Consider the following 1,019,401-nt stretch of genomic DNA (forward strand, 5'->3'; position numbering starts at 1 on the left):
ACTCTGTGCAAGGATGGAGCTCTTGCTGTATCCTCATAAGGCTGTGCAACGTGTCTCATGACCTCCCCAAACTGGGCTAAGGGAGCCTAGCCTGGTTTGAGGAGGTCATGTGCAGCACCGGGAGCTGCATGGCTCCTGGCTGCTAGCCCTCCAAAGTACCCCTCCCCTAAAATGACTTGTGAGGCTGCAGAGACTCATGAGGAGACCCCAACCAAGAGGCTACAACAAGCCTCCTGGCCTCAGGGGTCTCCCCAGAATGCCTGCACACTCACATGAGGCATTCTGGGAATTCTGGAGGCCGAATGGCCCCCAATCCCCGCTGCCCCTACCAGCTCCATGATGGAGCTGGTAATTGTGTGGGCGGCTGATCTGGCTGGCCAGGGCTAGGCATATGCTCGAGTGCGGGGAGAGCGGGCTTGACCCGCTCTCCCAGCCAAACCCCTTATGGCTCTCCACACTGCTCATGTGGAGAGCCTCATTGTCTTTTCCAGAGAGTTTACAGTTTAATACAGATACAAATATGACAAATATTTATATACTGCTTTTAATAAACACTTAAGTTTCTTAAACATAACACCAGCAACAGCCACTGAAGGGATGCTGTGCTGGGGATGGATAGGGCCAGTTGCTCTCCCCCTGCTAAATAAAGAGAATCACCACCTTTAAAAGGTGCCTCTTTGCTCAGTTAGGAGGGGATAGTTAGCAGTTTAAGGCTGTAATCCTAAACATACTGGTTGACACCCAGAAAAAAATTACTCATGAGTAGCCCCACTGAAATGAGTGGGACAAGTTAGCCATGTCTCATTTGTCCCATTCATTTCAATGAGACTATGAGGAATTTAGCCTGGATGTCTGCCACTGACTGGGAAGTCTTTTCTACTTAATGAAAGGTGAACATAGGAAGCTGCCTTCTCCTCAGTCATACCATTGGTGCATCTAGCTCAGTATTGTCTACCACAGTACCAGCTCTCCTCCCAATCATATGCCTCAACTACATCAGTCTAAGTAACACAGGATCTGGTGGAAGCCACTTCCGTCCACACACCTTCAATAGCACCTCCACTGCCATCTTTACAGAGGTACAACTTTACAGCTATACTTACTGATGTAACTCACCATAGGATTGCTCAGCTCATGGGATTTACTTCCAAGCAAACTACTTAGGATTAGGTTGTGATCATTCCTGCACAGCTAACACGATGTAATGGTCATCATCTGTCCCTATATCTAGTCCTTTGCTGTGTCCATACACCGTGATATAGTGGAATATTTGTTTGTTTGTTTGATTGATTGATTTATATAACGCCTTCCAAAATGGCTCAGGGCAGTTTACAACAGGATAAAAATAATTAAAACCAGTTAACAATTAAAATCAAAACTATAAACACACACACACACACACACATATATATGCTGCTCTTGAAACAAATCTATATATAATGAACCTATGCAAGTTCTGCTCTTAAATTTTACTTTATACTGAAGTTTTAATATTGATATGGCTTATGGCCAAATATATTTACTTACTTACGTAGGCCATTGGTCAGTCAGTCAGCTAACATCCAATAGTCTGAAGCCGGAAATAAACCAAAGTGCTAGCCAGACTCCATAATCCTAAGAGAGCATCCCCACAAACATTATAAACACCCTTCAGTTGCTGACATGTAAATAATTGTACAATCAGTGCATCATCCAGCATGGTGTGAAGAGGGTGGAGAAAGGTTTCTCCCTGTCTCACAACATTAGAACCAGGGGTCAGCTCTTGAAACTGATTGCAAGGAAATTGGTGCCAGACAAAAGGAAGTAGTTTTTCACACAGCACAGAACTAAGCTATACAATCGCTTCCCACAGGATGTGGTAACAGCCACTAGTTTGGATGGTTTTCAAAGTGAGTTATCAGTGGGGCTATTGTCATGATCGGGGGAAATCGGGCTAGGAAAGCTTAGCCCGATTTTTCCCAATCGTGGGAACCACCGGGCTCAGCTGCAAGCCCCGTGGTTCCTAGGCGGGTAACCCTCCTAAGTACCCCTGCCTTTAGCCCAAGTTTGCAGAGTGAGCGCTCCGCAAAACCGGGCTCCCTGATCGTGAGTAGCCATGGCGCAGCTCCGCGGCGCAGCTACTTGCGAGTAGACCCCTGGAGGGGAGGCGAAAAGCTGCCTCCCGGCTCCGGGGCTCTCCCCAGTATGCCCAGCGCACTCGGCCCCCACTCCCCCCAGCCCCCGCTGGGTCCGTCACAGAGCCGGTAATCGTGTGGGCGTCCAATCCGGCCGTCCAGGGCTCCCTGCCTGATCGTCAGTGGGGAGAGCGGGCTTAGCCTGCTCTTGCCGCTCAGCTCACTAAACCAGGTCTCACGGATTGTGAGACCCGGCTCAGTGGCTATTAATTTTGCTGGCTACAGGCTACCTCCAGGATCAGAGGCAGGATGCCTCCGAATGCTAGCTGCAAGGGAGCAACAGCAGGAAAGGGGGTCTGCCTTCGTCTGTGGGCTTTCCAGAGGTATCTGGTGAACCACTGTGGGAAACAGGAAACTGGACTAGATAGGCCTTGGGCCTGATCCAGTAAAGCTCTTCTTATGTTCTTAAGTTCTAATATCCTGTCACTGATTATCATGCCACTTCTGGCTTGATCATCAGGGACAGGATGTTGTTGGATGAGGTGCCAATTGCACAACTATTCACACACTGCACTTTATTAAAGCACCATATTAAAGGGGAATGAGCCTTTCCTTCTCACTGTGTTCCTCTTATTGTCTGGACATCCAACATTCTGACAATTACCGTGTTGCTTCAGTTAAATTTGCTTCCTATATTTATGGTGGTTAAGTATTTTCTCTGCAACAGCTCCTCCTCTTCTATAAGCAGGTTAAGGTTTTCTCCTCACTGCATCTCCATGTTGAGGAACAGTAACTTTTACACACACTGAGCCCTTTCTCACGAGCAGTGAAAAGGGGCAAGAGTGTTAGTGGGGAGGAAGCCTTAAAAAGCTGACCTCCCCACAGATGATTGAGGACTCCATCATCGGTGGGTGGAGCTCCCTCCCAGATGATTAACGGCTACTGCTGGTAGCTTGGGAGTTTGGGTTGCCTGGTCGCATTGCCCAGTGTCACCCCACCCCCCAGAGCACCCATAATGCACTACATGAGTGGATCCTCTCCCCAGAGCTGGCCAGTAACCCCACAGCTGGCAGACTACCAGAGAAACTGTGTTAGGAGATCACTATTATTATTATTATTACTATTACTATTATTACATTTATATCCTGCTCTTCCTCCAAGGAGCCCAGAGCGGTGTACTACATACTTGAGTTTCTCTTTCACAACAACCCTGTGCAGTAGGCTAGGCTGAGAGAGAAGTGACTGGCCCAGAGTCACCCAGCAAGTCTTATGGCTGAATGGGGATTTGAACTTGGGTCTCCCCGGTCCTAGTCTAGCACTTTAACCATTACACCACGCTAGCTCTCCTAACCTCCTTTTACAGGGTGGTTGCAGAGGCGGGTTTGCCGCCAAAGTGCCGCCAGGATCGGGCCTGATCCCGGCAGTACATACACACAGGCTTCCTTAGCCCGGTTTTGCTTACATGTGTGAATAGTTTCACTGTCTTTCTGTGGTTAGGATATCAGTAACTTGTTATAGACTCATGGGCTCTTTCTCTCCCTTCCCTTTTCACAATGAACCATGGTGTAGTGTTACATCTGCACTGATATAATCACTAACTAGGGTTAAACCAGTGTGGAATCTGTGTTAGCCAATGGTTTTCAATCTCCTGTTAAAGCTAACCATGAGGTGAGTCTCACGATCGGTGAGACTCGCCGCAGGGGGTTCTGCGGGGAGAGCGGGCTTGGCCAATTCTCCCTGCAGATGATCCAGGCTGCAGCCCTGGGCGGCTGGATCAGCCACCCACACAACTGCTGGCTCCGTCACGGAGGCTGTGGGGGCTGTAGGGATCGGGGGGCGTGCAGCCCCTGGAAGTTCCAGGATGCCCCGCACGAGCATGAGGGGCATTCTGGAGAGAGCCCCAGGGCTGGGAGGCTTGTTTCAGCCTCCTGACAGGGGTCTCCTTGTGTTTTGCCATGGCATGGAGCCATGACACAGCAACACACGATCGAAAGGACGGGGTTAGCGGAGGGCTCGCTCCGCCAACCTCGTCTAAGGGGAAGGCTAGTTAAGTGGGTTACCCGCTTTGAGAACACTGGGCTCACCTGCGAGCCCGGTGGTTCTCACACTCACGAAAAAGTGGGCTAGGCTCCCTTAGCTTGCTTTTTTGCGATCGTGAGAATCGCCTCCATGACTAGTACTAACTGTGGTACAGATATTACTGTGGTTCGCTCATGAACATGGTTGGTGTTTGCCAATCCATCCTAATTTTAAAAATGCTTCTAATTGCTACAGAATTTCTATTTCTTTTCTTCATGTACTATGTGTGCTACCAAGGAAAAGTCACTGGCCCAATTAAATGTAAATGCAATTATTAGCTAACCATGGTTAGATCTAAAGGGATGAGAGGAGGAAGGGACCATGCAAGGTTACAACACACCCATTAAAGATTACAACCATGGTTAGATCAGAAACATGAATGTCCCCTTCAGATGTAATGCAGAACCCTTCAGATGTCCCCTTCAGATGTAATGCAGAACTGCAGGTCCAATGGTCCAATGGTCCTGCAGTTCTGTACCCCTCTCCCCCTGTTGTCCCATCTGCTTTTGGAAGTTCAGCAGAGCTGCCTCTGTAATCAGCGAGGAATCTGGCTGTGCGGGCTTCCTTCTTGAGAGGACAGCCCACACAGCCAATTGGGCAAGAGAGACCGAGGAGCTTCCTCCCACAACTGCCTCTCTGTGGGGCTGAAACGGTGGTGCCAGCATTCTGATGTAACCCTGGTCCCCTAGAACCAGAGTTGGAGGCACCCAAACTCCACTCTGAACCAAAGATTCCACATGGTGTTCAGGGAGGAAAACCGTGGGTCCCTTATATTCAACTCCAGTTTCCCAAATTCGGACATGTGTCCAAGGAAACTCGCGGTGAAGGGACCTCCTGTTTCCTGTTATGTCTGAAAGCAGCAGAAGTGTGCACTCAGTCAAAGGAATCTTACTGTTGAAGAATTGATGATTCAGCTATAACCTAAATAATTAACTAGGGCACTGGAGTTCAGAAATTTCAAGCACATATTTTCAAGAAGAACTCATACGACTGAGATGCAAATGACTGTTCCAGTTACTTCCATTTACCATCTTTTAAAAAAAATTAAATCAATGCTGCCATTTACTTGCAGTCTACATATAAAAAATAACAGAAAACGTTTGAACAGGTCAGAGGTCCTTTTCTTAAGGCTCCTGGTAGGATATCAGGTGCCTGAATGTCATTAGTAATTCTGGAAGCTTCACATATTAAATGCAAAAGGCTGTATTAAGGTACTTTTCTTGAGGTTATTAATCTTTATCAAGTAGTAGATGTTCCCACAAGGTTGAGTAAAAGAGAGGATAGAATAATTAATTGGATTTTAGATAAAGTAGCCCGATAGCATTGCTAATAACGGGGTTTATATTGAACTGAATCAGTGACTTTTTAGTTGAAGAAAAGAAATAGAAATTCCCTAGCAATTAGATGAAAACATGTTTTTAAAGATGGATTGGCAAACATCAAACATGATCATGTGCAGCTGGTTTCTCATACTGATAGCGTGCTTCATTTTTCTTCCCATTCATCTTCACTTCTTTGTAAACAAAGCAATGACTACCCTTATGGATTCTTCTATCTTGTGGATTCTTTCAAAGCCCAAGAACTGGCCTGGGCTCCTTCTAATTATAAACTTAATTAAAGCAAACAACTTTTGGTTTACAGGGATAGTTAGGGGTGTGGCAGCTCCAACTGAACTCCAAAAAGTAAGGCAATTTGATGGTGCACGATGTTCATGTGATGGGGGCATGCGGCTTGATGTCCAGTCTTAGATATTGTAATGGCCTACTAAATCATAACCATGGAAATACCATTGGGTCATCCATGCTCCAAAGCACTACCTGCATAGGCTGGTGGTAACAGCAAAAGCTGGAGATTAGTGTCACAGCAATGTTTAAGATGAATTTGGTAATATGTGCCTCTGAGCATATGGTAGGTGCTGTTATTAGAAGGTATCAACTATCATCAGCACAATTAGCAAAAGAGAACTAATGGAAGACCTAGCCAGATTATATTCTACATACCCTCTAAGCTTAGTGACCAAAGAGGTTGAAGTTAGGGATGTGCAAATTGATTAGGGTACAAATCAATATGTACCTGAATCTAGCTGATTCGGGTGATTTGGAGACAAAACAAATCACTCCAGATTAAAATAAGTACCCCACTGCCTTGCAGATGGCGGAGGGCGGGGTGTAGTCGGCACATAGCAGTTGACAGTTGGCACTGTCCAGTGAAAGTCAAAATGAACAGAAGAAATGAAAGTGTGCAATGAATCCTCATAGGGATTCATTATGAGGAAAAGTTATTATACACCAAAGAATCCAAACACTTGAAATATAGTGACAGCACATTTTGCTCCATAACTCCACTTCTACAAGGGCTAGAGCTTAGCGTTTTTTAAAAGAAAGAAAGCAAGAAATCTGGGGATCCATGATAGGGTTAGAATATGGCAACTTCGAATCCCCATTGTTTCCTATGGCAGAAATGTTCAAAATCAGTAAAAACTAAAATAAAATAATTAAAAATCAACCAAGTTTCCCACTGCCTTGAAATTTGGGTGGTAGGTGGCACCAATAGGGACCTACCCACCAGCCAAATTTGGTGCCCCTAGGACCTTGTTAAGTGATCTGAATTGGTCCAAATGCAAATCAAAGCAAAGCAAATACAAATCAAATCTGGGGTGATTTGGAGGAGGTAGATTTGGATACAAAACAAATCAGGGGTGATTTGTTTTGGGCACAAATTGAATAAAAAAAGATTGATTTCTGCACATCCCTAGTTGAAATGTTGCACTGTACCTATCTAATCTGGATCACTTTCACCACAAGTCCTTATACCAGCACTGGTACCTTCCTGTCAGAGCTGTTGTGTTTTCATTAGGCCTGTGCAAAGCTAGATCCTTAAATTTGGACTTGTTACAATTTTACCAAAATTAGAGGGTTTCGGAGAGAATCCAAACCCAAAATTGGCCTGCCCAGTTTGGATTGAACTCCTCCAATCCCTTTCCCTCAAAACCAGAACTTTCCAAAGCTCCAAATGGCAGCAGGAGGCTGTTGTTTGTTTTTTAAAATATATGATCGCAGCAGGGAGGGAAGAACGCATATTCTGCCCTTCCTCTGCCCAGTGGCCACCTGCCTGCTTACCCGTGCATATCCTATTTTTCAAAAGGTTTTTCCAAGATTTTTTTAGCCCATTCGCTCACAAGCAAGCAGCAAATTTCTGGATTTCTCCTGAGATTCTCTGGTGTGAAGTAACTTCCTCTTAGATTATCTGATGTTACCTCACTCCACCTGGTCTCTCTGGTGGAGATAACCTTTCTTCTGGGTTCACAGTGAATATATCCATGGTTACTCTGGAAAAATAGTTTACAGTTTATCCGAATCTGATCCCGGTCTGACTCCAATCCCGACTCCAACCCCAAGCCCAAGCCAAAAATTAAGAAGGGTCCAAAGAATCCCAAACTGATATTTTTGGGGTCAGTTTAGATCGGGTTGACCCGATCCCAACTTTGTTGTCTAGGTGGCCTAGTTTGCATACTGCTAATGTACTTTACTCCTGCAAACACTCAGGGCAGAGCCCCTTCTCCAGTTCCCTTCACAGAATTGTGGAGTGGGAGCCAGGGCAACACAGCTCTTCTTCTTCATTACAAAATTAACATCAGGAGTCCCAAGCCAGGACTCTTCCCCCACTCCTCTTGGAGTGCAGCATGGGCTTCTCCCACATGGCCAATTTCTCAACCAAGTGCCCATACTGAGATTTTAGTAATATGCAACATTTACATTTAGCATTTGTTAAATTTCTTATGGGGGGTGGATTATTAATCAACTAAAAATTATCCAATCAATTAACAGCTCTAGAAAAACGTAATGAACCATGCCATGCATGATTATGTATTTGGAAGTAAGTTCCACCGGCTTATTCCCAAGTGTGCATTGAATTGCAGCCTTAGCGAATTCAAATTTAGGTTAGTCCAGAGTGAGCAACTTGGAATATTAAGGAAGAGAGATCCTCACTACATTCTCCATTTGACCCTCATCCATTCACTCACATGATATACGGATGCCCATGTCAGAAATATCTGAGTGCAGTTTCATGTTATATGATATTATCTGAAGAGGTTCTTCTCATAACATGAACATAACCCAGGCCTCTCATGTCATCTGGAGCTCCGAAAGCTCTCCACTCCCAGCTGCTCCAGAAGAGGGAAGCCCTGGTTTTTTTACCCAACATTTTACCAAGGCAAAACCTGTGGTTTGTTTTACCTCAGTAGGCAATAGTGTGCACGATCACCTCCGGGTAAAAATCCTACCCCTTGGCCCACCGCCATTTCTGGCAGTGAGCCGGGGGAAAGAGCAGCTGTGCCAAGTGTGGCAGCTTCTCTAATGAGATCAGCTGCTGCACTCATGGTGCAAGGCACTCTGGGATGTGGGAGGGGGAAATCCTCCCTCTCCCAGCTTTTGCCTTTGCCTTGCTACTGCTCGTGTGGGCGTGCAGCACAGTGAAGGCAAGGATTATGACACGTTTGTGCCGGGGAAGGCAGGCGAGCTCCTGCCTTCCCTGCACTCCTCCCCAGGGGCATCATGTGGCTGTGTGAATGGCCTCAGTATTTCTTAATTCAGTCCTCCTGTTCACACAGCCATCAATGTCAGGATAGGAGGCCTTGTACCCTGGTTTGCCCACAAAAAATCCCTCCAACACAGGTTGCTCAAAGCAGAATAGCCCAGCTTTGGTGCCCTGCTCTTAACCAAACTCTCCTGCCTTGCTTTTCTGGTAGTGTAGATCCATTTCACTTTTCTAGCAGCTACTGGCCCAGAAACAATAGAGAGTTGCCATCCATGAATGTTCCCCTCTGCAAAGCACACTCTATGATACTATATTTGCAGCCTCTTCAGCAGAGCTAGGCCTGCCTTCTGCCCCTTCATGGCCAGTCAGAGATGAGCTGCTGATATAATGAGGCTTTCCAGTCTACTGTAGTGCAAAGCATGCTGGAAAGGCTTTCTAAATCTCTGGGGACTTGCTATGCTTTCAGTTCCCAATTTCAGCAATGGAGGCCTCGCCAGGCATACTCCTCTGTTTGCTGGGTTTGGTGACCCAAACAGATGTTCTGATCATCTGTTGCTACTAGGGTAGGATCTCTCTAACTCCTCATCCCACCCCCATATGATTGTGTAAATATATTGTGGTGGGTATATCCAGAAATCTGTGAATATCTGTTGTATTCTGTTTGATGCTCATTTAACATACACGATGAAGCATATTTTTCCATAAGGTTTCTGAATTTTCGTAGGCTTGCCTATATATACACATACTCAAAAAGAGAGCTGAAACATGAGCTCAGAAAGAAATATCTTTGACTGTGCACATGTACAGCCCAGTAAATGGAAAAAGAAATCAATTACCCAAAAGGTCCAAGGAAATAGCAACTGTGACAGGAATAATAAAAGTGCTTAGTCCTCAATTTATGAAAGCTATAGAATATGTGAATAGCCTAGACCTCATGATGCCATCAAATAGAGGGTCAACATCTTTGAGACAGAGACATTTCCAGCAGCAACTGAGATAGCTTTGTCACAAATCTCCGCAACTAAAGAAAGAACCTGATTTAGCAGGAAAATTAGGAAGCATCTGTGCAATTCGCAGGTGCTGTCCAGCTCTCTGGAGATGAGATGAAGTATTTTCAGTATTTCCCAGATTTAGAACTCTCTGGGTGTGTTGTCCTTAAAGAATTCATGGTTAATGCAAGGTTGGAATCTATACATTTTGTCAAACATTCAACCCTTCTGCAGTGATCCATGGCAGCAACAGGCACTGAGTCCTTTCCATGCTTTTCATGAACTCCCACCTAGAAACATGTAGCTCAGGTTCATTCAAAGTAGGTGCCTTAGGATGCCATTGTTACACAATTGTCTATACCTGGACAATGGCTGGAAAGCAAGGATGAAGTGTTTATTCTGCAGCTGGAAAATTCTGATAGGCTCACTCCCTGCCCCCCAAAGAGAGGCAGCACCATGGTATGGCAGCACCCTCACACCATGCAGGCACACTACATGCCAGTATTGCCCCCCATTTCTTCCCTTTCCTCGGGTGATCTATCCTCCAACACTCCAAGACAACCTCCCCCAGCATCTTGCCTTGTTTGGCAGCAGTGGCAACAGCACTGTGCTGTTCCTTCTCCCACTCCCTGTTCTTCCCCAAAAGCAGAAGGTGGGAAATGGAGAGGAAGGAAGGGTATCTAGTATGTCTGTCTAGCAGAAGTGGCCCATCAGTAAGGGCAGGATGGGCTGTGACCCACCAACACGCGCGCGCACACATACACACAATAGGACAGAAAGAGAAAACATTGTGGGTAGTTTAAAAAATAGTGTCCACCCAGGAGAGAAAAGAGGCAGCTGGTCTGTTGGGAGGCAGGGAACTTCCTGCTTTCTCCTTTGGTTGCTGCAGTTTCCTCTCCTGCTCTGCTACTGGAGGGAATAGCCTGCTAATCAAGTTTATTCCCTCACCTCATTGCTTTGGGCGTCCTGCATCACCGCCTCCTCGGATTAGACATAAAAGGGCAAAAAAACCACATGTGCACTTGTCTCTTTTGCCCTTATTTGTCTAATCCAGGGTTAGGATCATTACCTCCATCTTATTTTGATGCAATTTTAGTTTGTTATCCCTCATCCAGTCCATTACTGCCTCCAGGCAGGCACTTAGGGAAGTTATGCCATTACCTGATGATGTTGACATAGATAAATAGATTTGGGTATCATCAGCATATTGATAATACCCTGCACCAAATCTCCTGATGATCTCTTCCAGTGGTTTCATGTAGATGTTGAGCCGGGTCTCACAGTCAGTGAGACTCAGATTGTGCAGCAGAGCACAAATCAGGGAGGGAGCCCTGGGTGGCCGGATCGGCCGCCCACATAATTGCCGGCTCCATGATGGAGCCAGTGGGGGCTGGGGGGAACAGGGGCCAATTGAACCCCAGAAGCTCCAGCATGCCCTGCACAAGCACGCAGGGCATGCTGGCGAGACCCCTGGAGCTGGGAGGCGGCTTTTCACCTCCCTTCCAGGGGTCTCCTCATGAGTAGCCATGACACAGAACTGCGCCACGGCTACTCATGATTTAAAAAACCCCAGGTTTGCATTTGTGGGTTTGTGGGTACTCAGGTGGGTTAACCACCTGGGAGCCACCGGGCTCATCTGCAAGCCCAGTGGCTCCCACGATCAGGCAAAATCGGGCTAGGAGAGCCTAGCCCGATTTTGCCTGATCGTGGGAATAACCCCATTAAAAAGCATTGGATACAGTATGGAGCCTTGTGGAACTCCATACATTAACTTCTGCTTTGCAGAGCAACAGTCTCCAAGCTACACCATCGGGAATCTGCCAGAGAGGTAGGAATGGAACCAATGTAAAACAGTGCCATCCAATCCCAACTCCTTCAGGTGACCCATAAGGATATCATGGTTGATGTCATCAAAAGCTGCCGAAAGATCCAAAAGGATCAATAGAGTCACACTCCTTCTGTCAATACCCGTTTGGAGATCATCCATCCATCAGGCCAACCAAGGCAGTCTCAACCCCATAGCCCACCCAAAAGCCACTTTGAAATGGGTCTAGATCATTTGTTTCCTGCAAGATTGTCTGGAGCTGAGAGGTCAGCACCCTCTCAATCGCCTTGTTCAATCATGGAAGATTGGAGACAGGTCTATAATTGGCTAACTCTGAGGGATCTGGTGTAGGTTTCTTCATGTAAGATCTAATAGCCTCCTTAAGGCAAGGAGGCACCCTGCCCTCCCTCAGAGAAGCATTTATAATATGTACCAGACCCTCTCTGATAATAGGATTACCGGATGAAATAAACCAAGTTGGGCAAGGGTCAAGAGAACAGGTTGTAGGATGCACAGTCCGAAGCAGTCAGATATCACAAAATGAAAGTGATCCAGTCTGATCCCTGTTTGGCCCATAGCCAAGAGGTGTCCAGGGGCATCCAGATTTATCTCCACCCCCAGAAGCAGTCCCCTCCAAGTTTATCTGTCCCTTTAGCAACTAGAAACCTGACTTGACCTTAAGCTCTTCTTTCTGTGTTAATTTGCAGGTTGTTTTGCAAATATCTCCTTATCTGTGAGACAGCATCAGCATTCTTTCTGTCTGAAATTACCCTCATAGAGTTTTGTGTTCAGATTGCTGGAGAGCATGCAGAGTGCTTAGCTGAGTCCCAGGTTATTTAGCTGGTTACTTCTGGTGGGACAGAGTCTAGGCCTGCCCTGACCATAGCAAGCAGCCATGCTTTTAGACTGGATTAAAGGCTTCTACAAGTTTTGAAACGGTTTTTTTTTCTGCAGCTAAGGTTTTTTATTTGTTCTGCTCTGCATTGGCATGTAAGTAATAGGAGTGTGCACGGAACCAGAATGGGCAGTTTGGTTCACATTTGATCCAAACCACTGGGTACGCAAACCGGTTCATTAGAATCAGCAGTGGTTTGGTTCGTGCTGTCAAACCAAGTTGAACCAGGTCTACCCGGTTCAATTCTGTTCAAGTGCTTTGCTTGTTAAGAGGAATCTGGTAAGGATTCCCCTTGACAAGGAAAGGGAGATCCCCCATCTAAAAATGGGTTCAGGGTGGAGGGTGAGAGGGCACCTTACTGGCTGTGATGCTCCCTGGTGATAGCAATTTGTGTCTTGATGTAAATGGCCTCCACACATGGGCCACAACTGGGCCACCTGCTAGCCCATGGTATGAAGAGGAGTGCTACAGAGCCAAGAGGGGCCTCTGCCATGGAGCGGCCCCCACTGCTGCCAGGGAGCCATCGCCACTGCCATGAAAGCAGGTAAAGTGCTATCCTGCCCACCCTCATCCAAACCCCCTTTTAGGTAGGGAATCCCCCTTTGCTTGTAAAGGGGAATACTTACCAGATTCCCCTTTACAAGCAAGGCAGTCAAACAGGGCTGAACCAGTTTGATCTGAACCAGGCCCAGTTGAGTTCAAACTTGGACCAGCTCCCTCTTTGGGGGGATGAGTCTAGTTCGAGCTTGAACCAGTCAAGCCAGGCCGGTTTGAATTGAACCAGGTTTAGTTCAAACCAGTTCTGTGCACCCCAGTAAGTAATTTTTATTTATATGTAAATTTGATTTTAATGTCTTTGCTGTCTCACTTTGGGAATGTATTGCTGAAAAGCATGATATAAATGAGAAATGCTTAGTTATGTTCTCTCTGCCACGAATCTCTTCTGACCGTCTTGCTGTGTGAGATTCGGATCCATGCTTTACTTTTGCTCTCAATATCCTTTACCTTGGCCTCTGTATTTCGGATATGTGAAATGGGCACATTTATACAATAAGGTTTTCATGTGTAATTCAGAGGCAACATGCCATCTGTGCAATTCGCAGGCGCTGTCCAGCTCTCTGGAGATGAGATGAAGTATTTTCAGTATTTCCCAGATTTAGAACTCTCTGGGTGTGTTGCAGGGGAGCAGCAAGGCAGCTGGAGAGGAAAGTCCTTAACCCTCTCCTGCTTTTGGGCTTCCCAGCTGCTAGCTGGCTGCTCCCTGCCAGAACAGGAACACAGAACAGTAGGCTGGACAGGGCTTCGGCCTGCTCTGATCATAGAAAGCAGCCATGCTTTGCTTTTAGACTGGATTAAAGGCTTCTACAACTTTTCAAACCCATCTTTTCTTCAACTAAGCTTTTTGATTTGTTCTGCTCTGCATTGGTATTCATAAATAATTTTTATGTTTTTGTAAATTTGATTTTCAATTCCCCCATTTAATGCAGTTCATACCTTATGGATAGTTCCTGGTTGCCAGGCCTGTGTTTCCTTGCCTTTGAATGGATTCCCTTTTGGGCATATCTCTATCTTTAAGAAAACCAACTACCTAGACAGCTGGTGTGTTGCTGAGCCATGGAAAGTGCTTCATTGAACTATGTCAGACCTCTTGTGTTGATGGTCCATATATCTGGAATTCTGATGGGCTGGTAGGAGTTAAACTTTCACACCCTGGTTTGGGAACACAAGGCCCAGATTTGCTTCCTCCCTGAAACACTCAGAGAAAACTCAGAAGGGGGAGAAAAGCTTTTACTGTGCAATGTTCAATGTAGTTCTCTGCCTTTGTGCTGCATTTTTATGTTTCTACCAACTACTTCATTGAGTTCTGCATAAACTCCACTTACGGAGTAATTGAAACAGCAAGCCTGCCTCCTCTCTCTCTCTCTCTCGCTCTCTCTCTCTTTAAACAAAGGTAAGAATTCAGAATCAGCTGTTTTAAAATTTATAAAAAGAAACCATAATCTATCTTGCAATGGCAGCAATTTTATTCCCATTTCATCTAATGGTTATGTTCGCATTTTAGTTATTAAAATTAATCTGCTTCAATTATATTAAAATCAGTAGAGCTCTGTTCTGCTATATTGATGGATAATAGCAATAAATGGTAAGAAGGATTTCGGAGAGCTGCGCCTGCTGGAAACAGCAACAGCACTGCAGTAGCCACTTGAAAGCAAAAGGAAGGAGAACCATCCATTTTGCCATTTTGGAGGCACTATAAGATCATCTTGTGGGTGTCAATTCCACTCAGAAGGGTTATTGCTCCTGAACCCTGGAATAAAGGCACAAAGGTATTGGGTTGAACTAAGGCCATAACTTTATTGAAAGGCTGATTTTCAGCCTAAATCAGTACTTAGCTGTTCCCTCCCAGTCCCCCAGTGTGAGTTTTCTAATACTTAAGGAGATGTATTGTATTCAGTCACAGTGTGCATTGCCCTGCAAGGACAGCTAGAGTCTCCAAAGCCTCGCTCCCTCATTCCTCTTGGCTTAGGACAAACTGCTGCAGATCTGCGGTAAGAGACCTGCCAGGGAGTGGTATAGAACCATGTATATAAACCTGTTACTAATATCCGTGTGAAGCCTGGATTCAACAGTCAAGGCCCAACAGACAACATAGGCGAGACTTTGGAAATTGTCTCCAGATGGCCCCACCCTTGCTCCAAACATATATCAAGAGTGGTGTCACTCTATGCCAAAGAAGAATAAAGTCTAATACAAGTCTAATAACTTAAAAGCAATAAACTCCTGCATAGAATCAGTGTGGATGGAAATCCCAGACTCATAGAGTAATTCAGTAGTGGAGTCATGTATTTGCTATCCCAGATCAAAGTTCTGAAGGTGATCTTGAGATGTAGGAAGAAATCAGGGAACTGTCAAAGGAGAAAATGGTATAATCAAGTGTAGTCAACACTCCTCCCTCATATGAACAGGTTGTGACAATGATGGAATATTCCTAGGTATGATAAGTGACTATGCCTTAGGACAGTCAGCCATGGTGCCAATTAGAGCAGAGGCAACCCTTGACCAAATCCTTAGTGGTTCCCAGAACCTGATGTGAGATGCAAGGGTTGTTGAACCATGTGGGAACAATAATCACAATGCTATCAATTGCGACATATTATGGAAAGGGAAAGTTGGCCAGAAAGTCCAACACAGCCACATGTAATTCCAAAGTAGCTTCTCAGAAACAGGAACGGGGAGGTATAAGCAAACTAGACACATGACGACAGCAGCCCCATGTGTTTAAACACTCGTCTGATCATCTTCCCCAGTCATTAGAACACAAGAGGAATTGGTCCATTTGAAAAGCAAAAGGGGCATCCAGGTGGGGAGTGCTAAATCCTGCAATGCTAAACCCTAAAGCTTCCCATCTCTTTTCTGATATGGGAAAGAAGCCTGTCTGGGAGAAAAGCATTTGAAAGAGGAGGGCTGCAGGCAGGTAAACAGCAGCTTAGGGAAGATTCTGTATTCTTCACCTGTGTACCAACCAATCTTGCTTTTTAAAGCTACCCCTGCTTTCCATGGGATTACAGTAGATCTGCCACCTTCTTATCAGATTTGGCCCTTAGTGAACATTAAGTTGAATGGGAGAATCAGGAGTGTCAGACTTCGTTAGACAAGGAGGCGGTTCCCACGATCAGCGGGAACCAGCAGATGGAATGAAGTGGGGAGAGCGGGCTTAGCCTGCTCTCCCTACAGATGATCCTGCAGTCTGCCCTAGGCGGCCAGATCGGATGCCCACATGACTGCTGGCTCTGTTACGGAGTCGGCCAGGGCTTGCAAGTTCGGGAGCCGCGTGGCCCCCAGAAGTTCCAGCATGCTCTGTGCGAGTGCACACAGCATGCTGGAGAGACCCCCAAGCCAGGAGGCTGCTTCTTAGCCTCCCGGTTGGGGGTCTCCTCGTGAGTTTCTATGGTGTGGAGCCGCACCACGGCAACACATGATCCGTTAACCCCGGTTAGTGCTAACCTGGGCTACGGGGAGGGGTAGTTAGGGCGGTTTGCTGCCGGGAGCCGCTCAACTCCTGTGGCAGCGCACGACCGCCAAAAGGTGGGCTAGGCTCCCTTAACCCACTTTTTGGTGGTCATGAGAATCACCTCAAGGAGTTTGCTTAAAACCACTATAACAAAAGTTCAGATGAAATGTATCCTACAGGTTTGAACAAACAAGTCTAGCATCATTAAAAACCAGAGTCAAAGAACCATAAAAGATAAGAAGGCTTCCTTTAAAAAGCAGGCATATTGTATAAATGAGGATAAGGCCATGTTACAATATCACAAGAAATCTGTGACCAACTCACCTCAGGTTGGCCCCTTGCGATTTCTGAATAATCAGAACCGTGGTTCCAGGACCCAATCGCAGCTCTGATTCCTACCCCCAGCCTCCAGATTAACCCTCAGTTATAAGTAAGGTTCACTTACCAAACCGATGGTCCAGAGGCTGGAGTGTGTTGTCTGGTTTGGCCAACTCACCCAAACCAGAGTTTAAGGAGGAAGCTCCTCCCACTGCTTACATTTCATTGGCTGGCATGGCTTTCCTTCCTGGGTCCCTGAAAACCCGTGCAGTCAGTTTCCGCCCCTTCTAAGCTCAGTGAGCACAGCTCTGGCTCTCATGGGAAGCGTGTTGCGGGATGGAGAAGAGAACAGTGGCCTCACTAAACCAGTGGTTGATAACTACATCCAAATGGGCCCTAAAAGAAAGCAGCAGAAATTCTAGCAAAACAAATATGTCTACATTTGGGCAAGCATGTAAGAATTTTGAGGAACATGTTACTAAAAACATTAAACCACATTAATATTTCTTTAAGTAGGTCAGAAGCAGGAATCCAGATAGGGAGGTGGTTGGCTAAGAAAGGTGTTAAAAGATTACTGAAGGTGGTGTGTGAGAAGACAGAGAAGCTAAACAAATTCTTTGGATTAGTCCTGACTGAAGCAAATGTTGGCAATACCCATGCTTCAACCAGTTTTATCAGGAAGGGCATCTGAAGAATGGAGTCAAATGGAGGTGACAAAATATGACATTCTGGGACTAATTGGCGAATTATAATTTAACAGTTCAACGGGTCAGGACAGCATACACCCATGCATTCTTAAAGAGCTTGACTGTGAAATTGCTTATCTTCAAACACGTTGCATATTTTTCACTAAAACTGGCTGTAGAACTGGAAGGGAGCTAAAGTAACACCCATGTCTAAAAAGAAAAAAAGAGGGGAGAATTTCTTTTTTAAAAGGATGGGCCAGGAATTACCTGTCCCAGGTAAATTAGGGTCAAACTACAAACATTGGGTTTTTAAAAACCATAAATAGCCAGGGAGTGATCCAGTTCAGGACCATGGGGTACAGGGAGTGGGGCTTTAACCCTTATGGCATTAAGCCTTCATGTCCCTAGGTGGAACTATGTGGCAGAAACCACCAGCAGCACCACCGACACAGGTCAAGATGGAAGGAGGCAACTACATCAAAACCCCTCTTGCCAAGTATGAGTATCAAAGCAGCACTAACATCATACTAAAATAAATTTAAGTATGTGAACATACTTAAATGACCTTAAAACAGTGGTGCATATGCTGGTAACCTCCAGGCTTGACTACTGTAATGCACTCTAAGTGGGGCTGCCTTTGTACATAGCCTGGAAACTACCACTGGTTGCCGATATGTTTCCAAGCGAAAGAAAAAGTATTGGTTATTACCTATAAAGCCCTCAATGGCGTGGGTCCAGGGTACTTAAGAGAACACCTTCTTTGTCATGAATCCGGTCGCCTATTGAGATAAACTGGAGAGGTTCAGTTACGGTTGCTACTGGCTCGTTTGGTGGCAACATGGGACTGGGCCTTCTCTGTGGCTGCCCCTGGGTTTTGGAATATGCTCCCTGTCAAAATAAAAGCATCTCCATCTTTTAGGAAGACCCTTAAGACACACCTGTTCTCTCGGCTTTTAAATGAAATTAATTTTCAACTGTTTAATTGTTTTAATTAAATGAAATTGTTTTAATTTTTTATTCTGTGAAATTGTTTTGGTTGTTTTTATTCTGTTTTATTTTTGTTGTTTTATATTGTGCACACTACCTAGAGTTACACATATCAGGCAGTATATAAATGTGATAAACAAACAAGCAAAAACCCATGAAATAACTGGATATAATTTGTCCTTGCTTCCACTTCCCTCTCTTTCCTCTGTTGTCTTCCTTGTGTCAGTTTTAGATTGTGAGCTCCTTTAGTCAGATCTCTGTTTTCTTTTCATTTCTAAATGCCATGGACACAAATGGTGCCAATTAAAAATATTATTTGATTGGCTGACAACTGGACTAAATTACTTATGTGTAGCCCCATTGAAATGAATGGGACAGGTTAATCATGCCAAATTTCAGTGGGACTACTCATGAATAACAGTCTGGCTGTCAATGTTGTATATCATCATCATCTCAGGGCAAACAGCAGCTACAGAGGGAGATCCAATCCAGATCAGAAGCAAAGAGGGGGAAAGAGAATTTCAAAAAGAGAATGTAATGTAAAAGTATATCTCTATCGATCAATAGATCAAGTTTGAGCAAGTTGCCTTCCTCTAGGGCACAAAGAGAATTTATCTCCATGGCATGGATTCCCACAAATGGGGACTATCCTGACAAATCTGTGCCCAGATGGACCTTGGTCTGCTCCAGAAGAGCTTTTATTCTGTTCTTATCAAAGGTTGGCGTATCAGGTAATACCCAGTCTCACATTCCGTAAACCACCTAGATAATATTTTTTGTTTGGCAGTTTTAAAATCTAAGAAATAAATCCAGTGGTTTTCATTGTAGCCATTTTACACACTGAACTAACAATCATCCAGCACTGAACAACTAACACAAAAGAGATATACCTGCAAGTGTGATCATGCCCAATGATGGGAGTTCTAGACAAACAACACACCATCCGTCATCTCTCATTTTAGAAATTAATAAGCATGGATAATGAACACCTCCTAAGAGCCCCCAGCAAGCCATAGCTAAGGCCAGCATTTGAACACAAATCCCTCCAACCAAATACTAGCATATATTAGCCACTGGACCAGAAACCAGCCAGACTCAGAGTATCTTTCTTTCTTTCTGCACAGTATTATTGCTATAGGAGGAGAAGCATCTGTAGCCACGGCTTTTACTATCCAGGTCATGTATGGAATAAGCCATTTCACAAAGCAATAGTTGAAAAATGACTTAATTATCTTTAAACAGCCTTGATTGATCTTATTTAGAAAGGGCTCGCCTAGATCTAGTTTTATTCCTGGCACAGGCATGTGGCAGAATTAGTGAAAGACCTCGTGGCTAATGGCTATGTAATGCTTGAACATTGCAATCAATTACAATCTACCTGGTATTTATCAAGAGTGACTGTTTTTCTTTGAGTGGCTTCAGATCCCGATTCCCTTTATCCTCCAATAGACCTGCCCCTTCCTTGCTGGTATTTTATAATCTGTGTTGATTGAATTAACAGAACCCCTTCAGGACAGCTTAAAGGGAAATCGCTTAGCAAGCACCTGTACATCTGGGGCAGATCCAGATCTCTTCCTTCAAGGCCCATCTGGCCCTCTTTTTTCCCCTCTTCTTCTTTGTACTATTCGAATGGATACAGAAAAGGACAAACAGAGGACATGCCTATCTGCATGGCAAGAAAACCTGCTGCGAGAGCGTTCCTCTGCAAAAGGAACAGCTGATAAGACAAGGACACAACATGGGTCAGCAAAGAAATTGACATCTGGAAGAAAGTTATTTCCCCCCAAAGAAATAGCTACCCATTTATTTCCCCAACTACAGCCAGTTAAAAGTATTGCAGGAAGACGCCAACCCTAGATAACATATTTACCTATAGGTAAACTCCATATTTCAGTGAGGCTTAGTTCTGAGTAAACTAGGATCAGGCTGTAATAGATCAAAGTCAGTGAGGGTGGAGTTAAAGGCTACTCAATATACAGAGAACCGGACTTAAAAATGAAAGAAATAACTGGTGGAATGAGAGTCCATTTAATCCAGGATCTTCCTGCACCCAATAGCAGCCAGCCAGACATCCCCAGGAGATTCACAACACAAGCAGGACAACACAAGCAAGCAATGGCCTTAGGGTGGGGAGTTCTTGGCAAATCCCCACCTCTACCATCATGGCTTCATTGTATAGCCTTAGGAAAGGTACTTACTTTCATCCTCAATTCCTCATCTATGAAAACAGAGGGGCTATTCTCATGAGCAGCAAAAATTGGGCTAGGAGAGCCTAGCCTGATTTTTGCTGCTCATGTAAACCACCGGGCTCACAGGCGAGCCCAGTGGCTTACAAGCTGGTAGCCCGCTTTTGTAGCCCTCCCCTAAGCCTGGGTTTGCGGAGCAAGCGCTACACAAACCCAGGCTTCCCGATCCTGAGTAGCCGTGGTGCGGCTCCACGCCATGGCTACTCATGAGTAGACCCCCAGAGGAGAGGCGAAAAGCCGGCTCCCGGCTCTGGGGTCTCTCCAGTATGCCCTGCACACTCGCGCAGGGCATAATGGAGCTTCCGGGGGCCGCGTGGCCCCCAAGCTCCCCAGCCCCCACCGGCTCTGTCATGGAGCTAGCAATCATGTGGGCGGCCGATCCAGCCGCCCAGGGCTCCCTCCCCACTCTGCTGCAGAAACCGGGTCTCACTGATCGTGAGACCCGGCTCAGAGAAAAGTGATCTACCTCACTGGGCTGTTATGAGAGCAGGTTGAGAAAACAATATGTACATACTTTGCTGCTTGCAATATAGTGTTAATTCACACACTGCTTTTTAACAAGAACAAAAACGTCTCACAGTGGTTTACATAGAAAAAAGTAAGTATAGGAGAATGTTTTCCTGTCCCCCAAAAGGCTAAGAAGAAACTTAAGGTAGACACCAGCAACAACCACTGGAGGGACTCTGAGACAGAGACAGTTCCACCCACCCCAATGAATGTCCTTCTATTTTGGAAGGGCGGTATATAAATCAAATAAATAAATAAATAAATAAATAAGCAAGCAGATTCACTACTTTCAAAAGTGCCTCTCTGTCTAATTTGCTACAATCTGTGGGTGGGTTCGTACAACTTGCCAAAAAATTCAGTTGGTGGGAACTGGAGGTTCCTTTGAGCTCATACTCCTGGCACAAGCTGCAAGCAGACCTGCCTGCAAGTCCGGCTCATTTTGTGATATGTGAACCCACCAATGTCCAATTCTCGAACTGGATTGCAGACATTCGCCTGACATAATATGCCCAATGTCAAACATCGGCTACAAATGTTGGGCAAATGTCAGGCAGAGGAGGGAACTCTATCCTAGGAACAGGACCTTGGTGGATTACATGTCACAAAACGAGCCAAACTTGTGGCTCACATTGGGAGTGCATGCTTGCTGGAACCTCTGGTTCCAGGCCACCAGACTTTCAGTGGGTTATGTGAATCCATTCTATGAGGCTCTTTTCATGATCATTGAGAAAAGCCATGAGGGGGTTTGCGAGGAGAGTAAGCTAAGCCCACTCTCCCCACAGACGAGCAGTCAGTCTGCTCCAGGCGGCCTCAGCAGCCACCCACACAACTTCCGGCTCCGTCATGGAGCCAGCGGGGGCTGGGGAGTACGGGGGCCATGCATGAGTGCGCAGGGCATGCTGGAGAGACCCCCGAGCCAGGAGGTTGCTTTTCAGGCTCCCGGTCGGGGGTCTCCTCATGAGTAGCCGCGGAGCTGCACCGTGGCAACTCATGATCAGAAAAACTGGGTTTGTGGAGCACTCGCTCTGAAAACCCAGTTTAACTGCCGGGCTACTTAAGTGGGTGACCCGCTGAAGAACCACTGGGTTCGCAGCCAAGCCTGGTGGTTCCCACAATAGGAAGAAATCAGGCTAGCCTCCGCTAGCCCGATTTCCTCCCATCGTGTGAATAGCCTCTATCTATGCTATATAGATCAATAGTCATGTTTTCTGAAAATCTGGGGTGAATCCTATATGTGCAGTCTTATATAATGTGTGTGCACACGTACATGCACACACACCAATTCCTTTTATTCTTTCATCCCCTTCCATCACAACATACTGGCACTTGTCTCATGATCAGAGCAGGTTTGCCCGATCCTCCCCACAGTTAATCATTCAGCTTTTGCTGGGTGGGCAGATCGGCATGATCATGCTAACCCCCTGCAACATCACAGCCAATGATTGCAGCTTCACTAGGGTTCTGACATTTTGCCCACAGTCTGGTGACACGAGCAGAACGGAGCTTGCTGGGATGCATCCTGCGTGGACTAGGAAGAGGGAGGAGTTCCTCTGCCCAGAAGCAGAAGGTTGCCAAACCGCAGTTAGTCAGTCATCTGCAGCATGATACTCAGCTTCACAGATTAACCACAGCTTCGTCTACCCGAGGTTTTACACTATGTCCGAATGGGGCCATAGTTGAAGAGAATTTAAGGATGTGAGATACTTCCTAGGCTTAGACAATGTCATACTTCCTTCCTAGACAATGTGAGATACTTCCTAGACTTAGAGCCGGGTCTCATGATCAGTGAGACCCGGTTTAGAAGGGTGAGCGGGGAGAGCAGGCTAAGCCCACTCTCCCTACACACAAGCAGGGAGGGAGCCCTGGGCTGCTGGATTGGCCGCTCACACGATTGCCAGCTCCATGACGGAGCTGGCGGGGGCTGGGGAGCTCGGAGGCCGCATGGCCCCCGGAAGCTCCAGTATGCCCTGCGCGAGCATGCAGGGCATACTGGGGAGACACAGCTTTTTGCCTCCCCTCCAGGGGCCTACTCATGAGTAACCACTGCGCAGAGCTGTGCCGCTGCTACTTGCAATCTTTAAAACAAGGTTTGAGGAGCACTTGCTCCGCAAACTTGGTTTTAGAGGAGGGGTACTTAGGCGGGTTACCTGCCTAGGAACCTCCGGGCTCGCAGCAGAGCCCGGTGGTTCACACGATGGGGCAAAATCGAGCTAGCCTCCGCTAGCCCGATTTCGCCCCATCGTGTGAATAGCCTCTTAGGCTTACTGTGCTTACTATGGAATAAACTCCCCTGAACTCAGTGATACTTTCTTCTAAGTAAGTAAGCTCAAAATTAAATTGTGAGACTGTAGTCCAGCACAGTTATCTGGAAGTAAATCTCCTTGAAATCAGTGGGATTCGCTTTCAAGGAAACATGCAGAGGCTCACTCTATAATAATCTGAAGACATGGAAAAAGTAACCAGATTAACTGCCTACCCAGTAGGACCATGCTCCTGTCCGTTTCTCATGTGGCACATTGTGACCTCAATATCAGTGCTCTAGGAGTTGAGATCACAGTGTGCCACAACCAGGAAGTGCAAACAAAGCTTCAGAAGATTCAAACAAGTGAATCACTCACTCACTACAGAAGAAGGTCATTGTCAGTATCAATCCCTGGTTCACACAGTGTAATTTACCACTTCATTCATTTTGTCCTTCCTTTTTTTTTTTTTAACCCTATCCTGTATAAGATAAGACCTACCAAACCAAATGCAGCCCACCAGCTGCATAGCTCAATAGAAGTCTGTTTATTCCACCTGCCGGAGACTGCACGAACTAGGGGTTGTCAGGCATCTGACAGGCAACAATGTAAGCTGCCAAACGCGTCTTACACCATCTTCTCTCTCACCTAATATCTGGCCATACTTACTTTGTACTGATTTCTGTACTACAGGGTGCATTTTAAGGCTGCTTTACATTGTGAAGCTATTCTCACGACCACTGGAAAGTGGGCTAAGGGAGCCCAGTCTGCTTCCCAGCGGTTGTGGGAGCCACAGGCTCATGGGTGAGCCCAATAGCTAGCCCACCAAAATACCCCTCCCCTTAAATGGGGTTAGTGGAAACCCCATGTTCGTGATGGTGAGTCACCATGGCACGGCTCTGCGGTGCAGCGACTCATGAGGATATCCCCAACCGGGAAGCTGCAGCAAGCCTCACAGCCTCAGGGAGTCTCCCCAGAATGCCTCTTGCACTCGCACAGGGCATTCTTGGACTTCCAGGGGCCGGGTGGCCCCAGATCCCCACAGCCCCAACCGGCTCCGTCACTGAGCCATTTATTGTGTGGGCGGCCAATCTAGCTGCCCAGGGAGGGCTGTATGATCATCTGTGGGGAGAGCAGGCCAAGCCTGCTCTCCCTGCCAAACCCCATCCGGCTCTCCACACGGCTCGTGTGGAGAGCCTCCGTGTATGGTGGTAAACCACTTTTTGGCACCAAGCATCCACTGGCCAGGGAGCTACAGCTCTCCTCAGGTTCCTGGTTGGTATACCTAGAGAATGCACACATTTGTGAATGTATGTTTGCTGTGCTTGTTCATACATTGAGGCTGTTCTCATGCAAAAGCCAAACCTGGTCTTGCTCGCATGTGAGAACCACCAGGATTGCACCCAATCCCAGCAGCGCCTTGGCAGCAGACCCACCAAGCCAGCCACCCTCTTAAATGGGGTTAAGGGAGCTAGTGCTCTTAGCCCCATTTTTTTTTTTTAATCGTCTGCTGGGAGACTGCTGCTCCTGGCCGGTGTTGGGGAAATCCTCATAATGAGATTTCTACATTAGGCAGTATATTAAATAAATAAATAAATAAATAAAGCACTGTGTACTCACACAGTGCATTATGGGAGTTCTGGGGGCTGAGATGAAGCATCCCAGCCCCCGACCGTCTGTGTTGCTGGCGGCTACCAGCAATCCTGTGGACAGGGAATCCCCCCATCCAGGGAGTGAAGAGAGATTGTCTGCAGGGAGGTAAGTGCAAGCAGCCTTCCTCCCCACAATACCTCGACTCCTTTCTCAACAATGGGAGAAAGGGCTCACTATCCTTTTGCACATACATGTAAAACAATGTATGGATTGAATTTAAGAATACATCTAAAGCAGCCCTTAAATACTATGCAAAATGTTTGAATGCTGTTCCCACCACATAGATCCATTCATTATTTGCCATGGCATCAGCATATCAGTACAAACTTGAATGACTTGACCCTTAGAATCCAAACATGCAGACCACAGCAGCAAATTATATGCCATGTATTAAATTGAGAGCATAATCATTTTTGTTTATGCCTTTGGCACAATGCCTTAAGTCCCCTTTCCCTCCTAAAACTAAGTACATGTCTATGTAACCAAAACATTCACATATTCTTCCCCAGCTTCCCTCTGCCTCCATTTCCCTCTCCTTCCACAGTTATTTCCATTCTGTTGGTGTCTAGTTTGTAAGCACCTCCAGGGCAGAGACCTATCCTCCCATGTACAGGGACTTATGTTCCCATGGTTATGGTATTATATTATCATTTACGTACATACACCCCAAAATACTGCAACAGCCGTCTTCTCACCAAGCTAACTTGAAAGAAAATACCACAGTACAGTAATCTTTGAAAGCAATGCAGTATTTTAAATCTAAGTGGCTCATAAATATGCAAGTTCCCTTAGAAAGAAGTTCCAGTACGTAAAGATGAAAAAGGGATGCACAGGAATGCAAGAAGCCTCTTTGAAACGATAGTTGCAAGCTATCTGAGATGATAAATTATGCCAGTCCTAAAGTCTGCAGTTATCTTCTATGTTCTTTTCCCTCCTGCCTCTTTCTTCTTCATGACAGCTTTAGGAGACTTCTGTTTAGGTTAGGGTGTTATATTATAAATGAATGTGGGTCTTTGCTACTATAATTATCATTCATCCTCTGTGTGAGCTGTGGACCCTTTCAGCAATCGTGAATGGTCAAAGGATAAAAGGGGTCAAAATGAATTTTCTGTTTCCTGCAAGCTATAGTGGGTGGCACAGTTTCCTTTATTCTGGAACAAGAAGTCTGATTCCAGAGTAAGACTCCTTGTTCTAGAGCAGAGGTTCTCAACCAGATATACTCCAGACGTTGCTGAACTACAACAACTATCATCCCCGGCCACAATAAATTGTAGCTGAGGCTGATGCGAGTTGTAGTTTAACAACATGTGGACTCCCCACTGGTTAAGAACCCCTGTTCTAGAGTATGGAGTCACTGCTGCAAAGTAAGACCCCTCATTCTGAAATAAGGGGAACGGAATGTAAACTGCTGTGTGCTCTGTGCTGACCTGCATATGAAATTTAATGGCTACCCTCTTCCCTTTTTATATCTTATTACCCTCCACTGTCTTCTGATACCACTCAAAACCAGGCACAGTCAGGCTAGGCAGTGCCTTTGTTTCGGTTATGTGCTATACAAGTTCATCCACAAACAAGTGCCTGCTCAGAGTAGCCTCACTGAAGGACAATGTGCATGTCTATGGACTTGAAGCCAAAGATAATGGTTATTACTATGGACTCATTGCTAAATTTTATTAATTGCTAAATCACAAAGCGACACAAATATAGCTTTACAGAGTGATACAGTATGGGGCCTTGACCCAAGGAGCTTGTAATCGACTTTTCAGCAGAGGAGAATAGAAAGGAAAAAGCAATGGCAAGGACGAAATTGCACCAAGGCTTAATTTCAGTTTTGTGCCAGGACTACGGGATTCATGGAAGTGGTGGATTTTGAGGAGGATTTGGACAAAAGAGAGAGCCCTTTCTCATGTTCAGTGAGAAAAGGCTCGAGGGAGAGCAGGGAGGGAGGCTGCTAGCACTTACCTCCCTGCAGACAATCCCTCCGTCATTGCTGGGCGGGGGAATTGCCCACCCAGACGATTGATGACTGCACCCGGCAGCATGGAGAATCGGGGGCTGGGAAGCTTCGCCCTGCCCCCTGGAACTCCAATAGAGCACTGCGCGAGTGCACAGTGGATTTTGGGGGTCCCCCCTCAATGCCAGCCAGGAGCCCCACAGTCTCCTAGGCCCAGCTGCAAGCAGCCTGGGCTGGGCAGATGATCAAGAAAATGGGGCTAGCTCTCTTGACCCCATTTAAGAGGGTCAAGACCTCTTTGTAGGGTTTACTGCCATGCTGCCTGGTTCTTACTATCAGCAAAGACTGGCCTTACCTTTCCTAGCCCGGTTTAGGCTGATCGTAAGAACAGCCTCAGAGAATGGTAGCATCAGGTGGGTGACAAGGGGTAGAGCTGCAGGCAAAAGGGACAGCAAAAGAAAATGGGTGAGGCAGGGGGACCTTCAGAGGGCTGAGGTAGAACTGGAGAAGCAAAGATCACAGATATATTAACAATGTATTGATGTTGTTGCCCATGGGATTTGTTTAAATGTTTCTTAGTACTTCCTTTATGTATGGGTCACCTTTTGGGAGAACTGTAAAACAGAAGGAAGAGCAAAAGCAGAGGAGAAATGAGCGAACAAAAGGAACAATAATAATGTAACTTTCAAGGACAAAGGGCTGCAAATAAAGCTTTACTGAACCATTATCAACACCTCACACGCTATTCTGCATGGGCAACATCTGTCATGCCTTTGGCTTGTTGTTTCATTTAATTTTTATGATAAAAATTAAACTTGATGTCTAGTTTGAGCTGTCCTAGTAATTCAAGCCTTAAATGAAGTTTGCCTGAGGGCCTATCAAATAGCAGTTAATGACAGCTTAATTACAGCTGTAATTAGGCATCCATATTCTTATCACATACAGCAAAGCCCATCTGAAGATTCCCTGCTCAACTGGCACAGGTCACAAAATCCAGCCCTCGGACTATTCCTTCCCAACTTTAATCTCTTTGAATGCTGCTCTAGGGGAACTGGACAGACACGGAGGCTGAATTCACACGTAACATGACACATGAGTTGAAGGGGCCAGAGGTTACTGGACCGTTACATCCTAATGCAAGCCTGGCTCCCGGAACTCCAGTTCCGTTTGGAGAATGACTCAAGGTTCCACTCTCCGAACTACCATTTCTACCCTTGAGTTGTAGTGAGTTTCGTAACTCCAACCCAATTTTTAACGCAGCCTGCGTTACGTACAAATGCAGAAACTCAGGCTGCATTAACTCCAACCGGCGTTAAGGCAGGAAGCGACTCCCTCAGCCCTGCTGTCATTGACTGTGCTGGCTGTCCTTCATGAAAGAAGGAAACTGGCACAGCCAGTTCCGATTCCTCTCTGCAGTCTCACTGACTGCAGAAAGGGAGATCTCTGTTACGTCCAAGTTCGCACAGCAGAGCAGGGGAGGCACCGCGGGTCCATTTGACCCATGTTACATGTAAATGTGGCCTTAGACATCCAATGTATTGCCATAAACTATGGGCCCCTCTCACACTAGCCCTTAGTCTCCTTTCTCTGGTAGCCACAGTAATCTGCTATCCCTAGTAGTCTTGTGGTCTTTTCCAGAAGTCTTCCTTGCTCTTTCCACCTATCATCCGTTAACTGAATGAACTCAGGTTTGACAGTCAGCCCTTCTATACAGAAGAGTTGCTAGAGATGACAACTCTTTTACCAGCTGCGGGGCCATCTATAAAAATGAGCATTTTATAGAGCTTATCACCATACCAAGAAAAGCTTCACTTGCCAATTTCAGCAGATCATGAGACGAGTCTCACGATCAGTGAGACTCACCAGGTGAGGTTAGGCGGAGAGAACGGGATTAGCAAGCCTGCAGCCCTGAGTGGCCGGATCAGCCACCCACATGACTGCCGGCTCTGTCATGGAGCCAGCGGGGGCTGCAGGGATCGGGGGCCACACAGTCCCTGGAAGTTCCAGGATGCCCCGCACAAGTGTGCCCAGTCATGGGTCTACTCGTGTGTTGCCACGCTCCACAGTGACACATGAGCAGAACGCCAAGGTTAACGGAGCACTCGCTCATGAAAATTATGATCATTATACACTTACATATTTTCCAATAAAATCCTGTCATACAAAACCAACTTCTGCACAAACAGGTAAAAGCCTAAGGAGTAATTGAAACAAAGGACTGGTTTTCACGATCCGTGAGACCCGGTTTTGGGAAGTGAGTGGGAAGAGCGAGGTAAGCCCACTCTCCCCGCTCACGAGTGGGGAGGGAGCCCTGGGCAGCCAGATTGGCCGCCCACACGATGTATGGCTCTGAAATGGAGCCGGTGGGGGCTGGGGAGCTGGGGAGCCGCGTGGCCCCCAGAAGCCCCAGTATGCCCTGCACGATTGCACAGGGAATACTGGGGAGACCCCTGAGTTGGGAGGCTGCTTTTAAGCCTCCTGGCTGGGGGGTCTACTCACAAGTAGCTGTGGTGCGGAGCCGCACCGCGGCTACTCACAAGCAGATAGCCCAGGTTTGCAGAGTGCTTGCTCCACAAACTCGGGCTAAGGGGTGGGCTACAGGAGCGGGTTAGCCTCTCCAGAACCACCGGGCTCGGCTGCGAGCCCAGTGGTTCTTATGATCACAAAAATCGGGCTAGGATTTTCCTAGCCCGATTTTTGTGATCATAAGAATAGCCCCAAAGACTTGGTTTTACAGAAAGAACATTTCCAAGAAAAACAATTCTGAAAAACAACATGCAGATACTTACATTCTTAGACTAGCCAAGACTCCTTAAGCAGACTTGCTGCTATCTTCCTCCCATGAGGTGGGTGGATGTGCAGGGAGGAAGGCTACAGAAGTTCACCTCCTATACAGACAACTGGCTCCCAGTTGGGTGCGCAGATCACACACCCAGGTGATCTGCTTCTGTCCCAGGCAGCACAGAGTTGTGGGGGCCAGGACTCATCATCCCAATCCCCAGAAATCCCACAATTCATCGTGCAAGTGTGCAGTGCATTTTGGTTATCCCCCCGCAATGCCAGGCATGTGCCTCTCAGTGAGGCTATTCTTATACACACAGAAAACTGGGCTAAGGAGCCCAGCCCACTTTCCTGGGTGAGTGTGAACCACCGGGAGCCACACAGCTCCCGGCGGTAAACCCGCTTAATTCCTCCCCCTTAAACAAGGTTAGTGGAGCGAGTGCTCCTCTAACCCTGTTTCGACAATCGTGTGCCACTGTGGTGCGGCTCCGTGGCCGTGGCAACTCACAAGGAGACCCCTGACTACTGGGAAGCCAAAACAAGCCTCCGAGCATCAGTGGGCTCCTCGGAATGCCCCCTGTACTCGTGTGGGGCATTCTGGGACTCACGGGGGCCAGGTGGCCTCATGCCAACTGGCTCTGTGATGGAGCCGGTAATCATGTGGGCAGCCGATCTGACTGCCCAGGGAGGGCTGGATGCTCACGTGCCCACTCTCCCCGCCAACCCCCTTCCAGCTCTCCAAATTGTTTGTGTGGAGAGCCTTAGTGTCTCAAGAGTCAGTTAAACAGGGTTAAGAGAGCGCCCACAACCTTAACCTCATTTAATAGCCAGGCTTCATAGCTGGGTCTGCTGCTGAGGCACCGCAGGAGCCATGTGGCTCCCGGCAGTTCTCACAGGCAGCCAAGCCCGGGCTTGTCTACCTTAGCCCTACCTTCCCTGCTCATGAGAATTGCCTTGGAGTCTCTTTTTCGCCATCTTTACCACCTGAAAAAAGAGTGGTATGTCACCATGTGATAATGTGGCCAGTTGGTTTTGCTGCCTCTTCTTTAAAACTACGGGTAGCACTCTGGTGATTTTTCATGGAATATATTACTTTTACCATGGAGTTGAAAGACATTCGGTGAGGAAGAAACACTGGGGGGCGGGGGGGTGGAGTGTTATAGACTGCAAGAAACATTGGTGGTCCAGGTCCAGTAATGGCCAGCTTATGTTTACATTGGGCCTGATGCAGCCAATTTAAGTCCCACTGATTTCAGTGAGAAGATTTCGCACACCTTTAAATCTCTCCCATTGAAATCAAGTGTTAAACACTGTGTTAAACCTCTGTGTTAAACACTGGTTGGATTGGGTTTCCCCTTATCATATCTGCCAATGTCATTAGTCAAAATATTATCTTAAAGCAGGCGTCCCCAACCTGGGTGCCTCCAGATGTTGCTGAACTACAACCCCCAGCATTCCCAGCCACAATAAATGGTGGCTCGGGATGCTGGGAGTTGTAGTTCAGCAACATCTGGAGGGGCCGCAGTTTGGGGAAGCCTGTCTTAAAGTATCCAGAGAAATAAAAGATGGAAACTGGCTCTTAGCAGGATCAGATGTAAAAGGCTCCCCAAAACCGCCGGGGCTTTCAACCTATTTACTCATTCATTGTGGAATTATCTTCTCTCAATATTTTTACAGAGTTTCATGGGGCTTCTTCTTGTGTGTGTGTGTGTGTGGAGATGATTTATTTAATTTCCCAGCTAATGCTCCTAACCTTACAGATGGATTGTTTCTTTTGCCTGAAGATTATCTTTCTTTTCTAAAAATAAAAGGGAAAGGTAGCTTTCCAGCACTAGAACTTGTAGAGGAAATTGGAAAATACATATGTGCTCATAAAATCTCATAAAACACATCAAACATTTTATTTCTGAAAAATCATGTTTTGCATGATAACCTATTGAGGTATGGCAGGGAGTAGCAGCCAGCAGGTTAAAAACAGGGCCGAAAACCTGCTTACGATGCATCAGCATCTCTTGTGAAGCACTGATGCTGCTGCATTTCAGACTAATGTAGCTCTACTGTTCAGGCAACAGGGGGATTTTCACCTATCTCCCCTACATTCAGTAGTGCTTCCTGCAATCCAGAAGTGGGTCCTTGAGGTACCTAATAATAGCATTAATACTAATAACTCCCAGTCACAAGAAGCGCTTCCAAGTGGCAGGGGACATCAGTGAAAACTGAGCTCCCCCAGGTTCTGCATTAGTCCAGAATGCCACCACAGTGCCCATGCTTCCTCAACCAGCCAGTCAGCCAGGTTTTGCAGGATGTTTCAGAGTTAAAAGCCAAATGGACATGGAGAAAGAGATCTTTGACTGGAATTTTTAATAACATTTTATATAACTTTAAATCAGTTATAAGCATTTCTGGAGGAGCCTGTCCCATTTTCTTGATCTAGCTGGAATCCTATGCACACTTACTTGGGAATAAGTGAACTTTGTGAACTTACTTCTGAGTATACTGGTGGTGCAGTGGTAAAACTGCTGCCCTGTAACCAGAAGGTTACAAGTTCGATCCTGACCAGGGGCTCAAGGTTGACTCAGCCTTCCATCCTTCCGAGGTCGGTAAAATGAGTACCCAGAATGTTGGGGGGCAATATGCTAAATCATTGTAAACCGCTTAGAGAGCTTCCAGCTATAGAGCGGTATATAAATGTAAGTGCTATTGCTATTGCTATTGCTATACGAGCGGGGTGCTGAAAAGTTCTAGGCACGACCAAGAAGGGAATGACCTAGAACCATGCAACTTACATGCTATTCCACATATTCACCCCAAAGTTCAACACACTTGGCACATCGTTTCTCAAGTTTCTTTAACCCTTCCAAAAAAAAAAAAAAAAACAAATTCTGATGTCTGGTCGCTGAAATACTGCTCTGCTGCTGCTATCACCTCTGAATCATTCAAAAATTTCCTCCCTTTCAAACTCTTTTTAAGTTTTGGAAACAGGAAATAGTCAGATGGAGCAAGATCTGGTGAGTAGGGTGGATGGTCTATGCACTCAAACCCCAGATTCTTCAAAATATCCATTGTCTTGCCAGCCTTGTGAGCAGGTGCATTGTCTGCAAAAAGAGAATACTTTCTGCAGCTTCCCTCGCCGTTTTTCTTGCAATGCCTCCTTTAATCGGCACAGCAAGTTAAAGTAGTATTCTGCATTAACTGTTTGGCCCTTCTGGAGATAATCAGTCATCCAAATACCTTCCTTATCCCAAAAAAAACCGTGGCCATGACCTTTCCTGCTGACCTTTGGGTCTTGAATTGCTTAGGCTGTGGAGAACCTGAGTGCCACCACTGCAAGGACTGTTTGGTCTCTGAATAATAGTGATGTAACCATGTTTCAACAACAGTGATGAGTTATTCCAAAAAATTATCACTAGATTGCTCAAAATGCTGCAAAATCAACTTGGAGGTGTCCACTCAATATTGTTTCTCATCAGCATTCAAACATTTTGGCACCCACTTGGCTGACAGCTTCTGCATACCCAACTGCTCATGAATTATAAACCCAACGTGTTCCCTGGATATCTCTAGTGTCTCAGCAATTGTTTTAGCCAAGATTCGCCGATCTGCCAGAATCAGGTCATGAACATGATCAACAATTTCAGGAGCTGACACTGTTGAAGGCCTCCCAGATCTTGCCACATCTTCAGTCTCAAAATCTCCACATTGAAAGTTGGCACACCACTTCTTCACAGTTCAGTATTATGGACACTTGTCACTCAATGTTTGCATCATACACTCATGGATTTCCTTTGGAGTTTTCTTCTGTAGGAACAGGAACTTCATGACGGCCCAGAGTTCAACACTTGAAAATTCCACACTTTTCGTTGACATGCTTCTTTCAATGATTTGAAAAAGATTCAAAACTTAGTTCTATGATCCTGAAAATTGGCACTTTACAATATAAAAGAACACATTCCTTCCAGATACAGTGACAAAATTACGCTCAGATTTTGGGAAGTGGGTTGGGACGAGAACTTTTCAGTGCAGGTGCCCCCCCCCCCCCGCCACCGCACAGTGTGTGTTCTGGTGGGAATGAGGAATGTGGGCCTCTGAGGGGATCATTCCTGACATTCATTAGCATCGGCCACCTCTGCCTCCAAGTCACTGACCAAGGTCAAGCTTGTGACACTTCTCCAGACTTGCCCATTTATAAGTTGTACAGGAGCAACATGGATAAGATGCAGCTTTCCTATTGCTGAAGCTGATAGAGGCAGCTGGCATTTCATCTGCCCAATTGAAGAGACTAGAAACTGAGCTCTTTAATCAACCTCCAGACAAGACTGTCCATCAATGCAGGGGAAACAGCATGAGCTGGTGTTAGGCTCAAAGCCAGGTCCGAATGTGCATCTGAGTAGCCTAAGGTGCATTTATAAGCTGAGCATCCATGCCAGAAATGTTTAGCATCTGTACCATAGACTGCCATTCTGACCAAAAAGAAAAATTCACATAAAAATGTAGCCAGGTCTCTGTGTTTCTGCTTATCTATGGGCTACACAGGAAAACTAGTATATAGTACACAATTCAGCTTTAAAATATACCAGCAGTCCTAGTAAAATTTTGGACATCAGAGAGGGGAACTGTTCAGGTCTTCCAGGGGTAAGAGAGGATGGCATCAGAGCTCTGAACAGCTCCTTGTCACTTGCTAGTGGCTAATACTCCCCACAGTTACAGATCTCATTATTTCACCCTCCTTCCATTCTCTTAGTACTTGTGGGAGGCAGTACAAACATCTCGTATTTGAACATCTGATCCTTGGAAACAGAATTAAAAAGTGAGAGTTTGCCACAAAATATTGCTGAGCCAGATTCTTATGTTCTTTTATTTGTTAATTGAAATGTGCATGTATGATCTGGGAGGACCTTTCATCAAACAGTAAACAAATTGCATAAGGGTGTTTTTATGCTTTTCATCCAATTGTGAACATCTCTTGCAGCTCAGACAGAACTGGGTGAAGTCTCCAGAATGTAATTTTCTAGGAACCAGGGAACTATGGTTCAGCTATGGCTGAGCTTCTCTGACCAAGCCTGATGTAGTCAGGCCACGTCCTATAGCCCTTCAGCGGGCTTATGCACACTGCCTTCTAGTGTCCAGGCCTGAGAAGAAGACATGAAAACTTTAAGCTATGGCATTGTTTGACAGGAACAGCAAAACTAAAATAAAATAAATGACCCACACCCAGAAAAAAAAAAAACCCTTAGGAATTAGCCCTGACTTCTCTATATTTAAATAGGCAAGTGCTAGTTTTGAGCATGCCCATCTGAGGGAAACCAGGAATGTTCCAGAGTGATGAGGGAGAAGGAATGAGTTGGAATGCTAACAGTCAAGAATGTCAAATGGCTTACAACTGGAAGCCACTGAGAAGAAACATCTGAGGGAAACCATTGAGGGGGGGCAGCCCTGCCAAGAAGCAAGATTGTGGACTTCTTCAGGTGGCAGCCTATGGGCCAGTTCTCAGGGGCAGCATGGCAACCCACCTAGTACTCCCCCAACCCCCACTGCAGAGGACGGAAGATGGAATGGCATGACACTGCTTTTCCTCTTTCCTTCCCCAATAGAAAAGGAAGGAAGGATGAAAGCCTTGAAAGGAAAGGAAGAATGGGGATGTGATTTTAATGTTGTTTTTTAAGCGGGGCTGGGAAAGGCATCCATTGGTGCGCTGCTTCATGCAGCAAAACGTCATGGGCCAGCCCAGCACTAACCATCAGGGAGCTGGTGGTTGCTGAAAAAGTTGTTTTAACTTTTTATATGTGTTTTAATTGTTTTTATGTTAACCGCCCAGAGACAAAAGTTTGGGCAGTATAGAAGTTTAATAAATGAATGAATAAATGAATGAATGAATAAACTCTGTCACCACGTTCCCATATAGAAAGAGCAAGAAGTGGGGACACAGGCAAGACACAGTCCCCTTACACCAGTGCTAAAAGACGTGAGTGCGTAGACAGCGCAGTGCTGTGCTTTGAACAGCAGACCACAACTTTGTGCTGTTCATGTTAGAACAAAGACAGTGCTTCGCACATTGGGTTGGTCCTTTGGAAATTTCCACCTTGGAGGACAGATATTCAGCAATGCACTTTAATGAGGTGATTAATTATTTTGCCAGAGTTGTTAAGTGATAAAGACTTACATGTGTTCTCTCAGAAATAAAATGTAAAATGATCCCCTCTGTAACATGTTGGCTGGGATGATCTTGCATGTTCGCCCTGGGCTTAACAAAATTTTGCTTGAGGCCAGTAACAGTTGGCTGGCATACAGATCCAAATGAGGATAATCACCCACCACATGAGGAAAACTTGCAAGTAAAATCAACCACAGCCTCATGCACCACCACTAGAATTTTGCCACATTGTAAGCACTGCAAGCAAAATATACACTCTTTAAAAGGCCTCATCCTGAGAGCATCAAGTGCACAATCCCTTCTCAATCTGAAAAACATGTGTAAAGGAGAAATTTTACTTTTAACAACAATGAAAACGACACCTTCTTAATCATTTCCTGCTATTCTACCCATTTCCATGACAACTGATCCAGCACAGAGCTGGACTGACTTTTCATGCGATTGCAGAGTGTAATTTTTAACCCTTATGAATGAGACCTAAGTGCATTTGAGAAGAAGGAAGGAAGGAAGGAAGGAAGGAAGGAAGGAAGGAAGGAAGGAAGGAAGGAAGGAAGAGAAATTTCCAGTTTTCCCTTCCATAGGTATGAAGAGCTACAAAGTTTCTTGCAGTAATAAATCTAGAACATAAAATCCTCAAAAGGGTGAAGCAGCCTGGCATGCTATTTCAGAACACGCTGAATGAGACTAAGAACTCCTGATGGTAACCAAAGATTGCGGGTGGCAGCTCATAACATTGTTATCTATATAGTGCCATTGTCAGACACTGTAGCAGTTGACAGACAACTGAAAGTGACAGGCTCTCAAATGAAAGCAAAAAGTGAAGGGAAATGGAGACAAGATAAGAAGGGATAAAAATACCATGAGAAAGGAACATTGGTCTTATTACCGTGAAGGGTTCTTTTTCCCTGTGACTGGAGCTCATCAGACTGCGTTGTGGACTGAGCATGCTCGAGGCAGGACCAGATCACATGTTGCTAATTTCCTGTACCAGGAGGCCATAGCCTCAGTTCGGGGACTGTAGAAGCTAATGTGGCATGTAAGGCAGAAAGGAGAGAGAGAAAAGTCTAAAAGGCAACTGGTTAGTATACAGATATGTAACTGTACATACAAGAAGAAACAACATCAGGGAAACTAAGTCAAGAAAACTCTGGGAGCTGCACCCTCCCAAAAGGGCAACCCATTAACTATATATATCCACAGTGGGGTGGGGTTATGCTGGTCAATGACTGAAATAAAGTATCTATCTATCCACGGTGGGGCTGATGAGCTGCAGTCACAGGGGGACAGAACCCTTCACAGTAAGACCAGTGTTCCTCCCCCGCCCCCCGTGCTGGAGCTCATCAGACTGGGACATGCCCAAGCAGTCTGAAACTGGGTAGGAAGGACGTATGATTAAACGACCTGTTGTAGGACCCTGTGGCCAAAGGCTGCTTGGGGTGTGTGGAAAGATAAAATTTTATAATGGCAGATGAAGGGTGTGACCAAGGACCAGGTCGCTGCTTTGCAGATATCACTGAGAGGGGCATGTGCAGAGAAAGCCGCCAATGTAGCCACACTATGAGTAGAGTGCACTGTGAGGGATAGGAAGACTGAGAGCCTCGTAGGTGAGAACAATGCATGCCCTGATCCAGTGAACCAAAGTGGATTTAGACACTTTGGCACCCAGAGAATTGGAATGGAAGGATATGAAGAGGGAACCAGAACAGCGGAAGCCCCTGGTTAATCAGATGTAGATGTGGAGCACCCTATGGATGTCCAGGATATGCCAGGTCTTTCCCCTAGGATGAGATGGAGCAAGGCAGACCGAGGGTAGGTCGATGTCCTGTGAACGGTGAAATGTTGAGTTAATTTTAGGAATAAAGGTGGGGTCCAGCTTTAAGACTACTGAATCTGGCTGAAACAGGCAGAATTCCTTGCAGACCAAGAGGGCCCTCAGTTCGGACACCCTGTGAGGCGATGTAATGGCTACCTGGAATAAAACTTCATATGAGAGGATCTGAAGGGAAGCAGAGGACAGAGGCTCTAATGGAGGCTGGGTCAAAGCATTTAATACTTTGTTCAAGTTCCATAAGGGGAACCTGTGTACAGGAGGAGGGATGAGGTTGGATGCTCCTCTCAAGAAATGGGTGATATGCAGATGAAGAGTAGTTGGATCCAGGGAAGAGAGGTCGAGGACTGTTGCCAGTGCTGAAGTTTGCTTCTTGAGAGTATTAGGACGCAGGTGCTGATCCAAGCCAGACTGGAGGAAGGCAAGTACTTCAGGTACTCCTGCAGAGGTAGGATTAATATTCTTTCTGAGGGACCAGAATGAGAAGGCTGCCCTTATCAGAGAAGGTCTGATATATATGGTTAGTGGACAGACACTGAGATGCCAAAATGGTGTTCTGGACTTGAGTGGAATAGCCTTGGCTGGCTAGTTGGACGCATTCAACCTCTAAGCGCAGAGTTGTAGCAACCCTTGGCCTGAGTGCATCAGAGGACCCTGAGAGAGCAGATCTTTGCAGATGGGAAGATGCCAAGGAGGATGTGCAGACAGAGCCACTAGGTCGGAGAACCAGAACCTCCAAGACCAGTGTGGAGCTATGATGATGACTTCTGCCTTCTCCATAGTTACCTCCCTGAGTACTTGTGGGATGATGGTGATCGGTAGAAAGGTGTAAAGGAGAGTTGGTGGCCATGGGACTTAGAGGGTGAGCTGAGTGGAAACTGGTGAAATAGTGAGGAAGTTGATGGTTTGCATCGGAGGCAAACAGATTGATCTGTGGTTGTCCTAATTGGGCCATCATCTGTTGAAAGACCTCTGGGTGAAGAGTCCACTCCACTGGATGTATCCTGCATCAACTGAGTCAGTCCGCCTATAGGTTGGCATCGCTTCTGAGGTGTTCTGTGATAACGGATGCAAGGTGCGTCTCAAGGAGAAGAGGAGGTCGGATTCTTCCATTAAGAATCTGGTTCTGGACTTGGCAGTGGCACTGTCCATCCTGACTAGGATGTGGTGGCCTTGGGTCAAACATCTGAGTTGGATGAGTGCTAGTCAGACTCTAGCCAGTTGATGCTCCTGCAAGCCTCCCCTGGAGACCAAAGGCCTAGGGTGAACTGACCTGAGCAGTGAGCTCCCCATCCTGTTTGATTGGCATCCATGGTGAGTACTATCTGCTGAGGAGTTGTCCAGGGAAGACCCTTGTTGATGGCGGGAGAGAGCCACCAGAGGAAGGATCATCTGACCTTGAACAGTAGGGGAATCTGTCTGTGTGTGCCTGTCATGATGTCGTCTTGGAGGGGGAGAAGGAACCATTGAAGCTGTCACAAGTGCCATCTGGTCTAGGGGATATAATCCAGGCAGGCCACCATAGATCCCAGAGTTGTAGTCAGGAGTATCAGGTCTGCTGATTGTTGTTGGAGTTGGGGTGTCAGAAAGGAATATATTTTGTCCTTTCTCTCCTGTGGGAGGAAGGCCAGTGCTCTCCTTGTGTCAAATAATGCCCCCAGGTGCTGGAGGACTTGTGATGAGCTGATATAGTGGGGATGAAATCCTCATGATGACAAACCTGCTACAATACTCCTTTGAAGACCTTCTTTATTGCATATATATATAAGGGAAATTAATCCAAAAGATTTCTATAAAAGCAAACGTTTTGACATTAACACATCATCAGTGCTCAATGTTTCACTGTTTGAACAGACATTCTTTTATAGTGAGCTCTTCCAATCAAACACCTGAAGTTAATACATTGCATGAGAAGTGGGGGGAAGGGGGAAGATAACAGAGCTGTCCTAACTCAGCTCTGACAAGGAGGAAAGGAGGGGAGAGAAGCAAGTTCAGCAATAAACCCTTGACCTGTGCTGGTTGGAGGTGGCTCTTTTCATGATTCACCACAAAGCCATGCTCCTCGAGGCAGTGGAGGGAGGTGTTCATGTCCTTCTTGGACTCCATCTAGATATTTATCTCTTCTTACTGTACTTAAATTTTGTAGGGCTTTAACTTTGGCCCATTGTAACACAATGAATACAGCTGTGCTGCAGGGGAGATTCCAAAATATTCCTTATCATCGTCATGTTTGTCCATGTGGATCGGGAGAAGTTGAGACGACAGCTCATGTCCTTTTGTATTGCCAATTTTATAGTGACATTAGGAAGAAATATATTTCTCCTCAACTTATCCTGTTTCCAGGATTAACTGAAATGGACTATTTAAATTTAATTGTAAAGGATTGTAAGAGAATTGTAAGAGAGGAGAATTTATTCAATGTTGCTAAAAAAAATTATATTTGTGGTGTTATTCGGAATGAAGTTGTTAATTCTAAATGATTTTATTCTTGTAATTCTGGCCATTGGCTGTACTAATAAAGACTATAACTAAGACTATGACTGTGTTAGTGAGGGGGACCTCATCAAAAGATCATCTAGAGAGGGGTGTATGTGCACCCCCTGCAGGTGTAGTGGGCAATCAGGGTCATCATCACCTTGGTGAAAACTCTCATGGCCAATGAGAACCCGAATGGTAGGGCTCTGTGTTGATAGTGGTTCTGGTTGTAGACAAATCGGAGGAAGTGCCCATGTGCTGGCTAGATTGTTATGTGGAACCTTGAGCTATTCGTGGCCTTCCATGTTCAGAAGGGCACCTGACACGAATTTTGCCACTGGTGCATCAACACACGGCACCTCCAAGAGAGCAGAAACCTCCTGATGTTTTGGGGGGCATAACCTAATCGGTTTGGAAGAAACAGGCTTTCCCTCATTCTGCTAACATGACCTTTCTAAACATGGAGGGGAAGGGAACAGAGATGGAGGATGTGGTAGATGCCGGGAACACATTCTGATCTAATTCAGTGTTAGTTGAGGGTTCCTCTGGGGAGCTAACATCATGACTGGCCCTCTTGGCTTTTGCCAGCAGTACGTCAAAGTCTGAAGATGAAAACAATTGGGAGGATTGTTTGGTACCAGCTGTGTTACCTCTTCCTCAGATAACTCCCCATCTTCCTTATCTGGGTCTCCAGCTACAACAGGTCCAGTGTGAGAGGATTCAGAGTCAGATACCAGAATGCCTGAATGAGACCGGTATGGTTGAACTGGCAAAGAGGGCAGGATGCGTAGAGAGGGGATAGTAACACTTGACAGGAGGGGGGAGAGGGTGATAAGGAGGGTGGTTGTTGTGGGACAGGCTGGGCAAGTGGAGGTATGAAGGGTACAGTAGGGATAGGTACCATAGGAGGAGCAGGAGGAAGAGTGGAATGCCCTCCTTTTTGGTCTGTGTTGCCTTTTAACCAGGGCAAAGCATCCCCTTTCACAGGCGGGAATGGCCTTTCTAACAGAGATATTGTCTAGAGAGGAAGAAGACAGTTGCCCTTTAGAGTTTCTTGGTCTTGTAATTGGCCCAGGAGGTGGCTGAGGAGCCGTGGGTAAGTCGGGAACAGGTACAGTTGCATTATTTACCACGGAGCACTTGGGCATAACTATGATTAGACCAGAGGAGACAGACGTCTGGGGGCCCAGTGCCTCAAAGGGCACCCCATAGACATGTCACATGACTCCCCATTGCCCACCCACCCAGCCTCAATGCCCCTCAGCCAGCCCTCCTGGCCAGGATTCTAAGCAGCCAGTCTACAAGCTGCTAGAGAGCTCCTTCTCTCCCCACCTCTCAGCTGATTGGCAGGTAGCCGGGGCTTCCAGAGAGGCCTCCATGCAGGCCTCCATGAAGCCTGAATTCAAGTGCCCTGGCAGGCAGGCAGGCAGCAAGGAAGGAAGGAGGCAGGCAGAGTGACCATCGCTGGCTGCCTTTTGCCCAGCACAGACCAGATTGGAAAATTTGCTGGCTTAAAAAAAAAAAAAAACTATCTAAAAAGTCCTATAAGTGGCTTGTTTCATGGCAGAAAATTACAAAAACTTCTGGAACAATATTTTATTCATTCATTCATTCATTCATTCATTCATTCATTTATAAATTCACTTATGTTCAAGTTTTGCAATCCAGAAGGTCTGAGTGGGAACTGTGAAGCACGTTAGATCATCTCAGATGGCCTTTCTGTCATTCTCTGATTTCCAAGATGTTCGGGCTCTAGAACCCATGAAAGGGCCTTTTCGGTTGCTGCCCTGCTCCTTTGGAACTCTCTCCCCCTACAGATCTGTCTAGCCACTTCCTTTTTTGCCAGGCTTTTGCCCTGTAGTTCATTTTTCTATTCTTTGGTAGTGAATTTAGGTTTTTTAAATAATTTTTAATTATTAATGTAATGTAATTTTTAATGTTGCCTGTTTTCATGCTGTTGTGCACCACCTGGAGTCTTCAGAATGGGCAGTATATTAAATGTCTCTAATAAATTAATAAATAAAATAAAATGTGTTGTGCTTTTATTTTATTTTTCTTTAGAAATGCCAAGCTGGTTGGGCATGTCCGAAAACCTCACTCACACTATTTACACTGTATGTCATCAGTCAGTATGATTCTGTAATGATATGAAATGTTAAGGAGGCCCTGCACATGCTGATTTGCCCCTGAGCCCCGCACTCCACTAGGGATGACCCTCCTTCTGAGCACCTGCAGAGAGAGGTTTTTCTCTCAGTAGAGTGAGAGACCACAACCAGCCCTACTTGCACATTGGGGAGCAGGGAGAATGACTTTTAGGACAGAGGGCATAACTTCAGGAGCTCCTTGAGCCATGGCATGTCTCATCTATCTTAAAATTCTACCAAGAGGCAGATTACTCATTCTCACCACCACCACCTCTTTTTCTCCTGAGGAATGGTGCTAATTCTTGCTCTTTTCTCTATTTCACCCCACCTATCTTCCTTGCTTCAGTGGGACTTACTGGTCTCCTATAAGGAGCAAAATATGCTGGGAGCACAAATTGGTTTGGTTTGGTTTACATCCCTGAGCATGTGCAATCCTATATGCACTTACCAGGGAAGGATCTCAGACAATGCAATGCAATGGAGTTTATTTTTAAGTAGATGTGCTTTCCTTGCTAGTAAGTCCTTTAGGTTTCAATGAAGTGTTCTTCCAGCTAAATGTTAGATTTGCTGCCTGAGGCTGCAATTCTCCACACACTTACCTGGCACTTTTACACACAGCAGGCTTCACTGCAAGTTTACTGGAAGGCTTAATTGCGAAATTGAAGTTGTCCCAAAGAACCAACGCAAAATAGTGGGTTGTTTTGGGGTTTTTTACTCCAGATAAAAATCAGGCTACACTCTAACGAGCAGTGAAAAACCTGAATTGCATGTGAACTGCTCCCCAATAACTCGCAGGGACTTCAGGGTAAATCTGGCCAACATGTGAATACAGCACCGCCATTCCAGAGGAGATGGGTGTTAAAGGACTTTAAAAGCCCTGAGTGAAAAATCTCCTGGAATCAAACTTTACTGAATTTGTTCAGAATTCTGAGAAAACATACATAGGCTCACACTGCATGGTTGAAAGTCTCCTTTGCTAATCTGCAGTGAGGGGCCCATTTTAATAATTAGTGTTTCTAGTGTGTTCTAGGCATTAAAAGTAGCACAAATATATAGCATTCAATGTATATCACTATATATTGTGAAGTGTGCATGTATGTATTCAGTGAAATGTATTTCCAGGCAGCATGCTTATTTTGAAATATCAGACTTAAATCCTTGGGGGCCTGGGGTGTGCGGAGGCCCTAATGTGCATGGGGGGGGGAGGGCATTTTAAAATCTCATCTCTGGGCCCAATCCAACCTTGCTACACCCCTGACGGAGCACCAAGCATTCCTCAGCTATGAACTCCTTCAGCCAGATTGCCATTTCTGGGGCAAATGGGTTATAAGTCCGTGAGGAGGGACAGTGCTACTCACAGTTGCAGGCTCAGCTGCAGCATGGAGTACACCAGTAGAATTTCCGCCTGTCACATCAGAAGGTTGACTGAGCAGAACAGAGCCACTCATTAGCAGACCAGATGGGTTAGGCACAGGGGGAATGTTTTTTAACCCACCTTCATAAGAGTTAAAAAATTAAGTGCATATAAAAACTGTAAATGCCAGGTATAATCAAAGTGGAAGAGGCATTTCCTCTTCATTCACATGTAGTAGTAAATGCCACATCTAAGATGGTGCTTGCTGCAACATATGCACACACCATCTAAAACCAAAGTATTTTAGCCTACTTTCTAGAGGAAAGGTGTCTTATGAGATCACTGTGTCTGTCTGTGTGTCCATGTGTGTTTCTGTGTGTCCCCCTCTAATAACATTTGTATTAATAGTCTAATACAAACCAAACTCAAAACACATGGCTGGGGGGGGAACGCTAAAAGACCCCTGATGGGTGGGGCTTTTTGTTTGCTTGTTTTGGTTTGGTTTTTGCCTATCTGTCTTGTTTCCAGATGGCGATCACTCAAAGTAAAGACAATGCCACTTTCTAACCCAGTGATCTTCACTATTTTTCAAGTGGGGGCCACTTTGGTTTTTTTTAAAAAAATCAATGTGAGAGCCATTTCCCACTGTGCTGATCTTTGCACACTACTGTGATTTTCTTATTGTTGGGAGGGCCCCTTAATTGAGACGGAGCACTTCAGAGCTCTAGGAGGAAAGCACTGAGATGGACTACACTTCCCAGCACTCTGTGCAAGCCTTCCAAGATGGTGCAGGGGCTCAAGAGAGCACTGGTTCCCTTCAAGGAGCACCTTCCCCCGTGCTGGGCAAAGCACAGAACTGCATGGTGGAAATGGTCATCGCTGCGTGGTGCCAGGGGGACTGTGCAGAGTATTCAGCTTTGGGTGAAGCTTTGCACAGGTCCAATAAACACTTCATGGGTGTTGCCACTGACCCCCAGGCCTTATACTGAAGAACACTGTTCTAACCCCATGTGCTGACAGTTGGATACAAATCAAATTCACAGCACATGAGAGGAGTTCTAGGGGACTCTGGCAGGTTTTTGTTTTGTTTTGTTTTGTTTTTGCCAATCCATCATGTCATTTCAAGGTTGAAGCCCCTCAAAGGACAACACCCCTTTGTAACCCATATGCTGATAGGTAGATACAAGCCAAATTCACAGCACATGGGGGGGGGGGAGTTCCTAGGAAAGAGTCACCAAATTAAAAGACTTAGAACTAGTTGTTTTCTTTAAAATTATTTGGGGTTTTTTTCATATTTGTATATCTTATTTATTTGTGGTATATCCCACTCTATCCCATAAGCTCAGAGTGAATGACAGTATTTTCCTCTAAGTTAAAATGCCAGTTGATACAGATACAATTGATCAATCAATTAACTAAAATCTCTTTTATGAGATGGCAGTCATTGATAATAATATTAAAAAGTAATATTATTATTGTTAGTTAATAATTAATAGTATTATTAACTAACGATAATAAATTAGCTGAACTGCTAATCACTATATCATCAGTAATGAACAACAAAAATGACCTGGAAGGAAGGAAAATTGTTGAGGCAGGATAAAAGCTCAAGTCAAAATGTTTTTGAATTTGGAGAAGTAGAAGTGGGGCGGAGAGCCATCCAAATTTGATCAAAAGGGGGGAAAACAACAATATAAAACATTCAATCAGGAAATGTAAGCATTAATAATTCACTCTTGAGGTGCATTTTTATACAAGAGAAAATGTGAGGCAGGCATTAATATCTGATGCTTAGGAATTTCAGAGTTACAGTGCAGCCAAAGAAAAGGGTTGAATGCAAGAGACAGAAGAGCTGTTTGGCTTAACTGAAAGGAAATACCTGAAGGCACGGAGGCTAAGAATGAAGAAACAGAAATAAGGAAAAATGAGAAGGAGCAAGAGAGTGAAAGAAGTAAAAGGTTGGACTGAATTTGAAAAGGGACCAGAGAGTAATCAGTAATAGGGAGTGTGGGTAGATGCCAAGTGCAACCATTCTGACCGGGGATCAGCAGGAGTTTTTGAGCCAGTACGCTCTATGTGGATTCGACCTCCAACCTGCATTCTACCAGCAAGAACTGGTACAGTACTGTATTTACCCAAATAGAAGACGACTCTGAATTTAAGATGACCCCCTTAAAAACAGATGTTATACTCTATATACTCTGGCTTTTTGCCCAGGCATTTATTTGATTCTCTGCTGCTGCTCTTTATACTCTGTATTGCTTTTATGCTTTTGTTTTAAATTTTTAATCAGATTTGTTTAATATTTTTTCACTTAAAATTTTAATTGTGTCTTTTTTACCATCTTGTGTTTAAATTTTTGCTGTAATGTAAACCGCCTTGGGATTGTTTTAATGAAAGGCAGTATATAAATTTAACAATCCATCCATCAATCAATCAATCAATCAATCAATATTCTCCCAAAAGGAAGAGGCCTCTGACTATAAGATGACACCCCCCTCACATCTAAAATCAGAGAACTTGGGGAAAACCTAGTATTTGATTCAGATAGGTACAGTACTTGATAATGCCCCTTGCTATTATTTCAGTTCTTCTCTGCTTGTCTACCCAGCTATTTCTCCTCTCCTTTGGGTCACATACAAAGAAAATGAGAGGCTGAGCAGCATCTCGATCCTGTACATATTTACACAAGAGTAAGTCCTATTAATTTCATTGGAATTACTCCCACGTATGTATGCATAGAGTTGCAGCTTTTTCCTCTTGTGCTGCCCCTGCCAGAGGCATTCTGGCTCTATGGCCCACTGCAGCAGGTTCTCATGTTGTAACCCCCTCTTGGCAGCCCTGATTCTAACTATGGTTAATGGAACGTCTGATGAAGAACAGATATTGTATGCAATGCTCTTGTTACGAGCAGTGGCCATTTTTAATACACACACACCCTTGCACCCCTACACATGTTTCAATTTGCCAAAAACGTTTGATTGCATTCCTTCCTGCATTTCTAGAAGTGCATTCACTAGTTTGATCCATCAGGATCATTCAGTCCCTAGATCAGTGGTTCCCAACCTGGTTGCCTCCAGATGTTGCTGAATTACAACTCCCAGCATACCCAGCTACAATTTATTGTGGCTGGGGATGCTGGGAGTAGAAGTGCCCTAAACAAACAAAAGCCCACCCCTCAACCCACCTGGATCAGCTGGGTGATTGTCCTGGCAGGAAAAGTCCATCACCTGTCTGGTGTCAAGATTGGCACATGAACATATTCCTTAGGTAAAGTGTGCCGTCAAGTCGATTTCGACTCCTGGTGCCCACAGAGCCCTGTGGTTTTATTTGGTAGACTACAGGAGGGGTTTACAATTGCTTTCTCCTGCGCAATATGAGATGATGCCTTTCAGCATCTTCCTGTATTGCTGCTGCCCAATATAGTAGCAGCGGGGATTCGAACCGGCAACCTTCTGCTTGTTGGTCAAGCATTTCCCTGCTTCACCACTTAAGGTGGCATATTCCTTACCCCAAATTTATCTCTTTGTCAAAGCCCCATGAGGGCCAGGGCCCCTTGGAATTTCTCAACTTCATGGAAAATTCATGATGCCCCTATTTAAGGAGGCTGCATCAGGCGCTTCACTCTCTCTTGCTCTCCAGTCCCAACCCCAGGTCCAGGACTCCACACCCACCCAATACTTCAGCAGGTTTGTCAGGAGATGCATCACCCTTTCCTCACCGTGTCTACAGGGATTTTAATTATTTTCCTCTCCCTAGACCCCCTTCCCCATCCTCTATATGAATGCCTATGTATGGATGTGTAAGATTAGACTGCTAAGAATATGTTAAGATTATGTAGGATTTGCCCTTTTAGTCTTTGGTGTTAGAGGAATTTTGATTCTAATTTTGTACCACTAAGTCAGGGAATGGAGGCCCAGCCCCTTCTATCTATCTATCTATCTATCTATCTATCTATCTATCTATCTATCGTTAAATTTTTATACCACCTTTCTTTAAAACAACCTCAAAGCGGTTTACAAAACATTTTAAAACAACATCCTCTATAATAAACCCCTTGAGTGTGGTCCCGTGCTGCCCGTGTCTTTTTCGGCAGTTCTGGGCATGCGCAAAGCGCATGCCCAGAACCACCAAAAAAGATACGGCCGCCCAGACACGGGCGGCCATGTTGGTGAAAATGATCAAATTGCCCTTAACGTATCCCGCCGCGGCCACGGCCACCCGCCCGCCCTCCCAGCTGCCTGAGTCCTCCTCTCCCGGCTCCACGGGCGTCCATGTAGGCTAAATTGCTGTCCCGCCGCCCGCCCGCCCGCCCTCCAAGCTGGCCGAGTCCTTCTATTGCGGCCCCACGGGCGGCCATTTCGGCCCAATCATTGTCCCGTTCATTTAAAAAAATTGCTGCCGCGGCCGCGCCACCAACCACCCGCCCATCCTCCCAGATGCCCGAGTCCTCCTTACTCTTTGAGGCCCGCGTCAGCCGGGCGAAAAAAGTCCATAATTTGAGAGGGAGAGAGGAGCTCGCAAGCAGAGCTCCTCTCTGTGCAAAGGTTCTGCCTGAACTGGCGCTATGGACGCTAAGGACGCAATTGCAATTGCATGGGCCGATTTGGCCCTTAATCATGGGGGGTGGGGGTGGAGAGGAGGAATCGGGCAACTGGGAGGGCGGGTGGGCGGCGGCGGCCACAGGCATAAAGTGAATAAACAAACCTAGCACCCGTTATTATAACAGGCTTCAACATACTAGTAAGACTATAAAACAGTTACATAATTTAAAAATCGGAAGATAAAAATACAAACCTAATTAAAAGTTTTTTTAAAAAAATACATAATAGGACCATAAAATACAGCGAGGCAGCAACAATAACATTTTAATAAAAGCCTGGCTAAAAACCCCAGATTTCACTTGCTTTCTAAAAACTGTGGTGGAGACTGAGGAGCAGATGCCCACCGGGGTGAGCATTCCAAAGTCTGGGGGCAATAACTGAGAAGGCCCTGTCCCGTGTGCATGGACCCACGTGCTCCCTTATTGTCTGCACATGGAGCAGAGCCCTCTCCGATGACCTCATCAAGTGAGGTGAAAGCATGTTCAATCTCAGCCAAACCTCATGAGCAGAACCATCCATCCAGAGCAGGATTTCATCACAAAGAGATTCTTCTTGTGCAACAAAGATGCATCCTGCTTCAGAGCACAGAGTGCCTGGCCATAGAGACACACATGCAGGCTAGAGGGCTTTTACCACCCGGCGCAAATGAAAAGTTCCATCCAAACCCTGGGAAGGGTCTCTCAGCAACATCTGTCTCATGGCAAATGCTATGAACTGAGAACTTCAGCACCCCTTCTCAGAGTCTGGTCTTCTCATAATATACCCCCATGCTACCCAGGAACCACTTTAAACCACAGGTGTCCTGCCCCAGTGTTCCCCACACGGGCTGATTTGCATCCACTGCAATGTTAGGCCCAGCCGGGCCTGATCAGCCCTGAACATAGGATTCATCCCTGTTCTTTCTCTAACTGCTTGCCCAAAGCCTCTCAGAGACCCAAAGCAGCCCGGACCCCTTGCAAGTCTGGAAGGGTTGAATGGAAGGGGAAGGTATGGAGCATGAGTTCTATTGTTAACCAGAGACACCAGGAGCCCCACATCAGTGGGGCTCCCTATAGCTGAAAGTCCGACCTCATGTGAGTGCTACCAAACAGAGAGCTGAAGAATATAGCGCTTCTGTCTTCTCTGGTAGACTGGCCCCCTCATGAGAGGGCTAATCCCCAGCCGGCAAGCAAGCACAAGGCCAGGTGAGTATTTGGTCTGTTTGGCCTGGGTCTGCTAATCTAAGAATTTTACATTACAGTGAACCATTAGTTACAGTGAACCAAACCCCAGGATCCTTTTCTTGCCTTCATATTCATATCTTTTCCTAGGAGGTTGTTCTAAGCCCTTCCTCGAGTGCCAGATAACTGGCCCTGGACCTTCTTCTGGTCTGACACGCCCCCACCAGGGTCTTCCCCCATGATTCTTAGGCATATTCTCAGGTCTGGTCTTCCCACTCACCTCCATGTACATTCACACCAGAGAATCTAAACTCTATTGTTAACATCAGAGAATCCCATGAATTTATACATAGATTTACTTTGGTGTATTAGTGGCTAAGGTTTTTATTTGTGGTTAAGGCTTTTTATTAGTGAAAAGTGTTAACATTTAGAAAATCACTGTGTTGACATGTGGGTTGACTTGTGTTTACACCTGTCATGTGGGAATGCCCATTTACTCCTTATTTCCCTCAATAAAATTTTGCTGTTTGGACATTTGCTGTGTCTGTAATTGTCTCCAACGCTACTGCCAGCTTCTGATCCTGGAGGGGAGGAAATCCTCATAACACTGGGGCTATGCCTGAGGGCATATGCTCCATAACCATGTGGCCCTCACTGCAAGATGGCACCAACTTAATTATGAAGCCTAAAGATGCAGGCGCATGTTGCTTTGCAGGGATGACTCCAACGGATAAGAAGGGGTACCCTGGCAATATTTCCAACTCCCCCTTTCTTTCCCCCATCCACCAGACTAGAGAACTTAACACTACAGTAAAGTGTCAGAAAATACAGTCATATTATATTATGGCCCTCCTATCACTCGAATTCATTCTATTAAAAGGCCTCAATTGTTTAAAGCAGCCTCATTCACTGACTCCTCTGCCTCAGAACTAGCTGCAGAAGCCCCTGCAGCTAGGTAGGCAGGAGACTCATTAATTACTTTAATTACATTAATTGCTTTAGCTCTATAAGCATTTAATGTATAGTAAAAGCCTTGCTCCCCTCATAACAATATTCTTTGGCACCCCTTTGCTCCCCCAAACTAGTTGTTCTAGAGCAGGGCTGCACAACTTTGGCTCTCCAGCTGCTGTTAGACTACAGCTCCCATCATCCCCAGCCATGGTCACCAACAGTCAGAGCTGGTGAGAGTTTCTATCCAACTTCTGCAGGAGGGCTGAAGTTGTGCAGCCCTGCTCTAAAGTCACTCCTGTTGCTTTTGTGAAGCAAAGGATACCTCTGGCCACTGGACTACTGTCTTGGGAGGTGTGTAATAGAAGAAGTATAGATTTGTCCATCCCTGCTTTCAGCTCTGCTTTTCAAAGCACATTGCTAGGAGACATGTCTACTGTCCAGGAAGCTTTTTCCCAGTGATGTGTCTGCATACTCCATACATTATGATGGGGTCCTTTGCAGCAGCAAGGAATAGCAGCCACAATCATCCCAGTTCCCTGGGCCTGATAGGGTGCATATGATTATGTTTTTCTAATGCTTAATGGTGAGGAAAATTAGAAGTCATGTTAGATGTACATTTAATGGCATATGAGATCTTGACACAATCATTAGTGCATTGACTTATCTTCGTCCCAGATGTGTGTGTTTCTTCCTATTACACCACATGCACCAAACAAGGCCTGAACCTATTGCACAGGAAAGTCCTACATTTTGGTAGGGAGCGCATTCCAAAGCATTGGGACAGCAGCAGAGAAGGCCCATCCCTGAGTAGCCAACAGATGAGCTAGTGGCAACTGCAGCCGGACCTCTCCTAATGATCTCAATGGGTGGTGGGGTTCATGACGAAGAATACGTTCTCTTAAGACATTAACAAAAAATTAAAACCAATTAACAATTAAAAACAGAGACTATAAAACACCATAAAACAATTACAGTTAAAACATTCAAAACAGTTTAAAAACCCTGGAAAGCCAGGTTACAGCAAGTTTAAAACGTTTCCAAGAAATTAAAAAACCTGGAAGGCCAGGCCAAACATAGGTTTTGAGCTCTCTTGAAAGTCAATAATGAATTCAAATCACAGATTTTCTGCAGGAAGCACATTCCACAGCCCAGGAGCAGCTACAGAGAAGGCCTGCCTCTGAGTCACCACCAGACATACCGGTGGTAACTGGAGACGGACCTCCTCAAATAACCTGGAGACGGACCTCCTCAAATAAACCTTAAAGCGGTGAGTGGGGATCATGCAGAAGAAGGCACTCTCTAAGCTAACCTGGACCTAAGCCATTCAGGGCTTTAAAGGTAACAATCAGCACTTTGTATTTTGCCCAGAAACATATCAGCAGCCAGTGCAACTGTTTCAGAACAGCCATAATATGGTCTCTCTGGGTTGCCCCAGAGACCACTCTGGCTGCCACATTTTGAACTAACTGAAGTTTCCGAACTAGATACAAAGGCAGCCCCATGTAGAGCACATTGCAATAGTCAAGCCTGGAGGTTAACAGCTGATGTACCACTCTTTTGAGGTCATCCTTTTCAAGGGATGGATGCAGCTGTTGAATCAGCCAAAGAATGCACTCCTGGCCATAGCCTCCACCTGGGATACCAGGGTGCGGCCTGGGTCCAGGAGTATTCCCAAGCTCCATACCTGTTCCTTTCAGGTGAGTGTAACCCCATCCAGCACAGGAAGATCTAACTCATCCCTCAGACTCTGAACCCCTACAATGAGCACGTCTGTCTTGCTTGGATTCAGCTTCAATCTTTATCCCTTATCCAGCCCATTACTGCCTGTAGGCAGACATTTAGGGAATGAATGCCATTTCCTGATGATACAGATGAAAAGGAGAAGTAGATTTGGGTGTCATCAGCACACTAATAACACCCAGCACCAAATCTCCTGATGACCTCACCCAGCCTTTTCATATAGATTATAAAAAGCATTGGTGCTAGAATGGAGCCCTGAGGGACTCCATATAGCAGCTCCCATTTTGACGGGCAACTGTCACAAAGCTCCACCACCTGGAATCTGCCCAAGAGATAGGAGCAACTCCCCAACTCCCCCAGGCGATCCAGAGGAGGATACCATGGTTGACGGTTTCGAATGCTGCCAAGAGATCCAAAAGAACCAACAGAGTCACACTCGCTCTGACTCAGGTAGAGGTTATCCATCAGGCCGACCAAGGCTGTCTCAACTCCATAGCCAGCTCTAAAGCCAGTTTGATACGAGTCTAGATAATCAGTTTCCCACAAAACTGCCTGGAGCTGGTCAGCCACCACCGTCTCAATCACCTTGCCCAACCAAGGGAGATTGGCCTATAAATATCCATCGCTAAGGGATCCAGGCAAGGCTTCTTAAGAAGTGGTCTAACAATTGCCTCTTTCAAACACAGAGGCACCCTACCCTCCCTCAGCAATGCATTTGTGATATTGACTAGGCCACCTCCAACAATCTCCCTGCTAGATCGAAGCAGCCAAGTCGGGAGGGGTCCAAAGAACAAGTGGTAGGCCACACCACTTGAGGAGGTGTCATCTGGAGTCACAGATTGAAACAGATCCAACCTACTGCGAGAAGGATTGTTGTGAACCAAGCCTGATTTGTATACTAGATATGCTCTGGAGCTAGCATATGAAATTAGGCTGACTTCACCAGTGTCACAAAGTGACCAGTTCTTTTATACAGTGGCCATGTATAGTCTGGGTGCAAAGGTAGAAAGGAGATCAAAAACAATCCTAAATGATTCAGTGGGCTTTATTATAGAAAGTTGCTCATCAGGATAAAATTCAAAACAGGTCATCTAAGTTAAACATGTCTCTGATTCAGTGTGCCTAGCTAACATATGTGTGTGCAATCAATAATTGCAGCTAGCAATAGCAATAGCAATAGCACTTACATTTATATACCTCTCTATAGCTGGAAGCTCTCTAAGCGGTTTACAATGATTTAGCATATTGCCCCCAACATTTCTGGGTACTAATTTTACCGACCTCGGAAGGATGGAAGGCTGAGTCAGCCTTGAGCCCCTGGTCAGGATCGATCTTGCAACCTACTGGTTACAGAGCAGCAGCTTTACCACTGCGCCACCAAGGGCGCTGTCTAATAAATCCTAATAAAGCATTTAGAGAGAAACAGAGAGAGAAGAAAGAGGAAGAGAGGACTCAGGAAAGGCATGGCTGGGATGTGTGTTGGATAGGCATCTCACCAGGTTCATGAAGAGGGCTTCAAGGGATGTGTTCATTGCTGGAGCTTGAGAGTGATGCAGGCTTCAGCTGCAAGAAGGCTGGTGCTGGATTTCAGGAGCTTGGAACCGATACAATCTTCAAGCGATCAAGCAGGCTGGTGGTAGATTGTTCAGAGCGAGGTGGAGAGTGAGAGCACCATGGCTGGGGAAGCACCATGGCTGGGGAAGCAGAGGTCACCGACAGCCCCTGTCCATGGAAAGAGTTCCTGCTTTTAGCCCCACAGCTTTAGCAGCAAACTCTGGGATGGCTCTTGAGCAAAAATCTGCTTGTTAGGCAAAGCTTGCTAATTTGCCATGTCCATAGACTCCTTCTTATAGTGGTTTCCTCCTTTGATGTTCATTGAGTCTCCTGGATCACAAAAGGTGTCCATTCCTGTTTTCCTCTGGATATTGTCTTTTAATTATCAAAATTACCTCAGGATATAAGCTCAGTCCAGGCTCTGAGTTCCATTTCCTGTTAGCTGCTGTTTGGGGGTGGGGGGACAGATTGTTCTATTGGCATTTCCCCAAAACAAATCTACATCTTCTCCTGCCTTATCCCAAGAATGGTAAAAGTCAGAGGAGTTAGTAAAAGAATCAGATCTATTTGTGTGAGACAGCAATTAAATGACTTCTTGTGTACATCTATCTAGTGTATAATTATAACAAAAGAATGTTTAAAGTAACATCAAAAAGGGGTATATGTTTGAGGCTAGTTAATCAATACATTTGACTAAGGCAGAAGCATCCTGTCAGCCAGGTAAGGGGATTACCAGAGAGCAAGTTAATTTTAGCAGTGTGAGACCGGTAATCAAGCCTGAACCATTGTGTCTCTTGTGAATTTCACAAACACTGATAAACAATGCTAGATTACCCCTGCCTTCACAAATCATTTACCAGGCAGTCTTGAGGTTTGGGCGTCATGCACTGGTCAGTTCATCTGAATTCAGGCATTAATTGATTTCTTAATAAAATAGAATTCAGACACAGGCCTGAATTCTACACAATTCTGGGTTGATAATTCTGAGTTTAAATGTTGGGGTCAGGCTCCCCAACAGGATTGCTGGACACCTCCTTCATAGACCCTGAAGAAATAGTGGAGTCCAAGTCAGCCTGAATACAGGAGATTTTCCCTGCTGTTGCTCCTCCTCCAGCAACTCCCCCTCCCACTACTGTACATGGAGGACCTTATAGTCATCTTTGATCTTAGCCAGTGATGGTCCTCTTCTCCATGAATTTATCTGGATGGCTTCACACAACCACTGACAAGTCAATAAGGCAGAAAATGGAGGTTCTTGGGGAGCACACTCTCCCATCAGGCATGACATCTGAGCCTGCCCAAGTCCAATTTGTGGCCAAAGTTACCAACTTCTTACTGACTTCAGCCTGAGATTTATAATCAATGGCTGAAGTTGGCAAAGTAAGTAAGAAGTTGGTAACTTTGGCCATGAACCAGATGTGGGCAGCTTCAGACATTACTCCTGATGGGAGTGCACGTTCCCTGGGAACCTCTGGTTCCTACCCTACTGACTTGGCAGTGTTTGCATGAAGCTGCCCTCTAATCCCACATTTAAATCCCCCTAAGCTAGTGGCCATCACCACATCTCATGGCAGTAAATTCCATTAATTAATTATGTGTGGTGTGAAGAAGCCATTTCTCACATCTACCCTGAATCTCCTGCCAATCAGTTTCATTGGATGATTCTAAGCATTAGGAAAGGACCAAAAAACAACAACAAATCACCTCTCCACTTTTCTGCCCCACTTTTACTGCCCCCCCCCCCACTGCTCTAGATTTTGAGGGAAAGTGCAGATCAGCATTAAATTATAGAGCTGACTAGTCATGGGCCCCAAACCACTATCTGGAGAATAGAGTGCCCCCCTGGCACTGCAGATATTGGCCATCCCTGCTCTCAACCATAAATGTGCCAGGATTTAATGGTCAGCTGATAGATAGTATAGAATTATTTCTCTTACTTTTGGCAGTATTTTTTGCATATTAATTTAACAGTGTCAATGGGGCTGACTGTCAGGCTGTGGAAGATTTAGCTTTTAAAATGAAATCCCTTTCAAAATGTTTTAGCAATATCTGTCACTTTTAAAACTTACATCATGCTGTCTACGTTTCTCCCCCTACTTCAAATATTGATTTATTTAGTCAAGCCTGGCTGTGACTTATTCCCACAGGTGTCCTTCAGCCATAAAACAGTATAACACTTCATCCACACCTAACACGGCTGCTTCATAAAGCCTTCCTTCCAGTGCTTTCTGGTCTGAATTATAGAGCTCAGGTAGGCTTGCATGGAAAATGTCAATCCCAATTCTTTATTTGTTTTAAAGCATGTTTTAATTAAACATTAAGGTGTGAAAAATGTCAAAACCACCTTTCTGTAAATCCCCTAGACCCAGCTGTGATTAAACTGACAAGTGTTTATTTATTTAAAATTTAATCAGGGCTCCCTCATGAGAGTGAGATCAGAACAGAGTGCACAGAATCAGTGCAAAACTTAGGCTGGGTCGCCATATGCAGCAGAATGGGGTAGCCTGTCTATCTGCCTGTCTGTCTTATCTATCTATCTATCTATCTATCTATCTATCTATCTATCTATCTATGTCAGGATTTCTGTCCTGAACAATGGTTCACATGGTGTGCAGGGTAAACTGGGTGGTTCTAAAACAACACCCACTATGCTGTAGAACAGGACCAGTGTGCTACTACTTAAAATTGTGCAATCATACAATGTGGTGCTACACACATTGGAAATAATGACCCACAGGATGCGTAAGGCAACAACAGCATGCCAAATCAGCCGGCACCACTGCATACCTGGAAACCAGTGCCAGCAGTGTTGTGCAAGAGCACAGTTGTGCAATTATTTAAAATAGTGTGCCTGCACTTTCACAGTGCTTCCAGTGTAAGTAGCACTGCACACTTGCAGGTGCACTGTTTTAAATAGTTGTGCTGTTGTACATCACAGCTGGGACTGGATTCCATATGTGCAGCAGTGATGGCCAACAGGGAATACTGGAACTGGCTTGCACATTAAGTGGGCCAATGTATATAGCTGCACAAAAATGCAACTGAGCAATTTTAAGTAGTAGAATGTAGTAGGTAATATGTTCTCAGCGACTTGTTTTTGGAAGTCTAGGCTATGAATGGGAACTGTGCACCAACAGGTGCCAGCTGTGGGTTTCTGTAGCTGGCAAAAGCCCCACTTCTTCCTGGATCCCTACAATAAAAAAGGCCCCTGTGCTTGCCTCTCCAACCACACTCCCAAGCTGGCCATTCAGGAGGAGGCCTCAGGCAGCTGGGCAAGCACTCCACCTTTGGAGCTGGAGCTCCACCCTGGTGCAGCAATGTCTCCACTCCCAGGGACTTAGGGACAATGAAGTGGGTCTTGAAGAAGGGACAGGGGCCCCAATAGAGGACATCAGGTCCACAGTGCTCCAGGACTTTTCTGAGGGGTAACTGGCTCCAATTGCTCCTGTTCTGAAGGATCGGGGCGGGAGATGATTTGGGCTAGACACCTAGGCTGGGGTTGGTTTCTCCTCTTCTGATGAAGTCTCCTCTGGGTTGATAGCTAAGCAAAGCCCAACAGTATACAGGTGGCCCTCTTTATTCACAGGGGTTACTTTCCCACCTATTTCCACGGATAACAAAACTGTGAATAAAGAATCGTTAACCCTATGTGGGGTTAGGTTCCTAAGCAAACAGAAGTGTGCTGAAAATCACAAGAAAAAGCATGGGGGAGAAGAAATAAGAACAGTACCTTGCTCTCCAGCTCTCCAGCTCTCTATCTGGAGAGCTGCCACAAAAACTTCTAAATCCTCAATTTTTTGTTCTGTTTTGAGGCCCCCCCCCCCAGAAAAGAGTCACAAAATGGCTCAGCACTACAAAATGGCAGTAGGAAATTACACCAGAAGTCATTTCTGGCCACTCAAGAACTGTGGATAGGCAGAAATAACCCTGTTTTTACCACATGAATACAGAAAATGGGTTCATTTGACCCAACTGCAGATACTCAAAACCACGGGTGCCAGGACCATTGATAATGAGGGCCACCTGTAATGCTAAACTACTGGCACGAAACTGCTGATAATTAAGGCTGCATTCACCTGTCATGTGGAACCATGGGTCCAATGGACCTGCGGTTCTGCTCCCCCCATCATGCTCCTGTCCAGGCATAATGGTGAGCAATGGAGGATCTGTCGGATCCATGATGCAATGTAATGGAGGATCTGTCTGTGTGGATGAAGGACAGCCTTCTTGGATGAAGGACAGCCCACACAGCCGATGATGTCTGGAGTTGAGGGAGGAGTTTCATCCCTCAATTCCAGTTGAAGGGGATGCAGCCTGTGGTTTCACATTCAGATGCAACGCAAGCTATATCTAACCTGGGGTTGCAGTGACCAAACTCACTACAACCTGAGGATTCAGACTGGAGTCAGAAAAAGGAGACCTTGGGTACATTGCTGCGTGGAACTGCAGTTGCACGCATTTGCACGTAACACTTAGATAAACTCTGGCCCATTCAACACCAGTTCCATGTTACATGAGAATGCAGCCTATGTCTGAAATAAAAATGTCAAGAGCTCCCATAAACAGAAGGCTGTAATGGAAGCCTAAGACCTCAGCATGCCTAAGGCAATGCTGCCCCTTTCTCATGTGCGCACCCTTCTCCACCTCCCCTTCATTTTTCTCTGCAGCAGCAGTAATAGTTGATACCACTGCTTTATTCGACCAGCATGCACCCACATGCTCAAGCATATGCACCTCGGCCTCTTCTACAAACAGGAGGAAAAGGAAGAGGAGAAAGTAGAAAGGAGAGTAGAGCATTAGGGACACTCTGTAATATCTCTGTATGAGGAAGACAGTGGATGAGATGGAAGAGGTGTTAGCAGCAGGTGCAAGCACTGTGATGAAGGAAGACAAGAATGGCAAGGGCTGTCTTTTACCTGAGTTCAAATCCCCATTCAACCATGAAACTCACGGGGTGACTCTAGGTCATTCATGTATCTCTCAGCCTAACCTACCTCACAGGGTTTTTGTGAGGATAAAAATAACCATGTGCACCGCTTTGAACTCCTTGGAGGAAGAGCGAGATAGAAGTGTAAAAATAAATAAATGAAATAAAGTGATGGCTGTGCCATCTCTTGGCAAAGAGCTGCCCCAGGGGTTGAAGGCAGCAGAAGGAAGCAGATGAGATGGCAATGGGTGATGGTGAGCATCCTGCCGCCTCATCACCACCCCAATAATCTACCACCTGAGGCAATCACTTCACCACTCATGAAAAAGCCACCCTTTCCCCTGGGGGATTTCACACAATACCATTGGTTACTTTCTTTTCTCTGGGGGGTGGGGGGGGGAGAGTGTGCTTAATGCATGAAATGATTCCAAAACATCAAGCCTCATCGTTTCCCCCCCCACAAAAGCATTTCAATGAGGACTCGTAAATTACTAGACAATTCAGATCATATTAAATGTATTCCAGACAAGCTCATTCATGATTAATACTGCTACCATGAATGCCAGAAGCATTAACAGTGATTAGCAAAAGATTGTTTTGCTATCATTTGCATTTTGTTAACATGCAAAAAGAAGTCATTTTAATAAATTCAAGCATCATTTTGGATCTGGCATCAGTCTATTAGTCAACATACTGTATTACCATGTGATCAGAGCCTGTAAACTGCACTGTGACACAATCATTCCAGCTAACAGAACATAATTATATCACAGCAACACCATCAATTAAAATAATACGCATAAAACTAAGAGCACTGCAGTAACTCAAAATTTAATCTAAATTTGGATAGAAACGGATAAATGTAGAGCTGATCTAGGATATCTCATTTTGTTGATCTGTACACTCCTGTATCCTTCTGCTAGCAAGAATACAGAACAATGTGTGATTTCTTTGCAGCTAGTTTAGATGAAACCTCTGTGGCAGGATACATGTTCCTTCTACCCCAACATGTTCCCCCAAATTTACAGCATGTCTCCCCGCATTGACACTAAGCAGATACCACAGGACTGATAGCTGGCAGACCAGGGACCAGGCCCAAACATACCACGAATCTAATTTATGACAGAATGTTATTTCTGAAATATGGAATGTTCTGTGATTTTGTTGTTGGAGTTGTCGTTGTCTGCATATAAAATAAAATTAGCTCATTCTCATGACCCAAAACAGGGTTGGAGGAGTGCCCAGCCAAGGTAGGAGAGTTGTGTGCGCTCCCAACTGGCCGTTGTGTGACTGTAAAGAGAAAGATAGGAGGACGGGAGAGTGATCATGTGGGATCCGAGAGCTGTGTAGGTCAGGCATGGCCAAGCCACATTCTGTTCCTGGCATTTTTATCAAGGGTGGATGAAAAGCCATCCTACCCCGCTCTCGACTCCCACATGGTCATTCTCCCTTTCTCATACCTTGATCTTTGGAAATACACAACTGCCAATCAGAGTGTGCATGGCTCTCCTACCCTGGCTGGGTGCTCCTCCAACCCTGTTTCAGATCATGAGAATAACCCTAATGTCTGTGGAATGTTTGTTTGTTTGTTTGTTTGTTTGTTTGTTTGTTTGTTTTAAACTCAATGAAAGTCAGCAGGAACAATGGGATGTTCCGCTGTGCAGTGAGAGGAGATGAACAAAGCATCTCCCTTGGATGGACACAATGGACCGGGTCTCACGATCAGTGAGACCCGGTTCCTAGTGGTGAGCAGAAAGAGCGGGCTAAGCCCGCTCTCCCCGCTCACGAGCGGGCAGGGAGCCCTGGGCAGCCGGATTGGCCGCCCACACGATGTCCGGCTCCAAGACAGAGCCGGCAGGGGCTGGGGAGCTCAGGGGCCGCGCAGCCCCCGGAAGCCCCAGTATGCCCTGCGCAAGCACACAGGACATACTAGGTAGACCCCCAAGTCGGGAGGCTGCTTTTAAGCCTCCTGGCTGGGGGTCTACTCGTGAGTACCTGCGGCATGGAGCTGCGCTGCAGCTACTCACAAGCAGATAGCCCAGGTTTGCGGAGTGCTTGCTCTGCAAACCTGGGCTGGCTACTGGAGAGGGTTAGCCGCTCCAGAACCACCGGGCTTGGCTGAGAGCCCGGTGGTTCTGACGATCACAAAAATCGGGCTAGGATTTTCCTAGCCTGATTTTTGTGATCGTAAGAATAGCCCCATTGTGTGAGAGAAGGCATAGTTCTTAACAGGACCTTTGATGTGATGTGTCAGGGCTTTCTTTCATAGGTTTGATGGTTTAGATTGTGCGCCCTTCAGGGACAAAGGTCCAGTTTTAATGCCAACCCTAACTTTTGAAGTCAGTGGCTTCATGAAGAACACATGCAGAACAGTGTTCCAAGGAGGAAGCAAGAGGCTGCAACTCTCAAGCAGAGTCTTCCTAAGCAACAGAGCATGTCAACAGGTGGGTGTGATTTTCACTGATCTCTTATGCCTACATAAGTGCTCTTTCAGGAATATGACCCTGAGGGTCATGTAGCCCTCAGAGACATATTCTTGGAAGGCAAAAAGCACTTACAGAGGCAGGGGAGATCAGGAAAGGAAACCACTCCCCCTCCACCCACATGCATGTCTGCTACTCAGGGATACTCTGGCTGAGTTAAGAGTACCCTTTCCTTGTGAGGACACAGATATCCTCAGAATGTTGCTCTGAGTGTCAACCACTGTAACAACAATGGCACTGTACAGAAGCTGTAGTGTCTTTAATTCATATCTTTATTGTTATGGTTCAAATCTTTCTTCTTTTGAAGAAAACAAGGCCTTAAGGCCTTATTTTCCAGGGACAAATAAGAACAGCCCTGCTGGATCAGGCCCAAGGCCTATCTATTCCAGCATCCTGTTTTACACAGTGGCCCACCAGATGCCTCTGGGAAGCCCACAATAGGGATGTGAATGAACCAGTATTGCTGATATTAAGAGGCATCCTGCCTCTGCGTTTGGAGGTGGCCTATAGCCACCAGATTAGTAGCCATTCATAGACTGGTCCTCCATGAAGTTGTCTAAGCCCCTTTTAAAGCCATCCAAACTAGTGGCCATTACCACAGCCCGTGGCAGAGAATTCCATAGATTAATTATGTGCTGAGTGAAAAAGTACTTCCCTTTGTCAGTCCTAAATTTCCCAACGTTCCTGATCATTTATGAACAATTTAAAGAGCACAGGTCCCAGTACAGATCCCTGGGGGATCACATTTCTTACTTTATTCCGTGACTGCTAAGTTTATTCAAGTGTCTTTGATGGGGAACTTTTGCATATTTTTGCTAGGACATCAGCAATTTCACAAAAGTAACATGATGAATGCAATCCATAAATGAATCTTCTGACACTTGCTATCTATCTATCTATCTATCTATCTATCTATCTATCTATCTATCTATCTATCATATTTTAATACCACCTGATATGTACATCTCTAGGTGGTGTACAAAATTTAAAACACAATATAAAAAAATGAAAAAATTCTGCAAAACACTGTAAAAACTTTGAACTTTTTACTTTAAAGCAGGCTCAGAGGGCTCCGAATTAGATCAGAGCAGCAACGTGAGAGAAGGGGTTAACCCTTCTTTCCCCATGAGCCCCACACATTTCCCAGTCTGTATTACCTTTCCAAACTGGTATTAGCCCTGTAGGTAGCTAGCCAGGCAGGCAGACAGATCAGTATATATATGTACATTATTTCCTCTCTAATAGTAGCTCAGTAGGGAAGAGATTTAAATTGGGATTGTTTTTCTCCTTCTATGCATAGTACTATTTCTTGGGTTTTTGCTTTGGTAGCAAGTTGTTTTTCTTAATTTTTTTTGATGGGTTGGGTTTTGGTTTGATTCTTCTGTAGTTTGCTATTGTGAACCACCTTGGGGGCCCTTGTTAGGACTGAAAGGTGAAATACAGGTTTGTGGATGAATAAAAATGTAAGTGATGTAAGGGGAAAGGGTTGAAACTTAAAACCCTCCTCTATGTTGCTGCTCTGATCAAATCTAGAGCCTATTTCAATGTAAAAAAAAAGAAAAACATCTGACAGGAAATCCAATTATATATACCCTGGGTCTGAGATGTACCACTCCAGACCGCTGGTAGGAATCATAGGAACATAGGAAGCTGCCTTACATTGAGTCATATCATTGGTCCATCTAGCTCAATAGTCTACCCAGAATAGCAGCAGCTTCCCCAAGGTTGCAGGCAGGAGTGTCTCTCAGCCCTATCTTGGAGAAGCCAGGGAGGGAACTTGGAACCTTCTGCATGCAAACAGGCAGGTGCTCTTCCCAGAGTAGCCCCATCCTCCAAGGGATGTGATCTTATAGTGCTCACATGTAGTTTCCCATTCAAATGCAAACCAGGGTGGACCCCACTTAGCAAAAGGGGACAATTCATGCTTGCTACCACAAGACCAGCTCTCCTCCTTAGACCAGCTCTCCTCCTTAATTTTCAGGGGGCGGGGGGGATGCTCCTCCATACATAGAAAACTAATGTGTCATGGAAATGGATTCTAACCAAGCTTTCTCCCTGCTAGCTTTATACATGGTCCCCACCACCCCGCCCCAATGTGGAAACATTGTCATGAGAGCTCTCACTTGCATTCCCTAGTAGAAGAGCCCAGGTACACGTTTACTACCTCAGTCAGAATTAGACCCAAGGTGGGTGGGGCCCAAGGTCCTAACCCTCTGTTCCTCGAAATACCCATCTGTGAAGTCCTATATACCTCCTCTGTCTACCTCTTTTACTCCTTGGTAAAAGACAACAGAAAGTTCCCCTTAAGATTTGTCCTCTAGTTGCAGACTCCTACAGCACGATGTCATTTTGTATCTCTCAGGGTCTACTGCTGGGAGTCTGTCAGCCATACTATAGCTTAGACATCCTTGTGACAAAGAGGGCATAATCCTTAGAGCTGTCTGCTCAGCTGGAACGCATGTATCACTTGCAGGAGAAGAGAGATAAAAAGAAACAAGAAATGACCATCCTCTATCTTTAAGACAGTAATACATTCTGGTTAAATAAAAACACCGCAGAGAAAAGAAGGAAGGCTCCATGATGAAACTTCTCAGTGGACAATCAGTTCCTATGCGAGACTCTTGCCAGACAGCTTGGGGTCATTAACACTGAAGCCATAGGTTACTGCATCCACTTTCCTATTTGTCTTGAAATAAATAAATGGCTGTCTACAATTGCATTTAAAAAGAAGTTCCTCGTTGAACGATTTGGTAAAAGTCTGCAGTTCCCCATTTTTGAAGTTCCAGGAAATATGAATTTCTAAACATCCTATGATTTCCAGCATGGAACGTACTTTCATGTCAAAAGTACTGTGAAACATACATGTAAATTCTCCTTCATGACAGTCATGCCTGCTTGTGTTTGTGAGGCTGAGGCCAGCAGCTTATCTAAGGCTACCTGAGTCCAGTTTCAGAAACACCGTTTCTTGGTCTCTGTTCTATGCTTGCCCAAGGACTCATTATGCTTTGTGATGCTTTTCCTACATGGACAGCACTTAGATGTAGGAGGAAAAAGTAGAGAAGCCATGGAACTTTTCCAAGTGGGTTCAGAGAAGAACTTTGGGAGTTTCAAAATGCTAAGTCAAAAGGAGAATAATATTCTTTAAATTCCCAACATTCTTTCATGCTTAGAGAACTTCAACACTGTTCTCTTTCCTAACCCTGATATCTGAGCATAGAGGCACTTTTAAAAAGTGGTGATTCTCTTTATTATGGAGGAGAGCAACTGGCCGTTTCCATTCCCAGCACAGCATCATAGGATCACAGGAAACTGCCATATACTGAGTCAGACCATTGCTCTATCTAGCTCAGTATTGTCTTCACGGACTGGCAGCGGCTTCTCCAAGGTTGCAGGCAGGAATCTCTCTCAGCCTTATCTTGGAGATGCCAGGAGGGAACTTGGAACCTTCTGCTCTTCCCAGAGCGGCTCCATCCCCTGAGGGGAATACCCTTCCACTGACTGTTGCTGGTGTCCATCATATGTTTCATTTTTAGATTGTGAGCCCTTTGGGGACAGAGAGCTATTTTATATCTATCTATCTATCTATCTATCTATCTATCTATCTATCTATCTATCTATCTATCTATGTAAACCACTTTAAAGACATTTGTTGAAAAGCGGTATATACAGTAAATATTTGTTGTATTCATATGATCTGCCAGCATGTTGTGGATTGCACCTAATTAGATGACTTTTCACTATTTATATTAGCCTTAAGCTACATCAGGAAACTGTTGTGTGCAGAGCTTCAATCCAAAGCATACACTGCTACATGATTTGAGTTCACAATTGATGATTTTAAAGACATATAAGAGCTCTCGGAAGTGCACAACAACAAAAATAAAACCCACAAATCAGTCCTCTTAAAAACAATCCCTACAGAACAATTTAAAAGCAGCATAAAACCATTAACAATTAAAACATTTAAAACAGTTTTAAAACCCTGAAAGGCCAGGCCAAACAGATAGGTTTTAAGGGCTCTCCTGAAAGCCAACAATGAACTGAAACTATGGATTTCTGCTGGGAATGCATTCCACAGCTCAGCAGCAGCTACAGAGAAGGCCCGCCTTGGGTCGCCACCAAACATACTGGTGGTAACTGGAGATGGACCTCCTCAGATGACCTTAACATGCGGTGGGGATCATGCAGAAGAAGGTGCTCTCTAAGGTAACTGGTAATAATTATTAATATTATTTTATTAATAATAATTATTATTATCTTGTTATTTATTATTATCTTGGAGATTCCAAGGAGGGAACTTGGAACCTTCTACATGCAAGCATGCAGGTGCTCTTCCCAGAGTGGCCCCATCCCCTAAGGTGCTCAGTTCAATTTGCATTGCCATTTGAAGTGGTCTGATTCCCCCACCCCCACCTGAGTTTTATGGCAGAGATGGGATCATTTCTGAGCTCATCCAAAGTTCCTGTGAAAGACCTTAGCCATCTATAGGCAAAAGCATGGAGCCCGCATGCAGACTGTAATATGCATCCACAGCATACTTGCAATGGAAAGGAGTGGTAAATCATATTTCTAGTCTGTACATTAGAGTTGCATAGCAGCTAGAGATATGTATTATGATTCAGCAGTGCAGATTTTATCTCTGCAATAGACTGCTGGGTCACTGCTGGGTCTCAGCCTCCGTCCTCGTCCATTTCCAACAATATGGAGATAATTTTTTTAAAATGGCCTATGGTGCAGTGTTGTGATGATTATTGCAATAATGGGTGAGAAGTGCTCTGAATGCTATGAGGTGCTATAGAGCTACTAAGTCTTATTGTTACAGAGACTATGAGTTCAGCACTTCAGAACTAAACTGCAAATGTGGGAACTAGTACTTCTGGGAACAAAGCTACAATGTTGCAAATTCTGTTCATTTCAGTCATTGCTAAGTGCGAATCCACATCCCATATAAATCAACAGCAAAACTGCCCTCTACGTGAAACTGTGAATGAATGTGTGCTGCTTGCTTAGGCTACCTTGTTGACTAGTCTGTCTCAGATTAAGATCCAAGCCGTTCTATAATAATGGCACATCTTACTGGAGCAATTTCTCCTGGCAACAGGGTGCAAGGTTCCCTGCAGATCTTTTCATTCCAACTGGAGCAAAGTTTGACAAGAACTTGCATTGTCTTGCCTCAAACTCTCCTGGGAAATTCTTCTGGCCCAGTGAGCCAACCAGAAAAGAATTGGTTTAATTCCCATGGCACAATTATGCTCTCATATTCTCCACAAGGTCTTGGGAAATGAAATGTGGAACACCGGTGGATGCTGTGAAGTAACTACCTAGGTTTCTGACATGATCTTATCTCACCGGCCTTCAGCCCTACATGGCCCTACATGCAAACTATTGCATGGGGCACAGAACACAAATACATTTAAAGTTTAGATTAAAATATGAACAAATCATTGTCCCCATCTTCCAAACTTTTTATTTGAATCATGGTCCTACAACAAATATGGTTCAACTTTGGAAAACTATTTCTGCAATCCTGACACCAGTTAGGGATGTGAAGAAGAAAAAACCGTGCTAATTTCAATGGGGCGTGCATTGAAAGACTGAAGGACTGCAGCCTTGATGTCATTCACTTGCCTACCACCTTTGCTCTTTAGGAAACCTATTGCTAGCAGGGGCGGAGCCACCATTGTGTGGACGGGTTCAAAGAACCCGGGCCATCGCCCCAAGGGGCCGTGCCTCACAGACCCAGACACACCCCACACATCTGATGTCAGATGTGATGGGGGGCATTATTTCACTCCCAAACGGGACCACACAGCCCCGTTTGGACCGAAATTGGCCCACGCTGTGTTGACAGTGTAGCCAGAGTGACTCTCCCTGCCTTCTCTTAACCTTTTAAAGGCAGGGAGATCCATTCCTGGCCTTGTTGCCAATGCAGCAGGGCTGGTTTTCCTCCCAAACGGGGCCACGCGGCCCCGTTTGGGAGGGAGACCTTGCCCCCACCACATCTGACAAAATACGTGGGGGCGTGGCTAGCCAGGCCCCTGCATCTGAAGTCAGACACAGGGGCAGAGGGATGCGGCAGTGGCCAAACACGGGCTGCCGCCAGCCTTCCTCCACCCCGATTGCTGAAGATGATGCTTTTTACCACACACACTATAGTACTTGATGGTCATGTGAGGAGCCAGTTCCCCTTACTTATAAACTTTTCAGTTTCTTAGGATGGAATCTAGGCATGTAAGCTAAACATGAATGGAACTGAGATCATTACAGTAATGCCATTTATTTCAGAAATATTCTTCTGATGGGTGTGTGGAGGGGAAAAGCATTGTTTCAAAACATCCTCTATAATAAAGCCCTTGAGTGTAATCCCGTGTCCCTGCGGCCGTATCTTTCTCGGCCGTTCTGGGCATGTGCAGAGCGCATGCCCAGAACGTCCGAGAAAGATACGGCCGCAGGGACACGGCAGCCATGTTGGCTCCCGGACCAGGAGAAGGGAGCAGGGAAAGACGGGGCAGGGAAAGACACGGGGCAGGGAAAGATGGCGGCGGCGGCAGGGACCAGGCGGCCATGTTGGTGGCTGCAACAGATACTTAAAAAGCACACACAGCCACGGGAAACACATAGCAAGAACAACGGCCCCAGCCAACGCCCGCCCCCCCCCCCCAACCGACTGAAGGCGATCAGAGACGCCAGCAGCAACCACGGTCCACCACCCCCCGCTCAGCCTCCCGAAAGCCAACACAGCGCAGCCACGTTTCCCCCCCCCAGCCTCCCAAAAGCCAACTTAGCGGGGGGGGGAATTAAAAACACACACACACACATTCAAACCCGGGTTGTTGCGGGCTGGCCACAGAAATAGAAAAGACAACAGGGGCAGATTCGGCCCGACCGCCGGGAGAAGAAAAATGGCAGTGGTCGGTCCAGGAGAGGGGGCAAGTCCAGCCTGGGCGCGACTAGCCCAGAGGCAACAGAAGCGGCAACAGCAGTAGCAACCACCAGCCTGAGACACATTCGCTGCTTTCTGTTTCCCGGGAGGTCCGGCTGGAGCAGGCACGGCAAAGCGAGCAAGACTTACAGAGGTGGGGAAGGGGGAGGGGGGAGGTCTACTAGCGCCCATTAATTTAACGGGCTTAAAATTACTAGTTCTTATATAAAATGACAACTCTTTAATTGGGGGACTATGGGATCTACAAGAAAACCTCATTTAATGAGACCTCCCGTGTCATAATCTCTCTATACTCAAAGATGCCACCAGCAACAGTTTTCGGACAAATATTTAAGCGAATGAATTGCCTTACATCTCATATACCCCCTAGTGGTCTTCTGAAGGAGTTGCAGCTACATTAAGAAAACAGAAGTAGGGGTGTGCAAAACTGGTTCAAGTTGAACCAAGTTTGACTCGAAGCAGTCCAGTTCGAGCAGTTTGAGTTTGAACCAGACCAACCCCCGCAAAAGAGGGGACTGGTCTGAGTTTGAACCGGAGTGAGCCCAGTTGAAATCAAAATGGTTCGAACCAAAGTTGATGGTTCAAATGTGGTGGCTGCCATTACAGAGATCTGTTTACAAAATATTATACTTTTTTTTTTTAACACTTACATCTCGTTCTTCCTCTGAAGAGCTCAAAGCAGTGTACATGGATATGTTTCTCCTCACAACAACCCTGTGAGGTAGGCCTCCTGACTGGGTTTTTTCATCCACTGCCTTCAAATTGGCTAGCAATCTCCTTTGTACTGTTTGGCTTGTTGTCAATCAAATCGGAGTGTTGTCTGGGCAACTCTGTCCCCCTTGGCTGAGGGTGGGGGAGGGAACAAAAAGGAGAGAGTCTCGACATGTATTTAAAGCCAGGCAGTGCCTGCCTGGCTTCACTCTTCTGCTTTTCAGGAAAAGCTTTGGCTGTGCTCCAGGAGCTGCTGCTTGCTTTGACGGGTTGCTTTGGAGAACTGCTCTGCTGCTGTGAGGACCCCCAACTCCAGCTTCTCAAATCTGCTTCTCACCTGCCTGCTGGATCCCCACTTGCCTGCCTGGTTGGACCCCAGCCTGGCCCACCTGCCTCTCGCCGCCTAACTGTCCGCCTTTCTGCCACCGCTGCCTGACCTGCCCAACTTTCTGTTGCTGCCACGGCCACCTAACTCGCCAACTTTTCTACTGCCGCTGCCTAACCCATCTACCTCTCACCACCTGACCCCCCCACCCCCGCCAGAAACGCCCTCCCCATTTTAAATTTATTTCTATTTCTTTGTTAGTTCTTGTTAGTTTTGTTGGTTGGCGGTTCTTTTTAGATTGGGGGGGTGCTTGTATGTTTTCCTTTTCTGTGCTTAGGTTTCAGGTGTGCTGTGGTTGTTCTACGTTGTAGTGCTTTTGTTGTGGTAGATTTGGTTGGGTTTTGTGGTTGTTTTGTAATAGTTAGGTTTTGGCTCAGTTTTGTGCTTAGGTGCTTACTGTTTTGTGTAGGTTTTTCTTGTTTACCTGGGCCTAGTATGGGGGAAGGGATGTCTAGGAAGGTCTAAGAGCAAGGTGGTCAGAGGGAGGGGTGAAGCTGGTTTGTGGGGGCGAGGGTAGCAAGAAGTTGCCCGTTGCTCTGGAGGTTGTTGCATGCAGGCTCATGTTTCCGGTGATGCCTACTCCCGCAGTTCAACTGCCTACAGCAGCTGATGTTGTAGTAATTGGGTGGAGCCCAGCCAGGGGAAAAGGAACTCTTCTTCCTATGGATGGGATGGAAGAGGTGGTGGCAGCTGCTAGCACAGCCAGATCTCCCTCCTCCTCCCCACTGATCCCCCCATCAGTGTGACAGCAGCAATGGGCGGCACCCTTTTGACAGAAGGACATACAAACAGCCCTGCTGGATCAGGTCCAAGGCCTATCTAGTCCAGCACCCTATTTATCACAGTGGCCCACCAGATATCCCTGACTCTGAGTGTACTTGAGCACACAAGGCTGGCTCAGAGCTCCTGTCTCAGTACACAAGCTGCTCATCACAAGGAGGAATGGCTCAAATGTCAAGACCAGCTCGGAAATGAACTTCCAGTCCACGGTGGACAACTCCCACACTCTCAAGCCACAGTTCCTTGCCAGCATGTGGAAGGCCACCTGGCAACTTGTGGCACTTGCAATGATGCATTGGCAGGCACCTGGCACTGTGTGGCTAGCACAGAATCTGGGTCAGTGATTCTTTTTTGGTGTGCTTTGTACCATATTCTGTGGGAGAATCGTCCATTTTTTAAAAAGTGTGTGTGTGATATGTGAACTTTTAACTTGTGTGCAGTGTGCGGTTTCTTCTGATTCTAGTTCTACCATAGGGGAGATTGGGAATGTGAACCGGTCCATCAAATTTTGCATTTGAGCAACTTGTGCAACTTATGCAAATTGCACAAACACAACATTACTAGGCTGACATGCTGTTAACAGTATGTCAGCCCTGATTCCATACTCCTGATTCCATATGCCAAGATTAAATCTTCTAAGCAGTAGTGAACATGCACTGAAAGAGCAGAAAACACTCACCTTTTTGCCCTTCTTTAGCTACTAAGAATACAAAACATTGTTTTTAACATCAAAAAAATATAGGAATCTACTTGATGCCAAGTCAAACCATTAGTCCATCTAGCTTAGTATTGCTTACTGACTAGCAGGTTCTCCAGGGTTCAGATGGAGATGTTTGGGAGGACCTTCTACGTGCAAAGCAGAGGCTCTTCTACTGAGCTACTTCCCTTCCCCAGATCATGTGGCTCATACTACTGCCTGGTCATATCTGTATGGCAAATTAGAATGATGAATTTACAACCATTAGAACTATAAATCTACTGCTGCAGTAGGCCATTTGCTATTAAAAATGAAGATGGCTCACAAGTCAGCTTTGTGATATGACAGCACTGGGATCCTTTAGCCCTGGTAATTAACAGTTCTGTATAAATCTTATTTCTTTCTCAGATTGGTTCATTTTCTTGAAATCATTATCTCATAATAAAAGAGTTTCAGAGTGGAAAAAAGTCACATAAAATTTAGTTGAAAAGTTAGGAGTAACTTTAGTGGCTGGTATGATGAGGGAAAGTACTTAAAGTAGTCCCATTGCAATTAAATAGACATGTTAGGCATTGCTTAATTGAGTAATCTTCCTCATCATGTCAGCCACCATGTCAAAATGATGCTGGAATTAACTAAATTGTATAAAATATAAAACCATGGCCAGAACTAAAATACAAAGATATACACAGCTTTAAAGGGCCTGTGCTGGGGTCCTGGTTGGCTTTACTTGAATATGGATTGAAAGATAGGGACCTGAATTAGAGAACTGAAGTACAGTATGAAGCCTGAAGTACGGGATACAGAAGCTGCTGACCAGGAAGGCCAGCCCTTGAAGGTTAGACCCCAAGAATGCCAGGCTTGGTCAATCCTGAAGCTTCATGCTACCAGTCATAGGGCTAATGTTACAACATACCCCTATTTTCTTCTATGTCTGAAGAGAGCAAAGAGGTCTGAGTTCATAGACTTATCTTACTAGGATAGATTCCATCCTCAGACCATAAGGTTTCTGCATGAAGCCTCAGAGTCACTGGAACTCTTCTGTTGGCACAGTGTGAAACTAACAGACCACTTCATCTGTTTCTGTATCTTGATGTTTGTGATGAGATCACACCTACTTGAGGTGTATCCCTAATGGGTATGAAAAGACTAGGGGGCAGAAATGAGGGAGGGGGGAAGCCAAGAAGAGGGAGCAAACACAGGGAACTCCAACAGAGAGCAGATGAAAGGAGAGTGTCAGTTTCAGAAGCCTTACTGGAAGGACGACACCCAGAATGAATCAGAGGGTGAGTCTACCTTCAAACAGGGCAGATTACATGACCGAGCATTAACCAATGGTTTTCCTGTCTAGAGGCATTCCCAAAGACTCCTCCAACTCCTGTTCTAGCCTTGATGTGGTTGGAGGTCTGAGGAGACTTCCGGAAATTTCTCGCTGCTGGAGTAAAAAGAACTGTGATTGACTCCTAGAAGTAGGTTAGGGTTCTGGCGCCCACAGAGCCCTGTGGTTGTCTTTGGTAGAATACAGGAAGGGTTTACCATTGCCTCCTCCCACGCAGTATCATATGATGCCTTCAGCATCTTCCTATATTGCTGCTGCTTGATATAGTAGCAGCGGGGATTCAAACCGGCAACCTTCTGCTTGTTAGTCAAGCATTTCCCCACTGAAGTGTATATTAATCACCCACCTGTTCGTGAGAAATTCCCAGCAACTTATCAACAAGACAGATTTGGAAGAATCTTGAGATGTGTTAGTATGCTGTTAAATTGAAATAATGACAGAGACAATGATGCCAGAGAAGCTGAGGTGTGGGGCACAAGGGCTGCAATCTTATACTCACTTACTTGAGAGCAAGCTCATTGAACTCAGTGGAACTGAGATAAGGCTATAAGAAATTGGAGGACTCAAGTGCAAGATGCCTGAGGGAAAAGGGGCAAAGTATCCTGAGAAACAGAGATGCAAGGAAAGGATGAGTGAATAGGGGAAAGGGTTAAAATATTACTAATACTGGGGGAAGGGTTTTTTAAAAGACATGTTGAGTTAAGAAAGGGAAGGACGGAAAAAGGGAGGCTAAGGAAAATAACTACATAGGGCCTAGTAGAAGGAGAATCCAGGGGTGGCCCTTCCATGAGGCAGGCTGAAGCAGTCTTCTCAAGCATGGGTGTAGGGAGAGACGCAGGAGGAAGTATGTGCTGGGCCCCCACTACCATGGGTGCCAACATGCTCTCCACTGCCACCGCCCTTCCTCACCCTGCTGATCCATGCATTTTATTGATGGGGGGTAGGTGCCATATTGTTTGCAAATCTAGCAGGAAAATGTCTTGCATCTAGGAGAGGAGAGCTGGTCTTGTGGTAGCAAACACAACTTGTCCCCCTAGCTAAGCAGGGTCCACCCCGGTTGCATTTGCATGGGAGACCACATGTGAGCACTGTAAGATATTCTCCTCAGGGGATTGAGCCGCTCTAGGAAGAGCAGAAGGTTTCAAGTTCCCTCTCTGGTTTCTCCAAGGTAGGGCTAAGAGAGATTCCTGCCTGCAACCTGCCAGTCTGTATAGAAAATACTGAGCTAGATAGACCAATGGTCTGACTCAGTATACGGCAGCTTCCTATGTTCCTATGTTCCTTTGACCACCCCTGGGAGGATTGATAGAGACTGTGGATTTTGGATCAAAGGGGAAAGGGACAATTAGGCCAATGGGGTTGTTACAGAAGCAGGGGAGAAAGTTGTATGTCATATATTGATTGAACTAGCCAGCCAAGCTTTGGCTGCTGTAGCACATGGACATAAATGATCAATCAGAGTCGTCCCATTCTACATGGCATCATCTGATAGTTCAAATCTATTTCAGATTTTATGTTTGACAGTTAATGAAATGACATTACACATCATATGGAATGACATTACACATCATATGAAATGACATTACATCACCATATATCATGTGAAGCTTATATGACAGCACAAGACATAATTTCCATGAAAATATATGGTGGACAAATAAAGTCCTCTGAGGGATATTCATTCTGTCCTATATTTACAGTCAATTTGTTCCTCCTTGGACATATAAAAAAGCAGTGAACGTTCTGACAGATGTTACAGCTATGGCACAACATAACAACTCTTTGTCAGCTTAGATCCAGCATCACTGCAAACTTTGTTTATACAAATCTTTCATACAAAGCTAATGTTCTAACTGAGGGGAAAGTAGGGGACTTATGTCCAAAGTGCAGAGACCCTCCTACCTGTTATATTATTAAAGAAGCTTGTATATGGCTAGTTGCCTGGACTATGTAGCAATTACCCCGACTAAGTGTCTGAAGAGCAACTTAGCTGCCCACGTGGGTTGTCAGTGCTCTAAGGAAAGTTACATGTGAAGACTTCATAATACTATGTTGTATGAATACAGTACGGCATAAAGAAACAAAAACACCTGTGGCCTATCCTTAGCAAATATTGCATATGAGTAGCTGTAGATCGGTCTCTCAGATAAAAGATGTTTCTGAGCACTTACTGCAATCCACCCCAAAACAAGAACAGAAGCAATGACTTGTTGCAAAAAATGTCATGCCATTAAGACAACTGCACACAGTGGGGAAGGCAATGCAATTGTCTGGTAGGGATGTGCACAAATCAATTTTTTCCATTCAATTTGTGCCTGAATTGAATCACCCCTAATTTGTTTGTGTCCAAATCTGTCCCCCACTCCCAAATCACCCCGGATTTGATTTGATTTGGATTCAGATTTATTCAGACCACTTATAAAAGTCCTAGGGGTACCACATTTGGGTGGTATGTAGGTCCCCATGGGTGCCACCCAGATTTCAAAGCATTGGGGCACTTGGTTGATTTTTAATGAATTTTTAAAGTTTGTATTTATTTTGTATATTTCCACCATAGGAAATAATGGAGATTCAAAGTCACCCTATCCTAACCCCAACATGGAACCCCAGCTTAATTTTTTTTTTTAAGCTAAGCTCTAGCCCTTGTAGAAGTGGAGTTATGGAGCAAGATGTGTGTGGTCACTATTTTTCAAGTGTCTGAATTCTTTGGTGTCTAATAACATTTCCTTATAATGAATCCCTATGAGGATTCATTGCACACCTTCATTTCTTCTGTTCATTTAGACCAGGGTTTCTCAATGTGTGGGTCCCCAGATGTTATTGGACTTCAACTCCCATAATCCCCAGCCCCAGTGGCCTTTGGTTGGGAATTATGGGAGTTGAAGTCCAATTACATCTGGGGACCCACACGTTGAGAAACCCTGATTTAGACTGTCATTGGACAGTGCCAACTGTCAACTGCTATGTGTCAACTACACACACACACGCGCACACACACACGCACACACACACACACACACACACACACACACTGGGTTACTCAGTTTATTTTTTAGGATTTTTTGAAGTGTTTTGATTCTTTGGTGTCTTCATTACACTTCTTCTTTTCATTTTGACCCCACCATCGGGTGGCAGTGGGGAATTAATGGTATCCCATGTGCCAACTACCTCAAAACCTGCAAGCCACTGGGTGCTCAGTTCATATTTTAGGAATTTTTGACATTTTTAGATTCTTTGGTGTGTAATGAATCCTCATAGGAATTCATTATGAGGAAAAGTTATTAGACACCAAAGAGTCTAAACACTTGAAAAAAATCCTAGAGCATAAACTGAGTAGTATCCCACTGCCTTATGCTGGCGGGGGGGAGGTGTAGTTAGCACATGGCAGTTGACAGTCGGCACTGTCCAAAGACAGTCAAAATGAAAAGAAGAAATGAAGGTGTGTAATGAATCCTCATAGGGATTCATTATGAGGAAAAGTTATTAGACACCAAAGAATAAAAACACATGATAAATAGTGACCAGACATATTGCTCCATAACAACACTTCTACAAGGGTTAAAGCTTAGCTTTCTTTCTTTTCTTTTTTCTTTTCCTTTTTCTCTTTTTCTTTTTTTCTTTTTCTTTTTTTAATGAAAGCTGGGAATCTGGGGAAATTAATAGGGGGAATCCAAATCTCGAAGCGATTTGAATCAAATCTGACGTGATTCGATTTGGATGCAAATCTAGCCAATGGACCACAGGGATGATTTGTTCTGTCTCCAAATCATCCAAATCAGCTACATTCAGGTACGAATCTATTGTACCCAAATCGATTCGCACATCCCTATTGTCTGATCAGAACTCTGGGGAGGAATGACAATCAGCAATAGCTAATCATTCAGCTTCTAGATGGAGAACACGGAGCAGCAGCCTGGAATCTACTAGTGGTATTTCACCACTAGTGCATGTGCACTTATTCCGGACCCAGCTCGCCTCTTTGCCTTGCACCACCAACCTCAGCATCAGGCTGATTTGATTAAAATATTCCATTCTGTGTTTCTGAATTTAGTCTGGTCCAGTAAGGTGTTATTTCCTCAGCAGGCTGGAGCTCAATTGAAATTGTACTGTAATTGTAAGAATATAGTGATCGGTATAAAAATAATAGTCAGTAAGGGAGAATGAAATGACTTGTACCAACTGCAAAGACTCAGATCGAATGGCAGACCAGTGTACCCAGGTGAACTCTGTTGCTTCCTAAATAAAAAAACCTGGCATCTACGGAACAGCTATTAGGCCACCTGAGATGTGTGGAATTGAAACCTTATCTGAAACAAAGCAGGAGCGGGGAGACGGCTACACTGTTTGTAAGATGAAACTGCTGAAACGACTAGGAGAAAAACAATTTCCAGGGAGCAGGTAATGTCCTAAGCATGATTGGAACCACGCTCCTGTACAAAAAACATGAGACGCCAATGTGACTTACCATCACAGCACACAAACTGCTCTTGAATGGGATGTCAGGTCAAGAATACGATTTGTAGGTGTTTGTTCACGTGGCTCCTGCTGTCGTGGAGTGCACCACATGCAGTGCATCACCTGACAGCCCATGCCGAGGTACATGGCAGGTCAATTTAGGTACATATGTGTATGCACTTAGAGTGGGTTGAGAGCAAGTTAGGTGAAAAAATTGGCTCTGTTGCTGGCATGACTTACAAAAGAATTTTAAAAGTCTTCACTTTAAAATTGTCTTTAATACCTTGATTACATGTATAGTATACCCAACCTTGGTGCTCATGACAGTGGTTTAGTTACCATGCAGAGGAGGCTTCTCCCCTAATTCTAGTGAGGGAAGCATCCTATGGTGATGATACAATCCTTAAGAAGAACCATGGAGGCTCAGGGTTCTGGTGAAGATGGCTCCTGGAGAGGGCATGCTGTGAGGGAGCTCCTGCCTGGGCTGAATTCCAGGCCCTAAACCATCTTTCCATCGGTGCTACGGTGAGCTATTAACTGAAAGCAATTCAAATATCCAGTGACAACCCCTCTGCAAGCTGAAATGGGGAAGTCTAATGAGCCACCTAATGGCGCAGCAGGGAAATGACTTGATTAGCAAGCCAGAGGTTGCCGGTTTGAATCCCCGCTGGTATGAGAAACACCTTTATTGGGCAACAGCGATATAGGAAGATGCTGAAAGGCAACATCTAAAACCACGCGGCAGACGGCAATGGCAAACCCCTCCTGTAATCTACCAAAGACAACCACAGGGCTCTGTGGGCGCCAGGAGTCGACACCGACTCGACGGCACACTTTACTTTAATGGACTTAAAGATTAAGAGAGAGAGAGGTGTTAATGGCAATGGAGAAAGCCCTGCGGCAAGCTCTCCCTTGTCATCAGGCCCGCCCTCCCCCATTCCCCTTGAAAACCCTGATCCAACAATCCTAGCCATGTTATAAGAAATGGCTAAAGTTTTTCAAACCATCAAGCCGTCTTTAAATACTTTACAGTTGTCAGTAGATACTCTGGCACAAGGGTGAGGACTGTGGAGAGTCATATCTCCCTTATTGAAGACCATGATACTAAAGCAGACACCACCATCCTGACTTTGTACAAGAAAAATAAAATGCAACAAGCTAAAGTGGCAGATTTGGGATGCTGTTCTCACAGAAATAACTTATGAATCAGGATCAGAGCACATTTGGAACGTCCTTGACCCTCCATCTTTATTGCATCTCTCCTTCGAGACCTCCTGCAGATGAATTCATTGTTCTTATTAATATTACAGTTACTTTATCAACCACTTCCTTCTTTGTCTATTTATGGTCAAACAATTTGTTACTGGACTGTACATCTAATTTCCAAGGTGTCCCCACCCCCCGCTTTCCCCCTTGAGTTTTAACCTCCTGTGTGTGTGCGTGCACATATGTATATGTATACATATGGGTGTATTTTTATTTATTTATTTTTATATGCAATAAGAAATATGCTTGACATTGCCCACCACACCCGTACCTCCTTTTTTTCATGGATTACAATTTATCACTGACTCCTAGAAACATGAACAGGTTATGATGGGCTTTGGCATATGCAGGAATTTATTTCACGTAAATTAGCCAAATCCATGTTTTGTTTATCTTCCCATTTTTTCCATCTCACCTTTACTCAAGATGAATGTGAATATGGGCTCTTCCGCCCCCCCGCCCCCAATTCCTTTCAGTAACTTGGCACAGCAGTATTGTGCTATCAGGTTTTTTGCCTGCTTTTTGGAAACAGTTAATATTTTCTATAAACTGGGACATGAGCCTCTTTCTCAGTCTCACATTTATCTTCTATTTTTTTCTTTTTTTTAATGGTGGGTTTTTTCTTACCTTCCCTAGTCATATATTTTATGTCTTCTCATTTAAAATACATCTTCATTACAATCTTCCCTCACAGTCCTGGCTCTTACAGAAGCTCTGTTACTACAAACACTGATTTCTGGGGCATGTTTACTATAATTCCTTGGTATAATATTTTGAATAGCTATAGATATTAGAAGCTATCTCCAAATTAGAAGCTAAAACCACCGGGCACATGGGATCCACGGTCTGCTGCCCTTGGATTGTTGTTTCCATCATAAAGTCTTTTTCTGTCTTGTTATTGTCTGGCCTTTGGGTAAGTATACAATCTGAGTTCCCCTCTTCCTCATTCCACTTTGCCATACTCTTTTCATATTATTTTGAATACCACGGCTGTTACTATTGTCAGATGGAATACATGGGGTTTAGGCAGCCTAGTAAAGCACAGACAGGTCTTGACCAAGTTTTTTGGGGTTTTTTTGCCAGAGGTTTTTCCAAAAAGTCTAGGGCAATAATGATTTTTATTCATAAGAATACTAAAAGAAATAACTGAACCAAATGATCCGTTATTATGATTTTGCTTTCTGATTTTAATTGCAAAAATCCCACCCCCACTCTGGCACTAGTGAATATATGTGGCCCAGGTATAGATTCTCCAGACACATTCTACTCATGCATATACCACCTCGTATCTATAGAATATGACCATTTAATAATTGTTGGGGGTTTTAATGAAAGATTGGATCCTATTTCAGATTGAAACATTCTCCCATGCAAGTAACCCTCCTCAGTCAGATCAGCTTTACATTCATATATGACCGATTTTTCTCGGGTTGACATATGGTAGGTATTATCCCCCGAAGGCAGAGACTACTCATTTTTTTCTCCTATCCATAAGAACTATTTTAGACTGGATTATTTTTCAATTTCATCTTCATTAGTCCCTTCTGTTGTCCATGGCAACACAGATGCTATAACCATTTCAGACCATGCTCAAGTATCTTTAAATTTCCAGTTAGAAACATGCTATCCCAGATCTTCAAGATGGCGCTTAAATACATCTCTTTTAAATGACCCAAGTTTCAAAAGCCAAATGGAAATTGAAATGAAATAATTATTTGAACTGAATATAGGTTCCTCTCCTACAGAAGCCATTGTATGGGATATTTATAAGGCTTTCATTCAGGGTCATACAGGGTCCTTCACAACCTATAAGAAAAGGTGTCAAGATAGATCTCGGTGGGAGTCAAGTGAAGACTCTTCTAACTCATTATGCCTCTAATCCATCTCCATCAATCTATCATGATCTCATCCATGATAAATTTGAATTGAACAACTAGTATGCCTCCAAGACAGAATGGACCCTAACCTGCACTAAACAAAAGTACTGGGAGTGTGATTAATGTGCAAGCAAACTCTTAGCATACAGATTAAAACAAACTCAGTCACATAACTTTACACCTTACATTTGGGACTCCTAGCAGACTATCCATACCTCATCCCTAAGCATTAATAAACATTTTTAAAAATGTTATAAAGGTAAAGTGTGCCGTCAAGTCGATTTCAACTCCTGGAGTTCACAGAGCCCTGTGGTTTTATTTGGTAGAATACAGGAGGGATTTACCATTGCCCCTCCCACATAGTATGAGATGATGCCTTTCTGCATTTTCCTATATTGCTGCTGCCCAATATAGGTGTTGGCTCTATACTACTGAGTCTGAGCCCAATGATATTGATCTTTCTATGTTTTTGAAAGTTTTTCACTACCCTCCTTAGCTGCTGATAGCAAAACAGCCCTAGCATTCCCTTTACAGTTAGAGGAATTACAGCCAGCTCTGAAAAATATGGCTAACTCTAAAGCACCAGTGCATGATGGGTTTCCGGTAGAATGGCACAAAGTATTTTGAAAAAGTATTTTGAAACATTCTGCTTCCCATTGTCAGTCTTCTCTGATGCCCAGCATACTAAATATCTTCCACTATTCTAGTTCAATGCAATTATTTCACTTTTGCTTACGCTTGACAAGGATCCATCTAATTGTGCCAGTGTTGATATTTAAATCCTGGCTTCTGTTAAGGCCAATAGACTATAATCTGTTATATCTTCACTAGTACATACTGATGAAGTGGGTTTCACCTGAGGTCAGAAAGGTGCAGATAATATCTGTTTACAGATTTACAGATTTATTTATTTATTTATTTATTTATTTATTTATTTATTTATTCCGGGTTTTATACCGCCCTTCCAAAATGGCTCAGGGAGGTTTACAATTAAAACAAAACCATTAAAACCAATTAACAGTTAAAACAAAATCTATAAAATAACATACAACAAAACACAATTAAAACATCATAATCCAACAATTAAACAATCAGAACAATGTAAAAATCCTGAAAAACCAGGCTACAACATTAAAACCATTTACAACATTTTTAAAACCCTGGAAGCCTAGGCCAATAAAGAATTCAACTCCTGAAGGCCAATAAAGAATTCAAATTATGGATTTCTAGTTCTAGGATTTCTAGATATAGACTGATCTAGTTTCACTGTCTCTGAAGAAAACTAGTCCTTCTGTTGTTCTCTCTCTTGATGGGGAGAAAGCCTTTGATAAAGACTCTTGGTCCTTTTAAAATTACTGTATGTCATGTTCAAATTTGGCTTTCCTCCTGAATTCATAACCTAGATAGGCATTTTATACTCTGCACCTAAAGCTCAATTTTTTCCCAATGGCATTTTGTCATTGCTCTTCAGGTTTATTGAGGCACCAAGCAAGGTTGTCCTTTATCTCCTCTACTTTTTAATTTAGCTTTAGATATATTGATATGTCAGTGATGCAGTGTGCATAGTAACTCATCGAATCTCAACAGAAAGACCCTTCATTGCACAAAAAAGAAAAACTAAAAGTTGGTATACATAAATAAAACATTTTGGTGTAACACACTATCCTCAGTTAAGCAAACAAATGATCACAGATAAAAACCTCCTCCGTTCCCCAGATGTTGAATTCCTTAGACATGATAACACTCTGTTCCATGACTGGTGGAGAAATAATGAGTGAGGGGGGAGAGAGAAGGGGAATTATCTTATTCTTTTCAGAGGCTAATAAACCTTACTACTGTATCTTAACCCATGCAGAACAGCTGTATGCTAGTACTTGATTGCTCCCCTCACCTGATGTCACAGTCCCGCTCACCTCAGAGAGCTCTCCATCCTCACCTAAGCAGCACTCCTGCTCTTCCTCCTCCATCCCATTCCTTCCATCCCCCTCACCCCTCTTGAACACTCCTTCATCCCTTTACTCCACCCCCCTCACCCCTCTTGGTCATGGTTGCAGCGTTGCTGGTGCCTATTGGCCAAGCTGCAGCCCCCTATCCCCGGAGACCTCCCCATCCTCACCTGAGCCCCACTCCTGCTCCTCCCCACAGGAGCAGGAGCAGCAGCAGTGGTTAACTGGGCCCTTCCTCGCTGCCACCACTGCCATGGCTGCTCATTCCCCTCAGGCCGCTGACAGGCCCAGGCTAGGGGTGTGCACGGAACCACCACACTGCGGTCCGGCACTGGAGTGGAGGGTAGCTTTAAGAGCGGCGGGAGGGTTTACTTACCCCTCCCGCTGCTTTCCTGCTCTGGTGCCGTAAAGTTATGAGTAATTGGGGCGGCAGGGAGGTAAGTAAACCCTCCTGCCTCTTTTAAAGCTACCCCCACCCCCGAACCAAACCGAACCACCCAGGTCCGGACTGGTCCGTTCTGGAGGCCTTTTCAATGGCCTCCGAGCCAGTCTGGGCCCATCCCTACCGCAGGCCCGTCCCTTGCCTCCTTGCATCCCACCGCCAATGGCCTTGATAGCCCCAAACAGCAGCAGTGGTTTACTGGGCTGTTGCTTGCTGGTGCCGCCATGGCCACTCATTCCCCTCAGGCCACTGACAGGCTCAGGCCCATCCCTCACCCTTCCTTCTTTCTCTCTTCCCCTCCCTTCTTTTTCTCTCTTTCTCACTCCTCCACTCCCTCTTCCCCTCTTTCTATCTTCCCTCCCTTCTTCCCCCCCTCCCCTTTCCTGAGTTAAGAGATCTTGTTCATCTTGTTTCCTCATCTAATTCACACAACGGCGGCCTCCTCCTGAAGGGGCTCATTCCTCCCTCACCACCCCTCTCTTCGCAGACCCCTGCCCACTATCCTTTTATACATATAGATCCCTCTCCTCTACAGTCAAGAACAGTTTCTGACCAGTAACTGTTGCATTCCAACTGACCTTAACCAACACAGGCGGCTCCTCCCTATCTGCATATGGAATCCCCACTGCCCAATCAGGTGCTTCTGCTTGTGAACTCTCTTAAGAGCTGCCACACACGGGATTAGCCATGGGTATGCCTTAGAGAATATTATAGAGATGGCATCAGTCTGTGCCTCCCGAGCATTAATGTCAGGTCTCAATTTCTGTATAAATAATGCTTCCTTTATTTCACTCCTTTGTAGGTTACTTTCAACCCCCCAAATAGATATTTTAGTAGGCACTATTTTGCCTTCATGCTTTTTCCTCATATGCAATGACCAGGATTTTGTTCTCTGTGCACAATGCCTCATATGTGCTAGATGTGTTCTTTATATCTATCTTTCAAAAGTCTACTGGATTCCGCAATACAGAATGAAGTGCAAACTAAACATTGAATTTTATAAGCACCCTTCTTTCCACAATTAACTTCCCTCATTCACAAATTTCACCATCTTGTACATCACATCTCCTATCATACAATCTAGAGCTGACTAACAGTTGTTAAGTGTCATTGGTGCTGTACAAATCACATTCACTTTAATTCAGTGAGACACTTCACACGAGCGGTGTGAATTGCCTCACAGTGGTTTGCAGGGAGAGTGGGCTTAGCCTGCTCTCCCGGCAGACAATCAAACATGTAGCCCTGGGTGACTGGATTGACCGCCCACAAAACTACTGGCTGTGTCATGGAGCCAGTGGGGGCTGTGGGGATAGGGGGCCACAAAGCTGCTTGTAGTCTCCCAGTCGGGGGTTTACTCGTGTGTTGCCACGCACCGCAGCGGCACATGAGGAAAAAAATGAGGTCAACTGAGCACTCACTCTGTTAACCTCATTTAGGGGGAGGGTGTTTTAGGCAGGCTAGCCACCTTGGAAGCACCAGGCTCACCCACGAGCCCGGTGGTTCCAATGATCACTGGTCTATTAGCTCACTTTCCAGTGATCATGGGAATAGCCTCCTTTTCTTTCCAGGATTTTCTTGGTTTGCCATGTAAATCTATCTGTAATGGATGGTATTTTAAGTACTGGCAAACCCTTAATGAATCTAGCTCTTCCCCAGCTCTTTGAAATAGGCATTTCATACCCATTCTTCCTAATTAGATTTTCAGCTTTCTCTCTAGATTCCTTTTGAAGTTCAGCTGTGGAGACATCCTCTGCCCTCTTTATCACATTTTCATCCTTTGTATTTTCACTATTGTGGGGTGTGCTGACTGATTCTTTAATAAAAAGTCATTTTTGACTGATTTTCTATACCATTGGTCTCTAAATAGTTATTTCTTAATTTTATTTCCATATCTAGAAAAAGAAGCCAGCCCTGCTCATTTGGTTTTTCCCTCGTGAGTCTTATACTCCCTCCCTTATTCAGTTTCTCAGATATTTCATCTGCCTGCTTTTCAGTAGAAGTAATAATAATTGAATAATCTATGAACCTTTTATACAGAATTACATCAGAAGAGATGCTCCTTGATGGTATTAATGTAAGAAATAGCCAATAAGGGAGCTAGTCTATTTCCCATTGCTAGCCCCTGTCTTTGTACATAGTACTTTCCATCAAATTTAAAGATGTTACATTGCAGGCATACAGTAATCAATGCATTAATATCATTAATTGAAAAACCACATTTGTCAATGTTATCACTATTCTCTTCCAATAACCATGTGACTCTATCTTGCCCGTTCATTGTCTACATTCATGTACAATGCCTCATCAAAACTTTCAAAATGTGCTTGCTCCTCCTTAGCTTTAGAGCCTCTGGTTTATGCAGTCAGAAAAAATTCTACCATCAAACAGATCTTCTTTATATATTTTTTTTTCCCTTAGGCATACTCATTGCTAATCCCATGCATAGCAGCTCTTGCAAGAGTTCGAGCAGCTGCTGGATAGTGACAGGGATGGGTGGGAGGGAAGAAAATGGCGGCAGCAGCCAGCCAGCCGGCGGGGAAACAAAAGGGCGGTGAGTGGCACTGGCTGGCCAGAAAACGGTGGCAGTGGTGGCAGTGGGTGAGCAGGGGAAGTAGTGGCAGGCAGGTGGGCAAGCGGGTGGGGGAAGCATCGGAACCAGCAGCAGAGACTGGCGAGCAGGCTGGCAGGCAGGAAGTAGAGGCAGAAGAAGATGGTGATGACGGACAGCGACAGTGGCGAACTAGAGGTGCAGATGCTCTGTGCCCGGTTCAGCTAGTAACAATTAATTGGTTAGAGCACAAAATAGCTCTATATGCTGATAACACTTTATAAAGGAATCTGCTTCTTCTATCTCTGCTTTGGTTTCTTTAATTCAGACATATGGCCAACTCTCTAGCTGCTCCATTAATTGGTCTAAGTCTGAACTGATGCCTCTGGGGATCCATTCTCCTCCCTCCTTGTCTCATAATTGGAATTTTAAAATTTGCCAAACAGAAATAAAGTTGAGCCAATAGATGCTTGCCAATACAGAAGTTGAGCCAAGAGATGCTTGATTTATCAGACCAGGTTCAACTCTTATAAGTCTAGAATGCCATTACTTTGGAATTACGAAAACATCTTACATCTAAGCAGCGTGAATCCTCTAATAGACCGTGGAGACCTTCCAAACCATGGTTTGACCAAGATTGCGGAGTGTAAATGACTTCTTTTGGACAGATCCCAAGCTTATAAGGTAGATCCCGCTTCAACATCAGTCCAAGAACTAATGTTACAGGGGGGAAATATAAACAGCTGATTAGACAGAAAAAGCGGGTCTATATGAAATCTTCTTGGGATTTGTTATTGTATTCAATCCGATCAAGACAACAGTCCCTTTTCTGGAGAACTGTGGCAGGGATTCTGCTTGGAAGACTTATGATGCCCGATGCCCACATCCATCCGGAGCTTTGGGAGAGGCTCTTTCGAAAGTTGACTTTGCCAGGCCCCTTTACATTCAATGAGGAGCCATTACCTGACTGGTCACCTGTTACCACAGTAGAAGTCTCTGACCTAATACGCCAACTGAAGCCTGGCAAAGCTCCCGGTGCTGACTTGGTCCCACTGGAGTTGGTTTTGTCCAGTGTGGACTGGTGGGCGCCAGTGCTTGCTTCGTTGTTTACTGCCATTGATAGCTCAGGATGCATGCTGAAAGACTGGGGCTTGTCCATCATCGTACCTATCTATAAGAAGGGGTGCAGAAGTGAGCCAGGCAATTATAGGTCAATCAGTCTTCTGAGTACAGTTAGCAAACTTTACGCTAAACACCTTTATTGGAAGTTGAGGGACTGGATGGAACAGGACAACGTTCTTGCAGACGAGCAAGCGGGGTTCAGAGAAGGGAGGTCTGCTGTTGATCATGGTTTTTTTCTTCATCATCTAGCACAGAAATATGCTCAATCCTTGCATGTTGCCTTTGTAGATCTTAGGTTTGCCTTTGACTCAATCCCATGGGATAGGCTCTGGGATAAATTGAGAGCTTCCTCCATTGATCGGCAGCTCTAATTAGAGCCTTACATGTATTGCCAACCTTGAGGGTTAGGTGCAATCTACAGGGAGGATTAACCAGAGCTATTCCCATTGGAAAGGGGGTCCAACAAGGTTGTGTGCTGGTGCCCTTGCTGTTTAAACTTTTTATCAATGATATGGTGACCCATCTTGATAGCAGTGATTTCCATCCTCCCAAGCTAGCTGGAAGAAGTATCCCAGTACTGCTGTATGCGGATGACGCGGCCATTCTGGCTAGAACCCCGGTTGGACTAACAAGGGCCTTGGAGGCATTGGCTGTTTATTGTAAGAGCGAACAGTTAAGTATTAATTATCATAAAATGAAGGTGCTCTTCTTTGCTAGGAGACCTAAGAGATGGGTATGGAAGATCGATGGACAAAGGATAGAGCAGGTCCAAAATTTTGTATACTTAGGGGTAGCTGTTCATTCATCGAGATCAAGACGGGCCCATGCCTCTCATGTGGCCCAGACTGCCCAAAACAGTGCCCAAGCTATTCTGCAGTTCTATAGAACCAGGGGAGGGCATTTTATCCCCATGGCCTTAAAATTTTTCCAAGCGAAATCATTGGCACCGTTACTGTATGGTGCCCAATTGGGTTCTTACCCAGATCTGTCACCCCTAGGAGTGATGGAGTCTAAATTCTTGAGAGCAATATTTCAGACACCCAGGGGCACCTCTAATGCGAGGCTCAGATTGGAGGAGGGTCTCATTAGAGTTGAGGCCAGATGCTGGCAAATGGCACTGTTTTATTGGCTGAGGGTTTTTTTTCCTCAGACACAGAGCTGAGACGCTTAGTATAAGAGGATTCCTATCAGTCAACCTGGAAGTGTGCTCTGAACCAAAAGATGACCACCTTGGTCCTTGATCAGTCTGGCTTGCTTACACAAAGTTTGGAGACAGCTAGGAAGCTCATTAAACAGAGAACAGAGGATATTGAGAGACAAACGGATATAGCGAAGGCACCTGACTTTCAGAGCCAGGAATCAGTCAGGTATAGTTTGGCCCCAGCATCTTATCTCACTATCTTGGAGGTGCCCCCACTTAGAAGAGTTTTTACCCTGGCAAGATGCAATGCCCTGCCTTCAGCCCTCTTAGAGGGCAGATATAGAGGGACTCCCTATGGGGAGAGGCTCTGCCCATGTGGAGAGGGTCAAATAGAAATGGTTACCCATGTGCTGTTGGAATGTTTGTTCTACAGAGACCTGCGTCGGAATCTCATTTACCCTTTGATGGCTAAATGCCCAGGTCTAGATTCTCCTCAGATGATTGGCAGGCTGTTGGAAGGAAGTGATTCCAGCACCACCAGACAGGTAGCTAAATTTTGTAGCGCAGCCTTCTATTTGCATAAGAGCTTAATAATGGGAACATAGGTGATGGATTTAAAGCCAGAGCAACTTTTGCAGCTACAGTGTGGCTAACTGCAGGTGGGCACGCAGGTATTGGGATCACTTGTATATCATCAGTAAATCTAACAACAAAATTTTCCCAAGCTCCTGAATTGTTTCAGATTCAGGAGTTGGGAAGGCAACTGTTTAAATTTTCACTTGTATGTAATAAGCTCATAAGTATGAAATACTGCTGTCTCCTTTTATTCTTAGTTATGTATTTTTAGTAGTAATTTCAGTACCTTGATCTATGTTCAGGAGTACATTTTAAAATTTATTTGGTTTTATTGTTTATAGTAGAAGTTTGATTATTTTCTCTTCTACATTTGTTTTAATCTCATGCTGGTTGCTGACCGAAATAAAGAGATTTTATTTGAAATAAAGTTTGGAATTATTGTCACCCATAATATCTCCTCCTTAACTAATAAGAAGCTTAATTTAATCTTTTCTCTAATGAAACTTGATAAAGATAGATGGATCTCTTCACCTAACAGCATTTGGGGTAAAATAAACATCTATATATTTAATCCCCGTAGACGTGCCTCTGTGGGGATGCATCCCAGCAACCCAGCTGATTGGCTGGGCAGTGGAGCAGAGGGACGCACCTGATTGGCTGAGGAGCGTCTGTGGTGGAGGACAGAGGCGGCGGGCCTTGCCGGGCCATGGAGGCCAGGGCGGCCAGGGTGGCGGCCAGGGCCCGGCCTGGCCACGGAGGCCAGCGGCGGCCCAGCCGGAGACTGGGACGGGGGGAGAGAGGTTGCCAGTGGCGCGCCCGGCTTGAACGCAGAGGCTGGCAGCAGCGGGCCTGGCCGCGGCCGCGGCACTCAGCCAGGCCGGAGACTTGGGCGGGGGGGAGAGAGGCGGCGGATCCGGCCCGGCGAGGAGTCCAGGCAAGGAGGCAGCGGCGGCCTGGCCGGAGACTGGGGCGGGGGGGAGAGAGGTTGCCGACCCCAAAAATGCACAGATGCTCTGTGCGGGGGTCAGCTTGTAATTAGAACAGCTTTCCCTGTTTGATCTCTGTATTAAGGGGTCTCTCCTTATTCATTCCTAAAAGCTCCTTTAGCCACTTCCTCAAAATTTTGTCAGTTTATATGCCATAAAGACAAGCCCAGATTTCCCCTTCATAAATTACAATTACCAATCCTGGGGGTAGGGGGTTAATTTTCAAGGTATCCTACAACACTATAGAACATTCATGCATTGCTTAGTCAAGTCTTTAAATTAAAACATGATCTTCCCAACCCTCCAGCATGTTTGGGAAGGAGAGCTGGTCTTGTGGTAGCAAGCATGAATGGTCCCCTTTGCTAAGCAGAGTTGCCCTAGTTTGCATTTGAACTGAAAGCTACACGTGAGCACTGTAAGATACTCCCCTAATGGGATGGGGTTGTCTCTGGGAAGAGCATCTGCATGCTTGTGTGCAGAAGGTACCAAGTTCCCTCCCTGGTATCTCCAGATAGGGCCAGGAGAGCCCTATCTCTTTGAGAGACACATGACATGCTTTGTGCCATCACAATGGCTCTGATAATTACACCAATGACAAAATGACCCTTTGGTACTACCCTGAAATCAAAATAGCAGGTAATATGTTTATGTGGAATAATTAGTCCAGAAATAGCCTTTTAACTCTTGACCAAATTTTAGACACCAATTACAATTTCCTGCCTTTCCTGCCATACAGGATGACCTGCCCCAGGCAGCTCAGTGGCAATACCTGCAAGTGAAAGATGCTATAACTTCCAGATTTGGGCTCTCTGCTCTAGGTGCTTCGGAAGTACCTGGAGTTTTAGAACATACAGGTAAAGGGAATTCCCTAGTAATGTGGGGTGGGGAGGGGGTGGAAGAAAAGCTACATTTTATGTTTGATTTTCAGTTGCTGGGGTTGGCGGGGATGGCGGAGGCAGTCATGGCAGCACCAGCAACATCGGCAGTGCTAGCAGGGGGTCCTCCAGCACACACACACCCCGCTGGCCTCTCAAATCATAGCCCAGGCTGGCTGTGGCCTGGTTCAGGCCTCTGCCATTAGGGTGACCTCTGCCCACATGCAGAGGCTATTTGCATCACCATGTGATGATGCAAATAGGCTGTCATTTGGAAGGCTGGCAGGGGGGTTGCAGGTGCCCCACCACCACCACCGCTGCCGCATCCACCGCCACTGGTAACTGAAAATAAAATGTAAAATCTAGCCTTTCTCCTGCCATCGCCTCCACCCCCCACGCATTTCTAGGGAATTGCTTCTGCTTATAAAGTGGAATCCTCACTGGATTCCCCTTTTCAAGTCTACCCGATCTGATCCGCAACCTGGTTCTTAGAACCGGGGGTTGGTCCAGTTTGAACTAGGCCCGCCCAACCTCGTCTGGCTCGATGTCGAGCTTGGCGCGAAGAGAGCCAGCCTGCACATTCCTATTCCATAAACATATCACTGCTTCTCCCTTATGTTGGCGCTTTAGTGTTGCTGAGGGCTCCCTAATCCGTATGATGTGGAGCTGAAATGGAACAGCTCCCTTTTGGCAATATGTGATTGGCTGCATCAACCTAGTTTTGAATTCCAGTAAATTTTGTGACAGAACAATCCTTCTTGGTTATCTACCTATTGTCTGGAACCTCCCCTGGGGCACCATGTCATGGCTCTCCCGTACACAACCTTGTTGCCAAGACTATTATTTTACAGTGTTGGAAAGATCATTTCAGCCCCTCAGGTTATTAATGGATTGAAGACCTCTCTAATCTGGCAACTTTTGAACTGGCAACTTACTGTAGTATGTTGAAAGAGGACTCCCGCACCAGGTTTTGGAAGGACTATTTAGAGTTGTTTGCATAATTTCCTGTTTATTTCAGATCCCTCCCCTTCCTTTCCTCCCTTTTCTGCATGTCTCTGGAGGTCTCCCCCCTCATATCCCTACCTTTTTGTTGTAATTACAGTGTACCTGGGGCTCCTATCCAGCTGCACCTATCGAGGCACTGACCAGACCTAGACCTGTTGAGTTTCAGCAAGGTGGTGTTTCATGTGTCCTCAGATCAGACTTTGGGACTGGGCATGGACAGGGACTGGAAATGTACATGTCTTATGACCTAGGAAGCTTGCATTTAGTTCCCACACATTGATACATTTTTAAAATTCGTGCAGTGTAAATCTAACCGATAATTTTCAGAATTTAAAGGCTTAGTACATCTACCAAAGACGACCACAGGGCTCTGTGGTCGCCAGGAGTCAACACCGACTCGACGGCACACTTTACCTTTACAAATGATTATATCTAGTATTCTGACAGTTAAATACTTGCATTTGAAGTACCGGGCCATGAACAAATGATAGTGGGGGCAAGGAGTGAGACAGAGAAATTTAACATTTTTTTAAAAAATTGTTTTAATATTGTTTTGATTTGTGCTGTTTTATGGTAAACTGCCCAGAAATATGAGTTTTAGATGATATATTCTCTAAAATTCTCTTTGCCACACCCCCTTCAATCTCCATCTCTTGCATAACAGAAATGTACATGCACATGTGCATGAATGCACATGTGGTGATTCAAAGGGCCTCTGTGCACACACAGAGGCCCAAACCAGGCTGAAGCTGGCTCAGCTGGACATTTAGGAGGCCAGTGGTGGAACTGGAGGAACCCCTGCTGCCACCTCCAACATTGCTATCATAAAGGATTCCCCTTTCTCCACCTTCCTTCTTAGGCTAGGGAATCCTCTTAACTTTTAAAACTGAGAGTGGTCCAGTCCAGTCTGCCTGAATCAATGTTGAGCCTGGCTCAATGCAAGCCGGCTCACACTTCCCTACTCCAGATAGGGCTGGGAGTGACTCCTGTCTGTAACCTTGGAAAAGCCACTCCCAGTATGTGCAGACAATACTGAGCTAGATGGACCAATGGTCTGACTTGGAATAAGGCAGCTTCATATGTATGTATGTATGTATGTTTGTATGTATGTATGTATGAGCAAGTGAATGAGCCCTTCTAGTGTAGCTGACATTATGCAGTCTTGCAATGGCATCACCTAATGGGAGTAGAGTTGGCCTCAGAGTTAGGAACATAGGAAACTGCCATATACTGAGTCAGACCATTGGTCTATCTAGCTCAGTACTGTCTTCACAGACTGGCAGCGGCTTCTCCAAGGTTGCAGGCAGGAATCTCTCTCAGCCCTATCTTGGAGAAGCCAGGGAGGGAACTTGAAACCTTCTGCTCTTCCCAGAGCGGCTTCATCCCCTGAGGGGAATATCTTCCAGTGCTCACACATCAAGTCTCCCATTCAGATGCAACCAGGGCAGACCCTGCTTAGCTATGGGGACAAGTCATGCTAGCTACCACAAGACCAGCTCTCCTCAAATGCAAATCACAATTCACCAATTGTGAATCATCATGTTAATCTTATGTAGTTTTAAGCTTTTACAAGACTAGGCCTTTCACTTTTTATCTTGCATATGGCTCAACGATTTACGTGTGTGTGTATGCTATGTGCATGCCTACCTACTCAATATTTCAGATTATGCATGTGATGAAAGTCCACAAAAGCTTATGCTACAACAAAATTGTTATTTTTTAACTGCTGCTGAGTTTCAGACTAATGCATCACTGACCTTTGCACAGGCAAATTTTGACAACCTCTTCTTTCCTCGGAAGCCTTCTAGGCCACCCATAAATGTGTCCCTGAGCATTGCATGACTCTCAGGTACATATTTTTGAGTGGCACAGAGTTGCCATATTCTGGCTTTCCAAATCTGGGTGCCTAATTTGCATATTATGTAAATTGGCTTGAAAATAATTTTTGAACAGAAAAAAATGCAAGTTTTGCTCCATAACAGCTTCTACAGCTTTTTTGTTGTTGTTTTTAAAAGGAATCTGGAATCTGGGTGGGCTAAGCAATCTGGGTGAGATGCTTAAAATCTGGGTGAAACCCGGAATTTCAGAGAGCATGGCAAAACTATAGAGAGTGCTTCCAGGGGAAGGGGAAATTGTCAAAATTCACTCCCTCATGTGAGCAGTGGGACTGTGTTAGCTGAACCCATCAGCAGCACCAATGCACCAATGCTTGTCATGTAGTACTTGCATTTGTTAGTCAGGATATCAGCCAATATTCATTTGTAATTTAGACAGGCCTCAGAATGGCAGAGAAGATGGAAAAGTTAAACATAAGGTAGAATGGAGTAGGTTGAAATGCCTTTAGCAGCCTGAAAGCAAACACAACCCTTCTTACCAGGCCCTAACACCTCAGCAGCCATTAAAAGTCTATCATCCTTCCTTATTTCCTGGGTCACTTGATTTGCTACAAGACAGCTGAATCCTCTCCACTGACAAATACATGTGTGTCTCATTCTTGAGCTTACTGAAAAATTACAAGGCTTAAAAAATAATCCATTTTTTTCTCCTATGGTGTTTGAGCAGAAAAACCCTCAATCACAAGGAACAATGTACAATTTTTGCCACAGAAAAAGTGTTATACAGATGCCCAATCAGTACTTTTCTCCTACAAGCAACCAGAGTTTGAACAGATCCAGTTAATATAGTAAAGGTAAAGAGGTAAAGTTGTGCTGTTGAGTCAGTGTCGACTCCTGGCGACCACAGAGCCCTGTGGTTTTCTTTGGTCGAATGCAGGAGGGGTTTACCATAGCCTCCTCCCGCGCAGTATGAGATTATGCCTTTCAGCATCTTCCTAGATCGCTTCTGCCCAATATAGGCGTTTCCCATAATCTGGGAAATATACCAGCGGGATTCAAACCGGCAACCTCTTGCTCAGGGGCATAACTATAATAGGACAAGGGGAGACAATTGTCTGGGGGCCCACTGCCTGGGGGGGCTCTAGAGGCAAGTCACATTACTGACTCCCCCAGCTGCGCACCCGCCCGGGCTTCCTTCAGTTGTATTCATCCTCTGAAATTGACGTGAGTGTTAAGACCTGAAGCTACCACAACAGCATGTCTTTCTCTAATACATTAAATGACTCTGGGCCCACTCCAACCTTGCTATGCCCCTGCTCTTGCTCCCTAGGCAAGTCACTTCCCCACTGTGCCATTAGAAGGCTAGTAAATATAGTACCCGTTCGTTAATTCTGTTGATTTTACCCATGTGCAATTCTCTGCATGTTGCTCAGAAATAAGTTCTGTTATGTTCAACCAGGGGTTACTTCCAAGAGGAAAGTAGATTGCAGTCTTAGGCTGCATCTCTGTGCACTTTTATTTGGGAGTAAGGCCCATTGAATCCAGTGTGAGTCACTTTTGAGTAAATATGGCTAGGAGTGGACTAGGTACACCTAAGCTTTTATAATGCCTTGTACAAGTTCCCCTATCATAATCAAGCAACACAGGCAACGTGCCAGAACAATAAGTTGCCAATTGCTCATGAGCAGCCAGGCAGGCCTGTGGCAAACAAACATTTCTGCCAGCCTTAGGTTAGGTTTTGTTTCCTATGCAAATAGTAATTGCTCCAGTCTTTAAAGACCAATTGTTGACAAGCTTTAGGCAAGGGAGAAAGCCATTAATGTATTACTTTCCCTCTGAAGAACAATATATAGGTAATGGGCCATTGAAAGCATGAATAATACTGACATTGCCAGCAATACTGTATAATTTTAACATTCTACCACCCTTTTAAAATCAATCTGATCAATGTTCATTGCAGGCACAAAGTGAAGAAGAATGGTTTACTAAAACCTAAGGAAAATGCAAGACCTCATTTTGTGCTTCTCTGTCCCTTGGTTATGATGCCATAATGTCACCTGAGTTATATATTTTTTCCCCTTCTCGCCTCTATTTTAATGTTCATTTTTGATTCCACTCTGATGGTATCTGCTTCCTAGAAGCAATGATGAATGAGTTATGAACACTGCTTTAATGCCACTCTGCACATCACAGCCAAAGAGACAGAGGAGATGCACTGTGAGAAAAAAATTACCTGCCATAGAGAGGCAAAGTAAAGAGGTTCCTGACAAGTGAAATATTGTGCAATTGGGATTGTATCCAAATCAAAGGATCTGTACATTATGAATGCAGAAAAAAGGGGGGAAGGATACCACTCAGATTCAGTTTACAGAATGCATGTAATATATTATAATGTATACAAAATGCCCTGAAGGAAGGCTGGAGGGAATCAGAATTATGTCATATAAAGCACATATGGTGCATCAAGCCTCCAGGGGAAGAGCATAGGACTAGAGAGCTGCTCGTTCCAAATTCCCAGTAGGTAAGATCTCCACATTCAGAAAAGGCATGTGATCAGCCTTCTTGAGGTTATACCACTTCAGAATGCTGATGGGGGAATCTCATGATCAAATGCTCTCCCGGTGTCAAAAATGGAAGAACAAACTTTTAAACTGGATTAAAGATCATGTGAGGGAGCAATCAAGCATGCAGTCTGAAGTGCCACAGTCCTAGCATGTACAAGAGACTTACCATCTACTCCATACTTTTTCTGAATGTGGAGATCCATACGTCAATGCATTAGGCAAGGCTCCACTAGGCATATCTTGCAAAAAGATCAAGTCAGTCATCTTCCCTTTCCTGGATTGCTTTGCGGTTGTTTAGCTGCAATTAAACTTGCCAGCCTCATGGTTGCCACTGAATGTCCTGTTCAGCCCAGAGCACTGCCAAATTATTTGGTCATCTGTGTTAACTTAAATGTTTCCATGGGGTGGGATGGGTGGGGTGTGGGAGGGATTCAGAGTCATCACCAAAAGCCAGAAATGAAATTATTCAGATTTTTGTTCCTTACTACACGTTTGCTCTCAATCTGCTTCACATCTTCTAATTCCTTTGAGAAATGGAATGACACTTCCCCCCAAAAACAGAAAACAATGACTTGGAACATTGCCACTTTCATATTAAAATGGGCACCTACACAGAACCAATTGTGTGGAGACAAAATCTGTGAATATATAATTGCAAGTCCATAGCATGCAAATTTATTCAACACCATTCTGTTCTTTAAGAAGAAAACAGAATCAATTCCTCCCCAAAAAGAAAACACACAAATAAACAAATAGCCACCCTGTTAAGAATGCAAACTGTTCGGCTTGGTATTCAACAATCTGATTATAGAACAAGGGAAATAATTGAGATTCCATTACTAATGTTATGATGGTTTTGTCCTATTAGAGTCTGCAAGGAATGGGAGGGCATGTGCCACCTAATAAATACATTTATCAAAGTAAAGAGTGTATTTGGGCGTGTTAAACTATTTGCCATAATACAGCCTCCTGACATTAATTTTATTTGCAATGCAGTTTAAGTTAACTTCCTTTTATTAAAAGTTAAAACTGTTTCTCTGGCCTTGAGATGTAAATTTAAATAAATGTTTTACTGTGTTTACTGCAAAGTCCCTCCTTTTGCCCCCTAAGAGATCACCGCTGCCGGCAGCAGGATAGCTGAATCCTGGATAGCTGAATCCTGGCGGCAGGATAGCTGAATCCTGCCGGCGGCAGGATAGGGTGTGGTGGCAGTGGCTGGCTGCAGGGAGGGTGGGTGTGGTGGCAGTGGCTGGCTGCAGGGAGGGTGGGAGGGTGAGGATGGGAGAATGCCCCCCTTTTTTACATCTAAAAGCCCATCGCTGGCTGTGGCTCAGCTCAGCTCCTCCCTCCTCCCCGCCTCCTCCAAATTAGGGCTGAGGCTCTGCTATAGGGTGTGGGGGGAGAAATGGGCTGCAGTCTATAGCAAAGCTTCAGCCTGAGTGCATTAACTTAGGAGGAGGCAGGGAGGACGGAGGAGCTGAGCTCACCACAGTCAGTGATGGGCTTTTAGAGGTTAAAAAAAAAGGGACATTGTCCCTTCCTCACCCCCCACTCCCTGCAGCCAGCCGCCACCATCACGCCTCATCCCACCACCAGCAGCGGTGACCTTTTAGGGGGTACTTTTCTCCCTGTAGCTAGTGCCACTGCCACACAGTGGCTGCTGCTTCTTGTTTTTTTAAGGGCAGCAAAAGCCTTCCACCCCAGTTTCTGAGGGGAGAGGAAAGACACTTTTGTGTGGGGAAATATATGTTTTGGGGATTGAAGATCTGGGTTGTTAGGTTTAGCCAAGTAAAGTTCAGTAAAATGAGGATGGAGCTCCTCAAGAGTTAGGTTGAGATCTGCACCCATGGCTGATAAGGTATCCCTCTTCTGGCCCTTGCCTTACTTATAAGAACATAAGAACAGCCCTGCTGGATCAGGCACAAGGCTCATCTAGTCCAGCATCCTGTTTCACACAGTGGCCCACCAGATGCCTCTGGGGAGCCCACAGGCAAGAGCTATGTGCACGCCCTCTCTCCTGCTGTTGCACCCCTGCAACTGGTATTGAGAGGCATCATGCCTCTGAGGCTGGAGATGGCCCACAGCCACCAGACTAGTAGCCAATGATAGACCTGTCCACCATGGATCTGTCTAAGCCCCTTTTAAAGCCACCCAAACTGGTGGCCATCACCACATCCCATGGCAAGGAATTTCATAGATTAATTATGCGCTGTGTGAAAAAGTACTTCTGCTTGTCGGTCCTAAATTTCCCAACCTTCAGTTTCATGGGGTGACCCCTAGTTCTAGTGCTGTGAGAGAGGGAGAAAGATTTCTCTCTGTCTACTCTCTCCACTCCATGCATAATTTTATACACTTTGATCATGGCTCCCCTTAGTTGCCTCATTTCCAAGGTAAAGAGCCCCGGATGCTGTAGCCTAGCCTCATAAGGAAGGTGCTCCAGGCCCCTGATCATTTTGGTTCCCCTCTTCTTCACCTTTTCCAGTTCTACAATAACCTTCTTAAGATACGGTGATAAAAGCTGTACACAGTACTCCATATGTGGCCGCACCATAGATTTGTATAAGGGCCTTACAATATTAGCATTTGTATTTTCAATCCCCTTCCCAATGATTCCTTGCATGGAATTAGCTTTTTTTCACAGCTGCCGCACAGTGAGATGACACTGTCAATGAGCCGTCCACCACCACCCCAAGATCTCTCTCCTGGTCAGTCACCGAGGGCAACAAGAGTACTTCATACCCTTAGTGTATTTTTCATCCCAGTCCATCCCTGCTCTGCCCTTCCAGTGTGGTATCTATCTATGTAATGTCTTGCCTCATTGACAGTTGACGACTAGAACTGCAACAAGTCTCCTACTCCTTCTATGGCTCTGACTGTATTAAAAAGTTGAATACACAAAAAGAAAACAAAGCCAGAATCCTTTGTTAACAGTACACTCCCATTGGTGCTCATCATTAGCCTAGACAAATAAGATTGTGCATTATAATATGAGCATTGGCTTATGTTTGCCCTTCATTATCCCCAAAGGACAGTGGAAAAGAGACCCTGGGATTACACAGAATTTTATTCTGCCATCTGCGAGATCAGAGGAGGTTTTAGTTTTCAATTTTAAATGCACAAGCTGCCGTACATGGGCTTTCCTCCTAGCCAGAACCACACCAGGAAAACACAGTCTTTGGTCCAGGATTTCATCTCAAGGGCTTTCACCATCACTCCTTGAGTAACAAGACACCTGCTTTTAAAATGGGCAGAATGTAAGTGAGCAAGCCAGTAAAATAAGCAAGTGAATAAATAAGCAATTATCTGCTCAGTTACTCACATAGTTGTTTCCTGCACTTGTTTTATCATGGACATACAACTTGCTTACTTTAATCACAAAATTTACTTGTGTTCCTGAGGCATCCATCCATGTAGCGGCGGGGGGTGGGGGGTGGGGGAGGGTATGGTTATGTACCACACTAGCAATGGCCACAGTGCACTGATAGTGAATGGAAGGCCCTCCTTTATGTGGGAGGGAGAAACATAAAGAATATCTGTTGTATTCTGTCTAGCAGTCCTTTTATGTTTTGTTGATTAGAAGTTTGTCCCAGTGAGGATCTTATAGAGAGTGTGGGGAGTGGAGTCAGAAAGAAAAGAGAGGGAAAGGAGAAGGAGAAAATGGAGTTGTTTCTGGAATAAAGTCTTAGTTAAACAAACAAACAAACAAACAACAATTTATATACCACTTTTCAACAAAAGGTTCCAAAGCAGTTTACACAGAGAAATAATAAATAAATAAATAAATAAGTGGATCCCTGTCCCCAAAGGGCTCACAATCTAAAAAGAAACATAAGATAGACACACCAGCAACAGTCACTGGAGGAACTGTGCTGGGGGTGGATAGGGCCAGTTACTCTCCCTCTGATAAATAAAGAGAATCACCACATTAAAAAGGTGCCTCTTTGCCCAATTAGCAGGGGTAAAGATGCCTCAAACATAAGATTACTCTGTATTTACGAGGGAAGCAGCTATAAAACAACATCCTTGAGCATCATTAGGATGAGGCATAAATCTGCCCCCTTTCTCTTGTGTTCCTACTGTCTATAGATATGGTCAGGGTTTTGCCCTCTCCCAACTATGTCCCTGATTATGGCCCATTAGCTTTGTCCCACAGAACTTATTAGGAGCCAGTGAGAACTGAGACAGCCCTTATTGGCATTGCCCAACCCCTTCATCTGTATTGATTGATTGATTGATTGATTGATTGTTAAATGTATATACTGCCTTTCATTAAAAACAATCACAAGGTGGTTCACATAGGGAAAAAAATAAAACAGGACTAGAAAAATTATACAACTAAAATATTATGCTAAAATATAAAAACAGATCTAACTAAAAAAAAATTAAAATACATACATAAAAATAACCATACAAGAAGCAGCAATGGAGGCCATCACATAAAAGCCTGAGTAAAAAGCCAAGTCTTCACATGCTTTCTGAAACAGAAATATTCTGTTTCCTGGTGTGGCTTCTGGGGATGGGGGTCATAGCTCAGTGGAAGAGCATCTGCTTTGCATGCAGAAGGTCCCAGGTTCAGTCCCCAGCATCTCCAGGTAGGGCTGAGAAAGACTCATGCCTGAAACCTTGGAGAATGGCTGCCAGTCCATGTGGACAATACTGAACTAGATGGACCAATGATCTGACTTGGTAGAAAGCAAATGAGCTTCCTATATGACACTATAGTGTGATGGAACCCTGGCTGCTTTATAGAGAGATAAGAGTGGTTTCCCCCTTCTAAAGAATCTTTTCACCTATAAGGAAAGCGCTAGTCAGAGCAGCAGGTTGAGCATGAATAAGACCTGTAGTGAATATCAGAAACAGATCTAACTGTTCCTGACAGTTGTGACTGATTAAATGCTTAACTCCCGTATTCTTTCTAATCTCATTCACAATGGATACGGAAAGGATGTCACAAGGCTGCCGACAATTAACAATGGGGGAAGAGGCATACCAGCTCCAGCTGTCTCCAGTGAAACAGTCTCTAAAACTATCCCTAGCAGGTAATTTTGGTGAATTACCAGCATCTCCGCAGCTCACACAAATGACATAGCTGACAGCAGCAGGAAAGTGCCGTAAAATTTTAAAGTCATGCTTCCCTCCAGGGGACTGATGAGCACTTGGCAGCACAAATCTATGCCTTAATATTGCTAAATGAGGTTATACAGGTGCAAATTCAAAAGGAGCCCAATATATGGGAGGAAAATTATTGTAAACGTTCCCCCATAAATTAAACCCTTAAATTCTTGCCATGTTAGAATAGGGCCACGGAAAAGAATCCGACATATGCTGTATTGGTTCATTTTGCTTATGGGCCAAATAAGGCCTGAGAAAACCCCTAATACTGTATAAACAGCTTCCAATATTTTTTTAAAAGAAAGCAGGAGAAAGAATGATGCAAAGGAGTTTCCCCAGGAATGTGTAGAACTGCTACATCCTGTACTGAAAAGTTTTCAGTCCATGAGCCAGGTCCACAAATTTTGGCCATCAGCCTGCTAGTATGTTTCCCAGACTAGGAAACACCTGTATTGGGCAGCAGCAATATAGGAAGATGCTGAAAAGCATCATCCTAGTGATTTTTGGCAATATCTACCCCTCAGAGATGGGAAATAGATGATAGCATTGTTGCACTTGCAACTATCTGTGTCTTATCACCCCTTCTTTATCCCTCCCCCCAATGAGTATGGTAAAACTGCAGTCTTCTTTGCACAGAGCAAAGGGTTAGAGTCAGGGTTAAGGTGACAATGGACAAATGGTGGTACTCTCTCCATGGAGTAATCTTTGAAGAAGACTCCTGCCATTTTTTATTTCCATCCCTCAGACAACATCAATAAAATGTTACAGTGTTCTTAAAAAAACTTTTCAAAGCTTTTAAAGCACCATTGCAAATTTGGTCGCTGCAGGCCCTACAGGACAAAAAAGGCATGATAACATGATGAAACCTGGAAGTAATCAATGCTATCACCTATTTCCCATCTCTAGAGGTGCAGACCATATCAATAATCACAATGAGCATTCACACACACACCCAGATGGTACCGACCACTCAGCTGGTTCATGTACTATTTGGTGAAGAATCCATTCAGCTCCACCAAAACTCTGGAATGGAGTAGGTTTCCCTTTTAGGTTTCTCTCCCCAAGGGCACATTTTGTTCTATGGCATGCATGCATATAGAGGGAAAGGCAGTGTCATTCTGGGTCAAACAAAATCAAACTTTTATTTTTTCAAAAAATCTGACAACTTCACAGTATGCAACTGCTAAGAATGTATCTTGAAAAATGCAGCTGGTGATTCAGCAGAAGGAGAACTCTCATGGGGACTTAATAATCACAGGCAGTGTGCAGAAATGTAACCCACATCTCTTGATTTATGCATGCCCCCAACCTATCAGGGTCAGTAGTCAAGTCATAGGGGAACCGTGCCAAAACATCCTCTCTCTCTCTTTTTTTTTTTTTTTTAAGTTGTGGCAGAAAATGCACACTGTCACAAATGACCAAGGCTGATGCAGAAATATTGTAACCCAGGATAAGTCCTTCAGCTGCCAAACCTCCAACCATTCTATTCCATCCTCTCCACTACTTGCTTCTGGAAACTGCAACCCAGCCATTTTATCACTCCAGGAAGATGGAGAATCAGGTACTGGGCAACTACAACTCTCCAGCTGCAATCACCTCTAGGCTGAAATCAGGGGCAATATCAAGATAGAAGAACCGGTTTGAATTACTTCTTACAGCAAACAAACAGCAGTTGTACTGACCAATAGGGTTGAGCATTTTGTATTTTTTCTGTTTCAATTTGTACCAAATCCAAATCAACCCCATTTTGTATTTTGTCCAAAATTAAGCCTTCCGAATCACCTCACATTTGTTTTGTATCCGAATTAATCCGAATCCAAATCTGAATTAATTCAGATTAAAAAATGGATCAAACAGTCAAAAGAGTGGGTGGGGGTTATAGTGCCCAATGAGTGGAAGCTACCACAAAAGTTTCAAAGGAATTGGGCAAACCGCTGATTTTTAGTGAATTTTTGAAGTTTGCACATCTTTCAGATTTTCCCCATAGGGAATGATGGAGGTTTCAGGAAAAGTATAGCTTCATGTGGGGTGGGGGGGTGGCCCAGAGTGGATTGTGGTTGGTGGTAGTGCCCGGTTGGTGCAAGGAATCTACCACAATTTTTTCAGAGGAATTTGGCAAAGGGCTGATTTTTAAAGAATCTTAAAAATCGTCTTTCAGATTTCCTTGTAGGGTATAATGGAGGTTCCTGCAGTCCCATAACTCCACTTGAGGGGCACTGGGGTGTCCCAGAGCAAGTGGTGGTGTAGTGCACATAGGGTGCCAACCACCCTCATGGGTTGCCAACCCATGAAGTACAGAGTTTTATTGTTCTAGAGGTGTTCTGAGAGTAGATTCTCTAGTAGCATATGAGAGTGGATTCATGGTTTTTCATTACAAATCTCATTTGTTACCAGAGAATCTAAATTCAACACCTCAGAAACAACAAAGCCCAGTACCCCAATGGGTTATCAATCCAGGGGGTGGTTGGCACCCTCTGTGCACTACACCACCACTCGCTTCGGGACATCCCAGTGCCCCCCAGGTGGAGTTATGGAGCTGCTGAAACCTCCATTATTCCCTATAGGGAAAAATCTTAAAGACGCGTAAACCTCAACAATTCCTAAGAAATCAGCCCTTTGCCCGATTTGGAATCTGGGTGCACCACTCTTGGGGCACTGCCACACACCCCACTGTTTTGCCCCTGAAGCCCCACATAAACAAATTGAAAGAGTGAAGAGAATGATGAGCAACAACGACACTTAAATTTTTGGCACAGTTATTTGAGAATTTTGCAGCAGCTGGGAATCTGTCCCTGTGGCACTGCACAGCAGCACAACCCATTTGTGGATTCAAGCAATCTTTCAATAAAAACACTCCCTCCCCATGGAACAGTGACCACAGGTCATTTGAGATAGCATGATAGACGAATGAACTCCCTTGGTACTATGGAACAGCTTCAAATGTTCATTTAACTAAAGTGTCAGCATCTTCAGGAGAAGGCATAGGTTGCCAGAACCTAAGGGGTATACTCGTGGGTCAAATGGGCCGTAACCCAAAGTTTGGCTTTAAAAAAGCCAAACCTGCCAATGTCCCTAAATGCCTGCCTGGAGGCAATGATGGGCTGGGATAACAAACTGAGACTGAATCCAAATAAGACAGAGGTACTTATTGTGTGGGGACAGTTTTGATATGACAATTCTGGATGGGGTGGCACTTCCCCAGAAGGAACAGGTACGCAGTCTGGGAGTGCTTCTGGATCCAAACATCTCTCTGGTTGAGGCAGTGGGTCGGAGGTGCTTTCTATCAGCTTTGGCTGATACACCAGCTGCATCCATTTCTTGCAATAAATGACCTTAGAACAGTGGTGCATATGCTGGTAACCCCCAGGCTTGACTACTACAATGCACTCTATGTGCCTTTGTACATAGTCCAGAAACTGCAGTCGATACAGAATGCAGCAGCCAAGTTGGTCTCTTGGACATCAAGAAGAGAACATATTACTCCTATATTAAAAGAACTATACTGGCTACCAATAAGTTTCTGGGCAAAATACAAGCTGCTGGTTATAACTTATAAAGCCCTAAACAGCTTAGGCCCTGGGTATTTAAGAGAACATCTTCTTCACTATGGACCCCATCGCCCACTGAGATCATCTGGAGCGGTTTGTCTGCCGTTGCCACCAGCTCCCATGATGGCTACACAGGGTCAGGCCTTCTTTGTTGCCACCCCAAGACTCTGGAATGCGCTCCCTGCTGAAATAAGAACCTCCTCATCTCTGATGGCTTTTTAAAAGACTCTAAAGACACATTTATTCACCCAAGCTTTTTAACTAGACTTGCGGTTTTACATTGCGTTTAGGTTTTACTTTCAGTTCTAATTTATGTTGCTGTAAACCACCCAGAGATGTAGGTTTGGGACTGTGTACAAATACAATTAATTAATTAATAGCTAACTAGCTAGCTATTTGGACCTTAGGTATCAGTCTGCAAGTACTCTTAATGAGCCACTCTCGTCTCACACACGCATCCTCTGCTGCATAAAACTCTCCCCTCTAACATATGTTGGAGGGGAGAGCAGAGAAATCTCTGCTCTGTATTCTCTGTATTGATGGTTAGCTTGGTTTGTTGCAACAGTTGGTACAACTTCAAGTTCACACTTTATGAAGCGGCGTGCAGTGGTGGTTAGAGAATCATACTGGGAGGCTGTTCTCACGAGCAGCTAAGACTGGGCTAGGACGTCTAAGCCCAGGCTTGGCTGCCCGTGGGAACCGCCAGGAGCCAAGCAGCTCCAGTGGCACCTTGGCAGCAAACCCAGCTAAGAAGAGAGGACAAGGGAGTGAGCACCCCCTTGACCCCGCTGAATTTATCATCTGTCAGTGCCAGCTGTTTTCACTGATAAGAGCTTGCCCATCAGTGTTCTCTCTAATTTTTGTCATCTGTGCAGAATGAGTTTCATTCTGGGAGGCAGTATCAAGGCAGTGTGCGCACACATGCATTCTGAGTGGGACCTTCTTGATTAAACCTGAGCGAGATCTAAGATTAACTGAGCGGACATCAAAAAATGTGTGAGCCCACGCACATGCGCACGCCTGAGAAGGAACACTGCTGCCCATCACTGGGGGGTTCCCATAATGCACCACACACTCACATGGTGCACTGTTAGAATTCCAGGGGCCGGGATAATGTGTCCCGACCCCCGGACCTCCATGCTGCCTGTGGCAGCCATAGATCATCTGGGCGCACAACGCCATGTTGCTCATCTGTGGGGAAGGTGAGCTTCTGCTGCCTTCCCTGCCACCCGCCCTCAAGCTCTCTCACTCAGTCATGCTAACTGGCTCTAAATTTTATTGTATATTTGTACAAGCCAAAGGCCATGACAAAAAAGAGAGAGTATTAATGCTTATTTCACTTTTAAATACTTATATTCATTTTCTTCAGCCTGACCAATAATAATTAGCATTTCTATCTTGCATTTCAAGTATTCTAAATGCTTCTCATACATGAGCTTAGTAAGGCATACAGCAGCACCCTATGGTGGGCAGTAATACTATTCCATATTGCAGATGTCGGGATGCGACTGCATAACAGCTTGCCTAAATTACTAACCACTAAGCTGCTAACCACCTTGGGATAAGTTTTATGAAAGGTGGCCAGGAGTGTTTTCCATCAGCTTTGGCTGATTTGCCAGCTACATCCATTTCTGTAGATAAATGACCTTAAAACTGTGGTGCATATGCTGGTAACATCCAGCAGACTTGACTACTACAATGCACCCTTCCTTTGTATGTAGTTTGGAAACTGCAGTTAGTGCCGAATGCAACAGCCAGGTTGGTCTCTGGGATTGCCTGAGGAAATCATATTACACCCATTTTAAAAGAACTACACTGGCTGCAAGTTTCCATGCAAAATGCAATGTCATTACCTATAAAGCTCTAAATGGCTTGGGTTCAAGGTATTTAAGAGAACACTTTCTTCTTCATCAACCCCGCTCCTATTAAAATCGTCTGGGGAGATCCAGTTGCAGTTGCCACAGGCTCAGTTGGTGGCAACTTGAAACTGGGCCTTTTCTAGTTGCCCCAGGACTCTATCTATCTATCTATCTATCTATCTATCTATCTATCTATCTATTCAATTTTTATACCGCCCTTCCGAAAAGGCTCAGGGCGGTTTACAATTAAAAACAGAAACCATTAAAACCAATAACAATTAAAACAGATATAAATATTAACACCAATTAAAAACTTCTTAAAAAACAATTAAACTATCAGAACAATTAAAACCCTGAAAATCAGGTTAGCGTTAAAACAATTAAAACTAATTAAAACCCTTAAAGGTCAGGCCAAACAGATGGGTTTTTAGGGCTCTCTTGAAGGTCAGTAAGGAATTAAGATTACGAATTTCTGCTGGGAGTGCATTCCACGGCCCGGGAGCAGCCACAGAGAAGGCCCGCCTCTGCGTCGCCACCAAATGAACCAGTGGTAACTGGAGACGGACCTCCTCAGATGACCTTAATGTGCGGTGGGGTTCATGTAAAAGAAAGCGCTCTCTAAGATATCTTGGACCCAAGCCGTTCAGGGCTTTAAAGGTAATAACCAGCACTTTGTATTTTGCCCGGAAACATATCGGCCCTCTAGTTGCCAGGACTCCGGAACACACTTCCTAATGAAATTAGAGGTTCTCCTTCTCTGAATGTTTTTAAGGACCTGAAAACATACCTGTTTAGCCAGGCTTTTAGTGTATAGTTTTAACGCTTGGGGTTTTAGAATTTTTATTTGTATTACAAATTGTTTTAATCATATTAATGTTTTAATGGTTGTTTTTAGATTGTGAACCGCACAGGGACATTTTTGTATGGGGAAGTATAGAAATGTACTAAATAAATATATATATAAATCAAACAAACGCATAAATAAATTAATAAACAAACAGATAAATAAATGAAATTAAAAGTTGACCCAGAGAGTACTATTTGCAGCAAATAGAACTGCCATCCAGACTAGCACTGCACTGATGCAACAGTGGTGACATCCAAACTAAGGGTGCACTGTTGCATGAGGTAGGGAAAGGGACAATTTCCAACCATTTCCCCTTCCCTCTGAAGTCCTCTGTGCATCAGGGAAATCTATCGCTGAGGATATGAGCTGTAAGCATGACTGCAGCCATTTCCATGATCAGCAGGCTAGGGCACTCGTGAAATGCCCACGATCACACTTGTGGCAGTCGCTTCTTCAGACAAATGCCATAATTGTGAACAGAGTGTCGAGGGCAAGACTTCTGGGCACATCAGCAATGGGGGTAGGACTTCTGGGCAGATTTAGAACAGAATTAGAACAGATTTGAATCAAGGACTCTCCATGAGCTCACAAGCTTAGCCACTCTATTGCACCTGCTGAACCATATTCCTAATGAAGTTGTATGTGAGACTGTGAAAGAACTACCCTTGCCATTTATTATGAGGCTTTAGCATCCGTTGGTAGCCCACTCTTCACGCCATTTGCCAATATAATGCAATTACTGCTATTAACATTGTTAACTCAGGGCATCATTTTCCTGGCATCACAAGCTGCTCAAAGAAAACGCAGCAAATATTTAATTCTATTATGCAAGCTGCATATGACTAGGCATAAGCTAAAATACTGAGTATACCCACACTCTAGTTTAAAAGATTCTGAGACTGTCATCTACTACAAAAACACTGCAGACCATTCATTTTTTTCATGATAATGAAGGGATGATTGCTTTACATATGAATTGACACATACGCACACACACACACACAGAGACGCACACACACACACACACACACACACACACACACACACACACACACACAATCTAACCCACTTTGGCTAATACCAAGCACATTTCTAATTATTTTAAGAAAAAAATATGAACTGTAGTCACAGGAACACTGCTGCAGGTGTCTATTATTATGCATTGCACAGAGTAAATAAACCAACGGTGTGTCTTGTGTTATGAATATTACTGGGGCGCTGCTAACCCTGATGTCCTGGCCAAGTTCCAGCTCTGGTAATTACATTTTGCAACTAGAATTCCCTGTGTCTCTAGAGGCAGGACCTCTAGCTCCAAGAAAACTGGATATGGTAGAAGAATCATACCTGCTCACTTGCTAAAGAACTGTGACATATTAACAGGCACAGTTGAGTACCTGTACAAAGCAGAAACATTGATAACACAAGTCAACAAAGTTATGAGATACATAAGGAGGTACCTCATATGGAGTCGGTCTGTCTAGCCTAATACTCTGTCTACCAAGGAGACAAGGAGAGGCCTTTCAAAACTCTGCTACCTGAATTTCTTCCAGTTCTAATGCCAGAGCCTGGGGCTTTTATTTATGCAAGGGTAGGCGCCCACTACCACTGATCTACAGCAAGTATGGGCAGGCTTCAGGCCTGCAGGATTCTCTCTGATTTTTACTAGATTCCCAAAGTCCACCAGCTAAACTCATAATAGCTGGGTGAAGGGGGCAGACTCAGATGCAAAATGGTGGCTTTGGGTGCAGAGCAAATTGACTGCACCCCATCATCCTAGGTTGCACCCCATACACTAGAATTATCTATCTATCTATCTATCTATCTATCTATCTATCTATCTATCTATCTATCTATTATATTTTTATACCACCTGATATGTACCTCTCGAAGCAGTGTACAAAATTTAAAATATTTTAAAATCACAGATTAAAATACAAGACACAATAAAAACAGAATAAAATAGTTATTAAAACAAATTATTGAAATTCTTTTAAAATTTTAATTAAAACATAAAATATTGAGAATGACCCAGATATGTAAATCTACATTCAATTTATTATCAATCAAAGATTCTAACTGTCCATGCCTGTTTGTTGTTGCTACTTTTCAGCAGCTGGGAATCAGAAACGCAGATTGATCTACTGCACGTCATCCAGGGATTTACCAGTCCATCCCAACCTACCTTCTGCCCATCCTTGATCTACAATCCCTGTAAATTATACCCATTTGGTGCAGAAATCAGCAGCATTTTGATAATCTGAAGAAGGGAATTACAAAGTGAAACTAGGACAATGCCCACTAGGCAATGGAAGTGTGGCCAATAAGGGTAGACTTAACTTGGCCGGTGGGCATTGTCCTGCTTGTTGCCCTTGTTCTTTCCTGATCTTCTGTTTCTAGGCCTCAAGCATGGCAGCCTTTGCCCCTTGGTTGCTAGGCATGCAAATACAGTATTATTATTATTATCATTATTATTATTACATTTATACCCCACTCTTCCTCCAAGGAGCCCAGAGCGGTGTACTACATACTTAAGTTTCTCTTTCACAACAACCCTGTGCAGTAGGCTAGGCTGAGAGAGAAGTGACTGGCCCAGAGTCACCCAGCTAGTATCATGGCTGAATGGGGATTTGAACTTGGGTCTCCCTGGTCCTAGTCCAGCACTCTAACCACTACACCACGCTGGCTCATCTGAAATACATGTGGGGATTGGTGTAATGGATGCTGGAGTTACTGATGACTCCCTAAAGCTGAGAGAAGCTAGGGGTTTTCACTATTTTAATTAGCTTTATGTGGATTTTTAAGAACATATTGCAACCCAACACAAGCCTTTGGATACAGAAGTGGGATATATTGTTCCCTTGTTCCCCAAAAACTCCACCCTGAGCCAGAGGTGCTCTTACCCCTAGACGTTGGGGCCGAAGTCCAGGGCTTCCCCTCACCATGGAGGCCTCCAAATACTTTTTAGTCTGTCTTGGTTTGTGTTTTAAATACTGGGTGGGTGGGTGGGGGCCTCCAAAGGCCTTTAGGTCCAAGATTACCTAGGTGCACCTCAGCCCTGAGCAGGGTTCTCCAAAAGCTCCACCCTGAGCAGCCCTAGGGTTTTTGGTGTCCTTGGCAAAAGTTGCCTTTAGTGACCACCGCCAGCCGAGAAGTGTGGAGCCACTATCAATCTCCCGTTGATTTGAGCTATTTCTGAGTGTGTGGTGTGTCTTTTTCGTCCACCTGCTTTCCCATCCAGGGCCGGACTAGGGGCACTGAGAGGGTGGTGGAATGTATGTGGGGAGGGCACTGGGGTTTGAGCAGAATGGGTACTTAAGGGTGGGAGTATTTACTGCTGCTGAGTACAGCGGGACGCAGGGGCGCCCTGTGGATGGGGCGCACTGGGAATATGCCCTGTTGCCCTGTGGGCCAGTCCGAGCCTGTTTCCATCTTGTGTCTTGTCTGAACTCCTTTGCCTTGGTTCAGCCCCACCACAAAACAACCACCTGTTCTCCAGCCTGTGGCTCTGCACACGTGACTCCCAGCTGCTTAGAAACAGAAACTAAAAGCCCAGAAAATTCCAAGAGCAAGAACTGGTAGTTGCTGGATACTGCTGGGCAAACTGGAGCCATTTTTGTCAAACGAAACTGAAATGAATGCCAATGTTTGATTGGTAGGGAGCTCAGTGTCTGCAAGAGTGTCATGAATTCATTTTTAGGAGACTGTATGTGTTGGTGTAGCATGTTTTTTTAAAATGAAATTTAATTTTAACCATGTTTTTTGTATGAGAATATTACTTTATTTACATTTTTAAATACCTGATTTTAAGTAAAATCCATTCATATTTTTTTAAAAAATGATTCACTCTCGTTTTAACCACCACATGTTGATTTAATGCAGTCTTTGACTGACAGAAGCTAACTGACTGGGTCCAAATGTTCCTTTTCAAATTCCAGTAGCAATTAATGCAGTATATGTGTTTGTACATACATATTCTCTAGGCCACATTTCCAAAGCACTCAAAGCAGTGTACATAGAGTAAAAATCCAATTAAATAACATCACATAGTATCTAAAAACAAGTCAATAAACTTACAGATAAATTGACCACATGTAGGTTGAACTAAAGCTACATGTGAACATAAAGCAGAAAGAAGACAAAGAGCACTTCTTCACCTTAAGAATCAGAATCTGATTCTGATTCACCTTAATAGGCAGACTATTCTAGGGCTTGGGGCCACAGAGGTCAAGGTCGTGCCCCTTGTGGTCATCATTCCAGTCTTGACATAAATAAGGCATACAGATCAAGGCCTGATTTTCCATCCACAATGGCTGATAGCAAAAAATCTCTTTAAGTAGAATAAATATGATTTTTAGTTCTTAAGCTAAGAGATGATGGTAAAAAAAACACCCAGAGAATTCCCTTTATTTATTTTTAACCTTTTTGTATTTGTTGATTTAAACTTCAGTAAAGATTAGGAATGATGTCAGTCAGGATACAGCTTGCTGTGTCTGTCACCAGAATGAGATTCCATTGTGTTTGGTAAAATCTCCACATTTATTGGAGACTTTAACAGACTTCCAGTCTGTTTATTGGAAAAGCAAAGTTTAATGGGACATGAACACTCTTTATGTAGACAAAATACCATGTCATAGAAAAACCTAGGCTGAGCCCTTCTCCTTTACATGTTCGTTTCCTACATGAAGGGATATTCCTTATGGTAGAGCATTCAAACACGGAGAGGTTGTTCTCATGAGCAGCCAAGCCCAGGCTTAAGCAGCCAAGCCTGGGCTTGGCTGCCTATGTGAACCACCAGAACCTGTGCAGATCCTGATGGTGCTGTGGCGCTAAAGGAGGTACTTATTGAAGGAGGTACTTATTGTGCGGGGTTGGAACTCCAGAGACGATTTTGATCTACCTGTTCTAGACGGGGTCACACTTCCCCAAAAGGAACAGGGTCCACAGTCTGGGAGTGCTTCTGGATTCACACCTCTCCCTGGTTTCTCAGGTTGAGGCGGTGTCCAGGGGTGCTTTCTATCAGCTTCGGCTGATACGTCAGCTGCATCCGTTTCTCGAGATCAATGACCTCAAAACAGTGGTACATCTGTTGGTAACCTCCAGACTTGACTTCTGCAATGCACTCTACGTGGGGCTGGCTTTGTACGTAGTCCAGAAACTTCAGTTGGTTCAGAATGCAGCAGCCAGGTTGGTCGCTGGGTCATCTCGGAGAGACCACATTACTCCTTTGTTGATGGAGTTACACTGCCTGCCAATAGGTTTCCGGGCAAAATACAAAGTGCTAGTTATAATTTATAAAGCCCTAAATGGCTTAGGCCCTGGGAATTTAAGAGAACGCCTTCTTCGTTATGTGCCCCACCATCCACTGAGGTCACTTGAGGAGGTCCGTCTCCAGTTACCGCCAGCTCGTCTGGTGGCCGCACTGAGACGTACCTTCTCGATTGCTGCCCCGAGATTGTGGAATGCACTCCCTGCTGAGATGAGATCCTCCCCATCCCTGACTATTTAAAAAAAACATCTGAAGACCCACCTCTTCATTCAAGCTTTTTCAGCTTTTCAAATGTGTAGTCTTAATTTTATACTGTTTTAGGGCTTTTAGCTGTTTTGATGGTTTTACTGTGTTTAAATAGTTTGATTTTAATTGTTAATTTGTTTTAATTGTTTTTATCATGTTATGAACCACCCTGAGCCATTTTTGGAAGGGCGGTATATAAATCTAATAAATAAATAAATAAAGCCAGCACCACAGCCCAGCTGCTAGCCAAGGTTAAAGGTGCAAATGTGCCCTTACCCCAGCTCCTGGAATCATGTCTCAATGCAAGCTGCTGACACAGAGTACTTGATCACCTGGATGCCTACCAATTGGATGCAGTAGCTTTTTCCATGATGAACAGCATTGGAGAATGAGAAGAATAAAAGGGTAGCCTTGCTGTTTGTATACATCACTGTGGGCAAATTTGCAGAATGACGTTACTTTGAACTGTGGATTGTTGCTCTATGCAGCACAAGCAGCATTAAACATCAAATTTTAAAATATGGTCAGCTTCTAAGTTCTTTTGTTCTTTCTTTAAAACAACAACAACCAGAACGTAGGAACAGTCTATGAAAATCCATGCATCAGTTACAGACATGGCAGATTCAGAGGAAGCTTCTCTCTTAACAACTTCAGTTCTTGTATTCAGTCACACTATTATTTATCATTTCTGCTTACCTGGGGCATGGTCCAAAAAGAGAGCACCACAGAAGAAGCAATAATCTGGGAACGAAAGACACAGCAAGAGAAAAGAAACAGCATCTCGTTGTTCAGTGACAGTCTATATCAAAGAGAACGCTGCATTCCTAAAATTAAAAGAAACGGCAAAGTAAATCACAGATTACAAATGAGTCCAAGCCTCATCATCTTTCTGCATATCCTTTTTTCTTGGTTTACAGTTTCTTAAAATTACATCCTAGAGAGGGAGGATACAAGCCTTGGGAGACATGTTGTGAGGAAATGGCATTTGGTTGGCACCAAAAGATGACTGAGAGAAATGGGCAGTAGCTGGTGCTGTGAGAGCCACTCAGGTATTGAACTTCGATTGAGGAAACCTGGGATCAAATCTCTCTCAGCCACAAGGTCCACTGGATAATCTTGGTCAGTCACTACAGCCCTATTCAAACATTATGTTCAACACTTGTACAATCTGTATTTAGCATGTACAGGTACAGTTATTCATGTTATGTTAAATGCAGGCACAGCTGTACACTTCCAATCTGTACCATGCATTCAAGGGACCTGTACCAAGGTTCACTTTTAAAATAAATGCACAATCAGTCACACAAAACCATGTACCTGTGGACAGACATCTGAATATCCGAATAGGGCTTAACAACTTATCTCTTAGTTTAATCTACCAATCTATTATGGTGAGGATAAAATGGAATAGCACGTAATAATGATACAAAGGAGATAAACAAACAAACATAGAGATGGAAAGTAGAGCCACCACTGACATTGGTGAGGGAAGAGGGAAACTCTTTCAGGCCCCCTCCTCCTAGGATTCAGCTTGATCAAGTCGAAGCTGATCTGGGTGATAGGAGAAGCCTGAGACATCAGTTATAGTGGAAGGCACCACACTAAATTATTCAAGTTGGCGGAATCCAGAGCAGATTGTGAAGAGCTATGTTGTATCCCAGGCTGATACAATGCGGCAAGGGCTGGGATAGGTACCATTAAGGCTTAGTAAAGGTAAAGTGTGCCATTGAGTCACTGTGGATTCCTGGCACCCACAGAGCCTTTCTTTGGAGGGGTTTACCATTGCCATCTCCCACACAGTATGAGATGATGCCTTTCAGCATCTTTCCTATATTGCTGCTGCCCGATGTAGGTGTTTCCCATAGTCTGGGAAACATACCAGGGGGGATTCGAACTGGTGACCTCTGGCTTGCTAGTCAAGTCATTTCCCCGCTGCACCATTAGGTGGCTTTAAGGCTCAGTAGGAATCCAGAAAGGGAAGAAAGACCACAGATAGCTCACGGTGGAGCGGGGACCATCCAGCCTAGAAACAGACCATCCAAGAGCTACACTGCAAGATATTGCTCCAGCAACTATCCAGAGCCAGCTGAGCGCTTAGCTATACCTGCTATTAGATTGGTGTTTCCGGCTCCACTCCCTTTGAATGGCAGTTAAAGATATCTTGCCTTGTTCCTCAGGTGCTGGGTTTAGCAGAACTAAAGCTGGTTAAAGATATCTTGCAGAAGATATTTAGAAGATATCTAGATATCTAGAAGATATCTTAAAGATATCTAGCAGAGCTAAGCTGGTTAAAGATATCTTGCCTTGTTCCTCAGGTGCTGGGTTTAGCAGAGCTGGGGATCCTTTGGCTGCCACGGAAGGTGGGCAGGAGTAGAGAAAGGCCCTCCTGCATTGCTGAGGGTTTCAATAAGCCACTCTCAGAGTTAGGGGAAGGACTACCTCCGTAGACAGGGAGACATGATCAAGGTATATAAAATTATGCCTGGAGTAGAGAGAGTGGACAGAGAGAAACTTTCCCCACTCTCTCACAACACTAGAACCAGGGGTCATCCCATGAAACTGAAGGCGGGGAAATTCAGGACTGACAAAAGGAAGCAGTTTTTCACACCGTGCATAATTAATCTATGGAATTCTCTGCCACGGGATGTGGTGATGGCCACTAGCTTGGATGGCTTTAAAAGGGACTTAGACACAGTCATGGAGGACAGGTCTATCAATGGCTACTAGTCAAAAGGCCACTTCCAGCGTCAGAGGTGAGATGCCGCTAAATTCCAGTTGCAGGGGAGCAACAGCAGGAGAGAGGGCATGCCCTCACTTCTTGCCTGTGGGCTTCCCAGAGGCATCTGGTGGGCCGCTGTGTGAAACAGGATGCTAGACTAGATGGGCCTTGAGCCTGATCCAGCAGGGCTGTTCTTATCTTGTGCGGGTGGGGAAACAGGCTGTGTTCATGATTTAAATTAAACAAGTTTTGGAGGCAGCTCCTGCCCCCCCCCCCCCCACAAATCATATTCTTAAGGAAATACTGAACACTTAACTCACTGTGCCTGACAACACAGATAGTGCTTCCCTGTCATATGCTTAAGGACCACTTCCTAATAGTTATGACTGGACTATAAGCAAGTACCAAAACACATGTCTTGCTCATCTTTTATATATATTTTTTTTCTTTGTGCTTTACTTCAGCAGGGGCACCAATGTTCTTATGACTGTGCAGGTATCGCTAGTTCCTGGGGCTCCCCACCTAGGGTAGTCTCCGGTAAGGCAGTGCCTTCTGAGCATCTTTTTAGGAATATTTGATGCATCCATTATGCATATTTGAGGGGGAAATGGCCAGAGAAGGTTGTGGCCGTATGTTAAACAGCAGTTGCTCTTGGAGCGGGGAGGGATGGAGAAGAGTTACACATGTGAGTTATGTGTAGTTTGACACTGAACGGCCTGTGACTACCCAGGCTGTGACAGCTAAATAGAACCTTCCTGCTCAGAGGAGGTTCTGATATAATTTCTCTTTATTTGTCAATTAACAAAAATGCCTGGCCGAAGGGATTTGGCCAAAGTACAGGGATAATGGGAGTTGTACTGCATTCCAAAAACAAGTTACCCAAGACTGTATTATGATGTGCATGATGATGTGTATTATGAAACTCTGTACTCACCTTAATACATGAAGCACTAAATGACTTTTAAAAATACCAAAGAGGGGACACTTTTGTTAAGTTCTTGTGTCTGCATTTGAGTCTCGTCGTGTGTCTAATGTAAAATCTCCTTCTCTGTTTGCTTTTACGAAGGCCCGCAAGATGTACCTGTTTTCCCAGGCTTTTAACTGAAATTTAAATTTTAGTATGTTTTTTACCCACCGAGATTGTTTTTACCTGTTTCTTAAATTTTAACTGTTTTATATTGTTTTTCTATTTGCTATGCTTTAATGTTGTACACCACCTGGAGAGGTCCACATCAGGTGGTATAGAAATTAGGGATGTGCACGAATAGATTGTCCAGCCGCACCGGCCACCCTTACCGTCCAGGACAAGGCCGGGCAGCCATCTGGCGGCCTCCCAGTCTCCCCGCTGAATAGCACTCCAGGCAGGGAGACAAGGCTGAGTGAGCTGGGGCCAGGGAGAGCTCTGCGGGAGGCGCACAGGAGTGATGTCATCAGTGTGCCTCTCGAAGGGAGGAGGTTCAAAAGGGAGGAGGGAGGAATGAGGATGATGGGAAGCACAGCTGACAGGGATAATGGGCTAATAAAGAGGGGTGTTGGCCCCTTAATTGGGGGTGGGAGGTGCAGAGCCTACGAGGGGGCATTTAAGGAGCCGGCCATGGATGAGTGGTTGGCTGATGGTGAGTGCTGGGTCTTCCGGAGAGAGGCCAGTATGAGGGACAAACAGCTTGGGATGGAGGAGACCCAGCGTGGGGTTTAACCCCTCCCTGTCCCTTCTCTGAGGCCAGACTCTGTGTGCCCAGGAAGGCTGGGTAAAGAAAACGTCACTGTGTAGCCGGACATTGATTTTTTTTTTGATTTTTTTTTTAGGATTTGATTTGGGGCTGAATCAAATCAGCCAGATTTGATTCAAACTTGAATCTGAACACTCAAATCTAATCAGATTCGATTCAATTTGGATTCAATTGAGTTGAATTCCGCTCAATTTGAACACTTCTAAAGGTCCTAGGGGCACTGAATTTGGGTGGTGGGTAGGTCCGCATGGGTGCCACCTACCTCCCTGATTTCAAGCTGGTTGCGCACTTGGTTGATTTTAAATGTTGTTGGGTTTTTTAAGTTTTTACTGATTTTATATATTTCTGCTATAGGAAATAATGGGGATTCGAAGTCTCCCTATCCCCTAACATAGATCCCCAGCTTTATTTTTTTTTTAAAAAAAAGCTAAGCTCTAGCCCTTATAGAAGTGGAGTTGTGAAGCAAAATATGCAGTCACTATTTTTCAAGTGTTTGGTGTATAATAGCTTTTCCTCAGTCAATCCCTATGAGGATTCATTGCACACCTTCATTTCTTCTGTTCATTTTGACTGTCATTGGACAGTGCAAACTGTCAACTGCCATGTGTCAACTACAAACACACACACACACACTGGGGTACTCAGTTAATTTTTTTAGAAATTTTTGAAGTGTTTCGATTCTTTTGTGTCTTCATTACACATCTTCATTTCTTCCATTCATTTTGACCCCACTGTTTTGAGGGTGGGGGTGGGGAATTAGTGCCATCCCATGTACCAACTATGCCCCAACCTGCAAGCCGCTGGGCGTTCCGTTTATATTTTAGGAATTTTTGAGATGTTTAGAATCTTTGGTGTGTAATGAATCCTCATAGGGATTCATTATGAGGAAAGGTTATTAAACACTTGAAAAAATTCCTAGAACATAAACTGAATAGTACTCCACTGCCTTGCGGGTGGAGGGGTGTAATTGGCACGTGGCAGTTGACAGTTGGCACTGTCCAAAGACAGTCAAAATTAATAGAAGAAATTAAGGTGTGTAATGAATCCTCATAAGAATTCATTGAGGAAATGTTATTACACACCAAAGAATCCAAACACTTGAAAAGTAGTGACAGCACATTATGCTCCATAACTCCACTTCCACAAGGGCTATAGCTCTTTTTTAAATGAAAGCTAGAAATCTGTGGGAATTAATAGGAGGAATCCGAATCTTGGATCAATTTGAATATAATCTGGCACAATTCGATTCAAGCTCGAATTTGGCCAGGAGTGTCTGGTAATATTTGTTTCAAGCTCGAATCAGCCAAATTGACCAGATTCAGGTCAAATTGATTTGAATGCAAATTGATTCACACGTCCCTAATAGAAATATGATTAATAAATAATAATAACAAACAAACCTCAGTGTAAGTTACACACCAGTGGCAGGAAAGAAATATCCAGACTTCCATCATCAAGAAAACAGAATCAGAGCTTCCTATTTTCCCATTTAAGTAAAAAACCATATAGGCTTCTAACAGTATAGTTCCTACTTTTTTCCATGTCACATCAAGTTGCCATGGACACCAGGGTAATAGAAAACAAAGACAATATGTACATTACTCATGATATTTTAGATGTGTTCTTTGCTAATGATGCTCCTAATACAATAGTGCAGTGGTCTCCAACATTTAACAGATGGAAACAGAGGCAATGGTTTGCCTTGCATCAAGGCCTTCTATTCAAGTAGCTGGCAAACAAAATAAAATAAATACACTTTAGTAGTTAACCCTCTAGAAATGTTTTTAAATGTAAGGGTCATTGTATGCTCTTTATTAATAACTAAAGCATGAATTTAAATTCAGATGCCATAATTCTGCATTCTTTTTTCATTATTTTGCATAACACACACAAAAACAGATATTTTGAGAATTTCAAGATCTGCCACACATTAGCAGAAGGTGGTACCTACATAAAGCAACCTGTATTGCACCATTCATATTGGTACAGCATATTTCTGAATGAGCTATAAATTCTTTATACCATTATACCATCAGCTACTGGTATAAAGGATGAAAAGTAAAAATGAGGTTGATTCTCACAATCCTAAACAGGGTCCAAGGAGTGCCCAGCAAGATAGGAGAACTGGGAGTACTCCCAATCGGTGGTCAGGTGAACTCAAAGATCAAGGTAGGAGGAGGGCAGAGTGGTTGTGTGGAAACTGGGAGCTGGGTAGGATGGTTTTTCATTCAACCTTGATAACATGCTGAGGATAGAATGTGGGTTGGCAACACCCTTCCTACCCAGCTCTCACATGATCACTCTCACCTCCTCCTACCTTGACCTTGGAGTTCATATCACCGCTGATCGAGAACGTGCCCAGCCCTCCTACCCTGGCCGGGCACTCCTTCAACCCTGTTTAGGATTGTGAGAACAAGCCTATTATATTGTGTACAGCATTTAATGTACTTCAAATAAAGTCTGCTTCACACTTGATCACAGTTTATGGCAAGTTGCTGAATGTCTGACTGGATCCTACTGAAGGACTATGCTCTAATGCCATAAAACCCTTCAGGCAATGAAAGCAATGAAGTTCAAACTTTTTAATTTCACAATGGAAAACAGATTCAGTCTTAGTTGATGTGTTTTAGCAGAACCCTGTAGGGATGGTTCTAACAGGTGTTGGAAACATGGCATATACAAGGGACAGCACAAACAAGTGCTTAGGGATCTGGGGCAGCATAATGAGGTTTGGAGAAATACATGTTATAGCCTATTCATTCTGTTGATAATAGAAGCACACGGACCCAGGAGTGAGGTAATAGGAATGAGTAATGAGAGTACAGAGATGACAGTTATTGCACTGCATGAGGAACAGGCCCCATGAAATCTGATAGCTGAGTGAAGCAGGGTATTGCACAACACAGTGCCCATTCACAAGACCATCTGAGCCTTTGTGGTAGAATAACAATCACTTTTTAAATCTTCAGATAAGCAGGACAATAGCCAACACATAGATAGAAAGTATTTCTGAACCCTGCACTTCATATATGATATTGCAAGATGATGTTGCAATCTATTGCATTTTGTCCTATTCAAATTGGACTTTTTAGTCTTCTTGAATAATCTTCCGATTCAAACTGGAATTTTTAGTCTCGAAGGCTTGAGCTTCCATTTTGCAAAGCAGTAGCTATTTTGTGACACATGTGTTACTTTAATTGATTGGCCGAGCTGCTGCTTCCCTGATTGGCCAGATGTGTTTGGTTCTTTGGTTGGTTCAACATAGTTGCCACTCAGGGAAAACTTTCACCCCATTGGCCAGGGGGGAGGGACAAGGGGGGGGTGCTCCAAAAAGAGGGTGATTCAAGTTATATTTAAAGGGCAACCCTGGCCTAGCAAAATTGCTATGCTGAAAGACTGGAGAGAGCTGTGTGTGGATGGCTGCCTGCTGGCTATGGAGTTCTGGTTTCTCAGAGGTTTGTCTCTACTATTTATTGTTGTGAGCCACCCCAAGAGGAAGTGCAATGGAGGGGTGGAGTATTATTAATAATGATGATGATGATGATGATGATGATGATGATAGACTGGACCTATTCTAAATCATTTCTAAAATGATTTTAGAAAACTGCAAGAGAAGAAAAACAAATCTAAGTGTTACATGGATTGACTACAAGAAAGCCTTCGATTCATTGCCTCACACATGGATACTAAAATGTTTAGAAACAACTGGTGTCAGCAAAAACATTCAGATATTTATTTTTAAAAAAAGCAATGAGCATGTGGAGTACACAGTTAACAATCAATGGCGAGACACTTGGACAGGTTAGCATTAGAAGAGGCATTTTCCAAGGGGACTCACTATCCCCTCTGTTGTTTGTAATCACCATGACCCCACTTTCACAAATACAAAACAAAACAGGCCTCGGATACCAAACATCTAAAACATCCAGTAAAATCAACCATCTGCTGTACATGGACAATCTGAAGTTGTATGGAAAGTCCCAGCCAGAAACTGAATCACTGCTAAGCACTGTCCGTATATTCAGTAGCGATATAGCAATGTAGTTTGGACTAGACAAATGTGCTGTATTAATAATGAACAGAGGAAAAATTAAAAAAACAGAAGGAATAGAACTGCCCAATGAAAGCAAGATCAAGAACCTGGAAGAGAAAGAACATTACAAATACTTGGGCATTCTCCAGGCTGATAACATCGCACACACTGAAGTCAAAAGAAAAATTGGAAGTGAATACATCAGGAGAGTTAGAAAAATCCTCAAGTCCAAACTCAATGGCGGGAACACCATACAAGCCATAAACACCTGGGCTATACCTGTTATCAGATACACTGCAGGAATAATAGACTGGACCCAGGCAGAGCTAGAGACGCTAGATCGTAAGACCAGGAAAATCATGACCATCAATCATGCTCTGCACCCCCACAGTGATGTCGATAGGCTATACCTCCCTCGCAGCTCAGGTGGAATGCTGCAAGTCCATCAAACAGTCGAGGAGGAGAAAAGAGGCCTTGAAGAATATATCAAGAACAGTGAAGAAGATGCACTTCAAATGGTCAATAACGCGAAACTATTCAACACCAATGAAACAAAGCAGGCCTACAAGAAAGAACAAGTCAAGAACTGAGCAGAAAAATGGAGAAATAAGCCCCTGCATGGTCAATATTTGCACAATATAAGTGGAACATCAGACGTCACCAGACCTGGCAATGGCAACTTGAAGAAAGAAACTGAGGGTTTAATACTGGCTGCGCAAGAACAGGCACTAAGAACAAATGCAATAAGAGCCAAAGTAGAAAAATCCACAACAAACAGCAAGTGCTGCCTTTGTAAAGAAGCAGATGAAACAGTGGACCACCTAATCAACTGTTGTAAAAAGATCGCACAGACTGACTACAAACAAAGGCATGACAAGATAGCAGGGATGATACACTGGAACATCTGCAAAAAATACAAGCTACCTGTAGCCAAAAATTGGTGGGACCATAAAATTGAAAAAGTTGTAGAAAATGAAGATGTAAAAATATTATGGGAATTCCGACTACAAACAGACAAACATCTGCCACACAATACGCCAGATATAACTGTAGTCGAGAAGAAAGAAAAACAGGTTAAAATAATCGGCATAGCAATACCAGGTGATAGCAGAATAGAAGAAAAAGAAATAGAAAAAATCACAAAATCTACAAATTTACCAATTGTAAATTGAAAGGCTGTGGCAGAAGAAGACCAAAATAATCCCACTAGTAATTGGTGCCCTAGGTGCAATTCCAAAACAACTTGAAGAGCACCTCAACACCATAGGGGCCACAGAAATCACCATTGGCCAATTACAAAAAGCAACTTTACTGGGAACAGCCTATATTCTACAACGATATCTATAACAACAACAACAATAATATTGATAATAAAATCCAGCCATCCCAGGTCCTTGGGAAGGACTTGATGTCTGGATAAAACAAACCAGTCAATAACACCTGTCTGATTGTGTAAACAAGAAATAATAATAAATAAATACTATATTTATATACCACTCTTCAACCAAAGTTCTCAAGGTGGTTTACATAGAAAAATAAATAATACATAAATAAGATGGTACCCTGTCCCCAAAGGGCTCACTATCTAAAATAAAACAAGGTTGACCCCAGCCACTGGAGGGATGCTGTTCTGGGGATGGATAGGACCAGTTGCTTTCCCCCTGCTAAATAAAGAGTATCATCACTTTAAAGAGATGCCTCTTTACTCAGTTAGCAAAGCAGTGAGTTAGTTAGCAGTGAATCCTGCCCTGCCCCCCCGTTTTTGGACTTTCCTCCCCTTGTTTGTCCTTTAAAAATGATTTTTTCCTGGCTGGCTGTCCTTTAAATCCCCCCTTGCAATGAGAGAGTGGGGCCCTATTTTCCTCCTGCTGCTAGCCCAGCTAGCCAGCCAGCTAGCCGGACAGCTAGCCAGCTCCTCTTGCTGCTAGACCAGCCTGCCAGGCAATGGCCTGGGGCCTCTGGCCCATTTTTTGCTTTTTTGTGTCCCCACATTTTTTGCAACCAGGCAATAGGTTGTGCTCTCTCTGGCCTGCCTGTTGCTGGGCCTTTGGCCTATGTTTGGATTTTTTTTAAAAAAAAATGTGTTTTTTATTCTTGAACCAGGTGCTTCCAGATTTTTTGTTAATTATTATTGAAGCATGTTGCCCACACTCTACATGGACAGTAGCAGCTGAGTCTTGGCGGGGTAATCAGCAGGGCCAAGGGGCCCAGGGCTAGTCCCTAGGCTCTGTGCTGCTCCATTTTTCTTGGGGATTTTTAAGCAGCGTGGTGGACCTTCCTGAGAGATACTTTTTTAAGAAGCGGGGTCAGGCATCTCTCTCTCCCTCTCCCTCTCTCCCTTGCATTTTTAAATTTTCATTTTTTGGTGGGGAATGGGTGACCCACCTGCAGGCCATCACCCCCCACCCCAGCAGCTAGCAACTGGGGAAGAAGACTCCATGACTATGGAGGTGTAGGTTTTAGGCTCGTGCATTTCGACTCGGGCACAAATCGATTTGTGCCCAAAAATGGCAATTTCGGATGATTTGTCTACAAATAAAAACCAGAATTAGACCTCCGATAATTTTCGTTTACAAACTGAAATGGCCTCCTCTCGGATCCGAATTTTGTTTACTTCAGAAAACAATTGTCCTTTTTGTCTCTCCACACAGATTCCAGCAGCAACTGACTGAGTGTTTATCAGAAGGATTAGCATAGCAGAAGATAAGATATGCAAAAAGGGACAGCTTCTGAAGACATTTCTTTGGTCAAGGGATATTTAGTTAAGAGAAATGAGCTGTATTGTGATGCAATTTTGTGCTGAGAATGAAATGATTAAGCTGAGAGCAGCAAATTCATTGTCAACTTTAAGTAACAATATCCAGAGCTTCCCACTCTGTCTGGGGGGGCTGCTGGGAGCGCCAGGAGGAGAGACTTCTTACAGCTTTGCCCCCCGCTTTTCTCCCTCTTTATTATTTTGTGTGTAATGATTAAGTTTCCACATGCCCTGTCCTGTTTGCATTTAAAATATTTAAGCCCTTGCAGAAAACAAAACAAAATGCCAGCAAGGACACCGCCTGCAAGCCTCTTTCAAGGTATATGGGAGGCACAAGCTATTATGCTTGTTTAAAGCAAAAAGTATACACTTGCTATTAACACACTGAGAAGTATATCAGTGGAATATGGGGAGGGTGAGGGTTTGGGAGGTAACATGATACAGGAAGACATCCCGATTGACAGATTTTTAAATTTCAGATTTGCATTGGAAAGGAAACTAGTTGGAGTTTAGACACAGCTGCCTTTATTGAGTTGATGGCTCTATTTCCCATTTCCAGAAAGAGAGAACTGAGTTTGCACCAGGAATATATATGCTGGTGTAGGGCACCATTTTCTCCTTACTGCTGCATGTGTGGGTGAAGAGAGAGCTCCATTCATTGCCTGTTCCATCATCCTTTGCCCCATCCTCCACCATTGACTCTACTTTCCCAGGGGAGCTGCCATTCTCCAGGATTTATGCCCTTCCTTAGCCTCGCTGACCAGCCTGCTGCTTCTCCTGTGTGTTCAGCCTTTTTAAAAAAAGGCTTGATGTTGGAATGAAGGTTACGAATGTGAAATATTAAAAAAATAAACATTGTGATGCCTGCTGATGCTGATAATGTGATGATAGTAAATGCAATGCTTTGCTAGCGTGGTGTAGTGGTTAGAGTGCTGGACTAGGACTGAGGAGACCCGAGTTCAAATCCCCATGCAGCCATGAGACTTGCTGGGTGACTCTGGGCCAGTCACTTCTCTCTCAGCCTAACCTACTTCACAGAGTTGTTGTGAGGAAAAGTATGTAGTACACTGCTCTGGGCTCCTTGGAGGAAGAGCGGGAATAAATAAATAAATAAATAAATAAATAAATAAATAAATAAAATGTCTGCTGTATGAGTCTTTTCTTTTTATTTCTCCAAAAAAAAAAAGAAGCACTCTGTGACTGACTAAAGCAGCAGCACAGAGAGACGGACATGCATGCACCAACCTACCCCAAAGGACTCTGTGACTTGATTGACTAAAGCAGCAGCACAGATAGAAGCACATGTGCCCACCCACCCCAACCTTCCACCACCACCAGCGGTGGCCATTGATGAGCTTGATGCTACTGGTGCCCCCTCACAAACATCTGCCACTCAGACTTTGAGAGCAGCACATAGCTTTAGGCCACAGCACAAACCCAACATCAGGGCTGCTCAACTTTGGCCCTCCTTCAGATGTTGGCCTACAACTCCCATAATCCCTGGCTATTGGCCACTGTGTTTGGGGATTATGGGAGTTGTAGTCCAAAAACAGCTGGGGCGCTGAAGTTCAGCAGGCCTGCCCTAAACCCTCTCCAGCCCTCTCACAGAGCACACAGCTACGCACACACAGGTATAACCAGCTAATTTTCACCCACCCATGTCTAGCAGACAGTAATATATAATGAGGATTGAATCATATAGTGAGTTGCTGCATCATCAGGGGTTTTTTGGGGTTTTTTTTTGGAAATATTGCTTGAAACCACAAATGGGTGGTGCTGCTGCGCTGGGGTGCCACAGGCTCTGAACTGCCGCAAAATGCCCAAATAACGGTGCCAAAGAAAAAATTGAGTGCCGTTGTTAATCAGTCTTCACTCTTTCAACTTGTTTATGTGAGAGTATGTTGTTTTGTATTCTTGCCATTCCCTGCTTCACCCGCATCACATGTTCTGGAAGTCTCAGTCCCTGTCTGTGGATGACAAATGCTTGGGTGGGGAAGGGAGGGAAGGGCGCACTTGATCCTGCTGTTGGCTATTAGTCTTCTGTGCATATGATGCCTGCTTCGGAAACCTGGCTCTTTGCAAAGCTCTGCTGTTGTTGTTGATGTGTGTGCTGCCTAGTGATGTTCTTTGTGGCAGAACTGGGGCATAAAGGGGTCTGCTGGGGCAGAACAGTGGGTTGGGTGGAAGTGCCCCAAGGGGTGCCTGCCACAACCCAGACTCCCATGGAATTGGCTGCTTTCTTAGGAATTGTGAAAGTTGGAGTGCCTTTGGGGCAGAAAGGGGTCTGCTGGGGCAGAATGGTGGGTTGGGTGGAAGTGCCCCAAGGGGTGCCTGCCACAACCCAGACTCCCATGGAATTGGCCTAAGGGCTGCTTTCTTAGGAATTGTCAGTATTGGAGTGTCTTTGGAGCAGGTTTGGGGCAGAAAGGGGTCTGCTGGGGCAGAACAGTGGGTTGGGTGGAAGTGCCCAAAGGGGTGCCTGCCACAACCCAGATTCCAATGGAATAGGGCAAAGTGCTGATTTTTTTGTGATTTGGGCAAGTTTGTCTTTAAGCTTTTCCCCTGGAAGGAATAATGGTGGTTTCAGCAGCCCCATGACTGCACTTGGGGGGCACTGGTGTGGTGCTGAGTGAGTGGTGGTGTAGTGCACAGAGGGTGCCAACCACCCCCTTGGATTGCTAACCCATTGGGGTACTGGGCTTTGTTGCTTCTGAGGTGTTGAGTTTAGATTTTCTGGTAACAAATGAGATTTTTAATGAAAAACCATGAATCCACTCTCATATGCTACCAGATAATCTACACTCAGAACACCTCTGGAACAACAAAACCCTGTACTTCATGGGTTAGCAACCCATGTGGGTGGTTGGCTCCCTATGTGCACTACACCACCACTTCTCTGCCCCGCCCTCAGTGCCCCCCAAGTGGAGTTACGGGACTGCTGAAACCTCCATTATACCCTATGAGGAAAATCTGAAAGACGCGTAACTTCATTAATTCTTTAAAAATCAGCCCTTTGCCAAATTCCTCTGAAAAAATTGTGGTAGCTTCCTTGCACCAACTGGGCACTACCACCAACCACACTCCATTATGGGCCACCCCTTTCCCCGCCACATGAAGCTATACTTTCCCTGAAACCTCCATTTTGCCCCGTGAGGAAAATTTGAAAGACGTGCAAACTTCAAAAATTCACCAAAAATCAGCTGTTTGCCCAATTCCTTTGAAATTTTTGTGGGAGCTTCCACTCATTGAACACTACAACCCCCACCCACTCTTTTGGCCATGTGACCTATTTTTAAATCTGAATTAATTCTGATTAATTCGGATACAAAACAAAACTGGGGTGATTCAGAAGGCTTAATTCTGGACAAAATACAAAATGGGGTTGATTCAGACTTGGTACAAATTGAAACAGAAAAAAAATACATAATGCACAACCCTAGTATGTTGGGGGGGGTTATTACCCCTTTACCCCTTAGCTTTTGATTTAAATAGGGCCTCATGTTTGGTTTGTGGGGAAGTACTTTGTATTTTGTATTTTGCTATTCTGTGCTGCTGCTTTTTCTGCTGCTGCTGCTGCTGCTGCTTCTTCTTCTTCTTCTTCTTCTTCTTCTTCTTCTTCTTCTTCTTCTTCTTCTTCTTCTTCTTCTTCTTCCTCTACTTTTTCTTGTTCTTCTTCTTCTTCCTCTTTCTCTTCTTCTTCTTCTTCCTCTTCCTCTTCTTCTTCTTCTTCTTCCTCTTTCTCTTCTTCTTCCTCTTCCTCTTCCTCTTCTTCTTCACAGATTTTTCCTTTTCAGGTCCCCCTTTAGTTTTATTGAATTTTTAAATTGTGTGTTGCAGGGTGGTGTGGGTGGGTTTTGCATAGAGTGCTAGGTTCTTTATCTTACTTTTTTAAAAAATTAAGCCCCAGGGTGAAGGAAGGCTTGACCTTACATGTCTGAAACATGGGTTCCAAAGAAGTCTCGGCAGGCAGAAGGAGGGGTGGCCAACATGCTGGTGGGGGAGGTAGGGGGTGAGGTAGCAGAGAAGGCAGGAGAGGGTGCCGCAGTTGCCTGTTCCTGAATTTTTGCCCCCAGCGAGGTGGTTTACAGGCTCTGCTGGTCCTGGTGCACCGCCAGAGCTGCCGCCACACCTGGCAGTCCTGGGGGATAACACTCACTTGCCAGGGAATCTGATTTTTCTGTGGTGGGGGTGGAAGGCTTGGGCTCAATTGCTGCTAGTGCAGCCAGACTGTCCCTCCTTCTCGTGCCCACACCCAACACTCATCTCACCACTCAGTAAAGCCCCCGCCATCTAAGTTGCCCAGACCTCTTCTGGGTCCTTTGGGACCTAGTCAGACTCCAAGGAGGGGTCTGCGGTGGAACAGGACCCTTCTCCTCCTGGCCCTTCCCAGGTGGAGGCTGGTGAGATGGGTGGTGGCAGTGAGTAGCCCCAGTAGAGCCGCCGCCACCAAAGTGATCGAAGACATTGGAGACCTCAAGCAACATTTGGAAGCACTTTGAGATCCCTCACTTCCTGTGGAAGTAGAAGCACTTCCTGTGTCCACTGCAAAGCACAGGACAGCAGGGGGAAGGATGTTAAGAGTCTGAGGATGACGTTGATGTGGCAACACCTCTGGCACCATCGCACAGATGACCTTTCCACTTCTGACAGCGTTAGTGTACATAGTGCTGTGCCTGAGGCTAGCGCTGGCAAAGCGCTGCGTGAACCTGCTTCTTCGCAGAAGCAGGGGTCACTGCCTGTCAAGCAGTGGGCACAGGCATCAGGCAGCAAGTATCATGGTCAGACTGACCCACTTCTTAGAGAGCCAGCGTGGTGTAGTGGTTAGAGTGCTGGACTAGGACCAGGGAGACCCGAGTTCAAATCCCCATTCAGCCATGAGACTAGCTGGGTGACTCTGGGCCAGTCATTTCTCTCTCAGCCTAACCTACTTCACAGCACTGTTGTGAAGAGAAACCTAAGTATGTAGTACACCGCTCTGGGCTCCTTGGAGGAAGAGTGGGATATAAATGTAATAAATGAATGAATGAATGAATGAATGAATCTTGTGACCAGGCTCATAAGCAAAATGATGGGAATGGATGACCAGCTATTCCAAATGATGGAGAATGCTGGCTTATGATGGCTACTCCAGGTGCTCACTCCCAGCTACAAAATCCCCTCAAGGCCCAACTTCAGTTTTTATTTATTTTATTTATTTTTACATTTCTATACTGCCTTTCGTTAAAAACAACCCCAAGGCGGCAGTTGGATGATGCCCCTCCCATACAGGCAATGCATGGAGCTTGTGTCAGGCATGCTGTGTGCAGCAGGGCCCGGCACCAGCGTACATTTCATGAATGATCTTTGGAACCATGTCAGTGGAATGCATGCTGCTTTCCTGTTCCTCACTGCTCACTGGTGGGGCTGGAGAAAGGGGGGGCCTCCGGTGATGCTGCTGCCGTTTCCCACCCATACCATGCAATTTGGCACAGGTGGGTCGTTCTGCATGTGGAGACAATGGACATGGCTCACACCAAGGAGGAGGTGGCGGCCTTCATTGACTACCAGACTGAGGAATGGCTAGCCGGGTTGCCAAACCTCAGGTGGGGCTTCATTGTCACAGCAATGGCTCCAATGTAACTAAGGTTGTAGAGTGGATGGAGTGTGTGAACATATGATGTATGGCCCACACACTGCATCTCACTCTAGCAACCATGAATCTACTTATATAACAACCATAAATCTACACTGCATTTAGATTCATGGTTGCTATATAAATTCTTCAAAAGGATTCATTGTGAGAAACAGTCCTAACCCTAACCCTAGAGACTAACCGCCTAGAGACTTCAGTAGTGGGTGGTATACAAACATGCACAAACAAACAAACAAACAAACACAAATCACACACCACAGAAGTCAAAAATCCCTAAAAAACAATAAACTGAGTACCCCACTGGCTTGTGTCTTGGGGATGGGGGGGAAGTTAGCACCCTATGTGCCCTATCCCCAAACCCACTTGGGAGTGCCTAGGCTCCACCCACAGGGAGCAATGGGGCCACCTCAAATCCCCATTATTCCCTAGGACAGAAATCATAAAATCAATAAAAAATTTAAAAATATATTAAAAATCATCTTGGTGTCCAATTGCTTTGGGGGTTGGTTGGTAGTTGGCACTCATGGCCACCTACCACCCAACCCATTATTGAACCCCTAGGTGCTTACCATAGGAAATAATGGGCCAGTTCAAGTCCCCATTATTCCCTATGGAGAACCTTTTAGAACTGGTTCGAGTTTGGTTCGAATTTGAACTGAGACACTGGTCGGTTCAACCAAACTAGAACTCAAACCTGAGTGCCCAGTTAAAGTTTGAATCAAATTCAAACCAGACCACTCCAGCCAGTTTTGTGCACAGAAAACTAGTAGAAAGAGGGCAACTAATAGAAAGAGGGGATTCTAGTAGAAACTAGTAGAAAGAGGGCATCCTTTAATGTCTTGAGACTTCTCTTCCAATGACAAGAATTAGCCAGCTAAATGTCAATTTATTTTATAATAAATAAATAATAAAATGAATAGTAATAATAAATAATAAATACTGTAATAAAGTAAATACAGTAGCCAAATTGATCTTGGCCATGGCTATTTGAATCTCATTGTTGGCTGTTTTACATTTGCCAGTGGAACAAAATAGCACTCAAATTTTGTAAACCTACTTCTGAAAAGCACAGAGGAAAGTATCTATTGCATCTGCACTTACAGTGTGTGACAAAGGCATGCCTTATTGGAGAGTCTGTTCAAATGCAGATAAAGTGGCCTGCAGTGAATCAGTGTCCTTAGGATGTGATCAGCTTGTTTAAAAAGAGTTCAGAGTTCAGCCTATCACACTGTTTCTCCAACAGAGATAGAAGCCATGTCTGTATATTTTTCACATACAAGCCTTGAACTCTAAAATGTTTCCTCATGTCTTCTCTTGTTTCTACCATATCTAATTTGTGTGTGACAAGTACATGAGCCTTTGTTCTCCAGAACTTCCCTCTGTGTTTCACAACAGCCTAGAACCCAGGTGGGCAACACAAGACCTTCAGACCCAGAGACTGGGAGGAGAGGTGTCAAGTTTGCAAAACAGTACAGCAGAACTTTGCTACGGAGTTTTCTGACTTGCAAAGACATGGGTGTAAATTTATTTGCTGTTGTTCTGCATATGTAATTATCCTGATGTAGCTTACTAGGTAAAGGGTATGACCTGAGAATATAGTTGCCAACATTTTTACTATACTCTGCTCCTATGTCCTTAAGAGCAACAATCTGCAAAGATTAGTATGGTGAAAGAATGGTAGTATGATAGTACAGTGGTAGCTATTAAAATGATAGTAATCAAGGGTGACTCCGGGTGGATTGGGGGGACAAGTGCCCCTCTGACATCCGACGTGGAGGGCGTTATTTCGGGATTTGGGAGGGAGACCACATCCCTCACGTCTGACGTCAGATTTGGGGCATGGCTAGCCGGGATCAGGGGGCCACTGCCACCACCGCACAAGGCACCAGCCTCCCTACACTATTGCTTTCCTGGTTTTCCTGAATGCCTGGGACAAATTGGAGTCAGGTGGCGGTTCCTTTTATCTCCTGATTTTGTTTTTTGTTTTTTATGAGGAGGGGATAGTAGGTTTCTTTGTTAGAAACTCTCTTTTACCCTGCCTTCACCATCACCCTATCCCCACCCTGCTGGTGTATCCAGATATCCCGCACACATACCTCCCACTTTAAAAACAGATAGATAACCAATGAATAAAACTTGGCCTAATGCTGAAGAGAGAAATTGGGGAGGGTGGGGATGGAGGATATGATCCCAAGATGCTGGATTTGAAAATATAAATAATGTTATGGCTTTTAGTAATAGGAGAAGATTGAATATTCCTAATCTGTAAAATGATTACAGGGTTTTTCCTGAGCACTGCAATGCAATTGAATAGTGGTTGGTTTTTTTGTTGTTGTTTTTAAAGTTCAACTAACCAATGCATTTCAGTGTATTGATCACTTATTGGCAGTTGAAAATGTACACATTGCTCAAGGACATGCTGTAGATGCTTCCCTCTCTAGCCTTGGGTGTATGAAGCAAGAAAAAAACCCTCACAGCTTTCCCCTGCATTTCAGTGTTGTTTGTAGGAGGCTTTATTCAGGGCTGACTCCAGATTTCCAGGGCCCTTGGCAACTGCCCTCCATGAGCCCCCTCTGCCTCGGTGGGCCCCAAAACAACCACCCCATCACCACCATGTGAAGGCTATGGGCACAGTGGAAGTCTCGGCAATCGGCAGTGGGCCCTCAGCAACTGCTCAACAATGCCAGCCCCTGCTGCCAACCCTGGTATTGCAAGTTCCCTAGGCAGGTGCAGCAAGTAGTGGCCAATTGTTGCCAGTTGAGCTTCCTGACTTTCCCCCTACTATCTATCTATCTATTCATATTCACCGGGCCAGAAAAAAGGCTTCCGGGCCAGAAAAAAGGCTTCCAAACTTCCCTAGCCCCATCCACACGTAATGTTCAACATTCATAGAATGAGTGTACCGTGTACACAAGTACAGATCTGTACAGAGATACAGTCATTCGCATGTTATGTTGAATGCAGGTACAGCAGTACAGTTCCTATCTGTACCATGCATTTGAAGGGCCTGTATCCAGGTTCACTTTAAAATGAATCCAGGTACAATTTACAGATATCTATATACTCGTACAACATAATACCTGAACGAGGCTCCTGTTTCAACAATTGCTATAACAAACGACACTGCTATCCATTATATATTGTGTTTATATTAATAACTGGTGGCTAGTGGGCTATTCCTCCAGATTATTATTATTTTAAAAAGATTCTGCAGACATTTCAAATATCTTTAGACCTAGTGCTTCTTTCTTTCCTTTCCAGGATGTGGTTTTTGGTCAGTAATTGATTGTCTGTGCCCACACGTCTTCTCCATCCGGCATTTCTTTCTGGAACAAGAAAATACAAAAACTCTATTCAATCATTCTGTAACCATGCACAGTGTGCATGGATGCAAATGCCCCCTACAAGCCCTACCCCATGCTGATGTGTCACATAAGCCCCCTCCCCCACTCGTCACATCCTCTCAGTAGTCCTCTGAGCAAATGAAGGGCGCTAAAGTGAGTCTCACTACACTACCGAATGAAAAGGTTTAATGGCCATTTTCTTTTCCCAGGGAATTCTGGGAATTGTAGTTAGGTGGGAGGAGCTAGAGATCTCTGTATCAGAATTCTTAGCACCTTCCTAAATTACAATTCCCAGAATTCTTGGGGGAGAGGAAAGTGGTATAAAATTGATATGAATGTATAGTGCAGACTGGGCTAAACTATACCTCCTTGTTCCCATGCTGAATAACAACAACCACAACCACAACCATAATTGTTGTTTGGGGGCAAAGATCACTTACAAAGATCACAGTAAGAATTCCTTGTAGAGTAAGCCTCCCAACCTTCTAGGTAAAGATCCACTTGATGAGGCAGGCTGAGGCCAGTCCTCTGGAGCAGATCTGCTCAAAGGGGAGAGCACCAGCCTGCTGTTTCAAGCATTCGAAGGAAGGAGGCTTGCAACTGGGACACCTTCTCTCCCGCTGAGCTGCTCTCCAACTGTGCAGCTTTCACATACTCTCTGCATTTCTTTCTTTCTTTTCTTCAAAGCTGTATAGCACTGCCGAAAGGTTTGCAGTGCTAGCTTGCTTTGGAGGGGAAGCATATTCAGCTCTCTGTTTACAGTGTATGTAAGCAAAGTGTAAACCTTTGCTTACACTTGGGAGGGTTAAGAGAGTTTTAATTTCAATATATTCTGAAAAAAGAAGTTTTGTCAAGTGGTGGCTGATTACATGGTCCTGGAAGCACTGAATCAAAACAAGCATTGGTTTTTATTAAAACCTTTTAGGCACTTGAAGTTAGGGATGTGCATGAGCCAGTTCAGTGCCTCCTCTGGGAAGTGCCGAACCGGCTCAGGCACCTGCGTTCGAACCAGCTCGATGGTCAGGAAGTAGTTCCTTTTAAAAACAGGTAAGGAGCTCCATACCTGCTCATCCCCACCCGGCCGCTTGTCCACTGGTGGCGCCTGCTCTCCAAACAGCCATGTGGGGCTGCGGTAGTGTTTCCTACACCCTCCTTGTGACATAGACACACAAATGGCCAGAGCAAATGCTCACCAGCCATGTGCATGCCAACGCCGTGCGGAAGCTGCAGGAAACAGGAGAGGAGAGCTGGTCTTGTGGTAGCAAGCATGACTTGTCCCCATAGCTAAGCAAGGTCCGCCCTGGTTGCATATGAATGGGAGACTAGAAGTGTGAGCACTGCAAGATATTCCCCTCAGGGGATGGAGCCGCTCTGGGAAGAGCAGAAGGTTTCAAGTTCCCTCCCTGGCTTCTCCAAGATAGGGCTGAGAGAGATTCCTGCCTGCAACCTTGGAGAAGCTGCTGCCAGTCTGTGAAGACAATACTGAGCTAGATAGACCAAGGGTCTGACTCAGTATATGGCAGCTTCCTATGTTCCTAAACAGTGACGCAGCCCTGTGTGGCTGTTTGGAGAGCCGGCGCTGCAAGTGGGAAAGCGGCGGGGTGGGGTTGAGCAAATAAGGAGCTCCTTACTTGCTTTTTAAGAGAACCACTTCCCAGCCTGCTTGTACATCCCTACTTGATGCTTGCAATGAGGATCATCTAATGATACCTTCCCTTTTCTATTAAAAGGAGTCAAAATATGTATAAGGGGGAAACTTGTTGTTCTGATTCAAGCTTCCTGCACCGGTATATCCAGATCTCGGAATCTCTTTGGAAACTTTAGGGCCCATTGATCAGTGATAAAACACTTGCTATGCATTCACAACACAAGCTGCCAGCTTCTCTCCTAAGCAATAAATATGTCCAATTGTAGGCTTTCAGGTAGCAGGTTTGGAAATACCTCCCGTGAGACCCTGAAGAGCCCCTACCAGTCGAAGCTGACGGTACGGCTGTACAGAACATTGGTCTGGTTCTGGCAGCTCCTTAAATCCTCAAGAAAGCTTTTGTGAAAATGAGGCCATCACACACATTGATTTCATTTCCAGGACAGCAACCTTGCTATGGTTTTATCTTCCATGCTAGTGTGTGTGTCTCAGATCTTCCCTTACGCTGGTATGTATTCTTTCTACCCTTGGGCCAGGTTGCTCACTTCAGAATAAGATTGCCCTTTCAATAAAAAAAATATGAGCTAAAGGTTTGTGGATATGGGCCTACACCTTAGCATGTCTTCTGCATAGGATTTCATAGAGTCATTGGCCTAGGTGGGAAGAGTGTAAGTGGTGGTGGTAACTCAGCTTGAAACACTCAGGGGCCATTCATATGACCGGGCAAGCAGGGATGGGGGAGGCTGCACCGACTCACCTTCCCGCCAGAGGATCAAATAGATGCTGCTGGGAGTGCAGCTTAGGAGTGGAGTTAGGCTGGGCAGGAGCACCAGGATCCATGCAGATCCCAGCATTCCACACAAGCAGCCTAGCCAAGAGCAGTCCTAATGCAATAGCATGTTGGTGGAGGAGAAGATGTTTATGAGAATCTGCAATTAATCAAATGAGGCTATTCACATGCATGTGTGCAAAACCAGGCTAAGGAAGCCCAACAGTTTTGCACATGCATGGTACTGCTGGGATTGGACCCGATCCCAGCGGCACCGCAGTGGCAAACCCACCTATGGAGCCTCCCTCTAAAACGAGGTAAGGGAGGAAGCGCTCCCTGAACCTCAATTTTTGGATGGTCTGACAGCCGCGGCTGCAAACAGCCTCAGCCAGCCGACTGCAGCGTTTAAAGGGAGGGGAGGGGCAATCCCCATAATGCACCATGCACTTGTGCAGTGCATTATTGGAGTTCTAGGGGGCAACACGGCATGATGGGTCCCGGCACCCCGACTCTCAGAGCTACCAGCAGGAGCCCAAGGAATGGAAACAGCTCGTGTGTGGGGAGGTAAACTCTTCAGGGTTTTTCCCTGCTAACCCTATTGCCCTTTCTCAGTGGTTGTGAGAAAGAGCTCAATGAGCTGAGAAAGGAGATGTTGTGTGGAGGATGTAATGAAACACTAATGGCCGATGTGGGCACCACTGGGGGGGGGCGGTGTCAGTGAGAGCCACCTTTAAGGCACCCCTGCTAACTGGGCAAAGAGGCACCTTTTAAACATGGTGATTCTCTTTATTTAGCAGGCGGAGAGTAACTGGCCCTGTCCACCCCCAGCACAGTAGGGGTGTACACAAAACCAGGGTGACCAGTTTGGTTTGAGTCCAGAGTGGATTTGAACCGGACTGGGCATTTCCAGTTTCGTGCACCCTGAAACACACACACACACACATGGTTTGGTGCAGGTTTGGGGTTTTTTGCAATTTAAAAATATTTTATTTAAGAAAAATAACTTGTCGCTTCCAGTCCAGGTGGGGGTGTCCTCTGGGGGTTCTCCCTCCCCCCACCGGCCTCTGTTAATGTCCAAATCACCCAGCTTGGGCAGTCTTCAGCCCGTTCTGGGCCTGCCCTCTGTTGCGGTGGCCATTTTGGAGGCTCTGCCCAATGGGCCTCTGCGTCATGACCCAGGCCATGCAGAGGCCCATTGGGCATGTGCAGCAGCCTCCAAAATGGCCACCACAATAGAGGGCAGCCCCAGAACAGTCTGAAGACTGCCCAAACCAGGTGATTTGGACATTAATGGAGCCCAGCGGCAGCGGTGAAACCTCCGGAGATCCCCCTGAGGCCTTGGAGAAGCCCCCCAGAGTGGCAGCGGTGAGTAATTTTTCTTTAAAAAAAATAGAAATGCCCACCCCTGAACAGGCTGGGAGTGAGGGCTCGTTTCAATATTGAACCAAACCCGGGGGTGGGGGTGGGGTTCGGTCTGATATTGAGCCATTGAACCGAACCAGTTCAATGTCAAATAGGTTCGGAATGTTTCTTTTTAGACTGTGAGGCCTATGAGGACAGTGATCCATCTTATTAATTTATTTATTTATTCATTCATTCATTCATTTATTATTCCTCTATGTAAAGTGCTTTGGAAACATTTGTTGAAAAGCAGTCTATAAATATTTGTTGTAGTGGTGGTGGTTTAAGAGTAAATTAATATGTGCTTACCTCCGCTACCACCACACCAGAAAGCTGCTCAGAGCACTGGTACCCTGCCCAGCACCTGCTGTGGCAGAGGATCAGCTCCGCCACTCCGCTGACAGAGGCTATTTGCATGGCCAGTAAATGGCCTCCACACATATGGAGGCCAGGTGAGTGGCGGAGCTGATCCCCCGCGGCAAGAGGTACTGGGCGGCGCCATGATAGGAATGGCCACCTCATGAAGCATCAATGGGATGCTGTAGATTCATTGGAGCTCCCAATGACCAGCCCTAGTAGCCAATCCTTGACGCTCTTCTCACGATCAGTGAGAAGAGCCTGGATGAGGTGTGCCGGGAGAGTGGGCTAAGCCCGCTCTCCCCGCAGATGATCAGTCAGCCATCTCTGGGGGGCCGCAGCAGCCGCCCACACAAGTGCCAGCTCTGTCACGGAGCCGGAAGGGGCTTTGGAGTTTGAGGGCCACATGGCACAAAGTGCATGCTGGAGAGACCCCCAAGCCGGGAGGCTGCTTTTTTTTAATTTTAGCCTCCCGGTCAGGGGTCTTCTCGTGAGTTTCTGCAGCGTGGAGCCGCGCCATGGCAGCACACGATCCGGTAACCCCAGTTAGCAGAGCATTCGCTCTGCTAACCTGGGCTAAGGGGAGGGGTGGTTTGGGTGGTTTGCTGCTGGGAGCCGCTCGGCTTCCGTGGCAGCATATGACCGCCAAAAAGCGGGCTAGGCTCCCTTAGCCCGCTTTTTGGCAGTCGTGAGAATTGCCTCCTTGTTTACTAAAGTGTAGGGTTTGGGGTTTGTTTGTTTGTTTGTTTTGCTGCATCTCAGTCTCTTTACTTCAGACCTGCAACAGATCTGAAGGGGTGGTGTCATCTAGCTGATATCTCCAAACTTTCAGGCAGATTGGGCAGATAGTTTAGATTTTATCACCAACAGAATCTCCAGGGCTTATAATGTTAGAATGCTAAAACAACCCCTCATCTTAATTATATTGGCACTATTATTCTGCCATAAGGAAAGTTTCTTTGGTACACCAGTACACATTCAATTTTACATTGTGGGTTTTTTTTTTAAGGAAGCCCGCTAGAGATTAATCTCCCCCTTATTGTCTAAGTTTTTAGGACACTCTGATGATTTTTATTTGAAGTTTTTATTACTTAACCCAGATGAAAAAATTATTAATATAGTGGCCAGGTTTTGTTTTATAATCTGCAAAACTTGATCTGATCTTTAGGAATGCATTTCATAAGTAGTTTATATATTTTTCTCTTCTTTTTAAATTTTATTTACACAATGCATTGTTTGTATTTCTTGTATATTAGTCTATGACTGTAATAAAGTTCTGTTCTGTTCTGGTATGAGTTTTTGTTTGAAGCTCCCTCTCAGTAGCAGGAAAAAATTTTCCTTTCTATTGAAAAAACTGCTGGTTTTGATCAGTACTTTTTTGTGAGTCACTATAGTGTCTTAAGCCTCATTTGAAAAAAGTTATTACCCATGCTTCTCCAGATTAATAAATTAATAGGCCTCAATAACTGGGCATAGAATGAATCTTCAAACTCACAGAATACCACCCCCACTTTAGCTTTTAAATTTTTGGACAATCCATAATTCTTATAGAATATTTAAACTCTGTATTGGGAACAGTTGGCAACTCAGCCCAACAGAGCAATCAGGAGCCAGATTGCAAAGTTTTAAAAGTTTTATTCTGATTAAGGTTATTCTAAAACTTGCCTACCAAATAATATAACTGTGCAGGTCTCAAAGCACAAGAAGATAGCACTTCCCCATGTTGAACACCAAAATTTCTGTAACTCCTTCAACTAAAGTGAACCCACAGTTTTCTTCAAAAATACAAAACTAAATGAAATTAGTGGATTCAGTAATAGTGGCAGTGTGATCCCACCTCATGATTGCTACAATGCCGTGAATAAGAACATCAAAAGAATGAGGACATCGCAAGGTATTTTCTGTTCATTTCAAATGTGTATTTCATTTTTCTTCTTCAAAATAAAAAATAAAAAAGGAGGGAGATTTGGTAGTAGTGATGGTATCACTTTAAGGATTTAAGTTAGGTTTTCGGGGAAAATATCCTGGAATGTGATAAGAGGTGGGAGTAACAGTCTCTCACTAAAGGAAGCTCACTTAGTTAGCAGTAGGACCTCAAGAGCACTATACCATTTACCAACCTGAATTGTAAATAAGTGGAACAGCCTTGCCTAGTTCTTGTCAATCACATGGGACAGGGCCTTCTCAGTCATTGCCCCCTGGCTTTGGAATGCCTTCCTGGATGGCATCCACTCCTCAGTCTCCATAACAGTTTTTAGGGAAAACATAGAGATGTGGATCTTCAACCAGGCTTTTAAATGAAAGTATCATTTTTACTGCTGCTGCTCTGTGTTGGTTTTTTTTAATGTATTATTGTTTTAATGGGTTTTTTATTTTTAAAGTAGAGATTTTATATTTATATTTATATTATCTGTACTTTTGTTCTTTAATTATGCATTATTTTAATTATATTGTAAACCGCTTTGAGGTTATTTTAATGAAAAGTGGTATATAAATTGAACAAATAAAAAAAGTAACATCACGGTTAGTTAAAAACAACAACTGCTTTGGACTCTGTGTAGTCCAACTAGTCTTTTCAGAAATTTCCCACAAATCTCACAGTTCTCTCGCTTGATTCAAAACTCTTCAGTATGGTGTTGAGATCAGATCTTTGTTACTGTCTCCATGTTAATATAGGCCTCAAGCCAGCCTGTGCTCAGAGCCGCCTGAGGTAAACCTTCTGCCTCCCACACTCTGAATTGTGCCTTTAAGAACCCAGGTTTTAAGCAAGCCATGGAAAGGTGGGGGAAGAGCTGCTTAAGTTCTCAGGGCAAAGTTGACCTATCAGGAGGTGATAATATGAGCTCTTCTGGCCTTGGTTCTTTTTCTTCTTTTAATAAAGTTGTGGCATATTTTAATGGCATATTGTTGTGGCATATTGGACTATCCTTAGGAAAATGGGCATCCCAGAACATCTCATTGTTCTCATGAGAAACCTAAACACAGGACAGGAAGCCACAGTCCAGACGGAACATGGTGAAACAGACTGGTTCCAGATCGGCAAAGGAGTAAGACAAGGCTGTATACTTTCTCTTTATTTATTCAGTTTATATGCTGAACAGATACTGAGCGAAGCTGGATTAGAAGAAGATGAGCATGGTTTTAAAGTTGGAGGAAGAAACATCAATAACCTGCACTATGATGATGACACCACTCTGATAGCTGAGAATGTAGATGATCTGCAAGCTCTAGTAATGAAAGTCAAGTCACAGTGAAAAATGGGAATATGACTAAATGTAAAGAAGACTAAACTAATGACAATGGGTACAGCAACCAGCCTCAGAACTGACAATGAAGACAAAGGTGGATAGCTTCTGCCTTTTAGGATCGACCATCAACTGTAAAGGATCCAGCAGTCAAGAAATATGCCGCAGACTAGTATTTGGTAGGGTGGCGATGAAGGCCTTGGAAAGGATATTTAGATGCTGTGACGTGTCTACACCTACAAAGATTAGAATCGTTCGGACAATGGTTTTGTCTACTACTTCTCTTTTTAGTAGTTAAAAGCGTAAACTGCTGTATCTCAGCCATTTCCCAACTTAACTACACCAAATTCAGCAGAGTGGTGTCTCATGTCCCCTACTTGATATGTGCCTGTTTTCAGAGGGTTTGGGTGGATACCTTTGGTTTTATAATAAATAGAATATTCAGGCTTATAATGGCAAAATCTTGAAAATACTCCTCATCTAAACTATATATACTGGCATGACTGTGCCAGTATAATACTCAGGATTTCACTGAAAAGCCCACTTGGGTTCACAAAAATAGTTTCATGTGGTTATTGGAACCTAACTATCTATTAATACATTGATGAATACTAACAGAGCACGTGGATAGGCACAGAGCCTCTACAAACTTCTGTTGTGGGGGGGGGGCATTTGGGGTGCTAAGAGGGACTGCAATGCATACCCAAGAATGTTAATTTTGGAGAGGAAGCCCAGATCTCCTGCCTAGAACCAAAAACCACTCCTGAAGCCACAGAGAGCATGTATGCTTTGCAGTCACAGAATGCTTCAAGTTTCCAAAGAGATGGTCTTCTCCTGTCAGTCATCAGGGCATAGCCAATAACACTGGACGTTTGGTGGAAGGAGAGAGGGAAGGGAGAGGAGGAGGGAAGAAAGATGGAAACCATTGACAGTGAGTGACAGTTCGTGTTAACTGTCAAAGGCGGGCGGGGGTGGGGGTGGGGAGAAAATGCCAAACAAAAAGAGAGAGAGGATGTCCTAAAAACAAAAAGAAACAAACCTTAACCTTCCTGCTGCCTACCAATGCCCTATTATGTTCCTTCACCAATATAATACATGAGATTTCAGATCTGACATGACATTTTTGTCACATATTTCGCTTTTGTCACATATTTCGCTTGTAGAGACATAGTTTAGTGGCCTAGGAGGTAACTAAAAAGGATATTTTTCAGTGTCTAATAATTAACCTTCAAATCACCATCTATTTGATCCTTATCTTGTATACAAAAATAAACATTCCATTCACAATCCTCTTTTTAAAAAAATATTGGTTCATATAGATATAGATAGCATTATCAATACTGATAAAAAATATATATAAACCCTGATGATCTTCTGTGTTGGACTGTTCAGTATGTCACGTTGTGCTCTCCTGCCAGGAACTCATTTGAAGGGTGGATGGATATCTTGAAAACAGCATTTAAAACTATGAGAATTATATTAAGGATTTTTAAAAACCATTTGAAGATCAATAAGAGCCTCCCATCAACATGCCCCAAAAGCAGTGTATAGTCTTCTCAGGTGATGAATTCGCCCCAAGGTTTGGCCTATTTTCTTCCCATTGATTTCCACGAGCTCTCCATTTGTGAATAAAGTAGAAAGGCAGAACAGGCCCTGGGTGTAGTATTTCCTGGGAATAGGCACTTAGCTATAAAGTAGGCAGAGGGTAACCTCAGCCTCTGAGAGAATCTGCATGGCTTGAATTACTAATACGATGCTAAAATGAATTGAATGCCTTCCGTGGTATGGCAAAAATGTGCTGATATGTCCAGCTTTGCACTGATGCATATATCCAGTCTGTAATACATGTCAGTTATTTTAAGGCCATTTTATATATTAGACAGAGTTTGCTGCTTCCATCAACTGGGATATTCAGCTCATCACAGCTACCTGACAAAGGTACCTATATACACATACTGGTTTTATTCACCCTTTACATTGTTTAGGTGTACACTTAAAACATCTTAAGTCTATACCTAAGTGTGCAGTGTGCGAAATGGTCTGCAGTTACTACAACTGGCTTTAATGCCTCAGTAGTCAACACTGCTTGGTTTGAAGCAGGGGTGTGGGCAGAGTTGAATTGTAGTTCAACTACTGTCCATCTCAAATGATAGAATCAGACTCAGCACCAGAGCCACTACTTATTATTTTATATTTTATATTCCATTCTTCCTCCAAGGAGCTCAGGGTGGTGTACAAGCTACCCCCCCACCACACACACACACACACACACACACACACTTCATCTTCCCAGAAACTCTGTGAGCTTGCTTAGGAATCAATGGAAACATCCCTCCTGGAATACATGGCAACTGCCATGGAGTGGGGGCAGTGTGACCCAAATGGGACTGTGGCGAAGACAAAGGATTAACACCCCCACACACCACCAATCTGGATTGTGGACACACACACACACAACTCCTATTTAGTAAAGTTAAGCATGTCAGCTGTTGTTTGGCCCTGAGAGTGAGGACTAGGCCAAAGTCTAAAGGCAATAATATCTGATGATTGGCTGCTTTGTGCAAAACTGGCTGCTCAAGGCTTCTCCACAATTTGTTCCTTGAAACTAATCAGTTTCAGTTCCCATTATTGCAGCAATTGCTTGTCTAGTTGGAGGGTCCATTTAGCTCGGCAGCTAGCTTTGCCTGCAGGTAAAAGGAAGGGATGAAAACGATCCTCAATGTGGAGCTGCTGAACGAATGACACAAGTTGCAATGACACCGGAAAGTGATCACTATCGAGGTGCAGGACAACCTTGAAGCTCTCAGCATACGAAAGGAGGTTCCCAGAGATCATTACAAAGTCTATAGCGGACATTTTGGAGCCAGATACATAAATTCTCCTGGGTGGTCATCTTTAACTGAGTTGTTTAGTATCAGGAGATTTAATCTGTGGAATGTTTGAGCAAAGCAGAGGCCTGCCTAGTTGGATCTTCATCTTTGGATAGGCAAAGATCTTTGGAAAGGGGAAGATGGTCAACTTCCAAGTTGGGAGGGTGTTGGTGATAGCAAGTGGATAGCCCTGTGCTTACAGCTGTCATAAAGTCCCCAACAACTCATTCACATGCTTAGGCAGATCCTCTCCCTCTTTAGTTTCTTACTACATATCTTTATAATTTGATTCACCTTGGGGACAGCTGACTTTCTTTCATCCACTTCTCCAGGGTCTTCCACATATCCTTTGCATGCTGTTTATTTCTTAAATGCACTAATATAGAGTCACTCACCGATAAACAAATTATCCTGGTGGCTTTATCATCTCCACTGTCCCAGGCCTGTCTTTCTCCTCCTTCTCTGACAGGGCGCTCTGTGTGTAAGATCCTGCTGATTCCGTGGCTTTTTAGAAGCATCTGCATTTTGAAAGACCACAGTTCAAAATCAGGACCTTGTAACTTTTCAGTCCTCTGTAGCATTTGTCCTGTCGCCATCTTGCGGGGGGGGGGGGGGGTCTTGTCTTTTTTCAGGAAAAAGAATTTTCAAAATCTTGTTTTCTTTTCTTCACCAGTCTCAGAACTCTGGGCCCATAATCCTGTTGAGGGGTGTGAAGAAAAACATTAAAATCCTCATACAGCAGAGTATGCTCTGGTGGTAAAGAAGTTTAGCCCAAGAGATTATCTGGAGTCAATAGGCTGAGTTCAAAAAACAAACAAAGGTTTATTAAGAAAAGCAAACCTCACAGAGAGAGAGAGAGAGAGAGAGAGAGAGAGAGAGAGAGAGAGAGAGAGAGAGAGAGAGAGAGAGAGAGAACGAGAACAACATACCCAAACAGGCACTATCCTTCATCATCATCATCATCATCATCAACAACAACAACAACTGAATAGTTCTAACTGACCAACAATCTGAGTGGCAGGACAGAGAAGATTTGGGTTTTCTGATGCCACCAGAAAATACAGTGTCGCATATGGAACAAATAGGAGAGGTCACTGGAATGTTCAACCACAGAGCTCCCATCTTTTAATTTAATTAACTCAAAAATTGGCTTGGTTCAGTCTGGTTAGGATCTTTCATTTTAAAGATATGGCAGCCACTTAGGCCATTCTGAGTCAGTTTAGGTTAATGGAGAACAACATTACCTGATACTATGCACTAATACATTTCCTGTTGCATCTGTGGACCAAGACAGACCTATTAACACAACTCCTCATGCCTCTAGTGGCCAGAAGAGGTTACTGCAGTGCTAAGAGCAATGGTTTGAACTATCACTTCTAACAGGCGTGTTAACAGCCCAACCGAAGAAACAGCATGGATCATCTGAAGGAGGGTAGGTGCAATCCTGCCTTCCCCTCACCCTCCCCAGCCCCTCACACAGGGGTCATGGAAATGACATTAATATCTGTTTAATGGTGTAAAACAACAAACATGAAACAATTATAATCCACATCTTGACAGGCAAAAACATGAAACAATTATAATCCATGTCTTGACAGGCTGAGTGCTGGGGCTGCATTCTGTACTACTTATATTCTGAAGCTATACAGTCCTAGCGAGGTCATACCATGTGATTATCAGCAAGGGTGGCCACATGTCCTGGATTGACCTATACAGTCCAGGAGTCAGGTGTCCTGTCCAGGTTGTAGTAATAAGTTGTAGTAAGGAGTCAGGTGTCCTGTCCAAGGGTTGTCCCGGATACAAAATATCCAGGAACTTGAGTGGGAAGCCAACAACAAATTTCTCTTTTGTAGAAGAGCAGGAAGAAATGCAAAGAGCAATAGGCCTTAAAACACACCTGTCCTTTAGTGTTACAACATGAACAACAGAATGCGATGAAGAATGCTAACTGCCAAGAGTGCTCCACTGTCATGCACTCTTTCCAATCCTGGTTGTGGGGGGAAAGGGGGTTTTAACATTTGCACACACATCCCTTTGATGGCTGTGTTTAAGAATTCTCTCTGACAAACGTGACAAGCCTATTATTATCAGCACTGAGTGGCTACTTTCAGGCTCCAATGTCCTTGGCAGTTCAAATCCTGCCATTAAACAATGAGCAAACAGGAGGAAAAATAGCTACTATAGCTCCATATAGAAGCTAATTTATATGAGCAGCCCAGTTCGTCAGTGAAGGCTGCCTGTTCTACAAACAATCTGAGTGGCAGGACAGAGATTTGGGTTTTCTGATGCCACCAGAAAATACAGTGTCGCATATGGAACAAGTAGGAGAGGTCTCTGGAATGTTCGATCAGAGAGCCCCCATCTTTTAATTTAATTAACTCAAAAACTGGCTTGGTTCAGTCTGGTTAGGACCTTTCATTTTAAAGATATGGCAGCCACTTAGGCCATTCTGCGTCAGTTTAGGTTAATGGAGAACAACATTACCTGATACTATGCACTAATACATTTCCTGTTGCATCTGTGGACTTCTGAAAGCTATGTATATCTTTCAATATAGCCATTTGCTCCAGGATCTATACTCTTAGCCACAGTTTAATCTCCAAGTTGTGCATTTATTTTTCCTGTATTGCTCTCATCGATCTTCCTACCAGCTGCAGAACACATTTGTAGAAGGCGGCAAGATAAAAGGAGGATCAGAAGAGTTACTGGAAATACTGGAACATTTACATTGTTCAATGATAGTTCTTTTCTCCCATCTTGGGAAGGTTAAAATACAGTCTCTTGCAAATACATATTTGTTATGTGTTGATGTCTTTAAAGGTAAGGTTGTGCCGTCACGTTGGTGTTGACTCCTGGCAACCACAGAGCCCTGTGGTTTTCTATGGTAGAATATAGGAGGGGTTTACCATTGCCATCTCCCTCGCAGTATGAGATGATGCCTTTCAGCATCTTCCTATATTGCTGCTGCCTGATATAGGTGTTTCCCATAGTCTGGGAAACATACCAGTGGGGATTCAAACCAGCAACCTCTTGCTCCCTAGGCAAGTTACTTCCCCACTGCGCCATTTCATATGCTAAAGAAATCAACAAGTTTGGAAATCTTTGCACACCTATGGCCTTTAGATTATTTGTCCAGGTCATAGTGGGAGGCCCTCGGAAAAGCAACAGCAGAACAGAGAAATCCTTTCTTTCTGCCATTAATTATTATTATTGTTGTTGTTTTGTTGTTGTTATTATTATTACGGATATTTATATATTACATTTTAACCCCCAAAAAGTTCTCAAAGTGGTTTATATAGAAAAATAAATAAGATAGTTCCCTGTCCTCAAAGGGTCCACAGTCTAAAAAGAAGTATAAGGTAAACCGCATCAGCAACCACTAGAGGGATAATGTGCTGAGACTGGATAGGGACAGCTGCTCTCCCACCTGCTAAATATAAGAATTGCCACTTTAAAAGGTCACCTTAAGTGGCACAGCGGGGAAATGCTTGACTAACAAGCAGAAGGTTGCCGGTTCGAATCCTCACTGGTACTCCATCGGGCAGCAGCAATATAGGAAGATGCTGAAAGGCATCATCTCATATTGTGCGGGAGGAGGCAATGGTAAACCCCTCCTGTATTCTACCAAAGAAAACCCCACAGGGCTCTGTGGGTGCCAGGACTCGAAATTGACTCAATGGCACACTTTACTTGTTCAGTTAGCAAGGATTGAAAGATTTGCTCCAACTACAAAAACTGAAGACCTTTCATATTAATAGCTGCTCTTGTAACTAGTTGGTCCAGCAACCCTTACATTTAGCTGTACGAATTCCACTTTTCTAATGGGCTTCTACTTTACTGAGCTCCATAGTTTTTTGTAGTTCATGACTGCTTGAAAAACCTTCTATGAAAGTCTTCTCCTTTTGCACTAAGGTGCAGCTGTATTTAATATATGATATGAGGGGGGAAACGGTGCAGCACAGCTCGGTAGTAAATAAGTATTGGTTGGTTAATGCATGTCAATGTGAGTTGACTGATGTGCTACACAACTGGTGACTTATTTACCCATTCAACAGCTTACATGAGTGGTCTTCCCCTTTGAGCAGTGAATATATGCCACTGTCCATTTTACAAGGAAAGTGATGCATAAATTCAAGGCAAGTGCAATATCAATAAAAATAAATTAATACACAAACAACAGACACAAGGGACTGGCACAGTCAGAAATGGAATTGCATGCTCTCAGAGGTTTCTGTGGTAGAATAAATTGCAATTTCTGTAATTCTAATTATGGAAATTACAGAATTCATATGGGTAGCCTAATCACGTGGATTGTTAAAGAACTGCTCAATAGCAGTTGCTTTCACGACCCTTTCTTTCACAACCCTTTCTTCAGCCGTGGGGACAAGCAATTTGACAGGCTCAGACAAAATAATGGCATTTGTGAAGAGCACTGGCATTAAAACCTGGCTTTACACTTCATATCTAAGCCTGGATCTTGACATCACAGAAGTTCAGATCTAGGAGTTGGGCAAGATCCAGACTAAGCAGCATTGGAATAAATGAGACATGACTAATTTAAAATCCCATTAATTTCAATGGGACTTAGTCATAGCTAAGGATTTAGTCTGAATCCTGCCTTTTGATTGGTTTTCAAATACAACAAATTTGGGCGGGGGGGAGATGTAAAATTTCAAAATAAAGTTTTGGCTCAATCAAATTTTATATTTTATTTCAGTTATAAAAAGAATCAGGAGCTAGAGACCTTAGTACAGCAGAAAAAGATGCAATTAAGCTGAGATTTTTTTTTTCTAAAGAAGAAACATGGTTCCATGGAGAAGAAACAGAGATAGTTTCCCACGGAACCAGTGAAAAATGCTGTCATAAGAATAGATCTGAAGAATGAAAAAGCTGGATTAGAAGAGAAGATAACATTTTAGAAGAGAACATTAGAAGAAGAAGAGAACATTTTCTTAGAGGAAATGAGCCAAGGACACGATCCCTAAGTAAACCACATAACCATAGACTGGTCAATATACTATGTCAAGTCAATTTTCAATTATTGTTTAATCAACAGGTCAAAAGAGCAGAAAATGTTAGCATGGGAAAACAAACAAGAAATCTAATTCATATGCACCTATTTACAATCTACAGCATGCATATGAAACTCAGGAGTTTCAGTTTGTGATTCCTGAGGATGTGGACAAGCTGCTTGAAGCGGTGAGGCCTACCACTTGTTCTATTGACCCTTGTCCAACATGGCTTGTTCGATCTAGCAGGGAGGCTGTTGTAGACAGCCTGGTGGAAATCATAAATGCTTCTCTGAGGGAGGGCAGAATGCCTCCTTGTCATAAGGAGGCAATCATTAGACCTCTTCTAAAAAAGCCTGCATTAGATCCCTCAGAGTTGAGCAATTATAGGCCTGTTTCCAACCTCCCATGGCTGGGCAAGGTAATTGAGAGGGTGGTGCCCTCTCAGCTCCAGGCGGTCTTGGAGGAAACTGATTATCTAGACTCATTTCAAACTGGTTTTTGGGCGGGCTATGGGTTGGAGACTGCCTTGGTCGGCCTGATGGATGATCTCCAATTAGGAATTGACAGAGGAAGTGTGACTCTGTTGATCCTTTTGGATCTCTCAGAGGCGTTCGATACTATTGACCATAGTATCCTTCTGGAACATCTGAGAGTGTTGGAGGTGGGAAGCACTGTTTTACAGTGGTTCCACTCCTACCTTTCAGACAGATTCCAGATGGTATCGATTGGAGACTGTTGTTCTTCGAGATCTGAGCTTAAGTATGACGTCCTTCAAGGCTCCATACTCTCTCCAATGCTTTTTAACATCTACATGAAACTGCTGGGAGAGATCATCAGGGGATTTGGAGCTGGGTGTTACCAGTATGCTGATGACACCCAGATCTACTTCTCCATGCCAACTTCTTCAGGAGCTTGCATATCCTCTCTAAATGCCTGCCTGGAAGCAGTAATGGGCTGGATGAGGGAGAATAAACTGAAGCTGAATCCAGATAAGACGGAGGTACTTATTGTGCGGGGTCAGAACCCCAGAGACAATCTTGATCTACCTGTTCTAGATGGGGTCACACTTCCCCAAAAGGAACAGGTTCACAGTCTGGGAGTACTTCTGGATCCACACCTCTCTTTGATTTCTCAGGTTGAGACGGTAGCCAGAGGTGCTTTCTAAAAGCTCCGGCTGATACGCCAGCTGCGCCTGTTTCTCGAGATCAATGACCTCAAAACAGTGGTACATTTGTTGGTAACTTCCAGACTTGACTTTTGTAATGCGCTCTACATGGGGCTGCCTTTGTACGTAGTCAGGAAACTCCAGTGGTTCAGAATGCGGCAGCCAGGCTGGTCTCTGGGTCATCTCGGAGAGACCACATTACTCCTCTGCTGATGGAGCTTCACTGGCTGCCAATAGGTTTCTGGGCAAAATACAAAGTGCTAGTTGTAACGTATAAAGCCCTAAACAGCTTAGGCCCTGGCTATTTAAGAGAGAGTCTTCTTCACTATGATCCATACCACCCATTAAGGTCATCTGAGGAGGTCCATATCCAGTTACCACCAACTCGTCTGGGAGCTACACAGAGACGGGCCTTCTTAGTCGCTGCCCTGAGATTATGGAATGTGCTCCCTGCTGAGATACAATCCTCCCCATCTCTGGCAATTTTTTAAAAACACTGGAAAACCCATCTTTTCACCCAAGCTTTCCCAGTGTTTTGAAATGGTCTGTTTTTAATTTTATGGCTGTTTTTAAATTGTTGCATTGTTTTAACTTTTATATGTGTTTTAATTGTTTTTATGTTAACTGCCCAGAGACAAAAGTTTGGGTGGTAGAGAAGTCTAATAAATACATACATACATACATACATACATATCAAGAAATAGTTACTGCAATTACTGAGTGACCGCAGCATCTTTTGCCACCCTGCTCATCACAAATTTCTCTCTGTTTTACAAAAGAAAAACAATCTTTACAGATTCATCAACATTAACTCACACCACAATGCAATCCTATGAGAATCTCCTTGGAAGTAAAACCTACAGAAAGTGTTTATGTCCCGAAATTCAGTATGGGAGGGGTTATAGTTCAGTGTGAGAGTACATGGCTTGCATGCAGAAGGTCCTGGGTTCAAACTCTGACATCTTCAGGTAGGGCTTGGAAAGACCCTTGTCTGAAACCTCAGAGAGCCATTGCCAGTCAATGTAGATATACTGGCTGACATCCTGACTAACAAAGATAAATACAATGGGGAAAGCACACATGCTTCTGAAACATTCAACTTAACTCAGTTCCACTGCTGGCTCAGCGGTGGGGGTAAATTTTTAACAACCTCCCCTTACCCAACAAGCACTCTGTGCCACACAAGATATGTCCCTGAGGGTCACACAATCCTCAGGGACATATTTCTGGGTGAGACAGAGTGCTCGGTGGGTAAGGGAAGCTTGTCAAAATTTGCCCCCACCGCTGAGCCAGCAGTGGTGCAGCATTAGTGTGGAATTTTTCAGTGCCAAACTGCTGCTTCTCCCGTTGTACTGGAGCTTCATTAGTCAGGTATCAGCCACTGAGTTAGATGGATCATGCTTCCTATGTTCATTATAAACAGTACAATTTATAATTGTACTATTTATAAGCATATTTGTTTGTTGATCAGAGATGTGAGTTTGGGGTGGGGTACAAAAATACTAAATAAATTGAATAATTAAACAAACGATAAGGTCAACAAACATGACCGTTCCCAGGGCAGGGAGGGAGAGTGGGGGGAAGGCAGGAATGAATCTACCTCCCCCCAGACGATCGGCCATGGCCTTTTGGGCATACTGCCACATGCCCACACAATCACCAGCATGGATCTCTGAAGGCCAGGACTCACTTTTCCAGCCTCCAGGAATCCCAAAATGCACCACACGATGAACATTTATTACAAGTCCACGGCCAAAGGTCAAATCATAGCTCAGAACGATGGAGCTGAAACCATGTTTAAAGCCAGGTGGCCTGCAATGGATTGGGGGGAAAGAAGAATGGGATCAGGTGGCTAAAAGATGTGCAGAACCATGTACACAACATGTGAAGAAAAAAACAAAGTAAGGGAGAAACAGAAGCAGTGCTAATTTTTTTTAAAAAAACAAACAGACCCCTTAATGAAACCAGACAGATGAAGAATTTTTCTGGTCAGCAAAAATATTAAAAACTACAGCAGCCACACTCCCATTCTGGTGTTGTAGCAGACACTGGGAAGGATGAGAAGCATTCTTGGGGAAAGGAGGCTTTTTACTCTCAGAAAACAGAACACTGGGCTTGGACATGCTCAAGACTCAATGACACAAGGAGGCCATTCACTCACTCATTCACCTGGGTTTGGAAGCTGTTTTTGCTCCCAATTTTTGATTGTGTGGAAACAAAGCAAAAGGGGAACCTGGGCAGAAGTGATTGAGTGGAAGTAAGGGAGTGTGGAAGCAAGTGATTGTGTGGAAGCAAGCACTTGCTTCCACACAACTGAAATTTGGGGGCACAGACAGCTCCCAAGCTTCAGTAGAACACAGTTTTTGATTGTGTGAATGAACTCAAGATGTGAGAGATCTGTGATCTGTCATCTTTTTTTTAAAGCTTTAAAATAGTTGTGGAGTAGATGTGAAATGGCTCAGACCAGTGATGCTGGTGGAGGGTGTGTTTAACCCAGGAAAATGTGTCATTTTCTTGATCAAAACCACTCCCATATCCAAAGCAGTTCACAGTCTACAGGTAGTCTTAATTGTGAAAAAAGACACGCAGTACATGTGAAAAGGGTCTAGATGTCTTAGTAAGCTATAAACGGAACATAAGCCAATAGTGTGATGCAGCAGCTAAAAAAGCAAATGCAATATTTGGCAGCATTAAGGCATAATGCCCAGATCAAAAGAAGTAACAGTTCCACCTGTATACTGTGCTGGTCAGACCTCACTTGTAATACAGCATCCAGTTTCACGTTTTAAGGGGGACATTGATAAACTGGAATAGATTCAGAGGAAGGCAATAAAGATGTTGAGGGGTTTGGAAACCAAGGCCTTTGAGGAATGGTTGAGGGAGCTGGGTATGTTTAGCTTGGAGAAGAAAAGACTAAGGGGAGATATTTTAGCCATTTAAAAATATCTGAAAGGCTTTCATATAAAAGAAGGAGCAGACTTGTTCTCTATGGCTTCTGAGGGCAGGCCTAGAACCAAGGGGTTGACTTCACAAGGAAGCAGATTGAGACTTAAAATTAAGAAGGATTTCCTGCCTGTAAGTGCTGTTTGACAGTGGAGAGTCTGCTTCATTCAGTGGTGGGCTCTTCCTTTGTAGATGTTTCAGAGGCTGGACAGCCATCTGCCAAGTATGAGGTCACAGATTCCTGCTCTGAGCAGCAGGTTGGACCTGCAAGATCCTTCCACCACTAAAATCCTCTGATTCTTGGTGTTCTAGTATTAGAAGGATAACATTTTCTCATGGTCCACTTTCACCACACCATGCATAACTTTATAAACCTCTGTCATGACCCCCTTTAGTTGGCCAAAGGACAGGAGCCAAAGAAGGAATTGATGTGGTTAGAAGAGGAAGGGGTTAAAGGAGGTCAAATAATTGTTGTCCAAAGGCCCACACAAAATCCAGAGATGGCATAATCTATTTCTCCCTGAGACCAGTGTTCCCTCTAACAGAGATTCCCAGATGTTGTTCACTACAACTCCCAGCATCCCCAGCTGCAATGGCCTTTGGCTGGGGATTATGGGAGCTGTAGTCAATAAGATCTGGGAATCCCTGTTAGAGGGAACACTGCCTGAGTCTTTGGAGAAACTTTGTTTTGTACCTACTAGTTCATAAGGAATTTGTACATGACCTAGCAATTTAAACCTGGGATCTAGCGGAATATGGAATTGCCCAGAGTTATGTAAGTTTTAACCAACAGGTGGGGAAATTAATATTTTATCTTAATTAATTAACAAGACTCCTCGATATGAACATTTGTCATATCCCACACTTTGTCTTGAAGGTGAGGGAAAGCACAATGTGTGCCTTGCATTTCAAAGGGATTCTGAGCTTGCATGTAGAATTGTTGAAGGAAACCCCACTGGTTGGGAAGGTGACCCATGGGGAGGATCTGGGAGAATCAATGCTAGCTAATAGCAACAGAAACTGTATCAGGCCTGAACAATACTTCTTATAATAGGGGGGGGAAAAGTGGTAAGGGGGCTGGTTTTAGGCTTCGTAGAGCTAGGACCATTTCCCAATGGACAAACTAAGCACATTCTTTTCAAACCAGTGTAGAAGTTATCTTGGAGCTGGTCTGTTTAGCTTCAGAAAAGATGATGAGAAGGGATCACTTTGAACCTGGTGTTAGGAGTAGTGGAAATGTTTAAAATGTGAAGCAGTTGGAATTCAACTATGCAGGAAATTTTTCTGAAAGCCTTGAGCAGCTGCATATGAAAGCACAATAAAGCATCAGGAGCAGCCTTGAGCCTATGAAAAGTGCTGCTCAGCCTTGAAATAAATAAGCGAGATGGGGAAATATGCTATAGGTGGTTTGATTATAAAACACAGAAGAGTTTGCTTACATGAAACTTCCCACCCATGCGCATAACATGGCATTGTTGCTTTCTTTAAATAAATGCATTGTGCATACTTAAATAAATAAGTGCATAGCATACTTGCAAGCTACTCCATCTAGCCATGAAGTCTTGTCTTCATGGCAGAGTAGTGCCAGAATTCTCTGCCACAAGGTGTGGTGACAGCCACCAGCCTGGATGGCTTTAAGAAGGGCTTAAAGTCATGGAGGACAGGTCCAGTGTTACCTCTAACAAGGATTCTCAGATGTTGTTGACTACAACTCCCATAATCCCCAGCCAAAGGCCATTGCATCTGGGGATACTGGGAGTTGAAATGAACAACATCTGGGAATCCCTGTTAAAGGGAACACTGGACAAGTCTATCAATGGCTGCTAGTCTGGTGGCTCCCACCTCCAGCCTCAGAGGCAAGATACCTCTGAATAGCAGTTGCAGGGGAGCAGCAGCAGGAGAGAGGACGTGACCTCAGCTCGTTCCTGTGGGCTTCCCAGAGGCATCTGTTGGACCTCTGAGTGAAACAGGATGCTGCACTAGATAGGCCTTGGGCCTGATCCAGAAGGACTGTTCTTATGACTCTGTTCCTGTACAAGGAAGGCTAGGGGTTAGTGAGCATGGAACTACTGTAGATGATAAGGAACTATTGAGATGAGGTTAGATCAGGGGTGTGCACCTTTGGCCCTTCAGCTGCTGTTGGATTACAACTCCCAACATCTTAAGATCCGCCAACAATTAATTTCTACCCTTTAGATCTGATCTGACCATAAAACATTTAATCTACTGGTGCATTGTATGATAGATTTCATATCTGAATGATGTATAATTAGTTGTGTTTACATCTGATCTATGATCATAATAAAGCTATTCATTCATTCATTAACTCCCCAAATCCCCAGACATGGCCAATATTCAGGAATGGTGGGAGTTGTAGTTCAACAGCAGCTGAAGGGCTGAAGTTGTGCAGCCTTGAACCAGATGCTAGAAAGCATTAGCCCGTGTCTCTCCTCCCTCTCTCTTTCAAGCTCCCAATGTCTAATGATGCAAAAACGATGAAGTGACATCTTTGGTAAATCAGTGGGTGGCAGGCGCATGGCTACAATGGAGCACAGGAGGACCAGTGTCAACAGGCTGCCACTGCCCCAAGCACTTCTAGGGGCCACCAGAGGCTCACCCCCCACTTCCCCCCACAGCTCTGGGGGCCACCAGACCAATGCTGTCCTTCGCTCTCCCTGCCACCTGTAACCACTAATGGCTAGATGGGCCACATGGTCACTCTGTTGCTCCAAGCTGACACTTTGTTTAAGCTCTGGCTGGGTGCTTCTTTCTCTGCCTCACTCCAAGCAATGAAAGAATGCACTCAAACAGTGCTTGAGCAAAGTGCAACTGAAAGCAACAGAAGGGCAACGCAGCCCATCTAGCCAAGAGTGGCCATCCCCCCTGTGTATGATATCATGCATAGGGGTGTGGCTGGCATGCACTCACGTGCATGCACTAAACAATACAGGGAGGGGGCCACCAGCAAGAGCTTGTCCCGCAGATGCCCATGAGCTCCCTACGCCCCTGGATGGTGGTTAGAGGAGCAGGATGAGTCGGGGTGTGTGTGTGTGTGTGTGTGTGTGTGTTGGGTTGGGTGTTTTTTTTTAGAATTAGGGAAACAGTGGCTTGTTTTAATGCAGAAGGGGAGGAGCAGAGCAGAGCAGAGGAATGGGGGAAGGGATAATGGCTGGGAAGATGGCAATGAGAAATTGGGAGGGGAAAGAATCAAGTGAGTCCATTGAGATGTTATTGAAGAACACCAGTATCGTCAACTCATCAAGTGAACCAAGGGAGAAGGAAGGAAGGGCTGGGAGAGGTTCAGGTGGAGTGTGAACTGGAATAAAAGGGAAAGAGTGGGACAGGGAGATAGATCAAATGAGATACTGTAGTTTCAAGTTTGGAGGAGGAGGAGGAGGAATTATTGAAGAAGACAAAGTCCTGGATGGAGAATGAGAAGCGGGGAGGCAACAGGGCAGGCAGATAAAGTCAGACAAGAGGTACTGAGGATTCCTACAATTAGTGTGGATTAGAATAGTGTGGTGATGTTGTTTAGCCTGAAAGATGACAGAGGAAAAGCTGAGTATATAATGGGAAAGGGGGGGGGGTGTCATTATTTTATTTGAAGCAGGGCTTGTCAGCACTCAGCCCTGAAATCTGTTTTCTGTACATCATGTTCATAAAAGTGCCTCTGCTTCAGCCTTGAGCAACAGCAGATTGTTCCCACACACTTAGAAATAAGAAGAAGTCCCAAGGTGGCACGGGTTAAATGTGGACAATGGGAATGGCAACAACCAACAACATAAAGAAACACATTTCTGAAACTTTTCAAGCTGATAGCCTGTGGCAGTATTACTGTAGTACCAGTGAACCTTATGCTGGTGTTCTATACTAGAGAGTACCTGCTGACATTCATCACTTTATACAGCAAATGCAGGCACTTTCAGGAGGCTTGAATCCCATCTCCAGGAAAGGCTATCAAGAGCAGAGAGGCAGATATCCATTCCTAATATGCATCGTATGTTGCCAAAATTAAGGAGATCCACATTAGAGAGATCTGTAAAACGTAAGCATGAGCCTAACCTTCTGTAGCACCTCTAGGGCTAATGTCAGATGATTTCATGGAATAAGTTAATAGAAGCTGTTTCTCATTCTCGATTTAAAAATTCCAAATGATTCTTCTTTTTCTCAGATCACAGAGCTGCCCTTAGGTGGGAGTATGGGATTTTCTGCTATGAAAATTCTTTCTCCCATTACTATGAAGATTTAAGATTAAAATTAGACCTGAGAGGAAACAGCAGAATCATTCCATCCCCCACCCCGAGGCAGGCAGGAATTACAGGAACCTTTATTTCCCACCCTCCATGAAATCTACCAAGTGCTGTACAACATACCAGTTCCTGATGAAATTCCCCACTTGTGGAATAATTAGGTATATTTTGCATCGATGTCTTAAACCTTTTAAATAAGTAATTTACTTTGGGAATATGCAGCCTCACTCATAAAAGCAGGAGGAAAGCAAATACCCAGGCTTTACAGTGGCATGATAATCACGCTCAATATCCTTTGTAAAGGCATATTGTGCTGTTCCCCTTTCCCAAAGCTTTGGTTTTAAATGTTGTGGCAAGGAAAGGTCTCCACTCTTAGGATTTAATTTTATTTTCATTTTGATAGCAATCCATGAACAACTCTAAGTAAAAAGTCATCACACTTCACATGGAGATTAACAGAAACTTGTAAAATGGGGCGATGCTGATATATTTATGCCATTTCTTGCCTTGGAAAGGTGGGGAGGGGAATAAAAACCAGGCTTCAGGATACACAGGCATATAGATCTATCTCCCTTTCTTAGGGGATGGTGGTTTCTCATCCCAATTGGTCCTGTGGTGCATTGTGCATTTCAATGATGCCTGCGTGATCCCATTATACTCTCTGAGATGCATGTTCCACTTGCAGCCCAGGAGGAGAGATACAATTGTAGCATCAAATTTGGGGCAAAATGAACCTTTTCCCAATTTGGTTCTGTTTGATCTCACTGAAAGTGTAAATTAAAGATTTTTTCAGAGAGACAATAAGCCCCCTTTATCTCTCCTCTGGGTATTACCCATGGCGGGACTAGAAATTGATCTGATCAGGGGTGTAACTATAATTGAGCAGATGGGTTCAAAGAACCGCCCTCCCAGCTCCTGAGGGCCCCCAGCTCCACCCTTCCCTATTTTCTTCATTATCTCCCTCACTCTGAAGGGCCATGGGGGAGAGGGGCAAACACAGGCCCCCTCTCTCCTAGCTATGCCCTTGGGTCTGATCACTGCTGGACAGTTGCCAAGGGGTGAAGGAAGGGCATAATTTGGAGAGGACAAGCAGAAGGCAGAGAAGAAGTGCATCATGGGCCCATGGCACTGCTCACCAGCACTTCCTCTATGCCGAGAAAAGTGCAGTACTGTGCAGAGATCAGCACAGTGGGAAATGGCTCTCACTCTGAAGGTGGTTTGGTTTTGTTTTACTAAAGTGTCCCCCACTTGAAAAATAGTGAAGATCACTTGATTATTTTGTCCAACCCAATAGATCTTGGTATATTCTAGCCTAGAAATGTGTCTTTAAACCTTGGTTCAGATCTAGATTTATTTCAGGCAAGTTGGTTCGTATAAACCAAGATCAGTCAGTTTTGATATTGCCATCAATCTTGGTTTCTTTCTAACTAAATTGGAAGTAGAATTCCTGAGAGACTCACATTGACAGGGAAGCAGGGAGGTTTGAAGGTTTGGAGATGTTGTGCAGAACCAGGCTTTAACTGCAGTTCTGCCTGATGTCCAAATACATCCACTGATTCATGGAAAGAGCACCTGCACACATGCCTTGCCCAGCCTTGAGCTCACTTGGGGTCCCATACACTTCCAAGGTGATTGCATGGGGTCTATCTTATGTGTGAACTAAGCTCAGAGTATCATGAGGACTTGCTGATTGGCCAGTTCAGAGCAAATATCATGGGATTCAAAGTGACATCGTCACCATAGAAAGCAGCTATGCTGGTGAGAAGATCCAGATGGTGGCAAGCCACCTTCTTAGCATCTGTGCTCAAGAACAGCTATCTAATCTCCTCAGTGGACAGTTTGACCTGAGATACTTGCCCTGACAGGGTCTGAATCCTCAAATATTGCCATGACAAGTGAAGTGAATCAGGGTTCCTTCCAATCCAAGCATTAAGTCCCTCTCATTAATCCACGGTTAAGTTACTTTGAGGGCTATGCCAAATTTTTGCCCCCAGATATTTTTGGAGTGAAATATGTACTGTCAAGAGGGCCAAAACAGTCCCTGAAGAAGAGCCCTCTTCCTCTTGTGTCATTTTTTGCATCTGTTCACAGACCCATCTACTGCTGCTTCAGTCATTTCCTCGCTTTGTTTGGTCTTCTTTCTGAATCCCTATGTGTTCCCAGTCTATCAAGGACCTGAAGTGAATGTGATGGCAGGCTGACATGTTCTCTCTTCCCTTCTGAACAGAATGAGGGCAATGCAAGAGCTTCTTTTGCCCTCATTGACACTGCCATATAGCAAAATCTGGTTGGTTACAAGGGGCCATGTTATCAACATATTTTAACTCTTCCATAAACATTTTCACACCACATCACAACCTTTGAGGAATTGACAAAAAGGGTGGTGCTTTTTGTGGGGGCACAAAAAGCAAGCCCCTATTTGGGCTCAGCTGCAGTCACTTTTCCTGCACATCATGGATTGTGCTTCCCAAGAATTTTTTTAAAAGAATGAATGATATCATTTTAACAGTGCGCATAAATCATAGTGTGTAAGAGTTCTTCTGTGTGAGTCAGTGCTTTAAAAAACAATTTATCAGTGGAAATGTGCCTCTGGCTATCTCTTTTCATCAAAACTGAGGATAATCTATAAGGATAACTCATAGGATTTTGTAGCAACTACATCTGCTCAGCACTTCATGTGAAGAGTGAAGAATGAAGACAGGATTGCTGAACCAGAAGGAAAGGATTAGGACTCTAGAGTCTCAACAAAAATGTGTGCTCCTTTTGGAGGGGAGGATCACCCAGAAGCAATCTTTTTTGATCCAGTTACTGTTCTCCCTTTTCTTCTTTTTAATCTTTGTTCTTGCCTTGTTTTGTAACTGCTGGTCAAGATAGGCTTGAAATTGGGTAATTAACATCTGGTGGGATTCCAGAAGCTGGCTATCAGGACCAGCCCATACCCACATCCAGAACCTGGTAAGATTTCCTCAGAGAAGGAAGAGGATCCCACTGCCAACCCTAGGATGTACTGGGCCAATGAAAGTTAGCATAATTGAAGAGACTCCCCTGAGACTGCCACCTTGGAAAATGCCTCTTCCCAAGATACTGCATTTGCCACCACAGTGGGTCACACACCTCAGCTGTAGATCCTCCACCATCCCCCCAGGACCCACAGAGCAGACAGGCTGTGTGGAAGCTCAGACCAGAAGATGCAGCACTCGTCTGGCAGTATGAGGTCTTCAGTCTCAAGAGACAGAAGCAAGAACCTAAGCATGTTCTTGATTTGGACTAATGCTCCAGGATTGGGTGGGGCGGTAGGGACAGCTATAAAACTGCTCCCTTAGTGGGTGGCTGTTGCTGGTGCAACATCTCTTTCTGCTCCTCTCTTTGTGTCCTAGCTTGGGCTTCTATGCTGACAGCTCCCTATGGCTTCAGCAAACCTTGACAGATCTCCAGTTCTCCCTACTCTGCTGGGCAGCTTTCCAGCCTTGCTGGTGCAATAGAGAATCTAAGCCATACTACTCAAGCTTGGAGGAAACTATCTGGCAGATAGGGTTAGGAGAGCTGGGATAAAGCTTCTTTGCCCGCATACCTCTTTGCCCACTGTGACTTACATAAACGGAATAAATTGTGCACAATATGCAAATTGTCAATATGTGCATGGCAGTAGTAGACTTTGCTTGGTGCAGAATGTAGTACACCTAAGGGTAACATTTTAAACTCTTTTTTTTCTAATATATAGTCTTGACAATTTTAAATGCCTTCTAGGCCATGCAGATCAGAGAGACTATTTATCTACCATTCCTCAGGAGTTATTGGTTGATCAAAGACCTGCCTTAGATACTGCCTTTAAAACATATAATTATTGTAAGATCTGCAAGCGGAGCAGATTGCGGTATTTCATGGAATTATACTGGCATAGAAACAAAATCCATACAGACTGTCAGATTACTAAGTGCGTTTGTGACAGTAGTACTGAGCTTCCAAAATAGGTGGCCCTTTTACATGAAACCTGTCGCCTGCTGTGAAAACAGGGATAAACAGGAAGGAGAGCTGTTTTGGTTGTATCAAGCATGAATGGTCAACTTTGCTAAGCAGGGTCCACCCTGGTTTAAATTTGAAAGGGAGACATGTGAATGCTGTAAGATATTCCTTTTAGGGGATGGGGCCACTCTGGGAAGAGCACCTGGAAGCTTGCATGCAGAAGGTTCTAAGTTTCCTCCCTAGCATCTCCAGATAGGGCTGAGAGAAACTCCTGCCTGTAACCTTGGCAAAGCTGCTGCCAGCCTGTGTGGACAATACTGAGCTAGATGGACCACTGGTCTGACTCGGTATAAGGAGCTTCCCATGTCCCTAAACCAGTTTGCCATTCCTGTGATCGGGTGGGGATGAGAATGCAAATGCTGGCAAAAATGTCCAGAAGCTCTCCTTTTCTCTTGTCAATTAATGTTTTACCAAGAGACAAATGCCCTGCAGATGGTGTTACAGATCTCTTCTTTTAGAATAGTAGATTGCAAGTGCTTTGCCCCCTTTGAAAGAGGCACTGACATCACGGGGTGTGGCTGGCGGGGGCCCCACTTTCAAAGCTAGAGGTCCCAGGGGCACCTCCAGCTTTGCTACACCCTGTCCCACACATTTATTATCCCCACATTTTGGTCACCAACACAGGCCTAAAGAATCAAACCAAACCTGAGCTGAAAACTGGACTCAACCTTCCAGGATAGACCCTACTTTAATAATTGCATTAACCACTGCCTGTTGTCTCTTGTTCTATTGTTCTGTGTTTTTATCAGATTTTTGTAAGTCACCTTGGGTCTTATAATAACGGAAGAGTGGGGGCGTTTAAATGTTTATATTTCATACATACATACATAAAATAAGACCCTGAACCATTATTTGAATATTTCTGTTGAAATTGAACTGGAACAGAAGAGGTTATCAGCTAAGAGCCTTACTAATAATTACAAGGATTTGACTAGAGTGACGAACTGGTTCCAACTAGAATGAATTATAAGGTCATAAGACTAGTTGGCAGAATCCAAAGAATTGTGAGCAGAAGGAAAATAGGAAAATTGCAGCTGTTCTGCAATTGTTGAAGAGTTCGTGCAGTGTTCTGATAGGTCAGTTTGATAGCACTTCTCGTGCTTCTGCATGTGCAAGAAGGATGCAAAGGTTGTTGCTCTGGCAGGTCAACATTTTAAAATTCGCTATCACTTTTGTCACATAATGCATTAGTGCAAGATAGAAAACAGTGCTTCCATGAGTAGAAGTCTCCTTTTGCAAGTAGAAGGGCACGTTTGGATCCAACCCATTATCTGGGAAGATTATTTTCACAAATTTCAAGTTAAAATGAATAATGCTTCCTAAGATTTAGAAGAGACATTCAAAACATTTGGTTTTTAATGTCTCTTGTAAGGCCAAGGGAACAATATTTATTTTTATTTTATTAAATTCAATAGCAGGCTCCCCACAACCACATGTTCATGTTTACCAATTAGCTTTTATTCCGTGCACGCTTCATCATACTTATAGCTGACACAGTTGTAGAGGATTTGGACTCACATTCATCCAGTTTGCAAATAACAGACTTCAACTTTTAAGAACATAAATAAGAATAGTCCTGCTTGATCAGGCCCAAGGCCTATCTAGTCCAGCAACCTATTTCATACAGTGACCCACCAGATCTCTCTGGAGAGCCCACAGGCAAGAGGTATGTGCATGCCCTCTCTCCTGCTATTGGTCCCCTGCAACTGGTATTGAGATGCATCGTGCATCTGAGGCTGGATGTGGCCCACAGCCATCAGACTAATAGCCATTGATAGACCTGTCCTCCATGACTTGTCTAAGCCCCCTTTAAAGCCATCCAAGCTGGTGACCATCACCACATCCCATGGCAAGGAATTCCATAGATTAATTGTGTGCTGTGTGAAAAAGTACTTCCTCTTGTCAGTACTAAATTTCCCCAACCTTCAGTTTCATGGGGCGACCCCTTGTTCTAGTGTTGTGTGTGAGAGAGAGAAATTTCTCTCTGTCCACCCTCTCCACTCCATGCCTAATTTTATACACTATGTCTCCCCTTAGTCACCTCTTTTCCAAAGTAAAGAGACCCAGATGCTGTAGGCTAGCCTCATAAGGCAGATGCTCCAGGCCCCTCATCATCTTGGTTGCCCTCTTTTGCACCTTTTCTAGTTCTACAATATCCTTCTTAAGATATGGTGATGAAAGCTGTACACAGTACTCCAGATGTGGCCACACCATAGATTTGTATAAGGGTATTACAATATTAGCATTTGCATTTTCAGTCCCTTTCCTAATGACTCCTAGTATGCAATTAGCCTTTTTCACAGCTGCCACGCACTGAGTCGACACTTTCAATGCGCTGTCGTCCATCATGACCCCAAGATCTCTCTCCTGGTCAGTCATCAATAGCTCAGCTCCCATCAGTGTATATGTGAAGCTGGGTTTCTTTTGTCCAATATGCATCACTTCACACTTGCTTACATTGACCTGCATTTGCCATTTTGTCACCTACTCCCCCAGTTTGGAGAGATCCTTTTGCAGCTCTTCACAATCTGTTGTGGATTTCACTACCCTAAATAATTTAGTATCAAATTTGGCCACTTCGCTGGTCACCTCAACGTCTAGATTGTTTATGAACAACTTAAAGAGCACTGGTCCCAGTACCGATCCCTGGGGGACCCCACTTCCTATCTCCCTCCATTGTGAAAACTGTCCATTTATTCCTACCCTCCATTTCTTGTCCTTCAACCATTGTTCCTTTATCCCATGACTGCTAAGTTTATTCAAGAGCCTTTGGTGGGGAACTTTGTCAAAAGTTTTTTGGAAGTCCAAGTATACTTTGTCAACTAGATCACCTTTATCCACATGACACTCTCAAAGAACTCCAAAAGGTTAGTGAGGCAAGAGGACTGAGGGGAGACATGATAGAGGTCTATAAAATCATGCATGGTGTGGAGAAGGTGGATAGAGATAAATTCTTCTCCCTCTCCCATAACACTAGAACCACGGGTTATCCCATGAAATTGATTGCTGGGAAATCTAGGACCAACAAACGGAAGTACTTTTTCACACTACGCATAATCCACTTGTGGAATTCTCTGCCACAAGATGTGGTGACAGCCAACAACCTGGATGGCTTTAAGAAGGGTTTGGATAACTTCATGGAGGAGAGGTCTATCAACGGCTACTAGTCGGAGGGCTGTGAGCCACCTCAAGCCTCAAAGGCAGGATGCCTCTGAGTACCAGTTGCAGGGGAGTTACAGCAGGAGAGAGGGCATGCCCTTAACTCCTGCCTGTGGCTTCCGGCGGCATCTGGTGGGCCACTGCTTGAAACAGGATGTTGGACTGGATGGGCCTTGGGCCTGATCCAGCAGGACTGTTCTTATGTAAGTCTTGCTGTAGTGAATTACAGCCTTTGTCTCAGAGCAAGCTCACATGAGGGAAAGAAATGGATCATCCCTGCTGAGCTGCCTGGCTAGGCTTCTCCTAAAACTATTCTGTATTATTGGTAGGTTAAAAAGGCTGCTACCACCAACCCTTTTGTGTACAGAAACTCTCAGGCTTGGGGTGGGATAACCCAGAAAAAAACCTCTCTTAATTTGGCTCTTGGATGAGTACAAAAATCTTCAATGTGCAAGCCTATGTGTGGTGAGAAAACCGATAGCTGCTGCTTGTTTGAGGCCATGTTTGCACCAGGGAAATCCCCCTTGTGCCCCCCCCCAATTTTTCCTGAGTTAAAAACCAACTCGGAGAGGCTTGTAAAAAGAAAAGAACTTTTAAAAATCCCAGTTATATTCAATTACTGCAGACTACTTCCATCTGAGACTTTCTCAGCTTTTAGATACAGTTAAGAATACTTAACTGTATTCCCCACTGGTATGTATTCAGCCACCTCCAGACTATGGGAAACACCTATATCGGGTAGGCATGTGCCCAAAACATTTCGGAGGCCATTATGAAGGCCTCCAAAATGTTTTGGCGCTGCGGGGGTGGGTTTGGCGTTTCAGCACACACTGGCGTTTCAGCACACATTGGCTGAGCCTTGGAGTTCACCAGTCTGTCAGTCAAGACAGGGTTCGCTTCCTGTTTATTCTTTAAAGGGATTATTAAGGAGGCTGATCTCCTTATCCTCCTTAATAATCCCTTTCATGCCCTCATCGTCTAAAGGGCCAACCACCTCCCTGGCAGGTTTTCTACTTCTGATATATTTAAAGAAGTTTTTGTTATTCCCCTTGACACTTCTAGCTATATGCTTCTCAAACTCTTTTTTGCATTCCTTATTGCCTCCTTGCATTTCCTTTGCCAGAGTTTATGTTCCTTCCTGTTCTCTTCATTTGAACAGGACTTCCATTTTCTGAAGGAAGTCTTCTTCCCTTTTATTTCTTCCTTGACTCTACTTGTTAGCCATGTTGGTGTCCTCCTGAACTTGGTGGTACCTTTCCTCCTTCTTGGTATACATTCCAACTGAGCTTCTAGTATTGTGGTTTTAAATAAGTTCCATGCTTTCTGGAATGATTTGACTCTCCTGACTTTGCCTTTTAGCTTCCTTTTTACCAGTCCTCTAATTTTAAAGAAGTTTCTTCTTCTTAAGTCCAATACAGCTATGTTGGGCTTCCTTGACAATTTTCCATTTGCATATATGCTGAATTGGATCACACTATGGTCACTGCTACCCAATGGTTTTGCAACTCTGATATCTTGCACCAGATCCTGGGCATCACTCAGGATTAAGTCAGCTTTTCCACATGAAACAGTTCAGATGTGGTAAACCAGTTGCACACCCATGCCCAATAACGACAAGACATGTGTGACTGGATAACCTGCAAAGGCTATTCCTTGGCTTGCCTACTTGCCTGAAATGTTCCTTCAGTCAGACACTGAACTTAGACAACCTACCCCAACCTGCACTCACCTGCAAAGTGACCAAACATGCAACAATGACAACCTAACCATTAGAGTCAGTGAAAATTAGGCAAAAAAGGCCATGCCAGAGCCAATGTGTGACCCAAAAAGTTCCTACTTGGCCCCCAAAAGCAACTGGACAGCCCTCACTGAACTGGGGTGGGAGGGATGAGTGCTTTGCCTCCAGAGCAACTGAAAGCGAATAGAAGGGAGCTGGCTGTTTATACAACCACTCCCCTGCTCCTATTGGCTAGCACATGTCACATGCTGATGGAGCCAAAATGGCAGCCCCTGTGTCCATCTCAAGGGTGGGCGCACAGCTTCACCCCCACCCACCCCGACCCCGCTGTAGCTGGATGCAGCTGCTGGGAGCTGTTTTACAGATAGTTGGATCCTAAGATCCAACTTTTGCAGAAACAGAAAACATTTCCATTTGCACATGGGAGGGCAATTTTCACCAATCCTCCTTTCCCCTCTCATCCCTCTGCACCCCATACCATCTTGTTCCAGAAGGCCCCACAATGTTCAGGAGCAGGTTTTCAGGGGCTGCAGGAGCTGATCTGGTGAGGAAGGGGCGGGGAAATTTGCTTAGGTGAGCTTCCTTTCATTTGTGCTCCGGTGGATCCAGCCTTGAGCCTCCATGGTCCTGAAACAGAATTGTAATGGTCTGGAGCAGGGGTTCTCGGGCCTGGGTCCAAGATGATGTTGCAACTCCCATTGCTGAAGGCAGCTGGGGATGATGTGAGTTGTAGTCCAACATCTGGAGATTCAAGTTTGAAGAGCCCTGGTTTAGTGGTCACAGCAAGAGAAGTTTTACTGTGTACTGCTCATGAAAGAGTTAAAACTTCTATTCAGAGGAATACTTGGGAAATGAAGACACTTGTGATCCATCACTTAGCTGCAGGTTTATGTGACATTTATAACAAACGTGTATATTTGGAGAAAGTTGACAGTGACATCTTTATGTTCCGGTTATCAAAGCTTCCATCTTACAAGCCCCTTTGGTCCCAACTGCTGTTAACAATGTTCCAGGGTTATGGCTGTTCGTACCTTCCACTTTCTAAGTGGTACAATGATGAGAGAAGAGCAAGATTTTATGAGCCCTTCAAGGCACTGAAAACTATACACATAACGTGACGTATAGAAAAGATTTCAAAAAGTAATAATAGAGCTTTACCTCCATTCTGAGGGCCTTCTATGTCCTTTTCAATAGCTAGTTTTCTTTTTCACACCCAAGTTTTCATGGGTGCTACAATTTCTGCCAATTATACTTTGAGGCACAGAAAATATTTAAACAGCAGCAATTTTCTGCACTTAAACAGATTCTTTTTTTATTTGCAGAGATTTTGCAAACATCAAGGGACTTTGCCTGACTACTTTCTGGGAAATTACTACCTATATTTTATATCCATCCTCACTTTAGAGAAAAAGAAAATAAGAAAGGAAAGGTATGAGACTATCAGTTTCCTCGGAAGAAGCAATATACCGTATTTACCTGAATTGAAGACTAGTTTTTTTTCCAAGTTCTTTGATGTTAAAAATCAGGGAGTCATCTTAATTAATTAATTTAAAACATTTATACCCTGCCCCCCACACCCTGGCACACTAACCACGTTAAGGTTCCGTGTTCTACTGTTACACTAAGGATCTGTGTTGCACTATTGTGACTTTGCTTTTTAAAATCATCCAACGGAAACTGTAGTAGGGTCTAATGGAATCTCACAATCAATCATATTCTGCATGGCTAATAAAAGATGCTTCCAGAACACCTGAACATCAATACAATCCTACCATAAGAGGGTTACGATACATTTTTAACCTGTCCAAGTTCTTCCAAGGAGCTCAAGTTGGCATATTTGGTTTCCCTTCCATTTTATCTTTGCATCAATACAATCAATACAATCCTACCATAAGAGGGTTACGATACATTTTTAACCTGTCCAAGTTCTTCCAAGGAGCTCAGGTTGGCATATTTGGTTTCCCTTCCATTTTATCTTTGCAACAGTCCTGTAAAGTAGGCTACGCTCAGAGATTGTCACTGGCCCCAAGTCACCCAGTAAGCTTCAAGGCTAAGTGGGAATTTGAAGCCAACTCCCCTGGTCTTAGTCTGACTCCCTGGCCACTACATCAGGTAAACTCTCATTGAGAATGTTAGGGATGTGTGAATCGATCCATGGCCAAATAGATTCATCTTGAATCTGGTCAATTTGAGTGATTCAACCTTGAATCAAATCACCCTTAGACCAGACTCAAGGTTGAATAATTAAATCACCCTAGATTTGGCTTGAATCGATTTGGCAATTTCAGTATACATTTCGTCTTTGCCAGCCCTCCGAGCTTCTCTGCCATCTCTGGTATTTTTGCTGAATTTTAAAATTTTTATATGGGTCATTCCAGGTCAGTGACCTGGGATGACGCAGTCTAGAGATCTGGTCTACCCATTGGGTTCTGAGTTCTATGGACAGACCAGTTCTCCAGCAAACCCAATAGACTGGGTCATTCCAGGTCAATTCAAACTCGAATTAAATTGCAAAATTCAATTAGTGCACATCCCTAGCTAATGTGGTAACAGCAGAACACTGGATATGGTGTCTTTGGAGATCCATTTAAATCCTAGCTTTCTAGCTCACTAGTATCTGTGGGCATGTTTTACAGAACTGCAGTGAGGATAGATCAGAAAAGAAATGTAAAGCACTTTGCATGCCAAGGACGGCCAAAAGTTGGCCTACCATAGATTATCTGATCTCCAGTGAGTCACTTACATATTAATCTGGATGTCATAGAAATGTTACCTATGGCATTGTACAAAATGCACATGGAGTTTGGAGGTTAATTTTGATACTGAAGAAGCCAAAGTTTCCCCATGCTCCTTTTTCATTCTTATACAGATTTTTTTTAAAATAATAATAATAATAATAATCATGTGTATCACCGTACAATATTTTAAACTAGCTGGGCACAGAGCATCTGTGCCTCTAGTCTGGAGCCGCTGCCATAATCTTCTTCACCCCCCCCCACTGCTATCGTCTTCTTCTCCCCCCCGACCACCACCATCTTCTTCTAGTCCCCCCCCCACCTCCTCCTTTCTTCCCTACTTCCCCAACCCCCTGTCCATCTTCTTCCCCCTGCCCTGCCTTCTTCTCCATGCCACCACTGTTTTCTTTGGCCGGCCAGCCGCCCACCCACCACCATTTTCTCCCCACACCATATCAGTTGCTATCCAGGCAGCTGCTTGCAAACTCTCACGAGAGCTGCCACACATGGGAATAGCCACAGGTATGCCTTAGAGAAATATATAGATAGGGAGGCAAAGCAGCAGGAAAAAGTAGAGGGCAAAGGTAAAGAAAAAGGGAGAGATTATAAAGATATAAATGGACTACACAGGTAAATGTACTATTAAGTTAACTCAGTTACGTATAATAAAGTATTAAATAACTTGGCTTCAGCCCAGAATCAGTAGCCACCATTTTAAAACTTGTATGAAAGGGGTTCCAAATATCATGAAAGCTCTTAACTCTTCCATGTCTCCTTTCCCATCTGAACAAAAAGATGGTTTTACTTGACTTATGGAGCTTCAGAATGGGAAACCTTGCTATGCTTAACTTTAACTACATGAAAAGTTTCATTTTACATTAATGGGACTATGCAGTTACTTGGACCAGCAAGATCATAAATCATTTACTCTGCTGTACTGAAAATGTAGTGATGATAGACTAAAAAAACAATGAACCTCCCACTTCCAAAAAGCTACAAACTATTCTAGGACCAGGATTACTCCCAAAGGCAAAGAATAACTTGCAACATCACTGCAACATTTTTCAGAGGGGGTTGGAATCCTCTTTTTAAATTATTATCACTTAATAGCAGGATAGGTTTTTCCTGTCTTGGTCATTTGTGTGCATAAATATTCTGTGAAAGAGAACTGATGCTACTCTGTAATTTGATCGGAGAGACTTGCCAAGATGAGGTTTGCAGGGAGAGCAGGCTCAACCCACTCTCCCCACAGATGAGCACTGCCACAGCCCTGGGCGGCCGGATCGGAGCGGGCGGGAGCTGCAGGAATTGGGGGCCGCGTGGCCCCCAGAAGTTCCAGGATGCCCAGTGTGGGGCCAGCTCCCATTCTCTCCGTCTTGGAGCTGGCAGGAGCTGCGGGGATTGGGGGCCGTGCGGCCCCCAGGAGTTCCAGGATGCCCAGCGCAAGCGCTTGGGGCATGCTAGAGAGACCCTTGAGCCCGGGAGGCTGCTTGCAGCCTCCCGGCTGGGGGTCTCATCATGTATTGCTGTGGCATGGAGCCATGGTGTGGCAATACATGACCACAAAACCCGGGTTAGCAGAGCACTTACTCCACTAGCCTGGGCTAAGGGGAGGGTTAGGGAAGCAGGCGACCTGCTTTGGGGAAACCAGGCTCACCTAGTGGTTCCCACGATCTGTGGACAGTGGGCTAAACTCCCTTAGCCTGCTTTCCACTGATCGTGAGAATCGCCTCAGATTCTCTCCCATTCTCTCTGAAATTAGCTTCTAGGGGAAAATCAAGATAATCCATGCCCTGGGTCACAAATATACCTAACTGAAAATATTCCACATACATTATCAGCTCTCTTGGGAACAAAAGAGGAAAGGTGTAGGGAAAAAGAATGTGTGCATATGATTGTTGTGTTAATCTTTTGTTGCTCAAATAGAACTTTCTCATAGAAATGTCAACATTCACTTTTGGAATTCCACTGTCAGTTATACAAATCCCTTGTGAGTCTTTCCCTCTCTATAAATTAGAAAGTTTTTATTTATTTATTTATTTCATTTATATTCCACTCTTCTTCCAAGGATCCCAGAGCAGTGTACATAGTTAAGCTCCTCCTCATAACAACCCTGTGAAGTAGGTTAGGCTGAGAGAGAAGTGACTGGCCCAGAGTCACCCAGCAAGTCTCATGGTTGAATGGGGATTTGAACTCGGGTCTCCCCAGTCCTGGTCCAGCACTCTAAACCACTACACCACGGTGGCTCCAAAAGTAAAGTGTGCCGTCAATTCAATGTTGACTCCTGGTGCCCACAGAGCCCTGTGGTTGTCATTTGGTACAATACAGGAGGGGGTTACCATTGCCTCCTCTTGCACAGTATGAGATGATGCCTTTCAGCATCTTTCTATATCACTGCTGCCCAATATAGGTGTTTCCCATAGAATGGGAAACATACAAGCAAGGATTCAAACCGGCAACCTTCTGCTCGTTAGTCAAGCATTTCCCCGCTGCGCCACTTAAGGTGTGATAACTATACATATTTATCATATGTATATCCCATTCTTCCTTCATGGAGCTCAAGGTACCTGGATTTTTAATCCATTTTTATAAACCACGATTTTATACCATTTTATCCTCACAACAAACATGCGAGATAGGTTAAACTGAGAGTAACTGGCCCAAAGTCACCCTGTGATCTTTAGGGCAAGTGGGGATTTGAACCTAGATCTCCTCAATTCCACCCAAAAGCCAGTATTATTTATGAAGTATAATCAAGTAATAATATTTACATGTTTAACCATTTTATTTCTCACCTACAGGAAATCTCAGATTTCCATCTTCTCTTCCTTTTCAATTAAAGGAATGTTATTTCACACACACACTTGATATATTCACACCATTTATTAGTCTTTAGATATACAAGAATAAATTGGAGTGAGAATAAGCCTTCGTGATAATGATAAATAACAAGCACAAACACCAACTGGCAACCAACTATTAAAACAATTAAGCAGCTTCTTTGTGATTATTTTTGAGGACTTTGTTTCAACTTACATGAGTATACTGCTCTGATACATTTACCAGAAAGCAAATATTAACATGGTTTTGATGCTACCATCAATAAAAGAAAAGAATTACCTTAACTTCTGTTGCATTGATGGTTCCTTAGAAGCTCTCTATGGTGATTATGTTAATTTTTTATCAATTCCCTTTGTGGAAAGTCTGGATTATTTATACAAACATTGAAGTAATTCTCAGGAAAATATAAGAATTTATGGCTGTAACACTATGTAACATTACAAGGCTAGAGTTATTTGTCCTGATAGAATCCTCCTTATCTACAGACAGCAATACTTAGCAATGGCAATACAATGAAGCTATTCTCACAAGCAGCGAAAACCGGGCTAGAGAAGCCCAACCTGGTTTTCACTGCATGTGAGAACTGCCGGGAGCCACACAGCTCCCGGCATTGGTGAGCCCTCTAAAGTAGCCTGTCGTGTAACCCAGGTTTTGGCACGAGCGTGCCCCCAAATCGGGCTAACTAATAGCATGTCAGCTGTGACTGCTTGCAGCCGCGGCTAGCACACTCGGGGGGGTGCCCAGTAATGCACCGTGTGAGCGTGGTGCATTATTGGGGTTCCAGGGGGTGAGGCACTGAGCAGCGGCACTTCCCTGCACCTGACCCATGGAGCTGCCGGATGAGCTGTGGGTGGCCTACAGGAGAGCCGCCACTCATCTGGGAGGCAATCTGTCCACCCAGGGAACGGTAAGGGATGGTCTGCGGGGTCAGGAAAACCCTCTCTCCCTGCAGACCTCCTTTTGGCGTTTCACACCGCCTGTGTGAAGTGCCTCAATGTCATGATAGGTAGAGTGGTTTAATACCATTTCAGCCCAGATCTACTGCCTTTCTAGGAACTCACCAACACATTTGTCATTGGACCCAGATATAGCCTTATGTGAAAGAGTCCAGTTTTCCTGGTCACAGATAAAGTTGCTGAGAAGTACCCAGATAGCACTGGGCAGTGTGGTTGCAAAGCCTCCTCACCACCAGCTCATTAGTTAGGACAAAAAGAAGGAGGCAAGGGAAGGTAATGCGAAACTAGAAGAGCAACTTTACCTGCTTGGAGAATTTTGCATACTTCAGAGGAGCTAGCACAGTGCAATGAAGGAAAAGGCCCTCTGCATGGCAGGGCCTATGTGGCAGAGCTGTGCCATTCCTGCTCCTCGGAGATTTGCCTAGCCCCACAGTAATGTGTTTTTATTGCCTTTTGAAAACCTATTTGTTTAAGCAGGCAAATAAACTCAAATAGCTGTTTGGATCATTTTGCTTTCTCTTCCATTGTTTACAATTAAATTTTTATTGCAATTTGTGTGTTAAATTGTTTTATGGAGTGTGTTATTAACTGTTTCTCCTTTAATTAGTTGTTAGCTGCCTTGAATGCTTGAGCAGAAAGGCAGGACAGAAAGTCTTATGTAAATAAAGAAAGAAAATACTTATGTGTAATAGGCCCCAAGTCTGAGTCCAGCATCTCCACTTCAGAAAGATTCTCAGTTAATGGACATAAGAACAAGAAGTTCTGGTAACAACTAATCTGTATACTTTCCTTCCACTATAGTCTTAATTGATAATTACCATTATCAAAAGTGAGTCCACTTCTGCCTTGAATGCTCACACTCTGCCATCTTGAATTGGGATGGATGACATCATCACAAATTACACTGTTGAGGTGTCCCTGTGTGTCCTTACAACAGTACAAAATTTGGTTCAAATTGGTTAGGCGGTTCAGAAGCTAGTGCACTTGTGCCTCAAATGTTCATGTATCCTCCATCTTGAATTGGGATGGATGACATCATCACAAACTACACCATTGAAGGGTCCCTATGTGTTCTTACAAATGCACCAAATTTGGTTCAAATCAGACAGACAGTTCACAAGTTAGCCCACTTGTACCTCAAACATTCACATGTCTGTCATCTTGAATTGGGGTGGATAACATCATCACAAATGATACCACCGAGGTGTCCCTTTATGTCCCTACAACTGTACCAAATTTGATTCAAATTGGTCCAGGCATTGCGAAGTAGATAGGGGCATGCGTGCACGCGCGCACACAAACACAGCAAGAGAGCTGGGTGATCTCCTAAGAAAAACTTTTCTTCTCTTAAGAAAAGTAGACTAAAAACCAATCTGAAATCTTTAGAGGGCTGCTATATTCACCATAACCAATTGGAATGGAACAGTTAGTGTATACTTGATTTTAATATTGATTTCCTTCATTTCTTTTCTCCTTCTTGCCTTTACTTTCCTGGGTTTTTTTGGTGCGCTGTTTTGCAGATTGCAAGCTTTCAAGCAGGGCTATGTTTTAAAAATAATTTTGTAGAGCAAATATTTGCAGCTCTAACATCAAACTAACAAAGTATTCTAGCTCCTCTAAATTACTCCACTTCCCCCTGCCCCCACCAAAAATACAAAGAATAAATATCAATGCCCTTGTATCTCAGACACAAGGAACATATACACAGGAGAGCATAAAGGACCCACTCACTAACATCAATATCTCCAAACTCCAAATCTTGTTGTAATTCACCCTCCAGGCAAAGCAGATGACAGCTGATGACACTATCTGTGGATTCTTGATGGATTTCTGACTTCCTGCTTGTGTCGATAAAATTCAGGAATTGGAACAGTTGGAGAGACTGATACAGCTGAGGTCACTGAAAATCCACAAAAAGGAAAATATTACTTACCTAAAATTCAGTAGTACAATGCAATTAGTAAAGTTTGTCTGAAACACCTTTTCATGGAAAATCCACCTAAAGTTTTCCATGATTGTCTTTTCCTTTTAATCTAGGAACAACTGAGGAAGATTATGCATGTCCCAGGCATCTTAGCTTAGAGTGGTTGGTGTGTGTGTGTATGTATCACCATATCCCGAGCCAGCAAATTTTAATGATCGATTTTGAAATCTGTGGGGGGAAATGGTTTCAGTTTGGTGAATGGTTTAAGTTTGGTTCAAGTGGTTTAAGGAGGTTTAATGGTTTAAGTCTGATGAATGTTAATTGGATAAGATGCCCTCTAGTTCTAGCACTATGTGCAAGAGTAAGCCAACGCAAAGGTAGAATTAACCTGAGGCCAGTGGAGCAGAATTGCTTATACCAACAGAGAATTGGACTGAGATTAGCTCCAGGGCAATCTTGAATACTTGTTGAAGTCAATGGGATTCTGCTGATCTAAATCAGAGTGAAATTTAATCCTTAAATTTAGATTAGGTGGAATGATGATGTATACTTTCCAAGTACAATCTCCTGTAATTTTCAAAGAACTGAAACCATCTATCCCTAGTTCCATCATAATATGTCTACTTAAGGATCAAATTGTAGGAAATTACTTCTGTGAGTCATAGGTTGTTTTGTTCTCTTTAACTGGGCCACTGAGATTCAGTCTGAAGTTAGATGAAAAAACATGTTGCAGTTTCCCAAGTCATCTGAGGTGTCTCTTCTCTATATGCTGGGTGAGCATGAAGCAAGGGAAGAAACTTCAAATCATTTCCCCACTGTGGGAATCAGAAGCACTTCCTGCTTCACAGTTGGCATGCTGGGATGATGGAATAGTTGCCATGATATGTGAAATCAGGAGTCCAAAAAGCACGCCGCTAGCAGCAGACTCTCAGGTCGTTCACACAACCACTGGTGCTGGGGGGGAAGGCAGGCGCCTACCTGCCTTCCCGCCACACGATCCGAGCCGCAGAGGGCTCCGCCACCACTACCTGGCAGGGGAGTGCTGGGATCGTTAGCAATCCCGATGCTTCTCATGATCAGCCCTACCCAGGCTAGCACTGCTGGGTAGGGCTGGTTGTGAGAATGACTTCAATAAGTTGAATGGGAACAAATCTGCAGTGACCGCAATGCTTCGACAAAGCAAACTGCTTCTAGAAAGTTGTCGTTGCTGGCTTGATGCAAGTTTATTCTGTCTGGGCAGGGCAGGGCAGAGGTATAATTGGGTGGATGTGTTTAGAGAGCATGAGCTGCCTAGTGTCTGGGAGCTGCCGTTCACCTCCCCCCCCCAACACTGCTGGCCAACTAGGCACTCCTGTTGTCTCCATGCTTCTCACTCTCCATCCACTTACCTGACATTCGATAGCTACTGGTGCTGCTCTTGCCACCTGCTCTGCTGCTCCACCACCCCAGCCCACCCCAGCTCCCTAGACAGTGGCATGCAGGAAAGACCTACTCTAGAACATGCAGTGGCATATGTATTGGAATGCTCAAGCAATTAATTCACCACTTTGACATAAATCTAAAGTTATTTAAAATAATAATAATAACCACCCATTGGGAAATATTTTCCCAACATGAAATTCATAAATTGACCCAAACCCTGAGTGTTGCTTTTCATAACAGGCCGAAACTGGCAACTAAAGCACCCCAGATGTGTAATTTTGATGATGAGACAAACGAATCATGGTAACTTTAGTTTCAGTAGTTGTTTTATCTATAGTGTGTTATTTTTATATTTTTAGTGCTGTCTGCTCTGTCTTGCTCTGTTGCTAACCTCTTGTGGGTGATGCTGAACTCCTACTAATAAACAAGCAGAGAACAGAACAATTAGGTTATATCTGTGCTATATATTGTTTTATTCTGTTAAATTGTTTTACTTGTTTTTACTCTGTTTTATATTTGTTGTGTTTTAAGTTGTGTACACCGCCTAGATACACCTATCAGGTGTCATACAAGCATGATAAATAAATAATAAATAATGAGGCTATTCACATGCACGTGCAAAAATGGGCCAAGGAAGCCCAGCCCCGTTTTGCATGCGTGTGTGAACCGCCAGGATCGCATCCGATCCCGGCGGCACCATGGTGGCAAACCCGCTAGTGGAGCCTGCCTTGAAAACAAGGTTAAGGGAGCAAGTGCGGTGCATTATGGGCACTCCCTCCCCACTGCCTGGGCCAGCAGGGAATCGTCTGGACGTGTGGGGAGCACACCCAGCAATGCTGGATCAATAGTTTGCATGCTAGGTTTAACCCGCCTTCCCTGCAGTCCACTCTGGAGCCCTTCTCACTGCTTGTGAGAAGAGGCTCAATATATTATACTGGGACAAAGTGTTGGCAATGTTTTTTCACCACAGATAATGAGGTTGTTCTCACGTGCAGCCTAACCGAGTGCAGGGATGTCCAGCCTGGGTCCAATCCCAGCGGGGCAGCGCCACTTAGCCCAGCTTTTAAGCCTGGCTGATATCCGAGGTTAAGGGAGTGAGTGCTCCTTTAATCCGGGGTACCGGATCGTGTGTTTGCTGGAGTCTAGAATGCCTGTCTCCTGGAGGAATCCCCCAATGCACACAGTTTATGTTTTGTGGTGCATTGTGGGATACCTGGAGGCTGGGATGCGCCGTCTCACCCTCTGGAGCTCTGCACTGTAGCATACAGTGCAGATTGTCTGAGAGCATGGTCCGTGCTCCCAGTTTGGGCAGAAGGCAAGTTAAGCTAGCCTTCCCCACTGCCCGCTTGGTTGTGTGAACAACCTCAATGTATATTTAAAATGTTTGATGTCTTTTTAGAAGTCCTCAAAAATTCAGGTCCATGTGGGACTGATGCTTTTGCTGGTTTGAAAAACATCCATCTAATGATTTTTGAGTAATTACTATTTGAAATCCCCATAAAACCAGGGAACATAACTAAGGGAAAGTTAGCTAAGAGCATAACAGAGTCTTCCCTCTGAGAATTCTGAAGCCAAAGTTGGGAGACGCAAGTCCTGGCAATATCTAATGAGTGACTTCTTGGTTCTGAACATAGGTGCCGGACAAGGACAGTCTATGAGGACTCTGGCACTTGTATAGTTAAACAAACAGTCCTCCCCCTCCCTTTCCTTTCCTGGGCATTTGTTTTCTCCTTCTGCCCCCTTTCTCTCACCCCTGCCAAAGAGGGGAAGCAGAGGCCCTCGGAAAAGCTTGGAATAAATTACTAGAAATTAAGTCCATTGGAGCCTACTTCTGAGTATATACACATAGGAATCAGGACCAGCAAAGATACTATGCAAGAATGTGGGTTCTCTTTTTCACCCCTTCCTCCCAGTCCCTCAGCAAAGCACAGAAGAGAGAAACCCTTCGGGGGGGGGCTACTTTTTTCTTTGGGGCTTACTTCTGAGTAAAAATGTATAGGATTGGGACCAAAGACCCCATGCTAGGAAGTTTTGAAGAAGAAACCTCAAGGAAATCCAAAAAAGCATTCCTACCCAGCAGCAAGAAACCATCATTCTGGTGTAGACTGCTCTTGAACATGGAGGTTTTACATCAGAGCCAACCTGCCAGTCAATATGGAAGCTTCACTTGGCCATACTTAAGAAATGAAGCCTCCATAGTCACAGGAGGTTTGGCTCTCTTGAAGAACCTCCATGTTTAAGGGCAGTCTAAACCACAATAGTAGTTTGTTGGCACTGTGTAGGAATGGTTTCTGGGGTTTTTTTTTGCTGCACTTCTTTGTAGCTTTCTGGAAGCATGTAGCTGAGGACTGTAAGAAATAGGATGCTAGGCTGGAGTACACAAGTCTTTTTCAGCAGCATTTTGATAACTGAACCTGCAAATCTATGTGCACATCCAGAAGGAAGTAAACTCCATTCAAGTCTTCCATATTTGTTTCCTTATAATGAGGGAACAGTTAAATAATCCCTATAAAGATTTTGTACAGTGTGGTATAGGATGATGGCTGTAGAAATGAGGCTCGATGCATCCACACTTTGTCTGGTATTAAGTTGGAAATTGAACTGAGGAGGGAAATATCGAGGCAGAAATTTAACAGGTGCTGTTTCCCTAATCACTTCCTAGAGATGCCACTGATGAATTTCTACCTGATGCATCCCTGATCAAGGCAATGTGTGGGTGCATGGAGCCTCATTTCTAAAGCCATCTTCATATACCAGACTGTACAAAGTCTTTACAGCTTTTATAGCATGGAAGTTAAGTAAAGATGGGTACCTTAACTTGCAATTTCTATTCTTTTTAAAGCATGAGTGAAAATGTAAAGCATCTTAACTCTCATCTTAAACCAAAGGTTTTTGGATTACTGAATATATATGTGTTTTGCTCCAGTTTAACTATCATGGCTTCTCACAAAGCATTTTTTTTAAACTGGATGTTTTGATTGATTGGATTTTTAATTAATTTTAAATTAAAAATTTTAATTTTAATTAATTTTTTTAAAATTTTAAAACATTAAAAAATAACCCAGGTCATCATTATCATCATGAATATGAACATGATAGCAGCAGTATATGGGCATGAGAGATACAGACCTGATCAATCCTATTCTGCAGGTGGCATACAAGGTGGTGTAAAATATCACTTACCTAAAATTCAGTAGTACAATACAGTTAGTAAGGTTTGTCTGAAACACCTTTTCATGGAAAATTCACCTAAGGTTTTCCATGATTGTCTTTTCCTTTTAATTGTCTTTCCCTTTTAATCTAGGAACAACTGAGGAAGATTATGCATGTCCCAAGCATCTTAGCTTAGAGTGGTTGGTGTGTGTGTGTGTGTGTGTGTGTGTATGTATCACCATATCCCGAGCCAGCAAATTTTAATGATCGATTTTGAATTCTGTGGGGGGAAATGGCTTCATTTTGGGTTTAAGTTTGATGAATGTTAATTGGATAAGATGCCTTCTAGTTCTTGCAACCCCCTCTAAAAGTGCAAAGTCAAAGAAGGTCAATAAATGAATAGAGGATTTGGGATGGAATAGATCTGAGCAAGGAAGAGTCTGGATATAAAATGCAAGGGATAGGGGAGGGGAACAGAAAGTGGAAACAGAAGTGAACAGAACATATTAATGCAGTCCTGAGGAAACCTTTTTGTAGTGTGTCTTTCATTAGGGGTGTGCAAACAGGTTTGATATAAAACTGGTTCAGTTCGAAGATTCGGGGCTAAGCCCAATCACCCCTGGTTCGACTTGACTCCGGACCTAACACCCCCAAACCATTTTTTCAAAAAAAATCTTTCTTATTTTTTAAACTTACCCCCTCAGGGGGGCTTCTCCAAGGTGGTGGTGGGCTCCCGCTCAGGTTCCTGCTCCCCCCACTGGCCTTCCTTTATACAAAAATTGCCTGGTTTGGGTGGTCTTAGCAGTCATGGGATAAGGGGACAAGTACATGTGTGGATTGGTAACTGGTTGAAGGACAAGAAACAGAGGGTAGGTATAAATGGAGAGTTTTCACAATGGAGAGAAGTAAGAAGTGGGGTTCCCCAGGGATCTGTACTGGGACCAGTGCTTTTGAATTTATTCATAAATTATCTAGAAGTTGGGATAAGGAGTGAGGTGGCCAAATTTGCAGATGACACCAAACTATTTAGGATAGTGAAAACCAAAACAGATTGTGAGGAGCTCCAAAAGGATCTCTCCAAACTGTGTGAGTGAGTGACAAAATGGCAAATGTGGTTCAGTGTTGGCAAGTGTAAAGTGATGCACACTGTGACAAAAAACCCCAACTTCACATATACGCTTTTGGGATCTGAACTGTTGGTGAAAGACCAGGAAAGGGATCTTTGGGTCGTGGTGCACAGCTCGTTGAATGTGTCGACTTAATGTGCAGCAGCTATTAAAAAGGCCAATTCCAAGCTAGGGATCATTAGGAAGGGGATTGAAAATAAAACAGCTAATATTATAACGCCCTTATACAAAACTATGGTGTGGCCACACTTGGAGTACTGTGTACAGTTCTGGTCACCACATCTAAAGAAGGATATTGTTGAACTGGAAAAGGTGCAGAAGAGGGCAACCAATATGATCAGGGGCCTAGAGCACCTTTCTTATGAGGCAAGGCTACAACACCTAGGGCTCTTTAGTTTAGAAAAAAGATGACTGCGGGGAGACATGACAGAGGTCTATAAAATCATGCATGGAGTGGAGAAAATGGAAAGAGAGAAATTCTTCTCCCTCTCATCTAACACTAGAACCAGGGGTCATCCCATGAAATTGATTGCCAAGAAACATAGGAGCAACAAACAGAAGTACTTTCACAATGCATAATCAACTTGTGGAATTCTCTGCCATGAGATGTGGTGACAGCCAACAACCTGGATGGCTTTAAGAGGGGTTTGGATAACTTCATGGAGAAGAGGGCTATCACTGGCTACTAGTCTGAGGGCTATAGGCTACCTCCAGCCTCAGAGGCAGAATTTCTCTGAATACCAACAGCAGGGGAGTAACCGCAGGAGAGAGGGCATGCCCTCAACTCCTGCCTGTAGGCTTCCACCAGCATCTGGTGGGCCACTGTGTGAAACAGGATGCTGGACTAGATGGGCCTTGGGCCTGATCCATCAGGGCTGTTCTTATGTTGGGTAGAGTGTGTGTGTATGTATGTAAAAATATAAATAAATAAATAAATAAATAAATAAATAAATAAATATTTATTTAAAATGTATGTAGGTATCTGCCGTTCCAATAATAAATAAAACAGTTCTAGCTTTCTACAAAAATCTTATTTTGTGGCATCCTTTCTTTCCTTCTCTGAAGCAAATGGTATGGATTAGCTTTATCATACAAAGAGCTTTCCACAATTGTATTGTGTAATTCAATTAATGTTCTGTAACTTTTACTTTGATCAGTGAATAGTTCTTACATGTCTTTAATTCAACTGGATGTACAGTTATGATAAAGTCATCTTAAGAATGAATACAAAATATTATGACTTTATTAATTGCTCACACAATAAGCAGATATTAAAATGCACTCAAAAACTAGGCAACAAGCATCATGTCCTGATCACCTTGAGCCTGCCCAGGTTAAAAACACTTCTTGGATTCTTGAATAGTGTCTTTGCCCAACTTCAGAAATATTTAAATAACCATATATAATCACGTAATGACATTCATTATAAGTCCTCGGCTGGTAAAACAGACAGAAGATGGCAGTATTTCCCCATATTGTGTATACAAAAGAAGAATTTAACCTGGCAGGGGCAAAAATCGGGATGGTTATGAATTATAAACATCATGGGTATTTATAATCATGGATACATCGTGGATATAGTCTGATCCAGTGTTTCTCAGACATGGGGCTAGGGCCTGTTACTGAGCTTTAAACTGCTTCATATTAGGGATGTACAAAACATTTCAAAGTTAAAACATTTTGACTCAAAATAGGCCGTTTTGAGTGTTTCAAGCTCAAAACAAAACACCCTTTAAATAGCCTGTTTTGAGCTCAGAACAAAACTCCATTTTGAGTTGAAATGTTTCAATGTTTTGAGCATCATTTTGGAGGCCTGTTTTTCCCTCGCCGATTGGTTTTTCTGGCACTAGCTTCTGATTGGCTTGTGATCTTCTTGCTTCTTGGTTGGCTTGTTATCATACAAATCAAGTGCTGTCATGGGCAACTGTGCCCTCATTGGCTAGGTGGAGGTGGGAGCTTCAAAATGAATTTAAAGGGATTGGGAGGCAGAGAGTGCCCTAATAGTTCTTCTCATGGCAGGAGTTTAGAAGCTTTGTTTCTTGTCAGACCATTGGTCCATCTAGCTCAGTACTGTCTACGGTACACAGAGTCAGACTTCTCCCAGGTTACAGGCAGAAGTCTCTCCCTAAGTCCTATATCTGGAGATGCCAAGGAAGGAACCTGGAACCTTCTGCATGCATGCACACAAGAATGCAGATGCTCCTCTCAGAGCGGCCCCATCCCCCAGATGGAATATCTTAAAGTGTGGCTCACATTTCTTCCTGCTTCTTCCATCCTGTTCCAAATCTTCAGATAGCTGAGCTCAGAGCTGAGTTGTACAGGCCATGACTGTTCTGTCCTGTCTCTCTGTGGCAGGCAGGATGGAAGGAAGGAAAGTTTGATTTTGTGGTTTTCTCAGCACTGAGTATAATATGTGGTGCTATTGCTGCTATAACTACCTGGTTTTGCTGAATCTCAGATTGACTTACCACCCAACCCACAAAAGAAATGGGTAAGCGGGCAATCTTAAACCAATTTTTAACCTTCCCCCCAAACCCCCATAGGATCCTATCGCCTATCAGGTGATACCACTTATCAGGTGACATGCATGACTGCAAGATAAATCTGCAGTGCTAGAAGGCAAATGCACATTTCTGCCCCGCAATGCAACTGTACTGAATGTCCAGGGGGAGAGCTTCTTAGGAACACAGGAAGCTGCCATATACTGAGTCAGACCATAGGTCCATCCAGCTCAGTATTGTCTACACAGACTGGCAGTGGCTTCTCCAAGGTTGCAGGCAGGAATCTCTCTCAGTCCTATCTTGGAGAAGCCAGGGAGGGAACTTGAAACCTTCTGCTCTTCCCAGAGCAGCTCCATCCCCTGAGGGGAAGATCTTACAGTGCTCACACATCAAGTCTCCCATTCATATGCAACCAGGGCAGACCCTGCTTAGCTAAGGGGTCAAGTCATGCTTGCAACCACAAGACCAGCTCTAAACTTCTTGTAAAGCAGCTATGGGTGGTATTGCTTTCTTGGTGCATTTTTATACAACTGATGTTTGCCCATCCAGACTTAAGGCAATTTGTTGATGGACTTCCAGCTTCTATTGCTGAAAGGGGGAAGGGATGCCCTAACTGGGGGGTGGGTGGGTACTGTGTGGTAGAGGCATTGTGGCTACTACTTCAACACCATGAAGAAGCACAGATATTGAATGGATAGCAGTGAGGATATATCCTAATCCTAGGGTTAGAATTATAGCACTGCCTATATCATAGAACAGGGTTAACCTACTTCACAGGGTTGTTGTGAGGAGAAACTCAAGTATGAAGTACACCGCTCTGGGCTCCTTGTAGGAAGAGCGGGATGTAGATGTAAACAACAACAACAACAACAACAGGGTTGTTCAACTTTGGCCCTCCTGCAGATGTTGGCCTGCAATTCCCATAATCCCTGGCGAATGGCCACTGTGACTGGGGATTATTTATTTAATTATTTACAATATTTATACCCCACCCCTCCAGTGTACTACTGCTCGGGGCAGCTTACAACATTTATACAATACAAAATCAGACTAATAAAATTAACCAAATCAAACAAGTTAAAAATCCAAGCTAAAACCACAATCAGAATTAGCTTTTAAAATTTCAAAATTATTAGGTTATTTAAAAAGCTTAGAACTATAAAAAGCTAAAAACTAAGCATTATAAAAACTAAAGAACCTACCAGATAACAGCAACAGGAGAAACATTAAAACGCCTCTTTAAAAAGATGCGTTTTTAAAAAAATACAGAGAGGGAGCCCAGCAAAGCTCTTCAGGGAAGGCGTTCCAAAGCCGATTATGGGAGTTGAGTCCAAAAACAGCGGGGGGGGGGTGCTCAGCAGAGCAGGCCTGTCATAGAAGCATAGAATTTTAGAGTTGGAAGGGACCTCGGAGATGTTCTAGCCCAACCCTGCTCAGTGCAGGAAACTGGTAAAGCATTCCTGATGGATGGCTGTCTGACCTCTGTGTGAAAACCTGTAATGAAAGGGAGACCATCAGTGCTGCTAGCTACCTGCTCAGCAGCCAGGCACTAGTATGGTGCTGAAGTATCTACACTGGCAATTACCTCACTGCCTTTTGCTGCCCTTTCCTTAAGGGCACTGGGCCCTCCTCCTCATCCAGTGTGGTGCTCAATAGCAGAACCTGAGAGTCTGCCAGCAAACTGCTGCATGAGCTGCTGGAAGATTCTACTAGTCACGTTGATACAGAGAGCGGCTTCAGACATGTAATGAATACAAGCTGTGTTGTGCCAGTGGGCTGGATGGGGGCTCCATTGAAACCTGGTGAGGCTAGGATCTGTGCCTTGGATTCATATTTTTGCACCATGGTAGCTATCTGTGAGTGGTGTGATCTGTGGTTTGATGGTACTTTTGTGTGGTCTGTGTGTCAATATCATGGGAATTCAGAAGGATACATTTAGATGCTCTTAGTCAATTCACTCACTATGAGCTTAGGGACTCATTCCTACACAAGCCAGGGCGTTTTTCACACAAGCTTTACCATGAGTATATTGTGAATTTGAAGTTGACCCCAAAACCGACACATAAAGTGGATTTTTTTTAACCCTGGATATAAATCGGGCTACATTCTAATGCACAATGAAAAACCTGAATCATGTGTGAAGTGCTCCCCAATTGCTCACAGGGCCTTTGGGGTAAATCTGGCAGATATGTGAATGCACACCCTCCATTCCATCCAGGGGAGATGTGAGCTAAAAACCCTGTGTGAAAAACACGGAGGCTTTCAGGAGTGAATGCAGTCAACCTCAGCAAATACCTATTTTTAACAAGGAGATCTCTGGGAAAGCACCTCTCTGTTCCAGTTTGCTGAAACGTGGGCATGAATGAAAGTCATTTTGGAAACCTCACCGGGCAAAATCAATTTTATAAAAGGGGAGGAGCCAAAGCTCGCGGTTAGAGAACATGCTTTGCATGCGGAAGGTCCCGCGACTACCGGTAATATCTCCTTGAAGCCTTTCAGCCAGGCAGCCAGGACTAAGAAAGGGTCAGACTCAGACCCAGTATAATATAGTATCTTTACAACCGATCCTCCCGCATCTACAGGGCTTATATATTCCAAAGCTCCACGAGTTCTGTTTGCTAGGAATTCCCCTTCCTTGCAAGATCTGCAATCTCTCCTCTCTGCACACCACACTTGCCCCCCAGGTGGCGGCGGGCAGCCAGCATGGAGGAAGCGCTTTAAAAAGACAACAATCCATATCTGTTGATTCAAGCTAGTGCTCTGTTTTTGTATCTGTATATTCTCCAGAGGACATTCTAAAGCGACCATCCTATGGACACTGACTTGAGATTGAGAATAAACCCCACTGAGCATAGCAGGGCTTACTTGCGAGTATACACAGGAACAGGATTCCGCTGCACATGTACATCGCTATTCTGAACCGGGCATTCTGTTCCTCTTTGAACATCTGGTCCCGAAGGAGACAGGCGTCCTCACCTCCACAGAGCGTCCACTCCTTACTTAAATTCGAAGCCGCGGATCAATACTTCTTCCACTTCCGGTTGGGTACTGTGGGGGGGGGAGTTGCCGCCCTAAACTCAGGACCCCTAAGCCTGCTTTGTGTCGTTCATGGGAAATCCCGTTTAGACTCCTTAAAATAACGCTCCTCCCGCCGCATAGTCGGCCAACTCTTAAACCCGGTGCAACTTTTTTTTTGGGGGGGGGGGGGGACGAACAAACACAAATTTGCATTGCAGTTCCAAAAAACACGGGAAGAAGGTTTGCGCCCTGCAAGTAAACAAAAGCCCTCTTTAACGTGCAAGCAGGGAGTTCTTCCTCCGATCTCCGTACGGCTTCCCTCCCTCCTGCTGCCTAGTCCAAGTCCAGCTCCCAAGAGCACGGATTCCCGCATGGGTTGCAGACCTCAGCCTGCTGCTGCCGCCGCCACTACTGCCGCTTAGGTTTTGGCAGCACGCGCCGCCTCCCCGCTCGCTCGCCGGCTCGCGTCCCCTGCGCGCGCTGCCTCGCGCCTCCATCCAGGTTCGGCTGTGACTCGAGCTGCTGCTGAGCGTCGCAGGCTGGCTCGGGCGTCCTGGAAGGAACCCAGAGCACATTATTCCCTTAAGTGGAAGGGGTAGCTGGAGGAGAAGGCGAAGGCATCCTAATGAGAAAATTAGCGTAAAGCACAGAGCTGAGCTGAGGCCATCTGGAGCTTGACCTCGCGCTCGTTGGGGGACTGCGGACAAGTTGAAAGGCGAGCAGTCGTCCCATATGAGGTGAAACGCAGGAAGAAGAGCTTTGGAGAGGTAAGCCAGTCGTTGCGTGATGCGGATGCGCTCAATAAGGGCGAAGCCATGGAGCTTCGCTTGTACAGCAACTACTTCGCGAACTCTGTGCTGCCTCCCGGTCGCCCGCAGTTTTAGTGCCAAGTAATTCTTTCAATTTTTGGCATGCACTTTTTTCTTTCCGGGTGGGGGAAGGCGTTGCCTGTTTTCTTGGCATCACTGAGAGCCCGCCAGGTTGGCTCTTGCAAACGGATGCCTGCGAATTCGGCGCGTTTCCGTCAGGGAGCAATTTTAAAGAGGCGGGGAGTACGTCCATGTGCACGATATTTTTAAAACAGTCATCTCTCCCCCTGCTTTCTTCTAATATTTTTTTTGGGGGGGGGGGTTGCTTTGCCGGTTTCATTAACCCGAACAAAGTGGTTAAAGTGCCAAGCAAAGACTGAGAATAAGGGAGGGGGGAGAGGGTTGGCTATTTATTTATTTGCTTGCCTGCTTTCTACTATGCTTCTCCACAATCGCTTGGAAAAAAGGGACGGGGAAAAATCTGTAGACGAGGGAAGAACGACCCCTGCAGTTGCTTTGCAGAAAACCTCCTTTGCTTGGTGGGGAATTACAGGAGCCTGAGCTGGTGGTGTGGGGTGGTTTTTGTTTTTGTTTTTTGTTTTTTGCAAAGAGACCTGGGCTTGGTATTTCGTCCTCTCCCTTCCTTCGCTTTAGATGTAGGTGAAAATACCATGCGAAAGCTTAAATCCGTTGCAAACTCTATTAATCTCTGTGTGATCCTTTTGTAGCGGGCAGGAAAGAAGGAAACGCTGGGATGGTGAGTGGCGAGGCGATGCCCCGGTGAGGCGTGCAGAGTTCGGGGACAACTTGCGCTTCGAGTCCCCTGGAATCGAGACTTTCCGGAGCCGGGATCGGTTGGGCTTTTTTGTCTATGTCTTGTTGGGAGATCTGGTGGATTTTTCTCGCTCTCCTGGAGGAAGAAGCCGGTGCTGGTGGTTCGCTGCTTGGTCTTTGCTGGAGGGTGAAGGAAGAGAAGGGATCTCGTTTGAGCTGTGCGGAGGGAGAGCTCGGACATGTGTCAGCACATCTGGGGAACACAGGCTGCAAGTCCGAAAGGAGATTTTCTGGGATCATTCAAACTGCGATATTGATCTTTGTTGTTTTCTTTCGCCGAGGGATGCACTTGGCATGAGAATCGGAGGATGGAAATTGTTTGGGAGGTGCTTTTTCTTCTGCAAGCCAATTTCATCGTCTGCATTTCAGGTAGGCTGGGAAACATAACAAACGGGAGGAAAAATATACTCTGCACTACCGCTTGCCTCTCCCTCCCCCCCATACCCTATTTTTAAGTGAAAGCAGTATGCATTTAGAAATCAACTACATTGCCTTAGTTTAAAAGGGTGTGAATTTGTTAAACTACCCCCAGGAGCGTTGCCCCTTCTGTTTATCCTGTTAACTGTGAAATAGTGTCTGTGCATTGGTTGCAATAATGAAATGCAGCCCCCCCCCCCAACACCACCACGGTTTGCTGTTCCTAGGAACGTGCTTTGGTTGCAATCAATTAACTGCTCCATTTCAGTCATCTTGGATATTTTGTGGCTTTGAAAGTTGTTACAACTTGATACTCTATGAGGGCAATTCTGTTTTCTAGGGCATTTCAGACCTTTCCGAATCCTTGGTTTCAAACTGGAGGCGGTGCATCTGCTTCTCCCCTCACCCCCACCCCCAATGTTTACACCAGGGGTCTCAAACCCAGTTGTCTAGCCTGCTTTGGTTAGGATTCCTGTGTGGAGCTCCGTGGCATTCAGCATTTCCTACCTCTCCCCTTGTTTTGCAGAACTCAGGTCATTCCAGTTGTCCAAAAGACCCTGTCTAATTAATGATTAGGCATGGCCTGGTGTCTGGCATTAAGGATCACAGCCATTTATTCTTGGGAAAACACACTCTTCTACTTCAAAAGCCTTGGGTGCTTTGTTAATTTGTTGCGTAATTCATGCTGGAATAAATGATGTTGCAGCGAGAAAGCAACAGGAAGGGGAAGTGGCTGGCTTTGGAATTTGGGGTCATTTCACATAAAGCCCCCACCCAAGGGGATCCAGGCTGCTACTTCTCTCCCCTACAGACAGATGCTTCTGTCCTTCACTGTCTAAGCTGGAGGCTAGCAGGGGAGAGAGGTGAAGCAGCATCAGCCTTAGGACTGAGGGGGAAGCCTCAAGGGACGCCCGTCAGTGCCAAGCCAGCAAAAATGTATCCCTCCCCTTGTCTGTGTCCGTCTGGAGGTCGGCCTGAACCAGATTTCTGCTTCTGTCTTGGCAGTGACGGCAGGTGCCCATGTTGGAGTAAACCACCTTCTGTGCTTTGAGACCAGCAGCCTTTCAACTTCTTCTGATTTGGCCTTGTTTTTATTTAATCAGTTCTGCTTGTTTTGTCCTGCCCTAGCTCCTCTCATCCCTGGAGTGGTGTCATTTGAGGCTATCCCTCACACTAATCTGTTGCCTCAGTGACCAACCCTGCAGTGTTGCCAGGTTATCAGTTTGGAATCCTCATAGCAGAGTCTCAGCATTCTCTGTTTGGCTCTTGTGTGATGTGTGGGTGAGAAAAGTAACCATTCCAACCTTGGCTTCCTCTTGCACCCCCCTTTCTCTCCCAGCAACATCATAAGCCTTTTTGTCTCCAGAAAATGCCTGCAGCTGCCACATTCCTCAGCCATTTCTCACCTTGGACAGCCGTGACATCCCTCACACCTAACCACATTTAAAGGGGTGCTGCCCCCCATCTCTTGCAAAAAATTAAAAATCAGGCTTTCCAACTTTACTATCCAACTTTAGAGTAGTGATGCAAGAGGGAAGCCACCTACAATTTTCCTACACAAAGAGAAGGAAGGAATCTCTGTACTCCATCCTCTATAGGATGCTGCTGCTGCTGGGAAAGGTCCCCTCTCCAGGCATCTAGCACACTCTCCCACTCCTTTGCTTGTAACTTGCCACATCAGGAGCTGCTGCTGTGCTGCCCTCCCAGAACAGTTGATACTAGAATTAGTGCTGCGCTGAGCAAGCCTGGATTCTTATATATTTAAGCATAAGCCTGCAAAGGGTCTTGTACTCCTTCAGATCCCCCCTCCCTAGTTCTCTTGTGTCTGGCAACACTGCCGTCTGCTGCGCCGCTTGTGATTGACACCACCTGTGTCCATGAGCTCCATCTGGAGGGCTTCAGAACATTAAACTAGAGCCTACCTAATCTTTTCCTTAAGATTTCAACCGGTGGGAGTAGTGGAAGGGTAACTGACTAACCCTCTTGCTCTTTTCAAATGGGGACCTGCCTTCAAAATTGTTGAATGCCGGATGGGAGGAAGAAATCCTGAGACGTTTGAATGGCAAAGGGGGAAAAAACATGATAGTACCAGTACATGATAGTACAAATGGCAAAATAATACTTTGGAGAGGGAAATAATTTTGTGTTATTTGGGGCTCTCTGTCCATTTGTCATGCTTTCTAAGGTATGAAAACATTCTCTCAAGACAGCCATCTCTCTCTTTGAATAAAGAATAAAATGAGTCACTGTCCTTACTGCTTTTTTTTTTTTTTTTTTTGCTGCTTTTAAAAAAATATCCAAGTACTTGATCCACCCAAATGCAGGGTGCTTGCAGACATTCAATCTCTAGTCTTCTTATTTTTCAGGAATCTTTGTTTCTCCTTAGCAGTCCTTAATCATTTTATTAATAGAAGGTGCTGGGTTAAAACTTAAGAATGTCCAGTTCTCCTTTCTCTCTCTTGGTGCCTGTGTCATATATAAGAAAAATGTTTTCTAGGAGCTTTTTGTGCTGTGATTGGGTAATGAGTGAAGTGCTAGAACATGTAATGAAGCATGCTATATGCTGTTCAAAGTTGACACAGTGAAATTTCTGTATATACACTTTAACATGGATCAGTGGAGGAAATATTTATATTTTAATGCCTTAAATATACTTAAGCAATATCAACAAATGGCAAAAACATACACTTATCAATTAAATGCTGAAATAAATTTGTGTTTTTCCTTCCCTTGACATATTAGTAAGCTGGAGACTAATTATTGTCTATGCTGACAGTTTTCATGTTTATTTGAAGGAACTGATTCAGTATTAAGTAGTAGCAGTAGTAAGTTTATTACAATCATAGACCAGCACATCAGTATTAAGTTGATGGATTCCTGCCCTTTATCTCAGTACGTGTATAACCATGATAACAGGTAGAGAGAAGCCAGTTGAAATGACATCATGGGTATTGGCCAAATATAGTAGTTGAAGCTTTTGACTATGTCCCTTGACTTCTTGCATCACACCAATATCCATAGTCGAAATTTGTTTCAACAGAGAGTGTATGGATGCATGTGGAGTATCTCTTTGTACAATATTGTATCCATTTGTTCATAACGTTCAATGTGAATAGGCTTGTACTTTGTTAAATTCTCATTTTCAGTTCATAATTGAAATTATGGATGTTGACTGGGCTGTTGCCAGTTTTTTCTATTGCAGCCTCCCTCCCTTCCTCCAGTTTAAACAGAACACATCCTGAGGCCCAGCAATGGAAATTAATGGTACCTGAAGAGTTGCGGTGGGCCACTTAAACTTGGAAGGTGTGCTAAGGGTGCTCCATATGGGGGAAATGGAGCAATTGCCTTGTCATTTTGCCAATTCCTGGCCACTTCACATTCATCTATGATTCACATAGGCAATACATTTAGAGTCAGGGTTTCAGTTATTGATATGTTGGCTTTTGTTTTTGGAGAGGAATGGTTTTGATGTGTAAATATGCTGTGTCAGTTTCTTATCCCTATGTAAGAATAGCATTGGACATAGCATTAAAAATAGCTTGTGCTTTTCAGATTTTTAGAGACTGGGATGTTTTCTAGTAATAACAATACTAGCAATATTTGCATCTTCTCTCTATCCTCTTTAAGAGAAGTGAGGTGATGATCAGAACAGACTTGGAATCAGAACAGGCTTGGAAAATCAACAAAAATGTAACTTGAGAGAAAAGCCATAATGAAGCTTTCTGGGGTACTAAGGTGTGTTTTGAGTGCTTTGGTAACCTTTTCTCCTGGAGAGTCAGATGATATAATAGTCTCAGTTCTGCTAATGATGCTGTAACATGGCATCATTAACTGAATGTTGTACTAGTGGAAACACTGTCAAAATAAGGATGTTAAAGTAAAATCCCATCCAGCTGCAATTCCCTGAGACCTTCAGATAATCGTGACACTGTGTAAAAGGCGTATGGATTACGCTATGCGCTTCTCTGGCCCAAATCCTTTTTCCGTGTAATGCCACGACAGATTAATTAGCAGCAGCATTCGCAGCTGTAGGTGGGATGTTCCTGATCGCATAATGGCTGACACATTTCTTTGCACAGTCATTTATTTTGCACAAGCCTTGAGTAATGTTTTCATAATGTTAAAAATGAGGCAGCCAGGTGCAACAGAAAACATTAGAGTCTCTTAAACATTGATGATCGGCAGTGTGAATACACCAGAGCTGCAGTCATTGTATTGAGGTATTTTTGTTTTGGACAATGCAGTCTCGGTACAATAGTTCCTGGCTCCTGCACCTAATAGTTTCCTATCGCAATTAAGTATGATATGATGGGTACAATCTAGAGAATGTTATGGGTGACTAAATCTTATGGAAATCAGTGGGATTTAAGTGTCATTAACAATGAACTTGAATTCCATGGATGTTGATGAGATATAAGCACAATGGCATACAGGAATGAAATGCACCCAAGCTATTATGCTCCCAACAATGCATGTTACTTAAGCATGATAACATTTTCTGACATTTGTAGCCATGCAGACTCAGAATACTACTACCTGACTCCAAAAAACATTGTCTTTAGATCTTTACTGATGAGGCTTAATGAAGATGATGACTTACCAGAGATCTGTCTCGGAACCTACTGTAAATAAAGGATAGTCATATGTAGAGTGCCTCTAGCCATGTTCAGAGTACCTTTCTCTCACCACTGAAAACCCACAGTCATGTTACTTGCACCTGAGACTGGGGAGTGGAGTTTCCAGGTCAGAGGTCATATCTTCTAGGCAGAGGGAGGTCACCAGTAGGTCTTTGTTTGACAATTGCTTATTGCTAGTTCCTTTGACCCAAATGTCATTTCTGTTTATTTCTTTCCAATGTACAGTTGTCAGACTGTCAGTTTTCTAATCTGCTCACTAGCCTTTTTCAGCCAAGTAGGGATGGGCCCGGACCGGTCCGGAGGCCATTGAAAAGGCCTCCGGACCGGTCCGGACCTGGGTGGTTCGGATTGGGGGTGGGGGGTCGCTTTAAGAGCGGCAGGAGGGTTTACTTACCCCTCCTGCCGCTTTCCCGCTTGCCGCCGTAAACATACGAGTAATTGGGGTGGCAGGATACCTCCCTGCCACCCCTTCCCCGACGTTACTTGCAAAACCTCCCAGGAATGCATTGCGTGCGCGTGCGCATGTCACAGAGACGAGCGTGCACTTCATGTCGCTGTGACGTGCGCGCAGGCACGCAATGCACTCCTGGGAGGTTTTGCAAGTAATGTTGGGGAAGGGGCGGCAGGGAGGTATCCTGCCACCCCAATTACTCATATGTTTACGGCGGCAAGCAGGAAAGCGGCGGAAGGGGTAAGTAAACCCTCCCGCCGCTCTTAAACTGACCCCCCCACCCCAGTGCCGGACCCCAGTTGGTGGTTCCGTGCACACCCCTACAGCCAAGTGATCATTATTCTACCCTCTAGTAATCATTAGTGACCTCTAGTGCTGAGGCTGGTGGTAAGCAGTTGGAATGATGCCACAGTTAGTGGTGTGCACGGAACCGCCGCGGCGTGGTCCGGCACTGAGGGGGGTCTAACTTTAAGGGCGGGGGGGTAGTATTTACCCCTCCCGCCGCTCTTCCCCCTCTGGCGCTGTATTTAGGAGCGAAGTTTCGGGGGCGGCAGCATTCCTCCCTGCTGCCCCAGCCCCCGTCGTTGCCCGGAAGTCTGGTAAATACGAGCACGCATGCGCTCGTCGCAGCGCGCGTGCGCCTGTTGCCGCCGTGCACGTGACGTATGCGGCGTGCGTGTGCACAGCAGCAACAGGCGCGTGCGCTGCGACGAGCACATGTGTGCTCGTATTTACCAGACTTCTGGGCAACGACGGGGGCAGGGGCGGTAGGGAGCAACTCTGCCGCCCCCGAAACTTCGCTCCTAAATACAGCGCCGGAGGGAGAAGAGTGGCGGGAGGTGTAAGTACTACCCCCCCGCCCTTAAAGGTAGACCCCCCCTCAGTGCTGGACTGCCGGACTGGTCCGATTCCAAACCGGTTCGGAGGCCTCCAACACGGCCTCCGAACCGGTTCGTGCACATCCCTAGCCACAGTTCCTGGTAGAGTAACTGGACATTTCAAGTTTGTTGTGCCAGCAGTTGCAGTGATCTCCAGATGGTCTCAGCCACAGGGAAGAGCAGTGGTAGTATAAACACTCTCATCATCCAGCTTCATGCAGTCAAGCCTGTGCATCTTTCTGGGTATGAGTTCCCCTTCAGTCATAATGGTAAGAGCACAAAATCAGATGCTGAGGCATCTGAAACTGCTGTTGGTTTGATGAGTCATTGTGGTGGGGCCTATGGTGGTGGTGGCACCCAACCAACAAGAAGTATACTTGCTGGTTCAAGTATACTTTTTGAATACCTGTTCCAAAGGAAGCTAGAAATTTGAAAAAGGTCAGGGGTAAATGTTATGTTCAACAATTGCGTGTATTAGCCAATATCCAATATAAACATATAATTGCATATGAATATATTAAAATCCAATCCAAATAAGAAGTAATTCACACAACTTCTGTCCATATAGATACTCAAAATTTTACAATAAAATATATAAATTCTAATAAAATCTATAATCTTTTATATAAGATATACAATTCATTTTTATTTTTTATTCATTTTTACATTTATATTCTGCTCTTCCTCCAAGAGTATACTTAGTTATACATAGTTAAGTTGGAGTATACATAGTTAAGTTTGATATTTTAAATGTTAAAATATCAGTCAAGTATCTAACAGTCTTGGTATTCAGAAAGCTATCACATCAACAGCCATAAATAATGTACTCAGTTTTTGAAAGTCCTCAAATGAGTCTTGACTGTTTAGCAAATCCTTGATTCTTCCAATTCCCAGTATGTATTTATTTTTATTTTACGTTTCCCCCCATTTATTTCCTGCTCTTTCTTCAAGGAGCCCAGAGTGGCGCACATGATTATTTTTATCCTCACAACCCTGTGAGGTAGGTTAGGCTGAGAGATACATGACTGGCCCAGAGTCACCCAGTGAGTTTCATGGTTGAATGGGGATTTGAACTTGGCTCTTTCCAGTCCTAGTCCAACACTCTAACCGCTATGCTGTTCTGGCTCTATCCCGAATAGATGTCTTCAGCTAGATGTTTCAACTAGATGTCTTCTTCAGACACTTTTCTAGATTACATTCATACAGGGAACCATGCGATTCCAGTTTCCTTCTAAAACAGAAATGTTTTAATAGTTTCCCCATAGTGCATATCTGTAAGACACTTTCTCATATTTCTTCCATAGAGAGCTAGCATCTAAGAGTATTTGAAATGATATGAGGGGAGGCCCCAAGTTCTTCTCCAGCTTGTATTTTAATCTAGACAGAGAGAAAAATCAGCTCTTGCCAGATACTCACTTAACATGGTGCTGCTGCTCCTACTGAGGAAGGGTCCCTCCCAGGGGCGTAGCAAGTTGAGAGTTGGGCCCTGAGAAAAGAAGTAATTTTGGGCCCCTGCTGCTGCCTTCTTTCCCCTGCCCCCATGTCTTTGCTGCAGAAAAACTATGTGGGCATAGTAAGAAAGCAAGCACTCTTGGTACTATACCCTTTCTCTCACTCCTATGCAAATAATATCACAAATACCTCAAATATTTATATACCGCTTTTCAACCAGAGTCCCCAAAGTAGTTTACACAGATATAAATAAAATGGCTCTCTGTCCTCCACAAAGGGCTCACAATCTAAAAAAGAAATATAAGATGGACACCAGTAATAGCCATTGGAGGGATGCTGTGCTACAGGTGGATAGGGCCAGTTGCTCTCCCTCTGCTAAATAAAGAGAATCGCACACTCCCACAGGAGCCAGCCGCTTGCCAATGAATAAGGCAGGTGGGAGGGGAGAGTGAAGAGTGGGCTGTTTCCCAGTCAGCAGGCCCCGACCTCCATGGGCCGAGAGGCATTTGTCCCCGTCCCCCCGTTCAGTTATAGTTATGCTCCTGTTCCCTCCCTCCCTGCCTTTTCTCTAGTGTTGCTACAGCAGTAAGTGGGGCATCTGGAGTGTTAGGAAATGTCTTCTTCTCAGTGCTCCTGTCATCGATCAGCTGCAAAGTAGGGGTGTATGTGTTGGAGGCTGGTGGATGCGGGGGGAGAGAAGGAAGAGATTTGTTTGAGGCTCAAGCAGGGGGAAGACTGGATCTTGTTGTGCCCAGCACTTTAACTAAAAATGGTTGGGAATTAGCTGTCTTCTTCCAATCCAATTTATGGTGAACCAGAGGACTTGCCTGTCACTGATGTATAGAATGCAACCCATATTTACTAGTAAGTGCAAAAAATATTTCACTATTTTAGTTTCACTGCTTTTAACATTTTGTAATAACAACAGTATAGTGCAGTTGATAACACTTCCAAAGGTGCCTAACACTTCTGTCCTAAACTCAGTTCTCAGAAACAAGTTCCTTTTCTTTCTGACATCTTCCACTGACCAATAGGATTTCTTTCCAGGGAACATGCTTAGCACTGAGATGGGGGAGAGGGCAGTTCACTAAGAGCACGGCAGTTGAGGGTTCTAAATACTTAAGATGGGCTCATCAGTTAGATCAGGATTGTGACCTTTTGAGATCCTATTTTCCATCCTTAGGAGTTTATCAGGGCTGGAAAGCTGGGCCACCCCCTTAGATCAATGTGTGGACAGCATCTCTGGAACAGGCCCCTTAATTGCAGAAATCTCCATATTTTTTGCTCATGGGAATATGTCACAGAAGAATATCTTAATTATGCTGCACAAACTGTATTAGAATTGTTTTTATCAGACAACTAAACCTAAGGCTAAAGGCTATCTCAGCTGGTGTCTCACCAGATGGCTGGATTAAAATGTGTTGCTTGTAACTCTTTTTGAGTTTTTTCGTGCTATTGTACTATTAATTAAATTACAACATCAGATCTTAAAGACAAAATTGTTTTAAGAATATAGCTATCAGAGCCACAGAAGATGCTACTGACATCTTTGTGGCATACTTCTCTTATTCAACAAACAGAAGTACATGTTTTAAAATGAAATACACGAAAATGCTCAATTTGTTGTTTCACACAGGTATTCTATAACACAGCTTGCAACAAACAGATCTGCAGAACTGACTAGACAACAAAAAACAGTTACTAGCCTAACTACTCATTCATATGTGTTGGTCATTTGTAGCTTAAAAGAAGAAAATAATTAGTGGTTGTAATGCTTCTGTGCCTAGTACATCTCACACATTAACAGGTGAATGGCAATCTACAACTCTGCAGTAATAAAAAAATATTGGGGCCATTCACACGACCTACTGGGCGGGTGGGGGGGAAGGCAAGTCTTGCCTTCTCCCTCAGTTGGTCATGCTGTGCTGGGTGAGAGTGCAGAGTGCAGTCCCACACAATCAGTGCTGCCTCATGCAGCGTAGAGCAGGGAGGATTGCTCTGAGGCCCCCAGTGTGCTCTGCATGCTGAGCGCGATACACTGGGGGATGCCCCCAGGGGATGGGCGCTCTAGGCCCCTGTCTGTGTCAGTGTGAGCTGCAAGGAGCCTGTGCTGACACGCAATCCTGGCAGCTGAGTTCAGGGCATGCATGCTCCCTTGACCTGGGTGAAGAGCTGGGCTTCAGTGCTGGGTTTGGCACTGTGGCACCCCCGGGATTTGCGTGGATCCCTGCAGTTCTCAAGGGCAGCCTAGCCTAAGTTCAGCTGCATAAGCCTGGGCTTGGCTGCCCTTGATAACAGCCTCATTAGGTTTAAATCTAATATAACTTAAAAATTTTAAATTTTTTAAAAATACCTAGATTTCAAAGAATTAGTGAAGTATTTGCACTTCTTCTAAAAAGCATGTTTCTGGTGGAAACCTGAAGAGTTGCCCTGGAAAACACAAGGCTGTTTTAAATACAGCTATTAGCATGAGATAAATATGCAAGCAGAATACAGCTTTTGGCATGATGAAGCTCTTTCTCCAAGGATTTTCCTACACTGTAGTCAGGGATTCACATATTTAGGCTTAGGTCTCCAGCCAGCCATTGTTTGTGGTCGCCACCAGTCACTTTCCTTCACTCAGATTATTTTCTGGCACACAAGCAGAGGTCTTAGGAGAGAAGCGGGTCTTCTATCATTTGAACTGGGATATGGAGATGGTAAGAAACAGGGGGAGCACTCTGCTACTGGTCAGAAAGGATTCCTGCTGCTCCTTACCTTCTCAAAAAGGGCAGTGGAAATGAGACCTAGTGAGGAGGTCTGTGTTGTGCTGAGTGTCCTGCTTTCCAGAGAGTTGGGGAACTTCGAAACGTGAACTTTTATTTGGTGTCCCCCAGGGCTCCATACTGTCTCCATTGCTTTTTAACATCTACATGAAACCGCTGGGAAAGATCATTAGGAGATTTGGTGTTATCAGTATGCTGATGACACCCAAATCTATTTCTCCATGTCAACATCATCAGGAAAAGGCATAACCTTCATTAATGCCTGCCTGGAGGCAGTGATGGGCTGGATGAGGGATAACAAACAGACTGAATCCAAATAAGATGGAGGTACTTATTGTGTGGGGTTGGAACTCGGGGGACAATTTTGATCTGCCAGTTCTGGATGGGGTAATACTTCCCCAGAAGGAACAGGTACAAAGTCTGGGAGTGCTTCTGGATCCAAACCTTTCCCTGGTATCCAGTGTTCTCTATTTTTTTTCATCTGTGTGCAGAATGAGTTTTGTTTTGGGTGGCAGTATCAAAGCAGAGTGTGCTCACCTGCATTCAGAGTGGAGCTTTCCTGAGTCAACCTGAGCGGGATCTAGAATTAACTGGGCGGACATCAAAAAAACTTGTGAGCGCAGACACGTGCGCACGCCTTAGAGGGAACACTGCTGGTGAGGCATAGATTGCAAAGATCAGAGTTGCTTGGGCTGTGCATCCCATCCAGCCATGCTATAGGTTTCATCTTGCCTTGGTTTCTCATTGTCTATGTAACTGAAAGAGATTACCGGTTTTCAAATATGAGGCAGTGCAGTCTGCACACTTGCATTGCTATGATCAGACACAGGCACATAGGGAACTCACTAGCACGATGGGATTGGCTCTTACTGGCAGCCCCTCCACTGTATGGGTTTGTGCATGCAGACTAATGTGTGCTGGCGACTACCCCTGCATATGACATCATACGCAGGTGCATGTCTACTAGTGACAAGAAGGGACACACTGCCCTCCCACCACTTCCGGTCGGTGCTTCATTCACACACCCTTTGGGTCGGATGCATTCTTTCTCTGCCTTGCTTCAAGCAGAGAAAGAATGCAGCCCATCCAAATGCCGTGTGAACAAAGCGTACCTACGGTGAGGACATGCCAGAAGTCCCTGCACAGGCTCCCAGTTACTTTTTGCAGCAGCTTCTGGCTTCTGTTCCTTACATTTAAACTTTGAGTTTTCTGTCTTCTTATCCCTATGTCTGCTGTCTTTACTCAGGGCAAATTCACTTGCTATCATTCCCCAGTTCCTCTTTATTCCTCTTTACTAATATTTAGAGGAAGTGCCGTAGGTTAGTGCTATACAGAGCACGTGTTTGTCATCTAGACAGTGGAAACCATACTCAGTGCTGGAACAGTCCCAGACTAGACAGAAGACTCTTTCTAAGGTGTTACCTCATAGTTTTGTATGCTATTGGCTATCTTTTGATTAAGGCACTACTTGGGATGGGGAGCAAGTTTGAGATTTCATATTTCTCTTTGGCAAACTCTGAATTGGGCCACTATCTGCTTCATTCATGGCTTGAAAGGAGATAGTGGACCCCAGGGTTTTAAGTGCTTATCTCGGAGGAGGAATAAATCTGCTGTGTATCCTTCTGTTTGTAGGGATCAGCAGGATCATAAGAGGCTAAATTCCCTTCTCTGTCTATCGCACGCTTTTGCCTTGGTGCTTTTGCTTGGTAATCAGAGCTGTACTTTGCTAGGCTTTGGGAGCGCATTCAAATAGCTTTCTTAGAAATGGTCTTAGCCACTGTGATGTCCTATCCAATAACTTTGTATTTTGACCATTGGCAGCTATGTTGATAATTAGGCAAAGGCCAATCAGAGTTGATGGAGAGAGGTAGGATGGAAAGCTTCAGTCCTTTCCCCAGCATCACTCCATGCCCTTTTCAGCTGTATCCCATTTACTTGGTCCTGCAAAACTCAATGGGAACCACTGAGAACAGCAAGCCAGCCCTTTCTGCGTAGGCCTGCCCATGGTTAAGAACATAAGAACAGCCCTACTGGATCAGGCCCCAGTCCCATCTAGACCAGCATTCCGTTTCACACAGTGGCCCACCAGATGCTGCTGGAAGCCACAGGCAGGAGTTGAGGGCATGCCCTCTCTCCTGCGGTTACTCCCCCGCAACTGGTACCCAGAGGCACCCCGCCCCCATGGCTGGAGGTGGCCCACAGCCCTCCGACTAGTAGCCATTGATAGACCTCTCCTCCATGAAGTTATCCAAACCCCTCTTAAAGCCATCCAGGTTGTTGGCTGTCACCACATCTTGTGGCAGAGAATTCCACAAGTGGATTATGCGTTATGTAAAAAAGTACTTTTTCTGGTCCTAGATTTCCTGGCAATCTGTTTCATGGGAGGACCCCTGGTTCTAGTATTTTGTGAGAGGGAGAAGAATTTCTCTCTGTCCACTTTCTCCACCCCATGCATGATTTTATAGACCTCTATCATGTCTTCCCGCAGTCATCTTTTTTCTAAACTAAATAGACCCAGGTGTTGTAGCCTAGCCTCATAAGAAAGGTGCTCTAGGCCCTTGATCATCTTGGTTGCCCTCTTCTGCACCTTTTCCAGTTCAACAATGTCCTTTTTTAGATGTGGTGACCAGAATTGTATGCAGTACTCCAAATGTGGCCGCACCATAGTTTTGTATAAGGGTGTTATAATATTAGCTGTTTTATTTTCAATCCCCTTCCTAATGATCCCTAGCACGGAATTGGCCTTTTTTACAGCTGCTGCACATTGAGTCGACACTTTCAACGAGCTGTCCACCACAACCCCAAGATCCCTCTCCTGGTCAGTCACCGACAGCTCAGATCCCATCAGCATATACTTGAAGTTGGGGTTCTTTGTCCCAATGTGCATCACTTTACACTTGCCAACATTGAACCGCATTTGCCACTTTGTCACCCACTCACCCAGTTTGGAGAGATCCTTTTGGATTTCACTACCCGGAAGAGTTTGGTATCATCTGCAAATCTGGCCACTTCGCTGCTTACCCCTACTTCTAGATAATTTATGAATACATTAAAAAGCACTGGTCCCAGTACAGATCCCTGGGGTACCCCACTTCTTACTTCCCTCCATTGTGAAAACTCTCCATTTATACCTACCCTCTGTTTCCTGTCTTTCAACCAGTTAGCAATCCACACATGTACTTGTCCCCTTATCCCATGACTGCTAAGTTTCCTCAGGAGTCGTTGATGAGGAACTTTGTCAAAAGCTTTTTGGAAGTCCAGGTATACTATGTCAACTGGATCACCTTGATCCACATACTTGTTGACACTCTCAAAGAACTCCAAAAGGTTGGTGAGTCAAGATTTACCTTTGCGGAAGCCATGCTGGTTCACTCCCAGCAGGGCCTGTTCTTCTATGTGCTTTACAATTTTATCCTTGAGGATGCTTTCCATCAATTTGCCCGGAACTGATGTTAAGCTAACTGGCCTGTAATTTCCCGGATCGACCCTGGATCCCTTCTTGAAAATCGGTGTTACATTTGCTACTCTCCAGTCCTCTGGTACAGAACCTGATTGCAGGGATAAGTTATATATTTTAGCAAGGATGTCGGCAATGGTTCTTTTTGTGGAGAATCCCCACAATGCACTGCACACTTGCATAGTGCATTGTGGGATTTCTGGGGGCCAGGACAATGTGTCCTGCACCTCTGTGCTGCCTGGGGCAGCTGCATGTTGTGTGGGCACGTGATATGAGCACACAGGCCCTTCACACTGCTTGTCTGCAGGGAAGGGAAGGCTAACAAAGCTTCCTGCCCACCCGCCCTGGCTTGCGATTGTGTGAAAGGGCTCACAGAGTTGTGAGGAGAAGGTAGAGTGAGAACCCTGCACGCTATCCTGAGCTCCTTAAAGGTAGAATAGGATAGTAAAATATGAATCCCATTCCCTTATATTTTATTTTATTCTGGACAGAGTTTTGAGTGAATGTTTTCAATAATAGGTGATGTTGCAGCAATCTCACTATAACTACTAAGGTACTGGGGTTTTTTTTAAGGGAAACAAAAGCTAGGAATTTTGTAATGTATGAAGAGATTCCCATTCACTCAGTATGGAGTGATAATATCCCACTGCAACTGCCCTGAGCCATTTTTGGAAGGGCGGTATATAAATTAAATAAATAAATAACATTACTGCTTAATAATCACTTGATAAAATTATGTCAAGTGATAGCATCAGAAAGCTCCATGTGTATGAGCTAATCTGTGTGGTAGAGATTTCACACTGCCAAACTATCAAATCGTTGTTGCAGCAATCTCATGATGAATGTAGTGGGGTGAATCTGCTCTTCGTCAGTGCTTTATACAGAACATAATTACCAGCATTTGTCCAGTGTAAACCACTATTTATATGTTGTACTCAAGGCATGGTACCAATAAAAAAATCAGATTCACAGTTCAGATTTAACGAGCATGATTTAATGAAAGCATCAGCTGAAGTCAGCATAAAGTACTTTAGTTGGTTGGGGCACTGTTAGAACAGAAGATTTGCTGTGGTAGGGAACTGGGGCTCACATATTCTAAAATAACAGGCAAAGAAAACAGATCACTGGATTCCCACTAAATGCCATTATTAAATAAAGGAACTGTGACCTCCTGAGCTGGTTTTGAGGTATATTTGAACCCCTCCTTAGGAGCTTTTGTGGTCATGTGTTCACAATGATTTTTCAATCACATTGGTCATGGCAGGATTAAAATAGGGGATGCAGAGATTAATGGCCTGTTGTGACTAATCCACTAAGTCTCTGTTCCCAGTTCTGCTCTTTAAATTGACTGAGCCTAGAGATGGCTAAGAAACACCAGGCAGGTTGATAACACATTTCCATAATTCAACAGATTTGCTGATCCCACTCACTTAAGCACTTTGCAGCTCCTTTTGACACAACATATAAATAGGCTGGTGTTAGAAAGCAGCTTTCTAAATCTTGAGATATTTAGGTCTGCGGAAGTCTAAGATATTTAGGTGGGCAGTCCCGCCACTGGTACAAGTTGCTAGGAGTTTGGCCTGTCTTTGCAGTAGGACTGTGATTGGGCCATGCACTAGCGCTGCTTCCAGGCTGCATTGCTAACATGTGCACCAACTGCAAGTTTTAACAGCCACCACATGGAAGCTTATTTAAATTGCTTCATGCGATGAACTATTCCTGTATGGCAATCCACATGCTGTTCAGGCAGCTCTTCTCCATTGTGTTGCTCTGCAGCCCCAAACAGAGCTACTGCACGTGAGCCATGCACCATGTGGAGAGACACAGGGAATCATTGACAAGTAGCTGTGACTTTTAAACCAAACATAAGCATTGAAGCTGACTATACTACAAAGGTCAAGTCAGAAGCTGGTAGCCCATAGGTCCAATCCTGTTGTGGCAAGAATGTGGTTTGTCTACCTTAAGTGCCAGTCTAGAGGCAAGGAAGGGAAGGATAGGAGAAGGAATACCAACCAGTTCAAGAACCAAGAGAGAGGAGTCCTCAAAGGTTCATTGAAAATATTTTATTTATCCTAATGTGTCTCAGAACTCCACTTTTCTTTTGAGGCACTACATATACAATCACCCCTGGCAAAGGGTATAGAGGGAATCACAGCTTGGGCAGCTGGAATTGCCAGCAAGCCACTTTGGCCCCAAGGCATCAACCCCTCCCCTCTTAATCTGTATGTTATGTTTGAAAAAGTGGCTGTTGGCTCTAAATAGTTGCTCTGGTCTGTTGGGACAGGTGTGCAATTTTCAGAGGGGAAAATGGCATAATATGTGGAAGTGTTGCCCCTCCCTCCTCACAGTCCCATTCTGCATTGCCCCACAGCTGCTTTTTTGTGAAAAATAAAGATGACATTCTTTTAAGACCATCCCTTAATGATGGTCTTGCCATAAGGTGTAGGTTGGCCCTTGGGGCATTATCCCCACCCTTTTCTGTAGAAGTAGCCCTCCTACAAAACTAGTTGCTGAGCTGTGTGTAAAGGGAATAATAACCCATTCTGTAGGGTAGGGTAAGGAGAAGGAAAGAGGGAAGTAGATTACTCCATTGTTTCTCTAGTGCAGGGATTCTCAAACTTGGGTCCTCAGGTGTTATTGGACTTCAACTCCCATAATCCCCAGCCTCAGTGGCCTTTGGTTGGGGATTATGGGAGTTGAAGTCCAATAACACCTGAGGACCCAAGTTTGAGAATCACTGCTCTAGTGTATAACTGAGTCTGCCTCGGTGTGGTCAGACTGTTGACTGTTTAAGGACCAAGTTAACATAAAGGAAGGGGAGTTGTACCACATTATGCAGATTGGAGATGGCCACCACATTTTCTCCAGGAGTGTTGTGTTAAATTCTATTGCACATGCAACACTGGCAAGTTAGAGAGAAGGATCAGCTAGAAGCCCTTCCTTGATATGTAGAGGTGTTTTGAAATGACATTCCTAGAGAAGAAGTTCACAACTAAGGAAGCAAAATTCATCTTTTATGGCAACCTGTGAGAAGCTGCAGGGCAATTTCTTGCCGTTATCAAGAGCAGCAAATAACAATATCTGGGGTTTATTGAATATCCTTTAGCCCTGCAGGATGGTAAGTTGGCAAAGTAGAATAGGGGGTCTCCTGGCGAGAGGAAGATTACCTTGACCCCTAGAGTAAAAACCCTCTCCTTTTCCTTGGGTTTGCACTGTCCCCAATCAGGAGTGCTTGGGAGGAAATAAAGATAGCCAGGGATAGCACACCAAGCAGGTACTAGTAGAAATTGACCCCTAACTCCTTGTCTTGCCTTTATTTATATGGGGAGTTGTGTGGTGGTGGTGGTGGTGGTTGTTTGATTGTTTCTAAGGTGGGACCAAAAGGCCATCAAGTCCATTCACCCTGCAGCAAGGCACTCCTATGTATCCATATGTTGTTGTGACCACAGTCGTCAGTGTAAAAAAGGAAGGCAAAAATAAGAAAAAGTAATCAGTCCCAAGCCCCCTAAAACAGATTGCTAGCAACTCTGGCTGGATAAGTATTCCTTTCTAAACCACTCCTTTCCTTCTAGTGTCTTAATCAAGCAGATCAGCTGTGTGGGGGGAAACCAGTGGACTGAGTCTTGAAACTCATTGTTTTTACTGATTGGCAGTCATGAACAAGTTCTGGTAACAACTTATCAGCCTACTTTCCGTTCACTGTCTCTACCACTGAGCTATATTTGGTTCAAATCAAAGTCCACAAGCTAGCTCTCTTGCCCCTTAAATGTTCATGTGTCCACCATCTTGGATAATCACAAGCTACACCATTAAGGTATCCCTATGTGTCACTCACTTCAACTGTACCAAGTCTGGTTCAAATCAGTTAGACAGTCCTCAAGTTAGTGCACGTGCCTCAAAAATACACATATCCACCATCTTGGATTGGGGTGGATGACATCACAAACTACACCATTGGGGCATCCCTAGGTGTCCATCCAGCTGTAGCAAATTTGGTTCAAATCAGTTAGATTGTCCACAGGTTAGTGCACTTGAGCCTCAAAGGTTTGTGTGCCCGCCATCTTGAATGGGGTGGATGACATCATCACAAACTATGCCATTGAGGTGTCCCTGTGTATTACTCACTGCAACTGTACCTAATTTGGTTCAAATTGGTTACAGTCCACAAATTAGCCCACTTGTGCCTCAGATGTTCAGGTGTCTGCCATTGTGTATGACATCATCACATACCACACCATTCGGGCAACCTTATGTGTCCCTACATCTGTAGCAAATTTGGTTCAAATCGGTTAGGCAGTTCACAGGTTAGCCCACTTGCACCTCAAAAGTTTACACATCAGTCATCTTGGATCGCGGTGGATGACATCATCACAAACGACGCTATTGAGGTGTCCCTATGTGTCTCTACAACCATACCCGATTTGGTTCATATTTGTCCAGGCACTGCAAAGTTGATGGGGTGTAAGTCCACACATGGACACACGCACACACAGAAGGCTGGGTGATCTTGTAAGCCTACTGGAAAGTAGGCTAAAAATGGGGTGAATTTGCAAGCATGATAAAATCTAGTGCAACATTTAAGAGTGATTTCTTTGAATCACCTTAAATAAATATTGTGCTTCTGTTTACAGTGACACCTAACATCTAGTTTGACTTCATCATGCAGTAATATTTTAATCAGGTTCGGTGACACAGTCACCAGAGCAAACAAGTCTTTCATGTAGCTCTCTATGAGGCCATTCACACAACTGGGCATGTGGGGGCGGGGAGGGGGGAAGGCTGGTGAGTCCAACTCACCTTCCCCTCCAGACAACAGAGCAAATTATCTGCATGCCCAGACAATCCACACTGCACCAAGCAGCATGGATATCCAGAGGCCAGGACAATGTGTCTCATCCTCTGGGAATCCCACAATGCACCATGCACTGAGTGCAGTGCATTGGGGTATTCCCCTGTCAGACGTGTGCTCTAGGTGCCCGTCTCTGTATTTCGTAGCCCAAGGAGACACATGATCCTGGCAGCCGGGTTAAGGGCGTGCTCACATCTTTAACCTTGGCTAAGAGCCTGGCTAAGAAGTGGGGTTAGGCTAGGTGTTCCACATGTCCTAGCCTTGGTTAGGCTGCTTGTGGGAACAGCCGTTATATTTTCGAAGATTAAATTGGATGGGTATGCTGTCTTCTAGTTACCTGAATGGGAGTACTTTTGATTAACAAATGCAGACAGCCCAAGGAGCTTTCCTTGTAGAATATCTGGGGTTCTCTCTTTGATTAAATTTTAACTTGGCTCTCCTACACCTGCTGTGGCCTCCAATTACAGGCTCATCTAGGCATTTAATGGTGCATTCTAGGAATGCTTGTTTTTTTAAAGCATTATCCTTTTGAGGTAAAGGCATAGAATTGAAGCAGTGGTTTGGCAATCTTTCCGATTGAGTGCCAGAGAGAGGATTGTTATTAGAGTACTGTAGTGAGTGATCCGTTATGCCATAGGCATGTGGGAGGTTTTCCAGTGAGCTTATTGCCAGGCAGTAGGAATGGTGGCTCTTGGGCTTTGAGAAAATTAATGTTGCTATTAACAGAGATATTTTTATGAAGATGGGTGAGGAAAGCTTCAGTGAATTTATGAAAACAAGTAGTGTTTCCTTGCAAGTGGTCTGCTCGCAGTCAATCAAATAGATGTCATTGCATCATGGAACCACCCAAGATACTTGGTTATATAATTCCACAATTGATGGAAGCTCTGATTTTTCCCCGGTGGTAGGAGATCCTCAGAAAGGGTTATGAAGTGTGCATGCCCGAGACAGAACTGGACCATGTGACTCTTTGTAGGTGTAGCTGCCTTCTAGTTCCAGTTCTGTCTCGCTTGGGACTAGACGGCATTCGAGAAAGCTCTGATATTTTACAATTATTTCACTTCTGACCTCATCTTGGTGCGTTATTGATTCCTTCCCGTCTCTTTATCGTTTCGCGGCTCCGCGCTCCGCTTTCTCCTTCCCTCTGTTAGTTGTGCAAGGGGGGGAAGAGAGTCCGCTCTGTATTCGGCCCCAAACATTCTTACTGCAAAATTAACATTTTTTATTTTAGATTCGATAACTAATTGGCTGTTAAACTATTAGATTTTATATTTGTTTTGCTCGTTTCTGTCGTCCTCGTGGACATTACCCATGCCGAGGAACTCCTACAGGGGTCCTTATCGGAGGCTTCCCAGTTGCCGCAGTACCTGGGCAACGCGCGGAAAAAACACTCCGCTCCCATTGCCTCTGCGGTGGCGGCCGTTACTGATTCTGCTCTAGCTTCTGCCGCACCGGTGGTGCTGGCTATGGAAGCCTCTACTTCAGGGCAGGCACTACTAAAAGCCCTGAAAAAATCTAAGCATTTGGGGGAGCTGGGAACAAAGGGAAAAAAGAAGCACATGGAGTCCCTCGCCAAGGCGGAGGGACACAAGCACCTTAGCGAACGGCTTTTGATTCAAGCGGTTTGCTGCCGCTCAAAGACAAAAATGGCTCAAAATGGCGCCAAAACGAAGGAACTCCGCAGGAAACATTCAAAAGGGGAAAAGAATGGTCGGTGCCCGGTGGGCGATCTACTGACAAACACCGCGGTGTGCTTTCTACCAATAACCCCGTTCCTTCTTCACCGGCTCGGGTGGTGAATGTGAGTAAGGATCCTTTTCCCCCTGCAGCTACTCAGTGGCTTAAAGAGTTTTTTTATGAGGGAATTTGTTCGCGAACCCGGGGTATAGGTATCTATTCAGCCCGGGGTGCAGGTAGCTACTGAACCTGCTGGTCAACCATCACATCTCCCGTTAGCAGAGCCCATTACTACCCTACCAGGACCTAGGTTAGGTCGCAGGCGGCAGCCCAGCAGGCGGGGTTCAGAAAGGCTTTCATCTTCTTCCCCCGATTCCAGCCCTAGACGTAGGGCCATACCACTCTCTGAACTTGGCTCCTTCCTACCCAGGCTTCTTCCTCAAAGACCTAGGAAAAGGCGCAGACACTCATCTTCGTCCTCTTCTGTCTCCAACAACAATCCTGGAACTGGAAGGCAGCTACACCTACAAAGAGTCACATGGTCCAGTTCTGTCTCGGGCATGCGCACTTCATAACCCTTTCTGAGGATCTCCTACCACCAGGAAAAAGAACCCTTCATGGTAAGACCAATGTTCCTTTCTCAGTGCACATGCATAGCTTTTTACTATGGCAGCCAGCTTTCAATGGTTTAATTAATGGATCAGTCACTTTAAATTGGTTAAGCTGCAAGCAGTCCACATAGTGTTCAAGAGAAGCAGACTGAATTAAAAGGTCTAGTAGGAAACTTAGCAAGAGTTAAGATGCTGAGTCAGCAGGATAATTACGTCAGTACCTTGCTCTGTTCTAAGCTTTCCCCTGCTGAACACAGTGAGGCCTCCATTCCGCTGGTGCAAAAGCACATGCTGATAGGGCATTATAGGAGCTCCTCCTCTCCCCCACTCACAAAGTGAGTGCTTGACCCTCAGCCATGGTAAACACCAGTACAGCTTTCCTTTCTCAAAGAGCGCTTTTGGAAGTGGTGGTGTGGGGATTTGGAATTCGGACCATGTTGTGAAGGGAGTACAATTTAACCTTTCCCCTGCACAGCAGCACCAATCTGAATTGTCCTCTTCCTGAAAGACAGTTGGTATTGCTATTGGCAATGGAGGAGAAAACCTATGGGCATAAAAATGGCATGCATAAGTTTTGCCTACCAGAGCTCATAGCAGTTTCAGTGGGGGCGGGATTTAAGTTTAGGAATTGATGTGGATACCTTCTCTTCCCCTACACTGCGGTCCCCATCCAAATTGGGCCATAACGTACCTGCTTTTTGGAAAAGAAAAAAAAGGATAGTGGGAATTCCAGTCGCAGGATTGCCGTGTTCTAACTAGTTTAGCCCTGAATACCTTAATATGCAGAAGTGATCAATGCAGTTACTTTTAATAGAATGTTTCTGAGGACTGGTTCTCATGATCCCTGTGATGTCAGGAAAACAGAAATTGGGAGATTCACACAGGGCACACATTCTGAATTCCTGTTAGAAAGAACTTGGAAAATTTAAGGTTGGGACTGCACCAAACTCACATTTAACTGGTATCAGTAATTTGGGATTTGATCTACGATTGCTGATCCCAGTTAAATGTTGGATTGGCATGATGCCAGACTGACATCACTGAAAATTTCCAGGTTCTTTATGATCCCATTTCCCTACCATCTTGGGAATTGTGAGAACCAACTCTGATAAGAGTATCTGCAAAGTTAATTTGGCAAACTTTTCCAATTGTGCAGACACTTGTGTATCAATTACAGGTGTAGCCATTTGAGTTTAGGCTTCAGACAGTTTTAGTATATCTGAACATTTACAGTGTAACATCCCTAGTGTTTGCTTTCCCCCTCAAACTCACTGCACATTCGGATACTTTCAAAAGCATTATCCAGGTGGGCTGTTTTTAAAAGGCCCTTGTACTTCAGGCGTGCGTTCAGTTATTCTTGAATGTTTTATAAACAGATGGTATGCTTCGCTCATTACATTTGAACCTTGCGCTTTTGGAAAACTGCAGAAATGTTAGGCTTGGTAATGAAGCAAGCCCCTTTAATAAGCATCTTCAGTTCCTTGTGTTTTAGTGGTGTGCTTATATATTACTGTCTGTAATGTGCTGAATGCAAAACACACCTATATATGGCAGAGCCCACCCCTTTGTAGATTGCTCCAAGGCAGTTTGTTCACAACACACTTCACAATACATTTTCCTGACTGGTGTCTCTCTTTAAACCATATATGTATCTAAAATGCTGGAAATATCACCCTAATTCTGTAGATACACATATATAACTTCTGTTGTTTTCAAAGGGTGCCCTTTTCTGTCAAGTAGCCACATAATGCCAATCAGTTGGGCAAGCTGTACTGGGAAAGTGAGGAAGGGCCAATGTTTCTACATTTCAAGTATCCTGGTGGTCCCTGGGATACTGGGCAGCTTTGTTCACGCACTCACACACGCAAAATGTCAGCCCCCCCCCCATGCAGCTGTCTCTGCCAGGCACGTTGTGCTGCTCCCACCACTGCCGCCCAACTGGTCCCAGTTTCCCCCTCTCCTCGGCTGGGGTGCTGCCGCCAACTCCGGGTTTCCCCTTCTCCCTGGCAAGATCCCGAATTCCCCCTCTCCGCCGCCAGGATGCCACCACCATTGCGGCTGCTGTTGCCTCCTGCTCCTGCTCCAGATGCACATCTCATCTGAAGTTTCGTGAGAGGGCAAAGACCACTCTCGTGAGACTTCTGTTGAGATCTGCAGAGGACAGAGGTGGTTTTGGAGGAGGCGTATGGCGGAGGCAACCTCTGGCAGCCCATAAGAACAGCCCTGCTGGATCAGGCCAGAGAACAGCCCAGAGAACAGTCAAGATGTTGATGGGGTGAGGAAAAACCTTTGCTCTGTTTTTTTTTAAACTTGAAATCCTAAAACCCTGGAGTTTAAAAAATAATATAACATCAAACACACAAAAAGCAACCCTGTTGTCAAATTCAGTTCACAACAGAAAGCATCAATCCCTTCCTGGTGTGTGTGTGTGTGTGTGTGAATTCCTTGATAATAAATAAATAAAAATACTGTAAAGTGTGCGTGTGTGTGTATTAATTCCTCCCTGGTGTGCACGTGTGTATTAATTCCTCCCTGGTGTGTGTGTGCACGAACATTAATTTCTTCCTCTTGTGTTTGTGTGCATTAATTCCTTCCGTGTGTGTATGTGTGCACGTGTGTGTGTCCTGGTGTGTGCGCCTGTGTGTGCGTGCATTAATTCCTTTCTGGTGTGCGCGCCTGTGTGCGTGTGCATTAATTCCTTTCTGGTGTGTGCGCCTGTGTGTGCGTGCATTAATTCCTTTCTGGTGTGTGTGCCTGTGCGTGCATGCATGTGTGCATTAATTCCTTGATAATTTTTAAAAAAAAGATTTAAAAATTTTGTGTGTCGCACCTTGCGTAGTGCATTAATACTTTCTGTGTGTGTGTATGTGGGAGTATGTGCACGCTCACTCTCTTGATACTGCCACCCAGAACAAAACTCTTTCCACTCACTAGTGATAAAAATTAGAGGGAACACTGCTGAGCAGTCGAGCACATGCTGTTGGGCTCCTGCCGTCTCTGAGCACCTGTGTTTGTGGAGTGCAAAGAACTGTCCTCCCATGAGCTGGAATGTGTGTATTCCCACTCCTTGGCCAGAGGGCAGAAATCAGAACTTGACTTCATGACTAGTGAAATGTCCATCATCATGAGGATACATGGAAGAATAGCATATGTGGCCCAGTAGTATTGTGGTAGTGTGGACACTTGAGGTGTTATGTCTGTGTGTACTTTGTACCATCACATGTCAGATACGATGGGCTGGTTTTATAACCACAGCATTAACCATGGGAACATGGTTAAATTAACACAATGACAGTATACAAGAAATAACCACCAGGATTGAAATGGCAAGAGTGACTTTTGTAAAAATGAAACATCTGCTCTATTATAGGGATTTCAGTATAGAACTGAAAATTCGTATGGTGAGGTGTTAAATCTATTCAGTCGTGCTTTACAGAATGGAAGCTTGGACACTTAAAAAACAGGATATGAGCACACTAGAATCTTTCAAGCTCTGGATATATTGACACATTATTTAAAAAAATATCATGGGTAGATAGAATTACCAACAAGGGAGTTTTAAGAAGAATGGCAAAAGGGCTAATTAACATCATTAAGAGAAGAAAACTTGAATATCTTGGCCATGTTATTAGAGGGGGAAAATACTCCTTACTGCAGTTAATCATGCAGGGAAAGATTAAAGGAAGAAGAAGTGTCATAAGACAAAGAACATCCTGGCTGAAACATTTGCGGGGATGGTTTGAATGCACATTCTTACAACTTTTTAGAGCAGCGGCATCCCAAGTAAGAATAGTCTTAATGACAGCGAACTCCAGTAGGAGATAGCACCTGAAGAAGAACAGCATTGTCCCCCGGTCCAGTATTTTACCGTTCTTCTTACAAGTGAATGGTAGTCTTGCAGTTGTGGCAGAAAGTACAAGGAATGCTCTTGGAGACACCACTAAGGTGAGGCCAAACCACACCCTTTGCTTGACCTTCCTTATCTGGGCCGGTGGGGGGGGCAGACCTCCCCCCCCATGCTACATATTGTTTTAAACCATAGCTCATTTAATTTGTCCCACATAATTCAATTAGAACTATTGGGAATGGAATCGGCTGCTGTGCTTGCAGTCCCACCCCTTTGACCGCATAGATGTGCCCAAAGTTCTTGGTCATGCCAGAGTGTAATAGAACTCAGTCTTCAGGCTTGCATTTGTATATGTAGATTTTCAATTACCGGTTGGTTATTTAAAAACAAACCCAGAACTGACTGACTGGGCTGTTAATAATTTATAATCTGTATTTCCGAAAATGAGGTATAAAAATTTTAAATTATATGCAGTTTTGAAAATAATTCTGATGTAACCATTGGTACTCAATATATTTTCCACTCTTGGGGTATGGGGTCTGTAATTCTTTCATAGGCAGCTGGATTCAGATTAGCCAGAATGGACAAAGAGATCTAGTACACACTGAAAATGATGCCAGTATTTTATTTATTAAGATTATACTCTGCTCTTCTTATAGGCACCAAGACTCAATGCAGCTTTTAATAAGTAATGCATATAAGGAATTTCTGATATAAGTTTATTATTTGAAACAGTCTTCTGTTGGTGCTCAATGTAATGTTTCTTTTCTGTGCTGGCAGCTTCATTTTCTTTAGTTTGAGTGCCTGCAGAGAGACAGATTCTAGACTTTTGAGTTTACTCTGAATATCATGTGCTTTGTCAGGAATCACAAAGGCCCCTAGATACTCCATCACTGTTACGCATGGCTCCAGGACCACTGCAGCAGATGGATGAAACATGCCTTACTCTAAATGGGCTCCAAATGGTCAGTACTTGAGGACAGTAGTTCAGTAGACATTGGCCTTTTAAGCTGATGTTCTATGAATTGGCTGGAGGCTGGCTGGCATCAGAAATGCAACGGGAAATATACTATTTTTAAGCACCAGCTGAGATATTATATGAAGATTGCCCAAGCAAAGGTCTGTCTCGGGGCAAAGGTTCTTCATGTGTCATTCTAGTACCCCAGAAACTTTCTCAAGAATACACAATTTTCAGAGGTTTTTGGTGTTGCCCGTCTTTCTCCCCTAAGTGGAGTCAGGACTAGGGATGCTGGTGAAGTTTGGTGGGCTTTGGCCCAGTCTAGAAGTGAGCTTCAGGCATGTGTAGTGCTTGCTTCAAAGAGAAGTGAATCAGCTCACAGTTCTGTTTTGCTCAGTGGCAGCAAAAGGGGGAATGGTAGTATTTCAAGCCCTCACCCTAAATCTCCTCTGTTCCAACGGCCACTAGTTCAGTAAATACCTGTGCTTACGTTTGCGGGTTAGACATTACCATTGCATCCCCACCCCCACCCCCCTTATTTGAGATAAGGAACTGAGAAGATTCAGTGTTTCATTATACTGCATTAACTTGCTAAAATGCTTGTGTTCCGATTCTTGCTAAATTAATCCAACATTCTGCATCAAAGGCAGAGCCACCTCAACAATATTTTCTCTTAGATTCTCCCTTCCTCACCAGTTACAATAAAACTCAACTTCAAATAAGAAGATGCTAAAGGAAGTAAAATGAAATCATATTAGAGCTCAGTACAGGCAGACAGCCCAAGGGATTGGGGTGCACCCACACTGAAATTCAGGGAGTTGGTAAGTTGGGTACAGCCAGATGACTCAAACAGGTTTTCTCTTAAATCTCCTCTTATATTCAATGCTATTTTTAAGAATAAAACTTTTCCTCTTTGTCTTCCACTTACCTTCTCTGCCTACATATTGATCTGAAGATTAAATGGTGATTTGTGGTGGTTTTCTTTCTCTTGGTTTCCTTTTTTTGTTATTTAAAAAAAGTCATGGCCACCAGCCAGCGTGGTGTAGTGGTTAGAGTGCTGGACTAGGACCGGGGAGACCGGAGTTCAAATCCCCATTCAGCCATGAAACTAGCTGGGTGACTCTGGGCCAGTCACTTCTCTCTCAGCCTAACCTACTTCACAGGGTTGTTGTGAAAGAGAAATTCAAGTATGTAGTACACTGCTCTGGGCTCCTTGGAGGAAGAGCGGCATATAAATGTAATAATAATAATAATAATAATAATAATAATAATCTTCTGTTCTATCCCAAGGCAGTACTTCTGGTCAGTGCATTATAAGGATGTGTGATGAAGGGGTCATTCAGAAAAACATGAATAGAAGAGAAGCCCCTGGGCGCATTGCCTTAATTAAAAGCATGTTTGTAAAAGCATAAGTTTTAAAGTCTGGAATAGCTCCATGAACATCACGTATGCTGATCTCATGCCTATGTGGAATTTCTTGAACTTTGACATCATGTGTTCAGTATTAAGTGGCACAATCTAAAAAGCAGCTTGAATAGATTTGCAGCACAATCCTAGGCATTTTTACTTAGAATTAAGTCCCACAGTTATCAGTGGGACTTGCTTCTCAGGTAAGTGTGCATAAGGTTGTGGATTTTGTTGTGTACATTTGAAATGGGTCATCTAAATGTCTCCCTCCATTCCCAGCCAGTACTCCCTGACTTTGCCTCTGACTAGATGGGACTGAAGGAAGGAGTTTACAGCCCCTCCTCCTCGACAGCTTTGCCTGGCTCTGTCCCTTTTTCATGGGCTCATACTGTCAGCTCTGCCATCAATCTTCCTTGGCCTCTCCTCCTCACTGCCTTCTGGCTCCTGACAACATAGCTCCTGCCAGCATCTGCACACACATGCTGACTTGAGCCACACTTTGACTTATGGGGTAAGGTCTTGTGAGACTTCACCAGTCGGCATTTCCAGCTGCATTGCACTGCCAACGCCATTTGCCCAGCCTCTGTTGCTGGCAGACCTGTCCCTCTTGACCTAACTGCCTCCCTGCTGGGGCCTGACCATAGGGAATAATTTGGGGAATAATGGTACTAGGTTTTGACTAATTTAACATGATGTGCTAGACATGAAAAACTTTAGGTGAACTCATGCCAACATCAGGTGCTGTGAGTATTAATTGTTTAGTAGTCATGATGCAGAAGAACATAATGGCATTCATATGGGCAGGCGGGCAGGGGGAGTGGGCGGGCGGGGGGAAGGCTTCATGAAGCTTACTTTCCCCTACCAGACAAACCACAGTCCCAGATGATCCACTACTGTGTCAGGCAGTGTGGATCTCCGGAGGCGTCGTCCTGGGCTCTGGGTATCTCTCAATGCGCCATGGGCCGAGTGTGGTGCATTAGGGGATTCTCCCAGGAAATAGGCGCTCTAGGCACCCCTCTCCATGTCTCCTTGGGCTAAATATACAATCTCGGAGCCTGGGTTATTGGCATGCTGGCGCTGTTAAGCCGGGCTAGGTGGCTCTGCCCTGCCGGGATTGGGCCTGATCCTGGCAGTTCTCATGCTCAGCCTAACCCAGGCTGGGCTTCCCTGGTCTGGGTTAGGCTGCACGTGAGAACATCTTCAATGCCTTTCATTGTTCTGTGGGACAGGAAAGTCTCTACCATACACTTTAAGTAAATGATGTTCCATAACCAACAATGGGATGGCCCAGTTTTGTATGCAAGTTCTAGCATTGATGGATTGTGGTTAATGATGCTTCTAGTTATTTACATGATGCCTCAAACTTTGAAGCAAGCAAGAGTGCAAATATAAAACTCGTCAGCAGCCCTTCCAGATAGCACATTGCTTTCTGCTGAGTGCTGAAGAGCTTCCCTTATGTGGAAATGCAGCAGAGCCTTCTCTGCATCCGCCCCTTCCCCAGGATCATTCTAAACTTCTGCCACATGTTTAGATTAAGGAGATTTCTCAGCCTTGTGCTGAGTTGGCTATTCATGAAGCTTACATAGCTCAGCGCTGAGCATATGTGAGTGAACCTTTTTGGTGCTTAAAGGTCAGCAGGCTCTCACCTGGGAAAAATTCCTCCTGATCTCAGGTGTGCATGATTATTTATTTATTATTTATTTATTCAATTTTTATACCGCCCTTCCGAAATGGCTCAGGGCGGTTTACAATTAAAAACAGAAACCATTAAAACCAATAACAATTAAAACAGAAATATAAATATGAACACCAATTAAAAACATCTTAAAAAACAATTAAACTATCAGAACAATTAAAACCCTGAAAACCAGGTTAGCATTAAAAGAGTTAAAACTAATTAAAACCCTGAAAGGCCAGGCCAAACAGATGGGTTTGAAGGGCTCTCTTGAAGGTCAGTAAGGAATTAAGATTGCGAATTTATGCTGGGAGTGCATTCCACAGCCTGGGAGCAGTTACAGAGAAGGCCCGCCTCTGAGTTGCCACCAAACAAAGTGGTGGTAACTGGGGACGGACCTCCTCAGATGACCTTAACATGCAGTGGGGGTCATGTAAAAGAAGGTGCTCTCTAAGATATCTCGGACCCATGCCGTTCAGGGCTTTAAAGGTAATAACCAGCACTTTGTATTTTGCCTGGAAACCTATCAGCAGCCAGTGTAACTGTTTCAAAACAGGCATAATATTATCTCTCCGGGTTGCCCTAGAGACCAATCTGGCTGCCGCATTATGAACTAACTGAAGTGTCTGGACTATGTACAAAGGCAGCCCCATGTAGAGCGCATTTCAGTAGTCAAGCCGGGAGGTTACCAGCTGATGCACCACTGTTTTGAGGTCATCCTCTTCAAGGAATGGGCTCAATTGTTGAATCAGCCAAAGCTGATAGAAAGCACTCCTGGCCATGGCCTCCACCTGAGATACCAGGGTGAGGCCTGGGTCCAGGAGTACTCCCAAGCTGTGCACCTGCTCCTTCTGGGGGAGTGTAACCCCATCCAGCACAGGAAGATCTAACTCACCCCTCAGATTCTGAGCACCCACAATGAGCACCCATAATGAGCACCTCTGTCTTGCTTGGATTCAGCGTCAATTTGTTCTCCCTCATTCAGCCCATTACTACCTGTAGGCAGGCATTTAGAGAATGAGTGCCATTTTCTGAAGATGGAAAGAAGTAGATTTGGGTGTCCATATTTTCATCTATGGTTTACCTTGTAAGTGCGGGACCCTGAGGTAAATCACTGTGTTTTTCAAAAATGAAAATCAGCATAGTACTTATAAATATTTTCTTAATGTATGCATATTATGTTAATTAAACACACAAAGTGATTAATAATAATTTATGTTATAAATAATCAATCAAATAATTTTAATAAATATTTAATAATTATTAATAAAATAACAAATATAATTTAATAATTACAGTTTATTGGTAATAATAAGTTTCCATATCACTAATAAGTATTTTCTTAATATTCGAAAGGCCACAACAATAAGTTTGTAGAGGTGGTGGAGCAGAATGTGGGAACAGGACTGGGAGAGAAATTGTTGCGACATGGTTCTCCTATAGCACCCATAAACCTGTCAGGGGTGATAAAAGTGAGGCATGCAGAGATGAAAGTGTGATTTAGTAGGTAGGTTTGGTGTTGTTGGGATAGCAGGATCGTAGGCTGTTTTATACAAAACAGGGTCATTGAAATCAATCATAAAAAGAATTGGATCATAATGATCCAGGTTTTTTAGACAGGTATAAAAGAAAAAGTTAAGATTAAAAGTTGTCAAATGATCCAAACTTCCCCCCCCCAAAGGCAAGTCCATCCTGCCATGGCATAAGTGTGTTTGGCACAAAAGTGTGCCCGAGTCTCTGCAACTGTAATTGTCACTCATGATAAAAGCAAAGGATGGACAAGTTAAAATAGCTTTTATTGAAGAGGAACTTGAGACACTGGAACTTGAGACACTAAACATAGTGAATTGCAGAAGAAGGGGGCAAATTTCACAAGGTATTGCCTTATATGAGCCAGACCATTGGTCCACCTGCCTCAGTTTTGTCTATTTCGACTGACAGTGGCTTTCAGGCATCTCAGACACAGATGTCTCTTTATTCTACTGTATTTACCTGTCCAAGATTAGGTTTTCTCTAAGTACTTTGATGTTAGAAATCAGGGGATCATGTTAAATTCAGAGTCCTCTTCCTTTCAGGTAAATATAGATATAACCTGTATTTAACCTCTATTTTAAGGGGCCCACCTTAAATTCAGTGTTGTCTTATATTTGAGGAAATATATGGTATTTGAAGAAGTTAAGACTTGAGTCTGGAACCTTGCAAAAGGAGTATTATGTTCTACCCTTGAACTGTAGCCCCTACTTGAGGTATCAGGGGACCCTTATGAGCTTGAACCTTTGATCCAGGACTTGGCAAAAGAGGATTCTTGATAACCCTTGAATCCAATTTTGGCTGCATTAATCTGACAGCCTGTGTTGACTCTATCATTGTTTCTCTTTCTGAATGCCTGTGGGTTTAAATGGCAGTTAAGTGAAACAAACTTATTTCCTGTGAACTACTAGGTGTTTCAATGAATTTCTCACATTTCCCAAAGTTCAAGGATATTTAAGAGACTTGAATCAAGCACAGATTAGAGATATTAAGTACTAGCATTTACTAAGGAAATTGCATCTCCTGTGTTGAATAGAAGTAACTTCTTTTTATATAGAGAGAAGGACAACCAGGGCAACAATCACATATGGCATTTACTAAAATGCTCTTTTAAAACAAATGGAGCTATAAGATGGACCCATTGTGTTTCATATCTAGATATTTCAGATTATTTTTTAAACAGCAATTGTGTGTTTCACAGAGTTCACATGTGGGAAATCAGCAATAACTATTCTGAAAAATACATCCTATCCAATGGCTTTGAGAGTAGTTATTGTCTATTTGCATTTAGAATGAGAAAGAAGTAAATTTGGCGAAAAAGTAGTCTTCAGCCATTTAGGGCCACACAGTTAAGGTAAATAACGGAGGAGTTTTCATTTTCCTTCCAGTGACATGTTTCATAACAGTAAAAATTCTGAGGAAGAATATTGGGCCTCCTGTAGATAGTGGCTGAAGTAATAGATTGAATAGCAAATTGTTTCCTTTAAATCAAAACAAAACTCAGCTACCCTTTTGCAAGTGTGTATTGCAGTGAATATTTTGCTACTTAAAAAACAAAGTAAAACATTGCAAATAGCCGAATTATTATGGTCAGCTTTTTCAACAGTGCTACAGTGTGATAAAACTACTCTTTGTTTTTTAAAATGGCATTTAATGATTTATACATACGTGCTTGTCAATATGTTATTAAAGATTTGCAAGCTTTTACACCTCTGTTCAATTCCCCAACTTCCCCCTTCCCTTCAACACTTGTGTAACAACAGATCATGCATTTACCATGCAAGAGAGGTTTGGTGTGGACTTTTCCAGAAGTAATTAGCCCTCTTCATACATTATGTTCAACATGTGTACAGTCTGTACACATGTATAGATTTGTGCGCAGATACAGTTACTCACATGATATGTTGAATGTAGGTATTACAGTACATTTCCTGTCTGTACCATGCATTTGAGGGACCTGTGCCCAGGTTTACTTTTAAAATGAACAGAGACATAAGCTTTGTTCGTACATTATTTTAAAAGGAGGCTGCACTTGAGTCCAGCCTCTGAAAATGTATCAGAAGTACCGCCTGATGCATCAATTATTCAATTCTCCCAATGCACCCACATGTTTACAGCACAGAAGAGGTGAATGCTGTAAGCATGATGGAGGGCACTTTCATGAACGGGAGACTTGGGCGCCCGACTCGCTCATAGACGTGCCCACCACCACGCTTACAGTGTTTGGAAACTTATACCACCTTGCCGTGTGAAGTGGCTCCTTATGTGAATATGGCTTTTGTAGTTTTCAATATTAAAGATTTTCAAGAAATGCTGAGCTTATTGGGTAGGAAAGCTTTTCCAGAACTTGATTAGGCAAGTTTTGGGATTACACAAGCTTCTCTCTCCTAAGGATTAGGAAAAACCTCATGGTTTGTCCCATGATCCTGGGACAAACATCGATTGCATTTTATTTCTTCTTTTGCTCTTTATGAACTTTAGTGGGATTGGGTTAAAAATAATAACCAAAAAAAGGGAAGTCATTTAGTCTTTATTTTTTATTTACTCTTTCTTTTGAGTTTAGAGTAGTTTCTAATCTCTAAACTCCACCACTCAACATTCCAAACTCACCCCAGCCCCCATCTTACTGCTATTCTCTGGGACCTTCTTCTTTGATTGCCCATTGGTTGATTGCTGCCACTTTTACCTCTTTTCTCCCCCAGTCACAGAAGGATAGATGGTAAGGTAAAATCTCTGTTGCACTCATGCTCATTAGGGACATTAATTAATTTCATTTTGCTTTGAGGAGCGCTTTGGAGATGCTGTTTGAAAGTTGCTTGTGACTCTATTGGAGTTTTGACTTTGAGTTCTGATGGAGTAGCAGAAACGGAGAGTAAGAAGAGGCGCACACTTCTTTGAGAGGTTTTGTATGTTAGTCTGAGCCACAGCCATGTAACATTTTCCTCCCACAGGCAAAGTAGCATAAGCCTTAAGGGTGGGAGCTAGAATGGAGGAGAGGTTGGTCTGCCTGTAACATAGCACAGCTCAGCTACACTGGTTAGGGTATTCAGAATTTATAAATCAAGTAGTTGAAAGTTGCTCACTAGTAGCTAGAGGTTTGATTTGATTAGTGTCCTAGTGGTCAAATAGTCAAAGTTGATTAAGTATATGACAACACTCCTTTTTAACCAGTTGCTTTGAAATCGGTCCCATTCCAGTTAATTTCCCACAATAAAGGTAGGCTGTAGAAGAGTTCGAGTTAAAAGAATCAGCCCCAGATCTCATATCATTTGCAAAATGCCTTTGATATGATGAAACAGCTTTCTTGCAAAACTTGTTGGAGAAACAAACATCTAAATTGTTCTAAAATGTCTAATTACAGAATGCTTGACCGCTGGGAGAAGCTTTGCTGTTTACTGAGATTATACCATTAGTGTTTACCCCATGACTGCCTGCCAAGAAAACAGTCTGGTTTTTCCCTTGCATGGTTTTGTCCATTTTGAAGGTCTTAGAGCTGTGGAATGAAATCCATTATGTAACAAAGGCCTTGGTGAATTGGAAATCTTCCAACGCAAACCTTTCCAGAGCCCAAGCTGGATTACACAAAAAAATTTTTATAGGTTGTCTTGCCTCATTCCTTTTCAGAGTTTGACCCTAGATTAGGATACCCTCTCTCTCTCTCTCTCTCTCTCTCTCTCGCATGGAAAAACCTCATTTTGTTCCCTTTCATAAAATGTATGATGTTGTATGGGATGTATGTGTTAATGTTCTTTGCTCAGATTTTTTTATATATATATAGCTGCAGTGTCAACATTACTATGAGATCTTGGGATCATGACTATTTATTAATAGTATTTTAGGCTGCTTGCCCTCTGAAATGGGCTTTCAAAGTGTTTTACAACTAAAAATAAATAAACTAAAAGGAATCAGAGCAATAGGAATTAAATCATAGAATAGTAGCATACAAAACACAGGTTTATAATTTACTAAGATATCTAGTACAGTAGTAGGTATCCTAGTAAGTGATAAACTGAATGATTCAATTATCTTATACCAAGCACTGGAGTGCATTTATAATCGCATATCATTGCCATCTCTTGCAATTGCAGTGGTGGAAATCCAGAGGAATTTATCAGTTGCAAAGGGATGTTGTGCTAGCACAAATCTGTTGCACGAGCTAGTTGTGCTAAGTCTGGAACATGCTTGTACTTGTACGAACTTGTACGTGCAACTGCAGCACACATAATTTGTTTTAATGGTAACATTTGCGCAAGTGTGCAGCTCTGCAACACAGTTTTTTGGTACAGTTAAGCTAATGTCTTGTGTTAGTGTAGATTTGCTTGCTCTGCAGATTGTAGATGCATGCTTCACTTTTAAGGCCTAGACTATGATTTTGATTTTATTTATTGTTAATGTTTGCAAAACAAAACACCTTAACAATGATATTACCATGCAGCAGGCATGGGGGCATGTGGTAAATAGGGAGGAGTTTTGTTGTGAAAAATGTGATGTGGAAGATCTTGAGTGGATACTGAAGCAGTTTTGGAATAATCTGGGATGGAGAAATGAACCCCACAAGCTTTTTCTAGCAAGCCCTTTGAAAGAGATTTTTATTTTGAGCTTGCCTTTTGGAACTTTTGCAACTTTTGATTTTTGTCTTATTGTTATTGCTACTGCATTTTGTAACTGAAAATCTCTTTTAAAATTATGTACCTTGACACCACATCAATGTCAGATTTTTGTATTTGTATACAACTTTTCTTTGTATAATGTGACTGGGCCTAATGTTTGTTTTCTTCGTTGTTGTTTTTTTAAAAGAAGATATTTGAGGAGAAAAGAAGCTACCACTTTTTAAACTTGTCTGAACGATCCTTGGATTAGTCTAGCCTGATACCACAGGCATTCATTTTGCTTGGAGAGTTAAGCTTAAGTTGAGATAAAGTGTACGCTCTCGCCAGGCATATGTATCACCTAATCAAAGGCAGCCATATGCAACACCCACCCACCTCTTGGCCGCATTAGGGGTGGAAGTTAATCCACACTGTGCTATGGGGGATTAAGCAAATATTTGGTTGAGTATAGATACTAATACATCCAGTCCCCTTTAGGAAGTTAATAACAGACTTTTAAAATTGCATGTTATTCAACCAGCTAGATCTTTTAGCTGCAGTTTGTCTGCTTTCATTTGAAGACAAGGTGTGAAAGAAGTCCATCCCTCTTCTCACTCAGAGTATTTTCTGTGTGTTCACTTTTGACCTTGAGCTCTGTAATAGAAACAAAGATCAAAATTAAATTTATGGAGCAAATGGCCGTTACTGATTATATAATTGTAATACTACCCAGGCAGAAGTAATGAACTTAATTATTATTCAGGAACGTTTTCCATGCTTATGCTTCAGTAATACAACAGTGTTGAAGTTCTTGGTAAAAACAGATGGATATTCATGAAAGAGAGGACAAAAAAGAGCAGTACTCAATCAGTTCCTAGTGTTTACCATTACACCATCTTGACTTCAGAAAGCAGTGTTTCTAAGTTTGTCCCCCCCCCCAGCTGTTTAATGTGATTTGGTTCCAGTTTTTAACATCCTAACTACTTCAAGAAACTTGTAGATCTTCTAAAAGGTTTCATGTTTAAGAAATTAGCTTAACTGTTGGGCGGGTTTCTAACTAGAGTGCACACTTATTTAGAAGTGAGCTCTACTGAAGTAGAACTTGTTTCTGAGCAAGTTAGGCACAGGATCAGGTTGCCACTCTGCTAGATGAAGTGTGCTTTTAGGTCATGATCCCCGTCCCAATGGATTGCAGTAGGCATTGGGTGCAATCTAACTAAAGTTAAAAACTTGTGTGTTTCAGTAGGAGAGATGTAAGCATAGGTTTAACCCTCCCATTGAAATCAGAAGGCTTTAAACCAGACTAAAGCTGAGTTTTTTAGAATCAATATTGATGCCATGGACAAAAATGCAATTTTGAAGGGTTGTAAAGCTAAAAGGAAAAAAGGATGCTCATATTTTGGTGTGAAATTAGTTATTGATATAAAGTGTCTTATTAGTGACAATATCAACCTATTGATAATCAGACTGAGGCAGGATCTAAATTAGTGGTTGATAATAAAAATATCCTGTGTGTGGAGGACCATTGTATCAAAGCTTCTTCTTCTTTTTTAAATATTGGTGTTAAAGTCTAAGATACCTTGGCAAAATTAAATTTAATACCATTATTGATAAATAGATTTATATGAAATTGTAAGACCCTAAGAATTATTATGCATCAGTAGGTACTGAATAGTGGTTTTGCGTTCCATGTGTTACCATGCAGCTCTTTTGATGGCCATATATCAGTGGTAGGAACACGGTGATTTACATTGGTTGATTGAACAACATGGGCTAAATGCAACTAAAGGATTGAACAATCAGAGAGCTTTGGCAAGAAATAAACATTAGTACACAAGAAGAACTTTTGTGCTAATGGATAAGATTGGCCTTCTTCTGTATAAGCAAAAGGATCCAGTGTCATGCTCTGTTGTATTTAAAAGGTTTGCAAATGGGATGGTAAAAATTCAACAAGAATATATTGGGGGATAGTGAACAAGATTCGGCTTGGTGTATAATTTAAATTAAATCACCTAAAGGGTGCCTGTCTTGGTGAAGCTTAATTAAGTTAACACTAGAAGAGGACATATACTGCTGGAAAAATGGGAGAACGATTTGTGAATTACTAGAGAAATTATCTTAGATAATTTGAGAAATTGGTTCCCCAGCAATAGTAGAAGTGGCTCTTAAGTGGACATTTGTAAGCTACTTTTCCAGTGATATTACACACGAGTGTCATGCCTTTAGGATGGCTGGGGCAGGCTGCATAAAGGTAGTCATGGAGTGCCAGCGGCGAGCAGGTGGAGTAATCAAGGACAAGCAGAGATCAAGCACCTGGTTAACCTGCCAGATGGAGGGGCAGAGACAGAAAGTATAGTCAGGCCCAGTGTCAATGGAGGCTCTTCACTTAGGGCAAGGTGGGCAATGCCCACCCCCCCAAAAGGCCAAAATGTCCAAAGAAACTAATTAAAATGGTCCAAAAACAATAATAATTGTCAGCCATTCTGTCCTGTGCCAGCATTTCAGGTCTGACTGACTCAGTCACTGCAGCCCTGCACTTCCCTGCCTGTAGCTTGCAAGCCTGCAGTGTTGACATATAGTGGGCACCGGTAGTAAAATTCCTTAAACACCTATAAGAGCACACGAAACAGTTGCAAATAACAGTGTTCATAAGGCAGGAGCCAATCCCATGGCTTGCCTTTGTTGTCAAAAGATGGGTTGAATTCAAATAGCCCTATCAGGAAGACATCGTACTGATTGACAGTTCCCTCTGCCTCTGACTAGCAATCAGTGTGGCCGGAGGCAGTCCTTGTTCTAGTCTTCGGAAGGAAGAGAGTGGCAATCACCATTTTGTTCACTCTTGGACAGTGTGCTGAGAGCAGGGCTTGCTGAGAGACCATTTATTTTGTTTATTGAGCCTCAGATCATGTGAGTTAAGTTTATGTAATTGTCAGATTGTGTGCGTTTGGGCACCTCTGAGGAACTAATCGACACAAAACAAAATGTGTAGGTAGCCCCCTGCCCCTCTCCTCAGGTCTGTACCTGAAGCGATCACTTTGCCCTACCACATGAAAGGGCCACCCCTGCTAAATGCATGCTTTATTTGCACTTTTATTATCATGAACTTGCAATAATTACTAATTTCCTGCCAGGTCTGCTATGATTTAAAAACCATCATTTCACAAATTGGGAATCTAATCTTCCCATAGTTGCAGTCTGCAGATATTTCCTATCATCATTTGGACAGTTTTATTTCTAAAACAGGAGGGGTAGCTTAGAAGCTTTTTACACCTGCCTCCCTAGTTACACACTCTGGGGCCCTGCCAAGCCACCCCCCCCCCCGCACCCACCAATTTATGTGCGGGACAGCAGAATAGGCATGGCTCCTCCCGCCTCTGGAAAGAGCAAGCTGCAAACGTGAGAAATAATTATAAGCCCATCATGCTAGTACTATGTGGAAATAACAACTTGATTTGTGGAGGGTTTGGGTGGGTTTTTTGTTTGTTTTTAGCATTTTTAAATACACCAAAGCTACAGAGCCAGACAGATGGTTTTCTAGGCATTCAGGGTTACAAGTAAAAAGAGAGAGGGAAATGATCGATATATATTTTAAAACTCTCTGTTAGGCATTTCTGAAATAGTAAGAAGTGGCAGGTGGGCCAGGCTTCCAGAGAGGCCTATGCATAGGCCTCGCTGAAGCCTGAAGCTCTCCAAGGCAGGCCTTGGAGATCAGCAGGAGCAGAGCAGACAGTCAAGAAAGGGTTAACTTTCTTCCCAGCCCTCTTGGTTCTCCTGGAGTCTTGTGCTCCTCCCCCCGCCTGGAATTTGTATGGAACTGCAGAGCCCAGGTAGCTGTTGGACTGAGGGTCACCCTCCAACCAAGAAGGGAAGTAAAACATTTGCTGTTTGAAAGTAAACCCTTTGCTGTTTGTGGTGTGTGTGTGTGTGATTTGTTCCCCTTGGTCAAGCTACCATGTTGCTCTCCCCCCCGCCCCCCATGAACCGTGTGTGTGTTGCACATGGGAGAGAAGTCCCAGCCTGTGTGTGTGAGAGAGAGGGAATTCTTAACCTTTAAAAAACAACCAACAAAACATTTTCAAAGTATGCCAAAACATGTACACATGGCATGTTTTTTATGAAAATGGGTGTCTTTGAGTGCAGAGGCTTTTACAGGTATGTTTCTTGGAATGTCATAGCCAACTAATGGCGCAGTAGGGAAGTAACTTGCCTAGGGAGCAAGAGGTTGCTGGTTAGAATCCCCACTGCTGTGTTTCCCAGACTCCTATATCAGGCAGCAGCGATATAGGAAGGTGCTGAAAGGCATCATCTCATACTGCATGGGAGAAGGCAATGGTAATCCCCTCCTGTATTCTGTCAAAGAAAACCACATGGCTCTGTGGTCGCCAGGAGTCGACACCGACCCGATGGCACAACTTGACCGTTTACTTCCTATATGCCCACAGCAGTTAGTGTTGTTGTGTTTTGTTTTTTTGCTCCACCCCTGCGTCACCCACTTTGGCTCTGCCCACCTGCCTGATGACCACCCAGTCCCAGGAGTCACCAGCCGCCACTGCCCAGTGGTCTCTCTAATTTTTTTCATCTGTGTGCGGAATGAGTTTTGTTCTGGGCGGCAGTATCAATGCAGTATGTGCGTACCTGCATTCAGAGTGGGGCCTTCCTGATTCAACCTGAGCGGGATCTAAAATTAATTGAGCGGACATTAAAAAAACATGTGAGCACGCGCACATGTGCACGCCTTAGAGGGAACACTGGTCAGGCCCAAGCTGGGGTTAGCTTTCAAGGCAATTAGTTTAACAGCAAGTCAGAAAAAGACAGAATGCAGAAGTCTGTACTGTAACTTCAACGAGTTCTGTCCCTGAATGTATCTGTTTTATAAGACTTAGGGTTCAGTTGACTGTATACAGTCTGGCATTGTACCCTACAGGGCTCCCTTTCTCCTGGATACTTATTTGCCTTAGCCTGCTAAAGAACCAGGATGTGGCTGGCATAGGAGATTTGGTGCCAGAGAACAGTTGTGGGGATTGGGAAACCACCTCAGTTAATGACTGGATGGGCCGAGGTCCATCCTAAGTAATGAACTGAGAAAAATCTTAGCAATACCAGCAGTGTGTGTTGGAGATGCAGAGAAGACCTGGGTAGTTTTTCCTCCTTCCTTCCTTCCATACAATCCCTTCTACCCAGGGTTTCCTCTTAACTTGCTTCTACAAAACCAAAAATTGGGAGCACACACAGCTCCCAATCTTGAGTAGAACACAGTTTTTGATTGTGTGAATGACCACTGGGTCTTACTGGATAAAGTTTGTCAAGGCCGTTCAAGCAATTATAGAAGACAAATTAAATTTAACAGCAAAAGTGGCCTGTTTAAATGCACTAGAATATGTAAAAAAGGAGAGAGATTGTTGGCAATTTGTTAACAGCTGCAGAAATGATTATAGCTGAGGACTGGAAAAGAATGAATGAGCCATCAACAGAGGATTGGCTCCAGAAAGTCTGGTATGTAGTGCTTGTGTCAAAAATTACTGCTATTATACATGATAATTTGGGGAAAGAAAAGGCCATTCAAATGTTTCTGGAAAAGATGGAAATGATCTATGGAATTCTGAAATCAGAAGTACAAGACTAATGATGTTCGTGCTGAAATTTTGTCTGTTATTATTAGAATATTTTAAATTCATGCAACTATATGAAAAAATGATAGATGTTGAATATATTTCTTAGTATTGTATGTATCTTTAAATGTTAAATATTTAAGTATAAACATAAAAACAGTAGGACTGAAAAGTATTTAAATTTGGCTATGCTTATTAGATTCTTGGAGAGCTTGCTGGAGAGTTAAAAGCTTTATGGGTAGTAGAAATTACTGTTACAGTGTGTGAAAAGGTTGGGAGCGGGGTTAGTCTGCCGGAAGGACAAGGCGCTTAATGGGTAGGAAGCTCCTAATAAAATTAGTATTGCACTCCCCCAAATGGGTGCAGATTTTGTTTTGTTGCTTGATGCATGGATGGTTGGTGTAAATTGAATTTGTGACTATCCCTGATATTTATCTGCCACCTCTGCATATTTGATTGGCCTAATATGGGTTATCTATGTAAGTAGTGGATTTTATCGCTTTGCTAGCGTGCACTAAATTTTGGAATTGCTTTCAATTGAAAGCAAATGAAATTTGCTTTCCAAATGAATTTACATTTGGAAAACACATTGAGGCTATTCACAGGTGCACGCAAAACTGGGCCAACGGAGCCCAGCCCGGTTTTGCACACACGTGTGAACTACCGGAATTGATCCCGATCCCAGTGGCACCTCAGCGGCAAACCTGCCTATGAAGCCTACCTTTAAAACTAGGTTAAGGGAAAGAGCACTCCTTTAACCTGATTTTTGCGATCATCTGTTAGCCACGGCTGCTTGCAGACTTGGGGAGGGGAGGGGGATCCCTATAATGTACTGTGCAATTGAGCAGTGCATATTGGAGCTCCAGGGGGCAGAACGACACGTCCCAACACCCCGACCCTCAGAGCAACTGGCAGCAGCTGGTGATCCTCTGGGCAGGCGATCCACCTGCCCAGAGGCAAGGACCTGCTCGTCTGCAGGGGAGGTAAACTTTTCTAGACTCCCTCCCCTCGCCCCATCGGAGTCATTTCTCTGCTCGTGAGAAAGGGCTCATAGTATAAAATTAGGATGGCTGAATGTGAAAAACAACGTTTCCAAGTTACAGGACATGTTTAGTCCATTTTAATCCTGCCCTTCCTCAAGATGCACAGGGCAATATATGTGGTTCTCATTCCCTGTAATAAACACAGGACACCTGTGAACAAGGTTGGGTTGAGAGAGCGAGAGACTGACCAAATGGCACCCCGTGATCTTCATGACTGAGTGCTGCTTGTTGAAGTAGATGGTTTTTGGGTTTCTTCCAACTCTGGTTCTGTATCCCATATGTTTATGCACTGTTAGAACTGATGTTAATCTTGTGCATTTTTTTCTTCATAATTACATTACCAAAACACGAGTCTCAACACGTAAGATATACTTCTGAATTACTTCTGAATTATGACTTACTTCTGAATCATAAACAGATCAGCACCTGTATTGCACACGTGTTTATTTGGAAGCAAGTCCAGCTGATTTCAAGAAGCACTTAGGATTGCAGCCTTCCACCCCAATTAGTTCTGAGTAAACACTTCAGTGGTAAACAGTCCCACAAAAATCAGCAAAGTAGGTTTGTTGCCTTGTTGGTGTTCCTCACTGGGACAATATCTATATAAACAAACAAACAAACAAACAAATAATCAGTGGTGAGTAAACGTGCTCCCCCCCCCCAGTTGATTCGGAGTTGGGCTCAGTAAATGGAGCAATTTTCCTAAAGGATACTTCAGTTTTTCCGAGCCCAGTTTCAAAATTGGAAACCATGCGGTTCTCCGGATGACATATTCAGGTGTGCAAAAGAGTTTCTGCAAATCTCCTTTCCAAGTTCTTGAACATGGTCTTCTCTTCTTTTGTTCAGTTACACTGGCCCTCTGGATGGCAGCCAAATCTGAGAGGCTCCTTCCTTCTCATTCCTTCCCTACCACTCCTCCCTGGTGCCTGCAATGTTAGTGCCCAGGTGCAAGAGGCTCTGAGAAATGTTACATCCAGATATCCCTCTGCGTTGCTGATTATATTGCTGGAGTCTGGGCCAATGTGGCAGGATTGGAGAATTCGTGGTTGGTTTTGGATTATGATCCAAGGCAGAAAAAGAACTGAGGGGATGACTCAGCTTGGGATATAGCAGAATACAGTATTAGACTGGGCAAGTTTTATATCTGGAAATGCTATTTCTCCTCCTGAATTTGGCAGCATCATCAGCAGGGCAAGAAAGAACATGATTTCTGGAAAGATCTCTTGGGCCAGTTCGGATGAACACACCAACACACTCTCAAAATGTGCTCTAATTGTGTATGAGGGATGTTCATCTGAATCACCCCCAGCACAGTACTTCCAGTGACTGTTGCTGGTGTGTATCTTATGTTTCTTTTTAGATTGTGAGCCCTTTGGGGACAGGGATCCATCTTATTTATTTATTATTTCTCTGTGTAAACCACCCTGAGCCATTTTTGGAAGGGCGGTATAGAAATTGAATAAATAATTAATAATAATAAATAATAAATAGATGCTTGCAGAGGGGCAATTTGGATGGACACCACACACATGTGAATAAAGAATTTGTCCAGAGTGTGTTGGCTGTGATGTCAAGGTAAGCACATTTTTGCTGCAGCCCCAATGTCATTATGCGAAGGTCCATGTTCTTTTTCATAGCCTGAGGAGGTTATCCTCCAAAGTATGGGATCGAACAGTGAACATGCTCCAAAGACAGGGCCAATCAGAAGTTGTAGGTGCAGCTAGCATACTGTGTGGGAGGCGACCCGGTCCTATCTTTGCTCCACAAGCAGGTCTGCTACTTTGCTCCTGCAATTTTTGGCTTTTTTGTGCTTGCTGGCTAGCTTCTTTATTCTTCCTCTCTCCCTATCTAGTATTGTGCAAGGGAGGGGAAGGAAGTCGTCCTTCTATCCAATTCTGACCATTGTCTTTTCCCTTTATTCAATTTGGCTGTTTTTTCCTCCTACTTTCGTTTTCCCTTTCCCCTTCTCTTTATGGAACGCGCTCACATGGGTGCTCTCTCAGAGGGACCCTTATCTGATCAGAGTGTACGACTGCTGCCATTACCAGTACAGGGCTCTACCCTTCGGCCTATCATCAGCCCCGAGGGTCTTCACTAAGCTGATGGTTGCTCTAGTCGCCCACCTCAGGACGGGCAGAGTCCATGTTTATCTGGATGATCTGCTCGTTCGAGCAGCCATCAAGCCCAGCTTTTCGTTCATCAGACCCTTTTGGTTCTCAATGTGCATGGTTTTCTGATAAACTATCAAAAAAGTCACTTCATCCTGTCTCAAACTCTCCAACTCCTGGGTGCGATCATCGACAGTCAATGTCCGGTGGTCTCCCTACCCCCGGAAAGGCATAAGATGTTGATCTCCATCATCCAGCTGCTTCTCCACAAGACCTTGGCAGATTTGATGACCCTAGCTCATTTACTTGGGTCCATGATTGCTTTTCTGGAGTGTACTCCGTGGACCTGCTGGCACTCGCGCCCCCTTCAGTGGCTCCTTCTCCCGTTCCAAAAGGACATGATGGCTTGCAACCACAGGGAGATCCCCTTACCAGCTGAAGTCCGGCAGTCGCTACTCTGGTGGTTGTCGTCAGCCATGTTTTGAGTTGAATCCTGGTAACCACAGATGCCAGGTTAGTGGGCTGGGGTGCCCACTGCAACAGCCAGTATGCTCAAGGTGTCTGGTCGACATGGGAGAGGAGGCACACTATCAATTGGTTAGAGCTTCGTGCAGTATGCCTGGCCTTGCTGCAGTTCCTCCTGATGATCCACCACAGGAATGTACTGGTACACACGGACAACGTGACTACCAAATTGCATATCAGCCATCAAGGAGGAATATGGTCATGGACTCTAATGGACGAAACCAACAGACTCTTCAGTTGGGCGGAACAGCACTTGGCCTTGATTGTAGCGGAACATGTCCAAGGCATGGAGAATATTCAAGCTGACTGGCTCAGCCATCAGAGGATAGCCATGTCAGAATGGTCTCTTCACCAGGATGTTTCCACCAGATTGTACGTCGCTTTGGTCTGCCTCATGTTGATCTCTTTGCCTCTCCCCTCAATCACCTCCTTCCCAGGTTCTTCTCCCGCTTCTATTCCCATCAAGTGGAGGTGATAGATGCCTTGACCTCCCATTGGCTTCCAGGCCTCCTTTATGCATTCCCACCAACAGCTGTGATACCCAAGCTTATTCAGAAGCTCTGTCTTGAGAACGCAGAGCTCATCCTGATCGCCCCTTTCTGGCCACTGAGACTGTGGTTCTCTGATCTTCTGCAGCTATTGGTCGCTCCACCATGGCACATGTCTCCACAGCTGGACCTTCTCGTTCAGGGTCCCATCGTCCACCCGGATCCTCAGTGGCTCCAATTGGCCGCCTGGAAACTGAACACAGGCTGCTAGCACGGAGGGGCTACTCCACTTCAGTTCAGGACACCATCTTAGCTCAAGAAGACCGTCGACGAATCACATCTATCAGGTCTCTTGGGTAGCCTTTTCCAGGTGGGTGCGCAGGAAACGTATCAACCTTTCATCGTCTGGCACCGCAGAGGTTCTTTCCTTCCTCCAGGCGGGTCTTGACATGGGTCTCTGCCCCAGCATGCTGAAGCCTCAAGCCTCAACCTTATCTTGGGTCCTTGATTTTAGTACTTCCACTTCCTCGCACCTTCACCCTCATCTTTGAAAATTCCTGAAGGAAGCATCTAATTTAGCTCCTCTCCCTGTCCATAGGTTCCCCACGTGGAGCCTTAACAATGTCCTCAATGCCATCACCAAGGCCCCCTTCGAACCTCTCTTGGAGGTTGATCTGCGCTTTCTTTCTCTTAAGGTCCTATTTTTAGTGGCTATTACCTCGGCTCAAAGAGTCTCAGAACTCGGCCCTGTCCTGACACAAAGAATTCTGTATTTTCCAGTTGGATGCTGTCATCCTCCGGCCAGATCCAACCTTCCTTCCAAAGGTCAACTTGGCTTTCCACAATTCGCAAGACATTGCACTGCCATCCTTCTGTCCCTGTTTGGTTCATCCTAGAGAAAAGTTATGGCATTCGCTTGATGTCTGGCGTGTCCTCTGGATGCAGAACTAAAGCTTTCCGGCGTTGAGACTCTCCCTTCATCTCTTTTCAGCTGTCGAACCTTGGCTCTAAGGCTTCTAAGGCCATGATTGCTACCTGGATCAAATCCTGTATCGCCCTAGCCTATGAGTCCCTTGGTCTTACCATTCCTTCTGGCATTACAGCACACTCCACTCGTAGTGCGGCTACTTTGGCAGCTCTTAATGCTAATATGCCCTTGCTTGAAATCTCCAAGGCACCCTCTTGATCTTCTGTTACACCCTTCATTAGGCATTATAAGATTGACACTTTTCACTCTGCTCAGGCGGCTCTTGGTCGCACTGTCCTTCAGCAGGTGGTCTGATTCACATCTGGTTTGAGTCCCACCCTTTCTCTTTTGGCTTGTGTATGTCCCATACTTTGGAGAATGACCTCCTCGGTCTGAGGGAAAAGGAACATTGGTACTTACCGTGAAGAGTTCTTTTTCACAGCCGAGGAGGTCATCCGGCCCTCCCGAGGATGTTCATCAGGTGTCCTCTAGTCATACTGTCTTGGGGCAGGGCGTGTTGGGGTGGAGCTGACTTCCAGGGCAGTTTAGCTTTGTAGGCTTTTGTTTTCCTTTTCCCGCACTTCTCCCCTTTTTTCAGATTTGGTTCTGTGGATGACCTATTTGTTTCTCACTTTTTTTCTAACCTTTTACCTTACCTTTTCTCTGAGAGCACATCAGTCCCAGAACTGGGGCTGGGTTGCCTCCCACACAGTATGCTAGCCGCACCTACAACTTATGATTGGCCCTGTCTTTGGAGCATGCTCACTGTTTGATCCCATACTTTGGAGGATGATCTCCTCGGCTGTGAAAAAGAACTCTTCACGGTAAGTACCAATGTCTCTGTCTGAACCTGTCCATTGTTGGTAGATTATGACTCAAGTTTCCTTGAACCTAGTAAAGAAATGATACCAAAAATATTATTATTAAGGAGGGAAAGGAAGTAGAATAGATTGGTTGCTAAAAGCTCACATTCAACAAGGAAAAGATCAGACAAAACAGAAATGTATGCCAGGTTAAGCATTTTCTGAGTCTTTACATTCGTGTTTAAGAAAGCATGTAAGATTTGAAAAGTGCTGTCCAAGCCAATTCAGTATTAGTGCTGTCCAAGCCAATTCAGATGAAATATGTACTTGCTGATTTGGAGGAGGGCTCATCAAAACACAGCGAAAGGAACATTGGTCTTACCGTGAAGGGTTCTTTTTCCCTGTAGTAGGAGATCCTCAGAGAGGGTGATGAACTGCGCAAGCTCGAGACAGAACTGGAATCACGTGATTTGCTTGTAGGCGTGGTTGCCTCCCAACCCCAGTTCCAGGAATGAAGAGCGAGGTATAGTAATGTGACGGGAGAGAGCTCATGGATGTATGAGTGTGTAATTGCCAAAAAGCAGAACAAACCTGAATTGACAAAAACAGGAGAAAATTACCCCCGATATAACAGGACAGAAACTAGATCTAAGCACTAGGAACCTTGAAAGCAGCCTCGGAACCCCAGGAGACCCTGCCCCAGCTCTGAGACATGGATGCAGAGAGGGCAACGACCCCCAACCCAGAAGAATACATCCAGGCGGGGCTGAGGATCTCCTACTACAGGGAAAAAGAACCCTTCACGGTAAGACCAATGTTCCTTTTCCCCCTGAGTAGGAGATCCTCAGAGAGGGACATGCCCAAGCTAAGAATAAGGTTCCGGGATGGGAGAGATGTATTCAGACCACCTGCTGGAGGACTGTGCGGCCGAAGGCTGCCTGGACCTGAGAAAAATCGGGTATTTTATAATGTTTTATGAATGGCGTGGTGGACGTCCAGGTAGCTGCCCTGCATATTTCGGATAGAGGAATGTGGGCCGAGAAAGCCGTCAAGGCGGCAGCACTTCTGGTTGAATGCGCGGTCACTCCTCCAGAAGGTGGGAGGTGAATTGCTGTGTAGGCCATAAGGATGCATGAAGTGATTCAACCCACTAAAGTGGCTTTGGAAACCCTATTGCCGATGGTGGATGGTTGGAAGGAAACGAAGAGGGCATCGGATCTGCGAATGTCCTTGGTGTGGCGGATGTATGTGCATAGTGCTCTGCGCACATCGAGCTTGTGCCACAGTCTTTCTTTAGGATGCACTGGTGCCGGGCAGAAAGAAGGGAGAACAATAACTTAGGATCTGTGGAAGGTAGAGTTAACTTTTGGGAGAAAAGTAGGGTCCAGTTGGAGAACGACTGAATCAGAATGAAATGTGCAGAATTTCTTACGTGCTGAGAGGGCGGCTAACTCCGAGACCCTGCGAGCCGAGGTCACGGCCACCAGGAAAAGCAACTTGAAAGACAGGATCTGCAGAGGAATGGGTGATATTGGTTCAAACAGGTCCCTCGTGAGGGCGTTGAGGACACAGTTCAAATTCCAGGATGGGAAGTGTCAAAGCGGGGGTGGGTGGGTGGGTGGGGGGAGCCAGGTTGGTGGCTCAACGCAGGAATCTGGATAGATGTGGGTGAAGGTAGAATTGACCCGCTGAAGACGAGCAGATCTGCAGTATGGATTTGAGAGCAGAAGCCTGGCGTTTGAGTGTACTGGTACATAGAGCCATATCCAGGCCTGATTGGAGAAAATCGAGGACCTCGGGTACTCCAGCTGTTAAGGGATCCTTCCCATGACTTTGAGCCCATCGTAAGAAAACTGACCATGTTGATTGGTACACCCTGATAGTGGATGTCCGCCGGGAGGCCAAGATGGTGTCTTGCACGCTCGTGGAGTACTCTCTTGCTGCTAGCTTCGTGCACTCAGCCTCCAGGTGGCTAGTTGCAGCCATTGGGGGTCCGGGTGTAGAAGAGGACCCTGACACAACAGGTCTGGACAGTTTGGTAGACGCCATGGCGGAGACACTGCTAGGCTGAGTAGGTCTGGAAACCACGGACGTCGAGGCCAGAAAGGAACCACAAGAATCAACTCTGCCTTCTCCAGGAGAAGCTTCTGGATGACCTTCATGATAACGGGGACTGGAGGAAAGGCATATAGCAGAACGTCTGGCAATCGAGAGTGTAGGGCGTCTGTTGCCTCCACTGTTGGAGCATGATATCTTAAGAAGAACCGAGGCAGTTGGTTGTTGCCTGGGGCCACAAACAGATCCACCAGGGGAGCCCCCAGTACTCGAGTGAGTTGATGGAAGACCTCTGGGTGTAAGGCCCATTCTCCCGGGTCCACTGCCTCCCTGCTGAGCCAGTCCGCTATCTCGTTTTTGTCGCCCTTGAGATGCTCGGATATGAGAGACTGTAGGTTGGTTTCTGCCCAACTGAAAAGCAGATCGGTCTCCCGCATCAGTAGCCGGGACCTCGTCCCCCCTTAGTGGTTGATATGCGCCTTGACCGTGATATTGTCTGTACATAGGAGGACGGGGTGGCCCTGAAGGACCTGTTGGAAGTGTTGCAATGCCGGGTGGGCGGCTCTGAGCTCCAACCAATTTATGGGAAGAGGGGCTTCTTCGGTCGACCAGGTGCCCTGTACAACCTGTCCCTAACAGTGGGCCCCCCAGCCCAACAGGCTGTCGTGACTACAATCCGTCTGGGTTCCGAAAGCTGGAGCCCCCGTAGGAGGGCCTGGGGTAACCACCAATGAATTGAGCATTTGACTGCTTGGGATATGGTGATGTGTTGCCTGTGCACTGCCATGATGTGATCCTGCCACGGCAAAAGAAGCCACTGGAGGGGCCGGGAGTGCCACCTTGCCCAGGGAGTGCAGTCCAGGCAGGCTGTCATGGAGCCGAGTGCTTGAGCCAGGACTATGATGTCCTCTTTTGGTTTGCATAGCAGAGGCTGTAGTTGTTTGACTATCTTTTCCCTGTGCTCTGGTGGAAGGGATATCGTGTTCTGCACGGTGTCGAAGAAGGTTCCCAGATGCACCAGCTGTTGGGATGGAGTCAGATGACTTTTTTCTCTGTTCACGACAAAACCGTGATCAAGGCCAATAGTGTTGTGTGCACGTCCCTGACGGCCTGGCCTCTTGAGGGCGCTTTGGTGAGCAGGTCATCCAAGTACGGATGGACTCTAATCCCCTGAAGATGGAGGAATAACACTAGGGAGATCATCAGTTTTGAGAATACCCTTGGCGCTGACGCCAGGCCAAAGGGAAGGGCGCGGTACTGGAAGTGATCCCCGTTGTATGCAAAACGTAGGAATCTCTGATCGCAAGGTCTGATGGAGACGTGGAGGTAGGCCTCCGAAAGATTCACTGAGGCCAAATAGTCCCCTCTCCGAACCTCCTCCTTTATGGTGTGGAGCAACTCCATATGGAACTTTTTCTTTCGTATGAAGCGGTTGAATGCCTTGAGGTTCAGCACTGCCCTCCAGGAGCCATCCTTTTTTGGTACCAGAAAGAGGATAGAATAGGAACCTAGGAACCTTTGGGAAGGAGGGACGTATTCTATCGCCTTGATCTGGAGAAGGTGATGCACTGCTTGCTGCATCAGAAGATGTTTTTGCGGAACGGAAGACCTTGGTGTGGGGATGAAGCGGTATGGTGGGAAAGATATCAGGTCTATGGTGTACCCGTTGGACACCGTGTCCAGGACCCATGTGTCCGAGGATGTCGACATCCAGGTCAGGACAAAGTGCAACAGCCTCCCACCCACTGGGATGGAGTCATTGCTTTTGATGTCGATAGTAGGGGGCGAAGGGATGGGAGGTTGCTCCGCGCGCTGGGCCCCGGGATCGCTGCCTCCACTGAGGTCTGTTGAAACCTCTCGTTGTCTGGGAGCAAAAATCCCTGGGTTGATAGGATTGGTTGTAATGGTAGGATTTGTTGAATTGTTGCCTGAAGGGGCGAAAGGAGCTATGTGAACCTCGAAGAGAAGGTCTAAAATCCTTATGTGTGGATGGCATGACCTTTTTCTTATCTTTCATGTCTATGAGAATCAGGTCCAGTGCTGGACCGAAAAGATCCGACCCAATGAATGGAGCTGAAGTCAAGGCCAACTTGGACTTGGAATCAACGTTCCAGGACTTTAGCCACAGGGTCCTGCGAATGGCCACTCCGGCTACCAATGCCCTAGATGAGTGCTGGATGATGTCCAGACTGGAATCGGCGGTTAGGGCCACGGCCTTGGCCATTTTATTTATGCCCAGGCGTAGTTTAGAAAGCTCCGGGGGAACCAACTTGACCAATTCTTTAGCCCATAATACCGACGCCTAAGCAAAGATGGAGTTAGTTGTGACCATCTTGATGGCGGCAGCGGAAGTGTCGTGGGCCTTTTTAAAAAGCACATCGCAACGTCTGTCTTCTTGAGACTTAAGTTGTTCCTGATTCTCCGAATGTACTACAGCCCCCAAGACCATTTGGACCACTGGGGGGTCTACCCTAGGAGTGGCTAGAAGCTTGGATATCTCTGATGGTAGCTGATAATGCTTTTTTTGGCAAATTGTCGATGGGCTTGGAGGATATGGGTTGCTGCCACTCGGAACACATCACCCTATGAAATAGAGGAGGAAAAGGCACCACTGGGGTCACTGGGTCAGAGGGTGGAAAAACCTGTTGGTCCAGTGTCGTTGCTGAAGAGGTGGCTTCTGAAGGGGAGACATAATTAATTGTGCATTTTGCCTTTGCCAGCAATATCTCAAAACCTGTGGAGGAAAAAAGCCTAGTAGAATTAGATATGGGAGGGGTCACCTCCTCCTCTGAAAGTTCTCCCTCTTCCTTCCCCGAATCTACGGGATCCCTAGGGATAATTGGTTGTGAGTGCGAGGAATCCTCCCCAGATGAGGAGGGAGGACCCGCCGGAGGTGAAGATCTGGTTGGTATCTGCGTGGGGAGTGGAATTGGGGCCACAGGGGGAAGAGGTGGGGTGGGAGCAGGGACCACAGGTGGTTCCGGTCTAGATGGTCTCCACTCCCTACCAGGAGAAGTGGATGGTGAGGAGGAGTAAACCTTGCGCCTGCATTTGGCTCTGTGGACAGGAGGTCTAGGTATAAAAAGACTACGTTCCCACAGGGGGGTGGCCCTACGGCAGGAGAAGATGAAGAAAGACGGTCACTGCCCGGTCTCCTGGTCCTTTTGCGCTCTCTAACCCCTTGAATTGGTAGTGGGGGGGATGTCTGGCACAGGGGGTATGGAAGCAATAGCACCTAAAGGAGCAAGGGTGGACTGATCCCCCTGTAAACTACTTGGAGCCTCAGGTAGCTCTAATTGAAATTCCCTTGCAAAAAAAGTCCCTGAGCCACTGAGTAGCTTTGTGCGAAAAGGGGTCCCTACTCACAGTTTGATTCTCTTGAGGCTGCACGGGAGGAGAATTGGCGCGCGATCGGTCCTGCAGCGGGGAGGGAATGCATGGACCAGCCGGTTCCCCCTCAGCCGCTGCGTCCCCATGAGGGGGAGGAACTGGCGCCGGAATATCGCCCACCGGGCTCCGGTCCCCAGCCTCAACTCTCGGCGTGTGCTTGGAGCCCTCCTTAAACTGCTCCTTCGTTTTGGCGCCATTTTTGCCCGCTTAGTTTTCGAGCGGCGGCAAATTGCCTGAATAAGCAGCCGCTCGCTCAGCCGTTTACGAGCCTCGGCCAGATATAAAGTGTCCTTGTGTTTCTGCTTCTATTTTGGGGAGGAGGGCTGGTCATTCAAATGTTTAGACTTCTTGAGGACTTTAGATGAACGTTGCCCTGAAGTCATGGAAGCCCGAGACTGGTTGGCTGAGGCGGGGAATGGCGGGGGAGGGGCAGAAGTGCCTGGCGCCGAGAGGCAGGCTTGAGAAGCCGTTGTGGGCAGCCCCGAAAGGGAGGCTTGAGAAGCCATTGCAGGCAGTGTGCTGGCCAGGTGCTGCGGCAGCTGCACGCTCTCTGAAAGGGAGCCCTGCATGATCTTCTTGGCGTGCGCCGATTCCATAGGGTGGTAGAGGAAAACGGGGAAAAATAATTGAAAACAAGTTTTGTGGTTGTCCAATCAGAATCGAAATAAAAAAGAAATTTTTGGGTAGCGAAATTTATAGCCTGATAGAGAACTGCTCTCTTCCCACCCTTGCACACTATCAGAAGCGAAGGAGACTAGAGCCAAGACAAAGAGCAGGCATAGACAGGGAAATCTGATACAAAGACTGACCAGAGCTCTCTCCAAAATACGTCCTATCCCAAGCGAGACAGAACTGGAACTGGGGTTGGGAGGCAACCACGCCTACAAGCAAATCATGTGATTCCAGTTCTGTCTCGAGCATTCGCAGTTCATCACCCTCTCTGAGGATCTCCTACTCAGGGGAAAAGGTATATTTACCTATATCAGGTGTGGGGAACCTTGGCCCTCCAGCTGTTTTTGAACTACAACTCCCACATTCCACAGCCACAATTGTGGCTGGGGATGATGGGAGTTGTAGTTCAAAAACAGCTGAAGGGCCAAGGTTCCCCACCCCTGACCTATATGGTAGACTGCTTGGAAGCCAACCAAACTCAGACCTCCTCAAGGTAGAAAAAGCAGTATCTTTCTCAGCCAAGGATATTGTCAGACTGTCAGGCAGGGATGGGATTGTTTTGGAATGGAAAATGCATACTCCTCAAATAACAGAATAGCATTACAGTGACAGAGACACATGAATGATGTCTCAGATAGCAAATACAGACAAGGGGGAAGGGCATGAATATTTTTGAGCTCAATGGATAAACACAACTGTGGACAGATGGGCAAGAGAAGTAATCTCTGAGGAGCAGTTAAAATTGCAAGGCAGAAATGGGGAGGGTTTGTTTTTTCACCAGAAACATAAATACTGAGAACTGTGAAAGACCATACTTGAAGGGGGACACAGGGTGCAATCCTCCCCTTGCGGCCTCTGTTCGGAGTAGATAAAAATAAATTATTTTTCTATTTAAAAATCAGATTTTCAGATTTGAAATTGCTTTTCATATTTTTTTTGTAAATAAATTTTAAAATCTTTTTAAAAGATCCTGGTTAAGATTAAATCTGAATGTTAAACCTACAGTTATAATCTCTTAAAACAGATCCATGGCCTTCTCTGAAACATATTGGCTGATTTTTTCCCCAACTGTAAATATTCTGGAAAACATCTTTTTGAAGTCAAGCATTATAAATATGGCACACTAGGTCATATACTATATTGCTGTTTTGGGCTTGATACTGGTAGGACAGAAGGCACTGGAATCCAGTTATGGGCTTTAGGCATTGTTATCCTGTATATCATTGGAAATATAACTCACAGGAACATTGGAAGCTGCCTTATACTGACTCAGACCATTGGTCCATCTAGCTCAGTATTGTCTACACTGGCAGCAGCTCTCCAAGGTTTCATGTAGGAATCTTTCCCAGCCCTACCTGAAGATTTCAGGATGCAAAGCTATATCCCCTCTCCTTTGTATTACCAGTCTATGTGAGTTGGGCTTTTGTTATTTTCTCATTTTGAACACTAGCAATCCCAGCTTGCATATACACAATGCACATGGTGAAAGGCCATGATTCCAGGGTTGTGCAATGAACATAACCAAGGTTCTGCTTAAATTTTCTGAAGGACGTGGAATGAAACAGTTTCTGGGATCCAATAATGGATTTCTTCTGAAAAGTTTTAAACCATTATTTGTTGTTGTTCTAAACCAAGATATGGGGATGGGTTTGAGTTTGAAATTGATGCTTTCAAGAGGGAGTTGCAAGACATTGTATAGATTACTTCCCCTTTCTGCAAACAAATCTATTGATTTTTTTTTAACTGCCCACTGTTTAATCTGCTACTCAACACAATTTCAGTCTGGCCCAAAGAGAATGGAAAGGCAGGGGATAACCCCCAGCAGGCTATCTTTTCTGCTCCATTAAAGGTATGTCTTGAGAAGCCTTGCAGTAAGAAACTGACTGGCATTAAGAAACTCTACAGCTGGAAGGAGAAATAGCTCCACCAGCTTTGTCACTTTTTTAATGGCCTACTTTTCTGCTTTTATATTTGTGTCTGAACTCAACCCATAGCTTGCTTTATGTTCTGAAATTAGGAGACTTCTCAAATAGAAACTTTACCAAAGCGTTCCTTAAGATGCTATATTATTTTACAAGGATCTTAAAATGTTTTGGTTGGTATCTATGCAATTTGGAGTCTCATTTATTTTCATAGAATTTTGGAGCATGTGTAAATTCTGCATTAGATAGTGACTATTATCTGAATGCTCAGAGAAGGCTCATGAAGTTTGAATGGGGTGGCAAAGGGGATTGAAGAGTCTCGCTTCCCCTTCCTGCCCAGCATTGCAAATAAGTCAATAAAAGTTAAGTAGCCCATCTGCCCAAATATATTTGTGTATTAAAATATTGTGTTAAGTTTTTTTTAAAAAAATCTGACTCTTAAAAACCACAGGCATCCAAACTCAATATTCTTCGATTACAGGATTGAACAATCCCAAGGGGAAACCCCGCTGATATTTATTTCTACCTTAATGTAACTGCAAAAGATTAATTCATCTCCTTTCCCTCACAAAAGAGGGAGGAATAATATATGAAAACGATGGCCATCCTGGCATTGCTTGCACCTCTCCAAATATTCTGATAGGCCAAGAAATCCCTCTGCCCCTTTTACCGAAATGGACACCTGTCTACAGCAGAAAAACATGCAAGGTTCTGCTGAAGGTAGATGTCTCTATCTCCCCTCTTTCCCTAGTTTAATTTAAACCAGGGCTCTGCTCCAGAAAGTGTTTTCACTGTAGGACTCAATCTTTGAATAATAAGTAATTGAGGGCTCTGATCATGTGCAAAGAGCCTTTCTTACACATTATAGAAGCATAAGCAGTCTGCAGTAAAAATTATTAGAAGCAGCTGCATGCAGGCAGCTGCAGTTGCTTACCCCCACTATCAGTAATCAGCTAAGCAAACAATAATCAGCTATGTAATCACAAACCTTTGCCATTTATATCTGTTCCCAATGGCTTAGACTCTGAGAAAGTAAGAGAAGGTACAGAGGAGAGAGAGAAGACCTTAACTAGAGAAAGAGAGAAAAAGCCAAGAGAGAAAAAGCCTTTGATAAGTTAATTTGCAGCTCTTGATAAGGTGTGAAAAGAATATAGAGAGCAAAACAAATGCTGGGAAACAGACGTGATGGTAGCCACAGCTGAAGTGTTTGCTTGTGTGCCCTGGAATAAAAAAATGCCCATAAATCTGGATGCATTATTATATCAAATGTACGATCTGTGGAGGGAAAATGTCAGAAATTAATACAGTACTGTTACAGACATGCTGTTATTATTATGGCTGTTGGCTGAAGAGATCGCCATCTCTCAGAGGCAGCACTAAAAAATTGAGGGGGAGCACAGAAGGGGCAAAATGCATTTATGGGTGATTGAGCTGTGTCCCACATATCCCTTAAGCCACATTGGGGGAAGCGCTTGCCCACCAATGTCCCCCACCTCCCAGAGCTGTCCTTGCCATCTCTCCAGGCTTTTGCAGAGCTCTATGGCTCGTTTAATGGCCTTGGATTTCTGGTGTCTGCTCCAAGGCACTGGGATTTTCAGGTCATACCAACCAACTGGAGTTAGAGGCTAAAGTGAACCCATCTGTTTTTAAGGAGAAAAATAGTTTAGAATGGAGCCAGGAAAGTAGAGAAAAGTCTTGGTTTTTCTGCTTGCTGCTAAATAGCATCATTGGTGGGCTGCAAATACATATTGCTTTAGAGGAATTGAATTTAAAATACAATTTAAAGTAGGCTATTACTGCACTCCTGCTGGCTCCCCCCATAGTCTGTTTGCATAGTTGCAAATGAACAGATACTGTAAAAACACTAGAGTAGCATTTCGTCTCATGGGAATTTGAGCCTGTAAAAGGCTGCATTTAAATGTCTTGTACTTGGGGAAATGGAAGATGAGAATGTGGTGTAGCATAGTGGCTGAGAGACTGAGCTATGAATCAGGAAATCCCTGGTTCACTTCTTGCCTTTGTTATGAGTCTATGTATTTAGTTGCTTTAGGAAGCCATTCAGCCTCAGCCCCTCATCTGTGATACGGAGTTTAATAATACTCTCCTTAGCATGGCTGCTCAACTTTGGCTCTTCTGCAGATATTGACCTACAGCTCCCTTCATCCCTGGCTGTAGACCACTGTGGCTGGGGATTATGGGAGTTGTGGTCCAAAAACAGCTGGAGGGCTGAAGTTGAGCACCCTGCCTTATAGGGTAGCTGTAAGGATTTAAAGAAGATAATACACGTGAAGTGCTTTGAACACTCAGAAGTGCTATACAAATTCTGTTAATAATAATAATAATAATAATAATAATAAAAATACTGCATGGCTTGGCTTTTGGCTTAAACACCTAACAAGCCTTCATAAACAACTATCAAAACAGTTCAATCACATTTTGCAAGGAGGTGATATTGAACAATGGCTAACAAGTGGGAAAACTCATCTCATCATGAAAGACCCAGCAAAAGGTGCAGTTCCAAGTAATTATAGACGGATAACCTGCCGGCCAACCATGTTCAAATTATTAACTGGAATAATAGCAGATGAAGTAATGCAGCACTTATTAACTAACAAACAGCTTCCAGTTGAACAGAAAGGAAAGGCACAAAAGACCAGGTGCTGATTGACAAAATGATTTTAGAAAATTGCAAGAGAAGAAAAACCAATCTAAGTGTTGCATGGATTGACTACAAGAAAGCCTTTGATTCATTGCCTCACACATGGATACTAAAATGTTTAGAAACAACTGGTGTCAGCAAAAACATTCAGATATTTATAAAAAAAGCAATGAGCATGTGGAGTACACAGTTAACAATCAATGGCGAGACACTTGGACAGGTTAGCATTAGAAGAGGCATTTTCCAAGGGGACTCACTATCCCCTCTGTTGTTTGTAATCGCCATGACCCCACTTTCATAAACACTAAACAAAACAGGCCTAGGATACCAAACATCTAAAACATCAAGTCTAATCAACCATCTGCTGTACATGGATGATCTGAAGTTGTATGGAAAGTCCCAGTCAGAAATCGAATCACTGCTAAACACTGTCCATATATTCAGTAGCGATATAGCAATGGAGTTTGGACTAGACAAGTGTGCTGCATTAATAATGAACAGAGGGAAAACAACAAAAACAGAAGGAATAGAACTACCCAATGGAAGCAAGATCAAGAAACTGGAAGAGAAAGAACATTACAAATACTTGGGCATTCTCCAGGCTGATAACATTGCACACACTGAAGTGAAAAGAAAAATAGGAAGTGAATACATCAGGAGAGTTAGAAAAATCCTCAAGTCCAAACTCAATGGCGGGAACACCATACAAGCCATAAACACCTGGGCTATACCTGTTATCAGATACACTGCAGGAATAATAGACTGGACCCAGGCAGAGCTAGAGATGCTAGATCGTAAGACCAGGAAAATCATGACCATCAATCATGCTCTGCACCCCCGCAGTGATGTCCCTCGCAGCTCAGGTGGAAGAGGAATGCTGCAAGTCCATCAAACAACAGAGGAGGAGAAAAGAGGCCTTGAAGAATATGTCAAGGACAGTGAAGAAGATGCACTTCAGATGGTCAAGAACGAGAAACTATTCAACACCAAAGAAAGAAAGCAGGCCTACAAGAAAGAACAAGTCAAGAACCGAGCAGAAAAATGGAGCCCCTGCATGGTCAATATTTGTACAATATAAGTGGAAAATCAGACATCACCAAGACCTGGCAATGGCTTAAGAATGGCAACTTGAAGAAAGAAACTGAGGGTTTAATACTGGCTGTACAAGAACAGGCACTAAGAACAAATGCAATAAGAGCCAAAGAAGAAAAATCCACCACAAACAGCAAGTGCTGCCTTTGTAAAGAAGCAGATGAAACAGTGGACCACCTAATCAGCTGTTGTAAAAAGATCACACAGACTGAGTACAAACAAAGGCATGACAAGGTAGCAGGGATGATATACTGGAACATCTGCAAAAAATACAAGCTACCTGTAGCCAAGAATTGGTGGGACCATACAATTGAAAAAGCTGTAGAAAATGAAGATGCAAACATATTATGGGACTTCCGACTACAAACAGACAAACATCTGCCACACAATACACCAGATATAACTGTAGTTGAGAAGAAAGAAAAACAAGTTAAAATAATCGACATAGCAATACCAGGGGATAGCAGAATAGAAGAAAAAGAAATAGAAAAAATCACCAAATACAAAGATCTACAAATTGAAATTGAAGGGCTGTGGCAGAAAAAGACCCAAGTAATCCCAGTGGTAATTGGCACCCTAGGTGCAGTTCCAAAAGACCTTGAAGATCACCTCAACACCATAGGGGTCACAGAAATCACCATCAGCCAATTACAAAAAGGAACTTTACTGGGAACAGCCTGTATTCTGCGACATTATCTGTAATAACAGCAACAACATTGATAATAAAATTCAGCCATCCCAGGTCTTTGGGAAGGACTCGATGTCTGTATAAAACAAACCAGTCAATAACACCTGTCTGACTGTGTGAAAAAGAAATAATAATAAGACAAGAAACAGTGCTCTTTCATTTTGCAGAGTGACAATCCTTAATACTTTGAAGTGTGAATGACTATGTAAAAATGGCTGAGAGGCCTGCCTACATTTTCTCTCTCTTTAAACAGCACTTACTTATTCATTTGTCCATTTACTACTATACTGTGGTAGTTCACCTAATTAAATTTGCATTGATTAATTTGCTTAAAATCTACATATTGGTTTCATTTAACTTTCTCTGTTTGCACAGTATCTTTGATTAAAATTCTACATTTAAAAGTTTTAATTACCTTGTGGCAGGATAGATCTTGATAATATTGATCTTTATGTAAGTGAGAGATTAAATTCATCAAAATTTGACAAATCATACACTGAAGAGGGGGTAAAGTATCCTAAGAAGATACGGGGACAGTTCTATGACATTGGGGCAGTATTAAGTATTAAGAGTAACAGATTAACTTGTGTTACTACATTTTCAATGGTTGAAGCTATGGACATTTTAAAAAGTTGATATAGGCAAGAGAACATCTCCTACTATAGGACTATTTAAAAAAACCCAAGCCTTAAATATTGTAGATAGTGTCTGAAACGTGTAAAATTCATTGGTAACCAAATCACCATTTTTGGACATCTCTTGCTGTTCTTAATGCAATGAAATGCAAATTTAGCACATTCTTGGACATATGACTGTTTTTTTCTTCTGTAAAAGACACTTCGTGTTTAAGGTTTGGCACTGAGTTATTTTTTCTTCATTTATTCTTACCTGTACGGAATAATGGTTTTTACAAATGCATAACATTACATCAGCACACACATTTATATTCCCACAAAGTCGCTCTTTCCCCTTGGGATTGGGTGTGATTCCGGTGGTTCACAAAAGTGTGCGAAACTGGGCTAGGCTCCCTTAGCTCGGTTTTGCATGCTCCTGTGAAATAATTTTTTTTTATTTAAATCGGATTTTTTTGATTTAAATCGGATTTTTTTTATTTTTATCCACCCTGCTAGTGATTTAAATCGTGATTTAAATCAGTTTGATTTAAATCAAATCCACCCTGCACACAATTAAAAAAACAAGGTCAATGGAGCTCTCTTTCCCTTAACCTCGTTTAATTAGGTGGTTACTTTGACGGTTTTGCTGCCGTGTATCCGCTGGGATTGGGTGTGATTCCGGTGGTTCACAAAAGTGTGCGAAACTGGGCTAGGCTCCCTTAGCTCGGTTTTGCATGCTCCTGTGAAATAGCCTTCCTCTGTAGTTCAATGTAGAATATTGGCTATGGCCTTGGAGTTGGCAGTCAAATATAGAAAACAGACCACTTTGTGTCATACTGTGCATGGAGCAAGTTCAAGCCAAACAAGAAGCTGATTCTTTTGAAGAAACATTTACACTATAACAAATGTTATTGTAAAAGGTATGTCACAGAAACTGTCTTGCTTACAACGGTTTACATTTTTCTTTGGCTATTTCTTTTTAAAAAAACTGTAGGCACTTTTTATGGTTCTAGAATTACTATTTATTGTTTGATTTACATACTACTTTTCATTAAAATAATCTCAAAGTGGTTTACAATGTAATTAAAACAATGCACAATTAAAATACACAAGTGTGTGTGTGTGTGTGTGTGTGTGTGTCCTATAAAAACAGTAATATATAAAACACAAATCAGCAGCAGTAAAAAAGTTTTTTTTCATTTAAAAGCTTGGGTGAAGTGCCACGTCTTTACTTGGTTCCTAAAAACTGTCATGGAGGCCTATTACTTATTTATGGTGTGCATAGTGCTCAAACCTCTCCCCCCGCCCCACACACATTTTCATTTTTAAAAAACTTGCTAGTTGGAGAAAAATAGAGCCTTAAATTTCGCTCTTTAGGAAGATTATACACATTTAGTGTAATTTAGTTCTTTCTCCTTCCTACCCATATTTTGATCTTGGTTCATTGTAGTCAATGAATGCTGCATTGTTAGACATTTCTGACTCCCTGGCCAATAATAGGGCCAAAGGATTGGTTAAACATGCATGAATTTATGATCTTCAAACATTTCTCTACAAAATGAGACCCAACTTTGGCCAGTTAAAAAGGTAAAGCATCCCTTCAAGTCGGTGACGACTCCTGGCATCCACAGAGCCCTGTGGTTTTCTTTGGTAGAATACAGGAGGGGTTTCCCGTTGCCATCTCCTGCGCAGTATGAGATGATGCCTTTCAGCATCTTCCCATATTGCTGCTGCCCGATATAGGTGTTTGGGAAACATACCAGTGGGGATATGAACCGGCAGCCTTCTTCTTGTTAGTTAAGCATTTTCCCGCTGCGCCAGTTTACACTGTCTTTCATCTTTCACCTCTGTGTCACTGTTTTCATGCATTGGTTACAGTGGTTACTTTTCCTCAGTAATATTTGCTTTTGGGGAGGTTTGGTGGATGAGTTTTGTTTAGGCTGACCGGATGCAAAGAAGGAAGGGATTTGCATATTTTGGCACAGTAGAGGGACTTTGATAGGTGCTGCTGCTCAAAATGGAAATAGAAAAGCTACACCCACACTGAAATTTTTCTCTTCAGTACAACCATTAATGTACAGAGGTCATTTTTTCCTTGGCATGTGGTTGCATTTGGGGCTGTGAACTTAGCAGCATATAAGCATAGCATAAAGCACAGCCAGTCACAGCTTGGAGCCACATGCACATGTGGTGAAACAGCTGTGCATATTTGTTGCACCCAGTAGCATATGCATGGTCCACATGCTGATGTTCTACATGGATCGTGAAATATATTTGTTGTGGTAGCCTTAGGCCATAGTGGTTTTCACAAACAAGATATAAAGATTTGATATTTAATTGCATATCAGATTGCATATAAAAGGAGAAACCAAAATGCAGCAGAGTACAGCAAAGAATAAACAAGAGCACCGTGCATATACTGCGCATGTGCTCAGTATAATAACAATAACCAGGCTCAGTTGACCATTCATATTATCCCATTTCTTTTCAGCTAACCATTTCAGAATCTTTTAAGAGCTTTTGGTCTGGCTGAAGTAGCTTATGCAAAAGCAGTCACAATCTTTGTAAGTTTATTATTTGTATTCCTTAATAAATAAAAGATACTGAAGTCATTCACACAATCAAAAAGTGTGTTCTTCCTGGGTTTGGGAGCTATGTGTGCTCCCAATTTTCAATTGTGTGGAAGCAAGGTAAGAGAAAACCTGGGTAGCTTTTCCTCCTTCCACATAAGCAGAAATTGGAAGCACACAGATCTCAATCCCAGGTGGAACACAGTTTTTGATTGTGTGAATGACCTTACTGACTGACATCCTAATGCACCCGTGAAAGTAAAGAAAGCATATGCACAGCACTAGCATCCCTGCTTCTGAAGTTGAGTGCTTGCTTGTGGGGGCGGGGGAGTGAGGAGGATTTTCATGGATCCCTCTTTCCTCCAAAAGTGTTTCGCGCTGCCTGAAAGTAGGTTTCTGAGTGCTGTACAGTCCTTGGAGATCTTCTTCTGGGTCACAGGGATCACTTCTGAGGGAAGGGGGGATTGGTGAAAATTGCCTTCCCTTGAAGCAGGGAGGATAGTTCTGTGTACTTTTCTTTGCTCGGAAGGGCATAGCTATTACTATTATCCTATTACTTAGGATGTTGGCTACATAAAGGAAAAGTCAAGGCTAATTGTCTTACCAGAATAAACTTTAACTTCTCTCTCTCCAGTTGTTCCTGATCTGCAGTGATAAATGATTCAGCTCAGAAGTCCTTTTCAGATATTATCTGAACATGGTGTGTGGGATCACATAAGTAAATTCCTAATTTATGACTTTTTTTCAAATGCCTATGGGGCATAACAAGGAGACAAAATTGCAGTTGTGTCTTGCAGCAGGACATTATTGTTGAGGTTTAATTTATGCTGATGCCTGCAATAGGTCCTTGGATTTCAATTCTACTTGTGAAAGGCTCTGGGAGACTACTGTATTAATCTCAGAGGCCCAAGAGTTTCTTAGGAAGTCATAGTTTAGTTGTATTGATCCCAGTAACAAAGCAGTAGTTATTTATGCACATGTATTGGATTTAAAACCGGTATATAATGGAATGATTCTCCATCTTCTCCACAGTGGAGCTTCCCTAACTTTTGTTCTCAGAAGACTACTTCAGGAAAGCAAAAGTATCTCACATTTGTTTTGCATAACGTCCAGCATATCTGTCTTGTGCCATGCCCAGAGTGTAGTAAAATGATCTTGGAAAGAAGTTTAACTACAAAAATAGAAAGAGCTAGAACATTCTAGAAAACTGGAGCATAAACTGCATTGTAGGGTTGTGCCTGAATGGGCTCGGACAGCCGCGGCAAGTGCCACACCTGGAAAAGTGGTGGATCAGGAATGGACCTGCTTACCTGTTTATTAAGGGAGCTGCTCTTTGCCCCGCCGAATCAGTTCAGCTGCAGATGTCCAAGCCAGTTTGGCGCTTCTCTAAGGAGGCGCCAGACCGGTTTGTGCACATCCCTATTGCACGGCCTTCTGTGTTATTTTTACCACTCATGCTACCTAAAGGAGAAAACAGTTCTTGAATATTGGAAAGATTTTACCAGTCTCAGGTTAGTTGTCCTTCCAATTACCATTAATTTGTTTGTTTGTTTTAATTATCTGGTTTGTGTCCATCTTGATGAATCATAATATTAAACTGTTATATAAGTTTATCTGCTGCCTTGGAGCAGTATAGGGATATTTTGATCCAAAATCTTTGACAAAACAAACTGATTTTCAGTGATATCACCGATGTAAAATGTTTTTTTTAAATGGTGCCAAAAGGCCTTTTATGGCATTGACCTAGATGAATTGTTTCCCCTAAGGACCTGCTTGTACAGATATGTTTGTAAGCAGTGAGCCAGTTCAGGTGATATCTACCCCCTTAAATTGGTCCACATTGGGGGGAAAGAAGGTGCTGGGAGGACGTCAAGATGGGCATGCTTTGAATGCATTCTTTCTCCTTAATCATGTAGTTGCTAGGGAAATCATTATCCAAACCACTGTTTTTGTACGTTATTCTTCCTTATATATATTATCTCAGTTTTAAACTGTAATTGTAATTTAATGATTTGAAAACCAGGTGCATTTGAATCCATGATGGAAAAAGACAGGATGCTCAGTTTTGAAATAAGTTAAACAATAACTTGGGGTATTTCCTTGGAAGGAGTGCTATGCTGCTGCCTGGAAGTTATGTCATTCCACCGCAGCCCTGCCATTTGACGCTGTTGGGGTTGCTTTTCAGGTTGCTCAGTAGCTCAGGCAAGTTCCTAATGTCAACAGCCAGCTGACTATCACATGAGCTAGTCATTTTCCCTAGTACCTTTTATATGTTCTCCTCATTGTTTGTTGGTAGAACTCACTTCTTCCCTGGCTAGTCATCTTTTCCAGAAACTTCTGCAGTCATCTTTTCCAGAAACTTCTGCACTTTTCTTCCCACTAGTGTTCTTCTAGTCCTGTGTTTACCTTGGAAAAAAGATTTCTAATATGTTGCTTTATCTGTTTCCCATAGCATGGCCATATTTGTCAAAAAAAGAAGTGCTTCCAGTTGGAAGCACATGGACAGAACACACATTTAATGTCAAAAGTACTTTGGCCCTAAATCAAATGCAGATGAGATGTCAGTAAATGTGGCCTGCAGAGTTTGTTTGTTTGCAGATGTGTGTATCTATGCACCAAAAGCCAAGCACAAAATACAGAGATCAAGTACAAAGTAGTGATTTTCTGTGGATTGACTGGGTCTAAAACCTCCTGCCTTTTTATAGAAAAAATATAAAATGTTGTTCAGCTGCGAGAGTAACAGTTGTGCATAAATGCAAGCATATCCACATAAATAATTCGTGGTGGCGGTGGAAGTTCAGCAGTAGCTGCTGAAATTTGGAATGTAGTTGGGCCACATATTCAAGTTTTTTCTTGTTTGCACTTGTAGTGCACACCACTTCAACACATCTGTGCATTTTTCTTGAGCCTGTGTATGCTTTTCGACACACCATCATCCACCCAGTGAATAATTCCAGCCATCCCTGCCCTACTTTAGGAATCATATCCACCAAATCACTAGCTACCCACTTGCAATTTTGCGGGTAGGAAAGTGCCTCTCTGCACAGTAAATTCCCCTTACTTCTGCATAACCAAGCCAGGTGCCCCCCACTCAACTCTGGATATCATATCTACCAAAAGAAAAAGGTGGTTATGTAGTAATTTACAGAACCAGTCCTAGGAGGGCTACAAATTGATGTAGAGATGTCTGCTGATTCTGTTTCTGAATCTCTTTCCAATATATTACAAAAGGTATAGCAATTAATGTTGTGTTTGATCATAGATTATTTTAAGTTACTTTTAAAATATGTTTCGGGGGTTTTGGAGTACGTGTAGAAGGGTGATTCAATTGAACACCCCTCTTATGCGATTAGAGGATGTGCTGAGATTGAGGTGGCATGTCCGCCAGAAATGTCAGGATGGGCATGTTCTTAGTGTGGCTCTGATGCTATCCTGTACGGAAGGCCATGCTTGTCTGAACCGGCTCTATGTGTCTCTCATGTTTGGAGGAATGCCTGACAGGTGTAGAGTAGCACCTGACAAGTCAGTTTGGCATAGGAATTGGGGAGGAGCGGGGGCTGCATCAAATACTGGCAAGGACTGGATGTAGATTGTGGCTGAGTGACTGTTTCTATTCTAGATGTCGCTGATGGTCCCATGTTAGTTTAATTTTATGAGATATACCAACAGTGTTCCCTCTAACAGGGATTCCCAGATGTTGTTGACTACATCTCCCATAATCATCAAGCAAAAGTCATTGCAGCTGAGGATTCTGGGAGTTGTAGTCAACAACATTTGGGAATCCCTGTTAGAGGGAACAGTGTATACCAATATTTTAGAGATCATATTATTTAGTTGGGTATCTATAGCACAGAACTTGGATGATTCCTAAGCTAACATCCTGTATTAAAGGAGCTGCTTGTAAACTCAGCCTGGGTTAGCCTGTGTGTGAGAACTGCTGGGATCAGGCCCGATCCTGGTGGGGCAGCGCTGCCTAGCCCAGGTTTTCAACTCAGCTTTTAGCTAGGGTAAAGGTTCGGCCATGCTGTTAACCCAGGCTCCAGGATTGTGTGTTCGCTGGGGCTGCATTTAGCCCCAGCAGCCACAGAGACGGGCGCCTAGCGCTCCTATCTCCTGGGGGAGTCCCCCAATGTCTTGCAGTGCATTATGGGGCATCCCTGCATGTCACACGGTGCATTGTGGGATATCCAGAGGCCAGGACATGTCCTGGCCTCCAGAGCTCTGCACTACGCAGCATGGATCATCAGGGATCGTGGTCCACACTCCCAGCAACATTTCATCGATTGTCTGGGGGGAAGGTGAGTTGGACCAGCCTTTCCCCCTGCCTGCCCACACAGTTGTGTGAATGGCTTCTGTGTGTATGTGGTTTTTTAAAAATAAGACAAAGAGAGAAGACAAGTATATATGCTAGAGCAGCTGTAATGTTTGCATTCATTCTGAGATGGTGGAAGTGAAGGATTTATGAAACTGGAAAGTATTAACTTAATGTTGGAGCAAAACACGATTGAAGCAAAGAAATCTGGCCTTCTTGACGAAAGCATTTTATCTGAGTCCTTGATAATCCCCCTGCTTGTCTTTTCTCTTCCCTCCCCTCTGTCCCCACAATCCAGTCCCCTGTGGTCATTTGTACTGCGGAAGATGTAGTAGGTTTCATTGGCAGCATAACCTTGAATGCCTTATACATAATGATTTATGTTGTACTGTAAGCATGGGCAGCAGTTTTACAGTAGCTTAAGATATTTTGTGGACAAGCACAATGTTAATTGCAATATTTTTTGAAATATATTGGACAGAGATTTACAAATAGAACCAGTAGACAACTCTACATCAATTCGCAGTAGCCCCCTGGGACAGGTTCTACTTTCACTTGGAGCAATGTGCTCCATTTTTCTTGCTTCAGAGTTTCTCAGATGTCACAGTGATCCTTACCGTCAAGAAATGAGCTTCCCATGGAGGAATGTAGTGTCATGGTTTTGGGTGTGTGCAGTGGGGGAACAAGGAGGTTTAAGTGGAGTGGCAAAATTCACAATAATATAATATGGAAGTGTATTTTAATAGCATTTGTTTTTGTATGTGCTACAACACTTAGCATGTGTATACTTTCAGATTTTCAAAGCACATCACATTAATTATCTTTTGTAATCCCTACAACAACCCTATAAGGTATATTATTATTATTATTACATAGGAACATAGGAAGCTGCCATATACTGAGTCAGACCATTGGTCTGTCTAGCTCAGTATTGTCTTCACAGACTAGCAGCGGCTTCTCTAAGGTTGCAGGCAGGAATCTCTCTCAGCCCTATCTTGGAGAAGCCAGGGAGGGAACTTGGAACCTTCTGCTCTTCCCAGAGCGGCTCCATCCCCTGAGCGGAATATCTTAGAGTGCTCACATGTGGTCTCCCATTCATATGCAACCAGGGTGAACCCTGCTTAGCTAAGGGGACAAGTCATGCTTGCTACCACAAGACCAGCTCTCCTCTGCACCAGCTCTCCTCTCCAAGTTTTAAATGTATATTTGCTAAAACTAAACTCCTACTGAAAGCAATAAGAATTTTTAAAATGATTATGATTGCATTTTGTAATTCTGAAATAATGCCTGTGGCATGCACACAGGAACAGCTATGTGAAACTCTCATAAGACCAACTTGCTCACAGACAGGACTGGGTCTCACGATCCGTGAGACCTGGTTTTGGGAAGTGAGCGGGAAGAGCGGGCTAAGCCCACTCTCCCCACTCACGAGTCGGGAGGGAGCCCTGGGCAGCCAGATCGGCTGCCCACACAATGGCAGGCTCCGAGACGGAGACGGCGGGGGCTGGGGAGCTCGAGGGCCGCGTGGCCCCCAGAAGTCTCAGTATGCCCTGTGCATGCGCGCAGGGCATACTGGGGAGACCCCCGAGCTGGGAGGCTGCTTTTAAGCCTCCCGGCCGGGGGTCTACTCACAAGTAGCTGCGATGCGGAGCCGCGGCGCGGCTACTCACGAGCAGATAGCCCGGGTTTGTGGAGTGCTCGCTCTGCAAACCTGGGCTAAGGGGTGAGCTACAGGAGCGGGTTAGCCGCTCCAGAACCACCCGGTTCGGCTGCGAGCTCGGTGTTTCTTACGATCACAAAAATCAGGCTAGGATTTTCCTAGCCCGATTTTTGTGATCGTAAGAATAGCCCCACAGTCTCAGGCATTTTTAGAGATTGAACCACAAAATATTCTAAGCAAGTTACATGTAGAACACCCTTTCTCACCCCTTGCTTAAATATTTATGCTGTCATCATGGTAATTTCTGGAGTACCTCTCAAGTGCCACATTTTATATCAGAGCTACAGGTCTGAATAATTAATTTTGCTGTTGTTGTTGTTGTTATTATTATTAATCCCACTGGGATTTATTTATTTATTTATCAATCACATTTGTATACCACCCAAACTTTCGTCTCTGGGCTCGATCCCAGTGGGGCAGTGCTGTCTAGCCCAGCTTTTTAACCTGACTTTCAGCCAGGGTTAAAGGCTTGAGCAAGCCCTTAACCCAGGTTTCGGCAATGTGTGTTTGCTGGCGCTGTATTCAGCCTAGGATGCCCATCTCCTGCAGGAAACTCACCATGCACCACACATGTCATGCAGTGCATTGTGGGATGTTTTATCCCGGCCTCCGGAGCTCTGCGCAGCTCCATGCTGCATAGATAGTCCGGGAGTGCAGTCCGCACTCCCAGAAATATTTCAGTGATTGCCTGAGAGGAAGGTGAATTGGACTTGCCTCTGCCTCCTCCGATCACCCTCTCTTCTGCCCGCCTGCCCAGTCATGTGAATTGCCCCAGGGTCTGTTGGTGAATAATCACTTGTGTCTGAAACACAGGTGAGGGAGTAGTCCTTACCCACCCCTAAACAGCACCCATTCTTCCAAATTGTAAGTAAGGCAAACAAAGGTCAACTGGCGATCTCTCGTATCTCGGGAAAGGGGCAGACGATGCCCTGGCTCCATGCTGCTGGCCTGGCAAGATGAAGTGAGACTTGGAAGGAAGGAAGTTGCACGTCTGTCAGTGACTCACTGTCAGCCTGGGCACACAACAAGACAACAGGGAGTGGTGGGGCCTGCAACACTTCGTACATCCAACTAGCAGGGTAACAAGACGCTCAAGACACACCTGTTTTCTCAGGCTTTTAACTGAAATTAATTTTAACTGTTTAATTTGTTTTTATCTTATGAGATTGTCTTTACTTCTGTGAAATTTTAAATGTTTTTACTCTTTTATAGTGTGTTAAATTTTTTGCACTGCCAAGAGATGTACATATCAAGCGGTATAAAAATATGACAAACAAACAGACAAGAGTGGGAGGAACAATGGGGCCACACCTAATATATGTGGGCTCTCATGAGATCAGAATACAATCTTGTGAGAGGCTGGAAGCCTCCTGCAAAATTGTGTGAGATGCATGGGGCTATGTTAAGAGGGGTTAGAAAGCACCCAGTGTGACCAGGGGAAGGATGTGCCTAGAGTGACTGCCTTGGCTCCTGGTGAAGGTGTTTGGGCCACATGTCCAGAGGATGGAGGGCCCTCCCCCAATCTTGAGGCATGGATAAAAAGAAAAAGCAGGCATCCAGATCTGAGGCACGACAGGTAGGCTAACGCAAGGGGGAAAGAGGAACACAATCATGTGTGCCCAGGATATGTTAGAATGTAAGAACATAAGAAAAACTTGCATCAGACCCAAGGCCATTTTATTCCAGCACCTGGTTTCCCACAGTGGGCAGCCAGATTCCTGTGGGAAGGAGATATCCCTTTCCTAATTTTGCTCCCCAGTGACTTGTTTTGAGGCATACTGCCTCTGAACTTGGAGGCAGCACATTGAACAGTTCAGTGGTAGAGCATCTGCATTGCGTGCAGGAAGTCCCAGGTTTAATCCCTGGCATTTCCAGGTAGGTCTTGGAAAGACACCTGAAACCTTGAGAGCTGCTGCTGGTCAGTATAGTCAGTACTGAGCTAGATGGATCAAGGGCCTGGCCAAGTATGAGGCAGCTTCCCAAGTCCTCCATGAATTGTCTAATAGTCTTTTAAAATCATCTAAGCTAGTGGCCATCACCACGTTTTGTGGCAGTGAATTCCATAGATTAATTATGTGTTGGGTGAAGAAGTACTTCTTCTTGTCTGTCCTGACTTTCCTGCCAGTTTCACAGGATGATCCCAAGTTCTAGTATTATATATGAAAGGGAGAGTTTTCTCAGGCTCCATGAATAAGTGTATTAACATTAGTCATATCCTCTGCTCTAGTCACCTGATGAACACCAGAAAAGAGAATTTTATTTTTTCTATGTGAGCATCCTGTGAGAGAGAGCTTGGAATAGGAAAGATGTACTGATCTGGACAACAATAGCAACAGAACACTCCCCCAAATGGAGAATAGTTTGTGTCTTTGAACACTGGGATGGAGAGCACCGGAAGAACCAATTCCCTGCTGATCCAGAAGTAGGCTGATTAGACTCATTCGTACAATCAAGAATAGGGTAGGAGAAGTCTCTTACCCTAGTTCGGGAACTGTGCATACTCCCAATATTTGATCATCTGCGAGTTAAAAACAAGGTCAAAGGCACCATCCGTGATCGTGTGCTGGGTTGAGGAGCTCCCCCCTACCCAGTAGCTGTATCCAGGTCTTTAACAAGGTAGGAGGAAAATTCTCCCATCCAGCTGCTGCTTAGCACACTATCACGGATGGTGCCTCTGTGATCTTGTTTTTAACTCACAGATGATCAAATCTTGGGAGCATGCACAGTTCCTGAACTAGGGTAGAAGGCTTCTCTTACCCTATTCTTGATAGTATGAACTGTCCTGTAGAGATGTAATCTGGGGTGTTATTTAATAACAAGACTGATATCTAATCTGCTTAAGCCAGAGTACGTAAATGTTGACTTCAGTATAAATGAATTGTTTTTATTCTGAGCTCACCCTAAAGAAGTTGGTTGAGCCTTTTGCAATAATTCAATTGCAGTGCTGTAGTTTGAAATTTATACATTGATTGGAGTTAGGACAGTTGCAGCTGTATGAAGCCATAGTATCTAGACACTTCAGGCTGTAGATGGGGGCTCACATGATGGAGTGCTCTAAAAACATTCTTTATGCATAGAAGCCAATTGCTAGGAATAAAGACCTGTCTTTCCTGGTATACTAGTTTTCTATGTGCAGGTAATGTTTTTTGAATGGAGTAGGCTGTGCCTGAAGTGGTACAGACCAGACATAGGTATATAGCTCAAATAAGAGCAGGCCTTAGTTGCAGGGAACTGACTGTGGCTGGCCGCTTTATACTGTTAGGGAATTCTAAAATATATTGCCTAACAAAATAATACAATTTTATTTGAAGACATTTTAAAGGAGCAAAACTAATTATATAGTTTTGATGTATGGCAGCACTTTAAAATCTCATAGGAAATTACCAGATGAATCACACTTTCTGAAGGCAGATGATTCTTATCTTTCTCTATCCCCTGCTTCTTTCCTTGTATCTGATTCTGCTCTATTCTAAATAATACATTGTGTTTTTATTAAAGAGATAAAGACTTGCTGTTTTGTTTACAAAGACAAGATGTAAATTCTGCATCAGAAGAAACATCAGCTTTGTCTAGGGAACCTTTTTCTGCTGGAAGCTTGGAATGATAAGCATACAACATTCAATGGGTGTTGCACAACAGGTTATATTTCCGAAATAGTAACCTGATTTACTTAGAGTGAGAATGGTTGAGAGTCGGGTGGTGGCAGTAGGAGGACTAGGGGCACAACAGAAAGATGTGTATGTACTGCTTTTCTCTCAGCATCATGATAATGTTGCATGCATGTGAGTAAGCTCGTTAGGGTACCATTCAGAATCATTTATCTGATTCTGCAGGGTGAAGCTTCAAGCCACTCATTTGTAGGGATGTGCACGAACCAGTTTGGAGGCCATGTTGCAGGCCTCTGAACCGGTTCGGAAACAGACCGGTCCGGCGGTCCGACACCGAGGGGGGGTCTACCTTTAAGGGCGGGGGGGTAGAACTTACCCCTCCCGCTGCTCTTCCCCCTCTGGCGCTGCGTTTAAAATTGAAGTTTTTGGGGTGGCAGCATTCCTCCCTGCCGCCCCTGCCCCCATCGTTGCCCGGAAGAAGCTGTAATAGAAGCACGCATGCGCATGGCATGGCGTGCGTGCGCTTGTCGCCGGCGCGTGCGCACATGCGTGCTTCTATTACAGCTTCTTCTGGGCAACGACGGGGGCAGGGGTGGCAGGGAGGAACGCTACCGCCCCGAAAACTTCAATTTTAAACGCGGCGCCGCAGGGGGAAGAGCGGCGGGAGGGGTAAGTTCTACCCCCCCGCCCTTAAAGGTAGACACCACCCCCCCCGTGCCGGTCCGGACCAGTCCGGACCCATGCACATCCCTACTCATTTGTCAGCAATTGGGGATGGCTGGGAACAGCAATACACTTACCTGACCAGCCAATGCAGCTCCAGCAGATACTTTGGCACTGGAAGCAACATCCGAACAACAGTGCCAGGGGAGGGTGACTGGCAGTACTGTGATGTCAATAGAGGAGGCTGCACAGCTTCCTAGACAGTGAAGTGCAGAAGGTTGGAGAAAACATTGGCCATCATGCTAGCCAAAGGAGAAACAGGAGGAAAGGGGCAGAGGTGAGAGGTGCCCAAACATGGAGTGGAGAGTGTACCAGGGTATTTAATTCAGAACAGTGTTGTGGCAATGAGGAAGCAGATGTGCCCTGAGAGATAGTCCTATTTGGCTGTCATTGGTTGCCACTTAAATGGCTGAGTTCAGCTGGCTACATGAAGTCTCAATCTATCTTTTATTGTGCTTGTGGCAGTGAAGCCTCTGCAGTAGATTGATTGGCTGAGCTGGTTCACAAACATTCCAGTTGCTTATGGACTAAAGCTGTAGGGTTGTCTATTTTTGCCTTGTGGAAGACAGATTGGAAAGTTGGCAGTTTGGCTAGGGTAAAAATTTCACACAAGTCCTAGAAAAAGATAGGAGATTTGTGAAGCGGACTGACTGGGGAAAAATCCAGAGTGGTAGGAAATGGAAGGTAAGATGGGTAAAGGAATGGTGCAGACTGTGCAGTGGCCAGGAGCCAGTAGATCTTTCAGATCGCTCTGATCTTTTACTATCCCCATTGGTTACTAGTTTGTTTCTGGTCTTATTTCGTGATGCTAGTTTAGACTTTGAAATGGCTCGATCAAGAGTTCGTTAAGAGTTGCCTTCCCTCACACAAATCTGCTTGGGTACTACATTCCGCTTCTGAGGCCCATTTGCCAGTTCCTTTGCCATCAGATGTATGACTGATGGGTGGGATAGGAGATAGGGAGGCCATTCATGAGACAGGAGGGTCATTCACACAACTGCTTGGACTGGGGCTGGGGAGGGTGAGGGGGAAGGCAGGATTGTACCTACCATCCCCAAATGACCACCCGTTTCTGGCCAGCGGTGCCACTCGTGCTCCCACATGATCCACATTGTGGCGAGGGGTGCTGCACTCCATAGGCCTTGGGAGCAAAGCCTGGCTGCCAGGAATTCCACAATGCACCGTTTGAACAATGTGATCACAGGAATTTCAGCAGCATTGATGAAATTTCTGAGGCTGAATCTCTTCTTCCCCCATCCTCTATGGTAGTAATGGCTGATGGCAGCCCATGTACCCACATGACTGGGTGGTGGGGAAGGAGGGTGTGTGTGTGCCCTCCTACCTCACCTTTAGCCAGGTACAAAATCCAGACTCTGGGATTGGGAGAAATTCCAGTGGTTATCACAACCAGCCCTACCCTGGCTAGTGTTGCCCCACCGGATAGGGCTGGTTGTGAAAATGACCTCAGGGTATTTTAGGTAGCGGTTGCCTATGATTTGAAACTGGCTCCCAATGAGAGGTATACCTGGCCCCATTTCTGCTCTCTTTTTCGTAAGTTGCAGACATTGTTTACTGCATTTCAGTATAATACGTTAGAGCTGTATTCCAGGATAGTACGTTAGATCTGTTTGTCTCTGGTTTTGACTTCTCACTTTTTGACTGCTCTTTTACATGATTGTTGTGGTATTGAGCTGGATCCACAGAACTGTGCGTGGTACTCTTCTTGCGAAGCAGGACTTTTCCTCTTGTTCTTCTGTCCTGCAACTTCAGTAGCCACTGAAAAGATAACCCTGAGTTGACTGAATAACCTTGTGGGGACTCAGGAGTAAGAACATAAGAACAGCCCTGCTGGATCAGGCCCATAGCCCATCTAGTCCATAATGTACGATGTGAAATATAGCCGGTTGGGTGGGAGTTGGAGGAAATCTCATATTCCCCTTGTGCAAGTGGAAATGCCTTTCTGCTCAGGTAAACCCTCTCCAGGATCCAACCAGTTTTATTTTTATTGGATTGTATGCCTCGATAAATTTTCTTTGGCTCTAGAAGCCACTCCAAACATTTAGGAGTCAGACTGCCCCCTGCTCCAGGGGGGTGGGTAAATTCACCACTTGCCCCCAGCAATGCCCTCTGCTCCAAGAGAGGGCAACAGACTTGCCACCTTGCTTACCCCCACATTGCCAGCTCACTCGTCCTCCGGGTTGCATCTGCCTGGCTCAGGCAAATGGTGGATTCACACGATCAGAAGGAGGCATGAGCAAACAAGGTGGGGGTGAATTGCTTCCTACTCCTCCTGTTTTTTTCTGTCTGACTTAATTAGGAGGTAGACCAATGTGACCAGGAAGAGGAAGAAGCAAACTGTCCTCACATTGCTTGCTCACTCCTCCTTCTGGTCACATCTGTCCCCTCCTTCTGGTCACATCTGTCCATCACCGGCTCAGGCAACACACTTAAATTTTCAGGCACTATGGCAGGCTGATGCCTGGGAATGGTTAAATCCTGGTATATTTATTGATGTAGGATTGAGCCAAAACGGCTCTCTCAATTTCAGCACAGGAGGGCATTTGGGAAGTGTTCAGGGGTTGGATGGGGAAAGGCAGATGAGACACTCCTCCTTGGTGACTGCCAGCTATAATTTTTTCTCCCACTTGTTATTTCCTTCCATGTTTTTTCTCTTGCCAGAACGATGCTATGTAATTATGCGCCACCTGATTCCTTTTGAACTAAAAGTTATCTATGGATAACTTTTGGTTTGGCCCCATTAAATATTATAATACATAAAACCCAAGAGAAAGGTAGGTGGAGGAGAAGGAGGTTTGAGAAGAAGGGCAGGAGAGATAGGACACTGAAGTGAGAGAAATGCATCTGATAGCAGATGGACTTGAAAAAAGGCTCGAGGAGTGGAATATAGTGCCCAGGCTGATTCCTGTTGAAGAAGTCAATTTTCTACATATTCTGGTACTTAGAGTGCTTCCATTTGAGACTGTACACTTGCATAGTGCTTATGTCTGGACGCTATATGTTGTTGCATTGCTATTATGGGCCAGTTCGGGTAATGCTTTTCCTGCCCATGTGATTAAGAATGAGATGTTCTGAGAGTGCTCCTATTGGGATGTCTTCTGCAGAGGTCCTCCCTGCATGCTCCGTGTGTGTGTGAGAGAGAGAAATTCATGAAGGACGTCCCAATGGGCATTCTCTCAGCACATCTCCTTCTTGATTGTGTGGGTAGGAACAGTATTGTCTGAACTGGCCCTATATTGTACATGCAGTTGGCTTTTCTACTTAAACAATGTTTAAGTGCACAGTTTGCCTGAGTAACTTCTTACCTATGATTCTTGCAACAAAACCTCTCTTAAGACCAGGAGATGCAAAAACACTTTTGGAAGACTGCAGTTCAAATGCTTGTGTCATTTTAAAGTAGAGGTTGGATAAAGTTATAAAAGTTGGCCAGAGAAACACATATTTTGATTTTAAGTTCCTAAAACTAATTTTGATTGACTTTGTCAAGATAGATGGTTTTATTAACTGATCTGATATTACTAGCATTTATTCAAGAATCAACATAGCTCCTTGCAAATAGTTATGAAAGTGTTTTACATTCAAGAGCAAAATTGGAGGAAAGTCAAGAGGACATTTTGGGATGTTTGTGATTAATATTTGCAAAACATTTTCACTAACTGATTTGCATAGAGATTAAAGTTGGCATTTTATGAAATCTTAGACTCTGAGATCAAATAAGATGAAGTTGTGGAGAAGGTGTTAGAGATTGAAGATACAAGAAATGATTATTTCCCCCTTTCTGGTGGGTTTTAAAAAAAGCTGAACCAATCTCAGCTGAGATTTAAAATCTTGGTAAGGGAAAGGGATGTTCTGTTGGGGAAAGGGTCATTGTTGAAAGCTGGTACCACTGGCAGTGAATTTGCACCTTCTTATTTTGTCCCCTTCAAAAGAATAGTCAGAATGGGGCCCCACACTTATCATCTGCAAGTGGATCTGTAAAAGGAGGGGGAGTTATTTTGGCTCAGACCACACAGTCTCCCAAATGTAGCAAGACTGATCTATGAGTGAAAAGTAGGTTGTCAATGAGGGACATAATTTCCCCCTAGAACTTCTGTCAGAATGATGCTATGTCACCCCTTAGCTTTACTCAAAGAGGTTATTGGGAAATATAACTTCTTCTGGTCACCAGAAGGAGTACCTTTTCCAGTGCTACAAACCTGTGGTGGAAGGTAAAAGGCATCTGAAGGGTAGTTTTGCTTTTCACTCTCTCCTTAAATTCAAACCTAAAGATCTCAGTTGAAGTTCTCAGTTGAGAACTTTTGGCTCAGCCTAAGTGGAAACTGATTTCTTATTGAGGATCGTTTTTCTAGATTGATACATATAAGCTCAGAAAGAGAGAGAGAGAGAGTGTGTGTGTGTGTGTGTGTGTGTGTGTGTGTGTGTGTGTGTTTTGTAATCCCACATCCAGCACTTGTAGGTGCTCCCACAAACACACTGGCAACCATATTACTTGGTCTAACAGTTCAGACTACTTTTGTGGGGCAGGGACTGAATCCAGGTTGACAATGTTTCCTATATTGTTTGTTGTGGGTTGAAAGTTGACTTTCTCCAGCTAGAATGTTGTTACAAAGCGATCTAAGATACTTGGAAGTGGTGAGTGGGAGGAATTAGGTCAGAGCAGCCAGAATCTAAATATGGGTAATCTCCACATTTAGGTTTGTACTATAATTGTGTCTGCCCCTTTAATGGGTTTGCCAAATGAAAATATTGTAGTACTGAACAATAAAAAGTTCTCCACCTTGTTCAAACAGCTTGGATATGCACTGCCTGCATACATATATGGATATGCTTATTTATTACAGTACAGGAATAAATGATATCTGACGTTTTTGTGAAAGTTTTTAATATTTGAATATTCTAATAATTATTATTCAAACAATACAAAGATTCTAATAATACAAATATTCTAATTTTATGATAAATATTTGAATATTCTAACATTATACTGTCAGATATAATTTTGGGCAAGGCCTAGTTAGAAAAGAAGCTCTGACAGTATTCTGCTTGAGAGTGATCAGAGTTTCAAGCTGCGTGATGCTATGAGAGTCCTGCAGATATTTCTGTCTGAGCTTGACTTTGTGAGAATGCTGTTAATTGCAGTTACATTGCTGGCTAAGAAAGTTAAAGGCATACATAAATGCTCACAGAATTTGAATGGGAATCTTCTTAAGGTTCTTTGGATGGATTTAAAAAAAACAACAACCTTTCAATTTAATTTGAGCCTGAAAATGCCTTTTAGGAACCTCAGAGCCTACACACTTTCCCCTTTGTATTTTCCTCTGTATAAAAGCTCTCAAATGAGGGAATGATTAATAGTCAAGAGTGGAGCGTAGATCAAATAACAAACTTCTTTTCCTAATCTTTACATGGATAACCATCCGCCAACAGAGTTTGTATCTATGCAGAGAAGGTGTTATGTATTGTTTATTGCTTGTGTAAATAATTTATTTTTTACTTAACCTATGACTGCATTCATTGTAAGACCACTGGTCCATAATATCTCAGGGGAAGAGAAGTTTAACAAGCAGTCCTTCTAAATTGTATTCTGAATTAAGATGCTTATTAGTTGGCTTAATATTGCATTCGAACCTAAAGGTCTCTATCTGTTGCAAGTATCTCTGCTCCAGAATCTGTTCTTTATCGAGCATTCCATTACCTTATTCTTCAGGTCTAGTTCTTGGCTAAGACTTACATTTGGCAGTGTTGGCTGCTGAGACTGATTTAGTTGGTGACCTTTGAAATGATGATCACCATGAGGTCATGTGCTTAGGGCTAGTCACCATGCTGACCTCCCTGTTTTGTTACATGTCTTTTGAATTGGGTCTGTTTGAATAGGCTTACAATGACTGAAATGATACTTTTTATGAGCAAGTAATCCTACAAAATTGAGTAAGTAAGCCTTTGAATTATGTGGAATTTGTATTCTTAGTAGTAGGTGAGGCCTGTTGTTGACTGGGCAAAGTCATTTTGGGAAGATTATACTTATAGGAAAGATCAATAAATTAAATATATGTAATAGAAGTTTTCTTAATGTGCTTGCAAAAGGGAAGTAAAATAATAGTCTGAAATTTGTAGTATCTCAATTTCAAATATTATTCATTTTATTTAATAATTACTATAGTTTTTAGGCAAAAAACAAAATGCTGGTTATAACCTACAAAGCCATAAATGGCTTAAGCCCAGAGTATTTAAGAGAATGGGGCGGTTTCCACGATCAGTGGGAACCGCCATATGGGTTGAAGTGAGGAGAGCAGGCTTAGTCCGCTCTCCCCGCAGATGAGCGCCTACAGAGCCCTTGGTGGCCAGATCGGCCGCCCACACGACTGCCGGCTCCGTCATGGAACCAGTGGGGGCTGCAGGGATTGGGGGCCACATGGCCCCCAGAAGTTCTAGCATGCCCTGCGCGAGTGCGCAGGACATGTTGGAGAGACCCCTGAGCCGGGAGGCTGCTTTTTTAGCTTCCCCATTGGGGATCTACTTGTGAGTTGCCGCGGTGTGGAGTTGCACCATGACGACACATGATCCGAAAGCCCGGGTTAGTGGAGCACTCCCTCCGCTAACCTGGGCTTAGGGGCGGGTAACTTCAGTGGGTTACCCACTTTGGTGAGACTGAGCTCAGCTGTGAGCCCTGTGGTTCTCACGCGTAGGCGAAATCGGGCTATGCTCCCTTAGCCCGATTGCTCTCGTTCGTGAGAATCGCCTCATAGTCTTCTTCACTGTTTGCCCCACCGCCTGTTGAGATCATCTGGAGAGGCTCATCTGCAGTTGCCACTGGCTCAACTGTTGGCCACACAGGGACAAACATTCTCTTTTGCTGCCCCAAGACTCAGGAATACGCTCCCTGCTGAAATAAGAGCCTCCCCATTTCTGGCAACTTTAAAACAATACTTAAAGACTTCACCCAAGCTTTTAAATTTGACTGTGGTTTTAAATTGTTTTAAGCTTTTTATTTTCTGTGTTTTAACTTGTTTTATATTGTTGTAAACCGCCCAGAGATAGCCACCTAATGGCTCAGCGGGGAAATGACTTGACTAGCAAGCCAGAGCTTGCTGGTTCAAATCCCCGCTGGTTTGTTTCCCAGACTATGCGAAATACCTATATCAGGTAACAGTGATGAAGGAAGATGCTGAAAGGCATCATCTCATACTGCACAGGAGATGACAGTGGTAAACCCCTCCTGTATTCTACCAAAGAAAGCCACAGGGCTTTGCGGTCGCCAGGAATCAACACCAACGCGACGGCACACTTTACCTTTAAACTGCCCAAAGATGGAAGTTTGGGGCAGTAAATAAATTTGATAAATAAATAAAATAAATGGTGAATTTGAATCATCATAAGTTGGAATTTGAGAAAGATGATGACAGATATTTATAATAAATATTTATAATTTTCAACAAAAACTCCCAAAGCGGTTTTCATAGATATAAATAAATAAATTTAACAACAACAACAACAACAACAAATAAAATGGCACATTGTCCCAGAGGGCTCACATCTAAAAAAGAAATGTAAGATAGACACCAGCAACAGCCACTGGAGGGATGCTGTGCTGGGCAGAAAGGCCAATTGCTCTCTCCCTGCTAAATAAAGAGAATCACGACTTTAAAAAGGTGCTGCTTCGCTCAGTTATAAGGAGTTAGATCTTCTGCTTTTCTTGGGCATGATGACATTTTTGAATTATTGAACTGATTATTGAGTGCTGAAAATCTCTTGAGAACAATAACAGTTAAAATCTGATAATTATATTCAGAATTTCTTCTTTAAAAGACGAAATTTCCCTAAACACATTCCAGCGTAAAAAGTAGTTCATTCAGCTAATTTCAGTGATAAGATTGTGTATGCAAAATTTGGTATCTGTAGGTAATTAGGAAGTATGGTTTTCTTTTGCACAAACACACCCACAAAAAACTCTTCAAAACATATAGTAGATTGTTGCTCCTAATAGTTCTATACACCTACCCATTTTGATCCAAGGTGGACCACAATGAAAACCTATTAAAATTACAATAATGCATCCAAATGAAAAACGGTGTCTGACATCCCGATTTACGAAGTACATGTGCAGAAATGGGAGCTTGTGCACAACTGCTATGTTCCTGAGTAAAAACAGTGCGGGCCCTTGCATGGGGTGTGATTTTTCCTGATTTCCCCTTCCTTCTGAAGCACTCTTTGAGGTGGTTCTCACATGCAAGCAAAACCGGGCTAGGGAAGCCCAACTTGGTTTTCCCTGTATGTTAGAACTGCCAGGAGCCACGCGGGTCCTGGCGGTGGCACGGTGACAAATCTTAAGGGAGTTAAGCAAACGTGCCATTAGCAAGGCTAACTGTGTGACAGTGCTGTGCGGCTTTGAGAGGCAACCACACACCAGCAGCCTCCCAGTTGGCATTGCAGGAATCCCCATTGCATTCACACAGTGCAATATGGGAATTCCGGGGGCCTCCCAGCCCCCAAATCTCCCTGCTGCCGGCAGAAGCCAGCAGTTGTCTGGGTGGGCAATCCACCCAGCCAGCAACAAGAAGAGGATAGTCTGTGGGGGAGGTAAGCTTTTCGAGGCTTCCTCCCCTCGCCCTTTCAAGCCCTTCTCACAGATCATAAGAAAGGGCTCTATTCCCAAGAATATGTCCTTTAGGGCTGTGCAAACCTCAGAGACATATTTCCAGGGATCAGAGAACAGAGGGAAGGGAAGACCACCCACACTGCTTTACTCTAGAACATAGCAAATATACATGAACTTCCTTGCTGCACACACATTTTGTAAGTCAAGATGTTGTCCACAAATAACAAAAAACAAAAAAAAAACACAGCAGCTGAGAATGTCAACCCAGGTAATCGGGATCAATGAAATGTAGACCAGTAGCATAGTAGAACAACTGTAAAATACAGACAATAAAACAGTACACATTTACTAAAATTCACCTATTAAAGACTCTGGTGGTCAATAAGAGTCTTAATTTGGCACCTGAATGATATTAGTCTACAACTGTTGGACAGCTGGAGAGCATGATATGTTTTTTCCTTTCTCTTATTCCTGCTTTTTAAAAGCCTTGGTGGTGGTGGTGGTGGTGGTGGGGCTTTTTGCCCTCCAGGAACCTAACACTCCAATTTCCATTCACTTAAGGCCTCATTATCCACGGTTGTAGGCAAGAACAAGACCCCTGCAGATAATGAGGGCCACCTGTATATAAATATTATATAATAATATGGTATAAACAAGTGCTAGCATTGAGCCAATTACCCTATCGCTCTCCTGTTTGCTAAACCCTAAAGTTCATCTAAGATCATGCCAGTTATAGGTTACATTGAGATAAACAAGGGATTCTACTTTCTCTTAAGAATGCTTTTCAGAAGCTTTGTGAAATCCATCACTGAAAAGTTACTTTGCTTTTGTTTACTGTTTTGCATGCATAAAAGAGAACTGTTTGACTGATGATCCCTCTGATCAATAACATACTCCATCTTTCACTGACAGCCAAAGAGCAGGGAGGTGGGGAAAGCCTGGCAGAGGAAATAAACAACCTTGCGGTTATAGAAAATGCAATAGAGTTGGAGGAGCCTCTTAAGCAGAAATCATTGTTTTACTGGACTTCGTGAATTAAGTCTTCTTTAGAGTCTGATAAAATCAGAGTTTTACACAACCGTTCCTTTCAAATATTTATAAGAGCAATGTACTTTAAATTTTTAAAGAAAAAATGCATATAATCTCATTTCACTTTGATTTGTTGTTTGAAGCCCATAAGAATAGTGGGTCTTTGCTACTTCCCAGCCTCTGTGTATCCCTGCAGGGCTTCTTCCATCATCAGAGTGCAGCACGGAATGCCAGCCTCTGAGAATACTTTCTGTCTCTCTCTCTGTTCCTTGAAGACCATTTCAAAATGAACACTCCTGTGCTGCCTAGGCTTACCATTTATTTTTCCTTTGGTTTGCCATATATTTGCCATACTTTTCATTCTGTCCTTTCCCAAAGAGCCCGGGGCAGCAGAAACGGCCCATTTTATCCTCAGAACATCCCTGTGAGGTAGGTGAATCAGAGAGAGAGTGACTAGACCAAGGCCACCCTTGGTCAAGTGGGGATTTGAACTCAGGTTTCCCGAGCCCTGAACAGTTCATTTTGCACTTTTAGTAAGTGACAGAGCAACCCAGGATCTTCTAATAGCAGCAGCCTTTCCTCCAAACTGCTGATGGCAGGTGGATTGGCTGTTGGGTTTTTTGACTGAGTCCATGGCTTTATGATAAAGGTTTTGGTAAAAAAAAAAGTTCATAAATAAGTCTACCACCATTACTATCCTATTAATAGGTCTACCAATGTTACTAGTTCATACCAGTATTTACTAACCCATATGTCCACCAGTGTTCTCTCTAATTTTTTTCATCTGTGTGCAGAATGAGTTTTGTTCTGGGCGGCAGTATCAAGGCAGTGTGTGGGCACCTGCATTCAGAGTGGGGCTTTCCTGGTTCAACCTGAGCAGGATCTAAAATTAACTGAGCAGACATTTAAAAACTTGTGAGCACGTGCATGTGCACACGCCTTTGAAGGAACACTGATGTCCACATGTACCAGTAAGTAATTTAGTTACTAATGAAAACATAAGTGGCTGTAACAGGAATCTGGTGAAATGGTGAGAACCAGTGGGACACTATTATTCCTGGACATGAACTCTATAGAAGGGACAGGGAGGGTAGGGTTGGGGGAGGAGAGTGGCTCTGTATGTCAAAGAAGGGATAGATTCCAATAAGTAGAAAACCTAGGTGGACGAGAGTCCTCCACAGAATCATCATGGGTAATATTATGAGGACTGAAAGGAAATGTGTTGCTAGGGACGTGCTACCGCCCTCTGGATCAAAGCATTGAGAGTGACCTGGAGAAACAAATGAGAGGCGTCAAAGAGAGATAGGGCAGTAATAATGGGTGACTTCAACTACCCACGCATAGACTGGGTAAATTCACATTCAGGTAATGAGAGAGTGTCCAGATTTCTAGATGTGCTAAATGACTGTGCCTTAGAACAGTTAGTCGCGGAACCAACCAGAGAGATAGTGACTTTGGATTTAATCTGTGTGGTGCCCAGGACCTGGTGCGAGATGTCAGAGTTGCAGAACCATTGGGTAGCAGTGACCATAGTGTGATCCAATTCAGCATATATGTGAGTAGAGAATTGTCAAGGAAGTCCAACACAGATGTGCTGGACTTCAGAAGAGGAAACCTCTCAAAAATGAGGGTACTGGTAAGAAGGAAGTTGAAAGGGTAAGTCATGTGGGTCAAATCACTCGAGAAATCATGGAACTTATTCAAAACCACAGACCTAGAAGCACAGTTGGAATGTATACCAAGAAGGAGGAAAGGTACCACCAAGTTCAGGAGGATGCCAGCATGGCTAACATGTAGAGTCAGGGAAGCTATAAGACGGAAGAAGACTTCCTTCAGAAAATGGAAGTCCTGCCCAAATGAAGAGAACAGAAAGGAACATAAGCTCTGGCAAAAGAAATGCAGGGACACAATAAGGGATGCAAAGAGAGAGTTTGAGGAGCATAACGCTACAAGTGTCAAGGGAAATAACAACAACTTCTTTGAAGTAGAAAACCTGCCAGGGAGGCAGTTGGACCCTTAGAGGGTGTGAAAAGGATTATTAAGGAGGATAAGGCGACTGCAGAGAAGCTGAATGAGTTCTTTGCATCTGTCTTCACGGCGGAGGATACTGACCATATACCCTCTCCAGAATTGAGTTTTTCAGGTTTAGCGGCTGAGGAACTGGGTGAATTTGAGGTGACAAGGGAAGATGTTCTAAACTATAACAAATCACCAAGGCCAAATGGCATCCACCCAAGAGTTCTGAAGGAACTCAAATGTGAAATTGCCGATCTCCCCAGCAAAAACATATAATTTATCCCTACAATCAGGCTCTGTACCAGAGGACTGGAAAGTAGCCAATGTGACTCCAGTTTTCAAGAAGGGATCCATAGGGGATCTGGGAAGTTACAGGCTGGTCAGCTTAACTTTGGTTCTGGGTAAATTGATGGAAAGCATACTTAAGGACAAAATTGTTAAGCATAAAGAAGAACAGGCCTTGTTGAAGGAGAACCAGCTTGGCTTCTGCAAGTAGTAGTGTGCACGGACCGGTTCGGAGGCCATTCTACTGGCCTCCGAACTGGTCCGGACAAGGGGTGGTTTTGGTTCGGGAGGGTTAGGGTGGGGGGTTCCATTAAGGGCGGGGGGGGGGCTTTACTCACCCCTCCCGCGCTTTGCAAGTTTGGTGCCATAATTCATTTAAAAAATGCGCCGCAGAATCGCCCTCCACTCCTATGGCTCCGGACCGGGGCTCCTTCCTGTCTTCAAAATCGGGTGGCAGGATACTTCCCTGCCGCCCCCGAAGCCCCCTCAAGCCATTTTAGCCCTTTAAATCTCGCCCCGGACCGAGTCCTATGGCGCTCGGGCGGGCGGCGGGGAGATGTCCGTCCGCCCGCCCGCCCCCTTCCCTGCCTTCTGCGAAGTGCAGGGAGCCTTCTGCGTGCGCGTGTGCAGAAGGCTCCCTGCACTTAAGTCTTCTGCGCACGCGCACGCAGAAGGCTCCCTGCACTTCGCAGAAGGCAGGGAAGGGGGCGGGCGGACGGACGGACATCTCCCCGCCGCCCGCCCGAGCGCCATAGGACTCGGTCCGAGGCGAGATTTAAAGGGCTAAAATGGCTTGAGGGGGCTTCGGGGGCGGCAGGGAAGTATCCTGCCGCCCGATTTTGAAGACAGGAAGGAGCCCCGGTCCGGAGCCATAGGAGTGGAGGGCGATTCTGCGGCGCATTTTTTAAATGAATTATGGCACCAAACTTGCAAAGCGCGGGAGGGGTGAGTAAAGCCCCCCCTGCCCTTAATGGAACCCCCCACCCCAGTGCCGAACCGCAGGTCCACGGTCCGGTGCACACCCCTATCTGCAAGGGAAAGTCTTGCCTCACTAACTTATTGGAGTTCTTTGAGAGTGTCAGCAGGGAGGTGGATCAAGGTGATCCGGTTGACATAGTATACTTGGACCTCCAAAAAGCTTTTGATAAAGTTCCCCACCAAAGGCTCTTGAGTAAACCTAGCAGTCATGGAATAAGGGGACAGGTTCATGTGTGAATCGGTAACTAGTTGAAGGACAGGAAACAGAGAGGTAGGTAGGAAGTGGGGTCCCTCAGGGATTGGTACTGGGACCAGTGCTCTTTAACTTGTTCATAAATGATCTAGAAGTTGGGGTGACCAGTGAAGTGGCCAAATTTGCAGATGACACTAAACTATTTAGGGTAGTGAAATCCACAGTGGATTGTGAGGAACTCCAAAAAGATCTCTCTAAACTGGGGCACTGGGCGACAAAATGGCAAATGTGGTTCAATGTAAGCAAGTAAAGTAAAGTGATACACACTGAGGCAAAAAACTCCAACTTCACATATACGCTGATGGGATCTGAGCTGTCAGTGACTGACCAGGAGAGAGATCTTGGGGTCATGGTGGATTGAAAGTGTCATCTCATTGTGCGGCAGCTATGAAAAAAGCTTATTCCATGCTGGGAATGATTAGGAAGGGGATTGAAAATAAAAATGCTAATATTAGAATGCCCTTATACAAATCTATGGTGTGGCCACATCTGGAGTACTGTGTACAGCTTTGATCACCGTATCTTAAGAAGGTTATTGTAGAACTGGAAAAGGTGCAGAAGAGGGCAACCAAAATGATCAGGGGCCTGGAGCACCTTCCTTATGAGGCTAGGCTACAGCATCCGGGGCTCTTTACCTTGGAAATGAGGAGACTAAGGAGATACATAATCGAAGTGTATAAAATTATGCATGGAGTGGAGAGGGTAGACAGAGAGAAATTTTTCTCCCTCTCTCACAACACTAGAACCAGGGGTCACCCCATGAAACTGAAGGTTGGGAAATTTTGGACTGACAAAGCAGAAGTACTTTTCCACACAGCACACAATTACTGTAATCTATGGAATTCCTTGCCATGGGAAGTGGAGATGGCCACCAGCTTGGATGGCTTTAAAAGGGGCTTAGACAGATTCACGGAGGACAGGTCTATCAGTGGCTAATAGTTTGATGGCTGTGGGCCATCTCCAGCCTCAGAGGCACAATGCCTCTCAATATCAATTGCAGGGGAGCAACAGCAGGAGAGAGGGCATGCACATAGCTCTTGCCTGTAGGCTCCCCAGAGGCATCTGGTGGGCCACTGTGTGAAACTGGTTGCTGGACTAAATGGGCCTTGGGCCTGATCCAGCAGGGCTGTTCTTATGTTATGGAGAGCCAGCGTGGTGTAGTGGTTAGAGTGCTGGACTAGGACCGGGGAGACCCGAGTTCAAATCCCCATTCAGCCATGAAACTAGCTGGGTGACTCTGGGCCAGTCACTTCTCTCTCAGCCTAGCCTAATTCACAGGGTTGTAAGTATTAAGTATGTAGTACACTGCTCTGGGCTCCTTGGAGGAAGAGCGGGATATACATGTAATAATAATAATAAAATAACAACAACAACAAAAACAACACCTGTCTGGCTGTGTAAACAAGAAATAATAATAATATGTTCTTATATTCCTAATTTGTGGTACATCCACAGCCTAAAATGGGAAAAGAACCATCTGTTATCTTTCTCTTCCTAGAGACAAGCCTGACTTTTCTCAGTTGTGTATTTATTTAGTTTACATGTTTATATCCTGCTTTTCATAAGTAATAAAAAGTGGGTTACAGTCCATCATAAAACAGTTAAAATAATTAAAGCTAATAAACCTATTAGAGGTCGTTCCTACAGGTGCGGTGGTGGTGGGGTAGGCTGGTTGAACTCACCTTCCCCCCAGACGAGCAGTTGATTACTTCTGCGTGGACCACTATCCCAGACGATCTGCACTGTGTGACAAAGATATCCCACAATGCACTGTGCAACATGTGCAGTGCATCGTGGGGATACTCCCAGGAGACGGGCGCTCTAGGCTTGCTGGGGCTGAATATTTCTGCTGAAGGTGAACATAGCCCCAGCGAACACACAATCCCAGAGCTCAGGTTAAGGGTTAGCGTGGGTTATGGTGTGCGTGAGAACAGCCTCTTATAGTAATATAGAATAAAACGCATAACTGCTGAGGAGGCAACTGGCTGTTTATAAGCTTGCATTACTCGTTTTTAAAAATATTTATTAAATTTGTCAATTTTATTTTTCCAACTTTCATCTAACCTCTGCTAACTGGGCAAAGAGGCACCTTTTCCCGTGGTGATTCTCTTTATTTAGCAGGGGGAGAGTAACTGGCCCTATCCACGGCCAGCACAGTACTTCCAGTGACTGTTGCTGGTGTCTATCTGATGTTTCTTTTTTAGATTGTGAGCCCTTTGGGGACAGGGATCCATCTTATTTGTTTGTTATTTCTCTGTGTAAACCGCCCTGAGCCATTTTTGGAAGGGTGGTATAGAAATCGAATTAATAATAAGAATTAATAATATATTGATAGTAATTCTTTGGTAACAGACCAGTGGTCCCTGTTATTTATTTCATTTCTGTGCAGAATGAGTTTTGTTCTGGGTGGCAGTATCAAGGCACTGTGTGCGCAAGTGCATTCAGAGCGGGGTCTTCCTAATTCAACCTGAATGGCATCTAAAATTAACCGAGCAGACATCAGAAAACTTGTGAGCACATACACACGGGCATGCCTTAGACTAGGGAACAGTGTAACAGACATTCTTCGCTTTCCAGGACTGGATAAGTCACTATATCCTTGCTAACTGCACCTTTCAAAGTACTGTAATTTTTGTGAGAAATGCCGTGACCATACGTGTTTAAAAGTTGATTTTCTACACCTGTGGCACTTACGTGTGGGATTTCCCCCCCTCCTCCTGTGGAACCCACTTTCATAGGTAATCTCTATGCTTACTATAAGAAACTATACATAAGAACTGGAGTCCATGTACTGATATCACTCAAGCGCTAATGATGTTCTCTTTAGCTGTGGCGTTTCTGCCAATACTGTGTTTCTGCTTCTTCTTCTTTTTTTAAAAAAAAAATCAGCCTTTTTTCTTTAGTGTGGCATTTTTCACTGATGCAGCATTTCTTCTGAAAATTACGGCAGTGATTCTGTTTGTATTAAGCAGGGGAGAGCAGCTGTTCCTATGCAACCCAGCACAGCATCTTGCCAGTGGCTTTTGCTGGTGTGGTTGGTTTGTTTGTTTCGTTTTTTCTTTTTAAGATTATGAGCCCTTTGGGGACAGGGAACCATCTTATTCTTTTTATGTGTAAACTGCTCTGTGAACTTTTTGTTGAAACATTGCATAGTAGTAGTAATAGTGGGAGTAGTAGTACTACTACTACTATACACCCTTGTCAATTTTCTCTTATATTAGTTGCAACTTTAGCAGTCTAATGCAGACAAAGCAGCCCACCAGCCACCTCTTTTTTACATAACTCCGTTGTTGTTGTTGTTGTTGTTAGTACACATCAGTGTGCTTGTTGCTTGCTGAGGATAGGTCCCAGTCTTGAGGAGCATACAGTCTAAATTTTTTGCCTCAGGGAGGCAACAAAGAGAGACTAACAGGGTACATTTAATTCATTTACATGGACTTTGCCTTTTTTACAACAGAGTATGGCAGCTAAGGGGTTGTCCAAAGACTTCTTGGAAAAGAGACTGTGGCTTCAGAGGGATCTAAATGTAAGCAGTAGTGGCTGGTGAGTGCCACTCCAGGTAGAGCAGTGAGGATGGGAAAATACCTCTAAACAACGGCAAACTTGCCTGCCGCTCATACCTGAAATGCTCTACAGGGAGGAGGAGTCCGATCTGGCATCCCGTGGGCAAGCTGCCTCTTCCCTGCTGCTCAGATAGCTTCCATGCATGCATGGAGATCATTTGAGAGGTTAGTATGGCACAAGCCTGTTGTACTAACCCTACAAATGGTCTCTGCACATGGGTGGAGGCCAATTGAGCAGCGAGGGCAGGGCAGCCTGCCTGCAGGATGTCTGGTCGGGCGTTTCCACCCAGTAAAGCATTTTGGGTATGAGCAGCAGGTAGGTTTGTTGCTCTTCAAAGCCGTATTTCCCCACACTCACTACCAGTGGTCCCTCTAATTTCCCCCCCTCTCTGTGCAGAATGAGTTTTGTTCTGGGCAGCAGTATCAAGGCATTGTGTGTGCACATACATTCAGATTGGGACCTTCCTGATTCAACCTGAGCGGGATCTAAAATTAACTGAGCGGACATCAGAAAACTTGTGAGCACATGCGCATGCCTTAGAGGGAACCATGCTTACTATCCCTCCTGAAGCTCACTGGTTGCTAAGGCATGTAGCATAATTATTTCTGCAGAGCTAACAAAGGGAGTAAATAGACTGTTCCAGAAAAGGTGGCTGTGCATGTAAGTGTATGCCCACACCAGCTTTATTTTTACAAACAGAGTGATGAGCTTAAGCAGTCTGCACCTTGTCATATCTCTCATCACCATCGCTCCATTTCCTGTTGTTTTTAAAAACATGTTCCCACTTGTTCATTAGTACAAGTGAACATACCCACTCATTTGTTAATATTAGGGCAATGAAAGACAGATTGAAATGAAAAAGAAATTTGACACTGGATTCTGGTGCAGACATACGCTAATAGACATGTACCTTTTATAAATACTTGACAAATATCTCTATATAATGGCTGACACCCTTCCCAGACGTGTTTGTGATGTGCCAACATTACTATCATTTTCAACTATTTCACAGCCCCTTTTGTTTGTTCCGTACACATCACTGGAGTAACTGGCTATGACTTATGTATGGAAGAGAATCACATACACACACAGCTCTTGTGCTGAGGCAGCAGCATTGATGGTATTGATTTGGCTACAACTACCATAGCCAGAGCCACCTTAAGTGGCACAGTGGGGAAACGCTTGACTAACAAACAGAAGGCTGCCAGTTCGAATCCCCACTCATGTTTCCCCGACTGTGGGAAACACCTATATCGGGCAGCAGTGATATAGGAAGATGTTGAAAGACATCAGCTCATACTGAGCAGGAGGAGGCAATGGTAAGCCCGTACCAAAGAAAACCACAGGGCTCTGTGGGCGCCAGGAGACAAAATCAACTTGATGGCACACTCTAAGACAGGGATTCTCAATGTTGGGTGCCCAGATGTTATTGGGCTTCAACTCCCATAATCCTCAGCCCCAGTGGCCTTTGGTTGGGGATTATGGGAGTTGAAGTCCAATAACATCTGGGGACCCAATGTTGAGAATCCCTGCTTTAAGATGTCACCTTAAGTGGCACAGTGGGGAAATGCTTGACTAACAAACAAACAGAAGATTGCCAGTTCAAATCTCTTCTGGTACTATATCGAGCAGCAGCAATATAGGAAGATGCTGAAAGGCAATATCTCATACTGCATGAGAGGAGGCAATGGTAAATCCCTCCTGTATTCTTCCAAAAGAAAACCACAGGGTTCTGTGTGCGCTAGGAGTCGAAATCGACTTGATGGCACACTATACCTTACCATAGCCAGATTCAAGGCGTTATTGCTTGCATACAGAGTTATCCTATAGCAGGGTAACTCACCTACCTGCTGTTGTTAAGGATTTTCAGCCACCATGGACTCATCAGTTTTTTGTAGCCCTCAGTGACTGATAAATTTCTCCAAGCAGCTATAATGGGACTGCAGCTTATAACAGAGCAGGATGGGTTTGCTCTGTCTATTCAAATGGGATGGCCCTGCAGCTCTGTTGCAGCAACCTATTTCTCCAGGACAGGGAATTAAGATATAGACAGTCTTATTTGGCTGTCTGTTTTTAAAGCCTTTTCTGGTTGTTGGCACCAGTAGCCCACTTGTAAGGTCAGACTTGCTTTGGAGGGCAGCAGGCATTGTGCCATCCTGTCAGATGGGTATGAGATTAAATACCACAGGCACACTGTGCTGTGAGGACATCAGACGGGATACTCAGGAAGGAGCGTTTGTATACGGTCTCCTTTGGATTTGTCAGCCCTGTATTTTTGGGGCTTCTGTTACTAATCCGGCTTTGGAGCGGATTAAGGTTAAAAAAACAAACAAAACCCAGCTTCCTTGCTCATCTTACAAGACCTCTTGGCCTTTGGCATCAGACCCATGGGAAGAATGGGGAGAGCCTTCAGCACCGCATGTCTCTCCTCAGTCCCTCTTTGCCTGCAAGATGGAGCTTCTGCTTTCATTCTTCTGGGAACAGCAAGCCCTAGTTGGTGGCATTGGAGGGTGTTTCAATGCATGGCAGAGTGCAAATCCATGTCAGCTGTGCTTTTCATGTGCACTTCTCTCAAGTGTTTTCCCAGGACTGGTGTCAAATGTAGAGATTTCAAGGTTCAGAGAAGAGTCTTGCCCTAGGGGATCAGCTCCCCAGTTTGCCTGCCTGATAGCATAGATACTGCCTTTGTGCTCCTGCTAGCCTCTGTCAATCAGAACTGGCACTTTTTAAAAAAATCACCCTTCAATTATTTTAAATGACCTTCATACAATATTTCTGGCACCCTAAGCTGGGCACTTGCTCTTCAGTGCAATCTGAACATTGGTACAACTATCTGTAAGCCATCTGAGCCTCCTAGTTGCTGACACAGCATGATTTAGGATTGGGGTTTTAGCATCTCCCCCGCCCCAAATGCACCCGAGCTTCTTTTTAATATGCTTAACTCGATGCTTCTTGACCTGATAAGGCATTTCATAAACACAGGCTACAAACAGCATTGCCAGGCCATTGTCTCTAGAAGGGATACAGTTGCATTGTCAGCCAATCATTTAGCACAATACCCATGATAATCCGGTTTTCCTGACAAGCTGAAAACTTGCAAACAGGAATAATATATTTTCCCACCCTGCACTAGTTAGAAAAAATTGAAAGGCGTATTTTTCCTGCTTACAGGTTTTGGTCTAAATTAATTTTTTTGGTGTAAATTAAGAGCCTCCCCATCTCTGACAGCTTTTAAAAAGTCTTTAAAGATGCATCTATTCACCCAGGCTTTTAATTTATATTGTTTTAATGGTTTTAATGATGTTTTAAAATATTGTTTAAAAAATTTTAAATTGTTGTAATGTGTTAAACTTTTTGTTTTTGTCTTAGCTAATGTTTTACTTTTTCTGTTTTTATTTTGTTGTAAAGCTCCCAGAGATGTATGTTTTGGGCAGTATATATATTTAATATGTATATATGTATGTAGATAGATAGATAGATAGTTTTTATATATACATATATACACATACACACATATAAAATGGAGAAGTGCCAACAGGGTTCCTCCAGCAAAAGGAGGGCTCTCTTCACAGAGATCTGATTCTGGTTATCTGTGCTGGTTAAATATGGGTTAACTGCAGTGATTTGACCAAGATTGGCTGGTCCATTCTGGGTTCCCACAATCAGTTCTGCAGGGCTCAGCAATCCTGGTTAACTCTATAATCTGAATCACCGTGATTGTATGAACTCAGCCTATACAAACTTCTCGCTCCTTAAAACTTTAAGCTTCTACCCCAGCTGGTCTCCAGAAATGAGAACCACAGTTTGAGATCCAAGGCCTCTTGATGTTAGGTAAGGGCTTGGATACCTAACCCTTGGTATCTAATAAGTCTACCCCACCCCCCGGAAATGTATGTTCTTCTGAACACTTAATCCTTCTTCTCTGGAAATTATACTGGCATTCAATAAGTGCAGGGAAGGGAACCATACATGCTAGCCCCTGGTGGCCGCATGCTCAGGTTTCATGACAAAGGGGGTGATATGTAGATACACAAATGGGAACTAGATTTTCTCTTCCTGTGGTGTTTTTTGGAAGGGTGGTATAGAAATTGAATCATCATCATCATCATCATCATCATCATCATCATCATCATCGTTATTAATAAAAATATGTGGGTGCTGCTCCTTTTTATGAAATTGAAACACACAGCTGCTGGGTATTAGCATGAAGAGGCATGGCCAGTGGGTACTATCCCCTTCCCTGTGTTTACTGTAAATGGGGATTGGACTTGGAAGAACTGGTTACACTATAGGAAATACTGCTATCTGTTTTAATGTTCATTTTTCTTTTTCTAGCTCAGCAGAATTCACCAAAAATCCATGAGGGCTGGTGGGCGTATAAGGAGGTGGTCCAAGGAAGCTTTGTTCCGGGTAAGTTTTATAGATCAGTCCTGTTGTCCAGGCCTTGACAAATTTTCTTTGAGTCTAGGAGCCAGACAATGGACACTGGGCAAAATTGTCAGACTTAGTGATGGACATTGTGCAGGGAGGGTAAGTGGGCTTATCTTTTTCTCCTTTGCAAGTAACATACTTAGGAAAGGGCTGCCTGAGAAACATAAAGATGTTATTAAATAATTCTGCCTCTGAATATCCTAGTCTAGGTGCTAAGGTTAAAATTTCTAGGCACCATGGCTCCCTGGCACCTTGGATTTGTCAAGCCCTGCAATAGGTGCGTTCATTGCTTTTTAAAACGCAGTGAGGCTGCTTCAAGCTCAGCCAAAGTCTTGTTGAGCAGCAGAACATGTGTGTGGGGAATGATATTTGTGGATTCCTCCTCCCATTAGTGCTCTTTGCCTCTGCTAGTGCTCTTTACCATCCAGAAATGTGCCCATTAGGTTCACAAAGCCCTCAGGGACATATTTCTGGACAGCAAAGATTACTCACGAATCTGCAAACATCGCTCTCCCCATGTGCGCTCTGCTATTCAACAGGACTTCAGCAGAGCTTGGGGCATCCTCACTGTTCAAGTGTGCAATTCTCTTATGGTAGCAGGTGGATGCTCAGTATATTCGCCACTGGGTCTTCATTATAACTAGCTAGTCTAGATGCTAGCCAATGTTTTTAACAAGATCAGCACCATATTTCCAACCTCAGAAGAGGTGGCATCGTTGTTGGATGTCCCATGGCTTTCTGATTTCATTGATTTTCTTTTTCAAATACATTTTAATCCCTTGTTCATACTTGTCATCTGAAAGCTAAGGAAGAGGCAAGGAAACCTGACACTCCTTTTGACATTTAGTGGGACTTGTTTTTCAAGAGTTCCTAAAAGGGAGCTTGGTCTCTCCATCTCTTCTGTTCTGAGAATTTGCCAGGAAACCTTTTCCACAAGATAAGAAAGAAGTGATCCCAAATGAAGGAAAAATAGGGGAGACAAATTAAATGAGGGGAGAGACCAGTTCTATACAGAGGAAGGATCACATGCTGGGTTTCCTTCAGCTCAGCTGCACTGATTATTTCTAGTCAAACTGTTTATTTCCTTGGTTCAGACTTTCCTGAGACAGAGAATATATTAAGTGGGATGTATTGCTTTCTCACACAATAGGAATATCTCAGTGGAGGTTCTGCTAATGGGATGTTTAGAATGAGTTCACTTTGGAAATATAATGCGTACTAGCGTTTGCAGAAGTGAACACCATAGAGTGTGAAGGAAAGTTATATGTCTTCATGCTGCCTGGAGTGTGTGGTGAGTCCACACACAGCAGTCTGTGCTGAGGCACATGTGAGGGAGACATGATTTATATATTTGTTTGTTTGCCTGGAATCACCCCCATTCCTGCAATCAGGAGGTGTCTTAGATAATTGCCCACCACACTGCTGCTTGCTGAGCTCATCCTGGGGTGGAGGTGGGCAAGTGCAGCAGGGCTGTTTGCCTGGGAGGTGCTGCCTCCAATGGCCATGGTTCAACAGTTGCCTCGATGCAAGGCAGGCAGCATCCTGGTTGTCTTAGTGACAGGGGACAGTGCTTCACACACCTATTGGCCCTGAAGCCTCATGAGAAGTTGGCCACCTTTTGCAAAAGGTTGGATGCTCCTTACGAGATTGTTTGACTTGCCGTGTGATATTTGAGGGAGGTGACGGGAGAGGACAGCAGACAATTCAGTTCCTGGGAAGCAGCAAGGCAAGGGAACTGAGGAAGAAGTGGGCTTAGGCCAGAAGAGAGCTGGTCTTGTGGTAGCAAGCATGACTTGTCCTCCTAGCTAAGCAGGGTTCACCCTGGTTGCATTTGAATGGGACACCACATGTGAGCACTCGGGGGAATTCTGATATTCCCCTTAGGGGATGGAGTTGCTCTGGGAAGAGCAGAAGGTTCCAAGTTCCCTCCCTGGCTTCTCCAAGATAGGGCTGAGAGAGATTCCTGCCTGCAACCTTGGAGAAGCCGCTGCCAGTCTGTATAGACAATACTGAGCTAGATGGACCAAGGGTCTGGCTCAGTATATGGCCACTTCCTATGTTCCTATCTGTAAGGGCTGTTTGTCAGTGCAACAGTCTGTGCCTCATGCAGTGTTAGGCTCTCCTTCAAGGGAGATTTTCACTCAGAAGCTGTCAGAGAGTTTCCTGTACTGAGCAAGGGGTTGGACTAGAAGACCTCCGAGACTCTGTTACTCATGCATATGCAAAACTGGGTTAAGGGAGCCAAGCCCGGTTTTGCATGCATGTGTGTCCCGCCGGGTTCAGGCCTGATCCCGATCCCAATCCCAGCAGCACCACGGTGGCAAACCTGCCTATGAAGCCTCCCTTTAAAATGAGGTTAAGGGAGTTAGTGCTCCCTTAATCTTGTTTTTACGATTGTCTGTCAGCCGGGCCTGCAAGCAGCCACAGCTAGCAGACTTGGGGAGGGGAGATTCCCATAATGAACCCTACTGCCGTTTCTCACTGCTTGTGAGAAAGGGCTCTAATTCTATAATTCTAACCCTTAACTCACCTGTGGCCTTGTGGGCTGGAGCCTGAGAGCCAGGAGATAGGTTTGGCGCAGAGGTCAGTGAAAGTGGGACACCTCCTTCCTCCATTCAAATATTTTCAGGGTTTTAAGAAAGGATATAAAGAGGTCATTCACACAATCAATAGCTGTGTTCTACCCAGATTTGGGAGCTGTGTGCGCTCCCAATTCTTGGTTGTGTGGAAGTAAAGTAGGACTAGCTTTTCCGCCTACCTTGTTTCCACACATTCACTTCTACCCAGGTTTTCTTCCTACTTTGCTTCCACACAACGGAAAATTAGAAGCGCACACAACTCCCAAACCAGGGTAGAACACAGTTTTTGATTGTGTGAATGACCTCAAAGTGAAGTAAATATATAAACTAAAAAAAGGTATGAAAAGTATGTTTTATATCACGCAACAGTGCAATTAATCCAAATCCTGAATAAAAACAGCAGCATAAAAATATCTCAAGTTTAAAAAGTTGGGATTTGACTCCTAGGTCCTTGGAATGGGCCCAGTGTTTGGAAATGTATACCTCCAGACTCGCTGGTGTTTAAAGTTAAGGCAAGGTATGCCATCAAGTCGATTTCAACTCCGGGTGCCCACAGAACCCTGTGATTTTCTTTGGTAGAATACAGGAGGGGTTTACCATTGCCTCCTCCCATGCAGTATGAGTTGATGCCTATGAGTATGAGCTGCTGCCCGATATAGTACCAGCAGGGATTCGAACCAGCAACCTTCTGCTTGTTAGTCAAGTATTTCCCCACTGCACCACTTAAGGTGACTCTGTGGTGTTTAGCACTGCCAAAATTAGTTTGCAAATGACATGTATGAGACAAGCTCACATGTAGTATGAAAAGACCCTTAGATCAGACAGTCTTTAGTAACTCCACACGCACCTTTGCTATGGATGATTATTTATACCAAACAGAATATGGGCTGTCTACACAGTGAGTTATTCTGGGATAACAGCCCTTGAATTTATATCAGCCTCTGTTTGCTCATGGGCTGGATCAAGGATAGATGTGTATTGCGAGAAGGACTGCATCTCCTGGCAAGATTAAAGGCTCTTTTATTTCCTTTTCATCCTGGGATTTGTGATCATGTGAATGGATATGTCTGGCATGTGCATGTCATAGAGAAAAGCAGTGATCTGTGAATGGCTTAAGATACTCAACAAGAGGATATGTTTGAGCATCCTGGAAAACTGTTGTTCCCTGCTACCTAAGATCCTTTTTTAATGGACATGTCGGAGATAGAATCTGGGGACATTTTTACAAGCAAATCCTGATTTCTACCACTGAGCTATGGCCCCTCTAGGATGTGTACATTGTATTATCCAACTATTTCACAGTAGAACTGAAAGTCACAATTTTTCAAATGCCAGTGCATAATATTGGACTTCTGAGTGCACCTTGGAATTACTTGAATTTTTTTTTAAAAACCCAGAAACTCAACTCCTGTTTCTCAAGGGTGCAGAGCAGCTGCAAATCCGTCTCATCACGCTCAGCCTCGAGTGCCCAGCAAACCTTATTCTACTCCCTAAACGTCTAGGTGCATAAATAGAAGAGAAAGTAGAACACACTAAGCAATTCCACATGCATGCTCCAGGTCCTGCAGAGATTTGTCTTTGGCGAACACTTCATAAAATGCAGCCATATGTTCCATTCTGTTTTTGTTATTGCTCCAGAGGATGACAAGCTATTCTAGGGATGTGTTCAGTGGCTGCCTTTTAGCTTTTGTTTATTCTTTTTGCTAAGACCCAAGAAAACGTTGTATGGATTTACAATCAAGCCAAACAAAAGAAATTGCATGAATGTATTCAAAAGGAGCTTTGGTTCTGATCAAATGTTCATTTTCTTTGAGTTAAAAACTAGCACAGATAAAGAAAGATTGTGCTTCCCTTAAGCAATTAATAATCAGTTTATAAACTACAGTCAGATATTTGCAGTTGATTTAGTGAAAACCCAAACTCTTAAAGAATGTGTTGTATAGATGCTTGTAATTTTATTTTATTTTTGTCTTTATATGTGCATTTATTTCAGTTTCTATAATTCTGGCCTTACAAAAAGCTCTGTAAATATGAAGGTCATTCACACAATCAAAAACTGTGTTCTATCCAGGTTTGGGAGTTATGTGTGCTTCCAATTTTCAGTTGTGTGGAAGCAAGGTAGGAGGAAAACCTGTGGGTAGCTTTTCCTCCTACCTTGGCTCCACACAATCACTTCCACCCAGGTGTTTCTCTTACCTTGTTCCACATAACCAAAAATTGGGAGCACACACAGCTCCCAAAACTGGGTTGAACACAGTTTATGATTGTGTGAATGACCTCATATCCTTTTGGGATAAAAGCTACACTTCATTTCTGGGCTTAGAAAGAGATAAATCCAGTATAACAACATATTTGTTTCCATATGAGTTGTGTAGCAAAGGCTGGTTCACAAAAGTTATTTTGTTTGATGTGGTGTGGGGGAGTCCTGTCTATCTTTGGGCACATGCTCACATTGACAAATGTAGCATGTGAAATCAGCTGATTATGATGGAGAAGCACATTTTCTAGCCACCAAAATTGTATCAGTTGCTGCCACTCAACAATCATTCAGTTCAGTATGCTGGTATATGTGAATATAGATAATTAGGAATATCAGTATTTGCAGGGGTGAGATGTCCAGCCCTAATAACACAGTTGTTGTTGTTGTTGTTGTTGTTGTTTACACAGTCAGACAGGTGTTATTGACTGGTTTGTTTTATCTAGACATCGAGTCCTTCCCAAGGACCTGGGATGGCTGAATTTTATTGTCAATGTTGTTGCTGTTGTTATAGATATTGTCACAGAATATAGGCTGTTCCCAGTAAAGTTGCTTTTTGTAATTGGCTGATGGTGATTTCTGTGGCCCCTATGGTGTTGAGGTGCTCTTCAGGTTGTTTTGGAATTGCACCTAGGGCGCCAATTACCACTGGGATTATTTAGGTTTTTTTCTAGCCTTTCAATTTCAATTTGTAGATCTTTGTATTTGGTGATTTTTTCTATTTCTTTTTCTTCTTTTCTGCTACCCCCTGGTATTGCTACGTCGATTATTTTAACTTGTTTTTCTTTCTTCTCGACTACAGTTATATCTGGTGTATTGTGCGGCAGATGTTTGTCTGTTTGTAGTTGGAAGTCCCATAATATTTTTACATCTTCATTTTCTTCAACGTTTTAAATTGTATGGTCCCACCAATTTTTGGCTACAGGTAGCTTGTATTTTTTGCAGATGTTCCAGTGTATCAGCCCTGCTACCTTGTCATGCCTTTGTTTGTAGTCAGTCTGTGCGATCTTTTTACAACAGCTGATTAGGTGGTCCACGGTTTCATCTGCTTCTTTACAAAGGCGGCACTTGCTGTTTGTTGTGGATTTTTCTTCTTTGGCTCTTATTGCATTTGTTCTTAGTGCCTGTTCTTGTGCAGCCAGTATTAAACCCTCAGTTTCTTTCTTCAAGTTGCAATTCTTAAGCCATTGCCAGGTCTTGGTGATGTCTGATTTTCCACTTATATTGTGCAAATATTGACCATGCAGGGGCTTATTTTTCCATTTTCCTGCTCGGTTTTACTTGTTCTTTCTTGTAGGCCTACTTTTTTCATTGGTGTTGAATAGTTTCTCGTTCTTGACCATTTGAAGTGCATCTTCTTCACTGTCCCTTATATATTCTTCAAGGCCTCTTTTCTCCTCCTCTACTGTTTGATGGACTTGCAGCAATCCTCTTCCACCTGAGCTGCGAGGGAGGTATAGCCTATCGACATCACTGCGGGGGTGCAGAGCATGATTGATGGTCATGATTTTCCTGGTCTTACGATCTAGCATCTCTAGCTCTGCCTGGGTCCAGTCTATTATTCCTGCAGTGTATCTGATAACAGGTATAGCCCAGGTGTTTATGGCTTGTATGGTGTTCCCGCCAGTGAGTTTGGACTTTAAGGTTTTTCTGACTCTCCTGATGTATTCACTTCCAATTTTTCTTTTATCTTCAGTGTGTGAGATGTTATCAGCCTGGAGAATGCCCAAGTATTTGTAATGTTCTTTCTCTTCCAGGTTCTTGATCTTGCTTCCATTGGGCAGTTCTATTCCTTCTGTTTTTGTTATCTTCCCTCTGTTCATTATTAATGCAGCACACTTGTCTAGTCCAAACTCCATAGCTATGCTCCTACTGAATATACGGACAGTGTTTAGCAGTGATTCGATTTCTGACTGGGTCTTTCCATACAACTTCAGATCGTCCATGTACAGCAGATGGTTGATTTTACTTGATGTTTTAGATGGTTGGTATCCGAGGCCTGTTTTGTTTAGTATTTGTGAAAGTGGAGTCATGGCGATTACAAACAACAGAGGGGATAGTGAGTCCCCTTGAAAATGCCTCTTCTAATGCTAACCTGTCCAAGTGTCTCGCCATTGATTGTTAACTGTGTACTCCACATGCTCATTGCTTTTTTAAAAAATAAATATCTGAATGTTTTTGCTGACACCAGTTGTTTCTAAACATTTTAGTATTCGTGTGTGAGGCAATGAATCGAAGGCTTTCTTGTAGTCAATCCATGCAACACTTAGATTTGTTTTTCTTCTCTTGCAATTTTCTAAAATCATTTTGTCAATCAGTAGCTGGTCTTTTGTGCCTCTGGTGTTTGGGCAGTTTCCTTTCTGTTCAACTGGATACTGTTTATTAGTTAATAAGTGTTGCATCACTTCATCTGCTGTTATTCCAGTTAATAATTTGAACATGGTTGACAGGCAGGTTATCGGTCTATAATTACTTGAACTGCACCTTTTGCTGGGTCTTTCATGATGAGATGAGTTTTCCCAGTTGTTAGCCATTGTTCAATATCACCTCCTTGCAAAATGTGATTGAACTGCTTTGATAGTTGTTTATGGAGGCTTGTTAGATGTTTAAGCCAAAAGCCATGCAGTTCATCATCGCCTGGGGCAGTCCAATTTTTAATTTTCTTTGCTCTTTCACTTCTTAATTCTGTTGTTATTATTAGATCTTGCATTTGTTGGTCACATTTTTTGACTTCTTTCACCCAGCCTGCTTTTTTATTATAATCTATTGGATTGTCCCATAATTTCCCCCAGAATTGCACTGTTTCTTCTTTATTTGGTGTTTCTGTGTTTCTTGCAGTTTCTCCTTCTGTGCTTTGATAGAAACGTCTCTGATTCGACTGGAATTGGAGATTCTTCCTGTGTTGTGTAATTCTGGCTTCATATCTGCTAATCTTCTTTGACACTGCTGTTATTTGCTGCTTTATTATTTCCAGGACTTCTCTAATTCTCCTTGAATCTAGGTGGTATTTTTGGATCAGGTACTGTTTGGTGTTTTCATTCTTCAGCTTCTTGTCTTTCATATCTTTCAATTTACTAGCATCCGATCTAAGCCTGGCGATCTTACTTTCTAATCTAATCTTCCATTTAGGTGATGTACTGCTTTCTTTTTTTACAGGTCCACTGATCTTATATCCGAGCTCTTGTGTTGTTATTGTTGCTGCACTGTACATTAGTTGGTTTGTTTCTTGCAAATTATTGGTTGTTATTTCTGCAAGTGCAGCATTGACATCTTTTAATGCCTGAGTAAGTTGTTTTTTGGCAACTGTTTTTAGAGCTGGAAGTTGAACCCTGGTGGTTGTTTGGTTCATGTGCTCAGTTATTTTTTGCTTTAGTTCTTGTTGCTTTTCTGTTAAACGGCATTTGGGTTTTTGAGGTGAAGGTAAAGGGGAGGTTGCCTGGTTTTGATTTTGAAACAGTTCAGCAACAGTGGCATCCTCTATTTCCAACATCTCCTCCACCTGCGCCTGAGCAACTTCTTCAGTTGGTGGTAATTCTTCTTCCATATCTTGAGCCTGTGTTGCTCTTTGCAGTTCTTCCAGCTCAACTCCTGTGAATACTTTATTTCTTTTTATGAATCTTCTCTGGTCTGCTAGCCTTTGTTCTGTTATTTCTGTATCTGGATGCTTCTCTTTCCAAATTTGGTACATTATTTTTAAACAACCTCTTCTAGTTGGATTAGACTTGTAATAGCAGATCATTATTTCCTTGTTGGCATTTTTTCTATATTTTTTTTGGTTAAGCGATGTTTCTTCCAGTAACCTTGCAGTCTCCAGCCTTGGTTGCTCAACTGAAGATCCTGTGTCTTGTATCCCACTTGCCACCAGATGTCCAGGGACTCCAACACCTGACACAGTCCTGTTGTTGGCCCGGGCGATGTTGGCCCACAGTTGTTGACCCGGGCGATGACCGATCCATTATAGATTTATTAAAGTTACGTCTCAACATATTGTTGATGGGAGAGGCACTCTTTGTCTGGCTCTTCTGGTGAGACCTGTCCTGTATGGTTGGACCTCTGGCATAGCTCTCACCTTCCTCAGAGCACACAAGCCCAACAACCACGCCAAGGGGGATTATTATTATTATTATTTCTTGTTTGCACAGTCAAACAGGTGTTATTGACTTGTTTGTTTTCTCCAGACATCGAGTCCTTCCCAAGGAGCTGGAATTCCAGAATTCTGTTATCAATATTGTTGTTGTCATAGGTATCACTGCAAAATTTAGGCTGTTCCCAGTAAAGTTGTTTTTTGTATTTGGCTGATAGTGATTTCTGTGGCCCCTATCGTTCTGAGGTGCTCTTCAAGGTTTTCTGGAATTGCACCTAGGGCACCAATTACTACTGGGATTATTTTGCTCTTCTTCTGCCACAGCCTTTCAATATTATTAATTCTATTTCTATACTGCCCTTCCAAAAATGGCTCAGGGCAGTCTACACAGAGAAATAATAAATAAATAAGATGGAATCCTGTCCCCAAAGGGCTCACAATCTCAAAAGAAACATAAGATAGATACCAGCAACAGTCATTGGAGGTACTTTGCTGGGGGTGGATAGAGCCAGTTACTCTCCCCCTGCTAAATAAAGACAATCACCACATTAAAAGGTGCCTCTTTGCCAAGTTAGAGGGGGTGCCAAGTTAACAGGGGTGTTTTATGGCATAATATCATCTCGGGCCGGGGTAGGCAAGTTTTGGCTCTCCAGCTGTTGTTGAATTAGAGCTTCATAATATGCAGGCATAATAAATTGTGGCTGGAGAGCATGAGAGTTGTAGTTCAGTAGCATCCCACCCCTGATCCAGGGTCATGTTTCTCTATACAAATACATGTAGAAATACTATTGAGAGAGGTCAGAACAGGAAATGAAACAGAAACGGTTAAGAAGCCATAGATATTCACACTAGGGAAGCACCAGCACATCTGGTGCTCTACTAGTCACATGAGGAGGAGGTTTTTGCCAATTTCTCCCTCCTGGAAGCAGTTCCTGGAACCCAGAAGTAGTCACCGAGCAGCAGTGCACTAGCGTACCGCCAGAAACCCTGGTGCTTCCTTAGTGTGGATGTTGGCCAGTATTTCAAATACATACATACATACATACATAAACAAACAGTGATCTTATTATTTCAAATGATGTGGTAGATTCTCCAGGTTCGTGATGATTTGCGCACAGCTTTTAGGATCCACTTGCTATTAAAGCAGTGATGCTTAATAATAATAATAATAATAATAATAATAATAATAATAATAATACTTTGATTTCTGTACCGCCCTTCCAAAAATGGCTCAGGGCGGTTTACACAGAGAAATAACAAACAAATAAGATGGATCCCTGTCCCCAAAGGGCTCACAATCTAAAAAAGAAACATCAGATAGACACCAGCAACAGTCACTGACTGGAGGTACTGTGCTGGGGGTGGATAGGGCCAGTTACTCTCCCCCTGCTCAATAAAGATAATCACCTTGGTAAAAGGTGCCTCTTTTGCCCAGATAGCAGGGGTTAACACATTCATATGGCATTATCTACAGCTAAACACATCTGAAATTCTTTGCTGTAGATAAAACGTCTTTGGTTTCTGTTGTTGACTGAAATACTCATGCTTTTGCTTGTTGTCACTTTGGGGCTCAGGAGGAGTTTAGGCTGTTGGTCCTTAACCTTTATCATCTTTTAACCTTTAACCCTTTAAAAAGTTATTTAGCCATTTACTTTTAACATTTGTACCTCACTTATCTGCTTGCAGTGGGAAACTCAGAGCAGCTTTACAGTGTATACAGTAGATGAAAAAGTAGGGTTTAAAAACAATAAATTTTATCTAGTGTGGTGTGTGGCTTGCTTTTCTCAGTAATACCCTCCTGATCTCTGCTTTTGACATGCTAAATTTAATTTAGGCTGTGTTGTATTTGAATCCTACTGATGTTTGGGATTGAACAGTGATTGAACAGATTATTTAGTAAGCAGACTTTAATATGGTTGGCTCAGTGGTGTCTTAGTCCTTATTGTGCCAAATGTGCCTGTTTAAAAACAACCACGAAAAACAAGCCGTACCAGAAGAGAGCATATCTGAGATATAAAATAGCTGTTGCCTCTGAAATTTTGCTGGTTGTTATTTCGCTGGATTTATGGAGAGAGGGCCTTAGCTCAGTTGCAGAGCACATACTTTGCATGCAGAGTCAGTCCCCAATGTGCGCGCGTGTGTACACACACAGCCATATAAAATGGACCACTGCTTTTTGGGGTACTGGTCCCTGTTGACAGTTTTGCATTTTGAATTCTACAGAACATTTTCATATTTAGGCATTTACACCCTGCCTTTCTATGATAAATCATTCTCATGGCAGCTTACAAATGAGAAGTATATGCCCTTTGGGAGGCTATGCATCCCTACAACTCCACAGTGGTGCCTACAGTAGTTTCTGTTGCCGTGGTGTGAGTAAGCTGTTAGGAAAGCACTCGCTCGAAAGGCTCCGATATGAAGGCAATCATTGTTTTTTATGCCATGTGTGGGGGGAAAATGAAGACGTTTTTAATGTTGTACAAGTACAAAGTCCTACTGCTTTCTCTTTCTGCAGTGCATTTCGTCTGCCAAAGACGAAATGTTTGTTTTGCCTTAGCTCCTGTGTATTTAACCCCAGGCCATAAGAATTTGTGTGAGTCCCATTATTTGTAAGCTGTCTGATGGGTCAGGTTTGAGATCGTCCGATGCATTGCTTCACAAAGCCTGGCCTTCTGGCCTCTTCGTTGTGAAGAGCTTGTAGCTGACCCAAAAAGTGCTTTTGTGAAGTGTATCAAAATGTGTTACAGCAGTAAATGCCACTCGTTGACAATTTGAGAGAAATAATTCTCTTTATTTACAAGGTAACCCACAAAGCAGAGACTGCAGTCACTTTCTCTGCCTTGAGCAGAAAGTAAGTGTACCACATGACAACTCCCTAGAGATCATGGACATAAGAACATAAGCCTTGCTGGATCAGGCCCAAGGCCTATCTAGTCCAGGATCCTGTTTCCCACAGTGGCCCACCAGATGCCTCTGGGAAGCCCACAGGCAAGAGGTATGTGCATGCCCTCTCTCCTGTGGTTACTCCCCTGCAACAGGTATTTAGAGGCATCTGTTGATTGACCAGTTCAACAAATACATTTCTCTCTGTGTGTATGATTAGTTCCAATACTGTATGGGTTTTGTGTGTGTTTTGTTTTGTTTGTTGGGGTGGAGAAACTGGGGTGGAGAAACATAAGGCTGGTTCACATGACAGTTAAAATCAGGGTAGGAGCTCGGCTACCCACATTTGCACAATTTTGAGAACTCACACAAATCCCTCCAGCCCAGGTTGCTCAAAACAGGGTAATCCAGCTTTCCTACCCAACTTTTAACTGAGGATGGAGGAGAGCACCCTCATATGATTTTCTGGTCATGAGAATTTATACGCCTCTTCTACCTGTTTAAACGGTGAAGTGTCTGCTCTCCCCAGTGCAGCAACCATAGAGTTCTCTAGCCAGAGCAGCTGTTGGCAAGGGTTACACTCCTTCAAAACACATTCTATTACCCTGAAGCTGGAGTAGCTTTGACAGGGCTGCATCCACCTCTTCCTCCTTTATGGCCAATAGGAGGGCAGCCACTCATGTTATGAAGCTTTCCCATTCTGCTGGCAGTGCAAAGCATGCAGGGAAGGCAGTGGCAGTCTTGGAGAACCTTCCATGGTAGAGTGGGACTTGCCACTGCTGATTTCAATAACTGATACCATGGCTGGCTGGCTGGCTTATTTGTGTGTTTGCTGGGTTTCTGGACCCAAATGGAGGTTATGCTTATAAGCTATCTCAAACTTGTTATGTGAATGAGCTAGTATATATAAGCAAGTAGTGGTTTTTGTTTGTTTGTTTGTTTGTTTGTTTGCATTTTATCATGTGTTTATCTTATTCTTCTCACAGATAATTCAGGGGAGCTTATGTGAAATATTCTATTCTGTCCTCAGAATTATCATATAAGATCAGTTAGGCTGAGAGATAGTGATTAGCCCAAAGATAACACAGGGACCTTGCTGGCCAAGCTGGGATTTTAAACCTGGGTATATCTGACCATAGTCTAGTGCTCTAACCACTACACCATTGACTCTGGATCCTAGATATATTTCCCAGCCAACATCCAGCCTAACAAAATGCTGATGCAGCAAATACGCAGCACACACTATAGGGAAGGCAATACAATATTTATTATTACATTTATATACTGCCTAATAAAAAAATCTCTAGGCATTCACACAGACCTCAGGGACATATTGTAGAGCAGCACAGTGGGCTTTGGAAGGAAGAGGAGATCAATGAAACTGGCCTCTCTCTTGCAGCTCATGCTGCACATTTGCTGCACCACTCTGGATGTCAGTGCCACAGTTTCCACCTATAAAATCATGTCCCCCCCCCCCCCCAGTCTAATAGCATTTGAAATGTGCGAGTCGTGTGAGAGTGAGGGATGGCATTGCTACTTCCTATGGTGGTTTCATTGACCAGCCGATATTGCTGTTAAAGGGAGTACAAGAAACAAGAGGGAATGTCTCAAAAGTACTTAGAAATAATTTTCATAGAAAATATCCCTGACATCCATTTTAAGCCTTGTTAGCTCTTCTTCAAGGAACTATAAATGTACAAAACCATTTTTCAACTTGACAACCAATATTTTTTATAGTTATTAAAAACCTGCTTCATATATAAAAGACACTTATACCCATACAAACCTGTTCATGCATTAAGATCCTTGTCAGAGGCCCTTTTCTGTGTGCCCTTCCATTCACATGTTAGATTGTCCTTGCTTTGTGGGTCACCCTGCCCAGAGAGGTTCACTTGACCAATGCTGGGGATTAGATAGGGAGAGTGTCTCCCTTGTTGGTTCTGCTGAACCTCTCAGGAGTGTTCCATACCATCAACCATGGTATCCTTCTGGACCTCTCCTCAGATGAGTGAACGCTCCAAAGCCTGGGGGCAATAACCGAAAAGGCTGTGGTGGGTGTTCAATACTTGGCTTCCCATGCTGCTTTTGTGAGGCAGTTAAATACTTTCCTTTTTATCCAGCCCCTAATTAGCTTTCCCTATAAAGGAGAGCTAGAATTTGCATTGCCAAACTATATAAACAGCTGGGGTTTTATAGAGTGTTCAGAAATGTTGTTGTTGTGTTATAAATATTTATATCCCGCCTCTCTAGTACAATACTACTCAGGGCAGCTCACAACAGTAAAAGTGATAAAAAGTTTTTAAAACAACAAAACAAATAAAACAAAGCATAAAATAAAATCAAGTAAAACAGACTCAAAAACAAATAAAAAAATAAAAAGTCCATCAATTTATCATTGAACTATTTTAAAAGCCTCTCTTAACAGATGCGTTTTTAGATCTTTTAAAAAACCCTAAGAGAGGGAGTGTGGTGAAGTTCTTCTGGGAAGGCATTCCATAGTTGAGAGGCGACAACTTAGAAAGCCCTGTCCTCATCCCTGCCAACTGAATCTCAGTCAATGGCAGGGCTACGAGCAGGGCTCAAGCTGATGAACGAAGAACCCTGGCAGATTTGTGTGGGCGAATGAAATCCAACAGATACCCCAGCCCCAAGCCATGTAGGGCTTTAGAGGTCAAGACCAGCACTCTGAATTGGGCCCGAAATCAAACTGACAACAGTAAAGGTAGTGCAGGATAGGTGTAATCCACAAGGAGCAACTAGTACCCACAAACTTCCTTGCAGCAGCATTCTGAACCAGATGATGCTTCTGAACCACCTTCAATGGCAGCCCCATGTAGAGTTTGTTGCAGTAATCCAACTTGGATGTTACCAGTACATGAGTGACATGAGGTCAGGTCCAACTTCTCCAAGTAGGGTCGCAGCTGGCATACCAGCTGTGCCTGGTAAAATATACTCCTGCACACCACTGCCACCTGTGCCTTCAAGGACAGTTGGGTCCAGAAGCACCCCCAAGCTGCAAACATAGTATTTCAGGGGGAGTGTGTGACCATATCCAGTTTTACCAAACCGGAGCACTTCTGTCTTATCTGGATTAAGTTTCAGTTTGTTTGCCCCTTTCCAGTCCAGAACAGCCTGCAGACACAGGTTTAGGACATCCACTGCCTCCCTGGTGTTAGCTGACTTAAAAGATAGATAGAACTAGGTATCATCAACATTATAGCCTATACCTATGGATGATCTCTCCAAGTGGTTTCAAGCATGGAGGACAAGATAGAACCCTGCAGCACCCCATAGGCCAATGGCCAGGGGTAGAGCAGAGAAGGCATCCCCCAGTACCACCTTCTGGGTATGTCTCTCAAGGTAAGACTGGATCCGCTGTGTCACAGTGCCCCAAATCCCAATCCGGAGAGGTGGCCCAAAAGGATACCATTGTTGATAGTATCGAAAGCTAATGAGAGATCTAGTAGAATCAACAGGGTCGCACTCCCCCATCCATATCCCTATGTAGGTCATCCATCAGGGTGACCAAGGCAGATTCCATTAGGGATGTTCACGGAACCGGCTGGCCCAGTTCGGTCCAAGTCCAGACCAGACTCGAACCTGACCAGGTCAGTTCAGTCCGGCACCCCCTCACCCTCTCCCCCGGTCCGGTCCGGGGGGTGGGTGTTCGCGGACCTTAAAAAAAAAAATTTTAAGCACTTATCCTGTCCAAGGGAGTTGTTGGAGGCAACACCCCCCCCCCCGCTGCCTCCAACAACTCCCCCGGAGGGGGAAGTACCTAAAAATTTTTTAAATAAAAAAATAAAATGTGTGCGAACCCCCAAACAGTCGGGGTGTGTGTGTGTGTTTAATCTAGGGTCGGATCGAACAGGGGGTGGTTCAGCCTGTTCACCTCCTCAGGTATCCAGTCTAATAGGGTGATATGGTACATTGGCAACATTCAGTTCTGGTTCTGCCAGACATCCAACACAAGCAATTTTATCCACAAAATGTAACACAAATTGGTCACAGTGGGCTTACGAAGGCGCGGTTTGATGTTCTTTGGGGCCCTCACTGAGTAGCCCTCAAACCACTCAAAAAAGCTCTGCTGGATGACACTGAGTGAATGCAATGGTGTAAGACATAGTTGGGGTCATTTTTGTATTCGATAAGTTAGGCCATATCATATAAGTGCTTGACATGGATCCATGTGTTTGACATAAGTTCAGGCCTTGGCATTAGCTAATGGTCAAGACCGGTCATGCCTTTTTAGTCTGGTGATAGGTGATTTCCTGTCTTCCTATGCCAGGTCTAAAACTACATGTCTCCTTCTCCAGTTGAATATATACACCTTATCTTGCTAATGAGTTATTTTCCGCTTCACTCTTTTGAGATAGCCCCCACCTTTTATTTTGTTCAATCTTAAAGAATCAGCATGTTAACCCAGGCAAAACTTCTCCTTTTCACTGAAAAACAGGGTCTAAAAAGTGAGAGTATGCCGACCACAAAAGTTCCACTTGAAGGGTCACCCGCCTGTATTTGTACTCCTTTTTGTTTTCACTTGCGTCTGTCATATTTTCTGGCCAATAATATTAAATGTCAAGGGTAATAGCAAATTGGAATATAGGTCAATTGGTCAAGACCCCTTTTGGCCAATTATTATCAAGGAAGTATGGAAAAATTAATGTGTGGGTGATCTGTAGAAAGGTACAAAAACCTCATATTGAAACTCAAGGGAAGGGAAGGCAACCCACAGGAGAAGCGAGAGAGGAAGAAGGGAGGAAGCTGATTCGATCAATCAATTGAACAACACCTAACGCTAGGTAAAAAGAGGAAGCACGAAGGCTTTGGTAAGATGCAGAGGGAATTGTGACCACAAAAAGGGAGAGGTTTTTGAAAATCTTTTAAAGCTGTTAGTTTTAATTGCCTGATTGCTTTTGGAAGAGAGAGAATATTTTGCTGTATGCTGAGATTTATCTGAAGATCTGCTGAGAAATAAAACTTTTGGTTGATTTCTACCCCTTCCTTGTCCTTGTGTTTTCCTGGGTCTTGAAAAACCTGGCCTGCTTCATCGCTTGTAACTCTCCTATATACCAAGAGTTCGGGGGGTCGGACACACTTGAGCTCGGCAGGTTGGAGAGGGCACCTAGGTGTAATCGTGTCAGTCTCCCAACTCATCTCATCATACCAGAGAGAGACCAGGGCGTCAACAGGATCGCCTTCTCCCTCAGCAGGAAAATCCTCCAGAGCCATCAGAAATCCGTTAGGATCCATAAGCTTCTGGGGGTGGACCATACGGACTGGTCCTCTGCCCTTTCAGAGGTGTGTCTGCCCTCATTCCAGTCTTCACCAGATAGTGATCATTCCATAACAACAGTATTAAAGCCTCTTGGGCAATCCACAGAGCACCACTGTCCACTGAAGACCCAAAGACCAAATTGAGTTTATGACCTGCTGCATGTGTGGGACCAGATATCTATTGAGATAAGACATGGTTGTCATGGAGTCCTGAGCTGCACCAGACATGGTTGTTAAAGTCCCCCAAGACTGATAGCCTCAGGGTCCTCAACACCACATCCAAGACCCCTCAAGCAGCTCGGACAGGGAGTCTGTTAGACAGTGGGGTGCGTGGTATACTGACAGAATCTCAGTACCACGTGAAATAACTCAAAAGGATCAGAATGGTGGACAGTGCATCTGGTGGGGATGGTGTCCTGATGGACCAGGGCAACCCCTTGGATGAGAGAAGGATCAGAAGGTGTGATGGCCTTAACATAGGCCACCCGCCTTCCCCTCACCTGGCATCTCCATTTATCACCGTGATAACACTCTCTGACAAAGACAACTTTGATTGGAAGGGTCTCCTCTAAGATGCACCCCCCCCCACCAGACACATCCTGTGAAACACACCACCTAACCAAGATAGAAAAATAAAAACTCCCTCCTTCTAAAAGAGGCAGTATTCCAACTGTAGCCCATGCCTTCTGGAAGCTTAGGCCAAAACCATTTTAAAATATGATTGCTTTCCAGGGATAGAGCTGAGTAATCCATATATTGAAGGAATTGTCCCTTCCCTCAAGTGCCAGTTCCTGATGAAGCAGTAGAAGTTGCTGAAAGATGTTCTGGCACCCAGATTCTTGCAGCTCCACAGCGGTCATGTCTGCTTCTCACCCAGCATTCTTGGCTACTGCCTGCTCTCAAAGCCTGAGAGCACAGAGCAAGAGCCCTTGTGCTCTTGCCCTTAGGCTTGTGCCAGGAGGCTCATGCCCCTGGCTTTAGCAGCTCTTGTATAACCCCACACAGAAAGAAAGGGCTGCTGGTGCTAGTATCTGTAGAGGGAGTAGAGCAGATGAAGCCACTCAGCCCTGATGAGTGCAGTTGCTACCGTCTCCCCTTTAGTTCCTTTCTAGATTATTTGCTGTCTATGGCTACACATTAATAATTGATGTTAGAAGAATCTTGGCACATAAGAGTGGATTTGTACAATCATTTTGGTCTGGGAAAAGCTTCCATGACGTGGCTTTTGCCCTCTGAGGTTTTCTGTTGAAACTCCCCCTAAAAACATCCTTAGAAGTGTTTTTTATCTGTTTTGATTAAAAATGATTTTTACCTCTATGGGGTGCCTTCAAAGGAATGGTTCATCATGAGGTAACGTCCAGAATGATTATGTAAATTTACCTGAAGGTACATCAAAAATAAGTGCAGAGCATTCTCATTTTTCTTATTCACATACTTGTACAAAGTCAGAACAGACTTGTATTTGTTCACCCCTCATTTCTTCCCCAGAAATTATAAATTAATCTTATTCCCCTACTTAATTATTAGCAATTACTACATGCAAGTAGCATGCTGTTGATCAATATTATGTTAGTACAGGAGCATCTCTTCTTGGTATTTAGATGGCCTTAATGGTGCCATTTGTAATCCTCAGCACAGGTGTTGTAAATCAGCTGATGGAACAGTTGTGAAGAAGGAGCATTTGCTTTTGTCAGTGTATAGACAGAGAGCAATATTTTGATAGAAGAGAATATTCACAGCTTGGTTGCAGGATTACTTTGTGAGCAAACTCTATATTTAAGAAATAGATCTTCTGTGTTATAAACACCTCAATTGCATACGTTTATGCAATAAACATTTGCCATCCTCATCCGGGTTTGACATGTACATTAAGCCAAGGCATAAGAGAAACCTGAAATTTTCAGAATGCCAAACTGGCGTGCCAGTAAAATTAATGGCACATTTTTAAGCTGCCCTCTGACTCAATTGGAGTCCTCAAGGCGGTTTACAACAAATAGAGTAATCAGACATTTATATCCACAGATCAAGAAAACTGCAAATGCCTAGACATACACACGAAGCTTTCTGTAGGTTAGCATTGGAGACAAGGAGGCTGTGCACATGAGCAGCAAACCTCAGGCTTGAGCAACCTGGCCTGGGTTTGGCTGCTCATTTGCACCGTCGAGATTGAGTAATCTGACTTTTCACCCTGGCCTTTTAGCTAGGCTCCAATAGTGTCAGCGCATCCTTAACCCTGGGGTTTGGGTCATGAGTAAGCTCAGGCTGAATGCAGCTATACACAGCCCGAACATACAGAGAGTCAGGCATCTAGAGTGCCTGACCTGGGGGAATCCCCCAAATCACTGTGCCCATCATGTGGTGCATTGGGGGATTTCTGGAAGCCGGGAAAATGAGTCCCTACCTCCAGAGATCCACACTGCATGGAGCAGCGTGGATCATGTGGGGGTGCATTAGTGAGGCATTCAGAAATCATCTGTGGGGAAGGTAGGTTCATCCCTGCCTCCCCCGCCACTGCCCTCCTTCCCCACCCATCTCATGATCGTGTGCACAACCTCAAGGAGGAAGGCCATAATAGCAGTACCCTTACCTCTCTTCCCAGCCTTGAGAATTGTAAAATCTGTCTGGAGAAGTGGGCTATTATAACTTTCCCTCTACCTCCCAAAGGTGTAGGAAAGCAGAAAGGAGAGCTCAGCTTGGAAAATAAATAACAGAAAAAAATAGTTATACAGTGGAAAGGAAAGCCTGAGCGTATTGCCAAGAAGCATACTGCTGTAGAAATACCATCTCATTCCAACTGCCATTAAATATCCTATTAGAGAGTATATTTTGTAGGATTATTTCAGCAAACTAAGTTTCTCTCAGTTCAGCTTTCAAATTATTTGGCTAGAGTACAGAGGCATGTATATTTATTAGGAGGTCATGTTTTTATAAGTTGCCATAAACAACTTGGAGGAGCAGGATGTATATTTATTTTAATAAATAAACTAGCTGATCAGGCACAGACCATCTGCGCCCCTAGTACTCCCTGTCCTCCCCCCCTTCCCTTCAGCCCCTATCTGTTTCGTTTCCCTCCCTACCCTTCAGCGGTGGTTTCTCTTACCGGCTGGAGTGGCCGGTGCTTTCCTTCCCTGCTGGCTGGCCACTGCTGCCATTTTCTCCCCGTCCCTGTTGCTTTCTCCCAAGCAGCTGCTTGCGAACTCTCATGAGAGCTGCCTCACATGGGATTAGCGATGGGTACATTTAGGAAAATTAATTAATTTTTAGAGAGATATAGATATATAGATATAGACAAGTCAACAGCAACAGCTGCATTTGGGTTTGTCTGATTTCAAAAGTAGCAAATGAGAGAGCATATGAAGTGACCTTAGGCCATTGGACCATTGGTCTTGGCAGCCCCTTATGACCTGTCGTGTGTTGTCTGGCAGGCCTCGAAGGCCTCAGGCTAAGAATCTTGGCTAGCCCTTCCACCAGAGACCCTTTAAGTGGAGATGGTGCTGGGCAGGGTGGGGGTGGGATTTGGAGACTTTGCTGGTCACTCTTCAGCTGTAGCCACTACCTATAAGGGAATGTGTGCAAGTTAGTCCTTAATATAAATGGAGGAAATAGAAAATGCGTTACACAAGGATTGGTGCTGTGTTTGTAGGTTTTAGCAATGTTGTTTGCTGTCATTTAATCTATTGCCTTATGTGTTTCTATTGTGATTGCTTAACTGTATGTACGGCTTCACGCTTTGAAGTTTGTAAGCCACCTTGCACATTGTAGAGGATTGAACTCTAAAAATGAAAAAAAATGAAAAAGAATGGTTGTAAAAGCTTGTCTAGACAAACGTTTCTTATGCTGCAGGTTACTGCAGTATGAAAAGTGACCAGGGAAAGGTAGGTAGGTTTTTTCTCTAGGATACCATCTCCCTCTGTTAGCTATGTGCAATCAAGGCTAGTCTCCATTGCCATGTAACATTGCAGAAACTGGAGTGATCTGCATAATCCCACAGGGCTGCACTGTGTGAAGGGGTTATTTACGATTCATCTGAGTGTGGCTTTGCATGTTACAGCATGAGAAGAAGAGTGGAGCATATGAGTGCACTTGCACTTGTCATGCCTAAAGCGGACATATCCATCTCTCCCTCTTGGCAGATACTTGAGATCCATTCAGATCTGGAACATTATAGGAAAAGCAGCAGTTCCATTTTTCTCTTATTACAATAATTGGTCCTGGAAAGAAGCTAAGGAAGTAGCTTCTGTCCATGGTGCTGAAATAATTATTTGAGGATTACGGTAGAAAAGACAACACTGGTGTTCCAAGCAGTCTTTCTGCCTGCAAAGAGAAGAATATTCAAGGGGAGTAATTTACTGTGGAGGATGCCTTTGCTCCAAAACAAAGGTTGCTGCCCTGAAGCCACTTACTTGAAGCAGTTCCACCCCAATTAGATATATTTGCTATTAAGTGGTTTTGGGATTGTGGCCAAACTATTTTGGCAGTACAAGTGCCATTTCTTGCTCTCTGATCTCAATTACAAAGGGTGTATAAATCCAGAGCAAACCCCAGCTATATTAGCATCATTATAACGGTTCCATACTATGAACTGATCAGCATAATTTATAGCAGCACTGCGCAGAAAGCATTTCCCCCCAGAAGCACAGAGAGGAAGTGCAGTTTAAAAATTTGTCTGAAGTCTATCTTCTCTGGAACTTGGAGGCTGTTGAGTAAGACATGCGGCTTTGCCTTCTGTTCCTAGCTCCTTACATAGACAGACTGCTCGCAGGGGGCTGCTGTATGGATCAGCACTCCTTGCTTTGATTCAGCTGTCTTGTCTCAAAGGCCCCAGCAAGCTTTTCTATGCTAATATCCCAAAAATGAACTTCAATCAGGGCATCTGCCATCATTCGGCATGTGGGACGGGAATTTTATTGGAATTAATTATTTCAGATCAGTGCTTTGCTGCTGTGACACCTCGCCTTAAAATTCAGAGTTTTGCATAAGATGGACGGTGGTAGCAGTAATTGCTCCCCCAGTGCTGTGATCTGCCATTTTGTACAGTGAATTTTGCATTGCATACAGAAATGGGAGCCACGGGGCATGAATGCCACCCAAAGAAAGGAACTCCAGGAATGCAAACCAATATCTTCAGCTAGAGCTTTAATTTTACTTTTAAAAAGCCTGCTGCAGTGCTCCATGTGTGCATTGTCAGTGCATACAATATGTCACCAACTGTCTATTTTGCTATCTCTATTTATGAAATGACCTTTGGCACTTAACTGGTTCATAGTGCCATGAGTTCCCTTGGGCTGAAGCCTTCTTCATCATATGCACGTCACATCTGCAGAGAGAGGCTACCTGTTGCCTACTGAAACTCATGGTCTCTAAGATGCCAGAACAGATTTATTTATTTATTTATTTGCATGCTTGCTTGCTTGCTTGCTTGCTTACTGCCTCAGTTGCCTGATTATTTTGTTAAATGTGTTGAGGTATCTAACATTTAATAAAAGCCTTCCTGCATGGTTAGAGCCATAGAAAATCTGTTTTTGTCAGTTTCCTGATCCATGGTTATAATTTCCATGCCAGTGCCAGCAGCCTCAGTGTGTCATGGGGGCCCTTGCTGATAACCCATGCAAAATGCATGAATTATTCCTGTGCTATGAGTCCTCTCTAATGCTGTGGTGAACACTCCAGTCAGGTTTAGCATTCAGCTTGGAAAACCAAGTTGTTTCCCTTTTGGAAAATAACTTGACTTATTCTGAGCACCCTTTGGACCATTCACTGCATCTCTTGAAGTAATTTAGATCTGATATCTCCTCAGTTCCTTTGAGATTCTCCAAATCCCTTCTCAGCCACCTTCTTTGTTCTTTCAGTGTTGACACTGAAACAGAGGAAGCGGGAGAGCTAATTCACAAAATCAGCACATAAGTCCATCCAGAAATGTGTGGAGTGCAGTGATGAAAAGGAGCCATTCTGTTGCCTTTGCCAAAGGGCTTGATAGTCACAACTGAGGCACATGCTCAGTGGCTGACATTCAAGGGACTGTGTGAGTTTGTTTTACTGGTCATCTCGGGACCCCCTTCCTCCCATCTCCTTTCAAAAGCAGTCCCAGGGTCATCTGAAAAACTATTTCTAAAACTTAAAGCAGATGAAGAGCTACCATCTGAAAATAATGAAGGAAGACCATGGTGGGGTGTGGTAAGCATTGCAAATGGCTAAGAACCATTTTGAATCTTGGCCATTAATTATACTGTCCTGAGAGATCTGACTGAAATGAACGATGCTATTCAGAATAGCACAGTTAAACAAAATAGTATAGAGTTTCAGAATTATGGGGATACATGCTTCCTGGACCATTGTAGGTCAAACACTCTGAATCAAAGAAGAACTGAAGGGACTTACAGGCTTATCATCACAATTATAACAAATTAAGGCTTGACTTATCTCGCTTTGCATGTAATGCGTCTATCTCATATATCAGTTTCACCTTTTAATTTGCATTACTGAAATTAATGAACTTTTGCACGATATTCTAATTTTTCGAGTTTCACCTGTATAATACGGGTCTAAAGTCATATTATTTAGGAGCATTTATTATGTATGACCTGCTTTGCTCATAACATTGATCATGCTTGGTATATCACATTTAGAAATATAGTTTATCCAGACAATTGCTAAGCAGGGTCCACCCTGGTTTTTATTTGAATGGGAGATGTGTGAGCACTGTAAGATGGGGATGGAGCTGCTCTGGGGAGAGCAGGTGCATGTTTGCATGCAGAAGATTCCAAGTTCCCTCCCTGGCATCTCCAAGATAGGGCTGAGAGATACTCCTGCCTGCAACCCTGGAGAAGCCACTGCCAGGGTGTACAGATAATTCTGAGTTAGATGGACCAATGGTCTGACTCGGTAGAAGGCAGCTTCCTATGTTCCAAATGTAGTAATTTACTTTTAAATGTTATTTAATTTTCATTACAAATGGACTGCAGTCTGCTGAAGCCATGTTCTTCTATTTTCATCAACATTTTGCCTCCTTCTCATCGTTTAAGAGAAGCAGTTAAAATTTAATATTGAAAATAGAAGAAACTGACTTACATACAGTGCAGAGCACTGGCAATTAAAGAATTTGATGAGCATGTTTATTCTTTGCATCCCCAAACTGCATCCTCGCTTCTACCAAGCTCACAGAGGCTCTGTCATTACTAATGATTGTATTATCACTGTAGTGATAAGCCTCCTGTTATTCCCAAAAAGAAGCTTGTTGCAATTATTATCATTATTAGATCATGCAATTATTAGGAGCCATAGAAGCCCAGTGATCTTGGTATTTATTTGTTTACTATATTTGCTATACTATATTTACTATTTACTATATTTACTAAATTATTTACTATATTTATATCTTGCTGTTCCTCCAAGGAGCCCTCAGCAGAAGTGAGGATGTGGTGTGGGGATACACAGAATAAGTGTGTGTGCCCAGCTCTTGGATCAGTGGGGTACTGTGCTGTATCTAAACCACTATCAACAATACTATAATAAAATAAAGTTATTTATTACACATTCTGGACTTAGTCTCCTCCAGTCTGAGGCAAGTACAGAAAACACTCACTTTCAGAAAAAGATAGAAGCTGAGGTGAAGAATTTTATTGTAAACATATGGTTTACAAAAGCAACAGTGAATAGAATTTCCTGATAAAACACGGCCGCGTACTAACAAATGTGTGGTTGCAATGGTAGAGGGAATATAGCACTGTACGCAAGTTCCTACGGGTTTGGGTAGAGTCTGGTTAAAAGAGTTCAGTGAGAGGAATGTCTAAAAGGTCCAAGGGAGGGTCAGATCCCAGCCTCACCTTGCGTGTGGCCGGCAGGGCCATGCCAGTCGGCTTCTGCCAATTGCAGCCTCTGGGCATGGGTCCTTGACGGCGGTGGGTCTTCTCCAGGTCCAGGGGGTCCTCCAGGGGTGTTGTCAGCATGAGTTCCTGGCGTGGTCAGCTGCTGTGCTGGCATGGTTCGTTTAGCATGCAGATATGTTATAGATCACATTCCCGAGGCGGGAGGTTACATACATACGTACATAATGCATGCAGGTCAAAACAGCCATAAGAAAATAAGTGTCCATCTGAGTTAGTTGTGAGCTGCAAGGCATTGCCAATGTATGTAAGTCCTCCTTTGGTTCCACGTGTATGTGAATCTGGACAGAGTCCAGGGTAGAGTCCAAGCCAGGAGAGCGGGGGAACCCGGTCTCAACTTGTGTGTGGGAGGTAGCACATTGTCCGGGGTGTCCTCTGGGGGTTTCCAGGTGGTCTGGCATCCAATATAATTTTGCCCCATGAAACTTTGTGTAATCAGTCTTATTTTCTGAGCTATCACTATCAGCAGTTTCTGCTTCTTCTGATCCTTCATATTTATCATCTTTATGACTCATGAAAACTGAATTGCCTGGACTGAGACAAGCTCTCTACCTTTTCACTAGGGATGTGCATGAATTGATTTTTTTGATTCGGTTTGTACCCAAATTGAATCACCCGATTTGTTTTGGGTCCGAATCTGCCCCCCCAACACCCCAGATTCTATTTGTACCCGAATTTTATGAATACACATTCTAATCGATTTGGGGCAAAAAAAGGGTTCTGGGGGCAAAAGAGTGGAATGGGTAGTAGTGCCCAGTGGGTAGAAGCTACCACCCAAATTTCAAAGAAATTGGGCAAAGGGGTGATTTTTATTTTTATTTTTTTTTAAGTTGGTGCATCTTTAAACTTTCCCCCATAGGGAATAATGGAGATTTCAGCAGCCTTATAGCTCCACATGGGGGGGGGGCCCACCAGGGTGGCCCAGAGCGGGTTGTAGTGGGTGGTAGTGCCCAATGGGTGCAAGGAAGCTACCACCCATATTTCAAAGAAATTGGGCAAAGGGGAGTTTTAATTATTATTATTTTTTTGAAGTAGGCATGTCTTTGTGGCAGATTCAGGGCAGAAAATGGGTTTTGGGGCATAAGAGTGGGTCAGATGGTAGTGCCCCAATCGGTGCCTGTTACCACCCAGATTTCAAAGAAATTAGTGAAAGGAGTGATTTTTTATTTTTTTGAGAGTTGATTCTCTGGAAGGAAATTAGAGTGGATTTTGTCATTTCCTACCAGAGAATCAACTCTCAGAAGAACACCTCAGACATTGAAAACAACAAAACTCAGTGCTCCATGGGCTTGTTGTGTTGGTGGTGGTTGTCATCCTATGTGCACTATACCACAACCCGCTGTGGGCCACACTGGTCCCCCCCAAGTGGAGCTATAAGGCTGCTGAAATTCCCCATTATTCCCTATGAGGAAAAAGCTTAAAGATGCACAAACTTCAGGGGAAAAATTAAAAATCACCCTTTCCTTAAACATTTTATTCATAATTCCAAAAGAAAATATTTCATAATCCATTTTTTCCATTGTTCAATTTTCTGATTATGATTATGTGGTGGTGGTGGTAGGAGAAGCCCTTCGGTGGGTGGGGGGAGTAGAAAAAAATCTGTCCCTGTCCCTCTCCTGAATATTCATCCCCCCCCCCGCCAGCCTTCACTTCTCTAATCCAGACTAAGTTAGTCATGATTAAGTACCCCTGAAATAAATGAGACAAGTTAGTCATGATTAAGTCTCATTAATTTCAGTAGGAGTATTGTGCCCTCTTACCCCTCTTACAAGAGGGTTCAGCAGAAGGCTCCCTCAGATGGCATCCATAAGTGATATTGCTGGACACTTCAGGTTAGTTGAAGTCCTATTTATTAGGAGCAGATACAAAATGATAGTTAGTGACTCTTCACCTCTCCCCTGCAGCACTGCCTCATGGCTTGTTATCTCATGGTTCTGTGTCAGTGTTCATTTCACACAGACTTTCCACAGTCCACTGGCCAGCCCTTTCTCCTTCTCAGGCGACACAAGATCTCTTGCTGACACAGGTAATCAGTGTCTTCCTCTTTTTCTGGCCATGCTACTGTCCCCTCAAGGTGGGACAGGGAAGCATCACCTCTGAAGTCCCAGGTGGCTGGATGGCCTATTACAGGCCTCTGCCCTTGTGTCTCACACTTGTTGGTGGTTTACTGGGTGTCCTTCAAATGCTGGCATGGGCGATCACCTCATGCTGCCTGCTCATCTTTTGCTTCCCTGCTGGACTGTCAGCTAAACGCACATGGAGTTAGCTGAGCCAGCAGACTGAGAGCTGAGCCAGCAGACTGGTGGGGGACCTGTAGGCGAGGAGGAGGCAACACACAGGGATCTCCTGTGCTGGCATTTGAGGGACACCTAGATTGGATCTAGGGATGGGCCCAGACCGGTCTGGACCTGGATGGTCCGGATTGGGGGTGTGGGGGTCGTTTTAAGAGCGGCGGGAGGGTTTACTTACCCCTCCCGCCGCTTTCCGCCGTGGCGCCGTAATTAGTAGAGTAATTGGGGCAGCAGGATACCTCCCTGCTGCCCCTTCCCCGCTGCTGCTCTGCAAAGCTCCCAGTAATGCTTTGCACACGCGCACGTCAGTGACGTGCCTTCAGTCAGTAGCCTTCAGGGGTGGGACTGAGGGCTGGGGGGTTGGGTTGGGCCAGGCCTCTTGCAGACATGTGTTTGGGCTCTCTTGACTGGGATGGTTCTGGGGGTGTGCCTAGCAGTTCGGGAGCAGCTATTTCTGTAGTGGTGGGGAATAGAAGAATTGGCGCTGGCAGACCAGCTGGCCGTTACAGGGGAAGGGAAATCAGTAACTGTTTCCACTTCCAACTGTTCTGTCAACTCTTCGGCCTCGGGGAGTAGCTCCAACGACCCACAGAATCTGGCCTTGCTCTTCTGCAATGCCAGGTCAGTTCAGAATAAGACCGAAATTGTACACGATTTGATCGTGGATGAGGGAGCTGACCTGGCATGTATAACGGAGACCTGGTTAGGGGAGGTGAGTGGTCCAGTGTGGGCTCAGCTTCTCCCACCAGGTTACTCTGTTGTGGAACAGGCCAGGGGAAGTGGACGGGGTGTGTGTGGAGTGACTGTGGTCCATAAGAATACAATTTCCCTTACCAGGGCCCCTGTGAGACAGCTGACTTATATTGAGTGCATATTTTTGAGGCTGGGAACTAGGGATAGATTGGGGATTCTGTTGGTGTACCGTCCACCCCGCTGCCCAACTGACTCCCTAACTGAGCTGACGGAGCTGGTCGCGGAGTTGGTGTTGGAGTCTCCTAGACTTTTGGTGATGGGGGACTTCAATATCCACTTTGGGGCTGGCTTGTCTGGTGCGGCTCAGGAGTTCATAGCGGCCATGACAACTATGGGCCTATCCCAATTAGTTTCTGAACCAACTCATGTTGCCGGCCATGCACTCGATTTGATCTTTTGTTCGGATCAGGGGGGTGTTCCGTGGGTGGGGGATCCAGTGGTTTCCCCATTGTCATGGACGGACCAGTACCTGGTTAAGGTTGGTCTCACAGCCGCAATCCACCCCTGCAGGGGTGGTGGACCTATTAGGATGGTCCGTCCGAAAAGGCTGCTGGACCCAGTGGGATTTCAAAAGGCCTTGGAGGATTTTGACATTGGTGCGGCCAGTGATTCTGTCGATGCCCTGGTAGGAACCTGGAACAGGGAACTCAACAGGGCAGTAGACATGATTACTCCTAAGCGTCCCTTCTGACCTGCTGCAAAAATGGCCCCTTGGTATACTGAGGAGCTGCGGGGGCTGAAGCGGTTGGGTAGGCGACTAGAGCGCAAGTGGAGGAGAACTTGGTTCGACTCTGACAGGATTCAGCATGTGACCCATTTGAAGGCTTATGCAGTGGCAGTGCATAGAGTGAAAAAGAGATTCTGGTCTGCGCGCATTGCGGCTGCAGGTTCACGCTCGGTGAGCTATCCCGGGTTGTGAGGAGTTTGATTTCTGCTCCTACTTCCAATCAGTCCCTGGAGTTGCTCTGCTGTGATGCCTTTAATGGGTTCTTTGCGAATAAGATCTCCTGTATTCGGGCTGATTTGGACTCCACTGTTTCTGCAAGGTCTATGGAGGCGGTGTCCAGCAATCCCTCTTGCAGTATTAGATTGGATCAGTTTCAATCTGTGACTCCTGAGGATGTGGACAAGCTGCTTGGGGCGGTGCGGCCTACCACCTGTCCTCTGGATCCTTGCCCGACTTGGCTGCTTCTATCTTTTCCCCCCCAAAATTCAATTTTTATTGATTTTAACAATAATAATATTAACATTCATAACAAATAAACAAAAGTAGACTTCCCTCTCACATCTCTTCGTGAATCATCAGCAATAAAATCTACCCTTGCTATAATAATAATTCAAAACATAAATTTAAACCCTTACAAACACAATTAATCTACCTAACCTGCAATTATTATTAAATTTCAAACCCTGCTGTAAAATCCATAGTAGGAAAATAGTTCTTTAAATACAACAAAAATGGTTTCCAATCTTCTTTAAAACGTTCTAAGCTTTGATCTCTTATCAATGTTGTAAGTTTTGCCATCTCTGCATAATCCAAAATTTTTATCAGCAAATCTTCTTTTGAAGGCAGTTCATTACTCTTCCATTTCTGTGCATATATTGTTCTGGCCGCCGTAGAAGCGTACATAAAAAGTGTTAAATTAGTTGTAGAAATTACACCTTGTGTTATTCCCAGCAGGAAGGATTCTGGCTTCTTAGGAAATGTCATTTTAAATATTTTCTTCAACTCATTATATAACTTGGCTGCTTCTGTCTAGCAGGGAGATTGTTGGAGGTGGCCTAGTTAATATCGTAAATGCATCACTGAGGGAGGTAGGGTGCCCCCCTGCCTGAAGGAGGCAATGGTTAGACCACTCTTGAAGAAGCCTTCGCTGGACCCCTTAGCAATGGACAGCTACAGGCCAATCTCCAATCTCCCTTGGTTGGGCAAGGTGATTGAGAGGGTGGTGGCTGACCAGCTCCAGGCAGTCTTGGAGCAAACTGATTATCTAGACCCATTTCAAACTGGCTTTAGAGCTGGCTATGGGGTTGAGACAGCCTTGGTCGGCCTGAAGGATGACTTTTACTGGGGAATTGACAGAGGGAGTGTGACTCTGCTGGTTCTTCTGGATCTCTCGGTGGCGTTTGATACCATCTACCATGGTATCCTTCTGGATCGCCTGGGGGAGTTGGGGATAGGGGGCACTGCCTTGCAGTGGTTCTATTCCTATCTCTCAGGTAGATTCCAGATGGTGGAGATTGGTGACAGTTGCTCCTCAAAACAGGAGCTGTTATATGGAGTCCCTCAGGGCTCCATTCTGTCATCAGTGCTTTTTAACATCTACATGAAACCGCTGGGTTGAGGTCATCAGGAGGTTTGGTGCTGGGTGTTATCAGTATGCTAATGACACCCAAATCTACTTCTCTTTTTCATCTTCAGGAAATGACACTCATTCTCTAAATGTCTGCCTACAGGCAGAAATGGGCTGGATGAGGGATAACAAATTGAAGCTGAATCCAAGCAAGAGAGAGGTGCTCATTGTGGGGGCTCAGAATCTGAGGGGTGAGTTAGATCTCCCTGTGCTGGATGGGGTTACACTCCCCCAGAAGGAGCAGGTGCGCAGCTTAGGAGTACTCCTGGAGCTAGGCCTCACCCTGGTATCTCAGGTGGAGGCCATGGCCAGGAGTGCTTTCTGTCAGCTTTGGCTGATTCGACAGCTATGCCCATTCCTCAAAGAGGATGACCTCAAAACAGTGGTGCATCAGCTGGTAACCTCCCAGCTTGACTACTGAAATGCGCTCTACGTGGGGCTGCCTTTGTACATAGCCCGGACACTTCAGTTAGTTCAGAATGCGGCAGCCAGATTGGTCTCTGGGGCAACCTGGAGAGACCATATTATGCCTGTTTTGAAACAGTTGCACTGGCTGCCGATATGTTTCCGGGCAAAATACAAAGTGCTGGTTATTACCTTTAAAGCCCTGAACGGCTTGGGTCCGAGATATCTTAGAGAGCGTCTTCTTTTACATGATCCCCACCGCACATTAAGGTCATCTGGGGAGGTCCGTCTCCAGTTACCACTGGTTCGTTTGGTGGTGACTCAGAGGTGGGCCTTCTCTGTAGCTGCTCCTGGGCTGTGGAATGCACTCCCAGCAGAAATTCGTAATCTTAATTCTTTACTGACCTTCAAGAGAGCCCTTAAAACCCATCTGTTTGGCCTGGCCTCTCAGGGTTTTTAATTAGTTTTAATTGTTTTAATGTTGTAACCTGGTTTTCAGGGTTTTAATTGTTTTGATAGTTTAATTATTTTTAAGATGTTTTTAAATTGGTGTTTATATTTGTATTTCTGTTTTAATTGTTTTTAATGATTTCTGTTTTTTAATTGTAAACCGCCCTATGCCATTTCAGAAGGGCGGTATAAAAATCAATCAAACAAATAAATAAAATAAACACTGTTCTGTTTGTTATTATATTCTAATGCACTTTTGACAAGCTATTATGGTTTATTACTTAAATACAGAATAGGATTTTTACTGCATGTAGTGTTTATAGCTTGCTCAGAGCTCTGTGTTCTCTTAATCATGTATGATAAAATGTAGGATTTATTAGGTTGTTGTGGCCTGCATTTTCTCATTTTAAGGGAGAGTGGGGGGACAAGTAAAATATAAGCATATAAGCCCCATTAAAATAACTTCCTTAACCATTATTCCTTACAGAGTCCACTAGGAATTCATAGACCATGAATTTTAGATATTTTAATTCTTGTTCAAGAGAAATTATTTGGAATTTTCTTAGTAACTCTTGGAATCCCTCACATGACCCAAACAGTAGGCCTTCTGTGAGTTCAGCAGGGCCATAGCTCTGCTCTTTGGGCATTGTGTTTCTGCTGGAAATGATGAATCACCTGAGAAGCAGATAGCTTTACTGGCTTTTTTTGTTTTTGTCCCCTCCCCCCCAAGAAGCCATGTTATGAGGCTTCTTGAACCTGTGTTGTTTAGTAGGGGTGTGCATGGACTGTTAGCAGTGGTTTGATCTGAATTCGGACTGAACTGCCCCTCCACAAACTAGTTTGGTTGGACTGATCAGCTTAGCCGATGAATGAGCACAAACCAGTTCGAAACAGTTCGTGATCAAACTGCTCGAAGTGGCCTGGTTCATAGCAGATCAATCCGACTGTGAACTGGTCCAGGCACACCTCTATTGTACACCATGATAGCGCCTGTTGCCTTATTTGTACAAAAGGTATTGTGAGTTGCCCATTCATGGTCATAGGGGAATGGGTCTCCCTGAAAATAAAGCAGCTTAATGAGAAGTTGTCACACCAAGCACTGTTTTTTCCTCTTAGTGTTGCACTTGTCATTTATTTCTTCTATTTTTTTACATTTTCAAGTGCCCCGAATAATATTGTATGTTTGCTTTCAGACAATCTACTGAACCGTTGAAATCTTTAGAAGTCTCCAGGGGAAGTCAAGCTTCCAGGATTTTTAATGCACTCTTTAAATTGCTTAACTGGGATATAAATTAAAATAAAGTAATAGAGGAAAGAGACTCCCTGGGGAGTTTTATCGCTTCTTGTAACTTTCTGTTTCATGGTGGTAATACTAGCTAGTGGAGTGGAAACAAATAAGTCTGCAGAGTCTGGGTGGGATGAAGGGCTTGATCTCAGGATGTCTGTCATCGCTGGACATTTTGTCTACTGGTACCAGGTGGATTTGCTATCAATAAATTTGCTGTTTGAAATTCATGCATTTGAATGTTGGGAGAAAGTGGGGCACACATTTTTATAATTCTACATTTCCTGAACAAGCATAAAAACAAAATAAAACATATTAAGGTCATTCACATGTCCTTGTAACCCAGGCTAGGGGAAAGGCTGGATCACACCTACCTCCCCCACCACAGATGTTGTGGTGACTTTGGCTGTGCTGCTCGCACGCTCACATGAGCTGTGCTGCTGGGTGAGGCACAGCCATTTGGAGGCTGGGGAAACGAAGCCCAGCCTCCAGAAATCCCACAATGCACTGTGCTAGGAGTGCAGTGCATTGGGAGGATTTCTCTGCTACCAGGTGCTGTAGCCGCCTAGCTTTGTGGCTGCACGGGTTGCAGGCAGTCTGAGCAGCAACGACTGGGGACTAGGGTAAAAGCCCAGGTAAAATACTTGGGATCTCCAGTGCTCCACACAAGCAACCCTACCCAGGGAGGGCTGTGCTAGCCTGGAGAGGGATGCTTGTGTGAACAGCCCCCTCGAATGACAACTAAAATAGAGCCTTGATAAAACTTAGATATGCAATTTGCAATTTGATGCAATTTGAACCAATGGGTTACTCCGTAGTGGAGCAGGTGAGAGGATGTGGGTGGGGAGGTGGGGTGGCTGTGGTCTATAAGAATACTGTCTCCCTTACCATGATACCTGTCAGGGAGTAGTAGTGTGCACAGAACTACACCTCCGTGGTTCGGTGCCGGGAGTGTGTGGTCTTTAAGGGCGGGGGGTGCACTTACCCCTCCCGCCGCTTTCCCCCCGCCGGAGCTCCTTTTTTAAAGCGGGGGGGGGGGCAGCGTACCTCCCTGCCACCTGTGACCCCATTTTTGGCCGGAAGTACTGTGCACACATCGTGCGCGTGTGCACAGTATTTCTGGCCACTTCTGGTTGAAAATGGGGGCAGGGGCAGCAGTGAGGTATGCTGCTGCCAAAAAACTGCTTTAAAAAGGAGTGCCGGCAGGGGGAAAGTGGCGGGAGGGGTAAGTGCACCCTCGCCCTTAAAAAATTACCCCCGGTGCTGAACTGCACCACATTCGAACCAGTTCAGAGGCCTCTACAATGGCCTCCGGACTGGTTCGTTCACATCCCTATAAGGGAGTTGGCTTATACTGAATATATGTTCCTAAGTCTAGGGACCAAGGATAGATTGGGACTTCTGTTGGTATATCGATCACCCTGTTGTCCAACAGAGTCCCTAACTGAACTGATAGATCTGGTTGCTGAGTTGGCATTGGATTGGACCAGGTTATTGGTGGGGGGGACTTCATTGTCCATTTCGGGACTGGGTTGTCAGGGCCGTCACAGGAGTTCATAGCAGCCATGCTGACTATGGGCCTATCCCAAGTCTCTGGACCAATGCATGATGCAGATCACATGCTCAACTTGGTCTTTTGCTCCAATCAGGGTGGTGCTCCATGGGTTGGGGCCCCTGTTATCTCCCCACTGTCATGGACGGATCACTATCTGGTTAAGGTGAGACTTACAGCCACAACCCACCTCTGTAGGGGTGAAGGACCCATTAGGTTGGTCCACCTGAGAAGGTTATTGGATCCAATAGGATTCCAAGAAGCTTTGGAAGGGTTTCTAGCTGGTTCTGTTAGTGATTCTGCCGATGCTCTGGTACAGATATGGAATAATGAACTTACTAGAGCGGTAGACACAATCGCTCCTAAGCGTCTTCTCTGACCTGCTTTAAAGTCTTCCCCATGGCATTCAGATGAACTGCAGGAGTTGAAGTGGCGAGGTGAATGATTAGAGTGCAGATGGAGGAGGACTCTGCGCGAATCTGATAGATTGCAACACAGCTCATTTGAGGATCTATGCTCTGGCAGTGCAGATGGCAAAGAAGCGGTTCTTCTCTGCCCGCATTGCTTTTGCAAATTTACATCCGGCTGAGTTGTCTAGGGTTGTGAGGGGGCTCGTTCATGCCCCCTCTGCCTTGAATTTGGAACCGCCTGTCACCCACCGTGATGTTTTTAAGAATTTTTTTTTGCAGATAAAATATCTTGTATTCGTGCTGAACTAGACTCCAGAGTTACTGTAGTCTATCATATAGGTGACCAACAACCCCTCTTGTGGGATTGAATTGGATCATTTTTGGTTTGTTATTTCTGAAGATGTGGACAAACTGCTTTGGACTGTACTCCCCACCACCTGCTCTCTTGACCCTTGCTCAACTTGTCTTATTTCATCTGATAGTCATATTATCAGAGAGGGTCTGGTAAATATAAATGCTTCACTGAGGGAGAGAAGGATGCCTCCTTGTCTTAAGGAGGCTATTATATCTTATTTGAAGAAATCTGCTTTGGATCCCTCAGAGTTAGCTAATTACAGGCCTGTCTCTCATCTTCCTTGGTTGGGCAAGGTGATTGAGCGAGTGGTTGCTTCTCATCTTCAGGCAGTTTTGGATGACACAGATTATTTAGATCCTTTCCAGACTGGCTTCCAGGTGGGCTGTGGGGTTGAGACTTCTTTGGTTGGCCTGATAGATTATCTCCAATTGGTGATTGACAGAGGGAGTGTGACGATCCTTTTGGATCTCTCTGCGGCTTTCAGTACCATTGACCATGGTATCCTGCTGGGTCGCCTGAAGGAGATGGGCTTGGGTGGCACTGTTTTATACAGTGGTTCCGTTCCTACCTCTCTGGCAGATTCCCGATGGTGTCACTTGGAGACTATTGCTCTGAAAAGTGATAGCTAAAGTGTGGGGTTCCTCCATACTGTCTCCAATACTTTTAAACATTTACATGAAACCGCTGGGAGAGATCATCAGGAAGTTTGTTCTGGGATGCTATCAATATGCTGATGACACCCAGATCTATTTCTCCATACCAGCTTCATCAGGAAATGGCATAACCCCCCTAAATGCCTGCCTGGAGCCGATATTGGGCTGGACAAGGGATAACACTGAAGTTGAATCCAAACAAGATGGAGGTACTGTCTATAGGGGGTTGGGATCTGAGAGATGGTTTAGATCTGCCTTTTCTGGATGGGGTTACATTCCCCTGAAGTGGAGGACCCTGAAGACGTACCTGTTTTCCCAGGCCTTCAACTGAGACTCAATTTAAATTTTTAATATGTCATTAATATGTGTTTATCTATTATGATTTTATCTTTTAATGAATTTTAAGTGTCATGTTTTATGTTTTTAATTCTGTACACCACCTAGAGATTTTTATACTAGGTGGTATATACATTCAATAAATAAATAATAAGCCAAAACCTTTGGCCATGCAGCCCACATGCCGTTTGCACAGCAGCATTGCATATCTCCTTAGAGACAAGAGATAGAGTTTTGTTTTGTTTTTATTGTGCATATACAAGGATATTGAGAGATCATTTACTTGGAAGTAAATTCCAGTGAACAAAGAGGAATATACTTTTGAGTAAAACATGCATAGGACTGAGTTGTAAGTGTCCAGACCTTCCAGAAGGGCTGGTGTGAGGCAAAAGAGTGTTTCTCTGTGAGCTGGGAAGTAAATGTTCATGCTGTTCGGTTAGCAAAGTCGTAAATATTCATAATTGTAAACAACACATGTATAGCTTCATAAGTATTTTCTCCCATAGTTCTCTTTCTTTTACAGAAAAGCAGCTTTGAATGCATAGATAAATGTTCATGATTCAGTTTTAAGAGATTAAAATTTGATGTCCTTGTAATAGGCATATATGCATAAACAATCTGAATTAAATTTAAATAATTTTTTAATTTTTAAAAAATCATTGGCTGACATTTTGACTAACACTGCATCTGTGCTTCAAATAACAGCCTGCATGGAGTGCTAGCCCTGACATTAGTCTCCACCATTCTGAAGCATGGGTGCGCTTGTGTAAGAGCACAATTCTAACAAAACTCTACCAGCATTCTTTAAGTGCTCTGTAAGAGTGGAAGTATGTGCCTGAGGGTCAGGGTCACGTTTTTGTTAGGGATGTGCACGGAATCGGCTATCCTGGTTAGGTTCTAGTCCGGACTGGACTCCAATCTGACTGGGCCAGTTTGGTCCGACACCCCCTTGACTCCCCCCATTCGGTAACCTTATCCCCCTTCAGGGGAGTTCCTTGGGGTGGCGGGGGTGTCCATGGAGGTGTCCCTCCCCCCGACGGCCTCTGTTACCACTGCCAGTGGCCCATTCGGCTGTTTTTTTGGCCTGTTTGGCCCTTCGAATGTCAGTGTGGTGGCCATTTTGGATGGCCTCCATGCCTGCGCAATTGGCCTCTGAGAGGCTTGCCTGGTATGACCCAATACTTCTCCAAATAGCCCCCACTGCACCCTGGAAGACAGAGTTTAGAGAACCTAGTGACCCTTAGCAGTAACCTCGCTGTTCACCAGGGCTTGTCCCGGTACTAGTTGCTCTCAGCCTTGGGGTGGAGGGAAGCAGCACTTGAAAGTGACAGGTTCAATTAATCTGCACCACTTGGCTTTTAATTGGCTTTTTGTGATCAGCGGACGGTTGAGGAAGCAAGATGTCAAACAGCAGAGAGGGGATCCCCCGGACCCCTCCCTCTGCCCTTTCACACAGATTTTGAAAACGAACTAATTCTCCCTTTTAGATTGCACAGGATGTCCCTTTTTTGGTCTGAGAATCTTCTGGGGCTGCTCAGCTTGCTACCACCTCTTTCTCATCCCCCATTTATCTGCCAGGTATTGAACTACTATCAAGCCCATAATGATCTCTGAGATCAGTGGAGTCTTCCTCCTGGTCAACGTGTTAAGGATTGGGGTGCTAAGTTGTTTCTTTGGGACGCACAGTTTTGAGAAAAGTGGTTTAAGGATCACAGGCATCCCCCTTCCCTCTGACACCTATTGAAACATAGTTCAGTGAAATGAATTATGTGCGCCTCATTCTAGGCATGTTCTTTCAGGAGTAAGTCTCATAGATTTCAGGAAAGCATATTTCCCACCACGTGTGCTTTTGCTTTACCTGCAATTGAGTTCTGCTGAAATCAACAGGACTTGCTTCTGAGTAAAAGGGCGTATTCTTAGGCAATACGCCTAAGAAACTGATCCACAGATCACTTAAACAGAAGTACTTCAGCTGAATAATAAGCCTGTTGCCACCACGCTCCTTAGATGCATTTGCTTCATGATCTTAAACTAGATTGGGAGTTCATTATTCGAATTCCCACAGAGTGTGGCTGACAAAAATATGTGAGTTGGAAGCAGCATGAAAGCCCCTCTCAAATAAATAGGAGAAAAATGCTATGGTCGTACTTTGATTTCTGCTGAACTTATGTACAAGTAAATCTTCATAGCTTGAACAGAAGTTCCCTTGAAATTGATGGGACACACTTTCAAGTAAACGCTAGAATCGAAGAAACAGGTACTCCAGAATGAGCACCAACCACCAGCCTGCTGCATCAACCGAAGTGCATTGCCACAAGAAACTCCCCCGAAGGAAATAAGGTTTTTTAAAAATTGTGAACCCCACCCCCTCCAAACAGTCAGGGGTATGTGTTTTCGATCCAGGGTCGGACCAAACAGGGGGTGGTTTGGTTCGACCCCAGACCGTCGATCCGGTTTGCACATCCCTAGTTTCTGTTCTAACAGTGCACTTCCAAAGCGCTGGAAGAACTCTGAAGTAATTGCACAAGAGTGTTTGCACTTCGGAAGCGTGGGGGCTAGTGCTGCTTGCACACTGTTGTTTGAAACATGCAGAATGTTAAGATGTCAGCCAATTATTTTTAGTCTACTTTCCTTAAGGAAAGTACACTTATGAGAACATCTGGCTCTGTGTGTGTGTCCCTATCATCTTTGTAATGCCTGCACCAACATGAACCAAATGGAGTACAGTTGTAGGGACACCTTAATGGCATAGTTTGTGATGATGTCATCTACCCCATTCAAGATGGCAGATACATGTCCCTATCATCTTTGTAATGCCTGCACCAGTATGAACCAAATGGGGTACAGTGTAGGGACACCTTAATGGCATAGTTTGTGATGATGTCATCCACCCCATTCAATATGACAGATGCATGGATTGTTTGTTTATTTATTTATTTATTTATTTATTTATTACATTTATAATCCACTCTTCCTCCAAGGAGCCCAGAGTACATTGTTATGTTTCTCCTCACAACAACCCTGTGAAGTAGGTTAGACTGAGAGAGAAGTGACTGGCCCAGAGTCACCCAGCAAGTTTCATGGCTGAATGGGGATTTGAACTCTGGTCTCCCTGGTCCTCATCCAGGACTCTAAACACTACACTGCGCTGGCAAGTGGGCTAACTTGAGGACAGTCAAATCAATTTGAACCAAATTTGGTACAGTTGTAGTGAGTGACACAAAGAGACATCTCAGAGGTGTAGTTTTTAATGACGTCATCTACCCCAATTCAAGATGGAGGTGTGGACATTTGAGGCACAAGTGGGATAACTTGAGGACCATCTAACCAATTTGAACCAAATTTGGTACAGTTGTAGGGACACCTCAGCGGCGTAGTTTGAGATGATGTCTTCCACCCCATTCAAGATGGCAGATACATAAATTGCTACACAGTTGTTTATTATATTTGGTTTATAAATCTGTGCAGAAATAACTGTAGGTTATATTGAAATTTTATTATACCAGGGCTTAGTTTAAATCAGTGCCTGCCATTATGGTTAGAAGTAGCATCAGGCTTTTCAGACGAATGCTGCTAATACAGTGAGCAGCATGGCAAATGGGGCAGGGTGTGTGTATGAGTGACATGCTTGGGCAGGACTTACGACCCATTTTGTAATGCTTTGGAGCCTTTAAACTTTGCGTAGCTTACAGCCTCAGCATGTCATGATTCAGCCTTGACTTCTGGAAGCCAAAGGTTACTTTTGATGGGAGGGGAGAACAGTGAAAATCAGTACCCCTCTGCCCACACTATACTGTGGGACAAACATTTGGCTGAGCTCCACAGCAGCTTCTCTGCAAGGGCATAGCTCTTGCTCCATCCTACTCTACTGCAACATATTACTCAAAGGTCAGCTGAATTACCTAAAACAATAAGATGTATTAACTGGTAATGTTAATTATGTGGGGCATGTAGTGCAGTGAGAATGCAGGAAACATCATGTATCCATAATAAGAATATAGTGTCATGGTTTTTGAAGAGGAAGAAAAACAAGAGATATAAATTATACTCTAGGAGAAATCATAACTCAGTTACTTTTTATGATGGGAGAAGATGGGGAAACTGCATTGTGAATGATAAAGGTTGTTTCTCCATCAAGATGTAGAAATAAATCAACATGAGGAGTTTTTATGATTTATTTATGATGCATAGATAGAACCCTCAAGACATGCATCTCATTGTTCTGGCAAGAGGTAGCTTCTTATTTATGCTTGGATTTTTTTTTTTTTAAACTGTTTGTGGGTTGTGTTTTCCATGGGCAACTATTATGCATAATTTTTTTTCTTCCTGTAAGGATGTAGATTTATAACAATGCAGTTACTGGATGAAAGCCACAGAAAAAATGATGCACACATAGGTGGCTTGAATTTATGGGGTTCAGTGTAGGCAAGACAGCTAGATTCTCTTTAATGCCGGGGAATGCTATGCATGTGTTGAGGCCGATAATGTGTATGATGAGCACTCCTTAGCATTGGAGAGAGTGGGAAAGGCCACTCAATATCATTTTTACCCAAATAGAAGATGACCCTGAATTTAAGATGACCCACTTACAAAATTATATTAGGTTTTATTATTTACCCAAAAGGAAGAGGGCCCTACATTTAAGATGACCCTTCAATTTTTAACATCAAAGAACTTGGAAAAAACCTAGTCTTGGATTCAGGTAAATTTAGTACAGGAGAACCTCTATATTTGCGGGGTTCCATTCTCTGCTGCTACTGCGGATATGGAAGCTGCGGATATGGAGGCATTGAGGCAATGGGATCATGGGGGTTAGGTTCCCGGAGGTTGGGAAAATGTTCAAAATAAGAAGAAAATGGCCCTAAAAATGTTTGTGTGGGGGAAGTGGCCTACTGTGATCTGTGGATCCTCTGTAACACAGCAATGCTCCCAACAGCAGAAAATTAGCCTCAAATAATGTTTTCTTCAAGCCCCCCCCCCTCCAGAATGAGCCATTTTGAGGCTCCCAATCCCAAAATGACAGCCAGAAAAAACCTCTGAGGTAATTTCCGTTCACCCCGACCTGTGAATACACAAAAATTAACCCCTTAGTTGCTGTTTTTTTCTGCGTTGGGTGCCAATTCCCTGACTGTGGATACACGAAACCGCTGATATGGAGTCTGTAAATATGGAGGTTCTCCTGTATGTGCATCAGTGTCCTGTGGATTGTGACCAATGAATTTAAGTAATGTGCCACAGAACATAACAAAAATTTAGCTACAAGAAGCCCAGCATTCTACATATTTTTGGGTGGGCTTGGGCATATATCCACAGCCTCAGTTGCCCATGCACTGATTGCATCCAGTCTAAAATACTGCAGTGTGCTCTGTGTTAGACTGCCTTTAATAATGGTCCAGGAATTTCAGTTGATTCAGAATTAGGCCGCTAATATATTGGTCCTATGTTGTCCAGGATGTTTGACCATATTACATAGATTCTGTATCAGCTACATTGGCTGCCAACTTGTTTCTGGTCCAAATCTAAAGTGCCAGTGATGACCTATAATGGCCCATACATACAGACAACTGCCTACAACCATATGAATATACCTGAGCTTCAAGATCTGTTTCTTGGGCCTTGCTCTGTGGCCTGCCACTTATTCAAGTTTGATCATCGAGTTATCAAGGACAGGTCATTCTCGATGATGTTGCCATAGTTGTGAAATTCCCTCCCAAGGGAAATTCATCAAGTCTCCTTCCTCTCTATTGTTGTATGTTTCTGTTTCGCAAGGCTTCTAGTAACTGATTTTAAGATACTGTCCTTCTAGATTTTAGCTCTTTTCAATTGCTGTTTTCTGATAATTTTCCTTAGCAGCAATAAAAGTTCTTAAAGTGGTTTATGTAGCAAAAGAGATAAAAAGATAACAATTATTTAACTGTTAAATTATTGGTTTGTTTTATGCTGCAAACCGCCTAGAGACTTCACCAGTGGGCAGTATACAAATTTGTTATAAATAAATAATGGGATGGTTCTTTGTCCCGAATGGACCTGCAGTTTTAAATGCAAAGGAAACACCAGTGATAGCCACTGGAACGGATGCTAGGCTGGAATGAATAAAAAAGATGGACAAACTCTTGAGAGCTCATCCCAACTTGGCACAGAAATTAGCTGAGTTCTTCTTCTGAAAATCTGGAGGAACTTGAATCATTTGCTCAGGTGGCTCAGATTATGATCGACTGTCATCCTAGAGCTTGTATTAGCAATTTGAATATTTTGTAAATTATAAATGTATTATTTTAAATATTAAGTAAGTAATAAATTTACTTACTTACTGTCATCCTCCCCTCTGATATTCCCATGAGTCCCCATCCTTTGCTTATTGGCATTGGCATTGGTGGGGTGGCGGCAGCAGCAGCAGCAGTGATGGGTATGTGAAGGCTTCCTTTTCCTCCCTGCTCTCGGCACACTTCAAAGCAGCATGGTTTGGGAAAGCAGAAGCAGCAGCTCTGCTTCATGTGACTGGGAGGATGTTTTCTCCCCACTTCCCCTTATTGCTCTGCTGTGCTGCTGTGCAGTGTTCTAAGCAAAGATGCAGTGGTCCTTAGGATTTAGCAACTCCTCCCATGGCATGCTGCTCTGGGGCATGCTACTCTGGAGCATGCAGAGAGAAAAATAAAGAAAGCCTTCCTTCCTTCCTTCCTTCCTTCCTTCCTTCCTTCCTTCCTTCCTTCCTTCCTTCCTTCCTTCCTTCCTTCCTTCCTTCCTTCCTTCCATGCTGCTGCTGCTGCTGTTGCTGCTCTGCGGCTCCTCCCATAACCAAGACTGATAGGTTTAATGGTGGCAGGTGAGGGAGCTGGTGGGGATCTGGGTATAACTTGTCCCAGCTTGAAAGAACTCTTAGAGATCTGGAAGTTGATCCTTCCTTTTGGAGGAGGGATTTCTGAGCCCCATGAATTCTTCTAGCAGCCCAAGCCTGGAGAAGTTCACCAGCATCGCTAAAGCTACTCGCCCCCCACCAGATATAAGAGAGGCACCACTTTAAAAGGTGCCTCTCTGCCCACTTAGCAGGGGTTTATTTTATCTATTGTTTGCTGCCTTATGAAGAATTGTTCTTAAAAGGTGGGGTATAAACATATTCAATAACTAATAAATAATATATAGAAATAGTTGCCATTATTTCAATGTCTTTCAGACTGGTAAAATTGATTTAGAATACTGGTGAATGAAAAAGGAGAGAGTATCACTCTCCCATTTGTCCAGACACTCAGGGATAGGACCATGCTGTCAGGGCAACGGAGATATTTCTAGGATTCCTCACACCTGTCTGGTGTAGCATTTGGACAGAGTCAGTAACTCATTGCGCATAAATTGGTGGTGTGGTGCTATGTGTGTAGGCAGTGGTCAGTTCTGCAGGGGGCCTTCCATTCTAGGGGCATAGAATGGTAGGCTTGGCAGCTTAATATGGCGGCTTAATTGGTTGAGGGATATTTTTTCTCACTGCACACAGTTTGATAATCACTTCTCCTTAGCTTGACTATTTGCATGTTTAGGGTACCTAATGTAATCATGACTAGGAACTTTTGCTGTCATCTCACAGTAGGATTGCTAGGAAATGTTGATTTCTTAAGATGCTCAGAATATCCAACTACATCTGACTTGAATGGGGCACCATTTCCCATTTTAAGTGCAATACAAGCCTTAACTTTTCAGGTCCTGCTGGGTACCAATACAGTAAATATAAATGTTGCCTCTGTCCCCACTAATCACTGTTTCATAAGTATAATCCATGCAATGTTAAAATAGGGCTCTTTCAAAGGCGGCATCAAGACTGGAATCATGGACATCTACAAATGAGTCAGGAAGCAGTTGCCCCCCTGGATTCTAGACTGGATTTATTTGTATATATTTTATGAATATATTTGAATGTATAAACGTCTGCCTCCCCCCCCCCCCAACCAAGAAAAAACATTCCTGAGGATGCCCATACTTTGAATACCCTCCTTCTGGAATGTGCTAGATTCCTTTGGGGTGTGTGTTTGTGTGTGTGTGTGTTTGTTGTATTGTGTTGTATGTTTTTCAAGCCTTCATTCAAACCTTATTTTATTTTATTTTTCACCCAAACAAAAAGTGAAATTATTAGTCCAATGACAAAGTGGAATGTATCCCAAAGTAAGTGATAGAAACAATAGTCTGGGTGGATTGCCTTGAACATGACATCAGTTACAAAGAAAAATATATATACAGCTGAACCCAACATCCATAGTTCTGTGTATCTGCGATTGGGCAATTGACACCCAACCTCAGAATATGTGGTACATAAAAGAGTTAAAAAATGTGTATGCACTGTTCCTATTAGCACAAAACCGGATTTACTGGTTCAGCTCAAATCCAAACCAGATTTGAGTCTTCTTGGCCTGGTTTTGGCCCAGTTGGGCTGGACCCGATTCGAGTTCGAACTGAGCTGGCTCTACTGGTTCAGAGCTATACTGGTAAAAGGGAATCTGGTGAGGATTCACATTTACCAGTACAGTGGCAGGGGGGCTTTCCTAAGAATAGAGGTGGTGGGAAAGGAGTAAATATGTACTTATAAGTATACACCCCAGGGGCAGCGGCAACTAAAAACACATGTTTTTAAAGAGGGTTTTTAATGTTCCATCTTTGGTTATATCTGGTAGGTTATATAATTTTTAATATAAATTTATAATTCTCAATTCTTTAATTATTTTATTTCTGTAAAATCTTTTGGTGAGTATGTATTAACAGACAAACAGAGCAGAAATAACAACAACAACAACAACAACGATGTCTGGATAAAACAAACCACCTGTCTGACTGTGTAAACAAGAAATAATAATTAATAATAGCAGCACTTGAATTAAAATACACTTATTGGGTTGTAAGTCCCCATTAAACAGTGGGGGATTTTCTGAGTAAATGGACATAGGATCAAGTTATTAAACAGCCTGTTGTTATACTAACAACAAGAAGGTTAATTTCTATATGTAGCACAGATTACTCAAATTACACGTTACGCATGGGTGCATATCATAGTATAAAGAAGGAAGAGCTGCTTTCATTGAGGTTGATTGAGAGCATAGAAGCAGCAGAAGTGGCACTTAACACTTTCCCGAATTGCTCCTCCTCTCAGTGACTTTGTATTTGCTTCAGGGTTAGGTGGGTGAATTGGAGTGGGTGGACAGGGGGTGGCAGCAGGTACAAACCCGCCATAACCCACTTGCTCTAGTTGTGTCTCCACTTTTGATCACTGACACAAGAAGCAGTTTTTCTTGTTTTGAAAGGAGTGTCAGGCAACTATGTTACAAAGCTTGTGGGTCTCAAACGACAACACTGCCTCTGGGCTTAATGCGATGGTTAGAGCATTTGATAGCATGGTGAGACAATAATTTTATGACTTGAAATAGCAGTAGGTGTCCAACTGGGGTTAAGTTGAACACAGGTGCATTAAAAAAATATATGTTCTTTTGGCTCTTGAAATTTTTGTCTATGGTTGTTTGCCAAGCAGGCTGGCAGTTTTATGGACTGCTCCTCACTGTTAGTTTTAGACACAGGAACAATTTGCAGGTATAGTCTTGTGATCCCAAATCAGAGCATATGTAAATAAGGCAGGTCCTCCTAATGTGAAATAGTACAGCCATACATTGAGATGTTCTTGCTTAGACTATAATTCCAAATCTATAAAACTAAGACCTTTGGAGTAAAGTTAAGTAAAAACTGGGAGTTTGGGTACATTTGAAATAGAAATCCAAAGCAAAGCCTTAGTCCCTCTGGATGAGAACCAAAGGAAATATTCATGCAAGCTCCCTTAGGAATCAGATGCTTGCAAGTCTTGATGTCTGTACTCTAAAGAAATATTTTATAAGTTTCTGCCAAGAGGGGAGAGATCAAAGAGCACTGTTCACTGTTGCTATCGAATGGTAGACTGCTCCACAAGTCATGAATAATAAAACTTAATAATTCCTTTCACTAATTGAAGAAAGTTGTTCAAAATATCAGTCTGAAATAAAAGTGCTCTGTTTCCTATAGCCAAAAAAATTTTTTTTCCACTAAAAAACTATGGGAAATTAATTTTAGAAGTAACTAAAGGGGGTACAATTAAGCAAAGGCTTGTTACAGTGAAGTCCCTTGGAAAATAGTGGGATGGGATTTTTTGGAACTCTGTCATAGCTGACCTTTCCCAGATTGTGCCCAGAGTGCACAGTCTCATAACATTTGAGGAAAGGAGGACAGAGTTGCTGTCACAGGAATTCCCAGGGAAATATGAGAGTGACAAGGGCGGGGGTAGGGAAAGAGATGGCTTTTAAACTGATAAAAATAAATGTGTAGGAGGAAGATCAGACCACAGGAGCTGAAAAGTTAGATAAATGCTTGAAATTTTAAAGGTTAGTCTCTTTGGGGCTTTGTGGTGGAAAGAATTCCCAGAGGAGATGCTAAAAAAATCAACTTGGTGCTCACTTTACGAAGGATAATTCACACAAAAAAAACAAGATCACAGGATCAAATGCTGTTTGCATCCCTAGTTTCTTACTGAACTGGTATGCAGCAGCATCAAAATGCAGACACAACACAGGGAGCAGTGGAGAGGCGAGAAGATGCAGAATGAACAGAGGCGATATGTAACATTTGGCTCAGATTTCAGCATGCACAAGTCAACCTTTTCAGATGTGAATAGTCGTATTTAAATTTTGAAATGTTGCCAGTGTCCCTTTGATGGCTTGTTTACACAATCAAGATTCAGAGTTTATCTCAGCATCTCTGCAGCATGTGGAAGAAAGATGCAGAGGCATGAAGGGGATTTATAGGATCCAAATGTTATTGCTGTACTTAAGAGCTGTAATTAACAACTCAGCTCATCCTGGTGGGGAAGGTGTGAGGCCGTATAAGGGGTCCCACTTGAGATAAACAAATCTTTCAGGTGAAGCTTTTTCACAGCTGGTGAGAATCCTTCTGTCTTCTTTCTCTCACATCCCATTTGCTTCAGGCAGGTCCCAGTGGGAGTGAGGCTTACTTATCCTGATATATCCACTGCCCTCCACATGAACAATGAATTCTAAGATACTGACATACCTACTCACTATCTTGGTTTGCTCTCAGGTCACTTTATGGAGCTATGGATTCCTATCAGCAATATCACTTTGATTCTTCCCATATGAAAAAAAGAGGTGAATCAGGAGGCTCCACTTTTAGTAAGCCATTCTCATATGCTAGGAAGTTCCTTCCAATGAGAGGAAGTGAGCAGAGGCATCTAGATCAAGAAGCAGGGTGAATTATATGAATTCATAGGTGAATTGGCATATGAATGTGACATATGAATCTATGAATTCATAAGTGAATTGGCAAGACAAAGTGAGAAACCAGTGAAGGTATGAAGGGTTACAGGCAGTAGGACTTATACATTCAGGGAAGCTGAAGACTGGCTTTCAGGGAGTGGAGCAGGAACAGAAGAAATGGATGAGCTTGGCTATAAGCTGCGCAACCCTACGTAGTTGTTTCTTTAGAGCAGGCATCCCCAAACTGTGGCCCTCCAGATGTTGCTGAACTACAACTCCCAGCATCCCTAGACACAATTTTTTGTGGCTGGGTATGCTGGAAGTTGTAGTTCAGCAACATCTGAATGGCCGCAGTTTGGGGATGCCTGCTTTAGAGGAAGAAAAATGTGATATAGGGATAAGAAGAGGCAGCAACCAGTCATGATAAGAAAGGATAGAAAGAGCAGGTGAGTGTAGATAAATTACTTATGCCTAGAAGATTGACTGAACTCAGCAATGAAGCCATGACTTCAGGGGTTGGGTTCCAGCTCGATTCCCAGAAGATCAGGGCTTGCACCCACCTTCCAGCACTGTGCCATACTGCTGTATTCCAACAACTGATTCCCTGTTTGAATAGAGAAACCATTCAGAAGCTCAATTCTGTTGTTTACTGTTACGATTCTTGTGTAAACCTGTGGACCTGAAGTGATGTGCAGGCACTCTTTTGCAAACTAGATAGGATTTAGGAGATTATCTGGTGAGAATAAGTGTGGGTTTGTAGCCAAGAAAATACGTTTATGGTGACAATAGTCTTTGTTGCAGGCAAAATAAATGGGAAATCCATTCACATCATTAATACAGAATGTTATTAAGAAGCAAAGACATTTTGAACTGCCAGGAATACTGGCAGAGAATGCCACGAGCCATATGCCAGATATGTTGTGTGGGCATGACATTTCCACACACTTCTAATTATAACTCTCCTTTCTGCAAACATACACAAGGTGGATGCTGCCTTCTGGAGAGGTCCAAACATTTTCAGAGAGCTTCCTGCAACAGGAAACAAGACATTTCCAGGGTTCTATAAGTAGTCTTTTGGCTGAATGTGTCCTATTTGCTGGTTTTAGATTAATTTACATATTTCTGTAGATTTATGGCACAGTTTTTACACACTTTTACACACACACACACACACACACACCACTGTATGTGCGATACACTTGCATACATGGGGGAGAAGCAAGAATCCTCTTGCTGACCCCATTCCTTATCTTTGTACATTGGGGTGAAGGTTTGCATAGGCTACAACATCTACATGAATACAACTGTGCATATGTAGGACTCCTGCTAACTTGGCAAAGAGGCATCTTTTAACATGGCGATTCTCTTTATTTAGCAGGGAGAGAGTAACTGGCCCTACCCACTCCGAGCACAGTACCTCCAGTGACTGTTGCTGGTGTCTATCTTATGTTTCTTTTTAGATTGTGAGCCCTTTGGGGACAGGGAGCCATTTCATTTGTTTGTTATTTCTCTTTGTAAACCACCCTGAGCAATTTTTGGAAGGGAGGAATAGAAATCGAATGACTGACTGACTGAATGAATATAGTTGGTTTCCTACTTGCACAGGGTACCCAGACACATGAGGAGCCTACCTGCATACAGCTGTGTGTGCACAGGCACCTCTTTCAGACTTTCACCCCACCCCAGCACATGGAGGTCAGGGGATGGAGCTATGAGGTGTGATCCCCTCCACTCAGTGAATGGAGGGGAAGATGTGAATAAGGCTACTGTAATCGGGAGAGAAATCGGGAGAGAAAATAGCATCAATGAAAGAGCATCTGTAAAAAGCAAATTAATAAAAGCAAGGAACCTCCACATTTTCAGAGTTGTAAAATGGACAACAGCATCAAATAAGAAGACGACAAATTTCATTATATTATTGGTTGTCTACCCTGCCCTTTGATCCAAAACAGTTTGCACAAAGGGAAGCTGTTTTGGCACTTTGAATTATCTGCTATTTAGGATATTTTAAAGCCACATTTCAGTTAAAAGAATATGCAAAGTAGCATACAATAAGAATAGTGGCCCACCCTCAAAGCTGCAAGTGCTCCTAATATCTGCCGCCACACAACACTAGCCCCAATGCTGCTGCACTTTCCCCAAAGTATGGAAGCTTTTACACTCTAGCACAAGAGCGCAGATGCTTTTTGAAGCTAGCACGTGCTCTGGATGTGCTCTGTTATAGTGGAGACACGTTCCTGAGGGTCAGGGTTTTGTTTCCATTCTAACAGAGCACTTCCAAAGTGTGGGTGAACTCTAAAAAGTATTTGCACTATTGTGCAAAAATGCCCACACTTTGAGGAGAGCATGCAACAGCTCAGGGGCTCAGGGGCTAGCCAAGCAGTTGGTTTCTAAAAGGCCTGTGAGAAAAAGAAGGTCTTTGCTTGGAGTCTGAAGGGCAGTAGACTAGGTGTGGGATGAGCCTCTCTGGAGAGAGAAGAGCACAAGTTGGGTGTCACAACTCAGAAGGCCCTTTCCCTAGATACCACCCATCACACCTTTGAAGGCAGGAAAACCAAGAGGAGGGCCTGCAAAGATTACCTGCATGGGTAGGAAGGGATGTGTGGGAGGAGATGTTACTTCACTTTTCCCTTCAGTGTTTCAAACACCGTATGCCTCAGAAGACTCAGATTAGAACACACTATCAGTTTTTAAGCCTATTTTCCTTAAGAAAAGTTAGCTTATGAGATCACCTGGCATTCTGTGAAGGCTTTCACACAACTTTGCTGTGGAAGAAGGGTGGGCTGCGGGGAAGGCAGGAACTTGCCTGCCTTCCCCGGCAGATGAGTGGGTGGCTCAGTGAAGGAAGAAACTGGGAGAAGGAGGACTTCCCTCTCCTGCATCCCAGGGTGCCCCATCCACCGTGCTCGGCGCAGCCACTTCTTCCCCCCATCTTGCTGCCATTTAACCCAGCAGCAATTTCCTAGATCAGGGATTCTCAGCATTGGGTGCCCAGATGTTATTGGACATCAACTCCCATAATCCCCATCCAAAGGCCACTGGGGCTGGGGATTATGGGAGTTGAAGTCCAATAACATCTGTACACCCAATGTTGAGAATCCCTGGCCTAGATGCTTGCTGGCCGAGGTTAAGCGAAACACAGGTTCTCTTAACCTCGGTGAAACACCAGGTTAAAAAGTGGGGCTTGGCATGGGGGCAGTGCTAGGAGTGACTTCACTCCCAGAGCTTCACACGCACACCTAATGCAGGCTGGGCTCTGCCCTAGCCTGGATTAGGCTGTCCGTGAGGATACCGTGTGTGTCTGTCTGTCTGTCTCCCCCATCAACTTGGCAATGCCTAGACCAATATGGACCACATATGGTACAGTTGTAGGGACTTAACAGCATAGTTACACTGTAGGACACTTAGGACTCAACAGCGTAGTTTGTGATGATGACATCTGCCAGGATTCAAGTTGGCAGATGTGTAAGCTTTTGAGGTGCAATTGGTCTATTTTGTGAACCGCCTAACCAATTTGAACAACATTTGCAACAGCAGTAGTGACACATAGGGTTGCCTCAGTGGCGTAGTTTGTAATGTTGTCATCCACCCCAATTCATTATAGCGGACGTGTGAATGTTTAAGGCGCAGGTGGGCTAATTGTGGATCGTCTAACCGATTTGAACCAAATTTGGTACAGTTGTAGTGAGTGCCATATAGGGACACCTCAGTGGCGTAATTTTGTGATGATCTCACCCCATTTCAAGATGGTGGAAGTATAAACGTTTGAGGCATATAACTTGGCTAACTTGTGAACTGTCTAACCAATTTGAACCAAATTAGCAACAGCTGTAGGCACACATAGGGATGGCTCAGGGGCGTAATTCGTATTGATGTCCTCCACCCCAATTCGAGATGATGGATGCATGAACATTTGAGGTACAAGTGGGTAAGTACATGGTTGTGGCCTGACATATATTTATATTTAGGGAATCTGACCACGTTACCTGGCCTGTGTGGCGCAAACATTTCTTTAGGTGACCCATATTTTTAAGAATAAATGTGATAGGTTTTCACTTCAGTCTACCATATTTCAAGAGTTTGCTAACACATGAGCAACATGATTGGGTTAAGAGCCTGGGAGGCAAGTCTGAGTAGGTGCAAGTTGAAAAGGGAACTCGATTCTGGGATTCAGGCAAGGGCATGCTCCAGAAAGGGGCTTGCCAGCAGCGTGTTCTAGCTTCAACTTACAGGTCCTGCTGGAAGACTGAAGTAAGTTAAAGCAGAGGAGCTCAAGTCATCTCTGCTTTTATTGGAAAATGTCAGGGCTGCACTTTCAAGCAATTCCCTGACAATATCACGTGTAGAACTCCAAATGCAATGCAGCACTTCACTTTAAGCTGAAGCTTAAAGATGGTGCTCATCCAAGGCTAGGCTGGGAAAAATGTTTGTGCAGGCAGGGATTTGGACCCAGATCACCACCCAGTCCAACTCCAGTGCTTCATTGAACGAGCCATACTTACCCTACCAGGTAAATTGGCTGTGGTTTCCATCAGAAATATGTAAAAGGTTCCTCTGTCCTCCATGCAATCTGTGTCAAATTCTGCTTGAGATGTTTTGCAGGCATTGGCGCAGGAACCAGAGAATGTGCTTCTATTCCTTCACCGTGATTAGCATAATTTGGGATTTGCATAACTATCCCTTGTCAGAGCCTTTGAAAATGCACTTCATTAAATCGGAACAAGTTATTAAGACAACACAGGCTAGTGGTACTGTTTCTTTCTGTTCTCTCTGGACTCTGTCAGCGGAACATACATTGTTGAATAAAACATAGCTAACAGAGTTAGCTTAGAAAAGAGTCAAAGGGTTTAAAAGTCATATGGTAACTATAAGGGTCAGAATAAAGACCGGCTTCTCGTTGCATTCCTGCTGATGGATTTGTCTGGGGAAATTGGTGTCCACTTTGGGAATAATTTTATTCTCCATATAAAGTAATCATGAAATGCTGAAGTTATACAGTATGGATAATATTTTATGGTAAAGTGTTAAAAGCTTCAAGGGAAGCCATGTCAGCATTCTGAAGCAGAGATGTGCAAAATCTTCCCTTCTATTTTTGCAAATTTTTCTGCATTGTCAAAAAGTCAAGTTGTATGGTTGGGACATTTACCTGCAGTAGCATTTTTTTTAACAGTAGAGTCTTCCATTTGCTTGCCTGTTGGTTTAGATCCTAGCATCAGTATGCATTCTTCTCTAGTCATTTAAAACCACAGAAAGATCTCTCCCCCACTCACCCTATCCCCGAAGCACATATTTAAAAGGGATATCCTGCCCCTTTAAAAATAAAATATCAAAGGCTTTGGGGGTGGGGTTAGTTTAATTGTGCATAGTTCTCCTCTGTTGGAAACTATGCAGTCTACACCCCTCTGTAATCAACAATAAGATTCTCATTTATTTTAATAGATATGGACTACATTCTTCATTTTTTGTGGTCACTATTTTGCTTGCAACTGCCCTACTGAATTACCCTTGGAATGAGGTTCCTAATAGGGATGTCTGACTCAATTTGGGTATAAATCGATATGTACCCAAATCTAGCTGATTTGGGCAATTTGGAGACAGAACAAATCGCCCCTTTGATCCATTGGCTAGATTCGGGTCCAAATTGAATTGTGCCAGATTAGATTCAAATCAATTTGATATTCACATTCCTCATTAATTTCCCCAGATTCCCAGCTTTCATTTTTAAGAGAAAGCTAAGCTCTAGCCCTTGTTGAAGTGGAGTTATGGAGCAAAATGTGTTGTCACTATTTTTCCAAGTGTTTGGATTCTTTGGTGTATAATAACTTTTGCTCAATGAATCCCTATGAGGATTCATTACACACTTTCATTTCTTCTATTCATTTTGACTGCCATGTCAACTGCCATGTGCCAATTAGACCCCCCCCACCTGCAAGGCAGTGGGGTACTATTCAGTTTATGTTCTAGGAATCCCCCCCCAAGTATTTAGTGTTTCAAGTGATTATTAGACATTCTTTGGTGTCTAATAACCTTTCCTCATAATGAATCCCTATGAGGATTCGTTATACACCAAAGAGTCTAAACACCTCAAAAATTCCTAAAATATAAACTGAGTTCTCAGCGGCTTGTGGGTCGGGATGTAGTTGGCACATGGGATACCACTAATTCCCCATCCCCACCCACAAAGCAGTGGGGTCAAAAGGAACAGAAGAAATGGAGGTGTGTAATGAAGGCATCAAATAATCTAAACACTTCAAAAATTCCTAAAAAATAAACTGAGTACCCCTGTGTGGGGGTGGGGTGGGGGTGGGGGAGTTGACTCATGTCAGTTGACAGTTTGCACTGTCCAATGACAGTTAAAATGAACAGAAGAAATGAAGGTGTGCAATGCATTCTTATAGGGATTCATTATAAGGAAAAGTTATTATACAATAGTGACCGCACATTTTACTCCATAACTCCATTACTACAAGGGCTAGAGCTTAGCTTAAAAAAAAAAAATTAAAAAAAAAATAAAGCTGGAGATCCATGTTAGGATTAGGATAGGATGACTTCAAATCCCCATTATTTTCTATGGTGGAAACATACAAAATCAGTAAGAACATCAAGAAAATAATTAAAAATCAACCAAGTGCTCCACTGCCTTGAAATCTGGGTGGTAGGCGGCACCCATGGGGACCTACCCACCACCCACATTTGGTTCCCCTAGGACCTTTATAAGTGGTCTAAATCGATCTGAATCTAAATCAAATCAAATCCAAATAGAATCTGGGGTTATTTGCCGGGTGGGGGGAACAGATTAGAACACAAAACAAATCAGGGGTGATTCAATTTGGGCACAAATCAAATAGAAAAAATTGATTTGTGCACACCCCTTGTTCCTAACAGCCCTGAGAGACTGACATCGTTGGACACTGCAGGGCTTGAGCAGTTCTTTTGCTCCTTGTTTCTTGCACCGCAGTGGCTGTCGGCTTGCAAGGCAATTTCAACTGAGAGAGTCACATCACAGTCCAGATCCTCTTGGCCAGAAAGTCATTTTACTCTGGGTGCTGTAAAGTCTGAGATCTGCTGGCTACTCTCAGTCTGGACAACTTGTCATGAGGAAAGTCCTCTGTGCCACCAGACCCGAGAGCTTCATCCAGCCAACTGATTGGTATGTTATTTTGCCATTCCCAAGTTTGAGCGCCCGACACTACTGCCCATCTGGTTTCCTCATTGTACTCCAGCCTTGGAGTAGAATCCAACTTGCTGAAGTCTGTGTTCCTTGTTCTTTTCCTCACTTACATTGCTTTTTAAAGGATTCCCCATTGTGTTTAAGAAGAGCTGTAAGCTAGACTAGCCTTTTCCTTTTTAAAAGACTCTTGCTCTCTTTTGATGTAGGATGTAAATGTAGTTTGCAATCCACATCCCTCCGAAAGCAATGATCACATTCTCATTTATTTTCATAGGTGTGGACTGCACCCTTCTTTAGTGCTGCTCAGGTGGCTTTTTAAATAGACTCCATAGAGCTTTTGTACATTCTACTTATAGCTGCCCTATTTAATACTCTTGGAGCTAGGTACCTGGTTCTGTTGTAATTCCTTCTTTTCCCTATAAAGTATTCCTGTAGTGAATTTGGCCGGGGGTGGGACATTGAAATCTAAATTCTAATTAATTATGGTTGCTGATAATGAATGGCTCTTCTGCTGTGACCTTTTCCCCAGCTCCTGCACTCTACTATCTGCATCAAGGCAGGAGTTCTCAGAGTTTGTCACAGGTAGTTTCTTATAAGGCCTATTCATATATCTGAAATGCAATACTTCCCAACCCCAAATGCAAAACTAGATCACATAGTTGCCAAGGGAAAAACAAACAAACCTGCAATCTTGCAGATATGTTCCAGAGGTGTGGGTTTTCTAGAAAAGTTTGAATTTGAATTTTTTCTGGATATTTTCCTAAGCAAATTCCCCCCTCATTTGCATAAAAGTTGCATTAAGTTTTTTTCTTTTAACCTTGCCCCCCAAACTATTCAAAATGCCCTGATGCTCTAATAGATCATGATCTGATTTTGCATGTTATTTGATCTTTTTATAAACAAAAAGTAATTTCCCTTCATTGTATCTCAAAAGTTCTACAAGTAGCCAAATAGAAATTTTAGAAATGCAACAGGTTCCATGGAGAAATAAATAAATAAATAAGTTGCTGGTCTACCGCTTGGAGTCAGCAGGCAGGCCAATCCCCTGAGGTTGGCTGACATGAGAGGAGGCCTGGTCCACCCACGTCATGTGGCGGGTAGACCAGGTGTCCACTCCGGACTTAGCATATTGGCCCGCCTCAGAGGACTGATATACCTGCTGACCCCAATCAGTTGATCAGCTCTCCCTGGAAAAACAGGCCTCAAAATGGCACTCAAAACACTTGAAATGTTTTGAGTCGAAATGGGGTTATTTTGTTCAGAGTTCGAAACAGGCCATTTATTTGTATGGTGTTTTCTTTCATTCTCAAAACAGCCCATTTTGAGCTCAAAAGGTTTTGCACATCCCCAGTCTCATGATTAGCATCACATCTAGATCTGCACTCATTGAGTGGCCACCTCAGGCTTATGTGAATGTGCCAGAGCAATTGATTGCCTAAACATTGCATCACTTGCCTAGATCACCTTTTAGTTCAGACTCAGATGAATTCATTTCACGGAAGACTGAAAGGCAATCTGGGAGAGCAAGGTAGTAATCAAACAACTGATTTGCCACTTGGTTAGCTGTAATGCATATACACATTCCTTGAGGTTGTAGCTCATTGAGGGTCACATCATAGCCTTGTGAATTGGCCCTGAGTCAAGATGACAGACACTTGAGCCTCTCCAAGAATATCTAAGGCAAAACAACTGAGGAATAGCTGCAACTGTGTCTCATTTTTCAGCCAAACAAATCGTGGAGAAAAAGGACCACAAAAAGGGACCATTCTCAATTTCCAGGTTTTCTAGGGTGCAGAACCTACAGAAGCAGAAAAAAGATAGACTCACACACACATCCAGAGGATTGCCCAAAACAAGGAGGATGGGTCCTGCTGTCTTATATTGATTGAGAGAATATGTGTGGTCTCTCTTCCTGCTGGCCCATTCAGTGTACTTTGGGTAGGTAGCTGAGGAGAAGTCTATTTGCCCCATGATGGACAGAGATGCTGCTTTAGGGAGGCTCACTGCACATTCTAATGCAGAGGACTAGTCAAATTACAGTGGGCCCATTTTTGCTTAGAAATCTTTTGAAAACTGGAGTGTTTTGTAAAGTGGGGAGTGGTGGTGGGGGATGCCTTTTCACCCATCAGATGCAGGGGGGATATAATTTTAAAGTGTTTTTCATTTTGTTACATGTATTCTGGTTTTTCTCATTAGCGAGTTATTTGAGTATGAGAGAGACACTATGGAATCATTTGCCTGAACATATTTTTTTTTTATGAGCTGCTTCTGAGGGAAGGAACTCATGGCCTTTTCTTCATTAAGCATGCCAATAAAAGAGTTTTTAAAACTAATTATATGGATGCTACACAAATTCAAGATAAATCTGTGGAAAATAGGATCATGAGGTCAACTTGACACCCTGCCAGTGGAAATAATATATGATATATTTTTAGTGCATGTGTTAATTACAACCTGACTAGATGTAATTCTGACCATCGTTCAGCTTTGTTGAATTCAGGGGTATTTGTAGGTATTCAAGATGCTGCCATATTAAATTCCATCTTAAATACACCAAACTATTGATCAATTGAATGAATGGAAGGTCTTATTACAGAAGTGCCCCTGTCGCTAGAAACCACTGACAACTAAGTGACTTACACTTAGTGGTTTCAGGCTGAGTCTCAAATGCACCAGGTATCTACTTCCGCCCCACTCCCCACCTAAAGTATGATAAAACTAGTGTAACTTTTCCTAATCTCACACTTCTCTCATCCCTTGTCTTCTCTCCTTTCAGCCTGATTTATTGCCCATTACAGTATTTCTGAAAAACGCTATAAGAATAACTAACTTTTTTTTAAGAATGGAAAAGAAGTCTGTAGATTGATAAATAATTGGGATAATGATGGATATCAAGGTGTATGTAGCATAAATTGCTGATTTTAGAGCATGGATTTGAATAATCCCTTAACTATGGACTGCAGTTCATACTGACGGCTCTTGGGCAGGTTATCCTCTACCCTTGTGCTTGCCAAATAGGTCCAGACCCTTCTAAAGTCTGGATGCAGATCCAAATAGGTCTGTTATTTCTTATTTCATTTTTATCCTACCCTTTCCCCAGCAACCTCAGGATGCCATACATTATTTTTCCTACCTCCATTTTATCTTCATAACAGTCCTGCGAGGAAAGTTAGATGCTAAGTGATTGACTACCCAAGTCAACTGGTCTACTTTATAGCTGAGTAGGGATTTGAACTGGGGTCTTCCCAGTCCTAGCCAACACTTGCTCTTTTTCTCCTCCCAGCATCCCCCATTACCAAACTTATTGAGACAAATGTAGCAATGGCATCAGGGAGAGTCCTTAGCAACCACAGAAATCAGGATTCAGATGTGAATAGTATATCAGCATGAATGGCATCCGTGTCTGCTTGGAAGCATTGGGAAATGGAATCTCCATGCTTCCTCATGCATGTGGAATTTGCAGTGCATGCCTGCAGTAGTGTCAGGGCTAATTCCTAAGACCTGTGGTTGTTGTGAACCCTTCCCTTGTCATTGTCTTACATTGGTATGTTTGGGAAAGGGATGTGGCAGTGAAGAGGCCACTAGGCTCTGGTTTGTTCTAATGGTGCCCTTAGGAGTGCAGTGTGGCCCAATCTATAATGTGGGCAAATTAAAAGGATTCTTTTTAACATCCAGTGCATGTTGTTCAAAATGATTCGTTTCCGAGTTTGCCATGCAGCTCTTTCAGCAAAAACAACAAATGGCCTTGTGATGCCTTAAAGACTAACACACTTATTGTAATATAAACTTTTGTGGGCTTCAGTCATAAGAACATAAGAATAGCCCTGCTGGATCAGGCCCAAGGCCCATCAAGTCCAGCATCCTGTTTCACACAGTGGACCACTAGATGCCTCTGGAAGCCACAGGCAGGAGTTGAGGGCATGCCCTCTCTCCTGCTGTTACTCCACTGCAACTGGTACTCAGAGGTATCCTGCCTGAGGCTGGAGATGGCCTATAGCCCTCTATCTATCTATCTATCTATCTATCTATCTATCTATCTATCTATCTATCTATCTGATTTGATTTGTATGCCGCCCTTCCAAAATGGCACAGGGCGGTTATCTAGTAGCCAATGATAGACCTCTCCTCCATGAAGTTATCCAAACCCCACTTAGAGCCATCCAGTTTGTTGACTATCACCGCATCCTGTGGCAGAGAATTCCACAAGTTGATTATGCGTTGTGTGAAAAAGTACTTCCGTTTGTTGGTTCTAAATTTCCTGGCAATCAATTTCATGGGATGACCCCTGGTTCTAGTGTTATGGGAGAGGGAGAAGAATTTCTCTCTATCCATTTTCTCCACTCCATGCATGATTTTATAGACCTCTGTCATGTCTCCCCGCAGTCATCTTTTTTCTAAACTAAATAGCCCCAGGTGTTGTAGCCTTGCCTCATAAGAAAGGTGCTCTAGGCCCTTGATCATCTTGGTTGCCCTCTTCTGCACCTTTTCCAGTTCTACAATGTCCTTTTTGAGATGTGGTGACAAGAATTGTACACAGTACTCCAAGTGTGGCCACACCATAGTTTTGTATAAGGGCATTATAATATTAGCAGTTTTGTTTTCAGTCCCCTTCCTAATGATCCCTAGCATGGAATTGGCCTTTTCCACAGCTGCCGCACATTGAGTCGACACTTTCAATGAGCTGTCCACCACGACCCCAAGATCCCTCTCCTGTTCAGTCACCCACAGCTCAGATCCCATCAGTGTATACTTGAAGTTGGGGGTTTTCATCCCTATGTGCATCACTTTACACTTGCCAACTTTGCACCACATTTACCACTTTGTCGCCCACTCACCAAGTTTGGAGAGATCCTTTTGGAGCTCCTCACAATCCGTTTTGGATTTCACTATCCAAAAGAGTTTGGTATCATCTGCAAATTTGGCCACCTCGCTGTCCTTTTCATTGAATGTATGAAGTGAAGTCATCACTTGCCACATGGATCAATGCATGGTGTATATCTCTATAAATGTGTGAAGAAAACAAGAGGAAAAAAATTAAGCAGTTGGGCTAAATATCCAAGAAATGCAAAAGGCATAACCCTTGCTAACTGAGCAAAGAGGCACCTTTCAAAGTGGTGATTCTCTTTGTATTTAGCAGGGAGGAAGCAACTGGCACCATTTAACCCCCAGCACAGCACCCCTCCAGTGGCTGTTGCTGGTTTCTACTTTGTGTTTCTTTTTAGATTGCGAGTCCTTTGATTCATCTCCGTATTCTTTTTCTGTGCAAACTGCTTTGAGAACTTTTGTATTGAAAAGCAGTATAAACTGTAAGTAGTAGTAATACTCGGACATTGTACATTTATACAGGTGTCTGAACACATGTTAATGTTTTGTATGAATGACTGTACATGTGTTTGTTTTAAAAGTCAACCTGGGTACAGGCCCTTCAAATTAGGAACAGTTAGGAAGTGTACTGCTGTACCTGCATTGAACCCAGTGAGCCCTTTCTCATGAACAGTGAGAAAGGGCTACAGGGTTTGTGGGGAGGAAGCCCTGAAGAGCTTACCTCCCCACCGACAATCATTTCGCCTTCGCCTGAGCAGGGGGATCACCCACCCAGATGATCACCGGCTGCTGCCGGAAGCTCTGAGGGTTGAGGTGCCGGGAAGCATCGCCGTGCGTCACCCCCCCCCAGCTCCAATAATACATGCATGGTGCATTATAAGTGCATGGTGCATTGTGGGGATCCCCCCCCCCCGCCCCCGTGTCTGCTAGCCACAACTGCTTGCAGCCGCGGCTGATAGACAATCATAAAAATGGGGTTAAGGGGGCACTTGCTCCCTTAAACTCATTTTAATGGGAGGCTTCATAGGTGGGTTTGGCACCATGGTGCCACCGGGATCTGTCCAATCCCACTCCCTTAGCCTGGTTCTTCACACACGTGAATGACCTCTATGTGTGCGTAACTGCACATGCATATATATGCAGTTTGTACACTGAATACAATGTTTGAATAGGGCTATAGTTATTTGCAGTTCTGTCTGAATCTTAAATTAAGATTAATTAGCACAGTGACAATTCACAGCAGCAGTAATTAGTGATAACATAACATTCTGAATCGCGTATTGGGAGAATTTACCCTTTACTATGGACTCACTGGCAATAGGCATGCTTTCAGCTTCTGTTCTTAAGGTACTACTAGCAAATTGCTTTTATATGTTGTTTACCTGGAAGAGAGAGGTTGTAAAGCAGTTTGCACATTAAGAAGTTCCATAAAAATATTACGATGACGTAGGAGGAAAAGTTGCAACAAGTGTACTTCAACGAACAGAATTAAGTCTTTTTAAACAGGCTAATAAAATTTGCTGTGAGGTTTTATGAATCACAGTCGTGTGAAAGACTGAACAATCATTACAAGGTTAATCTGGCAGTGGCTTCTTGTCAGGAACTCTGGAGGGGCACAATCCAGCTAAAGTCCCATTGATAGAGTTCAGGCCATGCTTTAGCCTCCCACTGTCAATCAGTGAGACTGCAGAGTGCTTAGCTTTGACTCACTCGTGCACTATGTGGGAAAAACCCTATCTGCTATACATTGGAAGCATAAAAGAAATATTCCATCATTAGTGCCACTTTATTAACTGAGCTCCTTGGAAGAAGACAGGGATACAAATGTAAGACGTAATACTTGTGCTGAGCTACATGTTAGGTGGTGTATTTTCTTTCTAACTCATGATGGTAGACTTAACATGCTTATGCTAAAAGTTACTTGCCCCAACCCAACAGGAGTGATCAATGCAATTACCTTCCAGAGGAGTTTTGCCAGTCTCCCTCCCTGATGAGGGAGGCTTGAAACCTGTTGTCTTCTGAGAAACATTTTGAATCTAGTTTTAATCTGTTCTTCAGTTTTAATCATTTTTAGTTTTTTTGTTATTGCTTTTAATTTCCCCCCTGTTTGTTTTAATGTGTTGATTTTTAGTTAATTCTAATTTTTTTGTAAACCAGCTCAAGCAGCAGTGTCTTGGAGGGTGTGGCACAAAAATGTTTTAAATAAAATGATGCGTGGAGAGGCAGTCTTTTTGTGTGTAGCTGATGTACATCAGGACTTGTACCTCCAAATGTTTTAGAATGCTCATCCATGTTCCATTGAGCTAGCAGACTGTGGCTTGGATCCAAGATTAAAACAGCAAAACAACTCTAATTCAAGGGATCTTTTCTGCCCTTTCCTTCCCAGTTCAGCCCTCTGAGCCCCTCCCCCCACCAAATCCACTTATTAGGGCCAGGGGACCCTGGAGCACAGCATAAATTGGGCCACAATAGGCTGAAGTGGCATGAAAATTGGGCAGAGGAACATTTTGCTATTGGATGACCCTTGTGGCCAATTCTTGGCAATTCTGCACTCCCACTACAGCCCCACATGTCCCATCCCACCATCTTCTTGTTGTCCTCTAACAGGGATTCCCAGATGTTGTTGACTACAACTCCCAGAATCCCCAGCTATAATGGCTTTTGCCACATGAGCAACCCAGGGCCGGAACATGAGCAACCCAGGGTCAGAACATGTTGTTCCAGTCTCCGTGAATCCCACAATGCAATATGTAACACATGCATTGCACTGGGGGGATTCCCCCCAAGGGACAGGCATGGTGCCTGTCTCTGCGTCTGGCTGGGCTTGAAGCAGTCTGTGCTTGCACGTGAGCAAGTAGCCAGGGGTCCCTTAACCTCGACTAACAGCCGGGGTAAAAAGCAGGGCTAGGTGGCTCTGGCCTACCAGGATTGGGCCCAATCCCATAGGTTCTTGCACACAGCCTTACCCAGGCTGAGCATCTCTAACCCGGGTTAGTCTGCGTGTGAGAATAGCCTTTCTGTCTTCTGAGACTCACCAGGATGTACATTGCTTAACCACTATGACCATGACCACTAATTATTTTGCAAGATTAATTATCCATGACAAGAACTGGATCAGGAGCTGTATAAAGAAAACCTTATCTCATCTTCATACTGATGATATCTGAAATGCATTACAGAGGCACTTTGAGAAAGTTTTTTCTTTTGTTGCTCTCCTTCTCTGATTGGGTGCCCCCTTCTTGCATGTTTTTTTTTTTAAAGAATTCCATGACATTAGATGATTCTAAAAGTCCACTGAGTGCCAGCATATCTTAAAAATATCTGTCAATGGTTTGTGTTCAACCACTAAGGCATAATGTATGGTTAAAAAATTAAGGATATGGTTGAAGAAAAACGTCCCTCTGACATTCAGAGGTGGAAACAACAGTAGCCATTAATACATCAGAGCTAATTCTGTAGCAAGAAGTGAAATATTATTTAATCAGCAGTACTTCATACATAATTCAATTAACTACTTTCAGTCATCAGTATTAATGAGACCTAGAGCTTGGATTAATGTGCAAGACTTTCATAAAAAAAGCTCCCAGCCTCTCTAAATTCTGCCAAAAGTTAATAAAGCACTGCCAATCAAATTCCTGTCTGTATTCAGTTCTTCTACACACTGCTACCACCAGTAATCCTCTCCTCTCCTCATTGTTTGCTAATTCTCTAATTATGATGTCCTCTTCATTAAAGACTGTTTAAGTAGTGCATGGTGGACAAGGTGCTACATGCCAGAAGTTCCTCCAGAAAGAGAAAACTTCAGAGCACTCAAGCAAGAAATCTGATCCTCATGTAAATTCTTCTTTCTGGTTTGGTAGCCTAAGTGATTGCATGCTTGACTTCTAAGTGAGGATGGGCATGAAACAAAAGCCACCCAGGTGGCTTCCCACAGTGAGAGTTTCATTGGTGCGCTGACACAGTGAGGCTATTCCCACGCTCAGCCAAAATCGGGCTAGGGGAACCTAGCCCGATTTCAGCTGATCATTGGAGCCACTGGGCTCGCAGGCGAGCCCGGTTGCCTCCTGGCGGTTAACCCACCAAACAACCCCTCCCCTTAAACCGGGTTTGCGGAGCGAGTGCTCCGCAAACCCAGTTTTTAAAATAGTGAGTAGCCATAGCATGGCTACTCATGAGTAGAGCCCTGGAGGGGAGGCGAAAAGCTGCCTCCTGGCTCCGGGGGCCTCTCATGCAGGGCATAGTGGAGCTTCCGGGGGCCGCACGGCTCCCTCCTTGCTCGTGTGCAATAGCAAGATAGACCAATGAGCCAGCGTGGTGCAGTGGTTAGAGTGCTGGACTAGGACCGAGGAGACATGAGTTCAAATCCTCATTCAGCCATGATACTTGCTGGGTGACTCTGGGCCAGTCACGTGTCTCTCAGCCTAACCTACTTCACAGGGTTGTTGTGAGGAGAAACCTAAGTATGTAGTACACCGCTCTGGGCTCCTTGGAGGAAGAGTGGGATATAAAATGTAAAAAAATAAAAATAAAAAAAACCAAAACTGCCTTGGTACTATGGAACAGCTTCAAATGTTCATTTAACTGAAGTGCAGTGAACCATAGCCCAAACAAATCAGCCTACTGTTCAGAATGGTTGAAATTTATCATTACTGCATTTAAGAAAGTGCAAAACCATGGATCATGGTTACAAGAAAAAGAGAAGCAACTAAGATTCCTGGGGATGTCAACAGATTGACAGGGGTATTCCCCACCCCGCTCGTTTTGTCTCCTGTAGTCCCATGTGGATGACCTGTCCCTGCAATGGCAAAAGTTGTGAACCACTGGCTTAGACATCATGTCCCACCAAATTACATTGTGGCTTAAATTACATTAGACTGCTCAACTTGGGCAGCAAAACTTAGACACCACTATAACTCATAAAAATCAGAAGAAAAACAAAATAGCTCTTCAAAAGAGCCCTGAACAAGTCAAGAAATTCGTTCTAAACCTTTGGAAAGAAAAAAACCTGTGTAATTTCACAACTTTCCTCACCAGCTTCTGGAAAAGCTTCTCCACACAACTTATACCATGGCTTTTAGCAAGAGCTTTGGAATTGCATTGAGCTCCCAAAGATATTTGGATATTTCTGTCTCAAAATGCTGTCTTCCAAATCCCTTTGCAAGGTCAGTTTGCGTTTCAATCACACTGAATACAACACGTACTTAACTAAACCATTCAAGCTCAAAAACTTTTTGCATATCTTCTGCTAATCACTCAATGCCTCAACTGGAGTGGAGAGAGTCAGAGAAGTCAATTTGAATTGCAATGCTTTTCCAAAGAACAAAGCATTCTGTCTGAAACACAGTCATTTTGATTTGGAAACAAAAACCTCTGTTTTTTAATTCTTGATTTTGTTTTGGTTACAAAACCTCCGAAATTGCCATTTTTCAGGCACAAAACATTTTGTACCCGAATTGAAATGCACAAACTGTGTGTGTGTGTTGCTCTATGTCTCTCTCAGTATGTGATGTTTTAGTTTCTTAATGAATCTATATTTGTTTTTTGAACTCTTGGGCTAAACTTATTTACCGCCAGAGCATATTCTGCTGTGTGAAGATTTCAGTGTTTCTCCTCACACCCTTCCACAATGATGACAACTTCAGACCACTTGAGTTTTAGCAGGGGTCCCCAACTTTTTTTTTAACAAGTGTACCCCTTCGTGCACAAACCTTCAGCTCAGCTACCCCATATAGATTTTGTGTGTGAGCACTTTCACACATAAATTTAAATGTTTCAATTATGAGACGGGCTACTCCAGTGACTGAGCCAGTGACCATCAGATGGAACAAATAATGAAGCTGCAGCATGTAGAGGCAAGAGGATTCTGAGTATGTCCTTCAAATACCCCTAGGGTTTCTTGTATCCCCTGTTGGGAACAGTTCGGAAGCAGGGACTGGGAGCTTTAAGAAAGAGGAGAGCAGGTCCTTACCTGCTCTCTGCCGCCCCATGCAGCTTTCCATGCAACACCCTGCTGACCACACAGATGGCACTTGCACATGCACAGATGCCATGTGTGTTCTGGCACTGCACAGTGATTCTTGGGACATGCGCTGCCCCAGAAGAAGCATGGAAGATGAGGCATGGCGATGTACACAAAGCTACTCTTCTCTTTCTTGAGGCTCCTGGGCTCCTATCATTAGAAATTTGATGTTACTCATGAGCAGCGGTCATTGGGACTGCAATTTGGGTCAAAAATGCCACATGGAGGTAGGGGGTATTTCGCACTTTACCTCTGTGGCACTTTCCTGCCTAAAACTACTCCATGGTGGCTGTTTAATCTAGATGTGCTATAGAAATGTGCTATTGTACCTTCCAGAGTACAATAATCATTTGTGGGGGGTGGGGATTGATTTTTGGAGGATGAGCAAGACGGCAGTAAAGGTACCTTGCACCTTTGTGTTGCGATTCCAGCCTGAATTGTGACCCTACACAGCTGCTACTAAAAGTAGTACAATCAAGCATTTTACCTCGCATCTAGTTTGGTCCTTAGTATTACTATTTGCCTATAGTACTACTTTACTATTATTTTAGTATTGCTATTTGTCTAAAGATAAACACAGTCTAATATTGTCTAAAGAAAATGAGTGTAATCTATAATTCTGCATTTTGGATCTTCTTTGCGGCTAATTCTCATTTCTCCCTTATTTCCTTGATGTTCTGCTTCCCATTCTAATTTAGCTGTTCCTCTCTACCCTCTCCTTCTTCCCTTATTTTCTGAGATTGTAATTGTTTGTTAATCCAGCACAGGAGGGTGCCATTTGAGCAGGGGGCGTAGGTGGGTTTCTTTACAATTTTTATATGAAAAAGTAACAGGCCGTTCTCCCTCTCCCTGTTGTTGTTGTTGTCTTTGTAATAATGAAAACCAATAAAACTCACTTTTCTTTTTCAAATAAAAGAAATGCTCCAGTGAAATTTCTGTGTGCATTGAAAGTATGTTCCTTGTCCCTAAGGAGTTCTTTGGATTTGATTGTGTACAGCCGCTGCAGTCTGTAGGTAGAGCTCCTTCTTGCACAGGGTCTTTGCCATGTAGGGGAGGAGATCAACACATCTTTCTTGTGCTTATTTTTCTTCTCATATTTCTGTTTTACTCTTCTTCCACGCAACTCAGTTCAGCATTTTAGTATTTCAACAACATTAGGTAGTGTGGGCTGAGAAGCAGTGGTTTGCCCTAGTATTCTTGGCTGACCATGGTTCTGAATGTGGGTCTTACATCCAAACTCAATATTTTGTTTTAACAGCTGTACTATACTGATTATACAGTAAAGGTAGATTTACAGAGCTGTCTCTAAAGCACTAGCCCTATCCTGACAACATATCTAGGATGAGTGAATGTGAATAGAAGGGGGCATATATCACCGCTAATCTATGCTTGTTCAGTTGAATGCCTGTATGGTGCATGCAACTGAACATGCACAAAGTTGTCTTTGCATAATCTAGAGCCCTGGAAAACTAGGGCTCCTAATCACACATAGAGAGCCCTATGTTTGTACACAACACCCCATATAAGCAGACATTCAACTGAATGCATCTAGGTCAATCCCCATGTACCCTCTTTCACTCTGGATATGTTGTGAGAACAGGGCGACTGTAGTAAGTGAAGAAGTCCAGACTTTCCAAGAGGAACATGCATGCAGTCAAGCATCCATGCATTTTGGGGCCACGATTAGTATGTTGAGAATAGTCATTAGCATCACTTTCTGTCATTGGATACTTTTGGGTGATGACTGCTTTGCTTCTGTCAACTAATGTATGTGGGAGACTTGCTGTTCTGCATTTACAAAAATCCTCATCCTAACTTGGATTCATAATCCTATCTTTTGCATTGAGGTTTCATATCAGTGGAATGTACATAGACAGAAGAAAAATGTATAGTATGCTAATCTGTAAGGTGGTTGTTCCATGAAAGAGGACCTTTCAAGTTCATTTTGAGTCATTTAAGGTATGTGTGCATTTGCAAATTCAATATTTAGCAGTGCTTTTCATTCTTTTCTAATAATTCTAAATTAGCTGCATTTCAGAAAATAGCTTGTAATTCTGTAAAAGATTGATCAACAACATCAAAAGGTGCAGTCGGTAAATATGAATATGACCATTCAAAATTTCCTCAGAAGGTAAAAGTCGGAGTTGTCATTGCAATGCAGTGTAAGATTAGGCAAGGTAGAAGTGGGTAGGAAGATGACTGTGGCCCTACTCAGACATCATGCCAAACCCCAGGTAACATGGCTGAGGTTAAGTGCTGAGGCTGGGAATCACACCACACACAATTCAGTAAGGAAGGTTTAGTTAACTTGGTCCACTGCCTAGAGGTGTCCCTCCCTCTTCCTACTTGCTCCATTTCCTGCTGCCCACAATTAAAGCTTCCTCTGAAGAGCATGTATGGACAAGACCATTTTGTTCCTCAAAGCTATTGAGAGCACAAAAACCAGAAACAGTATCCCTTTTCCCAGTGTGAGGATCTTTCCCCCGCTTTTTGCTGTTTCCCCAAACAACTTTTGCTCCCATTTTTGCAACCTCCTAGGACTAGGTTAACATTCCAAGCATCAGATTCTATCAATTGTTGGATTCATTTTAACAGTTTCTGTAATTAAATATATCTGGATGGTACACTGCATTGCTTGTAATTTGAATTAACTTGCCATAGAGTGTCCTGTGTCATAGGCATTTTTTTAAAAAAATGCCAGTGAGTAATATACAGTCAAAAATTCTAGGCCCAATTCAGACATAATGCCAAACATACAAGGGTTTGGCTTTTCTGACAGTCTGAATGTGGGATTTCATCCCAATCATGGTTCTGTTAGTACCTCAAAACCTTGATTTAAGTTCTCAGTTTCAAGTTAGTTAGGTTGCTGAAATCATGGGTCCACTGGTCCCATTTTGTCATTCAAATCTGGTGCCTGCTGAAACCTGGGGTTCATGCTGAAGCTCCTCCCATGACCACAGAGAATGAGGCTCAGAGTAGTTCAGAAATATACCAGCTTTACATAGCGCACAACTCTCACTGGCTGTTTCTCAGAGTGCACGCTCTGCCTTCTGCTGCCCAGAAACTCATCATCTCACCCCTCCTTTCCCTTCCTGGCTGGGAAGGGAAGCTATGCTACGTTCCTTGAATTTTCCTTATTTAAAGGCACAGAACCAGAAACAGACATAAGGGCACAGGGGAGGGGCGTCTTGAGAACCGTGCTTCCCCTTGCTTCCTTGGCACCTTATCCAAACACACTCTTGCAGGATTACCTCACATGTAGAGACAGAAACAGAAGACATTATTTTTCGTATCCAACTATTTCAATCTTTATTTTTAGCAAAACATGTACAGTTTCCAGCTTGATACATGAGAGAAACCGTTCCAGCCTTGGAGCAGATCCATGTGTTGATTGGGAGAAAGGAAAGGGTTCATTTCTCTTTGCCTTGTCAAAGATGGCCACTGGATGACGAGAAAACAGGAGGGAATTCTAACGTAATGTGCACGCCCCCACTCACTTCACAGCCATTGGTTGCTGGGTGAGTGACGCCCTGACGCCATGCCCAGTCTGGTAATGCTGAGATGGAGCTGGGAGAACTAGGAAGAGGGAGGGATAACTCATTTCATGCAGGAAATGGAGAGACGACCCGGGCTGTTGACACGGTTGCTCCCAAACACCCTCTCTGGCTTGGTGGAGCCTGTTCAGCTCCTTGGTTTTTTCCCGGAGGTTAGGGTGATGAAACAACTTGGATGACGGCTGGAACGACGCTGGAGGAAGAGTCATGCCAAATCCGACTGAACATGGGCTAGAGCCCATTTTAGGGACAACTCCGTGGTGGTGGTGGGGAGGTGGCAGCGAAGAAATCTTTTTTCTCTGCCTCAATTGCATCTGCTCAGTGCAGACCAACGGAGCCGTTTCGTGTGGCAAAAACATTTCTCCACACATCCCCCCACGTAATGGGGGAGGAATTATCTACACTTTGCTTGTCACTTTGCAGATAAAGTCGCTCGCATCTGTGCTGACCTGGACTCCGTAGTTTTGGCAGTTCTGGCAGATGTGCCTTTGGTACCATCTGGTCCTGTTGTGTTGGATTCTTTTCATTTGGTGCAGCCTGAGGATGTAGACAAGATCCTGTGCAGTAGGCGGGCGACATCGTGCGCTCATGACCCTTGCCCTTCATGGCTAATAAAAGCTGCCAGGGAGGGTACAGGCAGATGGTTGGAGGTGATCATTAATGCTTCATTAAGGGAGGGCAGGATGCCACCGTGCCTCAAGGAGGCAGTGGTAAGACCATTATTTTAAAAAGCCCTCCCTTGATCCCTCCAACCTGGACAACTATAGACCTGTATCTAACCTTCCCATTTTGGGCAAGGTGATAGAGCGTGTGGTGGCGTCCCAGCTACAGAGGGTCTTGGATGATATGGATTATCTGGACCCTTTTCAATCTGGCTTCCGCCCCGGGTATGGGACTGAGACTGCCCTGGTCGCTCTAGTGGATGACCTACGCCGGGAACTAGACAGGGAGAGTGTGTCCCTGTTGGTTCTGCTGTACCTCTCAGCGGCATTCGATACCATCGACCATGGTATCCTTCTGGGCCGCCTCTTGAGTATGGGAATTGGAGGTAATGTGTTGGAGTGTCTCCGTTCCTTTCTTGGGGGGAGGGTCCAGAAGGTGGTGCTGGGGGACTATTGCTCGGTCCCATGACCATTGGCCTGTGGGGTCCCGCAGGGTTTGTTTTTCCCCCCCATGCTCTTTAACATCTACATGAAGCTGCTGGGAGAGGTCAGCAGGAGACTTGGACTGAGTTGGCAGCAATATGCAGATGACACTCAGCTCTATCTCTCTTTGTCCCCTGATCACAGGGAGGCGGTGGATGTCCTCAATCGGGGATTGGAGGCTGTGATGGGTTGGATGTGGGCTAATAAACTGAGATGGAATCTGGACAAGAAGGAGGTAATGTTGGTCAGTAGGGGAGCCATTTGGGATGAGGTGGTTCTACCTGTTCTAGATGGGGTTGCACTTCCCTTGAAGGAGCAAGTATGAAGCTTGGAAGTATTACTGGACCCAGCTCTGCTTTTGGAGGCTGAGGTGGAGGCAGTGGCCAGGGGTGCCTTTGCAAGGCTTCGGCTAGTGCACCAGCTGCGTCCCTTTCTCGAGAAGGCAAATATGGCCACAGTTACCCCTGCCTTAGTCATGTCACGGCTGGATTACTGTAGTGCTCTCTACATGGGGCTGCCCTTGAAGAATATCCAGAAACTGCAGCTTGTACAAAATGCGGCAGCTAGAGTTCTATCTGGAGCTACCTGGTGTGATCATATCACACCTATTTTGAAAGAGCTACACTGGTTACCAGTATGTTTCTGGGTCCAATTCAAGGTGCTGGTTTTGACCTTTAAAGCCCTTAACAGTTTGGGCCCGGGATACCTGAGGGACCGCCTGCTCCCAAGGGTTGCTGCCCGCTTGACGAGATCATCTGAGGGGGCTCTGCTCCCGTTGCTGACAATGAGGGAGGTTCAGTTGTCGTGCACGTGGGACAGGGCCTTCTCTGTTGCTGCCCCCAGACTCTGGAATGCTCTCCCAGTGATCATTCGCTCCTCAGATTCCATCACAGTTTTTTAGAAAGCTTGTTATATCTTGGCTTTTTATCCAGGCCTTTACATGATTGTTTTATTGCTGCTTCTGTGTGTTTTTACCTGTGTATAGTTTTAATTTTTGTAATTTATATATTTTTCAGATTTGTTGTCATATTTTTAGCTTAATGCTTTTAACTGTCATTTTTATTATGATTTTTTTTTAATTTTTGTAAACTGCTTTGGGATTGTTTTTAATGAAAGGCAGAATGTAAATTTAACAATAAACAATAAATAAATTAAATTAAAATAACACACCTAGTACATTACATGTGACTTGATTTCATATTATGTGCTCTGTTAAAACACATAACATTTTCTGTTTAAACCAAATCCTAGTTGGTGGTTACCAACTAAATAGTTAAAGGATGAAATAGTAAAAGAAGTGTGTATGCATTTGCAGATCATACCTAAAAGAGGACCAGGATTTTGTTTTATTTCACACTGTATGCAAAGTATACAGTGTCCTGATGGCTGCTTTTACAATGGGAAGATCTACAGCTAGAGTGGAAATTCCCTAGGGATTATGATGGACCCACATGCACTGCACCTTCTGTTCAGGAAGATCAGCTCTGATTATGCAAATCTGCTTCTTTGTGCACTGGTGGCATGCTAGGTTGGTTTAAATCAAGGTGAAATTTTCCAGCTTTCTAATTTGTATTATATCCTCAACTAGGATGCATATTAATTAGTTGCTATAACAATTAAAACTTACCAACGTGTAATTCAATAGAGCCTTTATACTACCCAGAAATATAATCCAGAAGCTCTGCTTATGCAGCAGACATGCCTTTTGTATTTCTGTTTGGGGCTCTCTGAACATATGCAAGGGCATTAGACAAGCTTGCTTACTTGAAAATTAAGTGCCCAGTGCTCTCCCGAAGCAAGAGGCTGTAGCTGAGGGGCAGAAACGTGTGCACGTGTGAATGAATATAGCTTGCTCAATAATAAATTAGACACATGTCCTGTTGTGTCATATTTATAATGGCTGATATCCTGACTAATGCTGCATACATGTCTTGGCGGGGGATTGTCTTTGATCTCCTTTTCCTTCATAAGCACTCTGCACAATGTGCAAATATGTCCCAGAAGGGTTGATTGACCCTCAGGCCATTTTTTGTGGCTTGCAGAGCCCTTCTGGAGAAAATGGAGTTTGGTGGGAGGCCCTAGTGTGTGTGACCTCCTTCATTTCTGAAGACAATGCATCTGCTGCATGTGTGGTTCCTTGGGATGCATGTACAGGTTTGGGATGTCAGCCAGTGTTTGGCTTCAAAAGCCAGATCTTTTTGTCTCTCTCTTTTTCTTTACATAGAAAAGCAGGCTTTACCTCACTGGCCCACATGTCCCATAGCTCAATGCAGGCAGTTCTGAGCCACCCACTCTGCTGCAGTTTCCTAAGGAAGTGCTTTAGGTCTTTTGCACAAATACTTAAAAGAATGTGCCCATACTTCAGGAGTACTACTTAACATTGTTTCCAGTGGCTGACATTCTGCGCGGTGTTGAAACTGTGTAGCAGGAACTGCACTGGTCGAAGACTCAGTAAAGCATCATCCACGCAGCATGCTGCCAAGCAGGGGATTGCTGGGGAAGTGATTTTCTCTGTCCTCTCCTCCATCCAAAAGGATGTTTTTGACTTCAGCAGTATATCCTTGAGGGCTGCTCATATTCCTGAAGTTAAAAAAGTCCTTTATCGTCAGGAGAGAGCAGTGAGAATAGCGCCCCCCCTCCACCCACATTTCCCATCTCAGCTACACATTATGCAGAGCAGTGATACAGTTGTCCACCCAAGTAGCTCCTGTTATGCAGTTCTAATATTTGGTGTAAACCACCCAGAGATGTAGGTTTGGGGCGGTATAAAAATAAATAAAATAAATCAATACTGTGCAGAATGTCAGCCAGTGTACGCAGCACTCCTGAAGTGCAGGTGCATTGCATTAGGGGGTGTGCACAGACCAAGGGTCTGTGGTTCAGTCTGAATTCGGACCAAACTGCTGATCTGCAAACCAGTTCGGTCCAGTTTGGCTCCACTGTAAACTGGTTCGGCGGTTTGAGGGCCAGTGAGGGTAGTGTCAGTAAAGTGGGGTGGGGGGAGTGAGAGGCACCTTTAAAGGTAAATAAGCAGGTCCTCACCGGCACTACCAGTGCTCCAGTCAGCTTCCTGTTGTGGCTTCCTTCAGGAGTCTGCATGTGGCAGCGGCGGCGGCACAGCTCCAGCACTCACCTGGCCTCTGTGCGTGTATTATGTCCAGTCCAATTTTCAGTCTCAAACAGAAGTGTTAATATTCTTATATTATGCACAAATTAAGAGGAGACTTCATGACTGATCCCGGTTATTACTCTGTTTTCACTCATTGCCACCTGCTCCCATCAGTTCTGTGTCTGGCAGGACATCTGTCAGATCCCTATTCCCATGGTATTTGTGTTTAATGCTGAAAATGTTCAGAGTAAAAGGAACAATGACTGAGAAAGAGACCAGAAATGTTTCATTAATTATATCTGAAAAATAGAAGAAATGAACAAGGAGAATGTAAATGCATCATATGAATTTCTGTACGTATCACAACATATTTTCAATGGTATGTTTGCAGTGGAAGAAAGGTTATTTATGCTGAGAGGGCTTATACAAAACAGCTCCAGCAAAGGTCAGAGATGAGCGCTAACCACCAAGAACAGTCAAAAAATATATAAGCTGTTTATTGGCATTAGTTGCCTAACTGGTATATTGCACCACAAATAGCTGAACTTGCTGAAATGATGCACTGTGGTCATTATGTTCTGATTTGGCCACCTACATGGGAACAAAAGAGCTTAAAATCTTCTTTAAAACATGGGGTGCTATGCTGTTGATTCATCTGTAACATGTAACAGCATTGCTTTCCAGGTTACCATTTTCAGTTTCACTCTGACTAGCTCCCAGAAGTCCTTTTTGTATAAGGGAAATATACTTTTGGAAAGCTTTAGGATTTTTATGCACTCTGTTCCAAGAGAAGATTTTCCAAGGTACTGGATGACTTTGGTTCACAGTGCATAAGAGGGAGTTGTCTCTGTAGTGTTAATTTGTCAAGGGAAGCTTTCTCTTCCAGGATATGTCTTTGTATGGTTGGCACATGCTAATCCCATGCGTGGCAGCTCTTGTGAGAGTTTGAGCAGCTGCTGCATAGCGACGGGGATGGGCGGGAGGAAAGAAAATGGTAGTGGCAGCCAGCCGGCTGGCGGGGAAACAAAATGGCGGTAAATGGCGGCTGGTTGGCCAGCTGGCGGGCGAAGAGGGCAGGTGGGTGGCTGATGGTCTGGCCAGGAAGAAAATGACGGTGGCGGGTGGGGGAAGTAGTGGCTGTTGGGTGGGCAGGCGATGGGAGCACCGGGGGGGGGGAGCGGCAGAGGTTGGCGGGTCGGCAGGGGGGAAGCGGAGGTGGAAGAAGACAGTGACGGTGGTGGGGGACAGCAGCAGTTGCAAACTAGAGGCACAAATGCTCTGCTCCTGGTTCAGCTAGTTTAAATTAATATCCATCTATAGTCAGTCAAACAGAGTCATTCTGTCTTGGTCCATGTACAATAGGTAAACATAAACCACCAGCCAATTCCTTTTCATCCTGAGCAAGAAGGTTTGGTATTTTCAAATAGCAATGACAGCTGTCTTTTGGCCAGTGTCCTGCTATTTGATAAATCCATAATTACAAAACAAGACATGAAAGTGAGCCATTTACACTTAGCGTGAGGAATAGTAGTGTGAGGGTGGGTGGGCAGCATGTTGCCTAGACAACCCACTCAACACTTATCCATTCCCCACCACTTCTGTGTCACGCCTTTCCCGTGGCTTTACTCATCTGCCTGCTAGCCAGGTGTTTACCTTGGCCACGAGGATTGTATTAGTAGTAATAATCATTGCCCCTGCTACTCCAGACAGGAGAATCCACCCACTGTATAAAGATGTATGTGACATGGGTCTGACTGAAATCACACTGAACCCAAGAGCTGAGGGGGTGGGGATACAAAGATGACTTGGAAAGGATAGTGAGTAACACTCATAAAATATTTTTCTGGAATTATTTTTTCTCCCCCAAATTGTCTGGGACTAGTTAAAAAAAAAAACACCTCATGAATTTCCCAATCATTTGCATTTGCTTTTGTAAATACCATCTTTTTTGGTAAATGTATCATTACATGACACGGACACGATACACCCTACCTAGTTTTCCAGATTTCCATGTGAAGAAGAGGATCGAGGTCATTCTTCTTACGTTCAGAAGAGATGCCTTTTCTGATGAATGCCAGTCAGAGAGGTGCAGAATAGAAAGCAACTTGAAATGCCTATTCATAAATGATGATGGGGTTGTGAGTATTTAGGGGTGGATATGCTTGTCCAACAGTAAAATGAGTATTGTGAGCAAGTAAAACTTGCATAATGGGCACATTATTTGTGATCATCGTTGACATTTCTATGTCCCCTATTTACCCTATCTTGCTCTAGTACAGCGTTCTTCCGTAAGCACTTCATTACCCAGGATATCAGTCAGTAATTCGTTAGCTGCACAGTTCCCCTGCTATTTGGAAACTTTTGTTGCTGAATTGCTGGACAGCTCCCTGACTTTGCTTCTGAAATAAAATTCTGAGTGACAGGTCATTCATGGGGATGAGTACCAATCTCCACATGAGGCTTTCTGCCCGTTCTTCCACACCTTGGTTGGGACATTGTGCTTTTGCTCCGTCTCCTTTATCTTGCCTCTCCCCATTGGAAAAAGAATTGGAAAACAAGGACTGCTATTCCCTGGATTGCATAAGCCCTGTGCCTGTGAGCGGGACTACTTATGAGGAAAATGGCACACAGTTTGTAACACAGTTGAGCATTGCGAACTGGTCAAACATATATACTCAACTAGGTAATTAGAAACTTTGGCACCATCACTAATCGCAGTGCCTAGGAGGTTCAAGATTGGGATTTCTCTCCTGGAATTCAATTCAGTGGTCAAATCAAGAACTGTCAGACTTAGTGGGGGGAAAGAACATTCTGTGTTGGCACTGGGGAGCATAATTTAAAAACTCAGGGGTTACCCAGGGCTGGTGAAAATAGCCAAAGCATTTTCATGCTACTCTGTCCTCAGAAATCATTTTTGAAGTATAAGTGGTTTGAAAATGAAATATGACTTTCCTTTTTAATACTACTTTAACCTAACTTTATATTAAGGTGAATGTAGCTGTTGCCCACAGCTTATGTTACTAAACAACTCCAGGCATTTCCTCTGAAGTTAAATCAAAACTGATTTTAAGAAACAAGCGTGGTTTTTCCATTCACAGCACACAGCTTAAGTACAAACAATTTTCCATGGTGCTTTCAAAGGCAAGCCAAAGAGTGAATTGTTTTGATTACTGAATTGCCTTTCATAAAGCCAGACATAAAGTCATTGCATGTATTGTTGTGATAGCTCAAGACAGAACTTTTGATTCCCCTCCCCCACTAAAAGCTTTGTATTTACCCTGCTGAGTCATAAAAGTTCATTCCATTTTCTGTATATTTGAGAGTGAGAAATCCTTTTTTTTTAAATAAAAGGGGGAGGGAGGTTCTGATTGTAAGGGTGGTTATACCTTTTATTTTTAAAATGTCAACTCAAATACTGCCAAATCCAATTGAGAAAAGAGCACTTTAGATATTATGGAGAGGAATTTGTGTCCTTAATATGACTACTGAAACAGTGTTAGTAGTTTTGTATTAGAGGAAGTTTAAACAGAAGTCAGAACACTAAAAGATAGTTAATTTTTGCTCAGTAAATCTTCTCCAAACTATCCATACAAAATTGCTTGAGTATTAAGGCAAATTGCCATGTATTTGGAATATGTTCTTATTTTATGATTACTCAGAGCATACAACACCTCCTGCCCAACCCAAAAGAAGATAGAAAAAGAAATCAAATCTAGACGATTACTCTTGGCATTGGCAGCAATTACTTTTATGTGTGTTTGCAGTGCTGAATGAGGATGTGTAATGGATATGTGTCCAGACAAATCAAATGCGCATCGATGAGCTAATTTTGAGTGTCATAGTTAGATCTGCAGAACAAAGTTCATAGACTCGGAGGACAATAAAATTGCTCCATTAAAGTCAATGATAATTACACCATTATTTTTAATCAAGCTTAAAGGCCCAGACCAGCATACAGAATATGGAGTGTGCATCGTGTACAGCATTTGTACAGCAATATGAGTCGGAAAAGATCAAATACGATATTGAACATGCAGAATGTTAGTATATACAGCAGATGATTTATCCTTTTCTCTTGCTACTTCTCAAGAGACTGAATTTTTAAACTTATCTCTCCTGGGATGTGTTATCTCGAGTGATGGGTGAAAAGGTGATGGGTGAAAAGGCCAGCCGGGAAGGGTGATCCTGCAGTGAGATTGTCAGATGGATCTTTTGTGTATAGCTGTAGTTGGCTGGGTATGCATTCCTAAAAAGGGAACTGCAGCTACTTGTGACATGTCTTTGTTGCATTCACTGCAGGGACTCCCGTGCCTTGAACATATCTTGGAAGCCCTGAGCCAAGCAGGATGATCTTACGCTGGCAACTCTGATGTGTCATAGAGCTATAGCGCAGACTCTTCTTATGTAGCCTAGAGCTGCCATTGGTCAAATGACATGGAAAGGTGTGGCCTTGTCCCACACTGCAGCAAGCCCCACACTGTAAAATAAATGGCAAAAGGGCTCTTTTGTCATCCTGTTTGAATATGCAATACTCACAAAGTGGTTGAGATAGCCAACTCTGACCTGTCATCATTAAAGCCAACAGGTCACTAAAGCCCTGTGAATGATGGAATTGTGAACCATAACACTATGGTGAGATTGTTTGTGGCGGGGGGGGCTCTGCTCTGCCTGCTAACAATGCAGGAAGCCCGGCTGTTGTGCACGCAGGACAAGGCCTTCTCAGTTGTTGCCCCCAGACTCTGGAATGCTCTCCCAGTGGCCATCTGCCCCTCAGTCTTCATCACAGTTTTTAGAAAGCATGTGAAATCCTGGCTTTTTACCCTGGCTTTTATATGATTGTTTCTATTGTTGCTGCTTTGTATCATTTATGGTTATATTGTGCTTGTTTTTTAAGATCTTTTAATCAGATCTGTATTTATATATTCTAACTAATATTTTAATTGTGTAATTTTGTAGTCTTTTTGTAGACTTTTGTGGGAACCGCCTTGAGATTATTTTAATGAAAGGTGGTACAGAAATTTAACAATAAATAAAATAAATTACCTCCTTACTATCCTAGCCTTCTACAAAGGCTGCCTGTTGCCTTTACCCTTTTTCATTTCATGTCAAAGTACAGACATGATGCTTAATGTGCCCAAAGGGTGGGTTTAACATACAATATGATGTTGTCTCTCCTTATTTAGATACACAGTTATCTTTTTGGTCATTTTTATATATTTCCTGTGGCATTTCCCTTTGAAGCTTTGAGGAGGTACAGTTTTTTGAGCCTAGGTTTTTAAGCACAGGATATTTGGGACCTGAATTCTCTAACTGCTCAGAGTGAACTAGGCACATAACAACATAATTCAGTCTTTTTAGTTGTCACCTAGTTGTGAGAAAATTAAACCACACCTTCACACTTTGTGAAATCCGTTTCTTCCCTTTCATCACATTTAGTTAGCAGTCTATACACACTTACACGAGGCCATTGAACTAAATGGGATTTGTGAGTAAACATACATAAGCTTTGCACTACAAATGTTCCATGTTCATGTAGCTGATGTGAAATAATATTAAAGACTTGTAGCAGTGGCTTCTTTTCTTTCTTAAATTTCATGCTACGAGTTTGCAGAAAACTTCCTATTGTGCCTGTGAGTTTCCATATCCATACTAAACTTCAGTCACTGTACGACAGCATCTTGCTTTGAGATACATGCTTTTCCAAGTACAAGGCCAGCCTGCTTAGAAAGCCACAGACAATTGTAGGGGATATATGTATTTAATCCTCTGGCTAGTTTTATATTGGAAAAGGGTATGAGCTAGAAGTCCATGAAATCATATTATGGCCATAGGCAACCTCCCCTCCCCCTACTCTTGTATGTTACGAATACTACGGGCTACTAGTTTCTTCTAAAATTACTGAGATCATTATGCAAAGCACTTTGTGCACTTAAGAGCAGCAGCATAAAATACTAAATAAAAGGTGAAGTATGTATGTATAGGTTCTGGGAAGCTTTGTGAGTCTGGTTGGCTTGAGCTTGCTTTGGCCTGAATCAAAGCGCCATCTGGTAGGGCTGAAGCAGGACCAAAGTGACGCACACCCTACCACACCCTCTGGTCTCCTGAAGCCTCACTTCAGCAATCTCCCACCTTCTTCCTCTGGTGTCCTGGGGATGGTACAGTTGCTCCTGGGATTTGTAATCTTCTCTAAGGCTGCTACAAGCCCATTCCCAGGACTCCAGGGGAAAAAATAAAGCTCATTTTAAAAGTCAAGCCATGGAAGATGACTGCCTGCTCCCTTGGGTGTGGCTGAAATGCTGAATCTTCTCTTTGGAGGGCCAAAGAGTTCAGCCTGAAGTGAAGTGGGACCTCCTGAAGTGGGGCCAAAGCAAATAGGGGACCTCATCTGAAGCTTAGAGGTGGTGTCTGAAGTGAAGTGGGGCTGCTTCACACAGTCCTATCTATCTTTCTAAGGAAGGGCAGTATAAAGATTGAATCGAATAAATTATAAATTAAATTAAATTAAATTAAAGCCAGTTCCCAACATTTCATCACACTTGGAGATGACAGAACAACCACCACATAGGACATAGATGAGAGGGGATTAATTCTTACTTTCAATTCAGACACTGGGGCCACAGAGAGGTTTAGCCTCTATGCACTGGTGTTCGAGATTTTATCTATGTATTAATTTCCTTCAGTTTATATACCTGCCTTGGCCAATACTTCCAAGGTGGTTTATTTTCAAACAAAAGACCAAACAAAATATCACATAATATTTAAAAGAAGTCTTGTCTCAGGCCCTTGATGGACTTCCTCAATAGGGATGTTGGGCCTAAGAAAAACAGCACTTAAACTGCATCTTGGCAACATTATACCAAGCTCATTATACATCATACTTTTGGCTTCATGCATTTACCAGCCACCTATGGAGAACCCTTCTCAAAAAGAAATGAAACTCACTCAGTTCTGAATAGATCAGGATTAACTTCAATTAAGATAATTACTCTAATGTTTGCAAAGAGCTTTGTACATGAAAAAAAATGTGATAAAAGTACCAGAGCCTTATTATTTATTAGACTTCGGCTTGATTCTGGCACCATGCAGTTAGCAGCATTTATGTAAAATTCTCTGATGATAGTGTGTGTGTGTGTATAGAGAGAGAGAGTGAGTGAGTATATGTATTCTGTATATGTGTTTCTTTTATAATTGAGATCAGTTTTCTAATTGAGATCAACTGAGAGCTTTTCTAGGAGCCTTATAAGTTGTAATAAACCTAATCTATATATTTAATTCTCTTGGGACATACATGCCCAGGATTTGGCGGTGGAACTCTCGTGACATGCTGCGAGAGTTCTGAATTGAGGGCTGAGGAGGAGAGGGGGAAGAAAGTGCCACTAGTGGCCACCGGCTGGTCGGCAGGTAGAGGAGGGGGAGAGAAATGTGGCGGCGGGCAGGGGGAGAGAAAGGCGGCAGCGGGCAGGGGAGAGAAAGGCAGCGGGTGGTGGGAGAGAAAGGCGGTGGCGGGCAGTGGGTGGTGGGAGAGAAAGGCGGTGGTGGGTGGGGGAGAGAAAAGCGGTGGCGGGCAGCGGGTGGGGGGAGAGAAAGGATGTGGCGGGCAGCGGGCAGGGGAGAGAAAGTCGGTGGCGGGTGGCGGGCGGGGAGAGAGAAGGGTGGCAGGGGGCGAGAAAGGCGGCAGCGGGCATGGGAGAGAAAGGCAGTGGCGGGCAGCGGGCGGGGAGAGAGAAAGGCAGAAGCAGGCAGGGGGAGAGAAAGGTGGCGGCGGGCAGCAGGCGGACAGGAGGGAGAAAAAACAGCGGCGGGGCCCTTCTTGCCCGCCCCGGCTCTGTATGGGGGGAGGAATGGGAGGGGAGGAGGGCTGGAGAGTGTGGGCCAGAGGAAAGGGGAAGAGAGGAAAGACCGGAGCAGGAGGAAGAGGGAGGGGGAAACAGCTGGCCCCAAAGTGCCACACAGATGCTCTGTGCAGGGTTGGCTAGTAGTCTGTAATTGGTCAAGGTACAAGTCTGTATAGTGGGTGCTTAGGATCACGTTTTCAAGTGTTTCTTGAGCTGTAGCCCCCCATTTCACTTAGGGTCCATTCTCACTGTGATTGGTAGTGTTAACCAATAGCCTTCTCCCTACCCCACCCCCACCCCCACCTTTCTGTTGCTCACTACAGGAACCAAAGACTTGTCCTTGGAGCAGGGCCAGAAGTGGAACTTGGCATTGAATGTCTGAGCAGCCTGGTCTCACATAGTGTTATATGGCCTGATTGAACAGGAACTTGACCAGTGGGAAACACACCTGAGAAAGTGAGAAAGCTTCCCCACAGCTATGTAAGCTGAATTCTAAAGGTAGCACGAGTTCCATAGGACAAAAACACACGTTACTATCCCGAATACATTCAGGTCCACAAGAGCTGTCTCCTGTCCAAAGTACTTTGAAGCATAATCCACTAGAGGAACTCCCTTTGAATATGCAGATTAGGACAATAGTGATATGTTTGGTCATCAACTGAATGGACACCAAGGTCCCTACCTCTTTCAGCCCCTGTCCTCTGATCTGGAATTCAACTGCCATTGGATTTTCCTCAAGTCCAAAAGCCTATAAAAGATCCAGTCTCCCTCTGACCAGTGCTTGGAGCTCTGGTCAAGATATAGTTTCTATCCAACTACTTTTGGGACACGATCTCTAAGCTGGTTGTCTTGTAGGAGTTCAGTGAACTTCACCCCATCAAGAGTTGGTCATGCTCTTTTCCTTTTTGAGCTAAAATATATAGGCTACTGATAGACAGCTGCCATTGGAATCTTGGATCGCGGAATCTAGAATTACTAGCTCTTAATGCACCTCAAATGGGACACTGCCTTGGCTGTCCTTGGCATCCTGGGAACTCTCGCAGTACTGGATCTCCAGGAGGTCTAATGTGTTTTGAGTGTTTGAAGAATACAGGATTCCCTGAACTTGAAGGCTGAGTTTCTCTCAAGATGGGCTCACCACAACTTCCATACTCATGCCTGACTGCCTGGACTTCTCAATACTCCCCCAGATTGATGCAAGCTCACATAGAGCTTCTGTCTTGGGTGCTGCATCTGCAACCACCACTAATCCTTTCCCTTTGCTGAGAAGACCTAAAAGGGGTCCACCCCCAGTGTCCCTTTGGCATTGCACATGAGATCAGCAGAATCAAGGAAGGGTATAATTTTTTGTTTCCTTTTTTCAGTCTTTGTGCTGTGTTTTTTTAAATGCTTATCTCCCCATTCCCCCTCTTAGTCCATATAACTACCTCCCCTCCCTTTTGATTTGTTCACTTAGTTGTCCCTGATTGTACCTGAGGTCTTTACACTTTTGTCTGCAGAAGTGGTCTGTATTATTGGCACTTCTTTTTTATTTATTTGATTGATTGATTGATTTCTATACCGCCCTTCCAAAAATGGCTCAGGGCGGTTTACACAGAGAAATAAATAATACATAATAAGGTGGTCAAGTACTTGTCAAATACTCTTGTCAAATACAATACTTGTATCTTGTCAAATACTCTTCTGAGTTTCAGCCTAGGCCTATTGTCAGTCCAGCTCTTGAGCTCCCATGGGTGATGATAGAAGGTCCAGAGCAAGGATACCGGCCCCCAGAAAGGGGCATTCACATTTCTTCCATTAGAGTTTCTGAGGTGAAGTGTTGTGGATGGGTGACTTCTGCCTGTCTCTTGGGATATTAAGTTCCAAGGGTTCCCATCTGTACTGGCTACTGTCATCTGCCACAAAATCAAGAGCAAGCAGAGAAATGCAAAGGCTGTGGGAAGAGGAAAAATAGCTGAGGGAGGGATAGTCTCTAAGGAGACCTGAGAAGAGGCAGAAAACAAGAGAGAAGCTGCTGTTGCTGCAGCAGCAGCAGCATATGAAGACTTAAAGAGCCCTGGTAAAATTGGTGAGAAAATGGGAAAGAGAGCAGAGCAGACTGCCAACCGGCAGAAGGAGAATTGGATTAGTAGCTCTCATCCCTGGAAGCTGGAAGCCAGTGCTCAGACTAGGAAGCCAGACTGAATTCCATTGGTCGTAAGCATGGACTCTGGTGAGCCAAATAACCTGCCCTTGGCTGAAAACTATTAGAGGAGCTCTGCCTTAAATAAGATGAGAGTCAGACAATGAAGAAAAAAGATTGAAAGGGAGAGCTCACTGCAAACCCATCTGGGGAAGAAAGCACTCCAGCAAGTGACGGAGTTATTATGACCTTCCAACCTGTATGAATGAAGCTTCCTTATCTGGGGGAGTTGTCCTGCATCCTGATGTTCAAAAGGGAGAAGACAGGCATAAGGGGGTCAAAGTGAGCTTGTAGGACTCATCCTATCACAATGCAGAAAATTTGCATCCTATGAATATCTCCCCTTAACTTCAAAGATAGGTTTGAAAGTGTGTGGGCTATGCATGGCGAATCTTTAAAACCAGAGGGGTGACTAATTAAGTTTATTTCCATAAGCCAGAGGGTGATGCTTCACTGCTTATGTAGTGTCTAGTCCTTCCCTATGACTAGCAACAACAGAATGAATTATGCAAAACAAGGGGAATATGTAAATGTGCAATATTTGTTAGGTCACAGCTCCACGTGCTGTGACTCAGAACTCAAGCTACCTTTGCAGAATGTCACTAATTCAGGATCGGAGGACATATGACATTAAGCACATGCTTGTGTTTTTAATACCAGATCTGCCCTCCTCCCTCACAGTGGATCAGGATTGTGGCGGCAGGACCTTTAAGCAACAATTGATCCACAATTGTTGATTTTTTCATGCCTTTCAGGGTTGAGACCCCTTGGCCTCCTGCTGAGAAGGATTCAGACTCTCGTGCCACTCCAGATTCCCAGTGAGAAGGGCACAGCAGGAGCACCCTCTGCCCACCATGGCAGCTGCAGCAACTAATAACTGAACCGGTCACTTTCCCCCATGTAATGAAACTCAGTATGCCCAGCAGCAGCAACTGAAGCCCTATGACCTGTTGGGAAAAGTTGATGGGCTGGGTTTTTAGTTGCACCCATCCACTCTCAGGGCCAAGTGGGAGGAGGATGTGGCTCGGGAGGATGTGGCTGGTGCAAAGCAGGAGTTCCCAACCTGTGGTACTCTGGATGGTACAGTAAATTGTAGCTGGGGATGATAGGGGTTGTAGTTTACCAACATCTGGAGTACTAAAAGTTGGGAACCCCTTGTGTAGAGTGTAAGCTTGGTGTGTGTGTTGAAAATGTGTCTGGCCCACCCCAAAAGATAAAGCATGGTCGTTGTCGTCTTCTATTGCATGGGGGAGCTAATTGGGCAAAATATTACTTAAACTGCCCCACGGTTATTCTTTGATCGTGCTTAATGTGAAGATGCTCAAAGTAAGTTGAATTAGCTTGCATTTTATGACGGTTCTTTTCATTTTTATGTTTTGCACTGGCTACACCTAGGATTGAGCACTGAATTCTTATCAGAAAAGATATTTTTGGTGACATGCATGCAGCCTATTAACAGAGAAACCTTGCTCACTCTTTGCACAATAGACTCATCTTGAATCCTTATTTCCCTATGTGCTGCAATACATTCGGTATTCTATTTGAACCAAATCATATCATTCTTTTCTTCCTAATCCTTTTTATCCCAAGGGGGAAAAATTTTATTCTGGGGGACGATAGGGAGGCCATCAAATGATATAGCCATGGGGTAGAATAATTCTGAAAATAAGATGTATTCTGTTCTGTTTGAAGGTCACAAGTAATAAAGCCTCAGAGGTACTATCTCTTGTGAATCTTGACTTCCAAAAAGGAAACATACATTATATTTTACAAGTCCCACCTGAAAAGTATTGGTGCTCATTCTGTATGAGCGACAGCAGAGCCTCAAAGAGGAGAAAAGGGGCTGTTTAAGAGTTTTAGAGCTACAAACCAACATTGCTACAAGAGAGCAGGGGAGTAGATGCTGATGTTCTACTTCTGGGGTGTTCTTACACCTGAAAGTTATGTACAAAAACCTGCCAAGGTTCTGTGTACGCCCCTTGAAGTCACCAAAACTACACAATGAGCAGGTTTTTGTGTCAGATCTTCCTCCAAGCTGAGCCTCAGCTATTCCAGAATGTTGTCTCAAAATTCAAAATCATAGCTGGGTAAAAATATCAGTGTTGGCAAATCACAATCACATTTGTGGATGTGAACAAAATAATGAGTGCACAAGATGTTCCTGGTGTATTTCGTGCCATATGGAAGTTGGATGCAAATTGCAAGGGGTGAAACTAGTTTGCTTTGTATTGTCTGGTTATCTTTTTAAAAAAGTAATATTAATTCGTTAGGCTTAAACTTGTGTTTCTTATTTCTATTTTTAATTTGTAGTTTAAAGTGCATATTTTCATTAACCAATAAGCCATCTTGAATGCTTGTTTCTGTACCAGAAGGTCAATGGAATGAATCAATACGGTATATGAAAAATACAGAAATTCACAACATGTTCATTAAGGCAGCTGCATTGTTGGGAAAGTTGACAACACCTTCATATAACCTGCTGAAATAAAGTCCAATCATGTATATTAATTTTTTCAATGAAATATTTTAGTAAGAAATACCTCCTAACCCTTTATTTTGCATTTGGAAATCATAGTTATAATTTTACTAATAACTGTTATTACCTATAGTGTTTAATAGAACAATCAGCTAAGTATTTTGGCCACTTTTAGCTATAAATGTTATGTCATAAACTACGGTATCATTTTTGCACTGGCATGAGGAGAGCCTACACAAAGCAGCTAATCTCTAAAGACTGCAGTGCTGAGGATTCTTGACCCATCCTATTGGTTTATTACATTTGCTTTTTACATTATTACATTTGATTTTTGTCCCACACCTCTTCCAAGAAACTCAGGGTGGCATATATATTCCCTTCCCATGTTATCCTCACACTAACTCTTGTGAGCTAGGTTAGGCTGAGAGACAGTGACTTGCCAGGTCTTCCCTACAAACTTTATGGCTGAGTGGGGCCTTGAACCCAGGTCTTCTTTGACCTAGTCTGACACGCTAGCCACTATAGTACACTGGTTGTGTGCTTGGGAGGAAGTCATATCGTTAACAGATTCTTGGTATGCCATGAAAATGAAAGCAAATTTAAGTACACAGAAATGTGTCGCAATTCTTTTCTGAGCTGTGGAGGTTGGAATAAAAAAAAACTATACTAATTGAGGGACTCCTTTTTGTTTATGACTTATTTTCATATATAATATGTAATTCAATATAATTCAGACATGCTTGAATTTGAACTGGAACTAGGTAGTATAAGCACTTCTGCAATCAATGACTGACATCCTGGTTAACAAAGCACTGGTGCTGTGAGATGCTTCTGTACTGCTGATGGGTTTGATTAATGTAGCACTTGTACTCGGGGTGGGGAATTTTGACACTCTCCCCTTCTCTGGAAGTGCTCTGTACCACCCAAAGATATGTCCCTGAGGGTGCACAACCTTCAGGGACATATTTATCATTTATTTTTATTTTTTTATTTTTATACCACCCTTCCAGAATGGCGCAACCATTAAAATCAGTTAACAATTAAAAATTATAAGACAGTATAAAACAACAATTAACAATTAAAACATCATAAAACAGTAATTAAACAATCACAACAATTAAAAAACCCTGAAAACCAGGTTACAACATTAAAACTAATTACAGCTACTGTTTCCCCCCGAAAATAAGACAGTGTCTTATATTAATTTTAGCCCCAAAAAATGCACTAGGGCAATTAGCGATACATCAGAAATTACTGCTAGGTCTTACTTTTGGGGTAGGTCTTACTTTCGGGGAAACAGGGTATTTTAAAACCCTGGAAGGCTGTTTTAGGTTTTAAGGGCTCTCCTGAAGGCCAGTAAAGAATTCAAATTGCGGATTTCTGCCGGGAGTGCATTCCATAGCCCAGGAGCAGCTACAGAGAAGGCCTACCTCTGAGTCGCCACCAGACGAACCAGTGGTAACTGGAGATGGACCTCCTCGGATGACCTTAATGTGCAGTGGGAATCATGCAGAAGAAGGCACTCTCTAAGATAACTTGGACGTAAGCCGTTCAGGGCTTTAAAGGTAATGACCAGCACTTTGTATTTTGCCCGGAAACATATTGGCAGCCAGTGTAACTGTTTCAAAACAGGCATAATATGGTCTCTCTGGGTTGCCCCAGAGACCAATCTGGCTGCCGCATTCTGAACTAACTGAGGTTTCTGGACTACGTACAAAGGTGGCACAGACTGCTTCTGGGGAAGGGGAGGTCACTGAAATTCAGCTGCCGCCACCACCCTCTGCAAGTGGCAGTGCGGTGTTAAGCTATGGCTAACATTAGTCAGGATGTTGGCCACTGACAGTGAAATGGAAGGGTACCGTCTGTGAAAAAAAACTGTTGAAGTCAGACCAGAACATTAACAAATAATAAGGGTATGCACTTGACCAGCAGGGTGTGTGTGTGGGGGGGAAGGCAGGGGTGGACCTACCTTCCCCACAGATGATGGTTGATTGTCCCTTGGGTGTGCCACCACACGCCCACACAAACTGTTCTGCTCCTAGCAGTGCAGATTGCTGGAGGTCAGGACAATGAGTCTTGGCCTCCAGGATTCTCAAAGTGTACTACACTACGAGCGCCGTGCATTAAGGGATTCCTCTGGGAGTTGGGCGCTCTAGGTGCCAGACTCTGTGTTTGCCCAGGCTGTGTGTATCCCAAACATACACACGGCCCTGGCTAAAGGCTGGGTTTAAAAGCCTGGCTACCTGCTAGGGCAGCACCAGAATTGGGCTTGATCTCAGCCGTGCACAAGGGCAGCCAAACCCAGGCTGAGCTGCCCTAGCCTGAGCCGGGCTGCTTGTGTGCATAGTTTTTCTAAGTAACAACATACATTTTGGCATGCCTTGAAGCAGAATATGGTTTTTTTAAGTGCCTCCCCCCATATACATATATTTTTTAATTTGTTATAATGTTGAGTTGTCACGTTAAGGTATTGACAGATATTTATTGTTCCAGTATAAATAATTTCCATGTGAACTTTGAGTGTGTTTGGAATATAACATTTCAATTAAATAATTTCTACTTGCCCACCCACAAACAAAGATTTCTGTTCAACAACCAAAAGTAAAGTGAATATGGTGTACTTTTAAAGGGTTTTTTAAAACTACATATATTTGTTAGTGTATTACTAGCAGTAAATGCATCTTTGCTCAGCATGAACCTTAAGCAACTCAAACACATGTGCCCAGACTAATGAAGATCTATGAACTGGACAGAATCAATGCCTCAAACAAAACATTTGCAGTGCAACATTCTGGTCTTGGCATTATACCTGGATATTGAAGCATTGGCTGTGGCCTGGGAGACCTACACCCAGCTGAGCTCATTTCTGTCTCAGTCAGACCTAGCCATTGTTATCCATGAAGCTCTTCTCACAATCAGTGAGAAGAGCTTCTGTTGGGTCTGGGTGGCTGGATTGGTAGGGGTGTGCACGGAACCGCGGAGCTGCGGTCCGGCACCGGGGTGCGGGGTTCCATTAAGGGTGAGGGGAGGGTTTACTCACCCCTCCCACGCTTTCCACTTTTGTCACCATATTTACTTTAGCAATTGGGTGGCAGGATATCGCCCTGCCGCCCCTTTCTCCCCGCTTGGCTGCTCCAGGTGTGTTAGAAATCGGGGGGGGGGAGATACCTCCCTGCCGCCCCTTTCTCCCCTCTTGGCTGCTCCGGTTAGCAATCGGGCGGCAGGATATCTTCCTGCCGTCCGTTTCCCCGCTTGGCTGAAAAAGGCTTGAGAAGCCTTTTGCGCGTGCGAATGCGCAAGGAGGTATCCTGCCCCCCCCCCCGATTTCTAACACACCTGGAGCAGCCAAGCGGGGAGAAAGGGGCGGCACATCACTATGGATTGGCTGCCCACGTGACTGTAGGCTCTGTCACTGAGCTGGTAGGGGCTGCAGGGATCCGGGGCCGTGTGGCCCCCAGAAGTCCCAGGATGCCCTTAGTGGGTGTGCGGGACATCCTGGAGAGACCCATGAGCCTGGGAGGCTTGTTTTAGCCTCCTGGTGGGAGTCTCCTCATGTGTTGCCGCACTGTGGAGCCACGCTGCAGCAGCACACAGTCAACTGAACGGGAAGGGGTAGTTTTGGTTGTTTGCTGCCACACAGCTTCTGTGGTAGCAGAAGACCAGGAGAAATCAGGCTAGGCTCCCTTAGCCCGATCTCTCCTGGTCGTGGGAATAGCTTCCATGTCGTCATTACATTTCTGGATTACTTGCTGTAGCACACTCTACATAGGGCTGTCCTGGAAGATTGTTTGGAAACTGCAACTGGTCCAAAATGCAGCTGCTCAAGGAACTTGTTGAGATGAGACCCTCAGAGCATATAGCACTAGCTCTGATGCAACTGCACTGGTTGCCAGTTTGTTTCTGGGCATGAATCAAGATACTGGTGATGGCCTTTAAAGCCCAAAACAGTTTAGGACCAGGGGACCGACCTTACTCTGAATAAATTTGTCCAGCCCACCTATATTTTCTTCATCCTATGAAGGTGTGTTTGGTGGCCATGCAAGAGCAGTCTTTCATGATGGTGGTCACATTCTATACAATTCACTTCCCTTGGAGATTTGACTGGCCCCCTTCCTGTTAACGTTTCACTAGCTCACAAAAACCTGCTTATTCCAGGAGTTCTCTCACGTGCTTTGATCTTATTTATAGTATTTTGTTCTCTTGGTATTTTTGTAATACTTAATTATAGAACTTCTTAAGTTTTAAGTGAAAAGGTAAGCTTATGGTTTTAAACCTTTTGAATCTGTGATGGAGAAAGGCAGGATATAATTTTTGAAATAAGTAGTGAAAACCTTAAATATATGTTACATATTTGTATCCTTCAGTTGTGCCAGCATACTTTTCTAAGATGCCAGAGTAATCTCTGTTAAACCTGGTGTAACTCCACCTGGGAAATTCAGCTAACCTTTTTGACATGTTTGTAGTGGGCCTCAAAATTTATAGAGATGTTTTCATTGTGCAAGATCCTCCTAATGCATTTTGAATTTCCATTTAGAGACATTCAGTGACTGCACAAACATGCATGAAATCTCTACTCCTGAAATTCTTTTGAGTTTCCTGATATTCTTACAGATGTTTGTGTGATCAGAAGTCCTCCTATTTCACCAGTTTTTAGTCTAATTCCCTTAAGGAAAGTAAGCTTATGAGATCACCTGGCTTTCTGTGTGTGTGTCTGTGTCCCCCTATCAGCTTCTCAATGCTTGGATCGATTTGAACCAAGATGGCAGTTGCGTGAGCATTTGAGATACAGATGGGCTAACTTGTGAACTACCTAATCAATTTAAACCAAATTTGGTTCAGTTGTAGGGATACATAGTGACACCTCAATTGTGTCATTTGTGATGATGTCATCCACCCCAATTCAAGATGGCAGATGTGTGAACGTTGGAGGCAAAAGTGGGAACCAATTTGAACTAAATTTGGTACAGTTGTAGTGACACACACACTCAACGGAGTAGTTCATGATGATGTTATGCACCCAGTTCAAGATGGCGAGTGTATGGATGTTTGAGGCTAATTGGACTCATATTGGATATTGGACTAATGTGAAGATGGTAATTATCAATTAAGATTATTGTGAAAGGAAAGTAGGCTGATTAGTTCTTAACAGAACTCCTTTTTAATGAAATGCAGTGCTTGTTCCATGTTTACCATCATAGTTTGTGACATAGCAAGTACAGTTGGGACATTAAAGAGTGTTCTTTTTCAAATGGTGAAGCCTGCTGTATGGACAAATCAGAGCACTCGGTACTTGTGTGTGTATGCATTGAAGTCTAAAACTGCACAGGAAGGAGCCGAAGAAATCTGAATCTTCATGTAGAACCTTTATGCTTTTCAGTTGAAACTTTATTTCCTGCAATTGCTGAAGTTAACTTTATACAGGACGAAGTGATGAACTAACATTTCTATATTATTGCTGTCACTTCCCCCTGAGAGGCAAATGGCAAGTCTGCAGAGTCAGGCAGTTGATGCATGGCTTGCTGTCAGAATTTCTAAGATTCTGATGGGGAAATTGAAACAGCATGCATTTACCAGTGATTCTCGGGAGGACTCTACTAACTTTGCCTACAAATTATCCTTGAGAACAAGACTGGAGAACATGTACACCTCCTCTGCAATTTGGAAAGATACCAAGCGCAATATTCCTGTATCTGCAAAAAAAAAACCAAACCCAACAACCAATGACCACCTTCTGTATTTACTGAAATCCAAATAGCTATTATAGTTGGGGAGAATTATTAGAAGGGCATCATCTGGGGTGAGGATTTGCAGTGCCTATTTTTATTTTATAGATTTTAGGATGCTGAATCCAAATATCCATGGTAATTGGCCATTGAGGACTGCTTTTCGTTGCTAATCACTTGTGTTGTATAATTGTAAATAAAGCACCATACATGAGTAGGAGGGGGTTAACCCAGGAATCTGTGGTCATCTGAGTCCTCCTGGCTTAGCAGCTCAAAATCTGTGTAGCCCAGATCCACTACCCAGGTAAAAAATGAGGTAGGACAAAAGCAAAGCCTTTCCTACCTTTTGTTTTGGTTAAAACACTACTGTTTTGGTTAAAACACTACTGCTGCAGTGTTTTAAAGGGCCCCCAGGAGCCAGCAGCCATGTTTACCATAGAGTTGTATGGAAAGCTGGGAAAGGCAGAGTGAAGCTGCTGCAGTACCGAGGGCTGCCTCTCTGCTGCTTGTGCAATGCATTGTGAGACAGCTGGAGTGGAGGCCCCTAGTCCCCATATCAGCTCTGGAAAATGCCATTGCAGTGTTTGTGTGGGCATGTGGGTTGCAGAGCCAAAGGGAGAGGGTGATTGTCTGGGAGCCAGTGTTCCCTCTAACAGGGATTCTCAGATGTTGTTGACTACAACTCTCAGAATCTCCAGCTATAATGGCTTTTGCTTGCGGATTCTTGGAGTTGTAGTCAATGGCATCTGGGAATCCGTATTAGATGGAAGACTGCTGGGAGCAGGAAGGTAGGATCCTGCCTTCTCTCCAGGCCAATTCCATATGAAAGCCTTTTTAAATTGTGATCCATTTGGGGACAGGGAATCATCTTATTCTTTTTCTACGGTAAACCACTGTGAATCTTTGTATTGAAAAGCTCTATATAAATAGTAGTAGTAGTAACAGTAGTAGTCATCTTGTAATTTTGTCTGTTTTCTGGCTCCTACATTTTTTGAGTGGGCTCCTAGATTCAAAGAACAATGTCAAGGCCTAGTGTCCAGCACAAGCGCCTGCTGTCCTTAACTTGTCCTCTGAGGATGTATCCGCTGAGTCCTCTACGGAGGTAGGAGTGGGCGACGGCCAGAGAGGAGAAGCAGGGGCCAGGCCTACCAGCAGAAGCTGAGCCACAATGGACAAGGGTGGGCTGAACAAGCAGAGGGTCCTGTCCATGGAACCATCTCAGGCAGAGCAGTTTCGAAGGAGAACTGCTGAGGTGGCACACCGTGATGTAGGCAGCAGTGCGCCTCCAGGCGGGGTGAGAGGGGTAGGCACACAGGACAGCCAAGATGCAGCTGTAAAGAATGACTTGTTAAGAGGAATAAAGGAGGGCATTGGGCCGACCCAAGGGGGTGGGAAGCAGTGGTCCCTGTATCTTTTTCATCTCTGTGCAAAATGAGTTTTGTTCTGGGTGGCAGTATCAAGGCACTGTGTGCGCAGATGCATTCAGGATGGGACCTTCCTAATTAAACTTGAGCGGGATCTAAAATTAACTGCGCGGACATCAGAAAACTGAGTGTGCGCACATGTGCACGTCTTAGAGGGAAGAGTGGTGGGAATTGTAAGGCTTGTGAAGTGGCATATAAAGGGGATGGCCAGGGATGAGGGGGCTATCCTGAGTGGTAGTGTCCTGGACCTCCAGAGAGAGGACCAACAAGCCAAAGGAGGAGGGGGTTGGCACACAATGCCTTCCCCTTTGAAGCCTGAACCATCCCAGCCCTACTTTGCAAACTGTGTGCAAGGGGATCTGGATGGACACCTGGTCTACATTTTGTTAGTGACATGGGATTCCCTTCTCTTGGGAAAATTCACTGAGGCACATGAGCAGTCCAGCTCAGGCTAGGGCAGCCCAGCCTGGGTTTTGCTGATCGTGTGGAGTACCAGGATTGAAGTCTATCCTAGTGCTGCCTCCCCCAGAATCCAGGTTTTTAACCTGTCCTTTAACCTAGATTAGAGGATGCGAGCAAACCCTCTAATCTGGGTTTGTTTCTAATCTGCATGCAGCCCAAGCATACACAGAGTTGGGTGCCTAGAGCACCCAATTCACGGGGGAATCCCCCAATACATCACACTGCTTGCGTGGTGCATTTTGGGATTCCTGGAGACTGGGACTCGTTTCCCCGGACTCCATTGGTCTGCGTTGCCAGGAGCAACCATGCACCTAAGAAGAGTTTGTTGGTCATCTGTGGGGAAGGTAGGTTCATCAGTGCCCACCCTCCCCTCCTCTATCATGGTCATGTGTATGACCTTAACATGTGCTTAGTTACCATTTTAACTAAAGTATAAATAAATAAGTATTATTCGAAGAGACAGTGATTACCGTGAAGACTGAGATTTTCTCTTTCTTGTAAGAGAAAATCTCACACACTGCACAAGGTTGTGGTTTGATACCCTTTAGAATCATAAGGAATCTTAACCACTAAGCCACAGATTGGAAACATTTCACCGTGAGTGATTTCTCTTCTTAACTACAAGCCGTTGCACAAAGTTTTAATGTTGAACTGCCATATGAATTTTCATTCAGATATGTAATGCATAGAGCAAAACTAACAAAAGATTTAAGTGGTAGTGGTAGTATTAAACTAATTTGCCTAATTTAAAAAGCAGAATGATCCATACATAAAATAATGATCACACCAGGTGTCTACATGCATAAATATAGCTATGGTTACCATGGTCCCCTATCTCCTTTAATCTCAAAAGTAGATATGTTTGTGAACTTACCTTGTGAACTTGGGGGTGGGAGGCACTGCTTTGCAGTGGTTCTGCTCCTATCTCTGGGCAGATTCCAGATGGTGTCTCTTTTTAAATGATTTTGTTAATTGATTTAATGTTTTGAATGATTTTAATTTATTGTTAATTTTTTAAAATTTATTGTTAAATTTATACCCTGCCTTTCATTAAGAAAACCCCAGTTGTAAACCACCCAGAGACACAAGTTTTGGGCTGTATAGAAATGTAATAAATAAAATAAAATAAAATAAACTTCTTCATGCTCACGTTCAGCAAAGATCTTTTGGAGTTCAAAGCTAAGCTAAGTTTAAAGGAGAAACCACCTCTTCAAATTCTCAAAATTATTTTATACTAAAAGAAATGCGACTATGTTCATTTTCCTAACCCCTTTTAATCCTCTGCCTGAGCCATGAGTTTTTACTCATGAGTAGGACTTCATACTCTCAGGTAGGCCCTTTGGTTACACTGGGTGCTTCCCAAATTTTCCAGACCACAGAACCTACAATCTATATATATAGTTCTGTAAGGCATACCCGTGGCTAATCCTGTGTGTGGCAGCTCTCGTGAGAGTTTACAAGCAGCTGCTGAGAGTTGCAAGAGCTGGTGAGGAGGGAGGGTGACCAAGGAGGAGGAGGTGGTGGCACCAATGCGAACTGCCAAGGATGGCCGGGCCAAGCAGACGGTAAAAACGGGGCTGCTGGCCTCATGAGGAGGACGAGAGCTGGCGGGGGAGGGAGGCAGGGGAGGTCAAGGAGAAGGTGGTAGCGCCACTGCAAGCAGCCGAGCAGCTGACAAAAATGGCCCATCGGGCTTCTAGCAAGGAGGACAAGAGCTGGCAGGGGGGAGGTTGAGGAGGAGGTGGTGCCACAGGTGGTGGCTGAGCAGGCAACAAAAACAGACCACCTGCCTCCTTGAGAGGAGGATGAGAGCTACTGGCAGAAAGGATGGCGAGGGAGACTGGCTGAAGGGATGGGGGGGAGAACTGGCTGAGCCCTGAAATGGAGTGTGAGGAAGGGAGAACTAGGGCACAGATGCTCTGCACCTGGCTCAGCTAATAATTTAATATTTCACTTCAGGGGAGTGCAGTGGTAATCCTCAAACCCCAGTCATGGTGCCCTGTGTGAGTTGTGAGCTAAGTCACATTCTCACTGAGAATGTTAGCTAAGAAAAATCAACATTTCAAACTTTACACTAATGAGAATCCATACTTCAAAATGTCAATTCTCAGCATTTCAGCTGAAAGGACACACTGTGACTGACCTAAAGCCAATCACCACAGGTCTGATAGTTGGTCAAGTGCATTCTACAGGCTAGTCTTCCACAATCATCACATATTTTGTTGGGTTTCTTGTCAGCTAGCTACCCTTGGGCACACACTTTCTGTATACTTACAATACTAATATCTTCCATTCATTGAAGCCAAGTACAGATGACAGTGGTTCCCTTTGTGAATGTGATTGCATCTCTGGGGGTATGTGTGAGTATGTCTGGCTTGTTGTTTCTCACAGTTTCTATATAGATCAACTCCTTTCTCAGGCGAGCGTCTGTGCCAGCTATGCACCGGGGAAATAGTTATCTGCAACCACATTCCTCTGAGGGCAGGTTCAGATGAACATAGCCTTGAACATGCGATAACATCAGAGCAGCAGCAGTTCTTTATTTGGGCTGTCCCCCACTAGGAGAAATGGAAAGGGACCAGAGATGTACTATGGATGATTAATCTATTGATGCTAGGCTTACTGAAGCTGACATGTTGTGGTTGCTGCTGTTGTGATCTTTTTGGCTTTGTCCTGATGGCTAAAATCCCAACTTTTGCAAGGCCAGATGCTTCTCAGCAGGGGCATAACTATAATAGGGCAAGGGGAGACAGTTGTCTGGGGATCCACCGCCTTGGGGCCCCCCCAAAGGCAAGTCACAGGACTGACTCCCCCAGCTGCGCACCCGCCCGGGCTTCCTTCAGTTGTATTCATCCTCCGAAACTGATGTGAGTGTTAAGACCTGGAGTTACCAGAACAGCATGTCTTTCTCTAGTGCCATTAAATGACTTGCATCATCCACAATTATATAAAAATTTATGCTATTTGTTACCACTATTCAGTCTCATTTAAGATTTATTTACTTCATGAGCTGAGCTTCAGTGAGGTGGGGCCATTTAAAAATCTTGTCTCTGGGCCCACTCCAATCTTGCTAAGCCCCTGCTTCTGAGTGTTTTACTTGTTCTAAACACTTGGTCTGTCATTGTGGGAGGAGCTAGTTTGCTCTGCTGAAACTCATGAGCACATAACTGTGCAGTGCCTCAGACTGTTTTTGAGACACTATTATCTTTCCAGATCGATTGAGCTTGCAAGTGGAAACAAAACGAAGATGCCAAAGAGAAACAGGGTTTCTCTTATCCCAACTGGATTAACTCTCTTATCCCAAATGGCTTAACATGGGAATGGGATAGAGACTACCCCACCACAGGAAGTCCATTTATTTTGGGGGGGTTCCTCCCAATGGACTTAACATGGGAATTGGATAGGAAGCACTCCACCATATGGAGTCCATTCATTTTGGGTGATTTTCTACCCTGTCATATTATATTAATAAGAACAATGATGAGGAGGCATACTTTTGGCTATATTAAGGCTCTACACATGATCAGAGTGCAGAGCCAAAATGGGTTCTATGGGGAGAGCGGGCTTGACCCGCTCTCCCCGCAGATGATCACTCACCACCCAGCTGAGCGGCGTCTTGGCTCCAGCACTCCCATGCACGGCTGCAGCTTGCCTGGATGCTCTGGGGGTCAGGCGAAGGGAAGTGCCACCACACGGTGCCCTGCCCCCTGGAGCCCCAGTAATGCACCACGCGAGTGCACGGGGCATTCTTGGGGTCCCCTCTCCTGCTTCCCCAAATGTGCCCGCCTCGGCTTCAAGCAGCTGCGGCTGACATACGATTGCTGAAATGAGGTTAACAGAATGCTTGCTCGTTAACCTAATTTCAGGGGGAGGGTATTTAGGTGGGCTTGCTGCCATGGGACCACCGGGCTCGGTTGCGGGCTCAGTGGTTCTCATGAGCGAGCAAAACTGGGCGTGCGGTGCACTGTGGGATTCTCAGACACCAGGACATGTTTCCACGTGGGCGCATGGCTTGCACATCACGAGCTCAGAGTGGTTGTCTGGGGGAAGGCAGGCTGAACCCGGCCTTCCCCCCTGCCTGCCTGACTGTGTGTGTACATGATTGTGTGAATAGCCCCAGGCGTGGGGGCTTGAATTGGCTTGTGAAATTGTCTGATTTCCCCCCATTGTTTTGGAGGAAGGACTGGACCTTTTTTGAGCTAATTCAAAGTGATCTCTGGAAATCCCATTCATCTCTTCTAAAAAATCATTTTTACATATAACACAGCAGTGATTGCTAATTAATCATATAACTATCATATGTGATATAGTGGAAGTATGGGGCTTTTTTGCACAAACATATAGACCTCATTCACACAGTCATTTAAATCTAGGTTTAGTATGGGTTACCAACATTAATGTGATCATGGTGGTTAGTGCCCTGAGGTGGTTTATGGCCTGAAGTGGTTTATGGTCTGAGATGAATCTTGAGATTATCACCTTGGCATGTATTCACACAATCACACTAATGTTCGTAACCCACATTAAGCCTAGATTTGAAAGACTGTGTGAACCAGGCCATAGTAGTGGTGTAGAGCCAGCGTGGTGTAGTGGTTAGAGTGCTGGACTAGGACCAGGGAGACCCGAGTTCAAATCCCCATTCAGCCATGAAACTAGCTGGGTGACTCTGGGCCAGTCACTTCTCTCTCAGCCTAACCTAATTCACAGTGTTGTTGTGAGGAGAAACCTAAGTATGTAGTACTCTGGGCTCCTTGGAGGAAGATTGGGATATAAAATATATAATAATAATAATAATAATAATAATAATAATAATAATAATAATAATAATAATAATGTCTTCTTGGTGCCAATTAAAGTAATTCTTGAGGCGGTTCCCACCATCAGTGGGAGCCGCCCGGAGGGGGTTTGCGGGGAGAGCGGGCTAAGCGTGAATAGCCTCCTTGTGTTCTTGAGTGTGACACATCTTTAACCTTAATATTTTGAAGAAACACTTGTGATAGGTCTTTGTAATGGTATTTGACCAGAAACAGTTCACAGCTTTTACAGTTCATTGCAAGCATACAGTCAGTACAGTCAATTGATCAAACTAAACATATTTAGAAAAAGAACAGTTCACCTAATAAGGTAAACATCTTTGCCTAACCAATTGAGGGAGCCTTAACAGTTACTTGATGGATTTTATACGAAATAGTGCAGAATATAGCAACAGAAAGTAACAGAAGCACTCTTATCAGCAAAAAGATATGTTACATAAAATTCTAAGGATCTTCCCGGTAAACTGGTTAAAGGGGTAAAAACTATTTACTGTGTGGGGTGAAATAGAAAACACAGTTAAGTAAAATCTGCACCACATCTTCTTCTTCTCCTGAATCACGGGGGCACCTCCACAGATGGCAAGGTATCTTTTGATAACTGCCTTTCAGCCATGCTGATGGAAAAATATTGAGATGGGCCAGGGTAAAAAGCTGTCCTATTGGGTGTGTCAAGTTGGATTGGGTATTGGGTGTGTCAAGTTGGAAAAAAATAACTTGCTGGGGATAGAGAAGGGGTTACCCACCAATTCTTAATGCAAGTGTGGAGTTGATTTCTCTCCTCCTGCATTTCAACGTCTAAATTACGCTGCTCCAATATCCCAATAGCCTCTTCATGCCCCTTAGCAATTAAGAATTCAGAGGAGAGTCCAAGAGTTAGAAGTTTTCTCTTCAGCTTTAACCATTTGAGTGAGACTGTTCCTCTAAAAGAGCCAATCCACGTGGTTGAAAATTGATACTTAACCAATATTTAAATACTGCCATCTACACTTTGGACTCCACCTTGTTCAACACTACCTCCAGCCAAAGGGCAGAATTAGATACACCTTTGGATACCTGGAGGACCACTCTTGGAAATTTTGTTTGAATAACCTAACAGGCCAAAATTTGTATTCAAGTCCAAATTGAGCTCCAAAAAGCAACTGAGCCAATTATTTATCCTGAAATAGTTGCTGGCAGAAACTCCCACCCCCCCACCCCCGACCAATAAAAACTCAGAATCGCAGCAGTACTTTGCTGCACTGCTTGCACTATATAATCCAGATATGGTTTTCTCCCCCACCCCCCAAACTTGTAACACCACCCCCAAGTATTTGAAGCACTTAACCTGTCCAATTGCATTACCATTAATTTCCTACTTACATAGTTTAGGTCTCTTAGCAAAAACCATTTCTTTTGTTTTCTGACCATTTACTGATAAACGATCTTCTAGACAAAACTGGGTAAGCGCTTTTAGTGCTCTCCTAAGAGCTATAGGCGATAAAGATAAAATTACTGCATCATCTGCATAGAGAAGTATAGACACCAATCTTGTTACTAACTTAGGAGGGTGCATGTCTGCCCTGTTCAAATATTGGACAAGTGAATTAATATAAAAATTAAACAACAGGATCGCTAAAACACATCCCTCTTTGACACAGATACCTTTGGAGATTGAATATGAAAGGTCACCAGTGGGATTACATCTCATACAGAGAGAAGGATTAGTATGTAAAGTGTAGATCAATAGTAATACACGTTTATCAATTGAGGTTACCCTAAGCTTTGACCATAAGAGACCGCTTGAGATAGAATGGAAGGTGAATGTAAAATCAATAAAGGCAGCATATAATGATGAACCAGGTTTGCTGCCATATTGCTGGATATAAATGGGTGGATTTTTTATTTGAGATAGTCAAACCTGTCAGTTCTGATCTGGAAATAGTTTGTTAATAAATAGTTGTTTTTTATTATTATTATTATTATTATTATTATTATTATTATTATTATTATTATTAATTTATTTATTGAGTTCTGCTAGATCCATCCAGAGTCCCTTAGGCTCTGTTGCAGATTGGGCCCTCACTGCCCCTACTCACTCAAAAGAGTCAGTCACAGTTGTAGGGGTGGCAGGGAGAATTGGATAAGCACTATGCGGTGGGTAGGTTGTGCTCATAACTTGCAGATCAGAAGGAGATGAAGTACATGACAGATCTTATCTTAAACAAGGTAGGAAAAGCAGAGACACAAAGCCTCTTGTCCAGAAGACAGGAACACTGACAACATCAGGATATAGTAGGTCAATGTAGGTAAAATAGTAATCTCTCTTACATATGCATCATAATCAAACTATAGCTCAGTGGACTGTAGCAATTACATTCTAGATGGTCATTGGTCAATCCTTGCTAGAATTGTTGCATTTGAAGATGTTTGAATGCTACATATGAAAGAATGTTCTAAAGTGGGCTCTCCCTTTTTTCTTTTTTTGCTTATGTTTCTGAGTAACTTAAAGAATTGGGTGACTTGCTGCAGAACCAGTGGCCTTGGATTGAGACCTGTATCCCTGACCACAAAGTTTAAATCAGCAATGTTTTTTTTTTAATTGTATCAGTGGAATCCACCTGTGTGTGTACTAATTTTTGTGGGACAGATGATTTGGTCTTGGGCCATAAGCAACTTGTACTTAATAGCCTTTTTTTTTTTTTTCTGTCCTCTCTTAGCCCTATAAGGCTAAAATTTGCCAGGGACATCCTGGATAAAATTGAGAGCCAGGACTGAGCCCACTATCTTAGCATGGAAAATAGCTAATGAAGCTTCCATTGTGGCTGTGCTCGGTTCCAGGTGGACTTTTTGAGCCACCTTTCATGAATGCTGTGCCGGGGCGTAGCTAGGGAAGAGGGGGCCCGTGTTCATCCCTCTCTCTGGCGGCCCCCCAGAGTGAGGAAGATAATAAAGAAAATAGGTAGGGATGGAGCTGGAGGGCCCTTAGGAGCTGGGGGCCTGTGTTCTTTGAACCCTTTCGCTCAATTATAGCTACGCCCCTGTGCTGTGCCACTGAGTATGTATGGGAGATGGTCCATAGCCCCCATATAGCACTGCACCCCATTGAAACAAATCTGTAGCAGCATTATTGGGCCTTCATAGAAAGAAATCACTTCTGTTTGTATAGCTGCCCATTCTCTTCATAGTCAGCAGGAGGAATTTTACAGTGCACGTAAAAATAATGTGATAGATGAATCGCCTGGGTTATTGTCATGAAAATTAAGCAAAGGTAGTTTATAGTCAGTCTGACAAGGTTGCTACAAATCACTCTGTTTGCTTAGTATAGTTTCATACTAATCCTGATTGCACTGAAGCTAGGATAATATAATTACATAAAACTATACAAATGCTTCTTCCTCGAAATCTCCACCCCTGCCCGCTAGTAGCACAATTTACAAAGTGGAATTAAAAGTGCTTCAATCAGTGTAATGGAAGAACATGCTCCCTTTTGTTACCTACTGCCATATCCTTAGTGTGTAGATGAAAATAAGCAAATGATCATCAAGGGCAGAGGTTGCTAATTGTGATTGTTACATGCATTTCCCCCAGGTAATAATCTTAATTGGGGGGGAAATGCTCAAAAATTATAGCTACCAGTTTTTGCATAATTAAATGCAAATGTCAAAAGGGCATTCTAGAGGGACTCTGTTTTCCAAACACAGCAGAAATGTATATGAGGAAGATGGTGGAAATACTTTTGTGTAGATGCTGAACACTCGTTTTACAGTGTCCTCCTTTGGACACACAATATTATAACTGAAAGGGACCAAATGCCTTCACAGGTACTTTTTACGAAATGGTTGTACTAACTGTTCCAGTATTACTGGCAGATTATTATGTGAAATCTGGGCTAAATTGATTGCACTACAAGCAGAAAGTTATCTGCAGAGTAATTAGCGCCAGATATGTGAAGCAAGGGACCCAGGACTTTGGGCAACAGGGCAAAGCTAAAAACAAAGCTACTTGAAAAGCTCCTGCCTCCTTCAATCTTATTTCATGCACACAGAAATGCTGCTCAACTTCTCTCTCTTTTTGTCTGAGAGAGGTTAGAGATATCACAACATTTAGTTAAAACTAGCTGACCCCGCACAGAGCATCTTTGCGCTCTTTGGGGCCCGCTACCACTTCCCCCCACCACCTTCTGCCCCAGTCTCCGGCGGTCCTGTGCCAGGCCCAGGCTGCTGGGCCGAGTGCCGCGGCCGGGGCTGCCGCCTTGCCTCAGCCAATCAGGTGCCTCCACCGCCCAGCCAATCAGCTGGGTGCCGGGACGCACATTCCCAGGCTCACCCAAGATAATTAAATATATAGACAGTGGTTCTTAAAATGGGTTCCTCAGAAGCCTATCAAGAGTTCCTTGGTGAGAAAACTGGTAATGGTGGAAGTGCTTTTCTATAAGAAAGATTGTCTGCCATTATTGGCAGCCAAGTAGTAGTGACACAAGAGAGCATGTATTAGGGATGTTATTGAATTCCACACTGGATTTGTGATGGAAAATTTGTGATCCTGTTCCCCAGGGAACTGGATTTTATAAGGTATAGACCTATCTGTGCATTCTGCACATTGAATGTATGGTTTGTAGTGTATTACTGCACCACCTCTGTGGGTAGGAAATAGATGGACATACTTTAAAATGCTTTTTTTTAATGTTGGCAACAGTGGGAGGGGAACAAACCCTGGGGACTTTTAGCAAATGAGGATAGAATGGAGATTGAGTGAAATTATGCAGGTTTCTGATGGAATGGAAACTGAAACTTTATTCACACATGTTCAACACAATTGGTGATTTGTACAAACATGCAGGACTGGTTCAAAAGCCCTTTATGTATTATTCCTGTTCAAGGGAATAATAATGATAATGATAATGATAATGCAATTAAAGCACTTTTAAAAACTACAATAAAATACAAAAGTAATTTTAAAATACTTTTAAAAAGCCTCAGTCAGTCAATCATTTTACTACAGTCAGCAACCAGACCAAAAGTAGTTATAAACATACAATGGAAATACAATAAAACAACATGAAATAATATCACACACACTCATTATACAACTAGTAAAACCATCACTTTAAAAGAGTCTACTCCTATACAGTTAATCAAGAAAAAAATCATATATCAGCAACCTGTTCATTGGTATTATTAACAAGTTATTGACAGAATGAGAGAATTAACACATTAACATATTAATATGTTGATTGATCAGTGCATCTTTTCTGAATTCTGCAGACAACTACACAGAATCTAGCAACGTTAAAAGAAATTTCAGGTTTTTGATCAAGAAGGAGGAAAACAACATAAAAATCATTAGATCTACCTTGAGAATAGGAACAATCAATTATTGAGGAATATCGAACTGTACTATTATTTGCTGGTCTGTGACCGAACCAATAAAGATTGATTGATTGAGGAATATCCTGATAAAATTGACAATGGAAAAGGACATGGTCTACTGATTCAACTTCCAATTTACCACACGGACACAGTCTATTCCTATGTGGGATATTATGAAATCTACCATCTAAAATAGCCAAGGATAAGACATCACAGCAAGCCTTCGTAAAAACATGCCACAGGTTCGGAGTTATAAATAATTAGCTGTCTTATAAATAAATCTGTTATTACCTAATCTAGCATATTTAGGAACAGAGCTCAAATCCCTCTGCCATTGCATATCCAGAATGTGCTGCCTCAGTAACGCTCTCACATTGTTATGGCCCATTGAAATTAGGAATTCTGCAGTGAGTCCCTTTGTCATGCGTTTTCTAATTATAAATTTTGACCAATCCAAATTATATGATTGTTCATTACCAATGGGGCCAAGCCATAAGGAAGGAGAATTAATTTTAGCCAAAAATTGAAAATATAAAACCAGGCAAGAGTTTCAACACTCAGTAATCCTGCTTCTAGCCACACAACAGTATTGGGTGTGCATCTTGGAAATGCCAAAACTGATATAAGGAATTGAGATAGTACTACTTCCAAGGGAGCAAAAATCCTGATAAACACATCTGTGAGCCCTATAATAACTGAGGGAGCACTCTAGCCTGAAAGACCATAATAGCTGAAGGGGCATGATGGCCTGCTTTGGAGACATAGAGGCTATACACACTTGCATGCAAAACAGTTTTGCATGTGTGTGTGAACCACCAGGATCCTGGTAGCACCACGGCGACAAACCCGCCTATGAAGCCTCCCTTCTAAACGGGGTTAGAGCAAGCACTCTTCTACCCCCTTTTGAGCGATCGTGTGTCAGCTGCTGGCAGACCCAGGGATTCGGTGAGCCATGTGTGCTGCAGCTGGCAGACGAGGGGAGGAGGATCCCCATAATGCACTGTGCACTTGCGTGGTGCGTTATTTGAGCTCTGGGGGATGGGGGGACATAGGGTGGTACATTCTGGCACCCCAACCCTTGGAGCTACCAGCAGAAGCCTAGGAATGGCAGCCTGCTTATGTGTGGGGAGGTAAGCGTTTTTGGGCTTCCTCCCTGCCAACTGGGTAGCCCTTTCTCATTTCACGTGAGAATGGGCTCATAGGATCTAAACTAGCATTTGCCAACCTCTGGGTATTCTTCCATACATACTTCACATGGGCAGTCCTCCAACTACCTGTCACTTGAAAAAATAACACCCAGATATTTGTAACACATCTTCTGTTCAATATTCACTGTGTTAATTTTAAAAGCCTATGCTTGAAGGTTTTCATCTGATATCTAAAAGAGCATAGTGATGGTGCCAGGTAAGCCTTACTGGGGAGGCTCTTCCATAAATGGGGTGTCACCACTCGTAGCCACTCGCCTAACCTCATTTGGCAAAGGAACTCAGAGCAGGGCCTCCGAAGAAGATCTTAAGGTCTAGATCAAGACATATGGGGCAAATTAAGACAGGGATGTCATTCATTCATTCAATTTCCTGAGAGCATACTTGTTGGTATATCCTCCACAGGCATCCCAATATCCTTTTAGCACACGGGAGAGGCTGTTCATCCAAATGGCCCCGTTACAATACTTTTAACCCTGTTAAAATACTTGTTTAAAATATTTAGTCATAGTAGACAGCCTGCTGCATCACAAGGACAACTAGACAGCCAGTTTACACAACAGCTATTACAATCCTGGTGTAGCACCAGGAGAAAAGTAATGTTTGGAAGAGAATTTCTTTACCAGTTCAGACTGTTAACAATTCTGCTAACCAACAACCTGACCTATGTTGATTCAGTCCAACATAAGAACTCTGGGATGCAACTGCATCCTTCAAGGAAGTCACTATCCCTGGTTTTTGGGTTATGGGCCACAAACATTGGTATCTCATGTACTGAAGAACGGCACAGCTATGGTCCTGCACCACAATATGGTACATAGTGGAGGGAAAGCCATGCATCATTCCGGACTACAGTTCTCCTGAAAGTCGTGTGGATGACCTGGACAACCTAGTAATGATGTATAGTTGCAAATGGAGAACACACTATTCTGATCATTGGTGAGCAGTAACGTGGTTGGTGGTCGTTCCACTGCAAGCATCACTGTTTGGATTGACAGCAATCCAGATTGGAATCACAGTGCTATAAAGTTTAGAAGACAAATTTTCCTGAGTGCACTAGAAAGCCCTGATATTTACAGGGCACAGGGTGACATTTTAGTGCAGTTTTATTTCCCATACAAAAATATTCTCAGGCTAACATTCTAATGTTTCGTTTGGGGATTCAATCCCAATTTTTGTAGGAAAATGCTATTGGGAGGGAAATTCAGTTGCTATGCCACTCTACTACTAGCAGTAGTTCCAAAAGCTATTCTGTTCATGTCTTTCTTGCATCATGTCTAGTTTTCGCCCTGATATTCATCTACAGTCCACATAAGTAGGTAAATGCTGGGTATATTTTAGAGCATATTCTCATTTTGCCCAGGGCAATGGCAAACCCAAACAACTCTGGCCAGTGGCCCTTGTGAACTGAGTGTGTGTGCTAGTAGGTGACCCAGAATCCTTTGCAGTGCATTGGACTTCCTCAGCATTTCTGCAGGAGTTCCTTGGCAGACAAACTGATGTAGGAAAGGTTCTGTGAGGCTAAAATATTGGGGATCCACTGAGTTAAAGTATGTCTCCACTTGAAAGGCACTAACAATGCAATCTTTGCTTTAGACTTTTATGCTTAGAGCTATAAACCATCTTTATTCACAATAAAAGTCCCATCTGTTTTTGTGTACCCTTTCCAACTGCCGATTTACAGCTCTATTATTCAGAAGAGGAATGCTGAATTTCATCAATGAAATCTTAATATTTTTAAAGTTGAGAAAGAACACCCATTTTCTTCTTCTTTTCCTTAGCGTGAAACTTTGCATCCAGAGCACTGCTTGAACATATGAAGTTGCCCTGTACCAAGTCAGACCATTAATCCAGCATTATTATTTTTTTTTATTTTTTTTTATTTTATTTTATTTTATTTTATTTTATTTTATTTTTACATTTATATCCTTCTCTTCCTTCAAGGAGCCCAGAGTGGTATACTACATACTTGAGTTTCTCTTATAGCCTGGGCTTTTAGACAGAGGTGTTTCCTGACCCTACCTGGAAATACCAATACAGTGTACCTAAAAAAAACCACAACTCATGCAAAAAGATGATGAGGCTATTCTCATGAGCAGCCTGACCCAAGCGAGGGCAGCCCAGCTTGGGTTAGGCTGCTGGAGTGGAGCACTGGGTTAGTTCCCAATCCCGGCACTCCTGCCCCTGCCTAACCCTACTTTTTACCCCGGCCTTTAGCCAGGGTGCATGCAGCCTAAGCATACACCAAGCTGGGTGGCAAGAGTGCCTACTTGTTGCATGCAGCCCGCGCATACACTGAGTCAGGCAGCAAGAGTGCCTTCTGGTGTGATGCACTGAGGAATGCTGGAGGACTTCCTCCTTCATCTCCTTGCTCTGCCACTCCTCTAAGTCTCAACTTGGGGTCTCCCAGCTGCCCCTCTGCTGTATATTACTCACTGGAGACAATGGGAAGGAGCTGTTTTGTGGCCCAGAAATCACACACTCCAGTAGTGGGTGATGTAGAGCGGGGGGAGGGGAGATTCTTTTTATGGTCTGATAACCACAGCCACATCTTGGCCTCCAGGCCAGATGCACAGTGATGATGTCATCATGCACATCATGGTCAAAGAGCCCAAACCAGAGATTATTCCATATTATTTCCTGAACCTCGGCTGATACGCCAGCTGCGTCTGTTTCTTGAGATAAATGACCTTAGAACAGTAGTACATCTGCTGGTCACCTCCAGACTTGACTACTGCAATGCGCTCCATGTGGGGCTGCCTTTGTACATAGTCTGGAAACTACAGTTAATCCAGAATGCAGCAGCCAGGTTGGTCTCTGGGTCATCTCGGAGAGACCATATCATTCCTATCTTAAGAGATCTACACTGGCTGCCGATAAGTTTCCAGGCAGAGTACAAGGTTTTGGTTATAACCTATAAAGCCCTAAACAGCTTGGGCCCTGGGTATTTAAGAGAACGTCTTCTTTGCTATGAACCACACTGCCCATTGGGATCATCTGGTGAGGTTCGTCTGCTGTTGCCACCAGCTCTTCTTGTGGCTACTCGGGAACAGGCCTTCTCTATTGCTGCCCTGAGGCTTTGGAACATGCTTCCTGCTGAAATAAGAGCCTCCCCTTCTCTTACAACTTTAAAAAAGGCAGCCAAGATGCATTTGTTCACTCAGGCTTTTAATTAGATATTATTTTAATTGTGTTTTAATAGTTTTAAATGTTTTAAATTTTCATTGTTGAAATGTTTTAATCTTTTTATTGGTTGTTTTTATTGTTTTGTTGTAAACCGCCCAGAGAACTTGCATTTTGGGCAGTATAAAAATGTGTTAAATAAATAAATAAAATAAATGAAGTACAGGAACTGGCAATAAAAGAGGTCTGTAAGCAGAAACTTATTTGCCGTTGTAGATAGTTCTCATGGGGTTTGAGACCTTGTATTTGAATGGGTAGCTGTAATTACCCAGGTTATATCTTCCATTATGCCTTTTCCTGAGGCAGTGCTACTGCTGCTATCTGATACATTTGTTTGCTGATAACTGTTTTTTACCTTCTTTTCTCCTTCACCTGCAAATAAATGGGAAATCAAAAATAAATAAGCATAAATACCCTACCATGGGAGAGGGGATGAAAATAGTCTATATTTGGCTGCAATTAATTACAGTTCAAGCTTGGCGGTATGCAGAATAATTTTAGTGCAGGAACATGATGGAGGCTGATCTGCAGCTGTTGCTACGACATGTAATAGCTGTGTGCTTACAACAGAGCAGTAACACTTATTCAGCCTGGAGCTGCAAGAGGCATAGGAATTGGAAAGTTTCCAGAAACAGATGGCGTGGAAATATGGTAGAGGGCTAAGGCCCCAATCCAGCACTTATGTGGGCTCAGCAGTCGAGGCAACGCATGTATAATCCAAATTGGATACTCTGAATAGTAGCCATTGCTTGATCAGTGAAGGAAGGAGAGCATGAAAAGACTAAATGCTCACCCAATTCCTAATCAAAATAGTTGCTTGACACTTCAGAATTTCTCACCAGGGCTATGAACATGTATCTCAGCTCTAGGAATCACATGCAGTTCCCTGTCTGGCTACAGAGATGCATGTGGAACCCTCCTTCTGTGTGTGCATGTCCCCTAGCTGAATTCATTTCTACGAGTGTTATAGCACCTGTTACTACTATGAATATTTACATACTGCTTTTCAACCAAAGTCCTCAAAGTGGTTTACATGGAATAATCTCTATATATATTTCTCCTGGGTGTGCCCAGGAAAAATGTGTCCCGGCAGCCCAGCTGATTGGCTGGGCTGCGGGGGCACCTGATTGGTCCTGGCGCACCCAGGAGAATTGACTGGCTGGGCGGCCGCGGAGGCAAGGCGGCGGGCCTGGCTGCGGCGCAGGTGGCGGCAGCGGGCCAGGCTGCTGCAGCCAGCTAGAGGCACAGATTCTCTGTGCCTGGACCCACTAGTGAATAAATAAATTAAATAAGATTGTTGCCTGTCCCAAAGTGCTCACGGTCTAAAAGGAAGTAATAAAATAGACACCAGCAAAAACCAGTTTTCTGTTGTCATTTATTTTAACTAATGTTTTAACTTTTTCTGTTTGTTTGCTTTGTTGTAAACTGCCCAGAGATGTGAGTTTTGGGCGGTATAAAAATATGTCAAATAAATAAATAAACCACTGAGAGGGATGCTGTGCTGGGGTTCAATGGTTGCTCATCCCCTGCTAAATTCAACAGTACTCTCCCCCTGCTAAATTAAGAGAATCACCACTTTAAAAGGTGCCTCTTCACAGGGGCTCACTGTATACTGGATCAGGGGTTCCCAACCTGTGGCGCTCCAGATCTTGCTTAACTTCAATTCCCATCATCCTCAGCTACAGCTTATTGTGGCTGGGGACGATGGAAATTGTAGTTCAACAACATTGGAGTCCCAAAAGTTGGGAACCCCTGCCCCATGATTAAAGAAACTAACCTCAATGTGGTAAATGAGACACAAGTGAATAAGAGGGGGAATGATACATCTAGGACTGTGCAGACATTTTAAAATATGTCTAAATAGAGCTGGAGAAACTGTGTCGCCTTCTTGGAGCTCTGTTTGCTCCTCTCTCACCCATCTTGTCCCGCCCCAGTATTAATGAGAGCCACACTGCCTGCAAGCTGACCATTCATCAGGTAGAGCTGCAGCAGGCTGGTAAAGCATTGACCAACCTGCACAGTTGTACCTGACAAATGGTCAGCCTGCAGACAGTGTGGCTCTCATGAATGCTGGGATGGGAAGGGATGGGGAGAGAGGAGCAAACAGAGCTCCGAGAAGGACACTGCCCCGGCTTGTTAGGATGAGCCGCTCTGGGTGAATCTGGCCTAGCTATACATGTGTTTCTGGAGAGAAGAAAGCAAGGGAATGATCGAATGTTTCATAGTGCTCAGTCTACCAAGCTGGAAGTTTTGTGTGAATTGGCTCAAAATCAGCCCAGGTTTGCAGTATGGGCAGGGAGAAAAGGGTTGTTATAACATCTGCTTAGGGCTCATTAATGGACTTGATTATTTTCATATATTTAAGCTTTAAAACGCAGCCCAGCCATAATATATGAGCCAATCAGGTTGTATTTGTGCAGCAATTATTCTTGGCTTATATAATTACTGGTGCCGGAGATAAAATCTCAAGCTAGTTTATTGAGCTGGGAATTGAAACCACAGAGAAAAAAAGAGCTCGATGTACATCATTAAAGCAGTCCATTCATTATTTCCACCTACTCAGCTTGAAGAAAATCATGATGCTAATGCCTCTAGATAACCACACGACCTTCTCGGCTTTTACATAAAAGCTGAATGTAATGCCATAAAGACCTGGAGAAGCGTAAATCTTAGACACCAAAAGACGTGATAGGATGGTATTCAAAGATGTAACTGGTCACAGACAAAGAACACTCCTAATTCTGAAGAATGAAAAGTTAGTTGCAGTGACGATCATGGATTAAGGTTTCTTTTCAACAGCCTAATATTTCATTAGATGAGTTTACTGCTGCTAACACCCACCAGTAATCACAACAATTACTAGTTTTCTTTACATCGTATGTTGTAAAATGTACCCAGATGCCCAGTAGCCGTTCCATAAAACAACATCCCCATTTCTGTCTTGCAATTCCCCGGCAATTCCATTGTTGATCCGCTCTCATATTTTAGGATTTTACTTAAATACTTAATCTGCATTTTTCATCCTGGAATATTGCTTCCTATGCTATTATCAGTAGAAATGTGGTGAACAGCCCTCATTCAAAAGGAGAAGAAATGTCATAATGATACCATATAACAAAAGAATGTGCTGCTGGTCTCATCTGACCACCAGTGAGATTTTTAAGTGAGAAAGAGAGGTTTGTTTACCCATTATGAAACTCCTGCTTAAACATTTCTCTTAAAAGGAAAAATAAATACATATTCTACCAGCTAATGTCCTGTAGCTCTTTATTAATGTATTTTATCCTATAATTTGTATCACACCATATAGCCTACCTGGAGGCTCTTACGGCAACTGTAATACTATATTTTAAAAAGCTGGACAAGATAGTTGATTAAAACAAATCCTTAATACATTTGTACACATAAGCAGGATATTCCTTGTTGTGAGATCAGGGGATATTTCTGATGTAGTAGCTTGACTGCACATTATGGCTTTTGTAAAGAATTCCCGTATGCGAATGTATATGGAAACCCAAACGGGGCTTAGATCCCTACAGCTATGTAAGTACATCCAAGATCTTCTGTACACCCACTGGAATTCCTGGCCTCCCCTTCTCGCATCTACACCCCCCACCTACCTTGTATGGTAGCAATCCCCCCTTTAGCATTGTGAGGCAGGGGAGTAGGCACTGCCATCTGAGAAATACAGTTATAAATCCTCTGTTGGGATGCAGAACTGATCAAGTAGTTCTTTCAGTGTTATCAAAGAGCTGGTTCTTAGTGTTGATGATAACTGGTTTGAAGAAAGTTTTAGCAGAGTAACTGGCACCTAGTAAACCATACCGAAAGATTCAAATGACTGAGAAAGTTGAGCGAAAAGAATTGCACAAGAATATAGTTATATTCTTCTAGTAATGTGTGCCCAGAAGTAGATTGACTGATACTCTTCAAGTATTTTTAATTTCTTAGAGGAAAAGTAAAGCTGAAAGATTAACTATAGCTTTGATTCATTCTTATGTTAACCTATGCAAGTCAGCCTCTGTTATGCATGGTGAACCAATTTATTTAGTTAATGGCACTCATCGTTTAATTGGCTCACAAAGCCCACTCCAGTCTGTTATTGATAAGTGTTTGTTTGTGCTAAATCCAAATTGGATACATGCTGTTCAGGCCTCTCTAAGAAATCATTAATTCCTTAGATTGCAATAATGACAAAATACAACAAAATGGATTGTAGTAAAAGTTTGTAAATAGAAAATCTTCTGCTGTTGAACTTTCTACTTGCCATTCTGCTCAATGTGGAAAAGATGGAAAGAACTTAAGTACTTTTCTTGTGAGAGTTTAAGTAGATAGTTGTCCGCAACTAACTTGCTGATGGCAAACACCATACCACAAGATTTTTAGCAGCCTACAAAATGTTGCCTAAGTCTTGTAAAAGCATTGAGAGCTGGTGTAATGTTGTGGCTAAGAGTCTGAGCTGGAAAACAGGATTTCTGCAATTAGATTCTCATCTCTGCCTTGAACTCACTAGCTGGCCTTAGGCAGGCCACTCCCTCCGGGCCTCGACTGTGATATGGAAATAATAATAATACAGTACTGACTTTACAGGATTATTGGAAGAATTGTGTCAAGATAATACAGCTGAAGTGTTTTACACTCTCAAAAAGTGCTGCACAAATAAGTATTACCATGCCACACAGTAAACATCTAATATTAATCAGGAGGCAGTAAAATAAATCAGCTTGTATCCAAACCCTATGAATGTAAGAAGTAAAAACATCAATTTTCCTTTACAAAAGAAAAAAGAATGACCATCCTAAGCTAAGAAATGTGCCGAAATTCACAACTTAAGTTAGTGGTGTCTATTAAAAGAAAAAGAAAAAAAAGATTGCTGAGAAGTATATGCATGAGCACATATAAAAATGTCTTAGATTGTTAAAAGAGCCTCACACTGGCAGTGACTCTATTTCTAAGAAATAGCCTGTAAGTCCTTGACAAATTTTGTTTGATTTTAGGTGCTAGCCCAAGAATTTAGGAGCCAGACTGCCCCACTCCCATCTTCCTGGCTGCCCCCTCTTCTTCCTGATAGCATCTGTCTGGCTCAGGCAGGTGATGGATTGGTGCAATCAGGAGGAGGAAGGAAGAAGCAAGGTGAGGGTGGGTTGTTCCCTCTCCTTCCTGGTAGCACCATCCGGCTCAGGCAGGGGATGGATCAACGTGACCAGGAGGAACAACCCACCTCTGCCTTGTCTGCTTGCTCACTCCTCCTCCTATTTGCATCCATTCATTTTTTCACTCAGGTGCCACACTTAAAATTGCCAGGCACCATGGCAACTTGGAAACCAGCCCTGCAAAGTACAGTTATTTTATTTATTTTATTTATTTGTTTATCATATTTTTATACCACTGGATATGTACATCTCTGGGCGGTGTACAAAATTTAAAAAACACAGATTAAAATACACAAGACACAATACAAAGTATAAAACAGTTATTAAAACAAATTATTAAAATTATTAAAATTAATTCTAATTAAAAGAACAGGAGAATCTTGAAGGTCTTCTTGAAAACAAACAAACAAACAAACAAACAAACAGAGAAGGAGATGCTCTTATTTCAGCAGGGAGCATATTCCAAAGCCCTCAGGCTGCGGGCAGCCACAGAGAAAGCCTGGTCCTGAGTCACCACCAAACGAGTCGGTGTCAACCGTAACCCGACCTCTCCAGAAGATCGTAACATGCGGTAGGGTTCATGACAAAGAAGGCACTCTCTTAAATAGCCCCACCTTTTCCTGGAGCTCAGTCTGGTTCTTATCTAAAGCAGGTGTATGAGCGGAACTCCCTCCTCCTTCTGAGTAGGCCCTTTGGGAGGAAGGGCCAAAGTAAGTGAGTTAGCACTTCGCCGTTGGTGCTGGAATTCAGCCCTTCCATGGTGGTGTTTCTGCTCCTGGGGTAGGGATGTGCGGACCAGTCCAGGGGTCCGGGGGTTCGAGATCAAACTGAATCCCATCCCGGAACCGAACCTCCGGACAAGTCTGCGGAACGATCGATTTGTTTTTTAAAAAAAATAAAATATCTGTAGCCCCTTTGGGGGGCTTCATGTAGGCTGCGGGGGTGTATGTGTCCACGAAGGTTCCCTCTCCCCCCACCGGCCTCTGAAATCACCACTGCGGCTGGGTAAAGCAACTCTTTTTGGCCCATTCAGTCCTTCATAACTGCGCTGTGGCCATTTTGGCCACCATCTCGCATGTGTAAATGGCGTCTAACCCACGGCCTCACAGAGGTCATTTGTGCATATGTGGTGGCCATTTTGATGCTGCGCATGCGCAAATGACCTCTGTGAGGCCGTGGGCTATTCCAGGCTTCACAGAGGCCATTTACACAAGCATGGTGGTGGCCAAAATGGCTGCCACATGCAGTTACAGAGGCCTGAACGGACTGAAAGGAGTTGCTTTACCCGGCTGCAGCGATTTCAGAGGCCGGCGGGGGGGGGGAGGAACCTTCATGGACACACACACACACACACACACGTCCTACAGGAAGCCCCCCAAAGGGGCTAGAGGTATTTTTACTTTGTTTTTAAAAAACTTTTTAAAAGAAAATTTCATGAACCCCCCCCCGACTGGACTGGACCGGACTGGGGGGTGGGGTTCGATGGGTGCCGGACTGAACTTGGACAGTCTGGTTCAAGACCAATCCGGACTCGAACTGAACCAGGCCAGATATCCTGGGGTCCAAGGCTGATGGAAGGAGGTTCTAGGGACAGAATAGGAGTCCCATGCGGGGTGGCGCTGGGAGTCTAGGGCTCCAGGACTCCTCCAAAGAGGTGACCAAGAAGGTACAATAAACCCTGACTGCTCAGGGTATGTTGGAACTAGGGTGCTTTCATCTGGGCTGAAGGTCTTGTCTGCAGTGTGCTCCTTCTCCCTGTCTGAGTGGATGTCTTCTGGGTGGATCCAGGTGGATCCTGAGACTACTCTGGGAGGAGGGCTATAGTCTTGGAGGCCTGTAGGCTCCCAGTGATGCAGTGGGTGCCAATCTGCAGCTTGTTTATTTGTTTAAATTTATTAATTAATTACATTTGTAACCCACCTTCCTTGGAAACAGATTTTGTCTTTCTTTCCAATGTCCAGGAAGAAATAGAGAGGAAACAGCCCGCTCATTATTAGTGTAAGTTTTGAGTGAAGCAGGGCTTATAATATAAGTATTCTGTTTCAGTCTCAGCATTCTTGAAAGATCTTACTTTCCCTCTTCACTTCTTACTCTTTGTTGTATTAACAATGATTAGATAGAAATCTACTATTTGGAAAAACTGTACAAAATATCAAATTGCATGTTCTTTAATCTTGCTATCAAATGCATTTCTCCAGTGTTTGAAGAGAGACTGAAATAGCAAAGGCCTTTCAAATGTGGCTGTTTCACTCATCCCTTTGATGTTACACATCCCGTTTTCAACTGTTGGTGCTAATGAGTTTTTCATTAGCATTACACAATACCAGAGGAACTACCTCTATCATCTGCATGTTGAAATATTTATTTATTTATTAATCAAATTTGTACACTGCCCCAAACTGTCATCTCTGGGTGGTTAAAAATAGCATAAAAGCAGTTAAAAACATATACAAAAACAAACAATTTAACAATTTAAAAATAAACCAGAGATTAAAACCCAAAAATTTTAGGAAGCTGAGAAAGCTTGGGTGAAAAGATGGGTTTTCAGGTGTTTCTTTGAAAATTGCCAGAGATGGGGAGGATCATATCTCAACAGGGAGCACATTCCACAATCACTGGGCAGCAACCGAGAAGGCCCGTCTCTGTGTAGCTACCAAATGAGTTGGCGGTAACTAGAGACGGACCTCCTCAGATGACCTCAATGGGTGGTGGGGCTCGTAGTGAAGAAGACGCTCTCTTAGATACCCAGGGCCTAAGCCATTTAGGGCTTTATAAGTTATAACTAGCACTTTGTATTTTGTCCAGAAACCTATTGGCAGCCAGTGTAGCTCCATCAGTAAAGGAGTAACATGGTCTCTCCGAGATGACCCAGAGACTAACCTGGCTGCTGCATTCTGAACCAACTGAAGTTTCCGGACTGCATACAAAGGCAACCCCACGTAGAGCACATTACATAAGTCAAGTCTGGAGGTTACCAACAGAAGTACCACTATTTTGAGGTCATTGATCTTGAGAAACGGGCGCAGCTGGCATATCAGCCAGAGCTGATAAAAAGCACCCCTGGCTACCGCCTCAACCTGAGAAACCAGGGAGAGGTGTGAATCCAGAAGTACTCCCAGACTGCGAACATGTTCCTTTTGGGGAAGTGTGACCCCATCTAGAACGGGTAGATCAAAATCGCCTCTAGAGTTCTGACTCCACACAATAAGTCCCTCCGTCTTATCTGGATTCAGCTTCAGTTTATTCTCCCTCATCCAGCCCATTACTGCTTCCAGGCAGGCATTTAGGGAGGATATGCAAGCTCCTGAAGAAGTTGACATGGAAAAGTAGATCTGGGTGTCATCAGCATACTGGTAACACCCAGCTCCAAATCCCCTGATGATCTCTCCCAGCGGTTTCATGTAGATGTAAAAGAGCATTGGAGAAAGTATGGAGCCTTGGAGGACACCATACTTAAGCTCAGATTTTGAAGAGCAACAGTCTCCAGTCGACACCATCTGGAATCTGTCTGAGAGGTAGGAGCGGAACCATTGTAAAACAGTGCCTCCCACCCCCAACACTCTCAGACGTTCCAGAAGGATACTGTGGTCGATAGCATTGAAAGCTGCTGAGAGATCCAAAAGGACCAACAGAGTCACACTTCCTCTGTCAGTTCCCAATTGGAGATCATCCATAAGGCTGACCAAGGCAGTCTTCATCCCATAGCCTGCCCGAAAGCCAGTTTGAAATGGGTGTAGATAATCAGTTTCCTCCAAGACTGCCTGGAGCTGAGAGGCCACCAGCCTCTCAATTGCCTTGTCCAGCCATGGGAGGTTGGAAACAGGCCTATAATTGCTCAACTCTGTGTGATCTAATGCAGGCTTTTTTTGAAAAGGTCTAATAATTGCCTCCTTAAGACAAGGAGGCATCCTGCCCTCCCTCAGAGAAGCATTTATGATTTCTACCAGGCTGTCTACAACAACCTTACTGCTAGATCAAACAAGCCATGTTGGGCAAGGGTCAAGAGAACAAGTGGTAGGCCTCACCGCTCCAAGCAGCTTGTCCACATCCTCAAGAGTCACAAATATGTTGAGTAGTATTCACTAAATTAAAATATGTTAAGAAATATGAAATATGTTGAGTAGAATTCACTAAATTAAATACAGTGGATGACATCCAGACTAACAACATGCACAAGCAAAGAAAGCACATCATGTGATTTGGGAAAGGGGTTATTTTGGTCAGTTTCCCCTTCTCTCTATAGCTGACTGTGGCTCCCAAAAATATGTCCCCGAGGGCTATGCAGAAAATATGTCCCCGAGGGCTCCCCGGACGGAAGGAGAGATTGAAAATAATTGTCCCTCCTTGTAGTGAGCATGCACTTGATTAGTCTAGATGTCTACCAGTGGACCCAATCCAGCTGAAGCTTAAGTGTTTCTAAATTTAAAATCCCATGCATACATTACCTGCAGATCCTGCTGAAGTCAGTGGGACTTATTTCTGAATAAACATGGATTGGATCAGCCTTCAGACCCCAGTGAAACCAAAGGAATAATCTACGTTATTTACATGGGTTGTTAGGTATTTCTAGATTGGATACACTGATCTGGTTCTTACATTAATACATTTTTCTATGTGGACAATTTACTCTGAATGACCCGAGGATTGAAGCCATGTAAAAGTAATAATTTTAATATTAATATGCTTTTGAATATCTACATGAAACCGCTTGGTGAGGTCATCAGGAGATTTGGTGCTGGGTGTTATCAGTATGCTGATTACACCCAAATCTACTTCTCCTTTTCATCTTCATCATCAGGTAATGGCATTCATTCCCTGAATGCCTGCCTACAGGCAGTAAGGGGCTGGATGAAGGATAACAAATTGAAACTGAATCCAAGCAAGACAGAGGTGCTCATTGTAGGAGCTCAGAATTTGAGGGATGAGTTAGACTTGCCTGCACTGGATGGGGTTGCACTCCCCCAGAAGGAGCAGATACACAGCTTGAGAGTACTCTCTCAGCCTCACTCTGGTATCTCAGGTAGAGGCTATGGCCAGGAGAGCTTTCTATCAGCTTTGGCTGATTCAACAGCTGCGTCCATTCCTTGATGGACCTCAAAACAGTGGTCTATCAGCTGGTAACCTCCAGGCTTGAGTATTGAAATGTGCTCTACGTGGGGCTGCCTTTGTACATATTGGCCTTCAGGATAGCCCTTAAGACCTATCTGTTTGGCCTGGCCTTCCAGGGTTTTAAAACTGTTTTTAAACCGGAGAGGTTTGGCCTAGTTTTCCAGGGTTTTAAAAACTGTTTTAATTGTTTTAATAATGGTTTTATGTTGTTTTTATATTTTTCGATTTGAACAATTACTTGATTTTAGCGTTGTTTTAATGTAAGCTGCCCTGAGCCAATTTTGGAAGGGCGGTATAGAAATAAAATAAAATCTGATAAGATATGTCCATGGATACAGTTGAAATTTGTGTTGGTTAGGTGCCTGTATTTCTGAAGTTACTAATGCCTGGTGTTAAAACACTGTGAATAAGCAGTTTGCTGGGTTTTCGTTCCCTGTGCTGAGCATTTGATATCTAAGCAACAAGTCTTCCTGCTCCTTATCCACCCTGCTTCCTGTTTAGCAGGGGAATTGGAGGGAGAACACCATTTGGTCTGAAGCAATGGGAGAAGAAATCAGTGCCCAAGGCAGGTACGTGGTTTCATTGTCATCCATTGGGATGTCTCTCTATACTTGAAACAAAGAGAAAAATGGCTCTCCCTTGATATTATGTTCACCAGCCACCCTACATGACCAAGAAAAGAAATGTTAGCAGCCTTTTCCATTTACATCTCTTTCTTTTGACCGATCAAGCTAGCTACCATCTTTTGGTGTGAAAGGATAAGGCTGCAGTAATTTTTATAAATTGCTAGGCTCTTGTGCTTTCCATGGTCAACAATTTAAAAAAATTAAAGGATAATTGTCCTTTGTTGTTGGGCATGAACAAAGTATATTTATTTATTTGCTGGCTCAAATTCAGACATTTGTGCTACATTTCTTGGCCTGGTCATTAGAGTAAATGGTGTTCTGATGCTAAATTATGAGGGCATGACAGAACATGCTGCTGTCCAGAGAATGCCAGCAGAGCCAGCTCATTGACTGCTGAAGCACTTGACTGGAAGCAAAAGGATTAATTCCGTTTCCACTGGTTCATTTCTGTCCCCTTACCCAGCGGCATTTGGTCTTATCTTGTTACTACTGTGTGGCATTATGTTAGCAGTTATGTCTTGGGTGGGTAAGTGAAGGGAAAAGGATCTCCACAGAGAGATTCTCCACAGAGTTGGACATGATGGCTGATCTTTAATGATAGAATGATGGCCATATTTATGTGTGCTGGGAAGTGAAGTGTAGAATGAAGAGTACAATGGTTATTGAAAAGTGGTGAACGTTCTGTAGTGCCTCTGTATTTGTTTTTGTAAGACTATATGTGTGCCTGGGTATAGGCAAGAGGAGGCCTATTGTGTCCATTAAGGTGGGGCTGTAGAATACATGTGAGCATGGAAATCGTTAAGCTGGCTTCGTAACTCATAGCTTTGCCTCAGCTAATTTGTAGTAGAACCTTTCCTCCCTGGCCTTCTGTTACCTACAATGAGGATGGCCTGTTGAGTCATATTTTTAATTTGAAAAACATAATAGTCAACTTTATTGCCAGGTCTTTGCTATTGAATAAAATGTTTCAAAAATAATACAATGTAAGCTGAACCATGCCTGCCCTTGGGAGTAGGCTGTCTGGTGGACACGATAAATTATCAGGTTTATAATGATTTTCTTTCTACTGAGTGAATCCAGTGGTCCATCACATTCAGCCCTATACAACCCAAAACTTGCCATCCCAGATGCAGCCCACCAGCCATGTACAGTGGCCCAGCATGAGTTTCTGAAACCTGTTTTTGCTGCCTGCCTGGGACTGCACCAACAGGAGCGGGGGTGGGTTGTGGATGATCAAGCATCTGGTAGATCTGTCTGCTTTCTGTCTATATCTAGCAGGGGCGGGAAGTATACTCTGCTTCCAACATAGTATACAGAATAATGGCATAACTAAAAAGTATAACGAATAAAAACAATCCAGTTTAAAAATGCTTTAACTGGAGGTGATAGGAATTGATAGTGACTAATAGATGTGGCACCTTAAGTGACGCAGCGGGAAAATGCCTGACTAAGAAGCAGAAGGTTGCCGGTTCAAATCCTCGCTGGTACTGTATCAGGCTGCAGCGATCTAGGAAGATGCTGAAAGGCATCATCTCATACTGCGCGGGGGGAGGCAATGCTGAACTCCACCTGTATTCTACCAAAGAAAACCACAGAGCTCTGTGGGCACCAGGAGTTGAAACTGACTTGATGGCACACTTTACCTTTACCTAACAGATGTGGGCTGGGGGCTGTCTCTGTTGTGGAACCCAAATTATGGAACTTCCTACCTCAGAATGATAAAAAGAACGTTTTGTAATGTCATGCCTTTGGCATGTATTTGCACGACTAGTGCTGTTCTCTGTCTTTCTGCTGCCTTGTTATTACTACACTCTCTCTCTCTCTCTCTCTCTCTCTCTCTCTCTCTCTCTCTCTCTCTCTCTCTAAATATATATATATATATTTGTTTGCTTGGGTTTTTAATTAGTTTTTAACTGTATGGTATTTTTATGTGTTTTATCATTAATGATTTTACTGCCTTGGGGGCTGCTTTTTGTGCTGGAAAGGCAGGTTGAAATATTTTTAATGAATAAATTGAACATGCAAAATAAAAGCTATATGCTCTTCTACTAAGCTATGGTAATAAAGGACTTATTTTTGGATGAAGTTCTGGGTGCTTTTAAACATGTCTGAAGATCAGGAAGTGGAGAAATGTAGTCATGGTCAGTTTTTAACACTCTTCAGCTACAGTTCTTCCATGAGATCATGAGACCCCCTTAAGCCAAAAGCTGATGTTTAGCCCTAGCGACACATCCACCTTTGTTATATTTCTGCTGCTTCAGCAAGCAGTGACAATTTCTGTGCTCACCTGCTGCTTCTGTCATCAGGGGGAAAGAGAAAAAGAGAGAAGGCTCAGCAAGTCAACACAAGGGAAAGGAAGTGAAGCTGGAAATTAAATTTTCAGGTATTATCAGTGCAAGTAGAAGAACTGAGCAGATGAATTTATCTCTGGGAGATGTATTTCATAGCCCATAGCTTACTGAAATAGAAGAATCAGCGGAATAGCTCCCTCCCCTGCCTGAAGTCCCTTGTTGGACTTACTGTAGAGTGACAATGTCGGAGGCTAATTTGACAGGAAAGCTCCTAACATGCTTGTGCCTGTGTTTCAAACCTGGTATGTTGTGACTGAAATGTTTGCTTAAGATCCATGTCTGCAACCACAAGCATCATCACACCAATGACAGCAGCCCAGTAGGTATAAGCATTAAGCATCATGTGCACAAGAAGTTATTGCAGAGAGTGGCAGTTCCAGGTCCTGTTCACACAGAAGCTTTGGACACCAGAGGCCTTTGTGCGATTGCAAGAGCAGTGGTCAGAAACACAGCCTCTTAGTTCCCTGCTGTACAGACACTGACCAGTAACAGCACTGGAAGGGGTGGAAGGAGATGCTCCACAGCTCCCTTCTGATGCACTCCACTGGAGGCCTCTGGACCCATGTTGGCTGGTTCACAGTCTGTTGAGCATATGGAGCCATAGACATCTGTTTCTTTAGTACTTTAGTACCCAGTAGCGACCAGTGCGGGTGCCCCGTGGGGGGGTTGGGGTGGCAGCAAGAGGCACCTTTAAGGATAAATTAATTGGTGCTTACATCTGCTCTTGCTGGACATGAATGCTGCTCCGAGCAACAGCATGTTGCCCAGCAGCCCCAGTGGCGGGAGATTGCCTCCACCACTCACCTGGAGATTGCCTCCACCACTCACTCCACCACTCACCTGATCAGCTCCGCAGAGGCCAGTTGAGTGGTGGAGGCGATCCCCCACCTCAGGGGCTGCTGGGCAGCATGCTGCTGCTCTGAGCAGCGTTCAGGTGTGGCGAGAGTGGAGGCATGCACCAATTAATTTATCGTTTAAGGTGCCTCTCGCCACCCCCACCCTCACTAGCCACTACTGTTAGTACCTATTGCCAAACTAGTTCCTAAGGATATACCTTCTATCTATACTATTCACATGTGTTTTAAAAGCAGGCATGGCATGCTGCTGTTTTCCTCTAGGGAAGTTACAGCCCAGAGATCTTTGTAATTTTGCTTTCCAGTCTCTTTGGTATTTAAGAGGAACTCTGAAAAAGGGTTAACGTATTGCTCCTCTTTAAAGAAAATCTGTATTCTTGTTGCTTTCCTTCCTTAACTCTTGCCATAGAGTATTTGTATGTACAAACACTCGGCACATGAAACAAGTAGCATGTGATCTCCCCTGCCTTCTCTCTCTGAAAACCCTTCATGGAATAATGCCTTTCTTTCCCCCCTCTTTTAATAGTTCCTTCTTTTTGGGGCTTGGTGAATTCGGCCTGGAATCTTTGCTCTGTGGGAAAGCGACAGTCACCAGTCAATATAGAAACCAGCCATATGATTTTCGACCCCTTCCTTACCCCTCTTCGCATAAACACAGGGGGCAGAAAGGTAAGATTTCTGGCATGGCTTTGATTTTTGAAATATGTGCAGTGGGCACTTATCACTGGTTCCTTTCCAATTGGATGATAATGCCTTCAACATCAATGGGATCTCATGACTACAGTCTTAATTTCTGAGCGCGCGCGCACACACACACACACACACACACACACAATCATAAATAACTCTGCTCTCGTGCTGTGATTGTCTCATGTATTATTCTTTATTCTTATCGGAGAGGGGTTGTTCATATGTGATTACTTCTACCTAACACAGCTTGCAATTTTAAGCTTGTAATTTTTTTATTTTTTTTTGAGATCCTCACTACCTTCTTATTCTGCAACAAAGAATAAGTAATATATGTTAAAGTTGACTTCAAATAGGAATGTGGGCCCATTATCAAGATCAGGGACCCGGACGGGAGAGTGCGTGGGGAGGAAAGCTACTGGAGAAAGCTACTTCCCTTGCAGATAATTGGGTCCCTGCTGCTGCCCCAAGCAGCACGAAGTTGTGGAGGCTGGGACTCGTCATCATGGTCCCTGGAAATCCCACAATGCACCATGCAAGTGCATGGTGCATTGTGCGTAGCCCTCCAGGTGGTCTCAGTGTCTCAGTGCTGGCTGAAAGCAGCTGGCACTGGCACATGATCAGTTAAACAGGGTTAAGAGCGTGGTTGCTCCCTTAACCTCATGTAACAGCTGGGCTTCATAGCCAGGTCTGCCGCTCAGTCACTTCCAGGAGTCATATGGCTCCCGGCAGTTCTCTTAGCCCTCTTCTTGGCTGCTCGTGAGAACTGCCTCAGTACCTAAAACCCACAACCTTTGTATAAATGTTAAAAACCTCAGCTGACTTTGTTTATAAGTTTGCAATCTATCAAAGGAGAGAAGTAGGGAAAAGGGAATTGCATAATGAGAACAGGGAATAAAATGTTGAAAACATGTTCAGAGGGGTAAAGACTGTGCAGGATTGGTGTGTGTTTTGGCCCTACATCCCCACTCATCTTAACTAAGAGAACACTGCTGTTGACACCGTCATAATGAGTCGCTTCACACAATTCCGGGGAAAGCGGGCTTAGCTCTCTTAGCAGACGATTGGCGGCAGAGCCCTGGGTGGCCGGATTGGGCACCCACACGACTGCTGGCTCCGTCATGGAGCCGGCGGGGGCTGTGGGGATCGGAGCCTGCGCGGCCCCCAGAATTCCCAAGACGCCCCATGCTAGTGCGTGGGGCATCCTGGAGAGACCCCCAAGCAGTCTACTCATGTGTTGCTGCGCGCCGCAGTGACACACGCGCAACAGAATGAGGTTAATGGAGCGCTCACTCTGTTAACCTCATTTAAGGGGAGGGTGTTGTAGGCGGGCTAGCCACCTTGGGAGCATCGGGCTTGCCCGTGAGCCTGGTGGTTCCCACGAGCACTGGAAAGCAGGCTAAGCTTTCACAGTAACATCAGCTCAAAAGGAGCTCTTTCACTTGCTCAGCCTCCTATGTGGTACATGCTAACTAGGGCTGTGTGAAGCTTTGGGGGCCTGTTCACATTTGACCAACTCCCTTTGGCCAGAATGAAGCACTGTCTGGTGGAGGTTGAAGCAGAGGTGCTTTTAAGTAATTTTGGAGCTTGGACCTAGTGGGTTACTGGGGCCCCCACTTACTAAATAAGCATCCTCTCCCCCCCCACCACCACTAGCCTTATGGTTTCACACAGCTTCCCATTGGCATCCAAGAGGTGGTGGTGGTGGGCTTCAGTTTCAGAGGTTTTTGTAATTTTCTGCCATGAAACAAGCCACATACAGGACTTCGTTGATCTTTTTTTTTTTAAATCAAGAATCCACTTTAAAAACAACAGATTGACCAATCCACTTCAAATTAGAGATACAGAGCCCTCCTACCCTACCCTACATTTGTGCTCAATATCAAAGCCCTGTGCCAACTCATTCCAAGAGATCTAAAGTGCTTTAGCCTTTTTTTGTGAAGGGAAGGGGCAGATTCTTCCACATGGGGTGGAATGATGGTCTGAGGTGCGGGGGGGACTTCAGTTCCAGACTGTTTTGTAATTTTCTGCCATGAAACAAGCCATTTATAGGACTTTTTCATTGTTTTATTTTTAAAAAATAACAATTAAAAACAACAGATTGACCAATCCACTTCAAATTAGAGATACGGAGCCCTCTCACCCTGCCCTACATCTGTGCCCAGTATAAAAGCCCTGTGACAACCAATTCCTTACATATGCAAAGTGGGGGGGGGGGGAATAACAACACAAAAAAAGGAAATCTCATACCTTCCGTTTATACTAAGTCAGTGGAGGAGGTAGGCATTGCTCAGTACACAGGGCAGACGGCAGGACAGACGGCAGGACAGACAGCAAGCGGGGTGCACAATACTGGCCACTCTGCCTCCAGACTGGCTGTCTTCACGCAGCCTGCCCTACATCACTCTTTGTACTCTCACTGCAGGGCTTGGGCAGGTTGCTTGAAAACACCCAGCCTGACGCCACATGTGTGTGCAGCTTGGTGAGCTTCTCACCTGATCCACCCCAGCCAGTTCAGCTGGGCCTAGGAGATCAGGCTGCATGTAGGAAGGAGGCAGGCAGGCGCAGCCTGCAATCAGCCGGCTGTACCCCCACCCCGACTATCGCCCCAGTAGTAGTTGTTGTTTTTTTAAGTGGAGGCAATGAGGAAGCCCTGGATACCCCACATTTGTCATTTTGTTACCCACTCCACCAGTTTGGATTTTGCTCTCTCATCTTGCATGAGATGGGAGAGAGATTGGGGAAGGCTGACTGGTTGGGGCCCCACAGCGGGTCTTGCCAGGCAAGCACATGCACATGGCCATGCACAAAAGCCCATGCACATGGTCACTCGCCAGCTGCGGCAGCGCAAGGCAGGCCACCTCCACAAGGGGACTTCTAGGCCCCTGGGGGGGGGACATTTGGAGCCCACCCACCCCCAGCAGAGGACTGGACCTTGGACCAGAGGTCTGGTCCAAAGAGTGCCACTGGGCTGAAATGGGGTCAAAGTGAAGCAAACTGGGCTGAACGTATGTACCATGGAACATGTGCCCCGTCCCTTGCTGGTCCAGGTGAGTAGTTTGAGGGCGGGAAGGCAGTGACCCAAAACAGAGCTTTGAGGGGCCAAAAGGTCCGACCTGAAGCAGAGAAGAACAAAATGGACTGAGTTTAATTGAGGACCATTAGGAGGCTCCAATGTGATCTTCGAAACGAAGCAAGGCTGCTTTGCACAGCCCTAATATTATTGCCCATTAACAGTACCCTTCTGCATAGGACTGGCATGTCGTTCTCTACACAAAAGAATAAATGGACACAAATCTCACATTAACAATGGCCAAATTCGGATACCAGTGGCAAAACATTTGTCTCCCAGGACACTCTACCCCTGACTTGAAAGTCACCATTTTACAACAAAGGAACTTCAAAGGGAAAACTCCAGAGGGATACCACTTAACTAGAACATGAAGAGATATTATTCTGTTTGCTTTGACTTGAACAAAGAGAAGAGTTTCTATCTCACTACATATGTTAAGGTAGTTCAGCCAGGATTACTGTATTATCACCAGTTACTGCTGTTATTGTAAATTACTCTTGTATTGATCTCGTGCATTTTAACATGAGATCAATACAAGAGAAGAGTAGTGTCAAGGTGGGACTATTCATGCATGTGCATGGCTGGACGCATGGGGGGCGGGGGGCAGCATTCAGCCTACCTTCCCCCAGAAGACTGCTCTGGGCCCCGGCAACATGCAAGCCACACAGCCACATGACCAGAGCTGCCAGGATCAGTTCGGATGTCAGTCCCGGCCTCCGAGAATCCCACAGTGCAGTTCTAGGCGCCCATCTCTGCATCAGCGTGAGCTGCAAGCAGCTCACGCTGACAAACAATCCCAGGAGCCAGATTAAGAGCATGTTTGCCCTTAACCTCAGCTAAGAGCTGAGCTTTGGCTGAGCTTAGTGCCGCAGCACTGCCAGGATCTGCATGGATCCCGGCAGTTCTCATGTGAGAACAGCCTCACTGTATCCCTCTCATTCTGTAGCCATTTGGTGCAGTTTATAGGTTGGGTCCACTTGTTCATAATAGAGAACCATTATTTCTGTCTTGATACTTTAGTAAATTAACTTGTCATAGACAGGACCATTGCTGCTGCCATGAATCATCATTGTTTTTATCTTTTACATTTTAAGTTTATACAATAATGGTCACTGACTGAACCTCTTCCATCCTACATTTGACCCCATCTTCCCCCCTCCTTTCTTTATCTCCATGTGTGCATACTTCTATTTCTGCCAATTGAAGATAACCATTTCATGCATATGATGAAGTGGACTGTAGTACACGAAAGCCTTTGCTGAAATTAATTAGTCTTTAACGGCTATAAGCCCTTTTGATCAGATTTTCTCACCACTGAAATAATTTGACACCCATTATTGTAGCTGACTTTTTAATTAACAACAATGATGATTTTCTTTGTGTGGTATTAAAAGAATGTGGAAAAGGCCAAACCACTTGACACCCCACCCATCTATTTGTTATTAATGTTTTAATGGACTTCTTGCACTTATGACAAACATTACTTTGTCCTTCTAAAGTGGAATCTGAACATAATAGGGGGGAATTGGTATTAGCAGAGGCCTTTCATAAATAATACTGATATTATTCATGTTTTATTATTTGTGTGATGCTATTTGCGATATTACAGGAAGCCCCCTTATTTTTAGCGCAGTTCCATTCTAGCCTATTGCCGTGTACAGAGAAACTGCGAAAAGGAAACCTTGAGCCTATGGGGATTAAAGAGCGAGGTTCCTCAGCACACTTAAGTGTGGTCAAATCACATAAAAAAGCAGGTGGGGAGAAATAAGAGTAGTAAAGCACATTACCTTGCTCTCATACCTAATATTTTGAAAACAACAGATTTATGTTATCACTTTCACAGATTAACGGGGTCCAGTTCCCCTCACTGCCCCCCCCCCAGGCTCTGTTGTAACCCTATCAGTAGCACCTCCACCATTCTCCTGTGGAAGAGATTGAAGCTATTCACACATGCAGGCAAAACCGGTCTAGGGAAGCCCAGGCCATTTTTGCCTGCATGTGTGTACGGCTGAGGTGCCTCAATGCCTCTGGAACCATCCTCTTAAATGGGGTTAGGAGAGTGAGACCGTTGTACTGATTGTCTGCCAGCCCCAGGGCTGTCAGGCTGCAGGGCTTCCAGCAACTTCGGGGAGTGGGGATGCCCATAATGCACCATGTGCTAGCACAGTGCTTAATGGGACATCCGGGAGTGTGGGGAGATGCGTCCAGGCACCCTGGCCCTCAGAGCTACCGGCAGAAGCTGGCAATAATCTAGGTAGCTAATCTGGCCACCCAGCAACAAGAAGTACATTGTTTGCAGGAGAGGTAAGCATTTCGAGGTTTCCTCCCCTTACTCTGTCGGAGCCCTTTAACCAATTGCGAGAAAGGGCTCATTCTTCTTAAGTTATTCTCTTAGCCCAGAACAGGGGTGAACTCAAATCATATCAAAAATGTCTCAAAACCTCTTAGAGTAGTGTGTGACTCAAAACAGGCGTTGTGGGGGGAGCGGAACTGAGCACTTTACAGCACAAAGTTTAAAGTAATTAAAAAGCTTCCTCTTCTGTTTTTCTTTCTTTCTTTCCCCTTCCTCTTCTTTCTTGGGGGTGGGGGCAGGGGGGCAATTTGGGCATATTGTTGCAAAATATAAAATGTTATAAAATGTTTAAAAACATTAAAATAAAAAAGGGAAAAAAGTAATTAAAAAGCTAGTTTAAGTACATATAAAAGGAAACAGTTTACAGGCATAAAAGACAAATATTTTAGAAGGTATCTTTTATTTCTGCCTGGAGTTAGGCAAGAAGCTGAAAAATCTTAGGATGAGAGTCAGAACTAAAAAGCATTCAACATGAGCTCTTCTCCACCCAGCCGGGCAGAGTAGTTTTCTGCACACCCTATGCAGAGTGGTCTCAGCTGAGAGCCCTATGAAGGTAAAAAAACTAACAGCCAGAAAAACAACAAAAAGAATTCAATAACAGACAAAAGCCAATCTTATTTTTTGTAAGAAAATGTGTAGTTTTCCCTGCCTAGCATGGAAAAGATTATACCTAGATGATCATTAAGATTTCCCTTTTCCATGCCTTGCAGATCTCTGGAATCAATGGGCTGAGTGATCTGGCGATTGAAGCCAAGGACTCTAGCCACTAATTTAATTACAGGAGGGCCTTGATATCAGATTCATGTATCCATGGTTAGGTAAAGGACACCCAACCTGGGCATATGCAAAAAGAGAGAGAAAACACACACATCAACCTGACATATCCGCAGATCAGGGGTGGCTGGAAATGACCACGGAAGTCATTTTCGGCCAGCATTTTGTGTTTCAGAACCTCAAAATGGCTCCATTTTTGAAAAACAGAATGTAAAAACCGCAGTTTTCAGCTGTTTGGGGGCTGATTTGCGGGCATCCCGGGGCACAGAGTAACTCAGGGGGAGCAGCAGGGCTGATTTGGGGGCATCCCGGGGCACAGAGTAACTCAGGGGGAGCAGCAAAGCCTGCGAGATTCCTCCGCATTTCCTTCCAAACTTTGGCCAATTTTTGGAAATTTTCTGTGATTTCCCCAATGACCGGGAACCTAACCCCCACGATCCCATAGCCCCCAATAAGTTGATATTCACCGTTTCCGTATCTGCAGTTGCAGCCAGGAAAAGAACCCCCACGAATATTGAGGTCCTCCTAGAGTGTCCTAGGAAATGCAATATAATTTGTGAGGCTCCCCCCCATTTGCTTTGATGGTCCTTAGCAACATGGTGCTTAGCAACATTTGGGTCTTTCTAACACAGGAAGGGGTTCCTATAACAAGCAGGTTGGCTATGTGAAAAAGAAACACACACACATAGGGCAAATGTGCAGTTGTGCCAATTAAAAATGGAGTTTCAGAAGAAAGGAAAATCCTTGCATGTGATTTAAATCAGACTTTCATGACCATTGTCGTCATCGTCATCATCATATCACTTTTGAACAAAACAAAATGTGATTTACAAAGCAAAAGGAATGAGAAAATAGTTTCTTTCCCCAGAGGGGTTCACAGTTCATTCATATTCTTTAAAATAGTGTAGTGAATCCTCAAAAGTGCCTTGCACTCACAAAAGAACTGTTTTAAACTTTGTGCTAAAACATTGCTCAAGAAAAGTAAAATTCAGTCTAGAGATCAGTGTAGTTTTCCGGGCTCCGTTTCTAATTACTTTTAATTGACACTCTCCTGTGAGTCGTAAAACCTCTTTAGCTGCTATAGCTGCTATAGAGGCAGTTGTTAAGGCCATTCGTGCAATTAAAAACTGGGTAGGCCAAGTATCCTCCCCAGGTTTGTGCACTCTCAATTTTCACTTGTCTGTGAGCAAACAAGTGGATAGGGTGGGCGGGAGGAGTGACTGAGCCTATTCTCACAGCACAAACTCCCTGCATAGGAGAGAGTTGGCCGAGGAAGCTTGTGTTGTCTGGGCCAGCAGAAGGCCTCCCAGCTCAGCTGCTCCAGAGTTGGGTAGCCCAGATCTGGAACTGTGAAGGAACAAGGCCTAAACCTCTTCTTTTTGTAAACAAGATTGTATCTTGTAAATTGCCTTCCTAGTCTCTGTTTTAAGGAAGCTGACAGGGTCAAATGTTCATGGCTGCTGTCCTGCAGTTTCATTTTTGGGAGAGAACTGTTTGATTTTGAAGGGAAAGGGAGGTTTGATTATATAGGTTATGGTTTGAAAAATTGAGGGAATTTGAGTTATTCTGGTTGGGTATTTTGAAAAGCATAGGAGGGAAATTTGGGTATATACAAGAGGCTACTTCGGCAGAGTTTCAGTGGGTGTTCAGTACAGTTTGGAGAAGTGAAGAGTGCAGTTCAGAGTCAGAGTGTAGTCAAAGCTGAGACTTGAAGAGATACAGAGTCTGTTCTCACTTGCAGGCAAAACTGGACTAAGGAAGCCAAGCCGGTCTTGCCTGCATGTAAGAACTGCTGGGATTACGCCCGATCAGCACCTGGCAAGCCCATCAAGGAGGCCCGCCACCTAAATGAGGGTAGGGGAGCGGGTACCGCCCTAGCCCCATTTTTGCAATTGTGTGCACTGCTGGCTACTTTTAGCTGGATCTGCAACACAGACAGATGGCTGCCCATCACTGGGGGGATCCCCATAATGCACTCCACACTTGTGCAATGCATTATGGGAGTTCTGGGGGCCAGGGTGATGTGTCTTGGCTTCCGACCCTCCATGCTGCCAGAGGAGGCAGCTGCATATCTGGACATGCGATCTTCGCACCCAGATCCAGAGCAACAATTGCCTGTGGAAATGTAAGCTTTTCAAGCTTTTCCCTGCGTGCCCTCAATCCTTTTCCCTGTGTGCTTTTCCCTGCGTGCCTTCAATCCTTTTCTCACTAATCGTGAGAAAGGGCTCACAGTCTGGAGAAAGAGCACAGAACTGAAGAATCGCTAGCACAGTCAGAGCAGAGGATCAGTGCTGGGGCTCTGGAAAGAGCTGTGAAATCACTAGCAGAGAGTAGAAACTCTTTAAAGTGCAGAGATCACTCACAAGCAAGAAGAAACAGTCTGGGGCTAAACCCCCCAGAACTGGGAAGGAGAGAAGGACCTGAGACTGAACCAGGGACAAGCCAGAGTTGCTAGAATCCGTGGAGTGATTGCAAAGGACTCTGAGCTAGGGCCACTGTTAGACAGATCAGTTGGATGTGTCTTGATCACATTTCATTTGTTTCCTTATGCTCATTTGGTGTTGCTTTTGTATCAAACATTTCATGGAAACTATTAGTTTGAACTGTTTTTTTAAAGTCAGCTTTCTTGTATTTAAGAAGCAATAGCTTCTGTCTATTTTCTCCACCCCACTCCTAAAAGCCTTTAAAACTCTAAACTGCATCAAACAAAAACTCTACTGAAGTTTTTGTTGATGCAACAGAAGTTTGGAAGGCTCTTGTAGTTGACGCAGCCAGTGTAAGCCATAAGTCTACTTGGTGGTAGCAGATAAACTTGAGAGTCACGGGGCTAGTCGAGACTAGGCCATTACAAGTGATAGCAGCACAAGGAGAAACGTGACACTCGAGGCGGATCCTCCACAGCAGGTTTCCCCAACCTGCGGCCCTCCAGATGTTGCTGAACTACAATTCCCATCACCCCCAGCTACAACTTATTGTGGCTGGGATGGTGGGAATTGTAGTTCAGCAACATCTGGAGGGTCACCGGTTGGGGAAGCCTGCTCCACAGGAAACCAGGTATAAAGTGCGGTAGGAGGAAAACGGAGCCCGTCCTACTTCACTTTGTGGTCATCTGGAGCACCACTGGGGTTACAATGGCTGCTGGGACTGGCGGCCATAGACTCCAATAGAAAGCAAGACCAGGTGGAGGAGCACTGCTGCCGGCTGCCTCTGTGCTACTCATGCGGTGCATTGTGGGACTGTTTACAACAAACCTAAGACAACTTAAAACAAAAATGAAAACATTTAAAAGTTTTAAGACCACAATTCTAGTTAAAAAGCTTGTGTAAATGAGTCCTGAGAGTCTTTTTTTAAAGCTGTCTTTTAAAAAAAGCTGTTTTAAGGATATGGTTTGCTGTGTATGTGCATTGGGTTTTGTTGTGTTTTTTGCACAATTCTACACAGTTTTTCAAAAATGAAAACAGAATGCAGGTTGTTTTCTTTTTCTCTTTGAGTATGCTGCTTCCATACATGGAGTGATTTTCCTTTGGGCCCATTAAGTATTTATACATTTACCGCTGAGATTGTACCTATTCAGATCTGCATATACTGTAGGCTGCCTCCAGAAAACAGTTTCTTCCTCTCTCAACTAGAGCTCTCATGTTAAATCTGAAGTAGGAAGAGGGTACTTTATGGAAGTAGCATGGGCTAGTTTCAGCTGTAGGCTTGAAATTTGGATTGTGGCCTGCAATGAGAGCTTTTCTTCAGATGTCACCAATGCCTCTGAAACCTAGACTAGGATTAAATATTGTATTTTGTTTGCAGTTAAATTTTCTACATATGTTTTCCTTTTGAAGAGTAATATATTATTTAAATTTATAAGCAGGGTTCTTAGAGAATTCCAGGCACACCAGTTTGCTTGTGGGTATCAAGGATGTGGCCTGTGATTGTTTTAGCTTTGGGGTGGCTGACATGAACTAATAATAGCCAATACCTTTTGACATAATGATAAGAGCATGAGTATGGGAAGGAACACCCACAACCTTCTTGATAAAGAGTTCTATTAAAAAAAAAAATGGTGGGGCCATTCACACAAACCAGCACTACCTGGGCTTGCACAGCCCTAACTCAATAGGGCTGGTCGTGTGGAGTGCCAGGATTGGGTCCAATTCTGGTGCGACACATGAGATAGGAGGGCCCACATGTGCCTTCCTATTCCACTCCCCGGTCATGTGGCAGCACGGACTGCAGGCAGCACCACTGAAGCTGCTGACCACCATAGGGGCCAGGGGAAGGAGCATTCCAGACTTTAGAATTGCTACAATGCATTGTGGTATTCCTGAAGGCTAGGAGGCCTTCACCCAGGCTCTCTCTCTCTCTCTCTTGGTTTGCTGCTCACTGTGGCCATGCAGTTCAGCAAGAGGAGAATCGACAGCCGATCATGTGTGGGAAGGTAAGAACGCTTCTGCCTTCCCCCCACGTCTCCCCGTCCCCGGGACTATTGGTCATGAGAACGACCTCAGTAGCTGTCTTCCAGAATAAGCACTTATAGAGAACTGTTTGCTCCTCTAAAATAGAGCAATAAAGATACAACATATGTATAGTTGACATCAAAAGGTTAAAAGGCAACAGTGAAGAGTGGCAGTCAGAATTCTGTATGTTGGAACTAACACGAAGAGAGCACACTGTATTTACGATTTTGGCTCTAGATCTGGCTGCTTCCAACCTTGGCCCACCAAGCTGGGCAGCCCAGCAGACATTTTTATTTTTTTATTTTATTTATTTTTACTTTTATACCCCGCTCTTCCTCCAAGGAGCCCAGAGCGGTGTACTACATACTTGAGTTTCTCCTCACAACAACCCTGTGAAGTAGGTTAGGCTGAGAGAGAAGTGACTGGCCCAGAGTCACCCAGCTAGTTTCATGGCTGAATGGGGATTTGAACTCGGGTCTCCCCGGTCCTAGTCCAGCACTCTAGCCACTACACCACGCTGGCTCTCAATATATTATTATACATATATTATGGCTTGGTTGTAGAAACCCCTAGCCACCTAATGGCGCAGCGGGAAATGACTTGACTAGCAAGCCAGAGGTTACCAGTTCAAATTCCTGCTGGTATGTTTCCCAGACTATGGGAAACACCTATATCAGGCAGCAGCGATATAGGAAGATGCTGAAAGTCATTTCATACTGCGTGGGAGGAGGCCATGGTAAACTACTCCTGTATTCTACCAAAGACAACCACAGGGCTCTGTGGGCGCCATGAGTCAACACTGACTCGACGGCTCAACCTTACTTTAGTAGAAGCCCCTAAAGATATGCAGCTGCACTGATATTGATCTACTGGTCCAGCTCAGAGTTGTCCACACTGACTGGCAGCAACTCTCTTTAAGGCAGGAGTCTTTCCTAGCCCTCCCTGAAAATGCTGCCAGGGATTGGACCTGGGACCATCTGTTTGCAAAGCAGAAACTCTGCCATTGCGCTTCTGCCTCTCCCACAAAGGCATCTCTCTGGCAGGTTGTATTCAGCTTGATTGCAGTTGCTCACTGACTCTAGATAGCCCTCACTTCTGGGCTTGGCATTCTTTTTTTCTCTTAACAGCTGTTCATGGAAACAAAACCCTTAATATGTAACACCATGAACAAATGAGTAAAGAAATGGAGGAATTTTTTTCCTCATGCCATCAACATGCAAGCATTTGTAGGTGATTGTCAAGGCATCATTCCTCTATTATTTACTCTCTGGCTTCATTTTATTACAAAGAGGCTCTCCAGCTCCACAAGGCAGTGCGTCATTGGCACACCTAATTGGATTCCAAGATCTGAAAAATCAGCGTGAGATGCTTAATGAGTTTACATGCAGATGAATTTCCCCAGAAGGAATGCAGATTTTGAAGAAAACCCACATGTTGCAATTCTCTCATAATAATGCTGCCTTTGTCTTCTGATTATATGCAATTTTTAAAGAAAAAAATCAACAAGAAGCCCATTTGCAGATAACCTCTTCTTTCTAATAGAAAATTCAGACTCTCATTAATTTACACAGTATATTCCACTACTCTTCACAAACAAGTAAAAGAAAAATAATTCCACTTTATGTCTTTTCTCCTTGGTGCTCACAGCACAAAGTACCACTAGTGCTAACAAAATAATGTATTAAGAGGCAAGGACAGCCCCATGTCAGTCAAACAATAAACACCATCCTCAGAGTGATTTCAGTGTCTGAGATAGCGTATTAAAAAACAACAACAAACCACCCATGAAAATGATAATAAGGAAAAGTTGTTGTTTGGTCTTTGAAGATAATCCAGAGCTCATTAAGGCTGTGCAATGAGTTACTTGATATGTACTTGGCATCTTAATGTTCAGGTTGCCAGTTCCTTGCTCAGGCATAGTATCTGTATCTTTAAACGTATTTGGGCACTGAGAAGATTCATTTTCTACACTTTATTCACTAGTGTCCTTGCCCACTTGCAGCCCACATCTGTTGATGCCAGCATGACTCATTTTGCCCAATAGCAGGTGGGAAAGGTGTGTAAGTACCAGGGCAGGAGCGGGTACCAGTGCTAGTGTTATAGAGCATATAAAGGTATAGGCATGCTTTAATGATGGGGAGAAAGGTAGGAGGCTTTTGATGAACCCCTTCCCTTTTAGCCTACTTCTGAAAACAGTAGTTAGGGGAGGCATCACAAACTGTAAGAGGGTCCCCTCTGCCCCCCATCTGCAATTTGAGCACTGGCACTGCTTATGGATAGGGGCCTGGCTACTGAGCCTATGGAAATTCCTTCTTTTATATAACTGTTACAGAGATATGGACCCAGTCCTCCTTTGCATTTAATCACGTTGCTAATTTCAAATGAGTATGCGGGGTATATGATGCTTCAGGGCTGCTTCACATGGAAAGAATTAAGGTGACAATTCCAAGCACAATTTAGGCTACTTAAATCCCATTGGTCAATGTATTCCTCACTTTGATTGCAAATACATGCTTGCAGCCCCTTATGTCTCTGACCCCTCCTTTTTTCTGTGTGTGGTGTAGCAATGCACGTCTGTTATGTTGTATGCCCATGTGGTGTAGGAATGTGATTGGTTGTGGCTCCCCAGTGCATGTAAAGAGAAAGTGTGCCGCCAAGTTGATGACAACTCCTGGCAACCACAGAGCCCTTTGGTTGTCTTTGGTAGAATACAGGAGGGGTTTACCACTGCCATCTCCCGTGCAGTATGAGATGATGCCTTTCAGCATCTTCCTGTATCACTGCTGCCTGATATAGGTGTTTCCCATAATCTAGGAAACATACCAGTGGGGATTTGAACTGGCAAGCTCATGTACAGTGCTAGTATTGGGGTTGCGTGTAGAGTAGCTATTCATAAAAACAGCCCTTCCCCACACAATAAGGGAATTCACTGGAAGGGCATCAGAATGTCCACAAAAGAAATTATGAAGGGTATACTGATATGTCCCCTTTTAATCATGTGGGCTGGAAAAATACCACCTGAATCAGCCCCTTGTGGTGTTCTTAGTTCATCTGTAACATGTGAAAGGACTCTCATTGCTGAGGGGAGCATGCTGAAAGGTGCCATTGCGAATGGGCCAATGCAGACAGATATTGTTTTTGCCAAGTGCATCAGCAGATGCTCAAATGCATTTTTACATAATCCTGGAAGTATCAAATGGATACTCCAGCTGGTTTGCACGAGCACAGCTACTCACAGATTTCTTTCCAAAAAATATGAGCATAATGTGTTAACAAGAATAAGAATCCATTTACATGTTTAATGTTTGATTTTTTCACTTCAAATGAAATAGAACTTAATGTTGTCATCAGAACATGGCTCAAGTCTGTGTTGCATACAATAAACATACTGTGTTGCATATTTACTTACTTGCATAAGTAAAATATGCATAAGGCACGGTGACCTAGCAGTTATTTCAAAACTTTCCATTGGTTTCTAGAATTTATGTTATCATTGAAAATCAGCTGCTTGAAGCAGAACTGTGGAACAAAAATTATGTATACCATCATCTTGGGTCGACTTCACCTGCAATTTTATGCACTATTAGCCTTTCATAGATTTGTGACCAGAATTCGTTAGTCCTTGGCATTAGGAGTTGTACTTTCAGTCTAGACTTCTAAGAATTAAAGCTCTCTTCAATATCTCCGCGTGCTTTACTGAGAAGTTATATCAGTGATGTTGCTGAAGTTTGTAATTGCCTGGTCCAGGATACACGTTTGGGGTTGTGGCCCAGCCATAGCTCAGTAGCTATGGTTACGTAGCTTTCTGCATGCAGAAAGCCTCTCGTCCATGGCATCTCCAAGTAGGCCTGAGAAAAAGCCCTTGAGAACCCTGGAGGTCCACTGCTAGTCAGAGAAGCCTGGCAGTGAGATTCTGAACATATGCAGTCAGCAGATCAGGTCAAAGCCAGCTGTTTGTAGGCATGTGTGTAAAGGCTCTCAACTATTCAACTCTTACTCCCAATGGAACTCTCATTCATTGCTAAGAAACGGCATGGAGCAGGATCAAACATCATGCAGGAATCTCGGTTAAATATCGGCAGCACTTGACATCCCCTAGTGTCAGGACTGTGCACTCCTCTCCCCTGCATGTGATTTAGAAGAATTCTGTCACTCCAAATCTTGGGCTTGCCTCTTGGGTTATTTCAGTTAAGTAAGTTAAGCAGAAATGGTCAACTCAGACGTCAGGACTGATAGTAGTTTGATCCAGTAGTGGCCGGTGAGGGTGGCAGCGGGGGAGAAGGGCGAGAGGCACTTTAAAAATAAATTAGCAGGTGCTCACCAGCATTACTGCAGCACCTGCAAACTGTCTCAAGCTCTGGCACTTCACCCAGCATCCCACGTGGGGGCCCAGTGTGGTCCTGGCCATGCCACCGCCCCACAGAGGATGCCGGGCAGTGCGCCACTGCTTGAGGTAGTTTGCAGGTGCTGCTGTAATGCTGGTAAGCACTTGCTAATTTATTTTTAAAGGTGTGTCTCTCTGCCACCCCATCGCCACCCTCACTGGCCACTGCAGGCAAAGGAGTGAGGAGCATGCAGTTCTGACACTAGGAGATGTCGCACAGCAGAATGTTTGAACCTGTTCACACGTTACAAAGCTAGCTGAACTGCAAGTGCATGTGCAAAAGTTAGCACTTTACTTTCATTGGAACTCTTATCAGATCTATAACCTTCCTGTGTATTTATTTGGTAGTGATGATTATTGTTCAGCTTCCAAGGAACTCTCAGCCTTACCTGGTGCTGGGAACTTCTGCTAACTGATTAAAGAGACACCTTTCAAGGTGCTGATTCTCTCGCATTTTGCAGCGGGAGAGCAATTGGCCCTATCCGACCCCAGCACACATCCCTCCAGTGACTGCTGCTGGTGGCTGCCTTGTGTTATTTTTAGATTGTGAGCCCTTTGGGGACAGGGGATCATCTTATTTATGTATTATTTTTGAGAACTTTGAGAACTTTGGTTAAAGAGCGGTCTATTCATAGTTGTAGTCATATGATAAGGCGCCTGAGCGTGGCTCCGTCAGCCAGCATGCACTTTGCTATGAGCTGGAAGAGTCCTCTAGAAAACAGCCATGATTTTCCTGTAAACTAGTAAATACCAAGCCTGTTCTGAATCAAGCCAAGAAGAGTTGACTCATCTCTAATATAAACTGTATATTATGCCTGTATATCCGTAAACTTCCAGAGACTGAAGTTTGAGGAGGTCTACAAATTTGATAAATTAATAATAATAATAAAAATTACACTGGACAGTTCACTTGTAACAGTGGCAAGGCTGGTTCTACCAACTGCTGGTTCTACCAACTTCCAGTGTGAGCTGCTAGTTCCCCACTTTCCATGTTTTCTGAACTCCCCAGCCTTCAAGAAGTCTACTGAAGGAATCCCTAAAAAGCTGCTGATAAATCGCTGGGTTACCCAGAATCCAGTTTTTAAACCATTGTTTTAGGGCAGGAGCATTTCAATGGATTTGTTGCCATTGTGAGCTGATTAATTAATATCCATTTAGTGAAGACAGCTATCTACTAGTTCCTTTATTTTACAGTGAGGGAAATAAGTATTTGATCCCCTGCTGATTTTGTCCGTTTGCCCTCTGATACAGAAATGACCAGGCTATAATTGGAATGGTAGGTTTATTGTAGCTGTGAGAGACAGAATAACAACAAACAAACCCTCAAAAGCCCAGTGCCCAAAAGTCAGCGATGGATTTGCATTGTAGTGAGGGAAATAAGTATTCGATCCCTTCACAAAAGATGTCTTAGTACTTGGTGGCAAAACCCTTGTTGGCAATCACAGAGGTCAGACGTTTCTTGTAGTTGGCCACCAGGTTTGCACACAACCCAGGAGGGATGTTGTCCCACTCCTCTTTGCAGATCCTCTCCAAGTCAGAAAGGTTTCGAGGCTGATGTTTGGCAACCCGAACCTTCAGCTCCCTCCACAGATTTTCTATGGGATTAAGGTCTGGAGACTGGCTGGGCCACTCCAGGACCTTCATGTGCTTCTTCTTGAGCCACTCCTTTGTTGCCTTGGCTGTGTGTTTTGGGTCATTGTCATGCTGGAATACCCATCCACGACCCATTCTCAATGCCCTGGCTGAGGGAAGGAGGTGCTCACCCAAGATCTGACGGTACATGGTCCCGTCCATCGTCCCTTTGATGCGGTGAAGGTGTCCTGTCCCCTTAGCAGAAAAACACCCCCAAAGCATAATGTGTCCACCTCCATGTTTGACAGTGGGGATGGAGTTCTTGGGCTCATAGGCAGCATTCCTCCTCCTCCACACACGGCGAGTTGAGTTGATGCCAAAGAGCTCGATTTTGGTCTCATCTGACCACAACGCTTTCGCCCAGTTCTCCTCTGGATCATTCAGATGTGCATTGGCAAACTGCAGACGGGCCTGTACATGTGCTGCCTTGAGCAGGGGGACCTTGCAGGCACTGCAAGATTTCAGTCCTTCACGGCGTAGTGTGTTACCAATTGTTTTCTTGGTGACTATGGTTCCAGCTGCCCTAAGATCATTGACAAGTTCCCCCCGTGTAGTTCTGGGCTGCTTTGTCACCGTTCTCATGATCATTGCAACTCCACGAGGTGAGATCTTGCATGGAGCCCCAGACCGAGGGAGATTGACAGTTATTTTGTGTTTCTTCCATTTGCGAGTTATCGTGCCAACTGTAGTCACCTTCTCACCAAGCTGCTTGGCGATAGTCTTGTAGCCCAGTCCAGCCTTGTGCAGGTCTACAACCTTGCCCCTGACATCCTTCGACAGCTCTTTGGTCTTGGGCATGGTGGTGAGTTTGGAAGCTGAGTGATTGCTTGCTTCTATGGACAGGTGTCTTTTATACAGGTACTGTAACAAGCTGGGATTAGGAGCACTCCCTTACAGAGGGTGTTCCTCATCTCAGCTCGTTACCTGCATATAGTGAAAAGACACTTGGGAGCCTGAAATCTTGCTGGTTGATAGGGGATCAAATACTTATTTCCCTCACTACAATGCAAATCCATCACTGACTTTTAGGCACTGGGCTTTTGAGGGTTTGTTTGTTGTTATTCTGTCTCTCACAGCTACAATAAACCTACCATTCCAATTATAGCCTGGTCATTTCTGTGTCAGAGGGCAAACGGACAAAATCAGCAGGGGATCAAATACTTATTTCCCTCACTGTATTTATAGCCCACCTTCTTTAAACTGCACAGGATGAGTAATGCTAAGTGGATACTATTAAAACTCCATTAGAATGAATGAATTGGCCACATCGTACCCTCTTCTTCCCTGCCCTGGCCACTGAAAGTTGGTTTGAATAATCAAAGACTGACTCTGGATCATAGGAAAAAGACATCGATAGGCACATACTTGTTTCCCCACCCATCTCTGCCCCACAAGAGTTGCTATCTCTTCTGCTAGCACTCGTAGAAGAACGAGAACTGACATGATGCTTATTGTCTCCGTTCTTATCCCTCCCTGCGTAACCTGCCCTGTTCCCAAAACCTGCAGTTTAGAATGGACTTCAGCCATTCTGGTGCCCAGTCTACTAACAAAATAATTAATTTTTCCTCCCGCTGGGTACATGACCACTTCTCCTCATTCATGGGACAAGAGGACAATCTTGAGTGGAGAATATTTTAATGAGACCCAAGGAGTAAGCTGGCATAAGCTCCCTTCTATTTCTATGAGCCTTTCTTAGCATAATGAATAATCCAGCCCTGGGCTTAACATTAGTTGGAAGGCACCCGCAGTTTGATTGAAACAGTGTCTTCTTTTTCCGCCACCACAAAGGGCCATTCTACCTGATGTTGATGTTTCGGGGCTGAATAAATCAGTTTGCTCTGGCCACAGGCTGTTGTTTAAACTCTATAATGCTGTGTGGGTAAATGAAAATTATTCAATTGTATCTTTTATAGCTTTCTTTTGAAACAGCACATTAAAAAAATGCAATTGCACAGTCATTTAAAATAATGCTTTTATAAATAATTGGTTCATCCAGCATATGTTGGCACAAAATAATTGCAATACTAGAAGTCTTCTGACTTAAAAGTAGGAATGGGGATGGAGAGAGAGATCGGTCAAATGGATTCTCTGACAGCTAGTTTCGATTCCATGCTGTTCAATCAATTCAGAGTATTACTGGCATTTTTTTCTCTGAGAGTGTAATTTATGACAACTGCCAAGCTTTGCTTTGGTGATTACTAAAAGGACAGATACTGGCACGGGCCGTATTTCAACATTGCAGGAATATAAAATGAACTGCTAAAAATGGTCCAGGAGGAATGAATAGCAATAAGACATCAGTGTCATCTGAAAACTGATTTGTGATTGATTTTCAGAAGGCTTGTTAATCTGATGCTTTGATGTATAGTGTTTGGAAAATTAATAAGTTTGATACAAATGTCTAAAAGTTTAACAAATAAAAATGCAAATGATAAATTTATATTGTTAACAACTATTATTCATCGGTACTTTATGCACTCAACCTTTTGCTAAGAGAACAGTTGAGGAATAAAGTTTCATTTAAACGACTGGAGCTATCTAATCTAGCTAGGCTATCACCAATAACAGCCCTTACTCCAGGCAGTCATTCACGTTCTATGCATTGGCTGACACACTGCACACAGGAACGCAGCTGGCTTAGGCACTCAAGGCACATTTATTTCACCCATCCTTTTGATCAGCTGTAAGGTGGCTTTTGTTTTTTTCTCTCCTGATTTTAAATTGTTATAACTGTTTCAATCTGGTCTTAATTCTGGTTTTATCATTTGTTTTGTAGACTACCACGAGACACTGGTATGAAGCAGTATAGAAATGTAATAAATAAATACATAAAAGTATACACCTGCAATGGGGCTATGCCCCAGGGCAACAGTGCTGAGTGGCAAGGGCTCCACGTATGGAGTCGCAGAAGGCACCAACCATTCTTTCTAACACAGTCCTAAAAATGGGAGCTTTGCGCTTTTTTCTAACTCTCATTTAAATGGTTTATTTTACTCAAAGCATAATGTTTTAGTTGAATGCAGGGAAACATTCTGTGTTTAAGTAACTTTTAAATGCTACAGATCAGGGAAAATAATATCTGTAAATGATAAAACATGCAACATTGCCGATGTTCAAAAACACTTCCTTCTGGTATGTTTGAAATTGGTTGGGTTGGGGTTTTTTTTTTTGGCAAAAACAAAATTAATACTAACATATTGAGCAGGAATAAATATATATTTCAAATATATATTTGAGTTTTGGAAGCAGAACTGCCCAAATCTCTTATTTTAGATCATTTGGAGATTGTGTGTTCTGTGGGTGTATGTGTGTAAAATTTGTGAGTCTCCTTTCTTCCACATATTCAGTGTACAGCAAATACAGAAAATAGAAAAACATTCGCCAAATAATAAAGGCTACAACAAATACAGTCAATAAAACCATAAAGACAGACATCAGTGAAATAAAAGAGAAGCACAGCCTTCAAAACAGCCTAAAAACAAAGTCAATATATTAAATTTATGGTAGCAGATCTCTTATGTAGGTTGTTCTTTTTATTGCAGAAATATGTTTGTCTTAATTGTCCAAAGCGTGCAAGAGTGGGAGCCAGGTGGCTCCCTTTAGGTGGCTCTCTGTAGGCCACTATGTTTCACAACATGGAGGCCACCATGGAAAAAGCCCCGCGTTGTGCTCCAGCAGCACAAACTTCCGTGATTAATGGGATTTAAAATACACACAGCATTTGTTGTTTTTAAGGCATGGGGAGGAATGTATATGAGAAGGTCATCTCTAAAACACCTGGGATCCAGGCCATTTAGAGCTTTAAAGGCACCTTGATTGTGGTCCTGCAGCTAACAAGAAATCCAGTGCTTGTAAGCTAGAATTACTGTAATGTATCCCTGCAACCCATTCTAATCAAGAACATATGGGCTATGGAATTCTGCACCCTTCAAATCATTTGAAGGGTGGAGCAGCGCATTGGAGACCACATTTGTAATCTGAGATGTGACGTGTATGTCATTTAGCTTCATCTAATGTGTTCCCCACAAGATAGCACAGTTAGCTGAATAGTGTCTCCTTAACTTCAGTCTGTAGCATTGTGTGGTGTGAATAACTAGAAGCATTGTGTTCTGCAGCAACATAACATGAAACGAAGCCAGAGCTGTCACAGAACATAAACTATGGAGAAGAATTGTATTCAGTTTAAAATGTTCTGTTCTAGTGAAATAACTGCAGTTCTGTGAAATTAGCATTTTATTCTCTCTTATGCTAATTAGTGCCTAATACTATACGCAGTGCTGAATTATTTTGTTAATTCAGATGGAAGAACACTCCTTCAGTTACTTTTGAAAAAGCAACTTGGTGATAAATATAGAGTGAACAAAAAATGATAGACTCTTCTGCTTATATAATGACTCTATTGCAATAATTTAAGCTAAAGGTCAGAAGGTGTCTATCCAGAGAAGTAAAACTTCTTGATCTGATATTAACACTTAAGGATCTTATGAGGAACAACAATGAGTTTTAAGGTATTTCAGTAACCTCAAAGGAGACAGTACAGTTCAGGAAAGAAAAGTAGATCGGACCCAACGAATGTAAAGCAGCAGGCCCCAAACCTTGCCCACAAATTTGCCACAAATGAATTGCAACATTCACTGAGGGGCTGTCATGCAGTCTCTCAGTCCACCAACTTGGTATTGTATATTTTTGACAGGAGTATCATCAGGGGTTAGCCAGCTCAGGCGCTTGCTGCACCCATCAAAAGGATAACACAGCCAGGCCAACCCCTGAACACCTGCCACATCAGTGGCCTTATGAAACTCATGTCATCAGAAACTCATGTCATTGTTGTCTCACCTGACACTGCACCACTTCTACAAATAGGAGCATCCCCCAGATGGTTGGACATCCTTGATTTAAGCACTTACATGGCAGTGCTTGCAATATAAACCTACATTCCTGGATTTGAAAAAAAATGATTTTTGTAGTAATCCCTTGATATTTGCTATTTTGACAAAGATCTTGTTCCTTCTTCTGTGGCAGAGCTCACCATTGTGGTCATTTCAATGGCAGGTTCCTGATTAATGTGTGTGCGCATCCAAAAGAAGCACATGGACAACTTATGCACATCTGCTTCCGAAGTGTGGGTGTTTGCCCAGCTGGGGCATCTTTCAAGCTGTGCAGCCCTCAGGACATTTGCATGTTTTTCAGAATGCTTCTGTGGGAAGAGGAGATTGCTGAAAATCTTACACACACACACACACACGAGCTTCAAAGTAGGAATGCATTTGCTTCACATCTGCATCGTTTTGCTGCACGTGTGCAGCATTATTATGTCAGCCAATCTGTCCAGAAACTTTCAGCTTCAGCTCTAAACTACTCATAACTTCTTACAGATGGCCTCAGCCTTCCAATTTTGCCAGTGCTGCATGGTTTCTGAAAACAAGATTCCAGCCTGTGACGTGAAGATGTCACTTAGAATGCCCTAAGATGCCCTTAGAAACAGGGGGAGAAGCAGAAGAGACACACACAGTTAGCAGAGGCTCTAAGGGCCTGAAGGAGTTGATGATCATTGGGAACTGGAAGAAGACAAGGCAAAGTGCTATGATAACACATACACGTCTGAGGATAGGAAGCAGCCAGGGACATAAAAAGACCTCTGCTGGATTAGACCAAGGCCTATTTAGACCAGCATCCTGTTTCACACAGTGGCCAATCAGATGCCTCTGGGTAGCTCAAAACCAGGACGTGTAGGCATACCCCTTTCCAGCTATTGCTCCTCTGCAGCTGTTGCCAGAGGCACACTGCCTCTGAACCTGGAAATGGCAAATAGCCATCATAACTAGTCGCTGTGGATAGACTTGCCCTCCATGGATCTTTTAAAAAATCCCCTTTTAAAACCATCTTGGAGATAGGGCAGGGGCAAAAGCTGATGGAGGGAACAGAAAGAAGGAGCTGTGGTGGAGGGATGGAAGGCAAGCAGGAGAAGGGCCTCCTGCCCTCTTCTATTACCCAGAGTGATGGATGTCAAAGCAGGGTGAAAAGATGCCATATTACTGCCTCTTCTGAGGCTTCTCCCTTTTCTGGGATTCTTTGTCCTGATGATTTGCCATAACCCCACACTCTTTGCGGTATGCATGGGGACCTTTCGTCTTCTCTTTTCCTTGCATCCCTCCCACTAGGTAGCTATACTACATGGTGATGGAGTTCGAAGTGCGTATGGTGCTGCTGGTAGCAGTTGGATGTGTGACATAGTTCATACGCAGAGCTTTCTATATGGCCTTTTCTCTTCCTTTATTAGATTGATGGTTTAAACAAAATGAATCAAAACAGAGCCTTAATTTGCCAGCAGCGTGCTTTTTGGATCAAAGCATACTCTTGACATGGCCATCTGCAGTGCTTCCAAGGAGATTACAGACATTGCGACTAGGCTCTGAATCTTTACCAGTTTTAGATCTTGTTCCTCATATATTAGAGTGATGTGTAGTGTTATTTGGCTTTTTTGTGCAGTGCCAAACTGTAAATACAGGATAGCAATAGAGCAATCTGGTGAGTAGGGGCCAGTTCAGGGTGCTGGAGAATATTGAAAAATATCTGAAATACAAATCAAGGATAAAGACCTCTGAAGTTTAACAGCCTCAGAGGAGACCAGAAATTTCATAACTAAATCTCTTCTAGCAGCCAGGAGCTGTCAGAATGACAAATAGGCTAGTCTTTAATATCAGTTTACATAGCAGGGCAGGGGGGGAAAGGGCCAGGAAGGGGAGGGGCGGAGCAAACAATAATTCACACAGAAAAATATGTTGGTATAAAGGTTTCTGCCTTTTAAGACGGCAGAATTAAACCAACGGCAAAACTTTACAGATAGCATTGTCAGGAAATCAATAGCTGTTCTCAAGTTCCAGGGTCAATTCTGTCATACGTCTTAAAAGTTACTTGTTAGATGTCTGGTTAACCTAATTGATGCTCTTATCTCACAGCATACCATGCTGTGGGATTGCAATAGTTCTGTTACTGAATTTCACTTTCCTTTTCAAAAAAGCAAATCATTATTATTTTTACATGGTTCATGCAGTGTGACTAGTTCAGAATTCAGAATCACTTTCTAGAAGCTTTGCAAAAATTCATGAGGTAGGGTTAGGCTTGGAGATCATGAATGACCCAAGGCCATCCATTGATGATTAGGCGTTACACCAATCTAGAATGGCAGGGCTGCTGAGCTGCTGCAGAAGTCCCAAAACAAAAAAATGCATGCGCATACATCTACAGACAATTTCAAAACTGGTGCATCTGATTCTTGGCATCTGTACTGCAATCCCACAACTTGCACATTAGTACAGCAACTAACCACTGTCGCCACACATATCCCATGGCCAGAATTCTCTCCGGTGGCTATTCCCCTGTGGAAGGTCTCTTGAGATTGTGGAGGAAACAACACAATCCATTCTTGTGTGACTCCCACTGATTTTATTCAGAGGTTTTATTCCAATGGGGCAGGGGAAGAATATCATTATAAGTTACATGTTTGGCTTCATGGTATCAACAAAACATCAATGGCTACATGTGTCTGCATAATTAACCTATGAAATTCTCTGCCACAAGATGTGGTGACAGCCACCAGCCTGGATGGATTTAAGAAAGGCTTAGGTGGATTCATGGAGGACAAGTCTATCAATGGCTACTAGTCTGAGGGCTACAGGCCACTTCCAGCCTCAGAGGCAAGATGCCTCTAAATACCAGTTGCAGGACAGTAACGGTAGGTGAGAGGGCATGCCCTCAGCTCTTGTCTGTGGGCCTCCCAGAAGCATCTGGTGGGCCACTCTGTGGAACAAGATGCTAGACTAGATAGGCCTTGGGCCTGATCCAGCAGAGCTGTTCTTATGTCTAATTCTCTTTCAATTATGCTAAAGGATTTGGTGATGTAGGAAATGTTTACAGTACACAGGTTCTTCATTATACAAAGAGAGATACTTAAGCTCAAGAGGTGTAATTGATTTCCTTCCAGCTGCGCATCTGGTGAATATTTGCTGCCATTTGTCCATGGAGTTTAACTATGTGCTGTAACAAGAAAGGTATCTGCTTATATGTATGAAGAGAGCATGTGAAGAGAGCCAGTTTGAGCCAGGGGCTAGAGTGTTAGCCCTAGATGTGTGAAAACCATCTTCAAAAATCAATCTCAGCCATGAAGTACATTGGCTCCTTGGCTTTGGAATGCCCTCCCAGGAGAGCTTCATCAGGCTTTTTAATGTTCTGTCTGCTGCTTGTATGTGGTAGGTTCTTTAGTTTCTTTTGTTCTCAGTGTTTAGCTTTTTATTAATAACTTATTTTGAAACTTTTTTAAAATGGTTATTTTAAATGTGTTTTAGCCTATTCTTTTAACTTGTTTAACTGTATTAATCTTTTATTTTACATGTTATCTATTTTAATAATGTTGTGAGCCATCCCAAGCAATAGTATACTGTCGGGGGGGGATAGAAATATTTTAATTAATTAATTAATCAATCAATCAATTAAGATGAGTTGTTTGAGCAATTCAGTACTGACATGCTTATGGTGTGAATAAAATGAGTGAACCCGATGTCAGCCAACTTCTGGGGTCCTTGGGAAAAGGGTGCAGTGCCATGTAGACCAGTAAGTAATATCTGGAATGCTTACTAACTAGAAAAAGCAGGGCTGGGTTCTTGGAAGTAGTACTTCTAAGTAGTACTTCTTGGAAGTAGTTTCACAAATTGGATTGCATGTGACTAAAAGTCAACATAAATGGTAATGTCAGTTAAACAAGAACTGAAAATCCCAGTGGAACGTGTTTCCATGGAGGATTTGTCTGTAGTCTCCCGTTGGTGCCATGCCAACCTGACATTGAACTGTGATCCTTAATCTTACATAACCCTTGCTAAATTAGCAAAGATGCATCTTTTAACATGGTGATTCTCTTTATTTAGCAGGGAGAGAGTAACTGGTCCTATCCACCCCCAGCACAGTACAGCCAGTGACTGTTGCAGGTGCCTATCTTATGTTTCTTTAAGACTGTGAGCCCTTTGGGGACATGGATCCATCTTATTTATTTATTATTTCTCTGTGTAAACCACTCTGAGCCATTTTTGGAAGGGCAGCATAGAAATCAAATCAATCAATCAATCAATAAAATATTTGAACTCAGCTTGTCAATGTCTGCTTCATATTCAGTTGGCACAGTGCAAACTTGGAATTTTTCACGCAGGGCTTTTAGCTCGCATCTCCTCCGGAATGGTGGGTGTCCCAGATGTCCCTGCAGTCTGTTGGGGAGTGCTTCACACACAATTTGGGTTTTTCATTGCGTGTTAAGCGTATAGCCTGATTTATATCCAGGGTAAAAAAAATCCACTTTGGGGGTCTGGTTTTTTGGGTGCAACTTCAATCTTGCAGTAAAGCCTTGTATGTGAAAAACGCCCAGGGGACTGCTGAAAAACCTGAGTTCACATGAAACGCTCCATGGGAGAGTGCACATCATCGAGATCTGTGGTTTTCATTTAACTGACATTACTGTCATTGTGTGAACCATTCTACAGAATTTTTTTTTTAAAAACCCTCAAGTCCAAGGGTCACCCACATACAAACCTCCCCAAAAGAGCACTCCGAGCAATGAGAGCAGGTGTATCTCAGAAGAATACTCACAGAGAAGATACTTGCATGTGGCAGAAGCAAGAGAGTCAAAATACACAGCACAGGAAAAGGCAAAAATAGTCCAAATTGTGTATTGAACAAGGATTAATCTCACAACAGAGGTTTGTGTACTTTGTGCGCATGTTCTCTCTTTCATACAGACATTAAACCACAGTTTAGACAAGCTAAAACTGCAACTTGTACAAGTCTTCAAATTGAGCAAATGTCCTTGTATTTGTTTATCTTGCCTGTTTTTTAAAGCCTTTGTTAAATTTGCTCAGCACTGGCCACAGGAGGTGGTGAAATGGTCATGGAAAGGCTGCTGGATGCAGGCCAGGACCCAGTCTCAAATCCTGCCCTGTGATGGCTATGTGTGACTAGTTGGCATGAGCTGTGCAGAAACAGAGCAATGATCCCTACATGATTCGTGCCTGAAGGAGTTCTTGTTTCCACATCTTCGTACCCATGCACTTAGGTCATTTTTGGAGGCTCTCCTCTGGGTGCCCCTACCTTCAGCAAAGAGGCAGACAGCAAATATGAGGAAATGCTTCTTTCTCGACATGTTTCTCCTTATAATAACCACTATTTTATTTTGCCTTGTGTTAGTAACCATAGCTTATATATAAATAACGTATATATTGTCTTTTAAATAAGCTTGTAATGGACTAAAAACCCCAACTTCTTGGAAGTAGCTTCACAAATTGGAGTGCACGTGGCTAAAAGTCAGCATAAATATGTATAGTGTATATATATATATATAGAGAGAGAGAGAGAGAGAGAGAGAGAGAGAATATTTATACCCTGCTCCTCCAGTACACTACTGCTCGGGGCATCTCACAACAATAAAATAGATACAATGCAAAACAAAAGTAATAAAATTAAATTAACCAAATTAAGTAAACAAGTTAAAAGTCAGTTTAAAAGCACAATCAGAATTAAGTTTCAAATTAAAAGTTATTTTAAAAGCTAAAAGTTGAGAATTATAAAAACGAAAAACTAAAGAGCCTACCAGATATAACCAAAGATGGAACACTTAAAAGCATCTTTAAAAAGATGTGGTTTTAGTTGTTTTTTAAAAACACTGAGGGAGGGAGCATGGTGAAGCTCTCCTTGGAGGACGTTCCAAAGCCAAGGGACCACAACTGAAAAGGCCCTATCTCTAGTACCCGCCAACTGTATCTCTGTTAGTGGCGGAGCCATGAGCAGGTGTTGAGATGATGTTGTGTTGAGGTGTTGTGATTGATGAGTTGTGAGATGATGTTGTGTTGAGGACCCTGGCAGGTTCATATGGGCAAATTTAGTCTGACAGGTAAAATGTTAAGTGTGCCGTCAAGTCGATTTTGACTCCTGGCGCCCACAGAGCCCTGTGGTATTCTTTGGTAGAATACAGGAGGGGTTTACCATTGCCGCCTCCTGCACAGTATGAGATGATGCCATTCAGCATCTTCCTATATGGTTGCTGCTTGATATAGTGCCAGTGGGGATTTAAACCGGCAACCTTCTGCTTTTTAGTCAAACATTTCCCCGCTGCACCACTTAAGGTGGCCTAGTCTGACAGGTTCCCTGGCCTGACCCCAAGCTGTGTAGAGCTTTAAAGGTCGAGGCCAGCACCTTGAATCTAGCCTGGAGTCTATGTTTTTGTATACATATATTTATTATGATACATATCCTGTTCTTCCTCCAAATAACTCAGGATAGGGTACATGTTTTTCCTCCTCACCTTTATCCTCACAACAATCCTGTGAGTCAAGTTTGGAGGGGAGGGAGAGAGTGTGTCTTACCTAAAGTCCTACAGTTAGTTTCATGACTGAATGGGGAATGCAAGTCCCCCAATCCTCATCTTAACACTCCAGTCACTACTCCACACGGGTTCTCAACTGTGTGCGTATTGATTGCAGGAGAAATCTGATGCAGGAGAAGAAGGAGATTCATTTTTAGCAGTGAAGCAAACTAGTGGGGAGGAGTGTGTTGGATACCTTTAGACGGCATGAAATGGTTTGATTATCAAAATGTGGGGAGGTTGGGGGCCTCAGCCATGCCCTCTGGGCCCAAGCCCTGGATATTTTAAGTGCCTAGCAACACCTCTGCAAGAGAGAGAGGAAGAGGGGAGAGTGGCATCGGGGTGCCATACTCTGGCTTTCCAAATCGAGGTGCCTAATTTGCATATTATGTAAATTGGCTTGAAAATTATTTTTGAGCAGAATAGTGACTGCACATTTTGCTCCATAACTCTGCTTCTACAAGGGCTAGAGCTTAGCTTATTATTATTGTTGTTGTTGTTGTTGTTATTGTTATCATTATTATTATTAATGAAAGCTGAAATCCGGGCGAACCTGGGTGGGCTAAGCAATCAAAGGTGAAACTCAGAATTTCAGGGGGTATGGCAATTCTAGAGTGGCAGGATTGCCCATGCAAAGTCTGGTATTGGCAGGTATGTTGTCCAGAATTTCTTCTCAAAATTCAGTCTTTCCCTTCATTTGGGTGTGAAAAGTGGTCCATTCAGCTAATTTAAGGATGGGGCGGGGGGGGGAAGAGGCGGGGGAGGAGGAGGAAGACAGAAGGTGGTGCGAGGGGGGCGCAAGGTGACAGAAGGTGGTGCAATACTATGTTGCATCCTCTAGAGGTGCATCAGAATCCAATCCAGCCCACCACCAGATTTGTGTTTCACACCCCTGGCATAGTGCATTGATAACTTCTAAGACTGAGAAAATCTAAGCCTCAATATTTTTATATATTGGGGCTGGGGGATCTTTTAGCAGGGAAAATATTCCTGTGGCACCCCCTGTTATTTCCTGCTGGATCCACCCCTTACCAGAGTGATGGGGGCTCAACAGTTAAGAGTCGACATAGAAAGATCTCAGCCATGCTCCTCTCCTGGAACTGCTGCCATAAATGTAGAATTGATGCTGTTGCATCTCACCGGAGTTACCCAATAATAATTGCTAGCCATAGCTTGCCCTTGAACAAACCTACCTCTTTATTCTGGAACTTGAGGATTTTTATGACCTTTCTGTTAGGTTTTTCATTCTAACAAGTATGAAGGGGACTGTGCAAGGCATTATATTTAGTAGTCAGGCATTCTGAGATGCAAATCCATTTCATTAACTTTTCAGAGTATTATTTTTACCCCCAATCAATAAGTTTTATAACACAAATCCTCTGGTGACTGACTGCAGATGACTTCGCCATCAACTCTCTTGCCTTCGCACGCTATTCTTGGACAATTATGCCGTATTTAGTGACTGAAAATGTAACATCATTTGAAAGCCTGCCCTTCCTATGTATGGCATAATTGTTTCCAGCTTATTCAGCGCTTATTGAATTAGTATTGAAAAGATCATTTCATGCTTGGTTAAGTGGTAAATCCAATTCATTTGCTAGTGAAACAAAGTAACAAATCTGTCTTTAACAGTGTTAATTGTAAGCAAAGTAGAAAGTGAAAAGAGTTAACAAACAAAGGTAAATTAGGCTGTTATTTGCTAGTCATCTGACCTTCCATTTGTCACATGAACCCAGTGCTTTGATTTTTCCCCCAGTTATAAACTTTGGACATGATCCACCCAAGTTAAGTATTTGTAAATAAGAGAGAATTAAACATTTACTTATGCTCTCCCCCACAAAACAAGTTATTTAATAGTGTTTTAATTTGTCTGGATCATGTGCTTTATTATAGAAATAAGTAGATATGCAGTAACAGTAAAATCACATTGATAACTTTTATATCATAAAGCATAGAAAATGCAGTTTCATTTTGTCTATAGAGTATATGCTCAAACTATCTAAACTTATTTCATATAGCTTGAAAAGTATGCTAAATTTGTCTATCTTCTGTAAGCCTTACCAGATTTGTTAATTTAATTAACTGTTTCCCAGCATTTTAAAATCCAGTCCTCTAAAGACAGAATGTTCAGAGATTTCTGCATTTTTTTTCAGTCTTTGCAGCTGTAATTAGATTAGAAACTATTTCTACTTCTGATTTTCTAACATGATTTTTATATTATCTCAGACTTAACAACAGACCTGTAGGCAACTGAAGACATAATTATTTTGTACCATCCATATAACAATTCCAAAACATGTGCACAACGTCATGCTGCCACCAGCAATGAACAAAATTGCCCATTATCCTGATCACACTTCCAGGAACGTCTGAAATATAGTAAACCTTTTTCGGGTCATTGTTGTTGAAACCTAGGGGTATGCATTCATTTCTGGAGCAAGTGGAAATCAAAACAAATGTGGCTCACTGGGCTTGCTTTCCATTCATTTCGAGCCAAGTATGATGTGTAATGAATGTGGGGGTTGTTATCTGAACCCCATGCATTTGGATTGGGAGGAGTGCTTACGTGTGGGCTTCTCAGAGGCATCTGGTGGGCCACTCTGTGAAACAGGATGCCGGACTAGACAGGCCTTGAGCCTGATCCAGCAGGGCTGTTCTTATGTTCTTACCTTGTCTGATGGGCAGCCCAGGCCCTCTGCATAGCTGTTTCCTGGTGGCCTCATTTATTTTCCCATAAAGCACTGGATGCAACATTGATTGTGGAAAGATAAAATGGGGTCCACAAGAAAAACGTGGAGGCCCCACTGATGGCCTCCACGGACTACTTCCCCCACTATTCTCTGGACTGATGCAGTTCCCCAGACATTGTGGGAAAATAAAACAAGGATAGTACTGTGCAACTGGCCACCAGAAGGCAGTTGCACAAAGAACCTTTACTGCCCTCTGTGGCCACACATACAGCAACATCCATTGTAAAAATAAGAACATAGGGGGAAACGAAATAATGAACAAGGATGAATTTCCATACAAAAACACAAAAACCAAAAGAGTACCAAAACAAATCAGTCTTTAATTACAAATGAACAGGGTAATTAAACAAAAAGGTTTTTCCTGCATACCTCTGTTAAAAGCCATTTGTACATACCTTAATCATAATTCTTCTTGAAATTATTAGATATAAACAGCATAGAACTCTTTTAAAAAATTAAGTTCACATTTCCTCTAAATCAGGTCCGCATATCTTGATCCAAGGAACTTTAATTTTTCCCTGTGTATGGTACAAAACTTACACTGATTATAGATAATTTTTAATAAGTTTTTGTTGGACTAGGATTCTTTGACAGAGTCTCAACCATAATGCTTTAAAAATATCACAGTTTTCCCCACCATTTGTAAACAAATACCTTTTCGGAAAAATGCTGAAAAAACTATATGTGTATTTTGCGTTATCTGAGTCGTAGCCTGATATGATATAAGAATTTTTTAAAAACATATAAAATCACAAATTCCCATTTTGGACTGATTTGAAAATGAGCCAGTTCCCCATGCCAGTTAAAGTGTTTATTGTATAAAATCAAAATGAATAATTTATGCTTTTACAGTACTTAACCTAGATCTATAGAGCTATAGTTAATGAAGAGGGTTTGGGGTGGTTTTTTTTTTTTTTTTTTTAATTTAAGGTTATAGGCCTAGCATTCTTGTTAAGCTTGCAGCAGGACAGCTATATCATGTCACTTAGGATTATGCATTAAGAACTGTTAGTGTAAATCAAAATCAAAGATAGAAATAATTAGTATAACATTACATTCTGCTTTCTTTTTTATGCTTTTGAATAATACAGATTATTCAGTTAGATTTTTTAAAATTGAAATTGAATATCAAGCTCATAGTGCCAAGATCTCAACATTTTAGGGCCTAACTGCAAGTTACATTTATACATGAAGGCTAACATGTATTCCGAACCTGACTGGCAAAGATAGACCTGTTGAAGGAGGCAATTTTTGAGTGAAGAAATGGCAGTCAGAGAAAAGGTAAAGCACACTCCTTCTCCCACCACTTCTCCTCTCAAAATTGCCCCCTCCCAAAGTTGTTTTTTCTTTTAAAAAAATTAGTTCTCTTCCATGCATTTGTGTTTGGCACATCATTAGGTAATTTGATGGTATCAGAAGTGCCAAAAATAGAAATATGAGTTTTGATTTAAGAACAATATTTATTTTCACAGTGGCAATTCTTTCCATCCATGAGGCAGTATTCACATTTTTAGCTCATCTTGAAAACACACTGCTCACAGTGCTTTGGACAGAGATCAGAGATCCTGATATGTTTTCTTACTGACTTGACTTTTTATACTCCAAAAGTCTTTGTCTTTTTAGGCTCTTGATTGGTTTCCACCTGTTGCACCCCAAATTGGCTCTTTGAGTTCCCCATCTCCATAGTAATTAGAAATCTAATATTCTGTGTTGATCATAGCAACCTGGATCCCACCAAAAATCCAATCCCCACTTTTGACAGGGCTTGTTTGCGCCTCCAATTAACTGTTCCAGTTAACTACTCCAATTAACCAAATGTACATAGTACAATTAATTCTTCTTCTTCCCTTGTTAAGGTACCAGCTTGACAAAGCACAGGTGGAATAGGTATTTCAGTCTCCTCCTTACATACATTCCAAGACTTGTAAGCCCAAGATTTATTCACTGCCTCATCTTCAAGCACTCTTTGGCTAAGTGGTGTCCCTCAGGGCTCCATTCTGTCTCCAGTGCTTTTTAACATCTACATGAAACCGCTGGGAGAGATCATCAGGGGATTTGGTGCAGGGTGTCATCAGTACACTAATGATCCCCAGATCTATTTCTCTATGTCAGCTTCATCAGGTGATGGCATAACTTCCCTAAATGCTTGCCTCAAAGTAGCAATGGGCTGGATGAGGGGATAACAAACTGAGACTGATAACAAAATGAAACTGAAAGAAGACGGAGATGCTCGCCACCAATTAAGATCTTCAATGGAGGTTCGTCTGAGGGTGCCACTGACTCGTCTGGTGACAACTCGGAGGCAAGCCTTCTCTGTAGTTGCCCCAGAGCTGTGGAGTGCACTCCCTGCTGAGATTAGAGCTGCTCCATCCCTGTGGACCTTTAGGAAACAACTGAAGACACAACTCTTCAGCCAAGCTTTTTAGCTATTTAGCAGTTTTTAGCTATTTTAATTTGAAATTTATATATTTTAAAATTTTTGTTTTTGTTTTGTTTTAATGTTGTAAACTGCCTAGAGACTTTAGTAGTGGGTGGTATACAAATATGCTAAATACGTAATGGTACAGAGCTGTGCCTGTTGCTTGCTGGAGACCCTTTTCTTCAAGCAAAATTAACCATGGGCTCTCTGCTAGAGTCTTTCATAGTACACAGCAAAATGTTAGATTTTCAATTTATTTGTCTTCATTTGCTTCAGATTCTGGTCCATTGCTCCTTTTCAGTATGAGCGTCTGTAGTCCAGCATAGTCCAAAAATAGGCCAGAGTAAGAGATGGCATTGATCTTCCCCACCTGGGCCTTTCCCAGATGGTGGGCTTTACCATGGGATTAGCTGCATATAAAGATAATTCTGATAAACCTGGGGGGTATTCACATTGTTATTGTTTTAGTAGGGTTCCTCTCCATTCCTTGCCTTTCCCCCCATGCACCATTCATACTGCTTGCTCCCCAGTCTTTCTCTGGCCCCTTCTGGCCAATAGTTTTCTAGAGGAGGCATCATGCTGCTCCTCTTTCTTACCTGCTCATGTGTGGTGTGTCTTTGAAAACTTTCTATTGGGCCCATGGCAATTTATTTCAATTTCCTTTTTTTAAAAAAAAACTTATTTTGCGGGAGACTTCTGCAAGGCCAACAACTTGCCAGACCAACCACATTGACACTTCCCCCCTCATCATAAAGCCTGCAGTAAAAATCCTGTCTATTGCCAGCAGGTGGGACTCTTCCAAAGATAGAGCTGTAATCTGGCGCTCAGTGACAGCCCCTAGTACCCCTTTTCTCCCCACTGCTTATGGCTGAGGTGGCGACAGCAACCACCTCCCTAAGGGAGCAGCCTGGGATAGGCTGCCGTGCCCCTACCGCTCAGCTGCCACTGTGGCCACCACCACTACCTCCTCACACATGTGGGTTCCACTCTGATATAGTCTTACACTTGCAGAGGACATATCTAGACTCGCATTGCGCATACCCTCCCCTTGCTGATTCTTTGGTGTGCTTGCATAAACTGTTTCCTCCCGATACAGGCATACCTTCCTTTTCTGCCATGTTTGCAGGGCACCCCTTCTCTCCCTGCTGCGCATGTGGCAGCAGTGGCGGCTGAGCAGCGGGGGCAGAGCAGCCTAACCTGGGTTGTTCCTTCAGGGAAGCTTCTGCTGCTGCCACCCTGCTGCTGCATGGTGGGGAGAAAAGGGGCTTCCCATGCATGGTGGAAAAAGTTGTGTTGCAGGTGGGCCACCGCCGCGTTGGGGAGCGGGTGGCCCAAACATGGGCTTCCAATGCCCTCCCTATACCACTGTCACATTTGGCTCTCTTAGCCTTTCTTCAGCCTTCTTCAACACAGGTGTCGATAGCAGGGGTGGACACATACCAGGGGACCACATACTTACCTTATTTTTCTGCCCCGCATGTGGGGCACCCCTTCTCTTACCACCGCATGTGTGGCAGTGGTGGCGGCAGCTAAGTGGCAGGGGCAGGACAGCCTACTTTGGTCTGCTCCCTCAGAAAGGCTGCTGCCACCACCACCACTACCACCACCACTACTATTACAGCTGCCACTGCCACATACAGGGGGAGAAAAGGGCAGAAAAAGAAGTGGCAGAAAAAGAAGTGGTGCACAGGGTGAGGGGCGCTGCAGGGGGGCACTGCCAGGGGGTGCCACCAGATTGGGGGCAGGCAGTCCTAACATGGGCTGCCTATGTCCTCCCTACGCCACTGCATTCTTTTGCTGGGTTTTGTGTTTGGATAGATTTATCTGGGTTTTGTTTTTTGCTCCCCCTTCAGGCAGTCAATCTTGTCGAAGATAGATGAGATAGGAAGGTGAATTGCTCCTCCTTCAGGCAGTCAATCTTCTGCAAGATTACCAAGTAAATCTATTTTTTAAAATTAAAAAGAAAAGGGAGGCATTAAGAAAAGGCATTTTATCAGTATGATTCCCCCATACATCTCAGAAGAAAGATCAGGATATATCAAAGTATTCCAAAAAGGCACCATAAAAAGTGGAACCTCTTAGCACAGGGATAATGTGGGCTAAGCTCCAATGCAGAGAGAAAAATACGAATCGTGTATGAAGGGCACCTTGATGTCTTGCATGGACTTTTTAAAAATCCCCACTATGTATGAATGCACTTCCACCCTTCCTGTGATGAAGCCAAGTAAAATAGCCATCTGGGAAGGGCTCTGAGTAGCACCTCCTACTCAGTTGTTGTCATTGGGATATATGCTATGTTACCACATGAAAAGCTGTACTGCGTGACTTGTTCAGAGTTTTAAAAGTTGTCTCCCAACCGGAGCTTTCCCATACAACAGGCTTTACTGTGAGTTTATTGTGAGGCTTTACTGTGAGTTTGGGACATATTGGATGCTCCGACGCAGTGGATTTTTTTGCCCTGGTTATAAATCAGGCTAGGCTCCAATATGAGGGGAAAGCCCAAACTGTATATGGAGTGCCCTCTGACATGTTGCACGGACTTTAGGGTAAATCCGGCCAATATGTGAACACCACCCTCCATTCCGGTGGACGTGCAAGCTAAAAGTCCTTTCTGGGAATGCTCCAGGCAAAGAAAGCTAAAGGAGCTTGTACTGACAGAAGAAAAGCCCTGAATTTTCCCTTCAGCTGTTTATCTCCACTTATCTCTCCCCTCACTGGCTAATCTTTCCTAACAGATGGGAGGGGCAGAGAAGAGAAGAGAACTAGCGATAACCAGCTGAAGGATAGAGCTTATCCCCCAGTTCCTCTTGCTCTGTTCTAATTTTTAAAAACCTTTTTATTGACTTTTTAAAAGAGTACAAACAAGTTACCATGTTATACAGGCACTTTTATATACACCAAGATATAATAAAATTCAGTTGTTGGAAGAAGAAAAATAACCTTTGTTAAGTTTAAAAAAAAACTGGAAGAGTGTCTTTTGACTTTAATAAGAGAGTCTTATTAAAGAGTGTATTTTGCTTTGTTCATGTGATATGGTCAAAATGTGTACAGCTTGTGTGTAATGTGTACAGTTGTTCAACATGTGTACAGTGACTTGTGCAATCTGTACTCTGCATTTCAGGAGATCCAGCTCCTATGTTGACTTTTAATCCAAATACATGTAGTCATTCACACGGAAATGTATCAATGTGTGAAAATACGTATACCTGTTTGCAATCTAATGAGGGAATAGCCTTCATGGCATTTTGACTTCAGGTTTCTGTGCCAGTTGGGAGAAATCTTTCAAACACAGTTCTGTACAGATAGAGCCACACTGCTTTTCACACAGTATGTGTAATGTGTGACCTTAGTCCCACAATTCTAGAGTTCTTCTTTAAGATCTCTGTGCCATTCATACTAAGAGGTCTCTTCACCTGCACAGAGCTCATTGGGAACCTTCTACAACTTTCTCTAAGTAGTGTTTTGGCGAGAACTCCATCCTGTGCTTCATCCCTTTAAGGGATATGCGCAACACTATCTCCTTAGTTCTTCCCCTCAGTTCTCCTCAGTGAGTACTTCTTTGAACCTTTTCTCTATGAATTTCTTCCTCAACTTTCTCTGACCAAAAATGAGGGTGGTTTCAAATGTTGTTTTCACACAGTAAATGTAATATTATTATTATTATTATTATTATTATTATTAGTAGTAGTAGTAGTAGTAGTAGTAGTAGTAATTCGATTTCTATACTGCCCTTCCAAAAATGGCTCAGGGCGGTTTACAAAGAGAAATAACAAACAAATAAGATGGCTCCCTGTCCCCAAAGGGCTCACATTCTAAAAAGAAACATAAGACACACACCAGCAACAGTCACTGGAAGTACTGTACTGGGGGTGGATAGGGCCAGTTACTCTCCCCCTGCTAAATAAAGAGAATCACCACAGTAAATATGTGGCCTCAATCCTACAATTTTAGATTTCCCTTCATTAATGGTTCTCTGTATGTTTGGGTGATACATTGCTAGCCCCATCCACATCACATGGGAAAGGAAGTGTGTGTCTGTGCACATTTTCGCCCCATCTAATGCTCTGCCCTGCCACCACATAATTGCATAGGGTTGGTTCATCTGAATTGTCCCTTAATGCACAAGCTATTTAATGTACATGCTGAAGAGTGATTTAGATCAGGTATTCTCAATGTTGGGTCCCCAGATGTCATTGGACTTCAACTCCCATAATCCCCAGCCCCAGTGGCCTTGGTCGGAGATTTTGGGAGTTGAAGTCCAATAACATCTGGGGACACAACACTGAGAATCCCTGATTTAGATCAGGGTTTCTCAACATGCGAGTCTCCAGATGTTATTGGACTTCAACTCCCATAATCCCCAGCCCCAGTGGCCTTTGTTTGGGAATTATGGGAGTTGAAGTCCAATTACACCTGGGGACCCACACTTTGAGAATCCTTGATTTAGATGACCCTCACATGGTGGGATGGCACACCAGGTGGGAAGAGATGTGTGTGCACACACTCCCCCTCTGTGTGACACAGAGGGGGCCGATGGACATACTGCTCAAATCAAGACAGAAAGAGAATCCTTAAAAAGAGTTCTCTCAATTAGAATCTCTTAGGTATATAGTTATTTATAGCCTGATCCTATGTATGTTTATTCAGAATCCCACTGAGCTCAATGGTGTTTACTCTTATGTAAGTGTTCAAAGGATTCTAGCCTGAGGCACTGCAGGTAAAATGTAACATCTGGAATTATATCCAGAAAAATAACAGAACACTTTGGAGATCCAGGACTACTTGGCTAAGCCATTCCAACTAGAAATGGACCGTTGTGTCTCAGTTTGGCTATTTCCAACTATACCGAATGCATGAAGGTATTTTATTCATCCTATAATTTCCAAGTCTCATTCTTCAAATCCTTTATTGTTCCCACTTCCAAGATGTCATTCCTGTCTTCATTGCCCTTATGATTGAGGGAGGCCATAGATTTTCACCAGGCAAGCTTGCATGTTTGTGATTGTGTTTTTGTGTGTTTTAATGGTTGAAAAAGAAAAAATTGTGCCTCTTGAATAGAACTCCATTGTATTTCAGTTGCTTATCTTTTTCTTTCCCTGAGAAATGAAAATTGAGTTCTGCAATCTGCTCTGAGAAACTGACTTTTGTTATATTTGTGCTTGCACATAGCTGTGCCTTGCGCATCCTTGCAGTGTTTTGCTTCCCTGTACATGCCATAATGCTTGTGTACTTAAGGGAGATTGTTCATAGTGGGGCGTATACATGGCAATAAAGAGCTTTCATCAGCGATTAAAGCTAGCGAAGCAAAGCTGAGAAACACAAAAGCTGTTTATTGTTAAGTACATCTCAGCATCACAAGCAGAAGCCTTGCTTGCTAAGCCACATGATTAAGTTAAAATAAAGGAGGCAGAGCTGCTGGTGCCTCCAAAAGCTTGAGTCCCACCCACCTTTCCAAACTATCCTCCCCTTCTTTGCCAATGAAAGTCTCTCCTATCAGCCATGACAGCTAGATGGAACCTCCATGTTCAATAAAGTGCATCTTTGGAAAACATGAGGCTAGAGACGAAGAGCAGGGCAACTGTTGAATAGAATAGAATAGAATAGAATAGAATAGAATAGAATAGAATAGAATAGGGTGACAGAAAGTGATAGCATCACCATCTTTGATGCTGATGATGCTGCTGATGGTGATGATTATCATAATAATGAGGCTGTTCTCTAGCACAGCCTAGCCTGGGCTAGGCTGCTCATGTGGAGTGCTAGGATCTGCACGGATCCTGGTGCTCCCGCCCAGCCTAACCCCACTCCTAAGTCTAGCTCTTAACTGAGCTTAAGGGAGCAAGTTCTCTCTTAACTCGGCTGTCAGGATTGTGTGTCTCTTCAAGCTGCATGCAGCACTCAGATACACAGATGGGTGCCTTGAGCACGCATCTGATGGGGGATCCTGTCAATGCACTATGTTTGCAGCATGGTGCATTGTGGGATATCCAGAGGCCAGGACTCTTTGACCTCCAGAGCTCCATGCTGTGTGGACAGATCGTCTGGAAGCACGGATCATCTGGGAGCGTGGTCCATGCTCCCAACAGCATTTTTGTGCTCATCTGGGGGGAAGGTGAGTTTGAGCAGCTGTCCCCCCACCGCCCACCCACTCCCCCACCCACCTGGTCATGTGATTGGCCCCAATGAATCATGTGGATGAGCCAGCCTGCACCTATCCCTACCCTTCCTCCACCAGGCACCTATGCAGTGCTTTGGCATGAGTGCAGAGGCAGCTAGGGAGCAAACAAACACCCTGAACCCCATTGTGCACCTGCACCAGAGCACTGGTCAGAGCTGTAAAGCTTCCTGATTAGGCCCCAGATGCCACCTTAAGCGCAAACCCCTCCTCCCTGCTGCCAACAAAATTCAGTAGGCATTGGGTTTTTTTGCCTTGAGGATGGTGGTTCAGCAAGTTATGAATGAAGAACTGCCACTAAAAGAGTTGAGATGCTTTCTCAGAGTGGTGTCATGTCGGTGGCACAGGTCTTGAATGCGTTTCCCAGCTTTCCCTCCTCTTTATAATAGAATAAAATGTTTCCCTCCTGTTTTTAACGGTGTGGGTGGCTCATATAGTGTTGTGTAAGGTATATCAGGGGAAATTTCTACTGTAATTGCTCTGGACAAAAGCGATGAAATTCTTTCTTCAAAGTGATATGGAGGTTCCTTGCAATAATTGTCCTGGCCATTCTTTCCTTTATCTCCTACTTGCTATTCTGCTCCTACCCGAGTGCTTTCTATTCTTCACTCTGTTCCTTGTAACATCCCCACCTCTTCTTTTCTACTCCATTTCAAAGTGTCTGTCACAAGAAGAATACAGAGGCTTGAGAGACTCTGGGTGTAAAAGGAATAAGCTGGAGGTGCCGGAATGGTTGCGAGCCCCAGCACCTCTCCCTTATTGTAAAACAGCAAAGCTTGGTTTGCCATTGAGTTTCTTATCTAATTCTTCTCCACAGATGGATGACTAGCAACTTGAGTGACTCTTGCCCTGAGAGAAGACAATATCCATCTTGTAGAACCATCTGCCTATACAGAGGATAGGAGCTGCTTCAGATGTTAATTTTTGCTGTGCACTTTTTATTTTCTTTTTTTTTACTGCTTTAACACTTAAATTCAAAGACAAATCTTTGAATTTGCTACATTGTTCAGCATGCTCAGACGTATGTGCCAAAAAAACCCAATACTACATGTGATAATATTGTCCAGTTCTCAATAAATTTAGATAGAAGCCCCGTTCCAGCATTATTCAGACTGAGGACTGTATATCCAGGTTTGGGGAAAGAGGAGCATGCTGGCTGGCCATCTCTCCCTGTATATGGAATTTGTTGTAGAGGCAAATTTGTTGCCCAGGAAATGTTTCCGCCTGTGATCTGAATAGTGGGTAGCCAGTGTTCTACATCAAGGGGAATAACTCTCCCCAGGCACAATATTTGCCTCTGCAGACAAGCACTGTACCTGGGGAGTGTAGCTAAGCAATGCACTTGGGTGAAAGTGCAGCAGAAATAGGTGATGTGCTCCTGCCCGGCCTGTATCTAGTACACTGTACCTATTTTGCTTAACTTTCCAAACAGGGTGTATTTATTTCTGGACATCTTGTACAGGTCTGTCATTTATACAGATCCATGTTAATGCTGCAGCCCGGTTCTTAATTATTTACATTCAGATGTATATATCTAAGTATCTATACAAATAATAGCATTTTCAGAATTGGAAGGGACCTTGAAGGTCTTCTCGTCCAACCTTCCTGCTCAGTGCAGGAATCTGCTACAGTATCCCTGGCAGATGGCCATCCCACCTCTGTTTGAAAACCTACAGTGAAGGAAAGTCCAGCACTGCACAAGACAGATTGTTGCACTGTCACACAGGTCTTACAGTGAAGAAATATCTCCTAATGTCGAGTCTGGATCTGCTTTCTTTTAAAATAAACTTATAATGATATTGTTGTACAATGTTCCCTCTAACAGGAATTCCCAGATGTTGTTGACTACAACTCCCATAACCCCCAAGCAAAAGCCATTGTAGTGGGGATTCTGGGAGTTGTAGTCAACAACCTTTGGGAATCCTTGTTAGAGGTAACATGTCTGTTGTACAGTTCAGCTTGGTTGAGACACAAATGACTGTTATAAAATAAAACAGGTGTGTTCGGTTCCTCCCAGAAATCCGCAATCTTTCTCTTTCCTCCTTAATATGAAAAAGCATGGGTGTATAGTGACTTTATATAGGCATAGGCTGATGAAGTAGAGACACACACACACAAAATTCAGAACTTCTCAATTGATACTTTTGCTGTTCCTAATGGCCAGCATCTTAAGTGGCCAACATGGTAACTAATGAAGAACTGGTGCTGCATGAGATGTGCCAGTGCTGCAAATAGGATCAACTAACTCAGCACCAGCACTTATGGGGAGGGGATAGAATTTCCAACTACCTCCCCTTTCCCCAGAAATCCTCTCCAAACATATGTCCCTGACTGTTATGCAGCCCCAACGAATATATTTTTGGGTGATACAGAGGATTTCCAGGGGAAGGGGAGGTCACTGAAATTCACCCCATCATGAGTGTCGGTGCCACACTAGCCTGGAACTCTTCTGCAACACCAGTGCATCTCATGGAGTACCTGCACTTCATTAGTTAGGATGTCTACCAAAAGAGAAATAAACTTCAACTTCAACCATAGAATAGCCACTGCTTGCATTTTCGTGATACCAGTAAGGAACAGAAGGGGGAGATATGCTTGACACATATGTCTTGGCAGTTTCTGAATGGTTGGTTTGAACATGTGTAAGGTCAGCCAGATAATTGAGTTCGCAGCCATACATTTAAAAAAATGTCTTGTTGGAGATTAAAAGAAGAAATAAGGCAAAATCCAGTTAAAGTTAAGTACTTTTAAGTTCTCTTAGGGCATTTCTGAGTCCAAACAGCATTTCAAATGACTGCAGAAGTGGCTTTCCATGTGGGCATGGTGTAGAAAAGGAATGGGATCTGTTGGAAGGGAAATAATTTTAAAAATCAATTTGCTATGCAGAGAGCTAACCAGATTTTTCTCTGGATTGTGGCCAGTGTCTGTAACGTTAATATGACTACTGGGGATTATTAAGGAAGTGATATCTATAAATGGACAAGGATTAAAGAAGTGATCTCTATTTTAAAAATGTTACTTGCTAGGATGGATACCCCGGCAAAGTGGTGGGCACCCAAGGCAGGTGGAGAGTGGCACCCAGCTGTTCAGCATGCCTTGAGGAGGGAGAGGGTGATCCCATGCATCTTTGCTTCCCATGGTGTCCTTTAAGTTACAGAATATGGTTCATAGCTGCAGCAAGCATATTTGAAAAACTAGTGGTTTTTCTATTATTTATCTATGTATTTTTGAAACAGGCAGGCAGAACTGCCCTTGAAACTTCAGAATGCATTTGTCCTCCACTTTTGTAGCTCTTCTCTGCTTTACCTGTGGCTTAGATTTATTTAATCTTACGTGTATAGCCTGTGCTCCCTCCAAGAAGAAACCCAGAGTGGTGCACATGGTTACATTTATCCTCCCAAGAACTCTATGAGGAAGGTTATACTGAGAGATAAGTGACTCTCCCAGAGTCACCCAATGTATTTCATGATTGAATGGGGATATGAACTTGGATTTCCCCAGTCTACTCCAGCACACACACACACACACACCACACACACACACACACACACACACACTTTTTTTTTAATAGTCAGGAAGACAGCTGCCCTGGTGACTTCAGAATGCATATGCTCTCCACAGAAGCAGCCTTTTGTAGCTGGTCTGTGCTTTACTTGTAGCTTGTACTGTTCTCTCTCCCTCCCCCCCACTCCTTGTGTTTTGATCCTGCCATGTTAGATACAAATCTACACACTACATTAGTCCTGTTAAGCACTATAACGCAACTGATGTTTTCCATATTTCTCTATATCTCTGCTGATGAGCAGTTGAGAAGTGTGTGTGTGTGTGTGTGTGTGTGTGTGTGTGTGTGTGTGTGTGTGACAGCCATTCCTATGATAATAATCTTTACTGCTGCCACCAAGTTGACTTTTATGTTTTTTTTCTGGCTGTCTACTGAAACAGCCTTCCAAACCTCTATTTCATTCAAAGTTAGGTAGTGTAGAAAGGCTTCTAAAGTGTGGGGCAGGGTAAACAGAGATTGCTAAATTCAAAAAAAGAGAAATTTTACCCTAAAACAGTAGTTCTTTTTCAAAAATGTAGTACAAAGAAGCAGCAGCCATATGAGCATAAAGGAATAAATAAAATAGGAGAAAAACACATCCAATCTAACTTGCATCGAATACTCATGCTTAACTCAGAGTCTTTACCAGGAGTTTTCTTATAATCACCAGCTTCTGCCGCGAGCCTGACTTTTTCCCTTGCTCAGCTTCAGGTCTGGCTCTTCCTTTCCAGTATTGGAGGTTAAACTCCTGACTGGTCCTTCAGCTGCTTTGAGGGTGAATCAGACCTTAAAACTGATTTAACTTTCCCAGTGATTTTTCAGCTCTAAATTTCAGTGTCAGCCGCTCTTCTCAGCTATTCTCTCCTGACTCTCCAAGAACCCAACTCTAACTTGAACTGACTATCTGCTGCTGGCAAGCCTCTTTTTATTCTCTTTCCCCCCGCCAAATTTTCCTAAACAAACCAATCTGGACAACTCAGGTTCCCTCCATTATTTTTAAACATAGCAAATCAAATCAAACCCTCTCTTCCCTACAAAGGTTAACCAGAAAAGCTCTCTTCCCTTCCAAACCAAATGTAGAACAGGAACTGTGAACTTCTGACCCCTGCTCAGCTTTTAAACATGGAAACATAGGGAGCAAGCAAATACATAGGCATGATGGAAATTTGTAACCGTATAGATCTGTAACACAAAAAGAGGAAGTTCAGTCCTCATTCCTTCACAGCGTGTGTTTGTATTTTGATCCCACTCATTAGGTACAAATCTACATCTTGCCAGTTATTGTTAAGGCACCTGCCTAGTCCTGCTTCCACCCCCGCAGCTGCTCACAATTGACTCCACCTCTCACTACCTGTGGCTCCACCCATCATCTGTGAACTGCCTAACCAATTTGAACCAAACTTGGAACCACTGTAGGGACACATAGGGAGACCTCGACAGCATAGTTTGTGATTATGTCATCCACCCCAATTCAAGATGGTGAACATGTAAACATTTGAAGCGCAAGTAGGAAACAATTTGGACCAAATTAAGTACAGTTGTAGGGACACATACCAACAGCTCAGCAGTGTAGTTTGTGATTATATCATACATACTGACACCTCAGCGATGTAGTTTGTGATTATATCATCCACCCCAGATCAAGATGGCGGACATGTGTGCATTTGAGGTGCAAGTGGGAATTGGACCAAGTTTAGTACACACAGGGACACCTCAGTGGCATAGTTTGTGATAATGGCATTCACCCCAGTTCAAGATGGTGGATATGCGAATGTTTGAGGCACAAGTGAGCTAACTTGTGAACCACTAACTTGTGCTAACTTGTGATTTGGACCAAATTTGGTACCATTGTAGTGACACATAGGGACAGCTCAATGGCATAGACTTTGATGATGTCATCCACCTCAATTCAAGATGGTGACAGCATGGACATTTGAGGTGGAGGTGAGCTAACTTGTGATGATGGTAATTCTCAATTAAGATTATAGTAAAAGGCAAGTAGGCAGATTAATTCTTTCCAGGACTACTTGTTTATTCATAAGAGTAACTGTTTCGCCAAGATAGTTCTCTTTTTGCTTGCAACTGCTATACTAATACAGACCATTTGTATTGTGTTTGTCTTTGAACCACAGTATAGGCAAGGTGTTTTTGCTTGCATTCATCACCTGCTGACTTGCATCTTTTATCATGCCAGTATGAAAAAGCTCCCTAACATGTATCTTGTTTTCCTAGGCCAAAGGATTTCTTCACAGTGTAGGCGAAAAACTATCGTTCATTCACCATTTCAGTCTCTGAACAAAAATGTCATTTAGAATATCAAATGTTATCAAAGAGCTGCTTTCTTTAATCTGTCTTTTTTGTATAGCTATTTTATTTGGCTGTTTCTCGAATATTGTCCAGGTGGCTGTGGACTATAGTTTTTGGGTTGTATGCTTCTGGTAATTCAGCTCTGTAAGGTTAGTCCCTCAACCTGTATGATGGTTGCGTACTTTGACATTATTTCACCACACATATTATGTTGGCAGCTAAAAATCTTCACAGGAGACCTAATCTAAGCCCTGGGTTCAGAGGCTTCGTGGATGCAACACTAAAGGGCCACAAAAGTGTTCAGTGCTAGGTATAACTAGGGCAAAATACAAAGTACTGGTTATTACCTATAAAGCCCTTAACGATTTGGGCCCATGGTATTTAAGAGAATGCCTTCTTAGTTATGAACCCCATCACCTATTAAGATCTTCAGGGGACGTTCGTCTGAGGATGCCACCAGCTCATCTAGTAGCAACTCAAAGCTGTGCCTTCTCTGTAGTTGCCCCAGAACTGTGGAATGCACTTCCTGCTGAGATTAGAGCTCCTCCATCCCTACTGGCTTTTAGAAAACAAGTTAAGACAGCAAGGTGTATTGAAGCATTCCTGTAACCAAGTTAAACCATTTTTAGGTGTATCTAGAAAGCTAAAAGCTTCAGACAGAACTAGTCTGTAGGAATTTTAATAAAAAGTCTTTTTTTCTCTGTTCTTTATTTTTCCAAATCTCTAAGGGTTGGATTATTAACCCAGCAGGGAGCAAGCCCACTGGCGCAAACACATCTCAGACAGCTTGACCAAACTAACAATTAATTCCATGTTCAAGCAGACGCCTGGGAGAACAGTTGGTTTTATTTTTGCCTATTAACAAAGGGGGAGCAAATTTTTTTATTTGCCTGATACCCAGTTACAGAGGGACTTGGACTAAAGTACTCAATCCAATGGTCCAGTTCTCTGAAAGTCCAGAATGCTTGGTGGCAGCAGTAACTACAGGAACTTCTGGGTTTGCCAGAATATTTCCTTTTTCTTTCTGGGTTTTGGAAAGTTAAAGGTTTTTAACAGCCTAGCAGCTTCTCAGAGCTCTCAGACAGATGACTCAGTTGATAAGAGTCCCCACCCCCACACCATGAGCTAGGTATCTGAGGAAGCAGCTGAGGACTGGTTTAGACCAGTCAGGGAGATTAATCATTAACCTAGCCTGAGTCAAGAAAGGAAAATATTTCCACACCACCAGTCCACCACATGATGCAACTGTTAAGAACTGCAGTAGCCCACATGCTACTGATGACAAGCATATGACTCTTGTGCCGCTGGAAAGACTGGCGGCTTCTAAGGTTAGGCTGGATAATAAACTTAGCATTCTTTACTGCAAACAGTTTATTTCTTCTTGACATCAACCTTCAAAGCCAAAAAGAGGTGACTGAGCCCCAAAACACCACTTCCATGCATAAACAGACTGTAAACGTTGGATGTCTTTTTTAAAAAAAACCACTAACAAGCATTATTGTGTTGATTTTAAAACTATCAACATTTTTTTAAATGGCCAATGGAGATTGAGGACATCTTGCTGGAGGACAAGTATTGAGGATGGCTAGAAGACAAACAACCAGAGCTGACAGAGGTCAAACATGGATGATGGCCTGAGGTGGCATGTCTGTGGTTGTTAGAAATCATAGCTCATTTCCCTGTTATCTGTTCTGAAACACTGCTGGGTATACAGGTGTTATTAAGTCATCATCTTGGGCGATGAGAAGAGGTGAGCGATAGAAGTAGGCATGTGCATGGAACCGGCAACTGCTAGTTCAAAGGTGAGGGGATAACTTTAAGGACTGGAGAGGGTGCTCTCCCCGCCCCTGGCCGTGTTTCCTCCACCAGCACTGTCATTAAAATAGGTCCTGAGGGGCGTCAGTGTACCTCCTTGCTGCCCCAGTACATCGTGGACTGAAAGTGTCTGCTGTGTGTGTGCACGTCCATCATGCACACGTAGCGGACACTTCCAGCCACTTCTGGTCCGCAACGTACCAGGGCGGCAAAGAGATGCACTGCTGCCCTCTGGGACTGATTTTAATGACAGTGCCGGGGGTGGGGGAGGGAGTAACCTCCCCAGTCCTTAAAGTTATCCCCCCCCCCACACACACACCTTTGAACCAGCGGAAACACCAGACCTTTGAACTGGTTCGGATGTCCATAAAGGGCCTCCAAACTGGTTCTGTACACATCCCTAGAGAGTAGTAGAATGATGAGGCCTCATAGTTACATGAGTGTGTTGTTTGGTCTTTGTATATTGTTGGGGGGAACTCCACTTTATTATACCCTTTCCCCTTCTTTACAGCTAAAGGTTTATTCTCACTTCATATTTTTTCTCCTCAGGTTAAAAAAAAGTAAAAGATAGCCTAATTCTAATTCACTTTCCCATTTGATGGGGTGTGTATATGTTTTGTACTAAGGAATGCACAACCCAAGTACAAAAAGTACAGTTGCCTTGCTTACATTTTATTCCTTACATTATATCATCACTATTTCTGTATTTGTTAGTTTCCCCACATTTTGTTCTTTAACAACTACACATCAGCTTCAAGCAAGTTTATTTGGATGTAAGCACTATTGACTGTAGAATTGGATCCTAGAGAGAGAATTTATTCTCCTTTGTTGAATTTAGCCATGGCTACAGCCTAGAAGTCCCATCCCAAGTGTCTAATACACACTGCTGACATTTGCATTGTCTGTGTGCATGCATATTTCTCTCCCTCCCTTTCCCCTACTTTGATTGACACTTGAGAACAAAACAAGAAGGTGAAATGACTCTTTATTTTTTTCCTTGATGTTAAGTAGCTGTGACACTGCTGAGGTGTTTGTCTTTGTTGTTATTCCTGGCATCACCAATGGCAGATATGGGAATATGACACACACTGAGAAGATGCCTTTAATTGCAGATGCTGTTCTAAGGATATTACCACTCTTGACAGATTTGCTGATGTGTCGTTTATTCCTGTTGCTTTTTAGGGAATTTGCTTTCTCTGCTTAGAGGCTTCTGTCTCATTTTCTTGGGCTTTTGATCTGTGGGCAATATTTAATGTAGACAATCAGCATAGAATCCTGTTCTGAGGCATCTGGTCTCAAGGACAGGGACCTCCAGCTGTGAGGCAACATACTATAGCAACATATTGGCCCCTCACCATTTTCTTCCTGGGTGATCCAAAGAGGTGTGAACCATGTTCACCATAGCAAGAGGCTGTGAAGGGTTTTCTGAGGTCACAATAAGCCTTTCACTGATCTTTGATGTGAGGCCCATGTGATACATCTGGGGAGGACCAGTTACAGTTCCCATTGGCATAACTGGGAGGGGGCAGCCAGGGCACGTGCCCTAGGCACCACTGGGGGGGCACACCAGTGCTTGCCACCCCCTCCCCATTGCCCACCTGTCCAGCCCCAAGGCCCCTCAGCCACTTGCCCTCCTGCTTGCCTTAACCTCCGGCCTACGATTGGAGCCGCCTGCAAACTGCAGAGCTCTTCTCTCCCTGCCTCTCAGTTGATTGGCGGGTGGGCGGGGCTTCCAGAGAGGCCTCCGTGCAGGCCTCCCTGAAGCCTGAACTCGAGTAGGCCGACAGGCCCCAAGCAAGCAAGCAAGGAGGCAGGCAGATTCTCTGCAGCAGACCCTCTGCCCAGCCCAGCCAGCCCAGCCCAGCCTTTGCCAGGTAGAATGTGAATTCCCTTTTCTGGTTACACCCGCCCCCCATATATAGGGATCTGCTTGCCATAGGGCTTTTATATGGGGGGTGGGGGGGAGACTGAGAAGTCTCTGAATATTTAATTTAAAACAGAGTGGAAACTTTGCTGGCTTTAAAAACAAAAACTATCTAAAAAGCCCTATAAGTGGCTTGTTTCATGGAAGAAAATTACAAAAACTTCTGAAACAATATCATATTCATTCATTCATTCATTCATTCATAAATGCACTTATGTTCAAGTTGTTTTGCAACCCAGAAGGTCTGAGTGAGAACTGTGAAGCATGTGTTGTGCTTTGGTTTTATTTTATTTTTCTTGTGTGTGAACTGCTCCCCAATAACTCACAGGGACTTCAGGGTAAATCTGGCCAACCTGTGAATGCAGCACCACCATTCCAGAGGAGATGTGTGTTAAAGCGCTTTAAAAGCCTCGTGTGAAAAACCTCCTAGAATCAATTTACTGAATTTGTTCAGAATTCTGAGAAAACATACATAGGCTCACTCTGCATGGTTGAAAGTCTCCTTTGCTAATCTGCAGCGAGGGGTCCATTTTAATACTTAGTGTTTCTAGTGTGTTCTAGGCATTAAAAGTAGCACAAATATATAGTACTCAATGTATATCACTATATATTGTGAAGTGTGCGTATGTGTATTCAGTGAAATGTATTTCCAGGCAGCATACTTATTTTGTAATATCAGACTTAAATCCTTGGGGGCCCTGGACTTTGAGGGGCTGGGGGCCCATTTGAAAATCTGATCTCTGTGCCCATTCCAACCTTGCTATGCCCCTGGCGGAATAGATACATAGGTATTGATCACTATACATGGGTTTCTGCACAACAGCTGCACAGAAGAAACTTCCATGTAGGAAATGTGTCTCTTGTAAATTGACCCTGAATTTTCCATCCATGACTGGGATATCTGAGAGTTAGAGTCAATAATAAAAGAACAGCACACTACTTGTGATAGAAAGGGGCAAATTACAATGATTTCTTAGTCTGGCAGGGGCTGGTTTTGGCCCTGGCAGAACTTGGCTGTCTGCTCCTGTTTCAACTGCCTCTGTCTAGTGTGGCAAACTAATGTGTCCTCCTCCCTCCTGGTGCCAAAGTAAGCACTAGTGTGGTGAATGCACATATACCCCATCATGAGCCAACAGTCATCACAAGACAAAGGCTGGCAGGAATCATCACTGGTTTATAGGCTCCCCCACCCCCCACCTTCTTCTTCCCCTATTTTGCTAGTGGCTATTTGGGCAGGTGATCCTCTAGGACAAAGTCATGTTTTTTTAAAAAAGCATGTGATGAGACAGAAAATGACACTTGGAATCCTCACATAACTCCTGACTGTTGTTCTAAGTCTTTAACAGAGATGGCTCATGTTTTCAGGTTTTGCTCAACAACCATGTCTAGATGGTACAGTGTTCTAGTCTAGATGGTACAGTGTTCCTTTTAACAGGGATTTCCAGATATTGTTGACTACAAGTCCCATCATCCCTGTTTGGACAGGGGCACAATTTCAGTGCTTGCCCTAGGTGCTATTTTCCCTAGATATGCCCCTGACAGTTGCCGCTGGCCTGTCTGTTGGCAGCTCGGGGGCAGGCCTTCTCTGTGGCTGCCCCAGGGCTTTAGAATGTACTCACTGTCAGAATAATAGCTTCTCCATCTCTGGTTGTTTTTAAAAAGACCCTTAAGATATACCTGTTGTCCCAAGCTTTTAATTAAAATTAATTTTAAATTGTTTATTTGTTTTATTCTGTGAAATTGTTTCGATTGTTTTACTCTGTGAATTGTTTCTAATCTATGAAACTTAATTGTTTTTATTTCATATTGTAATTTGGACTGTGTGTGTGTCTCTGTGTGTGTGAGAGAGAGAGAGAGAGAGAGAGAGAGAGGTGATAGATAGATAGATAGATAGATCCCAAGAATTTTTACTTCAGAGAAAATTTATCACACAGAAATTTATCTGAGGAAGAAGTCATTTGGCTTCATTTGCTTTGAATTTCACTTCTAGGAAAATGATAATGGCTCCTCTAGGACCAATAAGATCTTTTTTCATTGAACAGGTGGGCTCATTGTCTATTATGAAAGCAATGCCAGTCGAGCCATCTCCTTTTTTGTTATATATTGGATATACCTATGAAATAGGGATGTGCTCGAATAGGCTTCGGCACCGGCAGGGGTACTACTTTAAGGGTGGGGGAGGGTGTACCCACACACACTCCCGCCGCATTTCCCCGGCCGGCGCTATCCAAATTTCAAGCCCCTCGGGGCAGCAGCGTTCCTCCCTGCCGCCCTGTTCCCCTCGTCGGCCAGAAGTGGCCGGAAATCGCGAGCGCCCGTCATGCGCACGGCGGGCACATGTGTGCTCGCGACTTCCGGCCACTTCCGGCCAATGGGGGGAACAGGGCGGCAGGGAGGAACGCTGCCGCCCTGAGGGGCTTGAAATTTGGAGAGCGCCGGCGGGGGAAACGCGGCGGGGGGGTGAGTACACCCTCCCCCGCCCTTAAAGTAGTACCCCCGCCGGTGCCGAAGCACCGAATCCTGCCCCAGCGCCGAAACGTTTCGGGCACAAGCCTACTATGAAAGGCTTAAAGAAGGTTCTTTTTTGAACTATAGGAGGCTCACTGTTTGAGCATCCGGAATGGAGGTGTGCAGTCACATATTGGCAAGGTTTACCGTGAAGTCCCTGCGGACTATTGGGGAGCACTTCACACATGATTCAGGTTTTTCATTGTGTGTTAGAGTGTAGCCCGATCTATATCCATGGTTAAAAAATCTACTTCTTGTGTTGGTTTTGGGGGGCAACTTCAAACTCACAGTAAAGCCTCTCAGTAAACTTGTGGTTAGGGATGTGCACAAATTGATTTTTTGGATTCGATTTATGCCCCAAACAAATCACCCCAATTTTTTTGGTATCCAAATCTACTCCCTCCAAATCACCCAGATTCGATTTGTATTTGCTTTGATTTGATTCGGATTTGGACCAATTCAGACCACTTACCAAGGTCCTAGGGGCACAAAATTTGGGTGGTGGGTAGATCCCCATGGGTGCCACCTACCGCCCAAATTTCAAGGCAGTGGGACACTTGGTTGATTTTTAATGAATTTCTTTAGTTTTTACTGATTTTGAACATTTCTGCCATAGGAAACATTGGGATTTGAAGTTGCCATATCCTAACCACAGATAACCAGCTTGCTTGCTTGCTTGCTTTCTTTCTTTCTTTCTTTCTTTCTTTCTTTCTTTCTTTCTTTCTTTCTTTCTTTCTTTCAAAGCTAAGCTCTAGCCCTTGTAGAAGTGGAGTTATGGAGCAAAATGTGCAGTCACTATTTTTCAAGTGTTTGGATTATTTGGTGTATAATAACTTTTCCTCATAATGAATCCCTATGAGGATTCATTGCACACCTTCATTTCTTCTGTTCATTTTGACTGTCACTGGACAGTGCCAACTGTCAACTGCCATGTGTCAACTACACCCTCCCCACACCTGCAAGGCAGTGGGGTACTCATTTTAATTTTGGGGAATATTGAAATGTTTAGATTCATTGGTGTCTTCATTATACTCCATCATTCCTTCTGTTCATTTTGACCCCACTGCTTTGCAGTTTGGGTTGCGGAATTAGTGGTATCCCATGTTCCAACTACCCCGCAAGCCACTGTGTACTCAGTTTATATTTTAGGAATTTTGAGGTGTTGAGACTCTTTGGTGTGTAATGAATCCTCATAGGAATTCATTATGCGGAAAGGTTATTAGACACCAAAGAGCCTAAACACTTGAAAAAAATCCTCGAACATGAACTGAGAAGTACCCCACTGCCTTGCAGGTGGGAGTGGGGTGTAGTTGGCACATGGCAGTTGACAGTTGGCACTGTTGAAAAGCCAGTCGAAATGAATAGAAGAAATGAAGGTGAAAGAATAATGAATCCTCATAGGGATTCATTGAGGGAAAGTTCTTATACACGAAAGAATCCAAACACTTGAAAAATAGTGACCACACATTTTGCTCCTAAACTCCACTTCTAGAAGGGAGTTTAGCTTTAAAAAAGAAAGAAAGCTGGGAATCGGGGGGGATTAATAGGAGGGATCCGAATCTTGAATCAATTTGAATCTAATCAGGCGTGATTCAATTTGTACCCAAATCTAGCCAATGGACTACAAGGGTGATTTGTTTTGTCTCCAAATCACCCAAATCAGCTAGATTTGGGTACAAATTGATTTATACCTGAATCAATTTGCACATCCCTACTTGCGGTAAAGTCTGCTATCTGAAAATGCTCCAGGTTATAGGATTAGTTCTGAACATGAACAGATAACATAACAACATGGAGGCATAGTGCTCTTCAGGTGCAGTTGACATTAAACATCTTAAGAGCACCAAACATATAAGCAAAAGGATCATGAGAGTTGCTTGTATAGAACAGTTATATACTTTACATAGACTCTGTTCTATCGTCATGAAAAGTATAGAAGAAAAGAGAATGTATGTTAGTCCCTGGGCATAACTCATCATGGACAGAGGCTTCATGAATAACAATAAAGACCATGGAGAAAGCTGAATGTGAACATTGATGAGAGGTTAAACAAACAGAGTACATCTACTCCTATAGGTGTCATTTGATTCCCAGCCCCGGAGTATGTTTGGCTTTCTTTTTCCTGCTTGAGGTTACAAATTTATTTGTTTGTTTGTTTATTTATTTATTTTACATTTATATTCCACTCTTCCTCCAAGGAGCCCAGAGCGGTGTACTACATACTTAAGTTTCTCCTCACAACAACCCTGTGAAGTAGGTTGGGCTGAGAGAGAAGTGACTGGCCTAGAGTCACCCAGCAAGTCTCATGGCTGAATGGGGATTCGAACTCGGGTCTCCCCGCTCCTAGTCCTACACTCTAACCACTATACTGGCTCACACTCACACATGCAATCTGTAATTCTCTTTAGAAAGGGTTGACATCAAATGCTCCACAATCCAGCGGATGGTCCAGGAATAGAGTTGCCATCTCTGACTGAAGCTATTCCTAGTGACTCTTGCCCCCACCCCACCAAATCTTTTTCACAATATCAAGCTATTAAAAACTCCAGGATTGTTTTCAAGGTCACTTGGTGTTCAGTGCTGATTCTTTGAGACTCCAGGGCAATCTTGGAAGGCTGGCAACCTGATATAGGAGCACCTGATGCTGTAGTATTGAAGCAAAGTGGTGCAGACTAGACCAGTGCCTGGATGGGGAACTACTGGGAGCCTAATGTAAGCCACATGGGCCAGGGTGATTGTCCCCCCTCCCCATAAATAAACCTGTAATAAGCTTACTTTTAAATTATTCAAGTAGACCTCCAATACAATGTTGCATTGTATCCTCACTGTCTAATAGGAGTGCATATAACAGGGCTGTTGTCATACTGTTTTAGGCCATGCTGGGACAGGGAGAGTTTCAGGAAAGGTCATTCCCTTACGGCCTTCCACTGCTGTGCTATATTGTGCTAAAGAGTCAATTTCTTGGCTGCCTACAAGCCAGAGATGCTCTAACCCCCAGACCTTCGGGCCCTGGCCCGTGACCTCCAAGGCCCGTGGGGGAGGGGCTCCACAGGCCAGGGGCCTCCTGCTGCCGCCACAAGCACCCCGCCACCACCACAAGCTCTCCTCCCCAATATGTCAGCCACCCATGTGTGCGGCTGTGGGGTGGGGGTGAGGCCAGCAGGTGAAGCGGGAACAGTTGACCCTCCAGCTCAGTGGCCTCTTAGAACTGCGAGCCGCGGCGGTGCACCTGCGCAGCTTGAATACAGCGCCACAAGCCCATGGCCATCACAGGCTTGCAACATTGTATTTGAACTGCACAGGCGCACCGGAGCGCCTTTCTAAGAGGCCGCTGAGCTGGAGGGTAGACTATTCCTGCTCCGCCCAGCGCTGCTTCTGCCGCCACTGTGGAGACATGGAGTAAAGTTTGTCTGGAGACATGGAGTAAAGTTCTAAAAGTAGTGTATTCAGGAAATCCACCAGGGAGATAGATAACAACCACATGCCTTGCTGTCGATATAGGAACAGAAGAGGGAGATATAGCTAGATATAGGAACAGCTAGATATAGGAACAGAAGAGGAAGAAGAAGGAGGTCTCTCTCTCTCTCTAGGTCAGAGAATGAGACTATTAGTCTAACAAAAGGGGAAGTCCAGTAGAGAAAGCATAGTCAGAGAGGGGATTCCCTTGCCCAGTAGCTCTACTTCTGGTCGTCAACAGGGTTGCTGGAGTGAAGAGTCGATGCAATCTGTAGCTGCATGCATTTTCAGCACCTGACACCAGAGCTCTCAACATGTTGTAGCTAAAAATTCTAAAAGCTCACAGGACTGTTTTGTGTATTTTAAACACGGCAAAAGGTACCTTTCAAAGAGAATACCATTGATACCAGTGGCACCTGAAAGTGACTGGGAGCAGTACTACCCCACCTGGCATCCTTCGCAGTGGCTGTCCCACCTACTGCACTCATCAGCCCTCTGTGTATGCATGGCGTCCATTTGCGTCATCAGCATAGTGTTGCTGACCATGCAAATGGCCGCCATGCATAGGCTTGATGAGTGCCGTAGGCGGGACAGCTGCCGTGAGGGATGCCAGGCAGGATGTGGCTGCCCTCGGAGGCTCTCAGGTGCTGCCGGTATGGATGGTAACGTCGTTTAAAGTACCTTGCTTCACCCCCACCCCACAGCGACACCCTCACTGGCTGCCTCTGCATATACTTTGACATTGCCAAGGAGTGCCCCAAGTATGTGGAAACCACTATCTTGTTTGGGGATGGCCTCGTTTCACTTCTCAGCTGATAGGCACTCATGAATTTGAGTTTGCTATTACAAGAAATGATATGATGTGAAGTGATATATTTTGGGAACAAAATGATATAAAGGTGTTTCTAGATTGAGATCTGTTGTGATGTTGGCTGCAGTCTAATGCACACTTAGCTGGAAGTAAACTCCACTAAACATGTTGGGATTTACTTCTGAGTAAACATATACAGGATTGTTCTGCATAGCTAAAACCCTATGCTTATGTACTTGAAGGTATGAACTCATGAGGCCTTAAGTCAGAGAAAGCCTACTTAGGATTATGCTGCATGAGTTTAAGGTGGGAAATCACTGGTTCAAATCTCAGCTGAGGCAGGAACTCACTTGGTAGCCTTAGGCAAGCTACAATTCTCCAGCTTCCTCCATCTCCAATATAGGGATAATATTATTGATTTACCCTATGATTAATGAGATCATATGAAGTACTGTCTGTTGTTTACTCAAAGACCCCTATATAACAGTTTTGTAACAGTGCTTAGCATTGATATGAGCCTCTGGTGGTGCAGTGGTAAAACTGTCGCCCTGTAACCAGAAGGTTACAAGTTCAATCCTGACCAGGGGCTCAAGGTTGACTCAGCCTTCCATCCTTCCGAGGTCGGTAAAATGAGTACCCAGAATGTTGGGGGCAATATGCTACATCATTGTAAACCGCTTAGAGAGCTCCGGCTATAGAGCGGTATATAAATGTAAGTGCTATTGCTATTGCTATATGTATATTGCTTTGCTGTGTTCTGCCAACAGTGTGAAGTTCTTGAAGTTGCCTTTTGAGCTATCAAACTGATAACGGCAGGAATTGCAAAATGGAACCAGTGACGGACTGTGTGCGGCTCTCTCATTTCTAGAAAACACTCTTTCAGTTTTTGCCGATTGATTTGATTTGATTTGATTTGATTTGATTTATATACCATCCTTCAAAAAAATGGCTCATTTCATATGTTAATAAATGATGAAGTTCCTGTTGGATATAATAAGTGAGAGTGATACTAATACAGCAATTAGTGCTTCATTTTATTATTGCAGGCCATCCAGCTCACCTTAGATTCGATTTCCTGAATCTCAAGCGAAAATGAGGGTCTTGCATTATTATTTCACTTTATAGTTATTATTTCACTTTATAGTAGTGAGCAGTTTGGTAGGGAAACTGTGCTTACTGTTGTAAGACTGTGCAGTGAAAACATATTTCTCCAGAACTCTTTCATCATTAGCCAAATGTTCCAGCAATCAGCTACACTAATAACAGTTCCCCATTAATACATTTTCAGGAGAAACAGTGTAGATATAAATGAATTCATACATAAATTTGGCAGTTAACAGCTTTAATCATCTATACCTCCATCCTAATATTATCATCACTGGGATAACCACCTAGTGGTTAAAAAGAAAGTGGGGGCTTGGGGGAGGATATAGCCCAAAGAGCAGGGGGAATGAACTATGCTAAGTACAGCTAATTCAAATGTACAGAAACAGCACATAATTCAGCCTGTCCTGGACTGTAACATTTCAGATCTGGGTGCAGGACTGCTTGTTAGGGATGTGCAAATTGATTCGGCACAGAATTGATTCAACTCGAACCTGGTTGATTTGAGTGTTTCTACTTTGAAATGTATCACCCCCCAAAAGGGGTGATTAGATTCGCAATTGAATTGAATCAGCCAGATTCATATCGAAGCTAGCTGAATCGATTCTACCTTCAGTGTATGGGGAGGAGAGCCTCATGTACTTTTAAAAACAAAAGGTGCTGGGGAGCCCTGAAATTGCCATTACTCATTGCAAAACCTGCAGTGGGGGGAGGGGAGGGGAGGCGGTGACCCAACCTGCCATTCCCCGGCGGCCACTGGCTGCTCCTTTGACAAAGAAGAGGCACATGGTGGTGCCTTTTAACTGCTCCTGGTGGGAGCAGACAACAGTAATGCAAAGCTGGAAGCCGCAGGGAGGCAGCAACCAGAACTGCCATCCCTCCCTGCGGCTGGCCTGGCTGGCTGCTCACACTTACTAAAGCCAGTGCTGGGCTAAGCCTCCTTTAAGCGGCCTCTTTGCAGGCGTGGGGAGGCCATTTAAAGGGGTAGCCTGGTGTTCTTTTAGCTAGAACGCCCGAGTTTTTGCACTACAACACTGTTAATGAAGGAAGCCCGTTGTTCTTTTGCTAGGATCTGGGGGTCCAGTCACTGCCTCCCTACCACTGCCAGCTCTGCATTATTGCTGTCCACTCCGGCCAAGAGCGGTTAAAGGGAGCCTCCGCGTGCCTCTTCTTCGTCAATCATAGGAGCGTCTGGCAACCACAGGGTGGTGGTGGATGGGTTACCTCTCCCCACCCCTGTGGGCTCTGCAATGAACCAAGGTAATTTCAGGACACCCCAATGCCTGAAAAAAACTTTTTTGTAAGTACATGAGCCCCCCCCACACACACACACACAGAGCACAGGTCAAATCGATTCAGATTTGATTAAAAACATCAATTCCAGATCGAATCAAACTGGTTTTGAGCAGGCTAGATTTGTATTTGAATCAAAACTGCTGGCTTTGATTTGAACACGAAACAAATCACAATTTTGTATTTGTGCACATCTCTACTGCTTGTAGAAAGAGTCTGCTTTCTGCCCCATCATGAAGCTGAAACAGCCGGACAACGCCACTAAGATCCCTGAACTTCTGGATTCTGAACTTCTGTCAAGCCAGGGTAGTCCTCCGTCAAGTGAAGGGAGGGATCTGCTCACTCTAGGGTGGAAGGTCTGCATATGGAAGCCCACCTCTGCTGAAACTAAAAACTCCATTTAGATATCTTTGTAAGGTGCTTTGAACACCTAAATAGTGGCAAGGCAAGGCAGTGTTTCAGCAGCAGGTTTGAATTGACTAAGATGTCCACAAAGGGGGCATTAAAGTGAGCCTATCAGTGACTGGAGACTTCTAGACATTAAAGACCAGCCTAACAGACCACCATGATAGTGAAGAGCTAGGGAAATGGTTCTGAATAGTCCTGTCACCATTAATGTGAAATTGTTTCTGGGTGCTGATGACTTCATTCATAATGGCTGGTCATGAATAACCATCCCATTATGCCCCAGCCACTAGCATATTATGCACTGAAACCAGTTGTTAATGGTGTAACAATATACTGATGATGGGCTAGAAGGACAATAATGGCAACACTGTTATAATGCATTACGCCTAATGGGGCAGTGAAATGGAAAGGAAGCCCATTTCTGAAGACCTATTGGAGTTCAGCCATCATTTCTTCAACCATGGAAACTGTTGCCAGCCTTATTATGTATGGCTTGTTATCATTCCATTACATGGAACATATGCTATGCCATAAACACAGGATAGCAATTTCCCAGGCCATCCAAAGGATACAGCTCAAAATATTTCATAGCAAGCATGCGCAGTGCATAACCACTAGAGAGCACGGTCTAGCTCTTCCTTTGCTCCAAATTACAACTGCATTCAAATAAATAGATTATAACAAGAGATACCTATTGCAGTGGTTAACGAGTTTTATTATACATTATTATTGGTATAAGTGGACTATTAGATTAAATATGAGGGGACAGGATTCCTTCATCTTTAATAATCAACTAGAGCCTATGGTTGATTTCTAAGCAGAGACAGTTGCCAGGCCTCACTCTTGTCAGACGGCACACCCTCTGATCTGGAAGCCTTGCGTTCTAATCCCAGATCCCTGTGATCAATTGGGATGGGTTCACAAATGAGGCAACCCCCATACAATCACTTTGAAAGCAATGGGGCTGCCAGCCGGCTTGTAGCTGAGCCACACTCACATGAATGTGTCACTTGTCTTAAACTGGCACCTCCATGTAAGTGGAATATATGCAACCACCCTGATTCTCATGGTAGTGGTGGCACATTAGCAGTGAGAATTGTGGCAATTTCTTGTACACTCATTGGGAATCTCCAGTCCTGATGATAGATAGGGATTGAGAGAACCTACTTCGGACCCCACTGGAGACTAGATAACCAAGGAACACCACTTATTGCACTTTGACTGTGCCCTTTGACAGAAGCAGTAGTGCTTTGAGTGACCACACATGCCTGGTCGCATGTGGCCACTTTACCCAGCAATGTGGCAAACTCCAATGGAAGTCAACGCAGGGAAGCTCTGGCAAACCCAGGGGTGGTTGAGGCTTTGTGAGAGCTGAGAGGTGAGAAGCAGATGGCTGAGCTCCTTGGAGAGAAGCCATCTGAGTGAAGCAATCTCAAAGGAAGAGAAGGAACCAGGTAACAACTGAAGTCTCTTCCCTCCCCTACTAAGGCCTCCAGGGAGTGGGGGGAACCCACAACACCATCTCCCAGATTGAAATCATGAAATACACAATCGGTGCCTTCATTCTGACTTAACCTAATGATGACTCTGTGCGTTCCTGAGATCATTGGGTTGAGCCTGGCTCATATGTTAACCAGCCACCTTGATGAGGGAAATGCACTCTGAATGTGCTCAGAAACATAATTTATTGGTGTACATATTCAGAGACTGAGCCTTTTCACCTAAAAGGGAATTTGGTCAAAGGTCTGGATGAGCCCAGATTTTAGTTAAGACATTTGCTGAAGAGATAATTTTCATGTTCACTTTAATATTGCCCTCACATTCTGGATGACATAGGATCAGGCTATTTGCAGACAAAGGATTGTTTATGCCTTATTGCATTACTGGAACTGATAATATTCTTGCTGAGGTGTGTTAATATCAAGCAGCTTGGGCTTTTGATTTTTCCTTGATACCAAGGCCAAAGGTAAATGGCCATGAGAACAGTAACTGACACTGGGTTTTGCATAGGCTACTAATTGTACCTAGCACCTGCCCAAGAATGGTTAACATGATTTTGGCATTAGGGGGGGGAAATTGATAGAGATCCCAGTTCTTTCTATATAAACCTTCAAATTCCCATTTCATTAAACTCACCCCCCCCCCCCCCCGCAGCTGGTAGCAGAGATTAGAATGTTTTGCCATCTGTGCAGATTAATGTTGACTAAAAGTGGAGTGCAACAGATGATAGAGAGAGCTAGCTTTTGAGTCAGGGAAGGAAAAGCACGATCAAACCACAAAAATGGAGTCAGATAGAATCCCCCTGTCTTCTGCATCTTATACCTGTTTCATTTAATCATCTTGGTGGATCAGTTGTTTTAAAGCACAGACACACAGGTTTTTCTGTTTTTTTAAAAAAAAATACAACCCATCAGGCTATTTTGTGGCTTGAAATTGCATGGGAATTAGTGACAGATTGATTTTGTTAAGGAGGCAGCTGAACTTTCTTAGGGTTTCTGATCTGTTCTGTCCCCTTGCCGAATCAAGTTTCTCTGCTCCAACACGTTGCCAGTCTATGATACTGGGAGGAGAATGCCAGATGTGCAGTGTGCAGGAATAGCACTCTTCTGGTTCTCTCCCCTTGATTAGCCTTTCATAATCATTCCAGGGGCGGCAGCATCCTTGTTTATTGAAATTAAATTTTTAATCAAACCTATGTCACCACAGTGTCCTACCGTGTTGTAATTATCAAATTACATTAGACTTGCGTACCGGCAGAGAACAAAGGGAATACAGCATGACATTCTGTGCACGGAACGCCAAAAAAGCAGTTGTTGGCAGTCATTGCTGAGGCTGGGATTCAGCACTAAAATTAATGGATTTTCTGGACCTGCCAGGAAATGTGATCATAATGTTGATTATTTCTTGGGGGCCATTGAAAAGCCCCAAGGTCATGATTAGTGTGACCTTGAGCCTTGGGATTATACTGGTCTTAGTCTCAGAGTCAAGCTATATGATCAGCAGGCTCCTTTGATGTATCTTGCTGGCTTGTACTACTTCACTATGCTGGTGGGGAATTAAATGATTGAGTTGTGCCCCAACTTAAAACAAAACCATGCACACAAGCAAAACCACCCCAGAAACTCCCTGATTGTACAAAACAAGCAAGCTAGGAAGCATATTCTAGCCAAGCTTTCTCCCCGACATGTTAGTTTTGAATATACTCATTTATTTGAAAGAGTATTCAAACTTTGATCCCCCACCTGCCGACTGAAATGGCACAGTCCAGTCGCAGTTTGATTGCATAGACTGCTGATCCTGTGTTTTCTCACTTAGACCAGGAGTTCACAACCTTTTAAAAACAAGTATACGCCTTCTGCCACAAGCCTTCAGTTCTGGTACTTCATAGTGTGTGGGTGTGTGGGTGTGCGTGCGCGTGCGTGCGTGCGCGAGCATTTAAGTGTTATAAGACAGTTATAAGACAGACTACTCCAGCCATTGGTTTAAATCCACAGTAAGTTACTCATGAGTAAAGTAAAAGTAAAGTGTGCTGTCAAGTCAGTGTCGACTTCTGGTGACCGCAGAGCCCTGTGGTTGTCTTTAGTCGAATACAGGAGGAGTTTACCATTGCCTTCTCCCACGCAGTATGAGATGATGCCTTTCAACATCTTTCTGTATCACTGCTGCAAGATGTAGGTGTTTCCCATGGTCTTGGAAACATACCAGCGGGGATTTGAACCGGAAACCTCTGGTATGCTAGTCAAATCATTTCCCCACTGCACCATTAGGTGGCTACTCATGAGTACAACCATTAAATTAATAGGACAAGCAAACTTGTCCTATTAATTTCAATAAGACTGCTTGTGTAAGCTTAATCTGGATGTAAACCAGCTACTGGAGTAGCCTGCCTCCTAACTGTAAGATTTAAATCAATCTCTCTCTCTCTCTCTCTCTCTCTGTACATATATACATACATACATAAAAGCACAAATTTCAGTGTTACAGTTAGGGAGACTACTGTAGTCACTGGCTCATATTTGTTCTAAGAGCCTTTCTAAGATGGTAAATTGTACCAGCTTCAATGTTGACTTCCATGGAGAATGTTGCTGCCTGTATTTATTTGATTTGATTTTTATACTGCCCTTCCAAAAGTGGCTCAGGGCGGTTTACATTAAAATGACATCCATGACATTTCATACTTTTTCTACCAAAAATAGCACTCAGATCCATGGAAAAGTTAGAATTTAAAAAAAAAAACACCCTTTTTACCATGTTGAACGCGGGAGCAGTTTTTGTGCATGTTAGATTGCAGCATGTAGACACTGTCAATGGGTTTCTGTGGGAGGTGTAGGTGGGGCTATTACCTTCTCTGGGTGGTGAGGGGTGAGTTTGGAGAGGAGGGGAAGAGTTTTCTTCACCTCTTCCCACCCCTTTCCACCTTCTTTAGTCATTACTTGCACTCTCACATGCTGGCCTTAACCCTCCTTCCCCTTCTACAGCAGACACATCACTAAGAACATGGTGGCTTCAAGCTGGCAGTCATAAAATAGGAAACAAACTACAACTGTGTGGGGAGGCAAGAGGGCTCCGAGTACCCCTAAGGGTAGTAGTACCCCTGCTGGGAACCCCTGTGATAATCAATGGCTTTGCAATCATGTTGCAAAACAGAACAAGATTGTTAAATATTGAGAAAAAACGGCAACAATTGCAACTTCCAAGATAAGAGAGAGTATTGCATAAAACAGTGGAGGATTCATTTGTAACAAAAATGGCAAGGGTCGGAATACTCTCTAACTGTGCAGCTGTACGGGAGGAGAAAGCGTCCCCACAGCATAGACCTTGCTGAGCGCTGCAGAGCCGATTGCACAAGGCATGGATTGCCACCAGTTTTTTCTTCCCCTGGAAATGCCCTGCACCACCCTTAATTATTTCTTTGAGGGTCTTACAGCCCTCTACAACATATTTTCAGGTGCTACAGGGTACTTCCAAGGGAAAGAGAGAGCAGCAACTCCCCCCACCCCCAAACCACACACACCCGCTGCCCATTGCACGATAGGCACTGTGCATTCAAAAAGCTTTCCACAGTGGAGATGTTTCTTCTTGGCTTACAGACGAACATTTAGTCAGTCAGTCAATCAATATTTATTATGCTCAGCCATAGGCCATTGCATATAAACAAAATGCAGTAATATTGAATAAATACAACTAGCACAAGTGCCTTGAAAAAGGCAACGTCTTAAAATCCATAAAACTGACATTCCTGATTGCTTAAAATAAGAGGTTCGTAACTTCCTTGCTGCTACAGCAAATAAGGCAACAGAATACATTGCATGTGGATAATCATCATGCAATCCTTCCTCAGTTGCCTCATATCAGGGAACTGTTGAAGGATGTGTACCAGAAATTTCTTCCATGGTTCTGTATACAGAGGAAAAAGCAAAACAAATAATGGACAATATCTTCAATCTGGTCACAAGCATAAATACATGTCCATTCAGCCAGTGGGATACCCATATCTCTCTCTTCCAATTTGGCAGAAGGCATCACCTGAAATCCAAGTTCTGAGAAAGCTCTGCGTATCTGAGAGCAGGTTAGAGTAAGAAAATAGGATGCGTCAGAATGGTTTCTCTTTATTTTGGGAAACCAGACTGAGAAATGTGAGCATTTCTCAGTCTGCCCTATCCTCTGCGGTGGAAAGGATATTGCCCTATCCTCTGCGGTGTCCTGCTCAAAAACCCAACTCCTCAGGGTCACACCCTGGCCGTTGGTCAAGAAATAATCCATCCTTATATTGCATTTTTTTAGCAGAGTCTCACAATGCTGTGCCCGACCTCCTTCCTTTAATTGTTCCAGTCAACAAATCTTTGTGAGGCTTGTCTCTCCCATTTCATTTAATCTATGCCAATAGCGAAGGAAATATGAGTCAATTCTAGCAGTGATGGAGGGTAGCCCTGTCTCTGCCCTAAGATGGGCCACTGGAGTACCAGGAGGAAGTCCTAGTATTTTTCTCAAAACTTTATTTTGAGTAATCTCTAATTCTTTCTTTACTTTTTCTCCCCAGATTTCTGCTCCATATAACATTTGGACCCTGAGTATATTTTGAAATTAAATTATGTAAAACATATCTGGTCTTTCCTAAAGCCAGCTTGCTCCTCATGGATAATGTAGTTTTCTTACTCCCATATATGCAGTTTATGGAGAAGATAATGAGCATACAATTTCTAGGTCACATTGAGGAGACTGATGGGTCTGTAGTTCTTAGGGTCTGAAGCATCCCCTTTCTTATTAATTGGCGCCACAATGTTAGAGGACCCCCCCCCCGAAGGAAAGTTACCTGTGCTGTTTATCTGGGAGAATAACCTGGCAAGAACTGGAGCCCACCAGTCCACATCCAGTGTAAATACTTCAGGAGGTAACATATCTTCCCCGGGAGCTTTCCCTGAACAAAGCATGGCAATTAAATCCTTAATTTCCATTATAGTGACTGGAGGCCACTCTGGTAAATTGTCATAGGGTTTCCTAGGCTTATTATGTTGAGAGACCTCACCATTCCCAGAGATACCACTGGAATGGGGTGTGTCACATTGCAGGAGAAACTGGGGTGGCCTGTAAGAACTTTCCCGAATGATTTCCCACATTTATCAAATTCCAAAGTTTCCTGTTCATTCCTCTGAAGGAGGACTAGGCCCAGATTCTTCCAGTTCTCAGTATAATAGATCTTCTTCTTCTCTCTGAGGAGACTTTTGTACTTCTTTTGGGACTGTGTTAAAGTAGCTATGGAGGTAGGCATACCACCAAACCTGGCCCTCCTAATTAATTATGATAACTCCTTTTTCTTGTACATGCATTCCTGGTCAAACCAGTTATGGCTAACAGGACCAGTTTGCCTTTGTTGTACTGAAGACAATGAAAGAGGTCTCAACAAGCCAATTATATCCTCATATACATCTTGCACTTTACGTGGGCCCTCAATTGCCTGCTGTCTCAGTTCTTGCAACCACGGGCTGCCTAGCGGTGAATTTATTTCCACTCCCATTTGGGAGGCTACCTACGACACCTATCTCCCTGTAAAAAAACACCCTCCATTTTCACTTCTGATACTAGCCCAGGTTGTAATTTACTAGCATTGAGTGGTAGTTGTAATGGAAGAGGATCACTTTCTGCCCTATCAGCCAGAGAAAAAGATTGGACCAAGGGAACTGAAGATGGTAAGCCTAGCATATAATTATTTATTTGTTTGTTTGTTCAATTTTTAGACCGCCATTACAGAATAGCTCAGGGCAGTTCACAAATATCATAAAACTGTTAAAATCAATCAATGATCGGGAATAAACATTTTAAAATACAATAAAACAGCTAAAAAGAAAACAATTCAAAACTTTATAAAAACCCAATACATATAATCTACTACACTTGCCCCCTTTGCTGTTAAATAGGTGAAATAACTAGAAGAAAGGTCCAGTTAACTACCATTAAGGCAAACCAGATGGTGGTTAAACATAATAGCATATACAGCTTTCCCCTCTTTATTAATGCCTTTATCCTGGGAAACTCTTATCAAAAGTAATGTCACCTTGCAGGTCAAGACCTAAGTGGTCCTTCCCCATCCTTGCATTGAAGTCAACACCTATACGTAGCTAGGGATGTGTACGGAACTGGTTCGGAGGCTTTTATGGGCCTCCAAACAAGTTCCAAAGGCAGCTGTTTCTGCTGGTTCATTGGCAGGGGGTGCTGCTTTAAGAACGAGGGAGGTTGCACTTATCCCTCCTGCCCCTCTTCCCCCGCCGGTGCTCCTTTTCCCCAAAGTTAATTGGGGTGGCAGCCAGTGTTCCCTCTAAGGTGTGCACACATGCCTGCACTCAGACGTTTTTTTTTTATGTCTGCTCAGTTAATTGTAGATCCCACTCAGGTTGAATCAGGAAGGCCCCTTTCTGAATGCATGTGTGCACACACTGCCTTGATACTCCCGCCCAGGACAAAACTCATTGTGCACACAGATGAAAAAAATTAGAGAGAGAACACTGGTGGCAGCATACTTCCTTGCCACCCTATTGACCAGAAGTATCCAATGTGCATGCGCGGACGCACAACAGCACATTATGTGCGCGCCAGCATGGGCGCACGCATGGTTACTTCCGGTTTTATCCAGTCAACGGGGTGGCAGGGAGGTATGCTGCTGCCCCAATTAACTTTGGTAAAAAGGAGCGCTGGCGGGGAAGAGCAGAGGCAGGGGTAAGTGCACTCTCCCCCGCTCTTAAAGCAGTAGCCCCACCTCACCATCGAACCACCCCCGCCTGGTTCTATTCCCCAAGTAGCTGGGAGTTTGGATAATCAAGAATAAGGCCATTGATCCGATCCTCTAGCCTGATCCAGATTTCTGCTAAGGTGCTCCATGAACCTGGAGGAAAATACACATCCACACAAACCAAGGAACCAACACCACTACCTTGCACTAAGAGCACTTGGAAGAAGTTGTCTGACTGCTTACTCAGCAATAATCCATCTATTTCTGTAGAGGTAGAAGGAGGAATGCTAACCCCCCACTACGTCATCCCATCTTGGAGGATTTCCTAGCTGGTTGCTCCCAGACCTTATAACCCTGTGCAAACAATGAATTTTCCTCCAACAGCCAGGTTTCCTGCAAAAAAGATTTTATCACAAGACTGGAGAAAGCTAATAAAATCTGAATCTACAGCCTTATTCGTCCACCCTGTAATATTCCATGACACCACTTTGATGTTTGTATCTACCTCTAGCCTCTCAGGGGTTGATAATCAATCCTCTTGGATTTAAGCCAGAGATGCATATCTTTTACCTGCCTCCCAGGCTTGAGGTGCATTTTGCCTCAAGAAGTTAGGCCTTACTTCTCTACAACCTTCTGACTGGCTATAGTGAGTTACTGTGTCAACAGTCATAGTGAGACTATAGGAATTTTTACTCACCACAGGTCCATTCCTGTCGCAAGCAGTGGGACGTTGCCGTCTGCCTTGCACCTTACTCCAATTTGAATCATCCAAGTTGCAGCTCATATCAAAAGGGTGTGGCTGTTTGATTGGAATGTTGTTAGGAAAAGTCAGACAATTAGGGCCACTGGTCTCTAATTAGAAGCCCTCCTAAGGCGAGCTGAAATTGTTTTTGCCCCTTAAGAAACTTAGTAGAAATATTTTGCCCCCTATTTTCCTTCAGGTTCCTTCCATTTCATGATGGGGTGTGATCCCTAAGTTGTAGACAGGAGTCCTGAGTCTCAGGTGTAATTAAATGCTTCTTTATACAGTTTTTGATCTTTAAACCAACGTCCTCAGACTGAAACTTTAGTACTATTGTGCCCATGAGATTATGCATGGCTTTGATTTCTAAGATCTCTACCTCTTTCCCAGACCAGTGTTATTCCAGCAATACAGTGGTCCCTCTACTTACGAAATTAATCCGTTCCGAATGCACATTTGTAATTCGAAAAGTTCATAAGTCGAAAAGCGGTTTCCCATAGGAATGCATTGGGAACGGATTAATGCGTTCCGGAGCCTAGAAAAAAGACCCAGACCCCCAGTAAGGCTTGCAAACTGCACAGGAACATTTCTTTTCAAGAATAAACAGGCAGTAAACAGGCAGGCAAGTCAAGGAAACCGCATGTAAAATTCGTAAGTCGAGGAAACCCCATCTAAAAATTTGTAAGTCGAAAAAACCGCATCTAAAACCGGATCTAAAACTGCCGTTTGTAACTCGAAAAATACTTATGTCGAGTAGTTCGTAAGTCGAGGGACCACTGTACATCCCAAATCCTGTAGGATGGCCTTTTCCTCTACAAATGAGCTTGCTTTGTCCTTTATTTCCATTTGGACAAGGCGAGAATGAAAGATTCTTTGGGATCAGGCTCCCTGGAAGCTCTCGAGGAAGAATGAGTATATTGGTGGACCCCTTGCTCCCTACTACTGACTTGGTCATGAAGTTTAAAAGAGGGCTTTCTAGTCAGGACAGTCTCGTCTACCTTTTCACTGCAATCTCACTTGTCCCTGTTATTTTGGTACTTTCCCAGAACTCATCTATTGTTATCAAAGTATCCTCTTCAAAGCTTGCGGATACTGGGACTTCAAGGCCCCTAGGACCAACATATGTAGGGCAGATTGCTGTCTCCACAGGCCTATCATAAAACTGTTGAGAATAAAGAGGGGTATCTCTGTCTATATTTGGTAGCTCCCGGTCTAATATCTCAACATGAAAAACGTTATCTTTGTGGCCAACCTGGTCTTTAGTTTCTTTAGTCCTCAGGAATAGTCAGGAGAAGCACTTTTCAAAATGCCTTGTTCAATCAAGGAAAAAATAGCCGATGAAGTTGCTTGAACCCCCATTAGAACTTTCTTCACTTGCAAGACCTCTTCAAATTGTGTTAATGCTGCCTGTCCTGAACAAGTACAGTGTTTTCCCAAAGCTGATGGGGGGTGTGGGGGTCACACCTTTCTTCTGATGAGAAGGCTTTGGAGTAGACACATTAAAATCAGGTGGTGAAGTAAGGGGGACTAAATTAGCTTATTGCCTTTGAGGAGTAATATCAGGTAGCAAGAGGAACTGAGGGTTGTCAAACAACGTTACTAGAGTCATTTGAATCAAAAATGGAGTTAGCATGATTTGTGTCATCAGGTCTATGAAAGTCCTAGCATTTGCAGTAGCTACAATCTAGTTAACCTCTGGACTACCCAGGTCCCCCACCGAGGGGCGTAACTATAATAGGGCAAGGGGAGACCGTTGTCTGGGGGCCCACTGCCTTGGGGGGGGGGCCCAGAGGCAAGTCACATGACTGACTCCCCAAGCCACGCACTCGCCGGGGCTTCTTTCAGTTGTGTTCATCTTCTGAAATTGATGTGAGTGTTAAGACCTGGAGCTACCAGAACAGCATGCCTTTCTCTAGTACCATTAAGTGACTTATATTGTCCAAATAAATAATAATAGTCCACAATTTACAAAAGTAAATTTTAAATTTTAAAAAATAATTTAGGATGATGTTCTATTGTGGCACGTTGGGATGTGTGTATATATACATCTTCAGTGAGGGGGGGCATTTTAAAACATTGTCTCTGGGCCCGCTCCAACCTTGCTATGCCCCTGCCCCCACCCATACTGTATCAGTATCTGTCATGCTATCATGTGTAGCAGGAAAAAGGTAATCCTTTATAGTTTTCTACTTGAGAGAAATGGGTGTACAGAACAACCCGAGGAACATTGCCTTCTAGGTGACAACATATTTGGTTATAGAAAGTCTTTACAAGTCCTCCAAGTGCTTGTGGTCCGCCAATACTACTTGCTCACTGTGGTCTTTTCTTCCCATGAACACTCCTCTCTTCACAGCTCATAATCTCAGACCCACAGGCTGAGAGCCACAGGTCGAGAGCCCTTTGGCAAGCTCAGCCAAGTGGATGAGGTGGAAACAAAACTGCAGAGTCAGCCCAGCTGGGGCTGCTTTGGTTCTCTCTCCTCTCCTTTTCCCCAGGGCCCACAAACACTTAGTCAGGCTGCTGGTCAAGGTAATCCTGAATGAGATACAGGAGAGAGGGCATCTAGGAAATGCAGAGAAAATAGCAAGGGTAACTGAAAAATTTAGTTGAATATCATGTATGGAAACTATGAAGTTAAAGAATGAAAAAAAGTGTAGAACTTAGACAGTCCTTTGTTTATACGGGTACATGGAAGGAAAATGTTATATAAGCACAGACTTGCCTCTTTTTCTGCAAATTGCTGTGCCTTGTCAATTGCTTGGCAGGTAGAAATTTAGGAGATATAGCTTTTAGCATTGTGGTACTGTTGACTAATAGTCTGAGCTACAAACAAGAGCCTCCATAGGCCTCCCTGCCCTATACTCAGAGGGACTCTTACCCCTGGACCTTGGGCCCCAGCCCATGGCCTCCAAAGGCCTGGTGGGGGCCTCCTGCCACTGCCGCAAGCCCCCCACTGCCACTGCTGTGAGTCCTCTTTCCCCCGCCGCAAGGCCGAACCACCGAACTTTTAAAGTATTCTAGCCACCAGTGGGTGAGGGGTGAGCCAAGCAGGTCTCCCCCCCCCCCATGGTGGTGGGTGGAGTGGGTGTGGCCGCTGAGCCTGACTGTCTGGCCCAGCAGCCCTTGTGAATTGTGAGGCGCTCCAGCACGCCTGCACAGTTTGAATAGATTCAAACTGCACAGACACGCTGGAGCGCCTCACAGTTCTTAAGGGCCGCTGGGCTGGACAGTCAAACTCAACAGTCGCTTCCGCTCCATCTGCTGCCACTGCCATCATGGCGGGGAGGCCTGCTTGGCTCAGCCCGCACCCCCTGGCCATGCACATGGCGTCTAGAATACTTTGAAAGGTCAGCGGTTCGGCCTCGCAGCGGTGGGGGACAGGACTCATGGCAGTGGTGGCAGGGGGCAGCTCGCAGTGGCAGGGGGCTCATAGCAGCAGGGAGACTCGTGGCAGGGGTGGTCCCTGTGCCCAAATTGCCTAGTTGCGCCACTGCCTATACTCAGCAGGTGGCTTTAGTTGAGTTACTGACCTACCTTAGAGGGTTGTTGTTTTTTTTAAAGGACTGCAAGAAGATAATGGATGTGAAGCACTTTGAACACTCTAAAGCACTGTATAAATACAAAGTATGATTATTAAAATCTAAATCTAGTTAGTACTGATTTTTGTTGTTGTTTATTTACGATCTTAGATCAAACATAAATATACACAGAATATACACAGTAAAAAGAGAAAGAATAATGGAAACAAAGTCTAAAATGTCATCAAATATATAAAATCAGGAATCTTTGACAGTAACCGATTGCTGTGCTCTAGCTTCTCTTAGTTTGGTCAATGTATAACAAAATACAAGTACTGATGTAATTCAGACAAATCTCCCATGGAATAAGTTGCTTTCTTGTTAATCTCAATTAGTTGGAAAAATGCAGGAGTATGAATTGCTGAACTGGGACCTTTTTGGATTTTAAGTGTTAATTTAATCACATAGGCAATTCCATTTCTTATATGAAATTAGCAAATGTTCAGCTTCAAAACTGCACTTATTAACAAATTACAGTTTGTTATTTTAAAATTATATGTTTTTACTTCCCTCAAATGAAACCTGCAAACCTAGTTATTCCTGTGCTAGCAATAGTTCTAATATTCTTTGTTCTTGTGATTCATGGGGTTCTACTGGAGATAGAATTGGATCCAAATCAAAATGGGCCAATTTGGACCCAAACAGAAACTGTCCAAATCAGGTTGAGTCAAAGCAAAACTGTCTGTATAGACCTTCTCTGATTTTGATCCAGTTCTGCACTTAGAAAGTTTTGGGGTTTTTCCCCCCCATGGGAAACCTCAAGCTTTAAATTGTTCATGTACACAAGGCTCTGCATGTATTTGTTTACAGTTGGCAGGCTTTGTACTCCCAGAAGGTGCTACCAACTTTGCAATTTTAATCCCATTCCACCAAGATAGATAGATAGATAGATAGATAGATAGATAGATAGATAGATAGATAGATAGATAGATAGATAGACACACACACACACACCAACAACCTCACAGGTGTTTTAGTGATTCCCATTACTGAATTGAAGCACAGTGTGCAGATGAAGTATAGACTTGAATCTCTGCCTCCAGATCTCTAGTGCAGATCCCAGTTTAACGTTTTGTTCTGTACACCGCCCTATCATTTACCATGAAAACAATTAATTGGAATTGTATCCTATACTTAAATGGTTGTTGGATGATTCTTCATCCACTTTTGCCCTTATCCACATAGTAAGGCTGTTCTCACAACCAGCCCCAACGGGCTAGCACTGCCCTACCTGGGTAGACTGGTCATGACAACTGCCGAGATTGGTCCTAATCCGTCACTACAAGTGTGGTAGGAGGGCATGCATGCATCCTCCTCACCACACAGTCATGTGGAAGCTTGGGCTACCAGCAGCCTGAGCTTCCAGAGAACTGGGAGGAAGGAGTAGCCCGGCAGTGGGGAATCCCCCAATACACTATGCTCCTCATGCAGTGCATTGTGGGATACAGGAGTACACACCCTGCTTTCCCCGCCCCCTCACCACTCCAGTATTGCTTGCACACCAGCTGTGGGGCATGTGGTATGGCAGAGCCTGGAAGCAGCAAGGTTCATGTGGGGGAAGGTAGGTGGTGTCCCCAGCCCCAGTGTGAATGGCCATAAGAACAACCTCAGTATATGGCATCCTACATATAGGAACAAAGATTATTGTTTTTAACACTAATTAGGAACACTGATTTCTCCACAACTGCCTTTTGTTGGTTCCTTTTATATCTGCAGATACAACAGAAAAGAAAGGATATATTTCCTATAGTTCTTCCTTGTTTGATTCTATTTCCATTCAATAGTTTGCATCTCTTCCAGAATGGAGGGTGTGTGTTCATATATCAGACAGATTTATCCCAAAGTCCCTGCAAGCTATCGGGGAGCACTTCATACAAGATTCGGGTTTTTCATTGCGCACTAAGGTGTAGCCTGATTTATATCCAGGTGTTAAAAATCCACTTTTTGTGTTGGTTTTGGGGGGCAACTTTGAACTCGCAGTAAAGCCTTGCAGGTTATAGGATTAGTTCTGAACATGAACAGATGATAACATAACAACATGGTGACATAGTATTTATTGTGCACTTCAGGTGCAGCTGACATTAAAGAACTTAAGAGCACCAAACATATAAGCAAAAGTATCATGAGAATTGCTTGGAGTGAACAGGTATATACTTTACATCCACAGACTCTTTTCTATCATCATGAAAAGTATAAAAGAAAGGAGAATGTATATTAGTCCCTGGGCATAACCCATCATGGACAGAGGCTTCATTAATAACAATGAAGACCATGGAGAAAGCTGAATGTGCAAGCAATTTTACACTAAAGTTAAAGTTAATGAACAATTAATAAATAAGTTAATAAAGGGCATGTTAACATATCCTTTCTATTATTTTTGAACCATTAAAAACTACAATTATCAATGTATTTTGCCTAACATGAACATTTGAAGCTCCTGCTTCTTCCAAGGAACTTTTGAGGGAAACAAAGAGCTTTGATTTTGTTGGGAGCATGACCAGCCATAAAAGAAGATATTGTAACCCCAATTGGGGAATGAGGTGGACATTCAGGGGATGAGACAGTGTGGGAGGACTCTATGACATAGACCATGTGTGAACCTGTGTGAACCGGAAATTCTCACACTAGGGGAACCAGAACCAGCACCTCCACCATGAGCCAGTGTCATGACCAAAAGCAGCAGCATGAAGTCTGAGGAGAGGAAAGCAGTCAGAGTGGAAGCATCAGGTCCAGCCCAGCCCCAAGCAGTATTCCCTCTAAAAAAAATTTCATCTGTGTGCAGAATGAGTTTTGTTCTGTTCAGCAATATCAAGGCAGTGTGCACGAATGTACATTCAGAATGAGCCCTTCCTGATCTAACCTGAGCGGGATTTAAAATCAACTCAGCGGACATTTAAAAAAACTTCTTTGAGCACACCCATGTGCACACCTTAGAGGGAACACTTTAAGCCCTGACAGCAAGCTAGAGCCTGCCAGCTGGGAGACCCAGAACTAGAGACCTAGAACTGGCACTCACTGAGCCTGAGACCAAGTTCCCCAATAACCAGCCTCTTCCACACCAAGTACTCCCTGTTCCCCCAAGCCTGCATATGAGGCCAACAGGCCAGGAGGGCTTTGATAAAGGCAAGGAGAAGTGTAAGATTCCAGACCACAGGACTACCTCTTTAAATCTCTCTGCTCTCCTGGGAACTGGGAGAACTAGTCTGAGCCTGGCAATATTTAAGAGCTTATTTTACCTCAGGTCCTTGCTGATGCAAATTGCGCACTTGGAGCTATCTGGGGTTCTGCAACCCCAACTGCCACCTCGTGGTTTTCTGGTTGCAGGACAGAACATGAGGACATGGCCATCCGCCTGACTTGTAGGAGTCCCTCAAGTTCCTAATAGCCCAAAATGGAGTCTCCCAGTAGCACTGGAGTCTCCCAGCACTTAGGAAATCAGGCACCCTTCAAACATAAGTCGCTTCAGCAAGAAATAGGTGGAGCCAATCCACTTTCCCTGTGCAGCAGCTATAAAGGCCAGCTTGTAGCTCCATGCATCCACCGGAGCAACATCCATTTCACTCTGTGGTATCCAGCTCTCTTGATCTCCTGCTCAAACCTACCCAAAGTCCTGGCCCCTTTTTCCTTGGAGTTGTCCAAGATCTGTATCCCTCCTGGACCCCTGCCTTGGTGGAGGGGCCTGGAGCAGGACAGAAGATGGCTGCGTAGCCTGAAGGCTCCACTCCACACTGGGACACCAGCCCACTCCACATACTCATAACACTAGCCCAGAAAAGGACAGCTGTGCAGACCTTATGGGACAAATGAAGTTATGAGATCATTGCACATTGAGATTATCGAGAGAGGTCCGTCTCCATATGCCACCGGCTCATCTGGCGGTGACTCATGAGCAGGCCTTCTCTGGAGTTGCTCCTAGATTGTAGAATGTTCTCCCTATAGACATCCGTGATTTAACATCTTTGCCAGACTTTAAAAGAGCCCTTAAGAGATACTTTTTCAGCCAGGCTATTATAAATCTCTTAATGTTTTAAATTGCTGTTTTTAACAGTTTGTTTTGTTTTTCTTGTGTTTATTTTTGTGAACTGCCTAGATCAACTTTGGCCCTCCTGCAGATGTTGGCCTACAACTCCCATAATCCCTGGCTATTGGCTACTGTGGCTGAGGATTATGGGAGTTGTAGTCAAAAAACGGCTGGGCAGCCTGGTCTAGAGCCTTTGAAGTCAGGTAGTTTATTAATTATTAATTAAATAATTAAATATGAGCAACAGAACACTGCAGCAAAAACAAGGGCAACTGGATACCTCCATACAAAATTAGAGGATCATGAAAATTGCAACAGATGCACAACGTACACATTTAGATCATTGAGAGAGGTCCGTCTCCATATGCCACCGGCTCATCTGGCAATGACTCGTGAGCAGGCCTTCTCTGGAGTTGCTGTGGAGCAGGAGAACTGTATGTAGTTACAAGAATGTCTGAATAGACCAATAAAAAGTTACTGATACGTTATCCAACTGAATCTGGGCAGGACTTACCTACAGATGATGTGGAAAATCCATGATTAGATGTTCTGATTTTTTTTGGTCAAACTTTAAAGCAGCTGGTGGGAAAGGCCTGAATTGGAGCAGCCGCATTTGAGTAGATGGGGTTTATCTCATCTCCTTATTTCCCTGAATAAAATCCCAAAAAATCCTGTTAGTACTTCTGAGAGTGGGGAGAACTGGCATTCATATTGAACTTGGTGTTTAATTAATTTTCCATTAATTAATATGTACACTGTGAACTTGATGATTCTGGTTCTGTTTATTACTCATTTTTCTTAGATATTGATTAGGCTCTTTAAATTCTGTATGATAATTTTTTTGCATCTTTCCATTTTCTTTTTTTTAAATTCTTTTTGTTCTTTTCCTGTGCATTTTGTTGGTTTTAAAAGGTCAACAGCAATTAATGTCTAAAGCAGTTTAGATAAAAATAGCAAAAATTCTCAGAAGGGGTACCCCACTCATTACTGAATAAAAATCAACATCCCTGATCTTGATCTAAAGCACTTCTGCATGCACACCTGCTGAACAGATGGTTGGTGCTGTTAACTTGCATAGGGCTTGTTGAGGCAGAGGGTGAATGCTAGATTTGGTCCCTCCACAGAAGAGATTATTGGTTCTGTCAAAGTTAACAGTGCCTGCCATCTGTTAAAGGAAGTTAATGTGGACCTAAATCAGCAAGAATTTGTGGGTGACATACCACACAAGGCTATGTGAGCCGAGTAATGTTGCTTGCTTGCTTTCATGCAAGTTACAAATATTGTGCAAATGGCATTATGCAAGACTAAGCCTATTAGAAAATGGGCTTGCTCTTGTGCAACATTTGCTCAACTTGTGTGTTCCTGGGCTTGTGACATATCAAAAGAGAGCCAGCATCGTGTAGTGATTAGAGTGCTGGACTAGGACCGAGGAGACCCGAGTTCAAATCCCCATTCAGCCGTGAGACTAGCTGGGTGACTCAGCCAGTTACTTCTCTCTCAGCCTAACCTACTTCACAGGGTTGTTGTGAGGAGAAACTCAAGTATGTAGTACACCGCTCTGGGCTCCTTGGAGGAAGAGCAGGATATAAATGTAGTAGTAGTAGTAGTAGATAATGATGATGATGATGATATCCGTCATGTTAGATGCAGTGGCTTTTGACATACAAGATTGCATGTAGCACAATAACTGCTCATGGAATGTTCCATCCATACATGCATGTCTTTGTTGAATTGGAGGGACTATATTCATTAAATCTGAAAGCCAGCAGTTTAGGCAATTTTGTATGCGTGGAATATGGGTTTGGAATCTCTCTGATCATGACTGTAACTGGACTGTGACTGACTATTTGCAAATATATATTCCCGTATTCCAAAGTCTGATTTTGAAAGAGACCTTTTTATTCTCTTCTTTTTAGAGATGCTGCAGTGCAGCCTCATTTCAGATAGTCTCTTTCAGCTTACACATAAAAGTCGTCTATCTGCTGAAAGCAGAATTCTTCTTTTTATGGCATTTTCTCACTTGGCCTGCTCAGGGAGCCCATTGTTTTACTGCTCTGTTTTTGACAGTTCCCCTCACTTTTTTATCTTAATAATTAGTAACATTTCTTCCTGAGAGAGAGGCCCAGAGGTGGGGGCAGAACCCAAGGTACGTGAAGGGAGAAAATCAATCTTAATTTCAGGATTAGTTCTTTTTCTGCTGTGGGGTTTGATATTCTTGCTGCTTTTCACATCTAAATTGCTTTGAACAATAATAGTACCACAGTGGACTCCATGACACAGCATGGGACAGCTTTAGATCTAGCTAATAATACCTACTATTCTTGTAGCGGTCTAGCAGTACAGTGATGAGATTAATCAGTTAACAATGGAGGAAAGCAGGAGTTAAACGTGTCGCTGTTTCTCAATGGAAAACCCTTTGACTCTATCCAGACCAGCCATCTTTTTTACATTTCACTTAATTTCATTGTGTGCCTCAGTACTGTCCCAGTTCTTTTCTTCATGTGTTTCTCTTTCATACATTTTCCCCCTCAAATAACATCCTAGTTTCCTGGCACTGAATAGCAGAGATTTCATAACTTCAACCTTTGTTTCCCCTACTTATATCATAGTTCCATGATGCACTGCATTTAATAGCTGCCAGTGTTTATTAAATGTTAATCAGACTATAAGGAGAGGCGTACACATCATGTAGCCTTCTGGCTCTTGTTACCAATTAGCCCTGCACTTGTGGGTTTTCTTATCCTGAAGCTTATAACTCATCTTAAAAGGCAGAAAGAGGCACTGGCAGTTTCAGTGATTAGTCTGGATGCATGTCTCATGTTGTCCCTTTCTGCTGTTATTGTTCTGCCCATTCTCCTCCATTATTGGAGCCAATTGCTATTCTGTAGATATGCTGGGTCAGACTACGTTCTTCCCCACTTTTTTGTATCCCCAAGGCCATTCCATATTACTTAGTGTGCAAATGTCTGAACCTCCTCGATTATTGTGAGTCATTTGAAGATGGAAGTATATCCATCTGTTATTTATCTTCTCTAGGATGGGCTCATTATCTCACTTTTTGAAAAGGATGGGCTTATTACCTCCTGTGATCCTTGTTTATACTAACTCTGGTCATCTATTCAAGAATACAAATATTGACAGCTGATTTACAAAAATAAAATGTTTTCATAAGGACATATCAGCATAAGAATTTTAAATTAACTGGTCTGAAAATAGACATACAGACATGTGTTTATGTCCACATAGACATAAACACATACCGTATGTAATTAATGAAATTGATGAGAAAAGTGAATATTTAAAACCTCTTTTCTCCACCATCTCATCTCCTGCTACAAAAGCTAGTCCACAATATAGCAAGGTTCTATGTTTGTGTGATAGAACAGTATAAAACTATTGGAAGCTCTTCTTGCATCATGTAGACTTATCTCAATAAAGTAGATTCAGTTGGTGAAAACTACTACTACTAGAACCGAGAGAATAGAATCCCTTATTTTTTCCTGTGTCTTTAATAGTTCATAATGTGCATAGCCATTAAAGCTGTGACCCATATAACTCTGTGTAAAAAAACAAAACTTAATTGAGTGTGTGTGTGTGTGTGTGTGTGGTAGCTTACATTATAAAACCATCTATGTTCCACCTTATGTTTGCTGTGCACTAAAAAACGGCTTTACCTCAAAGTTCCCCATATGGTAGATAAATATACCTGTCCATGATGGTTATGATGGTTTATAAAATGTGGTTTATGGAATAGGAATTTGTCCAAGCTCCCCTGGTGTGTTATTGGAAAACTTGTTATTAAATCTCACCTCAGAACTTCCTACGAAATTTGAGTAACATCAGCCAAGACTAGCTTTGTGTTAACATCAAGGGTGCAATGGAACTCCCACAAAGTTGTGGGGGAAATGGCTCCAGAAGGTTCCGTTACAATAGAAAGGAATTTCTGAAGTAGAGTGTGTCTGTACATTTGATGCATTGTTTGCATACAGTTAATTATTTTTGTGGAGATTGCGCTTCTTTAAAAAAGAAAGAAAGAAAGAAATCTTTACAGCTTTCTGCCAAGGAGATAGTTTATGGAGCTCATTAAAGCACTTTCAGAAGAACCAAAGTTCAACTTCCATTAAAAGTAGGAAAAAGATTCCTTTTCACCCAAATTCTGGACTTATTCATTGTTCAAATTTAATGTCTTTGAAGTGTTTAGCAGCATACTGCATGATTTAACAGTGGTGTGGGTTTTTTAATTCTTCATTTAAATTTTTTAAACTTATATGTACCCTTTTGTTCATTTTAGATTATTTTATGTAAATCAGATCTCCTGATACTAGCTAAACCAGGAAAAATTCGAGTAATTGGCAGATTTTCAAAGACCCATTATGTATTTTTTCATTAATTTTTTATCATGCTGTTTGCTATTCCTTTGGATTCCTTTGAAAAGAGACCTATATGAACACCCGAATTAAGAACTTGATTGGATAGCTAGCCATATTCATCCTGTCACAAGCTAGTGTTGAGCCAGATTTTTCCGCCCTAAGTGCTTTTGGCAAAGTTTGCCATTGTCATGAACTGATAGCCCAGCTAACCCTACAGGATTTACAACCCCATGAAAGTAAACAGAAAGCAGCAACAAAACTGGATGAAGGAAAATAAAAGGCTCACAAAGAAGACAGTAAATGAATAAAGTCCCCGGAACTGAAACTAGGTACCGCCCTCTAACAATAACTGAGTAATAAGTGGAAGGAAAAGGCAAAACAAGGAATGAAACAAGTGAAGGACACAGAACAAGGAATTAAGGGAACAATGCAGAGAAGTACAGACAAGACAACTAGAACACGGAAAAGATATAATATGCAAGAGCACACTATAAGCTGCCAGCGAAGTTGCAAACAGCAACTCAGCCATGAGAGACTGTTGAATATATATGGTTCCACAGAACCAGCAACCAATCAGGCTTCCCTGAGTCAGCAGTTTGGCATTCTTTCTTGTGATCTCCTGCACCTGTGTGACTCCCACTAAGCCTGTCTCTTGATACATCATCTCAATACAGGGGAAATCCCAGACTCTTCCTCATCAGAAACCAAGTCTGGCAGCTGTTGAGAATCTTCAGCTCCAGAGTCTGGTTTCTCTGCCAATTCTTGTTGCTGTGGCTCACTAGCAGGTGAGTCCTCCTGCTCTGATTCTTCTGATTCTGAAGTCTGAGCCATGACAGCCATGCAGGAGGCCTTCATTGGGGAAGAGCAGGGAGAAATGTTTATACTTTCCTTGTGGAACCCATAAAAGTGCCAAAAATCTTCAGAGTTAGGGAAGCAGCTTACCAGCAGCAACAAAGCAGTGGTAATCTTTAGGGTGGGGAAAACCCTGAAAAACAGCACTGTCTCTGCAGCCAAAGACTCCTGGTGACGGCCAGCTGCCATTTTCTTTCCCACAATGTGCTTAGCCCCAATGCTGAGTGACTGTAAGAGAAAGCAATTGTTGCTGAATGGCAGTGCTGGTTGTTTGCAATCAAGATAGGATCCAAAATCAATGTGAAATGAGCAGAATGAATTCATTGTATAATGCATTGGCTCATCAGTTTAAAAAAAAGCAGGATGTGAACAAAGGAAGTATGCAAAACAAATATGTAAAAAGCAACTGTGATATCAGCAAGACCCTGTTATACAGGAGCATTACACAGTGAACTGCCTCGCTTTGCTCCGCTATACACAAGGGTAAGTTGACATAAATTAAGTGTCTTCACTGGATCTTTAATATAAGCTGCAGTTCAGGTTTCGGCAGCCCTCGGCCTTGTTTTCATGTGAGAACAAAATCAATAATTGTGCTGTCAGTAGAGGGTAAATATAAATGAATTACTTCAGAATAAATTATGTGATATTTCTGCCTGATGCTTTGAGGAGCTAAATCACAGGAATGCAACAAAAAAAGCTCTGATGCTGCGCTACGAGCAAGGGTTCGTCCTTGGGCTGGATGTTGTGAGAGATGCTCGATTCGCACTAAAAACAGCAGATCCAGATTTTCACTGTCTCCCTCTTTGGATGATGTATAATAATACAAAATATGTTATTGTGTCACATTTACCGCAAGATCCCCCACTCCTACAAGCAGTGGCCAATGAAGTGGAGAGGTATAAAGAAATTCCTTCTATATTGATGTCACACCACATGCTTTATATTCCTGGATGGTACTAGGGAAGAGAGGGCAGAGGTTTTGGCTAACTCCAGGCTTGGTCATCTTCCAGATTCACAATCAACTGAGATCATTTCATAAGTATAAAATTCAGAAAGGTTATGTGTGGGTTGTTGGTTGAGAAATGTACACGGGTTGATATCCAGAATGACATGTATGTGCAGCATGCTGGAAAGAAGCACCACACACTCACATGAAGAAGTGAGTTTGTGTGCAAAGCAGTTTTCACACAAAGTGAGTTTGTGAAAAGCAATTTTTTCACACTAAAAGCAGTCCAGGCCCTCACACGTGGAAGGGGGGCAATTTTCAAGGATCTTCCATTCCCGCTGAAGTGCTCTGTGTCACCTGAAAATATATCTTTGAGGTTCATGGAGCCCTCGGGGACATATTTTTGTGTGGTTCAGACTACTTCAGAAGGAAGGAGAGATTGTGAAAATTGCCCTTCCAAATGAACACCCATTCTGCCCATGAGCTTCCTTTGCATGTGTGCTTTAGTGGTTTTGAGCACTTGGTATGGTATGCAAGTAAGACCTGCACAGTACTGTGCCCTAGAACAGTTGGTCATGGAACCGACCAGAGAGAAGGCAACCTTGGACCTAATTCTGAGTGACACCCAGGACCTGGTGCGTGACGTCAGTGTCATCGACCCTTTAGGGAACAGTGACCACAGTGCCATTACATTCAGCATACATGCGGGGAGAGAATCACCAAGGATGTCTAACATGGACATTTTGAATTTCAGAAGAGGAAACTTCTCCAAAATGAGGTGTACGGTGAAAAGAAAGCTGAAAGGGAAATCCAGGAGAGCCACTTCGCTCCAGAGTGCATGGAGTTTACTCAAAACCACAATACTAGAAGCCCAGTTAGACTGTATACCCCAAAGGAGGAAAGATATCACTAAGTCCAGGAGGATGCCAGCATGGCTCACGGGTACCGTCAAAGAAGCCATAAAAGGGAAGAAGACTTACTTCCGAAATTGGAAGGCCTGTCCAAATGAAGAGAACAGAAAGGAACACAAACTCTGCCAAAAGAAATGCAAGGTGACAATAAGGGAGGCAAAAAGAGAGTTTGAGGAACATTTAGCCAAAAGTATCAAGGAGAACAACAAAAACTTCTTTAAGTACATCAGAAGCAGGAAAGCTGCCAGGGAGGCGGTTGGGCCATTAGACAATGAGGGAGTGAAAGGGATTATTAAGGAGGATATGGAGGTTGCAGAGAAGCTAAATGAGTTCTTTGCATCTGTCTTCACAACAGAGGATACTAGGCATATACCTGTTCCTGAACCAGGCTTTTTAGGGATGGAGGCTAGAGAGCTGAATCAGATAGTAGTGACAAGAGAAGATGTACTAAACTGTCTGGAAAAACTGAAGCTAACAAATCACCAGGGTCAGATAGCATCCATCCAAGAGTCCTCAAAGAACTCAAACGTGAAATTGCCGACCTGCTTGCTAAAATTTTCAACTTATCCCTGAAATCGGGCTCTGTACCAGAGGACTGGAGAGTAGTAAATGTAACACCGATTTTCAAAAAGGGATCCAGGGGCGATCCGGGAAATTACAGGCCAGTTAGCCTAACGTCCTTTCCAGGCAAATTGATGGAAAGCATCCTCAAGGATAAAATTGTAAACCACCTAGAAGAACAGGCCCTGCTGGGAGTGAGCCAGCATGGCTTCCACAAAGGTAAATCTTGCCTCACCAACCTTTTGGACTTCTTTGAGGGTGTCAACGAGTGTGTGGATCAAGGTGATCCAGTTGACATAGTCTACCTGGACTTCCAAAAAGCTTTTGACAAAGTTCCTCATCAACGACTCCTGAGGAAACTTAGCAGTTATGGGATAAAGGGACAGGTACATGTGTGGATTGCTAACTGGTTGAAAGACAGGAAACAGAGGGTAGGTATGAACGGAGAGTTTTCACAATGGAGGAAAGTAAGAAGTGGGGTCCCCCAGGGATCTGTACTGGGACCGATGCTTTTTAATTTATTCATAAATGATCTAGAAGCAGGGGTAAGTAGCAAGGTGGCCAAATTCTTCTGGGTAGTGAAATCCAAAATGGATTGTGAGTAGCTCCAAAAGGATCTCTCCAAACTGGGGGAGTGGGCGACAAAATGGCAAATGTGGTTCAATGTTAGCAAGTGTAAAGTGATGCACATTGGGACGAAAAACCCCAACTTCAAGTATATGCTGATGGGATCCGAGCTGTCAGTGATGGACCAGGAGAGGGATCTTGGGGTTGTGTTGGACAGCTCATTGAAAGTGTCGACTCAATGTGTGGCAGCTGTGAAAAAGGCAAATTCCATGCTAAGGATCATTAGAAAGAGGATTGAAAATAAAACGGCTAATATTATAATGCCCTTATACAAAACTATGGTGCGACCACACTTGGAGTACTGCATACACTTCTGGTCACCACATCTTAAAAAGGATATTGTTGAACTGGAAAAGGTGCAGAAGAGGGCAACCAAGATGATCAGGGGCCTAGAGCACTTTTCTTATGAGGCAAGACTACAACACCTGGGGCTTTTTAGTTTAGAAAAAAGACGACTGCTGGGAGACATGATAGAGGTCTACAAAATCATGCATGGTTGGGAGAATTTGGAGAGAGAGAAATTCTTTTCCCTCTCACATAACACTAGAACCAGGGGTCACTCCATGAAATTGATTGCCAGGAGGTCTAGGACCAACAAACGGAAGTACTTTTTCACACAACGCGTTATCCATTTGTGAAACTCTCTGCCACAGGACGTAGTGACAGCCAACAACCTGGATGGCTTTAAGAGGGGTTTGGATAACTTCATGGAGGAGAGGTCCATCAATGGCTACTAGTCGGAGGGCTGTGGGCCACCTCCAGTCTCAAAAGGCAGGATGGCTCTGAGAACCAGTTGCAGGGGAGAAATGGCAGGAGAGAGGGCACGCCCTGAACTCCTGCTTGTGGCTTCCAGCAGCATCTGGTGGGCCACTGTGAGACACAGGATGCTGGACTAGATGGGCCTTGGTCCTGATCCAGCAGGGCTGTTCTTACGTTTAGGAATAGTTATAGAGGCAGTTCCCAGATTGTTAAAGAATAATAAAGAAAAATAATGTCATGTCTGAGTAGCCATTGCTGCACTTTCCTTTTACATGGAAGCAACCTCCTCATTGTCCTGAAAAGGTTCTTCATATTTCACATTAAAGGAAAGAAATAAGATTGTGGAAAGAAGATGCCAGGCTAGTAGTCTTAGAACCTATATCAAAAGTGCCTGAAATAATCTAAAATTATGAGAAAGTGTTTGAAGAATAAAAAGCGTTCTCAAAGGCGTTTTCCAGATTACAAACTTTGCACCGGTAGAAGTGTTGCAAGGTGCGACGGAATGGTGCAGCAGTTTCAAACCATGTATAAAGGTTTGTTCAATGCTTCATGGAAGGCTGGTGGCCATTCATATTGCTGTCCACTGCAACGTGGTTTCCAGGCAGGGGGTGTCCATATTCTCCTTGAACCATGTTATCTGCCCCTACCTCCTGCCCCAGTTTGGATCAATGGGGGTGTGGAGGCGGAGGGGGGATGATGTGACAACTTTTTTATTTTAAAAAATCTCAGCTCTCTTGCACAAAGCCATCCAGAGGGGAAAGTGCCCTTCAAAACCAAAAATTTAATTGAAGCATTGCACCCTTGCAGAAGCACTACTGAAAAACAAACAAAAAACCAATGGCAGGAAAAGAGCCACTCCAAAACAAGAATTTAATTGCAGTGTTGCACCCTTGCACAAGCAATCCAGCAAAACAAAAAACAAAAATAGCGGAGAGGGCCCCTGGATAAACATCAAGGGAGGTTGGGATCAGGTGGATTTTGAACAAGAGGGTCATGACGAGGGAGTCAGGGCAGCTGTCCCCCTTGCTTTGCCCTTGAAAAGTGGTGAGCAAAGCAAGCCCGGGCGGAGTCTCTAAGCTCTTAAGGCTTCACCCACCCACCCGCTGCTCTCCCGCTTTGCACATTGTTAAAATAGAGGGGGAAGGGGACAAAAGAAATAAAATATAAAATAAAAAGAGACCAATAAAATTGAAGCGGGAAGGGCCGATATGGACAGATAGCCTCATGGACCATCCACACCACACCCCTTACGCCGGGGCCACATAGTTGCAACCCTCCTACAATGGAAAAATAATTTCAGCAGAGCAGATGCAGCGTTGGGGGGGAAATGATGCAGCTTTGAAAAATTTCAGCAGAGCAGATGCAGCGTTGTAGTGCTGTAGCACAGCAATAATACCCCAAATAGGGCATCAGAAATATGGATGGCACCTCATTGCAAGTGATGTTGGATTGCAGGCAGTACGGAAGCACACTTAGCGGAAATGTTGTGAAACTGTTGCAGCGTGTAATGCAGAAATTGCCAAGGAAAACTTTCTTCTTACATCAAAATCTATAAAAGTGTTTTCAAAGGAAGTGGTAGAAACTCTAATACTTGAAATGGAGCATGGGCACAGTAAAGAATACTGAAGGGAACCATTTACATTTTCCAGAAGAAAACAGATTCTAAAATTGGGAATATAGCCTAAGGGCCCTCCTTGGTGACCCATGCCATGGTGTAGTATGTGGTGCCTGGGCCTGTACGGATGTAGCTGGGGGGAGGATGGGAGGCGGCGGCAGTGGTGGCTCCCCCCCTACAGCTGCAGAGGAGGATGGGAGGTGGCGGTGGCTTCCTCCCAGCGGCTCTGTGCCCAGAGACACCAGAGCTGGGAGGGAGGATGGGAGGAGGCAGTGACCGGAGCTGGGGGGTGGGGGGAAGGATGCAAGGCAGTGCCCCCCCCCAGAGACCAGAGCTGGGGGGGGAGGGCAGGAGGCGGCCATGGCTCCCCACCCAGAGGAAAGAAAGGTTTAAGAATTTTGCCTGCCATGCTTTGCATGGTGCAATAGTCAGTAACTCATGTGTGAGTGAAAGAGAGAGAGAATTTTGTGCGTGCATTGAATTAATGCTGCCACCCAGGACAAAACTCTTTCCTCTCACTGATCATAAAAATTAGAGGGAACACTGTTCCTTGATATTATACATTATCATATTTTTACCAATATGTATGTATGTATTTTACCAAAATATAATAATTAACTAACTGACAACCTGCTGCTCTTTAATTGTAACACAAAACTTGCCACTTGAGGTAAGTTGCCTCACATTGCCTAATGTCCTAAGCTGAAAGGGGGGGGCATATGTGAGAAAACCTGCAGTGTTAAGCGTCTCCATTTTGGTATTTTTTTGTGAATTGCTCTGAAAGTCCTGACTTCCAATCCAAAGTGCTGGTTCTTACCTTTAAAACCCTTCAGGGTTTAGGGCCTATTTACCTTACGTACCACCTCTCTTAGCCAGTCCTGACCTGTCCTGTCCTGTGAGATCTTCTCTGGTTGCCCTTCTTTCGGTTTCTGATCTTAGAGAGATCCATGGTACTAGGGCCCATGGAAGGGCTTTTTCTGTTGCTGCCTCTTCACTTTGGAACCTTCTCCCCCCACCCCCCCAGTTTCAGTCTGCCTGCTCTCTTTCTTTTCCGCCAGTCGTTTGTGCCCTTTAAGATCGTTTAAATATATATAGGAGGGGGGGTTGCTATTCTTGTTTTGTACACTGCTCTAAATTTGTGGATTGGGTGGTATATTAAATCTCTCTCTCAATCAATCAATCAATCAATAAAACAAAACAAAATAAAATTTTCAGAGAGATGTCAGGAAGCATTTCCCTCACTCTCGGTTGACTTTGTAGTGCCATCACATACAGTAACAAAGTGTAATTGGTTGCATAGTTTCATGATGCTTTTCTACTCATTTACTATTACTGTTTACTACAGTGTGATTATTTAACACAAGAAGACACACCCACACACACCTGATGGTGATAAAGCAGCAGCACATTTGGGATGCAGTGATGCAAACTGGAAGCAAACAAGGTGAACATTTTTTACTCTTGCAAGGGGGTAGAGAAGTGTTTTTAAAATAACTTCTCACTAGAGTTGTGATGAGAAACCCAGTAAGGCTGCTTGCATCGATGAACATCCTTATTTGATTTTTGCAAGCAGAATCACTGCCTACCTTGAATGGGCTCTTTGCCTTGATTTTGTTTGCACATATCTCCATTAAGCAAAGTATGCTGGGAGTGAAGGGATGTTACAAGCCACATCCCTTTATTCCCAGTAAGCTCCGTTTGTGCTGGTGGCCAAGGAGGAAAGAAGGGTTTTGATGTTTGAGCAGGACTGAGGGGGCCCTATTCATTTTCAGCCCAAGCAGCCCCCCACCCCCCTGCCGCCAAATGAAATGGGCACAGACCTGTTTTTAATTTGGAATCTCTAAAACTGACCAGTTATCCTGGCTAATTGCTTCATTTGAATGTCACTAGGTATTTTGTAAAATAGGAATTTCACTTACAAGCATCCAGAGCAGAATGAAACACTTAAAGTATAAATTCCCTTTGACTTTGAATCTGTCTATCTATCTGTCTATCTAATTCTCTAAGGTGTACTCGAGGCTAATCCTGTGCGTGGCAACTCTCACGAGAGTTCACAAACAGAAGCACCTGAATGGGCAGTGGAGATTGCATATGCAGATAGGGAGGAGCAGTCTGTGAGAGCAGAAGCACCATGGTGATTGGGCAGTGGGGATTCCATATGCAGATAGAGAGGAGGAGACTGTGATGGTTAAGGTCAGTTGGAATGCAACTGTTACTGGTCAGAAGAAGTTCTTGATTGTAGAGAAGAGGAAACTAGATAGATAGATAGATAGATAGATAGATAGATAGATGGCAAGGGTCTGCGAAGAGAGGGGTGGTGAGGGAGGAAAGAGCCTCTTCAGGAGAAGGAGGCTGCCGTTGTGTGAATTAGATGAGGAAATAAGATGAACAAGATCTGTTGTCATCTAGGGAGGGATGGAGAGAGAGAGAAGGGAGGGAAAGAAAGACAGAGGGGAAGAGTGAGTGGAGGAGAGAGAAAGAGAGAAAAAGAAGAGTGAGGGACAAGCCTGAGCTGTTAGCAGCCTGAGGGGAATGAGGTGCCATGGCGGCAGCAAGGATGGGCCCAGTCAGCCACTGCTGCTGTTTGGGGCTAAAAAGTCTATTGGTGGAGTGAGGCAAGCAGGCAAGGGATGGTCCTGTGCCTGTCAGCAGCCTGAGTGGAATGAGCAGCCGTGGTGGCAGCGAGGAAGGGCCCAGTCAACTGCTGCTGCTCCTGTGGGGAGAAGCAGGGGCGGGGCTCAGGTGAGGGTGGGGAGGTCTCTGGGGATAGGGGACTGCAGCTTGGCCAATAGGCGCCAGGAATGCTGCAGCCATGACCAAGAGGGGTGAGGGGGATGGAGAAAAGGGATGGAGGGGTGACCATGAGGGGGATGGAAGCAACAGGATGGAGGAGCAGGAGTGCAGTTCAGGTGAGATAGAAAGATCTCTGAGGTGAAGGGGACTGTGGCAGGGGGTGAGGGGAGCAATCAAGTACTTGCGCGCAGATGCTCTGCACGGTTTAATATGATTATACTTGTTGCTGGTTTTGTTTGTCATTAAATTGCTTTTCTTAAACACTTCTTTCCCTGTATACTGGAACAGTATCTAATTTCCAAAGGAACTTTCACAAAGACAAAACCAAAAGGGGAGGAATAATGTGTGCTTAAATGGTAAATCAAGAGAATACATATGGGCATACCATGTGGGACTTCATTCCATGAATCAAAAAAGAAATTGACTACCATTCTTCACTTAAAGGGAATATTGACAGAGACAGTTGCCCCAGTCCTGCCAATAGCTTCTCCATGTGTATCACCACCTTGATAGAGAATTGCATGTGGAAACAGGTGCTCTGCGTTCACTTTCCTGGCTTAACCCAGCAGTTAAGGATGCGTACACACAAGCCTTTTTACAAAAGCTGGAATCCTGGCTGTTTGAAAGAGAGGGGAAAGGAGCCTGGACTCATTTCCCCAAACACACTGCCATTCCTCACCAAACTTCACGTTGACAATATTCCACTTTTTGAGAAAGGTCTGTATGCACTGGACCAAGGCTGATAGAGACATTCCATTTTCTGTTCAAATCAATGGTAAAGCTGGACCATACCAAATATTTCCAGCTGAATATAAGAACCCCAACAGTTCTTCAGCCAGCACCAAATTTGACTGCAGTAGAAGGATGGTCTAGAAACACTTAGGGGTCATCTACATGGATAGTGCTATTATAATACAATTTGCTCTGGCTCTTTGCTTGGTTGTTTCATTTTTAATATCCCATGGTAGTGTAATTGCAATAGCTCAGCAGTTACTCTATGTAGTCAACTAGCTTTAGTTGGCATTGATCTTTTCGCGTAGCAGCATAGGAAAAATGAACAATTTGATAGAAATGTAATTTAAATGCAATTATAATAAGCTCAAATGGCTAGGGGAACTCAGGAACAGCAGTGATGCTGAAAATGATTTTAATTGTCTTTTTAATGAAACTGTAGGTTTTTAATTGACGGTGTAACTTGAAAGTAGAATCAACTCCTGGGCCGTCTTAGCTGAATTCTAGTGCAGTGGTTTTCATACTTGCTCCCTTCAGGGAATCCTATCTACATCAATTGGTCTTTGCCGTATTTGCCACAGAACCCCATCTCATAGTGGAAGATTTTAGAGGATTATCTGGATGCACCCTCAACTCATACAGGGTGTACCCAGGTTCACTTTTAAAATAAATGCAGGTGCAGTCATTCACACAAACACAGACATCTATACACTCATACAACATAATAAAGCCATTCATACCACCAGCCCTATGGGAGCAGGACAGGGCTACCCCAGGCCAATAATGTGAAGTGCTGAGATCACTCCCGATCTCACTTCTCCTCCCGCAAGTAGCCCTGCTTTTAAACCCAGACTTATAGTGAGGTAGGAGGACAAGCGTGTGCCTCCTACCTCAGTCACCGGTCATATGAATGATTGGGCTGCTGGCAGCTTCTCCCAGTCTGCCAGCAGCCAACTCTAGAGCTGGGGTGGAGGAGTCACCTGGCTGCAGGGAGGTTTGCCAGTACACTGCACTGATTGCATGGTGCATTGTGGGATACCTGGAAGCCCCACTCCCAATTGTTGCTGGGCTCGCCGCAGTGCCGGTTGTGTGAGCACATGTGGAGTAGAGCCTAGAAGCAGCTCGGATAAGCTGGGGGGAGGGAGGTAGACTCTTGACTTTCCCCCAGCTCTCCCACTTTTGCTGTGTTCCTTAAATTATCATCTTCTAGAGTGAGAATGTTTTCCCTATTTGACTGTGTATTTAACATCTATGTTACTTTATTCTCTCATTTCACTATGTAACCTCAATCTGCAAATCATGGGGATAAGACAGTGCAATGCAATGGAAGACAGACTCAGTCATGGCATATGGTCAATTTAGCTGAAATGCTTCACAGGACAGAATGCTGTTCTGGACTGTGTCTACATGTTGGATAGCTGCTTCTGTTACTATAGATCTATTTTTAAAGCCTGATAGAAAGAACTACAGTAGTATTATGTAACTTGGGGGTGGGTTTTAATTTCATGCTATCAGCTATTAATTATTTGTTCTGCTAACAACCAATGTTTCTTCTTTAACATTCATTTCATGCTATTCCTTGAAGAACAATGGAGCACAGAGAAGCCTCAAAATAATTGTTTGTTTTTCCCCAAGGGTATCCCGAAGCAAAGGAAGGGATTGTGGCAGGTTTCATCTGATTATATTATACTTGTGTGGTTTAAGAGATTTTCCAGTTTTATCTATTTATAAAATTACTTGGAGCTGAGGATTAAAGAGGAAGGTTTAATGCAGGAAAGCTGATTTAAGACTGAGAATCTTTCTTAGCAGCATCCATTTAAAAGTTAATCTTTGATCATCTGCGAAGCTGATTACCTAACATATAAAACCTGTAAAAATGGGCTTCTCTTTTATTATGCAACAGAGAATATTTTGTTTATACACATGTGATTGATCGCATCAGGAAATGCGTTGAATCTGCCAGTCAATCAAAGGAATATTTCTTATGGCCAAGAAGAGGCCACCCATAAAATAAAATAAGAGGAGAGAGAGACAGAAAGTGGGTAGCTGCAGTGTTTTATCATCCTTTCTCCAGGCAATGAAATAGGATCATGAGATCCTGGAGTCAGAGATAGAAGGAAATTATTGAGCCCCTCCCTTTGCAAGGCTGGAATATATTCCACCCAAGAGAGGATGTATCAAATGATGCACTTGATCTTGGCCCAAAGGCTTGCTATTTAAAGATATCTGACACAGCATGTGCTGGCTCTTTTTAACTCTGTGCTTTAAAAGCTCCAAATAGCTTTACAGTCCATAGCACACTTTTGCTATCACTTGTTTTAAGGGAACACCATTATTCTAGAACACTTCCTATTACATAAAATATGCACCTTATTTCACCAAACACATTCCGAACAACCTCATTTCTTTTAACTTTTTAAATTTTAGATTGTTTATTGATTTGTTTTAAACTGTTTTTAGCATTTAATTAATTTTAATGTTTTGTTTAGTGTTTTGTTGTGAACTGCCCTGAGACCTTGATTTAGGGCAGTATACAACAAATACGTTAAATAAATAAAAAAAATAAAAAAAAAGTTAAATAAATAAATATCTCTCTGGGTCAAAACATATCAGTTACCGTATTTTTTATTTATTTTTTAACAAAAACACCTCTGGTAGGTTTTAGCAATTCTTTAATATAAAAGAAATCTTCTTGCCACAGCCATATATGTGGGGAATTACTTAATTTTCTTTCAGCCAAGGTTACTCTCTTAGCATGGGTTTCTCTTTTCATCTGCCCTTTTCCTGACATACAAGCACCCAAGGAGAGCCTTCCATGTGATTTTTAAATTATAAACAGAATTCCTTCAGTTATCCTGATCATAACCAGACCACTGTTTTCCTAAAGACTATTCACAATAACTAGATGAGCTGGTAGTTGTGATGTGAATCAGCTGATTACTTCACAAGTTCACCAGTTTAGTAAGAAAACTCAATCCATGGTAACCAATAATCAACAGCCATTTCGACAATTTCCCAAAGGATCTTGTGGTGATTGCAGGGTTAAGGACAAGCTATGCAATATTTAGTTGATTACAACCCACTCCTATGTATGTTTACTCAGAAACAAGTCTCACTGAGTTCAGTAGGGCTTACCCCAAGGAACTTATGCATTTGGTTACATCATTAATCTCTTAAACTAATTGATTAAGCACTGTTTGATTAAAATAGTATCCCTGATTAATTGGGCAGCAAATTGTTTTCAAAAAATGTTAACTACTTTTAACACAAGTACTTCAAAAAAGCTGCAGATGACAGGTGCCATTTTAGAAAAGACATTCCTTCTCCAATACACAGGGGCAGTGGTGGTGGCTGCCTCTTAGGGCTGGGGGAGGGGCAAAGGGCAGGGAGGGGAGCTGGCGTAAACCTAGGTGGGGCTAAGAGTAGGCAGCTCCAGCCATAAGTTAGAAAGCACCAGTGCGTGGTTTTTCCATCTGTAAAGTTGTTTACTTGTCCCAACCAAAATCTCCACCCTTCACACCAGCGCTTGGCAGCTGGCTATTTTGTGCTAAATTTGCCCCTTGGTTGGCTGTGAATAAAGAAATCCTGCACTTAGAGTGGTTAATTGTAGGTGTCAGAGTAGAAAGATACAATGCCCCCACCACCACCACCACCACCTCTAAGGTCCCTATGCTGCTGCTTCAGCTCAGTAGCTATCAGCATTGCCTCCACTCTTCCTCCTCCTTGCAGTCTCAGTCCTCTGCTCACCCCATGCAGGACTAGACCAAGAAGATCAACTGAAGTGGGGAGGGGTTGGAGTTTTGAGCACCTAACTGCAGGCAGCACCTGTGCGCACACATTTGACACCACTTGAAAATACCACAGTGTATTTGGCCACACACAGAGGAATGTCCCCACTACCCCAAATGAGGAGCTCCATTGCACTGGAGAGTATGCCTCTCATAAGATTACACTTCTTGTTACATGTGCATACAAAATTTGAAAAGAAAGTATGTGTTTTCTTCAGAACTGTTTTTTAATTCATTGACATTTTGTATAGCTTTAGTTGAGCAAGACTAAAAAGATTAATCAAAATTTTGTGAATGTGGTGACAATGCTTTTTAGCATGCACCTTTGAATGCTTAATAAATGGGTAGTAGAGCAGCAGTAAATGTCTCAGAATTTGCTTCCTCAAATGTGGAAACTATATATCTAAGCCTGAGTCTGGTCATCTAGAACATAATGGAGGAGGCCTGATTATACTCCGTTCATCTTAAAGTGATGGCAGGTGATTGCTGCAGAAAACCCAGGCAAATGGTACTGCTGGGCTTCTGGGAAGAAAAGAGGTGTCAGCTATCTAATTAGAAACTGCCAGGCAAAGCTTCAGCTGTTTCCTGGGTGTTACAGTGCATGGCCTGGGAGGAAGCACTGGTTTGTTACTGTGTTGTTTCTTCAAACATTTATCTTTTAGTTAAGAATTAACCATAGCCTTTTGACAGTGTTGGTCAGACTGTTTTTGTTCCTTGACACCCAAAAGGACTGTTCACATAAGCAGCCGTCCCCAGGCTTGCACAGCCTTCCCGGGGTAGAGCTGCTCATGTGAAGCACCAGGATCGGGTCCAAACCCAGTACTGCCCCACCAGGTAGCCTGGGTTTTTGTCCCAGGATCTTACCCAGATAAAAGGGTGCAAGTGCACCCTTCTGCCTGGGTTCCCAGTTGTGTGTCTGCTTGAGCTACTTAGACACAGAGTTGGGCGCCTAGAGCACCTCGCTTGCAGGGAAAGCTCCTCACATGGTGCATTGAGGGATTCCTGGAGGCCAGGCTGCATTTCCCCGGCTTCCACATGGCATGCTCCCAGCAGCACCGGTTGTGTGGCCTCACAAGCTGCGCAGCCAAAACCAGCAACAGGATCATCTGGGGGGAAGATAAGAGCGAGCCTGCCTTCCACACCCCTCTCACCCCATCTCATTCTCAGGTCATGAGAACAACCTTCAAATATTGCAAATAGATGTCAACATTCATTTTAATGGACACATTTTCTATTTGCATATGGCCCACCAGAATTTTAAAATGTGACCTGTGGAGATCTTTGGAGATCAGGAAGTAAATATCAGTTGTCATGGTGTCAGGGTCAAGGCTGTTGGAAGCCATTCCCAAATCTAGTCCTGGAGAATATAATCATAGCTACTGAGAGCAACACACCCAGGTCCTGAGTGGTGTGGTGCCCCAAATTCATTGGTTGTTTTGTTGACCAGGAAGGGACAGAAGGCCGAGGTTCCACTATTTATGCAGGAGTTGACCAATGCAGAGGCTTCATACCTATTCAGACCTCAGAGGACATTGAGGCCTGAGCACATACTGGCTGACATCCAGAGCAATGGATCACTTGCGTAATAAGCAAAGTTATACCAGCACAAGATTGCTTAGTTGTGCTAAACAATGGGGATTTGTGAAATTGTGTTCTTGTGCCAAAGTTCCCTTAAGGTGTGCAACTGCAAGCATGCTTGTCGTAGTACAGCATTAGTCCGGAGTGGAAGCTCCAGACTTAGCACAATGTGCTAGTGCAACATACTTCTGCAAGTGCACTGTTGTGCCGCATGTCAGCCAGTGTCCATAGCTGCTTTCTAAATGAGGTCCCAGCTTCAGTGAGATACCTCTCACTGTGGATGTGATGTGCATCCTGCTGGAGTCAATGACAAAATCTCTATTGATTTTAATTGAACAGGATTACATCCTAAGTCTTCAGTTTTATTTTGTGTTATTTACTTAGAAATTATACATTCTGAGTGAAAGAACCAAGGGGATTCGTGGGATGGGGGAGAAGCCACTATTCTTTGAATAAATCTCTGTTAACGAATTGAGTCCTAAGATTGTCATTTCACATGTCCTCTTAATAGCCTGGCAGGGATTCATGTCAAGAATTGGTTTTGACAGAGATTTATAATCAAAGGCAGGTTTTGCTTATGAAAAATTGATGGGTGTTTTTCAGCTCACAAAACAGGGAAGTGCATGACGAGAGGTGTGGAGCTTAGTTATGACTCTGTACTTGCCTGTACAGATCTGCCTCTCTAGGGAAGGGAAAGGAAGCAGATTCAATCTGATAAGGCAAAAAAGATGCAAAAGAAATTATCCAAACCAACTAGAACTTCAAACAGCTATTTAAAAATTCAGATAAATAGATCTGCTGTCATTTGACAACTATATAATGCTCAGATTCAGGATTAGATGCTGATTGAGCCCCAAAACAAAGTAGGAACATAGGAAACTGCCATATACTGAGTCAGACCATAGGTCCATCTAGCTCAGTATTGTCTTCACAGACTGGCAGTGGCTTCTCCAAGGTTGCAGGCAGGAATCTCTCTCAGCCTTATCTTGGAGAAGCCAGGGAGGGAACTTGAAACCTTCTGCTCTTCCCAGAGCAGCTTCATCCCCTCAGGGGAATATCTTGCAGTGCTCACACATCAAGTCTCCCATTCAGATGCAACCAGGGCAGACCCTGCTTAGCTATGGGGACAAGTCATGCTTGCTACCACAAGACCAGCTCTCCTCTCCAAGCAGTACAAAGTACAAAGCAATGACATCATTGGTGCACACCTGGTCCTGCACTCGTATGAATAGTGGGTCCCCCATTCTCAGCCACAAGGTGAAAGACCATTGTTGATGGGGAGTATGGGAGTTGTAGTCCAACAACATCTGGGGACCCAACACTGGGATTCCCTGTTGTAGACCATACCTTCTCCCTTTTCAGTTCTCATTTGGTACAAACCATGAAGAAGTTACCTTTGGATGTGCCTACTGTGTTCTTGTGCAGACTGCATTAATTTCAGTGGAGCCCTGTGCAAATGAACTTACCAGTCAATTGTGTCCACTGTCTGTATATCTTCCTTTCTCTTCTAGTTCCAGTCTTCTTATTAAACTCTTTCTCTGTTCCTCTCTCTGTGCCGTCTCCTTTTCTTTTCTACTCACCTACCTCTGGAATTCCCCTCTCCCTGATATCCATCTGGCTTTGTATTTCTATACTTTTAAAAACCATCTAAAGACATACTTATTCTCTCAGGCTTTCCTCGCCCAGGCTTTCATCTTTGCTGGACTTTAATTTTTAACATCCCCTTCCTGTCATTTCCTTATGTGTGTCTCCTCTAATAGAATGTAAGCCTATGGGCAGGGATTTTGTCTTCTCTTTCTTTTGTAAAGCACTGAATGCTTTGGGTGCTGTATAAATAAATTAGAAGAAAGAGAGAGATGCTGCTGAACTCTGCAAAACCTGAACTTTTGGAACAGATTTTGGAGACCACCTTCCTGCCCAGCCCCTGAAACAGAAGCATTTCAGATCAAACTCTAAAATGCCCCAAATCCTATCCAATTTGAAATGATACACGTTGGACTCCTTGGGCAGTACTTGCACCTCCTGAAACAGAGGGGCAATAGGAAGAACCCGATTCTCACTGTGAAGTCCAAATAAGGGTTATACGAGTGCAGGATCAGGTGTGTACCAGTGATGTCACTGCTTTGTTTTCGGGCTCAATCAGCACCTAATCCTGAGTCTAAGTTCATTTTCTAAATGTCTGGTAGGTAGGTATATAGCCTCCAGATAACATCCAATCTGGAGGGAAAGTAAGGAGCTACTTCAATAATTTATGGATGTTGTATGGATAGCCCTAGTGTATTGCACAATACAAAATGCCTCACAAGCTTTGGAAATCAGTAGCTAAGGGCAATAAGAGGCATTATTCATTATGAACTTATTTGGGCTTCATTAGAGGGAGTACAAAATTTACATATCAAATAAGGCCATGACTTGTTTGAGATGTAGCTAAATATTTTATGTTGGAACTAATTGTAGGAGGGTTCTGCGAGAATAGCGTTCAGTACATGGAAGATCTAATACAGATGATTAATAAGGCTGGTCTGATAGTACAGCTGCTTGTGTGCAGTGTTAGGAGCAAGGCCATTCCCAGTTCGGTCCTCCCTCCAAACTCTGCTTTTTACCGCAGCCTTTTGCCAAGTTGCGAGTGAACGCTCAGGCTCTTTGCAGCTCGCGCAGACACAGAGATGGGTGTCTAGAGTGCCTGTCTCCCAGGGGAATCCCCCAATGCAGCACGTTCATCGCACAGTGCATTATGGGATTCCTCAAGGCCGGGACATATTGTCCTGGCCTCTGGAGATCAGCATTGCCAGGAGCCACATGGATTGTGTGGGAGTGCGGTCCGCACTCTCACCAAAGTCCAACTATCGTTTGGGGATAAATTCTGCCCCGCCGCCCCACCTCCAGTCATGCAAATACCCTTAGCGTCTCGCTGTACTCATTTGTACTGATCACACTATTTTCTGCCAAAGCTTCTGATTTTGTCTTTCTACCTCAGAATTTCTAACCAAAATATCTGCTTTATTTTGCTCTCATACATTTCCCCTTCTCGTACAGTGAGTAAAAACAGCAATACTGACCTTTTATCCTCACATACAAAAGGAGAACAAAATTTCAATGTGTGAATACATCAGCCACAGTCCTCAAGCCTCCATGTGCTTGATGTGCATTCACGCATGTTTTTCCCTACAGTTTTAATTTCAGCAGTCTTGTGAATTTCAAATCGGTTTGTTCAACTCACAAGCTTTCACATTATTCCAACAGTGTTCCTGTTTTTCATATAATAAATAGTTTTGTAAAGTGCCCTTAGATTTACCGTCTCTGGACATTGCGGCGGAGAGGAGGAAAAGGCAAGAGGGTTGCCCCACCCCTTGCATCTGACATCAGGTGCAGGGGTCATGGCTTGGGGCACTGGGTCGAGCACGTGCGATAGGAGCCCCCTTCTTGCTCTTTGTCCCCAGGCCCCAGGGAAGCTTGCTCCACCCCTGGTGATTACTGTTCAAAATCCACATAACAACAGGGGAAATAACGAAGGGGAAGTTAGCTAAGAGCATAAATGAGTGTGCCCTCTGAGAATTTCCTTTCCTTTCATAGGCATTTGTTTTCTCCCTCATTTCTTTGCCTTGCTCTTTCAGTTGGATATTGGGCTGGGGAGGGATGTATCCAGGCAGAAATTTAACAGGTGCAGTTTCCCTAATCACTTCCTAGAGTTGCCCCTGATGAATTTCTGCCTGAGGCATCTCTGGTCAAGGCAGTGTGGGTTCATCATGGAGCCTCATTTCTAAAACCATAATCATATAACAGACTGTACAAAGTCTTTACGGCTTATATGGCATGGAAGTTAAGATGGGCATCTTAACTTGCGGTTTCTGTTCTTTTTAAAGCACAAGTGAAAATGTAAAGCATATTAACTCCCATCTTAAGCCAAATATTTTTGGATTACTGAATCTGTTCTCAGAGTGAGATGAGGGGGACTAGGAGAGCCTTCTCTGTAGTTGTCCCAGGATGGTGGAATGCACTTCCTGCTGCGATTAGAGCTGCTCCATCCCTTTTGGCTTTTAGGAAATGACTAGAGACACATCTCTTCAGCCAAGCTTTGTAGCTATTTGGCAGTTTTTATGCGTATTTCAATCTGACATTTTAATATGTTTTAATTATTCAAATAATAGGGAGATGAGTTTCAGAGGAAAAGCAGTGGATGGGGAATGCATGTCCTCTCCCACTTTCTGTTTCTTCCCTGAAAATGTCCCCACCTCTCTCAGTGTCAGAGGTAACAGAGAGGATTAAGAATTCACTGTTTTTCACTTAACATCTCGTTCCACCCTCAGAGATTCAGAGAAAATAAAGCAGTTGGATTGATATGTTGTTTAACAATTAGGAGTACTAGATGACAAATATTTGGATAATATGAAATGTATACTGCTTGCCTTAAACAAGCATCTGATTTATTTTAAGGCTGTTTTCACGAACAGCCTAGCCCAGGCCAGGGCAGCCCAGCCAAAGCTGCTCGTACGTAGCACCAGGATCTGCATGGATCCTGGTGCTCCCACCCGGCCTGACCCGACTCCAAAACCCAGCCTTTAGCCAAGGTTAAGGAAGCAAGCACACCCTTAACCCCGGCACCAGGATCATGTGTGTGCTCGGGCTGCTTGCAGCCCAAGTGCAGACAGGGATGGGCGCCTAGAGTGCCCGTCTCATGGGAGTGTCCCCCAATGCACTGTGCTCATCATGCGGTGCATTGTGGGATACGCTGAGGCTGGGAAGCTGCATCGCAGCCTCCTCCAGAGATCTGCGCAGCATGCAGAACATGTGGGAGCACGGTATGCTCCTCCCATCAGCTGCAGAGATTGTTTGTGGCGAAGGTAAGAGTTGCACAGCCTTCCCCTCTGCCCACCCACCCAGCCTCCAGTCATGAGAATAGCCTCTTATATCCTGTATTATCTAATCTTTCCCCAATATCCTGTCCTCTAAATTACCAATGCAAACGGGTTATGGAAGGCTGTTTACACATTCTAGTTCAATGTAACTTCAAAGTTACAACATGCTTTGTATTTACATACAAAACAAGGCATACTTCCTGAACCCAGGCTTACATTTAGTTAAGCTGGAAAAGTCTTGCTTCTGACAAAGACTGTAGCCCTCTTCAGACATTATGTAATCTTTGCTTTATATACAATAACAGTGCCAACAGAGGTGTGCCAGCAAGCCCCCACCCGCTGCTGTCAACCGGTACAATGTTTTTTTTCTGTAGAGTCAAAGGTTGTACCCAGGGAGAAACCGTCCTTGTGATTGGAAATGCTCTATCCTCAGGTACAGAATTTGTCTCTGCAAATACTGTATGTGTGGATTGCAGAGGGAGGTCATCTATGGGATTGCTGGTACTGCATTATTCAGACCCATCCACAGCATTGGCAGTTCTCGCATAGCATCTGCACTTAGTTAGTCTGGATGCCAGCCAATGTATTTTTCCATTGGCTGATATTTATCCGTTGGAGATATTTATCTCCATTGAGATAAATATCATTTATCTTTTTCCCCATGTGCAAGTATGAATATGAGCAGTGTTAAGCATGCTCTGATTATTTAAGGTAAAAAGTATTAAAACATTAACACAGAATAAAAAACATGTGTTGGCTTACTGCATTCCTGGATATCCAGATATACAAACCTGACAAGCCATCATGATATTACTGCCCTGCTTTACTAAATGAGATGGACCATCTTTACAACCCAGCAAGGTAGTGAAAGATTTGTCCTGCAGGACAATTTCTTGACTTCTTCATAGAACTCTATCAGAACATCCATTTGGTATTCCTGTTCCAGGCAGGGGTCAGTGGCTGAGTTGGGGCCTCCACTGAGGCAGAGAGCAAGATACTGGTAAAGATTCTGGGCAGGGACTCAGACCTTGGACAACGCCAAGGGAATCCAGCAGGTAAAAGGATCAGGACCTCAGAGAGCTAGGAGCAGGAGAGTTCAGATATTGCTCAAGCGGATGCTTAAAGCTGACTGCCAGTTCATATAGTTGCTGCCTAGGTAGAGTGAATTCAACCTAGGGAAGGCTCTGAAGCAGTTGCTGATTAAGCTTTTTGCTGCCTGTAGGCAAAAAGGATTTGCCGCCCCGGCTCAAGCGCTGGCGGGGGGCAGGGCGGGGCAAGTTAAATCTTAAAAAAACTTTTTTTCCAACTGCTACTGCTCAGTAGGGTTGTGCATGAACCAGTCCACAGGCCATGTTAGAGGTCTGTGAACTGGTTCGCAAGTGGCCTGGACCAGCAGTTCGACGGCTACCTTTAAGGGCAGGGGGGATGTACTTACCCCTCCCGCCGCTTTTCCCCCTCTAGCACTCCATTTCTTAGTGCAAATTTTGGGGTGGCAGCGTTCCTCCCTGCCTCCCCTGCCCCCTTGTTGACTTGTAAATTCAGAAGTAACTTCCGCACATGCGCCCTCTGCTGATGTGTGCGCGGCTGCCACCAGAGGAGGAAAAGTGGTGGGAGGGGTAAGTACAACCCCCCCCCGCCCTTAAAGAGGCACCACCCCCAGGCCTCGGACTATGCCTCCGCAGTCCGTGCACATCCATACTGCTCAGCAGGGATGGTAGCAGAGATGGGGTGCTCTGGATGGATGGTAGTGGAGATGGGATGCGGTGCTCTAAGAGGGGAGACCGTGGGGGGGGAGGAGGTGGCAAGAGCTTGTTCCCTGGGCCCGCCTGCCACCCAAATGACAGGTCGGGACATTTTCGGCCCATTCTGGGGCTCTCCATGCATGCACCCAGCCCCCCCCAAAATTTGCTGCTTCTCAGAATTTGCCCCCATAGGCAAGTGACTATCCTGCCTATGCCTTAATCCACCACTGCTCTGAAGTTTAAAGGGCCTTGCCTGATTTTGCAAGCACTGGCTCCAATGGAGTTAGGTGACCTTTAATTGAACTGGCAGGTCCTTCTCTAAGTGAGAAGATGAAGGCAGGACTGGTCATAGTGGCGGTGCTGGCTCTGGTTCCTGTGGTACAGGCCCACCAGATCTGAACTATGGGTCTTCCCACCATGTTTCATCCCCTGAATGCCCTTACTCAGTTGGTTGGGTCCCAGGTCCAGGGTCATGACAATTTGGTGCCAATCTAGGAGTGGCAGACATGCTTATGCTTATTTATTTAATTATCTTATTTCTATACCACCTGACATATGCATCCCTAGGTGCTGTACTTGTTAAAATACAATATATAAACAGAATAAAATGATTAAAACAATTATGACATAAAACCAATTAACATTCATTAAAAGCCTGAAAACAAAGATGCGCCTAAGGGTCTTTTTAAAAACAGCCCGAGATGAAGAAAGACTTATTTTAACAAGGAGTGCATTCCAGAGCCCTGCGGCAGCCACAGAGAAGTCCCGGTCCTAACTAGCCACCAAACGAGCTGGTTGCAGCCATAACCGGACCTCCTCAGATGATCTTAATAGGCGGGAGGGCTCATGACAAAAGAGGCGCTCTCTTAAATACAATGGACCCAAGCCATTCAGGGCTTTATGGGAACTGGTAATAACCAGCATTTATATTTGTATTTTGCTCAGAAGCATATTGGCAACCATTGCAGTTCTTTTAAGATCGATGTTATATGGTCTCTGGGTTGTCATGGAGACCAGTCTGGCTGCCACATTCTGCACCAACTGTAGTTTCCAGACTATATACAAAGGAAGCTCCACATAGCATGCATTACAGTAGTCAAGCCTTGAGGTTACCAACATATCACTCTTTTAAGGTCATTTTCCTCTAGAAATGGTGGTAGCTGACGTATCAGCCAAAGCTCATAAAAAAGCACTCCTGGACACTGCCTCAACCTGGGACACCAGAGAGAGTTTGGGATCAAGGAGCACTCTCAAGCTACATACTTGTTCTTTCTGGGGAGTGTAACCCCATCCAGAACAGGCAGATCTAAACCAATAGTTCTTACCGCCCACAATCAGTACCTGTCTTATTTGGATGAAATTTCCATTTGTTATCCCTCATCCAGCCCATGACCACCTCCAGGCAGGCATTTTGGGAAGTTATGCCATTACCTGATGAAGTTGATATGGAGAAATATATTTGGATGTCATCAACATATTGATAACACCCTGCACTAAATCCTCTGGTGATCTCTCCCAGTGGTTCTATGTAGATGTTAATAGATGACAGTACGGAGCCTTGTGGAACTCCATACATTAACTCCTGCTTTGCAGAGCAACAGTCTCCAAGCAACACCATCTGGAATCTGCCAGAGGGGTAGGAATGGAACCACTGTCAAACAATGCCACCCAATCCCACTTCCCTCTGGTGAGCCAGAAGGATATCATGGTCAATGGTATCAAAAGCTGCCAAGAGATCCAAAGGATCAAAGGAGTCACACTACCTCTGTCAGTACCCAGTTAGAAATCATCCAACAAGCTGACCAAGGCGTAGCCCACCCAAAAGCCAGTTTTAAATGGCTGTTTCCTCCAAGACTGCCTGGAGCTGAGAGGCCACCACCCTCTTAATCACCTTGCCCAATCATGGAAGAGTGGAGACAGGTCTATAATTGGCTAACTCTGAGGGATCCAGTACAGATTTCTTCAAGTAAGGTCTAATAATAGCCTTCTTAAGGTAAGGAGGCATCCTACCCTCCCTCAGAGAAGTATTTATAATATGTACCAATCCTCTCTGATAGTACTATTTGGTACATATGAGCCTGTACCAAATATGCTGATTTTTCCAGTCAAAAATAGCTATTTTAGTGAGGTGGGAATATCTCCTGAAAAACACTCTGTGTGAAGTCTGTTTGGCCTTTCTGCAGTCTGTTCGGTGTCATCATTTCTTATTTCTTAAAACTATTCTTATAATCCACATAGTTGAATTTAAAAGCAATTTATGTACTAAAGTGATTTCTTGTGTTTGTGTGAGACATACCTCTGTAGTGGAGAAGACCATGATTTGCCTTTCCATCTATTCTGTTCTCTGTTTAGATGAAAGTAAAGCAAAGAAGGAATCAAGGTTTTCCTGTTCCACCAAGAAGTTGTCTGAACCGCAGCCTTGACATGTATTCTCATTTGTGTGTGAATTTAATGTTAGTCTTACCTGCATTATCTTCATGTGGCACAGCAGTCAGTTAGTAAACTTACTGTGTTTACACCTTCACAGACTGAAGAGTCAAAGTTACACCACTCCATTTTGCAACCCACTTTAAAAGTTATGCAACAACCACCTTCACAAAGGCTGACTTGTCACACAGAGGTAGAACGGAAGATGTCTCTGCGCCCTCGCTTGCCCTGTTTATAGCTTTCTTTCTCTTTAACTGATCAACTGATTGATCATATATTTTATATATGCTGGCGCCATGCAGGGGTACTCGGGCTGGGAACCACCCCAACAAGAAGCTGCATGGGGCAGCGGAGAGCAGGTACGGGATTGTTTTCTTTCTTAAAGCTCCTGTTCCCCGATCCCAACCAGGGCTCGAACTGCTGCTCGAACCATGGTGCAAGTACATCCCCCAAAGACTGACTAACGTGATTTGGAAAGGTACTCAAATTAAGCCCCACTGAAAGTAAAAGGGCAAGTTAGGCATTGCCTAACTTGTCCTTCTAATGCCAATGAGGCTAATTTGAGTACTTCTCTGCATGATGTCAGCTACCATCTTTAATATTCTTCATTCCCACAAAATAGCTTCAAAAATAAGCCATGTCTCCCTACCTCTTTGCCTCAGTGGCTGACACTGGTCCTCATCAATTAATCAGCTAACAGTAGTTAATTAGTCTGCGAATTAAACTGTTGAAAGCTTGCAATCCCTTTAACAAGATATTAATCATGACTACCCCACAGGAAACTACCTTTCTCTAAACACACCCAAAGGGCCAAATATTAGAACATGCTATGAGACCTTCCCTATGCGAGTTTATTGCTTGGATTAAGTATTTCCATTTCAGTGATTTTTACTTCTAGTTTTACATGTATATGTAAAGCAAATGGAAAATCTGCATTAGCTAGAACAGTGTTTTGCTAACTGTAATCCTTGAACCAGCTAGCAAATCCTCAATTAGACAATCCTTCTCTAATAAAAGGCTTGGTGTCCGTCTGTGGACAACCAAGAGTGTGTCCGTGCCTCCCTCGGCCATTCTGCGCATGCGCGGAGCGCATGCGTGGAACGGCCAAGTCAGAAACGAAAAAAGGGAACAGGCGGCCATGTTGGGCGGCCAGAAGCAGCCGCCGCGAAGAAGCCGGTGAAGCCCGGCCAAGGTGGCGGCAGAGCCGCCACCGAGGCCTGGCGGCGCCAACAAGGACGGGCAGCTGGGAGACCTTGGGGCCCTTGCCCAGCCCCAAAATTGCCTTTGCCCTTGCCCCACATGTTTCCCGCCGACCGCTGTCCCGCCCTCCCAGCTGCCTGAATTCTCCTTTCCCGCACCCCCCCCCGCAAATGATTAAGGGCCAAAATGACCCATGAGAATTCCTCCGCGGCTGCCGACACAGCCAACGACCACCCTCCCAGCTGCCCGAGCCCTCCTTACCCGATCCAGCCCGCAACAGTCGGGCGAAGTAAAAGCATATTTTGCAAAGAAGAAGAGAGGAGCTCGCGAACAGAGCTCCTCTCTGTGCTAAGCCTCTTCCCGAACTGGTGCTTTGGGCGCAAAGGACGCCTATTGCGTCCTTTGCATCCATAGCGGCAGTTTGGGCAGTGGCTTAGCACAGAGAGGAGCTCTGTTCGCGAGCTCCTCTCTTCTTCTTTGCAAAATATGCTTTTACTTCTCCCGACTGTCGCAGGCTGGATCTGGGGCGGCGGGACCAGACCACCCGCAGACGGTATTCAGAGAAGCGGCTGCGTCAGCCGCTGAAAGGCTGAGGCGGCAGCGGCAACAAAGCACCCACGGGCAGCATTTAAAAAAACAAAACACCGAAACAATGGAGAGGGAAGGGGGGGGGAAAAGGTGCAGGAAAACAAAAACAAAGAGAAAAAGAGGAAGAGACAGAGAGAGAAAGAAACAGACAGGTAAAAAAAGAAGAAGAAGCTAGCGCCCGTTATTATAACGGGCTTAAACATACTAGTCAGTAATAATAGACAAGCATCCCTGAAAGACAGCTTGTCTACCATTACTATTTGTCTGGATATGCAACTACATCCTCCTATACCTGGCAAGTGCTCTGTGTGAACTAAGGATAATCAGAATCTTCTCACAGCATCCACTGCAAGGGTGTAGTGGTTCCCCAGTAGACCAATCAATGAGGATAAGGTTCCCTGATTTAAAACCATTGGAATGGAATGCAAATTCAGATTAAAGGTGGCTGTCTTCTTTCCATTTAGCATTTTAACTGCATTCATACGTGCAATCAAAAAGTTCAAGAGAGGCTCAAAGAAGATGGTGGTGTCATTTGTGAAAGCCTTTTTTTCCACACACCAGATTGGATTATCTGGATTGGAGTGCTTGTCTTTACAAATTAGTGGCCCACAAAGCTGATGAGTGATGATTCCCTGGGCTGGAATATTTTATCATGCATTTTACGTGATGTACAAAGTGGAGTTATGTGTACTATTTGTACCTTATGAAGCTGAAGCATATTAAAAATAAATCACTCGTGGATCATATGCTACTTTTAAAAGGCAGAAATATGCATTTAAAAGATTTGTTCAATCTTAAGCCTGCCTTCCAGCATCAAAGATCAATGTGTCGTCTGATTAAATTGTGCTCTATAGATTTCTCCAGTCAAGTTCATCAAAGAACACATTTCTCTTCTTCTAATGATGCTGAACCTAAAGTTCTTCTCTGAAGTACTTTAATTTTCACTTGGTCATTACAAAAAGACAGTGACTTAATGAACTGCAAATAGAAGAAGAAAGTAGCATAAATCATTTTTGCATCCTTTTTTCTGTTGTATTAGCATAGCTGCTCTTTCATCATTAGAATGCCTACAGTGATTTCTCCATGCATGATGATGAGAATTAAATTATACTGCACTTTCTGTAATCCAGCGCACCAGTAAACATTTAAAATCATTATAAAAATAATCATGATAAATTAATGTCGGGCAAGTGTAATATTTTATAAACTGTTAAAATAGATGTAATACTGACAACCCTGTTATGATAATAGTCAGCAGATATACCATAAAGTATTAGTTGGATTTTTTTAAAAAATAGGGGTTGTTAGACTTTTTGGGGTGGTGGGGGTGGTGTTTTACTTTGCTTTTTGGTCTTGGTTCCCCAGACCAATTGCTATAAAATTACTGCTTTGCGCATGAATGGATATCTTACAGAAGGCTACTATTTTCAGCACAGTTGAGATATAAGTGTAATGATTCACTCTCTACATGCTTCATATTTAACCCTTGGCTACTTTACCAAAACATAAGTACTTTATTTGTCTCTAGGAAGCTACAGATAGATTTCCGAGCAATAGCCAAGATGATTAACCATAGACAAGGATGTAATGATGCAGAGCCTTGCTGCAGGAAGAATACTGTTTGCTCAGTTTTCTTAACTGCTGGTTATTCTTGCTTCCCTTACAGTGCAATACTATGCATGTTTACTTGGAAGTAAATACCATCGAGCTCTGGGGTTTATAAATATGCACATTGAGGATTGTTACCTGAGTCTCATGCAAGATGAAGTAGTGGAATTGACAAGACCAGATTGCAAGCAGCTTCTGATCTAGATAATTTCACGTGTAGTAGAAACTTCTAACAGCAGGTGCACAAGACACACTGGCCTTGTAACAGCAAGCATGAATTGTCCCCTTTGCTAAGTGTGGGTCTGCCCTGGTTTGCATTTAAATGGGAGACTACATGTGAGCACTGAAAGATATTCCCCTTAGGGGGTGGGCCGCTCTGAGAAGAGCATTTGCATGCTTTCTTGCAGGAGGTTTTATTTTATTTTATTTTATTTTATTTTATTTTATTTATTTATTTAACTTCTATAGCGCCCAAACTTTCATCTCTGGGCGGTTAACATAAAAACAATTAAAACACATATAAAAGTTTAAAAATGCAACAATTTAAAAATAGCCATAAAATTAAAAACAGACAATTTTAAAGCTTGGGTGAAAAGATGGGTTTTCAGGTGTCTTTTAAAAATTGCCAGAGATGAGGAGGATTGTATTTCAGCAGGGAGCACATTCCATAATCTTGGGGCAGCGACCAAGAAGGCCCGTCTCTGTGTAGCCCCCAGACAAGTTGGTGGTAACCGGAGACGGACCTCCTCAGATGACCTCAATGGGTGGTGTGGGTCATTGTGAAGAAGACGCTCTCTTAAATACCCAGGGCCTAAGCCATTTAGGGCTTTATAAGTTACAACTAGCACTTTGTATTTTGCCCGGAAACCTATTGGTTCCATGTTCTAGAAGTTGGGGTAAGGAGTGAAGTGGCCAAATTTGCAGATGACACTAAACTATTTAGGGTAGTGAAATCCACAACAGATTGTGAGGAACTCCAAAAAGGTCTCTCCAAACTGGGGAACTTGGCAACAAAATGGCAAATGTGGTTCAATATAAGCAAGTGTAAAGTGATAGATATTAGGGCAAAAAAAATCCAACTTCACATATATGCTGATGGGATCTGAGCTGTCGGTGACTGACCAGGAGAAAGAACTTGGCGTTGTGGTGGACAGCTCATTTGAGAGTGTTGACTCAGTGTGCAGCAGCTATGAAAAAGGCCAGTTCCATGCTAGGGATCATTAGGAAGGGGATTGAAAATTAAAATGCTAAAACTATAATTTATTTATCATATTTAAATATATTTATTATTTATTTATCATACACCCTTCTACAAATCTATGGTGCAGCCATATCTGGAGAACTGCATACAGTTTTGGTCACCATATCTTAAGAAGGATATTGTAGAACTGGAAAAGGTGGAGAAGAGGCAACCAAAATGATCAGGGGCCTGGATCACCTTCCTTATGAGGCTAGGCTACAGCATCAGGGGTTCTTTACCTTGGAAATGAGGCAACTAAGGGGAGACATGATCAAAGTGTATAAAATTATGCATGGAGTGGACAAAGAGAACATCCTCTCCCTCTCTCACAACACTAGAACCAGGAGTCATCCCTTAAAACTGAAGGCCGAAAATTTAGAATCAACAAGAGGAAGTACTTATTCACACAGCACATAATTAATCTGTGCCATGGGATTTGGTCAATGGCCGAATAAACTTATATCTATCTATCTGTGCCATGGGATGTTCTGATGACCACCAGCTTGTATGGCTTTAAAAGCAGCTTAGGCAAATTAATGGACAAGAGGTCTATCAATGGTTACTGGTCTGGTGGCTGTGGTCCACCTCCAGCCTCAGAGGCATGTTGCCTCTCAATACCAGTTGCAGGGGAGCAACAGCAGGAGAGAGGGCATGCCCTGTGGACTCCCCAGAGGCATCTGGTGAGCCACTGTGTGAAACAGGATGCTGAACTAGATAGGCCTTGGGACTGATCCAGAAAGGCTGTTCTTATATTCTTAAGTTCCCTCCCTGGTAATTCCAGATAGATCCAAGAGAGACCCTTGCCTGTAGCCTTGAAGATGCCGCTGCCAGTCTGGGTAGAAAATACTGAGCTAGGTGGACCAATGGTCTGAATTGATATATGACAGTTTCCTTCCAAGAGGAGAGCTGGTCTTGTGGTAGTAAGCATGACTTGTTCCCTTAGCTAAGCAGGGTCCACCCTGGTTGCATATGAAAGGGAGACTACAAGTGTGAGCACTGTAAGATATTCCCCTTAGGGGGTGGAGCCGCTCTGGAAAGAGCAGAAGGTTTAAAGTTCCCTCCCTGGCTTCTCCAGGATAAGCAACCTTGGAGAAGCTGCTGCCAATCTGTGAAGACAATACTGAGCTAGATATACCTAGCGACTGACTCAGTATATGGCAGCTTCCTATGTTCCTACACACACAAACACACATATGCCTCAGAAGCATCCACTGCTATCCTGAATATGTTGGAAAGCTTTACTACTGTGGTTCTTCCCCAAAGTAGAAATGCCATATTATTGGAACCTGCACTGTCTCTTCCTTCCATCTGTACCCTCAAGTACAGGCTCTTGCATCACTTTTTGGGGATTGACTGTGCAAATGACACTGATAAGGGGATATTTAGAATTTATTTGTAGAAATAACAATATAACTCAATCAGTTCTGTGTGCATTCACAACTTTAATCAGGATGTTGGCCTATGTGTGTATAAGTGTAAATAGCAGCAGCCCGGGACCCCAAGGTTAATTTTGTATGAATTCAGTAACAAAAGTAAAATCGTTTTGTTATCAGGAGTGCTTTGGGCATTAGAACATGAAAAATGTAACGCAATGAAGTAGAGGGTCAGAACTTTACTGTGGTGTTTCATGCTTCACATACTGAAAACATACTCTTATATTCCACATTAAGTGATCCAGAAAGAACTTGTTCATCCCCCAGTGAGGAGGTGCATGAGATACAGATGTGGAAACAACTTGCATTCCTTCGTGCAGGTGAGATGCACAACTCTCTCCTTTGCACATTGTAGCACAAATGCAAAAAGAGGACAAATTAACATGGGAAAGAGCTCTAAGGCTAGAGACAGACAATGGAGCCATTGTTGTGCCCCATTTATCCTACTGTTAAAGGCCCCTCACCATGGTCATGTGTTTAAAGCTTGGAGCAGCTTTAATCATAAGGTCATTCAGACAACCAAACTGTGAACTGGGGATGGGGGGAGATATGCTTCAAACTGCCTCCTCCCAGAAGACTGGCAGCTCTTTGCATTTCTGCTGATTGCACCCAGATGCCCAGAGCGGCAACAATTAGCAGAGCTGCAATCTGCAGCAGGAAGTCCTCTGGAATCTCTGCACTTCCCCGGAAAGAACAGGTACGCAGCTTGGGAGTACTCCTGGAGCCAGGCCTCACCCTGGTATCTCAGGTGGAGGCTATGGCCAGGAGTGCTTTCTATCAGCTTTGGCTGATTCGACAGCTGCATCCATTCCTTGAAGAGGACGGCCTCAAAACAGTGGTGCATCAGCTGGTAACCTCCCGGCTCGACTACTGCAATGTGCTCTACGTGGGGCTGCCTTTGTACGTAGTCTGGAAACTTCAGTTAGTTCAGAATGCAGCAGTGGGGCAACTCAATCCCCTGCTAACTTGGCAAAGAGGCACCTTTTACCATGGTGATTCTCTTTATTTAGCAGGGGGAGAGTAACTGGCCCTATCCACCCCCAGCACAGTACCTCCAGTGGCTGTTGCTGGTGTCTATCTTATGTTTCTTTTTAGATTGTGAGCCCTTTGGGGATAGGATTCCATCTTACTTGTTTGTTATTTCTCTTTGTAAACCGCCCTGAGCCATTTTTGGAAGGGCGGTATAGAAATCGAATGAATGAACTCGGAGAGGCCATATTATGCCTATTTTGAAACAGTTGCACTGACTTCCAATACAAAATACAAAGTGCTGGTTATTACCTTTAAAGCCCTGAATGGCTTAGGTCCGAGTTATCTTAGAGAGCGCCTTCTTCTGCACGATTCCCACTGCATGTTAAGGTCATCTGAGGAGGTCTGTCTTCAGTTACCACCGGCACTTCTGGTGGCGACTCAGAGGCGGGCCTTCTCTGTGATTGCTCCTGGGCTGTGGAATGCACTTCTGGCGGAAATGCATAATCTTAATTCATTATTGGCCTTCCAGAGAGCTCTTAAGACCTATCTGTTTGGCCTGGCCTTCTAGTGTTTTTAAACTGTAAAGGTTTGGCCTAGTTTTCCAGGGTTTTAAAAATTGTGTTAAATGTTTTAATAATGGTTTTATGTTTTTATAGTTTTTGATTTTAACAGTTAATTGATTTTAGTTTTATTTTAATGTAAACTGCCCTGAGCCTGGAAGGGTGCTATAGAAACCAAATCAATCAATCAATCAATCAATCGCACAGTGCATGGGGGTGGAGTTCTGATCTGCCAGGTGCTCTTTTCATTATTATTATTTTATTTTATTTCATTTTATTATTTGTTTAACAGTTAAAACAAACACAATTAAAATTAAAAACCCACCGAGCTATAATTAAACACATTAAAAAGCCTCTCTGAACAAGTGTCAGCCTCTTTTCCACATGAGCCGGGAGGGAGGAGGTGTATGCGTGCCTCCCTCCTTCACTTTTTTAGCTCAGGTAAAAAACTCATGCTACCAGAGAACAAACCCATGCTGTTGGAGAGCAACAGGATTGGGACTGATCCCGGCACTTCACATGACCAGCCCTACCCAGGTAGGGCTGTGCAAGTCCGGGAAGGACTAGACATGTGAATGCCCCCCATGTATTCGTTTTGCTCTCCTGTAGCAAGTTTGTTGTATAAATAAGGAAGGACTGCAACCTCAATCATTATTTAGTTAGAAGCTATTGAAAAACCTGTGACTAAAAAGGCACCCCTAATTAATTGGGCAATTTTATTTTTAAAGAAAAATTAATTATTTGTAATGTAAGTACTTATTAAAAAGTACAGGTGGCTGACTCCATTTTAGAAGAGGATAGTTAGATACTTTATTTATGGCCAATGGCCAAAACAGAGGTATTTCCCCCTTCACTCTCTCTTCTAAGTTCTCACTGCCATTCAGCAGCTTTTGCTACCATCAGCTACGATATCTTGCTGGCTGAGTTGCATAGGGAGCACTGTTGAGCGCTGGTTCTGGTCCTACCTGGCAGATGGGTCTCAGAAGATGGTTCTGAATCACTTCTGCTCTTCTTCATGGCCATTAATGTGTGGAATTCTTCAGGGTTCCATGCTGCTTAACCTGTACATGGACTGCTGGAGAAGTTGGTTGTCCACAAAACTGAAACACAGTTTCAGTACTATGTCGATGTCATCCAGGCGTATCTTTCCTTTCTCTCAAATTGCAAGGAAGTCATGGAAGCCCTCAACCCATATCAGGGAATTTTGAAGGGCTAGATATGGGCTAAGAAGCTGAGGCTTAATTTGAACAGGAAAGACATGCTTTTGGTCAATAGGAAAATTATCCTGGGATTGAGGCTGGATGGAATTGCACTGCCTCTGAAGAAGGGATTTCTTCAGCTTGGGAGCTGCTCCTGGATAACCAGGTTGCAGTTATGGCTAAAAGTGCTTTTTCACAGCATTGGTTAGTGTTCTGACTGTGATCTTTCCCAGAAAAAAACAGATCTAGCTAGTGTCACACAAGCCTTGGTTACAGCCAGGCTGGATGGACGGTTGCAAACTACTGTAGGTGGAGCTGCCTTTGAAGACTGTTGGGAAATTGCATCTTTTGTAGAATTCTGCTGCCTGAATGCTAATGGAAGGCTCATTCAGCCCAAATTGCTGGTTCAGTAAATAATTTGGGATAAGGTCTCCTGTTTTGATCCTGCTGTTAAGAGCTTCAGGTGAGGGCCTGCTCCATGTCTCACCATTGCTCTCACTGTGGCTGGTGAGTACATGAAACAAGACCTTTTTGATTGCAATGGCCGTATTCTGAAACTCACTCACTCGCTGTTAACCTTCTTAGAAAATCTTATTCCAGCAAGCTTCAGTGTTAGCTGAATTGTTCCCACAATTTAAAATTGCCTCTGGTGCTCTGATGATGTATTGTATTATTATTTTGCTGCTGCATGGTTAAAATGGTTGTTGTTGTTGTTGTTGTTTTAAATTTGTGTTTTTATTCTTGTTGTACATCACTTTCTGGGTCTTCTTGACCAAGAAAGTAGCGTATACATTTAAAATAAAATTAAAAAATTACCTGCTGCAACATACACATACATAATTTTAAACCAAAAAAGGAATGATTATTTCTTTAAAACCTTTGTAGTTTGTATGTAAATATATGTAGATTTTAGCAATTTCTTTAAACGTTTTATATATTTTTATACCACCCCAAACTTGTGTCTAATCAAGTGACAGCACAGATATATATATAAATGTCCAGTCCCTCAGAAAAGGTGAAGGGAAAAGCTTCAGAGCATTACAGATTGGTACTCTAAAGCAGTATTTTGCACCTTTTTGATGGCATTGTCTCAATAGTATAAAAGTTTTGTCACAGTAGAAGTGAAAGAGGAAGCTGGTAATTAAATGAACCGGCATCACTATTTTTAGAAACTTGCTTGCAAACTAAGGGCTTTCTTAACTTTGACAAAAGGCAACCAGTTCAACTTATGTGACAGAACAAACATTCTGGTATCCCTAATTTTCTTTCTCCTCTTCCAGGAATGGAGTTGCATAAGAGTCTCTACAAATTTGGGGGGTGGGGTGGGGGTGAAGGACAAGCCTACTGAAAGGTGCCTTTATGGTTTTCTCTGTTTCATATTCCATTCCACTCTGTCTTGAAAGATCAGAATACCTGTTAAGTTGTTTGTAAAACAAATACAAAAATAGTTGCCAGGTGATAAAATTGTATGCTACTTAGGAATAAGTTTGGGCTCAGGTTCAGCAAGATAAATTATTTAAATGTAAATTATTCACATTTTTAAAATGTTGCTGCTGTTTTAACTGCAACTAAAGCAAGTTTCTTCTGTCTATATACCTGCTAATTGAGCAAAGAAGCACCTTTTAAAGCGGTGATTCTCTAAGATTTAGCCAGGGGATAGCAACTGGCCCTATCCAGCCACAGCACAGCATCCCTCCCGTGGCTGTTACTGGTGTCTGCTTTATGTTTCTCTTTTTTATTGTGAGCCCTTTGGGGACAGGGAGCCATCTTATTTTTGTGTTTTTTATTTTTCTATGTAAACCCCTTTGAGAATTTTGTTGAAGACCGGTATATAAATATCAGTAGTAGTAGTAGCTTTTGAAAAGGGATTTTAAGCATCATCAGTGTATGCAGCAATATGTACTGGAATTCCTTGACACCACTGCTGAGTGACAATAGGTGAAGCTTGGTTTACATGGTACAGATGCTACCACGCCTTTGCAGAGGTGTGTGGACATTGCTGATGACATCATTTTTGGCTTCTGCTGATGCACAGAATACAATACCTACACCATGCAAAGCAGACCTTTTCCCTTTCTGGATTGCCACTCAGTGGCAGGAGCCAAGAATTACACTATGCCCACCACAACAGCTGCACCTTCTAGGAAGGGCAGAGCTTCAGATTGGCTAGCTTCTTCTGATGGTGTTGCCCCCTGTTGGTAGGAGTGCATAGCTGAGGCCGTGTACAAACCATGTGCAGGTTTGAGCAAGTGGAATTGTTTTGTGGATGATATTTTGGTACTTTAGAGGTACCGTAAGCAGGGCAGAAATAGAGTATCACCAGAAATGAGTTAATGAGGGAAGGTTGGTAAATTTCCTAATGTCACAGGTGACTCTCAAAGCTGGTAATGGGTCCAGAAGGGACTAAAGAGGTAACAGACCTGAAAAGCTATGAGCTGAGATGGAGAACAAGCTAGGGCATATTTATACTTGTGTGTGTGTACGTGTGTGTTAGATAAAGGCATTGGGTAATAGAAGATAATGATGCCTGTTGGAAGAAGATGGTGCAGGCATCCAGGCCATTGGCTTGGTAATACATATACAATGCAATGCCATTAAAACATGTGAGTCAAGAGCTAGGGATATTTAAGCTAGCTTTATTTCCAACAGAGTACTATGCAAGAGAAATTGCAAGACCATGTTTCTGGTAAGTATATGCACACATTCATTTTAAGTTCCCATTTACACAAAACTATAGGGCCGTTTTGACAACAGAGGAAAAGAAAGGCAAACCAATACATCACTGAAAAGCATTGGAAAAACATAGCACTATCTGTTCTGACTAGTCTAGGTTTCCTCTCATGGAAAGAATACTAACAGGGCCTTCACTATATTTTTCTTGCAAGTCTATCTTGCAGAATGAAATATGACAGACATAAAATTCAACACAATGTTCTAAAGATAAAGCCGTGCTTTAGAAGAAGCTGCTCTGTGCTTTGTGTGAATTTCCAAGTATCAAAAATGTCATCTGGCTTGCTGTCATGAAATAGCGGCTACGCAAGGGAGATATAAACATGCCCACCCCAGTCCCTGTTTTTGTATGGTCTGGGAGTTATAATATAATCCAGGTACTTCACCTGGTCCTCGTTGTGTTTCCAGCTATAAGATTGACTTTTATTAGAGAATGTTTAGCATATGGTTTACAAAAGCAACAGTGAATAGAATTTCCCGATAAAACACGGCCGCGTACTAATGAATGTGTGGTTGCAATGGTAGGAAGAATATAGCACTGTACATGAGTTCCTATGGGTTTGGGTAGTGTCCGGTTAAAAGAGTTCAGTGAGAGGAATGTCCAAAAGGTCCAAGGGAGGGACAGATCCCAGCCTCACCTTGCATGTGGCCAGCAGGGCCTTGCCAGTCTTCTTCTGCCAACTGCAGCCTTTGGGCGTGGGTCCTTGAAGGCGGAGGGTCTTCTCCAGGTTCAGGGGGTCCTCCAGGGGTATTGTCAGCAGGAGTTCCTGGCGTGGTCAGCCGCTGTGCTGGCATGGTTTGTTTAGCATGCAGATATGTTATAGATCACGTTCCCGAGGCAGGAGGTTACATACATACATACATACATACATACATACATACATACATGCAGGTCAAGACAGCCATAAGAAGATAAGTGTCCATCTGAGTTAGTCGCGAGCTGCAAGGCATCGCCAATGTATGTAAGTCCTCCTTCGGTTCCACGTGTATGTGAATCTGGACAGAGTCCAGGGTAGAGTCTGCTAAACATGGTCCTGATCCAATTAGGCAACCCTTTGTGCACACTGGGAGCTTCCTCATTGTTGGCAATAAGGGAAAGCTCACCATGCATCCATGCATACAGCTTTCTCTGCTAAAAGTAGCAATAAGGGAGCATCCCCACAAACTTGGATTGCAGCCTTTATGTCGGAATTTTTGTGAGCTTTTTTGATGAGTAGGAGTGTGCTGACATTCAGAATTGGCTAATGTGCGGGTGTGAAACTGCAACCCTCTTACAGATGTTGGCCTACAACTCCCATCACCCTTGGCTACAGGCTGCTATGACTGGGGATGGTGGGGATTTTGACCAACAACAGCTGGAGAGTCACAGTTTGATATCCCTGGAATGGATTCATTCATAGTGAATTTCTCACTGATACCACTTTCTGTCATCCCTGGAGTGAAGTTGCTATATTTGAATATTCAAATTTTTCCCCAAGGAAGCAATAAGTAAGAACATTTGAAGGTCATAGAGAGCAGCAGAAGCTTCTAGACTATATGGCACCAACCACACATTAACATCGCAATTAAAAAATTCAGAATTTCCCACGCACTTCTGCCTTATATGGCTTTGGAAGGATGGTGAAGAGGACCGATTGTAGTAGACAAAGGTTCTGAGAACTTCAGAGTTCTCAGAAACACCCATGATGTCATTTGCAAGCACCAAGATACTGGAGAGCTCCAAACAGGTCCAAGTCCCAACCCGGATCATTTTCAATACACTGGTCCTCAGTCTGCACTAAAATGAATTTGTGAGATCCAGTCCCTGGGTAATAGTCTGTTTTGGCAGAATCTTTAATCCCATTATGGCCAAGAATGGACCAAAATTTATGGTGAGCTCTGCGAATAATGGCTATCCTTCCATCTATCTTTCAATACCTTTAATGAAATTCTTCCAGAGTCTGCTTCCTCTTATACCTTTCCACTCTTACCAGATCTGCTTTTTAAAATTGTTTAGGTCAAAATAATTGGCCCACATAATGCTGTGCATTATGTTAAATCTAGATGTATATTATGTTGTGACATATAGAATTCTCATCTGTGAGTTTTCATCCGAGTGGCAATCCACAGCAGGTGATATTAGGTTGATTTGAATGGTATGCACCAGCCATTCTATGAGTAGGAGTGTGTGTGCACACTTTTCTGTCACTATATATGAGGGATATGATTTAAATAGTAAAAATAAATAAATCACACATTTAGGGGCAGTTTGGATTTTTTTAAAAAACCTATCTCAGTTGGAAGGGACAGAACATCATGCTACATAGTGGTGGAGATGTGTGTGCACACACTCCTCCTCACATCATGGCCGGACCATATCATCTGAATATATAGTAATCTATGTGGGAGAGCAAGATGGCTTCTGGGTTGAGTGCTATGACCAGGGACAGCAAGTAAAATGGCATTACATGGACCTGAGCTGAGAAATGCCAGGGTGTTTGAAGTGAGTTACGTGGCTGATGTGTAATTGAGTCTGGAAAGAGAAGGAGTGATTTGGCAGAGGGGGATGTAGAAGCAGGCCCATTCTGAGGCTTTGTGTATAACTGCCCCCATAGCCTTTGCAAAAGGACCAAAGCTGACACAAGGAAGTAACAGACTCACTGGCTGACTCCATCTAAGAAGTTCCAGTCAGGAGTTCGATATGCCTACTGTAGCCTGACTTGAGGAGGTGTGGTGGTGGAGGAGGGCATCCCAAAGACTATCCCCATGTCTAGGGAGATGTCTGCATTCCACCATCAGTTCAAGACTGGGTTACATTTCCATTGTCTTTATCCTCTGCTCCTCCACCCTTGTACAACAATGTTCAGGTCAATAGTTTTGCTCTGGGTATGTTGCCCCATTAAAGTTAAAAACATCACATCATCAGTGGCAATCCGATGCATGCCCTGTTCTCAGAAATCATTTCAGATTATTACATTGTGGCCAGGCTCCAGCCTAGTGGGGCGAAACCTGGAACTGCTGTTCTTTCCGCAGCTGACAAACATTTAATTTAGCAATGAGGTTCTCTCATAGGGTTTAAATAGTTTGTGATTAGATATTTCTGCATCACAGAGGGAAGCCGGCACAGTACTGAAAAGAAAGTATTAAAACCACATTTAATAATGATAATCCAAGAGATTTAAACTCTCAGTGATTTACTCTCATGTCATTTTTTAATCGTAGGAGCCAGGCAGATAGCCATCACCACACTATCAGGAGAGGTTTAGAGTGTAAAACATGTTTGCTTTTCATGGCTCTTCATATATAATATATAAGGAAGGGTATATTAAATTTGTTGCATAGGTGCTATAAATAGAATCAGCTAATATCATGTAATGTTTTATCATATCCCCCCCAACACAAATGTTGCCTTTTTATAAAGTTATAACATCTTAACAATGGAGCTGTGATTCAGATTGGCAGAATCAAGAGAAAAGAGACCCATCCCCCCACTAACCTTTTTCTTAGCAGTGACAACTTTCACACATGATTATTCTTCTGCACACCTGTGATGAGGATCCAAAGAGATTATTTGCATGAGCAGAAGCCACTTCTACTCATACAAGTGGCGGGGGGGGGTGTCATCTGATCCGCAGACACGCATATAAGAGTGGATTCACGGTTTGTCGTTGAAAATCTCATATGCTACCAGAGAATCTACACTCAGAACAGCTCAGAAACAACAGAACCCTGAACCCCATGGGCTAGAAACCCATGGGGGTGGCTGGCACCCAATGTACACTACACCACCACTCGCTCCCGGCCACCCCAGTGCCCCCCAGGTGGAGTTATGGATCTGCTGAAACCTCCATTATTCCCTAGGGGGGGAAACCTTAAAGATGCTTAAACTTCAACAATTCCTAAGAAATCAACCCTTTGCCCTATTCCTTTGGAGTCTGGGTTGTGGCAGGCACCCCTTGGGGCACTGCCACCCAACCCACTGTTTTGCCCCTCAGGCCCCCTTTCTACCCCGAATCTGCCCCAAAGGCATGTAAACTTCAGAAATGCTTTAAAAATCAGCCCTTTCCCCAATTCCTTTGGAATCTGGGTGGCAACAGGCACCCATTGGGGCACTACCACCTGACCCACTCTTCTGCACCCAAAGCCCCCTTTCTGCCTTGAATCCACCCCAAATAACATCAACATCACACATCAGCAACAACAGCAGAGCTTTGCAAAGAACCAGGCAGATTTCCAAAGGTCATGCATGTCCACATCCCACCCCCCACCAGAAATGCAATTAATCTACACACAGCCCATGCTTTTGCTGGCCAATCTGAAGGCTGGAAGGACTAGAAATTCAAACAGATGTCAAAACTCAAAAAGGAGACTGAAGGAGAAAGACTTTCTGCGATTGCAAAATGGAGTTCCAAAACAGCCGAAACAACAAAGCGTTTTGTATCCAAAACAGGGACGTTTTGTTTCGGCTGCAAAATTTTCTTTTTTGAGCATTGGGTGTTTTGTTTTGGCTACAAAACAGTCAAAATGGCCTGTTTGGGGCACAAAACATTTTGTATCCGAAACGAAACGCACACCCCTAGTAGGGAACCTGATCTCGATAGGCAACACAATGAGGGCAAGGGGTTAATGCCTCTTCCTCTCACACCCCAATCTGGATCAGGAGATTCTGCCTAGTGAGGCAAAGTTCAGAACATCACCTGTAATTCTTAACAATTAGTTTGGCCCTGATACCTTGGATAACTGCTACTAGTCAGAGACAATACTGGCCAGTCTGACTCGGTATGGCAGCTTCATATTATGAAATATTTAAAATCACAGCAACAAATGTACTGCGTTTTTGCAACTCAGTCCTTAATATAGCCAGGATTGGGGATTTAACTCTGCTGAAAAGCCTGCATCCATCTCTCACTTTAGGATCCATTCTCAACACTTACATTTAAGGCTCAGATGTTAATTTTGACGTGAATGAGCCCTTTACATTTGTCAGGTAATGTTCATATTTTGTACTCTGGTATGCAGAGCTGAGTACAAAATGTAAAATGAGACTGAATCTGAAGACTATATCCTTGAGCAAAGGAATACAGACATAAATCCCATACTTTGAAATATGAGGTACCATCAGATAACATTTCAGACCAACTGTGCTCTATGATTACCTTCACAATTGCATGTACTCATAGATCATCAGACTGATGTTAAAGGTGAGAGAATGCATACAACTCTGTATGCTTTTAACAACCAGAACCTTTCTGAATTTGGCTTAAAGCCTCAGCCTGATTATTTCAGTACTCCAGATTAAAGGATTTAAGTGCCTTGCACTGAACCATTTCTTTGGGGCTCTGCATCTTTTGGATACACAGGTTCACACTAGAAGCAAAAGACTCAAAGGAAAGCAAGCTCTCCCCACTTCCCCATTTTCCATGCATCTGAAATCTATTCTACTGATAAGATAATCATGTTTGTTGTTCAGAGATGGTTTTCAGCATTCACACTCTTCTCATAGGTGGAAAAATGGATGCTGCTCTGCTGTCATGCAAGTGGCTGTCATATTCTGAACAGTCAAGAATTCTAAAATTGATGGCTTCATAGACAGGATACTCACAGGGATTAGGAAAATGAAGGGACCCCCCCACACACACACCGCAAGAGTTGTCAGTAGTTTCTGCTGACCCTGTTCCTGTGCTTTAGTAGCCTACCATGCAAACATTGAACAGGTGAATTTGTTTTCGCTTGGTAACTTCACCCCTTATTTTCTGCACAACAGACAACACAGTGATTTTTTTTTTTAAAGTCTGCATACCTGCCACTGCCATGTGGGCATAGCTAGCTGGCATGTTTCCATTTCACCTCCTAACATTCAGTACACAGAAGCACTAAAAATTCCCCCTGCTAACTGGGCAAAGAGGCACCTTTTACCGTGGTGATTCTCTTTATTTAGCAGGGAGAGAGTAACTGGCCCTATCCACCCCCAGCACAGTACTTACAGTGACTGTTGCTGGTGTCTATCTTATGTTTAGTTTTAGAATGTAGAATGTGAGCCCTTTGGGGACAGGGAGCCATCTTATTTATTTGTTGTTTCTCTTTGTAAACCGCCCTGAGCTATTTTTGGAAGGGCGGTGTAGAAATTGAAATCATCATCATCACAATATGGTGAGACGTAACTTTAATAAATCTATACCGGATCGGTCGTTGCCCGGGTAGACAAGGACCGCGCCAGGTGCTGGAGTCCCTGGACATCTGGTGGCAAGTGGGCTACAGGACTTAGGACCTTCAGTTGAGCAACCAGGGCTGGAGACTGCAAGGTTACTGGAAGAAACGTCGCTTAACCGAAAAAATTATACAAAAAATGCCAACAAGGAAATAATGATCTGCTGTTACAAGTCTAGACCAACTAGAAGAGGTTATTTAAAAAGAATGTACCAAATTTGGAAAGAGAAGCATCCAGATACAGAAATAGCAGAACAAAGACTAGCAGACCAGAGAAGATTCATAATAAGAAATAAGGTATTCACAGGAGTTGAGCTGGAAGAACTGCAAAGAGCAACACAGGCTCAAGATATGGAAGAAGAATTACCACCAACTGAAGAAGTTGCTCAGGTGCAGGTGGAGGAGGTGTTGGAAATCGAGGATGCCACTGTTGCTGAACTGTTTCAAAATAAAAACTAGGCAACCTCCGCTTTGCCTTCACCTCAAAAACCTGAATGCCGTTTAACAGAAAAACAACAAGAACTAAAGCAAAAAATAACTGAGTACATGAACCAAACAACTACCAAGGTTTGACTTCCAGCTCTAAAAACAGTGGCCAAAAAACAACTTAGGCATTAAAAGATGTCAATGCTGCACTTGCAGAAATAACAACCAATAATTTGCAAGAAACAAACCAACTAATGTACAGTGCAGCAACAATAACAACACAAGAGCTCGGATATAAGATCAATGGACCTATAAAAAAAGAAAGCAGTACATCACCTAAATGGAAGATTAGATTAGAAAATAAAATCTCCAGGCTCAGAACAGATGCTAGCAAATTGAAAGATATGAAAGACAAGAAGCTGAAGAATGAAAACACCAAACAGTACCTGATCCAAAAATACCACCTAGATTCAAGGAAAATTAGAGAAGTCCTGGAAATAATAAAGCAGCAAATAACAGCAGTGTCAAAGAAGATTAGCAGATACGAAGCCAGAATCACACAACACAGTCAGAATCTCCAATTCCAGTCGAATCAGAGACGTTTCTACCAAAGCATAGAAGGAGAAACTGCAAGAAACACAGAAACACCAAATAAAGAAGAAACAGTGCAATTCTGGGGGAAATTATGGGACAATCCAATAGATTATAATAAAAAAGCAGGCTGGATGAAAGAGGTCAAAAAATGTAACCAACAAATGCAAGATCTAATAATAACACCAGAATTAATAAGTGAAAGAGCAAAGAAAATTAAAAATTGGACTGCGCCAGGCGACGAAGAACTGCATGGCTTTTGGCTTAAACACCTATCAAGCCTCCATAAACAACTATCAAAACAGTTCAATCACATTTTGCAAGGAGGTGATATTGAACAATGGCTAACAACTGGGAAAACTCATCTCATCATGAAAGACCCAACAAAAGGTGCAGTTCAAGTAATTATAGACCGATCACCTGCCTGCCAACCATGTTCAAATTATTAACTGGAATAATAGCAGATGAAGTGATGCAACACTTATTAACTAACAAACAGCTTCCAGTTGAACAGAAAGGAAATTGCCCAAACACCAGAGGCACAAAAGACCAGCTGCTGATTGACAAAATGATTTTAAGAAAATTGCAAGAGAAGAAAAACAAATCTAAGTGTTGCATGGATTGACTATAAGAAAGCCTTCGATTCATTGCCTCACACATGGATACTAAAATGTTTAGAAACAACTGGTGTCAGCAAAAACATTCAGATATTTATTTTAAAAAGCAATGAGCATCTGGAGTACACAGTTAACGATCAATGGCGAGACACTTGGACAGGTTAGCATTAGAAGAGGCATTTTCCAAGGGGACTCACTATCCCCTCTGTTGTTTGTAATCGCCATGACCCCACTTTCACAAATACTAAACAAAACAGGCCTCGGATACCAAACATCTAAAACATCAAGTAAAATCAACCATCTGCTGTACATGGACGATCTGAAGATGTATGGAAAGTCCCAATCAGAAATCAAATCACTGCTAAACACTGTCCATATATTCTGTAGCGATATAGCAATGGAGTTTGGACTAGACAAGTGTGCTGCATTAATAATGAACAGAGGGAAAATAAGAAAAACAGAAGGAATAGAACTGCCCAATGGAAGCAAGATCAAGAACCTGGAAGAGAAAGAACATTACAAATACTTGGGCATTCTCCAGGGTGATAACATTGCACACACTGAAGACAAAAGAAAAATTGGAAGTGAATACATCAGGAGAGTTAGAAAAATCCTCAAGTCCAAACTCAATGGCGGGAACACCATACAAGCCATAAACACTTGGGCTATACCTGTTATCAGATACACTGCAGGAATAATAGACTGGGCCCAGGCAGAGCTAGAGACGCTGGATCGTAAGACCAGGAAAATCATGACCATCAATCATGCTCTGCACCCCCGCAGTGATGTAGATAGGCTATACCTCCCTCGCAGCTCAGGTGGAAGAGGAATGCTGCAAGTCCATCAAACAGTAGAGGAGGAGAAAAGAGGCCTTGAAGAATATGTCAAGGACAGTGAAGAAGGTGCACTTCAAATGGTCAATAACGAGAAACTATTCAACACCAATGAAACAAAGCAGGCCTACAAGAAAGAACAAGTCAAGAACCGAGCAGAAAAATGGAGAAATAAGCCCCTGCATGGTCAATATTTGCACAATATAAGTGGGAAATCAGACATCACCAAGACCTGGCAATGGCTTAAGAATGGCAACTTGAAGAAAGAAACAGAGGGTTTAATACTGGCTGCACGAGAACAGGCACTAAGAACAAATGCAATAAGAGCAAAAGCAGAAAAATCCACAACAAACAGCAAGTGCCGCCTTTGTAAAGAAGCAGATGAAACCGTGGACCACCTAATCAGCTGTTGTAAAAAGATCGCACAGACTGACTACAAACAAAGGCATGACAAGGTAGCAGGGATGATACACTGGAACATCTGCAAAAAATACAAGCTACCTGTAGCCAAGGATTGGTGGGACCATACAATTGAAAAAATTGAAGAAAATGAAGATGTAAAAATATTATGGGACTTCCAACTACAAACAGACAAACATCTGCCACACAATACACCAGATATCACTATAGTCGAGAAGAAAGAAAAAGAAGTTAAAATAATCGACATAGCAATACCAGGGGATAGCAGAATAGAAGAAAAAGAAAAAATCACCAAATACAAAGATCTACAAATTGAAATTGAAAGGCTGTGCCAGAAAAAGACCCAAATAATCCCAGTGGTAATTGGCGCCCTGGGTGTAGTTCCAAAAGACCTTGAAGAGCACCTCAACACCATAGGAGCCACAGAAATCACCATCAGCCAATTACAAAAAGCAACTTTACTGGGAACAGCCTATATTCTGTGACGATATCTATAACAACAGCAACAACATTGACAATAAGATTCAGCCATCCCAGGTCCTTGGGAAGGACTCGATGTCTGGATAAAACAAACCAGTCAATAACACCTGTCTGACTGTGTAAACAAGAAATAATAATAATAATAATAATAATAATAATAATAATAATAATAATAATAATAAAAGCCCTGGGTGGGAGTGGGGCAGATTGAGTGGATAGAAGAACTACACAAGGTAGGGCAGAAGCAGCGTTCATGTGGCTTGAACCTCAGCCTAATGAGGTTTGAAAAATAGTTTAGCCCTAGTTAGGCATTATGCCTGAATGTATGGGGAGGGGGCAAATGGGAGCATGCTATCTAAGGATACCCGCATGCCAGTGGTTTTAAATTTTTCATTAAGCCTCCATGTCTCTCTCACTTGCTCTCACTCTCAATCCATGTAAATATAAATATCTGTTGTTGTGGCATATCATGTGTGTGCATGTATGTCGATTTTTAAATAACTGGCTGACATCCTAATTGTGGAAGCACGGAAGCTGCGTCCTCACAGCGGGAGGCTACTCCTAATGCAGTGAGAGGCATCCCCATTTCCACAGTGCGTGCACATTGGGGGACAGGAGCAGCATTCCCTCCAAGGCATGCTCACACATTTTTTTTATGTCTGCTCAGTTAATTTTAGATCCTGCTCAGGTTTAATCTGGAAGGTCCCACTCTGAATGCCTGTACGTGCACATTGCCTTGATACTGCTGCCCAGAACAAAACTCATTCCGCACACAGATGAAAAAAATTAGAGAGAACACCAAACAGGAGTGATTTTCACCAATTTTCCTTGCCTGCAGGAGTGCTCTGTGCCTTTCAAAAACATACCCCTGGGGTCTGTGTGACCTTCAGGGACATATTTTTGGAAGGCAAAGAGAACTCCTGCAGGCAGGGAAGATCAGTGGAAATCATCCCTCTCAATTCGTGCATGCTGTAGAAGTGGGAGCATGTGTCCTGCTGTGTCCTCACTTCCTTAGGATACTGTTGTTTTTTTAAACAAAAAAATTAGTGCAATTTGGACAAAAGCCTCTAGAGACAATAAATGAAAGGAAGGTGTGGGAAAGGGGAATGTGAATGCAGAACATTCCTTCCCCCTCAAAACCCAGCTAATGACACCCAAGAGAGAGAAAAAATCAGTGATCTGGCCCCACCACAGACTTCCCACTGTGATTGCTGTGTATTGGTTGACTAGCAAAGAGCTGTGCTGTCACTCATAGTTATAAGGGCTGGTTTAGATTGACATACAGCCTACACTGTCAAATAAATACTATCTGCTTACCTATTTTCAGTAGTTTAGCATATTGATTTGCATAGGATTCGCTAGGACTTTCGTCTTCATCCAGCTAGAGTGAAAACGTACTGGTATTCTTTTTAAAAAATAAAAGCTAGAAAGCATATTACATACAACTTATTCCCAGGCATGCTTTACTGAATTCTTAGCATGGAAGCTTACCCAATGAGCTCATTCTTAAGGCTGCTTCCAGTTTTGCACAGATTTTAAGTGGGATTGCCACCATATAGTTTAGCTCCTCTCTTGTGCCTCTAGCAGCAGTGTGACGCAAAGAAATCTAGTTTGCAAAGGGGAGGATTTCTTGACAGAGATAAAGTGATGCGACTAGTTGGACCTGCTGAATTTCCTTCTAAAATTCAGCGGTTAAAGGCACAGGGACCCTGCCAGAAAAAGCTGAGATGAGCACTTTTCTTGGGTATGACTGAATGTCCTCGCCATTGAAGACACGTTTGGCAATCTAGAAACAGCAAGATATGTCATGGCAGCCTAAGGCCAATAAATGTATTGTGGCATAACATTTCATAGGCAAGACTCTCCACCAGGTGCATGAAGTGGATGATCTGGGCATGATACTATTGTTTTGTTTTTGTTTTTAAATGGATTACATCCAGGGCATATGAAGTGCTTGTGGGAGGACTCTGAGCTAGGACAAAACTGTTGTGCTAAGTCTGGAGGTTGCTCTCCAACCTAGTGTTGCACTACTGCGAGCATGCCTGCAGTTGCACAATAGTTATGGTACTACAGCATGCCTCATCTATTTTAATGTGAACATTTGGGCAAGAATGCTATAGCACATTAATGCTTTTCTGCAAATGCCCATCTTCTAGTCCAACTAAGTTGACTTCTTGTACTAGAACAAATTGGCTCATTCTGCAAGCTTGCCACAGCTATGGATGTCAGCCATTGTGCCTATGGGATTTGTAAGCTGTCCTCTCTTCCCAGTCAACGTGGAGGACAGCCTTATAAATCAGTGTTGCTCTGAATCCATACACGTGCCAAATTATATGTTGCTCACATTATGTGCAAACAAAATGTTCTGAAAGCTGAAGCAAAATACTGAAGTAAGACCCGGGCTTTTCATATCAGAAAGGATTTCTTTGCTGTGTAAATTAGGAGGCAATGGGTTTCTATTTTTGTTTCAGAGGCATGTCAGGAGACTGTAGCTCTGTATGTTCCATTGACAGGTTCATGTAAAATTCAGTATCGCCTGTTACCCTTTGGCAGTCATTCTGTGCAAGAAAGGCTATGTCAACCGTCATCAGCACTGGCAGCGGCCAATGGAAGGCCTGCTTTGCCACTCCTGGAATTTCCTCTCTCACTGACGGCCATGTGGGCACTTTTAACATCCTGCTCAGACAGATAGGCAGCTGTTCTGGGTGGAAAGGGCTTCCCACTGGTACTAAAACTGGCAGATGTTTTTTGTGCTCTTCGCAAAGTAGTGACAGTTTGCTGAAACAAAGCTGTAAGACGAGTGGAGAAATGGGCTCCCAAACATATCCCACATCTATGACCTTGTGCGTCTTGTGTTGCCTGCCATCAGCAGCATAGTTAGGTACAAAATCAATTGCCCTCCTCGTGGAGCAGAGGAGGATTGATACAAGAGACAGGATCTGCCAGTTTTCACAGCTACCGAAAGCATTCCCCACTCTGATTGTGCACACAAGAGAACATTGAAGAAACACATTGAAAAACTGGTGGTAGGAATCGCATTTAAGGTTCTGATTAACATTAAATGGGCCCCACCCCTGTGACTGTTCATTGTTTTTCATAACAGATTTTTAACAACATCTGACTATTTGTGTTACCTGCTATCCAAAAAGATGTTGCTTGTACCAGTCGAAAATCCACAGTTGCATAGATACAATCTAGCCCTTTTTGAATTCTGAACGTACTGGATGAGAAGAGTGTTGTATGGTTTGTGCCCTAGTTGCCTTCCAAAAATCAGAAGGTGCCAAAGAAGTAAGCTGTGGCACTCTCATGTATTGCCCATGTAATTATAGTTTTGGCATAGTCAAAGTAATTTGGGTAAAATGCAGGGGCTGATTCCAGTATAATTTCTATATATTTCCCCAAATGATTGGTATATCACCCTAATATGTGGAATATAAACAGGTCTGCCTATATGCCACAATTCCATGCAAGTGCAGAAAAGGCACTGAATGTGGCATTCAATACACAATTTAGCTTCTGGGTAATCTTACCTTCATTATTTAAAAGGAAGTATCTAACCCTTATTGTTGTAATTATATGCTTGAAAATGGTTGGCAATGCCTAATAAAATCTCAGAAGTGGGAGGGAGTGGATAAGATTTCCCGTGGTCTGGGCTGGGTTTCAGTGCCTTCCATAACTCCTTGCCTTCCCCACCCCCTACCGTGACAAGCAGAAGCAGAGCAAAATAATTAAAAAGTGTCGTTATGAATAATAGAGATATGCAAATTTCCTTTATTTTTGTAATATACATGTCACACCATTCAGCTTTTTTAAAATATGCTTTGCATATTTTATTTTATATTTAATATACTTATATTTATATATAAATATATATTTATATTTTATATATTCAGCCCTAAATATGAAACTGCTTTTTATAATATGAAACCGCTTTTTGAAACTGTGGTCCAGATTGCCAGAGAAACATTCTCTAGTTGCTACAGATACTGTCATCCTGCATCTCAGTCGGTTGTGCATTCAACAGAATAAGATGGCACATTAGGGAGTGCTGTATTTTAATGGCCCACCAGCTCTCCCAGTTTATTAGACATTTGGATCAGCACACTTTGTGTTTATGAAAGACATAGGTCTGCAATTCAGATTCAAAGGCTGAAGCCTAACAGAGAATTCTCCCAACATCCTAACTTTGTGCCCATGCAGCCAAAAGAATAATTGCAGCAGATGCAATTCCACTTCAGCAGCATGGATGCTTGAGTGTGTGGGGGGGGATGTTTGGCTGATCGCCTCTTCCCTTGGAAGCCCACTGTGCAACCTGCTAATATTTCCCTGTCACTCAAGGACATAGCAGGTTTTACAGTGAGCTTCCAAGGAAAGGGGAGATCAGCTAACCCCCCGCCCTGCACTCAAACGCCCATGCTGCTGAAGCAGAGCTGCATCTGCTTCACCTGTGCTTCTTTTGGCTAACCAGCAGAAGGTTGCCAGTTTGAATCCCCACTCATAGTATATCAGGCAGCAGCGATATAGGAAGATGCTGAAAGGCATCATCTCATACTGCGTCGGAGGAGGCAATGGTGAACCCCATCCTGTATGAAACCACAGGGCTCTGTGGGCGCCAGGAGTCAAAATCAACTTGACGGCACACTTTACCTTTATGCAGCATTAACTGGGATGCCAGTGAGTGCTGGCAATAATAAAGCACTTCTAGCACTCATTTGGCCATAGCTGAAATGGTCTTGAAAGCCCATGTGCACTTATGTTACGTAGATAGTCGTTGTCGTCATCATGTTCTTCGTCATCATCATCTTTATTCAGTCTCTGACCAGTAAAATGAACAGATACATAACAGCACAAAACAATAAAGCCATAAATTCCAGCTTCATAATCTTATGTCTTAACTACAAAGGATATCATCATCTGTCTAATTCTATTAGCTACCACACAGAACTTTGCCACATAATGCATAACATCAGAAACCTGGTCTGAGAACAAGTGACAAATATAAAAATCATCTGGATGGTATGGAAAATTACATAAACGGGGAGCAATAAGTAAAATTTGAATCTCATTATACAATTTACAATATAATAGAACATGGGAAATGGATAAGCATAAATGCGCTGCATAAGGGACCTTTTTAAACCCACCATACAAAACTGCAGACGGAAATGCGTTTAAGCATGCCAGTGAAAACATTCTTCTATATTTTGGAACTGTAAGCGAACTCATATATCTTGCGGATGCAATATTAGACGAATTATTTTCATAGATAATTATATTAGAGACACAGCTTAGCTCCGTGTTGATAGTCCAATTCAATGCAGTTTCCTTGGAAGTTTCAGTGAGTTAAATGGGACTTACTTCAAAGTGTATACAGGATGAGTGTATTTTGATGACTGAAATAAAATGAGATCTGTTCTGTAACCCAGTGTATTTTTAAAACCTTTAAAAAATATATTTGGAGTGGCCAAAATTATATGTCATGTTCTAGGGAAGTATTTGTTTGTTTGATGGCTTGCTTTAAGTATGGTTTCACTAATGGAAGTTTGAACAAAATGTTGAAGCAGTAGTTCTCACAAAGTATAAAAGGGTTATGACCTGACTAAATTATTTTAATGATTATATTTATCATAGTGAAAATTTAGCTTAAGGGATATAAAGTTCAAAAGCACTTAACATACCATTTGAAAAGGAGAGTATATTCTATTGATTTTCAGTTCTCATTAGGTGAATTTTATAACCTTGATCTTTGTTTTCTCTACCGTGTAGATTTTTTAAAAACCTATTTGCTTAACGTAATGTTGCCAACGTTTTTTACCATCTCTGCTTATCTGCCTTTAACAGAACTTTCGCACACCAGCATTAAGCAGGCGAAACTCTTCCCATCACTTTATCTCCATAAAAGAAAAACTTTCAAGAGTTTAGTTTTTAACTGACACTGCTTTTATACAAGGAACAAAGTTTCGCTTGTACAAGAAGCGTGCAAAGCTGTGCACAGTCATGGGAATAATCAGAATTGCACAAAAGTTCCCTGCAAAATATATCAGGCATGTCCCCTGGCCAATCGGATCTGCCCTTGTGGTTCGGGTGAGGTTGAATCTGTCCAACACGTGTTGCTATATTGTTCTTTTTATAATGACAGTCAACTTAGTCTTATTAGTCCCTTGTTAGTACATTACTCCAGCCGAACTGATGAATTTTGTGTCACACTTCTTCTTGCAGACAAGAAATTTTCTATCACACACAAGGTTGCTAGATTTTGTGCAGCCGCTGTTAAGATCCTCCCACGATTAATTTCTACCCATAGTTCTACCCACGATTGATTTCTACCATAAAATGCTTACTTCATTGCTGTATTGTATGATAGATTTCTTTTCGGAATGTTGTATAATTTGTTGTGTTTATTTATTTGTTTGTTTGTTTGTTTATTTATGTCTGATCTATGATTGTAATAAAGCTATTCATTCTTTATATGAGACACGCCACAGGTTGCACATCATATGTCAGGATGTGCAAGCCTATATTGTGCTTTTTCAGTCAATATGATAATGAGGTCACCGTCGCAAGGAAGTTGGTTGTGGTTGCCAACCACTCTCCTAAAAGAGGGAACATTTTTCTAAGTCCAATTATCTTCCTGCCATACTTCTGAAATTGAAAGAGATGCATCTCCCTGCCCTCTGTAGTTGTACATTCAATTGATCTTTTAATTTAACTTGTTATGTTCTTATGTGTATTTCTGTGAGAAGAATTTCTATTGAAGGAGGTGCCAAGACGTTGACTGAAAGCAGAGATGATGTTGCTCTATGTGGGTTGGAAACCATAGACTTTTACAGATGTTTGTGAAAGCTTGCTGTACCCATGACTGGTGGGGCGAAAGTCCCACCCCCGTTCACAGATCTGATGGGGCTTTTCTAAAGAGGGGAAAGTCCTCTGCATGATGGCGGGCAGACCTGTGATTGTGAGTGTGGATAGATAATCTGACACCTGTCATCTGAGGCATGGTGGGTGGTGAACAAATAGAGGGTGCCCCATTTATGGAATGCCATCCCCAGAGTGGCTCATCCGATGCCTGTGCTTTGGAAGTTCTGGTTTTTCACTGATGGTTTTAATTACTGTAATTCTAAATAATGTGTGCTTTGAATTGCAAACGTGAAACATTTTATTTAAAAGACAGTATATTACTGTTTCAAACCAATACAGTCTTGAGTGGGACTTTTGCCAGTGAGTTCAGTGAAATATGGGTCACATCCTCGATCTGCAGACTGCGGCCTGGAGCATGGTAGCTACTTCCAGTAAGTGCTCACAGCCTTGCTCCATTTTCATGCATGTGACACCCATTCAGGTCACTCCAGGAAAGCTCTTAATGCTTGCAGAGAAGCAAACAAAAGTAGCCCATGTCATCATGGCTTAGGGCACTCGAGCATGCAGAACTGTTTGGAAGAAATTAAAAAGATGTTTACTCGGCATAACAGTGCAGCATCTTCAAGCTCCTCTGCTAGGTTCATCAGCAAACCGCTGAGTAAGAGACTGCACAAAAGTAATTACTCCTTCCCCCACTGTAGCCGCAGTTTTGTTACTGTTGATATTTGGGGAAAGGATCATTTCCCAGGTAGGTAAAGCAAATCTGTGGACATATTAATAGTCAAGCAAGTTTATTCTCATCGTCTCTCTCTCTCTGAGGGACAATGTCATGCTCATGATATGACCTAGGACCAAATTAGATATGAAAAGAAACGTGTTCTTGCATTTCTGTCTGGTTGTCTGTCTATATCAATCTGAAAAAATTGCAGCTACATGGGGCCTGATCATTATTGGGACTGTAGTGGAGGGCCTTTAACTCTCCCTCCCCCCCCCCGCTAGTTTTCTGATGAAAGTTGCTTCCCATTGCCCCCAGCGTTCATATGTGGGATGAAAGAACATATGTTCTAAGGATTGTGTTCCCCACAGCTGCTGCTTAAAAGAGCGGGGGTGGGGGGAAGCTAAAATGCATTAACACAGTAGTGTGACCCTTTGTCAAAATGACACCTATATTTTACGCACAGTAAATGTTTCCTCTGTGCATGCATACATATGTAGGGTTTATTATCTATCTATCTATCTATCTATTTGATTTCTATACCGCCCATCCAAAAATGGCTCAGGGTGGTTTACACAGAGATATAATAAATAAATAAGATAGATCTCTATCCCCCAAAGGGCTCACAATCTAAAAAGAAACATAATTTAGACACCAGCAACAGTAGAGGTACTGTGCTGGGGGTGGATAGGGCCAGTTACTTGGCCCCTGCTAAATACAGAGAATCACCACATTAAAAGGTGCCTCTTTGCCAAGTTAGCAGAGGTTGGCAACCTTTTTTATATTGGCCCTTCATTTGCACCATACCCCTTACATCTCTGCTCCATATCCCTTCAAATCCATTCTTTTCCATCTCCAGTTCATTATTTTTTCCCAAAACCCTTCCAGATGGTAGAGTGTGCCATTTTAGACTGCAGGCAGGGAAATGCCGTGTTTGCAATTATCCTCTGTTTGAAGCAACTCCCTGCGATAAAAAGCTATCAAGAAATCAAAAGAATTTCTAGCCCAGGTTTCCTTGCTGTTGTGCTAGCTTTCTGCTTGCAAGAATTTTTTTCTCATAGGAGAACAATCAGTGCTGCCAACTGGTCTCTGAAATGGTACAGTCCATTCTACTGCCTCAGAAGAATTATACCTTTGCATTCCCACCTCATTCTGCTGCATGCGTGGAACAAGCCTGCATTGTGCTTATTCAATAAATATGATAAGGAGGTCACATAGAAGTTGGTTGTGGTTGCCAACCACTCTCCTAAAAGAGGAAACATTTTTCCAAGTCCAATGATCTTCCTGCCATACTTCTGAAAGAGATGCAACTCCCTGCCCCCTATAGTTGTACTTTCAATTTATCTTTCAATTTAAATTGTTACCTTCTTATGTATTGCTGTGAGGCACTTTAAGGACTTCTATTGAAAAGCAGGATTTAAATGTAATAATCAGTGATCGTGATACCTGTATTAGTTTGCATTACACCCACCACGTCAATATGAAGAAAAATACCATATTTTATCCACTTTCATTAAAGGGTGAAAGTCTAGAAGTGCAGTATATTTCTGTAACCCTCAAGCAGATGGAAGCACAGCAGGTAGATAAATGCTTAGCATCACCTCCTGACAAAAGTGGGGAAAAATGGGACTGTCAAGAAACGCTGAGAAAATAGCACAAAATATCTTTTCTATTGCCTCTGAGAGAAAAGCATTGTCTTTCACAAATAGCATGTGTTTCTGTGCAATAATTTAGCAGCCCACATCTTCTCTGGTTTTCTTTTCAATACTATCTTATTTACCCCTGAAGGCTTTTAATTTTAAAATTTTGTCTTCTGATTATTACAAAGACAAGCCCGCCTTTTTTGTAATGGCCCCATTCAGCTTCCTGAGTATCATGTGCACATATTAAGGATGGGCAGAACTTCCTGGTTCCACTTGACAGTTAATTCATTTTTTAAAATTAACTGAATTGCCAATTTGTAATTAATTTGGAGTCTGAAATGAGGTCCAAATTAATTATGAATACCTTCTGATGTGCTGATAATATGATTAATGCCCAAACGCCTCCAGGCATGGTGGATCCTCTTGGGACCATGGGCCTAAAATCAGGTTGCATCTTGTGGCAGGGATCAGGCCCTTCCCACTCCAGTTGAATTTGTAGATGTTGTGTGGAAGCCTTGATTTCTTCTGCCCCAGATACAGAGATGGTCTGATTTCCATTGTCCAGGTCTAGGTCTGTTCAGGAGCTTTTAGGCTCTGGTATGTGCCAGTGACATAATTTGTGTGTGCCAGAGCTCAGAAACTCACAGGCAGGCCCTTTGCCACATCCATTTCAGATCTCTACAGATCCTAGATGTCTAGGTTCAATCCCAAATGGATCTTGGGGGAACCCCATAACCCCATGTTTGTCATCAGAATCCAGTGACTGCAAATTTCAGTGCCACCCCCAGCATCTACCCATCAGTAGGCATTAGAAGAGACTTACAACAGTGTGTTGCAGTCTTGCCAATTTTTTGCATATGAGGCCCAAGATCTACCAGGAGCTTTTTCACACAGGGCTTTTAGTTCACATCTCCTCTAAAATAGAAGTGTGCATTCACATATCAGCCAGATTTACCCCCGAAGTCCATGCGAGCTATCAGGGAGCACTTCGCACACGATTCAGGTTTTCCATTGCATGTTAGAGTGTCACCTGATTTATATCCAGGATTTTAAAAGTACACTTTTCATGTCAGTTTTTTTGGGGCAACTTCAAACTCACAATGAAGCCTTGCAGTAAACCTGAGGTAAGGCCTGCTGTCTGAAAATGCTCCAGGGAGATTTTTTCAACTGGTGGCTAAGACACAAGTCCTTTCTCTCACCCTATCTCGGAAAAACCAGAGGCATTGTTCCTGAGCAAAACTGTCACCTTCAATTACTGTACATTGTTAGTGTTTCTTATGTTGCTTCTTTGACAGTTTTCATTTTTAGTTACTTAGCTAGTAGTGACATTGCCTCTATTTTTTTTTTAACCAGCAATCCATTATTGTAAGGATACATGAACATTGTGAAGAATACATGAATGGGGGAAAGCATGCCAGTATGGTGTAGTGGTTAGAGTGTTGAAGTAAGACCAGGAAGACCCCCAAGTTCAAATCCTCAGTCAGCCATCAAACTTACTGGGTTACTCTGGGCCAGTCACTTATCTCTCAGCCAAATCTAGCTCACATTTGTTGTGAAGATAAACATAGCCTCTGGGCTCCTTGAAGTAAGAGTGGAATATAAATGTAAAAATAATTAATAAAATGCTGAATCTAAGCCTTTTCAGACACAAAAGGTCTGAACCTTATTTGCACAATGCACACACCTAGTTATGTTACCATGCTTCCTCAAGCCCATCTTACATGCTGTGCATGAAGATGCACTTTTGAAAACAAGAGGGTAAATCTGCAGGTGTAAATATTGTAAGGATCCCAGTTCAGACAGTGCTATGCCTCGTTAGAGTACCCCAGAGGAGGAAACAGAGTTGGAGACAAGAACTTTTGAAAAATAGAGTTCATTGTGCAGAGCAAAAGCACAATGTAAAAGCTGGGTATTTGGCAATATATGGAACGAGAGAAAAGATAGAGGGAGGGAGTGGAAGTAGAGACTCAGATGGCCTTACAGCTGGCGGGCAAGGAAGGTTTGGTGACAAAGGTGGGCAGAACAGATAGAGAGAAAGTACAGAACAGTGTTATATATTTATTTTAATCTGATGTCTGTTATAGACGTTGGGGGGATGGTGGTGGTGGTGGAGGCAGAGGAGAGTCCCATTGGAAGGATCTAAGAGTTCTGTATGCAAAGGTATTAAAAGTGGGAGGTTTAAAAAAAGGTCTGTTTTATTCATTGTGGGCTGAGAGGCACCAGGAGGGCACCTTCATTCCAAATCTGATGTGTGACCAGCCTACCCACTTCCCAGAGTCACCTACCCACTGAGGCACCTACCCACTTCCCAGAGGATATTGGAGAGGCCAAGAGACTCAACAAAGTGAGCTCATCTGAAGGGAAAGTTAGGAGGAGATTGAGTGCACTAGGAACATCATCATCATCATCATCATCATCACTTTATTATTTATTAGTTTATTAATGTTATTTCAAATGGGTTGCATCCGAACTCTTGACATGGTGGTGCATCGTCAGTGGAGGCTCCTTTTAGGAACAGAAGGTGAGTTGTGCTCACATAAGCAGAAGAGGTCCTTATGTGGATGCATCTTTCCTTCCACTTATAGAAGGGGACTTGGTGTGATGTTGTTCTAAAGGTTTGGATACCCCCCAATATTTATATACCACTTTTCAAATACAACAAAAGTTCTCATCGTGGTTTACATAGCAAAAAGAATGAGAAGATGGTTCCCTGTTCCAAAGGGGTTCACAATCTAAGAAGAAACAGAAGGCAAACACCAGGAATGGTCCCTCGGAGGGACACTAAGCTGGGTTGACTAAGGAGAGTTTTTCTTCCCCTGCCATCTGTGAGAGAACCACCACTTTAAGAGGTGTCTCTTTGTTCAATTAAAGGGTAGGTTCCCCACACACATACTGTACATGTGTTGTACAGGCTCCCTACTTAAGATTGCACCACACAATTCTAACTGTGGCAACAACAACCACATTCCAAACTGAATGCTAGAAATGTTTCTTGGACACTGTAGCAGGTTAAAGCTTTTGTCTCAGAGCAATCTCATGTGAGGGGAAGAAAAATGTTGAATCATCCCAGCTGAGCTTTCTGACAAGGCTTCTAAAACTTTCCTGTAATTTTTGGTAGGTTCTAAAGGCTGCTACCACTACTTATCAACGGAGCTTAAACCCCAACCCCACCTCGGGCTTGGGATGGAATCCCAGGGAAACTCACTTTCTTTTGCTATTGGAAAAGAACCAAAAAAATCTTCCACATGCAACCCTATATGTGGTGAGAAAACTGATAGCTTGAGGAGTGTTTGCACCAGAGTAAAACCCTCTTTTAGCCCGCCCCCTTTTTCCCTGAATTAAAAATCAACTCTGAGAGGCTTGTCGAAGAGAAGAACAACAACAACAACAAAAGCTTTATTTCCAGTACTACAGACTGCTTCCATCTGAGGCTTTCTCAGCTTTTCTATACAGGCAAAAAATGCTCAGTAGGTTACAAGAATACTTCAAAAAGGCACCCCAAATGATGTTGTGGCGGAACACTTTAAAAATTGTGGTTACTCAGTTGAAAGGAACAGGTATGTCAGAAAATAAAAGCACCTTTAAAAGCTTACCAAGTTTTTTTTCAGCACCCTGGCTGGGTGGGCAAAGGCTAGTGTTTCTTTGTTTAGTTACATTACAGGTAAGCAATAATAAGCCAGTATCAGGAATATGCAAAACACACACACAAAAGGAATATAATTTCTAACACAAACAGGGGCGTATCTAGGGGTAGGGCAGGCAGGGCACGTGCCCCGGGCGCCACTTGAAGGGGGGCGCCATTTTGTAAAATTATTATTTTTAAAAAAATGGCTGCCAAAAACAAAATGGCCACCGTGCATGCTCAAATGGCCTCTGTGAGGCTCTAGGTCATGCCAGGCTTTGCAGAGGTCATTTGAGCATGTGCAGTGGCCATTTTGTTTTCAGTGGCCTTTTTTTTTTTTTTAAGGATTATTTTTAAAAATGGCCACTGCACATGCTCAAATGGTCCCTGTGAGGCCCTAGAGGCCAGCGGGGTGAGGGGGAATCTTTGCAAACCCCCCCAGCCTTTAGGAAGCCCCCCAAAGGGGCTACGGGTAAAAATAATAATAAAAAATATATAATATAAGACACTGTACACATATTCAGATTGGCACTATGTACAGAGAATCAGGGCTTGTGAATACTGAGCTGACGCTTAAGAGCTAGGATTGTATTCATTTGCTCTTACTTTGCTTCTTGTGATAAGTGAGTTAAATGTGATGTCTTGCTAATATGGCTATTAATGGTGAGTTTGTCTTTGAATCAGTGTGAAACCCTTAATATTAAGGCCCACTGGGAGTTTCTTGCTCTCTTTCTCTCATTTTAACTGTCTTTCTGAAAGACTAGAATATATTCCAAGCAGTGACACAGTTTACTCTGCATATCCTTTAATTATTTACAGAGTATCTGGGGAAAGTCAAATTCTCCATTGATTTTTAAAACTTATGTAATGGTGATTCTACAATGCATAGTAGAGAATTAGACAGGCACTTCTGTTTAGTTTTCCAAGTACACCTCCACATAGTATTTGGGTATTTCATGAGCCCCCACATACTAAAATTTGTAGTTTTCCAGCATTTTTTGGTCTGGCTAAGTCCACTGCTAAATAGTTTTTGAAATATTAAAAGATTAACGAGCTTGACTTGTATTTTTCAGCTGATATGATGGTAAAGTTATCTGAAGGATGGGTGTCAGATGCTTGGACAGGGGGCGCAATTTCAGTGTTTGCCCTAGGCACTATTTTCCCTAGATACGCCTCCGAACACAAAGTCTGACTAAACAAACCTTCCCGAAGCCAAAGTCCTGGCATCCTTTGCTTGTCCTTTCCTGGCATCTTTTTCTAAAACTCAGTTTGAAAAGGTTGAGATTTCAAGCCCCTGTAGTTCTATCTTCCAAGAGCTGCAGCCATCCTTCTGCAGCCATCCTCAATGGCCACACAGCCTGTTCTGCACCACCAGCTAGCTGCTTCTAACAAAGAACTCTAATTTCCCTTCCATCGGCTCTCTAGGCCCCACCCACCTGGTGTGAAAATTGGATGAGCCCTGGAGTTCACCAGCCTGTCAGTCAGGACAGGGTTCACATCTGGTTAACTCTTTTAGTGGGAGGGGTGGCTGACCACTACGGACACTAAACAAGTTAGTGAAAAGATGCACATTTTAAAAGTTAGCTGGAATAGTTTTATTCTATCTATGCTTTCTGTATAGATAAAAATAAAACATCCTACATTTTTATTGCCCTGTTTGGGGGATTTGTCAGTGAGATCAGATGACACTGGAAAATTATTAGAATGACTATATCATGTTCTGAATCCCCAGTTTGGTACATTTAGCATATAATTTGTCTCAAGCTTTGAAATTCAAGACAGGGAGGCTCTACACACAAGCAGAGGCTCTACACACAGACGAGCAGTCGTGAAGCCCTGGGTGGCCGGATCGGCCTCCCACACAACTACCGGCTCCGTCACAGAGCCGGTGGGGGCTGCAGGGATTGGGGGCCACCTGGCCACCAGAAGTCCCAGGATGCCCCCCGCTAGTGTGCAGGGCATTCTGGGAGGACCCCCAAGGTCAGGAGGCTTGTTGCAGTGGCACAGTATTAAAAAAAAGTTTAATGGAGCGTTCGCTCCGTTAACCTTGTTTAAGGGGAGGGGGATTTGGGTGGGCTAGCCACTCACAAGCCGGGTAGTTCCAATGATCACAAGAAAGCAGGCTAGGTTCTAGTGATTGTGGGAATAGGCTCAAGATGTTCACTCTTTTAAAAAAACAACCAAAATAAAATTGTGCACAAGCTATCCTATCATTGCTGCTGTGGACCTAGTAATTTTACATTGGAGATCCAGGTTGACTGATGTCCGATTGATTGTGCTGACTACGCTGTAATTGCTCATGTTCTGAATCCCCAGGTTGATACATTTAGCATATAATTTGTCTCAAGCTTTAAAGTTCAAGGCAGGGTGTTGTTTACTCTTTTTTAAAAAAAAAAATCTATCCTATCATTTCTGCTGTGGACACAGTAATGTTGCTATGCCGATCCGGGTCGACTGATGTCCAATTGATTGTGCTGACTATGCTGTAATTGCTCATTGCTCTCATGTCTTAATGAGCTTACATGAGCATTGCCATCTATTTAACTAAAGTGCTGAATGGAGATGTCTGTGCACAGATTTAACAACATATATTCCAATCTTGTTAATAAAATAAATCAATCAGTTAATTTTGTGTTTGCCCGATACAATGAATTCATGATTCCAAACTGAGGGGTGTGTACGTGCATTTGCACAACTATATGCATACCATTAAGCAAGAAGGCATTGAAGCTATTCTCATGACCAGGGGAAATTGGGCTAAGGGAGCCTATCCCGATTTCCCCTAGTCGTCTGCTGCCGGGAGCTGCGCGGCTCCTGGCAGCAAACCTCAAAAGCTACCCCTCCCCTTAAACAAAGTTAGCGGAGCGAGCGCTCTACTCCCCATTGTGTTGATTGTGTGCTGCTGCGGCGTGGCTTCGCACCGCGGCAACATATGAGGAGACCCCTGCCGGGAAGCTGAAAAAAGCTGCCCTCTGTTCCCTGCCACCCCTGTTGGCTCCGTGACGGAGCCAGCAGTCATGTGGGCGGCCGATCTGGCTGCCCAGGGACAGCTCCCTGAACTATCCCAAATGGTGCTTCACACCGATCGTGTGAAGTGCCTCATAGTCTAGCCCTTTTGAACTAAGCTTAAACAGGCTAGTTCTTCCATTTGTCCTGACCTTATGAGGCACTATCTTCTGCTTCTGATCTCTACCAGCTGTGTCTGGCTATGGCCCGCGTGCAGAGAAGCTTGCACACAATGAAGCATTGAGTGCAATCAGTATTGTGCATGAAGAAAAGGATGCAGATTGTCACAGAATTCAGGTGTGTATAGGCACTATATTAAGAGACGAGGGGGAAGTGTGTGCTTATCTCTTTTTTATAGGGGTGTCATCCCACCTTCATCACAACATCGTTTGAAGTAACTGAAGTACAAGTTGATCTGCAGCAAAGTTAATCAAAGCAGCGTAGACCTATGTACATTTACTTGGAAGTATGTTCAATCATTAGGACTTATTTCTGAGTATATATGCATAGGATATATACACTGCACAACTTACTTATAGCTTCATAGCTCTGGAACTACACCTGGACCTAACCTACCATTTCTTCCTCCTTCCTGTCCTCTCATCTGTCATCTTCCAGCAAGCAATTTTCTCAGCCTAGTATTGCTCAACTTGTGTCAGCACTGTTGCCTCATCCATGTGGGTAGTTTGGTTTGCCCACCTATACCACCATCCAGGGGCGTAGCTAGGGGAGAAGGGGCCCGTGTTCATCCCTCTCTTGGGCAGCCCCCCAGAGTGAGGGAGACAATGAAGAAAATAGGGAGGGATGGAGCTGGAGGGCCCTCAGGAGCTGGGGGCCTGTGTTCTTTGAACCCTTTCGTTCAATTATAGCTACGCCCCTGCCACCATCTAGTAAGAACTTTGTGCAATTTTATTTGGCTCATTCATTCGTTTGACCACTTACAAGTTCAGGTTCCCCAAGCAATGTAACTGGGAGCCATTTGGCATTTCCACTCCCTTAAGGCATCATCTCAGACTGTGTGGAAGGAGGCAATAGTAAACCCTTCTGGTATTCTACCAAAGACAACCATAGGACTCTGTGGGTGCTGGGAGTCGACACCGACTTATCGGGTACGCTTTACCTTTACACATGAGTAAACAGTTTTCAGAGTGAACAAATCAAAGATGTTTTCCTTTTCTTTCACCCGAAACGAAAACTAAATCCTTTCCTGAAACTAAAAGTTGGCTCACCTTTTGGAATGTTTTGTGTTCTATTTCAAGTCACATTAGAGTTGAAATAGAAGAAACACCTCAGCATTAAAATCATTTCTTGAAGAAGTCAGAATATTGTGCTGATGACCTGGAGTGTGTATACAATATCATTCCCTGCATGCACACACATCCTTCCTTCTGTTCTTAGTCACATCTCCCTCTTATATATCCAGCAGACTTGCACAAACACTTGCATATTTATAGGCAACAATAATTGTGTTTCCTCTCTTTTATTTCTATACACAAAGGCATAATTAACAGTTATCAGTCACTTTGTTGTAGATATGATCGCAATTAGCAATTTGCTGTTTAATAATGATTTTGCACATCACTTATAACTGCAGCTAGAATGATCAAACTCTTGCTTCCATTAATTCCATCTTCCCTATTTATTTTAGAAAATTATATTTCTCTAATTTAGTTAGTTCTACAGGCATATGATGTTGTTTTTTAATTCTGCCACCTGAACATTTCTATTTAGTGGGATTTGTTGCATGCTACAGTAATTTGTTGTCGAGGGAGTGTGTAACCAATATACAATTCCCACTTTAATTATCGTTTGTATAGCATCATTTTATGAACAGCTCCAGAATTTGGAATAATTTGTCATGATTTTAGCAAACAATAGAAACAACATTTAAATAGTTTCTTTCATGAAACTTTTCTCCTTCTGCGAATAGAAAAACCCAGTTTCCAAGTCATCACCATAGTTTTATATAACCCAAAAAAGTAAAAATACTAGTCTATAGCTTCCCACATGTACAACTCTGTTTGCTAGAAGCATGAATAACCTGCTGTGGATAATCCAGAGTGTAAGACCACAGTTGTTACAGCCTCTGTATCCTGCAATTACTCTCCAAAGGGTTTTCACTGCCACCATCAACTGTTATTGTTTACAGGTAGGTTGGATGTCTGTGACACCCTGAACTCCCAAAACACTCAAGAGAATGTCCAAGCATGCAAATATGGGTATTCCCAGAAGCTTAAGAGAAACACATACACAAACCAAACCCCAGAGACTGTGTAGTATTTTTGCCAGAACTGGCGCAGGTAGAGCTAATGTGATATAAAACCCAGCACAGCCCAGTACTGTAGTAAAAAAAGTTTATTTTATTACAGCAAAGATGAAGGAACAGAATTTTTCAGGCAAAATAAAAAGAGAAGGGTACAAAATGCATGGAACATCCATACCTATTTCCTAAACTAGATGTTGGGATCAGGGGGTCAAAATTCTTAGGTGCAGAAAAGATGGATTTTAGAATCTCAATCCTCAAAGCATGGCTGTAGCAGTTCTTTGTCCCATGCCAGGACAAAGAACTCTGTTCTTCTTCAGTTTCAGCCCTGTGCTGAACACACCCACTAGAGGACTAGGAGCTCTCTTAAAGAGTACAGAAGACAGAAATCCGGCTCTAGTTGTCTGGCACCTCTGAGACAGGAAAATCTTGTGTTAATGGGATTACTGCTGTGTATAGGACCTTGAAAAGCCTTGGCCATTCTTTGAATCCTTCAGTCTGCAGAGAAGCTCTCATCCATTTGCACCCCTGACTCCTAACATCTCTCAGGATGATCAAATGGCTAGATATGACCTACACACTTGGAGAAAATGGAGTTTTAACTCACAGAAGCTACGATGAAGATTCTAGCACTGAGTCTAAAGAAAGACTTTCCTCCACATGTGCATATATCACCTGTTAAGATTATCTGGAGAAGTTTGTCCGCAGTTGCCCCCAACTCATCTGGCGGCTACTCGGGAATGGGCTTTCTCAGTTGCTGCCCCCGGAATTTGGAATATGCTCCCTGTTGAAATAAGAGCCTCCCCATCTCTGGCAACTTTTAAAAAGGCACCCGAGACAAATTTATTCACCCAGACTTTTAATTAGATCTACAGTCTTGATTTTAATGTTTACATGATTTTAATTGTTTAATTAATTTAATTTTAAAATGATTTTAATTGTAAACCATCCAGAGACACAAGTTTTGGGCAGTATAGAAATATGAATGAATGAATGAATGAATCCTGTAGGAGAGCAGGGCCAAAGGATATCTCTGGGTGAGTGAGGTACTGAAGAACTTCACATTTCATGCTAACAGAGTTGTTGAAGTGTAGGCTGAGAAAGTGGGAGGAAATGAGGATCCCTTCTTATCAGTGTGGTTGCAGGAGGGGTGGCATGTTTCAAAGAGGCTTCCAATTCTCCGGATGGTATCAACTAGCCTTTTAATTAACCCTTTCCTGAAATGATTTTCTTCCCTCACCCCTTCAATTGTTTCCTTAATCATATCGTTTATATGTACTTTGACAAATTATATTTTACTTGCACACTTTCACTTTAGTGAAACTATGAATTTTTAAATAATTTATGCATTTATTTTTATTATGCATTTTCCTTTTATTACGCATTTTCTAATTCTTGGAATTAGGCTGGGGTTCTTGCCTTCCTCCTTTCCTCCTCCTCCACACCTTTCCCATTCCAGTGGTAGGTGGGGGAGAAAGAGATGTATCAGAAGGCAAGATAAAGTAATGAGGCTGTGTACCCGAGCAGCCCAACCCAGGTTAAGGCAGCTCAACTTTGGTTGGGCTGCTCGTGTACAGCATTGGGATCAAGGCCCATCTCAGCGCTGCCTGCACCGCAAACCCAACTTTTATGCCTAACACTTAACCAGGGGCGGGGTTGTGTGTGTGCTAAGGCTGCACACAGCCCGAGCACACACAGAGTCAGGTGCCTAGAGTGCCTGACTCACACGGAATTCCTTCAATGCACCACACTTGTCATGCAGTCATTGTGGGATACCTGGAAGCCAGGACTCGTTTTCCTGGCCTCCCGAGATCCACACTGCTCAGAGCAGCACAGATCCTGTAGGCGCATGGGCCACGCTCCACACACACAATGACCAATCATCTGGGGGGAAGGTAGGTTCAACACTTAGAACTTTCCAGTGTTTAGTAAAATTAACACCCTTGTTCTCACACCCACCCAGAGAGAGAGAGAGAGAGTTCCCTGCAATCTCATTCCAGTGTAGGAAAAATAGCATATCTGGAAGTGATTATCATGATGTTGTACTGACCTCAAATGAAAAATACAGGGGAAAAGGAACAAGGGTCACCTTATATGAAAGAGAGAGAGAGATCTGAAGTTGCAGGGTTATGTTGTGTATTCCCAGAGCCACTGTCTAAAATATCTCAGGGTTGTAAAGGCAGGTGAGACAATTCTGCACATATTACAGGGATGCCTTTGATTTGTTTCTCATTGCAGAAGTGACTCTTGTCTTTGTAGAGAAAATAAAGGGAGAGAGTACAAAGCGGGAAAGAGATAGACCAAGTTTATATTATTGAGAGAAACGAATGGAAATGCAAGCTGAAGGAGGAGGTCTAGGAAGTCAAGGGTGGTTTCCAGACAGTGAGCTTTGCACCACAAAAAGTGGTGTAAACTGCAATGTTTTGTGTTGCCAATTTAAAACAGCAGTTGAAATCCATTGCCTCCTACAACAGGCAAATACAGCTATTTTTTGCCATGCAGATGCAATGTTATAGGGCTGTAGCACAACAATAAAACATGAAAGAAGGCATCAGAAATGTGAACATTACCTTGCTTACAATGCAAGGTGATGTCAAGAGACAGGCAGTACAGAAGGCCACTTAAGGGATACCCCATGACACTGTGGTAGCATGCAATCTGGAAAGTGCCGATTAAACACAGAGAGAAAAGGTAGGAGATGATATATAGAGGAAGGGAGAAGAGGCAAGCAGACAGGTGGACATCACTGAGAAGAGACAGAGAGAGGCTCTCCACACAAACAGTGTGGCTAGCCAAGGAGGGTTTGGAGGGGAGAGTGGGCTTGGCCCTCTCTCCCCGCACATGAGCACTCCGCCCTCCCTGAGCGGCCAGATCGACTGCCCACACGATTAGCAGCTCCGTCACAGAGCTGGTAGGGGCAGCAGGGATCGTTCCCAGGATGCCCCGTGCAAGTGTATGGGGCATTCTCGGGAGACTCCTGAGGCCGGGAGGCTTGTTGTTGCCTTCCGGTCGGGGGTCTCCTCATGAGTCGCTGTGGCGCGAAGCGACAACTCACAATCAGGAAAACTGGGTTAGCGGAGTGCTCACTGCACTATCCTCATTTTAGAGGAGGGGGAATTAAGCAGGCGAGCCACTAGGCTTGCCTGCAAGCCAGGTGGCTCTCATGACCACTGGAAAGTGGGCTGGGCTCTCTTAGCCCGTTTAAAAAAAAATTATATTCCTCTTTTCCTCTGAGGAGCTCAGATCATGTTCATGGTTATGTTTCTCCTCACAACAACCCTGTGAAGTAGGTTAGGCTGAGATAAATGACTGGCCCAGTGTCGCCCAGTGAGTTTCATGGTTGAAGGGGGATTCGCACTCAGGTCCTCCCGGTCCTAGTCCAACACTCCAACCTCTACGCTATGCTGGCTTTCCAGCGGTCATGAGAATAGCCTCAGAATATGGGATGTAGGTCACCTTCTCCATTAGGAACATAGGAAGCTGCCTGATTACTGAGTCAGATCATAGGTCCATCTAGCTCAGTGTTGTCAACAGTGACTGGCAGTGGCTCCCCAGGGTTTCAGGCAGGAGTTTCTCTCAGCCACACCTGGAGATGCCAGGGAGGGAACTTGGGACTTCTTGCATGCAATCATGCAGATGCTCTACCACTTTGCTACAGCCCATTCCCTAAGGAAGGGAAACAGATCTTCCAATGCTCACATGTAGTCACCCATTCAAATGCAAACCAAGGTGTACCTTGCTTAATGAAGGGGACAATTCATGCTCACTACCACAAGTCCAGAACTGCTCCCATTGGCCATTGGTGGTGGCATAATGATGCAACGTTAAGGATATGAACATATTAAACTCTTGTTTACTGAGTCAAACATTGGTCACTCCTGCTCAGTATTGACTATAATGACTGGCAGAGGTTGTCTAGGGTTTCAGACAGAGATCTTTCCCAGCCCTATATGGAGATGCCAGTGCTACCATATGGAAAAGAGAACAGCTCTCCTGCAGGTGCAGCTTCCCCACCACCACCACCACCTGATTAGCTGCACCTGCTGAAATGCCTTCTTCTGCACATCTCTTAAAGGTACAGGAGATCTGGGCTCTTTTTTCCTATGGCAGCCCTAGCCAAGGATTAAACCTGGGACCTTGAGCATGCAAATGTATTCCCTACTGAGCTATGACCCCTTTCTCAGGATAAATGGAACATGGTCATTTTAAAGAGGACGATAGACAAAATATCTGGAAAACATCTTGTGTTTTCACATTTAGGCTAAAGTAATATTACAGTACTGCTCATTCACTGAGACTGCATGTGGCTCTCCAGGCAATGCATCAGTTTAATCTATAGAAATCTGTTTGATCTAAGATTGTAAATAAACAACTAACTAACTAATCTATAGAAAGATTCCATTCTATCAGAACCAAAGTCAGATCATTTCGTGGTGCAAATTCAGGATGATGATGATGATTGATGATATCAAGAGATCATGAAGGAGGAGGGTCAGGCCAACAGCTATAAAAGTGATGAACCATCAGATATGGCATGTGGACTCTATCACTTCCCTGCACAATTCTCAGTAGTGGGTTGTGCACGCGTGCACATACACATATACCCCTAATTAAAAAATAAATACCTTTAGCAGAAACTTTTTTTTTGCAATTCGTTGAAGTCAGGAAATAAATATCCTCTATTTTCTTTTCCAGTCTCTCATTCCACTCAAATTACGATCTTAATAAGCCTTGACCATTCTTAAGAAAGTGAATGAACAAATAGATGACATTAAAGCAGCCACAACAACATTCTCATGGCTAGACTTTGGGTGATTCACACTTTAATTCAGATGACTCAGGAATTTTAGAAGCTCCCTAGAATCTCAGCCTTTTTGTTTTGATGTTATGGGAAGATTTGACTGAAGTCGAAACTTTACATCAGTGTTCCAATTCATATGTAGATTTGACCCCATCAAATGACAGAACAAAGACTGGGAGTGACCTGCTTGCTACAAAAGATCATCCCTTTTGATGTGTTTCTGTACAGTGTTCACCTTCTTTTGCCAATTCATTACTAGTTTGGCATGAGTCACACTCTGGTTACCTGTGTTACTCTTTTGAATAAATCTCATTGACTGACATCCTGATTAATGTTGTGCTTGTGCAGAGATGTGCTAGTGCAAGGTTCCTGTGCTAGCTAGTTGTACTACATCTGGAGCTTGTATGCCAGACCACTGTTGAGTTAGCACAAACATGTTTGCACTTGTGCAACAAGATGAACAACTTGTGGCACACCTCGTGTTTTGATGGGAACTTTTGCACAAGAGTAAAACAGCACTGTTTCAAAAATCTCTGTGATGTAGTGCAGCTATGCATTCTTCTTGCACTAGCGCAACTTTGTTCATTGCACAAGCACAGATACAAATATGATGAATATTTATATACCTCTTTTCAACAAAAGTTCCCAAAGGGCTTTACATAGATACAAATAAAATGGCTCCTTGTCTCCAAAGGACTTACAATCTAAAACAAGAAATATAAGATAGACAGCAGCAACAGCCATTGGAGGGATGCTCTGCTGGGGGTAGATAGGGCCAGTTGCTCTCCCCCTGCTAAATAAAGAGGATCGCCACTTTTAAAATGTGCCTCTGTGCTCTGTTAGCAGGGGACTAGTACAGCAGTAGACTGTCAGCCACTGCATTGGTGTTCCTTATTGTAATGAGACATTGCTCACAATTTTATGTAACTTACAAAGTACAATAAATCAGACTATTTGAATATGTAATTTCTGGCTGATTTTGAGTCTAACATAACTGCAGGATCTCTACTGTAGCCCTGATCCACGAAAGCTAATTCCTTAATTTTAACATGCCACAAGGCCTTTTGTCATCTTTTGCTAAAACATACTGATATGGCTACCCTTCTGGAAGTTATAATTAACATTCATACAGGGCATAATCAATACACTTACCCTTCACAGTACAATAGCCTGTCCTTTATTATCACTGATCTAGAATTCGTAATAGAAGTCAGCTCAGCTCAAAATAAGTTTTGGCTGTTTTATCTACAATTTTCTGATTTGTCTTAATAATCAAAAAGCCAGAAGTTCATGTTACCACTGCGCAGCGTATTGTGGATATTCCCCTCCCTTTGACTCAGTTCAAATGCTTGGTGGCTGGCACACAGATTGCTGGCAGGAACACATGGATGCCACTGATGGATTTATGACCTGATAAGCATCATGTGGAGATGCCTATTGTATCAAAAGAACAGCAGCAGCAGTCATGTACATCACAGTGGCCAAATGTATAGGTCCCATGTAGAGGCTCCTGTTCATACAATGGACACCTCCATGTTTTCCCTATTTGTTCACGAGCCTGCCGGAAGCCCCATACATCCCCACAGGCAATTGCAGGTGGAATGCTGAGGGTCCGGCCTGTGCCTTTGTTAATGCAGTTTCTAGACAATAGCCAATTCCAAGGGTTCTGTTTCTCCCTTTACGTTTTTGGAGCCTATTTCAGCAGCAGTGATTGAAATGGCTGAAAGCCAACTAATCTTGCTCAGTTTCAGAGCCCAGCTATGGTTGCCAAAGGATGAACTACACATTAATTAGCTCACTGCCAGTATGCAAACACTGTACAGAACTGCAAAGCTCACTCTTTGGGGATTAATCCTTTAATCTCACACTGTGCGTGCACATTTTGCTGGGATTTCTGATTTGTGATGGGATCAGTAGTTTCGCTTCCAAACTCTAACTTACCAAGAATTTCTGGAATAAACAATTGCATGTCTGTGCCTGTGTGTACATGTGCTCTGACTGTTAAAACAATGCTGGACATTTGCGGGGCAGGGGGAAGAAGTTTTATCCGGGGGGGGCGGTTTCCCTTCCAAAAGTAGCATGTCAGAATTTCAGTAGAGCCGGGCTGTACAACTTTGGTCCTCCTGCAGATGTTAAAGTACAATTTTCTATCATCCCTGACTATTGGCTACCGTGGCTAGAGATGATAGGAGTTGTAGCCCAACAATATCTGGAGGGCTGAAATTGTGCAGCCCTGCAGTAGAGGATCAACCCCTGAAGGTTGAGATTTGATGTCCCCCATTCCAATGAGATTTGACCACTTTGGCCACACCCAACTTGCCCATGCCCTTTGAAGAAGGGAGGCATGAGCTCCCCTAGCCCTGATATCGTGGTCCTCCTGACCATCATGTTTAATATTTTTTTATAATTCTTTAAGAACATAGGAAGCTGCCATATACCAAGTCAGATCATTGGTCCATGTAGCTCAGTATTGTCTACACAGACTGATAGCGGCTTCTCCAAGGTTGCAGGCAGGAATCTCTCTCACTCTATATTGGAGATATCAGGGAGAGAACTTGGAACCTTCTGCATGCAAATATGCAGGTGCTCTTCCCAGAGCAGTCCATCTCTAAGCTGTTAACACTAGCAAAGAGGCACCTTTTAAAAGTGGTGATTCTCTTTATTTAGCAGGGGGAGAGCAACTGGCCCTATCTATCCCCAGCACAGCATCCCTCCAGTGGCTGTTGCTGGTGTCTATCTTATGTTTCATTTTCCAATTGTGAGCCCTTTGGGGACAGGGAGCCATTTTATTTGATTGTTTATATTTAGGTAAACTGTTTTGGGAACTTCTTTTGAAAAGCAGTATATAAATATTATTTGTATTTGTCGTATTAACAGTTTTGAAGCAGAGATATTTCCAGCTCATTCATTATTTATTTACTCTTGTATTTCTATCCTGTTTCTTTGCTGTAAGAATCCTGAAGTGGCTACAGTAATCTACTAAAAAGATTAAATCCATAATTAAATGCAAAGTAAAATACAAAATCCTAAAATGATCAGTCTATGCAGGCGCGGTGGCCTCCTAAATGGCCACCATGCCAGGGAATAGGCCTGGAAAGGGCAGAAGAATCCTGAACCAGGCAATTTTTACAAAAAGGAAGGCTTTTGGGGGAGGGGAAACCTCTGTGGGACCCCCACCCCCACTACCTTGGAGAAGGGGGTAAGTTAAAAGAAAAAGAAAAAAATTCAAAAATGTTCAACGAACCCCCAAACTTAGGGGTGTGTGTATTGGGTCCAGGGTCAAGTTGAACCAGGGATGGTCCGGCTCGACCCTGAACCTTCAAACTGAACCGGTTCAATATTGAACCAGTTTGGATTCAAACTTGTTTGCACATCCCTACCAGTTAGCCTGGCCTGCCACAGAAGAAGGTTCCAGAAGGAAAAAGAAGGCCCTGGACTGGGTTGGAATCCACTGGCCCGCATATGGTGGAGGAGCATGCAACTGGTTGGAAACATAGGAAGCTACTACATACTGCATCAGGCCGTTGGTCCAACTGGCTCAATATTGGGACCTTCTGCATGCATAGCAGATGCTCTCTCACTGAGCTACAACCCCATCCCAAAGATTTTGAGGTTCACTGGAACATACAGAGGAAGCTCTTCTTCAGATATCTAGGATTGACACTTAAGGGCTCTAAATATTAAAACTAACAATTTGAATTCGGTCTAGAAAATCAGTGCAGCTGTATGAGGTCTCCTCAAAGTGCCCATTCATTTAATCTTACACTGCTCTGGTTACAATCCAGGCATTTCTTCCCATGCCTATATGTTCTAGTCTTACCTTATGTGAGTCGCATGCAAGTAAATTCATTGTAACTGACAGGCAGTGCATTGTCAGAATGCATTCTGCCAGTCCCACCTGGTGAATAAGATTCCCATTTCCCCCACTTCCAGCTTGTGTACAAATAAATGGCATGAATCTTTTCAGTGTTTGCTCCACTGGGCAGAAGTTACTTAACAAATAACTATATAATGAGCCCTTTTCCAGATGTGTCATTTTTCACCTTATGTTTATGAGGCAATTACTGAAAACCGGTTTAGTGCAAGAAACATGAGCTATAATCATCAATATGTGAATGGAAGAACAGGAGGCAAGGTATACAGGGAAAAGTCTGCAGTCCAGGATTTCCCACAGGTGAGCTTTAACATTTGCTCTGCAAACTCTCAACAGACTCCTCCACTCATCCCTCTGCCCTGAATCAGCAGGAGTTTCATATCTCTAACTGGAAGTTCAACTGAAAGGTACCCGTTGGAGAGTGTGTCAAAGAATGGTTTGCTCCAACACACTGAGGCTGTTCTCACAAGGAGCCTAGCACAGGCTAGTGTCAGCCTACCCTGGACTAGGCTGCTCGTGTGGAGCACTGAGATCTGTGCGGATCCCAACGCTCTTACTCAGCCTAACCCCTTTCCTAAGCCTGGCTCTTATTCGAGGCTAAGGAAGCAAGCACTCCCTTAACCCGGCTGCTGGATTCATGTGTCTCCTCAACCTCCACGCAGCCCGAAGAAACACAGAGATGGGCGCCTAGAGTGCCCTTCTGACAGGGGATCTCATCAATGCACTGCACTTGCGGCACAGTGCATTTGGCATCTCCGGAGGCCAAGATGCGTTGTCCCAGCCTCCAGAGCTCCGTAGTGCCGTGTGGGTCATCTGGGAGCGTGGTCCATGCTCCCAACAGCCTTTTAGTGATCATCTGTGGGGAAAGTGAGTTGAAGCATCCTTTTGTTTCCCCCCGCTCCCTCCACCACCTGCCTGGTCATATGAATGGCCCCAGTAAGTAGCTAACATCAGAAATCCAAAGATAATTAAAACTAAATATTTATAAGAGCTGCCTTCCTCCCATGTAACATCATGGCATCATTTAAACATTGGTTCTCATGGATCTTGTTTAGTCTCCCAATTAACAAGTGTTCCTTCAGTATTGCAAAGGTATTTTCAAGATCACAGAAACACATGAATGGCTCACTCATTTATCGCACTGAGAGAAAGAGAACCTTCCCACAAAGAGCAGAGGAGGAATAAGGATGCTTCAGTCCCCTCATCTCTGTGACTAAGGCCTTCAGGTGTCAGCAGGGCCACCCAAAGTCCTAAAGAGATGAGAGGTTGAGGGAGGCAGAGGTTGAACTCTCATAGCCAGGGGCCTCATGAGAGTTCACGAGTTGACTGTTGATGCTGTCTTAACTATGGGTGTCTGTAATCAAGCAAGACCCACAAGAGTGCTCTTCTACCACTCCCATTATTTCAACGGGGCTTGCACAAGACAACTTCCCAGTGGATTGTGTCCTATAACATTCACATCAGGACTGACTTTCAGTGGCGCATAGAAGAGTGTTCTTAGTGCCCCCGCCCCCTCCACAGTTGTTGAACTTTCTTTTCCTGGAAATAGTCCAAAGCCTTACAATCGTTCAGAACCTGTGGAAACTGAATTGAGCTGTCTTTTCAGCAAGTAGGGCTATGCCAGTCTGAGGCCTTGTAGGGTTGTGGACTTTTATGTTTTATCTTGCATTTGTCACTTTTAAAACCTGTGTTTTTAAAATCCATGTATTCTGTGTATTTTTATTTTAAACCACTGTCACCTGCTCCGATTCTTGGGGCAAGCTGGGAATTTAAGCAAAGAATAAACAAGTGCAGCTTTAAAAAGAAGAAGATTCGTGCAACATCAGCACAATACTTAAAATCACAAGTTGAAGGTATATTTTCCATGGAAATTGAAGCAGTTTTCATCTTGAGTGTGTCTAATCTCATAGAAATAGTGTCCTCATATATCTGTAATGGTGATTTTCAGTCTGGTGGTCAAGAGCACAGTGGGAACCCAAATGGTGCTCTCTTGGCCCCAACAAAATGGGACGCACAAACACTGGAAAGGGCACTTGGATAACCATGTTATGGGAGCTAATATGGGCTCCCTGCATAACTTGTGCACTCGGGACAGGGCCTTCTCTGTTGCTGCCCCCAGACCCTGGAATGCTCTCCCAGTGGCTATGCACTCCTCGGCCTCCATCACAGTTTTTAGAAACCGTGTTAAATCTTTTACCCAGGCTTTTATTTGATTGTCTCGACTGCTGCTTCTTTGTATTTTGTACAGTTCTTATGCTTGTATTTTAAATCTTTTTAATCAGATTTGTTTTATATTTTAGCTTAATATTTTAATTGTGTCATGTTTATAGTCTTGTTTTTAATGTTTGTGTGAGCCACCTTGGGATTGTTTTAATGAAAGGCGGTATACAAATTTAACAATAGACAAAATAAATAACCAGGAAGGTTCCTCATGGGAGAGAGAGGTGCAGAGCCAATTCCAGAGAGGCCGTTCTCACACACAGGCGAAACTGGGCTATGGAAGCCCAGCCTGGTTTCACCTGCGCATAAGAACCGCCAGGAGCCACTCAACTCCCACCGGCAGTGCAGTGACAATTATTGCCACATGATCTTCTCTCTTACTGTATCTGTATTATATCCTGTGCTGGTCTTTGACCGTAATAAAGACGATTAACTGATTGATTGATTGATTGATTGATTGATTGATTGATTGATTGATTGATCGATTGACAAGCCTGCCTCCAGAGCCCACCTACAAAGTGAGGTTAAGAGAGCAAGCACTCCTGTAACCTAATTTTGGTGATCATCTGCTGGGGCTGGTAGACTGCGGGGCTCCCAATTGACATTGGGGGAATCCCCATAATGCCCTATGCACTAGGCATTATAGGAGTTCCGGGGGGCAGGGAGATGCTCACAGTCCCCCAGCCCTCCACTCTGCCTGAGTAGGCAGCTGCACGTCTGGGCACGTGATCTCCATGATCTTCGCAGATTACCTCTGCAGGGGAGGGAAGCTTTTGAAGGCTTCCTCCCCTCACCCCTTTTGAGCTCTTTCTCCGATCGTGAGAAAGGGCTCAGAGTGTGCAAGCAACTGTTAGGGCTCGCAGCCCGAACCAGAAGGACTTTACGAGGTGTAAGGCAGAAGTGCTGGGTCAGTGACTAGAAAAGCAAAGCTAGAGAGAAGCAGGGAAAGCAGAGCAGGGCAGTAAACAGGATTGCCAGACAATAAGGTTGAAGACCGGAACCGGAGCAAGGCTGGAGTTCAGAATGGAAACAAGGCTGAAGTCAGGAACAGAAGGCAAGCTGGAGCAGCAGGCTCCTCGGGGAGCTACCTTGGCTGAGCTGTTGTGCCAGCAAAGGTCTAGCTGCAGCCAAAGAATTTATATAGGGCAGGGCTGCACCATAACAGCAGATGTTAGACTGCAGCTCCCATGATCTCTGACTATTAACAATTATGGCTGGGGATGCTGAGTGGTGTAGTCCGAAAGCAACTAGAGGGCTGAAGTTGTGCAGCGCTGATATAAAGTCAGGAAGCTCTTTTTGTTCTTGGATATAGGGCTCGCACCTATACTTGCTTCCTCCTACTACTGAGGAAAGAAAGGAGGCCTGGGATGGCCTGGCACTACTCTTCTGGCCCTAGATGTTGTCTCTGATCCAGTGCTACTGTTTCTCTTGGGATCCTGGAGGGGTGGTAAATGAATAGGGTCTGAAGTGGGGTTGGGCGTCCAGGTGGCAGTCACCTGATCGCCTGAAAGAGGCTTCTCATGTGAGGCTAGCTCTGGCTGTTCTTCAAGGATGGTGGTCACTGCTGGATCATGGTCAGTGCCACAGGGGTCAGTTCCCCTTCCTCCTTGGAAGATCGAGATCCAGGTCAGGCTGGGTCCTGACAGCAAGCTCTGCTGTCAGCTCATGCAAGCTCTGGTATTGGCTTCTTACCATTTGCTACAAGGAACCCTCTTCCAGCATTGCCACTCCTGATGACAAAACTGAGCAGCAGCAAGGCAGTGGACAAAAGGGAACAGTTCAAAACAGTGGAATGGCAGAAAGCTGGTAGCATTATGTGGACCTAAACTAACCCAGTACTCAACGTCCTGGGTACCTCCACTTGCACCCAGACAAAGACAGAAAGCACAAGGGGTTTCTGGAGGAGTATGAGTAGATTTGGTCAATGCTGAGATAAGTTCCATGATAGAAGGAAAAACTCAGATAGAACTCAGGATGTAACTCAGTTCCATGATTGAAGGAAGAAAAGTCAGACGTACATGTAATTTTTAAAAAACACATCCTATGAATATCCAGTTGTTATTCTCAACTCTGTTTCCTATCAACAGACATCTTCTACAGGCACCTTGCTCCAGTATGTGACCCCCCAGCTAATATATTAATTGTTCTGCCTAATATTTGACCTTCAGGCAAATAACCTTTTTGAATCTTTTTTCTGTCTGAGTCCCTTCCAGAACAGAATAGTGTACGTTCATCCAGTATGAACATGGGGGCAGATGTTTCAAGCACAGAACAGTCTGATACAAGGAACAATATTCGACATTACACAGGCAGGGTGGCCTGGTGTGTACATTACTTACATTGAGCTTTTGGTTTTGGTATGTGCCTTGCAACACAGTGAGGTCATTCTCCTGACCAACTCCACCCAAGTAGGACATTGCTAGCCTGGGTGGGGCTAGTCATGAGGAGCACACATTGTGAGCAGGCTGCCAACAGCCATCTTACCCATAGAGTCGGGGTGGCGGGGAGAGGCATGGAGCACGGAGGTATCCCAGTGCACCGTGGTTCTCATGCAGTGCATTGTGGGATACCTGGTGGCCCAGCTTCCTTTCTCCCCAGCTCCCAATCACCGTCAGGCTCACCACAGTGCCAGTCATATGGACACACAGCACAGGATAGCAGAGCCTGGGAGAGACATGGATCATGTGGGGGGAAGGAAGATAGGCTTCTACCTTTCCCCCAGTCCTCCCCAGCCTTGTGGGTTATATGAATGACCTCAGTAAATATTTTTATGGGTTTAATAATTTTAATGGAATGTTATTGTATTTTAACTTTTGTCAACCACCTTGGGATGCCTTATGAAAGGCGGTTTAAAAATTGAACAATAAACAGATAAATGTGTTCCCAATTTTAAAATCTCAGCCCCTGTTGTTCTCTGGGTGGCTTTTGGGACATTTGGCTTCGTACAATGCACAGATGTCCACCTAAAACACAAAACAGCTTTTGCCTAGGAAAGCAGCACTGACATCTCTTCTGCCCGTGTTTTTCTTATTTCGACTCTCTCAGACTTCTTCTGCTGATGTTGCGCTGTTTACTGCCACTGCGTGTGATATCCTCAGCATCATCAAAGTCTTCTCACAGTTGTAAGCTAAAGCACATTTACTTTTCACTGCAAAGAGCCTGAGGGCCTTGTTTGTAAATATCTTTTACAGTCAGGCAGCATGAATTCCATTTGTCTGCAGGTTAAACTGTGAATGCCAGACACTCTTTGCACAAAGCAGGGCTGTATTAATCGTAAAGCAGGATGATAGCTGTGAAACTGGGCTCTGAAAACAAAGTGGACTTTCACATTTATTTGCTATCAGGTTTATTTATTTAAACAAAACATGTATTTGTTACCTTTTCTTTGTTTTCTTATTAGGATTTGTATTCAGATCACCATAGAGATGGCACACATCGCCCACCCAGTAGCGACAAGGTCACCTTTCTATGCAAGTGCTCAAAGTGACGTTCAAAAGAACTTTCAAAAGCACTCAGACATTTTAAAGAGGCAGTTAAAATTGTTAGATAGTATAAATGCAAAAGCAGGGTGTCTAAGAACTCACACCTCCAGTGTTTCAAAGCGTTTGTGTGAACAAAAATGTTTCAGAAGATGCCTAAAGCCTGAACAATGTGATGGTTTGGCCCTCTCCTGTGGGAAGCGTGTTCTGTAATTTTGTCACCACTACCTAGAAGGCCCTACCACACTATCTAATTGCCCCAAAATATGGTATCTAGCACAAGGCCACCCCTGAGAACTTCAGAGCCTAGGAAGGTCCATATGGAACAAGATGTTTTCCAGCTCCCTGGTACCCAAAACATACCAAGGCCTATAGGCCATGCACACCCTGCTCTGATCTCTCACATCTTAGCAGCAGGTAGAGGGAGTCCCAGAGTATGCATGGGTGCCACAGTCCATATATGATAGTGTTATTTGGCACAAGCAGCTCCATTCCATGTTGTGCTTTTTTCCTTTGAGACAGCTTCCCACTTACGAAGCAGGAGCACAGGAAGCTTCTGAAATAAGTGCTGTCAAATGCCAAAGCTTTGCACCCCACGTCCATTTTGACATTTGTTCAAATCAAGCTATTATGCAGATAAATCTGAGATTCATGGGTGCCAGAGAACTGCTCTTCAGGAGTTGTCAGTTCCATGCAAAAACAATACTGCATACTTCACTGTCAATCTCCAACATGCTCAATAATTATTTGAGAGTTATATCCCCATTGCATTTTTGTGGGGTAGACATGGCAGCACAAAGGTGGGAGAAACAACAACCCAAGATCACTTAAATCTTCAGTTAATGTGTTTTGCAACCGAGTGTAGTGCCTGCCTGTTTCAACTGCTGGAAGGATATGGTGGCAGCTTCCTTGTAGTTGGATCCCATGCTACTCTGGTAATATCTGCAAGCAGCAATCCTGTGGATCGTAAGGATGATGGGATCCCTTCTGATGGTAGAAACACAATCAAGAATTTGATGTACTGAGTCTAAAGTCATTGCTTTCCAACTTTCTACTTTATGGGGAACTTTTCCCACATTTATTTGTGTGCCAAGTAGCCTGTGAACTACAGGAGAGCCTCGTTATTCTCAGAACTGCTATTTGTGTTTCTGTGGGTGTCTAATAGACACCAGTTTCCACAGATATTAATGGGTTGAAACCCACATATCCGCAGCTCCTAAAGGGCCAGAAGTGACTGGGGAATTCACTTATGGCTGCCATTTTGTCTTGAGGAGATACAGGAGGAGCCATTTTGTGTCTTATTTTCTGGAAGAAAAATTGACTTTTTTCTGTGGCTTTTCACAGTTTGGGGGGCCATTTTGTCCTTTGGGGGGCATTCCTGGGCACATGGGGGACCTGCAGAGCACACCACAGTAAGTTTGAGGCCATTTGGGGGCTCTTTCCCAATGTTTCTCTCCACCCTAGAACCTAGCCCCCCTTTTTTCCATAGCCTTAATGCCTTGTTACTCATGGTTCCGTTCCTCACGGTAGTCGGCAAGGAACGAACCCCCGCAAGTAATGAGGTTCTCTGTATTGTCATGGAAACCCATTGCAATGCAGAGGATTTTTGTGCAAACTCAGTTCATGTGAGACACTGGCCATGCTTGTTGTGCTTCCCTGTTGCCCCCCATGCACTGAGAATGCAACCCAGAAAACCCCCTACGCTTCCCAGCAGTTGTGGGTTTCAGAAAGAGATGGATAATGGTGGGCAAGCTGTCTTTTAAGGCAGCTAGTTTGTCATCACTAATGTTTTTTTTAAAATAGGGGACTCCTTGATAAGCTTCCAAGAAAGCGCAGGATTCCCCAGAACACTGTTTGAAAACCACTGGTCTAAGAGAGATGGGGACAGTAGGTCATACTGCCGTACCCACTCCATTCCTCACATCCACTGGCAGGCAGTCGTTTATGGCTGCCTAAAAGTTTGGGACAAGCAGTGGGAGAAGTGCGAAGAGCAATAAGCCTGCATAGTACTTGCAGCTCAAAAGGTCCCTGACACAGCAGCGACAAAGCCCCTAGAGAGACTCTGGTAACAGATCAAAGAGGATATTGAGAAACATGACGGAGCTTCTTAATTAATTTCTAATCCTTTCCCAGCCTTAATCTTCCTTCTCCCAGGAAGATCTGGCTTTATACATTCCTTGTGCACATGTTTTGCAGGCAGTGTGTGCTGCCTTCTTAGATCTGTGATTTGTTAGAAGCAACATGTCAGTGGGTCAGCTATTTATTCCAGCTTAGTATTGAAATACTAGGCTTTTTATAGGGTGAACATTGACATGTCAAACCACAGTATTAATCACAAAAAAGAGAGAGTTGCAAACTTAAATGTATCTGGCCCTTTGATCGGTGATTGGTCAATGTCTTCGTCTAAATTAAAAAGAGAAATCAAGAGGACCAGTGAAATCAAGTTGTCCCATTTAGTGCTATTTTATTTGGCTGCAGCATTTGTAGCAAGATTAATGTTGGCATTCAGAAACTATTCTAGGGTTTTTGAGCATATTGTTTGGCTTCATGTTTATTTTTAAAAGCGTGTCTGCAGTATTTTAGTGTTTACATCCTTGTAAAAAATAGAAAAGCCCATCAGAAGGTATTTTTGTTGTAACTACTCATATCGATCTCTTCCATTGCAGATGCTAGACCTGAAACTTCCAACTCGGGTAGATGGGTTTTCTCTGTTCAGTTTCATAAATTTCCCATGAATTGGCTACTCCCAGCATTCTGTTCTGTCTGCCTGTTGTTTCATTTTCCCTTTTATTATGAATCATCAGTAACAATACAATGGTTACAGAACATGATTGCAAAACTCTGAGGCTGTTCACATCACCAAATGGGGTGGGGGGAGGCAGAAGTCTACCTGCCTTCCCCCACACGATCTGATCCCAAACCATGCTATGCTGCCCATGAGCCCAGGCAAGCAGCGCGATAGCAAGCAAGAAGTGGAGGTAAGGAAGCCAGGCTTCCAGATAGCCCACAATGCACCGTGCAGTGCACCACTTGATAGCCCACAATGCACCACCTTCCCCCAGCATCTATGGTAAATATGGTGCCAAGCAGCTTCCAGCAGCTCAAGCGCCCACATGCCCAGAGAGTGAGGTAGAGAGCATGTGCTCATCCGCCTACCAACAGAGGCTCCTCATTTGGGGTAGAGGGGGCATTACAGCTGCATGTGGCCAAATGCACTGTGGTATTTTCTAGTGGTGTGAAACGTGTGCATAGGTGCTGCCTGCAAAGGGGCACTCAGAACTCCAACCCCCTCTCGCACTTCAGTTGATCTCCTTAGACAAGTCCTCCTGCATGGGGTGAAGAGGAGAGGGCTGAGATGGCAAGAAGGGAGAGAAGTAGAGGCAATGCTCATAGAAAAGATGGAGCCACTGAGGGGAAGAAGAGGCTTGGGGCCGAGAGAGAGAGAGACAGAGAGACACACACAGAGAGAGAATTGCCACTTCCTACTCTGACACCTACAATTAACCACTCTAAGGGCAGGATTCCTTTACTCACAGCCAACCAAGGGGCGGATTTAGCACTAAATCAGCACTAAATAGCCAGCTGCCAAGTGCTGGTGTGGAGATTTTGGTTGAGACAAGTAAACAACTTTACAAATGGAGAAAACCCTGCACTGGTTCTTTCTAACTTAAGGTTAAACAACAGTTAGTCTATGGTTACCCCAGCTCTAGAGCTGCCATGCCCACCAAATTCTGTTTCTCCCAGATTTTAAGCATCCCACCCAGATTCGCGCGGATTTCTGCTTTCATTTTAAAAAACTAAAACAAACCCTTTTTATCCTGGATTAAAAAGCAGGGCAATCCCAGCACTGCACACAACCTTCCCTACCTGGGGTACCCCGTCCTACCCTCATAGGACTGGTCATGTGGATAACCTTTCTGTCTGCCGATTCTTCATTTTGCAAGATTTCCCCACAAAATGTCAAGGATGGTAAAAGAGCTTTACATTTACCGTCCTTGACATCTCATGTAAAAATCTTGCGAAAAACCTGTGCATGAGAATTTTCAAGAATGGTCAGGGAGCTTTACATTTAACTCATGCACACATACATTAACTAAAAGGAATGTTGAGGTGATTATGTGCTCAATCATATGCTAAAGAAAATAAAATTCTACATTCCAGTGTGTACAATTGCTTGTGGCTTAGCTTGAAGAAGGGAAAAACAAATCTTCAGATAGAAGAATGTAGGGCTATTCACACAAGCAGCCTAATCCGGGCTAAGGCAACCCAGCATAGGTTAGGCTGCCTGCGTGCATCAGTGGGATCGAGAGTAATCCCAGCTCTGCCCTTGTGGGTAAGCCTGACTTCTAACCCCCTGCCTTCAGCCAGGGTTAAGGGTACAATCACACCCTCCTGGAGAGATTCCCCCAACTCACTGCACTCATCAAGGATTGTGGGATATCTGAAGTCCAGAACACATTGTCCCAGTCTCCAGAGATCCATACTGCTTGAAACGGCATGGATCATATAGGAGTGCAATTCACACATTCTACCGCCAAGACAGAATCATCTGAGGGGAAGGTACGTTTGGCACAGCCTCCCCCACTCACCACACGCCCGGTCGTGTGAATAGGCTTATTGAAAGCTGTGGCAAATATATGAGGCTTTGCAATGTCCAGAAATCCAAGCTACAGGGACAGCAGAGAACTAACATACAGTTGCCATTCTGCAACCGTGTTTTGGTAACTATGAACCTGCGAACCCCAGAATCAAGTGGGAAATTTAAAGAGAGGAAAATTTAGAAGCCTCCCTTGGACTTTCTGCATAACATGCTCTACCAATGAGCAATGGCCTTTCCATTCCATTTGAGTGCACCAACTGTTTCCTCGTAATTTCAGCTTCTGAACATGTTTCCTCCCACCATGGATGGCCAAGATGATAGCCACAAGGCCACCGCCGTCTAAGTGAATGCTGTTATTTGTATACAATCATATATGTTGAATATTATTGGCAACTTTCCTTGACTGTTAGTATAGCTCATGTTTATCATTATAAAAATCTCTTCCCATATAATTAAGCACGCAATAATCTAAAGACTACACCAGTGATTCAAGTTCTTTGTTCCCTTTTGAGTCACTCCTACAAGAGGTATGAGCAGATGGTGTATGAAGATGCTTTAGCATTCATAACAAAAGCACATAAATCCCTCTTATAATCAGTGAAAAGCATAGCACTTGAAACATTCTTCATCGTTATCATGAATATGGCACTTTCGATGTGCAAAATACTTTACAACTCTTTGTCCTTAAAACAACTTAGTGAAGGCAATCCCTCCTATTCCCATCTTCATACAGGAAACTGAGGATGGCAGACATTGAGGCTGTTCTCACGACCAGCCTAACCCAGCCTGGAGCAGCCCATCTAGGGTTTGGCTGGTTGTGAGAAGCAGCAGGATCCTTGCGGGTCCCTCCTCACCCTGCCCGCCTAATCCTTTTAAGGAACCCGGCTGTTATCCAAGGCTAAGAACAGGATGCTGGATCAGGCCCATGGCCCATCTAGTCCAGCATCCTTTTTCACACAGTGGCCCACCAGATGCCCCTGGGAGCCTATAGGCAGGAGTTGAGGGCATGCCCTCTCTCCTGCTGTTTCTCCCCTGCAACTGATGTACTTGTACCCCTACCCTGGCTACTGGGTATCATGTGTCTCCTTGCCTGAGTTCAGCCTGATGAAACACAAAGATGGCTGGATAGAGCACCCATCTCATGGAGGAATCCCCGATGTGACGTGCGTGTCACACGTTGCGTCAGGAGTTATCCCGAGGCTGGAACACCCAGTTCCAGCCCCGGTTCCTTCTGCCCTGTTCCATGCCTCAAGGAGCTGCACAGAGCAGGGCTGCCCGTGTGGGCGCATGGGAGGAGTGCCACCGACAAATGATTTGGTCATCTGGGGGAAGGTAGATTAAGGGCACCCTCCCCACCCCACACAGTCTCCCAGCCCATCCCTGGCAATCGTGAGAATCACCTTATTCAGTTGCCCAAGACTAATCAAAGAATCCATATCTGATACCCAGTGCTTATCTCTTTACCACACTAGCTCAGTAGGTTCCTACATTTGTTAAACATATGAAAAACATTAGAAAAATAATTTGGTGTGTGTTTTTGAAATTAACTATACAAAAAATAACAGTGAAGTCCCTTCCTTACTCCCTGTATGTTCTGTTACAGGCGTTTTACAGTCTTTTCCACATCTGTTTCAAAACTGTTTAGAGAACTACAGTGGCAATAAAAATACAGCTAAAACTACAAAAATCATATTAAAATGGATATGAGAGCTAAACACAGGCTGCATTCTCAAAATCACAGTGATCCTGGTTAAGTGTTAATCAGGATTGCTGAGACCTGTGGAGCTGGTTTTGAGAACGCAGATTTCCCAGACAATCCTGTTCAAAATGCTGTGGTTAAACTGCATTTAAGCAGGATAAATCCTGGGTGCTTTCCAGATTACCTGCTGAACAGCGGTAGTTTACTTCAGCTTGGCAAAATTGTTTTAAAATCGTAAATAGGTTATTGCACAAAGCCACCAGCAGGGGGAGCAGTCTTTTCTAGCTTGTGTGAAATTTTTGCTTCGAGAAAATACAGCTATCTATTTACATCGTTGTAGCACTGTATCGCAAAGATAAAACCCAAAAGAAAGCATCAGAAATGTGAACAGCACCTTGTTGACAGTGCATGGACTGCAATGCAGAAACACAGGCAGAATGGAAGCACACTTAACAGACACATAGTGACACTGTTGTAGTGTCCAATCTGGTTATTTATCCTGGTTAAATGCAGTTTAACTACAGTGGTTTGACCAGAATTGCCTGGGAAATCTGCATTCTCCAAACCAGCTCCACAAAGTTCAGCAAACCTTAGAGGGAACACTAGTCCCAGCCCAGTCAAGGCTTGCATGGCTTCATTCTGGACCAGCAGACATTTCCAAATGATCTTCAAGTGGAGCCCACATAAAGCCTATTATAGGAATTCAGTCTAGACATAACAAGGGCATGGATTACCGTAGGCAGATCTGACTGACACAGCAGTGAAAAAAACTTTAACACACCATCTGGAGCTGGGTGAAAACCCCTGTACCACAGCAGGCACCTGGAGCTCTACCAGACAATGATTTCACTTTGGAAGGGCAGGTGTACATTCATATATTGTCCAGATTTACATCGAAGTAACTGCGAGCTGTCGGGGAGCACTCCATACACAATTTGGGTTTTTCATTACGCATTGGAGCTTAGCCCAATTTATGTTGGGGTACAAAAATTCAACTTTTTGCATCATATTTTTTGGCAATTTCAAAATATACTATATGCCCTGTAACTTTCAGTATTTCACCCCTCTTAATCTGCCGTTAAAGCCTGGTTCTTAGCCCGACACTAACGGCTATGCCACACTGGCTCTTGAGTGTAGGACACGTTGACAAATTGCCTCTATGCTTTCTCTTCCTTCCACTGCCTCCTCCCCTATTTATTCTTCCGTTTTCTTCCTCTTCCTTATTCTTTCTTCCTTTTGGCTCAATTTCCAGTCCAGTGCAGAGATGTAAACAAGGCAGGGGTTCTGAGAGCTATTTCCAACATGATGCTCAGTAAGGGAATAAGCAAATGCAATCAGCTTGATCTTCCTAATCCATGAGCCTCTACACTAGGAAAGTTGTGCCAGATTTTTTTAGATAAGATGGAGAAGCATAGAGAACAAGAAGGAAAAGTCATATGAACATCTTATTCTGCACTTCCATCGTATCCAAAATGGCTCCAAGGCTCCCTAATATTTGAGGCAGGGAGTGAAGGAAGCAAGAATTGGGGGTCTGAAAGCAACTTTGTTGTTCTGGTATACAGCACAGCCATGATAGAGGGTCTTTCCAGGCTTTAACACCTTGCATTTGTGATAATGTTACCAAGCCAATAGCAAGTTGGCACTTCCTCTGGATTTGGAGCTGCGGTCTTATGAGTAGACACAGGACATATTTTGTTCCTTGTGAGCGAACTCAGAGACCAGCTGGTAGATTGGAGGAAACCTCTCCATGGATCACTTGTGTCCATAAGCCATACCTAGTAGGCTACCAAAGAGATAAGTCACTGTTGAGTGTATAAATAGGCTTGTTTCTTTGGCTCTGAGAACTACACCTGGAACTGGAACAGCCAATTTATCTCCAGCTATGCACAGAGTTATCTGCCATATGCACTCTTCCCATCTCTGGATCCTGACCATGATCTCTAGTCAGTTTTATGCAGCTGAGGCTGTGTAATGTGCAGGATATTACACTGCCGGGCAGAACATAACATTGCAAAATGTTGTATTCCCCAGATTCCTCCAGACTGAATATCAACTACAAAAGAACAATGGATTACACCGTGGTATAAACTAGCTGCATGAACTCAGTTGCTTGCTGAGGCAATTTGTGTCCTACTTTCCAAGACTTTCATAGCAGGCAATTCTGTATAGTCTCTGCTTACTGGCGGGGCGGGGGGGGGGGGAAATAGTGCCAAGATCAATACAGCAATATTTTGTAGAAGAAATTTGAATTTATTAAACTGGTTTGGCATTTTAAAAAATGATTAAATGCTGTGTTTATTGGGTATCATGTAGACTTCAAGAATATTTGGAATGGAAAAGAACGTAAGCCATAATACACTTTTAGACTTTAAATGAAATTAGAAAATTGATTTTCCTCTCCCGTTCTGAAATCACAAAAATGAAAGCCACTATCATATGACAGACTAAAATAGTTAAACATATTACAGGTTTTTTTATTGTTAAATGGCTTGATGAAAGGGTCGAATGTGTGTAAAGGAGTCAATTGGGGCTGTAGACACAAAGGACAGTTAAGGACAAGCTTAGGTCTGACCCTCCCAAACCTGTCTGAAGGCAGGGATAGGAAGAAATGAGGAATAGGATGAATGGTGGTCAAAGTAGATACAGAAGGGAGAAAAACAAAATGAAGATAGGGATAGAGACATGTGCTCTAAGAAGAAACAAGGGGCTGAATTAGCAGACCTGAGGACTAGTCAGAAAACCTGTTGCTGAAGTGGAAGGCTGAAATCTGCCTTGGAAACATATATACCAATTATTTGTCTGAGAGGCAGCGTTACATAAAGTGACAGCATTGCCACATCAAAGCATCTTGCTGATTTTGAGCATGGAATGGTGGAAGGCATTGCAACAGTCCGCCAAAGCTGAAATCCCTAGTCTGATGTGAAACATTGAGGCTGTTCTCACGCGCACCCGAAACCAATCTAGTCTGGGTGAAGCTGCACGTAAGAACTCCAGCCCGATCTCAGCAGAGGGCAGCATCGCCTAGCCCAGCTTTTCAAGCCGGCAGCTAGTCAGGGTTAAAGGCTTGGGCGAGTCCTTAACCCAAGCTCCGGGATCATGTGTTCAATGGGGCTGCATTCAGCTCCAGTGGACACAGAGATGGGTGCCTAGAGCATCCATCTTCTGGGGGAATCTCCCTGGCCTCTGGAGCTAACAATCCCTTTGACCTGTAGTCAAATAGGAGTGGGGTAAAGGGTGCATTGGTATGTCATTATTCAATGCAAGATATCAGTGCAAGTAGCCTAACGTCTTTACATTTTGTTAATGGGGGGGGAAAGAAATATTATGCAATTTTTAAAAAAAAAAAGTTCCACAAGTTTGTTTTCTAACCAGGAAAGTAAATATGCAGCCATGGCCAAGGGGAGCAAAAAAAACTGTTACAACTGACATAGGAGCAAAATACAGAAATCCTGCCCTCTTCCCTTCCCTTTGCTAGTAATCCCCACCTCTTCTCTTTCATTGATTAGTACATGTGTTGGAGAGACATGAAGCAGGAACAAGCGGGCTAAAACTGGATGGTGGCAATGAGATGCCCGAGGTGGAGTCCCTGCCATGCGCAAGTCACCTGGGGCCCCAAAGGAGACCACTGTGGAGACAAAAGGGAGTGGGGAGAGAAGGAGACAGTGGAGCAAAGCTGCTTCCCCTTTGGGGCTTGGCGCAAACCTGAAGTATTTTGAGCAAGGAGGCCCACTCATAGCAGCTCACCAAGGCCAAGTAACTCCAGGAATCTGTTTACACAACAGAAGATCCAGGGCCAGAAGCCCACACTATCCTACTGACACAGCAAAGATGATTCCCCCCCCACACACACACACATTTATATCCCGCTCTTCCTCCAAGGAGCCCAGAGCAGTGTACTACATCCTTGAGTTTCTCCTCACAACAACCCTGTGAAGTTGGTTAGGCTGAGAGAGAAGTGACTGGCCCAGAGTCACCCAGCTAGTTTCATGGCTGAATGGGGATTTGAACTCGGGTCTCCCCGGTCCTAGTCCAGCACTCTAACCACTACACCACGCTGGCTTTGCGAAGTTATTGCTGAGGACAGCATTTTGTTTGCAGTGAAGGCAGGGTCAGTAAGTATGTTGTGTGTCTGCAACTGTAAGCAAACAATTACGTCTAGTCGGAAGAAAGTAGCTTTTCCAGAGCAAACATTTGTGCTCAGCTGCTTCTGCAAACCAACCTGTTGCTCCCCAGCTGAGTCAAGGTTAACTATGTTGGCAGAATGGCACAAGGAGTGAGGCTTAAAATGCCTTCTCCTCTCCTCTGGGGAAAAATGTTCAAGTCCTGGGCATATATGATTAGGTGAGACATCTGTGGCCAGTGCAGTGTGGTAGGATCTCTGCAAGATGGCTGCTGAATGTGTCAGGTAGAAGAAAGAAAAAGAGAACAAGGAAACCAGAAGGGAAAGAACACACATATTTTTAGTAGTGGTAGAATGTGTATTCGTGCCAGGCGTCCCACTCCACAGAGGGATTGAGGCATGTTCTATTCTTTGCACTTGGCTTATGCCACCCCACACTCCCACCCCTTCACCCCCACAGAAACCCCTTTTAGAAAAGTGACTTACAACTTTCCAAAGGGATCTTTTAGGAGAGTTTCAGACTTCACTTGCAGCAAGCTAGGCATGAATGAGGTTCCGCAAGGCCATCTCCAGAGTTCTTGGAATGGTAAAAGGATAATTTTGAAATGCAGACATCCTGCTCATTATAGAAGGCATGGTTGCCACTGAGATAGGGTAAGGTAGAATAAAAGTAATAATTGTTCCCAGTGGGACAGAATTTGAAGTATTTGAGCATAGGTTATTGCCTTGTTAAACTTGCTGAGGGCAGGTGGTGAAAGAAGGCAATATCCAACTGCAGCCTCTCACACCTTCCTTGTAGGGTGTTGGATGATGCAGTGGGCAGAAAAATGTGTGCTTTGTTGCATGCCACAAACAATTTGCCTTGATACAAAAATGAATTTACCGAGGTCGAATTCCATGTTCTTTCGATTACAGTTTTCCTCCTAAGACAAAGCATAGGATGTGTTTGTATAGCTTTGATTCTTTACAAAAGAAAGAAATCCCAAGAAAGCGTCATGTCCGCAGTTTAAGAATTTGAGAACTGCTTTGTTGGAACAAAACACGGTCAGGCTAGCCCAGCACACTATTTCCATCCGCAGCCCGTGGCTCTCATGCTGCATAGTGAGCTGTCTGTCTAAGCAGCAGGTGTGCTCGCTGCTTCTGCAGCGCTTCCAATCTTGCTGGTGTAGCTTGCGAAGGCTGGGAGGCCCCATGCCTACTTAGGCGGGCACCCTCCCTCTGCTACCCCCATAATTCCCAATGGGATTAGAAGCAGGAGTGCAAGGACACACTCTCTAGTAGGCACAGAGCCTCCCCGCCTTCACAAGCCATGCCGGCAAGGTTAAAAGTGCCATGGAAGCAATGAACACCCCTGTTGCTTAGAGTTTGTTTGTTCTGGTAGTTTGACAATACATCTGCTAAAGGCAAGTGTCAGCAAGTTAGATTTCTACCAATTCCTCTGAATTTTCCCTTCATTTCCTTTCTCAGACAAGTGAGAGAGAGAACATACAAAACAGTGGTAATCGGTGATTCAGGAGTGTTCTAGTTTTAATATTGTCTGTCTTTCAAGCATCCGTATAAATCTGGCACGCCCTGAGTGCCAAACATCCATGCATACAAACAAAGCCCCATAACATATTATATACAAATGCCAACCTGCGTATTTGTAAGTTGGCTACTTCCTGTATTAATTTTTAAAAGGGTATTCACATGGGCATCCTAACCCAGTCTAGGGCAGCCCAGCCTGGGTTAGGCTTCACGCGGGTGCACTGCACCAACACCAAGCCCCACTTTCAAACTTGGTGTTTAGCCTGTGGTTCGCTTACCCTCGGCCAGCAAGCATCTGGGCGATTGCTGCCGGGTTAAAGAGCTTCTCCCCTGGCCCAGCACCAGTTCTGGAAGTGAGCCGGGAGGAAGGAGCAGCTTCACCAAGCATGGCGGCGGCTCTAGTTAGAGCAGCTGCCACGCTCAAGCCCCAGGACAACCCTGGGATGTGGAAGGGGGAAAGTCCTCCTGCTCCCAGCATCCCCCTCCTCCACTCCACTGCTCACATGGGTGTGTGGTGCAGCAGAGGGGAGGACAACAGCTGCTCCTCTGCCGGGAAAGGCAAGCAAGCTCCTGCCTTCCGCACAGCCCACCTGCCCTCCCCAGTGAGGTTGTTTGCACAACCTCAATGTTTGTCAACTCTGATGACAGAAGACACTCCTTTCTCCTCTATTTGGCTCAGAACGAACTGAGCCATATCCCTGAACATCCCAATTGGCAGTGTGATGGGGTCTGATCCTTCCCCCAACACTCCCCTTTTGGGTCTCCAAACTCCATTCCTCCTTCTCCTCCCACTCACCTGCCTCCTACATTATCTGGGAGGAGGGAGGGATCCCTCACCTTCTCTCCTGGTGCTGCACGCCAGTCACCAGGAGCACTAGGAAATGGAATTTTCCCAGCACTCCTAAGAGAAAGGGAAGGGGGACTGGAGACAAGCAGGTGGGTGAGCAAGAGCAAGGGAGGAGCTTGAGTTCTTCTCTAGAGCAGTTTAAACCCTGGTCCGAGAAGAACTGGGGAGACAATAATGCTTGCTTCTTATTAGAGATGTAAACTACAAGCCATCTGCGTTTGTAATCCAAGCCCAGGGATTAAAAACGTTGGCAGCATCTCTGGTTGGCTCCCAAGTTACAACCATTATTGTCAAGTAGTCCATCCCTCAGCTCATCTCTTCATTCGTGTCTGCCTTTGTGCCAATGCACACTCCTCATGCTTCCTGATTTGGGGAATAATTTCAGGTATGGCCCTTCCATGGTGCCAGTATGCATGAATTACTCAGTGATCATTAGAAGGCATTCGGAGCATGTTCAGGAGGAGTACACCTTCAGGAGTGTTCTCTTTCTTATTGGTACTTCACCTCTTCCAAGGCTGCAAGTGTCATTATCTTCTTATGCCTATTAAATCCAGTCCTTTTTTGCCTATTAAGTTATGCCCTTTGGAAAAATGCTACCATTAACCTCAGCTGGATTACATTCTGGTTTCTGCATACAAGAAAGAACTGTTTTGCTTCCTTTTAAACTCTGGTCAGGTAGAGATGTTGATCTAATTTCTGAATATAAAAAAGAGGTATTTTTACTTCTTGATTGCTAAGGAAGAAGAGTTGACTGAATGCAGGTGGAAGTGTTTCTTCGGCATTAAGTTACCACAGTAGGGGGGGAAGTGTACTGTGCTAAAGCGATGGCTTTGTACATAATCCACCATCTTCCTTCAGCAGAAAGGAACATGTAATACTTTCTTTTTAAGACCTTTTTTGATGAGATGGAGGGAGATTCTTTTGGAACTAGTACAGTGCTCGTATGATAGATTAAATGAAATTCATGTGGAGTATATATTTGGTCATCTGTCTTCCCCCTGTGTGGCTTTTGTGATTATTTTTCAACTGGATCTGAGTGGAATTGGGTCTTGTGAATGGGCCCAGCATTCATTTGGCTCCATGGTCTCCTCACTGTCAGCAAGACAAAAAGTATAGTAGTCATGTGCCAATTCTGTCCCATTCATTCTGAAATTCTCTTTTGAATTTTGCTTGCGAGAAATCGCAGTTCCAACCCTTCTTTCATAAATGATATTGTGCTGGTCTGTATCTAATACTCAGGGATGTACTTGCAAGAACAAAACATAAGAACACAGGAAGGGCAGAAAATTCAGCAGAGTACAAATGAAAATGCATCTGAAAATATTGCCTAGGAGTCTCTGCCTAGAATCCCAGAGTGACATTCCTACAGCAACACTATAACATCACACATTTGTGGCCTAGGAAGCCAGAGGTTGCCAGTTCGAATCCCCACCGGTATGTTTCCCAGACTATGGGAAGCACCTATATCAGGCAGTGGCAATATAGGAAGATGCTGAAAGGCATCATCTCATACTGCGTGGGAGGAGGCAATGGTAAACCCCTCCTGTATTCTACCAAAGACAAACCTCAGGGCTCTGTGGTCACCAGGAGTCAACACCGACTCGAGGGCACACTTTGCCTTTACCTAGTACAACCGTTAGTATGTGCCATCCTCTTTTTGCTTATTTATTGTGGCAGTGAGATGTTGAGATTGGATCTAGGTAGGATATAAGTAATACCTATACATAAGTAGTCACCTGCTATGTCTTATCTTAACATTGCATATCTTTCTATTGTCAGTTAGCCCTAACCTAAGCTCTCAGCTCCACTGGATCTGCAGTAGCCTCCGTAGTAATTAACAAGCCCAGACTGCTGTATTAATATGGTAATGGGAATATATTAAAGAACTTTATTGTCCCTGAACGACAGCATGTGGCATATAAACCCCATAGGGTGTTACAATGCAGCAGGACACGTTTTGTGTCTTTAATTGCTTATGGCACATAATTATCTTATGACTGGCATGACCCTGTGGTTCCTCTATTAGGATTCTGCTACTTTCTCTCTTCCCCCCACCCTTCCAAAATGGCATATGTATTATTGAAGCCCATTATTTTGATCACAGGGAATTGACATATTGTGCTCATTAGCCGGTAAAGTTAGACTTCATCATTTCTGAGGTTTTCTCCAGGTATCTCACAGATTAGTAATTTAGCAAAGTAAACACCCAAACTCTCTTTGCAATGGCAATTATGATCAGCCGCAAATGGCGCTTGGAGAGGAGTTCTTTTTTTCATCTGGTTGTAAGCCCATCCTGCTGATGAAACTGGGATGCATTACATCATAATAATTTATCTTCCACTAATTAACATGATTCCCCTTTCAAATCCTCCAGTCCTAGTGAGATAAAGAGATTCCTCTGGTTCTTCCATTTATCTTTAATATTTGATCATTTTCACACACAATCTTTAAAAAAAACCAACACACACACCTAAACATTTGATTCTGCTATTTCTGCTACTCCCTGTTGTTCTTCAAAGTTAAGCAATTATACGGTAGCTCTCACCTAGTAAGTGGCACATTATCGACAACTCCCATGCTTATTTTAAGTCCCCTTTTTTAAAGAAGAATCTAAAAATACTTGGATTTTTGCCAGGAAAGGACGAAAAAGTATCTCTAGTATTATAACGTATCTGATAGCCTTCAGGCAGTCTGCCGGGACTGCGCCCTGAAAACTCACAGCTGTAGGCTGGAAGTATGCCAGCATCTTGGGAAGGAATTCACAATTGGTTTAGATTGCTGATACCTCTGCCTTTGCAACTGTAAGTCACAGATTATGGTGGTATCACTTACCCAAAAGATTACGTTTCTTTCTTCCCTTCTTGGCACAGGGAAGTAAACAGAGCATGTATTTAATATATAACAAGTATGTCATATACTCACAGTGCTCTCTGCTGGATGTAATGAAGCATTGCGGGCAACTTAACCGAAATGTAATTTAGCAGGATGATTATGGGTGCAGATACATACCATTAGCCACCAAACACTGAGGCAATTCTCATGCGCACCTTAATCCAGGCTAGGGAAGCTCAACCTGGGTTAGGCTGCTCATGAGAACGGCCAGGATCGGGCTCAATCCCGAAAGGGCAGTGCCACCTAGCCCTGCTTTTAGCCAAGGTTCTTAGCCAGGGTTAAGGGCTCAAGCTATGTTTAGCCCCAGTGGACACAGAGACAGGCCTCTAGAGTGCCCATCTTCTGGGGGAATCCCAAATGCATCGCACATGTTGTACTGACATCCATCCACTGTGGGATCTCCAGAGCTCCGCTGTGCGGCACACAGCACAGATAATCTGGGAGCACAGTCCACCTCCCAGCCGGAATCAGGTGCTTATCTGGGTGGGAGGAGAGTTAAATCAGCCTTCCCACCCACCCAGTCATCTGAACAATCTCACTGTTTGTTGAAATAATCACAACCATGTGAACATTCTAAAAAAGTACATACACTTATTTCAGATTTATGTACATATGTAATGATGAGACTGATGTTGGGCTATTAGAATTTAGCCAAATTCTAAATGTGTGTACCTAATTGTTGAACCATAGAAGTTGGGCCAAACTACATACTACCTAAATGTGTCCATGCACAGTGACAGGTCTGCATTTAGGTGTGAGTGGCAGCCATGCTAGCCCACAATTTGAATTAGGACCTCGGCTAACGGATATTTACTGAACTGAAAAATGCCCCCTTCGACTATTTAACCCCCAAAGTGCCATTGTCACAAATAGCTCTTTCAGGGTTAAAGAGCTGCTTTGGAGGAACAATGTTCAGCAAAGCAGCCCAGAGGTAAAAGGGTAGATACCCCCTATCTTCATGATGTTGTCCTGATCTGAATCATAGCCCTGTGCACCTTCTGCTCATGGATTAGTTGCTGGCCATCATGGTTACCTTATCTGCACCATGAATAGACATGATCTCACTTTTACTTACAATTTCTCAGAAGTTCCTTCGTTTCTTATTGATGACATCGATGTTCTAAGCGTAGAACACAAGGCCCATGCGTGTTTGGAAACCGGGTGGGGGAGGCACAGACATTGCCAAGAACTGACCATCCACAATGCTGTAACCCATGCATAGCCTTTACCATAAACATTGATTTCTCACACAGATTCTACAAAATTGAATCAGCCAATTTCTCCTTCAGTGGACCCGCCTGCCACAGACCCGCCTGTCAGTCCCTTGAACGTTGCATTCTAATAGGAGCTGCATGTTGATACATACACACATGCAATCCAATGCATGTGAACGGAGCCAGCTCCAGATCTGAGAGGGCCCTTGTGTGGGGCTTACCTTGGCATTGTCAGGGTTATTGGATGTTTTTTTTCCCCTATCACAATAGGCGGCAGCAGCTGACACAACGGGATGACTTTGAATGATTTTCTTCATCTCTTCAGCCAGGGGAAGCAGCAAAGCTTCTGGGGCCCCCTTCTTTTCTCTTCTCTCTCCACCCCTCTTACCCCACGGCACCAGCAGGGCTAAAGGGAGTACGAAAGAGCTGTGCCACATTGCATCCTCTTTCTCGCTCCCCTTCTGAAATTGGAACTTGGCCCCACAGGGCCTTGCAAGGATGCTGAGGCCTCTTGGGCAAACTCTCATTTTGGGATGGGGATGAAGAGAGGAGGATGCCCCAGAGCCATCTCTCAGCCCAAGAGACGTTTCCTATCCTGAAATGGGAGCATTGTCACAACGACCCCCAGGCTTTATAAGTTATAACTAGCACTTTGTATTTTGCCCAGAAACCTATAGGCAGCCAGTGTAGCTCCATCAGTAAAGGGGTAACGTGGTCTCTCCAAGATGACCCAGAGACCAACCTGGCTGCTGCATTCTGAACCAACTGAAGTTTCCAGACTATGTACAAAGGCAGCCCCACGTAGAGCGCATTACAGAAGTCAAGTCTGGAGGTCACCAACAGATGTACCACTATTTTGAGGTCATTGATCTCGATAAACGGGCACAGCTGGTGTATCAGCCGGAGCTGATAGAAAGCACCCCTGGCCACCGCCTCAACCTGAGAAACCAGGGAGAGGTGTGAATCCAGAAGTACTCCCAGACTGCGAACTTGTTCCTTTTGGAGAAGTGTGACCCCATCTAGAACAGGGAGATCAAAATCGTCTCTAGATTTCTGACCCCGCACAATAAGTCCCTCCGTCTTATCTGGATTCAGCTTCAATTTATTCTCCCTCATCCAGCCCATTACTGCTTCCAGGTAGGCATTTAGGGAGGATATGCCATTTCCTGAAGAAGTTGACATGGAGAAGTAGATCTGGGTGTCATCAGCATACTGGTAACACCAGATATGTCCAAGCCCTACTGAAATCAAAGAGACAAGTTAGTCATGATTAAGTTCAGTCCCATTTATTTAATCGGGGTTATTAACTTTGGTAAGTGAATAACATATTTATTCTGAATATTGCGCAAATATATTAATACTGTTTTCTAAGCCTCACATTAATAATATGGGCAGCATCCAGATGAGTTTGTCATGACTAAGCACCATTTAAATCAGTGAGAAAAATCAGTATTGTCTAACATTAGTCCCATGAATGGGGCTTAGTATTGTCCAACATTAGTCCTATGGGGGGGTTACCATTGCCCTCTCCCACGGATGTAGTTATTATTAACAGTCTGGATCCTGCCAGTTAATAATACAATATCCCACTTTGCTGTGTTTTTAATATACCTACAGTAATTTTTAAAAAGGAGGGCAAACAGTTGCATTCCCACTGGGAAAGAAAGATGTGGTAGAAGAACAAAGAAACAGAAGAAAGAAGGGGCAGAAGGCAAATAAAACAAGGAACGTTGTAGTCTTGAGTGAGAAGCTGATATCCTGATAGGCTGCATGCTTGTGGCAGGAAGAAAAACTCGTGCTATGAAAAGCCTCTCAACTTCTGCTGCACTGCTGCTTGTGCAAGAAGGAGTGGGTTTTATTTAGTTATTTCTTGTTAAATTTTTATACTGCCTTTCATTAAAACAATCGCAAGGCTGATCTCCCTTCCCCCCAAAGTGCCTTGTGCCTCCAAAAAATATGTCTTCCATGGCTGCAAAATCCTCAAGGACATGTTTTAAATGGCACAGGGCACTTCTGAGGGAAGGGGAGATCTGCTAAAATCACCTTCCCGCACAATTGTCACAGAGAAGCCTTCCATTGCACAGGTGCATCTCGTGTAACGTACATGCAGCCTTAATCAGGATGACAGCCAGTGTCTGGGTCGAGATTGCACTGGAGATAATTGATACGTTTAGTTTTAGTAGGAAATAGTGGGTTGTTGTTGTTGTTGTTGTTGTTTTGCAGCTCTTAGTGAAGTCTGGGTTGACTTCACTAAGACAGAACAGCCAGCACTCTGGCTCTGTCATATTTGCTCCATACTATTGAAGTACAATTGTGTGGTGTTTTTTTTAAATGTCCCAGTTTTTATGGGCTGCCCCTTCCTTATCAGAAAGGTAACTTTCACAGGATAACAAGAAGGCCTTCTTTCTGTCTTCATTCTGTCTGTGACATTCATTACTGACAAACCCGTTAGACAGTAAAGAGTTATCTCGCACTCTGGGACTGGCACCAGAAGAGCAATCCTTCAGACCAGCCATTTAGACAACACAGTGCTGAGCTAAATAAGGTATGAAATCCAAATGGATAAGAGCGATACCTTATTTTTTTTCTAATGGCTGCTCCTGCATAATTCCTACTTTAATCTACAATATGAATTTTAATGAGAACAGAACAGCAGCAGTTAATGTCATTCAGTAGCGCACTCTTTAAAAAACACACCACACAAATAGGACAATTTTTCAAATAACATTTAACCAGCATGAATAGCATGTACTTTCTCTGCATGTGGTAAACAGAGAGTAATCTGCTTCTAGCCTGGCCACAAACAAGAAACAGATGCCTGAAGTGCCCATCTCTTGAGGGAATCCACCAATGTATTGTGTGTGTTGCATGGTGCATAGTGGGATTCTCAGAGGCTGGGATGCGCTGTCCAGCCTCAGGAGCTGTACACTGCGCCACGCAGCATTGCTCGTCTGGGAGTGTGGGCTGTGCTCCAAAAACAAGAAATCGTTCACCTGGGGTGGAAGGTGAGTTTACACAGCCAAATACCCAGTATTTAAAAAAATAAGAAACAGCATGTAGATGGCCAAAATAACGGAGGTATGGTTCAGCGAAAGTGTGCTAGATTATCTGTATTTCTGCTCATGCCCTATCATTGCTAGACAACTCAGTCGGTCCCAATGAAAAAAATCAAAATTGTATTCAGCATTGCAGAACATGCCAACAGAGAGTTTTAACAGTCAGTTATAACAGAACAAGTTTCAAGAGAGCTAAATAAGGGATACCTCTAAAAACATAATGGGGCCATTCACACAACCTACCGGGCAGGTGGGAGGAAGGCTTCACAAAACTTGCCTTCCCCCTCCCCCCAGATGAGTATTCTGAGCTTGCTCTAAAGCCAGGACCCGTTATCCCAGCTTCTGGGTTTCCCACCATGCATTGAGTGTGGTACACTGAGGATTCCCCCAGGGGAGGGGTGCTCTAGGCGCCCATCTCTGTGTCAGTGTGAGCTACAAGTAGCCCGTGCTGACACACGATCCCAGGAGAAGGGTTAAGGGTGTGTTTGCACTCTTAACCTTAGCTAAGAGCTGGGCTTCAGCTCTGAATTTCAGTGGTTCTCAAGGGCAGCCAAACCCAGCAATGTTGTTGGTTCACCTTTGTAATCCACAGAAAATTGGTAGATTTGTGTTAGAAGCCAGTTGGAACATTTTTATCTTAAGAGAGAAAGCCAGGGTAGTCTGATTTAAGATTAAGCTGAGTAAGAAATGAATTTTCAATATATTTTGAAAGCACTTAAAAGCAAAATGGAATGTTCAGTGACGTACAGTTTCCAAAACAGCAAACTAAAAAGATGACTTTTCAACCCAATTTATGTTTTCAAGCTTGGGGGCAAGCATTCTGATGTAGAGATGTGCATGAAATGGATTTTGCAATTTGTTTTGAGCGCAAAATGAATAGCAAAATCCTTGAATCGATTCATTGAAACAGCAGCCAAGCTGGCTGTTTTGACAAATCAACCTCAAAACATTTAGAGTGTTTTGAGCACCATTTTGCTCAAGCACGTTTTTCTGGGGAGGGCTTGTCTACCAGTTGGGGTCATCAAGGAGACTAGTTCTCTGAGGTGAGCTGATGCACTAAGTCCAGAATGGAGGGCTGTTTTACCCACTCCCAAATTGGTACACCAGCTCTCCATGGAAAAATGGGAGGCTGCCACACCTGTGCAATGGGCCTCTGCGTGGCCTGGCATGACCTAGGTCATGCAGAGGTCCATTGTTGCAAGCGTGGCGGCCTCCAAAATGACTGCCGGATGAGGGGGGAAGTCCCGAACAGGCTGGTTTTGGAAGGAAGGGAGGCCAGCAGTGGAAGGGGGGACCTCCATCAACACCCCCACCTCAGAGAAACCCCTCCAAAGGGAGTAAGTTTTTAAAAAATTAATAAACGCTTGCGAACCCCCGAAACGGGCTGCACCAAACAGTGGGTGGTTTGATTTGACCCCAAACTATCGAATCATACTGGCTTGACGTTGAACACGTTCGACATAGAACCTGTTAGCATATTCCTAGCCAGAACCAGGCCGTACTGCTAGGAGTGCCTGACCCGGTCTGTAGTTGGGAGGAGAGCTGGTCTTGTGGTAGCAAGCATGACTTATCCCCTTTGCTAATCAGGGTCCACCCTGGTTGCATATGAATAGGAGACTAAATGTGTGAGCACTGCAAGATATTTCCCTTAGGGGAGAGAGCCGCTATGAGAAGAGCATCTAGGTTCCAAGTTCCTTCCCTGGCATCTCCAAGACAGGGCTGAGAGAGACTCCTGCCTGCAACCTTGGGAGAAGCTGCTGCCAGTCTGTGTAGATAATACTGAGTGAGATGGACCAATGGTCTGTCTCGGTATATGGCCGCTTCCTATGTCCCCTGTGAGTTTAGAGGAGCTGGTAAGGTGCCCTCTTGCCGCTGCCCCCGGCCACCATTAGAAGTATTTAAAAGGCAGGGTTGCCCCCTTTGCTTGTAAAGGGGAATCCTCACCAGATTCCCCTTGATAAGTATACTTCTTGAACCTCATAACCAGTTCCGAACCGGTTCCATCTGAAACAAGGGTAGTTCAGTCCGAACTGAGACCATAACCCCTTTTGTGGGGCCCGAGCCTGTTCGAGTTCAGACTGGTCAAACCAGCCTGGTTCTAATCAAACCGGTTCTACGCATCCCTATCCTGGGCAAATTTGAATGTATTGTTTGTATCCAGCCTTTGGTTGTTTGGTTCGTTCTTGTTTGCTGCTGCAAGCCGTGGTTTGAGATGCACACCCCAGCACCTTACAGTAGCGTGGATTCAATAAAAGAAGCTCCAATTGAAATATTAAGGCAAAGTTCATATTTATTTGCCATGCATGCTAATGTCAAGACAATGAGTTAGAGGGCAAATGCAAAACTCCTCAGTGTGTTCTCCCCCCCGCCGCCCTCCCAAGCATTAATAAGTGACTTTATGTAACAAACTAGTGGTTTTGTAGCCCGTTGGATAACGGGCACTAGGGGAGCTCTGCGCTCCAGACCACCACCGCCATTACCCCTCCCGCCCGTGGCTCTGGCCGGGCCCGCCACTCACCGCCGCCCGCGGCTCCGGCCGGGCCCGCCACCCACCGCCGCCCACGGCTCCAGCCTGGTCCACCGCTGCCCGGGCCCACCGCCGCATTGTCTTCTCCGCCGCCTCGTCCAGCGGCCATCCTGGGCGGCCAGAAGTGGCCGCCCCAAAGAAGCCAGGTAAGCGGCAGCACGGCCAGGCCTCGGCCATGGCTCTGCCGCCTCCTTGGCCGCGCCGTCTCCTCTGGCCGAGGCGGCGGCTTTGCCGCCGCCTCGGCCAGTGTCCTCCGTTGCCGCTTACCCGGCTTCTTCGGGGCGGCCGCTTCTGGCCGCCCAAGATGGCCGTCGGGTGCTGGCGGTCCTGGCTCCCTGGCTCTGTTCTGGCCATGCGCTTCGCGCATGCCCAGAAGAGGCCAGGGAGGCACGGACACACGCTTGGTGTCCGTCCACGGACGGACACCAAGCATTTTATAGATAAGGATAGAAACTTCTCTCACTCTGATTTGAAATTAAAAAGCGACTTTAAAACACCTGTGTCTGAGTAATGAAGCAGAAGCTATTTATGGTTACTCTTAAGTTCCACCGCACAATCTCTATAATGTAACTTTTCTTACAAGGAAACAAGCAACAAAACAAGACCTTTAAACACGGTAATTAGTATTACAGATAAAATGGCACTGCAGCAATGTTAATTATTACCATGCTGATATATTATAGGATATAATATGTAATTGTCAAGGCTTTTCTTTTAAATTAATGCTCACCAAAGCATACCATTGCTATACAGTACTTCCCTCTGATTAATACAAATTTATATAATTTGAATGTATTGTTTGTATCCAGCCTGGTGATTTTGTAAAAAAATTGTTGAGGAAACACGATTCATCATTTCTCTGAACTCAAGCAGAAATGTGTCTGGGCACGATCCACCTGGAAGATTTCTTGAATAAGCCTCACTGAAATGCGTGGGATCCATAGAGAAGCAACTCTATAATTTTACAGAGCTCCCAGTCATTTCAATGAGGGTTGCGCAGGAGACCTTCCAGGTGACTTGTACTGTCCTCACAGTATCAGTAAGGACATTAATATTCCTTTAAATTCTAAGTTCACTCTTTTCACAATAATGTCTTTCATAACTGGAAGCTAAATCTGTCTATTCAGTGGGTGGCCTGGTTTCTTTGTTTAGGATCCACCCTTCATGATTTACTTTAAAACAAACTTTAAAAAGGCAAGAATATCTTTAAGCTAAGTGCTTCTTCCTTACTGATATTCTTACCTCACTGATATTGGCTGGGTGGCGTTGCCAGTGTACTGCAACATACCTGGCTATGACTTACAATGAAAGGCCCCTGGGTTCTCCCATAGGGAAATCCAGCAGCAATGATCCAAAGAAATCATGGGCGCATGAATAAGGGAATCACCCTAATTTCCTTAGTTTCATTATCTTTCATCCAAGGCTAGGACTGTAATAGCTAGCTTAGATTAGTTTTCGAACTGTTTGGCCAATATGTCTTGGAGGGAAAGGTGAAGACCATTTCTGTGGAAACAAGCATTTCGCCCCCAGTATTGGCAAGTATCGAAGTTTATCACATATATTTGGACTCTTGCAGTTTCAAAGCTAGTCTTCTCTGCATTTAGCCAATTGTTTTTATAAATTTTTCAGCAAGAATAAATGAGTTGAATTTCTTATATGTTTAAATATAATGTAAATAATTTATCCTTTAGTTGAAATATTCCCCTTTCTTGGGGCCGAAATTCTGTAATGAAGCTATTATTCAAGTCTCGTATAAGGAATACTTTCAAATTCTTCCTTATTTAGAGGCAAACTAATCACGTTTATTGTGTTCGGCACACACTTCTGGCTAAAATGTGTATATATTTTACATGAAATATGTATACTTATTAAAATAATTCCCTATATAGTGTAATGCTCCAACAGAAAAATGAAGCCCTTTAGAGTTTGTGAAGTCTAATTTTCAAAAAAAAAAAAAAAAGCGCTTCTAGAGCAACCAGAAAGTATTTAAGGCAAAAACAAGACCATCACCCACCCCACTCCTGCAAAAAACAAACAAAAAACCTGAAGGAAGCTGAGACCTGCCAACTTCACATTATCTTTTCCATTTTGTTTAGGTCAGTGGGACAATGTATAATACAGGGCGGCATGTTTCCCTACGTCTGGACAAAGAACATTTGGTCAACATCTCTGGAGGGCCCATGACATACAGTCACCGCTTGGAAGAGATCCGGTTACACTTTGGAAGCGAAGACAGCCAAGGGTCAGAACACCTACTGAATGGACAAGCTTTCTCTGGGGAGGTATGTCAATGATAGAGATCTAACAGAAGCAAAAATAATATAATGCCTAGGGGAGTGGGAGCTATTTTGTTTTCTGTTTCTGCAGTTGCATGGCACTGCACTATATGAAACACAAACATCAACAAACACTTAAGCAATGAAACAGACATTCATCATGCTCATTTGTATGCTTGCTTTATAGCCATGTTTTACTTTGTATCCGATTCATTTTGCTTTCTTAATAGAATTTGATCAGATTTTGTAGTGTGGATGGGTTTGGAACTCACAATTCTGGAAAGAAATAATCATATAGAGACAGAGCAGTAGTTTTCAAACCATGTTCTAGGAACTTTGGCATTCTTTGGGAGCATAGCAATGGTTCTTCAGAGAGAAGATTAGCAACATCAGACACACTTCCCAAGCTCTCTCCCTGTAACCCACAACTACAGGGAACTATTGGGCCCCACCATCACCCCACATCAATTAAGAATGTACCCAACAGGCCTGGCTAAAACTCTGTGTCGACTCTGTGTGTGTGTGTGTGTGTGTGTGTGTGTGTCCTTGAATATACTTTAGATTCCTCAGGAACACATCAGAGAGCTTCTCACTAAATAAGTTCACTTACTGAAGACCATAGAGATAGAGAGACAAGAACTGGGAGCCATCCAGTAAAGGAAAAGTCCTTTTTTAATTTAAGAATTTTTCCCCTCTTGACTATGGGGAAGCTAGTAAAGATTTTCTGTCTTTTCTAAGCAATGAATAGCTCTCTGTATAGATTTTCATGTTTTTCTTCACAACCAGGAGTAGAAATGAAATTAGCCAGGAACATCTCTTGCACATGGCCCAGTGAAATGAACAGAACTTCTGTTTTTATCCAGTTCACTTCAGTGGACCTCTCCATCAGCAACAAAGCTGTGGGCTGCTTTGTCAGGATCAGATCCTGGCATGTCGTGAGACTCAGCAGGATCAGAGGCAGGGGTTTGGAGACATGACAGCTGTAGTGTCTTCATTTCCAAGTATCAGCACGGAAGCCATCAGAGACAGGAGGACATATTGTCAGGGCCGTCCAGCCACAAGGTCAAATAGGCCAACCTCAGTGCTGGAAAATTTGTCCATGGGAGGCTGAGATCAGGATGCAGTGTGGAAGGAGTCTGAAGAGGAGCCAGGAAGTCAAATGCTTCTAGCAGAGGGAGCTCCTAGGGGTCAGACAGGAAGGCAGACTTCGGAATCCGCAATCAGAAGCAGCGATCATGACAGTCAAAGCATGCAATTACCTGAGTCAAGATCCAAGCCCTGGCCCAGAAGATCTTAGAGTCTGCCAGCATCACTCCAGTGCCTGGGGGGATCTGCAAGTGGCGTCAAACATATAGAGGACAGGAGGACACACTAAAGAGCCCCTGGTGGCGCAGTGGTAAAACTGCCGCCCTGTAACCAGAAGGTTGCAAGTTCGATCCTGACCAGGGGCTCAAGGTTGACTCAGCCTTCCATCCTTCCGAGTTCGGTAAAATGAGTACCCAGAATGTTGGGGGGCAATATGCTAAAATATTGTAAACCGTTTAGAGAGCTTCCAGCTATAGAGCGGTATATAAATGTAAGTGCTATTGCTATATTAGAAAGCTGGTTTCCTGTGCTCCAGATGATGGTGAAAGGCTGGGAAAGTTCCTTGTTTGGGGCCCGCTGGACCTGATACGTGCTTAGGAGATCTTCCTAGTGGAATGTGCCTAGGCTCACATTTCATTAGGAACAGCTAGCCTGTGCTGCAGCCATAGATCACAGCACCATTTAAAATCCCGGAGATAATGAAACTTTTATGATATATAACAGTCAACCAGATAGTCTCTCTGGCTCAGGGTAAAATTCTGAAAGCAGCAAGTGGTATCTACTCTTCAAGACCGAGTTGTGTTTGTATAGATTTTTACATGTTTGTGTGACTTCCAGTTATAAGCTCATTTACGGTACTTAAAAGTGAGAGATACACACCCTTGTTGCAAATATTTACGAATGGCCTCTCAAATACCCTATTATTATTATTATTATTATTATTATTATTATTATTATTGAAGTACTTGAAGATTCTAGCAACAAAATTGTTTATTTTGCTGATAGCAAATAACTACTTTACAGCTGGTGCCATCTATCACTAACTGGTGATAAGTCAATTAATGCCTAGTGTTTTCGCTGGTTTTGTGAAACACCAGACACATAAAGAGTAGTAGATTGCAGTAGATTGCAGCCTTGTCAAATGATGTTGTTATAATTGATGGTAATAATTTTCTTTGTTTTACAAAGTGTGTAGCTATAGAACAGTGTTAAGAAAACAGTGTTAAGAAAATTACTCACGTCTTGAACTTCTGACACTTTTAAATTCTGTGATCAGCTGACATGTTTATTGGATTTAGTGTTCGTCATCATTGCCCAATGGAATTTCGTCCATGAAACATGCAACTATTCAAAGGCAAATGAACACTATAACCTGAAATAAACATTCCCTATAACTAGTACAGAACATGGCAGCCAGATTTATTGGAGCTGACTGCAGAGAATATGCAAATATGTTTCTTTTGTGTTTTGTTTTATTTAGTGATTTTAAATGTTTTAAATTGTGAGCAGCTTATTAGGTTTCTGGTGAAGAGAAGCAGGATACAAGCTTTTTCAACAACAAAATTTCACCAATATTAACAGATCTTCATTGGCTACCAGTTTATTTCTAGACCCACTTCAAAGTGCTGGTTCCAACCCTTTAAAGCCTTAAACAGCTTTGGACCCCAAAGGAGTCGCATCTCCTTCTACGTGAACCTGACTGCCAGTTAAGATCTGCTTCAGGTTCAAAGGACCTTTTCAGGTGACTCTGCCTTTTGAAGCTCGACTAATGGCTACCAGAAAGTAGACCTTTTTAGTTATATAATTCTCTCCTCCAAGAACAATCCACAAGAGCAAGGCAGGGGGTGTGGTAAATGAGCCGCAGGTAAGGCTCATTCCTACTCTTCTTTCCCCACCCCAGCCCCCTCCCTATGCCTTCTTTTGCCCACCGCTGTGTTAACCTGGGGCTGGTTATTAACCCTAACCCTAACCCAACTGGGTGAATAACCAGCCCACATACCTGGAGTTAGCTTGGTGGTGGGCGATACAAGGCAGAATGAGGTGGCTGGGGCAGGGAGAGAAGAGCAGGAACAAGCCTGTTTATCGTGACCCCTGCTCTGCACATATGGGCTGCTCCTGTTCTCCGCAGACACTAAAGTCGGCCCCTTAGATGCTTTCTTTTAGCTGTCAGGAGAAGTTCATCCTATCCTCCCATGCTTGCAGTGGCTTTTAATAATATCTGACATATTATTAAATGTTAATAATTTAATAATAACAAATATTCCATAACATTTAAAAATATTTCATGATATTTAATATCTGGCATGTACCTTTTCTTGCTTTGATACTTAAGCTGGTTTTGATGGATGGTTTTCTCTGCTGCTTTTATGAGGGAAGAGGAGTTGTAATTGTTATTCTTGACTGACATCCTAACACTAAGCTTATGCAACCAAAGCATGCATGCCTGTAGGGTCAGTGTGGCCCCTTGCACATGGAGGCAATTTCAACCTATTTCTCTTTCATTCAGGGACATAGGGGCATAAGAAGCTGCCATATACTGAGTCAGACCATTGGTCCATCTAACAGGAGTATTGTCTACACAGACTGGCAGCGGCTTCTCCAAGGTTGCAGGCAGGAATCTCTCTCAGCCCTATCTTGGAGATGCCAGGGAGGGAATTTGGAACCTAGATGCTCTTCCCAGAGCGGCTCCATCCCCTAAGGGGAATATCTTACAGTGCTTACACATCAGGTCTCCCATTCATATGCAACCAGGACAGACCCTGCTTAGCTAAAGAGACAAGTCATGCTTGCTACCACAAGACCAGCTCTCCTCTAACATAATTTCAGGTTGCACAGAGCACTTCCAGGGGAAAGAGAGATCAGCAAAAATCACTTCCTCTGCACAGGAGTGGCCACGCTGCTGAAGCAGGACCAGAGCATGGTCATATTTCCTTTGGCTGCACACACACATACACAGCTTTTTGTCTTTTGTCTTTAATAAAACAAATATTAAGAATGCATCCTAAAGAGCAGGCCATATGTGAAATACCAACTATATATTGCAGCACACTAGAGCCCTATTCAGACATTATGCTGTAGATGTGTACAGGTGTCTGTACACTTGTACATGTTTTCATGTGAATGGTTGTACATGCATTCATTTGGAAATTGAACCTGGAGTATAAGCCCCTCAAATGCAGAGTACAGAAAGGAACATGCCAATGCCAGAAGCCTCCAAGCTAAGATGGGTGAGCTGGAGTGCTTGGTTGCTAACACAGAAATAGATATAGTGGGCATGACAGAAACATGGTGGAACAGTGAGAACCAGTGGGACACTGTTATCCCTGGATATAAACTCTATAGAAAGGACAGTGAGGGGCACCTTGGAGGTGGAGTAGCACTGTATGTTAAGGAAGGGATCGAATCTAACAAGCTAGAAAGCATAGGTGGACTGGAGTCCTCTACAGAAACCCTGTGGGTGACAATACAAGGCCTGAAAGGGGACGTGCTGTCGCCCTCTGGATCAAAACGCTGACAGTGACTGGGAGTTGCAGGAGGAAATCAGAGAGGCATCAAGGAGAGGCAGGGCTGTAATAATGGGTGACTTCAATTATCCACACATAGACTGGGGAAATTCACAGTCAGGTAATGACAAAGAGGTCAATTTTCTAGATACGCTAAATGAATGTGCCCTAGAACAGTTGGTCTTGGAATGAACCAGAGAGAAGGCGAACTTGGACTTAATTCTGAGTGACACCCAGGACCTGGTGTGTGATGTCAGTGTCAACAACCCTTTAGGGAACAGTGACCATAGTGCCATCAAACTCAGCATACATGCGGGGAGAGAATCATCAAGGAAGTCTAACACAGACAGGGAGTTTACTCAAAACCACAATACTAGAAACCCAGTTAGATTGTATACCCAAAAGGAGGAAAGGTACCACTAAGTCCAGGATGATGCCAGCATGGCTAACAGGTACCATCAAAGGAGCCATAAAAGGGGAGAAGACTTCCTTCCGAAATTGTCCAAATGAAGAGAACAGAAAGGAACACACACTCTGGCAAAAGAAATGCAAGGTGACATTAAGGGAGGCAAAAAAAGAGTTTGAGGAACATTTAGCCAAAAGTATCAAGGGGAATAACAAAAACCTCTTTAAATACATCAGAAGTAGAAAACCTGCCAGGGAGGCGGTTGGACCATTAGACAATGAGGGAGGGGAAGGGATTATTAAGGAGGATATGGAGGTTGCAGAGAAGTTCAATGAGTTCTTTGCGTCCATCTTCACGGCAGAGGAAACTAAGCATATACCTGTTCCTGAACCAGGCTTTTTAGGGATGGAGGCTAAAGAACTGAGTCAGATAGAAGTGACAAGAGATGATGTACTAAACTGTCTGGAAATACCCAAAACTAACAAATCACCAGGGCTGGATGGCATCCATCCAAGAGTCCTCAACGAACTCAAATGTGAAATTGCCAACCTCCTTGCTAAAATATATAACTGATCCCTGCAATTGGGCTCTGTACCAGAGGACTGGAGAGTAGCAAATGTAACACTGATTTTCAAAAAGGGATCCAGGGGTGATCCGGGAAATTACAGGCTGGTTAGCTTAATGTCCATTCCAGGCAAATTGATGGAAAGTATCCTCAAGGATAAAATTGTAAAGCACATAGAAGAATAGGCCCTGCTGGGAGTGAACCAGCATGGCTTCCGCAAAGGTAAATCTTGCCTCACCAACCTTTTGGCGTTCTTTGAGAGTGTCAACGAGTGTGTGGATCAAGGTGATCCAGTTGACATAGTATACTTGGACTTCCAAAAAGCTTTTGACAAAGTTCCTCATCAAAGATTCCTGAGGAAACCTAGTGGTCATGGGATAAGGGGACAAGTACATGTGTGGATTGCTAACTGGTTGAAAGACAGGAAACAGGGGGTAGGTATGAATGGAGAGTTTTCACAATGGAGGGAAGTAAGAAGTGGGGTCCCCCAGGGATCTGTACTGGGACCGATGCTTTTTAATTTATTCATAAATGATCTAGAAGCAGAGGTAAGCAGCGAGGTGGCCAAATTTGCAGATGATACCAAACTCTTCCGGGTAGTGAAATCCAAAACGGATTGTGAGAAGCTCCAAAAGGATCTCTCCAAACTGGGGAAGTGGGCAACAAAATGGCAAATGTGGTTCAGTGTTGGCAAGTGTAAGGTGATGTACATTGGGACGAAAAACCCCAACTTCAGGTATACGCTGATAAGATCTGAGCTTTCGGTGACTGATCAGGAGAGGGATCTTGGGGTCGTGGTGGACAGCTCATTGAAAGTGTCAACTCAATGTGCAGCAGCTGTGAAAAAGGCCAATTCCATGCTAGCGATCATTAGGAAGGGGATTGAAAAGAAAACGGCTAATATTATAACGCCCTTATACAAAACTATGGTGTGGCCACACTTGGAGTACTGCATACAGTTCTGGTCACCGCATCTAAAAAAGGGCATTGTAGAACTAGAAAAGGTGCAGAAGAGGGCAACCAAGATGATCAGGGGTCTAGAGCACCTTTCTTATGAGGCAAGACTACAACACCTGGGGCTTTTTAGTTTAGAAAAAAGACGACTGCGGGGAGACATGATAGAGGTCTATAAAATCATGCATGGTGTGGAGAAAGTGGATAGAGAGGAATTCTTCTCCCTCTCACATAACACTAGAACCAGGGCTCATCCGATGAAATTGATTGCTGGGAAATCTAGGACCAGAAAACAGAAGCACTTTTTCACACAACGCATAATCCACTTGTGGAATTCTCTGCCACAAGATGTTGTGACAGCCAACAACCTGGATGGCTTTAAGAGGGGTTTGGATAACTTCATGGAGGAGAGGTCTATCAACGGCTACTAGTCGGAGGGCTGTGGGCCACCTCCAGCCTCAGAGGTAGGATGCCTCTGAGTACCAGTTGCGGGGGAGTAACAGCAGGAGAGAGGGCATGCCCTCAGCTCCTGCCTGTGGCTTCCAGCAGCATCTGGTGGGCCACTGTGCGAAACAAGATGCTGGACTAGATGGGCCTTGGACCTGATCCAGCAGGGCTGTTCTTATGTATTTATGAACTGTAATATTATGGACTATTCAGATGATACTTGATGTGCTGGCTTGAGAACACAAAATAAGTATGTAAACACACACATCCTTCTCCCGTCCTGACATGCCAGGGCACCCTTCCCTAATTACGTGTGGGCAGGGGGGCGAGGGGAAGTTTGTCTCAACTGCTTATCTACACAAATGAACCATCCCCCTTGTGATTAGGGAAAATGAGATTTCTTCTGCTAAAATTCTCCTGCACACATCATTGTGAACAAATTTCCCAGTTTTTTTATTTGTAAGTGATTACCTGGATGCTACAGATTTACAGCTGCTGAACATGTCATGCATGATATGCTTGGTATTTCTTTTGTCTAAGCACTGCCTCTCAAATTACAGCACAGAAGCTAGTTCAAATAGAACAAGTGTTCACTTTAAGAAAGTATTAAAAATATATTATTGTGCTGATTACAATGCTTTGCTAGAATGGCTGAGCTTGCTACTGTTCATCTCATAAGTGAGTGTGTTTGGAACCTATTGGGAAATGTAAACGAAAACCCACCCTAGTAGAAAACACACACACACACACACACACACACACACACACACTGTTGAAAACAGTTTTTGAGATCAGACATTTTGTAAAGGTTACCCAATAAAAATGGATAGCATACAATACCTTTTATTTATATGTATTTATTGTTCAGTTTCTATACCGCTTTTCATTAAAATAATCTCAAAGCAGTTTACACTATAATGAAAACAATGCACAATTAAAAGTACAGATATTAAATATAAATATAATATATCTATATAAAAGTTAAAAACATATAAAACAGTAATACAGTCATCCCTTGCCAACTGCGAGTGTTCCTTTCTGGGAAAACACTGCAGTTGTCAAATTTGCGGTTGGCAAGCCATTAAAACTAATGAGAAACAAGGGGTTAGGGGAAGTGCGGTCAGGAAAAGACTGCAAAATACAGTTAAAAATAGAAGAAAATCACTCCCAAACCCCTGAAGATCACCCTCTGAGCCTTGAAATTTGCAAAACAAAACAAAAAAACCCCACCCCCAAATTACAAATAAATCTCACCAAACTGCAGATACTTGGGTTGCGGTTGGCGAGACCTGCCACAATTTCCCAGTCGATTGGGAAAACCATGGTTGTTGAGGGATGGCTGTACACAACACCCAGAGGAACAGCAGTAAAAACAATACTTTCATTTAAAATCCTGGGTGAAGAGCCACATCTTGTTTTCTAAAAACTGTTATGGAAGCTGAGGAGCGCATGCCAGCTAGGAGAACATTCCAAAGCTTGGGGGCAATGATTTAGACCCTGACCCGTGTGCACGACAGCCAAGCCTCTCTCATCATTGGCACGCGGAACAGAGCCCCCTCCGAGGATCTTGTCAAGCGGACAGAAAGCCTTGTGAACAGGTGGCCCGGCAGATATCCAGGGTCTAAACCATTAAGGGCTTTAAAGGTCAAAACCAGCAGCTTGAATTGGACCTGGAAAGAAATTGGTAGCCAGTGCAGATCTTTCAGAATGGGTGCAATATGATCCCAACCGGCAGCTCCATACAAAATCCTACCTGCTGCATTTTGCACTAGCAAAATGAAGCTCAAGCTGTGCAGAAGCACCTCTGGCCATGCCTCCACCTGAGCATCCCAAAGCAGAGCCGGGTCCAGCAGTACTCCCAAGTAGGGGTGTGCAATTTGGATTTTCGGTGATTCGGTTCGGGACCCGAACCGAATCACCCCTGTTCTGTTTTGTACCCGAATATGGGCCACCCGAATCACCCTTGATTCGGTTCGGATTCGGATTTAATCCGAATCCGAATCTGAATCGATTCGGGGGGGACAGGGGCCCAGGGGCAAAATATTGGGGTGGGGTGGTAGTGCCCAATGGGTGGAAGCTACCACCCCAATTTCAGGGGGATTGGGCAAAGGGCTGATTTGGGGGGAATTTCTGAAGTTTTGTGTCTTTGGGGCAGATTGGGTCAGAAAGTGGGGCCTGTGGCAGAATAGTGGGGTGGGGTGGTAGTGCCTAATGGGTGGAGGCTACCACCCCAATTTAAGGGGGATTGAACAAAGGGCTGATATTTTGGGAATTTTTGAAGTTTTTGTGTCTTGGGGCAGTTTGGGGGCAGAAAGTGGATCTGCCCCAAAAGAGTGGGGTGGGGTGATAGTGCCTATTGGGTGGAGGCTACCACCCCAATTTCAGGGGGATTGGGCAGAGGGCTGATTTTTGGGGAATTTTTGAAGTTTTGATGTCTTTGGGGCAGATTGGGGGCAGAAAATGGATCTGCCCCAAAAGAGTGGGGTGGGCTGGTAGATAGTGCCTAATGGGTGGGGGCTACCACCCGTCCCCAATTTCACCCATCCCCTCAGAAGTTTTTCTGAAGGGATGTTATTCCCTTATTTTCTGAGGTGTGAATTCTCATTCTATGATAGCAAATGAGATTTTTTTCCAATTAAACAACTCACATGACCCCACTTTCACTTTTTCACACTCTCATTTACTAAGACTATGATGAATGGATCAATCTAGCACACTGCACCTTATGAAGAAAAACCTCAGAAATTCACCAAAATTCAGCCCTCTGCCCAATCACTCTGAAATTGGGGTGGGTGGTAGCCTCCACCCATTAGGCACTATCTACCAGCCCACCCCACTCTTTTGCGGCAGATCAACTTTCTGCCCCCAATCTGCCCCAAAGACACCAAAACTTCAAAAATTCCCCAAAAATCAGCCCTCTGCCCAATCCCCCTGAAATCGGGGTGGTAGCCTCCACCCAATAGGCACTATCACCCCACCCCACTCTTTTGGGGCAGATCCACTTTCTGCCCCCAAACTGCCCCAAAGTCACTAAAACTTCAAAAATTCCCAAAATATCAGCCCTCTGCCCAATCCCCCTGAAATTGGGGTGGTAGCCTCCACCTATTAGGCACTACCACCCCACCCCACTCTTTTGGGGCAGATCCACTTTCTGCCCCCAAACTGCCCCAAAGTCACTAATACTTCAAAAATTCCCAAAATATCAGCCCTTTGTCCAATCCCCCTGAAATTGGGGTGGTAGCCTCCACCCACTGGGCACTACCACCCCACCCCACTCTTCTGCCCCTGGCCCCACTTTCTGCCCCAATCTGCCCCAAAGACACAAAAACTTCAGAAATTCCCCCAAAATCAGCCCTTTGCCCAATCCCCCTGAAATTGGGGTGGTAGTCTGCACCCATTAGGCACTATCACCCCACCCCACTCTTTTTGCCCAGATCCCATGCTATGCCTCTGAACTGCCCCAAAGTCACTAAAACTTCAAAAATTCCAAAAAAATCGGTCATGAGCCGAATGACCCGAATTTTTCGGCCCCAAAATTCGGGTGATTCAGCTCGGTCCCGAAAAATATCGGGGGGCATCGGGGGTGATTCGGTTCGGCCCTGAATCACCCGAAATTGCTCGTTTCGGGCACAGATCGATCTGTGCCCGAAATTTTTTGCACATCCCTACTCCCAAGCTGTACACTTGCTCTTTCAAAGGCAATGTAACCCCATCCAGAGCCAGTTGAATCCTTTCATCCTGACTGGCTCACCTACTGACCAACAGCACCTCTATCTTGTCTGGATTCAGTCTCCGTTTACTAGCCCACATCCAGCCTATCACAGCCTCCAAGCCCACATCCAGCCCATCACAGTTTTTGCAAAGTTATTGCAAAACTAAGAAATCATTACAGTACAAAATTACTTTGGTAAAACTCTAGGGTATGCAGAAAGTCTAGCATTCTCCTAATTCATATTAAGAAAATGGAAAAGTTTACCTATTACTCAAGTACCCTTTCCACATTCTCCCAGCCACCTGAGAGGTGCTTATCCATTTAAATCCATCTATTTATCACTGTAGTATTCACAGCATACTGCAATTTTATTTCTCTCCATTTGATGGGCAGCAGCTCAATCCATTCCAAATGATAGCATTGTTTTAGAAGCATGTCTTTGGAACTGTCCATAAAGTATGTCACACATCATTCCAGCGGGTGCTCCTATTATATGGAGAGCCTGTTTATCAGAAAACATTTGAGGCAGCTAAGCAACCCAAACACAGGACAAGAATGATTGCTTGTGTGTTACCTGCTTTCCATGGGCGTAGCGTTTATTGGACGAGGGGGTGCAAATGTCCCAGGGCCCAGAGGGTCGGGCCCACCGCTCTGCACCACCGCCATTTCCCCTTTGGTGGTGGCGGGCAGGCTTCTCTCTCCTCCCCAGCCAGCGCACAGGCCTCCCCATTCACTGGCTGGCATGCTTGTGTCTCTCGTGCCTGCGCACAGGCCTCCCCATTGAGTAGGGAGAGCATCATGTGCTGTGACATCACAGCATGCGACGCTCTCCCTACTCAATGGGGAGGCCTGCACACAGGTGCAAGAGAAGCCAGAGCGTTGGCCAGGAAATGGGGAGGCCTGCACGCTGGACGGGGAGAAGCCTGCCCGCCACCACTACAGCTACAGAAAATAGAGGGGGACGCGCGGTAGCAGGGCTGGAGAGTGGGGGCATAGCTTTGGTGCTGGGGCACATGGGGAGCCCCCAAAACAACTTTGTCCCTGGGCCGCCAGGAGTCTCTCTACGCCCCTGAGTAGCTCTCCACTTCTATTTTGATGGCTGCCGATTCCACGGGTAGGATCCATGAGGGACCCACCCACATGGCTGTTTAAACATTTTCCCACTCCTGTGGGAGCCACACATCAGTACAAGGGGTCCCCCGCAATTGGGAGAGATGCGTTTCTTCAGGCCAGTTATTTTCTTCAAGCCAGTTATGTTGGTGCAGCTAAGGAAAATCCCTTTGACCCAATTTTGCATCCCTCTCTTACATCCCTGTTTGAATGGCGCATGACATACTTTAGGGAGAGTTCCAAATAAATACTGCTAAAATAATTATGTCATTTGGAATGCATTGAGTTGCTATCCATCAAATGGTCAGAAATAAAATTGTACCATGTTCTCCATGTTACAGCAAGCATCACAAGATCAAGTTGAAACTTGAGGCCAAGAAAGTAGCAGAAGCTTTCTTGGCCCCTTCATAATTCTGTCCTGGTCTAGATGCAGTGCTTGGGTACTGGATTTACTATCAATCCCCTCTGTCCCAAACAGATTATTGGTGCTATTATCAGAGTATTATTGGTACTATTATCAGAGTATTATTGGTATTATTATCAGAGCATATACAAGCTGAAAGGGTCCTTAGTATTAGTACATATCTTAGATAGTACATACCAAAAGGGTAGGTATCCTTTGGAATGTACTATCTATGATAGCCTACCTGCTTACTGCAAAGTTCTGTTAACTAACACAACAGTGTTTATTGAGAGGTAACTACCATAAACAATTCAGTGAGGTTAGAAAGATTTAGAAGCTTGTTGAACTTTAAAATGAATGTGTTGACTACAAGGAGGACATCACCACGAAGTCTCTGTACTCTACATTATTTATTTATTTATTTATTTGATTTCTATACTGACCATCCAAAAATGGCTCAGGGCGGTTTACACAGAGAAATAATAAATACATACATTGCTTCTAGGCCCATCTTCTCCATTCCAGTCTCTTTGTCTCGCAATTATTATTATTTTTATTTATTTATTTTACATTTTTATATCCCGCTCTTCCTCCAAGGAGCCCAGAGCGGTGTACTACATACTTAGGTTTCTCCTCACAACAACCCTGTGAAGTAGGTTAGGCTGAGAGAGAAGTGTATGCCTAGAAGTGTATGCCTACAACTCCCATAATCCCTGACTGTTGGCCCACTGTGTCTGAGGATTATGGGGACTGTAGTCCAGAAACAACTGCAGGGTTGAAGTTGTGCAGTCCTGCCTTAAGGGACGAGGCTGTAGCTCATTGGTAGAGCATCTGCTTGCATGCAGAAGGTCCCAAGTAGAGCTGGGAGATACTCCCTGCCTGAAATCTCAGAGAGCCACTGCCAGTCAATGCAAACCAGGCCTCTTCAACTTTGGCCTTCCAGCTGTTTTTTTGTTTTTGGTTTTTGGGTTTTTTTTTTTTGTTTTGGACTACAACTCCCATATTTATTTATTTATTTATTTATTTGATTCAAAAAATGGCTCAGGGTGGTTTACAACAAAATAAAAACAATTAAAACCAGCTAACAATTAAAATCAAAACTATAAACACAGAATAAAACCAATTAAATATTCAAACAGTTAAAAACCCTGGAAAACAAGGGCAAACATTTAAAACAGTTTACAACAATTTAAAAACCCTGGAAGGCCAGGCCAAACAGGTGGATTTTAAGGGCTCTCCTGAAAGACAATAATGAATTCAAATTATGGATTTCTGCTGGGAGTGCATTCCACAGCCCAGGAGCAGCTACAGAGAAGGCCCACCTCTGAGTCGCCACCAGAAGTGCCGGTGGTAACTGGAGATGGACCTCCTCAGATGACCTTAACGTGTGGTGTGGATCATGCAGAAGAAAGCACTCTCTAAGATATCTCGGACCTAAGCTGTTCAGGGCTTTAAAGGTAAAAACCAGCACGTTGTATTTTTCCTGGAAACATATTGGCAGCCAATTTAACTGTTTCAAGACAAGCATAATATGGTCTCTCCGGGTTGCCCCAAACACAATCTAGCTGCTGCATTTTGAACTAACTGAAGTTTCCGAACTATGTACAAAAGCAGCCTCACGCAGAGCACATTGCAATAGTCAAGCCTATAGGTTACCAGCTGACGCACCACTGTTCTGAGGTCATCCTCTTCAAGGAATGGGCGCAGCTGTTGAATCAGCCAAAGCTGATAGAAAGCACTCCTGGCCATGGCCTTCACCTGAGATACCAAGGTGAGGCCTGGCTCCAGGAGTACTCCTAAGCTGTGCACCTGCTCCATCTGTGGGAGTGCAACCCCATCCAGGACAGGAAGATCTAACTCACACCTCATATTCTGAGTCCCTACAGTGAGCACCTCCATCTTGCTTGGATTCAGTTCAATTTGTTATCCCTCATCCAGCCCATTACTGCCTGTAGGCAGGCATTTAGAGAATGAGTGCCATTTCCTGAAGATGAAAAGGCGAAGTAGATTTGGGTGTCGTCAGCATACTGATAACACCCAGCACCAAACGTCCTGATGACCTTACCCTGTGGTTTCATGTAGATATTGAAAAGTATTGATGACAGAATGGAGCCTTGGGGGACTCCATTTAACAGCTCTCGTTTTGAGGAGCAACTGCCACCAAGGTCCACCATCTGGAATCTACCCGAGAGAGAGGAGCAGAACCACTGCAAAGCAGTGCCCCCTATCCCCAACTCCCCCAGGCGATCCAGAAGGATACCATAGTTGATGGTATCGAACACCACTGAGAGATCCAGAAGAACCAGCAGAGTCACACTCCCTCCTTCGATTCTCTGGTAGAGGTCATCCATCAGGCCTACCAAGGCTGTCTCAACCCCATAGATAGCTCTAAAGCCAGTTTGAAATGGGTCTAAAGCCAGCTCTAAAGCCAGTTTGAAATGGGTTTCCTCCTAAACTGCCTGGAGTTAATCCCCATTCCCCAGTCACAGTGGCCAATAGCCAGGGATTATGGGAGTTGTAGCAGGGACGACGTTGAGCAGCCCTGGTGTAGACAATACTGAGCTAAAGGTCTGACTTGGTATAAGGCAGTTTTCTATGTTCCTAGGTCACTTTAAGAAACATCAACAGGCCTCCTGAACTCACCCAGTGACCTGCCTAACAAAAGAATAGCCTAGCTAGCGTTAATAAGCATAACCCCAAATTCATTACAGTATATAGTGAGATCTTTCACACAACGTCACGGCTGCTGCTGAGAGGGCTGTAGGGGAGTCAGGAACTGGCAGATGAGCAGCGGCTGTCTGTGCCTTCACCCAAACAAGCTGCAACATGGCGAAAGCTGTATCCGGGAGTGGGAGGGAGGACTAGCCTGGGCTAGGTTGCACATGTGAACAGCCTCTATATGTACAAGCATTGGCCGTTGGTTTTATTCCCAGACTGCACTGGTGCCATGCATATGAAAGGGAAGGAAAACTGACTGCATGTCAAGATTTCTCCTACTGAAATTCAGATTTGCAAATTGCCACAGGCTGTCTGCATTACATTTTGAAGCTTTTTGCTCGAAAATGACACCAGTCCATTTTAAGTATTTCAGCTCAAAGATAAGTTTACCACACTTCAGTGCTAATTAACACAGAAAATTAAGCCTCGGAGGGAAGAACCAGAAGAGGGGATGCATGTCTAATGCAAGGGTGGTACAGCCAAACTTTTGTAGACTGTAGATTTATGTTCAGCTTCAGCAGTGGGAGTCAACATGGCAATGTATCAAATAGCTAGAGAGCTAAAATACAAATCAGGAGGTAGTGGTGATATTTTAAGAAGCAGATTGGGGTTAATTTGAGAGGCACCAAATTATAGATAGCCTCATAGATAGTAAAGATGTCAAAAATGTGTTGACCTTTAAAATTTGTCTTTTACAACATAGAAGGAGCTGTAGCTCACGGGCAAAGCAGCTGCTTTACATGCAGAAGGTCCCAGATTCAATCCCTGGCATCTCCAGGTAGGGCTGGGAAAGACACTTACCTGGAACCTTGGAGAACTGCTGCCAGTTTGTTTAGACCAGGAGTGTCAAACTGCCAGCCCACAGGCCAGATCTGGCCCATGGTGCTCCATTTTCCAGCCCCCGAGCACTGCAGCTGAGCATCAACCCTGGCCACCAGCATTTCCTTCTCCCCGCCCCATCACACACTGAAGGGGTGACATTGCTCCCCACTTGTTGTGGCTGGCTGGCTCATTGGCTTGTTCCTTCCTGCCAGTATTACTCTGTCCCTCGACCCACCCCGCACTCAGAAGGAAGCATTTCTCCTTCCTTCCACACTGCCGTGCTCCTTCCCCCTGTACCCTATTGACTCTTCAGCATGCAGAGCAGTGGCAGAGCCAACAAACAGAGGCCCAGGTTCTGCACTATCCCCAGAAGCCCTGCCCTGTGCACACCAGTGACTCCCCTTGCATGCGATGTCATACGCACATGGGTGTGGCCCAATCATCAGAGGGCCTGTGGGTTTGCCGGCTGGGTGAATTTATTTCTCTTTCTCTCCCTTGCTAGAGGCCCTTCTGCTGCTCACAGCCGGGTTCTTTGAACCTGTCCGCTCAATGGTGGTTCCGCCCCTTGTGCAGAGGATGAAGAGTGGAGGGCAAGGGAGGGGAAGAGGTGGGAGGGAAGAAGGAAGGAAGAGAGCGAGAGAAATAGGAAGACAAAAGAGGAGAAAGACTAAGACAGAAGGTGGTGAGAGGTTCCTCTTCCTTCACAAGTGAGTGGCGGGCAAGCAGGGGAGGGAGGGAGGGAGGGAGGGAGAAAAAGAGGATGGAGGAAGACAGAAGGTGCGAGGTGTTTGCAAGAAAGTGGCATGAGGTGGGTGCGGTCCCCTGGAGTTGCATTGGAACCAAATCTGGCACACCACCGGATTGAGTTTGACACCCCTGGTGTAGACACTACTGAGCTAGATGGACCAATGGGCTGATTCAGTATAAGGCAACTTCCTGCATTCCTGTGTAAGAGCAGCTGGGGTAGTGCTTCCAACATGGTGTGTATGCTCATTGTACAAATGTGTCACAAAGAGGGTGCTGACACTAGGCAATCTTGATCTTTATGGCTTCACCCTTAGCCTGCCTCCCTACCCACTCAGCCTGGCACTTGGTCTCCAACCTCCCCAACAAAAGCAGAGGGCCATCACATGGTCCTTCAGAGGTCCTTCATCACATGGGCAGAACATGCATGCATTGCTTTCCTTGAGGTACCACTCTTGGTTCCTCCAAGGGTCTCTGGGGTCAGTGCACAGGACAGGAACAATGCTGGGCCTGTGACTCAGATCTGGCTTGGTTAAAATACAAACATCAAAGCGGTCTAGGAAGATCCTGGGGCTCATTATGTAAAGTATAGGAAGTCTATTCCTTCCCTAACTCATTCACATTCCTGGTTTTTATTTTAGCTCTGGACTCAGCATCGGGCAATGGGCAGGTTAATTTAATTTGCATTCATTTAGATACAACTATTCATGCATAATGAATTTGAAATATAGTAAATAGCTGCATGTGAACACATTTATATAAATTAGCTAGGAGAGCAAGATTTAATTGATTAATTGGTGCAATTAATTGATTAAAACTTAACTGCACATTTAAAATCATACCAGTTCACTTTCCAGACATGATGTACTCCTAAAAGCCTCCTTGCTTGAGCAGAGTAATACAGAGCCCAAAGGAAATGTGAAGCTGTGAGATAAGAGTGTTCAGGTCTGTGGCTATTTTGAACAAGCTATGCCTATGTTTGGAATCAACAAGACGGAAAGAGAGAAATGGGAACAAATCAGATTTTTGGAAAAGAGTCACCTCAATATCTGAGGTATCAATTGCTAGGAAAATTACTTGTGTTTCAGGATATCTCCTTGCATAAAGTAGTAACTATAAGAAGATGCAGTCCTCAGTTACATGAAACTATTATATGAATGATTAGCCTAAATGCATTTTGTGTATGTGTATCTCCGAAGGGCTTAACTCTAGAATAGCATTCATCTCTGAATCTTCCAAAATTAATGAGAGAAGGAGAAGCCAAGGATTGACAATCAAGTTGTCAGGATCTGGTTTTTTTGTTTTTAACTCACCGTTCAGTAATACTGTATGCTTTCCGGGTGGCTCAGGCAATACAAATAATATTAAGGTTCAAACAACATATGAAAATAAGAGACTTGTTAAAACAGAAGAGACAAGAAAACCATAAAACAGAAGAGGCAAGAAAACCATAAGAGCATCATAGATGAAGAATCGGACCAGGTTATATTTCCAAAGACCTGGGGAAACCAAAAGGTCTTTGCTGCCAAACAGGCATAAGAGTAGGAGCCAATGACCCTTCCTAGAGAGAAACTTCCAGAAATGGGGCACTGCAGCTTAGAAGGCCTTCTTTCTGGCAACCATCTGCCTGACTTTGGAGGTGGGGGAACCTGGAGAAGGCCTTCTGACAGTTGGACTTGGGTACACAGACAGATTCATGAGGAAGAAGAAGGAAGCCCTTCAGGATGGACTCAAGGGAGTTGTGAGATGGGTAAGATGAGATTAGGGTATCTCAGGAAAAGTTTTGCTGAAGTAGTGGAATTTGACAAAGGAATGGGAGGGAAGTTACTTGACCAAAAGGAATAGAGGAATGAAAGGCTATTCCAAGTATAATAAGCAACCAAGGTTTAGTAGTGGAGAAAGGAGACAATGGAAGTGGGAGCAGCAGATGAGTTTCTGTGAACCATTTGTGTTGACTTGACATCTCTATAAATGCTGTTGTCTCAAACAAAGCCAAACCTCCGTGTTATGCAGCTTTAATTGTTAATCCGTTGACGGGTAATTAAAAAAGGCTGCAGATGCAAATATGAACCAATTACTTTGCTCAATTTCATTTACTTGATTTCTTTTTCCGTTAAGAGATAGTGTCATTTGTGCCAAGTGTCTTGGAATGAGTTATGCCCATTTGCAGAAGGAGAGGGAGAGAGTGCCGAGCATGGAAAAAGACAAAAGGGATCCCTTCAGTATGGAAAGCAACAATGAGTGGCAAAAACAGCTAAAAGTAATAGGGACAGTAATGACAGTTTCACAATGCTACCCAAATGTCACTGGTGTCAGACCTTTGGACTCCTTGACTCCTGCTCTTCACAAGACTCCTGCTGGAGTTAGTGCAGGGCCTTCTGTTCAGCTGACCTGTAGAGACAAAATCAGAACAATAGCTGCGAAAAGACAAATGAAGCTCTGCCTACACATTCGTATGACAAACAGGTACAGCTCTTATCTTCCAACTTTTAAAAAAGTGTTTCATTTAAAAAAACTAAATAAAGCAAAGAATGAACTTATAAACAAATATACATGTGATGTGCTCTCACTTGCTCGCGCGCTCTCTTTTTAAAGGAAGACCCTCTTACAATAACATCGGGAGAGGGGCAAAGGGGATGGCTCATCTGCCATTCCGTTTGATAGCATGCATTCTGGCGAGTGAATGAGGAAGCTGGGCTGACCCCATGAGTGAAGCATCACCCACTGTGGCTTCTCTTTAAATACAGTGAGCCTTTTCTCACAATCAGTGAGAAAAGGCTTGAAGGGGTATGAGGAGGAGGCCTTGAAAAACTTACCTCCCGCAGACGATCCCCTGGTCTTTGCTTGGTGGGTGGATCGCCCTCCCAAGCAATTGCTGGCTGCCCCCTTGCAGCACAGAGAGTAGGGGGCCAGGACGCGTCGGCTTGGCCCCCGGAACTCCCATAATGCACTGCGCAAGCGCACGGTGCAGTATGGGGATTCCCCCAGCGACAGGCAGCCTCCCGTCAGTGGTGCAGCATCAGCTGAAAGCAGCCGATGCTGCCATGCTATTAACAAAACAAGGCTAAGGGAGCACTCATTCCCTTAACTTGGTTTAAGCAGGGGCTGCCTATGCAGGTTTGCCACCAAGGCACTGCCAGAATTGGGCGCGATCCCGTTGGTCCTTATGTGCAGGCAAGACTGGACTTGGCTTCCTTAGCCCCATTTTGCCTGCACGGGAGAACAGCCTCCATGTCTGTCTTCACACGCTGTCTGCAATCAATTAACAATCCTTGATATCTGTTAATTAGCCCTGTTGGCTTCACAATGTGAACCACCATCCCTGTAGTCTCAAATGGACTTTGGAGCAAAGATGAGCACTCACCCAGACTCTTGACCCTCTAAAATAATAGGCCACCTTCCAAAGAGCTATGTTAGGCATGTCTAAAGGCTCAGGCAGGTCCAGAGGGATTTTTGTGCATTTTCTTCCCCTTTTAACAGTAGATCGCCATGCCATATTACAAGTAAGGTGAGCCAAAAGCTCTGCACCTCTTATTACTGCAGTGCTGCTTATTTCACATCAGTGACCCTTCCGGTAGCCACCATCCAACCCTCCACCCCCCAGAATGGTCCTGGGAAAGATGCTACATCATAATGTAGTGTCATTCCAAGGGGCACTCGTGTGTGTGGTGGGGGGAGGAATTGTAGCTGGTAGCTGCCAGGAATAACACCACTTCTCTTCCCCTCAGCTCCTCCCACTGCCCCCTAACTTCGCAGCCTGCAAATTGAGCCTTTGAAGGTATCCTACCTTTCAAAATGGTTTCTGCTTCATTTGGTTTGCCATGGCATTCTTCACACAGCAGAGTTTACTGCAAGTCTTTACTGTGAACTCAAAGTTGTCCAAAAAACTGACACAAAAGTGGATTTCTTTACCCTGGATATAAATCGGGCTACACTCTAACATGCGATGAAAAACCCGAATTGTGTGTGAAGTGCTCCTCGATAACTCGCAGGGACTTTGGGGTAAATTTGGCCAATATGTGAGTGCACACTCTCCATTCTGGAGGAATGTGATAAGCTCTGTGTGAAAAATGCTTTGCCATGTGACAATGGTAGCTACTGTTCAAAAAACACAAGTCCAAAGCTCCATTATACATAAAACCTGTGCTACACATCACAGACTCCTGTATTATTATCTGTTTCTACCTTTTATTTATTATTACAGTTGTTCTTTTTTTTTTTTATCATTGGCTTTACAATCTAAGTAATGTGATGAGTATCATCCTAGACCCCAAGATCTCACGTGTAATATTGTTCTTGCCACAGTGCTGCTTGAGAAGAAAAATTACATTTCATCAAATATAGATTTCATTATACAAATAGAGTCTCATGATATCTGAGCTTATATGGACACTAAGCAATTCTGTGTGATGCACATTCAGGTTTCTTAACACAGTTATTTGTATTGCTACTCACATGAATAGTATCAGGGAGCGGGGACCAGTTCCTGACTTGTGGGGAAAGATTTATGTTTCATATCGAAGGGCTAAGTGTGCATTTTATGGGAGAGCTGATGAAACTAGGGAAGGCTTGCGCTTGCAATTCTAGCGAAATGAAAAGATATGTTTTGCTTGAATCTTCATACAAACATCTTCCATGCTGAGGAGGCTTGAAAAAATGTTCCAATGCATCAGCATTACATTTTTAGCTGCTAGCTGTTTGACAGAGAGGCCAGATTTCTAGACATGCTAAATGAACAGTTGGACGTGGAACCAACCACAGATAAGATGACCTTGGACTTAATCCTGGGTGGTGCCAAGAACCTGGTGCAAGATGTCAAAGTTCTAGAACCATTGGGGAATAGTAACCATAGAAGCTCTTCTCATGATTGGTGAAAGAGCTAGCAAGCTATCTGTGGGGAAGGGGGATTTTACTTACCTTCCCTGCAGACAATCTTCCACTGGTTCCAAATGAGCAGCGGCTCTCCTGCGGCTCCCACTGCCACTCCCGGGGTTGGGGTGCTGGGATGGAGCCCCAGGAGCCCCAATAATGTGGTGCATAACTGAGATCCCCCCTCCCCTCCCCCAAGTGTCCTTGGATCAACTGCAAGCAGCCATGGCACACAATCCAAAAAATGAGGCTAAGGGAGCGCTTGCTACCTTAACCTCATTTGAGCAGGAGGCTTCATAGGCGGATTTGCCTGCGTATGGCCACTGGGATCAGTCATGATCCCCGTGGTTCACACAGGTGTGGAAAACCAGGCTGGGCTCCCTTAGCCCAGTTTTGCATGCTTGTGTGAATAGCCTCATAGTGTGATTCAGTTCAGCTTATCTGAGAATGAAGCATTGCCAAGGAAGTCCCACACAGATCTGTTGGACTTCAGAAGAGGAAACTTCTCAAAAATGAGGGAACTGGTAAAAAGGAAGCTGAAAAGGAAAGTAAGGAGGACTGAATCACTCCAGAAAGCATGGAACTTATTTAAAACCACAATAATAGAAGCACAGTTGGAATGTATACCAAGAATAAGGAAAGGAACCACCAAGTTCAGGAAGATGCCAGAAAGAAACACAAATGCTGGCCAAAAAAAAAAAATGCAAGGAAACAATAAGGGATGCAAAAAGAGTTTGAGGAGCATATAGCTAGAAGTGTCAATGGGAATAACAAAAACTTCTTTAAATATATCAGAAACAGAAAACCTTCCAGGGAGGCAGTTGGGCCCCTTAGGTGATGGGGGTGTGAAAGGGATTATTAAGGAGGATAAGGAGGTTGCAGAGAAAACTTACTTAAGGACAAAATTGTTAAACATATAGGAGAACAGGCCTTTCTGAAGGAGAACCAGCATGGCTTCTGCAAGGGCAAGTCTTGTCTCATTAACCTTTTGGAGTTCTTTGAGAGTGTCAACAGGCATGTGGATAAAGGTGATCCAATTGACATAGTATACTTAGACTTCCAAAAAGCTTTTGACAAAGTTCCTAAACTTAGCAGTCATGGGATAAGGGGACAGGTTCATGTGTGGACTGGAAACTGGTTGAAGGACCGGAAACAGAGGGTAGGAATAAGTGGACAGTTTTTACAATGGAGGGAAGTAAGAAGAGGGAAGATCCCCAGGGATCTGTATTGTGACCAGTGCTCTTGAACTTGTTCATAAATGATCTAGAAGTTGGGGTAAGCAGCAAAGTGGCCAGATTTGCGGATGACACTAAACTATTTAGGGTAGTGAAATTCAAAACAGACTGTGAGGAGCTCCAAAAGGATTCCCCAAACTGGGTGAGTGGACGACATAATGGCAAATGTGGTTCAATGTAAGCAAGTATAGAGTTCAGCATATTGGGGCAAAAACCCCCAACTTCACATATACACTGATGGGATCTGAGCTGTCAGTGACTGACCAGGAGAGAGATCTTTGGCTCGTGGCTGACAGCTCATTGAAAGTGTCAACTCAGTGTGCGGCAGCTGTGAAAAAGGCAAATTCCATGCTAGAGATCATTAGGAAGGGGATTGAAAATAAAAAATGATAATATTATAATGTTCTTATACAAATCTATGGTGGTCCACATTTGGAGTACTGTGTACAGTTCTGGTCACCGTATCCTAAGATGGACATTGTGGAAGAGGGCAACCAAGATGATCAAGGGCCTGGAGCACCTTCCTTATGAGGCAAGGCTACAGCATCTGAGGCTCTTTACTTTGGAAAAGAGATGACTATGAGGAGACATGATAGGGTAGAGAGAATGGAAAGAGATAATTTTTTGTCCCTCTCTCACAACACAGTGCATCATCAATCTATGGAATTCTCTTCCATGGTGATGTGGTGATGACCACTACCATGGATGGCTTTATAAGGGTCTTTGACAAATTCACGGAGGACAGGTCTCTCAATGGCTACTAGTCTGGTGGGCTACCTTCAGCCCTTAGAGGCAAGATGCTTCCAAATACTAGTTGCAAGAGAGCAACAGCAAGAGAGATGGCATGCCCTGACCTCTTGCCTCTGGGCTTCTCAGAGGCATCTGGTGGGCCTCTGTGTGAAACAGCATGCTGGACTAGATAGGCCTTGGGCCTGATCCAGCATTGCTGTTCTTATGTTCTTATAGCTATAGTATAGGGGAGGGGGGAGATCCCTAAGGTCTAACACTATATATTGAAAGTGTGGGGCTAGTGTGATAGAAATGTGTTCTCCTAGTAGGAATCATAAATATAAAGTTTGGGGTTGCAGTCTAACAGGAGAAGTGAGCTGACTGAGTTAACTGATTAGTAACGTCTGCTTGAAAGTATTCAGCGGATCAAATGTTAATTTCAGTTACCAAATAAACTGCATTCACAGAAATCTAGAATTTTGTTTACATTTCAGATCACTGGATCTCTTTGAGGGGGTGATTTCCATGTAGTGGGTTTCTGAATTTGCATGTAGTGTTTCTGGAATATAACTGGAAAGTTGAGCCTCACCAGATAGAAGACTAAAAGCCCTTTCGTGGGGGATAAATTTGCTCAAGTCCCATGTAATCAGTTGGCATTGCTTACAAGAGTATTTCGCTTCTTAAAAGAACCTACTCTCAGGAAGAGAAAGTTGTTAGGGAATACTGTGAATTCTCCACCAACAGGACCAAGATAAATGCTAGTGCTTTCATGCAAATTGCAGCAGGATTACTTAACTGAATAGATGGGGAACAAGTGGTCTCAAGGGACTGCATCTTGGAGGAGCTTGAAGAACTGCTGCTACTGAAATCACAACCCATTCAGGCAGCTGTGTTGTTATTATTTTTATCCAGCCCTTCCTCCAGGGAGCACAGGGCAGTGTATGTGGGCCTCTCCTGCCCATTGTAGCCCCTCAACAAGCCTGTGAGGTAGGCTATCTCTGAGAGACACTGACTTGCCAATAGTCATTCAGAGCTTTGTGACTGAGTGGGATTTGAACCTAGATCTCCCTGGTTCTGCTCTGACATTCTAAACCAAGGGCAGGCAACCTGGACTCTCCTGATGTTGTTGAATTACAACTCTCATCATCCCCAGCCACAATGTATTGTCGTTCAAAAACAGCTAGAAAGCAACAGTGCCTCACCCCTGCTCTAACCATGACACCACACAGAAACAATAATTGTATTATTTAGTGCCAGCAATTAAGTGATAATTGCTGTTGCCACAGACTCACTAGTTCATGCCATCAGCATCTCTATGTGATTCCAGGCAGATTGCAAGGCTGCTAGCAGTCCTGGACACTCCAGGACATAACTGTGAAGAAAGGGGCACTGACAAACTGGCCCAAAGTGTTAGGACTCTATGCTTCTCACAGAAGAGAATGTGGTCTAGATGGGCAAGGGGTCAAATCTTAAAAATCAAATTGGTTCAGAGCCAATAGAAAACCAAGTCCCCCCTGCTAAATGGGCAAATAGGCACCTTTTACCATGGTGATTCTCTTTATTTAGCAGGGGGAGAGTAACTGGCCCTATCCACCCCCAGCATAGTACCTCCAGTGACTGTTGCTGGTGTCTATCTTATGTTTCCTTTTATATTGTGAGCCCTTTGGGGACAGGAAGCCATCTTATTTATTTGTTATTTCTCTATGTAAACCGCCCTGAGCCATTTTTGGAAGGGCGATACAGAAATAGAATTAAGAAGAAGAAGAAGAAGAAGAAGAAGAAGAAGAAGAAGAAGAAGAAGAAGAAGAAGAAGAAGAAGTAGTCAGGGGCCAAGTTAAATAAAGAATTCAAAGTCCAGGAGTACAGCAAATTGCACCGACTGGAGAACTAAAAAAGAACCTGAAAATTATATTTGGGATATATAATTGGTTAGGTGACTTCCTGATACAGCATATTCATCTCTCAGCTCTCTGTATGAAGTAACACCAGAAAAAGCCTCTGAGCCACTGTCCTGGTGGTACAGGAAAGTACATACCTGACATTGGTTCTCATATTGCACAATGGCATTTTCCGGACTATGAGATTTGCACCACTAAAGTGTTACAACAGTATGAGGCAGCGGCTTGAAACAGCTAATACAGCGTTTCTCAATGCATTTTTCAATGCATCGTGACAGGGTTGTGGCTGTTCAAATTGCCCACCACTGCACTGGGTTTTCTGGGCAGGGGGTGTCCATATTCCACCTGCATTGCATTCACTCCCCCCTCCTCCTTTTCGGGCCAATGGGGTCGCAGAGGATGTGCTGAAGGTGTCTGTGTGTGTGTGTGTGTGTGTGTGTGTGTGTGTGTGTGTGTGTTTAAGTTCTCTAGGCAGTTTTGCACTAATCTGCCACTAGGGGGAGCACCATGGCGCAAATAACAATTCTTTGATTTCCTCTTGCACAAGAACCTGAGGGAAAATAAAATTCATATATGGAAAAGGGCTGTAGATATCAACAAATCCTTGAACTATGGAATGAGCCCTCCACACCACATGGTATTGAGAACAGGTTGTGGGATTGCTGGTAAATGATTCAGTTCACTGGGCTTCCTTGCAGTAAACATGGGGGGAAACGTTCTTTGCCTTGTAGTGAATAAATGGGATTGCACAGAAGTAAATGATTCAGTTCAATGGGCTTCCTCTTAAGTAATTGACCATTCTCTCTCCCTGCTCTGGACTGCTCCATTGCCTTGTAGTAGACAAATGGGATTGCACAGAAGTAAAGGATTTAGTTCAATATGGCAGCACAGCTCCTTCTGTTCTCCTTGTTCTGTTTGCAGAAGCAAGAACACCAGGAAATGAAACAGAATGGATATGCCCTTACATATCCTTGATCTGCTGAATAATCCAACCAATCCACAGCACACACAAAAGGAGGAAACACGAACGTGTCTGAAAAATAAGTCTGATGAAAAACAAAAGTAAATGTGATCAAAATCAAAAGCCGAAAGGAGATGTGAATCGGGTTGCACCTTTGTGCAAAAACCTGGATGGAAAATTTGTGATGGTACACCAGATAAGGACAGAGAATTATTGTATATGCTTGCAATTGCAAGGATTTTATGGCACGTATTGATGCCAAGCAAAAATCCCACATTCAGAGGAATGAAGGGAACATGTGAAAATGGCAAATATCATCAATTATATAAGTGTAAAAGAAAGATGAGAAAATATGGGCATGTTTGGGCAAAAACATAGACAAAAGAAACTGGACTCCATTTATAAATGTCAGTAGTAATCACTTATGCATTTAATGCATCAATTTGCTTCCATTTATCATTACATCACTGGCTGACATCCTGACTAACAAAGTGCGCAAGTAAGAGAGGTGTGGGGGGCACAGGGAAGCATCCTTTACCCAACTCCCCCATCCTCCTGCTCTCCCCACACTCCAGAAGTGCTTAGAAAGAACAGAAAGACTTTGTGACATGTTTCCAATCCACTTCTGGAGCACAGGGAGAGCTCTGGACTCTTAGCCCTCTTGCAGAAGAGCTCAAGCACAGGGAGTTCCTCCATGCCAACACACCCTACACATGCACTTCATTAGTTAGGATTTCAGCCACTATAATCTTTAAAAAAAAATACCACCTGACACCATGGAATTACAATTCTGAGTGGACAGATAATAATACTTAGCATTTAGATGGAGTTTTCCTACATTCTTGAAGTGCTTCAGATACATTATCTTAGTAATCCTTACTGGTTTAAGCTGCTGCATAGGGAACAAGTGGCATCTCATATCACTTGTGCAAATTTACAGTAACTGATGACACGTGAGAGATTATTTCAGTTTCTGTGGTGTCAAGTAGCATTTCAGTTTATAATAATTTATATGATAAGATGTGTATATGAGAGAATCTGGGGAAACTTCAACTTCTATGTAATTATGGATCTCTTCCCTCCTGATTATAGAACGCACTAGAGCAGGTCTGCTCAACTTAAGCCCACCCCCAGCTGTTTTTGAACTACAATTCCCATAATCCCCAGCCACAGAGATCAATAGCCAGGGATTATGGGAGTTGTTGGCCAACATCTGCAGGAGGGCTGAAGTTGAGCAGCCCTGCACTAGAGAATTGGGAGATGGGTGAGCACCTCTTTTCCAGCTTGATTTGGATTGGGCATTATGAGCCATCTGGTTTTTTCTTCTTCCAGTTTTAGGCTTTGTGACCTTTGGCAGCATCTCTAGGAGAAGTTAAAATGATTACACAAGAAATTGAAGTGACTACACAGGAAATATGGGGGCCATGGTCCTTACTCATTCTTAAGATAATAAAATGAAATTTTGAAGGGTCAATGTTGAAATTTTACTTTCAAGAAGCAAATAAATAATACAGCTCTTCCAAATAACTCTTTTTTTTTTTCAAAACTGCTATTCAAATGGCATTTAAGCCTCTGCATCTCTAAGGGGCAGGTTAAAGTTATATGCAAATTTGTAAAAATGACATCTCAATGGGAGAAATACTTAACCAGTTCCCAAAACTGATTTCCTTTCCTTTCCTTTCTTAAAAAATTTGTGCCTGTTGGGGCTTCATTGCAAACATTTGTTAGTAACATGTTGTTTGCCCCTAAGAAAGGAACTTTAACTGCTGAAAGTACTGTTCCTTCAAATGTTGATTAAATTAGACCAGTTGGGTAATTTTCTGTTTTGTTTCACTTATTTGTTCAGCTAGCAACTGTTCTGTTTATTCCGGAGAGGTGAGAACAGTCTGCCATATCACAGAATGAACTTCCCTGTAGAGATCAGAATTTTAAACTTCTGCAGCACACAACAGTAGGGGACACACACACACACACACACACACACACACACACGGAGAGAGAGAAAGGCTATGCCCCTTTGGGGCACTGAGATGCTGACAATTCTAAACCTCCAGTGTAACTTATAAAGTATTCATTTTCCTTCCATTTTCTTCAGTTGCTAAAGGATTACTTTAACTTGCTTAAGGGATTGTTTGTCTTTAATTAAAGAGAATGTTACCTCCAAAGGCAGAAATCTTCAGTTTTACAATAATTCTTTGGTGATTCAATTCTGCAGTACATCTTATTTTTAATTTGTACTCTTTGGCCTCTAAGGTCTGATTCTAACATTTGCTGTGCCAGCCAATAAACACCAAAAAGGGCTGTCATCCCTGGCTGTGATACAAGCAGATACTGCAGCAGTGTGGCCTGGGAGGTAAGTCTTGGCAGGATTTTGTTGCCAATAATAGCTGAACAGAACCACACTAATGTTCAAAAATATGTGCCAGCCTTGCGCAGATGAGCCAGGAATCCAAGTGCTGGGTTATATCTGAGGAATCATTATGAAGACTGGGAAAGTCTAGGAGACGGGAGGTCTGGAAAGCAGGAGAGGCTAGAATACTTCCCAGCAGGAGCACAAAGAGTTATTGAGCCAAACTCCATGATCACCATTACATGTGATGTATCTATTGCTGGGCTGTACCACTTCAGACTGCAGGGAGAAAATCTGTGCTCCCCTTATGTAAAGAACAGAAAAACTGAAAATTCAAAATCCCTTCACTATTGGAGGCAAGTTACTCCAGAATAAAAATATTTGTACTGGGACATCATTATGTCAGGTTTATTTTCTGAGTCGAATAACGGCATTGAAACATTGAGGCTGTTCTCACGAGCAGCCAAGCCCAGACTTAGGTAGCCAAGCCTGGGCCTGGCTGCCCATAAGAACTGCTGGGATCTCCATGGATCCCAGCAGTGATGCGGTGTCAAACCCCGCACGGAAGCCCAGCTCCCGGGATTGTATGTAAGCGCGAGCAGCTTGCAACTTGTGCTGACAGAGACGGGCACCTAGAGTGTCCTTCCCCTGGGGGAATTCTATGATGCACTGTGGATTCCCAGAGGCCAGGATAACAAGTCCCAGCCTCAGAGCGATCGGTATTGTTCTGCCCTGCATGTAGCAGCACTGATCACTCCATGCTCCCACTAGACTAGGAATTCTCATTTGGTGGGGGGGGGGGCAAGGTTTGCAAAGCCTTCCCCTGCCCACCCACCTGCCTGGTAGATCGTGAGAATAGCCTTATTATTGGTTAAAGTGCAAGTGTAATGTTGTGCCTGTGTTTAAGTACTAGAATTTAAATTTAAAAACTAGCCCAAAGGTAAAGATTGCTTAAATGGTCAATCGTTCGCTTTGAAAACTTCCCTTTCAAATCTGAATATGTAAATATTCGGATAAATTCATAGAATATGCTTCAACAAGGGATTGCGAGACACCATTTTATTTGTTTATTAATATTGTTTCATCTCTGTCCTTCCTTACTGAAAATCTGAATAAAGATCATGACTAATGCTGCCTGGATGTGTGCTTCATACAGCATACATGCAGCATTAGCCCCCACACTTGTCTGGCATAGGCACTCTTGTGCAAAGATGCAATCATTTTGGAGTTCTCCTTATACTCCAGAAACACTCTGTTACAGCCGAAACACATTCCTGTGATCTCTTACAGTGGGAACGCATCCCTCGGGTTCAAGGACGTTTCAGGGTTCAGGCATGTAGGTTAGGATATGCCAAGACTGGTGGGTTCAGATGTCGCAACCAGACTCGGAATATCCTAACCTAGAAAGATACTCACGCAGGGTGGGATTGGTGGGAGTGTGGAGCCCAGGCTGCTGGGGCCGAGGGAGGTTGTGCGGAGTTCAGTTGCAGCTAAGGTTCCACGCAGTGTCTGAAGCCACCCATGATTCCTTCAGTTTGGCAGAGTTCTTAGTTAGTAAGAACTCTCACAATTGTTCATTCATTAAGAAGCCAAATAAATGTTAACCGTGTCTCAGTCGTCCTTAAAACGTTTGGAGCAGTGATATCTCAAGGAAGCCATGTTGCTTTATCCACCAAAGGATGCATATATCCAAACGTCTGCTACTTTGTCGTTAATTAAAGTCATTCAGAAGCATGATATATTCCCCCCAAACAACTAAGTCTTTGACGTAAAAATATTTTTATTTTTATAGCCTACTTTTTTGGATGTCTTTCTGCAATATAAAGAGGCACAATACTTTAAGTAGCAATAATTAATACCTACATGAAACAGGTTAATATATAGTATATCCAAACTGAAGTAGCACTAGAAGAAAGAAAGAAAGATGTGAACATTATACATGCCAGCCTGTTTGCTATTAAGAGAAGTCTGGAATGCTAGCATTGGTGGGGGGGGGGGGTTTACCATAGTAATGAGAAATTTTATAACATAAAAAGAGGATTCACATGATTGGAGCGGGGCGGGAGGAGGCTGCACAAAGTGATGTGTGGGTGTAGACACATCACGGCATCTCAATATCCTTTCCAAGGCCTTCATTGCAACCCTACCAAGTGCTAGTCTGCAGCATATTTCTTGATTGCTGGCTCCTTTACTGTTGACGGTAAAAGGCAGAAGCTATCCACACTTCAGTGTCTTCATTGTCAATTCTGTGGGTTGCTGTACCCATCATCATTAGTCTTCTTTACAGTTAGTTGTAGTCCCATTTTTTCACTGTGCTCCTAGAGCTTGGAGATCATCTGCATTCTCAGCTATCAAAGTGGTGTCATCAGCGTAGCGCAGGTTATTGATGTTTCTTCCTCCAACTTTAAAACCACGCTCTTCTTCCAATCCAGCTTCTCTCAGTATATATTCAGCATATAAATTGAATAAAGAAGGAGAAAATATACAGCCTTGTCTTACTCCTTTGCTGATCTGAAACCAGTCTATTTCACCATGTTCCGTCTGGACTGTGGCTTCCTGTCCTGTGCATAGGTTTCTCATGAGAACAGTGAGATGTTCTGGGATGCCCATTTGCCTAAGGATATTCCACAACTTGACATGGTTGATGCAATCGAAGGCCTTTCTGTAGTAAATAAAACACATATTGACTTCTTTTTGGTATTCTTTGGCTTTCTCAATTATGCCGCGTGCATCAGCAATTATGTCTCTTGTTCCTCGGCCTTTTCTGAAACCAGCTTGAACATCCGGCATTTCCCTTTCCATGTAGGGCTCTATTCTGCTATGGATGATCCTGAACATTATTTTGCTAGTATGTGAAATTAAAGATATTGTGCGAATGGTTTGCACAATCTAAGTCTCCTTTCTTTGGTATGGGTATGTAGACTGACTTCTTCCAATCTGTTGGCCACTGTCGTTCTCCAAATCTGCTGGCATAGTTTGGTTAGAGCCTTGACTGATTCTTCTTCTGTTGCTTGCCATATTTCTGTAGCTATTCCATCAATTCCTGTAGCCTTCCAACCTGGTAATGATCAGAGTGCTGATCTAACTTCATCTTCCCATACTAGAGGTTCTTGCAAGTAGGGAATATCTTCTAGAGTATCTTGTATGTTGACGTCCCTGCTGTACACATTTTCAGTATACTCCTTCCATCTCTGTTTGATCTTCTCCGAATCAGTTACTATCTGTCCTTTGGCATCCCTTAACATACCAATTCAAGAACCTCAATTTTGGAACCTCCCTCTGAGTTCAGAAATCTTTTTGAAAGCTTTCCTTGTTTTCCGTGCCTATTTCCATCCTCAAGATCTTTACAGATATCATTGTAGTACTGTTCCTTGTCTCTTCTAATAGCTTTCTGAAATTCCCTATTAAGTTCCTTCCTGAGGTCCTTATCTTTCTTGACTTTGGCTTCTCTCCTCTTCTTGGCAATTTGCACCATCTGTTCTGACATCCATTTTGCTTTCTTCTGTTTCTTGGTCTTTGGCAGTATCTTTTCACATTCGTCCTCAACAACTTCTTGGATTTCATTCCACAGTTCCTCTGGATTCCTATCAATGAGGTTCAGAACTTCAAAGCGGTTCCTGATTTTATCCTTGAGAAGGAGCACTGTTCCAAAAAGAAGAGGAATACCAGTTACTTTAAGGTCTTTGATTAAAAAAAAACAAACCACCAATGTCCAGGTGCAGTTTCCCTAACTCTTAAGGGCATATCTACACTACACATTTTAAGCCAGATTCAAACCTGCTTAATCATCATGGTCCCTCACCACCCAGGCCCTGGGAGCTGCAGTTCTTTGATGGAAGGGTTCTAATAAAGGCTTCTTAGTATTTGCACAATTGCAGTTCCCATAGATTTTTTGGAGGGTCGGGAGGCCCAAAATGATGAAAGCTTTTTCAAACTAGTTTGCATGTGTGGTCCATTCTCTTTTTCTAATATGATCACCATAGCACAACCCACCACATAACCCTTCTCATTCACTAGCCAAATTACTCTCCATCTCTCTTTAACAAGCCTCCATCAATGCAAGATCTACTGTGGAAGGTAGACAAAATAGGTGAGCGATCCCTTTTTTTAAATGCAAATGCAGAAGACCTTAATGATGTCTGAATAAACGGAACAGAACTGTTAAGGAGGCAGGAGAGAACAATATGCAACTCAAGGGGGGGGGGACATTCCTTTAGTCTTCAGAAGGGAACTATCAAATTTGGGCTAACAGGTTGAAAGATTCACTACAAATTAATTATGGAAAGTAGGAATCCTCAAGACAAACAGTTGCTAAATGTTAAATACTGTATTTGCAGTTATAAAAACTACAACACAAAGCTAGCCATCCACCATGTTAAGTAGATGGAAATGATTCATTTTGAGTGGGGGGGGGGAGAGAAGCAAAGCTGGCATATTTATTCATAGGGATAGAAGGAGCTTTTGAAAAGGGTTCATGCAATTGATATTTACTTTAGGAACATATTGCAAACACAGCAACTGCCTGGAGGGGTAGCTTGGTTTCTGAACATCAGAAAAACTCTCAGATACCCCTGCAACCTGTCACTCCACTCCCCTCGCTGCCTTGCCAGAGTTGTTCTCTGCTGCAATGGGAAGCAGTTTCCACCCCACATTCTCATCAGGGGTCCAGACAAGCAAACGACATTGCTGCAGGTAGTTTCTCACTACCTCTGAAGCTCTAGCCTGAACTCTCCCCCCGTGCCAGCCCTCTCCCTTGGTCAGCCAGCTGGCCCTTGTTGGTGGCTTCTCACCTAGAGTCACCTGGCCATTCTAGGTGGCCAGATTTGGCTTTTAAAAAGCCAAATTCTGGCTTACGGCCCATATGACTCACAGGGAGTGGAAGCTGCTGCACACTCCTCTTTCAGGAAGTTGGCAGTCCTCCTTCTTCAAAGGATGGAGCAAGGAAAACAAAATAAAATCACATGCACGTGGAGCAGGCAATCTCCTGAAGAGTCCTGCCTTAGGAAGGATTTCTAACACGGCTCATATTGCTTTGGAAATGGGCTTCCTACCCGTGTGGCTTAAAACATCCTTCTCCTTTTTTCAAGCCAATGGATTTAAACATAATTGAGGTTGATGTTATCCTCCTTGCTAGCCTGGACTCTCCTCTGAGCCACCCCATTCCTTCAGTCAGCTGGCTGGTCAAGGGAACAGGGTGGAGAGCTCAGGCTAGCAAGGACTCCCCGCCACGCCTCCCCTGCTCAGCCGGAGTCAGGAGACTAAACTTCGGAGCGTGGCCTGGGCCGTGCCAACTGACCAAGGGAGCAGGGCAGGCTCAGCCACGCAGCCACGCTCCGAAGGGAGCAGGCTCTGTGTCAATCCATCCAGTCATTCCACAGTTGTCCAGCAGCAGAGGGAGCATCTGAGGAGCTGGGCAGGCCAGGCCAGCACATGGGCCATTCTGGCCAGGCAACTCAGCCCCAGCTACCACCGCCTCTGCCCTTTACCGGCCCAATTCAGGAGCAGCCGGAGTCAGGAGACACAAACAAGTTGAAGCACATTCATTCAGGACAGACAGGGAGGCAAATTTCAAGGGTACAACAAATAAACTCACCACCACCACCAGTCAAATGTTGTCCAGTCTCATATTAACAATGGAGTCTGATTCTTTGCTGAACTGAACATCTTATTTTCAAGCCCATTCCTCACACAATGCAGGAGGAGCTGTTCCTACAAGCACTGCAGTGCTAACCAAAATGGTGATTCCTGCTCTTTTTGCCTTGCCTCCCTCAAAATAGATGGCCCTCCACTCTGGCCACTCTGATTGGCTGATAGGGTAGTCAGCCAACATGATGCCTCCTATCAGGTCATTTCAAGGTTGTTTCAAGCTCCACCCACTTTATGAAAACAAAGACAGGCCTTTTCATTGGCTGCTGCGTTATTAATATTTAAATGAAGGGGGAACACTGTTCAGCCTTTTCAATAGGAGCCTGCTACCATGCCCACTCTATGTAAACATTGCTGGGCAGGCAAGCTGCAGGCAGGGAAGTATAGAGGCCAGCCGCACACAGGGAGGCAGTGAGTTATCAAAAACTGCTGGTGGTGGCATTGATATTTTGGGAGGGCACAGCCCACTTTGCCCTAAGTGAAGAGCTTCCCCTGGCTAGAGGTGTGAAAAGCTCATAATAGAGGAAGTTCACAACAACATGAGTGAAGGTTCCTTTATACCAGAACCTCCCTCCACATGCAAAACTAGGTGGTAATTGGAATGGTTCTGGCTTAAGCTTCTCCCTGACATGTTAATTTTCTATGTGTAGGACTATTTTTCATGGCATTCCTGTATCTGCAGTCTGATCTGATGCATCCCAGACACAGGTTTACCCCCTCAGTGAGAACTAGGACAGGAATCATATTAATGAATTTAGGACATTTTTATCCCTCCTTTCTAGAACAAACTGGACCACTCTAAGTGGCTCACAGACACCGTTTAAAATTCATAATCAATAAAGAAAAGAAAAAAGCAAACAGGAACAGCCGATAAAATATTCAGAAACAAGATGTCAAAACAAAGAGAAAATAAGAAAGAAAAACAAATTAAGGAACTCCAAAAATAACCAACGTGCAGGTCAAAGGTCTGTCTAAACCAAAACGTTTTCAGAAGGTGACAGCGATAGTATCATCAGCATGCATGCTGCAAAATATTATGCATGTGAATCATACCACTTTCAACTTTCTGAACAAGCCTCCAGCCTGAACGAGCCGAGCAAAGATGTTCTGGTGCTCATTCCCATACTTTCCTTGTCAGAGGAAAGGGCAAGGCGTTTTCTAAAAGCTATGCATGGCAGCAGCAAGGTGGAAGAACACTTGATACAAGGTAGTTTGCTGCCTGATCCTAACAGTGCTTACTGGTAGGTAAGACCCTTTGATTTCAAGGATACTTTGAACTGATTTGATTTCTAGTTTGGCATAAGTTGGAATTGTTTTGATTCCTTATTTTGTTTAGGATTGCATCCTTATCTTATGGTGAATACAACAAATATGTATATACCACTTTTCAACAAAAGTTCCCAAGTGGTTTACATAGGTATAAACAAACAAACAAACAAATATAAAATGGCTCCCTGTCCCCAAAGGGCAATCTAAAAAAGAAACATAAGATAGAGACCAGCAACAGCCACTGGAGGGATGCTGCGCTGGGGATGGATAGGGCCAGTGGCTCTCCCCACCCCACCCCCACTAAATAAAGAGAATCACCACTTTTAAAAAGTGCCTCTTTGCTCAGTTGGCAAGGGACTGCTAACTAATAGTTACTAGGATGTATCTACTACTGTTGTACAGTATCTTAAATGTATGAATAGTCACTAGGGCCAGCCTTAGTGATGAGCAAGCCAGGCAGCCGCCCAGGGCTCCTACCAGAAGAGGGTGCCAAGCTGAGCATAGCAGGTCGCTGCTCTTTTAGTGTACTGTCTGCAGTAAAGCTAAAGAAGGCCTGAGAGACTTCAGTAGGATCCTAGAACTGGAGCAGGAGAACATGGGCAGCAAAGCATCAAATTCCATGGGGTCTGTGGCACTATAAGGTTTTGCAAACCTGCACAAGCCACACAACCTAGCAACACTGATAAACTAACCTTTTGGGAGGGGAGCACTAAAGCCACTCCTCACCCAGGGCTCTGTTTATTTTAAGGCCTTTGTTGTCACAGCCTTAGTTGTCACAGATGGCTCAATGAGAGAGGATCTCCATCTCTGTAGACCAGTGGTGGTAGAGTCTGTGGTTTTTAATCTGCCAAGCAGAGTTCTTTAAATAAGCAGGGGCACATGTTTTCCTCTAGAAGTTACCAGATACTAGGGACAAATAGGAGGAAGCCAACATCTTCATGCCATACTTGTGAGTGCCCAGAAGCCTCTTCCAGGTTGCTGTGGGACACAGAAAGATGAACGGAATAGTTTTCTCCCTCTAGCAACATAATTCATCTGTTCTCCCTGTCCTGATCAGGTACTTTCTTTCATCTCCCTAATTTGTGTTATGTGCCGGTGTGTTAACATCCTGCCTTGCTCATATGTGCATGATGTGTGTGTGGTGATACTATAAACAAGTGTGCAAGTCTTGCTTTAGAAAGGCATAGTTTTCATAGAGATCTTCTCACTTTGAAAAGTTATTGCAGAATGAGATTCCTGGTTTAGCAAATCATTGCTTTCACTCATTGAGAAATGGTGAATTGGCTGGAGTAACCATTTTACAAGCCTGAGCTGAACTGAGCAAGCCCACTACAACAGAGCCATTAATGGCACTGACACTTCTTAAGGAAGTGTCAGCTGATTCTTAAGGAAGCATAGCTAGAAGTCAGTTGTCAAGAGAATCATACCAGATGGATTGCTCAAAAAGACACTTGGGAGTTTTTAAAAGTTACAATATAGCTGCTGCTTACAGTATACCATTTAGTGACTAATTTATCCAAGGTAAAAAGGATTCACAAGTCATCCAATGGCAAGATATTCAACAAGTTCTGAATATTAAACATGGCATTCAAACATTATCATGAGATTTTACACAGCACAAATAAAATGTTTCACAACAGATTGCTGAGACCACTTTCTGTGGGGCCAGGTAAAACAACTGCTCTCTTCAACATAGCTCATCATGGAGTCTCTGAAGGAAATTGGGAGGCTGGTACAAGAGCCATGAAATCAACAAGTCTTGCTATCCTCATTAGGAGAAGACGTGATTGTGTTTAAAACAACCTATTGGTGGTAGTTACTCCAATGCAGCTTATTCTTAAGGTGCCCAGAATGAGCTGTACTGAATTAAGAAGAGAGTCTCAATTGCATGAAGACTGGGGCATATATCTTGATGAATTAAGCCCTAACACAACACCCCCCCCCCTTCATCAGATTGTCCACAGATTGACTCCATATTTAGATTAATAAATAAATTCTTGGCAGCCCGGAATTCCTGGCAGCTAAAAAGTACTTTTGGAGAGAGGATAAAGCAGTAAAAATTGCTCTCCCTTTCCCTCTGTGCATGCTCAGCTGTGGAACAAGCCTTTGGCTGAGCTCTGCAGCAGCCTTCTGCAAAGGTCCAGCTCTTGCTCCACTCTCCTAACACTGTGGAACATGTTGGCCCATCACTCTTAATATTACACACACAGAGAGAGATCTTCTGTAATACTTATTTATTTATTTCTGTACTACTTAGACTATCTCATATTGACACCCCAGTCATTTGTGAATGATGTCTTGACTGATGTTTCTGTGTTCAAGACATCATAGGTCATATTATTTAACATTAGAAGTTTTTCTCTTAAATAAATACATGCATTATAGTTTGATACCTGATGTTACTGAATGAAAGAAATCTAACATACTAGCTGAACCCACACAGAGCATCTGTGCACTAGTACTTGTTTGCTCCCCTTGCCCCCCACCACAGCCCCCTCACCCCAGCGACCTCTCCACCTCACCTGAGCCCCCCACACACTGCCACATCCCCTCTGCTGTCATTGCTTCTCACCCAGTCTCTTCCCCACTTGCACAGTCTCAGTGCCCCTAATGACATTGCTTCTCTCCCCCACCCACCCCTCTCTGCTGATGTCATTGCTTCCTGCCCCACCACCACCCTCACCTGAGCCGCACTACTGCTTCTCCTTGACCGGGCCCTTCCTCTCTGCCACTGCCATAGCCGTTCACTCCCTTCAGGCCGCTGGCAGGCCCGACCTGGTCCTCTCCTGCATGCCTCCCTCTGTCAATGTGCTCGGTAACCCCAAGGAGCAGTGGCGGCGGTTTGCCAGGCCCTTCCTTGCTGCCACCATGGCCTCTCAGCCCCCTCAGGACACTGACAGGCCTGGTCTGTCCCTTGCCTGCCTGCCTCCCTCCGCCAGTGGGCTCAGTAATTCCAAGCAGGAGTGGCAGTGGTGGTGGTTGACCCGACCCTTCCTCGCTACCACCGCCATGGCTGCTCACTCCCCTCAGGCTGCTGATAACCCTGGGCCTGTCCCATCCCTCACCTTCCTTCTTGCCTCCACCAATAGACTTGGTAGTCCCGAGCAGGAGCGGCAGTTGACCGGGCCCTTCCCTCACCTGGCTGCCTCCCTCCACCAAGGGGCTCAGTGGCCCCGAACAGGAGCACCAGCAGTGGCTGTTGACCGGGCCCTTCCTCACTGCCACTTCTATGGCCACTTGCACAGCACAGTGGCTTCACTGCCAGAGAAGCCTGCTGGCCTCGGTAGCCCCACCAATGCACACTGCTCTCCTCGCCCTCCGCCACAGCCCCCTCACCCCAGAGATCTCCCCACTCTCCAGCATGGCAGCAGCAGCACTACTTTCCTTCCCTGAACCGCCTCCTCCACAGCCCTCTCTCTGCTGCCACCCTCCTCCTCGTCCTCCTTGTTTCTGGTGGCAGTGCTGGCTGCCTTGTTGGGTCCTCCAGTTCCCTGGCTGCCCCTGAACTTTCCCTCCCTGCATCACCTTCACCTCAGGCCTCCCTGCTTAGCCACCCTCCAGCTCCTCCTTGTCCTCCTCCTCAGCTGCCCCGGCTGGCTCCTCTGGATCCCCAGCCGCCCCTCAGGAAACACCACCAACAATGCTGCCCTTCTTTCATACTCTCTGCCCTTCCCTTCTTGTCTGTCTGTCTTTCTCTCTTTCCTCCCCTCTCTATTCCCATCTTAATTTTTTAAAAAGATTTTAAATTTTGCTCTTCCTCCAATGAGCCCAGAGTGGTGTTACTACATACTTAAGTTTCTCCTCACAACAACCCTGTGAAATAGGTTAGGCTGAGAGAGAAGTGACTGGCCCAGAGTCACCCAGCAGGTATCATGGCTGAATGGGGATTTGAACTCGGGTCTCCCCGGTCCTAGTCCAGCACTCTAACCACTACATCACGCTGGCTTCCCCCTTCCCTTCTTAATATATCTTTCTCTCCCCCCACCCACACTTATTGCTTCCTCTGGCTTCCTTTCCCCCCCACTCTGTTTATTGGATTGCCTTGACACAGAATTCTCACCACCAGAGAAGCCCACTGATTGGGCCTCCAATGTCACTGCTGATTGGTGCTTAAGCACCATGTGGGCAGGACTTTGCCACGGACCACTTAAGCCTTATATTTATAGTTTTTATGCTTGTATTTTATAGATTTTAAATTTGGTTTGTTTTTATTATTATGATTATTTCTTGTTTACACAGTCAGACAGGTGTTATTGACTGGTTTATTGACTGGTTGTTGTTGTTATTTCGATTTCTATACTGCCCTTCCAAAAATGGCTCAGGGTGGTTTACACAGAGAAATAACAAATAAATAAATAAACAAATAAATTTATATTTTCAGCTTAATATTCTTATTGTCATTTTATTGCATGTTTTTTAACTTTTGTAAACCGCCTTGAGATTGTTTTTAATGAAAGGCGGTATATAAATTCAACAATAAAATAAATAAATACACACACACACACACACACACACACACACACACACACAAGCTGGGCCGGGCACAGAGCATCTGTGCCTCTAGTTCTCTTCTCCACTTTCTTCCTCCCCACCACCACTTTCATCTCACATACACCCCGGCCACTGCTTTCCTCCCCCCCCCCCACAGCTGCCGTTTCCCTTTTCCCTCCCCCGGCCTCCACTTTCCTTTTCCCTTAGGGTTGCCATATTCTGGCTTTCCAAATCCAGGTGCCTAATTTGCATATTATGTAAATTGGCTGGAAAATAATTTCTGAGCAGAATAGTGACTGCACGTTTTGCTCCATAACTCCGCTTCTACAAGGGTTAGAGCTTAGCTTTATATATTTATATGAAAGCTGGAATCTGAGAAAATCTGGGTGAGATTTTTAAAATCCAGGTGAAAACAGGAATTTCGAGGGACATGGCAACTCTATTTTCTCTCCCCCAGCCGCCGCTTTCCTTTTCCTGGCTCTGACCGCCGCTTTCCTCTCCCTGCCCTTGGCCTCCGCTTTCCTTTTCCCCGCCCCAGCTGCCGCTTTCCTCTCCCGCCCCCAGCCACCGCTTTCCTCAGCCTGCCCATTGACTTGCACCTTATCTTCTCTGCCGGCGCTTTCCTTTCCCTCTCCCAGCAGCTCACTCGCGAACTCTCATGAGAGCTGCCACACATGGGATTAGTGATGGGTACGCCTAAGAGAAATATATAGATAGATTGTTGTGAAAATTTACCCTAGAAAGTGTATCTCATGAGCATATCTGCTGTAGGGCAGGGGGTTTTTGTTTGTTTGTTTTTAAAGGGCAATATATCTGCTCTAAGTGTTAATATTACCTTCACCAGAGCATTTAGAATAATTCACAGTACACCTCTAAGATTCATGGAATGCTGCTACAGTAATTACCTTCAAAATGTCTCTAAGCATCCCTTAAATATTTTGTAATTTTTGTTAAAATTACATTTGCAAATGTATTGAACCATTTAATTAACTTGACAGTGTTTAAACTTTCTAGAGATGTTGATTGATTCCAAGCGATAGATCCTGCAGCAATAATTGAAAGGTTCCCCCCCCCCGCCTCTGATAATTGTCAGTGAAGGAAATACTAAAGCTTTTTTTTTTTCAACTTTGTCTTCCCGTGTATCATTGGTTTCATGCTTGTTAAAGTATCATCTACCCCACTCTCCAGGCTTCATTTTAAGGTTCTTTTCAGAGGTGAGCTAAAAGTTCTTCACGGAACTTTTCCTGACAAACTCCAGAGTAAGGGCAAAAAGTAGAGACGAGCAAATCAATTTGAACCCAAATCAATTTGAGCTCAAAACAGGCCATTTCAAGTGTTTCGAGCTCAATACAAAATGCCCTTAAAATAAAGGGTCTGTTTCAAGCTTGAAATCCAACAGCCCCATTTTGACTCAAAACATTTTGAGTGTTTTGAGTGCCATTTTGCAGCTTCTTTTTCCAGGGAGAGCTGGTCTACTAATTGGGGTCAGCGGGTAGACCAGTCTTCCATCCTGAACTTGGCACATTGCCTCATCATGGAGGACTGGTCTGTGGGGTAGACCAGTCGTTCGAGGTGGCTGATGCACTGTCTGGAGCAGAGGGCTGGTCTACCCGTCAATCTCAATCATGCGGGTTCTTGGAAACAGTGCACCCTATTACAGCTCTGCCGTTATCCTATGCTTATTTATGTGGGAGTAAGTCTTATTGGTCAGCATCCTGACTAACTATATTCAAGTACTACGTGAGAAGCACATTCTAGACTAAGGCAGCACCAGCACTCACACAGTGAGGACAAATTTTGACAGTATCTCCTTTGATAGAAACCCTTCATGCCACCTGAAAATATGTACCCGAGGGCTGCTCAATCCCTAGGGACATATTTTCAGGTAACACAGAGCACTTCCAAGGGGAGAGGAAGTCATCCAAATCCCCCCCTGCACATCTGTGAGTGCCAATCCTGCATTAATTGAGCCCAAAGCAGCACCAGTGCTTCTCGCATTGCACTCGTACTTGGATAGATGTTGGCCATTAAATTTGGTACTTACTCCAAATTAATGTACATGAACCCAGGTTGCAAGTAAAACAGAGAAGGTCAAATATGCTTGCTTAGGTTTTGGGGAGAGTTTACAGTTCTTGTTTACAAGCACATCCACTTTGTTTCGCTACTTTTAATGAGCATGGAATCAATACTAGAATTTTTAAAACAGCTTTGTGTCTATTTTCTCCACCAGACATTGCCACTTTAGTTGTACAATCTCCCACTCCATTGTGCTAAAGTTTGGGACGCTGTGAAACATAGTTTTTTTTTTTTTTAAGAACCAACAACTTGTGCTGTCAAACGGCTGGAGAGAGAGCGAGAGAAGGATGCATGTTAAAGGCCTGGCTCCTTGCCAGCAGGAAAAGGGATCAGTCAACAACTTAACGGAGACTGGGCTTTCTGCCACTAGAAGGGGGGGAATCTTTAAATTGGGTCAGCATTATCATTTGCCTTCTTTATTGGCCAAGTGCCCAGCTGACTAAGTGAACTCCTTGGGAGTTCAGCTACTCTGGTGCATCCCACTTCGAGCCCCATTAAGAGAAAACATAACTCCCAGGGCTTTGCAATATCCTCCACTGTGAGAGAGACAAAATTCCCTTTGAATGAATTGCTTCAGAATCAATCGGTGACTGCATTTTCCAAGGGAAAGCCCATTTTTGTTGCTGTCCCTAATGTTTCCTTAATTGGATTTCTAAGCCTTTTAACATCCTTAATGCCTAGGAGGCTTATGGCTTGGTTCTGGGCCAGTTTTCCTCTCTCATGGTCTCCCCTTTACCCATTGTCCTTGAGTGAATAGTGATAAAAAGCTCTTACTTCTCCTCAGTAGCATAGCACAGGGAATGGCAGTTTGAAGTACTCTTCTCTCCTGATGTGCAATTGTCATTGAATGCCTGCTGTGAATTTTTCCTCCTGCATGATTTGCCACTTAATTGGGTATAGGCCTATAATCACATGGGCAAATAATAAACACATCAAATCAATAATACATACATCAAGGCAGGATACCTCTGAATTGCAAGCTGTTGCAGGGGAACAACAGCAGGAGAAGGGGCTGGCCATCTCCTGTTTGTGGGCTTCCCAGAGGCATCAGGTAATAGGGATATGCACAAACCGGTTCAGCACTCCTTTTCTGGATTCAAGTGTCTGGCATTGGATTCAAGTGCCTGGCATTGGAGCTGGTTCAGAGGCGAGGGTCCTTTAAGGGGCAGGGAGGGTGCCCTTACCTGGCCCATTGCTTTTCCACACCAGCACTCTCCCCAAAAGTGTTGGTGCAGCCTCAGGGCTGCAGCATACCTCCTTGCAGCCCCGGTGGATGTCACCAAGCAAATGGCCGATGCGCGTGCATGCCATGCACACACACATTGGCCATTTGTGTGGTGACGTTCACCAGGGCTGCAAGGAGGTAAGCTGCAGCCCTGCACCAATGCTTTTGGGAAGAAAGCCAGTGGGGGGAACCAGAGGGGCAGGTAAGGGCACCTTTCCTGCCCCTTAAAGGACCCCTATCAGGTAGGTCACTGTGGGACACAGGACGCTGGACTCGATGGGTCCTGGGCCTGATCAAACAGGGCTCTTCTTATATTCTAAGTATAGTCCAGCCTTCCTCATTATCCCCTGCCATCTTCCACAAACTTGGGTGGGTAACTAATATTTATCCATGCTAACTGGGCAAGTAGATACCATTCAGAATGGCAATTCTCTTAATATTAAGCAGGGGGAGCAACAGTCCTTATTCAAGCAAAGTGCAGCATTCCTCCAGGGGCCCTTGTCAGTGCTTCCACCTAGTGATCCTTTTTAGACTGTCAGCCCTTTGGGGACAGGGAGCCATCTTCTCCATATTATTCTTTTTCTAGGTAAACCGCTTTGAGAACCTTTTTGCTGAAAATTGGTATATTAGTAGTAGTAGTATTGGCTCTATTTTCATCTAAGCAAGGATCAAAGAACCAGGAATTTTGACTCACCCAGTCATTCACTCCCATGACAGCTGAGAGATACATGCAAGGAGCTCTTTAACCCACTTTCTGCCAGTGTGGATTGCACCTTGGCTGCTCACTCCACATATGCTTCGAATTGTCCCCAAATACCAGATGTAAGCAGGTAGATCCTATTTTCTAGTCCCTATCCCTAGTAAATAACTATTTTGTCCCTATCTTGTAAGTGTGAAGTTGTAATTTTTCAGGGTTTATCCCCAACTCCTTCCTGGTCTGATTGTGGCATGGATGTATCTTGTCTCCAGCGCAAATGCATGTAAATACAAGCACATAAACACTAAGACATCATACAGTGCACAGTTTGCCATTTTGCCCATTACAGCTGGGCGTTTTCTGGACTACAAGATTTGCAATGGCTAAAGTGTTGCAAAGTGTAGTGGAATTAGGCAGTGGTTTGAAACGGCGAGCATAGCGGCTTTGATGCAGTTTTCTATGTAATGTGACAGGGTTTTGGCCGTCCGTATTGCCCGCCACTGCAGTGGATTTTCCAGGCAGGAGGTGTCCATATTCCACCTGGATCACAATCACTGCCCCCTCCTCTTTCATTTCCAGCCAATAGGGTCATGGAGGGGGTGGAGAACCGCTGATGTGACAAACTCTTTAAAAAAAAAAAAAAACCTTGGAGCTTTTGTGCAAAGGTGCAACAATTTTCTCCTCTGCCCAAGCAGAAGCACTGAACATGAGGTGTGTTAGACCAATGGGATCAAAAGCCAAGGAGGAACGCAGAAATGAAATGGAGCGGAAATACATTAGATATATTTTCTAAAAAATAAAAAAAAATCAGTTTTACATATCAAATTCCAGAGACAAATGTGACCGAAACCTAGGGCCACAGAAATGAAAAAACCAAGAGGCGACAATATATTAAAAATATATATATTGTGTGGCTTTACATACCAACAGATCTTCGATCTGCCAAATGAGCCAGCAAATCCACAGCATGAATGTGTCCAAAAAAACAAAAAGTCTTAATGAAAAACATGAGCGATTGAAATCAAAAGCCGGAAGCAGATGAGAAACGAGTTGCACCTTTGCACAAGAACTCACATTGAATTTTAAAAAATATATATTTACATGAGCGGCAACATTATTTCAGGAATGAGCAGAAAGGGGCTGTAGAAATCGGCAAATCCTAGTGAACTGTCCAGACCACACCGCACTGCAATGCATTGAACACAGGGCAAGCCTCCATACAATGGAGAAACACAGCACTTTCCTTCAACAGTTTTACAACGTTATAGGGCCAAAACACAGGAATAGGGCCAAAACACGGGAATCAAGACATTGGAAATATGGATGGCACCCTGGTAACAGTGCGGCGACCGTGATATCACAACATGAGAAATGTGGAGAGGCGCTTAATGTACATGTTGCGAAACTTTTGCTTCATGTAATCTGGAAAACGCCCTGGAGAGGTACATTTTATCAGTAGGTCAATAACATGAAACTTGTGTGAAATGTGTTCATTCACATTCACACAATCAAAAACTGTGTTCTACCCAGGTTTGGGAGCTGTGTGCTCCCAATTTTCAGTTGTGTGGAAGCAAGGGAGGAGGAAAACCTGGGTAGCTTTTCCACCTACCTTCCACTCAATCACTTCTACCCAAATTTTCCTCCTATCTTGCTTCCACACAACTGAAAACTGGGAGTGCACACAGTTCCCAAACCTGGATAGGACACAGTTTTTGATTGTGTGAATGACTGTGTTGGATAGTATGGCTCCAGCTACTCCTTGCCTTGCCTTGCCCATAGAAATTAGCAGCTGAGGTGGATAAGGGAGCAAATCATATTACTGATCACACTAGTGGGAAGGGAATTAGAGGCCTTTGCTTCTAATTGGAGGCAAATTAGAGGTCTTGGAGTGTGTGGCTAGTGTGCATAACTTGAGGAGTAGTTTGTTATCGCCTCTGTTTCTATTCTCAATGGGATGAGAGAGGGAGGTTCTTGGGATTTGGGATCAGGAGCCTTGCTGGGCAGGCCACAGGCTCCTCCAAAGTCAAACTGAGCCTAGGATTGCTGGTTGCCTAGTCATCCTAAAGGGAAATCTCTAGAGAAAATTGGCCATTCATGCATTTAGCGTAATCTATGTGTCCTAAATTGGTAGGGTTCTCTTGCTATCTGCAGCAAGTCACATTTCTATATAATTGTGAAGTCCTGGGTTTCTGCCTCACCCAGTTACTTGTAGCCAACTTCATTGGTGTTCACTTTTTTTGCTCAAAGATCCATTCAAGCTTTTGTCAACATTTCATATAATATGTTCCATCAGTTTTCTTGAGCTTTAAACAATTCAAGCTCAGGTTTTTTGTGTAAATTTCAATTATCTTTTTGAGCAAATTTCAATTACTGTTATTTTGCCAATCTGGAAACTCTTTATATTTTAAGTCATTTACATGAAATAGCAAGAGACTGCTGCACCTGGAAATGCTTTGGGTGTGTTTGTGGGGTTTTTTAATCGCTTACCAAGCTCTCATTTAGCAATAAACCTGTTGTTTTCTACCCTATAGACACAAAAACTCACTATGTAATTTGGTCATCCTAATTTTTAAGTACTTTGTGTAAAGAAGGGGGGGAAATCAGTTGAAATTTTCCTTCATTGTGTCAGAAATTGAATAATAATATCCTCAAGGAGTTCTAACACTTTAATAAAACATTCATTCCAGAATGCTGTTGGCTATTTTTAATCATGCTGTGCTTCTTCAAACATGCCTTTCTTTGAGCCCAAAGCCTTAGTCTCTATGCTAATATCACCCCATGCCTTTCATTTCCAATTGTTTTAATACCTCATTATCATTATTCATCTTGGTGAAAGTCAGATGCCTCACAGACTTCGTGGCCTCACTTTCATCCCTTTGGTGGCACTTACAGTATTTTCGTACTCCTATGGCTGCATCAACAAAACTAAATGACCTCAAACAAACTTCACAAGAAGATATTTCCAACTTATAAAATGACTTGCTTAAATTCCAACCCTTGCGAGTCAGAAGCAGGCACTGACACACAAGCATTTAGCCCACTTTTTGGGTGCCCTTGCTCCAAAACCCAGACTAAGCGGCAGGCTCCCTAAGCAGGCTTGCCGATGCACCATTGCCGGAAGCGACACAGCTCCCAGTAGTACATATGCACACAGAAAACCGGGCTGGGCTTCCTTCACTCGGTTTTCAGTGCACGCGGGAATAGCTTCAATGTATATTGGGAAGTGAGCTGGTCTTGTGGTAGCAAGCATGACTTGTCCCCTTAAGCTAAGCAGGATCCGCCCTGGTTGCATACGAAAGGGAGACTAGAAGTGTGAGCGCTGTAAGATATTCCCCTTAGGGGATGGAGCTGCTCTGGGAAGAGAATCTAGGCTCCAAGTTCCTTCCCTGGCATCTCCAAGTTAGGGCTGAGAGAGATTTCTGCCTGCAACCTTGGAGAAGCCGCGGCCAGTCTGTGTAGACAATACTGAGCGAGATGGACCTATGGTCTGACTCAGTATATGGCAGCTTCCTATGTTTCTGTATTTACAGACCCTGGTTCATAAGCTGCCTTCAGCAACACATTTGTTGCATTTCCAAAATAACGGAAACCACCTCTGGGAGGTTTACAATAAGGTAATTGCTGATTGTAGTTTAATCCTCGTTAACCACTGCGGCAGGACTACAACACTAAAGCACTAGTTCTCATGTCGCATTCTACAAGAGCAAACCCAGCTCACCAATCGTAGCTAACCCTTTAACTATGACCATGCAGGTCATGAGAACTTGGCCAAAATATGTAAACTATAGGAATGTGCTCAAAACGCGATTCAACATCTGAATCACAGCACAATCCCTTTAAAACTGAGGGCTTACACAGCCCTTTTAACATGGCTCAGCAGGGAAATGCTTAACTATCAAGCAAGAGGTTGCTGGTTTGAATCCCTGCTGGCACACCTATAATCGGGCAGCAGCGATATAGGAAGATGCTGAAAGGCATCATCTCGTACTGCGCGGGAGGCGTCAATGGTAAACCCCTCCTGTATTTTACCAAAGACAACCACAGGGGTCTGTGGGCACCAGGAGTCGACACTGACTTGACGGCACTACTTTACTTTACTTTAGAGTAGGTCCATTCCTGCTCCTCCTCTGTTCTCCACCACTGCTGTACTCACGGCACTCCCTCCAACTATAAGCGTGCTGGCGGTGCTCTTCCCCAGCTGCCCCCATGTGGTGCTGGCACTGTGGCACACACATAACCTCTGTTCATTACAGGTTGAGTATCCCTTATCTGAACTGCTTGGGACCAGAAGTGTTCTGGATTTCAGATTTTTCCGGATTTTGGAATATTTGCATATTTGTAATGAGATATCTTGGGCATGGGATCCAAGTCTAAACGTGCAAGTTTACTGTACACTGTATTTTTTTTTTTAGGTTTTATTTAAAGTATAAAAACAAATAAACATTGAATTTATGATAACTACAGGTAGCTGTAAATGTAGTTAAAACTAAGCCGCAACGAGTTTCTGCTGTGGGCGCACATCATGGTGGTTTCCGGATTTTGGAGCATTCTTGATTTTGGATGTCCGGATTAGGGATACTCAACCTGTATGTGGTCAAAAACCAAAATGACTCTTTGAATCCTGACCTATGTCTTAGAGCCTAAAACCTATGGAGATTTACTCAAAGATTCAATGGGACGTGCCCCTAACTAGCTGTGCATAGAATTGCAGCCATGGTTCCAAACATCTGTTATATCAGGTGTTGGCTGCAGCAGTAAGCAATAGATTCTTGCTTACCTCTGTGAATTATCTCAATGGCTACTGTTTAGTGGTAAGCTTGCAATTATTTAGAAGTAAATAAAATAGTTATCCATTAACACCAATGTCAAGGAGTGAAGTATAATAAGAGCACAACCTCAGAAAGGCAAGCTGAGAGTGCACCAGTTTCTAAATCCCAGATTGATCTGAAAGATTTTAGTTTTGTTGATAATTTCTACCCCACCTTTCCATGTTGAAAAACAAGCACAATGAGCAAACACATAATTGAAAACAAAACTCCATATTAAAAATACATAAACAATAAAATCTAAGTACAAAGCAGCAGAATACTGTAAAACCAGTATAAACCAGCATAAAAGCAGCAATAGCATTAACTGTTGCAGAGTGTGTTCTGTCACTGTGGAGTACAAAGCAAACATCAGTGTGAGGTTTTTAAGAGGAGACAAAAGCATTAAGAGGTCATTACTGAACTTGCTGACTCATACATAAAGATCAGGAACAGGAAGGAGAATAGAAACTCCTAGCCAGCCCAACCAATACTGAGGAAACTATAGTGCCCCCTCTGGCTTTATGGTAGATTGCATGCAAACTATACAGCATGCAAGGCTGCAGTTGTTGCACATCCCAACATTAACAACAAGTTGTCTGCTTTTGCCCTCTTTGCTATCTCCTATGTGAATCAACCCCCTTTTAGACAGGTGCCCAGCAGCTTAATGTTATAACCAGAAGCCAATTCCTGTAGACTCATCTGAAGCTTTAAAGACCTAGTTTTACTTTCAACATACCTCCAAGCTAGTGCATCATTCTCAGATCCTCCAAGTCAGCTGAGCATTCATGCTAGCTGTTATAATCCGCGAGGTATTTAGCAAGGCCTTTTTTTGATTATTTTCTCGCTAATGAGTTATACTGAAACAAAGACTTGTATAACTGGGACCAGTAAAAGTAGGGCTCAGCTGAAGGTCCTCCAGGGAAAACTTACATATTTTTGAGGATTGAACGGCAAACCCAACCTGCTTTTCATCAGCCTTACCTCCCCATCACCTGCAACTATCACCAGTGTATCAGCTGCAGCTCTCCTCCCAGAGGCTGGCAGATGCCCCATATTCTCCCAGAATACCCCGCTGTGAACAATCACAGCATCATTCCAAGGGAGGCATTTGGGGAGGGAGGGGGCAGCTGGCGGTCCCCAGGAGGAACAGCACCACTGCCACAAGTAAAGCCTGCCTTTCACCTCTCCTTTTGCCCCTCCCCAGGAAAATCCCCAGGAAAATGAAATCACCATTTTGCCACCTGTGGATTGGGTCCCAAATTTGAGGGGGTCATTTCTCCCACCTAACATGGTTAAAGAATTTTGATGGGGCGGGGAGGAGATGTAAAAAGCTTTTTCACCGTTCTTGAAGAGGGGAAATAGTTTCCCAATTAGCAAATTAGTTAGTTGGTATACCGTAATCACCAACACCAGGATCACTATCAAAATAGTGGTCATGCCTGTTTTAAGAGCTGCAGTACTGTAGATGCTTTAATTCCCCCCCCCCCCCCCGATTTCATACTTGCCTCTCCCAAACACATCCCAGATGGCCAAAATACTTCAGCACCCCTAAGGAGAATTTGCAGTTTTCTTATTCTCCATACTTTCAGCTGTCTTTTGGGAGAGGTAACTGTCAGGCAGAATGACAAAATAGAGGCTATCTAATGAGTTTCAAGATTGCAATCAAGATTACATCTGCCTCAATGTCCAATAAATCACTTTGGAGTTGTTACCGAGGCACTACCTGGGTATATTGAATAGGAGGAGGAGGAAAGTGGGATAGTGGCATCAAGTCTACATACCCACCACCACATCCTATACTATTCCATTGTGTAACAGATTCTGCATGTAGAAAGTGCATGTGTGTAGGCTCAATACATGTGATTGGAGACTGTGCAAAGAGAAATCACCCCTCCCTCTCCACCCCATGCGTTCAGTCTACCCAAGTTTATAGTGTGAGCTATAATTCGGTCTAGGATTAGGAACACTGGGATTAGGAACAAGAGTTTCCAAGTCACCATATGTGACTTCCTGGCAGGTTTTAGCTTCTTTTATTTCTAGACTAAGCAGTCTGGTAGGTGGTCATATAAAATTTATTTCACCAATTTACCAACCACTGCAAGAGGAAACCACTGCTGGGAGTTTAATAATAATAAAAATTAAAAGACAGATCTATGGCTTAATTAACAAATAGGTCATGGATAACAGCATCAATGCAATTTCTAATTTGTACTGAATACGCCTGAGAAAAGCTATGTTGTAGAGTGTGAGAGAAAGAGAAATATGCATCACTTTTAACTATTTAATCTGCGTTTAAACTTTAGTTTTAGCAGTAACAACGCCCTCTACACCTCGGTAGGCATCAGGTTATTTTGTGCACCACACAAATGCCAAATTCAAATCTCAGTTCGAAACTTCTTAATTAGTGCTATATTATTGCTATTGCGAACTGAGCACTCTGGCAGACCCCCTGACTACAGCTGCCCCCATGCAAGCAAAGAAATCATATGTACAGAGTGGTATCCCTGCTTTTGAGTGTCTGTCTGTCTGTCTGTCTTTGGGACATAACTGCATATTGTTCAAAGCACTTCTGGGGAAAGTGGAGATTGGTGAAAATCATACACACACACTTCAGAAGCAGGGACACCACCATTGTGCATGGGCTTTCTGAGCTTGCACGGGCACAGTTTTAGTTAGGATGTTGACCAGTGGCTCTGTTGGAGAGAATTAATAAGTAATATTTGAAGAATGAGCCTTGGGCTTCCAACCCTGTAAGGGTTCATTCATTCATTCATTTATTTGATTTCTATACCACCTTTCCAAAAATGGCTCAGGGCGGTTTACACAGAGAAATAATAAATAAGATGGCTCCCTGTCCCCAAAGGTCTCACAATCTAAAAAGAAACATAAGACAGACACCAGCAACAGTCACTGGAGGTACTGTACTGGGAGTGGATAGGGCCATTTACTCTCCCCCTGCTAAATAGAGAGAATCACCATGTTAAAAGGTGCCTCTTTGCCAAGTTAGCAGGGGTTTATGGCCAGGTTAAACCCAGCAGGGGTTTATGGCCAGGTTATTTCAATATATATAGCAGAGTATTTCAGGAGCTAACTCACAGCAGAAGCTAATAGTCTCAGGGGCAACAGCTTGTAAATAATAAGCATGGAGATTCATTAAAGGTTAAACTAATCTACTTTATTTAGAAGTACATGTTGATAGGAAAGACCTATACCCTTGCTTCTGGCTACGTGGTGGTCAGAGAGAGACCTTTGAAACATGGTGCTCAGAGAGAGCTATAGAAGCATTCTGGGAAGAAGGAGAGGGGTGGGGGAGGTTGTCACTCCCAGGAAGTTCCTGAATACACACTGTCAATTTAGGGGTCATAGAGGCAGAAATAAACAGAAAAGAGAAGGAGACCCTGAGGCTATTCACACGATTGCAGTGCAGTGCTAAGGAGTTCCATTGTCTGATTAGGCATCGGATCTCATTTAATATACAGCACTGGGAAGTCCAGTCGCCTCTGTCATCACTGGAGGGAGGCAGTGGAACTCCTTAGCGCCTTTTCCCCAGTGGGGGAAGCAGTTCGTCAACATTATCCTTCTATAATATGGTCAATATGTGATGCAGCACTTGATTGTAGGGGAAGGCAGGGTGAGGATTAATAGGCTTAAAGAGCAAAATGTTTTTCGTTTGAAGCAAATATTGCCAAAATGGTGGGGCCCACTCCAGCAAGAAAGGGTAGTTTTCTAGTATTGACCAGTTTTTGTTCGTTTTTATTTTCTGTTGAACAGTTAAGTAAGCCTTGTGGTGGAACAGCAGAAAAATAATTATTATCTTAGGAATTGGTTTTTAAAGATTAAAAAAAAATTAAGGTTCACAAAATGACATAGACCATTGAGCAGAGAAGAGTTCCTTTAATGGTTCAGGTTCTGTTTCTGTTTGGGGAAAATAATAGTTTAACTGAGTTTCCATTAAAATTTGGTTTGAATTCCTGTTACCAACAGGAAATATGCCCGGCAGTGAAATATATCCAGGGAACTGGTATATTGTTTGGTAAAGTCAGAGACAGGCGATAGTGTTTTCCAAGAGCAGAAGCTGATATGAAAGGTGATAGCTTTGATGTTTACAATCATCATATTAGCCGTACTCATACATTATATTATACTAGCTGATCCAGCGTAGAGCATCTGAGCCCCTAGTTCGCCGCCGCTTTCTCCCCCCATCCCCACCCCCTGCCACTGCTTCTTTGCTTGCCCGCCCCCACCGCATTCTTCCCCTCACCCGTCTTCTTCTCCCTCCCACCCGCAGCCATCTTCTTCTTCTTCTCTGCCCACCCCCATCTTATTATTTTGCACCGCCTGCCACCACCATTTCCTGGCTGCCAGCCGGCCAGCCAACTGCCAGTCACGGCTGCTTGGCCACTCCTGCTAACAATCTGCCGGGCCTGCCTGCACTTTTGCGGCTGCTCTGGCCTGCTGCTTGTGGCCGCTCCGGCCGCCTGCCTGCCAGGCCCGCCTACTGGTTGCGGCCGCTTCGGGCACCCACCTGCCACTCGCAACCGCTCCGACCTCCTGCTGGTTGCAGCTGCTTGCCTGTCAGCTAGTCACGGCTGGCCTCCCACCCACCGCCATCTTCTTCAGCCAGCCACCACCACCACTATATTTTTTTCTGTAGCCCATCCCGTGACTATCTGGCAGCTCTCTGAGCTCTCACGAGAGCTGCCACACATTGGATTAGCCATGGGTACCTCTTAGAAAAATAAATATAAATAAGATTTGCATTCAGATGTCTGTACAGAGGTTTGTGTGAATGGCTGTACCTGCATTCGTTTTTAAAGTGAACCTGAGTACAGACCCCCTCAAATGCAGGGTGCAGATAATATCTGTACTGCTATGCCTGTGTTCAACATACCGTGTGAATAACTGTACCTATGTACAGATGTGTATCTGTATACACTGTACACTTGTATGAATGTTGAACATAATGTGTGAACAGGGCTACTCTGACTACAGGTATTAAGATTGTTCTCACCAGAAGCCTAGCTCAGGCTAGGGTAGCCTAGCCTGGGCAAGGCTGCTCATGTGGAGTGCCAGGATCCACATGGATCCCGTCACTCCTGCCCAGCTCTTAGCCAAGGTTAAGAGGGCAAGCTCTTTTCCTAACCTGGCTTCTGGGATTGTGTGTCTCCTCGGGCTTCCCACAGCCCGACACACAGAGACACAGAGACAGATGCCTAGAGCACTTGTCTGATGGGGGAATCTCTCAAGGCACCACACTCACTTTGCGGTGACCTGTGGGATATCTGGAGGCGGGGAAAACAAGTCCCAGCCTCTGCTGATTAAAACAGATGGTGATCGAGGCTCATGCACTGAAGGAACACAGATTGCTTATCTGGTAGGTTGAATCCTGCCTTCCACGCCTGCATGGTCATGTGAATAGCCCCACTGAAAGTTTTTGTAGTGCTTCTAAAACCTCCAAAAACAGTTGGACCAGAGACGACAAAAAAATGAGTGCACACCCCAGACGTCTTCACTGTACATCTTCATCCTTCCAAAAAACCACTGCCTATCTCCAGCTTCTGTTATCCATGGCAACCCTGCCCAACTCTGTTTTGCCACAGAGTGAGAGCTTCACTTTTTTGAGCTGCCAAATTCTTGGTTAAGGAAATAGGAAAAGTCCTAATATAGTTTGTTCTTAGTGAGACTGCTTCTATATTTGGATTCCTCAGAACGGCTGCATCTGAAACATGCAGTCTTGGGAGATGGATCAAGGATGCATTCTGGATTTTTTGTCAGCTAAAATAAGAGTAATTAATCTTAATTCTAACCCTCTCCCTGAAAAAGCAGAGCTTCTATTCCTCAAGGGAAGCAAGGAAGGCTCAGTTGTTCTATGGCAAATTAATCTTACAAAGGGAATCTTCCAGAGAAAATCAATGGCTTATAACAAGAGCTTGGAAGCTCAAAAACCAGAACTGAAAGAGGATTTTCCTTGCATTCTTCAATGTAAACAATGCTCTTGGTACTAAATTACATTTTCTTTTGGTAAAAACAACTCAGCAAACTTCTGCCTCCCCAGCACCACCACCATGCTGTGCTGAAAATGCCCTGGAGTCTTCATACAAATAAAGCTTAAACAAATATTTACAAGAGCCTATTAAAACTACTGGTGCCCTAACAGCTATACTTGCTGCTGCTGCTCCTGCTACTATTTCTATTTCGCCATTATGTGATTTAGAATATTTTGTATACTACTCTTTTGTATACTACTACTCCAAAAGCAGCTGCCAGAGCAATTTGCAGGAAGGAAGGAAGGAAGGAAGGAAGGAAGGAAGGAAGGAAGGAAGGAAGGAAAAATTTAAAAAACTAGCTGGCCCGGGTTCAGAGCAACTGTGCCTCTAGTTTGCCCGTCGTTCTTGGCCCCCCTCCCTTGTTCTTGCCCCCCTTCTCCCCTCGTCCATCCCCCTCAGCTCTCCCCCCACCTTCTCAGCTGATTTTGTGCTGCCTGCCTGCCACTTTCTCTCCCCGCCACTTCCCACCCCACCACTCCCCCCTGCTGCCCCCCCCCGCCTCTTTCTCTCGCCCATCCATCCTCGGTGCTTTCCCCGGCACTTCTTTCTCTCTCCTGTTTCTCTTGCCCATTCGCTTTTCCCTGGCAGCTTGCTCGCAAACTCTTGTGAGAGCTGCCACGCATGGGATTAGTGATAGGTATGTCTTAGAGAAATAGATAGATAGATAGATAGATAGATAGATAGATAGATAGATAGATAGATAGATAGATAGATCAGCAGAACAAGAGAGTTTTCAGATGGCAGGTTACAGATCTAATGAGCCTAGGCAGACTGAAAAGTCTTCAGCTGGTCCTGAAAAGACATCAGTGTCAATGCCTGCTGAACGTCCCTGCTGAACGTCCCTGGGGATAGTATTCCAGAATTGGCACACTGCTGCCGAAAAGAGCTACCCCTATCACCATCGTCCCCCCCCCCCGGTGTGCGGCTGCACACGCAGACGCACTCTCCAAGCCCCCCACGCAGTGATCCTTCAGAACCACTCACTTGCCCTGGCCCTCCCAGAAACTGCCACTTCCTCTGTGGCTGCTGATCTCCCTGTGGTGCCCTTCCCACATTGCCCGAGACTCCAACTCTGGAGTCCGGTCCATGCCTGGCTCCAGTCCCAGTCGCTTCTCCCACCCACCCCCTCCGCCTCTCCTGCCCACCACTAGGGCTCTTGTGTGAAGAATCAGCTCCCTCCGAGAGTACCGTTCACTGCTGCAGCCAGGGCGTCAAGCCCATGTGGCTCCGCAAAGGTGAAGGCGGAGGGGATGGGAGAAGCAACTGGGACTGGGAACCTGTACACAAGAATATACCAACCAGAATTCTTTACATCACGGTTTTAATAGCTCTGGGCTTTCAAGGTTTTTCTTCTTTGATCACCTTATCTAGTCTAGATTGGAAAATAGAAGAGCACACAGTGTTGAGAATGCGGGGTTCAAAATGCTTACTGTGGGGGGGGGACTTGAAGCAACTCTTCATCACAGGTATAACTGCGCTTCCTTTGAAGCTAGTGAGCCTTCTTCCAGTACAAGCCTCCATTTGCAGTATTCTCCTCAAGGGACTGAGGCATACTACCTGAGCACTCTTCTACACCACAGTGCTTTTTATACCCGAAGGAGCACGTGGAGCAACCTACCCCTCTTCTCTGCCATATCTCACTGCACTTCCCTGCTCTTAAGCAGGTTTTCTCTAGCCCAGCATTGATTAAGAATGTAAGCAGTCACTGGGTGCATACACACTAAAGCACTGTGGACATTATTGTAGCACCAAGATACTACTTTTATGTCAAAACTATCCTATCAGCAGTTAGCAGTAGTAACCAGAGACCACAAACTAGTAGCAATAAATTAGGTGGTATGTGTCAATGCACAGATCCAGTGTCAGCAGTCATCATTGTCGGATATCTGCTGAGGCCCACAAGCCAGCAAGGAGCCCACGGCCACCAAGGGCCACAGCTTCTTCTCCTGCACTTGCCATGCTCATGCAGGCTGGAGGATCCTTAGGGCTGCACTGGAGGACATAAGAACATGAAAAATGTGTGCGCCATGCTTCGCACTGAGCATTCATGTGTTTTTGCACCACGCATTCATGCATGAATTTATGTGCACACCTGGTGTGTGTGTGAGAGAGAGAGTTAGTTAGTTAGTTAGTTAGTTAGTTAGTTAGTTAATGTGCGCACACTGCCTTGATACTGCTGCCCAGAACAAAACTCTTTCCGCTCAGTGATGATAAAAATTAGGGTTATAGGTTAAAAATTAGGGTTAACTGCCTATCACCCCTTGTTTCACCTCCGAAGGTGGGAATGCTTGGAAAAGGACCTCCAAGGCAGAACTTAATCATTGGGCAGCTTCCTCAGGGAGAACGCAGTCCTTGACTCCTCTTGTGGAATAATGGCCAATATACATTACACAGTATACATAATGGCCAACATCCTAACTCAAGTTGAATGTGTGAAGCCAAAAAAGGCATGCATGCAGCTAGAGCATCCCTGTTTCTGCAGCAGGGAGGCAATTTTTCCTGATCTTCCCTTTCTCAGGAACATAATTTTGCATTGCATAGAATACTTCTGGGAGGTTGGGAAACTGGGGGAACCACCCCATCCCCAGGCATGCAACCCCTGAACTTCAGAATCAAGGGTGCTATCGCTGTGCACATACCTTTTTTGGCTGCACATGCCCAGCTTTAATTAGGATGTTGGCCAGTGTATATACAGACTTTATCAGCAGGGGCATAGCTAGGGGAGAGGGGGCCTGTGTTTGCCTCTCTCCCCAGCGGCCCCTCAGAGTGAAAGAGATCATGAAGAAAATAGGGAGGGGTGGATCTGGGGGGGGTGTGAGTTCTTTGAACCAGGCCCCAGTTCCATCTGCTCAATTATAGCTATACCCCATATCAGGCGTGGGCCGTGAACACGCCTCCAGGGGGGGCGGGGGGCGGCTTCTTTAAGTGTAAACAAAGCTGGTGCTCCATGCCGCCCAGCAGCCCCCGTGGCGGGGAATCGCCTCCGCCACTCACCTGGCCGTTGGCGGGGGCTCGCCTCTGTGGGAGCCAGGTAAGTGATGGAAGCGATTCCCCGCCGTGGGGGCTGCTGGGCAGCACGGAGCACCGGCTCTGTTTACACTTAAAGAAGCTGCACACACACACCCCGGAGGCACATTCACGGCCCGCACCTGCCCCATATCTTATTTATCCAACAAATACATGTTTTCCTCATAAAGTTCTGAAAATCAGATGGTTGCAAAGTGACCCAAATGGCAGTAATTACATTGACTCTAGCTTGGAACAGCCCATCTTTCCTAAACAGTCATGTGGTAGAATCCAGAATCCAGAAAGAGAGGCACTAGTCTTGTCTCTGTCCAAACCAACCTACCTTGATAGCTGAATCGGGTCTATTTGCCTTTGGGGCTGTGGGCCAATTAGAGCTTGGCAAGTTATGAACAATGTCACAGTACTGAGATGAGTAACCATACCTCAGCCACATAACAAAACCTATTAACATTTAAATTGAGAATCCCTGGAGGGACAGGCAGATTAGACGAAATACACAAATTGCTTCCTAGAAGAGTCTGGTCAGAGAAAAGGTGTGACAGGCATGATTAAACAAAGGAAATACAATTGACAACACTGCTTAGTACCAACAACTGCTTCGCAACATTTGCTGCTTCCACAATTGACGTTTGCATTTATAAAATGGAAACCAGTCATGTCAAACAAAATCAGAATCCTTCTACCACCAGTATTATTGGTGCATGTCTTTCATAGTGGGTCCTTCCAGACTGCAAAAAACACCAAAAAAACCACCAAAAAAAACACCCTACACCAGCCGAAGAGTTTGCCCACAGGTTGGGGGGGGGGGGCTCATCTTGGCTTGCATTTTCTTACCCTGCTCTTCATGCACTGATCAAATAGCAAGCAGGGGTTGGGAGCTTCCACAATTTTGCAGCACCACCTGCTGGCCATTTTGTGGGTAGGCTGTGATAAGAAAAATAAAGTACTTTTAATGTAATCTCAAAAGACTCACAGAAGTTCCCAGCTTGCCACCTGACCAGTGCATGAAATCCCACAGAGAAAGGAACTTGCAGGAAGATCTGGAGGCTCCATGAGCTCTCACCTCCAACTTGTGAGCAACTTCTTCTGCTTTCATAGTTCTTTGCAGTCTTGAAGGCCCCAGTGACTGCTCCCATTCATCCAGTCCCATGCCTGAATAGTCCTGAACTTCCTAGAGTAGCATTAGAATATCACTGACAATAAGGGTACTCTAAGACACCACAATTTGCAGGTAATCGAGATTCTGAATCAAAGTATCTATCTCCTATATATCTATTGTAAATCTGTTAGCTCGGCTCATGCAACAGGATTTACAACCCCCTTCAGCACTCCCTCTGTGAGTTAACAGAAAGCAGCCGCGAAGCTACATGAAGGAAAATAAAAGGCTCACAAAGAAAATAGTAAATGAATTAAGTCCCCCTGAACTGAACTAGGTACCCCCCCCCAACAATAACTGAGTAATAACTGAAAAGAAAACAGAGCGAAGAATGAAAGAGCGAAGGACACCAGAAACAAGGAATTAACGGAACAAAGCAGGAAAGCATAAACAAGGGCAAACTGGAATTCGGAAAAGTTAGGAATTCAGAATAGCACACGGACTGCGGTCAGCGACGTTGCTAACAGCATTTGAGCAATTAACAGACTGCTAAATATATATGGTTCAAGAGAAACAGCAGCCAATCAGGCTTCCCTGAGTCAGCACTTCTGCTTCCTCTCTTGTTATCTCCTGCGCCAGCATGACTCCCACTGAGCTTGCCTCTTGAGACGTCTTCTCAAGACAGGTGAAATCCCAGGCTCCTCCTCATCAGAAATCATATCTGGCAGCTGTTCCGAATCCTCAGCTCCAGAGTCTGGTCTCCCTGCCAAATCCTGTTGCTGTGCCTCTGAGCCCTCACTAGCAGGCGAATCCTCCTGCTCTGACTCTTCTGAGTTAGAAGTCTGAGCCATGACAATATCTCGTTTATGGCATAACAGATCACCCACTGGCCTAAGGTGAGGAAGAAGGGATCATCCCCTTTCTGATTTATTCTAGATATGAAGAAAGAAACAGTGCAGACACCCAAAGAAAGACGAGAGGCGAAGGGAAAGAGAAAATGGCTGAAAGAGGAAAGGCAAAGTACATCCTAGAGCAGGAGAGGAAGAGGATGGGGATGAGACTCCAGACTTCTGCTTAGAATGTCTAAATGCATAGGGTTGATCTTGCATCTAGCATGCACGTACCCATGTTAGATGTATGGATTCACATTCAGCAGTAATTAAAAATGTACTCATTTAGTATCCGGAGGCATCCTCCAAATAGTAAATGTACCTGTCAGGATGCTTACTGTTAACACAAAATACATTAAAACAAACAAGGCACCTCAAGGCAAAGTATGCTTTGCTATCAGCACCCTCTCTTTTAAAACAGATGGTTGTCAGACTGAGAGTCTCCCCTTACCATAGTTTGTTTTTATTTATTTATTTATTTATTTATTATTTTAAAATGGCTCAGGGTGGTTTTCACAGAGAAATAATAAATAAATAAGATGGATCCCTGTCCCCAGAGGGCTCACAATCTAAAAAGAAACATAAGATCGACACCAGCAACAGTCACTGGAGGGATGCTCTGCTTTGGGTGGATAGGGCCAGTTACTCTCCCCCTGCTAAATAAAAGAGAATCACCACGTTAAAAGGAGCCTCTTTGTCTAGTTAGCAGGGAAGGTTCCTAGATGCATTAGGAACAGCAGGGAAGATTGATGACATATCAGGAGCTCAGTCCCAGGCCATTGAGATGGTGCTCCAGAGGTGATATTATGCAGCAAAGCAGCCATGCAATGTCTTGTAAAAATGTTTATTTCAAATGGTGTTCCCTTTTTCACCGTAAAAAGAAAAGCACTGGAATATATATCTGGTTGCCAGCTAATCTCTTTTCAAGTACTAAGCTGTTTTGTAATACTCTGCAGCTATCAACGACACACATAAATGCGTTTCCCATGATATGCACAGTTGAAAGGGGGAGTTCAGTCCCACCTTCAGAATATGGAGTTCTCCAGGCAATGCCTCCAACCCAGCCCACAGGGACAAGCACCTTGGAAGACACATGGGCAGGTCCTTCATGACTTTTTCAAAACTTCTTTGTGGGTCAACCCAGCATAGCATAGGGCTTGTTTCCTCCCTTGAAGTGTTCCACACATCAGATCATTTTTCAAAGCCAGAAAGAATACTGCAGCTTTGGTATCTTGGGGCCTTGATTCACACTGCAATCAGGAAAAGAGGAGGAGGAGGTACTGAAAGGGTGCTTTGGGTAGAAAAAGTGCTAGTTGGAGTTAAGCACCATATAGAAGAAGGATGGCTACGCCATCATGTGCCCTACATAGCAAAGTGACGAGAAGAGAGGGTGTAGGAGGCTGACATCCAAACTAATGCTTCACTAGTGCAAATGTGTCAACCGTGGAACCACAGAATTTTAGAGCTGGAATGGACCAGGGAGGTCTTTAATCCAAACTTCTGCATAGTATAGGAAGCTGCTACACATCTCTAATAGATGGCTAGCCAGCGTCTGTTTGAAAATCTCTAGACGAGAGTCCACCAGCCCTGCATGAGGCAGATTGTTCCACAAGTGAACTGCTCTTAGAGCTCAGAAATTCTTCGTAACGCCTTGCCTAAATTTGCTAGACATGGTAGACGATATAAATATTACAATCTTAAAAACTAATTTGCAGTTCATTGTGCTTGTAGCCAATGCACAGTTCTGCAAATACGACCATCTCTCTGTGATTCCTCCAAAAGCAGCTCTGCTACACTTGAATTTCTGTGAGCTGCCTTTCTTGGATGTAAGAAGCCTGCCAAGTTGAAACTATTTGAGACCTAATATTGTGATCATGATGTTACAGAAGGGAAGTGTTTTGCACTTGATATCCATGCCCATTTATTGCTGCAATTCGATCCTTAAGGGTAACATAATTAATTTAAGTTGGAAGTGGGGCACTAATTGGGGGACGAGTGGGTGGAGAATGGTGCTGTTTCAAGGCACCATAGTAAAGAGTGTGTCCTTCAAATTTGAGAAGACTCACATATTACATACTCAGTTATCATTGTCCAAGTACAAAAAGGTAATGTGGCAATCCACTCAGACCCGTGTTTATACTCCATTCTATGACCAGTAGGTGCGATGCCGTTATACTGTCTGTTACTTATGAATTTGTCTTGTTGACTTTAAGAGAATTCATGCACAAATTAAGGAGAGCGGTGTGCTTATTTTTTTTCTTTAACAAAATACAAATAAAATGTACAAAATATTAAAGGAAGATGATGTTCCCTGTCTGAAGCCTGTAGTGCTGGAGCTCTTAGGCTCTTTGCTCTCCATGTGCTTGTGGTGCTTGTGGCCCACTCACAGCACAAAATTAACCAGCTGGTGTGTGTGGAGATGGAAAAATCTTGGGATCCATTCTCCAAGATCCATCCTTTTCACACACACACACACACACACACACACACACACACACACACACACACACACACTCTTTCAGTATTCCTCCATGACCCATGTCTCTCTTTTAATCCATGTCTCATCCACTATCTTACTCACAGATGCGCCCATTGGGCCGAAGTCCAGGGCCACCACACCCCCTCGGGGCCCCCAAATCCTCTTTAGTCTGTCCTGCTTAGTGTGGTCACTGCTGGCCCGCAGAGTGCCGGGCGGCAGAGTGTGATTGTGACCTCTGCCAGGTGCTTTAGAGACAGAGTGGGGAGTAGGGAAATATGTGGTATGGGAATAGGTTAAGTGATGTGTTGAAATGTTTTGCTAATGCCTATTTGCATAGATATGCCTGTTTTATATTTTTACATTCTTGGGAGTTCAGTTGCTGTTTGTGCCCTCAAGAACCCGCGTGTGTCACAGTGTGTGTGTGTATGGGGAGGTGATGATTAACTTGCAGTGGTGGGGGGCCTCCAGTAAGAGGAGGGGCTTCCAAAGGCCTTTAGGTTCAGGCTCCAAAATTACCTAGGTGCATCTCTGGATGTGCCAAAGCTCCCAGTCCTATAAGTCAACTCCATCTCTCTACATCGGGGGTTCTTAACATGAGGTCTGTAGATCCCCTGGGGATCCATAGGGTAGGTTCAAATGGTCTGTGGAAAATCTTTGCTGCAGTTGCTTTCTGGTGAGCCAGGATAAAGTTCTTGAAAATAATAATCTTGAGTACTTATTTATTGCAGTAATTTTTACTGCAGCTTGTGAAAATGTATTATATAAATGGGTCCATGGGTAATAATCTTGGATCTGAGGGGCCCATAGACGCTTAAAGTTTAACAACTAGGAATGTGCAGAACCAGTTAACTCACAAACTAGACCATCGCAAACCGGGCCAGTTTGAGCAGTCCAATCGTAAACCGCCTTGAACCAGTTTGAGCAGGTTCATTGAACCGACAGGCCCAGCCAATTGGTTCAACCAAAATGGTTTGCTTTGGTGCCATTTGGTACAAATTTGAACAGAATCCTCTCCGCACTGCACCAGATGGTCCATGTACACCCCTAAAAACAAGTCCTTTCCCACATCTTCATTTTTTCTCCCTCCTCCCTCTTTCTGCATCCTGTTCTCATTTTGCTGACCCTTTCAACACTTGCTCCTGTATCTCAACGATACCATGACATACCATTCCTTCCCTTCCTGTTGCTCTCCTTTTTTCGCTCTCTTGTGGCCCATTCATTTACAAAACAGTCATTTTAATGCTATGAATTACCCCTGCTGTAATGAAATTGGAGTTGTCACAATCCCCATCTGCTAAGTTGATTTAGAGTCGTTGGCCTTTCATTATAAATGGTGTTTAAATCTACTTGCCTTGAGATTTTAAGTCAATTTTATTATTAAAATTTGTGACATTATTTAATTAAATTCAACCAGATTCAGCAGCAATTTTAATACACAGAAGGGTCGGAGAGGTGGGGGCCCACAATCCTAGGAGCAAAAGTGGGTCATTATGTGATCAAGTTTTAACCAAATTATTTGGAGCATGGCTGGAGTGAGGATAATTACGTAGAGCCTACGCACAAATAAGTCCATTAACTTGATTGTGTCACATCAATCTCTATATTAACTTTTCAAAGCTATGAAGGGACAGGAAGTGTATGGAGAAGGTCATACTCCTACATAGCCACCACTCAGTTGTTTGGATGGCAGGGGGCATCTTGCTGCCCCACTAATGCCCCAATAATTCACTGCTTGAGGCAACAACCTCACCTTGCCTCGTGGAAGGACTACACATATGATTATAGATTCAGGAGCGGAATACTGCCCACATCTCTTGTTAGCTCATTCTTCTATTTAATTGCAGCTCTATTCCTTGCATCAGCATCACTGTTTCCGTATCTGAGGGCTAATGGGGAAGAAAATCCAAACCAGACCAGAGAGCATGACCTCTTTCTTCCTGAAGTCTTTGGTGACTAGATCGAGTGCTAGTAAATAAAAATCAAAGCCTTTGCTATAGAGTCTAAAACTGCCAACAAAGGCACAATCCTAAAGACTTAAGGCATTATATAAAAGTTCAGTAAAATCATAAACTGGTGGCTAATAAGCCTGTAACCTCTTGTCACCATTTAGTGGGAGACCTCATTAATTCTTTACAAGGCCTTTCGAAGACTGTCCACAATAGGATTGTGCTAATGCTTCCTCCAGCTCCGCTGGCTGTCAAAACTCTGCAGATGACTTCATTGCCTTTGACATTTTTACTTCTTCTGTCCAGGGTAGTTTGTTTGCTTGCTTAAAAAATAACCTACTGTGCCAAATGTAAGAAAGGTCAAGCAGTATTTTTCTCCTCCACTGGGTCAAAAACTAAGAGAAATTAAGACATTGTTTCAACCATTTTGATTTCTGCTGGTTAGTTTAAGTGCCTTTACTATCTGCTGATCTTCTTTCTCCTTTTCACAATTCAATGGAAGATCTGCATGGCTCTCCTTCCTAAACTTAGGCTGTAATCAGACTTCTCTAGCTTAATGATTCAGAGGCAAGGCATGTTGCTGCCTCAGACACCCACACCACATGATCCAATAGGTGTGCCATCTTGCAGAGATGCTATGCTCAGTTCCCAGAGGCATTGCACCCAGTCCAAGAAATGTGCCCAAAAATCTCTGCAACACTGCGAGGGATCCTGGGACACACCATTCAGACTGCATGCTGCTTCATTGGTGATGATTTATTCTGTGCTAAAAGTACTGCTGCTTCAAGCACAATCAAAAATCAGGAGCATGTGGAGCTCCCAAATTGGCAAGTGGCTTCTCCTACCCTAATGTCGACTATGTGAATTGCTGTATCTGTATACACTATACACTCATTGTATCAGTGTTGAACATAATTTGTGAATAGGCCTCTAGTGTCCATGCATCTCATTGCAGGGGAGATGCCTATCTTATTTCATGGGAGATGATACTTAGAATTCAAAAAACAGTATGTATGAGTGATTCACATGTGCACTTTCACCGCTTTGGTCTAACATACAAGACCTTCTTTGGTACAAAACTATGTAACATATAGAAAAAGCAAACAATGGCCATATTTGCATATAACGTGAAACTGGAGTTAAAGGAGCCAGAGGTTGCCAAATGTGCACGTCCAAATGCAGGAAATTCCAGTTCTGCAAGGAGACCGACCTGAAGTTTTCTTTTTGGAACTCCAATTTGAACCCTCAGGTTGTAGTGAGTTTAATCACCCCAACCCAAGGTTAAACACAGACTGTGTTACATCCAAATTCAGAACCGCAGGCAGCAGTCCCTGTGACCAGAGTTGAGGGAGGAAGCTCCTCCCTCTCTCCAGCCATGATTGGCTGTGTGGGCTGTCTTTCATGCAAGAAGAAAGCCCACACAGGCAGTTCCCTCTCCTCTCTTCATTCTCACTGACTGCAGGCTCCCTGCTCTCTGTTATGTCCAAATTTAGCAGGAGAGCAGGGTGGGATAGTGAGCAGAATCACGGATCCATTGAACCCACAGTTCTGCATTACATGCAAATGCAGCCAGAAACAACAGTGGTGCCTTAGGTATGTCTGGAATCAGGAAAGCAACTCTGGGGAGGATAGCTTGTCACTGCTCCTGATATCCAAATCCTCCATTAGCTCATTGGCTTTAAGCTTTTGGCAATGGAGCAAGGTGATACCTGTTTTGCAGTATCTGTATAAGGGCAGTTTTACTTAGGCTTATGTGATTTTTGGCTGTCACCGGTCATGTCCTTCACATTTTTATTCTGCCTATCCCAAGGCCTTGGGCAACCATTTTCTTAAAATGATATAATTGTTATTTTATAAATGCTTTTAAATGTAAAAACTGCAAACCACAGGTATTTTGCTGCATTCTCCTTTTTCTTCATGTTTTTGTCGGTTGATGTAGTAATGCCAGTCAGCCAAAACTTTCTCAGCAATAACATCCTGTCTGTTTACTCATACCATTTGTTCCAGGAGAGTTACAAAATCCAACAAACAGTTTGCCTCTTTGTTCTCTAGGATCCTTCCATTTTCTAAATGTTTTAAATTAATCTATTGCTGTCTTTTCTGCAGCTTGCAGGCACTTGCCATTTAACAATCTACATATTTAATTGCACTCAAATTCTTGAAAGTGTTGTTCATATATTCCAGCTTCTCTTATTGGTGGCGGCGATAGCAATTACTCATCAGTATGGATTTTATTGTGTTGGAAGTAAAGCAACCCTTTCCCTAAAGGCCATACAATAAAGAATTTGGTTTACAAATTAAACTGTGATTTTAAAAAACCAAAAAAAACTTTGTTGGGAAAACACCAGGCAGAAACTATGCGTGAAGAATACTGACAAGTCTGACTTGCATGTAGAATGCTTGGTTAAAAGATTAAGAGGATCCGGTGTCCCCTCCACTTTCATCTTTCAGCAACCTACAGCTTGTGAAGCTTCTCCAAAGTGTAGTGATGATTATCAAAGTGGTCCCTCTTCTCATGGGGGGCCCTAATTCTAGAACCTATCACCACACAAGTGGAATAACCAAGTCTCTATATCCACATGATTACATGACACCGGACTGGATGATAGACTGGCCGTCACATGAAGAGGAGCAAGTGTGTACCACCCCTTCCCCCACAACCTGGTAGTCTGCCCCAGTCATCTCTGCATGTGCACATGGGGGCAGAATGTCTAAACGCCACCTATGTGCGTGCCTGGTTGATTGACTGCATTCATATGGGTGATATGGAGTGGGTAGGAAGGAACTGCACACACTTGCTCCTCTACCTGGAATGTGCCACCATATTGCCTGATGTGGACCATGGTCGATAATCATTGAACACACTGTGGCCCACAAAGCCAAATTAGCCCTCCAGACATGTATTCCAGCCTGTCAGATGCTTCTACCATGAGTTTGGTAGGGGCAGGATTGTAGTTGGAAGCAAATAGCAAATGCAGGAGGTTTGTCAAGGCATCAAAGAGACACAAGAGGTGGTTGTCAGGCTGCGTTCTGCTTGTGAACACAGACAAATGGCACAGCCCTAGTTCACATGTACATTTTTGCAGCCGGAAGAGATGCATTTTGAGCGTGGCTTCAGGCACTTGGCTCAGAGTTGCTGTCATGAACCTTAACTATCTCTGATTGAAATGCTTAGGACTTGCATTGTCACTCACATTTACTTCCAGCCATCCCTGATTACAGCTTGGGATGCTTAAAAGACATGTAAACTGCTATTGCAGCAGGAAAATGATGCCAACCTCTGTGGTGTTTGTCGCATCTTAATGTGTTAAATTCACTTATTGACAATGGAGAGGAGAAGCAACTGGTGCAGTGCCAGTACAAGCCAGATGGTCACTGTGATTATTAAAATCATGCAGGCTGCAAAACCTCCAGGAAAAAAAAGTTCTATTATGAAATTTACAAGCTTGGTTGAGATCACATTGCAAACAAATCTACAATCATAAAGGGGACATTTGTCATTTTAAAAGGTACCAGAGAGTTTGATTCTTCAGTATTTAATCTTCATTCTCCCCTCTGTCTTTAGGTTCAACTAATCCACTATAACCATGAGTTATATACAAATGTTACAGAAGCTGCAAAAAGTCCCAATGGCTTGGTGGTAGTTTCTATATTTATGAAAGTAAGTATAGCACCATTTCATAAATGCTGCGTTCTGTTCCCTTCTCAAGATTTTAAGAAATTAAGTGTGTTTGTGTGGCCAGGATTCAAGGCCCTTGATTCCTCCAGGAATCTTGCCCTTATGGCTCTCTGCACAAGGATACTGCCCACTCTTTTCAGAGATAGCACCATCACGCTTTAAGATGAAAAGCAATCACTGTGGCTAGCCGCTCAGTGTGAGGCTCAATCACTGCAGAAATCCATTTTCATTCTCTTTTTCCTCTTGCTTTTAGAAAGTGCATTAAGACTCTCTTGGTGTTGTTGTTCTATACACTCTTTTAGAGCACCCATTGTAGGTCCTCTTTTACTGCCTCCTTTCTTATCTGACACACATTTTCTCAAGGAGGAGGAGGAGGGAGGAGTTACAGGGGGTTTTATGTGATTGCTTTAGTTTGATATACATTGAGACAGTTCACACAATCGGTAAGAGGGTAGACACAGCTTTGGGAATGGTGCACACACCTGATTTCCAATCATGTGCTAGCAAACAACTTGGTAGGAGGAGAGGGGAGTGATCATCTGTGAGAGGGGAGCTGGGTAGGACAGCACTGCCCTACCCAGCAATTGTACCAAGCATTTTAATGAGGTAGAAAGAAAAGCCGCCCTACCCAGCCCCTCTCTCACAGACCATCATTCCCCACTCCTCCTACCTAAGAGTGTGCTAGCACACAATCAAAAATTGGGAGCATTCGCAGCTCCCAACAGTGGGTAAGATGCTTGTCCTACTCTCTTAGTGATTGTGTGAACTGCCTCACCCTTCCTTCCAATTCATGCAAGGAAGGGTGTACACACTTCCAGTTGCAAAATGTTTTATGTGTTCCAAAAGTCCCCAATAAGAAATCAAGTTGCCATGGTGCTAAGTAATGTCCATATACTCAGGGCAAAGACAGACATAATATTGTAAGGGCATTTGTCTCTGTTTAATAATACGGATGAGGGGTGTGCAGAACCCCCCTGAGAAATGCAGCTTGCACCTCTGATCTGCTTGCCCTTGGCCTTAGGACAAGATAAACAAAGTTGCCTTTCTTTTTCTTCCTTAATATTTGGGGAGGGTGCTTTTTTGATTCAGGAGAGCTCCACAAATGCGATGTACTCCTGTTCCTGGACAGCAGAAATTAGTCCAACGCAAGAGGTCTCTCCACTTCACTGAGATCATCATGTTCCAAATGCTCTGCAAATATTTATATGTTTCTAAGCAGAAGACAAAGAGAAGAGCATGAGATGGGAGAGAAGGAATTACTGATCCATGCATATTTAAAACTTTAATGGGGCAGGATACAATTTTGTTCTGAATTATTCCTAGAATGTATAACATATTGCCTTCTTAAGCATTTAAAGCCCAGAGTCAAAACATCACCTGCTGATTAATTCCTTTATAAAAATTTCACTCCAGCTTCACTCGGCAAACTCTCACATTCTGTTGCTATGAACCGTGGCTGTAGGCAACATGAACATTTAAACCAAGCATCAATATAAATAGAGACAGAAACCCCAAGGAGAATACAGTTCAAAGAGTAGCAGAAGAAACAGTGAGAGATACATACCATGATTACTAGGATTGGAGATGCCTCGGTTCTAATGGTCAACGTGGTGTTTCTGCCGATCAGATGAGGGAGGAGATGGGAGGAGGGATAGTGCATGATGCTGTGCTACTGTCCTGCCCAGAGCACAGCCATCTTTCCTGGGTGCTCCCATTGTAATGGCACTGGCTGACATGACATGCATTGTTATGGAGTTGTAATGCTGCGCCCCCAGGTCTGCTGCAGACTCCTTAGGCAGCCCCAATGCTGTTAGGAATGGGCAGCTACACAAACAGCGCTTCAGCAGTTTCTCCCAGTCCTAGCAATTATTGGGGGCTGACTTTGGAGTCTGCAGGCGCTCCAGGGTGCAGTGTTCTGGCTCCGTATCACTGCACGTCATGTCAGCCGTTGGGCAGCATCCAGACAAGTTAATCAAGACAAACATGTGTCCCACTCATTTCAATGAGACATAGTCATGACTGACTTCATTTAGATGCTTCCCACTAATGTCCACAGTGCACCCAACCACCACTGCAGTATAGACAGGGATGAAGCATGGTGCAGTTTCCATAGGTCAGATGTGCATCTGGTGTGGATCCAACTTGGGGGATACCACTAGGATAGGCACAGTCTTAGATTCACATGCTATGTATTTGTCAAGGTATGTCCACACGAGAGTATTTTGAATGTGTTCCTCGAGCACATCTGATCCCTGCAAAAGCCTGTACTTATCTTTTCCATGCCTATACAGTTGGTGCACAGGGTTGGTGCTATCCATGTGTGCCAAAGGGCAAAATGGTTAGGTCATATTGTATCTCTTTTCCAGTTGCTTCCTACCACTAGGCATGTGCATGAATCACAATTCTGATACAAGACAGATGGGAAGGGAGCAAAGGGCAGGAACACTCAGGGAAGTAGGCATGCGCGCAAATCATGTTTCATGCACGATTTGAAGGGGCAGCCCGAGCACCTTGGAGAGCAAGGAGGTCCGTGCGCCCCAGCACTCCTCGCACGCTCCCAGGGTGCAATCTGTATGGCAACTGCATACTGTTTTGTATTTTAGTGCAAAAAGTGATCATGTGGGAAGTAGGCATGTGCATGAATCACAATTCATGCATGATTTGAAGGGGCAGTCCGGGCACCTTTAAGAGCAAAGAGAGCGTGTCCATACTTGCTCTTCTGCTGCTTGCTGTAGCTTCCTGCTGCAGCGCTACATGCACGGAGGCCATGTGTGTTGCCACTGCACCACTGCTGCACGAAGGGTACTGAGGAGCATGTGAGGAGTGCTGGGGAGTATGGACCTCCTCGCTCTCAAAGGTGCCCAGGCTGCCCCTTCAAATCGTGCATGAATCATGACTGGTGCACATGCTACTTCCCACATTATCACTTTTTGCACTAAAGTACCAAGTTGCCATACAGATTGCACCCTGAGTGCTCAGAGTGTTCCCGCCCTTTGCTCCCTTCCCATCTGTCTTGCACCAGACCTTATTGTTTGCAAAGGACATTCTGAGATGCTCAGTTAAACCCACTGGCATCTTTATAGGATTGCAACTCTACCCCCTAACTGAATAGTTGTGCAGTTCTCTATTTCTACCTCTGTTTTGCTCTCACACCAAATAGATGCACTTTCCCTCAAAGAAGAAGTTTGTGGTGATGAGGTTTTTGATGATGAATTTTTTCCCTCATAGGTATCTGAATCATCAAATCCATTTCTAAATCGTATGCTTAACAGAGACACCATAACAAGAATAACGTATAAAAGTAAGTTTCTTTTGACTCACCATGGAAATAGCTGTATAGTAGTAACAACGGGAAACATATCCATTAAATGTGCACCACGTTGCAAGTTGTGCCGTCGAATCGGTGTCGACTCCTGGCGACCACAGAGCCACGTGGTCATGGAGTTTACCATTACCATGGAGTTTACCATTGCCTTGTCCCACGCAGTATGAGTTGATGCCTTTCAGCACCTTCCTATATTGCTGCTGCCTGATATAGGTGTTTCCCGTAGTCTGGGAAAATACCAGTGGGGATTCGAAACAGCAACCTCTTGCTCTCTAGGCAAGTTACTTCCCCGCTGTGCCATTAGGTGGCTATATTGCAAGTGATACCGAGTAAAGTAGATGGTACAGACAGAACTTTTGCTGTGAGTTTTTTCATGGTGGAGATTTCTCTTGCTCAGAATGAGGCTGCAGCTCAGTGGGAGAGCACCTTTTTTGCATGCAGAAAGCCCTGGGTTCAGTCTGTAGGCAGGCCTGGAAAGGGGTCCTGTCAGTACAGTTTCCAGTCAGTGCAGACAGTAATTGTTTGTTGATGTCCAAGTGGGCAGATTATGGTTCATTACTTGCCTCTAAACTGCTTTGCAAACCATGGTTGAGAGTCCGGCACAATCTACAGTTGACCAGTTCTCATATTGCAGCACATCGAGCTTGAGCAAGAAGAAGAGGAGGGAGCATGCTAATCCTTTGCCAATTCCCCATCATCACATCATGTTTACTTCAGAGCGCACATAGTGAAGCGGTTTACACTTTGGAGGGGAAACAGTTATTCAGAGAATGTTCAATTGGCCTGTGGAATTCACCTCTGGTTGACGTTGTAAAGCCAAATGCTATGACCAAGTATCACAAATATGGCAAGACCATGGCTGATGGCCAGGATGGTAGTGGAATACATTCCTTATCATCAGTGATTTCATTCCCAGGTCTGAAATCCCAGTCACCACTGTAAAGCAGTTGGGAGATGGTGTAACTTGCAGAGAAGAAGTAGTGGGCAGGGTGTACTTATGTCACCCTTTCATTTTCTCTTCCAATCCTTGCTCCAACCCCAGAACTCTCACCCCATTGTTCTTACCTGTGGCATGACAAAACCACATCTGGGGAGACTGTGGCTGATAGCACTCCACTAGCACCAACACAGCAGATTGAGCTTTCTATGTACATTGTTGCTCTATCCTTTCAGGTCAAGAATCCAGGGTTATTCCACCAATGCTCAAGAAAGCAAGAAAGATCAGTCACCAATTGATCAATCACCGATTTGGGGAGGGGCTGTAATTCAGTAGCAAAGCATCTGCTTTGCATGCAGAAGGGCTCAGGTTCAATCCTTGACAACCTCATCCTGGGCACTTTCCAGATTAGACCCTGCAGCAGGGTCACGTATCTCTGAAGTGTGCTTCCACACTTCCTGTGTTGTGACACTGCAGACCCAACGCTGACAGCAGGGTGCCGTTCAGATTTCCAGTGCCTTGTTTTGAATTTAATCACTGCGCTATAGTGCTAGGATGTCGTATGTCCGGCGTAAGAATTTTGCTGGTTTGGGGGGTTGTTAGTTTCCACAAGACTGCTCCCCCTGCTGTTTAGATTTTGAATGTGATTTGCTTGAATGGAAGCATTTTGCCACTGTTGAGCAGCTAAGCTGGAAAGCGCCCAGGGCTGTGAAATAACCCTGTCGGCAAGTGTGGGGAGCTGCTGCCAGACAATACTGAGCTAGATGGACCAATGGTCTGACTCATTAGAAGACAGCCTCATAGAATCTGGTCAACACTGCAGTTCCTTAGAAATAAGGACATGGAAATATCCTTTTGCGGATATCAGAGGAGACCCAATGGAATTTTGTGGGCATTTGCATATGACATTTAGCAGTCCTGGACAAAATTTGTGAATGTCTAAAAGAGGATTCACCAATGACACAAATCTTACTTGTGTTGCCCAGTTATGATTGCCAGCCCTCACTTGTATATGTACATGTCAACATTCACCAAATTGTAGACATTCACTCTAAAATATAACAAGAGAGCACAGAAATAAATTGTGGGAGTCAGCTTGGTGTACAGTGAATTCTGTGTCTAGCCCAGACCTTGGTAAATCTGCTTTAGATCTAGGACCAAAGCCCAAAAATCTAGGAGCCAGACAATGGACAAACTTACTGGACATTATGGAGGGATAGGGTAAATGGGCTTTCCTTTATTCCATTTACAAGTAATATACTTAAAAGAGAAACAGAGCTGCCTGGGACAAATACATATTATATTTAATAACTGCCTCTGAATATCCTAGACTCTGCTATCCGAGTTAAATTTCTATGCCCATGGCTTCCTGGTGCCTGGGATTTGTTAAACCTTAGCCTAGCTGTGATTCAGGTAGCAGAAACAGGGTTAGCGCTTACCAACTGGTGCAAACACAGAAATAAGAAGTGCTATGTGAAACAGAACACGCAGAATTGTGATGTGTTTAAAGCCCTAGCTCTCATTCAAATCAAAAACAGACAAATGTCCTGACTCTACTAAGGCCATGATCCCGTGGACACTTCGACGCAATGAACTGCCACTGCCTTCATTAGAACTTGCTTATTAATAGATGTTTTAAGGATCATTTCCTTAAACATTTCTCAGCCTCTTGAAGAAGAGCGAAAAGGCTTTGTCTTCCTTCCAATCTAATGACAAGAAAGAAGAATTCACAAGATGAATGATCCAAGGCCTGTGCTGGATGGCATATGATCAACTGACTAGAATTAGGACATCAGCATTAGAATGCCGTCAGGGTTGAGTTGTCTAAAGCACTACTGCAGTGCATAAGAGTTACTTTCTGCAGTCACAAGTATTGATTAGAAGCATTTCCAGGGCAAACAGGCAATGCAAAAAAAAATATATTGAAAGTAATTTTGCAATTGTCTTGGATGATGGATTATAGTGTCATTGCTGGGAGGAAAATCTAATTTTGCTTCATATATTAGATGGGATTCTGTGGTACTTTTAAACAGCTAGCTTTTTAAAACTCATACATGGGAACTTAATTTGTGCAGCCAATGTTTAGTGTCAGTTTTAAGAACTTCACAAGTGCCATTCAAATTGCAGCTTAAATTGCAGTTTAAATAAAGAGCGTGAAATAGGTTCGAAATCAGGAAATGTTAATACAAAAATTGAAGCGATGGTTTTAAAAGCATCACAAGAGATATGCTACAGAACATATACCAGGAGGAGCCTCACAGTCAAGTGAGCTCTTTAAATTTCAGACCTTGCTTCATCATTTTGCTAGTGATTCCCCCACCCCTTCAAAAACTATATAGGGGCTTTGAAATGGTTGTGAAAGTAGAAGGAGCCGTGTTGATCGTCCTGGAGAATTATTGCTTTAATATTCTGGCTTTAAAATACCAGGCCCTCAAAATTCTGCTTTTATCTCTTTCAATACCTGTGTGGCTTTTCCAGAATGTACAACACATTTATTCGTACAGGAGCCAATGCTCAAGTTTTGCACTCCCTTTGAAGAGACAGATATTCACAATCAGAGGGTGCTTCTGGACCCGGCACTCAGCCAGGCTGTCCTGGTGGCAGCTGTGGCCAGGAGTGCCTTTGCCCAGTATGGCTGGTGTGCCAGTTCTGTCCATCCCCAGAGAATGCAATCTGGTGACGGCAGTGGGGGTGATGCACACTCTCGTTACATCCTGTCTGTATTGCTGTAATATGCTTGACAGGGGCTGCCTTTGAAATGTGTCTAGAATGCTGCGGACAGGCTGCTGACTGAATCCAGTTACTGGAAGCACATTACTTTCTTGTTATAAAACCTTCATGGGCTTCCAGTCTGTTTCTGAGCCTAGTTCAAAAGGATGGTTGTGATTTCTAAGCCCTAAATGACCTGGGGTTGGGTTACTTGAAGAACCGCCTTCTCCTGTACAAGTCGGCCCTATGGAGCCTTCCCTCTGCGTTCCACTAACATCTGAATTGCATTTGGTTCCAATGCAAGAAAGGACCTTCTCTGAGGCCACACCTAGACTGTAGAGTCCCCTTCCTGTGGAGGTCCATCATGCTGCCTCTCAGCTTGCTTTGAGCAATGAGGTTGTTGTATTCTATCCAGTACTTTGTGTGCTTTCTTGTTTAGAGTTTGTCCCAGAAGGGATCCTGTGGAGAGAGTGGCAGGGGGGCGGGAGTCAGAGAGGGAAAGGAGGAGGAGAAAATGGAGTTGTTTCTGAATAAACTCTTAGTTAAATCTGTAACTAAGATTTAACTAACATAAGAGCCAGCGTGGTGTAGTGGTTAGAGTGCTGGACTAGGACCAGGGAGACCCCAGTTCAAATCCCCATTCAGCCATGAAACTTGCTGGGTGACTCTGGGCCAGTCACTTCTCTCTCAGCCTAACCTACTACACAGGGTTGTTGTGAGGAGAAACTTAAGCATGTAGTACACCACTCTGGGCTCCTTGGAGGAAGAACGGGATATTAAAAAATGTAAATAAATAAAAATATAAGATTGCTTTGTGTTTGTGAGGGAAGCAGTTATAAAACAGGGGTGAAGACCTTTCTTTTCTAACAGGTGCTTGACCTACTGGACTTATGCATTTTGCTCCCTGACATGACAGGTATATGAGCTGACACAGACTAGCACTGGGCTGCTGGAACCGTGCTGAATTCCAGACTAAGACATAACCCTTGAGGACATATTTTTGAGATGCACAGCAGGTTTCAGGGGAAAGGGGAGATTGTCAAAAAGTGCCCTTTCCCCTGCTCACAAAATGGCACAGTGTTACTCTGGAACTCAACAACAATAACAACAATAAAATATTTATATACCGCTTTTCAACAAAGGGTTCCAAAGTGGTTTACATAGAGAAGTAATAAATAAATAAGATGGATCCCTGTCCCCAAAGGGCTCACAATCTAAAAAGAAACTTAAGGCACACACCAGCAACAGCCACTGGAGGGATGCTCTGCTGGGGGTGGATGGGGCCAGTTACTCTCTCCCTGCTAAATGAAGAGAATCGCCATGTTAAAAGGTGCCTCTTTGCCCAGTTAGCAGGGCTCAATACTCTTGTACCAGCACAGTGCTAGTTATATGTCAGCCACTGATTTTATCTGTCAGCTTTCTTTTATTTTAAAAATATTTTTAATTGTGATGTTATTTTTTTTAATTGTTAGATGTTTTTATTGTAAGCCACCTTGAGCACTTTTAAGTGGAAGGTAAGGTACAAACGTATATAATGAATTAATAAATAAATGCATTCCCTTGGTTTCAGCTAATTCTAATATTTTAGGGACTCTTCACACTTCAAACATTGAAGAAGAACATGCAACAAGCATCTATTTACTAACACAATTTCTTAGCAGCAAACCTACGTTTGCTCCCTCATAGTATGTGAAATGGTCCTCAGTTTACGGCATCTACAGAAATGCGGATTCATTTCTTACCTGTGTTACATGAACATAAAATAATGGTGGCTGATGATGGTGAAGTTATTTACATTTTCATAGATCTTGCAGATTGAGGGATTAAAGTGTATAGTTCCAAGAGGAATCTCATATTTTAGATATTTTGCTTTAGGGTCAACATCATTTTAGCAGAGTATGCATAATTAGAAAGAAAGTATTACCAGCAAGTGCAGTGCTCATTAGTAGGATTTATCAGTTCTTTTCATCTATAAGGGGAAAACTTGATTTTCAGAATTAAACAATGTTACTGTAATGGTGGGAGTGCATTAATGTAATGGTGTTTCTGTAATGGTGGGAGTGCATGGGAGGTCTCACCCATGAGACCTGAGGAAGTTGCGTTCACAATGATATTAAACCTAGAACCTAATATGTTCAAAGTTTGTTTATCTCATGTTCAGGAAGCCCAAAGATATGACAGTTATTTTGATCCTTAATATTGTGTTTGCTCTAAGGCTAGTTCACAAATTACAGATCTGGGATGAAATATCACTAACATTTGAAATTCACTAAATCTTCCATTTTTATGTCAAAATTTGACAATTTACATTTGCCACCAAATTTTGAATCTCAGCTATTTTGATTGTGAGCAAATACAGACTTTTCTAAAATGTATTTCAAATTCATCTGTCAGATAATGGATCTACTGCAGAAACAACTACCCATCATGCTGCCAACAAAGTAAGGGAGAGGAACTCACCTCCACTGGTTGCCAGTTGCTGGCAGTTCTCCCCTAGATGGGGAATGGCAGGTATCAGCTGTGTCACCTTGTGACACCAGGGCTGCAGAGAAGTATAGCTCCAAATCATTCCATGGGGGATGATGCAGACATGGTTTTTTAGTTCCTTCCCACAGTTGCTGTCATGAGTGAAGTGAGTCTCATTAATCTTATCACTGGTGACCTTCCATGTGGCTGACTTCTACTGTCCCAGCAATGTCTGTAGGAAGCCATGAAAAATGGCGTCAAAGGGGTGATGTTGATCTGGGAAGTAACTACTTCAGTCGATTGACACACATGATTACTTAATAGCTACAGATCAGGTCTGCAGAACTTCAGCCCTCCTGCAGACGTTGGCTTACAACTCCCATAATCCCTGACAATTGGCCACTTTGGCTGGAGATTATGGGAATTGTGGTTGAAAAAGAGCTGGAGGGCTGTGCAGCCCTACTATAGACATTGTTTGAGCAATGTAGAAAGCAACCACATAGAAATGTTTCCTACATGATTTATGAATACTATAGACCCTTTCTCATGTTATGATCACTGTTTAGCTTAGCGATATTACCAGTGATGATGTCACTGTAAGACAATCCTAACAAGTAAGCGCTGTAGTAACTATAAGCCATACTGATCTCACTGGGCCATTTTTAAGGGTATTGTTAGGAAATACATTTCTCATTATGAAAGAGTACAGGCCAGGTTTATTACTGGCAGCTTTTTTAACTTAGAAAAGTAAGGATCAATGTGCCAATTGCACAAGTGGATTGGGAGATGAATAGACACGCACAGCTTGTAAAAACAAGTATCAGTGTCAAGGGCTTAGTGGAAATGTGACTATAGTATAAAGTTAATAAAATATAAATTTTATGAGAGAAGTTCACAAGTTCAGGAATTGTCCTAAGGCAGAAGAGAGTCAGACAAACAATGCAGGCTGCTAGTAGGTATAGTGCTCAGAGCCCTACAATATCTGGAGAGATATTCATGAGGATGATACAGGCAAACCCAGTGGGCCATTGGAGACTTATAAAGGATGCATTCATGGCACCAAATGACTTCAGATATTAGGAACATAGGAAGCTGCCTTATATTGTCAAACCACTGGTCCATCTAGCTCAGTATTGCCTACACTGACTGGCAGTGGCTTCTTCAAGGTTTCAGGCAGGAGTCTTTCCCACCCTTACCTGGAGATGCTGCCAGGAATTGAACCTGGGATATTCTGCATGTAAAGCAGATGCTCTGCCATCTTTGTGGCCCCATCCACAAAGGTGGCATACATGGGTCTCCCTCCTAGGCACAGACCACACCTGTTTAGCTTCAGTAGGGGGGATGTCTTATGTGCCCTTAGACCATACTCTGGGACCAAATAAAATATACATGTAGTAAAGTGGAATGGCCAAGGCATCTTAAGATAGGATGATGGGCTGACAACAGATGGCAACCGAGGTTCCATCTACAAGTGGATCTATCTAGTAAAACAAATGGGTGTTGTGCATACAGCCAACATTCATGTCACTAGCTGTCCATGCTGGGTCTGGCAGGGCAAGGGAGACTGAGCAGGAAGGCTGCAGGATGGATGGCCAATAAGGCCTTAAGGCAGCAGTTGAAGCTAGAGGTGGAGCTAATAGGAGCTCAAGGAGCCAGGAGGCTCCAACTGATAAACTTTTCTGAGAGCCAGAAGCCCCACCCCTTCTTAGAGCTTCCTAATGAAATTGAATTTATTATTATTATTATTATTATTATTATTATTATTATTATTATTATTATTAGCCCTGCTCTAAGGCAAAGGCTTGAGCTGACTTTTTCCTCCTTGCAAGTATGCCCATTGAGGGATAGGCCTTCAGCCACTATGTGGGCGCTCCGCCTCTGGAGTTCTTCTCTGTATCGACCGCTCCTGTGAATCGAGGGGTGACCAAGAGGGTCCCAGCAATGGGACTGGAGTCCCACTGGAGGTGCTCCGGGTCTTTCCACAGGTTCCGCTAGCTGGGGGCTATCAGAGGAGCAAGCTCTGGTGGGTCCAACTTCATGGGACATGGCAGGGGGTGTCTCACTGGGGCCAGGGATTAGCTGTGTTTTGGTCTTCCTCCTCCTCCAAGAGGGCTCCCTCGAGATCTGAGCCCAGGGATGTCCTGACAGTAGCATTATGTGGTCATGGTTCTTTGTTCTCTAGCATCTGGCTCAGATTGGATACCTGCACCAATCCTGATTAGAGTGCTTGTCTGATGGGGGATCCCATCAATGCACTGTGCTCGTGTCACGGTGCATTGTGGGATCTCTGGAGGCAGGACGCATTGTACCAGCCTCCAGAGATCCACAATGAATGGCACAGCGTGGATCCATGCTCCCGGTCCGTGCTCTCAGCAGGTATCTTGTGATTGACTGGGAAGAAGGTGAGTTGGAACAACCTTCCCACAGCCACCAAAGAGTGCTAACAGGGCAAAAAGCACCTTTTAAATGTGGCGGTTCTCAAAACTTCATCACTCATCATTTCTTCAAGGAGGAGATTTGATGCCTCCCAAGACTAAAACAAGTTAGCCACTTCTTGGCAAATGTAGCCTTGAACCACATCTGACAGATCTCTTTCATTGCTTTTACACAGATGTATAGCATCCACATTCTCCATAGACTTTTCTGTGTCTCCATAGGCATAGAAAAGCTGATCCAGTGGACGGTAGAAGGGCCCGAACCATGCATACTGTTGCAGATTTTGTCAAGAAAGTTATTCATTAACATCCCTAAATAACCCTTGTTAGAACCATTACTCCCTTCCTTTATAAGTTGTAGATGTTTTTCCTCAGTCCTGAGGAAAGTCTCAGTCCTTTCTGAGAGTTCTGGCTGAAGCATAGTGAGTCAGATACCAGTCATACACCATTATAAGCCAGGCTACAAAACTGGCCCATGTGGCAATGAACAACTTTTACCTTCTTTTGCACACAAATCTCCACTCTTCAAAAGACAGCCTCATTTCACAGCAGTCAACTTCCTCTCCTTGGCCATATTAGGGGCAGATCGCCTCCTACTTACTACATAACCTTCCACCATGCTAAGTGTTGTGAATACACTTAGCCTGCTGGATGGCTTTGAGAGGACCCATCTTGGCCACAATCTTCCATCACATTTGGTCTCCTCTGGCTGTTTCATCTCATAAGGCCAAAACCTGTCAGGGTCTTGTGTTCATTATCTGGTGCCCTAACTCTATGCTCAGTCTTTATGGACATTCCCATAGTCTGCATCCTATTTTTGATAGTCAAAGCCCAGGATTCCATTGGATTCAAAACTTTGTCTAACATCTGCATTGCGACAACCTTTGAAAGCCACATTATTGATTTCTGAATTAAAATATACAGAGCACCGTTATTTTGCACTTAAATACCCGTGGAGCTATTGGCAGTCCAAACAGTACTAACTACCTATTACACTACGGGAAGCAAATTGATCTGACAGTGGTTAGAGGCTGTGCCAAGACATAAGTAGTGGATGATTTAGGCTCAGATTATGCTTGTTGTTATGGATGTGTGAACCATCAAATGTGTTGTAAGAGCTGCCAAAGCTCAGCCAGAATCAGTCTGACACTTCCTTGATACAGGATTTATTTCTATGTTGAATAATTCAATATTCAATAATAACCACATGGCAAACTTTACACAAAAATGTTAGTGAGGTGATAGACTTACATGGATGTGAAGCATTTTTGCACATCTACTAAGTGGTCACCATTTTCTGCATGGCTAATGACACAGCACAAGCTGACACTTTCTTCATCACTCTGGATAACTAGCATAACCACCAAACTAATACAAAGGTAACAGGATAATAGGAGTTAAAGGTGGATGCTGTTTATTCTACCATGATCTCAGTTTCAGCTACTGGTACTTGCAAGACCTGAGTATAACTGCCATTAGTAAACAACTGAACAAGACTTTAACAATAGACAAGTGGAAGTGAGTGAAACCCAAATCAAGAATAATTGTAACGAAATGCAGAGAGGAGATCGTATGCCTTGCATTAAAGGTCCCAGGTTAAATCCCTGACATATATACTTTAAGGATCTCAGGCAGCAGGACTTTGGAAGACCCCCTGTTTGAGAGCTGCCTGTCAAAGTCGGCAGTACTGGGCTAGATGGACCAATAGAGCCCACATAAGGCAGCTCAAGAGGAAACTTCCTTAGCAGTGAAATTAACAGTTTTTGCTCTTTCTTGTGTCCAGCATGTGCTTCTCGTTTAATAGCCGTGTCCTATTGATTGCAGTTACAGGAAGCTGCCATATACTGAGTCAGACCATTGGTCTATCTAGCTCAGTATTGTCTACACAGACTGGCAGTGGCTTCTCCAAGGTTGCAGGCAGGAATCTTTCTCAGCCCTATCTTGGAGATGCCAGGGAGGGAACTCGGAACCTTCTGCTCTTCCCAGAGCGGCTCCATCCCCTGAGGGGAATATCTTGCAGTGCTCACACATCAAGTCTCCCAGTCAGATGCAACCAGGGCAGACCCTGCTTAGCTAAGGGGACAAGTCATGCTTGCTACCACAAGACCAGCTCTCCTCTCAGTTATATATTTAAAATCTAGAGTGGGCATATGGAATAACAGGAGGACAAAACATGTGACAATAAAAATGTGTGTCTGTGTGTGTTTAGTATTCCTAGTTGTTTACGTGCTTATAGCTTTCAGTCCCCAAATAGAATCTGCCTTTGGTTTAAACCCAAGCAGCATCACTGAAAGATAATAGAGCGATAACAAGGAGAACCTGGCCTTTAGAATGTGAAATGCTTCATTTTGATGGAGCCCTTTGATGCTGTGCATCACTCTCTTTGCTTCATAAATAATGAGCAGGTGGGAAGAGGCGCAAGAGCAAGAGAACAGTCACTGGTCTGAAAGGCAAAAAGCACCCTGCGCCTCATGCAATTCCCACAAAATTGTTGTTGTCTTACCAGTATTTATTGCAAAGAGGGTTCCGGTGATTTCAGTCATCTCTGGCTGTTATGTTTTAACACAGGCCTGCTTCAGTAATGCAGCAGGAGTGGTTTTGCACTTTCAACTGGAACGTATTTTGGCTGGGAAACAAAATCAGCATCCTAGGCTACAGGCCAACCAGGGCTGAGCATGTAAACAAGGAGAGAGGAAGCCAGTCGCATCGGAAGGAGCAGAGGAGCCTTTACATGCTAATTGTCCCAGGCAGGACCTGTTATCTCACACTTAGCAGGAAGAGCCCTGCCTGGTCCACTCTCTCCTCCTCCTTGGCCACCATTTGTGCATGGACATAACTGCCTTCCCACATTCTCAGCTTTGGAAAGCTTTCATGTAAGAATAAAATATTAAGAGCATAAAAAGAACACTGCTCAATCAGAACAAAGGTCCATCTGGTCCAGTCCCTTTCCCCAAAAGTGGCCAATCATATGCTTTTAGACAACTCACAAGGAGAGGGAGAAGGCAAAAGCCCTCTCCCTCTATTACTCCTCTCAGCAACTGGTATTCAATGGCATATTACCTCTGAACCAGAAGGTTCCATATAGCCAAAATATCCAGGGACAGAATGAGAGAAACACAGAAATAGGACTATATGGGAAGCAGAACTCAGATTCGTGGTAACCTCTACCTTTGTGATCATGAAATTCCTCTAAGGCAACAGGGACGTGTCCTGGTTGGAGGAACCTTAGGCATTTTAGCCTACTTTCCAAAGGGAAAGACTTAAGAGTTCACCATTTATCTATCTATCTCCCTCCTTCCTTCATCCCCTCCCTCCCGCTCATAACTTTTGTGTTTACAGTCTGATACAAACCAGTTTCATAGCACATGAGAGAGGATCCTAGCGGTCTTATGGGCAGAGGTGCTCTTACCCTTGGACTTAGGGGCCGAAGTCCAGGGCCTCCACAGCCCCTGGGACCCCCCAAATCCTCTTTAGTCTGTCCTGGATAGTGTGGTCACCCAGCCAAGCATCATGATGCTTAATTTGCAGGGGAGGGGAGGGCCTCTAACGGCCTTTAGGTCCAGGCTCCAAAATTACCTAGGTGCACCTCTGCTTATGTGGGTACTAAATCAATTTGCCATCTTGTTCCAAGATGGTGACCACTCAGATTATAGGCAATGCTCCTTTGTCATTCCTGCGCTGTCAGAGACAAATCAAATTCGCAGCTTGTGGGAGAGTGTTCTAGGAAAGAGTTGTTGGTTTACATGATGTGCAGCCCTCCCTCCTTTGCTGGAAGGAGGTCTGCAGGTCTGCAAGAAGTCTTCAGCATCCCTGTGCTGAAAGCTCCTTTGTACAGTGGACTGTGTATTGGCACCGGTGGCCAGCCGGTGACTAACAGGTTCTAGGATTCGAAGACAATAAGCACACGCCAGGAAAAATGCCAAAAAAAGTTTTACTAGGTTGAGCTGAATAATACCTAAAGAGGATTACAGGACAAAGGATATACCATACATCCCTTCTGCTTGTCAGGGACCCCAGAGATGATGGCGGACGGACCCCCTGGAGCTGGCCGGCTGCGTAGCACCTTCTTGGGTCTTTAGTTCTACACCAAGGTTCAAAATACTGGGGTGTCCAGCTGCCTTTTTATACTTTTACAGGACTCATAAACAACCCCTGGAGATGGTCAGGTGGGTACACCTTATCAGTGGTATGGGTGAGACCAAACACCTGAACCACTGCCAGGGATATTCCAATCCTTGGCGCATACCCATTTATCTCTCCACCCTTCTCCAGGTGATCGTCTAGGGAGTCTGTTTTTAAGTAAACCTTATCTATTTCTGCCTTGCTATACCAAGTGGTACAAAGATATAAGGTTCAAAACATGGATACAGGAATGAAGTTGATTACAAGGTCTTTAATGAAAAATAAGATATGAGCTTACAGAGTCTGTAATGAAACCCTTTATGTGTATAAGGATAAGGACGCTACAAAATCCTATATGCCCAGAGGGGGAAAGAGGACCACACCACTAAACCTCCTTGCCATATCTTCTGTGGTGACACTACGGACTGGGAGTGGAGGAGGAGGAGGGGAATGTGTGTGTGTGTGTGTTTGCAACTCTCCCCTCCCTTCAAAGGCCATTTCCAGTTGTATAAATTTATTCCTGAGGGCCACACTGATGATCCAGAGCTGCAGAAAACACATGTGCTCAGCCATCAAGGAGAAGGGGGTGCTCCTTCAAGCTGCTGCTGCTGCAATATAATTTACATAACATAACCCCTGCTAACTAGGCACAGAGGCACCTTGTAAGTAGTGGCTCTCTTATATTTAGCAGGAGAAGAGCAACTGTCCCTACTTGTCCCATCACAGCAGCCCTCCGGTGGATAATATGGGTGTCTCCCTTGTGTTTCTATTTTAGATTTAGCCTGGTCTCTTAACTTTTTAACCCTATTGATTTTTTATTCTATATTGTATCTATTAATGTTGTAAGCTGCCCCAAACTGTAGTGCACTGAAGGGGTGTGGTAAAATTATTATTATTATTATTTCTTGTTTACACAGTGACAGGTGTTAGTGGTGTGCCCGAACCGGTCCAGCGGCCATTCCAAAGAATGGCCGAACTGCCGGACCGGTCCGGCCCTGCCTGGTTCGGGTCCGGGTGGGGGGTATGCCTTTAAGGGCGGGAGGGCTTGCTTAGCCCTCCCGCCTCCTTGCCCCCGCCAGCGCCCGTATTTAACAGTATAGGGGCGCTGGAAACCAGCCACCCCCCCCCGCCGCCGCCGCCTCTGCGGCGAAATAACCCCCAAAGCCAGCCAGCCCTCCCTCCCTCCCAGCTAGCTGCCCGCCCGCCCGCCCGCCCGCTCACTGGATAAGAAACGAGAGGAGCTCCGGCACAGAGCTCCTCTCGTTTGGAAGGCCTCCTGCAGAATGGTGGCTTGCGCGCGCGTGCATGCGCGCGCCGCAAAGCACGCCATTCTCCGGAGGCCCAGTCTACCCGCCGGGAAAGGGCCGGGTAGACGCCCGGTCTACCCGCCGGGAAAGGGCCGGGTAGACCGGGCCTCCGATCGCTGGGTAGACCGGGCCTCCGATCGCCGGAGGCCCGGTCTACCCAGCGATCGGAGGCCCGGTCTACCCGCCGGGAAAGGGCCGGGTAGACCGGGCCTCCGATCGCTGGGTAGACCAGGCCTCCGGCGATCGGAGGCCCGGTCTACCCAGCGATCGGAGGCCCGGTCTACCCGGCCCTTTCCCGGCGGGTAGACCGGGCCTCCGGAGAACGGCGTGCTTTGTGGCGCGCGCATGCGTGCGCAAGCCGCCATTCTGCAGGAGGCCTTCCGAACGAGAGGAGCTCTGTGCCGGAGCTCGTCTCGTTTCTTATCCAGTGAGCGGGTGAGCGAGCGGGTGGGCGGGCGGGCAGCTAGCTGGGAGGGAGGGAGGGCTGGCTGGCTGGCTTTGGGGGTTATTTCGCCGCGGCGGCAGCGGGGGGGGCTGGTTTCCAGCACCCCTATACTGTTAAATACGGGCGCTGGCGGGGGCAAGGAGGTGGGAGGGCTAAGCAAGCCCTCCCCGCCCTAAAAACAAGGCCCCCCTTCGGTGCCGGTCCGGACTTCTCCGGACCGTGCACATCACTAACAGGTGTTATCGACTGGTTTGTTTTATCCAGACATCGAGTCCTTCTCAAGGACCTGGGATGGCTGAATTTTATTGTCAGTTGTTATAGATATCGTCGCAGAATATAGGCTGTTCCCAGTAAAGCTGCTTTTTGTAATTGGCTGCTGGTGATTTCTGTGACCCCTATGGTGTTGAGGTGCTCTTCAAGGTCTTTTGGAACTGCACCCAGGGCGCCAATTACCACTGGGATTATTTGGGTCTTTTTCTGGCACAGCCTTTCTATTTCAATTTGTAGATCTTTGTATTTGGTGATTTTTTTCTATTTCTTTTTCTTCTATTCTGCTATCCCCTGGTATTGCTACGTCGATTATTTTAACTTCTTTTTCTTTCTTCTCGACTACAGTTATATCTGGTGTATTGTGTGGCAGATGTTTGTCTGTTTGTAGTCGGAAGTCCCATAATATTTTTACATCTTCATTTTCTACCACTTTTTCAATTTTATGGTCCCACCAATTTTTGGCTACAGGTAGCTTGTATTTTTTGCAGATGTTCCAGTGTATCATCCCTGCTACCTTTTCATGCCTTTGATTGTAGTCAGTCTGTGCGATCTTTTTACAACAGCTGATTAAGTGGTCCACTGTTTCATCTGCTTCTTTACAAAGGCGGCACTTGCTGTTTGTTGTTGAATTTTCTACTTTTGCTCTTATTGCATTTGTTCTTAGTGCCTGTTCTTGCCCAGCTAGTATTAAACCCTCTGTTTCTTTCTTCAAGTTGCCATTCTTAAGCCATTGCCAGGTCTTGGTGATGTCTGATTTCCCACTTATATTGTGCAAATATTGACCATGCAGGGGCTTATTTCTCCATTTTTCTGCTCGGTTCTTGACTTGTTCTTTCTTGTAGGCCTGCTTTCTTTCATTGGTGTTGAATAGTTTTGCGTTATTGACCATTTTAAGTGCATCTTCTTCACTGTCCTTTATATATTCTTCAAGGCCTCTTTTCTCCTCCTCAACTGTTTGATGGACTTGCAGCATTCCTCTTCCAGCTGAGCTCTGAGAGAGGTATAGCCTATCTACATCACTGCGGGGGTGCAGAGCATGATTGATGGTCATGATTTTCCTGGTCTTACGATCCAGCATCTCTAGCTCTGCCTGGGTCCAGTCTATTATTCCTGCAGTGTATCTGATAACCGGTATAGCCCAGGTGTTTATGGCTTGTATGGTGTTCCCGCCATTGAGTTTGGACTTGAGGATTTTTCTAACTCTCCTGATGTATTCACTCCCAATTTTTCTTTTAACTTCAGTGTGTGCGATGTTATCAGCCTGGAGAATGCCCAAGTATTTGTAATGTTCTTTCTCTTCCAGGTTCTTGATCTTGCTTCCATTGGGCAGTTGGGGGTTGTTGTTGTTGTTATTATTATTTTAATTAATTTTAAAAGAATAAATAAAGATTTTGAACCCTTTGAGGCAAGAGTCTACCTTCTCATTTCTTTTACTATGTAAACCACTTTGAGAACTTTTATGTATAGGTATATAAATGTTCCTTAATCACAAAGGCTGACATCCTGACAAAATTACTCAATGGAAGTCCCATTGAAATTAATTTATTTTTATTTATTATTTATTACATTTATATCCCGATCTTCCTCCAAGGAGCCCAGAGCAGTGCACATGGTTATGTTTCTCCTCACAACAACCCTGTGAGGTAGGTTAGGCTGAGAGAGAAGTGACTGGCTAAAAGTCACCCAGTGAGTGTCATGGCTGATCGGAGATTTGAACTCAGGTCTCCCATGGTCTTAGTCCAACACTCTAACTACTACACCTTACTGACAGGGGCAGGATTCTGCATCATTGGCCACTTGCTGAGGCCTCAGCACACTGGTAGGGCTCACCCCCAGCCTCTGGCCTGGCACTAACTCTCGCCCTGGGTGAGGATTGGGCCTCCCTTGAGAACTGGCACACATTCTTTAGTGCCTCCCTCCATCGGGTTCCCTTTGACAGTGGCTACTTCTGCTCCGCATCCCTTTCTGAGCGAGAGAGTAGAGGCAATTGCAACGACTGCTGCTTCATCTTTTCACCACTCGCTCACCCATCTGAGTAGGCAGGCAAAGAAATGTTCACCAATTTATTTATTTCAATATTTTTTTATCTCACTACTCCAGTGCAGTGCTGCTCAGGGTAGCTCACAAAAGTAATAAAACAATAAAATACAGAGAGTAGAAAATAGTAAAAACTAGCTACAGACTGGGAATGAATTAAAAACAAATTTTAAAAACTCACCCAATACAAACTGGTGGAAGTGGAAAAGCTGCAGTACTAGCAGCAGCACCTAAGAGGAGGGCCAGCAGACGGCACCCACCTTGGGAAGACCCCAATCACTTGGAGCTAACATTGTGGTGGGGGGTGGGGGGGAGGCATTCTGCTAGGTCCAAAGATTTGTTCTTGTATATATTCAAAGAAAAATGGGGGAAGGGGAGCACAATATTGTTTAGCTCATTGGTTGCAATTGGTTTCATTTTCTTTGAATTTGTTTCACAGGAACTGTGAGAATGTTACCAGCATAAGTTAATCACCTGTGTGTTCTGTCTATTTGAAGCAAAGGGATCTCTGCCTTGGGCGTTAGTGCATAGACCCATTTGCAAACCTAATGCCCAGACATATTTAATAGTTTATAATATTAATCATTCAGAGTGTGCAATCACTGAACTGGCCAGAGGCAGAAGAGCTAGGTGAATCAAGCCATATTTTGAGCCTTTTCTTATGATCTGTGAGAATGGACTTGAGCGGAGGAAGCCTTGAAAAGCTTTACCTCCCGGCAGATGATGATTGTTGTTGGTCCGGGCATGGAGATTGTGTGACCAGATGTGCAGCTGCCTTCTATGGCAGTGCGGAGGGCCAGGGGACCAGGATTTGTCGCCTCGTCCCCCGGAACCCCATTATGGGGACTCCATTATGGGGACTGTGATGCCAGCTGGAAGCACTGCAGTCTGGCAGACGATCAAGAAAATGGGTCTAAGGGAGCACTAGCTCCCTTAACCCTGTTTAAGAGGGTGGCTGGTTTGGCAGGTTTGCCGCCAAGGTGCCGCCGAGATCGGGCACGATCCCGGCGGTTCTCACATATAGGAAAAACTGGGTTTAGCTTCGTTAGCCCAGTTTTGTCTGTGTGTGAGAATAGCCTCATAGTCTGAAACACAGGAGATGCCTCCTGATTGCCATCAGGACTTTGTGCTTGTGTGCATATTATACTGTGGCAGCTTTTTTTCTCAGGGTTGTTACACCTGTCCCCATGTTGGGCCAGAAGTAGGCTGCAGTTTCTCCAAAGACTTTCATTAGGTTCTGGTCAATTATTTCTGGCCACTGCGTAGAGGCAGGCATGCAGCCGTTTGGAGGAAAAACAACTGTTACCTCTTTGCACAGAAATCAGGGAGACTAAAAGGATCTCTTCCTTTCTTAATGAGGCAGACTGACAATGGGCTTCCAGCTTTATAGACTTCTTTCTTTGATTCACAGGCATGTTTGAGCTGTTGTGTACTTTTTTAGAAGTGTCGCCTAACGTTCAGTGCAGGCTAATGAAAGGAAAGGGGAATTAGCAGGATAGGGATGTGTAAAATGTTTTGACATTTCAGCGTTTCGAGTCTTTCGAGCTTAGAACAGAATGCTCTTCAAATGGAGGGCCTGTTTTGAGATCGGAAAGGAAAGGCCCTGTTCCGAGTCAGAACATTTTGTGGGCCTGGTTTTGGAAGCCATACAAGATTATTTGTATGATGAGAAGCCACCCAAGAAGCAAGGAGATCGCAAGCCAGTTGGAAGCCAGGGCCAAAACCAGCCAGCAAGAGAAAAACAGGCCTTCAAATGGCACTTAGAACACTCAAAATGTTCCATCTTTGGCATGTTCCAAAATGGCCCATTTCGAGTTGAAACTGCCTGTTTTGAGTCAAAATGTTTTGAGCTTGAAACACTCTGCACGTCCCTAATTTAAAGGGACAGGGAGGAAGAGAGAACCTCCCTTGAAGAGGATACATCGGGGGAGAGGAAGGTAGGTTTGATTTTGTTGTTTTCTTTTCTCAGCACTGAGTATAATACACTGTGCTATTGCTATCTGGTTTTGCTGGATCTCAGAATGACAAAGGCAGAACTTGGGCGCCTGCCTTCCTTGAATTATGGTTTGTTTTGTTTGTGAGATAGTGTTGTGGAGAGAAATGGACAGTGGCAGTTCTCTCTTTCTCTGTGTAGTATTTCTTGGTGATTGCTGTGAGGTCCATGTCTGGCCTTGAGAGTAACATGTGCTTCTCTCATTGCTCTGGTCTGCTCTGCAGTCTGCATTGCAAAGTGTACTCAGTCAAAATATGGTTGAAGACGTGGCTGCAGTTGAGCTTATGGCTATGCTTGCTGCTAAGGGTGCTGCTTTGGCAGCTGTTGCAATGCTGGAAATTAAGGACAGAGTCATAATTGTGTGAGAGAAAGCAACTTGTGCCAATGATATTACTGCAGCACAGGTACGGTTCCTGGCAGTGGATTCTGGGTCAGTAATTCTTTTTTGGCCATTTTTGGACTGTGTTGCAAATGTGTGTTCTGTGTTGGGCAGGACAGATTCCCTTTTACTGTGTGCTTCTGCAATGTTTTTCAAGGCAGGTTGCAAAATGCAATGCAAATGTGAGTGCAGCTTGTTCTGGCCATAGGGAACAATGGGGTTTCACAGCAGGAGGCATGCCAAAGATTGCACAAGTGCACCATATTGCACTAGAGCAGCACTAGTCTGGAACGTCTCCCGCCTTAGCAAAACTAGCAAGCACAGCATCCCTGGATGAGTGCAGCATTAATCTGTATGTCAGCCAATTATTCTAGCACTACCAATCAGTACAGGAGGTAGGAAGCAGGCGTCTATGTGACAGGACTTTGAAATAAGGTGGTTCATGCTCTTCCTCCTTGTCCTAATTTGGGGAGGGTGGATTTATACTTTCCCTGATAAATGACTGCACATCGTACTTTGACGGCCCTTGCTTTAGAGTTCCTTTGGGTTTCATAATACAGGAAATGCCTTTTTTGATGCAATAAATTGATTAAGCAATAAGAGAATTCCATGCTGTTGGAAAGAGTGGCAGAGAGAGAGAGAGAGAGAGAGATGTTTTTCAAACCCTCCTTCCTGTTCCTTTTTACCCATGAAAATGTTAAAGTGATACATGAGTACAACCTGTTTTGTGCAAATTATGGGCAGAATGTTATGGGACGAATGAGAGGAGAGAAGAAAGAAGGGTTACAACCCTGAAATAACCCTCTTTGATGTTCAAAGGGAAGTCACTAGAGCTGAATGCAATGGCTAAACAAAAGCTAGAACTAATTGTGAAGGGAAATGTATTTCCTATTATATATTTCACCACCTTCTCTCTCATTTTAACCTTGATGTGCCTTTAAAAAATCTAACATAAACTATAAAGGTTGATAAAGGGGATCCAGTTGACATAGTATACCTGGACTTCCAAAAAGCTTTTGACAAAGTTCCCCAACAAAGGCTCTGGACTAAACTTAGCAGTCTTGGGATAAGGGACCGATTCATGTGTAACTGAAGAACAGGAAACAGAGGGTAGGAATAAATTGACAGTTTTCACAATGGAGGGAGGTAAGTCCCCCAGGGATCTGTACTGGAACCAGTGCTCTTTAACGTGTTCATCTAGAAGTTGGGATAAGCAGCAAAGTGGCCAAATTTGCAGATGACACTAAATTATTTAGAATAGTGAAATCCAAAACAGATTGTGAGGAGCTCCAAAAGGATCTGTCCAAACTGGATGAGTGGGCGACAAAATGGAAAATGTGGTTCAATGTAAGCATTTTGCATATTGGGGCAAAAAATTCCAACTTCACATATACACTGATGGGGTCTGAGCTGTCAGTGACTGACCAGGAGAAAGATCTTGGGGTCGTGGTGGGCAGCAAATTGAAAGTGTCAACTTAATGCACAGCAGCTGTAAAAAAAGGCAAATTCCATGCTAGAGATCTTTAGGGAGGGGATTGAAAGTAAAAATGATATGATAATGCCCTTACACAAATCTATGGTGCACCCCCATTTGGAGTACTGAGTACAGTTCTGGTCACCATATCTTAAGAAGGACATTGTAGAAATGGGAAACATTCAGAAGAGGGCAACAGTGTTCCCTCTAACAGGGATTCCCAGATGTTGTTTACTACAACTCCCATAATCCTCAAGCAAAAGCCATAGCAGCTGGGGGTTCTGGGAGTTGTAGTCAGCTACATCTGAGAATCCCTGTTAGAGGGAACACTGGAGGGCAACAAGATGATCATGGCCCTGGAGTACCTTCCTTATGAGGTAAGGCTACAGCATCTGGGTCTTTTTAGTTTGGAAAAGAAGCAGCTATGGGGAGACATGATAGAGGTATATAAAATTGTGCATGGAGTAGAGAGAGTGGATAGAGAGAAATGTTTCTCCCTCTCCCACAACACTAGAACCAGGTGTCATCCCATGAAATTGAAGGAAGTACCTTTTCACCTAGCGCATAATTAATCTATGGAATTCTCTGCCATGGGATGTGGTGATGGCCACTAGCTTGGATGGCTTTAAAAGGGGCTTGGACAAAGTCATGGAGGACAAGTCTATAAAAGGCTACTAGTTTGGTGACTCTAGGCCACCTCCAACCTCAGAGGCAAGTTGTCTCAAAATACCAGTTGCAGGGGAGCAACAGCAAGAGAGAGGGTATGCCCTCACCTCTTGCCTGTGGGCTTCTCAGTGGGATCTGATGAGTCACTGTGTGAAACAGGATACTGGACTAGATAGGCCTTGCGCCTGATCCAGCTGTGCTGTTCTTATGTTCTTAGGTTGTAAAAGCATTAAAGGCCATACATTTGTATCTGGCTTAAGCATAAAGGAGGTACCTTAGATAATCTCAGAAACTGGTTCTTCCATTTCTTATGTTAATTAAGAAAAGTGTCAAACACTGCAATGTGCTGTGTATGGAGAAATCTTACTATACAGTTTTAATCTGCATTTGTTTGCACAGCTATGAAAAAGCAAGCAGGATATTACTGAACAATATGACATGACATATTTGTCAGACACTTTTCTGAACACTTTTTTGTTGGACATTTTTCTAAACACTCAACATTTTGTGTACCGGGGTAACATTTTTTGTACCTGTGTCTGTGTGGATATGCCTGTATTACAGGCTCACAACATGAACCTTCTTTGTTTAGTTTTTGTTTTAATTCTTTAGAGGTTGTGTACACCCTTTCCTAACTGGATAGGGTTGTGTTCTATGGCAGGAGAACTGCATTATACCACACTACATACACAGAGCAAGCCCCACTGCCCTCTGTACTGGGATCCAAAGAACCATACAGCTCATTCTGGCCCTGAAGGAGACTTTGGGCTTGTACCACTTGAGCAGCAAAACCCATACACACAATATGGGAAACTGCAAAGCAGCTTATGATATGGCACGGCGGTTTCCACCATTCAAAAGGGGAAATGTCAAATGTCTTCCTATGCTCCAGTTGTCATCTGACAATCTGCTGCTTTTTCCATCCAGAGTGCAACAGATATCCACCAAGAGCAGGGCCTCTTTGGTAGTAGCACCAATGCTATGGAACGCACTTCCACTAGAGACCCATTTGGCCCCCTCCCTATATTCCTGCAGCTGCAAAATTAAATTGTGGGGGGTTTTGTTGTGCTTTTGGAGGGAGCTGATGCTGTATTCAATTCTGTTTGGTTGTTTTGACTATGAGTTGTTTTTTGTGGTGGAGCTGTTTTGAATTTCACCATATTTCCTTTATTGTTTTGTAATATATTTGCCCATCAACTGTCTTGGTTTGCTGCAACAAGAAAGCGGGGTGTTTAAGTGCTTTTAAGTTCTTTGTTCAAAAATTCTACTGGGCATGCCTTAAATCAGTCTTTCTGTCCCAAACCATTATTTTTTGCAGACAGGATATTTCATGGTTGTCTATGAAAAGGGACTTCTGGAAGCATGATGTAAATTCTGAAATGTGGTCGTGGCACACTTTGACTGAAAGTATCTATACTAATTTGCTCATGGATAGTAATCTACTTTGATTTTAGTCCAGCCTCTGCCACTGTGGCAAAACTCTTTCTTAGCGTCAGACCCCCACTGTCTAAAAATTGAAATAACATTGAACTACCTAATAAGATTGTTGTGAGGGAGAGTACAATAAAGGCCATTAAGCACGTTGCTCCATAAATATGGGCAGCATGACAGGTGCCGATCTGCTCAGATGGCTTTTAAAAGCTTGATCTCTTTCTAATTATAGGCTGAGCATATAACATGTTCACCCTGAAATCTTCTACAAAGGGATGGCTCATTAATTAGCAAGGAAGGAAGGATGTGATAAAAAAAATAAGTGGGAAGCCCAGTCGTTTGCTTAAGAGCATATTTTCTCATTGGCTCGAGCATTCGGAGTGAGCTCTCAGTGCCTTCCACACTCCCACTGCGCACACTAAAGGGCATTAGGCTTCACTGAGCAGCTTTATTATCATACATTAACCTTAACAAGGTAGAACAATCTTTTTCTGCAGTGCAAGGGTAATTAAATCTAAACACTCTTGGCCTTTCTTGGATTTGTTGAACAAAAAAAAATTGTTAATCAAGCCCCCTCTCTCCCCCTCTCCACAAAGGACAGTCAGCATTTTCCAAAGCATGCCACAGACAACTCAATAACATGCATTTGCACTACATTGAAACAGATTCTGGATCATTGGCCGGATGACACACAGTGAAGCTATTCAGACGAGCAGAAAACAGGGTTACCTCCTGAAAGCAGATAGAACTCTATTTTTACCTCATAGCAAACAGACGGGCACATGCTGCAAACCCGGCAGGGAGTGTGAGTGACAGACGATTGACTTTTTAAGGTTCTCCAGCCGTTGCTAGCATTGTTGGTCCTCCAGCCCCGCCCATGGCAACGGCACTCCGTGAGTGGACGGGGCAGGCACGTGACCCAAGGAAACCAGAGGGCTCCAAGCTGCAGTCCCTCTTTGCTGCTACCTGATGGGTAGCCTCAGTTAACCCTTTCCTGGCAATTGCAGCACTGTCAAAGGAACTGAACTCCATCCTGATGCCCAAAAGGAGAGAGAAGACTAGAGCAGCTGCAGCTGCCAACCAGCCACAAAGGAAGAATCACACACACCACCAACGCACTCCTCAGATCCAGGAGGGACACAGCAGATGCCCCCTGGAGCAATTGCCAGATGCCGATGAGAGCAATTGCAAGATGCCCCCATAAGTAGCCCAGGCACACAGCACACTCTGTACACCGCAGCATGGTTTGGGAAGGCAGAAGGGGGAAGCTTCCCCTCACCTGCTCACCCTCCCCGCAGCTGTGGCTGTGGCCTCCGTGGCACACACACCCACCCCACTGTATAGTGTGTGTAGAAGGTAAAAAGGAGAAAACACACACACCCCACTGCCGCCGTAGCCAAGTGGTGACTCTGGGCAAAGTGTCGCCCACACCTGCACACCCTCATTGGCACTGCTACCCTCTGCATCTTCATAATGGTGCAAGGGTGGGCTGGTGGGTGCAGTGTCACACCGAGGCAAATTGGGCACCTGGACTGTCCCCACCGTGAGGCCCTCCGCCACTGCTGTGAGTCCCCTGCTGCCACCACGAGCCTCCCCCCACTGCCATTGCCTCCATGAGGCCGAACCAGTGACCCTTGCATGGACAGTCATTCCAGTGGTCCCTCCCACTCCACCAGCAGATGGAAGGAGGAACCAGTGGAGCCCAGAGCGGTGTACTACATACTCAAATTCCTCCTCACAACAACCCTGTGAAGTAGGTTAGGCTGAGAGAGAAGTGACTGGCCCAGAGTCACCCAGCAAATCTCATGGCTGAATGGGGATTTGAACTCGGGTCTCCCCGGTCCTAGTCCAGCACTTTAACCACTACACCACACTGCAGGCAAGGGCAGCTGCAGGCAAGGGCAGAGACACTCCTGCTCTTGTCCAGTGACTTGCAGGGGACAGGAAGGAGCACAAAAATCCCCATTCAGCCATGATACTTGCTGGGTGACTCTGGGCCAGTCACTTCACTCTCAGCCTGACCTACTCCACAGGGTTGTTGTGAGGAGGAACTTGAGTATGAAGTAAACTGCTCTGGGCTCCTTGGAGGAAGAGTGGGATATTCTATATTATTAATTCTTCTAGACGGGCCATGCGCCCTGCGGGGTGGCAGGAAAGCAGTTTGACAGTTGGATTGGGGGCACTGTGAAGCAGCAGAGAGCTCGGATGATGGGGGCAGCTTCGGGAGCTGGACAATTGGCTCTGAGGGCTGCGGGCAGCAGACGGTTGGCTGAGCTGCGCCATGAAGCGGCAGGGAGCTCAGAGGCTGTCAGGCAAGCAGGCGACAGTCCCGAGACAGAGATAGAAAGACGGAGGACAGAGAGCACGAGCACGAGACATGCGGGGGGGAGAGACTTGCGGAGGGCGAGCGGGGGGGCGAGAGTGAGCGAGAGCATTGTGGGAGTGGCAAGAGACTTGCGGGGGGAGAGTGGGGGTGGCGAGAGCGAGTGAGAGTGTTGTGGGGGTGCAATGCCACAGGCTCAGTGCACGACTACACAGATGCTCTGTGCAGGGTCAGCTAGTAAAATGTAAAATGAATGAATTGTATGACATGTATCTGTGCAACTATTCCCCTTAGGGGATAGGGCTGCTATAGGAAGAAGGATTTTAGCTCCCTGCCTGGCATCTCCAGGTCGGGCTGAGCGGGAATCCTGCCTGAGAGCCTCGGGAAGCCACTGCCAGTCTGTGTCGACAGTACTAAGACAGTACTAAACTGGATGGACTAATGGTCTGACTCAGTGGAAGGCAGCTTCCTATGTTCATATTTTTCCTTGGGCTCATTTGCAAGGTGCCTGCTACTTTATGGAAGCTCAGTGCTGTTTGCTGGACAGGCTTTCCCCAAACAAACTTCTGCTTGCTTTGCAGTCCGCTCTGTTATCCAGTCTCTATGGTATCCCCGGGGAGGGAGCCTCAAGCAGCGTTCCACAGCATTCTGTGGCTCCACACGGGCACTGGGAGGGGGTAGGCAACCTCCCCTGCTTGCTGAACCTGGTTTTAGAGGAGGGGCTGGGAGCTGGGTGACCCTCTTTTGACAGAGCCCTGTTTGGGAGCATTCCGAGGTTCCACACGGTAGTGCTAACCCCGCCTTCAGACTTCAAGCCCTGTTTTTGCTGGTCGTGAGAACAGTTTCAGTTCCTGTTCTCACAACCAGGAATTTGTAGTCAGCTGGGGCATTGGGAGTCCTTCCAACTCAGCAATTCCAAATTTCTGGGTAGCCCAGATCCACTAATTGGGTTAAAAGTGAGGTAAGGTACAAACAGAGCCCATCCTACCATTTGTTTTGGTTGTCTGCAACATCATCACATTTTAAATTGTTCCTGGGCTGTCAGCAGCCATCTTAACCATAGAGTTGGTTGGAAAGCGAGGCCAGAGAGAGGAGAGCTCTTGCTATTCTAAGGGCTGCCTCTCCAGTGCTCACACAATGCACTGTGGGATACTGGCAGACACAGCTCTTTCCAGAGTGTGCAGCAACCCAAATGTGTGGGGTTTGGGTAAATAAACCCAACTGGGGCCTTGGATCATCTAGGAGACACAAGGTTGGAATGTGCTACCCCTCCAGCCCACCTCCATATGTTCATGAGAACAAGCTCACATACGCACATCTCTCAAAGGATTTGTTCATGCCTTCAATTATACAGCTACCCTAGTGTGGTGGCCAAGAGACTGATCTGTTTTTATTTTTACTTGCAATCGGAATAAGCAAAAGTAACTGGGCAAGGCACAGAGCATCTGTGCCTCTGGCCGCCCCACCCACCACCACTGTCCCCCACCCACACTGGGCTTTCTGGCAGACCGGTCGCTCTCCCCACCCCCCATTTCTGCCCCCCCTGCACTTTCTGGCAGGCCGACCGGCCCACCACCTCCTCCCGTCTCCTCCTCCCAGCAGCCGGGCGTGCCACTTCCAGCCCACCACCTCCTCCTGGCAGCCGGGTCAGGCCGTCCTGCCACCACCTCCTCCTCCCGTTGGCCAAACAAGGCCAGCCTGCCACCATCGCCTCCTGCTCCCAGCAGCCGGCCCACCACCACCTTCTGTTCCTGGCAGCAGGCCCGGCCCGATGCCTCCATCGTGTCCCTGTCTCCAGCGGCCAGCGCCACCATTGTCTCCCTGTCCCCATCATTATCTCCTAGGCAGCTGCTCTCACGAGAGCTGCCACACATAGGATTAGCGACGGGTACACCTAGGAGAAATAAATATATAGATAGATAAGCTTTGCAAGAGCAACAGCATGCAAGCAGAGCCCCTTGCATGACCTCAGCTTGCCCACAAATTAACAAGTTAGATAAGCTTGGAAAATGTGTTAGAACTTACAAACAGAACAGAACGAAAGAAAGAGACTTCAGTATGCTTTCTACCCTTGCAAGAAAGCATTGTGACGTGACTAAATGTTTTCTGTTTTAATGTCATCAATATGAGCCTAAAAGCTCAATCCTATGCACATTTACATAGATGTAAGTTACACAGTTTTCATTGGGATTGAGAAAATAAGAACATAAGAACAGCCCTGCTGGATCAGGTGCAAGGCCTATCTAGTCCAGCATCCTGTCTCACACAGTAGCCCATCAGATGCCTCTGGGAAGCCCACAAGCAGGTGAGGGCATGCCCTCTCTCCTGCTTTTGCTCCCCTACAACTGGTATTCAAAAGGTGTCTTGCCTCCGAGGCTGGAGGTGGCCTATAGCCACCAGACTAGTAGCCTTTGATAGACCTGTCCTCCATGAATTTGTCTAAGCCCAACCCAACCAAGCTAGCGGCCATCACCACATCCCATGGCAGAGACTTATTCCCAGGTAAGTGTGCATAGGATTGAATCCTAAATAGTAGAACACCTGATCTAGTGTAGTTTGTATGGGTCAAGATGGTTCATGAGTAGGTCTAATTGGGTCTTATTGGATTTGTAAATATTGGTGGTCTAGACAAAAATATTATCTCCCTTGGGCCCCTTTGTATATTATCCACTCTTTATATGATAGCAAATTACAGCAACAACAGTCTTGTCAATTTGAATGTTGTATTCTATTAATAATGCTTCCACAATTTATTCTCTAGATGATGCTTACTTACTGCAGGGACTTAATATCGAAGAACTTTACCCCGAAACCTCTAGTTTCATTACATATGATGGGTCAATGACGATTCCACCCTGCTATGAAACAGCAAGCTGGATATTAATGAACAAGCCTGTCTACATAACAAGGATGCAGGTAAAATAAAATAAATTCTCGGATAGATCTTGCCTTTTAGGAGTATTGACTCCAATTCAGGGGCGTAACTACCATTAGGCAAGGGGAGACAGTTGTCTTGGGGCCCCACTGCCTCGAGGGCCCCCCCAAAGGCACGTCACATGACTCCCCACCCGCCCATGTTGCACCCCCTATGAATTATGTTGAGTCTCTTGGAGATCGGCAGTAGCAGAGAGTAAAAAAACTAGATTCAATGTGCACTAGATATTCACCGTATTCATAATGAGGATGTGAGTGCACTATATATTTTGAAGTGTGTTTGTGTGTGTATATCAGTGAGGGGCCCATTTTAAAATCTTGTCTCTGGGCCCACTCCAACCTTGCTACACCCCTGCTCCAATTATGTCTTAATATATGAAAGTAGAATAAACTAGAGGTCTATCTAGACAAAAATGTGGCTAGTTATATGAACTTCAGCCTTCTTTCCTCACCTCTCCTCTCTGCTGATTTGCTAGTTGTCCTTTCCCTTTCAGACACCTGTCACTTGACGTCTCTTCTTCTCTTAACTTTCCTAAGGCACGTTCAAGCTTGCTTTCATTTGGGCTCTGCTTCTTTCTCCCTAACTTTCCTAGATTTCCACTTGCCTTACTGTAGCATCAGAGCAACACAGCCAATCCCTGACAAAAGCTTTTCTCAGCTTGACCAAACTCTCAGTGGCAGGCAGGCAGCTGAGCCAGTCACTACCAGAGACTTCATTGCCTTAACCACTGCAGCCACGTCAACATTTCTTTGGACATTATAATATCATTTCTCATTGGGGAAATGCCTTATTCAGGCACACTGTGATATACTCAGACCTTATATCGCTTCCAAGATGAATATTCATTCATTCATTTGACATATTTTTATATCGCCCCAAACGTACATCTCTGGGTGGTTTACAACAAAACAAAATAAATGACAACAGAAAGGGTTGAAACATTAGGTAAAACAAAATAAACAACAGGAAAATTAAAACATCAGTTAAAACAAAGTAAATGACAATTTAAAAATTTAAAACAATATTTTAAAACAATGTTAAAACGATTAAAACAGTATTTAATTAACAGCCTGGGTGAACAGATGCATCTTTAAAGACTTGTAAAAGGTAGTCAGAGATGGGGAGGCTCTTATTTCAGCAGGGAGTGCATTCCAAAGCTTCGTGGCAGCAGTGGAGAAGGCCTGTCCCCAAGTAGCCACCAAACAAGCCGGTGGCAACTGCAGATGGACCTCTCCTGATGATCTCAATCAGCAGTGGGGTTCTTAACGAAGAAGACGTTCTCTTAAATACCCAGGGCCCAAGCCAATTAGGGCTTTATAGGTTATAACCAGCAACTTGTATTCTGCCTGGAAACTTATTTGCAGCCAGTATAGCTCTTTCAATACAGGAGTTATATGGTCTCTCTGAAATGACCCAGAGACCAACCTGGCTGCGGCATTCTGGACCAACTGTAATTTCCGGACTACATACAAAGGCAGCCCCACATAGAACACATTGCTGTAATCCAGTCTGGAGGTTACCCAGCATATGTACCACTGTTCTGAGGTTGTTTATCTCAAGAAAAAGATGCAGCTGGCGTATCAGCCAAAGCTGGTAGAAGGCACTTCTGGTACACCAGGGAGAGGCTTGGATCCAGAAGCAGCCCCAGTCTGCATACCTGTTCCTTCTGGGGAAGTGTGACCCCATCCAGAACAGGCAGATCAAGCTCCTCTCTTGAGTTTCAACCCTGCACAATGAGTACCTCCATCTTATCTGGATTCAGTCTCATTTTGCTATCCCTCATCCAGCCCATCACCACCTCCAGGCAGTCATTTAGGGAGGTTATGCCCTCTCCTGGTGGTATTGACATGGAGAAATGCGTTTGGGTGTCATCAGTATACTGATAACACCCTGCAACAAATCTGATTATCTCTTCCAGTGGTTTCATGTAGACGATAAACAACATCAGAGACAATCGAGGGACACCTCAGAGGCAGGATGCCTCTGAGTACCAGTTGCAGGGGAGTAACAGCAGGAGAGAGGGCATGTCCTCAACTCCTGCCTGTAGGCTTCCAGCGGCATCTATTTCTTCATGTCAGGCCGACCAAGGCAGTCTCTACCCCATAGCCCGCCTGAAAGCCAGTCTGAAACGGGTCTAGATAATCTGTTTCTTCTAAGACTGTCTGTAGCAGGGAAGCCACGACCTTCTCAATTACCTTGCCCAACCATGGAAGGTTGGAGACAAGCCTGTAGTTACTCAACTCTGAGGGATCCAAGGCAGGCTTCTTTAGAAGTGGTCTAATAATTGCCTCCTTAAGACAAGGGGGCATCCTTCCCTCCCTCAGAGAAGCGTTTATGATCTCTACCAGGCCTCCTACAAAAATCCCCCTACTAGATAGTATAAGCCATGTTGGGCAAGGGTCAAGAGAACAGGTGGTAGGCTGCACCACTCCAAGCAGCTTGTCCACGTTCTCAGGACTCACAAACTGGAACTGTTCCAACCTAACTACACAAGAGGAGTTGCTGGACACCTCCACATCAGACACTGAAGTAATTGTGGAGACTGAGTCTAAGTCAGCCCAAATATGAGATATTTCCCCCACAAATAATTCATTAAACTCATCACAGCAGGTTTATCGGTGGTTCCAGATTCTGATTCAAGGGAGAAAAGGCACATACTAGCACTCTCACAACTCTGAACAATTCCGCTAGGCATAAACTTGTGGATGCAATACGGGCAGAAAATAATCATTTATTTGCTGTATGTATTGCCTGAACATCGATCTTCAAATGTGCTCCATGTTGCAATCTGTTGGATTCAAGTCAAGTCTTTCTCCACTTGTGCTCCAGTTGTCTACTTTGCCACTTCAGCCCCTGTAGTTCTTCCATATACCAAGGGGCCAGTTTTGAAGTGGATCGGAGAGGATGCTTAGGAGCTATCATGTCTACTGCCCTGGTGAGTTTGCTGTACCATCATGACATCAACAGGATTGTCGGCAAAGCCAACACTAAATCCCTCCAAGGCTTCTTGGAATCCTATTGGATCCAATAACCTTCTCATGTGGACCATCCTAATAGGCTCCTCACCCCTGTGAAGGTGGAGAAGTCTAACCTTAACAAGATGGTGGTCTGTCCATGACAATGGGGAAATCACAGGAGTCCCTGATCAGAGTGAAAGACCAAATCAAGCATGTGACCAGCAGTGTGCATCGGTCCTGAGACCACTTGTGATAGGCCCATAGTTGTCATGGCCACTATGAACTCCTGAGCTGCTCCGGACAGATTGGTCCCGAAATGATCACTGAAGTCCTCCACCACCACAATAGCAATAGCAATAGCACTTACATTTATATACCGCTCTATAGCCGGAGCTCTCTAAGCGGTTTACAATGATTTAGCATATTGCCCCCAACATTCTGGGTACTCATTTTACCGACCTCGGAAGGATGGAAGGCTGAGTCAACCTTGAGCCCCTGGTCAGGATCGAACTTGTAACCTTCTGGTTACAGGGCGGCAGTTTTACCACTGTGCCACCAGGGGCTCCACCAAGCCTGGGGGACTCCAACACCAAGCCCGAGACCAAGTCCATCAGCTCAGTTAGGGACTCTGTTGGGCTGCGGGGTGATCAGTACACCAACAGAAGTCCTAATCTAGCCCTGGTTCCCAAACCTAAGTACAAACATTCTATATGGTCCAACACTTCAACAGGGATCCTGGTAAGGGAGATGTTATTTTTATAAACCACAGCCACTCCACTTCCCTGCCCACGGTCCCTCACCCACTCCTCAACATGAGTAAACTGAGCAGACTTCTGGAGCTTTGATAAATGCACATCTTCTCTAGGAAATGGTGCGTGTTAATCAGCCTATGACATACATGAAGCAAACTTACAACACAGCTTCATGTCCTTAAAAAGGAATGTAGGAAGTCTCTATTGAATCTTCCTAATTCCTTCTAGTAGGGGAAACACTTAACAACAACAGCTCCTACCCAGAAGGCTTATAACACAAGAGTGATGTGGACTTATTCTGCTCCCTTTCACTGCCTCACCACAAATTTTTCCAAAATGGCACCTTCAACTTTGTACTATGCAAAAAGGGTGGCAAAGCTGGAGGAGACATTTGAGCTTGGCCCTTAAAACACTACAAGTTGAGGAAAGGAAGCAGCAGTCAAAGCCACCACTACCGCTTGTGCTGGTTAGGTTTTGCCAAGAATGTCAAGTAGCTAGAAACCTCCTCATTAGGTGTCTGTGTCCTTGTCCTTCTCACCTCCCTCTACATCCCCATTCCTTAAGTTTTTCTAAAGATTTTTCATTGCTGGAGCACATCATAATATTTTATTTTTAATATAAAAGAAACTGGCAAGGCATGGCTGAAGTTGTATACAAGAGAATTCCTTTGCCACTCCTAGGGGAGAGGTTTGGAAGATGAGGTCATGTGTAACAGCACACCATATTATGGGGCTGCATTCTAGACTAAGCCAGCATCTTAGACAGGTGACTAGGGGAGCATGTTCTTTCACACTAGCTTGTAGGGATGTGTGAGCCGGATCAAGGTTGAGCCAGCTTGCACTCAAACTGGCTCAGCTCAAGGGCTTACCTTGAGGCTCGGTCGGCTCGAGGTCAGGACAAACCCCCTGGGCCTGGCCAAGGTTGGCTTGACTTAAAACAAAAAACAAAAGAAGTCAGACTTACCACCATTGTGGAGCCTCAGGGGTGTTTGCCGCAGCCACGGCTTGCCACAGCCCCCACCGGTCTTCCCTGGTCTCAAACAGCCTGTTTGGGGCCATTTTTGGCCCATTCCAGACCTCTCTGTACTGGTGATGGCCATTTTGGAGGCTGCTGCACATGCACACTGGCTATCTGTGTGGCCAGGTCATGTAAATAGCCCATGTGTATGCATGGTGGACTCCAAAATGGCCACCATCAGTGCAGAGGCCCAGAATAGGTCGAAAATGGCCTGAATAGGCCATTTGAGACCAAGGGGAGGCCAGTGGGGGGAAGGGGAAGCTCAGGAGCCCCCCCTCTCCCACACTGTGGCAACATCCCCGAGGACCCATAAATGGCAGTAAGTCAGCCATTTTTTTTCATTCCCCCCCCCATTCCCCCTCCCCCTAAGCCAGGCTTGATCTGGTTCAGACCCAAGCCGGACCAGGACCAGCTCTAGTGTGCACAAACTGGACCGGACCCAGTTCAGTTCAAGTCTGTTCTATTTGAAGTGAACCAGGTTTTCCGGTTTTGTCCAGACCCCTATTAGCTTGAATGGAGTGTGGTGACATCAAAACCACTTGTGAATGGTGATAATATGCCTCATCAGAAGAGCCCCAAAGAATAAATTAAGACACCATAAACTGCATCAGCACAATTGCAGCCTTGACAAAGTACAGAATATAGGGAAGTGAAGTGTGGAAACAGGTGTACAACCGTGCATACACCGTTCAGCAGTGGAGCAGTCTGCCTCACACAGTGGTACACTCTCTTTGGCAAGAGGGTTTCATTCAGGATTGGGACAGCCATCTATCAGGGATGCTGTAGCAGTCCCTACTCTGAGCAGAAGGTTGGACCAGAAGACCTTCAAGTTTCCTTCTTATTCCAAAATGCTGTGATTCTAAGACATATTGTGCTCTCGGATCACACTAGGCTTTCTTCCATTCATGGCTTTACAGACTATTCATAGGGCTGGTAGCCTACAGCCAACATCATTGTTGAGGAGGTGACTCCCAGTAGGACCTCGTGCCCAGGTGCGACTGGGAGGAAGTGCCAGGCTCTGATCATAACTCTTAGGTTTGTTTTTATTTTTAATTTTATTTATTGATTTGTTTTTGTTTTTGTTTATTTTTAAAGTGTGCATTCTATACTTTCATGAAAGCATAGCAAAAGTCGTGAAGATAGACTCAACATCACACAAACATGGTTCCCCACCCCCACCCCTGCATTCAGAAGTACTGGAGGGCATCCTCTCTGCAGTCAGCAAGACTGCAGAGAGCAGGGGAGCTGGTTGTGTGGGCTTCTTTCTTGCTTGAAGGGCAGCCCACACAACCAGTCAGGGAGGGAGAGAAGGGGGAACTTTCTCCCTCAACTCCAGTATGGCCAAATACAGCCTCCAGTGCTGTAGTCGGACAGCAGGGAGGCTCTGTGGACCCTCGGTTTAGAGCAGCGAAACTCAATACAAACCGAGGATTCAAACTGGAGTTTCCTCAGCTCGACCTGGGGTCATGCTACTGATGAGGCCAAAGTTGCACCAGTTCGGATGTAATGGTAAGGAAACTGTGGGTCCTTGCAACTCTAGATTCTGGCCCATTACATACAAATGGGTCAGAATCTGGTAAAATTGCTTAAGTGAATGAAGTGGCTGGGTTACTATCTCTACTGAAAATGACAGCCACGGGGGTCCCCCCCCTTAATCCAATAAGATACATGGCCTCTTCACTCACAAACATAGTTGCTGCTCTGTGAAATTTTAGAATGCTATCGCTTCAGCAATTCAAGTTAACATTTACAACCAAATTTGAGAGGACTTTTGAGATTAAAACTGAGGATTGTTTGATTTGCAAAAGTTTTGCCTCATCTGTTCTTATAGGATCCAGTTGACTTATATAATTTTTGTTGGTCAGGGCTTCAGTATTTTGCAGCTGCTTTCTCCTCTTTCATGACTATCAGAAGCAGAATAAATTAGACCAAATAAGCAAATAAATGTAAAATCCTACAATTTGTATATTATATAAAGGCTGTAGATTTACATGGTGGTGAAAAATGTATTATACTGTATTTTCAATCACAAAGTAAACTCTTTCCTGACTAGAAATTGCCGATGTCCTTTTCACAAATTGTACATTTGAGTTTATGGTTTGCTGCTGGATATTGACAGATGTCAGAATTGTTATGTGGGTACATTTATGTTTGTGCAGATGCATTCGTTACGACTGCTAAGCCAGAATCAGCCTTCACAGATTTTTCTGAGTATGAGCGACAACTTCAGACCAGTCCAGCCTCTCAACAATCGTTGTATCCGAACAAACATCAACTTTAGTTTACAGGGGAAAGATTGCCCAAACAATAGAGCACAGAAACTACAGTATAGAGGTATGCATCATTTTGATATTTTTTGTACACACCACCCCTTTATTTTACCATTCAGCAAAATATGAGTATAGAAAAATGTAATATGACTATGGTCACAACAACTGAAGTCTGCCCCTTAGGATGGGTTGAAGCAGTTTCAAGAAAGTTACTGAGTGGAGGACAAACGTGCTTGGAAAACTGAATGTCTGCACAGGGGAGATTACGTCTTCCAAAGGAATATATCCATAATGTGTATTGTGGGATATCCAGACAAGTTCTATTTTAAAGCACTGGATTTTTCAAATAGTAGTCAAATGCCAACCTTTTGTTATATATAACAAATCTCAGAATGGCTGGTTTTAGTATTGAGGAAGGGATGGAAACAATCATACATGGACAGGAGAGGAAGTCATCTCATCCAATGAATCTGAATCAGCAACTCTTTTACAGGAAATGCTGCTTCATGCTCTTTCAGTAATTTCCACAAACATACTGGCTGACATATTGCACAATGTTTTGCACATGGTGGAATGCAATGTTTGTGTAGTTGTGGAAGAACACAGTTTCCCATGTGGAAATATTGTACAAACAGACTTTTGTGATTTTTGTGCTTGCACAAGTGTGCAGAGGCGCTCTTACCCCTGGACTTCGGGGCCAAAGTCCAGGGCCTCCACATCCCCTAGGAACCCACAAATCCTCTTTAGTCTCTCCTGGGTGATGTGATTTGTGACCCCAAGAACCTATGTGTTAAAACCTATGTGTTACTTGAACCTATGTGTTACTTGAAGCAGGGGGGCCTCCAAAGGCTTTTAGGTCCAGGCTCCCAAATTACCTAGGTGCTCCTCTGCAAGTATGCAAACATTATATTCTTCTCTCATATGCAAGCAGGCTTAATAAGGTTTTATGTATAAAATGAATGAAATTTAAGAATTATTAATTGTTTTTCCCCCAGATGTCACACGCTGCAGTTTTCTTTATCTCTACTCCTCTGCCCCATGCCCCCAGTTCCATTGCTGAAAACAAACCTGGATCAGATCCCAATTATCTATCCTGGTTAAATGTGGTTTAACCTGAGCGATTTCACCAGCATTGCTTGGAAGTTCTGGATTCTCACAATCAGCTCTGTCTGCAGCCTTCGGTGGTCCTGATTAACTCTCTAACCAGGAACTCAGTGATTGTGTGAATGCAGCCTTAATAACCAAAACTAAAAGCGACATTCTGGACCAGGGTAGGCAACCTTGACCCTCCAGATGTTGTTGAACTACAACTCCCATCACCCCCAGTCACAATTTATTGTGGCTGAGGATGATGAGAGTTGTCATTCAACAACAGCTTCAGAGCCAAGGTTACCTACCTACCCCTGTCTTAGTGTCACTTTGTCATCATTCAGTCACATGGTTTTTTGCTTAACAAAACAAAACAAAACTGAGTGGTGTCATTATGGAAACCTCTGTGTCTTTTTTTCCCTTTCAGTAAACGAATGGCTGCTCAAATAATTAAGGCAAAAGCAGGAAGAACTCTTAACCTCAGTGGAATGCTACTACTGTGAATTGACGTAATGCAGAAAGCCCCCCTCAGTCTCATTCAGTCTTCGGTCTTTGTACTTCATAGGTGGCACGCACAACTGTGCTCCAACAAAAAGGATGCCAAGTTGGGAATTCAGCTAAATGAAATTTATTCATATGATCAATCATAACAAAAACAAACAAGCAAAAGACAATACTTACCGTTAACATGGTTACAATTTTGATACTGTTTTCCTGAAACTACAATAGCTCACAAAGAAAAGACTTTTCAGACTTTGTACATATGAAATATCTCCTCTGTTCCCCTCCCCCTTCTTCCCCCTCCCATCATCCCCTCATTAAAATAAAATGGTGGTTCACTACCGCATCCAAGTGGATTTGTGTTCTGTGTGCCAAGTAATCCTTGGAAAGCTCTCATTATATCACTTTCATAACTGGTTACTGGCAAAGCAGAACTAGAAGATTGTAAGGGAAACTTATTTCTGGGTCATGATCTTTCTGTTTATTTAATAATGGACAGATACTGAGATAAATATTGTAAATAGATCACTGAAGAATATAAAGGAAACTGAAATATTTTCCCCTCATCACATATCTGTAGTAGGAACTGCCAAGGCTGGAATTAATCCATTTTCCTATTTATTGTTTTACAAAGGTCATACATTGTGTTTGGTTACTGTTAACAATTCAATAAATGTGTTTAACAAATTAATTTACTACACTTGCTTTGGTTTACTTTTTCCTCTCAGAAATGAAAAGCCTCTAAAATTCTGAGTACATTAACTTTATTTAAATAAAAATTTTAATTCCTCAAAGTAGTCCTGTTGAAATTAAAAGGACCAGCTAGCCATTGCCTAACTTGTTCCTTTAATTTCAATGGGACAATTCTGAATTATTTTCCTCATTTCACTCACTAACCATATTTTGTTTCTTTCTGGCCAGTTCAGCTAGTTTGACAATTGGGAATATATTTAAATAAATTAGTGTGACTTTAATTCCATCATATGACTACAGTATCAGAAGCATAATAGATTATGTTATGGTCATTGTCAGGTCAGGTCATTGTCTGAATAAAACTATTCTTATCCAGACAGTGACCTCATAGTATGTTTCAGATCAGCAATTAATAATATTTTGAATCTGACAAAAGCTGGAAGGCCAAGAACAATGGTCCAAATTGCTATTAATATACAGGCTTTTTAACTTCTGCCTCTTGAACAGCACAGGCTATGATTTCTTCAATTATGGATCTCACTCCCATTGCCCAATGATTTCTCCCATGACTGAGAATCAAAGGTTGATGCATACGGAGAGAACTCAGTTCAGATTATCATCAAAACCATGATGTAGATTATCATGAACAAGCTGCCCTCTGTGCAGGATCACAGGCTTCTCCTTACCTACCTCTCTTCCTCCTTCATATGCTAGCAGAAGAGATTGCATTCTCATTAACCACAGTTCCTTGTTACAACCAAATTCGGGGAACTGTGGTATTTTAACAGACCAGGGTATCAAATCACAGTTTGATGCTGGTATATTTTAACAAATCACAATTTCCTGAATCCAGCTATTACTGTGGTTAGTTTGAAAGTGAAAGGAGATGCGTGTGACCTTCTCCTTTAGAGCGTGTGATCTTCTCCTTTCCTCCTAAACAGAGGAGATGGGCAAGTACGAGCCCACGGAAAGGGCAGGTTTGTTCTCTTTCAGAATCTCTTCACATAGGGTAGAACACAAGGAGTTCTCCTTTTTCTTGAAGCTAGTCATTTCAGCTCCAGGATAAGCCCCCTCTTTGTAGGCTGAGCACTAATACAATGTCACGACATGGAACTTTCATGGTGAAGGGAGAGTGCCTAGGCAGGCACTGTCCAATAAGTACATGGAACCTATGTACAACTATATTCCAGATAGTATCACAACACTCTCCATACCAGGAAAAGAATCATATTATCCAACACTATACTGACGTTTCACTGCTATGATAGTGTGGTATCCCTGAAATGAAACTGCTTCCTTGAGAGAAGACATCTGAATTCTGCACAACAAATGTACATTTGCTATCTTATAAACTGATCATCTGGAAAAGCCCTTAGTTGCAAATTTTCATTTCCCTTCTGAGTCCACTGTTGAAGCATACCAGCTTAATCTTGTATATTGTATGGAAAGGGGTCTATTTTTCTTTACAAACAAAACAGGATCTGACCAAATCAAAAGTGAATGTCTTTGTTTTTTTCATATTTTTAATGGTCATTTACTGTGTTTGGTTACTGTCAAGAACTCAATAAATGTGTTTATCAAGTTCATGTTTGCTCCTGTCGAATTTTAAACTGATCTTTTAGAAAACAGCCTCTGCTAGCCCTAAAGAGCATCTCTCTCCTCCCACATCTCTCTCTCTCCCTCCCTCCCCACTACAGTACTAGGATTGCTACAGTCAATGAAAACATCAGTGGTCAAATTCCAGGGAAGTCAGACATTATAGTTTGTATTCCCTGTTTCAGAACCATCCCACTGGGAGAAAAACAACAATGTTTTGCACAGAACTTGTTTACAAGTTATACAAAAATTTTAAAAAATGCATTCTGGGAATAGTGAAAACGCAAGTTCCTTTTAATAAAATATCCAGCATTCAATAAAGTAGTGGATACTTTTGAGAGAACTGATTCTCCATGTTGTGCAGATGTATCACATTAGGCACATGGCCAAAAAGTACACACATGTGCTCATGCTTTAATCAAAATGTTTAAAAAATAACTTGTTGGATTGTTGTCCAGCATTCATATTTTTCCATTTGGATTTTCTTCTCAGACTTTGTTTTAATATCCAACAGAGATTGCTGAATATTTGAAACCTGTTAGACAACTAACTAAAGTAAAGCTAAACTAATTTCTTCACACGAAGGTCCCCAACTTCCAGCTTGGCCCTTTAGCATCAAACTAGAGGTTTTCACATCTCCAGAAAAAGAGTGTGGCAATATTGTGCAGAACCAGGAGCTGCTGGAACTAGAACCAGAAATTCAGAGTCCTCTGTACAGCTAGTACTGAGTGTCTCCACCCACCCAAGCTGGCAATGGACTCTTCTCCACCACAGGAAGGGCAATAAAGATTTCCGGTCCGGGCTCTAATGCTCGGTTCTGTAGCCACAGCCTTGGCTCCTGCTTGATAGCAGCTGTCTATGTTTCAGCTCTGACATGCAGACTGCACGATCCAACCTGGCCCCACTATTGTCCTCATTTGCTGTGCAGACTGATCTGCTGTGCAGACTAGACAATGCTAATGGAGGTTTGTGGACCTCTGAGAGCATAAGCACTGCATGAGCATATCAAATCCCCAAAGAAAGCAGAGGATTGGCCTTAAAATGTGTGGCAGCTCAGTCTCAAACTTTGATTCCAAAAGCTGCCTGCAATGCCAGAGAGTCATCTTTACAGTGAAAAGTGTGCTGGTGCATTTGTAAGTGCACATTTATACCTGCTGCAGATGTTATGTGATGGGGCCATTAATCCCCGTTTTGTTGTTTCTCCAGTTCTGCATCATAAATAAGTTTGACTAGAACAGTAAAGATGAACTGTTTTCATGACCTATCTGTACATAGTTGTGGTTGTTAGAACATAAGAACAGCCCTGCTGGATCAGGCCCAAGGCCCATCTAGTCCAGCATCCTGTTTCACACAGTGGCCCACCAGATGCCTCTGAGAAACCCACAGACAGAAGTTGAGGGCATGTTACTCCCTCTCTTGCTGTTACTCCCCTGCAACTCGTATTCAGGGGCATCCTGCCTCTGAGGCTGGAGGTGGCCTATAGCCCTCCGACTATTATTATTATGATTATTAATTCGATTTCTATACCGCCCTTCCAAAAATGGCTCAGGGTGGTTTACACAGAGAAATAAAATATAAATAAGATGGATCCCTGTCCCCAAAGGGCTCACCATCTAAAAAGAAACATAAGATAGACACCAGCAACAGTCACTGTCTGGAGGTACTGTGCTGGGGTGGATAGGGCCAGTTACTCTCCCCCTGCTAAATAAAGAGAATCACCGCATTAAAAGGTGCTTCTTTGCCAAGTTAGCAGGGGTAGCCATTGATAGACCTCTTCTCCATGAAGTTCTCCAAACCACTCTTAAAGCTATCCAGGTTGTTGGCTGTCACCACACCTTGAAGAAAAAGAAGAGAGGTCACAATCCAGGCTTGCACAACTTGTGACTCACTAGACTGAATGCAGCTAGCCATGTACTGTTGACCACTAAAACCTTGATAACTTGTTTGTTATTACAGTCTAGGCAGATTGCAAACTGGGAGGTTAGTCATACAATTGGTAGCATTTGGTTTGATGGATCGGAAGCTTTGGGAGCTTCCCTTTCCAGCCTTTTAATATTAAATGATTTTTTTAAGGTGCAGAAGAAGCAAACATGTGCATTTTCCACTTATCTGCCATTTGAACATTTGCATGATTCTGTTACAGTCCCAAACATTCCAGATATTTATTCATTTCTTAGGCCAATTTTGAAGGCATGGGTTCCACATTTATACATCTGCTCATTCAACTTTGACCCCTTTTTCTGTCCCCAAAGCTTCAGCTGCATAGCAAGCAAGATTGGTACTGTGTTCTGGTTGTTTTTGCCAAAGCTCTTGTGCTCAGAGCCAGCATGTTATAGATAGAATGATTCAGTGAGGAAGTTTGTAGTGTGAATGTTCTTGACACAAAGAAGTATTTTCCTTTCCCCAATGATTTCAGACAGCCAAATACACAGTACAAGTAAGGTGCTGAGTGCAAAATGCAGTAATTTCACATCAACAAAACCCTAAGCACTACCAGAATGAACGATTCTTAGAAAAACTATTTCTCTCATCTTACTGTCATGCAATCCAACCTTTTCCATGTCTATGCTGAAGCAACTCCCACATGTTTCACAGTGGAATATGTGTCAGGATTGTTCTCGCCTCCAGAAGAAGTTAGGCTCATCATTAGTATCTGTAAGGTAAGTTTATTTTCCCAGGACAGTGGGAGATTCCTCATGGTAAGAATTATTAGCAGTTTTATAAGTTGCTTACAGGGGACATCAAGACACTTTCTTTGGCATTTTAAAAGATAATTGACAACATTGTGTCCACACAGATTTCTTTTCAAATATCACATAGGATCGTTGCTCAGACTCTTATAGGCCATGTGTGCCTTGACCATAGGCCTAATCCATACATGCAACAGAATAAAGTGGTAGAAAAACAAAGGGTGTAACATAGGCCTGTGCAAAGTTGAACTGAAAATTTTGGAATTCATCCAAAATTTGCAAAATAGGTTTTAAAAAATCTGACATTTCCAATCCAACACTGATTTTCCAATATTGGATCAGAAATATTTGCTATGATGTCAGAAATTTGGAATTCATGCCAGGAGTCTTGTCAGAAGTACAAAATGGTAGAAACCACGCTTTTAACCCCCCCAAAAAAGGTTTTCCCTCATAGAGGTGAATGGGGAAATAAAAAGAAATTCACTAAAAATCATCTGTTAGCCCTAGGGTCTTGAAACTTGCCAAGCACATGGGGAATGAGATATGGGCCCTCTGTTGTGAGCCTGAGGGAAATTGGTCAATTCTCTAATTTTTGATGAATTTATGAAATTTTTGTTTTTAAAATGAAGTAATTTCCCCCCCACCAAAAATAGTGAAATCTGGCTTGTTTCAAGCCAGAACTTTACAAAAATGTAGTCCTCCTTGGTCCATCATTCCACCAGCATGTCAAGGAATCTGCCCTTTGTCTTCATGAAATGGGGTAACAGCATGCCCCTTTTTTATATTTCTATAATGGATGGGCATACAATTATGACATCTGGCACACATGAAGTCCACATTGGCAAGACTCTGTTTTATTTTTTTCAAAATTATGGGTCACTCCTCTGATTTTTTTTTTAGTGATTTAAATAAAAATAAAAATAATAGCTTAATGGCTAAAAACGATGAAATCTGGCTTGTTTCAAGACAGAACTTTATAAAAGGTTCTGAATCTGACGCCCTCCCTGGGACCATCATTCCTTCCCTGTATGGCGGGAAAAGGACATTCCTTTAATTTTATATTAATATTTGTTTTTCCCATTGCAGAAGCACACAGTAAAAATGAAAGTACTTCATTTCTGTTTTTGCGATTAGAAATAATTTATCATTTTTCCTTCTAACCATTAAGGGATTAAAAGGTGTGAAGTCCTTTTAATCCCTTTTAAAACGTCTGCCTGTTCCTGAAATGGGGAAGGAAAAAATTAATATAAAATCAAAGGAATGTCCTTTTTGCTCTACATGGGGATGGAATGATGGTCCAAGGAGGGGCTTCAGATCCAGAACTTTTTGTAAATCAAATTTTAAGTTGGATTTCCAACTGGATTTCCAACTCCAACCCAATATCCAGCATGCCCAGGTGGCAAATAATCAGATTCCGAAATTTTCAGAATTGGATCCGTTCAGATTCAGATTGGATCTGACTTTTTCGAGCATGCACAGGCCTAGTATAACAGGCTACACCTCTACAGTCTGCACAGAGGAAGGAATCACATTTTTAAATGATCCCCTATGTTAAAAATTCCTTACATATATCCCTGGTAAGGACACAAGCAAAGGGATTGATTAGAACCTTTCTCCTTGGTGTGCTAGTTTTGTGTTTCCTGTGAATTTTCAACTGATGCAATCTATTCTTCTACTTAATTCTACTGCATCTGTAGGCCCAACCTGAGCTGCTCCCATATCCATCTGCTCAGCAGTGGGTGATATGAACTGGGACATCAGTGCAGGATTGCAATATAGCATGACAACATTTGAGAATCCAGGGAAGAAATATTCCTGAACTACTCGTTTGGTATTAAGGTGCCATATTGGGACTGGGAGAAATTAGTGGTGGTAACATTTATGCACTGCTTTTCAACAACAAGGTTTACAAAACAGTTCACATAGCAAAAGGAATGAAACAATGGTAACCTGTCACAAAGGAGCTTACAATCTAGAAAATAACACGAGAAACACCAGTAACACTCCTGGTAAGCATACTATGCTGGACCGAACATGGACAGTTGTTGTTCCTATGCAGATTATGTACACCCTGCCTTTTTGATCTGTAGTATTATACCTGTTAGCAAGTATAACAGATTACTCTATTTAGTATGCTGCAAATAGAAAAAATACCACTCTGCATCATGCCAAAGATAGTGTACTGTAATGGCAAAACAGAAGGCTTCTGAAAACAATACTGACACATTAACTGGTGTGAACAACAAGCAAACATTTTAAAAAATATTCTTGATCAGACAATCTCAGATTATTTTGGCCTCTTACCCTCCTACCCCTCAATAAGAGATGGAACAGAACGGGCACTATTAAGGAAGTGGTATGTAAAATTCCAGCTTTGGAGTAAAAGGCCAGAAGATGTCTCTGTGGCAGAGGCATAACTAGGGAAAACGGCGCCCGGGGCAAGCACTGAAATTGCGCCCCCTGCCGCCGCCCCCCCAACATACTGTGCATACATAACACATGTTTGCCCACCATAAGCAAATTCCTACATCAGATGCCAACATGCAGTATATACTCCTATGTTGTGGAGGAGGAGAGCTGGTCTTGTGGTAGCAAGCATGACTGGTCCCCATAGCTAAGCAGGGTCCACCCTGGTTTGCATTTGAATGGGAGACTAGAAGTGTGAGCACTGGAAGATATTCCCCTCAGGAGATGGAGCCACTCTGGGAAGAGCATCTAGGTCCCAAGTTCCCTCCATGGCAGCATCTCCAAGATAGGGCTGCAAGAGACTCCTGCTGCCTGCAACCTTGGAGAAGCCGCTGCCAGACTGGGTAGACAATACTGAGCTAGATAGACCAATGGTCTGACTCAGTATATGGCAGCTTCCTATGTTCCTAAATACTACTGCAGCACACACACAAGACACCTGTCCCATCCTGACACTCAGCCAACTTCCATAATCAAGATCCTACACACACACACACCACAACTGCCTACTCCTAGATTTACAAGGAATACAAGCCACACCTAATGGCACAGCAGGGAAGTAACTGGCCTAGGGAGCAAAAGGTTGCAGGTTCGAATGGAAACACCTATATCGGGCAGCAGTGATATAGGAAGATGCTGAAAGGCAACATTTCATACTACAGTGGTCCCTCGACTTACGAACTACTCGACATAAGTATTTTTCGAGTTACAAATGGCAGTTTTAGATCCGGTTTTAGATGCGGTTTTTTTCGACTTACAAATTTTTAGATGGGGTTTCCTCGACTTACGAATTTTACATGCGGTTTCCTTGACTTGCCTGCCTGTTTACTGCCTGTTTATTCTTGAAAAGAAATGTTCCTGTGCAGTTTGCAAGCCTTACTGGGGGTCTGGGTCTTTTTTCTAGGCTCCGGAACGCATTAATCCGTTCCCAATGCATTCCTATGGGAAACCGCTTTTCGACTTACGAACTTTTCGACTTACAAATGTGCATTCGGAACGGATTAATTTCGTAAGTAGAGGGACCACTGTACGTAGAAGGAGGCAATGGTAAACCGCTCCTGTATTCTACCAAAGAAAACCACAGGGTTCTGTGGTTGCCAGGAGTCAAAACCAACTTGATAGCACAACAAGCCACACCAGGGCTACCAACTTTCCAATAAGCCTCTGTACCCCCTTCTCAATGTTCCAACAAGCCAGCAGCCAAGTCAGGTACAGAAACATCAAATTGCATTTGACTTAAAGCAAACATTTATAGTCACTTACATTAGAAGGCTTGCTACTAAGCTCTGGTTGCTTGCTTGTGCCTGCAGTTCTTCCAGTCAGCTCAGCAGAGGTGCTATTATTGTTTTTTGAGAGAAAACAGTATTTATTTTTTGTATCTCAATTTATTTATTTTTACATTCTATATCCCATTCTCCCTCCAAGTAGCCCAGAGTGGTGCACTACATACTTAGGTTTTTACTCACAAGCAACAACCCTGTGAAGTTGGCCTGTATCTCAAACATCAGAACTATGATGCAATGATGATACATACTACATTATACTTAGGCTTTTCCTCACAACAACCCTGTGAAGTTGGCTTGTATCAACATTGTTGTCTACAATGTTCAGGTGTCTGAACATTGAATGAATAGCTCTTATAGATGAATAGCTCTTATAGATAACTCTGTTGTCAGAATTCCCACCTTTGCTGTTGGACTGAACAGCTATATTGCCCTTTTCAAAACACAAGTGCCAGTGTACAGTGCCAGTGCAAGACCACAGCATCTTCTTGAACATTATTTCTATTTATTTATTTGCTCATTCATTCATTCATTCATTCATTCAATTTCTATACCACCCTTCCAAAAATAGCTCAGGGTGGTTTACACAGAGACATATTTTTGAGCATATCTGGAAGCCAGAGAACCTCATCAGTGCTCCCAAAGGAAGTTAAATGGCCACAGCCATAAACTGTAACCCTAAGTAAGCAGCAACAGTCCTGTGCAGTTCTTTCCAACAAAGAAACCTGTTGATTTATCTCCCAGGTTCCCACGCCCTCAGGTGTACTAATAATTCAAAACAAAATTTGAAAGACAAATGGTTGCTTAAGTCTAGATCCCTGCAACCCCAAGATGGCTGGCTTAATTCCAAACAATGTGGAGTCCCAGTGGTACCTCCCAGGAGATAGATCAGTTTCTGAAGAGCTCAAAGAACCTGTTTGAAGGAAACAGGACTGGCTGTGGCACAAGAGACCCATTAATAGAGGCATTCCAAGGGGATTCTTTGAAGCCCCAGAAGATGCTATTGAAGCAGCCAAGCCCTCTTAAAACTAGCATAATAAAAGTGATGGGCTGAGGGAGTGGGGTTTACACAGGAAGGAGAATAACCTAAGACTTTTGAAGCAGCGAGGCGGTCAGCGGCAAGGCGGCCAGCTTGGGCCATGCGCCCTGCACCGCGCTTCGGCGCCGCTGCTTCCTGGTGCTGGGGTGGCGAGGCGAGTGGTGCGTCCTGCCTTACCCCTTCCTTCCGGCGGCGGTGGCTGGTGTGGTGGCTGGCCTGGCAGCGATGGGATGGCCTCCTCAGTGTAGCTGTAGTGGCCAAGCGGCGGCGCGGAGTGCAGGCAGCGATGCCGAGCCTGCCTTCTGGCCCGGCGTCACTTCTGCGCAGGCACGCCTGGTGCGCCTGCACAGTTGGGAAGTGATGCCGGCTTCCCAACTGTGCAGGCGCGCCAGGCGCACCTGCGCAGAAGCAACGCCGGGCCAGAAGGCAGGTTCGGCGTCGCTGCCTGCATTCTGCGCCACCGCTCGGCCGCTACAGCTACACTGAGGAGGCCATCCCATCGCCACCAGGCCAGCCACCACACCAGCCACCGCCACACTCGGTGCGGCGGGCGACCCGCCGCTGCCACAACTCGGCGGGCAACCCACCGCCGAATTGCCACCCGCATGCCCGCTGCCACACTCGGCGGGCGATCCAGGGGGGGCGGGGGGAAGCCACTTTTTGGCACCCCCCACGTGACCTGCCGGGGTGGCGCCCGGGGCATGTGCCCCCCTGCCCCCCTATAGTTACGCCCCTGCTCTGTGGCGTTGACAGTAGAAGGAAAAGTCTTCTGTTTTGTTCAATCATAGGGCTCAGCATAATTCTGAAACCTTACAAGGCTGTGAGATGGTTCCTTTACTCAATCAGGAGTAAAAACAGATAGTTTTTCTCACAGTTCACTCTGCCATCCCTCAACTTTAGCCATCCCTGGTTTTCTAAAATCTAGAGCGCAAGAAAGACAGGTTCACACATAAGATGGAACCTGAGGTTCCCCAGACTGAGATATGGAAGGAACCTGAAGTTAGTGCTTAAGATGATTGATCATCTTGATTTGTTGGAAACAGCCAAACTGAGCCAGAGCCACACCCCCTGGCTGGGTCTTTCAGCAAGACTCTGGATGCTATCCCAGACTGATTTGCACTAACTCACATCCATTGGTCCAATGGCAAAGGATGTGTGCCTTGCCTGAATGAACTGGAGGTTCATGAAGAGCAAGGCTTCAGAAATAACACACACCTGAGGTGGAACTGTACCTGCTTTGTCAAGCCAACTTCAGATCTTGGTTACAGAAGTCATTTCACGCCCTCACCTGAATCTGAGATTTCCATGTTGGCATGGGTTCAGACAATCACAGACAAGTCAGTTACTGATTACAAAACACTGCTTTTATTCACATCCACTTTTGCCTGGTCGTGCCATTAAAGTTCATCATTCCTTGCTCAGAATATGAAACTAAGTAACTTAGATTGCTCGGATCTAACACAAGATAAGCACGACAGTGCTTCTCCAGTTTGGGTATTAATCTGAGTCAGAGAACTGTCACTCCTACCCACACTCTTAATTTCTTGGCTGTGTTGTTTTTGTAACATTTGCTAATATTACGCAGTCATCACTAGTCCACAATATTCAGTCATTAGCAGGGACATTATATACTGGGAAATAGTCTGTTTGAAACTATATGTAAGCAAAAGACAACACAGAAGTGTGAGTGAAGACAAATGTTTGCAAAATATTTTACAAAACTGAACAGGGAGATACTGAATGTTTGAATAGCACTCTTCTCTGCCGTTACCTCCCTCCCTCCAAATATATCCCTGGTATTTCTCATTTAATGATGCAATAATACAGTAGCAAGAGAGGTTGATTCCAATTCTCTGCTTCCTTTCAGGGATAATTTGAAATGTGATGGTAATGACTAATAAGCGACATTTTCAGACATTAGATGCCAAAGTTTTCCCAGACGAAGGACCCCAGTCATTAAACATTTATGCTCTGTGCCTGTGCTCCATGACAAAGCTACAGAAATGAAATTTGGTAGACAACATTTCATCCAAATGCCATTCTCCCAGCTCCAGTGAAGGAAACATTCAAATGAGCCAGTATTATTTCCCCTATTTTAATTCAGCCAACATTGGAGGTACAAAACAGCATTTCAGAGTGGTGGCTATGGTTGTTTGAGAAAGAGCACAAGATAATATAGTCAAATCATTTCTGAAATGCAACCCTTTTCTTCTGTCCCACAAATGGCCATTTGATTATGAGCTCACTTAGAGTGGCTACAGAACTACAAAGCAGAAGTCACTTTTAAAACACTCCAGTCCTGGTCTACACAGCTTGTGACCCACCAAGTCAAATGCAGAAGAGGAGCAACATGGGTCGAGCGCTGTCAGATGCTAGATCACCCTCCCTGCAACCTCAGGCAGGCAAGCCAAAACAGGAGGCTTACCAAGCCTGCATTCAGCTTGAATGTGTTATTATTACTACTAATAGTATTGTTCACCCGGTTCAAAAGTGCTCAGCCCATTTCAAACTACATTTATTTATTTATTTATTTAGCACATTTTTATACCACCCTAACCCAAGGTCTCAGGGTGGTTCACAACAAACAAATACTAAAAACAATTTAAAACAAATAATAAACAATCAAAAGTTTAAAAATTAAAAGTTAAAAAGCTAAAAAGTTAAAAGTTAAAAAGCTAAAAAGCTTGGGTAAAAAGATGTCTTTAGACCCCTTTTAAAAGCCACTAGAGATGGGGAGACTCTTATTCCCACGGGAAGTGCGTTCCAAAGTCTCGGGGCGACAACAGAGAAGGCCCATCCCTGGGTTGCCACCAAACGACATGAAGGTAGCCACAGACGAGCCTCTCCTGATTAACGTAGTGGACGATGGGGATCATGCAGAAGAAGACACTCTCTTAAGTACCGTGGGCCTAAGCTGTTTAGGGCTTTATAGGTTATAACCAGCACATTGTATTTTGCCCGGAAACCTATCGGCAGCCAGTGCAACTCCTGTAATATAGGAGTAATATGGTCTCTTCGAGATTACCCGGAGACCAACCTGGCTGCCGCATTTTGTACTAATTGTAGTTTCCGGACTACGTACAAAGGCAGCCCCACATAGAGCGCATTGCAGTAATCAAGTCTGGAGGTTACCAGCAAGTGTACTACCGTTTTGAGATCATGAACTTCAAGAAACGGACGCAGCTGGCGTATCAACCAAAGCTGATAGAAAGCGCTTCTGGCCACTGCCTCAACCTGGGAAACCAGGGAGAGGTGTGGATCCAGAAGCACTCCCAGACTACGTACCTGTTCCTTCTGAGGAAGTGTGACCCCATCTAGAACAGGTAGATCAATATCGCCTCCCAAGTGACGACCGCGCACAATAACCACCTCTGTCTTGTCTGGATTCAATCTCAGTTTGTTATCCCTCATCCATCCCATTACTGCTTCCAAGCAGGCATTCAGGGAGGATATGCCTTCTCCTGATGATGTTGACATGGAGAAATAGATTTGGGTGTCATCAGCATACTGATAACACCCAGCACCAAATCTCTGGATGATCTCTCCCAACGGTTTCATGTAGATATTAAAAAGCACTGGAGACAATATGGAGCCCTGAGGGACCCCATATAAAAGCTCAGATTTTGAAGAGCAACAGTCTCCAAGTGACACCATCTGGAATCTGCCAGAAAGGTAGGAGCGGAAAAGCAGTGCCTCCCACCCCCAAAGCAGTGCCTCCCACCCCCAACACTCTCAGAAGTTCCAGAAGGATACTATGGTCAATAGTATTGAAAGCCACCAAGAGATCCAAAAGGACCAACAGAGTCACACTTCCTCAGTCCATTCCCAATTGGAGATCATCCATCAGGCCGACCAAGGCAGTCTCCACCCCATAGCCTGCCCTAAAACCAGTTTGAAATGGGTCTAGATAATCAGTTTCCTCCAAGACCACCTGGAGCTGGGAGGCCACCACCCTCTCAATCACCTTGCCCAACCATTGGAGGTTGGAGATAGGCCTGTAGCTATTAAACTCTGAGGGGTCAAAGGCAGGCTTCTTAAGAATAGGTCTAATAATTGCCTCCTTTAAACAAGGAGGCATCCTGCCCTCCCTCAGAGAGATATTTATAATTGCAACCAGGCTCTCCACAACAACCCCCTTGCCAGATAGTATAAGCCATGTCGGGCAAGGATCAAGCAGACAGGTGGTAGGACGCACCGTTCCGAGCAGCTTGTCCACATCCTCAGGAGTCACAAACTGAAATTGATCCAGTCTAACCACACAAGAGGAGTTGCTGGATACCTCTGCATCTGACACCGCGATAACTGTGGAGTCTAAATCTAGATCTAGATCGACCCGAATACAAGAGACTTTGTCCACAAAAAACTCATTAAAAGCATCACAGTGGGCAACTGATGGTTCCAAATTCGGATTCAGGGGAGTAGGGGGCCCTACTAGACCCCTCACAACCCTGAATAGCTCTGCTGGATGAGAGCCTGCAGAAGCAATACGGGCAGAAAAGAAACACTTCTTTGCTGAACGTATAGCCAGAGCATAGATCTTTAAATGTGCTCTATGTCGTAATTTGTCGGATTCGAGTCAAGTCTTCCTCCACTTGCACTCCAGTCGTCTACCTTGCCGCTTCAGCTCCCGTAGATCTTCCGTATACCAAGGAGCCATTTTTGAAGCGGGTCGGAGAGGACGCTTAGGAGCGATCATGTCTCATCTCTTCGCTCCAGCCGTTCATCATGGTCTCACAATTGCTTGGGAATCCAGTAAAAGAGTGTGGTATTCAGCCTTGGCTCTTCCAGTCTTCAACAACCAGCTTGCTACTCAATTTGTGATGCCCCATGGGAACATTTAAAACACAAGCATGCATTAAGGGGTCTTCAATTTCTATCTTCTCATCTGTCAAAACTTTGTTCCCCTAGAAGTTAGGATTTTATAGAGGGGAACCCATCTTTTATAAATATATGTAACTAATAGGACTGTGTATCACATTGGCCTGTAATTGCGTCCAAGGCGATGCAAGCATTGTTGGATTGGATCATTTTTCACAGGAAACAGGTTTGATGAAAAATGTCTCCAATAACGAGAGTAGATTTGATACAATGCCACATCATATCAGCATTGCATTGAACAGTACTGGAGAGGGAGGCTTATATTTCCTGGAGATCTGACTTCTCTGAAGACATTGGCTGCCTTAGGAGGCAGCTGCAGTGGCGGCATTTCAAAATGCTGGCTTTCCTTCCCAGGTCTCATTCCTATAATACACCAAGCAATGAAGCGATACCAGGAAAGGTAACCACCACCACCCACCACACACACAACCTAATGCATCAAGCCAATACCAATGATAAACTCAGTGTGACTACCCCCACCCCCACCCCATGCATCATTAGCATGATGCAAGAATGGCGAGGATCAGGATCGACCCAATGATAGTGCTCATGCACAGGGCTGACCTGAAACTACTTCTCCAAATTGCTTTCACGACACTAACCCTTTTCTTTAGAATTGCCATCAGTTATTGACAATCCAGACAAATATACTGACAGACAGCTGGAATCTTTCTCACTCCTTGCTGGAGTGACTTTCTTGTGGTCTTCCCAACTTTTTAAAGACCAGCTTTGTGGTCATTATGGCCATTATTCTGGTTTTGTACAGAATTGCAGCACCATCCCTCTGCATGCAAAACGCTCTTGCTTTGCTTGCACTTGCCATGGCTGAAATGCTGAAAACCTATCTCCAACGTCACACATGAGAGTTTGCAGAGAGTACAGTCAATCATGTTTTGAGGGTAATAGGACCAATTTCCCACCTTAGCGCTACAGTAGGATTAAGCCCGCTGCTATAACAAGAGTGTGATCACTCACCGTTTAAACATAGTGGGATTCTCACCATAATGAGGAGAGAGCGTGGTAGAAGGGAAATCTTTGCACACTTGTTTGTTTTAAGGAGGAGAGATGTATGTTCCATGGTGGCACAGTGGTAAAACTGCTGCCCTGTAACCAGAAGGTTACATAGTTCGATCCTGACCAGGGGCTCAAGGTTGACTCAGCCTTCCATCCTTCCGAGGTCGGTAAAATGAGGACCCAGAATGTTGGGGGCAATATGCTAAATCATTGTAAACCGCTTAGAGAGCTCCGGCTATAGAGCGGTATATAAATGTAAGTGCTATTGCTATTGCTATTGCTATTGCTATGTTGGTAGGAGGACACAATAAGAAGGGGGAAATAGCAGAGCTGGGTTGTTAAATGGAATAGCACCTGATTCAGAGTGGTTGATCTTTTGACAGACAATGAAGAACTAAGGGGAAAAGCTGCTTCGACACCAACAAGGGGGCAGAGTTACTGCCAATATGAAGCAGAGGGGAAAGAGCTGTGGAAGGTTCCCAACAGAACTCTAGGGGAAGAGCCCATCATTGTGAACGAGGCTAGAGACCACAAAGAAGAAATTTTGCAAAGGTCAAATGAAGGCCATGGGAGGGTGCAGCAGAGGAAGGAAGGAATCCCCCAGGTCTCAAGCTGAATAGCTTTTTCTAAAAAAGATGTGTCTAGCTTTTCTCCTTTTGATTTTCAGTTTTTCTTCCTCCCTTGCCATTTGTGCTTTAATATTTTACTACTATGCCCCCACCCTCTTTCCCCTTCTTCGGAAAGGGGTGGACTTTTTTCACCAGTCTGTGAACGTATTCACCTAACTGGGTTTTTAAAATACTTTTTGTTGCACTGTATAGCCAGTAAAGTGACTTTTAAATGCTGCATTGTAACCAGTGGCAGCCAGAGGAGCTCTTAATAAATAATAATATAATAATAATTTGATTTCTATACCGCCCTTCTTGGGACCGGACCTCCGGGATCTGGCCCAGTCTTCTGCCGCGGGGGGGGGGGCTCTGAACACTCCCCTCCATCATGACAGCAGCCGCCCACGACCACCCCAGTCCCCAGCAACTGTGTACGCAGTGCATCTGCCGGGTAGTGTGCCATCAGCGGCGGCCATCTGTGCAGGCTGCTGCCACAGTGTGGGGCCAAACTGGGGGCCTCAGTGGGGATGGGGCCGGGCCGCTGCTAGTGGCTGTGTGCTGCGTGCTCTGCTCCACTGCACCAAAAACTCAGACGGCCCCACCAGCCCCTTCTCACTGTCGGGTCGGCCATGTGCTTATTGCTGCACCTGCAGGCCATGAGAGGGGCCTCGGTCGGAACAGCAGAGATCCCATCCTGCTGCTTAGGAGCACCGGGGTGGGCACTTCAGCTGGCTGCGCATGCACCCCAGCCTCATCTCTCCACCTGCCTGCCTGCTTGCCTGCCTCATGTGCAGCCAAGCACGTGACAGCAGCAGCAGCAGCAGTAGGAATGCTGCCTGCACGCGCTATGAGGAGGGAGCAGCAGCAGCGACACCACAGAGCATGAAGAGTGGGCCTCAGCTGGGGGCCATGCACTCCGCTCTCCAGACCGCAGCAGCGGTCATTTTGTTTTTGGCGGCCATTTTTTTAAATGGCCACTGTGCGTGCGCAAATGGTTTCTGTGAGGCCCAGGGCCATGCCAGGCCTCACAGAGGCCATTTGCGCATGCACAACGAGCTCCAAAATGGCCGTCACAACGATCTACCGAGGCCCAAACAGGCCAAAAAAGAGGGTCTGGATGGGCTGTGGCAGTGATTTGAGAGGCCAGCTGGGGTAGGGGGAACCTTCACGGCCCCCCACGGCCCACAAGAAACCCCCTGAAGCAGCTGAAGGTTAAAAAAAAATTTAAAAGAATTCCCGAACTTGCACAGGGGTTCAGTTCCTGTCTGGACAGAACTGGGGGGGGGTGTTCCGTATGACCCTGAACCCCCGAACAGCCGAACCGAACCACCAGACGAACCCCCAAACCTGTTTGCACATCCCTATTTGGGGGAATGGCACTCCCCAGTGCCGAATAGTGACCAGGAGCTCTCTTCAGACACTAAGAATGATCACTACCTTGATGATAACAGCACTCCTTGAGACTAACAACGATGCCAATATCACTGGCCACAGATTATGACTATGCAGACTATGACCATCACGGTCACAGATGCTACATTTTGGAACGGGAAGACCCTTATACTGTATACTCCCGGTCTCCATCTCCTTGCTACAGTATGCCTCATGTCTGGCAACAGCCTTATTACAGATCGCCAGTGAGACCAGCCTACTATCGTCGACCTCAATCTCCATCTTGCCCATATGGGTATTCTCGGTCCTGATGCTCTCGGTCTCAATCCCCAGGACGTTCAAGAAACCACTCTGCTTCTTGATCCCAACCTTGACATTGATCTCCATCACTGCTACCACCTAGGGAACCTTCAGTGCCTCCCTAAGAAGCCTTTGATATCAAACCTAATGCAACACTGGACTTCTACCTCTGGGAGGTAGAGTCCTCCACAGAAGATGCGCACTCCCACTCAGAAAGGGTACTCTGTATGGCCACTTCACTGGGTTTTCAGATCAAACAACAAGCTAAACCTGAAGAAGACCCAGTCTTTGGGCTCACTGAGATAGATGCCAACAGTCTGGTAGGGATGTGCAAAAAATTTCGGGCACAGAACGATCTGTGCCCGAAACAAACAATTTTGGGTGATTCGGGGCCGAACCGAATCACCCCCGATGTCCCCCGATATTTTTCGGGCACGAGCCGAATCACCCGAATTTCGGGCACAAAAAATTCGGGTGATTCGGTTCACGGTTGATTTTTGGTGAATTTTTAAAGTTTTAGTGACTTTGGGGCAGTTCGGGGGCATAGCATGGGATCTGGGCAAAAGGAGTGGGGTGGGGTGGTAGTGCCTAATGGCTGCAGGCTACCACCCCAATTTCAGGGGGATTGGGCAAAATCCTGATTTTTGGTAAATTTCTGAAAATTTCATGTCTTTGGGGCAGATTGGGGCATATTGGGGCAGAAAGTGGGGCCTGGGGCAGAATAGTGAGGTGGGGTGGTAGTGCCTAATGGGTGGAGGCTACCACCCCAATTTCAGGGGGTTTGGACAAAGGGCTGATTTCTTGAGAATTTTTGAAGTTTTAGTGACTTTGGGGCAGTTTGGGGGCAGAAAGTGGATCTGCCCCAAAAGAGTGGGGTGGGGTGGTAGTGCCTAATGGGTGGAGGCTACCACCCCAATTTCAGGGGGATTGGGCAGAGGGCTCATTTTTTGAGAATTTTTGAAGTTTGGGTGTCTTTGGGGCAGATTGGGGGCAGAAAGTGGATCTGCCCCAAAGGAGTGGGGTGGGCTGGTAGATAGTGCCTAATGGCTGGAGGCTACCACCCATCCCCAATTTAAGAGTGATTGGGCAGAGGGGGGAATTTTGGTGAATTTATTTTTATGAGGTTTGTCTTCATAAGGTGAAGTGTGCTAAATTGATTACTTCCTCATATTATTCATAGTAAAGGAAAGTGTGAAAAAGTGAAAGTGGGGTCATGAGAGTTGTTTAATTGAAAAATATCTCATTTGCTATGATAGAATGAGAATTCACACCTCAGAAGTTTTTTCTGAGGTGTGAATTCTCATTCTATCATAGCAAATGAGATTTTTTTCAATTAAACAACTCTCATGACCCCACTTTCACTTTTTCACACTTTCCTTTACTATGAATAATATGAGGAAGTAATCAGTTTAGCACACTTCACCTTATGAAGACAAACCTCATACAAATAAATTCACCATAGTTCACCCCTCTGCCCAATCACTCTTAAATTGGGGATGGGTGGTAGCCTCCAGCCATTAGGCACTATCTACCAGCCCACCCCACTCCTTTGGGGCAGATCCACTTTCTGCCCCCAATCTGCCCCAAAGACACCCAAACTTCAAAAATTCTCAAAAAATCAGCCCTTTGTCCAAACCCCCTGAAATTGGGGTGGTAGCCTCCACCCATTAGGCACTACCACCCCACCCCACTATTCTGCCCCAGGCCCCACTTTCTGCCCCAATCTGCCCCAAAGACATGAAATTTTCAGAAATTTACCAAAAATCAGCCCTTGGCCCAATCCCCCTGAAATTGGGGTGGTAGCCTGCAGCCATTAGGCACTACCACCCCACCCCACTCCTTTTGCCCAGATCCCATGCTATGCCCCCGAACTGCCCCAAAGTCACTAAAACTTTAAAAATTCACCAAAAATCAGGATTTTGCCCAATCCCCCTGAAATTGGGGTGGTAGACTCTACCCATTGGGCACTACCACCCCACCCCAAAATTTTGCCCCTGGGCCCCTTTTTACCCCCCCGAATCGATTCGGATTCGGATTCGGATTAAATCCGAATCCGAACCAAATCAAGGGTGATTCGGGTGACCCAGATTCGGGCACAAAACAGAACAGGGGTGATTCGGTTCGGGTCCGAGCCAAATCACCCGAAATCCCGAATTGCACACCCCTACAGTCTGGTTACCCTACTGATGTTCAAACCATTGTTGGACATCACCAAGGAATGCTGGTCTATGCCATTATTGGTGAAACCTACATCAAAACACCTCAAGTCCTTCTTGTTGAGGATCCAACTCAATAATTGCACTAGAGGGCCCTAAAACACCCAGCGCCCAACACCCCAAAACAACAGTAATCGAGGCAGTGCAATCAGAGTCAAAACATCAAGCCCTGTCAACCCCCATCGACCGTGAAGGCAGAAAACTGGACTCTATAGGTCATAGAGTCCCCCCTCAAGATTTGATACCTGCCTTCAGCCCTACTTGGATGCCTGGGGGAATATTACAACAGACTACTAGGTGCTCACCTTCATTTGAGTAGGCTATGCAATAGAATTCAGAGATCCACCTATTCATCCATCCATCACACATCCAACCCCACCCATTTTGACTTTGTTTGCAGAGATCACCACCAAAAAGATGCTATAGAGCCAGTTCCACCAGGTGCAACAGGAGGTTTCTACTCCTGCTTCTTCACCATCCTGAAGCACAAAGGAGGTGATCTTGGACCTTCATGACCTGGACTCTTTCATTCAGTACAGGCAATTCCACATGCCCACAGTCACGGATGCACTCACCTTTCTATCAGAAGATGCCTGGTTCATTTCCAAAGACCTGCAGGATGCCTACTATGTTTCCTTCTGTCCCCAGCACCACAAATACCTCTGCTTCCAGGTAGGACCCAACATGTACCAATTCAAAGTGCTTCCTTTCAGACTTTCCTCAACCCCTCGTGTGTTCACGAAGTGTATGACAGTTGTCATCGCATATCTCCAAGAGCAAGATGTTCCGATCCTTCCCTATGTGGACAGTTGGCTCCTCACCATGCATTACCCAGATGTTCTGACCAGCAATTTGAACACAACCATCAGTCTGTTAGACAGCTTAGGCTTGCAGGTCAATTACAGAAAATTGAACCTAACACCCCAAACTATTTTATTCTATAAGTGCATGCCTACCTGACAGGAAACAGAATCTGTGCCATTAAAGGATCCTATGGTCAAGCATTTTCTTCAGGGTTTTCTTCAGGCTCATATGCCACGGGTCGTTCTGCCCTAGGACTTACCATTCGTACTAATCCAGCTGATGAATGAGCCATTCAAACCCCTAGCCACGTGTGATCTTCGCCTTCTCACCTGGGGTGCTCTGAGTTGACACTCCATACTTGGTCTTCAACCCAGACAAAGTACAGCTTCAACAGGACATAGGTTTTTTTTGACAAAAGTAGTTTCCACTTTTCACAGGTCACAGACAATCTCGCTACCTGTTTTCCCCCCAACCCTACTCACTCACTCACTCCCATTGAGGAAATATATCATAGTAGTATGAGTGCATGGCTATATGATCATTCTCCTCCCTCCCGCTACTCCTTAAACAAAATAAATGTATAAGCAGCTTAGCAGAATGGCTGAAGTAGCATTCTCCACATATTGCAACATAATGGAACTTTATGGCCAAATAATGCAACATCTTCTTTATTCTTCCTTTCTCAGTACGAATCAACATACCAGCTCTCTAAGAAACCTTTATCTACTCCAATCCATGCTCCTTCCACAAGCGTGATTGCAACCTCAACAGCTTTTGACAGCAACCTTCCCCTGGAAACCATTTGCCAGGCGGCTACATGGGCGACTCTGAACTCCTTCATATTGCATTATGCCTTGGATGTCAAGGCATGTCAAGATGCTGCATTTGGGTGAGCCATGCTGAATTCCATCTTTCAGTGACTGCTTCCTGCTTCTAGGTATGTAAGCTTGCGACACACCCATCGCTGTGAATGAGGACAGAGGCCATGAAGAAAAACAGCAGGTTGCTTGTCTGTAACTTAAGTACTTCTAGTGGTCACCTGCCCATTCAAACACTCGCCCTTCCTCCCCGCTACACTCTCTTTCAGATCGGTGGACAAATTGGCAGACACTCAAACTGGAGGGAAAGCTGCCGCGACACCAACAAGGGTGTCGGAGTTACCGCCAAAATGTAGCAAAGAGGGGAAAGAGCTGTAGAAGGTTCCTGTTGGAGCCCTAGCTCAGGCACAAGAGCCCATCAGTGTGAAAGGCAGAGGACCACTGGAAGAACTTAAGTTACAAGTAAGCAATCTGCTGTTTTTTAAAAAATTAGTTTCATTGGTATACAAGAGCAGTGTTGCATTTCTAATGAATACCATATTGACCAGAATCTGAGACTAGGAGGTTTCTCACAATCACCATGGGCAGGTGGGAAAGGTGTGTGTGTGGTGGGGGGAGGCTGCTTTTAACTTACCTTCCCCCCAGATGACCAAGCAGTCTGTTTTTGGCATGCCTCCCACATGCCCACATGTTCCACGCTCCACTAAGGAGTGCGGGGGGATCTCCGGCCAGAACCCATTCCGGACAGCCGCATCCCACAATGCAATGTGCCACATGCATGTTGCATTGGGGGAGTCCCCCATCAGATGGGCATGCTAGGGTTGTGCATGCAGCCCGAGGAGACACACAATACCCAGTAGCCAGGTTAAGGGTGCGAGCCCATCCTTCACCTCGGCTATCGGATGGGTTCGTAAAGAGGGTTAGGCGAGCAGGGAGCAGAGGGATCTGTGAGGATCCCACTGCTTCTCACGACCAGCCTAAAGCAGGGTTAGGCTGGTCAGGAGAACAGCCTCTAGGTTTTTTCAAAGTTATTTGATTTTAGAAATTGTGGGGAGGGTGGTCATCTTAAATTCAGAGTTCTCTTCCTTTCAGGTATAAATACAGGTATAACCTGGATTTAATCTGTATTTTAAAAGGGGAGCATCTAAAATTCAGAGTTATTTTCTATACAGAACTTTTTTTCATTTTAACCTGACAAGCCATTACTTCAAGAGGTGCTCTTTTTTTAAAAAAACACAACACCAAAAACCCTTGCCTTTGCTGTAGGGATGGACACGGAGGATTTAAAAGGAGACATCATGCTATATCAAGTGATGTATAGAAGCAGCACTTTTGCTTCCAGCCCATTTCAAAGCAGCAATGTCTCAGCAGTGCTAAAGGAACCAAGCGTGGAAGCAACCACAGTTACGCTCCATGAGTGTTCAAGAGTGCCTCCCATTCTCAGTGGTTGAGAACAGGTTTGCATTGTTTCAGTGCTCTTCAGCAATCTCCTGTCCCCCTGGATGCTTTTCACACAGGGCTTTTGAAGCCCTTTAACTCGCATCTCCTCCGGAATGGAGGGGGTGCGTTCACCTATCGGCTAGATTTACCCCAAAGTCCCTGTGAGTTATCAGGGAGCAGTTCACACACAATTCAGGTTTTTTACTGCGCGTTAAGAGTGTAGCCCAATGTATATCTGGGGTTTTAAAAATCCACTATTTGTGACAGTTTTCTTGGGACAACTTCGAATTCGCAGTAAAGCCTCTCCGTAAATTCACAGTAAAACCTCGTAAAAGTTCCTGGTGCTACTTCCTCTCAGCCTCTTTGTTCCTTCCCTTCACTGCTCTTTGGTTCCGTTGTCCCCACTGCTGCCCTCACCATCGGCTGTGTGTCGCAACAGAGAGTGATTTTGTCAATGTCTTCAGGATAGAAGGTTTCCAAGTGAACAACATAATGTGGCTCACCACAGCCAATTAAATCAAATGGCAGTGAGGGAAACAGCGGAGATAGCGAGGAAGGAGAACACTGGCACAGAGGCACAGCAGAAGCCAGGGAAGCAAAGGGGCACTGAACATCTCCAAAACAACGTGAATGTTCAATAACACATGTTTACCCAGTAGTTTGTCTGTGCAGAGCATGCTATGGTTTGAAATTAGATAATACTTCTCACTATATTTAGCCCATCCTAAACACTTAGATAGGGCAAACCTGTTTTCCTTCTTGTAATCTGTTCTGAACTCTCACTGATCAAAAGGATGGAATATACATACTAGAAGATGATACATCCTTCTTATTATTTTCTTTGGCTGAAATGTTCTGCCGTGTAACACTGATGGTACAGACCTACCCTCTGTGGACGGCAACAGGGCCGCACAAGACTGCAGTACCAGTCCTGATAACTCTTGTACAATAACACATCATACATTGCCTCCATGATGCCCAATGGAAGGCGATGCACAATCACGCAAGAATCAGCAGTGTCAGTATTGCCCTCTTGCGCAATACTGGATGATATAGAGCCCCGCAGTGGTGTGGGCAGGTCTATACTGCCCACATTACACAGCAGAACTTATCAGTCCATCTGTTGCTGGCTCACATGATGCACAGCATTATGTCTCCAAAATGTTGTGCCCTGGGGCTGTTGCAGATCTCAAAGACAGACCCGATGCTGTTAAGATCAAGTAGTAGCACAAGTAGCACTACTGCCTTTCCCCCCATTGTCACCCATGCGTAAAACTGCAGGAGCACTGCTTGTGCTACCACCTGATCTTAACAATATCAGGGCTGTCTTTGAAGTCCACAGCAGCCCCAGTACACAGTGCTACAGAGACACAATAGAGTCCACCCTGGTTTGCATTTGAATGTGAGCACTGTAAGATATTCCTCTTAGGGGATTTCGGCCACTCTGGGAAGAGCACCTGCATGCTTGCATGCAGAAGGTTCCAAGTTCCCTCCCTGGCATCTCCAAGAAAGGGCTGAGAGAGACCCCTGCCTGCAACCTTGGAGAAGCCGCTGCCAGTCTGTGCAGACAATACTAAGCTAGATGGACCAATGATCCGCTGCCACTCTGTGAAGACAATACATGGACCAATGGTCTGACTCAGTTGAAGGTAGCTTCTATGTCCTACCATAGTGTGCATTATGTCGGCGATTATTATTTTCTAACCAAATAAAACCAGCTGGTTATGTTTGTGGGCTCTGTTTCTATGCATTTAGGACAGCTTAATGTCTGTAAAAAATCTTTCTTTGCTGTTATCAAAAGGTAGCACTTTGCCATCAGAACCTACAACTGTGTTATGCGTGCAGAATATTTCATACTGGTCTGCTATTCGCAGCTCACCACTTCCAGTTGCTAGCATGAAATAAAGCTAAGTCTCTTACAGACAAGAGTCTCTGCAGTGTTTGCAAAAACATGACATCAAATCAAGCTAAGATAGATAGATGTGCTGCTGTTACTATTTCCCATGTGTCATGAGAATGAAAGCTGGTGAAATACTAGAAGCCAAGATTTAGCACACTAGGCAAATCTGGAAGAGGCCTGCAGAACTTGTGATCCAAAGAGCTGAAGCCAGCCATGCATCGTGATCTGACAGGTGTTTGACAGCCCACCTGTTTTTACAGTACTAGGCCAGCAGCAAAGATGGGAAATGTATATCTTCTGGGATGTTGTACATGGTTAGTAGACTGTGTGATTTGGCCTGACTCAAGAATATTTGAGCAGCTGTGTTATCATGGCGCTAAACTAAATGGGATTTATCTAAAAAGAATCAAGAGACACTTTTGCTTTGTGTTTATATTGTTTCTAATTCTTAGCAAGTCAGTGGCCGACATCCTAACCCTGTACTTGCAGTAGGACGTTGCACTATGCAAGGATGTCACGCTAGCTAGTTGCACAAAATGGTTCAGCTATGTTACATATTGGCTGACATGCCCCGTAGCCTAATACGGGTGGTTTTGAACTGCCTGCACTGCTGCAGGGCTGTGTCTCCACTACTTACTGTTGCACAATCACATATTGTCCCTGCTAATTGGGCAAAGAGGAACCTTTTACCGTGGTGATTCCCTTTATTTAGCAGGGTGATGATGAACTGCATGGCTTTTGGCTTAAACATCTAACAAGCCTTCATAAACAACTATCAAAACAGTTCAACACATTTTGCAAGGAGGTGATATTGAACAATGGCTAACAACTGGGAAAACTCATCTCATCATGAAAGACCCAGCAAAAGGTGCAGTTCAAGTAATTATAGACTGATAACCTGCCGGCCAACCATGTTCAAATTATTAACTGGAATAATAGCAGATGAAGTAATGCAACACTTATTAACTAACAAAAGCTTCCAGTTGAACAGAAAGGAAATTGCCCGAACAACAGAGGCACAAAAGACCAGCTGCTGATTGACAAAATGATTTTAGAAAACTGCAAGAGAAGAAAAACCAATCTAAGTGTTGCATGGATTGACTACAAGAAAGCCTTTGACTCATTGCCTCACACATGGATACTAAAATGTTTAGAAACTACTGGTGTCAGCAAAAACATTCAGATATTTATTTAAAAAGCAATGAGCATGTGGAGTACACAGTTAACAATCAATGGCGAGACACTTGGACAGGTTAGCATTAGAAGAGGCATTTTCCAAGGGGACTCACTATCCCCTCTGTTGTTTGTAATCACCATGACTCCACTTTCACAAATACTAAACAAAACAGGCCTCGGATACCAAACATCTAAAACATCAAGTAAAATCAACCATCTGCTGTACATGGACGATCTGAAGTTGTATGGAAAGTCCCAGACTATAATTGAATCACTGCTAAACACTGTCCGTATATTCAGTAGTGATATAGCAATGGAGTTTGGACTAGGCAAGTGTGCTGCATAAATAATGAACAGAGGAAAAATAACAAAAACAGAAGGAATAGAACTACCCAATGAAAGCAAGATCAAGAACCTGGAAGAGAAAGAACATTACAAATACTTGGGCATTCTCCAGGCTGATAACATCACACACACTGAAGTTAAAATTAGAAGTGAATACATCAGGAGAGTTAAAAAAAATCCTAAAGTCCAGACTGGACCCAGGCAGAGCTAGAGATGCTAGATCGTAAGACCAGGAAAATCATGACCATCAATCATGCTCTGCACCCCCGCAGTGATGTAGATAGGCTATACCTCCCTCGCAGCTCAGGTGGAAGAGGAATGCTGCAAGTCCATCCAAACAGTAGAGGAGGAGAAAAGAGGCCTTGAAGAATATATCAAGGACAGTGAAGAAGATGCACTTAAAATGGTCAATAACGAGAAACTACTCAACACCAATGAAACAAAGCAGGCCTACAAGAAAGAACAAGTCAAGAATCGAGCAGAAAAATGGAGAAATAAGCCACTGCATGGTCAATATTTGCACAATATAAGGGGAAAATCAGACATCACCAAGACCTGGCAATGGCTTAAGAATGGCAACTTGAAGAAAGAAACAGAGGGTTTAATACTGGCTGCATAAGAACAGGCACTAAGAAGAAATGCAATAAGAGCAAAAGTCAAAAAATCAACAACAGACAGCAAGTGCCACCTTTGTAAAGAAGCAGATGAAACAGTGGACCACCTAATCAGCTGTTGTAAAAAGATCGCACAGACTGACTACAAAATAAGGCATGACAAGGTAGCAGGGATGATACACTGGAACATCTGCAAAAAATACAAGCTACCTGGAGCCAAAGATTGATGGGACCATAAAATTGAAAAAGTGGTAGAAAATGAAGATGTAAAAATATTATGGGACTTCCAACTACAAACAGACAAACATCTGCCACACAATACACCAGATATAACTGTAGTCGAGAAGATAGAAAAACAAGTCAAAATAATCGACATAGCAATACCAGGGGATAGCAGAATAGAAGAAAAAGAAATAGAAAAAATCACCGAATACAAAGATCTACAAAATGAAATTGAAAGGCTGTGGCAGAAGAAGACCAAAATAATCCCAGTGGTAATTGGTGCCCTAGGTGCAGTTCCAAAAGACCTTGAAGAGCACCTCAACACCATAGGGGCCACAGAAATCACCACCAGCCAATTACAAAAAGCAACTTTACTGGGAACAGCCTGTATTCTGCGACGATATCTATTATAACATCAACAACATTGATAATAAAATTCAGCCATCCCAGGTCCTTGGGAAGGGCTTGATGTCTGGATAAAACAAACCAGTCAATAACACCTGTCTGACTGTGTAAATAAATAATAATATTGTAATGTGACTTGCATTGGGAATAATGAGTACCCAATGCTGCTTTGGGAATAATGAGCTCCCAGATGAGTCCCCAATGTTGGTGGGAAGCATGGACCACACTTACACACGATCCGTGCTGCTGCACAGAGCTTGGATCTCCGGAGGCTGGGACAATGTGTCCCAGCCTCCATGTATCCCATAATGATGAGTGCAGTGCATCAGGTGATACCCTCATGAGATGGGCACTCTAGGCACCCATCTCTGTGTGCACTTGGGCTGCAAACAGTCTGAGCACACACACGATCCCAGCGCTGGGGTTAAGGGCATGCTCATGCCCTTAACTTTGGCTTAAAAAGTGGGTTAAAAGTAGGGTTAAGCTGGGCTTAAAAATAGGGTTAGGCAGGTGGACAGCACCAGGATCTGCGCACACAAGAAGCCTAACCCAGGCTGGGCTGCCCTAGCCTGGGTTAGGCTGCTCGTGAAAATAGTCTTGATATCCTTTAAATAGGTAAATAAATCTGGTGCTTGTGTTCAGGGCCAGCTCTAGGGGATCTGGCGCCCCGATGCAACATTCTGTTGAAGGCCCCCCCCCACTAAGTTTAAGTTAAAAATAAAAATCTGAAATAAATACAATTAGTGTGAATTCAAAATTTAATACACAAAGATTTTGCTTAATTATGTACATAACATTGTATATAATATAGCAGGGAGTGGAGGAGGGGGGCTTTCCCTTTTCCCTCAAGCACAAAGCGAGAAGATAAAAAAGAATTGTGTGGGGGAGAGAGGGAAAGAGAGAGTTGTGGGGGTGGGGGAGAGTGAGTGAGAGAGTTATGTATGGGGGTGGAGAAGTGAGATAGAGTTGTATAGGGGGAAAGCGAGCAAGAGAGTTGTGTGTATGGGGGGAGAGAGAGAGTGAGAGAGTTGTGTAGGGGGGAGAGCAAGAGCGAGAGGGGGCTGTAGCAGGGAGAGAGCGCGAGAGAGTTGTATGTGGGGGAGAGCGAGTGAGAGAGTTGTGGAAGGGGAAGAGAGCAAGCGAGATAGTTATGGGGGAGAGCGCAAGCAAGAGAGTTGTGTGTAGGGGAGAGCGAGTGAGAAAGTTGTGTATGGGGAGAGAGAGAGAGTTGTATGTGGGGGAGAGTGAGCGAGAGAGTTGTGTGGGGGGAAGAGAGTGGGCGAGAGAGTTATGCGGGAGAGTGAGTGAGAGAGAGTTGTGTGTGTAGGGGGAGAGCGAGCGAGAGAGTTGTGGGGGAGAGAGCAAGCGAGAGAGTTGTGTGTAGGGGGAGAGCGAGCGAGTGAGTTGTGGGGGGGAGAGCGAGCGTGAGAGTTTTGTGTGTGTAGGGGGGAGAGCGAGCAAGAGAGTTGTGTCGGGGGATGCCACAGGCTCAGTGCACGAGCTAGTTTTTTTTCTAAAGCTTTCTCTGCTGCATCAAGAAGCTCTATATCACTCTAAAATATGATTTTTTTTTTTAAAACTGCTGAAAAAGTAATGGGCAAAAGGGACTGTCTTTCCTTCCTCCCGGTTTTCAGCTGCGGAGGGAGGAGGGGTCAGCCCAACCTTCCTTCCAACCCAGCCCACCTCTCTCTCACGCCATCTTTACCTGCAACAATTCGCAGGCAGCCGGCGCTTGGGCGGGACTCGGGTCCACTTCTAGCACGTAGGCGCTGCGGGAAGGCATTGTTTTCTTTCCACGTGTGTGTGTTTCCACGCAGGGCTCCTGCCATTGGAACTTGGAGCACACCCACGCAGTTGCATGTTGCACATTGTGCCCCGCCTCCCAGCCCCTCTGCTTGTTGTTGCTCATGGGAGCTTAGGGCGGGGCATCTTTATATCTGGTGACCGTGAGCAAAATATGTTTGCAAAATGTTGGTGAGCAAAACAACATGTTGTCAAGGGCATCATCCCGGTAAGCAGACGATGCGCCTCATCGGGGCATCATCGGCTCGACGCCCCCCAGCAGATGATGCCCCGATGAGGCGCATCGTCTGCTTACCGGGATGCGCAGGCCCTGCTTGCATTCCAAACTAGTGTGCACTCATGCAAACATTTTTGTGTTTGTGCAACAAGGTGCACAACCTGTGGTATGTCTCATATGTTTGGCAGGGAACTTTATTGCAAGAGCGCAATCCCGAAAATCCCAGTAATTTAGCTCCGGTTTGCAACCTTCTTGCACTAGAGCCACTTTGTTCATTGTATGAGCACAGCATTAGTCAGGATGGTCCACCAGAAGTGTGACTGGTCAGCAAAGAGGAACTTGGACTATGATGTTAAAGATGCTAGCTATTATTACTTGATACTGGCAATTATCACCGTACCATTTCAGCAATGCTTTTCACGGTGGTAGAATCCCCACTAGTATTTTCATCATGCTATTCTCTGACCGTTTTTAACCTAAAGTGGCACGTACATCTCTGTGCAAGTTTCACTTGCTCCATGTCACAATCTGGTGCTCCAGCTGATTGCTGAATAGCAGACAGTGAAGTCTCTCCTCTGTGGTCCCCACTGAATACAGACAGCAGGGCACTATCTGGGATATGAGTCAAGAATGGACAAGACTGCTGAAACAATTACTATAATATAAATATATACATACTGTAAGTTAACAGATTGGGGCTCCAGATTACATAAATGTGTCACTGCTATCCTGCCTTTGGGAGATTTATTGACTGACTGACTGACTGACTTGACATATTTCTATACTGCCCAAAACCTGCGTCGCTGAGCAGTTCACAATTAAAATCATTTAAAACATTTAAATCAATTAAACAATTAAAATCATTCAACATTAAAATCATTTAGACATTAAAATCATCTAAAACCCAGCATTAAAAATATTAAAACTATAAGTCTAAAAAAGCCTGGGTAAATAAATATGTCTTCAGTGCCTTTTTTAAAATTGCCTTTTAAAAAATGGCTTAAATTTAACTATTTAAAGCCTTGCTTAGTCTGGGCTATAACTCCCTATCCTTCCATACAGGCAAAGCAGAGAAAGCTTGTAAAATGGGAATAGGTCGGTACTGTGTGGTGCAGGATAATGAAACACCAGAGTCACTGCAAAGTCGGTGGAGGCTGCAGCTGGGTGATGGACCAAGTGACTGCCATGGACTGCTTTTTGGATTCCACCCCCAAAAAACCTTATGCACAACCAACCTGGGGCCAATGTCCCTTCAAATGAAAGTAAAATGCAACACTAATGTGGAATTGCTAGGCAGAATAGATCAGGACCACCCTAAACCAGAGGTAGATGGCCGGAAGCAGAATGAGCGGTTTAAATGTCCAAAAGGCAAACGTTATCAAGATTTTTTAAAAGGGTTAATGAACAGTAAGGGTGGGAAAATGCAGAATGTGATGCACCTAATCCATAGACATAGGAAAGGGTAAATGGAAACAGAAGAAATTAAGGGAATTATTCAAAGAAATCTCTCTTCTTTGAAAGAAAAAGTTTAAAAAGTAAAGGGTTACAAATAATGGGGATGGATGGGGGGGGCTGATTTATTAATTAAGTTCCATTCATTTCAATATACCTAGACATGTATTTATGACCCAGTTAACTGCCTGTGCATTAGCTGTTTTCAAAAACAAAATGGAACGTGCAAAATTAAGTTCAGTGTTGAATGAATCTGTCTCAGGGAGATAATGTTAATATAACTCATGTTTTGCAAAACTTAAGCATTCCACCAAGACAAATGCTTTAAATGAGTTTGGGTCATATTCAGTAAAATAACCCAGAGCTCTGAGTGAAGAAACCTCCTCTGAAGCTTTTAAAAATGGACGTTTCAAGGCCTGATACTTTCACAATTTACCTTTTAATTGAATTTAGGCTTCAAGCTTACCACAGAAATAATCTTCCGCAATGTCAGCACTTTCATAATGCTCTAATAGGAAGTAGGCTATCTATGACATCTCTGAATAAAAGTGAACACTGTTTTAGTGTTCTATTAAATCTGGAAAGATTGCATTTTTAAACATCTAGACTTTCAATGTTGAAAGCTAGTTCAATGCAACTTCCACCGCTGTTTTGAACTAGAGCAGTTTGGCCCTCCAACTGTTACTGGACTTTATTATTTCTCTATGTAAACCACCCTGAGCTATTTTTGGAAAGGCGGTATAGAAATTGAAATAATAATAATAATAATAATAATAATGACGGGAGTTTTAGTCCAACAACACCAGTGCAGCACTGAACTTGAGGAATAGGGTACTGCTTACTGAGGATGCTAGTAGAACCCCAAATAATCAGTTCTACATGCTCCAGTACTTCATGCTGTAGATGCCCACAATATATGCATGTTTTTTTCTAAAAGATCCACATCCTGCCACCACAGCCAAAGTGCCAGTGCACAAATTTTTAAAAAAGGATGCCAAATGAGTGCAGGCGGCTGCTTCGAGTTCAACAGAAACTAGGAGGAGAGCTGGTTTTATGGTAGCAAGCATGACTTGACCCCTTTACTAAGCAGGGTCCATCCTGGTTCCATATGAATGGGAGACTTTGGGGCCAAAGTCCAGGACCTCCACAGTCTGGGGCAGTGTTCCCTCTAAGGTGTGCACATGTGCGCGCTCACAAGTTCTTTGATGTCCACTCAGTTAATTTTACATCCCACTCAGGTTGTATCAGGAAGGCCCCATTCTGAATGCTACGTGCACACACACTGCCTTGATACTGCAAAACTCACTCCACACACAGATGAAAAAAATAGAGAGAACACAGATCTGGGGCCCCCACAATCCTCTTTAGTCTGTCCCGGGTGGTGTGATTGCCCAGCTGAGCATGATGACGCTTAATTTGAAGTGGGGGAGGGGCTCCAAAGGTCCAGGCTCCAAAATTACTTAGGTGCACCTCTGTGCATGAGCACTGTTATTCTCCTTAGGGGATTTCAGCCACTCTGGGAACAGCACCTGCCTGCTTGCATGAAGAAGGTTCCAAGTTTCCTCCCTGGCATCTCCAAGATAGGGCTGAGAGAGACTCCTGCCTGCAACCTTGGAGAAGCTGCTGTGAGTCTGTCTAGTTAATGCTGAGCAAGATGGACCAGTGGTCTGACTTGGTTTATGGCAGCTTCCTATGTTAATAGAAGGGAAAAATGGAGTACATATACACTATTGGTACCATCCAACTCCTCCTGTGTGAATGAAGAGCTACGCATCCAGGAAAGAATCTCTCTAGGGGAGTCAATGTGCATTTTCCACCTCCAGTCCCCAGCCTTCAGCTGGATGCACATTTTGCCACACTTCGTCAGTCTGTGCCCACAAAGCAGGCCCAAGTGGTATCTGGTCTCTGCTGCTGCTGCTGCTGCTCCTCATCATCATTGCCATCTTCTTGCTTGCTTGCTTGCTTGCCTTGCCTTTCTGCCCAGAGGAAACAAACAAGGAGAAAAAACAGCTGCTAATAAATGCTCCCCTGGCAAGTGAGCAGGCAACAGTGGTGAGGAGGAGCAACAGTTCCTGATAGCAATGGCAGCAAGGAGGAGCATGCTCACCTAAGGGCTTCCAAAGCTTGGAGCAGATTCCATTGCTTTGGTGCCACTACCAAGGAGCTCCTGTCCCTTGTGTCTACAAATGCACCTCCAGTGATGGCAAGATGTCATTTACTAATCATGCATACAGTTTTGCTATCATGGGACTATGCAATTGACATGAGCCTCAGGCACCAAAATGTCAGGGCATCACTGGGCAGCAGGAAGTAGTCCAGATAAAAAAATGGAATGGAGCAGAATGGAGCTTCTCATATCAACAGCACACCTTTTTTCCTGTGGGGTCTGCAGCAACTGTGCACACAGGTGGGACCTTTCTGTGTTGGCCCTGTGAATGAACAATACATAAAAACATGTTGCAAATGAGCACTGTTTGGCTTGTGGGTCTCAAGTTCAGAGAATAAGTGCACGCCACAAAATCGAACCTTTCCCATATAAGGGCTCTCAGATGTTTCAAACAGAATCCTGACCCAACAGATGCAGTGACCAACATCTTAACACTGTCCTTGCACAAGGGAGTTGTACTAGTGCAAGGGGTTTGCTGTGACAGCTAGTTGTATTAAGTCTGGAGCCAGACTAGTGTTGCACTAGCACAAGCAAGTTTGCTTGTAGGTGCACAACCTACAAGGGGCACAACCTATGGCATTCCTATGTTTTAAAGGGGAACCTTTGCATAATAGTGCCATTCTAAAATTCCCCATGACTTTGCACAGCTACATGATCTTGCTCTAGTGCAAGCACAACATTCATCAGGATGTCGGCCCCTGGGTTTCTCACCACTGATTGCAGGAGAATGTATACCTCATCATGTAAGTTTTGAATCTGAAGGGGGAAGGGGAGAGACCTCTTCTGCAGTGTAAATGGAAAGAAGCCTTTGCCAACCAGCAAAATAAGCTGGTAAAAATGATACAGGTGTAGCACCACCATTGCACGTCGATATAAAAAACCCTCTGCTTGCAGGGATGGATTTCTCTGGGAACACATCATAAGCTAATAGTAAGCGAAGTAGAATAAGGATGGCTCAGCAAGACTTTATGAATAGTGTCAAAGTACATAAAACTTTTCCTATAAGGAACTCAACACCAATATCAATTTGCTGTATTTATAAGTCTACTTTAGCTGTCTACGTTGTCCACTGATATATAACTTCAAAGTAATAATTCCACAGACTTACTTTCCACTCTGCTTTCAATCTTCTAAAGATAAAATTCTCTCCCTCTGTCTCCCCATCTCTCCAGGAAGGAAAACTACTATTTTGGCATGAGGTCAGGCGCTTAGAACGGAACTTGTTTCATTGTATATATTTTTAATTAAGTCCCAAGAAAGGAATGAAAAGGGGGGTGGAGTTAAAAGAACATAAACATAGAAACAAACACTTTTTTAGAGCAGGAGCTGAGTTGTATCCATATCTCACCACAGCTATTAACCCAATGGGCAACTTCACACATTATGCAACAAATACAGTTGCGGCGAACTGTTGGATTGGATTCTAGAGTGCACATGTGCATCCAACTTCTAGTGTCAGGTATAGGGGTTAGGGGTGTGCACAAAACTGGTTTGGGTGTTTCGATTAGAATTTGAACCAAGCTTGAACTGGGGTGGGTAGGTCTGGTTTTGGTTTTGCTAAGCCCCCCCTCCCCCAACCCCGGGTTTGGTTTGGATTTGAGCCCAACTTGAACCAATTCTAAAAGGTTCTACATAGGGTATGATGGGGACTTGAATTGGTCCATTATTCCCTATGCAGAACACCTAGGGGCACAAAGCCAGGGTGGGTGGTAGGCACCCATGGGTGCCAACTATCACCAAAACTCCAAAGGAATTGGTCACTCCTGTGATTTTTAATTATTTTTTGAAGATTTTTTTCCCCATAGGGAATAATGGGGATTTGAGGTTGCCTCATATGCCCCCTTGGAAGGTGTCTGGGCACCCCAAAGTGGGTTTGGGGGCAAGGCACATTTATAAAGGAGCAAGGTGAGGCCCTGTGGGTAGTTGGCACTGCTACCCAAGGTCAAAGAGCTGACAGGACATGCAGAAGGGGAAACAGCTATTAGAGTTCTGATTTCCTTTCACATGTAATGACCTGATGACTTGCCAATGTTACTTCTTGTATTCACCACCACCACCACCGGAATAGCTGCCCCATAATCAATGGACACCCCTGCCCCGTCTCCAAATCGCCAGACAAACCTAGACACATTGTAGACTAATCTCACCCAAGACTCAGACAACAGAAGCTAGATAAGCAACAGCTTCAGCTTCTAAAACAGCCATAAAAAGAATATACTCTGTCCCAGCCCTCAGTCCCTCACCGAAGGCCCAGCACCAAAAGATGGCCCCCTTTGGTGGTTGGCTTCGGCAGCCATCTACATGCTGGCCGCCTATTGCCAGCCACATCACCGGCTGCATTTCTGGCGTGCCTCCTTCCTTATAAGTGCAGAAACTCAGAGCCTCCCCTTTCACGAGAGACTCTGAGACTTGGCTGAATGAATGCCTGCAGGTGCAGCTAATCCAGCAATCAGGAAGGGGGGGCCACATCTCCAACGAAGGAAGCTGAGCAAAATCAGAACAGAGCAAAGCTGATCCTCTGGCCGAGCAAGAGGGGTGGGAGGCAGCAGTCAATCTCCCAGTCCAAAATGGAGGAGACTAGCTGGCAAAGTCCAAGAACCTTGCCCTCTCTGCTCCTATGGTTGTGAACCTATGGAACCATAGACTTGAAGTTCGTTGCAGATGTCAGATTCAGAACCATAAACAGGTCAGACTATGCCAACACTGGCAGCTTTGACAACATGCCAAATGTTGGCATTGCTTTCCCAACACCAGAAGTCAGGCTTGTAACGCATTTCAGGAACTGGTCATTCACAGCAACCATACTTTCTACATTATGTGTCAAACCACCCATTAGAAATCCTTGGGCAAATCAAGACCATATAGTTTTAGAGTCACTCTAACAATCACAATCTAACGTTCACAGCTAAGAAATCCCCAATAATTTCAACAGCATTTTAATTTGATTAAATTCTTCTAGTAGAGGTTCTTCCTTGCATACTGAGTCCTCCCCCACACACCATCTGTAATATTGGGATAATCCTGGGTTACTTTACAGAAACTGTTGAGAGAATTACTGAGATAATAAATCTGAGAAGTTTGAGTCAGAAAGTCCCACCAAGTTAGGAGGCATGCTTTCTAAGCATCCTGAATCTCCAGCAACTTTCCATGGGCATTTTCCGGACTATGAGATTTGTGCCAGTTAAAGGGTTGCAAAGTGTGACGGAATAGTGCAAAGGTTTCAAACCAAGAGTAAAGGGTTGTTCAGTGCTTCATGGTAGGCTGGTAGCCATTCATATTGCCATCCACTGCAACGTGTTTTCCAGGCAGGAGGTGTCCATATTCTCCTTGAAACTTATCTATCTGCCCCTTTCTCCTGCTCCATTTAGGCCAATTGGGTTGTGGGCGGGGGTGGGGGGATGATGTGACAACTTTTCTTTTTAAAATAAATAAATCTGGGCTGCCTTGCGCAAAGCCACCAGCAGGGGGAAGTGCCATTCCAAAACAAAAATCAAACTGAGCCTTGCGTCATTGCAGCCTTACACAAACGGTTCAGCAAAGAAGAAAAATCCAATGGAAGAGAAAGCCATAATAATAGGAGGGCAGAGGTGGAGGAGGAGGGGAGGGGAGTGCTCTTCCAGTGAGGGTGAGCTGCCCAAATCTGTTGGGTTTGGGACCCTGGCAGAGGTGGCTGGTGTGGACACCACTGGGAGACACCTTTAACTCTAAATTACTAGGTGCTTACCTCTCCTCCTGCTGCACCTGAAAGTTGTTGTGAGCAGCAGAGTGCTGCCCAGCACAATAATAAGAAATAATAAGAAACAGAACATAACAGAGTGGAAAGGGGCTGTAAAAATAAACAAAATGGTTGCACTGTGATTTGAACTGTCCACACATCACTGCACTGTAATGCATAAACAACGGGGCAAGCCTCCTAAAATGGAAAAATACAGCTACTTTCCTGCAACACATTTATTTATTCATTTAACATATTTGCATACCACCCAAAACGCAAGTCTCTGGGCGGTTTACAACGTTGTCGGGCTATGACATAATAAAATTCGAAACAAGGCACAGGAAATATGAATGGCACCCTGCCGATGGCGCAGCGACCGTGATGTCGAAACACAGGTGATACGGAGCAGCACTTAGCGGATATGTTGTGAAACTGTTGCAGTGCATAATCTGGAAAATGCCGTGAAGAAGTGGATTGGTGAGTTCAGCATGGCCATCTACTGAAGAGCTACAGGCCTTCTGAGATCTCCAACAGAGGGGGAAATAAAATCTGACAGATTTTACAGAAAGTAAAAGACAGACACAGGAATAGGAAAATGGCTAGATGAGGTGAAGACTAAAGGTGATATTAAAAGATAACAGCAGCACAAATAATTGAGACAATTCTCAGACTGGAATGAATAGATCCTTTTCTGTAGAGGGCCTTTTAATGATGTGAACAGGGTTCTGTTTTTGTGAAGAACACAGAATACCATTATAGAGAACATATAGACTGGGAAAAGAAACCATAGAAAAGAAAGCTTAATGGATGGCAAGGTTGCAAATGATTTCTGCTTGATTATCACCTTGCTAGGAGATAATAAAATATGACAAAGCTATACAGTTCTGGAATGCCTGATGTGTTCTTGGAGCAAAGATTATTTTTAAAAGGTTCTGACTTACGCATGTGCAAATAAGATTAATGGGAAACTGCTCTGAAAAGGCAGGAAGGAAGGAGTTCTCAGTATTCTGTTCTTTCAACCTATCCCTACTACTAAGAATGAGTTGCATTGTTCAGATGAAAATATCTCTCTTCAGTCAATTAAACTGGGACCAAGATTGCTGTGCAATTATTATCTCTGATCCTGGTTTCCACATTTCTAAACCATGGGATGGGGCGGGGGGAATTAAGGTGCTTGTACAAAGAGTTTTAAACAATGCTTAATATATTAATTAGAAAAGATTAACAGACTAAATTTACAGGGATGTGGTTTGCCATTTTGAAGGCTCTCCGCACAGACCGACTACTACTGCTAATATTTGTCATGTATACTGTACAAATATTTGTAGTGTGGAGAACTGTACTGCTATGTATCAAAGACTGTTTGGTTTCTGTTGTAAGCAAGCATAACCAGGAGCTTTCCCACACAGGGCTTCCAGCTCTCACAGAACCCGATGTGGGAAGCCACTTTGAATGAAACTCACAGTGTCAGGGAAGCAGCCCCTCCCCTCTCTACCGTGAGGTTTCTTTTGTGAAGGTTCACTCACAGCTCGCTTCCATTTTTTCCTTGTGGCCAATGGCTTCCTAGAGATGGCGGGACACCATGCCTCCCTTTTTTGCAAGGGTTTAGTTTAGTTAATTTGAGCTTGGAGTTTAGCAGGGAAGTGTGCAGGGAGGCAGACGTGGGCCCTCTTTATCACAGAGACACCCAGCATGAGGAGAAACTGAATGCTACCCCACTTTCGTAATTTTCTTGTAGGACAGAGCCTTAATTAGCTGACAATTGCTGGTTATTACCTTTAAAACCATGAACAGTTTAGTTCCGAGTTATCATAGAGAGCGGCTTCTTCGGTATGATCCCCACTGCACATTAAGGTCATCTGAGGAGGTCCATCTTCAGTTGCCACCAACATGTCTGGTGGCAACTCAGAGGCGGGCCTTCTCTGTGATTGCTCCTGGGCTGTGGAATGCACTTCTGGCAGAAATGCATAATCTTAATTCATTATTGGCCTTCTAGAGAGCTCCTAAGACCTATCTGTTTGGCCTGGTCTTCCAGGGTTTTAAAACTGTTTTTGAACCATAAATGTTTTTCTGGGTTTTCCAGGGTTTAGCCAGTTTGGACAGTTTCCACAATGGTGGGAAGTAAGGAGTGGGGTCCCCCAGGGATCTACAATGGGAACAGAGTTCTTTTTCATAAATGATCTAGATGTTGGGGTAAGCAGAGAAGTGACCAAATTTGCAGATGACACGAAATTATTTAGGGTAGTGAAATCCAAAACAGATTGTGACGAGGTCCAAAAGGATCGCTCCAAACTGTGGGAGTGGATGACAAAATGGCATGGCAAATGCATTCCAATGTAAGCAAGTGCAAAGTGATGCATATTGGGGCAAAAAAACCAACAACCCAGCTTCACATATACACTGATGGGGTCTGAGCTGCTTGTGACTGATCAGATCTTGGGATCGTTTGGACAGCTCGCTGAAAGCATTGACTCAGTGCGCAGCAGATGTGGAAAAGGCAAATTCCATGCTAGGGATCATTAGGAAGGGGATAGAAAATAAAAATGCTAATATTATAATACTCTCATATGGAGCGGCCACATTTGGAGTACTGCATACAGTTCTAGTCACTGTACCTTAAGAGGACGTTGTAGAACTAGAAAAGGTGCAGAAGGGGGCAACCAAGAAGATCAGGGGCCTGGAGCACCTTCCTTACAAAGCAAGGCTACAGCATCTGGGGCTTTTTAGTTTGGAAAAGGGACAACTACAGGGAGACATGATAGGAGTGTATAAAATTATGAACGGTGTAGAGGGAATTATGCATGGACAGAGATAAATTTCTCTCCCTCTCTCACAACACTAGAACCAGGAGTTATCTCATGAAACTGAAGGCCAGGAAATTTAGGACCAACAAAAGGAAGAACTTTTTCACACAGCTCATAATTAATTTATGGAATTCTTTGACACGTGATGTAGTTATTTGCCATTTGATGGCCACTAGCTTGGATGGCTTTAAAAGGGGCTTAGACAAATTCATGGAGGACACGTCTTTCAATGGCTACAAGTCTGGTGGCTATAGGCCACCTCCAGCCGCAAAGGCAAGATGCCTCTAAATACCAGTGGCAGGCGAGCAATAGCAAGAGAGAGGACATGCCCTCACCTCTTGCCTGTGGGCTCCCCAGAGGCATCTGGTGGGTCACTGTGTGAAACAGGATGCTGGACTAGATAGGCCTTGGGCCTGATCCAGCAGGGCTGTTCTTATGTTCACTGTTGAACACAGTATTTGGGGAAAAGGTAATGAGTTATGGGCACTGGGATAGTGCTCCCTGATGACATATCTGGGAGTGGTGTCACAGGGCCTTAGCATTCCAGTGGGGCCAAGCTTCAACAAATTTAATTAGGACCCATTGTAGCAAGCCCAGATGAATTTGTCTTTATGAGCCCCTTCCAAATCAAACGCAGCAGGGCTCACCTATCAGAAAGGGCAAGCAGTCATAAAAATCCAAAAATAGGCAGACTGATAGGCCAGAGAGATAAAGATCACTATGAAATGCAGTTAAATTGCTATTTACCAGCTTACTAGTAGCCTGCTCCCACCTTCTTTTCTAAAGGATGCTGAGAAATGGAGCTCTTAAAGCCCCAAGTGGTAGCGGAGTGTTTTATGCCATAATGTGGCAGCTACTGGGGGAAAGGCAATGAAGAGATGTTCCCTGGTGTTTCCATTGACTCTGGTGAGAAGTGGGCTTCATCTTCCCCCATTCTGTAACAAGATTTCCTGGACTCTTGTCACTGGACTCCTTCTGGAAACTTCAGCCATCTGTTTCTGCTTCCCATACATGAGAAATAATTCATGATTTGTAAAGTAAGGACAGAGAGCAAAACATTTGCAATTACTTGGTTTGGAATACCACTTTGGCTTGAAAAGTAAAATGAGACTCTGAATATGTGCATACTAAGGCTGTTCACATGACCACGGAGGCTGGGGAGGGCTGGGGGTGGGGAGGCAGAATACTACCTACCCTCATGACATGGTGGATCCACTGTCTGCATACCCTGAGGAGCAGTGTGGCAGTGGGCAATGTGGCAAGTGGGAGGCAGGGGGAAGGAATCCTGGCCAACAGGAAGACCACAATGCACTGGGCAAGCAGCTGCCGAGCCGCTCCTTCCCCCAGTCTCTATGGTTCCAATGGCTGCCAGCAGCCCACTCAGCTCACCCATATAGCTGGGCTACCCAGCAGAAGATGAGCACTGGCAGTTCTCACCGCCAGCCCTACCTGGGCTAATGCTGCTTTACCTGTGAGAATGACCTCACTGTGTTTTTATATTCAGTTATATTTTGTGGCAGAATCAAGCAAGTGCCCTCCACCACCCCTCCAATTGATTTTTAAGACTCCAGAAAATTGTGGGCAAGCCCAAGGACACCCTGGAAGGCCCGCGACTCGGACAAAAATTAGGTTGGAAATGTTGAGAAGAGGTTAAAAACAATAAATGTAAGATAAAACCAACATTATACCCCAGTTTCGAACTCAGGATCTTTTTCTTTCAATGTTGAATGAATAGTTTTATTCCGATCATAGATCAGACGTAAACAAATTATATACAACATTCAGACAAGAAATCTATTATACAATACACTGACAAAGAAAATGTTTTATTGTAAAATCTAAAGGGTAGATGTTAATTGTTGGCAGATCTTAACAGTGGCTGTTTCTTTTAATGTTAATTTCTCCAAAAATGCTCTTAATTGCTGAGCCAGTTTAGAATCAAGCTGAAGGAAGTTTGTCCACCTCTAATGCTAGGAGAGGAGAGCTGGTCTTGTGGTAGCAAGCATGCCTTGTCCCCTTAGCTAAGCAGGGTCTGCCCTGGTTGCATATGAATGGGAGACTTGATGTGTGAGCACTGCAAGATATTCCCCTCAGGGAATGAAGCCGCTCTGGGATAAGCAGAAGGTTTCGAGTTCCCTCCCTGGCTTCTCCAAGATAGGGCTGAGAGAGATTCCTGCCTGCAACCTTGGAGAAGCCGCTGCCAGTCTGTGAAGACAAGACTGAGCTAGATAGACCAATGGTCTGACTCAGTATATGGCAGCTTCCTATGTTCCTATGTTCCTAATGCTGAGTTCCCCAACACACTATGAGGGGAAAACACATAGTGATGAAATGGAAAAGCCCACTCCAGCAATTCATCTACATAAAATAAAATGAGAATCATAATAATGGCCCACATGTTGCACAGTCTAATGTGGACAGTGCCGATCCACCCACGCTGCTGTAGCCTTAGCTTGGATCCAGCCGCACTGCTGTGGGCTCCTGCACCTTAAGTCTGTCATGAGTTTTGCCAGCGAGACCTCAGGTCTGAAGGCAGCCTGGTGTCGTCGTCCACATTCTGCTACCAGGTTGTAACCAGGGCTGAGGGTAGGAAGCTCCTCCCCCTCTCAGGAATCGGCAGCTCGGCTGTCCTTCATGCCAGGTGCGCAGCCAGTGCCTCCCCTTTTGCAGTTTCCCTGACAGCATATTGGATCATTTGGGAACGTGTGTGTGTGTGTGTGTGTGTAATGGAGGCAAACTCCGTGGGACCCAGGCAGCCAGTGCGAAGGCTGTCAGTGAGTACTTGGAGTTCAAAACTATCTTAACTACTCATCTCACTGTGAATCTAGTCTTTTCCTAGCTCTATGAGTTCTCATTCCCCTCATGGCAGAATTCCCCCCTGATCTTATTTTCCAGATGGGGAAATAATGAATTTTTCAGGGGGTTGGATTGTTTTGGTGGTCTGGACAGGGTTTGGAACCTACCTGCAAAACAATATGTTTCTATCTTTTGTGGTCTGGGAATTTCATGTCAGTTAGTCAATCAGTGAGGCCCAAGCAGCTTTATATTATTTTTATCACATATATATAATTTTGTGTGTGTGTGTGTGTGTGTATCTGTACACACACAAAATTTTTTGTTTTATATACATAATTTCCACACACACATAGCATCCAGCTATTTATTCACATCTACAAAGAACAGCCTGCCCATTCACACACCTCCACCCTCACAGATAGCACATTTCCTCTCCATCGTCACTGAAAAAAACGGAGATCTTCTCTTCTTTATGAAATGTTTTTTGTCTAAATTAAGTTGCAAATGCATGGGCAGGGCCAGCAGGGGCGTAACTAGGGTAGGGCAGGTAGGGTACGTGCCCTGGGCACTACTTGAAGGGGGGCGCCATTTTTTAAAATGATTTTTTTAAAATGGCTGCCAAAAACAAAATGGCTGCCACACATGCTCAAATGGCCTCTACAAGGCCCTAGGTCATGCCAGGCCTCACAGAGGCCATTTGAGCATTCATGGCAGCCATTTTGTTTTCAGTGGCCATTTTTTAAAAAACCATTTATTTTAAAAAAAATTGTCACTGCACACGCTCAAATGGTCCCTGCAAGGCCCTAGGCCTTGCCAGGCCTTGCAGAGGCCATTTGAGCATGTGTGGCAGCTTCCAAAATGGCCACACATCAATCTTTGCAGGCCCAAACAGGCTTGAAAATCAGCCTGGGACCGGCTGTGGTGGTGAATTAAGAGGCCGGTGGGGGGAGGGGGAATCTTTGCAGACTCCCCTCCAGCCTTTAGGAAGTCCCCTGAAGGGGGGCTACAGGTAATTTTTTTTTAAAAAAAAATAATATAATATAAGTCACTGTACACATATTCAGTTTGGCACTATGTACAGAGAATCAGGGCTGGTGAAGACTGAGCTGAAGCTTATGAGCTAGGATTGTATTCATTTGCTTCTTGTGATAAGTGAGTTAAATGTTATGTTTTAATAATATGGCCATTAATGGTGAGTTTGTCTTTGAATCAGTGTGAAATCCTTAGTATTAAGGACCACTGGGAGTTTCTTGCTCTCTTTCTCTCATTTTAACTGTCTTTCTGAAATACTAGAATATATTACAAGCAGTGACACAGTTTACTCTGTATGTCCTTTAATTATTTTCAGAATATCTGGGAAAAGTCAAATTCTCCATTTACTTTTAAAACTTATGTAATAGTGATGCTACAATGCATAGTAGAGAATTAGACAGGCACTTCTGTTTAGTTTTCCAAGTACACCTCCACATAGTATTTGGCTATTTTGTGAGCCCCAGCATACTGAAATTTGTAGTTTCCCAGCATTTTTTGGTCTGGCTATATCCACTGTTATATAGTTTTTGAAATATTAAAAGAGTAACTTGACTTGTATTTTTCAGCTGATATTATGGTAAAGTTATCTGAAAGATGGGTGTCAGATGTTTGGACAGGGGGTGCAATTTCAGTGCTTGCCCTAGGCGCTATTTTCCCTAGATACGCCTCTAAGGACCAGTCTTTTCCTGTGCAATGCCTAGATTTCTGAGACTTATTGACTGAGCAAAGAGGCATCTTATATTGAACAGGAGTGGGGCGGGGGAGCAATTATTCCTCTTCAGTCCCAGCACAGTGTTTCTGCAGTGGCTGCTGCTGGTGTCTACCTTGTGTGTCTAATGCCAATTAGCCTGTGCAGCTGCAGGGTCATGTTGGATCCACCTCTACTGGCACTGCTGTGGGCCCCTAGTGAAGCACTAGCAGCCTTCTTCTTCTGTGCAAGAGTGCGAATACTTTAAGAAGTGTCACCACACACACACATCCCAAACCCAGGACAAATGCATTAATGCAGAAAATGTGGGGGAAGGCTCCTGTTGGACAGCATGGGTCATTATTATTTATTATTATTATTATTTTATTTATTTTATTTCTATACTGCTCTTCCAAAAATGGCTCGGGGTGGTTTCCACAGAGAAATAACAAATAAATAAGATGGATCCCTGTTTCCAAAGGGCTCACAATCTAAAAAAATCATGACATCTCATACAGCTGGGAAAAGGTTAGAGTCACAGCAACTTAAGATAATATTATGCTTGCAACTCTAAGCCATTTTACTAGTACACACACACACACACACACACACAGAAATTTCATAGGACTATACTTATTAATGTTGTGCTTGGGTTGTCTCAATAAACTAGGCATTGCCTATTTGGGGGTCAAATTTTGGGGTCAAATGGTGAACTTACCCGGCAGTGTGGCCTTCCTCTGGCAACTGCCACTGCCATTTGTCCCCCCCCCCCATGCTCCTCCAAGTCTTTGTCATTAGGTCACATGGTGAGGAGATTCTCACGATCGGCAAAAAGTGGGCTAATGGAGCCTAGCCCACTTTTTGCTGATCATCTGCTGCCATGGGAGACGTGCAGCTGCCGGCAGCGAACCTCCCAAAGTACCCCTGCCCTTAGCCGAGGTGAAGAGAGCGAGTGCTCCATTAACCTCATCTTTCTGATTGTGTATTGCTGTGGCGTGGCTCCACACCACAGCAACACACAAGGAGACCCCCGCCAGGAGGGAGTCTCTCCAGGATGTCCCACATGTTCGCGCGGGGCATCCTGGAACTTCCGGTGGCCGCATGGCCCCTGATCCCCGCAGCCCCTGATGGCTCTGTGTCTGAGCGGGCAGCCGTGTGGGCAGCCGATTCGGCCACCCAGGGCTGCAGGCTTGCTCATCTGTGGGGAGAGTGGGCTAAGCCCCCCGGCAGGTCTCACTGACCGTGAGATTTGCTACAGTGTCATTCTGAGAGGAAGTCTGGGTGCTGGTAAAGCACTGGTGGCTGCTGAGAGGAGTACTCCTGCCACCATAACAAGACAAAACAAAGGCTGTGAAAGGAGAAAGGGGGAGAGATGTTTCAAGGAATATTTAGGTGAAGGGCTTTGCCTATAAATGGTGATGGCCAAAACCATCATCATTACTGATCACATGTTTGTTACACCAGTAAGTCTGAAGTTTAGTCTTGTTAGACAAGTGGTTGTATAGCAGACTCCTATTTGGCCCAATGTTTCAGAATAGCTATCTGAATAACTTTAAATATGAATTCTCATTCAATATAAATGCATGTCTGAGGTCCCCAGTTGTGAATCACAATGCGTAGTTAGATGAACAACAATATTCATTACAGGTCTTGGGATAATCTTTAGGTAAGGTAAAGTGTGCTGTCGAGTCGATTTCGACTCCTGGCACCCACAGAGCCCTGTGGTTTTCTTTGGTAGAATACAGGAGGGGTTTACCATTGCCGCCTCCTGTGCAGTATAGACAGGGGAGGCTCTTCACTTAGGGCAAAGTGGGCGGCACCCTCCTAAAATTTCAGTCAGAACCAGTTTGAAATGGTCTGAACCGGTTTGAGCCGATCGGAACCACTTTCAACCAGTCGGAACTGGTCGGAATCGGTTTGAAACGGTCTGAACCGGTTTGAGCCGCTTTCAACCAGTCGGAACCGGTCTCAACTGCTTTGAAACAGTCGGAACCGCTTTGAGCCGGTTGGAACCACATTGAACCAGTCGGAACTGGTCGGAACCGGTCTGAACCGCTTTGAGCTGGTCAGAGCAGGTCGGAAACGCTTTGAACCGGTTGGAACTGGTCTGAACCTCTTTAAACCCGTCAGAACCGCTTTGACTGGTTCTGACCGGCACAGACGGGTTCAGAAAGGTTCAGACCGGCTCAAACCGGTTCAATCTGCCTCAAACCAGTTCGACTGGTTCAGACCGGTTCAGATCAGTTCCGACCAGTTCAAACCGGTTCTGACCGGTTCAAACCGGTTCTGACCAGTTCCAACTGGTTCCGACTAGTTCCGACTGGCTCAAACCGGTTCTGACTGCCCAAACTGGTTCCAACCGGTTCCGACCGGCTCAAACCGGTTCTGACTGGTTCATATCGGTTCCAACCAGTTCCAACCGGTTTAAACCAGTTCCGACAGGTTCAGACCGGTTCCAACTGGTTCCGACTGGTTCAAACCTTTCGTCCGGTTCTGACCGGTTCAAACCGGTTCCGACCGGTTCAAACCAGTTCAAACCGGTTCCGACTGGTTCCGACTGGCTAAAACTGGTTCCGACCAGATCAAAACGATTCCAACTGGTTCAAACCGGTTCAGACCGGTTCTGATTGGGTCAGACCGGTTTAAACCGGCTCAAACTGGCTCAGACTGATTCCGACCTGTTCCAACCAGATCTGACCAGTTCCAACCGGTTCCGACTGGTTCCGACTGGCTCAAACTGGTTCCAACAGGTTCCGATCAGTTCAAACCGGTTCCTACTGGTTCAAACCGGTTCAAACTAGTTCCGACCAGTTCAAACCGCTTCAAACCGGTTCAGACTGGTTCAAACCAGTTTAGACCAGCTCAAACTGGTTCCAACCGGTCCAACTGGTCCCAACTGGTTCAAACTTGTTCCAACTGGTCCCAACCGGTTCAAACTTCTTCTGACTGGTTCAAACCGGTTCAGACTGGTTCAGACTGGTTCAAACCGGTTCTCACCGCGTCAAACCAGTTCAAACCGGTTCCGGCCGGGTCAAACCAGTTCCGACCGGTTTAGACTGGTTCAAACCGGTTCAGACCAGATCAAACTGATTCCGACTGCTTCAAACTGATTCATAACGGTTCCAACTGGGTCAGTTCCAACCAGTTCCGACCATTTCAAACCAGTTCCGACCAGTTCAAACCAGTTCCAACTGGTTCAAACTGGTTCAGACCAGTTAAGACTGGGTCAGACCAGTTCAAACTGGTTCAATTCGGCTCACACCAGTTCCGACTGGTTCCGACCGGCTCAAACTGGTTCAGACCGGCCCAAACTGGTTCCGACCGGTTCCGACCTGTTCAAACCGGTTCCGACCTGTTCAGACCGGTTCTGACTGGGTCAGACCGGTTCAAACCAGCTCAAACTGGTTCAAACCGGCTCAGACCGGTTCCTATTGGCTCAAACTGGTTCCGACCGGTTCCAAGCAGTTCCAATCGGTTCAAACCAGTTCTGACCGGTTCAAACCGATTCCGACTGGTTCCGACTGGCTCAAACCGGTTCCAACAGGTTCTGACCATTTCCAACCGGTTCTGACTGGTTAAAACCAGTTCCGACCGGTTAAAACCACTTCCAACCAGTTCCTACTGGTTCTGACCGACTCAAACCGGTTCCAACCGGTTCCAACCGGTTCAGACTGGTTCAGACCGGATCAAACCGATTCCGACTGGTTCCAACTGGTTCTGACCAGTTCCGGACGGTTCCAACCGGTTCCAACTGGCTCAATCCTGTTCCGACCGGTTCTGAGCAGTTCAAACCAGTTCAGACCTGTTCCGAACAGTTCCAACCGATTCAGAGCAGTTCCGACCAGTTCAGACTGGTTCAGTTTTCGACTGGATCAGACCGGTTCAAACCGGTTTCAACCGGTTCCAACCGATTCAGACAGGTTCAAACCAGTTCCATACTGGAATTATTTTTGGAAGCATTTGGAAGGCAAACCAGCTGGCAGTGGAAGGGTGAGTATCCCCATACCTTTCACTGCCCTCATTGAGTATTACAAGGCAAACACCACTGGGATGCAACCAGGTTCTGACTGTTTCTGACCGGTTCAGACCGGTTCAAATTATCTCCCATTTGGAACTGATCTGAACCGCTTTGAACTTGTCAGAACTGCTTTGAACCGGTCGGAATTGCTTTGAACTGGTCTGAACCAGTCGGAACCATTCTGAACCAGTGTGAGCTGCTTTGAACCAGTCGGAACCGGTCAGAACCGCTTTGAACCAGTTGGAACCAGTTGGAACCGCATAGAACCTGTCGGAGCAGCTTTGAACTGGTCAGAACCGCTCTTAACCGTTTTTAACCGGTCGGAACCGCTTTGAACCAAACGGAACTGCTTTGAACCGGTCAGAACTAGCTGGAACCTATCTGAACTGCATTGAACTTGTCAGAAATGCTTTGAACTGGTCGGAACTGCTTTGAACCGGTCTGTACCGGTCGGAACCAGTCGGAACCGGTGTGAGCCGCTTTGAACCACTCAGAACTGCTTTGAACCAGTTGGAACTGGTGTGAGTCGCTTTGAACCACTCCGAACCGGTCAGAACCGCTTTGAACCGGTTGGAACCGCTTAGAACCAGTCGGAACTGCTTAGAACCTGTCGGAACAGCTTTGAACTAGTTGGAACCAGTCTTAAATGCTTTGAACCAGTCGGAACCACTTTGAACCAGTCAGAACCACTTTCAACCAGTTGGAACCGGTCGGAACAGCTTTGAACTGGTCAGAACTGCTCTGAGTTGGAACTGCTTTGAACCATTTTGAACCAGTCCGAACCGCTCTGAGCTGGTCGGAACCGCTTTGAACCGGTCTGAACCGGTAGTTACCAGTCAGAACCGTTGTGAGCAGCTTTGAACCGGTCGGAAACGGTCAGAACTGCTTTGAACCTGTCTGAACTGCTTTGAACCAGTCTGAACTAGTCTGAACTGGTCAAAACTGCTTTGAACGGATCGTAACCAGTTTGAACCGGTTGGAAACGGTCAGAACCGCTTAGAACCGGTCGCTTAGAACCGCTTTGAACCGATAAGAACCGCTTTGAACCGGTCAGAACCGCTTTCAACCATACGGAACCGATCGGAACCGCTTTGAACTGGTTAGAACCGCTTTGAGACGGTCGGAACCGTTTTGAACCAGTTGGATCCGGTCTTAACCGCTTTGAACCAGGTAGAACCGCTTTGAACCGGTCGGAACCGCTTTGAACCAGTCGGAACCAGTCGGAAACGGTGTGAGCCACTTTGAACCAGTCGGAACCGGTCAGAACCGCTTTGAACCGGTCGGAAACGCTTTGAACCAGACAGAACCGCTTTGAACCGGTCTGAACCGGTCAGAACCAGTTGGAACTGGTGTGAGCCGCTTTGGGAGAGGAGAGCTGGTCTTGTGGTAGCAAGCATGACCTGTCCCCATAGCTAAGCAGGGTCTGCCCTGGTTGCATATGAATGGGAGACTTGATGTGTGAGCCCTGCAAGATATTCCCCTCAGGGGATGGAGCTGCTCTCGGAAGAGCAGAAGGTTCCAAGTTCCCTCCCTGGCTTCTCCAAGATAGGGCTGAGAGAGATTCCTTCCTGCAACCTTGGAGAAGCCGCTGCCAGTCTGTGAAGACAATACTGAGCTAGATAGACCAATGGTCTGACTTAGTATATGGCAGCTTCCTATGTTCCTATGAACCAGTTGGAACTGGTCAGAACCACTTTGAACTAGACGGAACCACTTAGAACCAGTCGCAACCGCTTAGAACCGGTCCGAACCGCTATGAACCAGTCGGAACTGCTTTGAACTGGTCGGGACCGCTTTGAACCAATCGGAACCAGTCTTAACCGCATTGAACCAGTCGGAACCGCTCTGAGCCGGTCGGAACCACTTGGAACTGGTTGGAACTGGTCTGAACCGCTTTGAGCCAGTTGGAACTGGTCGGAACCGCTTTTAATCGGTCTGAACCACTTTGAACAAGTTGAAACTGTTTGGAACTGCTTTGAACCTGTCGGAACCGCTTTGAACCAGTCGGAACCGCTTTGAACTGATCGGTACTGCTTTGAACCGGTCAGAACTGCTTTGAACCGGTCGGAACCAGTCAGAACTGCTTTGAACTGGTCAGAACCGCTTTGAACTGGTCTGAACCGCTTTGAACCAGTTGAAACCGTTCGGAACCGCTTTGAACTGGTCGGAACCGCTTTGAACCAGTTGGAACCAGTCGGAACTGCTTTGAACCTGTTGTTACCAGTCGGAACCAGTGTGAGCCACTTTGAACCGGTTGGAACCAGTCAGAACTGCTTTGAACGGGTCATAACCAATTTGAACCAGTCAGAACCGCTCTGAACCGGTCGGAACCGCTCTGAACCTATCTGAACCGCTTTGAACCGGTTGGAACCGCTTTAAACTGGTCGGAACCACTAGAGACAGTCGGAACAGCTTTGAACTAGTCGGAACCAGTCTTAAACGCTTTGAACCAGTCGGAACCGCTTTGAGCCGGTCGGAACCATTTTGAACCGGTTGGAACCGGTCTGAAGCACTTTGAACTGGTCTGAACCGCTTTGAACTGGTCGGAACTTTGAACCAGTCAAAACGAGTCAGAACCAGTCGGAGCCAGTGTGAGCTGCTTTGAACCAGTCGGAACTGGTCAGAACCGCTTTGAACCGGTCAGAACCGCTTTGAACGGGTCGGAACCGGTCGGAGTCGCTTTGAACTGGTCAGAACCGCTCTGAACCAGTCGGAACCAGTTGGAACTGCTTTGAACCCCTTTGAACCAGTCCGAACCGCTTTGAGCTGGTCAGAACTGCTTTGAACCAGTCGGAACTGGTCGGAACTGGTCGGAACCGCTTTGAGATGGTCGGAGCCGGTCAGAACTGCTTTGAACCAGTCTGAACCGCTTTGAACTGGTCTGAACCGGTAGTTACCAGTCAGAACCGGTGTGAGCCGCTTTGAACCAGTCGGAACTGCTTTGAACCTGTCTGAACTGCTTTGAACTGGTCTGAACCAGTCAGAACTGCTTTGAATGGGTTGGAACCAGTCTGAACCGCTTTGAGCCAGTCAGAACCGGTCGGAACCAGTCGGAACCACTTTGAACCGGTCGGAACCGATCTGAACCGCTTTGAACTGTTCGGAACCGCTTTGAACCGGTCGGAACCAGTCGGAACTGGTGTGAGCCACACTGAACCAGTCGGAACCAGTCAGAACCACTTTGAACCAGTTGGAACCAGTTGGAACCGATTTGAACCAGTCGCTACCACTTTGAACAGGTCAGAACCGGTCTTAACCGCTTTGAACCAGTCTGAACCGCTTTGAACCAGTCGGAACCAGTCTTAACCGCCTTGAAACAGTTGGAACCACTTTGAGCCATTTGGAACCACTTTGAACTGGTTGGAACTGGTCTGAACCGCTTTGAGCTGGTCGGAACCGGTCGGAACCGCTTTGAACCAGTCTGAACCACTTTGAACCGGTCAGAACCGATCGGAACCGGTTTGAACTGGTCGGAACCGCTTTGAACCGGTCAGAACCAGTCGGAACCGGTGTGAACCGCTTTGAACCAGTCGGAACTGGTCAGAACCACTTTGAACCAGTTGGAACCGGTTGGAACCACTTAGAACCAGTCGCTACCACTTTGAACCGGTTGGAACCAGTCTTAACCGCTTTGAACTGGTCAGAACCGCTTTGAACCAGTCGGGACCGTTCTTAACCTCCTTGAACCAGTCGGAACCGCTTTTAGCCATTCGGAACCGCTTTGAACCGGTTGGAACCGGTCTGAACCGCTTTGGGCTGGTCGGAACCAGTCGGAACCGCTTTGAACCGGTCTGAACCACTTTGAGCCAGTTGGAACTGGTGGGAACCGCTTTGAACCGGTTGGAACTGCTTTGAGCCGGTTGGAACCTCTTTGAGCCAGTCGGAACCGGTCGGAACCAGTCTTAACCGCTTTGAACCGGCCGGAACCGCTTTGAACCGGTCGGAACCGCTTTGAACCAGTCGGAACCACTCTGAACCTGTCGGAACCGCTCTGAACCAGTCGGAACCGGTCGGAACCGCTTAGAAACGGTCGGAACCGCTTAGAAACGGTCGGAACCGCTTTGAACCAGTTGGAACTGGTCAGAACCACTTTGAACTGGTTGGAACCGCTTTGAGCTGGTTGGAACCACTTTGAACCGGTCGGTACCAATCAGAACCGGTCTTAACCACTTTGAACCGGTCGGAACTGCTTTGAACCGGTCGGAACCACTCTGAACCATTCGGAACCGGTCGGAACCACTTAGAAACAGTCGGAACTGCTTTGAACCCGTCGGAACTGGTCGGAAACACTTTGAACTGGTCAGAACCACTCGGAACCAGTCGGAACCAGTTGGAACTGCTTTGAACCGCTTTGAACCAGTCGGAACCAGTCTTAACCACTTTATGGAGAAGCAAAATCCCAGAGGTCTTGTACACAAAATATTCAGTTAATGTAAAGACAGGTGTGACGTCATTTCACCTGCACCTTGCAAAACTGGCCACAGAAATGCATGCAAAACACAAAAGGAAGACAAATCCCAGAGTATGATCTGATTTAAATTTCAAAAAACCCACCCCAACCATATTAAATTAAAGCTCATTTTGTAAACTGGGCATAACATTCATGCATATCTCTAAGTACAGACTCCTTCCTTATTCAAATTTGCTTCCCAATTAACGTGCATAGTGGTAAATTCTTGTCCATGACTTTGCATATAGTGGTTGAAGCAGAAAAGGAGCAGGCTGGTAATAACCTCATTAAATTATGATACTGCACTTTACAACATTATGCAGATTTCCCCCTCAGATTGACCACAGATTTCTCTTAAAACTGTCGCAGAGCTTATACTCATGCAAGCACTCATTTGTTTGCAGAGAAAGTAGTGTTACAGGGATCCTGCCCCCTCCCCCTTTATTTTAACTCTCTTCATTATGTGCTAATTACTCTGACTGGTGATGGTTGAAGGGAAAAGCATGTGTGACAGTCACTGATCTTCTCATAATGGCTAGAAGAATTCATATATCACAGCCCTAGTATGCAGATGCGACTATCTTCGCTTGTGTTTTCTCCGAGGCCTGCAGATTTTCATTTTTTATGTTGTTCCTGCAATTTTTCATGCTGTCACTTCCAAACATGCATATTGACAAGAATGTCAAGAAGTTGCCTTCCATGCATTTATTTTCTCTCCCACAGTTATTCACAGCTTTGCAAATAATGAGAAAGATGATTTGTCCTTTAAGGTGCACATGAATTCGCTGCCGACAACGCATTTAAATTCATGTAATGGTGTAATTAGCGGAGGTTTTCTGTGAAGGAGCTTGATTTTATGGCCCATTGTTGTTGAGTTAATACGTGACCTTTGGTTCCGGATGTGGGTGACTTGGGAGCAGCTGCATAGATCACTCTTGTTGAAAGCTGGGCATGCATTCTCAGACCGACATGGCCATAAAAACTTTAATTTAAGGTTGTAAAAAGATCCTGAAGTGTATTTGTTTAGCAGTTGCAACTTTGGGACTTACTAGTGCAAACACTTCCTATGATAATCTAAAACAGGGGTTCCCAACCTGTGGAACTCCAGATGTTGATGTACTACAACTCCCATTATCCCCAGCGACAATAAATTGTAGCTGAGGGTAATGGGAGTTGTGTTTCCACAACATCTGGAGTATCACAGATTGGGAGCCCCTACTGTAATCAAACAGATGTGGGTTTTCTTGAAAAATTAAAACTGGAAAATTTTTAAATGCAAATTTCCTCCTCAAAAATTGTACTGTACTAATTTTGACCCGGGGAGAACCAAGTTCAAATCCCCATTCAGCCATGAAACTAGCTGGGTGACTCTGGGCCAGTCACTTCTCTCTCAGCCTAACCTACATCACAGGGTTGTTGTGAAAGAGAAACTCAAGTATGTAGTACACCACTCTGGCTCCTTGGAGGAAGAGTGGGATATAAATGTAAAAATATAATAAAAATTAAAAGAACATAAGAACAGTCCTGCTAGATCAGGCACAAGGCCCATCTAGTCCAGCATCCTGTTTCACACAGTGGCCCACCAGAAACCTCTGGGGAGCCCACAGGCAAGAGGTATGTGCATGCCCTCTCTCCTGCTGTTGCTCCCCTGCAACTGGTATTGAGAGATGTCATGCCTCTGTGGCTGGAGATGGTCCATAGCCACCAGACTAGTAGCCATTGATAGACCTGTCCACCATGAATCTGTCTAAACCCCTTTCAAAGCCATCCAATCTGGTGGCCATCACCACATCCCATGGCAAGGAATTCCATAGATTAATTATGCACTGTGTGAAAAAAATACTTCCTCTTCTTGGTCCTAAATTTCCCAACCTTCAGTTTCATGGGGTAACCCCTGGTTCTAGTGTTGTGAGAAAGGAAGAAAAATTTCAGCTCAGATCCCACCAGCATATATTTGAAGTTGGTGTTTTTTGCCCCAGTGTGCATCACTTTACTTTACTTGCTTACACTGAACCACATTTGCCATTTTGTCACCCAGTCCCCCAGTTTGGAGAGACTTTTTTTGGAGCTCCTCACAATCCATTGTGGATTTCACTACCCTAAATAGGAACATAGGAAGCTGTCATATACTGAGCCAGAACATTGGTCTATCTAGCTCAGTATTGTCTACCCAGACTGGGAGCGGCTTCATCAAGGTTGCAGGCAGGAATCTCTCTCAGCCCTATCTTGGAGAAGCCAGGGAGGGAACTTGGAACCTTCTGCTCTTCCCAAAGCGGCTCCATCCCCTGAGGGAAATATCTTACAGTGCTGCTCACATATGTAGTCTCCCATTCATATGCAACCAGGGCAGACCCTGCTTAACTAAGGGGACAAGTCATGCTTGCTACCACAAGACCAGCTCTCCTTCTGAACAATAGTTCTATGTCATCTATAAATATGGCCACTTCGCTGGTCACCCCAACTTCTAGATTGTTTATGAACGAGTTAAAGAGCAGTGGTTCCAGTACCAATTCCAGAGGGACACCACTTCCCACCTACATTCCTTGTAAAAATTGTCCATCTATTCCTACGCTCTGTTTCCTGTCCTTCAATCAGTTACCGATCCACACATGAACCTGTCCCCTTATTTCATGACTGCTAAGTTTACTCAAGAGCCTTTGATGGGGAACTTTATCAAAAGCTTTTTGGAAGTCCAAGTATACTATGTCAACCGGATCACCTTTATCCACATGCCTGTTGACACTCTCAAAGAACTCCAAAAGGTTAGTGAGGCAAGACTTTCCCTTGCAGAAGCCATGCTGATTCTCCTGTAACAAGGCCTTTTCTTCCAGATGCTTAACAATTTTGTCCTTAAGTATGCTTTCCATCAATTTACCCGGCATTTAAGTTAAGCTGACCAGCCTGTAATTTCCCGGATCCCTTTTTGAAAATTGGAGTCACATTGGCTACTTTCCAGTCCTCTGGTACAGAGCCTGATTGTAGGGATAAGTTATATATTTTTGCTAGGAGATCGGCAATTCCACATTTGAGTTCCTTCAGAATTCTTGAGTGGATGCCATCTGGCCCTGGTAATTTGTTAATTTTTATCTTTTCAAGACAGTTTAGAACACCTTCCCTTGTCACCTCAAATTCACCCAGTTCCTCAGCTGCTGAACCTGAAAAACTCAATTCTGGAGAGGGTATATGGTCAGTATCCTCCGCCGTGAAGACAGATGCAAAGAACTCATTCATCTTCTCTGCAATCTCCTTATCCTCCTTAATAATCCCTTTCACACCCTCATCATCTAAGGGGCCAACCACCTCCCTGGCAGGTTTTCTACTTCTGATATATTTGAAGAAGTTTTTGTTATTTCCCTTGACACTTCTAGCGATATGCTCCTCAAACTCTCTCTTTGCATCCCTTATTCTCTTATGATTAAAGTAAATTATGATCTAATTTGGCATGTTATTTGACCTATTTGTTTAGTTAAAAAAACCCTCCACCATATTAATTTCCCACATGTAAACTTCACAGAAGATTTGTTGAGAGGCTAGATGCGGGCATAGTATATTAGGAGGGTGAACAGATTTTATTTATTGAAAATTTTATTATGTATGATACTCTTATTGTAGTGTTCCTATTGCAGTTTCTTTTGATGCCACTGATGTGATGTATAGTTTTTTGTGTGGTTTTGTTGTATTGAGAGGCTGTTGGCTGTAATAAAGTGAATGATTTCCCACACTGTATTTCTATTGAACAGAAACAGTTGATACGGGGCAGGGTCAATAAAGATACTGTGTGCTTTAATTGTTATACTGAAACAAATGCAATGCTTTATGTGGAAATAAAGTTTTTCATTTGAATACTCAACAAATCAAGAAAGCTTATGTACCCTCTCACATACTTTCTAGGTATAACCACCTGAAAAACTTTAATTACAACTTTGAAATGGCTGAACTTGACTAATATTGCACTGGCATCAATCCATTATTGTTAATAAATTTTGTGAAACAGCACTGGACATCTGGACTAGCATTGTGCATATCCGGGGAAGAGATTATTTTTGCCAACCTCTGAAGCCCACTCTGCAACCAAAACATGTCCATGAGGGTTACGTGAGCCTGAGGGGAATATTTTGGTGACAAACAGATGGCTCAAGAGTAGAAAATATTGATATATCATCATTGTTATTGACTCCTGGAAGAAGAGTTTATGCTACTGCTACAGTGGAAACATGAACTTTGAGAAGTTCAATATGGCATCAGCAACCTAGAGGTTAATGTGAGCCATCCAGCCAAAAATAAATGGAAGTGAAGCCAAAACAGCAATAGCTTGTTCAGGTCTTCTTTTGTTATTACCACCAACAGAAGCAAAAAGTGACTGCTTGGTGAGTTTACATCAGGGATGTGCAGAAGATAGATCGGGATCCAATAGTAGATTGCTGGATGATCCTCAGTAGATTGTCAAGGGTTCTCAACTCTCGACAGTATCAGCCCATCCATAAGAAAGACTGATGCCATTGCCTCAGGTGGCCGAATAGCAAGGGTTCGGGCCATCAGCACTGTCTGCCTCTGCTCACCTCAGCCATCTGCTGCTGCTCCTCCACCTCCTTCTCCTGTGCTCCCTGGAAGAAAGGAGCATAGTGGAAGAAGAAGTGTGTAAGGGAGACGTGATGGACTAGAGCATCCCACTCTAGCTCACCACTCGTCTCCTCCAAATTTTCTCTTCTGTGCCATTCCCTTCTTCCTTCTAAAATCCAGGGAGTGCAGAGAGGAAGGAGCAGCAACAGCAGCAACAGCAGCAGCAGCACTGCTGCGTGATATTGGGTGGTGTGTGTGTTTGATATTACACTGCTGCATAATATTTAGTGTGGCAAGACACTGCACGATGCCGAGCAAGGGAGGGCAGGGACACTTGGTCCCTTGCCTCAAGTGTGGGCCACACTTGGACCATGTTGATTCCCAATTGTTTAATAATAACAACAGAAAGTTCCCCCTCCCCCACTCAAATTAGGCAATTAGCATTCCTGATCTGTAGTAGCTCAGATGTACTTCCCTACCTCCATATGTATATTATCCTGGAGACTTTTCACACATGGCTCCATGCTTCCGGGTATCTGAAGAGCGAATCTGCTTTGCAGCAGATTCGAGGCATTTTAATTCGAGGGATTAGATGGACTATTTGCATAGCCATCAGCACCTCCATCAACACCTTTGGAGAGAGCAGAAACCCCAGAGTTTTTTTTCAAAAGCTGCTGGAAATAGAGGATTTTATTTTTTTTACCCTGGACATAACTCAGGCTAAGTCAGAATCTGCAGCCTCCCTTCAGAGAAAAACAAAGCCCTGTCTGTCCTGGTCCCTGATAGCCTGCAGGGAGGTCATGTTAAATCCAGCGAATATGTGGACTGGCAAACTCCAATCAGGAGTGGAATCAGGAGTGGATTCAGAGGGGGGGGGAGCCCTGTCTGTAAAACCCCCTGGTGCATAGCTCATGGGATGCTGTAAGTAATCGGTTCCATCTCCTGAGACTCCTACCTGTGTCCCTGAAACTCTGTTTTGCACCTAGTGATGGCTCATGGACTTCATGATAAAATAGATCCCACAAGCCTGAAATCTGCTTGTGTCTGGTTTGCATCAGCGATAAGCTGAAATACCATTATTAAACAAACAAACAAACAAAAACCTGGCACAATGCAGCCAAAGCTATGACATTTGAAGTTTCAGTAATTTCAGTGGCAGAGATATAAGCACAAGAATAACTCTTCTTGCAATTTCAAAGCACTTAATTTGGCAAGAGCCTGCCCTAAATAGTTGGTCAGATAAATACTTCCAACAGGACTTTAAAATTGCACACAATTCTTCAGACTGGATTTAAAAAAACAAATGGGGGGAAAGCAATCATTCTGAAGGCAGCGCTCTTCACATGCTCAAAGTACATGTCTGGCACAGAATGTTGCCATTCCCCTAAATTCTGTGGGGTTTTTTTTCTAATCTCAATCCTGAAGAGAATATTGTTCATTTGAACAAAATAAATGTGTGTGCTTCCTCAACAGTCCTGCCTCTAAATTCATGCAACTTTGTAAACTTTTCAGCTTCTTCAACAACTTGCATACTACTTTGTGAAGAGTGGTTGGTCAATAAAGGTATTATATTGCCAAGTCTGTGAATTTTATTGAGTAGGATTTACCTGCCTACCCAATATTAATTATAAATGGCAGGCATCCCACCCCCATACGGGAACCTTAGTTAGGCTTGCTTGAATATTCATAGCTTGTAACAGGCCAGTAACTTATTCACTACAAACATCTCCAAGATCCAGAGCAGTTTGCATTTTGGGTTCCAGAAATCTTTGTTGGATGCCATCATACCTATCTACTTTTTTTGAGTCTGAACGTTTCTGCTGTAGAAATGTTCCTGTGAAGCTGCAGAAAGCTTTCAACTTCAATTGCCGAGTCAGGTATGCAAACCATCTGTTTATATTCTGAAGTGGTTAGCTGTGGAAGAATACTGTTAATCACTTCTCAAATCTCCTTAGACTTAGTGGCCAGCCTTTCATGCATCACTTGATCAGACACAGCCTTCTTCCAATATTCAACCCGATGCATCTGCTCATTATCAAGTAAAACACCTTGAGAAAAAAGCAAAACGGGTTTAGAAGGAACTTGACATGATCAATGTTCATTTTCATTCTTTGTTCTGTTTCTTTGGAGAGGCACACACTGAATTCTGGGGCAAAACATATATGCTTGTGATTAAAAATGTAGGAACTGTTAGAATTTCAGATTCAATTTCCACTTCTGGCTCTTTATTATAATAATGTTTTAAGTGCAAAATCAGTCTATTAAATGAATTAGTTGATATACTGGCGACGCAATATGCATGATGGATCTACAACCAAATTCTTCTCTCCAGACCTTTTTATTACATAAATTAAAAGGATTAAAAAATAAGCTGCAATTAAAGAACAAACATTTTGACGTACAGACGTCAACTTGAGTATCCTGAACAACTTCACTGTTTAAAAATCCACACTCTTATATCCCGAACACTCTCCCTAAATCTAATCAGACACCTGATTAGCACATGCAGGAAGTGGGGAGGAGGGGAAGGCAGAAATTGAAGAATGTTGGGTGAACATAACAACATAACTTGTTGCTGTTTGTAGAAATGGTCTGCTATTTCTACTCCAACTGATGCTCAACCTAAGTATGTGTAAATTAACCAAATATTACAAAGACACCATAAGGCACAAGTGATCTCACCTCCAAAGGAAGCCAGAATCCAAGCAGCGCTGCATCTCTGGAACACCTCATCACCACTTGGGGGAAAAGACACAGAACACTGTTTAATAGGGATGTGCAATGTCAAAACATTTCTGCTTGAAATAGGCAGTTTCAAGTGTCTCAAGCTTGAAACAAAACAGCCCTATTTTGATTTGAAACGTTTTGACGTTTTGAGCGTCATTTTGGAGGCCTGTTTTCCCCTTGCTGATTGGTTTTCTGGCACAGGCTTCCAAATGGCTTGCAATCACCTTGCTTCTTGGTTGGCTTGTTATCATGCAAATCAAATGTTGTCATGGGCAACTATGCCCCCATTGGCTGGGGAGAGGGAGGGGAAATATCTTAGTGCTGTTCACATTTCTACCTGAGCTTCCTTTCCATCCAGTTCAGAGTCTTCAGACAGCTAAGCTCAGAGCTGAGTTGCACAGGCCATGCCTGCTCTGTCCTGTCTCTCTGTGGCAGGCAGGATGGAAGGAAGGAAGTTTTGATTTTTGTGGTTTTCTCAGCACTGAGTATAATATGCTGTGCTATTGCTGCTATAACTATGTGATTTTGCTGGATCTCAGATTGATAAAGGAAGAACTTGGGTGCCTTCCTTCCTTGAGTTGTGGTTTGTTTTGTTTATAAGATAGTTTTGTGGTGAGAAATCATGGACAGTGGCAGCTCTCTCACTCTGTGTGTAATATTTCTTGGTGACTGCTGTGATGAACAACATGTCCAGCCTTGAGACTAACTTGTGCTTCACTCACTGCTCTGGTCTGCTCTGCAATCTTCATTGCAAGGTATACTCAGTCAAAATGTGGCTGAAGTTGCTCTATCTGAGTTTATGGCTATGCTTGCTGCTAAGGGTGCTGCTGTGGCAGCTGTTGCAATGCTAGGAAGTAAGGAGTCATAATTGTGTGTGAGAGAACTACTTGTGCCAAAGATGTTACTGCAACGCAGGCACTGTGGCTAGCAGAGGATTCTGGGCACTGTTTCCTCTAAAGTGGGCACATGTGTGCGTGCTCACACATGTTCTGATGTCCGCTCAGTTAATTTTAGATCCTGCTCAGGTTGAATCAGGAAGGTCCCACTCTGAATCCGTGTGCGCGTACACTGCCTTGATACTGCCATGCAGAACAAAACTCATTCCACACAGATGAAAAAAATTAGAGAGAACACTGATTCTGGGTCAATGATTATTTTTTGGTCATTTTTGGACTATGTTTGAAATGTTAGTTCTGTGTTGGGAGGGACACATGCCCTTTAACTGTGTGCTTCTGCAGTGTTATTCAAAACAGGGTTGCAAAATGCATTGCAAATGTGAATGCAGCTTGTTCCAGCCATAGGGAACAATAAGGAAACTCAAAACACCCATTGTTCCCCATAGGTAGCTCCTAGAGACAACAAAGTGGGTGTGGTAGGGCATGATGCCCCCAACCCACAACGGAAATGGGTACGTGGCTGGTTTTTAAACCTTTTCCCAAAAAGTTTAACCTTTCCCAAAAAAACCTCATAGGAACATATTGGGGTTTTAGGGAAAGTTTAAACATTTGTTAAAAATTGCCTGCAGGCCCATTTCTTTTGGAGATTGGGTAGTAGGTAGCACCCATCATGCCCTACCACACAATCCACTTTGGTGTCCCTAGGAGCTACCCATGGGGAACAATGGGATGCTTTGGGTTTACCGCTCATTCCCTATGGCTGAAACACTCAAAACATTTTGAGGTTTGTTCCGTCAAAATAACTGGATTGACTGCTGTTTCAATGAAACATCTTGGCTGTCTGCGTTTTGTTTTGAGTTCGAAACAAAACACAAACTCTGTTTTGTGCACATCCCAATATTTTTAAACATATCCTAGCATTAATTTTAAGGTTTTTGAAGTACTCAAGATGTTCTTAGCCATCAATCTATGCTTAATATAAAGTATCACATAAAAACTCTGGCACCTGCAGCTATAAATTATGCACTCGGAATAAGTATATGGTCAAGAGTAAGCCAGAAAGACTTATCATAATTCTTGAATGTGTGTGTGTGTGGGGATATTGTAGTGAGGTTTTCTCTCCCCCGAGGATATAACATTTCATGTATACATATTTCTTTTTCCAACTAGCATGTCTGCACCATGAACGCTTTTCTTCTCTCCTTTATTATAACTAAAATCCTCCTCTAGAGGATATGGTTTGAGGATTGCAGTAGGTTAAATCCCACTATTTCTAAGGTGGAGGCAAAGCAGGTGGAACAGGGAGAGCATATTTGCATGATGGAGTGAGTAGCCCAAGACTACACAGCAAGAAATGGCCTTTGGAGTTCACTGTGAATGTCATAACTACTCATATCCTGGCAGCCTAATCCTAAGGGCCTATTTTAGCTCCTGTAGTGCAAACATAGTGGTTTGCATTGTGGCAGTTAAAGTGATATCCCATTCCCATACTTTGTAAATGAGGCCAAAATACCAAACAGTGGCTTAACTCCCCCATCCCTTCAAACTATGAAAAGCAGAGATAGCTCATAACTAGAACCATTTCCTTAGTAGTTAATCTTCTTAAGAAAATGGTAATTTTTAGACTTGCCCTAAGGGTCATATGAGGCTAACAGAGCACAGAAGGTTTGAGGCTGTTGTACTGTTTCTGCGATACTCCGTTAATTAAAATTGTGCTTTATGCCAACCTTCATTCTTTGTGTGGATATTTATGGGGCAAAAAACACTACAAGAAGTTCAGGATCATGGCTGACATCCAGAGCTGCAGTGCAAGGACACAAGGGGAGCTGCATTCTCACAGCTGGAGGCTGCTCCTAATGAAGCTGGTGGTTTCCCCACTGCCACTGTGCCTGAGACACATGGGAGGGAGAGTGGTTTGAGGTGATCTTCCTTGCCTCTGGAAAAGCTCTGTGTCTTCCAAAGCTGCATCACTGTGGGCTGTGTGATGTAGTTTTGGAAGGTACAGGGCTTTTTCAGAGGCAGAGAAGACTGCCCCAAATCTCTCTCTCTCTCTCTCTCTCTCACACACACACACACAGAGCAGCAGCAGCAGTGAGGAAGCCTCTGGCTGTGAGGACACAATTCACCTTGTGTCTTCACACATTTGCTCTGGATGTCAGTCTTCCTGGCCTGTAGGGGGTTCCTGAGGTGCTCAAGTAACTCTTAAAATGTGCAGGAGGCCTTCGTTATTAACAGGTTCCTGGACTGTGGTTTCGGCTATTTGCAGGTCACTAATGCAGTCCGGGTCTCTTTTTCCATGATATGTGGTTTTGGGTATTTGCAGTTTTCATTGGGACCATTTTCGGTTTCACTTTCAGTATGTGCCTGTATCTGTGTTGTTTGAGGGAGGAGCTCTGTGGGTTGTTGAGGAGTTGGTGGAGGTTGGACGAGGAATCTGGAGGAGTTTGTGCTTGGAGGAGGTTTTGGAGGAGGTTTTGACAGAATTTGGAGTTGTGGTTGGTGGAGTCTGGAGTGGAGTATTTTCAAACTGCAATTGGAGTGCTCAAGGTAAAGACCAGTGTTGCAAACTTAACGCTGCCAGGAGAGAGATCTTGGGGTTGTGGTGGACAGCTTGTGAAAAGTGTTGACTATGTGTGTGGCAGCTGTGAAAAAGGCAAATTCCATGCTAGGGATCATTAGGAAGGGGATTGAAAATAAAAATGCTAATCTTATAATGCCCTTGTACAAATCTATGATGCAGCCACACTTGGAGAGCTGTGTACAGTTCTGGTCAGCATTTCTTAAGAAGGACATTGTAGAATGGGAAAAGGCACAGAAGAGGGCAACCAAGATGATCAGGGGCCTGGAGCACCTTCTTAATGAGGCAAGGCTACAGCATCTGGGCTTTTCAGTTTAGAAAAGAGGCAACTACAGAGAGACATGGTAGAGGTTTATAAAATTACTAGTAGCTTTAAGCCCGTTTCATTAACGGGCGCTAGTAGAGAAGACTCACGTGCTCACTCTCTTGCCCTCCCAGCTTCCTTCCTTTCTGCTCCTGCTCCCTCGGTCTCTGGCGGGGCCGAGTGCGGCCGCCGCCGCCAGCGGGCCAGACACAGTGTTCTCGCCTCGGCTGCTGCCGCCATCGGCCCCAGTCGGCCCGCAGCGGCCAACGCTGCCAGCGGGGCCAGTCTCCCTTCTGTGTCCATTCGGCCGTATCGTGTTCTCTGGCCGAGGCTGCAGCTCTGCCGCCGCCTCGGCCGCCTTCCCCCGCCGCCGTCTCGCCCAGCTTCCTCCGCCGGCCCCGTGGCCGGTCCGGACCCGCCGCCTCTGTCCTCTGCTCTCATTGGGTCCGGGCCGGACTCGCCGCCCCCTCTGGCCTTCCCGTGGCCGCCTCTTGCCTCCCCTTAGCCGGCCGATCAACATGGCCGCCCGTGCCTCTTGCCTCCCCTTAGCCGGCCGATCAACATGGCCGCCCGTGCCTCTTGCCTCCCCTTAGCCGGCCGATCAACATGGCCGCCCGTGCCTCTTGCCTCCCCTTAGCCAGCCGATCAACATGGCCGCTCGTGCCTCTTGCCTCCCCTTAGCCGGCCGATCAACATGGCCGCCCGTGCCTCTTGCCTCCCCTTAGCCAGCCGATCAACATGGCCACCCGTTCCTCTTGCCTCCCCTTAGCCAGCCGATCAACATGGCCGCTTGTGCCTCTTGCCTCCCCTTAGCCGGCCGATCAACATGGCCACCCGTCTCTGGGCGGCCGTGTCTTTTTGGGCCGATCTGGGCATGCGCTCCGCGCATGCCCAGAACAGCCCAAAAAGACACGGGCAGCACAGGCAGCACGGGCAGCACGCTTAAGGGTTTTATGGTATAGGATGCATGGAGTGGAGAGAGTGGACAGAGATAATTTTCCTTCCTTTCTCACAACACTAGAACCAGAGGTCATCCCATGAAACTTAAGGTTGGGAAATTTAGGGCCAGCAAAAGGAAGTGCTTTTCCATGCAATCTATCTAATTTTCTGCCTCAGGATGTGGTAATGGCCACCAGCCTGGATGGTTTTAAAAGGGGCTTAGACAAATTCATGGAGGACAGGTCTCTCAATGGCTACTAGTCTGCTGGCTGTGGGCCACCTCCAGCCTCAGAGGCAAGATGCCTCTAAATACCAGTTGCAGGGGAGCAACAGCAAGAGGGCATGCCCTCAACTGTTGTCATTCAGCTTCTCAGAGGCATCTGGTGGACCACTGTGTGAAACAGGATGCTGGACTGGGTGGGCCTTGGGCCTGATCCAGCAGGGCTGTTCTTACGTTCATATTCAAATATATTATCTCCCTTTTATTTTCCTGCTAGGCAAACAGTTTCTTATTCCCCAAATGCAAAGCAGTAAACTTGTATACATGAAACCAAAAGTTCTATTCCATGACTTGTTCATCCAGGTTAGTTGAAGTTCTGTTCAGTAAAACATTGCAAAAAGACTAATGTAAGTACTGGAAGCAGCATTATTCCTTATCACTTGAATGCCTTTCTTTGGCATTTTACAGATCACACCTTTCTTCCAAACCTCTGGGCAGCTTTTTTCCTTCACTAAAACTATATTACTAAGTTTATATATTTCATGCTTTATGCACCACCACATTCTTAACAGCTCCAAGCATTTTAAGAGCTTATCTAAACCAAGCATTTTGCTACCTTAACTGCTGCTTTGCCTTCAGCCCTTGTACTTTTGAAACATCTTAACCCCTTTATATATAACTAGCCGACCCTGCACAGAGCATCTGTGCGCTCTTTGGGGCCGGCAGTTACCTCTCCCCGCCAACCTTCTGCCCCAGTCTCCACTTCCAGGGCCAGCCACCTCTCCTCCCCACTGCCACTTTCTTTCCCCGCTCCTGGGCCTCAGCTCTGTGGCCGGGCTGGGCCTGCTGCCAATTCTGGCCTCCGCGGCCAGGCCCACCACGGCGGCAGCAACCAATCCTCCTGGGTGCACCTCAGCCAATCAGGCACATCTGCCGCCCAGCCAATCAGCTGGGCGCTGGGATGCACATTCCAAGGCACACCCAGGAGAATTAATATAATAGATAGCTTAAATCCCCCATTGACATCCTGAGTAAGGCCAAGCAGATGCACTGGGAAGACACATCCACACTATGAAGAGTTTCCCTACTGGTGCTGCACCCACACGTGGCCAGGAGGGGTAGCCATTTTTGGTAAATTTCTCTGCCTCTGGAAGTGCCCTGTGCCTTCTGAAAATATCCCCTGAGGGTCACACAGTGGCAATGGGGAAGCCTCCAGCTGCAAGGACACAGCTCTGCATCCTCACTGCATTAGTCAGGAGGCCAGCCCTTTTTTGTTGTTGGAATGGAAGTATTTCCCCTCTAGATTTGATGGTCTGGCAAACATGGCTATCTTTCCCTTTCATGTCACACAGAGCTGCACAGCTTTGGCCCTCCAACTGTTTAAGGACTATGATTCCCATCATTCCTAGCTACAGTAGCCAATAGTCAGGGATGATGGGAATTGTAGTCCAGCTTCTACAGGAGGGCTGAAGTTGTGCAGCCCTGTTAGCAGAAAGGATGACTCACTTCCTTGATTGATCCAACTCACACCCAACTTTGGGAGTATATTTCTATGATGATATTCTCTTGTCAGCTTGGATTAAATGAAGTTTTGTGCTCCACTATGGACCAGTTTGAGAACCTCGGATTTAGACTGCAATGCACCAAAAGCAGTGAGCTAAGAGACAAGATGAGCCATGCTAGAATGGCCTACAGGGCCATGAAGTTTGCATCCAGCCTGTAAAGCATCTCGCCAAGTGCCGTGTACTCGGGCCAAGACCCACAAGCATCCCAAAGAGGCTGCAAACACATGTTACGATCACTTGTCCATAGACACGTGACTAGATCACAGCAGCAAACTGAAAGCTCCTGTGTTGCATACACTTGGCTGGCTGCACTGTCACTGCCACCTCCTCCACTCACCTGAGATAGGGGGAGACTGTGACAACTATGGGGTACTTTCCCGGCTGCTGGAAAAAGAGGTACCCCACTGCCATCCACAGCCTCTTCTTCCAGCCTCCAGCAAATGGCTTCAGGGTGTTTTCTTTCCATGGAGGTGGCAGGCAGCAATTGCAGAGCAGCTGGCCAAGTGGCAATAACAGAGGCGCTTTCCATTTGCTGCTATGTTAGAGACACTCATACATCAAAAAGTGATCTCAAAGCCTGTTCACAGCACTGTTGGCCTCCTAGATGTACATCTGTCTTGACCCACCCCCTAGGTATATGTGGCAGGTCATCAGGGCTGCAGTAAAGCTCCTGATTTTGCTGTCTGTCGAAAAAGAGAAAGAGAGAGAGATGCAATGCATACGGCTGATCACAGTTCATGGCTGCCAGACTGTATCTGCGTGTGCTCCAGCTGTCCCTATTTATCAGAGACAGGCCCTGTTTTCTGGTACCTGTCCCTCTTTTTTGGCCTGATTTTTGCCATTTTGGGACAAAATTGTTATTATAAGTTGCCATCCTTCATTCAGCATTCATTTTCCTCCCCAGCCCTTCTGGAAATTGAACCTTGGAGAGGGAAGAGGATGCATTTGTAACTCACGTCGAAGCTGAGGCTTTGCACTTCTTGACTGGGGGGGGGGGCGGGTGTGGGGCACCAAAGTCAAACTTCCCCTAGGACACCAAGAAATCTAGGTCCAGCCCTACATGGAGTGCATAGCCTGCCATTGCTCACTGATTTGCATGCCAAAGACCCCAGGTACAATCCCTGGCATCTCCAAGCGGAGCTGGGAAATAACCATCTGAAACCCTGGTGAGCAGCTACTAAATTAGCATACTATAGACAGTCCTGGGCTAGGTGGACCTGGTATAAGGCAACTTCCAATGTAATCTAAGCAGCATACAGCAGTCAGAGTAGGGGCTACAGGAACCTGTAACATTATTGGTGGGTGGTCAGGTGGGCGGGCTTGGACAGATATTCTTGTTATACAGATGGGAGGGTTAGGGTATATAGCAGTGATTCTCAAACTTGGGTCCTCAGGTGTTATTGGACTTCAACTCCCATAATCCCCCAACCAAAGGCCACTGAGGCTGGGGATTATGGGAGTTGAAGTCCAATAACACCTGAGGACCCAAGTTTGAGAATCCCTGGTATATAGTATATATGAGGTTATATAACCTCACATATAATATAGGTGAAGAATATATGTTATTAGTTACACAACTGTGCTTGAAACAAATATAAAATATATAAATACTTGTTGTTGTTGTTGTTGAGACTGCTTGTTCTTTTCCTTCCTCACATCAGAAATTGGAAGAGGGTTTACCTCAAAAGCAACAGGTAGTAAGACATTACTACTTCCTGATTTATTGTTGCTTGGTTATTCTTACTGTTTTTATTGTTTATTATTACTTTAGATTTCAAATCACTGTGGGAATGTTTTGACATTGAAAGCCAAAGTAGGAATTGATACAGTAAAATTCTGTGTGTGGAAAGAGAAATGTTCAAGCATCTGTAGTGCCTCTGCAGCCAAGCAGACCCAGTGTAATCAATGAGACCACCACCATGAGTTGCAAACCCTCTGGCTCACAGTAGGGATGTGCAAACCGGCTCGAGATTGAGCCGGTTCACCATCAAACCGATTCAGCTCAAGGGTTCGCCCTCAAGATGGAACAGGCCCGGTTTTGCTCGACCTTGAGCCGAACCCTGCTGGGCTGCCTCAGAGCAAGTGTGGGGTTTGAATTTTTTTTTTAAATAGTAATGCACCGTTGGGCCAAGGGTAACTTTGCTGCCTCCAAGGTGTGCTGCTACAGCTGCGAGGTGGGGAGGGGTATCTTTGAAGTTTTCCCCACCGGCCTGCCCCCGGTCCTTTCCAGCCCTCTCCCGGCTCACAGCAGCCATTTTGAAGGCTGCCGCGCATGCATCTGGGCTATTTGTGTGCCTTTTTGAACCTGAGCTGAACGGGGGGGGGGGGGTTTCAGGGGTGCACAAAAACGAACATCCCCAGTCTGGTTCAAGTCTGGTCCAGGCTTGAACTGAGCTGGGAAAACTGGTTTTGTGCACACCCCTAGCTCACAGCCCTGTTATAGTGAGGCACAGTCCTATTATTAGAACTAGCTTATCCCACGCAGAGCATCTGAGCACTAATATGTTCTCCTCCCCCCCCCCACAGCCCCTACTTTATTGCTCAGTGTCAGCCACCACTCTCGGTCACCCCCTCCCAGTCACTCAGTCAGGCACCTCCTTCCCCTTCACTAACTCACTCAGCCACCTACTCTCAGCCACCCCTCTCCTTCACTCACTCATCCACCCACTCTCAACCACCTCCAGGCTCCGCCCCCAGCCCACCTCTGCTGGTTTACACAGGCGGATGATACACTTGCGAGCCAGGAGACTCTCCACCCACAGCAATTTGCCTTCTACTGAGTCAGACCCTTGGTGGTCTATCTTTCTTCTCTCTCGATTTCCCAACCATCGGTCTTCTCGTGAGGAGGATGGCCAAGCTTGAGCTTCCCATCTGGCCTGCATGGAGGGTGCGCTTTCCCAACCTGGCTTGGCTGTCCTCCTCACGAGGAGACTCGGTGGGGCAACACGATGGACGCTGGCGGTTGAAGCCAACCTAGGCCACCACCGCAATGCCGCTGCTCTTCTGGAGTGGGCTGGAGGAGGAAGGTGCTCATTGGCATTCATTGGCCGCAGCTGTTGTGAGGGCACTGTGAAGACGGGGTTTGCCACGTACACCCATGGTTATACATAGATAGATTATTCTGCTTTCAGGTCCAATCCAAGGTGCTGGTTATCACCTATAAAACCCTTCAGGGCTTGATGCCTGTGTACTTTCAGGACCACCTCTCCCGTCCAACTTCGACCCACCCTGTGAGATCGTCTCAGGCAGGCCTTCTCAGAGTTCCGAGCCCAAGGGAGGTACGTGGGGCCCAGGCTCACGCGAGGGCCTTCTTTGTTGCAGCCCCCTCCTTATGGAACATTCTGCCTCCTGAGATTCATAATGCCCCCTCCCTTCTGTCCTTTAAGAAGCTCCTGAAAACCTATCTACTTTGCCAGGCTTTTAGTTTTTAACGTGTATGTGTGGGAGGCGGTATCCACCTTTTCTTTCTCCCCCCCCCTTCCCCCTTCTTCTCTTGTCTTCATTCTTTTAATTTATGTAAACCGCTTCATTGTTTTAATTTATGTAAATGTATGTAAACCGAGTCTAAGGAAGTCAAGCGGTCAATAAATTTGCTAAATAAATAAATATTATGATCACAAACTCACAGAAAATACATATATGCACACTACAACCGTACATTCAAAACTACTGAGCCATCATGCATAATCATTAACATAATCAGTAATCATTCAGGAAACAATGCGGCACCATTTAGATTATGTCATTTTAGTCAACTTTTGACAAGTGGTACAAGCAGCAGAGCAGAACTTAGCAACTCTGTCAGCAATAGATGGATTCTGAACTGATAGGAGAAAAGAAAGGTACAATTCATCAGACCTGCATGGCATATTACTAAAATGTGTTTGTGTGGGGGGAAATAAAACAATATCTCAACAGAAAGTACAGTGCAAAAGAACATGTCCCATGGTTTCCACCTCTCCCACATCACCAGGGCAAATATGTTTATTAAATGGAATACTCCAATATCTTCCCTCAATCAGAGCTGAGGGTGGGGCATTAAAATGTGCCAGTGTGAATGCCCTCAGATGATTCAAAACTGTAAGATTAAGCAGGTATTTGGCTGGAGTAAATTGGGGACTGGAACCCCCAAGACAAGAATAAATGGGGATCTTTTTTGCAGCAAGGTGTCCCATGTGCATTGCTTATAGGTCATTTCAGCATTTCAGCCCAAGGATATTAGAAAACTAGATGTGAACCCATATGCCAAAAGTTTTTTCCAGTAAGGACCTTTGCCAAACAGTTTTAAAAGCACCATCCAGAGTTAATGGAGCCAACCCAACCGGAAGAGGCACAGTCCCTATCCAGTCCCAGCACAGTGGTTGTTGCTGGGGTCTATCTTATGTTCTTTTTAGGTTGTGAGCCCTCTGGGGACAGGGAACCATCTTAGTTTATTTTATTTCATTCATTCATTTCCGTATGTAAACTGACTTGAGAACATTTGTTGATAAGTGGCATATAAATATTTATTGTAGTAGTAGTTGTCAAGGTGAGAGCTGTGTAGCATGCTGGCGAAGAGAGTGAGCTACAGTCAAGAAGACCCTGGTTTGAATCTCACCTTTGCCATGTACTTACTCACTAAAGCGACCTTAGTTAAGCTGAGACCTTAGTCAGCCCCCTATGTGCAATATGAGGTTGTTGTAAAGATCACAAGGTAACACACGTGAAGCAGTTTGAACACTTGAAAAGTGGTGTACAAGCTATCCTGTCAGAGGAAGAGGAGACAAGGACAGAAACAATTGTACCGACATAGTCAACCCAAGGCTGGTTCTGCTGAGCACTGGCCACAACACACAGGTTGAGGACACACCAAAGGTTGAGGACACACAAAAAGTGCACCCACCCCAACACACTGCCGGGGTATCCTTTAATCTCATGAGGGGGGCATTCATCTGAATCCCCACTCTACATACGCTCCAAACCCCTGTGTTTTGGAGTGCACATTGAAGGGCAATTCAGATGAATGCCCCCTTCATGTAATTAAAGGGTGCCCTGACAGTGTTGGGATGTCCTCCAGTGACATCCAGGTTGGCTTGCTCTCAGCACAACCCCGTCCTGATCATGTATTGTGGTTAGTGTTTGTCTGAACCAGCCCCCAATATATATATTCCATTAATGGTGCCAATTTTGGGGAGTCTGAAACTTATCTTTTGGGAGGGTAAAAGCGGACAGTAAAAAGGAGCAAATCGGTAAGTAACACTTGTGAAATACTTAATCTCCCATGCCTGGACTGCAAATTTATAGGACAAGGATTGCCCTCTTGTACTTTGTAAAGAGCCATCCACATTGATGGTGCTAAACAAACAAACAAACAAACAGGCAGTTATTTATGAACCTCCTCTCCCATTGAGATCTTCAAGTGGAATAATCTGCCCCACACAAATCGGTGTGTGTGTGTGTGTGTGTGTGTGTGTGTGTGTGTGTGTGTAGACTTCCCCCCAGCTATGTTTGCCTTGTCTGTCCAGACCCAAATCTAACTCTCTATCCACGGGACCTGGTAGGATCCTAAGTCTATTACAGGGAAAGGGGATATAAACTAAATAACTAAATGGCTCTCCCAATGCAACTGAAAACATAATTAGTAAAATGGAGATGGAACTAAAAAGATTCGAAGGCTCCACTGCAGCTGCTGCTACCGCCTGAATCATTCCTCTCATTGTTGTCACACATTTCAACAAGAAGGATTTCAATGCTCCAAGTGTCGAGGCAAAGGCCGATGTTTCAATTAAAGCTCCTAAATCTTGTGTCTCCAGAAAAGTTCAATATTGCTGTTGCTAATCTCTCTTCCCTCAACATGCTCTGAAAGCTTGATGGGTCTGACCTTCAATCTTTTTCTCTGCTTCCTCTACTTTATCTCTATTCTCTTCATGATTCTGGAAATATTCGCTTTGGCAAGAGTTCATGTCCTCAATTTCCCCGGAAAATTTGCTATCTACACCTTCACAGAGCAATAGGAGCAATGTATCTCTCTTTCTCGCACACCCCCAGCCCCTGTCACATGCATGCTGTGTTTTAGTTTCCTACTGCCAGATTTGGAAGATGAAAATCAGGTGCTTTATTATGATGAGGAAAGTATTGCACAATCACTCTAACAAATGTGAGGGTGTGAGGAGGAGAGCTGATAAGGAGACAAACCAGTAGCACTAGACCAGAATGAAGCAGATTTCAGGACCGTGGGATCAACTTTTGTGTTCTACTAGAATCCTGAGCTATACCAACCAGAGCCTGATGCAAGGCAGTGGGCTGGTTCAGGCAGGAAAATATAGATTCCCAATATGTGAATGAGCCCTAGGCGCTTTCCAGTCTAGCTGCTCAGCAGCAGCAAAATGTCTCCATTCGGGCAAGTCACATTCAAAACGTAAACAGTAGGGGGAGCAGTCTCGCAGCAACTAACAACCAGAAAAAACAGCAACTTTTTCATGCTGGATATACAACGTCCTAGCTCTGTTTTGCAGTGATTAAATTCAAAACAAGGCATTTGAAATGTGAATGGTACCCTGCTGTCCACATAGGGACAGTGGTGTCACGACGCAGGAAGTGTGGAAGGACACTTCCAAGATACGTCCTGAACCTGTTGTAGGGTCTAGTCTGGAAAGCACCCTGGAGAACCATGGGCTGATATGATCCATTCTCTTACTGCCTCAGTTTCATCTCAGAGCTGTGACATCATATGTAACACAGGTAACTGCCTTATATTTTAACAGGCTATTCATCCTTCTAAGTCATGATTGGCTGGTAGCACTTCTCCTTGGTTTCAGACAAGGGTTCCCCAGCCCTACCTGGAGATGCCAGGGACTGAATCTGGACCTTCTGCAAAAAAAGCTACAGTCCTCCCACAAAAGGTTTCTAAACGTGTGGCCCTGCCTTCCTCCACTACATTGTCTTGTCTGGAAATTGAACCTGGAACTTCTTGTACCCAAAGCAATAACCCCTAGATTAGGCCTGCTCACCTTAGGCCCCCTAGATGTTTTTGGACTACAACTTCCATAATCCTCAGCCACAGTGGACAATAGCTAGGGATTATGGGAGTTGTAGGCAACATCTGCAGGAAGGCCGAAGCTGAGTAGTCCTGCCCTAGATCAACAACCTGGCTCACACTGACATCCTGAATGGTTTAAAATGTGGCTCGTGCAAAATCAGGAATTGCATGCCCTCAAACTTTCCACAGATGAAACTATGGGTGCATTTATAACACCCCTATTCTCATACCAAGGATCCATGTTTGGGTGCCACATCCCCATTACATACTGTCGACGGTTCTGCTCCATCTGCTTTATACGAACATGATGAATATTTATATACTGCTTTTCAACAAACGTTTCCAAAGTGGTTTACAGCGATATAAACAAGCAAACAAAAAGTCTCCCTGTCCCCAAAGGCTTGCAATCTAAAAAAGAAACCTGAGATAGACACCAGCAACAGCCACTGGAGGGATGCTGTGCTGGGGATAGATAGGACCAGTTGCTTTCCCACTGCTAAATAAAGAGAACTGGCACTTTTTAAAGGTGCCTCTTTGCTCAGTTAGCAGGGGTTTATGGTGTATTAACTCATTCTCCAATATCCTGTCCAGTCCTGCATAGTTCTGACAACTAATAAAGTGTTTATTCTTTTGCTTAAAGAGATGTAGGAAAAACAAAATTGTCCTTAAAACTGTTTTCAAAGTGAGCTTCACTGGGCAACACATGGCATAGCAACATGTCAGGCAGAGTATTATGTAGCATATTAATGACTGTGTATGCTCATTCACAGGCATGTGTATCAGAGGACAGCTCCAGGTTTCAAGTAGTCCTCAATGAACTGCCCTCTACTGGCTCCTTTTACTGGGGTTGGCCTGGAGAAAGTTATTCGACCACCACTACATGAATAGTATGGGCACAGATACGGACTCAGGGATCAGCTGTGGCCTGGGAGAAACATGGGGAATTCCCAAGGCTCCCACAGGTCCCTTTTACCTCTATGGCAGAGTGCAAATCTTCCCTTGGAGTTTCAGCAGGTCTTCCCAGATTTCTGGTAAATATATTGGGCAGGGTCTTTAAGATAAGTCTCATCCCATGCCCTCAAGCACTGCTGGGAAATGTAGTTTTCCCCAAGGCTTTCTCCATTAGAAGGCCCTGGGAGGGACTATATTTCCCAGACAACCCTGCAGTTTCCCCAGCAGAGTTAAGGGCATGGGGTTATGCTTAATGTAAATGTCCCACCTGAGTTATTTACCAGAAGCCTGAGAAGGACTGCTGAGACTCCAGGGAATACCTGTTCTCCGGGTGGGCCCTGGAAGTAGGAGGGTCCTGGCGGAGCATCAGAATTTTCTGAAGCATCACACTGAACTAATCAGCAGTAGCAGGACCTTCTGAAGGCCCTGGATGCTCAGCAGCTGCCCAACTCTGCTGATCCCTGATGCTGGCCCTGACGTGCATTAGAATAAAGATGCATCCACCTCCAACTCAGATATTGATCTGCAATGAGCTTAGGTTAGGAAACTGACACCTACGGAAGGGCAAATTAAAACAAATAAAACATAAGCAAAGATATTTTTAACTATACATTTCAAAATGGCAAAGCATAGAGACAAAGTAAGGCCAGTAATTTATCAGGGACAGGAACCTATGCCTGACTCACTTTTGCTGGCCACCTCTTGGAGCACTGCCCCGCCCACTGCCATCTCTGCATTCCCCTAGTCATTGCCTGGCAACAGAGATGTCATGCTGCCATGTCCCAATCTTCACAGCACATCAGAGGGAAAAGCTACATTGGTGGATGCCCCACGTGCAGTACGTTTTCATACACAGTGTCCCATGTATGTTTGTGAGGAGCTCCAATGGATTGTGAGAAGCTCCAAAAGGATCTCTCCAAACTGGGGGAGTGGGCAACAAAGGGGCAAATGCGCTTCAATGTTGGCAAGTGTAAAGTGATGCACATTGGGACGAAAAACCCCAACTTCAAGTATACGCTGATGGGATCTGAGCTGTCGGTGACTGACCAGCAGAGTGATCTTGGGGTCATGGTGGACAGCTCATTGAAAGTGTCAACTCAATGTGCAGCAGCTGTGAAAAAGGCCAATTCCATGCTAGGAATAATTAGGAAGGGGACTGAAAATAAAATGGCTTAAATTATAGTGCCCTTCTACCGAACTATGGTGCGAACACACTTGGAGTACTGCGTACAATTCTGGTCACCACATCTTAAAAAGGACATTGTTGAACTGGAAAAGGTGCAGAAGAGGGCATCCAATATGATCAGGGGCCTAGAGCACCTTTCTTATGAGGCAAGGCTACAACACCTGGGGCTTTTTAGTTTAGAAAAAAGACGACTGCAGGGAGACATGATAGAGGTCTATAAAATCATGCATGGTGTGGAGAAAGTGGATAGAGAAAAATTCTTCTCCCTCTCCCATAACAATAGAACCAGGGGTCACCCCTGCCGGGAAATCTAGGACCGACAAATGGAAGTACTTTTTCACACAACGCATAATCCACTTGTGGAATTCTCTGCCACAAGATGTGGTGACAGCCAACAACCTGGATGGCTTTAGGAAGGGTTTGGATAACTTCATGGAGTAGAAGTCTATCGATGGCTAGTAGTCGGAGGGCTGTGGGCCACCTCGAGCCTCAAAGTCAGAATGCCTCTGAGTACCAGTTGCAGGGTAGTAACAGCAGGAGAGAGGGCATGCCCTCAACTCCTGCCTGTGGCTTCCAGAGGCATCTGGTGGACCACTGTGCGAAACAGGATGCTGGACTAGATAGGCCTTGGGCCTGATCCAGCAGGGCTGTTCTTATGTTCACCCCTTTGACAATCTGTAGAAAAAGGAAATGGAATGACACGATGGACACTTTGTGGAGAGGACTCCACAAATCATCAAGTGATGAAGAAGTATTTCAAGCAAGTGGAGTCCCGGTGGCATCATGTACTGGGCAACCCGGTTGTTTCCCAACAAGGACAACACATGCCAGGGGAGTGAAATCTGGGGGTCTGGCTTTGTTTGATTGATTGTTAATTTTTTAACAATAAATTATTATTTATAATAAATAAATTATTGTTTATTTTCTATACCACCTATACCACCTTTCATTAAAACAATCTCAAGGCAGTTCACACAAAAATTAAAACAAGTCCACAAAAATTGCACAATTAAAATATTAGCTAGAATATAAAAATACAGATCTCATTAAAAGATTAAAAAACCTAAGCACAATATAACCATAAAAGATACAAAGCACCAGCAATAGAAACAACCATATAAAAGCCTGGGTAAAAAGCCAAGATTTCACACGCTTTCTAAAAACTGTGATGGAGACTGAGGAGCAGATGGCCACTGGGAGAGCATTGAAAGGGTTGAAAGGCAGCCCCTGGGTTGCCTCCTGGGTTGAAAGGCAGCCCCTGGAATTCTTGAGTGGCTCTTGAGTGGAATTCCCCCTGGAATTCTTGAGTGGCCCATACATTGGGCTGGATTGCTAATAGTATGTGATAACACCCCTTCTCCCAAGGACGCTCTCTCAGAGAACGGCAGGCCATAGAGACACACATCAGGGCTAGAGGGCTTTCACCATCCAGACCCACTGCTAGATCAATACAAGCCCCAGAGAATGGTACCACACTAACACCTTTCTGGTTCGTGGCACCTGGTGGACCACAGGAGTGAAAGTGCTCACTCTGGTCAGCAAACATGCATGGTGATTTTTGCCCAGTACGGCCACCCGGCTAGCCAGGGTTTGCTGAAAATAGGAGCTCCCTTCACCCACAATTCCCTGCAGCAGCCAATCTGCATAAGCCACAATGCTGGCCCCAGCCTGGGAATTTTGAATATACACTAGGAGCCATCCCCAATCTTGCCAGACTGAGCCCACAGGGAAATGGCTGGACACATGGAGTGGCCCAGACTCCTTGGGAGTCTGCAGTGGTTGAGTGTTGAGGGGAAGGCATGGAATATGAGTTCTGTTTTTAAACAGAGATACCGGGGGGCCCACATCAGCAGGCCCCCATATAGTTGGATGGCCTAACTCATGAAGGCACAGTCCTACAGAGACCCAAAGCTTATGGAGCCCCTGGTCCTCCCCAGTGGACTGGCCCTCTCATAAGAGGGCTAATCCCCGGCCAGCAAGCTGACACGGGGGCAGAAGTGTGTTGGGGGTTCCTGAACTGCTTTGACTGGGTCTGCCACCCCAAGAGCATCATGGTGGACCAGAAGCCAGTATCCTTTGCCCATCTCATATACATATCCCCCTCCCAGGAAGTCACCATGATCCCTTCCAGAAATAACAGGAAAATAGTGCCCCTCTCCATCCCCCCATTACCAGTAATTGTGTTTGTGTGAGACTGTTTGGCTGCAGGGCTCTTGTAATGCGGCGACAGAAATGTTGTGAGGAGAAGGGTTTAAATGCCTTTTTCCTGTTAGGGCGGTCGGTCATTGTCAAAAAGGCATGATCGCACTGGGCATGCCCCCTTGAAGATCCTGCCCAATGCTGCTTCCCTTCTGACACGCTGAAGAGCACGCCTTGCCCAAAGTCTGGCAACGCAAACACTACAGAGCTTGCTGGGATGCGGTCTCAGCAGAGCAGGGAAAGGGGGGGGGGCTCCTCCACCCTAAAACCAGAAGTTTCCCAACCCAGGTTGGAAGATCATCTGCAGGACGATTCCCAGGTTCAAGGATTAACCTCAGTTTCGTCAATCCACAATCTGGTGTTATGTACAAAGCCCCACTCCAAGTCCTGCCCCCCCCCAAGTCCTGCTATGGACTTGTCTTGTCCCTTACAAGTCCTGCCCCCCTAAGGCCAAGTCCTGCCCCCAAGTCCTGACCCCTTAAGTCCCAAGTTCTGCCCCCACAAGTCCTGCTATGCTGCCTCATAGTGGCGGGGGGGTGGGTTTCCTGGGAGGAATGAGCCAAGTATGTCGGGAGGTATACTCCCAGTAGGGTCACCCAAAGCGTGAAGGTCATCCCAGTTGCTGAGCTAAAGCAAGCAGGCACCTATGTTGGGCAGCAGCGATATAGTAAGGTGCTGAAGGCGGATGATCACTTCAGTGACAATGACAAAGGCATCATTTCATACTGTGCAGGAGAAGTCAATGGTAAACCACTTCTATATTTTACCAAGAAAGCCGCATGGATAGACAGAATGGAATGATTGTCGATGTAGTGCCGGATGATGGGCCCCTCAGGTCAGATGGTACTCAACATGCTACTGAGGAAGAGCTGAGGATCTCTCAGAGTACCAAAGGTGTTTATGACGTGGTTAGACTAAAGCCTTTTGGACGTTGAGCAGCTGATGTTGTCGTGCGGGAAAAGAAAATCCGAAGCTGCAAAGAAAGAATTACAATGGGAATGTGAAATGTAAGAAGCATGAATATGGGAAAGCTCAACACAGTGAAAGATGAAATGAATCGAATACAGATTGACATCTTGGGCATCAGTGAATTAAAATGGACTGGAATGGGACATTTTCAGTTAAAAAATCATACTGTTTACTACTCAGGTCATGAAAACCAAAGAAGAAACAGTGTTGCTTTCATGGTCAGGAAGGATATAGCAATGACAGTACTTGGGTACAATGAGGTCAGTGACTGACTAATATCAATGAGATTTCATGGACAACCCATTAACACGACAGTTCTTCAAGTCTATGCCCCAATGACTGATGCATAAGAAGAGGAAGTTGATGAGTTTTATGCTCAAGTCCAGTCTGAAATTGACAGAAAATGAAAGCAAGATGGGATGCTGGTGGTTGGAGACTGGAATGCCAAAGTTGGAAAGGTAAGGAGGAAAACACAGCCAGACTGTATGGCCTAGGAAACAGAAATGAAGCAGGAGAATGACTTATTAGTTTCTGCCAAGCCAATGATTTCCTCATTGCTAGCACATTCTTCAAAGAACCAAAGTGGCACCTATACACATGGACATAACCAGATGGAGTACACAGAAATCAAATTAATTACATTATTGGTGCAAGGAGGTGGAAGAGCTCAGTTATAACAGCAAAGACATGGCCAGGGGCCAACTGTGGAACAGATCACAAACTGCTCATTTGCAAATTCCAAATCAAGCTAAAGTGGAAAAACAAAGCTATCGACTACAGAACTAGTTGTTGAGGACGAATGTGAAAAGAAAACTGCCAAAGACCAAGAAACAGAAGAAAGCAAAATGGATGTCAGAACAGATGGTGGAAATTGCCAAGAAGAGGAGAGAAGCCAAAGTCAAGAAAGATAAAGACCTCAGAAAGGAACTTAAGAGGGAATTTCAGAAAGCTATTAGAAGAGACAAGGAGCAGTACTACAATGACATCTGTAAAGACCTTGAGGATGGAAATATACACAGAAAAACAAGGAAAGTTTTCCAAAAGCTATCTGAACTCAGAGGGAGGTTCCAACCTCAAATTGGTATGTTAAGGGATGCCAAAGGGCAGATAGTAACTGATTCAGAGAAGATGGAAACAGAGATGGAAGGCATATACTGAAAATCTGTACAGCAGGGATGTCAACATCCAAGATACTCTAGAAGTTATTGCCTACTTGCAAGAACCTCTAGTATGGGAAGATGAAGTTAGATCAGCACTCCAGTCAATACCAAGTCGGATGACTACAGGAATTGATGGAATAGCTACAGAAATATGGCAGGCAACAGAAGAAGAATCAGTCAAGGCTCTAAGCAAACTATGCCAGCAAATTTGGAGAATGACACAGTGGCCAACAGATAGGAAGAGGTCAGTCTACATACTCATAGCAAAGAAAGGAGACTTAACAGATTGTGCAAACCATCACACTATTTTTAATTTCACATGCTAGCAAAATAATGCTCAGGATCATCCAACGCAGATTAGAGTTCTATGTGGAAATGGAAATGCTGAATGTTCAAGATGGTTTCAGAAAAGGCCGAGGAACAAGAGACATCATTGCTGATGCATGCGGCATAATTGAGAAAGCCAAAGAATACCAAAAAGAAGTCAATATGTGCTTTATTGACTACAGAAAAACCTTCAATTGCATCGACCATGTCAAGTTGTGGAATATCCTTCAGAAAATGGGCATCCAAGAACACCTCACTGTTCTCATGAGAAACCTATGCACAGGACAGGAAGCCACAGTCCAGACAGAACATGGTGAAACAGACTGGTTCTAGATTGGCCAAGGAGTAGGACAAAGCTGTATACTTTCTCTTTCTTTATTCAATTTATATGCTGAACATATACTGAGAGCAGCTGGACTGGAAGAAGATGAGTGTGGTTTTAAACTTGGAGGAAGAAACATCAATAACCTGCGCTACGCTGATGACACCACTCAGATAGCTGAGAATGCGGATGATCTGCAAGCTCTAGTAATGAAAGTCAAGGAGCACAGTGAAAAAATGGAACTACAACTAAATGTTAAGAAGACTAAACTAATGACAACGGGTACAGCAATCAGCCTCAGAATTGGCAATGAAGACACCGAAGTGGTGGATAGCTTCTGACTTTTAAGATCGACCGTCAACAGTAAAGGATCCAGCAGTCAAGAAATATGCCGCAGACTAACACTTGGTAGGGTTGCAATGAAGGCCATGGAAAGGATATTTAGATGCTGTGACTACACATCTACACATACAAAGATTAGAATCATTCAGACAATGGTTCTTCCTGTTACATGCTATGGATGCGAAAGCTGGACTTTGAAGAAGCAAGATAGAAAAAGCATTGATGCTTTTGAACTTTGGTGCTGGAGAAGACTTTTGAAGAAACCATAGACAACCAGGAAAACAAACAAATGGATCACAGAACTAATCAATCCAGAATTTTCATTCAAGGCTCAAACTATCATACTTCGGACACATTATGCGAAGACCCAGCTCCCTTGAGAAGTCCATAATGCTGGGGAAAGTTGAAGGAAAGAGAAGAAGACAACCAGCAAGGTGGGTGGACTTGAATACGACAGCAATGAATGCACTACTGATAGACCTTAAAGGCCAAGTTGGACAGATCATCCTGGAGAGAATCTATCTATGTGGTCGCTAAGAGTCAACACCAACTTGACGGAACTTAATCAATCAGTCACCCAATCATTCACAAAGGCTGCCTTTGTGTCAGCAACCTACAGTGAGGGAAATAAGTATTTGATCCCCTGCTGATTTTGTCCGTTTGCCCTCTGACACAGAAATGACCAGGCTATAACTGGAATGGTAGGTTTATTGTAGCTCTGAGAGACAGAATAACAACAAACAAACCCTCAAAAGCCCAGTGCCCAAAAGTCAGCGATGGATTTGCATTGTAGTGAGGGAAATAAGTATTCGATCCCCTATCAACCAGCAAGATTTCAGGCTCCCAGGTGTCTTTTCACTATATGCAGGTAACGAGCTGAGATGAGGAACACCCTCTGTAAGGGAGTGCTCCTAATCCCAGCTTGTTACAGTACCTGTATAAAAGACACCTGTCCATAGAAGCAAGCAATCACTCAGCTTCCAAACTCACCACCATGCCCAAGACCAAAGAGCTGTCGAAGGATGTCAGGGACAAGGTTGTAGACCTGCACAAGGCTGGACTGGGCTACAAGACTATCGCCAAGCAGCTTGGTGAAAAGGTGACTACAGTTGGCACGATAACTCGCAAATGGAAGAAACACAAAACAACTGTCAATCTCCCTTGGTCTGGGGCTCCATGCAAGATCTCACCTTGTGGAGTTGCAATGATCATGAGAACGGTGATAAAGCAGCCCAGAACTACACGGGGGGAACTTGTCAATGATCTCAGGGCAGCTGGAACCATAGTCACCAAGAAAACAATTGGTAACACACTACGCCGTGAAGGACTGAAATCTTGCAGTGCCCGCAAGGTCCCCCTGCTCAAGGCAGCACATGTACAGGCCCGTCTGCAGTTTGCCAATGCACATCTGAATGATCCAGAGGAGAACTGGGCGAAAGTGTTGTGGTCAGATGAGACCAAAATCGAGCTCTTTGGCATCAACTCAACTCGCCGTGTGTGGAGGAGGAGGAATGCTGCCTATGAGCCCAAGAACACCATCCCCACCGTCAAACATGGAGGTGGACACATTATGCTTTGGGGGTGTTTTTCTGCTAAGGGGACAGGACACCTTCACCGCATCGAAGGGACGATGGACGGGACCATGTACCATCAGATCTTGGGTGAGCACCTCCTTCCCTCAGCCAGGGCATTGAGAATGGGTCGTGGATGGGTATTCCAGCATGACAATGACCCCAAACACACAGCCAAGGCAACAAAGGAGTGGCTCAAGAAGAAGCACATGAAGGTCCTGGAGTGGCCCAGCCAGTCTCCAGACCTTAATCCCATAGAAAATCTGTGGAGGGAGCTGAAGGTTCGGGTTGCCAACTACAAGAAACGTCTGACCTCTGTGATTGCCAACAAGGGTTTTGCCACCAAGTACTAAGACATCTTTTGTGAAGGGATCGAATACTTATTTCCCTCACTACAATGCAAATCCATCGCTGACTTTTGGGCACTGGGCTTTTGAGGGTTTGTTTGTTGTTATTCTGTCTCTCACACCTACAAATACTTATTTCCCTCACTGTAAATTAGAAAGAAAAGATACCTTTTTGTTGCTTCTGCTGTTAAACAATTGGGAGTTTTAGATCCGTACTGAATTACTGCACATCACCCAGAGTTCTACCAGTAGATCTCAATCTAATGTCTGTCTACCCTTGCGCTGGACTATGAAAGCAAAGTTCCTAGGGATGCATCTGAATCCTAAGGCGTGATACTAGATTATTTGAATGTTACTAGCTTAAGAGGTTTATACCACAAAGGCAAGTGTGCCATGATGTGTCCTTATTTAACACAGTTAAAATGAGGACATGATCATAAAATTCAAAATTGCCACTAGAGGTCAGGAACTTGAAGGAATAAAATATGTATTGGACTATATAAACATTATTTGGGGGCCGTGAGATAAAGCCACCAAAGCAGCAGTAAAACATCCTTGACATCAGGGAAGGACAAGTTGTGCAGCTCATAATGCCATCTAGCAAACTCAACAGGAGCCAGAAGGTCAAAGCTAATGTGCACATTTTGCCCATAAATCTCGCCTAATCTCCAGAATGCTTTTTGAAAATGAGAGTTTAATAAACAGCATTACCAAGGCTCAAGAAGTTATTTCCCAAAACTGAAACTTTTGGGGGGAATGAGATGTGCATATGGCAGGGGTGGCTAACCTCTCCTGCTGTTGTTGAAGTACAACTCCCATCATCTCCGGCTGCAATTGTGGCTGGAGATGATGGGAGCTACAGTCCAACAACAGCTGGAGAGAGCCTCAGGTTGGCAACACCTGCCATATGGCCATCTAGATTACACATCACTTTGGATGTTGGCCAAGCAGGATGCCAGGTTCAAGTGGAGAATAATGCCTGTCTACAGGTCATTATGGGGGCTCACCAAAAAAATTAAGTAGCAGAACCCATTTTCGAGAGAGAGCTCAGCTTTGCAAAAGTAAACTAGTTATAAAATAGAGAGTGCATATGAGCATCTGGTCTTGGGGAGGAGAGCTGGCCTGGGGCTGGGGGAGCATCTGGAGGAGAGCAGGTTTGGGGAGGAGAACTGTGGTAGTGAGCATGAATTGTCCCCCTTTGACAAGCAGTGTCTGCCTTGGTTTGCATTTGAATGGGAGACTACATGTGTGAGCACTGTAAGATATTCCCCTTAGGGAATGGGCTGCTCTGGGAAGAACACCTGGAAACTTGCACGCAGAAGGTTCCAAGTTCCCTCCCTGGCATCTCCAGATAAGGCTGAGAGAGACTCCTGCCTGCAGCCTTCGAGAAGGCACTACCAGTCTGTGTAATCAACACTGAGGTAGGTGGTAGGGATGTGCACGGAACCAGCCAGGCCGGTTCAGTTAGAATCTGAACTCGATTTGAACCAATCCGGCTAGCTCTGGTCAAACTGGTTCAACTGCCCAACCAGTTCAAACTAGTTCATGGACTGGTTTGAGGGTCTATGAATAAAGAGGAATCCACTGAGGATTCCCCTTTATGAGTAAAGGGGCAGGGGGGCTTGCTAGAGGGTGCGGGAAGGGAGTCAGAACTACTTACTTGCAGTGATGGGGGCAGCGGCAGGAGGAGCAGGAGCTCCCCCCACCCCAGCTGGCTTCTCCCAGAGTAGCCCAGGCTGGCTGTGGCCCGGTTCGGGCCTTTTCTGGCCCACAATGATGGAGGGAATGCTGGTGGGGCCTAGGAGAGCTCCCACCAGCCCACTGCTGCCAAGTAGCCACAACACCGCCACAGTGCACAAGATAACCTCCTACCCACCCTGCCCCTACTCACCCTTTTCCAACCCTGTAAGCTTCCCCCAAATGCCTGTAAGGAGGGATCCTTACTAAATTCCTCATTGCAAGCACTAGAACTGGTCAAACTGGGCAGAAATGGTTCAACCCAAAGTGGGCCCGGTTCACTTCAAACTCGATCTGGCCCCCTTTTTTGGAGGGTCGGTCCAGTTTGAGCTCAAACCAGATGAAACAGGCTGGTTTGACTCGAACTGGGTCAAGTTGAACCTGTTCACACACCCCTAGCAGATTGAACAATGGTCTGACTCACTATATGGCAACTTCCTATGTTGTATCTTAGTCTTGAACAGTGACATTTGACATCATTACTAAACAATGAGCAAACACACATGTGTGCACACACATCTGTAAGCAGGAAGGATTTTCTTGTGAGAAGGTGTGATATTCAGAGGGTCTGACATTCAGGCTGAACACCCGCCAGGCCTACAAACACACACCTTTGTACATGGTGGCTGACATATCATGTAAGGGCATGCCAGCCTAGTATTATTAATTTTATTTAACACATTGCATGTACGCAAATTGCACAAGTTACACAAATAAGTCCACTGGAAATAATAGGTTTACTCTTGTGTTTTCACAACTTTTGTACTTGTACAATTTGAGTAACTTGTGCAGCTTTATGTACATGCAAAGTTACTGGGCTGATGTACCCTTGCACGTTGTGACAACTGTTGATGGAACTGCCTTGGGGATGATTGGTCAACACCCCCAGTTTGGGTGAATGTGGGGAATTTAGCTCAAAAGGGGAGAGAGTTCCAATCAGCTTTAATTTGTGCAGGCGTATGAACTCCAGAAAATTGGCTTGAGAGAGAGGTTTTATTTGACAAAAAGGAGTTTATTGACAGATAAATAATAAGAGCAATAGACTACGTTACTAGGTGGTCCTAATGTAAAAGCAATACAAATATGTTTTTAAAAGAGACTGTTATAAGGCACATTTAGCTTAAAGTTCCAGACTGTGTGTAAATTAGGGATGTGCATAAAACCGGTTCTCCCGGTTCGGTTCGGGTCCGAACCGGGTCCGGACCGGACCGGGGTGGTTCGGTTTTGGTTTTGCCAGACCACCCCCCCGGTCCGGTTCGGTTTCGAACCGGTTCGGATCCGAACCGAACCGGTTCGGATCACAAAAAGTGGCTGGTTTTGAAGGGGGCATTGTGTTCTACCTGCCACCCAAATTTCAAGTCGATTGGACCTTCCTCTGATTTTTTACAAATTTTTTTCAAAAAATAAATTTTTGCCCATAACTCACAATGTGGAGCCCTTAGGGGCAAAAAAGCTGGGGTGGGTGGTAGCCACCCATGGGTGTCCTCCACCCCAAAAATCCCAAGGCAATTGGTGGCTCCTAGTATTATTGGTGAATTTCTGAAGAAAATTTTTTTTTCCATTGGCTAGAATGGGGGTTCGGGGCTGCCCCAGACCCACCTCTGTGGGGTGGCAGCACCCCCAAAGTGGGTCCGGGGCCATGGCAAAAATGCCCTCAGTCCCTCCCAGCAATCCCCGTAGAGATAGGAGTGATGGTTCTGTTGTTTTTCTGAGGTATTCTGAGTGTAGATTCTATGATAGCTTATGAGATTTCCAATGAGACACCATGAATCCACTCTCATTTGCTATCACAGAATCCACACTCACTCAGAACACCTCAGAAAAACAACAGAACCATCACTCCTATCTCTACGGGGATTGCTGGGAGGGACTGAGGGCATTTTTGCCATGGCCCCGGACCCACTTTGGCGGTGCTGCCACCCCACAGAGGCGGGTCTGGGGCAGCCCCGAACCCCCATTCTAGCCAATGGAAAAAAAATTTTTCTTCAGAAATTCACCAATAATACTAGGAGCAACCCAACAATTGCCACCCCATCTTTTTGGCGCCTCTCTCTGGGCACCCTAACACGTAACACCTAGTCAGTCCATCTTAATGCCTACCTACTACCACCACTCCTATCCAAGCAAGTAAGAGGAGGACACTCAGAGAGACAACACCCACTCTCTGATCTAACAAAAAGGCCACTGCTGTGCTGCCTGCCAGCACAGCAGCAGCAGCGGAGCAGCACACTAAGCACAAGAGCAGCACACACAGAGAAGAAGCAGGAGGCGGAGCAGCAGACCTGCCGCTCTGCATGATGGGTGACGTGATGCCCAAAGAAACCACCGCCTCACTCAGTGCCTGCCACTGACTAGGCCCGACAGACAGAAGCCAGCCAACCTGCTCTGCTCTGCTCTGATGCTCCCCATGGATGATGCACACACACCCTACATCTGCATCCCAATGACCAGACCAGACCAGACCAAGTGCGCAGAGTCAGCACAGGCCAGCAGCCACCAGCCCAGCAACAACAACAGCTACTACTGCTACCACCACAACCAGTGTTGCCGCTACAATAACATTCCCAGTCCAGTCACGCGCGCCACAGCCTGAGCCTAGCACACAGCCAACAGCTGCTGCCAGCCAGTGCCTGGCAAGCCCAGCCAACATGAGGAGGAGAGAGCTAAGTAGACGGCGCACGCACATCACCAACCCATCACGACGGCGCAACTGCAAGGGGAGAGGGCACAATTACAGGCAGGAGGAGGAGGAGGAGGCAAGGCAATCCTAGCACAGATTTGAAAGTTTAAAATCCACCAGGACATCTTCTAGAATCTAGACTTCTGTTTTTTCTACCACCAGCTGTAGTGTCTAGTTAGTCAGTGTGCTGTGCAGCTGAGCTGAGCTGAGCTGAGCTGAGCTGCATGTGAGGAAGGGTGATTGTAGCTAGTTCTTTAGTTTCAGCAGACTGAGCATTGAGCATGGGCAGTGGCCTTGGGAAGCAACACAATTACACGACACTCACCTGCTGCTGCTGGTTCTAGAAGTTGCCTCTTCTCGTCTTCACCTCTTCGTGTGTGTGTGTGTGTGTGTGTGTGTGTGTGTGTGTGTGTGTGTGTGTGCAGTGAGTGCATGCCTTTTGCCTTGCTGGAAAGAAATGCTTCTCTGGTCCACCACCACATATCTGCTCAAGGACACAGAGGCCCAAGGCAGAGGTGGTGGCACCAGTGTGAGTGCATGTGTGCTGGTGGTGTTTGCCACCACAGGTGTTTTGTGTGTGTATGTGTGCGCTGCTAGCTAGGAGGGGGGAGGGAGGGAGGCAGGGAGGCAGGGGGGAGGAAAGGGGAGGGGGAGAGGGATGTAGAGGGGATTGAAGGGGGGAGGGTCCGGCTCAGAGTTGGTCAGCCACATATTTGTGCACACACGTGCTCACGTGTGTGCTTCGGTGGGAGAGACCAGACTCTCATCATCTGCCAGACCGGGGTTGGGGGCAGGTGAGGCGGTGGTGGGCTGGAAGGGAGGGAGGATGGAAGGTGGTGAAGAGGAAGGGGAGAGGATGAGAGGGGAAGGATGGAGGGAGGCATGGGGGGGAGGAAAAAAAACACGTAGACAGACACACACCACACTACACACAGAAAGCATCCACACACAGAGACAGTGCTAGGCATCCATTCACACAGACAGACAGACAGACAGTCAGACACACAACAGGAAGAGACAGACTGAGCCTGCACCACACACACACACACAGACCCAATTCCCCCCCTGCACAGTTATCAATCAATATGTTGTGTTGGCAGCCAGTTCATTGCTATTCTGATGGTTTTGGGTTTTTTGCCATCAGCCAACATCAACAGTGACCACAATCAAGATGAACATAAGATGATAATAATTCATTCGTTTCATTTCAAAAAATCACCCAATCATTTTCTCCATGTAAACCAAGCCCCCCACACATGATTTCTGGTGACATTTTCAATAAAATCAATTCATTTGGCATTCATCATTTTGTTCTCCCTTTGTCACCTTTTTTTCTTTCTTTTGCATAATTTTGAGGCTTGATTTTGACATGGGGTTTTTAAAGAAAAAATTATTTACATGTTTATTTACATACAGTATTTACATATCTACACTGCATTTTTGAACGTATACCCGCCGCTGCCGCTAAGTCTAGTACTCCGTGGGCTGTGCTACTTTGGGGGGGTGTGCCGTGCCCACGCCAGGTCCCCAAATGCTGACAGGTGGATAGATAAAGGGCCTGTGCTGGTCAGCATTGGGTTTCTTTTTAGGTGGGCGTGGGCATTGTAAACATCTGGCCAGTCGCAGCACTACAACTACTACTACAACTGCATCTCTGTGTGGGCACACTACACGCTGCGACTGGCTGGCACGGCTCAGCATCTGTCACGTCAGCTCAGCTAGAGGTGGAAGGGGGGAGGGTAGGGATAAGCAGAGGTCGAGCCAGGCAGGTGACCAACCATGGGGCAACCCACGGTAATCACTCGCCCGTCTCAAACTGCAGCTTGGGGTAGCCCAACAGGGGGAGGTTCACCTTAAGGAAGACCAGCTGCTCCACCAGACCAGGGTCCAAGCGGGAGCGAGAGGGTGTCACCACGTCCCCGGCACGTGAAAACACCCGCTCGCTCTGGACACTGGTTGGGGGGCAGGAGAGGAGGCGCACAGCCACCACCGCCAGGTCCGGCCAGACTTGGCGGCGGCTCGCCCAGAACTGTGCGCAGTCCACGCCGTCTCCCTCCACAGGCTCCTCCAAGTACTGCGCAACGCATTGCTCAGCACTGGAGGGGGGCCTGGCAGGTCGAGCCTCCCGCATACCAGGCATGGCGCCATAGCAGAACCGCTGAAACCACTGGGCGGATCTCGAGTCGGTAGCAAATGGCTGCTGCGATGGCGCCGCCTGGGATGCCGCGCTGCTGGACTGGGAAGAGGGAGGGGAAGGGGAAGCTGACGCCGGCTGGCCGCCCATGCTGCTGCTGGGTGCGGGTTGGGCCGCGAGGGCTGCCCCCGCACCACTACCAACACCCTGGTCTCTGCGGGCCCTAGCGGCCTCCTCCTCCCTAACCTTCTCGACCAGGATGCCCTTCCACCTGGGCAAGTCGTCGGCACTCACGGCATTGCCCTTGAGGGCTGGGTGACAGAGACAAGCGAGGACATACTCCTCCCTGTCTCCCAGCACATCAACGAGCCGCTTGTCAACCCCAGACCTCAGCCTCCCAGCCAGAGCACGACCCTCTGGCGTGGTCAGAGAGATATGGAGTCCACCCATCAGCTTCTCGAGACCAACAGCTGTGGGCAGCGCCTGGCTCAAGGGAGTGGTGTCGCCACACAAGCCCTTCGTGGCAAGCTGGAAGGGCTCGAGTGCCGACACCGCCTCGGACATCTGCTTCCACTCTGCGTTCGAGAAGTCGCAGACATCCAAGGACTCGTCCCTCGCCAGGGCGACAAGGGCTCTCTCCTGCTCCAACAGGCGCTGGAACAGGAGGAAGGTGGAGTTCCACCGCGTCTCCACATCCGTAGGGATGAGATGGCGAGGAAGGCCAAGGTCATCCTGCTTCTGGCGAAGCAGTCTCCTGGACTTCTCGCTGCGGTGGAAGTGGGCGGCCAGCTTGCGGGACTTATCCACAAGCGTGGCCGTGGCAGCAACAGCACCTGCGATGGGGCGGGCCCCCTTCTCCTGGGACGCCCTCAGCTCCTTAAGGCCAAGGGCGTCCCTGACGGTCAGATGGAGCGTGTGTGCCATACACCGTATGTTCACACAGTCCATGACTGTCTCGACAGCGGCGGTAACGTTGGCTCCATTGTCGGTGACAATGAAGCCGCGGGAGAGGTGTGGACACCCGCCAATCCACTCCTCTATCTGGCGGTCGAGTACGGCCGCCACCTCCTCCGCGGTGTGCCTCGTGTCCATCGTCTCCACGTGCAGGACGGCCCACCTGTGCCGTAGTGCATCGGGAGCCGCGCCGGACCCGGAAGCATCGCCCGCGGAGGTCCCCTCACTCTCCGGTCCCCACCAGTGGGCAGTGAGGGCCAGGAAAGAAGCGTGCATCCCACTGACACTGGTCCAGAGGTCAGTCGTGAAATGCACGCTTGTCCCGGCCGGAGCTGCACGCAGCTCGGCCGACACGAGCTCCCTGCACCGGCGGTACAGGGAGGGGACCACGTTCCGGCTGAACGTCGTCCTTGAGGGGATGACGTATTCGGGAGCCAGGTATTGGAGAATACGGCGGAAGCCGTTGTTCTCGACCACCTGAAACGGCTGGTCATCAGTGGAAATCATCTCCCCTATGAGGCGGGTGAGGTGATGATGGTCCACGCGAACAATACGCTGGCTGCCCGAGGACTGCGTCCACCGCTGGACGGGCAGTGTAGCCTGCCTGCTGGCTGGCACACTGCCGCTGCCCGCCCTAGTGGCAGATGCACAAGGCGCACTAGCGCTGCCAGCCTGTCCCCTGAGACCTGGGTGGTGACGCTCTAGGTGTCTCCACATAGGCGTCGTACCCAGGTGCGCAGGGTCCCTTCCACGGCTGACAAGCATCCTGCAGTGGACACAGCGGGCGTGGAATGGGGCATCTTGAGGGACCTCAAAATGCACCCATGCACCACTGCCCTTGGCCTCCTGCGCCCTGGGCGCCGTCCTAGGCCGTTTCTCGCAGGGTGGCTGCAGTCCTAGGGGGGGGGGCGGCCGCCGCTGCCTGCCCACTGCTGCCACCCAACCCGCCCCTTCCGCCCTCCACAGCGGAGGAAGGGCCCGGCTCAACTGGCATCGGAGAGGCAGGCCTCTCCTCCACCACCTCGCCAGACCGCTCCCCACCAGAGTGTTGGGCTTCACGAGGGGGGGCCCCACTGAGCGGCGAAAGGATAGGGGGAAGGGGCCCCAGAGGGAGGGAGAACCTGGCTGCATCGCTGCCAGCCGCACGGTCCTCACCGCCCTCTACCTGCTCTTCCAACTCCACAGTCTCCTCCACCTCAACAACTGGCGGTAGCTCAGCAGCACCTGGTGCCGCCGGCGAGGAGGGACCCGCCACAGCCCTAACAGTGCCTCTGCCTCTGCCGCGATTGGCGGCAGCAGGCGTGGGGAACTGAATCCTGCGCACCAAAGATGGGGCCGGAGCAAAGAATTCTCCAATGGGGAGAACTGGGGTGTCCTCAGGCTCCCCGCGTCCTCTCCCTCCCCGTGCCGCAGGCGCACCCCGCACCTGGCCTCTCCCACCTCTGCCTGCCAGCCTTGAGCGAGCCCTGCCCGCCACACGGCGCTCAGACATGCTGCTAGGTCAGAAGGAGGGAGACTTTAGGAGGAAGGCCAGACAGGGTCAAAAAAATAATTTGGAGGGGCTTAGGGGCCAAAAAAAAGGCAGCTGATTTGGAGGCGGCGGGGGGGAAGTTTGTTTTCAAAAAAGGAAGCCAATTGGGGGGAAAGGAAGACTTTTTGATATGGGGGGGGAAGCCAATCGAAGTGAGGGGGAGGGTGTCCTTTTTGAATTTGGGAGTCAACCACCAAGCCAATTGGGGAGATGGGTCTGGGAGGGGTTTTTTTTAGAAAAATAGGGGGTTAAAGGGTGGAACCCCGGTGTGGGAGGGTGGCACGGGCAGTTGGGTGGAGTAGTTGTGGTGTGGGTGGCAAGTTTTTAGCTTTTTTGGGGGGGGGAGTGGATGGGGGGAGGGCACAGCACCTACCGGGGGTGGGGGAGGGATGCAGTCAACGCTTGGGAACCTGCAGATCAAAGGAGGAAACCCTTATTTAGTGAACTGGAACACAAAGTGTGGGTTCTGGGGGGTGGTTCTCAAGTAATGCTCCTGTGGGGGGAGCATCAAACTCAATGCAGCCTATTTAGTGACTCTAAATTGCACACAACCAAAACCAGAACCCAGTCACACCAACACAGAGGTTGAACCCACCCACTCTGTGACTCTGCCTGCCCAATGCCATGGCAAGCAAGCAGCAGCAAACACTTGATGGCAGCCTCATGGATTGAACATCATGATCATCATCATACGTGTGTATTGGCCCAGCATGTAGTGGCAGCATCAGAGCCCAGCCAGGACCCCACTCAGACTGCCCCAGAGGCAAGGAAGCACTCTGGCATGGCATGGGCCCAGCATGTAGTGGCAGCATCGCATCAGAACCCTGGACCCCACTCAGACTGCCCCAGAGGCAAGGAAGCACTCTGGAAGGCACCTGTTCAAAAACCACCTGCAAGACGCATGCAATGCAACGCAACACACAGCAGCAATTTCTTTACTGGGCATGGGCATGAAGACACAAGTTTTACAACAGTACATCTCCTCTCCAAGGTTCCCTCCCTCCTCCCCACACCCAAATGCATTTCAGAATAGGGGTGTCCCTATTTAAAACCGCCAGCTAGGGAGAGAAAGGGGCAACAAAAGGTGCACAATCGCACACGCACTAACCCCTCTTCTTCCGGTCCTTCTCCTGCCGCTCACTGCTGGTCACGGATTCGCCGCCGCCAGCCAGCCACCCTGGGCTGAGACACAGCAGGGCGGCCGCACGAGGCACACAGGCAACCGGGGTAGTTCAACAACGATGGAGGGGCAGAAGTGAGGAGACAACACTATTTGTGTCGCTCAGCTCACCCCCAAGCAGAGACAAAATCAACCAAAAACTATAAAAAGAAAAAAAAAACTGATGGCAGCCGCCAGGTGGGTAGGCTACTGTGTGTGGCTGCAGCTGTGGGAGAGGAGGTGGAAAGTGAAGGGGAGCAGAGAGAGAAAAGACTAAGAGAGAGAGAAAAGAGAGGGGGGGCAGGGACAAAGAGAAAGAGAGGAGAGAGAGAGAAAAGAAAGAGAGAGAGAGGAGAAAGAGAGATGATAGAGAGAAAGAGGAGAGAGGAGAAGCGCAGCGCAGCAGGGAGGGGGGATTCAGGTGTGGGGGGAGGACACAGCAGTAGCAGCGGTCCAAAGAGGTGGGGGGAGCAGAGAGGGTGTGTGTGGTTGGGGGCTAGTGTGTGGCAGGGGGCCTGGGGTAAGTGGAGAGAGTCGGGGGCAAGGAGGAAAAGAGGTGGGGTGGGGGGAGCAGAGAGGGTGTGTGTGGTTGGGGCTAGTGTGTGGCAGGGGGCCTGGGGTAAGTGGAGAGAGTCAGGGGCAAGGAGGAAAAGAGGTGGGGTGGGGGGAGCAGAGAGGGTGTGTGTGGTTGGGGGCTAGTGTGTGGCAGGGGGCCTGGGGTAAGTGGAGAGAGTCGGGGGCAAGGAGGAAAAGAGGTGGGGTGGGGGGAGCAGAGAGGGTGTGTTTGGTTGGGGGCTAGTGTGTGGCAGGGGGCCTGGGGTAAGTGGAGAGAGTCGGGGGCAAGGAGGAAAAGAGGTGGGGTGGGGGGAGCAGAGAGGGTGTGTTTGGTTGGGGGCTAGTGTGTGGCAGGGGGCCTGGGGTAAGTGGAGAGAGTCGGGGGCAAGGAGGAAAAGAGGTGGGGTGGGGGGAGCAGAGAGGGTGTGTGTGGTTGGGGGCTAGTGTGTGGCAGGGGGCCTGGGGTAAGTGGAGAGAGTCGGGGGCAAGGAGGAAAAGAGGTGGGGTGGGGGGAGCAGAGAGGGTGTGTGTGGTTGGGGGCTAGTGTGTGGCAGGGGGCCTGGGGTAAGTGGAGAGAGTCAGGGGCAAGGAGGAAAAGAGGTGGGGTGGGGGGAGCAGAGAGGGTGTGTGTGGTTGGGGGCTAGTGTGTGGCAGGGGGCCTGGGGTGAGTGGAGAGAGTCAGGGGCAAGGAGAAAAAGAGGTGGGGTGGGGGGAGCAGAGAGGGTGTGTGTGGTTGGGGGCTAGTGTGTGGCAGAGGGGTGTTGGGGGGAAGGGGAGGGGGCAACAACAAACAGCAAAGGAGAAACTGGAACAACTCGGGCAGCAGCAGCGATTAGGCTGGATGGGGTGGTTGGGGGAGGAGCTGGGCCTGGGCTAGGGTAGGGTCTGGGAGGAGGGAGGGTGGGGGGGGGCAGGCAGGGGGGGGAGGAGGAGGGTAGCAAAATATATAAAGCAATATATATCAAGAGAACACAAGCCAGAAGTTTAAAAAAAAAAATTTAAAGAAAGACTATAACCAGCAGAAAAAACTTGGGGGTGGGGGTGTGGGGAGGGGGAACCAAACACAGACTCTGAGGGGGGCCACTAAGTGAACAGAGACAATGAAACCACAATTGCTGCAAATTAATAATAGCAAATGAATAAGTGGAACCAAGCAAAGAAAACTGGACTCGGTTTGGCAGCAGCAAACTTGGGAGAAGGCTGGATGGGGTGGGGTTGGGGTGGGGTGTGGTTGGACTTGGAGGGGCAAGTTTGGAGCAGGGAACCAAAACTGATTATATGGGACAACAAGAAACAACAACAGAATCCTCTGGGGGTGGGGGGGAGGGATTCAGGGAACCAACTCGCAGGGCAGCAGCAGTCAGCAGAAACAAACAAAATGGTACAATTTAAGCAAAACCAGCAAGCAATATATAACTGAAACCAATGGAATGCAATGTGAAAATCAAAAAGTTGGACAACAACAAGGCAGGACAATGCAATGAGGATGCAGTGGGTGGGAGTGGGGGAGGGGGAGGGTAGGCCCAAAGGATGAGAAGGGAAAGGGGGGGAGGGGGGGGAGAAAAGCAGACAGACAAGGAACAGGGAAAATTGGGGGAAATTAAGAAGAAAGTAAAGTGAAGTAACACACAGTATACAGACAAGAGACAGACAGAGAGAGGAGACACACAGAGAGTCACAAAGGGCAGGTGGACAAAGGATTAGACAGAGCACACACAGAGAGACACAGGACACAGTCAGGACTCACAGAGACACCAGAGCAGCCAGCAAAGGGCAAGCAGGTCTCAGAGATGATCCCACAACTGCAGCCAAGAGAAGTTTCCAGAGAAGAGGCTTGGGTTTATATAGGTTTGAAATTCCCTCCTTTGGGAGCCCCCACCTTTGCACTCCCCCCACGGCCAACAGGGTGCCAGCTCTCAACAGTGCAACAGCCAAGCAGCCTACCAGACCAAAGGACTCATTCTGGCCAATCAAGGATCAATAGCGCAGCCAATACAATGCCTGGAAATAGCATCACAAAATGGATGCAAGGAGGAGCAAAAGTTTCGGGAAGGAGACACAAAATGGAGGACAGACTTGGAACTTTAAAGAGACACTCCAGAGACTCAATTTCATTCCCGAACCGGTTCGGGAAACCCGAGCCGGTTCGGTACCGAACCGGCTCGAATTCGGTCCGGCTCGGTCCCGGAAGGGCCCGATTCGGTCCGGGATCGAGCCGCCGGATCCGGACCGGTTCGGACGAACCGGTCCGGATCCGAACCGAACCGCACATCCCTAGTGTAAATTCCCAGGCGGACTAGAGAGACATACTTTTAGATAGAGGGGCAAGGTTTCAGAAATAAGAGAAAGGGATAGATTCAGCCCTGAAGGAGCCAGGCAAGAGGCTATATCACCTGTCCTCACAAAGATCCTACTCGGGCAGCTGGAGATAGGGATGTGCACAAAACCGGTTTGCCCAGTTCGGTTCAAATTTGAACCGGGTTCGAATAAGGAGGGGGTGGTTCGGTTTTGGTTTTGCTCAACCCCCCCCCGCTTCAGTTCGAATTCAAACCATTTTGAACGGTTTTGAACCATTTTGAACTGGTTTGAACCTCCAAAAGTGGGTGGGGTGGTAGCTGGCACCCATGGGTACATGCCACCAAAACCCCAAAGCAATCGGACACTCGTACGATTTTTAATGAATTTTTGAAATTTATTTTTATTTTTCTCTCATAGGGTATAATGAGACTCGAACCAGCCCATTATTCCCTATTGTGGAGCACCATGGGTGCCAACAACCACCCAAACCTTCAAGCAATCGGACACTTCTATGATTTTTTATGAATATTTGAAATATTTTTAATTATTTTTTTCATAGGGTATAATGGGACCAGAACCAGCCCATTATCCCCTATTGTGGAGCACCTAGGGGCACAAAGGTGGGGGGGGGGTGGTAGGCACCCAGGGGTGCATATTGGACACATGGGCCTGTCTCAGTTGGTATCGGGTCCTACCCACGTGGCAGGACATACTCTGGATCTGGTTTTTGCCGACCGGGAAATAGATGATCTGGAGGTGGGCGAATTTGAGACCACTCTCTTGTCATGGACAGATCATCATCTGGTGGGGTTTAGTTTGACTGCTCCGTCTGCCCTCTGCAGGGGTGGTGGGCCGATTAGGATGGTCCGCCCCCGGAAGCTTATGGATCCGCTTGGATTCCAGACGGCCCTCGGGGAGTTTCCAGTGTCCAGAGCTGGTGACCCTGTTGAGGCCCTGGTCGATCTCTGGAATGGAGAGACAGCCCAGGCTGTTGACACAGTTGCTCCTAAATGTCCTCTCTGGCTTGGTGGAGCCCTATCTGCTCCTTGGTTTTCCTCGGAGCTTAGGGCAATGAAACAACTCGGACAACGGCTGGAACAACGCTGGAGGAAGAGTTGTGACGAATCCGACCGAACATGGGCTATAGAGCCCATTTTAGGGACTATGCCGTGGCGGTGGGGGCGGCTAAGAAACGTTTTTTCTCCGCCTCCATTGCATCTCCTCAGTGCAGACAAACAGAGCTGTTTAGTGTGGTAAAAACACTGCTCCACACATCCCCCCAGGTAATGGGGGAGGAATCATCTACAGCCCATTGTGATCAGTTTGCTTGCCACTTTGCAGATAAAGTCGCTAGCATCCGTGCTGATTTGGACTCCAGAGTTTTGGCAGTTCCGGCAGACGTGCCTCTGGTACCATCTGGTCCCGATGTGTTGGATTCTTTTCAGTTGGTGCGGCCTGAGGATGTGGACAAGATCCTGGGCAGTGTGCGGGTGACATTGTGTGCTCTTGACCCTTGCCCTTCATGGCTAATAAAAGCTGCCAGGAGGGTACAGGTAGATGGTTGGAGGTGACTATTAATGCCTTATTAAGGGAGGGCAGGATGCCACCGTGCCTCAAGGCGGTGGTGGTAAGACCACACTAAAAAAGCCCTCTCTTGATCTCTCCAACCTGGACAACTATAGACCGGTCTCTAACCTGCCCTTCAGCTGAAGAGGGTCTTGGATGATACGGATTATCTGGACCCTTTTCAATCTGGCTTCCGCCCCGGGTATGGGACTGAAACAGCCTTGGTCGCTCTAGTGGATGACCTACGCCGGGAACTAGACAGGGGGAGTGCGTCCCTGTTGGTTCTGCTGGACCTCTCGGCGGCTTTCGATACCATCGACCATGGTATCCTTCTGGGCCGCCTCTCAAGTATGGGAATCGGAGGTACTGCATTGCAGTGGTTCCGGTTCTTTTTGGGGGGGAGGGTCCAGAAGGTGGTGCTGGGGGACTACTGCTTGGCTTCGTGGCCACTGGCCTGTGGGGTCCCGCAGGGTTTGGACTTGTCCCCCATGCTGTTTAACATCTACATGAAGCCGCTAGGAGAGGTCATCCGGGGACTTGGACTGAGTTGTCAGCAATATGCAGATGACACTCAGCTCTATCTCTCCTTGTCATCTGATCCTAGGGAGGTGGTGGATGTCCTGAATTGGGGGCTGGAGGCCATTATGGGTTGGATGTGGGCTAATAAACTGAAATTGAATCCGGACAAGACAGAGGTACTGTTGGTCAGTAGGAGAGCCAATCAGGATGAGGAGATTTTACCGGTTCTGGATGGGGTTGCACTCCCCTTGAAGGAGCAAGTATGCAGTTTGGGGGTACTACTGGACCCGGCTCTGCTTTTGGAAGCTCAGGTGGAGGCGGTGGCCAGGGGTGCCTTTGCACAGCTTTGGCTAGTGCGCCAGCTGCGTCCCTTTCTCAAGAAGGCAGATCTGGCCACAGTTACCCATGCCTTAGTCACGTCACGGCTGGATTATTGTAACGCGCTCTACGTGGGGCTGCCCTTGAAGAATACCTGGAAACTGCAGCTAGTGCAAAACGCGGCAGCTAGGGTTTTGTCCAGAGCTGCCCGGTGGGAGCACATCACAACCATCCTGAAAGAGCTACACTGCCTGTCAGTTCGATTCCGGGTCCAATTCAAGGTGCTGGTTTTGACCTTTAAAGCCCTTAATGGTTTGGGCCCAGGGTATCTGAGGGACTGCCTGCTCCCAAGGGTTGCTGCCCGCTTGACAAGGTCATCTGAGGGGGCTCTGCTCCGGGTGCCTACAATGAAGGAGGCTCGTCTGTCATGTACTCGGGACAGGGCCTTCTCTGTTGTTGTCCCCAGACTTTGGAGTGCTCTCCCAGTGGCCATTCGCTCCTTGGATTCCATCACAGTTTTTAGAAAGCTTCTTAAATCTTGGCTTTTTACCCAGGCTTTTACATGACCATTTCTATGTTGCTTCTATGTATTTTTATTCTTGTGTCTATGTGTTTTTATGCTTGTATTTTATAGTTTCTTTAATTAGATTTGTTTTATATTTTTAATTCTTTAATTAAATTTGTTTTATATTTTTATATTATTATTATAAAATATAATATTTTAATTGTCATTTTTATTGTATGTTTTTAACTTTTGTAAACCGCCTTGGGGTTGTTTTTAATGAAAGGTGGTATAGAAATTTAACAATAAACAAATAAACAAACAAACCAGGCACATGAGGGCAGCAAATTGTCCAGGCAGGTAGTGATTTCAGCTTGGGTGGCCCCAGTGAAGAGGGGAACACCAAAGTGGTCTGCTGGAGTTCTGGTTGCAGTCTGATGAGGTCCCGAGTGAGAGGCACAAGGGAACACTTTCGCAGTGGGAGTCCCAAGTGTATTACACGAGGAAGTACACTGAGTCATGGGGTTATGGATAATTATATCCCAAAAAGTGATTTGGGGGCATTTTGCTGTTGTCATGCTCTGCTGAAAAGGGAAGTCCATCCAGGCTCTTTCAGAATGCATTGTACCTGATTTCCCTTCCTGTGTGAGAAGGTGTGTGAATCGCCTGTTGTATTCAAGGCTGTTTGAAAACTAGAGTATGCAGGTGCCTCAAAAGAGTATCCTGTGCTGGGACTGACTCTCCCAATAATATCAAATAATAATATCAAAAGTTTCAATGGGCACCTCTTCAAAGTTATCTCACTGACTCATCCCTATTTTAATGGAGTCTGCTGTTGCACTTTTCTTATCCATCTTCCCTTCCTGGGCTAATTGCTTTGTTAGCAACAGGTATTATCTCTCTTGCAAGAGGATGAGGAGAGTTTAGATTTCATTCCAAGGTTGAGATTATCCTGAATGCCAGACAATTGCAGTAGCTAGTTCTGGAGTCTGCTTAGCTGGGGGCCCCTCATAGAAAGAGGGAGTGTGGATCTAATCCCCTTTCCAATTTGTGGTGTTTGTGGCCAAATCTGGGGGCGACCAGTCCACTGCCAGCTAAGCGATTTGTCCCCATGTATAACATAAACTGGGAGCTCACATTGCGGTGCAGCTCCTGAGCATAGCAAAAGTGCAATCTCCAAGACTGGAGATGCAGCTGCAACCAGGGAGGCTTATGGGAACGGGCAGAATAAGTTCAGCTGGTAACACATCCACTATTTAGTTTATGTATTTGCTTTGAAGATGCATATACCAGCTTTCAATCAAAATAATCCCCAAGGTGTCTTACAATAGAACAGACAACAGCTGACATGCTGTGCAACTTTCCACGAATCTGTGCAAAATGCAAAAATTAAGCAAATGCAGTTGCATGATGGACAGCCGTTATTTCCAATGGCTGTCCTTCGCACCATCCTCTTATTCAACTCTATGCATGTTCTGTTAAAATGCAAACAGAAAGTTGCATAGTATGTCAGCCAGTAAGAACAAAAGCAAAACAGCTCAGTTATATCTTCTGGCCAATTATTTCTTTCTGACAGGGAAGAAGGAAGCAAGCTCTCTGCAACTGCTCCTTCTCCGGCCAATGGCTGGAGCGGCCAGGTTGATCTTCCTCTTAGCAAGGGGTTGTTGTTGTTTTTAGGAAGGTGGGTATCCCAGTTGCCCTTGTACCTCTAGCTAATAGTAGAGGCCAGGGTATACTATTTTCCTTCAGTTCTGCAATCACAGGCATAAATATTGTGCACATATTAAGGTCAATCACATGACCAAAGTGGGGAGGATAGGGGGGAGGAAGGATCTTATCTGCCTTCCCCCAGATGATCTGGGCATCTTCTGGGCTCCACCACTTGCAAGTTCACATGACCGGTGCTGTGGCAAGCCCAGCAACAATCAGGCATGGGGTGGGGGCAGGAAGCCGGGCTGGCAGGTATCCCACAATGCACTGAACATGCGCTGGGAAAGCTCCCTGCTGTCAGGCTGCTCCTTCCCCGGGCTCTGTTGCCAAGTCCAGGAGCAGCTGTGGCAGCACGAGCACCCAGAAGACCAGAGAGTGTGGTAGGAGGCATGGATTTAGGATCAGGGCTACCTGATTGGGTTTAGCATCAGGGCTACCTGAGAGAGTAGCAGCATCAGGAGTGATCCTAGCACTTCTCACAACCAGCCTTACCTGGGATAGCCCTACCTTACTCCCATAGGACTGGTTGCTAGAATGCAACCATTATCTGGCTATTTTTTTAGCCTACTTTCCTTTAGGAAAGAAAGCTTATGAGCTCACCCAGCTTTCTCTCTCTGTCTGTCTGTGTGTCCATTTGTTTGTCTCTATCAGATTCATAATGCCTGGACCAATTTGAATCAAATTTGGTACTGCTGTAGAGACACATAGGGACACCTCAACCCAGCATAGTTTGTGATGATGTCATCCATCCCAATTCAAGATGGCAGATGTGTGAATGTTTCAGGAGCAAGTGGACTAATGTGTAAAACACCTAACTGATTTAAACCAAATTTGCTACAGCTGTAGGGACACATAGGGACACCTCAGTGGCATAGTTTGTAATTATGTCATTCACCCTGATTCAAGATGTGTGAACATTTGCGGCACAAGTGGGCTAACTTGTGGACCACCTAACCAATTTGAACCGAATTTGCTACAGTTGTAGGGAGACATAGGGACACCTCAATGGCATAGTTTGTGATAATGTCATCCACCCCAATTCAAGATGGTGGACATGTGAATGTTTGAGGTGGAAGTCAGTAATTATCAATGAAGATTATAGTGAAAGGAAAGTAGGCAGATTAGTTTTTTATCAGAACTTCTTGTTTAGTATGTCAGGCAAGCAATGCACTGCTTTTGGCATCCGGTTTTATCTGGATTTCTCCACAGATTCATCAATATCTCAACTTTTTGCAGCTGACATTTCATCCAGTGTTTCAATGCTGTGCCCACCACCACTGTGCCTCAGACCCAATTTTGGTCCAACAAAGAATGTAAAGTTAATTTGCTTCCCTTGCAGCTCACTCTTTTTGTCCTCTCCCTATTGTAGTGGCAATAAAAAAAACTATTTCAGCTGTGATGGGGAGGAAAGGCCCACTGGAAAAGAGAGTGAGATCCACCAGTTGAGCTCACATTTACTGCAGTGTTCTCTGTAGCTTTCAATGAATTCCTAGTGATGATTTTCGTTTATTTTCTTTGGGATTTGCAAACACAGTGATGTTTTATTATAGTGGCATCTTCCCAAATCCATCACAACATCAATGAAGTAAACATGCACACACCCAAGAACATAATACTGAATTGATGAAGTAAAAACATAATGCTCAACTGAATATGGATGGGCACGTTATTTGCCTTCACGGATGAGTCACTGCAACCCATACAAAGCTTTCATTTGAAAGTAAATGACAGCAAGTGTTCTACTTGGGATCAAACACCCATTTAACCAAAAGCTCACTGAGTAGACCTGCTTAAGTCATTCACACTCAGAATTGATTCCTTCCCTATCTCTGTAAGGATTGTCTCTATAGACAATAGACTGTAGACTGTCCCCTCTGTTGTCAGTCAAAACACTCCTCTATGGTGAGGGTGAGAGAAATACTGTAAAGCTCTTTGTGTGTAGTGTAGAGGCTTCATGCAAAGCAAAGGTAATGAGGAGTGCACCCAAAATCAGAAAACAGTAGCGAAAGAATTATGAGGAGACTTAATAAGTTACTTGTCACACTTACTAAAGGCCCATTCACATGTTATGTTCAACACGCATAGAACAAGCATACAGTGTACACAGGCACAGATCTGTACACAGGTAAAGTCATTAACATGCTATGCCAAAGGCAGGTACAGAAGTATACTTCCTATCTGTACCATGCATTTGAAGGGAGTGTATCCAGGTTCACTTTTAACATGAACACAGGTACAAGGGTACAATCATATGTACACTTGTACAACATAATGTCTGAATTGGGCTTAAGTCTCCTCATAATTCTTTCACTACTGTTTTCTGATTTTGGATGCACTCCTCATCACCATTGCTTTGCAACTCCGCATGAAGCCTCTATAGTACACACAAAGTGCTTTACAGTATTCCTCTCTTTTATCCTCACAATAGGGATGTGCAGAACTGGTTCAATCATTAACCGGACTGCCATGAACCAGACTGGTTTGAGTGTTACAATCACAAACTACTTCAAACCGGCTTGAGCTAGTTCGTCAAACCAACCGGCCCAGCCGATCGGTTCGAATGAACCAGTTTGCACACCCACAGTTTGGTCTGAATTCAGTTCAAATTCATACTGAACCACGCCAAAAGGTCTGTGCACACACCCCTACCACATAATAGCCCTGTGAACATGAAGCACATCTTGTAAACCTACTTTACAGATAGAGGGAAAGAATCTATTCCGACCCTGAATGACTTAAGCAGGTCTGCTGTCTAACTGCACAATTAAGATCATACATCCATGATCTTAAGCAAGAACTAGAGTGCTGACATGGAAGTCCCTCCTTTTTATTAAGTTCTCTCTGTACCAGGCTAGTGACATAATAAGGCTCTCCACACCATATAGGGTTCTGCTGGGAGAACGGGCTTGGCGTGATCTTAATGCAGCTGGATAGTAAACCTGGTCATTTACTATATTAAAATTTGTGATCTCTTTTTTTAATTAGCACCACATACATTTCCAGTTTTGGAAAGATTTTTTATTTTGTTTTTTAGTTTCGGAAAGTGTTTTAATACCACTAGAAGTTTATTTTATCCAGATATTTCTCTGTCTTACTGAGGTTGATTTTTATTATTTTTAATTGACTGCTATTTTTATTGCATGAGCTTGTTTCTTGTTTTAATACCACTAGAAACAGTTTTGTTCTTTGTGAATGAAAAGCAGGGTATAAATGCATATAGTAAATAAAATTAAAATAAATACGTAGTGGATCTGTCATGATTACAAAATAAATTCAAAAGGTGTTTACATTAGTGAATATTAATTATTAAGAACCTGAAATAACACAGGTTATAAATAAGGTATGAGCACTGGGTATTTATTCTCACAATCTGAAGGAAGAGAGTCTAGTGGGAAAAGAATATGACACATGCCATAACTTTGGCATATTTTTATTAGTACAATAAGTCTCTCCAATGGCATGATGCACTAAAGTTATGCTTGAGGTACCACTGGGTATAACACAGTAAAACACATGAACACACAATCAGTATTTGCTGATTTCTGAGAGGTTCAGTAAATACAGCTTCACAGCAACACATCTTTTTCAAAGTATGATAGGCAAAACGTACACAGCATAGGAATTATTTAAAAGAGTTGTGTGTTTTGCAGTCACTGACTACTTTGGAGAAATAGGACACACCGTAAATGCATAAAGAGAACTGTGCAAAGGAGTCTACGATGAGCATCAACAGTAATTTAAAGGGTTTATAGATTAGGAGCAGCTAGGCTATATAATGTTCATATTATTGTAATAAAAAAGGACACAAATTAATCAAATGAATGATGAAGACTACAACAGAGAGAAAAAATCCTCACACTTTATTTAATCTGCTTGAAAAACCACAGAATATATGTTTTCCTAATTCAAATTGTCATAACATTTGCAATTATGAATACTGTCGGTGTTTTGGCTATTTATACATCTATTTATTATATTGGCTTGTATTTGTGGGAGCTTGAAATTTTGAGTCACTTAGGGAACAAAGTGGTCTAAAGTTCACTTTCTGTGAGGGAAAGTTGTCACGGGTTGAGATTAAAAACTTCACACAGGGCATGGCTGGAAACTGGAAACGTATCCCGGGAGGTAGGAAAACTATGGCAAAGGGTGCCCAGAGGCAAGGAGGATCAAGTAGAACTGGCCTTATTATAAAGTGAACTGAGGGGGCTGCTTCAGGTGGTGGATTATAAGGGGATGTTGCCCACCCCACTTGTCCTCCGCCACCTGACTTGTTGGCATGCCCGAAGGGTGTATAGCCTGTAAGCAGTCGGATGCACCCAGGCAGCAAGCAGCGAGTTGTATCTCCTTCTCCTTCTGCATTAGATTTGAAATGGAGGAGGAGGAGGAGGACAGAGCAGAAGCAGAAGTGGAGAAGAGAACAATGATGGGGAGACACTCTAGCCTACCACTCTTCTCTCCTCTGCTTCCTCATACACTCCATTCCCCTCCTCCTTTTCGATCCCAGTGTGCAAGGCAGAGGAGACAGAGGAGTGGCTCTTTGCATCTTTTAGCTTGATGCATCAGCTTGCGGCTGCATGCTGCAAAACAGAGTTGCCTGCAGTTCTACAGACCCATCCCAGCAGTCTGTGCAGCAGAGACAGGAAGTCACAGCAGAGATAGGACGTACCAGCACAGACAGAGACTCAGAGACTGGTAGGAAACAAAAGGCTTAGTAAATTTGCTAAATTAAATGTTGCTGTTATTAAAGACCTTAATATAATTTACCACTCCGGAGCTGTTTGTTAAAGATTAAACAAGAGTGTACACAACACATGCTCTCAGGTAAAGGGGTGGGCAACTGTGTGACTACATAGATCATGTGATTTCTCTTCTTCTACCCCTCAGTCCTTGCAATGGAAAAGAAACTGCATGAGCAGAGTTTCAACACCATTGGACACAGACATGTTCTTTAAGGAGCCTGATTGTTGCCAGAACCTAAGGGGTATACTTGTGGGTCAAATGGGCCATAACCCCAAATTTGGCTTAAAATAAGCCAAATCTGGCAACAGAGCCATGCTTCCAACAAGGTGGGCCACATCAGACTTTCTTGATTACTGCAGATTGCCCATCAGTGTAAGCAAATAAGGTCTCCCCATGAAATTAAAGATAAGTCCCATGTGCTTCATGTCCTTAATACAGAGAGGCTATTCACACACACAGAGGAAACTGGGCTAAGGGAGCCCAGCCAGGTTTTCTCCGCGCATGTGAACCACTGGGAGCTAAATCCCCCCTCCCCCCGTTAACCGAGGTTAGTGGAGCGAGCGCTCTGCTAACCCCGTTTTGGTGATCGTGTGCTGCGGCGGCACCGTACTGCGGCAACACACAGGGTAAACCCATGACTGCGAGGCTAGAACAAGCCTCCCGGTGTTGAGGGTCCCCCAAGCATACTCCGTGCACCTGTGCAGGGCATGCTGCGACTTCCGGAGGCCGGGGCCCCCCAATCCCCCCCAATCCCCAAGACCCTACCAGCTCCGTGACGAAGCCAGTAATCATGTGGGCGGCCAATCCGGCCGCCCAGGGAGAGCTTAATGCTCGTGTGCAGGGAGAGTGGGTCAAGCCCACTCTCCCCTCCAAACCCCATCTGGGTCTCCACACTGCTTGTGTGGAGAGCCTCATAGTTAACCATGCATGGGCTTCCTGGCCCCTTGAGAGAGGCTTTGGGTGCCAGGGAATCCAGTATTAATAGCTTTTCCATCCCATAACATAAGCCAGTTCCTTTTTGCCCCTGCTTTAAATTGGTCAAGACTTGTTTTTTAGTTGCTCGGTAAGAAAGAATCCAATGAGCAGGAAATGTTACTTAGTATAGCCCTGTTCTGCCATTAGGTTGTACAATTGTATAGATGCCTCTACACAGATACAGGTCTGTGTGTGAGTGGCTGTACCTGAGTTCAGTTAAAAAGTGAACCTGGGTACAGGCCCCTCAAATTCATTCATTCTTTCTATCTATCTATCTATTTGATGCAGATAGTAAGTATACTGCTGTACCTGTGTTCAACATAACACATGTACCTGTTTAGAAATATGTACCTGTGTACACTGTACACTCAGTGTATAAGTGTCAAACATAACATCTGAATAGGGCTTATCCAAGCTTTGCAAGGCAAAGATGACTCCAAGGACTTGGCTGAACCCTCCACAGTAGACTATTGTCTTCACAAACTGGCAGCGGCTTCTCCAAGGTTGCAGGCAGGAATCTCTCTCAGCCCTGTCTTGGAGAACCCAGGGAGGGAACTTGGAACCTTCTGCACTTCCCAGAGTGGCTCCATCCCCTGAGGGGAATCTCTTACAGTGCTCACACTTCTGGTCTCCCATTCATATGCAACCAGGGCAGACCCTGCTTAGTTAAGGGGACAAGTCATGTTTTCTACCACAAGACCAGCTCTCCTCCAACACCATGTTTGCCGGCCATCTTTCAGCAGAGCCCTGCTTGTATATATTTACCTACTATCCTTCATACACATCCTTCTTATTGAAAAACAAAGAAATCCGGCACTTCAAAGCAGCTAGGAGATAAACATTTATCGCCCACTAAAGGATAAAAAATTCAGTTGCTCTTTTGTATATTCAAAAGCCCCCCCTGAGGGAAGAAATCATTCTGCAAACAGTTCAGATAGAAGGTGCTGTGTGGCAAAATGCAGGAAGCCTTTCAGCATAACCTGTGTATGTATTATGCACGATATCAGATCAACAGCAATTACAGGGGGCTTAAAAAGGAATGAACAAAGACAGCCCGCAGTCTATGCTAGGTTTCCATCTCAGTAGTACAGTGATGGTGTGGTGCAGTGGTTATCAAACTGTCCTTAGGAACACTGGCATCCCTAGAAAGCTTGAGCAGGAACAGAGGAAGCTGGGTCAGCCCATTGACCCATTGAGCTCAGTACTGTCTACACTGACTGGCAGCAAATCTCCAGGGTTTTAGGCAGGATGCCAGGCACTGAATCTAGGACCTTCTGAATGCAAAGCAGATGCTCTACCACTGAGCTAAGATCCCACCCCCATGGATGGGGTTCAGGCACATAGCTGTAGAGGTGCAACAGCACATGGGCCACTGATGTCTGGCAGGCTGCCCCTTTGACCGTCCTCCCCGCAGAGGCACAGGGCTCATCTGCCTTTACGATCCCCCACTGCTCATGCCGCCCCGTCCTGCCTCCCTTTGTCAACATGGTCTCCTCTGTGCCATTGCACCTGTGCCTGTTCTCGCTGAAGAGGGGGAGCATGCTTGTGCCGGCACAGTGATGGCATTTGACTGTGCTGGCAAAGGGAGGCAGGATGGGCCATGTGAGCAGCGGTGGGGTGGTGGGGAAGCTGCACAGGCAACCAAGAGCAATGCCGCTGGCCACCTCAGGGGCCACCTCGAATCTTGCCCCAGGGCCACCCTCAATGTGTCTATGCCCTTGATGGGGGTGGCAACATAGCTTACCGTGGATCCCTCACTGAGAAGATCAGTAATGTTCCAACCTGAACAATAGCTCGTCTGCCATTACTGATCTTTCCTTACCATGTGCAGCCTTGAGGAAGTCCAGTTAGGCCCTTTTCAGCCCTCAGTTCAAATGGAGCAACAGCCCAGCTTAAGAGGCCTGGTTTTGCCCTACACCAACTGAGAATGCATCCCAGGATCCTTTACAAAGTGCAGAGATCCCGTGGCTGGTATGCAAAAGGGGCTCCTGACAGACCAACTGATGCCATTTTCAAGAAAGCTTGGAAGTTGCCTGCTGTACTCCCGACTAGAATGCCCATAAGGGACTTCCCAGAAATGTGAAAGTCTTCTTCCTTGTTATACTTTGCAAGCCGCTATAAGGGACAGCAGCATAGTTTGTTTCAGACGGCAAAAAGGAGAAAGACCTTAGCATATCAGAGTATTATGAGTCCATGGGTGTGAAAGAAAAAGCTAAGAAGCAAACCTGCTCTATCAGTTCTCTGATACCAATATCTCCCTGGCACTCACACGTAATGTCATGAACTCCTGTGTAGGATGCTCCCAAATCTCACTCCCCCACTGGTCATGAGAGTTCTATTTTAAATCAAAAACAAGTCACGCCTGACATATGGGGAAATGTGTCAGGGAAGTGGTTTTTTTTCTTTGTGTTGAGGTCAGCCTCTGTTAAGAAACATCCGAAGCTCACAGCCTGAACATGACAAATGCAGTCTGTTACATCAGCTCTTTCACAGGTACAAGTGTTTCACAACCATCTGGGGTGCTATTTTATAGTGAGCCATGGTCACGCTGCAAACAAGACATCGTGAGAATCAACAAGAGCAAATCTGAGATCCCTGCCACTGAAAAAAATGAGGCGTTAGCCTTTTGAGCAGAAGCAGAATATATGTGGGGATATGGCAACTCATGACAGTGTGGCCAGTTAGAGAATTCTAGAAATGGAAGCCTAGAAGAGCCTGGTGTTCATCTGGTTCCCTGACACGTATTTAGCAGATTTGCTCCTTAACATCCTTCCAACTCATCCCTATAGGTGAAGAAGTGATTCTAATCTGTGTTTCTGACTGACTGATTACATTTGTGTGCCACTCCATAACAAGGCTTTCTGAGCAGTTTGCAATAAATAAATAAATGCTATGTTTAAAATAAAAATGATGAGAACAAGGACTAAAAGCCAAGGACTAAGAACCCAATTCAATTAAAAGCTCATTGAAATTTTTAAAATTGCTTTCATCTGACGCTTGAAGGCCAGACAGTGCTCAGTGAACCTCCTTCCCCAAGTTCCAAAGATGGCCACTAGGGGCGTGCATGGACTGATGTTTGTGGTCCAATCTGAATTCAGACCGGTCCATGGGTCTGCAAACCGGTTTGGTGCATTTGGCGGCTCAGCTCAAACTGGTTCTAATGTTCAAGGGCCAGTGAGGGTGCCGCTGGAGAGGGGGGGATGGCAAGAGGCACCTTTAACAGGATATTAGCAGGTCCTTACCGCAGTGCCACCACTCTAGGTAGCTTCCAGATGTGGAGGTGCTCCCCCCAGCAGCCCATACAGCAGCGGCGTGGCTCCGGCACTCACCTGGCCTCCACGCATGTGACCGTGGCCTCTGCAGTGCATGCGCGGAGGCCAGATGAGTGCCAGAGTCACACCGCCACCCATGGGCTGCTGGGGGGAGCACCCCCGCATCTGGAAGCTGCCTGGAGCAGCAGCACTGCAGAAAGGACCTGCTAATTTACTTTTAAATGTGCCTCTCTCCACCACCCTCACCGACCCTCAAACCGCCAAACCGGTTCAAGCTGAGCCACCAAATGCACCAAACCAGTTTGCAGACCAATCCGAATTCAGACCGGATCGTGAACATTGGGCCGCGCATACCCCTACTAGCAACCACAACAAAGGTTCTCGGTCAGGAATGGCCAACCTGAGGCTCTGCAGCTGTTGTTGGACTACAACACCCATCATTCTCAGCCATAATGTATTGTGGCTGGGGATGATGGAAGCTGTAGGCCAAGAACTGGAGAGTCAGGTTGGCTTCCCTTGCTCAAGATCTCATGGGTACCTGCACCACTTCAGAGGGGCACTTGCAAGAAACCTTCCTAATGTGGACAAGCTGCTTGGGGCGGTACGGCCTACCACCTGTTCTCTGGATCCTTGCCCGACTTGGCTGCTTCTATCTAGTAGGGAGATTGTTGGAGATGGCCTAGTTAATATCATAAATGCATTGCTGAGGGAGGGTAGGGTGCCTCGTTGTCTGGAGGAGGCAATGGTTAGACCACTCCTTAAGAAGCCTTCCCTGGCCCCCTTAGCGATGGATAGTTACAGGCCAATCTCCAATCTCCCTTGGTTGGGCGGTGATTGAGAGGGTGGTGGCCGACTAGCTCCAGGCAGTCTTGGAGGAAACTGATCATCTAGACTCATTTCAAACTGGCTTTAGAGCTGGCTATGGGGTTGAGACAGCCTTGGTCAGCCTGATGGATGACATTTACCGGGGAATCGACAGAGGGAGTGTGACTGCTGGTTCTTCTGGATCTCTTGGAGGCATTCGATACCATCAACCATGGTATCCTTCTGGATCGCCTCGGGGAGTTGGGGATAGGGAGCACTGCTTTGCAGTGGTTCTGCTCCTATCTCTCAGGTAGATTCCAGATGGTGGAGCTTGGTGGCAGTTGCTCCTCAAAACGGGAGCTGTTATATAGAGTCCCTCAGGGCTCCATTCTGTCACCAATGCTTTTCAATATCTACATGAAACCTCTCGGTGAGGTCATCAGGAGTTTTGCTGCTGGGTGTTATCAGTATGCTGATGACAACCAAATCTACTTTTTCTTTTCATCTTCAGGAAATGGCACTCATTCTCTAAATGTCTGCCTACAGGCAGTAATGGGCTGGACGAGGGATAACAGATTGAAGCTGAATCCAAGCAAGACGGAGGTGCTCATTGTGGGGGCTCAGAATCTGAGGGGTGAGTTAGATCTCCCTGTGCTGGATGGGGTTACACTCCCCTGGAAGGAGCAGGTACGCAGCTTGGGAGTACTCCCTGCAAAATAACTGAGCCAGCAGGTAAAACCAAACTCATAAGCCAGTATTAAAACAGCAAAAGGTTAAATGGGTCAGATATAAATGGGTCAGATATAATTAAAAAACATTAAAGGCATATGGGAATAGGACATACTTTGCTTAGCACTTAAAAGACAGGGCACCAGGTGAACATGTTCAGAAAGGGAATTGCATAATCTGAATGCCATCACAGAAAAGGTCCTTTCTCCAGTAACCTCCAATGATGGAGATACCTGCAGAAAGGCCTCGACAGGAAATTTATTATTTATTTTATTATTTATTTATTTATTTATTAAAACATTTTTATACTGCCCAAAACTTATGTCTCTGGGCGGTTTACAACAGAATAAAAAGAAAGTAAAACATTCGTTAAGACAAAAAAGGGGGGGGACACACAGACATTACAACAATTTAAAAGTTTTAAAATAATATTTTAAAACAGCATTAAAAACGTTAAAACAACATTAATAAAAAGCCTGGGTGAAGAGATGTGTTTTTAAAGACTTTTTAAAAGCTGTCAGAGATGGGGAGGCTCTTATTTCACTAGGGAGCGCATTCTAAAGCCTCGGGGCAGCAGCGGAGAAGGCCCATCCCTGAGTGGCCACCAGACAAGCCGGTGGCAGCTGTAAACGGACCTCTCCAGCAGATCTCAGTGGGAGGTGGGGTTCATGACGAAGAAGGCGTTCCCTTAAATACTCAGGGCCCAAACTGTTTAGGGCATTATAGGTTATAACCAGCACCTTGTATTTTGCCTGGAAACGTATCGGCAGCCAGTGTAGCTCCTTCAATACAGGAGTTATATGGTCCCTACGAGATGACCCAGAGACCAGCCTGGCTGCCGCATTCTGAACCACTTGTAGTTTCCAGACTACGTACAAGGGCAGCCCCACATAGAGCGCATTACAGTAATCCAGTTTGGAGGTTACCAGCAGATGTACCACTGTTTTGAGGTCATTCACCTCAAGAAACAGACGCAGCTGGTGTATCAGCCGGAGCTGATAGAATGAACTTCTGGCCACTGCCTCAACCTGGGACACCAGGGAGAAGCTCGGATCCAGAAGCACCCCTAGACTGCGTACCTGTTCCTTCTGGGGAAGTGTGACCCCATCCAGAACAGGCAGATCAAAATCATCTCTCAAGTTCCGACCCCGCACAATGAGTACCCCTGTCTTAGCTGGATTCAGTCTCAGTTTGTTATCCCTCATCCAGCCCATCACCGACTCCAGGCAGGCATTTAGGGAGGTTATGTCCTCTACCGATGATGCTGACATGGAGAAATAGATTTGGGTGTCATCAGCATACTGATAGCACCCTGCACCAAATCTCCTGATGATCTCTCCCAGCGGCTTCATGTAGATATTAAACAACATTGGAGACAATATGGAGCCCTGGGGGACACCATACAAAAGTTCAGATTTTGAAGAACAGCAGTCTCCAAGGGACACCATCTGGAACCTGCCCGAGAGGTAGGAGCGGAACCACTGCAAAGCAGTGCCTCCAACTCCCAACCCCCTCAGACGCTCCAGAAAGATATTATGGTCAATAGTATCGAAAGCCACTGAGAGGTCCAGAAGGACCAACAGAGTCACACTTCCTCTGTCAATTGCCAATTGGAGATCATCCATCAGGCCGACCAAGGCAGTCTCCACCCCATAGCCAGCCCGAAAGCCAGTTTGAAATGGGTCAAGATAATCAGTTTCATCCAAGACTGTCTGGAGCTGGGAGGCCACCACCCTCTCAATTACCTTGCCCAGCCATGGAAGGTTGGAGACAGGCCTGTAGATGTTCAAGTCCGAGGGATCCAGGGTAGACTTCTTCAGAAGCAGTCTAATAATTGCCTCCTTAAGACAAGGAGGCATCCTACCTTCCCTCAGAGACGCATTTATAATCTCTACCAGGCCTTCTATAACAACCCCTCTGCCAGATAATATAAGCCATGTCGGACAAGGATCAAGAGAACAGGTGGTAGGCTGCACTATTCCAATCAGCTTGTCCACATTCTCAGGAGTCACAGACTGGAACTGATCCAACCTAATCACACAAGAGGAGTCACTGGACACCTCCACATCAGACACTGAGGTAATTGTGGAGATGGAGTCTAAGTCGGCCCGAATACGAGAGATTTCCCCCCACAAAGAATTCATTAAACACATCACAGCGGGTAATCGATGGTTCCAGATTCTGAGTCAAGGGAGGAGGGACACATACCAGCCCTCTCACAACCCTGAACAACTCCGCCAGACATGAACTTACGGATGCAATACGGGCAGAAAAGAATCGCCTCTTTGCTGCACGTATGGCCTGAGCATAGGTCTTCAAATGAGCTCTATGTTGCAATCTGTCGGATTCAAGCCGTGTCTTTCTCCACTTGCGCTCCAGTCGTCTACCTCGCTGCTTCAGCCCGCGTAGTTCTTCCGTATACCAAGCGGCCAATTTTGAAGCAGGTCGGAGAGGATGCTTAGGAGCAATCATGTCTACTGCCCCAGTGAGTCTGCTGTTCCAATTCTCCACCAGGGCATCAACAGGATCACCAGCAGAGCCAACACTAAATCCCTTGTCCAACCTTAACCAGATGGTGGTCCATTTATGACAATGGGGAAATCACAGGATTCCCCACCCACGGAACACCACCCTGATCAGAGTGAAAGACCAAATCAAGTGTGTGACCAGCAATGTGCATCGACCCCGAGACCACTTGGGATAGGCCCATGGTCGTCATGGCCGCTATGAACTCCTGAGCCGCCCCAGACAAATTGGTCTCAAAGTGAACATTGAAGTCCCCCAGCACCACAAGCCTGGGGGACTCCAACACCAAGTCTGAGACCAAGTTCATCAGCTCGGTTAGGGACTCAGTTGAGCAGCAGGGCGATCGGTACACCAACAGAAGTCCCAGTCTATCCCTGGTCCCCAGACTTAAGTACACACATTCGATATGGTCTGACACTCTAACAGGGATCCTGGTAAGGGAAAGGTTATTCTTATAGACCACAGCCACTTCACCTCCCCACCCACGGTCCCTCACCTGCTCCTGAACAGAGTAGCCTGGAGGAAGAAACTGGGCCCCCAGCCTCCCCTAGCCAGGTCTCTGAAATACATACCAGGTCGGCACCTTCATCCAGAATCAAATCATGGATGGTTTCTGATTTGTTCTGGACAAAAGCTGAACTGGCAAGGAGCTTTGTGCAGGAGAAGGTAGCCATTTAGTAAGAAGATGTGATCTTGTGATATCAAATTATTTTCCAGCTCAGACACATTTTGTCCTTATAGATGTTATTATTTATGAAGGATAGGTCTATCAGTTGGCTATTATTGTTTGTGATGGCTACATAGAACCTCCATGTTCAGATGCAGTACACCTCTAATACCGGTTGTTGGAGGGCAACATTAGGGGAAGGCTATTTCCTTCAACTTCCTCTTCGTCTGAATCAGTTGTTGGGGCATAGACTTGAAGAACTGTCATGTTAAAAGGTTGTCCACGAAATCTAATTGATATTAGTCAGTCACTGACCACATTGTACTCAAGTACTGTCATTGCTATATCCTTCCTGACCATGAAAGCAACACAGTTCCTTCTTTGTTTCTCATGTCCTGAGTAGTAAATGATACGATTTTCTGGCTGAAAGTGTCCTATGCCAGTCCACTTTAATTCACTAAGGCCCAAGATGTTAATCTGTAGTCAATTCATTTCATCTTTCACTGTGTTGAGCTTTCCCATATTCATGCTTCTTACATTCCATGTTCCCATTGTAATTCTTTCTTTGCAGCTTCGGATTTTCTTTTCCCACATGGCAACATCAGCCGCTAGACGTCCAAAAGGCTTTAATCTAACCGCGTCAACTTACTCAACTTTATAAGTTATTCAACTTATATGTTGAACATATACTGAGACAAGCTGGATTGGAAGAAGATGAGCGTGGTTTTAAAGCTGCAGGAAGAAACATCAATAACTTGCGCTGCGCTGATGACACCACTCTGATAGCTGAGAATGTGGATGATCTGCAAGCTCTAGTAATGAAAGTCAAGGAGCACAGTGAAAAAATGGGACTACAACTAAATGTTAAGAAGACTAAACTAATGACAACAGATACAGCAACCAACGTCAGAATTGATAATAAAGACATTGAAGTGGTCGGTTGCTTCTGCCTTTTAGGATCAACCATCAACAGTAAAGGATCCAGCAGTCAAGAAATACACTGCAGACTAGCACTTGGAAGGGTTGCAATGAAGGCCGTGACGTGTCTACACCTACAAAGATTAGAATCGTTTGGACAATGGTTTCCCCCATGATGCTCTATGGATGTGAAAGCTGGACTTTGAAGAAGCAAGATAGAAAAAGTATTGACGCTTTTGAACTTTGGTGTTGGAGAAGACTTTTGAAGAAACCATGGACAGCCAGAAAAACAAACAAATGGATAATAGAACTAACCAATCCAGAATTTTCACTTGAGGCACAAATGACCAGGCTCAAACTATCCTACATCGGACACATTATACAAAAACCCAGCTCCCTTGAGAAGTCCATAATGCTTGGAAAATTTGAAGGAAAGAGAAGAAGCGGACGACCAGCAGCAAGGTGGATGGACTTGATTACAACAGCAGTGAATGCACCACTGAGAGACCTTAAAGGCCAAGTTGAAGACGGATCATCCTGGAGAGAATCGAGCTATGTGGTCACTAAGAGTCAACACCAACTTGATGGCGCTCAATCAATCAATCAATCAATCAATCAATTGCCTTCAAGGCAAGCTCACAGGCTTCCCAGAGGCCATTGTCAGGAATAAGATGCTGGTCTTGACGGACCCTTGATCTGATCCAGCAGGGTTCCTCTTTCATTCTAATCACAGTTATATCTGATCCATTTAAATTACCTTCTGCTGTTTCAATACTAGTTTTTAATTTTGTGCTCACCTGCTGGCTGGCTCAGTTATCTGCACAGCTTCCTGGTTATATTGTTATAAAGAAGGTTAAGCTGACACTGGCCTCCCCACACCCATCCACTGACCTTCATAGCTCAGCAGGGATTTAAACCTAAAATATAGCCCCTTCCCCACGACATTTGAACCAGGGGTCAAAGCAGCACAAGCCACACTCTCTCTCCAAATTAAACCATCAAGCTGATTTCTTCTGTACCAATTGGGCGGGGAACAAGAATGATCAGCTAGTGAACAAGAGAATGCTAACAATTTTCAATCTGGATTGGAAGACAATGATATGGGTTGGGGAAGATATAACTATGTAAAGATTTTTATTTCTTTTTTGGTCAAAGACCGTAAATAAAGTATGTATGTATGTATGTATGTATGTATGTATGTATGTATGGGGAAGATGTCATTATCCCAGTGGCAGAAGCAGCATTTTGCTTGGGGATCCAAGCAGACACAGATATCTCCCCATCAGCTGCTGTCCATGTGCTGTTCAGTGCGAACAGAAACCAATCTTGACTCAGAGCCACATGCTTCAGTGCAGGCTAAATGTGAAAGCAACTACAGGGGTTTCAAAAAAAATCAATACCCCAATGATAGCTCACACTCAAGCGCAGATACAAGGAGAAATGGTGCACAGAGAGAGTTACTAAAGCAACCAATACTTGTGAGGAATCCTAACCGCCATTTATCATTCCAGAAGCAGTACCTCTAAGGTATAGTATACAATTTGGCTCCTGGAGAGGGAAATAAAAGTGTTCTTACACTTAATTATAGAGATTTTATCTTTTCACAGCCCAGAACTGTGAACTGTATAGTTTGCTGTTGCTTTTCCCCATGACAATATGAAACAGAAAGATAACTGAGGTGCCCTTGTTTGTCATTCTCTCGGCTTCACTGATTTGAGAACAGGCTCCCATATGGCTGGGGGGGGGAGGGGAGTTTTACCTAACATGTGGGAGAAGCCCAATCACATGTGTCTTCCCATGGAATGGGAACCATGCTGATAGGGGGAGGGTGCCAAATGGGAAGGCTCCTTGTGAGAGCCAGTATTGCATAGTGGTTAGAGCATCAGATTAGGAGTGAGGAGACCTGGATTCAAATCTCCGATCAGCCATGAAGCTCACTGGATGACTTTGAGCCAGCCACTTATCTCATAGCATAAAGTATTTCACAGGGTTGTTGCAAGGAAAGTAATACTCTGAACTCCTTAGAGAAAGAGTGTGTTATAAATGTAAACAAATATATGCATGGGGCCCATTGGGTAATTTAAACATTCTCCCACAGGAACGCCTTGTGAATTCCACTCAACTGGGGAACACTGAACGGGCACCTGAGTTCAGTCGCCAAGTCTCAACAGCATCACTAAGAGTGTGGTTCTACTTAAAACACACACACCCCTCAGCCATTTACCTCAAGAGCTCAGTTTCTTAAATTGATTGGTTATCATCTTAAAATTCTAACTTTTTTATTAGATCCACTGGCTTTCTCAAATTCTCTCTTGCTTGCTCTACTGCAGGGCTGACTTCTTATATACTAGCCTGGCTTGAGAAATAGTACTGTTTGCATGTCCCATGGGCAATGCTGGCATTCATAGATCACATAGGGTTCCTCTCCCCGCCCCCTACAAAAGTAGCCTCCCAGCTGTGATTTTACTACTGATTCATTTGCAAGAGAACTTATTTTCAGGGAACACTTTCTGCATTGATTTTTCAGAGAGGAAATCCCTAAGCATCTAATATGGAACATAGGGAGCTGCCTTATACCAAGTCAGACCATTTGGTCCATCTAGCTCAGTATTGTCTGCACAGACTGGCAGCGGCTTCTCCAAGGTTGCAGGCAGGAGTCTCTCTCAGCCCTCTCTTAGAGGTGCCAAGGAGGGAACTTGGAACCTTCTGCATGCAAGCATGCAGGTGCTCTTCTAGAGCGGCCCCATCCCATGAGGGGAATGACTTACAGTGCTCACACATGTAGTCTCCTATTCAAGTGCAAACCAGGGTGGCCCCTACTTAGCAAAGGGGACAATTCATGCTTGCTACTAAAAGACCAGCTCTCCTCCCATGCATTGGCAGTAGATTCTGGGCATGTTCCATGTTACCTACTGAATTCAGAGAGCAGCACGAATCAAGCCTTTTGGACCTCACCATGGCTCCACATGAACTGAGCACACATCCTACAACACAACCCTGTGGTACCACATAGTAGAGCATTGCCATTCCTGGTCTTCTTGTTGATCAATCACTGATAAACTCCCAAAGGACCTGAAAGCTACAGTGCTGGGTCTCATTTTTTTCTTCTTCTTCCCCAAAAAGAATTTCATGAGAGAGCTGACAAAACTGGCCACAATCCAGAATAGCACAGAAATCCTGCCTACGCAGATCAGGGCTTACTGTGAGGTTGAATGGGGGGAAAGCACTGCCCACAATGCCCAGCTGCTGGTGGAACAAAAATTCCTTCCTAGCCCCCAAACTAGATCCTCCCCTCAATATCATGCAATCCTGATTCTGTCTGTGCCTGAAGAGAGACCAGAGATCTGCACACACATAATCCCAGATAACTCACTACCTTAAGTCTCAGCCCCTGCTCTGGACCATGAGGTTCCTGCTCCCAAGCTGGGGTGTCCCTAACACTTACTACCAATCAGCATCAAGCAGTGGTGCGCAGGTCACCCCTAAATACCCCTTCCTCCAATTTTACTGAAATCCCCACTGCTAGTCCTTATAACTGGATGGGGCCATAGCTCAGTGGTAGAGCATCTGCTTTGCAGACAGAAAGTTCCAGGTCTAATCCTCGGCATCTCCTGGTAGGGCTAGGAAAGACTCCTGCCTAAATCCTCGGAGAGGTGCTGCCAGTGTTCAGTGTAGACAATACTGTGCTAGATGAACCAATGCTCTAATTCAGTATTAGACAGCTTTCTATGTTCCTCACTATATCTTCAGTTGTTCTCCTTCCCCAAAGTGTCTTTCATCTTCTGGCCCAATTTGAGTGAGGAGCTGTTCCTCAAGCTTTTCCCTCTGACTGCATCCCTGGCATCAAGAATGGTAATATGTTAATTTCCTCCCCACCCCTTCAAATCCTTTCCAACACTTTCAGAATTATTTGCTTACTTGAGAATGTAGAACATAACAAATCAGAATTCATTAAGGCTGAAAATGGGAGGCTTGAGAAATGACTAACATTGGTGCTAATTACCTACCAATTTTTGGCCAACTTTTCTTAAAAAAATAAATAAAATCAAAGCAGTGCAGAGCATCCATAATTACAACTAATATGTTCAAAGCTTGAGATAAAATTGAAAGGGACATTTCTTCACTAAGGAGTTGTTAGTCTTTTTAATATTCAGGTCACTTTCACAGCCCTGAATGAAAATTAAAGCAGTGAAAGAAACAACTGTTCGAAAGGAAAAAGCAATTCAGCTGCAGGAAAGAGGAATCTAGAACTCTTGCTTTTATTATACTGTGGATGAAGGTATTTATTGCACTGCAGTGTAGACTTGTATGGGAACCTGACAACTCCAAAATAAAAGACACAATTAGCATTCTAGAAGTGATCGCCATAGGGTGGTCTGGAACCCATTCAGGGCTAGCATCAGAGGTCGGACAACTCTGGAGGGCGCCGGGCAAAAGGGCCCCAGAGGACCAAGTGGAGAAAGATAGCAGCCTCCCAAAGCACTCCAAGATGCCACCAAAACAAGCTTCCCTCAAACTCTTGTCAGAGCTTATTTTAGCAGTGGGAGTGACAGTGGCCTGGAGCGCCCTTCAGCAGCTGCAGTCTTCCTTTACCAATAATCCAGTGCTCCCACCCCTGCAGTGATCAGTAGTAGGGCATTGTATTATAGGCAAGTATGGTCTCTTCCCCCTTCTCCTTTATTTTCCAACCCATTTTGTAAAATGTGAAATTTAGTTTTTGGGAGGAGGTGGTAATTAGAGGCCCCTCATAATGTGAGGTCCTAAGATATCAGTAACTTAGCTTGTGCCTATATCTGGCACTGCTGTTGGCATTCTAGCTGTGAACAGTTACAGGAGACCTGGAAAGGACTTCTCAGGAGTTATTCTATGTAAAGAATAGTAATGACAAGCAAACCTCTCTGACAGGCAACTTGTCCTTCATTACTGATCTTCCCACATAGCATTGGGTCATACGGGAGTCTACGGTGCATTCTGTATGAACTAGCACATACACACACGAATTAGCACACGATCGGTAAGCCTTAGCACCGGGCAATGGGTTCCATAACAGAGACTCAGAGGTTCTTTGACAGACAAATCAGTGTGGAAACTGTTCCCAGAAGGCAGAAAGTTTGAAAACCATTGGACTACATTGGCAGCCCAGTCAAACAAGAGTGCAGAGCACAGTGGGAGGGTGAGCCTATGGGCTTAATTCAACTGTATCAGTGCTTCAGGAAATGCTCGATAGCACAGAACATGTTGTGCCAGTGTTTTTAAAAAGAGTTCCAAAAGGTGAGCTGACCTTTCTAAGAAAATAAACCTTGCTACAAAGGTGAGAAGATAAATTGCGACCAACACAGTCAATAAAGACATATTTACAAAGTAAGGGAACTGAATTGAGTCTCTCTCTCATTAGCTATCATCCTAGAAGCTGAGAAATTGCCCTGAGGTTTTTTATTCTCCCACTTCACCTGGGAACAATTTAATAAATTCCAGGTTGCATCTTTCCCCCCTGTAGATCAGCTGAGAGTCAGGCACATTAATCACTCCACCAGTTACAATGGATGTAATGTGTTTTACTGGGCAGATCAAGCAAGGAGGGCAGAGAGATCTCACGCATGGAAGTTGAAGACAAAAGCAAATTCTCCAAGGAAGAGCTGCTTTTCTGCTCTAATTCTGCATTAAGGAGCCTTAACGTTTTCTTGGTTAATTCACAATTGCAGAATGGCTGGATTGGCGTGTTCCTACTTATGTACAGTTATCCACACTAGCATGCTATTTGGCAAATTTGTGTCTTCCCTTTTAAAAACCTCAAATGATTAGAGCAAAAGACTGCTTCAGACTATTTGTTCACTTTATATGCAACTCAAACAGGCTTCCCTCAAAGTGATGACTTCAACAGGCGTCCGTAACTCAGTTAATTGTAACTCAGTTGAAATCAACATACCTGTAGTTGGAACTTGATGCTGTAACTTCCACAGTTACTTTCCCGCCCTGCCCTGCCCACTCAGCTAAATATTGTTGCAACTACTGCAGGTGGATTATTAGGTTAAAAGTCTAGGATGAAGGGAGAGAGAGAGGGAGGAAGCTGTGAACTGGCTGAAGGTGAAGCACTTCAGGCTGCAGGATCTCTCTCTAAGGACTTGATGTGGGGTAACAGATCTGATTGCCTCCACTTCTGTTCTGCTTGTATATTTGTTTATAAAGACATATTATGAAGACATCTTAAGTCCTCAGTGCTCTCCCATCCAAAGGAAACTAATCCCTATACTGAGAGTTCCCACTGATCAGGGGAATGAGAACAGCATAACAAGTTTGTAACTCCTACCATTGTTCATAGAGAAAAATCTTTCTGGGACTTTTACACACAGCAGGCTTTACCGCAAGTTTACTTGGAGGCTTTACTGCAAACTTGAAGTTGTCCCAAAAAACCGATGCAACCCCAGATATAAATCAGGCTACACTCTAACACGCAGTGAAAAACCCAAATTGTGTATTAAGTGCTCCCCGAAAACTCACGGGACTTCAGGGTAAATCTGGCCAATATGTGAATGCACCCCCTCCATACCAGAGTAGATGTGAGTTAAATGGCTTTAAAAGCCCCTTGTGAAAAACTTCCTAGTAATCTTGGAAAGAGACATGACTAGAGCTCTTGAATGAAAAATAGATAACCTCATACATCTCCTGGACTCTTCCAGTGAGGTTGAACAGATGGTGCATGGATCTGAGGCTCCAGATTTCCTCCTGGGCCCAAACAGGCAAGATACTAACTTCAAATTTTGGTTACAGATATCAGGTTCCTGGAGGTGCAGCTGGGGAGGTGCACTGGAGATGGAGTTCCAGTGACAGTGACCTTTTGCACTAACTATCTTAATGACTGGGGCATTGGGAGTAGATGTAGTTAGGGAGGGTCTCCTTACTTGTCCCTGCTTGCCTCTTCTCTAAGATCCCTGCTGACTCCTTGGGTACTTCCTGAGTTGAGTCAGTCCTCTTCCTTTCCTCAACTTAACTTCCTGAGCTGAGTCAGTCCTCTTTCCTTTCCTTCATCTCTCTCTCTCCCGGCTTGTTCTCCCTGCTGTTAAATAGGATAAGGTTTTTCCTATCCTAATGTATTTCACTAATAAACTAGTTAAGTAATTTAGACACTACAGTGATCTCCATGCGTGTTCCTTAAATAGCTGCAACAACTGGACTCCACACTCTGTAACTGGAATGGAAGCTTTTGTTAGCACTCTGCTAGAATACTTTGCACTTTGCCCAAAGGGAAAGATAAATAATCATAAACTCCAATACCCAACAGGGGCAGATTCACACAACACGAAAGGGAAAGAAGTTCCAGCTTACACCAGGAGCATGTGCTCTGCAGGAACGAGTGGTTTGCACCAACCTTACTTACCACCAGTCATCTGAATCTGCCCTCAGTCTGGAGATCAGCCATTGAATATTTGCCTGGGTGTATGTCTGCAAACTGGACCTTAGACAGACTTGAAGACCTACAAAAGGTCATTTCCCATGTGCTTTTTAACTGCTAGTCTATGGACTGCTGGCGATCCAGAAGTTATTTTCAGATTTGCAACATAGCTTTGAGAACTCTTGGAAAAGGAAAAGGGAAAAGCATGGACTCTAAGCATCTGCAAGAATGATAAAATGCACTATACCATCTTCTGTTTCCTATAATACACAATGCTATTTATTCCTCATCGATTTTTATTTATTCTACATATGCTTGTCTTTCCCCAATACTCTGAGAAATCAGCTCCTCCTTTCCCATCACTGAAGATTCTCAGTGCCTTACAGATTGGGGCTCTCTCCAGCAACACTCCCTTCATCAATCACATCTTTCTCATACGTGCTGTCCAACTGTTGTTCCATAATGCTGTTTACTAAAAAATGAAAAACAGAAAAACCTAAATAAAATGTGCTGAGGTCAACACCACAGTAATAACAAGAACTATAAAGCATGGAAGCAAACACACACCTCAGCACAAACCATCCTATTATTCTGTGATAAACTCAAGAGGAGGGGAAAATAACCCTGGAAAACAGAGAGAGAGAACCTAAAACCTCTCCAGCATTTTTAACCTCTTTATGTATCCTTTGTAAAATGTTAATGGCACCGTTATATTGATAGACCACGTATGGGACAGTAAATCACTCTGAAAGAGACTATAAAGAGCAGCTTGTTTGTTCACATTATGGACACAGTATTTCTTTTTAAAAATGTGTCAGTATGCATTAGGGACAAAAGACAGCTTGACGAGGCTAAATCAGATTTTTCAGCAATAAAGGGCCTCTTAATCTCATGCATGTTTCCTCAGAAGTTCTGTTAAGTTAAGTGAGCGTTGCTTAAAAGTGAGTGAGCATTGGAAGGATTGCAACCGCAGTGAAGCAGCCTCAAGCTCAACTAGGGTGACAACATGAAATTGAAAAATGGAATAGCAGCTGCATAAGGTCCTGATTTGGATGGGGGCTGTGGTGCTGGGGGAGCAGGGCGGCGGCTTGAATCCTCCCCATTGCACCATTTTCCTGATCGACATTTCCTGATCCCCCATTGCTATTTTTCCCCACAGGACAGACAGCAGTTGAGGGATTATTTTGATTATGGACCTCCATTGTCTAGTTTGGCCCCAAGTTTCCTTGGGAGTATAGGAAAGCTCTCCAGCATCTCTATTTGCCTAGCCATCTTTACACAAATGTTTTGATCTCATTTCCAAGCTCTCAACCACTTTGACAATTTGGGAGAAAAGAAGGTGGAGGAGAAGGTGATTAGTCAAGCATACCATCTCCATAAAGCTTTACAAAATCTATTTTAAAAGAAATTGTGGGATTCTATCTATCTATCTATCTGTTTCTATACTGCCCTTCCCAAAATGGCTCAGGGCGGTTTACACAGAGAAATAACAAACAAATAAGATGGTCCCCTGTCCCCAAAGGGCTCACAATCTAAAAAGAAATATAAGATAGACACCAGCAATGGTCACTGGAGGTACAGTGCTGGGGGTGGACAGGGCCAGTTACTCTCCCCCTGCTAAATAAAGAGAATCACCATGTTAAAAGGTGCCTCTTTGCCAAGTTATCAGGGGTGGAATGAATTCATTGGAATGAATGCTCCAGCTCAATGAAATTAGAAGGTCCTGTTCTCTATCTCATGATAAATTTTTATTTGTTTTATTTGCTAGATTCCTATACTGCCTTTCATAAAATTTATCCCAAGGTGATTTACAAAGGTCACCTTGGGATATACAGCAGTGATATCCATGAAATCACATTTATGGAAACCAACCAACAATACAAAATAAACCATAAAATACAGAGACAGAGCAGAACAAGAGAAACAAGCACCTCCTAAGGGACAAAGGCCGGAACAAACAGCAAGATCTGTACTTGCTTCTTAAAGGCAGCAACAGAAGTCAGGGAATGGTTATCCACTGGGAGGCCTTCCAAAGCCTGAGAAGCAATCACCAAGAAGGCTCTGTCCCAAGTGCATGACAATCCAATGACCTTGCCAGGGGGGCAGAACCATTCAGGAACACACAGTCCTTGAGGGATCCAGGTTGCAAACCATTAAGGGCTCTAAACCACCTTGAATTGGGTCCAGAATCAAACGGACAGCCAATGCAGCTCTTTCCAAATGGGCGTAACGTGCTCTCAGCAAGCGGCTCCAGACAGAACCCTAACTGTGGTATTTTGCACTAGCTGCAGTTTCTAAATATCCTTCAAGGGCAGTCCCACACAGAGTGTGTTGCACTAATCAAACTACAACATGGCGGAGAGTGACATGGGTATCCATGGCTAGATCTGCTTCTTGAGAAAGGGATGCAGCTGACACACCAGCCTACAGCCTGGGCCTTGGCATAATTATTCCCTTTGTCACCTTACCTCCTGATGGGCCAGCTCATTTCTGAAAATGAGAAGGAAAATGCTCTGATAAGACTTGCATTGCCTCAAACCCAATGATCCATTTGATAAGATACAGAGCCCTAACATCTACACACTAGCTACTGTATTTTTCGAGTAAATCCTGCCCATACTCCCAGTCTTGCCCTAATCACCTGCCAGATAGCCTGTTATCTTGAGGCTGTAGCAGAGCTACATATTTGACCCCACATTTCTTCTCCCTTGGGCCAATTAGTTTGTCAGGGCTATCAGGCAGAGAACCAGGAGCAGAGCGAGGCTGGCAGTGGCCCGTATGCAGCGGCCGTCACTGCGGCCCCCTGGCCCCGGCGTCTGACATCAGGCACGCGCGGGGGGTCCTCCCTTCCAAACAGGGCTGCACGGCCCCATTTAGAAAGGAGATCGGCCCGCACTGTGTTGGGCAGCGTGGGCCAGAGCGACTCTCCCTGACTTAAAGGCAGAGAGAGCCATTCCAGCCATGCTCCCAATGCAGCGCGGGCCAATCTCTCTCCTAAACGGGGCCGCGCAGCCCCATTTGGGAGGGAGATTGATCGACCCCGCTGCATTGGCACCGAGACCAGGAATGGTTCTCCCTGCCTTGAAGGCAGAGAGAGTCACTCCAGCCATGCTGCCAATGCAGCGTGGGCCGATTTTGGCTCCAAACGGGACCCAATTAACGCCCCCGCGTCTGACGTCAGGGGCTCCGCCCCCGCAGAGAACTGTTCTACCGAGAATCTGCAACCTCTTGGACCGAACCCTACAAATCCTAAAGCTGCTCCAGAGGCCAAGGATAATTTCACACAATCAGATGTAATTGTATATATATGTAGCCTTGTGGTAGGCATGGCTCCACAGAGAGGAATTGTATTTGCTTGATAAGAACAGCTCTTTCCCTTAATTTAGAAGAAAAGAGAAGGGAGTACCTTGAAAGCCAATTTGGGTCAATTTGGGTTAGCTGCATCACAAAACTGAGCTATCAGTTCAGGGAGGGCAGTTTTTCTGACAGCCTTTTCCAAGGAGGTTTTAAAAACATGAGTTAATGCATGATTTTCTTCTCCAGGTTAAGAACCAGAAAGAAAATCAAGGGGCCAGTTCAAACAATAGTGGCAGAATCACACATGAAGAAGAAGGGCTAGCTGAGAGCACACCCATAGATGTCCTCCATAGATGTCTCGATGCCCTGTTGGTGCATCCCTTGATTTTGTGTGGAGGCTGTTCATCCTAAACATGCGCTCCAAATACATGTTTAAACTCTTAGCATGCCTCCTCCTTCACCTGTGCTGCCACTGGTACTGGCCCAAGGAGAATTGATACAGATTCGCCCCACTCCAGTTAGGAAGTGCATTGACACCAGGTTCTCTCTACCCTCATTAATGAAAATCTCATTTTTTCCACACTCACTCACCATCATGGGGGTGGGGTGGTGAGGCAAGCAATGCTGAGTACAAAGGCACCCCAGTATCCCTCTGCTGCTACGAGTGCCTTATACCCCTTGCCTTGGCAGATAGGCTAGTTTACTGCTCATACAATGGACTGGCGAGCAGCCCACTGCTACTTGATACATGTGACCGAGAGGCACAACACAAGCAGACTCCACAACAAGTGAAACTCTGAAAGTAAAGGGACAGGGTCGAGACTGAGAAAAACGGGGAGGGGGGGAGCTCCAGTGCAAACTTCTGCTTCCAGAGCAGCACCCTCCAACTTGTGCAAACCTGAGAGTCATGATGCCTGCCCACACACAGTTGACTAAAAATGGCACGCCACAATAAATTGTGGTTGTGGATGATGGAAGTTGTAGTTCAACAACAGCTGGAGAGCCAAGGTTGCCTCCCCCTGCCATAAGCCATGATGTTACCACTAGCTGGAGCCAGCTGTGGTGTGGGCAGGACAATGGGGCAGTAAGCAAGGATGTGAGGAGGTAGCGGTGTACCAGCCACAATAATCCACCTCTGGAGGCAGCCACCTCACTACCCCTCATTAGCAGGCCGGCTCTGCCAGCTGCTGAAAGATGTGTCTTTCCAGAGTGATTCTTCCAAAGAGATGCTTTTTACAAAAAGTTGTTCTGGCAGGATTTGTCCTAGTATAATAGGCATAACCTACCAAATCTATTTTGTAAACCTGCCTATATTTCAAAAAAGAAAAATACAATGTGAAAGTCTAGTGGTATAACACAGAAAATGATGAGTGTGTGTGTGTGTGTGTGTGTGTGTGATCATTATGTGAATCACAGCATATTTATTTTACGATGAGAAAAAACAGTACTTAAAACATACTGAAACATCCTAATATGTGGGGAAAGGACACCAACTTCATAGTGCCACGGCACATCTTTCATCAGTACCATGACCATAATTCTTATGCTTTTGTGGCCTCTGCAACCATTTACATTTGGCTTTTAAAATCTCAGCGCACCCCCCGCCCCCGCCAAAATAGATTCATACTGAAAAAGGAAGGATAAAGATGTTGCATTATTTAGCCATAAAGTTCCATTATGTTGCAATATGTGGAGAATGCTACTTCAGCCCACCACTTTTCCGGGCGCAGTGCTTGCTCTACAAAAGGCTACATGTGGCTGCGCTGCTCCCTGCCGCCTGCATACGGCGTTGACACGCACAGGGCCGCCGCACATGCAGGGTGGCCATGTGCATGCCAACGCCACACGCATTCTTCAGGGAGCAGCACCACAGCCACAAGCAGGCTTTTGTAGAGTGAGCACTGCATCCGGAAAGGTGGTGGGGCGGCCTAGGGGTAGGTAAGGACCTGCTTGTTAAGGGAACTGCTCCCCGCCCCACCAAACTGGTCAACTGCAGGCACCCAAGCTGGTTCGACACTTCCCTGAGGAGGCGACAAACTGATCTGTGCACATCCCTGCCCCACAACCCAAAGCCATAAAGCCTTTCAAGCTGGTGATGCCCCGGCAGTCTAGAGTAAGCCCAAGCCAGAGCTCCCTGAGCCGTGAACCATCTAAGGACTGACCTAACCTCCTCTTTACACCAAATGTGTGCCTTAAGGTGCTCACGAAACCCGACACTATTATTGCAATCCACACTGTGGCTGCCATTTTGACCAGGGAATATCCTAACTAACTAAGAGTATAGTATGAGGTAGGTGAAAAAAGGCCCCCATCAAAAGCCAATCTGGCCCCAAAGACCAGCAGAGTCCACACTATACTCAGGGATGGGTGGGAGGGGGTTGCTTCCAAGCTCAGACTGCTGGGCAGGAAGGCGGGAGCCACAGGACTAATCTAAACTCTGCCTCTCCCAGTCCCAGCAGCAAATCATGTCCCATGCCTCGCGCTCCATTAGAAGAGGTAGCTAGATTTTGAAATAATACTGTATGATTGCTATGGTTATGTACATGTGTAGCCCTTAAGCCGAAAACATGGCTATATCAAGCTGCCATCTACTGAGCCAAACCATTGATTCAGCCAAGCCAATACTGTCTGTACTATCTGGCAGCAGCAGCTCTCTGTGATTTCAGGCATGGGTCTTTCCCAACCCTAGCTGAAGACACAAGGGATTGGACCTGGGACCTTCTGCAAGCAAAATACTGACTCTGCCACTGACCTAGAGATCCTCCCTAGTTACAAGAGAGGTCCTTAAACACTACAAGGGAGAATGGAGTTCACTGCAGCTGTCCTTGCTCAGAAAACTTATTTAGCATCTCTTCAGACGTAACCTTCTGGGCACATGCAGTGCCCATACGCTCCCTTTCTCACCTTGGAGTTTTAAGGGCACTGCCCATATTTCTGGCATAAGTTTTATTGCTGCTGCTCCGCAGAAAGAATCCAAAGCAAAAAAAAAAAAAAAAAGTGATGAAAAAATATAAAACCGTTCCTTAATCAGTAGGCTCTGGAAAGCCTTCCCATTTATCAGTGGTGTAGAATGACAGATTGCAAATATCTATGCCCCATGCCTGTCCAAAATGCTTTCCATTTTACAGCACAGCCTCTGTTATGGCAGCCTTAGGACATGCAACTGTAATTCTGAAAATTACAACATGCAAAAAATGATACGCCGGGGTGCTGTAAAGAAGCCTAACGAAGCTTGGCGCTGGAAGCCAGGCACCCAACCCATAATAAGGACAAGTTACCAACATATTTATGATGGCCTTTTACTAGTCAACCAGCATTAGTTATAGCCTTGGTAGTCACATTAGATTACAAGCATTGAGCCTTTTACTATTGCAATATATCCTACTGGGACTGTCAATCATTCTGCAATGATTTGTTCATTGTGTAATATTTTCACACGACAGCCAACTGAAATAACATGAAAACTGTCAAACCACACACGACACTAAATACGTCGTTAGGGTTTCCATCTTCTTTTTAAAATGGAAAGAGCAATGCACAAAGCAATCAGGATTGGGACGGCAGCATGCAGAGTGTGAATTTAACCCTCCCCTATGTTGCAGCCCCACTGATCCGCCCCACCCCCTGAAGCTGCTATTAAGCCCAGAAAGGAAGTCCCCATAGGGGCATATGTGTTCCTGCATTCTCTTTTGATACGTTTGAGATAAATGTTAATTTTCATCAAACAGAGTAGGTGAGGGAGAAATTTTAAAAAATCAGCACAAAGCAAGAAGTTATTGATTGAGCAGGGAGAACTGATTTTCTTTAGTGATTTTACTTTATGAACGTTATACTGCACATGAGATATCAAATAAAGCAGCAATGAGTCTGTCTGCAGGTTATTCTGAGAAAAGGAAAATAAAACACACTCCACTCACAAGGTACAAAACAGTTGATTAACTATATTCCATTTGAAACCTGCACTTTGTTCGGAGTTCAGAGGGGGACACAATGATAACAGTTTTCAAATATTGAAAAGGTTTTCATAAAGGAGAAAAGTACAGCTATTTACTAGTACCACTGGAAAAAAGAAGAAGACAGGGATAGATTTAAGACAGGAACAGGAAACACTTAAAATATGAGTTGGTGGATGATACTCTAAGCTGACTCCTTAAACATGGGGGAGAAGTGTGCCTGCACTCATGCTCACCCCCACATGGTACACCATTGCCTCTTTGCACTCAGATGAACCGCCCCTTAATGTGTGGATTTAATACTAGGGGTGTGCAATTTGGATTTTCAGTGTTTCGATTCGTATCTGACTCAAAACACCCCCATTCTGTTTTGTATCCGAGTCTGGCCCATCCGAATCACCCCCGATTCGATTCGGATCCAAATTAATCTGAATCCGAATCAATTCGGATTAAAAAAGGGGTCCTGGGGCCAAAAGAGTGGGGTGGGGTGGTAGTGCCCAATGGGTGGAGGCTACCACCCAAATTTCAGGGGAATTGGCCAAAGGGCTGATTTTTGGTGAATTTTTGAAGTTTTAGTGTCTTTGGGGCAGATTGGGGGCATAACGTGGGATCTGGGGCAGAAGAGTGGGGTGGGGTGGTAGTGCCCAATGGGTGGAGGCTACCACCCCAATTTCAGAGTGATTGGGCAGAGGGCTGATTTTTGGTGAATTTCTGAAGTTTATGCATTTTTAAGGTTTCCCCCCATTAGGTATAATGGAGGGTGTATCGCTTCACGTAGGGGGGAAAGGGGTGGCCCAGAGCTGTGTGGGGTTGGTGGTAGTGCAGGGTAGGGGTAAGGAAGCTACCTGAATTTTTTCAAAGGATTTGGGCAGAGGGCTGATTTTTGGCGATTTCATTTGTTGGAGTTTTGTTGCTTCTGAGGTGTTCTGAGTGTGGATTCTATGATAGCAAATGAGATTTTCAATGAGACACCATGAATCCACTCTCATTTGCTATCATAGAATCTACACTCAGAACATCTAAGAAACAACAGAACCCTGTACCCCATGGGTTAGAAACCCATGGGGGTGGTTGGCACCCTATGTGCACTACACCACCACTTGCTCTGGGCCACCCCAGCACCCCCCAAGTGCACTTATGGGACTGCTGAAACCTCCATTATACCTTATGAGGAAAAACCTTAAATACGCGTAAACTTCAACAATTCACCAAAAATCAGCCCTCTGCCCAAATCCTTTGAAAAAAATCTGGTAGCTTTCTTGCCCCTACCCTGCACTACCACCAACCCCACATAGCTCTGGGCCACCCCTTTCCCCCCTACATGAAGCGATACACCCTCCATTATACCTAATGGGGAAAAACCTTAAAGACGCGTAAACTTCAAAAATTCACCAAAAATCAGCCCTTTGCCCAATCACTCTGCAATTGGGGTGGTAGCCTCCACCAATTAGGCACTACCACCCCACCCTACTCTTCTGCCCCAGATCCCACGTTATGCCCCCAATCTGCCCCAAAGACACTAAAACTTCAGGAATTCACCAGAAATCAGCCCTCTGCCCAATCCCTCTGCAATTGGGGTGGTAGTCTCCACCCATTAGGCACTACCACCCCACCCCACCCCACTCTTTTGGCCCTGGGACCCGAAATTCAAGTAGACATCACATCAGACCTTTTTGCATTGAAGTCAATGGGAGGCAAAAAGGCAGGAAAATCAAATTGATGTCATTATTCAAAATGGAGGGGGAAGAAGAAGGCATTTATCGGCCACAAAATGGAGGGCCGAAACAACAAATATTTCAGATCCGAAACAGGGGTGATTCATTTCGGATCCAAATAATTTCGGGAAACTTCAAGGGTGATTCGGTTGGGATCCGAATCACCCAAAATCGGCCGTTTCAGGTACAGATCATTCTGTACCCGAAACGTTCCGCACATCCCTATTTAATACTACTTTTAGTATTACAACAACTCTATGAGGAAAAAAATGTTTTAAGAATACAGTTTGTTTTAACAGTGACGTGATGTTGGCTTGTTGAAACACAAAACAAAGATTCACTCAGTGATTCATCGCAGCAAGTTTCTTCCACACAAGAAGGAGAGGGGAAATGTCATTTTGAGTACTGAACGGACCAAACTAGATGTGATGGGGCATCATTCATGTCTTTGTCTTATTCACATATAAAGCCGGAGGTGGACATCTTATAATAAAGGGAATGCACAGAAAAGAAATCCCCCTCTCACTTCCTGCGTGTTCCCTTCTCACAGATCACTGTTCCAAGAACTTTTCCCAAGCACTGTTCCAAGCACTTTTCTCCCTACCTTGTCTGGCACTGGAAGTTAACCAGGAAGAAAGGACAGTGGCTGACAATCAGACTAATGCTATCCACGCTGAAAGATATTGCATGAGCTCAACAGAAGAGGAGCAATTTTTCCGATCTCCCCTTACGTCTGTAGCTGATTGTGTGTCATGAAAATATGTCCCCAAGGATCTTGAAACTCTCAGGTACATACCTTCTGGAAGCACAGGAACTGCAGAGGGTAGGGGAGATCAAGAAAAATCTCTTCTTCCCTGTTGCACATCAATGGCATTTCTTTTTGGCATGCGCAATGTTTTTCGGAAAAGTTGCTCCTCCCCTGTTGCACATGTACAGCATTTTTCAGCATGCACAGTGTTAGTCATGGAAATTGTTCCTCCTTCCTTTCACAGCTACAGCATTTTTCAGCAAGTGCAATGTTTGTTGGTACCCTTTTGCACACATACAGCATTTCTCGGTGTGCAGAACTTAGGAAAATAGCTCCTCCCCTGCTGCACATGTACATCATGTTTTGGCACGCATATCATTAGCCTAAATGTCAGCCAGTGCCTGGAACAATGGACTGAGGGAAGATAAGGGGAGTGTTCAGCACTCCTCTCCCATCTGCTCCTTTTTCTTCTAAAGGTCTCCACCCTTAGCTTTGATTGCAAAAGAAAAGAAATGTATGTCTGCCACCATCATGTTGAGCTTGGCCCTACATGTAGAAGCCCCCTAAAGCTGCAGTGCACAGGTTTAGCCCCCATCACCTTCACTCCTATGGGGCAAACGTAAGCCCAGCACTAAACAACAGCTTCATAGTGGGGCAAGCAATCTCTTCTATGTGACACTGCATCAGCAGTCCAGTGGGGATGCAATGTGTACATGCACAGCACACTCATCGAGGTCCCCACAGTTTAAGCCCCCCCCCTCTCCCTCTCTCTCTCTCTCTCACACACACACACACAGACACACACCTCATCATGATGGGCAGTTTGTTAGTACTAGATAATGACAAGCTGCACTTTTCTTCTATTGTAACATACGAATTGAGGGGCAGCAATTCACCACTTTTCCACTTTTGCACACCAGAAATAATTCTGGTGTGCTGGGAATTGTCACCTATCCTTGCACAGCAGATACATCTTCTAAACAAGCAGAGCAGCCAAGTATCTTAGAATTGCTAACCTCACATGTTCATGGAAAGCTAAAATAGACCTGGAACAATGAGGCCCAGCCTAGCCCAGCAGCACTCCCACCCAGCCTAACCTCTCTTCCAAGCCCAACTCTTAGCCAAGGTTAAGGGGGCAAGCGCTCCCTTAACCCAGCAGCCGCGCCCGTGAGTCTCCTTGAGCTGCACGCATAGAGACGGGCTCCTGGAGTGCCCATCTGATGAGATTCTTTCAATTCACTATGCTCATGGTGTGGTGCATTGTGGAATATCTGGAGGCCGGGGCACATCATCCTGGCCTCTGGAGTTCTGCCCTGCATGGTGCAGCATGGATTCTCTGGGAGCCTGATCTGTGCTCCCAGCAGCATGTTTGTGGTCATCTGGGGTGGGGGGGAGATGAGTTCGGAGCTGGGACTGGGGAGGGGCTGGAGGGAAGTCAGGAGCCTACCTGCCTCCCCCCACATGATCCAGGGTCTGAAGAGGGCTCCACCACCCATGTGCCCACACGAGTAGTGGGGTGGCAAACAGCATGGTAATTCAGAGGCGGGGAGAGGAATGCACAACAGGAAACTGCACAAAGCACAGCAGGAAATTCACTCCCCCCATCCCCATTCTATGGTCCAGATGGCTGCGGGTAGCCCAAAAAGAGCCGCCAGCAACCCAAGCACCCACATGACTCGGGCGTGAGGTAGGAGAGCTGGTCTACGGGAGGAAAGCTGGTTTTATGGTAACAAGCATGAATTGTCCCCTTTGCTAAGGAGGGTCTGTCCTGGTTTGCATTTGAATGAGAGACCACATGTGAGCACTGTAAGATATTCCCTTTAGGGGATGGGGCCACTCTGGGAAGAGCACCTGAATGCTTGCAAACAGAAGGTTCCATGTTTCCTCCCTGGCATCTCCAAGACAGGGCTGAGAGAGAGACTCCTGCCTGCAACCTTGGAGAAGCCGCTGCCAGTCTGTGTCGGCAATACTGACACATAGGGGAGCCTCTCTACATAATCTCGCAGGCCAGGCAGAACTATATGGAAGCATACAGTTCTTCAGGTAACTTGGCCCTAAGCCATTAAGGGCTTCAAAGGCCCACCAGCACCTTGGATCACAACTGGAAAAACACTTGCAGCTCCTGTAAGCTAGCACAGTAATGGAGTGGGGGCCAAGCGGCTACCCCTACCTGAAGCCTTGCCATTGCATTCCCCATCTCTGTAATTTCTGAAGGGTTTTCAAGGACCACCCCACAGAGCATGTTGCAGTAGTCTAATCATGAAGTGACAAGAGCATGGAGCACTGTGGCAAAGTCCATTGGACTCAGAAACCAATGCAGTTGGCACACTAGCTGAAGCAGGGCAAAAGCACCCCTGACCACAGTGGCTATCTGGGCATCCAAGAGCAGAGCCTGATCCAAGAGCACACCCAAGAGGGGAACCTAGTCTTCCAAATGGAGCACCACCTCATCTACAACAGGCTGATGACTCACTTCTAAGTCAGCAGATCTCCTAACCAGGAGAAACCTCAGTTAATCAGACTTAATTTCAGCTTGTTAACCCTCATCCAACTAAAAACCTCCTCCAGACAATGATTCATGGACTTCACGGCCTCTCTAAATGTTATTCTTTACTATTGTCTCATATTACACACCTACAGTTGTACCTAGTTATCCATGTCCAGTGCATCAAGCGTTCTTGACGGGTGTCCTCCTCCCTCCAGTTATGAAATTCCATTCTACTAAGCCCAAGCCTCAACATCTTGGAGAAGTGTTCTGGGACATTTCTGATTCAGCCAGCTTTTGAGGCTCCAGGTTGGTGAGAAGAATGGAGAAATATCAGATAATTTGATTAAATATTACACACCGCTTTTCAACTAACAAGTTCACAAAGTCGCCCACACAGAAAAAGAAATGGCAATTCCTTCTCTAAAAGGATTCACAATTTTTAAAGAAGCAACACTAGGTAGACACCAGCAACAACCACTGGAGGGATGCTGCGCTGGGGATGGATAGGGCCAATTGCTCTCCCACTGCTGGATATATGAGAGCCACCACTTTAAAAGCAAATAGGGATTATCATTCAGCTCTGCTGGGTGGAATTTCCTTTTGTTAGCCACTCTGAACCTTAGGGATGGAGCGGCAGCACCGGGGGAGGGAAGTGATGATTTCAGGCTCTGCTAGTGGCCACTGTGGGAAGCAGGATGCTGGCCTTTGGTCTGATCTGGCAGGGCTCTCCTTATGTTCTACATCAAAGAACTAGCAAGCAAAATATTGATCATTCACCAAGAAGTCTTTGCTAATCATCATTACACTTGGAGGATTGTTTTTTTAAAACTGGGAATAGGCGGAAAGAACTTAAATCTGGGAGCTACTGATGCAACGCATTTGACAAAGGCTCAACTATTCCAGTATTGAAGAAATCCTTGGCAAACCCTGTCACTTACATTCCCCCAAGGCCCATCTCCACAGGCACGGTTCCAAGGCAGAAATGAGACACTGAACTCCAGTAATTAAAAGGATATTAACTGACTTTTTAGATTTCCAGATACACAGCCAGCAGCACCATAGACACTAATGTGAGGAGCCACATTTTACAATTAGTTGTTCAGTGAATGCATGTCAATAAAGGCCTTGCGGAGCTCTGCCTGGTTTTGGATTGGAAAGCTACTCAGAACCCCCCTGCCCCATGCTTTGTCATTAGCATCTTGAGTCAGATGTGGTGGGACTTATTTTGGAACCAGTCAAGTTCACGGAGCAGAACTGCATTAATTAAAATGGAATTCTGGTTAGATGCTTTGTTTATAAATTAGCAGAATGCAAGCATTGGCACTGCCTCAAAGGGTGATGTCTGTGCAAAAGCCAGCCAATCTCCTTGCAAGATCTCTATGTTTATATTACATATTTTATCTGGAATTCCTTTTGTGCTTTACTAATGCACAGATATTTCTCAGAAAGTTGCTTGCAGAGTAAGGAGTTTCAAATGACTCAAGGACATCTTTGAGATCCTCCCCAGTCCCCGCCACCCCTCACCTCACACAATGAATATTTTAGAAGAACCAATCCTCTCGGAGGCTACATAGGGACAGCTCCACAGTTTGTATTTTAAAACACTGTTTTTATTAATTATTCTTAGTTTTAACAAGAGAGAAGAAAAATAAGATGGAACATTATTCATTCATTCATTCATTCATTCATTCATTCAACACATTTCTATACCACCCCCAACTCATGTCTCTGGGCAGTTTACAATAAAAATTCCATTAAAACAAAATTAAAACATTAAAACAATCTAAAATTCAAAATATGCTAAAAGTGTTAAAATGGTCTATTAAAATTGTAAATCTAAATAAAAGCCTGGGAGAACAGATTTGTCTTGAATAACCTTTTAAAGGTTGTCAGAGACGGGGAGGCTCTTATTTCAACAGCGCGTTCCAAAGGCTTGGGGCAGCAACGGAGATGGGCTGGTGGCAACTGTAGACAAACCTCTCTGGATGATCTTAATGGGCAGTGGGGATCTTGGCAAAGAAGACATTCTCCGAAATACCCTGGACCTAGCTTGTTTAGGGCTTTACAGGATATAACCAGCACCTTGTATGTTGCCCGGAAACTTATTGGCAGCTAGTGTAGTTTTTTCGGTATAGGAGTAATGCTGTCTCTCCGAGATGACCCGGAGACCCACCTGGCTGCCGCACTCGGTACCAACTGCAGTTTCCAGACTACGTACAAAAGCAGCCCCAGCAGCCCTGCATAGAGTGCATTGCAAGTTAACCCCTACTAACTTGGCAAAGAGGCACCTTTTAACATGGTGATTCTCTTTATTTAGCAGGGGGGGAGTAACTGGCCCTATCCACCCCCACCCAGCACAGTACCTCCAGTGACTTTTGCTGGTGTCTATCTTGTGTTTCTTTTAGATTGTGAGCCCTTTGGGGACAGGGAGCCATCTTATTTATTTGTTATTTCTTTGTGTAAACCACCCTGAGCCATTTTTGGAAGGGCGGTATAGAAACTGAATAGATAGATAGATAGATAGATAGATAGATAGATAGATAGATAGATAGAAGTTAAGTCTTGAGGTTACCACCAGCATATGTACCACTCTTCTGAGATCTCAAGAAACGGACACAGCTGGCGTATCAGCCAAGGCTGATAAAAATCCCCTCTGGCTACTGCCTCAACCTGGGACATGTGACCGCATGGGGATGTGTGACCCCATCCAGAACAGAGAGATCAAAATCGTCTCCCTAGTTCTGACCCCACACAATAAGTACCTCTGTCTTATCTGGATTCAGCCTCAATTTGTTATCCCTCATCCAGCCCATTACAGTCTCCAGACAGGCATTTAGGGAGGTTATGGCTTCTCCCCGATGATGTAGACATGGAGAAAGATTTGAGTGTCATCAGCATACTAATAACACCCTGCCCCCAATCTCCTGATGTTCTCTCCCATCAGTTTTGTGTAGATGTTATATATTGGAGACAATATGGAACCCTGAGGGACACCATATGAAAGTTCCGATTTTGAAGAACAACAGTCTCCAAGGGACACCATCTGAAACCTGCCCATGAGGTAGAAGCGGAACCACTGCAAAGCAGTGCCTCCCACCCCCAACCCGCTCAGACATTCCAGAAGGATACTATGGTCGATAGTATTGAACTCAGCTGAGAATTCCAAAAGGACCAACAGAGTCACACTTCCTCTGCCGATTCCCAGTTGGAGATCATCCATCAGGCTGAACAGGCAGTCTCCAACCCATAGCCCACCCACAAGCCAGTTTGAAATGGGTCTAGATAATCAGTTTCCTCCAAGACTGCCAGGAGCTGGGAGGCCACCACCCTCTCAGTTACCTTGCCAAGCCACAAAAGGTTGGAGACAGGCCTATAGTTCCTTAACTCTGAGGAATCCAGGGCAGGCTTCTTTAGAAGAGGTCTAATAATTGCCTCCTTGAGACAAGGAGGCATCCTTCCCTCCCACAAAGAAGCATTTATAATATCTACCAGGCCTTCTACAACAACCCCCTGGCTGATAATATAAGCCAAGTCATACAAGGGTCAAGAGAACCGGTGGGGTAGGCCATACCATTCCAAGCAGCTTGTCAACATCCTCAGGAGTCACAAATGGAAACTGATCCAGCCTAACCACATAAGAGGAGTTGCTGGACACCCCTGCATCAGACACTGCAGTAATTGTGGGAGCCAAAATATGAGAGATTTTATCCACAAAGAACTCATTAAAAACATCACAGTGGTTAATCAATGGTTCCAGATTCTGATTCAAGTGAGGAGGAACATGGACTAGCCTTCTCACCACCCTGAAAAACTCTGCAGGAGGTGAGCTTGCGGATGCAATATGGACAAAAAAGAAACACTTCTTTGCCTGACATATTGCCTGAGCATAGGTTTTAAAATGCGCTCTATGTTGTAATCTGTCGGATTCAAGTAGAATCTTCCTCTACTTGCGCTCTAGTCCTCTGCCTTTCCGCTTCAGCCCCCATAGTTCTTCTGGGTACCAGGGGGCCAATTTCGAACTGGGTTGGGGAGGACGCGTAGGAGCAATCATGTCTACCACCCTGGTGAGTTTGCTGTTCCAGTTTTCCACCAGGGCATCAATAAGATCACTGACAGAGCCAACATTAAATCCCTCAAAGGCTTCTTGGAATCCCATTGGATCCAATCACCTTCTCGGGCGGACCATCCTAATAGGCCCCTCACACCTGCAGAGGTGGGACATGATCATGAGTCCAATGTTAATCAGTTGGTTGTCCGTCCATGACAATTGGGGAAGTCACAGGAGTCCCCACCCATGGAACACCACCCTGATCAGAGTGAAAGACCAGATCAAACATGTGACGAGCAACGTGCATAGGTCCCAATATGACTTGGGATAGGACCATAGTTGTCATGGCCGCTGTGAACTCCAGACAAATTGGTCCCAAAGTGAGCATTGAAGTACCCACCACCAACAGCCTGGGGAACTCCAATACCAAGTCTGAGACCAAGTCTGTCAGCTCACCTAGGGACACTGTTGGGCAGTGGGGTGATCGGTACGCCAACAGAAGTCCCAATCTATCCCTGGTTGCCAAACTCAAGTACACAGATTCGATATGGTCAGACACTTTAACAGGGATCCTGGTAAAGGAGACTTTATTCTTACAGAACACAGCCACTCCACCTCCCCGCCCATGTCCTCTCACCTGCTCCAAAGCAGAGTACCCTGGAGGGAGAAGGTGGGACCAGACTGGGCCACTAGCCTCCCCCAGCCAAATTTCTGTGATACATACCATGTATCCCTTCATCCATAATCAGATCATGGATGATTTCTGATTTATTCTGGCCTGACCTGGCATTACAAAGGAGCAAGGGGAGGCTCTGTGGATGGTTAGAACTGCTCCCCAAGGTCAAAGTGCTGGCAGGATAGCCAGAAAGGGAAACAGCTATTCGATTTCTGATTTCCCTTCCCCTGTAGTGGCCCACTGACACGCTAGCGTTACTTCTTCTATTCCCCACCACCACCGAAATAGCTGCCCCATAGTCAGTGGATACGCCCCTTATCTCCCCATCTCCAGATAAACCCAGACACATTATAAAACAATCCCACCCAGGACTTACTTAAAGAGAAGCCACAATATAAAAGCCCACCCACCACTAACACAAACAAATAAAATCCTAGGCCAGGAAGCCCAAAGGGTTAATCCTTTTTCCACATAATGATGTGGGAAAATCTGTCATGCCTCCACTCGAGGACACTGGAGAGGAGTGGGAGGCAGGTGACTTACTAGAATGTGGGGAGGCGCCTGAGGAGGAGCAGGCCGGTAATGTGAATGGGGAGGTAATTGAGAAGGCCAGGGCGAGTGTTTGGAGCAGGAGGGGCCAGCAGGGCCGGGTGGTCTTGGGAGAGAAGGGTCAGGATCTGAGCCAGAGTTTGAATGGCCACTATCTCCTCAAGAATGCAGACGGGGAAAACAGCAGCAGGTGAGGGAATTACGAAGGAGCAGTCGGCTAGCGAGACGATAGAAGCCGGATTGAATCTATGGCAGCTGGCAGGGGTGGAGTGTTGATTAAGTGCACATGGCTGCTGACTATAAATTGGGCAGCCTGTGCCTTGAACAAACTGCTGGAAACAACATGTCAAATCTGCTTGGAGCTTTTGTCGGAGAGATTGTGACTTTGGAATTTGGGGTCCCCACTTCTGTAGTCTTGGTGAGACTGTTAAACCTGACTATTTAGCAGTAAAACGGAAACTTGAGCTACTGGCTATTGTGTCATATATTTCTGGCCAGCGTCTTCCATTGAGTGAGCTCATGACAAAACCATTAATCATGGAGCAACACAAATTTAAAAAAAAAAAAAAAAAGCTACAGAAAGGAAATGGATTGATGAGCATTCCCCAAAGAGGTATGATATACCTGAACATAATGTATGCTATGAAGAAAGTACATCTTTTCAAAACACTAGATGCCTACTTGTAGTATTTTTGACAGTCGGACGCATGTTGGCATATGAAATGTGTGGATACAAGCATTCTATAAAACAATCTGAAGGGGATATTCTTCGAGACACTCACGCATATCCATAGGCTAGGTCCCATGATCGTCAGTACTACGGAGTGACAGTTGCCAGTGTTGTTTTCTCCCAGTTATGGGAGAGCTTCATCCTGGCTACCAACAAGCAATAGGTGAGAAAGTCTTCGTGAAGAATCTCAGTGTCTTTCTCCAGGATTCTCAAAAAGGCAGACTCCCAATTTTATAATTTTAAAGGTGTTAAGTGCCAGTGGTGAACAACCACTGTGCTCTAGTTCCAGGTTTTTGTTAGATCCTTGGGCAAGAGATCTTCAGCTTCCTCCCACAAAATACTGAGGCTCACCAACTTTCACAATATTAAATCCACCTTCCCATTGGTCCCTCAAGCACTGGGAGACTAGCAAAGAGGGTGGATTAGGAATCAAACTGGTTCTGGAGCTCATTTTTAAAGGGCTTTTCTAATATCCATGGGCCCTAGGAAACTGCTCAAGCTCACCAGCTATAGGCCAGTTATGCACAGAAAACACACACACACACACACACACACACACACACACTGCTGACCTCAAGGAAGTTTTCTTCCTATTCTCAAATATGTTGAGGAGTCAGACTCTAGAATAAAGCTTCCAAAGGAAATGGCACTGGGGTACAATACATATCCCCGTAACATTCTCTACTTGTATCAGTCAGCTAGACTGTATGAGAGGATACAGAGGAAGTGGGCAAGATATTTATGGTGAAGGAGAAAAAAAATTCCTGACCTCTGTGGACAGGCCAGCTTTTTGCCAGTCTCTGCAACTGTGCAACAGTGGCTCCATGGGTAATTAGTGGGTGACAATAACTGTTAAAAGGCTTGCTATGCAGGACATAGCTACAAAGGCTGGATGACTACATGGCACGGCAATCCTAGGTCTCAGTGAGGAACAATTAAACTGAGAAACATGTCAAAAATTACAAGATATGTTTTACATATTTATCTAGTTTTGCCTTGAATAAGGTTGCCAGCCTTTTTACTAGGCCCTGCTCCTGTGCCTTTAGCAGCTGCTCGGCCTGCAAACATGGGCTGATGATCATGTTTATGGTATGAAAAGCTTCACCTGCTGAATTTTTCAGATCGAGGTGCCATTTTATAGGCACAGGAGCAGGGATGGCCAAATAACATTTTTCTGGTCAGTTGGCAACCCTCATTTTGAACCTAGTGAAGGTTTCTTCTCTCCAACTATTCTGGGGGAGAACATTCCAGATTCTTACATCTCATTGTCAAAACCTTTTCCAAGCTAAATTTGTTAATGACCAATTTGTAGTCACAATTTCTTGTACCACACCAAGGGGTCATCATCACCACCACTAATTTGCCTTTATTCTACATTATTCAAATGTCAAAAAAGCATTTATTTCACATTGAACTGTACCAATATTAATCATACACTTTCCTCTAAAATATGCTTTAAAGGTCTCCAGTGATAGATTATAGTGAGCAATGAGGTGGCAATTTAAATGCCTCAAGCAAATCAGCTTACAGGTCCATTACCACGCAACTTTATTTCTACAAAGAACACTTCTTCATAAGCCTGTAATAACATTCCTGGCTGGAAATATTCTTTTTTTTTTTACTTCAAATATTTAATGTGGCACCATTTAAGAGTTAGTTTTCTCCACTCTGTACTGATAGGCAGTATTATGCAGCATATCAGTGTCACAGAGTGTAATGATAGGGTTATTTCCTCTTCAAAAATGAGATTGTATGATCTGGAAAGGCTTTCCCCCACTTCTTTATTAAACAAGAGCCTTGAGGCCATAATACAAGTTCTCATAAATGAGGGAAGTATATATTTCCTATCCATCCAAGCTAAGAAAGAGATTGCTGTTCATAAAAAGCAAAGCAGACTTTCAGGGATAAAATGATAACCATGTGTAACTCTGACTTGTCCTTTTGACAGGAATGCAGCTTAATGTTGGCAGGTAGAAAATATTAGGAAGGAACAGAGGTCCAGATATATCTATTGGGTACTAAGCAGATAAGAAATTAGCATGCAATAGCATTTAATGCAAAGTACAGAAAAGGGACTCCACACCATGTTTTAAAACGAGAGTGAGGGACCTGCTCACACCAGTGGTGCAGAGATAGGGGACAAGCTGTAAAGTCTCTGTGCACATTCACAGCACACCAGGAACTGGCTAGACTCAGCCAGTTGGTGGGCTACCTAGATAGTGATTGGGAACTTTCAATTGCCTTTCCAGAAACATCACTCTCACTTGTCAAGTTCTGGCCTGGCTACTACTGGGAGGAGCTGACTGTGGAGCAGGCAGATGAGGATCAGAAGCAGCAGACATGATCAAGATAGGCTGGAGTTGTGTGCTCCTTCTAGTGGCCATCTGTTCGTTCACACATGGGCTTCTGCGTCTGTGCAGGAATAGCCTCCGGAACATTCCAAGCTGCTCCATAGCCAGACCTTTGGCAGGTCTGGTGCCTCCCCTCTCCAGCGCCTCCCCTCTCCAGCCTCTCTTGCTTCCCTCTCAGTTCAGGAGTCCGCTGATCTGGAAACAAAACAGAAGACTGCAGTGGGGAAGGTAGGATGGGCATGTGAATGAACAGATGGCCACTAGAAGAACCTCAGTTACAGGTAAGCAAATTGCTGTTCTTCGTGGTCTTTCTGTTGTTCACATATGGACATATCACAAGCTTACTTGAGAAGGGGCTTACTTCTTCAGGGCCTTGAAGGTGGCCAGGAGTTCCAAGTAGTAGATATGATGCTTGGCCTCCTGATGTGACCATAGGCCTCTGAGTGTGGAAGATGCATGATGGGCTCCTTAACCTGTTTCAGAAGCATCTGTGGTGATCACATGCTCTGGTGGTGCTGGGTCAAAAGGTGTGCCAATCAACAAGTTTGGAAGGGACATCCATCACTGAAGAGAGTAGTGAACCTGGGAAGGAATGTGGAGTGACTTCAACTGGTGATCTATGAGAGGTCTGAAGATGTCTGTGAACCAACGTTATACGGTTCACATGATAAGGTGGGCATTTGGGAGGACTGCTGTGGTTGAGACCATCAGGTCTAGTATTTGGATATGCTTCGCTGGGTGACAGCAGCAGTGAATGGTGAAGTACACCAGGTCTCATAGGGTGTCTATGCGATCCTCTGGAAGACAGGTGTTGGCTCTCGACAAGTTGAAGGCAATGCCCACAAAACGAATGTAAAGGGGTGAGATGTGATTTTTTAAAAAGTTGATTTGAAGGCCTAGGTCTTGAAGTAGGTTCAAGGTGAAGCAGAGATTGTCCAGGAGGGTCTCCTGTGAGCTTGCCATGAAGAACCAGTTGTTTAAATATAGCAGCACCTGAATCCCCTTTTCTTGGAGATAAGTGACTACAACAGCCAGACATTTGGTGAAAATACAGGGGGTGGACACGAGTCTGAACAGGAGGGCTTTGAATTGGTACGTCTTCTGATCTATCTCAAATCGATGGAACTTCCGATGTTGTAGCCAAATTATTATATGATAATATGTGATGTTGATGGACACAAACCAGGTGTCTTATTAGAGAAGAAGGAGAACGCCTTTTACAACAAGCTTCCAACATTTCTTGTAGTGGAGTAAATATTGAGGTCACAAAGGTCCAGGATGGGACACAGTCCTCTATCATGTTTGAGGACTGTGAAGAAAGGTGAAAAGAAACCTTTGTCAGGGTTGTGAAGAACTTGTTCTGTTGCATCTTTTGTAAGGAGGGTGTATACCTCTTCAATCAGTAGGCCCATGGGTCTGGTAGGGTAAACCGGTGAAGGGAGACTCAGAAGGTCTCTGAATACCAGGGCGTAGCCCAAATAAGGACCCACTGATCAGAGGTAATTGAATCCCAGATGTTGAGTAATGGTCGAAGGTGGGTACCAATCCGGGAGGGTAGGAAGTCAGGTACTCTTGTTATAGGTAGTGGTTGTGAATCTAGGACGGCCCTGTTTCTGTCCTTGGAAGTGTGGTCTTCTATATATATATATATTTTTTTTTTTTAATTGTTAAATTTATATACTGCCTTTCATTAAAATAATCACAAGGCGGTTCACATTTTAAAAAAAGTTAAAACAAGACTATAAAAAATGCACAATTAAAATATGCTAAAATATAAGAACAGATCTAATTTTAAAAAATTAAAATACATACATAAAAATACCAAACAATATACAAAGAAGCAGCAATGGAGACAATCATATATAAAAGTCTGAGAAAAAAGCCAAGTCTTCACATGTTTTCTAAAAGCCATAATGGAGACTGAGGAGCAAATAGCCACTGGGAGAGCATTCCAAAGCCTGTGCTCTGCCTCTGGCTGAGAAAGGAGGAATCTGCTCTGAGTGAGTAGGAAGATGCTCTGGAGGTGGTGGGCCGGGAAAACTTGTAGGGTTTGGGCTGTTTGTGTTGGGTGGATTGCCAACTCACTGAACAGGCCATATTGCACAGTTTTTGTACCTTTTCCAAGGTTTCATCAGGAACGGTAGATTTTCAATGCATGATTTCGCTTCTGGTGCCAGCCCTGAAGATCTCAGCCAGGCATGCCTTCATAAGGCAATCGAGGAGGCCATGGACCTGGCAGTGCAGTCCGCCTGGTGGCGGGAGGAATGCAGCTGCTGTTTTGCCAAGTGAAAAGCTTCTGTGAAAAGCTTTGACTAATTTCTATTGTTTTGGAGGTAACATGTCCAAGCAGGGACCCAGCATATCCCACAGAAAATGATTATACCTGTCCATGCAGGCCTTGTAATTTGTGATTTTGAGTTGCAAGGTATTTGTGGAGTAAAGGTGTCTTCTAATTTAATCAAGTTTCCTGACCTCATGGTCCACTGGAGTGGACAGGGTTCAATGCTTGGCCTGGGTCTGAGCAGCTTATACGATGGAGTTTAGTGTGGGATGATGTTGCAGGAAGCGGGCATCATCGAGGTGCACTCTCTAAAGTGATTTGATGCATTTTGATTTTTAAAGCAGAAGACTGAGGCTTCATGACGAATGTCAGAGAGGTTTGTCCAGTGGAAGTGGAGGTGATCGGCTGGGTCGATAGTGATAGGGTCAAAACTAACAGAGTCAGTTCCGAAGATGGAAGAGCTGGAACTGATGGCTCCAAGATCATGCCCAGGAACCAGAGTCAGTGTGGTGTAGTGGTTAGAAAGTTGGACTAGGACCAGGGAGACCCAGGTTCAAATCCCCACTCAGCCATGGAACTCACTGGGTGACTCTGGGCCAGTCACGTATCTATCTCTCAGCCTAACCTACCTCACAGGGCTGTTGTGAGGATAAACACAACCATTTTCACAGCTCTGGGCTCCTTGGGGAAAGACTGGAATATAAATGTAAAAATAAATAAATACAATTCCAAGAATTAGAAGGATCCTTAACAAATGGGTGTGCCTCCTGAGAAGTGAACGGGCTCAACACCATCAAGGGAGTTAATGCCTGCTCCCAAAAGAGAGAACAGAGACAGAGCGCCTTGTTCTTGCAAGCCTGTTTGGTGAAGTTCAGGCAGTGGGTGCACAAATCAACCTTGTGGATGGAATTTTGGTGCAGCAAATACTACAGTGTTTGAAAGCCACCTTGCCGGCCTTGCAGCGGGATCTGTTTGTGGATAAAGAAATAAGGGCCCCAATCTCCTCGTGAAAAAACCAAAGAATTATACATATAACTCCTGATTAAGAATCCTCCCCTTTTTTAATGCAGGGGGGCGCTGAGGAGAAAAGATGCTAAACGCAAGAGGAAGAAAAAACTAGAGACAAAGGCAAGAACAGAAGAGTAGAACTTCAAAATAATAGAGGGGGGTGGAGACTGGAGCATAAATTCAACTTATCTCTCAACAGAGTGGAAAGGCAAGGAAAGAACCAGCAAAGCTGTAAGTCCTTCGGTGGACAACAAAGAACTGAGAGGAAATCGAGAGTGAAGCTGGAGACGGGAGGAGCTACCACCAAAAGTCTGGCTATGGAGAAGCTTGGAATGTTCTGCAGGTTAGTCCTCTGCAGCCGCAGAAGCCCATGTGTGAACAACAGAGACCACGATGAAGAACTTGCTATTGCCTTTCCAGGAACATTACTCTCACTTGTCAAGTCCTGGCCTGGCTACTACTGGGAGTATCTGATTGTGGAGCAGGCACATGAGGGTCAGAACCAGCAGACATTGAGACAGGCAGGGGTTGTGTGCCAGATCAAGTAAACAGGAAGGTGCAACGCTGTTGCTCAGGCAGAACCACCAAGTCTGGAGCATCTGTTATATAAAGCAAGCTAGGCCCCTATTGCTTCCTTAGGTCACCTGAGTTAAAGAGCTGGAGTACTGGTTCCAGCCATTATGTGGACAGTGCTGTACTGCAGCAGAAAGCAGACCAGGCTGATAACTACCCTGACTGGAGGCTGCAGTGATGGCACAGGGAGTAAGGTGCATAGACCTTGTTGACCCCCCTCCCCCAAAAAATTCCTTGAATTATCCACTAACTCAGTATATCAGACGTTTACTGGGTAGGTGTTACCTGTAGCTGAAGAAGAGCCTCAAAGTTAAGCAATCATCTCCCAGTGAAGGTGCCATTTATTTATGTATATCTTACAATTCCTACGAGGATCCCAGGGCAGCCATCACAGCCTACTTCCTGCATCAAGCAGACCTATGACATAGAGGGCGTTTCCAAAGCACTCTGGGACATTTCAGAGATGTGATTGTGTTGTTGCTGTTGAGATTAGGATTTATTTATTTATTTGGGGAGAAAAGAAAACATCTACATTTGTATGATTGATATTCCATAGCCTTTGCTAAATAGAGAGGTCATGCACACCGCCTTTCTGGGGAGGGTGGGCATGGAGGCAGGCTCCTGCCTGCCTTCCCAGTTCGCTCTGCCACTCGTCACAGCACATGTGCAACAACAGTGCGATCAGCAGAGCCAGGAGCGTAGTGCATTGAGGGATCCGCCCTCAGCCGGGTGTTCTTGCTGCCCGACTCTGTGCTCAGGCTATGTGTAGCCAAAGCACACACACGGCACCAAGGGTAGAGGCCCTGGCTAAAGGCCAGAGTAAAAAGTCAGGCTACCCATGAAGGCAGCGCTGGGATCGGGCTTGATTCTGGTGCTCCACAAGAGCAGCCCAATCCAGGCTGGGGTGCTCTAGCCTGGGTTGGGCTGCTCATGAGAACAGCCTCATATTTTTGCATCTTTCCCCCTCTTTTTTTCTCTTTTGTATAAAAAACACGATGATTTTTTTCCCCAGTTTAGTGGGGGGGGGTGTTCATGTTTCTCCTGCTTCTCATGTGTGTTCTCTGTGTCCCGAGTCTGGTTTTGAACCAGTGTCCTTGGAATTATATACTCAGATTTTCTGAACTCCCAGCTCCTAAAAGGAAGCATCAATTCTCCATTAGTTCTCCTGTTGTGCAAAGCTTGCACTTTCCTTTGAAGGGTTTGCTCTTATGAACTCTTCTCCATAACGCAGGAGATTGGATGATAAAGAAGCAATGAAATAAATTTATTTTCTAAACTTTCCCCCACAACAACGGTTTCTCCACAAAACTCAGTAAAAGCGTCATTTTAGCTGAACATGTCAATCTCTGGTACCTCAGTTCTGACTAGGAGATTTCTGCTTCCACACACAGGTATACTTGATTAATCTGTGACTCATACTAAGGGATTCTCCTAAAGATTCAACAATAATTCAACAATAACATGATTTTCTATTATGTAAACAATCTAAAGAGCCCCTGGTGGCGCAGTGGTAAAACTGCCGCCCTGTAACCAGAAGGTTACAAGTTCGATCCTGACCAGGGGCTCAAGGTTGACTCAGCCTTCCATCCTTCCGAGGTTGGTAAAATGAGTACCCAGAATGTTGGGGGCAATATGCTAATCATTGTAAACCGCTTAGAGAGCTTCGGCTATAGAGCGGTATATAAATGTCAGTGCTATTGCTATTGCTATTGCTATTGCTATTGCTATTGCTATTGCTATTGCTAAACCCCTGATGCCCTCGTGGCAACACAAAGACATCTTCTGTAATTTTCATCCCTCTTTCCCAGTTTAATGGGAGGGAGAAAGCTTCTGTTGCTTGAAAGGAGGCTGAATTGTGTAATTGGTATAACCCCTTCCCTCCCCAGCCCAGCAAAAACTCCCTTGAGCTTATCAAATAAGACTGCCTTCTCTGCAGAGAGTGTTACATTTTATACTTCTTCGGGTAAAATCCTTTCCACCTCTTGTAATTTGGGGCAATTTTTAAAGGAAGGGTTCTTTTACTTTAATTAAGTACAGTGTATCCTAAATCTCACTGCTTTACTGCAATCTCAGTTTGTAACTAACACATTTGGAAATATACAAACATGGGCTGCATTTGCACATATCGACAAACCACAGGGCCAACGGACTTGAAGTCTGCCACTCATCCTCCCAAACAATCCCGATTGTATTGTAAAAATACAATATTTTTCCATCCCACCTGGAATCTGTTGAAACCTTTTCACCCTGAGTCAGGATTCTAGAATATAGTAGAAATTCTCACACTCATTGAATGCTTTCCTCTGCAGCCAAACACTGACTATGGGGAACCCAGGGCATGTGGCTAGAGTGGGAGCATGTCAGTGCAGGCCAGAGCATAGCTAGCTGCAACACTCCTGTGTGTTTACCCTCATCACAGGTATACTGTATATGGCAGCAATATTGCCTACATAAGGCTAATCCCCAAAACAAGCACATATTTTTCTTGTGGGGTTTTGCCCCAAACAGTTGAAATGAGTTCAAACAAATGTAGGATGCACCTGTAGGCCCCCACAAATACAGAATGACATGCATGACCATGCACAACAGAAGCTGTACTTGTGCTTTTCCGCTGACAAATGGAAATTATACAAACTCCAACCAGACCACTCATGAGTTTGGGACAGATTCCATTATAGTCAGATGAGCAAAATCCAAACTGAATTTTAGACAGCACAAAATTCAGCAGCAAGCCTAATGAAAAGTTCTTGCAAAAAACAAAACAAAACAAAAAACAGATGGTGACATCAGGCATCAGAGACTTTGAGCAGGCACACAGAACTGATGGAAGAAAAAGAACTCTTACAATTCCAGAATATGTGTAAGGAGCAGAATGTTTGTCATAACACAAATACGAAAAAGGAGTGATAGAACTAATAGGATCTAGGACTGGTCTCTGAACACATTCTGCCAGCCATGTATGATGACCCAACAGCTGAGATTTTAAAGATGTGCATCCAATACAGTCTCACTGGATATGCAGACAGTCTCATATCCCTCTCCTATAAATAATGCAAGAAGCCAGCCTGGGTCTGCTAAATTCCCAGCTGAAATATTTAAGATTACAGGACTGTCATTCACTCCTCAAGAGTGTACTGTTTGAGGGGACGTAGCTGCTTCAAATGGGTGTCTTTTGGCATAGCAACAGTGCCAGGTGAAAGAGTTAACCTTCCCCTTACCACATGCCATGATCCCAATCAGAATCAGGCTGTCTTGTTAAATAAGAGGGGGTTCTGGTTGTAAGTACACATCTATGATCACACTTGCGGGACATACCGTATAATATTAAGCTGTTTGTGATGATGGGCTTTGCTGGATCCCTCTGATCTCAACAATTATTGCCCTAAGTCAAACATCCTATTTGGGGGGCAAAGTACTTGAGTGCAAGATGGCCACACCTCCAAGTTTTCCTGATGAGACCAATGATTAGGACACATTTCAGTCACCTGGTGATGGACAGGGGAAGGGTGACCCTGAAGGTAGTGGTGTGCACAGAACTGCCGACTGCCGATTTGAAGGTGAGGTGAGATACCTTTAAAGACCATGGAGAGTGCTCTTACACACACACCCGCCATGTTATCCCCACTGGCGCTGGCATTAATAAATCAGACCCGTGGGGAGGAAGCATGCCCATGTACATCGTGGACTGGAAGTAACCGGAAGTGTCCGCTACTGCATGTGCACATCCCACGGGACCGATTTTAATGACAGCACCAGTGGGGGTAACATGGCAGGGGGAGGGGTAAGAGCACCCTCCCTGGTCCTTAAAGGTATCCCCCCCCTTCGAACCAGCAGAACCGTCGGACATTCAAACTGATTCGGAGGTCCGTAAAAGGGCCTCTGAACCGGTTCCATGCACATCCCTACCTGTAGGTCCTCCTGCACCTCTCAGCAGCTTTCAGTACCTTCTGAACTGCCTGGCAAAGATAGGTGTGTGTGGCGTTGCCTATAGGGAGCTCCACTGATTCCTTGAGGGTAAAGTCCTGAAGGTGGTGCTGGAAGACTTCTGCTCAACCTCTTGATCTTTGGCTTGGGGGGGGGGGGTTTGCAGTTCCATCTTGTCCCCTATGCTGCTCAACATCTGCAAGAAACCACTGAATGAAATACACTGATGACACTCAGCTCTATCTCACTTTTTTCATCCAATCTTAGGGAGCCAATGGTGACCCTGAACTGGAACAGCTGTATGGATCTGGAAAGGAGAGAACAAGATGTAGGAGTTGTTAGTTGGATGCCTGCCAGTCTGGGAGATGGTGCTTGGCCTGTTCTTGATGAGGTTGCACTCCTCCTGAAAAATCAGGTTGGCAGTCTGGGGGGTCATAGGCGAAACTAGGGTAGGGCAGCCAGGGAGGTGGCCACACATGCCCAAAAGGCCTCTGTGAGGCCTGGCAAGGCATAGGACCTCGCAGGGACCATTTGAGCATGTGCAGTGGCCATTTTTAAAATTTTTTTAAAAAAGTTGCTGAAAACAAAATGGCCACTGCACATGCTTAAATGACCTCTGTGAGACCTAAGTCTAGATTTTTCTGTGATCTAGGGAGTCAGAAGAATACAAAGTTGTTGGCAAGGGACCCGGGCATTTTAAAAACACATAAATGGCACAAAAGTAAATGGACAAAGCATCCCTTAAAAAGACAATGTTGGTTAGATACCTTGTAAGCTGGCAAAACTGAAGGGTCAGGGAGAAAGGCAAGGAATAAAATGGAAATATTCACTCGCATGCTGTTTAATTCTCTATACAGAGCTCTGTTTATCTCCATATTTGTCAAGCCATCTGATTATAAGGTTTGTGGGATTTCAAACTTGGAAAGTGCCTGCCTTTAACTTGTGCAGTGCTTTAAAAAAAAATAACTATTGTATAAATTCACACCCAGAAATGTTGCATTTGCAATGTATTGCCATCTCTGTGTTGTGCAGTCTTACCATACTGAGAAATGGCTTGACTTTTGAAATAAGTGGTTAACGTGCTACAAATTATTCCCTTCAATTTAGCTGAGTTGTACTCGGGTTTTTATTGCCTGTGCATCCCAAGCAGATTTGCTCAAGTTTCCTTGCCTTCTAAAAATTATATTTTAGAATGTCTTTTTTTAAAAAATCAATGCAGCTCCCTTTTTACTTTGAACACAATTGTTTTTAAAAGACACATTGAATAGTCATGCTGTGATTCTGATTGACTAGTGAATTTGATAAACTAGACATAAAGTTTACTGTCCAGTCTGCCTTTTGCCTGCCTCTGTATTGAACAAGGGAGGTGTAACTTATCCAAGGCACCATATTTGTGTTCCTACTTGGTTCATTTATGGCAGAACTCACTTTTGAAAGGGTTGTAATGCTATGAAGGTGGCTGGTGTCCTCCATCCAATACACACTATCACAGTATCTGTCACAGTGACAGATAGGAAATGGAATATGTATGCAATAGAATTGGGGTTTTTTTTTTGTTTTTTTTTACCTTTAGACCCAAGAACTTGAGGGGATGGGGCAGGGGCAACCTTCTACCAAACCTTTGCAGTATGGCAGAGACAGAAAATTGGTGACGGTAGTGCAGGGTAGATTATTGTTATAAATTCTTTCTCTCTCACACACACACATACCATTTTTCTGATTTGAATATCATACTGTTTTGCTGTTCTGTGGCTAGTTGCAACTCCCACCTTCTTCCTGATCATGCTGCTGGATCCAAGCCTATTATAAGCTGCTGGATAATTTCAGATTGTTTGGGGCCCCTAAGATTTCCTATTGCAACCATCTCCCTTTAAGGCAAAAGCTGTTTGGACAGGGGGGAAAACCATCCCTAGGTTTCTTGGAGGCAGCAACCTTAGTGAGGTGTGCTGATTTGGCATAGCATTTGCTAAAGAGAGTTTTCACTAATTAGCTCTATGGATTCATGCCCAGCACATGGATGTGCTGCGTTTCCTTGGGAAGGCGACTGGCACATATGTGCCACATGTGTGGTTGTATGTGTGCATTCATGTGTGTGTTGCTTATAACCTGTTTCTCCTGAAAGTGTCTGAACTTGTATTTTTGAGCTTATATTATGCTAAAGCTATCTGAAAGATGAGTGTCAGATGTTTGGACAGGGGCGCAATTTCAGTGCTTGCCCTAGGCACTATTTTTCCTAGATACGCCTCTGCTGGGGGTGCACATAAAACCAGGTACTGGAGTGCCTTCAGTTAAGGCAACTAGAGATTAAGAAAGAAGCAGCCCTTGCCGGGCTCACCTTATCTCTTCACAGCCAAGCATCCACAAGGTGTAAGTGTGTGACACTTTAGGTTCTAGGAGTGTCTAGAGGAAGCTGTCCAGAGGACTACGGCCTTCATTTGAGGGTGGATGCTGGGTCATATCTGGAGCCCAGCATCAGCAGTTGCAGAGAGAGTAACACACCAGGGGCTCCATAAACCTTGTGCCTGCATGGAACTACAAAAAAAAGAGGGAGGTTGTCGAGAACTTGGCAGCCTATAGAGTATGGCTGGAGGGCTGCATTTGGCCTGGAGGATCACAAGTTGTGCAGGCTTGCTGTAAACCAGGCCTGCTCAACTTAGGCCCCCCAGCTGTTTTTGGACTACAACTCCCATAATTCTCAGCCACAGCAGCCAATAGCCAGGAATTATGGGAATTGTAGGCCAACATCTGCAGGAGGGCCGAAGTTGAGCAGGCCTGCTGTAAATGTATGTTTGTTTTTGCAAGAAGAGCTATGCCAAAATCACCCTGGCTCTTAAAAGAAAAACCCAGCTGCATACATATCATATCCTTCTTAATACAATCAAGGTAAAATTGAAATATTCTGTCACAAACCAGACAGGCAAACAGAATATTCAGGGCCAAACTAGACATCACATTAAGCCTTCATTAGCACTAATGGTCTCAATAGTTTTTCCCCTTTAAAAAAAATAGCAGCCATAGGAAGGGGAGGATCCGGACTGGGACCACAGTAAGGGACCACAGGGGTGACTTTGCCCCACTGCTGCACCAATCTGGATCAGATAGTTATTAAAGGAAACTTATTTCCTTCTCAAATAGGAGCTGTGGGGTGGGGGAGGAATCCAGATTGGAACCATGGTGGGCACAAAGAATAAAGGCTGCCCTCCTCTGCATCTGGTCCTGATCAGGAACCCCACTTACAGCTGCTTTTTTGAAAAAAGAATAGTGAAGCCAGTCAACATGAATGACAGGCTTACTGTAATGTTTAGTTTGGTCCTCCGCCTGCTGTCTAGGTTGGCCTTGGAACACTTGACAATCTAGGTGGGTTCCTTGTGCAGCCTCAGAATGGGCCTGGTTGAATGCTACTTAATTAATGACCACAGCAATAGTTCTAACAGCACATCTGACAGGGAGTAATATGAAATTGTTGTCCTCTGCTCCCAAGTGAAGAGAGATTTAAAAGCACAGCCTAAGGGGAAGCCTGTAACAGGAAGGCCTCTGAACCCTGTGTCAGCTTGAAATCTGATGCTGTCATTTTTCTCTTGAGTAGCAATTACTGGCAGAGGCTCATTCAAGGCTCGTGGGAGCTACTGGAAGGCTTCTTTTGGCCTATGCAATAATGATATGGCATACAATATTTATATGTCATCTTGTATCTCTCTCTTTCTCCAATGACCTCATGTGGCATACATGAGGGCATTTTATTCTCAGAACAAACCTAAGAGTATTTCCTCATGATCACCCAGGAAGCTTCATGGCTGAGCAAAAATCTGAACATGGGTTTCTCATATCTTAACCCAGTACTCTTCACTCTTCCTCCATCATTCATTCATTTATTCATTCATTTATCAATCATATTTTTATACCACCTGATATGTATATCTCTAGGCAGTGTACAAAATCTAAAACAATATTTAAAAGCCACAGATTAAAATCCACTAAGCACAATCAAACATCATGCATATCACAGTGCAATCATTCTTATGGATGCATAACCATAGGTTTCTGCAGGTGTGGGAGGCAAGTGGGTGGGGAGTTGCCCTCCCCTTGAATTCTGAATTTACTAAAAATATTTTTGATGTATAGAAATTTGGGAATCTTATACCCAACCCACCCCCCCAACCCCCACTGATTAGCAGGAGACCTACAGAAATCTCTGAGACCATTCCTTGGGTCATTCCAGATGTCAATTGTATGCATAATGTGAGAAGCTTGAGCACAAGTTCCAAGTGCAAGTTTACCACTCTCCACACACCCACACAGGCTTTACTCTCAGCAGTCTCTGGTGAACACGTCTCACCGGTCTTCTCTTCACCCACAAGAACTGCCTAACTATTAAGATCATCCTCAGAAGTTCAGCTTCAGAATTGATGTGGAGTGACCTAGGATAGGGTTTTTCTTCTGTAGCATCCCAGCTTTGGAATGGTCTCCCCCAAAGAGACTTGCTTGGCATTGATTCTGACATCTTCTCAATGCCAGGCAATTTTTTATTTTTATTTTTTGCCTAGGCCTTTTAGCCTTTTCAAATATTTATTCTGTGGTTTCACTGAGACTCTTCACTTGTCTGCTTGTTTTACATAATTGTACTGATGTGATTATTATTGCTTTTTAATTCCTGTAAGCTACTCTGGAGGCTAGTAAGTGATGATAATAATAAATTCAAACATATTCATACAACTATTGCTAAAAACCTCTGTTTACATTAGTGGTGTTTGCATGAGATACTACACTTATCCTAGTCAAAGGAATTAATTTGTTCAGCCGATTGAACTCAGAGTCAACAATAACGATCTGTTCTTGTCTGTATTGCTATACAGACATTGTATATCCTATTGCATCATGGGAATTGTTAGATTGTCACCACCACCACCACGGCAATTGGATGTTACTCTCTTATTATTTGTGGATCACCATACAGAATACTGGATAGATAGTATTCAAAGAAAGTTAGTTAACTAAGAATTAGTCAAAAATGACTTGTCCCATTGATTCACTTTCTTTGGAAACAATCCACTATCTGCTGTTTTGGCAGCCATGAATAACATATTATTTAAAATCAAATAAGGTGTGTGTGTTTTTTAAGTGTACAGCACAGTTCAGCCCTAAGGTCAGGATTTGTAACTCTATTCCCTTGTCTCACCTCTCTTCATAACAACAACCCTGACACTCTTTTGTCCATTTTACAGGTGGCCAGCTGAGGTTAAGAGGTACTAATTTGTCCAAGGCATCCCACAGGAATCCAAGAGTGTGCTGATATTTAAAGGGAGGTTCCTGGACCACTGGAGCCTTAATGTCTTCATTCACAAACATCTTGAATGGAAGAGTTGTTGGATATTTTGATGGAAAGTTAGAAAGAACTGCTTTTGCAGGATGAAAATAAAGATGAATATATATATATATATATATATATATATATATATATATATATATATATATATAAAGCTTAGTCCCAGGAACTCAACATCCTTGAAAAGAGCCAAATGTAAAATGTAAGAGGGTGCCTTTGGGTAAATAAGAAACAAAGACTACAAAGCACCTTTGTCAGCCCTATTTCGAGGAAGATATAATTTGCAAGCAGCTCGAGCCAGAGAGGCAGTATTTGTGTGCTCAGACAACATCCAGAGGTGATGAGTTTCCAGCAAGGATGGAATAGAGATGTGAGGAGTAAATAATCAAACAGAAGAGGAAAAGGCGTGTCTATGGTAGCCTGATTGACATCTGCATGACCCTGAGATTTCACATACCCTTATGAAAAATTGAAAAGCTATGAACACTGGAAGAAAAAAGCTTCAGGTTTTGAGACTTTCGGGAGAAGCACCCTACTCCCTCCCAGTCGATTTTAAACAGAAGACAGATTTTTAAAACATAAATAGGGAATGAAAAACAAATTCTCTTTCAATATACATACTCTTCCTGCCTTCGGTAGGAACTGCAAACTGGCATCTCTTATACCATCTGGAGTATTCCTGACATGGCTTGTTTGCTTGAAATGCAAAGCTCACTGCAGGCAGAAGAGTTTATGCAGCCATTTCCCATCTCTGACTAAGGATTAACATGGTGAAACAAGGTACAAAAGCGAGGACACAACATGTTACAATGCAATACGATGAAATGATAATTTTGACAAACAGTAATTCCACAGCATCTCAGGTGGAAACAAGATTTGCATAAATCCCATTATGATTTTGGTCTGTGGTTTTGATTGTACTTAATGCTGTGCTTTACGGTGCTATAAATTGAATTATTACTATTCTGCAGTAGCAAGTCAGGGAAATCTTATGGAGCCAGGTGCATCCAATTCCCTTCAGGCAGTTATTTTCATTGATCCTGGGTTTATTCCTGAACTCTTTCCAAATTCCCAGACAAATTTGAGCTGGTAAACCCCAATTTATTTCTTTTTCAGTTCCAGAGTAAAGATAACATGAATCAGACTGTGGTCTGCTCTCCAACATTTCACAGATGACATAAGAACAATCTTGTAATTACTCTGTTCTCATACCAAAGGTCACTGCACAAAACCTCCCAAGGTTTTGTGTCCCAAGAATGTGTCCCAAGAATCCTTGCACTGACTACACAAATGGCACCCGTGCATACGCAGATGACATGTCCATGCTGGAGCCGCGCAGTGATTCTTGGGATGAGAACCACCCCAGCAGGGAGCTGCATGGGGCAGTGGAAAGCAGGTAAGGGCCTGCTCTCCTCTTTCTTACAGCTCCCGGTCACTGCTTCCAAACTGTACTCGAACTGCGGTTCGTGCACATCCCTAAGGATAAGGTTGCACTAGAATGTAAGGCAGCCTGTGTATGAGTAGTAAGATCCTGCTCGGAACTTGAACAAAAGCTTTGAACACCTCGCAGGTTTTTTGCCATGGAATGCCCTAATTCAAAAGCCAAGAGGGAGTTTATTCCTAAAAGAGATAGTGATTTACCAGGGATAGTTACCAGAAAATAGAGACTGTCCCTGATAAATAGGGACATGGAGCTTGTGCCATGGGCAAAAGGGGAATTATGCATTTATACTGCTGAAGCTAACAGTCCATCCTGTGAGTTGCCTAGATGTGATTCCACTTGGGAATCATATACAGTCATCCCTCACCAACGACTAGGATTCTGTTCTGGCAAAACCTTGCCATTGGCAAATTCGCAGTTGGCAAGGCATTAAAGTCCATGGGAAACAGGGGGTTAGGGGAACCACGACCACAAAAAGACCTAAAAATAAAGGGGGGAAATACAAAATAAATGCTAAAAACATCACAAAAAAGCCTGTAACATCACCAAGAGTCACCAAGAAGAATGAGCAGATCAAACCTCTGAACCCCCCCCCCAAAAAAATAGCTGGAAAGGTCACCACCCCATCACTAAAAAACCTTGCTAACTGTGGATACTCAGGTCATAGTTGGCAAAGCCTGTCACAATTTCCTATTTGCATATACTCAAAACCACAGTTGGTAACTGTGGTTGGCAAGGGATGACTGTATACACCTTTGGAAGAAGAGCAGGATATAAATGTAGTTCAATGAATGGAATTTCCCAAGTTTTTATGTTCGAACCAAACCACACAGTACTGCCCAGGCTCAGGTTTTCAGAAATCCATTTCCCACAGCACAGGAAATGAGAACTGCCATCTCTTATCCCCAGATACAGCCTTTTAAATTTCATGATCCACCATCTCTCCCTCACCTGCTGTGGCAGGTGAATCTCACGGAGGACAGGATCAGATGACCAGAATGTGGGGGGGAATGAGTTTCAAGAACAGTGGCTACCTTCTAGAAGTCTCACTATGAGGCGCTTCCCATGATCCATGGGAGCCATCTGGGGAGGGTTTGCTGGGAGAGCGGGCTTAGCCCACACCCCCCGCAGATGAGCGGTCAGTCTGCTCTGGGTGGCCACAGCAGCTGCCCACACGACTGCCGGCTCCGTCACGGAGCCGGTGGGGGCTGGGGAGTTCAGGGGCAGAGCCCCGCAGAAGTTCCAGCATGCCCTGCGCAAGTGCGCAGGGCATGCTGGAGAGACCCCCGAGCCGGAAGGATGCTTTTCAGCCTCCCAGTCAGGGGTCTACTCGTGAGCTGCCGCATTGTGGAGCTGCAGCAACTCAAGATTGCAAAAACTGGGTTTGCGGAGTGCTGGCTCCGCAAAGCCCGTTTAAGCACCAGGCTACTTATGCGGGTGATCCGCTTAAGAACCACCGGGCTCGCAGCCGAGCCCGGTGGTTCTCACAATGGTAGAAAATGGGGCTAGCAGAGGCTAACCCCATTTTCTACCATCGTGTGAATAGCCTCTGTATTAGGAGATTTAAAGATCTGGGTCCAGGATAAGAGGCAGCAAGCATTATTTTTGTGGATTCCCTCAGTGCCCCACCATTGCCTCTCTTCTCTTTGCCTCTCCTCTCTTTCATAATACAAGAGAGCTATGTTTAAGCAGTGGCGGAAGGAGGCCAGTGGCAGCCTGGGTTCAGCCTCCCCAGCCCCAGCGTCAGATGTCAGCATCTGACATCAGATGCAGGGGGTTAAGGTTAGCCACACCCTCTGTGTCTGACGTCAGACACAGGGGGCATAGTTTCGCTTGCGCAGCCCCATTGGCGAACTAAACCACAGCCCCCGCATCTGGCATCAGACACAGGGGGAGTGGCTCGGGCACGAGGCGTGGCCCCTGAGGGGCGGCAGCCCAGGTTCTTTGAACCCGTTCGTGCAACGGTGGCTCAACCCCTGTGTTTGGGCATTTAAGCCACTGCATTTCTTGACAAAATTCACAGAAGCGGTCACTGGGAAAGGAACAGGATATCTAACAGCAGGAGTAATAAAAGCAAGGTGCAACAAGATACCTGCAGAACAGTAAGCTCCAGATAATGGAAGAATGTGAATCAAGCCACCCACAAGCTACAGGAGACATGGGGCATTGGTTTCTTATAGCATTATGTACATCACAGATGGAAACCGGTTTAATATCATTTCTTCACCTAAGGGAACCCTGGGCATCATAGTAAAGTGAAAGTGGAGAACAGTTCTTGAATTATGAGGAAGAGGTAGAACAGGCTTTAATGAGCTCCTCAAGCCCCACCTCTGACTCCAATTTTACCCAAATTAGGGATGCTCTGTAGCCTTCAAATGCAGTACTTAAGGGGCCCTCATAAAAGGTAGGGAGCTAGGGATCTGAGGGGAAAGGGTGTTTAATAGAGAAGCATCATCATCAAACTACAATTCCCAGGATTCTGTGGGCAAAACCATTACTATTAAACCAATATAAAATGGATGTGAATGTGTAGTGTAGTGTAAATAAGGACTTAAAAACACAATAAAATCTTTGAAGCATGGTATTCACTTCATTATGCAAGCTTATATTTCAGGGCTGTGCTATATTAAACCATTGAGCTCACATCAGTATCTAGCCTCATTTGTTCCTCATGGCAAAGTGGTGAAATATATGCAATGTAATTGGGTGAAAATACTCAGTGTAATTATTTTACCTGGAGAGGTATCACATGTTGCTGACAGTCTCTAACTAGTTTTCTTTTGTGCATGCTGATGAAGCGCCTTAATAAATAAATTGCCATCCAAGGGACTGATTTGGAATCAGAAAGTTAAAAAGAAAAGGATTTTATTTTCCCTCTAGGCATTTTTAGGAGAACTACTGATAAATGAGAAACTGAGCACATCTCATAGGATGAATTGTACGTGTGTGGGAAGCAAACATTCAAATGTTCTCAAAATAACATATTTTGAGGAGAGGGAAGCATAGGCCCATTATAAAACTTGAGACAAACTACACAGCATCAATTAGAAAGCAAAAAGGAGATACCTTTCTTAAGACCAGTCTTCATTAGGATGAATTAATAGATCATAAAGAAGCAACCAAGCTTTTAAGTTCAACAAAACTCTCCTATAAGGAAGCAGCAAACTCAGGTAAACCACCCTGAGCCATTTTTTGAAGGACGGTATAGAAATCGAATGAATGAATGAATGAATGAATGAAATGAAGGGAGGCCACTGTCAGAACAAAGCAGCCACAACAAAGGAGTCAAGACCAATGCAGTAGGGGGAAAGGCCTCAGAGGTATTAATTAAGCCATTTTCAAGACACTTCTGCTTCCTATGGTAGTGGGCCGGGGAAAGATTGCATTAGCCCTGGTAGAAGCCCTTCTGGGCTGTTTCCAGGGCTAAAGATAAAAGGATCAGGGAACACTGACCACCTCCATTCTCCAAATTGTTGCTCCTTTTTAAAAAGGGGGGATAAAAATCAAATAAACATATCTCCTCCTATACTGGCACACCATATGAGGGCAGTTTGTCGGGGTGGGGAGGGGGTGCAGATTTCCAACTTGCAAAACCAGCTCTAATACTAACCTGGTCGTCTTCACTACCCTCATCTCCAATGGTATGGAATCTTCACTGCCAACGAAGAAACATGTTATCATGCAGGGATCTGCAAATGGCAGATTTCCTGAATTTCCTTTGACAAATCCTATTTCAATCATTGTAATAAATGAGCACATACACAAAGTCAGAAATAAGCCTGGAACTCAGTCAATACACACTGTAGGAGAGACTGAGGGAGATCATAATCACCTCTACCAATGACAGAGAGTGTAACTCCTCACCTCCCCCAACCCCCGTCCCCTCCCCCCCCGTGTGTAGTACTTGGTTGAGACTGGTGGGTGTGGTCAAGTAGCTGTTCTGTGCGTATACAGAGGGAGATAATAGATGTCTGATAAATGAGAAGTTGAACCAGCCCTAACCATTTGCCTGGGGCTGTAATTCTTGAGTTTTTCTTTAGGACCTTTATGGAAAGCTGCACATAAATTGCTTGAAAACAGAAAAGCCAGATCAAGCCAGGAATTCAAGTTGGACAGTTGTTTTACTTTTGCATCTGCTGCTGGAGTCATTATACTTTCAGCCTGCAAAACGTTTGCTAACAATTGCTCTTGCAATTTGGGGGAAAGACTTAAAGCAGGGGTAGAGATTGTAATTGGTGTTTTTTGCTTCACATAACTGCAACTTACTAATCCCACTGGTACTTCTTGAGCACAATTATTTGCATCTTCCCAGAGAAAGGCTGTCACTTCTTCATCTTCAGGAATTACTTTCTACTTGCCATGCAGCCATTGCTGCCAACAATCCTTCCCTATTTTCCAAACAACACTGGGAATCTGGAATTCACATCGTAACATTTCATTTTCCATCCTTTGCATCTTATTAATTGCACCATACATTTCTGCAGCCTTCATTTTTGCATTGCCAGGGTTTGGATCGCTAAAAAAAACCCAAATCTGTGCAAATCAAAACCTAACTTTTAGCACACATCCATTGGAACGAATTATACACCTGCAAATTCACTTCAGGCCCTGCTTAGTTGGGTGCCACTTTTGTAATGTGGGTTCTGAAGGGCCCAACAGCAATGGAATTTGCAAGAGAGCATTAAAGGTAAAAAAGAGATTCATTACCAGAAACTTTTAACATTTCTCACACATCTCTTTCCCACTCCCCGCTTTTGTCTTTAAAAAATCGAATGTTCAACTGATCCAGTCCACTTTGGGAAGAAGGAAAGTAAACCAACAGTCTTGAACTCCTGGCTTGATCAACCTCTTCTGTTTTCAAGCACTTTACTTGCAGTTTTCCTTGAAAACACAGAAGCTCTTCTAACAGAGCCAGTGGGAGCTGTGAGGATCGGGAGCCACGTGGCCCCTGAAAGGTCCAGAATGCCCTGCGCAAGTGCCAAGCCAGAGGGTCTGCTCGTCTGCACCCCAAGCCAGGGGGTCTGCTCGTGTGTCGCTGTGTGCCACGGCAACAACCGAGCAAAGGAATGAGGTTAACGGAGCACTCACTCCCAGAGGCGTATCTAGGGAAAATAGCGCCTAGGGCAAGCATTGAAATTGCGCCCCCATCCAAACATCTGACACCCATCTTTCAGATAACTTTACCATAATATCAGCGGAAAAATACAAGTCTGAAGGTCACATACAAGTCACATATCTGAATATGTGTACAGTGACATATTATATTAATTTTTTTTAAATTACCTGTAGCCCCTTCAGGGGTCTTCCTAAAGGCTGTGGGGGGTCTGCAGAGGTTCCCCCTCCCCCCTGCTGACCTCTAGGGCCTCACAGGGACCATTTAAACATGTACGGTGGCCATTAAAAATTTTTTTTTTTTTTAAAGGCAGCTGAAAACAAAATGGCCACTGCACATGCTCAAATGGCCTCTGTGAGGCCTGGTATGGCCTAGGGCCTCACAGAGGCCATTTGAGCATGCACAGTGGCCATTTTGTTTTCAGCAGCCTTTAAAAAAAAAAATTAAGAAATGGTGCCCCCCTTCAAGTGGTGCCTGGGACATGTGCCCTGCCTGCCGCATCCTAGATACGCCCCTGCTCACTCCATTAACCTCATTTAAGGGGAGGGTGTTCTAGGTGGGCTAGCTGCCTTTGGAGCACCGGGCTCACCTGCGAGCCCGGTGGTTCCCACAATCTACAGAAAATGGACTAAGCTCCCTTAGCCCATTTTCTGTCAATCGTGGAAATAGCCTCAAAGTTTCCACAAGACAAACTCAAGAATTACAGTCCTAAGTAAGGGGTTAGGGTTGGCTCAACTTCTATCTCATGCATGCATCCATCCATCCATTTTCTTCTTCTGGGTATACGCACAGCAGTGTAGTTTGTGGGTGGGGCATGCTTACAAAAGCATTCTTGCCTGCTAGAGCAATGTGAATTCTTGCACTGACTTTAAAAAAAAAAAAACTCTTGCATGAAGTGCATGCAGTGAAATGCATGCACTCCTGCATGAAGTGAAACTCCGAAATGAAATGAAATGTGAAACCAACTATCTAATGATGAGCTGCTTAATGAAGTAATACTACTAAAAATGGTATATGATATTTGGAGAAATCACCCCTATTTAGGGATGTGCGAATTATTTTGAGGTCAAATTGATTCAACTCGAACCTGGTCAATTCGAGTGATATGACCTCAAAATGAAACTGCCAGTCACCCCTGGCCAAATTTGAACTTGAATTGAATCTCCCCAGATTCAATTCGAATTGATTGGAGATTTGGGTTTTCCTCGCTGCCATGGCCTCCCCTCAGCAGTGCTAGAAGGCTGTTATAGAAGGATCCCATTTGCAGAGCGACTATGCCCCTGTGGCTTAGGGAAGATCTAAACTACTGAGCATGTCCTCCTATACTGCTCGTTCCATAGAGACATTCATGCCTCTCTCATTCTCCCATTGTTAAGCAAGTTTCCGGGACATCTAAGACATTTCTACAGTTTCTTGCTACTCTCTGACTCCAAGCCTGCCATTCCATATAGCGTCGCCAGGCACTGTGCGGCTGCGATCGGCATCCGTCGCAGGATGATGGGCTGTGAGCCCTTTTAGCTTTAATCTGACTCCCGGTGATTCTGGATAGACCTTGCACTTGCCCACGCCTCCCTTTTTATTGCTTTTTATTGTTTTTATTGCTCCTTATAATTTTTAATCTGGATTTTTCAGTTTTATTACACTGGTTTTCTATACAGGTGCGTGCACACATGCGATGGGTGCATGTGCGCCCAGTACTTCCAGCCACTTCCATCCGAGGACAGCAACAGGGCAGGGCAGCAGGGAGGTATGCTTCCTCCCCGAGGGGCTTTAGTACAATGGAGTGCCAGTGGGGGAAATGCGGCTGAAGGGTCAAGTGCACCCTCCCCTGCCCTTAAGGGAACACCCTCGGCACCTCCAGAATGGTTCCGGGCACATCCCTACACTGAATGCCCCTTAATTTAGTTAACACTGAATGCCCATAATGTTACGGGCTTGAGTTGATCTATTCCAACTGCGCAGGCATGCTAGAGTGCCTTGCAGTTCTCAAGCGCTGCTGGGCTGGACGGACAGGCTCTGCCCACTGTCACCCACCACCGCCGCCACTGCCATGATGGGGGGAGGCCTGATTGGCTCACCCCCCACACCCTGGCTGTGCAAATGGTGGCTAAAATTACAGAAAAGATCAGCAGTTTGGCGCAGTGGAGTAGCGGTGGGGCAGGCACGGGCTGGTGGCAGGAGGTCCCCCTGGACATTTGAAGCCCCCCAAGGGGTAAGGGGTAAGAGCACCACTGCACTGTCTGGTCCCAGGTTCAATCCCAGGCAGCATCTCCAGGCAAGACTGGGAAAGACCCCTGCCTGAAACCTTGGAGAGTCAGTCATGTAGACAATACTGAACTAGGTGGACCAATGACCAGACTCAGTATTAGGCAGCTTCCTTTGTTCCAAAGGTTTTTGGTTGTTGGTTTGTTTTGTTTTAACATTTTTTAGTTTTTAACATCATTGGTTAATCCAGCTGTTCCCAACTTATTTTGGGTGGATCTCTAGTGACAAGGGCAGCTGCTTCCTGTCCCAATAGTGCCCAAAGCTCCATTCTCAGTTTCATTTACTCAGAGGCAGCTCTTTCATGAGGCAGGGTGAAGCAGTCACCTCAGGTGCGAGCACGAGGAGGCAGAGTGGACTGCTCTGAAGAACCCACACACCTCCCTGCCTCCAGAGCTGCCTCACCCTGCAGAGAGGCTGCCTCACTCGCCTCCCCTGCTGGCCAGCTCACCAGCCGCCCATCACCATGCTGTTCTCTGCAACAGTGCTGCAGTGCCCATCCCCAGAATGGCAGCAGCGCTCCTGTTGTCCACTGCTGCTTCCCAGCAACTCGGGGTCAGATCCCACTGGAGGAACCAGGAAGGCTGCCCCACCACGCCAAGAGAATTCCTCACTCCTCACCACCACCACCACCAAATGTGAGCTCGGAATGTCCATGACTCCGCAGCATGGCCTGAAACTGCTGAGCACTCACCTTTGGATGAGGGTATGTGTGTCATATCGTCATTTGCCACAGACAACAAATGTCTCAGACTGCCCCCGCATTTACCCATCACCACCTCCAACTTCTCCCACCTTCTGCATTCTTCCATTCCTTCCTTCCTTCCTTCCTTCCTTCCTTCCTTCCTTCCTTCCTTCCTTTCTTTCTTTCTTTCATCCATGAAAATAACATTATCTATTTCTCAGAGTTGTCAGTGTTCAAAGGGTTTTCTGAAAGTCATAAGGAGGAACCCATATTTACCCCCCGCCCCAGTACTAAACATGGGTGTGTTGGAAATAAATCCCATTCAGTTCAGTTAGACTTATTTCCTGGTGAGTATGCTGAGGAATGGAACACTAATTATATTTCACTGAACTCAAATAACCATACTAATCTGCACACGGCCTGCATAAAATGTGTTAGTCAAAGACTGGGCTTTTACTGTAGGACATAAATGGTAATCAAAATCTAAAAATGGTACCAGAACTGGCAGGTTTTACCAAAAGGAACCTGCCAGTTACCAGCTGCTACCAGCTGCAAACCATGACTGGAGTAGCTTACAGATGGTCCTCATATCATTCACACAGGCAGTAGTATGCATGGACCACCTGGGAGGGACACACACTTGCCCTTAGGCTGAAAACAGCAATGAACACTGCCAGTTAGTGTCTGTCTTACATTTTGTCTCAAGATCAGTTTATACAATTTGAAAAATCCAAGTGTTAAACTGTTTCCTGGACTGTTCCACAGGGGGTGGAATGGTGCTCTTCATGGCGGGGGCATAGCAAGGTCAGTGAGGGAGCTGTTTTCCATAAATGAATATTGTGGTCCTTTAGTGTGTGTGTGGGGGGGGGGCGCCTCTGGCACCACAGAAAATTTTCACTTTGTTTTTTATTTTTAACCTGCTGCTGCTGCCACTGCCGAAGCTCCTCCTGCCTCACAGCTCCTTGCCCCCACTGCTCAGAAGCTGGTTTGCACAGCGCTGGAGGTGGGTTCCATGGCTTCTCTCCTTGCATGACGAAGAGAGAAGCCGTAGAATCCCTTACAAAAATGGCTACAGGCTCGGACTGGCCCACAGGGCAACAGGGAATATTCCCGGTTCGCCCCACCCGTGGGGCACCCCTGTGCCCCGCCACACTCGACAGCAGTGAATACTCTCACCCTTATGTACCCATTCTCCTCAAAACCCGACGCCCTCCCCATATACATTCCACCGCCCTCTCAGTGCCCCCAGTCCGGCCCCAAGTGGCTATAAAATGGAAGGTGCACATGCACCCAGATTAGGCCTTCATGGCTTAGCTGGCTTGCACAGAGCTGAGGGGATCTATAGCTTTTCTCCTCATTTGAGCAAGGAAAGAAGCCACGGAATACCTCTCCACCACCACTGCGCAGACCAGCTACCGAGCAGCAGGGCAAAGAGCCGTGGCAGTAAGGAGTGGCAGGGCAGAAGGCAGATGGTGGGGGTGAGGGGCGGCAGGGCACGGGGCAAGCCACAGAGGCAAGCTGCGCTGGTTGGAGGGGGAGGGTACAAAGGGCAGATGGTAGGGCCCCTTGGGGCCTGAGGGCCTGTGTTCATTGGACAGCTTTGAACACTGGTATCTACACCCCTGCTTCATGGAAAAACTCTCCCTGCATGCAGAAATGTAGCATAAATACAGATGGTTCGGTCTAGATTTCTCCCTGATATCCTGTTTTTCTAAGCGCAGGTGGTTCCTATCATCATGTAAAGTAGTCTAACCAGTGACCTCCCCACTAGCAGCCTGAAGTGATCCAGCCCAATAAAAAACTTTTCTACAGGATCCTGCTGATCGTATAAACAAATGACCCTCTGCTACGCTTCAGATGTACTTCCTTGCTTTACAGGGTTGACTGAGACAGCCCCTTAGTGTCTATTTTTGAAAGCTAAGAGCTGTGATTTGCTAAAATGGGGGAGGAAGTAAAATAATGGGGTTGTGGATTTCATTCAAAGCCCGTATGTGACAAAATCTCAGGGTCTCTGTGCTAAGCCATATGCAAAGATATACATTTGATGACTGATCTCCAAATGCCCAGCAATCTCTTTTGGTAACTAGCAGCAGCTTGTCAAGACTGTAAATCAGCTTAAAGGTACAATTCCTGCTAGCATCATCAGAGGGCATAACAATGCCATTGTGCCTTTAAACATCTTTCATTAAACGTCTGTCCATTGCTTATGTTATAAATTCCACTTGGGCAGGTGGTCTCATTTATTCGCAGTGAGCTAATCCACAGCAATCTGTTGCCACCCAAAGCTGGCACTCTAGTGGAGATGCAACGCTACAAAATTCAGGTATCTTTCTCACACACATACACTTCTTACAGTCAGATTTAGAACGGAGGGATCAAGAGATTTGCTTTATTTTTTAAAAAAGCAATGCAAATTACTAATGTAATCTATGGGTCTTCAACTGATTATTCACATGATAATTAGTGTTGTCCCAGATTCTGAAACAAAATTAAGAGGAACTTACAAAGCAATTAATTTGCTTCTACAGAGGGAAAGGTGCTGTCATTCAGAGGATGAACACTAATGTTATTTCCTATAGAAATTCTTGCATCAGCAAAGCTTCAAAAGGTTTTGTAAATACATTCTCCAAGGAGGCCACGTTTTTGTTTAATGTCTTGACTCAAACTGACTCAAGCTCTCTATCCTCCTGAACGAAACTTTCCCTGTTTCCATATCCCTGGTGCTGCTGGTTGCTAAGCAACATATCAAAGGCCACACTCTTTCCCAGACTAATTAGCAGATTTCACCTACATTTCCAAAAGATTGCTAAGCAACTGCCACACCGGCAATTTTCTTTACACCACTTCTGATGCAAAGGGTGCCCCCACACAATGCATGTGTGGCCAGAGATACTTGTTGGGTCCATGTATGTTTGCTCTGGACCCAGAAACAGTGCAGAGATTTTCTGAAACAAATATCTAATCTAAAGGCAGCTTCAAAAGGGCAGGCAGTTATCTGAACTATCATGCAATAGCTTAAGGGTTTAACTTGTATCATGTCATTTATCCCAGTTTGAGTCTTTTCATCATACGTGATTGGGGAGCCATCAATGAGAATGGAATCTGCAACCAGTAGACTTTTCATGGAATAAATGCCATGTAATCTAACCATGTAAACCTCCCTTGAATGAAGATCAGGGAGAGTTAATGCATTAATTGTAAAGTAGCAAATAACATGATAGTCAATCTCCAACTTCTCATGGGGACCTTTATGTTATTCTGTAGCATTAATTGGGAACCACTGAGAACTAAGCCAGCCCATATCTGTATGGCCTTATCCTTGCATTTGCATATCCCTTTATAAATCCATATAAAATACTTTCAACTTGGGGTTCTATCCTTTCTCAGAGAAGAATTCTTAATATTTAAAAGAATGTGTCATGGGAGGCATGTTTTTGCAATATGCTGATATACTGAGTAGAACACGGAAAAGGAGAATAAGATTTTAGAGTGGAGATACATCTGTAATTCTCTTCATCTAAATTTGTGCCCTGATGGTGGACTTCTGAATTACCCGGTCTTGTTTCTGAAATGGAACCAAAGTATTAGGAATCCTTTATTGCAGTGGTGGGCATTAGGTAGCTTGGGAATTACTGGTAGCCCCTGGGTTTGTCTGAAGTAGCTCTCTAGGCATTTGGTCTTGCTTCTCCCTTCCTTTCCTCTTGGGTCCCAGAGCATGGTATAAGGGCATACAATACAGCCAACTTGCTGAAACTAAGCCGGTCTTGGTGTGGTCAGTGCCTGGATGAGAAATCTTTCAGGGATGGCGCCATAGCTCAGTGGTAGAATATCTGCTTTGCATACCGAAGTTCAGTCCCTGGCATCTCCAGGTAAGGCAGATACAGTAAAAGCTCCTGCGTGAAACCTCAGAGAAGCCACTGCCAGTCAGTGTAGACAATAGTGAGTTAGATGAACCAATGGTCTAATTCAGTGTAAGGCAACTTCCTGTGTTCCACTTCTCTTCCAGCCAATACTGAGAATCTGATTAGCTCTCTGAATTGGGGTATAGCTGTGCCATTTTTAATCTCTGTTCAAGTGAACAGGATTTATTTCAGAACAAATGGAAAGTGAACCATATGGGTCTAATTCAGTTCATTTATTCCAAAATAAATGCATATCCCTAGTAGTAGCCAATATATAAGGTTTTCAGTTGGACAACTTAGTTAATAATAAATGTTTCACTCTTAGCAAAGAGGGTAATAAATACAATCATGATTTTTTTTAAAAAAAAGTGTTGTAAGTGCTATTCCTAATTAGTTACTATAGCTCTAGGGATAACTTAGCGAGTTCACATTTTCATATTGCAAACCAAAATTTTAAAATAAATGCTTTCATTTCCAAAGTTCAAATACAATGTTTTGTCGAGTATTCAAGACAAAAGAGAAGAAACCAGTCAGAAGGTAGCTTTGACCATCAGTACTATGCAAGTAAAATCAGAACTCTAAACCTAAAAGTCCATCGTAGATCTTTATTCAGCATGTTTTCCTTTTCATTGACGAATGCTTCAGTGAACAAAGTTCTTAACTAATTAAATGTTAAGCACCAATGCAAGCGAGACAAGACAAGCTTACACAGTGGATCCTGATAGTTGAATACAATTAACTTTATATGGATGCCAAAAGCTTTTGCTCTGAAATAATTGCTACAAAGATGTGCAAAGTAAGAATCTGGCTTAGAAAATAAAAAAGTGACCCTGTAGTTATCTCAGCAAGGTCCCAATTGTTTTCAGGGAGATAGGGAAAGAGTTCAGTATTTCTTGGGGAAAGTTCAGAAAACGGATGTGCAAACTGATTCAGGTACAAATCAATTTGTACCCGAATCTAGCTGATTCGGGTGATTTGGAAACAAAACAAATCACCCCTGTGGTCCATTGGCTAGATTCGGATACAAATCGAATCATGCCTGATTCGATTTGAATCGATTCGAGATTCAGATCCCTCCTATTAATTCCCCCAGATTCCCAGTTTTCATTTTTTTTTAAAAGCTAGCCCTTGTAGAAGTGGAGTTATGGAGCAAAATGTGTGGCCACTATTTTTCAAGTGTTTGGATTCTTTGGTGTATAAAAACTTTCCCTCAATGAATCCCTATGAGAATTCATTACACACCTTCATTTCTTTTATTCATTTTGACTGCCTTTTCAACAGTGCCAACTGTCAACTGCCATGTGCCAACTACACCCCACTCCCACCCGCAAGGCAGTAGCGTACTACTCTGTTTATGTTCTAGGATTTTTTCATGTGTCTAGGCTCTTTGATGTCTAATAATCTTTCCTCATAATTAATCCCTATGAGGATTCATTACACACCAAATAGTCTAAACACCTCAAAAATTCCTAAAATATAAACAGAGTAACCAATGGCTTGTGGGTTGTGGGGTAGTTGGCACATGGGATGCCACTAATTCCCCACCCCCACCTGCAAAGCAATGGGGTCAAAATAAACAGAAGAAATGAAGGTGTGTAATGAAGACACCAAAGACTCTAAACACTTCAAAAAATACCTTAAAAATAAATTGAGTACCCCAGTGTGTGTGTGTGGGGCGGGGGGTGTAGTTGACACATGGCAGTTGACAGTTGGTACTGTCCAATGATAGTCAAAATGAACTGAAGAAATGAAGGCGTATAATGAATCCTCATAGGGATGCATTCTGAGGAAAAGTTATTAGACACCAAATAATCTAAACATTTCAATATTCCTAAAATTTAAAATGAGTACCCCACTGCCTTGTGGGGGGCAGGTTGTAGTTGGCACATGGCAGTTGACGGTTGGCACTGTCCAGTGACACAAAATGAACAGAAGAAATGAAGGTGTGCAATGAATCATAGGGATTCATTATGAAGAAACGTTATTATGCACCAAAGAATCCAAACACTTGAAAAATAATGACTGCACATTTTGCTCCATGATCCCACTTCTACAAGGGCTAAATCTTAGCTTTTTAAAAAAAAAAGAAAAAAGAAAGCTGGGGGTCCATTTTAGGGTTAGGATATGGCAACTTTGAATCCTCATTGTTTCCTATGGCAGAAACGTTCAAAAACAATAAAAACATTTTAAAAATGCATTAAAAATCAACCAAGTGTTCCACTGCCTTGAATTTTGAATGGTAGGTGTCACCCATGGGGACCTACCCACCACCCCAATTTTTTGCCCCTAGGACCTTGTTAAGTGGTCCAAATCATTCCAAATCCAAAGCAAAGCAAAGCAAATATAAATTGAATCTGGGGTGATTTGGAGGGGGTAGATTTGGATACAAAACAAATCAGCGGTGATTTGTTTTGGTCACAAATTGAATTTAAAAAATGATTTGTGCACATCCCTAGTTCAGAACAGTTTTTGCTTCTTGCCTAATAAAGTTTTCTTACTAGTTTTGTAACATCAAGGTTTCCTGGATGCCTAAAGCAACACGATTCATACTAAAATGAAGGGGGGGGGCATCTTGTGTGTGGTTTTTAATAAAATAAATATCCAGAGAGCACATCTGAGAAAACAATATAGTCTTAGCAAAAAAGCCATAAAGCAAAAGAGGTGTCAAATTACAAGTGTCAAACTCAGACCAGGGAGACCTGGGTTCAGATCACCACTCAGCCATGAAACTCACTGCATGCTCTTAGCCAACACTTTTGCTTAGTTAATCTACTTCAGATCATTGTTTTGAGGAGGAACAACCATGTATGCCTCTGTAAATGGCTTGGAACAAGAAAAGAATAAAATTCAAATAGCTAAAAAATAAAATGTGTTCTAAAAAAAAAAAGATTGTGAGCCCTTTGAGGACGGAGAGCTATCTTTAGTTATTATTGTTTTTCTACATAAACCGCTTTGAGAACTTTTGTCAAAAAGTGTTATATAAATATTCATAATAGGACATCCTTCCTGCCATTAAACAGAGAAAGGCCACCCACCAGTTTCTACAGGCACATTTCTACATTCCAGATCACAGGGTGGCACAAGTGGAGTGCAAGAGAACTCCAGTGAGAATATTTATTTATTTAACACCTCTCCTGACGACCTTTCATCAAAGGATATCAGGGCAGTATACAAAACAGAAATCTTGGCCGGCATCCAGAGAACTGGCATCCATCCATTCTCCAATATCTGTTAGCACACAGCACTAGCCCCTGCGATACTGTGAGCTCTCCCCAAAGCATGGGTGCTTTTATGGAAGAGTGCAAATACTGTCTAGAGCTTGCCCCACACTCCAGGAGGTCAAGGACATGTTTTTGCCCTAACAGAGCACTTCCCGAGCATGGGAGAGCTTCAGAAAGTGTTTGCGCTCCTCCAGGGCAGTTTTCAGTGTAAGTGCCAGCACCTTACCTTGGGGTTAGAAATTTTAATATACTCATATTTCTGGGCAGTTTACAACAACATAGAAATTAAAACAACAACATCAAAACAGTTCAAAAACAATTTGTTAAAAATTGGTTTTGTCTTTACAGTATTGTGACCACCTTTCCTGGAGTGTTTGTATGTCTTGTTCTATGTTGCAGTTATTGTCCTTGATGAAGCGAATATGTATATATCACTTTATAACCAACATTTTCAAAGCTGTTGAATGAATGAATGAAATGGGCTGTATTTAAGTGTTTAAATAAACATTTAAACGCACATTAAGACAACCTATTTTTAAAATCCTACTGAGATGCTTAACTGTATCTAAGAAAGCTAGAAGCCTCAGATGGAAGCAGTCTGTAGTAATTGAATACAACTGGATTTTTTTAGTTCTTTTCTTTTTACAAGCCTCTCTGAGTCGGCTTTTAACTCAGGAAAAGTGGGGGATGTAGAAGGTTTACTCTAGTACAAGCAGAGGCATAACAAGACTGGAGTGGGCCCAGAGACAAAATTTTAAATGGGCCCCTCGCTGATGCACACATACACACTTCACAATATATAGTCATGTGACTCGCCTCATGTGACTTGCCTCTGGGGGCCCCTCGAGGCGTGGAGGCCCCCAGACAGCCGCCTCCCCTTGCTTAATGGTAGTTACGCCTCTGAGTGCAAGCATGTCCTCAAACGTTCAGCAACTACCAGTTTTTCTCATCCCATATAGGTATATACATTGAAGGTGGTTTTTTGTTGTTGCTGTATACCTAGAGATATTGTTGCCCAATACCTAGAGATAGATGGACCTTGGATTAAAGCACCCAATCCACTGGTCCAGTTCTCTGCAAATTTTCGAGCACTTGGTGGCAGCCTTTTGAACATACCGATAATTAAAGAATTTGAAGGCCAAGATATATCCCCAAATTCTTTATGGGGCGCAGATCAGTCCTCTGGAAAATTTCTCTCAGCTTGAAACACTACAAACTAAATTCCTGAGGGCTATTTTTCAAGTACCCAGGAGTACAGAAAATGCCATCCTTTGTAGGGAAGCAGGGGTCACCACTCTGAAAGCGAAAGCATGGTTTTGCATAATTAAATTTTGGTTGAGCCTGGTCTTCTTTCCAGCTGGTCTTGCCCCTTTAGTGTTATTAGACAGTTTCGTTTCCAAATGGAAATCAGCTCTGAAATTAAAATTGCAGCACTTGGGCACGTCTCAAGAAGCTCTTACTGGGTGAGGATTTGAGCAGGCGCTTTGCTTTGTGAAGCAACGGCTCCGAGATAGAGATTTGCAGGAGGAGTCTGCATGGCTGCCCAAGGGAATATATTTAGGTTTTCAAATTTTTAACTATAAACCGGCTGAATATTTAGACCAGATTTTGGTACCAAAATTTAGGAGATTTCTGACCCTGAATGCTCTCCCTTGGCAATACTTGATGGTAAATATAAACTACTTCCTTACGATCAGCACTGTTGCCCTTGTGGCTCAGGGGATATAGAGTCTATCACCCATGTTATTCTTTATTGCCAGTTTTATAAAAAAAATTATAATTTTTGCACCAAATTTATTGCACCCATTTTAACAATTTATCCTGGTCACACAGACCAATTTTATTTGGAAATTATGCTGTCAAATTTCAAATCTGTAATTTCAGATAATGTGGCAAAGTTTTTTTTTGGTGGAGTCAAAGCTCTGTAAAGACTGTATTAGTAATTTGAACAGTTTGTAATTTTTAAATTTTGAATTTTCTTGAATTTTGTTATTAATGTTATTAATTGTTATCAATTGTTAATCTGGTCTGTGACTGTAATAAACTAAATGACAACTTACAGAATAGTTTTAGGAGAAGCCTAGCCAGAAATCTCAGCAGGGATGATTCAGAATTTCTTTCCCTCGTGTGAGCTTGCTCTGAGACAAAGGCTTTAATCCGCTACAATGTATCTATGTTTGGTCTTTGGGGTGGAGTCAGTCTTCAGTTCTGGTGATTGGTTGTTTTATCAGGTCAGTTGGTTTTGCTCTCCCTCTTTTACAGAAGTGACTGTTACCTTGTTAACTAGTGTTAAGGAATAACAAATGATTAAAATGTTATTTCTGCAACTAAATTTAAGCCTCTAGATTAATTCCTTATAAAACAAGAGAAGTATCCATATGACCGGATGGGCAGAGGAACGGGTGGGCGGGCAGGGGAAAGGTTGTTGTTGTTTTTACATTTATATCCCACTCTTCCTCCAAGGAGCCCAGAGTGGTGTACTACATACTTGAGTTTCTCTTTCACAACAACCCTGTGGTTAGGCTGAGAGAGAAGTGACTGGCCCAGAGTCACCCAGCTAGTTTCATGGCTGAATGGGGATTTGAACTCGGGTCTCCCCAGTCCTAGTCCAGCACTTTAACCACTACACCACGCTGGCTCAATTGAGGTTGAATGGAGCTTACCTGCCCCTCCCCCCCAGTCAATCCATATATTGTTCCTGGGAACGCAAATTGCACTCCCATACAATCCTGCGCTGTGCTAGGCAGCACGGAGCTCCGAAGACTGGGATGACATGTCCTGACCTCTGGGAATCCCACAGTGCATCGTGGCCTGATCCTGGCGGTTCTCACATGCAGTCTAACCCAGGCTGGGCATCCCTAGCCCAGCTAGGCTGCATGTGAGAACAGTCTCAATGAATCATTCTGCAACACGTATGTACTCAAATAACCCCCCATTGGGATGGTAGTGTCATTGCATTAGACATATAACACCTTGTGACTGGCACGTCCACATTTCCTTGCTGCTTGATTGATGGGCCATTAACACTCATCTTCAAAGTTTGGTGTATCCAAGTATTACATCTTTGGTTCCTTGTTTTTAGTGGCAGACTCCTTTTTTGCTTTCAACAAAATGCAAAATTCCACAACAAAACTGTTTACAAACTTTTACTGCTCCATCTCTTTCCTGGACTGATCAATAGAGTATTTTATTTTGAACAAAATAGATGTGCAACCAGAACAGCAGGAATAAAAGGCTTAGCTGTATGTACAGCAGCAGGGGGTCCAAATGTGTCAGGTGGATCAAGATATGACTTTAGTTACGTGCAGCTTTTGTAATTCTGTTAAAATCCTTCTAGAGAGGTAGCACAATTCCCTCTGAGGAAGGTGACCACAGACAACTATTAGATCTTGTAAAAGTTTGAGGAGTCTTTGACTGGTGTTCTCTAAGCTTTCCACAACAAGCCTTAACACTCCTGCTTCCACCTCTTTTGTATGATTTGGTGTAGAGCAGAAGCTGACAGATTGTTCTTGGTCAATTGTCAGAGGCAAAATTAAACCACATGACTCCATTTCCTGGGGATCAGAGGGTTGGTGTGTTCAAGAGCTCCTTGGACACCTGTGTTTCTGCGACAAACAACAAAAATGGAGTTACCATCAGAAAGGTTCTACTCAAGAATACTGGGTGATAAGTGGGACTCAAAGTTCTGACTTATGCATGGCAAGTCATGACTGAATTGATTCCCTTCTGCAAATTCAAATCATCATTAGACTATGAGCCCTTTCTCATGATTTTCTATGAGCCCTTTCTCTATGTAAACCTCCCTGAGCCATTTTTGGAAGGGCAGTATAGAAATCGAAATGATGATGATGATGATGATGATGATGATGATGATGATGATCACGTGAGAGGCCTTGAGGGCAAGTGGCAGGGAAGGCAGGAGAACCTAGCCTTCCCCATAGATCATCCAGGTGGGAAGTCCGGGTGTGCGGATCGCTCACCAAGATGGTCCGTGGCTGCCATGGGCAGCACGATGGTGTGGGGGTTAGGACACATCGTCCAGGCCCCTGGAAATCCCCCAATGCACTGTGCACAAACAAATCCATACTGCGCATTGTGGGGATCTCCCCTGCGATGGGTGGGTCAGTGCTTCAGCGCTGGATGAAAGCAGCTGGTGCTGACACACGGTCAGATAAATGAGGTTAAAGAGGGACTGCTCACTCCCTTAACTTCATTTAAAAGCCTGACTCCTTAGCCAGGTTTGCTACGAAGGTGCCACAGGGAGCCAGTTGGCTCCCAGCGGTTCCCATGGGCATCCAAGCCTGGGCTTAGCTGCCCTAGCCTGGTCTTGGCTGCTTGTGAGAACAGCCTCTATGTGAATACTTTAAAGAGGCAGCTTGTTAATAGACTGAAAAACCTAGACAATGATTTTTCATCTGGTACTGTGTCCTATCTGCATTTGAGAGCTGTACTGTATGTGCTCCCAATTTTCAGTTGTATGGAAGCAAGATAGGAGGAGGAAAACCTGGGTAGAATTGATTGTGTGGAAGCAAGGTAAGAGGAAAAGCTACCCAGGTTGACCTTGCTTCTACACAATCACTTCTACCCAGGTTTTCCTACTATCTTGCTTCCACACAACTGAAAATTGGGAGCACACACAGCTCTCAAACCTGGGTAGAACACAATTTTTGATTGTGTGAATGACCTCAAGCAGTCTAGGATGTGGTGGATGTTAAAGGTAAACTTGTGCACTCGAGTTGGTGTTGACTCCTGGCGCCCACAGAGCCCTGTGGTTTTTCTTTGGTAGAATACAGGAGGGGTTTACCATTGCCTCCTCCCGCGCAGTAGGAATGTGCACAGACCGGTTCGGAGGCCATTCTAAAGGCCTCCAGACCGGTCCGGTCACTGGGTGGTTTTGGTTCGGGTGGGGAGTTTGGGGGCTTCCATTAAGGGCGGGGGGGGGCTTTACTTACCCCTCCCGCGCTTTCCACACACTGCCGCCGTAATTATTGAAGAAATTGCTCCTCCGATGGCTGTTCCTATTTTAAAAAAATGGCTGCCCCCTTGAAGCCCTGGCCCCCTGCTGCTGCCTTGAAGCGCCCTCCCACCCCCTTAAATCTCGCCCCGGGCCCTTAAATCATGCCCCGATAACATTAAGAGGCGGGCGGCGGGGAGATGTCCTCCCGCCCCCTTCCCTGCTAGGCTGCAAAAGACTTTAGGAAGGCTTCTGCGCGTGCGCAGCTTTTGCAGCCTAGCAGGGAAGGGGGCGGGAGGACATCTCCCCGCCGCCCGCCTCTTAATGTTATCGGGGCATGATTTAAGGGCCCGGGGCGAGATTTAAGGGGGTGGGAGGGCGCTTCAAGGCAGCAGCAGGGGGCCAGGGCTTCAAGGGGGCAGCCATTTTTTAAAATAGGAACAGCCATCGGAGGAGCAATTTCTTCAATAATTACGGCGGCAGTGTGTGGAAAGCGCGGGAGGGGTAAGTAAAGCCCCCACCCGCCCTTAATGGAAGCCCCCACCCCAGTGCCGGACTGCAGCTCCGCGGTTCCGTGCACACCCCTACCGCGCAGTGTGCGATGATGCCTTTCAGCACCTTCCTATATCTCTGCTGCCCGATATAGGTGTTTCTAGAGATGTGCAAATAGATTTGATTGATTTGAGCTTGGATTGGGCCAATTCAAGTGATTCAAGGTTGAATCAAATCACCCTTAGAAGAAAAGGCTTGATTGGAGTTCAGATAAAATCAACCTTGATTTGAGATCGAATCAATTTGAATGATTTGAGCACTATTCTGACAGGCTTTCAGCCCCTTGCTGATTGGGTTTTATGGCACTGGCTTCTGATAGTTTGAGATCTCTTTGCTTCTTGGTTGGCTTCTTATCATACAAATCAAATGTTGTCATGGGAAACTGTGCCCCCATTGGCTGAATGGAGGGGGGAACAAAAAAAGAAGGAATTTCAAAATGGGGAGAGGAGGCAGAGAGAGCCCTTAGAGTGCCCTTGAAGAGGATACATCAGGAGAGGTGGAAGGAAGGAATCAAGGAAGATATTATTTTGTGGTTTTCTTTTCTCAGCACTGAGTTTAATATGCTGTGCTGTTGCTGCTATCTGATTTTGCTGGATCTCAGATTGACAAAGGCTTAGGTGCTTGCCTGTCTTCCTTGAGTTGTGGTGTTGAACAACCTGAAGGTGTTGTTCTAGTTGAGCTTATGGCTGTGCTTGCTGCTGAAGGTGCTGCTCTGGCAGCTGTTGCAATGCTGAAGTAAAAAGTCATAATTGTGTGAGAGAGCACAATTTGTGCCAATGATGTTACTGCAGCGCAGGCACTGTAGCTGGCAGTGGATTCTGGGTCAGTGATTATTTTTTGACCATTTTTGGACTGTGGTGTTTTGTGTTGGGAGGGACTTTGCACTTCTGTTCTACTCCCCCCCCCCCCAAAGCTGGGTTGCAAAATTTGTACACTCTGATTGTTTCAGCCATAGGGAACAACAGAAAACACCCCATTGTTTCCCATGGGTAGGTCCTAGGGACCAAATTGGGCTGGATGGTATGGAGTCATGGGTGCTACCTACCACCAACCCACAAAAGAAATGTGCAAGTTTTGAGAAAGGTTAAAAAAAACCTTTTAAAAATTGCCCGTTTGCCCATGTCTTTTGTGGATTGGGTGGTACGTGGCACCCATCATGCCCTACCACCCAGCCCACTTTGGTGTCCCTAGAACAATGTCCCATGGGGAACAATGAGGTGATTCGAGTTCCCCATCGTTCCCTATGGCCAAATCACTCAAATCGATTCAAGTTGATTCATCGAAACAGCTGGCAATGGCTGGTGTTCCGATGAACAGATTTGAATATTTTCCTGTTCGATTCAATTCAAGCTCAAAATGAATAGAAAAATCTGATTTGTGCACATCTCTAGTGGATGTGCTGCTGCTAATTATAACATTAAAGAAAATGTTATTCCATAAAATTATTGAGGTTTTAAAATGCCTGCTTATATCCCCAATCCTCTGGTGCTTGCCTTCCTCATATAGGCTTGCCAGAGATATTCAAAGAAGACCCATATTGAGATCACTGTTGGAGGTGACCTAACACAACCTCATAAAATTTCATTCATGAAACTCTCACCATGGGGTTGGTGTGTTTTGTTTAATTGCTTCATATTAATTATTAATTATATTACTGTATTTATTTGCTTATTATTTTTGTTAGCCACTCTGAGAGTTTAAAGGGAGGCTTAAACACTGATACATACATACATACATACATACATACATACATACATACATACAGGTTTAATACCTCTACAGTTCATCCCTGCTTACTTATTCTCATGAATAATGTCACCCATTTACTCCAGGAGAAGAGACCATAGCATTTCAGTGGAGGGATTTAAGTGCATGTCACTGTATCTTTGTTTAATCATTGGGGAGTGTTTTTATAAGAATGACTAGGGGGAAAGACATTGATTTCTCACTGAATTGTGAGACTTTCCTAGAGGAAAAATGATTGGGTCGGTGATCAGCTGGGACAAAGAGGGCTTAACCCTAATGGAACACAGCAAATCCCAGGAATCCTAAATCACTGTAGATGTTTGCATTCTTGGTTTGCAGAGCTTATACTAGTTCGGATTCTATCAGTTTTCTAAACCATTTTCTAATAAAAATAAATGAAGGCAGTGATGGGCTGGATGAGGGATAACAAACTGAGACTGAATCCAAATAAGATGGAGTGCAGAGGGGAATGGGACAGTGGGGAAGTAACTTGCCTAGGAAGAAAGGGGTTGCTGGTTCTAATCCCCGCTGGTATGTTTCCCAGACTATGGGAAACACCTATATCGTGCAGCAGCGATATAAGAAGATGCTGGAAGGCATCATATCAGACTGCGCAGGAGATGGCAACAGTAAACCCTTCTTGTATTCTACCAAAGAAAACCACATGGCTCTGTGGTCGCCAGAAGTCTACACCGACTTGACGGCACAACTTGACCTTTACTTACAGAGCGGTGTTAGAAGTCTGGGAACTATTTTGATCTGCTAGTTCTGGATGGGGTCACACGTCTCCAGAAGAAACAGGTACGCAATCTGGGAGTGCTTCCGGACCCAAACCTCTTCCTGGTGTCCTAGGTTGAAGCAGTGGCCAGAGGTGCTTTCTATCAGCTTTGGTTAATATGCCAGCTGTATGAGTTTCTTGAGATAAACAACCTCAGACTGTAGTATAGGTGCTGGTAACCTCCATACTTGACTACTGCAGTGCACTCTGTGTGGGCTGCCTTTGTATGTCGTCTGTATACTCCTATACTAAAAGAACTACACTGCCTACCAATAGGTTTCTAGGCAAAATACCAGATACTGGTTATAACCTATAAATACCTAAACAGCTTAGACTCCGAGTATTTAAGATAATATCTTCTTCGCCATGAGCCCCATCACCCATTGAGATCACTCAGAGAGGTGGGTCTGCAGTTGCCACTGGCTCATATGGTAGCTACATGGGGACAGGCCTTCTCTGTGCTGCCCTGAGATTCTGGGATGCGCTCACTGCATCCCAGAGAGCCTCCCCATCTCTTTAAAAAAGAAATAAGAGCCTCCCCATCTCTTTTGAAAGATCCTTAAAGGATTATTTTTTCACCCAAGCTTTTTATCTTGTGAACATGTGAACCTACACTAGGGTAGAAATCTCAGATTCTTCTTGGGCCATAAGCCACCTTGGTGTGGGTTCACACAATCACATTAACATTGGTAACCCAGATTAAACTAAGATTTGAACTATGAAGTCTCACAAGCAGCCTAACTCAGACTAGGGCAGCCCAGCCTGGGTTAGGCTGCTTGTGTGCAGCACCGGGATCTGTGCAGATCCCGTTGCTGCCTGCCTGCCTGACCCAGCTTTGAACCCCAGCCTTTTACTGAGGTTAAGGGTGTGATTGTGCCCTTAACTCCGGTTCTGAGGTCATGTGGCCTCTTGGGCTGCTTGCAGCCCAAGCAGACACAGAGACGAGCGCCTAGAGTGCTCATCGCATGGAGGTTTCCCTAGTTTTCTGTGCTCATTGCATGGTGCATTGTGGGATATCTGGAGGCTGAGATACATTGTCCCAGGCCAGCCTCCTGTGATCTGTGCTGCATGCATGCAGCAGTGCGGATCATGTGGGAGAACAGTCTGTGCTTCCCACCACCGTTCCCACCACCATTCTGTGATCATTTGGGGCGAAAGGTAAGTTTAGCACAGCCTTTCCACCTGCCTGCCCGCCATGCCTCCAATCGTGTGCATACCCTTGTTCTGTATGCATGACGTTTTTAATGTTCCTGACCCTAGCTTTTCTGGCAACCAAACAGAAAGTAAACTAAAGATCGGATGTTTTATTTCTGGTTGTTTGGTATGTGGGCATTTGCTCACAAAGTAACTGAATATATGGTGCTTTACATAGAAAAGTCATCAGAAAGACTCCTTGTGTGGTTTGGGCAGACATTAATTATGTTAACAAAGGTTTGTGTTGGCATGCTTAAAATCCACCACATGGACATCTGCTCATAGGTTACTGTGTGGAGCTCATAGTTTACCATGTGGATTTCTGCCCACAATGTTGACTTATGAGTAAACACCCACGTGCTGTTCTCACTGGAATGGACAGTGAGAACCACCTGAAATAGATTTGGGTGCTATTTAAGGCCCTGACATATACCTCACGGTACAGCCAGGCCTTGGGAGTAATTCTCAACCCACCCACCTTCAACCTGGGTAGTGTATGCGCATGTATGCTCCTTCTATGTTTGTGTTCATTTTCCTGCTTGGTCTTGGGAAGAAATTTTCAGCTACGTTCTACTGATGTTTGGGTATCAGGTTCTTCAGTCTTCCCTGCAGTGCTCTTTTTCTTTAGAATGCCAAAGCATTTGACTGATGGCTTCTGGAGACTTTTTGTTTCCTTGGGCTGTTATTTTTTTTCCCCTTGCTCATTTGAATTTGGCTGTTGTGGTTGATCACATTTAATTTTTATCTTTTCTCACAGTTTGTTTTGCAAGAGTGCCAGTGCAGAAGCAATAATGTGTCCCAAATGAGTCAGGAAAAGTTTTAGGTATGAGAAACAGCTTTGATTGGGGGGGAAAAGCCCTCTTTAAAAAGGTAAAGGGTGGCACACCACCTTGAGGGATAGGTAGTCTAAGAGGGGTAGGGTGCTTCCATCCTAATTTGAGATAGGAGACCACCGGGGATCCAAACTTTCACACCTCACTCCTTTCATGCCTCACTCCTTCCTCTTCCTGCAAGAATATGAGTATGACTAGCAGATTGTTATGTTGGGTACCTTATAGGTGAGGGAGAGACTGTTGTGCTCACCTTTTAGAAGATGCTGAAGCAAGACAAACAGATCAGTTCCCCAAAGGGAACTCATTGTGAATTTCAAAGCAATGATTTATTCCCCTTTGCACTGACATCTACTGTATATATATTTTATAAGTATACTTCAATAAATAAACAGCCATTGCAAATTCCAAGCATGTTTCAGTGTTTTTCTTCCACCTGTTAGAGGCAATTCCTTCATTCAATATATTTAGTGGTGAAAAGGGAGTTAATAGTAATGAAGAATATAACACATAACCATAATTTGAATATTTTGTGATCTTAGGTGCGTCAGTTTGTTCCATTACAGGGTGACTCAGTGGTGATGGTAGCTGTGGTGCCTTTCTAATGGGGAACTGGTGATTTCCCCTACATCTGAGTGCGAGCCCGCCATTCAGCCAGCTCGGTTCAAATCTGGATCGGATTTGAATCAACCCAACCCAGCCCAGCTTGGCTTCAGGCTCGGCTGAACCAGGCCCAGTCCAGTCCAGCCATCGAATCAGGCTGAGCCAGTTTGTGGGCCGGCTTGGGTATACTTGTAAAGGAGAATCCCTTTACTTTACAAGTAAAGGGCATCCCTAATCCTAATGGTAAAGGCAGTGTGTGGGAGGGTAGCTAAAGAAAGCAGCCTCCGTCAGCCTCCATGCCTTTAAAGGAAGCAGCAGAGAAGCAGCGGAGGTAGCAAGACACAGCGCTGGGGGCTCCTCCAAGCCCCCCGTCAGCCTCCCAAATGACAGCTCAGGCCAGCTGTGGCCCAGGCCAGGCCTCTGCCTGAACCAGGCCACAGCCAGCCCGGGCTGTTATTTGGAAGGCCAACAGGGGACTTGGAGGAGCCCCCGCCCCCACCAACTCCACCGCTTCTGTGCCATTTCTCCACGATCTCCTCTAAAGGTATGGAGGCTGACAAAGGCAGCTTTCTTTAGCTACCCTCCCACCCGTGCCGCCTTCTGTGCAATGTAACACATTGGTTCAATGCTGCAATTGTGTGGCAATATGGCACCCTAGTGCATGGTAGCAAATCAATATGTGATGTAACCCAGTGTAACAGGTTGTCTCATTATAGTCTTGTGATAGTTTTTGTGTCACACCCTAAACTCTCAGGGCATGCCTGTATGAGCTTTTTGGAAGGGGCTGACATTGAAAGGAAAGGAAAGGAAAGGAAAGGAAAGGAAAGGGCCATTGACACTGAACAACAACTCATGAGGAGCAATGTACCACACCCTTATAGGAAGGAGTCACAAAGTGCTGTTGAAGGCAGGGGGCAGCTGTAGTCAATACCATGCAGGTGCTTGGCTGCTAATGTTACCATGTTTGCTCAGGTGCACAATTTTTGCCACACTCTGTGACTATGCTTTTAACTAATATGGGGGGGGGGGGATTAGCTCAAATTGGGGTTCAAAGCTGCATACAGCAGTGTTGTTTTGTAAGGTCACTGGAAAGCTGGCCAGAGGTAAAGGTTAAATCAGAGCAAGAGTACCCAAAATTAGATTAGCCTAGGGCCTGTAGGCTCTTGCTCCTATTTAGATATGGTACTGGACAAAAGGTAGTCAAGTAACTCCTCTTAACAGAGTTCTTTTGTTCCTATAGGTAGTGTTTCCCATACAGTACTCTTCAGGTGTTGTTTTTAGCTCCTGTGAAAGTGAAGGGTCTGGCTGACCTTGGTGCTCCCAACTCTACTAGCTCTACCATTCTAGTCTCTGGAACTTCCTCAGGCTGGGAAGTTAAATCTGTACTGATATATTTGTCAATCCATATCAGTTATGCAGCTGGCTATCCCAGTGCTGCTTCATTAGATCTCCTTCTGACCCATTGCAATCCTTTGTTATATCTATGGTGTCAGGAATGCCAAATTAAGAAGGCCCATTGCATTCCTGCATTTGGGAGCCAGGTCCAAGGCACAATGGAGGGAGTTGCGGGGAAAGAAATACAGGAGTGAAGGCTGTTATGGCCAAACAAGAAGCGTCTCAAGTAAAGCTGACTTCAGCAGCCTACACTTAGGGATGTTACCAAATTCCTCTCCTACCTCAATTCATGACAGAACACATGGCTCTGAACTCTTCCCCTCCTGTTCCCCAATGGATCACTCTGGGCGGGTTCTCATGACCTGCATGATGCCACTGAACTGGGAAATGGGAGATTCATGAAGCATGCGCTCTCCCAGTTTCTGGTTGGAAGAACCAGGAAATCTTTGGTGATGTTGGGTTGGCACTGTGCCAAACCAACATTTACCTGGGGGCAGCAACCCTAGGTCCAATCGCAGATTACCAATCCTGTACCAACCACCCCCCGCCCCCAGATCTAGCACTGGACTAGGCTGTAAAAAAAGCATTCTTCAAAAGCTAGTCTGGATGAAAGAAGAGATTTCTTACAAACACATCTTTGCAGGGCCTGCCTTAGGAGAGGTAGGTCAAGGCAGGGCCTATCTCTTTCAACAGCCCTCGCTTCCTCAGCCTGACCCAACAAAGGAAGAGCTCTTCCTCTGTGAAGGGAGGAGCAAGGTTGGGGAAAAGATGGAGGGGGAAACCTGGAAAGAGTAAAGCTGCCTAAAGACGCTGTAGAAGGTCTGTGAGACTATTAATGGGTATGTCTGAACAGCCACATATACTAGACTTTCAACCAGGGGCATAGCTAGGGAAGAGGGGGCCTGTGTTCACCCCTCTCTCCGGCGGCCCCTTGGAGTGAGGGAGATAATGAAGAAGATAGGGAGGGTGGCACTGGGGGGCCCTCAAGAGCTCAGGGGCCCAGGTTCTTTGAACCCATCTGCTCAGTTATAGCTACACCCCTGATTTCAACTATTTAGTGTTTATATATCACTGGAAAAGTCCAGGGCAGAAAAACTTGAGTAAGCTGCACTTGCTTTTTTAGTAATCTAGGGACTGTCTCCGGTTTCTGGTCCATCAGGGCCTAGAAAGGCTCTAAGAGACCTTACAGGCTCAACCACTTGCTCACACAGGCTTCTGCTCCAAAAATGACTCTGTTTCCTCCAGATCCCCATGCTGAGACCTTCTGGGCTTGTCTCTTAAAGAGGCAATACACAACAGAGCCAAGCTGACAAGGCTAGAAAACAACAGGTGAAATGAAGGGGGGGAAGAAAGAAGGAAGAAACAGAGCATCAACACCATGACAATTTCAATTTACCCAAGACTTCTGAGATCTTAACTATTGTGTGGCAAGTATCAATGCATTCATTACACATGTCAGCAGTTAACAAGAATTTGTAATCAATTCTGAAGGAAAATTAGGGTATATCTGTCGCTTCCCATATGTCAAGGTGTCTTTCATGACTCAGACTCATTTAGAAATAAAGCTTTTTGTAATGGAGACATTTAAACCAACTCAGCATATAAATGGTTTTCCTTCCAGCCATTAGCAAAGAACTGTTAAACAATGTGTGTGGCTGGAAATGCAAGGTCCTATAGGGTGGAACTAGACTGTGGTTAGGACCTCATTTTTCCCTTCTAAAGCAAAAGTAGGGGTAGAGGCACTTGTGGGAAAGAATCAGTGGATGGGAAAGGCTAAAGACCCATTGATACAGCAGGCTCCAAGTTCCTTCCCTGGCATCTCCAGAAAGGGCTGAGAGAGATTCCTGCCTGCAACCTTGGAGAAACTGCTGCCAGTTTATGTAGACAATACTGAAATAGATAGACCAAGGGTCTGACTCAGTATACGGCAGCTTCCTATGTTCCTATGCTCCTAGAAGAAACTCCCTGATATCTTCAGGTAGGGCTGGGAAAGACTCCTGTCTGAAAACCTGAGACCTGCTGCTAATAATGTCAGTATAGCCAATAATGAGCTAGAAAGACCAATGGCCAGTGCAATATACAGCAGTTTCCTTTGTTCATTATTTGGCAAAAGGACGTTTAGGAACATGTGCTTGCTGTGATGATGTGTGGTTTACTCATAGACACAAAAGGAATAATTAAGTTGAAAGCTCTGTACAAAGACCACTGAAATATGTGATGTAGTGTGCAATGTAGCTGCTTAAAAAGCTAATGAAGTCTTGGACTGCATAGTGTTGAGATCACAAGAAATAATAATTCCACTCTGATCTGCACTGGTCAGACCTCACTTGGAAAACTGGCTGGTATCCAAACTAATGTTACATACTGAATAATGTTTCAGACATACAACGGGGAAAGGGTGATGTTTGCTAATCCTCTATAGCCCGCTGTGCCTCCCAAAAATATGTCCCTTAAGGTCCTGCAACCCTCAGGGAAGTATTTTTGAGAGCACAGAGAGTTGAAGAGGGAAGGGAGAATCAACACAAATCTCCCCTCTTTCATTACATATGCAAAACATTATTCAACACAGAGAATGTTTGTCTGGAGTGTTCTGGACATTTCATTTTAAGAAAGCCATTGATAAATACCCCTCATGGCCTTTCAATGACAAATGAAAGCTGTTTTCTTTGGACCCTGAGAGGACCCTGGTATTGTTTTTTAGTGTGTTTATCTTGCTCTTAGTATATCTTAGTGTGCTTATCTTTTTTAGTGTGTTTACTTCAGTTCTTAATATATTTTAACTGTAATTTTTACAGTGTTTAACTGTTTGCTAATTCATGTTTTAATTGTTGGAAGCCACCTTGGGGACCACGTCAAAAGGTCGACAAAAGATGGCCTAAACATATATACATAAAATACACTACAATTGGTTCAGACGAGGTCAGCAAGGATGGTAAAAGGTCTGGAAACCCAAATCTTATGAGAAACTAGGAGCTTCAGCCTAGATTGAGCCTATGTTTAGCCTAAAAAACAGAAGACTGAGGGCTGGTACGGATGATACATTCCCTACTAGTATTTGGAGTATGTGTAGAGTAGCCATTCAGATGAACAGCACCTTCTTGTCCAATAAAGGGGCATGCTGGGGGTGGGGCATGTGGGGACATCTGTGGAAGACATGACAATGGAGATGCTCTTAGCACAACCTTTTTCTAATTGTGTGAGTAGGGATTGTATCATCTATACTGGCTGTGAAGGAAGATATGATGAAGAGCTGCCACACAGAAGGAGGAGCTGACTTGTTCTCTGCTGCTCCTGAGAACAGGACTATTATTATTATTGTTATTATTATTTTGCATTTATATCCCGCTCTTCCTCCAAGGAGCCCAGAGCGGTGTACTACATACTTGAGTTTCTCCTCACAACAACTCTGTGAAGTAGGTTAGGCTGAGAGAGAAGTGACTGGCCCAGAGTCACCCAACTAGTATTATGGCTGAATGGGGATTTGAACTCGGGTCTCCCCCGGTCATAGTCCAGCACTCTAACCACTACACCACGCTGGCTCATTGGCTAGAACCAATGAATTGAATTTACAAATAGCAGAGTCAGGCTAGACATTAGGAGGAATTTCTAAAATAAATAGGCAGATGGACTTTTCATTGGCCCATGTTTGACTAGTGGCTTTGTGACAAAATTTATTGATACCTAACATTTCTCTGCTGAAACAAAAGGAGCAGTGCCAGAACACATACTGCTCTTGTGCAGGTTCATTTCATTTCATACACTCATAGAGTCATAGTATTGCAGAGGAAAGTTGCTAATGGAGAAAAGAGGCAGCTTTTCATGTAGTGATTCTCTTTATACAGGTGAAACTCGGAAAATTAGACTATCATGCAAAAGTCCATTAATTTCAGTAATGCAAATTAAAAGGTGAAACTGATATATGAGACAGACGCATTACATGCAAAGCGAGATAAGTCAAGCCTTAATTTGTTATAATTGTGATGATCATGGCGTACAGCTCATGAAAACCCCAAATCCACAATCCCAGAAAATTAGAATATTACATGGAACCAAGAAGACAAGGATTGTAGAATAGAACAATATCGGACCTCTGAAAAGTATAAGCATGCATATGTATTCAGTACTTGGTTTGGGCCCCTTTTGCAGCAATTACTGCCTCAATGCGGCGTGGCATGGATGCTATCAGCCTGTGGCACTGATGAGGTATTATGGAAGACCAGGATGCTTCATTAGCGGCCTTCAGCTCTTCTGCATTGTTTGGTCTCATGTCTCTCATCCTTCTCTTGGCAATGCCCCATAGATTCTCTATGGGGTCAGGTCAGGAGAGTTTGCTGGCCAATCAAGCACAGTACACTGTATACTTTTCAGAGGTCCGATATTGTTCTATTCTTCAATCCTTGTCTTCTTGGTTCCATGTAATATTCTAATTTTCTGGGATTGTGATTTGGGGTTTTCATGAGGTGTACGCCATGATCATCACAATTATAACAAATTAAGGCTTGACTTATCTCGCTTTGCATGTAATGCGTCTATCTCATATATCAGTTTCACCTTTTAATTTGCATTACTGAAATTAATGGACTTTTGCACGATATTCTGATTTTCCGAGTTTCACCTGTATATAGCAATGGGAGAGCAACTGGCCCTATCCACCCTCAGCACAGCATCCCTCCAGTGGCTGTTCCAAGTGTCTATATTTATGTGTTTAAGATTTTGAAGCCTTTGGGGACAGGGAACCATCTTGTTGATTTGTTTGTTTTTCTGTGTAAACCACTGTGTAAACTTTGGTTAAAAAGCAGTATATAAATATGTGGAGCAGTGCATAATAGTAGTAATCTCTGTCCAGCCTAGCTTTCCATTTAAAAACTGGTGTGTGTGTGTGTGTGTGTGTGTGTGTGTGTGTGTGTGTGTGTAATCATCATCACCAATGGTTGGACAACATAAAAAAAAAGTATGAACAAGTTCTTCTGTTGTCAAGCTGTATTGATCAGAGTTTCATATGATTTTATGTAGCAGAATAGCATCACTCTCTACTTCAGCACTATTTCCACACGCTACAACAAAAATAACTTCTTCCCTTAAAAATGGAATGTTGTGACAAAAGAAGAAAAAGGGTTTCATGTTTTATATTAGTTGAGTTGGCTTTTGAAGGAATGCAAATGCATGAGAAAAATATCAGAAATACCACAGTCCTCTGTTTACCCAAAGATCTGAAGGAAGCTAAGGTAAAGACAAATAAATTGTTTTCTTGCCATGTTCCTTTCTGAGGCATTTTTAGGCCATATCCACCCTGTACCATAACTGGTTGCATAATTATTCTCTCTGCCCACAACCCAGTCAGGGGTATAGCTATAATTGAGCAGATGGGTTCAAAGAACCCAGGACCTCAGCTCCACACTTCCATATTTTCTTAATTATATCCCTCACTCCTAGGGGCCGCCAGGGAGAGGGGTGAACACAGTCCCCCTTTCCCCTAGCTATGCCCCTTAACCCAGGAATGTAACCGAATTCTCAGCGCCTCACCAAACTGCAGGAGTCCATCGGTGAAGCAATGACAGATCGAGTGGTATAAAATCAATCCATGTTTGCGGGATCAGACCATTCAGAAGCCCCATGTTATTGTTAATTCTAGAAGCACATCATGGCAGTATCTATGAAAATCAGACTGAGTGGCACAGCACTGATGTAAAGACCTGCCACATATGATAGATCCCCATGGATACAATTTCAGATTTTACCACAGCCACAGGAAGCCCTGAACAGAAGGAAGTAGTTTTCAGTGGCAACAAAACTGCTGTGGTAACCTAAGAATAAGAATCAGTTTATAGATGGGTGATACTGGGAAGTGATACAGTCCTCATGGAGGCTGTGTCACCACATCTCAGGTGTTTGTATGAAATTGTCCCCTGTAAAAACCTTGGAATTTGCCACATCAGAGAGTGAGCGAGCTAGTTTGTTCAAGTTGACTTGCCGGGACATTAAGATGATCTTCAGAGTTCCTTCTGTGGATATCCTCGCCTTCAGGCAGGAGAGACGATGACCCATAAGAAGGCCATTTCAGTTGTGGCACCTCAGCTCTGGAATGCTCTCTTCAAGGAGGCTTACTTGGTGCTCAGCCTTATGTCTTTTCAATGCCAGGTGAGGAGGACCTTTGTATTCAGCCTGGGCGTTGGGGTTTTCTAACACCTTAAATTGCTGTTCTGGTTTGGGATTAGCATTGGGGCTGCTCCGATCATTTTGTATTGTTTATGGAACACCATAACACTGTGCCCTGGGGCTGCTGTGGAGTCCTAAGGCAGCCTTGAGCCCCCATCATGACAGAAGTGTTGCTAGTGCTACCACCTGTTCTTACCAGCGTCAGGGCTGCCCTAGGACTCCCTAACGCTGTGCATCATGTTAGTGACTGTCTTTATTTTAAAATGATTGTTAGTCACTCTGGAAGCTACTGGGCTGAAAGTAGAACAGAAATGCTTAGTGTGGGTGGGGACAGACATCAACAGCTTTCAAGCCTTCTCTCTGGCATGAGGTTTTGCAAATCCTTTCCCTGGGTGGACTGTGTTGTTCATGCTGATCCTTGGGGACATTTACAACTCACCCAGTTGCAAGTAGTCACGTGGCCTCCATGGCGTCTGCTGCAAAATGCACACCAGTGCTGAGAGGATACCCTCAATTGGCTTAACAGAGTCCTGGAAATGACTCTGTGGGCATGTTTCTAGGCTACAGTCTAATGCCCGGTTGCATAGGCATATGTCCTGGTGAAATTGCTAATACTTCAGGAGCATAGCTGGGCACAAAGAAAGCAAAATGATCAAACAGGAGGAGAGAGAAGCTGAATCACCTGTAAGATTGAATTAGTCAGCAATGGAAATTACAGAGCAAGAGTACTAGAAAAAAAACTTCAAAGGCTGTTTATGAGCAGTAGTCGGAATTAAATATTCCCTTTGTATCTTATAACGAAACCTTGTGTTTTGGCATCACAGAAGATATTAAATATTCCTTAAAGAGATTTTTCTTTTCTTTTCTTTTTCTTTTTTTTTAAAAACTGTATTCTCTTGTACTGTCATTAAAATTGTATCCAGAAAATTCTTAAACTAAGGTTGCTATACATCCTGTGCCAGGTTATTCCTTTCGCTTAGGAACATAGGAAGCTGCTTTATACCAAGTCAGACCATTGGTCCATCTAGCTCAATATTGCCTACACTTTCCCAGGCCTACCTGGAGATGCCAGGGAGTGAACCTGGGACTGTCTACACGCAAGCAGCTGCTCTTCCACTGAGCTATGGCTCCATCCCCTAAGGGGAATATTTTGCAGTGCTCACATGTAGTCACCCATCCAAATGCAAACCAAGGCAAAGCTTGCTTAGCAAAAGGAACAATTCATGCTTGCTGCTTGGTACACATGAGAGCTCTTCTCATGATCAGTGAGAAGAGCTCCTCTGCGGTCTGCGGGAAGAGTGGGTTTTCCCGACCCTCCCCACAGACGATCCCCCTTACTTCCTATGTAATAGGGTGGGCGTTTCCCAAGAACCCATTCTGCCCTGCCCCCGGGGCCACTTCACTCATTTGTGGGGGCCACCTTGCTTGCCCATTCTCCTCCCCACAGCACAGTGCACCATGCTTCCTATCCCCATCAGCCGTAGCAGCCCATGAGTGCTGCTCTAGCAAGGGCAGGAAACGGTTCCTATAATAAACCACTCACTGCTATGGGCACCCAGCAGTCTCTGGGAAGCACAGCAGCTGATCCAGCAGCCCATGGGGGGGAGACTGCCCTGTCCCCACCACTCAGCTGGTTGGCATTTGACTGGTCAGCTCAGCACCTGGCTGAAGGTCTCCCTTCAAGACAAAAGGACTCCCACTGTCGGAGGCCCGCCTCTGGGACTTGCCAGCTTCCACCCATTAAGGCCCTACAAAGGGAGCAGGGAAGAAGACCCTACAGGACCGCTAATCCCCATAGCATCTGGGTGCAGCTGGGCTTCCTCCCAGCCTCTTGTGTCCCGTGTGGGCAGCAGCTTCCCTAGTGCCTGCCTTCAGCTCTTCCTCTCCCGTGTCCAGTGCTGCACGTGGTTCAACCACTCAGTTCAGCCACCACTTTCGGGAGAGGTAGAGAACACACCAACATGGCGCAGCGGTGGGGGGGAGATGCCCCTAAGAACACAGGCCATGTATGCCTCCCTATGCCACAGGGGAAGAATCACACAGGGTTGTATTTTTTTTCTTTTTTTAAATGCCTACCAAAGTTATTTATTTATTGTTTATTCAATTTCTATACCGCCCTTCCAAAAATGTATTATTTTTACACAGAGAATGAATAAATAAATAAGATGGGTCCCTGTCCCCAAAGGGGCTCACAGTCTCCAAAGAAACATAAGATAGACACCAGCAACAGTCACTGGAGGTACTGTGCTGGGGGTGGATAGGGCCGGTTACTCTCCTCCTGCTCAATAAAAGAGAATCACCATGTTAAAAGGTGCCTCTTTGCCAAGTTAGCAGTTGTCACATTTTTCATCAGAATGAACATTCTTTATATCAAACCCTTTGTGTCTGGGTCTAAAATAGAGGAGACATTCTTATTTGTACTCCAAAGCTGAGCCATATATCAACACATATCTACTATTCTGCTGGACATTAGAAAATTTAATGAATCTTCAGAGTGATCTGCATTAGGATGAAGAGGGGATTTCTCTCCCCCCCCCCCGCTTCTAAGTCAAAGTTAGTTCCCTAATTTTGTGTTTGAAACCAAACAGTCTGGAATCATCATGCTTTGAATTTTAATGAATCCCTTTGGGGCAGTCACAGGTTATGAATTCAGCAGACGTGTCCTGGGTAGCATTCCATTGCCAGGACGCTCATTGAGGCATTCTTCCATTTGCTGCACTCTGATTCTGAGCATAAAAACATCCTTCCAGTCTCATTTCAGCAAGGATTCGGCACCCTAACCAAATTAACTCCTAAAACACAATAAAGGATTGGTTTTCCTATAAATCATCTGCATGGCTGAAAATGTAGCAGGGCATCCCTTAACTTGTGCTAATGAACACACCAGCTGCAAAGGGGGGAAAAACATGATGCAGGCAGTTGTGCTTTTTGTATTCATTTTCATTTTATTGAGTTTTTCAAGTGCATAATGTACAGAAACAACATAATGTATTAGGAGCGATCATATAAATATATGAATACAATGAATATTTCTATACCACTTTTCAACAAAAGTTCCCAAACCGGTTTATATAGATATAAATAAATAAAATAGCAATCCTGTCCTCAAAGGGCTCACAATCTTGTGCCCTATGTGCTATCAACCTATCAACATCTTGTGCTCCATGTTCTACAGCAGTGGTTTCCAAACTGTGGTACTCCAGATGTTGCTAGACATCATCCCCAGCCACAATAAATTGTGGCTGGGCATGATGGGAGTTGTTGTTCAGCAACATCTGGAGTACTACAGGTTGGGAATCCCTGTTCTACAGAAATGTCTTTGCCAAAAACTCCTGCAATTCCCCCCCACTCCCATACACTATGGTGCACTGGTAGATTTGCATGTTGGAGATCCCAGGTTCAATTCCTGGCATCTCCAGGAATACCAGGGACTTTTACGCACAGCAGGTTTTACCATGAGTTTACAGGGAGGCTTCACTGCAAACTTGTTGTCCCCAAAAACTGCGACAATTTTTTTTACCACAGATATAAATCAGGTTACATTGAAAAAACCGAATTGGGGGTGAACTACTCCCCGATAACTCGCAGGGACTTTGGGGTAAATCTCACCGATATGTGAACGCACCCCGATCATTCCAGAAGAGATGTGAGTTAAAGGGCTTCAAAAGCCCCGTGTGAAAAGCTTCCTGGCAAAGACCCAGCAGAGCCACTGTGAACATTACTGAGCTAGGTGGAACAGTGCTCTGACTTAGTAAAAGTGAGGTAGGGGTGTGTGTGTGTGTCTGGTTTATTCAGAGGCGTAACTAGGGAAAACGGCGCCCGGGGCAAGCACTGAAATTGCACACCCCCCCCCCACTCTCCTTCCCCCCGGAAATATGGAAATGTGTCACAGTCATAGTCAAATGTGGGTTGTGGGCTGCATCCGTGCAAGTATACTGGGACAGGAAAAAGGAAACATGAGGCTACAAGGCTCTTTAGAAATATATATTTTAAAAAAATGTCTTGCATACCAACAGCCTAAGTTTGCAGTCCTCATGGCCAGAAAATAAATGCTTTTAAACATAGTAATAGGTTTTGTGTCCCAAAATGGAAAAGACAAGACAGGTATTCTAGTCTTTTCCATCATAGATATTCTAGTCTATTCAAGATTTATGCTTATATTATAATAGAGACTTAAATTATAATAGACATATATTCTAGTCTATCATAGATATTCTATGTTTATTAATTCTATAATAATGTCTATTTGTAGCACACTTTACGTTGGTTGTATTCCTGGGAAACTCAATGGCCACATTCAGCCACCATTATTTGAGCCATGATCTCCTCCTCTTTCTGCTTCCCTCTCATACACAGTCTTAATAAATAACCTCCTGGTTTAATTAAATCACCGTTTGCCTATGCACCTGAACAGCAAAACTGAGGTTTGGGCCCTTCATATACCAGAATTGCAAACCACACTGTGTGATCCTAGTTTGGAGGGCTTACTCAGCAGTTTATTGGATGTAAGCTGTGAATGTGAATGCATCCAATTGGACTGAACATAAGGGCAAGTTATGGTTTGATTACGTAGGAAGCTGTCTACAGAGTCAGATATTGGTCCACCTAGCTCACTATTGCCCACACTGACTGGCAGCAGCTCTCCAAGGTTTCAGGCAGGAGTTTCTCCCAGCCCTACCTGGAGGTAGGGATTGAACCTGGGATCTTCTGCATGTTATTTGCAATTACATCTGACTTGCTTGAAATTACACAGGCAAATCAAAAAGATCATGAATAAGTAGGGGTGAGATTTTTCTTTGTTTTAAAAAAGCCTTCCCAATTTCCTCTTATTTTTAAAACTCTCTCAAAGGAAAATATAAGTTTAATATGTAAAACAAAATACACATTGAATGAAAAACCGTGATTAACTTTTAAAAGACTATTAAGTATGTAATTAGAAGAATTCCATTACATTAAGATACCAATTTCTTTAAAGCCAGAAATAATACCTACTGAAACTTTAATTATTTAAACAAGGAGAGAAAAAGGCATGTTATCTTCCCTAACAAAGATTAAAATCAATTTAATTGGTTCTCCACTGCCTTGACATGATTCTCTCTGTGAGTCAAGCAACCAAAAAGGGAAATTAATATCGCAGCTGTTAATCAAGTGATATTTGTGCACTCTATCTTATTAAAGCTACAGGGGCAGAAAGAAAAACTTCCCATTGCTACTTTTTGGACCAATTTGTTCACACTGTATTAAATGGGATTTCCCCCCCTTCAAAAATATAGATGCTGTACTTATGTTTTGGAGACAGAACATCTACAATATGCACCAAATGAACAAGGCTGAAAATGTTGTAGACTGTATGTTGCTAATAAAAATCTGCTATAAAGAATAAACCTAGTATTAATCCAGACAGACTGAACATTATTCAAAAATTATATTAATGAGTTCCAAATTAAATTGCCACCCCACCCCCCATGCTAAGGGATGATCCAGAAGTTGTAATTACTAGCATAGCTGCAAAGATCTTGTGTACTAGTACTATTAGTTTCCTTTTGCAATCCCACCTCTGCAAAAGGAAACTCATGCATGCAAGCCAGGAGAGTGACTTGTGGCTCCACTTGCATTGCATGAGTTTCCTTTTGCAGAGGTGGGCTTGCAAAAGGAAACTCGGGCAATGCAAGTGGAGCCACAAGTCGCTCTCCTGGCTTGCATTGCGTGAGTTTCCTTTTGCAATCCCACCGGGACTCACACAATGCAAGCCAGAAACTGCAAGCCAGAAACACATTGCAAGCCAGAAACTCACACATTGCAAGCCAGAAACTCACACATTGCAAGCCAGGAGAGCGCCACTGGCTCCACTTGCAGGCGGCTACCCTCGGTTAAGGGGTGGGGGGTGGGGTGAAGCCTGCTATGAAAAGCACAGAAGAGCTAAAAGGAAGACATTATGCAAGGGAGTAGGGGCATTCTCTCACACACAACACACACAGGGGAGAGAGAGAGATTTGAGCAATGAAACTTACTTTGTTAATGCAGAACAGAAGAATAAAATGCAGCCAGAGGGCAGTGTGGTGGGCAAACGCAGGCAGGCAGAGTCAAGGAACGTCCCCAGCACCAGCAGCTCTCGCAAGCTACTCCGCTCCACTCCTCTTGCGTGCAGCAAGCAGGGAGGGAGGAACTGAGACAACCAGCATGGTGGTCATGTGTTCTCCGGCAGCCAATGGGAGCTCCCGCCCACCGGAGATCTCCGTAATGACGGGGGGGGGGGGAAATCACACAAAAAAATTTTTTTGCCAAAAGCAGGGGACTGGCAGGGGCACTTTTTGGCGCCCCCTCCCAAGTGGCGCCTGGGGCACGTGCCCCCCCTGCCCCCCCTATCATTACGCCCCTGGGTTTATTTTTAAATTGTTAAATTGTTTTAAGTTTTTTGTATAAGTTTTTAACTTGTTTTATGCTGTCGTTAACTGCCCAGAGACGAAAGTTTGGGGTGGTGTACAAATTTGAGAGATAAATAAATAAGTTTGTGTGTGTGTGTGTGTGTGTGTGTGTGTGGCTTGCAGTTACCAAGCATTCCTCCTATACCACAAAATGACCATGTACTTCACTCCTTTCTAGTTAATGACCGGAAGAGCTGCTTTGTTTTGAGGATGTAACACTGTTGCTGCTAAGAACCCTAAATAATACAAAGTCTAGGAGATGAATGGGATAGACGAATAAAGATATCTAATTTTTCCGTGTTTTCTGATTTCTTAAGCGTGTTTTGTGGAAATATGACACAAGTAGAAATCCAAAGAACTGAAACAATATAGCTTGTTTGTTTCTTCATCATTCTGTGAAAGTCTGAATTCCTGGTAAAAGTACCCAAAAAAACTTCCAAAGTTTGTCAAAAGGCATCATTTCCCATTCTCTCCAATGGGAGAGTTTTTTCCACATTTCTAGGAAAATTAATCATTTTCCCCCCAGGGGTGGTTCAGTTTCTTCCCCCAGTAGTGTGGATGACAAGGTGTGGAACCTATCTGTAAAATATTATGTATCTATCTTTTGTGGTTTGGTCTGGGAGTTTCATGTCAGTGAGTGAGTGAGTGAGGCCCAAGCAGCTTTTAAAATATATAATTGGCACATTTGGTGCACAATGCAATGCTAGCAGTTGTGCAATTACTTTAAACTGTGTGCCCACAGTTGCACATCACTACTAACATTGTTTCAAAAGGTTTTTGTTTTTACAATGGGAAAACTCCATAGGTAAGAGATCTTCAGTATGTTTTAAGCAGGTGCTATTTTGGCAAAAAATCTCCAGTGTGCAACCCATTTCCCATTGTGCTGCTGACCTCCATGCAGTGCTGAACTTTGCTCAGCGCTTTAAGGGAACAGAGTCCTATCAACGGCAGTGCCACCTTGGAAAGTGTGCACGAAATGCTGGGAAGTGTAGTCCTACCCAGCACTTTCCACATAGAGTCTCCCCTCCACACAGTGTCAGGGGAGCTGAGCAGAGTATTTGGTTTTGCAGTTAGTCAGGGGGCTGCCATTAGGGTCAATGGGGGCTTTCCCAGATGGCAGGCTTAATCGTGGGATTATGTGACTAATCTATTAGTCTATTCTTTACTAGCATCAACTGCCTAGTCCATCATCCTGCACTTTGAGTTTGAATTTTGAATCCCTTCCCATTTCCATGAGTACCCATTACTATGTCCAGAACAACCCCTCATTTAGAAAATTCTTTCTGAATTCACTACCAAACTGTTGTAAGGCATCTCAATGAATGGAACAGCTTTAAAAACTTTTGTTAAGTGTTCCTTGTCTATACAAAGCAAGGGCCTTCTACGCAGCCCCCTGTCCATTCATAGCAAAAACAGGTGTGAAAAATCTGAAACCCAACTAAACTGGTTTCTGGAAACCAAAGTTTTCAAAATGTCTTCTGACTATAGGCTGAGAAAGAGGGAGGCTGTTCTCACAAGCAGTCAACCCAGGCTTAAGCGACCAAGCCTAGGCTTGGCTGCCTGTGAGAACTGCCAGGATCCGGGCAGATCTTGGCAGCTCATGCTGACACAGAGATGGGCGCCTAGAGTGCCTGTCCCCTGGAAGAATCCCCCCAGGGCACTGTGCTTGGCGCTCAGTGCCCGGTGGGATTCGGAGACTGGGACAATGAGGGGGAAGGTAGGTTGAACCCTGCCTTCCCCCACAACTGGTTGTGCAAATAGCCCCAGGATTTAGTCCATCAATCCATGCAAGTTCTATTGTGTGGTGGGAACTACAGAAAGAAACACTCCTGCAATTAACTAAGAACTATATAAAATTTATACATATGAAATACAAAACAAAACTTGCCTTCTCTCAGTTGAACTTTTGGGCCTAGCTCGCTCCCAGTCCTCAAGAGGAAGATGCAGAAACCAAGCGCCTGAAAGCAGTGTGTGTACCAAGTGCTGCAAAAACTGCAGTAAAACAGCTTGAACTCAGAAGCATTGGCCTAAAGCATTTTGCCATAAAGCAAGACCGCGGCTGCTGAAATACTAAACATGAGGTTCAATTTAAAATTATTTGTAATGCAGAGCTCTGAAAACTGATGAAAATCATAACCTATTGTATTATGCAATGAGACCTTTAATTTCGGTTCAGCTAAAGAAAAACTGTTGAATTGACCTCCTAATTGAGAACTAATTGAGCCTATTTTTAATAAAAGGTTAGATCATTACCCAGTGCTTCATTAGACTCTCTAGACGAAGCGTCTTAATTAAAAACTTGCAAGTTTTCTTCTCTAAGAGCTGCTTCAATTTACAAATTATGCCAGAACTTGAAAACATTGAGCTGTGAATCTTTTCTGATTGCCTTGGCCCTCTTAAGTTCTCAGCCTGGAGTTCATGTGATTCATCACTGCCGCCACCATCAAAGTGCTCTATCTAACAAGGCATTCTGAAATATGGGCTACATTCCATGATTTACCAGCTTCATGAAGGCCTTCAGGCAGCCTTTCCCTCCAGAGTCCATTCTAGCTAGCAGACGTACACTGCTGCGTACAGCAACATCCAATGAGCACAGTCCAGCAGGACCAACTCAAGGGATGTTTCAAAGCACTAGGCAGGGGAAACCATTCCTGTGGAGTGATCCTAGAGTTCTTGTCCTTCGCAGTTATTAATCTGGTGCAGAGATAATCCAATATAGGAGGGACTTCCAGGTCAGGTGGCCATTTTCTAGTTCTTGCTTAAGATCATGATGGTCTGTGTGCCTCTTCCTTAAGACGGCTCCCCCCCCCCTCCAAAAAGGGCGGGGTACCCCAAGTTGCCAAAGTGGTGAGCGAAAAACAGAAAAAAACGAAAAGAGAGAAAGAATACTCTGAGTTGCCTTGGACCAATCAGAGGTGCTCTTGACGCTAGACTTCCGGGCTGAACTCCAGGGCCTCCACAGCCCTTGGGGGCCCCCAAATCCTCTTTAATCTGTCCTGGGTGGTGTGGTCACCCAGCCGAGCATGATGATGCTTAATTTTCAGAGGAGGGGGAGGCCTCCAATGGCTGTTAGGTCCAGGCTACCTAGGTGCATCTCTGCCACCAGTCCCAGAAGCATCTGGGCCACTCAGGGACCTAGAAGGCAATTAAAGAAAGAAAAGTCTCTTTAAAATTTAAGCTACAAAAGGAAAGGCAGCTGCTTGTGTGCTTCCTCTAGAGCAAAAGGGGAAGTGATACAGCCTGTCCCCTCTCCCCACCCAGTCACAGATAAAAGAGGGGGAGGAGGGGGGAGAGAGGGGCAGAGTCCCTCTGCAAGGACAGCAGGGGACCTCCTGACAATTCTGATCATCTGACTCCCCACTGTCACTGTGGAACTCCCTCCAACAATGGCCAACAGAGGACATGTTGACTCCGACATTTCTGTTGGGTTTGGCAGGACATGGCACACAGCCCTACTGTCCAGGAAGCTGGGCCTGCTGGAGCAGGTTGCTCAAAAGAAACAAGATAGTTTCTGGATACAAAATCACAAGAATACCAAGTGGATTCCCTTATTAGCCTACTTTCCAGTAGGCTTATGAGATCACCCAGCATTCTGTGTGTGTGTGTCCATGTGTCCCCACCCCTATCAACTTTGCAACGCCTGGACCAAATCAGGTACAGTTGTAGGGACATAAAGGGACAGCTCAACAGCATAGTTTGTGATGATGTCATCCACCCCGATGCAAGATGGCGGATACGTAAACGTTTGAGGCGCAAGTGGGCTAACTTGTGAACCGCCTAACTAATTTGAACCAAATTTGCTGCAACTGTCATTCACTCCAATTCAAGATGGTGGCCGCATGAACATCTGAGGTGCAAGAGGGCTAATTTGTGGACTGCCGAACCTATTTGAACCAAATTGGGTACAGTTGCAGTGAGTGACACACATGGACACCTCAATCGCATAGTTTGTGATTATGTCATCCACGCTGATTCAAGATGGCAGACACAAACTTTTGAGGTGCAAGTGGGGCTAACTTGTGAACCGCTTAACCAATTTGAACCAAATTTGCTGCAACTGTAGGGACACATAGGGACCAGAGTTGCCAGAACCTAAGGGGTATACTCGTGGGTCAAATGGACTGTAAGCCAGAATTTGGCTTTTTAAAGCCAAATCTGGCCACCTAGATAGGGACACCTCAACGGCGAAGATTTTGATGATGTCATCCACCTCAATTCAAGATGGTGGACACATAAACTTTGGAGACGCAAGTGCACTAACTTGTGGACAGTCTAACCGATTTGAACAAAATTTGCTACAGCTGAATGGACACATAGGGATGCCCCAATGGTGTAGTTTGTGCTGATGCCACCCACTCCGATCCAAGATGGTGGATGCATAAGCTTTTGAGGCACAAGTGAACTAACTTGAGGACTGTCTAACTGATTTGAGCCAAATTTGCTACAGCTGAATTGACACATAGGGATGCTCCAATGGTGTAATTTGTGGTGATGTCACCCACCCTGATCCAAGATGGCGGATGCATAAGCTTTTGAGGCACACGTGCAGTAACTTGAGGACTGTCTAACCGATTTGAACCAAATTTGGAAGAGCTGTAGTGAATGACACAAAGGGACACCTCAGTTTGTAATGATGGTGGACACATAAACATTCGAGGTGCAAGAGATCTAACCTGTGGACCTCAATTTGCACCAAATTAGCCCAGATGTAGAGACAATGAAAGGAAAGTAGGCTGATTAATTCTTACTAGAACAACTTCTATTTGTTATGTGTGAGGCTGCTGTGGATATTCCAAGTGCCCTAGTCCTCACTGAGGTGGAAAAGAAAACTGACATTAAAATTAAAGAGGCCTTTGAGGTTTGTTTTATAGGAAGATAAATATTATATATTAAAAATACAAATGCCACAGGAACATGTCAAGAACATGGGGAAACAGCAGAAATGTTTATTACTGCTGTTCATAAACTTGCAGAGTGTTGTGAATATGGAGCTTTAAAAGAAGAACAACGTAATAGGTAGGATTGTGGCAGGCATAAACGATGCCAATGTGTCAGCGCAGTTGAAGTTAGATCCAAATCTCACATTAATATAACCTATCAAGATAGTGAGAATGCAGGAAACCATAAAGAAGAAGCTAAGTGACTTATTAACCAGCAACACAGAAGATATTGCATTTGCCAGTATTGATATAGTAAAGAGATAGGCCATAGATCCATACATACCTGTATACAACAAGGCCTGTAAACACCTAGGGAGTTAAAGGGATGTTAGAACTAACTTGAAGGATGTTGTATTCTATCTAGTAATCTTTTATGTTTTGTTTTTGAGAAGTTTCCCAGTGCCGAGATCCCAGTGGGGATCCTGTAGGGAGTGTGGTGGTGGAGTCAGAAAGGAAAAGGGAGAGAAAGGAGGAGAAAATGGAGTTGTTTCTGAATAAACTCTTAGTTAACTTATTTATTTATTTATTTATTTATTTATTTATTTAACGTATTTTTATACCGCCCAAAACTTATGTCTCTGGGCGGTTTACAACCAGATATAAACAAAAATAAAATGTTAGTTAAAAACAAAAACAATTAAAAACAACAAAACAGCAATTTAAAAAATAATTTTAAAAAACAATATTCTAAAAACAACATTAAAACAATTAAAACAATATCAGTTAAAAGCCTGGTTGAACAGATGTGTCTTTAAAGACTTTTTTAAAAATTGTCAGAGATGGGGAGGCTCTTATTTCACTAGGGAGCACATTCCAAAGCCTCGGGGCAGCAACGGAAAAGGCCCGTCCATGAGTAGCCGCCAGACGAGCCAGTGGCAAAAGCAGACGGACCTCTCCTGATGATCTCAGTGGGCAGTGGGGTTCATGACGAAGAAGACGTTCTCTTAAATACCCAGGGCCCAAGCTATTTAGGGTTTTATAGGTTATGACCAGCACCTTGTATTTTGCCTGGAAACATATCTGCAGCCAGTGTAGCTCCTTCAATACAAGAGTTATATGGTCTCTCCTAGATGACCCAGAGACCCAGAGGGATAAAGCCGCTCTGGGAAGAGCATCAGAAGGTTCCAAGTTCCCTCCCTGGCTTCTCCAAGATAGGGCTGAGAGAGATTCCTGCCTGCAACCTTGGAGAAGCCGCTGCCAGTCTGTGAAGACAATACTGAGCTAGATAGACCAATGGTCTGATTCAGTATATGGCAGTTTCCTATGTTACTATGACCAGCCTGGATGCAACATTCTGGACCAACTGTAATTTCCGGACTATATACCAGGGCAGCCCGACATAGAGCACATTGCAGTAATCCAGTCTGGAGGTTACCAGCAGATGTACCACTGTTTTGAGGTTGTCTATCTCAAGAAACAGGCACAGCTGGTGTAGCAGCCGAAGATGATAGAAGGCACCTCTGGCCACTGCCTCAACCTGGGACACCAGGGAGAGACTTGGATCCAGAAGCACCCCTAGACTGCGTACCTGTTCCTTCTGGGGAAGTGTGACCCCATCCAGAACAGGCAAATCAAAATTGTCTCTCGAGTTCCGACCCCACACAATGAGTACCTCCGTCTTATCTGGATTCAGTCTCAGTTTGTTATCCCTCATCCAGCCCATTACTGCCTCCAGTCAGGCATTTAGGGAGGTTATGCCCTCTCCCGGTGATGCTGACATGGAGAAAGTGTTTTGGGTGTCATCAGCATACTGATAGCACCCAGCACCAAATCTCCTGATGATCTCTCCCAGCAGCTTCATGTAGATGTTAAACAGCATCAGAGACAATATGGAGCCCTGAGGGACACCATACAAAAGTTCAGATTTTGAAGAACAACAGTCTCCAAGGGACACCATCTGGAACCTGCCCGAGAGGTAGGAACAGAACCACTGCAGAGCAATGCCTCTCACTCCCAACCTCCTCAGCTGCTCCGGAAGGATACTATGGCTGATAGTATCGAAAGCCGACGAGAGGTCCAAAAGGACCAACAGAGTCACACTTCCTCTGTCAATTCCCAGTTGGAGATCATCCATCAGGCTGACCAAGGCAGTCTCCACCCCATAGCCAGCCTGGAAGCCAGTTTGAAATGGGTTTAGATAATTCGTTTCCTCCAAGACTGTCTGGATCTGGGAGGCCACCACCCTCTCAATTACCTTGCCCAGCCACGGAAGGTTGGAGACAGGCCTGTAGTTACTCAGCTCTGAGGGATCCAAAGTAGGCTTCTTCAGAAGTGGTCTAATAATTGCCTCCTTAAGACTAGGAGGCATCCTACCTTCTCTCAGAGATGCATTTATAATTTCTACCAGGCCTTCTACAATAACCCCCCTGCCAGATAATATAAGCCATGTCGGGCAAGGTCAAGAGAAGAAGTGGTGGGCTACACCGTTCCAATCAGCTTGTCCACATCCTCAGGAGTCACAAACTAGAACTGATCCAACCTAACCACAAAAGAAGAGTCGCTGGATACCTCCACATCAGACACTGAAGTAATTGTGGAGATGGAATCTAAGTCAGCCCGAATATGAGAGATTTGGCCCACAAAGAATACATTATACACATCACAGCGGGTGGTAGATGGTTCCCGATTCCGATTCAAAGGAGGAGGGGCACATACTAGCCCTCTCACAACTCTGAACCACTCCACTGGACGTGAACTTGCAGATGCAATACAGGCAAAAAAGAATCTCTTCTTTGCCACATGTATCACCTGAGCATAGGTCTTCAAATGAGCTCTATGATGCAATCTGTCGGATTCAAGCCGAGTCTTTCTCCACCTGCGCTCCAGTCGTCTACCTCGCCACTTCAGCCCCCGTAGTTCACATAAATCCACATAAGATTACTTTGTGTTTATGGGGGAAGTAGCTATAAAATATTTGGCAACAAGATTTTGATCCAGCTAAGCATGTGAGCCTGCAAAGCTTGTGAATTTCCTGCAATCTCATTTCATGGCATTACTGGGCCTACATTCCTGAATTGCTTTCTACTATCGCTGCTGTTGATTGTTTCTCCAGCTTCCTGAACTGCACAACTCCTGAAAGTACTTTTTTCTTCTCTATCCTGGACTCTGGATTGCCCACTGGATGTCCACTGCAGCAGGACTCAGATTCCACAACCACCTTTTTTCTTGTCCACCCCAGGAGAACCTGCTCTTCACTGGAAACAATGGAAGTCCTATTTCAGCAATTACCTCCTCACCATTCAGACATCTGATTTTCCTCCAGCAAAGGAGGAAAAGCAGAGGAGAGCTGGTCTTGTGGTAGCAAGCATGACTTGTCCCCATAGCTAAGCAGGGTCTGCCCTGGTTGCATATGAATGGGAGACTTGATGTGTGAACACTACAAGATATTCCCCTCAGGGGATGAAGCCGCTCTGGGAAGAGCATCAGAAGGTTCCAAGTTCCCTCCCTGGCTTCTCCAAGATAGGGCTGAGAGAGATTCCTGCCTGCAACCTTGGAGAAGCTGCTGCCAGTCTGTGAAGACAATACTGAGCTAGATAGACCAGTGGTCTGACTCAGTATATGGCAGTTTCCTATGTTCCTAAAGCAGTAGGCTGTATTGCTTCACTGCCTGGGCTCTGAAGGACAAAGTATATATAATCATTTGCCCTTTCCTACCAACCTGGAAGGGGATGCCAACTCTACCAAGTTGCTCTTAAGCCTTAGATGATCATTTCAACTCTACCTTGAATGTGATTGGAACATTACAAGTTCTATTCTAGATCCCAATTGCCTGGTGAGTCTATCAATCAGTATGTTACAGCATTGCGTTCCTTACGTGTAACCTGTGAGTTTGCCAACTTTATTGATGAAATGATAAGGGATCAGATTGTTTTGAAAACCAACTGCTCCAAATTGCATAAAAAACTGCTATTGGAGTGGAAACCTACCTTGCATAAAGTTATAGAGATGTCTAGGAGGGTGGAAAATGCTCTTGACTATGTCAAATCACTCTCTTTGGTACCCCAAAGCCAACCTCCTGAAATCCAGGCTGTTCAGTCTAAATCCTTCCAATTCCAACCTTCTCTTGTGGCATTGCCCCAGAAAGTGACAGCACAAAAAAGGAAGAGCTATCAATGCTACCAATGTGGGGACTCTGCCCATAAAGCCTGTTTTTCACAGTCCTGAACAAAAGGTCACTTGTAACAGGTGCAAAAAAAAGGGGACACTTTGCTAAGGTTTGCAAGTTTGGGATTGCTTTAATGAAAGACGGTATATAAATTTAACAATAAATAAATAAATAAGTCTGCTGTCCTCTCCATTACTGATTCACTATATGATAAAGATGAGGCAGATGAACTACTTCCAGACAGTGTTTTAAGTGTAACAGACTCAGAGCCTACTTCTCCACATTGTCAAGTTAAACTTAATAGCCATGAAGTGCAGATAATGAATGATTCTAGTTCTCCATACACTATTATTTCCAATATACTTTACAAGAAATGCCTTACTACATCAGATCTGCACCTGCAGACTTCGGACATCCACCCATGGGAATATGGAGGTTCCTCATGTGCCATAAATTCATACTTCACTGCTCTCCTGGAATACAAAGGAGTGCAGAAGGGAAAGTGTGTCATAAAAAGGAGTTGTATTTCAACAAATGAAGCATACAATTTCTGGGACTACGGATGGCATCACTTACTTTCAGGATGACATTTTAGTGTATGGCAAAATAATTGAGGAGCATGGTGCTAAACTGACAGAAGTCTTAAGAAAACTCAGACAACATTGGCTTGCTATCTCTGCAGAGAAATGTCAATTTCATACACACTCAGTGATGGGACACACAATATCTCAGAGTAGCTGACTTGGTGAAAGCTATTTGGAAAGCAGCAGAGCCACACAAGGATGCACTTCGCTCATTTTTAGGACTCTGTGTTACTCTAAATTTGTTAGACAATTTGCCTTAAAGGTTGCTCCATTGCATCTTCTTTTTAAAAAGAATGTAGCATTTAACTGGGGATGCATCCTGCAAGGCTAGTTTTCAGTCTATCAAACTGGCCATTGTTGAAAACCCTGCTGTTTCTTCTTTTGACACCAACAGGCACACCTTTGTAACCACTGATGCCTCTGAACATTTGCTGTCTTGACCCAGCAAAAAGGGGACAGGGAAGATACAGTTGTTTTTGCTTCCAGAGTGCTTACTGCGTTAGAGAAAATGTATTCTGTCATTGAAAAAGAAGCTCTAGCATGTTTCTGAGTAGTGAGGCACTTCAGGACTTACTTATGGGGCAGACAATTCACTTTATGGTTAGACCATAAACTTTATTTACTACTCAGGAATCAAGTCGAGTGACCCCAAGAATAGCCAAATGGATCACCAGACTTCTGGATTTTGATTTCCAGGTAGAATATCTTCCAGGTCTTCAGAATACAACTGCAGATTGTTTATCTCGGCTTCCACTTCTAGAGCAGGAGAAGATCTCAGAAGATGAGGATGAAGCAGCAGAAATTGTGCCAATAACTTCATCACTCATGGACTGATTCACGACTTCTGTGTGGAAAGCAGTCCTCAGTGCTGATCAAATGCTTACTGAAGTTAAACCTTACATAACTAATGCATAGACAAGGTACAGTACATGCAAAAACAAGATACCTGAACATCTTCAACCATACATGCACGCAGGGGCGTAAGCTTTGTGGGAGCAGCGGAGCTCAAGCCCCCTCTGGGATTTTCTGGAGCAGTGCTCCCCACTGGGCTGCCAGGTGGGGGCAGCAGGGCTCAAGACCTCTTCTGGATTTCCTGGGGGAGGCATTCCCCCCCCCACGGCTGCCAGGTAGCATCAGCAAGCTCTCCTGCTTGCTCAAGTTCACCAGTGGGTTGAACAACACAGTCAGTCCAGTGTTGTCTTTGTATCAGCTCAGCAAATTCTTAGGAGGCCCTCTCAGGGCCCTCTCACTCTATAATTCTGATTAGAGGTAGTTTAACAAGGAGGAAAGCTAGTGGTGCTCTATGCATGCAGGTGCTCTTCCTGGAGCGACCCCAACCCCTAAGCGGAATATTTTACAGTGTTCACATGTAGTCTCCCATCCAAATGCAAACCAGGGTGGACCCTCTTAGAAAAGGGAGAATTCTTGCTTGCTAGCACAAGACCTGCCCTCCCATGTGCCCCATGGCCACCCCCGCCCCGGGAAATTGAGAAGTCTACGCCCCTGCATGCATGCATGTAGCAAGTGAGCTGTCTCTTCTCAGTGAGCTGGTGCCGAAGACTGATTGTTTGGTGATGCCAACTTCCTTACAAGAAAAAGTGATCAAAATCGCCCATTAAGGTCACCTGGGCATGAGCTTGACTAAAAGGCAAATCAGGGAAAGTTTTTAGTGGCCAGGTATGGACAAAATACATTGAAAGTGTAATCAGGCATTGTATGGCTTGTGCTGTATCTGACAAGTCGCAGAAGACTTTTGCCAGCCTCTTGACTCTAGTAGAGTATCCTAATAGTCCCTGGGGGAAACTTGCTCAGGATATAACGGGGCATTTTGATAACGATAAAACAGAGAGCAATCCTAACTGCCTAAGTGATAGACCACTATCACTTACAGGAAATTTTGAGGCTGGTTTCAGCTGGTCTTGATTGGTTGATGAGAGTGGTCTGACAGGCTCAGCTAGTCAAGGGCTTTGCAAGCTGTTGACTGTAACGATGATTAGTACATTATAGGGAGGAGGCACATGTTGATTGGATGAGTTTGCCATCTTAGGCTTATGCATACATTACTGTGATCGCCCTTATAAACTCTGAGATTCCTTTGTTCCTGTCTCCTTCCCCTTGTACTGAGTTGCTTGGACCAATTGACCGGCATGTTTTCATAAATCAATAAAGCTTGATTCAAATGGAACCATGAGCCTCTACTCATTAATAAACCCACCGATTATTTCTCCAACAATTACCAACCCACCAACCAAAGATTTGTTATAGTGATGGTGGATTACTATTCCAGTCTAAACCATCCTCTGCTTCCCACTCTGTAACTGGAGTGTGTGCCCGTTCCTCAGTGCTCTGCTGTTTTACCCACTGGGGTAAAAATTAATAACCTCTAACACTGCTTGCACAATTATAGGATCTGTAGGCCTCCATACATGGGGGAGGAAGGACTTTGTCACTATATTATATACAAAGAGGAGGTGGTGAGGAATTCTCTCGTTCTCTTTTAAGATGAAGGATTATATACTGCAGTTATTTGAAGATGCTGGCTCAACCTCAGGAATCCCAGGCAGAAGGAGATTCTTCTCAGCTCTCCATTGAAGCCTTTTACTTGTTTGCTCTCTCCCCTCCCTGCTGGCTTCTTTCTCTCCCCTGCCTCCAGAAAGGGGGTTATCATCATATAATGATTGGAAAACATAGTAACGTGCCCAAGACTATCCCATGAGCATCATGAGTTTGGATGCTAGTTTTTCCTGTGCAAGTCTGGGAATGGGGCCGTAGCTCAGTGGTAGAGCATCTGCTTTGCATGCAGAAGGTCCCAGATTCAATTCCTGGCATCTCCAGGTAGGGCTGGGAAAGACTCCTGCTTGAACCTTGGAGAACCACTGGCAGTCAGTGTAGAGTGACAGTACCGAGCTAGATGGACTGATGGTTTGATTTGGTATAAGGCAACTTCCTAAATTCCTGTATACTCTGTCAACTACATCTGGACATGCAGTAGAAAACATCAGCTCCACTAAACTGAATCTACAGTCAAAGAAAGATAAAACAAATCCATCTCATAGATTAGCAGCAGCCAGAAGAAGGTGTGCCACAGGTGCCTGTAGAGATGATATATAGCTGTTGGAGCACATCCAACATTTTCTTCATCTGCCTTGTCTTCTTAAATAAAATAATTCCCCCTACTATTCCTGCAGGTGGCACGGAAATGAATAAAGTCATCCAAAAACATTCAAAGGGCTAGGGCACAAAATGATTTAAGCACATTTTTAGGGAGAAAGAAGCATGAGGCTGCTGATTCCATAACCCAGGAAAGTATGGATTTACTACATGACCAGAGGCTAATGTCATACTCATTTTATTAGAAATGTGGAATTCATTGGCACTAGAAAGAATTGCTACAAAAGTTCAAATCTTAAATCAAGTGCTGCTTCAAATGATGCCATTAAGCATCAAGCTGAAATGCTGCAGAGATTTGTTAACCTAAATGATCCATGATTTTGCAAATATATATGTGTGTGTGTAAATAAAGACAAAAAGTCTGCATTCGAAACCAGTTACTCTGAGGGCACCAATAAACCAGCACAACCTGCCCCCACCCCACTTGCTGCCCTCCTCCTTGCCCCTCCTCCCCCTCCTTTACCTGGGACCCAGAAGGGGTAGCGGACAGGGTGTGAGAGTGTTCACTCACAGCCTCTTCACTCCAGAGGAAGCACTCAAACAGCTATGCTGGGGAGCCAGCATAGCGTAGTGGTTAGAGTGTTGGACTAGGACTGGGAAGACCTGAGTTCGAATCCCCATTCAACCATGAAACTCACTGGGTGACTCTGGGCCAGTCATGTATCTCTCAGCCTAACCTATCTCACAGGGTTGTTGTGAGGGTAAAAATAAGCATGCACACCACCCTGAGCTCCTCGGAGGAAGAGCAAGATATAAATGTAATAAATAAATAAATAGCCTTCAGCTCAAAAGGGACTTTTGTCCCGCCCCCCCGCCCCCATTTTTTTTACTTGCCTTCTTGATCCCTGCATGGTGTGGGTGCTTCTGGGAATGGTAGATTTTTTTTCTCTATCCTGAGTCCCGCCCCCACCCCCCACCCTGCACTACCAATCCCAGAAGCACATACACCACTCAGGAATAGATCTGAGTAGTGCTGGTGCTTCTGGAATTGTAGTTTCCCCCCCTGAGGCTGAAGATGAAGGCAAGATGAAGAAGAAAACCCTGTCCCTTTTAAACTCAAGCCACAGAAGGCAAGGCAGCCAAGTGAGCCTTTCCTCCAGAGTGAAGAGGAAGTAACGCAGCCTGTGCCCTGTGTGACCCACCCAGTCACAGATAAAGGGATGGTAGGGTCTGATAGACATGTTGGAGTTCCGCAACAGTATGGTCTGACATAACCACTGGGGAGATCTGGCATGGGCCCTCCCTACAATGCCGCTGCTGAGTTGCATCGCATCTTGTCAGAAGCTAACAATCGGGCCCATGCACAGGCCCATATATTCTGTGGGGAAAAGCAGGCTCAGGATTGGCAGGATAGGGGAAATGTGCCATCTTATGTTTTCCTTGGCTGTATATAGATAGCTTTTCAGAGGCTACAAGGTGGCTCTGTAGAATTATCAGTGTCTGCACAGTAGACTTTTTATGGTCCACTGTACCAAAGGTCAGAACTTCCGTGTCCTATTCAGATGTTATTAAAACAGGCTGTACTCTTATACAGCCTCTGAAAGCACACCAGAAGTCCCGCCCCAGCATGTCACTCACCGTCTCTCCATGCTGCTCACAGTTACAGTAGTGTTTGTCTGAAGAAATGAATGCTGCAACCATGATGTCAGATATTTCCATAATTGGGAGACTGGAAGTTTGTGTACTCAGTGGAACATATAGACTCAGAGGCATTGCTTTGGGAAATAAAGAATAAAATGTACAGAAGTACAATGTGACAATGTGGTATTTGATAACCTCAGTGCAATTTCAGTTACCCAGGGAGTAAAGGCAATTCCCAGGAAGGAGTGGGGAAGAGAGAGTGGAGGCTTAGTTAGCTGGCAGGCATTGTAGTGTGGACAGAAAGCGGGGTGGAGAGGGAAAGAAGAGAGAGAGAAAGATAAAGAGTAGCCATCCATCTCTCTCTCTATCTATCTATCTATCTATCACATTTCTATACCTCCCAAAACACAAGTTCTCTGGGCGGTTTACAGGGAAATAAAAACAACCAATAAAAAATTAACACATTTCAACAATTAAAATTTAAGAAGTTAAAGCTATTAAAACACAATTAAAACAATATATAATTAAAAGCCTGGGTGTGTCTTGACTGCCCTTTTAAAAGCTATAAGAGATGGGGAGGCTCTTATTTCAGCAGGAAGTGTGTTGCAAAGCCTCAGGACAGCAATGGAGAAGGCCCGCCCCAAGCAGCCACCAGATGAGCCGGTGGCAACTGCAGACGAACCTCTCCAGATGATTTCAATGGACGGTGCGGTTCATAGCAAAGAAGACGTTCTCTTAAATACCCAGGGCCAGGCGCGGGCCGTGAACATGCCTCCGGGGGGGTGGCGGGTGGCTTCTTTAAGTGTAAATGGAGCCGGTGCTCCATGCCGCCCAGCAGCCCCACAGCGATGAATCGCCTCAGCTACTCTCCTGGCTCCCACGGAGGCGAGCCCCCACCGGCGGCCAGGTGAGTGGCAGAGGCAATTCCCCGCTGTGGGGCTGCTGGGCGGCATGGAGCACTGGCTCTGTTTACACTTAAAGAAGCCGCCCGCCACCCCCACCCACCCCCCCGGAAGCACGTTCATGGCCCACGCCTGCCCAGGGCCCAAGCTGTTTAGGGCTTTATAGGTTATAACCAAAACTTTGTACTTTGCCCGGAAACCTATCGGCAGCCAGGGTAGATCTTTTAAGATAGGAGTGATATGGTCTCTCCGAGATGACCTGGAGACCAACCTGGCTCCCACATTCTGGACTAACTGCAGTTTCCGGACTATGTACAAAGGCAGCCCCACATAGAGCACATTGCAGTAGTCAAGTCTGGAGGTGACCAGCACCTCCATACCCATTCTTTAGTCTGCAACATGTGCAAACACCAGGAAGGTGGAAGTCTGTGAAAGGCATGCTTGGTCCAAGGTTGGCCAGTGGCCAGTCAGGCACTGATGCACATACAAACTTCCCAGGAGAGCCACTCAACTGTGTCAGGTGGTGTAAGGGGCAAGGAGGGGGAAAGACTGCTTAGAAACTAGGGAGGCCAACTCAATATAGCATCAACATGTGAGCATTCCTGAGGTGAAGCTTAAGTGAAGAGAGAGCAATAACAGAGAACCTGACCAGGTCGGATTCAGAACAGCAGAGAAGCAGAGTGACAGCTACTCTCCCATGTCTGTGGCACACACACACACAAGTGACCCAGCCTAAGAGTATTTATCAGGTTTTTCCTAAGAGTTTACCAACAGGGCTGCAAAAGCGGGGAAGCTCAGAGTACAAAATAAATAATTAGGAACCTTCTAGCTCAGGATCTGGAGGAGATGTGTGGGCGAGGTGGTCACTATTCAGATGGATCCCAAGACAAAAGGATTCTGTTATGCTGGATCAGCCTAGCTGAATTGGAATTTGCCTTGGTTGCCTTTTAGGTTGTCACTATGCTCTTTCCCAGGGACAGTCTTTTATCTAAGACCCCCTGCCCCTAGTTCTGCTTTCTGAATGTTGGTTTCATAAGGGTTAAACCCATTGTTCCCCACACTATAGTCGCGATCCTGGTCCAAGGTCACCCTAGTCACTACATAATATCTGCTCTCTCCAGCACAATATATAATGTAATAGATTACATTATCATATCTCATTAATGGCACAGTGACTTCAGCTCTACCATTAAAAAACTTGCATCTGCCATAAAACACAAATACGACGAGGCTGATTATTTATAGTGGACTTATTCAATAAAAGAAGATCATCCTTTGCCTTATCTTAATTAGAAAAGAAAAGCAAAAAAAAAAAATCCACGAAAAATTCCCTTTTTATTCATTCAAACTATATAGTAATTTGAGGGTCCAAAACAACCATTAATGTCACAGCCCATTTCTTGGCGTGTGATCATTTCGCTGCCATGTTCTCTGCGCTCCCAATGCCATTTAGACTGTGTGATAGGTCACAGTCAGAAGACTTTGCCTACTGATCTGCACTTCTCGTCTCCTAGGTGTCTCCATTGCTATGCAAAACAAGATGGCTAAATGTTTTTTCTCCTGCCTCTGCTCAGTCCATAGGCGTGACTTGCAGAGTTCTTGTCATTCGGTTCCAGTGCGGCTGGTGCTTGCTGGGGCAGGTTGGCAAGCAGGGTGGGTTATGCCTTTAAAACAGTAATCTTCTCCGCCACTGCAGCAGCCCACCTGCCACCACCACTCAGCTGACCAAGGTGCAGGCGCAGTGGTCATTTGAGGGTGGGTTTTTATTTTTTTTAACCCGGCACAGCAGGGGGCAGGCAGCTGCAGAGGAAGGGGAAATTACAATGGTAAAGGCATTAGCCACCTTGCTCACTGCCTCTTCTGCCACAGCAAGCCACAGCCAGCACTGTGGCTGAGGATGATGGAATCTGTCGTCCAACAACATCTGGGGACCTACGTTTAAGAACCCCTGCATTATACCCAATACAACCACTGAATCAGCTCTGACTAGTCTATGATGTTCATTCTGAGCTTTTCCCCGGCTGTATCTCTACAGAGGCTATTTAGCTTAAGAGAATGGAAAAAACACAACTAGCCTTTACGCATCTGGTGCAAAAAACAAAACCCAAATCCCTGCACCTTGGTGGGTTTTTCAGGTTCCTGAACTACTGGGGATTTCAGCTAATACAGCTTTGTGAATTAAATGGTAAACAGGTCCCCATAACCTGTCATTCTTCCTAACAGTTCACAAACCAGGAGCCCCCAGCCCTTGTTGTCGATCCCAGCACGATTCCGTCCATCCACATTCCTTAAGGCTGTGGAAAAAAGAAAATCCAGACTCTAGAGTAGGCAGGATAAAGGCAGTCAAAAACAAATGTGCTGTAGGCAATGAGAAACAGAGCTGCGCCTGCATGACGTGTGGCAGCCTGCAGTGTCAACATCCCCCCAAGTTGCTAAATCTTCTTTTGCATGCACAAGACAGTTACATTTTCCCCCTGGTCCCCATTTAGTGCTGCAGCATTTCTCTTGTAGAGGTTACGACGTTCCCACTGTGCACATCTTTGTGTACTTAATCTTGGCACCTGCCGAAACCAGTGTGCCTTTGTTGATTAAGTATTGTGAGACAACCCCAGGATATCTTAAATATTTGCATTACACATTACATTTCATTAATATTAAAAAACATCTCCCTATTCACCTAGCATTTCCCAATAAATACGGGTGAGGTTTTGACTAATAAACATTGCGAGACTGGATGTCACAGTGGTTTCAACACAAGGCAAATTAGATCCCAAATCCATACCTGAAGCTGCCTTATATGGAGTCAGTTCATTGGACCACCTAGGCCAGTATTATTTGCACTGACCAGCAGTAGCTCTCCAAGGTTTCAGGTGGGAGCTTTCCCAGCCCTATTTGGGGACATTGAATTTAGACCCTGGGGCATGCAAAACATGCTCTCTACCTCTGAGCAACAGCTCTTCCTCAAATGTCCACTCCTCAAATACTTCAGACTATATTTTTCCTTGGGCCATCTAGGATAGGTGGTGGCAGAAGCCTTATTTTTATTAAAAGAGGTCTGTGTGATTTTAAAATGTAATTTATATATTCTATTTAAGGGACTTATATCCTACCTTTCCTGCATATGCAAACCAAAGACAGCTAACAATTAAAAAAAATTTCTAAAACAATCTTTTAAAAAAACATCAGACATCCGTGCTAAAAAAAATATCAGGCAACAGTGCTAAAAAGGCAGAGGCCAATAAAAAGTAATAAAGTGTGGGTGCTACATGAGATGCGCTGGTGCTGTATATGAGTTTGATTAACTGCTTTATGCTTTCTACTTTACTGTATTACTGTATTATAACCTATACTGGTCTTTGACCGTAATAAAGGTGACTGATTGGTTGATTGATTGAGTTTGAGTAAGACAGTACCCGCAATTGTGCATGGGGAAGGTGAATTTCAGTGACCTCACCTTCCACAGGAAGTGCTCTGTCCCATTTGAAAATATGCCTCTGAGGGTCACACAGTCCTCAGGGACATATTTTCAGGTGGCAACCTCCCATTGCAGGGGAAGGGGAGGTTGTTTCTGCTTTCCGCCACCCCCATGAGAGCACCAGTGCAACACTAGCTGGGAACTCACCAATAGCACAGAAACTTCTCAGATAGCATCCATGCTTTGTTAGTCTGTATGACAGCCAATGAAAGCAGCAGCATAAAAGCAGCAGCATATAACTAGTTAATTAAAGCAATGCTTTAAAAAGTCTTGCAGAATCAAAAACGTTTTGACAATTGCTTGAAGGTGAACAAGAAAGAGCTAGCCATATATACCTAGGGATAGCACTCTAGAATCGTGGTGCTGCCATCAGAAAGGCCCTGTCTCTTGTCCTACCAACCGGATCTCAGTTAAAGGTGGGCCTGAGAACAGAACAGGGCCCCTGAAGCCAACCTCAAGGTCCTGGCAGGTTCCTATATAAATAAACTTGCAATCCTACCAACACAACCGATCCTAAAAGAGTGGAGTGGTGATAGTCCCTCGTCATCAGAAAGGTCATCTTGTATTTCACTTCCTAGTCCAAAACAGATTCTCAAAGTGGATAACAATAAAATATCCTTACAGCATTCTCAAACTATTCTGCATCCTGATGTATTAGAGCCAAATGAACCTTTACTTCCTTCCCTCCCAAGTCCTACCCCATAGCAGCAGTTCATACTGTGGGCATAATGTTTCAAAAGATCCTTGCTGTGTGTGCGCATCCCTCCAATTACAGGATGCATCTTCAAATCACCACCAACATTCACAGGTACTCATCTAGTAGGGACAATATATGTGGTAAAGTAAAGAGACCTTTTACACTGTATGAACATTGCACAGAATCCTACTGCAAGGAAAGGCTTTTGGCTGGACTTGGGGAGAGGGAGACTGTAATATTCAAACTCCCCTTTGGCTGATAAAAAGTTCATTTCAAAAGCAGCTACCTCCATTCCTGCTTGGACCCTGCAGCACACAACTCATACAGGATGAAGTATCCTGGGGAAAGTTAGGGCAGGCTATGCTGATTACATTGCACTCTACATGGGGCTGCCTTTGTATGTAGTTCAGAAACTTCTGTTGGTTCAAAATGAAGCAGCTAGATCTCTGGGGTTTCACAGAGAGATCATATTATGTCTCTATTAAAACAATTGCATTGGCTGCCAATAGGTTACTGAGCAAAATATAAAGTGCTGGTAATTACCTTTAAAGCCATAAATAGCTTAGGACCGGGTGACCTAGGAGAATGCCTTCTTCTGCATGATCCCCATCGTATATTAAAGTCATCAAGAGAGGTCCGTCTCTCGATGCTGCCAGCTTGTCTTCTTTGTAGTCGCTCCTGGGCTGTTGACTGTGCTCCCTATAGATATTCGTGGCTTAACATCTTTATCAGCTTTTAAAAGAGCCCTTAAGGTGCATATTTTTAGCCTGGCTTTTAGCAATCTTTAAATATTTTAAATTGTTTTAAATCATTGTGGTTTTAATAGTTTGTTTTGTTGTGTTTTATTGTATTTATTGTTGTGAACCACCAAAAGCTTTGGAGTCAGACGGTATATTAATTAATTAACAGTCATGTTTGCCGCGTGGACTGGTGGCTGGAAGATCTTTGGCTAACTCAATTATGGAGTTATTGCATGCACTAGAAAAGCACATCTGTTCCTCTTAGTAGAAGCATGTGGATGTGCCCAAAGGCATAAGCAGGTATCAAATACCATGAGCTACTGGAAGGTTGTGAGTGAAATGCAGGAGATACTGTGGGCAAGATTTCACCAAAGCAATGGAAGCAGACTTTATGAAGAAGCATCTAGCTTTTGGAGCTATTCTCACAACCAGAGATTCCTGGGTAGAAGCGGAATGTCTGGCCACCTGCAGCAGTGGCAGCCCTCCTGATCCAGCAACTCTGTCCCTGGGTAGCCCAGACTCATTACCCAGGATAAAAGTGAGATAGGACATGAAGAGAGACCATCCTACCTTTTATTTTGGTCATCTGCCGCACTGGTGCGATTTAAACTGCTCCTGGGTTGCCAGCAGCCATCTTTATCATAGAGTTGGGTGGGGAAAGGGGCCAGGCAGAATGGAGCTGCTGTAATACTGAGGGCTGCCTCTCTGCTGCTTCTGCAATGCATTGTGGTATAACTGAAGGACCCAGCTCCCAATTCTTGTGCTGGAGATCTCCAGTTGTGTGAGCATGCGAGCAGCAGAGCCCAGAGCAAACTCTGGTCATCTGGGAGGAGGCAGGTAAGGATCCTGCCTTTCCTTCAACTCCCTCCACCCCAATTTGGTTGTCAGAACACACTTTAAAAAAATGTTTTTAGTGACTGACATCCTAATAAAGTCCTTGCAGAAGGATATCATTACATCAGCAACTTTTGTTCTCTGGATCTTGTATTCCATACTAATGTTGTGTAACTGCAAGTATGTTTGCACAACAGTTGTGCAACCTGCAGCATGCCTCATTTGTTTTAAATGGAACCTTTGTGGAAGAGCACTATAGTGCAAAAGTGCAATCCCACAAATCCCCATTCTTAGCACAACTGTGTGATCTTCTTATGCTAGTGCAACTTTGTTCATTATGCAAGCACTAGTCAGGAGGTCAGGAACAACATTAAAAAAATGAATTACAAGGCATGTCTGCTATCCACATATTCTGGACGGTAACTCGACTGTTGGGATAATTGCTCATTAAGATCTTCAGAGGTATCTTCTAGGTATCCTCAGTGACAAGGACTTCTCTGTGGTGGTGCCCCAGAAGAGAATCTTTCTCCCCAGAGAAAGATTCCCCAGACACCTACTTTGCTTAGGTGCCAGGGACTTTTACACACAGAAGGCTTTACTGTGTGTTTACTGGGAGGCTTTACTGTGAACTCTAAGTTGTCCCAAAAAACCAATGCAAATAGTGGATTTTTTTTACCCCAGATATAAATCAGGCTACACTCTAACATGCAGTGAAAAACCTGAATTTTATGTGAACTGATCCCAGATAAATTGCAGGGCCTTTGGGGTAAATCTGGCCGATATATGAATACACCCCCTCCACCCTCTCCATTCCACAGGAGATGCGAGTTAAAGGGCTTTAAAAGCCCCGTATGAAAAAAATTCCAAGTGAAAAGAGTCCTCTTTCTTGTGCTTTTAAGAGATTGTAAGGCACTCTTCCTGCTTTTATGGAATTTTCTTGCTCAATGCTTTTATGGGTCACCTGTTTTAATCCCATTTTAGGCTGCTTCTGCTTCTTCTTTTAATTCTGCTACTGTGTTTTACTTCTGCTAATTCTGATGTTTTAGGGTGCCACCCCCCGCACCTTCTTTAATCTGGAAGCCAGCTATGGGAACTTCTTGTAAGACTGGAGTTTATAGGAACAAGGTAAATATAGGGACAGCAGCTGAAGACACTGGGCAGCATACAAAGGAAGGACTGCATCAGTGGAAAGGCATGAGGGTTGCAGTTGATGCTGACTCTACCAGCAGCTCCCCACACTATAAGGTCATTCACATAACCAAATCTGCTGTGGCTGGGGAGGACTAGGGGGAAGGCAGGAGGTTACCTGTCCCCCCCCCCCGCCAATGATCTGTAGTCTGATCAAGGCTCTGTGCCCCATGCACCCACATGCATGCCAGATGGTGAGTGGCAGAGCTTGGAGCTAGAGGAGGAAGTCCTTCGGCATCCCACAATGCACCACTCCAGGAGCACAGTGCACTGGGGGATTCCCATGCTGCCGGGTGCTCTCGCCACTCAGCTTTGTGAACGCTCAAGCTGCAGGCAGCCCGAGTATCCGTATGATGGGGAGTGGGGTAGAAGGGCACACGTGCACCCTTCTAGCCCACTATTTGCCTGGGTAAAAACCCTGGGCTACCCGGTCGTGGAGCACCAGGATCAGGACTGATCCTGGTGCTTCTCACCACTGGCTCTACCCAGTTACGTCTGCCCTAGCCTGGGTAGAGCCAGTCATGAGAATGGCTTTTATATCTCACACTGTTCCTGAAGGTATCTCAATGTCCAGGACTGGCTTTTGGGGAGGGGGCTTCTGGGGGCTGCAGAATGGGGAAAGTGGTGGGAAACCTTGTAAGAACACTGCTTGCAGTTCTCTGGAGCCAAGCCATGACCTTGCTATGGTTTGCTAGTGATTCCAATACAAATCTCCATCTTGCAGCATAATAAAATGGGGATGGGGGAAGAGGATTAACTCTGCATTTTCCAGAGTTAGTGACTGGAAAATAAAAGCATTTAATCCCACTTTTATAGCTTGTTTTGAGAACTGAAGTGTTACCATGTTTCAGGCAAAAGAACAATGGCCAACACCTCTGAATTCATAAAAGTGATGTATGGCAGCACCATGAGTGCTGGCAAACCCAGCCTGCGCTGGATTTCGCTTCAGTGAGTATCCAAATGGCACAGTTGTTGGTTGACAATGAAACAGGATGGCTGAACTGCTGCCGAAGAGCAGGTGCAACCTCTAGAGTGTGTCCAAATGATCTGGATCAGCTTTGATAGTTAAATTAGATTGCATGGGTCTTTGTCTAAATATGAACCACTAGTGCAGACAGATCAGAGGTCCTTGCAAGATACACTCTCCTACTTGCTTGTTAGTAAAAGAGTAAGACTTAGGTTTTCCCATTAGGAATTGAGGCTGCATCTATAAATGCTGATGAAATAACACACCGGAAATCACCAAAAGAATGCGGGGGCGGGGGCGGGGGCACTTCTAGAGTGCCTAAGAACATAACAACAGCCCCGCTGGATCAGGCCTAAGGCCTATCTAGTGCAGCATCCTATTTCACACAGTGGCCCACCAGATGCCTCTGGGAAATGCACAGGCAAGAGCTGAGGGCATGCCTTCTTTCCTGCTGTTGCTCCCCTGCAACTGGTATTCAGAGGCATCTTGCCTCTTAGACTGGAGGTAGCCTATAGCCCTCAGACTAGTAGCCACTGATAGATCTGTCCATGAATTTATATAAACTCTTCTTAAAGCCATCCAGGCTGGTGGCTGTTACCACATCTTGTGGCAGAGAATTCCATAGGTTAATTATGTGTTGTATAAAAAAGGTATCTCCTTTTGTTGTCCATTTTGGTGTTCAATAGTATTGATACCATTGACCATGGTATCCTTCTGGGTGGCTTGGGAGAGGTGGGATGGGGTGGCAATTTTGTAGTGATTCTGTTCCTACCTGGTGGAGAACTGGAACAGCAAACTTACTGGGGCAGTAGACACGATTGCTCCTAAGCATCCTCTCTGACCCATGCAAAAATGGCCCCTTGGTATACAGAAGAACTACTGGAGCTGAAGCAGCAAGATAGACGACTGGAGAGCAAGTGGAGAAAGACTTGACTCGAATCTGACAGACTGCAACATAGAGTACATTTGAAGATCTATGCTCAGGCAATATGTGTGACAAAGAAGAGATTCTTTTCTGCCCATATTGCATGCGCAAGTTCACGTCCGGGGGAGTTGTTCAGGGTTGTGAGAGGGCTAGTATGTTGAATCCTTTGAATCAGAATCTGGAACCATCGATTACCTGCTGTGACGTATTTAATGAATTCTTGCGGGGGGAGGGATTTCTCGTATTCGGGCTGACTTAGACTCAGTCTCCACAATTACTTCAGTGTCTGATGTGGAGGTGTCCAGCAACTCCTCTTGTGTGGTTAGGTTGGATCAGTTCCAGTTTGTGACTCCTGAGAATGTGGACAAGCTGCTTGGAGTGGTGCGGCCTACCACCTGTTCTCTTGACCCTCGCCCAGCATGGCTTATACTATCTAGCAGGGGGACTGTTGTAGGAGGCATGATAGAGATCATAAATGCCTCTCTGAGGGAGGGCAGGATGCCTCCTTGTCTTAAGGAGGCAATTATTAGACCACTTCTAAAGAAGCCTGCCTTGGATCCCTCAGAGTTGACCAACTACAGGCCTGTCTCCAACCTTCCGTGGTTGGGCAAGGTAATTGAGAAGGTCATGGCTTCCCTGCTACAGACAGTCTTGGAAGAAACAGATTATTTAGACCCGTTACAGACTGGCTTTCGGGCTGGCTATGGGGTAGAGACTGCCTTGGTCGGCCTGATGGATGATCTCTAATTGGAAATTGACAGAAGAAATTTGACTCTGTTGGTCCTTTTGGACCTCTCGGTGGCTTTTGATACTATTCACCATAGTATCCTTCTGGAGCATCTGAGGGGTCTGGGAGTGAGGGGCACTGCTTTGCAGTGGTTCCGCTCCTACCTTTCAGGCAGGTTCCAGATGGTCTCTTTATATATCTCTTTATTTCGGTCAGCAACCAGCATGAGATTAAAACAAATGTAGAAGAAAAAACAATCAAACTTCTACTACAAACAATAAAACCAAATAAATTTTCAAAAGTCCTCCTGAGCATAGATCAAGGTACTGAAAGTGGGCCCACCAGAACTGCTAAAAATACATAACTAAGAATAAAAAGAGACAGCAGTATTTCATACTTATGAGATTATTACTTACAGATCAAAATTTAAACAGTTGCCTTCCTGTTTCCTGAATCTGAGAAGAGTTAAACAATTCAGGAGCTCAGGAAAGTTTTGTTGTTAGATTTACTGATGATATACAAATGATCCCAACACCTGCGTGCCCACCTGCAGTTAGCCACACTGTAGCTGCAAAGTTGCTCTGGCCTTAAATCCATCACCTATTTTCCTGTTATTAAGCCCTTATGCAAATGGAGGGCTGCGTTACAAAATTTAGCTACCTGTCTGGTGGTGCTGGAATTACTTCCTTCCAACAGCCTGCCAAGCATCTGAGGAGAATCAAGACCTGGGCATTTAGCCATCAAAGGGTAGATGAGATCCTGACTCAGGTCTCTGTAGAACAAACATTCCAACAGCACATAGGTAATCATTTCCACTTGACCCTCCCCACATGAACAGAGCCTCTCCCCATAGGGAATGCATTACATCTTGCCAGGGTAAAAACTCTTCTATGTGGGGGCACCTCCAAGATAGTTAGATAGGATGCTGGGGCCAAACTATACCTTACTGATTCCTGGCTCTAAAAGTCAGGTGCCCTCTCTGTATCTGTTTGTCTCTCAATATCCTCTATTCTCTGTTTAATGAGCTTCCTAGCTGTCTCCAAACTTTGTGTAAGCAAGCCAGACTGATCAAGGACCAAGGTGGTCATCTTTTGGTTCAGAACACACTTCCAGGTCGACTGATAGGAATCCTCTAATACTAAGCGGCACAGCCCTGTGTCTGAGGAAAAAACCCTCAGCCAATAAAACAGCGCCATTTGCCAGTATCTGGCCTCAACTCTGATGAGACCCTCCTCCAATCTGAGCCTCGCATTAGAGGTGCCCCTGGGTGTCTGAAATATTGCTCTCAAGAATTTAGATTGCATCACTTCTAGGGGGAACAGATCTGGGCAAGGACCCAATTGGGCACCATACAGTAACTGTGCCAATGATTTCGCTTGAAAAAGTCTTAAGTCTGTGGGGATAAAATGCCCTCCCCTGGTTCTGTAGAACCGCAAAATAGCTTGGGCAATGTTTTGGGCATTCTGGGCCACATAAGAGGCATGGGCCTGTCTTGATCTCGATGAATGAACAGCTACCCCCAAGTATACAAAATTTTGGACCTGCTCTATCCTTTGTCCATCAATCTTCCATAACTGTCTCTTAGGTCTCCTAGCAAAGGAGAACACCTTTGTTTTCTGATAATTAATACTCAATTGTTCTCTCTTACAATAAACAGCCTATGCCCCCAAGGCCCTCCTTAGACAAACCGGGGTTCTAGCCAGAATGGCTGCGTCATCTGCATACAGCAATACTTCTTCCAGCTAGCTTGGGAGGATGGAAATCACTGCTATCAAGATGGGTCACCATATCATTGAAAAAAAGTTAAACAGCAAGGGTGCCAGCACACATCCTTGTTAGGCCACCTTTCCAATTGGAATAGCTCTGGATAATCCTCCCTGTGGATTGCACCTAACCCTCATGGTTGGCGATACATGTAAGGCTCTAATTAGAGCTAAGAGTCACCAATCAATGGAGGAGCTAAGAGTCACCAATCAATTTTTCCCAGAGCCTATCCCGTGGGATTGAGTCAAAGGCAAACCTAAGATCTACAAAGGCAACATGCAAGGATTGAGCATATTTATGTGTTAGATGATGAAGAACAAAACAATGATCAACAGTAGACCTCCCTTCTCTGAACCCTGCTTGCTCTTCTGCAAGAATGTCATCCTGTTCCATCCATTCCCTCAACTTCCAATAAAGGTGTTTAACATAAAGTTTGCTAACTGTACTCAGGACTGATCGGCCTATCATTGCCTGGCTCACTTCTGCACCCCTTCTTATAGATAGGTACAATGATGGACAAGCCCTAGTCTTTCAGTATGCACCATGATTTATCAATGGCAGTAAACAATGAAGCAAGCACCGGCGCCCACCAAGCTGTCCCTTGGAGACTGTTCTTCAAAAACGGAACATTCATATGGTGTCCCTCGGGGCTCTGTATTGTCTCCGATGTTGTTTAACATCTACATGAAACCGCTGGGAGAGATCATCAGGAGATTTGGTGCAGGGTGCTATCAGTACGCTGATGACACCCAAATTCTCCATGACAACCTCATCGGGAGGTTGTCTCCATGATAACCTCCCTAAATGCCTGCCTGGAGGCAGTGATGGGCGGGATGAGGGATAACCAACTGAGACTGAAGCCAGATAAGAAGGAGGTACTTATTGTGAGGAGTCAAAACTCGGGAGATGAGTTTGATCTACCTGTTCTGGATGGGGTCACATTTCCCCTGAAGAAACAGGTGCGCAGTCTGGGGGTGCTTCTGGATCCAAACCTCTCCCTGGTATCCCTGGTTGAGGTGGTGGCCAGGGGTACCTTTTATCAGTTTCAGCTGATACACCAGCTGCATCCATTTCTTGAGATAAATGACTTCAAGACAGTGTTACATTTGCTGGCAACCTCCAGGCTTGACTGCTGCAATGTGCTCTATGTGTGGCTGCCTTTGTATGTAGTCCGGAAACTACAGCTGGTTCAGAATGCGACAGCCAGGTTGGTCTCTGGGTCATCTCGGAGAGACCATATTACTCCTGTATTGAAGGAGCTACACTGGCTACTGATAGTTTCCAGGGGAAATACAAGGTGCTGGTTATAACCTAAAATGGCCTAAACAGCTTGGGCCCTGGATATTTAAGAGAACGTCTTCTTCATCATGAACCCCACCACCTATTGAGATAATCAGGAGAGGTCCGTCTGCAGTTGCCACCGGCTCGTCTGGTGGCTACTCGGGGACAGGCCTTCTCAGTTGCTGCCCCAGTGCTTTGGAACATGCTCCCTGCTGAAATAAATGCCTCCCCATCTCTGACATTTTTAAAAAAAAATCTTTAAAGACACATTTTTTCACCCAGGCTTTTGATTAAATACCATTTTAATAGTTTTAACATTGTTTTAAAATATTGTTTTAAGATTTTAAATTGTTGTAACTTTTTGCTGTCATTTATTTTAACCAATGTTTTAATTTCTTTGTTGTCATTTATCTGTTTTAACTAATGTTTTAACTTTTCTGTTTTTGTTGTAAACCGCCAAGAGATGTAAGTTTTGGGCGGTATAAAAAAATGTTAAATAAATAAAAATAAATAATAATACCTCTCTGGCAGATTCCAGATGGTGCCGCTTGCAGACTGTTGATGTGCAAAGCGAGAACCAAATTATGGAGTTCCACAAGGTTCCATACTGTCTCCAAAATGCTTTAACTTCTAAATGAAACTGCTGGTAGAAATCATCAGGGGATTTGGTGCAAAGTGATATCAATATGCTGATGACAGCCAGATCTATTTCTCCATACTCACTTCAACAGGAAATGGCATAACTTCCCTAAATGCCTGCCTGGAGGCGGTAATGGGCTGGATGCAGGATAGCAAATTGAGGTTGAATCCAAATAAGATGAGGGTACTGACTGTGGGGGTGGTTGGGATACGAGAGATGGTTTCGATTTGGCTGTTCTGTATGTAGTTACACTCCCCCTGAAAGATCAGGTACATAGCTTCGGAGTGCTCCTGGACTCCAAACTCTCTCTTGTTTCTCAGGCTGAGGCAGTGGCCAGGAGCACTTTTTATTAGCTTCTGCTGATGTGTCAGCTATGACCATTTCTGGAGGTAAATGACCTTAAAACAGTGATACATATGGTGGTAACCTCCAGGCTTGACAACTGTAATGCACTCTCCATGGGCCTGCCTTTGTACATAGTCCGAAAATTAGAATTGGTACAGAATGCAGCAGCCAGATTGGTCTCAGGGACAACTTGAAGGGACGATGTAACACTGATTTTAAAAGAATTGCACTGGCTACCTATATGTTTCCATGCAAAATACAAAATACTGGTTATTACCTACAAAGCCCTTAATGGCTTGCTTCCAGGGTATTTAAGAGAGGACCTTTTTTGTCATGAACCCTGTCACCTACTAAGATCATCTGAAGAGGTCCAGTTATGGTTGCCACCGGTTCGTTTGGTGGTAACTCAGGACCGGGCCTTCTCTGTGGCTTCCACAGGGCTTTGGAATATGCTTCCTGTTGAACTAAGAGCACCCCCTTCTCTGTTTGTTTTCAGAAAGACCCTCAAGACATACTTTTCTCAGGCTTTTAAGTGAATTTTAAAAATTTTAATGTGTTTTTATTGGTGTTCTTGTTTCATTAATTTTGTAAATTTTAACTGTTTTATACTGTTTTAATATTTGTTGTGGTTTTTAATTTGTACACCGCCTAGGGATGTTTGTACCAGGCAGTAAAGAAAGATGGATAGATGGATAGATAGATAGATAGATAGATAGATAGATAGATAGATAGATAGATAGATACCAGGTTCAATTGTGAAATCTCAAGATAGTTCTGGGAAATAGCCCTGGTTGAAATTCTGGAGAGTTGCTGGCAGTCAAAGTAAACAGTGCTGAGGCTGGTGGGCCAATGGTCTCCAACTCATTGTTCTACTATTATTAAAACTAAGGTTGTTAAGTGGTTGAACTTTAATTTTAATCAATGAGGGCAAATGTGAATCATTGGGGTTGCAAGTTAGGAGTACAGTTGTTAATTTTTCAGGATTGTTTTGGTTCTCGTGGAGCCCAGTCTTTGTTTCAGACAGTCAATGACACTGGCCAGATTTGGACACAAATTCATAATGCAAAACCGCAGTTAAACGGGGCAGAGGTTTGAACTCCGTTACATCCGAATGCGTGCAACTGCAGCTTCAAGCAGAAAGTGATCTGTGGTTTGCCTTGCCAAACTCCAATTTGAACCTTCGATTTGCACTAAGGTTTGCTGCTGGAACCAGAGGTTTGGCCGCCAAAGCATTACATCTGAACGCGGATGACACTGTAACTGTGGTTCCATGCAGTTTTTGGAAACACTCATAGAGGTGGCACTGCAAATGCACCCAGGATTGTGCCTGTGGCGCCTCTTACTGTCTACCTCTCCAAACACTTGCCCCCATCCCTCCTGTCTCTGATCTAACAAAGCAGTTGCCTGGCAACATAGATGCCACTATGTCCCATCCCAAGCTTGTCAGCCTGTCAAGCACCAAAGTCATGCAGGGACATGACCTCTTCCCACTCTATCCCTTGCCCCTCCCTCCTGGCAAACGGGAAGGAAAGGGGACGGGATGACAGGATGGGCACTAAGTGTTTTTCCCCCAAGAATGAAGCGACAATTATGTGTGTTCGCATGCACAAACACTCCAGGTGGCAACATAAGCAGGGCATTCCATTTCAGTGCCATGATGGGAACATATGTTAGGGCAGGGATACTCGGGATCGGGTTTGAAAGGCAGCCCCAACCAGGGATTCTTGAACAGCCAATTTCTACATTTTTCACAAATTTTGGGGAAGTGGGGCCCAGCCCATTCCCCTTGGAGGTCCCTAGGCTTACTCATAAGAAGGGCCCGACAGCAGGAACAGCAGTGCCAATACTGAGAGGGGAGATTCCTCATATGTGATGGTGATGGATGCTGATCTTAAGCGGACTGCTCTCTCACTCACTATCTTTTGCACTGCCAGTTATATCAGGAGGCAAGGGAAAATCTATTGACTCCATTCCTGTTAAGCAGGATGTTTCTCACAGATGTTCAAAACCTTAATATTTTATTAAAAGGGGAAGGATCAAAGAGTAGTTTACCAGGTAGCATCCTCTGCATTCACTGAAGCTAGAACCAAAGCAAAGTTTATTCAGAATATTCTTCTGTAGGCTATAATATCTTGCCGATCATTTTTGCTTTAATGAGGTCTTACTTTTGCTCTCTAATAGAGGAAAACAATTTACACAGGTGCCTTGCTGTTCAATGTCTGCTAGACAAGTCTGTAAATCTAATTTGTCTTCATTGTTTTAATTCTGCATTTTTTCTTAATTTCACTGTTTTGCAATGGCTAATGGCTAATAGCAACCAGATTGAATTAAACTTGTTCTGGTGGGCTACTATAATATGGAATGAAAAAGAAAATACAAAAAGAAAAGCTTTTATTTCTAATGAGTGGCTGCATTTGTTCGCTAAATTGTAGACTATCTCATACGTCCTTCAGTAAGCATCCCAGGCTCTGGAATGCTCTCCCAGTGAATGTCCACTCCTTGTCATGTGCGGCTGCTGTAAACAAACGCACAAAACTAAAGACCTTTATATTTGTTCTGGCTTTTACCCCTTAGAGGCTGCCAGGTTGCTCAACTTTCCTGCTTCTGTTTATCTTTTTAATGGTTGTTTTTTGGTGTGTTATGGTTTTTACTGTCTAAGTGATTTTAAGGTTTTAAATGTGGTTTCTATGCAATTTTACTAAATTTTAAGTTTTGTAAACCACCTTGGGATGCTTTATGAAAGGTAGTATAAAAACTGAATGAATATAATAAAATAAAATAATAAACAGAATGTGCATGTCTGTTCCTGGGTGGGGAGGGCTGGTGGAGGGGAAGGCAGGGATGAATCTACCTTCCTCCCAATGAGCAGTGCTTTCCTCTTTGGTACACCACTGCGCACCCACATGATCCACGCTGCTCCATGCAGCATGGATCTTTGGAGGCCAGGACTCATTTTCCCAGCTTCCAGGAATCCCACAATGCACCGCATGACAAGTGCGATGCATTAGGGGATTCCCCTGGGAGTCGGACACTTTAGGCGTCCAACTCTGTGTATGCTCGGGCTTCATGCAGCTGGAGCATACACATGACCTGGGGTAAAGGTCACACTTGGGCCCCTTAACCCAGGTAAAAGCCTGGGTAAAAATTCAGGCTACCGGGGGTTGCACATGAGCAGCCCTACCCAGGTATGGCTGCCCTGACCTAGGTAGGGCTGCTCGTGTGCACAGCCTCAGTGTCTTAAAAAGGCACCTCTACGGAGGTTTTAGTTACATGCAAATGTATTTAACTTACTTCATTGCTTAAGTTAAAAAGCAGACAAACCAATTAAATATTCTTTAATCAGCGGGCAGCCCTAATTGATTGTGTTTGGTTGCACCACAGCCTGATCCTATGCATGGTAACTTCCAAGTAAGCCCCACTTAGTTCAATGGAGTTTACGCCCTTGTAAATGTTCACAGGATTGTCGCCCAAGGATGCAAGGCAGAGTGTTTCAAAAGACCTCATGTATCCTTAGCGTTGAGCATACAAGCCAGTGGTATTCTTAAAACAAATGATCTCCAGGTATCCTGGATCATAAGCAAATCAGCATTTAATGATGTATCACCCCTAGGGACAAAAGCTTCAGCTCCAGGTAGTGACAGATGAGGCGAGCTGGCTTCCCAGCTTAATGGGTCAGAGATAAAATGAGCAGGCTGTTGTAGTGGAGTCCTACTCCAGATGATGTTTTTCACCTCTGCTATAATCTTCCAATAGGAGATGGGGGGGGAAATGAGGCTTTTGGAATGAGCTATTGAGCTTTAGTTATTTGACATTGCCAGGACACAACTTGAACTGTGTGTGTGAGCCTGGGCCAGCTGTGTCAGGGATTAGAGGGCCCTCTTTTTGTGACACAAAGCTTCTGTAACCCAAGCCAAGTGAATTCTACAGGAGGCGTTACACACAGGGCTTCTACCCTGAATCTGCTTCAGAGGAGAGTGTGTGTGTTCACACACCAGCCAAACTTACCCTGAAGTCCCTTCGAGATTCTTGGACCCACTCCACAAACAAATTGAGCTTTGTGATGTGAATTCTAGCGTATCTCTACGTATTTCCAGATTTTTAAAATGCTAGTTTTAAGCTACTTTTTCTGAAAACACTTGAGCAAATACAGAGAGGCACAGATGTAGAATCATTAGCATGATAAGAGGGATGTTCTCTTTAGAAATGCAGATATCGCTCTTAAGGAAGCTCTCACTCTCCCCCCCCCCACCATTGGCTAGAAGGAAAACATGGAGCATGCTATGTGAACTTGTTTCAGAACAAAATCTGAGAGCAGAGGGAAGGGGCTACTTCCCTCAGTCCCACGAGGGTAGTTCCAGGTGGCTTCGCTCAACATTTACCCTGAAGCATGAAGCCATGTCTGAATAACTCCCTGGTCTACAATGCAGAATTTTGGTAAATGGGCACAGAATGCAGCACTCTATGGCTACAATCCTATTCTCATTTCCTTTTGAGGAAGTCCAATTTAAATCTGTGAGGGGATGTGGACAATACCTCGAAGGATCTCAGAAACCAAAGAGAAGAGGTAATATAGGATTTCTGATGTTTCAGAAGTGGGGCTTCAAAACCTGGTAGGTTGATTTCTCTCACAGGGATGCAGAATCATGAAAAGCAAGCAATATGCAGATTGACTTGACTAATGTATGAGTGTTATCACCGTTATTTGTATAGAACTTGCTTCCAAGTCAGAGCATTAGGAAGAGAGACCTATCAATCCAGAACCACTGTGCAACTGGCCATTTTAAGAAAGAGTGGACGAAAGAATCTTGGTGCAGTTCTGAACTCCAAATAGAGCTCAGCTTAGAAAACTGTAAATTAGGGTAGGGGTTTTGTTTTGTTTTGTTTTGTTTTTTCTACAGCAATTAATTTTTTTTCCCAGGACTAAAACATAATCAGATGCAATTATGCGGTTCTGAGTGAAAGTGCTAAAATTTAAGCAAAACTATTAAAACAGTGCTACAGGAACTAGCGTGCGCAGAAATTATGATAAATATATACGCATATAAAGTGCTTCTTTCTCCCTCCCGCCCCCCACACACCCTTTCTCTCTTCATTAAAGGGATGAAGATAAATGGCAGAGAAAGTTACCCTTTGTAAATTATTAAACCAGTTAAGGCTTCATAATGCACATAAACAACACACAGTGCTTTGTCCCTGTGCTTCGTAAGGAAAGGAATACCTTTTAGGCAAATATATGCATATTTTATATCCCATGCTGCATGAGTACCTTTCTCCAGCTGTTACACCATTTTATATTTTATGACCATCTTTGCAGTTCAAGGAGCAGAGAGTTAATTTATGTTGTGCATTCTGCTGCACACACACACAGCCCAGGCACAGGTTGGTGCTGCTTTGTGCTTTGACTGCCATCTTGTGGCCTTAGAGAAACATAACCTGGGATATTCTCCCCCCTCCCACCCCGTTGCACAGTATATTAGTTATTCTGGGCACTGTTGTACTTTTACTGTTCTTTGAAATGCGATGGATAAATCCTGGCTTTTGCTGCCAGAGCCCATGCTGAGAAGCCCAACAGCCAAGGCTGAGAGAATGCTCCCCCAAGGGCAACCAAAGGCAGAATGACTCTCGAGGGATGAGAGGAGTGAGCAATGTACCTTATGGATGGTACAAATAAATATAAACAAACAAAAGGGGCAGTATGAACAGCCCCTCCCCTCTAGTGATCAGATGTATTCCATTCTCTCCCCCTCCTGCTGCTGCTTTAATTTGACCTTGCATTAGCTTGTAACAAGTATTTCATCCTTTTGGTTTTGTACACTAAGCGGCAAAATAGTTGTTCTTTTGGCTTGCAGCCATTGTGGCTGAGGATGATGAGAGTTGTAGTCCAACCGCATCTGGGAACCCAAAGTTGGGAACCCCTGGTCAACATTATGACATGCTTGTGTGGAAGCCTTAATGAAATCTTGGAGTAACTGGCTGAACTGCTGTGATGTCACAGATAGGCTGGGTGGTCGAGGGAGGCGGAGCAGAGAAGAGGATGGTCCAAAGAAATGAAAGATATGGAGGTATGTGGGGCTGATAAGAGGTGGGAAATAAGGGATGAGAGCAGTGACTATGCTGTTATCACAAACACTCAAGAAAGGAAAGAATACAGATTTAGTTCAAAGTTCAATTTAGGCCTTTCACTTAGGGCATAGGCAGCATAAGTCTCCCATGCAATTATTTAGAGCACCTGTTTTGCAGTGCATTGTGCAAAATGACAGGAGTGACCAGAGCTAGAAACTTAGGCCTGGTTCACACAATCACTTGAATCTAGGTTTAATGAGGGGTGATTGTGTGACAGGGTGATTGTGGGAACCCAAACCAAAATGGTTTACGGCCCAAGATGAATCTGGGATTCCTGCCTTGGTGTGGATTCACACAATCAGATGAATGTCAGTAACCCACATTTAACCTAGATCAGGGTTTCTCAATGTGTGGGTCCCCAGATGTTATTGGACTTCAACTCCCATAATCCCCAGCCCCAGTGGCCTTTGGCTGGGAATTATGGGAGCTGAAGTCCAATTACATCTGGGGACCCACACGTTGAGAAACCCTGACCTAGATTCTAATGACTGTGTGAACTAGAATGAACTGCATATCCACTAATTTTCAGGACTCTTTCATATACACGTACAAGCTATAGCTAGGAATAGCTTAGAACCCTAGCCGTAGCTCAGGAGCGAGGAGGGTAAATTGAAGAGGTTAGCTTGCTCCTTTCCTGGAAGTTGTGGGCCCTCTTGCACAGCTCTTGAAAAACACCAACACCACCCATATATGGTATGAGTAGCTGTCCAAGTTTCCATATCCCCTGCTGGGCTGAAAGAACTACTTACTCTGCCACACAGGGTGGTGTTGCTAATAAAAAGGCCCGTGAGCTCTCTGGGACCCCTCGATCATATTTGGGAAAGGGCATTCCAGAGGAGCAGAGATTGCCACAGCCAAGTACGCTAGAAATTTCTCTGTCAATTTCTAAGTAATTAAATAAACATGTTGGCTGCTAAGGCTAGCTCTGCATGGAGCCTCCCAGATCACTTCAATGGTGACTGAGTTGGTGATGATGATTATGGTGGTGGTGATGATGATGATAACGACAGGCAGCTCACTCCTTGCCCTGGCTGCGCATATGGCGGTGGCCAAAATGGCAAGGAGCGACACAGCAGGGCAGCACCAGCAGGCTTCAAACGCAGGTTTTCTCTTAAAAAAATTAAGGCGGGCCTCACGATGGGGGTGGGGCTTGCATAGGGGGACCTCTGAAGCCCTTCCGGTCTGAGCTCCAAAATTGCCTAGGTGTGCCATTGCTGCGACAAAGAAAACTGATAGGAAGGTGGAAAGTTTCACATATGGTTCAGCAGATTTCCCCTCTACCCTTGAACACCTTTTAACTCATTAGTTACAAGTCCATTATTTAGTGCAATGACACTGGAGAAAACACCCTTAGGCAGTCATGAAACCATCACTGAGGGAAAGGAGAACTGTGTATTCTATCCAAAGAATAGTGCTTTCCAGCTTGGGCCCTGGGTATATAAGAGGATGAGGCTATTCTCACGGTCGTGCAAAATCGGGCTAAGGGAGCCTAGCCCGATTTTGCAGGACCGTGAGAACCACCGGGCTAGCAGCCAAGCCCGGTCTCACAAAAGTTGATCACCCGCTTAAGCAATCCTTCCCTAAGCCCAGGTTAGCGGAGCGAGTGCTTCCGCTAACCTGGGCTTTCTGACCATGAGTTACCGCGGCGTGGCTCCACGCTGCGGCAACTCACAAGTAGACCACCGACCGGGAGGCTTAAAAGCAGCCTTCCGGCTCGGGGCTCTCTCCAGCATGCCCTGCGCGCTTGGAGCTTCCGCGGGCCGCGCCCCCCCAATCCTCCCAGCCCCCGCTGGATCCACAATGGAGCTGGTAGTCATGTGAGCGGCTGGTTCGAGCTTTGCCTGCTCTCCCTGCAAACCCCATCCAGGCTCTTCTTACTGATCGTGAGAAGAGCCACGATGTCTTCTTCACTATGAACCACACCACTCATTGAGATCATCAGGAGAGTTTCGTCTGCAGTTGCCATCAAGTTGTCTGGTGGCTGCTTGGGGACAGGCCTTCTCCGTTGCTGTCCCGCAGCTTTGGAACACACTCCCTGCTGAAATAAGAGCCTCCCCATCTCTGACAACTTTTAAGAAGTATTTAAAGACACATCTGTTCACCCAGGCTTTTAATTAAATATTGTTTTAATAGTTTCAAAATATTGTTTTAACAATTTTAAATTGTTGTAATGTTTTAACTTTTTCGGTTATCATTTAATTGGTTTTAACTAATGTTTTAACTTTTCTATTGTCATTTGTAAACTGGCCAGAGACGCAAGTTTGGGGCGGTATAAAAATATGTTAAATAAGATAAATAAATAAAATGACAGAAGAGGGCTGTGCGGATTATTTATTTATGGATCCCATTTGTATCCCACCCTTCTTCCTAGGGGCTCTGGGCTGGTACATAGTTCTCCCCCAACCCGCTTAGTTCGTTCTCATAACAATGCTGAAAAGTAGGTTAGGCTGAGAGAGAATGACTGGCTCAAGGTTACTCAGTGAGCATCATGGCCAAGTAGGGATTTGAACATAAGCATTCCCTGGTCCTCGTCCAACACTCTAACCATTATTCTGACTCTACTGCTTACCGTGTTGGGTAGGCTCCATTGTGCAATGCAAGTGCTTCATTCATGTAGTGCAGACCCAGAGCACTTGGCTCGGACCAGTGACATCACTGGCTCATGCCAGCTCAAGTTACAATAGCCAGGGCTGTGTATACTCTGTGCTCTGTGCCAACAAAATTGTATGAGGTACATAAATGATGCATCTATCTGTCCATGTGCCTACACAGATGTGCTGTTCTGTTTATACTTATGGATAGAGACAAAGCACCACCGTCCATCACAGGACATCCTGCTCATCCCTACTCTGGCTCCTAAACTTCTAAGACCATGCACTGCCTACACACTACACATTTTAAGGACTAGACATTTCCTTTTAAAGCAACCAGTTTGAGATTTTCTGCATGCCTGGTTCTGCGCTCAGTACCAAATGGGTTGCATTGCTAGGGGCAATGACCCCACAGCTGAACCCTGAGGCCTCAAGGTCCATATGGAGGTTCTGGGACATGGCAGTCAGACTGCGAGTCTCTTGCACTCCATCTGCCATCTCTCACCCACTTCCCCATCTGCAACAGGGAACATCCCCATCTGCAGATGAGGAGACGGGAGGGAGAAGGCAGCAGTGGCACTGCCTTCCTCCTCCACAAATTGACCTCCTGCTAGAATGAGGATCATCAGGGCCTGTGGAAAGGAAGCCTGTTCGCCAATTGCCAGGGGTGGGCACCTCCGAGGGTCATCTCAGTGGTGGTGGCTCCTCCCCTCCCACTGCCCTTGTTGGCATGGTGACAGCAGCAGGTCCCCCCCACCAATCCCACCTTCCAACGTCACCAGGGAAAAGTATGTGAAGATGTATCCAAATAGGAAGCCCTGGATGACAGGGGAAGTTCGGAGGCTGTTGAAGGCCAGAAACTTTGCTTTTAGAACTGGAGATCGAGCATTGTATAGTATAGAAAGGGCGAATTTGAAGAGGGGTATTAAGAAGGCAAAAGCTGAGTATAAAGGGAAAATTGAAAATTATATGAGCAGCCATGACACTAGACAAATGTGGCAGGGGGTTCAGCAACTTATTGGCTATAAATCTAACAATCCATCAACTGTAGAGAGTTGTACCTCCTTGGTGGGGGAGCTGAATACCTTTTTTGCCCGGTTTGAGGCGACACCGGCAGTGGTTCCAGGACTGCTGCCGGAGTCACTGTTCTTACTCCCCGAGGAAAATGTTGTTAGAGTGGAAAATGCTGTTAAAATGGAAGAGGGGGAAGTGAGGTGGGTACTAAAGGAAATAAATGTGAGGAAGGCTAAGGGCCCTGATGGAGTGGCTGGTAGGGTGCTGAGAGATTGCTCGGAACAACTGGCAGAAGTTTTTACGAAGATTTTCAATCGATCTCTGGCCCAAGCCACTGTTCCATCTTGTCTGAAATCCTCTACTATTGTACCTCTGCCAAAAAAATCTAATATAGATAGCCTGAATGACTTTCGACCTGTGGTGCTTACACCCGTCATAATGAAATGCTTTGAGAAGTTGGTGCGGAATCGTATTATGGCTTGTTTGCCAGATGGATTTGATTCTTATCAATTTGCATATAAGAAGAAGAGATCCACGGAGGATGCTGTGGCTATGGCCTTACACACTGTCCTGACCCATTTGGAGAAACAAGGGAATTATGCAAGACTGCTTTTTGTAGACTTTAGCTCTGCATTTAATACTATTCTCCCATATAGATTGGTGCCAAAATTATTGGACCTGGGGCTTCCACCGTGCTTATGCAGGTGGATACTGAATTTTCTATCAGATCGTTCTCAACGGGTCAGGATGGGCTCTCATGTCTCGACGGATCTCAGTATAAATACAGGGACACCGCAGGGGTGCGTGTTGAGTCCACTTTTGTACACGCTTTACACATACTATTGTGTTCCCAATTACCTCAGCAATAGGATTATTAAGTTTGCAGACGACACAACTGTGGTTGGTCTGATTACTGCTGGAGAAGGGGAGTCGGCCTATAGGAAGGAGGTGGAGAGGCTGACAGAGTGGTGTAGGGAGAATAACTTATTCCTCAATTTAAAGAAAACAAAGGAGATCATTGTGGATTTCAGGAAATGCAAATTGGATTTCCAGCCACTCATTATTGAAGGGATTTGTGTGGAACGGGTTTCGGTGTTTAGATTTCTGGGAATAGAGCTGAGAGATGACCTGACATGGGGAGCAAACACCAAAGATCTGGTGAAGAGAGCACAGCAGAGATTATACTTCTTGAGAGTTCTCCGGAGGACTAATCTTTCAAGTAATCTATTGTTGGTGTTTTATCGCTGTGCTATAGAGAGTGTGTTGACTTATGGGATCTGTGTGTGGTTTGGGAGTTGTACAGCCAGAGAAAGAACACTGCTGTCCAAGGTTGTTAAGACTGCGGAGAAAATAATTGGGTCTACTCTTCCTACCTTAGATCAAATCTATGCCACTAGGTGTTATAATAAAGCTGTAGAGATAGCGCAGGATCCCACGCACCCTGGAAATGATCTCTTTCAGCTTCTGCCTTCGAGAAGGAGGTATAGGGTCTTAAAGACCAGGACCAGCCGCTTGAGAAGTAGTTTCTACCCAAAAGCGGTCTCAGCTTTGAACGCAGCAAAACACAGCTTCTGAGGGGTTTTTTGTATTTAGTTTTTAGAGTTTTTTTAGTGGGTTTTTAGTGGGTTGATGGGAGGGGGGCGTTTGGGTATATGTTTAGATTATTCTTGTTAGGTCCTGTAGTAGTGGTTGTAGATTCTTTTCAATCTCGTTGTTCTGCACAGGACAATGACAATAAAGATTTATCTATCTATCTATCTATCTATCTATCTATCTTTCTATCTATCTAAGAGCTGCTGCCACCACTGCTCCTGCCATATGAGTCAGGGAGGGGGGAGGGGAGGAGCTGCCATCATCTGCACTATCGCCACCATTACTACCTGCAAGGAATAGCCATCATGGAGGAGAGAGAGAGCCCTTCAAAGCTTACATACCAAAGGCCACCCCACTCAAGACCTGGAGCTTGCCTTGCACCTAACACAATTTTGTCAAACATGGAATCCTATCTACAGGGTAGTGCCACACTACCAGGACCATGCGAACCTTGTCACTCAGCTGTGGCAGCAGCCTGTTCCCTGAACACTGCATAGTGGTGGCATCCAAGATGGCTGGAAATATGCTCAGCCATCAGTGTGCTAGGCCAGGAGCAGGCAACCCTGGCTCTCCGGCTGTTGAACTAGAACTCCCATCATCCTCAACCACAATAAACTGCACCTCTTGCTTCCTGGGGGAAAAGAAACCTTAGAAATATGTCTCTTTAATTCTCCTCTGTGGCCCCTTTCCTAAAAGATTTTTTAAAAAACCTCCAGAGTTATCTGAAATTCTGCATCATGCAAACAAAACAAATGGTTTAGAATGAACAAGTTTCATACTATTAGTTTCACTCCCCACTTCCGCAAGGAATGAAAGGTTCCCGGGTTGCCATGCTTCTTGGGATTCTGGCTTCCTTTGAAGGAGAGATCATTCATGGCTTATGGTGTCTTTGTAATATTTGGTTTGTTTACAAAGATACAGATTGAGCATTCAATCGATTTGACAGAATATTCCTGCAAGCCGCTACAGGTTACATCAGTTCCCCAGAAAGAAAACTCTCTACCCTAAGGCACTTCAACTCTTTGCCTTCTCTCTTAACTTCCATTCAAGTCTCTATCCCACTGACTCATCCTTTGGCCATGTTCTTACAAACAAGGAAGTTATTCCAAGGAGCAATCAGCTAAGATTTAGAGCTATGTGTGTTGACAAAAATTGTGTGTGGTGGTGGAAGTCCCAGCCACAGGACTGGGAAGGGATCATGTTTGGGGGGCATCATAGCTGGGTACCACATTTGGACCTCCTGGTCATACAATTTGGAAGTACAGAATTTTAAAAAATATATTTAATGTTTACACGCTCAATCAACACCACAACACTGGAGAGGCAAGAAGAACCTCCATTGTCTCTGATGGGCAAAGGACCAAGGCCAGGTTTCAGGGAATCTTCCACATGATTTGGTGCCCAGGGGAATGAAGACACAGTCCAAAAAATATTATCCAGTGCTCTGGCATCTTTGCTTATCCATCCAGGAAGGTCCTGCCATATGTACTGTCATATTTACCACTTACCGTAATACTTCCACAATAACATCACACCTGGTCATGTTATACACAAACAGGAACTATTCCTATTCTCCAGGAACAGTTCCCATTTGTGCATAACATGGTCAGATGTGATGTTACTGTGGAAATATTATACTACTACTACGAATATTTATATATCACTCCTCAACAAAATTCTCAAAGCGGTTTACATAGAAAAATAAACAAGACATCAAGAAGATGCTCCCCTGTCCCCAAAGGGCTCACAATCTAAAAAGAAATATAAGGTAGACACCAGCAACAGCCGCTGGAAGGATGCTGTGCTGGGGGTGTATAGGGCTAGTTGCCCTCCCCCTTGCTAAATATAAAAGAATCACCACTTAAAAGGTGTCTCTGCTCAGTTAGCAGGGGTCCCACATTATAGTGTGGGAAATTCTATAATTATGTGGAATTCCACATGAAAAGATCTTTGTGCCCCTTTCTTATGTTATCTACATGGAGTGGGAGCTGATGTGATGTGAATCCTTCCTATGCCACAGAAAAGAGGCTGTGGTAGAGCATTTGCTTTGCATGTAGAAGGTCCCAGGTTCATTCCCTGGCATCTCCAGGTAGGTCTGAGGGAGACCTCCCTCTGAAACCCCAGAGAGCTGCTGCCATCCACAATAGACAATACCATGATAGATCAACAAATGGTCTGGGTTGGGATATTTTTATTTATTTATTTATTTATTTAAACATTTTTATACCGCCCAAAACTTATGTGTCTGGGCGGTTTACAACAGAATAAAAACAAAGTAAAACATTCGTTAAGACAAAAATGGGGGCGGGGACACATTACAAGAATTTAAAATTTTTAAAATAATATTTTAAAACAGCATTAAAACCATTAAAACAACATTAATTAAAAACCTGGGTGAAGAGATGTGTTTTCAAAGACTTTTAAAAAGCTGTCAGAGATGGGGAGGCTCTTATTTCACTAGGGAGTGCATTCCAAAGCCTCGGGGCAGCAGCGGAGAAGGCCCGTCCCTGAGTGGCCACCAGACAAGCTGGTGGCAGCTGCAGACAGACCTCTCCAGCAGATCTCAGTGGGCGGTGGGGTTCATGCCGAGTATGTTCCAGTAATGCGGAATAAAGGATGAAAGTGTCACAAGTTCACAAAAGGGCTCCTATAGCCATCTCTGAAACATTTGGACATAAGAAGAATTCTGCTGGGTGAGCCCATCTGGTTCAGCATCCTGTTGATACAGAGGGTATGCCCAATGCAAGCAAGGTCTTCATCGGCAGGGAATAGACTGCAAAACAGCGAGAAAGAAATTAGGCTGTGCTAACTTGGCAAAGAGGCACCTTTTAATGTGGTGATTCTCTTTATTTAGCAGCGGGAGAGTAAAACTGGCCCTATCCACCCCCGGCACAGTACCTCCAGTGACTGTTGCTGGTATCGATCTTATGTTTCTTTTGAGATTGTGAGACCTTTGGGGACAGGAATCCATCTTATTTATTTATTATTTCCCTGCGTAAACCGCCTTGAGCCATTTTTTGAAGGGCGGTATAGAAATTGAATGAATGAATGAATGAATGAATGAATGAATGTGATGTTGTTGCACTGCAATTCAAGGCGTTCGGATGCTAAGCCAGCAGCCACTTAAGCGGAAGAGATGCTTCTTCAGCAAAATGTCTGCTTCAGCATATTACATCACCAGTGCAGAGCCCTTCAAATGGTAACTCAATGCTAGTTTGAAGCTACTTTAGGTTTTTCTGCTGCGGATATAAAACCTGTTATGGCATGCATAATTTCCTCCATCCCACCCACTGAGCAGCTTGATCCCTGCTCATAGATTCATTGTGTAGTTTAGCACATCTGTAGCGTGAAACGTGAATACACTGTTAATTCTGACAACCAAAAAACCCAGAGGCAGAAGATTGGAAAGTTTCCCAGGAAAAAGGGTGTAGGAGAAAAAATGCCAGAATCTATGGTACTCATTAAAAGATTTTTTTAAAAAAAATCACTAACAAAAGCTAGGAAATGTCAACAAGCACAACAGAGAGATTTTCTCTCCATTCCTTGAATAACTTTTCAGTCTTTATTACAGCACTGGTTTGATTAAAACGTATTTGGACATGAGATCATGCGATGCTTTGTAAAAAGTGAATTAACACAGAATGACTATTCCAGGTGTCAGGGGGGCCTAGTATGGAGATAACCTTAGATACTCACCTATCCTTTTCCCCAGAGTGCCTCTGAATGAATTCAGATCATCTTCTGAAGAGTGTGTTATCTGGATTAAGCCAGGAGCCCCAGTCCATCTTGAACTGCATATTGTCAAAGATGGCCCAAATATTCACCTGGAGGAGGAGAACTTTGAGGATGAGCTGGCCCGGAAGAGGGCTCCACCCCTGACAGTGAACTCCCAGAATCACCGGCACTGAAGCAGCCAGAGCCTGCTGCTCCCACAAAGACTTCATAGAGCCCTGAAATTCTAACCCTGCTTGGTGAGAGGTCAGCTCCTACCCTAGAATCATCCCCCTAACCCCCAAGTCCCCAGGAGAAGAGACAGCCTCAAACCCAGACTAAGTTTAAACTTCAGAAGTGGAGTACATGTTTGGCCACTTGGGGGTTGCCCCATGAAGGGTCTTCTTCAGAGGAGGGGAAAGCCAACTTAGGAGATCTCCATGGAAGTGGTACTTCTCTAGGAGGAGCAGAAAAGGATATGGTCTCTGCAAGCTTCCAGATCCATCTTGCCTGTGGCTGGTTCAGCTGCTCCTTTTGTGAACCTCTGCCCTGGCTGCTAGGGGTGTGCACGGACTGAAATTTGCGGTTCAGCCTGAATTCGGATTTTAAACCGAACCACTGGTCCATGAACTAGTTTGGTTGAACTGACTGGCTGGGTCTGGTCCATTCTACCAAACTGCTTTGGCAATTCAACGGGCTATGCTTGAAAAGGGAAATCCGGTGAGGACTCCCCTTTGCAAGCAAAGGGGTGGGGGAATCCTTGAACAGGAGCCGGAGGGGGGGGGGCAAAAGAGCACCTTTAAAAGTAGGTTAAGGTTCTTACTGGCCTGCCAGCCACTGCCACTGTGCCTCAAAGCTCCCCTAGTGCAGCCCAAGCATGCGGTATTCCTTTCAGCAACCCGCCCATGCAGCAGTGGAACGGTTCAGGCCTCTGCGGATGCACCTCCTCACTGGTTTCCCCTTTACAAGCATAGCACCAGTCCACCATTGACTGGGCTTGATTTGTTTCTGTCGCAAACCAGACCGCTTCCAGTCCAGTTCGCGTCGAACTGGCCCAGTTCATAGGAGAATAGGAAGCTGCCTTATTCCAAGTTCGAGCATTGGTCCATCTAGCTCAGTATGTCCACACCGACTGGCAGTGGCTTCCCCAAGGCTGCAGGCAGGAGAGTCTCTCTCAGCCCTGTTTTGGAGAAGCCAGGGAGGGAACTTGGAACCTTCTGATGCTCTTCCCAGAGTGGCTCCATCCCCTGAGGGGAATCTCTTATAGTACTCACACATGTCTTCCATTCAAATGCAAACCAGGGCAGACCCTGCTGAGCAAAGGGCTCTGCTACCCCAAGACCAGCTTGTGAAGCTATGAGGTGAATTTTTTTTTTAAATCAAATGGTTTGTGCACACCTCTGCTGGCTGCCTCACTGCCTGAGATCTGCCTTGCCGCCTGAAGCCAATCTGCTGCTTATCGGACACATATGAACAAGCTGCTAATGTGTGACTAGTTTCACAACAATATGGATGAGGATATGCATCCCTTTCAAAGCACCCCATTCAAATCTCATTTGAAGATACTGAATCCTCACATAAGATGTACAGGCAAATGTGTGAATCCAATTTGCACCTGCAGTTCCCAGTTCCACGCTATCTGTACATGTGTAAGCTTGTTTACACACATGGATCACCTTGGCTGGATCAGGGTGAAAATGATCTGGAAACCTGAAAATCATATCTGCTAACAAGAACTTCCTGATCACCAGTTGTTGGGGGTGGTTTTTTTTAAGGAAAAGCTTGTTCATCTAGTGTCTAAAACAGGGGTAGGCAACTTTGGCTCTCCAGTTGTTGCTGAACTACAACTCCCATCATCCCCCAGCTGCAATTTATGATGAGAGTTGTAAAGCAGCAGCAGCTGGAGAGCCTAGGTTGCCTACCCCTGGTCTAAAAAACATTCCAAAATTTTACTAACCTGCATTTAAAACAATAAACAATAACCAATAACTTCCCATTCATGAAATCTAACGTTCACATGACTCTAGAACGCCTATAATTTAAAGACCCTCAATTGCTTCGAGATTTCTGAAGAGAGCCTGGTTTGATGGTGGAAGAGGAAGAACATTCCTGGGTGCAACAATTGCTGTGAGTTTGATATTGCCTGCATGTCGCTTCCACATATCGTAAGGATCTGTCAGCCTGGGCATCTCTATAAACAGATTATAAGAAAAACAACAAAGAATACTGCTGAGAATATTTAAATGAATATATTCTAAAGCTTTAAAAAATCTATTGTGGCATGAAGTTTTCATAGACTAGTGCTCACTATCTCAGAAGCATGAAAGGATAGTTGGCAGGCACATTGATATAGGTTGTGGGGGGAAGTAAACTGTGGGGCCAAAAAGCCAGTCCAAATATATATGATGGAAAGAAACAGTGGCCTATTTCCAAGAGCAGGCATTGATACTGTTGTCTCCCCACCATCGCCCCCCATTTCGCTTTAAGCTTAAAGAGTGACAATTCCTTTCTGCTTTGAGAAAGATATCCATGATATCCACGATAGTCCAAATTAAACAGCATCAAATCTGATGATGAAATTCTAGATCCACTAGAATGGATCATAGATCATCATAAGTGCAGTCAAAGTCTCCAATTCTCTTCCTCCTCCAAAAGAAAATGGATCCTACAAAATGTTGCCCTAGGCATCCCACTGCTCAGGGAAAGAAGACCAAGAAATTGTGGCTGATGTTGCGACTAACACTGTAAGACTGTTCTCACGAACAGCCAAACCCAGGGTTAAGCAGCCAAACCTTGGCTTGGCTGCCCATGGGAACTGCCAGGATCTGTGTGGATCTCAGGGTACTGTGGCGCCAAACCCAACAACGAACCCTGGCTCTTAGCTGAGGTTAACCCAGATTGTGTGTCAGCGCCAGCTGCTTGACAAAGAGCCGGGTCTCACGATCGGTGAGACCCGGTTTGGTGATCTGAGCGGGGAGAGCAAGCTAAGCCCGCTCTCCCCGCAGATGATCCGAGCGGGAGACCTGGGCGTCCAGATTGGCCGCCCACACGATTGCCGGCTCCGTGATGGAGCCGGCGGGGGCTGGAGGGAGCGGGGGCCAAACGGCCCCTGGAAGCTCCAGCATGCCCTGCACGAGCTCACAGGGCATGCTGGCAAGACCCCCGGAGCCAGGAGGCAGCTTTTTGCCTCCCCAACGGGGGTCTCCTCATGAGTAGCTGCGGCGCGAAGCCGTGGCGCGAAGCCACGCCACGGCTACTCACGATTATTAAAACCAGGTTTGCAGAGTTCTCGCTCCGCAAACCTGGTTTTAGGGTAGGGGTACTTAGGCGGGTTACCCGCCTAGGAACCACCAGGCTCACAGCTGAGACCGGTGGTTCACACAATGGGGTGAAATTGGGCTAGCCTCCGCTAGCCCAATTTCACCCCATCATGTGAATACAGCGTGGTACAGTGGTTAGAGTACTGGACCGGGGAGGACTAGGACCGGGGAGACCCGAGTTCCAATCCCCATTCAGCCATGAAACTAGCTGGGTGACTCTGGGCCAGTCACTTCTCTCTCAGCCTAGCCTACTTCACAGGGTTGTTGTGAAAGAGAAACTCAAGTATGTAGTACACTGCTCTGGGCTCCTTGTTATAATAATAATAATAATAATAATAATAATAAGAAGAAGAAGAAGAAGAAGAAGAAGAAGAAGAAGAAGAAGAAGAAGAAGCACCTAGAGCTCCCATCCCCTGGGGAAATCTCCAGTGCACTACACTTGGCACATGATGCACTGTGGGATACTGGAGGCTGGGATATTGATTCCTGGCCTCAGCGCAATCTGCACTGCTCTGCACTGCACAGAGCAGTGCTGATCATGTGGGACTGTGCTCCCTGCTCCCACCAGTCTAAGAATGCTCAGCTAGGGGGAAGGCAAGGTTTGCAAAGCCTTCCCCCCACTGGCTTGGTAGGTTGTGAGAACATCCTTCCTCTGTGTGCCCCTCAAAGCAGAGCATGCACAGCACTAGCCCCCCCACAAGTCCTTGCATTCTTCAGGGATGTGCTTCTGCTGTAACAGAGCGCTTCCAGAGTAGTGAAATAGTTGTGCTGTGTTGCACAAGAAAGCCCGTTCTTTCGGAGCATGGAGACTATTATAGGAGTTAGTGCTGCATGTGCACTGTTGTTTAATGTACGCAGCATTAGTCAGTATGTCAGCTGGCATTTTTATGCCAGTTTGTATCTGAACATGCAGTAAAACAACGATGACAATATTTAAAAAGAAATTCCCCCAGTTCAAAATTCCTGGAAGCAGGAGACACATAATGAGCAAATTTTTAAAAATGCAAAGCAAAATTTGGGAGAGGGAATGAAAACAAAGTTGTGCACACAATTATATTCTGTGTTCCAGATCCTTTTTACATTTTCAAAAAGATATCCACCAGTTGTGGCACAGTCATTTGACAAGTGAGTCAGAAGCAAAACTGGCATATCTAAATGCAATGGAGAAACAACAACATTAGGCATGGCTTCAGCATGATAAGAGAAAAGCCTCCCTTTAAGGGACTGTGGAAATTACAACTTCTCTTTGTCAGTTTCTCTTTGGAAAATGAATAATGTTCTCTATCAAATGTCCAAAGAAAAAGCATGCTTAGATAGTATGTAATCACTGGAAGCATGCAGTTGCTTAACAAGTGGATAGAGTTGCCACAATCCAACCGTTTCTTTTGCAAGGGAGGGAACACATCCAGATGTGCAAAGGAACACATAGACATATCTGCTCTCTCAGTTGAAATGAATAGGGTAGCACATACACTACTGAGCCCTGTGCTTCCATCAGAACATGCACAGAACCCTTGATCAGGGCAAGTCAGTCTCTGTGAAGGGTTAAGATTAAGTCCTCCATTTTGTGTTATGCTATGGTTATGTTGTCTATTTCAAAATGACAATCTAAGGTCAAAAGTTTAGCCTAGGAAAACAATTACATCCTGAGCTCAAAAGGTTAGCCCAGGAGACAGAAACCAAATCTGCCTTCCAGATTTGTGCGGGGAGTAGTTTTAAAATGTGAAAGGCAGAGTTTGGAGGGAGAGAGGAAAGCCAGAGGAAGTAGGATCAGGGGGTGTTGTAAGAAGAAGAAAGCTGCTGAAGGCCTGGGGAACTTGTGAGACTGGCTGCATTAGAGACACAGTTTTAGCTAGGATAGCTGGATACATCTGTAGCTAACAGACCCAGCCAGATTACGTGAGAGGAATTATCACTGAGTCACCCCTCCCTGTTACTTGGCGAGCTGACTGGGTTTATTATTTAATTAAACAAGGAATCTCCGGTAGATTGTCTCGCTGCCACCAAGCATTCCTTTATTAACAGAGATTACCATGGGCTGGAATCGGAATACTAAAAATTCCAGTCTTCTCTGTTCCCTTTGCTAGCAGGCAAATATAAAAATGTGGTCCCACTTGTATCGGTTTAAGTGAGGAAGTAGCAGGCTTTACAATCCTTTTGAGGCTTCCCCTCCCCCTCTCCGAGAGTCAGCCAAATGTGCCGAGAAGGCTTGTAAAACAGAAAAACCATTTATTAATTTACTATTTAAAAAACTAGTCTATCTTAGGCTTCAGCATATCGCTGCAAATAGAAATTGCTCAATAGTTACCAGAGTTTTTCAAAATGCCCAGATGTTCTCAGGCGGCACTTAAAGTAATCAGTTACTAGGTTAGGGTTGGCAGTAGTTAGTTACAAGAAGCAGATACTTGGGGATACAAAGCAACACAAACAAAGGAAAATAACTTCCAATGCAAGTCCTACTAAAACACATTCTCCTAAGTCTAAACTTCTGAAGTTAAGCTTCCTCCCCTTGGACCTCACCAGGACTTAGGTGAGACCATCCCCTGCAATCCCTGATCCCCAGGGACTGGAGAATCTGGCAAGACTCCATTGCTCCACTCTCAATTGGCACAACATTCTTTTCCCCTGGTTTCAAAGCATGGCTACCTGGAGGAGGAGCAGCAGAATTGTGATCCTAGCACTGCACGCAACCAGTCCTATCTAGGATAACCCTGTCCTACCCCGCTAGGGCTGGTCGTGTGGAAGACCTTAGTATGTTAAGCCCATCATTAGGACTGACTGTCTTGTTCTTTAGTCAGTAAAGAGCAGTCTTGAGAGGCAAACTGGATTGTGATTGCAGTGTTGCAGGAGGGGGGCCTTAACACTTTGTCACTGCTGCAGTCCCAATTCATACTGAGTCCCACAGGACCAGAGGTGCACTTGGGTAATTTTGCAGCCTGGACCTAAAGACCTTTGGGGGGAAAACCCTCCGCCAGTGAAGGCCCCCTGCCACTGCAAGTTAAGCATCATCCCCCTACACACACACACACACACACCATGACAAACACAGTATTTTTTTTACACGTAGGGTATATTTATGCAAATATGCGGTAGCAAAAACATTTCAACACGCAACTTAACACATTCCTATCCCACATATTTATTTCCCCGATCCCCCCTCTGCCTCTAAAATACCCAGCACAGGTCATAATCACACTTGGCCACTCAGCACAGTGCAGGCCAGCAGCAACCACACCACCCAGGATGGTGTAAAGAGGATTAGGGCAGGGCAGGAGGTGTGAAGGCCCTGGACTGGCCCCAGAGTCCAGGGGTAAGAGCACCACTGCATAGGACTGTGATTTAATGAGTAGGTATGTGCACAAATAGAATTTTTGATTCAATTTGTGCCCAAAACAAATTGCCCCTGATTTGTTTTGTGTCCAAATCTACCCCGCTAATTACCCCAGATTTGTTTTGTATTTGCTTTGATTTGATTCAGATATGGATCAATTTGGACCACTTAACAAGGTTCACACACCAAATCTGGGTGGTAGGTGGGTCCCCATGGGTTCCACCTACCACCCAAATTTCAAGGCAATGGGGCACTTGGTTGATTTTTAATGAATTATTTTAGTTTTTACAGATTTTGAACATTTCTGCCATAGGAAATAATGGGGATTCGACGACACCATATCCTAACCCTAACACAGATATTCAGCTTTCATTTAAAAAATAAAATCTAAGCGCTAGCCCTTGTAGAAGTGGAGTTATGGAGCAAAATGTGCGGACATTATTTTTCAAGTGTTCAGATTCTTTGGTGTATAATAACTTTTCCTCATAATGAATCCCTATGAGGATTCATTGCATACCTTCATTTCTTCTGTTCATTTTGACGGTCATTGGACAGTGCCAACTGTAAACTTCCATGTGCCAACTACACCCCACCCACCCCCACCTGCAAGGCAGTGGGGTACTCATTTTAATTTTTAGGAATATTGAAATGTTTAGATTCTTTGATGTCTAATAACTTTTCCTCATAATGAATCCCTATGAGGATTCATTATACGCCTTTGTTTCTTCTGTTCATTTTGACTATCACTGGACAGTGCCAACTGTCAACTGCTATGTCAACTACACCACCACCCTCCACCCCCACCCCCCCACACACGGGTCCTCAATTTATTTTTTTTAGGTATTTTTGAAATGTTTAGATTCTTTTGGGTCTTCATTACACACCTTCATTTCTTCTGTTCGTTTCATTTTGACCCCACTGCTTTGCAGGTGGGGGTGGGGAATTAGTGGCATCCCATGTTCCAGCTACCCCCCAACAAACAAGCTGCTGAGTACTCAGTTTATATTTTAGGAGTTTTTGAGGTGCTTAGACTCTTTGGTGTGTAATGAATCTTCATAGGGATTAATTATGAGGAAAGATTATTAGACACCAAAGAGCCTAAACACTTCAAAAAAAAATATCCTAGAACATAAACTGAGTAGTACCCCACTGCCTTGTGGGTGGGAGGGGGATGTAGTTGGCACATGGCAGTTGACAGTTGGCACTGTCATGGGAGGAGAGCTGGTCTTGTGGTAACAAGCATGACTTGTCCCCTTAGCTACGCAGGGTCCACCCTGGTTACACATGAATGGGAGACTAGAAGTGTGAGCACTGTAAGATATTCCCCTCAGGGGATGAAGCTGCTCTGGGAAGAGCATCAGAAGGTTCCAAGTTCCCTCCCTGGCTTCTCCAAGATAGGGCTGAGAGAGATTCCTGGCTGCAACCTTGGAGAAGCCGCTGCCAGTCTGTGAAAACAATACTGAGCTAGATAGACAATACTGCGCTAGATAGGCCAATGGTCTGACTCAGTATATAGCAGCTTCCTATATTCTTATGTTCCACTGTTGAAAAGACAGTCAAAATGAATAGAAGAAATGAAGGTGTGTAATGAATCCTCATAGGGATTCGTTGAGGGAAAATTATTATACACCAAAGAATCCAAACACTTGAAAAATAGTGATCACACATTTTGCTCCATAACCTCACTTCTATAAGGGCTAGAGCTTCACTTCTTCTTTTTTTTAAAATGAAAGCTGGGAATCTGGGGGAATTAACAGGTGGGATCCAAATCTCGAATCAATTCAAATAGAATCAGGCATGATTTGATTTGGATCCGAATCTAGCCAATGGACCACAGGGGTGATTTTTTTTTCCATCTCCAAATCACCCAGATCAGCTAGATTAGGGTACAAATAGATTTGTACCCGAATCAGTTTGCACATCCCTAATAATGAGTAAAACACAAGCTAATGAAGTGCTTAACATAACTTATTGTTTGCCCTGATTATTCATCTACTCCCCGCCCCCAAATCTAGCTCCGCCTCATTAATTAATGGTGAAGGTTGAAAGTCAACTTTCTAAGGGAAAAACCCAACTTTTAAAGACCCTTCTATCACCACATCACAAAATCATTACATTCATTACATACATAACATCATATGTCTTAAATGATTCAAGAGGCAGATGTGGTTATTTCCCTCAAGTTACTTAATCCTTATAAAATGCAAGATTTTTACAAGTGGCTGAACAGCCCTCGGTGATGTTCTCAAAGTAAAATATTGTCTATATTATTCTACAGAAGTTAACAATTTGGGGTATAAAATCATTAAAGCATATAATAAGATACACCAGACAAGTTAAGAGCAAGTAGTGCAATTAGAAATGTCACTGCAAATGAGGAAAAAATAAGAAAAAAATAAAAACTCCTGAATAGAATCATCTGCCTCAGTTACCAGCTCAATTTACAGTTCAAATCCTCTTGCTATTACAGACATTGTCTGTGAGATTAATATTTAGCCACCATCATAACATGCACTCCATTTTCAACAATGTTTCACACGTCATTTACAATGCAGTTGTTGCCAACTTACAAAAAGCTGAACTGATGAAAGGCCTCAGATTGTAAAATCACTATTTAAATAGGAATGAATGGACTTAGGAAAGGATCAACTGAGTTCTAAAGTACCTCTTGGTACAGTCAATTCAGATAACCAAATCATTCCACACTGGATTATAACAGAGTAGCCAAATTTCCTAATCCTACAAACCACAGATTATGATATTTAGATATGAGGGAGCTAAAACTCTTACCTCCCAGCAGCTATAGTAGAGGTCACTTCTATGGTGCATAGAAATATTTATTTGTTTTATTTGTTTTATTTTATCATTACATTTAGATACCACCTCAAGCAGCCATTTCTAGGTGGTTTACAACTAATTTAAAACAATAATAAAATTAAATACGTTATTTATTTGGTCCAATGCACTTCAAGAAAATAATTCCTTGAAGCATTATGTACTATTTTTATAGTGGTGGGGGTAGGCAAAATAATGTTAATTAGTGCCTTCTTCCATCCTTCCTTCTCCTGCCACCAAATACCTAGAAGGCATATTTCCAAATGCAGATATGACTAATGTTCAATTATTTGGTGGGCAAATTTGGAGGGCATTTGCCATCCCTGGTATTCTACATTTACTGAATTATTTTAATATATGGACGTTAGAAAGCTCTGGCTCCCCTCTCATGAGTCAGCAGGAGACCTCGAGGCATCTCTGAGACCATTTCCAATCTTACTAAGAGAATAATAGTAGACTCTGGGTGTTAGGCCTAGATTCTTTGTTCTGCTCTGGAGGAGGGCCTAGGCCAGCAGCACAATGTTCCTTGTTCCGCATTAATAATGTGACTTCTCATTGGCTCCTACAAATATTACAAGGCACTCTATAAATGGACCAGTTCACACAATTACTAGCCAGCACGAGCATTGAAGGTAGGGATGGATCAAGACCGTGCCCACCCTGACATTCCCAACAGGGGCGTAACTATAATAGGGCAAGGGGAGACAGTTGTCTGGGGGCCCACTGCCTTGGGGGCCCCCCCAGAGGCAAGTCACATGACTGACTCCCCCAGCCGCGCATCCTCCCAGGCTTCCTTCAGTTGTATTCATCCTCCAAAATTGATGTGAGTGTTAAGACCTGGAGCTACCAGAACAGCATATCTTTCTCTAGTACCATTAAATGACTTGCATCGTCCACAATTTACAAAACCTTAAAAAAAAAAAATTAGGATGATGATGATGATGATGTGTGTGTGTGTGTGTGTGTATAAACTATGCTTTTTGTTACCACTATTCAGCCTCATTTAAGATTTCTTTACTTCATGAGCTAAGCTTCAGTGAGGGGGGACCCATTTTAAAATCTTGTCTCTGGCCCACTCCAACCTTGCTACGTCCCTGATTCCCAAAGGATGTCTCGTTGCTCTGTTTGGACGTACTTTACTCACATGAGAGGGGTGATCAGGTAGTGCAGCAGGATGTCCTTTGGAGATGTCAGGGTGAGATGGAGAGCACCTGCCTTCAATGTGTGTGCCGGTGACTTGGCAAACTGGCTCAGTAAAAAGATAACATAAACACAGTAGGACACAAGTTTGCATACATATTCTTTAGCATGACCTGCAACAATTTAGCTCCAGTTTTTACCTCAGGGTAATGGAGTTTGCTTGCAACAGATATGTAATTTGTATGTAGTCTGTTAACTGCAGTGGGTACAGAATGCAGCAGCCAGGTTGGTCTCTGGATCATCCCAAAGACCCTTATTACTCCTATTTTAAAAGAACTACACTGGCTGCCAAGAGGTTTCTGGGGGAAATACCAGGTGCTGGTCATAAACTAGAAAGCCCTAAACAGCTTAGGCCCGGGGTATTTAAGAGAACGTCTACTTCACTATGAGCCCCATTGCCCATTGAGATCATCTGTAGTGGTTCATCTGCAGTTGCCACCAGCTCATCTGGTGGCTACACAGGGATGGACCTTCTCTGTTGCTGCCTCAAGACTCTGGAATGTGCTCCCTGCTGAAATAAGAGCTTTCCCATCTCTGACAACTTTTTAAAAATCTCTGAAGACACATTTATTCACCCAAGCTTTTTAACTAGTCTTGTGATTTTAAATTGTTTTAAGGTTTTAATTTGTTTTATGTTGCTATAAACTGCCCAGAGATGGAAGTTGGGACAGTGTGATAGATTGATTGATTAAGTGCCACCAAGTCAGTGTCAACTCTTAGCGACCACATAGATAGATTCTCTCCAGGATGATCTGTCTTCAACTTGGCCTTTAAGGTCAAGATTTTAATTGGAATCCCCCAGATTAAGTTAGTCATCATGGCTGAGTCCTACTGAAATTATAAGGACGTCATGACTGGCTTCTCTCGTTTATTCCAATGGTCCTTAGTCATACTAACTAACAGTCTGGATGCAACCCAACTTTTTCAAAGCATTTAATTACTCAGTTCATCTATCAGAAATAGTGTGGTTAAAATTAAAACTGAATACAAGCATGTTGAACTTACAGTTATGATTCTTAAAACTGAATCAATGACCACCTACCAGATACACTGGCTTGAGTCCAGCTACTGTTAATTGTGACATAGGTCCTGTTGAAATAAATGGGGCAAATTAATTGTGATTAATTTTAATCCCATCACTTTTAAGAGGGCTTAGCCATGTCTAACTTTAGCTGGATTTATACCAGATTGCTTTTTTAATGTGAATGAAGAACTAATTTGCTCAGTTTTCAATTATTAAATAACAGTACTGTCATGCATACTTCTCACTTCCCTGAGCAATGAGAGGTTCCAGAGGTTCAACACTATTCAGATTCTGAACCCATTCTCATGATTGGAGAATAGGCTCAGATGGGGCGAGGGGAGGAAGCTGAGAAAAGCTCACACACACACACACCCCACACAGAGATTATCCTGTCCACGTTGCTGGGTGGCCAGATTGGCCACCCAGATGATTGCCAGCTTTTGCCAGTAGCAGGGAGATTTGGCCCGCTCATAGCTTCTATAATGCACTCTGTGTGTGAACAGTGCGTTATGGGGAGCCTCATGACACCAGTCAGGAGTCTACTTGTGTGTAGATGCCACATTAAGCCACATGGCACTGGCACATGAGCACTAAGCCTGGTTTAAGGGTGCCCTCATGCCCCAAACCCAGGCTAAGCAGCGGGCTCCCTAAGCGGGCTTGCCGCCACACCACCACCAGGAGCTGCACAGCTCCCGACAGTACATACACATACACTGAAGACCGAGCTGGTTTTCTGTGTGCTTGTGAATAGCTTCTCTGACTTACTTTGAAGGAGAGATCACTGGAGAGAGGTATGGGTAATATTTGATTTATTTCCAAATATTAGATGAAGCAAAGCATTAGATATTTCTACAAGCAGCAACAGGTTATACCAGATCCTGAGAGAGAAAATGCTGCACCCTTAGCTCTCTGCCCCCTCTTTTAGCTCCAGGGTTCATCTGTCTCCCTCAGAACACCTGCCTGTCTGTTTTCCAAGCTGCTATTTTTGTTCCCCTAGTGAACTTTGGCACTGGAGAAGACTTTTGAGGATACCCTGGACAGCCAGGAAAACAAACAAATGGATCATAGAACAAATCAATCCAGAATTTTCACTCGAGGCACAAATGACCAGGCTTAAACTATCATACTTCAGACACATTATGTGAAAACCCAGCTCCTTTGAGAAGTCCATAATGCTGGGGAAAGTTGAAGGAAAGAGAAGAAGAGGACAACCAGCAGCAAAGTGGAGGGACTTAATTACGACAGCAATGAATGCACCACTGAGAGACCTTAAAGGCCAAACTGAAGACAGATCATCCTGGAGAGAATCGAGCTATGTGGTCACTAAGAGTCAACACCAACTTGATGGCACTTAGTCAATCAGTCAATCAATCAATCAATCCACACACACATGGCGGGGGGGGGCAGTGAGTAATCTTACACTCTCATATCAACCCCTCTCACCTAGTGGAGATGAGTACATGTCAACTCCCAAGCCTCCAAGTTTCACCCATCATAATACTTCAGGACCATTAACTCTCATATTAGCAACATCCATTAGCCTCCCGCACAATCAGCTCATGATCTGCCTAGCAGATGATTTGTCCAACTAGCATTCATAACCCCAAACTCATTACACTATAATACTATATAATAAGGTAAACCACCCATAAAGGTTCTGCCCAGACTCTTGTGGTCCTCATTGTTCCTCTTTAGCACTGTATAATAGTCTGGGGAGTGGGGATAGCAATAATATAATTACTGCAAAAAGTCAGGCACCCTTGATTTGATTCAGCTTTTTCTACCCATTAGGACTGAAGACTCACATTCTTCTCCAGCAAGAAGACCAACGGCTCCACTGCTCTTACTTAGTGGTTGGGAAAGAGCAGGTGAAAGTGCACTCACTCATCTGCAGCCAATTACATTTTTTTCTGCAGTTCCAGCATGCTCAAGAGTGGGGTGCTTCTCGTTCAGTCTTCAATGGCCCATAAAAGAAACATGCATTAACCTAAAAATCGTAGGTAGCCATGTTCGTGCATTTAGGGAAAAATCCAAATTAACTTGGAACTGCCCTTAAATTGCTTAGCAGCTGCTTCTAACTCAGAAGTCACTGCCTAACCACCCCTGAACCAGGATGCCTAACTGCCTTCCATTGCTATAGTACTCAATACAACGACACTACTTTTAGGGGGAGAGCTGTTTGCCCTTGATGGTGTGGAAGCACTGAAAAAAATATGGAATGCAGCACTGGGCCCCGGATTCAGTTTCTTAAGAATCTCAGCTCCTTTTTTCATTTCTTCTTGGCTGTGAAGCTAGGCTTGGGATTGTGTAGGCAATGCCTGTTTAAATCTCAAAAACCATAGGTGGCAGGGTCCCGAATAAAATTTCCACGGTTTGCTCCACAATTTATCATTTAAAGCATGAAATATAATATTGTAATAGCACATACATTTTTAAATGACATTCATCAGATTGTCATTTTTAAATTGTCATTTTTAAATTGTCAATTTTTTTTAAATTGTCATTTTAAATTGTCATTTTAAATTGTCATTTTTAAATTGTCATTTTTAAATCAGATTGTCATTGTCTGATTGTCATTTTAAAAATCCATCTTTATTATGGTCTTCGACCAGCATAAGGTAAAACATGTCAACAATGGTGTTAATAGCAGACAAAGCCTATGAAGACAGTAACTGTAAAATTAATGCTAAAATTGCTGCCAGAATATAACATGAACATAGAGCTAAAATTTATGAGAAGCTATATATTTTTAAAAGCGAGATATTAAAGTTTTGATAAAAATAGATGCATAGAGGCTAAAGCTAACTCTATAAAAGCGATAAGACCTATAAAATCTATAAAATGTCCATAAGAGCTATATAATAGTTTTTAAATTATGGTTAAAATTTAATTAAAATACATTAGCACTTACACTTAGCAATAGCACTTACATTTATATACCGCTCTATAGCCGGAGCTCTCTAAGCGGTTTACAATGATTTTTAGCATATTGCCCCCAACATTCTGGGTACTCATTTTACTGACCTCGGAAGGATGAGTCAACCTTGAGCCCCTGGTCAGGATTGAACTTGTAACCTTCTGGTTACAGGGCGACAGTTTTACCACTATGCCACCAGGGGCTCTTGTTAACATTGAAGTTAATTTAGTTAAAATATAATAGGATGAAAGCTGTGTGTCTGAAGAGCAGGGGTGGCAGGGCAGGTATGGGCTGTGTCAGGCCTGGTTAGTTCTTGCTGGTGGTCAGGTCTTGACGAATTTTGTAAGCTGCTGTGCAGAACTTAGCTACATTATGTGTTGTAAAAGGGTTGCAGTCGGAGAGTACCAATAGCAGGTAAATGTAGAGCTGGCTTGTGCAGCCTGGCAAGCTTGTAAGTAGAGGGAGAATGAGGGTACTGTGGATGTCTCTGTAGCACAGGCAGTGTAGAAGGATGTCCTTGAAGGTTTCAACTTGTCCAGTATTGCAGGGAAACAGTCGTTCCAGGAAGGGGATCTTTTTGTATCTTCCATCTAACACAGCCGATGGAAGGGCACTGCAAAGAGCTAATGTGAAGGTTCTATGTTTAGGAGCCTCTAGCTATGTAGCGGGTGCCACTATGTACCTCTGATGTTGGTATCCATCCTCCAGCGTTAGGGGGGCTAGAACCATTGGGAGGAAGGGTAGTCTTAGTCAATAGTTGAGTATGGATACCCATACTCTAGCCTCCACTTTCACCACTCATAGGTTAGCGGCGCTGGAGACACAGCAAGGTACTTGGAATATTGCTCTTAGGAATTTGGACCAGGTGAGCTCCAAAGGGGCAACGTTGGAGAAGGAGCCCAGCTGGGCTCGATAGAGAAGTTGTGCCAGAGACCTGGCTTCAAATCGTTTGAGGGCTACAGGGACATCTGGCCCCCTTGGATTTCCTATCTATCTGCTCCTGGGGGTTTCCCAGGCTGGAGTTCTTAGATGGTGAAGGAGATGCCTGATATAAAGCATTTTCCCTTGTAGCAGACTCCTTGGGGAATGAGGGAGGGTTCTCAGTGCCCAGGACCATCGATCTGTTCTTGGTAGGCAGTGTAAAGGTTGTACTCATGGCTCTGTTAGTGGATAGGAAGGAATCAATCCTTATCTGCTTCCCTGCTTTGGCTGGTTGGTCATTTGGGCTGTTCCTGTTTTTCTTTTCCTTGTTCATGGTTACGATCTGTGAGGTTTCTGCTTGAAAATTTCAGCTCCAGTGTGCGTGTGTGTGGCCGGGGGAGGGGGGGATCCGGTATTGAGGCACGAGCTCATGAGTTGTGCTGCTCACTTGTCACCATCTTGGCCCTTCTCTCCCAATAAGGTTTGATGCCATTACTGTGTGAAGAAAGTGGAAGGGGAGAGCAAGAATAGGCTATTTCTGACTTTGGTAAGAAAAAAACAAACCACTGAGGTAAACTTATAAACATAAGGACAACCATCTTGTATGCTTGGATTTTTAACATTTTTGGAAGCTTCTCCATGGCAAGGGAAGAAATGCCATCATAGCTGTGGACCCCAGTGCCCTTCAGTAGGTGGTCATGCAAGATATTCTATGCTTTTCCCCATACCAATTAACATTGCTAGAGGTGACTCAGGAACCCCAGAGTTGAGAGCTGTCAGTGCAAAAAAGAGATCTGAGAAGACTGAGAAATGCTTTTGAAGGCAAGGCTGTCACACGACTAAACTCTGAAGGGTTTGCTACAGTTTTTGCTTACTAATCCATAACAACTCATTGGTCTGTTTCTGGAGACAGGCAGATGAGGAATTGCAGCAATTAATTTACATTGTGAAAAATAATTCTATTAACTGGAAACATAGGAGGGTTGCGTTTTACACCAGCATGCGGCTGCATATTTTATGGGCTGTTCTCTTCATTAACCTGATGAATTGAGGGGAGCTAATGAGCTTCCATCTACAGACTTTCCAGTTCATAGATATTGACATCATTATTATATGTATAGATTGTCCAAGTTCCGTTTTCTAGTTATTCTCTCTCACATACCTGTCAAGTGGCTGTTGTCATGAGGGATGTCCTTAATTTGAACCTACTGTTTTAATGCTATTCTTCCTTAACTTGGCAAAGTCTCAGGCTCTCATTATACAGTCCCTGTTCATTTAGATCCACTTGCTCCTGTGTCTAGTAGATGCTAGAAAAGAGTATGGTGTCCCAACAAGAATGAAAAGTGTCTCCAAAGCTGCTTTCCCCTCCCAAATCCAGAGGAATAAACAGCACAGGGGAGAGCAACAGAGCCACAAAACCAGAGGCATATCTAGGGAAAATAGCGCCTAGGGCAAGCACTGAAATTGCGCCCCCAGACCAAACATCTGACACCCATCTTTCAGATAACTTTACCATAATATCAGCTGAAAAATACAAGTCAAGCTCATTAATCTTTTAATATTTTCAAAAACTATTTAGCAGTGGATGTAGCCTGACCAAAAAATGCTGGAAAACTACAAATATCAGTATGCTGGGGGCTCATGAAATACCCAAATACTATGTGGAGGTGTACTTGGAAAACTAAACAGAAGTGCCTGTCTAATTCCAGATATAATACTATGCATTGTAGCATCACTATTACATAAGTTTTAAAAATAAATGGAGAATTTGGCTTTTCCCAGATACTCTGAATATAATTAAAGGATATGCAGAGTAAACTGTGTCACTGCTTGGACTATATTCTAGTATTTCAGAAAGACAGTTAAAATGAGAGAAAGAGAGCAAGAAACTCCCAGTGGGCCTTAATACAAAGGATTTCACACTGATTCAAAGACAGACCATTAATAGCCATATTATTAAGACATCACATTTAACTCACTTATCACAAGAAGCAAAGTAAGAGCAAATGAATACAATCCTAGCTCATACACTTCTGCTCAGTATTCACAAGCCCTGATTCTCTGTACATAGTGCCAATTTATTTTAAAAACATTTTTGCCTGTAGCCCCTTCAGGGGGCTTCCTAAAGGCCATGGGGGGGTCTGCAAAGGTTTCCCCTCCCCTGCTGGCCTCGAGGGCCTTGCAGGGACCATTTGAGCATGTGCAGTGGCAATTTTAATTTTTTTTTTAATGGCCACTAAAAACAAAATGGCCACCGCGCATGCTCAAATGGCCTCTGTGAGGCCTGGCATGGGTCTCACAGAGGTCATTTGAGCATGCACAGTGGCCATTTTGTTTTTGGCATCCATTTTTTTTAAATGGTGCCCCTTCAAGTGGCGCCCAGGGCACGTGCCCTGCCTGCCCTACCTTAGATACGCCCCTGCACAAAACCTAGCCTCGGTTGCATATTAGCGGTGGCCCACATTGTGTGCTGATCCAAGCAAGAGGTGCACCCACTGCTTCCATTGCACCGTTAAGCACATGCTTCTGATGGCAGGGCTTCCAAGTGCCTACTAAGGAGTGCATGAATGAAGTACAGTGAAGGGACTTCTGTTGTTCCCAATGGGAGCACCATCAGTTCACTACCACAGTTACACACCCAGAAGCCCAGCCATCAGAAGCAATGTCAAAAGCACAATAATACCATGAGGTAAAAGAGATGACTCTGCTCATACAGTGTTCCTGGATAGAAGTGTGCACGGTTTTGGTCCGGCCTCATTGGCCAGACCGCTGGACCGGTCTGGAGGTTCGGAGTCCCCCCCGGTCCGGAAGGGGGGATGACTGTGACTTTAAGCGGGGGGGTGGTAGTACTTACCCACCCCCGCCGCGCTTCCCCCTCCGGCGCTGTTCCTTGTTAAAATCTTCTTGGGGCGGCAGAGCTCCGCTCTGCTGCCCCAAGAAGATTTTAACAAGGAACAGCCCCGGAGGGGGAAGCGCGGCGGGGGTGGGTAAGTACTACCACTCCCCCGCTTAAAGTCACAGTCCCCCCCCCCCCGGACCGGGGGGGACTCCGAACCTTGCACACCCCTATTCCTGGAAACCACACTGCCACTCATTATTTATGATGGTGCTTGCTCATAACACTATTGTTCTGTTCACCAGTATGGCTGTGGGCCATCTTATTTTATCTATACATTTAATTTCACATTTATATTCTGCTCTTCCTCCAAGGAGCCCAGAGCGATGTACTACATACTTGAGTTTCTCCTCACAACAACCCTGTGAAGTAGGTTAGGCCGACAGAGAAGTGACTGGTTCAGAGTCACCCAGCAAGTGTCATGTATGAATGGGGATTTGAACTAGGGTCTCCCCAGTCCTAGTCCAGCACTCTAACCACTACACCACACTGGCTCCTTGGGATCTCCATTGACATCAGTGGGTGCCTTTGTTTATCACTGTTCTGCTGCTGTGTCTTTACACAAGTGGGGGAGACAGCACTTAGTACTGTGGGATTATAGAACCACAGCCTCCAGCTATCCCTGTTTAACAGGGACAGCCCCTGTTAATCTTCCCCTGGTAAATCACTGTCCCTATATTGTCCCTGCTTTTTGCCTCTTGGAGATGCCTTGTTCATTTGTTTCATGTGAGCTGCTGGAGTTGACAACCTGAATTCATCTCCCTCTCCAGAATCTCTAGAAATTAAATCTCCAAGTGGGTGGAAGCATCATGATTCTAGTGCACCTGCATGTTCATGAGTGCACAACACTAAGCTACTATGCAGAGCACAGCATGTAGTGCTTTGGTTCTCTAGAATCATGTCCCCTGCGGGCACTTCATTATCTGCTTTCCAGCTGTGGCATGCTTTCAGTCAGACCTATACACCCCACTGCCCAGGTGAACATAAGAAGGTAGGAACGTTCTGCTGGATCAGGACTATTGCAGCATCCTATTTCACACAGTGGCCCACCAGATGCCTCTGGGAAACGCACAGGCAAGAGCTGAGGGCATGCGCTCTCTCCTGCTGTTGCTCCCCTGCAACTGGTATTTAGAAGTATCTTGCCTCTGAGGCTGGGGGTGGCCTATAGCCCTCAGACTAGTAGCCATTGATAGGGGTCCTCCATGAATTTATCCAAACCCCTCTTAAAGCCATCCAGGTTGTTGGCTGTTACCACATCTCGTGGCAGAAAATTCCACAAGTTGATTATGCGTTGTCTGAAAAAGTACCTCCATTTGCTGGTCCTAATGTTTTTGGCAATCAATTTCATGGGATGACCTCTGGTTCTAGTGTTATGCGAGAGGGAGAGAAAATTCATTATATCTACTCTCTCCACACCATGCAAAATTTTATACACTTCTATCATGTCGCCCCTCAGTCATCTATTGTCTAAACTAAAAAGCCCCAGATGTGGTTGCCTTGCCTGGTAAGGAAGATGCTCTAGCTCAGGGATTCTCAATGTTAGGGCCCCAGATGTTATTGGACTTCAACTCCCATAATCCCCAACCAAAGGACTCTGGGGCTGGGGATTATGGAAGTTGACGTCAAATAACATCTGGGGACCCAACATTGAGAATCTCTGCTCTAGCTCCTCAATCATCTTGGCTGCCCTCTTTTGTACCTTCTCCAGTACTATAATTTCCTTTCTGAGGTATGGTGTACAGAACTGTACACAGTACTCCACATGTGGCTGTGGTATAGATTAGTATAAGGGCATTATGATATTAGCAGTTTAATTTTCAGTCCTCTTCCTAATAATTCCCAGCACAGAATTTGCCTTTTTCACAGCTGCTACACATGGTGTGGACCCTTTCAATGAGCTGTCCACCCCACCTCAAGATTTCTCTTTACTCCCGATACATTCACATTCATGTCTACTACTACTACTGTGTGAAAAAGGACTTCCTTTTGTTGGTTCTAAATTTCGTGGCAATCAGTTTCATGGGATTACCCTGGTTCTAATGTTATGTGTGTGAGAGAGAGAAATTTCTCTCTATCCACTCTGCCAGTCTTTGTCACTCTGCCAGTCTGTGAAGACAATACTGAGCTAGATAGACCAAGGGTCTGACTCAGTATATAGTAGCTTCCTATGTTCCACTCTCTCTACTCCATGCATAATTTTATGCACCTCCATCATGTCTCCCCTCAGTTATCATTTTTCTAAACTAAAAAGTCCCAAGTGTGGTAGCCTTGCCTCAGAAGCAAGGTTTTCTAGGCCCCCAGTCATCTTGGTTGCCCTCTTCTGCACCTTTCCATTGTGGATACATCATCATCACAGCTACACTGATTTAATGGATATACTGTTATACAGATGCAACAACATTACTATGGTGTAATTTCACCATGCTGGCAAAGTTATGCCACCACGGGGCGGGAGGGTGGGTGGATTTAATTACAATCCTACCCTTGTCCAGCCAATGCACCCTGAGGATGGAATTGCTTTGTAAGTCTGTTTCCCTGCCCCCCTTAATTATGATCAGTTATTTTCTTTTGCATTCATTAGTGAGACTATGCTCTTGAAAGCAAGTGTGCTTGACTGTAGCAACATGGAGGTAAAGCATGTGCTAAACACAAGCCTTGTTCATGTCATGCAGGTTTATAGTCCCTGTGGGCCTTGCGTGTTGCTGCCTCATGAAGGTAGCTGTGCCAGACACATTGGCACTGAAGCCTCATGTGGCTTCGCTGCGGCCCAATGATAGAAGGTTCCAGGAAGAGAGATTCGGAATTGGCAGGTAATACTATTGAAGACAACGACAAAAAGCAGCAACATTTCCACCCCATTTACATAGCCACAGATCCCAGTCCGTCTTTGCACTGGGTCTGCATCCTGCTCCGTAAATCTTTGTCAGAGCTATTCGCCCTGGAACCTGTTGGTAATGCTTGAGCTGAGTCCTGAAAACACATGGCCAATAAAACCAAAGTGTCTCTGTGAGTGAGCAGAGTGCTTTCCTTTCTCAACCAGTGAGTTAGCACAATCTAGTCTACAGGCAATGGCGATTAGCTGTGTTAGTTTAGTTGCCTTTTGTGGAGCCCTCCTGAGCCTCCAAATCTCTCAGAAATTAAGTACCAGCCTCTTTAGGGAAGGTCAGGGTGCTTGGCGGGATTTCAGTGAGGAAACAACCTGATAGTTTTTCCGTTTCCATTCTCTTCTTCAAATGGAGCAGAAGGGAAGGAAAAAGTAATCAAGACTTGAGATTTGCAACCATGGCGAAGATCACTGTCTATCAACACCTTTCTCAATTGATTCTCCACACATCAGTGGATACTCATCTAGGGAGGGAAAACACACCTTAACTTTCTTCAGCAAAATAAATGGAAGAAGATTGCCCTAAACCAGATCACCTCTTCAATTATTATTAAAAATCCTACTGTGATCATGAATAGGGTTGTTTTTTTAACCAGGCATGCTCCCATCTCCTTGTCATACTATGAGGGTACTGAACTGAAGCACTGTGTTTAAATGTGGCACCAAAATACCTCCGGTTGGGAGATGGGGAGGTATAGTGGATATTGGCTGGATGTTATCGTTGATCAGCTTCACCCAAAAGCACTTTTTATAAAAGCAGAGACTATTCCCCCATCCCCTTCTTAGCTGCTTGTTGCCTGGTGGGTGAGCACGTGCTTGCATGCTCATGCAGTTCAGGGGCACGTTTCTGCATGTTCATGCATCAATGTTTGGTTTTCTTTATTGGGAGATATCTCCCTCACAGGTGCTCAGAATACATAGATGATATTCACACGCATGTGCAAAACCGAGCCTGGTTTTGCATGTACGTGTGTACCACCGGGATCTGGTCCAATCCAGGTGGTACCATGGTGGCAAGCCCACCTATGGAACCTCCCTCTAAAACCATCATTTTTTTCAATTGTCAGCTGTGGCTGTAAGCAGACTGTGGTGCTCTTGGGGAGGGGGGACCCACAAAATGCACTGCACACTCATGTGGTGCATTCTTGGAGCTCCAGGGGGCAGGACGACACAGGGCGACATGCCCCCTGGCCCTTGGAGCTATCGGCAGCAGCCAGTGCTCATCTGGAGGGAGGTAAGCTCTTCAGGGCTTCCTCCCTGCTAACCCTATTGCCCTTTCTTACTGGTCATGAGAAAAGACTCACATTGAATCTGTTCTCATGAACATATGGGGGTGGGCTGGAGGGGAGGCACATTTTTACCCTGTGCCTCTCTGATGACCAAAGCCTCCAGTTGGGTTTACTTACCCAACACCCACATGATCAGGCTGCCGCATGCTCTGGGAGGGGAAAAAACCCTCATCTGGGTATGCCAGTATCCTACAAGGCATTGTACAAACTGCAGAGAGGCAACCCTTACTACAGCAACAGCTCTCCTCTCCCTGGCCCCATTTTCCACCTGACTCTATGGTTAAGATGGCTGCCGGCAGCCCGGAACAGTTTAGGAGCAGCCCAGATGACCAAAACAAAAGTTAGGATGGACTCTCTTTCCATCCTACCTCACTCAGCATAGCAAACAGGGATAGCAAACAGGACGTTGGAGTTTTGCTGGAGTTTTGCGGGAAGTGTGCGGGGGAGCCTGGAACAAGCCCGTGTGATCACAAGGAGTCTGGTGGAGAAGAGAATGTAAGTACAAATCCCTCCCTTATATTCAGCTGAGACCTATCCTTCTAATAAACTATTTCTAAATAATGTAAACAGCCAACAAAAACAGTATGAAGATAGAAGGTCAGCAGGGAAGGGGGCACTTCCCAGTGTATTGCACAGAGTGCCACATGTATAACTATTTGCCCCTTGGGCAGTTGTCATGGGTGTGTGCTTGGTGCACGGAGCTCCTGGCTCTCAGGGAACAAATTTGTTCCCTTGAGACCAAGGTGGTGGATCTGGAGAAGCTCAGAGAGACAGAGAGGCATGTGGACGAGACCTTCAGGAATGTGAGACATCCCACTCCAGGGCTGATAGCTCTTCTGCTGTCAGGGAGAATGAAGGTCTCGGGCAAAAAGGACATTGGTCTGAAGAAGAGGGAAATGCTCCTTTAGAAGGGACCTCTTCCATGGATGATGGTGAATAGACAATAGATGACTGAGGGGCAGTGATTCAATCATTAGAGGTATAGAGAGATGGGTTTGTGACCTGCGTGTTGACCGCACGGTGACTTGCCTGCCTGGTGTGAAGGTTGCGGTCATTACGCAGCATCTAGATAGGCTCTTAGGCAGTGCTGGGGAGGAGATAGCTGTCGTGGTGCACGTCGGCACCAACCAGGTGGGGAAATTTAGTTGAGAGGTCCTGGAAGCCAAATTTAGGCTGATAGGTAGTGTATTGAAGTCCAGAACCCCCAAGGTAGCATTCTCAGAAATGCTACCTGTTCCACGAGCAGGTACAGTGAGACAGGGAGAGCTGAGGGGTTTCAATGCGAGGATGAGACATTGGTGCCTAGAGGAGGGGTTTAGATTTGTTAGGCACTGGGATACATTTTGGGGGAAGCAAGGCCTGTACAAAAGGGAGGGGCTGCACTTGAACCAATGGAACCAGATTGCTGGTGCTCAAAATCAAAAAGGTGAGGGAAAGGATTATTAAGGAGGATATGGAGGTTGCAGAGAAGCTAAATGAGTTCTTTGTGTCCATCTTCATGGCAGAGAATACTGAGCATATGCCTGTTCCTGAACCAGGCTTTTTAAGGATGGAGGCTAAAGAACTGATAGAAGTGACAAGAGATAATGTTCTAAACTGACTGGAAAAACTGAAAACTAACAAATCGCCAGGGCTGTATGGCATCCATCCAAGAGTCCTCAAATAACTCAAATGTGAAATTGCTGACCTCCTTGCTAAAATATATAAGTTATCCCTGCAACTGGGCTCTGTACCGGAGGACTGGAAAGTAGCAAATGTAACACCGATTTTCAAAAAGGGATCCAGGGGCGATCTAGTATATTACAGGCCGGTTAGCTTAACGTCCGTTCCAGGCAAATTGATGGAAAGCATCCTCAAGGATAAAATTGTAAAGCACATTGAAGAACAGGCCCTGCTGGGAGTGAACCAGCATGGCTTCCGCAAAGGTAAATCTTGCCTCACCAACCTTTTGGAATTCTTTGAGAGTGTCAACAAGTGTGTGGATCAAGGTGATCCAGTTGACATAGTATACCTGGACTTCCAAAAAGCCTTCGACAAAGTTCCTCATCAAAGACTCCTGAGGAAACTTAGCAGTCATGGGATAAGGGGACAAGTACATATGTGGATTGCTAACTGGTTGAAAGAAAGGAAACAGAGGGTAGGTATAAATGGAGAGTTTTCACAATGGAGGGAAATAAGAAGTGGGGTCCCCCAGGGATCTGTACTGGGACTGGTGCTTTTTAATATATTCATAAATGATCTAGAAGCAGGGTAAGCAGTGAAGTGGCCAAATTTGCAGATGATACCAAACTCGTTTGGGTAGTGAAATCCAAAAAAGGATTGTGAGGAGCTCCAAAAGGATCTCTCCAAACTGGGTGAGTGGGCGACAAAATGGCAAATGCGCTTCAGTGTTGGCAAGTGTAAAGTGATGCACATCGGGATGAAAAACCCCAATTTCAAGTATACACTGATGGGAACTGAGCTGTCGGTGACTGACCAGGAGAGGGATCTTGGGCTCATGGTGGACAGCTTGTTGAAAGTGTTAACTCAATGTGTGGCAGCTGTGAAAAAGGCCAATTCCATGCTAGGGATCATTAGGAAGGGGATTGAAAATAAAACAGCTAATATTGTCCTTATACAAAATACAATAATAATGCCCTTATACAAAACTATGGTGCACACACATCTGGAGTATTGCGTACAATTCTGGTCACCACATCTAAAAAAGGACATTGTAGAACTGGAAAAGGTGCAGAAGAGGGCAACCAAGATGATCAGGGGCCTAGAGCAACTTTCTTATGAGGCAAGGCTACAACACCTGGGGCTTTTTAGTTCAGAAAAAAGACGACTGCGGGGAGACATGATAGAGGTCTATAAAATCATGCATGGTGTGGAGAAAGTAGATAGAGAGAAATTCTTCTTCCTCTCACATAACGCTAGAACCAGGGGTCATCCCATGAAATTGATTGCCAGGAAATCTAGGACTAACAAACGGAAGTACTTTTTCACACAACGCATAATCAACTCGTGGGATTCTCTGCCACAAGATGTGGTGACAGCCAACAACCTGGATGGCTTTAAGAGGGGTTTGGATAATTTCATGGAGGAGAGGACTATCATTGGCTACTAGTTGGAGGGCTATAGGCCACCTCCAGCCTCAAAGGCAGGATGCCTCTGAGTACCAGTTGCAGGGGAGTAACAGCAGGAGAGAGGGCATGCCCTCAGCTCTTGCCTGTGGCTTCCAGCAGCATCTGGCGGGCCACTGTGCAAAACAGGATGCTGGACTACATGGGCCTTGGGCCTGATCCAGCAGGGCTGTTCTTATGTTCTTATAATGATCCCTTCCCAGTAGGGATGTGCACAAAACCTGTTTGCCAGGTTTGATTCGAGTCCAAACCAGACTCAAAGCAAAACAGGCATTTGTGTGGCCTGAGTCATTTTTTAATTTTTTTAAAAAAATAACTTTAGAACCCCTGAACTGGCCCCAAGCTAAACCGGGTCCAGTCTGGTTATAGTTGCATGTGAGGGTTCTTTAACATAGGCTCTCTAAATCAAGGGGAAACATGTGGAGTAATCTGTTGACCAAGAGCCCTTCTAGATGTAGGGATAAAATGTGGGAGATTCCCTAGAGTAGACTCTTGCAATTAAGTCTATGTGGAGTCACTGCAGGTGATCTGTACACACTGCATTTCCTCCTACAATTTGCCCACAGTTCCCCATCCACATGTTGTGAAATATGTGGTGTTTTTGGTTTATCCATTCCTTGATCCAGGCCAGCTTTTGAAAGGGGCTTTAGTTACTTGTATTCCAGTCCTGGAATAGAGCTGGGGCTAACAAACAGCTAGCAACAAGAGCACTGAAGGCAGACTGCACTTGCCTCTCAGTAAATAATATCTGTCTCATTAAACCGTTAATATTCCTGATTCAATTCCACTGTCTTGGACTTGCATACCATAACTCTTTTCTCTGGATTCTACAAACTATTGTGGCAGTTGTTCCCCTGAGGTTTCCCTCCCGGATCAGTAATCTGCCCACAATCTCCCTCCCCATCCACCCACCCTCCCTTCCAGTCCCCACCCACCAACTCGGCCAGGATTGCAGCTGACACTGCTTATGCTCTGCAAAGACAACTAGAGGGGAAATAGTGGAAAGTTAAAGAAGTTAAGACGGTGGTTTTAAAAAGTCTTTCTGTTATTACTTCATACTGCCATGCCACTCTGATACTATGGCTTTGTAAAAGCCTTTTGCTCCGCAGGTACATGTCAGTGTACATCAGAGCTGTTCAGCTTTGGCACTCCTGCAGATGTTGGCTTACAACTCCCATAAGCCCTGGCTATTGGCCACTGTAGCTGGGAATTATGGGAACTGTAGTCCAAAAACAGCTGGAGGGCCAAAGTTGAGCAGACCTGGTGTACATGCACATTAGAAAATCCAGAGTGGAGGAATTTTGTGTTTCTGTCCTGCTGTCTGGTCATGGCACCATAATGAATGAACATTAGCTGTCATGTCAACCTCCTGCGACGTCCTCTTAAGAGACTTCAGCTGCCCATGCTTGCAAACTTGCCCCACAGGGAAGGTGTTATGATGCCAAAACATCTTGAAAAATGTTTTTAAACATTTGGACACCCAGGGATCAATGAAGAACACCTCAGTGGGTTATGGACTGGAAAGGAATGTGCTTAACTGCCCAGAAGTGGAAGTGAGAGGTTGTGTGGACTTGGAGTGGTACTTCTTGGGTGTGTAGTGTGGTACCCCTTCCTACATCACCACCAATGCAGATAACCACACGTCTACCACTTGCACGTGTGTCCACACACTGCTCCTACGTACAGAGTATTTCACCATCCTCATTCAAGTCAGTTAAAAAGTACTCTTGAGAAGGCCCAGCTCTCTCACAGAATACAGAGCTAATTGTGAACAAAAAATGCCAGAAGGGCAGTGTGGCTTCTGACCATCCAGCAACATTGCCCATAGGAATCAGCAATCAAGGTGGTATAAACAGCCATCTGGAAATGTTTCAGATAGCTAGCACTTATTTATCAAGATGCTTTCAGAAAACAGAGATTTCCTCCAGGCTTCCCTGTGTTTCTATATTCAATAAGAGAGTTATTAAACTTGAGGCAACCAAATTATATATTACACTCATTTTTTATAATGTGAGTGGCTGCTGCGTTAAGTCATTGGCTACTGTGTTAGGTCAGCTGTGTTTGTGATCCAAAGCAATTTTATATTTCAGAATTAGGAGAGTGATGATGTCAGTTTAGTCAGAATATTTCTTTGGAATTTTGAGGTTGTAAAGGTAGATGCCATCAAATAACTTAGATAGCATTATTGCTTGTGACTCATGTGCACTGCTTGCCACCAGATGGCACTGTGTGCTAAAGAACTGAGAAGTGCAGACAGGAAAGAAAAAAATAGAGATCTCCTGAAGGAAGGATCATCTAGGTGAGTGTGAGGATTTCATTCTAACATGTTTTCAGTACTCAATTTTAACTGGACCTCCACCTTGTTGATAGCCTCTTGTATTTGGAGTGCATGTAGAGAGGCTATTCAGATGAACACACACACACACGGGATATACTAGGAGATCATTGTGATGTCCACTAGGGATATGTGAATCGATTTGGGTACAAATTGATTTGTACCCGAATCTAGCTGATTTGGGTGATTGGGAGACAGAATAAATCACCACTGAGGTCCATTGGCTAGATTCAGGTCCAAATCAAATCGCGCCAGATTCGATTCGAATTGATTCAAGATTCGGAACCCTCCTATTAATTCCCCCATATTCCCAGCTTTCATTTTTTTTAAGAGCTAAGCTCTAGCCCTTGTAGAAGTGGAGTTATGGAGCAAAATGCATGGTCACTATTTTTCAAATGTTTTGATTCTTTGGTGTATAATAACTTTTCCTCATAATGAATCCCTATGAAGATTCGTTTCACACCTTTATTTCTTCTGTTCATTTTGACTGTCTTTGGACAGTACCAACTGCCAACTGTCATGTGCCAACTATACCCCCTCCTCCCACCTGCAAGGCAGTGGTTTGCTACTCAGTTTATGTTCTAGGAATTTTTCCTAGTGTTTAGACCCTTTGGTGTCTAATAACCTTTCTGCATAATGAATCCCTATGATGATTCATTACACACCAAAGAGTCTTTATATTCCTAAAATATAAATTGAGTACCCAGTGGCTTGCAGGTTGGGGGGTAGTTGGCACATGGGTTACCCTTAATTCCCCACCCACAAAGGAGTGGGGTCAAAATGAACAGAAGAAATGAAGGTGTGTAATGAAGACATCAAAGAATCTAAACACTTCAATATTCCTAAAAAATAAAGTGAGGACCCCACTGCCTTGAAGGTGGGGGTGTGTGTAGTTGGCACATGGAAGTTTACAGTTGGCACTGTCCAATGACCGTCAAAATGAACTGAAGAAATGAAGGTGTGCAATGAATCCTCACAGGGATTCATTATGAGGAATAGTTGTTATACACCAAAGAATCTAAACACTTGAAAAATAGTAACTGCACATTTTGCTCCATAACTCCACTTCTACAGGGGCTAGAGCTTAGTGAAGGAAGAAAGAAAGAAAGAAAGAAAGAAAGAAAGAAAGAAAGAAAGAAAGAAAGAAAGAAAGAAAGAAAGAAAGCAAGCTGGGGGTCCATGTTAGGGTTAAGATAGGGCAATTTTGATTCCCCATTATTTCCTATGGCGAAAACATACAAAATCAGTTTAAAGCCTTTTAAAAAATCATTAAAAATCAACCAAGTGCCCCACTGCCTTGACATTTGGATGGTAAGTGGCACCCATGAGGAGCTACCCACCACCCAAATTTGGTCTCTAAGACCTATTCCAGAATCCCTTTCCCTTCCTGCAAACTCAGCAAATACTGATGAAAACATTAAATTGACTCCTCACCAGCCTTTGAGGTCATTCTCAGAACCAGCTCTACCTGGGCTAGCATAGCCCTACCCAGGGACAGCTGGTTGTGAGAATTGCTGGGATCAACCCTGATCCCTGTGCTCCTCTTTGGGTAGCCGAGATTTTCTACCTGGGCTAAAAATGAGGGAGGAGGGCACGCACACACCCTCCTCCCAGCAGCCTGAGCTTCCATAGAGCCAGGCGGAAGAAGCACCGAGCAGTGGGGAAATCCACCAATGCACTATGCTCCATGTGTGGGATGCTGCAGGATTCAGCCTGTTTTTCCCCTCACTGCTCCTGGAGCACTTGCATCCTGGTCATATGGGCAGCTCCAATCATGTGAGGAAGGCAGGCAGACTCTTGCCTGCCCCCCAGCCCTCCCTACCCCCACTGATTTTGGTCATGAGAACGACCTCCTTAACTTGGTACTTTAGGGCTGGGTGAAAAGGAGCTGGGACTGAGCAATACTGCCTCCCTCCCCGCAAAAAACCCAGAATATACAAGATATTCTCTGTACACAGAAAACAGTAGCTGTATCAAGACCCCTTTGTGGAAAATTATATTGAAATTATGCCTGAACTCCTAGAAATTTGGGGGCTTTTTCTTCCTGTACCACAAGGGTATAAGCACTCTGTTGCTGGTCAGACAACAGCCTTGTCAAGAGTGCAGATAATAAAGTGATCCTTAGATGGAATCATTGTGTGGCTCTCTGCCTCGTCAGCTTTGAATCCACATGCCTGAATAACCCCACCCTTGTTCCTGCTGAGCATTTTCTGACATGATAAGGTCTTTCACGTGAACATCTGAGGGTGGGTTTGGGTGGAGGGAGAGGAAGAACTCCTACTCTAGTCCTGACAGATGAGCAGAGCCCCTATTTGACTCTTCAAACCCAGTGTACACACAAGTAATGCAGCTGCAATCTCCATTTTAGAATCCAGGAGTGAGGGCCTCCGAAGATTAAAAGAGTTATCCCAGGATGCATTGCACTGGCTGGAGATCCCCCCATGCAGGGGCAGGAGGTGGGCCTAGCCCTATTCAAGTCATTTTGAGGAAAGGATAATAGAGATCATAGAGTGTACTGTGCAGAGAGGAAAATACATACATACATACATACATACATACATACATACATACATACATACATACTTGCCCCTTTAGCCACTGCTATCAAAATCAAACATGGCAGCCGGCTACCGGGAGCTGATGCAGAAGGGAAATGCCCACAAATGATCAAAAACATCAAAGTAGGGGAGCTCTTTTTCCTCTGTACTTTGGTGAATAACAAGGTAGAGAAGCTTGGCTACCCACATTTGAGCAAGCTAAATTGGAAGGATTTTCATGGGTTCTCATGAATCCCTTGGTTCTTGCAACCCCCTTGCAAACCCCCTTGGGCTGCATGCTTCCAACCTTGGTTTTGATAATTGTGTGAATAGCCCTCATGAGTGTGTGGTGGCTGGCGCCCAAGGCCTACACATAATCCCATCCTTATTGGGCACAAAGCAGCCCATTAAGGTGTACATAAGAACAGCCCTGCTGGATCAGGCCCAGCATCCTGTTTCACAGTGAAAGATCTAGTCCAGCATCCTGTTTCACACAGTGGCCCACCAGATGCCACTGGAAGCCTACAGGCAGGAGCTGAGCATGCCCTCTCTCCTGCTGTTACCCCCAGCAACTGGAGTACTTCTGAGTGTAAATGTACTCAGAAGTACATCCCACTAAATTCAATGAGATTTAGTCCCAAATATGTCAATAGAATTGCAACTTTAATTCACTTGTTCTATTCCTCCTGGTGCCGATTATGTGATGCTATTGGGGCTTGGGTGGATGTGTTTCTGAACCACTGTTTAACAAGGTTGTTGTGCAACAAAGTCAGAGGTGCATCAACTGAAACCAGCCTTTCAGCCTAAAACAATTTGCTTGTAACTTTCTGGACAATCTCCAACAGCAACTGCACTTCCCACAAGCAAGAAGATTTATAGGAGAAGAAAATGTTGACACAGCCTGATTTCCCATTAAACGTGAGTGAGAAATTCTCCTTGTAGACTGCATATCCCATGATGCACACTTCTTTAAATCACAGCTGTGTTCTAGGCAAGTGCCCACATTGTTCTTTAGTAGATAGGTAGTGATTACTCAGACTTCCCTGAATGTATAGTTCATTAGCACTTTACCAGAATGCTGACTTCATTGCTTGTGTTCCGAAACAATAATGAATCTAGATCCTAGCTGCAGATCAATTGTATCCTACCTTTTTTCATGGACAGGCTACTGTAGCAGCTTTCTGTAGTGAGAATACAGCACAGCACAACTCTCCAGTAAAGAATCATTTGATATGATCTACGCTGATCAAATCGGCGAAGGCAGTGAAGGCAGTTAGAATGGCACAATAGGTAATGCAAATGTTACATTGAAGCCATACAGAAATATCAAACAAAAACAAATAAGATTCCAATGAAATTAAAGCCCCCCCCAACTTGCTTAATTCTTGGACCGTCATCCCAAAAAGGACAGTTTTAAAGCTGTTATGGGAGGTATAAAGCCTCACATTTTGACATAGTACTTGTGTGTGGCTGTATGTATTTGTATTTCCATTTTCACCTGTATTGATAATACATAAATTATTTTAAGCAGTATTATAAATTCATGATTGCTGACTGTAACATTGCACTCTGGAGTTGCTGTGGAGTCAGAATGCAGCCCCAACACTAGGTGGAACGGGCGGTAGCACTAGCAGCGCTTCCATGCTGTTCCCCATTGTTGCGAATGGAAGCACTGTTCGTGTTACCACCCATCCTGCACAATCCTCAGGAACATATTTAAACAGAAAGGGCTTTTGGAGGAAGGGACAAGAAGCAAAAATTTCTCCCCCTCCCCTGGGCTGCACAACGGGCTGTCACCACGGGAGCACTAGAAGTTCCCTGTGAATACACAGCCCTTCTTAAGCTGGCATACTGCTGCGCATCATGTCAGCCATTGAATGTAATGAGCCATTTGTTGGTGCGTTTAGGACTGCACTCCCCTTGAACTCAGGGGGACTTACAGCCTGATCCTAGCCATCTCTGCTCAAAAGTAGTTAATGTAACATGCAGAGATTGGAATGTAGATGGCCTTTCCCTTTATTAAATACCTCTTGTTGGGATTTATGTGTCTATGTATTGTCTTTGTTCTTGGCACTATGCATATCTGTGTTTAGGCTTGTGGTAGAGGTTAGAATGTTTGTGTCAGTCATCAGTTCTGCAGACTGAGTGGCTAGTTTGTATTTCTTACTGGATGCTTGAGACTGTTATTTTTCTCTTAGGATGATCTTTCACTCAGAGTAGGACTGATGTTTATGATTTGGTAATAGTTAAGTAATAAACCTTATTAACTTTGTTCAATAAACTTAATAAGCCAATTTATGCTCTGTTACACTCCGCTATATGTGGTTATGGGCCCAGTGTACTGGAAATAATAAAATAGGGCAACAAGAAGTTTATGTACAAGAAATGGCAACTTATGAGTCTACCAAGATGCATCAGGTAGACCCACCAGATGCGCTCCCACCAAACCATCAGCATCCATTCCTTAGACTGCCTTGGTCAGCCTGATGGATGGTCTCCAATTGGGAATTGACAGAGAAATTGTGGCTCTGTTGGTCCTTTCAGTATGGTGTCCCTCAGGGCTCCGTATTGTCTCTGATGTTGTTTAACATCTACATGAAAACGCTGGGAGAGTTCATCAGGAGATTGGGTGCAGGGTGTTATCAGTATGCTGATGACACCCAAATCTTTTTCTCCATGTCAACATCACCAGGAGAAGGCATAACCTCCCTAAATGCCTGTCTGGAGGCAGTGATGGGCTGGATGAGAGATAACAGACTGAGACTGAAACCAGATACTTATGGATTCAGAGATACTTATTGTGGGGGTCAGAACTCGGGAGATGATTTTGATCTGCCAGTTTTGGATGGGGTCACACTTCCCCAGAAGGAACAGGTACGCAGTCTGGGGGTGCTTCTGGACACAAAATTCTCCCTGGTGTCCCAGGTTGAGGCAGTGGCCAGAGGTGCCTTTTATCAGCTTTAGCTGATACGCCAGCTGCGTCCATATTTTGAGATAAATGACCTCAGAACAGTAGTACATCTGCTGGTCACCTCCAGACTTGATTACTGCAATGTACTCTATGTGGGGCTCCCTTTGTACGTAGTCCGGAAACTGCAGTTAATCCAGAATGCAGCAGCCAGTTTGGTCTCTGGGTCATCTCAGAGAGACCATATCACTCCTATCTTAAAAGATCTGCACTGGCTGCCGGTAAGTTTCCAGGCAGAGTACAAGGTTTTGGTTTTAACCTATAAAGCCCTAAAATGGCTTAAGCCCTGGGTATTTAAGAGAGCGTCTTCTTTGCTATGAGCCCCACTGGCCATTGAGGTCACTTGAGGAGGTCCGTCTCCAGTTGCCACCAACTCATTTGGTGGCTACACAGAGACCGGCCTTCTCAGCTGCTACCGCGAGATTGTGGAATGCGCTCCCTGCAGAGATACGATCCTCCCCATCTCTGGCAATTTTCAGAAAACACCTGAAAACACATCTCTTCAATCAGGCTTTATCAGCTTTTTAAAACTTGTTTTTAAATTGTTCTGATTATTTAATTGTTGTTTTATGATGTTTTTAATTGTTAATCATTGTTTTATGCTTTATAATTTTTGTTTTAATTATTAACTGATTTTAATGGTGTTTGAATGAGCCTTTTGGAAGGGCGGTATAAAAGTTTTAATAATAATAATAATAATAATAATAATAATAATAATAATAATAATAATAATAAACAGCTTGGGCCATGGGTAATTAAAAGAATGCCTTCTTCACTATGAACCGCACCGCCCATTGAGATCATCTGGAGAGGTTTGTCTGCAGTTGCCATCGGCTCATCCGGTAGCTACTCAGGGACGGGCCTTCTCCATTGCTGCCCCGAGGCTTTGGAACACACTTCCTGCTGAAATAAGAGCCTCCCCATCTTTTACAACTTTTAAAAGGGCAGTCAAGATGCATTTGTTCACACAGGCTTTTAACTGGATATTGTTTTAATTGTGTTTTAATATTTTTAACATTTTAAATTTTTAATTGTTGTAATGTTTTAACCTTTTTATTTGTTGTTTTTATTGTTTTGTTGTAAACTACTCAGAGACTTGCATTTTGGGTGTTATACAAATGTGTTAAAAATAAATAATAAATAGACAAACACAGAATGATAGATAGCCTGTGGGGAAGGCGAGGTTAGTGAAGCCTTCACCCACAACTGCCACCTGGTAGTTCATGTGAACGGCTCACACATTTCTTTAACCATCTACAGGATTTCTCAGACATTAATATGAACTATAAAGTTGAAATAGTCTTGGCAACTGGACAGTCAATTTCTGCAGAAGGAAAAGGCACAGTTCTTCTAAAATGTTATGTTGGAACAGGTGAAATAAATGAAGTAAGCATTCCAGATGCCTATTATGTTTGCAGAATAGTTTACTGAGTGTGAAAGAACCTACAAAAAGTAGCTGCAGAATTATTTTTTAGAAGAAATCATTGTTTTGTGTTTAAAGAAGGAGAGTTATTACTTAGAGCTATGTTAAAAGGCAACAAGCTTTATGAGGTTGATTATAGAAGAGAATTGGCATATGTAGCAAGTGACTGTGTACACAAGGACTGCATAACCTTATGGTTTTGTAGGATGTGTCATTGAAGTAAATATAGCATTTTCAAGCTGGAAAAGGAGCAGTTGGTGAGAGATATAAAAATAAAGAGAGGAGAGCTGGTCTTGTAGTAGCAAGCATGACTTGTCCCCATAGCTAAGCAGGGTCTGCCCTGGTTGCACATGAATGGGAGACTTGATGTGTGAGCACTGCAAGATATTCCCCTCAGGGGATGAAGCCGCTCTGGGAAGAGCAGAAGGTTCCAAGTTCCCTCTCTGGCATCTCCAAGATAGGGCTGAGAGAGATTCCTGCCTGCAACCTTGGAGAAGCCGCTGCTAGTCTGTGAAGACAATACTGAGCTAGATAGACCAATGGTCTGACTCAGTATATGGCAGCTTCCTATGTTCCTATGTTCTTATGTAAAGCCATGCAAGTTTGAAAACTGGTTCACTGAGTGTGTTAAAATCAATGCTAAATACATACTCTTCAAACATGGAAATTCAGTTTAGTGAGGTCTTGGACTTAATCCATAGTAATGTTTGTGGTCCCTTCCCAGTGAAAACAACAGGGAGGAAATGGCATTTTCTGACTTTTATTGATGACTTTTCTTGCTATTTGTATATATATTTGCTGAAGGAGAAAACTGAAGTATTGATGAAACTCAGAGAGGCTGTTCACACAATTGCCCTGAGCAGGGGAGGGCACAGGGGAAAGTCTGCCTTCACTTTACCTTCCCTCAGACAACCAAGCAGGTCCTCTTCAGTGCACCTCCCACATGCCCAGATGGGCAGGCCTGCCCTGTGCAGCTCCGTATGGAGCAGGCCAGAGGGATCTGGGGCCAGAACTTGTTCCGGCCTCCAGGCATCCCTCAATGCAACATGAAACATGCGGATTGCATTGGGGATTCCTCCCTCATACGAGTGCTCTATGCTCCCATCTCTGTGACTCCTTGGGCTGCAGAAAGCCCAAAGAATCACATGATTCCCGGTAGCTGGGTTGATTAAGGGGGTTGGGCAGGCAGGGAATGGAGGGATCATTGAGGATTCTGCTGCCTCTCATGGCCAGCCTAACCCTCTCTGGGGCAGCCAGTGAGAACAGCTTCAGAGAGTATGTGTGCAGAGTCACTAATACATTTCAGAAGAATCCTAAGTTTTTGTGTACTAACAATGGCGATGAATATTGTGGAAATTACATTGAGCAGTATTTAAAGGAACAGGAAATTAAGCATGAAAGAACTATTCCCTATAGACCAGAACGAAATAGAGAAGCTGAGAGGAAAAATAGGACTTGAACTGTGCAGAAGCACGCTACTTGATGCAGGACTGGGGAATAAGCACCGGGGGGAGCTCTTAAGACAGCAAGTTATCTACCAAACAGATTACCTATGAAAACCAAAGATTTAGGTCCTTTTATTATTTATTTATTTATTTATTTATTTATTTATTTATTTATTTATTGAATACACTTCTATACTGTCCAAAATGCAAGTTCTCTGGGCAGTTTACAAAACAGTAAAAACAGCCAATAAAAGATTAAAACATTTCAACAATTAAAATTAAAAGTTAAAACAATTAAAACACAATTAATACACAATTAATACACAATTAAAACAGTATCTAATTAAAAGCCTGTGTGAACAAATGCATCTTGACTGCCCTTTTAAAAGTTGTAAAAGATGGGGAGGCACTTATCTGAGCAGGAAGTGTGTTACAAAGCCTCGGGGCAGCAATGGAGAAGGCCCATCCCTGAGTAGCCACCAGATGAGCCAGTGGCAACTGCAGACAAACCTCTCCAGATGATCTCAATGGGCGATGCAGTTCATAGTGAAGAAGGTGTTCTCTTAAATATCCAGGGCCCAAGGTGAATAAGGCTTTATAGGTTATAACCAAAACCTTGTACTCTGCCCGGAAACTTACCTGCAGCCAGTGTAGATCTTTTAAGATAGGAGTGATATGGTCTCTCTGAGATGACCCAGAGACCAAACTGGCTGCCGCATTCTGAACTAACTGCAGTTTACGGACTACATACAAAGGCAGCCCCACATAGAGTGCATTGCAATAGTCAAGTCTGGAGATGACCAGCTGATGTACTACTGTTCTGAGGTCATTTATCTCAAAATACGGACGCAGCTGGCGTATCAGCTAAAGCTGATAAAAGGCACCTCTGGCCACTGCCTCAACCTGGGATACCAGGGAGAATTTTGTGTCCAGAAGCACCCCCAGACTGCATACCTGTTTCTTCTGGGGAAGTGTGACCCCATCCAGAACAGGCAGAAAATCATCTCCCGAGTTCTGACCCCACACAATAAGTACCTCCGTCTCATCTCAGCTTGTTACCTCTCATCCAGCCCATTATTGCCTGGAGTTGGGAGGCCACCACCCTCTCAATTACCTTGCCCAGCCACGGAAGACAGGCCTATACTTGCTCAATTCTGAGGAATCCAGGGCAGGCTTCTTCAGAAGTGGTCTAATAATTGCCCCCTTAAGACAATAAGGCATCCTCCCCTCCCTCAGAGAAGCATTTATTATCTCTACCAGGCCTTCTGCAACAGCCTCCCTGGCTGGTTAGTATTAGCCACGTCAGGCAAGGGTCAAGAGAACAGGTGGTAGGCTGCATTGCTCCAAGCAACTTGTCCACATCCTCATGAGTCACAAACTAAAACTGATCCAGCCTAACAACATAAGAGGAATCGCTGGACAGCTCCAATTCAGACACTGCAGTAATTGTGGGGTCTAAATCCAAATTGGCCCGAATACGAGAGATTTTATCCACAAAGTCTTTTGAAATGTGGAACAGAAGAACACCCAGTTTAAAGCATATCAAAATGTTCAAAAGTAAAGCATATGCATATATCCCCAAGGAGCAGAGGGGGAAATTGGACTGTAGAAGTGAGAAAGTAATTTTTGTGGGATATGAATTGGACAGTAAAAATTATAGAATACTTGACTTTGCTACAGACCCTGTCAAGTTGTACAGTGTTGCTTACTTTGATGAGAAACAGAAATCTAATGTCAATATAATGTATAATTGTGACTTAGTTTTTCCAACAGGTGAAGAAGATGAACAGAAACTATGTCAAAAATAAAGAAGTAATTGTTGCAGAGAGATCAGATCAAGAAGGGGTTACTGAACCACAATTAGAGGTGAGGTGTACAAATAGGATTAATAAAGAGATTCCTCCTAAAATATTTTCTTTTGAAGCAAAAGAGGAGAAAATAACTGATTCCATAGATTGGCATAAAATAAAAGGAATACCCAGTTTGGAAACTCATAAGTGGATACTGGCTGCTAAGGAAGATATTGGTTCACTTCAGATGAAATGGTTGCAGACATACTGACAAAACCATTAACCTAGGCGCGTAACAACTATCGGGCAAGGGGAGACAGTTGTCTGGGGGCCCCACTGCCTGGAGGGGCCCCCCAGAGGCACCTCACGTGACTCCCCATTGCCCCCTGCCCAGCCCCATGGCCCCTCAGCCACTTGCCCTGTTTGCCGTCTCTCCTGCTTGTTCTCCTGGCCCGCAATCGAAGCAGCAGACAAGCTGCAAAGAGCTCCTTTTCTCCCACTTCTCAGCTGATCGGCGGGTGGGCGGGGCTTCCACTGAGGCCTCCGTGTAGGCCGCAGTGAAGCCTGAACTCGAGTAGAGCCTAAGCCAGCCCGGAAGGAGGAGGCAGCCAGAGTGGCCACCACTGTTCTCTGCAGCAGAAGACCCCTTGCAGCCAGGTAGAGTGTGAACTCCTTTTTGTGGTTACCTTCCCCCCCCCCCCCGCCGGATATATAGGCATCTGCTTGCCATAGGGCTTTGATATGGGGGGGAGGGGCTGAGAAGTCTCTGAATATTTATTTTTAAACAGCTTGGAAAATTTGCTGGCTTTAAAAAAAACTGTCTAAAAAGTCCTATAAGTGGCTTGTTTCATGGCAGAAAATTACAAAAACTTCTGGAAGAAACAGTATTATATTTATTTTATTCATTCATTCATTCATTTATAAATGCACTTATGTTCAAGTTGTTTTGCAGCCCAGAAGGTCTGAGTGAGAACTGTGAAGCATGTGTGGTGCTTTTATTTTATTTTTCTTGTGTGTGAACTGCTCCCCAATAACTTGCAGGGACTTCAGGGTAAATCTGGCCAACATGTGAATGCAGCACCTCCATTCCAGAGGAGATGTGTCTTAAAGGGCTTTAAAAGCCTCCTGTGAAAAACCTCCTGCAATCAAACTTGACTGAATTTGTTCAGAATTCTGAGAAAACAAACATAGGCTCACCCTGCATGGTTGAAAGTCTCCTTTGCTAATCTGCAGCGAGGGGCCCATTTTAATCATTCATCTTTCTAGTGTGTTCTAGGCATTAAAAGTAAAACAAATGTATAGTACTCAATGTATATCATTATATATTGTGACGTGTGCGTGTGTGTATTCAGTGAAATGTATTTCCAGGCAACATACTTATTTTGAAATATCAGACTTAAATCCTTGGGGGCCTGGGGTGTGCGGAGGCCCTGGACTTTGAGTGGGAGGGGGCATTTTAAAATCTTGTCTCTGGGCCCATTCCAACCTTGCTACGCCCCTGCATTAACCAGATGACAGTTTCAAAATCTGTGAATGGCAGTTGAGCTTATAAATTAAGGAACAAGACAATGAGAAGGGAAATTTGAGATTTATATGTATATACATTGTCCTTGTTCTTGGCACTGATGCATGCATATCTGTGTACAGGCTTATGGCAGAGTTTAGAATGTTCATGTCAGCCATCAGTTCTGTGGACTGATTGATCAGTTTGTATATCTTACTGGATGCTTGAGACTGTTATTTTTCTGTTAGGATGATCTTTCACTCAGAATAGGACTGTTTATGATTTGGTAATAGTTAAGTAATAAACTTTAGTAACTTTGTTCAATAAACCTAACAAGCCTCCATTTCTGCTCTGTTACACTCTGCGACACCTCTCCCCCATCTATACTGGTGTTGTACCCCATGATAGATTTGCACATTGCCAGTATACCTCCTTATACCTCCTTTCAGACTCATTTTTTCTAAGAATAGCTTTCAGAATCTCTTTTAATAATGTAGGCCTGTAAGCACTCTGATTATCTTTTCTTCTCAGTTGTGTTGGGTGGGATCGAGCCTTTTCTGCCACTGTAAAAGGAAGACTGAAGCTCAAGGCAGCAGCCAAGGAACCACCAAAGTCACAAATCCTTTGGGGCAGGGCCTATTTGGCGAGCTTACAGTGGAATCCTGTGTATGTTTACTTAGAAATCAGTCCTACTCTGTTAAATGGTGCTTACTCCCGAGTAAGTGTCCATAAGATTGCAGCCTTACTCTTCAATTCATCTTAAAATAAGTTCTACTATAAGAACTCCATAAAGGGGAAATTTCTGTTAAAAGCTACTGACCAGGATGATCCAGAATGCCCTACAAAGATGGACGTAAATGTTAGCCTAAGGACCCACAACAACTGCAGACACCATGGGAAGTATAGCTACATGTCACTCATGCTCACCTATTGATTAGAATAAGATAAAGCTCTGAAAACAGCATACCTTTAGGCTTTAAAAAATCATTAAAAATATAAGCAGAACATGAGCTTGTAGTTCCTTCAGAGCTTATCTCTAGCCTTAATTATTTGCTTTGTATAATTTAAGCCATCTCCAAATTGTCCCATAATAGCTATTCTGTGTCTGAACCCACAGCTGTTCAAAGCTGATTTTATGATGCTTGAAACTTTAGAGTGGGCTCGGCAGAAGCAGTGTGTAAGGGATTTTGAAGCCTGGAGCATGGAGAGGCAAGGGGATTACATCATAGTTCTACTGAGAAGCTCTCTCCACCTTGTTTCTGCCACCAAATATGCAACATGCTTGAATGCACTGCACAAGTGAAGAAGCATCACTCCTCTAATATCTAGCAGGCAAGAAGATGGAATATAGGTGAAGAAGTAGTGCACCTGCTAGAGTCACCTGCATGCAGAGCAAATGAGATTTCAAAACAAAACAAAACAAAAACCTTCCTATCTACCTTGGAGCAATGTCTTTCCACTTCAACTTCTTGGGAAAGGTGAGAAGGAAGTAAAAGTCCAGGAGGCTCATTCCTATATTATGGCAGTTAAATTGTCAGACTGGACTCAAGGTCCCAGGGGCAAAGAATTCCTTTCAAGATGGGATCTCATGCCTTCAGAGTGCATCTATTTAATTTAATTTAATTATTTATTTATGTCTTACATTTCTATACCGCCCCATACAAAACAGTCCCTGGGCAGGGCACAATCTAAAAAAACATTAAAACATTGACACAAAACAATTTTAAACTACAGATAAAAACGATAAAACCTGAAGCTTTAAAACTATAAACTAAAAGCCCAACCAAACGGGTATGTTTTCAGGTCCTTCTTAAAAAACATTCAGAGAAGGGGAAACTCTAATTTCATTAAGAAGCACATTCCATTGTCCCGGGGCAACTCTAGAAAAGGCCCAGTTTCGAGTTGCCACCAACCAAACCATTGGCAACTGCAACTGGACCTCCTCAGATCTTAATAGGTGGAGGGGTTGATTAGGAAGAAAGCATTCTCTTAAATAATCTAGACCTCGGACGATTGCTCTGGAAACACTAGATAATGACAATAACACAGCGTTGTCTTGTACAAATTTTATGGATCCCCGAAATACTTGTTTTTCTTGCAAAGTACAGAATGGTGACTTACTCTAACCTGACAAATGAGACTGTGGATTTGGAGAGATTTGGTTATATAGGGAAGCAGTTTTCACTTTCTTCTTAACCTATGTTAGCCGTCCTATTCACAAGACATAGGAACCATTGGCTTCCAAGAGAAGGCCTTTTCTTGACATCAGCTTGATAGAATAGATCAGAAGATGGTATAGAAAATGAAACATCCCTAAGGCTTTTCCACTAGATGGTGCTCTACACACAGTCCTTGAGTTACAGAAGCCACAGCATGAAGGATGAGGTGAGTTTCCTTGCTGGAGAGGATGGAGAATTACAGTTGACCGCCAGGCAAAATGAGGTTGATCAGTGATTCTGCTTTCTGAGAGAGCAATAATGCTTAGAGCAGGGATTCTCAGGTCTCCTTACAGTGAACCTCCATAAATCAAGGAAGGTTTCACCGTCCCATGTGTGCTTAAGACAGAAAGCCTGGCAGCACTTACTTTTGTTCTCAGACTGGGAACCAAGAGAAAAAGGGGCAAAATATAACCAATGCAAGGGGAATGACAAAGACCCTCCTGGGAGGTATGTACAGGTACACCTTGCCATTTGCAGACCATATCTATGGCCGTATCCACATAATTGACACCTGACCTCAGCATATATAGGGGAGAAGGGTCAACAAAGGGTTAATTACACATATCTGTGGTTTTGGGGTGGCCAGAAATGACCTCTGAGGTCATTTCTGGCTATCATTTTAAGGAAAAGGGCCATTTTGTGGCTCATTTGTTTGTTTGTTTTAAACTTTCCCTTGCAAAAAAATCATTGTAAAGTGGCAGATATTGAACTCTGGTGTGGGCATTGTGGGACAGCTGCAGACCCACGAAGCACAGTAGGGTACTATATTTCCATTATTTTTGCCCTTTTTGACAATGGGGTGGGGTTTTTTGCAGCCTCTGAGAACCTAACCCCCTTCTCCCACATTCCTATTCATTTAATGACCCATTATCCATGGTTCAATTATCCACAGTCGAAGTGGAGAATGGGACCTACGCAGATAATGGGGTTCACCTTTATGCATGTGTTTTTATTTCTACATTTGTATCCCACTCTTCCTTTGAGGAGTATACGGTTACATATATGATTATGTATGGTTTGTATATGGTTTTGTGTATCCTCTGATTAGGTTAGCCTAAGCCTAAGAGAGATAAGTGATTGGCCAATGGCCACCCAGTGAGTACACTGGTATACTATGCTGGCTTCCTATGAACTATCTCTGTATCCTTTAACCAGTCAAAACATATACATGCTTCAGAAGGGTTATCTCTGTGGAGTGAAATGATTTGGAGTGGCTTGAGCAAGGGCACATCAACTCATGATCTAGAAATGTGCTGAAACAACTATATGGGACAGTCAACCCATATTAGCTTCACCATGCCATAGAAGTGAGGAATGCTTAGGCAACACAGCCCTTGGTAGAATTTTACTTTATTTTATTCTGCAAGACATGCATTCACCCAAAGTAGCCCAGAATAAAGATCAAAAGAGTATGGCAGTGGTTTCCAAACTAGGTTCCGGGGAACCTTGAGGTTCCTTGGTGGTTTAATCAAAGGTGCATCAAAGAGAGATTCAGTAACTATGAACAAAGTCCCCGAAAGACAGCTTGCTTACCAATTCCAATCTTCCCTTGCCAAGTGCAGTTGCAAGACAGTGGTGGGCATGTTCTAGGACTGGCAAGAGCCCTGAACAAATGGAGAGTGAGCTTTAGAATGCATCCCAGGATCCTTTGCAACATGCAAAGATCCTCAGGAAATTCATCCGTGTGGAAAGAGTTTTTGGAGTGTTGAAAGTTTGGAAACCACTGTATGATTTTATGACATTCTGGAACATTGACCTAATCAATGACCTAATCCACTTTGACTGATTGCTCTGGAGAAATGTTGAGCAACTGAAAAAGAGACTCTTATACAAGCATCCATGCTTAATCCCAAACAATGCCCCCTTCACTTTGACCTCATTCACATAATCATAGGCAGCAGTCTCCAACCTAACAAAATCAATGAGATTCATATCAGAAAGGTAAGAACATAAACATAACACTGGAAATAGGAGATACGCTTATATGGGCGGTGTTGCTGATATCTGCTGGCACAGTCGTGCAGCTGTGTGTTCTTAAAGAGACATTGCACTGTCAGCCAGTTACACCAGATCAATAGCTACAGTTTTTGTTTTTGTTCTGAGCAGTTTCCCAACACAGTCCTTTTTTACCTCTATGACAGATGACCAGCACCATGTATGGCCTTTGCTATGAATCAAGTAATTTGGGAAAGACTTGGACTTCCTTCCTTCCTTCCTTCCTTCCTTCCTTCCTTCCTTTAACAAACAGTTATAACCTATTTGCAAAGGAATTAAATGTAATACCTTCTGCTGCAGGTGTAGCACTTTCTCCCAGCACTCAAACTGCAATATATAGTTAGTGAGAAAATGTGTTTTTTGCTTCCCTTGCTAGTACATAAGCACTGGCGTAGCTAGTGCACAATGCCTGTGTTCACCCCCCAGCACATGGGCCCCCCATTCACTCACGGTGGTGGGGACCCACAAGCAGCATGCACTTTGCATGCACCACCCTACTCACCCTCTGCCACCTCCACCTCCTCCACCACCTGCTGGCCCACTGTTACCTCTGCCTGCCTCTTCCTCTTTACCTCTCCTCCTCCTCTACCCACACACCACTTTCAAGTGCTTCCAACAGAAGCAGGAAGTGCTAGAAAGCAGTATGCAGGCAGAGGAGGAGGAGGAAAGAAGAGGAGGCAGTCAGGAAGAGGAAAGATGTCAGCATTCCCAGTGTGTTCACCACCATTGTCAGTGCGGAGGATCTGTGGTTTTCTCCCTAACGTGTTGCTCACTCTTGTAACATATTCTTTTAGTCTTTCTAGTACTTGTCCCTTTTCACTTAACAGGTATGTATGTATATGTGTATCTAGAATAGTCATCAATGAAAGTAAGAACATATTTATTCCCTCCTGGTGTATTAACTTGCATAGGTCCAGAAACACCACTATGAATCAGATCCAAAGGATGCTGTGTTTAATTATATTGTAAACCGCTTTGGGATTATTTTAATGAAAAGCAGGATACAATAAAGCGGAACAATAAAGATAATGAACAAGTTGAGTTCCTTCCATTATCATTGAGGTCATTGGACCTGTATCATACCAGGTTCAATGTGCAGATGGACCAGTGTGGCATCACCATGTTGATCAATTGAGAAGGCATTCTTCCCAGAATATGTTGGCACCAATGGACTCATCAGAGGCAACTTTCTTGGAGCATTCTTGAGCTGATGTGTCTGCCACACTCCCTGTGGAATTACCAGAGCCATCATGGGATGAGAGTGATAGCTGTTTCTTACCAGTGGCAGTTGCCGAGGTGCAATCCCCGGGACCTTCTACACCCACCAGTAGACTTCAGAGACCATCCTGTGAAAGGGTTCCCCCTCACTGGATGAAGGACTATGTTAGCTAAGTGGGGAGGGGTGTTATGTATGTCAGGGGGTGCTGTGTTCTTCAGTTGTGCTTTTTGTTCCTCTGGAGCTCCTGTAGTTTTTTGGGAGCTGTAGCTGTTGGGTGGAACTTCTGTAGATCCTAAGTGTATCAGTATAGAGCAGTTGTGTTTTTTAGGCCTGTATGTTCCCTCCATTTTTCCTGCTACCCACACAGCAATTCTCTTGAAAGATTTGGAGATAAAGTAAACTATACTTTTTTTAAAAAAAATGAATGCACTCTTTGGTGACTAAAGACAGTCTCAAGAATCAGGTTTCAGACCATGACATTTCTGTTTACACAGGATTCTCTTCTGAGGTCAAATGTAGGCTCCAAAACTTTTCCCGTGCATGATAAATGAGCTCTCAGGTGCAACATCCCATGTGCTACATAGTTGCCTGCTCAGCAGTTGGCATCTAGAGTTCCCTAGAGCTGAGCTCAGAGGACAAGTCTTCAGAATCCCAGGAGACAATGCTTAACCTACTAGGCATGCTATTATCCTCTATAATAAAGACCCTGAGTGTGCGGCCGTGCTGCCCGTGTCTTTTTCGGCGGTTCTGAGCATGCGCGGAACGCATGCTCAGAACCGCCAAAAAAGATACGGCCGCCCAGACACGGGCGGCCATGTTGGCAAGGCCGAGGAGAAGCCGGCCGAGGAGAAGCGGCTGCCGCCAGGTGGGCGGGCCGGCCGGCCGAGGAGAAGTGGCCGCCGCCGGGCCGGCCGGCCGGCCGAGGAGAAGCGGCTGCCGCCGGGCGCGCGGGCGGGCCGAGGAGAAGCAGCCGCCATCGGGCGCGCGGCCGGCCGAGGAGAAGCGGCCGCCGTCGGGCGTGCGGCTGGCCGAGGAGAGGCCCCGCCACCGGGCGGGTGGGATGGCCGACGAGAAGCGGCTGCCGCCGGGTGCGCAGCCTGGCCGAAGAAAAGCCCCTCCATCCCAAAACCAACTTGCAGCCGCCTATCTGGCTGCTGCTCCTGTGGCTGTTGCTGAGGGTCTCGGGCGACGGGACTCCGTCCTAGCAACTGGGAGGAAGGAAGTAGCAACTGGAAGGAGAAGGGAAGAGGAGCAAACTAGCACACACCCCCTAGAGCCCGTTATTATAACGGGCTTAAAAACACTAGTGCTTATATAACATGACATTGCATTTTCATGCTGGTGCTATGGCTCTCCCAGCAGGAGGTGGGCCTCATTAGCAAGATATGGATAGCTTTCGAGAGGGGCATATGGTCTTCCTTGATTAGGGTCGTGATGCCTGTCAAATTGACCAGTCAATACACAGTGGCAGCCAGGATGCCGGTAAATGAGTTTCCCATAAGGCTCGTTCTCACTCCTCTCGCTGTGTCTGGCTACCTCACTCTCTCTTGCCCGGCCCCGGTGTTAACCCCTTGCATGCGGGCTGGTCATTTGTCAGGTTTGGAAACTGGGCAAATGATCAACCTATGCACAAGTGGTTAACACAATGGTCAGGCACAGCAAGGGAGAGCAAGACAGTCCGGATGAGGTGTGAGGCATGCCGCCTCCCTTGCTGCACATACTGGCCCCCACTGCCAGTCAAATATTGTCAATTGACTGCTTTCAAATACATTTCGAAGCTGAGGATGTTCTTGTGTACGCAGTGGGACATTGGAAGTTCCCTTATCGTCTAGCTCAGGGATTCTCAATGTTGGGTCCCCAGATGTTATTGGACTTCAACTCCCATAATCCCCATCCCCAGTGGCCTTTAGTTGGGGATTATGGGAGTTGAAGTCCAATAACATCTGGGGACCCAACGTTGAGAATCCCTGGTCTAGCTCAGTAGTCTACTCTCCAGGGTTTCAGGCAGTGGTCTTGCCCAGCAGGAGGAGCCCCACCCAAAGACAAACTTTGTACAGTTTTTCCAGCTGGCTTCTCCACATCCTGCTTCTGCATGCAAAGCATGTGTTTTGCCTGTGAGCTATGGCCCTTTGCAACCTCAGAGAGCCAAGGTAGGCTTCAGGGCTCCTTACCCCAATGCCCTGTAAACACTAGGAGACACACACTTCAGTTCAGAATAGGCTGCCCTGCCCTACCCTGCTCCTCTCTCCAGAGAGCTCAGCTGCTCATCCCAGTTAAGCCATGTGAGGCTGCGGGAGCTACTCTGGGGGAGAAACCAAAAGCAGTTGCACAGAGACTCTTTCCCTACATTTCTATCTGCATAAACCGAATGGGCACACTCTCCACAGTCCCCTGTCAATGGCAGTGACCTGCAACTTCATAGGAACATAGGGAGCTATGTGATACCAGGACATTGGTCCATGGTCAGGACATTGGTCCATCTGGCTCAGCATTGACTATACTGACTGACAGCAGCTTCTCCAAGAATGTGGGCAGGAGCCTTTCCCAGCCCTACCTGGAGATGCCAGGGATCGAAGCTGGGATCTTCTGCATGCAAATCAGATGCTGCACAACTGAACTACAGCCCCACCCTAAGTGGAATATCTTCCACCAGACAGTTCTCATATGTAGCCATATGATGCAAACCAGGGCAGAGCCTGCTTAGCAAATGGGGCAATTCATGCTTGCTACCACAAGACCAGCTCCTCTCCCCTTCAAAGGCAATCCTGACAGTGTGGATGTGGGGTTACTGCAGAATGCCCTCAAAACCCTTCCAGGCTGCAGGGCAGTGCTTTAAGTGCACTCACTCTGCTGCAACCCCATTGCTACACCATTTGGGCTGCTTTGGAAGTTGCACAACAGCCCCGGCAGGAGGTCACTGACATCAGTGAGGCACTGCGCAGAATGTAGCCCATTAAAAATACAGCTGCCAAAATAATGATCAGCCAAAATTCTAAAAGGCCTGCCTTGGAATATTAGTCTGGTGCTAGAAAGACATAAGAGTTGCTGCCACAGTGAGGGCATTCCAGCCCTCCACAGCTGAGAAGTCTGTTTCCCTATTCACCACCCACCAGAGACTCAGATTACTGGCTGACATCCAAACTTAACTACTCCTATGGAAAGTAAGAAATCCTTTAGACTACTCCCTATGTAATTCAGCAGGTTTGGATGACAGCCAATCTCTATTTGGGTAGGTAGGGTGGTCTGAGGGAAGAGGGCAACTGAGGACCAGAGCAGGCTTATAACTGAGTATGAACAATCAGAACTTTTGTCCCTGTTCAGGAAATCTCTAAAACTATAACACAATTTGAGAATGAACTAGTATACAAAAAGGGACCAGACAAGATGATATAGGAATAAACTGGGGAAAGAATACTGAACAATAGTCTCATCCATGCAATAAAAGGCAGTGTTAATGTAGTGATGGGAGGCATTCGGTTCAAATGCCCATTCAGCCATGAGGATCACTGGGTGGGCCTGGAACAGTCACTGAGCCGGATCTCATGATCATTGAGACCCGAGTTTGGAAAGTGTGCGGGGAGAGTGGGCTAAGCCCACTCTCCCTGCTCACGATCAGGGAGGGAGCCCTGGGTGGCCAGATCGGCCGCCCACATGATTGCCGGCTCTGTGATGGAGCCGGCAGGGGCTGGGGGGAGCGGGGGCCAATTGGCCTCTGGAAGCTCCAGCATGCCCTGTGCGAGCACGCAAGGCATTCTGGTGAGACCCCCGGAGATGGGAAGTGGCTTTTCGCCTCCCCTCCGGGGGTCTCCTCATGAGTAGCCACGCCGCAGAGCGATGCCGTGGCTACTCACAATAAAAAAACCCGGGTTTGCGGAGTGCTCGCTCCGCAAACCCGGTTTTAGGGGAGGGCTCCCACAAGCACGGTGGCTCCCACGATCAGTCAAAATCGAGCTAGGCTCCCCTAGCCCGATTTTGGCTGATCATGGGAATAGCCCCACTATCTCTTGGCTTAACCTACTTCACAGGGTTACTGTGTGTATAAAATGGTGGAGGAGCTTTATATGTCTCCCTGAGCTGCTTTGAGAAAGGGGGTGGGTGGGAATAACAATGTAACTAATATTAAAATCAGAGGGTATTTGATGAAATTGTTCACATACATTGCAGGCCTACTCCATCCCTAAAGTTTAGGGTGAGTTCCAGTTAGAACCTAAACACTGGTATACACAAATATTTGGACACCAGGCAACTGTGAAAGAAGATTGCCAATAGAGGCCCCCAACCCATGTTGATTTGGTTATGTGTGCATCACAGCACAGAAAGTGGTTTCTTTCTCATCATTAATGTAGTCATGTTTTTACTCTCCATTTAAAGATCAGGCTCTGGTTGCTCTTCATGGAAATTCCAATATACCCACGTTCCATTCTGTAAGAAAAATGTTCCTTCTTGCTAAATGCGTAGAGAATATGTTCTGTGTGCAGTAGAAGCCCTACTATTGCAATACAAACAAGCAACAGAACTGAAACATCAAAAGACTCCAGGGATCTGGCAAGACAAACAAGAAACTAGGTCTTAAACAGGTATTGCAGTAGTTATGCCATATAGAAGGGTGTATGGATGTGTTGGCAATACGCAGATATGAAGGAATGTTAATGTACCATATGTCCTGAAATAAATGCCTCCACCTCACTAATGCCCTCCACTTGGGCAATAATGGGGTTCCCCCCCCTTAATTTGCCTTCCTTGTGCTAGGCACAGCAATTTTTAAATTGCTCCTCACTTTGCATTGCTTCCTGACTGCTCTCCCAGTACCTGTCCCCACCGATTAGTGTTTTATAGCTGCTTCCCTCATAGACACAAATATCTTATGCAGATTTAACTAAGAGTTTATTCAGAAAGAACTCCATTTTCTCTTCCTCCTTTCCCTCCCTTTTGCTTTCTGACTCCACCCCTACACTCTCTATAGGATCCCCACTGGGACAAACTTCTCAATAACAAAACATAAAAGATTACTAGATAGAATACAAGGATCAGCTGGTATGTTTCTTTGGCTTGCAAAAACAGGCAAGGGAAGGCTCTTTGTTTACTTTCTGAGCTTAATCAGAGCGGTTGTATTTGAGATCTATCTTGTCTCTGTACCACTTTTAACAGCCATTGCCAGCTAGTATGTTGTTACCATATCTCTTCACAGGAGACATCTATTGTGATACAATGCAGTAACTTGGGAAAGGTACTAATTGCATTGGCAGATTAAAAGGGCAACAATTTGTGATACCCAACTTTGACATTAAATGTGCATTCACAGCTGATTGCGCTGCATATGTACTTTGCCATGTAAACCCGGGTCCTTTTTGGAACTAGTTGTTAAAAGTGGGACCTAACCTCACTTCTGGTCCTGGGCCAATCATTTGTAAAGGAAAATATGTAAAACTGGGGAAGTTAGCTTGGATGGGACAGTATTGAACAGACAAGGGAAACTCCTTCAGATAAAGCATTTGGCTTTATGAGAAGTAGTCATTATGCTATTATTAAAAATATTTATGTAACTCTTCTCAACAACACAAAAATGTCAAAGTGATTTACATATGAAAAGGAATAAAAAGATGGTTCCTGTCCCAAAGGGCTTCACGATCTAGAGAGAAACACAAGGGAGAAACCCGCAACAGCCACTGGGCAGATGCTGTGCTCGGCTGAACAGGGACAATTGCTCTTGCCCTGCTTAATATAAGAGAGCCACCACTTTAAAGGGTGCTTCTTTGCCTAGTTAGCAGAAGTGAATCACATTGCATATATACTCTCTCCAGTTCCCCAGTTCACTCTCCTAAGTGTTGTCCCTTTGAAGCTGCAATCCTAAACTCACTTCCAGTGGAATACTGTATGTCCCATTGCACTTAATGGGACTTCTGAGTAAACCTGCTTAGAATCACACTGCTGAACAGAGTTAAATGATGCTCTTTACGACAGGGGTGTGCAATTCAATTCATCCTCAAATCGCTGGTGAAGAGCCAGCGTGGTGTAGTGGTTAGAGTGCTGGACTAGGACCGGGGAGACCCAAGTTCAAATCCCCATTCAGCCATGAAACTAGCTGGGTGACTCTGGGCCAGTCACTTCTCTCTCAGCCTAACCTACTTCACAGGGTTGTTGTGAAAGAGAAACTCAAGTATGTAGTACACTGCTCTGGGCTCCTTGGAGGAAGAGCAGGACACAAATGTAATAATAATAATAATAAGAAGAAGAAGAAGAAGAAGAAGAAGAAATGCAATAAGAGCAAAAGTAGAAAAGTCTACAACAAACAGCAAGTGCCGCCTTTGTAAAGAAGCAGATGAAACCGTGGACCACCTAATCAGCTGTTGTAAAAAGATCGCACAGACTGACTACAAACAAAGGCATGACAAGGTAGCAGGGATGATACACTGGAACATCTGCAAAAAATACAAGCTACCTGTAGCCAAACATTGGTGGGACCATAAAATTGAAAAAGTTGTTGAAAATGAAGATGTAAAAATATTATGGGACTTCCGACTACAAACAGACAAACATCTGCCACACAATACACCAGATATAACTGTAGTCGAGAAGAAAGAAAAACAAGTCAAAATAATTGGCATAGCAATACCAGGGGATAGCAGAATAGAAGGAAAAGAAATAGAAAAATTCACCAAATACAAAGATCTACAAATTGAAACTGAAAGGCTGTGGCAGAAAAAGACCAAAATAATCCCAGTGGTAATTGGCGCCCTGGATGCAGTTCCAAAAGACCTTGAAGAGCACCTCAACACCATAGGGGCCACAGAAATCACCATCAGCCAGTTACAAAAAGCAACTTTACTGGGAACAGCCTATATTCTGCGACGATATCTATAACAGCAACAACATTGACAATAAAATTCAGCCATCCCAGGTCCTTGGGAAGGACTCAATGTCTGGATAAAACAAACCAGTCAATAACACCTGTCTGACTATGTACATGAATAAATAAATAAATAAATAAATAAATAAATAAATTTATTATAAAAATCAAATTGGGTCAAATCAGGGAGTGTTTTGCAAATTCAAGCCCAAATTGAATCGCCCTCAAAATAGAGGAACCAATTCAGGATCTATTCAGGGTTCTACCTGAATCAATTTGGGTGATTCAAACATAATTCTGAGGCCTGTTTTGCTGGACAAAGGGGTCTCAAAATTGTAATTTTTTTCCAGGGAGAGCTTGTCTACCAATTGGGATTGGCAGGTAGACCAGCCCTCCACTCCAGACTTGGTATATCTGCCCACCTTGGAGGATTGTTCCACCCAGGTGGGCTGGTCTACTCCATGGTGGGCAGATGTGCCAAGTCTGGAGCGGAGAGCTCGTCTATCCCCCACCCCAATCCCAATTGGTAGACCAGCTCTCCTTGGGAAAAACAGGAGAGCTTGTCTACCAATTGGGGTTAGTGGGTAGCCCAGCCCTCCGCTCCGGATTTAGCATGTCTTCCCACCTTGGAGGACTGGTCTACCCGAGTAGAACAGTCACCCAAGGTGGGCAGACATGCTAAGCCTAGAGCAGAGGGCTGGTCTGCCCACTGACCCCAATTGGTAGACAGGTTTTCTCCCCCAAAACGGTAGTTGAATCACTCAAATCAATTTGAGTGATTCGAGATTGTTTTGTTGAGGCAGCCAGTCAAGCCAGCTGTTCTTGATTAAGCAATCTGAGGTTTTTGCTGCTCGGTTCAAGTTTGAATTGAATCACAAAAATTGATTCGTGCACACCCCTACTTTATGACTGGCTCCAGTGAATGGGCATAAATGGTTACGGTAGCATTATCACTGATCCAGCACTAAGAGAGTTGCATAAATATTCCAAGCAAACAGTGCTTGTGGCATTTGTTTTTTTAGTCAGAAACCTTCATTAGCCAAAAAAGGCATGTGTTAAACCCACTCAGTTGAATATACTTTTTTGCAGATCATTTGTAGTTCATTTTTCTTGAGGAAACAAAATTTCAGATGTATAAAAGCTCCCTAAGGCTTTGCTGAATTCACTTTCTTTAATCTATTATTTATGTCTGCATGCAGCATGTGTTCCCTTCCACTAATTTAACCCCTTTAAGGGGGGGCATAAACTCTTTCCCCCAGCTAGCTGGCCTTGTTTGTGAGAGTATCTGCAACAGAATGTGGATCTATGAGCTACATCATTGGATTTCTGGGTTAGGAATTAGATAGCAAAAGATACAAAGGTCATTCTCATGACCCTTTTAGCAGGGCGGGGTTGATGCAGAGGGAAGGCAAGATCAATCTTACCTTCCCCCCAGACGATCTGGATCCTTGTGTGGGACACGTGGCTCACGCACCCACACAAGCTGCACTGCTCCCAGAAGCATGGCATCCTGGAAGCCGGGATAAGGCAGCCTGGCCTCGGAATATCCCTAAATGCACTAGGGATGTGCACGAACTGGTGCAGCACCTCCTCCGGGAAGCGCCGAACCAGCTAGGGCGCCTGTGTTTGAGCCGGCTCGATGGGGTGGGGAGTGGTTCCCTTAAGAAGCCAGTATAGCGCTCCTTACCTGCTCCTCCCTGTCCCACAACTTTTCCGGGTGCGGCACCCGATCCCCAACCAGCCGTGCCGGGCTGCAGGGCTGTTCCCTACAGCCTCTGTGCGACGTCAGCATGCACATGGCTGGCACGCGTGCATGGTGTTGCTGACCACGCAAATGTGCATGCATGACCTTGTGTGGAGGCTGAAGGGAACAGTGCTGCAGCCCTGCGCTACTGGTTGGGGACCAGGCAAATTTGCATAAAAGCAGGATAAACATTTAATACATAAATAAATTTGGACATGTAGAATGTTTTTTATAAAAACCTGTTTATTTACAAATGTTAATTTAAGCAGTTGTGGGGGCAGCAAGCACACAGCAGTAAGCACACAGGCAGTATTAGTTCCACGGTAATATTTGTCCAGATTCCCCAGAAAGTCCAATCAACATTCAGCACAGAGAACTGTTTCACAAGTCTCCTGTACAGGGGGAAAAACCACCTGATTTGGACATAAACCAAATATACTACAACTGGGTTGTATAGTCTGTACATCGTTTTTAGAGCTATCCCTATTAGCTCTTTTACATGCAGGTTTCTTCTTCTGCGGTTTAGAATTGCTTTATGAAGATCGGAATATCAAATGAAAGGATGTGCATTACACTTTATTTGAGGAGCCTCAATGTCAGAAGTGAGCCATGGACAGCTGCCAAGCAAGAGACAGAAGGTCAGAACCAGAGAACAAACCAAGAGTCGGAACTGACCAAGAGCCATTGCCCAGGCAAAATCCCAGGCTGAAGAGGAAAGTCAGAACCAGAGATGAAGCCAAGGGTCAAACCTTCCTCTTGAGGAAAGCCAGTGGCCAGTCTGGATGGATGGGGTCATGTGGAAACCCTCTCTGTCCAGAAACCCACCAACCCACAGCCCTGGAGGCTCACTGTACAGGGCAGCAGTACACAAAGTCAGGATTTTAGGGTTCTAACCTTAGTAACTCCTGGCAATCAGGGAAGCAAAAGCCCCACAAAACTAAGAGGTTGCAACTGGGAACCCCACCATCTCCAATCCACATGGATTAGTGGCACGTCACTCATGCGGCTGTCCTTGACTAGAGAGGAGTGGATGGATGAGAATTCCATCTGCTGGACTAATCCAAAGGCACACAAAAACTGGGTCAGGAAGAAGTTCGCTCTCCCCACCCCCCGCCTAGCAACTGCCCACCCCTCATTAGGGAAGCCTGCCTGAAGCTCTGAGAACCTCGACTCAAGCAAATACTTAGGTGTTGTTTTTTTTAATTTAATTTTCCCCTCAATCCTTGTAGGGAATTTCTATTAATTCCAATGGGAGCATCCTGCTGAAAGCAAGAGAAGAGGCTGTTTTCCTTTCCTGGGCAAGGAAACAGAATGCAAGGGATCTGGCTTGCTTATTAATCCAAAATGATAATGAGGCGATTCTCACGGCCACCAAAAAGCGGGCTAAGGGAGCCTAGCCCGCTTTTTGGAGGTCATGTGCTGCAATGGGAGCCTCGCAGCTCCCGGCAGCTAGCCCTCTTAATTACCCCTCCCTTTAGCCCAGGTTAACAGAGCCAACGCTCCGCTAACCCAGGTTTCCAGATCGTGTGCCACCACGGAGTGGCTCCGTGCCGCAGCGACACACAAGTAGACCGCCGGGCTCGGGAGTCTCTCCAGGATGCTCCACGCACTCGTCAATCCCCACAGCCCCTGCTGGCTCCATGATGGAGCCAGCAGTCGTGTGGGCGGCCGATCTGGCCACCCAGGGCTCAGTGGGTGATCATCTGTGGGGAGAGTGGGCTAAGCCCACTCTCCCTGCAGACCTCATTTCGGCGAGTCTCACTGATCATGAGACTCACCTCATTATCTAAAGAAAATATGAATTTTGCTTCTAAAAAGGTGACCTTGCTGGGATGAAATGTCCTTTCTAAATCTAATTCATATGGCACAGGATGGGCTCCCAATAAACTACTGTGCCAAAAACATCCCTAGATTTCCTTATAGCTTTGATATTGGCTGTGTATCAGATGTATATATTTTATATAGCGATAGGCTGAGAGCTGGCTAAATGTGTTGAAACATCTCATGCGAAGAGTTATGTTCACACCCCATTATTTGAAAGATCCTTCCTCTGATGTATCCGGCCCTCTTTGCCAGAACTTCTGTCAGTGAATGTCTGATTGAGACTAGCCTAATCCTTAAGCCAGCAAGCAGTATGAATTGCTTTGGTTGTTGCTGGTGGCAGTGGAATCTTTTGGAGAGGCATCTGGTGGGCCACTGTGTGGAACCAGATGCTGGACTAGACAGGCCTTGGGCCTGATCCAGCAGGGTTGCTCTTATGAGAAATCTGGTTTTAAATTCCCATCTCCCCAAAGTCCCAATCAGGGACTGTGGTCCAGCCTGTGTTGCTGGAAGTTGTGAGACTTCAGTGAGCAGACAGTGACTTAAGCAGGGATTCTCAGCATTGGGTCCCCAGATGTTATTGGACTTCAACTCCCATAATCCCCTGCCCCAGTGGCCTTTGGTTGGGGATTATGGGAGTTGAAGTCCAACAACATCTGGGGACCCAACGTTGATAATCACTGACTTAGAGAATTCTTCACTCAGCACTGCAGAATGTTGAACTGTAGAACACTGCCCAGATGGGGTCTGTGCCATGGCTCCTGCAGGCCAGCCCTCAAAACCCTACTTCCATCCATCAGTTGCAGACAGCATAAGCTATTATTTCTTACTTTCTCACTCCCACTGCCATCTGCACTCCCACGAGGGTTTTCTTTTCATTCTAGGATATTGGCATCAGAACAAGACTTGCCACGGTTGTCCTCCTCCCCCAGTTGTAGACATCAGTGGTAAAGCACCTGCTGTGTTGGCAGAAAATCTCAGGTTAACTCCCTGGCATCTCTGTTGATGGTTGTGAAGATCCCGGTCTCAAACTGGGAGTTGCTGCCAGTCAGTACAGACACCACTGACCTAGATGTAATAATGGCATGACTCAGTATAAGGCAACTTCATATGTTTATATATTCACTTCCAAGGCTTGGATCCCCAGTTCAACAAAACCACTGAAGTCCTAGTTCATAGACAGGCAGAATGCTGCCAGTGCCACTGTCCCTCCCTTCTCACACTCCCTTTGCCCTAGAAGTGCTCTTTGAGTGAGTTCAACCAGTTATTTCACCCCTTAGGGATCAGTAACTTTTACCTGCTAGATTTGAGATTCTTAAGCCTGGACCCAAATTGAAGCCCAGGTGTTGTTGGGCCTCAATTTCCATAATCTCAGCCACAATGGCCTTGTAGTACAACAACATCTGGGGGTCCAGTTTTGAAAACCATTGTGCCAGGGGACAGAACTCTAGAACATGTTGCTCTCACCCAGCTAAAGCATCTGTTTAGTAAACAGAATCTCCTAGGTTTGGCCCCAGCGGTATCTGAGTTAGCCCTTTAGAGGGAGTGGTCCTAGCTCATTGGTAGATCATTTGTGGATGAAGACGGCCCCAGGTTCAATCCCCAGCATCTTCAGTTGAAGATCTCAGGTAGCAGAGCTGGGAAAACACCTCTGCCTGAGATTCTGCCGGTCAGGATTGACAATGCTAGATGGATGGTCTGGTTTAGTGCAAGAAAGCTTCATATGGCAAGGCAACTCACTTCTTCCTTCCATCAGTTACAAAGAGCAAAATCCCATACACTGTACTTAGACATGTATCCACTGGTAGTCTTAAAAGGGTTCAACCAGAATGTCATCACATCTCTAAGCTGGCAAAGTACACAAAGCATTAGAGGCTGGCACAGGAGACCCTTCAGGAACCAAATGGATATCTCATCAACATCTGACTCAGATTTTTCCCCACTTATCATGATATGCTGTGTAAGGAAAATGGGTTGGTCAATCCAGCTCCCAGCTGTTTCCTAGAGGAATTTCTACAGGGTTTTTTAAAAAGTCAAATGAGGATTGTGAATTGTATAGTTCATTCACATGTACACTTTAACCTACTTAGATCTGCTACCTAGTCTGGGGGAGCACAGCTTTTTGTCAGGGAGTTCATGCTTCACCCCCAGTAATCTGCATTAGTAATCTGTGTGAATGTCCTCTCACAGTACAGCTCACTGAGTGGTTTTGTGGAGCTCTTGCTGGCTGCCTGTATTCCTGGCATCTGCACTCTTTGCCTGTAGTGGTACAGCTGATGAAGGGCTGGCTTAGGAGGGAAAGAGTGTCTGCAATGTTTGATTTCTAAAAACAAGAGGTGTTCAAGCTTGTCCAGCAGCAACCCATTCCTTCTCACCTGGATGCTGGCTGTAGTACCCTATACCTGTCCAGAGAACCTCTTTCTTTTTTAGGACTTCAATCCTGAGACTGAGATCTGATGCTAAAAGCAGGTTCCAAGTGGGTCCTAAGCATTTATCCTGGGTTCTTTGAAAAAAATCAGCCTACCTGTGGCTGCCAGTTGGATGGCATACAAGTTGTGGGGGCTGATTAAGGGACTGATTTGATGTAATGAGCTTGCCACAAAGACTGTGAAAACCGAATGTTTAATGCTCAGGGTCAAGCAACCTAGGAGCGAATTCACATTTTACACAGCAGCCATGTTTGCCACCAATACAGTGGCATTTTGCTGCCTATTCACATAAAGTGTAAAGAAGAGACAAGGATCTTCAAACACCTACAGTGGCTGTGTTGAGGGAGTTGCCCTAGGCCACCACTTCCTGGCACATATCCACTGCACAGTTAGAGATGCATGTCTCCTCTTCATGCTCCAAGCAGCAAGATATAGCTGCCAGGAAAAGCATGAACTGGCTTTTACAGAGACCATACTAGAGGTTATAGAATTCTAAGTAGCTGGGCCATCAATTAACACCCAGAGTTTAGAGTTAGCATCTGCCCATCAATATGGCAACAGCATTTTGTCTTAGCACACGTGCAGGAGTCAATATTGTGCCTCGTTTGCTTGGCCCACCTCTCCTCTCCTATAAATCTTGCAGTAACCCAGTTTCCTAGCCTCAAAAGCTTCTGCCACCTGCCCCTTACCTGCACTGACTCAGCATTTTGGGCACACCATCTCATAAATCCACTTGGGCTGTCACAGATCTCATTGTGCTATTACATACATGCACACACTTGCATTCCTTTCACTAGGTAATCATCCTTAGCCCCTTTACATACTTAAAAGATTGGGGTGAGGTCTGCTAATAGCTGGTGTGCTCCAGCAGTGCACAGCATAGCTTGAATTCAGGTCACCCGTGTAGCGTGCTGTCAAAAATCAGTAATTCTCAGTTGTGTCAAAATAGTGATTTCTAAACTTTTTCCGAGATGAAATTTCCCCATAAGATTTGCTCTATATTCAAAACTCAGGCTAGGACACAGCCTCCAAAACTGGAAGGCACCCATCCGTTATTAGCTCCTTGAGAGGTTCTCTTGTCCCCAACTCTTGCTCTGGCAACTGAAAACCACCCTTCCATTTGAGAATTTGGCAGGCACTAGGCACTCCCTGGTAACAGTGCCACATTCGCTCAAGCTGTTGTGCTTGAACCAATGCTATCCACAAAAAATATGTGTACATCACTGAACTAGACTGCTTTTCATCCTGCAGAAGGATTTCCTGCACGATGCCATTTGAGGGGTGGGGCAACTTCTTCCATTTCACAAGGCACTAGTACTCTCCACTCCACACTTGCTCTGTCTTTTGTGACTTTTATGCTATCTTCCCAACCTCACATACACCTAGCACTGAATTAGGTTTTATCCCACGCTGGGATGAAATCCACACTTGCTCCATCTGTTGTGTGAGATGTGATTCTACTTTCTCACCCATACATATGTACATCTCTGTGACAGACTGCTTTCCCTCTCTCCCCACCCGTGCTTGAAACTATTTGGGATGGATTCAGAGGACTGTGGGTTTTCTTTTTCCTTTGGTGTGGTGAATTTTGCAGCCATTGCTCCATTTTGCAGACAACACAAGAACTCCTAAATATCTATTTGAAAATTGGGTCCAATTTAAATGCACTGCAAGTAGTATGTAATTGCAACTAAGTTGTATACTTCTACTACTACTACTGCTACTACCACCACTACTACAAATATTTATATATGCCTTTCCAACAACAGTTCTTGAAGCAGTTTACATTTTTAAAAAACACTCAAATAAATGAGGTGGTTCCCTGGCCCAAAAGGATTCACAATCTAAAAAGGAACATAAAGAAGACACCAGCAACCACCACTGAAGGGATGTTATGTTGGGGTTCGATAGGCCCAGTTGCTCTCCCATTGCTAAATATAATCAATCAATCAATCAATCAATCTTTATAACGGTCGTAGACCAGCATAAAGTATAAGGGTGATCACATGTTAAAAGTAAGAGTAGATAAAAAGCGATTACATATAAAATGGTACATATTAATAATAAACGGACTAAAAATACTAAAAATAGTCGATAATACACAAAAAGCATGAGGGCCTAAAAGCCTGAGAAGTAATAAAAGTCATAAAAATGCATGAAAGTCATAATAAGGGGGGAGGCATAAAAATGGATGTAAAAAGGTTACAAGACATGAGAAGACAGAAATACATTAAAGCCTGAGTAATAAAACTGGGAAACAGCCAGATGAAAGGTTATAAGGAACAGTTAAAAAAAGGGGGAGGTGCATGAGCAATTGTAGGGCCTGCGTGTAAATGGTATTTCTGCACTGCTGAATCGGTGCACCGCCCCTGACAATTGAGCAAAGCGACACCTTTGCAAGTGGTGATTCTCTTACCTTGCTAAATATAAGAGAATTGGCACTTTAAAAGGTGTCACTTTGCTCAGTTGTCAGGGGCAGTGCACCGATTCAGCAGTGCAGAAATACCATTTACATGATGAGACCAGAGCCAGCGTAGTATAGTGGTTAGAGTGCTGGACTAGGACCGGGGAGACCTGAGTTCAAATCCCCATTCAGCCATGATACTAGCTGGGTGACTCTGGGCCAGTCACTTCTCTCTCCGCCTAGTCTACTTCACAAGGTTGTTGTGAAAGAGAAACTCAAGTATGTAGTACACTGCTCTTGGCTCCTTGGAGGAAGAGTGGGATATAAATGTAGTGATGATGATGATGATGATATATGCCACTACTTAGAGTGGGAGTGAGCCAAAGATGGACTGGAAACTACAGAAGATCTCTGGGTGACTTGCAACACATTGGCAAGGGCTTCTGACTCCTAATTGTGCAAGAATAACAACAACAAGAAGACCATTTCTCCCTTAGATTTGACTGCTTGAAGAAAGCTTGACACTGAAAACAAATTGTGCTCAAAGTCACCCTGTTCCCTAATCCTTAAAGTGATGTCTGCCTTCCTGATACACTATTTTGCATGTGGTCCCAATGCAAAATGTGGACCTCGGAGTTCTAGTGAAATGCAAAGTGGATCTTGCAAGCCAGAAGTCTGCCCAATCTTGGCATAGAGGACGAAGCATTATTAGGAATGTAGGAAGCTGCCTTATACCATATCAGATGACTGGTCTGTGTAGCTCAGTGCATACTGAATAGCAGCAGCTTCTACAAGGTTTGAGGCAGGTGTTTTTTCCCAGCCCTACCTGGAGATGCCAGGGATGGAACCTAAGGCTTTCCACATGCGAAGCTGATGCTCTACCACTAAACTGTGGCCCCAATCCCTCTTTAATGGTCCATATTTGTATGTGAAATTAGGTAGGTTTCTAAGATCCTTTGAAGTTCAGGGTTTAAAAGATTGCAGGTTTTAGAAGTATGGTCATATTGGTCAAACATCCAACACTATTGTTATTATTTATACAGCACCATTAATTTCTATGGCATTAACAGGATGATATGGGGAGTGGGGTGTTCCACGCCAAAGAGCTTATTCTCTAAATACCAGCAGAAGTGAAGACAAAGGGATGGAGGAGGGAAGAGGCAAAGTGGAGTGAATATAGGGTTGCCAGGTCCAGATGGTGAACAAAAGTGATATCCATCACCAAAAAAGTGGAAATAGAGGACGCTTTGCACCAAAAACATCTCCAAAGAGTGTCCACTTTGCATAAAATTTGCATGTGTTTGTTGGTATTATATATGCATAATTTGTTTTTTAAAAATTGGATAACTTGAGAATAAATACAGCTCACCAGTGTGAAGTTGATGACCTGGTGAGCTGTATGTTTGCTCAGCCTGCTGTCTAGGTGCAGAGTTCTCCAGGCCCCTGCTTCTTAACTGTAAATTCATCTCCTAGTTAGGTTTCCCACACACCCAGCCCTCTGTCCTCATCCCCCATGGTTCACCCAGGCTGCTCTCCCCAGCCAGGCAGGAAACTTCACCTCTTGGCTTGAGGCAAGGCAGCCAGCTAGCTACCGAGCCAGCCTCTTTGCATGCTGGCAAAGCGGTTCCTGCACAATCTCCCACCCACCTGCTGTTCTCTACAACTACACACATTTATAGACTGCTTTTCAACAGGTTTCATACCAGTTTTCAAAGAAAAATAAATAATAAAGATGCTCCCCTGCCTGCAAAGGGCTCACAGTCTAAAAAGAAACGCACAGTAACACCAGCATCAGCCACTGAAGGAAATGCTGTGCTGGGATTGGATGGGCCCAGTTGCTCTCCCCATGATAAAAAGAACAGATTGACCAATTTAAAAGATGCCTCTTTACTCATTTATCAGGGGTAGCTGCTAATTGAGTAAAGTTAGTTAGCTAACAGCTAACTTCTCACTGCCGCCACAACATGAAGGAAGCCAGCTGCACCCAAACCTATCAGTGCTCTGCATCATGAGGCTGAAGCAGAACCACCACTCTGACCCTCCCATTGGATGAATGGTCAGGAGGAAGAGACCGGGAAGGAGAAGCTGCTCAAGAGAGCAGAGTCTTCTGAGCCAACAAAATGTTCCCAGCTGTTCCTCAGAAATTCAGATAACATATGCAAAAAAAGTTCTCTGCTCCCCGCCCCCCGCAAATCACATGTCCTCTATAAAAATTCCTAGCTGTCAACCCTAGATGAATATACACAAGTGTTACAAATACTCCATACACATGTATATGCCTCATTCCAAGTTACTTCCTAAGACAAGTTGTTCATCACACACGGTTCTGTACGCTTTTGCTGTGTAGTAGAAACAATAGCCACATGGGAAATTCATGGTGTGTGGGAAAAGTCATTCATGTGAAGGATTGGAATATTTCATAACCCAGCTCTATGAATGTAATACATTGGCTAACGGAAAATGGAAAGCGATTATGATGTTGTGAAGCTTATTTTAACAGATTGCTAAGTCAACTCTCCTTCCTTTTGCACAAGCTAATGTCCCTGCTGATGCCACTATAAGAGGATCCCTTTTAGTTTGACTGTGGACATGTTTTGGAAACTGGGCCGCCCTAGAAAGCCACATTTGTAAATAATGTATTGGACTGGTGGGGAGCTTGTTTAGAAGATGCACTGAATAATAGATAGCCAAATAAATTCTATAGCCTGCAAAAAACTAGGAAGTAAGACCTTCCTAGCCGTATATGTTACACTGTGCACCCATTGGTTAATTCCTAAGGAAAGAGGTGCTGGGGCTAAAGTCTGTCCAGACAGGGCCGGATTAAACTAGTGCGGAGACTGTAGCATATGTTATAAAGGGGCCCTAATTTTTAAAAATGCACATAAATATTAAAACGTAATTTACTTGCATAGTCAAGTAATTCACTGAGTCATGAATGAATGAATGAATAAAACAAATGAAAACAAATATTCTTATTCAAATTCATCCCCAGAGTAAATCTTGCTCTGATATTAACAGCAGATGGTTTTTCCTTGGATCGGCTTTTTAAAAAGTTACCATTTTAATGTGCAAACAGTGGATAAGGCTATTAGCACCTCTCAGGGTACTGGGGGCGGGGCAGTGGGAAACGGGCATCACCACCTCATCCAGCATCGTAAGGAAAGCGAGCGTGACAAGAAATTTCCAAGAGCCCGGGGTGGATCCAGCAGGAAATTACAGGGGGTACAACAAGAATTTCCCCCCATAAAAGATACCCCCACACACATATAAAAATATTGGGGCTTGGATTTTATCTCTCTCTCTTGCAAATGCACTATGCCAGGGGGTGTCAAACTCATATGTGGTGGGCCAGATTAGATTCTGATGCACCTCTGGGGAGCCACACATAGCCTTGCACCCACCTCACACCACCTTCTGTCTTCCTCCTCCTCTCTGCTCTTTCTCTCATTCCTTTTCTTACACAGACACACTCACCCCTTGCCCTGCCACTTAAAATAGCTGAATTCACTACATTTTACACTAAAATACACCCAGGGAAAGATTAGGGGTTTTTTTGGGGGGGGGGGTATTTTTAGAATAAATTCTGAACATACATGCCAATACCAGATTTTGCATGGATAATCCTGCCACTCTTCCCTCTTCTCTCCTTTACAGAGGTGATCTGATTTGCAAAGTCTTTTTTTAAAGCAAGTATACAAAAATAACAAGAATAGACTTTTGGTGGGGGAGCATGTTACAAGAACAAAGCAAAACGAAACAGCAATAATTCAAAGGGGAGAAATGTTGAGAAATAACAATTTCCTCATATATTGTTATTTAAGCTATTTTGAGAACTCTGTTGCTAAAAAATCAGCATATAAATATTTTTAATAAGGGGGGTAGGGGGAGAAAGAAACACACAGAGACCAGGTTAGAACTATAAACAGCCATTTTGTCAAAGCATTCCTCCCCTGCCCCCTGATTATTTTTTTAAGCTTTTAATACATTTGTACAGGACTAATTTCCTCACAAGAAGATGGGATGGGAAGGGCTTTTTTTATAAATTTGTACTAGAACAATTTTGGCATACTTTGAAAATGATTTAAAAGAAGAAGCTTAAAACTCACTTTCTCACACATGCTTCACACACATGGGGTGGGACTTCTCTCACATGTACACACATGGTTCGTGGGGGTGTGGGGGGAGAGAGAGAGAAACACTTGACTAAGGGGAACAAATCCCACACAAACAGCAAAGGGTTGGTTTATGCAAAATGTTTTACTTCCTTCTTCAAGCGGGACCGGCAGCGCCCTTGGCTCTGTAGTTACATACCAATTCCAAGTGGGGGTGGAACACAAGACTCCAGCAGAACCAATAAGGCTCGGAGAGGGCAGGACAGAATGAATGAAGCTGCAAGGACTGGGTAACGAGTGAGCACTAAGACCGCAACGGCTCTTTTTTCTAGGGTGGATTGCCGAAGCAGAGAGAAGGAGAGATCTCCAGACATGAGAGGAGATTATAGGAAGAAATAGGAGAAAAGCTTGCAATTCAAACATTTAGTGCAGGGCCCTTGAAAGTGCGGGGCCCATAGCAAGTGCTAGCTTCGCTAATGGGTTAATCCGGCATAGTGTCCAGAGCTTGTGTCCTCTATAGGGAGGAGCTTGAAATGCAATTCGGTGTCCAAATCGCAGCACAATCCCTTTAGAACTGAGGGCTTACACAACCCCTTTTGGAGGAGGAGAGCAGGTCCATATGTGCTCCTCCTCTGTTTGCTGTCACTTCCTTAATCATGGCGCTCCGGCGCCCAGCTATGATTGCACGCCAGTGGGGCATCTCCCAGCTGCCCCTACATGATGCCAGCACACACATGGCTGCCACACATGCACAGAGGCCATGTGCATGCCAGCATTGTGCAGGGGCAGCTGAGAGATTACCCGCCAGCATGCAATCATGGCTGGGAGGAGCGCCATGATTATGGAAGTGACGGCAAGTGGAGGAGGAACAGGTATGAACCTGCTTAGAGCAGATGTTTGTGGTCTGGCTTTGATTACTTGTAGCTGGTTCACACGTGTCTGTTAAGCATATGAAGTCTGCAAAGTCAAACAGTGACTTCTTATATGTGTGCTAAAAGGGGCCACCCCGGATATAACGTTATAGATATAACATTGCAGATAGAATTTTCACATCAGCTTGCATACAATAGCTGACATCCAGATTAAACTGTGCTTGCTCAATGAACAATGTTGCACTAGTGCAAAAATATTGTGCAGCTGCACAAAGTCACAAGGATGATTGAAACTACGCTGTTGTCCTGTTGTGCAAAAGTTCTTGCAAAACATATAAATTTCCACTTCATATGGGGAAGAGAAGGGAGTGCTGTTGGGCTGACTGTTTGCTCTGCTCCACCCCCTCCAGGTGACTGTTATATGAGAACGGACTGCACCAGGGCACGAGGTGCAGGGTGAGAACTCAAGGGGTCTTGTCCTTTTGGCTCTCAGGCTTGAGGTGCGCAAACTGGGGTCTCAGAAGCAGAAAGGAAAAATGGAACTTCCCTTGTTAGCCAGTGCAACAGAGAGCTCTTCTGCATGACTGAGGAAATTGTTAATGAAACAGAAGAGCTGGAGGGAGGTTTGGCTGGGGAGATGTGTCTGGAGAGCAAAAGAGTGAGAATGGTCTGGAGTGGTGATTTCACAGGTAGTGGGCAGAGGGAGATATGGCAGTGGAAATTGGGCAGGCCATTGCAGGGGGAAATGGCCCAGGCAATTGAGGCCTGTTCCTTTTTCTGGCTCTTCTTCCAACCCTGTAGCCCCAGGGAACTCTGGAAACATTCCCTCTGGGATTAGGGTGCTGCTGTTGAATGCCAGGTCAGTACATGCTAAAACATCTTTCATCCACAGTTTGATTGTGCATGAGCATGTTGTCCTGGTAGCTGTGACAGAAACCTGGTTGGATGAGCTAGATGGGATTAGTCTCTCTCAGCTCTGTCCTCCAGGTTTTCTGATCCTGCAGGAGCCCCAGCTTGAGGGCGAGCGAGGGTTGTTGCAGTCATCTGCCCTGAGATCTTTTCCCTTTCCAAGTGCCCTGTTAGGCAATTTACTGATTTTGAGTGTTTGTCCTTGCGGGTTGGCCTCCGAGTGAAATAAGCTGGGGATTCTGTTGGTGTACTAACCACCCCGCTGCACTTTAGTTTCCCTACATGATCTGGTGGGGATGGTCTCAGGGGTGGTATTGGTTTTCCCCAAGCTTATTGTCTTGGGAGACTTCATTGTCCACTCTGAAGCCCCCCTTGTAGGAGGGGCTCAGCATTTCATGGCCTGCATGGCAACCATGGGCCTATCTCAATTGGTATTGGGTCCTACCCACATGGCAGGCCATACTCCGGCTTTGCTGACCAAAAAATAAGTGATCTGGAGGTGGGGGAGTTTGAGATAACTCCCTTGTCATGGACAGATCGTCATCTGGTGAAGTTTAGTTTGACTGCTCCAAATATCCTCTGCAGGGGTGGGGGACCAATTAGAATGGTTCACTCCTGGAGGCTTATGGATCCGCTCGGTTTCCAGACAGCTCTCAGAGAGTTTCCAGTGTCCAATGGTGGTAACTCTGTCAAGGCCCTGGTGAATCTCTGGAACATGGAGACAGCTCAGTCTCTTGACACAGTCACTCCTAAACGCCGCCTCCAGCTTGGTGGAGCCTGTTGTGCTCCTTTGTTTTCTGAGGAGCTTGGCACAATGGAACAACTTGGACAACAGCTAGAATGATGATGGAATGACGGCTGGAAAGATAAGGAAGAGTTATGATGAATCTGACCAAACACAGGCTAGAGCCCATTTTGGGGACTACTCTGTGACGGTGGGGGGCAGTGAAGAAATGTTTTTTCTCTGCCTCCATTGCATCTGCTCAGTGCAGACCAGTGGAGCTATTTCATGTAGCAAAGGCATTGCTCCACAGGGGAAGGAACCATCTACAGCCTGTTGTGATCAGTTTGCATGTCACTTTGCAAGTAAAGTCACTTGCATCTGTGCTGATTTGGACTCCAGGGTTTTGGCAGTACCAGCAGACATGCCTTCGGTACCATCTGGTCCTACTGTGTTGGATTATTTTCAGTTAGTGCCGCCTGAGGATGTGGACAAAATCCTGGGCAGTATGCAAGTGACATTGTGCACCCTTCATGGCTAAGAAAATCTGCCAGGGAGGGTAGAGGCAGATGGTTGGAGGCTATAAACAATGCTTCATTAAGGGAGGGCAAGATACCAAAGAGGTGATGGTAAGACCATTGTTTAAAAATCCTTCCCTTGATTGCTTCAACCTGGACAACTATAGACATATTTCTAATCTTCGCTTTTAGAGCAAGATGATAGACCATGTTGTGGCAGCCCAGCTGCAGAGGGTCTTGGATGGCATGGATTATCTAGACCCCTTTCAATCTGGCTTCCATCCTGGATATGGGACTGAAACTGCCTTGGGCGCTCTAGTGGATGTCCTATGCCGGGAGCTTGACAGGGGGAGTGTGTCCCTCTTGGTTCTTAGTGGCATTCGATACCATTGAACATGGTATCCTTCTGGACCACCTCTCGAGTATAGTGGCTTAGGTCCTTTCATGGGGGGAGGGTCCAGAAGGTGGTGCTGGGGGCTCCTTGGCCACTGGCCTTTGGGGTCCCACAGGGTTCAGTTTTGTCCCCCATGCTGAGGCGATTCTCATGTTGGAAAGAAACTGGGCTAAGGGAGCCCAGCCTGGTTTTCCCCCATCGTGAGAACCACCAGGCTTGTGGGAAAGCCCAGTGGTTCAATGGCAGCTAGCCCACCCAAGAACCCCTCTCCTAAAATGAGGTTAGTGGAGCAAGTGCTCCGCTAACTGCATTTTACTGATCATGTGCCGGCGCGGCTCTGCGCCACAATGACACATGAGTAGACCCCCAACCGGGTGGCTACAACAAGCCTCCCGGCCTCTAGGGTCTCCCCAGGATGCCTCGTGCATTCACGCAAGGCATCCCGGGACTTCTGAGGGCGCAACAGCCCCCAGTCCCCGCAGCCCCTACGGGCTCCATGATGGAGCCGGTAGTCGTATGGGCAGCTGATCCGGCCACCCAGGGACAGTTCCCTGCTCGTCTGTGGGGAGAGCAGGCTAAGTGAGCCCAGTAAGGCTCTGCACACCGATTGTGTGTAGAGCCTCACTGTTTAACATCTACATGAAACCGCTGGGAGAGGTCATCCAGGGACTTGGTCTGAGTTATCAGCAATATGCAGATGACACTCAACTATGAGGCGCTTCACATGATTGGTGTGAAGCGCCAGATGGGGTTAGGTGGAGAGAGCAGGCTTAGCCTGCTCTCTCCACAGACGATCAACAGGCAGCCTTTGGCGGCCGGATCGGGCGCCCACACGACTGCCAGCTTCGTCTCAGAGCCGGTGGGGGCTGTGGGAATTGGGGGGCATTCAGCCCCCGGAAGTTCCAGGATGCCCCGCACGAGCGGAGAGACCCCCAAGCCCGGGAGGCTGTTTGCAGCCTCCCGGCAGGGGTCTCCTCATGTGTCTCCATGGCACAAAGCTGCGCTGTGGCAGCACATGATCGGAAAATCCAGGTTAGCGGAGCGCTCGCTCCACTAACCTGTGATAAGGGGAGGACTACTGTGGCGGGCTAGCCACTAGAGAACCACCGGGCTCGCCCACGAGCCTGCTGGTTCTCACGGTGGGAAGAAACCGGGCTGGGCTTCTTTAGCCCAGTCCCCCCCCCCCCGCCCGTTATGAGAATAGCCTCATTATCTTTCCTTATCACCAGATCCTAGGGAGGCAGTGGATGTCCTGAGTTGGGGGCCGGAGGCAGTGATGGGTTGTATGTGGGACAGTAAATTGAGATAGAATTCTGGCAAGATAGGGGTGCAGTTGGTCAGTAGGAGAGCAAATCGGGATGACTAGATGAGGTTGTACTCCCCTTGAAAGAGCAGGTGCACAGCTTGTGAGTGTTGCTGGACCCGGTTCTGCTTTTGGAAGTTTGGGTAGAGACGGTGGCTAGGGTAGTGTGGCAGCTGCGTACTTTTCTTATGAAGGCAAATCTGGCCATAGTTACCCAGACCTTAGTCACACCATGACTGGATTACTGTAACACACTCTATGTGACGGGGTCCTTGAAGAATATTCAGAAACTGCAGCCAGCTAGTCCAAAATGTAGCAGCTAGGTTCTTAACCAGAGCTGCCTGCTGGGATCATATTACACCAATTTTGAAAGAGCTACATTGGTTGCCAATTTGTTTGCCAGTTGGTTGCCAATTTGTCCAATTGAAGGTGCTGGTTTTGAGCTTTAAAGCCCTTAATGGTTTGGGCCTTGGATATTTGAGGGACTGCCTTCTCCCAAGGGTATCTGCCTGCTTGGCAAGGTCATAAGAGGGGGCTCTGCTCTGCATGCCAACAATGGGGGAGGCTCGGCTGTTGTACACGCAGGACAGGGCCTTCTCAGTTGTTGCCCCCAGACTTTTGAATGCTCTCCCAGTGGGCATCCGCTCCTCAGTCTCCGTCACAGTTTTTAGAAGGCAAGTGAAATCTTGGCTTTTTACCCAGGTTTTTATATGAATGGGGTTGTTGTTGCTGCTGCTCTGTATTTTATGGACTTACTGTGTATGGTTTCTTAAAACTTTTAATCACATCTGTATTTCAATATTCCAATTTAATATTTTTATCGTGTAACTGTTTTATAGCTTTATATTGTGTTAAACATTTTGTAAGCCACCTTGAGATTGTTTTAATGAAAGGCAGAATAAAAACCTAACAATACATAAACAAATAAAATATGAAGCATGCCACAGCTTGCATGCCTTTTACAAGCGCAAACATGTTTGCACTAGCACAATACCTGACTGGAATGCAAGCTCCAGACTTAGCACAATGAGCTAATGCAACAGCCTTGCACTAGCACAGCACTCTAGCGCTTCATTAGTCCAGGACTGGTCAAGCACTTCATTAGTCATCTGGACAAGCGCTTTGTTACTCCAAATGTCAGCCAGCCAGTGTCAATTCACACATTTAGTAGCTGGCTGACAAGAGCTGGTTCACACATGCATATTCGTCTTTTAGTGAAAGCAACATTAAGTGATAACTTGCATGAAGAGGCTATTCAGAGATTGAATCTTCATATCCCTTCAGATCCAAGATAGAATCTTCACATCCCTTCAGATCCAAGATAGAATCTTCACATCCCTTCAGATCCAAGATAGAATCTTCACATCCCTTCAGTTCCAAGATAGAATCTTCACATCCCTTCAGATACAGTGCTTTTCAGTTGAGCCAGATCACACATGCAACTGCCAATCATCAAGAAACGTGGAGAAGTCAAGTGATGTAAATGAAGCTAGTTAGGTATTGTGATATTTCATTGAGATAGTTAAGCACAAGCTTAAATATCTCTGACTGAAATCAATGAGGTTTAAAAATGTTTAACTTTGCCTGGACAGTGCCCCCCATTTTAAACACCTGTTTATTTTTAATTCTCCCCCCCCCCAATCTAACCAGATGCTGGGAACAAACAGCAGAGTGGGGCCATCACCATTGTGCCCTGCTTGTGGCCTTCCAGGGACACCTGGCTAGCCACTCTTGGAGGCAGGATGCTGGATTTCATGTTCTGATTCAACAGGACTCTTCTCATTTCTTAGATACCTCACATTGGACAGGATCCAGACTAAGTTTGGCATGTCTAAGGAGCATTAAAATAAATTATATAGTTTGTCATGACTAACTTAAGTCCCATTAATTCAATGAGACTTCATAATGACTAGTTTAGTCTAGATCCTACTCAAAGATATTGACCAAAGTTGAAGTTCAGATGTAGACAGGGTGGAAATACATTATATAAACCCGCTAAAGCACTGAGGTTAACTTCAAAAGCCTTGTTTTGTGTCTTTCTGCTGTCAGAAGAGTGGTAGGTGGGCATGAGGGTCAGGAGGACCTTCTCTGTGATGGTGCCAAGGTTATCGAACATCTTCCCAAGTGAAGTCCACCAGTTCCTTCTCTGCATACCTTCCAACAGGCAGTTAAAATGTATGTTCTTCAGCAGGCTTTTTGAGGTCTACATTTTAATAGCAGTGTGTTGATGCGGCTGTGTGTTTTAATTTTCTTATTACTAATGTTTTAATGTTTTTTGTTTAATTTACATGTACTGTTATGATGTTCCTTTGTATTTTGTTAGTCACTTTGAGATTTTCTCTGAAATAGAAAAGCAGGATGAAAATACTGTGAAATGAAATAAATATATACCTGTGTAACCCAGTGTTCAGAAATCAAGTACAGAGAAATCAGGAATACATACACATGTTTAAATCAAGCCTTAGAAGAGGAGGCAAAGAAAGATACTGTGAACATCATGAACATAAATCAAAATAGATTTAAAGTTTTAAGTTTTAAAGTATTATCTAAATTTTAATTGTTTTAATTGTGTTGATGTGTTAATTATTGTTTTGTTTTAAATTATTAACCATTCCAGAGATTTTTATATGAGGTGGTATAGAAACGTACCAAATAAAATAAGAATAATAAACATGTTCCAAGTACCAACCAAGGCTCTTTCTCACCTTTATTTTTGCTTCATGTGTCTCAGGCATAGGTGACAATTCAACAAATCCAATAATGTCAAGGGATCACTTAGGAGAGTCAACCTTTGTCAAATATTAGCCCAGTCCAAGGATGGAGTCCTCGCTCCAACTTCCTCAGATGTATTCCTTGCCTCTTGGGCATCAGTGGCACTGTGCTCCATGTCTCCTCCTGCCCTTTGCTCATGGCACATGACAGTCTGGATTTATTTTAAGCCACGTTCTCCTATTCCATGGGCAAGAGTGTTAGGTCAGTTTGAATGTTCCTTCCTCAGCACTTGGGGCTGAACTAGATAACTCTTATGTACCTTCCAGCTTTACATCTCTGTGACTCTTTGAGGTCTGATTGTAGGCAATGTTTTATCATTCTGATTGTACAATGATGCTGTTTGATTAAGGGCAGCTGAGGCAAGGAAATCCTCCTTTACAGAGTTCAGTGTGATTTGCTCCAAGTGGTTCAAAATTTTTGCACTTGCAAAGCATATTTACATGATTGATGGTTCCCTTTTCAGTATGGGCAACATCTTCCTTTAGTATTCATGCAGCAGAGGATGTCAAGGGACCACTCCTGCCTGCACTGAATGCTGCTTACATTCCAACATGCAGAATAGAAGCATAAAAGCAATACAACATAAGAACCCTGTATATTGTGCACTATGAATCTCAGTCCAGCAGCCAGTCATATGCGTGTTCAGTGTCTTTACATGCAGTCTTTAGAATATGGCAATCCATAGATGTCATCTTGTGCTAAGATGTTCAGTCTTCGTGAGTAGTTTGAGGCATAAAAGTAACTTTCTCCTTGAAAAGGTCACAGTGGGAGATGTCTAGCACAAGGCATCTTCACTAGAATATCTTTTATGAGCCGTGTACATGATGTGTGGCTATGTGTCAGTGTATGTGATCCTTATTTGAATATCCAGGGGCTTTAGGCATTATATAGCTGCACCCTTTTAATTTTATTTCTTTGCAGATTTAGGGTTTCTGTGAGCTCTTAGAATTTTTCATCAGATAAACACATTCAGTGATCACGTATTGTTGTAAGCATGATCTCTCGATATGCAAAATGGCTCCATCTTTTTAGGTTTTGGTGCATAATAGGTTCCTGATTAATCGCCTTTGATAGGTAATGGGGCTATTCTGACGATCTGCAAAAATCGGGCTAGGAGAGCCTAGCCCGATTTTTGCAGGTCATCAGAACCACCGGGCTCGACTGCAAGCCCGGTGGTTCCAGAGCAGGTAACCCGCTCTAGAATCCCTGCCCCAAAACCAGGTTTGCGGAGCAAGCGCTCCGCAAACCTGGTTTTTAGAACTGTGAGTAGCCACAGCGCGGCTTCATGCCGCGCCTACTCATGAGTAGATCCCTGGAGGGGAGGCGAAAAGCTGCCTCCTGACTCCAGGGGTCTCCCCAGTATGCCCTGCGCGCTCGCGCAGGGCATACTGGGGCTTCCGGGGGCCACACGGCCCCCACTCCCCCCAGCCCCCGCCAGCTCCATCTCGGAGCTGGCAATCATGTGGGCGGCCAAGGGCTCCCTCTCTGCTCACCCGAAGAAACCAGGTCTCACGGATCGTGAGACCAAGCTCAAGGACTGCTCTAATCCACTGGAATATATGGCTCACCTGCTTGAATGGGGGCTATAAATGGGCCACTTCTTCCGTTGGAATAAGGAGAAAAGAAAGAAAAACAGTAGGACTTTGGAGCTTGCTGGGGAAGGTTGTGCAAACTTGCCAAGAGTTTGTGCAGCACACATAATAATAATAATAATTCGATTTCTATACCGCCCTTCCAAAAATGGCTCAGGGCGGTTTACACAGAGAAATAACAAACAAATAAGATGGAATCCTGTCCCCAAAGGGCTCACAATCTAAAAAGAAACATAAGAGAGACACCAGTAACAGTCACTGGAAGTCCTGTGCTGGGGCTGGATAGGGCCAGTTACTCTCCCCCTGCTAAATAAAAAGAATCACCACGGTAAAAGGTGCCTCTTTGCCCAGTTAGCAGGAGTATGATCAAGCACATGCTTGATTATCACATCATACTGGGGGAAAGAAGGATTTCCCTCCATTAACAGATTGTTTTCTTAGAATTTGGGGTACTGAAGCAATGGTGAATTTTACATACTGAACCCTCTCTCACAGTCAGTGAGAAAAGGCTCGAGGGAGAGCAAAGAGGAAGGCTGCTAGCACTTACCTCTTCACAGATGATCTCTCTGTCTTTGCTGGGCGGGTGGATTGCCCGCCCAGATGATTGCAGACTGCACCCGGCAGCACGGAGGGTCAGGGGCTGGGAAGCGTCACCCCACCCCCCAAACTCCCATAATGCACCACGTGAGTGCTGGCCAGAAGCACCGCAGACTCCCAGCTCCGGCTGCAAGCAACTGGGACTGACAGACAAGCAGAAAAACAGGGCTATGGGAGCGCTTGCTCTCGTTTTGGAGGCGAGCTCCAGAGCTGGGTTTTCCGCTGTGCTGCTGCCAGGAGCCAAGCAACTCCCGATGGTTCTCACGCACAGGCAAAATTGGGCTGGACTTCCTTAGCCCAGTTTTGCTTGTGCTTGAGAACAATCTCACAATGTATAGACTCAAGAAAATCATTTGGGTAACAATCAGGTTGCACAGAAATGGTCATCATTCATAACATACTATAAACAAAACATCTGTTGAGAACAATAACAGGTAAAATATGATTATAGTCAGAGTTTCTTTAAAAAGAAAAAGAAAAACATTTAAACCTTTTCCATGGCATATTCCAATGTAAAAAGTAGCGCATTCAGCTAATTTAAGTGGTAGGATTGTGGTATCTGTAGGTCATCGGAAAGTATGACCTTATTTTGCACAAACATATTCTTCAAAATATATAACAGATGGGAATGATAAATTTAATGAAGATGTACACCCCTGCTTGTTTGCATTGATTTGAATGTTTTATTGATTTGAATGGGTTTTCAGTCAATGTATCAGTTGATCCAAATTTGTAATGTAAAATCTTCTATCATCTGTACATGTTGTACTCTCTTTTTTATATTTTCAATATATAAAATATGGAGGAGGAAGCAGGGAGGAGAGAGAGAGAGAGAAAGAAAGAGAAAGAGAGAGAGAGAGACTTGTAGCTTGTAAGATATAGGGGAGCCGGGTGAATAGATCTTTTGTAAACAAACAGCTTATTATGGAACATACTAAAGGTTTCTGGTATTATTATTTCTTGTTTACACAGTCAGACAGGTGTTATTGACTGGTTTGTCTTATCCAGACATCGAGTCCTTCCCAAAGACCTGGGATGGCTGAATTTTATTGTCAGTTGTTATAGATATCGTCGCAGAATATAGGCTGTTCCCAGTAAAGCTGCTTTTTGTAATTGGCTGATGGTGATTTCTGTGGCCTCTATGGTGTTGAGGTGCTCTTCAAGGTCTTTTGAAACTGCACCCAGGGCGCCAATTACCACTGGGATTATTTTGGTCTTTTTCTGCCACAGCCTTTCAATTTCAATTTGTAGATCTTTGTATTTGGTGATCTTTTCTATTTCTTTTTCTTCTATTCTGCTATCCCCTGGTATTGCTATGTCGATTATTTTCACTTGTTCTTCTTTCTTCTCGACTACAGTGATATCTGGTGTATTGTGTGGCAGATGTTTGTCTGTTTGTAGTCGGAAGTCCCATAATATTTTTACATCTTCATTTTCCACAACTTTTTCAATTTTATGGTCCCACCAATGTTTGGCTACAGGTAGCTTGTATTTTTTGCAGATGTTCCAGTGTATCATCCCTGCTACCTTGTCATGCCTTTGTTTGTAGTCAGTCTGTGCAGTCTTTTTACAACAGCTGATTAGGTGGTCCACTGTTTCATCTGTTTCTTTACAAAGGTGGCACTTGCTGTTTGTTGTTGACTTTTCTACTTTGGCTCTTATTGCATTTGTTCTTAGTGCCTGTTCTTGCGCAGCTAGTATTAAACCCTCTGTTTCTTTCTTCATGTTGCCATTCTTAAGCCATTGCCAGGTCTTGGTGATGTCTGATTTTCCCCTTATATTGTGCAAATATTGACCATGCAGTGGCTTATTTCTCCATTTTTCTGCTTGGTTCTTGACTTGTTCTTTCTTGTAGGCCTGCTTTGTTTCATTGGTGTTGAATAGTTTCTTGTTATTGACCATTTTACGTGCATCTTCTTCACTGTCCTTGATATATTCTTCAAGGCCTCTTTTCTCCTCCTCTACTGTTTGATGGACTTGCAGCATTCCTCTTCCACCTGAGCTGCGAGGGAGGTATAGCCTATCGACATCACTGCGGGGGTACAGAGCATGATTGATGGTCATGATTTTCCTGGTCTTACGATCCAGTGTCTCTAGCTCAGCCTGGGTCCAGTCTATTATTCCTGCAGTGTATCTGATAACAGGTATAGCCCAGGTGTTTATGGCTTGTATGGTGTTCCCGCCATTGAGTTTGGACTTGAGGATTTTTCTAACTCTCCTGATGTATTCACTTCCAATGTTTCTTTTAACTTCAGTGTGTGCAATGTTATCAGCCTGGAGAATGCCCAAGTATTTGTAAGGTTCTTTCTCTTCCAGTTTCTTGATCTTGCTTCCATTGGGCAGTTCTATTCCTTCTGTTTTTCTTATTTTTCCTCTGTTCATTATTAATGCAGCACACTTATCTAGTCCAAACTTCATTGCTATATCGCTACTGAATATACGGACAGTGCTTAGCAGTGATTCAATTTCTGACTGGGACTTTCCATACAACTTCAGATCGTCCATGTACAGCAGATGGTTAATTTTACTGGATGTTTTAGATGTTTGGTAGCTGAGGCCTGTTTTGTTTAGTATTTGTGAAAATACTAAATACTAAATACTTGTCAAGGCGATTACAAACAACAGAGGGGATAATGAGTCCCCTTGGAAAATGCCTCTTCTAATGCTAACCTGTCCAAGTGTCTCGCCATTGATTGTTAACTGTGTACTCCATATTAATTCTGGTGTTATTATTAGATCTTGCATTTGTTGGTTACATTTTTGACCTCTTTCATCCAGCCCACTTTTTTATTATAATCTATTGGATTGTCCCATAATTTCCCCCAGAATTGCACTGTTTCTTCTTTATTTGGTGTTTCTATGTTTCTTGCAGTTTCTCCTTCTATGCTTTGGTAGAAACGTCTCTGATTCGACTGGAATTGGAGATTCTGCCTGTGTTGTGTAATTCTGGCTTCATATCTGCTAATCTTCTTTGACACTGCTGTTATTTGCTGCTTTATTATTTCCAGGACTTCTCTAATTTTCCTTGAATCTAGGTGGTATTTTTGGATCAGATACTGTTTGGTGTTTTCATTCTTCAGCTTCTTGTCTTTCATATCTTTCAATTTACTAGCATCTGATCTAAGCCTGGAGATTTTATTTTCTAATCTAATCTTCCATTTAGGTGATGTAGTGCTTTCTTTTTTTACAGGTCCACTGATCTTATATCCGAGCTCTTGTGTTGTTATTGTTGCTGCACTGTACATTAGTTGGTTTGTTTCTTGCAAATTCTTGGTTGTTATCTCTGCAAGTGCAGCATTGACATCTTTTAATGCCTGAGCAAGTTGGTTTTTGGCAACTGTTTTTAGAGCGGGAAGTTGAACCCTGGTGGTTGTTTGGTTCATGAGCTCAGTTATTTTTTGCTTTAGTTCTTGTTGCTTTTCTGTTAAACGGCATTTGGGTTTTTGAGGTGAAGGCAAAGGGGTGGTTGCCTGGTTTTGATTTTGAAACAGTTCAGTAACAGTGGCATCCTCGATTTCCAACACCTCCTCCACCTGCGCCTGAGCAGCTTCTTCAATTGGTGGTAATTCTTCTTCCATATCTTGATACCAGGCTCAAGTTCTGTTGTTGTTGTTGTTGTTGTTGTTGTTATTTCAATTTCTATAACGCCTTTCCAAAAATGGCTCAGGGCGGTTTACACAGAGAGATAATAAATAAGATGGCTCCCTGTCCCCAAAGGGCTCAAATTCTAAAAAAACACAAGATAGACACCAGCAACAGTCACTGGAAGGGTACTGTGCTGGAGGTGGATAGGGCCAGTTACTCTACCCCTGCTAAATAAAGAGAATCACCACAGTAAAAGGTGCCTCTTTGCCCAGTTATCAGGGTTATGGTATGATCTCCTCCCAAGGGAATTAACCTTATAAAAGGCTTCTCCTGGGTCTTTCTACCACTCAAGGATCAAGCTCAAAACAATAAATAGCATTTCATAGATTACAATTAATCTCAGGATGCAGGTCAGTAAAATAAAACTCACCCTGGTGCAGACCTGAGGCAGGCAACAAAGTTGATTCAAGGCAATCAGTCCACACACTGGATGTGTGTATGCAAGAATTTGTTATTAAAAATGTGAGTTGTGGAAGCTGAGTAAGAAGTCTACCTTTTAGCACATCTCATAAGAGCAAGGCAGGATAAACTGAGGGAAGGTAGGGAGAATTGGGCTGTGAAAGTAACCAGGTCAAGACCAATAGAAGGCAAACCAGAACAAGTGGGCTGCGGGTCACACCTGAAGAATGTTCAGCTTCTTCAGGAACAGGAAGTTTCTATAAGCCTAATCTTCAGATTAGGAGACAGAGACTGACATTCCGTGAAGTTACATGGGCGGTTCTCAACCTCACATGCTGCTGTGGATGTCTAAAATAGTGCCCATGGTGTTACACAAGAGCACTCTTGTGTGAATACATAACATTGTACAATTGAGCTTCCATGCCTCTGCAGCCACTGGAAATAATAGCCATAGCATCGTGGGATGCAGTTGTGCAATTTTAGGTGTTCACGCAAAAGCACTCTTGTGCAACAGTGCAGGCCTTGTTTTAGACTTCTGCAGCAGCATGTGTGGTTGAGAACTGACTGTGTTACTCTGCACAGAATGTCAGCCAGCGAGAGTTTCAGAAATGCCTCAAGAGTTGACAAATGATGAGGAGAGTTGGCTGCTGTGAGGTCTCTTCAAATGCCTAAGAGGCTGAACCCTTGGATTTTAACAACCCAGATGCTAGTCCCCTTCACGACAACATCTCATAGTTAATGAGACAGTTTTCTGCTATGTAACTTCAATTTAGCACTATTGATGTGCTAGGCATTCTGCAGTACACAGAAATGACATGATGCCTGCCTAGAAGGGCTTACAACCTATGTCTGAGGTCTAGGAGCAAGAACAGAGCTTGTTAATGGAGGAAGAGGAATAGGAGGTGAAGCAGCTTAAAAAACAGAGTGAGAGCGCTATTCCATCCATGGTGAGGAGCATGGCTGAAGGTTTCCAGACAGCACTGGAGAAAGGAGACAAAGCACGGTGGTAGGCGAAGATAGGCGAGAGCAAGAACTTTTAACACAAGCACACAAAGGCTGAAGCCAACATGAAGCATGACAGGAAACTAGGACAAGCAATTCAAAAGAAGGCTGATCACTTAATTACAGCATTGTCATGACTCTGGTTCTGCAAGATCAAGGTCCTTAAAGTATGAATTGCAAGCCCAGGTTTTTTGTGTTTGGAGATGAAGGGGAATAAAGGATGGGAAACAGGACAGGCACTTCAGTCTCTTTCTGAGAGAGATTTTGGACATTTTATCTAGATCAATTTTGATCAGGCTTCAGGCCTGGCTGTGGAGCAGAAACTGCTTGCTCTGTGGGATGACCTGTGCATTGGGGGTTGGGAGTGCAATCAGTGTTCCCTCTAACAGGGAATCCCAGATATTGTTGACTACAATTCCCATAATCCCCAAGCAAAAGCCATTGCAGCTGGGGATTCTGGGTGTTGTAGATAACATCTGGGAATCCCTATTAGAGGGAATCTTAACACTGGGTGCAACCCTGTTAATTCTTTCAGTGGCTTTCAATACCGACCTCTCAGTGGCTTTCAATACCATTGACCATGGTATCCTTTTGGATAGGCTGGCTGAGTTGGGTGTGGGAGGCACTGCATGGAGGTGGTTCTGCTCCTACCTTGAGGCCCGTTTCCAAAAGGTGGTGCTGGGAGATTACTGCTCAACCCCTTGGCAGTTGTGCTTTGGGGTTCCACAGGGTTCCATTCTTCCCACTATGCTATTTAACATCTACATGAAACTGCTGGGAGAGGTCATCCGAGATTTGGCCTGAGTTGTCATCAGTATGTGGATGGCACTCAGTTGTATCTCTCTTTTTCCTCAGATTCAGGTGAGGCAGTGACTGTCCTGAATCAGTGGATGAGGGTGAACAAGGACTGGATGAGGGTGAACAAGTTGAGACTCAGTCCAGACAAGACAGAAGTACTGTTGGTCAGTGGTTCCTCTGCCCGGGTGAATGCCATTCAGCCTGTTTTAGATGGGGTTGCACTCCCCCTGAAGGATCAGGTACGTGCGCGCAAAGCATTACTGGGAGCTTTGCCGAGCGAGCCGCAGCGGGGAAGGGGCGGCAGGGAGATATCCTGCCGCCCCAATTACACTACTAATTACAGCGCCAGATCGGGAAAGCGGCTAAAGTAAACCCTCCCGCCACTCTTAAAGCGACCCCCACCCCCGAACCGGACCACCAAGGTCCGGACTGGTCCGGGCCCATCCCTAATTGTATCATGTATTAATATTCCCAAACCTATACTTGTAAAAAAGCCCTGATAATTGAATTGTGTTATATTATATTCCTAAAATATCTGCAGTTTTGTAAATAGGATTTCTGTGTTTGCAAACCCCTGTGCATGGAGAAGGATGGCAGGGTCAAAAGTTCATTCTTGGTTTTCTGTGGTTTCACTTTTGGTTTAGCATTTTGACAGCTGATTTTTGGAGGGAAAGGAGATGTCAAGAAATGGAGGGATTTTTGTTTGTTCTAACTGGATGACTTTAAAAAACTGTTGCACCAGATAAACTGTATATATTGGGAATGTTTTGAGAGGGAAGTTAGTGAAATCAACAGAGTCCTGAAAGAGAGACCTGGGGGGGGGGGCCTATTCTCACGATCAGCAAAATCGAGCTAGGAGACAGGGGCATAGCAAGGTTGGAGTGGGCCCAGAGACAAGATTTTAAAATGGTCCCCCCCTCACTGAAGCTCAGCTCATGAAGTAAAGAAATCTTAAATGAGGCTGAACAGTGGTAATAAAAAGCATAGATAGATAGATAGATAGATAGATAGATAGATAGATAGATAGATAGATAGATAGATCCTATGTGCCACAATAGAACGTCATCCTAAATTATTTTTTGATTTTGTAAATTGTGGACGATGCAAGTCATTTAATGGTACTAGATGTTCTGGTAGCTCCAGGTCTGAATAGTCACATCAATTTCAAAGGATGAATTCAACTGAAGGAAGCCCAGGCAGGTGCGCGGCTGGGGGAGTCAGTCATGTGACATGCCTGGGGGGGGCAAGGCAGTGGGCCCCCAGACAACTGTCTCCCCTTGCACTATTATAGTTACACCCCTGCTAGGAGACACTAGCCTGATTTTTGCTGATCGTGTAAACCACCGGGCTTGCAGGCGAGGCCGGTGGCTTCTAAGCAGCTAGCCCGCTTTTGTAGCTGTCCCCAAAGCCTGGGTTTGCGGAGCAAGCGCTCCACAAACCCAGGCTTCCTGATTGTGAGTAGCCACGGCGCGGCTCCATGGCGCGGCTACTCACAAGTAGACGCCCAGAGGGGAGGCAAAAAGCCACCTCCCGGCTCCGGGGGTCTCCCCAGTATGCCCTGAATGCTCGCGCAGGGCATACTGAAGTTCCAGGGGCCGCATGCCCCCCGAGCTCCCCAGCCCCCACCGGCTCCGTCACAGAGCCGGCAATTGTGTGGGCAGCCAATCTGGCTGCCCAGGGCTCCCTCCCTGCTCGTGTGCGGGGAGAGCGGGCTTAGCCCGTTCCCCCCGCGCACTCTCAAGAACCGGGTCTCACTGATCGTGAGACCCGGCTCAGAGTCTTAGAAGCCAGAGAAGTCAAGTCTGCTGGAGAGAGTCAACGCTTAAGGATGAAGAAGACAGAGAGGCTCTTCTCACGACCGCTGGAAAGTAAGCTAAGGGAGCCCAGCCCGCTTTCCAACTGTCATGAGAACCTCTGGGCTCGCAGGCGGGCCTGGTGGTTCAGCAGCGGCTAGCTCACATAAATACCCCTCCCCTAAAACAAGGTTAGCAGAGCAAGCGCTCCATTAACCTTGTTTTGGTGATCATGTGCCACCATGGCGTGGCTCTGCGCTGTGCCACAGTGACACATGAATAGACCCCCAACCGGGAGACTACAACAAGCCTCCCAGTGTCCCCCCCTCCCATAATGCCCTGCATATTCATGTGGGGCATGCTGGGACTTCCGGGGATCGGGCAGCCCCCGATCCTCACCATCCCAACCGGCTCCATGACCAAACCTTCCTTGGCTCTCCACACTGCTCGTGCGGAGAGCATCCCTGAGTCCTGGAAGTCAGTCTGCTGGAGAGAGAAACCCAACTGAAATCACTAAGAAGAAAAAGAAGAGCCAGACTGGATTGAGCCCCAGATCTGTGCTGTAATCAGAACCACCCAGCAAGCCAGAAGCTGACAAGAAAGCACAGAGGACTCTGAGTAGGGACCAGTATGGAGTTAGGTAGTAGATATGTTTTTCCAGGTTTTATTTTCCCTGACCTGCTCTGTTAATAACTGTGTTGAATTTGTATTTTTTGCTGCAAAAGTGATGTTTTAATTGAACCAATTTTTCTAAAAGTAAATTTTCTTGTTTAAAAAAAAAAGGAAGAAGCTTGTTGATTGTCTCTACCCCACGCCTATAAGCCTTTCCACACTACTGAGGGTTTTTTTGTTTGTTTGTTTGTTTGGTTGGTTGCTTTGTGTTTTTTTTTTTTGAAGGGCTGTTGTTAGTGGGCCCAGCCATACCAAAAGTCCACTTGGTGGCAGTGGTCAAAAGCTTAGGAGGAATAGAAGGCTGTTCCTCCCCAGCCTCCCCAGGGAGGTTCACCTGGCTTCATCACTTTGTTCTTTTAGACGCCAGGCAAAGACCTTTGTTCACTAGGCCCTTTAAATTTGATGTTTAAATTTGACTTTAAAACTGACCTTTAAAAGGTTTTTTAATTGTTTTATACTGTATTTTGTGCCACCTTAAGTGGCACAGCAGGGAAATGCTTGACTAACAAGCAGAAGGTTGCTAGTTTGAATCCCTGCTGGTACTATATTGGGCAGCAGCGATATAGGAAGATGCTGAAAGGCATCATCTCATACTGTGTAGGAGGAGGCAATGGTGAACCCCATCCTGTATTCTACCAAAGAAAACCACAGGGCTCTGTGGGTGCCAGGAGTCAAAATTGACTTGACGGCACACTTTACCTTACTGTATTTTGTATTTTTTAATATGTTGTGACTTCATGTGTTTAATGTGCTTTTACTCAATATTTTAATGCTGTATTGTGAGTCTCCCAGAGAACAATTTGTTATGGGAAGGCTAACAAATAATGTATGTTTGTTTGTTTTGTTGCTGCTGCTGCTGCTGCTGCTGTTATTTTAAGGAGGCATAGGGAGAGGAAGTACATGTGAGCTGCACTAGTTCTTCTTACACTTGTTTAGAAGAACCAAAGCTGAGCATATGCCTCTTCCATCTTAATCATAGCATGTGTTATCTCTGTTTCTGGAGTATGTGCATGTCTCAGGGGGCATGGAAGATTCCATAAAACATACATGCTCATAATATGTGTCAGCCAGCATAATCACCAAAACTAAAACTTTCATATTCACAGGTGCTAACTCAAACACAATGCTTCCCAAAGGATTTGGTTCACACATTCAATGGTGAGTCATCAAGAGATGGGCATTCAAAATCAAGATGTGCAGGCATTTGTGAAGAATATCATATTCAGCACATAACCTAACCTGTCACAGACCACCAGAGAACTGAAGTCCCCTAGACTGATGGTGAGGAAACTTGTTGGTTTTAAAAACAGAGCAGGATTAATTTATTATGCATGTTATAAAATAAAAAGTTATTGGCATCTCAGTAATGGCATTTTGCAATGAGAAAAGAATAGCTGTGGATTTCCCCTACATGCATACCATTAAACTCCCCCCACCCTGGCCACCCACCCACACACACAGTTTTTCTGAGTCATCAGAGATATCCGCACCTGGAAATAGTATCAGATAGGGTGGACTGGTGCTACAACAATTTCTAAATCAGGAATCATGAAATAAGGTGACTTGCAAAGCTCCATGCTATTATTGTAAACCGCCCTGAGCCATTTTGGAAGGGCGGTATAAAAATCAAATAAATAATAAATAATATTATCACTCCTCAGGTGTGCAGGCTGTACCTTCTGTGCTGACCCGCACCTACACATTTCCATCTACAGTACAGATGGGCAAGGGGCCAATGTGAGTTTAAAGCCTAGAAGCAAACAGTGTAGACCGAGATGGTTAAATGTATATTGGATGTACTCTTATTGATTGAGGGGTAGTTTTGTTTTTGCTGTCTTTCTATGTAATTCAAGTGCAAATTTCACAATTACCTTAGGCCTTTGTCAATGTTGGTCTTAAAAACCACAAAAGACCAGAGTAATGCACTAAAGAGCCACCTAATGGCACAGTGGGGAAGTAACTTACCTAGGGAGCAAGAAGTTGCCAGTTCGAATCCCCACTGGTATGTTTACCAGGAACACCTATATTGGAAAGCAGCGATATAAGGAGATGCTGAAAGGCATCATCTCATACTGCATGGGAGATGGCGATGGTAAACCACTCCTGTACTCTACCAAAGAAAACCACATGGCTCTGTGGTCGCCAGAAGTCAACACTGGCTCAAGGGCACAACTTTACCTTTTTAATCCACTAAAACAGATAGGTGGATACGTTTTTGACACAGCAACTATTTCAAAAATGCAAAAATATTATTGCATTTAATCACCATGCATTTAATAATTTTTAATCACAAAATTATTGAACTAATCACCACAGGATGTTGTTGAGACAAATGACCATAATAATTAGATGAATTCTGGCAATCCAAGTGCAAGCTTCATTTTCAGAAACTGCATGTGATACACCCATTTATTTAGCTGTGCCTATCACGCGAAAGTATGTAGCAAGGGCTGTTTCACACCTTCCAGAAGGCATACAGTGAAGGGTACTTCTATCTGGGAACTGGTACAAAAGCCATATATTGATCATGCCTTAAATGTGGGATTTTGATAGCATGTGCGCCCGTCTTAATGCGCTTCCATCTGCTGTTATGGAGGGAAGATTTAAAGGTACCCCTTTCTCTGCTCGACTTTGCCCTTGCTGGTCTGGTCAAGTGGAGACAAGTGCGCATGCCATTTTATATTGTACTTTCTATAGGGACGCCCACTTAAGACTAGTGTCCCCTTTGCTGCAACGTTTTCCTGGGCATCTGGATGACTTCTGTTTGAAGTATTTACTGTCCAGTCTTGATGACAACCTAATTACCAAAATGGCAAGGTACTGTTATATCATTTGCACCATCCGCTTAGGTTCTCAATAATGTTTTGCTTTCTTTTTTCCGTTATTCCTGTTTTATGATTGTAATGGAGGGTGCTCTGCTCTCTTTGGCTTTCAGTAAGATCTATCTGGAGTTCACCACAACTGTCCTAATTTTAACCTGTCAGTATTGCGTTACAATCTGTTTGATTCATTATGCTGAGTTTTTTGTAAGTATGTATGTTTTACTAAATATTGGTCTATGACTGTAATAAAGGATGACTGACTGACTGTTAGCATGTGCTCAGACTTTTCACCAAGCCCAGTTTCTTAATTTCATACTAATTTCCACATGAAGTGCCTTATGTGTTAAAACTGTGTAAAATAAAAATTATCCTTAAGAAGCAACATTTTCTGTCTTGTTCCTGCATGCAATTTCTTTATTTTCCTAGAATCCAATGGGTTAGAAAGATATTTTTCTCCTTTCGATCAAATTAGTGGGCCATTCTGTAACATTTTTTCTCTTTTCTGGTGCTATGTGGCACAGCTTGCTTGCTTGCTTGCTTGCGCTCTTTCAGTCATTCCTTGTCTACCAAGCCACTCTGACATCATGATGCTCTCTGGTCCATGCCACCTACTTACAGTACTCTATACCATACCAGGGCCTT

The 1,019,401-nt window shown here is 44.4% G+C and overlaps 1 protein-coding gene and 7 long non-coding RNA genes across 16 annotated transcripts; 3 read left to right on the forward strand and 5 right to left on the reverse strand.

The window, feature by feature from the left end:
* Positions 1–14,556: 14,556 nt before the first annotated feature.
* Positions 14,557–115,653, reverse strand: LOC128342174 (uncharacterized). The gene is made up of 4 exons (XR_008314819.1): positions 115,583–115,653; positions 112,264–112,391; positions 16,899–17,167; positions 14,557–14,749 (listed from the first exon to the last, which is right to left on the reverse strand). It is a non-coding gene; the product is annotated as an uncharacterized LOC128342174 (long non-coding RNA).
* A 27,703-nt stretch (positions 115,654–143,356) lies between these two features.
* On the forward strand, positions 143,357–147,085 carry LOC128342173 (uncharacterized). The gene is made up of 2 exons (XR_008314818.1): positions 143,357–143,499; positions 146,785–147,085. It is a non-coding gene; the product is annotated as an uncharacterized LOC128342173 (long non-coding RNA).
* A 22,887-nt stretch (positions 147,086–169,972) lies between these two features.
* On the reverse strand, positions 169,973–184,538 carry LOC128345802 (uncharacterized). The gene is made up of 3 exons (XR_008316652.1): positions 183,882–184,538; positions 180,769–180,861; positions 169,973–172,789 (listed from the first exon to the last, which is right to left on the reverse strand). It is a non-coding gene; the product is annotated as an uncharacterized LOC128345802 (long non-coding RNA).
* Positions 184,539–184,662: 124 nt separating this feature from the next.
* Positions 184,663–693,970, forward strand: CA10 (carbonic anhydrase 10). 9 transcript variants are annotated; one of them, XM_053298318.1, is made up of 10 exons: positions 184,663–184,801; positions 185,572–186,046; positions 279,520–279,594; positions 401,783–401,925; positions 583,784–583,969; positions 651,738–651,833; positions 655,080–655,152; positions 682,932–683,086; positions 689,991–690,165; positions 691,618–693,970. In XM_053298318.1, the coding sequence occupies exons 2-10, from the start codon at positions 185,986–185,988 to the stop codon at positions 691,638–691,640; spliced, it is 987 nt and encodes a 328-aa protein (XP_053154293.1). In that variant the 5' UTR covers positions 184,663–184,801; positions 185,572–185,985; the 3' UTR covers positions 691,641–693,970. The 9 variants fall into 9 exon arrangements, with proteins under 9 accessions (XP_053154293.1, XP_053154297.1, XP_053154294.1 ...); XM_053298319.1 differs by lacking the exon at positions 184,663–184,801 and adding an exon at positions 185,068–185,086; XM_053298317.1 differs by lacking the exons at positions 184,663–184,801; positions 185,572–186,046; positions 279,520–279,594 and adding exons at positions 393,894–393,982; positions 397,927–397,994; positions 400,358–400,434.
* LOC128345801 (uncharacterized) lies at positions 449,984–450,707 on the reverse strand. The gene is made up of 2 exons (XR_008316651.1): positions 450,371–450,707; positions 449,984–450,251 (listed from the first exon to the last, which is right to left on the reverse strand). It is a non-coding gene; the product is annotated as an uncharacterized LOC128345801 (long non-coding RNA).
* On the reverse strand, positions 534,044–574,894 carry LOC128345803 (uncharacterized). Its single transcript, XR_008316653.1, has 3 exons — positions 574,831–574,894; positions 570,111–570,201; positions 534,044–534,151 (listed from the first exon to the last, which is right to left on the reverse strand). It is a non-coding gene; the product is annotated as an uncharacterized LOC128345803 (long non-coding RNA).
* Positions 693,971–814,855: 120,885 nt separating the features above from the next.
* LOC128342743 (uncharacterized) lies at positions 814,856–853,529 on the reverse strand. The gene is made up of 3 exons (XR_008315146.1): positions 853,313–853,529; positions 848,883–849,016; positions 814,856–815,069 (listed from the first exon to the last, which is right to left on the reverse strand). It is a non-coding gene; the product is annotated as an uncharacterized LOC128342743 (long non-coding RNA).
* A 118,649-nt stretch (positions 853,530–972,178) lies between these two features.
* On the forward strand, positions 972,179–1,005,409 carry LOC128343464 (uncharacterized). Its single transcript, XR_008315548.1, has 3 exons — positions 972,179–972,313; positions 1,003,952–1,004,146; positions 1,004,717–1,005,409. It is a non-coding gene; the product is annotated as an uncharacterized LOC128343464 (long non-coding RNA).
* The last annotated feature ends 13,992 nt before the right edge of the window (positions 1,005,410–1,019,401 follow it).

This window comes from Hemicordylus capensis, chromosome 2, assembly GCF_027244095.1.
Source record: "Hemicordylus capensis ecotype Gifberg chromosome 2, rHemCap1.1.pri, whole genome shotgun sequence".
Lineage (NCBI taxonomy): Eukaryota > Metazoa > Chordata > Lepidosauria > Squamata > Cordylidae > Hemicordylus > Hemicordylus capensis.

Excerpts from the sequence above, each read along its gene's own strand:
- CA10 (XM_053298317.1), top strand. The coding sequence starts at position 393,923 with ATGCGGGGTGGCGCTGGGAGTCTAGGGCTCCAGGACTCCTCCAAAGAG. Across the intron at positions 397,995-400,357 it reads GAAATCAGTGCCCAAGGCAG|GGGGAAAGAGAAAAAGAGAG; the intron begins GTACGTGGTTTC and ends TTCTGTCATCAG. Across the intron at positions 583,970-651,737 it reads GACAAGCTTTCTCTGGGGAG|GTTCAACTAATCCACTATAA; the intron begins GTATGTCAATGA and ends CTCTGTCTTTAG.